The 1,063,503-nt window shown below is 34.2% G+C and overlaps 2 protein-coding genes and 1 pseudogene across 18 annotated transcripts; all 3 read right to left on the bottom strand.

Moving 5' to 3' along the window:
* Positions 1-280,982: 280,982 nt before the first annotated feature.
* On the bottom strand, positions 280,983-324,374 carry AXIN2 (axin 2). 5 transcript variants are annotated; one of them, XM_031965681.1, is made up of 12 exons: positions 323,906-324,374; positions 322,858-323,093; positions 320,315-321,243; positions 313,011-313,151; positions 301,032-301,134; positions 298,326-298,466; positions 297,466-297,956; positions 296,994-297,182; positions 296,485-296,718; positions 294,629-294,724; positions 292,618-292,785; positions 280,983-282,934 (listed from the first exon to the last, which is right to left on the bottom strand). In XM_031965681.1, the coding sequence occupies exons 3-12, from the start codon at positions 321,139-321,141 to the stop codon at positions 282,808-282,810; spliced, it is 2,517 nt and encodes an 838-aa protein (XP_031821541.1). In that variant the 5' UTR covers positions 321,142-321,243; positions 322,858-323,093; positions 323,906-324,374; the 3' UTR covers positions 280,983-282,807. The 5 variants fall into 5 exon arrangements, with proteins under 5 accessions (XP_031821541.1, XP_031821542.1, XP_023358358.1 ...); XM_031965682.1 differs by having other exon boundaries at positions 322,858-323,033; XM_023502590.2 differs by lacking the exon at positions 322,858-323,093.
* Positions 324,375-431,185: 106,811 nt separating this feature from the next.
* Positions 431,186-1,037,163, bottom strand: CEP112 (centrosomal protein 112). Of its 13 annotated transcripts, none has more exons than XM_031965673.1 (28): positions 1,037,048-1,037,163; positions 1,015,072-1,015,186; positions 1,008,680-1,008,870; positions 1,006,628-1,006,800; positions 960,490-960,583; positions 959,422-959,499; positions 925,235-925,282; positions 924,864-924,944; positions 890,813-890,899; positions 886,826-886,925; positions 885,090-885,208; positions 881,883-881,975; positions 880,180-880,323; positions 869,283-869,437; positions 868,919-869,048; positions 867,259-867,351; positions 865,733-865,792; positions 848,152-848,231; positions 830,726-830,861; positions 796,409-796,516; positions 757,438-757,620; positions 676,566-676,796; positions 621,677-621,739; positions 597,397-597,546; positions 511,254-511,343; positions 447,259-447,360; positions 433,793-433,857; positions 431,774-432,443 (listed from the first exon to the last, which is right to left on the bottom strand). In XM_031965673.1, exons 2-28 carry the CDS (start codon positions 1,015,169-1,015,171, stop codon positions 432,440-432,442), a joined length of 2,958 nt encoding a protein of 985 aa, XP_031821533.1. In that variant the 5' UTR covers positions 1,015,172-1,015,186; positions 1,037,048-1,037,163; the 3' UTR covers positions 431,774-432,439. The 13 variants fall into 13 exon arrangements, 12 of the variants coding, with proteins under 12 accessions (XP_031821533.1, XP_031821532.1, XP_031821538.1 ...); XM_031965672.1 differs by having other exon boundaries at positions 431,775-432,443; positions 960,490-960,586; XR_004233797.1 differs by lacking the exons at positions 1,015,072-1,015,186; positions 1,037,048-1,037,163 and adding an exon at positions 431,186-431,739 and having other exon boundaries at positions 432,379-432,443; positions 960,490-960,586; positions 1,008,680-1,010,252.
* On the bottom strand, positions 862,769-863,846 carry LOC105750596 (annotated as a pseudogene).
* Positions 1,037,164-1,063,503: the final 26,340 nt, after the last annotated feature.

Here is a 1,063,503-nt window from a genome sequence, read left to right as displayed (position 1 = left end):
ATCTCATAACTGAATGTGAGGATTGTATAATTAGGATTTATTATCAGATACTTTTGGTATACTTATTTCATATATCTCTACACTCAGAGTCGTATAATAATTTCTCTGGTGGAAAAAAGGTTATGAGTGGAAAAAATTTAAGAAACCCTGGCTTGGTAATCTTTCTCAGATCTCTTCTCCTATTCCTATCCTTTCTATAGATTTGCATCAAAAATCAAGATATAGGAATCATTAGCTAAAAAGAGCAAACAGAGTATTATATATATCCTTACTGGACAGGCATGAGGAGGGAAAGTTAGGGAAAGAGCAGCTTTTTTAAAAGGAACTTTTCTGAGTTCTCAAAGAAGGGGGCATACCTAGTATCTTCAGTCTTGAGCCCTGGTTCATGTTACCTAAAGGTCTGATGACCCTCTTTAATTTTTCTCTTCAGGGAAGGAGTTGGGGAAGATGGCAGAATAGTAGGTAAATTTTAAGCTCTCAAGATTTCCTCCACAAATAGAACAATTTTGGGCTTCAGGGTGAATATAGACTGTGAAGATTGAGGGGCTGATTAGGAATCCCAGGCCCAGCTTTGCTACAAGGTTTTGGCCGGGGGCAAGAAGGAACCAGCATACCAGTGAGTGCAGAAGCAGCTCTGCTGCTTGTGGGAACTTGGAGGTGGAAGATTTTGATTTGGGATTCCTGGTCAGAGGGGAGAGTTGAAGTGAAGCTAGAGGCACCATCTTCCACTCCATGATTAGAGGTACTTATACTAATACTTTTTATTAAAAAAAAAAAAGCCTGAACCAGTATAGAAGAAAGAACCTTTTATCTGCTGCTTTTGTGGTTTCCAGAATCCAGACACCAGAACCTGGAATGGTTATGTCTTCTTGTGAGCAGATAATGGTGCTACAAGGAGACTGAGAGGCAGTTGCTGTTCTCTTACTTCCCCCACCTCCTTCACCCCCCCCCAGGCTGTTACATTGTCTGACCTCTCTCCTCTTCTCTCTGCCTCCAATTTAATTTCATTCCCAGTACACAAGCAACACCTGTGGCTGCCCCACAATTCCCTCAAGTGTCACAATCCACAGCTTCGGAGGCTGTTGGAGAATTGACTTGCCCTTTTACCCAGGCATGGTCCTTCACAAGAACCCAACTGTAGAAACCTACTATGGGAACACGGAAGACTGGAGTTCATCTTCAGAGGAGGACATTGAAGTAAAAAAAGCTTCTACCCCAAAGAGTGATATGAAATGGCTCCCTGCCCAGAGAAAATTTATAAAAGCTCTCAAAGAAAAGAATTTAAAAATCAAATGAGACATGAAAGAAAAACTAAAAACAGCATCCAAAAAACCCCAAGAAAATTATGAAAAAAAAAGGTCAACTAATTAGAAAAGGAGATCTTAAAGATGAAGGAGTCTTAAAGATGAAAATAATTCTTTGAAAATTAGAACTGGGCAAGGGGAAAAGCTATAAGAGATCATGAAGTAACAAAACAAATTATAAAAAACAAAAAAATAGAACATAATGTGAAACATCTTATAAGAAAAATGACAGATCTGGAGAACAGATCAAGAAGAGAAAATCTAAGAATAATTGGACTAGGTGAAAGTTGTGACCAAAAAAACAAAACAAAACAAATAAACAAACAAAAACAAACTTTGATACAATAATGCAAGAAATAATCCAAGGAAATTGGATCTAGTATCCAATTTAATATTCTATCACTGGAGTGATAGAACATGAGGGGAAAGTAGAAACAGAAAAGATCCACCAAGCACAACTTCAATGAAGTTTTTGTGGAAAACCCATAGGAATATTATTTTGAAATTCCCACATCAAAGAGAAAATTTTGCAAGAAACAAGAAAAAAACAATTCAAATATGCTGGAGCTACAATTAGAATTGTATTGGACTTATCAACAGCCACAATAAAAGACTGCAGGTCCTGGAATCATATCTATGGACAATCAAAAGAACTATGCCTGCAGCTAAAATATCATATCCAGCAAAATTATCCATAATATGAACAAGAAAAAAATGGACATTCAATGAACTTGCAGATTTTCAGGACTTTCTATCAACTCAAACTGAACTTAATAGAAAATTTAACATTTAAGAGCCAATATCAAAGATAAATATTTAGGAATCAACATAGACAAATTGTTTATAATTTTATTAATATGGGAAAAGAATACCACATATTTAAGATCAACATCAACAATAGGATAGCTCAAAAGAAAGATTGGAGCAGAGTTAAGGTAAAAATAGTAATTATGTTATACAATGAGGTGCAGGGGAAAAATAGACACAGAGGCATTAGAGAAGGGAGGAGGACTCATAGTTCTGAAAACCTATTCACACTGGGATTGGGTTAAATAGACAACAGGGTATAGCACCCTCCTAAATCTATAAAGAAATAGGGAGGGGGAAGGATGGATGAATGGGGAAGCAAAAGGTGAGGGAAGAAGACTAGGGAAGGATTCATGGGTGGAGGGAGGTTAAATAATAGCAAAGCAAATTAAGGAGCAGAATTAAAGCAAAGAGTCAACAGGGTTAGGAAAGATGTGTTTAGGTGGGTGAAAGAGTGGTGTGTGTGTGTGTGTGTGTGTGTGTGTGTGTGTGTGTGTGTGTATGTGTGTAAATATAGCTTTATATATATATTATACATACATAAGTATATATAAATATATCTTTGTTAACTATATCTTGCTTGGGGGTAATGGGTGGGATGAAAGTAAAAAAGTTACACAGTAGAGAACAAAAGAACAATTTACAAGGAAATAAAGAAAAGATGGACATTCATGAATGTAATTTCTTCTACTAATATATATATAATTTTCTCAAACTAGTAATTTGTTGTTATATATTTTGAATTTCCCAGTGTTCTTCTGGTTACATGACAATGTTCTTTTTTGTTTGTTTTATTTTGTTTTTGTATTCCCTTTCTGTTTTTCTTTTTTCTTATTCTGTTTTTTTTAATAAAATGATTTTTTTAAAAATCTTTCTCTTTTATGCTAGAGCTTAGGTCTTTTTTTTTTTAACTTTCTCCTTTCAGTTTCTTTCAATTGTTACTTTTGTGCTGCTCTTTCTTTCTGGCTCAGCTCAATAAGTACACTGCAGGGCTGGGGATACTTTTGTCTTCACTGCTGATGTTCACCTCTTCAAGTCCCTAATCCTTCTTCTCAGATGGTCTCTTGTAAACTATGTGTTCCTTTAAAAACTCCCAGCTGGGACTGAAGTCTGCCTTTTGCCTCAAAGATTTCAATAGTCCTGATAATACACAAATTGCTCTTAGGACTGAGAGGGGATATTTATTCTTCTGAACTGCAATTCTCGGGATGCTGATCAATTCTTTCTACTTATTTCATTTCATTTCATTTTGCTAGTCAGTTTTTAAACTCCTATTAGACAAGTATCAGTTGAAGGAACTGAGAATGTTTAGCTTGGAGAAGACTTGGGTAGGAGGAGGCTGAGGACATAATGACTGCTGTCAAGTAGTTGAAAGGTTGTCCCCTGGAAGAGGGATTCTATTTGTCCTCTTTGGCCTCAAAGGACAAAATTAGGTAGAAGTTGAAAAGAAGTAAGTTTTGCCTTTATTTAAAAACAAACAAACAAGCTTCTTATAACTAGAGCTATCCAAAAGTGCAATAGTATACCTTGAGAAGGAGTGGGTTACAAATTGTTTCTTTCCTATTAACCTTATTTACTCCTACTTTAATATAGACTTTTAAAAGTTTGGAATACCAAAGTCCCTATGAGAAAACATGGAACTTAAAAAGATAGTAAAGCAACTTAACTAGCTTTACTGAGGGGAGAAACAAAATAAAGAATGGTCAAAGAAGAATGATGGAAACAAGTCAGGTCTACTGGGTCCTCTTAATGGAACTGAATATCCTGCTGGGACCTCAATCAATCAACACAGGTCCCAAAGGAAAAGGGCTACCCTTTCACTTTAGATCAGTAGAGTCTAATGTGTTTTTATAAGAGTCTTATCTGTATCTAGTCAGCTCCGGCATTGGGGGAAGGGACTAAGGAGCAAAGACCTGAGTCCTGATGATGCTATTGGTGGAGAGGGAAGATTCCTGGGGATTTTGAGGCAAATCAAAAGGGGTTTTGGATCAATGTTGTTGGTTTTATTCTGACAAGATAACTCAGGTTTCTTGTTTGTTTTGTTTTGTTGTAGGCTTTTTTTTTTTAGTTGTTTGCTTGCTTGTTTAGCTTTCCTGGAGGCTTCTGTAGAGAAAACTGCTATATCCTTTACAACTAACTCTCTTGTAAAATAAAAGAGTTGGACTAAATTATTTGCAAAGTCAGTTCTGTCTCTATATCATATGATCCTATTCCAACTATATATTATAACAGTCAGTGCTTTGCAGGTTTGATCCATGTTTGTTAATCTTGACCCACCTGATTGTAAACTCCTCAAAGACTTGACTGGGATTATACCCACATATACTACATAAATGACATAGATCATATATGAGTCTATACATATGTCTATGTATGTATGTAGGTTTCTCCAAAGTTACTACCAGAGTGAAGGTCACACAGTGGGTTCACAGGAAATAACAATAAGTATGTGTTGCTTTGCAAGGTACTGAGCTGAGCTAGGTGCTAGGTTCACAAGACAAATAGTCCCTGCCCTTAAGAAGCTTTATTCCCTTGGTGTGTGTGTGTGTGTGTGTGTGTGTGTGTGTGTGTGTGTGTGTGAGAGAGAGAGAGAGAGAGAGAGAGAGAGAGAGAGAAAGAGAGAGAGAGACTTAAAAAAAAGAATGTTGTTCAGAAGATGAATTCTCCAATCAATTTGAGATTATAGAATGTGTAGAACTTGTGAAGGACTGATTTAAAGAGCACTTCTCTAGATGGAGCATGCTCATATTCTTCTTTTTGGTACTTAAAAAGAGGATACAGAACTACTGATTAAGTGTCAGAGATTGGTGCTTCCTCCAAGATGATTGACTGCCCAGTATTCAGAGGGATAGACTCTTGTGGGAGAATCTACCTTATGACTTAAAGGCTAACAAACTAGGTCTCTCTCTCTTTTGTATTTGTTTTATCTTCTAGTATTCAGAAGATAAACCAACAAAATCATGTATTCTGTGTAGGGAATTGCAGAGCAATCTGTCTATTTGCAGTTTCCTTCTTCCAGGATAATGATTGGCTTGGGACAGAGACTTAAAACTTGTAGCTTGGATGCGCTTATATGCATCCAATGTGGAAAGATACGAGAGCTAACTTTCTTAAATGTAAGAGATGGTAGCCTTTAGACACTGAGAGAGCTCCTGTAGAAGTTAATGGCAGAAGAAGTGATGTAGTATGTCTGAACTGAGGGTAAGCCCATATTTGGGAATTCTCAACCTGTTAGAGAGAAAAAAAGATTGATTTCCTGGTGCAGTTAGAAAAAGAATAGGATTACCCACATAGTTCCCATACAACTTGGATAGCAAAGTTAGTGGATTAGATAATGGACGTCTGATGGAAAGGGAACCACTTATTTAGCAGGTCCAAAGTGAGTTTGCCTTCTGGGGGAGTTCAAATTACAGGGAGGTACCATGAGTCTGGGAAGGATTGTAAAGGATTTTGTGAGAGAGCTAAGAATCCACCAGAAAAGAATGGCATGGAGGATACATGCTAAGATAATTGGTGACAAAATAGTGGAGAAAGAAAATGATGGTGAAGGAGTTAAAATAAAGCATGACTACGGCAGCCACACTGACAGAGTGTTCCACACATGGCAATAGTCAGGACCTCAAGAGCCCACAGATGGGGATTGTGGAGCTAAAAGAGTAAAGTCCTCTAGAGTATTGTCAGTCTTTCTTCTCAGGTCCAGGAATTTTCTGGTTGTCCCCCTGCTTCTCTCTCTATATAACTCTGCCTATTGACTTCTCTAGTTTTCTTTAAATCTTAACTAAAATACCATCTTTTACAAGAAGCCTTTCCCAATTTCCCTTAATTCTAGTGCCTCCCCTCTATTAATTATTTTCCATTTATCCTGTATATGCTTGTTTGTGTATATTTGTTTACATGTTGTCTTCTCCATTAGATTGTAGGCTCTTTAGGGCAGGAATCATCTTTTGCCTTTGTTTGTATCTTTAGCATTTAGCACAATTCCTGACATAGAGAAAGCACCTAATACATACAGCTTGATTGATTGATCTTTTATTTAAGTTTCTAGTCAGCTGGTGAGAAGCTGGTAGAAAAATGGGAGATCATTTACACAGCAAAGGAGAGTGAGCAAGAGTAGTCAGATAAATCAGTGGACTGTGTTGCTATAAGAAATGAGGAGTTTAATGATCTTAGAAAAACGTGGATAGACTTGCATGAAATAATGAAGTTGAAATGAATAGAACCAAGAGAATGTTGTATACAGTAGTAACAATATTGTTTTAGCATCAACTTTGGGGGACTAAGTCATTATGATTATTATAAATATTCAAATTAAATACAAAGGACATATGAAGAAAGACACTATCTAAATCCAGAGAATTGATAAACAGAAGTATATATAGACTGGTTTTACACATACACAAGACACTTACATATGTATATACAGATATATGTTTATTTGTGTCTAATAGTAGCACTCTTTAGGGCAGAATTGAGGAGAGAGGGAAAAATTTACATGATAATTTTATTATATATTTAAAAGAAATTTTGCTTTTGAACATAATAGCTTTCCAGTTTTGTGTACAATTATCTGTTTTTCTCTTTTATTATGTTATGGGAATGCTTGTTTTATTTCTTAAGTTCAGAATAAAATAAATAAAAATTTTAAAAAGAAGCATTTACAAAATACCTATTGTGTATCAGACACTATGCAAAGCTATGGAGATACAAAGAAAAATAAAAGACAGTCCCAGCTATTAAGGAACTCATAGTCCAATAGCAAAGACAACATGTACACAATAAGCTATAGATGGTATAAATTGGAAATTATTAGCAGAGGGAAGGCACTACAAGAATCAGCGGAGAGTGCTGTTAAGCAAACCTAGAGAAGGGAAACAATATGTAGCAGGAAGGAATGGGGCATCTAAGTGGTGCAGTAGATAAGAGTACCAGCCCTGAAATCAGGCTGACCTGAGTTCAAATCTAATCTCAGACACTTAACACTTCCTAGTATGTGACCCTGGGCAAGTCACTTAACCCCAATTGCCTCAGCCAAAAAAAAAAAAAAAAAAAAGGAAGAAGAAGGAAGGAATGGTTAATAGTGTCAAAAAACCAAGAGGTCAAGAAAGATGAAGACAATTTTTTTTTACTTTACCAGTTAGGGATTACCAAACAGTACTTAACAGTAGAAAATAATGAGAATGAGATTTGAAGAGGGTTTTGGAATCATAGTATCATAAATTTAGAGGTGGGGAAAAATTAGCGGTCATCTAGTTCAACCCCTTTAATTTATTGATGAGGAAACTGAGATTAGGTGATTTACTAGGGGTCAATCCCCTCATTTTATAGTTGAGATTAAGTGACTTGCTTAAGATCAGACAGCTATTGTTAGACATTTGAACTCAGATCTTCCTGATTCCATGTCCAGCACTATCTCTTACAGCACTTTATTTCTCAAAAATAGGCACTTTTTTCAAGTATTTATAAAATAGGTTAAGGTAGTGATAACTTGTATCTCCCCCTTTATTAGACAATAAAGAAATAAGGAGTGGGGGGGGGAAAGAGGGGCGGTTGATAAGGAGAAGTATGAAGATTTGAACAAAAAGAGGAAAGAAGGGAAGGAAACTGTAAGCACCTACCATAGTGCTAAGCACTTTACAACTATCTCATTTGTTAGGTCAACTTGCTAATCAAACCGTATCCTGAGAAATGTAATGAACAATTTCTTCTATGATCTGTGTACTCTCTTGATTTATCATATTTGAAAAGTAAAATGTCTTTTTAAGGACCATTTCATCAGCCTCTGTTGATCATTTTGGCTAGGAGACAAATTGGAACAATGCTCCCTTTCTCTGGTTAATCCTTTATGTCAGCTGGGAGAAGACATGAGCTTGAGGGTAGTAGAGGGTGTATGTGTGAGAGAGGGGATGTAGAGGACAGATTTGCAAAAGGTCAGCTGGCTTACCATTAGTGTAGGGAGAGAGATTTATTCTAAGAGCTTTCTCGTGACAGGAAAAAGAAAAAAAAAGAAAAAAAAACCAAACCCAGAACTCCCAGGTGGGGTAAAAGTTGAAGAATACTTTAATTTAGCAGGAAAAGGGCCTGCATAATTGATGGAGCCACCATGCCAAAGGTAATTTCTATTGCTCCCTCTATCTCACAAAGACATTTAGTATTGATGGAGATCAAAGTATCAGAAAACCCCTGCTGGGGAGCTGAAAGGCAAAGCTTCCAACTGCTTTTTCTCCTGCTCTAATAATATCGTCTTTATGTAGTTAATAAACTGCACACTTCAGTCAAACCATACCATTACAGAAGACTTGGGCAGCTAATAATTTAAGAGCAAAGAATTGCCTCCCTTCTTCCCTTTGAACTAAACAACAGTCTGTTGAATGAGGGGGACATCAAAGTCTTATCACTATTACCAGTGTGGCTGGCTTGAGCCCAAGGGCACAGAGTGGGGACTTCAGTCATCAAGGAAAAAAAAAAAGATGAAAGATATTGGCTTATCAACCCAAAGGTGATACCAGGTACTTGATTGTTTCTTTTTCATTTTTTTCCCCCTCCTTCAACTATACAAACTATCAGGCAGATGCTTATCATTGAATTACTTGTTGGACAGATAGACCTGAATTAGGTGAGCTTGTTCACAGTAACCCAGTGAGCTTTGGCTCCCTATATACCTCCATCTTCAGTTCTTGTTATACCCCCATTCTTCTTCCAACCCTCCAGTTTTTTTTTTTTTTTTTCTTTTTCCTCAGCTGCGTCTCTTTCTAGGGCAATATTGCTTTGACCAGAATTTTCCTGTTTGGTGTATTAGCTTGTATGAATCTGCTCATGTGTTTTATTTTTCACAGACTGTTATTTTTTCAGATTGTTATTTTTAAAAAATGTTCATCTATATTATTGTGAATTTGACAAGCATACTAATTTCAATACAAAAAAAGATCAGAAAGAGAAGATTGTATGTGAAAGTGCAACTTTTATAGCTTTTTTTTTTTAACCTGAAAGAGAAAAGGACCAATATATGCAAAAAAAGTTTGTGGCAGCCCTTTTTGCAGTGACAAGGAACTGGAAACTGAGTGGATGTCCATCAGGTGGAGAATGGCTGAATAAATTATGGTATATAAATGTAATGGAATATTATGGTTCTATAAGAAATGCTCAGTAGAATGGCTTCAAAGAGGCCTGGAGAGACTTACATTACCTAATATTAAGTGAAGTGAATAGGACCAAGAGATCATTGTGCACAGCAACAACAAAATTATGCAATGCTCAATTCTGATGGACGCGGCTCTTTTCAATAATGACGTGATTCTGACCAATTCCAATACATTTGTGATGAACAGAGCCATCTGCATCCAGAGAGAGGACTATGGGGACTGAGTATGAATCACAACATAGTATTTTCACTCTTTTTGCTGTTGTTTTCTTTCTCATTGTTTTTCTTTTTGATATGATTTTTCTTGTGCAGCATGATAATTGTGGAAATATGTGTAGAAGAACTGTACATGTTTAACACAAATATATTGGATTACTTGCCATCTAGGGGAGGGAATGGGGAGACAGGAGGGAAAAAATTGGAACACAAAATTTTGCAAAGATGAATGTTGAAAATTATCTATGCATATGTTTTAAAATAAAAAACTTTAATTATTTTTTTAAATTGGAACCTGGTACTTATCTGACATAGCAATGTACATTGAAGAATCAAATTCTGCTGGGGTAAAAGAATTCTTTGGTATGTCAGGACCAAGGAATGGAGGGGACTATGAGGTAAGGTATAATGTAGCTTTTCTCCCTATACCTGCAAAAGACAGAAAGACTCTCATGAGAGACAGCATGTATATAGGCAGGGAGGGTTGTCCAGAGTTTCTCCAAGTGGCAGGAATAAAAATTGCATATGCAGTGGTACAGGTAGTTTAGGTTTTGCATTTGGTTTGAAATACAGACTGAAAAGGAGATTGGGAACTGATTCAATGGGATGGTTGAGAGGTTACTACTATTGCTTTGGGTACCACATGTGCCTTCACTTTCAATGGCCATATGGGACAACCTGAGGTTCCAAAGAGGGACTGCTGGAACTATGCAGGTGTCTGGATTTCCAATCAGGAAAATAGGTAGTAAATAATGCAAATGCCTCTGTATTTATCCCTTTCTCTGTCTGAGAGGGCAGAGGTTGAGTTCAAGATTTTCCTGTTCTTTAAAGCTGATTTATGCCTCGTATTTTAATTTGTACCTCAAGTTGATTTATGCTTCCTATTTTAATTTGTACCTCAAGTTGATTTATGCTTCCTATTTTAATTAGTACCATAGGTGACAATAGGGTTGGTTGAGCATTTCTGCTTTGGTGGCTTGCCTTATTACTTGTGACTGTGAAAGTGAAAAAGAGGGAGGAAGATTGGCAAGTGTTTACATAGAAAGACAGAGAACAGATGATTGAGTTATTGAGCTGTGAATTTTTCTCTTCTTGCCTTTTATACCCCATTCCTCAACTGGGAGAATCAGGAGATGAATGAGAGAAATTCTTATTGACATTGATTTCTTATTATAATAAGGAGACTGATTTAATCCTTCACATGGAAGAGCTTGAGGAGCTTGTTTGATGATGTATAATGAACGTGCCTTGCTCCACAATTTGAAGTATTCCCAGATGTTTTGTAGCTGCTTCCAATCTGCCAATCATGTGATAGGAATATGGTCTGTTGATTGGCTTCATAGCAAGATATAAGATGTATTTTTTTAAAAAGCACTAAGCAGCACTAAGCCTGATTGTTTTTTTTTCCTTCCAGGGTGTAAGATCTGGTATGAAAGGTCAAATTATAAAGGGAGAAGCCTCAGGCTCTCCTCATTCTAGGACAACATGTGGCGTGTGAATATGAATTTTTGTTCTTTGCTTCAATTTGTATTTATTCTTTCTTGTTTTAGGTGGAGGAAATCAGAAATGGTTAAAATCTTTTGTGCTTTGAAAGATTTGAAGAGGTCTATGGAAAGAGTCCATGCTGGGATTTTGCTGAAGTAAAAGAATGAGGATAACAGACCTGAGGTACCCATCCAGCCCTATTCATCAGTAGCAGAGATGCATGCTTGGCCACCCACTGACCATGCTAAATTTAGAAGTAAAATTGGTGGGGCAAATGCTTTGTAAAAACTGCATTAAGTTTGAATGGATTTTCTTCAGGAATCTAAAGTGTGCCCCAAGTATTAGGGAAGTGGGTGTGATGTTTGCATTTCCTTTTTCTTGTTGTTATAATTCCAAAGTAAACATCACTGTAAAAGCTAATTCATGTGAATTGATTAAATAGAACTGGACTAAAATAACTGGCAGGTGACAAGGGGTGGAGTATACCAGAATGAGAGCTTGAACCGGTGCATTAGAGAAAGAAACTTCTTAACCCCTTGGGGTGCTCCTAGAATCCCATTTTTTAACTGTTGTTGCTTTTGGGAGAGTAAATCTATAGTAACACTAAATTATTTTTATAATTCTCCTGAAGTGGAATGAGTACAGATTTAGATCTTCTGTCTGAAGAGCTAAAAATATCAGCTGGCTTCCTGGTTGGGGAGGGGTGATGGTAGGCTGTGCATTAATGTGGTCATATTGCCTTCTTCATTCTCCATGCATTGTTGTAACCAATAGACTCTAGTTGCCACCTTCAGGCTAAGAGAGCAAGCGGGATGACTGGACAAGGCCGGTGATGTCCATATTCCAAAGATAGAGACCCAAATAGATGTAGTGAGATTTCTGCTCCCTCTTCCTGAAGCAGCTCAAAAAGGCAGTTTTTTCTCTTTGTAAACAAATCTGACAGAACCTGACTACATGTGGGAATTCTTTCTGGGATTTAATTTTCTACTTTGGGAATTTAAATATATGTAAAATCTTCTTTCCTATTTCTTTAAAAACAGAATTGGCTGCATCATTGCATCAGAGATACTTGTATTTATTTACTGATTTTTTTCCCCAAAATTTTCATTTATTTCTTTAATTCATTTTTAACTTATTTAATATTTAATTGATTTTTCCCTGAAATTTTCATTTATTTCTTTATAACTCTAGATTAAGAGCTGAATATAGTTCAACATTTTGCCACTTCTTTGTGCATGGATTATTATTCACTGATTTAAAAATGTGTAAATTATATTTGTTATATTTATAATTTTGACAAATAATTTTCTGTCTTTTTAAAGAAAATACTTTCTCTGAAGTTTACAATTAGATTTTTGTTTTGAATGCAGTTTCTATTTTCAAGTTTCATTTATTTTTGCTCTGTTTTGTTTTTACTTTTCTTCCCTCTGTGTGTCTGCCTTCAGTGCACTTAATCTGCATCCTTATATTGTATTTGCATATATCCAGTTAATGAATGGCACTAAATGTGATATTATTATTATTGAACCATCCATCAGCCCTTATTCCCTGACTATATGAGATAGGGAGTTCCACTTTACTTCTATCTCCTTTCTTTTCCTCTATATTTTTGTATTTTTTATTTTCATAATTTTCCTAAGATCAGATGAAGAGAATATAGTCATGCCCTCTCTTTGTCTTACCTAGCTCCCTCTACAATCCTTGAGAATATTACATTTCTGAAGGAATACATGTTTATTTTCTTTTATTCATTTATGTATTTATTTATTTATTAAAGCTTTTTATTTACAAAACATATACATGGGTAATTTTTCAACATTGATCCTTGCAAAACCTTTAGTTCCAATTTTTTCCCTCCTCCTCAGCCCCTCCCCTAGCTGGCTATTTTTTAAAAAAACATAAATATATGTTAAATCCAATATATGTATACATATTTATATGGTTATCTTGCTGCACAAGAAAAATCAGATCAAGAAGAGAGAAAAAAAAACTGGGAAAGAAAACAAAATGCAAGCAAACACAACAGGGAGAGTGAGAATGCTATGTTGTGGTCCACACTCAGTTCCCACAGTCCTCTCTTGGTGTAGATAGCTCTCTTCATCAGTGAACAAGTGGAACTGGTTTGACTCATTTCATTGTTGAAGAAAGCCACGCCATCAGAATTGATTATCCCATAGTCTTATTGTTGCCGTGTAAAATGACCTTCTGGTTCTGCTCATTTCACTTATCATCAGTTCATATAAGTCTCTCCAAGCTTCTCTGAAATCATCCTGTTGGTCATTTCTTACAGAACAATAATATTCCATAACATTCATAAACCATAATTTATTCAGCCATTCTCCAATTAATGGGTATCTACTCAGTTTCCAGTTTCTTGCCACTATAGAAAAGGCTGCCACAAACATTTTTTGCACATGTGGGTCCCTTTCCTTCCTTTAAGATATCTTTGGGATATAATTTCAATAGAAAAATTCCTGGATCAAAAGACATGCAAAGTTTGATAACTTTTTGAGCATATTTCCAAATTGCTCTCCAGAATGGTTGGATTCATTCACAATTCCACCAACAATGTATCAGTGTCCCAGTTTTCCCACATCCCCTTGAACATTGGTCATTATCATTTCCTATCATCTTAGCCAATCTGACAAGTGTGCAGTGGTATCTCAGCATTGTCTTCCTTTGCATTCCTCTGACCAACAGTGATTTGGAGCACCTTTTCATATGATTACAAATAGTTTCAATTTCTTCATCTGAAAATTGTCTGTTCATATCCTTTGACCATTTAGCAATTGAAGAATGGCTTCAACTATTATAAATTTGAGTCAATTCTCTATATATTTTAGAAATAAGGCCTTTAACAGAACCTGTGAATGTAAAAATTGTTTTCCTGGTTTGTTGCTTCCCTTCTAATTTTGTCTGCATTAGTTTTGTTTGTACAAAACCTTTTTAACGTAATATAAGCAAAATTATCTATTATGTGATCAATAATGATCTCTAGTTCTTCTTTGGTCCCAAATTCCTTCCTCCTCCACAGAGATATTGTTCTAATTTGTTTATAATACCATTCTTTATGTCTAGAATATGTTTATTTTCTCTAATTAAATATAAATTTTTTTGTATAGTCCCTTCCAATTGTTCAAATAGATTTATCATTTGAGTTTTTCTTCATTCATATGTTCACTTTTAATGAACTTATATTTTAATAAGGACAGACTACATAGATGAAAGCAAAAGTGATTGGGAGAGGAATATTTGTTCTGGGGAGGTTGAAAGTAGAGAGGGGATTGGGAAACATAATTCTGAGAGGTGGAAGGAAGGAAGGAGTCAATCAATAGTCACAGGTAGATAGTCTAAGTGAATGACTAACTGCAGTATGAAACTAATGTATGGCTAGTTTCTAGGTCCAGTCAATAGATTTAATGAGTTAAGTAGATTCATTTGCATATGCCCAGTCACCAATCAACTGACTCCAAAAATGAATAGATTAATTTCCCCAGAGATTGAGTCATAGGTTGAGGAAGATAGGATAGAAGTTCATGTTCCAGTGTTAAAGGTGACAGTCTAAGTGAGGAGGAGCAGACCAGTGGTGACAGACACATAATGAGATGGCTTGGGTAGATAGTGAAATGAAATATGACTTTGAAGCAGTGTCATATCTAAAGCTAGTCAGTGGATAGTGTGAGTTAAGGGGGCTGGTTTGCAAGTTACACAACTTTGCAAATTTAATTATTTTGCTTTGAAGCTTTTATTATTTGCCTTTTGGTGTATTATAGTTCAAGATCTTTTTTTCTTTTAAGTAATGGTTGCTAGGTCTTGTGTGATTCTGACTGTAATTCTTTGTGCCTTCGTTTCTATTCATCTAGACTGTTACAGATTTTGATTAGTCTTTTCCTTTTATTCTTTTTCTTTTCTCATCTCTATTTTTATATTTATGCTAAGTAAGTTTTCTAAGGCACCACTCTCTTAAGGTTACCTATCTACTAAAAAAACTTCAGTGGTTCTTCATGTCCATCCTTTAAATGAAGTACACTTCCACTAGTGGTAGCTGGTCAGTTTAATGATACTAGCAGTTAAAATTTATATAGCTTTTAATTTTGAAGACTAAGGATGAAATGAGATAATATTTGTAAAGAGCTTTGCAAATCTTAAAGCATTATATAAATATTAGCTACTATTAAATGCAAACTTATTTGGGAATCAGTTGTTAAGTCTTACAGATTCTACCTTCACAACATATTCCAGATCTATCCCCTTCCACCATTTTCATCACCACTATTCCAATTCAGTTCCTCATTATCTTTTGCTTGGACAATTGCAACACTCTTTACAATGCCTCCCTGCTTCTAGTCTTTACGTACTCCAACCTATCAATTAACTCTCACTGATGGCTTTAAGAAACTATAGTATGTGTGGCAGCTACACACTAGTAAAATTGTCTCCAAAGATGGACTAAACCAGACCAGTATGAGGGTAACTGACAGGTTTCAAACCTATTGATTAATTAGGGAAATTTCTACTCTAACTATTCATACTTCCCTTGCCAGAATGGGTGGATGAAAACCATTTGTTCCAACAATCATGAAGGTGGCTAAAGCAGGTGTCATGGAAAATTTAGAGATCAATCAGATATCCACTGGATCCTGGGCCATTACCAGTTTTCCTGACTTTTTTGTCTTGTCACTGGACTTCCATGATCCTAGAAGAGAGAGTGAAGCTGACAACTTTGTGCAATTTTGCTTCATTTAAAATCCAATTCATGAGCAAATCATCACCCTGTGTTGTCATTGGTCCTCTTTGAAATCAAAGGATGAACAACAACAATCTGACTTGGTTTACTTTTAAGATCTATCTCATGTTCCCCTGCACTAGGCATTCCTGTCATATATCCTGACTCCATGAATTTTCATAAACTTCCCCCCTATTCCTGTGATGAGGTTAGAGAACCAAATGATGAGGTTAGGAAACCAAATGATGAGTCAGGGAACTAAATGATGTGGTTAGTGGCAGTGTAGAGAGTAGTGGGAACCTTTCTTTGGTTGGTGCAAGTCCAACATGAAAGAAATATTAGACTGGCAAAAACAAGTTTATTGTGGGCACTACAGAAGTCAGCTGTTGCTAGGAAGACTGACTTCTGGGTGACCTGCAGAAGTCCTGCAGAAAGATAAAGGTCCTAGCAGAGAAATCCTGGCAGAGAGATAACAAAAGGTTTATCACTGAGAAGAGAATGTCTCTTCATAGCAGACATATGTCTTGGTAGGCAGCTGTGTCAAAGGGAGAGAAGTTCCTTAGCATGGCATGATTCCTACTTCAGGCCTTCTGCAAATTATGAGTTTAAAATTGTATGTTTTTATAAGGAATCTGAGACTGAGGTTTCAATTAAATGAGATTCCTTCAGTGTTTTCACTGCCCCCAGGCCTAGATTTCAGGTTGAATGAGACCACTTACTGGGAGTGGTCCTGAGCCAATTTTCTGCTCAATAGTCAGTAGAAATATGAAGTCTAGATCTCCAGCTAAAAGTTCAGCTAAGTAGGGAATGGTCCTGGGCTAATCTTAATGAAACCACTTAACTGCTCTGAAGGGTGGATCTCTGTCAGAGGAGAGTTTCTCAAGAGTTCAGGAGAGTTGTTCCCCCCCACCCCCCAAAGTCAGGAAGTTTCACAGTCCTCCACCCCCCCCCCCCCATCATGGAAACACATCCCTTCATTCTGGTCTCTTAGAATCATGAACTTCTTCAAGGGGCTGTGTCAGTCACCCTTAGGTAAAGACTTTCATGATCTGTTGGAATCCTAGTGTCAACTCAACTTGAAACACCGTGAAAACTCAAGGGTGATGTCAGGGTCCTGGTGTTAACTCAATAGAATTGATACAGTGCTTGTTGGTTCACACCTTAGAGCGAATCCTTGCAGGGTGATGGGTTGCTAATATTGATAGACAATAATGCTTGTGTTCACAACTCCCTTGAAGTTCTTAGGGTCAGAGAGCACTCTGGGAGATAACCCAGAATCCCTGCCTCCAGAAGGAAGAGTTAACCTTTGGGAGATCTTATATATGGAGGGAGCTCTTAGAGCTTAGAAGAATTTCTCCGGAACATTGACTGGGGTCGGAGAGGAGCACTCTGGGAGGAAGCCCACAAGCCTCTCTTTGAGGCAAGAGAGATTTCATTGCTTCTACCTTGGTGCTGGTTGGAATCTGAAGGACAAACCTTTGGATTTGGAGACATTCGGAGGGAGCTCTTGGAACCAAGCAGAGAAATAGGCCTCAACTAACCGGGCTATTTTGGAAGGAGAAAATAAACGTTTGCATTTTTACCAGCTGGCTGCATTTTGGAGTAATTATTGATTGTAACTGAAACTAAAGCTGCCTCCAGAAAACCTCCCCGAGAAACCTGCTTTCTCCCAGAGAGAACTATTATTATTATTATTATTTTAAAGAAAAAAAATCACCACAATGATCCTTCTCAATTACCCAATTTCTCCATTACCCAATATAAGACAATAAGTTATCTTATATAACTTATAGCCCCCATTCCCCTACCCAATTCATATATGAAAGAAATGATTATACATCATTAATAATTTGGGAGAGATTTAGTCTCTCCCTTTATCTATAGTCCTTATTTCAAAGTTCAATCTCTTGAAGGACATTGAATTAACACTATTCAGTCTTGGTTAGACCCTACCTAGCTTTTCAAGGAATTTAATCTATTGTGTTCTATTCAAATTTGGGTGAAGATAAATTCTTTGCTTAGATTTCCTAAGGCTGGAGGTAATTTAGGTAAATGACACAATTAAAGTTAATTAAAATAGCTCCAACCCTCAATAAATCTAGGAGGGAAATAAAGAGGTAATAAATAGACAGCATGGCATTGTGAAAAGAACATAACATTTGTAGTTAACTGACATGGATTTAAAACTCAGTTCTACTACTTGCTATACTCTGTGTGACTTTTAGCAAATAGCTTATTAGCCTCCTCATTTGTAAAATGAAGATATTAGATTAGATGAACTCTTAGGTTGCTTCCAGCTTTGAATCCTAGAGTTTGCTTGGTGATTTTGCCCCATTGGCCTTATTTGCTTCTAGGTCCCAATCTTGTTTTGAGAGAAACCCAGGATTCACCAGAACCTTGATTTTAGAAAGTGATGGCAATAAATTTGTTATTAAACAACAAGCCACTGGTTGTTCAATTGTGAATTTGGCTATATGCGGACCCAGTAAAAAGTCAAATCACTGGCAAGACCCAGTTCTTATTAACGCAACTCATTCCTTCCAGAGAGTTCCAAATTCATAACCAATTCTGGTACTTTGCCATTGATAGTTGTCATATAAAATTATTTAAAATAGATATTCTTATTTCTAACTTCTATTTTGGACAACTGAGGCTCAGGAAAGAAGTTGAGATTTCTCTGGAGGTCATGGCAAAGTAAGAAGCAAGAGAAAAAAATGAAACTAAAACCTCATTAGTTCCCCTGATCTAGGTAATTCTTAATCTAGGTTGATGTTACTGGTGAGGGCTCAGTTTTAACCTAATTTCTTCTGGCTCTGTAATTCTCTTGCTCCAGAAATTTTACTTGTCTCAGGGCATGGCTTCCAGCCCCTTTAGAAAAAGGAAATGTAAAAATCTCAGAAATAATGATTTATTTCAAAGAGTTAAGTCTCTTGCCTTTTGAAATACCAGCTTCATTGAAGACTCTTTCCATATACACCTTCCTAAGTCTTTATTATTCATAGAAATGGAACTGATTTCGATCTATCACTCCTTATTTTGCTAAATGACTTTGTGATATTTAAGTCAGAAAGCCAAAATGTAACAGGAACAATTTGAATATCCTTTATGACCACCATGTGATTTTTTGAGAATTAGCATTTCAGTTATTTTTTAAAGTATCTTGAGAATCTCGCTGCATTTTACAAGCCAAATGTACAGGATATCCCAAAAGTTTTAGTGTAGCTTTAAACTTTAATAGTTTAAAACTATACTAAAACTTAAAGCTTTAAAATTTTGAACTTCACAAGACTTTGTGAATTATTAAAGCTTAAAATTTATTGACTCTGGGACATCATGTACATATAATATCTGCATCTCTATATCTATTTATCTATCTATCTATATGAGATAGGGACATTTTTGTTTCAAGCTATTAAAGCTTAATGCTAACTAAATGGGATATACATGTGAGCATTTTACACATTGGCAACTAAGTGGCAGATGGGGTAGAGCACTAGGCCTAGAGCCAGGAAGATCTGAGATCAAAATCATTTTCAGACACTTCCTGTCTGTGTGATCCTGGACAAGTTATTTAAATCTTTGTTTGCTTCAGTTTCATCTCTGTAAAATGGGGAAAATAATAGCACCCACTTCCTGAGTTATTAAAAATAAGACAAAGCTCTTAGCATTCCATAGTGCTTGACATAGAGCAAGCACTATATAAAGTTAGCCATTGTTATTATTAAATCACAATATAGCTATATCTTTCTCTATATGGTATAAGCAGAACCCCTTGGAGTTTATGTACATAAAAAGTTGGATTTTTAGGCAAAGTTGTATTTCTCATTCTACAAAGAGAGAGAACTATCCTGTTAATTAAAGGCTATGTGTGGTGGAAATTGCACAAAACTTTTGATATAAAGACTGAGTTTTTTGATTCCCTTTAATGCCAATATCTTCCTTCTGAGCTTATCTCCAATTTATCTAGTATATATCTTGTTTGTAAGTTCTTTGCAAACAGCTCCCTCATTACACTATGAATCTTGAAAAAAGAGAACATTTTTTATCTTTGTATTCCCAGCACTTAATACAGTAGGTGCTTAATAAAATGCTTGATGACATCACTTGGATTCACACCCCAGTTTCAACATTTAAGTAGTTCTATGATCTTAAACAATAGCCTTTCTGATACTCAGTTTCTTCATCTGTGAAATGAAGATAATATTAAATGGTTATTGTGAGTCAAGAAATGGTGTGATGAGAGTGTGATAGATCCTCTAGGGAAAAAGGAGCCCCTACACTTGTATGGGGAGTTCCACCCTTTCCTAATTTCTATTTTTGGAAATGACTTTCTAATTAATTCCTTGGTTCAACCCTTTCTAAAGAATGGGTTTCCTTTCAAACTTATTGTGGAAAGACAAGGGAAAGAAGAAAGGCTTAGAATGACTGCACGTGATAACGGTGCCCAATTTGCTTAAAATCTTTCTCTACCAAAGACTACAAGGCTCATTTGTCTAAGGTTGGTCTGTATGCTCTATCCTGCTTTGGGTAACCATGCAAATCTAAATCAGAAAAGTCTCTTTTCAGTTCCAAGCTCTCACTTTGCTAGGAAAGGTTCTAGAAATACCAGAAATAATAAAATATCTCTGTCTCTGTGTCTGTCCTCCTCCCACTATGTATTTCCTTACCTAATATTCTTTCTCAGCTGCCTTTATACAAAGAAACACATGCAGATTCAGAATATGGTTATATTCTGGTTAACCACAGTTTAATCTTAACCATGGCCTTAAAGATGAGATGAATAGAAATGTAAATAAACTTTGAAGAAGAACAGATGAACAAACACATTCTCCCAGAAAGAAGGGAAATGAAATCATTTCTTTGCAACTACTACTTTGAGTGGGTTCAGTAAAAGCAAGATTGGCTATTGTGGACTCAGTTCCTGGAACCAATGGCCTTCAGCCCCTCAGATCTGCTTCTAACTTTCTAGAGTCATATCTTTAATCCTCTGCTCATCATCTCTGTTTCACATAGCAAGTGCTCACAAGATGGTCAGAAAAAGCGATACAAGTACACTCTCAAGGTCTTTCTTAAGAACTTGAGAATTGATTGTGTGATATGGGGGATACTGGCACAGGACCATCCAGCTCTGCTGTGCTCTCTTCAGAGAAGTAGCTGTGAATGTGAATGTGCTATGAATTAGCTCAGAAGAAATGCAAGATGCACAAAGTTGGAAAATCTATCCGAAATTCTGACCTGTGGCAGAACATCCTGAGCTCATGTTGGTCTGATCAGCCAAGGTCAGACATATTATAGCTCAGCTCTAGTATAGGACAACACTAAAGTTATAAAAAGAGGGAAAAGTTATAAAAAGAGATCTCAAGGTATTCACTATTTAATAGAGGAGAAATCAAGCAAATAAATATATACAAAGTAAGCTATACATAGGACAACTGGGAAATAATTATCAGAGAGAAAGCACTAGAATTAAAAAGAATGGAGGAAGACTTCCTGTAGAAGATGGGATGTTAGTTGGGATTTTAAGAAAGTCAGAAAGTCACTGGATAGAAATGAGGAAGAAGAGCATTCTAGGCATGGGGACAGCAAAAGAAAATGCCTGGGATCAAGAGATGGAATTTCTTGTTCATTAAACAAGGAGTTTGGTATCACAGACTGAAGAGTACCTGTTGGGAAGTAAGGTGTAAGAAGACTGAAAAATGGAAGGGGGCACTGAACACCATTAGAAAATTTTGTTCAGTATACATGATTGCATTTTGTTTTTTTCTGCTTCACAGATATAGTGGAAGGAGTTGTAAGTTGGGGGGTACAAATGGAAGGTTTGTGACAATGACAACCCTGCATTGAGGAAGTCTATCAGTGCCATTTTTCCAAAAGCATTACTCACATTGTGCCTCTGTGTCACATTTTGTTAATACTCATAATACTTGGGACCCTCAAGGGAAGTCGTATAGAGAAGAGAGGAGGGGCCAGAAGGGAACTCTATGGGACAACTATGGTTAGGGGATGTGATCACAGCAGGGATCCAAGAAAGGAGACTGAGAAGAAGTGGTAGATTCCTGGAGAACCAAGAAAGAATGGACTTCTGAAAATCCTGAGATCTGAGAAGAAAATTTCAAGGAATATGAGGGAGTGATCAACAATGTCAAAAATCCCAGAAAACTTGAAAAGAGTGAGGATTGAGGGAAAAAAAACATTGGATTTGGCAAATAAGAGATTATTAGAAAATTACTCCAGAGGTGTCAGCCTGCATTGGTGCAGAATATTTCCTCCTCTGAGTATTGCCTATACTAAAGAAATCACAGGATCAGAGTCCTACGTACTCTGCTCTAGGCACTGGGGAATACAAAAACAAAAACGAAATAATCCTTATCCTTCAAAGAGCTTAAATTCAAAATGGATGCAGAGAAATACATATAACAGTAAGGGCAAAGGGGGGAATAAATCAGAGTTCCAGGATTGCATGAGTGAGAGAGAATGCTAAAAACTAAGATATGAAAAGTCTCATGGATAAGGTAGACAAAACCTTTAAAAAAGAGAAGGATACGGAAAGGTAGAAATGAAGATAGGGTATATTGCAAGAGTGGGGAATAGCTTGTGCAAATTATGGAGGAATGGGGCAGAATATTTAATTCAAGGAGCAATAGTCCCATTTTACTAAAATTTAGAAAGTTTTGAAGGAGAATTATGTTAAAAAAAAAAACACAAAACTGGAGACATAAATAGCACTATCAGGAATTTGTATTTTATCCAAGAAGCAATAGCAGCCATTAATGGTTTTAGAATGGCAAGAGTAACATTGTCAGATTTGGACTTTAAGAAGATGATGTTGGTAATCATGGATTGGAAAGGGATCAGATTAGTGGCAAGGAGACCAAACAAGACTAAAACAATCTAGGTAAGAGGTGATGAATATTTGAAATCAAATGAGATAACACACACACAATACTTAAAACACTCTATATATATGAGCTACTATTATCTTTTATCAGAATCATCATCATGATTATTTTTACAAAATAAAGTATTGATTATGTGTAAAGGGAAGGAGATTGAAGTGAGAAACATGATAGAGATAGAATCAATAGGATTTGGCAACTGATTGGATGTAGAAAAGAAGAAGAATAACTCCAAAATAATGAATCTGGATTACTAAGAGAAGATACAGCTTCAACAAAGTAAGTACTTTGGAGAAGGGGCTGGTTTGGAGGAAATATGATAAATTCCGTTTTGGATGTGTTGAAATTGAGATGAGATATCCAAGTAATGTTTAGCAGACATTTAGAAATGCAAGACTGGACTTCACAAGAAATTTAGGTATAATGTAAAAAATATCATGAAGGCTTATGTTGCAGCTGATTAAGAAATAACTTTGTGATGATATCCTAGTCTGAAGTCTTTTGTCTCATTTGAATCAAAGAAGTAAGGGATCATCCTTGAATAGGAGACTTAATTACTTAATTTCAGGGAGAAAGAGAAAGAGAGAGAGAGAGAGAGAGAGAGATCTTAATTCCTTGAGACTAAGATGATTAAAGGGAGTTTGTTTATGATGACCAAACCAAGAGGACAAATGATCTTTTGTTTGTTTAATATGGTTGTAATAGGTATCTGTTCATCTTTGACAAGATTGAAAGAGGGAATCCTTAGAATGCATGGCTAAAGAGAAAGTAATTTATGTCAAGAAGATATTTTCTCCAATAGTACATTAGCACTAACATTATTAGTGTATAAGTAAATAAAAATTTGGAAAAGAGATTTAAAAACTATGTGTCTTCATTTTATTTTGCTGTGGAATTTTATTTTGTTTCAGAGTTACTATAAAATGTGATTTAAATATAACTTGGGAGAGAAGATCTACTGCTTAGCAGAGGGAACTCTGAATCTCTCTCCTGTAGAAATGCTTGTATGTTAACAAATTGTCTCTGACAGATTTTGGGTAAAATGCAGAGTATAGAATTTTTCTTCCACAATGTAGATTTGGGAGTTATCTGTGTAGAGATGATAATTGAACTCATGGGAGTAGAGGAGATCACTAAGAGAGAAAATGTAGAGAGATAAGAAAAGAAGGCCCAGGACAGAGCCTTGGGGGGAAATTGTGATTAGAGAGGAGAAAATGGATGAGTCGAGAAGGAAGAACGAGAAACTATAAGAGAGAGGAGAATGAGCAGAGTATCTTGTCACAGAAACCAAGGAAGTATGTAGGAGGAATGTGTGGTAGGTAGTGTCAAGAACAGCAGAAAGGTCAGAGAGAATGAGGACTAAGAAATATTAATCAGATTTAAGAGAATTGAAAGAATATATTGAAGAAAATCACTCTACATTGTGTTTAATGATCAGATCTATTAGAAAAATATTTATCAGGAGATGGGCTTATCTGATAGAGAGACCCTTATCAGCTGAGGTTCCTCATTTAGTCCCAAAAGTTTGGAACTAAACAATTATCTTAGACTAAGTCACAAGAAACTGTTATAAGGTCTAAAGGGACTAATGCAGTTATCCCTCTCCCTTATAACAGAAAAGATGCTGAAGAATGCTGCAACATTTAGCTCTGATAGATGTAGTTTCCTGATCCTCATTCCCCTCATATGGAAATGTATACTCTCAACAGAGCATGGTATATTGACTCATGTAGTCTTGGACTTTCTATCAAGTTTGAATGGTCCTGAGTCCATATAAAGGGATATTTTTTATGCCTTTAGAGGAAATCATGTTAAACATGACCCTAGGCCAACTAGAAATGGAATCAATGGTATTATTGTTTATCCACTGTTGAGCTAGGTAACTCAGTGGATAGAGTGCTGGACTTGCAATCAAGAATATATGAGTTGGAATCGTACCTCAGATACTTAAATGCTGTGAAAACCTGAACAAATCACTTCACCTCTTTCAATTTTAGTTTTCTGCTCTTTTAAATGAAGATAACAACAGCACTTAACCTCAGAGGGTTGTTGTGAAGATCAAATAAAATAACATATGTAAAGTGATTTGCAAACGTTATCATGCTATATAAATGCTAGTTATTTGTTGTTGTTGTTAGAGCCTCTTGTCTAATCAAATTTAAAATGGAGGTAGGGAAAAGGATTGATAAATATTGATCCTATCACAGGAGAGTAGAAATTTACTTACTGTCCAATATTAATTAAGTATAGAACAGATATTTATATACCCCAAATAAATTGTTGTTTGGTTGCTGTCCTTTGTTCTCAAAGAGGACTCAAATGATTGCTATGTTAGAGTTGATGTATAGTGTGTCTGACTATGGCTAATCAAGACCAACACAAGTTCAGAAGGCTCTACCACAGCTCAGGAATAAATAGTCCATATGAACATTTGGAGTGGAGATGTCTTTAAATTTGATCATCTCACATTTCTTTTGAGCTACTATAGTTCTGCTTTATTCAGAGAGGTTAGAGCCTTCTTTGATGCAAGCACACCTTGCTAAGCAGCCTTTTGTCAGTGTCTCTCAAAACTGTAATCAATTCTAAAGACCTGGTTAAGCAAACAATGAACTGTTCCTGCTAGAGGAAGGGCTTTAATGTGTTGATATTGAATCTTCTTGCAGTTGTCTTGCCTTGGCACCTGCTGTTATTGAATGCAATATTTAGCTTAGTGAGGATAAGTCTATGATTGGTCCAGCACTCTCCACCATACATTGCCTTCATAACTCTCACATTCTGTCTGCCTCTTCTTACAATAACATAGTCTATTAAATGCCAATGTTTTAGGTGAGAGTTCACCTATAAAGTATTATTGCATTTAAGAAAATGGAAGACAGTGTTGGTGATAAGAATGTCATGAGATGAACAAGTCTTCAGTAGTAAGTGAGCTTTGCCATGGCTATTTCTGACTCCATTCTTCCCAAGGATACCCTTCCATGATTGATAACTTATGCCTACTTTGTCATTAAAGTCACCCAGAATTATGTTTATCTTCTTTCAGTGAATTAATGATCAGAGTCTCTAGGTCCTTCTTTTTTTTTTTTTAACCTCATCAAGTTTTTTTTTTTTTTTTTTTTTTTTTTGTGGGAGCATATGTTCTGATGACATGACACTGTTCTATGAATAGTAATCATATTGTTATGTACCTATCATTAGCTCCTTGGTAAGCTCCTTTTGCTAAGTATACCAGCTTGTTAACTGCATTAGTGTTCATTGCAAAATCAATGCCAGCTTCAAATCACTTTTGATCACTATGGTCACTCCAGAAAAACACATATCCAGCTCTAACTTTGGTAAGTTGGCCTTCATTTGTCAACCTTGTTTCATTTAGGGCTAATTTGTAAATGATAACTGTTGAGTTGGTTTTTTTTTTTTTTTTTTTTTTTTTTTTTTTTGCAATACAAACTTCATCTCTCAGATCCACTGAATTTTGTGATCTCCACAAGTATGTGCACATTCTATGTATCAATGGTGAGTGGAATCATCTTTGCAAAAGTTTTTATACACTTTTTTTATTTGGCAGCATAATTAATATCCATCATGGTTGGGTGAAGCAGACATTTTTAGGACAACTTTTCTAGCCTCTTCTGCATACAAGGAGACAAGCAATGCAGTTCTTCAAAAAGATTATTCAGAAACCCAGGGACCTATTGAATCCCATTGCTGCTTCAGTCTAGTGAGAAGATGACCCTATGGCCTGAGTGAAGAGTTGTGACTGTAATGTATCTGCAACTATTGCTTTCTCGCTTGCCTGTTTCCATAGGGCTTTGAGATAGGTAAAAATGGTAAAATGGTATGGATGATGTCTTTTGACACATATAAAATGTATTTGAATTAGCAAAATCATTTACTTCTCTCTCTCTTTCATTGATTATTGGATTATAGTGTTACTGGAGAATTATTGGAGTCCAGTAATAAAACAGAAGTCAAGACAACTGGTAATGGCATGGGATGTAGTGGATAGCCTTAGTGTTCTCATTTTCTAACCAAGCTTTAAGTACAGTTGATTGCCCTCATGGCCATTGGCATTCTTCTGGAGGAAGTCTTCACATGCTTGGAGTAGACAACCCCAACTCACCACCAACTTTGAGACTCCTTGATTATCTTCTTTCAGTTTTACTCATCTGCCAAAATAATTTAATTCTCCTCCTCCTCCTCCTTCTCCTCCTCCTCCTCCTCCTCCTCCTCCTCCTCCTCCTCCTCCTCCTCCTCCTCCTCCTCCTCCTCCTCCTTCTTCTTCTTCTTCTTCTTCTTCTTCTTCTTCTTCTTCTTCTTCTTCTTCTTCTTCTTAAAGCTTTTCATTTTCAAAACATATGCATGGATAATTTTCAACAATGACCCTTGCAAAACCTTGTGTTTCAATTTCCCCCCCTCCTTCCCCATACCTCCTCCCCTAGATGACAAGTAATCCAATATATGTTAAACATGGTAAAAATATATGCTAAATCTAATATATGCATACATTTTTGTACAATTATCTTGTTGCATAAGAAAATCTGATCAAAAAAGAAAAAAATGAGAAAGAAAATAAAATGCAAAGAAATAACAACAAAAGAGTGAAAATGCTATATTGTGATTCACACTCAGTTCTCACAGTTCTCTCTCTGGGTGTAGATGGCTCTCTTCATCACAAAATCATTGGAACTGGCCTGAATCATCTCATTGTTGAAAAGAGCCATGTTCATTAGAATTGATCATCATATAGTCTTATTGTTGCTGTGTACGATGACCTCCTGGTTCTGCTCATTTCACTTAGCATCAGTTCATGTAAGTCTTTCTAAGCCTCTCTGAAATTATCCTGCCTATCATTTCTTATAGAACAATATTATTCCATAACATTCATCTACCATAATTTATTCAGCCATTCTGTAATTGATGGGCATCTATTCAATTTCCAGTTTCTTGTCACTACAAAAAGGGCTGCCACAAACATTTTTGCACACATGGGTCCCTTTCCCTCCTTTAAGATCTTTTTGGAATATAAGCCCAATAGGAACACTGCTTGATCAAAGGGTATGCACATTTTAATAGCCCTTTGGGCATAGTTTCAAATTGAAAAGCTTCTTACACTTTTTTCAGATCCCTTTTTGCCCAAGAAAATTTTATGCAACCAGGCATATAGGTATAAAAAATAGATATACAAATTAAATATTTACTGATAATAAATCGTAGAGAAAGTTATTTTAAAACATTTCTTTAGTTTACATATAATTTTACCCATTAAAGTTGAAAATACATTTTTATACTGAGATGGATGTGCTTGTTTATTTTTACATAAAGTACTAAATCTTGGTGGAATGCTTGATACCTCTTACTGTTGCCAAAATTTTCAACACCCTCACATTTAATTATATATACCTATATGGGGTCATGGCCTGAAGTTTAAGAAGCTTTAGGATATAGTGCTGGGTGTGTAGTTGGATAGACCTGAATTCAAATCCAGCCTGAGACACTTGGGCAAGTCACTTAACTCTGTTTGCTTGTAATCCACTAGAAAAGGAAATAGTAAACCTTGCCTATATTTTTGGCATATCTTTATGGTATTTTTTCCCACTGACTTTAGATCCAGAGACACCCCTCAATTTCTTTTTCTTTTCTTATTGCAATATATAGCATTTTTAGAACTATGTCAAATACATATGGTGACACTGAACATCCTTACTTTATTGTTGAGCTATGTATGGGAAGAGCTTGTAGAGACCCTCCTGTAAACACAATGTTTGCTCTTATTATCATATTAAGGACAGGTAAAATTTATTCTTGGGCTTTTTGATAAGTAAATAAAACATAGGAATATTGTATTTTTTCCCAGCATCCATGGCTATAATCATGTATGTTATCTCTCATTTCCCAAAATCTTTTTTCCTTACTTTCTGCCAGTTTCTCCCTGAAGGGAATTTGGAATCATATGTTCCCTTTTTCAAAGCAAATATGAGGAATGTTTATTTTTTCCAAAGTGTTTTCACCCATTTTGCCCCTCGTGCAGGCACATACCACTGAGATGTCATTCTTTCTGCAAAATTAGGACACAAAATTATTGTCTAATAAGCTGCTTGTCAAGTCTCTTAAATGTATAGTTATTTTTAAAAAAATACAAAACATTTCTATTTATTGCCAATTTTAAAGTTTTCTTTTTAACATTTGAGTTCCAAATTCTCTTTTTCTCTCTAATCTCTCCTCTAACCAGTGAGAAGACAAGCAATTTACCAATTATACATGTGAAATCATGCAAAATATATTTCCATATTAGTCATATTTCTTTAGAACAAGAAAAAGAAAAAGAAAGGAGGAAAAATTACACTTCAGTTTGCACTCAAGTTCAAACCTTCCTCTGGAGGTGAATAACATTTTTCATCATAAATCCTTGGGAATTTTCTTGTATCATTTTAATGATCAGAGTAGCTGTCTTTCCCAGTTGCTTATCATTATAACATTGCTGTTATTGTGCACAATGATCTAGTTCTTATTTCATTTTATACCAGTTCATATAGGTCTTGCCATGTTTTTTCTGAAACCATCCCCCTCATTCTTTATTATAACACAATGGCATTCTGTTACAATCATAGCTTATTCAGCCATTTCCCAATTGATGAGCATCCCCTCAATGTCCAATTATTTTTCACCACAAAAGGACACACACACACACACACACACACATACACACACACACATTGTGTATAGAGATCCTTCTCTTTTTTTCTTTGATCTCTTTGAGATACAGACGTAGCAGTGGTATTACTAGGTCAAAGAGTACACTAACATTTAGGCACAGTTTCAAATTATTCTTCAGAGTGGGTAGACCTGTTCACTACTCTACCAGCATTTCATTAGTGTTCTATTTTTCCATATTGTCTCCAGCACTTGTCAGTTTCCTTTTTTTTTTTTTTTTTTTTTTTTTGGTAATGTCAGTCAATCTGATAGGTGTAAGGTAATATCAGAGAATTATTTTAATTCGTATTTCTCTAATTAATAGTGATTTAGAGTATTTTTCCCATATGGCTACCATACCCCATCTTTCTTTTATCCCCTTCCCCTTCTGTTTCTCTTTTGGGTGAGCTGTAGTTCTACACACAATTGAATATATTATATATATCCTTCACTCTGAACCAATTCAAATGAGAATAAGGTTCAAGCATTCTTCACTACCTTCCCCATTTCCCCTTCCATTTTAAATGTTCATTATTTTATCACCTCACATTTTATATGAGAAAATTTCTCCCATTCAATTTTTTTCCTTTTCCTGTCTCCCAATGCATCTCTCTTTCTCACGCTTTCATTTTTTTGAATTTAACTCCAACACCATCAATGCATATCTGTGCCCTCTGTCTAGGTAAGCTCTTGTAAACCTTAATAATGATAAAATCTTGAGAGTTAAATGTATGATCTTTCCATATAGGAATGTAAACAGTTTAATTTTATAGACCTCCTTATGATTTCACTTTCATGTTTATCTTTATATGCTTCTCTTGAGTCTTGTGTTTGAATGTCAAATTTCCAATTTGCTCTGACTTTTCATTAGGAATGTTTGAAAGTTATTTCATTAAATATCTATTTTCCCCCAAAGGATTATACAATCATCTCTTATGTTTATTTATAAATTAAAAGGCTTTTGTATTTTCCATTTTTATTTTTCTTTTCTTTGATTTTCAAAATTTATATTTTTGTATTTAGTTGGAGTTTTTGATTTGTTGTTTTTCTAATTTTTTAAAGCTTGCATGCCTGACATTGATTTATTATTTCTCTCTTTTTTATTAAAGTGTTTAGAGTATACATTTTCTCTTAATTACTCCTTTTAATGCAACTCAAAGAGCCTAGCTTACTTGAGTTTATACTGGCTTCTACAATTCCTGGAACTCATCCTTTCTGAGTATCAGCATACTTCTGTCTTTGTTCAGTCCTAGACCAAATAGAAGAACTTGCTGGTAAGAACTTGCTGGTGTTTGAATTTGGTCTTCTTGAAGACTCTTTTATATCTTTGCTGGGGTGTAGGGAAGAAGTAGTCTCCTCTAGGACCTTTCATGTCAACATTTTAATCAGATGTCCTTGCTTTCTGATGTAACTCTTTCCCATCACAAATGAACAGCTGCTTTTGTAGGTTGTTAAGTCTTGAAAATTGATTTAAAGCCATACTTTGTCAAAAAAAATTAAAAAAACAAACAAACAACTGAGTGGAATCTGATCTACATTCTTGGCACAGAGACGGAATATGATGACACATACCTGTAATTACCGCTTCTAGGAAAAGCTAAGGCTGGTTGATTGCTTGATTTCAAGAGTTCTGAGCTTCCATAGGGTAAAAGTTGATTGTGTGCCCACGGTAAGTCTAGTCCCAAAACTGTGAACTTCCTAGAGTGAGGGGAGCTATCAGACTGCCCACTGAGGGGCAAAAAAACCCAGGTTAGAAATTAATCAGGTTACAGAATGCTACCCAACCATGGAGCTGAGCTTATGAGTGACTGCTCTACTTTCAGCCTGAGAAGAAAGATGGAAAGATCCAGTCTCAAAAACAAATGAACAAAAATATTAGTATAAAGGCTATATGTAAGTGGACAGGTACAGTACCAGAAGTATGAAAGTTTCCTTTGATTTTCTGCAGGAATACTTACTATTCCTGTAAGAATAGTAAGAAGGGACACAATTTACCTTTTGTAAAACAGTGATCCCATGTAATTTTTAGAACCTAGAGCATCATCTTGGTGATCCACCTATTTACAGAACCCTAGCTGGAATCAGGTCAATGCATAATGAAGAAGCTACTTAAGAAATAGGTAGGTTGGTCTGGTCCAGTGATAGTTGACCTTCTAGATTTAAAATCCCCTTAACATGAGGTTATAAAAACAATTTGTGCTGGAAGTCAATGGCTTTTTGTCTCATTTATTTTGTTTACTCACTATGATATCTTGAATAAGTCATTTCCTCTCTCCTGATTTTCCTTCTCTATAAAATGAGAGGGGAAGGACTTGGGCTAGATTAGTAGTTGTCAAAATTTTTGGTTTCAGGACCCCTTTAAACTTTTACAATTATTGAGGATTCCAAGGAGCTTTCATTTATATGCATTATAGATATTTACTATATTATAAATTTTATTTTAAAATTAAAAATTATAAAATTTTTCTTCATTAATTCACTAAAATTACAAACCCATTATACATAAGCATATATAGAATGTTTTGCTGAAGCAATGGGGGTTAACTAACTTGTCCAGGATCACACCTAGGAAGTTTTAAGTGTCTGAGGGAGGATTTGAACTCAGTTCCGGCACTCTATCCATTACACCATCCAGCTGCCCCCAAATATATAGGTAGTTAGTATCTGAAGTCAGATTTGAACTCAGGAAGATGAGTCTTCCTGATTCTAGGCCCAGTGATATATCCACTGTGCCACCTAGCTGCCCCCATATTTTTTTTAAAGACTATAATTATGTTTTCCAAAACAAAACAAAAATTAGGGAGATGAATGGCATTGTTTTATCTTTTCACAAACGTAAATTGCAAATTGTTTTGACACAATCTACAAAAATATCCAGGTTAAATCATGAAATACAATGCTTTAAATATTTCAACATCACTTGTATTTGGTGCCAAGAATTCACATAAGTGATTAATTAGTTGGTGTTGATATTGGAAGAAGACAAATAGAACTGTGGGTCCAGTAATATTTGCAGAGTAATCTATTTGTAAAGAAAAAGTACAATTCTGCAGATGAGATATTAACTCAATTTTTACTTTTGTAACTACATCTTTATTTCATAAACTGTATAGCCTCTGTCAAACTCCACTGTATACTCATGAGAAAATGAGAGTGAAAAAGAGGAATCTTATTATTATTATACATCTTATTATTATTATGAAAATACATTTGACCTTGTGGATGTCCTAAAAAGTCACTGGAGATGCCCACGGGTACCCAGACTGGTTCACATTTTAATAACCAATGGATTAGATGATATCTGAAGTCTCTTCCAAACTCAATTTCTACTTCTCTCAACTGACAGGAGTTGACAAGATGATGCCCTAGATCCCTTTCCTGCCAACAGTCCTCTATTCCAATAGCAATCCAGCTGACTCACACCAGTTTTACAAAGAGTCTTTCCCCAGACATGGAAAGTTGTGTTCATAGTCTTGGCCAACAGTGCCCACAGAAGGATGTAGAAGTGAAAAGAGTAAAAGCTACAGAAAAGCTGCCAAGGCAGTTTCTTTACACCAGAAACAAAGCAGAGATTTGGCCCTCTTTAAAGAGGGGCAGAACCAGCTGCATTCTAGGAAGAGGTTTCAGAGCTACTCCAGGAAGGAGTCTGTGAAGAATTCCTTTCTCTTGTGCCCTCAACACTATGAGTGCTGCATTGTTTGGGACCTCTTTCTCCGATTGGTCTCTTCCAGAAAGAAAGAAGCAGGCATGTTGCTGCATTGCTCAGAACTAGAGATTACAGAGCTTAAACTCTCTTCTTCAAACCTTATTCAAGTTTTTTTGACTTAAAAGGAAAATGTTTCATTTTTAGGCCAAATGTTTTCCTTTCCCCCCTCTTCTTTGGAACAAGAACAAAGCAATTCAAATGAAGAAAATGGAGGACACTCTGTGGCATTATCCGCAGGGACTAGACACCCAATTGGATCCAACCAAGTGCTTTGTTCCAGTGTCATTTAGATAGAAACATTTCAAATCACCACCACAGAGCTGCTCAGGGTTCAGCTTGGAATGAGAACAGGTCCTGAATAACTCTGAGGGCTACTGCTGAACCTGACAGCATTTGTGTAAAATCCAACTACTTTTTTTTTTCAGCTATATTTTTTCAAGCTAAGTTAGCTTAAAAGGAGTATAAAATGAAGATAGGAAAGAAGGAAAATAAAGGGTGGTAGGAAGAGGAGCATTTTTGTGCATAAATGAACAGAATGTAAATTAAACTCAAAATAATCGCATAATAGCATCAACTAACAATGGATTTGAGAGTAAAACTAAAACTTTACTGGAATAGTATTTGTGAAGACAATTTGAGAAAACTTTACTTTGATGCTTCAGCTGGTTTAAGAAATAGTAGATCTGTGTCTTATTCATTGATGCATTCTTTCATTTATTCATACAATCAATAAACATTTGCCAAGCTCTTTCTGTGTGCAGAATATTGTGCTAGGGTTAAGAGAGATACTAAGTTTAGATATGATTTATTCCATGTTGCTATGGAGCTTATGGTATGATAGAGATAGTTATTTGAAATCAACAAACATTATTCAAGACTCATTATGTGCAAGGTAGTATGCTAGGTGATGGGGGATACAAAGGCAAAAACGTGAAAAAGTCTTTGCTTCAAGGAGTTTATGTAAACTCCTACTTTCTTCAATCAATCCTCAAATGCTATGGACTTGAGGTCCTTTACCATCACAAAAAAGTGCTGCTACAAATATTTGCTTGTAAATGGAATTTTTCTTTTTGCCATTGGCCCCTAGGCCTAAGAATTGAATTTCTGTGTTGAAGAGTACAGATAGTTGGTCCCTTTCTTGACATAATTCCAAATGGGAAGGAGGGAAGTGGAAGAGGGGTAGAAGGTTGGTGAACATCAGGTGTCTGTTTTGGGAATGAACAATGACTTATTTAGTCCAAAGGCAAAAGAAAAACTCCAAAATCACGTCCCATTTTACCTTTGGGAAATATACATAAATCACTATTTTTTTTAAAAGGAAGATCATTAACCATATAGCTTCTAAGATCCAAACCAGAAGAAAGTCCCAGATGATTGAGCTGAGGAATAGCCCTCTGGTCTAACTGACTTCTCTATTTTCAAATAACTTCTGACTTCCACCTGGCCACACTATCTAGATATTACCATTATATGCACAACACAATATTTATAATCAATCTTAATTTTTATACAAAGAGAAGTCAAGGAGGAGACAAATAATTAAGAAAAGGGATGGAAAGAAAATGTATTTTATAGCACCAGTTAGCACACCAGGCACAAGGAAATTGGGGGAAGAGGAACAGGCCTCTTTGCCTGCAGTTCATAAAGCCTTGCCGCTTTGCTGCAGTTCATAAAAGGTAATCATTTTTTGGCTATTCATGCCCCCCTTCCCCAAATTTCCTAGCTGTAATTCTTTCTCATAGCTCACATTCCTATTAAGCTCCTAATGGGATGTTGCCATCATCTCTTTTACTGCCAGTTTCTCTCTATTCTATGTTTATTCTTATAGTCAAGTTCCAATTTCTCATCCTAGCATAATCCTTCCCAATCTAGTGGGTAGATCCTGCATTTTCCTGACCTTGTTAGGACATACTATCTTTGAAACATTGAACCACATTTCTCAAGGGAGATCTCTGAATGGCCTGTTACATTCTTTTACCTGTCTTTGCTTCGTATATTTATTTTAAAAATCTAAATTGTTTGGTGACTCTGCATCCACATTGGTTCATTCAGACTAATCCCATTCCCCCTTTTTATTGGAACTGATTCATCATTCAATTCTTATTCTAATGCTTCATTATGGCATCTAGATAATATTATGTTCTAGAAGTTTAGATAGTGTGTTTTAAATGTCTGTGGAGTTTAAATTCTGGAAGAATATGCTACACTGGAAGGGCTTTGACAGATTGTTTTCAGAAGACCAACCTAGCTAATTGCAGATGGAAATGCACATCACCAGTAAGCTAAGCTAAGCTAAATGGTGAAGATTTTTCTTTTTTTTTTCCTTTTATTTTTTTGGTAAGGGCAACCCATGACAAAAAACAAACAAACAAAAACAAACAAACATAAAATTGCCTTTAGTTCTATGAGGCCGCTTTCCTTTTGTTGCTGTAAGGGCAGCAGAGTGGTGCAAATTGGGAGCAGAGGATGCTAAGGATTTAGACCATGAGCAATTTCATTTTGATTGTCAATACTCTAAAATGTGAGATCCTTGTTGTTCAATCTAGCGGACATATTGTTGAAAGAGCTGAATCACACCAGTTTTGACATTCCTGTTTATAAATGAAGCCAGAAAAAAAGAAGGAAGTTCCATCCAACTGGAAGAATAGTTCACAGGTTATTGCTTGGCAAGGCAAAAGAAAAGAGTTATTGTAGTGTGTTTTACCATAATCCTAAAGAAAACAAGAAATGTTAATTCATAATGCATTTAGCTATTATATATTATAGTATAAATGATAATATTTGCAAAAAGACCGTCATGAAAATTACTGCAAATTATGTAGCAATGCTTAAGATAATGACAGAGAAATTCTATTAAAAACTTAATATGACTCACAAATTAAATTAACATGCACTTTGATACTTTATGACTTCAATGAAAAGGTAGGAAAAGTTGAGGATGGGAAGAAATATATGGGAATGCATAGAACAGGAAGTCACAAAGAGATCAAAGACTTACAGATTATAAAGAAGGCTCACACCTTTATATCATGAACACTTTTTTGAGAGAAAATAATTGGCATATATACATACATATACACATGGCATACAAATAAAACATTTAAACATCAAACTACAAATAATTGATAGCCAAAAATGGTCAATATACAATAGAAATTGCATCGATGCCAATTATAAGAAAAAACCAAATTAATTACCCAATTAAGAACCAAATTAATTGCTGCAGTGAAGATTAAAAAGGAAAAGCCCAGAAATCACATTAGTCAGTTAAGATTTGACTTAATTATGAAGTAGAGATAAATGGCTGCCAAAGACAATACCAATTTGAAATATAAAATCATTACCCTTATGACAGAAAATGATGAACCACTCTGAGCATTATTTTTCATAAAGAAACAGGAAGGAGTAAAATCAGTTTAAAGAAAGTTTGGCAAGATCGCCAACTAAGCAAAGTCATCTAAAAGGAATTTGAAGAATATAAATGGAAGACTACAAATAAAAGAAAAATGAAAAGATTTGCAAAAAAAAATTAAAACTATTATTTCTCCGTAATGAATAGAAGAATCACCCCACTTAAACACTATTGGTATAGTCCTAGATAACACTTAAAGAGAAAGTAAAAATAGAATTAAAAAGAAATAAAATAAAGATGGGAAAAGCAACTAGACTGGATCATTTATATAGAGAGGAGATCTCATATGTGGGGAGAAGTAATTAAGTTCATATGACTACCTAAAGGGGAATCATGTGTAAGATGCCGGGTAAGATAGATTGGTGCCAGTAGAACAAGCTTTCAATGCCGATCAGGTGTTTACATTTGTTCCTCAAACTAATAGGGAGCCATTAGAGTTCATTGAAAGGGGGTGGATAGCATAGTCAGATTTGCAGTTTAGAAAATATCTTTGTTGACCCAAAATAGGATGAATTGGAGTAGAGAACTGAAGCAGTAAAACTCAGTAAGGTTTTGCCACAATTCAGGAAAGAAATGATGAATGTATGATCTACAATAGTGTATGAGCAAATGGAAAGAAGAGAATATTTACAAGATATATTGTGGCAATAGAAGTAATAATATTTGGCAAGTGTTTGGATGACACAGGGATTATGAACTTGGCCTGAAGCAGAAAGAAAAACAGAATTCATTTAACTTCATTAATACCAGAGTGAAAAACAACTTATAAAATTTTTCTGTGAAGAAGATATTAGTCTTCCTTCTAGTTTCCAATAAGTAGTTCTTCCTTTCTCGCTTCACATACTTCAAATATCATTCATGCCCTCTTTCTTTTTCATCTTTTACAACAAAGGAAATAGAATGATGGGGATTAAATTGATGATTGTGGAAGTTAAGGAGGGCAGGTAAGATGAGGAAAAAATTGAGGAACAAAAGTGAAGAGCTTTGGAATGCTCTTGGATTCTCTTTCTATTGGCTATAGTAAAATTTTCCATTGGATTGGGAGGGCATAAGGGGAGCCATGGGAGCAAATCTTTATCCAGGTCCAGGCTGGGTCACAGAAGCACAAAGTTTGCAAGTTCTGATTTTTTTTCTTTTATTGCTGAATGACTTTAATCTGATCAATTAACTTTTCTCTTTTAATTTCCTTATGCTCTGTGCCATGGGACTATTTTGCTTTCCTAGAATATGGTGAAGCCATATTCTAAAGCTCTTAAGGAACTATGATGTCATAGATATTCTCTTGCATAAATACTCAGAGAAACTGAATAATGGGAAGAGAAATCACATTAGGTTTGACCAGATAAGAGCAACCCCCCCCTAAAAAAAAGGACAAAATCATTATTTTTTCCAAAACATCAGGGTAAAGAGGGGAAAATTTAATATCAATAGACTTCTTCTTTCAAAGGAAAAAATATTAGTTAATATGTTTGTCTTTGCATCTCTAGCATCTATCCTAGATCTAATCATGTTACTTAACTATTCTGAAGACTTCTTAGCACCTCTAGAACCAAAGAAATCCTAACAGTGACTGATAGCAGTTTTTGCTTAAGGATCTGGAGACAAATTGAGGCACACTGAGGAAAAGCAGTTTCTACATTATACAAGAAGCCCAGCAGAAAGGTACACCATATCTATGGGTAACTTGATAAGGACCCCATATAGAAGGAAATAAAATTTTGAGGAGTTGTGAGTTGCCCCTTTTGCCATATCATGTATTCAAAGCTTTAGTTTCCTTTTCCCTGAACTTAGTCTATATTACTCCAATATTTTGCCAACAAAAAAACCTTATGGGCAGTATGATCCATAGGTTCACAAAGAGTTGGTTGAACATGACTGAATAACAATAAAAATGTAGTAGGAATTCATATTTAAGATAGAGAATTTCCAAGGTCCCTTCCAACTCTGAGTCTATGCTTATATGACTTTCTTACTTTAAAACTCCTTATTATGAAAATCTCAGTAGAAAGATCTGATTTGAAGTGTCAGAATATTTTCAGATGCCATGTTCTCTTGTCTCTGTCTCTCTTTCCCTCTCCTCTCCTCTCCTCTCCTCTCCTCTCCTCTCCTCTCCTCTCCTCTCCTCTCCTCTCCTCTCCTCTCCTCTCCTCTCCTCTCCTCTCCTCTCCTCTCCTCTGCTCTCCTCTCCTCTTCCTGTCTCTCTCTGTCTTTGTTTCTTTTTCTTCACCCTCTCCTCCCTGTCTCTCTCTGTCTTTGTCTCTTTCTTCACCCTCTCCTTCCTGTCTGTCACTGTCTGTCTCTTTCCCCCTCTGTCTGTCTTCTGTGTGTGTGTGTCTGTTTCTGTTTCTTTCTCTCTGTTTCTCTCTTTCCCTCCCTTATATTTTCTTAGCCTTACCTCCTTTCTCTCACCTATTCTCTTTATTTTTCTTCCCATTGCCTCTCCTTTTCTTTTCCTCCTTTTCTCTCTTTCTGCTCCAAACCTCTTCCTCAACAACTTTCATTACATTTCTCTGGATAAAGCTGAGAATAAGTATCTATTTCTAATGTGTCAAAAATGAAAGCAAAACCTGCTTTCATATGTACTTATTGGCCAGAAAGACAATCATGCTTCCAAAGAATTTGCATTTACAATTCCAAATATGTACTTTTGCTAAAACCAAAGAATGCTCCTTACTTTTAAGCCAGGTTCTGCTTGACCTCTAGGTTTTAATATTTTCAACAAAATGTCACTTGACAATTCAACTACATTCAGGGAGAGAAGATAAGTAAATGTCTTTTAATATAAATGCTTCCTGAATTGAGACAAAATAATGAGAAGGTTTAACCTGGAGCATAATCTACTTCATTATATCTTTTTGAATCTTCCCCCCACCCCTAAACTCCACAGTGAAGCTGACATTTACATTTCCAGATTTTTACTTTGCCTCTGATAACAGCGGTCCAAATAGTCACAATAGAGGCACACTTTAGAGTGATGATTAAAGGAGCCTTCTTTTCTGACAAGGGAGAGATCAAGGCCTCCCAGGAGATGTGTATAGTGGGGAGGGGGGGGGGGAAGAGTCAAGAGTACCCAGTTGTTTTCTTTCTTTTTCCTTCCAGCTGGAAGGGAATCTTATCCCAGCCCAAATTCCCCACATCTGATGAATCCTGTGAGTAATTTCCCATTAAGCTGACTCTTCTCTTTGGAACCTTAGTAAAAGGAATTGACAGAAACTTATGTCCTAATGTTCCCTCTCTATCCTTCTCTGTCCAAGCTTGTCAGCTGTGGATGATGAAGGAACAATCACAGATGTCACTGTCTAGGCAGAATGCCCTAACATAGCAATGAGGAACTCAATTCATAGGCCAGAGGTGAAAAGACTATTAATATTTGGGGTCTTGACATTTGGCTTTTGATTGTTCATATCCTTCCAACTTTTATTCCCCCCTTACATTTTCTGTTATTATTATTTTTTAAATATGACACTGGCTTAATACCTTAGTCAGTAGAATGGCTTATTATAATATTAGTATATTGTCCTCTAGTTTTGAATAATATGCTCCAGGTCCCAGAGATTCCGTTCTTTTTGCCTTGGGAAATGGGAAATTTCAGAATTATACTGAACAATGCTTAGTTCTATGCACTGATTTATTCAATATTTTATAAAGGTCTCAAGGCCCAGGGAAGGAGCAAGTTTACACAGATTTGTGCCACTCAGACCCATGGAGCAGATGTCTTTTACCTTTGCAGAGATCTTCACTCTAAAGAGATTTTTTTCCCTTCCCCCTTTACCTCCAAAGCCCTTAACTTTGAATGTTAAAATGTTTTGGTTTTGGAAGTCCTTTTCTTTAAACCATTTTGTATATTCAGTAACCAGTGAATGGAGAAATAATTATAATTATAAAAATTATAATTATAAAAAATATTATATGTATAGTTTTAAGGTTTGTAAAGCACTTTACATATATCTCATTTTAATTTCACAATAACTTGGAAAAGTAGGTGTTATTGTTATTTTTATTATATATATATGAGGAAACTGAGGTTCAAAGAAATTTTACCTTTCCCAGAGTAAGCATATATGACTGAATTTGAAATGGATGCTTACAAGAAAGTAGAAATTCCCTCTAAAGAATCTATTTATTCATTTGGGAATAGGAATGGATCAGTGAGAAGGGGTTCATGTTGATAGTCATGGGTCAGTAAAGATACATGTAATGCAAGGATATTTTGAAAAGAGAGGGATGAATGCCCCAAAGGGAGTTTAGGATCAGTCCATAGAACTCCTAACCTTTTTCCTACCATCACCCTAAAGATGAAAAAAGCATGAATAAACTACAACATGTAATAAATAAGGATTTGCATAGAAGAGAGTTTATAAATTATGTCATTAGAAAAATATAACAAATGGAGGATAAGATGGACTGATTTCATGCTAGGAGCAAAGGGTGAGACAGATTTCATGTCACTTCAGAATGTGTACAATGTCAAATGTTCTAGAGGAGAGAGACAGGGAGTAGATCATTTTTGATGATTTTTGATCAATTTTTTTATCTTATTTAAATATGTGGATCAGAATCACAAAGAATGGGTAGGCATGGAAAAATTGTGATTTACAATATTTAAAGGAGTGCCTGCATGATTGAGGAATCATCCGTCTTTCAAAGTACTGAAGTACTCTAAAAGATACTGATTAAGCCCCAAGATCTAAAAATGAACTGAAATATGCAGTACTTAAGAAAAAAAATAAAATTTTGTTTGTTTATTTTAAAGACTTTAGATTGTATATTCCACAAACCAGATTCTGGTGCCTATTATCTCCTGGCCTCTGGAACATTCTTCTTTTTCTACAATGAGTTTAGTACCTAGATCTCAGTCTTCCTTTCCACTTTAACTCCTACCTTTATACCAGGAGGTTTCACCATCCATATGTTGATGTTCCCTCAAATACTTCCACATCCCTTAATCTACTTAACTACCATGATCTACTTACTCTTTCATTCTACTTCAGTTACACACAAATATTGTCATATTCTTGTTCTTACCATCACTCAATCACTCAATAAATATTTATGAAGTGCCTATTATGTGCCAGTGCTAAGCACTAGATAAACAAAAAGAGGCAAAAGATAATTACTGCCTTTAAGGACCTTACAATCTTATGGAAGAAATGACATGCAGATAAATATGTAAAAAACAAGCTGGAAAATAGGAAACAATTAAATGTTTGTTCATATGTTCATCTATGTTCATAATTGTAATACCTGGAATTTTTTCATCATAATTCTATTCATAATCTTTCATTATTCTGACTTTTCTTGTATCCTAAGACCCTGAACCCTATCTTCTTTTTCACTTTAACCTTCAATCCTTGCATCTCTAATCACTTTCCCAGGCCATCACTCCATCTCTGACTACACTTTCCTCTGCTCTTAGCCTCAATCCCTTGGCGAACCAGTATATTTTTACTTTACCTTCTACTCTTAAATCCTTTGCCCCCTTATTCTTTCCCCAACCATTCCTTGCTTTGGCAATCTGGATTACACTTGCTGCTGTTCAGTAATTGAGTAATAGCTGACTCTTCATGACCAAGGGACCATGCTGTCCATGGGGTTTTCTTAGTATAGATCCTGGAATGGTCTGCCATTTCCTTCTCTCATGGATTAAGGCAAAAAGAGCTTAAATAACTTGTCCAGGGTCACACAACTAGTGTCTGAGGCCAGAATTATACTTAAAATTTCCTGACTCCAGACCAGTGCTTTATCTATTGACCACCTATTCTTAACATTTATCTGTTTCTTTCCCACTTATGTGCTATTAAATGAAGCTCAAGAAATCATGAAATTCATGACAAATTTATATTATCCTAATTATAACTGGGTCCTCACTGCAATAAGGCAATCCTTCTACTCTCTCCAATTCTCTTTCACTCATCACAGAAGTTCTAAATATTCTTTTCCTTCCCCAAGTTTCTATGAATGGCATGTCCCTCCCCTTTCACTTTCTTAGCTAAAAACCTCATCTCATACTTCACCTAAATTTTTTTGTCTTTTTCTCTCTTTTTTATATCTATCTCTTTTGACATCTTTTTCACCCCCCCCTCCCGCATTTACTCCAATCTTTGATGAAGAGATGGGCTTCTCTTTGCCAAATCAAATCCTCTATGTGCAAACTTGCACATAGATACCTTCTGCAAAAAATTGGTCCCACTATCATTTTTATTTTTTCTCTAATCTCCATCTTCTCCTTATTTACTGGATTTCCCCTTCCTACAAACAGCACCATCTTTTTCTCATCCTTAAAAATAATACTACCACCACAGACATACACACAAAAAACAACTAGGTTTTATAATCCTCACTGCCTTTTGACCTTTCTTTTTTAGCTAAAATCTGTGAAGGGAAAAAAAAAGCTTCTTGTATTGTCTCAACTTTCTTCCTCTTTTTTGAAACCCTTTGCATCTGGCTTCTGATCTCATAATTTAGCCAAAACTACTATTTCTGAGCTTACCACTGATTTCTTAATCACCAAAAGTAGTGACTTTTTCTCGATACTTATTAAAAATCTCTGAAGTATTTGACACCATTGATCACATTCCTTCTTGGGTTTTCATGACATTTCTCTTTCTTTATTCTTCTGTTTGCTTCTACTCAGTCTTTGCTGGATTATTCTCCTTGTTACTCCTGTTAACTTCACTATTATGGGTATTTTCCCAGTGCTCCTTCCTAAATTCTCTTTTCTTCTTATTCTATGCTATCTCATTTGGTGATCTAATTAGCTCCCATGGATTGAATTATCATATCTATAAGGTAACTCTAATTTTGCTCCTGAGCCCCAATATGTTACACCGATGTTCTCCAAGACATTTCAAGCCAGATGTCCCATAGACATTTCAAAAAACATGCCAAAAATACAACTCATTATCATTTTTCCTGAACTTTCTCCTATTCCAAATCTCCATATCACTGACAAGTGTACCACTATGCTCCTTGTCATCCTGGTTCCCAACTGCTAGTACCATCCTTTTGTGTTATTTCATATTTACCCATTTAAAATGTCCATTTTAATATAAACTTTATAATGTAGCCAATCATGACCAATCATATAAATAAATATATTATTTTTTAAAAAGGAATATATATATATATATATATATATATATATATATATATATGGAATGAAAACTCAAAAAAAAGGTTTTACCAATATGGGTTTACAATCAAAAAGTTTTAGAGAACATTGATCTACTAGAGCAACAATTGTTGTTCAGTCATTTCAGACTCTTCACAATCCCATTTGGGTTTTCTTGGCAAAGATACTGGAGTGGATGCCATTTCTTTCTCCAAGTCATTTTATAGATGAAGAAACTGAGGCAAACAGGGTTAAGTATCTTCCCCAGAGTCATATAGCTAATAAGTGTCTGAGGCTGGATTTGAACTCAGGAAGTTGAATTTTCCTGACTTTGATTCCAGCACTCTGCTTGCCATATCATCTGCCTTAGTAATGGTTTCAAATTCACATAAAAATGAATTCCTAGAAGTAGCATATTCACTTCGAAAACCACAAATCAACACTATGTTGAATTATATTTTTACTTATTTTGTTAACATTTCCTGATTACATCTTATTCTGATTTATCCTTATGGAAGTTTTGGGTCAGCAGTCCACTCTGGTAGAGAATTAGACTGAATTTAAAAAGAGGAAATTCAATAGGAATAAGTATAAAGTTTTACACTTTGGTTCAAAAAAGTGAATTTAACAAGTCTAGAATGGGGCAGATACAGTTAGACAGCAGTTTTTTTTTTAAATGATCCAAGGGTTTTAATGGATTATGAACTTAATTTGACTCAGAAATAAGAAAAAAGCTAATGCCATCTTGGACTTCATTTAGAGATAGGATGGGAATAAGGAAGTGATATGCCAACTTAGTTCCTCTATATCTGATTCCTTTTTTAAATATGGTGCTTTGTTTGCCCAAATGGAGATTATCCAAAAGAAGTTAATCATATTAGCAAAGGGCCTAAGTTCTTGTCACATCAATCAGTTGAAGAAACTAGGGATACTCACCCTGGAAAAGAGGAAACTCGGGGAATGCATGATAGCTGTCTACAAGTAAAAGGTTCTGTATGTAGAAGAGAGATTAGGCTTGGTTTTAGAGGATTGAACTAAAAGCAAAGGGTAGAAATTGCAAAGACGAATTTAGATTTGATGTTGGGAAAACAACAGCAACAACAAATTTCCTTATAAGTACAACAATTTCAAAGCAAAATGCGCTTCTTTGAGAGATGATAGGTGCTTGCTCGTTGGAGCTCTTTATGGAGAAGCTGGACCACTTGTCAGATGTGTTGTAATTGAGATTCCTTTTGATTATGAGATATATTAGAGAGCTGTTGAGGTTCATTACATTTCTCAGGTTTTGTGACCTCAATTTCTTTGAGTGTAGAATGAGAAAGGTAAAGTAATTCCAATTCAAAAAATTTTAATTCCCATCTTTTCATGTCATCTTTTCAGAGCTACTTTACTATAAGATTAAATTGAACAAGAGTTAATGAAAACTGAAGAGTACCCTCTGGTTTTCCCCACCTTAACTCACAGTAGCAAATTGCGTTCCCCAAGAAATAACTACTTAAATTCAAGGTACTATGTGAGCCTGCAATCCCAAAATTTTAACTCGTACATCCTTGTTGACGTATTCACCTGGAAAGTATGTATTGTAGCAAGTTCTTTGAACCTGGGGGCATTGACTGATAAACTAAATTGAAGTAATGACTCACTATTTCACCCAGTAAACTAAGGAAATCACTCATCCAATGCATTGTTGTATTTCCTTTTCAACAGTCAAAGAGAGGATAAATTTAGTTAAAAGCATCTACTAAAATGGCACAGTAAGCAACACAATTTGTTCTTTATAAAACTGGGGCACACTCTGTTATACACAGTATCAAATCGAAATTTGACACATGCAGAGGTCACAAGTAGAGAGGTATAGTTATAAGAAAAGTGAATCTCCACTTATTTCTTTCAGAACTTTTCTGAGTTGAGGCTATGGCAAATCCATAAACCTCCATTAACACAATTCCCAATTAAGATGTATTGGTTTTGAGTCTCTATAGCATATTTTCTAACTTCTAGAACTCTAAGTACAAGACAATAAGCAAATGGAGTTTTTGGCCAAACATTGACAAGTATGGTCCTGTGACCTCATTCGCCTGTGATGGCATCGTGTGATTGTTTGCATACACTAGTAACATAAATGCTACTGACTCCATCAAGATTTCTATTCTGACCTTAAGTTTGCTACAGTATTCAGCAGGTGTAGTTGAGATGCTCCTGCATTGGTATATGTGCTCATAGGTTTCTTGATTTAGTCCAAGATGAATGTATCCTTAAGTAATTTGTCTTTAAACTACTAAATATCTTGGAGCAAATTCTTGCAAGGAATACAGGCAGAGGAATATTTTCCTTTTAACAATGTAGCAAGAGTAATAGTTTTCTGGTTGGTATGCCTTTGTATACTGGGTAAAACAGTCATGACTGATATTATTTATATTTTTATTCTATCTTCCTAGAGACAGAAAGTCAATACATACAAGTTCCTAAGACTTGCTGGTGCTATATTTTCTGGATAAGTAGCACTAGCTGGTACCATTCTCCTTTGAGTGCTTGGGATACAAGTTCCATATTTATTATAGGGAATTGCTATCATTTTAGTCCTGTAAAATCTATTTCTCATTAGTGTATTTTTTTTTCTCCATCCAAATATCCAGACTCATCATGTATTGTCTTCACAGCCATAGAGTGAAATGTATGGGACAGCACCAGGTGCTTTCTGCAAGTGTATCCTTAGAGACCTGACCAATGTGTTTCCCAAATTTTCATTTCTATAGCTCAGCCTATGGCCCAAGGAATGATTATTTTCTCCCAAACCACAGAAAAGCTTATGGTATTAGGAATTCTACCATTTTTTTCACTTCTGAATTTCATTCACTTGTCTATGTAAATAAGTAAGCTGAGGAAAAGGTATGGATGCCCAGCTGGCAAGAACATTGTTTCTGCTAATTGCTAAGTGAATGTCTGGTCCTTCCTTGTGTGAATTTAGATCTGAACAAGGTAAAGTCTGACTGAAATGGAATTTCCCCCACAATTTTAAAGATTTAAATATGGAAAGTTCACAGGGGAAAAGGATAGGAGCCTGATTTGATTTCCTAATGAACTTTTTTTTCTCCCTTCCCTGCAATCTCCACAATCATAAGGTTTCTACTTCTTTCATCATTACAGTCTCCATGCTATCAAAAAATTACACTGTATCTGGAACCTCCTTGGGATCTGACAGATGACGTTTGACTTTATCTTCCTGGATCCTGACTTCTACAGAACTTCCCACCACTATATAAGTCCTTTCACCTGTACTCCTGGATCTCTCCTTTTATGTATTGTGTTTTCCTCCATTAGAAAGTAAGCCCTTTGAGGTCCGGACTATCTTATTTGTATTTGTACCCCCAGCATTTAGTACTATGTCTGACACTTGATAAATACTTAATAAATGTTGTATCTGTCTGCTTACCTACCTATTTACCTATTTATCTAATGGAGTATTTCCTTGGAAGCTGGTCCCTAAGGTTATTCAGTGCTTTATCAGTGAGTGCTAAAAAGCTGTATTCACTGGGGCAGTGTTTCTGGCAGTTCCAGTTTCCTGACAAATTCCACAATGAACTTAATTGCCTCTTCCTTGACTTTGATTTCTAAAGACTTCCTGGAACACAGCCCTCCCAGTCCTCTTCCTATCCTCTACTAAGCATTACTATTGAAATCTCTAAGGGCCAGGGTCACCTACTAGACTGAGTTATCCAACCCAAATGTTTGTTCCTGCTTCATGCTGGGAAGCCTGACTCTCCTGCTGGAGGAGACAGACATCGGAGGAGAGCTACCCTGCCAACAGATGCCCAGGGGTAAGAGGTATATTGTGTAGCCTTAGAGAGTTAGTTCTCTCTCAGAGGGGGGCAGACAGGGATTGTCTTTGCACAGCTCAAAGGAATGCTCTGATGAAAAGAGGGGGAAAGGTGAAGAAAAAGTCAGTTTATGCTAATCCAACTTCTCACCAAGGGGCATTCCTCCAGGGAATCAGCAGCACTACCCACATTGCAAAGTGACCTGGATACCATACCTGACCTCATCTGAGAAAGATGACTTAGCTGTGGTTTCCACAAGAGTATGGAAGATCAAAGAATCATAGATTAAAAATGGAAGGGACCTTTCCTGTAAAACCATCCAGTCCAATCTTCCTCATTTTAGGAAGGAAAAAAACAGGCTAAGAAATATTAAATAATTTGCTCAAGTTCACAAACATAGGACATTTATATGGCTAGGTTTTGAATTCAGGTCCTCTGGTTAAATCTCACACTCTTTCTACTGTGCTTTGATATCTCTTCAAAGAGACAACTCTAAGAGTTAAAAATTAATATCCCAAAGATAACTTGTTAAAAATATAGGATACAAGGTACCAAAAGGCTGTAAGAAGAAGGTTGGAGGAATTTTATAATCTAAATTCTAAGTCGTGGAAAAGGCTGGTGGGGATGGGAGTTACCCATATCAGGGGAGTCCATGGGAAACTCCTTTAAACCACAGCTCCCAGGAAAGAAAGGGTCCCAGACTTAGGAATTTTGAGGCCTTAGGCATGGGATATGCTTTATTTCTTTCCTTTACTGACCTATGAAAAAATGTCTTTGGAAACTCTTTTAATCTAAAATCTCCTGCAGATTCTAACCACCCACACTTTTGTTCATGTAAGCAAAATGCTCCCATATTTTACATTCTTTTCTGGAGTTCCTGACCCCAGCAAGTCAGCATTCTCCTGCTTTCTGGCCTCACTGGTTTGGAGGAGGGGTTATGGGGGAGTTCACCTGAGTTCCCAGGCACTATTTCTGTGGGAGGAGTAAAAACTACATAGCACAGAAATTTTATGTTATGGAACCTGTCTTCTGTAGTTGATCCAAAAGAGTGTGTGTGTGTGTGTGTGTGTGTGTGTGTGTGTGTGTGTGTTGTGTATGCTTCCAAGGACCAGGAGATTGTTCATCCATAATATTAACCAACATATAGGTCTGTTTTTAGTTCTTTAGACCTATCCAGTAATAAGGCAATTTGCTGACAACATCCTAGAGTTGCATCCACTGCCTTGGTTTTTTCATTCCTTTCAACAAGATACACTTTTTAAGTGGCATCTTGACTCAAATGACTCTCTCCCTTCCCTTCCTTTTGTTCCCCCACCCCACAAACATCCCATTCTCCTACCCCACCATCCTTCTACCTCTGCTAAGGGACACTGCTTGCTTTTTCCCCAAATAAATTGCTAATTCCTGTCTCTATGTTTTTTACACATGCCATTCTCCTAAATTAGCAAAGTAGAAGCATGTTAAGATCATGGAGTTTTCTGTCAGATGACCTGTTTTGAATCTTGTTTCTGCCTTTTTATAATTGAATGATCTTAGGTAAGTAAACTCTCTTCCTCCTAGCACGAGTTTCTTTTCCAGCAAAATGAAGGAGTTCAACTAGGTGACCCCTAGGTTTCCTTCCAGCCTCAAGGTCTTGGGTTCCCTGCTAATCCATGCCTATTAATCCTTCAAGGTCCAGTTAATCACTTAATGCCTTACTTAAGCATTCATGGATGAATTCCATCCTACTCTATATTATTTTGCTACTTTTCATTCCCTTTTACTTCAATTTAGAAGACAAGATTTTGCCTTGTAACTCAATTCAATTCAACAAACATTTATTGGACAATTACTATGCATAGAATCTGCTGCCAGGCACATATCATAAAAAAAAAAAAACAAACAAAGAGGAAACATACTTTGAGAATAATATTAGAAATAAACTTATTTGGCACCTACTATGTGCCAGGTACAGTGCTAAGAACTCCATTGTAAATATCTCCTTTTATCTTCACCACAACCCTGACTATTATTATCTTCAGTTTACAGATAAGGAAACAGGCAGAGTGAGTTGCCCAGGATCACACAGCTATTAGGTATTTGATATTAATTTTGAACACAGGTCTTCCTGACTCCAAGTTTAGAGATCTTTTTCACTGTGTTACCTGATTGCCAAGGAGTTTACATTATAGTGTAAACTCTTCGGGGTGGGAATGTAATTTGTACACAGATAAATAATCATAAGGTAGAGGAGAAAGACAGAGAGAGAGGAAGGGAGGGAGAGAGAGAAAAAGAGAGAGAGAGAGAGAGAGAAAGAAAGAGAGAGAGAGAGAGAGAGAGAGAGAGAGAGAGAGAGGAAAGGAAGGAGGAAGGAAGGGAAGGAAAAAGGAGGAAGAAGAGGGGGAGAGAGGAGAGGGAGAGGGACACAGAGCAGAGACAAAGAGACAGAGGTGGAGAAAGTTTTGCATGTAAGTTTTTTTTCTGAACACTACTCATACTTTCCATGGACAGCTCCCATGTCTGCTCATCCATTTGTGCCTCTGAAGTTTCTGTTCAAATGTCCTGTTTTCCATAGACCTGAGGTGTCTAATAGGAAAATAAAGAGTATGTCAGGAAATGTGTGTTCTGTTCTTTGCTATATGATACTGCGATGTTGTTTTATTAAGCTTCAGTTTCCAGGGAGGCAGAAATATTATGGAAGTCAATATAATTGAAGTCAAGATTTGAGTTCAAATTGAGATTCTGTTTCTGCTTAAAGGACTTTAGCAAGTAACAAACAGTCTTAACTTCAGTTCCTTCTTTATCAAACAAGTGATTTGCACTAGATTAGGGATTCTTAATCTAGAGTCCATAGATCCTTGAAGCTTTCATTGGGAATAGGGAAAAAATTACACCTTTATTTTTTAATAACTTTTGGTATCTTATAATCCTATGTATTTTATTTTTAGTGTATGTATTTATAATGATTCTTCTTAGAAGAGGCCCATGAGTTTCCTAAGACTGCCAGTGGGGTCCTGACATCAAAAACATTAAGAATCCCTGGACTGGATGAAACTTATGAAAATTCCATCTATCATATAAAGATATTGGGCAGTGAAATCTCTATTACCATTATTGGCATATATATATATTAGGTTTATTCCTTTGTTGAAAGGTTAAGTTGGAAATTGCAGGGCTGCAAATTAAAGAATGATTAAATGAGTTGGTTGTGGTATATAATTGTGATGGAAAGCTATTGTGTTACAAGAAATGCGGAACTCAGTGGTCTTAGAAAAACACAGAAAGACAAGGCTGAAAAAAAAAAGATTATCTTTTTAACACATCCAATCAACAAGGGTGTCATTCTCACTCTTACTGCTTTTCACCTTTTCTCTGTGATTTATTTTTTGTTTTTGCTGAGGCAGTTGGGTTATACAGCTAGTATCTGAGGACAGATTTGAACTCAGCTTCTCCTTACTTCAGGGCAGGTGCTCTATTCACTGCACCATCTAACTACATTCACCTTTTTACTCTTTGAACTAAAATCATTACTATCATTTCCTCTAGAAAAAATACCTCCCACTGAACTGCTCTAATGTTCTATTCTCCATTTTTGTGCCTTTCCAGATCTTAACTTATGGTCTTACTTTGGTATTTGTATTCCCAATACTTTGTATGGTACTTGGCACATGGTAAATACTTAATAAATGCTTTTTAGTTGTCTATTTATTAATTATGGATATCTGGGAGATTTGTGAATTTGTAGATATGGATATTACTTCCAATAAACTGCAATAGAGGGAATCTCTTTTGCATTTGGTCTGGATGTTCTATGGGCATCTCAAACTCCATTTGCCCAATAGAGAACCCATTGTCTTTTTCTCTTTATACAAATTTCCCTATTTCTATCAAGGGCACTACTATTCTCCCAATCTCAGGGTCTCAAAATCAGTGTCATCTTTGATTTCTACCTCACTTGTCCCACATATCCAAGCAATTATCAAATTTTGTGGTTTCTAGCCCCACAGAATCTCTCCTATAGGTACCCTTCCCTTGACTCACACAGTCACTATCCTGGTTTAGTCCTTATCACCTCTCACTGGGACTATTACAATAGCTTCCTAATCAATCAGCTTATCTCAAAACTCTCCTTATCTAATTGTTTTCCACATAACTACCAAAAGGGTTTTCCTAAAACATATAGGTCTGAATGTCACTCTTTTACTCTATCAACTCAGCTATTTGTCTATTGATTCAAGGATCAAATATGTCATCTTTATTTTATCCTTTTTAAATGTCCATCTTTTTTATTTTATTATGTAATTATTAGCACAGTAGCAGCATAATAATAGTATGAGAGAGAATATGACTGTAGATAGAGATCTGGAAAAAACAAAACCCAACCCAACCCTGTGTTCTGCCACTTTCTACTAACTCTATAACCCCTGGCAAATCACTTAAGTTCTCATCTAGGCAACTCTCTAAGGCTATTCATTACATAGTAGTTGGCTTTCTGCATTGGTAGAAGCGTTTCCTCATCTAGGATCTCCCTCCATTGATGAAATCACAGGTCTATCTATTCCAAGTATGTGTACATCATTTGTGTATACACACACACACACATACACACACACACATATGTATGTGTATATATATATATATATATATATATATATATATATATACATGGCAAATACATAACATTATTTTTTAGTTGAAAGAAGTACAGGATCAAAATAAAAAGTTTAGAGACCACTGCTTTAGGTCACTGATTACCCAGAGACCAGCAAATCTCTCACCCCTTCAAACCTCCTTTCCCCTACCCCACCCTAGCTCAATATTTGAATTGTCAAATTGTGGCAATTAACCTGAATGGTATGCTTCATTTATCAGCATCAAACAGCCTTTTGGATGCAGGTTATAAACAGTGATTCAAAGGTATTGGGAGGAAGAGAGGAGGAGCAGGGATACCTTAGTTCTTTCTGAATAACTTATTCCACATCAAATCAGCTTGGGAGTGGATTGTTATTTTTCAATTTGCATCACAGAAAAACCACCCTTTGTTTATTTAAGTTGTAAAGGATGGCTGTATCCCAGCTTCCAGTGCTTGGAACTCTCCCTTTGATCAACCTCTTGTGAGAAGCACTAGTTTGCCATAAATGCTGTCCCTTTCACTAGGCCTTTGTTCTCAGAGGCAGGACAAGTGGAATGGGGGAAGAGGGAGGAAGAGTTCTGACCTGTCTTCCAGTGGACTGGGATAGAACCTTAGGAAGGTGAAGGAAAGACCAGAGACTATCAGACCCGAGGGATCTATCTATGAGGTCATCTAAATCAGTCTCAACATTTCACAAAGCAACAAACTTAGATCCAGAGAGAACAACCAGGAACTTTGCCAAATAGCTGTATTTACCTGCATAACTGAGTGAGAGCTGAAGCAGAGAAAGGTTTTCTAGGGTCTAATGCTCTTCAGTAGCCAGCAGATGTCTCTGTTACACACCACTGAACTCCCTCTAGTTCCAAGACAGAAGCATGTACCTAAATCCTCTAAGGCTTCTCCTTTAAGTTTTCCCTGTGGTCTTTCCTGTGAGAGTATCAGTTAATGTGTTGGATGATATTTAGGCTCCGAAATCCAGAGAAGGAACCTCTGGAGGAATGATTGTAAGGCATGACATAGGGAAGCATAAAAGGGAGATATGGAGCCAGTAGAAGATTGGGAGATGAGGAGAAAGGAAGACTTGGAATGGAAAAATGAAAAGATTATGTATCAGGAGTGAAGGGAGAGACTATTCATTTCAATTCAATTTGACAAAAATGTATTACTTTCCTTTAATTGGCTGTTGAATAACTGTGCCTGGCATAATACAGAAAGCAAAAAACCCACCCCACCCTCCCCAAAAAGGGGAAGAAACCAATCAGTTCCTCAAGGAGCTTCTATTCTAATGGGGGGGAGGGAGAGGAGTTAAGATAAAGGGGGAAGGGAAAACACATAAACAGATAAATAAACACAAAATACTTGCAAAGTTGATTCCAATATATCTGGGAGGTTTAAGCATTATATTTTGAAAAGTCCCTCTTTCTTGGGTACTTTCATGGAAGTAGTCAATGATGGGGCAGTAAAATATATTAAGCAAAAATCAGATGATAGATTCAAAATTAATATATATATATACATACATATATTATACATATATGTAACATATATGACATCGTTAAACATTCATATTTACTGCAAGGATATTGTCTTTTTTGTTTTTGTTCGAATGGGAAATGGGAGGTGAAAGAGAAAATAGATAAATTTTTTAAAAAAGTCACCCAGGAGAAAAATCTCATACTCTCACTTTTACTTTGTATCTTCCATCCCAATTCAAGGTTGTAAGGGAAAGGTCTAGGCTTTTTAATAACCCCTTTACTGTAGCCTTTAACAAGATCAGATGTGAACGGTTGATTAGAACAAGTTTTTGTTTCAGTTGGAGGGTGGGTGAAACTGGAATAGGAAAAGAGATGATCTAGACCTCAAAGTGTGGTCCAAAGAATTGTTGGGATCTCTGAAACCCTTTCAGAGGGTCTACAAATTCAAAATTATTTTTTATTTCTAATATAGTAAATAGCTATAAATATGACCCATGTGAACAAAAACTCTTTGAACAGATCCTTTATAGTTTTTTTTTTTTTTAACAACATAAAGATACTGAGAACAAAAGTTTGAGAACCACTGATGTAGAGGTCTTAGGAAAACCATATGGATTCCACCCATCAGGGCCTGAAGATGTGCTGTCTGGGGTATCTGAGGACCTGGAGGATGTCACTGTAAAGCTGCTAGTACAGGGAAGGCAGAAGTCACTAAGAATTTCAAAAGGACAAATGAAGATTTTAATAAAGTGGGCAAGAGGGAAACAGGTTGAAATAGATGAGAAATACATCTAGTGTTTTTTTTTTTTTCCATAAGAAGCAATCTAATAAGGAGTGAGTCTCACCTTACCTCAAGTAGAAGAGTCCTCTTTTCCTGAAATCCCATTGAGAATAAGAAAGTTCTTAGAAGTGCTTATAGATCCATAAAGTGGAGAATTCTTCTCAAAACAAATTATCCAAATATCATTTAGAAATTATTTAGAAGCTTCTTCTTTCTGCAAGAGGGGAATTCAATGATTTTGTGAAGAAAGATTATACCAAATCATTTCAATTTCTTGCTCTGTAAGAGAGTGGTAGAAGTAAATGATAGCTGTTACTGGGCTAAACTTTGACTCAAAAGACCTGGATTAAAATTTTGCCTCTGATATTTACTATGCGATCATGGTAAGGTCATTTAATCTCACTTAGCCTTCCTATCTATAAAATGAAAAAAAAGGTATTACATACAGTGTTCCCCTCAAAAATTTGTTGTGAAGCTCATGCTATAATAATGAAAGCAATATGAAAATTTTAATGCAAACTACAAATGCTGGTTGTTGTTCAGTCCTTTCATTTATATACAACTTTGTAACCCCATTTGGAATTTTCTTGGCAGAGATACTGGAATGGCTTATCATTTCCTTCTGCAGTTTATTTTATAAATGTGTAAACTGAGGAAAACAGGGTCAAGTGACTTGTGTGGGGGTCACACAGTTGGTAAATATGTGATATTGAATTTGAATTCAGGTCTTCCTGACTCCAAGCCCAAGGCTCTATCCATTGCATGTAGCTGCCCCTTTGCCATTTTATTACTAAAGATTAAAAAATGAGAGAAATTTAGAGTTAGCAAAGGTATTAGAGTTTACCAATCCCCTCTTTCACTGAACTGAGAAAGAAATGGAAGTTTAGAAAGACAGCAAGTTCCCTAAGAAGCAGAACTAGGTAATAGGAACATAGATTTCAGCAGGAAGGGACCTTAGGTATTAATTAGTCTGACTCACTTATATTTTATGGATAAGGAATCTGAGTCTCAAAGAAGTAAAATGTTGTCCCCAAGATCACATAAGAAATAAGTGATGGAACTGAAATTTGAACCCAGGTCTCCTTAATCCAATTTCAGTGATCTATAACAGGCTTCTTTCCCAACTAAATGAAATAGAAACCTTCCTTCCTTTTTTCTTTGTAAAACTTAATTCTGCATCTCAACTGATTAGGTACATGGAAGGTACCGTCTGAGAAGCTAGAAAGTAAGAGAAGGGAGATTGTTATTTCCTCTTGCAAGGAATTAGTTTTTCACCTTTGTAAAATGAAGTGTGACAGTCTATGAATTTCATCATCCTCATTAAGCCCCAAATTTCTTTATACATTATTCCCTCTTTCTGTCTGATGTATCATCATTGTGGGGAATCTTAATACATTCCTCTTTTGTGCAGTGTAGGAGTCACCCCCTTCTGTTGATAGTCACCTTTGAGCTTCATGTGTAGGCTATTATCTCTGTCTATGAATTGGGGGTTAATCTCAGATTATCTGGCTGAGGTCAGAGGAACTCAAGTACAATGGTGGCTAAGAAGTAAATTCTCTGAACAGAGATAATAGCCTACACATGAAGATCTCAGAGATGACTATCAACAGAAGGGGGTGACTCCTACACTGCACGAAAGAGGAATGTATTTTTGGGGTTAGGTGACTTGCCTAGAGTCACACAGCTAAGAAGTCTTATCTATCTAAGACTGTATTTGAACTCAGGTCCTCCTGACTTCAGGGCTGGTGCTCTATTCACTGTGCCACCTAGGTTCCCCAATATTTCCTTTTTAAAAAAATTATTTAATTTTGATTGAGATATGACTTATCTTCTCTCATCTCCCTTCTCCCTTTGAAAAAGCAAGAAAAGCAAATCCTGTTACAAATATGTATAGTCAGGCAATACAAATTCTTGCATTGTCTATATCTAAAAAAAAAGTCTCATTGCATATTCAGAGTCCATCTACCCATTTATCCACTCTGTTATGAAGATGTGAGTACCCTGTTTCATCATGAATTCTCTGTAATTGTTGTTTTTATACTATTGTTATATCTAGTAAATCTTGGTTTTGCTCATTTCACTCTATATCAGTTGATATAATATTTCTCTGAATCTATTTGCTTTTTTATTTCTTAGAGTGCAATGATATTCCCATTACTTCTTCTAGTGGTCTTCTAGAACTCACCCTTGGAAAATAATAAGGTTGGTGAAGTTGTAAATTAGTTCAGCTTTTTTGAAAACATTTTGGAATTATACATCTAAAGTGACCAAATTATCAATACTACTACTAGACCTCTAAAACAAAGAGGTCCCAAGAAGAAAAAGAATCATGTAGCAATTCTTTTTAATGGCAAAAAACTAGAAACTAAAGTAATCCCCATCATTTAGGGAATGACTAAACCAATTACAAATGGGGAATACTAGTGTGCCTCAACAAATGATGACCAGGCTGATTTCAGAGAAAACTCGAATAAACTAAGGTAGAATGAGGTAAGAAAGATCAAGAAAACAATTTATACTATAACATGGTAAAGATGAATAATTTTCAATGACCTAAAAGCTCTGATCAACACAATGGTTAATCATGCATCCAGAGGAACAATGATGAATCATGCTACCCACCTCCTGACAGAGCAGTGATGGACTCAAGATGTAGAAGGGGATGAACATTTTTGGACATAGCCAGAATAGAAATTTATTTTGTTTGATTGTGTGTATTTGTTACAAGAATTTTGTAGGAGGTGAGAGGGAGGGAGGGAAATCAATATTGGTTAATTGAAAACAAAAGTAAAATAAAATTACATAAAAAGATATTAATAATAGATGACAAATTATTCTTCTACTCAAGCCTCCCTGTCAGCCCCCAAATATAGGTCATCCAATAATGAAGTACTGATGTATTTTTCTTATAAGAACCAGTAAAATACTGAGTGTACCTCATTCTGTCTCAAGAGAATTCTCCTTTCCTGAAGTCCCATTGAGAATAAGAAAGTTGTTAGAAGTGCTTGTAGGTCTATCAGTCGGAGAAGTCTTCTTTTAGAACAATTATCCTTTAGCATTTATCATTATAGAAAGATTGTGCCCCATAAACATGAGGAATCTCATAAAAAGGAGACTTTTTAGGAATTTCTCATAAATACAAGTCACTATACTGTTTATTGGGACATACTGTCACATATTCACTCTAATCTCATTTTGTTCAGCACATGTTCACAATCTGTGCCTCTTCAGCATGTAATGTTTCACTGTTACCTTAGAAAATTACCAACTGGTTCTGCTGTTGGGTTGGTGACCCCATCAAAACTACAATTTCCTACATTTTCCCTAACTCCTTTGTACTCTCCATAATTTACTTTATCAGGACTATGCAACCATTAGGATGATTGGAAATATACTTGAATCAAATAGAATTCTTTAAATGGTTTGAATCTACTTGAATAGAATCCTCTCAAATATTTGGATCCCTCAAAGTATAGTGGATGGTGCTTTTTAGTCCCAGGAAGTGCTATGGATGCATAAGAAAATAAATGTCTATGAAAAGTGAGAGAGAAAAACTCTGAAATATCCTGGTGTGGTCACAGCTTTGGAGAGTTGGCTTTTACAGCCAATCAACACCAGAGAAAAGTCTGGGAATGAACTCCCACTAATTCTATTTACCTCCTCACACCATCTCCCTCTCCAAGAAAAGTGAAGAGGATCCTTTAAACTAATGCAAGAAAGAAGTTCTTCCTTCTCATGTTCAAATCTGCCCTAGTGCCAGTTGCCCAGAGGGAGCTTAAGAGTCAAAAGTAAAAAGTGATGAAGTCTATTGTAAAAAGATGAGCTTATTCTCTCTTCTTATATTCTGCTGGTCAGAAGAGACTATTGCTTCAGAAATGTGGATCTGTCCTTCCTAGCAAAGGATAAATTTCTGTGGGGGATCAAAGGGAACCCTGGGGACCATTATCCAGGGAGACAATTCTAATTCCATTTGGAAGGGTTGCTGCATAGAATTTGTCACCTTTCTTCATAGCAGAAAGAATCCTATCCTGACTCTGTGGCCTCATGGCAGAGGCAGTTTGGAACATTTTTGTTCCATTCATGGACCTATAATGAAATCAAGACTGGGCTATTTTTGTTTACAGATGGTGCAAACTTTAGTGGAACATCAAATGAGCCAGATGTTGTTATTGGGACAGAGGAAAAACTAGTTAACTCGGCTAATAGAAATGAAAGAATCCCTGGAGAAGGTTTCCTAGGACCAAAGTTGCATATGCCTGAAGAATTGCAAATGATAAGCATTCATGGAGAGAGGTAGACAGTTTAAATGATACAATTTAGGTAAGTAATTCAGAGCAGAGTTTATTTGAGCTTGTTTTGCTCAAGCAAACAACAGCAACAAGAAAACATGCAATAACAACAACAAAATCCTATGGTCTTGTCTGTCTATTATTCTTTTGGAGACTGCAAAGGATCAGAGCAGCAGACTTTACATCTGCAATTTATTTCAGCCAAGGGAAAAAACAGATGGCAAATAGCACTGAATAAAAGGGAGGTTCTGGCTGAATCTTGAGTACTTGGGAGGAGCCAAAGTCAGGCACATGCCTAGTGTGGGGACAGGAAGGAAAGGGGTGGAGGTGATAGGAGAGGACTAGGTAAAGTAGGGACAGAAAGGCAGAGCTAACTCCTCTGTTCCCGGTCACCATGGAGATAGCAGAGCAGGATCCATATGTTGGGCCTTTCAAAGGGAGCAAGTGGGGGTAAGGGAGAGGGTTACCCAATTGCTTGACAAGAAAAACTGGCACTCCCCAGACCCTCTCTTCCTTATGGATGCATCCCAGATGGCCCTTTGGCACAACCAGAGTATTAGAGACGAAAGCAGCCACATCTCCCAGCTCAACTCTAGCCTCCATCCTAAGCTTAACTCCAGGCAGGCTGTCTGCCAATATTATTGAATATCCATCCATAGGCTCAATAATTGTTCTGGGTGCTTGGTAATATGTGTTACTTTATGATTTACTGGAGAATCACATATTTGTTCATTGACAGATCCTTGATAGAGATATAAGAAAAGGAGATGATAGGTTTTTTGCCAATGATTTTCTTCCCCCCCCTTTTTAAAAAAATCAGTTTGTGTTCCTTTGATCATAAATGAAAATGTTGAATTCATTTTACACTCATTACATCCCTGTCAAGTGGTAAGAAACATATTTCATTATCTTTCTTCTGGAATCATGATTATTAATTCATTATTACATTGATCAGAGTTCTTAAACTCTAAATTTGTTTTGTTTTGTTTTTGCAATATTATAGTCATTTCATAAATAATTCTCCTGGTTCTACTCATATCACTCTGAATCAATTCCTATAAATCTTTCTAGATTTCTCTGAATTTACCACTTTTATCATTTCTTGAAATGCAGTAATATTATTCTTATCATGAAATAATATTCCATTACATTCATACACCATAATTTGATCAGCCAGTCTCTAATTGAGGAGCCCCTACTTGTTTCCAGTTCCTTGCCATAACAAAAAGTATTGTTACAAATATTTGCTTTATATATGGAGAAGTGGCTTATGTTCTTATAAACTTAAATAAGTTTATCATATATCTTGGAAATCAAGCCTTTACAACAAGATTATATGAAGATCAATTCTGATGGACGTGACTGTTTCCAACAATGAGATGATTGAGGCCAGTTGTAATGATCTTGTGATGAAGAGTCATCTACACCCAGAGAGAGGACTGTGGGAACTGAATGTGGATCACAATATAGCATAGCATTTTCAATCTTTTGTTTGTTTGTTTGTTTGCTTGTATTTCATTTCCTTTCTCATTTTTTTTTTCCTTTTTGGTCTGATTTTTCTTGTATAGCAAGATAATTGTAAAAAAAAAATGTATACCATATATTGGATTTAACATATATTTTAGTATGTTCAACATATATTGGATTACTTGCCATCTAGGGGAGGAGGTGGGGGAAAAAAGGGGGAAAGTTGGAACACAAGGTTTTGTAAGGTCAATGTTGAAAAATTATCCATGTGTATGTATTTTTTTTTTGCCTGAGGCAATTGGGGTTAAGTTACTTGCCTAGGTTCACCCAGTTAGGAAATATTAAGTGTCTGAGATCAGATCTGAATTCAGGTTCTCCTGATTTCAGAGTTGGTGCTCTATCCACTATGCCACCTAGCTGCCCCTCCATGCATATATTTTGAAAATAAAAAGCTTTAATAAAAAAAAAAACCCAAGGAAATAAAGTCTTTATCAAAGAAACTTGCAGATTCCCTTCCTACACACTGCCTTTGAATCTTAGGTGCATTTGGTTTTGTTTGTGAAAAACTTTTAAATCTTATATAATTTAAATTGTTCATTTTATCTTCTGTGATTCTTTCTGTCTTTTGTTAGGTCATGAAGTCTTCCTCTATGTAATTTCTTCCTTTCCCCTTTAAGTTTTTAAAGTATGGCCTTTTAAACCCAGATCCTGTATCCATTTGGAATTGTTCATGGCATATGGTGTGAGATGTTGATTTAATGCTAATTTCTGCCAAATTGCTGTCTAGTTTCCTCAGAACTTTTAATTAAATTGTAAGTTCTTACACTAATAGCTGAGGTATTTGGTTTAACCAACACTAAGCTATGGGGTTCATTTGCTTCTATATACTGTATACCTAATCTCTTCTACCAATTGACCTATTTTTAAAGCAGTATCAATTTATTTTGGTGATTACTGCTTTCTAGAATAGTTTGAGATATGGCACAACTAATCCTCTTTACTTTTCTTTTTTCCTCCTATTATTTCTTTTGACATTTATTCTTTAAGATGAAGTTTAAAATTTTTTTTTTGCTTCTATGAAGTAATCCTTTGGTAGTTTGATTGACACAGGTCAGAAATATTGTAATTTTTATTCTGTCAGCTCAGATTACTTATGAGCAATTACAATTTTAAAAAATTATTGGGGGCAGGTAGGTGGTACAGTTGATAGAACACCCACCCTGAACTCAAAAGGATCTGAGTTCAAATCTGGCCTCAGAAACTTAATACTTCCTAGCTGTGTGACCTTGGGCAAGTCATTTAACCCCAATTGCCTCAGCAAAAAAAAAAAAAAAAAAAAAAAAAAAACCAAACAACAACAACAACAAAACTACTTTTGTTATTATTGTGAATAATTATTTTTATAGTTATATTCATGTAGTTCCTGCATGTATCTTGGTAGATAGAATCTCAAGTATTTTCTCTATCTTATAGTTATTTTAAATTTTCTCTTTTTTATTTCTTCTTTATGAACTTTTTTTTGGGCAATATACAAAAATCTTGATTGTTTTATATCCTGCACCTTTGCTGAAGTTAATTTTTCAATTAATTCTTTTTTCCCCCCTGAGGCAATTGGGATTAAGTGACTTGTCCAGGGTTATATAGCTAGGCAGTGTTAAGTATCTGAGACCAGATTTGATCCTCGGGTTCCCTGACTTCAGGGCTAGTGCTCTATCCACTGCACTATCTAGCTGTCCCTTTCAAATAATTCTTAAGTAGATCCTTTAGGGTTCTCTAATATACCATCATAATTACTGTAGCTTCTCTAAGAAGTAGCTTTGCTTTGTTCTCTTTCTCAATTTTCTTCCCTTTCTAGTATATTACCCAGAATTGCAAAATTGTAAAATTCTCTGTTTCTTTAATTTCTGAAAGAAAAAATTTTGGAAACTATGCTATGTGGTGGATACCCTATATTCAAAATCATGTCATGTTGACCTCCTCATAATATTTCTTCTCCCTAATTATTATGCCATCTTATTTCTGGGTTCATATACCAATCATATCCCTTCAATCTTCTGGTTGCCAGCTACCCCTAAATGATTCATACCTATTTTCTCTTTGCCCAAAATGTTTTCCATGAAGAAATGACATTCTATCAAAGGATGTAACCTCCAAATGTACCAACTCCTCCCAGATTAACCTATTATGATGTTTCCATGTCTTATTGCAAACACATACTACTTTCTACGCAGGAATGTTCTTCAGTGGATTCACAGTTATCCTTCTCCCCATTATTATGCCTCACAGTCGCTTACTTTTGTCATAGAACATGTTATGTAAGGATCACATAGGGAAGAAAGTTCATTTTAGATATTATTGTACTCCAGATGCTCATGTTTGTAGAAACAGCATACTGATTTATCAAACCACAGAGAACTCCTAAGCCTTATTGATAAGATCTGTGATTATTTAGAATAAAATAGCCTAAAAATCCATATGGGAAAATCCAAATGGATAGAAAAATGCTTTTTGGGTCCTGCTTATGACATGCAGTTGGATGGATAGCCCAGTGGATTAATAGTGTGTATGTGTGTGTTTATTTGGAGTAGGCACTGAAGTTGGACAATGCTTTGGGTCCAAAATTGTATAGGAAAAGAAAAACAGGTAAACTGAATTTTAAAAAATTGCACATAGACCAATATCTTACACCACTTTTCAAGAAAAGATCAAAATGGATAAAAAAATCTAAATATGGAATATATTACCTTTTGGACTTATGGATAGGCGAACAATTTATGAGTAAACAATAGGAAGCCGTAAAAGGTATACAATGGATAATTTCAATTATGTGAAATTGAAGAGTTTGTGCAAATAAAGTAAATGTCACCGACATTAGAAGGAAGACAGAAAATTTTGGGGAAATTTTATGAAGAAATTCTCAGAAAAGATCTCATATCTCTAATATACAAATATTTATCAAATATATAAGAATGGGAGTCATTCTCCAATTGATAAATGGTCAAAAGATATGAATAGGCAGTTTTCCAATGAAGAAATCAAAACAAATTATAGTCATATAAAAATGTTCTAAATCATTATTGATTAGAGAATTGCAAATCAAAACAACCTTGAGAGACCATTTTACACTTCTTAAATTGGCTTAAATGACTGATTAAAAGCAAACTTTGAAGGGCATATGGGGAGGGAAGGGGGCCCCTAATTCACTCTTGTGAATTTCAGAGAGCAAACTGGAACTATGTCCAAAGAGTTTTCAAATTGTCTATACTCTTTAACCTACTAAAGTCTATTTCCCAAAATGATTAGGGGAAAAGGAAATGAATAAAATATTCTAAAATCTTTATAGCAGCTCTTTTTTTGTGGTGGCAAAGAATGGGAAGTTGCAGGGATGCCCTAAAATTGGGGAATGGATGAACAAATTGCAATATATGATTGTGATGAAATACTACTGTGCTATAAAAATGATGAATTCAATGATCTTAGTAAAACATGGATTGACTTGTGAATGAAATAATGAAGAACAAAATGAACCCCCAAGAAAACACTGTGTATAATATCAGCAATATGGTTTTTTTTAATGGTGTAAATATATTTTAAACTCTTTATTGATTAAGTGCAACAACGAGGATGTATTACTAAAACTCCCACAACAATAGTAACAACAGCCCATATGGAAATAAATAATATTTACAAAATCCAAAGAGCAATGTTCTCTTCCTGATAGCACTTCATATAAACTTCTCTCAAAATCAGGGCATAGTGAACTCATTAAAACATTGATTCCATGAAATCTTTTTAAAAAAATAATTATAACTTTTTATTGACAATACATATGCATGTGTAATTTTTAAAAACATTATCCCTTGCACTCACTTCTGTTCCGATTTTTCCCTTTCCTCCCCCCATCCCCTCCCCTAGATGGCAGGCAGTCTTATACATGTTAAATATGTTATAGTATATCCTAGATACAATATATGTGTGCAGATCTGTACAGTTCTCTTGTTGCACAAGAAGAATTGGATTCAGAAGGTAAAAATAACCTGAGAAGAAAAACAAAAATGCAAGTAGTCCACATTCATTCCCAGTATTCCTTCTTGGGGTGTAGCTGATTCTGTCCATGACTGGTCAATTGGAACTGAATTACATCTTCTCTTTGTCGAAGATATCCACTTCCATCAGAATACATCCTCATACATAATTGTTGTTGAAGCGTATAATGATCTCCTGGTTCTGCTCATTTCACTCAGCATCAGTTCATGTAAGTCTCTCCAAGCCTCTCTGTATTCATCTTGCTGGTCATTTCTTACAGAACAATAATATCCAATAACATTTATATACCACAATTTACTCAACTATTCTCCAATTGATGGACATCCAATCATTTTCCAGTTTCTAGCCACTACAAAAAGGGCTGCCACAAACATTTTGGCACATAGAGGTCCCTTTTCCTTCTTTAGTATCTCTTTGGGATATAAACCCAGTAGTAACACTGCTGGATTAAAGGGTATGATAGTTTGATAACTTTTGGGGCATAATTGTTCTCCAGAATGGTTGGATTCATTCACAACTCCATCAACAATGCATCAGTGTCCCAGTTTTCCCACATCTCCTCCAACATTCATCATTATTTTTTCCTGTCATCTTAGCCAATCTGACAAGTGTGTAGTGGTACTTCAGAGTTGTCTTAATTTGCATTTCTCTGATCAATAGTGATTTGGAACACCCTTTCATATGAGTGGAAATAGTTTCAATTTTATCATCTGAAAATTGTCTGTTCATATCCTTTGACCATTTATCAATTGGAGAATGGCTTGATTTCTTATAAATTAGAGTCAATTCTCAATATATTTTGGAAATGAGGCCTTTATCAGAACCTCAAGTGTAAAATATTTTCCCAGTTTGTTGCTCCCCTTCTAATCTTGTTTGCCTTTGTTTGTACAAAGGCTTTTTAATTTGATATAATTAAAATTTTCTATTTTATGATCAGTAATGATCTCTTTTTCTTCTTTGGTCATAAATTCCTTCCGCCTCCACAAGTCTGAGACATAAACTATCCTATATTCCGCTAATTTATTTATAATCTCGTTCTTTATGCCTAAATCATGGACTCATTTTGATCTTATCTCGGTGTAGGGTGTTAAGTGTGGGTCCATGCCTAATTTCTGCTATACTAATTTCCAGTTTTCCCAGCAGTTTTTGTCAAAAAATGAATTCTTATTGCCAAAGTTGGGATCTTTGGGTTTGTCAAACACTAGATTGCTATAATTATTGACTATTTTGTTTTGTGAACCTAACCTATTCCACTGATCAACTAATCTATTTCTTAGCCAATACCAAATGGTTTTGGTAACTACAGCTTTATAATATAGTTTTAGATCAGATACAGCCAGGCCACCTTAATTTGATTTTTTTTTTCATTAATTCCCCTGAAATTCTTGACATTTTGTTCTTCCATATGAATTTTGTTGTTATTTTTTCTAGATCATTAAAATAGTTTCTTGGGAGTCTGAATGGTATAGCACTAAATAAATAGATTAGTTTAGGGAGTATTGTCATCTTTATTATATTTTCTTGGCCTATCCAAGAGCACTTAATATTTTTCCAATTATTTAAATCTGACTTTATTTGTGTGGAAAGTGTTTTGTAATTTTGCTCATATAATTCCTGACTTTCCTTGGATAGATAGATTCCCAAATATTTTGTGCTATCAACAGTTATTTTGAATGGAATTTCTCTTTGTATCTCTTGCTATTGGATTTTGTTGGTGATGTATAAAAATGTTGAGGACTTATGTAGATTTATTTTGTATCCTGCAAGTTTGCCAAAGTTGTGAATTATTTCTAATAGCTTTTTAATAGAATCTCTAGGTTTCTCTAAATATACCATCATATCATCTGCAAAGAGTGATAATTTGGTTTCCTCATTACCTACTCTAATTCCTTTAATCTCTTTCTCAACTCTTATTGCCAAAGCTGGCATTTCTAATACAATATTGAATAATAATGGTGATAGTGGGCAACCTTGTTTCACTCCTGATCTTACTGAGAATGGGTCCAGTTTATCCCTATTACATATGATGCTTACTGATGGTTTTAAATATATATTCCTGACTATTTTAAGGAAAAGTTCATTTATTCTTATCCTCTCAAGTGTTTTTATTAGAAATGGGTGTTGGATTTTAGCAAATAATTTTTCTGTATCTATTGAGATGATAATATGGTTTTTGTTAATTTGGTTATTGACATAGTCAATTATGCTAATAGTTTTCCTAATATTGAACCAGCCCTGCATTCCTGGTATAAATCCTACTTGGGTCATGGTATATTATCCTGGGTATGATTTTCTGTAATCTTTTTGCTAATATTTTATTTAAGATTTTAGCATCAATATTCATTAGGGAGATTAGTCGATAATTTTCTTTCTCTGTTTTTAGCCTACCTGGTTTAGGTATTAGTACCATATCTGTGTCATAAAAGGAATTTGGTAGGACTCCTTCAATCCCTATTTTTTTCAAATACTTTAGATAGCATTGGAGTTAATTGTTCTTTAAATGTTTGGTAGAACTCACATGTAAATCCATCTGGTCCTGGGGATTTTTTCTTAGGAGTTGATTAATAGCTTGGTCTATTTCTTTTTCTAAGATGGGACTGTTTAACCAATTTACTACTTCCTCTGTTAATCTGGGCAAGCTATATTTTTGAAGGTATTCTTCCATTTCATTTAAGTTATCTAATTTATTGGCATGAAGCTGGGCCAAGTAACTCCTAATTATTGCTCTAATTTCCTCTTCATTGGTGGCAAGTTCTCCCTTTTCATTTTTAAGACTAACAATTTGATTTTCCTTTTTCCTTTTTAAAATCAGATTTACTAAGTGTTTATCTATTTTCTTGGTTTTTTTCATAGAACCAACTCTTACTTTTATTAATTAGTTCAATAGTTTTTTTTTTTACTTTCAATTTTATTAATCTCTCCTTTTATTTTTAGAATTTCAAGTTTGACTGGGGGTTTTTAATTTGTTCCTTTTCTAGCATTTTTAGTTGCAAGCCCAATTCATTGACCTTCTCTTTCTCTATTTTATGCAAGTAGGCCTTTAGAGATATAAAATTTCCTCTTATTACCACTTTGGCTACATCCCACACATTTTGGTATAACGTCTCATTATTTTCATTTTCTTGTGTGAAGTTATTAATTATGTCTATGATTTGCTGTTTCACCCAATCATTCTTTAGTATGAGATTATTTACTTTCCAATTAATTTTTTGGTCTATTTTTTCCTGGCTTTTTATTGAATGTAATTTTCATTGCAACATGATCTGAAAAGAAAACATTTACTATTTCTGCCTTCCTGCATTTAATTTTGAGGTCTTTATGTCCTATTATGTGGTCAATTTTTGTATAGGTTCCATGAACTGCTGAGAAGAAAGTGTACTCCTTTCTGTCTCCATTTAGTTTTCTCCAAGGATCTATCAAATCTAACTTTTCTAGTATTCTATTTACCTCTTTGACTTCTTTCTTATTTATTTTGTGGTTTAATTTATCTAATTCTGAGAATGCAAGGTTGAGATCTCCCACTATTATAGTTTTGCTGTTTATTTCTTCTTGCAGCTCTCTTAATTTCTCTTTTAAAAATTTAGATGCTACACTACTTGGTGCATATATGTTTAATACTGATATTGCTACATTATCTATGCTACCCTTTAGCAAGTTATAGTGCCCTTCCTTATCTCTTTTAATTAGATGAATTTTTGCTTTTGCTTGATCTGAGATCAGGATGGCTACCCCTGCTTTTTTGGCTTTACCTGAAGCATAGTAGATTCTGCTCCAATCTTTTACCTTTATTCTGTATGTATTGCCCTGCTTTAGATGTGTTTTGTGTAAACAACATATTGTAGGATTCTGGCTTTTAATCCAGTCTTCTAACTGTTCCTCTTTATGGGAGAGTTTACTTCATTCACATTTATGTTTAAAATGACAAATTCTGTATTACTTGCCGTCTTGTTAACCCCTGCTTATGCTTTTCTCCTTTCCTTTCCCCTTACCCCCCTCCCCAATATTAAACTTGTGAGCACCACTTGCTTTTCCAGCCCTCCCTTTTTAGTATCCCTCTCCCCATCTTAGAGTTCCTCCCCCTATTTTACTCCTTTTCCTCACAATTTCTTTATTCCCTTCTGCTTAGCTTATTCCTTCCCTTTTCACTTTTCCCCTCCCACTTTTCAATGAGGTGGAAGAAGTTTCACCATAAATCAAATATGTCTAATATTTTTCTCTTTAAGCCAATTCTGATGAGAGTATGATACACACTATGTTTATTCCCCTCCATTCTTTCTCTCAGATATAATAGATTTCCTTTGCCTCTTCATGAGATGTAGTACCCCCACTTAACTCTTTTTCTGGTACAATTTCCTTTTCACCTCTAGTTTCTAGAACAAATTATACATGTTTTCTTTATATATCTTTATAGCAGAAATATAGTTCCCAAGATTTCTTTTTACTTTTTTAGGTATCTCTTGAGTTCTATATTTGGAGATTAAACTTTTTGTTTAGTTCAGGTTTTTTCATCAGAAATAGATGAAATTCACTTATTTTGTTGAATGTCCAATCTTCTTCCCTAGAAAAAAAAATGTTCATTCTGGCTGGGTAAGTTATTTTTGGCTGCATTCCAAGTTCTTTAGCTTTTTGGAATATCAGATTCCAGGCCCTTCGATCCTTTAATGTGAACGCTGCTAGATCCTGGGTAATCCTTATTGTGGCTCCTCTATCTTTGATTTGATTTTTTTTAGCAGCTTGTAATATTTTTCTTTGGTTTGATACTTCTGGAATTTAGCGACTATGTTTCTTGGAGTTTTGATTTTAGTGTCCCTTTCTGTATGTGATTGATGAATTCTTTCAATGACTATTTAACCCTCTGTTATTATAACTTCTGGGCAGTTCTCTTTGATAATTTCCTGGAAAATAGCGTCCAGGCTCTTTTTTTCATCATATTTTTTTGGGAGTCCAATAATTCTCAGATTGTCTCTCCTAGATCTATTTTCCAGGTCTTTTGTTTTCCCAAGAATGTATTTGACAATTTTTTCCATTGTTTCATTTTTTTGGTTTTGCTTGATTGATTCTTTGTGTCTCCTCGAGTCATTCAATTCCATTTGTTCAATTCTGATTTTCAATGAATTATTTTCTTCACTCACTTTTTTATACCTTTTTCTAATTGTCCAATTGGGATTTTAAGTGAGTTGTTTTGTTCGATGGAATTTTTTTCCATTTTGCCAATTTTATTTTTTAGAGAGCTATTTTCTTTTTCCAATTCACTAATTCTATTTTTCAAGGATTTGATTTCTTTATCCACTTTGTCTTTAAATGAGTGGGATGACTTGTGAAGACTCTCTTGCCAAGCTTCCCTTTCCTTTTTCCATTTTTCTTCTAGCTCTCTTGTGAGAGCCTTTTTAATTTCTTCTATGAGAGTCTTGTGTGTTAAGGACTAGATCATATCCCCTTTTGGGGATTCATATGGAGACAGTATGTTTTTAGTTTCCTCAGGATTTAAAGTCTGCTCTCTATCCATATAGAAACTATCAATAGTTAGAGTCCATTTTAATTTTTTGCTCATTTTGTCAGAGAAGAATCAAAGAAGACAAGCTAGCAAAAAAACAAATGCTGTCTTCTTTTTTTTGGGGGGGTGGGAGTGGGGGTGGGGGAGTGGCTGGATGATATTACAGAACTTCCTCTACAGACTGTGGGAGGCAGCAGCGAGGCACTAGCAGGACAGCAATGGCTGCATTGCATCTGCACTCTGAGACTCTGAGACTCTGAGAGCGTGCTGAGACAATCCTGGTGGGTATGCCCAGGTCCCAAGCTTTTTGGGGTTATAGGCTTTACCTCCTGTGTTTAAGCTTCTCTGCTGGTTTACTGGCTTGCTGCCAGGGCAAAGTATCCACACTGTGGTAAAGTTCTTTCCACAGAAACAGCTGAGATCACACCCCAACCCTCTCAGGTCTGCTCAGTGTGAGCTGCCTGCCATACTCTCACTGCCTGTCCTCAGCCTGCGCTCGGTCTGACTGTCCCCGCCCATGAGCAAAAACAGACCTTTTCTGGTGAATTTCAAGGATGTCTTCTGTTGATAATTATTTGTGGGGGGGGTTTTTCCAGTCACACATGAATTCTGAGGCCTTGTCATGAAACAAATTCTGAGACTAAAGACAGAGATCAAGTAGTTGTGTGTGTCCTCTCTGCCATCTTGACTGGAAGTCCCAGCAATACAGTTTTAATAGCAACTTTGAGTGACTAAATCATTTTTGATTATTATAAATATTCAAATTAGCTATAAAGAATCTTTGAAAGAAGACACAATCTATATCCAGAGAAAGAGCTGATAAATAGAAGTATAGAATGATTTTACATATACCTACCTACACACACACCCACACATCATCATCATCATCATCATCATAACTATATACACACAGAGAGACACAAACACACACGTAATAATTGTAGCAATCTCACTTTGGGGGCCAAGTCAAGATGGTGAAGATGACGCCCATTTCTTTCTGATCTTCTCCTACAACCCTCAGACTAATTAGCAAATCCAGCTTCTGAATTTTCTCAGGATTGGCACAATCTATGATTATTGGGAGTGAAACAAATTACCAGCAGAAGATAATTTTGAAAATTGCCAGTAAAGGACTGTTTTAATTGGAATGGAGAGAGGCAGGCCAAGCATGATTCAGGCTGAGCACAGAAGCCAATGCAGGCGGCAAGAGTTCTGGGACAATGCAGGCTCTGTAGGGTGATGCAAACTTCACAGTGTAGAGAATTTACGGGGAAGAATCCACAGCACTGTTGGCTAATCTGCCCTGGTTTCAAGCCAGTAGATCAGCAGAGAAGTTATAAAGCATCCAAACAAACACAAAAGGTAAATAGTGAACCCTGAAATGACAGAAGCTCATGGGACCTGGCCATGCCCAACCAGCACCGGGAGTGAGTCAGCACTGACCCAGAGCAGCTGCAGCTGCTTATAGAGGAAGCCACCACTTGTAGAGGAAGCTTGGAAAACCTCCCCTGCCCTAAAAGCAGACCTTAACTTTAAAAAAAAAATTAGTAAAAAAGCACAGAGAACTCTTACCATAGACAATTTTTATGGTGAAAGAGAAGAGCAGATGTCAAACCTTGAGGAAACTAAAAGCATATCTTCTAGATGAAGCCCCAAAGGGAGATATAGTTTGGTCCCCACACAAGACTCTCCTAGAAGACATTAAAAAGGATCTTAAAAAAGAACTAAAAGAAAAATGAGGAAAGGAAATGAAAAATTTGCAAGAGGGTTTGGAAAAGGCATATAACTCATTAAAAAATAGATTTGATAAAATGGAAAAAGAAAACAACTCCCAGAAAAAGAGAATTTGTGAAACAGAAAAAGAAAATAACTCCTTGAAAAACAGAATTTGTGAAATGGAAAAAAATTCCATAGAACATAACAACTCATTTAAAAATTTAATTGGACAAATACAAAAATAGGTAAAAAAAAAAAAGTAAATGAAGAAAATAATTCACTAAAATTCAGACCAGAACAAATGGAAATGAATGACTCAGTGAGACAATAAGAATCAGTCAAGCAAAAGAAAAAAAAAAGAAAGAAATAGAAAAAAGTAAAATACTTAATTGGGAAAACAACAGATCTAAAAAGTAGATCTAAGAGAGACAATGTAAGTATTATTGCACTCCCTAAAAACTATGATGAAAAAAAGAGCCTAGACACTATTTTCCAGAAAATCATCAAAGAGCACTGCCTGGATGTTATAGAGTCAGCAGGTAAAATAAACATTGAAAGAATTCATTTCCCGAAAGAGACCTCAAAATTAAAACTTCAAGGAATATCATGGCTAAATTTCAGAACTATCAGACCAAGATAAAAATATTACAAGCAGCCAGAAAAAAATAATTAAGAGATTGAGGAGCCACAATGAGGATTACCCAGGATAGCAGCTTCCATTTTAAAGGATTAAATGGCCCAGAATCTGATATTCAAAAAGGCAAAGAAACTTGGAATGCAGGCAAGAAAAAAAATTACCTTGCTAAACTGTCCATGTTCTTTCAGGAAAGAAGATAGACATTCACTTAAAGAGGCTAATTCCATTTATTTCTGATGAAAAGACCAAAGCTAAACAAAAACTTTGGCCTCCAAATACAGAACTCAAGATAAGCATAAAAAGGTAAAAAAGAAAAGAATTCTTGAGAACTATATTTTTGTTATGGGTATACATAAAGAGTGTATGTATAATCTGATTTTACAGTTATAATATAAAAAAGAAACTAGAGGTGGAAAGGGGATTGTAACAGGGAAAAAAAGGGAAAACAGAGGTAAAATGAGGGAAATTACATCTCAGGAAGAGGCAAAGAAAACCTATTATAATTGAGGGAAACAAGGAAGGGTAATGAACATTGTGTGAATCTTACTTTCATCAGATTTGGCTCAAAGAAAGAATATTAGACATATTTGGTTTCACCAAGAAACTTCTCTCACCTTACAGAAGAGAAGGAGGGGAAAGAGAAAGGGAAAAAGGAAAGGGGTAGGCTAAATAGAAGAGAAAACAAAAATAGTAGGGGAAAGGTATAAGAAAGGGGGAAGGTCTCTAAAGGGGAAGGAGTTCTTGAGGCAGGTAGTGCTCATAAGTAAAATACTAGGGAGGAGGGAAAGGGGAAAAGGAAAGAGAAAAGCATAATTTGGGGTTAATAAGATGGCAGGAAATACAGAATTAGTAGTTTTAACCATAAATGTGAATGGGATGAACTCTCCCATAAAGTATAAGTAGATAACAGACTGGCTTAAAAGCCAGAATCCTACAATATGTTATTTACAAGAAACACATTTAAAGCAGAGTGATACATAGAGTATAAAGACAAAAAGCTGGAGCAAAATCTATTATGCTTCAGGTGAAATAAAAAAAAAAAGCAGGGGTAGCCATCCTTATCTCAGATTAAGAAAAGCAAAAATTGATCTAATTAAAAGAGATAAGGAAGGAAACAATATCTTGCTAAAAGGTACCATAGATAATGAAGCAGTATCAATATTAAACATATATGCACCAAGTGATGCAGCATCTAAATTCCTAAAAGAGAAGTTAAAAGAGCTGCAAGAAGAAATAAACAGCAAAACTATAATAGTGGATCTCAATCTTGCACTCTCAGAACTAGAGTAATCAACCACAAAATACATAAGAAAGAAGTTAAAGAGGTAAATAGAATACTAGAAAAGTTAGGTATGATAGATCCTTGGAGAAAATTGAATGGAGCCAGAAAGGAGTACTCTTTCTTGGCAGTTCATAGAACCTATACAAAAATTGAGCATATATTAGGACATAAACACCTCAAAATCAAATGCAGAAAGGCAGAAATAGTAAATTCAGTTTTTCAGATCATAATGCAATAAAAATTATATTCAATAAAAGGCCAGGGAAAATATACCAAAAAGTAATTGGAAATTAAATAATCTCATTATGAATGGGTGAAACAGCAAATCATAGACACAATAAATAATTTCATCCAGGAGAATGACAATAATGAGACGACATGCCAAAATTTGTGGGATGCAGCCAAAGTGGTAATAAAGGGAAATTTTATATCTCTAGATGCTTACTTGCATAAACTAATGAAAAAGAAGAACAATGAATTGGGCTTGCAATTAAAAAAGCTAGAAGAAGAACAAATTTTAAAATCCCAATCAAATACCAAATTTGAAATTCTAAAAATAAAAGGAGAGATCAATAAAATTGAAACTAAAAAAAACCTGTTGAATTAATAAGTAAAACTAAGAGTTGGTTTTATGAAAAAAAACAACAAAATAGATAAGCCTTTAATTAATTTGATTAGAAAAAGGAAAGAGGAAAATCAAATTGTTAGTCTCAAAAATGAAAAGGGAGAACTTTCCACCAATAAAGTGGAAATTAGAACAATAATTAGGAGTTACTTTGCCCAACTTTATGCCAATAAATTTGACAACCTAAGTGAAATGGAGGAATATCTACAAATATATATTGCCCACATTAACAGAAGAGGAAATAAATTACTTAAATAATCCCATTTTAGAAAAAGAAATACTACAAGCTATTAATCAACTCTCTAAGAAAAAATCCCCAGGACCAGATGGATTTACATGTGAATTCTACCAAACATTTAAAGATCAATTAATTCCAATACTATATAAACTATTTGAAAAAAAATTAGGAAATAAAGGGTTCCTACCAAGTTTCTTTTATGACACAGACATGGTACTGATACCTAAACCAGGTAAGATGAAAACAAAGAAAGAAAATTATAGACCAATTTCTCTAATGAATATTGATGCAAAAATTTAAATAAAGTATTAGCAAAGAGATTACAAAAAATCATCCCCAGGATAATACACCATGACCAAATAGGATTTATGCCAGGAATGTAGGGCTGGTTCAATATTAGGAAAAATTATTGGCATAATTGACTATATCAATAACCAAATTAACAAAGACCATATGATTATTTCAATAGATGCAGAAGAAGCATTTGATAAAATGCAATACCCTTCCTATTAAAAACACTAGAGAGTATAGAAATAAGTGGAGTTTTCCTTAAAATAGTCAGGAATATATATTTAAAACCATCAGTAAGCATCATATATAATGGGGATAAACTGGAACCATTCCCAATAAGATCAGGAGTGAAATAAGGTTGCCCACTATCACCATTACTATTCAATATTGTTTTAGGAATGCTAGCTTTGGCAATGAGAAGAAAAAGAGATAAAAAGAATTAGAGTAGGTAATGAGGAGATCAAATTATCACTCTTTGCTGATGAAATGATGATATACTTAGAGAACTCGAGAATCAACTAAAAAACTTTTTGAAGTAATCCACAACTTTAGCAAAATTGCAGGATATAAAATAAATTCACATAAATCATTATCATTTTTTATGCATCACTAACAAAATCCAACAGCAAGAGATACAAAGAGAAATTCCATTTAAAATAACTGATGATAGGATAAAACATTTGGGAATCTCTCTGCCAAGGGAGGGTCAGGAACTGTTTGAGCAAAACTACAAAACACTTTCTCCACAAATAAAGTCAGATCTAAGTAATTGGAAAAATATCAAGTGCTCTTGGATAAGTCAAGTGAATATAATAAAGATGATAATACTACTAAACTAATTTATTTATTTAGTGCTATACCAATCAAACTCCTAAGGAACTATTTTACTGATTTGGAAAAAATAACAACAAAAGTCATCTGGAAGAACAAAAGGTCAAGAATATCAAGGGAATTAATGAAAAGAAAAGCAAATGAAGGTGGCTTAGCTGTACCAAATCTAAAACTATATTATAAAGCAGCAGTCAGCAAGACCATTTGGTACTGGCTAAAAAATGGAGCAGTTGATCAGTGAAATAGATGAGGTTCACAGAACAAAACAGTCAATGACTGTAGCAATTTAGTATTTGACAAGCCCAAAGGCCCCCAGCTTTTGGGATAAGAATTCACTATTTGACAAAAACTGCTGGGAAAATTGGAAACTGGTGTGGCAAAAACTAAGCATTGACCCACACCTAATACCATATGCCAAGATAAAGTCAAAATGGGTCCATGATTTAGACATAAAGAGTGATATTATAAATAAATTAGAAGAACATAGCATAGTTTATCGCTTAGATTTGTGGAGGAGGAAGGAATTTGTGACCAAAGAAGAACTAGAGATCATTATTCATCACAAAATAGATAATTTTGGTTATATTAAGTTAAAAAATTTTTGTACAAACAAAATTAATGCAGAAAAGATTAGAAGGGAAACAATAAATTGGGAAAAAAATTTACATTCAAATGTTAGTACATATAGAACACAATAGATTAAATTCCTTGCAAGGTTGGATGGGGTCTTACTCAAGATTGAATAGACTTAATTCAATGTCCTTCAAGAGATTGAACTTTGAAATGAGGACTATAGATAAAGGGGAGAGTCTAAATCTCCCCCAAATTGTTAATGATTTATAATCATTTCTCTCATATATGAATTGGGAAGGATCATGAAAGTCTTTACTTAAAGGGAAACCTGACAAAAACCTTGAAGGAAGTTCAATATTCTAAGAGACCAGAATGAAGGGATGTATTTTCAGACATAGGGGGAAGTCTATGAAAATGCATCGAGTCAGGATATGTGCCAGGAATGGAGAGTACAGGGGAACATGAGATAGATTTTGGAAAGTAAACCAAGTCAGATTGTTGTTCATCCTTTGATTTCAAAGAGGACCAATGACGATACAGGGTGACCAAATGGTCACCCTGAACTGGACATGAACTGGATTTAAATGAAGTCAAGTTTCACCAAGTTGTCAGCTTCACTCTCTCTTCTAGGATCATGGAAGTCTAGTGGCAAGACAAAAAGCCAGAAATGGCAATGGCCCAGGATACAGTGGATGGCTAATTGATCTCTAAGTTTTCTATGACACCTTCTTTAGCCACCTTCATGACTGTTGGAACAAATTGTTTTCATCCACTCATTCTGCCAGGGGAAGTCTGCATGCTTAGGGTTGAAATTCCCCTAACTAATCAATGTGTTTGAAACCCATCAGTTGCCCTTAGCCTGTTCTGGTTTAGTCCATCTTTGGAGACAATTTTACCAGTGTGTAGCTGCTGCACACACTATAGTTTCTTTTCTTTTCTTTTTTCTTTTTGTTATTACAGCTTTTTATTTATAAGATATATGCATGGGTAATTTTTCAGCAATGGCCCTTGCAAAACCTTCTGTTCCAACTTTTCTCCCTCCTTCCCCCAACACCCTCCCCCAGATGGCAGGTAGACCAATACATGTTAAAGTATATGTTATATACTATATATATATATATATATATATATATATATATATATATATATATATATGAAAAGAGAAAGAATAGAAGGAAAAGACTAGTCAAGAATCTGTAACAGTCTAGATGAATAGAAATGAAGGCACAAAGAATTTCAGTCAGAATCATGCAAGACCTACCACTTAAAAGAAAAAAGAGATCATAAACTATAATACACCAAAAGGCAAATAATAAAAGTTTCAAAGCAAAATAATTAAATTTGCAAAGTTGTGTAACTTGCAAACTAGCCCCCTTAACTCACACTATCCACTGACTAGCTTTAGATATGACACTGCTGCAATGTCATATTCCATTTCACTATCTACCCAAGCCATCTCCTTATGTGTCTGTCACCACTGGTCTGCTCCTCCTCACTTAGACTGTCACCTTTAACACTGGAACATGAACTTCTATATTATCTTCCTCAATCTATGACTCAATCTCTGGGGGAAATTAATCTACTCATTTTTGGAGTCAGTTGATTGGTGACTGGGCATGCATGAATGAATCCACTTAATTCATTACATCTATTGACTGTTTCTGGAAACCAGGCCATACATTAGTTTTATACTGCAGTTAGTCACTCATGTAGAATATCTGCCTGTAACTATTGACTGACTCCTTCCTTCTTTCTACCTCTGAGAATTATTTTTCCCAATCCCCTCTCTACTTTCAACCTTCCCAGGGAAAATATTGCTCTCCCAATCACTTTTGCCTTCATATATGTTGTCTGTTGTTATTAAAATACAAGTTCATTAAAAGTAAACGTATGAATGAAGAAAAACTCAAATGATAAATCTATTTGAACAATTGGAAGGGACTATATAATAAAACATTTACATTTAATTAGAGAAAATAAACATAAAATAAACATCTAGATATAAATAATGATATTATAAACAAATTAGAAGAACATAGGATAGTTTACCTCTCAGATCTGTGGAGGAAGAAGGAATTTGTAACCAAAAAACAACTAAACATCTTTAATGAACAAAACAGATAATTTTGATTATATTAAATTAAAAAGTCTTTGTACAAACAAAACTAATGCAGACCCATTTAGAAGGGAAGCAATAACTGGGAAAACATTTTTACATTCACAGGTTCTGTTAAAGGCCTTATTTCTAAAATATATAGAGAATTGACTCAAATTTATAATAGTTGAAGCCATTCTTCAATTAATAAATGGTCAAAGGATATGAACAGACAATTTTCAGATGAAGAAATTGAAACTATTTGTAGGCATATGTAAAGGTGCTCCAAATCACTATTGATCAGAGAAATGCAAATTAAGACAATTCTGAGACACTACTACATACCTGTCAGATTGGCTAAGATGACAGGAAACAATAATGACCTATGTTGGAGGGGATGTGGGAAAACTGGAACACTGATACATTGTTGGTGGAACTGTGAATGGATCCAACCATTCTGGATAGCAATTTGTAATTATGCTCAAAAACTTATCAAACTGTGCATATCCTTTGATCCAGTAGTGTTTTATTGGAATTATATCCCAAAGAGATCTTAAAGGAGGGAAAGGGACCCAAATATGCAAAAATGTTTGTGGCAGCCCTTTTTGTAGTGGCAAGAAACTGGAAACTGATTAGATGCCCATCAATTGGAGAATGGATAAATAAATTATGGCTTATGAATGTTATGGAATATTATTGTTCTGTAAGAAATGACCAGCAGGATGATTTCAGAGAGGGTTGGAGAAACTTATATGAACTGATGCTAAGTGAAATGAGCAGAACCAGCAACAACAAGACTATACAGTGATCCATTCTGATGGACATGGCTCTCTTCAACAATTAGATGATTCAAACCAGTGACACTTGTTCAGTGATGAAAAGAGTCATCTGCACCCAGAGAGAGAAATGTGGGAATTGAATGTGGACCACAACATAGCACTGTCGCTCTCTCCATTGATGTTTGCTTGCATTTTGTTTTCTTTCTCAGTTTTTTTCTTCCTTCTTGATCTGATTTTTCTTGCGCAGCAAGTTAACTGTATAAATATGTATATATATATATATATATATATATATATATAATCTAATTGGATTTAACATATGTTTTAATATGTTTTGGATTTAGCATATGTTCTAACATGTATTGGGCTACCTACCAGCTAGGGAAGGGAGTGGAGGGAAGGAGAGGAAAATTTGGAACAGAAGGTTTTTCAAGGGTCAATGTTGAAAAATCACCCATGCATATGTTTTGTAAATAAAGAGCTTTAATTAAAAAAAGAGGAAAAATAATTGTAGCAATATCTAGGATATGAGGGGAAGGAAGGAAAAAAAGAGAAAAAAGTTACATAATAACTGTAATATATGTTTAAAAGGAAAAACTAGGTATACATAATAGATGCGCACTTTCATATGCAATCATCTTTCCTCTACTATGCCATGGAAATGCTTTTATTATTTAAGTTCAGAATAAAATAAATAAAAATTTTAAAGGTTCATAAAAAGAAATTGTGTAATGTTTTTAATAATCTCAGATTAATCTTCTCTAAACATGTATTGAATCCTAATATGTGTAAAACACTGTGACAGACATACAAAATAGCACAAATAATGATCCCTCTACTCCAGGAAATGACATTCTAATGTGTGAGAGAAAGTACAGTAGAGAAGGGAGAGTAAAGTGTGTATACAAACAGGCACAAATTAATACCTCTCAGTTTTTCCTTCTTAAAAAAATCCCTCTTTATTTTAATTATGATAAATAACAATTTACTTAAGCATAAAATCATAGTTTTTCTTTTTAAATAATATTTTTTCTAATTATACATAAAATTTTAACATTCATTTTAAAAAATTTTGAGTTCCAAATGTTTTTCCTCCTTGCCTTCCCTCTTCTCTCTAAAGCAATAAGCAATTTTATATGTATGATTGTGTTAAATATATTACCGTATTATTCATTTTGTGAGAGATGAAACAGAACAAAAAAAAAACTAAAAATTTAAAAAGTGAAAATAGTATACTTCAATATACATTCAAATTTCATCAGTTCTTTCTCTGGATGTGAACAGCATTTTTCATCGTAAATCCTTTGAAATTGTTTTGCATTATTACATTGTTGAGAAGAGTTGTCATTCAGAGCTGATCATCACACAATACTGCTGTTACTGTGTACAATATTTTCCTAGTTCTGTTCATTTCACTTGGCATCAGTTCATTAAATCTTCCCAGATTTTTTGGAAATTTGCCTGCTCATCATTTTTTATACCACAATTACATTCATATATCACAACTTGTTCAACCATTCCCTAATTCCTTAATTTCCAGTTCTTTGCCTCCATTACCAAAACAAAACAAAACAAAACAAAAAAAAAAAGCCTCAAACCCAAAACCAAAGAACTCAACCTGCTACAAATATTTCTATGTATGTATGTCCTTTTCCTTTCTTAATGTTGTCTTTGTGGTGGTATTGCTGATTAAAAGGATATACACAGTTTGATTGCTTTTTTGGCATAGTTCCAAATGGTTCATCAGAATGGTTAGATCAGTTCATAATTCCGCCAACAGGGCATTAGTGTCCCAGCTTTCCCATATTCTCTCAACATGGGTCATTTTTCATTTTTGTCAATTTAGCCAATAGGATGATGATGAGGTAGTATCTTGGAATTGTTTTAATTTGAATTACTCTAGTCAAAAGTGATTTAGAATATTTTTTCATATGACTATAGATAACTTTGAGAATCATAAATTTTCAGCTGGGAACAAATCTTAAAAGCTCTCCTCACTAATATCCTCATTTTATATATTGAATATATATACATACATACATATATATACATATATATATATCATGTATATATATATATATATATATATATATATATATATATATATATATACACATTCATCCAAAAGGGTAAGAGCCCAAGGTCAAGTGGGTATTAAGATAGCAGAGAGTGAATTTTAGCCCAGATCTCTTAGCTCCAGATCAAGTGCTTTTTCCTCACTGCACCCAGCCTCTTGTGTAAGAAAAATGCAGTAGGAAAGTTTCACAAATTCTTCATTGTATCAAAACTTCAAATCTTGATATATCAAATAACTACTTTTATTCAGTTTTTTATACATAGACACTCAAATTTCAAATATATCTCATTAAATTAAAAATGTAACACTGTACCAATTGCATTACAAACTATTTACAAATCTGGAGTGTCTGACATTTGAGTAATGCAAGAGAAAAAGTAAGTATGTGTCACAGAGTTATTCCATGTCCCTTGTCCAAATAATCATTGTCTGCCAAACTGATGCACAGCATCATGAAGAGTGTAGTTAACTGCTTCTCATACCTCAGGATTAACACTGATGAAAGTATCAAAGACCCTCTTGGAATCTTCTATATTTTGAATCTGACTTGAAAGAATCTTACTGGGCTCAAGAACTATCTCTGCCATATATTTGCTGTGTGACCCTGGTAAGTTACTTGCTCCAGGTTACTAATATCAACTCAAACTGAAATGAGGCCCCCTAAAACATATATAAGGATCTCAGTAGGCTGCATAATAAATTAATTTGGGGGCAGCTAGATGGCACAATGGATAGAGCATAGGACCTGAGTTCAAATCCAGCTTCAGACACTTAATACTTCTTAGCTGTGTGACCTCGGGCAAGTAACTTAACCCCAATTGCCTCAGCAAAAAACAAAAAAACAAAAATTTTAATTTTAGGATGTAATGTTATTTGTTTTTCTATTTCATATGAATATATAAAATATGGATATAAAATATATAATAAACACATAAGTGTGTTTATAAAACATAGTTATAAAATATATAACAAATAAACACATCTATGTGTTTGTTTATTTTGTTAAATATTTCCTAGTTACACTTTAATCTCATTCAGATCCATTCAGGAGTGTTGTGTAGACTAATAGGGTATATATTTGAAATTTCTTTAGGCAACTGTCTAGGATGAGAAATTGCAGAAATGATTATTGCTCTTTTTTTGAGTGGAGTTTTTTCACCTGGTAATTCTTTTGTCAATGAAATACTAAGTTCAATGTCTACCCCAATTATCTCCATAGAATAAAATTTCCCTCAAGTCAGAGATTGTTTTTATATGCCCAGGGCCTACTATAATAACTTGAATAAAGCAGGTACTTAATAAGCACATGCTGATTGATTAAGTGTCAGGGCGCATAGAAATGGTGACATAATCCTGAGATTGTCCATGAAGCTCTGTTTTCCCTTTCAAACCTAATATAAAGTAACACATTATTCCCAAGCAATAGGTCTATATCCAGGTCTCCTGTTCAAGACTGGCATCTTCTCATTTGCTAGTAAGATAAGAAAATGTGATTCAAAAAGATATTATGTTTGGAACTATGCTCAAAAAGTTATCAAGCTGTGCATACCTTTGATCCAGCAGTGTTTCTACTGGGCTTACTTATATGGGTTCATGACCTAGGCATAAAGAAGGAGATTATAAATAAATTAGAAGAACATAGGATAGTTTAACTCTCAGACCTGTGGAAGAGGAAGGAATTTATGACCAAAGAAGAACTAGAGATCATTATTGATCACAAAATAGATAATTTTGATTATATCAAATTGAAAAGTTTTGTACAAACAAAACTAATGCAAACAAGATTAGAAGGGAAACAATAAACTGGGAAAACATTTTTACAGTCAAAGTTTCTGATAAAGACCTCACTTCCAAAATATATAGAGAATTGACTCTGATTTATAAGCAATTCAGCCATTTTCCAATTGATAAATGGTCAAAGAATATGAACAGACAATTCTCAGATAAGAAATTGAAACTATTTCTAGCCATATGAAAAGATGCTCCAAGTCATTATTAATCAGAGAAATACAAATTAAGACAACTCTGAGATACCACTACACACCTGTCAGATTCTCTAAGATGACAGGGAAAGATAATGTGGCATATCGGAGGGGATGTGGGAAAACTGGGACACTGATACATTGTTGGTGGAATTGCGAATATATTCAGCCATTCTGGAGAACAATTTGGAACTATGCTCAAAAAGTTATCAAACTGTACATACCCTTTGATCCAGCAGTGTTTCTACTGGGCTTATATCCAAAGAGATTTTAAAGAAGGGAAAGGGACCTGTGTGTACAAGAATGTTTGTGGCAGCCCTCTTTGTAGTGGCCAGAAATGGGAAACTGAGTGGATGCCCATCAGTTGGAGAATGGCTGAATAAATTGTGGTTTATGAATATTATGGAATATTATTGTTCTGTAAGAAATGACCAGCAGGATGATTTCAGAAAGGCCTGGAGAGACTTACATGAACTGATGCTGAGTGAAATGAGCAGGACCAGGAGATCATTATATACTTCAACAACAATACTATAGGATGATCAACTCTGATGGACATAGCTCTCTTCACCAATGAGATAAACCAAATCAATTCCAATAGAGCAGTAATGAATTGAACTAGCTACACCTAGCGAAAGAACTCTGGGAAATGAGTATGAAGCACTTCATAGAATTCCCAATCCCTCTATTTTTGTCCTCCTGCATTTTTTTATTTCCTTCACAGGTTAATTGTATACTGTTTCAAAATCTGATTCTTTTTGTATAGCAAAATAGCCGTATGGACATGTATACATTTATTGTATTTAACTTATACTTTAACATATTTAACATGTATTGGTCGACCTGCCATCTGGGGGAAGGGGTAGGGGGAAGGAGGGGAAAAATTGGAACAAAAGGTTTTGCAATTGTCAATGCTGAAAAATTACCCATGCATATATCTTATAAATAAAAAAGCAAAAAGAAGAAGAAGAAGAAGAAGAAGCAGAAGAAGAAGAAGAAGAAGAAGAAGAAGAAGAAGAAGAAGAAGAAGCAGAAGCAGAAGCAGAAGAAGAAGAACAAGAACAAGAACAAGAATGGTAGTAAAAGTAATGATGGTGCATCTAGAGCAGGACTTCTTAAAGTTTTCTCACTATGACTCCTTTTTGCCTAAATTTTTCTTATGTAACTATAAAAGAAGTATACAAATCAAATATTTGCTTATAATAAATCATAATTTCATGACCCTCACATTCAGTTATGTAATTCCAGATGGAGTTGTAACCTACTATTTAAGAAGCTTTGATCTAGAGGAATGCAACTAGAACAATACAACAGTAAGAAACCTTCTCATATAAGGAATCGAGTATAGTTAGCCTGAAAAACAGGAAAAAATTTATGAGGTACTCAATTTTTGTCTTCAAAATTTTGGAGAGTAGCCATGTGGTAGAGTGCATATATTTTCTTTCTTTTATTTTGGAGATTTTTTTTTGGAGAAGGTTCTTTCTTTTCTCCTTTTATTTTCATTGTTATTTTATTTTATTTGATATATTGCTTGCTATTTTAAGAGATGAAGTGGAACTGAATTTAGATATAATTATTCCCTTAGTCAGACTTCAGAGGGCAGAACTAGAAATAATGGCAGAAAATAACAAAAAAAAGTGAAATTTGGAATTGATGTTAGAAGAAAAAAAAAACTTCCAAGAGATTAGAGCTATTTAAAAGTGCAAAGGGCTGCCTTGAAAGGTCACGAGTTCATCTCTTCCCACTGAAGGTCTTCAAGTAAAGTCTAAATGATCACTTGTATGTTATAGAGGAAAAATCTTTTTTTTTTTTCAGATTTTTGTTGTATGTTATAGAGGAAAAATCTTTTTTTTTTCAGATTTTTGTTGAATCAAATGGCTACTGAGTTCTCTTCCAACTTGAGGATACTATGAATCTATAGATATAAACTGACATCCATTGGTGTAGTATTAGAGTATTCAAGAAAACCATTAACTTTTTCCTCCTACACAGAAGTCTCACTAGAAATTCATATTTCCAGAGGAAATGTAGAATATCTGTCTTCAGAATGTGAGGAATTGCACTTATTGTCTTTGCCTTTGACCAAAATTATTGCAGATGCACTAATTTCATCAGTCATTAACAAGAACTTTTGTCTTTGAAGCATTTTTTTTAATGAAATTCCCTTTTCCTTTAGGATGTCCATTGGGGAAAAGTCTTAACCTGTCTCTTCTTGGCATTATCTGCCTGCTTTTTTCAAATCACCTCTGACTTAAGGAAAGGGAAAATAGGTGTCTGTCAGAGGAAATAGTCAGATACACTCTGATTTCAGGAATGGTTACCTTCATATCAGGGAATACTGAAACATCCTCCTCCTCCCAAATCAATCATGACTAACCTAGAAGGCTTTCTTTATTTTAGACAAAGTTGGAATTGGTGGAGTGAAAGTTTCAAGAAAATTTTTATCATTAACACCTAGGGTTTCTTCTGATTCAGCAAGTGGGATTCCTTGGGGCTCTAAGCTTGAAAGAAAACTTTCCTAGAGACAACTCTGAGGACTTGGTTCATTACTATTTCCTTGCTCTCTAGGGGAAAAAAAACAAGTAACACAAGTTACATGATAAATCATCTATTCCTTTTATTAATGTTCTAAAAGATCCATAATTAGAGTAAGATGCCTGGAATCCCAGGAACAAATATAGGATATGGAAGTTAGATAAATAGTACATTCTCAAGATAATGGTTTGAGCTTGCTGTCTCCACATCTGAGAATGGAGGAAATGGTAAGAAAAAAAATAGAGGGGACTTAATGGAATTGTAGAGGATGATAAGGATCCATCTCTTCTGATGTAACCATACTTCCAGTCAGATACTCTTTGTATACTTACATTCCCTGCCCTCTTAACTATGTTTTTTCCCAAGTGAAAAAAAAACCTGGACTCTATAACACAATTCCAGTGAACACTGCTTGCTGATCCCCATAGAACCTAAGCTTCATCTCTGAAGCTTACACATCTACACAGTGTGCTTCTCTTGTCAGAGAAGGCTGAGTGAGAATCCACATTTTTCTGATTTCATCATAATTACCTTCAGCTATTCAAAATAACATTTTTAAACACCAATGATCTACTGGAAATCCATTTCTATAAGACCCTGAAACATGTCTCTGATCTGATCACACAAATAGTAATTTGTAACCTATTGTGTCTCTTACAAATCTGCGTCCATCATTGTTCTCAGGTGGATTTATATAGGTGGATAAACAGAATTCAGAGAGATTAAGTAACTTTTTGAGACCACACAGTTTTAATACTTTATCTCTTATTTTTACCTTTTCTTTGTTCTCTGCCAGTTCTTTTCATGTCTGCTATTCAGTGGTTTTCAAGTACTATTTCCTTAATTTTTATAGAACACCTGATATAGGAGAAATGATAAAATTTATCGGATGGGATTGGATGGAAAATAAATGATTTCCAGAAGAAAAAAGAAAAGATTTTGGTATATATAAGTATGTATATGTACATATACATACATACATATAACCTAGATTTAGCCTCAGTTGTTTTGCAGACAAAGATAAGAACTTGTGACTTTAAGAGTAACCTTAGTCTGTAGAGAATTGAAATGCCATTTTAGAAACTGCCCTACGACATTAACAGGTTATATTGCGTGAGGTGGTCCCTCCTCTGTTTAGTGACCCTTACCATAAGCTGCAGAATATTAGAGCTGAAAGAGGCCTTAGAGATTGTCTAGCCCCACTAATATCCGGGTGCCAATTCAATGACTATGGTTAAATTTTCTTAGTCACCTTAATTTTGGCAAATTTTGTTGAAAAATATTTGTACCATCTACTACTTGACAGAACTTCCCTTCCCCCCACCCAAAAAAAAATAAACAACATCTCCTCCCAATAGATCTAAAAAATGTTTCAGACTTACTTGTGAGCAGTAAATCCAAGGCAAAAAAATCACAGTGTGTCATTTTTCCAGTTCAGGTTGGCACAGGAAGACAGAGAACTAGATCTCTGGACAATGGGAACTGAATCTAGTCAGGAAGTTGTAGGTGTGGAACACACAGGGAGAGCCTATGTACCAGAGCAAAAAGAGGCTCCAGCATAAAGGGCCCTATCCTTGTGCCAGATACAAAGATAGATGCTAACTGGCAGTATTGTTACTCATTAGCCAATTCTGAATCACAGATAAAAAGCTAACTGTTGAGAGGAGCTCTCCAACTGGAGTGACAGTACAAGAATGTGTCCCGGCTTGTGTTCCAGCAAGAAACAAGTTCAAAAGAAAGCAGTGACTGTGTGGTTCAGATTCCAGGGGCAGATCAGAATTTCAGCTCCAGCTTCTAGCCCAGTTGAAACTTACAGTGCTATGAACAGGTTGGAATTTCAGAATTACAGTTTTGTCTTTTTGAACTAGCTTTTCTGTGTCTAGAAGCAGTCTGATGTAGCTCAGAACCAAATCCACACTTACAGAACTTAGATCATGGGAACAACAATAATATTTTCCTCTAGATCACATAATTTTGGGAGCATTGAAAACTTGCATGTTCCCAGCCGAACCTGTCCTTGAGCCTGAATAAATACAAGGAAAAAAAAAGCTACTGAACCAGCTGAGGCTCAAGAAATCTGTAAAGCCTGGCTCTAATATCAAGTCTGAAGTCTGAAGTAAAAAGGTACAGGGGAAAAATGAACAAAAACACAATAAAAAATTCCACCATAAAATACTATTAATGTGACAGTGGCACTTGAGGCATAAATCTGTAAAGAATTACTCCAAACCATCTACAAGTGCATTAAGCAGAAAAACACAACTTGGACAAAGAAGCAAAAGTTTGAGAAAAGTGGTTAAAATTTTTTTTGTAATAAATGAGTTCTAAAGAAAAAAGTTGGAAAAGAAATTATAATTATGGAATAAAAAATTGGAAAGAAAATTACAACTTGGCACAAAAGATACAAAACCTTACCCAAGCAACAAACAAAACAATTAGAATGGACCAAAAGTAATTCAATGAGTCCACGAGACAATAAGAAATATTAAAATGAAAAGGCTGAAAAAATAAAAGAAAATGTAAAATATCTCATAGTAAAACATACAGATGATTTAAGAATCACTAGACTATCTGAAACCATGACCAAAAAATTTTAAAAAAAGATTAGACATAATACTTAAAGAAATCATTAAAGAAAACTAGATACTCTTAATGTTAGGAGGCAAAGCAGAAGTAGAAAGAATTCATAGGACACCACCTGAAAGAAGTTTCAAATTGAAAACCTTTAGGAATATTATAGCCCAGATCCAAAACCTTTCAAAGTAAAAAGTACTACAAATAGCCAGAATAAAGAAATTAAATACTGAGAAGCCACAATAAACATCACACATGATTTATCAGCTACCTCTCTAAAAGAGCAGAGCTTAGGATATGATATTTCACAAGGCAAAGCATATAGACTTGCAACCAAGAATAACCCAGCAAAACAGAATATAATTTTATGGGAGGAAAATGCATTTTCTAATGAAATAAAGAACTTCCAATTGTTCTTAATGAACAAGAACAGAGCTAAGTAAAAACTGAAGTTCAAACACAGGAGTCGAGAGAAACATTAAAAAGGTAAACCTAAATGAGCCATCATAAGGAACTATATAAGGATAAAATGGGCATTCTAATATGGGCAGATATTATGTTTCCTCTGAAAGCTAGAATGATCAGGGATTGTAGGGGGAGTTTAACTACGCAGAAGATCTAAGAGTAGTTCTTTTGCATTTTGGTGATCTTATGAGGAGATTTCTTAGAAGTTTTCTGATATTTTCTGCTATCTTATTTTCTGATAAATTAATCTGGACTTAAATGCCAGTGGTCACAGTTGGCATTATATCTTCCAAGTAAAATATTTCCATTTTATGTGTGGACTTTTGGAGACAATACCTTCACCTAAATTTATAATGACAATGGAGAAAGGCAGTTATCAGACTGATTGACAAACAAATTGTGAAGATATCCAAGAGCACTCATGCCTTTGTGACTACTTCAGGAGGCAGTTATTTAAATAACTTATTAGTAATACTAACTTGGGCTAGAATGAGGATGGGAGAGGAAAAATGTTCCATATCCTTTTCATGATGTTCAGAATCAAAAACATGTACAAGATCATCTCAATTCCAAATCTTAGAACATCCAAGGCATCTTGCTTGTTGACAAAAGAAACCTGTCCACCTCAACCTTTCTTTTCTCCCATCTGTGAATTCCCTCTTCTAGTGCATATTGTTAACTGTTCTTCAATTAATAGTCTTAGACAATAGTCTGGGATAGTAAAAGTTTATTTGACTTACAAGGTCACACAGCCAGAATGTAGCAGAAGCAATACTTGAACCATGTTGTTCCAGGTTCTAAGACTAGCTCTCCATCACTGAGGATCCTTTATCTCTAGTGGAAGAAATGAAAACTTCTGGAAGTACAAATCCCCAATACATTAAATTCATAGGGTTATAAAAAGCTGGCAGAAATAAATTGTTATTGCTTATCAGGAAGAATCATCTTTCTGAGTTCAAATCTAGCCTCAGACACTTTAGTTGTGTGACCCTGGACAAATCACTTACCCCTGTTTGTTTCAGTTTCCTCAACTGTAAAATGAGCTACAGAAGGAAATGGCAAATCACTCCAGTATCTTTGCCAGGAAAATCCCAAATGGGGTCATGAAGAGTCAGACACAACTGAAAATTGACCAAATAACAAAAACTGCTTATTAAACTTAAATAAGAAATAAAATGGTAATAAGGCAGATTTCAAGCCCTGAATGAGGTAGCATCATTACTCATCTTGGCCAGCTAACAAGGATTTCAGTGGAAGATTATCCAATATATATCTCAAAATTAGCCAAATTACAGGGAAATCATCTCTAAAGATGCTAAGTATCTATTTTTATAGTGTACAGGAACTTCAGAATCCTGCTTTTTAGAACTAGATTCTCTGTTGACTTATTTACTAAATTTTCCTATGAAATGAAGGAAATGTGGGGTCAAAGACCAGAATCCAGTACATTAGCAAATTGGGAAATTTAAGGGAACAGTAGAAAAGGATACACAAATTGTGGGAAAATGTAAATAGCCTTGCAGGAGCCTAAGGGCCAACAGTGGGCAGAGAAATAACCCTGCTTGTGGGCTAAAGCTGCATTCTTGGTCTTGTGTGAGAGAGAAACACTTGGCTAAGACCTGAATTGGAGGTCCCTTTAGATGTTTAGTGGCTGACACTCTTACAGCCAAATCCGGCTGTGGGGAAATCAATAACAGCAAGGGCCCTTGCCTCTCACCACCACAAGCTTCAACTTGATTGAAATGTTTTCAGCAGAGGAAACACCCTGCAGTTTAGATAAACATTGGGGGTATCCTCTCCTCTCCTGGTAGATGTTACAGTGGTTTGTGTGGTATGCTATATTCTAAGTCAGACCCAAGTCTATTAGGCACCCATTCAAACTCTTTTCTCATGTAGCCCATACTTTGCTCATACCCACCAGAAATTTGAAATGAAGAATTCCAGTTCCAAAAAGGTACTGTTGACCCAGGTGGCGAGAAAACACTTAACAACCCAAATTGTCCTTTCCTCACAGAATGGTAGAGCTGAAAAAGATCCTAGAGAGAGATCATTGAAATGAATTGAAAGACTCCTCATTTTACATGGGGAGAAAACTGAGGTATAGAAAGCATATACTGACTTGAAATCAGGACATCTACTTTTAAGTCCAGCCCTCTTTCCTCTACACAACACTGCTTTCTTCACAACCAGTGGCTTCCTCCAATAGCTACCATGAAAGGTACAATGCTGAGTAGATTTTCTGTGTGACAAGGACATTCAGGTCCATTCCCCCTATCATCTTTCTTGAGGACAAGGCATTAAGAAGAAAAGACAAATTTTTCTGGCAGAGAAAAGAAGAAAATTTTTAACTCATGTATAGAAACCAAAGGAATTAGGGGCTTACTGTAGAAAATAGGTATAAGTGATACAGTTGATTGAACAGTGAAAGTAAATTGATACAGTAAAGTCTGAGCTCAAATTCTGCTTAAGACCCTCAGCACCTGTGTAACCCTGGATAAATCTCACAGTCTGGGTTTCCTCATCAGCAACATGGGGATAATAATAGCATTCAGTTTCACAGGATTCTTGTGAGTTTCAAATGAAGGTAATATGTGCAAAGTACTTTATAAATATTAGGGATAGGGGCCAGATTTGTGATGTGATTGATATAGGAAATTTCAAGATTAGGACTCTATCAGTGCAGGTCAGTGCCTTCTCTGAAATTGAGTATTAAAGTGTTGTTTAAAATGTTCAGAAGATAGTGATTTTCCCTGGTTCACATAGATAATATGTGCCAGAGGCAAGAATTGAATCAAGGCCAACTTTTTATTTACTATCTCATGTTGCCTCTTCTGTATGTTAGCTCTTATAAAACCAGTATTCCTGTTCTCTACCCTTCAATTCAACTAAAAACAGAGAGATAATGGCTTTCAAAGTAACCCGTTTCCCTCTGGAGATCATTCAATGTAAAAATCCATCCATCCCTATAATTATACCCACACCCACACATGTATACAAATATACACATGAGATTATATACATGCATATGTGTGCTTGCACAATCACATACATCTGTTGCCAGACACGTTATAAAAGATGGTTTTGTGTTGGAGAAGATGCCTGATCAGATTTTGGGGTGCCTGATGACCAGGGAAACAATTTCCCCCATTGCAAAAGAGATCTTTTCAAATGTTTAATCCCCTCAGTAAATGAAAATAACATCAAACTGCTTTGGAGAAATGGAGAAATTTCCCCCAATACTGATCCTTTCCCTTGCCCTGTTTCCCTCCCACCCCCCAAGTGATAAGACATCTGTAAACACTCTCAGAAACTCTTTATAGAGCCTTCTCCATCTGCCACTTTGAAGTGGAACTGCAGGAAGACCTCTGTACCAGATGAAAATATCCTGGAAACTGATAAAGAAGTTGCATATATAGCTAAAATCCACTGTGTAATAAGGATTAGTGAACCTGAAAAATGCTTGTTTGGCTTGAAGATGAAGTTGAAAATAGAGAAGTTTGGATTTTATCAAAACTAGCCCAAACCATGGGGTTTTTTCCCCCTCATGTACATTTGAAAAATTCACTCTGCTAGCCTGCTTTCATAAAAATTCAGAGACACTTTCTTTTATCTCACTTGTTTTCTGTATTCCTAACAAGGGTGATAGCTGAGAAGGAAACTTTAATGATGGATCTGTTTTTGTCTTATTTTAAAATGGGTGGATTTCCCTTTAAGGAAAGAGGGAGGTCTTCTTTTGGATTTGGAAGAAAAGAAGAAGGAAAGATTAGTTTGGTTTTCTTGTCTCCAAGTATAAAAGCCCAGACTTATGGGGAATTGATGCTTCTGAGGTTTTAACAAACTGAGTATGTTGATTGAAGTAGTGAACTTAGATGCAGAAGAGAATACAGTTTCATGCAGAAGGGAATAGTTTCATTTTTTATTTAATTACTCAATACAACCTTCCTAATCTTTTCACATGGTTATTTATATTTCAGTTTATGGTTAAGGAGTAGACATTGCATTCTAACCCTAAGTCTAACTGTCCTGGTCTGAGCTAGGTTTGGCCCAGAATAGATCCCACCACATATATGCTACAATATGTGAGTTTTTAATAGCTATCATGAAACTTATAACAAAGATACTTCCTTTACCTGACTTTGGGTTGGTCTATAAGAACCCTTTCAACTAAAGCTTACTCCTTCAAACATTGATTAAACCATTTTGGATAGAAAACTTTCTCAAATGTGTTCTCCACATCTTTATCTTTTTGATAATATAGCAGGTATAATCAATCTTTTGATCCCACCTGTTGGGACATTATTCTCAGAAGCCTTTGGGGAAGGGGAACTACTTGCTGTTTGGTCTATGTAACGTTTCCCTAAGGAAAATCTGCTTAGGATTTTGTTCTTGATCTGGAAGATAAACAGGTTCTGTGAAGAAGGAAGACAGGAAGAAACCAAAAAGAGCTAGTGGCAGGGGTCATTTGAACCTGTGTAGATTATTGACCAAATCTGAATAGAGGGATGATGAACCTATTCCTCTATCTTCCAGGAAAACAGCAAATTTCCTTACTGCTACTAAATCCCTCTGTTTCCTGTTCCCATTGTGCCTTATTGGATGTTTGAATGGCAATCAGGGTTGAGAGGCTTTACTCTTTTACTATAAGCTTATTTTAAGTATTAATTGTTAATCTGTGATAAAATTTGTTGGCCAATAAAAACCCAGGCTGCTTAATGTGTTATCGAATGAAGATAGAGATAAAGTAGATTTTCCATTTTTAGGAAGTGAGGTATTTTGTTCAACTTGTTCATCTTGGAGGATGAGGAGTGAATAGACATATTGAAGTACAGAGACAGAGGGATTTCAAAGCCATTTTTATGGGTTATATTCCAGGAATTCTACAAAAGTATCTGAGACCAAATATAAATTTAAAAAATACTTCTATACCTTCTTTCTTTACCCTTTGTATAAAAAGATGGTGTGCCAGAAAGTAGTATGCTGTGGGAAAAAAGACAGTCACTTCATTCTGATAGGCTTTCCCACATGCATTTCAAAAACTAGCACCTAGATAGAGGAGATGTGAGCCAGGACCTCATGTCTGCAAGGTAGCCTCGCTGTAGGGTTTTGACTGAACAGGAGTGGTTACCATAGAAACACTACCATAGTAATACAATGATGTTGTCAGTGCTTAAATTCACTCAGGAGCTCCCCCAAGTGACATACCTTTTTTCCTAATTCAGGATTATCATTATAAGCATCAACTAACACAATATGCATTCATACAATGATGATCCTCCAGTCCTATTGAGATTCATCTGGTACTTTACCTCTACACTGAATGACCCCTACCCCAAATAACTGTGCTTATAGTCCTTGTATCTGTGGTAGACTATGAAGGCATTTGTGTCCAGGAAAGAAGATACCTGATTTGGAGCAGATACATTTGGATACCTAAAAAGCCCCAGAGGTAGTACCTGAACTTGTCAGAATGCCTTAGAAGGTCAAAGACTTTTTTTCTTGTTCTTGATAAAGGCTTTCCCTGATACGTGCATATGTGCTAGCTAATTAAATACATGGAAATCATGTACAGCTTTTAACTTATCAAAAAAGAGATCTCTTGGTCAAAGCTTATTTGAAGAGCGCCATGTTTTAAAACTCGACATGACTTAAAACAGAATCCTATAAGTTCTTTTGCTAAAGTACTTTCAGTATATATTAGGTTTAACAATAGTTTGCTACATGAAAATGGCTTTGAAATCTTAAAAGAAGAGTGTTTTAAAGGAAAAGATTTTTTTTTCACAGTGCATTAAATTGGATGTGAATATGACAGATTTCAAAGCCTGCCCAAATAACGAATTTACATCATAAATGCTCTGGCTTGCCTTTTTAGAAACCCTTACTTGACTGAGGAAGGCATTTAATGGTGGTTAAGTTCAAAATGTCACAGACTCCCACTGGTACAAAAAGGAGGCTAGACCCACTATGGTCTCTGTGCTTCAGATAATGTCTCTGTCTCTTTTCAAGTTAACAAACTGCACTCCTGTCAAATTGCAGATAAATGAAAGCGACCAGAGGCATTGTTTCCCCCTACATATTGCCAGCAAAGATATCACCCAATATTTCGGGAGGACCAGTATGCTAAAAAGGAGCTTGAAATAAATCCACCCTGTGGTTATTTTACAGGATCAAAGACAATGGAGTTTCCACAGAGGCACTTTGTGAAGTTTGAGAGACTTTATTCAGATACCTGCTCATTAAGAAGCTTCTGAGGCCCCAGATTATTTCAAAGTTGGCTGTCTAAATTTATAATCATTTGTGAGAGTGAGATGGTCATGGTGTTGCGCTCCATCTTTCCCTCACCCCCCAAAAATCTTTATTTTCCAACTTGTTGTGTTAATACAATATTTTCCTAAATAATAAGCAAGCATATTTCATGAAAGAGAACTTACAGCTACAAACAATTCTTAACTCAGAAGAATGGGAAGAAATGGTTTAGGGAAGAAAAGGACAAGCCAGGGCCATTTTGAGAATTCCCCTTCTTTCCCCCCTCTTTCTTGGTGAATGGGGATGGCATTTAATCATTCTCCCTATTCCTTTTTTCTTTTGTTTTTAAAGGAAATGTAACTACTTGTAATCATAGAGAGATCCTTCAGTGGAGTCTGGAGGATAAGAACCCTTTATTTACCCATTGCAATTGGATTAAATTTCTTTCCCCAGAAACCACAGTTCTGGGGAACTGCTTTTTCTCCCTTCCACTGTTTTTCTCCTCTTTGGGGAAAGCTAGGTTTCCATTCTCAAGAACTTAATCATTTATGGTTCACAAGTAGTGGTTGAGATCTTCCTCACACACTTCCACATCATTCATTGAGGTTCCAATCCTGTGGTTTTTTCCACCCAATATCCATGGAAGTTAAGTGGGAGTTATGATTACTCTGGCTAAAAAACTAGGGTTATTCTGTTATTGTAGACAAATCCTCTTGCAACTATTAGATTGGTTTCAAATCATAGAATCTCAGAAATGGTTATGGACCTTAAGATAGCTAGCTAGCCAGAGATTTATTAAGTGCCCACTATTTACCAAGCACTATGCTAAATATTAGGTATACAATACAAGCAAACAGTACAGCACCCTACCCTTAAGAAGTTTGTATTCAAATAAGTAGGAAGAGGAGAAAGAAAGTGTCATGTGAGGGTATTGAAAATGAAGTAAAGAATGAGTGAAGCTGGAAGTAAAATGAGCCTAATTTTGGACTCTTACAAACTTTTATGATCTGGGTAAGAAATTTACCAATCAGGTAAGTAAGCCTTAGAGCAAAAGCATCCCTAAAAGAGGTAGACTGCCAGTGAGGGGGTGAAGAAATGCATAGAGTAGAACCAGGAAAAGCCATGGATTCCATATGTATGCCTTCATATATAAACCTAATCTACGCTAAAGAAATGAGACTTTTATTAATAGTTCCTTAACAATGACTAAGGCAGTTATAGAATCTTAGCCTAAGTTTAGTCTACCTATGAATTAGCTTTACAGAGTGAAATAACCAGAAGATTGGTAATAGTCAAAAAATATTTATTAAGTGCCTACTATGTGCCTGCAAACTAAGTTAAGTATTGGGATTTCAAAGAAAAGAAAAAAGACTCTTCCTGCTCTCAAGACTTTATAATCTAATGGGAAAAATTAACATATATAAAGAAACTAAAAATGGAGGAAGGGAAGGAGTGTGTGTGTGTGTGTGTGTGTGTGTGTGTGTTGTGTAGCTTAGGGGCATGATGTTCCTAGAAGAGTTCAGCTGTGGGGGAAATAAGATAACTGCCTTGGGCATCCTCTTTAAATGGAGGATGGGATGTGTGGGGAGAGTTTCACAACTTCTACCAACTTCAATCAAAGGAGGGGGGCCCTAAGGACAAAGAATACTGAGGAGGTATGAATGTCAGAATTGATGTGACCTTACAGGATAGAGTTTCTGGAGCTTCAGAAGTCCAGGAAAGCAGCTGGGTAGGAAATGATACACACATTATGACTATAGTAACAAAACTAAAAGGTGGTCAACACTATATCCCTATTTCTAGTCAGTTATTTTGAGAATAAATATCAGTAAATCAATCTGAGACTAAGCAAGATAGTGTGGATGTTTCAAAGATACCTGATCCTTGCTTCCATGGGAGAATATAAAAGCAAAGATCTTCTGTTTTGAAGGATGTTACATGACCAATAATCTTACCAGTTTGGAGGATATTTTGGAGTTAGTTTCACCCTTCTCTTTTGGCCAAACCAATAGTTATGTCATCTTTAAATAAAAATGTTATCAATACCTCTAAACACTGAACACCTAGGATGATAATTTTCTTATATTTTAGCCTTAGGATGCTAACACACTTTTTAAAACATTAAGGACTACCCCCAAAGAATTTTTGTTCATGTGGATTATATCCATCAATGTTCATTATGTTAGGAAATAAAAGATCTTAGTATTAGGATAAAAATAGTTTTAATCTTGCAGATTCCCTGAGTCTTGGACAACATTCTGAGAACCACTCGTTGAAAAAAAAATTATCTCATTGAATATGCTATCTTGTATAAGGATAATAATATTTTTTTAAAAAATTATGATGGGATTTGCTTTTTTTGTCATAATCATTTCCTAACACTGAATTTTCCCTTCTAAGATAGAAAAACAATCAAGTAAGATTAACACATCAGCCACCTTCCCAATTAAGTGGTAGAGGAGAAGGTTTTACTATTTGTTTTCCAGAACTAAGACTGGTCATCATAGTCTATCAGTTATTTTAAGGCTTTATTTTTTTATTATTATATGTAATATATGTTATTATAGTCCAATGTATATTCTTCTCATGGTTCTGCATAATCTACAAGGATTGGTTTCATTTTGTCTTTATATCTGTAGAATCCAGCATGATGCCTCCAACGTAGCATATGGCATGTGCCTAACAAATGCCAACTGACATATCATTTGATTATATTTGAAAATACATGTCTTTCCTTTCTTCTCAAAATTTCTCCTGTTTCTATTTTCTATTTCCTTTCATAGTGAAATAACATTATATGCAATAATTTGTCTAGCCATTTCCCAATCAATGGACACTTTGTTTCTAGTTTTTTGTTTTGTTTTTTGCTACCACAAAAGTGCTGCTGTGATTATTTTGATTTATATCAGGCTTGTCTTTCTGTCTTTGATTTTCTTTGGGTGTATGCATAGCAGTGGGATTACTGGGTCAAAGTGTACAAATAGTTTAGCAATAAGCCAGTATTTCTTAATGAGTACTGTTTTTATTGTTGATCTTAATAGGTAACATTAGCCCATCCCTCCTCCATTCCACTCCCCAGTTGTTTCAGTAAAAATTTGTAAGAAGAAATGGTTCTTAATTTTTACAGACACCATAAAGCCTCAGTGCAAAATGATTAGCCATTCACAGAATTTGGTCCTAAAGTGAGTTTATCTATGGTCCTTAACCAAGGAAGCTTCCTTTAGAAGCATTAAAAAAAGTTTGGAGAATAATGTTATTATTTCTAAAGAAAAGTCTTATAGTGAAGTATGCGAAGGAAGAGAAATGTCCCCAAATGGCTAAGCATTAAGATAAATGAGAATGTTTGATGAAAAAATGATCTGCATAACTTCAAAATTAAAATATTGAATAACTACCCAGGAAAATAATATCCTAATTCTTCTCCCTTTGTTAGGATACTAAAAAAATCCTTGTTGGATAAATTCTTTTTAAAAAAAATATTATTATTATTTTCAGTTCCAAATTTTCACCCTCCCTTCACCCCTCCCCCACAGATTGAGAAGGCAAGAAATATGGTATCCATTATACATATGAAGTCATGCAAAACATTTCCACATTAGCCACATTGAGAAAAAAAAAGGCAAGAAAAATAAATAAAGAAAAGAAATGCTTCAGTCTGCACTCAGAGTCCCTCCCTCTGTTCTCTCTCTAGAGTGGATAGCATTTGGAACTGTCATGAATCATAGTACTGATCAGAGTAGTTAACTTTTCACAGTTGATGATCATTTAAATGTTACTGTTACTGTGTACAATATTGCCCTAGTTTTGTTCATGACTTTGCATCAGTTCATGTGTCTTCTCAGGTTTTTCTAAGATTGTACTGCTCATTATTTCTTAAAGCCTTCCACCATGGCATGCTACAATTTTTTTAGTCATTCCCTAATTAATGGGCATCCCCTTAGTTTTCCACTCTTTGCCACCACAAAAAGAGGGTGCTATAAATGTTTTTTTGTATATATAGGTCCTTTTCTTTTTCTTTTTTCTTCTTTTTTTAATCTCTTTGGAACTACAGGTCTAAGAGTAATATTGCTGGATCAAAAGGGTTAAATTCTTAAAAGTCAAATTTCAATGGAATTTTTTCTGAATACCTGTGCTCTCAAATTATAATCCTTTTAATACCTGTTCGTGTCCAGTGTTTATGTAATTGAAGATTTAATGCAAAAAACAAACAATCCAGAGCAGGATAGTAAAAAGAAATAGAAATCAATAAAAACAATGTAAATGTTGTTATTCTATGCAAAGGGAAGAGGATGTGATTAGAGAGACTAGGAGGATAGTCATTTTAATTTTTCATTTTAGGGGTCATGATTTATGAGAGTTTCACCACTATAAACAGAGTGCTATGAGAAGAGAACAATTTTAACAGTGGAATAATATATAGTGAGTATGAACATGTAATTTGATATTTGTAAATAAATAATTTAAAAATGAAGGATGTCCAGGCAAGGTCTTATCTTCCAACCTCAGCTTTTCCTGACTAACAGGAGCTGCCAGATCATTGTTGCAGAATGTAATGGTGACATATCCACCAATTGTAAAATGTTGGAGTGAAGGAGAAGGTATATTAAAAAGAGATTAATTTCTAAATAGAGGGTAGCTTTCTTCCTGTCCCAAGCAATCTCTTTCATGTTATAGTCAGACCCTTCTGAGGTACAGTTTAGAATCTTTCATAAATAGTTTAATCATCTTTTCTAATCTCTAGAAAAAGTAGGAGTTATCCTTCTAATCAAACCAGTCTGTCTACTAATGGTGCTATGAGAAATACCCTTACTGGCAGTTGTACAGGTCTTAGATGTTGTGCGTCTGGAGAATTCAGGAGAACTCTAGGACAATTCTAGAACTAAAAATTTGTCCTTGTTCAAGACATTTGAGTTTGGGTCTTGTATTCCATTATATTCACCCAGTAAACAATGGCTCACATTCTGCACTAATTCTTTTGGCTTATTTTTGCCAAAAAAAGGTAGAATTGGGCATATCTGGAGAACTTTGAGCCTTCTCAATTGTGTCCAAATATTATAGTCTCTCATGCTTTCTTCCCCACCTCTCTAACTCAGCTGGCAGAGAGAAGCTAATGCCAAAATGATGCCAATAAGATTTGAATAAAATTCTTCTGGGCCAACCCTGGTCTGAGCTCACTGCTATGCCACTTTTCTCCTTGATGTTCTGATTAAGATCAGAGAATTGACAAAGAAGAGAAGCAGAGGGAGGCTTCCAGCCAAGACAAGCTTATTACACCATTCATTGGCTCAGGCACAAGGAAGTAGTGCCCTGTCATTTTCCCTGTCCACATTTCCACCTTTTGATCCTCAGAGATGCCTGGCAATTAACCTGGGAGAGCTGTACTGATCAGAAATCCCCTTCTGGAACTCTGGTTACCTCATAACTGAGGCAACAATTATTGAAAAAAATGTCAAACTTTCTTCTGAGATAAGGATACAATGCTCTTTTTCTAAGACTGAAGAGATCAAGTGTTTATTTCCTCAGTTCTATCTGTTGATTTCATATTTAATTCCCTAGTTAGTTCCAATGTTTCACCAAGTTCCTAAGATCAGAACATTATCCAACTTGGATTCTACCATCCCATCAAATTCTAGTTTATCCATTTCCCAATTATGGGACATGTAGTACAACTAAGAAAAAGTTGTTAGGAGTTAGGGTGATTCATTATAACTCATCTGCCAAAAGATGAAAAATTAATTTCTCTTCTTGTTTTTGGGAAAAGTATTTGTTCCTTTGCAAGATCAGGTGCATTTTCCTTCTGTGCTTCAATCAACCCCTCTTTTTTTGATATGAGAAAATCAAGGCTGAGAAATGAATTGTTTTGCTTGAGTTTACTCGCACAACCAGAATTGGATTCAAATGCAGCTCCTCTAACTCCAAATCCAGTATTTTTTCTATTATACCAGTGATTTCCATTTAGTGGTTCTTATTAATATCTTTAATTGCTCATTAAACAATAAATAATTATATTATGAGTAGTACATTAAGTTATCCTGGAGGTTCACCACACATTTTTTTTAAAACTGTTATTGAACATGGTTTGAGGAAGCAGAAATGTTTGGAACCACTGAACTATACTATGCTGCACATCAAAGACAGGACAGAATGAAGATCACAATTTTCTGAATGGATAGGACATATCAATAGGCACCTGAGACATAAGCAGAGATAAAGATCCATGTTTTCTATTGATTTATTATCATTCTATATACAAAACTCCTTTGTGTCAACACAACATATGGCAATTGTACAACTAATGAACTTGACTAATATCATTAGTTTGAAAGAAAAAATATAGTATGATGGAAAGAACTCTATCTTGAAGAGCCCTAGGTCCAAAACCTATCATTGATAGTTTCCTAATTTTGTCATTTTGGACAAGTCACCCTGTGTACTTCAGGTTTCTTGTACATTAAATGGGGATAATAATACTTATGCTACCTACCAAAGAGAGTTATTACAAGATTCAAATGAAGAAAAATGCAAGGCTTCAAAGTACTATTAATCAATCAATCAATCAATAAACATTGATTAAGCATTATGTAAATGTCAGCCTTTTACAATTCACCAGTCCTCAGCTTTGACATCAAAGAACAGAAGTAAAAGAAAGGCTTAAAGGACACAAGACTACAGACAAAAGGAACCAAAGGACAATTGTCAGGGGAGACGTTGCCTGAGAGACAGAGACTCTAGGAGTTCACTTGGAAAGAAGATGGATTTTAACTTGGAAAAATATTGGGAGAAAGGAGAAGCAAATGATATCTTTCAACTCTTATTCAAGATGTTAGTTTCTATTTTCTGTTTATTTAAAAAAATAGAAAAAAGAAAGAAAAGGAAAACAAAACAAAACAGAATGTTGTTATATACCCAGTAGAACATCAAGGAGGGTTTGACATATAAAACAATAGATTATCAATTCAAAAAAAGATATGTAATAGTTAGTAAGGTTCTATGTTTAGGAGGTTGAATACTTCTGGGTGGAAAAAAGAGAAAGAAACCTCTGAGAGGCCCTTAATTTTTTTTCCTGTGTGTCATGGATTTCTTTGGCAATCTGGTAAAGCAGATAGATTTCTCTTCAGAATAATATTTTTAAATGCATAAAACAAAAACATAGGGTTACAACAGAAATTATTTAAATTGGAAGATATTATAAAAACAAGTTCATATACCCTAGCTTAAGAAATTTTCAGTCTAACTTAAACTGTTTTCTTCAACAAACTGAGGGAAGACCTAGTTACGTCTGGTGAGGAAGACTTCCACGGTGTCAGTGAGGTTGAGTAATACTCATTAAAGTCTCAGTAATATAGCGTAGGTACAAAGGGGAAATATTAGAAAGAAGAAAGGAAGATGAATAGAAAGATAAAAAGAGAGTAGATGAAGAAGGGAAGAGAGAAGAAAAATAAAAAGAAGTGATTTAACATTGAGTATTAGAGTGTCAACCAACATTTAGTTTACAGATTACTCACTGGCTCACATTGTTGGAAAGACCTGAAAAATGAAATCCAAAGCATATTAGCTTCTGATTGTGGATTGGTAGTGACATCTTGCTTTTGAAGGACAGCACATTTCATGCACATTCAAGCTACAGCTTTGATGATCCAGACTTCATCAAGAACAGGTCATACCAGACCATGCTCATTTTCCTTTTTGACAGAATTATTAGTCTGGTAATTTGGGGGAGGGCTGCTCTAGACATTGAATACAAGAATTTCAGCAAAGGATTTGACAAGCCTTCATGCTCTATTTCTGGACAAAATGGAAAGATTATAAATAGAATTGCTTATTTAGAATTGGATGGCATCAAGTCTGTCTTCATCATTTTAAAAATGAAGAAACTGAGGTCCAGAAAAGGAAAGTAGACTTCCAAAGGTGGAGCCAAGATGGCAGAGTAAAGTCAGGAAGCTGCTCCAGCTCCTTCAAAAACCACATGAAACAGGCTTTGACAGAATGAAAGCACTCTCCAGCTAAAGACAGACTGAGAAAACTTCAAGAAAAGTCAGTCTCACTGGGGTTCAACCCAGTCAGACAGATTCTGGGATAGCTGGTGAGAGGGTCTTCATCACAGCAAATCAGCAATTAACATCCTCAGTCCTGGCTCAATTCAAGAGCAAATCAGTGGGCATCTCCCAATCTCAGTTCAGAAGGCAAACTCTGGGAAACCAGGCTGTGTCCTGAAAAGAGGAGGCAAAGCTACTCCTGCAAACACAAGGGCCCCTGTACTCAAAGTCAAGGCTCAGAGCTTCACAGGAAGCTTGGGACAGTGCCCCCTTTACCACAGGAGCAGAGCTCAATCATAAAAATAAAAAAAGAGGAAATGCTAAAAGAAAAGGAAAGGAAATGAGCAAGAAACAGAAAAGAACCTTGACCATAGAAAGCTATGGTGGTGACAGGACAGACCAAAACAAAAACTCAGATGAGGACAGAATGTCCACAGAGGAAATCTTAAAGAGTGAGATAAATTGGTCTCAAGCCCAAAGAGGCTTCTTGGAAGTGCTCAGAAAAGTGAAGTCACTCAAGGGTCCCACAGAGAGTAAAAACTGAGATTTAAACCCAGGTCCTTTTGAACCAAATCCTGCACTCTGATAGATGTTCCAGATTACTTATGAACTCCCAACTAGTTGAATGGCTAGAACTAAAAAGCCATTAATGAAAAAATTTCAACCTAGAAGGTGGTCTCTAATGGGGTGCCCAAAGGATCTGCCCTGAGTTCCTTGATTTTCTACATTTTTATCTGTGACTTAGATAAATGCATATGTGACATGTTCATCATATTTTTCTACGGATTAATACATTGTGGGAAAGAATAAGGATGTAAGAAATCTGGACAGGCTGAAGCAATGGACCAAATGTATTAACATGACAATATAAATGTAAAATTCATTATTTTGGTTTTAAAGATAAAATAATAGCATGATAGGAAATTATGAATAGCCAATAAATACTGTAGAGAAGAATCAGATGTTTTAGGGGATTGAATCTCAATCTAAATCTTTACCATGACGTGATAATCAACCAAGTTAATATGAACTTAGGTCATATTAATAGAAGCATAATGTCTAGAATATGAGGTATGATAGACCCTTTTTTTATCTTATTAAGCACACAAGAGTATTGTGTTCATTCTGGCACCATTTTAAAGAAGGATATTAATAAATGGGTTTATCCAAAAAGAGCAACTTGGATTAATACTAAGAGGTTGTTCCATCATTTTTCTGTCATGTCTTACTTTTTATGATCAAAATCTTCCTGATTTTGGAGATTTCTCAAAAAAGATATAGGAATTGTCCACCAATTCCTTCTCCAGTTCATTCTACACATGAGAAAAGTGAGACAAACTGGATTAAGTGACTTACCCAAGATCACACAGTAAGTATCTGAGGTCAGACTTTGAACTCAGGAAGGGAGTTCTAATTCTATTCCCAGTGTTTGATCTACTGTACCACCTGGACTGGAGACCATTCCCTCCATTACTTATGGAAGGAACTGAGACTGTTTAGTTTAGGTAAAACAAAGTAAGTATAATATGTAATATATGCTTATCCCAACTTGTCCAGTCATTTTCCAATTGATGGGCATTCCTGAAAATTTCAGTTCTTTGCCACTACAAAGAGAGTTCCTATAAACCTCATTAGAATAGTATGGGCTATTTTCCTTTTCCTCTACTTATCTTTAGAATTAGACCAAGTAGTGGTATTACTAGGTCAAAGGATATATATTTAATAACTCTTTGGGCATAATTCCAGATTATTCTTCAAAATTTTTGGATCAGCTTACAAATCCACCAACAATGAATTAGTATCCCAAACTAGAAGTCTTCCTAGTAAGATTAGGTCCAAAACAAGGATGCCTGCTTTCACCAATATTATTTAATATTATATTGGAAAAACTAGTAATAATAATAAGAGAAGAAAAATACAAAGAAGGAATCAGAATACAGAATGAGATAACAAAACTATCTTTTTGCTGATGATACGATGATATACTTGGACAATTACAAAGATTCAACTAAAAATTAGTTGAAAAAATAATTTTAGTAGTGTAGCAGAATATAATGTAAATCCATATAAGTCACCAGCATGTGACACAAACAAAGCTCTGCAGGAAGAGATGGTTAAAAAAATACCTCAACAACTCTAGACATTGTATAGTGCCTGGGCATATACTTGCCAAGACAAACCTAGGAACTATATAAACACAATTATAAAAAACTTTTTATACAAATAAAATCATATTGAAATTGTTGGAGAAATATTAGTTGTTCATGGGATGGTAGGGCTAGTGTAATGGAAATGACAATTTTACTCAGACTAATTTATATATTCAATGTCAGTCCAATTAAATTACCAAAAATATTTTTTACTTAATTAGATGAAATGGTGGTGAAATTCATTTGAAAAGGTGGGAGATCAAAAATATAAATAAGACTGTCCCTGCCCTCAAGGAATTCACATCTCACAGAAGGAGACAATATAAAAAGATGTTCTGGAAAGAAAGTATGGTAAACACAAAGTGGCACAGTTTGGAAATTGGGAAATGAAATGGAAAACCAGTCCTGGACTAGATAGGACTACTAGTAATATAATAGTACCTCAGTACTCAAGTTAATTGGTTCCAGAAGGCACAGATGAGTTGCAAATACTGAACAAATTTTTCCTCAAAGAAGTACATCTCCAGTCCACAATCTAATCATGCCTCCCCGCCCAATTTCCCAAAGTGGCCATTGGGATTTCCAACTGTGAAGAAACAAACCTAAATATGCTCTGAACTCCTCCCTTCTTGACCCAACTCACTATCTAAGAAGCATCCCAACATTTATACTCTTCCCCCACCCCATACTGTTCAAATTTCCTTGGGGGGGTGGGGTGGGAGTTGGATGTGGAGGCAGATGCTATGATCTTATGCTCTCCACAACCAGGACTCTGGTCACCAACTCAGGCTCCCAGCTGCCAGGAATCCTGGGTCCTCCATCACCACTGCCTTTGCCTGGGCTCCCACCATGCTACCACTCCTGCTCCTGTTGCTTCTTCTTCTGCTGAGCACATCAGCTGCTCTCTTGTCCTTCTAGTACCACCATTTTAGAAACTGGGAGATTCTAGGCTATAGCTACATCATCCTTCAGGAAATGCCCCATGACCTGCTCACTGATGTGCAATCTTAGCATCATGAACTCCTACCAGACACTCTTAACCCTTGCTGGGGAGGAACTGCCCACAACTCAGGGTAATGGCAGTGACAGTTGTGTTGGAGGCTGGGCAGTGCAACTAGTCAATCTCATATTTCTATTGCTCAACCAAGACAATAACCAAGTTCAAAAGAAAATAAAGCAAGTGCCAAGTGCCAAAACATTTTTTTTCTCATCAAAATGAATCAAATACTGAATTTGATGAGTTTTGAATCAGATGAGTACCAAATACGACTGTATACAGATAATTTTGGGGACTTACTTTATATCTCAATACTTAAATGAGATTGCTTATTCAGTTAATTTTTGGGTGATTACCTAAAGTTCTCTAAGCAAACTATCATGTCACAAAGACTGATAGTTTTGTTCCTCCTTTGTTTATGTTTATTTCTCAATTTCTTTTTCTTGTTTTATTGTTATAGCTAGAATGTCTAGAAACATATCAAATAATGTGAAAGGCAGCATGGTGCAGTATATAGAGACCTAAATTCAATGTCAGGAAAGACATTTTTTCTGCCTCATAACTGGGCTGCCATAACATAACTGCCACATAACTATGTAAAATTCAATCTTTTAGTGCTATAAGCAACTCTCTGATCACCATCTGGAGAGAAGGTGCTACCTACATTGATATTATTTCTTCATTTAGTAATTCCCTATATCAGTGAAACCATAAGTTTAGTCCCTATTCATAGCAAATTATAGTGACATTAATAGTATTTACCCTCTGATCTTATTGGAAAAGCCTCTATAGAGTATTTCTCCACTTAGAGAAACTTGGTGTTTTTTTTTAATTATAACTTTTTATTGACAGTACATATGCATGGGTAATTTTTTGCAACATTATCCCTTGCACTCACTTCTGTTCTGACTTTTCCCTTCCCTCCCTCCAACCCTTCTCCTAGATAGCAGGCAGTCTTATACATGTTAAATATGTTATATGTGTGCAGAACCAAACAGTTCTCTTGTTGCAAGGAAGAATTGGATTCGAAAGTAAAAATAACCTGGGAAGAAAAACAAAAATGCACACAGTTTACACTGATTTCCCAGTGTTACTTCTCTGGGTGTAGCTGATTCTGTCCATCATTTATCAATGGAACTGAATTAGATCTTCTCTTTATTGAAGATATCCACTTCCATCAGAATTCATCCTCATACAGTATCTTTATCAGAACCTTTAACTATAAAAATATTTTCCCAATTTGTTGCTTCCCTTCTAATCTTGTTTGCATTAGTTTTGTTTGTTCAAAGGCTTTTTAATTTGATGTAATCAAAAATTTCTATTTTGTGATCAATAATGATCTCTAGTCTTTGGTCACCAATTTCTTCCTCCTCCACAAGTCTGAAAGGTAAACTATCCTATGTTCCTCTAAATTATTTTTGATCTCATTCTTTATGCCTACTTCATGGACCCATTTTGATCTTATCTTGGTATATGGTTTTAAATGTGGGTCCATGCCTAATTTCTGCCATGCTAATTTACAGTTTTTCCAGCAGTTTTTGTCAAATAATGAATTCTTATCTCAAAAATTGGGATCTTTGGGTTTGTCAAACACTAGATTGCTATAATTATTGACTAGTTTGTCCTGTGAACCTAACCTATTCCACTGATCAACGAATCTATTTCTTAGCCAATACAATTTAGAGATCCATCATATCTCATTTTCTCTCTAAAATTCTATTCATATTCTTTCTTTCTTATTTATCTTTTTTGCTAGTTTTGTTGAGGTTTTGAAAGGGATGCATATAAGGGCCCTTATTATACTTTTGCTGTTTTTTCTTCTTGTAATGCTTTAAACTTTTCTTCATATATTAAGATGCTTTACTATTCAGTGCAAATTTAATAAATATTTGTATTATTTCATTTTCTAAGATGCCTTTAATAATTTAGTTCCTTAGTTATTTTTTTAAATTATGGCTCTTTATTATTGTATTATTTAAAATGATGATTGCTCAAACTTGCTTTAAGTTTGCCTTAAGTATGATAAATTTCTAATCCCTCATTTTAACTGCGTGCATCTTTATGATTAAAGTGTATTTCTTGTAATTGTATTCTCTTTTATAGGTGGATTCATTTCATTCATATTCATGGGTGATTGTTATGTATTTCTTTGAATCTCACTCTCTTATAGGTAAGGCAACTATATTTATTCAGTGCTTACTGTGTGCCAGACACTGCACTAAATGCTTGGGATATAAATATGAGCAAAATAAAAGACATTGTCTTCCTTAAGATGATTATAATCAAATTGGGAAAGACAATATGCAATGGGGAGCTGAAGAGTAAGGGTGAAGAGACCACCAAAGGGCAAGATGGCCAAGTCTGAGAGACAGAAACAAAGCTGGCAGAAACAAAGCTGAAACCTTTATTCTACTTTTTTCCTCTTTCCTTTCTTTTCCCTTGTTTCAGTGAATAAGGAAATGGAGAAAAAAAAGGATTGTGATTAAAACCAGGAATCTGTAACTGAAGTGGACTGTTCATATTCTTCTGCCCCTTCTCAATTCAGCAAAACAGAAATAAGGATGATGATGACCTAGAAAGAAAAAGAAAAGTGCAGGACAAGTGTGAGTTTTTTTAGGGAAAGATAATGAGTTTTGATTTGAAAATGTTTCGTTTGAGTTGCTTGCAAAACATCCATTTTAAAATGTTCAATATGTAATTGGTGATTCAAAACTAGAGCTTAGGTGAGAGATTAGTCCTAGGTATTTAGAGTCATCTGCATACAGATGATAACTAAACTATGAGAGTTGATGATAAGAACTAAATAAGGAGTAGAGAAAAAAATAAGAGAGCCCAAGACAGAGCCTTAGGATTCACCTAAATTGGGGCATAATATGACTTAGGTTCAGGCAAAAAGATAAGGATCTTTTTGGATAAGGAAAAGAAGCAGGTAGAACTAAAGCAGAAGAGATAAAAGGAGAACTAAGTGAGAACAGTATCACAAAATCCTAGAAAGGAGAGAATATTCAGGAGGAAAAAATGCTGAACTCAGATGTATCCAGAAATGTTTTTACTTCATAGGCAAACCTGAGTTCAAGAGCTTCTGAATAGATTAATTGCCTTTCATAGTCCTTAAGAGAATGCTTCTCAAAGTAGAAGACCACCATTAGGGAGGTCCTGAATCTAAACTCATGTCACAAGGGATCAGGAAATCTGGCCCTTGCCAACACTCCATAGAGTGTGAGTAGCTAAATAGTTTTGATTTTCAGTGACTGGTGATGTTTGTTCAGCAATCCCACAAAAAGTAATGACCTTATTGAATAATAAATTACTTGAGATTAATTATGTAAGAACGTTTGATATTCTATGCATTTTCTATGATACAGGAAACAAAAAGCTACACAATACCCATATTTACCTCAAACCCATATTGTACATTTATTGTCTTTGTGAGGGAGGATTTTATTACACATAAGGGTAAACAGAAAGTTCAGTTTTAGAGATTTCTCTGATATTTTACTTTTAGACTGAAGTACAGCCAAAAAGAAAAATTGTTACCTTGAGCATCAAGGACATAAAACTAATCCATGTGACCTCATAGCTATGGGGTTCTTAGACCAAAACTGGCAATAACAACTACTATTTTGAGGTTTACAAAATATCTCACGTACATTACATCATTTCATTTGACTCTCATAGTAAGAGTTAATGTACTCACTACAAGTATTATTATTTTCATTCTACAAATGAAGAAATTAAGAATTTCAGAGAGCTTAGAGTCACACAGCTCTCCTTCCTCCATGTCATAGAACCTCTCTTTTCTCATTTCCACCTCCCAGATTGATTACCTGGCTTCAAGTTCCAACTAAAATTCTACCTTCTTTGGATAATTTTTCAACATTAACCCTTGCAAAACCTTGTTCCAAATTTCCCCTCTTCCCCATACTCCCTCTTCTAGATGGAAAGTAATCCAAAATATGTTAAATATGTTAAAAATATGTTAAATCCAATATATGTATACATATTTGTAACAATTATCTTGCTGATAAGATGAATCAGATCAAAAAGGAAAAAAAAGAAAGAAAATAAAATGCAAATAAACAACAACAAAAAGAGTGAAAATGCTATGTTGTGATCTACACTCAGAACAAGCCTCAATCATCTCATTGTTGTAAAGTGCCACGCCCATTAGAATTTATCATTGTATAATCTTCTTGTTGCTTTGTACAATGATCTCCTGGTTCTGCTCATTTCACTAAGCATCAGTTTATGTAAGTCTCTCCAGGCCTCTCTGAAATCATCTTGTTGGTCATTTCTTACAGAACAATAATATTCCATAACGTTCATGTACCATAATTTAATCAGCCAGGCTCCAATTGATGGACATCCACTCAGTTTCCAGTTTCTAGCCACTCAAAAAAGGTCTGCCACAAACATTTTTGCATATGTGGGTTCCTTTCCCTCCTTTATATCTTTGGGATATAAGCCCAGTAGAAACACTGCTGGATTAAAGGGTGTGCACAGTTTGATAGCCCTTTGGGCACACTTCCAAATTGCTCTCCAGAATGTTTGGAAACATTCACAATTCCACCAACAATGCATTAATATCCCAGTTTTCCCACATCCCCTCCAATCATTCATCATTATGTTTTCCTGTCATCTTAGCCAGTCTAAAAGGTGTGTATTGGTACCTTTGAATTATCTTAATTTGCATTTCTCTGATCAATAATGATTTAGAGCACCTTTTCATATGGCTATAAATGGTTTCAATTTCTTCACTTGAAAATTGTCTATTCAAATACTTTGACCATTTATCAGTAAAATTCTACCTTCTACAGGAAGCCTTTACCAACCCCTCTTAATTTTAATACTATCCCTCTGTGAATTGTTTCCGGTTTTTCTTGCCTATGCCAATTAATCACAATGATTTAAATGTTTCCCTGCTTTTGTCCTTTGTATCCCTAGTGCTTAGCACAGTACAAAATAGATATTTATTAGTAATTCACTAGTAATTAGTAAATAGATAATTATTAGTAATTCGTAATTGGTTGGGGTCTCAAAATATCTACTTCTTTTGAAAGATATGTAATAAGAATCTGACAAAAGGTAATAGTCCCTTCGGTAATGTGGTTCACTGCTATAGAGATTAAGACATTGAGAGATGATCCTGGGAAGGTGACAAAGTAGATCAGAAAATTCCAAGTTCTCCAAATTTCCTTCATAAACAAGACAAAATAATACCTCAGGAGAGAGCAAGTGAAAGGAAGCAAGAGTTGGGACAGAACAGTTTTCCTGGGACAAGCAAGAAACCCTAAGACAGAGGTTAGTCTGAATTAAATGTAAATACCACCCAGGCTAGCTTCATGAAACAGCAAGTTGGAAGCCCTATGGGTAATGGATTGGGAGCTCATGGCCTCAGCCACAGGAATTTTCACTCCCAATAACACTTTGGTTATTTGTGTTTGAACCTTGTGTTTGAACAGGGAAGATTGAGGGGAGAACCTTGTGTTTGAGCAAGGAAGATTGAGGGAATCTCTGCTGACAAGGGATGCCAGGCTCAGCTGTGCTACCAAGACATGGCCAGGGATGAAAAGGAATGAGCACATGCCAGGTGAATGCAGAAGCATGGGGGCAAGACACCTGCTGTCTGTAGGCACTTACAGAAAGCTGAGTTTTTGCTTTTGGTTCCAGGCCAGAGGGCAGAAGTGAAGGTTACAACCACTGGAAGATTCTTAGGGAGTAAGAGCATTGTGTATCAGGGAACTACAGCTGTAGTTTAAAGGGGAAAGAGCATAAAGCCCAAGACAAAGCTCAAAATATAACAATAAAAAAGACCTGAGTACAGAGACAACACCCCTCCACATCCTCCAAGACTAGAAATGATTATAATAACAAGATGCTATAAATAAAAGAAAACAAAATAAAAAAGCCTCTCCTATCCCAAAAAACATTCACAGTAGAACTTATAAAACCTTTAAAAATAAAATAAGAAATACTGAGGAAAATTTTTTTAAGATAAGAGAAATCCAAGAAAAGTAAGATTATAAAAAGAAAGTCAACCAATTGAAAAAAAGAGAACCAGAATCTTTTTTTTTTTTTTAATAGCCTTTTATTTACAGGATATATACATGGGTAACTTTACAGCATTAACAATTGCCAAACCTCTTGTTCCAATTTTTCACCTCTTACTCCCCCCACCCCCTCCCCTAGATGGCAGGATGACCAGTAGATGTTAAATATATTAAAATATAAATTAGATACACAATAAGTATACCTGACCAAAACGTTATTTTGCTGTAGAAAAAGAATCGGACTCTGAAATATTGTACAATTAGCTTGTGAAGGAAATCAAAAATGCAGGTGTGCATAAATATAGGGATTGGGAATTCAATGTAATGGTTTTTAGTCATCTCCCAGAGTTCTTTTTCTGGGCATAGCTAGTTCAGTTCATTACTGCTCCATTAGAAATGATTTGGTTGATCTCGTTGCTGAGGATGGCCTGATCCATCAGAACTGGTCATCATCTAGTATTGTTGTTGAAGTATATAATGATCTCCTGGTCCTGCTCATTTCACTCAGCATCAGTTCGTGTAAGTCTCTCCAGGCCTTTCTGAAATCATCCTGTTGGTCATTTCTTACAGAACAGTAATATTCCATAATTTTCATATACCACAATTTATTCAACCATTCTCCAACTGATGGACATCCATTCAGTTTCCAGTTTTTAGCCACTACAAAAAGGGCTGCCACAAACATTCGTGCACATACAGGTCCCTTTCCCTTCTTTATAATCTCTTTGGGATATAATCCCAGTAGTAACACTGCTGGATCAAAGGGTATGCACAGTTTGATAACTTTTTGAGCATAGTTCCAAACTACTCTCCAAAATGGTTGGATTAGGAGAACCAGAATCTTAAAGAAGAAAATCACTTCTTAAAAATTAGAATTAGGCAAGGGGAAGCCACTGAAGTTATAGGAGAACAAGAATTTATAAAACAAACTATTAAGAGTGAAAAAAATAGAAGAAAATGTAAAACTCTCATAAAAACAATTGATCTAGAGAAAAGATCAAGAAAACACAAGAAAAACTGGACTTGCTGAAAGCTACAATAAAAAAAAATCTTGAACAATAATACAAGAAATAAGTAAAGAAAATTGCTCTGAAGTATTATAACAAGAAAGGAAAGTAGAATCAGAAAAAATCCACCAATCCATACCTGAAAGAGATCCTAGGAGGAAAATATACAGGAATATCATTACCAAATTTCAAAAACCCCAGGTTAAGGAGAAAATATTATAAACAACAAGAAAAAAAAACAATTTAAACACAAACAGAGTCACAATTAGAATTACAGAAGATCTTATAGCAGCTACACTAAAAGGCTGCAGGTCTGGGAACATTATGTATCAAAGAACAAAGAAATGACATTGTGGGTAAAAATATCATAATCAGTGAGTTAAACATAATATTGAACAAAAAAAGGATATTTAACGAATTGTCAGACTTTCAAGATTTTGTTGCAAAAAGAAAATTTTGACTTGCAAGATCCAAGAGAAATATAAAGTAAACATCAAAGACTAATTACAAGAGACTCAATAAGGAGAACTTGTCCATTTTTTATACATGGAAATGTAAACCATAAGTCTAAGACTATCATTAGTAATTGGGTAGTTCAAAAGAAAGTTTGGGGTAGGCTAATTATGATGTGCTTCTAAGAAAGCAAAACCATGTAAGAAAAGATAAAATGAGTAATTATACAAATGAGGTGCAAGTGGAAGAACTGATACAGTGGAATTAGATGGGGAAGGAAAGCTGGTATTTCTGGAACTTTATTCCCATTGGGAATGAGTTAAAGAAGGAACGATACATACATAATACATATGTATAAAAGTTCTAATTTCAGAAATAAATAATAGGGTAAGGGGATAGGAATGGGAGGAATGATAAGAGAGGGGTTTGTAGAGGGAGCCCTACTTAGATCTGGGTTAAAGGAAGAGTGACCTATATGTTTAGAGGGAAATAAAAGACTTCTAAATTTCTAAAAAAAAAAAAAAGAGGATAAGAGAATAGGATGGGGGACATAGAAGTATGCCTAGATTAAGGAAATGAAATAAAGAGAAAACAACATAAATTCAGAAAGAAATAAGAGGGCAAAAGCATGTGAAGAGAGGATAAAGGATTTGTTAAGTACTTAAGTACAAGATGGTGAGTAGAAGAAAAGTGGGAGAGAAAGGAATAGGTTGAGAAGTATAGTGAGGAAAATAAAAAGGAAGAAAACAAATAACAACATAACAAAATAAACAACAAATAATTATACTTTAGAATGTGAATTGGATGAATTTACCCTTAAAATTAAAAGAGACAGCAGATTAAAAATTTGAACTCAACAGTATGTTTCTTTCAGGAAATGCTATAAAGATGATACACACAGATATAAAATAAAGATCAAGAGTAGAATTTATTATGTAAGAAGAAGCAGGGATAATAATCATGATCTCAGACAAAGTTGAAGCTAGAATAGATTAATTCAAAAGAGAAAAATAGTGAAACTACATTACATTTCAGCTATACTAATCAATATTGTTTTAGACTATTTAAATTACTAGATAGTATAAAGTTGGAATGTTGCTATAATATAGGAAATTATGAGCTGGTGGATTAAGAAAAATATTGAAAGACTTGTACTTATAAAGAAAATGCTATTCATCTTCAGAGAAAGAAAATAAAAGGAAATAAGCATAGTATGGTCTTACATTTATGCATATGAATGTATATGTGTATGATTATAGATATTTATGCACATATATGTATATATGTGTATATATATGAATGCATCTTTACATATATAGATAGCTATATAGATATATGCACACATACATCTATCTATACACAAACACATACATAATATGTATGAATTTATGTATGTATGTCTCCATGCTTAATTGTAGCTTTCTGGGGGGTGGGAGGGAGGAAAGTAGGAAAGGGGAAAAGTAAACTAAAAAGTGCACAGCAGAGAACAAAAGAAAACCTAACAAGGAAGTAAAGAGAAGATGGACAGTTCTGAATACAATGTGTAGTATTTATTATATAGTCTTTCTTGAAATGGAAACAAATTGCTTTATAATTTGAATTCTCTTTTATGTACTGCTGTGCACATGGCAACACTTTTTTTCTTTCCTTATCTTTTATTTAAGTTTAAAATAAATAATTAGTTAAAAGAGATTGAAACACAGAAACAAATGTCAAGGCTCTCATGGTGTGCATTAATTTCTGACACCAAGGATTTGTGTATGTGCTTCTACTGACATTAGGATGACTTAGAACATCTAACCTTGATCATGATTTTCTTACATTTATTTAGTTTTTTTTTCCAATTTTAAGTGCTGGATTTTGTGTAATACATTTGTTTCACTATAAGTTACATGTTTTTTTTAAAAATTATGGAATAAAACAAGCATTTCTATAACATCGTATAATAAAAAATGATTGTACATGAAACTGTAAATCTATCATGTACAACTTGCTATTTCTTTTAAATATATAATAAAGTTATCAAGTAAATTTCTTTTTTTTTTCTTCCCTTCACATACCCTCCCCAAGAGATGGCTACCATTAAGCATGAATAGGAATATTGCTGTTACTTCTCTTGGTTCTGTTCATATATTCTTAAATCTGTGGTTTTTAAGGAGGAATATTATTGAAGAAAAATTGGCAAAAGTTTTAACTCTTAAAGAACTTACCTCAGTGGCTTACACATATTGCAACAGTTGTTGGAAGTCAAGCATTTCAAGGATTACTCACATACACGAAAAATCAGGATCAGTTATATGTAATTGCAAAAGAATTCGGGCTAAAACAAAAGCAACAGGAAGAACTGAAGTACTATTATGTAAAACAACTTGGTAAGTCCTCAGGAGCAGAGAGTTGGGGGAACAAAGACATTCAGAGGAACATGACATCTGAAAGATTGTAATTGACTCTTCTATATTACAGTGTAGACTTCTTGAATTTGGAAGGCTATAAAGAATACCATTAAAAAATCCATTCCATAAAGGAAAATGATTGTCATGAATAAGACAATACAAGGTTTGGCATATTGAAGTCTGGGAAAAGGTTACTTGTACTAATGAACCTTTTTTTCTTTCATTTAAGGTTTTGTCACAAGCATTATCAGAGACTAGACCAGCTTGTAAGAGTTGAGCATCTGCATCCAACTGTAAAACCTCCACTCAAAAAATGTTTCTGATTTTTTTTTTACCCCAATGAACTTTGAGTGTTATCCCTATTGAGGGAATGTTTAACTCTGATAAATGTTTTAATATACCAAGATGTACAATTGTTTCACAATAACAGAAAATTTTAAGTGGAGATTTTATTTTGAAATGTGACCTTGCACCATGCCAGAAGTCAAGAAAGGTTAAGAATTGTTTTTTGCAAGATATGGATTTAGTTTAAATAAAGAACTCACCAGGAGGTTATTGTTGTTGATAAATTATTTCTCACTCTCTGTGACCCAATTTGGAGGTTTTTTTTGGACAAAGATATCAGAGTGGTTTACCATTTCTTTCTGTAGCTCATTCCACAGATGAAGAAACTGAGGTAAACAGAGGTAAATGATTTGCCCAGAGTCACACAACTAGTAGGATCAGAGACTGAATTTGAACTTGGATCCTCCTGATTCCAGTGCTGGCACTGTATCCACTGCACTATGTAGCTTCCCTGTTATACCATATTTATGAAATAACTACTATGTGCCTAAGACTGTGTTAGACAATGATACAGTGAAATAGAAGACATGGTCCTTGTTCTGTATGAGCTTATAAACTATCTGAGGAGATAAGACATTGAAAGCAAGTAATAGAAGACCAGTAACTTCTGGTCAGGCTACATCTGGAATATTTCACTTAGTTCTAAGAGCCATATTTTAGGAAGGGCATTGGCAAACTAAATCTAGAGGAAGGTGATCGGAACATCTGGAAGGCATCTGGAAAGCATGTCATATGAGGGAATGGTTGAAAGAATTAGAGATGCTTAGCCTAGAAAAGAGAAGACTTGGCAATTGGACAGGATGGGAGGGAAATTTGGGAAGGACATGATCACTGTCTTCAAATATTTGAAGGAATGTCATGTGGAAGAAGGACCAGGCTTGTTCTATATTGTCCCAGAAGGCAAAATTAATGCCAGAGAAATAAATTTAAATTTTTTATAAAAAAGCTTTTCACAAATGGAATGGAATGGATTGCCCTGTGAGGCAGTGAGCTTCCCCTAATTAGAGATGTTCACACAGAGGGTGGTTATAATCTGTCAGGGATTCTAGAGAGAGGATTGGGTGAGAAGTTAAAAAAGATAATTTCTTAGTTCTCTTTTAACTCTAGAGTTTCATCATGCCAAGTATAAATGGTAAGGGTAATAGGAGTTAAAAGAATGAAGTGATCATTACAGATGGGATGGTTCAGGGAAACCTGCATAGAGAAGGTGAGACTGGATTCAAATCTCCAGGTCCATCAAAATGTTAGTAGATTGAGTGAATGTAGGAAATTCCAGGTGGGAATAACAAAGTGAATCAGGAAAGGAAGAAAACTGGGAAAGTGTAAAGTAGGTCTCCTGATGGTAAAAGTGAAATGAAAACTGAGCTGGTAAATGTCTGTAAGCAGGATGCACTTTAAAATTTAATCTGCTTTATTACCATTTTATCCATTATTTTCTTAAATTTAGATAATCAGCAAAACAACAAATCAAGTCCTGATTTGTAAAAAGTTGTAAAAGCTTATGCTGAGAACTGAACTGGCAAGCTTTGAGCTAGCTTCGACACACCCATAGGTGACAGTGAACATTCTTCTTTGAAGACACACTTTAAAAATATTCACAAAAGACAGATTACTGATCATAGGATTAGAACTAGCAAGTGAGTTAGAGATCATTGAGCTGTACCTTTTCATAAAGAAATGGAAGCCTAAAATGTTTAAATGACCTGTTTAAAGTTACATAGCTAGGGGCAGTTAGTTGGTCCTGTGGATAGAGCATTGTCCCTAGAGTCAGGAGAACCTGAGTACAAATTTGGCCAGATATTTATTAGATATGTGACCCTGAATGAATTACTTAACCACTGTTTGCATTAAAAAAAAAAAAAAAAAAAAAAAAAAAAAAAAAAAAAAAAAAAAAAAAAAAAAGGAAAGAAAGAAAATAAGTTACATAGATAGCAAGCAACAAAACCATGATTGAAAATCTTGTTATATCTAAAGGATCTAAAGGAGTGAATCAAAAAATGTGAATTTGGAAGCTTATGGTAGATAATTAGGAGATATATCAAAGAAACTCTAAGGGATTTCTGTTAAAACTCATATTAGGAAGGATAACACTTTAAGGTAGGAAACTGAAGTCCAGAGAGTTTAAAGGGTCACAAAGGTAGTAAATGGTAGAGTCAGGAACCTATTTTCTTTGACTCAATTCAAAAAGTATTGTCTGAGAATATGTACAAGGCACTGTTCCAGACCTGGGAATATAAAAGTAAAATAATAATTCATACTTACATGGTACTTTCCTTACAAGATAGGCAGTACAAGCCGTATCATCCCCATTTTTCAGCTGAGAAAACTGAAAGATGAAATGATTTGTCCATGGACACATAGTTATCAAAAATCTGAGAAAAGGAAAGGTGACAAGGATTTTAGTGTTAACTATATGTCAAGCCCTATGCTAAGTGCCAAGGATAAAATGCAATTAAAACAAGACAGTTCTAGCCCTCCATAAATTTGATTTCTTTAATTTTTTTTTTTTTTTTTTTTTTTTTTTTTTTGCAGAGTAATTGAGATTGGCTTGCTCAGAGTAACACAGCTACTAAGTGTTAAGTGTCTGAGACTGTATTTGAACTCAAGTCCTCCCGACTTCAGAGTTGGTAATCCATTCACTATGCCAGCTCCTAATGAGTTTAATTTCTAATGGAAAAGGACCATACACAAAAGGAGATATGACATCAAAGTCCAGAAAATTAGAAGAGAAAAGGAGTGAATGAAGGGTTTGTTGAGCTCCTCCTCAAAATGAAGGTTGTGGAAGAAATTCACCAATATTAAAAATGAAGACTTCCTGATTCCTGGACCAGCCCTTTCCTCATTACATTTCACTGCCTCCCTATTCCTGGAGCAGGACATTGGAAGGATGAGAAATAGAGGAATGTTGGTTGATTGTACTCCATTCTCAAAGAGGGTCAAAATTACATCACTAAATGGTGGTACAGTGTGTCCAATTGTAGCTTGGAAGGTTCTAACATAAGATGGGCACAAATAGATCATATGAACATTTGGCATGGAGATATTTCGAAATTTGCACAGCTCACATTTCTTTTGAGCTACTACAATTCTGCATTGCTCATATAGTAGCTTCCTTGAGCTTCTAGATGTCAGACTGGAGCAGTCTTGTGTCAGTGTCTCCCATGTTTCATGATTCCAAAGTTCTTCAGAGAGACTTTGAAAGGGCCCCTGTATCACTTCTTCTGACATTCATGTGAGTGCTTGCTTGTGTGAGTTCTATGTAAAATAATATTTTTATTATTATAATAACTTTTTATTGACAAAACATATGCCTGGGTAATATTTTATGTTATCCCTTGCACTCACTTCTGCTCTGATTTTTCCCCTTCCCTCTCTCCACCCCCTCCCCTAGATGGCAAGCAGTCTTATATATGCTAAATATGTCGCAGTATGTCCTAGATACAATATATGTATGTAGAACCTAACAGTTTTCTTGTTGCACAGGAAGAATTGGATTCAGAAGGTAAAAATAACCTGAGAAGAAAAACAAAAATGCAAACAGTTCACACGCATTTCCCAGTGTTCCTTCTCTGGGTGTAGCTGCTTCTGTCCATCACTGATCAATTGGAACTGAATTAGATCTTCTCTTTATCGAAGATATCCTATGTAAAATAATCTTTTAAGCAAATGTACTTTTGGCATTTTGAACAATGTGGCCAACCCATCAAAGTTGTGCTCTCTGTAATAGAATTTGAAAGCTCAGTGGTTCAGAGAAAAGATCATTATCTGGTACCTTATCTTGTCTGGTGATTTTCAGAATCCTCCTAAAACAATTAAAGTGGAAGAGATTTTGTTTTCTGGAATGGCGCTACTCTCCTACACTCTCCTTTGGAGCTTCCTAAACACTGAACTAAATGCTGGCAATGCATATGTCAATCTTATTATCTAAATATATATCCCTGAAAAGTATACTACCAAGGTAAGTGAATTTATTTATCCACAGCATTCAAAATTTCTTCATGTGCTGTTACTAATGTTTTCATGTATGGATGGTGTAGTGCAGGCTTGAGAATTCTGTTTTCTGTTAATTGTTGGGCCTAAGTTAGCATAAGCAACAGAGAATCTATCTATGCTTTTTTGCTTCTCAGCTTCAAAGGCAGTCATCTGCAAACAAAAATCCACACACCAACTCTCCCTTCAATTTAGTCTTGGCTTGTAATCTTTTCAAGTTAAATAATTTGCCATAATGTGATAGATGACCTTGATGCTGTTTTTGTCCTCCTTGAGGTGCCTGACAATATGTTGCTGAAAATATCATGCTACAAAGCATGGGAGCAAGTATGCAATCCTGCTTCACTCCACTGGTGACTGGGAAAGCTCAAAAGCATTGTCCATTATCCAGAGCCTGGGCAAGCATGCTCTTGTGAAACTGATGTACAATACCAATAAACTTCTCAGAGCAACCAAATTTTACCATAATTTTCCATAAGTTCTTGTGTTCTTGAGACTTATCAGGAGCCTTTCTTAGAATAACAAACATTCTGTACAGACCTCTGTTTTACTCCTGGCATTTTTCCTGGCATTGTTGGGCAGCAGATACCATATTGATTATTCCTTGGCTGTTTCTGAAGCCGCACTGGTTCTCAGGTAGATGATCATCTTCCAGGTGAAGGGTCAATCTATTAAGGAGGACTCTGGCAAGAATCTTGCCAAGAAAGAGTCTCTGGGGGGCATTTATGGCCAATCTGGGAACCTGGGGAAAACCATTAAGGCTAAATGCCCATTCATTTTCTAGGCCCTGGGACTCACCAGATTTTAGACTGATTTTGAGAACAGCATGTTCCCAAGTTCAGACCATTCTGACATTCAACAGTTTTCTCATCCCAAGCCAGCAGACCTTGCATGTGGTTAGTTGTTAATTACATTTTTCTCCCCATATTTTCCTCTATCTTTTGGTCTCCCTGGTTTCCTTCAAGATTCAGCTCAAATCTCACCTTCTGCAGGAGGTCTTTCCTATCTATTTCCTATCTTACTGGAACCCAAGCTCTTCAACTCCTTTTAAGAAAGATGCTTTACTAAGTACCTTCTGTGTACAAAGAACTGCCCTAGGATCTAGGAAAAGTGAAAAAAAAAAAACTCAACAACTCACACTTAATAATAACATCTTCCTTATAACAAATCTTCAAGGTAAATACTAATAAGCATTATTATTCCTATTTTATAAATGAGAAAAAAAGAGAGATTCTCTGATTTTGATAACATCTGAAAATATAATGAACATACCAAGAGCTCTCTCCTCCACGCTAAATATTTACAGTTCCTGAAACAAATTTGCATGTGTCACTGGGACACTATATTAGAAATCTCACACCAAATTGACATTGAACCATTAACAACAACAATGGAAAACTCTTTTGAGTATAGAGATTCAATCAATTTTGAATCTCTCAAAGTCATATCATGTAATCTTCTTGTCTTTATCTTGTCTACAAGAAGAGTAGGGGGTGGCTAGGAGGCACGGTAGATAGAGCACCATCCCTAAAGTCAGGGGGACCTGAGTTCAAATCTAATCTTAGACACTTAACACTTCCTAGCTGTGTGAACCTGGGCAAGTCATTTAACCCCAATTGCCTCTGGGGGAAAAAAGAAGAGTATGAATTACTTTATTAAATATTTATCTAAAATCTAAATAAATTCTATCTATGATATTCACTTCATTTAGTAGTTAAATGATACCCTAAAAATAGAAATATGATTAATCTGTCATGACTCATTCTGGATGAAAATCCTGCTTTTTGTTATTACTGCTTCAATTTCTAAATGTTTGTTAAGCAACTTTTTAATAATCCTTTCTAGAAATTTTCTGGGATTCAAAGTAAAATTCCTTGGTTTATTTCTTACAAATGATTTCTTTTTTTCTTACAAATTGAGGCAACATTTTTTTCTAATATTGTGGTACTTCTCACATTTTTTCAGTATTTTTCAATGATCTCTTATGCGCTTTGTTTTTTCACTAATCTCTCAAGGCATATTATCTCTCATTTTCCTTAATGAATTTTAATCCATTCCCTTATGTCCAAAGAGAAATTTGCCTAATATAGGGTTTCTTAAATTTTTTTCACTTGCAACACCTTTTCATTCAAGAAATTTTTATGGGATCCCAAGTATATAGGTATGTAGAATAGATATACAAATCAAACATTTACTCATAATAGATCATAATTTTGTGACCCCTGCATTCAGTTATGTGACCCCATTTAAGAAGCTGAGATCTAATATACAGATGATACTTCCTGCAACATATCAGGGAGCTCATCATTTAGAGATGAAGAAAAGCAAACAATAAGAAGAGTCAATCAGATATACAGCTTTCATACGAATCTGGGACACAGATATGGTAATAGAAAAAAATAAGCATTTATTAAATATCTGTAATATACCAAGCACTGTACTAAATGCTTCACAAATATTTCATTTGATCCTCACAACAACTATGAGAAGTAGAGGCTATTATTATTCTCATTGTAAGGTTGAGGGAACTGAGGCAAACAGAAGTTAAGTGCCTTGCTCAACAACATCCCAGAACTGTTGTTTGAGGTTAGATTTAAACCCAGGTCTTCCTAATGCTATTCATTTCACCAACTATCTGCCACATTAGCAACAAGATTTGGCTTTCTCCATGATGTGATTTCTATCCAAACTCTGGAATAACACAATGTCACCTTCACAGACTCACACAAACAATTTAATGTGTGGAGAGATGTGTTAATAAATGTTTAACTACTGTATCATTATGGAGGGGGGGAGTATGCACAACATATTTTAAAATTTATTCTACATGTTATGATTATTTTCTCAATCACATTATAAAATCTAAAAATCAACAAAATAATAAACCAAGCCTGGTTTCACTGATTTCTGAAGTGTAAATGCTTACAGCAAAAATTTAGCAATCAGCTGTCTTGAACTGGTTCCAGCATAGCCCTGCACCTGTGTTTCAAACTGTTATTCCTAGAACATATTTTTTTTAGCCATAATAAGTAGTTTCCATTTATCAATAAAGGATTAAGTATTAAATAAGCAATTTTAACCATTTTGTCATAAAATATAAAAAGTCTTTTAAAAATTCTTCAATAGTATTTTATTTTTCCCAATACATGTAAAGATAGTTTTCAACATATATTTCTGTAAAGCTTTGTGTTCCAAATTTATCTCCCTTCTTCCTCTATCTCTCCCCTTCCCAAGACAACAAAGCAATTTGATATAGGTTAAATATGTTCAACTATTTTAAACATGATTTCATATTTGTTGTGTTGTGCAAGAAAAAAACAGATCAAAAGGAGAAAAAAAAAAGAAAAAAGCCACGCAAACAAACAACAATAAAAAAGGTGAAAAACACAGTCCCCATAGTTTTCTCTCTAGATATGGATAGCATTTTATATCACAAGTCTATTGGAACTTCCTTGAATCAGCTCATTGTTGAGAAGAGCCAAGTCTATCATAGTTGGTCATCACACAATCCTGTGATTATTGTGTACAATATTCCTTGATTCTGCTCACTGTACTCATGGCATCATTTCATATAAGTCTTAGAACATCAGTGTTGACCCACACAAACCAGGAAAAGGCTCCAAAGGGATAACATCTCAGATTCTAAGACTCCTGCTTCTATGCTGTTCCTTATGCTATCAATGGACCCTGTTTCTTGCAATCTTCATCTCAAAGATCCCTCTGCAAACAGCTACCTTTTGGGTAGTTTGAGATATACTGCCCAATCCTAAGTCTTGTCTGGCTTTTATGCTTGTCTTATTCCTCAGAGTCATAGAACAGGCAGGCATGTATAAGGACAGCGTCCAGCACTTAAATCTATCTATACTTTTCTGCCTTCACATTTGCTCATCTGATTTCTCTTTTCTGCTAATAGCTCTTTTTATTACACTAAAAACTGATATTTGTATGGATGTTTAAGATATGAAAATTATTATTCATGCATTTTCTTATCTAATTCTTGCTAGCTAAGATGAAACATATATTATTCCCAATTTATAGATGAGGAAACTGAGGCTCATAGAGATAAAATGACTTGCCTGTGGATTCACAGTCTAAACATTTATCAGTGAAAGGGATCCATTGCACAACTAACACACTGCCATTTCTATTTCATTAAGACCTCTATCATATCATTCTATTGTAGCAGTTTGCCTATTTAATTATGCTCTGCTTATTAAAATGAATTAATTTTCTCTGAATGTATATCAACTGGAGACAAGGGGAAACATCTCTAAAATAAAACGAGTGACAGGAGAAAATAGGAATGAAATTAAATATTTGCTTAAAATAATCCATAAAGTGGGGCACTCTGGACAAATGACTTCACTCCATTGGGGCTCAGTTTCCTCATCTGTGAAATGAGGGATATGGATTTTTGATGTGTATGTGATCCAAGTGTGATCCAGGACCTGGAAATCCCCAAGACTTCCAGGGAGTCTATGAGGTCAAAATTAGTTTTTTTATCTTTAATTTATGGAATAAAAGAAGTGTTTCCACAGCAGTATAATAAAAACATGATTTTTCACATGAAACTGAAACATCTTTTACGTACAATTTGCTATTCCTTTTAAATATATAAGAATGTTAAGCATAAATTTCTTTTTTTTTATTTTTAATTTTTCTGCCCCCCACCCCACATTTTAATTTCTAATATAGCAAAACATCAATTGATAGAATCCACATAAACAAAAACTCTTTGGGGTCCCTAATAGTTTTTAAGAATGTAAAAGATTAGGGCAGCTATATGATGCAATAGATATAGTACCAATGCTGGAATTGAGGGCTTGAGTTCCAATGTGGCCTCAGACAATTAACACTAAGTGTGTGACCCTGGGCAAGTCACTTAACTCCAATTGCCTCATGCCAAAAAAAAAAAAAAAAAATGTAGAGTGGTCCTGAGATCAAAACGTTTGCAAACCACTTGCCTTGACAAAATCTAAGGTTCCTTTAAGCTCTAAATTTATAAATCTATAATCCATTTTGTATCTTACAAACTTTAAAGTTGAGAAGTTTGATCTTTTCTAATTAATTCAACTTCACAAATACTTGTTTAAATGTCTACTATGTATGAGGTGCTGATACAAAGCTAAAAAAGTGAAAAGCCCCTCCCTTCAAAAAGCTTACACTGATGGGAGATCGAATTTGTACTTAAGTAAGTAAACACCACACACATGTTTACACACATGCATATATACACAGCCATACATGTAAATCCACACATGTATACATACATATAGTCACACACACCTAAGCATAAATTATATACATATATGTGTATATGTTTATATATTTACTTTATATATGTAGATATTATTATTATAGAAGTATATGCACATATATATACAATATATAAATAAAAACATATTCAGATGTAATCATATATTTATATATATATGTATGAATATAAAGTAATTTAGAAAGGGAAAGAACAATAACTACTAGGATGATCAGGAAAGACTTTGTGTCGGAGGTAGAGTGTGTTCTAAGCATGGCGACCACTTATTCAAAGACATGGAGAAGGGAAATATGAGGACATATGTGAGACATAGCTAGCAGGCCAGTCTGACTAGAATAGAGAAGAAGGGAGGGGTGGAAATATAAATGAAAGTATTCATTATTCTTTCAATAAACATTTATTAGGCAAGATGGCACAGTGGATAGAGTGCTGGACCTGGAGTCAGGTCTTGGGTTTAAATCCAACCTCAGATACTTAATAGCTGTGTGACCCTGGGCAAATGTATTTGTCTCAGTTTCCTCATCTGTAAAATGAGCTGGAAAAGAGAGTAGCAAACCATTTCTGTATCTTTGCCAAGAAAACTCCCAAAAAGGGTCATGAAAAATTGAACATGACTGAAAAAACTGAACAACAACATATATACTGGGTGCTAGTAGAATAATTAAAATTGGGTCTAGTCTTCAAAGAACTTTTAGGCCACAAGAGGAAAAAATCAGAAAATTCTAACAATAACTGTAATGTAAATCAGAATAGAAATGCAATACAGAGGGACAAAGTGCTATGAAATCAAATGAAGAAAAGATCTCCTAGCTGGGGCAGCTCAGGGCAGGCTTTTTGGAGAAGCTAACCTTTGAGCTAAAGATCCCCTTCTGTTTCTCTTTAATGTCAAGTTTAGAAGCAATCTTCTTAGGCAAAGAAGCGATATAAGACCCCCTTCCCTTGCCCTCTTTGTTCAGTCCTCAGTGGAAATAAAGGCCAGTTGGTCAGTATCTTTATGCCCATGAAACTAGCTGCTAAGGCAGCTCCCACCCTGCATGTGTGCCAAGGAACAGGAAGGCCATCATTTATGGACTCTCAGGAAACCATTGTTGAAAGCTGACCCACAGGGAGCCTACAATAGTGACTCACGACTTCTATCCTTCTTTCCCCAAACCAGTCATATAAACTTTTCAGACTTATTGAAGTCTTATAGAAATAGTTCTTCATGGGAAAATATCAAGGAAAATGGAACCGGAGCCAACTGGCAAGCTGTGCTCTTAGCCTTTAGTACTTTTGAGGTTTTTCTCTTTTTTTTCTTCTCCCCTTGCAATTCCTTTAAAAAAATTTTTTTTCATCATTGACTTTATTACAGTTTCTAGTCCTTTTTCTCCCTCTCACAGCACAGGACTTCTGTAAATGTTTTTGTCCTTTGTTCTACTTGCTGCTCCCTTTGAAGTTGGTTGTGATGTCTGTTCAGTAGGGTCTGTCTGATCAGTCCTCTTTTTACCTATGAACCCTCTTTCCAGGTATCAAAAACAGGGGCAGCTAGGACTGAAAGGCCTCTCATTAGATAGAGGCGGGCCCTGCTCTGCTACCAGCCACAGGAGGAGGAGGCAAAGCTGACTCCAGGAATGACCAGCATTGAGAAGAAAGAAACAGAGGTGAGAGAATGGCACAGCTTTGTGCAGACAGAAGCACAGGGTACAAACCTCTCTCTATCTCTCTCTAAATGGCTCTACTGTAGTTCTGAACACTTTTCTTAGCAATAGACTATTGGGAATAGTCTCGCAGAGACTATATAGTCAAAGAAATGTGCTAGTGAATTCAAAGATCAGCAAATACACTAGTAATTGACCCAGGGAAGCCATTAGTATAGGTAATCTTCCCATTTCACAGCTGAATAAGTGGAGGCACAATGGCAAAAACCAAAAATTCAGAGCTTATGCTATCAGGTAAACAGATTCTCTGTTCAGGATAAAATTCTAGAGGATGGATTTCTTATCAGGAGACTGATAAGAAAAATATGTCTTTTAAATCTGTAGCATACCTATGACTATATGAGTCCAAAAGGTATTTTTGCTAGAGAATTCCCTACAAACTTTGCCACATCACAATATCTAAGCTTCAGGCTTACCATGAAGCCTGTGGCCTTCTCACCACAGAATATCCTTCCATTATAGCACTCCTATTAGGCTAAGGACTTTACAATTTAACCCAGTTAGGCAGAGCAGTGGATAGAGCATCTATCCTGGAGTCAAGAAAAACTGAATTCAAATCCAGCCTCAGACACTTACTAGCTATTTGGCCCTGGCCAAGTCACTAACCCCATTCATCTCAGTTTCCTCATCTGTAAAATGAACTGGAGAAGGAAATAGCAATCTTAATACCTTTGCAAGAAAACCCCAATGGGGTAACAAAAGTCAGTCATGACCAAAATAAATGAACAACAAAATTTATCTTATAGGCAAGAAGGTGCCATTTAAGATTCTTGAAGAAAGGAATGGCACAGCCAGATTTGGTTCTTAAGATATGCTCAAATGCTTTTACTGGCAAATGTATGGATTTGGAGAGAGACAAGATTGGAAGCAGTTAAACAAATTAGCCAACTATCATAAAACTCAAGGTCAGAGATAATGAAGGTTTCACTAGCTTAGTAGTAAAATGAGTGAAGAGGAAACAATGTAAGATATCTTAGGAATATTGAATAGTCCAATAATTCTGTAGAAATATCTGTTCTAATAGAACAGAAATGTCAGATCTCTACTACAAAACTCTCAAGTGCACCTGAACCAGATTAAAATATAATTGGGAAATATTTAACAAAATAAACAAAAATATAACACAAATAATATTAGTGGTTTTTAATGTCATTTTGTGGCCCCAAAGAACTGTTTCTATTTGGGTTGATATCACTGTTCTGGAGATATACTGAAGAGGAATCACAGAATGGAAGAGTGGAAAGGATCTCAGAGATCATAAAAGTCTAGCCCATAACAGATTACCTGTTATGCAGGCAAAGTAGATATTCATTCTTTGCTTGAAGATTTGAAATAAGATTCCACTAAACAAAAGGTAGAAAATTTCAAGGGAATTAATGAAAAAAAAAATCAAGTGAAAGTAGCCTAACTGTACCTGATCTAAAACTATATCATAAAGCAGCAGTCACCAAAACCATTTGGTATTAGCTAAGGAAATAGATTAGTTGATTAGTGGAATAGGTTAGGTTCAAAAGATAAAATAGTCAATAACTATAGCAATCTAGTGTTTGACAAACCCAAAGATCCCAACTTTTGGAATAAGAATTCATTATTTGACAAAAACTGCTGGGAAAACTGGAAATTAGTATGGCAGAAATTAGTCATGGATCCATACTTAACACCATATACCAAGATAAGCTCCATGGTTTAGGCATAAAGAACAAGTTCATAAATAAATTAGAGGAACAGGATAGTTTACCTCTCAGACTCGTGGAGGAGGAAGGAATTGATGACCAAAGAAGAACTAGAGATCATTAATGATCACAAAATAGAAAATTTTGATTACATCAAATTAAAAAGCCTTTGTACAAACAAAACTAATGCAAACAAAATTAGAAGGGAAGCAACAAACTGAGAAAACATTTTTACAGTTAAAGGTTCTGATAAAGGCCTAATTTCCAAAATATATAGAGAATTAACTCTAATTTATACGAAATCAAGCCATTCTCCAATTGATAAGTGGTCAAAGGATATGAACAGACAATTTTCAGATGATGAAATAGAAACTATTTCCACTCATATGAAAGTTTTCCAAATCACTATTGATCAGAGAAATGCAAATTCAGACAACTCTGAGATACTATTACATGCCTGTCAAATTGGCTAAGACGACAGGAAAAAATAATGATGAATGTTGGAGGGGATGCAGGAAAACTGGAACAGTGATGCATTGTTGGTGGAGTTGTGAATGAATCCAACCATTCTGGAGAGCAATCTGGAATTATACCCAAAAAGTTATCATACCTTTTGATCCAGCAGTGTTACTACTAGATTTACATCCCAAAGAGATACTAAAGAAGGGAAAGGGACCTGTATGTGCCAAAATGTTTGTGCCAGCCCTTTTTGTAGTGGCTAGAAACTGGAAAATGAATGGATTCCCATCAATTGGAGAATGGTTGGGTAAATTGTGGTATATGAATGTTATGGAATATTATTGTTCTGTAAGAAATGACCAGCAACATGAATACAGAGAGGATTGGTGAGACTCACATGAACTGATGCTGAGTGAAATGAGCAAAACCAGAAGATCATTATATACTTCAACAATGATATTGTATGAGGATGCATTCTGATGGAAGTGGATTTCTTTGACAAAGAGAAGATCTAACTCAGTTCCAATTGATCAATGATGGACAGAATCAGCTACACCCAGAGAAGGAACACTGGGAAATGAGTGTGAACTGTTTGAATTTTTGTTTTTCTTCCCAGGTTATTTTTACCTTCCAAATCTAATTCTCCCTGTGCAAGAAGAGAACTGTTTGGTTCTGCACACATATATTGCATCTAGGAAATATTGTGACATATTTAACATGTATAGGACTGCTTGCCATCTAGGGAGAGAGTGGAGGGAGGGAAGGGAAAAGTCGGAACAGAAATGAGTTCAAGGGATAATGTTGTAAAAAATTACCCAGGCATATGTTCTGTCAATAAAAAGTTAAAATAATAAAAAAAAAAAAGAAATAAGATTCCATTATAATGAAAGCTATTCTAGTCTAGTGAAAGCTCTGCTTTTGGATAGCTTGAATTGTTAGGAAGTTCTTTCTTAACTCAAACCTCTACAATGTGCCTCTAAAACTCCCACTTTTTAATTTAAATCATGTAATTACAGAACTTAATGTATAAGGGAGGAAGATGTTGGATTATGCCTGTTCCTCCCAGACTGCATTCTGGTCTTCCAGGAAATTTTTGTTGAATAGTGAATCCATAACTTCAGTAACTACAGTATCTCACTAGATTCTTTTCCCCCCTTTATTAAAGCTTCTTATTTTTCAAAACATATGCATGGACAATTCTTCAACATTAACCCTTGCAAAACCTCGTGCTCCAATTCTTCCCCTTCTCCCACACCCTCCCCTAGATGTCCAATATATATTAAACATGGTAGAAATGTATGTTATATCAATATATGCATACATATTTATACAATTATCTTGTCACACAAGAAAAATGAAATCAAACCAGTAAAAATAAAAAGAGAGAGAGAGAGAAAGAAGCAAAATAAAATGCAAGCAAACAACAAAAAGAATGAAAATGCTGTGTTGTGAACCACACTCAGTTCCCACAGCCCTCTCCTTGGGTATAGATGGCTCCCTTCATCACTAAACAATTGGAACAGGTTTGAATCATCTCATTGTTAAAGAGAGCCATGTCTCTCAGAATTGATCATAGTATAATCTTCTTGTTGCCATGTATAATGATCTCCTGGTTCTGCTCATTTCACTTAGCATCAGTTCATGTAAGTCTCTCCAGACCTCTCTGAAATCAGCTTGCTGATTGTTTCTTACAGAACAATAATGTTCTATAATATTTATATATCATAATTTATTCATCCATTCTCCAATTGATCAGTTTCCAGTTTCTTACCACTACAAAAAGGACTGCCACAAACATTTTTTGCACATGTCTCACTAGATTCTTTCAGCTGATAGATGTGAAAGAGGAAATTTGATTGGCTCTATCTTCCCCATTTATTTGATACAAATTTTGAGATGTAGTCACGAATAATGATAGGTTGATATATTAATGGAGAGTTAACACTCGGTGATCCCCTTACAAACTTTGGACAGTTTTCCTTGAATGAATTGGAAGATACGACTCCATTGACTGATGGGAATATTTGTCATGCTCCTGAGTGATCCTTAAGAGACAATTCTAAAGCTTGGCAGTTCAAAGGGGAGCTTGCCATGAGTAGCTTATGGAGGAGACTTTTACTGGGGAGGGAGAAGAAATTTTTATTTCTTTCCCTCTCCCTCATTAGAGTCCCCACTATGCTTAGCCGTAAACCTAGGTAATTAAATAACAAAATTACTCGTCAGAGAACTACTAGCCACTGCTTAAAACTCAAAGGACTTGACGGTGCCCTAGACCCTCCTAGAGGAGCCTGTTCTATAATCGATAAACCCCGATACACCTCACCCCTTCTCGCTTATCAGTCTATATACCGCCATCATCAGCTCATCCCAATAGGGTCCCAAAGTGAGCAAAATCATGAAACCATAAAAACGTTAGGTCAAGGTGTAGCATATGAAGGGGGAAGCAATGGGCTACATTTTCTATATTAGAACATAACGGATTGTCAACTGAAATAAAGACATGAAGGAGGATTTAGTAGTAAATTAAGAATAGAGAGCTTAGTTGAAATAGGCAATAGGGTGCGTACACACCGCCCGTCACCCTCCTCGATAAAGTAATCTTCAATACCTAATTAGAGTACGTCAAAAAGAGGAGAAAAATCGTAACATGGTAAGTGTACTGGAAAGTGCACTTGGACAATCAAAATGTAGCTTAATTAAAGCATTTAGCTTACACCTAAAAGATTTCAGCTAATCCTGACCATTTTGAGCTAGACCTAGTCCTAGAAACACCCAATTAAACTATTTATTACATCCACAAAACATTTATTAAGCCCTAGTATAGGTGATAGAACAGACAAACCCCTAGGCACAATAGAGAAAGTACCGTGAGGGAAAGTTGAAAGATTCCATCCTGTAAGTGATAAAAAGCAAAGATTGCCCCTTCTACCTTTTGCATAATGATTTAGCCAGTCAAACCGCACAAAACGAATTAAAGCCCGTCTTCCCGAAATTAAGTGAGCTATTGTAGAACAGTTGACAGAACTCGTCTGTGTAGCAAAACAGTGAGATGATTTTACAATAGAGGTGAAAAGCCTATCGAACTTAATGATAGCTGGTTGTCCAAGAAACGAATTTAAGTTCGACTTTAAATTTAACTCAAGTACTAACAGACATTATTTAAATTTAAATGTTACTCAAAAGAGGGACAACTCTTTTGATATGTAGACAAAGTTTTCTAGAGGATAATGAAATACACACAAAACATTGTAGGCCTAAAAGCAGCCATCAATTAAGAAAGCATTAAAGCTCAAACTTACCTAATATTTAATACCAACAATTAATCATGGGTAATAGCCATGCTATTATCATCTGATAGAAGAGCTACTCACTCAGATGGTTGTTGAAGAGGCAACTGAAGAGAATTCAAGGCATAGTTGTGGGAGCAGACACACACACACACACACAGAGACAGATATAAATATGTAGTGATAGTCTTCAAAAGCAACATAAGGGACCTCTGGCAGGAAAAAAAAAAAAAAAAAAAGAACTAGCTATGGTCTCAAGCAAGATCTTGCTTTGGCATTTGAGAGTCATGATATGGGGAAGTATAGAACCCATGTTCCCCAATAGGCACCCCTCCCCTAGCAGAGATGCTTCATCCAAGAAGATGCTTGGCCAGGATTTCACAAAGCAGGAATTTTCCTTGAATTTGAGCTTGTGCTCGTTGTATCTGTATCCTACCCCCATTATACTCTAAATGTGTATCTACTCTCTTAGGGATACTATGTGTATTTCTAGTTGTATGAAGAAGAATTTTTTCATAGATACTTTTCTTATTATACCATCTTTGTAAATATCTTTCCTAAGAGATAAATGTATCTGTTCTTAATGGAAAGGGAAAGAGAATAAGCATTTACATAGCACCTACTATGTGCAGACACAATGCTAAATGCTTTCCAAATATCATCTCATTTGATCATCACAACATCCCTGTGAGGTAGATGCTATTATTATGCCTATTTTACAGTTGTAGAAATTGGGACAAAAGTTAAGTCACTTATTAGCTATGTAATCCTTAACTTAACCTCTGTTTGCTTCAGTTTCCTCATCTACCTATTGAGGATGATGATAGCACCAGAGTTGTGATCAAATAAAATAACAATTGCAATATTAATTATTATTATTATTACTGCTCAGGGTCACAGAGTTAGTAAGTGTCTGAAGCCAGATTTGAACTGAGGTCTTTCTGATTCCAGACCAACACTTTATTCACTGTAGGTGCGCCTCACACTGATGGGGGCTTATGAGCAACAGTATTAGCCAATCTCTGTGAACTCTAACTCCAAGTCCAAGGGTAGGAACCAGAGCCCCTGAACGATGACATAATCTCATTTGTCTCTGACCTTCTGGAGCTCAGACAAAAGCATCATTTTGTGTCTGGCACCAGAGGCTGAATTCCTCTCATCCTTATCCCAGCACTCTTAAATGATTCCCCATCTTCTCAACCTCATTCCTGGATGCAGCTTGTCCATTGTTATTATCATTGTGAAAGGAACAGAAAGAGACAACCCTTTTACCTGGGGGCCTTTTGGGGGGTGAGGAGTATGAAGGGAGGTAGGGAATGAGAACATGGGAGGGGAGGGGAACCCCCACAGTTTAAAAAAACATGCCAGCACCAAGCCCTTTCCTATTCCTCAGTGGTGGTCTTGGAGAGGACATAATGAGCTTTTGCCTGATCAACCCGGGATGGGGGAGGGGAGAGGGCCATAAAAGACCTAGCCCATCAAAAAAGGAAGAAGCCTTTAAACACCATCTGATATCTCCACTGAAGAAGGCCTTTATCAAGTTAAAAAAAAATTCTCACTGAACAATATGGAGTACCCCAGTCCCCAGCATTTCTGCTCTAATTCCTCTGAAGGGAAACTACAAAGGTCTCTGATGTTTCATCTTTCAGACTGTTTTTTAGAGGAACTTTTTTCTCCCTCCGCCTCCTCCCCCACTTCCCCGTGAACTCTCTTCTCCATTTCTTTTCCTTGCTGAAGCTGCAGATGTACATTATGCTAGTGTGAAAAAAGCTAATTAAACGGTGGCATCTCTGCGGGAGGCAGGAAGGGCCATGGAGCACGCGGGGATGATTGATACACACTGTCACGGGCTCTGCTGGGTGTCATAACTTAGTGACAAATAAAGGATTACAGCAGCTCGAAGTGACTCTCTCGGTCATTGTGAGCCACACATCAAAGCATCCCTGAGTCTTAGTACTCCGAATGGGGTGTTGGGACAGGAGGGCTTACAGTTTAGAGTTTCTCTATGTAGAACCAAAAAGGGGGTGGAGGGTGGAGGGGAAAGGAGCCAAGAAATCCACAATGTATTAGTGAGATTAATAACAATAACGATGACAACAATAATAATGGCTGTTAGGCAAGAGCAAGCGCTTCATCTCAAATGCTGGAGATTTTGTATGATTTGTCTAAACTCTAAACTAAGCAGGGGGCCAGTTTGTTTTATAGATTATATGGAAGCCTGATTTTTTTTTTTTTTTTTTTTGGAAGAATGGGGGAGAGAAAAATGCTGCTCATTGGAGTAGCAGGGAGTGAGCTCTGAGAGAAAGCAAACAATTTAGTTTCAGGCTACCCCCATAGGGTTGGGAGGTGGCTGAGAGGATCCCAGTGGAGTAGTTTTAGATGAATATTCCTTAACAGTTGGAATCATAAAAGGATTGGCTCAGATCACTTTATTTCCGAGGTACATAGATACCTCACGGCCCTCCCACCTTCCACCTCCATGCACCGCTCCAGTCCCCCTGCCAATCCCCACTCTGAGTTTGTTTTTCTTGATAAATTTACCTGAACCAAAGAATTAAAATGTGAAGTCAGTTTGGAGTACATATATGCCATTGTCTGTAATGCTAATGGATTCTCTTTGGAAGGGCCTACCCCCTTTAGAACATGCTGGTTGTGACCTAGGATAAGATGAAACACCAGGATGATAAATGTATTTTCACAGGCAGTATCAATTCTGCCCTGGCAATTTGGAGTCTGTGTGAGCCTTTGTATGCAGAGAAACCACTGTGACCATTATAGATGTGCTCTTTCACCTGTAGCTTGTAGTTATACACACATTCAATAGCATACACGATGCACATATCACTGGAGGACTTGGGGGAAAGAAATGTCTTTGGTCAATCGAAAGTGTAGACTGTATCCTCAGCTTTCCCCAAGATTCAGCTTTTATGTTATATGGTCTAGGTTGATATTATGGTGGGGGAGGGAAAGAAGGAATATTGTCATCAGTGTATATTGTGGATAACATGGAAGGTAAGTAGAACAAGATAGGAGGTCAGAAACCAGAAAACAACCTGGAATAAAGATAATATAATAATGATTGGCCCTAATTTTAATAACAATGTATTTTGAGTTTTCTAAAGTGCTTTTTATCTAACTTGGGATTCATTACAACAACCATATCAGGTAATTACTACAAGAATTTTGATTTCCATTTTATAGTTGTAGAAGGTGTCATTCTTTTTTTTTTTTTTCTTTTGGTGGATTTATTTTCAAAACATCAAGAATACAAGCAAGTAAAAGACAAATTCTGTCAGACCTGTTCCAACTATACAATAGAGAAGATAAACCTACACTTTATCCTTTCCATGACCTCTAATTCTCCATTAGAAGGTGTCATTCTTGGAAAAATTAATTGACTGACTCATTAACTAGTGAGGAGGCAGAATTTGAACCCATTTTCCTGACTCCAAGTCTAGCAATCAATCAATGCAATATATTGTGCTATTTGAGTACTCTCTTTGTGAAAAGTAGATGACCTAACATTTTTATATGATTAAATGTATTTTTTTTATTTTTTTTTTAAATTTAATAGCCTTTTATTTACAGGATATATACATGGGTAACTTTACAGCATTAACAATTGCCAAACCTCTTGTTCCAATTTTTCACCTCTTACCCCCCCACCCCCTCCCCTAGATGGTAGGATGACCAGTAGATGTTAAATATATTAAAATATAAATTAGATACACAATAAGTATACCTGACCAAAACGTTATTTTGCTGGAGAAAAAGAATCGGACTCTGAAATATTGTACAATTAGCTTGTGAAGGAAATCAAAAATGCAGGTGTGCATAAATATAGGGATTGGGAATTCAATGTAATGGTTTTTAGTCATCTCCCAGAGTTCTTTTTCTGGGCATAGCTAGTTCAGTTCATTACTGCTCCATTAGAAATGATTTGGTTGATCTCGTTGCTGAGGATGGCCTGATCCATCAGAACTGGTCATCATCTAGTATTGTTGTTGAAGTATATAATGATCTCCTGGTCCTGCTCATTTCACTCAGCATCAGTTCGTGTAAGTCTCTCCAGGCCTTTCTGAAATCATCCTGTTGGTCATTTCTTACAGAACAGTAATATTCCATAATATTCATATACCACAATTTATTCAGCCATTCTCCAACTGATGGACATCCATTCAGTTTCCAGTTTTTAGCCACTACAAAAAGGGCTGCCACAAACATTCGTGCACATACAGGTCCCTTTCCCTTCTTTATAATCTCTTTGGGATATAATCCCAGTAGTAACACTGCTGGATCAAAGGGTATGCACAGTTTGATAACTTTTTGAGCATAGTTCCAAACTACTCTCCAAAATGGTTGGATTCGTTCACAACTCCACCAACAATGCATCAATGTCCCAGTTTTCCCGCATCCCCTCCAACAATCATCATTATTTTTTCCTGTCATCTTAGCCAATCTGACAGGTGTGTAGTGGTATCTTAGAGTTGTCTTAATTTGCATTTCTCTGATTAATAATGACTTGGCATCTTTTCATATGACTAGAAATAGTTTCAATTTCTTCATCTGAGAATTGTCTGTTCATATCCTTTGACCATTTTTCAATTGGAGAATGGCTTGATTTTTTATAAATTAGAGTTAATTCTCTATATATTTTGGAAATGAGGCCTTTATCAGAACCTTTGACTGTAAAAATATTTTCCCAGTTTATTACTTCCCTTCTAATCTTGTCTGCATTAGTTTTGTTTGTACAAAAACTTTTCAGTTTGGTATAATCGAAATTTTCTATTTTGTGATCAATAATGATCTCTAGTTCTGCTTTGGTCATAAAGACCTTCCCCTTCCACAGGTCTGAGAGGTAAACTATCCTGTGTTCCTCTAATTTATTAATAATTTCATTCTTTATGCCTAGGTCATGAACCCATTTTGACCTTATCTTGGTGTACGGCGTTAAGTATGGATCAATGCCTAGTTTCTGCCATATTAGTTTCCAATTTTCCCAGCAATTTTTATATATGATTAAATGTAAATCCATTCTTGAAAACTTGGGGCAATTCGATCTGCTATTATAGACCTGAATATTACCAAGAAGCTGGATCTTGTTATTTAAGTATAAACAATGGAAATGCTGGGAGATAGTGACAGTTTCAACTTAGAATTTGTGAAAGAGAAGGAAAGGAAAATCAGATAATCTGATGTGCATCCTAAATTTAGAGAGAATTAATTCAAGGAATTCAGAGAAAAGTTAGATAATATCTCATGGATGTTTACAGAATAAGAAACTTTCAAGAATAAAATTTTGATGCCACAAAAACAGTTCTGAAAGAGAAGGAGGTAAATTTTCTAGAGATGGATGTGGATACACAAGGGACTCACTAGCCATATACAAGTTGGGTAATGTTCCATGCATAAATGAACTCTAGAATTAAGCTATATATCTACAAGTTTTAGGAGAATTCTTGGTTGGCAAACTAGTGCCAAATTTCCTCAGGTTAAATCAGTAATAGAAAGTTTCAGCACTGGGTCAAAGCTGGTGATGCTTAGTCTCAGCAGCTCTACTTGTATCAATATTCTTTAGCCTTCTCCATGCATGAAGGCTTTGTTTTTTCACAGTAACTTGCATTAGGCATTTATTTATGACTTAATTTTTATACACTCTTTTGCTTATAGGAATCCAAATGGACTCTTTGTTGACCCATTCCTCAAAAAAAGAATAGCATCTCTCATCTCTTTCAAGGCACAAGCTTTCTTCTGGCATTAATTATATTAGCAATGTTTTAACCAACCAATTTTCTTTCATCTAACACATGAATGGATATGAGTGCAAAGAGGGGTACAGTGAGGAAGTAAAAGACCTAAGCATTAGCTGCTTTTGGCTAGCAGCCCAAGAGGGACAGATCCCTGTCTCCCTCTCTGTCTCTCTGTGTGTCTATGTCTTTCTTCATGAAATGAGTAGGAAGGAAGGTGTGGCTCGAAGTTAAGTTCTTATAGTTCAGTTGGGAAATTTGGATTAAAGAGAAGTACAGCCTTGATCTTGCCCTTGGAAGTTCATCAGTAATGGTCCCTGGCTCCTAATGGTCTCTGAATACCCCATCAATTTTGATCATTATTTTTCTGTAATAACAGGCTATTTTTCAGAGGTTATAAGGTGGCAGAAGGGGTACCCTTGCCAGCAATCTTCTCCAGTACCCTGTGCCAGCCCTATATCTTTGCATGGCTCTCAAGCTATATTCTTTTACTGATTTATCTTCTTAGAAATTTCTCTCATTTTAACAGCTCCACATCATCCAAATACTGAGAGTTACATTCTGAGTCTAAAATCTCTATGGCAACACATAAATCTCTCTCTTATGTGAAAGACAGGTTGTACATACACATATGCAAACACACACACTCAAATCTAAAAGATCTAAGAGCTTAGTATAGGGGAATAGGCAGAGATGGGGAGAGAAGATAGGATTGGGTATTGAAGTTTAAGAGAGAAGATAATCACAAGCAAAACATGCAAAATAAATTTTAGTGTTGGAAATTGCATCATAAAGAAGAGATTAAAGGAAAGAAAGAAAGAGTAAGAAGTAGTGAATGGAGTCTGGGTCTTCTCGAGAAGAGAAACAGTGAAATGTCATTTCAATTACAATTCAGTAATGTTGATCAAACTCAGCATCTTCTGCAAAGAAAAGGGCTGGGGGAGGGGAAGAAGAGGGGATATAAGATACATAGTAGGGAAATCTACAAATAACAATCACAACTTTGAACATAAATGGGATGAACTCACTCACAAAATGGAGGAAGAGAACAAAATGACTTTGAAAGCAAAATCCAACAATATGTTGTTTATAAGAAATACAATTGAAACATATAGAATTATACAAGGTTAAGATGAAGGGGCTGGAACAGATGTACAATGTTTAAATAAATTTTAAAAAGCAGAGGTGGCAATCATGACCTTAGATAAGGCATCAGCAAAAATAGATTCAAAGAGATAAAGAGAAAAAGTGAATTATATTTAAAATCACTATTGAAAACTAAATAATGTTCACAGAAATACAGAATAAACTTGTGATTTCATTGTTATCTTCCCTCTAACTAGTAATTTGGCACTTTTCCTGAAATTATAGCTTCAGAGAGTTGCCTAGAATATGGAGACGTTAAATGATTTGTCTAAGACCACATAGTCATTTGGTCTTCCTGGTTTCAAGACTTGTCCTTTGTCAAATATGCAATTTTGCTCCCTAAATAATATAAAAACTTACATGTTTATATACTTACATATATATACACATATATTACACACATATACATGACAATACAAATACATGCCTATTGTATATACGTGTGAATGTGTATAAATGTGTACATGTTCATAGTATTATGTATATGGATATATTAACATGACATCTAATTACTTAAAGAAAAAAATTAATTGAATGATAGGGAGAAACAGCAAAATTAAAAATAGTTAAAGATCTCTATTCTTTGGCATGAAAATCTAAAAAGAGATAAAAGTTAAGGACATGAATTGCATTTTGGAAAAGCTGGATATGCTAGATTATTGATATTCTGTTCGTGTTTAGCTCTTCATGACCCTATTTGTGTTTTCCTTACTGGAGTGGTTTGCCATTTCTTTCTCCAGTTCATTTGACAGATGAGGAAATTGAGGCAAACAGGCTTAAGCTCAGAGTCACAGAGCTAGCAAATATCTGAGGTAAGATTTAAACTCATGAAAATGAGTCTTCTTGACTCTAAGAGCAGCACTCTATCCACTTAGCTGCCCTAGATTATTTATTAATATTACTAAATGGTAATTTAAAAAGTACATACTTTTCAGCTGTGCATGGTACACTTATACAAAAATTAACTATGTGGAAGGATACACACAGTGTGCTAGTGTACACAAAACTTTATGACCAAATACAAAAAAAAATTTAAGCACATCCTATGTGGATCACAATATAATAAAACTGATAATAATCAATAAAGAACCTTTGAGGAGAGAATTCAAACTTAAACTGAGATTAAGTAATTTAAAGAATAAATGGATCAAATAATAACAAAAATGTAGTTAATTTCATAATTAAAGGTGAACAATTAGAAAACATGCAAAAATTGGTACTCAGCTGAAATAGTCCTTAGGAGAGACTTCATAGTTCTAAATTCATTAATAAAAGAGAGAAAAAACAGAAAAATGAAAAAAAATTCATTATATGACTTTAACACTAGAAGAAAAACATAAAATTCCTTAATTAAACACAAAAACAGAGATTCTGAAAAGAAACAAAAGTAGAAATTTCAAAAGCTGAAAAAATACATTTTAAAATAGCTAAACTAATTAAAAGACAAAGAAGAAAAGCAAATTGCTAATATGAATTTTTGAAGGATGATTTACAACAAATGAAGAGAAAGTAGAGCAGGCTATTTGAAATTGTTTTGCCAAATTACATCAACTCAACTGACAAGTGAAACATGAGTATTTGGAAAAATGTAAATTAATCAGATTAATATGACAAGAAATAGAGTTTAAATAACATAATTTCAAAAGAGTAATTGAATTATCCAGAAATGAAATTCCAAAGAAGACTCCCCATGTATGAATTTATAAGTGAATTGCATTGATCAGAGAAAAACAAATTTTTTAATACAAAGCCTTTTATTTTCAAAACACATGCATAGATAATTTTCAACATTCACCTTTACAAAACCTTGTGTTTCAAAAATTTTTTTCTTCCTCCCTTCCCCTAACCCCTTTCCTAGATGGCAAGTAATCCAATATATGTTTTTTTTTTTGTTTGTTTGTTTTTGTTTTTTGTTTTTTAGCTTTTTACTTATTTATTTATTTTAATAGCCTTTTATTTACAAGTTATATGTATGGGTAACTTTACAGCATTGACAATTGCCAAACCTCTTGTTCCAATTTTTCCCCTCCTTTCCTCCACCCCCTCCCCCAGATGGCAGGATGACCAGTAGATGTTAAATATATTAAAGTATAAATTAGATACACAATAAGATATCAAACCATTATTTTGCTGTACAAAAAGAATTGGACTCTGAAATATTGTACAATTAGCCTGTGAAGGAAATAAAAAATGCAGGTGGGCAAAAATATAGGGATTGGGAATTCAACGTAATGGTTTTTAGTCATCTCTCAGTATTCTTTCGTTGGGCGTAGCTGGTTCAGTTCATTACTGCTCCATTGGAACTGATTTGGTTCATCTCATTGCGGAGGATGGCCAGGTTCATCAGAATTGGTCATCATATAGTATTGTTGTTGAAGTATATAATGATTTCCTGGTCCTGCTCATTTCACTCAGCATCAGTTTGTGTAAGTCTCTCCAGGCCTTTCTGAAATCATCCTGTTGGTCATTTCTTACAGAACAATAATATTCCATAATATTCATATACCACAATTTATTCAGCCATTCTCCAATTGATGGGCATCTACTCAATTTCCAGGTTCTGGCCACTACAAAGAGACCTGCCACAAATATTCATGCACATACAGGTCCCTTTCCCTTCTTTATGATCTCTTTGGGATATAAGCCCAGTAGTAGCACTGCTGGATCAAAGGGTATGCACAATTTAATAACTTTTTGAGCATAGTTCCAAATTGCTCTCCAGAATGGTTGGATGTATTCACAATTCCACCAACAATGTATTAGTGTCCATTTTTTCCCACATCCCCCCCAACATTCTGCATTATCTTTCCATAGCATTCTAGCCAGTCTGACAGGTGTGTAGTGGTATCTCAGAGTTGTCTTAATTTGCATTTCTTTGATTAATAATGACTTGGAGCATCTTTTCATATGGCTAAAAATAGTTTCAATTTCTTTGTCTGAGAATTGTCTGTTCATATCCTTTGACCATTTATCAATTGGAGAATGGCTTGATTTCTTATAAATTAGAATCAATTCTCTATATATTTTGGAAATGAGTCCTTTATCAGAACCTTTGACTGTAAAAATGTTTTCCTAGTTTATTGCTTCCCTTCTAATCTTGTCTGCATTAGTTTTGTTTGTACAAAAACTTTTCAGTTTGGTATAATCAAAAATTTCTATTTTGTGATCAATAATGATATCTAGTTGTTCTTTGGTCATAAATTCCTTCCTCTTCCACGGGTCTGAGAGATAAACTATCCTGTGTTCCTCTAATTTATTTATAATCTCATTCTTTATGCCTAGGTCATGAACCTATTTTGACCTTATCTTGGTGTATGATGTTAAGTGTGGGTCAGTGTCTAGTTTCTGCCATACTAGTTTCCAATTTTCCCAGCAATTTTTGTCAAACAGTAAGTTCTTCTCCCAAAAGCTGGGGTCTTTGGGTTTGTCAGACACTAGGTTGCTATAGTTATTGATTGTTTTGTCCTTTGAACCTAACCTATTCCACTGATCAACTAATCTATTCCTTAGCCAATACCAAATGGTTTTGGTAACTGCTGCTCTATAATATAATTTTAGATCTGGTACAGCTAAGCCACCTTCATTTGATTTTTATAGAAAAACATATTATAGTATTATATAAACTTTTTGTAAAATTGGAAGGAAAAAGATGTTACTCAGTCCTTTCTACATCAGAAATATGATATTGACACAAGTCAGAAGGAGAAAAATCAGAGAAAGCAAACTAAAGATATTTTAGAAACTACATTAATAAATACTAATGTAAAATGATGAACATGATATTAGCAGAGATTACTGCAATATATGTTTATATATATGCTCATAGTGTGTGTGTGTATAATATTATATGTACACATACTATGACTAGGTTGGATTTATAGTGGGAATTCAGTGTTAGTTCAATATAAAGAAAATTATAAAAATAATATAGCATATTAGTACCTAAACTAATAAAACCATATTATTGTATCAGCACATCCTGGAAAAGTTTTTGACAAAATTCAATACTCATTTATGTTAATAAAAACACTAAAAATCATAGGAACAAATGACATAAATATAGTCTAATATGGTAAATGTCAGCTATCTAAGTCCAAGGGCAAACGTCTTATATAAAAGAGAAAAGTATGAAAGGGGAAGAGATTAGAACTAAAGGATGGAATGCCCATTATCACTATTATTATTTCTTATTCTGTCATAATTTCTGCTCTGGTAATATGACAAGAAAAAGAAATTGAAGGAAAAGTCACAGGCAAAGGAAAACAAAATGATTGTTCTGGGAAAGTAATTTGATGAACTTTTAAAGAATGCCTCAGATTCTACAAAAATTATTAGGAACAACCACTTCAGCAAAGTAACAAACTATAAAATAATTTACATAAATCATCAAACTTTGTATATATTTCCAATGAGTTCAGAATGAAGAAATAGAAAATTTTCATTCAAAATAACAACAAAATGTATCATATATTTGGAAGTCAATCTAGAAGGCACACACTGAAACTATATGGTTACAACTACAAAGCACCCTTTGCAGAAATATGAGCTAGAATAATTGGAGGAATATTAATTACTCATGTTTAATCATCATTAAAAAAGACAATATGATCTCATTTGCAGTCATAAAAGACAATATAACAGCATTTTTAAAAAGTAGTATTACTTATTGTCATACCAATCAAATCGTGAAAAGTCTACTTTATAAAGCTAGAAAAAATAGCATTCATTTAGGAAAACAAAAGTTAAAAATCTAAATAGGAAAAAAAATGCAAAAAAAAAAATGAGAACCAGAATAAAGAAGGAAAGAAGCATTTATTAAGAGTCCCCAATATGTAATGCATTGTTCTAAGCATTTTACAAATATTATCTCACAAATGACTTTGGAAAATAGGGACTATTACTACCCTCATTTTACAAACTAGGAGACTGAGATAAATAGAAGTTAAATTACTTGCCTAAGATCACACATAGCTAGCAAATATCTGAGGCCAGATGTGAACTCACAAAAATGAGTCTTCTTTGGTACTGATTGGGAAAAAAAAGTTTCTCACTGGAACAGATTCAGTATATAAGTTCCAGAAGCAAAAGAACATAGGGCTAGATAAATTAAAGCAGCTCAACTACCAGAATAGGAATTCCCCAATTGGGAAAAGCTACTAGTAAAATTGGAAAACTATTTGACAAAAATTAGTCCTAGGCCAGAAATTCACATAATGTAGCACAAGTTCCAAATAGATACAAGACCTGACTTTTAAAAAGCATGTTATAAGAAAATTAGAGGACTAAAAAATGGAAAAGCTTTCTACAGCTTGGAATAGAGAAAGAATTTTTCTTGACCAAGCAAAGATTAGAGAGGTTCACATTGATTACCGAAGTATACTGTGATTATATAAAATTGAAATATGTTTGCAAAATAAAATAAAATCAGAGGAGACATATTCACTGGAAAAAATCTTGTAAGGTCCAATTTACAATATATATTGGGAACTGGTTCAAATATGTAAGAATAAGAGCTATTCTCTTATAAGCAAATAGCAAAAGGATGTGAAAAGGCAGTTCTCTAATGAAGAAATGCAAATCATCAACAACCATAAGAAAATATTCCAAATCACTAGTAATAATTATAATTCAAACAAAAAAAAATGTGATTCTACCTCATTCTTGTAAAATTGGTATGGGTGACAAAATGGCAAATGACAGGCATTTAAAGAAGACAGGCACAATGATGCATTTTTCGTGGAACAGCAAACTGGTCCTTCTGGTTATTAATTTGGAATGACTCCCCACCCCCCAAAAAATTATTAACCTATATCTATGAGCTAGTGACATGAATTCTAGGCATTTACCCTGTAAAATTTGAAGGAAGAAGAAAAGAAACTCTAGTACAAATATTTTTAAAGCAGGGTTGCTTTTGTAGTAAATTAATGGGAACTAAGAGTGTCCATCAATTGGGGAATGGCTAAATATATTATAAATGTACCAGATACTATTGTGCTGTAAGAAATGAAAAAAAATAAAGAGACAGATTAAGAATAATATGGGAATACTTGTGTGTAGAAGCCTAACAGTGGCATGGTGGGCCCTGAGAATACTTATATGTATGCAATAATCTTTTTTTATTTTTATATATGTAAATGTTTATGAGTATTGATATTTTTCAAATTCAGGAAAACAAAAAAATAATAAAAATTGTAAAAAAAAAAAAAAAGACCAAAATCTTTGAAAGACTCCAGAACTCCAGAAGACTGATAAGAAATCCATCTACCTTCTGACAAATTGGTCATGAAATTTAGGTACGAATGAAACATTAATTTTTGGACACAACCAATATGTATATTTGTTTTGCTTGCCAGTCATTATTTAGAACAAAGGAGGATGTTTTGGTGAAGTGAATAGAGTGATACTGAAGCCAAAACAAGAGGAAAGAGAAAACTAATGAAATATTTTTAAAGGAATATTCAGGAAGTGACAGAAATGCATATGCTCATCCATTTAGAACTAAAAGGAACCTTAATATAAATTATTTCCAACTGTTATTTTATAGATAAAACTTAACATTATAAAGGTTAAGTGACTTGCCCAGTATCATGAAGGATCTAAGTCAAGATCTGAACTCAGATTTTCCTGATACCAAATATAGTACTTTATCCACCACACCAGCCAAGATCAATCCAGCAATTAAATAAATAATTTTGACTATTATCAGTACCTTAATTAACCCTAAAAGAGATATGAAGAAAGATGCTATCTAACTGATGAAAAGAATAATTATATACATACACACATACCTATTTGTGTCTAATGGTAGCTATGTCTAGAGTGGAGGGGAAGGAAAGGAAAGAAAAGGAAAAAAAAATTACATAACTTTATTATATATTTAAAAGGAATAGCAAAAAGTACATAACAGATTTGTAGTACTATGTGCAATTATCTTTCTATTACACCATTTTATTAAAATGCTTGTTTTGGTACATAAAATAAGAAAAAAAAATTTATTAAATACTCATTGTGTGCCAGGCCGTGTACCCCATCATTTGGAGCTCAGATAAGTTTGTACCCAGTAAGTAACAATATGAAATGCGATAGATATGAAATGTTTAATTATTTCCAAGTGTTTGGGCAATTGCGCTTCAGGAGTTCAGCAGCATTCTACAGGATTGCAGCTACTAATTGATTCCCTATCCCATTATCCAAAGAAACTATTCCACACTTCTCTTATGTTTCCCATATTTCCTTTTCCCCTACTCTCTCAGCTGAGGATTTCCAAAATCATTTTACTGAAAAAATTTGAGGCCATTTACAACAAGCTCTTTCTTTCTTCTTCATTTTATATCAAAACCACTTGATATCCACCTCACTATTTCCTTTCCTTCAGTTTCTGGTCATGAAGTGCCCTTTCTTCTTGTGAAGGCCAATCCCTCTACAAGTGACCTTGATCCCATCTCCTAACTTCTTCAGCAAATTGCTCCTCAAAAATAATCCTTTCTTTAACTTCTCCCTATCTATTGCTTCCTTTTATACTGCCTTCAGATGTGGCCAAGTCTCCCACAACCTTAAAAACCTTCTTTTATCCCTTCAAGCCTAGAGCTTAGAGAGAGTTCTGGGAAAGAGGAAAAGCTGTTTACTGATAGACACTTCCTACTCATTCCTACTTGTTCCATGTCCAAACCTTTTGATAAAGTTCCAAAAGATGTCAATATGCATTTGTTGTCTCCCCCACGGAATATAAATTCCTTGGGAATAGGGTAGATTTTTTTTTTGTCTTTGTGTCTATAGTGCCTACCACAGAACCAAGAACAAAATAGTTGCTTACCAGATATTGATTGATTGATTGACAATACATTCACATTGCTATGCTTTGCATCCCAGTACTCCACTTAGAGAAAAACATACTTTTCCTCTAATTACACTGATAAATGGGCCTCTAAAACATTTCTCTTCTTTTTGAGAGTCTTACAAATCCTCTCAAAAGTTTGAAATAGTATAGTCAGTGAAGTTTCTATGCCTCAACTCTTCCAACTACAAGAATCCTTGAAAGAGATAAAGCCTCTGGTTGAATTTGGTTCTATGGATTTTACGTCATACACTTATTTCATGCTGTTGGAGACCCACCCTAGTTCTAGGTCAGAATATAGTATCATTAATATCAAATAGACCCCAATCTCAATCAACTTTTCCATGAGATTCACCATCTCTCTTACAATAGTATAAGGGAATGACCATTAATATTCTGACCACTTCTGTAATAGTTCAGTCTGTTATAACAAATTATAGGGAAGTATCTACCTTCCAAGGTTTTACAGACATTTGTTTGCATAAAAATTTATTTGTATTTACCAGGAGCAGTGGGTTAAATTTTGGGAAAGACACATATCTACTGTTTGTAAGAATAAACATCCTAACAATCAAAGCTGTCCAAAGGTGAAAGGGGCTTCCTCTGAGGGTGGTAGCGTTTCTGAAAATGAAATGTCACTGATGGTCTTTAATCAGAGACAGTGAGTGACCACTCAGGTATTCTATTCCATTCAATTTAACAAACATTATTAAGTATCTAGTAAATGTAAAGGAAAAAACAAAAATAGTTCCTGGCCTCAAGGAGCTTACATTCTACTGAGTAGATGCAATAGATACATAGGTAATAATAATAATGATTGGAACTGAACCTGTGATTTCATTGGCATAGAAAACTCTCAGATGAGGAAACTCTTCCTTTCTAACTAATGCTTGTGGTCACCTGCTTTTCAACTTATATGTTTAGAAATATATCTAAACCAACAGGTTTCTCAACTTGTAGTAAGCAGATTGAAGGGGATCTGTGAATTTGGATGGGAAAAATTTTCAACTTAATGGGTTTCTTTTATACTTCTATGTTTTTTATTTTATTTGTTTCAAAAATTGAGAAAAGGATTTATGACATACATACAAGAAAGGCTAAAAACATTGGAATAATGAGAGATTAAGTGACTTGTCCACTAAGGTTTCAGTGATAAAATTTGAATCTAGGTCTTCATGGCTGGTTTTCTATCCTTTTTGCCAAGTTGCCTATAAATACAAAGTATATTCTGAGTAAAAATAAAATTTCAAGAAAGAGAGTATGCAAAACTAGGGCAATCAGGAAAGATTTCCTGAATTGAAATTGCACCCAAACCCTGCTTTGGAAAGCATTAAAGTGGGGCAGCTAGATTATACAATGCATAGAGCACCTTAGTTCAAATCCAGTCTCAGACACTTCATACTGATTAGCCATGTGATTCTAAGCAAGTCACTTAACACTAATTGACTCTCTAAAAATAAATAGAAGAAAACAATAGCATTGAAGAAAGGTAGTTGAGGATTCAGGTTTAGATTATAATCAGAAGACTTCTGAATTCCCTCCCATTTGTAATTTTAGAACCTACTAGGTTACAAACAAAAGCATGGTGATCTTTTTTGCTATGTGATTTAGCTTCTGAAGATATTCAGTATTACAGTCAGGTCAACCTGAGACTTGTAGGTAATTGAAAAGTAAGGACTAGAGGACTGTCACACAATTACTCCTTTCCAAGGGCTTTTCTGCTGTGCTGGTCCAGGTAAACAATTCATTTTCATTCCTACTTCACTTTTATTTTGATGCAGGTTCCCTAATTCAACAAAGCTTCTAAAACTTGAACATATGGAAAGTTGGAGAGCCAGAGCTTCCTGATGCCTCCTCCCCCACCCCTACCCATCTTGTGACCTTTTACTGAAGCATATTCCTTTATAACACCATCACATATCAATCCTCCTTCATCCTTTGCTCCCATGGGTCTCTTGAGAAAGTTTACCCAATAGGGATTCCTGTTACAATGGAAAAGCTACAAGCTTGATGGACTTAGCCAGATGATACCCAGCTGTAGGAAGGAGTCCTTTCCAGCATTTTCTCTACTTGGCTCTGCTTGGAGGCAATTTTAAGGCACAGCATAGCATAAGTTCCCACAGCATTGATATCTGCTTCTCATATGCTGAAGGCTTCATTTCCCTGGAAGACAGTCTTCCACCCAGGAACAACATGAGGATCAGAGCCAGTTGACTAAAATAGAGAAAAATTTTTGAGGTCTGAAAATGACACAAATCTTTTTTTTTTTAGAAATACTCTTAGATGGTTATAAATTCCTGTCACCTTCCTGAGCTTAGAAAGGGATAATGCAGAATAGGTAGTGACCAAGTTACAAGAATTAGGAAATGGGGGAAGAGTCATTAGACACAGATGAGACCAATTTAAGTTCTCAGGAAATCAGGAGTCTCTTTATCTCCAGGCTGCAGTGATATAGGTTTGACCATATTACAGTTTTTAGCTTTTCAGAGTGGTCACTGCATGAAGCTAGAGCATCAGACCCTACTGAGTGATCACTTCCAGATCTAACAAAGAGACACACGTGTTTGAAATGCCTGCCTTTCTTCTTCATTTCACCATAAAGTAGCCAATTTAATTTTGCACAATATTGTTTGATAACAACCATATGTGTCTCTTCTGCATTTATATACTTCAGAGAAGGTCCTACTTGGTCAGTCTGAGATAATTTCACTAGGAAAAAGGAACCAGATGTGACTCCTTTTTATTTGGCCCTTTAATCCCAACCAATCTAATTCCTAGTGTCAATCTTCACTTGCGTTTTTTCTTACCTTAGGGAGGAGTGTTTGTTTTTGTTCTATTGGATACAGAATGGGGAGAAGATCTTAGGTAGCTGGTTCTTAGCTTAACACTTTCAGACACAAAGGTAGCTTTGTCACAATCTGAGGGTGGGAGAGTGGATTTGCTCAGTTGCATGCAAATGTTTGAAGCAGTACATTCCAGCCAATCAATTCAATTAACCAATCAATTAACAATAATAACATGGCACAATAATAGTCTTCACAATTATAGTCTTGGCTATTTATCCAACTTGACACTGACACAGGTTGTGGACCAACTGCTATTCCTATTACTATGACACATAAGCCTCCACTAATGTGCTTCTCATGAACAATTAGCCAGCAGACTTTAATTAGCTTTTAATGAAGGCATTTACTAAAATGGCATAGTAAGAAGAGTTGATTTAAATGTTTTTCCCCTGAAGACTAGAGTTCTCTTCCATAAATATAAATAGTGTCTTTGGAAAGAGTGAGCTTGAATTTTATTGTACAATGAGAAGGCACACATTTAGGATATATTTGTGCCAAAAGATAACTTGTAACTCCTGGTATTAGAAGTCCTTTTTTCTTTTGTAGAGTTCTCTTGTGGATTTCCATTGTAGCTATCTCCTAGATGGACTGTTGAGGTGGGCTCCTAGAGTCTGCTCCTTTCTTGAATCTATTTTGGGCACTTTTATCTACCAGGATGTGTCATGTTCTCTGAAGGTACCTCCTCTCTATCTCTCCATAACTTGGTCTTAGAGTGTTTCTCTTCTCCAAGATGCCCACATTGACTTCTGTTAGTCTAGCAGTTCCAGCTGATAATGACTGGTAAAGAGAGGTTTCATTCTTCCTTTCGAGAGGGAGTCCCTGTCAGAAGTCTAGTCTTAAATGGGCAAAATGGAGAAATTCCTCCAAATATTTAAAGACGATAGTGATTATCTTATTTGGAAAGTCAATCATCCTTTCCCCTTTTTGATCCAATAAAAAAGATTTGCACCTCATAAAGGGATCCCATGATAGACATATCTAATTTGCATGTGAAAAAATCATCATATGTGACTGTGCTTACTCTTCTGTTTTGGATTTTCTATTATTATATAAAAGGAGTCATGGGAGAGAGAAACTCCCCCAAGTGCATAAGTATTTATTAAATGCCTATTATGCTCCAGGATATTATGTCAGGCTCTGGGATAGGAAGATAAAACTCCTTGCCCTCAAAATGTTTACATTCTACAGAATAGACAACATGTACATGTAAAAATAAATAGAAACTTAACCCCAATTGCCTTGCAAAAAAAAAAAAAAACAACAATGAAACTATACACAAGATAGATATGAACTACTTTGTGGGGTAGAAATACAAGAAAGTGGATGTCTCAGGAAAGGCTTCTCATAGCAGATGGTGCTAAGAGCTAAGTGTTGTTTTTTTGTTTTGTTTTGTTTTGGCAAAGCAATTGGGGCTAAGTAACTTGCTCAGGATCACACATTTAAACATCTGAAGTCAGATTTGAACTCAGGTCCACCTGACCCCAGGGCCAGTGTTCTATCCACTGTGCCATGTAGGTGCCCCCAAGTTTTTAAGAAAACTAGAGATTATAAGAAATGGATAGGAAGTATATTCCATACACTGGGGACAGGCAGAACATTCTGTTCAATGAGGACAGCACAATAATAAATTATGGAGTGTAACATGTGAGGAACAATATAATTTGCTTAACCTAAAAAATAGTAGAAAGGGGTAGTAATGGGTCTAAGGCTGGAAAGGTAAGTTTGGGTCGGTTTTGAGGGGCTTTAAATGCCAAGCAGGAGCATTTGAATTTGATCCCAGAGGTAAGAGGAAACTGCTAGAGTTTTGAGTGGAGGAATGATATGACCAAATCTATTCTTTAGAAATACCACTTTGCCAGTTGGTTAGATGCTAGAAGGGTTGTATAGGATATGAACATGAGACAAGAAGACCAATTAAGATGCTAATAGTGCAGTATAAATAAGAGGAGATGAGAGTTTGAACTATGGTGATGTCAGAGAGTACAGAGAATGGGACAAATAAAAGAGAAAGTATGAAAATTAAAATGAAAAGATTTCTTTTTGGTGGGGAATACTAAAGAATCAAGGATGATGCTGAGATTGCAAACTTAGATGCCCAAAAAGATCATAGTGTTCTCTATATGGATGGCTAGAATGCTGGGTCTGGAGTCAAGAAGATCTGAATTAAAATCCAGCTTCAAACTCTTAACTTACTAGCTCTGTGATCCTAATTGATTCAATTAAACTTTCTGTGGCTTAATCCACTGGAGAAGAAAATGACAAACTCTTCCAGTATATTTGCCAAGAAAACCCTATGAATAGTATGGTTCAAGGGGTCAGAAGAGTCAGACATGACTAAATTATTTAATTCATTATATTATGTTATGTTATGTTACATTATATTACATTCTTATCTTAAATTCTCTCCATATAACAATGGAGGGAAAATTCTAAAATTAAGAATTCCTTCTTTTATAAGCTAGGGCTTGAAGGATCAGCTTATGAAGAGATTTGGATGCCAAACAACTTGATCCTAGAGGTAACTATTAGAATTTATTGAGCAAAGGTGAAAAATGCTTCAGAAAAATCACTTTGCAAACAAATGGATTGGAGCAGAGTAATAGTAGAAGTAGGGAAACCCATTAGAAGACTAATGCAATCATCTAGGCAAAAGCTGAAGAAGACCTGAACTATGTGAGTGGAAAAAAGCAAATATAGAGGTGATTTTGAGAATGAAATGACAGGCAAAGTGAGTAAATGTGTGGAGTTGAGATTGATACTAATTGACTAGAAAGAATACAATGCCAAATACTGTAAAGAAACTTTTTGAGAAGTGGGTGTGGGGAGGCTGAAATGCATTCTACTTTGAATATATTGAATTTGAGATGCCTATGGAATAGACAGTTTAAAATGTTCAGTAGGCAGTTGGTGATATATTTGAAACTTAACATGTCCAAAACTGAGCTTGTTATTTTTCCTCTCAACCCCTATGCTTTTCTTAACTTCCCCATTATTGTCAAATGTACCACTATCCTTCCAGTCAGTCAGTCTTACTTAGGTATCATCCTTGATTCCTCACGCTCAACACCCATTTCCATTTATTGCCAAATCCTGTCACTTTGTAATATCTTTGCATATATCATCTTCTCTCCTTAGACATTGCCTCCACCGTAATAAAGATCCTCATCAAATATTTCTGAATTATTCCAAAAGATTTTTGGTTGGTTTCCCTGTCTCAAGTCTCTACTCACTTCGTTACATCTTCTACTCCTATTAAACTGTTCTTCCTATAGTTCAGGTCTAACTATGTCATTCAGTAAACTCAGTGGCTTCCTATCAGTTTTACTATCAAATATATAATCCTCTGTTTAGCATTAAAAACCTAGTCCTCTTACATTCTGAGTCTTCTTTCTCACATACTCCTTATGAATACTCACAAGTATTCTTCAATGCAGTAACTGACTTCTTTTCTGTTTCTTGAATGAAACACTCCATTCCTTGATTCCATGTACTTTCAATGACTGTCCCTCATTCCTGAAATGCTCTCCCTCACCTTCACATCTTGACTTTCTTGGTTTCTTTCAAATTTTAGCTAATGTCCTACCCAGGGATGCAGTGTCATCTCAGGGTGAGGGCAGAAGAGTCAGGTTTTTGCAAGTGCCAGAAGATGGAACAAATATGAAAGAAAGAAATCTAAAATGGTGCTTTTTCATAAAATGAAGAAAAAATTCTTCCATAAACATTTATTAGTCATTTGCTTAGTGCAAAGCATTGAACTCTGAACTTAGACATTGGACAGTCACCAGTAACAAAGCAATTCCCAGCATTGCCAATCACAAGCAATTTAAGTGTATACTACTGCCAAGGCCCAGAGTCAATTATTTCTGAGGTATTTTAAATTCAAGCATCCTATGAAAATCCTATGAAAAGAACATACTTATGGGGTAGAGTAGGTAAAGAGAATTGTGAGGTCCTAGTTTGGCTTTGCAATTGGTTTTGATTGTGCTACTTCAGGCAAGATTGTTTCCTTCTGTAACTGGATGCCTCCATAGGTATCTCAAATTTATTACATCCAAACCTAAATTTGCATTTCTTTTAAAATTGACCCCAATTTCAAAAGTTCTTAATTGCATCAAGGATACCACCATCGAGCTTAAAGGAGGGAAAGAGATCCACATGTGCAAAAATGTGTGTCAGCCCTTTTTATAGTGGCAACAAATTGGAAACTGAGTGAATGCCCATCAGTTGGAGAATTGCTAAATAAATTATGGTATAAGAATGTTATGGAATATGATTGTTCTATAAGAAATGATCAGCAGGATGATTTCAGAGAGGCCTATAGAGACTTATATGAATATAAAATGAGCAGAACCAGACAATAATTGTCCACAGCAATAAGATTATACAATAATCAATGTTCAACAAGGAGATGATTCAGACCAGTTCCAATGATCTTGTGGTGAAGAGAGCCATCGACACCCAGAGAGAGGACTGTGGGAACCGAGTGTGGATCACAACATAGCATTTTCACTTTTTTTGTTATTGTTTACTTGCATTTTATTTTCTTTCTCATTTTTTCCTTCTTGATATGATTTTTCTTGTGCAGCAAGAAAATTGCTGCATATATTGCATATATTGGATTTAACATATATATTTTACTATGTTTATTATGTTTTTATTATTATGTTATATTATATTCTACTATATTATATATTATATTTACTACATATATTAGATTACTTGCTATCCGAGGGAGGTGGTGGGAGAAAGGAGGGGAAAATTAGAACACAAGATTTTTCAAGGGTAAATGTTGAAAAATTATCTATGCATATATTTTGAAAACTTTAAAAAACTTTTAAAAAGGACTTGTAAAAACTTAAAGGGAAACAATTAACTGGGGGAAAATCTCTGATTTCTGATTTATGTAAGGTACAGATATAAATTTATAAGAATAAGAGCCATTCTTTAATTTCAGAGATGTAAACTGATGCAGCATAAAATAAGCAGAAATAGAACATTTTACATTATTTCATTATTGTAGAAATGAACAATTTTGAAGACTTTTATCGTTTAAGACTAAAAGGAGCAGATAAAGGAAAACAATTTTATACAGTAACAGACAAAATTTTATCCAAACAAATCTTTGAAAGTTGTAAGAACTATAATTTATATAGTGATCATCCATGATCCCAAAGGATCCAATAATAAAACATACTACTTGTTTGACAGAAAGATGATAAGGTTAGGGTGCAACATTACACATATAAACATGCATATATGTATATAATATGTTACATATATTACATATTTTATAAAGATATGTGGGTGTGTGTTTATATGCAGCCAATAAGAGCAGTGGTTTTTCTTGCCTATAAGTAATGTTCAAAGGATTTTCTCTTTTTGTTCCTAATGGGATAGGGGGATTATGAGGGAACAAAATAGAGTTCTATTAATTTTTAAAAACAATTCACAGATGTGGTATGTTGCATATTCTTTTAGATGAGGTTAGCATGTTATTAGTTTTATTTAATTGTTTTACTTTGTTACAAAAGACCTCTCAGGAATTGGGAGTAGTCTGTGAATGTTTTTAATATAAAAAATGCAACAATAAAAATAAAAATCATAAATACTTATTGATTAATTGATTAACTGATTCTCTTGAACTTAGTTTTCCTGTACATAAAATGACAACAAATGGATGAAAAAGCCTTATTCTTCAGACAATGGTAGACAGCTCAGAGATCTGGTTCATTATACACATATTTTGGATAGATAATGAATTAGAACCAAAATTGAACAGAAGAAAAAGAATGGGTTTAATTTCCTTTTAGGAGGTTTCATTGTGCTTTGCATGATTTCTGCCTTTTTCTCCCCTATTCTCCAATCAAAGATCTTTTTAACATCACCATTCTTCCAGAGATACTAAAAGGTTAAATTATGGAATATTACAGTCTCTTAAGAAATAAAATCTAGAGAGCAATGGAAAGTCACATTGTAGACATGAATAGGACATGAAAAAATGTCCAGGAGAAGCAGTATAAATGATGGCATCAGAGGGATAGGTACATAGAAACAGAGGTGGACCAGCCATACCACAAGTAAGAGATAAGATTCTCTTTAATATTGTCATAAAGATCAAGAATTCTCCCATTCCTCCAGTCTGTTGGGTGGATATCTGCAGGAAATTAATTGGAGAACATGGCCATGTGCTGCTCTGTGCAACAAGATATATATGAGTTATGATCTGTTTCAGTGGAGGGAGTATTCAAAATGATGAGATCACAGGTCAATTAGAGCATCTGATGATCTATATTTCAAATGTTGCAGCTTATTTGAAGAAACACATCTGTACAATCATCTTTTTACTTCTTTTGTGGTTTGTCATGGTAATTGTATTCACAACTTTAAAAAATTCTCACTTTAATACTATAAAATATTTTTGTAAATAACTAAAAATAAAATAAAATAATAGCATTGGAAAAGAAACTCTCTAAAATTCTTCCAACTCCCATCAGGTGCAGACTCAGGTTTAGGAGTTTGGACAAACAGGAAATTTTGAATCACTAGTAGTTCTCTGAGAAACTCACCTTATATGCTGAGGGGGTAGCTCAAAGGAATGCTACCCATACATGTTATTTACACTGCATTTATAATATTTTAATATATAATTCAGCACTAATGACATGTCACCACTTACATCTACCATGCATTCTCCATTACCCTTCAGATCATCTGAAATCCTACTTTTTTTTCTGAAATTGTGGTATTTCATATGAGCAACGTTACATGATAACCAAACTGATAAATAGAATGGCAGGACATTTTAGCTCCTCCCCTCTGAGGGTAGATTAAGGCAAGAGATTAATGAATTATATCACAATTGTGGCCTTAAGACAAGAAGTTAATATTTAAATTAAGAAAGATTATACAATTTTAAGGAACAGGCTTTGTACATCCCAAGAAAAGGCATCATGTTCTCTTCCCCTTTGGGAAGAAGACAGGAGAATAAGTAGAAGGTTCATCTTATTAGGAGTAATCCAACTACAATAGTACTACCTCTATCCCATTGGATCTATGACTCTCCTCTTGGCTTTCACCTCTCTGCCCTCTTCTTCCACTCTACTAAGTGAGCCTTTTCTCTTCTCTAGCTTGGAACAAAACCACTACTTGGAACAAAACTACATGGTGGTTTCCCACCATGACCTTATCCTCAAACCATCTTTATCCCATTAAAAACTAGGACCCTACTAACTTTAAGGTTTTGTTTTGTATTACAGAATTAAAATGGATTTATGGCTAATCTTTTGTCTGCCTTTCTTTATAAGCAATCTCAGGCATTTGAGAGAAGTGTGTTATAATGGAAAGTTGACATCAAAATCAAAATGCTGGACCTGGAGTCAAAAGTGACCTGGGTTTAAATCCTACCCCTGATGCTTACTCACTAAGAGACCACATGTAAGTCACTATATTTGGCTTATTATTTTAAAGGGCAATACCATCCTCCCAGGCTTCAGGTTTATAATACAAGTGTCATTCTTGATTCCATTTTCCATCAACAACTCTAATTGGCTTTGGTTCCACAGGAAACACCTTCCACTACCCCTCTACTCCAACATGATCATCTAAAATCTCATCATCATGCTGATTCACTCAAGTTTGGATACATATCATCTTAACTCACCCAGAGTTCCTTACCTGCTCTGATTATAGAACAAAAAATTAAACTCCCCCCAAAGCATTCCCTTATAGAATGTTCACAACCTCCTGAGTAACTCATTTTCCACCAGCAGTTCTGCGATGGCTTTGATTCTAAGGAAACACCATGTCTTAGATGGGGCACCCTATGGTGCCCCCCCCTCTCTTTTATATGTTTTTGTGTATTGCCTTCCCCTAATTATATTGTGAGCTCTGAAGGCAAGGACTATCTCTTTTATTTCTTAGAACAGAACTGGCACATATACTTGCTTAATACATGTTTATTGAATTGAATTGAATTGACTTCTTACTCCTCACCCAATCTGTTGCCAAGACCTGTCAACTTCATCTATGTAATATCTTTCTAATATATTCCCTTCTCTCTTCTGACACTGCCACCACTTTAGATTCAGGTCCTCATCACCTCATATCTGAACTTTTGCAATAGCCTGCTAGTGGATCTACTTGTCACAAGTTTCTCCCTATTTCAATTCTTCCATTCGACCACTTCAGTAATTTTTCTAAAGTGCAGGTCTGATCATGTCATTCCCCCTACTCAAAAAAGCCCAGTGACTCCCCAAACCCTCTTGGATCAATTACAAAATTTTCTAGCATTCAAATTTCTTCATTACTTATCCTTCTTCTATTTTTTCTACCTCATTATGTTTTACTCTCTGCTAAGTAGTCTTCAATCCACTGATAACTTCCCTCTTTGCTGATCTGTGAATGAGGTATCCCATCTCATAACTCCCCGTGCCTGGAATGTTCCCCCTCTGCATCCCAGCCTGCTAGCTTCCTTTCAGTCTCAGCTAAAATTCCATTTTCTTTCCCAACATTTCTTAGTGTTTTCCCTCTCTTAATAATTTCCTATTTAACCTGCATACAGTTTGTTTGTTCATATTTGCTAGCTTAGACTGCAGACTTTTTGAGGTAATGAATACTTCATTAATATCATCTCCTACACTGAGATAACTAACTCAGACACAGATAACTCAGAGTTTGTTTTAAGTTCTGTGATCCATAAGAAAGTTGCCTATACCAAGTACTGCTTTCTTCAGATGTCATTGTAGTTGTAATTGTAGTTGTAATTCCTTTAGAGCCTCCAGCTTTCTGGAAAGACTTTATTGAGTTCCAAAGGTTACTGGCTTTAGGTTCTGAAGGCATCTTTTACACTTAGCCAGCTTGACAGGTGAAAGTAGCAGGTCCTGTAGAAGAAGGGCCAGCCAAAGGCAAAAGAAGACCCATAGTGAAGCACAAGAATGACCATGTCATCTTCATATTTAATAAGCCCCAGTGGCTTCCTATTACATTGGATCAAATATAAACGCTTTGTTTGACTTTTAAAGTCCTTCATAACCTGACTCTTTTCTTACTTTTTCCACACTTCTTATATTCTACTATCTTTCACATACTCTGAGATTCAGTGACAGTGGCCAGGGCATAGTGTCTGCCATGTAGTAGCCAAAATCTGAAATAACAAATTTATAAGGTAGGTATATACTTTATCCTTCCATCCAAAGATCTAGCATAAAAGATCATTAATTCTCTTAATATTCCCAAAGACTAAGTTTGCATGTCTGGTTTAGGGAGTAAAAAATGAGAGGAAGAAGGAACTGCTTCAAGTGTCGAATAATAAATGGTTAGAGAAGAGATTAAGTGATGTGTACAATGCAGTGACAATAATAATAGCATTTATGTATTTAGTACCAGTATTTATAAAGTGCTTTATCAATATCTCATTTGAGCTTTAAAACAACTGTAAGAGGTAGGTCCTATTATTATCTCTATTTTACCCAGGAGGAAACTGAAGCAACATACAAGTCAAGTGAGTCAGTCACTCTGGGTCACCAGAGGCAAGCACACTGCTATTAAGTGTCTGAAGTTGAATTAGAACTCGGGTCTTCTTGACTCTTGTCACAGCATTCTATCTACTCGCTGCCTAAGACCCAAAGACTTATTCTATTTCCCCAAATATTTGTACTAGGCTCCTACAGGATCCATTTCATAACACTACTCAGCCAGTAATTATGACCTCAAACACATGACCTACTTTTGCTGATAAGATTAAACTAATCTCTCCTCAAATTCTAATCCAGGTTAGCTAAAGGAAAAAAAAAATCATCTGTGCTTTGTTGCTAAATATCAAAACACAGATCATGTAATAGTTAACATTATATAATTATTTTCTCTAAATCTCATTGAGATAAATGTTATTATTCCCATTTCATAGATGAGAAAACTAAAGCATGAAGGAACTTGCAAATCATAATAATATGGTGTTTGCTATTTTCAAAGCTTTTCTTGTTCATTAATTAGTAAATCCACACAAAAAGTATACTTTGTACTTGCATCCAAAGATCTAAAAGTCCTTTATGGACTGTGTACTCATTAATTCTCCCAAAGTCCCTAGAGGCTAGGCTTGTATGTCTGTATTAGGGAAATTGTGAATGGGGGAGGGAAAGAAGCTTCAAGTGGAGAGGAAGTAGAGAAGAGATTGTTAAAGTTTGTATTGAAAAAATAACTTCACCCAAAGCCCCATTCTAAGGATTGAGTCACTAAAATAGTTCCAAAACAGTCATACCCTCCTCCTAATCTTGCCTGTTCTTAATTTCCCTCTGTAATTTTTGTACCATTGTAGTGAGGTATCCTTCAACCATAAAGAAACTGAGGATATTTAGATTAAAAGAATGTAGATTTAGGGTGGGGGAAATGCATCATCATCCTCTTCAAGTATTTGCAGGGCTATGATCTGAAAGAGAAGTAAGACTCATTCTTTTAGGTCCCAAGGATAGCAATAGGAAAGACAGAGGCAGATTTAGGCTTTAAAATACTAGATCTGTTCTAAAATAGAAGTCTTCAAGCAAAGAAAAACCAGATGATTATTTTTCTTGAATTCTGTAGAAAAAAATTCTGTTTTCAGGCAAATTTTGTAGAAGATGGCTACTGAGGTCTTCCAGCTCTGAAATTCTGTGGTTCTATGATTTGATCTAGCACAGTCTGAGACACTTATTTCCTGTAGATTAATATCTTAGACTGCAAGGGTTAGTAAGATTTCAAATGTCCAGAGCCTACTCCTGGAGGAAACATTTTTAGAGTTTATCTTGATCACTCAGAATAATTTCTAGTCTTTTGGAATCAGTTCCTGAATAGTCAGAAATAGTAGGAATGGGAGAAAGAACCATTAAGTCACTTCACAATTCAGTGACACTGGCCTTCCTACTGCTCCTGAACAAGATGTTGGACCTCCTCTCTTTGAACATTTTCCCTAGATGTCCCCATGTCTGGAAACACTCCTTCCTCATCTCTGCTTCCTCTCTTCCCTGGCTTCCTTCAAGTACTAGCTAAAATTTCACTGAGAAACAGGCCTCAGTCCCCCTTAATTCTGGTGTCTTACCTATATTATTTCCAATTTATTCAATATGTAGCTGTTTTTGTTCATAGTTGTTTGCATATTGTCTTTCTCCATAGATTGTGAGCTCTTTGGAGGTGAGAAATATTTATTTGTTTGTTATTTTGCCTTTCTTTGTATCATTAGCACAATGCCTGGCACATAAGCACTTCGTGAATGTTTATTGACTGACTAATTATACAGATTTCTAAATCAGGGTCTATAATTTTTCTATAATGCCAAGTAATCAGTATTCTGATGAATCATTTAAGTTACAGAGATGGAAGGAACCTTTTGGTTCAATGCCTCATTTTATATGTAGGGAACCAGACTATGGTCCAGAAAAGTGAAGCAATCTGTAGAAGATCACAGAATAGCAGAGTCAGTCTTTCAACATAATCTTCTGCCCCCAATCTATTGCTCTTTCTACTACCATATTTCACAATATAACATCATATATCAAGGCATGTGAAGGCACAAAGCTTCTGTAGGCAGTAGCAGATGTTCAATCTGGTTTGTTTGGTTCTTAACTTGTACATTTTTTATACCACATTAATTTATACATATATTCCTTTCCCCTCCCCTATCTAATAAGTCTTCTCTGGTAACAAAATTTACAGAAGGGGGAAAAAATTCAGCAAAACCGAATTGAATACTGACCAAATTTGATAATACATGTGATTTTTCATAAATATGGTTCCCTATCATTGAAGCAAAGGAAAAGAGGTATCTTTTCTCTCTATTATCTGGAGCCAAGCTTGATCATAACAATTAAACAGTATTCAGTTTCTTATTTTTGTGTTTAGTTTGTTTCTATTGTTGTAGACTCTATACTGTTTTCATGGTTGCACTTACTTCCCCTGTGTCATTTCATGTTTTCCTGCATTTCTCTGAATTCATCATATTCATCATTTGTTATAGCATAATAAATAATTATTATATTAATGTACTACATTTGTTTAGCCATTTTCTAAGTGATGGACTGTTGCTGTTCTTAAGTTGCTTCATTCATGTCTGATTCTTTGTGACCCTATCTGGATTTTTCTTGGCAAAGATACTGAAGTGGCTTGCCATTTCTTTCTCCAGCTCATTTGACAAATGAGGAAACTGAGATTAGAGCAAGGTCTTGCTCAGGCACACAATATCAGAATAAATGTCTGAGGCCAGATTTGAACTCAGGAAGATCTTCCTGATTCTAGGCCTAGCATTGTATCTTCTGCAGCATCTAGCTGCCCTATTTGATGCCCTAATTTTTCCAGTATGAGTGCAGCTATACTTTTATGTATGTATGTAGGTATGTATGTATGTATATATATGTATGTGTATATGTATATAAATGTATGTATGTAAGAGAAAGAGAGAGAGAGAGAGAGAGAGAGAGAGAGAGAGAGAGAGAGAGAGAGAGAGGATTATTGTTTTCTCTTTGATTTCCTCAGGACATATAACCTAATAGTAGCACCTCTAGGTTAAAGAGTAGACATTATAGTCACTTCTTGAGCATAATTCAAAATGAAATGTGTAATAATTGGACCATTTCTTATTTTCACCAACAATAAATTAATGTTCCTGTCTTCCTATAGGAATGAAGAAAATGTAGCTAGTATAATATCTAAATAAATTGTCTTAGAAAACATGTCAAAGATAAAGAATCTAAGAATCATCAGACTACCTGAAATTTATGCTGATACCACATTTCAAAAAAACAAATTGTCCAGTTCTCTTAGAACTAAAGGACAAAATGAAAATAAAAAGAATTCATCGATCACATCTTAAAATAATCCCTAAATGAAAAATCTCAAGAACATCATAGACAAAACCCAGAGCTTATAGGTCAAAGAAAATATACTGCAAGTAGCCAAAAAAAAAAAAAAAAAAAAAAGAATCCTAGTACCAAGGAACCACAGTCAGTATTACACAAGACTTGGCAGCTACCACAAAAAGGAAGGGGAGGGGTTAGATATAGTATTTCAAAATGCAAAATATAGAGGCTTACAAAAAAGAATAACCTATCCAGCAAAACTAAAAATAATACTAATGGACAGAGGCTGGGGAGGAATAGATCTTTAATTATTTAGAGGATTTTCAAACATTTAAAGGCCAGACCTAAGTAAATATTTTGAAATGGAAATGAAGAAATCAAGAGAAACATTGAAAGTTACATACATATATTTATTTGGGAGGGACGTAGGAGAGAAGAACTGTTTATCTGCTATTAGAATATAAGAAATAAATATCAGAACTTTAATATATTCATAGAACATAGACAAAGTAAACAAGATTAAAAAACCTGGAATGGTTTTGTACTGTTTCAATGATCTTAAGAGAAGATATAAAATTGAGGGATATGAGGACATAATGGGGAGAAAAGGAGAAAGAAAGGAAGAAAAAAATTACCTCAAATAATAGAAGTGCAAAAGATAAGGAATATTCGGACATGGAGGAAGGAATGGGGTGGGGATGAGCCTGAATTTAATCCCATGAACTTAATTTTCATCATATTTAGATAGAGGAAAGTTAAACACAATTACATACAAACACACACAAAGATAATTAAAAAAACATTAAACTGGAAAGGAAAATAGGAAGGGATAGTGAAAGGAGAGGAGAAAAAGGATATAAGAAAGAGAGTAGGATAGGTAAGAGAATACCAATAATCTTCTCTTCTCTTCTCTTCTCTTCTCTTCTCTTCTCTTCTCTTCTCTTCTCTTCTCTTCTCTTCTCTTCTCTTCTCTGCAGAGGCTATGGAAAAAACAGATATATTAATGCACCATTGGTGATACCATAAATTGCTCCCACCATGTTAGAAAGGGGAAAAAAATTAATAAACCATACATACTCTTTGATCTAGCACTACCACTATTAGGCCTGTGCCATGCTCTCAAAGAGATCAAAGAGAGAAGAAAGGGATCCATATATATATTGTCTTCAATATTAGAACATGGACTCCTTGAGAGTTTTTCTTTTCAATTTGTATTTCTTTCTCACATATACACACTAAGCACAGGGCTTTGCACATAGTAAACATTTAATAAACACTTTTTTCATTCATTACAAAAATATTTATAGAAGCTCTTTTCCTTCTTCTTCTTTTTGCTGAGGTAATTGGGATTAATTGACTTGCCCAGGATCATACAACTAGGAAGTATGTGTCTGACCCTGGTTTTGAACTCAGGTACTCCTGATTTTAGGGCTAGGACTTTATCCACTGCACCATCTAGCTGCTTCAAGAGCTCTTTTCAAAGAAACAAAAAATCAGAAACTAAGAGGTACCTAATAAGGAATGCTAGACAAATTATATGAAAGTAATGGAATATTATTTTAAAATGATGAATTGGACAATTTTCTGAGCAAACTGGGAACTCATATAAACAGATACAATGTGAAGTGAACAAAACCAGGAGAATGATTTACACAATATCACAATATAGAGAACATTATAGAGAAAAAAACCCATAAATGAACAATGTTATAACAAAAGCATAATTTTAGAGCCCCAAAGATGAAGCATGCTTCTCACCGCCTGATAGAATGGTGACAGATTTAAAATGCAGAATTAGACATGTATTTTTGGACACAGCCAATGTGAGAATTAGTTTCATTTAGTTATTCATATTTATTATGAGAGGCTTTTTGTTGTTGATGTTGCTGTTATTCAGTTGGGGTACTAAGAGGCAGAGAAAATAAATGCTTGTCATCTAAAAAAGAAATCATACTTAGATATCACAGATAAAGAAACATTATCAACATTTCAGATATACATATACATATATGTACATGTGTATGTATGTAAATACATACATACACACCTATACATCTATATAAATATACAATGCTACAGCACTAAGTAATGGAAAAACTTATCTAATTATAAAGACAATAATTATAATAGTTGAAGATTGCAATGTGTCCCTTTTAAACCTAGACAAATTAAACATAAAAGATAAACAAGAAGTTAAGGACCTGAATACACACACATATGTGATATTATATGTATGTATACATACATACATACACACATATATATGCATCTCTGGCAGTAACAGAGTGAGAATAAAAAAAAAAAGAAAATGCATATTTCTTAGCGCTACACCATTACAAAAACTGACTATGTGCTATGGCTTAAATCCTCATGAATCAATGCATAAAAGTAGTACTATTACATATATCCTTTACTAACCCTAATTCAATAAAATAATTTAATCAATTAAGGTCATTTCAAGAAACTTAAATGAAAGCTACATAATATAACCCCAAAGAAAATCAGTGAAAAAAACATAGAAACAATAGATTTTTTTCAGAAAATGATGATGACACAAGAGTTTTTGGGAGACAGATGACAAAATCATTAGGGGAAAATTTATATCTCTAAACACTTTCACTAGCAAAAGGGAGACAGAAGAAAAGAATGAATTAGGATGAAAATAATATAAATTTAAAAAATTTTAAAACCCAATTAAGCTAAAATATAGAAATTCTGAAAATGGACACAATTGAAAATGAAATCTAATAAAGAAAATTGTGAGCTTTTTTAACTAATAAAAATGAATTAACTCATCTGAGAAAAAAAGCAAATTTCTAATATAAAAATCTGTTATATAACATCAAAAATTGTAAAAATTATATTATTACAATTACAAAACACTCTTTAGAGAAATAAAGACGATTGGAGAGTTATTAAATGCTCAAGTTTGGGTCACGCTAATATGACAAAAATGATGGTATTATGATACTAATCATATTATCAAAGAATTGTTTCTTAGAACTAGACAAAATAAAGATGAAACTTATCTGAGTTTTCAAACTGTCAAAAATCTCGAGGGAAATAATAAAAAAAGTGATAATAAAAGAGGTCTAATAGTTTATAATATTCTGAATGATGATCAAAAGCAAAAGGAATAATTATTAAAACTGCTTGATAGTGCTCAAAAAAGAGAGTTGATCAATGGAACAGATTTAGTATAGAAACCAAAGAGCAGTCTATCTAGTTGCATATATAATAAATATAAAAAGAGCAATTACGGGGGTAAGGACTCACTATTCACAAAAACTAGTAAGGAAACTGGCAATGAGTAAGGCAAAAATTATGGTTCAATCAACTCTCATACCAGTTACTACAATCAGCTTTAAAGAGGCACGTGATCTAAATAAAAAGGTCATGTCATTAGTAAACTTGAGGAAAAGGGAAGGAAATGCCTTTCATAACTATGGCTTAGGGAAGAATTCTTGACCAAACAAAACATAGAGATGATGCTAAATCATGTAATAGATGATTCTGATGATATAAAATTGAAAACTTTTTGCATAAACAAAATTAGAAGGAAAACTTAAAGGGAAAACATCTCAGCTAATTTCTCTAAGATGATAACTAAACTGTATAATTAATACAAATATACAGTGACCCAAAAGTCTTAGAGCAATTTTAGGCCATTAAAGCTTAATGAAGCTCTTCTCTTTTCATATTATATGATTACATGTGTGGTCTCATTAGTCCCCATGGATTCAGTTATCATCTTTATGCAAATAATTCTCAGAGCTATGTGTCCAGCCTTAACCTCTCTTCTGATTTCCAGTCTATTATCTCCAATTGCCTATTAGACATCTTAATCGGAGTCTCAAATAGATTTCTTAAACTCAAAATGTTCCAAACCAAACCATTATCTCACTCTCCCCTCCTCCACTGACCAGATTTCCTGTTCTCTATCATAAATTTTAGGAGGGAATAGTTACTTCCCCCAGGCATCCCATCATTTCATTTCCACCCTAGGAAATATGAACTCAGGAATTTGAATCATGTGCTCCCACTTTAAACCAATGTTCTTCCCACTGTGCCAGTGGACCTCTCTATCCTCTTTCTTTAAATAACCTATCATTGCCATACTTTTAAAATCCATTTTTTATTCTGAATATACGAGCAAAAAGTTGTTTTCTTAAAAGGGCTTTATACAGTACTTATGGATAAGCACCAAGTTAAAAACAACTTTCTATCACTTTTTATTTCCAAGGCAGTAAAGTATTTTGATAAACCATATCAGTGAAATTAACAAAAAAAGTTAAACTTGCCCTCCCACCTCCATCCCACTGTCCTGTCTTCCCCCTTCTCTTTGAAAGTACTAGGCAAGTTTCTTTAAAATCTCCCAAGTATTAAATCCTCATTAATATAAGCCCAATGTATTTATGGTGTCAAAAATGTGTTTTTATAAAAGCCAAAAGCAACTGTTACCCAAATTGCCTCATTATCAATAATCTAGCATCATGCCTTTTATGTGTCATTTCTTTCCACAATATAAGATAGTTGATGACTTTTAGCAAATACATCATGGCAAAGGATTACTCTCATCAGAGGCAGCCTTTGAAAAGGATATGCTAATTTCTAGGGAGCAAGAAAACATCAAAACAGTGCTAGCAAATAGCCAAGGGACTTTTATGTCTTAATATCACTCAGAAGTGCTTTATCTCCTGGTGCAACGTGGATCATAGTATAAACAGGAAATGAAACAGGGACAGCATCAAAGAAGCACCAGTCTATGTCTGTAATTTCAGATCAGGTTTAATAAAGGTTATCTGCAGTAGGCTAATCAAACAAAAGGGTGTCAGTTTTAAAGAGCCATTTGATAATTTCAATTTAAGACACCCTAACAAAAAGAATCTAGCGATGTCTTAAAGCCACCTCCCAATCCCTCCCCCATACCAGCCAGATCTCTGCCCCTTCTTTTCAAGTCACTCCATTTATGGCATTGGTTTTGTTTCTAGGTGATCAGTTTATCAGAAATCAATCTACTTTTATGGTGTCCTTGATTTTCTTAGGAAGGAAAAGAGGATTGATCCTAGAAAAAGGAAGCATCCATAGTAAAACTCTCACTGTAAAGTCTACTAGCCAGAGGCATAGTTTATCAAAGGATTGTACATTGGGAGTTAGAAAGGACTTTAGCAGTCAACTGGTTCAATTCCTTCATTTTATAAAAAAGAAAATTAAGTCTCCAAAAAAAGAAAGAGTATGCTTAAAGTTACATAGGTGGTAAATGGCATTAGCTGGCTCCTCCAGTTCTGAGTAGCTAGGTGCCCCAGTGGACAGAGCACTGGAGTCAGGAAGACTCATCTTCCTTAATTCCAGTTTGGCCTCAGATATTTGCTACTTGTGTGACCCAGTGCAAGTCATTTAATCCTATGTGCCTCAGTTTCCTCATCTGTCAAATGAACTAGAGAAGGAAATGGCAAACCATTCTAGCACTTTTGTCAAGAAAGCCTCTAATGGAATCATAAAGAATCATTCATGACTAGGCAACAACAATATCTGATTCTACATGTAGCATACTTACCACTATCACACTGCCTAGTTTAAGGTTCCCTGCCTCTCTGAAAATTGTAGAAAAGTCAAGAATTCTTCAAGTCATAGAAAGTTTTCTTAAATCTAGAAAATGATCAGGTCCATAACTCTTGACTGAAGGAGGAACTTAAATGTGGGTTATTCTCAGACTCACTAAGCCTGATAGCTTATCATTCTTATCACATATCTCCTATCTACATGACCCTGTTTGAGGTAGGTACTGCCAAGTTTTCAAAGTGTCCTGAGTTAGCAAATGGCCAAGAGACCCTATCAGCTTTTTAAAAAGACTTGATAAGACATATCTTGTTAAATAAATATTTATGGATGAATAACAAGGCTAGGAATTGAAAGAAGGAACAGAGAAAGGAAGGAAAAGGTCTCAAGATGCAGCCCTTCTGAACAAGCCTACTCAAATTTACTTGCTGACCTAGGAATTTGACGAGTATAATTCCAAATTGTTTCTCCCATCCACAACTCTGAATCTCTCTCCAAGCTCCTCATTTCTAAACTGAGTAAGGCCTTCTAACCATTTGTTTTTTTCCCCTCATTTATTTATTGTATTTTTAATGTATAAAATAAAAGCAAACACTTCCATAACATAGCATAATAAAAATGATTGCACATTAAACGCAAATATATTATGTACAATTTGTTTCCTTTAAACATGTAATAAAATCACATAAATTTTTTCTTTTTTTTCCTTTCTTCCTTCCTGCTTCCCCTCCTCCATCCTAGAGATGGCTACCATTAGCCATATTTAGGTAAATGTATACATATATGCATATATGTAAACCATTCTATATACAATTTCTATTTATCAGTTCTTTTTCTGTATTCATTTCCTTTTCTGTATGTCTTTTTTCACATATCCTTTACAGTAAATTTGGAGATTTATAGTGGTCAAAATAATCTATTCACTCAATATTGTTCTTAAAAAAAATATTGCTCTTACTGTATACAATGTACCATTTGTAAATCTGATCCTTCCATTTCCCTCCAACCAGCTCCATATTAAGTTCTTTACTGATAAATTCTATGAGGATGTAAGAAATGAGCTCCTGTGAGAATTCAAGTGGGTGGATTCTGGGAGAGAAAAGATACTCTTACCTTGGATGGGCTTTGTTGTGGCCTTAGTGGGATTCAGTAAAAATTTATGAGATTTATGGCCTCAGATTACAGATAGATACTGTTCACATTTGGAAACACAATGCTCCCAGGGCTGGTTTTCTTAATTCAATCTTAATCCAAGTCTAAAAGGTCTCCAGAAGGAGGAGATACAATGTAATGAAAAGAGCAACAGAAGACATGAATTTGTAAATTGAAGTGTTTACTAAGTAGGGAACCTTGATCAACCTTTCAGGGCTTCAGTTTCTTCATCTATAACACAGTGAGAATAATAACTCATATTCTCTACATCATTCACTGTAGTTATCTCCCTCTTCAGCAAATTCTATTGCTTTTAGGATCAAAAGTTGCTGTTATTGTTGTTGTCCCTAATTCTTCATGACTTGTGGACTATAGGATGCAGAAGTACTGTCTGTAGGATGTTCTTGACAAAGACACTGGAGTGGTTTCCCATTTCCTTCTCAAAGAGGTCACTGTTGCCAGGACTCTCCAAAATGACCTATACATCTTGGGTAAGCCTGCATGTTATAGCTCACTGTCTCATTGAGCTATGCAAGCCTCTCTGCCATGATAAGGCAATTATCCAGGAGGGAAGGATTAACTATATACTTCTCTAACTGGCTTTTAAAAAGCCTTCACAATCTTGTCCCAACCTATCTTTCCATCCACCATGGCTCCTACTACATGCTGTAATTCATCAAAGAGGCCTTTGTTTCTCACATGTGATTATTCCATCTTTTTTTCGCCTACACACAGCTAGACTGGTGCAGCAGATAAAAAGCTGGACCTGGAGTCAGGAAAATCTGAATTCAAATCCGACCTCAGGTACTTGTTAGCCATGTGATCCTTGGGCAAGTCATTTAATGTCTGCTTGCCACAGTTTCCTTAAGTTAAAATGGGGATGATAATAGCCCCTACCTCTCCTGGTTGTTGTGGGGATACAATAAGATAATATTTTTAAAGTGCTTAGCATAGTCCCCTGACACATAGTAGATGCTTCAAAAATACTCAAATATCCCCTCTACCTCCATGTCTTTGCACTGCCTGTCTCCTGTGCTTGAGATATGTTCCCTCATAGAATACCTCCCTTCTTCCAAGGTGCATCTCAAACAACCATCTTTTATATGAAGCCTTTCCACATCTCCTCAATTACTAATGTTTTCCCTTTAATATTGTTATTGTTGTTGAATCATTTCAGTCATGGTCTACTCTTTGTGAAATTGTATAGTGTTTTCTTGACAAAGACACTGAGGCAGTTTGCCATTTCCTTCTCCAGATAAGAAAACTGAGGTAAATGGGGGTTAAGTGACTTGTCCAGAGTCACATAGTTAATTGTGAAACCAGATTTGAACCCAGGAAGATGAGTCTTCCCATTCTAGGCCCAACACTACATCATTCCATCACTTACCAGTTTATCTTAAGATAATCTTGCATTTAACTACTTTTCTTTCTGCATACATTTATATGTATGTCTTCCCATTAGAATGTAAATACCTTATGAACAAGAATTCATTCATTGTATTTCTATTCCAAGCACCTGTCACAATGCTTGGTATACAGTAGGAGCTTATTAAATACTTGTTGATTGATCAATTTTGATTGTGAACGACGTGAAAGTGAAACATCATTATGATCCCTTCTAATTTTGGGAGTTTATAATGTTCTAACTTCCATTGACTTGGTGACTGTAAATCTTAGAGTGTTCTTCTCTCATTGTGTTCTCTCTCTGTGTCAAAGCTTTCCTATTAGCATTACAATCATGTTTACCTTTGCAATTGTAGTCCCCAAGCTTTAAAGTCATGTTTGAAGTGAACCTGAGTGACTGGAGGGAGGATGATGTACTAGGGGAAAAAATAAGGATATTCAAAAGGGGCTTTTGGTGGAACGATTAAAAAAGTTTTGCTTTGGGGAGGATAATTTTGAGAACCTTGTGGAATATCCACCCAGCTGTAAATCCAACTCAAAGAAGACTGAAGGGCAGGCAAGTGAGGTAATGGGGCCAAAAGAACTAGAAAAATCTATGTGCTTTATAAATATGAATTTGTTCAATACATAGAGATCATGTTATCTCTTGATTCAATAGATAGTAATATATTTAATTCATATTTAATCACAATTAATGCTCCCTCATCCAAAAAATAAAGTTTTTCATCACAAGTCTCTCCCTACTCCAATCCAATCTCTATTCAGTCACCAAAGTAATTTTTTTAAGTGCAGGTACGACAATGTTCTCCCTACCCCATAAATTCCAATGGTTCTCTAGTACCTCCAGAATCAAATACCAAATCATTCATTTGGCTTTCAAAGCCAAATGTTATAACTTTTCCTTTTTACACCTTTCCAATTTTCTGCCACCTTGTACTGTTTCCCTGCTTTTCATATGTCCTACAATCTTGTGTTACTGACCTCTTTACTGTTCTCTGAACAAGACACTCATCTCCTCATACTCCACGCAATTTCACCCACTATCTATCTCCCATACCTGGAAGGTTCTTTCTCTTCATCTCTGCCTTCTAGTCTTCCTGTCTTTCTTTATATTCCAAGTAAAATTCCACCTTCTATGAAAATCTTTACCCAGTCCCTGTTATTATTGCCAATTTATCCTGCACATAACTTGTTTGCACAGTTATTTTCATGTTGTCTTACCATTAAATTGTGAGCTCCTTAAAAGCAGGGATTATTTTTTATCTTTTTTTTTTTTTTTTGTATCATCAGTGCTTACTGTTTGTGAGTGAGAAATTTGGCAGAGTTGACAATACAAAAATTATTTGTTCTTGATTTCAGAATATTCACATTGTTGTCTTTCCCCTTTTTTCTTGGCCTTGAACTCACATCATTATTTTGCTTACACCTCCCACTTGACTGCAATAGGTGCTAATGGTAATGACAATTGACACTTATAAAACACATGCAGGTTTGCAAAGTAGTAAATTGGATCATTTCATTTGATTTTCACAACAACTTCATAAGTTAAGAGATTATCATTATCCCCATTTTACAAAAGAGGAAATAGAAGCTCCAAGAGTGAGTGACTTGTTCTGGTCACCCAGCTGATCTGAGGAAGGGATTCAAAACTATCCTGTCTTTAGGTCCAGTTCTCTAGCCACAGCACAAAGCCACTTCTCAGTGTTTAATAGTAGATTCCTAATAGTTTTTATTGAATTAAATTGCCAGTGTTTGGATCAATTTTACAAGCTCTTAGAACTATAGATTTAGAGATGGAAGGGACTTTTAGCACCTTCAATTCCTTTTATTTTACAGATGCAGAAATTAACGATTCAATTCAAATCCCAAAGCAAGTAAATAGCAGAAATAAGATCAGAACCCAAGTCCTCAAATGCAATATCCAAATCACTTTCAATTACATAGCACACATTACTTAAGAGGTGTGAGAGGCAAGCTAGATAGTAGAGACAGATCAGGCTGAGGTTAAAATTTTTTAGTGTTCAGTCATTTTTCAGTCATGTCTGACTGCGTGATGCCATTTGGGTTTTTCTTGGCAAAGATAACTGGAGTGATTTGTCATTTCCTTCTCCAGCTTATTTTACAGATGAGGAAACTGAGGCAAGTAGGATTAAGTGACTTGCCCAGGGTCCAAGAACTAATAAATATCTGAGGATGTATTGGAACAATCCTGACTCCCAAGCCTTGTACCCCATCCACTGCTCCACTTTGTCAAAAAGTCCTAGGTAAAAAAACAAAAATTACAAAATGTCTAGTTGAGTCACCAGTCCCTTTAATGTCCAAATGTTGAAAAGGCAAAGTGGCTGCATAGTTTTCTGTTTGATGCAGATGCTCCACTACTAGACAAATTCAAGTTCTGTCTCTCAAGTCCACATTTCAGGGCAGGATCACAGAATTTGGGGTGTTGGCTCTAGTTATGGCCTTGACAAGCACTCGCTCTGCAGCCTTAGCAGATAGTCAGCTCTCTGATGGTTTCTTCACCTGAGGAATGGAGCTAATGATAGCCACTGAGGAAAGGGAGCTCTGAAGTTTAATTGGCTAGTGTCTAAAAAGCCCTTTAAAGATGAAAAGTGCCAGGTAAGTATTATCATCATCATAGTACTTCTTAAGATGATATAAAGTAATAATAATGTTCTCCACTCATAGGCTCTTTCATCCCTGGATCTCAAAGTACTTAGGCAATACTAATTATCTCTCACAGCACCTCTATGAAGTATGCATTATTAGCCTCATGCCCTCAATGGAGAGACATGAGTATGGCAAGTGACTTGCCTCAGGCCAAAAGGGAAGGTTTCAAAGGTAAGGCTGAAATTAGAATACAGATGTCTAGCCTGAAGCTACCTATGTATGTCTCCTCTACCTATTTCTTATCCTCATCCCCATGCTTTCATAAACCACTCAGAAGGCTATGCATAGAAGAAATTTGATTCTGTAGCCTTCCAAGTTCAGTATGCACAGAGAACTTTAGCAAAAGGAAGGGAGAAAACAGGAACTTGACCCATCACTTCTTGTCTGTTTTTCATACATGACATTCTATTTTCTATTTTGGTATCTTTGCACAGGTTGTCCCTCAGTCAACCAGTGAAGGAATATTTATTAAGCATCTACAGTATTGGGGATGCAGAGGCAAAAAAATAAATAATATCAATCCCGGCTCTTAAGGATGTCCCAGTCTAATATGGGAAATATATAACCATGCAAATAACCATGTACATATAAATAGGTGAAAATCAACACATGATGAGCATTAGAACTGGCAGGGTTTCTTATAGAAGGTGGAATTTTGTTTGGAACTTGAAGGAATCAAAGAGCCACAGATAAGGAGAGAGAATATTCCAGGAATGGGGGATAGCCAAAGAAAATGTGCAGAATTGGGAAATGGAGTTTTTTGTTCAAGGAGCAGAAAAGAAGCCAGAGCCACTGGATTGCAGAGTATAGATTGGGGGGTGGAGGGAAGTGAAGAGCAAGGTATAAAGTGTAAGGTTATTAGAATTCACTCCCTCTGTCATTACCTTTACCTCTTAGAGTCCCTATGCCTCCTTCAAAATTCAGAGATGGACTGATGTCAGGGAACATCTGATTTTTAAAATGCAAATTAAATGACCCATGCTCACCCCTGTCCTCTTCCCTCTACCCTCCTCTCTCTGAACAAAAGAGATTTGGTACCACCTTTGCTCCAATCCACCACAAGAGGATGGAGTGACAAAAGTGACTGTCACCATATTGAAATGCCAAGTTGAAGTGTGAAAAAACATTCCAAACAGAGCAGGTGGTGAGCATGTATGGATGCATTCCCTTACCCCCCCTCTACATACCCTGACTAAGCTCAAACCAACAGTTAATTCCAGTCTCACATTACCCAAGACATTCTTCCATAATCTTTACAGGAAAAATGAAATCTTCAAAGGTATGGAATTTTAAGTATTCACCAGTGAAAATAAAACCCCCACTGTGTTGGGAAAACCCTGGACCCAATCTTGAATTCTGACAGCAAATGCCATTGCAGAGGCAGACAGCTAACTCCTCTGGATCTTGTGACCTACCCTTTCACTAACCACCCCTCTCCCACAAAAATCAAAGCCCAGTGCCTAGGAATTACCAACTGGGGGACAGAACTTGAAAAGACAGGTAATCAATGAGTCACTCCAGTTCCTGGGGTGAAAGAGTCACAGAGTTCTAAGACCCAAAACAAAATAGGGAGTGGGTGAAGTTAACAGGTCTTTTTTCCATGTCTCCACAGTCAATCAAAGAACCTCCTCTTCATGTGATTAGTGACCAGAATTAGTCACAGTCTCTCTGTAAGTCACTTCTATTTCAAGTGATCACAGCTCTCTGTGATCTTCCTAGAACCTGCATTAGAGGAGATGCTCCTGGAGATACTTTTTAATATGCTTACTAGATTGAAAGCTTCTCATGAGATTGATTATACATTCCTTAAGAACAGGAACTGTCTTTTCCATCTATTTTGTATCCCTAGCAGTGCCTATACATAGTAGGCACTTTGTAAATGTTTACTGATTGCTCCCAACACCCCATTATACCTAATATCAGATCCTGAACTGGGGAGCTTCTTGCTGAATTTGACTTGCTTTTTTCTATCACATCCTGGGAGGTGGGCAGGCCAAGTTCAGGATTTTCCTCCCTATATTTTATATGCCATTATTATTCCTACACCACTTCTGAATGGGGTGGCTGATAGACTTGTTTCTCTCCCTCAATTCTTATCTTCTTATTTCTGTCTTCTGGTGGTCAAATGAAAGTACTAATATTGGCGCTTCCATTTTTTTTTTTATCCAATCTTAAAACATGGTACTGTTATTCCAAATGTTTACATATCATGGTTAAAATATGAAATGTGTGGAGAGAGAAGTAGATCAAAGTATTAAATTATAAATTACTAGTGTTACTCATATTCCTTTTCTTTTTCCACCTTCTTTGTATAGAGAAGAGAAGAGAAAAAAGCATATAAGGATATTATAGAGGAAAACAATTAAAAATATAATGATTGGAACTATGAATAGGATGAACTTACCTCTACAATGAAAAACAGAATGGACTAGGGAAGTAAAATACAACAATAGTTATGTACAAGAACACATGTGAGCACAAATATTCTGATAGAGTTAAAATTAAAAGTAAATACAAAAAGGAAGGCAATTATGATTTTATGAAAGGCAACAATTAAAATATGATTAAGAGATAACCATTGGAACTGAACATTGATAAAGTCACCATATATAATGACATAACATCAGTACTCAATAGGTATGCACAGAATGACATAGCATCTAAGTATTTAAAGGAAAACCTAATTGAATTGCCACTATAATAGTTGGGGTCTTCATGTGGCAATTTCCAATCTAAAAACTTTAAAAAAAATAACCAAGAAAAATTTAAATAATAGATTTTAAATTGCTAGATATGGTAGATCTATAGAGATCCCTGGAAATTGAAAAGAGTTTACAAGAAGTCAAGTCCATTCATCAAAGAATGCCTAAAGAAATTATGATATATTAATATAATGGAAATATTGTACTATAAGAAATGATGAAAAGAACCTGGAAAGATCTATGTGAACTGATTCAGATTGAATTGAGCAGAATCAGGAGAAAAAATTATACAATAACAACATTATAATAACAAACATCTTTGAAAAATTTAATCTGGTCAATGCAATGATCCACCACTTCCAAAGGAGTGAAGTTAAGCATGCTAATCATCCCCTGATGGAAAGGTAATAGGTTCAAGTAATAGAATGAAATATACATATTTTGGACATAACCAATGTAGAAATTAAGTTTGCTTGACTATACATATTTCTTACAAAGATTTTGCTTTCTTCTTTTTCTTTTTTTTTCCAGTGGGTAAGAATATGGATTGGAGAAAAAAAAATACTTGCTAATTAAAAAAAGCTATATAAAAAAGGAAGCACATTTGGATTATTAGAGGGGAAAAGGAAATATACACAACTCTAATTGGCACCTTTATAAAAAATAATGTGTTAAGGTATAGAAATTTCATAATGCAGAAATACCAAATATTTTACTGATCCTTTACTGATGGTAATACAAATTTCACTATACATATAGCATTTGAAGGAAGGATTCAAATTTAAATGGAGACTAAATTATATAATTCTAAAAAATAAATGGGTCAATGAGCAAGTGTTAGAAATAATGAATAATTTCATCAAAGAAAGTGACAACAATAAGACAATATGCCAGAACTTTTAGGATCCAACTAAAGCAATAATTAAGGGAAATTTTATGTATCAAAAATTCTTTACTGACAACAACAACAAAAAAGAGCAGATAAAAAAAAATGGAAATGCAATTAAAAAGATTGCTAAGGTAATAAAACAACCATTCTTAACAAAACACAGTAATTTGCTGAAAAGCAAAAAAGACAAAAACAAAAGTAAAAGCAAAGAAAGCATTGATAGTAATATCTCACTTTAAGTAACTCAAAATTCAAAAGGAGAATTCATGTTGTACAGAAATGAAAAAAGGAAAGCGAATTGTTCGCTTGCATTTTCTTACTTATTTACTTTTTTTTGTTCTGATTTTTCTTGTGCAGCAAGAGAATTATATTAATATGTTTATACATATTGGATTTAACATATATTTTAACATATATTGAATTGCTTGCCATTTAGGGGAGGGGGTGGGGGGAAGGAGGAGAAAATCTGAAACATAAGGCTATGCAAGGGTCAATGGTCAAATTATCCATGCATATGTTTTGAAAATAAAAAGCTTTATTAAAAAATATCTTGTTGTTAGAAGAAAAAAAAAAAGCTGAACAGACCTTTGAGGAACTCCTAAAGAAAAAAAAATTGTTCCATTTTTTTTTCTTTGTTATCTATGAGAAACCAAGAGAAACAGGATTGAGTGACCTATCCAGGATCAAACAAGTAGTAAGCATTTGAGACCCTTTTTGGACTCAGGAAGAGAAGACTTCCTTACTCCAGACCAGGCATTATATCCACTGCACTATCTAGCTGTCCCATATAATTTATATGTTATTGGAATTAATTATTCTTTGGATGTTTTATTAATTATTTGTGATATTTAATATATTGATGCAAAAATATTAAAATATATTAGTAAATAGTGTAGCAAACAAAGTATAAAGATTATATAAATTTGGACTTATATCAGGAAGTCAGAGCTGGTTCAATAATAGAAAAACTATAAAATAATCAACCAGATTAATAATAAAAAAATCATATGATTACATCAATAAACTTTTTTAAACTTTTTGCTTTTTGACTAAATATCAAGTCTATTTATGTTAAAAATAATAAAAAAGGAATACATAAATGTTCCTTCCTTTAAAAAGATAAGTAGTATCAATCAAAGAATAAAAGGGCTAACATTATTTGCAATGCAGAAATAGTAGAAGCCTTTCCAATAAGAACAGAACCAAAGCAAGAATATCCATTATCACCAAAATAATTTGATATGGCTCTAGAAATGATTAGAACAAAAAAAAATTCTGACCTTATAAGTCTAGTCAAAAAAGAAACAAAAATATTTTTTGAAGACAATATAATTGTTTACATAGGGAATGTTATATATTTGACAGAAATAAAATTGAAACAATACTATCAATAAATTAGGAAGTTGTTGAAGAAGTTCAGAAAAATCATTAGCTTACTTGTGTATTAAAAACAAAACCCAGCAGGAAAAGAGGACAAATATATTCAAAATACATGCCTACCAAAATAAATATAGAAACTATATAAATAGACGTTTTTTCCAACTACTACTTTTGAAAATAGAGAAATATAATTAATTCAAGAGATATTTGTATTCATGGTTGGGTCATGAATATATCAACTAACTAAATTAATTAAGTGCCAGGCTAATCAAAGCACCAAAAGGTTGCTTAATAGAACTAGATAAAATAATAGACAAATTAACAAAAGAAAATAATAAAATCTAGAATCAATACCAGAACTGAAATAATTCAATAATTCAAAATAATTCAAAGTAATCACCTAAACTATTTGGTACTATTTTTTTAAATGATAAAATCAATAAAACATTAGATAAGCAAGCCCCAGAAGAAATTCAACCACTGATAAACTAGACATTTAAGAGACACATATTTCAGATACTGATAATATGTGAACTTACTTTACTTATTTATTTGTTAGATCTATTTGTTAAAAGGGAGGGATTTTATAGAGGGAAGGGAACTGTGGAAGGGAAACTAGGGTAGTGGCAAAAAGGTCCAAATTAAAAAAAAAAAAAAAAAAGGAGCATCAACAAAACATTAAAATATACTTAAGAGTGTAAATGAAGCTCAGAAGAGAGAGACAAGCAAATAGCAGTAATACTATTATATGAGATTTAATTTATATTTTTAAAGAAAAAAGTGACATGCAATTGAAATGCATGATTTCTTCTACAATCTTGTTTACTGTTCTTTTAAAATGGAAATGGTCATGTTTGCTAAGCTCAGTTACATATTAAGTTTTTTTTTAATGGAATTTTGAGTCAATGAGAAGTTGTAGATTGTAGTAAACACTGCAATTTTTGAATGCCATTCATCCCAGTCTCTACTTTCTATTCAATTCTGGTCCCATTTGTAATATTATAGTAATACCTCACTGAAGGGCAGCTAAGTGGCACTGTTTATGGAGTGCTGGGTCTGAAGTCAGGAAGATTCTTCTTTTTGAGTTTAAATCTGTCACTCACTAGCTGTGATCCTGGGCAAGTCATTAAACTTTGCTTGCCTCAGTTTCTTCATCTGTCAAATGAGCTAGAGATAGAACTGCCAAACCACTCTAATATCTTTGCCAAGAAAACTCCAAATAGGGTCATTAAGAGTTGGACACGACTAAAAAACAATTGAAGAAAAAACTACTGTTTCCAGATGTCCTTTTCCCCAGTTTTTTCCCTCCTATTCAATACTGGACCAATTATGTTGGTAATTATGGTAATATCTCAAACTTTATGGGAATCTTATGGTATTTTACCATATTATGGTAATATCTCAAAGAACTGTTGTGAGATTCAAATGAGATGATATGTGTAAATCATATTAATCACAAACTGCTATATAAATATCATCTATCATTATAACTCATTCAAGTTCAGCTCTTCCCACTTAAGTGTCATTTTTCCTTATTATGGCATATCAAGTCAATAGTGGGGGTATCCAAACATCATAGTAGTGAAATATATGTCTATATAAATATTAGCAAATCTACTCTATTTTGAAACTATTTGTTGTCTCCAATTTTTTTTCTTATAAACAGTTTTGGAATTATCTGTTAATATGATCTCAATTTGAAACTTTCTTTAGACTCATCACATCCATTGCTTTTGCTTGCTTTGTGAGGTGAAATGACTATGGGATAACTATTCCCCCCCCCCTCCCAAATAGGGATTGTCTTTGACTATTTTTGTCAAGGAGAGCAAGTGCATGTTGGGTGGGACAGTTTCTGGGGCTCTTATGGCCTCACTATGGTGGCTATTTTATGTAGGTTAAAATTCTCTGGGGAAAAAATGTTCATAAAAGCAAAAAATATCAATCAATAAGTATTGGAGCATCTGAGATCCAAATATGAAATGAGGTAGGATGCAGATAGTCACAGGACCATCCTTAGAGATGACTCCTTTATCTCACTGCTTTCTCCACCATCTCACCAAAAGAGAATCCAAGTCTCTTGATCTCTTTACATAGGATTAAGGAAAAAAACAAAGTTATTTTGTGAATAAAAGGATGCTTTGAAAAAGTAAAATAATTTATGTTCTAGTCAGCAAAAAAAATGAATAATCAAGATTTCTTATGGTTCTGTTTTGGATTTGTTCTCAAAACTTTGGAATATTAAGTTAAAAAAAAAGTTAGGAAAGAAGAGATTTTAGAAATCAAATCCAATTTCTTTGTTTTACAAATGAGACAACTGAGGCTTAGGAAGTTGATGTAATGAACTAGAAACATATAAATTCTCCCCCTATACATTTCTCTACTTCTTCCTTTGTTCATCATCCTCCCTAACCATAACACCTCCCCGATTTATCTAGTCCTCCATGATCTGCTTTATTTCTCACATTGTCCTAGATGGAATATACTGCTTCTAATCAATAATAAATATTGTGCCTATTGACATGACATTTTAATAAAGTGCTTTTCTCCAAACAGCCTTATGAAGTAATTATCTACTAAATTATTTACTAAAATTTCTTTAAGTGTTTTTTCCAACATGAAGATAGAAAACTGATACTCAGAGTGGTTAAAACATTTCCACAAAGTCATATAGTTAGTAAACGGCAGACCTTGCATTTAAACCTGAATCTTGACTCCAAAGTCTAGTGACCTTTTCATAATAATAATAACAACAATAAATAAAATTTATATAATGCTTTAGAGTTTACAGAACATTTTACAAATATTATATCCTTTTATTCACACAATGACCCTGAAAGAGGGGAGAGTTGTATTTTTATCCCCATTTTACAGATTAGGAGACCAAGGCAGACAGAGTTTAAGTGATTTGCTCAAAATCACAAAATTAATGAGTCAAATGCTCAATTTGAATTAAGGTCTTCTGACTCCTGATCCAGTGCTCAATTACTACATCTCTTAGCTTGCCAGCACCTCTACCATCTGAAATATAGTCTCACCACACTGGATATTGCCTATCTGATTTTTAAAATAAATAAAAACTTCAGCCATTAAACATTTATTAAGTGACCTTCATATGACAGGCACTGGGAATGCAAATAAGAAGAAAATTCCTGTCTTTAAGTAACTTATAGTATAATGGAGAGGGGGAGAATGGAAACCCTCCTTCTCTTTATTCCTTTCCATTGTGATAATTGAATTTGGTAAACTCAGTTGGTACAAGCAGTAACAGAATTGGAGTCTTGGCAATCTTCGCAAGACTCATCTTCAGCCTTGTTGTGACTGTACTCTGGAGCTGCCTCTGTGATTCACAGGCCTTGGACCTTTTAACCTATCTTCCTCCTCCTTTTTGTCTCCTCTCCATCGCAGCCCATGTCAGGATAAGCATACCTCGCCTATATTTTTCCATTGTGAAGCCTAAAGCAGACTTACTAAACACATCAAAGCAATAGTAGACAAGTGCATGTGTGAGGAGAGTAGCATCAGATACTTAATTATTTTCCTAATCTAAAAGCCTATTTCCTTCCTTTCTCCTCTCATCTGTCCCAACCACATAAATTTCCTCTTATTTTGTTTTCTAAAGATAAAGTACTAAAACCAAGCCCATATATCTCTTCCTCTATCCATGCAGTTCTTTCAGAGAGTTTGGATCTTGAGAGGTACAACTGGATTCCTTATCTTTGCACACTAATAAAGAAAGCAGGAATCTGTTTTTGAGGACAGGATATGATAGATGGACAGATATATTTTATTTACTTTGTTTTGTTTTTTAAAGAAAGACCATTAAAAAAAAGATATAGGAAAGGGGAAAAAAAGTTTCCAAACAGAAGCTTTGGTTAACAAAATAAAATCAGATAAAGAAATTATTGTAAAAATATTGCCTCATCTCAAAGCTCAGAACTTTCCCCCACTCTTGCTCTTTATCTTTGAAAAAGATAATGAAAGAAGAAACTTGAAATCTCATTTCCATTGATGTTCAATATGCAACTACCAGATTTAAGAACTGTAAGAGATCAAAGTGAATGGCTCCCCTTCCGATAAAAATTATCCCTGCTCTGGTAGAGAGTAGGAACTCTGAAGGTGAAGCACCTTCTTTTTTGCTGAGAACAAAATGAAAATGCCAGAGAATCTGGGAGGATTAATTAGATTTATGACTAGTAAAATTATAACACCTGCATAGAAACAGCTGATGTCTCTTTCAAAGTCAAAACCTTTAAGCAACAAATATCTGGATCAATAAATGGTGGTTGCCCCATGCAGGTAGTAATAATCTATTTGAGGAAATAATGGAACTAATCTCAGGTCCATCCATTTATTCTTCCTTTAGGGAGAGAAAAAGGAGAAGAGTAGTGGGATCTTTGACTTTGTGGTCACCCAAAAATCCCAACACTGTCTTGGACAGTGAGGTGGTAGATAGAGTGATGGCATGGAGTCAGGAAAATCCTGCTTACTTCTAGTTTTCCATCCATAAAGTGAGCTGAAGAAGGCCAAAAGAATCCTAAAGAGGGTCACAAAGAGTTGAACACAACTGAAAAATGACTGAACGACAAACTTTGCCCACCAAATAAAAGCAGAAGTCAATCACTTTAAAACATCCAAACTGATATGTGTTTTCTACCTACCCCTATCCACCTTTTGACTGCACCCTACACCTGGAGTTCATAGATGACCTGGCAAAGCAAGTGAAGCAACTACCCCACCTGGCAGCTCTTTTTAAACAAAACTGATGGCTACATAAATACTGTACTTGTATTAAAAATTAATTATCTGTAATTAGTACCAAGTAATTATACTTGAGTACCCAGCTGCTTCCTCTAGGCTCTGAATCAGAGGCTAGGGAGTTGGGGACCACAAAATCAACTTTTTTTCAGTTTGTAAGATCTATGCACAAAACACTTCATTTTTCCTTCATTTTTTCTTTTTATTTTATGGTCTCAATGCTTCACCCTCTGCTCTGGAGAATGGAAAGTAATTTTAATACTAACTTAAGTCAAATGGAGTTTAAAAAGACAAATGCAATGGTGGGTTAAAAAAAAAGGGGGGGGAGGAAGCTCTTACATAACCCTTTACAAATCCTCTATGGTTTACAAATTACTTTATCTTACAGCTTTAAAAAACCAGTTTTGGCTAAAGCATAATAATATTTCACAGTAAGATTCTGGTTAAATAATTAGAATTATTCTGGTATAGACATTATTGTTTCCCTATAACAGTCATGAAAGGTGAGATGGTACTACAATCTGACATCATCAGAATGAGAAATTCTGGAAGGAGAAAGTAGAATATTAAAGGCAAAGTATCTAGGCAAATATGCCTGAGGATTTGTTTTTTCATGTACTAACGAAACATCAATACAGTTGCTTCAAAAGTCAAAGATAAATTTTTATATGTGCTTCAGGATCATGCATGCTACTTAAATTGGATGCTAAAGAGGTCATAGATATAGGTCATAATGCAAGTCATTATTCTTGTATGGTTAGAAATTTTTCTGAAAAAAGATCTGAGAGTTTTAGTGAAGCACTTGATCAGCCAATAGTTCAAAATTCTGATATTAGGTCAACAAACAATGTTATGAAGAAGAAAGAAAGAAACTAAGAAAGGAGAGAGAGAAAGAGAGAGAGGGGGGGGGGAGAAGGAGGAAGGAAAGAAGGAATAGAGGGAGGGAGGGGAGGAGGAAAGATAGAAAGAAAGGGAGGGAACAGGGGAGGGAGAGAAGAAAAGAGGAAAGGAAAGAAAGAAAGGTATAAAAGAAGGAAGGAAGGAAGGAAGATAGAAAAAAGTAAAGAAGAAGAGGGGGGAGAAAAGGAGAGGAAGAAGGGAGGGAAGGAAAGAGAAAGAGGAAGAAAGAGAAAGGAAGGAAGGAAAAAAGAAGAGAGAGAGTGAAAGAGAGACAGATACACACAGAGAGAGAAAGAGAAAGAGAAAAAGAAAGAGAAAAAGAGGGGGGAGGGAGGAAGGAAGGAAGGAAGGAAGAGAGGGAAGGAGGAAAGGAGGAAAGATATAAAGAAAGGGTGGGAACAGGATAGGGAGGAAAGGAAGGAAAGAAAGGAATAAAAGAAGGAAGGAAGGAAGATAGAAAGAAAGAAAAAAGTAAAGGAGGAAAAGAGGGAGAAAAGGAGAGGAAGAAAGAGAAAGAAAGGCAGGAATGAAAGAAGAGCGGGAATGAAGGAGAGAGACAGAGACAGACAGAGAGAGAAGAGAAGAGAAGAGAAGAGAAGAGAAGAGAAGAGAAGAAAAGAAAAGAGAAGAGAAGAAAGAAAAAAGAAAAGCACTAATGCAATCTTGAGCTGTTAAGAGAAACATTATTTCCAGGAAGAAAGAGATAATTTCTTTTGTACTTTCCTTTCTTCTGACCTCATCAGGAGTAATATGTTTAGTGTTGAGTGCCATAGTTTAAGAAGAATATTGATAAGATTGAGAGCTTATAAAAGGAAAGCAATCAGGATTGTGAAGAATCTTAACTCCATGCCACTTGGGCCTTAGTTTGAAGCCTGGAGCAGAGGAGACGTTACAGCTGTGTTCAAGTTTCTGGATTGTGGATGAAATTTTAAACTAGCTCTGTTTGGCCCCAAAGAGCAGAACTGAGTACAATGGACAATATTAGAAAGAGGCCTGTTGTAAGGGAAGTGCCCTAAACATCTGATCTAGCCAAAAATCAAATCTCAGGAGCAGTTAGGTTTTTCCTCATTGGAGGTTGGATGATTACTTTTCACTTATGGTATAGTGGGAAATCCTTTCTTATATGGATTAGATTAGATGACCCCTGAGGTCCCTACCAAGTCTAGAATTCTAGAGTTCTAAAATCCTGTGGTTCTAATTCTATAGTCCTCACAACAACCATGTGAAGTGGCCAGTGCAGTCGACTGCCAATGTTTCTGACTTCATTATTCAACATTCTATTGTTTCTGCCTCTGCTTCCATTCTTTATAGTAGATAATAAATGTATAGGCTGTGAATGTCAGAGGTCAGAATCTTTTCTTTTAAAATATTACAGGAGCCAGATAGATGGTATAGTGGATAGAGCGCTTACCCTGAATTGAGGAGGACCTAAATTCAAATCTAGCTTCAGACACTTAACACTTCCTAGCTGTGTGATTCTGGCCAAGTCACTTAACCCCAATTATAACAGTTCACATTTATATAACTTTTAGGGTTTATAAAACCCTTTAGATACATTATCTCATTTGATTCTCACAGAAACTCAGTGAGAGGTATACTATTATTATCCCCACTTTGCAAATGAGAAAACAGAAGCTCAGATCTAACAACCAGGGTCATGCAGTGATGAATGTCAAAAGAAGAAACTGAGGCTGAATCTTACAGCTTTTAAAACCAGTTTTGGCTAAAGCATAATAATATTTCACAGTAAGATTCTGGTTAAATAATTAGAATTATTCTGGTATAGACATTATTGTTTCCCTATAACAGTCATGAAAGGTGAGATGGTACTACAATCTGACATCATCAGAATGAGAAATTCTGGAAGGAGAAAGTAGAATATTAAAGGCAAAGTATCTAGGCAAATATGCCTGAGGATTTGTTTTTTCATGTACTAACAAAACATCAATACAGTTGCTTCAAAAGTCAAAGATAAATTTTTATGTGCTTCAGGATCATGCAAGCTACTTAAATTGGATGCTGAAGAGTTCATAGATATAGGTTCAACAATAATTCCTAGAAGCATTTTTTTTCCATTTTCTTCTTTTCCTTGTTGTTCCCCTATCCCAAACATGACTAATGTGGAAATAGATTTTGGATGCTTTCATGTGTTTTATTGTTCAGTCATATTAACTCTTCATGATTCCGTTTGGGGTTTTCTTGGCAACAATACTAGAGTGGTTTGCCATTTCCTTCTCCAGCTCATTTTAAGATGGAGAAACTGAGGCAAATAGAATTAAGTGACTTGCTCAAAGTCACATGACTAGGAAGTGTCTAAATCCAGATCTGGCCTCAGAAACAGGAGTCTTCTTGACTCAAGGCCCAGCACTATACACTATATACTGTGCCACTTAGCTGTTTCTAATTTCCTGAGTATGTTATGTATGAAATTTCCTGCCTTCTTAGTAGGTAGGGGAAAGGGGAAAGGAAGGAAAAGAATTTGAAAATGAAAATTAAAAAAAAAATAAAGAGATTAGCTAATTATAGTAATAACTCATTGGGGTGGCCTTTTCCAACTAATTAGCTTCCCACAACTCTGTACTATAGACAGTATAGTTAGTTTTATATCCGTTATACAGAAAAGAAAACTAAGCATCAAAAAATATACATATAGGATCTCAGAGCTAGCTAATCACATGGTAGAATCAGGCTTTCATCTCAATTATTTGAGTCCCAAGAACAGATTTTTTTCCCCTCTACATCAGGTTGCCTTGTTCTGGTCCAAACCAAAAGCTTAATCTGCTAATTTCCCAAAGAGACTCCTTAGTTCTCCAGGTACAGATCCTAGATATCAGTCAGTCATGAGAAAGTACAGGTGTTTTAGGTTCAACCCATCGTTCCATGATATTCTTCTACAATTATTCCCAACTAGTGTTGAGTCAACAGCACTAAGTCTTAAAGAAATAAAATTCATGTAGTTGCTTTAAGATTTACAAGGAATAAAATGAAATGTACTGTGTACAAAAGCAGGTCCAAAAAAAAAAAAAGATCAGCTATGAATTGATGACATAACTATTCTCAGCAATGTCTCAGCAAAGACAGCTCTGAAGGACTCATGATGAAAAATGTTATCCATATCCAGAGAAAGAACTGAATGTAGACTGAACCATACTTTAAAATTTTTTCTTTATTTTTCTTGAGGGTTTATCTTTTGCTCTATATTTTCTTTCATAACATGACGATTATTGAAATGTTTTACATGATTTCACATGTATACCTTATACTGAATTGCTGCATTCTCAATGGAGGGGGGTGGAGTTGGGGAGGGAAAAAAAGAATGAATCTGGAACTCAGAGTTTTAAAAATAAATGGAAAAATAACATCCTAAATAAGTTTAAAATAAATTTTAAAAATATCTCAAAAAAAGATTTGCAAAGAACTTTACATATCATATATCATTTGATTAACTTTATATGAATAATATGAAAAAATTGTATTTATATTAAATTTTATGGTTTGCAAAGCCCTTTAGCTTTAATTATATGCCAAATAACAATATAAGTACTTTATGAAAGCACTTAGTGTTTTCACATCAACCAACCATGTGGGTTAAGTGCTACAGGTATTATTGTCCCCATTTTGGAAATGATAAAAACTAAGATTGAAAGGGAATAAGGTGACTTATCAAAAGTTACACAGCATACTTGTCTCTGACGGTGGATGTGAGCCCAGGACTTTCTGATTCCAAATTTAGCATGCTAGCCATTATGTCCTGTTAAGCCCCAGAAGGTAACTGAAGAGTTCACCGACAGAAAGCATTGAAAACAATGCTTAAAATAACTATTTAAAAGTAAGAAGTATTTGAGAGAGAGCCAGAGGACTGAGACAGTACTCACTGACTTGGAGCATTTTAATGAGGTTGTTGGTTATGACTAGCCCCAAAGGGACTAATAGTGGACTCGTTGAAATTGGTGGACTCTTCAGCCAAAGGACATGTTCACTCACCTCCAGCATGACTTCTTTCTTATTGATTACTTTTTCCTCTTTCTTTTCTTCTTTTTTTAAAAGAAATACCTTGCAGCAATCTTATAGTTTTCTTAGCACTTAATTTATTGCTTCCTCATGATCTGATCAATAACCAAGTTTACCTTATAGAGAGCTTATGGTTCACACCATTTCACAATGGTTTTGCCTTGAAAGAATGAATTTACACTTTACAAAAGTGCTTGGACATCTTCATTATATTGCAGTTTCACTTTCTGGCCTTTTCCACCATCACACTGGCCAGACCCATCTCTCCAGTGACTGAATGGTTTCCTGGAGATGACTCTACCCTGACACTAACTCAGTGATTAATAAATCCCTGCCTGTCACAACCATATCATGAGCTATCATGTTGCTCATTTTCCAGTTTTAGTTCACTTTTCAATCTGCCCTACCTCCACACTAGTTACATGGCTGCAGTTTCATTAGCTGCCTTTCCTTTCTCCTATCTTTTGAAAATTATTTTCCTTCAATAGAATGTAAAAATGCAAGTGGGGACCATTTTTTGTTGTTGTTTTTTGTATCCCCAACACTTAACACAGTACTTAACATACAGCAACTGCTTAATAAATGCTTTCTCTATTTGTCTTATTTATTTGATCTATCTATTACAACCAATAACATAATTAATATATATATAATTGTAACAATTTATAATACAATGAACATAAGATTACCTCTAGCCTTTCAACATTGGAAAGTATGCTACAACTAAAAGCCTGACACAATCATAGTTAGCAATCTTTCTAGGATCTCATGACCATGAATTGATAAACTACTTAGTAATGAAAAAGCCAATTCTTAGGACTTTGTCCTCATGAATTTAAGTCATCCCATGGAAGCCAGAGCTGGCTTTAATAGCCCACATTCCCTTCTTCCCCTCTTGAATTTGTACTCATCTTTTAAAGTCCAAGTAAAATGTCAATCCCCTGCATATTCAGTAATGATGGCAATGTGAAATGTAATAAAAAAAACCTACCTTTCCCAAGGATACCCTAGTACATTGATTCTCAAAGTCTGGTCCAGAGCATCCTGGGAATCTCTGAAATCCTTTCAGAGAGTCTACAAATTAATAATTAGTTTTTATTTTTAATGTGATCAATATCTATAACTATAAACCACATAAACAAAAACTCTTTAGACAGATCCTCCATCATTTTTAATAGGATAAAGCTATTGAGAACAAAAGTTTGAGGACCACTGCCCTAGTAGGTATCAAAAAAAGGAACTTAGATAGACCAATGATAAAGGAAAACAAAGAGAAATTGAAATAGGCATCTCCATCCATTTCAGAACTAATTAATAAGATGACCATGAACCAATAGAAATTGGGATGTGGCTCACATCAGGGAAGCCAGCACAAGATCTGATAAATTGCTTCAAGATCTTCTACTAGAAGAAGCAACTAGATGTTGCAATGAATAGATTGCTCAGCTTGGAGGCAGGAAGGATTGAATTCGAATCTAACTTCAAACACTAGCTATGTGAATTTGAGCAAGTCACATTAACCTGTTTGCCTCAGTTTCCTCAACTGTAAAAAGGGGATAATCATATCACCTACTTCCCAAAGTTCTTGTGAAGATATAATGAGATGTTATTTGTGAAGAATTTGTGAAGTCATTATATTATGACATATAATAGACACTACATAAATGATAGGTATTATCATTAGACCAGGGAAGCCAGGTACATGGACCTGAATCCTAATCCCAACTCTGACCTATCAGAACCAAGTAGAAACAGAGTGTAAAAACTAACCTGAGTGGACTCCTGAACTCCAGAAAATAAAAACAGGATGGAACCAATAGGATTGTATGACTACAACAAGACAATAGTAAATATTAAAATAGTCAAAGATTTTGAACATGTAAGATATGTATTATCAGAACTAACTGACTTGGAAAACAAGTCAACAGTCAATTTAAAAATGATTAAATTTTCTGAAAACCATGAGTTAAAAAAAAAAAACTTGGATGGCATAGTTCAAAAAATAATAAAAGAAAACTGTCCAGATCTATTAGAAGCAGAGAGGAAGATGAAATTTTAAAAAGCTACAAATCAATTCCCCTTTAAATGGCCACAAACTGAAAACACTGGGGAATGTCATATCCAAAATCCAAATGTTCCAAGTCAAAGAAAAAACTGACAAACAATTGAAATGAAAGCATTCAAATACCTAGTTCCCACAGTCAAGGTCACCATAGACTATGATGCCAGTATTTGAAGAAGAGAAAATCTTGGAATATAGCATTCCAGAAGGCAAAAACTAAAGGCTCACAATCAAGAATAACCTATTACTAAGTAAGGCCCTACTGGATTGAAAATGGACCTTTTAAAAATAAATTTTGGAGGATTCTGGGAAGATGGTAGACCAACTAGAAAAGGAGATACAGAATTTAAAGAAGAAAACAATCCTTTGAAAATTGGAATTAGGCAAGGGGAAACCATAGGAAACCAAGAAATAACAAAATAAAATATAAAGAATGAAAAAATAGAAGAGAATTTGAAATATAAGAAAAAACAGATTTGCAGAATGAAGAAACGGAAAGATAAGAATAATTAAGTTACCTGAAGGCTGTGACCAAAAAAGGAAGCTTGACACCATAACACAAGAAATAGTTAAAAAAAATTTTCCTGAAGTGATAGAACAAGAGAGGAAAGTAGAAATAGAAAAAATCCAAAAAGCATCACCTTAAAGAGATCCTACAAGGAAAACACATAGGAACATTAATGCTAAATTTTGAAACCCCCCCAAAACAAAAAGAAAATTTTATAAGAAACAACCAAAAAAACCAATTCAAATATGCTTGAGATACAATTGGAATTTTACAGGATTTATCAGCAGCTATGTTAAAAGACCACAGGTTCTGGAATACTATATATTGACAATCAAAAGAGATAGGCCGGTGGCCAAAAAATATTATATCCAGCAAAACTAAGCCTAATAATGAACAAAAAATGGCTGTTCAATTACAGATTTTTAGGATTTTGTTTCAAACAAATCTGAGCTCAATAGAAAATTTAACATATAAGAGCCAACATCAAAGGCTAATTTCAAGGGACTTAACAAGACAAACTGTTTGTGTTTTAAACTTGGAAATGCAAACCATATGTCTAAGATTGACTTCAGTAATTGGGTAGTTCAAAAGAAAGATTGGGACAGAATTGATTATGATCTGACTCTAAAAAACAAAACTGTCTAGGAAAAAGTAAAAATAGCAATTATGTTATATAAATGAGGTGCAGAGGAAGAACCTACACAGAGGCATTAGATGGAGGAAGAAGATTAGTAATTCTGAAAACTTACTCACATTGGGAATGGATCAAATAAAGAATAATACACAACTGTATACCATGAAGAATATAGCACCCTCCAAAATCTCTAAAGAAATCAAGAGGGAGGAAACAAGAAAAAGTGAGGCATAAAAAGGTGTATAGATTTATGGCTATGGGACAAGGTTAATGGGAAAGGGATTAAAGAGAAAGGGAAAGGGTAGCAAAGGATTAGATGGGTAACAGAAGGGTGTTTAATGGAAGTGGGATAAGGTATGTACATTAAGGGGAACGGGATAAAGGGGGAAGAAAAGCATGAGGGGAGAAGATAAGGGAGGGATCCATAGATGGGGAGAAGGTAAGTAATAGCAAGTTAAGGTAAGGAGTGAAATTAAAGTAGAAGAGTTAGCAGGGATAGATAATGAGTTGCACAGGAACACAATAACAATGATCAGAAGTAGAATTTATTAGGAAAAATAGTAGGGCAAGTAATCACTGATTTCAAAGTCAAACTTAAAGATTCAATCAAGAGAGAAATCTACATTATATGTCAGTCATATTAATATTGTTTTAGATGTGTCTATATGTAAATGACTGTATATATAGATATATAAGATAGATATAGATGATGTATAAATGAATATGTATATGCATATAGGTATATGTATATACATATATGTATTGTGTGAACACATATGTAAGTATATATAAATATATCTGTGCTTAATTGTAGTCTGCTTGGGGGAAGTGGAGGAGATGGAAGGGGAAAAAGGAATAAAGTAAAAAGTGCACAGCAACAAAAGAAAACCTACAAGAAAGCAAAGAAAAGATGGACAGTGATGAATATAATGTCTTCCATTATTATATGTGCTTTCTTGAAATGGAAATTTATTGTTACATATTTTGAATCCTTGGAGTTTTTCCAAATTGCCTTTCTTTAATAGTGATTTTGAACATGTTTTTAGATGGTTGTGGATATTTTGCAATTCTTTTAAAGAAACATTTTTTTTTAACAGCTAGATGGCATAGGGGATGAAGCACTAGTCCTGAAGTCAGGAGAACTTGAGTTCAAATCTGAACTCAGACATATACTAGCTGTGTAGATCCCATGTAAGTCACTTAACCCTGATTACTAAGAACACACAGTGAAATGAATCTTGTACCTTTCAAAGAAGCTCATTCTACTTTTGAACAGTTTAGACTATTATTGATGTATCTCCCTAATAATGGTTGGTTTTAAATTATTGTTTATTAAGTAGGCATATCTATTTGGTATTACTTTGTTACCCTGTTTTACTTTGGTATAAATTCTTGAAAGTAACAAATTACAGACAATCCTTTCATCATTCCCTGTGAGCCAGTATAATTGATTTATAATGAGGAAAAATAACACAGTTTATTGTTGTTATAATTGACATTCATTTAGCACTTTTGAAATTGCAAAGTGATTCTATAGGCATCATCTTATTTTAACCCTGGAAGCCATCTAATCCAATCTGTCTCTTCCTCCCTCCCTTTCTCCTTTTCTCCTTCCTTTTTTTTCTTCCTTCTCCTCAATTTACTACCACAATCAAATGATACAAATTAAAGGTGTCTTAACTGTATTCTTCCTCTTCAAATATTCAACACTTGGGCATTAAAATGTACAGAAAAAGAAGAAAAATCTGAACTCATTCCCGGATTATTTCTAATACTCATTTAGTCAAGCAACAAACCATAATATATGCCTGCTTCACTTAGTTCCTGGAACTGGTTTCAGCTTTGTGTATAGAAGAGTTGGTGATGGAACTCCCTGTCTCATCCTTTAGAACTAATTAACTCTGGTCATTATTGGGTTGGGGGAAAAGAAGGTGAGGAGCAAGCCTGGGATAATGCTTGAAGTAGTGTATTGTAATGGAAATGATCATGGATATTACAATCAATTCTGTCCCAGGAATGTGACTTGTATAAAGATATTACAGTCTAGAAAAAAAAAACAAACCTTTTTTTTTCTGCCTGGTTAACCTCTGTCCAACAAGCTGTCTATATCCTGGCCATATCTCCTCTTCTTCCTCCCCTGATTATCTGTCCAGTTCTTGGCCTGAGACTTCTGAGTGAAAGTAAATACCAATTGTTACTGTTTGGACCAGAAACCCTGAGGGACATTCCCTCTTAATTTGATTCCTTTTTTTTAAGGTTAAAAAAACAGGTCATTCTTTGCTTCATTTCTTTCTTACTTAGCCTTAATTTAAGGAATGGGCAGTTGCCTCAATTAAATTGAAAACTGAGTTTAAAAAGGCCAAAGTCTCCTACTTCATCCAGGACAATTTCTAGTTTCCCTGATCTATTTCTAGCCCCTAGACCCAGATGGCCCTGTGGGAGAAAGTGAGACTGGTGACTTTGCATAGCCCTACCTCACTTAAATCTAATTTCCTTTCATGTCATGGCATCAAGTCCCTGATGTCATAATAGAGAATGAAGGACAAACTGCAACAATAGCTTCCTGTTCTTCTCCTTTTCTGGGACAACCCTCATATTTTCAATATTATCTTTCTGTTATCTTTGAATATATATATTTTTTTCTGGGCTTTTTTTTTAGATGATTAGTGCCTTCCTAATTGTGAATTTAGTAGCAGGAGTCTATCAATTGATCAGCAAGCATTTATTAAATGGCTCCTTTCTATCAATAACTGTTCTGTGGGGATATTAATACAAAAAATGATGTAATCACTACTCTCAAGATTTCACTTTAATAGAAAATAAGGATATAGAGAAAATTGTCTATGCTAGTGATTTCTTCTTTATTAAAGACATTTTATAGGAAATACATTATAATCAAGCAACAACTCAACAGTACACTCTGAGTATAGTCAGTTCTGTTATAATCCAACAAAAATATTCTCAAAAAGCATATATAAGTATGCTCTGCAAAATTGCCCTCCCCAAACACAATAATTAAAAAAAAATGACTTATGGAATAAATGGGATTCTGGACACAATGCTGTAAAATTTTTGTTGATGACATGTAAAAATTAATTTAGAAATCTAATTTTAAACAATTTTGTACTCATTAAATATTTAAGAAATTCATAAATATTGCAATAATACCAATGCCATCTAAGGCCTCAGGCTACAGCCCAACCCATACTCCAGTTCCCATGAGACTAATGACAAAATCTTTTACAAGTTGGTCAGACCACAATCCCAGGCCTCCAGGCCTCAAAGGAAGTTAGAACAGGTGGGGCACACCAGCCCCTCATCACTTAGTTCCTACTGCAAATAAAGATACACATAAATATAAAAATTCACCTTGAAAGACCTGGTTTGCTTTTGGATGAGGGCAAAGAAAGGGCGGTAGTTTATGAGTAATTGTTAAGTAATATAGTTTTCTGCCTTCTCACAAAATAGCAGAGAAAATCAAGCCTCAGCAAACTTCAAATTATAATTGTTTCCTAATTTATCAGTCACATTGGAACATATTCAAAATTTCCAAATGGGCCCTATAGCAAAATTGACTATATTTATATAGTAAATAAACAAAAATAGACATAATGTACTTGCAAAAATGGTTGTTTCAGAAGGGCAGTAGCAGTTGAAGGAAACAGGAAAGGCTTCAGGTAGAAATTGTGCTTAGTTTTATCCTGAAGGAAGAAGATTTTATGAGATGGAAGTGAGGTGGGAATGGACTTTATGTCTTCTGCATGAGATGGGAGAAACAGAAAGTACAGTTTGGCTAGATTGCAGGTTATAGGAGAGAAATGAATAAATATTGAAGCTATAAAAATAGGTTGGAGTCAAGCTTTAAAAATTAAACACATACACATACATGTGTGTACATGCATACTTATGTACATATACATAAACATGTATACATATATGATTGTAGAGACAATAGAAGTTTCTTGAATAGGGGAGTGACAAGGTCAAATTTTCATTTAAGGAAAAGCACTTTTAAAGTTATATGGATGGTGGACTGAAGTAGGGAGAGACCAAGTAAGGGATCCTTGTTCAATAATCTGTCCTTGTTCAGTGATATCCAACTTATAAAGACTTCATTTGGGGTTTTCTTGGCAAAGATGTTAGAGTGCTTTGCCATTTCCCTCTCTAGTTCATTTTCAGATGTGAAAACTGAGGCAAATAATGTTATATGACTTGCTCAGAGTCACACAACTAGTAAGTATCTAAGGTCAAATTTGAATTTGGGTTTTCCTGACTCCAGGACAGCATGTTATCTACTGTACCATCTAGTTTCCCTGAAATAAAAGGAAAGTATAGGAAAATCAACTCTTTGGATATCCATTTCCTTCATAGTAAAATGAGTCCATTTAATTGGTTGAATTATAGGATTTATTTTACCTCTGACATTTTATGTTCTATGGCATTCAATTTTTTTAAACATGATAAAAATATTGGTTAGATCCAATATCTGTATACATATTTATACAATTATCTTGCTACACAAGAAAAATCAGATCAAAAAGGAAAGAATGAGAAAGAAAACAAAATTCAAGCAAAAAACAATCAAAAGAGTGAAAATGCTATGTTGTGATACACACTCAATTCCCACAGTCCTCTCTCTGGGTGTAGATGGCTCTCTTCATCACAAAATCATTGGATCTGGCCTCAATCATCTCATTGTTGAAAAGAGTCACATCCATCAGAATTGATCATCATATACTCCTGGTTCTGTTCATTTCACTCAGCATCAGTTCATGTAAGTCTCTCCAGGTCTCTCCGTATTCATCCTGCTGATCATTTCTTGTAGAAGAATAATATTCCATAACATTCATATACCATAACTTATTCAGTCATTCTCCAATTGATGGACATCCACTCAGTTTCCAGTTTCTTGCCACTAAAAACAGGGCTGCCACAAACATTGTTGCACATGTGGGTCCCTTTTCCCTCTTTATGATCTCCTTGGGATATAAGCCCAGTACAAACACTGATGGATCAAAGGGTATGCACAATTTGATAGCCCATTGGGCATAGTTCCAAATTGCTCTCCAGAATGGAGATGTATTAGTGTGTATTAATGTCCCAATTGTCCCACATCCCTTCCAATATTCGTTATTATCTTTTCCTGTCATATTAGCCAATCTGAGGAGTGCAATGATACCTCAGATTTGTCTTAATTTGCATTTCTATAATCAATAGTGATTTAGAGTACTTTATCATATGACTAGAAATGGTTTGAATTTCTTCATATGAAAATTTTCTTTGCAAATCCTTTGATCATTTATCAATTGGAGAATGGCTTGGGTTCTTATAATTTGATTTAATTCTCTATATATTTTAGAAATAAGGCCTTTAGCAGAATCCTTGAAAGTAATTTTTTTTTCAATTTATTACTTCCCTTCTAATCTTGTATGCATTGGTTTTGTTTGTACAAAAACCTTTTAACTTAATGTAATCAAAATTATCTATTTCATGTTCAATAATGACCTTATGGCATTCAATTTAATAAGTATTTCATTTTTGACCACTTAATCTATGGAAAGTATTGTGCATGATAAGTTCTATCATATTATAAAGCAGTAACATAGAGACCCACCAGCTCCAGGATTTGAAGAATGATCAGGGCATAACTGAAAGAATAAGTAAAGTTAGGTTTGAATCTCTGCCAGTTACTAGTTATGTAACTTTATATAATGAGTATCAGATTCCTCTTTTGTTAAATGGAACTAACGATAATACTCGTACCACCTATTTCATAGCATTGCTCTTAATTTGTTTTTAGTTTCAGGGTTGTGAGTTAATGGTTTTTGTCTTCAAATTTTCATATGTTTTCATATGAAATAATATATTATCCAGTTACATGTAAAAACAATTTTTAAAATTCATTTAAAAATTTTCAATTCCAAAATTTTTTTCCTCATTTCTTCACCTTCCTCCTTCCAATGACAGCATGCAATTTGATATGGTGACATATGTACAATCAAATAAAAAATTTCCATATCAGTCATGACATTAAAGAAAAAACAAACCAAAAAAAAAATTCACAAGAAAGTGAAAATAGTATGTTTTGATCTGCTTTCAGACTCCCACCAGTTCTTTCTTTAGAGCATTTTGCATAAGTCCTTTTGAATTTTTTTGGATCATTGTATTGCTGAAAATAGCTAAGTCATTTATAGTTGATCATCATACGAGTGTTGCTGTTACAATATTCTTCTGGTTCTGCTCATTTCACTTTGTATCAGTTCATGTAAGTTTTTCAGAAACATGCCAGCTTGTCATTCTTTATATAGCACAATCATATTCCATTACAATCTTGTTTGGTCATTCCTCAGTTGATGGGTATCCTCCCATTTTTTAATTCTTTGCTACCACAAAGAGTTACAATGAGATTTGTGTACAAATAGACCTTTTTCCTTTTTAAAAAATCTCTTTGGGATACAGACCTAGTGGTAGAATTTCTGGATCAAAAGGAATGCACAGCTTGATTGTCCTTTGGCATAGCATTCTTTTAGAGGGAGTGCATTGTAAACAATCTTAAAGGGCTATATAAATGTGAGTTACAATTGTTATAGTCCACAAGACCTTACTTGGAAAAGAATCTGGTATAAACAAAAACAATTGGATGGGGGAAATGTTCATGTTACCTCTGGAAATCCCATTATAAACTCATAAGTCCCTAAGGAGTAACATAGAGTTATGATTTAACTCCAGCTGGTTCAAATCCCCTACAGTTAAAAACAGTAAAGTATAATGAAAAGGAAGAGAGCTTGAGGCACAGGAACCTGCCTCATTACCCCCAACTGGGCTACTTAGAAGCAGGTGCTGGCATGTTGAAAAAAAAAAGCCAGCTTGCTGCACAGAGGAGGTGCTTCCTCTATTAAACAAATAATACCTGTTTGAACCCTGGTTTCAACCTTGGCCAACATTTCTACAATGAGGTATAGTGTTTTAGGCAAGTATGTATCTAGATGAACCTCAGAAGTCATTAAGATGTTAGTCACCCTGTGAAAATTAAATCTAACAGTTGGACAAACTCAATCACCTCTAACGGACTATATCTGTCCAAGAGCAATAAGAGAAAATCTAGCTCTTAGCCTTAACAATTCTGAAAAAGTCTGCCATTTTAGCAAAAGTAGGAGTGTTGTTTAAAAAAAAAGTAAAGAATGAGGATGGTGAATCCTAAAAGATGTCTTGGAACCCAAGAGGAAGCTAGCATTACATGGGCAGTCTATTTATTTTTATGATGCCCCCCCTCCTTGAGTTCTCAGCATATATGTATATATCCATCTATAGCAGACTCATATAAATTAATAATAAATACTCATGTAAATAAATGTCATAGATGTAATACATGCAATCCTTGAACAGCTTCTGCAAATGGATAAGGAGCTAAGCACAAAACTGAACAGGAAAAAACCAGATTAGATGTCTGGGAAAATACAAATTTCTTTTAATGATCCCAAATGTATCTAAGAAACAAAGTTCCATTTTTTCAGTATCAAAATCCTTGAAGTGGTGTTGTTTGACAGCCATTTATGATATTAGTCAACAAATATTCCCAATGGAACTAAACTCTTACCCATGGGACCTATATGTATGTATATATGTATATAAATCTATGTGTATGTATATATGTATCTATGTATGTATGTGTGTATATATTCAATACAGGCTCTTTGAGGGCAAAAAAATACTAAAGTATATAACAAATAAAAAGCTTTTTGTTTGGTTGGTTTTTTTTGGCTGAGGCAATCTGGGTTAAGTGACTTGTCCAGGGTCACACAACTAGGAAGCATTAACTGTCTGAGGCCGGATTTGAGCTCAGGTCCTTGTGATTTCAGGGTTGGTGCGCTATCCACTGCACCAACTAGTTACCCCTAATATAAGGTACTTTTGAAGTTTAGTGCTAGCAGCTAGGAGGTCTAAGAAATGCCTCATATTTTTGTAATACTAGCTTTTTATTTTCAAGATATGTGAAAAGATAGTTTTCAACATTTATCTTTGCAAAACTTTGTGTTTTTTCCCTCCTTTCCCCCCACTGCCCTCCTCTAGACAGCAGATAATCCAATATATGTTAAACATGTGCAATTCTTCTATACATATTTCCACATTTATCATGCTCCAAAAGAAAAATCAGATCAAAAAGGAAAAAAAAAAGCAAACAACAAAAAGGTGAAAATACTATATTGTGATCCACATTCAATCCCTATAGTCCTCTTTCTGGATGCAGATGGCTGTTTCTATCACAAATCTATTGGATTTGACTGAATCACCTCTCTTTTGATAGCACCAGCTGTGCTGCCCTCTCAAACTGTCATAAAAGAACCAAAGAGTTGATCACATAATCTTGTTGTTGCATGGTACAATGTTTTCTTGCTTCACTTCACTTCACTTAGCATCAGTTCACTTCACTTCACTTAGCATCAGTTCAGGTCTTTCTGAAATCATCCTGCTGATTGTTTCTTATAGAACAATAACATTTCATGACATACATATGCCATAACTTATTCATTCATTTCCCAAATGGTAGGCATCAGCTCAGGTAAATGCTTCCTATATAGGAAGACATATAGAGTCAGAGAGACCAAAACAGAGACAGAGAGAAGACAAGAAATACAGAGATGAATAAAAAGAGATAGACAGGCATAGAGAAAGAGTTATTGAATATAGGCTCACAGATAGGTCTAGGACAATTGATTGATAGGTAGTTCCTTGCCCTTCTTCATTGCATAGTTCATTCCTTGACAGCAAATAATAACTTAGAATACATTAAAAATTAGCTCACCTTTATCTGGCAACAAAACTCATTATAAAAGGTTATGTTGTTGTTGTTGCTGTTGCTATTATTGTTTAATCAGTTGTGTGTGACTCTTTCTGAACTCATTGGCAGAGATACTGGAGTAGTTTGCAATTTCCTTCTCTGATAAAAGGATGTACATGACATTAAAAAAAGTTTATAAAGAAAAAAAAACTACCAAAGTATGTGATGCCAGTTTATCACCAATGATCAAACAGGGGAGGAAAGTGTAGAAGGATAGAAATGCCAAGTACCAATAGAAGCAAAGGAGCAATCACTCTTTATGTATATATTGGGTCAGTAAGCAGATAAGGCTCAAACTGTTCATCACTATATTCAGTTCAAAAGAGTAACACCCTTTGCTTGCAAATGCTTGGTCTCTGGACCTGACAAGACCATAGCCCCTGGACTTCCTTCAATTTTCTATTTCTATTATCCTTCAGTCTCTCACTCCCTCAAGGAAAAACTACATTTCCAATATTCCTCTTGATAATAAGAGACTGCACAAAGCTTTGAAAGTAATGAGGAATTACAAAAGGTAATAAGGAGAGAATGAGGATTTCTTGGGGATGGGAGATATTTTGTGAATGAGGAACAGCCATCATTTTGCTTGCACAGTAGAATGAGTGAATGAGAATAAACAATAAGTCTAGAGAGAAACTTGACTCATAGTCTTTGGAGAAAATTGTGGCCATTATCAAAAACAACATCTTGCTTCATTTTACAACCACTCATCCTCATTTCCCATCATTTCTTCATTTACACCAGTCTTAAGTGAAGATCTTATTCAGGTAAAGTACTTTACCTTCTATATATACCCTACAGCAAAGCTTCTTAAACTGTGGGTAGCAACTCCATATAGAGTCATGAATGTGAGGGTCATGACATTATAATTTATTATCAGTAAAAGATTGATTTGTATACCTATTTCATATATTTGGAGTCATATAAAAATTTCTCAAGTGCAAAGAGGTTTCAAGAGAAAAAAGTTTAAGAAATTCTGTTCTAGAGTTAATTTCCTCCTATTTTCTCTAGGAGGTTGCCTCACAATTCTCCCTGTTACTCATTACTATCCAATCTCTCCATACCTAACAATTCTTTCCCTGATATGTAAAAATAAATTGAAATTCCCCTTTAAAAAAAACAACAAAAAAAAAAACCTTGCTAGATCCTGCCACCTCTGCTATTAGACTGTATCTTTCTTCCTTTTCTTAGTCAAGCTCCTTGAAAAAGCTATCTACACTCAATAACTCCACTCCCTATCCTTTAATTCTTTTCTAAACTTTCTATAATTGGGCTTCTAATATCAAAACTCAACTTAAATCATTTTCTTCAAAGTTTTCAGTTATTTCTTAAATGCTAAATCTAATGGTCTCTTATTCCTCATCCTTTCTGACTTCTCTGTAGCATTTGATAGTTTTCTCTGCTCTCTCATCCTAGATACTCTTTTTACTCTGTTTTTTTGTGCGACACTTCTCTCTCTTGATAATGCATTAAGGAGTCTAAGAAGTAAATATATGATAGGGAAAACCAGAAGATTAAGAAGTACTTAGAAAAAGCAATTTAATGTTTTAGGGAAAAAACTTTTTCTCCTCATTAGTAAACAATCTCCTCTTATTTGGGAAAAAAAAGGAAAGTCAAAGAAATACAGATTGCCAGAGAAACAACAGAGGAAAATGATAAAGAAGAGCAAACACAAGAACCACATACAGTAGGGAACAGAACTTCCTGCCTCAAATCTTTCTTTTCTCTACTTTAACCTCCATACAATCTTAAAAATGATTTTTACTGAATTTCTGACCATGTCACCAGAATACTTAATAAGCTATAATTACTCTATAACTCCTAAGATCAATCAAAGTCTTTTTCTATTTCTGGAATTTAAAGATCATTATAACCTGAAACTTTTCTGCCTGTCTAATATTCCTACACATTACATCTCACTATGTCACAATGTTCTATCACCCACCTCCCTGCCTTATTGTGCAAAACATTAGCCTTATCCTACAATTCCCTACATTTTCATCTCTACTTCTTATCATCCTTGTTTCTTTCAAAACTCAACTCAAATGACATTTTCTTCATAAAGTCTCTTTTGATAGTATCAGCTGTGCTGCCCTCTCAAACTATCATAAATTTATTTTGTATGTATTCTCTTCCTACTTATAGATGTATTGTCTCCCCATGTATAATACGAGCTCTTTGAAAACAAAAACTATTTCATTTTTGTTTTCTCCAATCTTTCCATGGGTCTATATAGCAAAGTTCTAAAATTAGGTTTAATAAATGTAATCATGTCCTAAATAGTTTACTAGAAGATGCTGCTTCTAAATTGGATATTCAGTACATCTACTGTGGTAGTTTTTGTGTGTGTTCCTCTTTATCATTCCTTCTGGCTGTTTTCCCTTGATTTTCCCTTCTTCCCTTCCCCCCAACTAAAAGGTGATTTTTCTGCATTTTCCTTCTACCTATAATATTGTCTTATTAATGAGAAGAAAAGCCTCTACTCCCTGAAATATTAAATTGCTTCTTCTATGCTCTTCTTATCCTTCTGATTTTCCCCCATTATATATTTACTTCTTAGATTTCTTATTGCATTCATCTTTTTTCTGCATTCTCATTATTAATCTTGAAGATAATAGATGATAATAGATGAGATTTTTGTTGTTGTTTAAAGAAAATAGAATAAATGGTTTCCTCCATTCTCACATGCATGTTCTGATCTGCCTCTAGACATGTGCAAATAAGGATTTCGTTTGTAAATTTTTCACTACTCTGTGAAAGTATTTAACTTTGTGCTCTTGGGTCATTTTGCAAGTTAAATATCCTGTTCATTTCTGGATTCTTTTTGAGGAATAAGTCAAAGTCTTTTTTTTTGTTTTACTGAATGTCCAATTATTTCCTTTCATGTGTAATTTTTCAGGATGTGCTATTTGCAGTGCCAACTAATTTTCTTTTCTGTCATAATATCAGATTTCAATTTTTCTCCTTTAATTTCTTGAAACTGTTGGGTAATTTTATGCTTCTCAATGCTTCTTGAGATCTGAAAGAGTTTTTCTCTCCTTTAATACATTCAAAATTTATTCTTTATTGTTTAGTTCTGAAATTTGACTTTAATGTTTCTTGGAAATTTAAGTTGGGAATTTCTTTCTACTGTTATTCTATAGATTTCCTCCATTGGAACTTTGCCAATTCCTTTCAATATTTCAAGACAAAATTTCACAAGATCACTTGGAGATTTTCTTCAAGATTAATATTTTCTTTTCCAAAATTTTTATGGAGATTTATACTCCTTAAGTTAATGCTTAACATTCTATAAACTGGGAAAATATTTTTACAGTCAAAGGTTCTGATAAAGGCCTCATTTCCAAAATATATAGAGAATTAACTCTAATTTATAAAAAATCAAGCCATTCTCCAATTGAAAAATGGTCAAAGGATATGAACAGACAATTCTCAGATGAAGAAATTGAAACTATTTCTAGTCATATGAAAAGATGCCCCAAGTCATTATTAATCAGAGAAATGCAAATTAAGACAACTCTGAGATACCATTACACACCTGTCAGATTGGCTAAGATGACAGGAAAAAATAATGATGATTGTTGGAGGGGATGCGGGAAAACTGGGACATTGATGCTTTGTTGGTGGAGTTGTGAATGAATCCAACCATTCTGGAAAGTAGTTTGGAACTATGCTCAAAAAGTTATCAAACTGTGCATATCCTTTGATCCAGCAGTGTTACTACTGGGCTTATATCCCAAAGAGATCATAAAGAAGGGAAAGGGACCTGTATGTGCACGAATGTTTGTGGCAGCCCTCTTTGTAGTGGCTAGAAACTGGAAACTGAGTGGATGCCCATCAGTTGGAGAATGGCTGAATAAATTGTGGTATATGAATATTATGGAATATTATTGTTCTGTAAGAAATGACCAACAGGATGATTTCAGAAAGGCCTGGAGAGATTTACACGAACTGATGCTGAGTGAAACGAGCAGGACCAGGAGATCATTATATACTTCAACAACAATACTATATGATGACCAGTTCTGATGGACCTGGCCATCCTCAGCAAGGAGATCAACCAAATCATTTCCAATGGAGCAGTAATGAACTGAACCAGCTACGCCCAGAGAAAGAACTCTGGGAGTTGACTAAAAACCATTGCATTGAATTCCCAATCCCTATATTCATGCCCACCTGCATTTTTTATTTCCTTCACAAGCTAATTGTACAATATTTCAGAGTCTCATTCTTTTTGTACAGCAAAATAACAGTTTGGTCATGTATACTTATTGTGTATCTAATTTATATTTTAATATATTTAACATCTACTGGTCATCCTGCCATCTGGGGGAGGGGGTGGGAGGTAAGAGGTGAAAAATTGGAACAAGAGGTTTGGCAATTGTTAATGCTGTAAAGTTACCTATACATATAACCAGTAAATAAAAAGCTATTAAATAAAAAAAATGCTTAACATTCTAGCTTGTGTCAATATTCTTGTTTTATAGTGCTTTCATATATTCTTTCAAAATTTACTGTGATTTTCTTTTATTATTTCTCCTTATGACTCATTTTAGCATTATAATTTTGACATTTCTTTTTCAAATAATCTATTTTATGGAACTTTTTAAAACTTCTTTAATTTCTTAGATGACTTACCGATTTCTTCCTTAAGACTTCTAATTCTGGACCTTATTTTTTCAATATTTTCATTTCATTCTTTGATTGTTATTCTAAATTACTCTTGGTATTAGTAAGTAGTTCTTTTTTTTCCCCAAGGGGTTTTGTAGAGTAATTTGTGCTATTTTCTCTTTTCCCATGGATTGTGATTCAGTATCATTTGTTGCAAAGTATTCATTCATTAAATGTTTGTTCATTTCCCCTCTTTAGTCAGCTTTGTCAATCTTAATTAGTTAGCATTGTGATTTGAATCAGACTGGACCTGTAATTTCACTGGCATAAGGAACTTCTGAACAGGAAACTTTCTCTACCAATGAAGACTGACGCTTTCTCTGTAACCAATATTCTTAGAATACTGAATACTGGGGCACTGAGGGATTAAATAATTCTAATAGCACCATATAACTCATATATGGCAGAAAAGGACTTGAATATATAACTTATTAACTCCTAGTCAACTATCCATTTTGCCAAAATGCTTATCAATACACACACACACACACAATTTAGCTTATTAAAGTAAATTCTGAATGGGACTAATAAAGAATACACATAATTACAAATGTTTAATACCTTTATGAAATGCTTTATGCTACAGCATAAAGGAATCATAAACAAATATTATAAGGCAGATATAAAAATGTATCCTTTACAGATCACAATGAAATAAAATCAAAAGTGAGCAAAACAAATACATACCTAAAGGAAAACTAAGTTACAAAAAGAATGGGTCCAAGAACAAATCATAATAACTATACCTGGTTACTTAAAAATAATGATAAAAATAAAACTACATACTGAAATTTTTGAAATCTAAGTAAAACAATACTTACATGAAAGTATGTTTCTGAAAATTTCTGTTAACAAAATAGAAAGGATTCAATAAACATAGTGTATAACTTGATTAGAAAATAAACAAAAGAACAAACTTAAATGTAGAATAAGAACTATTGAAAATTAAAGTAGAATAAACTCAAAACTATAGAACTTATTAATAAGCAAGAGCTATTTTTGAAAAGAATAGCAAATTATAAATACTTAGCCAATCTGATAAAGAAAAAGGAAATTAAGTTATCAAAATAAAGAATAATATAAGCTCAAAACAAATGGAAATAAAAAATTATAAGAAAATTCCACCACAGGCAATTACGATTTCAACAAAATTGAGAATTCAAAAAAAAATTTAGAACACCTACAAAAATGTAGAGGGCTGGGACTGGAGTCAGGAAGATTGCTCTTCCTAAATGAATGTAAACTGTTTGCATTTTTGTTTTTCTTCCCAGGTTATTTCTACCTTCTGAATCTAATTCTCCCTGTGCAACAAGAAAACTGTTTGGATCTGCACACATACATTGTATCTAGGATATAGTAGGACATATTCAACATATATAGGACTGCTTGCCATCTAGGGGGGGGGGTGGAGGGTGGGAGGGAAAAATCGGAACAGAAGTGAGTGCAAGGGATAATGTTGTAAAAAAAAATTACCCTGGCATGGATTCTGTCAATAAAAAGTTACTATAAAAAAAAAAAAAGATTGCTCTTCCTAAATTCAGATCTAGCCTCAGATGCTTATTATCTGTGTGACCCTGGACAAATCATTTAACCCTGTTTGCCTTAGTTTCCTCATCTGTCAAATGAGATGGAGAAGGAAATGGGATATCACTCCAGCATCTTTACCAAGAAAACCCCAAATGGTGTTAGAGAGAGTTGGATATGATTGAAAAATGACTTTACAATGACAAAATTACCTAGTCCAACAAAAACAACAAAAAGAAATAGGAATCTTAAGAATTTAGTCTTAAAAATAGAAATCAAGCAAGCCATAAATAATTTATTTTTTAATGGATTAGATGGATTACAGTGAATCCTATCAAATATTTAGAGAGCCCTTATGTATAATTATGCTCAAAAGCATTTGTGCTTCTATTTATGGTAGAATAATTCCAGATAAAACTGGATTGAGCTCATTTCCCTAATTTTTGTAAGTTCTCTGTCAGTGTAGAGTTGGATTTAATTCTACATACATATGTTATATTAAATTTTTATTTAGCTTTTAATTTTATGGGTTTTAAAAATTACCGCTACTCCAAAGAAATGTGCAAAAGTTTTAGGTATTAAACAGCACAATTAAATTGCTGTTTCAGATATTACAGTAACTATTGCTGTTAGGAAGTATTTCCAGGATCATCCAAACCCCTGATACATTTATCCAAATTTCAAAGAAAAGTTCAGAAGAAAATCAGAGCAATACTTTAAATTAAGAATTTATTATTCCAAAGTATCTAATTAAACTTCAGAAAACAAGTAAATACTGTCAGAGTAACCTGGAAGCTGAAGAGATTGCTACTGAATTCTATATAACTCAGCAGTGGCTTCTTGAAGTTGGGGGGTGGGGTGGGGAGGGAAGAATATGAAAAGAGCTGTAAGCTCTCTCTCTCTCTCTCTCTCTCTGTCTGTTTCTCTTTCTCTCCCCACGTGTGTGTATCTTTTCCCTCATTCACTGCTATCTTTGGAATTATGAGCCAAGTAGCGATATTATAGGATCAAAGAATACACACAAATCATTGATTTGTTTTTGTCATTATTCCAATTTTTTCTCTAGAATAGGTATATCAAATTTAATTCCACCAAAAGTACATGAATGAATGTTTTCCCTAATTTCTTCATATATTTGTTATTTTCCATTTTAATAATTTTTGTCTATCTGATGAGTATGAGGTGGAATGTTTAAATTCTATTTTAATTTCTATAATTATTAATGATTAAATGATTTAAAAAATTTGGTTGCTGATAGTTTGAATGTCTTCTTTTGAGCAGTGCCTGTTTACATCCTTTATCAATCAATTTGGAGATGACTATTATTCTTATAAATTTTAATAAATTCCTCAAATATTTTGAAAATTAGTACTTTAGCAAAACTTTCTACTTTTATGCACCAAGAAATTATGCAGATGATGGCTGTAGAGAAATCTGGAAGGTCTTATATGATCTGATGAAGAAGGAAGTGAGAAGAATGGGAAGAATTTATACTATGATAACAATATTATAAAGACAGACAACTTAAGATTTAAGATCTCTGATCAATGGAACAGCCAACCATATCAAGGGAGGGAGAGAAAAATACTTGTTAATTGAAAAATAAAATGAAAAAAGGAAGAACAGTAAAAATATGTCCACTAAACATTATGATGAAGGAAAAACACTCTCATCATGGGAAAGACAATACAAACACTGAAGTCCTAAAGATTGGAGAAAAGTAATTTTTTACTGAAGAAACTTTTTTTTTCATTCAAAGCTTTGCAAAATCACTGGTAGGGAGTTACAAGGTCATTTATTTGCCAGTATGGAGTGTTAGAGAAATATGTAGTGTGCAGGACTAGAGTACCATCTGTGGCAGGAAACAAGGCCAGATCTGCATCCAGGTAAGCCATACCTATCTTAGTTTCTAGACATCCTTGGCAAACCAAAACAGGATACAAGGGGAGAAAATTTCTGGAGAGGGTGAGGCTTAGTCTTATCCTCAGAAATCAGGGCCAGGAAGGGCCTTTTAAAGGAATGGCATTTGGCAAAAGTATGTGCCCCAATCCATACATTGAAGATGAAAATGTTAAACACAATGTAAAAATTTAGAGATGCCCAAAGTGTTACCCTGAAAGAAGGTAACTCTGGAAAAATTCTATGTAGAACCTCAGAGAAAAAAATATTATGCACCACAAAAGTATCTAGAAGAAATTAAATAAAAAATATAACATGAAATAGCTAAATAGGGAAAAATTAACAAGGAGAATAAAACAGAAAGTCACTCAAGAATTGAAATCCCTTGATCAACTGTTATGGATTTGACCCTTTTTAGCAATGAGGCAATTCAAGGCAGTTCCAATAGATTTGTGATGAAAGTACTATCTGCTTGCAGAGAAAAAAACTATAAATACTAATGTGGATCAGCTCATAATATTTTTACCTTTTGTTATTGTTGTTGTTGTTGTTATTTGTTTGCCTGTTTTTTTTTCTTTCTCATGTTTTTTCCCCCTTCTGATCTGATTTTTCTTCTGCAGAATGATGAATATAGAAATACGTTTAGAAGAATTGCATATGTGTAACCTATATCAGATTGATTGCTGTCTTGGGGAAGGGGAGAAAGGGGAACAAAAGAAGAAACAATTTGGAACATGAGTTTTTCAAAGATGAATGTTAATATATGAATACAACTACAAAACACTTTTAACACAAATAAAGTCAGATCTAAACAATTGAAAAAATATAAAGTGGTCTTGGATGGGCTGAGTGAATATAATAAAAATGACAATACTACCTAAATTAATCTACTTATTTAACTATATCAATCTATACCAATCAAACTCCCAAGATATTATTTTACAGATCTAGAAAAATAATAGCAAAATTAATCTGGAAAAATAAAAGATCAAGAATTTCAAAGGAATTAATGAAAAATGCAAATGAAACTGGCCCAGCTGTACCAGATCTAAAACTATATTCTAAAGTAGTGGTCATCAAAACAGTTTGGTACTGACTAAGAAATAAAGTAGTTGATCAGTGAACTAGGTTAGGTTCACAGGACAGAATAGTCAATGACTATAGTAATCTAGTGTTTGATAAATCTAAAGACCCCAGCTTTTGGGATAAGAACTCACTATTTGACAAAAACTGCTGGGAAAATCAGAAATTAGTATGGCAGAAACTAGGCACTGACCCAGACTTAATACTGTATACCAAGGAAGGTCAAAATAGGTTCATGATCTAGAAATAAAAGTGATATCATAAACAAATTAGAAGAACCTAGCATAGTTTATCTCTCAGACCTATAGGGGAGGAAGGAATTTGTAATCAAAGAAAAACTGGAGATAATTATCGATCACAAAATAGATAATTTTGATTATATTAAGTTAAAAAGTTTTTGTACAAACAAAACCAAAGCAGACAAGATTAGAAGGGGAAACAATAAACTGGGAAAACATTTTTTATATTCAATGGTTCTGATAAAGGCCTAATCCCTAAAATATATAGAGAATTGACTCAAATTTGTAAGAAATCAAGCTATTCTCCAATTGATAAATGGTCAAAGATATGAAACAGACAATTTTCAGATGAAGAAATTGGAACCATTTCTAGTCATATGAAAAGGTGCTCTAAATCATTATTGATTAGATAAATGCAATAGGAGGGAAGGAGAGAAGAGAATTCAGAGATGAAAATTTAAAAAATGATTAAAAAGAAATTAAAGAGAAAAAGGTCCTATAATACAAAAAAATATGTATATTAGCTCTTTTCATGGTGGCAAAAAAACTGGAAACTTAAGGGGATACCCATCAATTAAGGAATGACTGAACAAATTGTTTAAGATTAATGTAACATGATACCCAGACTGGAATATTAATGCCCACAATGAACTATATCAGAGACTTTAAAAGTCCATAAACCTATGCACTAGGGTGCCCTAAAAATCTAGTGCTCTTCCCACCAAAACCAATGGAGGAGGGGTAATGAAACATAAGAGCAGACACACCAGAAAAAGTGGAAGCCAATAGAAGGAGCTCAAGAAATCAACATCAGAATCAAAGAGAATTCAACAACCCAACTATGATAGAGCAGGGAGTTCTGAGCCTGGATATATAACTAAAAAAATGAAGACACCAACCAAGAAAAAAAATATTATGGATCTATTCCAGCAGCACAACAGAGTCTAATATAGAAAAAGGAAATACTGCATAACAACTTCAAGAAGTACTTCAAAGAAAAGAAAAATGTTTTAGATACAAAGACAAGAATACCTTAAATACAGAAAATATTATAGATTTATGACGCTTTTAAAAAAAAGAATACTTTAAATGAAACATAAAGGAAAAAACAGAAGATGGGGAAGAGTTTTAAAGGAAAACCTTGCAAGGAGAAATGACTTAGAGCAGGATATGGAAAACTGTAACCAAGAAATAGACTCCCTAAAATTAAAATGAACCAAATTAAAATTAGTGTCTATAAAATAGCAAAAAATATTAGAATAAAACAAAAATTTTCAGAAAAAAGAAGAAAATGTAATCCATCTTTATATATACCTATAGATTGTGTATGTGTATGTGTGCCGACCCTTTGATTAAAAAAAAAAAAAAGATCAAGAGAGAGAACCCAAGAATCATGAAAACCATGAATCTCCCCATTCCAAAGTCTAAAAAAGAGCAGAGTGTAGAGGAACTTAAATGAAATAGAGGAATTTCAAACATTTCTGAAGAAAAGGCTAGAGAAGAATATCAAATTTGGAATGCAATCATAGGAGTGAAGTGAACTCTAGAAAGGTCAATAGATTTGAACAAGCAGAAGAGGCTATTTTACAATAAAGTATTTACATTCTAGTAGAGGAAGAAGAAACAAGTGCTTATTTAAAATATTAACATTGTAGAGGGCCATAAAAGGTGTAAGTTAATTTTTAAAAACCCACAAAAAACCACCACACCCACAGAAAATCTGGGAAAGGATTAATTCTGTTTTGATTATCTTAAGAAATCAAAGAAAAAGAAGGACAAAAGAACGTATTAGAGGAAAAGGAGAAAAAAGGAGGTAAAACTTGATAATTATATGTATATATATATATATATATATATATATATATGTAATTCTCTGTATAACTCTATGTATGTACGCACATGTACATACACACACATATGAGAAGTGGCCTACCATATGAAGCTTACCAGAGTCAAAAAAGAAAAAAAAAAGAGAGAGAGAGGAATGAAACACATGCACATGAACATACACATACATACGATTTTGGTAGCAAAACATATTAAACAGAAAAGGGAAATAGATTCAATAGAGAGAGAGGAGAAAGGTGGTTTGAAAAAGGTCATTATGGGGAAAGAAGAAATAATGGACAATGAAAGTTCTATTTTGGAGACTGGATCACAAAAGAGGATTAAAAGACAAAAAAAAATTAAAGGATAAGGATTAGTGATCAGGTTCTGGGAAAAGAGAAGAAGGAGGGAATAGTGGAACAGAAGCACATTGCTTCAATTATAGAGCACTAGCATTGGTCATTCTCCCCCCTCTTCTTTTTCTTCTCCTTTTTCTTCTTCCTTTCTTTTCTTGATAAATGTAGATCAGGGTTAAACTGAGGAAAACACATTTAATAATAAGTATGAATCTGCCTAAGATGAATTCATCCATAAAATAAAAGAATATCACAGAATGGATTATAAAAAAGAATTCAGAAGTATATTGTCTACAAGAAATATATGAAACATATTCCTATTGAATTAAATAAGAAATAGTACCAGAATTTATTTCATATCAGGTAAACCAAAAAATGTATAAGGATAGCAATCGGACATGGTCATGAGATAAAAAAGAAAAAAAAATTTTAATCAAAGGCATCATAGAAAATAAAATGATACTCTTCTTAATATATAAACCAGATAGAAAAATATTCTTAAGGAAAAGTTCATCAAATTGCAGAAATGCATAGAAATAATATAATATCTGGAGACCTAAACTACACCCCTTTTATATCTAGTACAAATTTAACAAAAAAGACAAGAAAAAATTAAGAATCTGATTAGAATTTTATAAAAATTTAATATAACTCTGTAGTGAATACTGAATTACCATTCAGTTAAAAAGGCCATAAGCATCTCTCAATGGTACATTGTATCTTTAAAAAAGTGACCATGTACTAGAATAGAAAACCTTATAACAGTGCAGAAAAGCATAAATATTAAACATCTTTTACTGACTACAATGCAATAAAAACTATGATTTTAAAAAGGTCTTTGAAGAAAGGATTAAAACTTAAATGGAGACTAATTAACTTAATCCTAAAAGAATTGATTTGAGAAATAACAAATCATGAGAACAATGGATAATTTCATCAAAGAAAATGACAACAATAAGATAATATACCAAAATTTTGGGTTTTAATCAAAGTAGTCCTTAAGTGAAAATTTATATCTTTAAGTATTTTCATTAACAAAAGAGATAAAAAAACAAATTGTCAAATTAAGCATGGGGTGGGGGGAGGAAGGAGATCTAGAAAAACAAAACATCAAAAAGACCATAATTCACCAGGCATGATGGCACACACCATAATCTTTGGTACCAAGGAGGCTGAGGCTGGCAGATCTTTTGAGCTTAAGAGGTCAAGACTTCAGTAGGATAAACTTATTAGGTGTCTGCACTAAATCTGCCACCAATATGGTAAGTCCCTGGAGCAGATGACTTGTAAATTGCCTAAGGAATGGCAAACCAGTCAAGATCAGAAACAGAGAAGTTCAGAGCTTCCATGCTTATTACTAGAGAGATCAAGACTGTGAATGGTTACTGTAATTCTATGTTAAAAATGATAGAGACCCAGTCTTTAAATATGCACACACACACACACACACACACACACACAGAAACCAGCACTACCAGCACCACCAAAATAAAAATTATGAAAATTAAAGATGAAGTTAATGAAATTAAAAGCAAAATTAGGAATTTTTAAAAATTACATAAAATAGATTTGCTGGTCTGATTAAGAAAGAAGAAAACTAAATTATCAATATCAAAAATGGAAAAGAAAGAATTAACAACACATGAAGAAGACATGAAAGATAATATTAAAAACAAATTTTCTCTGTTACATGGTAACCAACCTTATAATGTAAATTGAATAGATGAATATTTACAGAAATTAAAAATATTTGTATTATTGAGGCAGTTACAGTGTTTTGAGTCTGTAGTCAGGAATACCTTAATTCAAATTTGGCCTTAGATAATAACTGGCTATGTAATCCTGGACAAGTCATTTAAACTTGGTTTGTCTCAGTTTCCTCAAATGTAAAATGGTATAATAATAGTGCCTATCTCCCAGGATTGTTGTGTGGATCAAATGTTGTAAAGTACTGGCATACCACCTAGTACATAGGAGGTACTATGTAATGTTACTTATTATTGTTATTGCAGCTAACAGAAGCAGATGGTAGAGATTTTAATCCAATTTTAAAAGAAGAGAAAATTGAACAAGCCATAAAAGAACTTACAAAGAAAACATCTGAGACTGGATTGATTTATAAGTGAGTTCTCTCAAACATTTGAATAAGAATTAATTCCATTATTGTATAAAGTATTTGCAAAAAAAGAAGAAAGGAAAGGATTATACAAATTCTTTCCACAATATGAGTGTGCTCCTCATACTCAAATCAGAGAGAAATGAAATAGAAAAAGGTAGATCTATTGATGCAAAAACATTAAATAAAATATTAGCAAAGTGGTTATAGCCCCAAATTAAAGATGCATACATTATGAGCAGTTAATATTTATACCAGGTATATTTCATATTAAGCATAATAGATTATGTTAATAACAAAAACAATATGAATTGTACAAATTACATTAATATATGCAGGAAAAGCTTCTGACAATATGACATATTAATTTCTGTTAAAATAATAAAAATTTAGGGACAGCTATATGGTGCAGTGGAGAGCATCCACTGGTCCTGAAGTCAGAAGGACCTGAGCTCAGATCTAACCTCAGACACGTAACACTTCCTACTTGTATGACTCTGGGCAAGTCACTTAATCCCAACTGCCTCAAAAACCAACAGCAATATCAATAAAAGTTTAAGAATAAATGGAACTTAGTATGGCAAATAATATTTCTGTAAAATACAGATCCAGAATTATATGTAAAGAGAAATGGTAGAGATTTTTCCATTTAGATCAAGTATAAAGCAAAGATGTTAATTTTTCTGCTTTTGACATGACAAGAAAAGTAATAACTGGCTTAGATAAATCTAAAAATTCATTTAAAATTAATTGAAACACAATTAAAAATTCTAACAAAGTAGTAGGCTTCATAATAAACCTGTACCAATCATCAATGTTTCTACCTAATATTACCAAGCAAAATTGGTAGAAAGATTAGAAGGATAAATTCTACTCAAAATAAGTACAGAACATTTGAAATATTTTGTAATCCACCTACCAATACATTTACAGGAACCACATGAATCCAACTACAAAACACTCTTTGCAAAAATAGAGATATAAAAAATTAAAGATATTACTTATTCATAGTTGGTCCATATAATATAATTGAAATTCTAACATATTTCTTTATTCAGTGACATATTAATCAAGCCACAAAAGAATCACTTTAGATAATTAGAAAAAATTAAAATGAAATTCGTTCATAGAAGAAAAGAATCTTAAGGGAAATAATGGGGGGAAAGTGGAAAGGACTTGGTAACATTCAGATTTGGATTTTATACTTAACAAAATTATCATCAAAAATACTTGATACTAACTTTAAAATCATTTAACTAATTTAAATAAATTAACTAATTTTTAAAAACTTAATCAGTAGAAAGATTAGGTACCCAACTTTCAGCACATGTATCAGATTGGTTAGAATGACAAAGCAGAAAAAAATGCTATTGTTGGAAAAGTTCAGGAAGATGGGCTCAGTATTGTATTATTGATGAAGAAATGAATTGATCTGACCATTCTAGAAAGCAATTTGAAATTGTTTTCAGTAAGTCATTACATTCTTTTGACACAGTAATATCATTATGATGCAAATTTCCCAAAGAGATCAAAAAGATAAAGAACCCATTTGAACAAAAAGATGAACAGCAAAGAATTAGAAATGAAAGGAGTATACATCATTTCAGTGTCTGAACCAATAACAGTATATGAACATAAGGGAGTATTATTGTGCTGTAAGAAATGATGGCCTCTTCCTGCTCTAGATATGTGATCATACAATATACTTCTATGTAAGATATATATATCTATATATATCTATATCTGTAATAGTTTTCTCAACTGAATTTGTCTGAATGCAAAAACTATCAACAGTCAATAAGTTTCCATTTCTAAAATGTTCAGTGTTCAAAATGTTTATGCCTTTTATCTCTCCTTTGAGATTTGATATCTTTGCATATGCACAAGAGACAGCTTGTGAGACATTCAGATAAGTACTGAATTTAGCAAACTGCACATACATAATCTCATATGGAAAAAGATAGGAAATTTTTCAAGATTATATCCCTACCTTAACAATGATCAAGTGGTTAATAATGGATCATTAGGTATTTCTGGGAGATAATTTGCACCCTATTTGAGCCTAGGCTTTCCCTGGCATTATTCTGCAGTGAATCTTGGCTCTACTCTTTAAAAGAAAAAAAAATCAATCCTCATATCTAACAAAAGAAAAAAAAAGTCTTAGATAAGAATCTAAGATTTGAAGCTGGTTTTTCCCCATTGAAGAAAGTATGTAGCCTTAAAGTATGGATCTTGCTTGCTCCTATAATTGATGCCCTTTGTGGAAAGTTTTAAAATAATTACTACAAAATACTTCAAGTGGAATTCAGATTGAGACTATTTCATATTTCATACTTTCATGATATTTTTTCAAGGATGAATCATTTCTGAAATATCTATTTTAGTCACACCTTCCAAAACCCTATTATTTGCATTAAAAAGAGAGAAAAAACTGTATTTTTCATATATTTCTTTAGCTTAACATACCTAGGTGACTGTGTTTCATGCTCATGAGGCATAATCTTTAAACAAAAATTCAAACATATTTTCCTTAGTTTTCAGCCCAACAATAGGACTGTATTTGTTGCAGTAAATGGGATGCTGAATTTGGTATCAGTGGGTCTGGGTTCAAATCTTAGCTGTATCACTTAATACCCAAGTGGTTTAAGTCAGTTATTTAACTTAGAATTGTTCTAGATCAGAAGTTCTTAACTTTTGTTACATGGATCCCTTAGACAGTCTGGTGAAACTTAGGAATTCTTTTTGCAGAATAACATTTATAAATGCATAAAACAAAATAAATAGGATTGATTGCAAAGGAAAACAAGTATATTAAATATAACTTTCAAAATGTTAAAAAAAAAATGTTCATGGACCCTAGGTGAAGAATTCTTGTACTATATGAACCCTAAAGTCTTTTGCATAGATCTATATTCCAAATGTTTATAATATTTTCTCACAATGTTCCCTACTGTTAGAGAATTTTATTTGATCTCAAGAACTGCCAGCAGAACATTCGACCTTTCTCATATTGAGTGACCCCTCAAAGTTGAAGGATGAGCACCAAGCTGGGAGATGAATATTATCAGTGTTCATTAACAACTTTGAAGGAAGTATGTGGCCTTTCTAAGTGTTTTTCTAAGTGTGGGAATGGATTTTTCCTGAACCTTTCACACTTTTATGTCATCTCTTCATGGATTCATTCAACATATATTCAAGAAAAATATTCTCCCTTAAACATGGGGAAATACAAAGATTAATTTTTATTAATTAAATTAAAGCTTTAAAAGTAGAAGATATAAACCAAAAAAATAAAATAAAACAAAACTAACTACCCTACAAGAAAGCATGGAATTCGTAAAAGATTGTACACATTCTGTGGCAAAGAAGGCAATACTTAACATAGAGTCAAAAGACAGGTTCTAGTCCTGAATCCAATATATAATATAGCTAATTGACCTTCAAGAGGTCACATCCTCTGAGCCTCCAGTATTTTAAAAAACCTCACTCATTATCTTAAAAAATATATATATAACTAAGCAAAATACAATACCCCTATAAGAGTCTATTGGAGACTTATTTTATTTTTTAGAATAAAAAAATTATTTGTGAAAAAAGTTGAATTTGACAAACATTAATAGAATTTCAATAAATAAGGAGAGCAGAAATATAGTATTGCATATGAATCATGGATTTCTACTATATATACTTAAACATTTTTAAAGCATATAATAAACAAAATAATAGTTTTTAAATTATCTTTCTTGTCTTTTTTTCTTCTGAATCTTCTATTTACTCTGTTTATTTTTTTTAAATACTTAGTAACTCTTTTTTACTTTCTTTTTTAGCATCATTATTTGTTGGAATACATGGGAGCCACTTGACAGTGGCTGCTGGAGATCCAGCCCAGAATGGATCTCCTCTTGTGAGAGGATGATACAAGGACACTGAGAGGCAGTTGCTGTTCTCTGACCTCTCTGACTGAGAGGCCATTGCATTGTCTGACCTCTCTCCTCTTCCCTCTGCCTGCAATTTATCTCATTGGATCTCCAGCAGCCAATGTCAGGTGGCTCCTGTGTATTCCAATATATGGCCCCCAGACATGGGATATAAGAAGCATAAGAATTTCAAGAAGAATCAGAGTTTTTGTGAGAAGGATCCTTGCCAAGTTAAGAAAGAAGAGCCTCGGTAAGACTTTTTTAGTCGGGGTAATTAAATGGGCCAACACATCAAAGGGCCAAGCAGGAGACTGATGAGAGACTTAAATGCCTGTTCTGACTACAATCCTCTTCTCTTTTTGAAAGTTTGCCTCTATCAACACCTGCTACAATCATCCAGAAGTGATAGTACTGCTTGCATTCTTCAGTGTGCAGACCATGCTGGGGGTGGTGGTGGTGGTGGTGGAATAACAGCAAAAAAACAAAAGTGGGGAATTGTTAAGGGACAGGTCAATTCTCCTAGAGCTTCCACAGCTGTGGATTATAACATCTGAAGGAGTTGCAAGGCAGCCTTTGCTGACACAGATGTTGCAGGCTGGGAATGACATAAATTGGAGGCAGAAGGAAGAGGAAGAAGCCAGACAATGCAAGGGCCTCCCAGTTGGAGAGGACAGACAACAGCAACTGCCTCTCAGTCTTCTTGTATCATTTCTCACAAGAGGAGATCTATTCTGGGTTGGATCTCCAGCAGCCACTATCAGGTGGCTCCCATATATTCCAACAGCTCTCCCGTGTATTCCAACAATTATTGATAGTCCCCATACCATGCTCTCCTTTCTTCTTTCCTAATTTTCTACTCCAACTAAAAAAACATCCTTATAACATGTAAACAAAATCTTGGAAAGTAATGTGGAGTTATGTTGAAAAAAGTTGATTCAGTTATATGGAATTACTTGACTTCTACCCTAAAGAAATAAGAGGAAAAGGATCTAAATATTTATCGATCCATCCATCCATCCATCCATTTATCTATCTATCTATCTATAAATATTTATAGCAGCTCTTTTCATGGTAAACAAAACCTGAAAACTAGAGGAATATCCAACTATTAGGGAATGGCTGAACAAATTGTAATATATGAAGATAATGAAATATTATTGTACTATAAGAAATTATAAAATGGCAATTTCAGAAGAAACAAACAGAGCAAAGTGAGAATTAGGATAATTTATATACAAGGATATCAACATTATAGAGGAAAAACACTTTGAAAGGCTTTAGAACTATAATCAATTGAATACAGAGAGGATTGGCAAGACTTACATGAACTGATGCTGAGTGAAATGAGCAGAACCAGGAGATCATCATATACCTCAACAATGATACTGTATGAGGATGTGTTCTGATGGAAGTGGATTTCTTCAACAAAGAGAAGATCTAACTTAGTTTCAATTGATCAAGGATGGACAGAAGCAGCTACACCCAAAGAAAGAACACTAGGAAATGAATGTAAACTGCTTGCATTTTTGTTCTTCTTCCCGGGTTATTTATACGTTCTAAATCCAATTCTCCCTGAGCAACAAGAGAACTGTTCGGTTCTGCACACATATATTGTATCCAAGATCTACTGTAACCTCTTTAACATGTATAGGACTGCTTGCCATCTGGGGGAGGGGGTGGAGGGAGGGGAAAAATCGGAACAGAAGTGAGTGCAAGGGATAATGTTGTAAAAAAATTACCCTGGCATGGGTTCTGTCAATAAAAAGTTATTAAAAAAATTTTTTTTGACCTTTGAGAATTGCCTTAACATTTGTCATTTATCTATTAATCCTGAAAATCATTAAAGTTCACACCAAATCAAAAATGATGAATAAAAACAATGAAAAACTATAGTACATTTTTTCCCCAGTCTAAGATTATCCTAAAAGTCAGCAAGTATCCCAAGTGCAATAGGAAAAGGGCCTCCTTTTCCAAAGGGATTATAAAAACAACCAGAGATGGGACACATATAGAAAATAGGTTCTACATCCAAAATCAGGAAGAGTAGATGCCTCCCTTAAGAAAGCCCTATGGTAATGAGAATGTCTCAGGAAAAGCACCTTAGAAACCTCAAGCGAGAAGTAACAAGCAATGAGGGGATAGCTAAAGTGATGTCATAGCATTCAGATCAGATTAGCCCAGTCTCAGGACTCTGAGGTTCCTAACACTTTGAAGATTAAAGGCTTTGAACTTCCAGGATATAAAGATGCAGCCTGAAAGAGGGAAGGTTAGAATCTAACCTGAGGAGATCTACACAATTATTCAAGGGACCCAGAGAAAGCCTGGTGACCACATCACTCAAAAAGTTCCATGGCCTGCTATGTAACCTCACCCTGGAACAAATCCCTAATTCAGAAACTAAACATGGAGTAAAAAAAATAGTAAGTAGCATTCAGAATCAACAATTATTACAAATATATAGATTCCCCCAAGACATAAATTCCTCCATAACAATTGCGAACAAAGACTCAGAGGAAAAATTGATTTTTCACAATTACTAAGTAAAAAAATTAAATTAAAGAGAGGGGAGGAGCACAAAACCCAAATTCAGGAACTAAAGCTGACAAGAAGAGTAAGTCAAAGAAAGTCCAGTCTAGTATAAAACACTATTGAAAATTAATTCCATAATAACTGTAAGAAAAAAGTCATTTTCCATAAAAAAAACCTATAAGAAATGAAGCAAGATATAAAATTAGATAAAGTTATTGAAAGGAAAAAAATTAAAAGAATAATTAGCTTAGAAGATAAAATTGTAAACTTTATTAAAGATGGAATCCCAGAAATATGGAACAAAGATGTAAGAAAAAAATAGAACAAAAAGTATGTGATACATAAAACAACTGACCTAAGCAGATCAAGGAAAGATGATTTGAGGATCACTGAAATCTGAAATTCATGATTTTTAAAATGCCCAGATACTCTATTTCAAGAAATCATAAGTCAAAACTATCCAGATTTATTAGAACCAAAGGAAAAAGTAAACAGAATTCACTAATCCTCTGATCATAACTGATCATCTCTTGAAAGGAATTCCAAAAGAAAAAATCAAAGAAAGTCATGACAAAAACTCAGAACTCCCATGTCAAAGAAAAATACTTCAAGAATCTATAAAGAAATTACAAGTAACTATAATTAATATAATACAACGGTTCTTGAAAGTTCTATTAAAAATGATAGGAGATATTAGAATACAGTATCCAAAAGGCAAAAATATATTATTTTACAACTAAGAATAACTTATCCTGCAAAGCTAAATATCCAACAAGCAGAGAAATGGAACTTAACGAGTCTCTTAAAGAGAGACACAGACACAGACACAGACACACAGACACACACACACACACACACACACACACACACACAGAGGGATGGACAGAGGCAGAGACAGAGACAGAGACAGAGAGAGAGGTAGAGACATAAACATAGACAGAGACATAGACATAGACAGAGACAGAAAGACAAACAGACAGAGAATCTGATGTATAAATATATCTAACAAGAAAACCATCTCAGATGAAGTCAGTTAAGAGGGAAGAAGGATAATTATGTGAAAGAAATAGTTTCAAGCAAAGCAAAATTACTGATTCTAAAGGAAGATTAAAAGGAGGGGAAAGAAATTATAAAAATTAGATTCTAAGTGGAGTGGGGAAAGGAGAAATAAGCTAGTTTAAGAATGTAAATTAAAATTATTGCACTATAAGAAATAAAAGAAGTGACAGATTTCTGAGAATTCTGGGTAATATGAACTGATGCAGAGTTGAAACAAGAAGAACCAAGAGAATAATTTGTACAAAGACAGCAACATTGTAAAGAAAAAAATTTGAAAGGTGTAAAACAACTAATTAGAGAAATGGCAGATCATGGTTCCAAAAAAACATGATGAAGCATTAGCTACCTCCGGAGAAAGAAATGATGGATTCAAGGTCTAAAGACATACTTTTTTTGTTTGTTTTGTTAGTGTATATTCATTTTGCTTGACTATAAAGATTTGGTTCAAGAATTTTTTTCTTTCTTCAATGAAGGGGTATCTTTAAGATTGGTTGAAGGAATAGGAACAATGATTTTTAAGAAGAGATTGATATAAATATTTTTAAATGAGCAGGAAAAAAGAAAATCATTCAGAAGGAAGCAAAATTGGAATGACAATTCTGAAGGTAATGTGTAGAATTTATTATATACTCTTCACAAGTAAGTTCAGTGAAATGGATATTCACATTTTCATACAGAATGCTCTATTTGTGTTTTGCTAAGTATTTAGAAATGATCTTTTTTGATGTTTAAAATCAAAATTAAAAAGTAAAATTTAAAAATTTCAATTTATTTCATTTTTAGCTGACTTGGGGAATTTTTATTTCTTGAAATATTCATCTATTTTGTTAAATATAGATGAATATTTCAAGAAATAAAAATTCCCCAAGTCAGCTAAAGCTGTTAAAGCTATCAGGTTGCCAAATAATTGGAGAAAATAATTTCTAATACTTTCTTTTATTTTGTGAGTTAACTTCTTTTAATTTTGATATTAAAATTATATTTCAAATTTGTATTTCTTCTGCTTGACTTTACTTAATTGTTTCAAAAGTTAGACTAACTTTTCTTGTCATTAAAAAAAAAACAGTTCCTACTTTTATTTATTAGTTCAGGTTGCTTTAAGTTTCATTGAACTATTCTTTGTGTGAATCTGTAGGTTTTTAATTTGATAAGATCATTGTTTCTCTAAGGCAGAATTTTCCCTTACCTAACCTCCTCCACCAACTGGGGGTCTTTCAGGTAAAACCTGAAAGAAGAGAGAGCTTTTCTTTGAACCTGATTGACCCTAGATTTTCTGAGGAAGCTTCCTGCTCATCTAAGGACATAAATGTTCCAGCAACATGAAATCTAGGTGCATTCATGACAAAGCTTTGCTGTCCCTTTGTAATCATGTCTTCTTTTTCTAGATAATTATTCACTAGTATCTTTTCTAGAAATTCCCAAGGAATTAGTCATAGATGCTAGCTTATAGTTTACAGGATCTATTTGTTCCCTCCCATTTTTTTGAAAATCAAGGAATTTACTCTTCTCTAGTCATAAAGTATCTGTCTCATTTTCCATGTTCATTCAAATATTACTAAATATCTCAACAAGCGCTTCTAACAATAGCTTTCATGTCCTGAAATGTAAATAATTTGGGCTAGGTAGGTTCTCTCCTAAGAACCTATTTGCCATTTTTTGTTCCAGTCATTTCCAATGTAAAAATCATTCTTGGAAGAGAGGAAAACAGTAAAATACAAACTGAACAACTCTGCCCTTTTTCTGTTGTCAGTTATCATCTTCCCACTCATGAAGTATCCATTCTATGTCTTCTTTCCCCCAATATAACTTTAAAAAAATTTTGTCCTCGACTTTCCGCAATAGACTCAGCTCATTATAAGTTTTAGCAATCCTGATTCTACTTTTACACATTCATAATTTATCTTGTTATCTATCCTATGATCTTTGGTGAGTTCACTATGGATCCATATCAATGAAATCATACAAGCTCTATTTTTCTTCAACATTGAAAGCATTCCCTTTTATGTCTGTAAATTTCTATTCTTGAGAATTTCTCATCACTTCTCAGATGACTTCTCCAATAGCCTCTTAATCCATGGAATACCACTAATCCTTCCTCTCAACCATTTACATGTTTTCTCAAAATCTAGGATGTATGTCAAATTATGCCTAGATATCACCTCCTCTTTTGCAAAGTTTAATAAGTTCATATTCATTTATCATCCTCAAAAGTTTTCATTATTTTCACTCCAGCAATCAGTTACCTCACATTTGTAAAAAATGAGATCCAGAAGGGGAGTTCTCATTCAGTAATTTGTGAGTACATGCACAGAATAGTTCTGCACTGAAAGAAACAACGAATTCAGAGAAGTATGGAAAGATTTATGTAAACTGATGCGGACTGAAATAAACAGAACCATGAAAACAATATACCCAGTGACCAAAATAATGTAATTAGAAAGAACACCATAAAATGTGCCATGAAATTAGAACAAGAAAGTCTGGCCCCAAAGAATATAAGGCTTTATCTTCCTCTCTTCTTTGAAGAGATGGAGAACCATGAGTGTTCGTTTCACTTCATCTGTTTTTTTTTTTCTTTTGAATCAGATTTACTTGATCTTATATTCTTCTATATGAAGCCATATTTCAGTCAAAGGTTCCATTCCACCAAGTCTCAATAATACCTTAATGTCCAAATTTGCCTCCTTTGTTCTTGTGTGATATCTACTTCTGTTTGTTTCCTAAATTTCAGACTTTTTTTGGTAAAAATATTTGAAATTGTGAATTTTGACACAAATTCCTTTAATGAACATTGTCTCTCACAGACTTTTGGGTACCTCAACTGCTATTCTTCCTTGATTGGAGTCCCTTTCTGTGGTATCTAACTTGGTATATATATATATATAATATATATAATATATATATATAATATATATATATACATATAAAACTTTTCCCCTTTTTATTTTAAAGTCCTTTTAATTAGATTTACAAGAAACCTACCTTGTTAGGCTCACCCCATACCTCACCAGGAGTCTGTTGTTACTATACTTTAAGTAATTATACAGAAATCCAAAACCAATTCTCTGGCAACACTGTCTAAGCTCACTGTTCACTTGCCAAATTAATTTTTCTCTACTCTATCCCTTGGTTTCACTGGAAAATAATGGTGAAGACAACTTGTGGCCCTACAGACTTCAGTTTCTTATTTAAGATTTCATTCTCTCTGCCAGTAATTTTTATAGCATTTTATTTTTACAAATACATGTAAAGATAGTTTTCAATATTCACCTTTTCAAAACTTTGTATGCCAAATTTTTCTCCCTCTCTCCCCACCTTCTCCCTTCCCAAAGCAGCAAGCAATCTGAAAGAAGTTAAACATGTACAATTCTTCTAAACATATTTCTATATTTGTCATGCTGTGTAAAAAAAATCAGATCAAAAGGGAAAAACATGAAAAAAACAAGCAAACAACCAAAAAAAAAAAAAAAGATGAAAATACTATGCTTTGATCCATATTCAGTCTCCATAATTCTCTCTCTGGATACCCATTGATACTTTCCATCATGTCTATCTAAATTGTTTTGAATCACTTCATTGTTGAAAAGAGCCAAACCCATCACAGTTGATCATCATATAATCTTGTTGTTACTGTGTACAACATTGTCTTGTTCTGCTCACTTCACTTTGCAACGGTTCGTATAAGTCTTTCCAGGCTTTTCTAAAATCAGCCTGCTCATCATTTCTTATAGAATAATAATATTCCATTACCTTCATACACCATAACCTATTCCGCCATTCCCCAATTGATGGGTATTCACTCAATTTCCAATTCCTTGTCACCACAAAAAGGACAACTGCAAACATCTTTGTACATGTGGGGTCTTTTACCCTCTTTTCTGATTTCTTTGGGATACAGACCTAGTAAAGACATTGCTGGAAAAAAGGGTATACACAGTTTGATAACACTTTGAGAATAGTTCTGAAATGTTCACCAGAACAATTGGATCATTTCACAATTTCACCAACAATACATTAGTGTCCCAGTTTTCCCATATCCCCTCCAATATTCATCATTTTTTAGCTGATTTGAGAGGTATGACATGGTATCTGAAATTCAGAGTATTTTCTAGGTTCCTTCTAGCGTTTTGTTCTCACCAATCCTCAGAAATTGATATCATCTCTTTCAACAGTTTGAGATATGGTCTTAGTCACATTTTGGTTATATGTACTGGGAAGACAATACTACTTCTTGGAAGAGTCAGCATTCAAACTTAGCTCCTTTTGACTCCAACTCCATTGTTCTTTCTAATATACCACTGCTTTGCTGTCTGTTACAGGATAGACATTCACCTCCTCTTCTGAGCATCCATTTTCCTTTTGATTAAGAGATTATTTTTTTTTGTTGTTGTTGTTCTAAGCTTTCACTTTCCTTTTCCTTCTTTTGCTCCTCTCAAACATTGTTCCACTCTCTAATTTCCTATCATCCTGTCTCCCTCTACCACTTCATATTCTTTATTTCTCACTCCAATTCTGCTTCTATTAAAAAAAAAAAACTTTATTGTTCCTGATAACATAAATTGTGGAGAGTTCCCTCATATCCTTTTTGAAGAGGGAAAACAGTTTATATTTAGAATATAGGATATTTAGAATATAGATAGCAGTCTCTTGATTGAGGCCAATGCAAGTCACTGAAAAATTTTTTTCCTGTTCTCCAGACCAATTAAGATTTGAAGTCTTGTGGATTTTAAAAAATTTCTTATGGGTAGTTCACTTAGTACTTCTTTAGAAGATATAAATAGATAAAAAAAACATTTAAAAGATATAGATATGATCATATATGACATATAATATTTTTCCTAGGGGCAGTGCTCTTGTCTTGAAAAAATATTATATATGTCATATATAATCATATCTATATCTTCAAAGAATGATTTGTTTATAAGAGTTGACTTCCAGAAACAACTATGGAAAGGGAAGATAGAGTGAAATAGGAGCAAGAGAGAGATGAGACTGACATGAATAGGCATGATGGAGAAGGATGTAGTGACCAAAGGGAGCTTTTAGTTAGGGAGTTTTAGAATCGTAACAATTCTGAGTGGAACCATAGATCAGTAGCAGTGGTGGTGTAGCAAGTGTCTGAAACCAAAGTAAAACCCAAGGTTTTCTGACTCCTAAGAAGATCTTAACCTTTTTTGTGCCCTGGAATTCTTTATCAATGGAATGTATTGATAAATGCCTTAGACAAAATATATGATTACAAAGAAAACCTATTATATTGAAATATTTATCAAAAGCTTCAAAGCAACAACAACCACACTATAAAATCTTGCTAAAGTCATTGGATTCAATGTGAGTAGCTTTATTGCTCAAATAAGATAATATTTGTAAAAAAAAAAAAAAAAAAAAAAAAAAAACAAAACACTTAGCACAGTGTCTTGAACATAAGTGCTATACAAATGCTTATTCCCTATCTCTCTTCTCTTTCCCCTCCCCATCCAACCTGATTTGCTTTGAAGAAGAATCCATAAAATAATCCCCCTATAAACTTTCGTGGGAGATTTAGTCATTTCTAAGGTTGCTTTCTGACCTTATTGCTTGGGAATCCAAAATGAGTTCTTAAGCTGCCATCTCATGCATTGAGGAGTACATACAGAGGAGCAAATTGGGAGCCTTGAACCCATAGTCACACAGACAGACAAGCTCATTGCCATCAAAATTTTCAGAACTTGACTTTCCTTTTTGTCATTCATAAATTCAGCTCTGAACAATATGACCAAACTACCCCCTGCTCTTTGTGAAAACATTTTGGGGATCTTTTGATTCCCTGAAAAGGTAGTTATTATCAGACATTGTTCATATTATATTTGTGTGTCCTTGAAAGAGACAGAGTGAATTCACTCAGAAGCAGAGATAACTTCAAAAAGGATAGCTCCAGGGCAGATAAGTAGGGGTGGGAAGGAGAGAGGATGAGTGTCCCACAGAGACCTATCTATCACCTAGGAGGGGAAAAAAAGGCAAGGAGAACCATCAACTTGAATGGTGAAACACTTCCCCCATATGCAGTAGCAGTCAAATGACCTGGTTTCACTAACCTAGTTTTAAAGGCATATTCAGAAAATTTCATGAGTTGGGGGGAGGCAAACGTATAGAGGAAGGAGAAAAAGTATAGCATCGTTTCTCTGATTCATATGATTATAGGAGGTTTAGATTATAATCTAATTAAGTGGTTCTCAAACTTTTTATTCTAATAATTTTTACTCACTTAAAAATATTGGGAAGCCCACCCACTAAGAGTTCTTGGTTATATTTATTGATTTTTGTGGATTATATTTATTGATATTTACCATATTAGAAATAAAAACATTTTCCAATTCCTGACTGGACATTTTCACTTATATTCACCCACGCCCAGAATACTCTCTTTCCTCCATCTCCTGGGTCCCCTCACTTTTCTTCAATTCCCAGATAAACTTTCATTTTTCTAGAGCAAGCATTTTCATATTTTCCTTAATTTTAGTGCATTTCCTATGTTGAACATGTTTTATTTATCCTGCATAGAGCTGGCTTGCATATAGTTGTTTTTATTTTGTCTCTCTAATTATAATGGGAGCTCCTTGAAAGTAGGAACTTAAAATTGTTTTTTAATTCATTAAAAAAAAAACTTTCTTTTCTTGAGAAGGCCAGAAAAACAAAACTCTTTTAAAATATTATATCTATATAGGTATAGATATATACACAAAACAAATTCCTATATTAGCCATGTCAAAAAAAAAAAAAAAAAGAAAGGAAGGAAGGGAAGAAAACATGTTAAAGTCTGTACTCTGAATCCATCAGCTTTCTATATGAAAGTAAATAGATTGTTTCATCATGAGTCCTTTGGAGCTCTGGTTGGTCATTCTTTTGATCAGTTACTAAGTCTCAATGATCATTTTTTTTTTTACAATATTTATTGTTCTGGTTCAGCTCATTTCATTTTGTATCAGTTCCAATAAGTCTTTTCAAGTATTTCTGAAACCATCTCCATATTTGTTTGTTGGTTTATTTGGTTTTTTTTTTTTTTTTTTACTGCACAATAGTACTCTATCACATTTGTATACTGTAGCTTGTTCAGTCATTTCCCAGTTAATGGGCATCCCATAGTTTCCAATTTTTTACCACCACAAAAAAAAGAGCGGCTATAAATATATATGTACATATATATCCTTTCCCTCTTTCTTTGATCTTTTTTGGGGTATAGAAGTGGTAGTAATTTTAACTTGGTCAAAGGGTATGCAAAGTTTAATAGTTTTTTTGAGGGTATAGTTTCAAGTCACTTTGCTGAATGTTTGGACTATTTTATCACTCTATTAACAATATATTACTGTACCTTTCCCTCCATATCCCCTTCAGAATTTATCATCTTTTTTTGTTATTTTACTCAATATGATGAGCGTACTTAGTATTCTCACTGCTTCAATTAGGCACTTGATAAATATTTGTTATTAATAAGAAATAGTTTTGTTCCTGTGAATTGCCAGAAAGGAAATCAAGAAATCCAAAGGATCCCTAGACTTTGAGAAACATTGATATATCCAAATCTTTAATTTTATAGAGAATAAAACACACTCAAAGTGCTAAAATAATTTGTCCAAAGTCAAGGTAGCAAATATAAGGTCAGTGTTATAACTCAACTTTCTGATTCCTAATAGGGGAGTCCCTTGATTGATTATGTCAATAGCAAAGTAACTGCCCATCTAAAATTTATAGTCTTAAAGAGTTTTCTGAGTTTTAGAGAGGTTAAGTGACTTAGCCTAGTTCCTACAGTTGGAAAGTAGGATTTGAATCTGGTCTTTGTGACTCCAAGTTCATCTCTCTATCCATATCATGTGGCCTCTCATACTCTGGCTGGCTCTTCTTTGAGAACTGACCAAAATTTGCTATCCCTGGCTCCTCCTTTCACTCTGTGTGCATAGTCCTTTCTACTTCTTTGAACCTTTTCGTGGGACTAAGCCCTAGGTATCTAGAGTCAATCTAACTGAGTGTACTCTGGGTCATCAAAATAAGATCCCTAAATCCAATTATGATTTCACACTTACATGTTGCACTCAAAGTGTTTTTATGTCTGTTATCTTGTTTGATCCCAACAAGTCCCCAGGATGAAAGAAATAAAGGTATGAGGAAACTACAGCCTGGACAGATTAAGTGAGTTGTTCCAAATTCCTACACCAAATTAGGGACAGAGCCAGAACCAGAAAAGGCCAAGCTGCCTGATGTCCAACCCAATGAATATTCTGGGAGATCACATTGCCTAATAAAGGGCCAGTGTAAAGTAACTCTTACTGTCAATTATAGCTATACTAAAATGGGATGGGCTTTTAAAGAAAGTGTAGGGATCTAAACATTTTTAGTTAAAGACTGTGTACTTGCTTTTTAAGGATGCAGAGAAGATTCTCATTCAGGTGAAAATTAGATTAAATGACTTCTAAGGCCCATTCCATCTCTATGATATTAAGATTCTGCTAAGTTTCTAATCCTGGATCTTTATTAACTGATATATCTTTATTAACTGATATATAATGGATCCCTACATAGCCAAAAGAACTCACAGAGAAGATTATCCAAGAGTAGCAAATCAAATAAAAATCAAACTCTTAGGAACTAGACTTAGATTTGGGAGATGTCAGATAGCTCTATACCCTGGATACAAAAAAGACATATATATGGTAACAGTGCAGTACAGGGTGAAAAATACTCAAATTGAGGCAGAAGACCTGAATTCAAGTCCACATCCATTACTAACCCTGTATGATCTTAGTCAATATACTTAATGCCTCTTGAATTTTCTTATGCAAAATGGAGGGAATAATATATTATCAACTTTGCTGAAGTATTGTGAAGAACAAATAACACAATGTATGTGAGTCATGCTGTAAAATGAAAACACATGTAACTACTATTTCTTACTATATTTTTATTATGTAATGATACTACATAAATCTCTTCTATAGGGCCAAGTACTCATGCCCCAATGTATTCAATGGCAGCCCTGATCCTAAGAAGAGAGATTTGACTTGAGAAGCAGTTCACTCAGAATCACAGACTCTTCATTTTAGAAGGAACTATAGAAACTATTTAGTACAAATCCTTCCACTTCCATTTAAAGATAAGAATACTGAAACCCAGAGAAAGGAAGTTAGGTCTAGCTAAGGTACCTCATGGATTAGTCCTGACAGAGTGCTAGAACCTGGGATGAGGAGAAAGGAGGGAAAAAAAAAAAAACATTCTGGGATAAGAAGAAAGGAAATAAGAATTTTAAAAAATATCTCCTATAAGCCAGGCACAATGCTAAGCACTTTACAAATATTATTTCTCCTCAAAATAATCCTAGAGGGTAGGTTTTACTATTATTCCTATTTTACAGTTGAGGAAATGAAAACAGGGAAAGGTTAATTGACTTCTTGATTCTAGGCCTAGTACTTTATCTAGCTGCCTCTATGTGGTAGGGAGCAAAAAGGAATTAGAAGGCAACCAAATCCAAATTTTATCTTCTTCATAATTTTACTACTAACAAATTCTACTGGAGAACATAACAAATAGAAGAAAATAAGCTCCTTTCTTTCAACAAACTTACAATCTAGGTAAACTGAAATAAAGTTACTTTGGCATGACCTGTCCTTGATGAAGCTATATTTATTTTTGGTAAATACTATTTCCATATCTAGATGTTCAACAACTATCTCTATCACGGTTTATTCAAGAATTTTTCCAGGATCACGGTGTTTAAATATCATTAATTGACCATAATTCTATTTCTGTGATTTTATTATATTATATTCTGTCATTGACTGCCTATATAGTCCACCTTTTTAGATAGGACTCCCTAGGATGATAGATAAAGGATAAAATAAACCTTTGTTTCCTCAGTCATTTCATCTTTCACCTACCATACTAGTAGAGGAACTCTCAAAACTCCAGAGTCCATGAACTGAAGGCTAGAATCTCTGATCTGAAGTTTGAGATAGGGAAGCTGCCTTCTCACCTAGGAAGGTAAAAGCCCCACCCAAGACGCACAGAATGGGAGCCACCCAGCCAGATTTAATAGGCCCAGAGGGTAGAAATCAGACAAGAGGTAATCTGACAACTGCCTTATTTCTGTTCTTAAGGATTTTTTTTTTTTACATCTGAGAACTAGGACTCCAACTGCTTGCCAAACATTCACAAAACAAAAATGATTAAAAAGCTAGAGATATTGACTCATGAGTAAATTTGAAGAAAAACATACACAATAGTCCTAAATATGTTTAGCTTGGCCCTATGACAAAGAGGGAATGTAACTAACTGCTTCTAAGTAGAAGAGGAGTTAACACAAAGATGGGGGAGGGATTGTTTAGAAAAGAATGACTAGAAGGACTAAATGAAGTAGCAATGGTGTAAAAACTCTCTTTGTGAGCAGTAGAAAAAATACTTACCTAATTGCAACTCTAGTAAACTAAGGGGAAATATCTTACAAGGAATTTGGAGGGATGTCAAAAGACCTTTAAAAATGATGCTACCTACACTACTTTAGGCTTTTCTACATAGTAGAAAGGTGAGAGATGATGATGAGGGCAATGGCTGAAAAAGATAAATTAATAATAACCCAACCATCCTTTGTTGCTTTCCAGACATTCTAAGAACAAAGTATAATGAAAAAAGCTGGGTTGAGAGCCAAGCAGGTTTGAGTTCTGACTCCATTACTTTCTGTTGTTCAGTCATTTTAATCATTGCTGACTCTCCATTGTCACATTTTGGGGATTTCTTGGCACAAATACAATAGTGGTTTCCCATTTCTTTCCTTCTCCAATTCATGAGAAAGCTGAGGTAAGTGACTTGCCCAGAATCACACAGTTAATAAGTGTCTGAAACCAAATTTGAACTCAGGTCCTCCTGATGCTGGGCTTTGTACTCTATCCACTAAGTCACCTAGCTATCCATAAAACTCAGGAATTCAACTGCAAGGCATTCCCTTTTACATGCTTAGGCTTTTTTCCTTCAAGGTAGTTCTCTCTCCTGAGTGAAAAGACTATATCTTCCTATAAATTCTTATTCTTCAGTACATTGTGCAGTGCAACAAACACAAAAAAAATGTCTTCTAGCAATGAAGGAGAGGAAGTACGCACTTCTGAAATTTTTGTAAGTTAAGGAACCATACTTAAAATAGGAGTCTCCAATGTTGTTTTTGTTTTTCAATTTTTTCAATTATATCCAATTCATCATGATTTTTTTTTTGGGGGGGGGGACTCCTAGGCAAAGATACTGGAGTAATTTATCATTTCCTTCTCTAGCTAATTTTATAAATGAGAAAATGGAAGCAAACAGGTTTAAATTATTTGCCCAGGATTTTCAGCTAGTACATGACTGAGGCCACATTTAAACTCAAAATGAGTCTTCCTGACTCCATGCCCAGCATTCTATCAACTGTGCTCCCTATCTGTCTCCTCAATTTCTTACAAGGTATGTAAAGGAGCCTCAATTTCCTTGCCTATTAAATGGATACAATAATATCTGCTATCCCAATCTAACAAGGATGTTGTAAGGATAAAATAAGAGTAAGGAATCACTTAGCAAGCTGTTAAATGTCATATGAAGAATTTTTTCAAGACATTACTTAAAGAAATTTTAGTTTTGTCTTGGTTCCTCTACACCAGAAATTTTTAAGGAAAGGAAATCATTAAATTAAACATGTTTGGCATCATCCTTCTATTACTGCCAATGCTTGTGCCCACCAAATTCTGCTCTTGAGCAAACAGAAAAAACATAATATCTCACTCTGGGTTCTACATAGTAATATTACATGCAAATTGCAAACTTTCTTGACTTGAGAGTAATCTCTGTCAAAGAGATCTCTTCACACACCTTCTTTCCCTCAGTCACCTTCTTTTCACTATTTTTCCTACAGTTGGATACAGCCAAGGGATTAGGGGCAAACAAATGGCAGATTATAATAAATAAATAATAGTAACAAATTATGTTAAATATCATATAATTAAATAAGTAATAAAAACAAATAATAGCAAAGTAATTATAAAAATTAAAACTAAAAGAATCTCTATGATAAAGAAGAGAATTGTGCAGTGTATTATAGTCCATATGACAAATAAGGATGTGAATTTATCATGGAGAATATATAAATACATGTTTCTCACTTGATGGAGAGCACATGTTCTTAGTCATAAAGCAGCTATTTAAAATTCCATCTCTGGCATGTCCACTTCTTTGGGTCTATTTTCAGACAGGCAGGAAAGAAAGAAGGTGAGTATCAGGAATAGTTTGTCTTTGCAGTGGGCACCTGGATTATCTCAAAAATTCATGGACAGATTCAAGTAAATTAATACAAAATAAGAACTAATTTTTCTATAGCACTTTAAATAGAATTTATAAAACATTTTTCAACTTCTGAGCCATCCTTCCCTCTTTCCTCTCCCTCATCTCTCATAGCAACACTTTTGCTAAGTCATATCAATTCTATCTCCTCAAAGTCTCTTCTATCCATTCAACTCACATGGCCACCATCTTTTTTCAGGTCCTATCACTTTTCATGTAGACTATGATAACAGCCTAATTGTACTCTCAAGTTCCAGACTATGCCCTCACCAATCTGTCCTCCAAATAAGCTAGAAATGATCTTTCTAAAGATGACTGGTTCACTCTCAAACTTAAGGAACCTTAGAAACTTATTCTTACCTCTAAGATGGAACACAAAGTTCTAAGCTTGATTACGAAAGTCTTTTTACTGCACATTACCATTCCTTCTCTGCCCTTCCCCCTCCTCAAGCATTCTACATTCCAGCCAAACCGGCCTCCTTTCTGTTGTTCTTTTGCAGCACATTCCAACTCTATCCTCCATGCCTCGGGTATACCCCTTCCTCACTTTAGAACTCATTAAAACTCTTAGAACTCCTAGTTTGTTTTAGAGTAAAGTTTATGTTAGCATTCTTTCCATCCACAAATTATCATATACATCTTTATCTGTTTACTTGGTGTATGGCACCAGAAAAATACAGACCTCTTAAAAGAAGTGGTTGTTTTCTTTTTTTATTATTTTATTTATATTCCCAGTATCTGCCTTATATAGAGTAAGTGCTTACTGAATTGATCTGGATTAGGTAGATTGTAAATGTTATTAAGCCCATTTTATAGGTAAAGAAACTGAGGGTAGGAAAAGTTTGGATGATCTTATAGTAAGTGTTTAAGTCAAAATACAAATTCAGGCCCTTCTTGATTCCAAAGTCAGTAATACTTCCACCAATCCACACTGCTTCTTTACTAACAAATAAATATGGAATATGTACTATGAACCCAGGATTGGGCTACATAATGTAGAAAATATAGTCCCAAGTCTGCAGAAGGGATAGGAGAAGGGGAGTACAAGAAGCAAGGAAAAATTCTAATCTCTTAGTCGCCATTCCTCTTTTCCTTTACCAGAATTCTAAACTCCAGGTTGAAATGTTATGATTTCTGAAACTTCTGAACAAAAGTATATTGCTTTATTGCCTCTTCTAGCATCCTTTGTACTTCTGGCAATGCTTACCAATTAGCAAGCCAGAAGGTAAAAGGTTAGTTTAGAAATTATCACAGAAGCACAGAATCTCAGAGTAGGAAGTTGGAAATTATCTAATCTCATGTATACATGTAAGGAATTCCCAATATACAGAATGTTCCAAAAAAAACTAGCTGCAATTTTAAGCTTTTAAAGCCACCTGACAAGTGACCAATTAGTCTTTGCTGAAGACAACCAGGAAAGAGTAAGGGTTATACTCTTGTGGGGCAGCCCATCCCAATTTTGGACAATTCATATCACATCTAAACTAGCCTTTTTTGCAAATTCCCCATTACGCATACATTGGTCCTAAGAGAATAAGTCTTATCACTTCTCTATCTGGAAGCTCTTCAAATACTCAAAGATAGATATAGGTCTTCCTTGAGTCTTATCTTGTCTAGGTGACCATGCTTTCATATATAGTCTTTAGCTATGGCTCAGGGCCCTTCACCATCTTGAATATTCTCTTTTGGATCCTCTCCAGCTAATAAATGTCCCTCTAGAACCATAAGACCGCAAAGGAATGAATGAAGCTCTTATTAAACATTATATACAAAGCCCTGTGCTTAATGGTACTAATCAAAAAAGTGAGATAGTCCCTGTTCTCAAATGGCTTATATTCTAATTGGGAAAGGCAGGGAATACTCAAAAGAAAGTTCAGCTACAGGACAGATGGAAAGAGCAGAATTCTTTTTTTTCTGTTTTGTTTTGTTATTGTTGTTGAGGCAATTGGGATTAAGTGACTTGCCCAGGGTCACACAGCAAGGAAGTGTTAAGTATCTGAGGCCAGATTTAAACTCAGGTTCCCCTGACTTTAGGTCTAGCGCTCTATCCACTGTGCCACCTAGGTCCCAAAACCCAGAATTCTTAAGGGCACTGCACTGAAAAAGCTCATGGTCCTTAGGTTACAGAAAAAATAATAGTGCTAGAAGAGGTTGAGGGAAATGACAAGATTTAATGGTAGGAAAGATGGTAGGACCTAGTCATCCTTCCATATCATATGAAAGAAAAGAAAAGTGATTGAATTTCATCTTATCTAAGACCTGTGATGAATCAATCATTCCCAAGGATGGGGAAAAGCAATGGTAAAAGGTACTATCTGCAAATCGATATCCTAAAAGGATTATGGGAATGGATAAAATATTCTACATTAAGCTTGATCATGGTTGAATATGGTAAGATTATCACTCTTCAAACTATGAACTGATTCAATCATTCTGAAGAACAATTTGGAACCATGCCCAAAGGACTATAAAACTGCATACCCTTTGATCCTGTAATACCACTTCTAAGTCTATATACCAAAGAGATCAAAAAGGGAAAAGGGACCTATGTGTACAAAAATATTTATAACAGCTCTTTTTGTGGTTTCTAAGAATTGGAAATCAAAGGGATACCCATCAACTAGGGAATGGCTAAACAAGCCATTATATGATTGTGATAGAATATTATTATTCTGTAAGAAACAACAAGCAGAATGATTTCAGAGAAATCTGGACTTCCATGAACTGGCACAAAGTTAAGTGAACATAAAGAGGAGAATAATGTACATAGTAACAGCAATATTATATGAAGAACTCTGAATGACATAGCTATTCTTAACAATACAATGATCCAAGACAATCCTAAAGAACTATCGATGAAGTCTAGTAGCCATCTCCAGAGAAAGAAATGATGTTTGAATACATATTGAAGCACACTATTTTTCATTTTTTTCTTTCATTCTTTTCCTTTTATTTAAGTTTTTTTTTTTTTTTACAAAATGGCTAATATGGAAATGTTTTACATGATTGTACCTATATAACCTATATCTGTTTATTGCCTCAATGAGAAGGGAAAGAGGAAGAAAAAGAGGGCTAGACTTTGGAATTCAAACCTTTAAAAAAAACACCTGTTTAAAAATTGCTTTAACATGTAATGGAGGGATAAATACATATAAAAAGTCTATCATCTCTCTATTTCTGTAAGCCATGTCCCATATATGGGATATGTCCCTATAATGATGCCCAGAATTGCATTAGCTTTTTTGACTATGTCACAAATGATTTATACTGATCTTGTAGTATTCTAAAATGCTGGATCTCTTCAGAAAAAGAACTATGTCTCCCAAATCTCATATTTGAAAAATTGAGTTTTTTTGTACTCACATGTAAAACTTTACTATTGACTTTCAATAGTAAAAAAATATATATATGGTTGAATTTCATCATACTAGTCTTGGCCCAAAGATCTGATCTGTCAAGATTCTTTTGGAATTTGACTTTCACCTGCTGATTAGTTATCCATTAAACTTTGGACTAAAGTGGGTGAATACATTATCTTTGCCTTTTACCATCTCATTTATAAAATTCTTAAAGAGCACAGGACTAAACACAGATCCCTAGGGTAATGCACTGGAGACCTCTTACCATATAAACATTGAGTCAGCCATCCAACCAGTTCTAAATCCATTTGACTATTATTATCTAATCTCTATCTCTCTATTTTTCCCAAGAGAAAATTGAAATACCTTATCAAAAGTATTTCACTAAAATCCAAATAAATTATCCCCAGCTTTCCCCTACTAGTTTACCAATTCAGTTTTTGCTGTTCTGTCATTCAGTTGTACCTTACTCTTCATGATCCAGTAGCTATGCTGTCTATGGGATTTTCTTGGCAAAGATAGGGAGTGGTTTGCCATTTCCTCCACTAGTGGTTTAAGACAGAGTTTATGTGACTTGCCCAGGCTCACATGGCTACTAAGTATCTAAAATCAATTTTGAACTCAGGTCTTCCTGACTCTTCACTAGTTCAGTAATCCTGTCTGGAAAAAAAAAATGGAAATGGGGTTAGCCTGGCTTCTCTTATTCTTGATGAAGCCATGTTTGCTCTTTCCCTACTATTATGATTTCCATATCTAGATGTTCAACCAACAATATTTTTAATGATTCAAAATCAAGCTCACTGATCTGTATGTTAATGACTCCATTCTCTTCATTTTTCTAAAAACTAAGATATATAACTTTCTCCAATATTGTGACCCCTCTCTTGGTGTCCATAAATCATAGGCAATGACTATTCTTTCCAGACCTGATGTAGTTCAGTAGTTTATCTAAATTATGTGGCCTGAATTCAACTAGTAAAATAAGTTTCTCTTATTTTTGTGATGTTTCAATGCACTCACTTTTATTCTGTCATTTGTAATGACATGGTCTTCATCATGGCAGAGAAAATAGAAGTAAAATAAAAATTAAGCAATTTCGCCACATTCTTGTTTATTTTCATTACAATCATCCCCAACCAAGACCCCTTTTGCTTCCAATATATCTAAAATAACTTTTTTTTTCTGTGCTTGATATCCTCTGCCAGTCTCAGCTCTTTTTAATATTTAGCATGACTAACTTTATTTTGATAAGATCATCTCACACTCACACTCATATTCATTATGTGACCTGGTTTTATCTTTTATCCATTGTTTTTTTTTAAAAAAAATTAAGTTGGTTAGTAGATGACCTATGTATACACATTGCTCTCTTCAAACAAATCCCATTTTTTTCCTCATTAGAATTATTTTCCCTTGTGTCTTCAGAATTTCATTTCTTGAGTATCTCCCATACCTCACACAATGATTTTCCCTGAAATATCTGATTCTATGAGATCCTATCTCTCATTCCTCTGAAACCTTTCAAAACTGCTTTACCAAAGGTACAGCGGATAAATTACCAGAACTGGAGTCAGGAAAACTGAATTCATGTCTGTCTTCAGACACTTACTAGCTATGTGACCCTAGGCAAGTCACTTCACCATCTTTACTTGTTTTCTTGTCTGTATAATAAGTTGAGGAAGGAAGTAGCAAGCTGCTCCAGTACTTTTGTCAAGAAAATATCAATTGGGATCACAAAGAGTTGTATACAATTCAACAACAAACTTTTTGGGCAGCTAGGTGGCTCAGTCAATAGAAAGCTAGATCTGGAGTCAGAAAGATTCCTCTTCCTGAGTTTAAATCTGGACTCAGACATTTACTAATTGGCTCTAGGCAAGTCACCTAACCTCATTTACTTCAGTTTCCTCATTTGGAAAATGAGCTGGAGAAGGAAATAGCAAACCATTCCAATAACTCTGCCAAGAAAACCCCAAATAGAGTCACAAAGAATTAGACATATCTAAAAAGGACTGAACACACACACACACACACACAAATACACAGAGTATGTATACAACTATGCCAGGATTTCCTCTTCTCTATCAAACTCTTGGAGAAATAGTCATTTCATTTTACTGTTCCCATTGTTACCACTTTAGCACTCAGGTAACAAGAATCAAATTCATAACAGAATTTTCCTTCATTGGATACTCTGCCTCTTAAAGGATGAAATAATTACTAAAGTTAGAAAAGAAACTATTAGGTGTCCTGTTTTGATCAGAGAATTCCAGCAGATATCTGTTTAATTAAAGTCCTCCACTAACATTCTATCATTTTGAGCCAGCTTTTGAGCTGTTTCCCATACTCTTCATCAATTTCCTCTTTCTGTCCAGATGGTCTATATGCTCCCAATAATATTCACTTCAGTTTCTCTTTCCTTGGTCTTCACTTAAATACGTGATTTTCCCTCCTTTGACTTTAAACCCATAATATTTGCTCTCTCTCATTCCAAGATTTCCTCACCAGAACATTCAGTGCATCCCCATTTCATGTTTCTTGCATGCTTTTTTTTTTTTTTAAATACCTTATGCCTCTCCAAAGCCATGGGTTTTATCTCACCAATTTTCAGTGATATTAATGGGTCAAATTTGTCTCCTTGAGATTGGGCTCCCTTGTTCCTCTTATTTATTACCCAAACTTTGAACATTTGTATATTAACATCTAAGACTATAGAATGTACTACTTACTGTTTTCTTAGATTTTGTGTCCTTTGAATTTCTCAGCTGCTATTTTTTCTTTGTAGATACTCTTATAGTAATTGACTTGGTGGATATGCATAAGCAATATTATTCCTCTCATCATCTTTTTTAATTTAAAGCATTTTTATTGGATTTGCCAGACACTCTTACCAACCTTTGTAAGCTGTCTTCTTTCTCTAGCTATCATTTTTATACCATTATCTATCTATCCAAATCTACCAAATCTATCATTCCTATACCATTAAGCCATGGTCCAGAAATCCAAATCCCACATTCAGCCATCAAGATCTTAGCAAATCATTGACTTCCTACATTAATCTTTTCTTCTATGTCCTTTCCCATCAATAGGCAATAGTAAGGAAAACATAATTCATATCCTTGTGGTCTTTGTTTCTTGATCAAGACTTCATAATTGTTGGCAAGCCTTTGTGTGTTTCAATTAGAAGGAAGCAGCAAGAGTGAGGATATTACAACAAGCTAAGGTCTGAAAGTCTTGGGAAAAGAGCTGTTTTGTTTTTCTATTTTAATTCAATTCATGCCCATATATAGTGTCCTACCTTGGATACTATAGGGGAAACAGAAGAAAAAGAAGGGTGAGATAGGTGACACAATGAATAGAAGAGTGAGTCCTGAATCAGAAAAACCTGAGTTTAAATCCAGCCTCAGATATTTAAAAGCTGCATCACCCTGGAGAAATCTGCCTTAATTTCCTCATTTCCTTTATAAAATGTGGATAATAATAGCATTTACCTCCCAGGGTTGATGTGAGGATCAAATGAGATAATATTTGTAAAGTGCTTAGCACAGTATCTGGCACATAGAAGGCACTTTATTCTATTTCATTCCAAATAAAATCAATAGAACCTTCCCTTGTAGGAAACAATACCTATAACTACAAATTGAACTCTTAATCAAATGAGGAATAGAGGCCATTGCAAAAGATTAAATTGACAATTTTGATTACATAACAAGTGGAAAAGTTTTTTTGCATGAACAAAATTAATGCAACCAGGATAAAAAAGGATGGGTTACTGAAAAAAAAAAATGTTTCTATCAAATGTCTGATTAGAATTCAATATTTAAGATATATATAGGCAATTATTAGAAAAATGTAAAACCAAAATCCTTCTTCCTATAAATAAATGGCCAAATGATATAAACAAATATCTCATAAAAGAAAAATTTCAAATTTATATCCATATGAATAAAAGTTCCATACCATAAATAATAACAAATGCAAATTAAAACAGTGTTAAGCTTTCACCTTACATATTGATAACAATATTGTGAACCCTTGGAGTGAAAAACCACCAGGCTGCCTAACAAAGGCCAAGTCAGCCTAGGTTAGTAACAGCAGATCAAACAGACCAAGATGACAAGAGAACAGTCAGCTTTAGAGGGGTTGTGGAAACATAAGTACACTAATTGCTGATGGAGCTGTGGATTGGTACAAACTTTCTGGAAACTAATCTGTAATTATGAAAAGAATATTCCGAATGTTCATACTTTGTGTGATCCTAGACAAGTTACAAAGACATGACTGAAATGATTGAACATCAACAAAATGCCTTTCTCTAATCTATTTATAGTAATTATCAGTGTTTTTGTATTGTAGTATGAGAAGCAATAAGGAGGCCAGTGTGTGTTGTTAGAGCATAGAATATATTGTTATTTAGTCATTTTCAGTCATATCTGACTTTTCATCATCCCATTTAGGGTTTTCTTGGCAAAGATATGACAATGGCTTGCCATTCCTTTCTCCAACTCTTTTTAAAGATAAAGAACTAAGGCTAACAGGATTAATTAATTTGCCCAGGGCCACATAGTTAGTAAGTATCTGAGGCCAGATTCAAACTCAAGAAGATAGTCTTTCTATTATACATCCAGGACCTTTTCTGATGTGCCACCTAAAATATATAGAAAGGAATAAGTGTCTAGGAAGGCTAGAAAGATAAGAAGGAACTAGGTTTTGAAGAACTTTTAAAAGTCAAACAAAAGATTTTATATTTGATCCTAGAGGTAGTAGGGAGCCACTGGAATTTATTGAGTAGGAGAGTGACATGATCAGAGCTATCTTTAGAAAGGTCACTTTGCTAGTTGAATGGAGGATGGATTAGAATGGAAGGGACTTGAGCCAGAGAAACCATCCATAGTCTATTGCAATAGTCAAGGTCTGAAGTGATAAGGGCCTCTACCAGAGTTGCAGTGCCAAAGGAAGAGGGAATATACAAGAGATATTGTGAAAGTAGAATAAATATAATTTGGCAACAGATTGGATAGGGGAGAAGGAGGAGCTGTGGGAAAGTGAAGATGCCTTGATAGCAAGCCTGGGTGACTAGTAAGATGACAGTACTTTCAACAATAATAGGAATATTAGGAAGAGAGAAGAATTTTTTTTGGGGGGAATAATAAGTGAAAATATTTATAAAAATATTTAGCACAGTAACTGTTACATAGTAAATACTGTGTAAATGTGTGCTATTATTATTACTACCATCATCTACAAAGAAATGATCATTAAATCCATAGGAACTTAGGGGGTCCCCAAGCAAAACAGCATAAAAGGAGAATAAAAGAGCATCCAGGACAGAACCCTGGAGGATACCAATGAATATCAGACATGACATAGTTGAAGATCCAACAAAGGAAACTAAGGAGTGGTCAGATAGGAAGGAGAAGAACCAAGATTGAGAAGGAGTCATATCATTAAAACTTAGAAAAGAGAATCAAGGAGAAGAATGTGGTCAATAGAATCAAAGACTGTACCTTTCTCTTTCATCTTCATCCTCACTGGTTCATAGTCATTCTCTCTACTCCATACCCCTTCCATAGTCATCTGAAATTCTAATATTCAAGTCAATAAACTTTCTAATATCCTGTTCTTGTAGTTCCTTGAATTGTTCAATTCCTATTACTTCCATCTCTATTGTACTTTTCCCACTCACTGAATGGTCACATCTTTGATCTTACCATTATTTAAAATTGTTACACAGTACATTCAAGATCTTAAATTATAAACTATAAAATCCCTGCCTAAATATTAATATCTTTTTCTCACTATTTCCTTTCCCTCATTCCTCCCCAAAATGTTAATTGTGACCCCTTGCTTCCATTTCCCAGTCTATCACCACTACTTAGACTTTATTTCTCTCATTTTTTAATTTAATTTAATCTTTAATTTAATTTTAATTGATTTCTAAGCATAAACTTTCACAAGAGAGACAATGTAATATTAAAGACCTAGATTAAAATCCCACCTTTGATACATGATGGTTGTGTAACCCTTGGAAAGTCAATTAACAGCTTAGTGTCCCAAGGCAATTCTCCATGAATATAAGTTGCAGAACAGCTGCTGAACTTACTTCATGGGGGAAGATATTTTTCTCAATGGGAACAACCTATACTAATAAAATCATAGATTGCCCATATCCACTCCTTACCCAAGACTTTTTCATTACTCACTGTAAGTAAACATCAGGATTCTTCATCTATTCATTCACTTTTAGAAATACAGATTAAATTATTAAAACAATTAAAAGCAATGGAACTCATTGAAGGCAGATTTGTGAAGAAACAAGTATATCTATTTCTTACCAATGGAATTGCAAACCTGCAGAATCTTTTTGGGGAGTGCAACATAGCAGTAGAGAGCAAAACTCTCCAGCCACTTGATCCAATTTCCCATAATGTCTATTTTAAACCACCTCATTCTTAAAACTCCCTATTCCACTTTTCATGGTATCATTGACTCCCTTTCTCTAACTTCCTTGTTTTTATTAATAATCTCTTTCTCTGTTCTAAATTAGGGTAACATTTCTTCTTGCAAAGGCTAACTTTTCCACCCATACTGTGATTTCATATGCTCTTTTTTCCTCCATAACCTTGTTGCTTTGAGCTTCCCTCTCTCCCTTTCTGTATGTCTTTCTCTATCTCTGTCTCTGTCTCTGTCTTACTGTTTCTCTATCCCTGTTTCTTTCTCCTGTTTATCTCCCTCTCTCCCTCTCTATTTCTTTTTTTTTTTAATCTCTCACTGTCTGTACGTATTTCTCTATCTGTTTGTCTATCTGTTTTCAGTATCTTTCTCTCTAGAGGATTTTCCCCCATCTACCTATTAACATTCTCAGATCTCCTGCCATAAAGAAACCTTGCTTCAACTCAATCCTACTACCAGTTCATTTTCTTTTCTTTCCCCTCCCCTTTACTGAAAAGTCTTTATTCACTGTTAATCCTTCTTGACCCGAGATCCTGTATACTCTCTTTTCCTCTGGCTTCAATGATACTGTACTCTCATGGTCTCACTGCCTCTCTGATTTCTGCTTTGACACCTCCCTCACCAGCTTTTTATTTTCCTCACACTTCTTAAACATTGATGTCCCTGAAAGTAGTTCTTGGCTCTCTGCTTCATCTATATTTTCTCTGTTGTCTCAAGCATTCATCTCCTTATTTCACACAATTTCGAAATCTTTATCATCACTTCAAATCTTCTCATTGCTCCAATCTCAAATTTTCAACTACCTTCTGGCTGTCTGCCCACATCTCAAATGCAACATATTCCAAATCTGAAATCATCTTGTCTCACAAATCTATCCCCTTTCATAGCTGTTCTATTTCTATTTTTAATACCATTCTACTTGGTTGGAAAATTTAGTCAGCTTTGACTTTATCCTTTCCTTAAAGGCAGCTGGAATTTAATTAACTTTTCCTTTAAGCAGCCAGGTGGTATACTGGATAAAGTGCTAGACCCTGAGTCAGGAAGATTTGAATTCAAAACCATCCTCAGATACTTCCTGTGTCAGTTACTTACCTCTGTCAGACTGTTTCCTCAACTGTAAAATGGGGATAATAATAACATTTATATCCCTCTCAAATAAGATGATATTTGTAAAACATTTAGCACAGTGTCTGGCACAGAGTAGATGATTAATAAATATTGATTTCTTTCTTTCTCTCATTGCCCTGTGTTCAAAGTTGATAAGTCTTGTGAACTCTTCTCCAAAAATATCTTTAACATAAGTATGTTTCTTTCCAAATTTGTTGGCACCATGCTTAGATCCAAGTCCTCATCCACTTCTCACCTGAACTATTCTACTACTTTTATAATTGGTCTTCCAGCCTTCAGGCCCTTTTTTCCCCAAGAAGCCATCTTTCATCATGTTCTCCTAAGTAAACTTCCTTAAGTACCACTCTCATTGGGTCATCCCTTTACTCAAAAACATTCAGTCATTCCTGATTGCTCACTAAATAAAGTATAAATTCCTGCCTCTGGCATACAAAGCCATTCATAGGATGGTTCTAACTTATCTTTCCAGTCCTATCTCATAATACTTTCAATATTCTGTACTCAAGGAAAATTAAAAAAAAAATTGGGCAAATAAACTATACCTAAGTATCCTTGGAAGCATGTGTTAGAAAATCACACAATATCATCTATATTTTGTTGTATTTTTATTTATTTGGTTAAACACTTCCCAATTATATTTTAATGTGGTTTCACTGCCCTTGGAAATGTTGTGGGCTACAATGTGCTCCAAATTGAGTATTTCACATCTCTGAGGTAAAGTGAGTGATTTGCTCTTTCCTCTTCCTGTCTCCATACATGTGTTCATGCCCTCTTGGTTGGGAATGAATTCTATTCTTTCACTCCTAAACTTTGCCTGCTGATATCCTTCCCTTGCTTTAAGAAAGTATAATTAAAAGCTTAATTCCTTTATGAATACTTTCCTGTTTTCCTAATGCAAATGATCTCAAATTCCTGGCTCCAGTCTTCAGGTATTTTTATAGCCCTTCATCAGAACTTCTCTTTGTGTGAACATAAGGACATTCCACTCTTTGTTCTAGCTATTTTTGTATCTGTCTTACTCCTCCCTGCTCCTAGTGGATTGTAAGTCTCATGAAAGTAAGATCTGTGTCTAATTTCATTTAGTGCATATCCTTGTTTCTAAATTTGATGAACTTATTGAATGAATTGAAAGGAATAGAATTTCAAAATTCAAAGGTACTATGAGAATGTCCTCCAACCTTCATGGACTTTCATATATTCTAGCCCTTATCCTTTTGTTCTAAGTCTTATGAAGTGGCTAATCCTAACTTCAAAACCTTAACTTTTGTTCTAAGTCTTATGAAGTGGCTAATCCTAACTTCAAAACCTTAACTACAGTAGAACAGTTGGGGTTTTGTCCCAGGGTGCTAAAATTTAAGGCCCACAGACAGTACTTATACCTTATCAATTTATAGAGACAACTGAGCCTTGAAGCTAATTAAACAGAATGAGCTTAAAAAAAAAAAAAAGAAACTGAGAGATACATTAGTATCTTCCAGGTATCACCTGCTCCTTTCCCCAGCAGCAGTACCATATTTGTATCCCATGATCTGAGGTCTCTTCACCCATTATAATTAAATTTTTCCTTAAACACCGATTTGCAGAATCCTTTCATGTTGCTTAAATCATAGAATCATAGATTTCGAACTGAAAAGGACTTTGGAGGTCATTAGACCAAACCCTCTCATTTTACAGGCAAGGAAAATAAGGCTGAGAGAGATAAAGTGACTTGGCCTGGCATGGTGTCACATGCTTTCAATCTCTGCTACCAGGGAGACCAAGGCTAGTGGATCACTTGAGCTTTCCATGTCTGAAGCCCTTAAGCTGATCTAGTATCTGTACTAAGTCTGGCATTAATATGGTGGGTTCCCTAGGGGTAACAGAGCCACCTGGGCAAACTGGCCCAGGTCATAAAGTTCCATGCCTATCAATAGTGGGATGAAGCCAGTAAGTGGCCACTCTGTAGCCATTCAGAGAGAAAGAGAGGAAATATTAAGTGACTTGCCTAGAGTCATGTAGGTAATGTTTGAATCAGGATTTGAATTCAAGTCTTCTTGCCATCAAGTCGAACAGTTTACTCATCACACTACCTAACTGCCCCAAGATGTGGTTTGTGGTGACTGCCCAGAAACCAGAACCATTGTTATGGCTTTGTCAACTCTTGGAAGCAGAGAGAGGAGGGCTGGTGGACAGGTGGACAACTATCTCAGTTACATCTCCGGAAAATAAAGTAGAAAATGAACAAATTAGAAGGAAAGAACATCCCATAACCTCTTTTTTTGCTGCAGTACTCATCTCTTTTCCTCTGATAGTAGAGACTTTTTTGAATTTGATTTTTTACAAAACATACAAAAGATTTTTAAAAAAACTAGGTTGAAATCAATGGTTCCTTTAAAGCTTCCACAGAGAAAAAGCCTGCACTTTTCTTTTGTCTTTCTGAACCCACTGAATGGCTGGGAAACTGTTTTTAATAAACAGAAGTTCAAACACTGGAGCTCCTTAGCCAACAGTCACGCCTTAAACTCTAAACTTTACATGAAAACTCTCCCATCCCTTTGAACTTTTCTTCCTTCTCTGGCAGAGGATTCCAGTGTTTATGCATTTTTTTGAGATTGCTGGCAGGATCATGAGGAGCTTTGAATGTTTCCCCCTCCCACCCCCCCTTTAGCAATCTTCCTGCCTTCAGAACCCATTAATGCCCCACTCAGCAACATCAAGGTATTGCTTTGAAGTCCCTTCTGGCTACAGGCCTCTCACACTCTTTGGTTACTGTGTAATCAAATAATTAAATGGATTCACTGCAGAAAAAAAATTATTCTTTTCCCTGGTAATTAAACACTCCAGGTTGAACAGTGGTGCTGGGTTTCCTACAGAGTGAGAATCTGATCCCAGAAGTCTTTGCTCATAGGCTCCAGAGGAGAAAAATAATCGTAATAAAAAGCCAAACCTCATTTTCCTTCTTATCCTGGCAGCCTCCACTGCAAGCTGCAAAGCTATTACTCAGAATCTCATCCTTTTCCTTTATTTGTGATATTGGACTTGATCCTGGCAAAAATGTTGGTCTCTCCTACGATTGTAATCCCCTAGAGGACAAGGATTTAGACTGGGTCATTTATTCTGCTCAGAATCCAACACATAAATATTTAAAACTACAAGTTACAGATAAGTAGCTCATCTACATTGATGGAGGGAGTTTTTATAAGAGGGATTTCCCTTCATCTATGAAATCACAAGTCCAGATAGCACCCCCAAGTTATTTTAATAATGATTATCATGAGTAATGGAAACATTGATAATAATGATGAGGATAAGGACAACAATGATGGGACCATGTTATTGTTATGATGGAGGTGGTAGCAGAGATAGAGAACATGATATAGTTAAGCTGGGTAGTGATCATGCTGGTGAAGTAGAAGTGGTGTTGGTCATAATATTAAGTAATGATGGGGCAAAGATGGTGGTGGTGATAATGGTGATGCTGATGATTGGCAGTCATGGTGCTGGTGATCATTGAATATGATCCTGATGTCAATGATGATTAATGAAGTGATATTAGTGATTGTGACAAGTGTGGAGGTGATAGGGATGGTGATTATGATATGAGAATGGGATTGTAAATTAAGAGCTGAAAAGGACCTATAAGGACATCTAGTCCAACTCTCTCATTTGATAGATAAGAAAACAAAACCAGTGGAGAAATGACCTGATAAAGCCTGCAGTTTCAAAGTGGCAGTTTCAAATCTACGTTTTCTAACTTGAAATCTAGCTGACATATTCCATTTTGCCTTAGTGAGTGAGGCAAAATTTCATTTGAGTATCCATTGGGATATGTATTTCAACTATTCTCTCCACAAAGTTTACTCTATGCAGGATGACATTTGCAGGCTGGTCTTCACAATTGGCCTTTGCCCTCAAGATAGGCATTGAATCCTTATATTTTGCAAAAAGAAAAATGGGAGAGGAAGTATTCTTTTGTGTTATGATGCTTGGAGGCTGGAAGATCTAGACCTTATATTGCAGTACACTGCCTTTTTTCATTACCTCTATTTCCACTCTCATTCTTAAGCACATTTCCCTAACATTTATCTTACCCAGAATTTTAGTCTACAAGCCCAACCCCTGACTTTTAGAGTTTTTAACTGAGAAAAAAATATCAAAAGTCTTCAATTCAGATTGCATCCACTAGAAATGGAGCAGAAGGATGGGTTATCCCAAGAACTTTAGGTCAAGGCCCTACAGCCCTTTAGGAGAGCCCCTTCTAAGTCAGAAACAATCTAACATGCCAAGGAAATGATTCAAATGGACTTTGAGCCAGTAAATTGCAGTCATGAAAAGGTCTTTGGGAACTGTGCCTGAGACCATTAAATGAATCCTAGAATTTTTTTTGAAAGACAACTGGTAGAGATTGAATCACTATTTTCTCTTATTTTAAACTAGTCTGATGTTAATTTGATTTTTCCATGTCATTCAGACACCAATGAGAAATAATACAAACAATACCAGATCATATTTACTTTGAATACTTTAAAGCTCTTTCTTGGCAATAATTAAGTTGGGATAGATAGTGTGATCACTATCCCCACTGTAAGAGGAAACTGAGATTTAGCTTCATCAGTAAGTACTAGACCTAGACCCCAAGTTCAACACACGTTCTACTAAATAATTTCATCTTGATCCCACATGGTTTTAATTTTTTTCTGGTTATTGTTGCTGTTGAATCGTTTCAGTTATGACCTACTCTTTGTGACCCCATTTGGGGTTTTCTTGACAAAGACACTGGCCTAATTTGCCATTATTCGACTCACTTTACAAATGAAGAACTGAGGCAAACATGATTAAGTGATTTGCCAGGGTCACAGAGCTAGGAAGTTTCTGAGGCCAGATTTGACCTCAGGAACATAAGTCTATCTTTCTGACTTCAGGCCCAATACTCTATCCACTTTGCCACCTTATAATGTCCGGGCTAGCTCTCTGGAGAGCTTCAGGACCAGTCAGAGTCAAGATCAAAGTCCTTGGTCTTTAGAAGGAGAAGTGAAGGAGGCAGGCAAGTCGCCACATCAAAGATGAATCCTGGGCTCTGGGCTCTGGAGTCTGAAGCCTGAAGTCTTCCCTCCTCAGCATGCTATGGCAGAGAGTTTGACCCTCTTCCTCAGCCCTCCAATCCTTGCCTCCAATTACCTTACCACACCACAGTTAGCAAGTTCCAATGGTTACCATATCATCTAAATATATGCTTATAGAACCATTATCTCACATTGAGTAAGTAATTAGCCTTAAGTACTCTGCTGTCTTCGATTCAAATACACTTTTTCAGAGTTCCAGCCTTCTACACCACCCAGTTACCTTGTTTTTTCTGATTGATCTCTATAATTTGAGTTTTTTTTTTCCATTCCACATAGTTTGGAGGTATTCAACATAGCAACATCAATATAGAAGCATTGTTCCCCAGTTTTTAGAATTCAATGCTATAATCAGGAAATTGTAGGCAATATTTTCATCTATAATGCAGCTCTAGTTCCAGTAAAGTTTATTTGTTGACTTGCCAAGAATATTTCAGAGTTGTTTACATTTGTAGATTGGAATTTATCATACATTAGTTTATGAAAATTGGAAATTATTTGGTGTATATTCATTATTATTAGAAGGAATTAATGTGTAGATAGATACCTACTTTTCAGACTCTTTCAACTATATTATTTTAGACAATCAATCATTTAACTAAATCTTATCAAGTACCTACTGAGAGCTAGACACTGTGCTAACTGCTAAACATACAAAGAAAGAGAAAAAGAGGTTAATCCCTGCTCTCAAGAACTTCACATTCTAGTGGAAGAGACAACAAATAAATGATTCTGTATTGACAAGACATGGATTAGGTAAACTGAGAGTGATAGAACTGGGAAAAGGCTTCACTGTTATAGCAATGGGAAATGATCTCTATCACTCAAAGACACTGAGAAAAAAATAGACATGTTATCTCCCAGCACAGATCCCTAAGTATTTTCAACATCAGTAGAGAAGAGAACCCAGCATTTGGGTGTTTTATGATTTATGTACCCAAGGAATCTATTCTTGCAGAGATACAAAGAAATAGCTTTAACATAGGCCAGTAGTCAAAACTCTATATCCTAGGCAAGTCCTATAAACTCATCCATCTGGAAAATATACTGAAGAAAACCTAATAGCCTCAAAGAGAGTGTCAGGCAGATATAAAAGCCACTCAGGATATACAGTCATAAATTTCTTGAGAACATTAATCATGTCTTGCTTTTTTCTCTTATTTCCCCTTAGTTCTTTGGAGATAGTAGATGTTTAATGTTTAATAAATAAATTCTTGTTGAGTGAATGAATGATTACAAAGCACCCTGCAGTGTACAAAATCATAAGCTATTTGAGGGAAAAAATCATTTCATATTATCTTTAATTTCCCTATGGTTTCTTGCAAATAGTAGCTATTTAAATGCTCAAATATATCTATGATCTTATCAGTTTGAAAGTTCTTTTTGATAAAGAATACCACAATTCATCCTTGTCTACCCATTTTATGTAGCTTTTGTCCATGTTCTCCTAAAAGTTTAACACAAAGGGTCCACCTAATGTTCTGGGGGCTTTCCATATTTACTTGACATGTGGGTAATCATGGAGCATTCTGGCTGTTATTTATTGCTACCCTCACTTCATGAGGATCCCATCTTCTCTTTCAATCTTCCTACGGGGAAGACAGGACCACCACCATTACATTGACCACCATCTCCCCTTGGGTGCTAGTGAAGACAGAACAGAACCTTAAACCTGAGAGCCCTTATGGTAGCAGCATTCCCCAAACTACAGGGACTGCTTTTGGCTCTTCCTCCAGGGTAATCATCATTCAGGGGACAAATCATTGGAGATTATGGAGAAGGGCCCATTTTCCTCATCCCCATTAACAGTGACTACTGACCAACTGCCACAAGCAGGTTGATGAGCATAAGAGCCTAACAATCCTGCTTCTAAATTCAGTCTTCATATTCATCTTCCAGGGAAGAAACTCCTATGGAGGGGAGATAGATATCTCCACAAATTCCCAGCCATGTGCTATCCACATAGCAAATGGTTCAGTATAGATGAAGCATCAAGGCACCTTGAAAAAGAGTCACCATCTCAACAAATATCTCCCCTGACACCCTGAAGGAAGCAGACCAAGACTCTGGACCCAAGAACTTTTGAAATAGCAATATTTCCAAACCAATGCCTGTATTCATCATCTTTGGAAGTAATTCTTGTGGACATGCAGCTTCATAATTGTTCCTGCAAGTGCTACAGATATATCTGCTGAAGATTCAGAAAATAAAATTCTTAATATCAAAGTCCTTAGTATTATCAAATGGTTTAATATCAGAAACTGTTAACATTTTATGATTTTACTAAAGATGAGGTATTACCAGATGCTTTGCCAATGCATCCTAAGAACTGTGATACTTTCCCATCTGATCTACAGCTGAAATTTTCCATATATGTGATCACGCTTTTAGAATGTGAGTTCTTTGAAAGCATGAATTGTCTAACTTTTTAAACTATATTCCAGAATTTAGCACATTTTGCACATAATAAGTACATAAATGCTTTACTCATATATTTATTCATATAATCCCCCAATAGCACCTTTTATTCCTGTTTTTTAGGGTTCTTTAATGGATTGTATGTTACAGCTTGCACGCAACCTGTAGTATCCTTCTGGATGTGCCAAAATGTAGTGTGCTTTCTAGAGCCCCCAAACTGGGGTGCCAAAATATACCATCCTGGCTAGCTCTCTGGAGGATCTCAGGACCAGCGTTGGTCTTAGTAAAGGAGTGATAAAGGCAGGAGACTCATGGATAGTCAAAGATGGAGTGTCCTTATTTCAAGTCCTCACAGCCCTTAAATAGCTTGGTATGATTACATTATTATAGCACACTAAGTATGTGCCGACTAAGAACCATTATATCATCACATCACATTGAGCAAGTGCTAACTATAGTCGCATACTATGCAAGTGTTGACTATAAGCATCCTGCTATTAATATGTAAATGCCTCTCTTTACTATAAGTATCCTTTGCTTCAAGCAGAACACAAGTGGTCATGCCCTACCTAACTTCTCAGAAAAGGTGAGAACACCAAAGGGAGGTGGGGAACCAAACCAGACATTATCATCAGGTTCCCTCTGGGCTGAAGGGTCTTTACCCAGAGTTCCCCACTATCTGCAGCCCTCTAAAAACCCCCACCATAAACCTCTCTATTGTCATCTGTTTGATGTATATTTTTAGTTCTTCAAAGACTGTTGAATTATATGTTTCAGTGCCATGCAACAACTCTGGTGGACCAGTGACATTAAAAACATAGTTTTTTTCTTTCATGGAAAGCATGGGGTCATTAAAATACAATTGTTGTTGTATTTCTGTTGTTTCAATCCTGTACAACTGTTTGTGACTCCATTTGGAGTTTTCTTGACAAAGAGAGTTTGCCATTTCCTTCTTTAGCTTATCTTACAAATGAAGACACTGAGTCAAACACTGTTAATTGACTTGCACAGAGTCACATAGTTAATAAGTGTCTGAGACTGGATTTGAACTCAGATCTTCTTGACTCAGGCCCAGTACTCTACCCACTGTGCCACCTGGCTGCCAAAATAGCATTATGATTATAATTGCCCAAATTCCATGCTGACCACTCTCCTTCTTTCACTTGATTTTGGGAAAACTGAATTGTCTCTGTGTACTTTCTGTCTGATGTACTTCTCTTGATGGACAACCTTAAGGTTGATAATTCAAGTATATGTTATAATATAAGCAAGGATCTTTCTTTATTCAAGTATATGTTGTAATATAAGCAAGGATCTTTCTTTATCCATTTCATCTTTTCTATATGGATAATCAAATTGAGCTCAGAAGTTATTTCAGATTTCTACCAGTTGACTCTTCAGTGGTCTAGAACATGATGCAATCACACAATGTTATCTGCAAACAGGGGCACTGGTAAGATTTTATGATTCACAAAGAAAACTTCTTCAATTTGAATTCTGTCATGGATCTCCTCCATCACCACAGTGAACACTCTTGGTAAGCCTACATTTTCCTATTTTACGCTTGCTCAATATTTATGATGAGAGTCATAAAATAGGGTCATATCTTTCAAGAAATCTTGAATGATTTCAACATATAGGAAATATATTGAAAAAAGGGCTTCTAAGGAGGAGTGTTACTCTACCAAACTAATTGCTTTCTTATATTCAATATACAATAATCACAGTAGGATGTTATAATCTATCTTTCAGTCAATTATGAAATGACAAAGATAAGACACACAAGTAAATTTTCTTTTAAAAATTATTTTTGTTTCCTATTAATGCCAACATCATACTAGGTTGCACAATGATTAGTTTTGGGTCTGGAGTCAAGAAGACTTATTTGGGGTCAAATTAGACATTTACTTAGCTATGCCACCTGGGCAAGTCATTTAACTTAACCTCTGTCTCATTGTAAATGGAAAAATAATAACACCTCTTTCTCAGAGTTGTTATGAAGATGATAATTGGAATAAAATGATAATTGTAAAGCACTTAGCACAGTGTAATTATTATTACAGTTATTATTATTATCCTCATCAAAGATGTCCTTGATTCTTTTATAAATAACTCTTATAAATATTTAGTGTAAACAAGAAAATACACATGTAGGAAATAATTATTCATTTCATCTTTTTTCACTATTAATAAGGTCCTGCTTCAGATGTCTTATGTATCATTTTCTCCATTCCCTTCCAATTTTATCTCCAGTGTGTGGATATTTTCTAAATACATTTAGTCCAATCCAACTGCTTTTCTTGTCTTTTTTCATTGTAGAGCTATTTCTATCTCCCATATAACTATGTTCAGAACTATTAAGTAAAGTAATTCCACTGTCCTTGATGGAGAAAATTTATTATTATAATTTTTTTAACCAAATCTTTTCCATTTTCCTCCTGTTTGTTGCCCTCCTTGCATTTTTGTCTTTAAATGCCTTAAAACAACTTTGCTTAGTTGAGCATTGTAATGTTCTTCTCTAAAATGTAATATTCCCTTGTTGAGGTTTGCTTGGGGTCTCTGGAGGCAGCCTTAGTTTCAGTTCAGTAATCACCCCAAATGCAGGCAGAAGTTAAAGTCCAAATCCTTTATTGTCTCCTTCAAAGTCTTGTCTCCTTCACTTGAGGTTCGGCTAGTTTTTCTGGAGGCCTTCCGGATTTTGATTTCAGTGTTCTTCACAGGACAGCCTGCCACCACTTCTCTGTCTTCCTTAGTTCTGCCTGATTGTCTTCTCTGGCTTCTGAATCTCCTTGACTGAATCCTGGCTGAGGCTCCTAGCTTATATGTGTTCTCTTAAAGGTATGAATCTTGTAGAACTGTAGTAAGTACTAAGTACATGTACTGAACTAGAGAACTGTTAAGTACCATGCTAACTTAGATAACTATTGTCTCTATCAATTCCACTGACTTAAAAGTTCTTGTTTCAAGTTCTGGCCCCTAACAAGTGTCTTGCCAATTTTTCTTCAAATTGTTTTTAATCTTCATTTATTATTATTATATTATATATTATATATATTATTATCAAAGCATAGAGAGCTTTATGGCATAATATTATTTATATTCTTCCAACAACATACTTTATAAAAATTATCGTTATTTTGTTTCATTTTTTTCAAGTTAACAAGCATTAATTTTTCTCTTACCTGTCCTTTCCCCTCTATTGTATAACAACAACAAAAAAAACCCAACAAAATAAAAACAAAATTTTCAAAACAAATATGCATAGTTCAGCAAACCAAATTTTCACATTGGCCATGTTCCAAAAATATATATCTCATCCTTCATTTTAAATCTATCATTGTGATAAGCAGTACATAGCATGCTTTGTCCTGGGTAATCTAGAATCTTGATTTATCAAGGCACTGACCAGAGTTCTAGTGTTTTATTTAAAATGTTATTTTAAAAATAGTTCTAGTTCTGCTCACTTCATTCTGCATAAACTCATGCAGGTTTTCCCAACTTTGCTTGAAATTGTCCATTTTGTAATTTTTAATATTTCAATCATATTGCATTAATTCATATGCTAGAATTTGTTGTGCCATTTCCAATAAGTAGTTCCTTTTTCTTAATTTCCAGGTTTTTCTTTTCATTACTATGAAAAGAGCTAATATAAGTATTTTTTTAATATGTGAGACTTTTCCCTTTTTTGTTCTTTTTTGGGGTATAGATCTAGTAGTGGCCTTACTGAGTCAAAAGCTAGTTAGTGTTTTTGCTATATAATACAATTAGATAATTTACAACTCTACTAATATTGTATTTGTGTACCTGTCTTTCCACAGTCTCTCCAACATTTATGACTTTCCTATCTTTTTTTGCCAATCTGATAGACATGAGGTAGAACATGAGAGCTATTTTTATTTTCATCACTTTAATTATTAGTGATTTGGAGTATTTTTTTTTTCATATGTTTGTTGATATTTCTTACCTTAAAAGTTGCCTGTTCATATCCTTTGACAATTTGTCTATTGGCTTATTCTTATAAACTTGAATGTTTTCCTTATGAATCCTGGGAATGAGATATTTATCCAAAAAAAAACTGCCTCAAAGATTTTTTTTTTTTTGCTGCTACCCCTCTCCCTTGTAATTTTAACTGCATTGATTTTGTTTATGCAAAACTTTTAAATTTTATATAATCAAAACTTTACATTTTTATTCTCTGTGAACTCTTGCTTGTTTATGAACTTTTCTTCTATCCATAGTTCTAAAAAGTAATTACTTCCTTGCTCCTCCAATTTGCTTATGATATTACCTTTTATATATACATTTGGAATTTACCTTACTATATGGTATGAGATATTATTTTGTACCTAATTTCTGATAGAATACTTTCCAGTTTTCCTATTTTTGTATTTTTGTTATACTTCCTGGGATTTGTAAATTTCTTGAACATTGCTCTATGATTATTTGCAAATACTTATCTAATCTTAAATTCTTGAAAGCAAATATTATCTCTTATTTTATCTTTGATTTTTCCATGATGTTTTGCAAATAGTAGATGCATAATAATTTTGGTGCATGAATGAATGTTTAGTGGAAACTATCCCATGAAACATACTTACAGTTGCCCCAAGTCTTTGAGGCTTGCTTCTAACCATATAGTAGCTCAGTTCTGGGACGGTTTGTCATTTTGGCATGATGTGACAAGTCCTGAGTGGTCCCTTGGTCTTTCCTTTACCCCACAGCAGCATAACGGAGGTAAGGTGCAATATCAGTTTTAAAAAAGAGTATGTAGGATTCAGCCTTTTGCATTGATTCTTCCACACACCATGTAAGCTAGAACCCCCCAAACAAAGAAATAGGGAGAATGCATGGTACATTTACTTGAAACCCTATTGCTGTTCCCATTGGAAAATGGATTCAACTAAGTAAGCTTATTCTTGGGTTTCTACCAGCCTTCTCCAATTTGTGTTTCCTTTTGTGAGTAGATGAGTGAACATCTTTCTCAGAATAGATGTACCTTTTTAGACTTGGAAGAAACTTTGTGAGAGTGGTCCTAAAATCTTTCATCCCTTAAAGTCAGAGCTGATTGAGGTCAGGGAAAGCTTTTGTATTAGAGAAAATGGTTCCTAAAGACAGGATTTGGCCCAACCTTGGCTATTTTATGGGAAGAGATGTACCAGGTTTTGCTTGAATAATGCAAAGCCAACATGAATTGTAAAACTCCTAGATGGAAATTCTGGAAACTACTTTATATTCTGATGAGACAAATAATAACAACCTCCCAGCAGATGTGATAGTATCTATTGGTTGTTATTGTTCATTAGTTATTGTTATGGTTTATTGGTTTAATTTATAACTGTTTATTTGTTATTTTTTATTAGTTATAAGTTTTTATTAGTTATTGTTATTGTTTATTAGTTCTAGTTGTTCTTTTAAGACAGTGACTTTTATATTTAGCATCTCTTTCAGAAGTAGGAATAAATTGTCTGTCCCTTGCCTGATTAAAATTTACTTTTTTATTCTACTTTTGAAGGAAGTCCTATATGTTGACCATAACCTAGACTAAAAGTAAAGTCATTCCCAGAGTTAAATTTTTAATGAGTCAAAAAGTGTGTGAAAAGAGCCCTTAATCTCTTGCATTAAAATCAAGTTTTCTCCCCCAACCCAAACTCTAATCTCTGTTAACCAAAAACCAGTACTTCAAAGTTAGAAATTAAAAAAGTGAATGAATCAAGGAATTGATAGAAAACATTATCAGATTAGAAAACAATCTAGATCTTTGAGTCTTTTCACTGGCTGTCCCCAAATATGTAATACCCTCCTTACTCATTTCCACTTCTTAAAATCTCTTAACTACTTTAAAATTAAGCATAAGTGCTTTTCTCTATATAAGCTCTTTTTTATTTATTATTTTTTGTTATTATAGCTTTTTATTTACAAAACATATGCATGGGTAATTTTTCAACATTGACCCTTGCAAAACCTTTTGTTCCAAATTTTCCCTTCCTTCCCCCTCCCCTCGATGGCAGGTTGTCCAATATAGTTAAATATGTTAAAAATATATGTTAAATCCAATATATGCATACATATTTATACAGTTATCTTGCTGCATAAGAAAAATCGAATCTACAAAGAAAGAAAAAAAAACCTGAGAAGGAAAACAAAAATGCAAGCAAACAATAACAAAGAGAGAAAATACTATGTTGTGGTCCATACTCATTTCCCATATCCTCTCTCTGGATGTAGATGACTCTCTTCATTATTGAACAATTGGAGCTGGTTTGAATTATCTCATTGTTGAAGAGAGCCATGTCCATCAGAATTGATCATCATATAATCTTGTTGTTGCCATGTATAATGATCTCCTAGTTCTGCTCATTTCACTTAGCATCAATTCATGTAAGTCTCTCCAAGCCTCTCTATATTCATCCGTTGGTCATTTCTTACAGAACAATAATATTCCTTAACATTCATATACCACAATTTACCCAACCATTCTCCAATTGATGGCCATCCATTCAATTTCCAGTTTCTAGCTACTACAAAAAGGGCTGTCACAAACATTTTTGCACACGTGGGTCCCTTTCCTTCCTTTAATATCTCTTTGGGATATAAGCCCAATAGTAACACTTCTGGGTCAAAGGGTTTGATAACTTTTTGAGCATAGTTCCAAATTGCTCTCGAGAATGGTTGGATTCATTCACAGTTCCACCAACAATGTATCAGTGTCCCAGTTTTCCCACATACCTTCCAACATTTGTCTTTATCTTTCCCTATCATCTTAGTCAATCTGAGAGGTGTGTAGTGGTATCTAAGAGTTGATTTAATTTGCATTTCTCTGATCAATGGTGCAAATCACATACTTTAAAAAAAATTATAGACAAACAGGCACAGAAGAACAGGATCTTCTATTTGTCTTGTCTTTCAGTCAATTTTATAATGGTAAATATCTGCTCTCAAGTCAAGTATGGTTTGAGATACTACTAGGGATGAGAGTACTACTCCTGTGCTATAAGAAATGATGAGCTCAGTGACTAGAAAAACATGGAAAGGCTTTCATAAAATAGTGAAGAACAAAATGAGCAGAAGCAAGAGAAAATTGCAAATAGTAATATTGTTTTAAGAACTACTTTGAGCAAATAAGTTGTTTTGATTATCTAATGCCCTCATGAAGGATAACCTTGACAAACATGTAAATTATTCCCTTGAAAAAAATTTAATAGAAAAATAGGAATATGAGTCAGTAATTAGTGAAATTTCTTTGGTCATCTTTTGGTAAAAAAATAAGTATGGTCCCAAGTTTGGGATTTTTTTTTCCTTTTATATCAATCTCCCTTAGACACCTTGAGAATCACTACTTCAGTGGGCTGGAGGCAGAGAAGCAATTAATCTCATCAATTTGGGTTGTTTTCAGTCATTGAAAAAAGTTTCAAAGCTAAAGAATTCTTTCAGATGATACCTACTTCTTGGCATTGCTGAAATTAAGACAATCCATTTCTGTTTTTTTTAAGTGCCTGCAAAGACCTCAAGGGGGTTGGGGAAGGGGATTAAGAGAATAGAAGAGGTGAGGGAAGAATTGCAGCTGCCTCCCAGATGAGCTCCTCCTTGGTCACCAGCAGGGCATAACTTAATCTGGAAATCATGACCTTGGTTCATACATATAGTTCCAACCTCAGATCTTTCCAAAACATCAGGACCCCAAATCTGCCTAATTAAAAAGTCATTCAAGTCTACCTCTTCCCCAATTAGTAGACCTTGTCCAGGATGTATACTATAAAACTTTTCCTCCCTATTAGTCCATGTGGTGTGGAAGAGGAGAAATTTTGGGGAAAAGGAGAAAAGGAAAGGTAAGAAGATGAAATAGGTGGTTGAGTTTTCTGTTATCAAATTATACACATACATATACATATAAATGCATATATGTATACATACATAACAATTAATATTGTTAGCAAAATAGTTAAGATTTATGTAGCATTTTCAGGCTTACAAAGCATTTTGCATATATTATCTTATTTTATCTTCACACCCCTAAGAGTTAGGTGCTTAGCTATGTCCTCATTTTACAAATAAGGAAAATGAACTTCAGAGAGTGATTTGGCCACAGTGACACAGCTAGGAGGTTTCAAAGGTGGAATTTGAATCCACCTCCTTTTGATTCCAAGACCAGTGTGTACTTTTTATTAAACTGTGCTGCCTCTGAGGAAGAATTTGGAAAGAATGGCTTAAATGTTAGAGGAAGTCTTCTTTTTCTTTCTTGTTCCACTTCTAAAATTTTTATTTAGTATTTTTCCCCCAATTACACATAAAACAATTTTAACATTCTTTTAAAAATTTGAGTTCCAGATTTTCTCTCCTTTCCTCCCTCTCCACCCCATGTCCCTTCAGATTTTCAATTATCTGGTTCCTAATAACTGTATACCCCCGAATCTCTGATTTATATACCTGATTTCTGGCTCTGAGTATCTCTGGACATCAAGCATATAAACAATCAGACTACTTGCTAGCTACTGTGAGAGGTGATTCATTTGGACCCCTACTCTACTCCAATCAGTTTTAATCAATTTGATAAAATCATATCAAAATTCTCAATATAAGACCCCAGAATTGTAAGCTGCAGATTCACTTGCTTAACTGTAGAAAGTTAACTAAAGGCCCTCCACCTTTTTTTCCCTATCAAGGGGACCAAGACATCATGGCAGATATCACAACTATAATGGAAAGTCCCCAAATATTTTCATGCCTTTGAGCCAATCTATTGTCCAGTAGCAGCAGATGACCATTTTATGACCACTTAGGACACTGACTATGATGATTTATACCATTTCCTCCTCCCCAAACTAAGGAGAAGCCTTCCCATCTTGTGGGGAAATATTCCTTGCTACCCTCAACTTGTGAACCTGCTGACATATCATTTTGCTTATTTTAGCTTACACATCATATGTCAATCAATAAAATTATTCTATATTTGATATAGCTGTTCCAGAATGACTAGTCATATAGTCCTATAAAACTAGATCCTGGAAGGAGAAAACATCTCAGATTGTGAGGAAAGATCTGAGGTCTACTTTATTAGAGGGGACCATGAATTCCTTAATAAAGTGCCATTGGTTCAGAATCTGCCTCATGCTCTTATTGTAGTTGAGATAATTTTAATCCCCATACTATACTAAGTCATGGCATCCAAGTCATAGAACCATAGATTTGGAATTATAAGAGATGAGGAATTATTTAGTCTAATCTCTTTATTTTATAAATAATAATAAAAAAGATCATCCCAAATTTATCCAGGAAGTAATTAGCAAAAGCAGGAAACAAATCCAAGCCTTGACCCACCTCTCTTTCCACTAGACCTCATTTCTTCTGCTTCCTTCCTACTTCTCTACTCCACCATCTATCCCACTTAGTTGATAGCAAGCTATTTCCAAGGTGTCCTGGATAACACATAGTGGCTTAATGGCCTGGTGGCTTAATGGCTTGGATTATCTTGACACCATCCTAAATAAACACTTATCAGGCAAAGAATGTGTTGGGGACCTGCAACATAGACCCTGACCTCAAGGAAGACTATAGATGGTATGAAGTTTTTGGAAATAAAACTAGACATAAAGTTTAAGGAATGTATCCTATAGTCATGGGGGAACCATTAAAGAATTTGTGAGCAACAGGGGTGGAAAAGGGACATGATTTGTGATATTTTGATGCAGGCAGAATTTTTTTGATTAAATATCTTCTCTCCCAAATATACCAGACCTGAAATTTTAGGATTATTCTGATTACACCAACATAGCATTCCCATCTTTCTGTGTCATTTAAAACTAGACTATTCACTATACATTCAGGAACATGTGTAAAATCTTATTCTTACACTAATGCCATTTCAAGAGAAGTGGCAATCTCAATAAATGTCAGTTACCAAAAAACAAGCAAAGTTTGAATAATACTCATGGAATTTTTATATAATTTTTTGTGTGTGCCATAATTTTTTTTATTATTAAAGCTTTTCATTTTCAAAACATATGCATGGATAATTTTCAACATTCAACCTTGCAAAACTTTGTATTCCAAATTTTTCCTCTCCCTTTCCTTCCCCTCTTCCCTAGACAGCAACTAATCTATGTTAAACATGTGCAATGTACAATCTTTTATACATATTTCCACAATTATCATGCTGCACAAGAAAGATCAGATCAAAAAGGAAAAAATGAGAAAGAAAACAAAATGCAATCAAACATTGCAAAAAAGTGAAAATGCAATGTTGCAATCCACACTCAGTTCCCACCATCCTCTCTCTGAGTGTAGATGGCTCTGTTCATCACAAGATAATTTGGAACTGTCCTGAATCATCTCATTGGTGAAGACAGTCATGTCCATCAGAATTGATCATTGCATAATCTTGTTGCCATGTACAATGATCTTCTGGTCCTGCTCACTTCACTTAGCATCAGTTCATGTAAGTATCGCCAGGCCTTTCTGAAATCATCCTGCTGATCGTTTCTTATTGGACAATAATATTCCATAACATTCATATACCGTAACTTATGCAGCCATTCTCCAATTGATGGGCATCCACTATAAAAAGGGCTACCACAAACATTTTTATACATGTGGGTCCTTTGACCTCTTTTATGATGTCTTTGGGATACAAGTCCAGTAGAAACACTATTGGATCAAGGGGTATGCAGTTTGATAGCTCTTTGGGAATAGTTTCAAATTGCTCTCCAGAATGGTTGAATTAATTCACAACTCCACCAACAATGTATTAGTGTTCCAGTTTTCCCATATCCTCTCCAACATTCATCATTATCTTTTTTCCCCTCATCTTAGCCAACTTGACAGGTATGTAGTGGTACCTCAGAGTTGTCTTAATTTTCGTTTTTCTGATCAATAGTCATTTAGACACCTTATTTCTAGGTGTCTATTTCTGTTTCAATTTCATTATCTGAAAATTGTGTGTTCATATCCTTCAATCATTTGTCAAACCATTTGTCAATTGGAGAATGGATTGAATTTTTACACATTTTGTCAATTCTCTATATAGTTTAGAAATGAGGTCTTTATCAGAACTCTTAAATGCAAATTTTTTCCCATTTTATTGCTTCCCTTCTAATCTTGTCTTTTTAGTTTAGTTTGTATGGATTTTTTTAACTTAATATAATCAAAATTATCCATTTTGTATTCAATAATGTATTCCATTTCTTCTTTGGTCACAAATTCCTTTCTTCTTCACATATTTGAGGGGTAAACTATTCTTTGTTCTTGTAATTTGTTCATAATATCACTCTTTATGTCTAAATCATAAACCCATTTTGAACTTATCTTGATATAGGATTGAGGTGTGCCATAATTTTTTAATGACAAAAAGAAGGAACACTGGCATGATAAGCATTTTCCATCATTAAACAAATTAAGATGAATATTTTCTCTGGGTAAATTCCTATTTTTTTCCCCTTCATTCCACTATCCCCACCCCAGGCAGAAAATCTCTTTTTGACACAATGACCATGGTCCCATTCTGTCCTATAGAAAATAAGATTTTTTAAAATTTCAAATATTTCTACATTCTATATTTATCATCAGTTATTACTGATCCAAGGCATGGACCCCTTTTGTTCTTCTGAAAGCATCACAAATGCTATTGTATGAAAGAAATCTCAATGGGTCATTGCACTTAAACTTAGGAGACCTGACAATCCATATTACTTATGTAAACTTGATCATGTCATTTCCTTTTTCTAGGATCTGGTTTCATCAATTATAATATAAGAAGGGTTGGACTAGTTGATCTCCAAGGTCCTATCCCTTCACCCCTTCCTTATTGGGCTGCTTGGAGTTCATTGGGGCAGCCAGGTAGAGAAACTGACAATATTGTTCACACTACTTGGATATGCTGAGAGTCACCAACCACAAGCCTTCTAGTGAAATGGAGGACTACTAGACCTTATTTTCCACCTTTCTACTGCATCTTAAAGTGGATCAGATTTTGCCTACTATTTTGTCACTCTATCCTCGGGTAACTTTGATGCATCTTAGGGTGTATCTACAGACACTCTTTATAAAGATACCTGGGCCTTGCTACCTACATCCCCAGTGTGCCCTTTGGACTTTTAGGTCATTCCATCCATCTTGAAGTCTTTTATATATTTCTGTAAGCTCCTTAGAAGCAACCTCATTATTTTTCTATTTTTATCCCCATTGTTTATCACTATGCTTAGAAAATAAGAAATGTTTTTCAAAATGCTTTTTAATTCATATATTCACATCTTTGTGAAGTACAACAATTTCCAGGAGAACTGAGTAAAACTTTTAGGTCCCATCCAAATAGCAGGCTTCAATCATTTCCAAAATCAAGGTGACATATTTTATTAAAGTCTTTGAGATGTCCTCAGCACTGTGCTAAATGCCATGGGAATTACAAAGGTTAGAAAAAGACATCCTCAAAGAACTGACACTCTAGTTGTAGGTGTGGAAAAGATAAGTATTCCTCTTTTAGAAATATTTTTTAAAAGCATTTTTAAAATATCCTAGTCTGAAGCCTTTGAACTCATGTGAAAAAAAAGTTTTTATTCCTATTTCTCTATCAATTCCAAAAATATATTCAGGTTCTCTTGCTCTATTCAACTTAAGGACTCTTCCCTTGAGGTAAATAGAACAATTACTAGACAAGCATGAAGACAAAGGACTCTTGATTGATCCATCTAATAGTGACCTCTTTTTCCATGGCCTGTGTGCTTGAGTCAGCTCAAATGAGTAAAAGTTGTCTAATGCTGAATAAAAAATTTAAATGCTAGCATTTAAATGTTATAAATCAGCAAACATTATAGGTCAGGACTTAATTATTTTGTTGATTGTTTAGATTCAATAAATTGATGGAAAAAAGGTTAATAATGTAAATTTAAATTTAAAAGTGTGTCATTTTCTATTTTCTCCAGGAGACCTGGTTGTTAAATATTTACCAACACACCTAAAGTTAAAAGAATAGAATAATCAATCACCCATGAAAGGGAAGAATCTATAATATACTTTACTCCTTAGCACATATTCTCTGATCCAATAACAATAGCTTCTTGACTGTTCCTTGAACAAGTCATGCGATTTCTCTGTTGTGTCATTTTCACAAGTTGCACCTACCCCCCCCCCCCCACCGTTTCCCACCTCCAGTGTGTGGAATACTCTTCCCTTGTCATCTCTGCCTCCTGGTTTCACTTAATTACTTCAAATTCCAGCTAAACTACTTCTTTCTACAAAAAGTCTTTCCCAAAGAATCCCCCTAAATTGTAGTGCTTCCCCATTGTGGATTACCTCCTTAATTCCTGAATGAGTGAGCCTCAGTCAAACTGAGAGTTGCTAAAGAGCTTAGTTTAAAAAGGCCAAGGTCTCCCACTACATCCAGGGCTACCTCCAATCATCCTGATCTATATCTGGCCACTGGACCCAGATAGCTCTGGAGGGGAAAGTGAGGAAGGTGACCTTGTAAAGCCTCCCTCACTTAAATTCAATTTACTTGCATGTCATGGAACCACCTTCCTGATATGATGGTCCTCTTTGAGGACAAAAGACAAATAACAATAACCACAACAACCTCCGATGTAAACTGTCTAAATAACTTATTTATATATAGTTGTGTACATGTGATCTCCCCCATTAGATTCTTGAATTTTTTCTATTCCCCAGTACTTAGTAAATAGTAGGTGCTTAATAAATACTTCTTTACTAGTTATTGACCAACTAGAAAGAAGCGTCCTCAAAGGGAGTAGTATAAAGAAACTGAGTAGTTTTAGAAAAACATATATTCCCAGATTAAAAGACTATTGCTCTAGTTAATTAAATAAAATATTTATTTTTACCTTAGCCTGAACTGTGTAATTATGTTTTATCATATGAATTTTTCCTGTTTTCAATATCCTTATAAACATTAGTTCTAAAATGTCTTATGTTAGAGAAATGTCTGAGGGCATGGGGGACTCACAGTTTAAATATTTTTCTCTCCAGCAGAACAATGCTTGAATTTAGAAAAAGAATAAATGAATTTAAAAAGTGTTTCTGGCAGACTGGTACCTACAATGCAAAGCACAATATTAAGATTTTTACTTCAACAGAGAGATAAAACTAATGTAGGTTAAAAAAAAAAAGTAAATAATTCAAGAAAGAATACAATTAAGTGCTAAATTATGTGGAATGAATTCAAACTAGAGCAAGATCTTCTTCTCCCCTCACTTCCAGTACATTGATTAGACTCCCTGTGATAGATTTATAGAAAGAGTCCCATAGAGAAGCTTATTTATTCACCATCAATGAAATCATCCATCCATTGGATTAGTTGGCAAGTTTAGAGCTGGGGAGGATCACAGAAGATGATGTCATGAAAGAAGACTTCCTGGAATGGCTGGAATTTGAGTTGGGACTTGAAAAATGAGTAGACTTTGTAGAAGCAGGAAAAGGAGTAATCTCTGCATACTAAGTAAATCACAGCAGTGATCAGACAAAGATGCAAACAGCATGAGATGTTGCAAAGTAATTTGAACCAGTGGCCAGTAGAAGATGAAGTTGAATAGGACCTTGAAAGTCAGACTGAGAACATTAGCCTGGATTCTGGTGGAAATAGGGAGCCACTGACAGTTTCTGAGGGGGGAACATATATTACAGAGTCTTAGAAAACTTGAAAAGGAATCCTCTCTACAACATACCTAAGAAGGAATTGTGAATTCTCTCCTGAAACTTTCCAAAGAGGGAGAACACATCATCTAATCCATTGCACTTTGGGGCAGTTTTAATTGTTAGTAAGTTTTTCCTGACATCAAGGTTAAATAGCTTCCACTTAGTTCTGGAACCAAGTTGTTCAGTTATGTCCGACTCTTCATGACCTCTATTGGGATTTTCTTGTCCAAGAGGTTTGCCATTTCTTTCTTCTCCATGTCATTTTACAGATGAGTGAATTTAGGCAAACAAGGATAAGTGACTTGTGCAAGGTCACACAGCTAGTAAGTGTCTGAGACCAGATTTGCATTTGGGAAGATGAGTCGTCCTATTCCAGGCTCAGTCCTCTATCTGCTTCGCAATATAACTATCTTTCCAACCGTAAAATCCTTGAAGATAGCTAATGACACCTTGGCAACTCCATGATGAAAATGAAGAATTTTGCGTCATCAGTGTGAAGAAACTATATAGGTTGTGAGATCCATGAAGCAGATATTAGAATTGTTCCAGGAAAAAGATGAAGATGTACTGGGCTGAGGGCCGTGGTAGTGGGAATGGGAAAAAAATGCTAAGGAGGAAAAAATCAGCAGTTCTCATATCTGACTAGATCTGGGGGATAAAGGAAAGGGGTGTATCAAAGACAGTGCTCAAAAGGTCCAGGATTGCTTTGGGAAGAGCACAGGGCCACACACATACCTTTTTACCTTAACACCCCACATCACAACCTTTCATCTTCAGTTACCGGCTGCTGGCCTTAGCACTTGGAGTTTGGAACCAGGATCCCCGTGCTCTGAGTTCCCATTCCAGCAGTCAGTAGTCAGTCTGCCTGCCAGCCAGTATTTATTGAGCAGCTATTGTGTATAGTGTCCTGAATGAGAAGGCCATGGAAGGGTAAGTAACTGGAAGCCATTCCATCTTATTGGCTCTGGTTTATTATCCTAGAACTCCATGCAAATAGCCTTTTATCTCAGCTCAAAGCACTGCCATGTGCTGAAAGCTATTCATTCGACTTCAGATGCCACCCCCACATCGCCAGATGGACACCAGTGAGTTTCACAACAGCAGGAAGGGGCGCAATCCTTGACCTCCCCATAAATCAGGCAGCCTGGGAGTCACTTTTGTAGCAGAAATGAAGATTAAACCAAACACAGGTGGGCCCCACTGAAAGGGAACCCAAAGCAAAAAAAAAAAAAAAAAAAAAAATCAGGCTTACTTGTTACAAAAAATTACTTTGCTTCAATATAGGGTTCCTTTAAATACAGGCCTCCACAATTACATTTTAAAAATTCAACATAGGTAAAACTTTTCAGGGAACACAAAAGGCACTATATATATATGAAGATAGGATCATAGATTAGAAATGAACAAATCAATAGTAGTCTCCTGTGCTCTTGAGTCACTGCCCCTCAGTTCCAGCTCTTTCCAGATCCACAAGTGCTTTCAGTATTACTATTTGGTTTTGGTCTCAAGATCATTTGAGTAAGAAAAGCTATTTCATGAGCTTTCACCATCAATCAACCAATAAACATTTATTAAGCTCCTGCCAGGCTTATAGTGCCAGTATAATGCCAATGCCAGACACTGTTCTAGGCACAGAACAAAGGCAAAAGTGAAGCTGTCTTTGTCCTCAAGGAGATCACGTTTGTTGCAAATGTGATGGTGGAGGATGGAAATGATAATATATTTGCCTAGAGATATAGCTGTCTAGGGGAAGAAAGTTGAGAAATTTCAAATAGGAATCAATTTAGTCAATAAGCATTTATTAGGCAATTACTATTTGCCAGGAACTGTGTTAAGATCTGGGTTTACAAATTCGAAGAGGTAGGAGCAAGGAAGGGGAAAAAGGAGGAGAGGAGAGAAAAAGAAAGTGTGGAGAGAGGGAGAGAGACAGAGATACACAGAAAGAGAAAGAGACAAACAGAGACGGAAAGAATAAGAGCCAAGTTAGGAGAGGGGAGTGGAAGAGAGAGAGAAGGGGGAGGGGAAAAGGGAGACAAGAAAAGGGAGAGGAGAAGTGGGAGAGGCGAGAAGGGAGAGGGAAGAGAGAAGATGGGAGAGTGGAGAGAATAAGAGAACCAAGCTGATTATTTGGACTGATCCTATATACAGTGGGAGTCAGGGCAGTAGGATTAGGGATCCACAATTCCAGGGCAGGGACAGTCAGCCCAAAGGACTGGACTAAATCAGGGAACTCTTCTATTTTGCATAAAATTGCTTTTCTCTCTTTTGGCCAGTCAAATGAACTAGCTAGTCTGTCCTTTATGTACTGAATCTTATTCATCTGAAAAAATGTTGAATTTGTGTTTGTGTGTTATTTAAAATAGGAGAAGGTAAAAAAAGATAAAAGATTTGTTCAATGGGATTGGAAATTTTAAAGAAGTGGGAAAAGAGCATTGAATTGAGTTGGGCAGGCAGGTGTTGCAGTCTGAGATGAAACTTTCTCTCATTTTAAACCAACCAGCCACCATTCTTGGCAATCTAGTTTTCAAAGGAAAGTCATTCCCTTGAGGGAGGAGAGAGTGGAAAGAAAGCCCTGCCCGCCCAAAAGGAGGAACGATTCTCTCTTCCTGCCCCCTCCCAATACACTGGGGACTCAGTTTACCTTGCTTGCTGATACCACCTAATTTTCTAATTGGTGAATCTTCATTTTATGTTGCCTGTCCTCCACCTCTCCATGTCACCGCTCCCTAGAAATCTGTAGGCCATGCTGAACGTGTACCTCTTTCACCCATCCCTGCCCCTTTCTACCTCTTGTTCTGATAACAGTAATTATACAATCCTACCGTTTCAGGAAACGACCAACCAATTGCTCTACAACTCTGTTTATCACTTCCCAACTTCCCTTTGTAGCTACTACAATTATATGTACTGCCTTTCCTTATTAGGGTTCCTCCTTGAGGGCTGCGACTTTGTTTTTCTTTTTTCTTTTTGTTTTTTGTGTTTTCTTTTGTTTTACATTTGTATCCTTTCCACTTTGCAAAGTGTCTGACACATAGTATGCACTTAAATGCTTTCCTCATATTTCCACAAATAGATACAAAATAGGTACAAGGTGGCAGAAAAAGCAAAAGTTCCTAGAATTTGGGAGAATCAGAAAAAGTTTTGAGTGTAAAGTAGCACTTGAACTGAATCTTAAAAGAATTTAGTAAACTGAAGAGATAAACGTAAGCAAGAAACCTGTTCCAGGTATAGAGAACAGTGAGTGAAAAAGCAAACATAGGCAGTCCAGTGAAGCAAATAAGAAGCCTGAAATGACTGGACCCCAGAGTGCTACAAGAAGAATAACATAACATGGAAAGGAAGATGGGGATCAACCTATGAAGAGCTTTAAATACCAAATGAGTTGAGATTTGCTCTTAAAGGTAATACAAAGATATTAGAGTTTGCTGAGTAAAAAGATGACATTTTAAACTTGCAACAATCTTTCATTCCACTCTCAGAAATACTTTGATTTTCAGCTTCAAGACTCACCTTGTAAAAGTTCAACAATCCTTGGTTTTCATTCTACCCATCCTATAGGAAGCAACATGGTAGAAAAAAGGGGGACCTAAGTATAAATTCCACCTCAGATGTATTGAAGCATCCTATCACCCTGGGCCTCAGTTTCCTCATCTGTAAGATGGAAAAGTTGGACTAGAAAGTCTCTGAGGTCTTTTCCAACTTTATATCTTCATTGTGATGATAGTACCTCAGAAGGGATTATTGGAAGGGATATTAGACAGCTAAATGAGACCTTGGAGATCACACCACACAATAATACCCAGGAGCTCCTTGAAGCAAGAATTTGAGGGACTTAACAAAGTTAGAATAGTAAACAGACATATGAAATAAATCCATCAATATTATTGTTCTGTAAGGAATGACCAGTAGAAAGATTTCAGAGAGGCCTGGAGAGACTTATATGAACTGATGCTGAGTGAAATGAGCAGGGTCAGGAGATCATTATATACTTCAACAATACTCTATGATGATCAAATCTGATGGAAGTGGCCCTCTTCAACAATTACTGATCAATTGGAACTAATTTGGATCCGATCCAAATTAGTTCCAATTGATCAGTAATGAACAGAACCAGCTACACCCAGCAAAAGAACTCTGGGAGATGAGTGTCAACCACAACCTAGCATTTCTAATACCTCTGTTTTTATCCACTTCCATTTTGGATTTCCTTCTCAGGTTAATTTTACCTTGTTTCAAAGTCCAATTCTTCTTGTGCAGCAAAAGAGCTGTATGAATATGTATACATATATTGTATTTAACATATACTTTAACATATTTAACATGTATTGGTCTACCTGCTATCTGGGGGAGGGGATGGGAGGAAGGAGGGGAAAAGTTGAAACAGAATGCAAAGGTCACTGCTGAAAAATTACCATGCATATATCTTGTAAATAAAAAGCTATAATAAAAAATAAAATAAAATATATGAGGAAAAAAAGAAATAAATCCATCTATTTCTTCATCTTTGGGGTTCATATAATAGGAGGAACCATTAGATCCTAGTCCAAATTTGTGACAAAAAGCTAGCCTTCCTATAGACTAAAATTAAAATCAATTATTGAGGGCGTTCAATAATGTAAAAATCAATCAAGAGGGACACATGATATAAATAGTATTCATTTATGCCTTTAATGGAGAACCTTGAACCTCCATTTAATGAGGCTACTCCCAAGTACCTAGCTCTATTTAGATTTTCCTTCTCTTCAAGCTCATAAGTTATAAACTTCTACCACAAATTTCCTACACTAATGGTATCAAACAAATAGAATGGCCATACCCTGTGGGCTACAGACTTAGAAAACCACAAATTAATATTATCTGCTTTATCATATTTTTATATATTTTGTTCAATGTTTCCCAATTACATTTTAATTTGACTCAGGACACACTCAGGAGTGTTGTGGGATATATAGGTGACAGACTGCATGTTTGCACGTCTGTCCTAGACCATTCTAGCAGACATATTTGTCTGACTTCCTCAGCTGACTCTCAGGAGTGCCAGATTTGGATGCCAATTAACGACTCTGAATTCCAAATAGAATATGGAAGGGTCCTGAGAAGCAAGGAGAGCCAACTCTTTGAAACTCATAACCCAATAGGAACTGTTAGAGGACAGGGTCAGAGCTTTTTTAGACTTTTTTCCCTGAAGTTCTGCCTCAGTTGGCATGGGAGGGTTTAAGAGTTGCCATCAAGCCCTTGTAGTCTTTATACTCTGCCAGGCTCCAAGACTTTCTTGCTTCCCTCCATACAGACATTTTGACAAACTGGCCCTTATGCAGCCAGCTCCTTTTTCTTGTTTCTCTCTATCTGTTGCATGTCTGAGTCTTATTCAACCCTTCTATCCTTTTAAACTGGGACTGAGGTTCCTAGAAAATGTAAGAAAATTCCCCAGTGACAAACAAAGGTTCTTGGTCCCCAAGCATTTGAAGAACATAACATCCTGGAAGGATATTTATCCTATATCAATTTTTATTCACTACCACTTTTTTGTGCCAAAACATATTATGAATAATTAAATTTGGAGTTTTGGAGAAAAAAAGGTAACATGTTAAGAACTAAGAGTTAAGAACCAATGGATAAAACCAATGGCACAGCAGATAGACAATTAGCCTTGGAGTCAGAACAGCCTGCTTAAAACCCACTTCTGACACATTATGCTTTTATGACCCTGAGCCAAGTGACTTAACCTCTCCAAGTCCCTCTCAGACTAGAAATTGCAAAACAATTGCATATGATTTGGTAGAGAGAGTCTCTTTCTTGGGGAATTGCCCACACTGATGAAATAACAAGTCTGGACCCCCCTAAAAAGTTGATGAGCAAGCAATCATCTGCCAACTGACGTTTTAAGCACAAATCTACAATTCAAAATAAAAGCAAAGATGTGACAGTCATTTCCAATTTATTTGACTTTATTTCTATGGATTCTAAAGGAGTAGCAGAATGAACTCTGAACTTTAAAAAAAAAGCTTCAAGCTTCTGGAAAAATTCAGGAGGGATTTTTATCAACTAGACAAGTCTAATTTTCCCCAAAAAGCCCTCTTGATATATTTAAAAAAAACAATATGATGAATTGATGATGTTATTGAAAGAGCATTTGATTTGAAGTCAGAAGCCCTGAATCTCAATCCTTATTCCACTTTTTTCTAATTGTGTAAGCTTTGGAAGCAAGGCATTTATCTTTCCTAGACCTCAATTTATTTGTTTCTAAAGTGAGGGCATTAAATTAGAACAAGACCTCTTAACCTGGGGTCTGTGTATTTTAAAAAATATTTTGATAACTTTATTTTAATGTTATTTTTTATAATCATACATATTTTATTTTATGCATTTAAAAATATGATTCTGAAAAGAACTCAATAGATTTGACTATACTATTAAAGGGATCCAGACCATAAAAAAGAACTAGAAAATTTCAGACACTTTTGAGGTGCAAATTCTATGATCTGACATTCCAATCCTTTAAAATATTGGCTTGTGTTAGTTAAAGAGACAAATGAACATTTTTGTGAAACATTTTTATAAGCTAAGTTAAGATGTCTAATATTTCCAAAATTCCTTATAATAAAAATTTCTTGAGGCCTAAGAATATCTCAGGGGAAGATTCAAAGTTTATCTCCTTTTCTTCCATAGCCTTTATTAATTTGGCCCCAAAATAACTGTTGTGTGGTAGTGGTGGTGGTGGTGGTAGTGGTGGTGGTGGTGGTGGTGTGTGTGTGTGTGTGTGTGTGTGTGAGACAAACTCAAAAACAATTGCAATCCAAATTCCATTTTGAATTTTGGGCTCTCTCAATTCTATAAGTTTCTATTCTCTCATACTTTTCATCATACTGGTTACCCAGTTTTAATTATCCATTTTCACACTGGCATAAATATGCTTATAATATCCTCCTGAACTCCCCACTTTAACTCTTCAGAATATACACTCCAGTCTCAAAAATTCTCTGACACTCAAATTTTTTTAGCAACAATTTTTTTTCATATTTGCTTTAACTGAAACCCAGTTTTCCCTTAAGACCCCCTACTCTCACAAAGTATACCATAACGGTTACTTCTATTTCATTGGACTTACATGGTTGGCATTTTTCTAAGTCAACACTGCTGTTTTCAGTTCATTTGAATATGTATTTATAAGATACCTACTAATATATCAGGCACCATGTGAGGTGCTAGGGATACTTTGATGAACTTGGGATGTTAACAAGATGGGAGCCAATACAAATTGCAACCCATCCTGTGGCAGCTCTTCCCATAAGAGGTCTACTCTAATGGTATTTGATGTTACATGAATGTTGTTTGTCCTTCCTTCTCAAAGAAGACCATGACATCAGGGAGATGATGCCATGACATGCAAGTGAATTAGATTTAAGTGAGGGAGGACTGGACAAGGCCTCCTGCCTCAATTTTCCCAGAGCTATCTGGGTCCAGTGGCAAGGTATAGATCAGAATAATTGGAGATGGCCCTAGATGAAATGGGAGATATTGGTCTTTTTAAGCTAAGATCTTCAATAGGTCTCAGTTTGACTGAAGTTGTACCCATTCAGTGATTAAAATTAGGTAACAATTGAAGCAAAGAATCTCTTCTTTAGCTTAGTTCAAAAAAGTCTGATTAAATAAATAAATGAATGAATCTGGGAGAGGAAGACCTTTAGGGTTTCTGGCCAAAGTAGAAATACTGCTATTTACACTCAATCTGAGTCAATAAGGACCCAAACAGTTTTATATCCTTACCAAGATTTTTTTTTCCTCTTTTGCACCTCTGAACTCTTTGAAGACATCTTAGAGTTTCCTGATTTGATTTCTTTCTTAAGCCCCAGGCCTTAAACCAAAAGCAGTCTGATTCTAATTGGCCACCAATAAGTCCTAAGCCAAGCCCTATTTGTTACATGGTTAGCATAAAGAAACATAAAGATGGTTCATCAAATTCTTTATTCTCTTTAGGTAAGAAGCCCACATCTTCCTGTCATGTTTCTCTCTGATAGTTTACACTACTTCCACTGGCAATCTATTTCAACCTACTTTTGTTCATCACATATCCCAGTTGAATTTTGGGCTATCCTCTTTTATTTCTAATTTTTCAGTCTGTTGGTGGATATGTCAGTCCCTTCCTCTCCATTACCACCATCATCATCATAGACTTGGTAGTTGAAGAAACTGTTTCACTTTTATCTTTACATACTTAGTGATAGCTATTTCCAATTTATGTGTCTTTATTTCCATAGATCTTAAGGGGATAACATAATAAAATCTGCACATTAAAAAAATAGCTCCAAGCTTCTGGCAACATTTCAAAGGCATTTTTTTTAAACCAACAAAAGAAATGTTCAAAAGAAAGCCCTCCTGACATGTTTAAAAAAACGTAATGACCTGATGATGAACTGATGAACTTTATATAATCAGTGAGTGACACATAGTAGGTCCTTAATAAATTATTTTTGAATGCATGGATGAATCTGGCTCATATTCAGTTTTTCTCTTCCCTTTGACTCTCCTTTGAAAAAAGTTGTTTATACCCAATTGATCGCAATTTAAAAACATTCATTAAGCAACTATTATAAACCAGGTACTTGCTGGTGATAGAGACAAAAATAAAGCAGTTCCTGTCCTTAAAGAGTTTCCATTCTGAGGTGTCAGCAAGGGGAGGAGAGGACAACACTTGCACAGATAATTAAATATAGAATATCTGCAATATAATTGCTAATAAGGATCAATGTAAGTCTTTTTTAAGAAATGAGAAAACCTGAATATTTTCATAGGCAGATGGCATGCCAATGGAGAGAAGATAAAACTGAAGACACACGAAAAAGGAAGATTCCTAGAGCAAGATTGTGAAAGAGATGAGATTCTAGGGAACTGGCAGAAGAGTTAACTTTAGCAAGGAGAAAATATGTACTTAAGTAAGTATATATAAAATAAATACCAGACACATTTTTTGAAAGACACCAACAGATTGAGGGATTAGATAAGGTTTCATGGAGGTGTCACTTGAATGACATTTTGAAGGAAAGATGGGACTCTAGGGATTCTAGACATGAGCATAGCATATGTAGCTCAATAGCATAGAGATGGGAAATAGAGTGCTGTGTATGAGGAGCAAGATGGCCAATTTGTCTGGATTGGGAAGAGCATGGAAAGGAGTAACTTAATAATAAGTAGAATGACGAGTTGAGGCCAGGTTATGAAGAGGATTTTTAAAACCAAAAAGAGGAGTTTATATGTGATTCCAGAGGCAATAGAGAAGGGCAGCTAGGTGGCCCATTGGATAAGATGCTAGGTCTGATATCAGGAAGACTCATCTTCCTAATTCAATTTAGTCTCAGACACTAGTCATGTGATCTTGGACAAGTCATTTGAACCTGTTTGCCTCAGTTTCCTCATCTGTAAAACAAGTTAGAGAAGGAAATGGCAAACTACTCCAACATCTTTGCCAAGAAAACTCCAAATAGATCACAAAGTCAGATATGACTGAAAAACAACTGTATAGCAACAACAAAAAACAAACTTTTATATGTATAGTGAAAAGAATTTTGAAGAATTAAAGAATCCTGGATGCTAGAGCCAGTACTACCACTAAGTAGTTGTATGACCTTAGCCTTGTCAGCTGACTTCTTAGCTTTAGTTTCCTCATTTTTAAAAGAAGTTTAGACAAAATGATCTAAAAATGCCTCTTTTAGTTCTAAAATGATAGCATTCCTGGTTCAAAAAAAAAAATAGAGGAAAACTGATTATGGAGAACTAATGCCGGTCATCGTGTAAATAAAAGAAGACAAAGGGAATTTGCAGCTAAATTGAAAGATGGCTCACAGATTCCCCTGGCAAATAAAGGAGCTGGCAGAGTTGGTTTTATCATGTGTCCAAGGGCAACAATAAACATCATTTCAGGGGACATCTGGTCATCTCATATTGCAGTACTCATAATGAGCATTTGCAACAATGAAAATAATTGCAGTTTATGTGCCAACATCTGTTGCAGAGGACGAGGAGGTAGAGAACTATATAGTACTCCAAAAGATCCTTCAAATTAAATAAACATTAACACTTGGTGATTTCATTGCTTTGAGTATTGAGGATGGTATTGAGTAAGATGAAAAAAATACATTAAAAAACTGAGGCTGTAGTAACAAAAAAGGTCAAAAGCTTACATAATACACAGAGATCTCATCACCTTTAAATCAGAAATACTTTCTTTGAAAAGAATTGTACTACAGATGACAACTATCAAAAACAAACAAAAAATGAAACTCCAAAGCAATGTTATTGTTTTTGGTGTTAACATATAGAAAATGACGTTATGATTGAGAAGTCAGTTCAAAATAAACTGTGTCTTACTATCAGGACACCTATTTATTAGAACAAAAATCGAAGTTAATACCAAATTAGAAAAATAAATATGAGAAAATATGGTCCCCAATAGTGAAAATCCACTGCTCCTGAAAAATAGGAAATAGATAAATGAAGGGACATTAACACAGATCATTATTTTTTCCTAAGGAAATTTATCAATGAAAAGTAATCACTATTCAAAGGACACCAGAAGAACCTATACACTGCTTCCATCAACAATACTTAACCAGTTTGTCAAGGCAGGAATATGATAGCCAAGGACAACATAAATTTAAAATGTAAGTGCAATTATAATAGTTTGTGAAGGATAATCATGAGTAAAAGCACCTCATAAAATGAGAGCTGATGGAGAGAAAAACAAGTTTTACAAAGACCTTTGTGTGAAGCCTAAGGTAAATAAGCCTGAGGGAATTTTAAGAAATTGGAAGCATTCTTCCAAACAGGTGAAGAATGGAAAAAATCTGTAAAGGTTTCTATGATGATGCAACAGGAATGGAAGAATAACCCCATTTGGAATTACATATAGTTCCTGATATTCTGCATGAGGTATAAATGCAACTCAGGAAAAAAGAGAAAAGAAAAAAAAGAAAAAAGAAAGAAAGAAAAACAAGGCAAAGTATATAAAAAGGAAGGTTGTCCTGAAGCTGAGGAGCAGCTGGGCAATAATGGTGAATAGAGAGCTAGGCTGGAGTCAGGAAGACTTCTTTAAATTCAACTCTGGCCTCAATTCAACACACCAGCTGTGTGACTATGGGCAAGTAATTTAACCCTTTTTGTCTCAGTTTCTTCATCTGTCATGAAGAAAGAAATAGCAAAACACTCCACCATCTTAGCAAACCAAGATAACACCAAATGGGTAATGAAGAATCAGACACAATTGGACAATGAAAAAGTATTGAGATTGAGTCTCAAGGAACCTACTAAAGGAGAGGATACTAAAAGTTTGGGAGAATCTTGGATCTTTTTTTTTAAAGGCAAGAGTAACTAGTAATTGACATGACTTTCCTATCTTTATAAGATTTCTGTGAGAAAAAATAAGAACTTAAGGAAAGTATAAAAAGGGAAGAAGTAGATTTCTCTGATATCCTATGATAGACCACATCATTGCAGTCATAAAATTTACTGAAAAGTATAGAAGATACAAGATCCCACTTGAGTAAAATGAAAAGCATTTGATTTAGCAAAGCAAAATACTTAATAATATCCATCAAGATGTCTTCTATGCAAATATCAAAATAATCATTTCACAGAATTTTTTTAAGAATCCTATTTTCTAGCCAAGAATAAAGAAGACATGTTTTCCAAGGTGATTGCTGCTATCATAATGTCCAGCATTCAATCCAAATGAAAGAGGGATTCCTCATAGCAAAATTCTCAAGATGCTTGTGCTTAAGGATAATATTGTGCTGAATGCATCAAACGTAGGAAGATGCAGAGTTTCTTAAATGAGATCCAATAATACTCAGAGTTGTCTACCCAGGAAAAGCCAAATGAATGAAAAAAAAAGGTTATCTAATTTGAGATTGGGGCAGTTAGGTAGTACAAAGGATAAAGCACTGAACCTAGAGTCAGGAAGACCCGCATTCAAATCCATCATCAGACACTCACTACTTGTGTGACCTTGGGCAAGTCAGTTGACCCTGTTCGCCTCAGTTTCCTCATCTGTAAAATGAGCTGGAAAAGGGAATGACAAACCACTCCAGTATCATTACCAAGTAAACCCCAAAATGGGTCATGAAGAATCAGACATAAATGTAAAATGACTAACCAACACAGTTTGAAATTCATATGTAGTTGGATAAATCACTGAGCTAAATATATTTAGCCATTTTGGGTGGACAATGATCTGGGCCTAGAATTGATCATGAGGAAATTTGATAAGCATTCGTTAAGCATTTATCCTGTACCAAGCACTGTGCTAGGCACGGGGAACAAAGACAAAAAGCAAGACTCCTTGCTCCCCAAGAGGGTTATTTTTATTCTAATGGTCTATTCTGTTCTCTTAAGAAAACTAAATGTACAAAGAAAATTAAATAGATCCTTTGAGACTCAGTCTCAATACTCTTTCATTGCTATTCAGTTGTGAATGACTTTTCCTGATCCCATTTCGGGTTTTCTTGGCAAAAATAAGACAAAAAGGGCTACATAACTGGTAAAATTAAATATAAGCAGAGTAATTTGGGAGTGGACACAAGTGTAATGGCAATAGGAAGACATCACCATGGGCTTTCTGAGAATGCCATGAAAACTGACCACTTGAAAAAAAACCCAATGATTTTATGGAGTCAAGATTAAGATAAGTATTCATTCCAGAAATGAGAGAGAACTTATACAAAGGCATGGAGTGAAGGTAGATGCAATGTTATGTGTGACAAATAAAAAGCAGGTCAGTTTGATTGGAATGCTGAGTGCATGGAGAATAACATGAAAGGAGCTTGAAAAGGTAGCTCAAACTGGATTGTGCAGATTTCAAAAGTCAGAGAAAAGAGGGGGCCATTGGAATTTCTTGAGAAGGGGAAAACATGTTCACACTTATGCTTTAGGAATATCAAGAGTATTTGTATAAAGAAAGGTTAGTCAATGCAATAGTTCAAATGAAAGGTGATCAGGAACTGAACTGGGATGATGATTTCAAGTGGAAAAAGGGACTGATTGGATGCAAAGAGAGAGAATGTCAACAGTGATTCAGAGGTTGCAAAGTTGGGTGACTCAAAGAATGGTGGAAAAATTGGAAGAGGAGAGGCTTTTCAGGAAAAGATGGGTCCTGGTTTAGATGTGTTCAGTTTGAGATGACCACAAGGATAGGGAAGAGACAGACAACAAGAGCAATAGAGGAAGAGCAGGACTTAGAAACTTGGAAATAGAACCCATGTATAGGTAGCAGGATGAGGAGGATGATCCTGCAAAAGATGATCTGGCTGAGGTTATCAGATGTAATGAGGAGATAGTCCTACCATTAAAACTCAGAGAGAAGAGGGTTGTCAAGTGCCAAATGTTGCAGAGAGGTCAAACAGCAACAAAATTGGATGGAGTGCATTTTGGGAATTTGCTCATTGCTTTTAAGGGCTTTGAACTTGTCTTAAAGTCCTTTGTTAACGATTTCTGCTGTATTAGTTTAAGTAAAAAAAAAATTACATTGGATGTCATTGAAATTTCAATTGAAAGCTTCAAGGAGGCTCTTGAACTGTCTTTAAAGAAAAACAAAGATTCCTGTACACATTACCTACAAAGCTGTGGAAAAGATGCCTTCAGAAAGATGTATGATTTGAAAAGAAAATAGGACAGTCATATCACTGAGGATGATTAACTAATGGGTCAGCCTATGTGTTCTCTTAGTATGTATGCAATGTTAGAGATGAAGCAATTGGGTGATACAATGGATAAAATACTGGGCCTGGAGTCAGGAAAACCCAAGTTCAAATCATATACTTAGCAACTATGTGATCTTGAGCACCTGTTTGCCTCAGCTTCTTCATCTACATGTAACATGGGGGAAATAATAGCACCTAGCTCCCAGAATAGTGGATAAAATTAAATAATTGTAAAGTGCACAGCACAATTCCTGGTACATAGTGCTATATTAGGTGAAGGATTGTAAAATTTCCTCTCATGAAGAAGTTCAGAATGTTGCACCCCAACCATCCCACCATGGAGGGTTTCTAAGACATGGACAAGAGGCACAATTTTGAGAACTCAATTTGAATTGCTAGAGAGATTACATTCACATTGATGAGATCACAGATCCATTAGAGTAAAGCTGGTCACAGAGATCTAGGATAATTACAAGATGTACTCAATCTAATAAGACCATAATATGGAAAAGAATAACGTTTTGAAAATTATGATGTTCTGTTCCTCCCCCCAACAATTTAGACACAATGCTAATTTGAAAAATATAAAACTTTAATAAAGGCTACATCTCTTAATTACAATAATTATCGTACCAAGTAATTTTCCTTAAATGAAACTCTTTATAATGCATAATTTACAGTGTAAGTAGAACAAAACGCCATGGCAAAAGTCATGAGTATAAGACTTGTAATAAAAAGGCATAAAATATATTTATACATAAACCCCTTTTAAAAAACAAGGGAAAGTTGAGCCCTCAATATAGGGCGATACACGGTATAACCCACCATGCAGGCACAGGTACTGTACTGATTCCATTTCAAACACTAGAGATAGTGTATTAATAATCTTTCACCATACAATATATACAGACTTACAGTACAAGGTAGTAATGACAAACAGAATGCACACATTAACTTAACACGAAAAACCCAAACATCAAAATGAAGGACTTTTGGGGAAGGAGGTGCTGCTTTTGAGTTTGCATTCACCCTTTTAACCTGGGGGCTGCTGGGGTGCAATGTGTGAAAGAACTGTTTCTGAATTTTGGTGCAGTTTCCTCTGAGGTCTGTAGTGGGGGCTAGGGGTGAGTGAGACTCAGGGCTGGGAATGAAAGGGAAGCAGTGAACACTTCAGTACAAAGTCTGAATCTTCCCCTGGACTTGAAGGTCTTGAAACACTGCACTTTTAATAAAGGGCATGCTAAAATCACCTCCTACATGAGCTAGCTACATGGCATGCGCTTACAGAATAAATTCTGTATATGGTTGGGGAAGGAGGTTCTGGGGAGGGGGGGATCAGGAAGTACACAGAATCTCATGGGGAAGATCACTCAGACCACCCAACTAATGAGTAGGGCACTGACCATCCTGGGGAACTCAGCTGTGAGATCCTCACAGCACCCATGCTACACAAATTCTCCAATCAAATACTGTTCTTGTGTTATAGTGATAATGCATCATATTTAAGCATTAAGATCTTTATCACAAGTTAGAGCAGCAAAGGTTTTTTTAATTCACCAATTTTTATGTATATTAATAGTATAGGGAAAAGAATAAGGACTAAACCTGTGATTTCATTGGTACAGAGAACTCCCAAGTGAGGAACTTCCTCTACCAAAGCAGGTTGACACCTTCTCTGCAGCTTTAAAGTCTTAGAGGGTTGCCTAGGGCACTGAGAGGTTAAGTGACTTGCCTGAGGTCACACAGCCAAGAAAGAGTCAGGATTTGACCCCCAGTCCTTCTGGCTTTGAGGTCAACTCTCTCGCCATTCTACCATGCTGCCTCTCATAATAGGGCACCATTAAAACAGTCTAACTTCACTTGAAGAAATACTGGGCAAAGCACAATTCCTTTTAAGTGATAGAAATCATTAATTCACTCTTAGCTAAACTCCTACGTTTGAATAGAACAATTAAAGAACAAAGTTCCTCTTTCCCCTCTCCACTATTAAAGCAGCATATCCATTAATTGGATGTAAAAGGAAATACCAAGATCAATAAATATCAGTAAGGATTCCTGTTCAGGGAAGCTATACAGTTTTTCTTAGTTTATGGATTTCAGATATCTAGGAAGTGATATGTAAGGAAGTCTCTCAAAAATGGTTTGCATCTTCAATAGCCAAGAGTGGTCATTTTTTAAATAAATAGTTCAGGACTTTTTCTGATTTCTGTACCCAGTGAATAATGAAGGGTGATTTGCCAAGTCTTCCTAGATTTCTTTCTTCTTCATTAATTTGATTTTCCTTCAAAATATTGTTTTTTTCCGTTTCCAAGATGTGTATCTTCATCTTTTGTTTCAACAGTTCTTAAGAAACAGATGCAAAAAGTTGTTTCCATTACCACCCATCACCAAAATAAAAATTAATCAATTCTTTCGACTTTCCCCAGAATCCTTCCTTCGTACATTGGAAGTATCGTATCATCTTCCCAAATCTCTTCAAAAACAGCTCCACAGTCAAACTCGTCACTTGCTTTTTTGAAATAATACCTTAAAAGAAAAAAAAAAGGATTCAGTAAAATGACATTTTGAGGATTCACACATAGGATTTAGAACAGGACTGGTCTTTGGAGAATGTGACTGCCTCATTTCAAACATGAGGACACCAAAGGTCTAGAAACTTTTAAGTGTGGGATTCTCAATCTTTATAGACCTGTTTGGGAGTATAATGAACTCTATGGATTAATTGTCAAAAGAATCCTATTTAAACCCATAAATGAAGGAAACGCTAAATTTCAGTTAGAGATTAATGAAAATAAAGATTTCATTTTCCCCCATTCAATTTCAGAGACCCTTGAAATCTTAATGCCAGGTTAAGTATCCCCGATTTAAATGACTTATCACATGTTGCATAAGTAGTAAAATGGCAGAGCCAAAAGTTAAGCCTAGGTCTACTCTCATACCAAATCTACTACTCTTTCTACCCTTCAATCAAATAAACATTTATTAAGTGCCTATCATATGGCAGGAACTATCCTAAGTACTGGAGATTAAAGAGAGGAAAAAAAGACTCTGCCCTCAAGGAGTTTACATATATAGCAGTGTAGAAAAAAATACACATGAAGCTATACAGTAGCATTGGAGAAGACGACACTGGTAGTTGTTAAGACCTGGAAAGACCTCATGCAGAATCTTGAATGAAACCTTCTAAAAGAAAGGCTACATATTTCAGGCATGGGGGATAATCAGTACACAAAGGGAGAAAGACCGGTGGAGGGCCATCTGTGATAAATATACTGATATAGCTGAATCACAAGCTATATAAAGATAGTAATATATAAATCTGGAAAAGTTGGATGGGAGCAGTTTATGAAGAATGTTAAATGAATGGGGGTTTAAATTTTATTCTAAAGGGAAGAGGAAGCCACAAGAACTTGTTGAGTAAGTATTGAGTAGCTTACTGCATGCCACATCTGCTTTTTAGGAAAATCATTTTGGCAGCTGGGATAGAGAATGGAATAGAGTAGAGAAAAACTAGAGAATTGGGGAAATCAATTAGCAGGCAAAGATCAATTAGAGGCAAAAGTCCAAAAGGGAGGCGAGGGGCTGAAACAGGATGGTCTGGTCTTAGTATAAAGATGAAGCCCTAAACTACTTATGTTGGAGAGATTAAAATGACAAGACATGGTAACTGATTGGCTATATTAATATAGGAAGAGCTAAGGATACTACCATCAATATTGGAAGGATGGTAGTATCCTGAACAGTGATACAGACTAGAAGAAGAGTCAGTTTGAAGGGGAAAATAATGTATTCTCTTTTGGACATGATGAGTTTAAAATGAGCCTTTAGCATATCTAGTTTAAAGTCTCCAATAGGCAGCATCTGAGCTCAACTGAGACATTAAGAATATATGTTATAGATTTGGGAGCAGTTTGCATAGATAATTAAATCCATGGAAACTGATGAAGTCACCAAGTAAGAATACAGACGACCCAGAATGGAGTTTTGGGGAATATCTATAGTTAGGAGCCTTTTATAGATAATGAGTCAGGCAAAGGAAATAGAGAATCATCAGTCAGAAAAGAAATTGAAAACGATCAGTCAGAAAGGGCAAAAACCAAGAAAAAGAGAGTCTAGGAGGAGAGGGTGATCAACAGTGCCAAAGGCTGTTGAGGGATCATGAAAGATTAGGATTTATAAAAGATCATCTGATTTGGCCAGTAAAAGGTCACTGAACTTTCAAGAGAAGGAATTTCAGTAGAGTGATGAGGATGGAAGCCATTGCTGAGCATACAGAACAGAGTGAGAAAAAGGAAGTTAGTGGTACCAAGTACTGATGACTTTTTGTAGGAGGTTGGCAGAGAGAGGCAATGCCTAATGGAGATGAGTGGATCTGGTAAAGGCTTTCTAAGGATAAGGATTTGGACATATTTGTAGGCATCAGAATAGGAAATCTTAGAAAGGAGAAAAAATGAAGAGGGGATAGAGGACTGATTTACATGGAGGGTGGGTTATGAGTAGGATAAGATGGGAGGAGATATAGATTCTAGTAAACACACAGTACTTCCAAACTTGCCCCATTATTGTAAATATATCACTACCATTCATCCTTGACTCTTGCTGTCACCACAGAGATTCCAGTGTCTGGTATTGGTAAGAAAACTCACCTCTTTATTGGACAAGAATAAAGGAGAGATGGTATATCAAAAGATTGTAAAATAAGAAGGAAAAAGGGGGCAAACTCTCAGCAAATTCTATTTTCTTCCTAAAGTATGAATCCTCAGTGAAGATAGCAAAGATAACATGTAAGAGATACTATGAATAGAATGAGACTCAATTAGGAAGGAGTAAAAGACCTGCTTTGCTTCACTAAAAGTCCAGTTCAGATTGGATGACAAGTCTGTAGTGAAAACAGTCCACTCGCATGACTTCCACCACTACCATTCAACAATATCAGTAGAAGTGGGTTACAGGATTAATTTAGGGTTCCCACTTGGCAAGATAGCAATGGTGATATTTCAAAAGAATAATGGATGAGAATACAGAGCAGTATAGAGTTGAATTGCTGCACTAAAGGGAGATGGAGAAGAGGAAAAAAGTATAACCAAAATAAAAGTGATAATGTAGAAAGAGCTGAGGGTTAGAGAAATTAGAGATCACTGTGAAGGCAAAAAATAGGTTTGAGAAAGAATAAAGACATAAAGAGAATGAGAGAATATTATGATCAGGTAAAGGAATTTAAGAGTTCTTGATCATGGAAAGGAATCCAATGCAATTGCAATATCTGCCATAAAATGATCCTTCTGTGTGAGATGGAGTGGTGGAATAGGTCAGAGGCAATTAAGAGACTTACAAAAAGGAAGGTTTCAGCATGAGGGAAGATTAATACCTATATTGAAGACAAATCTTGGGGTAAAGAGGGAGACTGAGTTAGGCACATAGGATGAAAGATCCAGGTGAGAGATCTGGATAGAATGGGTCTTGAAGTAGAAGATGATGCTGAGTAGTAGCAGTAGCAGAAGATCAAGAAATTGCAATAGGAATAAAGAAGTGTACTGACTTCCTTTCAAGGGGAAGTTGATAAGGAAACAAAGGTGTGAGAGAAGTTATACCAAGTACTAGAAAGGATGGCTAAGGATACAATGGCAACCAGGGGTGCCCCAAAGAAGCCTGGTCTCAGTAAGTACTAGAAGATGGAAGAAATATGAGTCAAAAAGTTCTAAAATGAAAAGAAGTTTATTATAGGGAAAGCGGTTGCACATGGGGCAGGGTAGAAATTCCAGAAGGGACTGTGGAAGATATGGGAAGATCAAGAATGGATGTCCCAATGGAGGAGTAAGGTTGAAGTGGGTGGGGATGAGTATGAAAGAGTTCTCTCAATGACCTCAACATTTCACATGGGTTTAATTATCATCCCTACACTGATGACTCCCAGATCTGTAGTTCTAGTCTAAGATTCCCTGCTAAGAATGAACTCTAATCCCATATCACCATATCACCCATATCACCTACTGGACTCTTTGATACATGGCCCATAGACCATCTAATTTCAAACTTTGCAGATATAAAACATCTTAACTATCTCCCCCTACCCCCAAACTCGCCGCCATTCTAAACCTATTTTCGTTATTGTTGTTCAGTCATTTTTCAATTGTGTCCAATTCTTTGTGAGCCCATTTAGTGTTTTCCTAGCAAAAATACAAGATTGTTTTGCCACTTCCTTCTCCACCTCATTTTACAGATGAGGAAACTGAGGGAAACAGGATTAAGTGACTCTTTCAGGGTCTCACACATCTAATAAGTATCTGAGGTCAAATCTGAACTCAGGGTATAAGTCTTCCCAACTCCAGTACTCTTATCCACTGTACCAACTAAGCTTCCCTATGGAACTATCATCTTTTTAATCAGTTTTGAAAGCTTGGTGTTATATACAACTCTTCATTCTACTGACACAACAATCTGCCAAATCTTTTCTTTTTTTTTTTCCATCTAGCACATAGCATATAATTTCTTCTCTGCACTTACAAAGTCACCACCCTCGTTCAAGCCCTCTTCTCCTCTCAGAAGGACTACTGCAATAGTCTTCTAAATGGTCACCCTGCCAAATTCTCTCACATTTCCAATCCAGCCTTTGCACATCTGTCAAACTGATTTTCTTATAGCACAAACTAAAAATGGATTCATATACAGCATCCTTGAGACTTCCATTATTTTCTACTTTTATACAATCTACTACTTTCTAGTCTGAGCTTCACTATCTCCTTATTCCACCACTCAGAAACCTTAATTGTTTTGAGGCCTAGTTCCTCTTCCAACTTCCAAAACCCTTTCCAGATACCATAAGCTGCTATTGCTTTCTATTTACAATCACTTTTAATATATTTTGTATATACATATGTCACATCTGTTTCAAACCTCCTCCTACAAAGGATCTAGTTACTGTGGCTTTAAGAGTTAAAAGGATGTTTTGGAAATCATTGCATGGGAAGAATAAAAAAGAATTTTCTTTTCACAGCTGGGGAGAAGACAGAGAGAAAGAACATAAAAAGATCTTTCTTGATGGAACTGTTTTAACATATGGGTGAATTGAAAAGTAGAATTATGTTTCTAGAAGTAACAAGTCATTGGGAGAAACAATAATGGTTAGGGGTGATTCTGTCTGTGACCTTTCTCAAAGCTAAAATATGGCAATCATTTATATTTTGTGTTATTATTGTTGTATGTTAATAAATTATATAGCTGGTAATTTCAAAAACTTTATCCTGGAGGTTAGTGATATTCATATAAAGGGAGATATAAGCAATTTCTTTGGTTTAAATAAACTGGGACGGGAGCCCTGAGCTGATTAATCAGAAAATATCCAAACATGGTATTAGAATCATCCTAGAATTAAGAATGTTGGAAATGAAAATAACAAGGTAAGGAACAAACTGAGGAGTGACCAACAAGTGACAGAACAGATTCTGTTAATCCTTTATGTGTTGTCTACACACACACACACACACACACACACACACACACACACACACTCTGTTACCTAGATTATAAGCACCCTGAGATCAGGAACAGCACTTAGCACAGAGCCTAGCGCACACAGAAAGCATTTACTGCTTGATGAATGACTAAACCATCAAGGGGGAATGAAGAAATAATGAGATTTAGTGAGACAAGATATCTTAAAAGAATAGGTTAATGTGGGCATGTATATAAACTTCTGCCAAAAGCCAATTTGTAATGGCAATCAAAGATGAAGCAACAGCACTAAGAAGTACATCATGGACAATAGCATGAGAAGGAATGAAATTCCATTAATACTCACCTGAAAGATTTTTAAAAATAGACTTTAAAAGATTTTTATAAAGGATAATTCTAATACTCTTCCTCCCCTCCCACTTCCCACCCTTGCCAAGCCAGAAGGATGTCCTAAAGGGGATTATATTTGGAAATAATACTTTCCTACAAAGCTAGGAGGATATCCTGAAAGAGACTATAATCAGAAACATCTTTATCTATTCTATAAAAAGTTTTGGTTCAGAATGATAGGATCATTGCTTTTTAATAGAAGGGACCCCTAAAATCATCTAGTTCAACTCCTTACCCTACACTTGAGGAACCTCAGGCCCAATATGTGACTTGTCCAATACCACATACATAGCAGTGGCAGAATTGGGATGTGAACCTATCTTCCTCAAACCCTATGCTTTTCTCAATATACCATATTGCCTCTCTAGAACTAATACTAGGAGTTCTGGCCCGAACTTAGGATGTCAAGTCCTTCCCCTAGGGCCATTTCAATTTTTTCATCTGTAAAATGAGGTTAGACTGAATCATCTCTAAGATTCCTGAAAGGGACATTATATGATTCCTCCTAAGAGCCTGATCACATGTACAGAAATTATATTTACTCTCCTAGAATATCATCTCCAATGAAGGTACTTGCTAAGTACCCCAATCACAAATAAACTTTAGATATTAGGCAGTAGCAGATTCACTTTATTTAGAGTTGCTCAGACAATGGAGTCATTACATATATAGCCATCTTCCTTTTCCCCTAGTTGTGCCTCACTCTTCCAAGTATCAAACTCTAAAAGACCCTTCTATTATGCTGAATTAGGCTGTTCAGTTCCTTGATTAAAGGTTCCTTTTATCCCATTCTTCCTTCTAAGGCTGTTTAATTGCATATGAGCAAATGACTAGCCTCTGGTAGAAGGGCTAACATTTACAGCAACAACTCTCCTTCCAGCTGCCCACTCCCCACTCTCCCAAAGAAACCAAAAGTGAGTGCACTTTGCCATCTGATCACTGGCAAAGGAGACCCTCAAATAGATTAAAAGCTGCTCTTTGTTGCTCTGTAATTTTCAACCAATAAAGAGAACTGACAGGTTAAAGGTCACTATACTCTAGGGAAGGAAGGGAAAAGAGCTTCCCCCTCCCAACAAAATTCATTGTCTTAGAGTTTGTGGATTTTTTTTTAAAGAATGACTTTTCCCCAAGTTATATTTAAGATTCCCCCCATCCTTTTTAATAAAGGCAAGCCAAATGCTTTCAAGGGAGATAAGGCTGAGTAAAGAGAAACAGCTGCATTTAGTCAAGGTACTTGTTTTTAGCATTTCCAATTGAATTAGAACATCAGCAGAGCACTACCCCATAAAAACATTTCACATAAGAGAACTCAAGAGTCCTTGGGATAACTCAAGGGAGAAGACAGTAAATAAATGAAGGTGATGTGTCTGACAGAGAAGTGGGGGCATCAAAGGGTGGATTAAGACACACAATTTCAGACATAGGCAAAGTGTGGGTTTGTTTTGCTTAAATGTGCTTATTTGTTGCAAGAGAATGTTATTTTTTCCTACAATTTGGAGGGCTGGGTTTGGGAGCAAGACAAGGGGACTAACAATACAGATGCAAAAAAAAATAAATAAATAAAAATTGAAGAGGTCATTGTACCATTAAAAAAAATGAAGACAGAAGAGAGGAAATTTCAGAAGACAACAGTGGCAAACAAGGCAGTTTTGAAACTAATGTGTTGAATTTATTATATTCTTTTTTAAAAAGGCAAATGATATATAAGAGGGATTTGTGGTTTCACATACAATCCTTTCTATATTTACATGTATGTGGAACTGCTCAAGTCTGATGTTTGTTAAATATAGAACAAAAAAAAAGCTTATTAAAATTAATAACACAAAAGGGGGTGATAAAGTCACTGTTCTTCCCTTTTAATAGAAGGGTAAATCCTCTCACCAGTGACCCTCCACCCATCTTCAAATCTCTTTGGTGTTTACAAATCTGGTCTGAGGCTCTGCATCTCTGAGAAAAAATGCTACAATTTTTTACATAATTGCCACCTCATCTTGGAGAGGAGAGAAAGGCAGCAACATCCTCCCCCTCCAACAACTTCAAACATGTTGCCTGCCCTCATTTTCTTGCAGAAACGGGCTTTTTCCACCGAAACATGTTTTATGTGGCAAACTTTGTTTTTTTCTGACATCTGGCACCAATATCATCTGGCAAGTCTGGAGTTACTGTTCCATTTTTGAACTCCTGCCATGTTGAGATTACTCAACAGGGCCCAGGTTCCCCCTCACTCCACACACCCTCCCTCCCCATCCTACTCCTTGTTAAGTTTTTGGTATTTTGCTGTTTTCTGGTTTCCAGTACTTAATATAGTGTTTTCAAAGGGTTGGCGTGAGAGGTTTGGGGAAAGAGAGGTCCACAATTCCCTACCCCCCCACACACAACCCAACCCAAAGAAGGAACTGGATAAATGACTCTGGAACTGGAAAGCAGAGATAAGACAGATTCGAAGGGCCTGGGTTACAGCCTGATCCAATCAATAAAGAATTTGAGAGTCAACCGTTTGTGCAAGTCTTTGTGCATTAAATGAAAGGCAAAGGCTTCAAAGACATGCTTATTAAGTGTGCCTTAAAAAGAAATCAATGCCAGATGTGACCAAAGCTGCTGGGTTAGTCTTTCCTCCAGTCCCTGCTTGCTCCTCGGAACTCAATGGCCCCTTTCCCCCTGAAGTTCACCTGCAGTTTCACTCAAAGTCCAGCCAAAAGTCAAAGCTTAAGATCAAAATGAATCCCTGGAGGTGCACACATTTGTGTAATTAGTTTCACCTCATGTCTGTTCAAGATAAAAAAAATAAAAGGGGGGGGGCATATATTCTAAAATCCTTTTTATGACTGTTTGGTATTGTCTCCACCAACATGTAAAAGAAGAGAAACACCACTTAACAATAACTTACATGTTTCTCCTACCTCTAAAAAGAAATGAATTTTTAAAAATTCTCCAGAGTTTCTTAGGAATTATTCTATGGAATACTGAAAAAAAATTCCAATAGCTTCTCTGAAAGTCTAGAACATGGCAGCTAATAAAAATGAAGCCCTAGTCTGGAAATCTTCCATGGTTTCAGTGACTCTGTCATCTTTGGCCAGAAGAGGACAATACCCAAACCCAGAGGGCCAGGAGATCTCATTTTCACTATAGGATAGGCATAAGGCAGCAAAATCTTGCTACCAAGATACTTGATCAAGCTAGAAATTGGAAACGAACCAGTACTTTGGCAAAATAGAATGACTTCTTCAAAGCACAAATTATAATCCTGCTAATGTTCCAGCGGTTATTCAAAAAAAGAGCCAAAAAGGAGCCTTACAATGAAAACAAATCTTAAGGGGGAAGGAGGAGTCAGAATTCCTATGAGTTGTATATTATTTTAGAAATTGTGGAGAAATTTTTCATTCACATTTGTGGGGTTCTGTGAAGATCACCATAACATTAACAAAGAACAACCAAAGTCTACAACATGGAAGTCAAAAATTATGGGCTTGGGCCTACAAGAATAAGAAAGTGTCCAAAACCCACACTTGCCTATAACACAAGAGCACCTTCTTGAAATGACCCTGACCTTCTGAGTAAAGAAAAAGAGCTGAAACAATTCTATGGGTGTATCAGTCATAAAGGATGGTCTAAACGCATGATAATTCCATCAATTTCATGAGTAATGACCTCAGTCCCTCATTTTTCCTTTGGAGTAGAAAGGGTAACCCATCTTCATCCTCTCCCCCCAGCCTACACCATTTCCCCCTTTAATCAAAGAATATAAATTCCTTAGAAATGTACCATCCTAGGTGTCAAATGGCCTTATGGCAGTACTGAATATTATAGTTTCCTGAGGAGAAAAGGGAATGATTTAAAAAAAAAAAAAAAAAAAAAAAAAGAGCACCAGATTTGGAGTTGCAGGTCCTAAATTTGAATTTTGACACTGACAATTCCTATTTGAATTTGAGTAAATCACTTAACTTTGCTAGATCTCAGTTTCCTCATCTATAAAATGAGAAGGGTAGACAAGATAATCCTTAAGACCCTTTCCAACCTTAAATCTATACTCCTGGAATCCACAACTTTACAGAAGAGTAAATGAGACCCAAGCAGCCCCATTAACCACAAAAAAACTTACCAACACCTTTCCCTACTTCTAGTGGGTTATTTCTTCCAGAGATTGGGGAAAAAGAAAGAGAGTTAAGAAAGGAGAGAAACCTAAACACCTCCACAAAATTTGCAACACAGTCTCCTCAGAAAACATTTTAAAATTTCTCTCCCCACTTTCTTCCTCCTTCCCTCTACCCATCGTGGGCAGAGTCAGACCAAGGAAGAGTCCTTGTGATTCTGGCTCTTAGTTCTAAGCAAACAAACCCTGAAGAAGAAAGAAGCCACAAGATTCTTACCTATAATTTCCCTTTTTGCTGAGCTGCTCTTTAAAGTGGCCAAGTGTCAGACTCTGCGCCTTCAACATCCTCCTGTACGGAATTTCTTCTCCACAGAAAAAATAAGTGACGACCAGTTCAGTGGTCTGAAGGGAGTGAACACTTGCCAGTTTCTTTGGCTCTCTGTGACTGAAATAAAATGAAATGCAACAGGTTGGAGCAAATAAACAAATGCAGAAGAAAAGGGAAGGGTGGGGAAAGCACCCTTGGCAGAGCCAGAAAGAGGCTAGAGTATTTAATCTGAGGGGGCTCTTAGAAGCATAATGTGTCAAAGATGACCTAGGCCAGGGCTGAACCCTCTTTGCTCAAGGGGTTACTTCCTCAAAAATGACTGCTGCTGTTTTTATGATTCCTTCATGGATTCACATCTGTAGAACAGAGGTTGTTGACCTTTTTTTTTGTGCTGTGGGCCCTCTTTGGCAGTTTGGTGAGTATAAAATAAATTTAAATTATATTGAAATATTATTTTAAAAAAACAACAACCAAGACCCCAGGTTAAGAACCCCTGCATTAGGATTATTTTGTCACCATCTAAGTTTGACTATTTTCTTGAAATGCTACTTTTTAAAAAAAAATTGTACAGGATTTGTTTAATATTGCTGCTATTTTGTATATATTTAGTAGATAACACACGATTAGTGTTTTCTACCAGATCATCATTTGGAAGCTAGGTTGGGATACAAAGGAAAAAGATCTTGGGGTTTAGTTGGGTGGTCACTGATTTCTTATATGACATATGACCCTTCCCCAAAGCAAGGTAAAATAAACTGGATGGCCAAAGAAGTCCTCTTCAAGGATGACCAGATATGGCCACAAAATCAGGAAACTGCAATGAATGTAATGAATGCCATGCTGCAAGGCCACCATGTCCAATACTTTTGATTTTGGTCTTTTTGTTTATTTGTTTGTTTGTTTCTTTTGGTTTAGGCAATCAGGGTTAAGTGACTTGCCCAAGGTCACACAAATACTAAGTATAAAGTGTCTGAGGCCACATTTGAACCCAAGTTCTCCTGACTCCAGGATTGGTGCTCTATCCACCGCATCATCTAGTTGCCCCTATACTTTTGAAAAGATATAAATGCTCAAAGTATTAGAAGGTCAAAGTATAAGAGCAAATTTGGAAGACTATACTACTGTGGACTAAATTATTTTCACTGATCTCAAGAAAAACTGCTAAGAAAACTGCTCTTCTTAAGGCCAATCAATTAAAAATGAAAGGATCTAGTCTTTAAACATTACTCACTGGTGAAAAGGCTAAGGAGGAAAACTTTTAATTTTTTTGAAGACTTGAGATCACTGTTAAGGAGTTCTTATTAAAAGAATCATCCTGTAATTAAGTTAATCCAATATTGTTTGCCAACTTTGCAAAAAAGTAAATTTAAAAGATGAGGGAAGATTTGGGAAAAGGTCTTATTTTCAGAGCAAAAGTTTGAAAAGATTGCTTTTTTCTAGGTATGGTGACTGTACATGTTAATTAGTTAACCCCTTTGTGCAAGAAGGAACAATATATGCACTCATATCCCTCTTGAGTATCTATTAAACACACTTTTTTGGGGGGAAGGAATAAACCAGGTAAGTGTGACTTTCTCCTGCTTTCCAGCTACCTCTTTGATCCAATACAATCCCACCTGCCTCTCACCTCTATTGGTTTATATCTTGGAAATATAAGTGAAACCATCAGAAAAGATAAAGTCTGACAGAGAAGTCATTTCTGGAATAACTTGGGGATTGATTGCCTATATTTCCGTTTCCCATCTCTACTCATGAATGTAGAGTATAGGCCAAAAAAAGTGTGTGAAAAGCTAAATTTCAGGTATGAATAAATGTATCAAGAAATCAATGACACAAAGTATATGTATGTGTGTAAGTATATGGAGAGAGGAGGGAGGGAGACAGAAAAGGAAAGAGAGAAAGACAGAAAAAAACAGAGGCAGAGATATTTAGAAGAACAATGTTAGCTATATGCACTCACTCTTCTGGGGCTAGACTGGGATTGCAGAAGGAAGACCCTCCCACGTGGCCAACAGTAGAGTGGTTTCTATCCTTCTGTTGATTTGATGTACAGCACCTAGGAGACAAACCCAAAGACACACACAATCTATCAGCATTCTTGCCACAAAGAAGCAGAAAAGTGTAGTGAGGCAATTAGGTGGCACAATGGCTAGAGTCCAGATTCCTGGGATCAGGAAGACCTGAATTCAAATTCATCCTCAAAACTTACTAGCTTACTCCCTGAGCAAATCATTTAGCCTCTGCCTCGGTTTCCTTAACTATTAAATGGGGATGATAATTGCATCTACCTCCTAGGATTGTTATGAGGATCAAAGAAGATAATATTTATAAAACGCTTAGGTACTTAATAAATGTTTATTTCTCTTTTCTTTCTCTCTTGCTCCAATGCACCTCAAATTAGAAATAGCACAAAAGTTTGCCAACATATTTTTGTCTACCCCAAAGAGAACCAACTTACAGCAGGACCATAGTGCTACAAGTTTATCTAATCCAACAACCTCATTTTTTTTGTTTTTAATACAGATAAGGACACAGAAATCTAGGAAAATTTTAAAAATTACTAAAGATCACACAGTTCACAAATGCTAGGATATGAAGCTAAACTTCTTTTGGGAACTATACTAAGACCTTGGTGTTATCTGGTATTAGGGATTTGGGGTGGGGGGACCCCACCCATACACTTTCACTAAGAGGAAAAAGAATGGATCTCCTAGTCAGTTACTATGTGATAGACAGATGTTGTAGTGGAATGAGCGAGTGCTGGATTTGGAAGCAAGAAAGTCCCAAGTTCAAATCCTGCCTCAGACTCTTGCTAACTCTATGATGCTGGGCAATTTATTTAATTTCTCTCAACCTTAGTTTTTCCATCTGTAAAATGGGGATGATGAAAACAACAGTACCACTATCCTAAAGTTATGATACAGATCAAATGCTTTTAAAGTGCTTCCAAACCATATAAATGCTATTTTTAATCAAGGAACAGAATGCTCTTACTAGCCAAGTGAATGTCCTTTCACTCACTCTCATTTAAGCCATCCTAGGAATCAATCAGGAATCAATCTAAGCCCTCACTTTAGGGAAAGCTTCAGTTAATCTATTCTGTTTTCTGAGTGCTTTTAAGAAATAGGTTTAACTCTGGTTAGCACTACTGTCAACAATTAGCTAAGACTCTCCGTGGAGATTGGGAAAAGGCTCTAAGCCCACAAAGATTCCTGACAGAAATTAAATTCAATCATGGCTCAGAGTGATGGAGGAGAAAGTGAGGATGGGATTTGGAGTCAGGAAGATAAAAATTCAAATACTGCCATAGACACTTACTAGTAGTAAATGATCTTGGGCAAGTCATCTAACTTTTCTCAGTCTTGGTTTCCCTATCTGTAAAATGGGGGTGATAATGGAAGCTACTCACCTAACAGGATTGTGAGGATCAAATGAGTTAATATAGGAAAAGCACTTTGAAAATCTTAAAGTACTTTGTAAATGCTCAGTTATTGTGGAACAGAACCTGACTGGGAGGAAGCATAGAAAGAAGGAGTTTTGCCAGCGTTGAGGGCTTCAAGTCCTAGGTTTGAATTCTACCTTGGGCACTTATAAGCTATATGTCTGGCAAATCATTAAACCTCTTCTTTCCTCACCTGTAAAATGGGAATAAGGGTTGTTGGAAAATGGGAATAAGAGTTGTTGGGAGTATCAAATAAAATCACGTGTGTAAAGTGTTTTGTAAACCTTCAAGTGCTATTACTATTTTTGAGTGGGCAGTGGGTCTCATCTCTCAGCAAAGCCACCCTATCGAATCAATTGTCTTTTTTCACTTACCGTTGCTTTTGGGGCTTGGACACTTCAGCCAACCGACGACAAGCCTCCTCTAGCTGAGCCAGGGTGTTAGGGGGACCAAGGGAAGCCATGCCAGAGTCTTGTGCAAAGGGATGGGCATGTGGCATGGTGCGGGAATGCCCAATGTTACCTCCCCACAGATGAGGGCGGGTAGCTCGATCACCAAGAGCTCCCCGGGCTGACTCCAGGGAGTAGCCTTTTTTTGTGTTCTGGGCACTGAGAAGAAAACAGAAAAAGCACAAGCAAAAAGGAATTAGTTTTAAGATACTGCAAAATACTACTACAAGAGAAATTCCTATTCTTGTGGGAGGGAAAGGAGGGAGAGAAGAAAAAGGGGAAAGGGAAATGGAAGGAGGAAAAACCTGCCTTAGTCCAGTTTAACTTGCAAAATTAAAATGGCAGGGGGAAACAATTCAGCTTGCTGTATAAATTAGCTAGTCCTGTAGTCTCTCTATAATGACTATCTGGACCATGCCCGGCTGCGTATTTACCTATGAGGCTTGTGTTTGTTCTGTCTCTCGCTCTCCAACATCCACTGCCAGACATTCTGTGACCTGTCTCCCTCATTCCCAGGCAGTTGCAGTAGCCCTGTCCCAACAGGGACTCCTTCCTTGGCTGACAAGGCCAAACACGGTTCTGTCACTTTCCCATTCCGCTTTGATAAGGTATTACTTCGGCTGCTGGAAGAGAACCAGGGAGAAGAACACCCCCCAATAGAGATCCAGTTAATTTCTAGGATTACTGAAGTTTGTCAAATGGGAACTAGAAGACTGGGAAGTTAGGGGTGGGGTGGGGGAAAATTGTCAAGAGGATGCTATTCAAGCTCCCCGATTTCTCTCCAGGTCATATTAAAGAAGGGAAGCTGAAACTCGTGATATTTTTGCTAAATTTCATAATTATCACTAGGGTTTTGGCCATGAGAACAGTCCTAAAAGGAGAGTCCATGGTGTGCCTGCCACTTACCTAAACTGCTCCACTGGTACCAGGTCTGGTCCCTTGGAGTGACTCTTGCATTTCGAGCACAAATAATAATCTGTGCCACCAAGGCAGAAGCACTGCACCTTCTGAGCTGCCTCCACTTCAATCTGCTCCTTGGTTTTAGGGATGGTGTGATGGTGGATGTAGTGGTGGTATACGTGTTTAGTCATCTGCTTTGTAACAAAACTTTTGCCAAGTGGGCAGAGAGCTGACCCAGCTGCTGGGGGTGGCAGACGACCACTGGGTTGGAGTAGGGGGTGATAGTGGTGATGGTGGTCAGGGGAATGAGAGCGGGGACTGTGCCGCCCCATGCCTGGGGACTGGCAGCCAGGAGTCTTCAGCACCCTTGATAAGTGGTCATCTAGGATAGCTTGTGGGTCTTCTTCATAGCTGCCAGATGGTAAAAGGGAAAGTGGGTGCTGGGCAGCTATCTCCCGAGTGTTGACTGGTAACTCCGACCCCTCCTTCTCTTCATCCTGGAAGTCACAAAAAGAGGTAAAAAAGAACACAGTTAGCCAGAGAGTGTGTAAAGGTGAGTGACAGGGAGGAAGGTTAGAGATTAAAGAAACCTATTTAAATATCCTTTCTAATACACTCAATCTGCTGTTAATGTAACTCAGGGTGAATAAACCCTAGAGGACCTCCAAAAGAAAACATTTCCTATGAAGAATTGATTAGGCTACACCCACTTCCCACCCCAATTGCCCATCATTCCTCTTGCCTTATGGAAAGGAGTGTGGGGGGAGAACAAAGAATAGGAAGGATGAGAGAAAAAGGAAGTGGGTAGCATGTGCACACACACACACACAATCTACAGGAACTAGCAGAGGAGAAGCTAACCATACCTCCTTGATTTGCTGCAGCCTCTCCTCCAGACTGTCCAAACTTTCCTGTTCCTGTTTGAGCTTCTCCAGTCGAGAGATCAACTCTGCAGCAAAAATGGCCGGTTCAATGGGTGTCATCTCCTTAGGCAGGCGGTGAGTTCTCTACAAAATGCCAGGAAGAAAGGGACAAGCCATGTTTAACAGGCAGGGCAAACAGTGGCAGAGTCTTCACCAGAGCTACCCTGGACTCACTACTCTCGTTGCCTCTCCATGTTTGGATGAAAAGGCGATCGCAACGAGGCACAGGCTGCTTGGGATTTTTATGAGCCAGTGTTGCGGCCTCATGGAGAGCCATCGTCCCCACCAGCATTTGCCTTCGGCGGGAGCAGTTGGTCGCACTCTGAGAAGCCCTGCTTGTTCTCTCTGTAGTACAACCAGCCCATCAGTAGCCACTCTGAAGTAGAAAATCTTCAAAGACTGTTGTCAAACATCAAAAAAAAAAAAAGAAAAAAAAAAGCCTACCGAGGTGGGGAGGGGAGAAACCAACTCAAAGAATAAAAAGTAGAGTCTAAACAGAAAGAGTTGGAAATTAAAAAAAATAAGATTGGGAAGGAGGAAAAAAGGAGTCAAACTGCTTCAGATCAGAGAAGAAGTGGTAATTTATTTCCTGACCGCACACTGGGCGGTAGTGTTGAGGTAGTGTTGTCTCAACAGTGTCCTAGATCTCTCTCTTTTTTCCACCCCCCACCCCTCCAACCATCTCTTTGTACAGAAAATGAAGAAAGCTGCTTCAGGCTGGTAGCAGAACACTGCTGAGTCTGGCTGCCTGAAGCTGATCTGTCAAGGGAAAAGGGAACATCTCCAAATCAAGTACAGAATATAAAAAGGATGCCTGCCAAAAGAAGCAAGCTCGGAGAACACCCACTACCACAGAGTTCTCTAGCCACTTCCTATTATCTCTCCTCCCCCTCACCCCTAGCCCCCCACCTTCCTTACCCTCTCCCCCTAATTTCTCCCTCTCTCTTTTGAAGCAGAAAGCCAAGCTGCCAAGGCCAGCATTCCCCCCACCAGATGAGACAGGCCTCGCTACGGCAACCACTTAGCTGGAGAAATGATGTGAGGGGAGAAAAAGGCCACTCTGTTGGAAATTGTCATTCTTACACAAGCTGGCTCTATTCAGGCCCTGATCAAAGCACTGCCTTATGGAGAAAGTCGATTTGCACACCCCAGGACAAAATAATCTAATTTACAAGCTTGGGCTATAGAACTTTTCTTTATATAAACACACACACACACACACACACACACACACACACACACACTCCAAATCCAGAATGTCATCTGGAGTTTTTTTGATTTTCAAGGTTGCGTTAGTTTTTTTTTTTTTTTTTTGGACAGGGGAAATATCTAGAGAAGATCTGGTGTAGCCAACTATGCTAAAAAAAAAAAAAAAAAGTCCTGGTATGTTCATTTTAAGATAAGTTAAGTTTGTATCAGTCCTTTGTAAACAGTTTTCATAGTGCACTTCAGTCCAATCTCAAAAAAGGGCTCTCTGGAATTAGCAATTTTCTAAAAAGCAACATAACTCAAACTAACTAGAATCTCTGAAGCTACCAGAAAGAATTTGTATGCAGAAATATTTGCTATAAATTGAGAACTTTTTTTTCCTTTCTGATTAAATACTTTCCTTGCCAACCTTAAAAGTTTCAGGGTGAAAACAAAATGTAAAATATAAAAGGGAAGACTAGATAAGTCTTGAAAATAAAGAGAATGTCCAGAAGTTTTATCTACTCATGATCTTCTCCCTCCTCTGCAATAAAGCAAGTAATTTTGGTGAAGACATGAGCCTAGGGATGCCAAGGAGATCTCATCATCACAAAGGCAGTCCCCAAACACTACATTTACTTCAGTAAGAAGCATAAGGACTCCTCTAACCTCATCCCACAAATGAGTTCTAATTCACATCCTCAAGGAAAGGTATGAAAAGTTAATCAAGGTTAATATTTGGAGAACAATTAGTAATTCTATCATCCTATTGAAATTCATCTCTATTTTATTTCTTATATGCCTATTCATAAAGAAGTCCAGAACTTATTTCCTTTCATACTGGACAAGGGATCCAAGAATATTTATTGAAAGCTAAGTGTGTGTGTGTGTGTGTGTGTGTGTGTGTGTGTGTGTGTGTGTGTAAGAGTAAAAGATTAGGAATCCCTACACTAAACAAAGTACTACCCTTCAAACAATCCTCTTCTGATTTTTCTATTTGCATAAAGGCAGCCTGCTTCTGGTTATATGAAAGAATGAGACACTCTCATGTAAAAAAGTTAGTTTTTTAGGTTCTGGTAGGATTGTATTATTTAGCTAACATCCAGTGTAAGCTCCTGGAACTGTTTCATTTTTGTCTTTTTAATCTCTAGAGCTTAGCACAGTTCCTGGCACATTGTAGGCACTTAATGCTTCATTGGTTGAGTGAGCATTTCCCAGGCCTGCAGCTTTGGTTATCATTTACTACCACTTAAAAAAAACTACCCTTCCACATGCAATCCTCCCTCCCCCCAATCATACACACAAGCACAAGGGGCCTAGGCTGTAACCAATTTAACTCATCATATCCTCAGCATGGGTAGATCTCAGAGCAGAATGCCTTTCCGCCCACTCCTTTCACACAATGCTCAGCCAACACATGGCTGATATGGCTGTTTCTTTTTTCTCCAATCTAGTACTCACCGGGAAATGAGGTAGAGAAACTTGGCCATTGGCCTTCACACTGCGATGCATTTCTCTCTGTAGCTGTTTCTTGCTCCCCATTCTGTAAGGAGGGATTCCATCTCTGGAAAGTTAAGCAAACATAAATGTTGAGGATTAAATTTCAAGGGGCAGTTCAGCAAATTGGAATCCAAAATGCCAAAATCACTCATCTCAACCACACCAAGATGCTGCTAATTGATGAAGCCACACATCACAATAAAATTAAAAGATCTTTGGAGAACTCCTAACTGATTTAACTATAGAGATACTAAATCATAACACCAGGAAAGACTTTCTTGAGGTCTTTTCATCTGCTCTCTACTTTAGACCCAGATTACATTCAACTGTACCAGACAGATAATGATTAATTTTTTCTAACTTTTAAAAAAGTTCCTAGGATTGATTCATAGCTTCCGTTATCCATGATTGCAAAGTGAACAATGACTACCAATTCTTTCCTGTGAGATAAATTCTCTTAAAGAGCATTTGAAGAGATACCATAGTACTAGCAGACTTACTTTGAACTTAATGAACCCACCAGGAATTTAATCATCAAAATTCCTTGTCATTTCTGAATTCTCCCCTCTTGTAAATCACTGGAATTATTTCTCTTAGTTCATTTTTTGTTTGTTTTTCATTTATTTGTTGGTTGTGTGTGCGTAGGACTAAAAGACTAAGAATCCCTATACTAAACAGAGTACTATCCTTCAACCAATCCCCTCCCCAATGTTTCTGTTTGCATAAAAATAAGCCCCACAAACCCTCATGCATAAACTCACGGGGAGGGGGGAGCGGGGTTCATGGCAAAGATACTGGAGTGGTTTGCCATTTTCTTTTATAGTTCATTTTAGATGAAGAAACAAAGTTAAATAATTTGCCCAGGATCACATAGCTAGTAAGTGGCTGAGGCTATATTTTAATACAAATCTTCCCTTATTCCAGGCTCTGAACTTTATCCTCTAATAGTTAGCATTCATTTAGTAAAATAACATTTGTAATCACTTTACATACACGATCTGATTTGATTCTTAAAACAACTCTGAGACAGGGACTACTATTATTTTCATTTCACAGATGAGAAAAATGAGAGGGTGAGTTAAGCCCAGGGCCTCACAGCCAGTGTCTGAAACAGAATTCAAACTCCCACTTACTCTAGCTAATGCAGAATCAGAGATCTGCACAGGCATTGCAAACAAAACAAAACAAAGACACACACATAAAAACCACCAGACATAGTCAAAAAAATCTGGGTTCAAATCCTGACTCTGCTATTTACTACTTTTGTTGACTTCCTGTCATGTCCCTTAACCGCTCTTTGCAGCTCAATTTCTTCATCTACAAATCAGGATTCTTACAACTCTGTAGACTTAGGCCCTTCTAACATCCTATGATTTTAGGAGCATTCTGAAAAAGCAAAAGTAGTCCAGTAGATTTGACCTCAAATACTTATTAGCTCTGTGATTCTGGACAAGTCGCTTCACCCTGTTTGCTGAGTTTCCTCCTCTGTAAAATGAGCTAGAGAAGGAAATGGAGAACCATTGGAATATCCTTACCAAGAAAACCCCAAAAGGGATTACAAAGAGTCACATATGACTGAAAAACAACTCAGCAACAAAAAGTTTCCTGGAGAAAGGAAATAGACAAATATTACTCATGAAATCCTGTCCCAGTGTCCTTATGGTCACAGAAGTTTCTCTTCTGCAAGTTAGAAGTTGGTGGGAAAAGGAAGAGGACAGGGAAGTAGAACCAATAATGAAAAATAATAATTGGATAAATGGATTTCTTCTTTGGTTTTTAGTTTCAAAAGCTTCTTTCTGAGGGAACTTGTTTTCTCCATGGAAGACTTCATGCTAGCTATCAACTTTATGACTGGCTAGATAGAACTCTAAGAAAAAGTTTCCAAAGGATACATATAAGTCAGCCTTATATATATATTTTCCCTCTTCAGTGAAGATTGTAAAATCATGGGCTCACAGAGGCAGGTAGGTTACACAGTGTATATTAAATTTCAACTAAGGATGATCTGAATTCTAATCCATCATCAGACACTAGATCCTAGTTCTAATCCTGTACTAGTTACATACTTGCTATGTGACATGCCAATCTTTCCAATAACAGTTTCCTCATCTGTAAAGGGGGATAATAATAGTACCTAACACACAGCAGCATTCTTATGAGGTTCTACTAAGATTATGTATGGCACTTTGCAAACCTTAAGGTGACATATAAATGCTACTCATTATTGCCAACTCCTTTCATTTGACAGGTGAGTAAACATGTCCAGAGAAATGACCAAACCGGGATTTTCTCTGATACTGTTACTAGAAGACTTCCAACCTCTGAAAAAATGGCATTTTAAAAAGTTCACTGCTAGTAAATAGAACTAGGAAAACAGTACATATATATAACAACCACAACAATGTAAATGGAAAGAGATACAACAAGGAAAAAAAATCATCATTGAATGCTGTGAAATGAGAATGATCAAGCTGGGTCCCAGAGAAGAAATAGGAGAATGTTGCTTCCTTCCTTCCCCTTTGTAGGATCCTCTTTCGATCCTCTTTCTCCTGAACCACACAGATTAGGGATGCTGGTTTGTTACTCTGGTCCCTGATGTTATTTCTTCTGTCTAGTCCACTTTAAAGCAAGAAAATAAAGAATGTCGATGAAAGGGGGAGGATGGAGGAGAAGAAATCAGGTCACTGCCAGATTTATGAGAAACAGGAATGAGTGATTTTTAAAATCCCCACATCATCGAATTTGCTGCAGTTTCAATGTTTCACCTCAGGTAACTCCTGCCGGACAGTGAGGGAAAAAATAGAGGTTGTAACTTGTGCACTCAATAAATAGGTTTTAGAAGTCTCCAAGGAGATGTGATTATAAATTCCCAGGCAAATCTTCTTACAAAACAGCTCCACATTCCCATCAGCTTCTTCTCCAGTTCTTAAATGTCTGATCTGTCTTCTTGGCCACTTAAGACTGCGGGCTGAAGAACTCCCAAAATTTAAGCACTAAATAGTAGAGTTAATTATAAACATTTTAGCTAACTAGCCTCGTGCCCGGTCAATCTGCTTCTATGGAACATTGGTTTTGAAGTGTGGACTCGGTCAGATGCCATTTAAGTCGAGCCAATTAGCTTAGCCTTTTGACTCAGCTGTGCCTCACCTAACCTGAATGTGGTTTGACTGTGGCTTTGAAATATCAAGACTCCTACGCACACGCCTTCACTCCCATCTTCATTTGGCAACAATTCTGAAGTGAGTTTGTGATCTTGCCAACATCAAAAGCCTGGTTTGTAAGATAAGGTAATATTTGAAGTTTGCTTAGTTTCATTCCCTTGTGTCCAAAGTCAAACCATAAATAAGATATAAGCAAATAACAATAATAATAAAAAGACACCTCCCTCCTTCCAGGAATGGAAATCATCTTTTTCATGATCTGATACCTAGATCCCACCCCTTCAAAGAAGAGAGCTGATTCAGAGTATAAAATCCTTTTATTACTTAAGAAAGAGAAAGACAGAAGGTTGAACTGAGTCTATTTTGCTTTCTTGGCTTTTGGCAACTTTTAAGTATCCTTGCCATACTTGGAAAGAAAAAAGCCTGCTGCCTCTGATATTGTCAGACTTTATACTTTATCATAGCTAAACTCGGACCCCCTGGAATGTCACTGCAATCTTTCTGCTCCAAAGCCCCAGGACTGGAGTTTAGGACCCCTGCTGGGATTCTAGGCAGTGAACTCCCCCCCCCAATTTAAATTTGTATTGATATCTTTTTTTCCCCCGATCGCCTTCATTTCCAAAAAATCTATTTCCCCTCCTAGAGACCCTTAATCTTTATAACAAAGAATAAGAGAACAAAAAAATTCACTCAAACTAACATTAAGTTCAAAATTATATACAGGATTTCATACTCATAGTCCCCTCTTTGCTCTGCAAGGAAAGGAGCAGGGGAGCCAGGCTACATTCTCCTATTTCTTCTATGGGACTAAACTTGGTCATTCTAATTTCACAGCATTCACTTTTGATTTTTTTGTGTTCTTCTTCCCATTGACACTTATAAATTGTTGTAGTTATTATGTGTTCTGTTTCCTTCTACTTATTGGCAGTGAACCTTTTTAAATGCCATTTCTTCAGAGGCTGGAATTCTCCTAGTAACAGGCTCATAAAATAGCATGCTCACTGATCTACAGAGTATGGAGATCCACATTCCCAGCCACTTCAAATATGGTGGCTTATTTCCCATTAAAATGTTCTTCCAGTGGCCCTTAGGGGAGAAGGAAGAGATTTTTTTTTTTAATTCTGTCTCTATAAAATCCAGGTTCTCTCACTTTGCCACTCCCTGGAATTTACAAATACAGTTTCATCTCAACTTCTACCTGGCACTTTTGCAAAAAGATGTTAACACAGAATCAGTTCTATCAAGAAAGAAGACAGCTTTTCCTAAGTGTCTAATGAAGTCAAACCTTCTGTAATCAGCTAAAGCCCACATGATGCCCACCCCCCCTCGTCCTACTCTAATTCTCCTCCCCAAGCTTGAGGCTCCCAGTAGTCCAATCAACCCAGCTTCCCCAAGCTCCTCACAGTCTGCACTGTCTATTGTTACAGCAGGAAAAAACAGCCAGAGCTCTTTTCATGACTGCTTTACCAGGAGCTCCCATTCACTTGTTCAAGTAAATTTCAAAGAGGGCTGCTACCCTCTTATCCCCTTTAAGCTCCCCTAGACCAACAATGGACTGAAAGCAATTCAGTTCAGCTTTTATCCACCACACATTTTATTTCTCACTTGGTGCTCTTATCTATATAAGGCCTACAATTCCAATGGCTATGAAGAAAGGGTATAATCCCAGCCCTGGGAATCCCCAGTAACCCACCTACACAGTAATGCAGAAATGACTAGCCCCTGAATACTCTGAAGCAAGAGAATACATACATCTAGAACCAGTCAAAAATACTGGTCCAATTTTTCCTTGGGTTTGCCTTCTCATTTAATCAAGACAAAGTCTTACCCAATGGTTTTAAACTCTGACCATTTCACAAGAACTTTCTAATGAGTTCACTGGTTTGTAAATTACCAGTCAAATGTAATCTTTTCATATTACTATTGGCCCTCTTTTAAAAGCTTTATTTTTTAAAAGAGTTTTTGACCTTTTCCTTAGTTTTGAATGGTTTTTTCCTACACTTAAGCAAGGTTCACCTGGTCAGACTGATGAGTTTTTCCAGATACTTGGGGTGTGCCATTAGCCCAGCTTAAGAAATGCCACTATATCAACATGGCACATACTGAACCCCACTTAAACACTCTAGTCACAAAACACAATAGATGCTCAAGGATGATTTCATCCATTCCCTCCCAAGCGGCTTCCACATGCAGAGTATCAGTTCTACAAAGGACTTAGAGAGGTACAGCTGGAAAGGGGCAAGTTACGCTTTTTCCCCTTGGGAGGGCCCTAAGATCAAACAGCATAAGCAGAACCACCTCCAAATAAAGCCAGGCAAGCATTTCCTCTGGGAAAGGGGGAGGGGAGATGTAAGAGGAAAACACACTATGTGCATTTTTTACCCTAAATAGCTATTAATAGAATGAAGAGACTTGACCACTAACTAATCAGTAGGGGTCCTAAAATAAAAGCTGCTTTGAAAAAGCTTTTTTTTAATTGTATATTTTAAAATCTGGATCAAAGCTACTTCACCCCACCCCCCACCCAACCATTTTCCAAAGGAAAAAATGGGAATCTAATCTATCTTACTTATTTCATCTCACAGAGGAAGAAATGGAAAGAATACTTGAATTTGAGGTCGGAAGACCCAGTCCTTTTTGCCAATCTGAGCCTCAGAATGCTCATTTGTAAAATGAGAAGGGATATCTAAATAATCTCTAAGGTTCCCTTCAGCTCTAAGATTTTGTGATCATGATTCAATAAATTTAATTCAACATACATTAGGCTTATACCCTGTACAGTTAAGTCAATCAACAAGCATTGTTATAGTACAATGTTAGATGTTAAGGGAGATAAAGATAGGAAACAAAGGATCTATCCTCATGTACTTTATCATCTAGAAAGGCTATCTGACACAGACATATTTTTAATTTTTTTAAAAACCTAACTGCTCAAGGTATAAAATTAGATGGCATGAGATGTCCAAAGGAGATCCTTAATAATAAAAATGATTGGCATCTGAGCATTAAAGGATAGATAGGAACTCAAAGAGGAAAAGAAAGAGAAAACATTATGAGCAAAAGTGCAAAAATAAAAGCACAAGATATTTTCAGATTGAAAATTAAATATCCCACTTAAACTGGGGTATTTAATGGGAAATAAGATGAGAAAAGGCAATAAAGGTAAGAAAAGCACCAGATTATAGAGAACCTTGAATGCCATGCAAAGGAGTCCAACTTTTACATAAAAGGCAATATGGAACCAAGAAAGACCAAATAGAAATGATAGCATCTATCCCATGCATTAGATTAGTGTGACAGGCATATGAAAATTACATCAGTTAGACTGAAGGCAGAAAGTCCAAGTGGAAAGAATCCTATTTTCAAAGCTCAAGTGGATGGTAATGAGGGTAACTAGTATAACAGCAAATTACAGGAAAAAAGGAGAAAAGGGATTATTTTGAAAGTAGAATCAGCAGGACTTGCTATACACCTACACATAAGAGAAGGATAGATAAGTGTCAAAAATAACACAAATATAGTCAGTGACTGAGAGATGGGTTGGAAGTAGGGATGGTACCATTAACTGAGAAGCATGTTAAAGATAAATTTAATTTTGTACCAGTCTGAGCTATCACTGGGATGGTCAGGTAAAGAGATCTTCTAGGTATTCTCCAGGAGATAAAGATTTGGTAATAATTGAAGATAAAGGCTGTTGAAGGATTGAGAATATATGAAATGGCAAAGGAAAACATAAAGAAAGAAAAGAGTTGAGAACAAAATCTTCAAGAAGAGACATTGGAGAATATGTCTGAGGCCAAGGAAGAAGAAATCCAAAAGAAAGACATATTTTGTACAAAATAATTCAGAAGGTTAAGTAGGGTGAGGATTGAAAAAAAGGCCACTGGATTTGATAATTAGAAGGTCACTTGTGGCTTAAGAGAAACCCGAGGGGGTTGTACATCACAGAATAAGGGGTTAAGGAAAGAATGAGGATGAGAACGCCACAGAATTGTGTAGAAACTTTTTCCAAGAAGTTTATAAGAGGAGAGAGATATGGAATGGTTATAAAAGGGTTTCTTCCCCTTTTCTAATCAGCAAATCCAAGTATATTTATAATTAAAGAAATCAATGGATAGAGAGATTAAAGATACATTGGACGTATAAAAAGGATGGCAATGATTTTTGGAGCAAAGCTCTGGAAAAAATGTTTGTGACCATAAGGAAGAAGAGAGTGGGTGATAATGACATATGGTAAGGAATAGAAAAGAGGAAATTAAGTCATCGCCATTAAATGATCTCAATCTAAAGAATTTGTTGTAAGGATGTGAGTGGACACAAGGTTGGGAGCTTGAAAGAGAACAAGGTTTGAAATTCTGGAGAAATTAGGTAGTCACTAACAACAGAGAAGGACAACTTGTGGCTAGCAAAGAAGGCTCAATTGAAATAAAAGCATCATAGGTTTAGGTTTATATTATGTCTCTTTCTGGGGCTAAATAATTGATTTCTCATATTGTCATTCAAAAGCAAAATATTTGCAAGATGGAAGTTACCCACCTTTGGAGATTTTCATGTGTGGAATGGTACACAAGCAGGAGTGTTAGTGACTCAGTTACAATAGGAGGCCTAGGGGGTTAAAGCTTAGTAGGGAGAAAAGGAAAACTAGAGGGAAAGAGATGAACTGGAAAGAAATGGGAGAAAGTCACAATCAGTCAGGAAGGATTCCAACTAAATCATCAACGACTACTTACTTTTATTTTATAATTATTTTTACCTATTTAACAAGTTTCTAAACTTGTTAAACCATAACTTAAGCAGCAAACTGCAGAGGGGGAGGGGAGAGAGCAGGGATGATACCTACTGGATGAACATCAACTCAATGTCTGCAAGCTCAATAGTAAGATATGCCAGTTAAGAAAAAGCAATTCAGTTCATCATGAAAAGTATAGCATCAAAATGAAGAGAATTCAAGAGATAAAAGGACATATATATGTATATGAAATATTTAAAAGTTTTTTATTGGGGGAAGGAGCAAAGAACTTGAAACTAAGTCCATCATTTGGAGAATAGTTGAACATATAATGGTATAGTGGATGTAAAAGAATACTATCATAATATAAGAAATAATGAAAAATATAGTTTCCAAGAAAACTGGGAAAATTTGTTTTAACTGAAATAGAATACAGTAAGCAGAAATTAAGAGATCCAGTAACAACAATGTTGTAAAGACAACTTTGAAAGACAAACTGGGACCATTGTAAGGACCAACCATAATACTGAGAAGAATGAGATGATCTTGCATCCCTATAGATACAGAATGAGACTATATTATTACTACTATTAGCAACAATAGATAACATTTACATAACACCTATTGTATGATGGGCATTCTGCTTTCTACAAATAATAATCTCACTTAATTCTCATAGCATCTCTGTGAGGTAGGTACTATAATTATCCTTATCTTCCAATTGAGGAAACTGAGGCAGAGTAGATAACTTATTCAAGGTCACTAAGCTAGAAAGTATATCTGACGCCACATTTGATTTTGGATCTAACTCCCGACTATTAAGCACTGTACCACTTAGGTTCTATGAATTTTGGACATGGATTGACAAGATAAATTTTTGTTTTGCTTGACTATATATTGTTGTCACAAAGGTTTTTTTTTTTTTAAACTGTGGTTGGGGTGAGAGAATATAAGTGCTTGTTTATTTAAAAAAATGAAAAAAACTAAGAGAAATAATAATCCCACCACATGAGGAGATCAAGCCACATCTAAAGTATTGTGCATAGTACTAGATCTCACCATTTTTGAACTATACTGACAAAAGTACTTGCATGTGCAAAAAAACTTAGATTTGCACATTTTGTGGGATCAAAAAATTAGAAACTAGTTTCCTGAATGGTTAAATAAATTATGGTACATTATTTCACGAAATATTATTGTACCTTAAGAAATGACAAAATGAACAGCTTTGGATGAAAGCAAGAATGCATCTATGAACTGATAATGAGAGTACCGAGTAAAACTAGAACAACTTATGCAATGAAAACAAAATTATAGAGAAAAATACCTTTGAAAGACTTTAGAACTTTTACCAACTCAATGATAAATCACAAGTTCAAAAGACTTGAGATAATACATGCCACTCGCCTCCTACCAGAGATAGGATGGACTTAAAGCATAGAATGAGATGTGCATTTTTGGACATGGCCAATATGAGAATTTGTTTTGCATAACTATGTATGTTTATTGTAAAGGTTTTATTTTTATTTTTTTAATTGTTCAGTGAAGGGTGAAAGACCTTGGGAAGGTAAGATAATAAATGCTTAAAAAACAAAACCAAGATACTGATAAACTGGACTGTCAAGGAGATGGTAACTTGGCTTCACGATCATACCTTCAGTTAAAGAAACTACAAATTTTTATTTAAAGTTTTGACATGTTATATAGGTGCAATTATTTAAAACATTTCATATTAGTCATTTTCTACAAGAAGACTCAAATAAAAGAAAAAATATTGAAAAAAGTGAAAAACAGCATGCTTCAGTCTGTGTTCAATCAATATCAGTTCTTTCCTTGGAGGCGGATAGTATACTTCATTAGTCCTTTGTTACTGTCTTAGATTATTGTATTGCTGAGAACAGCTAAGTCCTTCATAGATCTTCACAGAACAATATTACTATTACTGTGTACAACATTCTCCTGGTTCTGTTCTCTTCAATGTGCATCAGTTCATGTAAGTCTTTCCAGTTTTTTCTACAGTCATCCTGCTTGTCATTTCTTACAGCATAATAATTTTCTATTATAATCATATACCACAGCTTATGTAGTCATTCCTCAATTGATCCGGCCTCCCCCTTTGATTTTCCATTCTTAGCCATCACAAAAAGAGCTACTATAAATAATTTTGTACGAATGGGTCCTTTCCCCTTTTTCTGGACTTCTTTGGGAAACAGACCTACCACTGATATTGCTGGATCAAAGGGCATGTACACTGTTACAGCCCTTTGGGCATAGAGGAACTAGGAATTTATAAAGTGGGGTGGACTAGCTATGCTATAAAGGCTCTTCTAGTTCTAAATCTATGATACTATGTTTAGGCCTGGAAAAGACTATGAGGTGGGGCAGGGAGTGGGATAAAGACACAGTCTTTAAGAGCTATCTTGGGAAAGCAGCATTAGGCTTTCTGCAAGGCTCCCAGAGGACAGCACTAAGAGTAATGGGTATAAGTTGAAGAAAAGCAGGTTAGAGCTTGATGTGAAGAAAAACTTTCTGATAAAGTAGTACAGGCTGACTTGTAGTAGAATTCCTCTCTCTTAAAGTCTTTAAGCAAAAACAGGATGACCACTTTTTGGATGTATTGTAGAGGAAACTCCTGAATTAAATGGCTTGTAAGATTTGGTGATCTATGCTAAGAGGGAGAAATGATTACTAAAGGAAAGTGAGGAGGATTGAGGAAAATTCTAAGGAGGGCCAAAAGTCATTATGTCAATTTGGGTCACTCATTATGTGGGTTAACAGCCCTAGACTTTTTAATAACTTTATTTGAACTTACTCAGTTTTAGTATAATGCTATACAACATAATATAATGCTCAGAATAACCATTATGAGCTATCAAGAAAATGTTAAGAAGGCAGAAAAGTATATAATACTCCAGAAACATCTTACTAATGTTAATGGATAATCTTCAGTCATTTGGAAAACTCGCCTATCTACCACTTCAATCTCTCTCTGCATTGTGCTGAATGAATAAGCCATTAATTTCAGCCCCAAATTGCATAACTAGTTTGATCATCCACTTTTCTTCACCATAATCTGGCCAGATTGACACTTAGCTGCCAACAGAAATCCCACGGCAAAAGACAAACATCAAAATGTCATCAAGCATTCTCAAAATAATGACTGCCCTGCCTCTGAAGACAAGCTGAAATCAGCTATGTTGGACAATAGTTATTACTGTATTGTCTTGCTCTATTAACATTAATGTTATAATGCTCCCTTCCCCAATTACAAAAAGTATGAACCTTTCACTCCCAAAGGTCTTTGGGGTCTTTATCAGTAGCAAAGAGAAGACACAAAGTCAATGAGTCAGTGGTAGAGCATTGTTGGATTAGAAGGGAACCTTGGACAACAACATGGTCCAAATACTTTATTACAGAAAAGTAAAATTCAGCCTTAGAAATGATATGATTCACTTCATATTATGTAGTCGGCTAGTGGGTAAAAATGAATTCTAATGTAGGATGATAAGTTAAGAGTCATGGAATGTACAAATTTATCCTTATGCAGCAGTCATCATTCAAAACATTTTTCGAAATTGTCTCTAGAGACTGAGACATGCAAGAAGAATCTCATTGGCTGATGGTTATACATCTATTTTACAGGCATACTTTTTAGCATCCCAGGTGGACCAAAAACTCAGTCCTAAGCTATTTTCACACTGAATAAGAGAATCCTACTAATGCCATTCTCTTTTCTGCTATTGGGAATGAAAAGAATAAGATGGGAACCCCAGCTTTCAAGATAGTTTATACAACGCCTGGGGAGAATGACCTGTTTATCATCTATCCCTTCCAAGCAGAGGATTCCATAATCCTACTTTAGTTTCTGACAGCTGAGGCTTTATCCTATTCACTGCCAAAGTCTCTCAAAGTACTAAATGCAAAAGTACTTTTTCACTCCAAAAGAAAACAATAAGCCACCTCAAGATGGGAACTTCAAAGCAAAAGGTAGACTATATATTTTCAGCAAGCCTCAACCTACCCACCAACACAGGGCAACGACATACTTACACACTACTGTCCGTCATAGACATGGAGTCATCGGTCAGCGCATCACTGGAGATTTCACTGTCATTGGCACTAGCTGCCGGAGCAAAGACATGGCCAGAGCTTACGTGATATGGATTAATTGGATCGTTCCTCTTGAAGGATCTAAAAAGAAAAAGTCCATTGGGAATCCAGTCAGTAATCTACCCCAGGAACCACAGATAACTACAGAGATGTAAAGCTGGTGACTAAGGATATAGAAGGAGTTGGGTAGGTTATTTACTCAGTTCCAACCCCCTATAACCACTCCAGCTCCTAGGCAATATGCCTGTATTCTCATGCCCATTAAGTAGTTCATCTTGGCAAAAATAAAATACCACAAAAGTCCCTGACATGCCCCCTGTAGCAGATAAATTGCTCCCAAAGTGTTTTGGTAGAACAGGCCAGCTTTGCCCTCTTCTGCCCCATTTCCTACTGATCTGAACAGTTGGCTTAAGTAAGGCTGATCAATTAATAGTGTCCCCGAAACATTAGCAATAAAACTTTAAACTAAAATTTAGAGTTTTTATACTAGTTAATGGAGGTGAATGATCTGAGAGGGAGACTAAAGAAAAAGGTTAACCATCACTGAGTCATCCTTATGCATTTGGCAGAAACTGACTTCTCCCACAACTACTATGGCATAAGGTAGGGTTTCAGTCCTGAGGGGTCAGTGCCCCAAATAGCTCAAGCAGTCTATATTACAGGTTCTAACCTGTCCCCTGATTGGGAAGTAAAATCTAGCAAACTTCAGAGTTTCATTTCAACAATGAGAATTGGTATGAGTTAGTTAGGAAGGCAATCCCTGAAAAATTAAAATAGTGTGTTTAGAACTCTCTTCTACCCACTTTATACAATACACACACACACACACACACACACACACACACACACACACACACATTTATATGCACTAACCACCATCCTTCTGCCAAGAATGGTTAGGGCCAGCTGGATTAAAGTGAGCAGCACAGCTGTTTAAATGGAAAGAAGTCCTTGGTCCTTCCTGAATCTCTAGGCCTTTTGTTTCACTGGCCATTGGCTGGCTCCCCATTTTCAACCTCTTGAGCTCAGTCTTTACAGAGTTCCCTCACATAACAAGTGTCTGCTCCTCCCCTGCTGAGCTGCATTCCTCTGGTGTGACCAGTAAGGGGCTTAAGGAGGTAGAGATGGACCTCTTTCAGCAGGATAGTGCTAATACTGACAGCATGACTAAAGTTAGCTCCCCCATTAAAGTCTGACCTTTGGAGGGGAGGGGGGAAGGGAGAGAGAGAGGCTGCTTACAAAGAATAAAGGAGATATTTAGGATCAGCTAGACCTATCATTCTTTCCTGAAAGAACAAAGCATATAAATATAGACAGAAATGAGAAGTAGAAGACTAATGACAAACCCAAGAAAGATCTCAAGTCAATCTGCAAGCATTTTGGGATTCCTTTGGGGAATATGGTCCTGGGATGAAAACCAGGATTACTGCTTAGTAAAAAACATAACAGCTCAGACATCAATAATGACAATCTACATCAAAGGCTCCTAACATGTAATTCATGAATTAAAAAAAATATTTTTATAATAAATATGGTTGGTTTCTTTTGTAATCTTAAGTATTTTTTATTTTATGCATTTAAAAAAGATCATTCCAAGGAGTTCAAATCTTCCACAGAGTGTCAAAGGGGTCTATAAAATGAAACGATTAAAAATCCCTGGTAGTTTCTGGCTGGAAAACAGGGCAATCAAGATATATAATCAAGTGAATCAAATAGAATTTGAATATCTCTGTGCACTGTGCTACTACGTAGGGGACTACAGAACACACAAAAATGATGAAGACAGACATAGAGTCATTCTTTTCTTCAAGGACCTTTTAATACAATTGGCAAGTATGCATACATACACACACACACACATATGTAGAGAGAGGAAAGAGTTGGGTTAAATTTAGGCTAAAAAGCTAAAAAAAAATTATAGTAGTATTTTAGACTGGTGCCTCTCCTGACTTCAGGTGCTGGACCCTCTTCCGCTATACCACTGTGGCCTCATTAATATCAAAGGACATAAGAGAATGGGAAAGAAGGTTGGTAGAAAACGGTGGAAATTATTACAGGGTTAGACAAAAAAAAAAAAATCCAGTAGGCAAGACTGAAAAAATTGTGATGATTCAGCCTGAAAAAAAAAAAAAAGATGTTAGAGGGAAGGTTTGAATAACCCTCAAATATCTAAGAAGCTCTCAAACAGGACTGAAGATAGGGGCTGCCAGAAGATGCAGTGAATGGAGCATCAGCCATTGGAGTCAGGAGGACCTTAAATCCACACTAGCTATGTGACCCTGGGCAAGTCCAATTGAGGAGGAGAAGAAGGAGGAGAAAAAGGAGGAAATAGAGGAAGAAGAGGAGTAAAAGGAGGAAATGGAGGAAGAGGAGGAGTAAAAGGAGGAAGAGGAAGAAGAGAAAAGTATGAACCATCATTCATTACTTTCTGCAGAGAAGGCAGAAGAGAGAAGTATAAATAGACAGGGATAGGGAAAAGAGCAACAATAGGATAGAATTCTATAAAAAAGCTAGGATAGATAAGATAAATAGACTAGCTATAAGGGGGTGGAGTGGAGAAAGAGGAAAGAATGGGGAAAAAGTTATCATCTTCCTTGTTAATTCTTTTAAAATAGGTTAAATTCTCCAGGATGGTTTCAGTCTTACCAGAAAGCAGGAGATGGGTTAAATGTTTACAAATTTATCCTGACCAGATCTGTGGAATTTTTTTTTTAATTCTTCAAATCAAAATCAAACTTACATTAGAATAATAATTATAAAGATGTTGGACTTGGATTCCAAAAGATCTAGATTCAATTCTACCCCCAAATGTTTATTAGCTATTATATACACTGAGCAAATCTTAAACTACTTTAGCTTCAGTCTCCTCATCTGAAACATGGGCACAAAAATGCCATTAGCATTTACTTTCACAGGGTTGTCTCAAATGAGATAATATATGGTCTGTGTTTAGCAAACCTTAAAAACACTATATGTCTGCTGTTTATAATCTCAGCAGTGATGATAAACTACGAAGCTTCCTCACTTCTCTAGCCTCAGTTTCCACAAGTGTCTCACAGAATCCCCATTATCTCTTTTTCCATTTTTAATCACTCTGTGATGAAAATATCATGAGTTTCTATTCTGTATATGGTACTATAATCTTGAGGGACCTTGGGAACACTACTGTAAATATTAAAGTCAGCTACTTATTTTGAAAGCCCACTGGGTCTTGTCCTTTGTTATAAAGTCTAAAGATGAACAACTGAGACCTAGAGAGCCAAATGTGCCGTTACTGGCCCTTACGTACCTTTCTTATTTATATCCCTTATACTTCTGTTATCATTTTCATGTTACTAGATCAGCAACTAGTCATTTTTCATTAGTTACCTGTCAATCAAATGGTAGAAACTGCATTTAATCTTCCCCAAGAAACTCCTTTTTGCAACATCACCACACTGCTCTCCCCTCCTTCCCATAAAAGACCATTTGACTAAAATCACATGTTCATTCATCCACGTTTGAAACCATTCAAAGTTTTGCACTGAGAACTGACACATGGACTTCTTAAAATAAACCCCCTTCTCCTTTCACTTCCAAAATACTAAACTACTGTTTGAACAGGAATTAAAAATGGAAGTATATTGCTCCTAACTCAGTTAACTGGAATAAAAAAGTATTGGAATTTTTCTATAATCACAACAAGATGGTTGGGGGGAGTGAAGAGAAAAGTGAGCTCAGTTTTTAAGAACGCAGAACTTTACAAAAATCTCCACATACTTTAAGAAAACTGATTAGGGCTGTTTTCTTGTAATTACTTTAAGAAGAAGGGGGGGGGGGGGGAAACTTGACCATGCAACAATAATTGTACCCAGATGGCTTGATTATTTCTCTCCAGTGCTGTTTTGCATCAAGTTGCTTGCAAGGATTTTAAATTCCTATGGAAAATGGTAGCCCATGATGCAAATTTCATACTGCACACTCAATTCAATCTCCAACTTTAATATGCAAAGTGGTTTCAGCTGTCAGGTGGTAGTTGCTTTGGAGATTCAAGAAGGTCTGATTGTTTTTTCAGACTATTCTTATCTCTTATCTTGACAAGATGACACACAGCATGTTCCTTTCCATACACTGGACATGGCAAAGGCCCCCCTTACAAAGACCGTACAATAAAGTTGGTCTTTCTGGATCCCCTATCACAACCAATGCAATTTAAAGTATTTGTTTATAAGTCTTTCCCTGTCAGTTTAGGGTTCTAAAGTAGCCCCTCTGACAATTGAACAAGACTACTACATAAAAGCAGGCACACTCCCACTTTTCCTGAGGCCCCACTAACTTGCCTTCAAGATATTCTTGGATCCTCACGTTAGGAGACAATTAGGGTTATTGAGAAATACACAAACAAGTATATTTTAGAGGCTACGAGGCCTTCAGAGGACCTCTTCTCTAACTTAATCATGGAATGCTGGTCGTAGCAAAGCTTTACTGTGGCATCCAGGGTAATTGAAGCCAAACTTGGTTCCAACAGCTTCACACAAATCGGGCCTCATCAAGTGAGTTCTTTCAAAGGACAGGAAGCACTTTGAGCCAGTAGAGGGCCATCTGCTTGGCCCAACTTATTTCAAAGGAAGGCCAAGCTCACTGATGTTAGAACAGAGAAATTAATGGGAGGCAGATGAGTCTACCTTGGAGAGGAACACGCAAACACTGCCAAAGCAGCACTCTAAAGAAAGAATACAATGGAGTGCTCTTTTGGAGAGATAAAAATCTGTACCCCAAACTAAACTCTCTCTGGATGCTCTTTCCCAAAATAAATGCATTACTCTAACCCCCTAATTCCATATTAGTTCCATTAGCACATATGGCAATGCATCAGGTCATTTGTTTTATTTTTGTTTTGAAGAACAGTCCTACCAAAAGTCATCGTAACTTAGAGCACTTACTATGTATATTTTCAGGAAGACATAGTACCCAACCATATTCATACTTTTTTAAGAGGACTACTTTTGCTATCTAACCTTTATTAAAGAGGATAGAACTAGGAAGCTTATAAATAGTTTAAAATGTTCCAGGTTCAAATCCCATCTCAGACATTTACTAGATTTAGGCTCTCAAGCTCAGTTTCTCATTTATCAACAAGTGTTTCTGCTCTTGTTAAAAATAAATATTACCTATAGTACTCAACTTTACAGGACTGTGGGGCTCAAAATAAATAATTAAAGGAAAGATCTTTTTTATAATCTTAAAACCCATCATAAAAGCCAATTTTAATTCTTCTAATTATGCCAGTGCTTAGGGAAACAGTTAAAAATACTATATAACCAAGTATATCTAAAAAGTCTGATTATATTTTTTATGAACATTTGACTAGGCCTTGGAAGAATTTATATGTTCATGTTTATATACATGGGAGTAGTTGAGAAAAAAAATCCTCTAAAACTCTATTATGGACCAAAGATTTACCTAAGTCAAAAGAAAAGGAAATTCTACATGTATTTGTCACCTAACATCCCAGGCATAAGAAAATATTCAAGATAATTTAATGTTTCAGACCATCACTCACATTTAGGGGATAGAGGGTTGGCCTGGGAATCAAGTCCTGTCTGACACATATTGGGATAGTCATTTAACCTCAATGTGCCCCAAGAACCTCATACTTAAACTCTGCACTGATGATACTCATCTGTAATGAGAAAGAAGTTTACATTGGTCCCCATCAAACAAAACAAAACAAAAACAATCCTCAGATAAGATAGAACAATTCAAATAGAGATCATCAGAAAACCAAAGTCTTAAAAGTGGCAGTACAAGACTACCTAATTAAATATGGGATCATAGAATGACAAATTTAACCAGCATATGGACAGTATCCCAGAGGCAATCAGCTGAACAATGATACTCATCCAGAAAAATATTCTTCAAGATCCTGAAGTAAGGAAGACAAAAGGATCTCTTATTTTCTGCTTTTGATATAGACAACCTCTTGAGACAACCCTCCTCCAAGTCTACCTAGGTAACAGTCAGGGATACCCTCAAGGTAACTGTCTGGTGTTTGTAGGATTAGCAACCAAGAAGCTGCTCCATTCTCTATTCTCTTCATCACTCATCCATCATTTAGTTTACCTATTTAATAGTTCTCAAAGGCCCAAGTACCTCCCACTAAAAGTACAACAGATAAAATTATATACCTAAAGAGGAAACAGTAGCCAAGACATAAGACCCAGCAGGTTAAAAAGTCCACAATTCTCTTAACTACCTGAGTACTAAAGAAATTAACTTATCTTTTCCCCTTTTTGGTCTGGAAACAATACTTTAAAATTTCAAGGTTAACTTTCATGAAAGCCACTTGGAAGATGAAAACAAAGAAGAAAAAACATAGGGGGAACTATCATTTGACCAGGTAAAATAAAAGCTGTTCCAAAGTATCTTAAAGGACTTGGCTAGATGACTATCCTAAGAATCAACAAAGAGTACTTCAAAAGCACACACCCTCTGGGTTAAGATCTTCATGAACTAAAGCATAATTTTCAAATTCACAAGTACTTACACACACACACACAATGAGCTAATACAGCATTAGAAAACAAAAGCAAAGGCCCTTGGAAAACAGAAAAGTTCTCCACATTAAGAATTTTATTTTGAGGCAATATCTAATTCAATATAAGTAAGTCACAATCTCAGTCATACTATTAACAATGAGCCAGTCTGTTGGCCCTAAAACTAACATGAAAGTCCAAATTATATGGCTTAACCAAAGTAATCTAAGTGTACATGTTATTTCCTGCACTGCCACCAGCTGCTTCCCTTTTGGAATAATTAAACTCCATACAGATGGACAGTGGAATGACCTCTTCCACAAATAGTGGCTTAGTGGATTTGGTGATTCAGAGGCCTTTTAAAAATGGGCTACTCTCACTCAACTCTTTCCAAAGTTCCAGCACAATGCAACAGCTAAACCACTTTTGTGACTACTCCTCAAGAGTTTTTTTTGAAGCTGGTAGGTTTCATGATTCTAACTTCATCACCCCTTTTTAATCAAAGAAGAACTAGATCAGAGGGCTGATTGCTAACAGACTGCTGAATCAAATCCTCGTGACAGTGTTTTCTCATTATGGTATTAGGGGCTCTTTCCGGGTCCTTTCTACAGATGTTGGTGAAAAGCAGTGCAAGACCCAGAGTATATATCATACTTCATAAAGGGTTTTCAGTGTACCTCTTTTAAAAAGAAAAAGTTAACAGAGCCACTCTTCCCCCAAAGTTCTTACCTGTATCCATTTTCAATAGCTTCTGTGGATCTCACATTTGCTGTAGCCCTTAGAGTTTTGCTGGACAGGCCAACCACTGTAGGCAAAACCTTGCCTTTAAAGTCCTCACAGCTCCACTCCTCTTCTTCATTTAAGGTGGGGAGATAGCCACAGACTACCTTTAAACTTCCAAGCCCACTGTTGTTAATATAAGCTGGGTTTTCTCCCCCACTCCTTACATATTCGAGGTATATATCAGAAGTCAAAAACATCTGGTAGGCATTTTCCTCCATCACAGTCTGAATCTCAGTCTGAGCTTGATCAAACATGGTTGAATCTATCTGCTGTTTCTTAATGCTATCTCTTATGTAGGTCTTGGTGGCTGGTTTCAGTTGCTTGGAAACAATACAGTTATTTTCGATGTACCTTTTGTAAATTGCTTTGGCTACTCTTAACGTTTTGGTGTCCTTAAGGTTCATCTGCCTGAATCCATTGCAGGCAAACCAAAAGTCTAAGGTATCCACGCACTCTTCCCTCTCCAGGAAAGTCCGAAAAAGATAAGCCCCATCCTGATCACCCAACAAGGAATGTAAAGACTTGGTCCACCTGGCCAGAGGGGAGTCTGGGGATGCCCTGCCTTCAGGCTCTCCCAAGCCATCTTCATTCCTCCTAGTGTTGGAAGAAATAGACATAGTTTTGATGACTGGGCTCTTGCCCTGACTGAGGTGGACAGACTGCTGGCATGATGGTGTCTCTCCTTCTTCTCCTGGCACTGGGGGTCGAGGAGCGTCTTCTCTGAAGCTACTGCTGGGGTCTGAGATATGAGTCACCAACATAGCACTACTCATGGTGATGGAGTGTTTCTCACAGTTTCTTCTCTTCCAGTTCCCCGAAGCAATCAGCGTGGTCTCTCTCACTCAAGTCAGCAAAGGCTCCTCTGAACCTTCTCTCTGCGAGGGGAAAAGGGGGAGGGAGGGAAGGATGGTGGAAGAGAGAAAAGAGTATTGATCTAATCAAAACCAGATCCACCCAACATCAAAGCGAGAAAGTAAACAGGCTTTTCAACTCTTCACATTCAAATCAGGCAACCCAGCTATCTCCAATGTGCTGATCAAAAGTATCAGATGCACCGTTTCAAAAGAGAAATCTGAACTCCCTGCACACTTTTCCAGTTAGGAGGTTAAAAAGAAAGAAAGAAAAAAAAGGACTGAAGAAAAACCTTCAATAAACCCATTGCATCCAGTGAATCCCATACAGCAGAGAGCCGGTCTCCAAAGGAGCCTTCATCAATATTTGTTTCTTTCCTTCTTCCTCCCTTCCCCAATACTGATAACATCGGAGAGACCCAAAGTTTAAGTCGCAGGTCGTTGGCAGGTGAAACCAATTTCGCTCAATTACCCCAACTTGGCTTTAGCTACACAGAACTCGAAACGTGCTCTTCCTCCGGCATATGGTTCCCATTCCTCACCACCACACCCCCTTTCCTTTCCTCTCCACTCTTCTCCCTCTTCTCTCACTCCTTAAAAATTCAGATTATGATCCCCAGAAAGGAGAACTCCCAGTCCAATGCCGAAGCTGTTGTGCACGGAACACACATTGTGGATGCTGCCTGCGGACCGCATTCCCCCCCCCCCCCAAGATGCTATTTTCTAGCTACTTCCAGAGTTAGGTTTTAAAATGTCCACTGCCTCCCTTCCCCTTTACCCCCCCCCCCCCCTATTCCCCCCTCCTCGGTCCTCACAAACCTAAAAAATACTTTAAACCCTTAAGGGATAAACAGTTACCTGCAGCTCTCTCCGCTCCCGCCCCCCCCCCCCCCAGCACACATCAGAAACCTGACTAATTCTCCTACCTCCCTATTCCCAAACTTTTTCTGGGGCTAAGGTGGTTCTGTTCCCTACCCACTTTCCCACCCCCAAAACAAACCGTTTCCCCTCAGAAAAGAAGAATGAAGAATTCAAAAGCAAAGAAGGGAAGGGGTGGTGAGGGTGGTGGAGACTTTATCAATAATCTTGCATGAAGAATCAAAAGCTCCGCATCAGCCCAGTTGGGTTCCCCCGCCAAAAAAATAAATAAATAAAATCCTCCAATAGACCAACCGAGTACATAAGAGAGCCCAAGGGGGAGGACTCTCAGGCGTGGGGGCTGGAGCCCAACTTGGGGGGGGGGTGTCGGAGAGGACGGAGTCTGAGATGTTGAGAGCCCCACAACTTCAGCCATTCCGAAGGGCAGGTTTGCGGTGCCGGGAACCAAAACGCTCCAGAGGGAAGAGAGATAGTCTGGAGGGGTCCCGTACCTAAAAACCTCAGGCGTCAGCAGTACACCGGGGAGGTTTGCGGTCTTAAGAACCAAAACTTGGGGTGGGGAAAAAGGGGGGCGTCCCGGCATTTAGGAGTCTCTCAACCTAAGCCATTTGATCTGGAGATTTGCGTTCCGGGGAACTACAGGAGGGTAGAAGGGAGAGAAGAAAAAGACGAAAGAAGCCGGGGTGGAGGAGAACAGCTGGCATAAGGGCAGTGGAAAAGAAAATGAGGTTAAATCCAAGTGTTGGCTAACAGATCTACCTGAAAGGCGAAGGCATAACGAAGCCGGATTCTCATCTCTTTCAAGAGGGTTTCCCCAGGTAGTCTTCCAACTCTTTCCCCAGACACCCCCAAAAAAGGGGAGGACTGGACCCCTTTTCCTCGGAACCAAAGACACGACGAGAAGGAAGAGGAAAAGCAGCAGCAGTCTTCACAATCTACCCGGCGCCAGGGTACCGGGGCCGCGAAGAAAAGAAGAATCTTCAAAAGGACCAATCCTTAAACACCACCCCACACACATTAAATGAAAGAAAAAAATAATAATAAAACTCCAGAAATGGCGACGGGGCTGGTAGTCCCTTTTTTCCCCCTCTCGGCAAAAACAAAACAAAACAAAACAAAAACCTAGAGATCTAAGGCGGAAAAAGGAGAGTGAGGGGGAAAAAAACCCTCACTAAACTCCTAAGCCACTTGCTTCCTTCGCGTCCTAAGCAACAACTGACCCCCTAACTAAGCTCTCTGGGCCCCTTAGGACTTCACAGGGAGTAGCTGGAGGAGGGGGAGGAGGGAGGAGGGGAAAGGAGTCGGGGTAAGAAAGGGGTGGAGGGGTACGAAGAGAACTGCCATCCTTTCATCTCACCTACCAAACACACACGCAGATGCGGGCGGGGGGAGGGGGTGTGGGGGGATGTGGAGCGCGCACACATAAATAATAATGATAATAATCAGACCACAAAAAGATCTCTCTCTACCTCCCCCTCTTCTTGCTCGCGCGCGCGCGTACACACACACACACACACACACACACACACACTTCCCCACTTGGATAAGTATTTGCCATAGATCTTTCGGCTCTAGGATCATGAATTGAAAGGGGGGGGGGGTCAAAGGGATACCACTCCTAGTGAATCTACTCCCACCGCCCCTCAACCTTCCCCTCCCCTACGCAATCCTCGGCTCTCTTCCTCGCTTGCCTGGGAGCGAGCACCGAAATAGCTTTCCTGAAAAACTTCAAAGCCTCAGCCAAGAGCACATCAAAGGGTTCCAGAGAGGGGCCAGCGCCGGGATCACTGCATTCTTTGCAACTTACCGTAGATCCACACGTCTGCTCCACTGCGAAACCTCGAAGGCTCCTAGCACTGGGCCCCCTGGCCCGGACCCGGGTTCCGCACCCAACCACCCCAGTCCTGCCCAGCCTTGCAAAGGCATCAGAGAACATGGGCAGCTCTTGGGAGGGTGGTGGGAGTAAGGAAGGGATTGGGAATTAAACAGTAATGTAGGAATTTGTTTTTTAATCTATCCGAAAAGGGGGGAGGGGGGGAGTTGAATGGGATTGCTCCACCACCCGTTTTTATGCAAAAGATCCGATGCCTCTTCCACCACCATCCCAGCTTTCCTTCCCCCCTTAAGCCCCCCTCCCTCCCCTTCTTTCAACACAGGTCTTGTTTCCAGCAGTCATTCCATGCACCAAATGTCCTCCGGGCTATTCCAACAAAAACTGAGCTGTGGGTTTAACTGTGCACATCAAAGGCAGGAGCCGAGAAGCACGGTCCTGAAAGGGAGATAAGCGCCTTTCTGCAACAACCCTGTTTCCTTCAACTAACCCACAGTACTGGAACATAACCCCACATGTATACATACATACATACATACGTATGTACATACATACATACACCTTTCGGTCTACCCCGTCATACACACTCCTGCCCTCCCCTCTTCTAAATCCCTCTGCTCTGAGAGCTGCCCCAGTCCTTTGCTCCCCTCCTGCCGCAGCCCCTTCATTGCAGTCAAGGACAAGAATTTCAGGCAGAGAACAGAGGGGGTGTGTGTTATAATTTTGGGTTACCCCCCACCTCGAAACATTTCTTTGATGAGGATTTTCCACCTCACATTACCTATGCATTGCTTTACATATTAATATATTCAAACATGGCTTTCTTGTAAGAGTTTGCAGACTCAAACAGATATTTACAACCATTTTATGGATTATTTTTTTTTAATCCCCGGAGTTGTTACTAAGTTACCAGGACCTTATCAAAGAGAAGCAATCTTGAGCCAACTCCCCCAGGCTTTGGAGCGTCAGAAGTAAGTGATCCCGCCGCCCCAATCATATTAGCCCAGCAATCCCCATAGTGCCCGGGGAGCCTTAAAGGGACAGTCCCCCCCCCCCCCGCCACCTCCAACATCCCCCCACAGAGTCCACCACCCCCGGTCTCCGTCGCCGCCCTCAGCCGCTGCAAGTTCCACTCCCCTAGTTAACCCTTCCCGTGCTGACCTCTCCCCTTTCATAACTTGAGTTTTTGACTTCTTTAAATGCGTGCTTCTTTTCTCAGTTCCTCCCGCCCTCCGCCCCATCCCCCAACCACCGAGTTCTGTTCCCCCCCCCACCCCGTGTTCCACCCCCCCCCACCCCACCCCCCCAGCTCTGGAATGCAAGTTTATGTGTAGCATTCTGGCTGTATCCAGTACTGCAAGCCCTGCAGTCGATTTTTCTCCCCCTATCATCATCAAACACTTGCCCCCGCCTCACCTCCCTCCCCCCCCGCTTCCCCTCCCCCCGCCTCCTCCCTCTCCTCTTCCTTTGAATTAAAGTTTCCCTGGGGAGCTTTAGCCTGCTTACTGGAGAAGGTGGTTTCCTACCTGTAAGTTGCACTGCTAAGATTTCAGCCAGCACAAGCCTAAGCACACACATGCGTGGATGGGTGCATGTATGTGAGTTTGGGTTTTATGTGTCCTAGTATGATTGAAGCTGGGTAATGTAATTGAGCCAGCTTTAAGGGTGATGAAGAGGAAGAAGTGAGTAAATGCCTAGGTACTAGAAAAGGGGGAAGCAATCCTGACACCTAATTAGAAGGCATTTCCCGATCCAATTAAGTTGAAAATCCACAACGCCGCCTCCTGTTCTTGTCCCAAAGCCTTTTTCTTTAGCGGGACGTACTTACACTTCTAAGCCTCTAGCCACCAAACTGTTCCTAAGGTGTTCACATCCTCCCATATGTTAAATATTAAAGACATGGAATATTTTTTCTCTAGACACAAGGTTTTAATGTTTTGAAAACTTCTCAGTTTCCCCTCCTCCCTCCCCCCTTCAATTTCTCCCTCTATCCTGGAACTCAAAAGACATGGCCATAACCTCTTGTCACTAGAAGAAAATAGTCTACAGACCCAGAAGTATTAAGGGGGGAAAAAATGGGGGAGGTGTCTTTCTCCCCTTTTGGTGCAATGAAATCCTCTTTGTAATGTGATGATTTAATAATTTTTCTTTCTCGTTTAATTGAAGTACAGTGTGCACCAGAGCTCCAGCTTGCTCTGTGGCAGTTTTTCCCAACATAATCAACATGACTTTCAGTTCAGCACTTTGAAACCGACAATTCTTCAAGTCACTTTTTTCACCTTGCCTTTCTTGCTAAACTTAATTTATGAGAATTTCTTTAAAATGCAAAGGTGCCTACTATAAGCTATCATTAGGCCTTCAGAAGAACTATTTTCTTTCAGCTGGAAAAAAAAAAGTCTCTTCGTGACCAGACCAGAACAGAAAAGAAGTATAGATGTCTCATTACCCATTTAACTAAGTATAAGAAAACAACAAGGTCTGACGCCCCCCAGCTGGCTAGCCTGTGCCCTCATCCTCTATAGAGCAGGGCTGCTCTTTTGTTGTTTTAGTGAGCCAAACTAGGATGAGGTTAACCAGAAGCTGACTGGTCTTTAGGAGAAAAGGGATTGAGGGGCCCCAGAAGCACTGTTGTCAAAATAGAAACCACAAAGTCACCTCCACCCCCAAACACATACAATACCCTTGATCTCCTTGGTAAACTGGTCGACTGACTTCCCTCTACATAGTGATACATGTTATCCATAAGCAATTCTCTCTACTCCAGCTACTTCCTCTACACACACACACACACACACACACACACACTCACTCACTCTATAAGCTTCTTGAGGGCAAGGGCTATTATTAGTCTCTATAATGCTTAGCACACGATAGATATTAATACCTGTTAAAAAGAAATTAATGTAGATTTTTGTGTATTGTGTATGAAATCTATTTTGTGGGTCCTTCTGGGGAAAGAGAGAGGGAGGAGCTTGTGAGTGATTTTTGCCTTGGAGATTCTCTAATGGAGAAGACAAATTTATTTGTAGGCAAAAGAGAAACTGGGAAAATAAATCCTGTAGGGTCAATTCAGAATTCAACACTAGCTTTTAAGGAATGCAGGAGAATAATGTTAAATATATGTCCCATCATAGTTTGTGATCAGGCTGTAAATACATATAGGGAACTACATGTTTGCATCGATTTCAGTTGCACCATTGATGGAGGTGTGAATTAGTCCAACTATTCTGAAAAACACTGTGGAATTATATAGGGAGAAAAAAATGTCACCTTTTGACCCAAAGATCTCACCACTAGGCATAATCCTCAAGGAGATCAACGATGAAAATGTACCTTTTTTTGTGTATCTGGTAGCAAAACACTAGATTCTAATCCATTGAAGCATGAATAAACAAACTGGTACTTCAATAGTAACAGAACTGAGGAATGAGTACCTAGAGTTCTCAATTAGTAAGTAATAAGCTACTGACCTACCTAGTTCAATGATTACTATTTATTATTTATTTCACCATAAGAAATGATGAGTGTGAAGAATTCAGAGAAGCATGGGAAGACTTATATGAGCTAATATAGATGAAGTAATCTGGACATAGAAAGTAATTATAAACAATGACTGTAATAAAGTGAAGAAAAGAACAACAACACTAAATTAAATACAGTATAATTATGGCTAAATTTGAGATAGGAAATGGATAAGAGAAGAGATAGGAAAATGTACTTCCTATAAATGTGGAATGTTGTATATATTGTCAATAATTGTCAATGTATCAATTGATTCTGCTCAGTTTATCAAACAAACAAAACCAAGAACTTTGATACAGAGAAGAGAAAAGGATATAATTGGAAATGAATGTTTTATGAAAACAAAGACATAAACCAAAGTTTGGGAAAGTTGGGGTTAAAAAGACATTTATGTCCACATATATTTAAGTAGCCATCTCTCAGTTCTCAAGGTGTTAACTTACTTCCAGTTCCGGTTTCTATAATGAGTGTTGATACAGAAAGGTATATAAATGTCATTTATTTAGTTTCTCACAGAAACTTAAAAAAAAAAATGCAATCAAAATCAAAAGAGACCATGTTCAAAGAGGATTTCTAAAATGGAAACTGGACACATTTCCTTTAAGGGTGCTTTCTCTTTCTTTATTTTCTCATAACTTCTACAGGCCTTTTATACCTCCCCCTGGGTCTACTCTGGAAAGTCGTTAGAAATTATAAACAGGATTCCCTTTCACTCCCTGATGGTTTTTATGGTAACAGAACTGAGGAATGAGTACCTAGAGCTCTCGATTAGTAATAAGCTACTGATCTACCTAGTTCAATGATTACTATTTATTACTTATTCTATAATCAAGCAGCACAGACTGGTACCAGAGATACAAGACCTCCTGGCTTTATGAGATCATTTGATCACTTGTTGCCTATATTGCCACCTAAGCCCTCTCTACCTGTTATCCAGCCTCTTTCTTAAGAGAGTATGGTTTTCCATTTTTCCCTTTCTCCCTAGCAGCAGATATATCATGTGACCAATTGTAATCCTGTACTGTTGCCTGGAAACTGGAAAGCAAGGTGATGGATTACTGCACATGCTCACTGTTCTCTTTTTCTTAAAAAAAAAAAAAAAAAGAAAGAAAGAAAGAAAGAAAGAAAGAAAGAAAGAAAGAAAGAAAAAAAGAAAGAAAAAGGAAGGGGGGAAAAAAACACCCCACAGAGAATGAATAGCACACTCCACCTAACAAGAGGCAAGTTCAGTAAAACAAAGAGTGGACCCCCCCCCCTTGGAACCGTGGGGGTTCTAAGGGACCAGGAATCCTTTAGAAGGAATCCTGAGAGAGCATTTGCCTCATTTCTCTCCTATTAGGGAGGACCTCACCTTAACTGTTCCAGAGGAGAAGCCAAATTAGTCAGGACTTTGTCTGGAATTCCAATTAAAAATTTGTTTTTGTTGGTGTTATTTTTAATCTAAAGGATTTTTCTCTCTTTTTCGATGAGGTCTGAGAGATATATTCCATTTGGATTGGGGGAATGAATAGTACTTCCTGATGAAGAGAGGATATACTCTACCATTATTAGAAAAGAGTTTATTAAACAGTTATCTTGAAAGAAGTAAGAAAAGCTGAAGGCTATTTAAATGTCAGTCAAGAAGAAGAAAACCAGTCTGTCACTTGTCACAGAAAGGGAGGCTAAGGGAGTACAAGTCACTTCTATTCTCCACTATTCACATCCCACTACCAGAGATAATTTGGGAAAATCAGTCTAGCTCTAGAGGGCCCAGCAAAATAAAAGACTGAAGATCACCTACTTTAGCCCTATTCAAGGTCAGCTCAAGGATCGAAGATTTCAAGATTTAATGAGGAAAAGGATCTCTGAAATCATCTTGACCGAGTCCCTGATTTATACATACATATATATACATATATATATATATATATATATATATAGTACCTACCTCACAAGGAAGTTGCTAGGAAAAGATTATATCTAAAACTCTTTGTAAACCTTAAGGGATTTAAGGTCAGTTGTTCTTACTATAAGTGAGGAAACTGAGACCCAGAAGAAAGAACTTGTTTCAGGTCATATCACTCATAAGAGATAGAAAAGAAACTAGAATTCATATTTTGTGCTTAGTCCAATGCTTCCTTTTGTTTTAATGAGATAAGGCCTCTCTATCTCTTCCAGACTAGCTCAATCCCAGTACTTTCTACACAGGAACTTTAACTTACTCCATATTTTTCCACCTAGAAGAGTTAGATCCTCTTTAAACAACCTGTTGGCCCTCTTCTTCTAAGGACTCACCATGATAGTGCCAGATACTCAATCAGTTTTAGCCCTGCTGTAGCTCAGAAATCCTTAACTCAAGCCAATCACTAACTTCAGCTTCCTAAAAATCAGAGCATATAAACAAGTGCTACCATGCCAGGCCTCCAATATTCTTCCCTTTTATCCAGCTGTCTATCTAAGACCCTTCATTGCAGAAGCAGAGGACTTTGGATATAAGTTCCTACATATCTTGCTACATAGCCAATGGGTTGGTTAGTTTTTCTGAATTCCTCTTTTTCCTCTTTTTTTATTATAAGGGATGAAGAAGAGGAGAGAGATATTTTCAAGTGATATGTCAAAACAAAAGATATCAATAAAATTAGATAATTACATACATATACACACACACACATATATATATATTAAAGTAAATGCCTATTAAGGGAATATTACTAACTAGAAGTTGGGTTTAGTTTATAATAAAAATAAGTGCCTTAGCTTTTTAGTCAACTGAAGCACTAGATCCCTATCCTCTCATTGTTTTACATTAATTATTAATTATCCCTTCATGTCATTTCTTTCTGTATGTCCCCCAATGGGTTCAGTATATTTTAAAGATGATTAGGTTAAACTTGTGCTTTGGAGGAAAGATGTTTGATATACTGATATATTGATATATCAGTATTGATATAATGATATATTCTGTTTACATATTCCAGAATTCTCCTCTTATCTTTCCTTTATCTCCCTCCTCTCCTCTTTCCTTGATTCTTGTATTTGTTTTTTCTCTTTTCCTTGAAAATATGTGGTTGGGGGAAGGACATTCAAAACTTTCCTGAAATTTTGAAACCCTGAGGAAAAATGGTGGTGGTGGTGGTGAGGTGTGCCTGGGGTTTAAGAGAGGAACAAAACACAAATATTGCATGCAATTGAAATATATGTAATATTAAATTTTCCCATGCTTTTTCCAGTAGCCTCTTTAGGGACATAAAATTACATTTCATATAACTTGGTTTGCTCATAAATGACTATGTTTGTTTCATTAAATTTAAAATTACCATTTATGAAAACAATAATTACAAATATACTAACTAAATTTACTTTTTAAGAACTTTAAACCGTCTTTACAATTGAGAGTAAAGGCTGCTGGAGTTCAAGGAATCCATCATCTTTTAATTTTTGTCAGTTTATGAGTAGATGAAAACTTAAGAACAAAATAAACATAGCAAAAGAAAGTTATTAGTCTTTTGTATTTGATGTTCTCTATAGTATCAAATAGATCCAAAAAAGATCTCATCTTTAGGAAAGAAGCTGAAAAAAAAAGAAAAAAAAAAAACAGGTATCTCCCAAATTCTAAGTAGATCTTTGCCATTTAGAACTTAGTTCATTTTTCTAATGTGTTCCTATTATGTCATTCCCCAGTTCAAAATTCATCAATATAATATTGAATTAAATTTAAATTCCTAAAGGTCCTGAAGACCTCAAAAATCAGTTTGTAACCCATCTTTCCAGACTTATTTCCCATTTCTTCTCTTTGCACAATCTACTTTTCTATATCTATGGTCCCTACAATTAGAACACCCTCCCTTCCTGTCTCTACTAGTTAAAATCTGTCCTTCAAGAACCAGTTCCATTAAATGGTATTTCATCTTCACTAGTACCCTCTCACCTGACTCCACTTCGTTCTTCTATTGTGAGACTTATCACATATTATCTTTCAGGTTGTATTTTATCTCCTTAATCAGATTTCAAGCTCCTTGAATACAGAAACCCTGTTTTATATATCTTTGTATTCTCACTAACACATAGTGAGTATCAATAAATGTTTACTGAATGAATTTTCTGATTCTTTCAGTACTTTATTTCATCATCTAAATGGATTTCAGAAATTTGAAGACTTTCAAACAAGTTTTTCTGTTTGTCCACAGGCTAATTCATTTCTCACTTTGGTATACTGATAAATTCAGACAATTTTCTTTCATTTAAGACAAAAAGTGAAGGAATCTAAAGCAAGTAAGACACATGAGAGGTCAGAGGGCATGTTGTATAAAAGGGGGAATGTGCCTCAGCAGGATTCCAAACTGTCTTCCTGATCTGTGCTCTACACCATCTGAAATAACCTTCTTCATACCAAGATCATAGATCTAAAGATGTAAAATCTTCAGAGGCCAGCTAATTCAACTCCCTTGTCTTTCAAATGGGAAAAATCAATGTTGAACTGATACAGAGTCAAGTAAGCAGAACCAGAATGATTTATAACATCAATATTAAGTCACATTATATCACATTATGAAAACAAATAAAAATCTAGACTTTTACTAATTGATAAAGAACAAAATGATCAGGACCAGGAGAACAACGTGTGCAATAACAAAAAAAAATTGTAAAGCAAACAATATTGAAAGCTATAAAAACTATGGTCAATATGCTGACTATCCATCATTCCAAAGGACTGGATGAAATTTTCTATTCACTTCCTGACTAGTGATTTTACATACAAATATACACAAACACACAAAATATACACATATGTGCAAGTTCATGTATATGTAAATAGGTATGACAAATATATGTATGTATATGCACAAAATACATGTATGTATATGTATATACACAACCAATGAGAGAATTTGTTTTGGTTTGATTATGCATATTTGTTTTAAGGGACTTGTTTTTATTCTCTCTCTCTCTCCTCCTCCCTCTTTTTGTCTCCTTACTTCTCCTTCTCTCTTCCTCTCCTATCTCTTTTTCTTCCCTTCTCTCTCTCCTTCTCCTTCCCATCCCCCCTCTCTTTTTTCCAGTGAAGTAGGAAACGGAAGGGAAAGAAAAAAATTTCTCTTATTTAAAAAAAAAACACTTTAAAATTAGAGAGGGGGAGGAAGTTCTACAGATGTAGAATGTTGCATGCACTTTCAGATGAGCTCATTTGTTAGTTTTGTTTAATTGTTTTATTTTGTTTCCAGAGAGCTCTGGAGTGGGGATAATCTGTAAATGTTAGTAATATAAAAACAAAACTGCCAATAAAACTTTTTAAACAGAAAGAAAATCAAAGTCTAGAGAGGTTAATTGGCTTGTATCAGGATCACAACAGTAGTAAACGTCAAAGGAAGGATTTGAACCCATATTCATATGACTCTAAAGCCCTCATTCTTTGAAATATATTCTTTAGAATATCTCCTATTAGAAGACTCCTTTTGCATCCTATGTTGTAATTTGATCAAATATACTTTAATTCCTTTCTACCCAGAATCACAGAATGTCCAAGGGGAAGACAGCTTTTGCTACAAATCACCCATTTTATAGTCTAGGAAATTGAGGTCCAGAAAAAAAGGAAATGAATTACTGAAGCATTTCAATATGATTATGAAGCCATATCTCTTGCTTCCCAGAACCCACCTTCTTTCCTTGCCACCATTCTGCCCTTCAATCTTGGATCTAAGACATTACAGTGTTCTAGATCATATGACATCAACAAGATTCTTTTTTCATAATAAAATGTTTTCTTGTATGTTTAAAACTAGAAATACACTTAGAGCTCAAAAACAAGTAGAATTTATCTTGGCATTTGACAAAGAAGACCTGAGAAAAGTATAGTCTAACTGAAATGCAATGACTACTGAAGGGGTTGATTTTAAAATTACCAGTGAATTCTCCAATTGAACCCATTTTTCTTAAGTATGGTTCATACAATTCATAAAGTGCAGAGGAGAAAAGAATTTGCACTATGTTTTGCTATCACAGGATAAGCATGTGGTATTATTCAGCTACTGGAAAAGAAAGAAAGGAGGAGAGATAAGAGAAGCAAGTGGGAGATGACAGTATGACTTCTTGAAGTAAAACATATTTGTCTGTAGGTTAAAAAGGGACTCCCAGAAAATTACAACAGAAGTGGCTTTGGAATGGTTGAATTATTAAGCATATGAATTTTTCCATAAGAAACAATGAAGGGAATCATTTCAGAGACACTAACTAAGGAAGACCTGTATGAATGGAAATAGAGTAAAATAAGAACAAGGAGAACCAGTCCTACAAAAATAACATAGAAACAAACATCTTTGAAAAACTCTGAGAATTCTGATGGACTCAGTGACTAGCCATGATTCCAGAGGACTGATGATGAAGAATGCTGTCCTCTCCTCTTGACAAAGAAGTGATGGACTTAATATGTAGAATAAAGCACAATTTTGCACATGACAAATTCGGGGATTCATTGATTAATTATTCATATTTGTTATAAGCATATTTTTTCTAGCAGGAATGGGATCAGAATGAGAGAAAATACGTATTTGTTAACTAAAAAAACCCTTTTTTTGGAAAAGAAAGTCAATCTGCAACTGATATACATGTACGTTAGTCTATATGGGACCCTGGTCTGTCACACAATGCTGTCACACAGCATTTCTTCATGATCAACTCCCGCTGCTTTCTCCTTGACACTCCAGTCCAACATCCCTTCTTGTATGTTCCTCTGAAAAGTGGCTAAAGGATTCATTTTAGTGAATGATAAATTATTGGAGAATATCTGTGCTGAAGTCTGTTTGGAGACTTTCCTAGATCGTTACTTCCTTTGAAACAGTCATCCCTGACATAGGAATAATATGATATAATGAATAAGAGTACTAGTTGGTATTAGAAGGGTCTGAATTCTAATTCTTCCTTTGATACTTATTATATGAGTGACTCTGGGCAAGTTACTTAATCTCAATATTTTTCCAGGAAAGGTTCTAGGATAAGGATTTATAATTTTTTTTTAGTATCATGGACCCTTTTGCATAAGGAAACTAAAGGAAGAAGTGGAGGAGAGAAAGAAGAAAGAAGAAGAAGAAAAGAAAGAAGGAGGAGGAGGAAGAGGAGACTATTGCAAACTGCTAGAAAATGTCATGATTATTTAAAATAATGAGGAAAATGGTGACTTAAAAGTTTTTTAATATATGAGGGTTCTTTTGGCAGATAAGTGGTACATTGGATAAAATGCTGGACTTGACATTAGGAAGAAATTAATTCATATCCATTCTTAGACACTTCCTAGTTGTGTGACCTTGAGCGCTTAACCTTTCTTTGCCAATGAAGTTGAAAATAACTAACTGTTCCAATATCTTTGTCAAGAAAACCTCAGGACAGAGGTCCATGGCATCATGAAGAATCAGAAATGACTGAACAACAAAAATGAAGAATCTTTAAATAATATGAATTTCATCATTATTATAGATCAGTAAAATATATCTATAATGAACACTTCACACAACCAAGATAGTTATCCAGCAACCCTTTCCTCCTCAGAAGACATCTAAAGCCAAATAAGAAAATAAAAAAAAAGATCTCTGAGCAGACAGAGTAAACATAGTTAAGTTCTTTCACTAAATATTTTCCTTATAGGAGAGGTTTCTGTTCTCTACTCTTCTCACTCCCCTCCAAACAGAGGGGGAGACTTTTTATTTCTGCTTTGATTGAAGTTCTAACAACGTTGTCCAACTAACTTCCAAACAGAGAGGAGACCATAAAATATAAATTAAAATGAAGGGAAAGATAGTGGGCAGCATGCAAGCTACTAACATAGTAAACTGCAAGAAGTAATGGGTGAGGTGACTGTATAGAAAAACCATGAAATGTTAAGAAGAGAATGCAAGATGCACATTGGTCTAGTCTCATTTAATTGGGGAAAATATTATATATCTCCCTTAATGACCCTTGAAGGCATATGGTATTGCAAACAGCACAGTACAACAAATAATGTTCATAATGAAGACTCTTGAGTCATCAATAAAAGTTTATACTTTGATATTTCATTCAGTATACTTTGATGTTTCAGTGGATATGTGATTTCACTCATGGTGATAATCTCTCTTTACCATCTCATTTTGGTATAACTCCTAAGCATTCTCTCTCTCCTCCTCCCCCTGCCAGAAGTAACCTACGGGGAGTCTCTCCAAAATGCTAGTGCCTTTATTAAGTCTCTTTACTTTGAGTAGATACTCATGAGGCACACTGGCTTATTCATGGATTTTCCTCTGCTCTACCTATATGATCAGTCTCCTTTTCTTTCTCCTTTTCATGCAAATGTCTGATAATACTTTTTAGATGATATTTTAGGCATAGTTCTTTTATAGGAATACAATACAGTTTATTTCTCTATTGCCCTTTGAGTGACCCATAACTTTAATTCTTCAGAGATTATGGTGTTCTATGACTAAGTCATAGAACATCACCATAAAATATCGATGTAAAAAATATCATACTTTATTGCAGGAAGAAATTTGGAGTCATAGAATTGCACAATTTCCCAAAGGCAATCTATTCCATTCTCTCTGCTCTTCCTCCCTTTCTTCTTTCTTCAATTCTGGGCTTAGGCAATGCATAAGGCATATATAAAGATGTCTATATTGATAGACCAGTTGCCATCCAACTGTACATCAAAGTTTAGACCAGAAGCATTCTTTATCAACTTGGTTTCTCTTGTTATAGATATTTAAACTAAACTCTTCTGAGTGACAACACTAATCATTTAAGAGTTTCAGAAGATTGATGCAATCAGCACAGTATAATTCACAAAGAAGAACATCTGGAGGACTTTATTATGTATAAGGAAATCCTCTTTTCTTTGGACTTTGTGCTCCAAGATAGTTGCATTTATATTTGTTAAGCATATAGTTGTGTGGTTTATAGCTTTCTTGATATTAATAATAAGTTCGTTGTTGAACAAACTTATCTCTGGTGCTATAAAACACAAGTAGGTGGTTCAATAGTGCTGGACCTAGACTTAGACCGAATTCAAATCCAGTCTGACATTTACTAACTGTGTGAGCCTAGGCAAGTCACTTAACCTCTATCTCAATTCCCTTATCTTTAAAATTTGTCATCTTCCAGGGTTGTTATAAGGGGAAAATGAGATAATAATTGTAAATTGCCTTGCAAACTTTAAAGAGCTATACTGGTGCTAGTTATCATCATTATCATCATTACATTTATCACATAAAAATCTTATGTGATTTTTAACTTATGCACAGGAGACATCTTACTGAAGTGGAGTTTTAATCTTTAAGGTGGTACATTTCTTTTATCAAATCAAATATTTTTTAAAAAGAATCAACCAACAATAATCACAATGGGATCTTTTATTCCTTGTGCATTTTAATCTACTGCAAGACTATATTGATCTAGTTTGCTATAAAATATTATTGGCAAAAGCATGGATGCTTTTTTCTCATTCTTCCAACAAAGATTCCCTTGACATGTCTTTATATTCAAACTGGGCAGAAGTAAGGCAAAAAAAGAAAATAACAGAACACTGTTTCTAGTAAATATTGAAAAAAATATTAGGTAACAATTATACTATTAATAATCTGTTGTGGTTTCTTTTTCCTGTTCATTTTACAGATGAGGAAACTAAAGCAAACAGAGGATTACATAGGATCACATAGCTAGTAAGTGTCTGAGTCTGAATTGAACTCAGGTCTTCTTGATTCTAGGCCCAGTGCTTTGTCTACTGTACCACTTAGCTATTCCAGAAGCTAAAACAACACATTAAAAGACTATTTCATTAGGAAGTTGAATTTGTATCAGGAATTTGGTGTTAGTTTAATATTAGGAAAAGTATAAGCAAAATAGACCACTTTAATAGAAAAAAATTAAAATATGATTATGTCAATAATTGCAAAAAATGCTTTTGATTAAAATTTAAAAAGTAAAGGAATAACTAGACCTATCTTTACTATTATAAACAATATCTATTTAATACCAAAAAATAGCACTATCCATAATGAAGACATACTACAGACTTTTTCAAAAAGACCAGGGAAAAAGCAAGGATGACCATTGTCACAACTATTATTTGATACAGTTTTCTAGAAATACTAGCAATTACAATAAGATTTTAAAAAGAGGCAATCAGAATAAACTGAAAATAATCCAAATTAGCTCTTTCTGAAGATATAGTGACTTAGTTCAAGAATTTTAAATATTTAACTACAAGTTTAAGTAATTTCAGTAAAATAGCTTGATATAAAATGAGCCTATAAAAATCAGCTTTTTGCATATTACTAACAAAAACCATCAGAAAGAGATGACAGAAGAAATTCCATTTAAAATAATTAGAGAATGAATAAAACATTTAGGAACCCTCCCCCCCAAAAATATGTAAATCAAAGTAATACAACTAGAAAACAATATTTAAAGAAATAATGGAAAAAATTAGAGATATTAATTGTAGGGTCATGATAATATAATAAATAGAAAAATTACCAAAAATAACTTATGGATCTAGTACTATACCAATCAGAGCTCCAAAGTAGTATTTTATAGAACCAGACAAAATTATAACAAAATATCTCAAGAAATAAAATCATAAATTTTTTTATTTAAAAAATTTAAATAAGGTTCTAGCAGTACCAGATATTATTAAAGTATAATATAAAGGAGAAATCATCAAAATTATTTGGTATCAGAAAAAAAAAACAACACAAAAGTTGATCAATGGAACATCATAGGTAAATAAGGCCCAGACCAGTTGAACTTGGTAGTTTATGCCAATAATCCTTAGGATACCAATGACTACAGTAAACACTTGTTATTCAACAAAACCTGCTAGGAAGACTAAAAAGTAGTCTTGCAGAAATTAGGAAAAGCTTATATACAATACCACAATAAGCTCCAATTATATAATATATATAACATGTATGTATTATTAAAATACATATAAAATATTAAATGTCATAACAACAAAGGAAAACAAAAGAAAATGATTTACACATATACTAATGAAAGCGGGGGTTGTTGACCAAAGGAATAGAAATAATCATAAAAGATAAAACAGATAATTTTGATTACATAAAATTAAAAGAAAACTGTAGAAATAAAATCACTGCACCTAGCAGTGCACTGAATAGAGCACTTCAAATCTAGCCTCAGACACTTACTAGTGCTATTACCCTAAGCAAGTCAATTAACCTCTGTTTGCCTCAGATCCTTCAATTGCAAAAAATGGAAATAATAGTATCACAAGGTTGTTATGAAGATCAAATAAGGTAACATTTTAAGGGGAAAAAGTACTTATCATAGTGCCTGGCAGACAGTAGGTGCTATATTCTTTAAATATTTATTCTTTTACTTTTTCTTTTTCAGTTAGAATTAGAAGAAAAATTTATTTATCTAGGGAAAACATCTTTGCAGCAAATTTATTGATCAAGGTCTAATGCCTAAGGCAAATAGGAAATTAATGTACATACAAATATATGTGTATATATATATATATATATATATATATATATGAAAAAAGAACCATTCCACAATAGATAACTGAAGGGTTTCACATATTCTTGTACCCATAATACTCTTCTAGGCTGCTTTTTGTTACTGTTTGTCAACAAGTCAAAGATAGGCAGTTTTTATAAATAGAAAGGTAAGCTATCAACAACCATACAAAAGATTTCAAATCACTAAAAATAAAAGAAATGCAAATTAAAACAACTGTAATATTCCACCTCACACTTGAGACTGTAAAATATGATATAAAGAGGAAATAAAAATTTTGAAGACACTATGAAAAAAAGGACAAGTTAAAAACTGCTTACCATGAATCTGTGAAGCAGTATAGTCATCTGGCAAATCAATTTGGAACTATACCCAAAAAGCTACTAAATCATGTATATCTTTTGACTCGATAGAAATACTAGCCACATACTTCAAAGAGTTCAAAGAAAACATTTAGTGTGTCCCATATGTTAAAAAATATTTATAGTAGCACTTTTTTGTTATAGCAAAGAACTGGAAACAAAATGGGTATCCATCAGTTGAGAATGGCTGAACAAATTATAGTATATGAATAAAAGGGAATATTATACAAAAACAGGAGATTCAGAAATACCCTGGAAGATTTTGTATAAACTGCTGTAGTGAATTGAACATCAGAATCACAAAATAATTTGTACAATGATTAATTATAATAATATATAGGAAAACAACCTTGAAAGAACTAAGAATTCTGATCAATCATGATCAATCATGATTTCAGAAGACTGATAACCAAGCATGCTTTCCACCTTTTGGCAGAAAAGTAGACTAGAAATGAAATATATGTTTTTAGACATAGTCAGTATATGATTTTTTTGTTTGACTTTGCTTGTTTGTTACAAGAGAAGGCTTGATTTCTATTTTAGGAGGTGGAGTGGTTACTGTGTGTAGTGGTGGGGAGTGGGTAAGTACTCACAAGAATGCAGAGAAGACAATAGAAAAGAAGAGAAAGGAACAGAAGAGAAAAAAGAAAGAAAAACAAAAGAGCACTAATGAAACGCAAAAAATACTATAAAAAGAGAGGAGAAAGAGGGGATATAGAATCAGGACAATTTTGTTACTGTAATGTTAAATGTAATATAGACTTAAAACCATTCACAATAATTGCACATCAAACAAAAACCTTTAGGATAACTTATAATCATCAATTATTTCACTTTGTCAATGAACTTTGGTGGGTGTATGGGTGTGTTTGATTTTGTCTATGATTTGGTAAATTGTTTAACCAATCTGCACCACTTTCCTAAATTATTGAATTTCGGTGTCATTGTTTTATTGATTAAATTTTTTTGTCTTCTTCAAGGTAGTGATTAATATGTTAGCAGCATTTATGTATTTTAAAATTTCTTTTGCTCATTCACTGGACTTAGAGTATCTAATTTCATAATGTCATTTAGAAGCATATATAACTGAAGGGTTTCACATATTCTTGTACCCATAATACTCTTCTAGGCTGCTTTTTGTTATTGTTTGTCAACAAGTCAAATACTTTGTTATTCATTCCCACTTTCCCATAGGACTTAATGTATTTTAGGCCTTAAATATTTTGCCCCGCTTCTGCTCTCTTCCAATTTTTAGGCATGTGTTAAAAAAAAACCCAAAAAACAAATAAACAACAAACAAAAAAAAACCTGATTAAAATGGTATTAGCAAAGAATTTATGATTCCTTCTCTACAAACACCCCTGAAGAATAGTCACATTTTAATGTTTGAAGGAATTTTAGAGGTTATATAATCCAATTTACACTGGAACAAGAATATATTCAGATCTCCTTGTAGATACCTAAAAAATCATCCTCCAGTCTTTGCTTGAATCTTCCTTGTGAGAGGAATCCCCCATGTCATATCATGGCAAAATTTTCTACTTTTGAATAGTTCTAATTGTAAGGATTTCCTTTAAAGAGTCTAAATTTAGCTCTCTTCAATTTCCAGCCATTCTTCCTACTTCTACCTCAGCAGGACAAATCTAATAATGTCTTTGCTTCATGATAGTGTAAATTATCATGTGGACTGATACAGTGGACTGATCTGGAATTGGGAGTATTTGAGTTAAAATCCTGCCTTAAATACTTACTAGGTATATAACCCTAGGCAAGTCACTTAACCACTGCCTGTTTCAGTTTCTTCATTTATAAATTGTTGAAAATAATAACATCTATCTCCCAGGATTGTCATAAGAAAAAAAATTAGATATCTATAAAATTCTTTAAAAACCTTAAAACACTATATAAATATTAATTATTATATCCCCTGGAGTTATCATCTCTTCTTTAGGCTAAAAAATTCCAATTCTTTCAATTTATCTGAACATGCTAAGGTGTCTAGACCATTTCTGCACTTCTACTAATTCTCTTTTGTATAAATTACATTATCCATTCATATACTGTATCTAATAGAATGGTGCCTGGACAAATTAGGATATTGCAAGTTATTCTAAAACTTGCTATTAGCATGCATCTTGAGTTATTGGCAATGACATTAGTAGCAGCAGTAGTAGTAGTAGTAATGCTCCTGTCAATTTTATCTTGACTAAACTTTTTTTTAAACAGATTAAATGAGTAATGGTGTTTTTGATTTCTTCTTCATAACATCTTTTGCAGGATTCATTTCCCCATAGGTGTTAAGCAGGTAATTCATTGTAATAATATTATATGGGTAAAACTGGGAAAGCTAATTGGCTGTGGCCAGAGTTTAGCTCATAGAGCATGACTCAGGTGGACTCCTATTAGGACCACATGTGTTCTTCTTAGTTCCATGACTCACAAATTTGCTCTGGCCCTTCTATGTACACATATTCCATTTCAATCATGAACAACCCAGAAATGTCTTTTTCTAATTATAATATCCTACCATCCCATCTCTACTCAGTTTATAACTTTGACCTTCAATTCCTTGACTACTCAGTACTTTCTCAAGTCAATCATAAATATTCTGGCTATACTTACTTCCCTTCTCAATCTTGACCCAAGTCAACTTCACACTATCTTCTATTCTTGGATACCTTGCTCCCTTGTTCTAGCACTATTTATGCCTTTTCAGTGCTTTGGATCATTTCCAGTATTCTTCCCTTCTGCTCCTACCTATCCAGATGCTGCTGAATGGAGCTGGAGAAATTCATGCAATCATATTTTATTTCAAAGATATGCTATCTCATCTAAATAGGGCCCTCATTGCCACAAGGCAATCCCTTTACTTCTCACAACTGAGTTTTAAAAATGTCACTTATCTAATACCAGCCAACAAACTCCTTTTCTCTCACCATGCAATCATACCATCCCTCACCACAACCTCTCAGCTGAAGACCTCATCTCATTTCATACGTTACTGAGGAAATTGAAACTATTTGATGTGATCTCCCTCTTCTCCTCTTCCCATCCCATAACCTTTAACAACATCCCTACTATTTCCTTTACTCCAATCTCTTGATGGAATACTGACCCTTCTCTTCACCAAAGCCAACCCCTTTACATATATATATACCTATTCACATCCCAAGCTAGTTTTTCCAAGACTATCCCCATTATCATCTCTCCACACTCTGATATCTCCCTGTCTACTGGTTCTCTCCCTGTTGCTTGTAAACACAGCCAAATCTTATTCTAAAAAATAAATTCTCACAAAGGTTCTACCGTCCTACTAGCTATTAATATTAACCTATATCTCTCCTTCCCTTCTTAAATTCCTTATACTCTTCCTCTACTTCCTCTCCTCTCCTCTCACTTTTTTTTTTTTTTTTTTGCTGAGGCGGTGCAGTAGTTGGGGTTAAGTGACTTGCCCAGAGTCACACAGCTAGGACATCTTAAGTGTTTGAGGTCAAATTTGAACTCAGGTCCTCCTGACTTCAGGGTTGGTGCCCCAATCCACTGCACCAACCCCTCTCCCTATATACTCTGTCCTTTCTGATACTCAGAAAGTATCATGAAAATACTGACCTATCTTGGTTTTCTTACTAATTGTCTGATTGTTCCTTCAAAGCTTCCTTTGCCAGATTACTATCCATATTTTGTCCCAAAATGTTTATTGGTTGATTAAAAGCATAATGAAAGAGTGCAAAAAGAGAAATACTAAATTCTATGGGTTCTCAAGACCACTTAAATTAACAATTTCACAACCATCCTTCTCACTGACATTTAGAAAATACTTTATAATGTCTTGAAGATATTTCGTTATACACAAGACTATTAAGTTTGATCATCCCAGTAGCATTTGAAAATATATTCAACATTATCATGTTATTTTTCCTCTCAGAATAACTCACAGTATAGAAATATTTTCACAAACCAAAGTCAGCTAACAATTTTACTCAGGGAGGGAAAAATGTATTTGTGTTTTATGTGAAAACAGGAAGTTACAAGTAAAAACTGACTAATAATGTCCTCTTAGAATAAATTATAAATACCTTCCTGGCCCTCTAGGTCTGACCTCATAGTTACAGTTGGGTAGGTGGTTTGGCCACTAAATATTAGATTAGTAGGAATTCAAAACATATCCAGGTCTTTAAAATGGCAGTGCAACTTAAAATATAGGACAATGTTTTAAATTCAAGTTAATTCAAATGATTACTTTTCAATAAACATATGTACTGTATTTTTAGTTTCCTCTGTGATTTCAACAACATGGGATAGGAATGGCAGAGGGAGTGGGTTCCAGTTTTCTTCCAACTCCCAAATCTTTCAATTCTGTGTTAGGATTTCTTCCCCTGAAAATAGGTCACTAAGTCTCTCATCTGCCAGTGTCTATTTCATTAACAATTCTTTGACATTTAATGAAGAATACAAGAATATACTACTCTTTATATTAGAGGTTCATAACCCTTTTTGTGTCATAAATGCCTTTGGCATTCTGATTAAACCTATGGATCTTTTCATAGAAAAACAAAATAAATGTGATTATAAAGTAAAATGTTTATATTAAAATGCAGTTACCCATCTCTCTGTTATAGACAGGAGATTAAGAAAATAAAGTTTACAATTTCTTGTAGAATCATCTTTCTTTTTTTTCATTTGTGTATGGAATTATTTATGTTTGCTGAGTATAGTTAAGTTCAACATAAAAAAGAAAAATGTTTTAAAGACAATAAAAAGGCCACAAACAAACAAAGAAGGAACTGGAACCTTCCTTTTTTAAAAAAAGAATAGTAGCTACACCTGGAGCTATAAATGCATCTTTGACAGAAGTCTAGTCAGAATATAAGACATCAAGAGTCAGACTGAATGGGATAGGACAAAGCTAGAATCAGAAAGAAAGAAAGAAAGAAAGAAAGAAAGAAAGAAAGAAAGAAAGAAAGAAAGAAAGAAAGAAAGAAAGAAAGAAAGAAAGAAAGAAAGAAAGAAAACTGAAATATTCAAGATAACAGATGAAAATATATAAAGCTATGTCACTGTGGAGACAAAGTGTCTAGTTATAAGAAATGCTGATCTTTGGGTGCTTTGCCATCTATGCCCAACCCAGCATGATACACATATACATATCATGTTATGTCACCCTCATTTAAGTAATACTTTAGCTTATACCTTCGATTTATTTTTCTTATTTTATTGCTGTAGTTAGCAAATGCTACATTAAATAATTATGATAATGGACATCTTTTATTTTCTCTTGATCTTGTTGGAAAGTTCACAAGCCTTTCTCCCTTACATATGATATTGATTCTTGGTTTTAGGTAAGATTTAGTATGTTACAAAAAGGTCATTTTATTCCTATACTTTTTAGAATTTTTAATGGAAATAGGTGCTAAATATTGTCAAAAGCTTTTTCAGGACCTGTTGATGTAAGCATGTGTTTTTTTATTATTTTTGTAATTAGCATAGTCTATTATGGTTATAGTTTCCCTTGTATTGAACCAACCTTGCCTTCTTAGTACAAATCCAATCAGGTCAAAGTGAATAATCTTTTAAATATGTTATTGTAGTCTTTTCACAAATAGTTTAATATTTTTGTGTTAACATTCATGAGAAGCAGAATGGGATAAAGGAGAGTTGGCCTTAAGCTAAAAAGACTTTGGTCATGACTGAGACACATACTTGTTCTTTGATCCTGGGAAAGTCACAGCTTTTCAGCATTCTAGGCAACTCTTTGAGAGTATAAATTGCAAAGAAGATGCCATTTTGTAATAGTAGTTTACTTGTTCAGGAATTCATTGTAACAATGCAATTTCAGATTCACTCTATTTCCCAATTCCCATTCCTATTTGCCAGAGACATTAGTGTATCCTTTTCTTTCTCCTTTTAGGTATTAGTATCAAATGTATCTATCATTTCTATGATGTGTTCTTTTACCCACTAATTTTTTTAGCATGAAATTATTTAGGATCTAATTGATTTTAATCATTTCTTCATAAATTCTCTAAAAAAAACATAATATGTATTGTGATTACAAAGGATGCCTATAATACTCTGCTTTTCTTCATTTGTTTGTGAATTGATACATGCCTAGTTTTTATAAAGGTGCCATAGTTAGATGGGAAACTCCTTTCTGTTCTTCAGTTGTTTCATGTAGATCTGTCATGGCAATAACTAAGCGTAAGCTACTCGAAGATAGGGACTGTCTTCTTCTTGGTATCCTCTATAATGTCAAATGTAGATTTTTCATGTAGTTAGCAATGAACAAATTACCAAATAAATATAAAAATACAAATAGCTTTGCACAGTACTTCTCTGAGCAATTTTTGGAGAACTGAAGTTTATGCAGTCAGAAGAGGATTGGTGTTCTTTGTTAGCAAGAAGGTTATGGTGACTACAAGGAGCAGCGAAAGCTTTAAAAAGTTTTCCAAAGTAGACTCTGCTCTGTACATATGAGAGCAAACCCAAAGATAAAGTCTTGGAGGAGTGAGAGGGATGCAATCAATGGTCAGAAAGGTTGTGGAGGGTGGTGAGGTGATCATCCACCAACAATCCTCTCATCAGTGGCACCATCTTTACCCATCAAGGGTAATAGAGCTTATACCTATGGACTATGGGGCAGTAAAAGTGCCATAAAAGGAACAATTAAGCCATAAACCTGAGACAGACATATTAAAAGCTTCCTTAATTACATGGACTTCAAGGGCTCTGAGGAGATTGTTGTGATTTCCAAATCTGGTCCTTATTAACCAGGATATCTGTATCTATGGTTCAGAGTCCAGGGTCAGAGAGGATCATAGGGAAGAAATAAAATGGGGAAATGAACTAGACCCCAAAGTAGTACATGTTGTCAAACTTAGGAAGAGGTTTAGGGTATCCAGAAAAATGGGACACAATGTTCTGAAGGTAATGATATGCACTTAATGCATTTTTCTGATACAGAGAAAGAAACAGTGTCCAGAACTTCTACTCTGTAGAAATTATAACCCAATGGTTTGGTACTAAAGGTATTTTCCCACATGGTTTTGTTATACTTGTTTCTCTCAAAAAGAGCAAATGATAGTTTGTGAAATCCTTTTGTGTACCTGTGAAGCAGCTAGGGTCTTCCTAAGAGAAAAGAAAATCATAGTTTTGCTAACTTCACTCAGTATTTAGAATTCATTTCTATGGCTAACTCCACATATCAAAATAAGATGAAAGATAAGATGTATTTGCTCTACAGTGGTCTTTAGCATCCCTTTATCAAATTCTATTATATACAAACAGAATAAAACCTCCCAAGTCTAAATGAAATGATCCATTGAATTTAGGGGTCAGAACAATAATGAGTATCTCCAATACTGAAGAAATATACATTTCGATATATTTTTTTAAAAATTGACTGTGTTTTGATGTAATTTTATTAACACATATACTGATCCATAAACCTCAAATAATTATAATGGAGGCAATGTGGGCTAGTACATATCAGGATGCACTAAATTTAAATCCCATCTATAACATCTGCTAGCTGCTTGACTATAGATAGGTATCTTAAATCTTTCTGAGTTTTGGTTTTTACATCTGTAAAATGGGAATGATACCTGAAATGCCTACCTCAAAATATCAAAGGAAAAATGCATTTAAAATAATTTGTAAATCTTAAAACTCTGTATAAATGGCATTTATCACCATCATTATTAATTATCATTTTATGACTTTGTCCTCATTATAGAACACCTCTACCTAAAGTAATCTACCTATAGTAGGACCAACAAACTTTTAATTGCTGCAATGCTTTTTATGACATTTAGTCTTTATAGTTATATTCCTGTCAGCAATGTATATAAGAATATATTTGTTATTCAGTAGTTTTGCCATTGTAGATGTCACCTTTTCTTCATGAACATGAGTTGATAATGTTTTATAGAAAATATATTAATGTATAAATTGCTATATTGGTAAATGGAGGTAATTTTTTTCTTCTTAACATTAGAATCTTTCTAGAGTTTATCCCTCTCCTATGGAATACAACAGCATTTTATATGTAGAATACTGAGAGAAGAAAGCTATAGGTGTCCCCATAATGCCTTTAATCCCTTCACCAAAGCTCAGAAAGATTTAAGATACCAGGGAACTCTGCCATTTAAATGATCTTATTTGTACAGAGTTCCCTGGGAAGATTGATTCCCATACTAAATGGCTGGTATTCTCTAAGTGCTAATTAATTCTTGTTTTTGTTTGTTGTCATCCTTAAATTAACCAAAATTTCCTCATCTTTCTTTCATTATAATTTTATAGACAAGTGTTCATCTGGGCTCACATGGCCCCATAACACTCAGAATCAGAGATTAGACTTTCCACATTCCCCTTATTGGAAAATCTTTAGTAAATCAGTAAATCTTCCAATGTTGTGCTTTCATTCTCCTCAATCAATTATTGTATTCTAGAAGCAGAAAACACCATGTCCCTCATCATATGTACAGCGTTTTCTTTCAGAATTTATTTCAGCCTTGGAATTAATACTTGACTGAAACCCCCCCCCCCCACACACACACACACAAATAATTACCAAGAGAAGACATTCTTGATATTCACCAGAAAAGGTCTGTTTTTGCTCAAGAGCGGGGACGGTTTTAGATCGGGGATGGTTTTAGATTGGGTGCAGGCTGAGGGCAGGCAGACTGGAGTAGGGTGGGGTATGATCTCAGCTGTCTCTGCAGGGAGAGTTTTACTACAGTATTGGATACTTTGCCCTGGCAGCAAGCCAGTAGACAAGCAGAGAAGCTAAAAATACAGGGGGTGAAGACTATAACCCCGAAAAGCCAGCATCTCTTGGGACCTGACCACAACCACCCACAACAAAGCATCTCAATACACTCTTGAGTCTCAGAGCAGACACAGCACAGCCATTGCTGTCATACTAGTGCCTTGCTGCTGCCCCCCCCCCAAGTCTGTAGAGGAAGCTCGATAACATCATCCAGCTCAAAAAAAAAAAAAAAGCAGATTGCATTTGGGTTTTTTTGTTTGTTTGTTGCTAGTTTGTCTTCTTTGATTTTTCTCTGACAAAATGAGCAAAAAATTCAAACAGACTCTAACCATTGATAGCTTCTATATGGATAGAGAGCAGACTTTAAACCCTGAGGAGACCAAAAACAGACTGTCTCCAAATGAATCCCCAAAGGAGGATATGATCTGGTCCTCAACAGAAAAAAACTCTCATAGAAGAAATTAAAAAGGCTCTCACAAGAGATCCAGAAGAAAAATGGGAAAAGGAAAGGGAAGCTTGGCAAGAGAGTCTGGAGAAGTCACTCCACTCATTTAAAGATAGAGTGGAAAAAGAAATCAAATTCTTGAAAAACAGAATTAGTGAACTGGGAAAAGGAAAATAGCTCTCTAAAAAATAAAATTGGTGAAATGGAAACAAATTCCATAGAACGAAACAACTCACTTAAAAACTCAATTGGACAATTATAAAAAGATATTTAAAAAGTGAGTGAAGAAAATACTTCATTGAAAATCAGGATCGAACAAATGGAATTGAATGACTCAAGGAGACACCAAGAATCAGTCAAGCAAAACCAAAAAAATGAAACAATGGGAAAAAAAATGTCAAATACCTTCTTGGGAAAACAAAAGACCAGGAAAATAGATATAGGAGAGACAATCTGAGAATTATTAGATGTCTTGAAAAATATGATGAAAAAAGAGCCTGGACACTATTTTCCAGGAAATTATCAAAGAGAACTGCCCAGAAGTTATAGAAACAGAGGGTAAAATAGAAATTGAAAGACTTCATCAATCACCTACTGAAAGGGACCCTAAAATCAAAACACCAAGAAATATAGTGGCCAAATTCCAGAACTATCAGATGAAAGAAAAAATACTGCAAATCTAGAAAAAAATCAATTCAAACATAGAGGAGCCACAATAAGGATTACTCAAGACCTAGCAGTATCCACATTAAAGGATCGAAGGGCATGGAATGTGATATTCCAAAAGGCTAAGGAACTTGGTATGCAATCAAAAATAACTTACCCAGCCAAAATGAGCATCTTTTTCCAGGGAAGAAGATGGACATTCAATGAAAAAAAGCGAATTTCACCTACTTTTGAAACCAGAACTTAACAAAAAGTTTGATCTACAAATATAGAACTCAAGAGAAACCTAAAAAGATAAAAAGAAATCTCAGGAACTATATTTCTGCTATAAAGGTATATAAAGAATACATATATACCTTGTTCTAGAAATTAGAGGTGGAAAGGAAATTGTATCCAGAAAAGGGTAAAGTGGGGATACTACATCTCACAAAGAGGCAAAGGAAACCTCTTATATTTGGGAGAAAGAATGGAGGGGGATGAACACAGTGTATATCTTACTGCCATCAGAATTGGCTTACAGAGAAATATTTTAGACATATTCGATCTATGGTGAAACTTCTTCCACCTCATTGAAAATTGGGAGGGGAAAAGTGAAAAGGGAAGGAATAAACTAAGCAGAAGGGAATACAGAAATTGTGAGGAAAAGGAGTAAGATAGGGGGAGGAACTCTAAGGTAGAAGGAGGGAAAATAAAAAGGGAAGGCTGTGAGAAGCAAGTGGTGCTCACAAGTTTAATACTAAGGAGGGGGGTAAGGGTAAAGGAAGGGAGAAAAGCATAAACAGGGGTTAACAAGATGGCTAGTAATACAGAATTGGTAATTTTAACCATAAATGTGAATGGGGTAAATTTCCCCATAAAGAGGAAGTGGTTAGCAGAATGGATTAAAAGCCAGAATCCTACAATATGCTATTTACAGGAAACATACCTGAAACAGGGAGATACCAGAGTAAAGATAAAAGGTTGGAACAGAATCTACTATGCTTCAGGTGAAGTCAAAAAAGCAGGGGTAGCTATCCCGATCTCAGATCAAGCAAAAACAAAAACTAATCTAATTAAAAGAGATAAGGAAAGGCGTTATATCTTGCCAAAGGGTAGCATGATAATAAAGCAGTATCAATATTAAACATATATGCACTAAGTGGTAGTGCATCTAAATTCTTAAAAGAGAAATTAAGAGAGCTGCAAGAAGAAATAGACAGCAAAACTATAGTAGGAGAGATCTCAACCTTGTACTCTCAGAATTAGATAAATCAAACCACAAAATAAATAAGAAAGAAGTCAAAGAGGTAAATAGACTACTAGAAAAGTACTGAATGGAGACACAAAGGAGTATACTTTCTTCTCAGCAGTTCATGGAATCTGTACAACAACTGACCATATATTAGGATATAAAAACCTCAAACGCAAATGCAGAAAGCAGAAATAATAAATGCATCCTTTTCAGACCACGATGCAAGAAAATTACATTCAATAAAAAGCCAGGGGGAAATAGACCAAAAAACAATTGGAAAGTAAATAATCTCATACTAAAGAATGATTGGGTGAAACAGCAAATCATAGACATAATTAATAACTTCAACCAAGAAAATGACAATAATGAGATATCATACTAAAATGTGTGGGATACAGCCAAAGTGGTAATAAGGGGAGATTTCATATCTCTAGAGGCCTACTTTCATAAAATAGAGAAAGAGAAGGTCAATGAATTGGGCTTGCAATTAAAAATGCTAGTAAAGGAACAGAGATCAATAAAATTGAAAGTAAAAAAAACTATTGAATTAATTAATAAAACTAAGAGTTGTTTCTATAAAAAAAACCAACAAAATAGACAAACCCTTAGCAAATCTGATTTAAAAAAGGAAAGAGGAAAATCAAATTGTTAGTCTTAAAAATGAAAAGGGAGAACTCGCCATTAAATTAGAGCAATAATTAGGAGTTACTTTGCCCAACTTTATGCCACTAAATTTGACAACTTAAATGAAATGGAAGAATACCTTCAAAAATATAGCTTGCCCAGATTAACAGAGGAAGAAGTAAATAGACTAAACAATCCCATGTTAGAAAAAGAAATAGAACAAGCTATTAACCAACTCCCTAAGAAAAAATCCCCAGGATCAGATAGATTTACATGTCAATTCTACCAAACATTTAGAGAACAATTAACTCCAATGCTATATAAAGTATTTGAAAAAATAGGGATTGAAGGAGTCCTACCAAATTCCTTTTATGACACAGGCATGGTATTGATACCTAAACCAGGTAGATTGAAAACAGAGAAAGAAAATTTTAGTCCAATCTCCCTAATGAATATTGATGCTAAAATCGTAAATAAAATATTAGCAAAAGGATTACAGAAAATCATCCCCAGGATAATACACCATGACCAAATAGGTTTTATACCAGGAATGCAGGGCTGGTTCAGTATTAGGAAAACTATTAGCATAATTGACTATATCAATAACCAAATTAACAAAAACCATATAATCATCTCAATAGATACAGAAAAAGCATTTGATAAAATCCAACATCCATTCCTAATAAAAAACACTTGAGAGGATAGGAATAAATGGACTTTTACTTAGTCAGGAGCATAGATTTAAAACCATCAGCATCATATGCAATGGGGAAAAACTGGAACCTTTCCCAGTAAGAACAGGAGTGAAACAAGGTTGCCCTCTATCAGCATTATTATTCAATATTGTATTAGAAACACTAGCCTCGGCAATAAGAGTTGAGAAAGAGATTAAAGGAATTATAGCAGGTAATGAGGAACGAAACTATCACTCTTTGCAGATGATATGATGGTATACTTAGAGAACCCCAGAGATTCTACTAAAAAGCTATTAGAAATAATTCACAACCTTAGCAAATTTGCAGGATACAAAATAAATCCCCATAAATCCTCAGCATTTTTATACATCACCAACAAAATCCAATAGCAAGAGATACAAAGAGGAATTCCATTCAAAATAATTGTCGAAAGCATAAAAAATTTGGGAATCTATCTACCAAAGGGAAGTCAGGAATTATATGAGCAAAATTAAAAAAAAAAACACTTTCCACACAAATAAAGTCAGATTTAAATAATTGGAAAAATATTAAGTGCTCTTAGATAGGCTGAGCAAATATAATAAAGATGACAATACTCCCTAAACTAATCTATTTATTTAGTGCTATACCAATCAGACTCCCAAGAAAATATTTTAATGATCTAGAAAAAATAACAACAAAATTCATATGGAAGAACAAAAGGTCGAGAATCTCAAGGGAATTAATGAAAAAAAAAATCAAATGAAGGTGGCCTAGCTGTATCTGATCTAAAACTATATTATAAAGCAGCAGTTACCAAAACCATTTAGTATTGGCTAAGAAATAGATTCATCGATGAGTGGAATAGGTTAGATTCACAAGACAAAATAGTCAATAACTATAGCAATATAGTGTTTGACAAACCCAAAGATCCAAAAACTGCTGGGAAAACTGGAAATTAGTTTGGCAGAAATTAGGCATGGACCCACACTTAACACCATATATCAAGATAAGAACAAAATGGGTCCATGATCTAGGCATAAAAAATAAGATCATAAATAAATTAGAGGAACATAGGATAGTTTACCTCTCAGGCTTGTAGAGGAGAAAGTAATTTGTGACCAAAAATGAACTAGAGATCATTATTGATCACAAAATAGAAAATTTTGATTATATCAAATTAAAAAGCCGTTATACAAACAAAACTAATGCAAAAAAAATTAGAAGGAAAGCAACAAACTGGGAAAACATTTTCGCAGTTAAAGGTTCTGATAAAGGCCTCATTTCCAAAATATATAAAGAATTGACTCTAATTTATAAGAAATCAAGCCATTCTCCAATTGATAAATGGTCAAAGGATATGAACAAGCAATTTTCAGATGATGAAATTGAAACTATTTCCATTCATATAAAAGAGTGTTGCAAATCACTATTGATTAGAGAAATGCAAATTAAGACAGCTCTGAGATATTACACATCTGTCAGATTGGCTAAAATGACAGAAAAAAATAATGATGAATGTTGGAGGGGATGTGGGAAAACTGGGACACTAATGCATTATTGGTGGAGTTGTGAACAAATCCAACCATTCAGGAGAGCAATCTGGAATTATGCCCAAAAAGTTATCAAACTGTGCATTTCCTTTGATCCAGCAGTGCTACTACTGGGCTTATATCCCAAAGAGATACTAAAGAAGAGAAAGGGACCTGCCTGTGCCAAAATGTTTGTGGCGGCCCTTTTTGCAGTGGCTAGAAACTGGAAAATGAATGGATGCTCATCAATTGGAGAATGGTTGAATAAATTGTGGTATATGAATATTATGGAATATTATTGTTCTGTAAGAAATGACTAGCAGGATGAATACAGAGAGGCTTGGAGAGACTTACATGAACTGATACTAAGTGAAATGAGCGGAATCAGGAGATCATTATACACTTCAACAACGATACAGTATGAGGATGTATTCTGATGGAAGTGGATTTCTTCGACAAAGAGAAGATCTAACTCAGTTTCAATTGATCAATGATGGACAGAAGCAGTTACACCCAAAGAAAGAACACTGGGAAATGAATGTAAACTGTTTGCATTTTTGTTTTTCTTCCTGGGTTATTTTTATCTTTTGAATCCAATTCTTCCTGTGCAACAAGAGAACTGTTCGGTTCTGCACACATATATTGTATCTAGGATATACTGTGACATATTTAACATGTATAGGACTGCTTGCCATCTGGGGGAGGTGGTGGAGGGAGGGAGGGAAAAGTCGGAACAGAAGTGAATGCAAGGGATAATGTTGTAAAAAAAAAATTACCCAGGCATGGGTTCTGTCAATAAAAAGTTATAATTATTTAAAAAAAAAAAAAAGAAAAGAAAAAAACAACAAAAAATGAAACATTTCATATCTTCAAGGAGTTTACTTGCTATTTGGAGGGGAAGAGGTACATTGTTATTTTGTTGTTCAATCGTTTCAGTCATATCTAACTGTACCTCATTTGGAATTTTCTTGGTAAAGACACCTGAATGATTTGCCATTTTCTTCTCTAGCTCATTTTACAGATGAGAACACTGAGGCAAACAAGGTTAAATGACTTGTACAGGGTCACATAGCTAATAAATGTCTGGCACCATATTTGAACTAAGGAAGGAAGTGCAAAGATAAACATATACTGTGTGTGATTCCTATTTCAAAAGTCTCTTCTGAGATTTAAAGAAACTCTTGTCTTCTCTTTATGAAGGCAAAAAGTGAAGAGCTACAATTACAATTCTCATTTTATGAGGGGCTTCTATCAGATAGTTTTTAGATTTAACTTGATCTCAGAAACTTAGGAATTTGTGGAAGAAACAGCAAAAAGGTGAGGAGAAATGTCTTCAGTATTATTTAATATTTTTCACTTAAAAATCCATTTTCTCTTCCTTTCCCTTCCATTGGGAAAAATTCATGTAACAAAAATATTATGATGAAAAAAATTTATAAAATATATCTTTTGAGTACTCTGTAGAAAGTTTAACAGAGATGCCATATGACAAGCCAAAAAAAAATTGCTTCACTGTTACAGATGTAGATGAAGAGATCATTTTTCTGACATGGATGGAGATAAATTCGAAAAGACAGAAAGAAGATGAAGAGATCTTCATTTTATGAAACTATTGTAATCTTTATCTTCTAAAGAGAATGAAATAGATGTTGGAAGAGACTTTTTTTGTTATTTTGAATAAATTGACTGCTGGGAGAAAGCTTTCTTGAAAGTCAAGTCAGCTGTAACTGCAGTGAGATTTTGAGCTTCATTTAGTGTGTGATCTTTCTTACAACTAAAATATTTTAAATAATTATGTTATTCATTTAATTGTTTATTTGTTTAATCCTAGAAATTCATTGCAAGAGGGAGGGAGAAAGGAGGAGAGAGAGAGAGAAACAGAGATACACACAGAGAGACAGAGAGAGACAAAGAGAGAGGGTGGTGGTAAGTAACTATGATTGGGAAAGGTGATTTCTTCAGGTTTTTAATTAAATTATTTTTAACAACTGGGATGGACTTAATTAAACAATAAAAAGATATGTTAAAATTTGATTAAAGAGAAAATTTATAAATAAACTTATATTATGATGATAAAAGGAAATAGGAGTATGTCTAACAATCTGAAGGGGGACCTAAGAGTAAATGTAGTTTATCTAAATCCTATAATCATTGCTATATAAATAGGAATATGTCAATCAACAATTTTGGAAGGGTGTTGGAATCTTTACAAACTGTTAAGCCATTAGAGTTGATAGAGACAATAATTATCTAATTTAGCATGGTTCAATATGATTGATTTGATCTTAGAAGGAGATATTTTGGGCTAGAATTTGAAACAAGGTACTAAGTACAACTGATAGAAACGATGCTTGTGTTCACACCTTTAGAGAGCTCAGAGAAGCAAGAAATATTTAAGTACTCATTGGAGTTCACACGGTTTAGTATGAGATATCCGAATTTACACCTCCCTTAAGCCCTGCCTCCAGAAGGAAGAGTTAACCTTTGGGAGATCATATATATGGAGGAAGCCCTTAGAGCTAAAAAGAATTACTCCGGAACATTGACTGGAGTTGGAGAGGAGCACTCTGGGAGGAAGCCCACAAACCCTCTCTCCAAGGCAAGAGAGATTCATTTGCATCTTCCACCTTGGTGCTGGCTGGAGGCTGAAAAAAGCAGAGGCAGAAGCAAAGGACAAAGCTGCAAGAGCTCTTGGACCCAAGCAGAGAGAGAGAGGCCTCTGAGCTAACCGGGATATATTGAAGGACACAATAAAAGATCTGAACTTTTATCAGCTGGCTGCAATTTTGGGTGATTATTTACTTTCAACTGAAACTAAAGCTGCCTCCAGAAAACCTCGCCGAGAAACCTCTCTCCCAGAAAGAACCTTTATTATTTTAAAGAAGAGAAAAACACCAACAGAAGGGGTGAGGGGGAGGAAAATTCTGATAGGTGGGAGAACAAAGAAAATTATAAGAAAATGAGGTGGCATTTAACCTGAACTTGGAACTGCAAGTAGGTTAATTTAGCTAAAGTATATAAAGTATATATATATATACTTTATATATATAGTATATAAAGGGAAGCAATGTGAAATCAATGTAAAAAGATAGATTGGAGCCAGATTTAAATGTGTAACCAAATTAAAGGGCTTTAATTTATACTTCATGCTAGAAGAACAAGGAGACACTGAATCTTCTTGAGACCCCATCTCTCAGATCCTCAGGGGGGAAAGATCACACTCATCATATGTGGATAGAAAGTTTCCAGAGGCTTGTGAGATTATCTTGTCCACCCTTGATGTGCTCTTAATTTTAAAGGCTTTTAGAGAAGAAGTTTTATAGCTAAATGGGATTATTCCAAGTTCTAAAATCCTTCTTTATAATTATGACATTTCTATAAAGTATATCTATATTCATATTATTCATATGTTACCACCTGGCACTATTATAGGACCCTGATGCTAGGGGAGTTAAAAACTGAACTCTGATCTAGATTTTTTTTTTTTTTTTTTTGCATTCAATAGCTGCCACTATATGCATGTATTTTTTCAAGAATGTCTCACAAAGTCTAATATCTATCTTATTCCTCTGATTCAGCATTACACTATGCCTTTCTCTCTGCAATAATTTTCTTTAGCATCATAAATTTATGAAGAACAGGACTGCTGCAAAAGCAACTGGTTTTGTGACAGCTAGGTAGCAGAGTGAATAGAGCACTGACCTTGGAGTCAGGAGGACCTGAATATTTATTGGTTGTGTGACCCTGGGGGAATCACTTAACCCTGATTGTATGTCCACACACACCCTCACTCACACAAAAAGACTAATTTTTTTTAGCATGGAGAATTTATATCTACCCTCTTTCATCCAACCCAGATTCACCTACTTATAGAGTCTTAGGAAAGACTAGAAATCACAGAAATGAAAAATGGAAGAAAACACAAAGTTTGTCTTCCTGAGATTTGAAGTTCATTTTTATGAACTAAGGAACTTGTTTTTGACTAAGCAGATAAGAATAACAAATTTTTCCCTCCCTATAATCCTTTCAGTATTTCTACCTCTTTTCCTTCTACCATATCTGGAAATTCTGCTTACCATAATTCCTTAACAAAATTATATTTTAAGAAGATGTATTATTAATTTCTAACATTATTTTCTTTTCACATTTTGAGTTCCAAATTCTCATTTTTCTTCCCATCCCTGCCCATTTACTGAAAAGACAATCATTGTGATGTCAATTTGTGAAATCATGCAAAATATGTTTCCAATATTAGTCATATTACAAAAAAGCAATAAAAATAAAGGGAATTATAGCTCCATTTCCACTCAGAATTCACGTCAATACTCTCTTTGAAGGTGGATAACATTTTTTTTCATCAGAAGTTCTTTGATATAAGTCCTTTGGAATTATTGGATCCTTGTATTGATCTGAGCAGCCAAGTCCTTCACAGTTGATCACCATTACAATATTGTTGTTACTGTGCATAATTATTGCCTGGTTCTTCTCCCTTCGTTTTTCATCAATTCATATAGGTCTTGCTATGTTTTTTCTGAAACCATAGTTCCCTCATCATTTCTTATAATACAATACAACTCCATCACAATCATATGCCACAACTTATTTAGCCATTCACCTATTGATGAATATCCCCTCAATTTCCAGTTCTTTGTCACCTCAAAAAGAGTTACCATAAATATTTTTGTACAGATAGTTCCTTTCCCTTTGATCTCTTTGGAATATAGAGTTAGTAGTAGTAATGTTGCTGGATCAAAGGGTTTGCATCATTTTGTAGCCCTTTGTGAATAGTTCCAAATTGTTCTCCAGAATGGAGTTAGACCAATTTACAATTGTACCAACAGTGCATTAGTATTTCCACTTTCTCTCACCCCCTTCAGCATTTGTAATTGCTAATTAGTGAGAGGTGGTACCTCAGAGTTTTTTAAATTGCATTTCTCTAATCAATAGTAATTTAAAGCATTTTTATGTGACTATAGATAACTTTGATTTCTTCTGAAAATTACCTGTTCATTGAACATTTATCAATTGGGAAATTATTTGCATTCTTATAAATTTAACTCAATTTTCTACATGAAAAACGAGGTGTTTATTAGAGGAACTTGCTATAAAATTTTTTGATATTACTTCATTTTCTATGGTATCTTTTAACAAATGTAGTTTACCTCATTGTCTTTTTGAATTGTCTAATTTTGCTTTTGCTTTGTCCAAGATAATTTTTGCTATCCCTGCGGTTTTTACCCTTTATTTAATTGAGTGTGTCTTTCAGTTTCAAGTGTGTCTCTTGTCAACAACATATTGTTGGATTCTCATTTGTAATCCATTATGCTATCTACTTCCATTTTATGGGTGAGCTCATCCCATTCCCATTCACAGTTATAATTACTGTTTGTTTTCCTTCATCCTATTTTCATCTATTAATTCCTCCCCCCTCTTTCAACTTTGTTTTATTTCTGACCACTGCCTCCTTTAATTCACTCTCACTTTTATGATCTTCCCCACTTTTAAAATATCTCTACCCACCCCCTTCACTGTTGGTTAAGAGAGATTTCTTATAAACAGCAGAGTGTGCATATGTGTTTATATATTTCCTTCTTGAACTACTTGTGATGAGATTGAGGTTGTAGCATTGCCTGCTACTTCCCCATTTCCCCTTCCATTATAAAAGCTCTACCTTGAATGCCTCTTTTATGTAAGAATTTATCTCACCCTCTTTCTCTTTTTCTCCTCCCACTCCATCCCTTTTGCTCACTTCATTATTTTGGGGCAGAGATCATTCCAATGCAATCAATTCACATTCATACCCTATGTCCCTGTAGGTTCTTTCAAACTGCCCTCAAAAAAAGTTCTCAGGAATTACATGTATTATTTTTACTATAAAAATGTAAATAATTAAAACTTTATTGAGTACATCATGATTACTCTTTTATGTTTTCCTTTGTATGCTTCTATTGAGTCTCCCATTTGAATGTCAGATTTTCGATTCAGCTCAGATCATTTCACCAGGAATACTTGAAAATCCTCTATTTCATCAAATATTATGTTTTTTTCTAAAGGAGTACACCCAGTTTTGCTGAGTAGGATATTCTTGGTTATAATTCTCCATTCTTTAACTGCTAAATCTTGTGTGATCTTGATTTATCTTCATGCTATTTGAACTTTTTTCCCTGGTTGTTTGCAATATTTTTCTTCTTGACCTGAGAGGTTTGGAATTTGGCTAAAATATTCCTGCAAGTTTTTGTTTTGGGAACTCCTTCAGGAGGTAATTGGGAGATTTGTTCAATTTCTGTTTTACCCAGTGGACCTATATAAGGGTAGTTTTCTTGTATAATTTCTTGAACTGCGATTTCTAGTCTTTAAAAAAAAAATCATGACTCTCAGGTAGCCCAATAATTCTTAAGTTAACTCTCCTTGATCTATTTTCCAGGTCAGTTGTTTTTCCAATGAGATGTTTCAAACTTTCTTCTATTAGTTCATTTTTAAATTTTGTTTTTATTGTTTCTTGATGTCTCATATAGTTATTAGCTTCCACTTGCCCAATTCTAATTTGAAAGGGATTTTCTTCAGTGATCTTTTGTACCTCTTTTTCCACTTCTGCTCTCTAAGTTTGTTTCTTCAGTGAATTTTTGTTCCATTTTTACCATCTGGTCAATTCTGTTTTTTAAAGTGATATTTTATTCAGTATTTTTTATGCTTCTCAAATCTTGTCAATCATGGGAGCAGACAGATCAGCAAGTCACAAAAGAATTAGGACTATTTGACTTGTGACAGTAATACTAATGTTTACTCAAGGACTGTGTACCTTATATGTAAGTGTATATGCTTATGGATGTCTATTTCTATTTGAATATGTATTTATTACTGAATGTTTGAGATATACTGTTGTGTTAGTTTTTTTGTTTTGTCTATGTGTTTATGTGCTAGAGTAAAATTCTACTTCCAGCTACAGCTATCTATTAGTGTAACATGGTGTTGCTGTTTATTTGTATATACATGAATGCTTGCCCATATTATGTTATTTCAGGGATCCATTATTATTGTGTTGCTAGTTTTACATTGTTTTGCTATTATGCTTACTTACTTTTGTACTTTGAATATATATATCTATCTCTATCTATCTATCTATCTATCTACCTACGCATGAAATATGTCCTCCATGAAATTTAGACATTTAGTCACTGAAGCAGGAGTTCAGGTGAACCTTGTGATTGCATGTATTGTAGACATACATGTACTCTGAGTGGCAACATGAAATGATTGCTTAGAATGCTTCTACTTTAACTGTTATTTCTTTTGAAGTGTTTGATATGCATCTAGAAATTTCAAGTCTACCTCAGCTGATTTTGCCAAGGACTACACAGTTTTCTGATCTTGGGGAAGAAGGTGACCCATCTTTTGCTATACCCACAGAGGCATAGCCACAGAAACTTTGAGGTCAGAGGAATGAGGTCAAGGAGATTTACTCATCATATTCCAAGTTTCTGGGTTCTGCTTCTCATTTTTAATTGGAATAGGATTCTGAAAGAGAAAGAAGCAGGAAGAACCAGAGGGGCATAGCTATGGTGAAGCCATCAAAGTAAAGAGAGGGCCATTTGAGTGCGATATGATAATCAAGAATAGAGGACTTTGGATACATTCCTTTTTTTTTTTTAATAACTTTTTATTGACAGAACCCATGCCAGGGTAATTTTTTACAACATTATCCCTTGCACTCACTTCTGTTCCGTTTTTTCCCCTTCCTCCCTCCTCCACCCTCTACCCCAGATGGCAAGCACTTTGGATACATTCAAAGCATCAGCTATAGACTGGTCTGAGACTGTATTGTCAGTTCAGCAAGAATTGAAAAGACAAGACAGTATTTTGTGGTCAGTAATGGCAAGGGATCTCAAGAGAGGTAATGGTTCCTTCCTGCCCCTTATCTTTCTATCCAGAAAGAAGTTCTCCTTTTTTCCAGCAAAGGCTCCTTTCTCTCTAATTCAAAATTTTGTCTCTTCCTATCCTGATGAGACTAGGCAAGCCAGAACCATAGCGGAGAGAGACTTTGGTTGGGATGCATTACCTAAAATTAATACACATTAATACTTATTTCAGTTTGATTATTATATTCTTTTTTAAAAGATGGGAGGATTTTTTTCCCTTTTTTTTTTTCTTTTTGGCTCAGTGTTATTGGGCTGGGGGCAGAGCCAGAGAGCCACATAGAGAGGACTGATGATATCTTCCATAGTTGTGAAGTATCTGAGACTAATAAAAATAGACTTGCTTTCTATGTGTAGGAGAGCCTGAATGCTGAAAACTGTTAGAATCTATTGCTTGAGGCTGAGAAGCTTTGGGTAATGAGTTGTGGGCATGCTTCAAAGTCTAGAGGGTGGAAGCCCCAAGGGAGAGGGGAGTGAGGACTTCAAGCCTTCGGGAAAGCTTCAAGGCTCCTACTGTACATGCTTGCTAACACTATATCAAGACCCCAAGGTTTTCAGTGCCTGAAGCACTCAACTCTGAAGGCCAGAGTCCTGAGCTCACCCATGCGCTCCCCCTGGTGGTCAGAGAAGTACCTCATCTCTCATCACATTAAAATAAGGTGACATAACAAAATCCCCTACCTCTCTCTACCCATGTGGACACTACATTTTTGCTATGTTTAAATGGTTGCTGAAAATAACAACAAAATCCCCACAGTTCAAAAGAGAATGTAATGTACCAACAGCATCACAGAAGGAAAAGGAATCCAAATGTTTTGAGTTTAGCTATTAAAGCATAGTTTTTAGAGAATGTACTCATGTCTTGAAATGAAACAGATGAAAGCAACATGTGTCAATGGTTTTATGAAAGCAGTAATGCCATCAACAGGAAATAAAGAAATTGAATACTGCTGCCTTAGCCCAGAACTTAACTCTTCTTATGCTATCCAGTCCCTGGAGGCTTGCAGCAAAAAAAAAAAAAAAAAAAAAAAAATAGGAGGTGATTTCACCAGAACAACTGAGGATTTGCGTCTCCAAGTCTGTCCCTTACCCCTGAAGGGAATCCCCCTACAAAAAACAGATTCTCGGAAAGGCACTTTCTTCCTTTCCTAAAAGTCTAATGAGGTCATGGAAAAAACTAAGCTTAAAGCAAATGCCCTAGAGCCCCTTTCTAGGAGGAGTCTACAAAGATTTGGTTGCTAAAAGACAGCTGGCAAGAGTGCAACAGCCTGCAGGCAGAGCTAACAAACTTGAGGGCCAAGATGCCAGGCTTACAAATATCTACCAGTTCTGTTCAGAAAAGGACTGATCCCTGCTCAGTGGCCAAGAGAAGAAGCAGAGAAGGGCAGCATAGCACAATGGATAGAGCTTTGAATTTAGAATCTGTAGAATCTGGGGTTCAAAGTCTGTTTCCATCTCTCAATCATCTTCAGGCAAATTGTTTTAATTTTTCTGTACCTTAGTTTTGTCATCCGCAAAATGAGAGATTTGTACCCAGTGACTTCTGGTGTTCTTTTTCTTCTAGTTCTAAATCTCTGATTCTATGACTTAAAGTGGAATTCAATCCAATTCAAATATTCATTAAGTGTTTTCTGTGTACCGGGAGATGTGTACATAAAGATATAAAAGTTTATTGTCTCTTGGAGTGTATTACCATACAACAAAAAATACTTTGTTGCAACAAAGAATGAGAGATTAGAGTTGGAAGACACCTCTGGTTTAGATCTGGCCATTTTATAGCTGAAGAAACTGAGGTCTAGAGAAATTAAATAATTTACCTAAAATCACACAGGTGGTAACAGAACCAATATCTGAACAGTGATTCTCTAACCCCAAATCCACTGGGTTTCACCACACTACTTCTCAATATTTACATATAACAACATATACAAGGCAATACAACATTATTTCAAAATAAATAGGGGACTAAATTCAGAGCATACATTTAAAAGTAATATGTAGGTAGCAAGATTATGCTTCTTCCTCTTCTGTCCCTTATGACAACAGCAAAATAAAGAACACAATATTACTGTCTACGGACTAAAAAAGTACGGAGATAATCCCATTCCAAATTCATGGGTCTCAAAGGAAGAATTACCAACTTCTGTCCTAAAAAAGCAAAGCTAGTAAGTATCTATCTCTATGCTCCTCAATTTGCACTAATACTAATGAATTTGATCTTTAAAGGGTAGTCTGACCTTGGGTGCCAATGGTAACCCTATGGGTCTATATAAAGCTACTAGATCACAATCCATTGCTAGTATGCTTCCCATTAATGAAGAGTCAATAGACATAATTAGCTTTTGACAAAGGCATTTACTAAGATAGCAAGAATTGTATACTTACATTTCCCTCCTTAAAATTGGGGCATAAATAGACACAATATTCAGGAAAGAGAGGACTCAAACTTAGAGCTATAAAGGATAGGGTATGTGTGTGACAAAGACAAATTACTACTTCCAGTATTTCGGGGCTAAGAAATCCTTTCTTTCTTTTTTTTTTTTTTTTTTTTTTTTTTGTAGGGTTCTCATGAAGCTGCCCTTTGGGACAAATTACTTAGCTGGGTTCTCAGGGTCTGCTCTTTTCAATAGTAAACTCTCTTCCTTGTCACAGAGACTTCATTCTTTAAAACTGTTTCCCCATGTGGATAACTGCTTCACTACCTCCTTGTCAGTCTGGAATTGCCCAATAGTCAAGTGTTTGATGAAGTCAGCTCAAATTAACTTTCAAGAACTAATTTTAATTGATGAACATTATAAATCAGGGTATAACGTATTGTATTGCTTAACTAAAGAAAGTGATGGAGAAAATTTTAATAATGCAGATTAAACTTAAAAGTGTATCTTGTACTTTTGTGGAGTCAGTTATTAAACATTTACCAGTATATCCCTGGATATAGTGTCTCCCAAAGGTCAAGCAATTTCCCTTCAGAACTATATGGGTGATGGCAGAGGGTGGCAAGAAGAGGGGGAAAAAAACCACACCCTCATTCTCTTCTCTCCCCTCCTCCCCCCAGCTTTCATATCATTATAAACAATGGCTTATAATGTCTCCAACTAGCTAAGATTTAGCTATTTAAAGGCCATGGGAGTGTAGCTAATTTGTCTTTTCAACCAACTATACTGATCCTTTTAATTTAGTCAGAGAAGGGGGCCACATCTCATAAAGGAATGGTCAAGCATGGCCAAAGTTTTAGTTAGTTTATTACCTTCCTAAATACTTGTATTGCATGCTCATCTGGAGAATCAACTTCCCCACACTTTTATGTGATAAGCCAATGTTAGAGTATCCTACTCTACATTTTACTCAATAGTATTGTTTCTACTATTGCTGCCACTGCCTAGAAGGCTGCTGAGTGAACAATAGATAAGAATTTAGGACTGTAAGTCAGGAAGATCTAAATTCAAATTCAATCTCAGTTATTTATAAGCTGTGTGATCTTGGGCATGTCACTTAATTACAGTTTTAGTTTTCTTAACTGTAAAATGGGGACAAAGATAACATCTATCTCTATGTGTTGTTGTTAGGATCAAATGAAATAATATTTGTAAAATATGTAGCATAGTGTCTGACACATAGTAGGTGCTATACAAATGCTAGCTATTATTATTATTACTGTCTTTCATTTGTATACAAGAACAGAAAATGAATCTGTAACTTTGTCGAGAATTATAATGCTGAAATTTTCCCTCTACTAACTCAGAACACAATAATTTATGACAGAGAAATTCTATAACCCAAAGCTCAGAGAAGTTGAGTATACATCTTAGAATCACAGAGCTAGTTAATGTCAAGGACAAAATTTGAATTCAAGTCTCCTGACTCCAAATTTTAAAATATCCTTATGGATGATTTCAGAAAGGCCTGGAGAGACTTACACGAACTGATGCTAAGTGAAATGAGCAGGACCAGGAGATCATTATATACTTCAACAACAATACTAGATGATGACCAGTCCTGATGGATCAGGCCATCCTCAGCAACGAGATCAACCAAATCATTTCTAATGGAGCAGTAATGAACTGAACTAGCTATACCCAGAAAAAGAACTCTGGGAGATGACTAAAAACCATTACATTGAATTCCCAATCCCTATATTTATGCACACCTGCATTTTTGATTTCCTTCACAAGCTAATTGTACAATATTTCAGAGTCTGATTCTTTTTGTACAGCAAAAATGTTTTGGTCATGTATACTTATTGTGTATCTAAGTTATATTTTAATATATTTAACATCTACTGGTCATCCTGCCATTTAGGGGAGGGGGTGGGGGTGGGGTAAGAGGTGAAAAATTGGAACAAGAGGTTTGGCAATTGTTAATGCTGTAAAGTTACCCATGTATATATCCTGTAAATTAAAGGCTATTAAATAAAAAAAATAAAAATAAAAAAATAAAATATCCTTATGCCATATAGCCTCTCCTCATTTTGTTTAACTTGTGAATAATTTCATATCATTATTATTTTCAAAGTGTTTTCACATATGCTTTAAATATATTTAAATATATTCTCTTCAAAATCTTGTCATATAGGAAAAGCAAGTAAAAAAAATACACATGAGGAAATTAAGGCTGAAAAAAATTTAAATAAGTTGTTCAGGTTTCACAGTTAGTAACTGGTGTTTCTGGGACTCATAACCAGTGGTCCCCAAGGGCTTTCTTTTAATTTTTAAATGTTTTGTTAAACATTTAATTATAACTTTCAGAGCAATTGTCATCAACTTTAATAGAATGACCTTTTTCCCTGGACATTTTCTGTATCAGTGAAATCTGACCTCTGCCTTTTATTTTAAAAATCACAATCAATTAAACTTTGTAACTATTTATATTTGAAATAGTTAATTTTCTTTGCTTAAAATATAAATATAAAATTGCTAAAAAATAAAATATAATATAAAATTTTTCACACTAAGTCCTTAACAGGATCCGGTGTGTTCTTCCCATTGCATTATTTAGTACAGTGCCTGATACTATGTAGACATTTAATAAATGCTAGTGGACTAATTCAATTTATTTCAGTAATCCACTGCTAAACTAAATGATGGGCCACAGAAATTGCCAAGGCAACAATTAGCAAGCAATAAGTGTTAGGTCTAGATTCACCTTGACTCATCTTCCAAGGTTCAAATCTGGCCTCAGACACCAACTAGCAGTATAATCCTGGGCAAGTCACTTAACCCTTTTACTACAATTTTTTCATCTATAAAATGTGTTGGAAAAGGAAGTAATGAGTCACTCCAGTGTCTTTGCCAAGAAAACCCCAAATGGGTGATGGAAAGTCAGACATTGAACAACAATAAACATTTAGTATTTACCTATATACACATTTTCTGCAATAGAAGATTAAGCTTCTTGAGGGCAGGAACTGTTTTGTTTTGGGCATAAATATATGGCACATATATTTAAAATATACGTGAAAACACTTTGCTTCATTTTTGGCTCATGGTCTAGAAAGTACTTAAATATTTATTGAATAAATATATTATAATCTATTTATTTGGCCTTAGGGATAAGGAGTCAATATTTAGGCTTGAACATCTTGGGCGTGGTAAAACAGCCCCCCTTTAATGGGATGATTTACACACACACACACACACACACACACAAAACAAAGCAAGCCACCATTTTATTCCATTAGTCCTGGACCACAATAAGTGAAAATGTACTAGTATGCCATAACTAGGAGTTCAAATGAATGTTGCATTACCAAACTCAAGTCAAGTTAACATTTATCAAGTGCTTACTTTGAGCCAGGTTTGTGTTAAGCAAAACCAGTCCTTGCTCTCAAGAAGTCCATAGCCTAATGAGGGACACACAATTTACAAACAACTATGTAGAAGCAAGATATATACAAGGTAGACCAGGAGATAATCTCAGAAGGAAGTCATTAGCATTGAGGCACATCAGGAAACACTTCTTAAAAAAGGCAAAACTTTAGCTGAGAATTAAAAGATGTCAGAAGTCAATAGGGAGAAATGGTGAGAAAGCAATCCAGACATGAGGAATGTGTGAAAAAACACGGGAGATAAAATGTCTCCTGTGAGGAACAGTAAGGAGGCCAAAGTCACTGGAAGGTATAACATATTTATTATATTATTTAAAAAAATCAAAGTCACATGGTGACCATCACTATCCCTATCTGCCTTGCAGGTGGGGAGAGGGAGGGGAGAACAAACAACCAGGATTGAAGCCATCAGTCAATATTAAAAACAGGAAATCAAATGTCTCCTCTTGGACCCCAGAATAGCACTCCTTTTGAAGGTCATCCAGAACATTGGGCTCTAGGATGTTCTTTCAGACATCCTGAATTTTAGATCTATATCAGAATCATGGAGGCTACCTAGTAAATGAGATACCAGAACCCCCAAATCCAAGTGGTATAAGTAAAGTGAGGGTGCAGTATAGAACCCAAAACAAGGGAGGAAATTTTGCTGGTAATATATGTAAGGTTATTGAATTGGTTTGAATATAGAATGATGAACCAAATGCCCCGGGCAAAATAAGTATGGGAGAGTGAACCTTACACATAGAAATATTTTGTTCCTATAGCCACAGATTGTATCTCTGACTCACAAATATATGTTGTTAGTCATTATCAATAAAGGAATGAATGAGTAAGCAAGTGAAAAAACATTTATTAAGCACTTTGTGCAAAAGCATTGTACTAAGAATTAAGGATTCAAATAGAAAAGCAAGACATCAATCCTTGATCTTACATAGCTCACATTCTAATATAAGGAGGCAACTCATATAAGAAATTTCAGCTGCAAGTCAAGGACTTTGGTGGTAGGATTTTATTTTCTGCATGTTCTGTGGCTACTAAGGAGGCAGAGTATCATTTTCATAATGGTAAATTTTCTTAATGATGCCTCATGGTCTTGGTCTGAAAGCAGGTTTAGGGAGTGCTTCTATTCTCAGAGTACCTGAGCTCTGGCTTCTAGTATGAAGATAGGAAATGCTAGTTGTAGTTTGACTTGTTTGGCCCATGCTGCTTCCTGTTTCTCATTCATGGTGACATGCTGCTTCAGCTAGGCTGGCTTGCCTGCCCAGTAGGTACCATCTGGTGGGGAATAACAAAACATTTTCCCCCAAAGCCTAGAATGTATCCTTTCACAAATACATATATGTCCATGGGAAGATTGCGGTCTAACTTAGAGTGCAATAATACTAAGTCTCATGTGCAGGCATTTTATGTCTAGGAAATCCTTTCTTGAGTCCATTGTCAGCAATGGACTCTGATGCAACAAGAAGAGACATGCTTTTTGAAGCTGCCTCCTTTCTTAAATGATTATCTTTCTGTCCATTTTTCCTTTGTGGATCATTCTTTTCCTATGTATTATCTACTATTAATTGAGTCTTTCTGATTCTTTCTTTACAGGAGTTGCTCTCCCAGATGATATCTTTAGGGACTGGGCTGAAAGCAGGGCCAGGGGTATGGAATCATTGCTATTTCCAAGCCTCTTCGGTTTATCTGCCTAGTAATGGTAAATGATCAGTGACAGATTCATTCTCCACAGGGGTTGCTTCCTTTGGTGATGGTTATGGGACCAAATTGGAAAGCGAATAACATCTCAGGACAATTTATGGTAAAAATCCCTCAGACTGTATGATTTACTTTCAGGCCAATGATATGTGGAATAGAAAAAAAGTGAATTTTGAGGTTCAAACTCTAGTTCTGCTGCTTGTTACACATGAAAGCCTTGGCTATTCATTTCAGTTCTTAGAGCCTCAGTTTCCTCATATATAAAATGAAAGAGTTGATTTAGCATCTTCTCTGGGATCACTCACTAAATCTGCAATCACAGTGGTAGTAGTTTGAGCCCTATGGAATACACCCTTCTACAAATATACACAGGCACATGGGAGAAATGAGTTCCTGTGATGACCGCGTATTTTAAAATCCACTGGAGTCAGGAATTCAGGTTAAGGGAAAATCTTCAATCTTTATTCTCAGTGGAGGTGAAGAAGTATCGGAGGTAAAGAAGGATTGGAAGTAAAGGAAGATTAGCAATGTCAGCAGCTGCCTCAAGAAACCAGCCAGACTAGAAGCCACGAGACCAGAAGCTCCCGGAGCAGAACCCAGGCAGCAATCTCTCCCAGCCTCTCTTCCTGCCTCTCTGCCGCCACCCACCAAAATCGTCATTTCCTATACAACACATCAGGACTTGCACAGAGAATGGGTGGGGCCCATTCTTTCTCTAAGCATATATATTAATAGATATAGTCCAATTACTATTTAGCCTCACGTGCTTGGGACCTCAGTGCATCAACTCAAGCCTCAGCCCATTACAAGTTCCAACTTAGAAAATAATAATAGTGACTCGTGTAGAGGTATCTTATGTCTAGGAAATCCTTTCTTGAGGCCAATGTGAGCATTCCTCTCTGTGCTATGGGAGGGGCCATGCTTTTTGAAGCTGGTTCCTTTCTTAAATGATTATCTTTCTGTATATTTTTCCTTTATGGGTCATTTTTCTCCTATGTCTTGTCTACTATTAGTTTAGTCCCTCTGATTCTAATTGGTGCAATATCTCCAATGATATGGTCAGTCATTGGAGAGGAAGAAAGAGTGAGAAACTCTTTGCCCCATCCCACTCAGGAAATTGGCTCTGACTCTGGAACTGAACTCCTTAGCTCCCAAATTTACAGTCTTCCATGGATTTGTGAGCAGGTCCATCATTTGAGTTGGTTCACTGCTAAAACTTAACCAGGTATTTAAATTCCTGTTCCCCATCCCCACCCCAGATATGATCATCTTGTTTACTTAGCCAGTGCAAAAAAAAAAAAAGTGGTTTCCACTTCATAAAAAAAAAACTTTCTCGTGCATAACTACATTTTGTGATTAGTTAAGCTGAAAAAGAAATTATATCCCTTCTCCCTTACAATTAGATGATTTTTAAAATCCTTTTCCTATTCTAAATGATATGCTCCTAAAATTAGCTTATATTTCCTAATGATGCTAGACGAAGATTGGTTCTGAAATGAAAATTTAGGGTGATGGTGATGATGATGGTAAGAAACAATTTTACCAGATAACATACCAAAAATGGATAATCTACATGTGATCAAGAGTCTCTATGTAAGAGATTCTGATTGGTATTCATGACTGCTCCCCAGACAACTCACTCCTCATTAATCTTCATGATAAAAGACTAGAAACTAGACCTAGGAACTAAGCCCTAGCAAACATAACTTTTTCCATCCTTAGAACTCCTACTCTGTGAATGTCTTGATATGTAGACACTCACTACTTCTATTCTTGCTTTCAGTCACAATTCATTTTGCTCCCTAACCATTTCCTAATTAGCTCCCATGCTGTTATGCCCATCCCCTAACCTCCACCATTCCCTCCTTCCATCCATCCATCCTCACTGTTCTAGAACCAGAAACCAGTCAAGTTATTCTTCTTAGAAAAGCTATGTCTACTCTCCTATGATTCTACTCACCATCCCTTTAACTTTCCAAACCAAAATATTCATCTTGAATAAAAATACTCTATGTATGCTGTTTCTCCCTATTAGAATGTATGTTCTTTGAGGGCAAGGACTGTCTCCACTCTTGTATTTGTATTCCCAGAACTTAGAACAGTGTTTGGTACACACCAACCTTTTAATAAATGCCTTTTTCATTTATTCACTCATTCATTTATTTCTACACTGAGTTTTCTAAAGTTTTGCTTTTATACACTAGGTGATAAAATCTGTGACCAGCGTGCTCTACCAGTTTGAGTACAGTTATTAATAATGTTCAGTTTTTAAATACAATCCAATATAACCAATCATTTCCATGGATACAGATTGTACCACAATACTAGATATTTGCTTTAAACACTCTTGTTCTGAAGGAGAGAAAAACTGCCTCCAACTATGGGTGACTAGGAGTTAGGAAATCAGGGTTTCAAATCTAGTCTCAGACAGTGACTAGCTCTCTGTCTCTTTGGACGGCCTCGGTCTGCCTCTATGTCCTCACATGTAAAATGGGGACAATAATAGCATCAACTTTCCAGATTTGTTGTGAGCATAAAATGAGATATTGGTAAAGTGCTTAACACAGGGCCTGATACATAGTAAGTGCTAAGTGCTTATTCTCTCCTCTCATTACTACTTAGTGTTGTGACTTCAGAAGTTTTAGGGAGATTCCTTGGTCCCATCCATGTCTTGACAAATGCCTAAAATTCCATTCTTCATTCATTTAGTGAGTATTCTATTAAGCAGCTACTTGTGTGTAGTCTTTAGCTTAGCTCTTGGAACAATGAGATCTTGAACTACATTTAGAATCCAGAAATAAGTAACTGATACTATATTATCTGTTATTGTACTCTGTTGTAGTATACCTTTGCCAGATATCAACTAGCATATCTTGTTCAGTTTTGGATAGCACATTTTATGGAAGATGTTAAACTAGAAGGTTCAGAAGAGGACATCCAGAATAAGGAAAAACCTTGAGGATTAGATGAAGGGAATGGGTACATTAGGTTACAGGACAGAAGATTCAGGGTGGGATAGCACTACATTATCAGTTATCAGGTAAGTGAGGTATTTGATTTGCTCTCTTTAACTTTAAAGGACCAAGGCAAGAATATAACATGGAAATTACAAAGAAGCAAATTTAGGCCTCTTTTATTAAAGAAAAACTTGCTAACAATTAGAGCTGTCCAAAAGTAGTATGTGCTGCCTTAGTAGATTGTGGGTTTTCCCTTTAATCACGATCTTTAATCAAAGACTAGCTGGTAGTGTTAGGTGGCTACTTTTGTGCTCTGCCTTTTATTTCACAGTCTTCTGGCTCCATCTGAAACTTTTATAGAATCTTAGGAAACTGATTTTCTAGTATATTTCTGCATCTCTGAACAAGGACATTCCAGATCTACTTAGGAATTCTTGGGAAAAATATCCCAAAATTTCCCCTGCACTTATCAAACCATTTCTAAGATTTTAGTGAAAATTATAATAATTGAATAAAATTATAATAATTGAAAATAACAATCTGAAGTGTTCTTTAAAATGAATGAATGTGGAGGAATATAATCACTATTTGAAACTTTGAGAATATTAAGACCCTAATAAGCCTAACAAGTCAGTGAAAGATCCTCTGGGAACTAGATTTTCCTAAAGGTTATTATATGCTGGTGCTGTCAGTAGAAAGAAAGACTTTCCTCATCTTCATGCACATAGCTGCACAAATTATTTGGTCTTTTCTCAGGCAGTTTTTTATTTTATTTTGGTTTTTTTTTTTTAATTTTATTTTGTTGTTTGGCATCTCCATCGATCTGGGCCTCATTATCACTCATTATTATTTAAGAAGCTATATACAGCAGATAAGGAACAGCTGCAAAAAGCCAAAACTTGAGGAGTAGCAGAAGCAGGGGAAAGGAGGTTGTCAGAATCTGCTCTCCCTGTCTTCACCCCTCTATTCCAACCATAAAGGCACTTGTTTATAATTATTGGAACTCTTCCTGGGCTAGGGCAGTTGGAATTTGCTCTTCTTCAGCTTTCTTCTTTAACAAGCTGCATAGTGGAAAGGGTGCTAGACTCGGGGGTTTCGGTTTTGCTTCAGGTACCCAACAGCTATGTGATCCTGGGCACGTCTATGAGACTGTTTACTCTTCTATAAAATGGGAGTGATAACATCTATATCATAAGGCTGTTGTAAGACTCCAAAGACTGAATATAGGGAAAGCTTTAGTTAAAGTTTAAAGTACTATAAAAAAGAGGAAACCATTATTACTTTTACTATTATTATTCTAATATTTTACTGATGTAGGCAAAGGCATTTAGCATCTTTCTGCCTCAGTTTTCTGATATGTAAAATGAGGATAATATGGGCATCTTCCTCCTAGAGTTGTAAGGATCACATGAGATATTTGTAAAGCACTTTACAAATGTCAAAGCATTATAAAATGCTACTTATTATTATTAAAGAATTTGCCAAACCTACTGTATTATCCATATAAATAACTATTTAGGTCTGGAGCCTCAGATACTTACTAGCTGTGTGATGCTGGGCAAGTCACTTAACCACTGCCTGCCTCAGTTTATTCAATTTAAAATGAGAATAATAATAGCACCTATGTCCAAGGGTTGTTCTAAGTATCAAATGAGATAATAATATTTGTAAATGGCTTAGAACAGTTGCCTGGCACACAGTACACTTTTAATCAAAGTTTGTTCCTGCTCATATTAATGCTTTACTATTATTGTTATTACTCCTATATCTTTTAACTCTACATGAAGCTCTTGTATTATTATTATTATAACCTTTACTCTTGCCAATCTTCCTTTGAAATGTGTTCTTTGGGACAGCAATGAGGATGAGACTTACAAGGACACATTCAAGGGATCCTCATTTTCAGTGCAGAGATGAGATGTCATCACCATCTTTCTCCTTTGCTTTCTGGTGTGTGTTTTTTGCTTGGTCCCCCTTTTATTTTCTATTGGGATTGCAAACACGGAAGAGTGAGTGCCAGGGCTGGAGGGATGGAAGAGAGAGGTAAGGAGGGGATGAGCCTTTTGATCTTCTTAGCTCCTGATACTTGCTCTGGAGCAGGGTGGGTTGAAAAAGGTGGGGGTGTGTAGCAATTGATCCCATCAGGCTGCTGAGCGCTAAAACCAAAATTGGTGTCAGGTTCTGCAGTTGGAGTGTTACCTTTAGCTTTGAAGTCTGTAAATGACTCCAACCATCTCTTCAAGTGGGGCTGCTACAAATGTTAATAAAATTAAAGCCACCTGAAAGTGAGGCTGGGTGATCCTTTGAAAGCAAGTCTGTGATCAGTTATTACCCTCAATTACCTTGTTGTCCACTCTTTTAGCTTGGGGTTAAACTCTTAACTCTTCTCTTTGAAGTGATTATCCTTTTATCTATGACTGGACCTAGGAATTTCAGGACAATAATCAATGGAAACTTCATAAGAATGGGGAGGGGGAGGGGAAGGAGCTAGGAAAAAAGGCGTGACCATCCCTATTTGTGGGCTGCTTTGGGGAAAGCTGTGGGAGGGGGTGGGCACCACAGTGGACAATGATTTCATCCCCAACAACTGAAAATTTTAACCTCTCTCTCCTCCCCCTATCCCCACCCCTAGCAATTTTCATATACTATAAGAGAAAGTGATTATTTGGGAAAGAACAGCAAGATGCAATTCTCATCAAAGGGAAAGGGAAAGTAAGGAAGCAAAAAGATACAATTAAAGTATGAGTTTTTAATTAGGACTTTGATGTCAGACTTGGTACAAAACATTGTGAAAGTGGGGGAAAAGGACACACTTTTAGTCTAGCACCAGGAAATGACTTGTTAAAAAACTTGTGAGAGAAAATTTAAAAAACAAAACCCAATATCTTTCATCTTTTTTTCTTTAACTAAAGAGTAGATCCCTCCCTGAGCCTCCTCATCAAGAGTAAAAATCACAACTATTTCTTGCAAAGGTCTAGCTGGGTTATGGACTTTTTAAGAATCATTCAAACTTGCATTACTTTCTCTCCTCCACTCCCAAAGCCACTAACTAAAGTCAAAAATGTGTGTTTCATGTCTCCTTTTTCAACTTAATCCCATTTTGAATGCTTCTCTATTCAGAAGGATTTAAAACACAGAGGGGAAGAGCCACAGTCTTTGCAGTGTCCTATGAATGTTGTAATGAATGAATGAGCTTTCACTAAGTAATAAGAAGCAATCCTATAGAGGCAGGAATGAGTTTCATATGGGCCATTTCCAGTGTTTGCCTCCCTAGCCCCATAGATCCACACCTTTTTTGTTTTCTTTACCTCTGTCTCTGACTGCCTTTTCAGGCATATTACTAATGGAAAATAGGATAGTTTCTATTTTACCCTTGTTGTCAATTTATGCTCTCACTTTTTCAAATTTCTATTATAAGCAACATCTGTACTTTCTCCTCTTTCCAGCTGCTTAGTCTTGACAGGGTTTGCCACCATCAAGCCAACATTCATGACATGTAACGGAGTTCTAATGTTTAGGTCCCTTTGGTGGAGATAGGAATTGGGGGAATGGGAACAGATGGATATCTTTACTTCTCTCCCCACCTCCAAACCCACTTCCCTTATGTCTCTATCTTTCCTCTGACAATAGGCTGTGCCCATGATGACAGACCAGCCCTATTCCTTACCCCTCATGTTCTGGTTTCCAAGGTCTGAGTCTGCTGAGTCATGAAGCTTGAGTTACAAACACAAAATACAGATCTCAAGGGCCATTTATTTACTATTTACTATAGCTTCTTAAACCGTGGAGAACAACTCCATATGGGGTTGAGTAACTAACCAAATGTGGAGTCATGAAAAATTTGGCAAGTATCAAATATTCTGCCAAAATTTACTATTTTATGTAAAAATAAACAATTACATCAATTTCATTTGTATACAAATTTGCTTTCATCTTTAATAATTGGTAAAATTATATGTATACTAAAGAATTGTTTTAAAATAATTTTTTAAACAATTTATTGTCAATAAATGTTAGATTTGCATAACTATTTTATATATCTATGTATTCAAGGTCATGTAAAAATTTCACAAGCAAAAAGGCTCTGCAAGTGGGAAAAAGTTTAAGAAGCCCTGATTTAATTCATTATCTTCATTTTATAGATGAAGAAACTGAAGCTCTAGCAGTTAAGGGACTTGCCCTAAACTAGTCATATTAATAAATAATTTAAGTATGACATCATTTTAATAACAAGCAAGATTTGAATCCAGATCCCCTGATTTCCAAAGTCACTCTCTTTACCCTGTACCACAATGACTTTTCTTGCCCTTTGTTGAGGAACAGGGTGACAAAATGTCATTCACATATTGATCCCTAAACCACTGACTCCATATTCCCTTTTTCCTGGGAATGACAAGAGAGGCATTGTTGATTTTTGGAGGGGTGCTTACTTAGCACTGTACCTAGAAATTAGTATTAATAAATACTATTTGTGAAATACTTAGTATTAATAAATGCTCGTGGAATATATATGATTATGATGGACTGCTACTGTGTTATAAGAATGATGAGTTCAATGATTTTAGAAAAAACATGGAAAGACTAGCAAGAAATAGTGAAAAGTGAAAGAAGTGATTATAACCAAGAAAACGTTATTTTCAGAAGCAGCAATATTATTTTAAGAACAATTTGAGTAAATAAATTAATTGGACTATTATAAATACTCAAATTAACTACAAAGGACACTATCTGCATCCAGAGAAAGAACTGGTAAATAGTGGTATGTATAGAATAATTTTACACATTATGTACCTTTTTGTGTCTAATGGTAGCCATCTCTAGAGTGAGGGGAAAGATAAAAAAGAAATTTACATAATAATTTTGCTATATATATGAAAGGAATATCAAGTTGCAAGTAGTAGATTTGGAGTTTCATGTATAATAATCTTTTTAATTGTACTATGTTATGGAAACGCTAATTTAAAAATAAAATTAAAAGACAAAATAAATAAATAAATAAATACTTGTTGACTGATAAACTGGGTGGTGATTCCCAACAGTGATACTCTACTTTGCTATGAATTTAACTGAGAAAATAAAAACAAAGCTCTTTTTAAGTTAGAAAAGATGACCTAATCTTAGGACAACTTTTTTGGTCAACTGGTATATATGAAACTCCCTTTTCTGGGGTTTTTGTTTCTTCTATTTTATTTATACATATGCTCAGCTTGCTTTCTAAAATCCTCCAACCCCCAACAGCAGTGGCAGGTTTTGAAAAGTAGAACACTTAATATGAAAAGATCTCAACTAAGAGGTTCATATAGCTTTTCCAATAGCCTAAGGCCTTTCTTTCCCAGGGACTTTTTCTCTGGTAGAGTATTTTCTTTTAAAGTGATGGCACTCAAAAAAAAATTAATCTTTTCTTTTAAGCCACTGTTTAAATGAATTGGGTGGATAGGGGGAAATCACTGAGGTAAGGAATTCTCACAAATGAAATTAATAGCTTTGGCCAGTTTGCTGTTGGATCTGAGCATGCCCAGTGACTGAAAATTATTTAGAAATTCAAAAAGACACTTGCCTAATGAGAAGTAAAGGAAACTTAGAATGGGCCAAGTAACTGTAAATGTCTGTGGGTACCTATACAAGTGATTATTCCTGATTTAATGCCTACATATAAACACAGGCATCTGTATTGGGATGAAAGGTGCTTGGACAGTATAAGATGCCACAAATCATCTGCTCCCAATTAAGTAATGCTAAAGTTAACAAAAAACAAACTTCTTCAAATCAAGTGTAATTATTTTAGATACATAAAAGCAGCTTTATAATATGATTTATAAAGGACCCTGGAGGAATTCCTACTTGAATTGCAGAATTCTCATTAGTATTTTTGCCAGAAATACAACTATTTGGAAATTTCTTCCTACCATGAGCAACTATGAGATTTAGAAAGCACTTATTAAGGCTAAATGATACAACATTAGGAAATAACAAGCTTCATTTTACCCATTAGGATTTTCCATTTTACAGTGATTTTCCTTGATTTTGCATTTTGGAAAGATACCCAGAGATGTTTATAGTGGAAAAAATAGATGGGAGACAGGGTAAAGATGGGGAAAGAAAGAAGGGAGAGAAAGGTTAAAGAGAGCTATAAAATACTTTGAAGTAAATACCCTTGCTTACTTAAATTTTTTTTTTCAAAATTCAAAAAATTTTCTGCTACTTGCAAAAAGAAGAAGATCCATGGTATGGGTGGTAGAAAAGAACATGAACTTGAAGTTAAGGGAAATTAGGTCTGAATCTTAGCTTGGACACATTGTATGTATCTTTGTGACTTTATACAAATCATTAGCCTCCTGTATGACTCGGCTTCCACACCTGTAAAATGAGATATTCTAGTCTCTAAAGTACATCTTTCAATTCTATGATCCCTGTGTTCTTAATTTTGTGAATTGGTTTTGCAAAGTTGGATGTTCAATGAAATGGACCGTAGCATTTATGATTAATGTACATAGCACTAATAATAATGGCTAGGATTTATCGAGTGCTTTAAGGTTTGCAAGCTGTTTTACAAGTTATTTCATTTTATCTTTACAAATCTGTTATCCCTATCTTATAGCTGAGATAATTGAGGCCAAAAGAGTTTTCATGTTACACAGCTGCTAAGTATCTGAGAAAGATTTTGGATTCACGGTTTTCTGACTCCAAGACTTGCAGGATGAGGAGGAGGTCTAATAGGAGCAGGAACTCTAGTTAAAGACCTGGGGTAGAAAAGATTGCTTTTGGTCACTCATAGACCAGAGCACAGGTCAGGAGGGCAATGACCACATCTCTCCTTAAATCATACTACTTAATTTATTTTAAAATTTTTATTAAAGCTTTTTATTTACAAAACATATGCATGGGTAATTTTTCATCATTGACCCTTACAAAACCTTCTATTCCAAATTTTCCCCTCCTTTCCCCACCCCCTCCCTTAGATGGCAGATAACCCAATTCATGTTAAATAAATCATACTACTTTAGAAGAACTGAAAACTTACAGATACCCAGGGCAAGAAAAAAAAAAAAAAACTAACTCTAAAAATTGTTTTTACATGTAATTGAAAAAAAAATCTTAAAAATAAAGAAAGCTGAAACAGAAGAAGAGAAGAGAGAAGTGCCCTCTCCACTTCAGGAGAAGAGCCCAACTTTAATATAAATTTAAAAGTCAAAAAATAGGCTGGAAAATGAGGAAACAACAAAAAAGCATCTGGCCATAAAAGTTAGAGTGGTGGTAGGGAAGATCAAAAGAGAAACTCAGACAAAGACAACAATGTCAAAACACCTACATGCAAAAACTAAAAGAAAAATGTGAATTGATCTTAGTGCTTCTACCAAAGAAATTCCTAGAAGAGCTCAAAAAGCATTTAAAAATATAATAAGATGTAGAGAGAAACCTGGGTAAGAAATGAAAATGATGCAGGGAAATCATGGAAAAAGACAATAAATTAAGAAAGGAGGCATAAAAATTACTGGAAAATAAAACACTTTGAAAACAGAATAGTTTTAAAATAGTTTAAAAAAAAGACAAACATAAAAATCCACTGAATTTACTTAAAAAACAGAATTGCTCATATGGGAAAAGATGTACAAAAATTCACTGAAGAGATGAACTCCTTAAAAAGTAAAAGTGGCTCAATGAAAAAAAAGAAATACAAAAGAAAATTCCTTAAAAATTAGAACTGGGCAAATGGAAATGAGGACTTCTGATGAGAAATCCTATCTGTCTGCTGCCAGAGTAACAACTGATGTAATCTGAATGGAGATCAAAGCATACTTTTTAAACTTTATTTTGTTTTTGTTTTTGTTTTTTTGACTATGTGTGTGTGTGGGAGGGGGTATTTTCTTTCCAATATGGAAATGTTTTGCATGACTGCACATGCATAATCTATATAAAATTATTTTTCTTTTCAATGGGATGGGGGAGGGAAGGAGAAAGGAAAAGAATTTGGAATTCATTTTTTTTAATGTTAAATTTATTTCTACATATAATTTTTAAAAATTGAAAAAGAAAAATGCAATCATGGGGCAGTTAAATTGCATAGTAGATAGAGTGCTGGACCTGCAGACAGGAAGACTAATTTTCCAGAGTTAAAATCTGGCCTCAGCTATTTCCTAGCTGTGCGATGCTGGCAAATCACTATTTGCCTCAGTTTATCTGTAAAATGAACTGGTGAAGGAAATGGCAAACCACTCTAGTATCTTTGCCAAGAAAACTTCAAATGAAGTCATGGAGAGTCAGACATGACTGAACAACAAATTTTGCATTTGCCTATGTATATACTTCTTCCAATAGAAGGTAAGCTTCTTGGGGGCAGGGACTATTTCATTTTTGGCTTTGTATCCCCAGGATCTAGAAAGTGCTTAAATATCTATTGAATGAATATATTATGACCTACCTATTTAATCTTAAAGAGATGGGGTCTTTATTCAGTTTGGGATATTATGAACATGGTAAGATAGTCCCTTTGTAATGAAGTAATTTACACACACACACACACACACACACACACACACATATCCCTCTAAATATACAAATTGACGCAACAACAACAGCAACTACAACAACATGTATGAGCTAAATGAAATTGCTTTCCTTCTCAATGAGAGAAGGAAGGGAGAAAAATAATTTGGAAGACAATTTTTAAAAAAAGAATGCTAAAAATTGTTTTTACATGTAATTGAAAAAAAAATCTTAAAAATAAAGAAAGCTGAAACCTTTGACTATAGAATTGTCGAGTCTTTACTGTAGTACAAATGATTACCATAAAACAAATGTTTATTAGCCATGGATATCAGAATGTTCTGGCACTAAAAGGATGTGCATTAATACAGAATAATATTCAAAAGTCTTCCTTGTTGTGTATACCTAACAATCATGTTGCACCCATAGCAGTTGACTACCTTGCCTTCCCCTAATTTCAACTCTGACTAGAGGATTCAGGCACCTCTTTTAAGCCGAGATTGCCCTTAGGGATCTGTGGTAACTGTTTGATCTGCTATACCCCACCGCCAATATCTAAAAAAACACCCTTGAAAAATGGCACCATTTTTCCTTCATTTACTTATTAAAGCAGGACAAACATTTCTAATGCAATACAGAATTGGTATTACTTTCCAGCTTAGTTAAGATCCAAATAAGCATTTATTCAATACCTACTAGGTGCCAAAAGCTTTACAAATATTATCTCATTTCATCCTCATATTTATTATCCCAACTAATACAGCTGTGGCAGAGGTTATAAGTGATTTGCCCTGGGTCACACAGCTAACAGGTATCCGAGTCTGGATTTGAACACAGGGTTTTTTTCTGACATCAGGTCCAGAATTCTATCCACAACATCTTCTAGTTCCTTAAAAATGGACTCAATCGAGCATCAACTTAACCATAATTACTTGAGGAAAAAAACATCTTTATAATTTCTTTTAGGTCAAGTATAACCTTAGTATTTAAGATCAGAAAAAACTAAGTTCTAGGCCAACTCTTACTTTACAAAGCAAAAAAAAAAAAAAAAAAAAAAGAAGAAGAAGACCAAATGGTTTTATCAGTATCACATAGGTGGTATCAGAACTGTTATTTGAATTAAGGTCTCTCAACTCTATATCTATAGATTTTTCCACTACATTTTTGTTGCCCCAATCTTTTTCATAGTAATCTTTAAAGGAAGTAAGTAAATGTTTAAAGTTGAGGTTAGTTTTTTCCAAGTAGTCTCATCATTCTGTATCACAAATAGTTATATGCTTGATTTAGGGATTTGAAAGAATGGAAATGTCATTCCTCAGACTTATTTCTCATCATGTCAGGAGACATGGGCACAATCTTATTCTGGTCATCAATTTTTGATAATTCTAAAAGGGATCCTGACATAAATAGGTAGCACCAAAAGGGGCAAGCAACCCAATGAGTCATTTTGATTTTTTTCCCCAGGAAGGGATGAATGAATGGATGAAAAAAGTATTTATTAAACATTATGTGCCAAGCACTGCACTAAGCATTGGGGATACAAATAGATAGTCCCTGCTCTCAAGGAGCTTCCATTCTAATGAGGAAACAACACGTGAAGGGAAGTTCAACTTCAGGGCATCTGAAAAAACTTGGAAACTCAGAGAGTGCAAATACAAAGCAAGTTATAAGAGTCTTCAATTATCATCAGTAGATTAGATGATAGTATTGGTTGTCTGTGGGAGTCAGGAGAGATGATAAGGCCTTGAGGAGCTCTGGAGGTAGTGATAAAGCATGTAATAAGGCCTGGAAGTCTCACTTGTTCGTCTGGTGCTCCTGATGACTAATAGCACGTGTTTGTAAGATACATTCTAAATATCCCTGGAGTGCAATAGAGTAAATTGGTTCATGAGGGAATCAAATTCATGATCTTGATATGACTAACATATTCTAACCAATTGAGATACTCTATTAGATTTTTTTTCCCTCTCAAGAGAAGGTCTCTCTGATTTTGTAAAAGTCAATTGGAAAAATAATATTCACTTTATACCTAATTTTGCTAGAAGTCATCTTCAAGGAATATCCAGATTTAGACTTCCTAGATAATTTTTTTTCCTGAAAGGAAAGATTGGGCAAAAACACCAGGGTTTCTTTCTTTCTTTTTTTTTTTTTTTTTAATTATTCAGAAGGTCAGCTGGAAGCAGCAGAGAGAGGAACTCCATGTAATCTCGGGGTTTTAGTAGTCCAGATGACATCTGAGTTCCCTTCCCACTATGAAATTCTATGATCCTTTTCATAGTACACTATGGTCTATTCCTTCTTGTTAAGGCCATTCAGAAAAATTTAAATATCATCCTTACGACTCCTAATTACAGGTCCTACAAGTATTGAATACATACTCCTCCTCTTTATTTTAAGTTAGCAAGCCTAACCTCAAGTCTAACTTCAAACATCACAAACCTCCTGGATCTTACCATTTACTCAGCCTGATTCACCCCCACAGTCCAATTGCTCCCTCTCTAGCTAAAACAGTTAAAGCGTTCCAGTCTGGAGAAGATTCTGCTACTTTGGGTTGTCCTCACATGGAACCTGTCCTAGCACTCAGTGTTAGGGAAATGTGAACATTAATTAGATATTTTTATCCTTAAAGCCAATCAATCAAATGAGATAATTCAGGACAAATGACTTTACCCTGAAAAATGAATTCTTTAGAGTAGTCTTTTATAATGATGGAAATTGGACAATTGCTTTCACTTTCTTCTGGATAAACTGAATATCCTTAAAAGAATGGTGAGGTTGGAAATCTATTTTCTGTCTGTCATCAGTTGATTTCCCTATATGACCCATTTTTAGCACAGACTTCAATCAGAATTTTTTTTCTATTAAAAGATTTTTGGTACTCTCCTGGATTGCTCACCCCTGTTGGTGCCACCTATTGATTTCAGGATCCCTTTTAGAATTACCAATGCCTAATGACCAGAATTAGATTGTGCCCATGTCTCGACAAGATGGGAAATAATTCTGAGGAATGACAATATTTCCATCCTTTTAAGCTTTTGGAGGAAGAAAGAGACTAAGCTGATTTAGGTGGAAAAGGAAGCAATACAGAGTGATAGGCTGGCACACTGAGATAATACTATACTCTTGCAGTTCCTGGATTTGGGGGAGTTTTTGAGAATACTGGAATCATTTTCAATGTCATATCTTATGTAGAGGTGGGGCACACTAATAGGATGGGCTGAACAGGACATAATGCTTAAAAGTTATAGGGAAAAAAAATCACAATGGAGCCCTGAAAATGAATTGGTTTTGTTATTATTTCTCCATGGACAGGTAGAAAGTATTCTACCTCTCATTCTGTGTCCGAACAAAGTCTGTAGAGAATGAAAATGGCACTATGTGTGTGTGGGGGAGAAAAGCATGAGGTGAAGGAGAGGTGGGGAGCTTTTGTTGTATGAGAGAAAAAGAGAATGCTTAGAATAGTTTGAAGTACCTTTAAAGCAGCAACCAAAATAGCCATTCAACTAAAATGGAATCAACTACCTTAGAAATAACTTATGAAAACTATTTTGGAGCATGACATTTTCAAAGCAAAACTCTCTTTTTTTTCACAAGACCACAAGCAATGCATTGAGTAAAGGGAATAGTTTGCCTGCCAAGCTCAAAGTGAACAAACCTCCCTCTTTTTTTTAGCCTGAGAGTTCTAGGAAAAGCACCTAACTGAAACTTGGGCTTTTTTATCTGACTTCTTCCCTCTTTTTGCCATCTCCCTCCCTGTTCTTTCTCTGTTGAAAATGAAAATCATATCAGCTAGTGACATCTTCCAAGTTCAACTCTATCATGTTTGGAAGTAGTCAATGTATCTGACATTGATTATATTTACTTTTCAGAAACATGCCATCATAATCTTAGTCAATTCCTACAATATCTTTTGACTCAAAATTTACCAAACTAGCAATTATAAATGAGGAAGCAAAAGATTATGGTGAGGATAAGGACATAAAGTTAGTACCCTATTAACCCTTCACCAGCATGATGACCATTGTTCCACCAATGTAGTTGAAAATATTCCTTTAAGAGGGTGACTACTATTTGTTAAAGAAATGCAAATTAAGACAACTCTGAGGTACCATTTTACACCTCTCAGACTGGCTAAGATGACAGGAAAAAATATTGGAAAACTGGTACACTAATGCATTGTTGATAGAGTTGTGAACTGATCCTATCATTCTGAAAATAATTTGGAACTATACCCAAAGGACATACCCTTTGATCCAGCAGTGTCTCTACTCAGTCTGTATCCCAAAGAGATCACAAAAAAGGGAAAAGGATCCACATGTTCAAAAATGTTTTTAGCAGTATTTTTTTTTTTAGTGGCAAGGAACTGGAAATTGAGTGGATGCCCAACAGTCAGGGAATGGCTAAGTAAGTTATGGCATATGAATGTAATGGAATATTATTGTTCTATAAGAAATGATGAGCAGGCCGATTTCAGAAAAGCTTGGAAAGACTTACATGAACTGATGCTAAGTGAAGTGAGTAGAACTAAGAGAACATTGTACACAGCAACAACAAAATGATGTGATGATCATCTGTGATGAACTGGCTATTTTCAACAAAGAGGTGATTCAAAGCAATTCCAATAGACTTGTGATGGAGAGAGTCATTTGCATTCAGAAAGAGAAATGTAGGGGCTAAATGTGGATCAAAGCACAGTATTTTCACTTTTTGTTGTTGTTATTTACTTGTTTTGTTTCTTTCTTATTTTTCCCCTTTTGATATAATTTTTTTGTATAGCATGACAAATATGGGAATATGTTTAAAAGAATTGCACATATTTAACCTATATTGGATTACTTGCTGTCTAAGGCAAGGCGAGGAGAGGGAGAGATAAAAATTTGGAACACAAGGTTTTGCAAAGATGAATGTTGAAAACTTTGCATGTATTTGAAAAAAATAAAAAGCTATTTAAAAAAGAGAGAGAGAGAATGACTGTGCAACTTATCACAACAATTGAAGGGGGAGGAAAGATGTTGACAAAATACTTCATCAAAAAAAGGAAAAACTGGATTAGTTGTAATATTCTGGGCATGACATTCTTTGGGTCAGGGAAAATTTAAACATCTTGTTCAAGTTTTCTTGGAGTCCAGCAAAGCAACTCACAGGCAAAATGTTGGCCCCCAATCTTGTTTTCTTTGTGTTTTTCTCCTCCTGGCATGTATTCTATTGACCCATTTTCTCATTTAACGATTCTGAATAGCTCAGTGGGTAGCATCCTTCTTAGACAGTGAAAATCTCTTTGGAGATTCTACTTCAGAGCAGAAATGCACACCAACTTCCAGACCCATCATCGGTGAAGAAAAGCCTCTTCTGTAATCCTATCTGGTGAATCCAAACATTGTACTTCAGGGCTGCCAGACCTACTTATGCCTTATTAAAACACAGCCCATCAAAGAAGGCAACTGACAACAGGCTAGACAGTTTGCAAAGTGATTCTTATCTAGATGGAGAAGAAAAGTGGTCATTTCAATATAGACAAGAGGCAGCTGGTTTCCATATATCTATGTAGCAGTAATATTTCTTGTTCAGTCATTTCAGTCATGTATGACTGTGACCTCATTTGGAGTTTTTTTTTTTTTTTTTTGCAAAGATACTGAAATGGCTTGCCATTTTCTTCTTGAGCTCATTTTACAAACAAGGAAACCGAGGCAAATAGGATTAAATAAATTGTCCAGAGTGACAATATTATCATACTTAAAATAGATTGAACCTGAAACACTATATACCTAATGCTTTTTTTTTGTACATGGTTCTCTGCATGTTGTCTATTCCATTAGATTGAACTCCTTCAGAGCAGAGAGTATTTGCTTTTTTTGCCTTTTTTTTTTTTTTTTTTTTTTTTTGTTGTTGTTGTTGTTGTTGTTGTATCCCTAATGCTTAACACAGTGCCTGGAACACAGTAGAGATTTAACTGACTGATTGCCTGAGTTGATTGACTGAACGACTATTTACCTGAGAGGAAGATTGTCAAAACCAATAAAATAGTACACAGAGCCTCTGGTATTGGGAAGAGAGATTCTTGGTTAAAACCACTATTTGAAATGACATCAGTAATGTAAAAGAAAACACCAACAAAAGACATAGAAATCAAACCAATGCAAACTATAGGGCAATCTTGGCTTCAAAGAAATGGGAAAACATCCTTCTTTTCTGGTGGGAGACTATGGGTATAGAATAAAACATATGCTGCCATATATGGTCAATGTGTCAGCATGTTTTGAGGGACAGCATTTATCACAAAGGAGAGTTCTGTTGGGAGAAGGAGATGTAGGTGTCCTTGATAATGACTCATCTTAAAATAAATCTGCAATCCCATTGATTCAGATGCTTTTTTCTGTCAGTGCAGATATCAATTCATTCATTCCCAACTACCTAATATGACTCTTATTCATATCCTCCCATAAGTTTGCCTCATGACTCACATGAAGAGGTGGCCCTTCCCTTATTGAAGTGAGCCTTTCTATATGCACAAATGATTACAATCTTGTGCTTGTCCAGAAGATTTTCCTTTCAATCATTCCCTACTCGATTATCTTCAATCTCTCCTTGTTTCCTGGCTCGTTTCAGACAGCCTACAAATATTCCCCTGTCTTCCCTGCCCCCCCCCCAAAAAAAAACCCTCACTTGATCCATCCATCCTTGCTGGCTATTGTTCCATGTCTTCCTTTTAGTAATTACATTTGAGAGGACTGTTTACCATCATGGCCTCCACTTCCTTTCCTTTCAATCTCTTTTTAACTTTCTATAGTCTGGCTTTTGCCTTCATCATTCAATCAAAATTGCTCTCTCCAAAGTTTCAAATAATTTCTTAATTACCAAATCTAATATTATTTATCTAATATTATCCCTCATCCCTCTTAACTTGTTTATAGCCTTTAACACTATCAATCACCTTCTCTTCTTTAATGCCCTCTTTTTTTTATCCTGGTATTTCTCCTACTTAGACCACTCCTAAGTCTGCTTTGTTTGTATCTTCATCCAGGTCACATCTGCTAAATATAGGTATCTCACAAACTCTGTCCTGAGCCCTCTTTTCTTCTCCCTCTTCTTTTTGCTTGGTGATTTCATCAATTCCCATGATTTCAATGATCCCTATGATTCACAGAACTACTCATCGAGCCTTAATGTCTCTCCTGACCTCCAGTCTCATATTTGCAATGGTTTTTTTAGACATCTCAAATTGGATGTCTCATAGACTTATCTTAAACTTAATATGAATTCAATAGATTTTCCCTCTTCAAATCTTCCCATCTTCCTAGCTTCTAATTATTATTGGGTATCACTTGATGTTCTTGTTGTTTAGTTGATTCTTTGGGGTCCTCTCAGATTTTCTTGGCAAAGATACTGGAGTAGATTGACAATTCCTTCTCCAGCTCATTTAATAAATAAGTAAACTGAGACAAACAATGTTAAGTGACTTGCCCAAGGTCACACAGCTAGGACATGTCTAAGGTCAGATTTAAACTCGGGAAGATAAGCCTTCTTGACTTCAAGCTGCACATTCTATCCAGAGTCAACTACTTGCCCTTGCCCTATATTCAAATTGTTGCCAGGTTTGGTTGATTTTACTTTCATAATATCTTTTGTAGGTTTCTTTCTGTCTTCTGACACTACTAGGTGGCCCTCGTAACCCCATGCCTTGAGTTCTGTAATAGCCTACAGATTGATTTCCCTGGCTCTTTTCTCCATACTCTAGTCCATCTTCCACCCAGCTGCTAAATTAATTTTCTGAAAGTACAGGTCTGCACATGCTACTTCCCTACTCAATAAATTCTATTCATTCCCTATTATCCCTAGGAAATCAAAGCAAAGACTTTTATCTACCTTTCAAGTACTTTGACAACTTACTTTCCCCCAAGTACTTTGATTCAATGACACTGTTCTCCTTTCTGTTATTTATACAAGATACTCCATAATTTTCACCGACTGTCTCCTGGGCCTAGAATACTCTGCCTCTTGGCTTCCTTCGAGTCATAGCTAAAATCTCATCTAAGAGAAATCTTTCCTTATTCCCCTTAATACTTGTACCTTCTTCCTATTGATTGTCTTCCACTTATCTTGTTGATATTTTGTTTGTCCACCATTGTATTCATGCTCTCTTCCTCATTAGACTGTGAACTCTCTCTAAAGAGCTGATGGTCTAACTATACACTATACAGAAACATCTAGCTGACTCAGGAGTAATTCCAGATATAGGCATTATTGGTGTAATAACAGGTTTTATTATGCATTTCATTTATTAAGGCATTATTTGTTTCTTGTTATATTCAATACCTACTAATTATTTTTTTCCCCAAAGTAAGGTTTTTGTATAGTTTATAAGTCCTAATTTTTCCTTCTTCCTGAATTGCTTTTTCATATCTTTCTCCTCAAGCTCACATTTTCTTTTCTCTTACATTGAAGTTAATAAATATAAGAGTGGGTATTGATTTTAATTCACAGTATTATAGATCCTCTCATTTTAACCATAGTAGACAATATTGCCTAAATTATAGTTATTTTCATGATGGTCTTTTTCAAGTACATTTCATGACAGTAATATTTTAAAAATCCATCTTTTAATAAAGGATAGAGAAAGTCTACAATGCTCTGAATTAAAATCAACATATACTCTAATGGAGGTCAAACAAAGAGACATACTCATTAGTTGATAGAAAAGAGTCTCCTCTCCCCCTTACATATTGGTAGCTTTTAAGGACCTCAACTCTGACAGAGTCCCAAACCTTCCAGTCGCTATCTACTGCCTAATAAAATAGTACTTGTAGAGGGCTGAAACTATTGAGTCGATGCACTGAGGTCAGGACTGCAGAACACTTGAGGCTAACTACCAATTGCACAATACTCTATGGGCATATACTTGGAAAATGGTCCTTCCCACTATCCTGTGCTGGCTCAATGATTGGTAAAAATAGAGGATTGTAGGAGGGACTAGGGGGTGGAGTAAGACTAGCCAGAGTCACTCTTTGGCAGTAGAGGAGGGAGAAGGTGGTCCTGGAGATTCTGCTTCCATCCTGTTCAATCCTGCGTTTAAGAACCAAGAATAAAGACTGAGGACTTTTGCTTATCCTGACTCCAGATGATTCTGAGGTATCCTGGGTGCTAGTATGATTGTGACAAGTATTAAACCTCATGATCTGATCCTCTAGAACCTGATCATCCCTTCCTCTCAGATTGGACTTCTTGTAGTCCTCTATTTATCCTTCACACTTTCTGACTCTCTTGCCTTTGCTTATGCCATGCCCTCTGCTTGGACCTTAATATTGGCCTAATGAATTCCTGTTTAACCTTCAAGGCTACCATGTGGAATAACAGAATGTTGAACTTGAAGTCAGGAACACTGAATTAAAATCCTTCCTTGATACTAATTGTGGAATCCTGGCAATCAACTTTACTCATCAGCCTTAGCTTACTTATCCATGAAATGGATGTAAAAATATTAACACTTACTTTACAAGTTTGTTGAGAGCACTGGATATTTTATGCATATAAAATACTTTGCAAACTTTAAAATGCTATAAAAATATAAAAAAAAATTAATCAAGGCCAAGTTCAACTTCTCAGGTAATTTTTTAATAGTGAAGCAGGAAGGCACATTCTTTATTCTCTTAGAAGCTGCATGGTACTTTGTTTCTCTTTTATGTATCAGTATAAGTGGTATGCCTCCACTAGAATGGATAGCATAAAAAGAATGCTGCGTTTGGCTTTCCCATTTACTGATTAGATAAGACACTACTTTGATAGATCTGTGTTTCCTAATCTGTACAATAAAGGGGTTGTACTGATTACTAATTTTCGTGCAGAATTCCAAAGTGATTTCCAGAATGACTGGATCAATTTGCAGTTATACTAACAATGTGACAAGATAAGTTTTTTTTTTCCTTTAGTCCCTCTAATGCATGTCATATTCTTTTTTTAGGTGAACTTTGCCAACCTGATGGCTCAGAACTTGCTTTAAATTGCATTTCTCTAGTTCTTAATATTTTAAAGCATTTAAAAAAATATGACTGGGGACTTCCAGCCAAGATGACAGAGAGGAGGCACACAGCTGTGTAAGCTCCACGTTTTCTCTCAGAATTAATTTCATTACAAGCCTCTGAATTAATGTTTGAATGAAAAACTCCCCACAAATAGTTACCAAGAGAAGACATCCTTGAGATTCGACAGGAAAGGTCTGTTTTGCTGGAAGGCGGGGACTGTTTTAGATGGGGCACAGGCTGAGGGCAGGCAGTGGCAGTGAGAGCTCGGCAGGAAGCTCACAGCATCTCAGCCTTCTCAGCAGAGAGAGTTTTGCTACAGGTTTGGATACTTTGCCCTGGAAGCAAGTCAGTAGCCCAGCAGAAAAGCTAAAAACACCGGGGGTGAAGAATACAACCCCAAACAGCTGGAGTCTCTAGGGACCTGGCCACCCCTCCCCCACAAAGTCTCAGAGCACAGGCGCAGCACAGTTCTGCTAGTGCCTCACTGCTGCTCACCCCCCTCCTCCCCGCTGCAGTCTGTAGAGGAAGCTTGGTAACACCACCCAGCCCCTTCCCCAAAAAAAGCAGATTCAATTTGGGGTTTTTTCTTTTTTTTTTTTTTTACTAGTTTGTCTCTGATTCTTCTCTGACAAAATGGTGAAAAAGGATCTTAACCATTTTTTATATGGACGAGACCAGACCTAAACCCTGAGGAACTAAAAACAGACTGTCTCCATGAATCCCAAAAGGAGGAATCATTGTCTCACACAGATAAATCTTATGAAGAATTAAAAAGGCCTCACAAGAGAGCTAGAAGAAAAGGGAAAAGGAGGGAGGTTGGCAAGAGACTTGAGAAATCATCCCCATTTAAAGACAGAGGGATAAAAACCAAATCCTTGAAAAATATGATTATGAACTGGAAACGAAAACAACCTCTAAAAATAAATTTGAAATGGAAAAAATTCCAAGAAAAAACAATAATTGGACAATTAGAAAAAGATATAAAAAAAAAGTAAAGAAAAATTTCATGGAAAATCGAATCAAACAAATGGAATTAAAGCTTGAGGAGACAAAAAACCAGTCAAAAACAAAAAAATCAAAAATGGAAAAATAAATCTCTTGGAAAACAAAGACCAAAATATCTGGAGAGCAAGAAATTATTGGACCCAGAAAAATATGAAAAAAGCCTGGACACCATTTTCCAGGAAATTATCAAAAGAAGGCCCAGGTCATAGAAACAGAGGAAAATGACATTGAAAGGTCATGATCACCCATAAAGGGATCCAAAATAAAACACCAAAAATAGTGGCCAAATGCCAGAACCCCAAATGAAGGAAAAAACTCCAAGTTAAAAACCCAAAAAAAGCCGGATCACCCAAGTCAAAGCATCCACATTAAAAATCAAGGGCCTAGAATATGATATTCAAAGCTGGGAACGATGCAACCAAATATAACTTACAAAATGAGACTTTCCCAGGAAGAAAGATGGTCTGACAAAATAACAAATTTCACCTATTAATGAAAAAACAAAAAAAGTTTGATTACAAATATGAGTCGAAACCTTAAAAAGGTAAAAAGAACCTTAACTATATTTCTCAAAGATGTATGCTATATATTTTCTAAAACTAAGTGGAAAGGACATTGTACCAGAAAAAGGGTAAAGTGGGGAATTCTCTCTGAAAGGAAAAGGCCTATTATATCAGAAAAGGGGAGGGGGATGAATATAGGGTATCTTACGCCATCAAATTTTTTAAGAAAAAAGTATTAATTTATTCTTCCATTCATTGGTGAAAGGGAAAAGTGAAAAGGAAGGAAAAAGCAAGGAAAGGGAAATGGAAACTGTGAGGAAAAGGAGTAAGAGAGGGGGAAACCCAAGGGGGGAGGGGAGGGAGGGATACCAAAAATGAGAAGCAAGTGGTGCCACAAGTTTAAATGGGAAAGGGGGGAGAAAGAAGGGAGAAAAAGCAAAACAGGGGTTAAAAGATGGCAAGTAATCAAATTGGTAATTTAACATAAATGTGAATTTCCCATAAAAGGAAGTGATTAAGGGAATGGTTAAAAGGAACCCAAATGTTTTAAGAAACACACCTGAAGGGGAGATACATGCAGAGTAAAGGTAAAGGTTGGAGAAAAACTATGCTTCAGGTGGGTTAAAAGCAGGAGGGAAGCCACCTATTAAAGCAAAAAAGCAAAATTGATCTAATTAAAAGAGATGAAAAATTTTTGCAAAGGGTGTAAGATAATGAAACAATCAATATTAAAATATATGCAAAGGGGGTTGCATCTAAATTTTAAAAAGAGAAATTAAGAGGCCAAAGAAGAAATGAAGCAAAACATAATTGGGGAGATCTCAACCCACTCACAGTGGTAAAACAAAACCCCTTTAAAAAGAAGTCAAAGAAAAAGAAATAGAAAAGAATAAATAGATCCTGGGGAAAACGTGGAGCAGAAAGGACAACTTTTTCAGCAGTTCATGGCCTTACAAAAATAGACACTTGGACCAAAACCCAAACTAAATGCATAAGGCGCAATAATAAATGCATCCTTTTCAGACCACAATGAATAAAATTAATTAAAAAAGCCAGGGAAAAGTAGACCAAAAAAATAATTGAAAACAAATAATTTATAGTAAAGAATGATTGGGTGAAACAAATCATAGACATAATTAATAACTTCACCAAAAAACAAATAATGAGACATCATCCAAATGTGGGATCCAAATGGTTAGAACATTCTAGGGCCACTTTCCTAAAAAGAGAAAAAGAAGGCAATGAATTGGCTTAACAAAAATGCTAGAAAAGGAACAAATTAAACCCCCAGTCAAATACTAAACTTGAAATTTAAAAATAAAAGGAGAGATCAATAAAATTGAAAGAAAAAACTTTAATTAATTAATAAAACAAGAGTTGGTTCATGAAAACCAACAAAATAGACAAACCCTAGTAAACTGATTTAAAAAGGAAAAGGAAAATCAAATTTTGTCTTAAAATGAAAAGGAGAATTCCCCCAACAAGAAAAGTTGAGCAAAATTAGAATTATTTTTCCCAACTTTTAGACACTAAATTGAAACAAATAAATGGAAGAAACCTTAAAAAAATTTTTGGATTTTTAAAAAAAGGGCATCCTAAAAGTATCTTGAAAAAATTGGTTATTCTAATCCCAAGAAAAACCCCGGACCAGATGGATTTACATTGAATTCTACCAAACATTTAAGAACAATTAACCAACATATTTTGAAAAAAAAGGGATTGAAGGCCACCAAACCCCTTTTACCAACAGACATGGTATGATACCAAACCAGGTGGCTGAAAACAGAAAATAAAATTAAACCTCCTAATGAAAAATCAAAACTTAAATAAAAATTACAAAAGATTTTAGTCTCCCAGGATAAACACTAACCAAGGGATTTATACTAGGAATGAGGGTTCAATATTAGGGAAAACTATTAGCATAATTACATATCAATAACCAAACCAAAAAAAATGATCATCCAAAGATGCAGAAAAAGCATTTGATAAAATCCAACATCCATTCCTAATAAAAACACTTGGAGAAGGAATAAATGAACTTTTTCAAAATATAGGCATATATTTAAAACCCGGGCATCATATGCAATGGGAAAATGAACCTTTCCCAGTAAGATTTAAGAAGGGTCCATATCACCATTATTATATAATATTTTATTAGAAAACTAACCCATCCTAAGGGGAAAGAGATGAAAAATTAAAAAATGGAAAAAATATCACCTTTGGTGATATGAGGGCCCGGGTTCTACAAAAGCTTTAGAAATAATTCCCTTTGAAGTTAGGATATAAAATTAAAATCCTCACATTTTTATAAAAACAACAAAACCAACAGCAAGAGATCAAAGAGAAATTCCTTCAAAATAACTGTGACAGCATAAAATATCTGGGGAATCCATCTACCAAAGGAAAGTCAGGAATTATATGAGCAAAATTACAAAACTTTCCACCAAAATAAATAACTTAAATAATTGAAAAATTAATTCTTGGATAGGCGAGCAAATATAGTAAAGATGACAATATCCCTAAACTAATCTATTTATTTAGTTATACCAATCAGATCCCAAGAAAAATATTTTAATGATCTAGAAAAAAAACAACAAAATTCCTTTGGAATAATAAAAGGTTGAAATCTCAAGGGAATTAATGAAAAAAAATCAAATGAAGGTGGCCTAGCTGTACCTGAGCTAAAAACTATATTATAAAGCACCAGTCACCAAAACCATTTGGATTGGGAAAAATAGATTTGTTGATCAGTGGAACAGGTTAGGTTCACAAGACAGAATAGTCAATATAGCAATCTAGTGTTTGACAAACCCAAAATCCAACTTTGGGATAAAAATTCATTATTTGACAAAAAACTGCTGGGATAACTGGAAATTAGTATGGCAGAATTAGAGGACCCACACTTAACACTGTATACCAAGATAAGATCAAAATGGGTCCATGATTTATGCATAAAGAATGAGAATATAAATAAATTGGAGGAACATAGGATAGTTTATCTCTCTTACCTGTGGAGGAGGAAGAAATTTGTGACCAAAGATGAACTAGAAACCATTATTGATCACAAAATAGAAAATTTTGATTACATCACATTAAAAAGCTTTTGTACAAACAAAACTAATGCAAACATGATTAGAAGGGAAGCAACAAACTGGGAAAACATTTCCGTTAAAGGTTCTTAAAAGGCCTATTTCCAAAACATACAGAGAATTGACTCAATTTATAAGAAACCGTTCCCAATTGATAAATGGCCAAAGGATAGAACAGACAATTCCGATGATGAAATTAAATTAATTCATATGAAAGAGGCCAAATCACTATTAATAAAATGCAAATTAAACAACTCTGAGATAACTACATACCTGCGATTGGCTAAGATGAAGGAAAAAATAATGATGAATGTTGGAGGGGATGGGGAAAAACTGGGCCTGAGGCATTGTTGGTGGAGTTGTGCAAATCAAACCATTCTGAGAGCAATTAATTATGCCCAAAAAGTTATCAAACTGTGCATACCTTTGACCCAGAAAGTACTACTGGGCATACCCAAGGAGATATAAAGAAGGAAAGGGACCTTGGCCAAAAATGTTTGTGGGCCCTTTTTGAGTAGAAATAAAATGAATGGATGTCCATCAATTGAGAATGGGGTAAATTTTTATATGAATGTTATGGAATATTGTTCTTAAAAAATGACCAGCAGGATGAATACAGAGGGGCTTAAAAGACTTAATGAACGATGCTATGAAATGAGCAGAAATGAATTTATGGAATATTATTGTTCTGTGAAATGACCAGCAGGATGAATACAGAGAGGTTGGAAAACTTACAAAACTGATGCTAAGAAATGAGCAGAACCAGGAGATCATTATATCGCCAACAACCAACTCTGAAGATGTATTCTGATGGAAATGGATTTCTTTTGAAAAGAGACCTAATTCAGTTTAATTTATCAAATGGACAGAAGTAGCTCCAAAAGAAAGAAACTGGGAAATGGATGTAAACTGTTTGATTTTTGTTTTTCTTCCGTTATTTTTTACCTTCAATCCAACTCCCTGTTCAACAAGAAACGTTTGGTTCTGCACATATATTGTATCTAGGATATACTGTGACATATTCAAATATAGGACTGCTTGCCATCTAGGGAGGGGGGAGGGAGAGGGGAAAAATCAGAACAGAAGTGAGTACAAGGGATAATGTTCTAAAAAATTACCCTGGCATGGGTTCTGTCAATAAAAAGTTATTATAATTAAAAAAAATATGACTATTAGACAGGTTTGGTTTATTCCCTTAAGAATTCCCTTCTGAAAATTAAAGCCATCTATAATCATATTAAAAAATGTTCTAAATCACTATTGATTCTAGAAAATGCAAATTAAAACAATTTTGAGATACCACCTATGAATGGGGTAAGATGATAGGAAATGATAATGATAAATATTGGAGGGGATATGGGCAAACTGAACACTAATGCATTGTTGGTGAAACTATGAATAGATAAAATCATTCTAGACAGCAATTTGGAACTCTGACCAAAGGGCTATGAAACTCTGCTTACTCTTTGATCCGGCAGTGCCATTACTGGAACTGTATCCCAAGGAAGTCATAAAAGAAGGGAAAAGACTTACAAGTGCAAAAAATGTTTGTAGCAGCTCTTTTTATAATGGCAAAAAACTGGAAAATGAGTGAATGCCCATCAACTGAGAAATGGCTGAATAAATTATGGTATATAAATGTAATGGTATATTATTATTTTATAAGAAATGATGACCAGGCCGATTTAAGAAAAGCCTGAAAAGATTTAAATGAACTGATGCTGAGTGAAGTGAGCAGAACCAGAAAAACATTGTACACAGCAACAGCGAGCTTGTTTGAAGATCAAGTATAATAGACAGCTCTTCCCAGCAATTCATTGATCCAACACAATTCCAATAAACTTTGGATAGAAAATGCCATTCACATCCAAAGAGAGAACTATGGAGATTGAATGTAGATCAACACACACTATTTTCATCTTTTTTTCTTTTGTTCTGTTTTTTTCTTTCTTGTGGTATTTCCCTTTTGTTCTGATTTTGCTTTCTCAACATAACTCATATGGAAATATATTAAAGCAAATAAATATATAAAGTTATACAGACTAAAAAAAGTGTAGCCAGAGTGTCTAATCTGGAATGATGAAGATCTGAGTTCAAATCCATTCTCTGCCATTTTAGTAGCTAGATGATTCCAGAGAAAGCATTTAACTTCCATTTGCCTCAATTTCTTCATCTATAAAATGAGGATAATAATAACTATCTCCCAGGGTTGCTGTGAAGATAAAATGAGCTATTTTAAAAATACTTTGTAAAGCTTTTAAAAAACAAAAGCTTAAAGCGCTATATAAATATTAGCTATTATAAATATAAATAAAATATAAATATGTAGCTATTATAACTGTGAATTTTCTAATCATAAGTATATAATATTTGGGCAAAAACTTTAAAAAATTTATTGAATCAGGGGCAGTCAGTTGGTGCAGTAGCTAGAACACTAGCCCTGGAGTCAGGACCTGATTTCAAATTCATTCTCAGACACTTGACACTTAGTAGCTGTAGTACTCTGGGCAAGTCACTTAACCCCAACTACCTTGCAAAAAAAATTTTTTTTTTCCATTTAATCTCCTCTGATTTTATCTTTTGTTAGGTTATAAGAGTTTCCTTTTTCCATGGATCTGAATGGTAATTTCTTCTTTGTTTCTCTAATTTGTTTATGTTATGACCGACTACACAGGATAAAGTTTTAAGTTTTAATACTTTTGGAACATTTTATATCTATTGCTTGCATATCCAATTGGAGCTTATTTTCTGCATATAAACTGAAAAGACTTGTTCTAAAGTTGGTTTCTACCTACTGTCATCTATTTTCCTTCTTATTTTTCTTCCTCCTCTTCTTCCTCCTTTTCCTGTTCCTCCTCCTTCTCTTCCTCCTCTTCCTTCTTTTCTCCCTCATCCTACTTTTTTTCCTTATCATACTTTTCTTCCTCATCCTCGTCCTCCTTCTACTCTTTCTCCTCTACTTCCTCCTACTTTCTTGTTAAGGGACACGTCAATTCTCTGAGAGCCTCCACAACTGTGAATCATATCATCTGAAAGAGTTGTGGGCTTTTTTGGATAGAGGCTGGACGGGAATAAGAATTTGAGGAGAGGGGGGAAAGAGATCTGACAAAAATGGTCTTCTCAGTCAGAGAGCTGAAACACAATACCTCTATTCTCCTTGTTTTTTTCAAAGGGGGAGATCATTTGGGTGTTGGATTTTCCAGAGTTATGTTGGTGTTTTATATTAAATTTTGTGTTTTTTTTTTCCTTCCTCTTTTTTTTCCTTTTTTCTTTCCTTCCTTTCCCTTGTCCTTTCGGTTCCCTTTCCTTTTCCCTTTTCTTTCTTCCTTTTATTTTTTGTAACTTTCTTCTTTTTCCTTGTTTCTTTTTATTTTTTCCCTTTCCCTTTTTCCTTTTTTTTCTTTCCATTTTCTTTCTCCTCTTTTTTCTCCTCTTCCCCTCCTCCTTTCCCTTCTCCTCCTCCTCTTCCTTCTCCTCCTCCTTCTCCTTCTTTATCAAATAATGAATTCTTACCCCAGTAGCTAGAGTCCTTGTGCTTATATAGCACTATAGATACAAGATTCACTTACTTCTATATGTCATGTACTTAATCTGTTCTGCTAATCTCTATTTTTGAATTTCATTCCAAATTGTTTTGAGAATTATTGCATTGTAGAGTAGTCTTGAGATCTGGTATTGCTAGGTCACCTTTGATCTAGCTGTACCACTGCTAGGTCTGTACCCTAAAGAGATCAAAGAAGGAAGGAAAAGTCCTATATGTACAAAAATATATAAAAATATTTACAGTAACCTTTTCTTCTTCTCTTTGTCTTTGTCACTTTCTCTTTCCTTCTTTGAATCTTTCCTTTTCAGTAGGTTGAGGGGGGGAGTTGAAAAGGAGAATGCTTCATAATTGGAAAAAATAAAGTAATTTTAAAAACTTAAATGGATTAACATAGGAAAAATCAGAGTAGTGATATAGTCAGGAATGTGGACTTATGGTAAAGTTAATCCCAGATGTAAAATAATCAAATCCAAGCTCACAGAATTCAATAGTTTTAATTTTTTTAAAGAGTATGGTGGGGTTTTACTACAAGTTAATTCATCCACTCTTTTATTTGAAAAATAAATAACATAAGGGGGTTTGCCAGAACTTCTGAGTTCTCTAGCCTTAAATCTAAAATCCCATTGCTCAAGAGTAGAAAAACTTTTAATCTAAATTTTACATTTCCCCTAGTTTCTAAACCTAATGTGTTTTTCAGGGTTGATAACTGGTCATTGAATGAATGCATGAATGATAAATGGAGTGGATTGGGGTAAGATATTTCCTTACCATTTCAGTAGAGAAAATACTGAAACTCAATGAAATTCAGAGTTGGGTTCAAGACCTTAATTGCAGTAGATGATTGAAGTGGAAGTAGAATCTGGGACTACTAAATTTGCTTAAATCTGTTCTCCATCTAAAATGGCTTCACTTTTTTTTTTTTTTTTGGTGATTAGGGTTGGGAAGGCAAGGAGCAAGGCATCTTAAATGCCCATTTTCATTAAGGAGTACTTTTCACTACCATGATTTAATTCATTCATTCAAGGTACTTCTCAGTTGTGTGAATTTCTACCTGTAAAATCAAGACTAAGTGATGGATCAAAATATTATTATTATAATAGTTATCATTTTTATTATGCTGTTATGTTACTATTATGATGGTATACTGTATTATTCTTTATTTTCTATTGCAAATAGGAGACTTTTCCTAAAGGAAGAAGCTTTTATATTAAGGATAGTTTATTGGAGGTAACTTAGAGCATAGCTATTCTTTTTTTTTTTTTTAATAGCCTTTTATTTACAGGTTAGATGTATGGGTAACTTTACAGCATTAACAATTGCCAAACCTCTTGTTCCAGTTTTTCACCTCTTACTCCCCACCTCCTCCCCCAGATGACAGGATGACCAGAGCATAGTTATTCTTAAGCTGGATTTTCAAGAGTCATGAAAGTCTCAAGTCCCAATTCTGACTTGTATTGAATATATGACTTTGGGCAAATATCTTAAACTCTTAGTGCCTGTCCTGGTAATTTTAAAACTATAATTAATTGAGCAAATATTCATGTGCTTGGTAGAGGGATTTTTAATTTGGAATTTCCTTTTTACCAATGAAATCACAGATCTTATAAAGAGGGAAAAAAAAGATGGCTTTCTTTGTAATCATTTTTGCTTGTACTTTTTAAGAGTTTATAGTCTTCTTTGAAGCATAGTTGCTTGTAGCCTCATAAATCTGAATGTCAAAAGTTCAACTATCTTTTTTTTTCTTCTGCAAAAGGCTTTGTCCTTCTTCCTTCTGTAAGATAACAGTGATTGCCCAAAGTCATTCTCAGAATATTTATTAATATCTAAGCTGAGCATACTACCCATTTTCAAATTACAGCTATGTCCTAAAGTTATTGATGTTATTTTGGAGCACATTTTACCAAAATTGGGTATTCCATTCAGGATTGTTGGAAATAGTTGCTAAAGTCCCTTCTCACTCTAAAACTGTGGGATTTGATGTGTCATCATCATTGCCAGCTTTATAGTAATTTTACAAGCATCTAGATAATGTTGTGGATAGAGTACTGGACCCGAGTTCAAATGCAACTTTAGATACTTAATAGAAGTATGAATCTGGACAAGTTAACTTCTTAACCTCTGACTTCCTCAGTTTCCTCAACTCTAAAGCAGATGTAATAATAGCACTTACCACTTAGGGTTATTGTGTGGATCAAATAAGATAATGTGTGTAAGGTGTTAGCACAGTACTTGATACATAGTAAGTGCTTAATATCACTTCAAGAGGTTTCTAAAGATCAGCATTGTGGCACTGGAACTGGGTAGCAGGGAGATTAATTAGTTTTGCTAACATATTATTATTCCTAGCTGTCAGTAGATACCAAGGCCACAACAGGACACCAGACAACTAAGTTGTGATGGGACAAAGAAGTCAGAAAAAAGGTTGGAACATGGTATATAATAGCAGGGTGCTAGTGAGATTCCCTGAGCATTTAGAGGTCAGCATTGATAGAAGGAAAAGAACCAGAAGGATGAAAGAGGGAAGGGATAAAAAAGGAAATTCAGGAGGCTACAGAGGCAAACTTTAGTTTGTTCTAGAGCTAACCCTGGGACCAACTCCATATGTCTTTACTTTTCAGACTAAATGGAGAAGCAAATATTACTGGAAAAGTTCTGTGTGTTGACTGTTTGGGGAAAAAACTATAGAGGAAGTTGTGATAGACAATAATGAGTATGTTTTTGGAAATTTGGAAATAATGATATAAAAAGTACCAGTAGGAATATCTATCACCTTTCATTTGAACTACTGCAATAATCTCCTAGTTTCTTTCCTCTCCCATCCATTCTCCATGTGGTTGTCAAAATATATTCCTAAAGGAAAAATTTGGCTTATATCACCCTCCTCCTCCATATAGTGGCTTTCTACTACCTCCAGAATAAATTATAAACTCTTCAGTTGGCCTCAGTTGCTTAATTTGTAAAATGAGGGTAACACCACCTATCTCCTAGAGTCAGAGTAAGAAATAAATGAGATATTTGTAAAGAGATTTGAAAATTTAAAAGTGTTATATAAATGTTAGCTACTGTTGTTGTAATGGGGTGTCCATGCCTCTCCCCCAGCAGAATGTAAGCTACTTGAGGGCAGAAATGAATTTGTTTTTGTTTTTGAGTTTCCCAGTCTAATAGGGTGCATAGCCTGCAGGGGTCCTCAAACTATGACCCCCCAGGCCAGATGCAGCAGCTAAGGATGATTATCCCCCTCACCCAGGGCTATGAAGTGTCTTTATTTAAAAACCCCAAATTTTGTTTTTATTATAGTCCGGCTCTCCAACAATCTGAGGGACAGTGAAGTGGCGCCCTATTTAAAAAGTTTGAGGACTCCTGGTATGGTAAGGACTGAATAAATGCTTTGACTGAATAATTACACCACTCCCAGGAAGTCCACAAGTCCAAACTGACTGGCACCTAAACTGAATCAGTCCTGACTCCTATTAATGATTTCTCATCTACAATCATTCAAATGGCAAAAGCTGGAGGAAAATGGAAGTCCTTAGACAGTTATAGAACCCCCTGAAATTTAGATTTTTTTTCCTCTTTCAAATCCTGACGTAAAAATACTTCTTTCTGTTTTCAGTAAGAAATTACATTTCCAAGGTTAAGTTAGCTTGAGTTATACAAAGCTGAAAATGTTTCAAAATATAAGTTAAATGTATTAAGATCTCCATTTTCTCACAAAGGGGATTTCCATCGCTTTCCCTTATAGGGAGCTAGTAGGATGAGTGGAATATTTGTAATGGAATGATATTATCAGTGTAGGGAACTTCTTTCTCCAGCACAGATCATGTCTCAACCAGTTTATCACAGAAGATAAGTCCCAGAGAGTTGTCTAAGAGTCAGAGAGGTCAACTGAACTGCTCATGGGTAATGTCAGAGGTAAGATTTGAACCCAAGTCTTCTGACTCCAAACTCAATTCTCAATCCTACTAGCTAAAGTTGTCTCTGTAATACTTATAAAGAACTATAAAACCAGAGGTTCAAAGACTCAACAAAATTTCCCAGTCATGTTTTAATTTTTAAAAATCTTCGTCTCATGATTTATAAGAGAGAACAAGATCAGATTAATACTGTTAGCATTAATCTGATCTTGTTCTCTCTTATAAATTCCTAAGGCACCTCATCATACTTCAGAAGCATCTTGGATTGACTCATCATGCCATTCTCTAATACCCTATTACCTCAAGCTGAAGAAACTCTCTTGTCTTTTCAGTTAATGGGTGTTACCCATACTGATTAAGTTTGGATTCACCTTTAAGAAATTCCTGCTTGGAGGCATGGGGAGACTTTCATAAGTAAAATTTTAAGTCAGTTGCTCTATGTTTTACAGATAAATAGCAAGAATGATCAATGATTTCTACTTTTGAAACACCTTGGCTTCCCAAGTCATCAATTTATTAACTACCATTGGATCCTTTCTGACTTCCATTAAGCCATCAGGTTCTCGTCATCTCCACTTGGACTACTGTAATGAGCTCCTAAATTAGTCTCCCTACTTTATCTTTCCTCATTCTATTCCATCTTCCATACATTGACCAAAGTGATCTTCTTTAAATAAGGATATGATCATGTTATTCCTCCATTCAATGAACTTCAGTGGATCCCTACTGCCTATGAGAAACATATATAAATCTCATGTTTGGCTTTTAAAGGTCTTTACCACCTACCCCAACCAGAATCATTCCACTGCTAAATATTATGATCCAGCCAAACTGACCTTTCTGCTCTTCACAGAAGGCACCCGTTTCCTCTCTGAGCCATCCCCCACAATTGGAATTCATTCCCTGTTCATTTTCTCTGCCTTCGTGGTACGACTCAAATATCCATTTCTACGTGAAGTCTTTCCTGTGCCAATACCTCACATCCTTCCCTCTCTATCCCCCAGCCACACACACTCTTCACTTGTGCTTCTCTGTAATTTAGCTTGTATCTAGTCTAAGGCAGTTGTGGTAGAGTGTATAGAGAGCTGGCCTTAGAGTCAGTCCTGAGACCAACACTCCCTGGCTATGTGACCCTGAGCAAGACATAATCTCTCAGCCCTCTAGGCAACTCTAGACAGAAAAAGAAGAAGCTGCACCGGAAGATATTTTCTCATTAGGAATTCTTCATATCTTTGAAATGACAGGTCTAGACCCTATTCTGTTTATATGTATAGATTCATACATATATGATACAAACACACACATGGATATGTAAAGGGATGTGTATCTATACATATGTATATAGGTATCATAATGTATAAATATATGTTTGTGTCACATACATAAATATGCATGACTAATATGAAAACACACATATATTTTAAAATAGCTATATGGAAATATTCATGGACATGTATATGTACACATGGTAATACAGAACATGTGCACACACATTATACACACTGTGAACATGCTGACAAAAGCACATGTATTTATGAATCGTTATATTTGTATTTATACATTGATGTATATATCATATGTACACATAGTATATTGTATATATACACACATACTGATGTAACATGTGCATTTATAAGTGGATATGTCTATATGAATAGACATATGTTATACGCATTCATCATATATGTGGTACATACTATACATGCCTGTCGTATCCCCCAACAGAATGTAGCATCTTGAGAACAAGGAATTTCATACTTTTTAATCTGTGTATCCTGAGGGCCTAAAACAGTGCCTGCACATATTAGATACTTAATAAAAAACTTCATTATTGATATTTGATTGGATGATGGCATATGGCCTGTTCCAATGTAGTATTTGTATTTATTTACAAGTATAGAGGCAAATTGCCAACAAGATAGAAATGTCCAAACTATTGCCATCCCTATTCTAAGCTTATTATTGAAGTAAAATTGACTACTAATGAAATGTGAGGTATCTTAATGGCTCCAGGCCTATGAGACATAGTTGATATATCATCTTATTCTGGAGCATTATATTGTAATAAAAATGAAACCTCATGTATTAAAATCATATTTATCAACATGGGAAATTATAATTTGGAAAAAAAGACTCCATTTTCCTTCCTTCTTTTTCTTTTTCTTCTTCTTTCTTCTTTCTTCTTCCTCCTCCTTCTTCTCCTCCTCCTCCTTTTTTTTTTTTTTTTTTTTTTTTTTTTTTTGTTTAAGCCACATTTCTGGCCAGACCATGGGGATCAAGAAGGTTCCATTTACATTGATTCAGAGTTCTTTTCCATTTAGGAATTATGTCAGAGATACAAGAAAAAAGAAAGGCATTTTCAAGTATGTCTTGATCTTGTTTGAAATGGACTAGTTTTACTGGAATCAGAACCTCAGACACCAAACTTTTTATATTTAGAACCCTAGGACCAGATCACCAGACAGAAGATTTCTTTTTTTTTCATAATTATAACTTTTTATTGACAGAACCCATGCCTGGGTAATTTTTTTTACAACATTATCCCTTGCACTCACTTCTGTTCCGACTTTTCCCCTCCCTCTCTCTCCCCATCTCCCAGATGACAAGCAGTCATATGCATGTTAAATATGTCACAGAATATCCTAGATACAATCTATGTGTGCAGAACCAAACAGTTCTCTTGTTGCACAGGAAGAATTGGATTCAGAAGGTAAAAATAATCCGGGAAGAAAAAAAAAATGCAAAGAGTTTACATTCATTTCCCAGTGTTCTTTCTTTGGGTGTAGCTACTTCTGTCCATCATTGATAAATTGAAACTGAATTAGGTCTCTTTGTCAAAGAAATCCATTTCCATCAGAATACATCTTCATAGAGTATGGTTGTTGACGTATATAATGATCTCCTGGTTCTGCTCATTTCACTCAGCATCAGTTCATGTAAGTCTCGCCAATCCTCTCTGTATTCATCCTGCTGGTCGTTTCTTACAGAACAATAATATTTCATAACATTCATATACCACAATTTACCCAACCATTCTCCAACTGATGGGCATCCATTCATTTTCCAGCTTCTAGCCACTACAGACAGGACTGCCAAAAACATTTTGGCACATACAGGTCCCTATCCCTTCTTTAGTATTTCTTTCGGATTTAAGCCCAGTAGTAGCATTACTGGGTCAAAGAGTATGCACAGTTTGATAATTTTTTGAGCATAGTTCCAAATCACTCTCCAGAATGGCTGGATGTATTCACAATTCCACCAACAATGTATCAGTGTCCCAGTTTTCCCACATCCCCTCCCACATTCCACATTATCTTTCCCTGTCATTCTAGCCAATTTGACAGGTGTGTAGTGATACAGAGTTCAGACAGAAGATTTCTGAAGCTTTTCCTAGAGGAAGACCTTTGACTCCAAACATATGGAAAGTTTAGGTTTATCCTATCATGGGATAAGACACACACATGCACACACACACACACACACACAAAACCAACCTAAACCAAAACAAAACTGGTGCTTAACATTACTTTGGTCAAGACTTTGGTGAACCAGTTAACAGACTCTGAAGACTAAGTACATCTTTCTATTTATCTGTTAGTTTAACATCACTCTCTGTCATCCCAGAACTTTTGAGGATAGGAGTACCATTCAAATGTCTAGCAAACTAATGCTTTCTCTTTTTATAATCTCTTTTTTTTTGTCACTGGACACCTGGTAGGTGAAACATTCCCATTCCTTACTACCTTTCCTTTAGCTCTAACTATCTCAACTCTACTCCTCTTGAATCCTCAATGTATTCTTCCACTCAATTCCCTTATGTCCTTACTTTCTTTAAAATATTTCCTTTCATTTTAGAATTCTTCATCTTATGCTCATTATATTTTCTTGCACTCATATAAATCTGGCTCCTTCCAGGAGATGCCACATTTATAACCATATGCTTATCTTTTCTCATGTGTTCCCTTATGTACTGGGGTCAGAAAGAACAGTAGAAATGCTTCTTGATCCTCATTGCCACATTGAGACCCTTCCATTTACCCCACCACTTATCAATCTATCTTTTAAGATTCATTCTATAACTCTATAGAGCAGTACATCTTTGTTATCATCTATTGGCTTCAAGGTCATTCTCTATTCTCAAGTTGTTCAACACTTGGCATACTTTTCCACTAAGTCCTGATTTTCACTTTGGGACTTTTAAAAAATACATGTCAGGTGGTTCTCTTCAATAATGAAATAATTCAAAGCAGTTCCAATTGTTCATACGTGAAGAGAGCCATCAACACCCAGAGAGAGGACCATGGGAACTGAATGTGATTGACAACATAGCCTTTTTACTCTTTTCATTGTTGCTTGCTTGCATTTTATTCTGCCACTTCTTTTTTTTTAATTATTTAATTTGATCTTTTCTTGTGCAGCACAATAATTATATAAATACATATACACATATTAGATTTAACATATATTTACCATGTCTAACATATATTGAACTACTTGCCATCTAGGGGAAAAGAGGGAAAATTGGAACACAAGGCTTTGCAATGGCTAATGTTAAAGAATTGTCCATGCATATGTTTTGAAAAATAAAAAGCTTTAATAAAAAAATGAATAAAAATACTTGTCCATGTCCTCTGAAAAACTTTGACCTCCCAATTCATCAGTTTATCAGTTCCCATCACCTATCTCTTCACTCCCTCTCAGCCGTACAGAAAAATAAATATAACCTTGATATCATCATCCATAATGATATGTATATATGTATATATACATATATATGTGTGTATATATCTATATCTATCTATCTGAAGATCCTCCCAGAGGTCCTAGCTTTCCATTTTTCCCTTTACCTCACTCTTCTAAGACCTATTCTGTATCTATACCACAGCTTCTACTTACTGTCTCTCTGTTTTGTCAGGTTACTTACTACTCTTACTCCTATACTGAGACTATAGTTAATCTATTAAATTGCACAATATGGTTTGCAAAACCCTTATCACCTGCTTTCTCCATTCCTATTTTCAGGCTACTTAAAGTGGCTAAAAGAAGTCACACAATTGCAATGATTAAGTCCACTAAAATTTTATATTAACTTGAGCCTCAGCTGCAAAATCACAAGGAAAAAAAAATTCTTCTCTGCACTAAGGAACTCTCCATAGTGGCTGTACTATTCTTTTCTTTCTTATACCAGCCTTTTTCTACTTTTCCTCATACTTCACTGATATGAATGTTGCTCTTTTTAGAACAGCAAATATAGTTATGCAATTATATAAGGAGCAAGAACAGAGACAAAAACATGTAAGGATACATCCTACTCATAAGGCATCATTTGCATCTTGAAGAGGCTAAGAATTTTTTGAGATCTGAATGGATCTTTATACATTTTTGGGGGGCAGGGAGAATTTTCATTTGCATCTGATAAAGGAGGAGGCTTTGAGTATATTTATTTGCATATGAAAAGGCCCTAAGAGAAAATAAACTAGTACCCTGGACATAAATGGCCTCTATTCATTTTACTCCCAGAAAATGATTTGCAAAGACTAACAAAAGAACCTTAGAGTTTTTTAAAAACTGGGGAATCCTGAACCCCTAGAATTGTAAAGGGATTATTTATCTATTGGTAAATAACCATTGCATACACATGGCCAGACTTTCATTGAGGACACTTAGCCCTGAAGAGTAGTTCCAAGGAAAGACTGATGACCCTGTTCACTCTTGTTTGGAAGATAAGACTTTTTTTTCTTTTTTAAAAAATGTTTACTTTTTGAGACTACGTTTTCCTATCTTGTCCAGGCTGGAAGTGCAAAAACCACTCACAGAACCAATAGTACTATTGCTCTGAACATAAACTCTGACCTGCCCATTTCTAGCTTGGATTAATCACTCTTTAGGCAGCTTAACTCTCTCTCCCCACTACTTCTAGAGGATCATCATATTGGCTCAGGACTTCATGTGGACACCTAATAAGATACAGGAGCTCGGAACTCCTAAGCCCAATTGATCTATCAGTTTTAGGCTTCCTGGTAGCAATATTATAGCCGTATGCACCATTGCTATGTCTAATGAGATGATAAAACTTAGAAGCAAGGTCCCAAGAGAGCAGAACTATAGAGGCTTCTGCTAATCTTAGGCCAAGGATCTCTGCTCTTCATGAGAGAGAACACAGCAATAACCCAATACAGGATTTCATCTGGGCCTGAAGCCAGAGATGGTGATGGAGACTGTAGAGATTAAAAATAAGTACAAGAATGGGGAAGACAGAGAGGACAATCTATTGGAAGAGAAGGGAATGGAATGGAATGGCTTGAGGAAGTAGAGGGAATTGCCTTGATAAGGCTACTTTATTATGTGAGACAGGGTGAAGGAGGAGAAAGTGGAAGAAAGCAACTGAGTGATAGGAGATGAGGAAGAGAAGAGAAAAACAAATTCAAAATGAGGCAAGTGGGAGAGAAGTGGGAGAAGAAAGAGCCATAGGAGATTTAAGGAGGGATGAAAAAGTTTGGAAAAGCCACTGAGATAGTAGTTGGGTAGTAAGTGGATGGAGATAAAGTAGGATTGCCAAGCATCAATGAGGTTCCAATTGAGATAATGTAACATAAATTTGTAGTGGGCCTAATTAAAATGATTGAAAATTTTTTTCCCACCTTTATTCAGCTACATGTGAATAGCACACAAAAGTCACAAATGGTGGCAGTGTTCCAAAGCTGAGAGTTGGCTCAATATAATCAGCAATATGATAAGGGGAATAGGGATTCAAGAGAAGGGAACAATATAAAATTGAATTGGTTCACTAAGAAGTCAAGATGGAGAAAAGAAGAGAGAAGCATCTAGTGTAAGAGAGATGATCTGGAAGACAACTGAGGTATCAAAGGACTGGAAGTTATAGTGTAGATGAAGGCTTCCCATAGAAGATGGGATTTTATTTGGGACTTGAAGGGAAGCTAGAAGCTAGAAATTAGGTTTGTGTAAGGGAAGAGAGAGAGAAGGGAGAAAATACCAAAAGATTGTGGTTGGAAAAGGGGATTTCAGAATTCTTGAATATAAAGGTGGCACATCTACTGATGATGGTAAAATCAAAGATATGACCATCTTTGTGGTGTGGCTAGAGTAAGATGGAAGAATAGTTCATGTGTATGCTGATGAACTGAGTGGTTAGGGTATTTGAGAGATAATCAACATATATATTGGAGTTCCCTAGAATGAGGGTAGGGATTGAAGAGGAGAGAAAAATATTAAGTCAAGTTTTGAACTCATTAAGGAAGGAACAGAAGTGACCTGGAGAGAGTGACCACCTCTCTCCAGATCACTTCTTCCTTCCTTAATGTAGATTTTGTGGTAGATATGAATAGCCTGAATCTCCGAGAAAGAAAGGTCATTGAATGACGGAGGAAGGAGGAGAACCTTGAACTGGAAAAGTAGAACAGAGTATTTCAACTCCACCCCTCAACCTGTGAGCTGAGGAAAATGAGTGAAAGTGCAGCCAGTACTAGAAAGGGAGGTTGTATCATATAAGGGGAAAGCCAGGTTTTAGGAATAGTTATTAGATAGGAGGAGTGGGAAAAAAATAGATTTAAAGAAGTGTGTTGTCTATGACACAGGCATTTCAGAGGGCGCAGTGGAAAAGTTAGATGACATTAGGATGAAACTTTGGGTTGAAGGAAATAGGAATGAGGAATCTGGTAGCAAAGAGTGAAAAGTAGGATTTGGATGATGTTCTGTAAGTGTTCAGAGTCACTGGGATATGAAAGGTGAATGAAGGGTGCTATTCCTTTATCCTCAAAGGACAGACTTAACAAGAGAGAGAGAAGCCTGCAGTCAAAGGGAGGATTGCTTTACTTTGCACTGGAAGGTCTTCATATCCTAGCTAGGAGACTGGGCTGGCAGCAGGAGGTTCTAGTCATAGAATGTACTTATTTCTGGTAAAGTGAATTTTCTTGCTATTTCCAAATATCCTGGACCAAACAAATTAAGTGTTTTTTTCTTACTTGTGAAGACTCTTCAAATATCTGAAAGTGCTTTACCATCTAACCCTGAGCTTTCTCTTTTCCAGGATAGATATAATTGTTCTTCATTTCATTTTAGTTTTCAGACACCTTACTCTCTCAAACATCTTTCTCTGAAGATGTTTGGATTGAAATGATAATTCTCCAGGTTGTATTCCTGAAACATAGTATTTCAAGTATGATTGGTTTGATATGATCTATTTAATGACTCGCACAGTGGGACTAAAAATGAACTTTTAAAAAAACAACCATTGCACATTTTTCAGTTATATGAAGTTTTTCTATAATTAAAACCATTTGTTTTTTCCTTCAAGATTAGATAGCAATTGGAGTAATGGGATCAAGGAGTTGAATTCAAATCTTGTCCCAGATATTTACTTATTTGTGTGACTCTAGGCAAATTACTTAACTTCTCTCAGCTTCATTTTCTTCATCTATAAAATGGGGATGATAATAATTAGCACCTACTTCCCAAGATTATTGTGAGAATCAAATGAGATAATATACGTATAATGCTTTGCAAATCATAAAATGATGCATAAATACTATTATTATAATTAAGTTAACATCTACATATGTCATATAAATGTATTTATATGAGGTAATCATAATGATATTAAGGCAGTTTTAGTGAACTGCAAGATCTATATGAGTCAGGAGGGTGATATGATTGCCACACAAAGAGAATGTGATCTTGGGGATACATCAAGAGGGATAGCTTCCAGGAATAGGGGGATGACCATTTCCTATCCACTGTATATACAATGCCTTTATCAGGTATCACTTGGAGTGTTGTGTTCAGTTCTGGGCAGCACAGCTTATATACATTAATCATTCAGATACTATCCAGAGAATGGCAATAGGAGTTGAAGATCCTTGAGTACATGTCATGTGAGGATCATTGAAGAGAATTGGAGTCAGCTAATAAACATTTATTTGTTTTTTTATTTGATGATGATAGTCTGGGTATATCTTGAAACCCTGCTGAGTTATGATGAGGTATCATTCTTCATCAAAGGTATGAGCTGCCTATATCTAATCAGAAGAATATATCACCCTAGAGTTCAGGACAAAATGTAAGCTTCAACCTTGCTGATATAGCAAAGGGAGAAGGAGAACCTTGAAGTGCCAGTCAAGTGAAACCACTGTTAAACTTTGAATACTACTTCCTCTCCATTTCCCTTCTCCCTGCCCTAGATATCAATAAAGACACTGAACTTGATTATGGAAATAGCAAACTATCAACCTAATTTCTAGCCTGGCTCACTTCCCATGGGCCATTTTCACTGAGGGGACCAATCCCTGTAGAGAGGGGGAAAACCTATCCCATCACCATCATCCACTGACCAACTGCTGCCAAAGGGCAGGTAAGCCTAAGAACCCCAAGAATGGCAGTGTTCCCCAGACCAACTATTCTGCTTCTAGGTAAACCCTAGAAGCCAGTAGCCATCCTGGGAAAAACCCTTGGACAGCTGAGATCAGGCAATGGTTTGTAAGTGCTTCAGCATATACTTCCTCAGTAACCACAGCTACCTGAAGCCCCACCAGAAAGGAAAGATTTTGATGCCCAAAATCCTTGGGACTACTAAAAGGCTCAAAATAGAAAAAATATGATTTTATCAGTGGAACCAGCATACAATATTGTTGGCTTTGTTTTTGCAAAGCAGATAATAGGACCTTTCTATCTAACTTGTAGCTGAGATCTCCTTTATTTTTCTGTATTTTCTTTCTCATTAGAATGTGACATCCTTGAGATCAAAGACTGTTTCTGATTCTCTATTTGCATTCCTAGACTTAGTGTAGTGCTCTGCATGCAGTGCATGCTTAATAAATGCTTTATTAATTCATTCAATCAATTCTGACAAGCTGTCTAGTTACAAATGACTTACAGCTGACTTATAGCTGCTATAAATGAATGAATGAACGAATATCTTGCTGTGGCATAGTATATGGCTCCACACAAATGTTACCATGAAAAGATTAAAAGCAGGTGAATTGATTCATAGAAACAAAATGTCAGAGCTGGCGAGGCCCTTAGGGATTATCTATTATATTCCAACTCCCTCATTTTATGGAAGAAAATGAGACTTAAAGAGGTTGAAATTCTTAACCAAGCAAGTTTAGTAGAAACCTCCTTAGAAGAACTTCTAAAAAACCAATAATTATGGCAGTAACAATAACCAATAATCCATTGTCATTTGTAACATTCTATCTGCTACACTTTCTATATCCCCTTAAATCAACCTCTCAAATCTGAATATGCATCCATATATCCATGGTAAAGGAAAGAAAGGCAAAAGTAGGGAGGGAAAGAGAAAAGGAAGAAAACTGATTAAAAAATAAAGGAACTTTTATCAAACTGTGCATACCCTTTAAACCAGCAGTGTTTCTATTGGGCCTATATCCCAAAAAGAAATGTTTGTGGCAGCCATTTTGTAGTGTCAAGAAACTGGAAACTTAGTGGATGCCCATCAGTTGGAAAATGGTTGAATAAGTTATGGCATATAAATGTTATGGAATATTATTGTTCTATAAGAAGTGATCAGGAGAACTATTTTAGAGACTGGAGAGACTCATGTGAACTGATGCTTAGTGAAATGAGCAAAACCAGGAGATCATTGTATATGGCAACAGCAAGACTATACAATGATCAGTTCTGATGGGTGTAGCTCTTTCTAACAATGAGATGATTCAGGACAGTAGAAATTATCTTGTGATGAACAGAGCCATCTACATCCAGAAAGAGGGCTATAGGAATTGAATATATATCACAACATAACATTCTCACCTTTTTTGTTGTTTGCTTGTATTTTGTTTTCTTACTCATTTACTTTCTTTTTTATCCAATTTCTCTTGTGCAGCAAGAGAATTGTATAAATATGTTTATACATATTGGATTTAACATATATTTTAATATCTTTAACATATGTTGAATTATTTGCCACCTAGGGGAGGGTTGAAGGGAAGGAGGAGAAAACTGGAAACACAAGGTTTTGCAAGGGTCAATGTTATCAAATCCGTACATATGCTTTGAAAATAAAAAGCTTTATTAAAAAAAGGAACTTTAATTTTGCCTGCATAAATTTTCAATGGAGCATAATAATCCCTATTTCTGAATCTAGGGATCAGATACTTCTGTCTATGCTACAAATAGCATTTCTCTTTCAAAATGGACTAAATTATTTCTACAAAAAGATTAATGGATTATAGCAAACATTTTTCTTTCTTTCTCTTTTCTTCCTTTATTTTCATTTTTTGAAAGAGGGACTAAAAGTATCATACCTATGATGTTCTTGGCCATCTGCACTTTTTTGTTGGTGATGCCATTCATTTCCATAGTTTCAGTTATCACTTCTATACAAAACTGTGTGTCCAACCTTTTGAAAGTTCTATCTCCAACTCTAGCTTCTCCCCTGAAGTTGTAGTCCTAAATCTCCAATTGCTTACTGGATGTACTTTTAAACCAAAAAATTAAGCATAGCTTAAATAGAAATTTAATATCTTTTCCAGACTCCCAAACCTATTTCTGACTGTTCTATTTTTGTTTTCCCCCTACCCTTACCTTTCTCCTGAGTTCTAGCCCTGTATCTTTAACAGGATTTCTCACCAGAATCTAAACTGTTCATGATGACCAGTTCTGATGGACCAGGCCATCCTCAGCAACGAGAACAACCAAATCATTTCCAAAGGAGCAGTAATGAACTGAACCAGCTATGCCCAGAAAAAGAACTCTGGGAGATGACTAAAAACCATTACATTGAATTCCCAATCCCTATATTTATGGACACCTGCATTTTTGATTTCCTTCACAAGCTAATTGTACAATATTTCAGAGTCTGATTCTTTTTGTACAGCAAAATAACGTTTTGGTCATGTGTACTTATTGTGTATCTAATTTATATTTTAATATATTTAACATCTACTGGTCATCCTGTCATCTAGGGGAGGGGGTGGGGGGTAAGAGGTGAAAAATTGGAACAAGAGGTTTGGCAATTGTTAATGCTGTAAAGTTACCCATGCATATATCCTGTAAATAAAAAGCTATTAAAAAAAAAAACCAGAATCTAAACTGTTCAAAACCAGTTGTTTCCCCCAAATCTGCCTTCCTTTTGATTTCATTCTTTTTTGTCAATGGTGTCATCATTTTTCAGATTTCTTGTATTTGACAACTTGGAATAACTTTTTGCTCTTCTGTATACTTCAAGGATTACATCCAATCAGTTACTAAGCCATGTAAATTCAACTCATGCAATGATAGCTTTTGCATTTATTCTTTCTTCTCTATTTCTACAGTCACTCCATTAGTATTAGAGGCTCATTACCATTCACTCATTACCAATAACCCAGATTTTTGAAGTAGTTTCCCAGTCTTCTACCTCTGATTTGTTCCCCCTTTCAGCTCATCTTTCACACTCTTGCCAGATTATTTTATATGCATTATGGAAGATCACATTGTTTCTTTTTTTTTTTCCTTTTTAAATTTATTCAATGGCTTTGAGTTGTTCACTGAATATAGTTCAAATTCCTTAATCCAACTTTCAAGGGTCCCTCCTCATAACAAGGTGATTTTTCACCTTTCCCAATTCATCTGTTCATACTTTTCTATCTCTGTGCCTTTCCTAATGATTTTCTCTGTGATTCTGTGTTCTTTTCTAATTTCTCCTTGTTGATATTTTCTCTGTTCTTCCAAACCCAGATCTTTCATGAAACTTTCCTGATTCCACTAGTTGGATCATAAGACTAGAATTTTTTTAGTTATGTTGTATAGAATTTGCTTTGTATATATTTGTTTGCTTATTGTCTCCTTCATCAAATTGTAAACTGATTAAGGATGATCTCCCTCCCTTTGAATATCTCCAGCACTTAGCACAATGTCTAAATGTTTATTGAATTGAATTGCCTATTTAAAAATCGAAGCCCAGGGTGTTTAAATAAACATGATAGAGTAGATTTGAACCCAGCTCCTCTGACTTCAGAATCAGAATTCTTTCCACTGTACTGTGCCATTGCTAATTATTACCTTTCTCCACTCAGACCATTTTCCATAAGTTACTTTGTACTGTTCTATACTAAAGTCCTATTTTGATGTTTCATAGCATGGGAGATAATACAGAATTTTCAAAGGCTATATTGGTAACCTCTGAGCTGTTTCAAAAAGCTGAAAAGGCTGAGTACAAGTCTGGTGATATATATTCTATATATGTTGTCTAAGGACCAGGTTAGCTAGGTTCAAAGAAACTCATCACCAGAGGGTCAGTCACCAAGTGATGAATATTTTCAATCATAACAACACATTCAGCAAATAATTCAGGACATTGTACTAGCCACTGAAGATTTGGTCTGGGTCTGTTATTACATAGGAAGCTACTCTTTGCTAATGCAGGTCTGCAACTGGTCTGCAATTTTTATCTTTGAAAGTTGCCTGGGAAGCTAAGATATTAAATGATTTGCCCAGGGTCACAAAGCTAATAGATGTCAGAAGTAGTACTTGAAACCAGGCCTTTCTGTATCCAGGACTGCCTCTCTATCTACTACTCTACCACTACTTCTTGTGTGAAATAAAATTTTTTTTAACATGGCGAGGGGCTTTGAATGCTGCTTTCACATAGATATCTACAGCTTCCATTTTTACTCAATTATTCACAATATTCCCATATGGAGACTCTCCCTAGCCTGTTCCTAAAGTCCCCCAAATGAAAAATCCATTCCACTCAGTGGTCAGTTCTGCTGAGTATTCTGAAATCATGCTCATAATCATCAATGACATTTTTCAGTCTGTTTTTGGATGAAGCCATCTGGCTGTGTTGAGCCACCCCTTGGGTTTTGAGCAGTATAGAAGTTCCCCAAATCTAAGTTTACAAACTTCCTTTATACCATCAGTCTGATTTTGACAAAGGATAAGTTAAACGTTGACAGGCTTTAAAGAGACAACTAGGTCCCAGCTTCAGCTCACACAGCTCTGTGGCTATTCTATTTTGAAAAACACTTTCAGCCCAGAAATGGATTAGCATCAGCATAGCCCCTCAACCTTGGCATGTGTACTAAGGATGGGCAGTCATACAGACATTCCCAGCTGGGAGCCCTCCCTTCAAACACACGGAAAGTATATACACAGTCTGGAGCAATTCAATCCCATCTGTTAAGATGGCATTGTGCCAGCTTGGGAGTTGACCGAATCCTCTCACTGGGTCAGAAGTTATATACAAGGATGGGCTTAGTTCACTGTTTCTTTGAGGAGTAGTTCTTCCTTTGGGCCAGCAACAAAGCATTTATATCACAGCTTTCTTAGTTTTGAGACCATACGTGTTGATACTACAAAATAATCACTTATCCTAATTCAAGGAACAATACTTTCAATTTTCTTTATAGTAATCACATTTGCCATTTTCCTTTTGTTCCCTTTAAAATATTCTTATAATTTAAAACATTTTGATAGAATTATAAATTATTTTTTACTTTTCTTTCTAAATCCTTATTTATTACTTTCAAATGTTGGTGTGAGGGAAACTGCTGTGCCAAACCTCCAAATACCTAAGTAAAAGAAGATATTTACAGCTTACAGATTTGTCTCCCTGCCAAGCAGACAGGCTATATTATGGTGAGCACCTTGAAAACCCATTAAAGATATTGAGAGTGTCAAAGTACATTTAGCAGGAAAGCACTACATGTAGTTTTAGAATTTAAAAGAAATTTAATTTCCTTTTTAAAAAATGGTTTTGTTTTTATTCACCTAGTATTAAAGAAATCATATATTCATGGCTCCTTCCCTTGCTTTCACTCCTTTTTTTAAAAATAGAATTATATTGTTCAAATAGGGTGTTCTCATTTTTCTAGCTTTCTTTAAATTTCCTTATTATTGAAGAAAGTAGCAAATTGATTATCTAATTTTAAAATAAGAAGTCATCTTCCCTAGAAGCCAATAAAAATTCAAAAAATCTATGGATTAAATGCAAAAATATAAACCTGATTGCAGTGAACCTTTCTCCCTCTTCCCAACCAATGTATCAGTATTATTACCCTGATTTATCCTAAGGGCTAGTTTGCAAGATGACTGAACTTATTTGGCTTCTCTATGAAATTTCTAAATTGGTGCAGACAGCATGATTAGTGAAGAGATGAATTTTCAAAACTATTTCCTTGAATTTTCATAAATCATCCATGACAAAAGCATTGGATTCATTCAGCTGGGACTTCAAATATTCAAATCATTTCTGTGGACTTAATGCTAGTTAGTAGGTCCATCTCTGCTTAGAAATTTAATATTTTTTTTAAAAGAGGGGAAACATACTAACCAGGTGTGTGCCATTGAGATTTCCATGGCTATATATCTATCATTGATCTATTCATTATAGTTTTGTGTAATACATAACATTTTTCATTTCATTTTTAGAAACCTCTTTCCTTTTAGATAATTTCTAGTTCATTTGGAGGAATTATATTTAAGTGTTTAAGAATGAACTTCCATATTTAATCTATATTTTCATTAGAATTGAGTTTTGATATGAAATGAAAATACCTGTACTGCCATTAAGCAATTTGTTTATGAGCAAGTAAGGATGAGTTCACAAAGAACAAGCCAGGCCAAAGAAAGATATTAATATCCTTATGAATAAGATGCAGTCGGGATGATGTTGCAGCCAAATAATTCTGTTGCTTTTTCATTTCAATTAAACAAATATTTATTAAATGCCTATTATGCGTAAGCCTTTGGAATATGAGACAGAAATTAAAATAGTCCTTATCTTCAAAGAATTTAGATTCACTAGGAAGAAATAGCACGATTTAATTACTAGACCTAGAGAATATGGCTTAAAGTACCAGTTCTTGAATATTTTGTTCAGAGAACCCAGGCTATTTAATAAATAATGAATTGAACTGAACTGAACCTGGATCTCTAGGAATATATTATGGGGCTCTGCTCCTGGTTTTGTTTTATCCAACTTCTTAATTAGATTCTTAGATGAAGACATTGATAATCAAATCTGTGGAAAATGCAATATTTGAAGGAATAGATAATCTTTTGGACAAAAGCATCAGGAAGCAAAAATAAACCAATTGGCTAGAACAATGATTTGACTCAAACAAGATAAATACATTTGATAATGTAAAAGTTTACACTTAGTTTTCTAAAATTACTGTATGGGAGCAATATTTCTGTAAAATATTATTAAATAGGTGATTTGTGAGCATTTATAGAAAAGTCAGTGTTCCTTAATTCATCACCAACAGTTAAGAATGAATGAGCAAAAAACATTTATTAATGTACCAGGATAAGTGCCTAGCAAATGAGCCACTATGGTAGATGCAAGGTATATAATTATTAAGGAGAGCCAGCCCTGTCCTCAAAGAGCTTTCACTTTAATGTACAAAGACAACACATATAAAGAAGTGGTAGTTAGGGATACAAATGGAGTTAGGCAGTAGTAGAAATGTATGGTCAGGGTGAACCATGGTTAGAGGTCTGGGGTCAGGTAAGATACAATTGATTCTCATCAATCATGCAGTAAAGAGTGGGTAAAACTGAAAGTGCAAGTTTCAAAATTGAATAGCCTTGATCTTCCAGGACATGGTTTCTAAAAAGAGTCAGTTTGGAGGATATACCATTAGCAGTAAGGTTTTCTTCCTCCCTCTTCCTTCTTCTTTCTTCTTTCTCTTGAGCAGGTAACATGATAGATAAAACTGAAATCATAATATACTTTAGTTTTCAGCAAAACATTTCTGGTCTCTTGTGGACAAAGGATGTTGATAGATAAGCATGTAATTAAGTGGATTTGAAACTGGTTGAATGATTAGAAGTCAAAAAGAATTATTAATGAGCCTTAAAAGAAGAGTCTCTGGTGTAGTGATGCAAAGATCTATCTTTTATCTTAGACTATTCACCTGAAACTTACATAAAAGCATAGATGTCAAGCTTGTCAAATTTGCAGATGAAACAAAGTTTGAAAGGATATTAATCCTTTTTTACATTTTATTAAAATATCTATAATGTCCTCAGTTTCAAGTAATCACTTTTAACCACTTCAACTATACATAGTTCTTTACTCTTGATTCCTTGAGTCCTTGTTCTACAGCCCCTAGTCTTATCAAACTCTAAGTCTGGATTACTCTCCTATATAGCTTATCACATACTGCTAGATACAACTAGAGGAAGTCATGCAACCATTCCAACTGTGTTTTCTAGAAATTTATTTAGTCTCTTGAGATTTTCAGTTAAGATGGGTGCCTGAAGATGATGTAGAAACCTAATAATGATCAAGAAATCCGATAAGAAACTATTTCCACCAAAAAGAAAATTTTTTCACTCTCGAACTGCACAAGAAATCATCCAGAAGTCTCAGGGCAATAGGAAAGGGAACTGTAAGAAGTCCGTTCCAGCAAAGTTCAGTTTCCCAATGTGATCAGAGAGGGGTAGTGAATGTGTAAAGCTAGAAGACTACATGTCTGGAAGAAGAAAGAGTGGATGACTTCCCCAAGAAAACTCCAAGGACGGGAACTTTTGGAAGCTCTGAGAAATGGGACCAAAGCTTAGAATTCCCTAATGTGCTGTCCTGAGAAAAGAGAAGGCCTTGTAAATCCAATGCTTGGAACCTCAAAGATACAGTGGGGCCAAATTTTGGAGTAAGAGATCAGTGAAGGAACTCAGAAAAAGACCAAGTGGAGTCAACTATTATACTTACTTAAAAGTACAGCAGAGGAGCAGAGCTTGACCTTGCCACAAAGCTCCAATTCTCCAAATAAAATTGGGGAATAAACATATCAAAGAAAAGACTAGTCAGTATAAAAAATTATTGTATGTTTAGAGATGATTCTGTCACAAGAAGATACTCAAAGGGAAAAAAAGAACTTTCTACAAGCAATATATGAATAGCTAGAAGAAATTAAAAGACAATAAATAAAAGCTCTAGAGGAAAGAATTAGAAAGAATATAAATAGCTTAGAAGAGAAAGTCCATATCCCAGAAATAGATTCCTTGAAAACTAGAATAAATCAAGAAGAAATTAATTCTCAGGCAGCAAAATAATAGTAAAATTGAAAGATTCAAAAACAAGAGAAGAAAATACAAAATATATAATTTTAATAAAAACCTAGGGGCAGGGCAGCTAAGTGGCGCAGTGGATAGAGCACCAGCCCTGAAGTTAGGAGGACCTGAATTCAAATCTGAACTCAGACACTTAACACTTCCTAGCTGTTTAAGCCTGGACAAGTCACTTGACCCCAATTGCTTCAGCAAATAAACAAACAAAAAAACTAAGCTGGAAAAAGGAGCAAGGAGAGAAAATTTAAGAATGATTGGACTCTATGGAAACTAACATTTAAAAATCCTGAACTCTATATTTCATGAGAATATGAATGAAAACCACTTAGATCTATTAAAACTAGAGAATAAAGACAGAAAGAATTCATGAAAACTTCCTGAAAGGAACCCCTAAAAGAAAAGTCTGAGGAATGTCATAGCCAAAATTCAAATCTCTATTATCAAATTCAAAATATTGTTAAGCATTCAGAAATAAGCAGTTCAAATACCAAAGAACTACAGTTAGGATTACTACAAGATCATGTGACTTTTATCTTGTAACTTTAAAAATATAAGATAAATTGATCTATCTTTGATTGTCTCTATTTCCTCTCCTTTCACTTGATTCTATACCTCCTCTAGTTTCTGACCCTATTAATCTATTGAAACTACTTTCTTGCAAGTTATTCATGAGGTCTTAAATGCCAAATTTAATGGCCTTTCATCAATTTTCATCATTTTAAGCATCTGATACTGTTGAATATTCGCTCTTCCTGTATACACTCTTCTGAGTTTTTGTGACACAATATTGCCTTGATTCTCTTCGTATCTGCCTGCTCCTTAAGTCTTTTTTGTTGGATCTTTATTCATTCTATGTCCTCTATCTGTCTCCTACTCTCTCTATACTGGAACATTTTTTTCTTCTCAATTTCACTTCCCTATCTCATTATGGATTCAATGACCATTTCTATGCAGATGATTGCCAGATCTACATGTAACACTAAATGTTGCTATAGAACTGGAAGGTTCTGCTGTTGCTAGTGAATCAGGCCTCTAGGATACACAGCAAAATACATTAGGGTCATACTCTGATGGAGCTGATTAAAAGGCCCAGGTTCATATTGATTTTGCCTTTGGAAATGTAGTCATGAAATACATGAATTAACCATGACCATGCCCTTTGTTAAAGAGAAAGAAACTCTAACAATAATGGGCTGGTGTTGGTACACCAGATCTGCCTTAGGAAAAGTCACTAGTTTTTGTGTTGCTCCCCAATATATTCCAATGCTTTCAAAAGTGGGGTATGAGGAATTCATGATCAACCACAGATGTTTGTGAGAATAGATCAGTTGGATGCAGTCTTTAACAGAATTAAAGGGCATTCTTAGAAATTGGTGCCAGTCACAGTTGTCTAAAGTAAGAAGGCAATGGGGACAAAAACCATTGATAAAATTCATATTCTCTGTGTATTTGCTAAAAGATTATTATGTAGATTAATTTTGTGTTGCTTCAGATAGGGGAACAAGAATCAACAGGTAAATATAAAGAAATGAACTTTAGACTTCCTAGTAGTCCAAAAATGAAATGTGTTAATTTCTGTGTATCACAGGTACTAAATAGATATTTCTTAAATGAATGGATTCTAAATGGATTCTAAATACCTATCTTATGAGTTTTGTTACTGGAAGTATTCAAGAGGAGACTGAAAGAATACCTGTTAAAAAAGCTATAAAGAGAGCTTTTTCATGGAGTAAAAGGGTATCTTAAATGTCCTTCAAGTTTCCTTTAAACTTTGACATTTTATAATTCTTTATCTGATATCAAAGATTTTTTAGTATTTTGAATAAATGGATTTCCCAATTATATTGGTGGCAGAATTTTATTTTTCCAAATATATGCAAAGATAGTTTTCAACATTCACCTCTGCAAAACCTTGGGTTCCAAAATTTTCTCCCTTTCTCCCCCCTACCTCCTCCCCAAGACAGTAAGCAATCTTACAATTAAACATGTACAATTCTTCTAACACATTTCCATATTCATCAGGTTGTTGCAGAATTACTAAAAGAAGAAATAGTCATTGTTTAGTCCCTTTCTAAGATTCTTTTAAAATAATGACTCAGACCAGGAATACGGAGAAGTTTGAATACATTTGACATTCTAGCTCATTACAGTAACTTCATTAGTCTGGTAGTCAGTCCTCTGTGATCTAGTTCTAATTTACTTTTAAAGTTTTAATCTCATGTTACTTCCCTTCAAACACTCTTATCTCTAATCAAACATTTTCCCATTAGGTTTAAGGGTTGGGAAATGAACAGAATCTTAAGAGATCATCATCCTTTCATTTTATAGATGAAGAAATGGAGTCCTAGACAGTTGTCAACATACTTGTTACACAAATAGTAAGAAACAGAGCTGGGTCTCAAACTCAGTTTATCTGACACTAAATCTAATCTTTTTTTTTCTTTCCCACTGCATTCCATTATGTTTTTTCAACTGTGTTTTTATACTGTTCCTTGTTTGTAATGCCCTCTCTCTACTCTTCTAATTCTCATCTCCACCTATTGAAATCCCATCCCCTTGTTCAAAGCTCAGCTTAAAAGGTAATTCCTCTATGGATCTATTCTTTATGGATCATCTCACCCTTAACCAGAAGAGATAACTCTTCTGAATTCTTATAGCACTTTTTTTTATTGGCAATGATTCTATCCTACATTTTACTTTGATTACTGAAATATATGATTTAATGGATAAACTCACTTAGGGTAGGAATTATGTATATCATAGGTGCTAAATAAATATTTTTTGAATGAATGGATTCTGAATGCCTATCTTATGTATTGAATCAGACTCACTTTCCTCTTTTATCTTTGCAACTGAATTATTTCTAACACCTCAAAGAGGATATCTTTGCTCTGATAATGATTCAGCTCTACAACTTGTTTCATATACTTGGGCTATGCCTTCTGCCATGGCTTTAAAAAGGAGTTCAGATTCACACAAGGAAGTCAGATGAAGGACTGACATGGACATGCAATTAATTCACTGGAGAGAAGCCCTCATACATTGATGGAAACACAAAACAGGAAGAAATACACACATACACAAGAAAGCAACTAAGAGACTCGGTGATTGGCCACTAAAGGTCTGATTGAACTATTGTCAGTAAACTAACAATTATTAAGTGCCTACTATGTATAAGGCATAATGCTCTCTGCACTGGGTTCTCAAAGTGTTCACAATTTAATGGGGGAAACAACAAGTAAACAAATATGTAAAAGCAAGCTATTCCTGGAATAAAAATGAAATATTTAAAAGAGAGGAGAGACTCGAATTTAAGAAGAGTTGGGAAAGGATTCCTATGGAAGATGGAATTTTAGTGAGCCTTACAAGGAAACCAGAGAAAATAGAAGTGGAGATAAGAAAGCATTCCAGATATGGGAGACAGAGGAAAATGCCTAAACCAAGAGAGAGTATCTTGTTCATGGAACATAAAGTAGACTAATATCCCTGAATCAATGAATATATAGTGAGGAATAAAGCATAAGGAAACTGGAGAAGCAGGGGAGAGTAAGAATTTGAAGGGCTTTGAACAGAAAATAGAGGGTTTTGTATTTGATCCTAGAAGTGATAGGGAATCCCTGGAGTTTACTGAGTAGGAGGGTGACATGGTTGAACCTGAGTTTTAGGAAAATCACTATAGTGGCTGAATGAAGGATGAGAAGAGAGAGAGTGGAAAGGACGCTGAGACAAGCAGACTCACTAGCAGGCTATAGTCTAAGCACAAGCATCTAATGATGGTTTATAACAGCATGGTCAGTAGCAATAGCAAAGGAGAGAAGGGGACATATTTGAGAGAAGTTAAAAAGATGCAACATTTGACTACAGATTGTATGTGACGGATTGATTGGTACTGAAGAGTTGAAAATGACATCGAGAGGATAAGCCTGAAGGACTGAGGGGATGGTCATACCTTTGGCAGGAATAGAAAAGTTTGGAAGGAGAAATTTAGAGGAGAAAATAATGAGTTCAGTTTTGAACATGTTAAATATGAGATAGAATCTACTGGACATCTAGTTAGAAATATCTGAAAGGTAGTTTGAGATGGAAAACTGGAGGTCAGTAGAGAGGTTAGTACTGTATAGATATATTTGAGAATCATCAGCAAAGAGATGGGAATTAGATCCATGGAGCTGATGAGATCAAGTAAAATATTATAGAAGAAGAAAAGAGGAAGGTTCAGGATAGAACCCTTTGAGACACCTATGGTTAGAAAGGTTGACTGGGATGAGAATGCAGCAAAAAAGCCTAAGAAGTAGGGTAATGTGTAGGAGGAGAACCAGGAGACTTAGTGTCCCAATCTCATCTAGAGATGAGAGTGTCAAGGAGAAGAGAGGACACAGTAGTGTTAAAGACTGCAGAGAGGTATAAAGGAATGAGGAATTAGCTGTAAGACACCCCAAAGTAAACTTTTGGGGTACATTATCAGCATTTAGTGTATTACTGAAGTGTGGGTTATGCTTGAAATACAAGCTAACTAAAGTCAGAAAATTCCTGGAAGGTTTAAGAGCAAAGGAAGTTGTTTTTAATCTTGCTAGTTTGAATTATAACATACAACTTACAAATGCACAATGTATAAATAAATATTGTAGAATGAAACTAGATAACACAGTGGGAACTCAGTTAGAGAAGGTTTCCCTAAGATCATAAAAATACCAGTTTAAGCAGAAAATAACTTCCAGATTCCAGACTTAGAAAAAGATCACAGAGATAGGAGAATGATATTTCTTAGTTCTATGACACAACTTCCAGAGCAATCCTTTTCCAAATATATTTTTGATATAACCAGAGTAATACTTAATGAGTCAAATAATCAATTGTGAAAAGGATTCTGACATGATAATGCAGAGGCTGCAAATTCCACTGTGTTCAAAGATTAAATAAATGGAAGCAGACTTTTCTTATATCTGTAGATCAATGTCAGAATTGAAATCAGGTAAATGACAGCTTCAGTCAACACATGAAACAAAACAGTAAGAATTAGGCTAGTTTTGGAGAAACTTCCACTGATATTAGAATATTTCTAAATAAACTTAAATTCTTTAAGGAACTATGCTATAACATTGTTAGGACATTCCCTAATTGTTATCTGAAAATATTAATCTTTCTGGGAAAGAATATTCTTTTTTTTCCTGTGTTCCTTCTCTTAACTCCCCTTTTCTTTTTAAAGTATCAAGCTATATCTACATTTGGTTGTACAAAAGGGCTACTGTCAAAAAAAATATTGATACTGTTTTTCATAGTGTATAGTATGGCTAACATTGAAGTTTTGTCTAGTGATATGCATTTGTTGTTACAAAAGGATAAAATTAATTCTACCTGGAGTCTACTAATTAAGTCCAAAAGTTTTTATTATTATATAGCACTTACTGAGCTAATAATTATTGGGAATACAAATATAAGTCAAAGGAAAGACAGTCCCTGCTCTCAAAGAGCTTACATTCTAATGAGGGAAGCTGAGCAGTTTTAGAGGGATGAGGACTGCAGGATCACAGAAAAAGTCTAGTGATGACCAGTCATTAGTACATCCTGGGGAGGAAGGAAAACATGATTTGCCTGGTTGTCCTACTTAAAATTAAAGTTATGGAGGTAACAACCAATTAGAAGGAGAAGCGTAGGGGACAGAGGAAACTTCCAATATGAGAAGCAGTCCAGGGATGGAGTGAACTTCCAAAGTGAAAACATTACTATAGCATAGTAGAAAAAGTCCTGAGAAGATAAGTCATTCTAATATGCAATTATCCATTATCAGGATGAGAAAAGAGGTCTAAGTAAGTCATTTAAGGATATTCTTTTAGTGATATGAAAATGAATAGGGCATTAAGAAGTCTGAATTAGCTTTATTTCAGTAGAACTTATCATAGTAGTTGTAAAATGTTCCAAAGATAAGTTAATTGCTTCCTACTGAATCAAGTCCAAGTCCTTTCTCCCACCTAAAATTTCTTTCCTTTAAAAATTATTTTTACTTAAAAATTTTTTCCACCCAAAATTTTCATGGAATTTGGAAAAATTTACCTTAAGTACAGGAGTCTGTGAACCTGTTTCAGATTAAGATGCTGTTAAGATGATGATGAAGGTCCACCAAACAAGAAAGTTGAGAAGCATAGCTTCCTTTCAAAATATTACAAAAGGAAAATATAACTTTGTTATATTGTTCATCTCTAATTTCATAGGTAATAGTAAGATACATATATATATGATGAATTCATTTGCTTATCTGACATGATATAGAACAATAAAGAACAATGTTATTCACACCTTAAAAGATCAACACATGCTTATTAAATACAAACTTTCCATGTACCAAAGAATCAATTCATTCTCTGTCATAGTGGAATCTATTCGTAGGTAGTTTTCTAGCTAATCTCTATGATGGTAGACTTTTAAAAAAATACTAACTTCAGTAACATTTAATTAGGTAGGGGTTTTAAGTTCCAGTTCTGTGAGAAACAGAATTCAAAATTCAAATGCCTTTGGTTATTCAATATCAAGATTTAAATACTTTATTGGATTTTTAAAATACTTGCTTATCTTGGAAGTGCAAAAAGTTTACTTACTTGACTGGTCTTACTCTAATCAGCACAGAACTTTGTCCTGTTCTATTTCTGACATAATTTGTCTCTCTTAGGCAACCTGGTGGGCCTTGAGTTCCAGCAGTTCACCATCTTGATGATAAACTTAGTAAGAGATATCAGATCAGTTTAATCCACTAATGCTCAGAACTCTCATATTTAAAGATTCCATCATCTCTGACTTTCCCTCAGTAGTAGGGATTATTAGTGTAAGATAGCACATCTGACTTTGTTGAAAATTAAGAATTAAAAGAACATTCCTGTTCATTTTGGGAAAACACGTATTCTATTGTCATCCAAACTGGAAATTTTTCAGGTATTCAGACTTATAAGACATTTCATTTTTAAAAATTGTGCCATTATATTCTTTTCTTTGAAAGACAGTGAGATATAAACACAGTGACTAATTCAAAGAATAGAAAACATGGGCATTTAGAACATAAGTTTTCAATTTTTCAAATTTTGCTACAACCTATGTAATTGTTCAATTATAAATTATGTAATTATTTCCCAAATCAAGTTCTTAATTTCTGCTTATCATAAGAATTATTTTAACTGTGGAAAAAATGTCATACTTAATTATTTTTTTCCCCTGCTCTGAATTGATCAAATGCATATTCTCAATTGTTTCTGATCTTATCAAAAAAGCTACTAGAACAAAAGCACAGACAATTTTAAGGAAGTTTCTGTCAGTTGACTTAAAATCCATCATGCATTTTAGTTATGGTAACTTGCAAATTCTGTACTTTTTGATATTGTACTTTAAAGAACAAAACTCCTAATGTTAAATTTGAAAGAAATGAATGTAAAAATTGAAGAGACAGTTCTTTTAAAGAAACTATGAATTAAAACAATCTCATGTTATGAAACTTTTCTCATATATATTTTTTTTTGTTTCTGTTTTGCTCATAAGAATAGGGCTTGTTCACCACTGCCATTTATAAATTGTGATGTACTTCAATACAATAGTTCTTAACTCTTCATTCAAACTCAGTTTTGTAGTGTGTTTTCTGTACAGTTGCCTTTAATGAGGTTACTCATCATTGCAAACACAAGTATCTTTCAGAAGAAATCATTTTTAATGCATAACACTACTGTTATATGCATATTAATGCATAACCATATAGATAATTTCCATGAGTAACAGTATAGAATAAGTCTTTCCTTCACCTTCTTCTTTTCTCTCTTTTTTCCCCCCTCTCTGTGGATTTCTTTCTCTCTCTTTCTCCTTCCTTCCCCTTCTTGCATCCTCTATCAATGTTGATTGGGGAAATTACAGAACCTGGAGGTCAATCCATATTTCAAATCAGGAATTTTTAATGCCTTTGGTATTATGGACCCTTTTTATAGTTTGTTGGGGCCTATGAATTCCTCCTCAGAATAATGTTTTTAAATGCCCAAAATAAAATATAAAGGAAACCAATTATATTGATATATAGTTATTAAAAAATTCAAAAACAAAACAAAACAAGTTCTTGAACTCCAACTTAAGAACTCCTACAAAGGGCTCACTGCTCAGGGACACACTGCTAACACACCCAAATAAGGCCTCAATACCCATCAAAGATTTAGTAATCCCAGAACTTTATCATGGTTTAGCCTGTTTCACCAGCCTCATCAACCACTAGAAGTTGATGTAATTATTTCTTGACAGGTGAATGCACAGGTGGATGAGCTGGGCATACCAGCCAAGAATAATAGCTTGAGATGTAAACCAAAAGTTCCTTGTGACTAACACATATTTTTCCACCACTTATAAGGAAGGACAAAACCTCAGACACTTTTTTAATGAGGCAATTTTTAGGATTTATTTCCTCCAAAATTAATTTGTCTCCTTTTCTATTAAATACGTGAATGATCATCCAAACATCTTTACCTTTATCTAAGACACTCATTTGTCTAATGACCTCTGTTGATAGTAGCCTACTTCTACTGTCCACACTCAAATCAAACTTCATTTTGTGTGGCCATTCCCCAGACTTGCATACTCATTTCAGAAAAAAAAAAACAACTAATTTATGTGCTGAGGTCGGAAGATTCATCAATAAGTACTTGCAAATTATTTCAAAGCTCTTAAAATGGAATAAAAATGAATGACATGCTAATGTCTCAAACATATTTATTCATGGAAGAGAACTAACTGTATAAAATGCTAACTCCAAACCTGATAGAACACAGTATGATTCAGATGATGTATAGCAATAAAACCTACTAACTCAATTTGTGAGCTTGAATTTTAGTGTTTTTTCCCCTCTGATATATATTAGTCCTTTTCTTTTTCTTTGGTTGGAGGGAATGCTGTTCATAGCTTTGCCTTCCCATCCCACCTAGGACTAAATGATGATTCCAATACTAATGAAAACATCTTTTTAATTGGTTCTTTTAATTGGTTGCAATTTTACTTTTCTGAATATCATTTAACTCAGTGTAATAATTTATAAGGGGAAGAAAGGTGCTGGTCCTAAAGTGAGGAAAACCCGAGTTCAGTTTTGGCCTCAGACACTTATAGTTGTGTGACCCTGGGCAAATCACTTAAGCCTGTTTGCCTCAGTTTCCTCATCTGTAAAATGAGCTGGAGAAGGAAATGGCAAAGCACTTCACTATCTTTATCAAGAAAATTCCAAATGGGGTGAAGAAGAATTGGACTTGACTAAACAACAGTAACAACAAAATCAAACAATTTGTAAGAATGGAGATAGAGACTAGACCTATGGTTTCACTGATATATCTATCAATGTATTTCTTTGAGACTAATAGTCTTAGAGCATTGCCTAGAGCCAGGGGAGGTGAAGTGATCATACAACTAGTTATATCATCAGCTTTGGGACTTGAACTTAGCCTCTTTGGCTTTGAGGTCAGATTTCTGCCCACTATTCTAAGTTCTCCCTCAATTTATTATGTACAATGAATACTGACTTCTCCAATAGAGAGGCAAAAACTTCTAGGGCCAGAAGTCATAGCAATAGAAATAATCAGGTAGGATTACCTTTCATTCTATTCCTAGTGATAGATGGGAGCAAGTTAGGTCCAATCAAGATAAGCTTGTTCAAAAATGTGTTGCCTCATAAGGATGGCCCCAGAGAACTGTTTGTATTAAAGTCAGCCCTGGCATTGGAAGTGGTTATAAAACCTGTTATTTCCTTATCATCTCCATGTCTCATTTAAAGTACAAAAAGGAGTAATTAATCCTTGGGCAGTACACAACAGAGATGGGCGTGGGAAACAGAAAAGAATTTTGAAAAAGTTCAAATAAACTTTCTGCCCTTTTCCTTTTACAGTAAACCAAATAATTAAAGTCTCTCATGACCCACATTTTCCAAGGGTGTTACAAAGGGAGCTTGACATCACACCACAGTGCATCCAAAACTAGTTGTGGAGTCAGCTGTTTCCCAGATGCAGACACATCCTCTCAAATGTCAAATTTCCCTGTCAAATCAAGGGGTGATAGCCCTGTATAAATGCAAAAGCATATTGGCATTTGAAGGACAGAGGAGCTGATACTGAACTATCTATTTTTGGAAGCAATATTATACATTTTCATTAAGAGGGACCTCACTATACATCCAGCCATTCTGGAGAGCAATTTGGAACTATGCTCAAAAAGTTATCAAATTGTGCATACCCTTTGATCCAGCAGTGTTTCTACTGGGCTTATATCCCAAAGACATTTTTAAGAAGGGAAAGAGACCTGTATGTGCAAGAATGTTTGTGGCAGCCCTCTTTGTAGTGGCCAGAAACTGGAAACTGAGTGAATGCCCATCAATTGGAGAATGGCTGAATAAATTGTGTTATATGAATATTATGGAATATTATTGTTCAGTAAGAAATGACAGCAGGATGATTTCAGAAAGGCCTGGAGAGACTTACATGAACTGATGCTGAGTGAAATGAGCAGGACCAGGAGATCATTATATACTTCAACAATAATACTGTATGAGGATGTATTCTGATGGACGTGACCATCTCCAGCAATGAGATGAACCAAATCAATTCCAATAGAGCAGTAATGAATTGAACCAGCTACACGCAGTGAAAGAACTCTGGGAGATGACTATGAACCATTACATAGAATTCCCAATCCCTATATTTTTGTCTGCCTGCATTTTTGATTTCCTTCACAGGCTAATAATACACTATTTCAAAGTCCGATTCTTTTTGTACAGCAAAATAACTGTTGGGACATGTTTAATTTATACTTAAACATATTTAACATGTATTGGTAAACCTGCCATCTGGAGGAGGCGATGGGGGGAAGGAGGGGAAAAATTGGAACAAAAGGTTTGGCAATTGTCAATGCTGTAAAATTACTCATGCATATAACTTGTAAATAAAAAGCTATAATAAAAAATTTTTAAAAGAGTGACCTCATTGAATACTGAAGCATGTATCTTTGTACATCCTTGTTTTGTTCAGGAAACTGAACTTGAATCCAGGTTCTGATCTTTATTAGCTACATGATCATAGGTAAATGACTTAACCTCTTTGAGTATCACTTTCCTCATCGATAAAATGAAGATGTTGCACCAGATGGTTGCTTTTAGCTTTACATGGAAGGTTTAATCTATTATCAGTATCATGGGTAGTACCAATCATATAGTCCTAAAATTTTTGACATAATATTGAAAACTATTAACAACTGGGAAAATAAGAACAAATATAAAAATGAAAATAGGCTGTTCTCCATAGTGCATGATACCTCAAGGGGAGAAAAGTTTATTGTTTTGAATTGTAAGGGACTTAAGAATTCAAGTTAAGACTTAAGAGAAGAAAGTCACTTGCCTGAACTCGCACAAGTGAATGATGACAGAAGTAGCATTATAGTTCAGGCCCCCTGATCTCAGTCCAGTGCTCTTCTCCTTGCCCCATGCTTCCACTCTCAGAGCATGATGAAAATACTAAATTTGTCTAATATCTGCAAAAAATTAGCATGTTGTGGTCCATTCTGCAAAGCATTCTTTTTCTACTTCTATAAATTTGTGTATGGGACCTTAGCTGTCATCAAGAGATTCTAAAATCTCGGTTTTAAGCAATACCTATAGTTTTGTTCTTATCTAAAGAAAAAGTTATTTTCCTGGTATAGTATAGGCTTTTAGTCCCCCCTCCTCCCCCCAGGGATAAATACCATAGAACCAAGATGCTAGTAAATGACATATACAAAAAAGTAAAAATAATATTGGAAAGGTACAAAGGGATATTTTAATATTACATGAACATGAAAACAATGTAGAAATGCTTAAAAATTGAGAACAAGTAATATGAACATGATTTTTCTTATACGTAGTAAGTAAAACTCTAGAAAGCAATAATGAGATATAGAACTAGAAATACTTTTGCTTTTCAGTATAAGTAATATTTAGCACACACTCAACATACAAGTGAAATATGACAATCAGAAATAAGAAAATGAAAAAAAATTATTCAGGTAAACACAAAAAAGACAAAAAATTCATAATGTGTATGATGAATGTCATTTTATGATCAGTTACATTCTTTTTACTCATAAAATTATTCATTGATCTCAGATTAATTTACAATATCCAAATCTTCAAACCTGCTGAAAGAAGTCCATTAGGAGAACTGAGCAACTGCAGCAACTATATTTTCTCCTTCAGTTATCTGAAAGTGAAAGTATTACACTTAGTTATTTCTTTCATTAGCTTTTATATCTGCATATGATTTACAAACTCAACAAGAAATCTGTGTATTTTTATCTGGTCAGTCTATTGGAACTGTAAAATTCAGCCCATCAACTATTTCTTATATAGGCTGAAATAATTCTGACTGATCTCCTCACTACATGATCATTTGCTTGAGAATTTGATCAAATTGGCTTGTGCAAATATGTTCAAACAGCCTGCATCAATGACTTAATTAAACAAACTGTATTATAAAAGGTTCAGTGGATTCAGATGAATGATAAACTGAGATTAACTGAGTCTTTGCAAGTGTTACACCACCACCATCTATTTATTTTTCACTGTATAAATATAACAGATCAAAAGTTTCTAGGGCTCTGATACTTCTAGTACAGGGCTTCTTAAATTTTTCCCACTCATGACCCCTTTTTGCCTGGGAAATTTTGATGTGACTCTGGATAGATAGGCATATAAAATAGGTATACAAATAAATCATTTTCTGATAATAAATCCTAAAGAAATCTTTTTAAAAACAATTCTTTGGTATACATAAAAGTTTACCACTTATTTAAAATGAGAGCAAACTTGCATACTAATGAGATAGATATGTGTGTTTATTTTCACATTAAAGAATTAAATCTTGGTGGAATATTTGGGAAGAAAAATAATTTGATAACATAACTGAATGTGGGGTCATGAAAAATTCAACAATGATAAAAGGTTTTTGAGTTCAATGACCAAAAATTAATTCAAAATCAAATGCATAATGAACCCTATTTATGGCAGTGCTTGCCCATGTTTCATTGAACAGTTTTCCTGCAGCTTTGGTTCTGAATACACAACATTGTCACTTTGCACTGTACATGCATGAACACTGCCAGAATCACCTCAGCTCAGATTTAAGATGGAATTGAGTAAAAATTTCTCAGGTGAAAAGGGGTTGCAAATGTAAAAAGTTGATAAAGCTTTGTTCTAGAAGATGTGTTCTCTAATGCATCAACTTGTTATAAAATAAGGCTTCTTCTTTTTAAACATCCATCAAGTCAAATCTTTTTCAACATGCATCAAGTCAATATCTTGTCATGAAAAGTGAGGCAAGCACTAGTTTTGCAATCAATCTGAAGATTCCCTAATCTTGCTCTAATAGAACTAAGTATTCTAATTAAAAGAGGTAGGTGACTTCATCTCAACGTATTTACATAGAATAGATGTTTTTCCAAACTGCCATCATATTTAAGCATTTAACAAAGACTTAAAACTTCAGTACCTGAGACTCATAGATGCAAAGTGACACAGTCAATTAAAGGCATACTTAATTGCAATATGTACCTTCTGTTTTGGTATGCTGACAATTCCTCTTGAAGTATGGATGCCCTTTTTTGCAAAAAGTTAACCTAGAAAACACATTAAATAGAAAAAAAGGTAGTTTTGTCTCAACACAACCTCAATGTTGTGATTTAATTTAATTTACACAATGTCAATGATAAGGCTCAGAGGATTTATTGAAAGTACATTTTATGTTAATTTCTAAAAGGAATTTTGTTTGTTTGTTGCTTCTGTTCCTGGTAGGCTCATTCCTAATCTTTAACTTGACCAACCTTACTCCAACACCTCTCAACTCCATGGGCCAGGATCTCCATTTTTCTTTTGAATTTGATTCAAGGTCATTACTCTGACCTAGAGGAATACTAAATATATAGCTTACCTATAGAACATTTGGTAAAATATTTTATATTATATAAAAAAGAAAAGATAGCGAAATGGGAGCCAGGTGATATTACCATATAATTAGGTGAATTAGGTGAAATTCAGATTTGTCAAATCAAAAAGTTTTTATAAGTATTTGTTATTTGGTCAGTATTATGCTAAATGCTGGAGATAAAAGAAAAAGCAAAGGGGCAGTTGAGTGGTGCAGTGGACAGAGCTTTGGTCCTGATGTCAGGGGTAGCTGAATTCAAATCTGACACTTAACACTTCCTAGCTATGTGACCTTGGGCAACTCACTTAACCCCAATTGCCTCACACACAAAAAGAAGTAGAAGAAGAAAAAGGCATTTTCTGCCTTTAAGAAGTTTAAATTCTAATGGAAGAAAGAAAGCATATACACATAAAAGATATAAATACATAAAGTTGATGTAACACACTTTTAGAGGGGAAGGGGAAGCAGAACTAATTGATTGGAAAGTCTCTGGGAGAGCAACCCAGGAATCTGTGCATAGTTCTGCACTAACATTTTTATTAATGAATTAAAGGCATAAATGACTTATCATATTCGCAGATGGCACATAGCTGGGAAGGATTACTAACATATTTGATATGTTTTGATAATTTGATAAAATTTTGACCAGACTAGAACATTGGTCTTTTACATGTGGGTTTAAAAAATCAACTTAATGAGTATATTAAGGTGAAGATATGGCTTAACAGCAGTCTGTTTAAAAAAAAAAAGATTTGTGTATTTTAGTTGACTAAATCTGGAATAAAATGTGAGTCAAAAGTTGATATGATTGCCAAGAGAACTAAAAAAAAATCTTAGACTTCATTAAGAGAAGTATCACAGTGCTCAGGATCTGAGAGGTCTTGCAGTTGTCTGCCTTAGTAAGATCACATTTTTGCTGACCGTGTGTTAGGACATAAAAACTTTGCAAATTCAGAAAAACAAATATTAAAAAGGTCCTTTACTGAGTATAATACAATAAAATTTATCATCTACAGAGAACATTAAAAAAAGGATTCAGGCTTTAATGGAGACATATGGAGTTTAATGGAGAATATATGGGCCACAGAACAAAAAGAATAGATAACTGCATTTAAAATTTTCAAAAATGAGACAACATATCAAAACTTTTGGAATGCAGTATTCTTAGAGGAAAATTGATGTCTCTAAAGACTTTAATGTAAAACAAAACAAAACAACTAAGTCAGTGAATTAGGCTATATATGATAATACAACTAAAAAATAGAAAAGTAATAAAATTGAAAAGACAATTAGAATAACAAAACAAAACAAAATAAAATGAAAAGAAAAGAATTAAATTGACAAATGAGGAACAGTTTTTTGTCTTTGTTTTTTGTTTGTTTGTTTGTTTGTTTTTTGGCTGAGGCAATTGGGGTTAAATGACTTGCCCAGGATTCACACAGCTAGGAAGTGTTAAGTGTCTATCGCTGCATTTGAACTCAGGTTCTCCTGACTTCAGGGCCAGCACTTTATCCACTGCACCATCTAAGCTGCTCCAAATCAGGAATAGTTTTAAAAAAGTAACTAAAATGTTAGTTAATCTGGTTCAAAACCAATTAGCTGTCATAGGAATATAAATCGCTCATTAAATTTAATCAGGAAAGACACTACATAATTTTGGGTAATTCATTTAATCTGTCTTCCTCAGTTTCTTCCTCTGTAAAATGGTGATAACAATAGCACCTACCTGTCAATTATTGTGAAGATAAATAAGATAATACTTGTAAAGTGCTTGAAAAATCTTAAAAACACTATGTAATGTTAGCTGCTATTATCTAAAATAATAGCACAAAACCAAATTGCCATAATCAAAAATCAAAAGAAAATTCCCAAGAGGAAGAAATAATAAAAAAAAATATTAAAAGCCACTTCCCCAGTTATATAGCAAAAAAATTAGTACACTGAGTGGATGAATATTTGCAAAAATACAGGCTACATAGATTATTAGACCAAGGAATAGGGAACTTAAATACAACCCAATCTCAGGTTCTCAGAGAATTTCAGAGAACGAATGTGAATATGCTATAAAGGAACTTCAAAAGGATAAAATCCCAGGAACAGATAGTTTAAAAATAAATTATATTAAATATTTACAGAACATTTAATTCCAGTATATAAATTGTTTGTAAAAAGAGAAAGATTGAGCCCTACTAAACACTTTTTAGGAGCCCAATAAAGCTGAGAAGAAAACTATAGGTGAAATATTCTTAACCTTTTGTTTGTGTCCATATAAGTAGGTAGGTAGGTAGGTGTAATGGGCTGAGGTTTGAGTTGATGCACTGAGGTCCCAAGTATGTGAGGCTAAATAGTAATTGGGCTATACTCTATTAATATACATGATTGGATAAAGAATGGTCCCTGCCCACTCTCCGTGCAAGTCCTGATGTGTTGTATAGGAAATGACGATTTTGGTGGGTGGAGGCAGAGAGAGACAGGAAGAGAAGCTGGGAGAGATTGGGCCTGGGTTCCATACTCCTAGCTGCTGGTCGTGTGGCTGCTGGTCTAGCTAGCTTCTTGACTCAGCTGCACACATTGCTATTGCCGATTCTCTTCCACCTGCAATCCTTCTTCACTGAGAATAAAGACTGACGATTTTCCCTAACCTGAACTCCGGACTCCTGCAGATTTAAAAATACACGGTCTTCACAGGTAGGTAGATAGATAGATAGAGAGAGAGATAGATAGATAGATAGCTGATAGACACCTTGATATAGTCTGGTAGAGCTTAGGGAGCCTTTTTTTAGAATAATGTTTTAACTGTATAAAATTATAAAAGAAGCCAATTATATTGAAAAAATATTTTTTCCCTATCCAAATTCATGGATCACTCAGACATCTGTAGACTTATGGTTATGTATACTTTCTGTAGATTAATATCTCTAATGAATGTTGACCCCAAAATATTGAATAAAAATGTTATCAAAGAGGCTATAACAAAAAATTTTTAAAGTTAAACTAAATATTAAATATTAGAGATTATATAAAATGTTAAAAGGCATTGTATGGCTGGATTTACATTGGAAATTCAGGGCTCAATATTAAGGAAAATTATAAACATAATGGACCTTATTAATAAAAATAATCAAGATAACATAATTACATGAATAGATGCAGAAAAATATTTTATAAAACTTCAACACTCCTTTATGTTTTTTAAAAAACAGGAATATTATTTATCTAAAACTAAAGGCTAGCATTATTTATAATGTAAAAATGTTAACAGTTGTTCTAGCAAGATTGGGGATAAAATAAAGATGAATAATATCACCACTATTTTTTGATATGGTTCTAGAAATTTTAGCCACAGTAATAAGACAAGAAAAAAAATTTGTTAAGGAAATAACTATAGGTAAGGAGAAAGCAATATTAGCTGTTATAGAGATATTGATTTTCTTAGATTTTCTTTCCTTAAGAAAATCAAGAACTAGATTCAACTATAATTATCTTTCAACTAATAATATAAATATAATAATATAAAATAACCTATACAATTGTCAGTTTTTCTATACCAACAAAACCAAGCAGGAAAAGATAGAAAAAGAAATTCCCTTCACAATAGTCATACAATGTATAAAATGTTCACATATCTAGCTACTAACATGCACACAGGAAAAAATATTTTAAAAATTGCAAAACACTACAGAAATAAAAAAAGAAAAAACTAAGTAACTGCAGAGGTAGTAATTGCTCATAACTGGGTTGTGATACCATGATAAAATTACAACAGCACTGAAATTTATTTGATGTCATACAAATCAAATTTCCAAAGATTTACTTTGTAGAACCAGAAAGAATAAGAAAATCCATCTGGAGGAACAATGAGTTGAGTTTCTCAAGGGAAATAATGAAAATAATATGGGAAGAAATATTGTTCAGCAGAGGCTGATCTCAACCGACTACAAAGCAGCAGCCATCAAAACTATTTGGTATTGGTTTAAAAAATAGAAAAGTTGATTAGTGGAACAAATTAGGTACATAGGACTTAAAAGTAATTAAACAAAGTAGCATCATATTCGATAAACAGGATTTCTGTCAGTGGGTTCAGGCTTGGGAAAACTGTAGTATATAAATATTAAATTTAGACAGGCATCTCACATTAAATATGTATGCCTTTACTCAATAAACTCCACTGGCTCCCTATCACCTCCAGGATCAAAAACAAAATCTTCTGCTTGGTGTTCAAAGTCCTTCCTAGCCTTTTCTCCCTCCCTGGACCCCCTTGTGGTTCCACCAAGGCACTCCATCGCTTGGCTCCAGGCATTTTCTTTGTCTGTACCCCATATCCCTCTTCATTTCTGCCTCCAGGTTTCCCTGAATCTCTTCTAGTCTCAACCAAAACCCCATCTCCTATAGAGAGTTCTTTTCATTTATGGTATATCAGGGGTTTTAAAACTTTTTCTACTTGTGATACCTTTTTTTCCCACAGAAATTTTAAATGACCCTAGGTATATAAAATAGGTATACAAATCAAACATTTACTCATAGTAAATCATCATTTCATTACCCCCACATTCACTTATGTAACTCCATATGGGGTCATAATTCACAGTTTAACAAACTAGATTATATATAATCTTATTGTACAATTTGTTTACTTGTCTCCCCCCTTAGATTGTGAATTCTTCAAGGGCAGGGGGTATCTTTTGCTTTTATTGATAACCCCAGTTCTTAGCCTAGCACCTGCCTCAGAGTAGATACTTAATGCTTATTGACTGGCTGACTCACCATACCTTGAAAACTGTGTTCAGGTTTGTGTTAGGGTGTTTTTTACAAAGGTCAAGCTGGCACAAACAGGAAGTAAAGAAGCCAGAAATGCTTGAGGTTCCCAGAGGTAATTTCTGTGATCAGAGACCACCTAGTAGGTGAGACTCTGCTCATATTGAGATAACCTCATTAATGGGAATATCTCCTCATGTTGGCTGTGCATGTGGCCTCACTTACCCTACTTAAGCCTGGTGCAGGAAGGGGTCAGTCTCTTTTTCCTGGAGTAGCCAAGAGGATGGATAGCTGAGAGGTAAGGAAGCAGGAAGTGAACATGTGGGTCTCTTGCAGACCCAGTGTTCACATAGGAGTTAATAGGTCAGGGCAATATGTGAGCAAATATAATAAAAGACTTTAAGTTTGCACATGGCTGTTCTTGAGCATGCTATCAGTTTTTAAACTATGGTTTGTGAAATTGTAGCCAGAGACCTCTGAAGACCTCAGAACAAGGTAAACTGGGTTAAAGTTGGTTTATACACTGCAAAGGTCATGGCCAGAGGATTCTCTGAAGCCCTGGGAATTAGGAGAGACTGGCAATGTAAAGAGCAGGACTAGGGCATTTGCAAATGAAGTGACTGCTCAGGGTTAAGCATTTTGCTCTTTACAGGTCTGGACATTGCTTTTTAGGAATGACATTGATAAACTGGTAAGTGATAATAGAAGGGCATTTAAGATGGTAAAGGGTGTCAATTTCACAGTATATGGAGGAGGACAAGTTGAAGGAACTGGGGATGTACAACCTGGTAAAGAGAAGATTTAGGAGGGAGAAATGAGAGTTGTCATTTCAAGTTTGAAAGGTTGTGAAATAGAAGAGTTGTCAGCTTATTCCATTTTGTCCCAGAGGACAAACTTGGAGTAAGGGATGTAAGATGAAAAGAGACACATTTAGACTGACATAAAGAAAAAAACAACTTCCATATAATCAGAACTATCTGAAAGTAGTTTAGTTGTCTCTCACTGGAAATCTTTAAGCAAAAAGTAGGAAATCATTTGTTGAGTAGTTTGCAAAGGAAGGTGATGCTGCTTGGGTAGTGAGAGATCACAGCCTCTCACTAGAAAACTGATAAAGGAGCACAGCACAGTGGAAACAACATTGGGTTGGGAGTCAGAAGGCTTAGCTTCAAGAAGCTTCAGAAGTCAGAGCTAAGATAGCAGAGAAAAGGCAGAAACTCACTTGAACTCTCCCCAAAACAGCTCTGAACACATTAAATAAATACCATAAAGTGATTCCTGGAATGGCAGAACCCACAGAAGGACAGGATGAAATAATTTTCCAGCCAAACACAATTTAGAAGGTCAGCAGGAAAGGTCTGTCTCATCTGAGTGAGAGTAGAGCACAGTCCAGTGTTGGCTGCATTAGCACAGACCTAGCTCCAGCAGACCAGGAGCAGGCCTTTAGAACCCCTGAATCAGCAGCAGCTGTTGCTAACATCTCAGTCCACAGATGGTAAGAGTATGAACAACTGGTCAGAAGATTACAGGGACCTCTTTACTAGCACTGTGGCAGAACTCTGTTGCTTTGTTCATATTGTGATCCAGGTCACAGTTCTGGGTGGCAGTCCCAGGGAGAGAAGGAGCACTAGCATATAAGAGCTTGCAGCCACAGTGGAATAGGGACCTTTCTCATATTTCCCAGGGCAGAAAAGAGTGCTTATGGTCACCCAAAGACTAGAGTATAGGCCAGGAAAGTAGTAAATATACTTCTCATTGGATCATACAATCTTGTAAGAACTGAAAAATTAAAGGTCCTTAGAAGGATCTCTGAAAACAGTTGTACAAAATCCCTGAAACTTGGGACAATGCACTCTCCATACTGTCAAGTAATAGGCTGGGCAAATGAGCAAACAAGAGAAAAATCTTCTGACCATAAAAAGTTACTATGGTGACAAGGAAGATCAAAATCCACAATCACAAGATAACAAAGTCAAAGCTCCTACATCCAAAGCCTCCAAGAAAATTTTGAATTGGTTTTAGGTCATGGAAGAGCTCAAAAAACTTGAAAATTGAATAAGATGAGGAAGAAAAATTGGAAAGAGAAGTGAAAGTGATATTAAAAAAAACATGAAAAATGAGTCATCATTTTGGTGAAGGAGACATACACAAAGATGAAGGACATAACACTTTAAAAGCAGAATAGGCCAAATGAAAAAAGAGGAACAGAAAGCCAATGAGGAGAATGCCTTAAGAAAGCAGAATTAGCCAAATGGAAAAAGAGTTACAAAAGCTCACTGAAAAAAATAATTCCTTAAAAATTAGAATTAAGCAAATAGGAAGCCAATGACTTTATGAGAAATCAGGAAATAATAAAACAAAACCAAAAGAATGAAAACAATAGAAATCAATGTGAAACAGTTCATTGGAAAAACAATTGACCTGGAAAATAGATTCAGGAGAGATAATTTTTAAATTATTGGGCTAATTAATTGGAAGTCATGATTTTAAAAAAAGAGGCTAAATATCATCTTTCAAGAAATCATCAAGGAAAACCTCCTGATATTCTAAAGCAATAGAGTAAAACAGAAATTGTAAGAAAGCACTAATAACTTCCGGAAAGAGATCCCCAAATGAAAACTCCCAGGAATATTATAGCCAAATTCCAAATCTCCTAAGAAAATGTTGCAAAGCAGCCAGAAAGAAACAATTCAAATATTATGAAATTATACTCAGGATAGCACAAGATTTAGCAACTTCTACATTAAAGAATTAGAGGGCTTAGAATAGGATATTCCAGAGGACAAAGGAGATGGGATTACAATCTAGAATCACCTACCTAGCAAAACTAAATATACTCTTTGAGAGAAAAAATGAATATGAAACAGAGGACTTCCAAGCATTCTTAATGAAAAGACCAAAAGTAAATAGAAAAAATGAGGCCTTTACCAGAACGCTTAAATGTAAAAAAAAAATGTTTTCTCAATTTGTTGCTTTCCTTCTAATCTTGTCTGCATTAGTTTTGTTGGCAAAAAACCACAACAAAACTTTTCAATTTAATATAATCAAAATTATTTATCTGGTGTTCAATAATGAGTTCCAGTTCTTCTTTGGTCAGAAATTCCTTCCTCCTCCATAGGTCTGAGAGGTACACTATCCTATGTTCTTCTAATTTGCTTATAATATCACTCTTTATGTCTAAATCATGGATCCATTTCGACCTTATCTTGGCATATGGTTTTAGGTGTTTGTCAATGCCTCATTTCTACTATATTCATTTCCAATTTTCCCAGCAATTTTTGTTAAATAGTGAGTTCTCATCCCAAAAGCTGGGGTCTTTGGGTTTGTCAAACACTAGATTTGCTATAGTTATTGACTATTTTGTCCTGTGAACCTAACCTAGTCTACTGATTAATTACTCTATTTCTTAGCCAGTACCAAATGATTTTGATGACTGCTGCTTTATAATACAATTTTAGATCTGACACAGTTAGGGCACTTTCATTGGCATTTTTTTCATTAATCCCCTTGAAATTTTTGACCTTTTGTTCTTCCAGATAAACTTTGTTATTATTTTTTCTAGATCTGTAAAATAATTTCTGGGGACTTTGATTGGCATAGCACTAAATAAATAGATTAATTTAGGTAGTATTGTCATTTTTATTATATTTGCTCAGCCTACCCAGTTTTTTAGATCTGACTTTATTTGTGTAGAAAGTGTTTTGTAGTTAGATTCATATGGTTCCCAACTTTCCCTTGGCAAGTAGCCTCCTAAATATTTTATATTATCAGCAGTTATTTTAAATGGAATTTCTCTTTGTATTTCTTGCTGCTGAACTTTTGTTGGTAATAAATAAAAATGCTGATGATTTCTGTGGATTTATTCTGTATCCTGCTTATGGATTGTTTCTAGCAGTTTTTTAGTTGATTTTCTAATATATCATCATATCATCTGCAAAGTGATAACTTGGTCTCCTCATTCCCTACTCTAATTCCTCAAATCTCTTTTTCTTCTCTTATTGCCAAAGCTAGCATTTATAATATAATATTGAATAGTTATAGTAATAGTGGGCAACCTTTTTTCACCCCTGATTTTATTGGGGATGGTTCTAGTTTGTCCCCATTATATAGGATGATTCTAATGGTTTTAAATAGATACTACTGATCATTTTAAGGAAAAGTCCATTTATTCCATATATATCACTCTATATCTAAATCATGAAACCACTTTGACCTTATCAGTATAATAGGTATAATACTCTAGTATTAGTGATGGTTAATGCCTAGTTTCTGTCATATTATTTTCCAATTTCCCCAGAAATTTTTGTCAAATAGTGAGTTCTTATCCCAGAAGCTGGGGTCTTTAGGTTTATCAAACATTAGATTACTATAGTCATTGACTATCGTGCCTTATGAACCTAACTCACTGGCCCTGAGTTCAAATCCAGCCTCACATACTACTAGTTGTGTGCCCCTGAGCAACTTACTTCACCTCAAATTTCTTCCCACCTTCCCTGGTAAAAAAAAACAAAACAAAAAAACCCCCCAAAAACTAATTTGACAATTATTTCAATTTAACTGCTTTCCTTTGTAATCCTATGTATTTTACTTTATGCAAATATAGTCCATGTCATGAAAAGCCTAGCCATCCCCACTCTAAATTGTCTACAAGAAAAATCTTGCATTCATATTTTGCTTGCATATTTCATTGTTGCTCGGTTTAACTAAGATCTTTTTGAAATTAGCAAAGTTTTGGTTTATACTATAATCTAATAAAACTAGGGGAACTAGAAAACCCAGAAAGTGGTCAAATGCTAGGGAAGTGATTTTGTAGAGAAGCTCAATTTTAATTTGGTATTTAGTGTCTTCATGGATGAAGTGATATGATTCATTTCCAGTATAATATTGAAAAATTGAACAAGGGTGAGAGAATGAAATTGCACAGATTTTGGCTTTTCTACATCAGAAATTTACTTGGTTTCTTTTAGTATTTTGAAGGCTTATACATTTTTAAAATATTAGAGATATCCATATTCAACATCTTAAAGCAATTCAAAAATGAACTAAAATGCTTTTTTATATGACGAATACCATGACTTGGCATAATCAAGGATTATGAACTGTATGAGTAGTTTCAGATTTGTTTTTTCATTTCATGTTAGGATTTCATCATTGACCCAGGTTTTACAATAACCAGGTTTAAGATAATATAATTATGCAAAATCATATAAAAGTAGAGGAGTCTGAAATGAGTTTGTTAAACAAAAAGGCAAAACAAATTCTAATAGCAACACAAAGGACTGACACATGACCAATGGGCACCTATGTTTTGCTTATAATTTGCTTATTCAAAATACCATTCAGTTCTTTATTTCACCCAAGTGCCCTCTTGATCCCAACAACAATTAATACTTTCATTGACCTCTAACTGATACTTTATAACAGGAATTTCAACAATTTTCAAGGGATATATCACCTGTGCTTTCAAACTGGCTGCTACTAAGTGAATAGTCTGGGATACATTATGCAGCTGCCAATTATGGGCACAAATGCAGGTGGCAGAAATCTGTTTCTGGGGTAACATTCATTTTTAGGAGGCTGAGTTACTTTTATTACGGTGAAATGACATGGATCATAACAGAAGTCTTGCAGGTATATCATCAATCAATCAGCAAGTATTTATTAAGCACCTACTATGTGTAGCACTAGGGAAACAAAGACAACAAGGCAGCCTCTGCCTTCAAAGAGACTGACTTAGAATGGGGAGAAAACATAGACAGATATAGGCATATATAAGTAAAAGAAATAAAGGCTAAAATAAGGTACCCTTGGAAGGAAAGACCTAACAGTTTCATATAGACAATGGCTATTTTCTCCTAAAAGTTCTCTGATGGTGTAAGGTTGTACACATATGAATGATCCTCTGGAAAGTTTTCTATTAGTCAATGTGTAGGTCAATCAGTCCTCTAAAACAGCTTGTGATTTCAACTGAAAATAAACTTCACTTAACTCTTTTTTTGTCTAGCTACCAATGGCAATTTCTTTGCATGCTAGGGAGAGCATAGCAATCTTTCTAATTAAACCTTGAAGCAGAAACATAAGGTGCTCCAAAGAAAACTTCATTTTCATATGAAAGACACGTAAGAGATGAGAATTTGGTCTCTAGGTCTTCAGCTCAGTTGATGTAGTCACAGGAAAAAAAATCACAGATGATGATGAGGTGTTATTGTGTTAATAGGTTTAACACCTCATCATCTGTGATTATATCCTGTGACATCAACTGAATTGGGTGGGTGGGTAGACCAAATTCCTGCAAACTCCCTTCACAGATATATCACTGAAGGGAATATATCAGGCTTAAAAGCTACTATAAATTCATTCTTACACACAAGTAAGCAGAGAATGTAAATTTCCATTCAAGTGTATACTACATCTAAGATGGAAGACAAATTATACCAGGTGATTCAAGTTTATTACAAATGATCTTAATTACAAACACACACAGTCTCTCTGTCTCTTTGTCTCTTGTCTTTCTTTGTCTGTCTCTCTCTCATAAGCTCTGGAGCTGGAATGGACTTAAATGATGTCTAGTTCAGTTTTCATTTTATAGATGTGGAAGCTTGTAGAGTTAGACAGGTTGTGATTTTTTCCTAAGTCACATGAATTTAAGGTTATTAGTTGGGATTCAGAACCCAGGTTCTTTGATTCAAAATCTTGTGGTCTTTTTAGTATTCTAAAATTCATCCCCCTCATATTATGGCTTTTAAACTGGCTCCTATAACTTAAGGAATTATCTCCTTTCAATTAATCATATTCTATAGAATATAACAAAGATAAAAAAGATTTACCCCCAAAAGATTTAAGTTTATTATTTTAACTTATGTCTTTTTTACTCTGACATTTTATAAACTTAAAATCTATTTTATTACTCCAACTAATTTTTGTGTGTGTGAAATGTGTCTTTTTTGAGGAGGCTTTAATGAAAAAGGACACATATTACAGTTCATTTTCTTCAAAGGTTTTTTTTTTCTTTTTTTATGACTGTTATGATTCATTATTCTTGGGCAGGAAACTATATAGACAATGTTTACAACTCAAGCACTATTCAGCACCACTTTAGCAAACCATAATGAAAATGCCTAACTTCCATTCCTATTTCTATGTTCTCTTATTCAGTCTGGAATCAACATTATGATGAATGATGGGATTCTGGGACTAATACCAAAAATAAAGGGTGAGGATTTGTTAGAATGTGGATTGTAAATGGGACAAAAGTTAACATGACTAACAGTAGGCGCTAAGGGGGAAAAAAAACTTCAAATAGTTTTAATATTAGAGGGTTTTTTTGGCTTGTTATTCTGAACTTGATGATCATTAACAAACATGAGTATCTCTCTCTCTCTATGTATATTATAAGTATATGTATATAAACAGAAAAAGATAATACATAGAACCACAAATCTCTATTACATATAGCTTGCATTTTTAAAAGAATAAAGTGCATTTTTTAATAACAGCTGGCCTCTTCCTTTCTGCTTTTTTTTTTTTTTTTTTTTTTAATTCTACAATAATCCTCTTTTCTTCTTATTTGTTTCTGGCATTACTATTGCTAGTTCCCCAACCTTTAAAAGGAAAAACTCTCCTTTGTAACAAGGAAAAAAGTACTACAAGAAGGTAACAGACACAAATTGGCCATGTTAAAAAATATATTTCTCAAACTTCTCTTGAGTTTCCCTGCCTTTCTGTCAGGCCAATAACATCCTTTATTATCATTGGTCTTTTGCAGTAATGCTTTGCTTTTTCATTGATCAGAGTTAAATCTTTCAAAGTTGTTTTTCTTTACAAAGTTACTGTCTAAATACTTCTAGTTCTCTCACTTCACTCTGCATTAATTTATGTTTTCCAGGGTTTTTCTGCATACAGCTTTTTCATTTGTTTTATATGCATTAATTTCCCTTATAGTCATATACTAAATTTTTTCATTCATTCACCAACTGATAACCCCCCCGCTAAATTTTTTAAATGGAAAGGAGAAAAAATGACCAAATGAACAGTGCACTCTTTTTTTCTACAGTATTTTTTAAAGAATAAAAGTAGAAACATTATCCAGAACTTTCCCATTTTTAAGGCAGCCAAATAGAATGAATTCTTGAACTAGTAAGATAGTAGCTCTAAAAGAAGAAATGTTTGATTCAGAATAGTATGTGATGCTAAAAGTATTGAAACATTTATCTCAGTGTCTTGACCTTCACTACATTTAATTTAACTCATTTACAAGTTTCTTTTCCAAAAAGGTATGCTGAGAGAATTTCAGAAACATACTTCTGCAAGAAGTATACAAAAAAGCAATATTTTAAAAAATTACCTGGGATTTTAATGAGCAGATGGTGTCTTCAAGCTCTTGTCTTAGAGATGCTGGCATCAGACCTTTGAGTTTTGTTTCATATTCTTGCCGTATATATGTTAGCTGAAATAGAAAAAAGTAGGTTCATTTTTAAAGTTTAAACCATAAAATCCTTATTTGAAGTATTAAAAATTCCCTTAAAGTCTATTTCTGAAGAGGAAAAGGTTTATTCAGAACCAGAAACCAGGCAACCAAGATGCAATGAAAGGAAACACAGAAAAAACCTTTGTTAGGGAGGGATATTGTTTATGATAATTTTTTTGCACCTATAAAAATCTTTGCAAACAATTTCATCTGACAACAGAAAAATTCTAGAATGTTTTTTCCTATTACTGATGTGTACTATGATAGTACTTGTTTTCCATACTGTTTTCTTTAAACAACTATCAGATAGCAGTGCCTTGATGGTGGTAAAAGATAAACCCTGGCATGTCCCTAATTTGGAAAAATAATCCCAGAATTTGGTCCACTCACTACTCAGGATAAAGGGCATGACTAAAAGAATTGTTGCAATGACAAAAAAAGAAGGAATCTCAATATTTTAAGCATACTTAAGACTTCTTTTTCTGGGGAAAGGGAAATACATAAATTTATTCCATTTACTAAGCAAATGGAAGCTAAGGCTATTGCTGATCTCTGTAACCAGATATTGAAGAGAGTTCTATCTGTTCTTTGCTTCCATAATACAAGGGCATGGGTAGAATAATTGCCCAGTTCTGCTTTGACCTCAACTGTGGATGTCTCTTTCTCACCCTGCTGGAAATTACCTCTAGGACAAGTAGTAGGAGTAACTAGAGGAAGGGGTGAGTGGTTGGACAACTTTTTTTTTTTAAATTTAATATCTTTATTTTCTCCCATATACTTCTTTTTATAACTTTTTATTGACAGAACATATATGCCTGGATAATTTTTTACAACATTATCCTATGCACTCAATTCTGTTCTGACTTTTCCCTTCCCTCCCTCCACCCCCTTCCCCAGATGGCAAGCAGTCTTATACATGTTAAATATGTTATAATATATCCTATTTACAATATATGTGTGCAGAATCGAACAGTTCTCTTGTTGCACAGGGAGAATTGGATTCAGAAGGTAAAAATAACCTGGGGAGAAAAACAAAAATGCTGTTTACACTCATTTCCCAGTGTTCTTTCTTTAGGTGTAGCTGCTTCTGTCCATCATTGATCAACTGGAACTGAATTAGATCTTCTCTTTATCAAAGAAATACACTTCCATCAGTATACATCCTCATACAGTATTGTTTTTGAAGTATATAATGATCTCCTGGTTCCGCTCATTTCACTCAGCATCAGTTCATGTAAGTCTCTCCAAGCCTTTCTATATTCATCCTCCTGGTCATTTCTTACAGAACAATATTCCATAACATTCATATACCACAATTTACCCAACCATTCTCCAATTGATGGTCATTCATTCATTTTCCAGTTTCTAGCCACCACAAAAAGGGTTGCCACAAACATTTTGGCATATACAGGTCTTTTTCTTCTTTAGTATTTCTTTGGGATATAAGAAATACTTTGGGATATAAGCCCAGTAATACCACAGCTGGATCACAGTTTGATAACTTTTTGGGCATAATTCCAGATTGCTCTCCAGAATGGTTGGATTCATTTACAACTCCACCAACAATGTGTCAGACAACTTTTAAAGAATATATTCTTGAACATTAATGTGTATATAATGTGTATATAAATACACTTCACTCCTTTTGTGCTTTTGTATCTTCCTATCTCTTAAATGAAGCTGTGATCAGATGATTAGTTTAACATATGCTATGCCCTGAATACTTTAAGTTTATGACATAAACAATTTGTTTGAAATATTTGGAAACAGGTGTTTGTTACTGAATATAAAAAGAAAATGTATGTAACTATGCATATGAGGCAAGTTCCACAATATACCAAAAAAATTAAAATAAAAATCTGTTAGTTGAATTTACCTGCCAATGCCAAAGGTTTTTAGCTGAGCAAAATTAATTTGAACTAGTGAAGCAATTTGTATTTAGGAAACACTTTGCTACATACTAAAATCCTATGTCAACTATGCTAGGATATCATTTTCCAATCTTGAACAAAGTGGCTTTTGATTATATGTTATATGTTTTATTCCTAAGGGAAAAGATGAAGTAATGAAAAAGTATTTCCCCCATTGATGCAAAGCCTTTGTAAATGAAATATATTTTGGCTTGCATATACATTGGCGTTTTTCACAGTTTCTTGGACTAAATTCCAATAGCAACATATGGCAGCTAATTAAAATGAAATGAAAATTGTTACTTAAGATTAAAATATATTTGTAAACAAAAGCTTATGGGCAACATTTCATTGAATGTATATAAGCTATAACTTGGATTTATTCTTATCACTCAGTTTATATCAATACCATATCTAAAATTTTGAACTAGTCTTTTTAAGAAATAGCCTTTAATTTATTTATTTTAGTAAAAGCCAACATAACCCCAGAAAAATATATCTCCTCCCTTTTAAAACAAATACCCCAATAGATGTCTGAATATCTACAAATTACTTAACTATTTCTGTTTCCTACCTAAATGCTTCCATTAAAAAAAATTATAATGAATTTGTGAGGGACAAAAAGACATATAGAAATAATTTGTCACATAACCAAAACTGGACTTACTATATTTGGAAAGATTTAAAATCTTCTCATCTATGAAAAAATGTTTATTGCCAAAAAAAATTCGTCCTGAATTTCAAGTCTGAGTTTTAGAACTGTATTGGAGTATTATAAAAAATACAATATTACATTAAGTAGAAAGAAAGTTTACTTGTCAGAATCATAGATATAAATCCATTTGCTTTGACTTCTATTTTTGTGGTTAATAACCATATAAATGTTTCTAAGCTATTGAAATAGCAAAATGAAAATCCTGCAGATTTTCAGTCTGACATACCTGTGACTCTTGTGGGACAATTGGGAGGGAGAATTTAGCATGTTGTTCTGCCCACTTGATTTTCTCCCTCTCCCCACCTTCCCCTCTTTCTCTGTCTCTCTTTTTCCTTCCCTCCTCCAAAACGTATGTGCATGCACATACATACAAATACATAAAAGCATAGATACACATATTTACATACATATATACATATATAAAACATATCTATTATTGTTGTTTCCTAACCACATTGTGTATAGATATACCATCCTTTTATCTTTACCATGGTCATTGTAACTTCTACCATATCCTCAAAAATTGATAAAGAGAATAGTGAAATTCTGGATGACAAGATACACAATAGTGTCTTTGCAATGCACCAAATAATTGAATGGAAAACAGTATATTAAATATTATGTGGCTAACAGTATTCAAATAATTCAAATAATAATTCAAATTGAAGGCCAATTCTTTCAAATCTCCCAATTCCTCCCTGTCTCCCTCAAACACTTAATAAAGAACCTAACTTTACTGAGAAAATGTAGGACATTTGCTATGAATTCTTCCCCCTCCTTTTCATCTCAAAACCTCTTGATATCACCCCGCTCCCCTATCCCCTACTCTCTGATAATGAAGCACTCCTTGTCCTTGCCATTCTCTTGATTACATCCTCTCCTGTTTTCTTCAGCAGATTGTCTACTCAATAATCCCTGTCTCCCTCAATATTTAACATCTCTTTCAACTGGTTCCTTCTCTACTGCTTACAAACAGGCCCAAGTTTCCTCCATCGTTAAAAAATCTTCCCTTAACCCTTATCCTCCATCTCTTCCCTTTCTTATCTATCCTAGAAAAGATTATCTAAATTTATTGCCTTCACTTTGTCTCCCTTTTCCCACTCCTCAATTATTTAAAATTATATTATATTTTCAATTCCAAATTCTCTTCCTTTCTCTATTCCTCCCCTACCTATTGAGAAGGCAAGAAATATACATATGAAGTTAGGCAAAACATATTTCTGCAATAACTATGTTAAAACAAAACAAGAGACAGAAAGAGAAAAATGTTTTAATCTGAACTTTGAGTCCATCAATTCTTGCTGGAGATATGATTTTTCATCATTCTCAACCATTTTGTAATCTGTTTTCTTACAACTTTCTCAACCACTCTTTCCAAAGTAATCAATGATCTCTTACTTGTCAAGTATATCTATATCTATATAGGTATCTTTATCATCTATCTATTTATCTATCTGTCTGTCTGTCTGTTTTGTTTAATTCTCTTACTGCTTGACTTCTCTGCTGATACTGATAATCACTCTCTCCTGTATAATTTGTCCTTCTGGATTTCTGGGTCTTCTACCTGGTTCTTCAATACTCTTTCCTGGTTCTTCTATAAAGCTCATTACTTTGTTGATCTCCCCTAGTCTTATTTTCCATATCATAGCCCATCACTATGAATGTGCCTCTAAAGCTCTGTCATGGGTTAGTTCTCTCTCCCTCTTTCCCTCTTTCCTCCTCCCTTCCCTCTTTCTTTCCTTTCTCTCTCTCTGTCTCTCCCTCCTCCTTACCTCCCCTCTCCTTTCCTCCCCTTTCCTTTCCTCTTTCCTCCCCATCTGTCCCCTCCCTTCCTTTCCTTTCTCTTCCCCTCTCCTCTTCTCTCCTCCTCCCCCTTCTCTCTTCCTCCCTCTTTCTCTCCCCCTTTCCCTCCCACTTTCCCCTTCCTCCCTCTCTCTGTCTCTCTCTAGATCATCTTCCATAGGTTTAACTTTCAGATCTGCGGACATAGCACACAGATAAATATATCCAGCCCCAGTCATACATAACCAACTGCCTACAATACATTTCAAACCAATTATTCTGGAATATCCCTGAACTCAACAAGTCGAAAACAAAACTCCTTAACTTTCCCTCTAAACTCGCTATTCTTCCAGATTTTCTATGTCTATTAAAAGCATTAGTCATTCTTACAGTCTCCCAAATTTGTAACTTACTGCATATCCAATCAACTGTCAAATATTGATGTTTCTACCTTCACAACTTTTGAATCATACATTTCTCTTTTTAAATAGCCACTACTTTAGTTCAGGCCTTTATCAGTTATCACTTATACTATTCCAATAGCCTCTTAATTAACCTCTACCACACAGTTGCCAAACTTACTTTCCTTAATCATACATATGTCTCTGTCATTCATTCAATGTCCTGTGATTTCCAAATGTATTTAGGCTAAAATATACAGTTTAGCTCTTCAAAATTCACATAGATTTTTTCCCAATCTATGATTCCAGGCCTTTCTTCCACTTATAACCACATTCAGTTCTTACCTCCATGCATTTGCACTGGCTCTTTCCTATGCCTGGAGATTTGCCTACTCATCTCTACTTCCTATAATCCTTCTTTCTTCAACATTCTGCTCAAGTAGCACCTTCTGACACAAAATATTTCCTGGTTCTAGCTGTTAGTGTCCTTTCTCCCCAATTACCTTATAATTATTGGTATTTATTTGTGTGTATATGTCTGTGTGAGAGTATATATGATATGTGATATGGTGGATATGTGTGTGATAAGTGTGATGTGGTGTATGTATATGTGGTATGTCATTTGGTATGTGTTTGCAACTAGGTGGTGTAGTAGATGGAGTCCTGGCCCCACAGTCAGGAAGACTTAAGTTCAAATCTGGCCTCAGACACTAGCTTTATGACCCTAGGCAAGTCACTTTACCCTGTTTGCTTTAGTTCCTCATCTCTAAAATGAGCTGGAAAAATAAATAGCAAACACGCTAGTATCTTTGCTAAAAAAAAAAAAAAAAAAAAAAAAAAAAAAAAAAAAAAAAAAAAAAAAAAAAAAAAAACAGAACAAAAACAAATGGGTCACAAAGAGTTAGACATACTGGAAATGACTGAAATAATAAAAAAGAGAGCGTGTGTGTGTGTGAGAGAGAGAGAGAGAGAGAGACCTATTACATTATGAGTGCTTTGAGAATGGGGATTGCTCCATTCTTTGTATTGGCCCGCACTGAGTCTGGCATATAAGTAGGTACTTGATAAATGCTTGTTGATTTGATTTTGTCCTGGTCTATGTCTACATAATTCATGCCTTACTCCACATAGTTGTGTTACAAGTGCATACCACCAGTAACATTTTATCTCAGTTTTACAAGTTACTAAGGTAACTATGAATAATGAGCATATATGAATAGACTTTAGCACTTTAGATACTGAATTGAAATTTGTAGCAAAAGTTATTTGGCAGATATTTAATGATATACATAATTGCAATTATGCTATACAGCTGATTATGTATACATGATAGGCAGTTCACATAAGTAACCATAAAAAGCATTACTTTCACATGATCAAGTAACCAAATAGTACAGAAAGCTTCTCTGAAGCTACTCTGAAAAGTGACTCCAATTGGCATATACTGAAGCAGTAGACATCAATGACTATGAAGACACAAACGTATAGGAGGCAGATTTTCCTGCTTCCCTGGCAGGAGGTCCCCATAACTCAGGGATCTGAAGAGCCTCCAACTGGAGAGAAGCTCTTGTCCCAAATGTGGAAAGTCTGGAGAGGATAAACACTGGAATAGAGAGGCTAGGTTATATTAAGATGGCAAGAGTGTGGGAGAAGGTGGTAATTTCCATCTGCTGTGGGAGATAGCACCTTCATTAAGAAGTGGAGATCTGATGGGACAATTATGTCTCGGAACTGCTCTTTCCTCATTTCCACCCACACCCCGACTTTATATTTAGGAGGAATAAGATAAATTATGTGATTTAAGAAGAGGACCCCAGTCAGAAATATTTCTTTTCACATTTCCTAAAAGTTTGTTAATTAGATTCATTTGAAAATATAGGCAAAGAATCTTGGAAAGGTCAGAGAAGAAATCTTATCAGCTTTCCTTGCCTTAATAAAGGTTGTTTTAATTAGATTGTGAGATAGCCTTAAGAGAATGAGTTGGCTGTAATAAAAGGAGTGGTGAGGAAAAGATTGTACTGATGGCAATTTTGTGCCACGGTGTAATTTTGAGTCTACAGTAAGGAGCTTTGCACAGCCAAAGGCAACATGAAGACTTCTGGTTTGGGAGGTTTGGGAGGTGAAAGGAACACAAAAAGGTGAGAGAGAGCCATAGGTAAATTCTGCCTAAGGAGGAGTGGATAGCCATTAATGAACAGAAAGTGAAGAAAAGGAGGAGATGTATTTTGAAATAAGTCCCTAGCAATTGTGGATAGCCAATAGATTATTTAGGTGTACTTTTCAGAATCTGAAATATTTAGAGTATAATGACATAATAGTTAAAGGGCTGAACTTGGAGTCTGGAAGTCTTGCCTCAGTCACTCGATATATGGCACTATATAAGTGACAACCTCTCTTAATTTCCTCATTTGTAAAATGGGGATGATAATAGCACCTACTTCACAGGGTTATCATGAGAATCCAATGAGCTAATATATGTAAAGTGCTTTGCTAATCCTAAAGTACTGTGTAATACATACAATACTATGAAGTACTATATACATGCTAACTATTATTATGATTTATTTTGAACATAAAGTAACAGACTATAGTTTAATATGATATGAAAAGAGTATGTAAAAAAAATTCCTGGAAAAAAGGACATAAAAAGGTATGTGTGTGTGTATGTGTGTGTGTGCCAGAGGAAAAGGTTCACTCTATTCTTCTAAGGAATTTCATTTTATCTGGTATTAAAGATGTTGCCACAGCAACTGCAAAGATTCATTTTCAGCAAGGCTCACTGAAGCATATCTTATATTCTTTGATACTAAAATGTGAAGTTAAAAATAAGTTAAAATAGTCATAAAATTTCTAAATAACCTTTTTAATATTCATCTTTATCTTTTGCGTTCATAAATGTTAAAACTACAGTTTTTCTTTTCAAAGTGGTTTGCTCCCCAATTCACTACACTGATTAGTAGTAGACAGACTCTAATTCATTATTGCTCATAAGACCCACTTATTCCATAAGGGAGTTAATAAGCCTGTTATTTAGATAATGTATTTGGGCTCAAGAAAAAGAGTAGTGGTTGATTTATGAAACAGCTGCAGAGCTCTGAGGCTTGAAGAATATCCTGCATCTGGTTTACAGAAAAGTGTAATGATGATAGTAGCAAGAAAAGAAATTCTCATTTCCTTATACAGATACTGGTGACACCAAAATAAAAGCAATGAGGTGAGCCTTAAGGTCTATTTAAAGCTGGCATACTTTCAATCATTATATTGAAATGGGCAATTCCAAATCTTCACTGTCACAAAAAGGTAAATGATACATAAGTCAGACAAGACTTCTAGATGTCTTAAGTAAAACAGAAAAGAATCTTAAGAAAACCCAGGACCAAGTTAGTTGCCAAATTTTCAAATATTTTGCTTAAAAATTCTATCCTTGATTTGGTACATCAAATGATTATTATGAAGATTGAAAATTTTATATTAAATAAAAATATAAAACATCAAAGCATAGGGTAATATTTTGTATTTATTTTATTTCTTCTTCCTGACTTGATTGTGATATTGACTTCAGAAAAACAACAATAACAACCAAACTATAAAAACAATAGGAAGTATATCCCATAGAAAAATTTAACTTATAAAAAGATATCATGTAAAAATCAAAATGATACTGGCTATGCATAATATAAACATGCATTCATATATATTAGATATGTATAAGTAGTAAATTATAACCTCAGGCACATGAATATCAGGTGCTAACATGGAAAAAATTAACAAGGGTCTTAAGAAGGGCAAGAGTAAACCAACTCAGAAAATCTTTCTTGAAACATAAAAATCAAGTCTTTAATCAGTACACAGGACTGAAAATGTATGAGAAAGCTTCAAATAAGGCAAGATGGGAGGCAATCACAGTGGGTGTGTAAGGCTGCTGAGAAGATGAAAAAGCGATCCACCCTAGAGCTTCATACTTAAGGAATAGACATTGCTCTGTTCTCCCTTTAGGTGTCTTCTTTCTTTGCTGTCAGTAGTTGTTTCTTTCTTTTTTTAAATTTAAAGATATGTTTGTGTGTGTGTATCTCCACAGTATTTGCAAATTCTCATCATTTCTTCCTCCTTTCCCCAAAAATAATAACCATTTTCTAGAATGATTCTGTGTGATAAGAAAATAGCAATTGTAAAAGCATGGTAATTACTGTGCTAATCATATGTTAATTAGTTCTCCCTCATAATGCCTTGCATACAATAATAAAAGTGTGTTGTATCAAAGAACATAACATTTAACAAATATATATATATATATATGCGCGTATATATATATAAAACATTTTTAATATTCAAGATAGACTCCCTCAAAATATCTTTCCTGTACCAATTCCTGATTATCTCTCTCTCTCTTTTTTTTTTTCATTCAGGTTACCCTAATTATCTCTCTTTTTTTCATTCAGGTTGCTCATTTCCCTAAAGCACCATTTTCTAATCCTGATGATCCCCATGAACTATAGACACTACTCTCTATTTTACACAAGGCAAATATACATATTATGGAATTATGAAAATGATTCTGTGTGATAAGAACATGGCAATTGTAAAAGAATGGAGATTACTGTGCAAATCATATGTTAATTAGTTCTCCCTCATAATTCCTTGCATACAATAAAAATGTGTTGTACTGAATCAACCAATTAACAAAAAAAGATAAATATATGTTCAAGATAGACTCCTAGTATTCAAGGTCATGGGAGACAAAGAAGTAGAACAAACAATATCTGCTCTCAAGGAGATTATAATCAAATTGAAGAGACAAACCTAACACATATATAATTCCAGCAGATGGAACAATGTGTAATTTATAGTTTGGATGTGAAGCATGTTGGTGTTCTAAGAATTCAAAATAAAGAGAGATAGTTAAAAGTTGGAATAATAGGTGAAGGCTTTGTGGAGAAAGTGGAATTTGATATGGGTCTTGAAGGATAGGGAGAATTTATAGACAGGGCAAACAGGAGGATATTCTAGTTGAGAAGAATATGACTGTAGGCATGAAAAGAAATAAGCATGGAAAGTGAAGAACTCTGTTGATGATCTGTGCTTGACTATTGTTTGGGGAAAAATAATAAATAAAGGACAATGAAGGGCCAGACTAAGTGGCATTTAAGGCAAATTAGTCTGGCACTAGCATGGATCGTAGGAGACTGATGGTAAGGAGTCTCAGGAGTTAGAGGGGCTAGCCAGGAGGCTATGGTTTTAATCTATACATGAGGTTTTGAGAGCCTGGCTGGAAAAAGGTGGTGGCAAAAGAGAGGAAGGAATAGAAAAAAGTTATTTAGAAGGAAAAAATCCATGAGATTACATTACTTGATGAGAACTGGGAGAAAAAGGAGAGGAATTTGGGTCAAAAATGATTTTAAGATTTCAAGTGAAGGAGAAGAAATGTGTTGTTATTGAGATAGGAAAATTGGGATGGGAGCTATTCTAAGTGGTTGGGGAAAGTTTGATTTTAGATGTATTGAATTTGAGATTATAGTGGGATATCCAAACAGAACTGAAAATACAGAATTGTAGCTAGGTTAAGAGGATAAGACCAGAATTATCAATCTAAGAGTCATTCACAAAGAGATGATATTTGAATTCATGATAATGGATGAGTTCTCTGAAGTGAAAAGCAGAAGGCCAAGAATTATGAATTAGGGACTGTCAACAGTTAATAAGAACAAAGAACCCCCGCCCCCCAAAAAAAGGAACTTGAAAACAGTAAGTATAAAGAGAAGATGAGAAGCAGAACAGTTGAAGGATATGGAAACTAAGAGAGGACTTGGTAGATTCAAAAATATCAAATGCTTTGAAGAGGTCAAGGAGAGATGAAGGAAAAAAAGCCTTCCTTTTATACAATTGACTCTAAATATTGTTAATGAATCCCGAAACTCTAAAAATTCTTAAAGGAGAAAATCTCCTTAAACTCTGCCTCAATGAGGGATCCTGCCCAGAGAGACAAACAGTTTCATCCTTGTTATCTGGGTAGAGTCAGCTTAGTCCTGAAACTCACTGAATTCAATTCAAATTCCAGTTCAAGCTCAAACCCAGTGATGAGCCAACTTGGGACTCCACCCATGAGTTCCCTTCAGCTAAAGCTCCCATTATAAAAGAGCCAAATTAAAACCCTCTCTTTGCAGAGGTTCCAAACATGCCAGCTATGCTATGCGATGCTATGCCAAGAAGCTTCTGTCCACTGGAATATTCTTTCCAGTGCAATCCTCTCTTTATCCTCACCTATTTCTTAACAAGACTTTATGCCTCTCTATAAAGGATTTCTAACCTTACTTCCAATCCCCATAATAAACCTCTTTTATCAATCTAGGTTTTGGGGTCTATAAATTCTTTTACAGAGAACCTCTGTGCTGCCAGAAGGGAGTCCCCAAAACTCCCTATCCTTGTGCTGAATCCCAAGGGGTTGCAGGGGAGCCAAACCTCTCCATTTGGTTCCCTGAATCCTGAACCTGCCACTTTATCATTTGAACCATATCATGAACCTTATCATTTAGCTCCCTGACCATCAAAAACCCTAATCTCATTTTGGTTCCCTAAATCTAAACCTTATCATTACTATATGACCAATCTAATATAGATCTATAAGGCCTTAAGAGTTTTGTAGTTAATATTAGTGATACAAATATTGATATGTATATGAAAATTGTCTTTAAATAAAGGACTGATTTCCAGATTATCTAAGGAATTGATTTGAATTCACAAAAATAAAAGGCATCACCCAACTAATAAGTGATGAAAGAATATGAACATTTTCAAGGGAAGAAACCCAAGCTATCAATGGTTAAAAAAAATTTCAAAAATTGAGAAAATGCTCATCAATTAGTATATAGCTGAACAAGTTGTAGTATATTATTATAATGGAATATTATTGTGTTATAAGAAGTAATGAGCAAGATGATTTCAGAAAAACCTGGACTTACATGAATGGATACAAATTGAAGTGAGCAGATCCATAAGAACACTGTTCACAGTAACAGCAATATTGTATGATGATTAACTGTGAATGACTTCTCTGTTAATGACTTATCTATCTTTAGCAATCTAAGACAATTCTAAAGTTCTCATGATGAAAATGCTATTTACCTCCAGAGAAAGAACTGATAAAGTCTAAATGCAAATCAAAGCATACTATCTTTCTTTGTGTGTATGTATGTGTGTGTGTGTGTGTGTGTGTGTGTGTGTGTGTGTGTTTTGGTCTGTTTGGGTTTTTTTGGTATGACTAATATAAAAATATGTTTTACATGCCTGCACATGTGTAATCCATATCAGATTGCTTCCTGTTAGGAGTGTGGGGAGGGAGGTGGTGATGAAAGGAGAAAGAGAATTTGAAACTCAAAATTAAAAAAAAAAAGGTTAAAAAGTTTTTGTGTTAATTGGGAAAAAATAAAACTTTAAAAAATAATATTCCCAGTTACTAAAAATTAGAAAAAATATAAATTAATAATAATAGTTAGTGTTTATATAGCACCTACTGTATGCCAGGCTATGCTAAGGACTTTGCAAATTTTTATATTTTTAGTCCCCACAATGATATTAGAAGGTAGGTGTTATTATTATTCCCAGTTGGGGACACTGAGGCAAATAGAAATTTTTTTTTTAAGTGAGTTGCCTAAAGTCATGCAATTGGTGTCTGAGGTTAGATTTTTAACTCAGTCTTTGACTCCTTGCTCAAGACTCTATTAATGGAGACACCTAGCTGCCTCAAATTAAAGCTATTCTGAATCTCTAATTTGAACTCATTATATTAGAGTTTTTTTATTTTGTAATTTCTCTTTAAATAATGGTATAGAAGTACCAAGTGAAGAATAAGAGAAAATATTTCCTACATTTCAATTACAAATCATGTAGAAAGATCTTATGACCCTTAGGATACAATTACAAAGAAGTAAGCAGGGTAAAATGAAAATGATAAGTATTGGATAGGTTACAGCAAAATAGGAATAATAATGTATTTGATGAAGCTGTGAACTGGTCTACCATTCTGGAAAACAATATAGAACTATGCCCTCAAAAGGTATGTTCAAAAGTAACTTAATTGTGTTTCTCCTACTTAGTGAAACTACTAGTAGGCTTATACCCCAAAGATATCAAAGAAATAAGAGGTTCTACAAGTGTGAAGATATGTATATCAGCTCTTTTGTGGTGGCAAAAAATTGGAAACTAAATGTATGTCTATAAATGGAGTAAGACTAGCTCATTTGTGGTATACAAATTTGATGGAACACTTATGCTATAAGAACATATAATTTTGAAGAGAATGGGAAAGAGTTACGTTAATATGAGGCAGAATTAAGCAAGTAGAATTAAAATATTTTATAGATAACTTTAATACTGTAAAAAAATCAATAATTTGAAGAATTTTGTAAACTGATAAAGAATGAAATGAGCAAAACTAAGAGAACAATTTATACAATAAAAATATTTTGATGACATACTTTGAAAATTGCAGAGCTTTGGCCAATACAATGAGTATTTATGATTCTTGAGAGATAAATGAATTTAGGGTAGAGAATGAAACATTTTTTAATACAGCTAAATAGGGGGTTTGTTTTGGTTGACTATGCATTTATGCTACAAGAAATTTGTTTCATTTTTTGCCTCCTTTACTTCCTTCTATTTTCTTGCTTTCTTTTTTCTTTTATTCATTCATTCTTTCTTTGTTAATAAGGTAGTATGTATGAGGAACATTAAAGGGATATCTATTCATTAAAAGAAGAAGAGATACAATAGGTATACGATGTTGCATTCACTTTCAAATAAGGTCACTGTATTGTTAGGTTTGCTTGATTATTTTACTTTGTTACAAGAAAGCTCTTGAAAGGATAATCTGGAAATTTTGTAAAACAAGAATAAAACAAAAAGTCTTTTTTAAAAAAGAACTCCAATCAAAAACAACGACTAATCATAATGATAGCTATCTACTTCCTGAATGTTAACAGATTCAAGCTGCAGACTGAGACACATTTTTGGACATAATTAGTTCAGGAATTTATTTTGTTTGACATATATGTTTGTTGAAGAATTTTACTTTTCATTCTTTAAGAAAAAAATTGAGGAGATGGGATGGAGAGAAAGTAAATGCTTGTTAATTGAAAAAAATGTGAAGCTTAAAAACAAGAAAAATGTCTTCAAATATTTGAAAAGCTATAGTGAGTGGTAGTATGATTCAATAGAACAGATAGTATGGTAGCCTCAGAGTCAGAAAGTACTACCTCAAATAGACCCTGGTTATGTGGTCCTCAGCAAGTTATTTCTCAATGAACCAGGTAACACTTGAAGAGTATAAATTGCAGAGCAGGTGTGCTCTGCTCCATTGGCAGGAGAAGCTTCCTATGTTATGAAACCATAGAATTAGATTTATCTTGTGAAGCTCCAATCAATGAACAATCAATAAACAATTATATACCTGGTATGTGTTAGGAACTATGCTAGGCAACTGGGAATTAATGAATTAAGTTATTTGTTTTTGTCTGGAATTATGATTTTATCAGCATAAAGAACTACAAAACCTCCCTCAACCAATACAGTGTGTCACTGTCTACAATCTGTGTTTTAATTGCTTGGACTCACTGAAAGTGTAAGCTATTTGACCAGGATCATAGAGTCAGTACGTATCAGATGTAGGGTTTCACGAAGGAGTTCCTGACTCAGAGCCCTATGCTCTATCCATTACTCCAAACTGCCTCACAATTAAGTGGTTGACTTCATTAAATGAGAATTTTCCATCAATGGGTAAGAAACTGCACTCACTAAAATTTATTTTTAAATTATTTGATTTGGTTAGGGATTTCTAAGAATGTGTTAAGACAATTTTATTTTCAAAGCAGACAAACTAAGAGCTTTAGCTCTTACATGCTTAAATTAAACTACAGAATTACAAAGGTTCTCCCTTAAAGAAAATAATTATCTTTGCTCAACCCCCCGCCTCAATTTGTAAGAGATTTTACACAAAACAGAAAACAGTACAAAGGTACAAAGAAGGTTAATATCTCACTAATACATAGAACTTTAATTAACATTGACAGGAATTTCTATATGAATCTCTTCTCTCAACCAATGTGAAGATAAAACCCAGGCCCTTATCTAAGAGAAGAAATCCGCCCCCCACCTCCCCCAACCTCCAAATACTCTGGAAAACAACCACTGACAAGTCATGACCTTTCATATATTTGCAGAGCAAATAAAAGAAGCAGTCTTAAATTTAAATCAACTAAAGAATTTTAAGTTTGTGAAAAGAAAAAAAATGAGGTTCTATGGAAGGCAATAGGCAAGATTTGTATTTTAATAACAACTGAGATAAGCTCATTTTTAGAAAGCACTTAAGTTAGCATTGGGATTTTTCCCCCAGAATAAACTCCTGTGACAAGGGTTCATCACAGGCATAATGACATAAATTACTGTTTATTTAAGAAGTGTTGCACAAATTTTCAATGAGATAGAATAGAAATTACTAAGAGTTGAACTTATTTACTTTAAAGTATTTGGAGAGACAGCAATGTATATTTTAAAAGTCAAAGAAGTTGGCAAAGACTATTTGTTTTAACCTTCTTGGATTTTTAGATCTAATGTTATATAGATATACACAAATGTATAGATACATATACAAATAGCAATCATATTCATATTCTAGTATACTTTTGCATAATCAGTCAATAAACATTTATTAAGTTCCTATTATGTATGAGGCAGTTTGTTCAACTCATGTGGTAGTTATCTTTCCATGGAGAGAACTTTCCCATAATACCTTAAGGACTTAAATTCAAGAATGTAAATAAAAGAATTCTTTGTTGTTGTATTTGGTCTCTTTCAATTTTGTTCAACTACTCATGACCTCATTTGTTGTTTTCTTGGCAAAGAGATTGCAGTGATTTGTGGTATGATTTTTCCAGCTCATTTTATAGAAGAGAAAACTGAGGCAAACAGGGTTTAGTGACTTACCCAGAGTCACAGAGCTAGTAAGAGTCAGAGGATTGTACAAATACAGAAAAGACAGGCAATTTCTGCCCTCAAGTAGCTTATAATTTAATGGGGGGAAGGAAGACAACAGAAAGAAAATTTTAAAAATTCTGTGTGTGTGTGTGTATGTGTGAAGGAGGAAGAAGGGGAGATGAAGGTAGGTATCCTGCAAGGGGAACAATATAGAGAAAGTATTTGGATTTCTAAATTATGCTGAACATTTTTGAAATGATTAACCTGTCACTGACATCTCATTTTACAGAAGAGAAAACTTAGGCAAACAGGATTTAGTGACTTAGCCAGTGTCTCAGAGCTAATAAGAGTCTGAAGACAGAAATGAACTCAGATCCTCCTAACACCAAAATAGTGCTCTACCCACCACTTCACCTAAAAGAATCCTATGTAATCTCAGATCCAATTTGGAATTTTTCTTTTGAAACTCTAGTTTATAGACTATGAACATAATTTTTTGCATTATTTTAAATAGCTTTGCAGAATAATTTTAAATTCATATTTCTATACCACTGGTACATTAGAGTTTTGTACACAATTCCTTGAATATTTACTATGCTTATCTTTTATTTTCACAGTTATTTGATATATTAGGGGGAAAAAACAACTTTGCATCATAAAATTATAAATATGTAGGGAATATAAATTTATGAGAAAGAACTAATTCCCAATGTAGAAGCGCCCAAAAATATAAACTGTTCTCAAAGGAAGAATTGAAAACTAGATACAACCATATAAAAGGATGTTCCAACTAACTAACAATAAGTGAAATGAAAGTCAGAACAAGCTTGAGTTTTCACTTATAACCAGCAAAGTACATTAATTTTATTTATGAAAAAGCTTTTGTGTAATCAAAATTCCTGATTTTATCTTTTCTGATCTTTTTTGTCCCTTGCTTGGTAAGAATTCTCTTACTGATATCTGTTAAAGGTACTTGATCTGGTTCTCAGTTTTTTGTTTAACTGACACATTGGTTACATAATTATTTTGAATTTATTGTGATATATGGTATAAGATTTCAGTAGGAAATCAATTTCTGCTAAATCATTTTCAATTGTCTCAGCAGTAACTAAAAAGTGATTATTTCTCCAAATAACTTATATTCTGAGATTTATTGACAATGTGATTATTGATTTTTTAAAAATCACCTAGTCTATTCCATTGATCTATATTTTAATTTTATAGCAAGTACAAAATGGTTCCAAAGATTGTTGCTATATAATGTAAATTTAAAGTCTAGAAGTATTATTCTCTTTTAATTCTTACATAATTCCTCCATGATTTCCCTCAATAGTTTGGAACTTTGGCTTTCCAAAAGTATTTTGTTATTATTTTGCCTATCTTTACAAAGTACTACCTTCTTATTATGATTAGTATATTACTAAATTTATAACTTAGTTTAGGATTTATTATATTGGAGTGTCTCAACTATAAATAATGAATGTTCCTTCCTACTGTGTGATTCCTATACAATAAGTATTTAGTAAATACTTTTTCTATTCAATCACATAATCATGTGGTTTGGATTGTTTTTGTTTTTAAAACAGTTAATTATATTAACTGTTTTCCTGTTGATGAACCCCTGTTGTGTTACTGGTACAAATTCAATTCAGTAATATTAACTTTTAGATATAGTGCCATAATCTTTTGGTTAGGATTTTAGTTAAAAATTTGAATTAACATTTTTTTAGAGGATTTTGTTATGCTTTTGTATTACTACATTATTTGCTTTGTAAAAGGAGTGGAGTAGAATGTATTCTTATTTCCGAGAAAAGTTTGTGTAACTTAATTGTTAATTATTCTTTACATGTTTGGTAGAATTTATCTATAAATCTGTCTGGAGTTTAAGGCCTTTTCTTCCTTTGGTAATTCTTTATGAATTATTCATTTTCTGAGATTGCTTACTATCTCTATTTCACATTCCCTTACTTTGGACATTTTATATTCTTGTAGGTAGATTACTACTTCTTTTATGTGATTAGTTTTGCTTCTGTATTGTATGTGGGTTCTGAAATTTTTTTTCTTTTTTTCTCTGTTGTGATTTTACTATTTCCATTTCTTAAAATTTTATTAATTTGGTTTCATTTCCTTTCATGATAGCTAAGACTTAATCAATATTTTGTGTTTATAAATAACCAGATTTTATTTTTATTTATTGATATGATAGTCTTTTTTGTTTTCCTTATGCAGCTTTCCATTTTAAGATACTCTTGTTCTTATTTTGGGTTTGTTTGTTTTAAAATTTTTAGTTGTTTCAATTACATGTTGATTCATCTTCTCTTTTTCTATTTTGTTAATGCATATTTTGGAGATATGATTTTTCTCTGATCATTGTTTATGGTACTTTATAAAAGCTAGCCATTTTTACTTACAATATTGTTATTGTTAAATTCTCCAACAATTTGTTCACTTTTATTTTTTGTATTTCTTATATTTTTGTTAGATTTGTATAGTTCTGAGACAGAAACATTAAGTTTTCTACATTACTTTTTTACTATTATAAGGGTGGAAGTTCTACCTCAATTCATGTAGTCCCAGAAGGTCCAATGCCTCAGTTGAATCAATTAAGCAATTCAAACTAGTAATCGAGGAAGTTTCCTATACCTTTATTCAAATGTGAATAATTCGTTAATCAATCTGAGAGGACGATGAGGTTTTGGTCACTTGATGTTACACAGAAAAAAAAAATTAGATGTACCCCAAAGCTGATGGTTAGTAACAGTAAGTCAGTCAACTAATTGATTTTTATTAAGCACCTATTATGTGCCAGATACTGTACTAGAGTGATGGGGATATAAGAAAGGCAAAAAACAATCCCTGCTGTCAAGGATCTCCTAATCAGATGGGAAAGACAATATCAGTCCATCAATAAAAGGTTCCAAGTTTTAGAACTGTGGATTCCTAAATTGGAACTATATTCCTTGAAAGGGAATCCATTGTGGGGTGTGTGTGTGTGTGTGTGTGTGTGTGTGTGAGAGAGAGAGAGAGAGAGAGAGAGAGAGAGAGAGAGAGAGAGAGAAAGAGAGAGAGAGAGAGAGAGAGAGAGAGAGAGAGAGAGAGAGAGGAAAGGAGAGAGAGAAGGAAGGGGAGGGAGAGGGAGAGGGTGAGAGAAAGTAGTTTCTCTCTCGTGTTTCCTTCTTTCCTTCAATACCCAATGACTAGTGAAATTGGATTTGGGTCAGATAGTACATCTTTGATCAGAAAGACTAGACCAGTAGGAGACAACACAATGAGCCAGGAGAAGAGTGATATGCCAGGAACAAAAAAGTACAGAAAGGCAGTCATACAAGGAAGGAAGCAGGTTTAAGGAACATGATCCTTTGAACCAGAGGAGAATGTCAATTATAAACTCAAGGAAGATCTTCCAGGTTATAAAGTACCAGTAATAATTTGGAAAGATTCTTCATTGTGTATTCATTTATTAAAAGCTCTGCTCTTTGTGTTTTTTAAATCCTTGTTGAGAAAATTAATTCTACCTAATTTCACTCTTAGTTTCTTCTTTTGAACCATCTTGGATTATCCTACTGTTGTCCCATGTTCTGAGGAGTCTGCAGGATGCTTTTTCATTGACCAGTTGGGGTCATTTTTTGGAAAGCAGTATGGAGTAGAAGAAAGAGTGACAGATGTGAAGTTAAAGGGTTTGGGCTTAAAATGACCTGAGGTAAGCCACCATTGTTCCCTGGACCTTTATTTCCTCAGCTTCAAGTTGAAAATGTTACTAGAGAAACTTTTGACTCTTATGCAACTTTCCCAATAGTGACCAAATGTAACTGGGAAAATTTAACAAAGGAAATAAAAATATAAAAGAACTCAGATAATCCTATGTGATTTCTTAAGCTAATATCTAGCCCGTAGGGATCCATATATATGATTCAGTGGTTCCCATTTAATATCAATATTGTTTTTGTAATTCTTATTTAACCAGACTGAGCTTTGATATCAAGGCAACTAATGTCTTAGTTCATTCTTTATAAAAACTAATTTTTGAACACTTTAGACAAAGATAATATGAAAACCAGTGATGATTTTTATTTCAAGATAATCTTTAATATTAAAATGTATTGAAATGTGGATATTTATTATGATACTGTCTGAAAAAAACTGATGTCAGAAAAAAAAAGTGGAGAAGAATATAAACAATGTCTGTAAACTCAAAGGACTGTATGATGCTGATCCACACAAGTTTCTTTTGTGGGCCAATGGAAAGAGAGCTGACTTTAGAATTAGGGATATTGATTGGTTTCAATCATGTCTCTGCTACTCACAGCCTATGTGACCTTGGGGAAATCTCTTAATCTTTCTGGATTTCATTTTCCACATTTCTATTTTTTTTTTTTTTTATTTAATAGCCTTTAATTTACAGGATATATACATGGGTAACTTTACAGCATTAACAATTGCCAAACCTCTTGTTCCAATTTTTCACCTCTTACCCCCCCCACCCCCTCCCCTAAATGGCAGGATGACCAGTAGATGTTAAATATATTAAAATATAACTTAGATACACAATAAGTATACATGACCAAAACATTATTTTGCTGTACAAAAAGAATCAGACTCTGAATTATTGTACAATTAGCTTTGTGAAGGAAATCAAAAATGCAGGTGTGCATAAATATAGGGATTGGGAATTCAATGTAATGGTTTTTAGTCATCTCCCAGAGTTCTTTTTCTGGGCATAGCTAGTTCAGTTCATTACTGCTCCATTAGAAATGATTTGGTTGATCTCGTTGCTGAGGATGGCCTGATCCATCAGAACTGGTCATCATCTAGTATTGTTGTTGAAGTATATAATGATCTCCTGGTCCTGCTCATTTCACTCAGCATCAGTTCGTGTAAGTCTCTCCAGGCCTTTCTGAAATCATCCTGTTGGTCATTTCTTACAGAACAGTAATATTCCATAATTTTCATATACCACAATTTATTCAGCCATTCTCCAACTGATGGACATCCATTCAGTTTCCAGTTTCTAGCCACTACAAAAAGGGCTGCCACAAACATTCGTGCACATACAGGTCCCTTTCCCTTCTTTATAATCTCTTTGGGATATAATCCCAGTAGTAACACTGCTGGATCAAAGGGTATGCACAGTTTGATAACTTTTTGAGCATAGTTCCAAACTACTCTCCAAAATGGTTGGATTCGTTCACAACTCCACCAACAATGCATCAATGTCCCAGTTTTCCCGCATCCCCTCCAACAATCATCATTATTTTTTCCTGTCATCTTAGCCAATCTGACAGGTGTGTAGTGGTATCTTAGAGTTGTCTTAATTTGCATTTCTCTGATTAATAATGACTTGGAGCATCTTTTCATATGACTAGAAATAGTTTCAATTTCTTCATCTGAGAATTGTCTGTTCATATCCTTTGACCATTTTTCAATTGGAGAATGGCTTGATTTTTTATAAATTAGAGTTAATTCTCTATATATTTTGGAAATGAGGCCTTTATCAGAACCTTTGACTGTAAAAATATTTTCCCAGTTTATTGCTTCCCTTCTAATCTTGTCTGCATTAGTTTTGTTTGTACAAAAACTTTTCAGTTTGGTATAATCGAAATTTTCTATTTTGTGATCAGTAATGATCTCTAGTTCTGCTTTGGTCATAAAGACCTTCCCCTTCCACAGGTCTGAGAGGTAAACTATCCTATGTTCCTCTAATTTATTAATAATTTCATTCTTTATGCCTAGGTCATGAACCCATTTTGACCTTATCTTGGTGTACGGCGTTAAGTATGGATCAATGCCTAGTTTCTGCCATATTAGTTTCCAATTTTCCCAGCAATTTTTATCAAACAGTAAGTTCTTATCCCAAAAGCTGGGATCTTTGGGTTTGTCAAAGACTAGGTTGCTATATTTGTTGACTGTTTTATCCCTTGAACCTAATCTATTCCACTGATCAACTAATCTATTCCTTAGCCAATACCAAATAGTTTTGGTAACTGCTGCTCTATAGTATAGTTTTAGATCTGGTACAGCTAAGCCACCATCATTTGATTTTTTTTTCATTAATTCCCTTGAAATTCTTGACCTTTTGTTTTTCCATATGAACTTTGTTGTTATTTTTTCTAGGTCATTAAAATAGTTTTTTGGGAGTCTGATTGGTATAGCGCTAAATAAATAGATTAGTTTAGGTAATTTTCCACATTTCTAATGGGCTGATTAGAAGATCTCAAAGAGTCCTCCTAGTTCTAAAACTATCTTTTAAACAGTAAAGTTTATTTATCTATAATATTTTAAAAATATATTAGCTGAACACTGAAGTCAGGAGGACCTGAGTTCAAATGTGACCTGAGACACTTAGCACTTCCTAGCTGTGTGACCCTGGGCAAGTCACTTAACCTCAAGTGCCTCAGGGGGGAAAAAAAGATATACTGGCTGCCAGCAATGGTATAATTGATATATGTCAATTAGCTAAGTTCAAAGAAAAGCAAAAAACAACAACAACAACAACAACAACAACAAAACAGTCTCTACCCTCGAGAAGCTAATAATTATATGGGGAAAACAACCTGTAAGCAACTACATACAAATAAGCTATGTATAGGATAAATTGGTGACAGTCAAGAGAGAGAAGGCACTACAATTGAGGAGTGGGGAAAATTTCTTATAGAAGGTGGAATTTTAGTTGGGACTGGAAACAATACAGAGAAACCAGTAGCTAAAGATGAGGAGGGAGAGCATTCCAGATATGGGGGATAACCAGGAAAAATTCCCGGAGGTATTATTGTACTGAAGAGTACACAAGATACAGGAGAGTGTGGTATAAGAAGATGGAAAGATGTTTGTGTGTGTATAATGTATGGGTAGATTATGAAGGGTTTTAAACCAAACTGAGAATTCTGCCACTACCTTCCACTAGGGTGTTGGAAATATCAGAGGAAAGAAGAGAACATATTTGAGAAGGAAGGCAACAGGCCCTGACAATAGATTGGATATGAATGGGGTAGGGCGGTGACAGTTAATGAGTTGAGGATGATGCTTGCTTACATTGTGAGCCTGGTGGAATTGAGATGATAGTGATATCCTTGATAGTAAGAGAGCAGTTTGGAAAGGAGAGGACTTGGGGGGTGGGGGTGGGGAGATAAATGAGCTTATTTTTGGACATATTGAGTTTAATAAATGTCTACTGAATATACAGTTTAAAATGTCTGATAGGTAGTTGGACATGTGATACTAAAGGTCAGCAAAGTGATGAGGTCTGAAAAGTAGATTTGAGAATCATCAATCTAGAAATAATAATTGAATCTGTGGGAACTAATTTAGGGCTCAGGATAGAAACCTATGGGACATCATTTGTTAGTGAATATGACCTAGATAAAGATCCAGCAAAGGCAATAAAAATTAATCAGAGAGGGAGGAGGAGAACCAGGAGAAAATAAGAGTCCCAGAAATCTTAGAAGAGTATCCAAGAGGTGAGAATGATTGACAAAGTCAAAGGCTGAAGAGGACAAGGAGAATGAAGATTGAGAAAAGGAATCATGATCTCTGTCCTCTAATGTTTGTATCACATGTTCAGTTGATCAGCAACATTTCATAGGATTCTAGAATTTAGAATTGCAAGAGACTTTATATGTAATCTTGTTCAATTTTCTTCCCCCTCTTTTTTTTTTTTTTTTTTTTTTTTTGAGAAAGAAACTAAATCAAGCCATAGGTAGTAAATAAGAGGCAAGATTCACCTTTGGCTTTCTGACTCCAAAAATGGTGTACTGTCCCCTAGACTGAGCAGCCTACTATGCTCAGAGAGCACTGTATACTTAATATATTCAGTGCATTATGCTGGATACAATACAAAGAAAATAAGATACTTATTCATGTCTTTAAGCAGTTTACAATTTAGGAAGCTATTTTTCTTTTTCTTTTCACCAGTCTTGAAAACACATACACTGTTCATCTATCATTTCCAAGTGTAATTCCTAAAAGTTTAATAAGGGAATGAAAATCAAGAGCCCAGCTGTTTCCTTTAACATTATGAGAAATAGCATATGCTGATACTGGTTTGAAGTTATCCTCCAGGTTTATTGACCCACAAGATTAAAATAGATCACAGTGAATATATCTACATAACCCCCTTTAAAAGTTAAAAACAAACTCTTAACAAGAGGTTTGAGGTTATTAGGCGCTGTTTGGGAATGGTTCATATTTGTTTTGTTTTCCACCACAGGGGTTACCATCAAAGGGTGTTTGGATTTTACTGTGTAGCCTAACACTCCCTGACTTGCAGCTGTTTCATCCCCTCTTTCTCCTGCAGAGGGAGATATTTAAAACTTTAATTCTTCAGCCCTTAGAAGGGACTTTAGATTTTCAAGATGAGATGCAATTTTACATTTTCTGTTCTGCTAGCATTTCTTTAACCTTGAGAAAGAATTTTCTTTTCCATTTAGTTGAGCTAGTCTCCTGATCCTATGCAGGAAAGATGTTGGAGTGTGTAAATATTAAACTCGCTATTTATTTTGCTTTACTGAAATTAGGGCTCAGAATCTTAGTTTGGAAATTGTAGAATTATATATATTCTCTCTGAAAGGAAACTATCAATAGAAAAACAAAGCAAAGCTCCTCCTTTCACATATCACTGCATGAAATCATGTTGCTAAATGGTCATCTAAGTTTAGGAAATGAAGAAATTAGCTGTTCTCATAATCTATTGCTATGGAAATTTAATGATTAAAGTCTTTGGTAACCTCTCCCTTTTTTTCTCCATTTTCTCCCCGCTAAGATGTACTTCTCTTAGGAAAAAAAAAGTTTGTTATGGTGTCTAGTTTCTTCTTTTATTGAAGTTATCTTCTCAGGATGGGAGTAAGGCAAACTGTTTCCTAGTCCCAAACCTTCTTACTAACCTATATGAGGAGCATTGCAGTATAAAGGAAAGAGGATCGGCCTTGTCAAGAAGGTCTAGGTTCTAGAGCAGAATCTGACATCTACTGGCTATGCTTGGGCAAGTTTCTTAACCTCACAGTGTCTAGGCAACTATTCCTTAAAACTAATTTGCCTTGCAGGTGCAAATTTTCAGTGGGAAAGTATTTCATGAATATATTATTTAATATATGTATTTATGTACACAAAGTCTGTATATGTATGCAAACATATTCATATATACAAACAAAGCCTTGATAATGTGAATACTGTTTCATCTAAGCCTATGTTTATGCGTGCTACTTGAAGCTTGTGTTTTGTGATAGACAGTTTGATAGTGCAACTACTCTCTCAGGCAGGCTACACTTAAAACTTATAACTTAACTATGCTTTATAACAGGGAAGCATCTTTCTTGAACCACATATTGATAACTTCTGTCAATTTAAAAATTCCAAGAGGAGTACCTAGTTGGAATATACCATGAACTGGATATGAAAGGTATAGCAAGTTTTAAATATATAAATGTTTAAAATATCCATTTTTGCAAAGTCTTTGTTTTTTAAAATGTCTAAAACCAATGGGTGGTGAAGAGTGAGAGATTGAAACTAAGTACAGTCAGTTGTGCTATAGTACTATGTTTTGAAAAAATGAATTTGTTCTAATACAAGTGACTTATTAGACAGCATTCTGAACATCACTCAAATTTTGAGTTTGCTTCTGCCCAGTTTCTTCCATGAAAAATAGGGAGAATGCAGAAGAAAATTGTACCGATTCATAATAATTCAAAAGTTATAACCTTTCTGTTGTGCTGTTCTACAAATAAATTTCAGGTCTTTTTCAAGGTAGAGTACATCTTCTAGTGTGGAAAGAGGTGTGGGTGGAGAAGGTCTAGTTTGAAATTCTCCAATCCAACTCTTTTTTTCTAGGGCCTCCTGACAGAGGTCTGGAATTTTGCTGGTGAAGTCAAGCAACAGCCCAAGGCTGAAGATCCTGCTATTATTTATTACAATATTTATGTATTTTGAAACCATTTAACATGTATAAAACCATGCTACCAATTTTAGTATATTCCTATCTTTTTTTAATGTGTTACTGACAAAATTTTTGAGTATGATCTTAACTCCCATTTATCCCATCACATTTGCATAACTCAGTGCTTTATGAAAACACATAACTCAAATGATAGCAGAACTGGATTGTACAACATGTACAAGTGAATTGCAAAAATTGATATTTCCCACTTTCATTCACTATCAGCTTCTCCCTATAAATTCCCATATATTTATTGAACAGTTGATAACTCAACTAATAATATCCTGATCTAAAGGTCTTTGATCTCAATTTTAATGACCTTCTTGACTCCACTTTAATACAACTGACCCATAAACCCTAATCACCATTTAGAAATCTGTTCTTTTTTTCAAAGTCTTAAAAATTGAGTGCCTCCCCTCAGATCACTGATCTCTTTGTATTCTACTTTTCCTACTGAATCTGCTTTCTGTTCTTACATAAGCTTTTGAATTTTCATACTTCCCTGTCACTTTGCCAGCCCATTCTTCTAGTTCATAAGTTCTGTTAGGGCATCATTTGACTACCTAATTGGTTGGAACTCTATGGTCAGATAATTCTATTACCTTCTTTATTGCACAATAGGATCCTTCTCTTCAGTTTTCTATAGTGGAGAAATCTCACCATCTGTTTTCTCCACTCCCATTCTTCAGTTGCTGGTTCTGTGAGCAATCTCCTTTTTTCTCCTTTATCTAATTATACAGCACTTAATAATCCTCGTATGCATTTATCACACTGTACTGCATTAAATTTGTCTATTCATATTTTTTTCTTCTGCAACTAGATTACAAAGTTTCTTGGGGACAGGACCAGGTTTTATTGGTCTTTTTTTTTATCCCTACCACATGGTATATTGTATAGTGGTTATGCTGAATATAGAAGATGCTTAATAAATGTTTGCTGAATGAATAAAGATGCCAATTTGTTTCATATAAATTACAAATAATATTTCAGAAAACTTCAAAGAAATGCAAATTGCAAACAATTCAATGGCATAGTTAAACAGAGTGTGTGGATATGCCCTCAGAAAGATCTCTACTTGAATCCTGCCTCAGATACTTTCTAGTTTCTGATATTAGGCAAATGAGACGTGGCACAGCAGAAAAAACACTAGCTTTAGTGTAAGAGGACTGAGAGCATTACTGATATGACCTGCAAGCAATAGTCTCCCTAGTTTTCAGTTTCCTTATTTGTAAAATGTAAAATTTGACTAGATGGCCTCAACTCTAGACCTGAAATTACTTAACTTCTGAAAGCCTTAATTTTCTTATCTGTAAAATGGATGTAATAATAGCACATCTCTCAAAAAACTGTTTTAAAGATTAAATAAGATGACATATATACATATATGTATGCAAAAGTTCATATATGTATAAAGTTTCTTATAAACTTTAAAGTACTATGTTAATATGAACTAGTATGATTGTTCTATCTGCATATTTACTTCTGTTTGTCACTTTCTGGTTATTTCTTCCTGTTGCCTTGATACTACAAATAAATAAAAGTTATTATAAACCTCTCCCATACCTAACAAGCTTCTAAGCCCAATTCTACACCTGGCCTCCTTAATTTTCAGTGTTGTTATCTTTTACTTTACTGGAAAGAGCAGTTTTATTCAATTTGATTAAATTTCTATTTTATTCTGAAGCACTGTAATGGACACTGGAAAGACAAAAGTGAAATAATACATAGTAATTGTCTTAAAGGAACTTTTATTTTAGTAGGATAAGTAGTGGGAAAGAATACATGGGTGTATATCTAGAAAGCAGATGGGAAAGGTTCTGTATCCCCAACTGCTGTTCCATCTCATTAATTCTGGTCCTTACCACTTCTAATTTGCTTTAATAATTACAAATAGCCCAATTGGAGACCTTGCCTCCAGTCTTTTCCTTCTCCAATCCATCCTCTAAAAACTGCCAAAGTATGGCTAAAGTATGGCTCTGGGTCTGTCCATACTAGTACTCTGTTCAAAAAGTTTTAATGGTTCCCTACTGGCTCTCAAATAAAATACAAACTCCTATTCAGTCTCTGAAATTCTTTATGATCTGGTTTTAGCTTGTCTTCTTCACAAATTGTACATTATTCTCATTCACACACCCTACTCTGCAGCCAAACTAGTGTTATGTGCTGTTCTTCAAGGACAACATTCCATATTCTACTTCCAGACCTTTGCACAGATTGTCTTTTTTGTGCAGGACGACTTTTCTGAATGTCTTTTAGAATCTCTAGCATCCTTCAAAGGGTCAAGTGTCATCTCCCATGTGAATCCTGTCTTGATCTCCCTCAATTGCTAGTGCCCTTTTCCCCAGAAATTATTTTAAATTATCTAGGCTCACTTTATTTTTCTTAATAGGTTACAAGCTCTTTAAAGGCAGGGACTTTTATTCTTGAGGAGTCACTTTTAAGTCAGGGGATTCTAAAAAGATTTATAGAAGACATGACTTCTGAATTTGGCCATAAAGGCTAGGCATGCATTTTAGGAGGTGCATATGTTGAAGGGGACCATCATAAGAATAAGTGACAATGTACCAAAAAGCAAAGAGGGATGAAATCAAGAATCTATGACTAGAACAATGAGTGGATAAAGGGAAGTAATATATGATGAAGCTGAAAAAAAAAAACTGGTTTGGAGCCACGTTGTGGAAGGCCTTAAATGTTACATTAAACTTTCTGTACTTTATTTGAAAACCAACAGGAAACATGTTGCTTGGAAAATCATGGAAGGTTTTCCACTAGAGAAATGAATTGCTCAGACTTATTACATTAGGAAGATGATGTAGACAACAGTGTGAAGAAAGATGATTTGAAGAGGGGGGAAAGTATAAGTCGGAAGACCAGTTAGGAGCTATTTGAATGGCCTAGTCAAGAAGCTATGAGAGCATTAACCAGAATAGTTTCTGTGAGAATCGAGAGAGTATATGTAAGAGATTCTAGAATCAATAGGAATTAGCTGCTGATTGGATGGAGCAATAATGGGGAAAAAATGACTTCATGGTTTTGTGTCTTTGTCACTAGAGAAATGGTGAAGGTACAAATCTTAATAGAGACATTAGTATGAGGAAATGTCTTATATTATTTGGTAGAAGGTGAAAAAAGAAGATAAATTTAGTTTTAGATATTGGATCACAGATAGAGTTGGAAGAACCCTTTATTGCTCTCTCTCTCTTTGTTATTGTGTTTGTCTATCTGTCTCTTGACTCAGCAGAACAAATAAAATTTCTTTGCAAAAGTTCTCTTCAATCTCTTTGTAAGATAAAGCTTAGAGTAATTTCCTTTTGCAGTTAAGGAAACAGAAGCCAAGGAGATTAGTGAGTTGCCTCAGGCCCCATAAGCAGCATCAGATAGAAAATTTGAACCCAGATCCTCTCACTATAAAGCAAATGCTTTTTTCATTGTACCATACTTCTTCCTTTGCCTATACTTTTTTTTTATATATAGCTTTTTATTGACAAAACATATGCATGAATAATTTTTCAACATTGACCCTTGCAAAAACTTCTGTTCCAACTTTTCCCTTCCTTCCCTCCACCTCCTCCCCTAGATTTGCCTATATATTTTGAGATTGCTGCTAGGTCATATAGATGGAATGATTAAGATATAAACTCCCTCAATTTTCTCCTCTTCAGAATCTTCATCCATTTTTTTCTTCCTTTCCTCTTGTCTATGACAAAAATAATTTCCCCCAAAGTTAAACACTTAATTTATACTTCTGTACTAATTCCAGATTATTTCCCTAGAGATCTTAACATTTTTAGTAATCCTTTCTCTTGTGTGTTTTGAATCTCTTCTTCACTGATTCCTTTTCTTTTGCAAACATTTAAAACTAGCAACACTAATTATGTGACTATCCTATGCAAAACATTATGCTAAACACTAAAGATACAAAGACAAAAAGTATTTAGTTCCTTACTTCCAGAATCTTACATTTTATTAGGATTCAACATGTATCTATAGAGATTATTATCTGTAGAAATAATTATGTAGTATTATAAAGATGATTTCTCACATGTAATAGAATTAAAAGTTCGCCAAACCTACTTGTCACCTAACCTACCCCTCATCCTGTTGTTTGGCTTCTCATTTTTAACCTTACTTTCTGAGCTCTGAGGGTAATACAACAATGTTTGAATATTTACTTAATAATAAAAAGTTCCACATCTCTCTTAATCATTTAAGTTCAGACCTCTTAACCCATTTGATCAAATATTATTTATTTAATAATTTAGAGAAACTTACTTTCCCAATAGTAATTACTCATATCATATAGAATTAAATATTATATATAATTTATTAACAATAAAGAAATGGACAATTATTTTCAATATCTTAGTGTAAGAAAGATCAGAGCCAATTATCCCCACTATAATATATAATTATATATAATATATAATATGATATAAATCTTAGAGAAGATTTCTGTCTTTTTATGACATGACAACATAGTCTCACATCATTTAATTTTTCACTCAGGATAACAAATAAAATTTATTTTTTAAGAATCTTTTTCAACCCCTCTGTTAGATAAAAGGTTATAAGAATTCCACAAAAGAAAGGACATATACATATATATTCATATACATACACATATAAAAATCTCTCCATCCTTTTGGTTTCTTCTCTCTCTCTTTTTCCACTATTTTCTCTCAGTCTCTTCCCAGACATGTCAGAACAATAATAGGTTTATTTTCTCTTAAACTATCATTATTCACAGTCTCTCTCCAGATTTGCTCTTTGTAAAATTCCTTTTATGTTTTTTTCATGAAATAAGACAGTTTGCAAAGGAATAAAACATCCTCACCTTCTTTATGTCTTCTTTATAATTTCTTTCATAGATCCAAGTTTAACTCATATACTCTCCCTGATTCCATAGGGAGGAGCATCCCATGAGAAGATGGTTATAACTCTTCTAGTTTCTCTAGTTCTTAAAGATGCAGTCACAATTTCTATATGCCTCTATAGGTGAGATTTTTGAAATGCAGGTTATAACACAAGGTTATTATATGAGGAAGGAGACAACAGTAGCAACAGGGTATATTAAGAAAGGTTTTACAGAGAGGTAGTATCTGAGGAGAGTTTTGATTAAAGTATTCCAACAAGTATGAATAAGGAAAAAGTACATTTCCAAACATGGGGGACAGCTTGTGGAATACAAAGAGATGGAATATAGAGTTTGGTTAATAGCAGGTCATTTTAGTTGGAATCAGATATTGCTTTATCTAGGGGTTTGGGTGATAGGATAAAATAAGACTTAAATGTAGCTTAGGCCATAGAACCTAGTTTAAATATTAGGTGAGAAGTTTTCATTTTATCCTATAAGGAGTGACATGGTTAAACATGTACCTTAGGGAGATTATTTTGGCAATTGTGTAGAGAATGAATCAGAAACGGTAAAAATATTAATTAAGACATTATTATAATGGTCCAGGAGGTACTGAAGGACTAATTAGCATGGTAGCTGTGTAAATGAGGAAAAGGGGATCAATGTTATAGATGTGGAAATAGAACTGAGAAGATGAGCATGTTCCACAAGCATACTCAGATATCCCTTTTCCTTTTTTGGGTCTACTTTTAAGTATTTTAATATGGAAATTAACAATGTGATAAAATTTTTTAAAAACCTAAAATTTGGAAAAACTTCACATATATAATCAAAATCAAATTGCTTGCCTTCTCTAGGAGCTGGAAGGAAAGAATTTGGATTTTAAACTATTTTTAAAAAGTAATTTTTTACATGTTATTGGGAAATAAACAAATAAATGAATATATTTTTAAATGTAGCCTAGAATAAATCAATATAATCCTTGAATAGAAGAAAGCAAAACTCATAGGCAAATGGATAAATTTTTGCTTCTGATCAAGTTTTATTGAATCTCAAGCAGCTATAATTTTTACTGTGGTCTTGGGAAGTAATCTAGGTAGATAAATAGAGATGATGCGCCCACTGAAAAACCCGGAGAAATGATAATAGAATTTTGCTTTCCGGGAATCAAGTGGATGTTATAATACTAAATGATATAGAAGAAGCACATAAAGCAAACTGGAGAAAAAATGGCAGCATAGCAAGTGGAAAACATATTGTATCAGGAGTCAGACTGGAAAGAATGCAAGTTCCAGTTATAGTTTTGAGAATTTGAGAAGCATTTTATCCACATAACTTTATTAGACTGTACATTAGCTAATCTACTTTATGTCTTTGGGCCTTGCTTTCCTTCTCTTTTTATGTTTCTGCTCTATGTATTTGTTTGTAAATCTACTAATATATTTCCTTCTCCCCCAGGAATATCTCAAATACCTTTTATTTAATGTTTCTCTTTTGGTTAAGGATCAGGCTTATGTTTGCAGGTTATGCATTTTTTTTTTTTTTGGATTGTGTTTGAGTCCTTTGCTTTTGGGATATATTATGACATTTTCTTCTTTGATTTCACATGAAAACAGAATAAACCTGTATTTTTTTTAATTATAGCTTTTTATTTACAAGATATATGCATGGGTAATTTTTCAGCATTGATAATTGCAAAACCTTTAGTTCCAATTTTTCCCCTCCTTCCCCCTCCCCCTTCCCTCAGATAGCAGGTAGACTAATACATGTTAAACACAATATATGTATACATATCCATACAGTTATTTTGCTGCACAAGAAGAATCAGATTTTGAAAAAATGTACAATTAACCTATGAAAGAAATCAGAAATGCAAGCAGACAAAAATAGAGGGATTGGAAATGCTATGTAGTGATAAACCTGTATTGTTCAAAAGACTTTTTCTTCATTTTTAAAGCTTTTTCCTAGTTGACTGTAAAATTTCTATTATTGAAATACTGTGAAATTTAATCACTACTACATCTTGAGATTTGAACGTTTCCTGAATTCTGGTAGTGATCTATTAATTCTCATAATCAATGCCTTGATTCAGAAGTTCTAAAAAAAATTTTTGTATAATTTCCATAAGTATGGTTCTCAGGTTTTATGTGTCATGTTCTTCTGGGAAACAAGCTCATGACCTTTAAGTTAATCTGTGTACAACTTGTCTTCAACGTCTATTATAAAAGACAGAATTTTGGTTCTTCATCTACCATGATAGTTCCTTCTTTGTTTCTTTTGCTGGATGTTTTTCCTTACTGTCCATGAATGTGAGAATTCACAAAATATTTTGTCTTAAGTCTGCTTTTATTCACTCAACACTCCTTTCTATTTTGGTGATCTTAATTATTCCTATATAGTTAATCAATGCCTCTAAGGGGATAATTTCTAAACTTGTATCTCAAGTCTATATTTCTAGCTACCTGACTCCCAGATAATTTCTTGAATTCAAAGCATTATATAAATCTTATAAAATCAAAATTGTTATCTTTTTCTCCACATTTGTTTTCCTGTGGATTTATATTTTTGGCTATTTCCCATATATCTATCATTCTATCAAGTTTCTTAGCATCATCTTTGTACCTTCCTTTCACCTTTATTTTTCTTATATACTTTAAAGCTCAGGTTAAGTACCAGTTCTCCATGATGACTTTTTCACTTGGGTTAAGAGTGATCCCTTTTCCTCTCCTGAAATTATAGTCATATTTTTATTGTTCCAAGCATAAGTACTTATATCATACTCCTTTTATTATACACTATATTTGTATTGTGTTCTGCATCACTATATCGTAAGATCCTTGGAGGGCAAAATCCACACCTTATTAATCTCTGAATATACATAGTGCTTGATGATATGTCTTTCATAAAGTAGGCACTTAGCAAATATCTATTGAGTAGATACCTTGTGGTACATAAATTATATAAATAATTTATTTTTAAAGGTTTTAAGAACAATGGTGTTTGTTAATTTAAACAATCTTCTGACTAGATTGTGTTAACCAATATGTTAATGTCAACTTCCTTATAGGAAACAGAAGACTTCTGACATTGACTGTATTTTAATTTGCATGAATTAATTGTGTATATAGTAAAAATCAATATACTCTAGATAAAAAGGTTAAGAGGTTCCTCTGTGAATACAAGGGATAAACTTTGCTGCCTCAACTTTATGACATCCAGGCAATCTAAGTGACACACTGGAGAGAACACTAGCCTTGGATTCAGGATAGAACTGAACTTGACCTCCTCTAGATGTTCGCTGTGATGCTGGGCAAATCACTTCACCTCTATCAGTTTCATCTTTAAAATGGAGATAATAATACCATCTACCTCCCAGGGTTGTTTTGAAGATCAAATAAATTATACATAGATACATATACACTACAACATCATCTAATACACACACAGGCATATACACATATAATGCCTTGTAAACCTTAAATCATTATAAAAGTTCTAGCTATTATTATTATGACTGGTTCTCAACTGGGATTTACTGGGGTTTGGCAGGGCTTTGCCAAATAGCTAAGTTCTGAATAATTGTCATTATTTTAGAGGAGTCCGTATTTGTCTTGTATGTATATTATGCCAACTTAGAGGAAGCCAGTATAGTTAGAAATCATTATTAGTAATGGTCTGCAACAGACTAACTATTATTTTAAGAAATAGTACTTTGGGATACAATATTGAATATGAAAGTTTTTTTCTGAAATAACTAGTGAGCAGTACAAAAAAGGGATTCAGGGTAAGAGGATACTAGTTTAGTTGTTCTTATGTGTTTTAATTGATATACATCCTAAATTATAGGAGATCAAATTATAAATTGATGTATAATATATATAGTTTAAATCAATAAAATGAGTAAATGGAGATTAAAATAAAGCACAACTTTAAAACAAATATTACTTCATCTTCTAGAAACATAACCAAACTGTGTTTCAAGAGAACTTTGATTCAAGAGGAATCAGTATTATTCCTCTTTGCTTTGCTAAAACAAACAAACAAAAAAAAACCCAAAAAACCCCAATAATGACATACAATGGAATAATCAAATTGATTATTAAAGAAAAACTTGACTACTACCAGATTTAAACCATTGAATTAGCCAAATTTTTTTCATAATAATGATAATGGCAAGACAGAATTAAAGTAATTTGGCTTCTTTTATGCTTTTATAATGAGCTTAATCAGGAGAATTCACTCTCATTAGCTCTTACTAGGATATATCCTATGACAGCATGCTTAGAGCTAAGGCCCTTACTAGAGCCATATGTAAGTAACGTCTTTGGAACTGGGCCTCTTCTAATGACACTTGTCCCATTCTTTTTTAGTTTGTATGCTGGTACATGTACTGGATTTTTGCTGAAAAAAAAAAAAAAAAAGCCCTGGTATTTTAGAACAAAAAATAAAATCCCAGGGGATCCCTTTGTCCTGCCCCCAACTCAATCATGACAGCTGAATGGAGCCCTTTGCCAAAGCTATGTTAGAAAGAGTTGCCACAAATAGGGCCTTTAAGGAAGTCACCCTATCTTCTAGATTCTTGCTCTTCCTGTCTGTCTAGTATGTCAGAATTCTTTAGAGCTCTTCTTAGAATTCCCATGAGGAAAGTATTAGTGATTTCCCTATTCCAGCAGCAATATTACATAACATGAATAGTCAGTATAGAGGCTGGCCTGGGTAAGTTTGAAATAAAATCCCTAACTGCTGCTTCTGCTTTGGTTTTCTTTCCTGAGCATAGATGACTGAACAGTAATTCTGAGATTGATATTTGCAGCAGTGAGTGAAATCAACTGAAAATTCAATAATTTGGGAGTTCCTGGGTCTCTCAGTCAATGCTAATTGTATTATAGAAGAAAACCTTTATAGCTACTACAATTTCTGTAGATGACCCTTGGCAGAAGAAGCTTACTCCCAACCTCTTATGCTAGAAAATACAGGGAGACAGTGTGCAGTGCACTCAATGAATTATGTCAGTATTTCAGTAACAAGCAAATATCTTGTTTTGCTTGTTATCCATGGAAAATGAATACATGGTAGCCACATTTAAACATGAGCCACTAGAACTCAAAGCTCAATATCTCTGTATCTCATCTGAAAGGATTAAATTACTAATAGTTAATGAAAGATTTCCAGTATTTCAAATTCATCTCTAGAAGTGTGGGGTAGACCTCAAGGTGCATAGTTCTAGTTATTTGTTGATTTTAGCAATAACACACAATTTCACTACTGCATAAGCTATTAACAGTGACAGATTTATATTCCTCTCTGTTTAAATTGCCTAGCAAGAATCCAAACATCCTTTATCTTTAAGCTATTCTCAATAGTTCATTATAAAAATTTAAGCTTTCTGCTGAAATTTTCAGTTCCAAACCATAACCAAGAGACTTCATTACTTAGAGGTTTGTTTTCAACATCTTTCTTCATAAAAACTAGGTTCTCTACCTAGAAAATCCAGTTTTTGTAAAGATAAACGAAATAATCACTCTATTACATGTGACTTCATTTTTTCGATTACATTGTAGCATATGAATAAAAGCTCTCTGATAATAACAAAAACCTGCTAGGAGGTAATATTTTCCCAAAAAATGTATTATTATTGTAATAAATATTATAAAATTATTATTAAAAATAGCTAGTACTTACATAATGTTTTAACTGTAAAGCACTTTACACATATTATTTTATTTTATTTTCACAAAAATCCTGAGAGCTAATCCCATTATTATCTCTATTTTATAGGGGAGAAAACTAAGGTAGACAGAGGTTAGGTGACTAGACCTAACTAGAATCATACAGTTACTAAATGTTTGAGGCCATATCTGAATTTCTGACTCCAGGTCCAATTTTCTACCTGAATTGGAAGGAAATTCAAAGTCTCATAGGCTCACACCATTATTTTACAGATAAGGAAACTGAGCACAGAATGATTAAATACTTACACAGGCAATAAGTGGCAGAGCTACCAACCAAACTCTACTTTTTGAACCTAAATCTTAATTTCATGTACTCAGTGCATAATGGCTACAGGAAAACAAGTTGTGATGGTTGGACACTTGCCTATGGACATGGACAACTTTTTATCTTCCTGAGAAAACTTATTTTAAGGTTAGGCAGGTTAAACTGAACTTTTCTGTTTTAATGCCTAATCCTGCTTATTATAATCCTAATTTCAGAAAAGTATTATGGACCAAACCTTAAGTAAATTTTCTTCTTTCTTTAAGTGCTTTTATAGTTTCCAAGTTTTTCTGGGAAAAGAATATATTCTAAGAAGAAAATTCATAGAGCAGCAATTACCATTATGTCATTCGGTTAAAAATGTATTGCCACTGTTGCTTCTTTCACAATATTGATTAATATGAAAATGGGTTTTACATGATTGCACATAATGTTATATCAAATTGCTTACTGTTTTTCAGGAGGGAAAACATGAAAAAAGGAGAAAATTGGGAACTCAAAATTTAAAAATGAATGTGAAAATTGTTTTTACATGTAATTGAAAGCAATAAATGTATGGCTGTTTCTTGTTTTTACATCACTTTCACTTCTCAAGATAGTACTCCTCTTTACCCGAAATAGCTGCTACTTATAACAAAGAACAAACATGGGGAGTAACTCTTCAGCAAAACTAATCAATGCATTAACCAAATCTGACACTATATATAGTATTCTGTGTCTATGCTCTTCTTAAATCTGCAAAAAAAAGAAAGAGAGGTATGTTCTCAAATTTCATAGATTTTCTTGAGGCCAATCTTGGTTAGAATAATTTCATAACATTCATTTTCAATTGTTTTGTTGTTTTCTTTTTATTTACATTGTTATAGTCATTGTTGCATATAGTTTTTCTGATTGTGTTCATTTCATTTTACATGAGTTGGTAAGTCTTTCCATGCTTCTCTGTTTTCTTCATATCCATCACTTCTTAGAATGGAATAACATTAATTCATATACTACAATTTATATATTCATTCTCTAATTGCTAACATATTTTGTTTCCAGTTCTTTGCTGCTACAAGAAAAAGTACTGCTATAAATATTTGGGGATATATAGGATCTTTTTTTGGGGGAGGGAGTGATACTGACTTCTTTGAGGACATCATCTGTTTTTATACTTAAAATCCATTTAGTATAAAATTTTAGAAGAGGAGAGACTTCCATTGCCTTTAAACCATACTCAGAAGCTTCATCTCCGTCATTTTAATAAAATACCAACCAAAGAAAAATCAAACCAACAAAATTTTACTGCTCTGTGATGATTTTCTTTTCTCATATCCCCCTCCAGTTTTCACTATGTAAATTAATTAGTACTTCAACAACATATGAAATGTTTTACAGAAAACAGCTGTGGTAAAGCAGGACTAACTACTCTGCTGATACTGGAGTTTGATAGGTCAGCCAGGTGAAGGATTGCAGCAGGCAAATTTAGCTTTTCTTTCCTTCTACAAGCAGAGTAAGCCTCCTCAGTTAAAAACAAAATGAGCTTAAGAGAAAAAAAGAGACAGCATGATGCACTCACCTTATGAGGTGTTTATTTAGTCTCAGAAGACTTGTTCATGCTTATCTCAAAAAAAAAAAAAACTAATTAGACTTAAATTGTAAAAAAAAAAAAAAAATGGTGTGGTTTTTAGAATATAGATAGATAGATCTATTTTTCTCCTACAAAATCTTTCAAGTTATTGACTCATGGAGGATATTTAAGTAAAGTATATATTTGAACACTTATGCTTTTCTATTACCTATATATACACACACTTCACATGCTTTCTTAGAAAGAAAAATTTAAGCTTTCGTTGAGAATGAGGTATGGACAGCATTAAACATAGGTTTTGGAGTGATGCCTCATACTAGCTGCCTGGGAACAAATGGATTTTGTTGGCATGGGAACTAAGGAATTAGTTTGAATTTGTAAATATACTATGGTTATTAAAACTGTTTTAAACAAGCTAGAATAATAACCTTCAAATATGAAAAGTCAATAAAATTCTTTGAATTCATTCTGTTGCAATTATTAGTCCTGTTTTCATTATGCACTTTGGGATGAAATATGTGTATTTTGTGCTGTTAGAACTGTTAAATGGATTTTAATACAAATGGACTAGGCAAGATCATCCAATCTTGCTGTTTGTAAGATACATTAAAGAAAATGTAAATTTAAACCTTGAATATCTAAATAAAACCATTCCATCCTCTTAATAAATCTTGAATGTTCACAATTGATTTTTGGATTCTTTACCATCCCTTTGTTAAGTCTTTGTGTGACAATGGTTTCTTTGGTTACCATTGATGATGGCTGAATTTGATTAAAGAGCAGCAGTAAAAGTGCAACATCTGTAATTATATTGATATTACTGGGGAATTGCTGAAAAATATGGTTAAAAAAAAGTCACTAGGTGATTAAAACCCTTTAGTACAAAAATACCTCTCTAAGAATAGCCACTATTGCTCAATAGAGAGATGGTTAAAAGATATCAAATCTGTTTTAAAATGAAATGCAAATTATCAAAAGCCATATCAAAATATTCTAGTAAATAACTAATGAGAAATAAAAATTAAAATAATTCTGAGTTCCTACCTCACATCTATTAGATTAGCAAAGATGAGTAAAAAATAAAAAAAAAAGAAAATGACAAGTATGTAAGGGCTGTGGCATGCCAAATACATCAATCAACATATTTTTCTCCTCCAGTTAACTCACATCCTTTATTTATACTTCCATGACTACCACCTTAATATAGACTCTCATCATCGCTTCCTAGATTATTACAAAGGCCTTCTATTTAATCTTCCTGCTTCAAAATTTTCCCTTTTCCAGACCATATTCCTACATTGCTACAAGATGACTTTCCTGAAGTGTAGATCTGAACATATCCCTCCACTACTCAATAAAATCATATTACCACTGGAGTAATATGTTAATTAATAAATTACCATTAATTTTATGTTAAGTAATAAATTACCATTTATTCCAAAAATATAAATTTCTATGTAAGCATTTAAAGTTCTGTACAACACCAAAATAATTGTTAGGACATATATGCTTTAACATGCTTAACATGTATTGGTCAACCTGCCACTGGGGGAAAGGGAGGGGGTGAAGGAGGGGAAAAATTGGAACAAAAGGTCTGGCAATTGTCAATGCTGTAAAATTACCTATGCATATAATTTGTAAATAAAAAGCTATAATAAAAAAAATAGGGTCAACTGCTTTTGGACATCTGGGGAAAATAAGTTCTATACAATCCAACTCTTGCTTAAAAAGATGATGTCAGGAAATCAAATCCATAAAATAACAAGTTAGTAGGGCAAAAGCATAACAAAATCAGAAGAAATTAAATCATAATCAGAAGTCATTATATATAGTTATATGCTAACAAAACCAAGCTCACAAAATCAATAAGGAAATAACTTCAAAAATATAATATTCCTTAACTAACAAATAGAGACCTTAAATTGCTCACTCTTTGAAAAGGAAACAACTTCCAAAGGAAAAAAAAATTCTTGATCCTGATGGATTTATGGTAGAATCAAACTTTTAAAGGACAATAAATACCAATATTACATAAATTATTCTCAAAAATGAGAAAGAAAGCACCTGACTAAAATCATTTTTGAGACAAATATAATCCTAATACTTAAATCAAGGAAGGATAAAAAAGAATTATAGACCAATATGAAGTTAATAACTTTAAATAAAAGTCATCAGGCTACAGAGCATTATTTAAGAAATACATTCATCATGACCAAGTTGGATAAAGATGAAGTCATCAAAAACAGCTCAACAGATGTTGAAACAGTCTAGACAAAATACAATACTTATTTATGGTAAAAATTGTACAAAATATATAGGCACAGAAAGAACTTCTTTAATATAATAAAAAGTTCTATCTAAAATCAAAAATAAGCATAAGATGTAATGAAAATATACTGGAATCTTTTGTAGTAAATATGGGAATGGAAGCAAGGATGTCTATTTTCCTCACTATTATTTGATATAATAGTTTTTGCAATGTTAACAATAGCAGTAAGAAGAGAAAGAAACTAAAATGTAAAGATAGGAAAAAGAAAGCTAAAATGATCCCTATTTACTGATAATATAATGATCCACTTAGAAATTCCTAATGTATAGGCAAAACTATTGGGATAATAAGTTTAATAATATTGTAGGCTACAAAATAAATATTCAAAAATTAACTGAATTTCTCTACAATATCGCATAATCCAAGCACTCATAATATAAAAAAGTAATCTTTTTAGTAATCTAGAGTTTGATTACCAAAGACTCCAGCTTCTGGGATAAGAACTCACTATTTGACAAAAAATGCTGGGAAAACTGGAAAGTAGTATCATAGAAACTAGGCACTACAAACACCCAACATCTTATACCAAGATAAAGTCAAAATGGGTTCATGATTTAGCTATAAAGGGCGATACCGTAAGCAAATTAGGAGAACAAGTGATAGTCTCCCTCTCAGATCGGTGGAGAAAGGAGAAATTTTTGATCAAAGAAGAACTAGAGAACATTATGAAATGCAAAATGTATAATTGTGATTATATTAAATTAAAAGGTTTTTGTACAAATTTTAAAAAACCAATGCAGCCAAACTTAGAAGGAAAGCAAAAACTGGGGTAAAGTTTTTATATTCAAGCTTTCTGACAAAATCTCATTTCCAAAATATATAAAGAATTGATTCAAATTTATAAGAATATAAACCATTCTTCAATTGATAAATGGTCAAAAGATATGAACAAGCAATTTTCAGATAAAAAATTAAAGCCATGTATAGGCATATTAAAATGCTCTAAATATAAATATTGATTAAAGAAAGGCAAAGTAAGACAACTCTGAGATATCACTTCACATCTCTCAGATTAGCTAAAATGACAGTAAAAGATAGTGATAAATATTGGAGGGGATGTGAGAAACCTGGGACATTAATATATTGTTGGAGCAGTTGTGGATTGATCTAATCATTCTGGAGTGCAATTTGGAACTATGCCCAAAGGGCTATCAAACTGTGCATATCTTTTGATCCAGCAGTGTCTCTTCTGGGCTTGTAACCCAAAGAAATCATAAAAAAGGAAAAGGACCCCCATATGCAAAAATATTTGTAGCAGCCCTTTTTGTAACAGCAAAAACTGGAAACTGAATGGATGCACATCAGTTGGGGAATGGCTAGATAAATTATGGTATATGAATGTAATGGAATGTATTATTCTTCTATATGAAATGATGAACAGGCTAATTTCTAGATGGCCTGGCGAGACTTACATGATGCTAACTGAAGTCAGTAAAATAAAAAAAATCAAACCAAAACATTGTACACAACAACAACAAAATTATATGATGGTCAACTGTGATGCACTTGGCTCTTTTCAACAATGAACTGATTCAGGCCAATTCCAATAGATTTATGCTGGAGAGAGCCATCTGCATCCAGAGAGAGGACTATGGGGAATGAATGTGGATCACAATAAAGGATTTTTCATCTTTGTTGTTGTTTGTTTGCTTATGTTTTTCTTTTTCAGCTTTTCCCCTTTTGATCTGATTTTTCTTGTGCAGCATGTTAATGTGGAAATGTTTAGAATTACATATACTTAACCATATGGGATTAGTTGTTGTCTAGGGGAGGAGGGGAAAAGGGAGAAAAATTTGGAACATAAGATTTCGCAAGGGTGAATGTTGAAAAACATTTTTGTATGTATTTTAAAAACTAAAAAGCTATTATAAAATTTTTTAAATTAAAAAACATTTTAAAAGGATAATTGTGATACATACAGAGATGCATGAAAAAATCTACATGAACTGATGCAGAGTGAAGTAGAACCAAAGAAATAATTATTACAAGTATAAAAATACCATGTACACAAATCAAAAGTGAAAATTATAAAATTTTTGAGTTCCAAATTCTCTTACTCCCTTCTTCTCTGGCCCTCCTTAAGAAGGCTAGCAATTTATACAGATTATACATATGCAACCTTGCAAAACATTTCCACATTAATCATGTGGAAAAGACAAACAAAAAAATCCAAATAAAAACTTAAAAACAATCTATGAATAATAAAGTTAAAATAACAAAAACAATAACAAAAGCACACTTCAATCCACATTCAGACTCCATTAGTTTTATCTAGTTGGTAAATAATATTTCTCATCAAAAGTGCTTGGGAATTTGTTTTGGACCACTGTATTTATGAGAATGGTTGCCATTCATAGTTGGTCATTATACAATATTGTTATTACTATGTATAATGTTCTCCTGGTTCTGCTCATTTTACTTTGGTCTTTTACTTACTTACTTACTTACTTACTATGGTCATTTACTATTGTGGTATTGTGTACCTAATTTATTCTAATGATCTACCATTATGTCACTTAGTCAAGATGTAATTCTGATTATTACTACTTGGTAATACCATTTGAGATGTGGTACTGTCAGACTACCTCCTTTCACACTGTTTCATTGAAATTCTTGATATTTTTGACCTTTTGTTCTTCCAGATGAATTTTGTTGTTTTTTCCTATCTCTGTAAAATAGTTTTTGCTGTTGTTGTTCTTATTTGTTTGTTTTGTAATTTGTTTGGTGTGGCACTGCATCAGTAAATTAATTTAGGTAGAATAATTATATTTGGTTGGTCCATCTATGAGCAATTACTATTTCACCAATTGTTTAGATATGACTTTATGTGAAAATGTTTTGTAATTGTATTCATCTAATTCTTGGGTTTATCTTGGCAGGTAGACTCCCAAGAATTTTATATAATCTGCAGTTATTTTAAATGGATTTTCTTTCTTTTTTTTTAAATCTCTTCCTTCTAGATTTTGTGGAAAATATATAGGATTGCTGATACTGCATGTTTATATATACATATGTTCAATTTTGATAAAGTCACTAATTATTCAAACTAGTTTTTAGCTGATTTTTTTGTATACCAGCATGTCATTTGCAAAGAATGTTAGTTTTATTACCTCATTGCATATTCCAATGTATCCAATTTTTTTTCTTGTCTTATTGCTAGCATTTCCAAAACAATACTGAAAGTGCTGATAATGGGCATCCTTACTTCATCCCTGATGTTTCTGAGAAGGCTTATAGCATATCCCCATTATAGATAATGCTTTCTGATAGCTTTAGATAGATACTATCATTTTAAGGGAATTATCATTTATTTCCATGCTTTCTAGTGTTTTTTTTTTTTTAATAAAAATGAGTGTTGTATTTTGTCAAAGACATTTTCTGCAACTATTGAGATGATCATATGATGCTGTTTATTTTGTTATTGATATGGTCAATTATGTTCATAGTTTCCCTAATATTGAACCAGCATTAATTTATGGTATAAATTCCACTTGCTCATAGTGTATGATATTTATTATATATTGCTATAATCTTCTTGATAGTATTTTATTAAAAGTTTTATATCAACATTCATTAGGAAAATTAGTCTGTAGTTTTCTTTCTATATTTTGGCTCTTCTTGGTATAGATATCAGTACTGTATTTGCATTATAAAAGGAATTTGATAGAACTATTTGCTTTCTTTCTTTTTTTTATTATAATAACTTTTATTGACAGAACCCATGGCAGGGTAATTTTTTTACAACATTATCCCTTGCACTCACTTCTGTTCCGATTTTTCCTCTACCCTCCACCCTCCCTAGATGGCAAGCAGTCCTATATATATTGAATATGTAGTAGTATATCCTAGATACAATGTATGTGTGCAGAACCAAACAGTTTTCTTGTTCACAGAATTGGATTCAGAAGTAAAATAACCGGGAAGAAAAACAAAAATGCAAACAGTTTACATTCATTTCCCAGTGTTTTTCTTTGGGTATAGCTGCTTCTCCATCATTGATCAATTGAAACTGAATTAGGTCTCTTTGTCAAAGAAATCCACTTCCATCAGATTCGTCTTCATACATTATTTTGTTGGCGTATATAATGATCTCTTGGTTCTACTCCATTTCATAGCATCAGTTCATATAAGTCTCTCAACCTCTGTATTCATCTGTTGGTCATTTCTTACAGAACAATAATATTCATAACATTCATATACACAATTTATCCAACCATTCTCAATTGATGAGCATCCATTCATTTTCAGTTTCTAGCCACTACAAACAGGGCTACACAAACATTTGCACACACAGGTCCCTTTCCTTTAGTATCTCAGGGTATGCCCAGTAGTAGCACTACTGGGTCAAAGGTATGCACACTGTAACTTTTGGGCATAGTTCCAGATTGCTATCCAGAATGGTTGGATTCGTTCAAAACTCCACCAACAATGTATCAGTGTCCCAGTTTTCCCACATCCCCTCCAACAATCATCATTATTTTTTCCTGTCATCTTAGCCAATCTGACAGGTGTATAGTGGTATCTCAGAGTTGTCTTAATTTGCATTTCTCTGATTAATAATGATTTGGAACACTCTTTCATATGAGTGGTAATAGTTTCAGTTTCATAATCTGAGAATTGTCTGTTCATATCCTTTGACCATTTATCAACTGGAGAATGGCTTGGTTTCTTTTCTTTTTTGTTTATTTTTTTCTCCTTTTTTTTTTTTTTTATTTAAAATCCTTTTATTTACAGGTTATATGCATGGGTAACTTTACAGCATTAACAATTGCCAAACCTCTTGTTCCAATTTTTCACCTCTTACCCCCCACCCCCTCCCCCAGATGGCAACATGACCAGTAGATGTTAAATACATTAAAATATAAATTAGATACACAATAAGTATACATGACCAAAACGTTATTTTGCTGTACAAAAAGAATCAGACTCTGAAATATTGTACAATTAGCTATGAAGGAAATCAAAAATGCAGGTGGGCATAAATATAGGGATTAGAATTCAATGTAATGGTTTTAGTCATCTCCAGAGGTTCTTTCTCCGGGCATAGCTGGTTCAGTTCATTACTGCTCCATTGGAAATGATTTGGTTGATCTCGTTGCTGAGGATGGCCAGGTCCATCAGAACTGGTCATCATATAGTATTGTTGTTGAAGTATATAATGATCACCTGGTCCTGCTCATTTCATTCAGCATCAGTTCATGTAAGTCTCTCAAGGCCTTTCTGAAATCATCCTGTTGGTCATTTCTTACAGAACAGTAATATTCCATAATATTCATATACCACAATTTATTCAGCCATTCTCCAAATGATGGACATCCATTCAGTTTCCAGTTTCTAGCTACTACAAAAAGGGCTGAATGGCTTGGTTTCTTATAAATTAGAGTCAATTCTCTGTATGTTTTGGAAATGAGGCTTTTATCAGAACCTTTAACTGTGAAGATGTTTTCCCAGTTTGTTGCTTCTCTTCTAATCTTGTTTGCATTAGTTTTGTTTGTACAGAAGCTTTTTAATTTGATGTAATCAAAATTTTCTATTTTGTGATCAATAATGGTTTCTAGTTCGTCTTTGGTCACAAATTTCTTCCTCCTCCACAGGGAAGAGAGATAAACTATCCTATGTTCCTCCAATTTATTTATAAACTCGTTCTTTATGCCTACATCATGGACCCATTTTGATCTTATCTTGGTATACAGTGTTAAGTGTGGGTCCATGCCTAATTCTGCCATACTAATTTCCAGTTATCCCAGCAGTTTTGTCAAATAATGAATTCTTATCCCAAAGTTAGGATCTTTGGGTTTGTCAAACTTAGATTGCTATAGTTGACTATTCTATCTTGTGAACCTAACCTGTTCCACTGATCAACTAATCTATTTCTTAGCCAATACCAAATGGTTTTGGTGACTGCTGCTTTATAATATAGTTTTAGATCAGGTACAGCTAGGTCACCTTCATTTGATTTTTTTTTCATTAATTCTTTTGAGATTCTCGACCTTTTATTATTCCATATGAATTTTGTTGTTATTTTTTCTAGATCATTAAAATATTTTCTTGCAAGTCTGATTGGTATAGCACTAAATAAATAGATTAGTTTAGGGAGTATTGTCATCTTTATTATATTCACTCGGCCTATCCAGGAGCACTTGATATTTTTCCAATTGTTTCAGTCTGACTTTATTTGTGTGGAAAGTTTTTTGTAACTTTGCTCATATAATTACTGACTTTCCTTTGGTAGATAGATTCCCCAAATATTTTATCTTAAGTTATTTTTGGAATTTCTCTTTGTATCTCTTGCTGTTGGATTTGATTCCCAAATATTTTTTTGGGCGTTTTTTATGGAATTTCTCTTTGCTTTGTTTGGATTTTGTTGGTGTGTACAAAAATGCTGAAGATTTATGGGGATTTTTTATAATCCTTTCTAAAGTTATGAATTATTTCTAAAACTTTTAGCAGAATCTTGAGGTTCTTAATTATGCCATTATTATCTCAAAGGTATGTTTGGTTTTCATTTATTCTTTTCCTTTAATCTCTTTCTTGTTTTATTGTGATGGCTAGTGTTTTCCTAATAAATTTATATAATAATGGTGATGTGGGCATTGCTTCTGATCTTAGGGAAGGTTCCAGTTTTTCCCATTGCATTGTGCTTATGGGTTTTAAATATATGCTCCTGCTATTTTAAAGAAAAGTCCATTTATTCCTATACTCTCAAGTGTTTTATTAGGAATGGATGTTGGATTTTATCAAATCTTTTTTATCTATTAGATGATCATATGGTTTTGTTAGTTTGGTTTTATTAGTCAATTATGTAATAGTTTTCTAATATTGAACCAACCCTGCATTCCTGGTTAATCCTACTTGGTATATTTTTATCTGGGGATGATTTCTGTAATCTTTTTGCTAATATTTTATTTAAGATTTTAGCATCAATTTTCATTAGGAGATTGGTTATAATTTTTTTCTTTTTCCCTCCTGGTTTATTATCCATTTTTTGTAAAAGGGAGTTTGGTGGAGTCCTTCAATACTTTTTTAAATATTTATATAGCATTAGTTAATTGTTCTTTTTTTGGTAGAATTCACAATAAATCCATCTTTCCTGGGTTTTTTTCTTAGGGAGTTGGTTAATCTTTTTTTTTCTAAGATGGGACTGTTTGGGATATTTACCTCTTCCTCTTTAATCTGCAGGTATATTTTTGGGTATTCTTCCATTTCATTTAAGTTGTCAATTTATTCTAAGGTTGGGGTAATTCCCTTTATTGCTCTAATTTCCTCTTGTTAGTGGTGGTTCTCCCTTTTCATTTTTAAGTTTGATTTTCCTCTTTCCTTTTTAAATCAGATTTTAAGGGTTTGTCTTTTTGTTGGTTTTTCCTTAGAATCCAACTGTTATTTATTAATTAATTAATAGTTTTTTAAATTTATTGATCTCTCCTTTTATTTTAAATTTCAAGTTTAGAGTTTGGCTGGGGGTTTTTAATTTGTTCCTTTTCAGCAGTTTTGTTGCAAAACCCATTTGTTGACCTTCTCTTTCTATTTCATGCAATGGCTGTAAAAGGATTAAATTTCCCATTACCCTTTTCCTCCACAATTTTGGTATGATGTCCATTTTTTTTTCTTGGGTGATTATTAATTTGTCTATGATTTTTTTCTAATATTCTTTAAAAGGTTTAGTTTCAATTATTTTTGGTCTCTTTCCCTCTTTTTTTGGTGTAATTGTTTTATTTTTGAAAAGGATGTTTTATTTCTGCCTTACTGCATTTGAGTTTGGGTTGTTATGTTCTAATTGGTTTATTTTTGTATAGGTTCCAGAAATGTTGAAAAGAAAGTGTACTCCTTTCTTCTCATTTCGTTTTCTCAGGATCTATAATCTAACTTTTCTGTATTCTATTTACCTCTTTGACTTCTTTCTTATTTATTTTGTTTTGTTTATCTATTCTAGGTGCAAAGGGTTGAAATCTCCCTATTATGGTTTTTGCTGTCTATTTCTTCTTTTATCTTAATTTCTCTTTTTAAGAATTTAAACAACACCCTTGGTGCATATGTTTTAATTTGATTTGCTTCATTATCTGTTCCCTTTGCGATAGTGTCCTTCTTATCTCTTTTAATTGATCAATTTTTTGCTTTTTGGATCGGGATCAGGAGGCTACCCTTTTTTTGCTTCACCAAACATAGTAGTTTGCTCAATTTACCTTTTACTCGTATCCCCTTAGGGGTGTTTCAGGTATTCAGGATTTGTTTTAATCCATTCTTAAGCTTCCTCTTTTGGGGGGTTTTCCATTTATGGTTAAATTACCAAATTCTATTTACGCCATCTTGTTAATCCCTGTTTTGGTTTTTCTCTTCTTTCCCTTTCCCCTTCCCAGTATTCATGGCCCACTTGCTTCTCACAGCCCTCCCTTTTGTATCCCTCCATCCCACCTTGGTTCCTCCTTATCCTTTCCTTTTTCCCTACGGTTTCCATTCCTTCTCGCTTTTCCTTCCTTTTCCTTTTCCCTTTCCTTTTCAATGGATGGGAAGTTCCCATAAATTGAATATTCTAAAATTTTTCTCTTAAACCAATTCGTGGCAGTAAAATCCCATATTGTCCCCTCATTCTTTCTCTCAGAATTAGGTTTCCTTTTTCCTCTTCTGAGGAGGTACCCCCCTTTACCCTTTTTCTGGTACAATGCCTTTCCACCTCAATTTCTAGAAAAACAAGTGTTTTTTTAAATTTCTTTACAAGAAATATAATTTAAAGTTTCTTTTTACCTTTTGGTTTCTCTTGGGTTCTTATTTGTAGATCAAACTTTTTAAGTTCTGGTTTTCATCAAAAATAAAATTGAAATTCAAACATTTGTGATGACCATCTTCTTCCCTGGAAAATGCTCATTCTGGCAGGAATTATTTTTGGTTCCTGGGTTCCTTAGCTTTTGGAATATCATTTTCAACCCTTGATCGTTTAATTGGATGCTTTTAGATCATTTTTGTGGCTCCTCTATATTTAATTGGGGTTTTCGCCCGCTTGGGTATTTTTTCCCTTGTTTGGGGTTCTGGCATTTGGGTATATTTTTTGGTTTTTTGATTTGGATCCCTTTCAGTGGGTGTCGTTGATCCTTTCTGTCTATTTTACCCTCTTTTCTTGACTTCGGGGTTTTCTTTGATAATTTCCTGGAAAATGTGTAGGCTCTTTTTTCATCATATTTTTCTGGGGGTCAATAATTCTCAGTTGTCTCTCCTATACCTATTTTCAGGTCTTTGTTTTCCCAAAATATTTCACATTTTTTCCATTTTTGTTTTTTGGTTTGTTGAGTTCTTCTTGTCTCCTCAGGTCATCATTTTTTACTCAATTTGTTTTCGGAAATATTTTCCATTCCTTTTTATTTTTTCTAATTGCCAATTTGTTCTTGGATTTTCCATTTCAAATTTATTTTTTTAAAAAGATTTTTCTGCTGAATGGATGCCATCAGTTGGAGAATGGCTGAATAAATTGTGGTATATGAATTTATGGAATTTCTGTTTGAAAGCCAACAGGTGATTTCAGAAGGTGGAGGACTTACAGACTGATGCTGGGTGGTAGGAACCAGGGTCATTATATCTTCCAAAACAATCTTATATGACCGTTCTGATGGACCTTATCCCCCAAGGAGATCAAAAATCATTTCAATGGAACAGTAATGAACTGAACCAACTATGCCCAGGGAAAGAACTCTGGGATGACTCTTACTTGAATTCCCAATCCCTATTTTTCCCACCCATTTTGATTTCCCTCAATAATTGTACAATACAAAGTCTGATTCTTTATGTACACAAAATAATGTTTGTCATTATATTATTTTATCTAATTTATATTTTAATGTATTTAACATCTACTGGTCATGTTGCTATCTGGGAGAGGGGGTGGGGGAGTACGAGGTGAAAAATTGGAACAAGAGGTTTGGCAATTGTTAATGCTGTAAAGTTACCCATGCATATAACCTGTAAATAAAAGGCTATTAAATAAAAATAAAAATTAAAAATTAAAAAAAAAAGCTATTTTCTGTTTCCGGTTCACTAATCCTACTTTTCAAGGATTTGATTTCTTTATCCACTCTGTCTTTAAATGAGTGGGATGGCTTCTCCAGACTCTCTTGTCAGGCCTCCCTCTCCTTTTCCAATCTTTCTTCTAGCTCTCTTGTGACAGCCTTTTTAATTTCTTCTATGAGATTCATCTGTGCTGAGGAACAGATGATTTGCACCTTTGGGGATTCACCTGGAGACAGTCTGCTTTTAGTCTCCTCAGGGTTTAGAGTCTGCTCTCTGTCCGTATAAAAGCTGTCAATCGTTAAGGTCCTTTTCAATTTTTTGCTCATTTTGTCAGAGAAGAATCAGAGACAAACTAGCAAAGAAACAAAGAAAAAAACTCTAAATGGAATCTGCTTTTTGGGGGGGGGAGGGGCTGGGTGGTGTTACCAAGCTTCCTCTTCAGAGTGCGGGGGCAGCGAGGCACTAGCAGGACTGTGCTGTGCCTGCACTCTAAGACTCTGAGAGTGTGCTGAGACACTGTGGGGGAGGAGTGGCCAGGTCCTGAGAAACTCCAGTTGTTTGGGGTTGTATTCTTCACCCCCTGTATTTTTAGCTTCTCTGCTGGGCTACTGACTTGCTGCCAGGACAACATATCCAAGCCTATAGCAAAGCTTTCCACGCAGAGATTGCTGAGATCACACCCCAATCCCCTCCGGTCTGCTCTGCTGTGAGCTGCCTGCTGAGCTCTCACTGCTGCTGCCCTCAGCCTGCGCCTGATCTAAAACTGTCCCACGCTTGAGCAAAAACAGACCTTTCCTGGAGAATCTCAAGGATGTCTTCTCTTGGTAACTATTTGTGGGGTTTTTTTTCAGTCAGGCATTAATTCAGAGGCTTGTAATGAGATGGATTCTGAGAGAAAATGTGGAGCTTACACAGCTGTGTGCCTCCTTGCTGCCATGTTGGCCAAAAGTGTGATAGAACTATTTTCCTCAAACAGCTTATATTGTATAAGAATTAATTGCTTAAATGATTGGTAGAAATTTACTAATGAATCCATCTGTTCCTGGGAATTTTTTTTCTTATCAAATTAACCAATGATTTATCCATTATGTTGTGTTTTTTTCCCTTAAGACCAGCTCCTAATTTTATTATTAGTTTAATTTTTTAATTTTCAATTTTACTTATTTCTCTTTTGAATTTTTGATTTTTCAGAATTTCCAATTCGATGTTTAACTGGGAATTTTTAATGCTTTTTTTGTTTTGTTTTTTCAGTTGCATGCTCAATTCACTGATCTGCTCTTTATTTTATTTGAAGTAAACATTGAGAGATAAAATTTTCCACAAAGTACTGTTTTGGCTGCATCCTCAAAATCTTTACTTCCTATGTGTTTCTTATAAACAAAATATTATAGGAGTCTGGTTTTAAATCCATTCTGCTATCTGCTTCTGTTTTATGGGTAAGTTCATCCCATTAACATTCACTGTTATAATTATTGACTGTGCATTTCTCTACTTTAGCTTCCCCTCACCCTGTTTATTTTACTCTCTCTCCTTCTTTTACCCTGTCCCTCCTCAAAAGTCTGTTTTGCTTCTGACCACTAATTCCTTTAATCCACATTTTCTTCTATAAGATTCCTTCCATAAGAGCGATTTGGAATTATACTCAAAAAGCTATCAAAGTGTGCATACCCTTTGACCCATCAGTGTTACTATTGGGTTTATATCCCAAAGAGATTTTGAAGAAGGGAAAGGGACCTGTATGTGCACGAATGTTTGTGGCAGCCCTCTTTGTAGTGGCTAGAAACTGGAAACTAAGTGGATGCCCATCAATTGGAGAATGGCTGAATAAATTATGGTACATGAATATTATGGAATATTATTGTTCTGTAAGAAATGACCAACAGGATGATTTCAGAAAGGCCTGGAGAGACTTACACGAACTGATGCTGAGTGAAATGAGCAGGACCAGGAGATCATTATATACTTCAACAATAATACTATATGATGACCAGTTCTGATGGACCTGGCCATCCTCAGCAACGAGATCAACCAAATCATTTCCAATGGAGCAGTAATGAACTAAACCAGCTATGCCCAGAGAAAGAACTCTGGGAGATGACTAAAAACCATTACATTGAATTCCCAATCCCTATATTTATGCCCACCTGCATTTTTGATTTCCTTCACAAGCTAACTGTACTATTTCAGAGTCTGATTCTTTTTGTACAGCAAAATAACGTTTTGGTCATGTATACTTATTGTGTATCTAATTTATATTTTAATATATTTAACATCTACTGGTCATGTTGTCATCTGGGGGAGGGGGTGGGGGGTAAGAGGTGAAAAATTGGAACAAGAGGTTTGGCAATTGTTAATGGTGTAAAGTTACCCATGCATATGACCTGTAAATAAAAGGATATTAAATTTAAAAAAAAAAAGAAATGACCAACAAGATGATTTCAGAAAGGCATGGAGAGACTTACATGAACTGATGCTCAGTGAAATGAGCAGGACCAGGAGATCATTATATACTTCAACAACAATACTATATGATGATCAATTCTGATGGACATGGTCCTCTTCAACAATGAGACAAACTAAATCAGTTCCAATAAGCAGCAATGAACTGAACCAGTCACATCCAGCAAAAGAACTCTGGGAGATGACTATGAAACACTACATAGAATTCCCAATCCCTCTATTTCTGTCCGCCTGCATTTTTTATTTCTTTCACAGGTTAACTGTACACTATTGTTAACTGTACACTATTTCAAAGTCCAACTCATTTTATACAGCAAATTAACTGTTGGGACATGTATACATATATTATATTTAACTTATACTGTAATATATTTAAAATGTATTAGTCAACCTGCCATCTGGGAGGAAGGAGTAGGAGGGAAGGAGGAAAAAAGTTGGAACAACAGGATTTGCAACTGTCAATGCTGAAAAATTACCTATGCATATATCTTGTAAATAAAAAGCTATAATAATCTTAAAAAATGAAACCCTAATAAAAAAATTTTAAAAACCTCTCACATTCAGCCAAAAAAAGAAAAAAAAAAGATTCCTTCCATACACCCTTCTTTTATCACATTATTTTCCCACTTTCCTCTAGGGTAAGACAAATTTCTATTCCCAGCTGTGTGTGTATTTTATTCCCTCTTTGATGCAATTCTGATGAGAGTAAGTTTCAAGTGTTGCTTGGAGCACCCTTTCCCCACAACCTTTCCTCCCATTGTAAAAGCTTTCTTGTCTCTTTTATGTGAGATAACTTACCTCATCCAACCTCCTCCTTCATCCCTTTCCCAGTGCATCCTTTATTCTCACTGTTTCTTTCCTTTTTTGGGGGGGAGGGTTTGAGGGGGAATATCAACATCTGGAACCTCTATGTACACTCCTTCTAACTGCCCCAATAAAATTCTTAAAAATTACATGTATCATTTTCACATTTAGAAATACAAACAATTTCATTTTATTGAATCCCTTATGTTTTTAAGTCTTATGTTTGAATGTCAAACTTTCTGTTCATTTCTGGTTTTTTCATTAGGAATAGCTGAATGTCCCCTAGTGCATTAAATATCTATGTTTTTCCCCCAGAAGGATTTTACTCAGTTTTGCTGGTAGTCATTTTTGGTAGTAATTCTAGTTCTTTGCCTTCTAGGTTATCTATTTCAAGCCTTCCAATCCTTTAACATGGAAGTTTTTAAATCTTGTGTCATCCTGACTGTGTTTCCATAATATTTTAATTGTATTTTTCTAGCCGTTTGCAATATTTTCTCCTTGACCTTGAAGTTCTGGAAATATGGTTATAACATTCCTGGGGATTTTTATTTTGGTATCTCTTTCAGGAGATGATGAACAGATTCTTCTAATTTCTACTTTACCCCTGTGTTTAAGATATTGGGGCAGTTTTCCTTCATAGTTTTTTGCAATATGATATGCAAGCTCTTTTTTTAAAGCTTGGCTTTCAAGAATTCCTATAATTTTTAATTTCTCTTTTTTCTATTTTCCAGATCAATAATTTTTCTAATGATCTATTTCATGTTTTTTTTCTTTTTTCTTCTTTCAGTTTTATTTTGTTTCTTGATATCTCATGAAGACATTTGTTCCCACTTGCCCAATTCTAATTTTTAGGGAATAATTTTCTTCATTAAGATTTTTGTACCTTTTTTTCCATTTGGCCAATTCTATTCCTTGAGTTCCTTCATTTAGTGAATTTTTGTATATCTTTTCCCAAGCTGCTGACTTTCTTTTCATAATTTAATTTATTCTGTTTTAAAGGTATTATTCTCCTCAGTAACTTTTTCCACTTCTTTACCATTTGATTAATTCTGCATCTTAAGGTATTGTTTTCATTAGTAATTTCTCTTTTACCAAGCTGTTGATTCGCCTTCCATGATTTTCTTATATCATTCTCATTTCTTTTGCAATTTTTCATTAAACCTCTTTTATTTGATTTTTAAAAATCTTTATTGAACATTTTCCAAGAATTCAGTTGTTTGTATACGGTGTACATTTTTCTTTGAGGCTTTGCTTGTAGCTATTTTGACACCATTGTCATCTTGGTTTGTTTCTTGATTTTCCCTGTCACTATAGTAACTTTTTATGGTCAGGTTTTTTTTGTTTTGTTTTGTTATTTACTCATTTCCCAGCATATTTCTTGGATTTTAACTTTATGTTAAAGTTTGGCTTTGTTCTCAATATGGAGGCTTTAGGTCTTTCCTGCAACTCTTTCCAGAGTAAGGTCTGAGGATCTGTAGGCTTTTGGTGCCTTCATTATCTAAGGAGAGCTGTGGTCACTGCTTTGCTAGCCTATTCCCTCTTTTCCCAGGTAGTCATCTTGCTCTCCGTAGCCACTTGCTAACACTCTTCCTGGATCTAGCACTGTGATTAAGGATCTGGCTCTATTGTAGCCACAGTTACTTGTAACTGTACTCAGTTGAACTTGCTACTTGTAATTGAGATCCAAAGTGAGAAATGTTAAGCATTCTTCTTCATCCTGGAAGCATGACTTGAGCTCCTGTTCTCCTAAGGTATCAAGTGCTATCACTTTTTTTGATTCTGAGCCTGCATCCCAGAACTGTGTATGGGCAATGCAACAGAATTCTGAATCCAACACCATTAAAAGTCTCCTATAATCTCCTTCCAAACATCTGACTCTCCATCCCCTTCCCTGGAGAGCTAATGAAGATGCTGCTGCCACTGCCACTGCAGCTGCCTCCAAGATACATCCCATGCTGCCAGAACTGGGGTATTAGGCACATCATTACCCTGGTAATAAAGATCTTTCCTGCCAACCTCTTAAGTTGTTTTGGGCAGGAAAATTGTTTCACTTGATCTTTTGTGGTGATACTTTATAGTTCAATTTGAGGTATTATTTTAGAATTCTTTGAAGAAGAATTTGGGAGAGTTTAGGTGAATGCTTCTTTACTTCACCATCTTGGCTCTGCGTCCTCTTCTTTTTCTTCTTGTCTTTGAAAATACTTTTTTTTTTGGTATGGCTTAGCTCGCTAGAAGTAGAAAGAATATTTGGAAAATGGTGATATAAAAGTTACTAATTAAAAAAAATTGAAGGTAGAGAAACCATCAAGGGAGAATTTTATTCTGGATCTCATTTTTACTAACAAGAAGAAATTTATTGCTGATATAGAAAGAATGTTGGAGTAGATAGCAAGTGACCATTCTATCTTCAAGTCTTGCATAGGCTGACACACTCTAGATTTTGGAAAAACTGATTTCAAAAGACTTAGAGAAAGATTAAATAGACTCCAATAGAATAAAGAGTTTCAGGAGAAGTCAGTTTGGAAAATATGGCAGATATATAAGAATTCTGAACTCAAAGGGAAAAAATTTCAATGGAAGAATACCAAGATCTTTCTGAAGAAACCAATGGAAACACACAGGGAACTCACTAAGCAAATTAGATTTAAGGAAATAATTTTCAGAAGATGGAATGAAGCTTGAATAATTCTACAATAAGCTGGTAAGGAAAGCTAAGCACAATTTTAAAAAGTCTCCTTTTTTAAAAAAAAATTATGCTAAAGGAAAAAGGAAAATTAAAAACAAAATAGATTAATATCTTAGTTTGGGGCAAAATGGGATAATGATAACTTACAAGAAAGATGGTAGAGCAGTGCCTTTATTTTTACTACAACGGAAAACGACATAACAAAATTAATAAGTGAGATTTGATACTCAAGATACTCAATAGTATCTATTGGGTGAATTTATGTTACCTGGGTTGGATGATTTATATAACCTCTGAACTAACTGGCAGATATGATTGGTGAGCTACTGTCAATGATATTTGAAATACCATGGAAAATGGACGAGGTGCTGCAAAACTGGAGAACAAATATCTCAATTTTTTAAAAATGGAAAAGAATAGAATTTACAAAGCATAGACAGGACAGCTTAACTTTGATTCTTGGGAAAAATCTAAAATGGATCACTAGGTTGAACACCTAGAAATAGAAGCAATGAGCTTTTACTGAGAACAGTTTATGCCAGACTAAACATTTTTCTCGCTTTAAAAAGATAAGATTAACTCATAGATGACAGAAATGTTATTGATAAATATTGCTAGATTTTAGCCAGTCTTTTGATAAAATATCTGATACTATTCTTAGGGGGGGAAATGGAGAAATGTGGATTAAAAGATAATACATTAAGATACAGAACTGTTTAGATGACTAGATTCAGAGTAATTGTTAAATGTCACCATGACAGGTGGTTTCCAGTATAGTATCTCAGGCACTTGTGCTTGGCCCTGTGCTATTTAACATTTTTATCAATAATAGGATGCTCATCAAATTTATAGAACACACAAAATTTACAAATTACATTAGCTATCAGGTGTGAAGGTTTTCTGGAGGCAGCCTTAGTCTCAGTTGAAATAAATTACTCCAAAATGCAGCCAGCTGGTAAAAATGCAAACATTTATTTCTCCTTCCAAATTAGCCCAGTTAGTTCAGAGACCTATCTCTCTGCTTGAGCTCTTGCAGCTTTGTCCTTGGCTTCTGCCTCTGCTTTCTTCAGCCTCCAGCCAGCACCAAGGTAGAAGATACCATGAATCTCTCTTGCCTCAAAGATAGGGCTTGTAGGCTTTCTTCTAGAGTGTCCTGTCTCCGACCCCTGTGGATGTTCCAGAGAAATTCTTCTTAGCTCTAAGAGTTTCCTCCATATATGTCATCTCCCAAAGGTTAACTCCTCCTTCTCAAGGCAGGGATTATGGGTTATCTCCCAGAGTGCTCTCTGGTACTAAGAACTTCAAGGGAGGTGTGAATTCAGACTAAACCAGCCCTGAATTCTCCCAGACGTGTGAACTCCATTGAGTACTTAGATAACTTATGAGCTCTCTAGAGGTGTGAACACAAGCATTGTTCTATCAGTTCTACTTAGTACCTTGTTTCAAGTTCTGGCCCAAAATATCTCTTTCTAAGATCAAATCAACTCCAATGGCTTAACACTTTGTAAAGATTCCAACAATCAGGGTTAGGTAACAAATGGATGACAGAATTAGGCCTCAAAAGGATGATTACAGGCCAGGGTACTTGTTTTGTGTATGTTTTCTTTTTCTATGTTATAAGTTCCTTGAAAGAAGAAACCAAGTCTTATTTACTATTGTACCCTCACAGCACTTGGTAATTGCTTGATAAATTTCTGCTGACTGAAAACATTCTCTACTAAATTCCTACTCACTCCACAGTGGAATCAAGATTCCTAGATTCTCAAAGGCTTGTGCAAATGGAGTATGCATTTTGGTAGGCCTTACAAATCTGGAAAAAGCTTTTGGTATAGGCCTAGTGACTGCCACCAAAACGCTAATTTAATTAATTTTGGGGAGGCTCATACAAAGATGGTAGATGGATGATTTTTTTCTTTTCTTCTCTAATCTCTTTCTAATCTTTCCCATTGTTCTTTCTTTTGCTACAGAAACTCATGAGTCTAAGTAGAGGAATTTTGATCTGTGTTGATGAAAGGTCACAAATTTTTGAAGCCCTAAATAAAGGTCAAATATGCAGACATGAATGAATAAATGGAAGGATAAATCATGTGACAAATAACTTTCTAGAAAAACAGTATATTTCTGCAATAGATTTTCTTTCAAAAATCTATAGGGAAAACTGATTAACCGCAGCAATTCCAAGAAACATGTTTGATGGCTAAGAAATTTGAACAGACATAGGGGGGTTTGATATTAGGTTAGAGCTTGTATTTTAGTGTGTTGTCTTAGTAGAGTAGAAAAACTTACATTTCTGTTGTACTTGGTAAACTCAAAATGTTATATATAAGCAGGCTTTCTTACCCCACAAAAAAGTATAACATTCTACTTTTACAATTTTCATTTCCATGATATATAATCATTCTTTCTTCTTTTTTCCAAAAGATATAAGGAAAGATGATTTATCAAGGACTAATATATCCTTCAAACTCATTATGAATAAATGAAAACAACCTGCAGTCATTGAAGTGGGTTTTGTAGTTTAGTTCTATGTAAAATTTAATTTGTAGCTGAACACAACAGTTGCATTCAATGAATTACATGAATTTATTAAATAATATTGTGTGCATATTCATCTAGTTTTACCTGTACTGGGTACATAGAAAGAGAATTATTTTAGTTGCTTTGCCATTTATGATGGACAGCTGTTTTATGAAATATGGGGTGACAATTTTTGGTTCCTTTTCTGCAAAGTTAATAGATATTGTCTAATTTTTTTAAAAAAATTGCATTGTTTTGATTAATTTCATACTTAATAAGTCAACCTTTTATAATTATGTAATTGCAAATAATACTTTCACCTTAACTATCTAATATGATTTAAATTTTGCAAAAGACTTAAAATATTGCATCACATAGTGCCTAAGTTATGCCTAAGGAGTACATTTACTGATATCAATCAATCTTGGATATGATGGAGTGATAATGATATCCAATTAAGACAAGAAAAATACTGAACACAAAGAATACCACCCAACAAGATCTGAGGAGAACCAGATTTTTGCTTTTAATTAAAAACATAGCAGTTTTAAAATGCCTTATTCATTTTCATTATAAAATCAAAATACAGGATTTTTTTTTCTTTAATGGAAAGCAGAAACATTTAAAGTGTTTTAAAGAATATACACATTAAAAAAAAGAATTTTTTAAAGCCCAGAAAACTGCCCCTTTGTAATTTTGTCAAATCCAATTCTAATTTTTTATACAATACAATTTTGAAACAATATTTGTTTGTTAAAGAGAGGGAAAAATTTCCTGGCAACTATTTAGTACAAATCTCAGTTGCCTGATTGGCTAATTCTCCATGCCTAGAATGCCATCACATCTCTCAGGAAATCCTAACCATCTTTTAAAATCAAACAAAAATGCTACTTTCTTTCTCAAGACTCTGATATTTTCTCAAGTAGTTTTCAAGACCTATCTTGACTCTAGCTCCCACAGAGTATTTTGTTTCTTTCTCTTTAATGAACTGATTATGAATTGTTTTATATTATAATTATCTGTGTATGTGTCAACTTCCCAATTAGTCTGTAAGTTCTACAAATGCAAAGACATTAATGTTTGTATGCTGTAGTTTGGATGAAATTGTTTCCCTGTAGTTTAATATGGTTGATGGCATTAAGAGATGAAGTTGATTTCAAGGAAGTTGGGAAGGTGTGCCTAGCCTCAAACTAAAAGGAAATAGCAAAGTAAACTGTGAACTCTGTGGAACCCAGATCCTTATTATTATGTCTTGAAGACTCACAGTTTATGGAATCAAAGTTGGAAGGGATCAGCAGTTTCCCAGTCTATGTGTACATGAAAAAAACCTCCTAATACATATAATAATCCAATCTTCTCTCAAAGATCTCAAATGAGGAAGAATGATTTCTGGGAGCAGCCCACTATATTTCTGGATAGCTTTGTTTATTAAAAAGCTTTTTCTTCCAGCAAGCCTACAACAGCCTCTTTGCAACTTGCACACACTGTTTCTAGTTCTGTCTTTTCTGTACATTGGTTTACCACATCCTTGAATTTACTTAATATATGTTACTTACCCCACCTCTAATACTGACCATCCCTTCTATCTCACTTCTTTTCCTGCACAATAAATATCTTTAGTTCTGACAGTGGATCCTTACATGACCTAAATTGGACTATCTTATAAAAATGATATTTTATCTTTGTATATCTGGGATATATTTTGCCTTCAGACACTTTGCCATTTAAAAGGGAGTTAAGATATACAGTAAAATAATCATGACACAATTTGGAATATAGTACATACAAAAAAGCAAACAGAATATCAAGAGGAATTTGAAGAAAGAAGGATCACTTCTGTGAAGAAAGGGCCTCATGGAGTAGGTGGTACATTGTTGGAATCCTACTGTCAACTCAACTTGAAACAAGGTGAAAAGTCAATAAAAAACTCAAGGTGTTAACTCAATATAATTGCTACAATGCTTATTGGTTCACACCTTAGAGAGAATCCTTACAAGGTGATAAGTTGCTAATACTGATAGACAATAATGCTTGTGTTCACACCTTTAGAGAGCTCATAAGTATTTAAGTACTCAATGGAGTTCACACATTTGTGAAATTTCATGTTTAGTATGAGATATCCGAATTCACACCTCCCTTAAGCCCTGCCTCCAGAAGGAGGAGTTAACCTTTGGGAGATCATATATATACAGGAAGCTCTTAGAACTTGGGAGAGTTTTCTTGGGAACATTGACTGGGGTCAGAGAGGAGTACTCTGGGAGGAAGCCCACAAGCCCTATCTTTGAGGCAAGAGATTCATTGCATCTTCCAACTTGGTGCTGGCTGGAGGCTGAAGAAAGCAGAGGCAGAAGCCAAGGACAAAGCCACAAGAGCTCTTGGAACCAAGCAGAGAGATAACTGGGCTATATTGAAGGACACAATAAAAGATCTGAACTTCTATCATCTGGCTGTGTTTTGGAAAAAGAAACACCAACAGTACATGAGTTGAGTCTTAAAGAAGGGACAGAATTTCATCATGTGAAATAGGGAAAGGATTCATTTGAGGCACAGTAATTATGAACAAAAGTATACAGGAAAAGCATAGAAAAAGTTAGCCACCAGTGCTTTGATCTGGTTAGAATATAGTCTGAAAGGTAAAAGTATAAAGTAAGGCTGGAAAGTATGTTCAAGCCTAATTGTGTAAGACTGAATTTATCTTTTATCCTTCACCAAGAAAACTAACTGGGCTATTTTGGAGGAAGAAATAAAGATCTGAACTTTTATCACCTGGCTGCATTTTGGAGTAATTATTACTTTTAACTGAAACGAAGGCTGCTCCCAGAAAACCTCCCCAAGAAAACTGCTCCCAGAGAGAACCATTATATATTAAAGAAGAAAAACACCACAATTACTGAAATGAAAAGAAGGCTGCTCCCAGAGATCCCAAGAAAACGGAACCAGAGAACATTACATGAAACCTCAAAGAAATCAATTCTTTGTGATTATTTCATTATCTTAGGCTTCTTAAACTTTTGCAACTTTCAACTCCTTTTTGCCAGAAAATTTTTTAGAGAACCCCAATATAGATATATAAAATAGGTACGCAAATAAAACATTTACTGATAATATATCATAATTACATGACCCCCCCCACAATCAGTTTTATAACCCCATTATAGGGTTACAATCTACAGTTTAAGAAACTTTGATCCAAGGCTCCAAATTTTTATGCTCAATTCTACTTGATAGTCAGTACCATTATATTGAGGGTTCCAAGAGTCTAGAAAGAATAGCACTGCTTTTTCACAATTATTTTTTACTCGGACAAAGTAAGCTAAGGAATGTCAGAAAATAAGAGTCATATTGACCTTATGTATCGCACACAATCTCCTTAAGTACTTCTGAGAAATACACAAAAGCATAAATACTAAATAAATGGGGATAGGGACTTGGACTTCTGGTTTCACTAATATAGGGAATCCCTAATGAGAAAACTCCTTCTAACAATACAACTTGTAACTGTGGCACTGTGCATTTGGTTTCATTTGTATAAGGAAACTCCTAACAGTGTAGATTAGCAACTTGTCTGCTGAAGCAACTTGGAAAGTTGCTTGGAGTACTGAGAAATTAAAGGATTTGCCCATAGGTTATATAGACAAGAGTACTGGGGCCAGAACTAGAAACTTGAGGTTGGTTCTTTAACTACCATACTATGTTTTCTTTTTAGTGTCATTATAAAAATTATCAAAAAACCCTCAACTTTGAAAATAAAAATATTATTGATTGAAATATTTAAAATTAAAAGTCTATTAAAAACTATTTTATATCAGATGTTTCCCCTATTTCACTTTTTATTCTCCACACTAAAAATACTATTTTTTAAACTCCATAATCAAATTGAAGAAGTATAAAATAAAATCAGTTTGATTATAAATCATTTTAAACAAAAATAGGAGGATTTGAGATATTCTAGGACCTTAAGCACTATAAGAAACCAAAAAGTATACTTTCTTTTTACATGGAACCAAAAGTAAATTAGAATTCTGCACCAAAAAAATTGTTTCAGGTAAGTCTTGAATAACATAGATTTCAGTAACAATGCTAATAAACTCTGCTTGGTTAAACTCTCTAGGCACTTTCATTTGCAGATTCTTCCTTCAGAAGTTAAATAGGTCATCTTTTTGGTTTTCTTGTTATTTTTTTATTCTTCTCTACCCATTCAAGGGTATAAGATGTTATTGTTACTCTGGTTAGAGCTCTCCAGTGAAATCTTCAAATATTTTATTATGTCATGGAGGTAACTTTGGATTTCCCAAAATTTTGCATATACACTTTGGCAGGTCCTCATAAGTTGGAGTGGCTATTAGTATAAAACAAATGATAAAATGTTTTTCGACTAGTTTAGTTAAATGTATTAGTTAATATTAGTTTGGTCATAGTAAAAATGCCTGTGGTTCCATATACTTCTTTTGTACAGCTGAGGTGTTAGTGGCAGAGTAGCAAAAAAAAAAAAAAATTGGACAGACCCTACTAAACATTAATAGATATTGTTAGTAATCCCAGATCTTATGATTAATTCATGCTCATGAAGGAATGTAATCACACACAGATAGACAACTGAAATAGTGTTAACTCTAAGGCGCTGAAAAGAATATAAGAAATATCCAATTTGTTGAGTATATCTCCATGGAGGAATTAGTGGAAAACTAGAAGACACTTGACTCTTGGTTTCGGAATTGCTCTAGTTTTCCTCTATATCTTTCTGCTTCCAACCTGGCTCAGTTATAACTGCTCTGGACTAATCTTTAAACTTTGTTAGCCTAGTTCCATGTCAGGTTCTTTGAGGCAGCAGACTTGAAAACACAGATTTATCATTAGCTGCACAAATAACTTGGATCTCTTTCTTTAAAAAAGTATATCTTAAAAGTAAGGTAAAAACATATAATATAGCATAGTAAAGAGAAAAGACTAAAAGAAGAGAGGGTACCTGTTCCTGGGATTCCATCTCCCGGTGCTGTAGCTTTTTCTCGGTAGAACGTATCTGAATGCTTCGGCTTTCCAGCTCATCTTGTAAAGCCTAAAATAAAGTGAATCAAAAACATGTTAAACTAGAGAAAGAGTTTGCAAGTAACTTGATAATAAAAACTATAGCTCTATTGTTTCCTGTCTTTATTATTTCTTAAAAGTTCAATTTAATGAAAATGACAAGCTTTTGTGTAGCTTTCTCCTACTGTAAGGAAATGTAATATAAAGATATGTGAAACAGTTAAATTAGGGCTGACAATTAGTTTTGCAAAAGGGTTATTTACTTATATATGGATTTATCACTGACTTCCTTTAAACAGTCAGTCCCCATAACACATTTAAAATAGAAAATTATTTATAAAAACTGAACCTACCCAAAATGTTCTGTCAATTCAGCTAAACAGTAACATTAAATATCTGTCATTTATTCAGTCCAAGAACTCTTTTATTATAGAAGGAAGCAGAAGTGTATTCATTTTATATAAAAGGCAACTACGTAGTTCAAGGAACAGAGAATTGGACTTGGAGTCAATAATACATGAGTTCAGATCTGGCCTTGGGACATTAACTAACTGTGGGACTTTCAGCAAATCATATGATTTTTCTATGCCCGTTTCCTCACCTAAAATGAGGATAATAATAACACCTACCTTCTAGGGTTGTTATGAGGATAGTATTTCTAAAGTGAAGGATTTAAAGTGCTTTGTGAATGCTAGCTATTGTTACTATGATAATTATTATTATTTATTTATTGTGATAAAATTACAACAAAACTATTTACTATGTAAACATTATATGTGTTCCTCCTTTGTAGTGTTATGTGTATAGTCACTTCTATGAAGTCCCTTTCCTCTGTAATGAGAGGAAAAAAGAGTGCTAAGCATTAATGAGTTCTTAGATTGTTAATACATACTAATTTAATTACTAGTATGTGAAATCTTTGTGCAGTGGAAATAGAAGACTAGAGTTCAATTCCTGGTTCTGTCACTTGCTACTTGTGTGACCTAAAGCAAGATCCTTAACTTCTTTGGGTTTCAGTTTCCTCAATGAAAAGTTAAGCTAGATGATTTCTAGTTCTAAACTGATGATACTATGACCTTAAAAAAGCAGCTAAGAAACAATGGAGATGACATGGAAGTTGAGAAATAATTAAGAAGTACACGTTAATATATGATATTTATGATAGGTGGCAATGAATTTGCAATAATTTAAAAATTAAAATAAAAATATAAAGCTTGCATTTTTCTATAACTCTAGGGAAGCACAGATAAGGAGAAGATTGATTAAATGAAGAGAAGAATTTGCATATTTTGAAATGACAAAAAAGAAAAGTAAATAATTTCAAAAGATTCAGGTCCACTTAAATATATTTTCAAAAAACAATTAGAGTGTGAAGTCATACCAAAATATTCATCCAAAGTAGACTTTGATAACCAAAAAAGAATTTGAAATTCCTTTAATTCCTAATTTCTCTTTAAGCTTATCAATCTTCTAACAGTTAGTGCAATGCTGGTTTACCATATTTTCAGTCAGTTAACATTATCTAATTTGATAAAATTTCCTTATCCAGCATAGAACAATTACAAACATCTGTTGTAGAAAAACAACAAATCAGAGAGATTAAAAGATTGAAAAGAATGTTCATGTTTAATAACAATCACTCAAAAAATTTATTTCAGTTGTCAAGATCACCATTTGCGTTTTATGTTTGTGAAATGCAAATTGTAACCCAGTGGATCGCTGTACATATATACAAGGGATGGATTTTATATGTATTTAGTACTTTTCTTATGATTGTCTTATGATTCATTTTATGACATAGTTTTGCAGACATACATTATGTTTTCTGCTAGATTGTAAACTCCATAAGGCCAGAGATCTTGTTTTATTTATTCTTATATCACCAAAATGCTATAAAAATAATAAATGTTATATTGAATTGAGTTATGGATTAAATATATGGTTTATAAGCAAAAAAGAATTCTGATTTCGTCTTATCAAATGAAAAAATTGGAAGATGAAATAATTTTCATTATCAATCAATTTGGTTAGTCATAATTACTCTTTGACAGTGAACTCTCTACCATTCAAAAGGAATGACATGGTAATTATATTAACATGGAATTCTAGAATGCCATTTGGTTTCCATAAATATTTCATTGTATATGTGGCCCAAAATGTAATTGAAGTGCCAGGGTACAATTATTGTCTACATAGGAAGTCATATCTAACACAAATCTGAACTTCCTAAAACCCCTAACCATTTTTTAAAGTGCCTCAAATACACCATACTTAAGGAAGATAAATATTTTGCTTTTTTTAAATCAATAAAAAACAGAAACAGAAACATTGTCATGTGCACAACAGAATAGGAGAGGATTCAAAATATTTAACAATAAATTTCTATTTCAAGAAAATATATATAATAATAGAAGGCATTATGTTCATGACTGTCCAATCTTTGCTTCCTTATACATTTTCTTTTGTATTCTGCTGTGCACTTTTCACTTTATTCTTTTTTTCCCCTTTTCTTTCCTCCTTTCTACCTCCCCCAAGTAGGCTATAGTTAAAATGGATTTATTTATGTATGTGTGTATGTGTGTGTGTGTGTGTATATGTGTGTATGTATACATACATACACACATATACACACACACATATATATATAAGGTTATATTTTGCTTGTTTGTCTTCTGTTTCTCTGAAGATGAATATTATCCTTCTTAGGTTCAAGTCTTTCCATATTTTTCTAAATCTATCAACTCATTATTTACTATGCCATTGCAATATTAAACCTTATACTATCTATTTGTTTTGAATAGTCTAAAACAATGTTAATATGAATGCTAATGTAATTTTCCTATTTTTCTCTTATGACTGAATTTTTTTTTACTTTTAACTTTGATTAAGATTAATGATTACTACTCCTGTTTTTTTCCCTAATAAATTATATCCTGATCATTATTATTGTATTTGTGGGTATCTCTTGTTTTGTATCCCTGCTGACTCTTCTACTTTATCTGATAGTTTGCTTTGCTATTACTTAACATTGCCCCTCCCCAGGATCCCTTCCTTATACTCTCTCCTCACCTTTTCCCTTCCTCTTTATCCTATTCCCATTAATCTACATATCTTTCTATATGCCCTTATTCTATTCCCTCTCCCTCTTATTTCTTTATAATTTTTTGAAGAATTTTGTACCCTTCTAGATATGTACGTATTGTTCCCTCTTTAATCCATTTCTGATTTCAACACTACCAGCCCTCTTTCCTCATTTAGTTCCTTGGTGTCAGTTCTTATACTTCATTCACATAATATAATTATTTGTTTTTACAATATGAGTATAAACCAATCATTATATCACTAGGAAACCACTATTTGTTGTAAGATTAAATCAATCATACTGAACTTGGAGAACTATTAAGCACCATGCTAAACTAGATAACCATTGTCTCATCGATTCCACTTAGTACCTTGTAAGAATCCTTGTTTCAAGTTCAAAGTTCTGGTACATAACACTTATCCAAAGAGGACCACAGTTCAGCCCCAGCTCCTATTTGTTTTTAACCAATTCTATGTTTGACTTGAAGCATAGTTTTGTCTTGTTTGGTGGTGGTGGTAGGAAATCTGGAGAGTTTGGAATTTTCTGACCTACTCCACCATCTTCACCATCTTCCCAGAATCCTCAAGAATATTTTGATAGTTTGGAATAATGAAACTGATCTTAGATTTAGAATAATGAGTTCAATTTTGGGATCTACCTTTTATTAGATCTTGGGAAGTCACCTAATTTGTTTGGGTAATCAATGTTTTGGGTAATCAATGTTTTCATCGGTAAAATGAGGAATTATTCTTGAACTAGTTGCTTTAACAGGTTCACATTAAGTGAACTTTAAAGTATTTTAAACTTTAAAGCATTATGTATGAATTAAGGTAAGACAATATTTACACCATTTTTGAATTTTGAAACAAACAAGAATCTTAGAATTAGAAGAGCGACCTTAAAACTGAATTCATTCAGTTCTTAATAGTGAGTACCAGGACTGCCATGAAGGGAGGTGGGGAAGGGAAAAACATTTAATAAGCTCCTACTAACTTTTGTTTTTTGTCCTAAGATTTTACAAATATTTCATTTGAACCTCACAACAGGTGGGTACTACTATTATATCCATTTCACAGTTGAGGAAACTGAAGCTGTCAGAAGTTAAGTTAAATACCTGGATTCACACAATATTTAAGGATAGCTATGAATTCAACTTTTTCTGACTTCAGGTCCAGCACTCTATCCACTGTACCACTTAATTGTCTCTATGGAGTGCCTCCCCTTAGGTTAAACTGCTGGATGGTTCAATGGATAGAGCCTGAGCCTAGAGACAGGAAGTATTCAAATCCAGTCTCAGATTCTAACTAGCTATGTGATTCTGGTTAAGTCACTTAATCTCTTTGTCTTACTCCACTGGAGAAGGAAATGGCAAAAACTTCTATTATCTTTGGGTACACAAAGAAGCATTTTTCCAGTCTGCAAGAAGAAAAATTATGGGTATTTAGGGAATTTTCTAGCCAACATCAGAGTATGTGTGTAAATTAAAGCAAATTCTGAACAATTAAATTGCTCAGAGTACGAAATCAATGTCTTCTCTTAGTATGCTTTTAATTTGAATCACCACTGAAAAGACAATATTTTCCTTCTCCCAATTAAACTGGCTTTTAAATCTTGCATACTAGCTTTCTTGTTGAAAGTCTACATTACACATGATTTTAAAGAGTGCTTTATGTTGGTCTATGAACAATGACATGAAATATTTTGCTTTCCAGGGCAAATATTCTAAATTTTCCCAGGCATATAAAAATGTAAATAAGATACTAAGATTTATTTCACCAAAGAAGACATATTACAATTTTAAAAAAAAGAGGCATTACACACTATGCCATGGCAATTATTAATCCAAATTAAAGTGGAAATATTTTTATTGTTAAATGAACACTTGAAGGCAAAACACATTGTCTTAGTAATGTGTCTGAAACCCAATGCCTTTAAAAGTACTAATTGCTTCCATGTTGGTACAGAAAAAAAATTAACACCATATTTAATAATGCTATCATTGATCATCTAACTTCAAGCAAGCAGTTTGTAGACAAATTAGTAAGATATTAAAGTTTAGTTTCATTCAAAATAGAAACTTCAAGAACATAGCTCTGAATCAACTAATTGCAAACAAACTCTATTGTTACCAAATAACAAAAAGTTCCATTCAAAATAACTTACATTGTGTTTTTCCCCTATTAAAGGGAAAGCTTTTAGTTAGGCATTAATAAATATTAGTTGAATGAATGAATTAAGAATGAATTCAAATAATGATGAAAGTATTTTTTTTTGGTATATAATGATCATTCGTTCATTTAATCATGTTCACATACAGCAAACATTTATTAAGTCCCCTAATATGTACTTAGATGATGATAAAAATATAGAAACAAACCTATATTTAAAAAGTTTATATTTATATTCTACAGAACAGGTTTCTGAATTTGAAAATTTCCCATTTCTATTAATAATACACATCCCTTTGTATAAGCAGAATATGTTACTCTTCCAGAAAAAAAATCAGCACATAAGCTTTGAGTTATTTTCATATGCTGGTGATGGTTATCTGCTAAGTGATTTGTAGTCTTTTTTCCAGTAATGATGACTGGAAGAGGGACAGGTGTTATATTAAATCAATCCACATTTATTAAGCACTTACTATATGCCAGGTACTGCACTAAAGACTGACGAAACAAAGACAAAAGATGGACAATGTTCTCAAGGAGCTCACAGTTTAGTGGAGGCAACAACATGCAAAGAATTATGTGCTAACAAGCAAAAGAGAGGATAAGCTGGAAATAATTCACAAAGGGAAGGCATTATCATTAAGGGAGAAATGGGAAAGATTTCCTACATAAGTAGGATTTTAGTTGAGACTTGAAGGAAACCAGAAAAGTCAGGAATTGGATGTAAGAGAATAGAGAATTCCAGGCCTGGGGAACAGACAGTGATTAGAATTGGGTTTTGGTCATGAAACAAAAAGAAGCAATCTTTGGATCTCAATCAATGGTAGAGTTAAATTTGACATAACTCAGCATTAAAAAGAGGGAATTGTAGCATTTATAGTAAAGATGCGGTTAAGTTATATTTTAAATTTTAATACGACAAACAAAAACAGTACTTCATTCAGAACAAGGAATACAGTACATAAATCAAAATATGGGCACAATTTAAAAGTTTCTTTCCACTATATTTAGGTTACAAAGTGAAGAAAGTATGGGAACAAGTTTTTGCACTAATGTGATTGATTTGTTAAAAAATACTAATAATTTGAAATTTGTTATAGTTAAAATCTACCTCCTTCTTTGACATTTTGCACAGTAAATAAAAGTAAGACCCAGTCAGTCTCTACAATTTAGGTAAAGAATGACTATTTATAAAGAAAAAATTGTGGTCACTCCAAAACCAAGTAATTGGAGATTCAAGTAGTATTGCCTTATTTCAACATAATAAACAGAGTCAATGACATTTCTAATACAATTTAGTTTCAAATTTTGAATGTTTTCCTGTTTAAGATTTTTAAAGAAAGGACTAATTAAAAGCTAAAATAAAATGTCTGGAAATTTGAGCATTAAAATCTTTTCACATTTTCATGACATATCTATAAATGTTGAATCATGCACGATGTTAAATCACTAGGACAAAGCAATAAGGCCAAGTTGTGTCATATGACTGTGGAGATAAATGTTTGGTATTATCCAAAGATTACACAATAGCAGAGGCAAGGATTGATCTCATTGGCTATTTATAGAGGCTAGTACAGCTTGAGGTTGAGAGTGGAGAGGGTGAGAGGTAAGGAGAGAAGATGAGAGAGAGAGAGAGAGAGAGAGAGAGAGAGAGAGAGAGAGAGAGACAGGCAGACACAAAGAGACAGAGAGAGAGAGAGAGAGAGAGAGAGAGAGAGAGAGAGACAGAAAGAAAGAATTTATTAAGCAAAATTATTGGGTCTTCAACTAAAACTCCACTATTTATTTTAAGTACTTTCATTCAAAGTTTTCCAGAGTAAAAACAATAACAGCACAATCATAAATACAAGATATATTTTTATTATTCATTCTCTGATTATAAAGAATGGTTCAAGACACTGATACATGTTGGTGAAATTGTGAATGAATCTAGCCATTCAGGAGAGTAGTTTGGAACTATGCTCAAAAAGTTACCAAACTGTGCATACCTTTTAATCCAGCAGTGTTTCTACTGGGATTATATTCCAAAGAGATCTTAAAGGAGGGAAAAGAACTGACATTTGCAAAAATGTCTATAGCAGTCCTTTTTGTAATGGCAAGAAACTGGAAACTGAATCCACACCCATCAGTTGGAGAATGGTTGAATAAATTATGGTATATGGATTTTATGGAATATTATTGTTGTGTAAGAAATTACAAGCAGGATGATTTCAGAGAAGCCTAGAGAGACTTACATGAACTGATGCTAAGTGAAACAAGCCGAACCAGGAGATCATCATACATGGCAACAAGAAGATTATAAGATGATCATTTCTAATGGACATGGCTCTCCTTAACAATGAAATGATTCAAACCAGTTCTAATTGTTCAGTAATGAAAAGAACCTCTACACTCAGAGAGAGGCGGTGGGAATTGAGTGTGAACACAACATAGCATTCTTACTCTTTCTGTTGTTGTTTGTTTGCATTCTATTTTCTTTCATAGGTTTTTTTTCCTTCTTGATCTAATTTTTCTTGTGCACTAAGATAACTGTATAACTATGTATACATATATTTGATTTAATACATATTTAACATGTATTGGACTACCTGCCATTTAGGGAAGAGGGTGGGGGAAAGGAAGAGAAAATTTGAAACAGAAAGTTTTGCAAGGGTCAATGTTGAAAAATTACCCATGCATATGTTTTGTAAATAAATAGCTTTAATTTAATAAAAAAGAAGAATGGTTTATACCAAAAGTCTAAAGAAAACCAGACCAACAGTCACTACAGAGATCACTAATAAATTGGAACAAACAATAATATAATTTTTTCTTCTGGTCTATTCCTAGGAATTATTGTTTTTATTTCGTATTCCAAAACATTTTTTTTTAAAAAAACCAGCTCAGTTCTAATTCTCTCTCTGTCTCTCTTGCTTTGGTGTTTTAAAAAAAAAAAAACCTTTAGGGTTTCAAGTTACTATAAATGTTTGTTGTTCACATAAGGCAAAATTCCTTTTTGGTGGGAATGATTTTAGTTCTTGTTACAGCATACCATATAACCAAGAAATTATGCTTTGATATAAGTAATTGCTACAATACTCATTAGGCTACTGATTTAATATGAAAAGTAAAAATACTGTGATTAATGTCAAAATAATACCATTTTTTTCCTCAAAGAAAAATATTTTTCATTAAAAAAACAAATCCGAACAAAGCCTACATCCATATTGCTTATAGGAATGGACCTAAAATAGTGAAATACAGAAATATTCAATCTAATTCTCCTGATAATCCTCTCAAAACAATTTAAAAAGAATGTCTCAAATATTTTTGGAATAGCAGAGTCAAATATCCTTTGAGCCCAAGATAATTTAGGATTTTGGAAAGAAATCTGACACTTAGGTAAAAATTATCATGGAGTCCACATGGATGAAATATCAGTGATAGAACTAAATGGTAACAACAGAAGCACCAGAAACTTTGGGAACTCTCAAGCCAGAGATGAAAACAATCAGTCAGAGGTTACAGAGATGGAGCTAAGATGGCAGAGTGAAGGCAGGAATTTTCCTGAGCCTTCTCAAATTCATCTCTATACAAAATAATGCTCCCAAATGCCTAGAGTGACAAAATCAACAAAAGGAAAGAATGAAACAATATTCTAACTAAAGACAATCTGGCAGGTAAGGACGGCCTCATTGGGGCTGTCTCCAGGATAGCCATGCCAACATAGATTACTCTGGCAAGCCAGCAACAGACCTTGGGACAACTGAATTGGTGGGGGAAGTAGTTTGCAGATTTCTTAACTCACAGAATGGTAAGGAAGTTGGACAACTGATAAGATTGCAGAGAGCCATTTGCTGGCACTGGGAGAAGAATTCTGGTATACTGCCCATAAGCAGTTCCAGCTTGAGGTCCCAGGATGAGAAGGAGCAATAATAGAAGCTTGGACCTTGGTGATAGTTCTAGAGAAGAAAAGAGTGTATGGTTGCTTATAGCCAAAAGCATATGCTAGAAAACCAGTGATCATATCTCTCCTTACATCATATAATCTCAGAAGAATGAAAACTTGTAGATTTCTACAGTTAGCTCTGAAAATAGCCCCATAAAAAACCTGAAGCTTGCAAACTATTGCAAACCAGAGGGATCAGAATTCTAACTTTAATATAAACTCAAAAGTCAAAAAATGATCTAGAAAAATGAATAAAGAAGAAGAAAAAACACCCTAACCATAGAAAGTTACTATGAAAACAGGGAAAAACAAAACAAAAATTCAGAAAAGACAATGAGATAAAAGCTTCTATGTGGAAAGCCTCAAAGAGAAAAAAGAATTATTCTGAGGCTTTGGAAGAGTTTAAAAAGCTTTAAAAAAAAAAAAAGCTTTAAAAATAAATGAGAGGGAAAAATTAAAAAAGAATTGAGTTATATAAGAAAATCATGAAAAAGTCAACAGCTTAGTGAAAAAAGCACAAAAAATACTGAAGAAAATAACATTCTAAAAAACAGAATAGGTCAAATGACAAAAGAGACACAAAAAATTCATGGACTAGAACTCCAAGGACAATTGGACCACAGAAAAAGGACATACAAAAATTCATTGAAAAAAAATTCCTTAAAAAGTAGAATTGGCCAAATGGGGAAAGAGGTACAAAAGTTCACTGAAGTAAATTATTCCTTAATAATTATAACTGAACAAATGGAAACTAATGACTCCATGATACTTCAAGACACAATAAAATAAAATAAAAAGAAATTTAAAAAGAAGAAAATGTGAAATATCTCACTGCAAAAGCAACTGATCTAGAAAATAAATATAGGAGAGGTAATGTAAGAATTATTGGATTACCTGTCATGAACCTAGACATCACATTTCAAGAAATTATCAAGAAAAACTATCCTGATATACTAAAACCAGAAAGTAAAATAGAAGTTGAAAGAATCCACTAATTACTTTCTGAATGAGATCCCAAAATGAGAACTCCCAGAAATAGTATGGCCAAATTCCAGAACACCCATGTCAAGGAGAAAATATTGCTAGTATTCAAAAGAATTCAAATAACATGAAATCACAGTCAGGATAACACAAAATTTAGCAGCTTCTACATTAATGAATCAGAGTAGTTGAAATATGAAATTCTGGAGGGCAAAGGATCTGGGATTACAACCAAGATTCACCTGGCAAACTGAATATAATCCTTCAGGTAAAAAAATGAATATTTCATGTAATTGAGAACTTTTTTGATCATATAAACAGTTGCTTTAATTTATTTAGGATGGGGATTAATTTTTTTGACAACACATTCTCCATATTGACATTTCTGCATTGGATCCAATCCTTATTTAATATTTAACAGATAAGCCAATTGTACAGTGAGAGTATGTATGTATGTTCCATTGATAGTGACACAATATCAAGATAGCTAGCTAGCATACTGGATATGCCACTTTGTATAATTTATAGGAATTCATAAACAAGAATTGCACACAATTGACAGGAATGGATAGATTGGAATCTACAGTATTTGATGGATTGCCTAGATAAATGAAGTCAGAGAGCTGTCAAAGTATCCAACATTTAATTCTATTGTGCCTTCTTAATGTCTGCTAGAACTCTTCAATATCTGTGTTTTACCACCAATTTTACCAATTATATTATCCCTATTAAAGATATCAATTATTAATAACATGTCATCTTGTGCTATAATTTCCTGCTTTTAAATAATTCTACATGTTGATTTCTAGAACTCTTCTCTCAATTATGTTATCACTTCTAATTTAGGACTTTCAAGCATTCCCATTGAAAAGACCAGAATTGAACAGGAACTTTAACTTTTAAATATAAGCCTCAAGAAAAACATATGAAGTAAACATGAAAGAGAAATTATTTACGTTCCTATATGGGAAGATGTTATTTATAAATCTAGAGAAGTTAGAAGAAGTATACATAGACTACAGATGTGAGTTAACTATGATGCAATGATATAAAAAAATTGAGTAGTAAAAAAAAAGGATTCACTGGAAGAATCACAAGGACAAAAGTAAAAGAGAAAAGAAAGGAAAAGCTTTTATAAAGGAGGGAAAGATGCACGAGAAACTTCTTGATAGTTACTGTCAAAGGAATCATCTCAAGGAGTTCCCTTACATTGAGTTGGAGGCAGATATTTGAGACAATATACAAGAAGAAATAAAGTAGGATAAACAGAAGGAAAAAGGCAAGATGGAGGGAAATGGAAGTTTAATGAACTCACCCATAAAATGAAAGTGTATAGCAGAATGGATAAAAACCAAAATCCTATAATATGTTGCATAAATGAAACACACTTGAAGCAGAGAGATGCAAACAGCAAAAATAAGGGGCTAGAGCAGAATATGTTATGTTTCAGATTAAATTTTTAAAAACAGGAATAGTAATCATGATCCCAGACTAAGCAAAAGCAAAAATAAACCTAATTAGAAGAGACAAGCAGGGAAACTACATTTTGTTAAAAGATATCATAGATAATAAAATAATATCAATACTAAACATATATGCAGTTAATAGCATAGCATCCAAATTTTTAAAGGAAAAATTAAAAGAATTACAGGAGAAAATAAAAAATTACTACTAAAGGGACCTCATCCTCTCTCTCTCTCTCATGAAATGCATCTAACCATAAAATAAACAAGACAAATTAAGGACATGAATAGAATTTTTAAAAATTCTAGACACAACAACCTCTGGAGAAAATGGAATGGGAAAAAAAGGAATATATCTTTTCCTCATTGGTACCTATACAAACTTTGATTATGTATTATGACCTGAAAATCTAATAATCAAATTGGGATATAATATTCTAAGAGGCAAAAAAGCTAAAATGACAACCCTGACAAACCTACCAACAAAATTAACTATAATGCTTCAAGGGAGAAAGTAGATATTTAATGAAAAATAGAGAATTCTTGATGAAAAGACCAAAAGTAAATAGAAAGTTTAATTTTCAAATATGTCTTAAGAAAAAGAGAAAAAGTAAACATGAAAGAGAAATAAAGGACTCAATTATGTGGAACTGTTTACTTTTTTAATATGGGAAAATGATACATGCATCTTTTAACAACTTGATCATTATTAAAGTAGTTAGAAAAATACAAAGAGAGTGCAGGAGTGAATCAATTATGTTGGAATGATGTAAAGGGAAAAATGGATAGGTAAGAAAGAGGAATGCTCTGGGAGAAAGTAGAAAAGAGAAGAAAGAAAATTATCTTGCATAAAAGAGACAAAGAGATTTACAGTAGACGTGAAACTGGCAGGAGTTGGTTGGACAGTACTTGAACCTCACATGTCTAAATTGATCCAAAAAACTATAAATGTAGACAATTTGTGATAGATATTTACCTTACACAATTGGTAGGAGGAGGAGGAGGAGGCAAGGATAAGATAAAGGAGAGTGGTGGTAACAGGGCAGATAAAAGAAAGCAATGACCAGAAGCAAAACAAACTTTAGAGGACACAAAAGATAAACAGAAGAAAAAAGATGAAGGGAAAATGCAAAATTAGTAATTATAATTCTTAATGTGAATGGGATAACCTCACATATAAAATGGAAGCAAATAGCAGAATGGTTTAAAAATAAAATCTAACAATATGTTGTTTATAAGAAGCAAACAAATACTTAAAAGAAAATGTTCAATGAATTATAGGAAGAACTACTAAAACTGTATTACTACGGGACCTCAACTTTCCCCTCTCAGATCTAGATAAATTTAACCATAAAATAAATAAGAATACCATAAAAGATATAGAAATAATCTTAGAAAAGTTAGAAATATGAGAGACCTTTGGAGAAAACTGAATGAGAATGGAAAGGAGTATACCAATTTCTCAGCTGTACCTGTCACCTTTACAAAAATTGACTATGTACTATAACATAAAACTCTTACAACTAAGTAGAAAAGTAGAAATATTAAATGCATCCTTTTCAGAAAATAAGGCAAAAAAAATTATCTTCAATAGCGAGCCATGGAAATATAGATTAAAAGCTAATTGGGAATTAATTGTCTAATCCTATTGAATAAGGAAGTAAAAGAACAAATAATTGAAATAGCCAAGTTTTTTTTGTGAAATAGAAAAAAATTCCATAGAACAAAACAACTCATTTAAAAACTCAATTGGACAAATACAAAAAGAAGTAAAAAAAAAAAAAAAGTAAATGAAGAAAATAACTCATTAAAAATCAGAACTGAACAAATGGAAATGAATGATGCAGGGAGACATCAATAATAAGCAAAACCAAAATAATGAAAAAATAGAAAAAAATTGTTAAATACTTAGTACTTGGAAAAACAACAGACCTGGAAAATAGCTCTAGGAGAGATAATCTAAGGATTATTAGACACCCTGAAAATCATGATGAAAAAAAAGAGCCTAGATATTATTTTTCAGGAAATCATCAAAGAGAACTGCTCAAATGTCATAGAATGAGAAGGTAAAATAGTCACTGAAAAAATTCATTGAACACTTCCTGAAAGAGACCCCAAAATTAAAACTCCAAGGAATATTGTGACTACATTTCAGAAGTACAAACAGCCAGAAAAAAGCAATCCAAATACTGAAGAGCCACATTAAAGATTCCTCAGGATCTAGCAGCTTCTACATTAAAGGATCGAAGGGCCTGGAATCTGATATTTTGTAAGGCAAAAGAACTTGGAATGTAGTCCAGAATAAACTATCCCACTAAATAGAGCATTTTTTCCAGGGAAAAAGATAAGCATTCAGTGAAACAGGTGAATTCCATTTATTTCTGATGAAAAAGCCAGAGCTAAACAAAAAAATATGACCTCCAAATATAGGATTCAAGAGAAGCACAAAAAGGTAAAAAGAACTCTTGAGAACTGTATTTCTGTTATGGGTATACACAGAGAGTGTATGTATAATTTGATTTTACTGTTATAATATAAAAAAGGAACTACCAGTGTTGAAAGGGGATTGTACCATAAAAAGGGAAAAATGGAAGTAAAAAGAGGGAAATTACATCCCTTGAAGAGGCAAAGGAATCCTATTGTATCTGAGGGAAAGAAGGGAGGGGGAAAGACTTGGCTGAAAGAGAAAATATTAGACATATTTGATTTACAGAGAAACTCTCTCACCTTATTGAAAAGTGGGAGGGGAAAAGCGAAAGGAAAGGGATAGGATAAATAGAATGGAATATAGAAATAGTAGGGGAAAGGTATAATAAAGGGGAAGGGGCTCTAGGGGGAGGGATTCTAAAGGGAGAGGGCTGCTTGAGGCAAGTAGTGCCCATAAGTTAAATACTGGGGAGAGGCTTAAGGGGAAAAGGAAAGAGAAAAGTATAATTTGAGGATAATAAGATGGCAGGAAATACAGAATTAGTAGTTTTAATTGTAAATGTGAATGGGGTGAACTTTCCCATAAAGCAGAGATAGCACTGCATTAAAAGCCGGAATCTTACAATATGTTGTTTACAGGAAACACATTTAAAGTAGGGTGATACAAACAGAGTAAAGGTAAAAGGCTGGTGCAGAATATATTATGCTTCAGGTGAAGTCAAAAAAGCAGGGGTAGCCATCCTGATCTCAGATCAAGCAAAAGCAAAAATTGATCTAATTAAAAGAGATAAGGAAGGACACTATATCTTGCTAAAGGGTAGCACAGATAATGAAGCAACATCAATAATAAATATATATGCACCAAGTGGTATAGCATCTAAATTCCTAAAGGAGACGTTAAAAGAGCTACAAGAAGAAACAGACAGCAAAACCATAATAGTGGGAGATCTCAACCTTGCATTCTCATACCTAGATAAATCAAACCACAAAATAAATAAGAAAGAAATTAAAGAGGTATATAGAATACTAGAAAAGTGAGGTACTTGGAGAAAACTGAATGGAGACAGAAAGTAGTATACTTTCTTCTTGGCAGTTCATGGAACTATACAAAAATTGACCATATGTTAGGACAAAAAGACCTCAAAATCAATTGCAGAAAGGCAGAAATAGTAAATGTATTCTTTTCAGATTATGATGCAATAAAAACTATATTCAATAAAAAGCTAGGAGAAAATAGACCAAAAAGTAATTGGAAACTAAATAATCTCATCCTAAAGAATGAATGGGTGAAACAGCAAATCATAGAAACAAATAATAATTTCATCCAAGAGAATGACAATAATGAGTCAACATACAAAAATTTGTGGGATGCAACCAAGGTAGTAATAAGGGGTAATTTTATATCTCTAGAGGCGTACTTGCATAAAATAGAGAGAGAAAAGATCAATGAATTGGTCTTTCAACTAAAAAAGCTAAAAAAAGAGCAAATGAGAAACCCCCAATCAAATACTAACCTTGAAATTCTAAAAATAAAAGGAGAGATTAATAAAATTGAAAGTAAAAAAACAAAAACTATTGAATTAATTTAAAAAACCTAAGGGTTGGTTTTATGAAAAAAACAACAAAATAGATAAACCTTTGACAAATTTGATTAGAAAAAAGAAAGAGGAAAATCTTAAAAATGAAAAGGGAGAACTTTCCACTAATGAAGAGGAAATTAGAGTAATAATTAAAAGTTAATTTGCCCAACTTTATGCAAATAAATCTGATAACCTAAGTGAAATGGATGAATATCTACAAAAATATAGGTAGCTCAGAAAAACAGAGAAGGATATAAATTGCTTAAATAGTCCCATTTCAGAAAAAGAAATAGAACAAGCTATTAATCAACTCCCTAAGAAAAAATCCCCAGGACCATATGGATTTGTATGTGAACTCTGCCAAACATTTAAAGAACAATTAACCCCAATATTATACAAACTATTGGAAAAAATAGGGAATGAAGGACTCCTACCAAATTCTCTTTATGACTCAGACATGGTACTAATACCTAAACCAGATAGAATGAAAACAGAGAAAGAAAATTATAGACCAATCTCCCTAATGAATATTGATGTAAAAATCTTAAATAAAATATTAGCAAAGAGATTACAGAAAATCATCCACAGGATAATACACCATATCCAAGTAAGATTTATACCAGGAATGCAGGGCTGGTTCAATATTGGGAAAACTATTAGCATAATTGACTATATCAATAACCAAATTAACAAAAACCATATGATCATCTCAATAGATGCAAAAGAAGCATTTGATAAAATCCAACATCCGTTCATTCCTATTAAAAACACTAAAGAGTATAGGAATAAATGGAATTTTCCTTAAAATAGTAGCATCTATTTAAACCATCAGTAAGCATCATATATAATGGGGATAAACTGAAACCATTCCCAGTAAGATCAAGAGTGAAACAAGATTGCCCACTCACCACTCAATATTGTATTAGAAATGCTAGTTTTGGCAATAAGATGAAAAAGAGATTAAAGGAATTAGAGTGGGTAATGAGGAAACTAAATTATCACTTTTTGCAGGTAATATGGTGGTATACTTAGAGAACCCCAGAGAATCTAAATAATCTACAACTTCAGCATAGTTTCAGGATATACAACAGCAATGGATACAAAGGGAAATTCCATTTTATTATAACTGCCAAATAGTATAAAATATTTGGGATTCTAACTGCCAAAGGAAAGTCAGGAACTATATGAGCAAAACTACAAAACACTTTCTACGCAAATAAAGTCAGATCTAAACAACTGGAAAAATATTAAGTGCTCTTGGATAAGCTGAGTAAATATAATAAAGATGACAATACTACCTAAATAGATCAATTTATTTAGTTCTATACCAATCAAACTCCCAAGAAACTATTTTACTCACCTAGAAAAAAAACAACAAAATTCATCTGGAAGAACAAAAAGTCAAGAATTTCAAGGGGAATTACTGAAAAAAGAATCAAATGAAGATGGCCTAGCTGTACCAGATCTAAAACCATATTATAAAGCAGCAGTCATCAAAATCATTTGATAATGGCTAAGAAACAGACTAGTTGAACAGTGGAATAGATTAGGTTTACAGGACAAAATAGTCAATAACTACAGCAAGCTATTGTTGGACAAACCCAAAGACCCCAGCTTTTTGGATAAGAACTCACTATTTGAAACTAGTATGAAAATTGGAAACTAGTATGGCAGAAACAAGGCGCTGACCCACACTTAACAATGTATACCGAGATAAGGTCAAAATGGGTTCATGATCTAGACATAAAGAATGAGATTATAAACAAATTAGAAGAACATAGGATAATTTACCTATCAGACCTGTGGAAGAGGAAGGAATTTGTGACCAAAGAAGAACTAGAGATCGTTATTGATCACAAAATAGAAAATTTTGATTATATTAAGTTAAAAAGTTTTTGTACAAACAAAACCAATGCAGACAAGATTAGAATAGAAGCAATAAATTAGTCAAGCCATTCTACAATTGATAAATGGTCAAAGGATATGAAGAGACAATTTTCAGATGAAGAAATTGAAACTATTTCTAGTCATGTGAAAAGGTGCTCCAAATAATTTTTGATCAGAGAAATGCAAATTAAGACAACTCTGAGATACCACTATACACCTCTCAGATTGGCTAAGATGACAGGAAAAGATAATGATGAATGTTGCAGGAGATGTGGGAAAACTGGGATACTGGTACATTATTGGTGGAATTGTGAATGAATCCAACCATTTTGGAGAACAATATGGAACTATGCTCAAAAAGTTATCAAACTGTGCATATCCTTTGATCCAACAGTGTTACTACTGGGCTTATATCCCAAAGAGATCTTAAAGATGGGAAAGGGACTCACATGTGCAAAAATGTTTGTGGCAGCCCTTTTTGTAGCAGCTAGAAATTGGAAATTGAATGAATGTCCATCAATTGGAGAATGGCTGAATAAATTGTGGTATATGAATGTTATGGGATATTATTGCTCTGTAAGAAATGACCCGTAGGATGATTTCAGAGAGGGTCGGAGAGATTTACATGAATTGATGCTAAGTGAAATGAGCAGATCCAAGAGATTATACACAGCAACAACAAGATTATACGATGATCAACTCTGATGGATGTGGCTCTCTTCAACAATGTTTTAGATTTAAATGATTTAATGATTTAAATGATTTAAACCAGTTCCAATTGTTCAGTAATGAAGCCAGTCAGCTATACCCAGAGAGACAACTATGGAAAATGAGTGGGGCAACAACATAGCATTTCTTCTCTTTCTGTTATTATTTGCTTGTATTTTTGTTTTCCTTCTCAGGTTTTTTTCTTTCTTTCTAGATCTGATTTTTCTTGTGCAGCAAGATAACTGTATGTGTGTGTATACTCACACACACACACACACACACATACACATATACTGGATTTAATATATGCTTTAATTTAACATGTATTGGACTACTTGCCATCTAGGGAAGTGGGTGGGGGGAAGGAGGGTAAAAGTTGGAACACATGGTTTTGCAAGGGTCAATGTTGAAAAATTACCCATGCATATATTTTGTAAATAAAAAAGCTATAACAAAAAAAAACAATTATTAGAAGCTATTTTGCCCAAGTACAGGTCAGCAAAACTGACAATCTAAGTGAAATGGATGAATATTTACTAAAATAAGAACTACCTGGATTAACAGAAGAGAAAAGAGAATACTCAAATAACCTTGTCTTGGAAAAAGCAATTTAAGACGTTGTTGGTAAGCTCCCTATGAAAAACTTCTAAAGATCAAATGGATTAACAAGCGAATTCTACCAAACATTTAAGGAAAAATTAATCCTAATACTAGGGAAACTATCTGGAAAAAACAAAAGCTAAAAGAGTCATATCAAATTCCTTTTATATCACAAATATAGTTTTGATATCTAAACCAGGGAAAATAAAAGCAGAAAAAAAAAGAGTAACTGTAAGTCAGTTTCCTTAATGAGTATCTATGCAAAAATTTTTAATATAATACTAGCAAGGAAAATGCAACAATATATCATAAAGATCATACACTATGATCAGGTAGGATTTATAGCAAGACTCTAGGGCTGGTTCAATATTCAGAAAACTACCAGCATCATTGACCATATCAATAGCAAAATCAACAGAAATCAATAATTATCTCTTTAGATGCTGAAAAAGTCTTTGACAAAATAAGTAAAACTACGATTTGGTTTTATGAGAAAAAATACCAGTCAAATAGATACACCATTGGTTAATTTGGTATTTTCCTATCCTATTAGGATATCCATTCCTATTTTTAAAAAATACTAGAAAGAATGGAATCAATGAAGTCTTTTTAAAAAATAATATTATATATTTAAAATAAAGAAAAATTTTCTATAATAGGTGAAAACTTAAAGCCTTCACAGCAAGATCCAGAGTGAAGCAAGGATATCCATTATCACCACCATTATTCAATATCATAGTAGAAATTCTAGGGATAGCAATAAGAGAGGGAAAAGAAATTGAAGGGGGAAAATGTAAGCAATGAGGAAACAAAACTATTATTCTTTGAAGAAAATGTCATGATGATGAGGTTTAGATTTGGGGAACCCAAATGAAATTAGGTTTTCTTGTGGTCAGATAGTTAAATGAAGTCTAGTGGTAGGTTTGGGGTTCAGGGAATCAAATGGAGCTCCTCTGCATCCCCTTGGGATTCGGCACAAAGGTAGGGAGTTTTGGGGACTCCCTTCTGGCAGCTCAGAAGTTCCCTGTAAAGGAATTTACAGACCCGAAAACCTAGATTGATAAATCTAGATTTAATAGATAAATTAATCTATTTATTGATTTATTGATAAATTTTTTATTATGGGGATTAGAAGCATAAAGTCTGGTTAGGGAAATAGGTGAGGATAAAGAGAGGATAGCACTGGAAAAGAATATTATTCCAATGGGCAAATCTATGGAAAATGGAGTTTTGGACTGAGAATGCAGTTATCAGTGGGCAGAAAGACCTGGTAGTAAAGGGAACTGCCAAGGTCCATCTGCAAAGACCTTAGGTGATGGAAGCTCATTATATTGCTTGTCTTGGTGAGGATTGGGAAACCTGAGCAGATTATCAGAATTGGGGCTGGGACAAGCTAGGATCTCCTATTGAAATTCTAAAGGGTGCTTTTGACCAGGGTTTGTGAATGAAAAGTCCTGGCTTCCTGAACTAAAATGCCTCAGCCAGGAGAGGCTGGGAATCTGAAAGGAATCACAGATCAAGAGGAAATACAATTTCTTAAAGGGACCACAAACTGCTTCATTGATATACCTAAAGAAGCCTAAAAAATCAAATAAAAAACTACTTGCAACAACGAATAACTTAAGCAAAGTTGCAGAATACAAAATAAATCCACATAAATCATCAACATTTCTATATACTACCAACAAAACCCAGCTGCAAGAGATAGAAAGAGAAATACCATTTAAAATAACTATGGGATAATATAAAATATAAAACTTGCCAAGACAAATGCAGGGTTTACAAGAACACAATTACAAAATATTTTTCATATTAAATAAAGACATATCTAAACAATTGGTGAAACATGAATTTCTTATGGTTAGGCCAAGACAATATAATAAAAATTATAATTCTACCTAAGTTAATTTGCTTATTCAGTGCTATGTCAATCCAACTAACAATTATTTTGTAGAGCAAATAAAATAGTAACAAAATTTACATGGAAAAACAAAAAGGTAAAAAATATCAACTGAATCAATGAATTTTTAAAACTAAAGGCAGTCTAGCACTTTTAGATTTTTAATTATATTAGAAAGCAGTAATTACAAAAAGTTGGATTTTGTTTAAGAAATAAAGTGGTAGATCAGTGGCATAGATTAGGCACATAATATACAGTAGTAAATAACCATAGTAATCTATTGTTTGATAAACCCAAATATTTGTGTTTTGGGGGTAAGAACATACTTTTTATAACAACTGCTGGGGAAAACAGAAAATAAATTTAGTACAAAGAAGGCATAAACCCAACATCTCATACTATATACTGATGCAAGTTGTGGTCCCTTTAAGAAACTAGATTGATTTATTCCTTTCTGATGTCCAACTCCTCCTACCTAATGCATTATCAATCCAGGAAGCTAGGACCTTTGATTCACAAATCGTGGTCTAAAGCACCCCTTAGAATTCCAATAGAAGATCTGGGCCTGTCCCAGCCCCCACCCAGATCTGAGCTAACTTGGGCTCTCCCAGCCCCAATCAGATCTGAGGCAACTTGGGCTGTTCCAGTCCCCATTCTAATGATCTGCTCAGGTTTCAAATACCCACCAACCAAACTCAACCCCCTACTGAAAGCCAAAAGAAGCCAACTTGGGACTCCACCCACAAGCCCCATTAGCTAAATCTCTCCTTATAAAAGAGTCAAGCTGGAGCCTTCTCTTTGCAGAGGTTCCAAACATGCCAGCCTTATGCCTGGCATGCCAGGGATCTCTATCTGCTGGAATCTTGTTTCCGGTACCCTGTTATCTCTACCTTCACATATTTCCTTAACTATACTCTAATCTTACTTCCAAACCCCATAATAAACCTCTTTTATCAATCTAGCTTTTCGGGCCTACAAATTCCTTTACAGGGGACTTTCGTGTTATTATTAGACCTCATTTAAACTCTGTATCCTTGTGCCAAATCCAAAGAGGTTGCAGGGAACTCTATTTGACTCCCTGTATCCTGAACCTGCCACTAGACCTCAATTAAACCCTAATTTTATTTAGGTATCCCATATCTAAACCTCATTAATACTAAGATAAAGTCAAAATGGATAAATGATTAATGATATTGGATTAATGGATAAATGATATGTCATAAATAAATTAGAGGGGCATGGGAAAATGTACTTATTAGATCTATGGATAAGGAAAGAGTTTGTGACTAAAAAGATAGAGATTATTATAGGAAGTTATGGCTAATATGGAAATATGTTTTGCATAACCACTCAGGTATAATTGAAGTCAAATTACTTGTCTTCTTAAAAAGGGAGGAAGTGTGGGAAGGAGAGAAAGAATTTAGAAATCAAAATTTTTAAAAATTGTTATTTTTTTACATGTAATTGGGAAATATATGACTCAATAAATAAAAATAATATCAAAAATCCCTTTTTCCAGCACTCAAAATTCCTATCACAAAACAAAAATAATTTCTTTTCCTTTAAGATGAAAAGAAATTCTAAAAATTTCTGTTATTTCAAGTCTTTAATATTTAAGAGAATCTTATATTAAGGTTGTTTCCTGGTTATTTTGCCAAATTTCTTATTTGGGGTTAACATGAGAAAATTTAACTGTTACATGTGTAGAAATTTTTCTCTGATGGCAATTTATGGATCAGTATTTTGTTATCTATATTCAAAAGACCTGAGCCATTTATTTATATTATTTCTTCCCATATATTTATTCTCATATATGCATTCAGGATTTTTTAATAATACTAAACTTTGATATCATATTAATTTGTCTATAAAATACAGTCTTTTGGGAGAGTTATAATTTTAAAATTAGCTCTGCATGCTATCTCCAAGCTTATTTGATTTGGCTTACATCAAGTTCAAATATTCCTTAAAGTTTGTTACTTTTTGCTTCTATGTTTTTGTGGTGCAAATTTGTCATTCTTTCAAAGCCTTTTCTTCTTTGGAGACACTTCTTAATTGTAAATGTTCTTGGTGGTTTTCTGGAGGTCTTGGAGCAGGCTTCATTTCAGTAGGGTAATCACCACAAGAATCGCCAGGTGTTAAAGTCCCAAAGTCTTTATTGTCTCCTTCAAAGTCTTGTCTCCTTGCCTGGCCCTGGGTCAGCTTTCTGGAGAGCCTTTCAGTCCAGCCTTGGTCTCAGTGGAGGAAGTTATATGACAAAATGTAGTGTTCTTTGTTGCTTTTCTGGAGGTTTGGGGGCAGGCAGCCTTCTTTTTCAATAGAGTAATCACCAAAGAATAGATAGGTGTTAAAGTTCCAAGTCCAAATTCTTTATTGCCTCCTTGCCTGGGGTCCAGGCCAGCTTTCTTGAGAGCCTTTCAGACCTGCCTTGGTCTCAGATAGGGGGTGGGGGAGGTGGAAGGGGGAGGAGGACAGAACAGCCACCAAGAGGCTGGATGGAAATGAATCTTTCTGAGTCGGAAGGCTTGAGGGCCCGCCTCCAGTCCACTCGTCTTCTCTAGCTCAGTCTCTGGCTGAGGCTCCCAGCTTTTAAGCTCTCTTATAATTACATTATCATAAGTGTGAATCTTATAGAACTGTTCTATGTTCTATAGAACTCTGTTTCTATAGAACTGTTCTATGTATATGTACTGAACTAGAGAACTATTAAGCACCATGCTAAACTAGATAACAATTGTATTTATCATTTCCACTCACTTAACACCATGTAAGAATCCTTGTTTCAGAGTTCTGACCCATAACACTTAATGTTTTCTTTTTGTTTTTTCTTTTTTGACTTTTTTTTTAATTCTTCATTGAAAGTTCTTATTTCTAATGTAGTTTTTATTCACAATACAGTTCTTTAAAAAATTATTTCTCCTTTGAAACATTCTGTAGTTCTTTGCTGTTATACCAAAATCTATGGTAAGTATGCAAAATCTCAGATTCATCATAGGACTTTTGATAATTTTTGTCAGAGAATAATATCTATACTATGATCTAGCTTTTCATTTTTACTAATATTTCCTTTTATCTTCAAGTCTCTAGTTTTGCATTGCTTATTGAATATACCCTTCAAGAACTTCACAATCCTATTAAAATGGGCTATCATCTATTCCTCAATAAACCAACAAGCATTTATTAAGAGTTTATTGCTCTTTACTGGTGCTACTACAATATAAAAAAAAAAATGAAAAAAGACATTGTCATCAAAGAACTAATATTCCAAAAGGGGGAAAAACCTTGTACATAAATAGACATATACAGATATAAAAAGCAGATAGGTAGAGGTTGGAGTAGGGAGGGAAGAAGGGAGAAAAGGCCTCTGGCAGAAGGTAGCAACCTGAGCTAAATTTTGAAGGAAACCAGGGATTCTAAAGGGCAAAATAAGGAAAGAGAAATCCAGGGCATTGGGAGGTACAGTAAAAAGGAAGAGAGATGAAAGATGGAGCATCAAGTGTAAGAAATACCTAGTCAGTATGGATGAATCATACATTACATGGAGAGGACTAAGACGTAATAAGGCTGAAAAAAATAGGATGGAGTTAAGTTGTGAAAAGCTTTAAATACCAAATATGAAATTTTATCTAAGTGGTAGAAAACACTACTAGAGTTAGAATATTAATTTCTTAAAGGCAGGAACCATCTTTTGTGTTCCCTTTTGTATTCCCACTGCTTAGTCCAGTTCCTGGCACACGGTGGGCACTTAATAAATATTTACTAGTGGGTTAAAAGAGAAGAATGAAATTATAAAGTCAGACCTATGCTGCAGGAAAATTTGGCAGCTATGTGGAAGATGAATTATAATGGAGAGATATTTAAGATGGAAAGATCAATTAGAATGGTATTTGCAATAGTCCAAGAAACATGAAGCAAGGACTTAAGCTAGGCTTCTGATTGTATGAGAAGAGAGCAGATTAGAAATATTGTAGAGAAAGAAATAGCAACATTTGGCAATTGGGTATGTATGTGGAGAGTGTAAGGATCATAGGTACAATCGAAAGAGCTAGAAGAGATGTCAAATGCCATCAAGTTGAACTTCTTCAGTTCAGAGGAAATTGAGGCACAGAAGGGTTAAGTAATTTGCCCAGAATTAATCAGTAAATATCTCAAGTGAGATTTAAGCTAGAACTTCATGAATCAAAATCTAGTGCCCTATGCACCATCCATACTATCTTTCTAGGAAATAAGAATGACACTGAGATTATGAACCTATATGAAGAATGATCCTTCATTCAATAGAAATAAGGAACCAGCTAAGAAGAAGGGTGAGTTTAGTGACAAAATACAATTAGTTCAAAAATAGCAGCTTTTGTAGTGGCAAAGTTCCCTCATCAAGTGGGAAATGGCCAAAGTATATGAATTAAATAGATTGTTATTTTACCATAAAATGATAAATGGGATAGTTTTAGAGAAACATAAATTGGAGCACGATGAAGTGAATAGAACAAGAACAATTTATATCATAACAACATTGCAAAGCCAAACAACTTTGAAAGGCTTAAAACTCCAAATAATGTAATGACCAATCAATATTTCAAAGACTCAACAAGGAAGCACAATACCCATCTACTGACAAAAAGGTGATGGATTCAAAATGCAACATTAAGACACACTTTTTCTGGACACGACTAATGTGGAAATTTATTTTGATTCACTATCTTTATTTTTGAAGGGGACATTTTTAAGGGAAGAAAGAAAGTGGAAGGAAGAGAAAATAAAAGCTTGTTAATTTTTTAAAAAGGTAAAATACAATAAAAGTTACATTTTGGACATGCCGTCTCCCCCTCACTGTGAGCTTCTTGAGAACAGGATTTCTTTTATCTTCTATACAACATTTAGCACATAAGATGACAGGAAAAAATAATGATGATTGTTGGAGGGGATCCGGGAAAACTGGGACATTGATGCATTGTTGGTGGAGTTGTGAACGAATCCAACCATTCTGGAGAGTAGTTTGGAACTATGCTCAAAAAGTTATCAAACTGTGCATACCCTTTGATCCAGCAGTGTTACTACTGGGCTTATATCCCAAAGAGATCATAAAGAAGGGAAAGGGACCTGTATGTGCACAAATGTTTGTGGCAGCCCTCTTTGTAGTGGCTAGAAACTGGAAACTGAGTGGATGCCCATCAGTTGGAGAATGGCTGAATAAATTGTGGTATATGAATATTATGGAATATTACTGTTCTGTAAGAAATGACCAACAGGATGATTTCAGAAAGGCCTGGAGAGACTTACACGAACTGATGCTGAGTGAAATGAGCAGGACCAGGAGATCATTATATACTTCAACAACAATACTATATGATGACCAGTTCTGATGGACCTGGCCATCCTCAGCAATGAGATCAACCAAATCATTTCCAATGGAGCAGTAATTAACTGAACCAGCTACGCCCAGAGAAAGAACTCTGGGTGATGACTAAAAACCATTACACTAAATTCCCAATCCCTATATTTATGCCCACCTGTATTTTTGATTTCCTTCACAAGCTACATGTACAATATTTCAGAGTCTGATTCTTTTTGTACAACAAAATAACGGTTTGGTCATGTATACTTATTGTGTATCTAATTTATATTTTAATATATTTAACATCTACTGGTCATACTGCCATCTAGGGGAGGGGGTGGGGGGGGAAGAGGTGAAAAATTGGAACAATTTTTCCAACAATTTTCCAACAAATTGGAGGTTTGGCAATTGTTAATGCTGTAAAGTTACCCATACATATAACCTGTAAATAAAAGGCTATTAAAAAAAAAAACATTTAGCACAGTGCTTTGGACAATGAAAGTACTTCTTAAATGTGTTCCCATTCATGCCTGCATTCATTCACTGCATTGATTTTAGAGAACATCCAGAAGACAACCAATTCAAAATATCCAATAGGCCATTAGTGATGTGAAACTGACTGCAACCTGGGAGACAAACAAGGGTTTGAACAAAGGTTGAATATCAACATATCTATATAAAGATAAAAACCACAGGAAGTGACAAAACAACTAAGTGCCTGAAGTGCACATAGTTAGGTACTCATGACATGGATAACATATTAGACATATTGGAGGTGAATATATAACCAAAACTGAAAGAGGAAGAGATGTTCAGTGCTACAGAGTAGCACTTGATTACAGAGTAATCAAGAATAAGGATTGAGAAAGAGTTGTTAAACTTGGCAATTGTCACAATAGATAAATTTGGAGAATGTAGTTAATGAGGAATGCATTCAAAAGCTATATTGCAAAATATTTAGAAAGAAGAGAGAGGAGAGAAAGAACAGGAATCTATTGAAGATGACTTTTTCTAAGAGCTTTCTTGAGAAAGGGAAGAGAGAGAGAGAAGATGACAGCTAGCACATTATAGAATTTAAGGAGAGTATTTTTAATGGAGGGAAACTTGGGCATGTTTACAGACAGGATTGAAAGAACAGGGAGATAAGGAGAGAATGAAGATTGAAAATAATGGGAAATATTTGTTGGGGAGCAGCAATCTGATAAAGGAGATGGTTTAAGGTGTATCAGCCTTGGACGTTCTTTATCAGGACCTTAAGTAATAACAGAAGAAAACATAGAATGTTTTCTTGAAAAATAGACTAATAGAGAAGAGAGAACTCAAAGAGAATGGCATCTATTTCCTCAGTAAAGTATGAGGCAAGATCTGTTGAGGAGTGGGGAAAGAGGTGATTTTGTAAATTAAGGAGAAAAAAAATAGAGGTATGGAGCAGTGTCAGTAATCTGTGAAACAGATAATCAATTAGGGAGCAGAAAAAAGATTGATTTGATTGGTAAGGAGTTGACATTAGATAGCATAACTTTGTAATGGACCCAGTTTAAAAGATTTCGTGATTTTCTTCCAGCATATAAGAGCAGAGGAGGAAAATAGTAGAAGTAATCTAAGATTGGGGTCTGGCAAAGTGTGAATGAAAGTATAAACAAGGTGACTACTGTATATATCTTTAAAAAATCTATACATGTTTATATATAAGACATAAAATTAGATAATTTTCCCTAAAAATTTGCGAGGCCCCTAACAAGAAGATATGTTTAATGTCAAGAAAAATATTCTATCATGTCCAAATGGCTATAAAACTATGTATACTCTTTGATCCAATCATAACATTACTGGGTCTATATCCCAAAGAGATCATAAAAAGGGGAAAATATCATACATACAAAAATATCTATAGCAATTTCTTTTGTGGTGGCAAAAAAAAATGGAAATTGAGGGGATGTCCCTCAATTGGATAATAGCTGAACAAGTTGTGGTATATGAATGTAATGGAATACTATTGTTCCATAAGAAATGATGAACATGCTGGTTTCAGAAAAAAAAAAAAAAACTTGGACTTACTTAGATAAACTGATGCTGAGTTAAAGTAAGCAGAACCAGGAGAATATTGTACACACTAATAGCAACACTGTGTGATTATAGATTTAGATCTTTTCAGCAATACTCAGTATCAGACAATTCAGACAATTCTGAAATGGAATTTTAATGTATATTGAAGTATAATATTTTTACTTTTGAAAATTTGCTTTTTGTTTTTTATTTCTTTTGGTTTTTCCCTTTTTTGATTCTTCTTTTACAACACAACCATTATATTAACAGGTTTAACACATATAAGCTATATCAGATTGCTTGCTATCTTGGAAAAGGGAAGAGGAAGAAAGGAGGGAGAAAAATTTAAAACTCAAAATCCTACAAAAAATGAATGTTAAAAACTATAAGTAATTGGAAAAATAATATACCATAAGTAAAAAGAAATCATATATATACATATATATGGATATAGGGATATATATATATATATCCTTATCCATATTAATATACTGAATAAAATCCAAATCAAAGATTCTCTAATACAGATGATAAGGTTCTCCTAAAGTTCTTGCTTTCCAATGATATTCAAAAGCCAAGAATACTCTAGAACTTCCTTTATGGAACATAAAAACACTTAAAGAGATCTGTTTAGTCATTCACAATGGAAAAAGTCAATGGATAAAGACTAAATATTATCTAGATTTTGAAGAATGTGGAATGAATGAGAAATCCAAAGAATTAATCCACCCTGGACAGGCATTGCAGATGGATGGTGAGTTGGGCTTACAATTGAATAGGAGAAGAAGACAGGACTGTATTCTCATTGGGAAATTCATAGTTTTCAGTGTTCCTAAGCAGCTCACGGCTACAAAAGCCCATCATATATCAGCAAAATCGTCTTGACAGTTTTTTCTCTGAACCAGTGAATAGAAAAATGTCAGAGTAATTAAAATTACAGCATGTAAAAGCAATAAATTCATAATGAATGACACTTGGTAAATGTAAAAGGACTGTAATAAACAGTACTGCCAACAATGATATATACATAAAAATGGTATAAAAAACATTATCAAGGACAGGTGTAACTAGAGAAGGAGGTGAGGGGGCCAAGTCATATAGTGGGAGATAACAGATAACAAGCTGAGTGTTGTTGTAGTATCTCCAAAATATTAGAATAACTAGAAGAAAGTCTATAGAAGTTCTATAGGTCATCTTTTGAAAGTTTATAGAAAGATGTCGATAGAAATCACACAGGATTAAAAGGTAGGGGTAGGCTATGATGTGACTTGATAGAGAGAAAACCCACACTTTTGAAATCATTAAGTATTCTTGATTAAATATAAAAGAAAGAGTTAAATGAGTTTGATATGTGATCATTTCATTTTTAAAAAAAGTTTTCATTTTTCCCTGAGTCTACCATGCTCTGCTTTTTTTCTCTTTACATGGTTTCCATGCTCATTAAAAGAATTTTCAGATTTTTCTTCATATTCTAGTATATTCTATTCCATAATACTCATAGGCAAAACCCTCTCCTTATAGTTTATTCCATATTCTAAAACTTTTTTCTCATCATATGTGGAAAGTCATAAGGAAGGAGAAAAAAGTAGTTTAATAAAATTATAGCTACAGAAATAAGTAACATATGAACATATACTATTAATAAAACATTATATTCTCAAGTTAAGTCAATGGCAGCTAAAATATAGCACAATGTTTGCAAAAATAAAGATATATTTTCTTTTAAAAATTTATTTTTAAATTATTTTATTTAGAAAACAGAATAAGAAAAAATAAAAATAGAAAAGGAATACAAAACAAAATAGAACATTGTCATGTGCTCAGCAGAACATCAGGAAGGACTCAAAATATATAACAAAAAATTACTAGTTTAAGAAAGTATATATGTATATACATTTATATATATTAGTAGAAGAAATTATATTCCTAAGTGTCCATCTTTTCTTTACTTCCTTGTAAACTGTTCTTTTTGTTCTCTGCTAGGGATCTTTTTAACTTTGTTCTTTTTTCCCCCTTTCATCCTCCTTCCCCAAGAAGAAATAGTTAAGAAAGGATATATTTGCGTATACATATGTAGGTACACACACACACACACACACACACACATACACACACACACACACACATCTTTCCTATCCCTGCTGACTGCTTTAATTCTGCTCCTTAATCTGCCTTGCTATTACTTAATCTCCCCACAACTATGGATTGCTCCCTTGTCTTCTCTCACCCTTAGCTTTGCCATTTGCCCATCCCTTCCCCCCTTATTTCTTTATAGATTTTGGAGGATGCTATACCCTTCATAGTATATATGTGGTGTTCATTTAACCATTCCTGATGTGAGTAGGTTTTCAGAACTACAAGACCTCCTCCCTGCTTTAATGCCTCTGTGTCTATTCTTTCTCTGCACCTCATTTGTATAATGTGATTACTAATTTTTTTTTTTACCTTAACTTTGTCCCAATCTTTTTTCAAGCCACCCTTTTGTTGATGAAAGCCTTAAATATATGGCATACATTTCCCATGTTAGAACAAATAAACAAACAAACAAACACATAAACAATTTGTCCATGTTGAGTTCCTTGAAACTGATCTTTGATATTGGCTCTTATATAGTAAATTTTCCATTAAGTTTGGGTTTGGTTGATAGAAAGTCCTAAAAATCTGCAAGTTCAGTGAATGTCTATTTTTTTCTTATTCAATATTATAGATAATTTTGCTGGATATGATATTTTTGGCCACAGGTCTAGTTCTTTTGATTATTGGTAGATATGATTCTAAGATCTGCAGTTTTTTATTGTGGCTGCTTATAAGTCCTGTACAATTCTAATTGTAGTTCTAGCATATTTGGATTTTTTTTCCCTTGTTTCTTGCAAAATTTTCTCTTTCATCTGAGGGTTTCAAAATTTTGCAAAAATATTCCTATGAGTTTTCCACAAGGATCTCATTGAAGTGGTGATCAGTGGATTTTTTCTATTTCTATTTTTCCCTTGTGTACTATCCCTTCAGGACAATTATCTTGGATTATTTTTTGCATTATTGTGTCAAAATTCTTTTTCTGTCACAACTTTCAGGAAGTTCAATTATTTTTATATTTTTCTTCTTGATCTGTTCTCCAGATCTGTTGTTTTTCTTGTAAGATGTTTCACATTCTTCTTCTATTTTTTCATTCTTTATAATGTTTTGTTATTTCTTGGTCTCATAGTTTCACTGGCTCCCCCTTGCCCAATTCTAATTTTCAAAGAATTATTTTCATCTTTTCTTGGATAGTTTTTATTTTTATTTTTTATTTTTTCCTCAATTTAGTTTTTCTCATTTGATTTTTAAATTATTTTTTCGAGTTTTCTACAAATTCTCTGTGGGCAGGAAGCTATTTCATGTTACTCTTTAGGATAGAAGCCTTTTTTACTTCAGTGATCTTCTCTTAAGATGAACCCTGATCTTCTCTGTTACCATAGAAAGTATCTATGATGGGGTTTTGTTCTTCTTTGCCAGTTCATTTTTTAAAAATAAGAGATATTAGTGTAAGCACCTCTAATTGTAAAAGGGAGAATGGTGCCCCTGGCTTCACTTTAGCTCTCCCCTCTGACTTGGGATCCTAAACCAAGAGCTCCCTTCTCCTGCAAGTGCCCACAGCCAGCATGTCTGTCCCACAGTCTCTGCATTCATGGATATGCTGGTTTCTTCCTGCCCAGGGCCATGTTCCTATAGCATAGCTGGGTCTGGCATTCCTAATCAGAATTCTAAGAGGTTCACTGTTTTCCCAGTCTCTGACTTTGACTCCATGAACAATCCAGGGAGGTGAAAGTTTCTATAATTTCTGCTGAGGCTTCAGTCAAACCAAGCTCATTCCAGGGATCCCTACTTGCTATTTCTGCAGAGCTAGCCCAAAGATATTTCTACTTTACACAGGTTAATAATCCTTGCCCAGGGTGTTTCTTCAGATTTTCTTGGGTTGTACCTGGAGGATTCCTGTTCTGCCACAAGTCTTCTTGATTTTTCACTAGTTTAGGTTCACCCTGAGGCACAAATTTGTTTTATTTGTGGGGGAAATCTGGAGAGCTTGAAATTTACCAACCTACTCCATCTTCCCAGAATCCTTTAAAAGGTATACTTTTTAAAGATAAAAATATTTATGTCCTCCTTTTCATTTTACCTTCATAAATGCTATGCTTTTTATAAATGTAATTTCAAAGGCTAAACAAATTATGACTTTTATACTACTTTGCCAAGATTCATTATTGAATTAGAATTAAAAAAACTTTTCTATGAATGAAATAAATCTTTTAGACATGGAAAATATCATTATTTAGGGTATTGTGCTCAATAAATAAATGAATGGGTGATACACAGCTCACATATATTAAATTTCAATATAGCATCTCATTTCAGTAAATTTCCAATTTGAGGGATGGGGACTCAATTGACATTTGAGTTTCCCAATTTGTAGGGCTTCTTGCTTAAGCATAAAACTATAGTTTAATGAATGCACTCTTATTATTAGATTTCACATGAAAAGTCATCTTATAAACACAATTAGCTTAAAAAAAGGCATTTACTAAGAAAACATAGTAAGGGAGACAGAAGCAAGATATGAGTGAAGTATTTTCTCCCAAAACTTCCCAATATACTCCTCTAAATACCTTTAAAAGGAGAGTCAAACTGAATTGTGAGTAGGAAAGCAATCAAAAAGGCACAGTGATTAATTTCTTTTTAGCATGGGGCAGATTAAGAAAATAGAACGACTTTGCAGATATTGAAGTGGAGCTGTCCAGAACAAAGTACAGCATAAATGCCATGGGATATGGGCTTTAAAGGTAAAGGCAACAGCAGCAGTAACAGCAGTGCAAGGACTTAAGAGAATGAACACTTGGGTAGAAAGTGATTCCAGGGAACCCCTCTGTTTGAAGTGAAGAATTCAGTGACATTTGATAATTCTGTCATCCATTCCAGGGTAGTTCCAGGGTAGAAAGAAGTAGCTGCTGTTTCAAAGGAGGAGGAGCCCTACTTGAGTAAGGACCAGAATACTGATTAAGAAGGCAGTGACTAGAACTCTCTCTGGACTACACAACCTTGGGGGAAAACAAAAACTTATAGGCCCCCAATCTAGCTGTGAAAGTACTAGGACATAAGATCAGGGTGAGCAGAGTCCAACATAACATAAAGCCTAAAGTCAGGAAGTAGACCTCCCTCAAAAAAATGAGCAAACCACAAAAAGAACTGACTATAAAAAGCTACTATAGTTAAGAAGACAATGACTTAAAAACATCTATAAGAAAAGCCTCCAAAGGGGGAGAAAATGCAGATTGGACACAAGTGCAACAAAAATTTCTAGAAAAGTGAAAAAGATTTTTTTAAAAGTGCAGAAAAAAAATTTTTTTTTATTAAATAAGCATGGCAGAAGAAACATTAGGGAAAGAGATAAGAGCAATGTAAGACAATTATGAAATAAAGAATTAATAGCTTTGTAAAAGAGGCACAAAATCTAAAGAAAATAATTTATTAAAAATAAAATTGGCCATGTGGTAAAGGAGATATTAAGCTACAATGAAGAAAATAATTCCTTAAAAATAAGAATTGGTCAAGTGGAAGCTAATAACTCCATGAGACATAAAGAAAGAACAAAACAAATTTGAAAATGTCAAATTTCTCATCAGAAAAACAACTGCCCTCGAAAATAAATCAAGAAGACATAATTTTAGAATTAATGGACAACCTGAAAGCCATGATCAAAAATAGAGTCTAGACATATTTCAAGAAGTTGTAAAACTCCTCAGATACAACAGAATAAGTGGACAAAGGCATTAAAGTAACATTTTTAAAATTTTATTTTTCTTGCTTCTCCTTCTCGTAACAATAGTTAACCCAGACATGTTTCTGAATGACTTCACATGTATAATGTGTTGATTTTCTCGCCTTCTTAATGGATGGGGGAGGGGTTCAAGGGAGAGAATTTGCAATTGAAAATAAAAACAGAATTTTAAAAAGAAAACAAAATGAGAACTATCCATAATCCATTCCCTCCTATAGACCCAAGTATGCTCTTCCACAAAGAAGACAAAATGAGAATAATATCTATAATACATTCCCCCCATAGACCTGAATATACTCTTCCACAAATATATGCAATACTCATGGGAAGAATGGGTAAAAACTTAGAAAATACTTGCAACCTAGTACTCTAAAACTAGAGGATCTTGAAGTTCTTTTTCATGACTTTCATTATGCTAAATCCTCCTTAGTATAGCATTTCTGCTAGCAAGATTACCTAGCTGGGTTCCTAAGATCTCTTCCTTTTCACAGTCAGCTGTCTTCTCTGCTGACTAAGGGCAGGGGCCACATGCCTTGCCCTGCTTCCTTGGGTGTTTTTCTGTGTTTAGACCTTACATAAATAACTATTTTCTTACTCTCTCCCCTTTCCCATTAGGTCTGTCTGGAGAGTGTATGTCTCCATTTCTTGTGTCTTGAGTAATCACTTATTCTATTTCTATCTGATGAGGGTTTCTACTCCTACTAAATACAATCTTAATTTAAGTAGTTTATAAACTTGGGTAAGTAGATAGCTGGGGAAGGAAAGGGAAAGAACAATTATCTTTCAGGGGCCAGATTTTACTTCCATTGTTGTCTTCCATGGCTGACTTCCAAAAATAGTATTCTCAACTTTTGGGGGGAGCATAGGTTAGGGCTAATCTTCATTTGGTCAGTGGCACTGCCTCTCCCCAGCTCAATGAAGGAAAATTTATGCACACTTTCTAAAGGAATGAGTTGTTGTCTATATATCTTTGAAAATCAAAAATATGAATTTCTCATTACTTCTTTTATTTGTTTATTGCTTTCTGGGATAACATTAATTTGAGAGCAAACCACTTAAGTCTGAGATCAACCAGACCTTTAATGAGCCTATGATGAATCCACTGACTCTAAAAAAAATGAGTCACTAAAAGCAAGAAAGGTAGGATCCCCAGAAATATTAGAAGTAGAACAAAGGTCAGTTTAAAAATTCATTTAATTATTAAAAATTAAGATTTTTTGATATGCTGTCCATTGTACCTAGTTTTATAATAAAGCAGATCTTTGAAATTACATAATCTAAGAACACTTACCTAATGCAATATAGTAAATACAAAGAATTTTCAATAATCCTTCTTAAATAATTTTATTCCAGATGCTTTTAAATCCAGAACTCTCATTCCCCTGACCATTGCAAGACTAGGGCCTAAAGTATGGGCTTCTGAAGTTTAGAGCTGTGGTATAAATCCTCAAAGGGAAGGCTCATTTTCTAGCCAAAAAGGAATATGGAAAAGTAGGCATAAGTGAATCTGGACTCCAGAAACAGATTGTCTTTGTCACTATAGCCAGAAAAGTTCCTCTGACAAGGTTCAAAAATTACACCCTTTGGATATTTCATTCCCTGGAATTTTTAATCCTTTCACATGACACATTCAACCTGATTTATCACAAAATAAATATCTAAGTGACATGGAAAGCAGACATTTTGACATTACGAATGTGAAATTATAAAAACATATTTAAAATTACCCACTGTTACCACCTACAGCATGTTACACTCTGAGTAACTGTCTATTCCTATCTGCCTGTTATATTTCCAAGCTCCTTCACTCAAAGGCATCAGAAACAATTTTGAATACTACTTAAATTACTTTACAAACTCAGTGTCATATTAATAAAAATAGCAAAAGTTTATAGAAATAGACCCAAAACAACAATAACAAAATTCATCTAGAAGAATAAAAATCCAAGAATTATATAAGAAACAATGAAACAAAGTAAAAGGAAGAGGGCTTAGCAGTAACATCTCAAACTATACCACAAAATGATAATTAAAAAACTATTTGGTACTAGTTTAGAAAATTAAGATATTCATTAAATAAACAGACAGGCACAAAATTAGAAATAATTAAGTATAGTAATAGTTTTTGATAAATTCAAGGACATCAACTATTGGGATAACAATTCATAATTTGGCAAAGTGAGGAAGTTTTGAAGGAATGAGATTACAAGCAACATCTTACATTATAAACTATAATGAAATTCAAATGGATACATGATTTAGATATAAAAGATCACATCACAAAAAGAATGCAAAAAATAACTCCTACAATTACAGATAAAGAAAGAAATTCTTATTAAACATGGGAAGGAGAGACTGAAAGAAGATAAAATAGATACTTTTTAATACATAAAATTGAAGTTTTTTATACAAACAAAATAATTGCAGTTAGAATTGCATGGAAATCAGTTACCTGGGGAAAAATCCTTTGTAGCATTTTTTTTGGATAAAGATCTGAAAGCCAAGACGTAAGAGAAATTGATACAAATATATAAAAACAGTAGCCATTTCTCAATAAGTGAACAAAATATGTGAACAGACAGTTCTCAAAAGAAATTTAAGCTGTTCATCATTATACATATAGAAAAAAACAACTTTGAAATTCTACTTTACATGTATTAGATTAGCAAAAATGCCCCCAAAAGAAAATGACAATTACTAGATGCTGTATGGTAGAACAGATATACTAATACTTTGTTGGTAGGTCTGTGAGTTGTTCCAGCCACTCTGGAAAGCATTTTTGAAACCATGACTCATAACTAATGAGCTCATAAATTACTAAACTATGCTTACAATTTGACTCATTAATACCACTAGTAAGTATACACCACAAAGGGATTAAAGACAGTAGGAAAGGACCCAAATGAAGAAATTGCTATGAATAGAATTTTTTCTTATAGCAGAGAACTGGAAACAAAATGAGTACACATCTATTGAAGAATGAAATGGCTGAAGAAATCACATTATATGAATATAACAGTATGTTACTTATTGAGCTCAAATGATGAATAGGATGGATTCAGAGAATTCTGGGAAGACATGAATTTATGTTGAATGAAGTGAAACAAACTAAAAGAACAATTTTTAAAATGACTACAATAATGAAATGGAAAATGGCTTTGAAAGAATTATGAATGCTGATTCATTGCAATGAACAATAATAACTGTATTAGCCTGATAATGAAACATGCCTCCCATTTCTTGGCAAAAAGGTGGCAGACCAAAAGTATAGAATGACACAAATGTTTTTGGAGAGGAACAATGTATGAAATTCTTTTGTTCGATTCACAGTTTCACAGATAACTGTCTTTTTCTATTATTTGCATATGGAAATGTTCCTGTCTATTGATGTTTGTCAAATTTATGATTTAAAAAGAAAAAAAATTAAAATTTATAGTCTTATATTTTTATTAATATTACTATAAAACCAAAAACATTTATTCTGTTCACATGAATCCATGTGCTTATTTTGGTCAATTCCATGTTATTGTCAAGTTTAAATTATTTCTTAATAACATCCATCTTCATATAACTTTATACATGTAGCAGACACAAAATCATGATGTATTAATTTTTTTTGATTGGTCCTATGATTTCATGGGTGTGAGGCAGAGATATTAAATTCCCACCTTCCTCACAGCAAAACTCCCAAGTATGATAAAAATCAGAAAAATAAAATGTAATTGGGAAATGCTTAACAAAACAAATACAAATGCAACACAATATATTTTAGTGTTAATTTCTGATTTTTCTAAGTCAATACGTGCAGACAGAGATTTGAATTTGATACTACTGGTATGAGGTGAGGTATTTCCTTTATCAAGGTATCTTTCAATAATTTTAAATTTAGGGATTTTCCTGGAATACTCTGAGATTAAATAATTTTCTCAGAATCATATAACCAGTAGAGAAAGGAATCAAATACAGATAGGAAGCTAAGTGGATAGAGTGCTGGGCCTGGAGTACAGAAGACATGAATTAAAATCCAGTCTCAGAAATTTTCTAGTTGTGTGACCCAGCCAAATCACTTAACTGCTATTTGACTAGGATGCAGCTCAAAGACTCAGTGGATAGAGAACTGAGCCAAAAGTCAGGAAGATCTGAGTTCAAATTTGGCCTCAGACACTTATTAGCTGGACAAATAACTTAATATTTTTGCCTTAATCCACTGGAGAAGAAAATGGCAAATCATTCCAGTATTTTTGCCAAGAAAACATTACGATCAATGGGGTAATGAAGAATTGGATGTGATTCAACAACAATACTAGAATTAGTTATCAAGAAGTTCAAAAAGAAGGCATTAGGGTTGTTTTTTTTAAAATATTACCTTGTTTGCCCCTACCCTATCATGCACTTGAGAAAAAGTTCTTAAATAAAACTTAAGCATGACTTCTGTTCAGGATCTTCCCAAAAGGCATTATCAGATATTACTTCTAATAAAATTACCTTATAGACAGTACTATATATCATATATATATATATATATATATATATATATATATATATATATATATATATATCTGATATAGGATAGCAACTTATTTCCTCCAACTGAAAAAAAATTGCTAAATTATAAAAGATTTATAAGTAAGAATTGATCAATAATTATGTAATATGTGACTAGCCTCTACTAACATTAATCTAATAGCTTGAAAAGACTGTAACAAAAACCTAGCTACTGAGCCCTATGAGCAAATGCAAAATGCTCAACTGATATAGTTTCCTTATGGACTTTGAATATCTATGCTTAGATATTCTATAATTGGTTCTGGTCAGCTAACTATTTCATGATTAGGAATCTCTTTGACTGTTTCTGAATGCAAAGTGGAAAATGGAGGTACACTGTAAAGGAACTAGTTGACTTTTCTCTTTGTTTGAGAAGAGAGGAAATGCTATAAATGACCTCTTCCTATCTGAGGCTTAACATGTGGCTCAATCCAATTCTCAGATGAAGAAATTGAAACTATTTCTAGTCATATGAAAAGATGCTCCAAGTCATTATTAATCAGAGAAATGCAAATTAAGACAACTCTAAGATACCACTACACACCTGTCAGATTGGCTAAGATGACAGGAAAAAATAATGATGATTGTTGGAGGGGATGTGGGAAAACTGGGTCATTTCTTACGGAACAGTAATATTCCATAATATTCATATACCACAATTTATTCAGCCATTCTCCAATTGATGGACATCCATTCAGTTTCCAGTTTCTAGCCACTACAAAAAGGGCTGCCACAAACATTCGTGCACATACAGGTCCCTTTCCCTTTATAATCTCTTTGGGATATAAGCCCAGTAGTAACACTGCTGGATCAAAGGGTATGCACAGTTTGATAACTTTTTGAGCATAGTTCCAAACTACTCTCCAAAATGGTTGGATTCGTTCACAACTCCACCAACAATGCATCAAAGTCAATTTCAAAAGACTTGTGATGGAAAATGCTACCCATATTCAGAGAAAAACTATGGTGTCTGAATGTAGATCAAAGTATATTATTTTCCCTTTTTTGTTTTTTCTAATTCATGATTTTTTCTTTTTATTCTGACTCTTCTTTCTCAACATGACTAATATGGAAATTCTTTTTTTCCCCTCTTTGTTGGTATTTCTTTTTCCAAAACACAGCCAGGTGATAAAAGAGTTCAGATGTTTTATTGTGTCCTTCAACATAGCCCGGTTAGCTCAGAGGCCTTGGTTCTAAGAGCTCCGCCCGAATGTCTCCAAATCCAAAGGTTTGTTCTTCCGACTCCAGCCAGCACCAAGGTAGAAGACACAATGAATCTCTCTTGCCTCGAAGATAGGGCTTGTAGGCATTCTTGCAGAGTGCTCCTCTCCGACTTCTGGGAATTGCTCCCAAGTAACTCTCTCAAGTGGCTTACTGGAGCTGTATTTATGCTACTTCTCCGAGAGTGGGATTGTGGGATATCTCCCAGCATGCTCTCTGGCCCTAAGGGAGATGTGCATTCAGATATCTCTAAATCCTGAATTTTCCCAAATGTGTGAACTCCATTGAGTACTTAGATACTTATGAGCTCTCTAAAGGTGTGAACACAAGTATTGTTTCCATCAGTTGTACTTAGTACCTTGTTTCAAGTTCTGGCCCAAAATATCTCTTTCTAAGATCAATCATATTGAACCATGCCAAATTAGATAATTATTGTCTCTATCAACTCCAATGACTTAACAGTTTGTAAAGATTCCAACACTCTTTTTAAAAAAAAATTTAATAGCCTTTCATTTACAGATTATATGTATGGATAATTTTACAGCATCGACAATAAGTATACATGACCAAACCGTTATTTTGCTGTACAAAAAGAATTAGACTCTGAAATATTGTACAATTAGCCTGTGAAGGAAATAAAAAATGCATGTGGGCAAAAATATAGGGATTGGGAATTCAATGTAATAGTTCTTAGTCATCTCCCAGAGTTCTTTTGCTGGGTGTAGCTGATTCAGTTCATTACTGCTCCATTGGAACTGATTTGGTTCATCTCATTGCTGAGGATGGCCAGGTCCATCAGAATTGGTCATCAGATAGTATTGTTGTTGAAGTATATAATGATCTCCTGGCCCTGCTCATTTCACTCAGCATCAGTTCGTGTAAGTCTCTCCAGGCCTTTCTGAAATCATCCTGTTGGTCATTTCTTACCGAACAATAATATTTATGGAAATTCTTTTAACCTAATTATACCTGTATAACCTATATCAGATTTCTTGATGTCTTGGAGAGAAAAAAGAGGAAGGAAGAAAAATTTACAACTCAAAATATTATAAAAATGAATGCTGAAAACTATCTTTACATGTAATTGGAAAAAATTAAAAAAAAAAACTATTAATAGGAAAAAAACTAATTGGTATTAGTTGGTCAAATGGCCCTGGTTAAATAGTACTTACTGGGAAGGAACACATTAAAATGAAGGCTTGAGCTGATAGTATTAGAGAAAAGCTGACTTCTTAGCAGTACCACTTTAAAGTAAGATGTGTGGCCAATCTTGCTCTGGATGACTTAGATTGGAGTACTCACTATATTTAAGACACACTGGCTCATCATTAAGTACCCAGAAAAGCACATAAACAGATACATACAATATATAGCCAGTCATTTAAGTACTTCTTTTGCTTTATTAGCATCATGCTAAGTGCTGGAGATACAAAGAAAAATAAAAGACATTTTCTACTCTTAAGGAGCTCACAGTCTAATAGGGAAATAACAAGCAGTTATATACATACAAAATACATGTAAAGAGAACGTAATCTCAGAAGGAAGATATTAAAAGGGGGCTAGGAAGCTAGGAAAACTAGGAGATGATAGAATTAAGGAAAGAGAGTATTCTAGGCATAGGGGGCAGCCAGTGAGAATATATGGAGATATTAGCTAGAGCATCTTGTAGAAGAAAGAGCAAAAAGGACAGCATCACTGTAACATGGCATATATGGAGAGGTGTAAAATGTAAGAAGATAGAAAAGTAGAAAGGGGCTGTTATAAAGGGCTTTAGAAGTCAAATAGAATTTTATATTTGATCCTGGAGGTAATTGGGAGCCTTTGGAGAATTTTGAATAGGGCCTGTTGACATGATTGGATAGGTGCTTTAGGAAGACCACACTGGCAGATGACCTGGAGTAGGGAGAGATTTGAGGATGGAAGAACAACATGTGATAGTCCAGGCATGTGATATTCAGGACCACCATCATGATGGTGGCTATCAGAAGAAAAGGTAGGGAGAGGAATGTTTAAGAGTAATGTTATAAAGGTGGAATTGATAGACCTTAATAACAGATTGGAAGATTAGTTCACTATCCAAGTCTCCAAGGAACAAATCCCACATACCTGGGAGAAGTGAGGGTTTTCTCTTGACCCTCAACGAATATAAAATATGAAGTTTGCATTAAGAAAAATTTTTATTTTAATTCATTATGTGTCTTTATCCCAGAGTGGCATTCAAACACTTTGTAATCATTTCCCCAACTTTCCTGGGAAATAATCCTTTTTTTCTCTTCCCTATCAGGAATCTATTAAGTTATAACCATACATATGTAAAATCCTTTCTAAATCCAAGTTTCTTAGCAGCTAATTCTATTTACTTTGGTTTAAATTTTGCCTTCTGTCATTTTGGTATGCTTTATTCAATTTTATTAACTCACAAAAGAGAATTTTATTGTTGTGGGTAAGTATAGGTACATCAGGGAAAAACAAACAAATATATGGATAAATACCAGAAAAAGAAAAGGAAAGAGAAATCAACTTTTCAGAGTTTTTTGTTAGATAGTACTAGGAATACAATTTAGGGAATAGATCAGAAGCCTTTCTTTTCTTGCTTGAAAACCCAATTATGATTTTACTCTTTGGCTATGTATGGAAAGCTTTTCAATGTGCTGAGATGGGAAAAGATAAGAAGACATTACACTACATGATGAGAGACTGTTATACTACAAAGTTTGTTGCTGGGAGAGAAAAAAAATTAAAGACAAAAAGAGAAAAGAAGAGAGGAAGAAGACACTCCAATCTTCTTAAATCAAGTAAAGGAAGTATATAACAGGGCTGATGGGTGCTCAGCTACTTTCAAGATAAACTATATGTTGAATGCTAAGTAAATGCTAGACTAAGATGCAGTCTATTCATTTGGAAAGTAAAGCAGAAAACACAAAAAGGAAATTGAAGATTACACAAGAAAATACTCTAGATGAAAAAATATTTTTAGAAGCCTTCCACAATAAAACAAAAGACTGAAAACTTTGAAAAATCAAGTTTCACAGAAACTTGTGCTTGATTCAACAGAATTTTGGAAAACTCCACCGAGGTCAAATAACACATAGTTTACCATCTTTTGCTACCTATTGTCAGTACTCTACAGAAACATGAAATGACGCTGAAATATTGACTGAAGATATTCATTTATTAATCTTTTGGTATTATATAAATAGCCATTTAAACAGACTAAAATCTCAGAATAAGTGTTTTCCTATTTGAAAACAAATTACTCAGCGTTTACTCAATTTAATATTTAAGAAATGCTGTTCCCATACTTCCACATTTATTTATCTGAAGGAGATCATTATTCTTTGACAAGATTTCCTTCCTTTGGGATTTTCTCTAAGTTACAATGCAATAGAAAATTGTCTTTTAAAACTTGACCTCTTTTCTAAGCTTGCTATCAGAAATATAAACTTCCAACAATATAAAAAAAATAACATTATAACCAACTAGAAAAAGAAATATTTTTGGATGTCTATACATAACTTCTATATGACATTTCCAGATTAAATCTATGAGTTGATTATGAGAATAATCTTTCCTTATCTTTTTATAGGTATGTTTTATATATACTTTTTATGTTTTTGTTGAAAAGAATGGGCACTGAACAGGGAGTTGAGTCTTGATTTCTAATCTGGCCTTGTAAGTAACTTACTACATATCCATGAGTAATTTTATCTGATATCTATACAACAAGATTTTTAAAATACTCATATATTTTACATACAGATATTATGTATTAAAACTGTGATTAGGCAACATACCTGTTAATTCATGAAGAAACTGAGTCTCACAAAAACTGTGCTACCTCATTTTTCTCAGGAATTTAAGTTTCTTCATTCAATTCAATTCAATTAAAAATTATTTGGCACTTACTATATGTAGAATACTTAAGATGTATAAAATGAGAGTATTGATTAGATGATTTTTAAGGTTTTATTGAACCTTGAAATTCCATTAATGGAGAATAAAATATAGTGCTATTTCCTATATTTGCATAAAAGGAAGCATGCTAATCCATGGCTAACACTGTTTGGTAATTATGTCATTTTAATATTGTTCTTGCTAAGGTGGACATGAAAACAGAAAAATGACAATGATTTTTAATTATCGCTTGAATGATGAGCTGAAGTAGAACTTCTGAGAATTAACAGAAGAAAAATAAGAGTGCAACAAAAATATTAGGGGAAATGTCACAATACCAACTGAAAGAGTGAATTAACATCTGCTACCATTACAGACCAGGTTCCAATTTGATTTAAAAAACAAAAACAAAACAAACACAATTTGAAGGGAAAATGTATTAATTTTGCAGAGAGTGGTCATCAAGCCATGAGCATTTATTAAATGTCTACTACATTGCCCTAAGCACAAGGGATACAACTATAATGAAAGGAAGACTAACTGGATGGATTCTGTGTGGAAAAAACTGTAGGTAATGCATCAACCTTCAATATCTTTAAAAAAGTTACTAATGGATTTCTACCTAGTATTATAGGCACAGAAAGGCAGTTTGGTACAATAGAAAAAGTAGTGTTCAAAGCACAATACTTATATGCGCTATTATCATTGTAACCTGCCTTCTATTGACAGCACTACTACTTGAGTTTATAATCCAACTGAAATCTGAGCATGTTTTTGTAGTGCTCATGGCAAACATTATTTATAATGAAATCCTATTTGTGCATAATTCCAAAGGCAACACAAGACAATCCTTGGAGTTTCAATAACTATGGATTTATTGATATTGTTCTTTCTTTATTTAAAAACAACAACCATCATCATTGTTTTGAATAAATGAAAGGCAAAGGAATATAACCCTGCAAACAGCAGTTCCTATAACTAAAAATAATCAATTTCACCTTTAATGGTGATGATACATTAATGCAAGAATGATTAGCAAAATACAATGATAGGATAAATAATATGGTTGGTAGTCCAAGACTGATATATAGATTGATATAAATTGAGCTAAAATTATGTGATTAAAACTAAGAAAAATCTAGTTCCCTGAATTAGGAAAAAAAAAGACTAGCATATACTATAATTCTGGCATGATTTTGCCTCTCAATGTGTTAAGAATATAAAATATGACAATGAATAATGATGTGTGTGTATGTGCTAGTAGCACTACTTTTTAAGAATGCTGCTTTGTTTTATGAACAAGTCTATTTGTTTTGGCTCTAACTTAATTCAAGTACATTTCTGCATATTTTACAGTGTAGTTTATAGACATCAAAGAAAATTGTCCTTTCATCATTATTTACACATAAAAATCATGCAATTTGTGGTGTACTTAAGATTTACCTCATAAAAATTCTTGAATTTATTAATTGCTTATGATTTGAAGTCAAACAGGGCTGAGATGCAAATCATATGTTGCCCTGAAATACTGTATCACCAGATCATGTGTTATTAATGAGATTTTGAACAACCTTATGAATATTTATTTACGTGGTTAGAGGGCTTTATGAAAAATCCTGAAGCAAGTGACAGAAATGGAAAAGTAAAAGATTTCTTCTTCTCTTAAAAACCAATAGTGGTGGTTAGGTTATTTCTTTGTTTTTAATTCTACTCTTTCCACTGTATTTCCAATATTAAAGAATTCCAGAAATCCATCAACACCCTAATCTTCTCTTTGTACTACAAGTTTTTATCCTTAACTGATACTACAGTGGCCAGTTATTGTTATTCTATCTCCCCATTCATGAAGCAATTTAGAAATTAAAATTTTAGTATATTTTATCATGCCATGAATGTATCATATAATTTTAACCAACTAGATAAATTTAGAAAACAAAATATATGGAACATAGAAGGAATTCCCATGCTGAGGATATGGATGAGGCAAAAGGGAGAAACTTGTATTTCAATTAATTTAATTATGTTACTTCAATTTCTTGGGAAATTTTTATGGGGGTGTGTATGTCTACTCTCTATAAACTGCATATTCTATGTTTCTTTAAGTATTAGATATCAAAGGAATATATATACTGAGAATGGGGCAGAATTAAGCTTAAATGCTTTCCTATTGTTTAATATAGGATACTTGTATATGAATAATAACAATATAATTTTGGGTGCACAGTCTGGATATGGCTTCATTTTGTTACTGGCAAATATAGTTAAAGGAGACAGTATAAATGAGTAGCAGACACTGACTTTACAGTGAAGAAGTCATGGGTTTGAGTCCTTGTATGAACAAAATACTGATTATGTTGGCAAATCACTTAATCACTCAATGCTCCAGGAAGCTCTAAAGCTATATAAATTACAGATGATTTGCTGATCTGAATTGGTGGTAGTGATGGTAGTGGTAGTGGTGGCGGGGGTTTCATCCTTGAAGTTCCAATCCATAGGTGAAATCCCAGGTCTGAACCAACGTATTTGTGTTGAAAATAACATATATTTCCTTTCTTGACAGGATTATTAAACTAGTAAATTGGGGAGATGTAATGGGCTGATGTTTGAGTTGATGCACTGAGGTCCCAAGTACATGAGGCTAAACAGTAATTGGACTATACTCTATTAATATACATGATTGGATAAAGAATGGTCCCTGCCCACTCTGTGCAAGTCCTGATGTGTTGTATAGGAAATGACGATTTTGGTGGGTGGAGACAGAGAGAAAGGAAGGGAAGCTGGGAGAGATTGACCTTGGTTCCATACTCCTAGCTGCTGGTCATGTGGCTGCTGATCTAGCTAGCTTCTTGACTCAGCTGCACACATTGCTATTGCCGATTATCTTCCACCTCTGATCCTTCTTCACTGAGAATAAAGACTGACAATTTTCCCCCTAACCTGAATTCCTGACTCCTGCTGATTTAAAAATACATGGTCTTCACATCTGGCGCCCAACGGTGGGAACCAAGGACTGAAGAAGTCTCCGGTGACCAGGAACTTGGGTGAGTGTTGTTAATAGACAAACAGGGAACTTATTTTCTTAGAAACTAAACTAGTAATTTTTTTTTTTTTTTTTGGCTAAAATGGGACAAATGCTAGCTAAAGACTCTCCATCCCCACCCCCAACCCCTTCAACCCCTTCAACCCCACCCACAAGTGGTGCTATAGAAAGCATGCTTAAGCTGATAGAAGGAGCTTATAGGAGGACCTTCCTTATAAGTATAGGACCTTATAAGTAGCTAGACTTCTGGGTACATTAAACCGCATCTCCCCTTGGTTCGTAGAGCAGGAGCAGATCTCTCGAGATATCTGGTCCCTGGTTGGACAACAGTTGTCTGCATATTACAATGAAAACGGTCTCATTCAATTTATCAGGTATTTTATTTATACAATATAATTCAGTTAGCATTAAGAAACCCTATCCCTAGAAGAAAGAAAAAACCCATTGCTCCCCTCAGAGTAGCCAAAGAGGGAGGCCTGATATTAAGGGAGGCAATGAAGAGATTAATGACCATATTCCCACAGGGCATGGAGACTTATGAGCAAGGGTGTGGTGACTTTCCACCTTAGGAGGCAGCTTCAGCCCCACCTCAGGAGCAAGTGATTGTCTCTCCTCCATCAACTCCACCCTCCAAGATGGAGGGAGGAGGGGCAGTGGGGGGGGAGTGACAGAACCAGCACCTCCCCCCAGCATCCCCAGTATCCAATTCAGTAGATTACAAGAGGGCTTAATGAAGGCCAAAGAAAAGGGCGTGGATGTCAGGAGCTCCAGCCACATATCTTTCCTGTAATTTCCCAGTTTAATGCCTCCGGTCAACAGTAAGATACCCTTTAAACATAGAAATCATCAAAGACCTAAAAAGGCTTTACCTTTTATGGGGCCATATCAGCTTATGTTAAGATGCTATTACAGAATTTGGCTTTGAAATCTTGACTCTAATGACTGGAAATCTATAGCAGGGATGCCTAGAACCTGGACAAAATTACATGTGTTTTCTGAATATAGTGAGCTCTGTAGGATACAAGCCCAACAAAATAGTCAAATGCTGTTCATGCCGTCACCCAGACCTACTAACAGGTATAGGTCCAATGCAGACGCCACAGCAAGATTAATATTCAGTAGCAGCATATGAGCAAATTGCTGCTAATGTTATCAAAGCGTGTTGATTCACAATAAAAATGACAAAGGTGAGGCCTTCACAAAAATAACACAAGGGCCAGATGAACCCTTTGCTGACTTTGTGGGACGTTTGCAGACTGCTATCACGAGAATCACAAGAAAATTCATCAATAGATGTTTTAATAAGGCAACTTGCTAAGGAAAATGCTAATGAGGTGTGCAGAAGGATTATATAGATCATGCAAGGATACCCTTTAGAGGAGTTCATAAGACGGGCCACAGTGGGCACAAATGCCTTTTATAGCCAGACTATGATGCAGACTTCCCAAGATCCCAACATGGGTAGAAGGGTCCCTTCTGGCAAGGGACCAGAGAGACCGCCAATGCTTTCAGTGTGGTAAAGTAGGCATCTGAAAGCTCAAGTTATAGAGGCAGAGTGGAAAGCAGGGTGGGAGAACAAGACCGTACCCCATGTCCAAAATGCAAGAGAGGATTCCATTGGGCCTCAGTAGACAGGTTCGGGAAGGGATGAGGGGCCAGCCCAAAGGCCCCAGGGAAACACCTGGGGCATGATGGAGCCAATGGTGACCCAGAGGTGCCTAGACGGCCAATACCCCAATAACCAACAGCCAGGAAGCCATTGGAAGAAAGGGATTAAATTAGGGAGAATGGTTGTATGCAGCTGAGACATCTGAGATACCCCTGAGAGGGAAATCTGTTCCTCTCCAGCCTATGGATCCCTTGCCTCCAGGCAATAAATTTTGACCCATTTTACCTCCTGAGAGACGAAAAAACAGGTCCATCCACACACTGATGTGGGAAACTGGGGAATGTGTAGATAATCCCCAGTCACCAATACAGGCAGACAAAAGTAGAGAAATAGGCATCAGGTTTCTTGAATTAAAAAGCGGATAGTCACCCGATTCTGATTCCGACACAAAACCAAATATATTGACAGCAGCTTAAAAATGACCCACCATGCTCACAATCTATATAAATGGCCTTCCATTGGAAGGATTTAGACACTGGCAGACCGGACGGTCATTAGAGGTGCCAATTGGCCCAGTCACTAAAGATTAAAGCAAAACACATGTCTGGTGTAGGAGGATCAAAGCAGCTGAAGAGGCTCCCCATGAGATGGACTCTGAAGGCAAAACAGGAGTTTTACCCTTTATAGTAGAAAAAACCCCATCAATCGGGAAAGAGACGCTTACAATTAGGGGTTAAAAATGAGTACTTGGAACAGGGGCTGTTGAAGGCCTCAACACTTTACCTGTTCCATCCAATGGAAAACATAAAGTGGATAGAACAGTGGCCCTTAATAACAAAAATTAGGTTTATTAGATATAGTGGGAGCAGCTTGAAAGGACACTTAAACCTTCTAAGTCCTTGAATTCCCCAGTGTTTGTTGTGAAAAAGAAATCTGGAAAATGGAGGATGTTAACGGATTTAAGAAAAGTGAACTAACAGATGGAAACATGGGAACTCTTCAGCCAGACTCATCTCCTCCCAGTTGCCTAGAGAATGGCCCCTTTCATAGAAAAGGATTTTTTATTCATCCCTCTGGATAAGGAGGATAAAAGATTTCTTTTCAGTGCCCAGAATTTGCTGGAGCCTTATAAAAGATATGAATGGACAGTTTTGCCACAGGAATGAAAACAGCCCTTATTGTCAAATGTTGTTGTGCTGTTTGCTCTAGTAAGAAAAGCATTCCAAAGTTATGCTTTACATTAATGGATGATATATTGGGATGTACCTGAGGAAAAATGTTAAAGATTCACAAAGACCATAGAAATACTGGAATTAAAATTACATAGCACCAGAAAAAAATTCAAAGACATGTCTTTCAATATTTAGGATAGAAGTATACCTAAGGTATTTAAATTAAAAAACTGTCCTTAAGAAAGAAAAAGCAAAACATATTGAATGATTTTTTGAAATTGATAGGAGAATCCAATGGATTTACCAGTGTTAGGTTTGATACCCATCATTAAACCTTATAGAATTTTAAGGGGAAACAGTGTTTTATTCACCATGCCAGCTTACAAAAGAAGCTTAAGAGGCTTTGAGAGAAGTTGAACTGGCTTTTTATCCAATGGGAAAGAGTCACTAAAAACCCTTGAGAATGTTTTTCCAAAAGAGGCACCCAAGCAGTCCTTCATCAAGGACACAGTGTGACAGAGGGTGAACCTCCCCAGCACAACCAGAACAAAGCTCACACCCTACCCAGTGCTTGTGGCTGAATTTTTAAAAGGCCACTAAGAGAGCAGTAAATTATCTGGGACAAGACCTGAAAGATATAAATACCAAACACAAATTAATGTGTGTTTGGAGACATCTAATGGCAAATTTTATTAGCCATTCCAAATTTTTACATGGGTCTCCATTAAAGATAACTAGACTATTACAAATTGGTTATGGATTCTTTAAGAAAAGTTTCAAAGTCTCTTAAAGGACCAATATCTTCACAGATGCATCCAAACATAATATTTGTGCTGTGTACCTCCAAGATCTAACTATGGAGTAGCAGAACCCTTTCAGTCCACCAGCAGAATGAATTGTCCCATCATTCTAGCTCTTACTTATTATCCAGAAGACATAAATATAATATCTGATTCGGACTATTCAGTAGGTGTGGTACAAAGAATTGCCCCAGCCCAAATAAAATTTGTAGCCTCTAATATATATCAGTTCTTTAAGAAACTTCAAGAGCAAGTGAGAAAGCATCCAGGTAAGATCTATATATTACATGTCCATTTTCATAGTGGACTTCCAGGTCCCATATTTGATGGCAATTCAAAGGCAGATAGCCTTCTAACTATGTTGGTCAATACCCCTTTGTTTCAAGAAGCCCAGGCAACTCATTCTAAATATCATCAGGCTGCTCGAGCTTTACGTTTACAATTTGGAATAACAAGAGAGGAAGCTAGGAGCTTAGTAAAAGCCTGTACGGCTTGCCTTCCTTTCCATGCTCCTACACTGCCTCCAGGGAAGAACCCTTGTGGTTTGAGACCCAATGAAATCTGGCAAATGGATGTGACCCATTATAAATCTTTTGGTCGTCTGTCTTTCATCCACGTTGTGGTAGACACCTTTTTGGGATTCACTTTTGCAATACCAGCAGCAAAAGAGACAGCCCGAGTGGTCACTGAATTTCTCATACAAGCATTTGCCATTATGGGTGTGCCACAACCAATAAAAACAGATAATGGTCCTGCTTATACTTCAAAACATTTTGCACACTTTTGTGCACAGTATAAGATTTTACACACCACGGGCATACCTTTCAATCCTCAAGGACAGGCAACAGTGGAGAGGAGAAACAGAGATATTAAGACGCTCCTCCAAAAACAAAAGAAAGGGGGAGCCACAGGTAACCCTAGAGAACTTCTAAATCTAGCTCTTTATACTATTAACTTCTTGATTTTGACAAAGATGCACTGGCTCCGGCAGACAGGTTTTATAACCCACCGGAAGGGCAGTGTCCAGTGCGAGCAGCTCCACTATCTTTAGATAATTGCCAGGTGATGTGGAGAGACCCAGAAAGTGGTGAATAGAAAGGACCAGATAGGATAACTGCTTTGGGGAGAGGGTTTGCTTGTATCTCTACAGGTGGAGAAGGAATCAGATGGGTGCCAACGAGCCATATTTGCATTGTCCATCACAGAGAGACGGAGCAGACCCTTGAAACAAAGGAGACGACCCAAGAAATATCGGGTGGTTCTGTTGCTGATTGTGCTCACCATTGAAAGAGCGTGGCAGTTATGGCGTTTGACTCATGGACATCAAAGATTGTTGGACTTCAAAACCCTCAGGAATCATTGGATTCTCTGAGACATAAGATTGTTGTAGGACTTGAAAACCCTCAAGAATCATTGGATTCTCTGAGACATAGGACTTGAAAACCCTCAGGAATCATTGGATTCTCTGAGACATAGGACTTGAAAACTCTCAGGAATCATTGGATTCTCTGAGAAATGATAAGACTGTTACAGGACTTCAAAATCTGCTGGAATCATTGGATTCCCTAACACATAAAAGGACTTTTGCAGGACTTCAAAAACTCAGCGGGATCCTTGGATTCCCTGACATGTGAAGCAATGGACAATAGATTGGTTTTGGACTATCTCTTGGCTGCTAAAGAAGGTGTATGTGTGACTGTTGTTTACATACCCTCCTTCTAGGACTTCTGGTGATCTTTTCCAACACCATGTTGATTTATATTGTTTGCTATGCCGCTACTTGTGTGTACAATTCATGTTTGTTACACCACATCAAGCCTGCACTGACTGTGGGGAGAGTCATCCCTAATAGCCTCTGCGTTATTGCTATGTGCTTGTGTAATACCTCCCATGCTGATGGGTTTGTGCATAATAAGACCCTTCAGCCCAGAAACCCGCTAGCAACTCCCACTTCCCTTTGGTGCTTTTCATCTCCCTTCCTGAGATGTCAGGGAGGGTGTGATCATCTCCTTTTTAGTGCTTTCACCGCTTTTCCTGAAAAGTCAGGGAGGCTGTGATCACCTCCTTTTCGGTGCTTTCACCTTCTTCCCTGAGAAGTTAGGGAGGCTGTGATCACCTCCCCTTGGGGGCTCTGACCTCCCTGAGGAGTCAGGGATGGCATGACTACCTGTGTTCTAAAATAAAAGAAAGCGGGAGATGTAATGGGCTGAGGTTTGAGTTGATGCACTGAGGTCCCAAGTACATAAGGCTAAATAGTAATTGGACTATACTCTATTAATATACATGGTTGGATAAAGAATGGTCCCTGCCCACTCTCTGTGCAAGTCCTGATGTGTTGTATAGGAAATGACGATTTTGGTGGGTGGAGACAGAGAGACAGGAAGGGAAGCTGGGAGAGCAGTTGACCTTGGTTCCATACTCCTAGTTGCTGGTGGTGTGGCTGCTGATCTAGCTAACTTCTTGACTCAGCTGCACACATTGCTATCGCCGATTATCTTCCACCTCTGATCCTTCTTCACTGAGAATAAAGACTGACAATTTTCCCCTAACCTGAATTCCTGACTCCTGCTGATTTAAAAATACACGGTCTTCACAGGGAGATGCTATAGATAGTTTATCTATATTTAGCAAAATATTTGATACAATATTCATACTATTTAGTGGATAACATGGAGAGATACAGACTTGATGATTATATAATAGATAGGTTGGAACTGCATTAATGACTCCTCTCAAAGAATATTTGTAAAGGTTCAATATTAAGATGGCAGGAGGCCTTCAGGGAAATGCCACTGCAACTTGTGCTTGGCTTTATGCTATTTAACATTATTATCAATGAGTTGTATTGATGGCTTGCTCATCAAACCTATAGATGACACAAAGATGAAAGAGATAGTGAACATACTGGATGACAGAATTAGAATGCTAAAAGATTAAGATGACATTTTAAGTCTTTGGGAAGAATCTGATAAAATGAAATTTAATAGTGATAAATGTCAATTATGGAGAGGCAATGTGGCTAAGTGGACAGGGAGCTATCCTTGGTATATCTCTGGTATATCCTTCATATCTCACTCCTGATAACCTATTGCCAATCTCAGGCAACTCTAGTCAGACTAAAGACCATATCTTTGAGGAATTAACCTTTTAGCTCTGGAATTCTCCAAATTGCCCTGACTGGTGAGTACCTCTTATGGCTCACTATACCTAGGACAATTCTAGATATGCACTGCAATCTTCTTATTTTCTGTCCTGCTGCTCTGTTAGCTACTCTGCCTCCAATCTTCACCTTTTCATCTCTGGAACCATAACAAGCTAATTAACTAATCAATAAGCATTTAAGTTCCTACCATATATCAGACATTGTGCTAAGTGCCAAGGACATAAGAAAGGCAAAAGACGGTCCATATTTTCAAGGAGTTCACAGTCTAGCATACTACCATGGCTATCTGAAAAAATATGTAACTACTCAGCTGTAGCTACATCATATAATACACAGACACATACACACACACACACACACACACACACACATATATATATATATATATATATATATATGTATATACACACACACACACAATACATACATATAATGCACCATCCCTAAAGCTTTCCAAACCAAGACTTCCTTCCCTATCATTCCCTTATATGTTATGTGTTAAATCATTAGGATGTAAACATCTTGAGGCTAGAAATCTCTTTTTCATATTTGCATGCTCAGTGATTGGTATAGTACTCTGCACAAAATAAGCACTCAATAAATACTTTTTCTTTTGCCTATGTATTCAACAGGTATAGATCTAGATTGGTAGAGAGAGTTTCCTTGAATTTTCTTTACCAGTTAAAATACAAATATGAAACATGTACACATTAGCAAGCTACAAAGGGCAGTATTACAATATGAGCTCAAATGATCCATTTCAGAAGTACAGTACAAAAGTAGAAGATGGGGATGATGTGATTAGATAGAAGTTATTATTAAGAAAGATCTGGGGGAATCTAATGAACTGTGAATCTAATTAATGCCAGCCAAATGTGGAGACTAAAAAAAAACAGAATACTGGATTGTACAAACAGAGCTTCCAGAAAGAAGGTTGTGATAGTCAGTCCCTCTGTTCTCTGCTCTCATCAGATTACACTGGGAGTAATATCTTTTCATTCTAGAATTGCATTAATAAGCTGGAAAGTGTCTAGAGCAGGATTGAAGCCAGGAAGCTGCTTGAGCTCTCCTAGTTTCTCTCACAAGGCACATGAAACCAAACCTCTAAACCGAGTCTGGAATCACAGTCTACAAAGAAATGGAATGAAATAATTTTCCAGTTCAAGATAGGTTGGAAGGATTTCAGATCAGTATTACTGAGGTGAAAGGATACATAGCCCAGCTCAGACAATGTTCAAGAAAGCCAGTGGGAAGGTCTTAATCACAAAGAATCAACAATCAATAACCTTGATTCTGACTCAATAAAACAGGAGCAGAGTTGACCAGTGGGATAGCTTCCAGTTCTAGCATCAAAGACAAAGTGCCAGCCTGGAAAACCAGGCAACAACAAGCTGGACTAGGTTGAGGTACCTAAGATCTGTGAATAAATCACCAAATACAAAGGGCCCCTCTGCTCAAAGTCAAACTTCAAATCTTCATAGGAAGCTTAGAACAAGCACTCCTTATGACCCAGGAGCAAAGTCCAACTTTAAATGTCACTAAATTGGATTAAGAAAGAAAGAAAGAAAGAAAGAAAGAAAGAAAAAAAGAAAATGAAGAAGAAACAGAACCATAGAAGTTATCATGGTGACAGGGAAGACCAAAACATCAATTCAGAAGAGGATGAAATTTCTACATATGAAACTTTAAGGGAGAATATAAATAGGTCTCAAGCCCCAAAAGCCTTCTTGAAAGACCTCAAAGAATTTTGAAAATCAAATAAGAGGTAGAAGAAAAATTGGGGAAAGAAATGAGATATCCAAGAGAAAGCCAACAGCTTGGGAAAGGAAAACAATTCCTTAAAAAATAACAATTGGTCAAATGCAAAAAAAAAAAAAAATCCATTGAAGAAATGTATTCTTTAAAAAATACAATTGGTCAAATGCAAAAAAAAAAAAAAAATCCAGTGAAGAAAACAATACCCTTAAAATTAGAATCAATTAAATGGAAAAAGAGATACAAAATTTCTAAAAAATACATTAAAATCTAGAACTGGGCAAATGGAAGCTAATGACTTTATAAAACATCAAAAATTAGTCAAACAAACTAAAAACAATGAAAAAATGAAAGAAAATGTAAAATATTTCATTGGAAAAACAGGTGACCTGGAAAAAAGATCCAGAAGAGACAATCTAAAAATTATTGGACTACATGAAGGCCTCAATCAAAAAGAGCCTGGAAAGCATTCTTCAAGATATCATCTAGGACATCTGCCCCGATATGCTAGAACCATAAAGCAAAATAGCCATTGAAAGAATCCACCTATCATTTCTGGAAAGAGATACCACAAGGAAAACTTCAATAAATATTGCTGCAAAACTTCAGAACTATAATCTCAAGGAAAAAATACCACAAGCTACCAGAAAAACAAAACAAAACAAAACCCAAAACCAATTCAAATACTGAGGAGCCACTGTTAGATTACCCAGGATTTGGCAGTTTCCACAATAAAGGATTGGAGGGCCTAAAATACCATATTCCGGGAAGCAAAAGATTTAGGATTACAACCAATTAAAATCAAGTACCAAGCAAGCCTGAGCATCATTCTTCAAAGGAGGAGATGGATCTTCAGTGAAGTAGGGGCCTTTCAATCATTTATATTAAAAAGATCAGGATTCAAGAGAAGCAAAGAAAACCAACAATATTATTCAAAGGTTAAACTATTTACATCCCTACATGAGAAGTAATATTTATAACTCTTGAGAACTGTATCTTTTATTAAGGCAATTAGGGGGAGCATATATAGACAGAAAGTGTGAGTATAAATTGACTCCGATGTGATAATATTAAAGAAATACATATTAAGAGGTGGAAAAAGGACTGTATTAGAAGAGGAAAGGGGATGTTATATGGGATAAATTAGATTATACTGAGACACAAAAGATCTATTCTAGTGGAGGGAAATAAGTGAGGGGGAGGAAGTTTAATCTTATCAGTTTTGGCACAGTCAGTTGGATATATAAATTTGTCTTACTCTATGGGAAGTTGGAGAAATTCCTGGGTCAGTGTTTCCCATGTCATACAATCGATTCTAAAGTTCTAAAAAAGTATCTTGGGAGTGTCCTTGTATCTCCTTTTCTGACCACCTTGTGAGCACTTGTCCTATATGAGTTCTCCATAAAATATAAATATATATATATATATATATATATATATATGTGTGTGTGTGTGTGTGTGTGTGTGTGTGTGTGTGTGTATTTTGGCAAGCATACATTTGGCATTCAAACACTGTGATCAGACCAACAGATTGTGTTCTCTGCACTAGAGTTGGAATTTTTGGCTATTTAGTTCCAGAAAGGATCTCAGTGTCTAATATCTTATCCTGCCAGAAACTTGCTAAGACAATTCAAATGGAAGACATTCAGTTTCCTGGTAAGGTACTGGTATACTGACCAGTTTCACAGGCATACATATATCTATATACTCACATACACAGACCTATATATTTATTCATATGTAAATGAGCATCTAAAATAATATTAACATAGTTGACATATATAATGTAGATTTTTCTCTTGATTGAATCTTTAAGTTTGACTTTGTCTAAGACCAATGATTAAAATTCCTACTTTTTTTTTCTAAAAAATTCTATTCCTGGACTTCCGGCCAAGATGGTGGAGAGGAGGCACACAGCTGTATAAGCTCCACGTTTTCTCTCAGAATTCATTTCACGACAAGCCTCTGAATTAATGCTTGATTGAAAAAAACCCACAAATAGTTACCAAGAGAAGACATCCTTGAAATTTGCCAGGGAAGGTCTGTTTTTGCTCAAGGGCGGGGACGGTTTTAGATCGGGCACAGGCTGAGGGCAGCGGCAGCGAGAGCTTTGCAGGCAGTTCATGGCTGTGCAGACCAGAGGGCGTTGGGGTGTGATCTCAGCCGTCTCTGTGGGGAGAGCTTTGCTACAGGATTGGATACTTTGCCCTGGCAGCAAGTCAGTAGCCCAGCAGAGAAGCTAAAAACACCAGGGGTGAAGAATACAACCCCAAACAGCTGGAGCTTCTTGGGACCATGCCACCCCTCCCCCACAGCATCTCAGCACGCTCTCAGAGTCTCAGAGTGCAGGCACAGCACAGTCCTATTAGTGCCTCACTGCTGTACCCTCCTCCCTCCCTCCCCTCTCCCCCCCCCTTCCCCACAGTCTGTAGAGGAAGCTTGGTAACACCACCCAGCCCCTCCCCACAAAAAGCAGATTCCATTTGGGTTTTTTTTTTTCTTTTTTTCTTTGCTAGTTTGTCTCTGATTCTTCTCTGAAAAAATGAGCAAAAAATTGAAAAGGACCTTAACTGTTGACGGCTTCTATATGGATAGAGAGCAGACTCTAAACCCTGAGGAGACTAAAAACAGACTGTCTCCAGGTGAATCCCCACAGGAGGAGATCATCTGTTCCTCAGCACAGATGAATCTCATAGAAGAAATTAAAAAGGCTCTCACAAGAGAGCTAGAAGAAAAATGGGAAAAGGAGAGGGAGGCTTGGCAAGAGAGTCTGGAGAAGTCATCCCACTCATTTAAAGACAGAGTGGATAAAGAAATCAAATCCTTGAAAAATAGGATTAGTGAACTGGAAACAGAAAATAGCTCTCTAAAAAATAAAATTGGTGAAATGGAAAAACATTCCATAGAACAAAACAACTCAATTGGACAATTAGAAAAAGATATAAAAAAGTGAGTGAAGAAAATACTTCATTGAAAATCAGAATCGAACAAATGGAATTGAATGACTCGAGGAGACAACAAGAATCAGTCAAGCAAAACCAAAAAAATCAAACAATGGAAAAAATGTGAAATACCTTCTTGGGAAAACAACAGACCTGGAAAATAGATCTAGGAGAGACAATCTGAGAATTATTGGACTCCCAGAAAAATATGATGAAAAAAAGAGCCTGGACACTATTTTCCAGGAAATTATCAAAGAGAACTGCCCAGAAGTCATAGAAACAGAGGGTAAAATAGACATTGAAAGGATTCATCGATCACCTACTGAAAGGGATCCTAAAATCAAAACACCAAGAAATATAGTGGCCAAATGCCAGAACCCTCAAATGAAGGAAAAAATACTCCAAGTGGCTAGAAAAACCCAATTCAAATATAGAGGAGCCACAATAAGGATCACCCAGGATCTAGCAGCATCCACATTAAAAGATCGAAGGGCCTGGAATATGATATTCCGAAAGGCTAAGGAACTCGGTATGCAACCAAAAATAACTTACCCAGCCAGAATGAGCATCTTTTTCCAGGGAAGAAGATGGTCATTCAACGAAATAAGCGAATTTCACCTATTTTTGATGAAAAAACCAGAACTTAACAAAAAGTTTGATCTACAAATATAGAACTCAAGAGAAACCTAAAAAGGTAAAAAGAAATCTTGGGAACTATATTTCTGCTATAAAGATGTATAAAGAATACATGTATACCTTGTTCTAGAAACTAGAGGTGGAAAGGACATTGTACCAGAAAAAGGGTAAAGTGGGGGTACTACATCTCATGAAGAGGCAAAGGAAACCTATTATATCTGAGAGAAAGAATGGAGGGGGATGAATATAGTGGGTATCTTACTGCCATCAGAATTGGCTTTAAGAGAAAAATTTTAGACATATTCAATTTATGGTGAAACTTCTCCCACTTCATTGAAAAGTGAGAAGGGAAAAGTGAAAAGGGAAGGAATAAGCTAAGCAGAAGGGAATACGGAAACTGTGAGGGAAAGGAGTAAGATAGGGGGAGGAACTCTAAGGGGGGAGGGGAGGGATACTAAAAAGGGAGGGCTGTGAGAAGCAAGTGGTGCTCACAAGTTTAATACTGGGAAGGAGCGTAAGGGGGAAAGAAGGGAAAAAAGCATAAACAGGGGTTAACAAGATGGCAAGTAATATAGAATTGGTAATTTTAATCATAAATGGGGTAATGGGGTAAACTCCCCCATAAAGAGGAAGCAATTAGCAGAATGGATTAAAAGCCAGAATCCTATAATATGTTGTTTACAGGAAACACACCTGAAGCAGGGAGATACATGCAGAATAAAGGTAAAAGGCTGGAGCAAAATCTACTATGCTTCAGGTGAAGTCAAAAAAGCAAGGGTAGCCATCCTGATCTCAGATCAAGCAAAAGCAAAAATTGATCTAATTAAAAGAGATAAGGAAGGGCACTATATCTTGCTAAAGGGTAGCACAGATAATGAAGCAATAAATTCTATTCCTGATTCTTAATGTAGTGTTTCTGTAAATCTCTTGTTTACTATCCCTGCTAACTCTCCATCTTAACTTGCCTTGCTATTACTTATCTCCCTCCTCCCTTATCCTCTTCTTCTCGTATTTTCCTTCCCTCTTTATTCCATTCCCGTTAAGCTACATACTCTGATTAATCTAAATGTTCTTCTGTATGCCAATTTATCCTTTATCCCTTGCCCATCAAGCTATATCTTGCCCCATTGCCATAAACTGAAACTTCCTTCTATTTCTTCTCCCTTCCTCCCCTTATTTCTTTATAGATTTTGTAGTGTGCTATACTTTTCATGGTATATATGTAGTATTGCCTATTTAATTATTGTATATTGTAATATATAATATTGCCTATTATTAGGTTTTCAGAACTACAAGCCTCCCTACCCCAATAATATTTCTGTGTCTATTCTTCCTCTACATCTCATTTGTATAATATAATGACTATTTTTAACTTTTCCTAGACAGTTTTACTTTTAAGTATCAGATCATACTTAACTCCACCCCAATCTTTCCTTGGAGCTACCAAATTACTGATGTCAATGTTAAATACATGGTATTCATTTCCATGTTAAAAACAAACAAACAATTTGCTTATGTTAAGTTCCTTGTAACCGATTTTTGATATTGGCTCTTAGGTGTTAGATTTTCTATTAAGTTCGGGTTTGGCTGAGACAAAGTACTAAAAATATGCAAGTTTGCTGACTGTCCGATTTTTCCATTAAATGTTATGGATAATTTGCAGGATGTGATATTTTTGGCCACAAATGTAGTTCTTTTGATTGCCAGTATATATGACCGCAGGACCTTCAGTCTCTTATTAGGCTGCTGTTCAGTCCTGCACAATTTTTATTGTAGCTCCAGGATATTTGAATTGCTTTTTTCTTGTTTCTTGCTAAAATTTCTCTTTGATCTAGGGATTTCAAAATTTGGCAATAATATTCCCATGTGTTTTTTTTTACAAAAGATCTCTTTGAGATAGTGAGCAGTTGATTTTTTTTTTTCTATTTCTACTTTTTCTTTATGCTCTATCACTCCAGGACAATCTTCTTGGATAATTTTTTTGCATCATTGTGTCAAGGTTCTTTTTTTGATTACAGCTTTCAGGAAGTAAAATTATTCTTATATTTTGTCTTCTTGATCTGTTCTTCAGATCTGATGTTTTTCTTATGTTTCACTTGTATTTTTTCATCTTGGTTTATTATGGCTTCAATTGGATTCCCCTTGTCCAATTCTCATTTTAAAATAATTACTTTTTTCTTTAAGACTCTATCTTCTTTTCTAGTTAATTACCTTTTCCCCCATAATCTTGTTTTTCTTGATTTTTATTTTATTATTTAGTTTTTCTTCAGTCTCTCTCATTTGATTTTTAAAGCCTTTTTTTTTTTTTTTTTTTTTTTGAGTTCTTCCATAAATTCTCTTTGGGTAGGTAGTCATTTGACATTACCCTTTGGAGTAGAAGAGGATTTTTACTTCATAGTTGTCTTGTAAAGATGAATCCTAGTCTTCCCCTTTCCCATAGTAAGCTTTTATGATTGGATTCTTTCTTCTTTGCTGGTTCATTTTTTTTTTAAAGAGAAGTATTAGTGTAAGCACCTTTAATCCTGAGGTGTGTGTGTGTGGGGAGGCCTCTATTTTCATTTCAATTTTTCCTTCTAACCTGGAACCCCAAACCAAAAACTCCACCCTCCTGCAAATGCCTGTAGCAGGGAGTATCCCTGCCCTTCTATTTCAATACTCACTGAATATGCTGATTCCATTTTGCCCAGGGCTCCCTCTCAGTAGCACAGCTGGGCCTGGCATTCCTAATCAACTGAGTTTCCTTCAGTCTTCCTAGAGGCACAGATCCTTGACTTTCCTGCTGCCTCAGAGGTGAAAGTTCCTATGGTTTGGCTGAGGCTCTCCATTCAAGTCCTGATAATTCCAGGGCTCCCACTAGCTCTTTCTGCAAAAGCAACCTGGAGATGTTTGTACTACACACTGGTTAATCCCCAGCCTGGAATCTTTCTTCAGGTGTTCTTAGGTATTATTGTCCCCGGAGGATTCCTGTTCTGCCCCAAATCTTCATTGTTTTTAATCAGTATATGTATGCCCTGAGGTACAAATTTGTTCTGTTTATATGGGAAATCTAGAGAGCTTGAAATTTGCTGACTTATTCCACCATCTTTTCAGAATCTTCCCTTCTTCATATTTATGTAATAGGTAAAGAGGGGAGGGAGCAAATAAGTTTTTTTTTGTAATCTATTGTTTCAACAGAGAATCATAATCTATACTTTTTAGCTCATATCACCCTCATCACTTTTTCCCTCTGCTAAATGTGTACAAATATTAAATTTTTCAGCCCTCCACATTTTCTTTCCTATAACAAAGTCTCATTTTCTCATGCTACTTTTAAAAAATAGCATTTTGTTTTCCCAAATATATGCAAAGATAGTTTTAAACATTCACTTTGGCAAAAACCTTTCATTCCAAATTCTTCTGCCTTCCTCCTTTTCTCTCCCTCCCAAAGACAGCAAGCAATCTGATATAGATTAAACATGTGTGATTATTCTAAACATATTTCCATATTTCCTCATTTCCCCAGTCTCAGTGCCAGCAATACAGAAATAGTCCTAGGGATCATTGAATCAGCAGTAGTACTGGGGGCTTCCAGATCTCCCAGTCCACAGATACCAAAGACAACTTGGAATATCAGCAGAAAAAGTATCTGGCATCATGGAATCCAGTGTGCAGTTCTAGTGCAGGCCACCCCAGTACCAGCAAAACAGGAACAGACACACCGACCTCTGAATAATCAGCATCTGAATTATCAAGATCCCTGAGTCCAGAGGCATCAAAGATGACTTGGAAGGTTGCAAGAAAGGTTTATCAGGTATGATGAGAGGATCTTGGGAAACAAACAAACCAGGAGTGGGCATGGGCAGTCATAGCTTCTTCATTTTCAGCTCACAAGAAGTCTCTTTACTAGCACTGAGGAAGGATTTTTATATTTTAGCACATAAGAACTTACAGCTACAGTAGGGGAGGGACATGTCTAATAGTTCCAAGAAAGAAAAGCATGTTTGTGTGGTCAGGTTCCTAGAGGGATCTCTGAAAAGAGATGTATAAACCCCCTGAAGCTTGGGACAATGCATCTTCCAACCTGGAAAGAGAACTCTATTTTTAACAAAGAGCCAAAAGCCAAGTAATAGGGTAGAAAAAAGAGCAGACAATAGAAAAAAGATTCTGACATAGAAAGTTACTGACAAGAAACATTAAACACACAAACTCAGAAGAAGACAACAAAGTCAAAGTTCCTACATCTAAAGCCTCCAAGAAAAATAAGAATTGATCTCAAATCATCGAAGAGGTCAAAAAGGATTTTGAAAATCAAGTAAGAGAGAGAGGGAAAAAATGTGAAGATTAATAAGATGATACAAAAGAAAGTAGAAAACATAAACAAAGAAAAGAATGTCTGAAAAGGCAGAATTGGCCAAATGGAAGAGACATAAAGGCTTACTGAAGAAAACAGGACCTTAAAAATTAGAACTGAGCAAAATCATTGTTTTATTTTTTTCTTCATTGGAGACAAGTTCACCCTTTTCATTTCTGATACTGGTAATTTGGTTTTCTTCTTTCCTTTTTTAAATCAATTAACCAATTTTGTTACTTTTTCCATAAAATTAACTCTTAGTCTTACTTATTAAAGTTTTCTTACTTTAAAATGAATAAATCTCTTTTCAATTTTCAGATTTTCTAATTTTGTATTTAATTGGGGGTTTTAAATGTGTTCTTTTTCTAGTTTTGTTTTGTTTTGTTTTTTAGTTCATGCTCAATTCAATGGCCTCCTCTTTTTTTTTTTTTAAATTCATGTAAGCATCTAGAGATTTTAAAAAAATGTATTAAAATTGCTTTGGATGCATTCCACACATTTTGGTGTATTGTCCCATTATTGTCATTCTCTTGGATGAAATTATCAATGGTTTCTACGATTTATTATTTGATCTAATCATTCTTTAGTATTAAATTATTTATTTTCCTATTAATTTTTTTATCTATTTTTCCATGGCCCTTTATTATACATAATTTTATTTCATCATGATTTGAAAAGAATTCATTTAATATTTCTGCTTTTCTCTATTTGACTGTGAAGTTTTTATGACCTTCTACATGGTCAATTTTTGTGTAGGTGCCATGTAACACTGAGAAAAAGGTATATTCTTTTCTATCACTATTCAGTTTTCTCCACAATTTTATAAGTAACTTTTCTAAAATTCAATTCACCTCCTTAACTTTTTTTATTGTTTATTTTGTGGTTAGATTTATCTAGTTCTGATAGAGGGAAGGTGAGATCCCTCATTAGTATAATTTTGCTATTTATTCTTGTAACTTACTTAACTTCTCCTCTAAGAATCTGGGCACTATTCTTCTTCATGCATACATGTTTAGTATTGATATTACTTCATTATGGTACCCTTAAGCAAGATTTAGTTTCTTTTCTTGTCTCTTTTAATTAGATCTACTTTTGCTTTTGCTTTGTCTGAGATCACTGTTGCTAGCCCTGCTTTTTTTTTTTTTTTTTTTTTTTTTGCTTCAGCTGAAGTATAATATATTCTGCTCCGGCCTTTTACTTTTACTCTCTCTCTCTCTCTGTCTCTCTGTCTGTCTGTCTGTCTCTGTGTATGTGTGTGTGTGTATGTATGTGTGTTTCTTTCAAACAACATATTTTAGGATTCTAGCTTTTAATCCACTCCACTTTCTACTTCATTTTTATGAGATAGTTCATCCCATTCACATTCACAGTTAAGATTATTAACTCTATATTTCCTGCCATCCTATTTTTCTCAGGTTATATTTTTCTCTCTACTTTCACTCTTTCCATTCTCATTAGTGTTTGTTTCTGACCACCTCCTCCCTCAATCTACCTTCTGTCCCCGCTTCTTGTCCCTTTCCCTTTCTACTTCTGCCTTCTCTTTAATTAGCCTTCCCATTTCTTTTTCCCTCCTACTTCCCTGTAGGGTGAGACAAATTTCTTTACTAACCTATGTATGATATTCCTTCTATGAGTCAAAAATGATAAGATTAAGGTTTAAACAATGCTTATTCCCCTCCTCCTTCCTTTCAGCTGTAATAAATCTTTTGTGCCTCTTCATAATTTACATAATTTTACTCCATTTTACCTTCCCGTTCCTCTTTTTCCACTATAATCTTTTTTTCACACCTAATTTCTTTTATATCATCCCATTAAAATTAACTTATACTTACACAGTCTCTCTAAATATACTCCTTCTAATTGCCCTAACAAAGATATAGTTCTTGAGTCACAAGTATCATCCTCCCATATAGGAATGTAAACATTTTGACCTTTAAAAATACAGTCTTTTTTTTCTTCCTGTTTACCTTTTTATGTTCCCTGATTCTTGTTTTTGAAGATCAAATTTTCTGTTCAGCTCTGATCTTTATATTAGAAGTGATTGGAAACCCCCTATTCTAATGAATGTCGTCCATCTTTCCCCCTGAATAATTAATGTATAATTTTTCTGGATAGTTGATTCTTGGTTACTGTCCAAGCTCCTTTGCCTTCCAGAATGTCATATTATCTAGGCTCTATGGGCCTTTAATGTGGAACCTGCTAGGTCTTGTGTAATCCTGACTATGGCTTCTTGATATCTGAATTGTTTCTTTCTGGGTGATATTTTCTCCTTGATTTGATAATTCTGGAATCTAACTATAATATTCCTTGGAATTTTTATTTTGGGGTCTCTTTCAGGAGATGATGGGTAGATTCTTTCAGTCATTTAACTATTATTAACTATTTTGTCCTCTGGTTCTGGGATATCAGGACAGTTTTCCTTGATGATTTCTTGAAAGATGTTGTCCAGACTCCTTTTTGAATTGTAGCTTTCAGGAAGTCCAATAATTCTTACATTGTCTCTCCTGGATTTACAAACATGACATAATTAGCAGAGGGAAGACATTAGAATTACAAGGAGTTTCTTATAAAATATGGAATTATAGTTAGGATTTAAAGGAAGTTGGAGAAATCATCAAGCAGAGAGAATTTTCCAGAGATAGGAAACAGCTCAAGAAAATACCAGAGTAGAGAAATGAAGTGTCTTATTCATGGAATTGCATGGAAATTAATGGCACTAGATCACAGGGTATGTGGTAAGAGTAAATTATGAAAAGACTGAAAAGGTACAAGAGGTCTAGGTCATGAAGGGCTTTGAACATCAAAGAGAAGATTTTGTATTTCATCCTGGAAATTATAGGGAGCCACTGAAGTTTATGGAGTAGGAAAGTGACAAGACTAAATCTGTACTTTAGGAAAATCACTTCACCAATTAAATGGAAGATGAAATGGGGAGAGACTTGGGATGGAGGTAAACAAGCAGAACCGACCCCCCATATATGCCCTTGGAGAAAGAGTGGGATACTACATGCTTCAGAGGACTTAAGAGACACAGCAGAAGACAAGGCCAGTTTAACAACTGTGTCCATGGATCTTGAAATAGATCTAAGAAAAGTAGATTGGGCCACAGCAGGGAATAAAATCAATTCCCATTTAATGACTATGAAAGGAAGACAAGACAGAGAAAGATCAAAACCATCATCTGTAGTGGACCATCAAGAAAGGAGCCAAAGCCAGGAATTACAGCAGAGGGAAGAGCTTGATTCTATACATATCATACCAATGGCAATGGCATTCAGACTCCAGAGAGGTCAGAACAACACAAGTGCTGGCTATCTTATCCAAGAGCACATAAAGCAGAGATTCCAGTACAAAGTTCCAATTGGTAAACTAAGGAATAAGATATAAAGAGAGAAAACACTGAGTACAATGAAAAAAAAATTATTAGTTAAGAGAAATTAAATGGTTAACCCAGAATGGCAATTCCATATCAAGAACAAGTAGTAACTAAAATAGGAAAGTCATGACTACAAGGATTCTAAGAGTAGTTAAAAGTGACGAATTAGAGATAAATGAAATGAAGATTCTTGAGGAGGAAAAACAGAAAGAAACTACATAGCTTAAAATACAAGGTAGAAAATCTTTATCCAAAAACTGTACTCCCTGAAAATAATAGAAAGAAGTAAATGAGATTCAAGAATAATATAAAACAACACATTATCCCTCCCCCAAAAAAGAAAAAAAAAATCTAACACCAAGCAAAAACAAAAAATGACAGGGGAAAAAATGAAGATCACCTAAAATATTTACTATCAAAAACAATTAAAATTGGTCCAAGAAAATAATTGCATCATTTAGAATCCCTGAAAATCATGACCAAACCAAAAAAAAAAAAAAAAGTAAACATCAGAAAAATTATCAAAATTGTCCAGATCCATTACAATTAGATGGTAAATTGAAAATGAGAATTTAATGATCACCTCTTGAAAGTAAATCTAAATTGAAAACACCCAGAAACACCAAAGCTAAACCTTCCAATTTAGAGAAAAAATACTGGATATTGCAAGTATCCTGAAATAGCTCAAGAACCAGAGAAATAGTCAGGGTCACAGAAAGCTATGTTATAACTACTATACAGATGAGAAAGTCTTGGAACTGCAAAGGAAAAAAGGCTCATAACTTAGAATAACCTATCCAAAATTGAGTATAATATTACAGGGGAAAGAATTCATATTAATACAACACTTTCAATCATTTCAGATGAAAGCTGTATAGAATCTTTGAAATTCAAGCAAGGGAAACAAGATAAATCTAGAAAGATAAATACATTTGAGCAATTGTAAGAGTAAATAATGATGAAGTTATTATGTTTTAATAAAAACAAAATTACGCCTTGCCTTTAGAATCTCATTATTTTCAAGGGATAGAGAACAAGTAAAAAAAGAGAGCAAGCCTGTGAAATGTGTGGGTTTGTTCTGTTTGGTTTTTAAGAGAGGAAAGAAAATTTTGAGATAAAGAAATATAATGGAGAAGAAATGAAAAGGAAAAAACTTATTTGTCATAAGTGTTCAAGAATATAAAAACATGAAGGAAAAGAGGGAAAAGAAGACATCTCAAGAATGTCACATTTATCTAAATTAGACAAATGAAATTTGAAGAAACACTGAAGCTTGGTGAAGAAAAACATCAAATTCCATGGGAAACTATGAAGGAACAGACACTAGTAATACAAAGATTTAAGAGCATAGATTTGAGGAGAGAATAGTCAAAAATAAAATGAACTTCCCTATGGATCACTAGATCATATGGAGGAGGGGAATAAAAGAAGAAAAAGAAAGAACCACCAGAATTGGGTTAGGTAGAAAGGTAAAGGAGTGGAAGTAGAGCAACTCAATTAAAGATTACAAGTGTTTTAAAAAAATACATTACAAGTGTTCATATTTTTTCTTTACCATCTTTATAAACAGGGAGGGTGTTAAAGAATGTGCTGATGAGAAATACACAATTTACTATTAAAATTATAAATAGGAATGGCATAAACTCCTTCCTTCCTCCCTAAAAATAGAATGGATTTAAAAAGCAAAATACAATCCTCCCTCCCTCCCTCCCTGCTTGTCTATCTGTCTGTCTGTCTGTCTCTCTCATCCGTCTTTCTCTCTGGTCTCTATTTACACACACACACACACACACACACACACACACACACACACACAGATATTTACAAGAAACATTACTTTTTATCTAAAATTTCACAAGGAGTTAATCAAGCAGAATGTATTATGTAGGCCTCAGGTAAATTTGAAAAAAGTGGGTATGGCAATCAGACAAAGAAAGTAAGAAAAGACATTTAATACTAGATGATGACCAGTTCTGATGCACCTGGCCATCCTCAGCAATGAGATCAACCAAATCATTTCTAATGGAGCAGTAATGAACTGAACCAGCTACGCCCAGAGAAAGAACTCTGGGACATGACTAAAAACCATTACATTGAATTCCCAATCCCTATATTTTTGCCCACCTGCATTTTTGATTTCCTTCACAAGCTAATTGTACAATATTTCAGAGTCTGATTCTATTTGTACAGCAAAATAACGGTTTGGTCATGAATACTTATTGTGTATCTAATTTATATTTTAATATATTTAACATCTACTGGTCATCCTGCCATCTGGGGGAGAGGGTGGGGGGTAAAAGGGGAAAAATTGGAACAAGAGGTTTGGCAATTGTCAATGCTGTAAAGTTACCCATACATATAACCTGTAAATAAAAGGCTATTAAAAAAAAAAAGAAAAGAAAAGAAAAGACATTTAAAAGAGACAAGCAAAGAAACTGCATTAAACTCAAAACCACCAAAGAAAATGCCTCCCCATTCCACACACACTAAAAGGCAAAGCACAGAAGTATTTAATTATTTATTAGTATATAATTATTACTAATATAATAATAATTATTATATTCATGTAATGTATATTTGATATATGTTTATATAATTTTAATATAATTATTAAATTTATTTAAAAGCAGGAGTTCTTAACTTGTGATGGTGGTGGTTTGGTGGGGAAGATAGGGCATATACTCCTTTGACAGTCTAGTGAAGCCTATTTTTTTTCATAATACTTTGCAACTGCATAAAATAAAAAAAATATAAAATTTCAAATATAACCAGTTACATAAAAATACAATTAGTAATATATATATTTTAAAAACCAGCAAGTTTAAGGATCCAAAAATCCCTGATTTAAGGAAATGTTAGTCTAATTACAGGGAGAAACAGAAAGAAAACCATAATAGTTGGACTTTAACATATTATTTTCAGATCTAAATAAAAATAACAAAAAGAGAAAAGAGAAAGAAGTTTAGCCCTGAATAAAACTTTAGGAGTTAGATATGATAGATCTCTGGAGAGTTTTGAAAGGGAACATAAATATTTATACATACTTGTCAGCTGTGTATGACACTTTTACAAAAACCGACCTTGTTTGAGGCATGAAAATTTCAGAAACAAGATAGTTCAAACTTAAATGGATTTTAAATAAATTAATTAAAATAAATCAATTAGGAAAGTGACAAATAAAAGACAACTAAACACTAAGAATAGAAATTTAGAAAATCAATGAAATCAGCTGAACTCAAAGAAGGGGTACAAACCAACCTATTAAACTCTATCTCTCATTAAACATTTGCTAGCCCCAACAAATGAGAACACTTTTTAGTAAAATCCATATGGCACAGTTTATAATGAATCCACATATTAACACATCCATAAAATGTGCCTACCATGACTAGTGGACCTAGAAATTAAACTCACCAAATAATATGTAGTGTTAAATTTAACAAACAGGTATCATTTGTACAACTGATAATCTATTTTACAAACAGATTACTGCTCTTCTTTGGGCTTACAGAAATCTTCCCCAACCTAATGATAATAAAGGACCAACAAAAATTTTTTTTAAATAAAAGAATATCAAACTTTCTCCCATCAATGGAAAAGTTTGATTTCAGCAGAGCTTCCAAGATAGAAAGGGAACCTGGAATAGACTAAGAATCATCCCCTCACCTTTTAATAAAAAACATTATCATCCTAAGTTAAAAAAAAATTCTTCTGGGATTCTGAATCATATAGAGCACATGAAAATTTCCCAATGGACCCGCAATGTTTTCCAGGAGTAATATAGAAGACAATTCACATAGAGCTAGGTCAAAAAGCCTAATTTAAAAGGAAAATATAGCTACACAAAACCCAGTAGTCAATGACTCTAATAATTTATTGTATGATAAACCCAAAGGCTCCAGTTTCTGGGAAAAAACTCTTTATTTGACAAAAACTGCTGGGAAAAATGGAAAATAGTATCGCAGAAATTAGGAATAGATCAACATCTTACATCCTATACCACGATAAAGTAGAAAGGAGTTCATGATTTAGACATAAAGGGCAACACTAAAAGCAAATTAAGAGAACAAGGGATACTTTACCTATCAGTTCTTTGGAGAATGGAGGAATTTATGACAAAACAAGAAACAGAGATCATTATGAAATGAAAAATGGATAATTTTGATTACATTAAATTTTGCACAAACAAAACCAAGGCAGTCAAGAGTAGAAGAAAACAGAAAAATGGCCAACAATTTTTACAGCCAATATTTCTGATAAAGGCCTCATTTCTAAAATATACAGAGAGCTGGATCAAATTTATTAGAATACAAGTCATTCCCCAATGATAAATGATCAAAATAAAAAAAAATGCTCAAAATTACTACTGATTAGAGAAATGTAAATTAACACAACTCTGAGGTATCACCCTTATCAAATTGACTAAGATGACAGAAAAAGATAATGATAAATATTGAAGGGGATGTGGGAAAATTGGGACACTAATGCACTACTGGTGAAGTTGTCAAATTATCTAACCATTTTGGAGAGCAATTTGGAATTATGCCCAAAAGGCTATAAAACTGTGCGTACCCTTTGACCCAGCAGTGCCATTTCTAGGTCTGTATTCCAAAGAGATCATAAAAAAGGGGAAAAGACCCACATGTGCAAAAATGTTTGTTAGCAGATCTTTTTGTGGTGAAAAGTAATTGGAAAATGAGTGGATGTCCATCATTTGGAGAATGGCTGAATAAGCTATAGTATATGAATGTAATGTTCTATTGTTTTATAAGAAAAGCTGGAAAAATTTACATGAACTTATGCTGAGCGAAGTGAGTAGAACCAAGAAAACATTGTACATAGCAACACAAGATTAGGTGATGATCAACTCGATAGACTTGGCTCTTCTCAGCAAAATAGTGATGATCCAAGACAATTCCAATAGACGTGATAGAAAATGCTATCCACATTCAGAGAAAAGACTAAGGAGATTGAATACAGACAAGAGATTTTTTTCACTTTTTGGTTTGCTTTTTTTCATTTTTGTGGATTTTCCCTTTTGTTCTGATTTTTCTTTCACAACATGATTAATACAGAAATATGTTTAAGATGAGGAAAAAAATTAGAACTCAAAATCTTATAAAAATTAATGTTGAAAAGTATCTTTATATGTAATTGGGGAAAATATTATTAGGGAAAGGAGGGAGGAAAACCCACTACTATCTATAAGATTGTTCATTCTCAGTCTCCTTTCCTGGATTTTCATCAAGCTCATGCCCTCAAGCTATATGTCCTAAAGGATTTTATCCTGGGCTTTTCTCTTTTCATCACCTGGTGATCTCATCAACTCCCATGGATTTAATTAATTATCATTACTAATTATAAGGTATCTATTATTTATATTAATATCCTATTAATTATAGGATATCTTAAATTCACTATGTCCAAAACAGAATTCATTAGTTTTCTTTCTAAACCTTACCTCTCTTACCTTCTTCTTCTCTATTACTATGGAAATCACCACCATCTTCTCAGTCCTTCAGACTTACAATCTAGAAGACATCCTTGACTCCTCACTCTCTCTCACCCTCCATATCCAAACTATTGTCAGGGCCTGTCAAATTCACCTTTGCAACATCTCGTGAATACTTTATCCTCTCTTTTGACCCCACTACCACCTTGATACACATTTTCATTTCCTCAGATCTATACTATTGCAACAGCTTGTTAATGTATGCCTTCCTCAAGTCTCTCTAATCCATCCTCCATTAAGCCAAAAAAGTGTTTTCCTCAAAGCTCAAGACCAACTATCATTCTTCTACTTAATAAACTCTGGTGGCTCCCCATTATCTCCAGGATGAAATACAAAGTTCTCCAGTGAGTTAAGTCTTTCATGACTTAGACCCCTCCTATCTTTCATTCTTTTTCTGCTTTACTTCCTAAATTATTTTTCAATTCAGTGACACTCACCTCCTTGCTATTCCAGGTGCTACTCCATCTCTTTGCTCCCATCATTTTCTCTGGCTGAACCTTATGGTATGTTCTCTTTCCTCAGATGCCTACTGGCATCCCTGGCTTCTTTTAAATGTCAAATAAAATTCCATTTTTTATAAGAAGTCTTTCTTCATCCTAGTTAGGTAATATAGTGGATAAAGTGCTGGGCCTAGAATTGGGAAGATTTAAATTCAATCTGACCTCAAACACTTATTAGCTGTGTGACCCTGTTGTCCTTGGTTTCCACCTCTGTAAATGGAAATAATAATAGTCTTTATTTCCCAATGATGTTGTAAGAATAAAATGATGCAATATTTGTTAAGTGCTTAGTATGTTGATAAGTGTTGGTCATTATAGTTGTTATTGTTGCCTTTCATCTTCTAATTTCCCTTTTATTCTTTATATAGCCTTCTTGTACACTCTTGTTTGTTTGTTGTCTCCTTAATAGAATGTGAACTCCATGCATATAGAGACCATTTTTTGCTTAAAAATTTTGTTTTGTTTCTCTTGTACTCAGTTTAGTGTTTAATACATAGAAAGCTGCTTTATAAATATTTATTCATTGACACTCATAAACTCTACAGAAGTGTGGAGCTTCCTTAAAAAAGGTTTAGGTACTAAGGGCTTCTAGGCTATTAGACAAACTTTTTCCTTTGGCCTTGAAGTCCATATAGATTTCAAACAAACATTTTAGACTAATGTTACAAGCACTCTAGGTCTACACAAAATTCAAACATAAAATTAACTTGGATTTGCTCCCACAATGTCTTCTACATTAATCATAACCTAGATAGTAAACTCCCATTCTACCCGTACTACCTTCTATACTGTAAAACTATTACAGTAAATATCAGTACAAAATCATTTAACCAAGAAAAAAAAATACCAAATAAATTGATTTGACTTGTAAAGAACCAATTATCTATCTATGGTCTAAAACAAATTAATAACATACTAATTTTTCACTAGGGGATCCCTGCTATACTATGGAATCCATGAAGGAGAATCTTTGATGAAAAATCTCTCCAGTGGATCTCAGCAAATATTTTGGTGATGAAAATATATCCAAATGACGTATTCATAGTGTACTATTCACGTTGAACAATTCCCCATCAAATTTGCAGGCTGGATTTCAAGTGGGGTGATAACTAGTCTAGGGAACTCTGTGGTCTGTGCTCTTATTATTATTGCTTGAGTCCCTAGCAGTTTGCTTTCCATTAAAAGTCAGCCAGGAGATTTAATTAGTTCATAGCAAAAACATCTGTATACTTTTGGAAAGGATACTGCCAAGGTAAGTAAACTTATCCACAGCATTCAAAATTTCTACATTTATTGTAACTAATAGTTCCACATATAGATGATGTGTGCTGGCTGATGGAGAACCTGTATTTCCTTAGTGTTAATTGTTAGAGTAAAAATCAGTGCAAGTAGCAGAGAATCAAACCAAACTTTATTACATTTCAGCTTCAGAAATTGCAATGAGTACATAATCATCTGCAAACAAAAAAAAATATGCACCAACTTTTCCTCCACTTTAGCCTTGATTAAATAGATGTTGCAAGTTAAATAATTTACTGTAATGTTCTTCTTTTCTAAAATATAATCGTTCTCTGGGTGCAGGTTTCTTGGGGAGGTTTTCTGGAGGCAGCCTTAATTTCAGTTCAGAGTAATAATTACCTCAAATGCAGCCAGGAGTTAAAATCCAGTTCTTTATTGTCCCTTCCAAAATAACCCAGTTAGCTTTCTTTGGTTCTGAGAGCTCTCATTGCTAGTCTTTTGCCTCTGCCAGCTTCTGCCTCTAGCTCAACTCCGACTCCTGGCTTCTCAATCCCCTCAACTGACTGACTTCTGGCTTTCAATCTCTTCAACTTAATCTTCACTGACTTGTAGCTCTCAATATCTTCAACTGACCCCAGGAGCTCCTTATATATGATCTCTTAAAAGTGTGAACCCAAAGGTTGACTCCTCCTCTGAGAGAGTGGGATTGTGGCTTTCTGACTTGTGAATCTCCCAAACTTGTGAACTCTAATGTGTAAACTCTCTTAAAGGTGTGAGCTCTAATGTGTGAACCAATTACCTAAGCACTGTTTCTATCAATACCAATGAGTTAATACCTTGTTTCAAGTTCTGGCTCATAACATCTCCCACTATCTTTTGATTTTGAACATAAGGGGTCATGACTTCCCTGACTTCTCAAGGAGATGAGAACCCCAAAAAAGGTGATCACACCTTCCGTGACTGTTCAAAGAAGAAGTGAAAACACCATCAAAAGAAGGTGGTTATACCCTCCCTGACATCTCAGGAAGGGAGATGAAAACACCAAAGAAAATGGGAAATCAAACCAGATTAGCGGGTTTCTAAAGGGGCTCACTTGAAACAGATATACATAAATCCATCAATATGGCAGGTATTACACATAATTACATAAATTACATAAGCACATAGCAATATAACACAGGCTAGAAGTGATGTAACAAATAACATGAATAAATATGAAGAATTTATACATGTCCATAAATCCTAGAAATAGTCCAAAAGGAATCCATTGTCCATTAGTTTGCCAGGAATGTGCCAGGAATCCAATATTTCCTGCAAGCTTTGAAGTACTGCAATAGTCTCATCAACAATTTTTCATCTCAAGGAATCTAATGATTCCTGCTGGTTTTCAAGTTCTGCAACAGTCTCATTATCAGCCATGCTTTTTCAGTGTCAAATGTTTCTTAGATCTTCTCCTTTGTTTTGAAGTTTTTCTCCTTTTCTTTCTCTCTCCAGGTGCTCATTGCCACTCATCTGTTTCCTTCTCCATCTGTAGGAACACAAGCAAACCCTCTCTCCCAGGCAGCTAACCTAATTCCCTTCTATTTACCACTTTTGAGATTTTTCCTCATCATCCGACAATTACATTGGAGTTGTTTGCACTGGATACTGTCCTATTGGGTTAAAAAGCCTGTATTCTCCCCAACTGTAATCTCTTTCTGCCATGTGATTACTTTAAGGCTAATTGATTAGAGTCCTGACCTTCTAAAGACTCTCTGGGTGTAACCTCAGCTGTCATCATGCCCCATCTGTCTTTTGATTGATATCTTGGAGCTGGGCCCTGCCTCTCATTTCCCTGGGTCAATATACATGCTGAGACCCAGTGGAAGCTCAGTTGCATTTTGGACATGGGGTTTTAAGTCTTCTCTCACCCTGTCTTCTCACTCTATCTCCATATCTACAATGAGCTCTCAAATGTCCAACTTTTCCACACTGAAAACATCGATGAGTTTCTCTAGAATTCCTTTGCCAAGGATCCTGTCTTCCCATGTTCATCATAGTTTGGGTATAATAAGCATTTGTGCCCACTGTGGCACAATGCCTTATGATCTAGAAAGGAGCATCTTTGTCTAGTCTCCATATAATTCTTTTGCAAACCTCATTGGCATTTTCCTTAGCCAGATGTCTGGTCATTATTTCTGTAGCTGCATTATCTCCAATGGTTCTTGTTACAGCTGTTTGCAAACGTCCCACAAAATCAGCAAAAGGTTCATTGGGACTTTGCTCTATTTTTGTGAAAGTTTTATATTCATCTTTCTGTCTGGGGAGAGAACCCCAAGCTTTTATTGCAGTCTTAGAAATTTGCTCATACACTGTTATGGGATAATAAATATGTTCTAAATTCTCTCCATACTGACCTTCACCAGCTAGTTGATCAAAAGTGATTTGTACATTAACTCCTGTTTGCCTATTTCATTGGGCTTGAATCCTACATAATTCATAATATTCCGAAAGCCACAACAAGTTTTGTCCCGGTTCTAAACATGTCCTTGCTATGGATTTCCAATCACTGGGGGTTAAGATTTCATAAGACAAATTATCTAGTAACATCTTAACATAAGATGATGTAGCCCCATAAAGAGTGCAACCCTTTTTCAAATCCTTAATTTTTTCCAAATTAAAAGGAGTGTATCTTCTCCCTTTTTGACTTGAAGAGTCAAGCTCTTCAATCACATTTGCATTTATATGCATTTATAAAATCAGATACATCTTGTCCTTCATTTTTTTGCCTTAATTAATGCCCTTTCTAATCTTGTCACAGGCTCCTTAATAGGTGGTTCTGATTGCACTACTGCCTCTCCCCCTCTTTCTTCTTCCTCCACCCATGAAGGGTTAATTGAGGAGGCAGGGCCATGACATGAGGAATGATCTAATTTCTCCTGCTGTGAATCTGATTCTTCATCCTTTTCACCTAGTTTAGTTGGCACCTCCTCCTCCTGCTCTTTCTTCTTTTTCCCCATTCTAACACATATAATTTCTTATAACCAGTTGTATTAAATTGTATGTATAAAGCATATTTTTGGAAATTGAGTTTGGATTAGAATTGTAGTATTCACCTAGTTGCTCTCTTACTAATTTCCACCCATTTGGATCCAATTCTTTTTCCATAGAGAACCAAGGAGATGTGTACTGTACAGTTTTTAAAAGATCAATGACATGCTCCCAGGTTATAATTAAACCTTGATTTTTTTATAAGTCTGGCAATGGTCTCTAAACATTTTCCTTGAAGAGAAACAGAACGCTGTTTTCTAAACATCTGTCACATTTTAGCTGAAATTCTACTTTAGCTCTGACAAAATTTCTTTGTTGTACTCACCCTAATTTCTGGGTTGAGGAGACTTTTCCACTGGATCAGGATCAGAGTTTTTTCCACCGAGATCAGGATCGGAGCTTTTCCACTGAGATCAGAGTCCTGTCAGTCCCATGTTCAGGTGCCAAAATGTGGTGTTCTCTTTTTTTCTAAAATATATGGTTCTCTGTGAGCAAGTTTCTTGGGGAGGTTTCTAGAGGCAGCCTTAGTTTCGGTTCAGAAAAATTATCACCTCAAATGCAGCCAGGGATTAAAGTACAGTCTTTTATTTTCTCTTCCAAAATAGCCTGGTAAGCTTTTCTTGGTTCCGATAGCTCTTGTCCTTTACTTTTGCTTCTGCCAGCTTCAGCCTCTCCTCTTTCGAATCCTCTATTCTGCAGTCTCTGGCTTTTCAATGTCCCCAACTGACTAACTTCTGGCTTTCAATCTTTTCAACTTACTCTTCACTGACTTGTAGCTCTTAATATCTTCAACTGACCCTTGCTGAGATTGAGAGCTTCTTATATATGATCTCTTAAAGAGGTGAACCCAAAGGTTGACTCTTCTGAGAGTGGGATTGTGGAAGGTGTAAACTCTCATACTGAATCCTGAAATCTCCCAACTTGTGAACTCTTACGTGTGAGCTAATGTGTAAACTCTCTTAAAGGTGTGAGCTCTAATGTGTGAATCAATTACATAAGCATTGTTTCTATCAATATCAGTGAGTTATCACCTTGTTTCAAGTTCTGGCCCATAACATCTCCCACTTTCTTTTGATTTTAGAACATAAGATGGTCATGACATCCCTGACTCCTCAAGGAGGTGAGAACCCAAAAAAAAGAAGGTGATCACGCCTTCCCTGACTGCTCAAAAAAGAAATGAAAACAACATCAAAAGAAGGTGGTCACACCCTCCCTGACACCTCAGGAAGGGAGATAACACCAAAGAAAATGGGAAATCAAATTTACCATCAATATGGTAGCTGATCTTGATACTATGTTCATCCATGTTGTAGGCAGCTGACAATATTGTTAAAAGCATTACTTCACTCCACTGTTGATTGTCAAAGTGTGCGATCATCTTATCATCCAAAACCCGGTCAAGTGTGCCATCATGAAACTGATGTACAACAATGACAAACTTTTGTAGATAACCAAATTTTGACATAATTTTCCTTAAGCCTTTACTACTGAAATGTAAAAGACTTTGATAACACTTATGAATGTTGTTTACTCTGCTCCTGGCATTGAACAAATACCACATGAATCATTCTTTGGCCCTTTCTGAAGCCACAATAGCTCTCAGTGTTCGGAAGGATCCAAAGGAAAGTGCAGGGGAAAAAGAGGTATTAGAGTATCTACCAAACTGAAGAATTACAAAGCCATTATGCTGATCTCATTGTTGTATGCCCATGAAATCTGGATGATATGCTAGTGCTATGCCAGAAAACTGGATCACTTCAATTTCAATTATTTCAAGAAGATTCTGAAGATAATTTGGCAAGTTAAGGTACCAAAAGTTAAGTCCTTTCTCACACTAAAATGCCAAGCATTCAAATTTTACTGCAAAGAGTACAACTCTGATGGGCACATTGAATGCCAAAAATATATTTGCCTATTTTACAGAGAACTCTCTTGTAGAGAACTCTTACAAGGAAGGTGTTCATATAGTGATCAAAGAAGCAATACAAGAATATCTCAAGATCTATCTGAAGAAATTTGGAGTCAATTATGTGACATGGAATATGCTGGGAAAGTATTGCCTGGCACAGCTTCCCCATCTCAAAGAAGGCACTGTTTTCTATGAGTAAAGCAAAATTATAGTAGCTCAAAACAAATGTGAGATGTACAAATTTAAGACATCTCTACTCCAAATGCCATATGAATTATTTGAGCCTTTTGAGCTCATATTGGTTTGATCAGGCACACCTGAACATACTATAGTCTGATTCCAACATGTGGGTCTTCAAGAAAAAAGAACAACTAACCAATCAAACAAGCAGCAATGGCCTTTACTAAAATGGCACGGTAAAAGCAGTAGCTATAAAATATTTCTACTATAAGCTTAGGACAAACTTTCCCATTAAAAAAAAAATTATCTGTGCTGTGAGCCCAAACTTAAAAGGACACTGGTAGTGAGTCAGTAGAGAATTTCCCCTAGTGCATAATCTTCTCTAGGCAAAATGCTCAACTCAGCTTCCAGAGTGTGCTCTTTCTGCAGTGCAACTTTCAAATGTTAGTGCCAACTCTCTTGAGTCTATCTTACCTTTCATTTTTGACCAAGAAATGACTGCCTTTTTTGTATTTTTGTTTGTCTGGTGAATGTGTATCTTATTTCCTTCAACTATACCTGAAACTCTCTCCTCTTGCTATATGGTTACTAAGAGAAACCATGACTGCTAGGGTTTGAAGAGGAGAGAAAAATCCCTTTCCTGACCCTAAAGAATGAATCTCTTTCAGGAGAAAGATTGTTTTTCCATTTTACGAAAACTACATTTCACTCTCAAACTCTATCAACTAATTTTTAAATCACCTAGATGTGTAGTCATTGTTCAATCGATGGTATTGATCATACTACTCAGAGAACGGTGGTTGTAGTGTCAACACATCAATATGCCATCATTTTTGCTTATTTTTGGTGACACAGTCAACTGAGTAGGGGGAGAGAGAGGAAACTAAATCCTCCCTCCCTTATATATTATTGTTATTTATGTTTAGTCAGTAGTCAGATATTTGCAATGTCAAAATTTTCTTAGATTGTCATTGTAATTCTTTTAGAAGCCATAGTAAGTCTTTGAAACCACCAGGACACTAGTCAGGACCAAAAAAGGAAATAATCTAGTAAAATGTCATACAGCATTTGAAAATAGTTTTAATATTAAGTGAATTTAACTAATTTAAATGATTTTTTTTTAAATAGAGCTCAGAGCATGTGTAACAACTCTCTTACATAGAACATCTGATTAATTAGAACATTTAATTCTCCAACCATGCAAATTAACAAAACTCAAGGACAGAATGCAATACAGGAGAAAGAGCTCTAAGTTGGAAATTAAAACTACTGGAATCTTAACTACATTGCTATTAAATGTTACTTTGGGCAACTCACAATCTTTTAATACTTCGTTTTCTTCAGCTACAGTATGAGGGGCCAGACAAAATGCGGTCTTAAAGCAATTCAGTAGCATCCACAATTTACAAAAACAATATAGTACAATTTTATAGTATCCACATTTTATAAATACAAAAGGAATCTGGTTTACCCTTTTTATTTTGTATACAAAAATGTTACCTGTACTTTCTGAAGAAATTTGCCCATTGCACAAATAATAGCCTTCTTTAAGACAGAAATTAGCAGGAAGAAGTAGAACTAGTTTTCAAGTAAAACATATTGTTGAATTTTTTAAGAGCAAAAAAGAATAGCAAGGAAAGTGACAAAATGCTTTCAATAGGAGAAACATTATTTTGGGTTGGTTTCTTTTTTACAACTTTTCTTAGCTCTATTCATCTGGCAGGCCATCTATAATAGGAAATGTCTACATACATAATAACTAGGCTCTGGGCTGTTTTTTCCTTTTTTTTGTATGCCCAGTATTTAGCACAGTACCTAATACATAGTAAACATTTGATAAATGCTTGTTAACTGACAGAATCTGTCTTACTTTGGTGAGGTTGCATATAAATCTTCTAAAATTTGATGGGGAAATGTTAAAAATTTGTACTTGGATTACTACCAATTTAGTTGGATTAATATCAATGCTCCTTTCTTTTGTACTCTCAAGATGAGTTAAATAATAAAGAAACTCCAAACAATGTCATCTGATGCCAGACAGTTTTCTTTTTCTCAATGCTACTAAAACCCCCATAATAAGGTTTGTAATTCTCCTTTTTGGAAAACAGATTTCAGTAAGCTTTTAGCACAGTGATAATTTCCCAATCTGTTGAAATAGTCTTTCATTTTTCTTAAGTCCTTCAGATTTCTGGATATCCTACTTACAGGTGACTTTTTGCTGTGAACTCAATAGAATGGCTAAGGGGAGAAATGAATCAATGCTTCAGAATCCCTTTTCTCTGCCTCCAAGAAAAAAATTTTTTATAGCATCTCTCCTTGATATGAAGGCTCTACATTTACATCCAGTTTCATAGTGAGGATCCTTCAATATTGGCTTCAGAGAAAGAACTCAGCACCATTGGGATAGTGATGCCAGAAGATTCTTCCAGAGTTTTTCTATAAAAGTGTTTCTAATATTTCTCACAAATGAACTTATGTGTGTTTAATTACAGTATTGTCATTTCACTAATATTTGAAAAACCTAATTCTGTCATAAAATCTCTTTATCTTTTTTTTAGGGGGGGGAGGTTGGGGCAATTGGGGTCAAATGACCTGTGTAGGGTCACACAGCTAGGAATTGTTAAGTGTCTAAGGTCAAATTTGAACTCAGGTCCTCCTGACTTCAGGGCTGGTGCTCTATCCACTGCACCACCAAGTTGCCCTATTCTTTATCTTAAGTCAACAAATTCGGTGATCAAATAATTTTTGAAGGGTAGCTAATTTTGTAAAAATTTATTTATCAGTTATCATGTACCTATTTTAACATTGTATCTATTCTACCGGTATATCAGAGTACAGATGTAATCATGCATTTAGTGAAATGCTTAAAAAATTAAGCAAAGTCAAGACAAAAATCAATACTAATCAACTCCTTTTTATGATATGACTGGACAAAAGATAGATAATTTAAATTAATTTATGTAATTCTTTTTCACTGAAGAATCTTTGGAAAGGCCTCTTGCCTAGACCATTTATTTGAGCAATACCCTAAGTCCTGAATACAATTGCTATTTGTTTGGGGCTGATAGCTTGTGATATATAGACTTTATATTGTATAAGGCCTTATATACTTGAATCTATTTAACTATAGGAACAGTTAGTAGAGTTCTGATAGTGAAGTAAACAATTACATATTTAAACCTCATTTCCATGATTGATTAATAGCTTAGTTTAGATCAACAAATTTGTGCGCACTACTAATCAAAACTGGAAATAAAAATTAGGTTTGTTTCACTATCAGAGCTCATAAAGCCAATGTAATAATGTTATGGTGAATTAAAGACTTCTGGAGAATGCTCACAACTAGATTACTTAGTTCAAATGCCCTGAAGGGGAGGAAAGATATTAAAGTTCTGGTGATATCTGTAAGACATAATTTTTGAAACTTTAATCAATTTTAATTTTCTTGAATAAAACACAGTAGAGATGTATTTTACTCCCATCATAATTCTGTGATACTATAACAAGCATAAAATGAGTTATGCAGTGGCCAACCTTCTGGTGACAAAATCTCTCTGAATTTAGTGAGTCTATGGACAGCACATAGATAATTCATTTTCAGGTCCACAATTAAGGCTCCTTCAGTATAGCATACCTATTAGATGCTGTATGGTATTGACAGAGTCAGGATACCATACTTCCATATCATAATTAAACAGGCCTAAAGTAGAGGTTAACAGGAAACATCCCTAAGATATTGCCAGAGGTATGAGGCAGCTCAATATTTAGAAAGAACTGGGCCAGGAGTCAGGAAGACCTAAATTCAAATCTATCCTTAGCCATCTACTAGCTATTTGACCCTGGACAAATCACTTAGCCTTTTTGCCTTAATCGCTTAGAGAAGGAAATGGCAAAGTTCTCCAGTTTCTTTGCCAAGAAAATCCCTTGATCAGTATTCCTGTATGATGGTCCACAGAATCACAAAGAGTCTAACATAAATGAATAACAAAAAATACTATTTTATTTCGTTTCCCTAATTTGTGTCTACCATGATTTCCAATTTCCTATTGAATAAAATCTAAATTCCCTGCAGGGATAGTTCAATATTAGGAAAACTATTAGCATAATTAACTAAATCAATAACCAAATTAACAAAAGCTATGTGATCATCTCAATAGATATAGAAAGAGCATTTGATAAAATCCAACATTCATTCCTATTAAAAAACACTTGAGAGTATAAGAATAAATGGACTTTTCCTTAAAATAATCAGTAGCATCTATTTACCTATCAGATCTTTGGAGAAGGGAGGAATTTATTACCAAAGAAGAACTAGAGAACATTATGAAAGTGAAATGGACAACACTGATTACTTTAAATTAAAAAGGTTTTGAACAAAGAAAACCAACAGAAACAAGATTAAAAGGAAAGTAGAAAGCCAGGGGAAAAAATCTTTACAATCAGTTTTTCTGATAAAGGCCTCATTTCTAAAATATAAAAAGAACTGTGTCAAATTTATAAGAATAGAAGTCATTCTCCAATTGATAAATTTTTAGGTGATGAAATTAAAGTCATCTATTGTCACACGAAAAATGCTCTAAATCACTATTGATTAGACAAATGCAAATTAAAACAACTCTGTGGTGCCGCTTTGTATCTCTCATATTGGCTAAGAGACAGATAATAATAACTGTGGCGGGGACGTGGGAAAACTGGGACATTAATGCAATGTTGATGGGATTGTGAAGGGAATCTAACCCTTCTGGAGAGCAATTTGGAACTATACTCAAAGGGCTATAAAATTGTTCATATCCTTTGATCCAGCAGTGCCATTACTGGATATGTATCCCAAGGAAATTATAAAGGAGGGAAAAGGACCTACATATGCAAAAGTGTTTGTAGCAGCTCCTTTTGTTGTAATGAAGAATAGGATAATGACTAGACACCCATCAGTTGGGGAGTGGCTGAATAAGCTGTGGTATATGAAGGTAATGAAATATTGTTCTATAAAAAATGATGAACAAGTTGATTTTAGAAAAGTCTGGAAAGATTTACACGAACTGATGTTGACCAAAACAAGCAGAATCAGGAATACATTATACATAATAATAGCAAAAATGTGCAATGATCAACTATGAAAGACTTTGTTGTTCTCAGTGATTCAGTGATCCAAAGCAATATCAATAGACTTTTGGCATAAAATGCCATCTGCATGCCGAAAAAGAATTGAATGTAAGTCAACACATTCTGTGTTCATTTTTTCCCCCCTCTCCCATGGTTTTTCCCTTTTGCTCTGATTATTCTCTCCCAAGATAATTCATAAAGCAATGGGTATTAAAATAAATCAATTATTTAAAAAAAAAAAGAAAAAGAAAAGCAATGCAATTTTTACTTATTTTGAAATACAAATCTCTATTATGCACAGTTTTTTTTTTTGAAGGAGATAATGTATTCAAATTTCAAAGCCACTTTATTTATGTCTCTGAATTTTCAATGACCATTTTTTTGGGCTAAGGACATCATCATCATTACTGTCCTTTCCTTCAATGCCCACTCCCCCAAATTGAAAAGAAAAAAGAAACTCTTCCTTGTAACAAATAAACATAGTCAAGCAAAATAGTTGCATACAATAGCTGTCTATGAAAAGATGTCTTATTCTGCTCTTCTCTATCACAACTCTGTCAGGAAGTGGGATGAATACTTATTCTCTGGAGTTGTGGTTGATTATTGCATTGATTAGAGAGACCCTAAATCTTTCAGTTTTTTTTTTTTAATTAAACATTGAAATATAAATTTTTCTTCTAGTGGTGCTTACTTCATTCTGCATTATTTCATAAAATCTCTCCATATTTCTTCATTTGTCTTTTTCATACTTCCTTTTAAATTTTTTTAATACTTTTAATCATAATTTCTTAATGGCATAGCGATATTCCTTTATATTAAAATAACTAACTTGTCCAGTCATTCCCCAATTGGAGGGCACTCCCTTTGTTTCTAGTTCTTTGCTACAGCAAAAAGGTCTCTGAATTTTTTGACACACATGAATTTTTCCTTTTTCTTTTATTTTGTGTATGTTTATAAGATGAGAGAAGATTAGGGTATGTATGGCTTTGTGACTTTTGGGAGCATAGTTCCAAACTGATTTTCAAAATAGCTGCCCTACTTCACAGCATGTTCAATAGCATATTAGTGTGCTCAAGCTCCTCATAAGTCTCTCCAACAATTGTAGTTTTGTATTTTTATCACCTTTGTTAATTTGATGGGTATAAGGTGAAATGACAGAGTTGTTTTAATTACTATTTTTCTTATTAAAATACTACTTATTTGAAATGTGAAAATCCCAAGCCTTAAGGCACTTAAATTCTACAGTGCATGTAAGTGGAGGAGGAATCTTTCTCTTCTATGAATGCCTAAAGCACTGTCTATAAGACACAATTTTAAAGAACATTCATACTTCTCTTTTGTTATTTCATATTTATATCCCCAAGAAACCTATAAGTTCCTTAAGGACAGAATCTGTTTTATGCATAATCTTTACAATTAAGCAGTTTTCCAGTATAAACACTTTACAGATATTTAAGCATTACTGGATTAATGAAGTGAACTATCTGTACTAGGATGGCTGAGATCTTATATATTAGAAACAATTTTGGGGGTTAGTTTGAGTAGTTAGTTTCATTTTTAAAGGCAAGCCATATTAGCTACAAATAAGTCTGGGATTCATAATTGACAATGTTTTTGGAAAACTGTAAATCTTTAATGTTTTGAATATTTTCATAACTGAAGTTCAATAAAATGGTCTCCTTTGTATTTTCTATGTATTTCATTTTATGTGTTTAAAAACAATCTAGAAGGGGTCTATTTCACTAGACTGCCAAAGAATCCATGTCATACACACAAAATTTGTAAATTCATTTCCTATACATAAGTAGTAATGTAGGGATCCATATGGTTACAACTGAATGTAAATTTATTTCTGAAACACTTTGCAGAATTTTAAAAATCTTTTCATTGAAATTAACATATATAGATGAATAACTAATAATATCTAAAAAAATTAAACAAAGAAACCATGAGGATAATGTTTTAGAAGGTCTTACTATTCACAGTTCCTTTCCTCTAAAACACAAATACTAATCATCCTATACTTATTACTTCTGTCTGGTGTAACATATGTTACTTTATATTACTATAGCTATACCTGATTGTTTCCATGAAAATATGATATTTGATGACTTACATTGGACAGGGTCATTAGTTTCAGAGGAACACTGGAAAAAAAAATGGGCCACAGGCTGATCTGCCCATTGCACAGATTTTTTTAAGTCCCCTAGTTACCTTGATTGTTCTGTCATTATCCCTAATCAACTGCTTCTTTTCCTCTTCAAACTTCTTTATCACTTCTTGGAGTCGCCTTTCAGCTGCCATTTGCTGGCGGCTGCTCTCTTCCTTCAAAGAGGTAATTGTTGTCTGAAGTTCAGCTATGATCTGAAATGAGAATAGCAGGCTATGAGTCCTAATTTTACAGTAAAGGGTATTGATTTCAATATGTATTTATGGTGAATAAGGGATTAGATTTGGCAAATAATTACACAAACTCAGTATTTCAATTAACATATCATACTAACACACATGACATCTCATATAATTAAAGACTTGAATGGTATAAAACTTATGAAAATTAATTTGGAAGACTTTGTTATGATAATATCCCATAATATTTACTTATCAAAATGAAGGAAATGTGCAATCTCAAAAATCTTATGTTTCTGGTTTTCTAAAATGTATTTTACCAGTGGTATCAAACTCAAAGAGAAACAGTTCCCACAGCAAATTAATTTAGAAATTTAAAAATTAACAAATTTATACAATCTATGTTGCAATGCATTTTTACTTATTTTGTTAACATTTCCCTGTTACTTTTAATCTGGTTCAGCTGTAGTTGGGCAAGGCCTGAACCTTATGTATGACATCTTTTATTTTATATTTAAACAAAAATCTACTTTTTATCTGCAATCTAAATCCTGATGTTTTGGACTCATATCTATATTTTAATATTTATATTTATAGAGTTACTACAGTCAAGAAGGCATAATATGTAACCTCTGGGGCAGCATATCAGAAGATGTGCAATGCTCATCTATATTTCTATGAGAAGACCAAATAGACAAAAGACTAACCAGTGGTACCATAATCAGGATATCAGCCTTTCCCACTCTGAGGCTGCATATAAAAGCTGGAATAAGCAAGACCTTCAGGCTGATATCAGAATATCCCATCAGAGTTAAAATAAGAATTATAAGGAGCAATTATGGCTACATGCTAATTGAAAGTGGAAGACCCAGAAGTCCAGGTGAGAGTTTGAGAGGTAGTAAGATGAAGTAAGCTTGAAGTAAGGAGTGTCTTGGATTAAAGTAGTTCATCTGACACTTACTGGCTATGTAACCACACATGAGGAAGTTAATATTTTAGTACCTAAACTATCCTCACCTTGTAAAATGGAATTAAGAATATCTGTTATTGCTGAGTTGTTTCAGTTGTATCGGACTCTTCATGACCCAATTTGGGATTTTCTTGGCAAAAATGCTAGAGTGGTTTGCCATTTCCTTCCCCAGTTCATTTTACAGGTGAGAAAACTGAGGCAAATGAGGTTAAATAACTTGGTAAGGTCATATAACTAATAAATGCCTGAGGCCACATTTGAAGTCAGGTCTTTCCAACTCTAGGAAAGGGTCACCTATCTGTCCTCAAAACACTCCAACTTATACTATTGAGTGAAGATAAATAAAATCATGAAACTGTTGAATGGAGTGATACAAATTTAAGTTATATAATCTCTATCTTCCCCCCATGCCACATAAAAAGATTTCCCTTCATATTGCTAAGGCAAACTCTACATATACATGTATTCCATTTAATCCCATCTTCTCTATCAGATTGTTCCTTCTATCAACTCCATTCTTTCATTTATCTTTAATATCTTCCTGAATATTAACTATTTTCCCATAGTCTATAAACATATTCATATCTCCTCTGTTCTCAAAAAAAAAAAAAATCCTTTCTAGATGCATCCATCTCCAGTAACTATCATCTATCACTTCTCTCTTCTATAGTTAAAACTGTCTGCCAATTTCTTTCTTCTTACTCTTTTAAACTCTGTACAGGGTGGATTCCAACCCCATATTTCATCAGAAACTATACTTTCTTAAGTTACCAAAAGATCTCTTAATTGCCAAATTCCATTGGCCTCTTTTTCAATCCTCATTCTTCTTGCTTCTTAGCTGCCTGTTAATCACTCTCTTCTTGACATGTTCTTCTCTCTAGGTTTTCATGACACTTAACTTTCCTGGTTCTTCCATTAGTCTGATTACTCCTCAGCCTCTTTTGCTGGATCTTCATCTATGTCACAACCACTAATTCAAAATGTTCTCATGAGTTGTGACTCTGGCCATCTTCTTTTCTCCTTTAATACTATTTCACTTAATGAGTGATCTTATTAGTGCCCATGGATTCAATAATCATCTTTATGTTGATGATTTCAAATTTACTTAACTAGTCTCAACTTTTCTTCTGACTTCAGTCTCACATCTCCAACTTCCCACTGGATATTTTGAAATGAATGATGTATACATTAAACTCAATATGTCCAAAATTGAACTTAATACTGCCTGCCCCAAACCTTCCCCTCTTTCAAATTTCCTTGTTACTCTTAAGGGTTCCACCATCTTTCTGATCTCCTAGGCTCACAATCTATTTGTCACCCTTGACTCCTCCCTCTTATTCTCTCACCCCCTCCAACACAGTCAATATATTTCCAAATCTTGTTGTGTCTACCTTTTTAACACCTCTGGTAAATGTTCCCCTCTTCTTCTTTTTTTTTTTTTTTTTTTTTTTTTTGGCACTGCCATGGCCTTGCTGTAAGCCTTTATCATATTATACCTGGACTATTGCAATACCCTACAACATATCTCTCCCCCACTATAGTCTATCTGCTACTAAGCTGATAAAATGAGATCTGAACATATCACCCTGCCCCCTCTGCTTACTGCATAAACTTTATTTACTCCCCATCCCCTCTAGGATCAAGTAAAAAGTCCTTTATTTGACATGTAAAGCCCTTCATAATCTGCCCCAATGCCTTTTCTTATACCTTCTCATGTAATAGCATACGGACAGTGATGTCCTTGATGTTTCTTGAATAATATACTCCATCTTCTAACTCTAGGCATTTTCACTGGCTATCTATTCTTCGTGAATAAAATTTTATCCCTTTTTATCTCCATTTCTTGGTTTCCTTTCATTTTTAGCTAAAATTCCACATTTTATAAGAAGTCTTTTCATTCCCCATACTGCTAGGGCATTTTCTCTTTTGATTATTTCTTTTGTATCTTGGATAAATCATTCTATCTATAGTAATTACATAATTCTTTAGATGTGGTCTCTCCCACTAGACAGTTACTCTAAGAAGGGGGAGTGTATTTTGCCTTTCTTTGTAACTCCAGCACATAGGACAGTATGTGGGACATACTAAGTACTTAATGTTTATTGACTGCTTAATTGTCAATTATTTCTGTTGAATAGGCCATACATTCTACTTTAACATTTCTTAAACCATTCCTAAAAACCCTGCTGTGATTCCATGTCCTCCTGAAAATCCACAGGGCCTTTCCCTTATCAGATGATAGACAAATGAACTCAAGTACATGATCTGGAGGCCCATCTTTCCTCCTTAAAGTAAGTTTTCTTCTTTATAAGACCTTTGAATATTTCAATATTTTCGCTTCATAGCAAAGGATAAAAATGGATTCAACTCAGTGCCAGTCCCCTTTGCTTCAGGATTGGTAGTTATACACACACACACACATACACACACACACGAAGGCATCCTACCCTACTTTCCTTGGTTCCTCAGTTCTTTCGCACCAAGAGTTCTAAAGTAAGAAAGCTTCTGCCTTTGCACACAAACAGGAAGTAGTGAAGGGTAGAGTTGAATTTTGTTGCAAACTTGTGGGTTGGCTTATTTGGTTTTCCTTGAATGTGCTGCTGGTGATGGTGGTAGTGTTGCTGAGTTAGATCATTATAAGTTAACCTCTGCTTTTAATCTATTGAGTTGTTACCTTGTTAGGGTTCTTGTTTGCTTAGAGCTTAGAAATAGATGAAATTGCTTTATAAGCATGTAATTCTTATTTTGAAAAGTTTTAAAGGTCATGAGAACTGAAGAAAATGCCTGGTACTTCATCTTGTTAATCACATGATCACTCTGGTATCATGATCCAAAAGAGAAGCAACATTATGGGATCTTCTATTCTTACTTTTATCTCTCACTGAATCAGTCCTCTGCCCCTATATTCTTTTTTCATCATCCCAAATTCTGAGGTAATGCAGGGATTATTTCTGGATATTTTCTTATTAACAAAAAGGTAACCTTTCTCATTAATTAATCAATTAACCTCAGTTCCATTTGATCAATGATGGACAGAAGCAGCTACACCCAGAGAAAGAACACCAGGAAATGAGTATAAACTGTTTGATTTTTGTTTTTCTTCCCAGGTTATTTTTACCTTCTGAATCCAATTCTCCCTGTGCAAGAGAACTGTTCGATTCTGCACACATATATTATGTCTAGGATATACTATAACATATTTAACATGTATAAGACTGCTTGCCATCTAGGGAAGTGGATGAAGGGAGGGAAGGGAAAAAGTCGGAACAGAAGTGAGTATAAGGGATAATGTTGTATAAAATTACCCATGCATATGTTCTGTCAATATATTAAATTTATTTAATTTAAATGAAAAAAGTTAATAATTTCTTATTATTTATTTAATAATTTAACTCAAAATTTTTTAAATTAATTAATTAATTTAATTATTTTACTTAATTATATAATTTAAAATTTATTTTAAATTTAATTTAAATTTATTTTAAATAATTTGTAATTATTTAATTTATAATTTAATTTAAAAAAATTAATCAGCTTGGAGATCCCATTTGAGTTCATGAGATTTTATAAGAACTTGTTCACATCTCTTTTTATTGAAAACAATTTCCTATTACTAGATAAAGATTAAGGTTATTGGCAATAAAATTTATCAACAGAATAATATATAAATAATTGTGTATAATATTTGAAATTCTTTTCCACTATTCAGTTTCTTTAAATAAACCAAATAAAATGTCTTTTCAAGAATTCTCTTCATCATTTTTTTTTACCATAAAGCTTAACGTTTCTAATTTTTTTTTGCAAGCAAATCTCAAGCTTCTTTCTGTTTTCTCCAGTGTTTGCTTATACATGAGAGAACAATCTTTTTTCAAGCTATCACTCTTAATAGTCTCCTTCCAGATGACTCCTTATAGAATAACAATGAAAAGTTTACAAACTGTTAGCCAAATTACCATTTTTACAACACTGTACTTAGCTCTTAAAGATACAGTAACTTCTATAGAAGAATATTATAGATAAAATTGCTATATATATACTTCTATATGTAAAACTCTGTGAAACCAGTATTAGATTTCTTTCCTTCCCCAAATGGTAAATGATCAAAGGATATGAAAAGGCAATTTTCAGATGACAACATTAAACCAATTTGCAAAAAAAAAAAGTTATATAAATCACTATTGCTTGGAGAAATGCAAACAAATCTGAGGTACCACCTCATACTGCTCAGATTGGCTAAGATGACAGGAAAAGATAATGATAAATGTTGGAGGGGATGTGGGAAAACTGGTACACTAATGCATTGTTGATAGAGTTGTAAAATGATGCAACTATTCTGGAGAGCAATCTGGAACTCTGCCCAAAGTGTTATCAAACTGTACATATCCTTTGACTCAGCAAAGCCATTACTAGGTCTGTATCCCAAGAAAGTTATAAAGGAGGAAAAAGGATCCACATGTGCAAAAATGTTTGTAGCAACTCTTTTTGTGGTAGCAAAGAATTGGAAAAGGAGTAGATGCCCATCAATTGAGGAATGGTTAAATAAGCTGTGCTACATGAACGTAATAGAATATTATTGTTCTATAAAAAAATAATGAACAAGCTGATTATAGAAAGGTCTCGAAAGATTTACATGAACTGATGCTGAGCAAAATAAGCAGAACCAGGATTACATTATACACAATAATAGCAAGAATGTGTGATGATCAACTATGAAAGATTTGGTTCTTTCCAGTGGTTCAGTGATCCAAAGCAATCTCAATAGATTTTTAACAGAAAATGCCATCTGCATCCAAAAAAAGATCTAAGGAGACTGAATGTAAATCAACAAATGCTATATTCATTTCTTTTTTCTGTTTTTTTTTTAAATTTCTTCTATGGGTTTTCCCTTTTACTCTGATTTTTCTTGCCCAACACAATTCATAAAGCAATGTGTATTAAAAAATAAATAAACTTAATACAAAAAAATTTTTCTTCCCATACTCCATTTTTTAAGTTCCCTGAAAATCATCTAATAATTATATCAAATTTATACTTTTGCTATATACAATATATATATATATATACATATGTATGTATTACATGTTATACATTACTATTATCATTATATTATCATGTTATAAATGTATATGTTTGTGCATGTATACATGTGTATTATATATAAGTATACACACATACTTATAATGTAAAGTTCCAATAGACTTTTAAAATTAAGGACAAAAAATACAATACTAGCAGCAGTAGTAATCACAAGTAGAAAAACAATAACTTTTTTTTAAAAGTACAAAATAATGTCAAATATATCTCAACAAAAATGAACTATATATAACTGAAGCAGTAATTGTTTCTCCAGAAATACCAATAGATATCTAATCTATTTATACATGGGATTGTTTTAATTTCTTTTGATCCATTGATCTTTCTTATTTGGTTGTTATAAACTCAATATTAGTATTTTTAAATATCGTAGTTTATTTCTTTATTCTTCAGGACCTAAAGTGGAGGTTCTAGACAAAAACTACATTGCTCCTGCATTCAGCCCACCTTTTTGTTTTTTATTTTTTCTCCAGGCCTCAGAAAAGCTATCAATTTTCTGCATGTAGCATCTGCTTTACTCCAAGAAATGATGCTCTCAGCACTTCTCTCAACTCTGGGATTTAACATTCTTAAGGTGTTACTTCAATGTAGCTGTTTCTTTTTGAGTGCCTTTCTAAAGTTCTTTAGTATCAAATATATGATTTCCTTCAATGTGGCCATTTCTTTTTGAGTGCCTTCTAAAAGTTCTTTAGTATCAAATATATCATTTCATTTCTTGAAAAGAAAGGTTTTATCTTCCTTTTCCATATTTTTTTCAGTGGAGAGATTATATTAAAATTTTTCTATTTCATTATTAAATTTTTGTTTTAAAATTTATCTAATCTTTCCTGAACACCAACATTTTTCAGTAAAATTTTCCTTCCTTCAATTTTGGTAACACACTTGAAATTCATACTACTGCTTGAATTTTGATACAGCTTTTTTGGATATCAGCTGCCTCTGAACCAAATGAAAATTCTTCTTAATATACTTGCCATATTAATGTCCATCTAGTTCACATCTGTTACAAAAAAATATCTCTGCAGAATCTCTGCAATTCTCTTATTGCATCTTGGTAATGGTGTTTTTGTATCAAATAACTGTGAGTTTAATAATAATGAAGTCATTCTCATTGGTGTCAGAGTCCAGGACAATCTCTTAACTGAATCATTTCCTAGAACCAGTACTGTTCTTGTTTCAATTTCAGTGAAAATCATTAACTTGCACACTCATCTACTTTCCTCTTTTAAGTACATTCATTACTCACATTCAAGTCTTGGCTATAATAAAAAGTACTTCTGTGATTTTGCTTGAATTAAGTTGGTGATTCTTTTCTATTTGACTGGTGAAACATTTATTTTCTTGATCTTTTATCTCCATGACTACAGCAATTTAAGTCTGTTTTCCATCATTCCACAGATTCTTGTAGACTTTTGTATTTGTATTATCAGGGTGTCTCTTTATTATGTGATTCTTTAGTACATGCCTGAGAGAATTAATCAGAACTGGGATTCCTGGTTGGAAATCTTTCATTGCCAGGATGTGCTTATACTAACTTTTCTCCATACATGGTAATTTTCTATTTAACTCAAGGGATCTAGCATCCCTTTATCCATAGTTCTCTCTTTTTTGTTGTTAGGGATTGCACAGGTTCTCACAAGTGAATTTTCTCTATTATAAAAAGTCCCTTCAATCTCCTTAATAACAGGCCATCTTTTCTCATAAAGACCTCTACTCTCATGATCATCTCTTCCTCAGAAGGAATTGTGTTCCTGGTGCAATATCCAACAGTCAGTATATCTCATATATTTTTAAAGATCCAATGGATTAATGCACAGAATATTAATTGAATGGACTTCCCAGTTTTAAGCCCTGATCCTACTTTAAGTTACCTTGTAGTCTACTGATTCTTTGATTTTTCTTTTTAATATTCTTATAATGTCCTTGTTTTTATTCCTAAGGCTTACTCCTAAAATCAGGAAACTCCCAAGATTCAAATAAAAAAAAAACATTTCTGATTCATATTAAATCTCTTCATATCCACCTTCAAAATTCTGATAATTTATATTTTGCAAAGCAACAATACTTAGTAATAAACAATGCAGTAATAAACTTGTGTTATTAATATGCTTCAAATAAAATGAAACTGGCAAGTTAATGTTACTAATCTTCAGTAGTATCATCAAGAAATTTGAAATATAATTCTATGAGATTAGACCTTTGTGAAATAAAAATAAAATTAACTTTAGATGTAGTCCCCAACACAAGATAGAGGGGTATAGGAATCAACCAACCACATTTGTTGGGCACTCTCAGCCTGACATTTATTATTATATTTATTCTCATTATCTCAAATTCTAGGGTAACCCGGGAGTGTGTTTGGGTATTCTCAATAATATTAAAACCTTTTTTTCATTAATTAATCATTTATTTTAGAACCTTCATTTCAATTTGTGAAATAATATTTAATAAACCTGAACAACCTTTTTTAAAATAAGTTGTTCATATCTGTTCTCATCTCAAAAACACTAATATCCTCAACATTAAATTTACTGATAATATAATGTATTAATAACATATTCAATAATAACACAAAAACATAACTATCTATGATATATGAACTGAGAAAGATCATAACCAGAGTAACCTTAAGTGCAGGAGACTTTTCCTCTTTCTAAAAACACAATTCTACTAGGAATTCAGTTTACTTAAGGGTACCAATCAAAATCTTTCAAGAATTATCGTCAAACTTTTTGCAAAATAAAGGTTAAAATATTTTCATCAAGAATATTGATGAGGTGGAGCTGGAGCCAAGTAGCAGAGTAGATAGGATATTGCCTAAGCTCTCCACTACTTCCCTCAAAATCAACACTAGATCAAGCCTCTGAATGGATTTTGGAGTGGCAAAACCCACAAGCATCAAAGTGTAATAATTTTCAAGCTTAAGATACCTTGGAAGGATTTCAGGAAAGGTCTGTCTCATTGGAGGGGAAAATGTGGCCCAGTTCAGGGATGGTATGGAAGAAACCCAGCTCTGGGAGCAAGCTGTGGGAAATCCAGCTAGAGTCTCTTAGCCAAAATACAACAGTATTGACTCCTCTGACCTGGTTTTAAAGGCCAGAACAGCACATCAGCTGTGAGAACTCCAATGCAACTACAGAAGGCAAATTGTGAGACCCTGAATCCCACCATAACAGATGAGACTTAACCCAGCCCAGTGGGAAATCCTAAAGCACCACAAACCCCAATATAGTCAGTGAGAGGCCCTTGTTCCCCTGCAAAAGAAGCTTAGGACAATCTCCCCTGTGCCCTAGGAGATAAAATTTTAGAAATGCGCAAAAAAGCAAAAAGAGCCTTGACCATAGAGAGCTACTATGGAGACAGTGGCGATGACAACACAAACACAGAAGAGGAATATGAACTAGTTTTCATTTCAAAAAGTATTTTAAAAGAGAGACAGAAGAAAAATGGGAAAATAAAATGAGAGCTTTGCGAGAAAGCTATGAAAGTTTTTTTTGGAGGGAAGTCAACAACTTGGAAAAGGAAGCACAGAAACTGACTAAAGAAAATTCCTTAAAAATAAATTTGAAATGGAAAAAAATTAAATACTGAAGAAAATAACTTTTTTAAAAATTAGATTTGCTGAAATGGAAAAGAAAATCCATTGAATAAAACAACTGCTTTTAAAGTATAATTGCCCAAAATGCAAAAGGAGATAAAAAAAAGTTAAGTGAAGAAAATAATTAAATAAAAATTAGAATTGGAAAATGGAGCTGAATGCCTTAAGGGGACAACAAGAATCAGCCAAACAAAATTTAAAAACATGAAAAAATAGAAGAAAATGTAAAATATCTCACTAGGAAAACAATAGATGTGGAAAATAGATTCAGGAGAGACAATCTGAGAATTGTTGGATTACATGAAAGCCACAATGAAAAAAAAAAAAAAAAAAACCAACCTGGACAGCATCTTTCAAGAAATCATCAAGAAAAACTGTCATGATATCCTAGAACTCTAGAATAAAATAGTAATTGAAAGAATCTACCAATTATCTCCTGAAAGAAAACCTAAAATAAAAAGTCCAAGAAATATTGTAACTACATTCCAGAATTATCAAATCAAGGAGAAAATACTGCAAGCAGTCAGAAAGAAACTATTCAAATATTGAGACCTAGTAGCTTTCATATCAAATGATCAGTTATATAATATGATATTCTGGAAAGCAAAGGAACTTGGATTATGCAAATAAAAACAGATCTAAAGTTTGGAAAAACATTAAATGCTCAAGGGTAGGCTGTTACTAATAAAATAAAAATGATAATTCTACCTAACTTAATCTACTTATTCACTGCCATACCAACTCAAATGCCAAAAAATTATTTTATAGAACTAGAAAAAATAATAAGAAAATTCATCTGGAAAGACAAAAGATTAAGAATTTCAAAGAAATTAAAAAATGCAAAGGAAAGTGGCCTAACTATACCTGACCTAAAACTATAACACTGCAGTTATCAAAACCATTTGGTAATGGCTAAGAAACAGAGTAGTAAATCTGTGGAATAGGTTTGGTTCACAAGGCACAATAGTCATTGACTATAGTAATCTAGTGTCTGATAAACCCAAAAACTTCAGCTTTAAGGGATAAAAACTCACTATTTGACAAAACTTGCTGGAAAAAGTGGGAAATAGTCTGACATTGGCATTGGCCAATATCTAATACCCCATGCCAAGATAAGGTTGAAATGGTTTCATGATTTAGATATAAAGAGTGATACTGTAAGAAAATCAGGAATACAAGCAGTAATCTACCTTCAAGTATGTGGAGAAAAGAGGAATTTGTGGCCAATGAACAACTAGAGAACATTATGAAATGCAAAATGGATAATTTTGATTCCATTAAATCAGCAAAGTTTTGCACATAGAAAACCAATGTAGATAAGATTCAAAAGAAAGCAGAAAAATGGGAAACAACTTTTCACAGCCAGTATTTCTGATAAATGCATCATTTATAAAATATAGAAAGAATTGACTCAAATTTATAAAAAAAAATAAGCAAAAGGATATGAATAGGCAATTTTCAGATGCAGAAATTAAAGTGATTTCTAATCACAAGTAAATGCTCTAACTCACTATTGACTAGAGAAACGCAAATTAAGACAACACAGATGTACCACCTAACAACTCTCAGATTGGCCAAGATGAAAGGAAAAAATAATGAAAAATGTTGGAAGGGATGTGGAAAAACTGAGACACTAATGCATTATTGGTGGTGTTGTGAACTGATTCAACCATTCTGGAGAGCAATTTGGAACTATGCCCAAAGGAATATCAAACTTTGTATACCCTTTGATTCAAGTGTCTCTACTGTTAGTATCCCAAAGAGCTAAAGAAGGGAAAAGGACTCATATATACAAAAATGCTTGTAGCAGTCCTTTTTGTAATGGGAAGGACTGTTTTTATTTTGAATGTATTATCTGAGTAGAAGCCCATCAGCTGGATGGTATATCAAGTACATGAATCTAGTAGAAAATTATTTTATAAGAAATGTTGAGCAAGCTGATTTCAGAAAAGCCCGGAAAGACTTACATGAGCTGATGTTGAATGACGTGAACAGAATCAAGAAAATATTATATATAGTAACAACAAATTTATGTGAAGATCAACTCTCATGGCCTTGTCCCTTTTCAACAACAAAGTGCTTCAAGGCAATTCCAATAGACTTTGGCTGGAAAATGTCAATTACATCCCGAGAAAAAACTATGGAGAGTGAATGTGGATCAAAGTATAATATTTTCTCCTTTGTTCTTGTTATTTGTTCTTTTTTCTTTTTCTTTCTAGAGGTTTTTTTAACTTTTCATATTTTCCATGAGCAACATAAGGAATAAGGCAATATGTTTAGAAGAACTGCACATGTTTAACCTATATTGGATAGCTTGCTGCATTAGGGAGTGTGGCAGAGAGGAAGGAGGGACGAAAATTTAGAACACAAGATTTTGCAAAGGTAATTGTTGAAAACTATCTTTTGGGGCAGCTAGATTGCACAGTGGATGGAGCACTGGCTCTGAAGTCAGGAGGATTTCAGTTCAAATCTGACCACAGATACTTAACACTTCCAGCTGTGTGACTCTGGGCAAGTCACTTAACCTCAATTGCCTCACAAAAAGAAAAAAAATTGGTTCATTTTTTCTCCTGGTCAAGTGTAATCCAACACTGATTCCCCATCCTAATTTCTACATTAGTTTTCATTTTCTTATCTAGCTGGGCTAAATCTGAGTCTGCTGCTTTTTGTGAGGAAAGACTTTTGGTCAATGGGGGACCTTAACCAAATTTCCAGTTATAAGGGAATACTTTCAGACTTCTTTTGTGGAGATAAGCAGAAGATGGAGTTTATATGCAGAGGCTCTTCAATAGGGAAAGAGGGGTACCCGCCAAAATAGGTCCCAGGGACAAGCTCAGAAATTCTTTGTGTCTCTGTTGGGAGCTACTAGGGGAGACATACTGAATGAACATTTTAAAGTCTCTGGCATTAATTCATAAAGTTTTTACTTAGTGGGGTTTCCTCCTTTTTTGACCTATGGATTCAGCTGTTTATATTTGGGTACATATTTCCCTTTACTTTTTTGGAGGTTGTTCCTAAAGAAATGAGCAATTGCCATTTTATTAATCAAAAGATCTTCAAGTTTTCTTTGCTTTTCAAGCACGTTCACTAAAATTTCCAAGTTTCTTTTTTTCTTATCCAAAGATAAAGGCAATATGATCAAGTTTTCTATTGAGATACTAGGTAGGGGCAGAGCTAAGATGGTGGAGAAGACACACCACGACTTTCTAAGCTCTTCTCTTACCTTCTTTATCAATATTATATCGAGCCTCAAAAATAGTCTTGACTGCTACAATTCATAAAGACAAAAAGTATAATAACTCACCAGCCGAAGAAAATCTACAATCTCACCAAAAAAGGTTTGCTCCCAGGCCAGGGGGGAGATCAGCATAGACTGGGAGAGAAATTAGATTCTGAGGAGAGACTCAAACTGAAAGTGAAAGCACAGATCTCAGCACGAGCTCATAGCCCCAACCCCCAGTACGGGCTTTTCCTTGGGGCAGTTGCGAACCTACACCGCAGGAGGGCACAGCCCAGGTTAGCCTCCAATCTGCGCAGTGGGGGGCTCGGCTTGGGGCCATAGAACTTGCGCAGGGCCGATTTGTCGGGCAGAGATGTTGGCGCAGAGACACTGGAGCAGAGACTGCCAGGCAGACTTCCTGTAGAATGGGTGGTTTGCAGTCAGCTGTTAATATCCACAGCCCCACAAGAGTCTCTGGCCTGGGGCAGTGACACTTTCACCCCTTAGTCTCTAGCCTAGGGCAATCGCTAACCCACACAGCCCAACTGGGCACTTCCATAGTTGGGCCAGTGCTAAATCCACCTACTGTTGGGGGAAGGGAAAACTCTCACTCAGAGCACTCCCATACCTCCGAGCTGGAAAACTGTTTACATCTCTCCTGTTCTGCAGAGGAAGCTGGTAACCCCCTTGCCTAGGAGGCATACCCTAAAGGCTTTAAAACATGAATAAAAAGATGAAAAGAACGATAGACAGCTTCTATGCAGAAAAAGAGCAGGTCAGCAAACCTGAAGAGACAGCAAATAGCAAAACATGCACCAGACTCCTCTTTTACATGATGCTCTCATAAAAGAGAACATTAATAGTCTCAAAAGAGAGTTAGAAGATAATGGGGAAAGGAAAGAGAAGCCTTACAAGAGAGCAACAACTTCCTGAAATACGAATTGGAAAAAGTAAAAAAATCTCAGGAAAGTAAGAATTGTGAATTGGAAAAAATAAAGAATTCACTAGAAAGTAGGATTTGTGAAATGGAAAAGACAAAGAACTCACAAGAAAGTAGGATCTGTGAATTGGAAAAAGAAAATAATTCACTAAAAAAAAAAAAAATTAGTGAAATGGAAAAAAATTTCACAGACCAAAACAATACTTTTAAAAACTCAATTGGACATATACAGAAAGAAGTAAAAAAAGCTAATGAAGAAAATAATTCTTTAAAAATTAGAACTGAAGAAATAGAAACTAATGATTCACTGAGACAACAAGAATTAGTCAAGCAAAAACAAAAAAATGACAAACTGGAAAAATCCATGAATTATCTACTTGCAAAAACGACAGACTTGGAAAATAGATCTAGGAGAGATAATCCTGAGGATTACTGGACTTTCCGAAAATTATGATGAAAAAAAGAGCCTAGATACTATTTTACAAGAAATCATCAAAGAGAACTGCCCAGATGTAATAGAATCAGAAGGTAAAATAGGCATTGAAAGAATTCATTGAACACTTTCTGAAAGAGACCCTAAAATAAAAACCCCAAGGAATATTGTGGCCAAATTTCAGAACTATCAGATTAAGGAAAAAAATTTACAAGCAACCAAAAAAAAAAAAAAAACCAATTTAAATACCGAGGTGCCACAATAAGGATCACCCAATTTCTGGCTGCCTCCATATTAAAGGATCGAAGGGCCTGGAATCTGATATTCCGAAAGGCAAAAGAAGTTGGGGTGCAGCCAAGAATAAACCACCCAGCTAAGCTGAGCATTTTCTTCCAGGGAAGAAGATGGACATTTAATGAAACAAATGAATTCCATTTGTTTCTAAGGAAAAAAACAGAACTAAACAAAAAATTTGATCTCCAACCATAGAACTCAAGAGATGCAGAAAAGGTTAAAAAGAACTCTTGAGAATTGTATTTCTGTTGTGGATATACAAAAAGAATACATGTATAATTTGATTTTACTGATATAACATAAAAAAGGGAAGTAGATATGGAAAAGGGATGGGCAGAAAAGGTGGGAAGGAGGGATAAAAGAGGGAAACCACATCCCATGAAGAGGCAAAGGAAACTTATCATTTTGAGGAATTTAGAGAGGGGAGGAACATTGTGTGAATCTTACTCCCATCAGAGTTGGCTCAAAGAAAAATAATTGACATTTTGTTTTAGAGAAAATTCTCCCATTAAAAAAGGGGAGAGGAAAAGGGAAAAGAAAAGAGTAATAAGGGAAGGAAGGGAAAAGATTAAAGGGGGAGGGAGGATTCTAAACAGAGTAAGTGTCGTGATAAGGGGTACATAAGTTCAAAAAGGAAAGAGGGTTGGGGAGGCAAGAAAAAGTAAAGCATAATCTGGGGTTATTAGGATGGCAGGAAATACAGATTTAGTAATTCTAACCGTAAATGGAATGGGATGAACTCCCCATAAAGAGGGAGGCAGATAGCAGACTGATCAAAAGTCAGAACCCTTCAATATGTTGTTTACAAGAAACACATTTAAAGCAGGAGAACATATAGAGTACAGGTAAAAGGCTGGAGCAAAATCTATTATGCTTCAGGTAAAGTCAAAAAGCAGGGTAGCATCCTTATTTCAGATCAGCAAAAGCAAAATTGATCTAATTAAAGAGATAAGGAAGGAAACTACATCCTGCTAAAGGGTAGCATAAACAATGAACAATATCAATATTAAACATATATACCAAGTGAAGTGGCATCCAACTTCCTAAAGGAGAAGTTAAGAGAGTTGCAAGAAGAAATAGACAACAAAATTGTAATAGTGGGAGATCTCAACCTTGTACTCTCAGAATTTGACAAATCAAACCACAAAACAAATAAGAAAGAAATTAAAGAAGTAAATAGAATATCAGAAAAATTAGGTATGTTAGATCTTTAGAGAAAATTGAATGGAGATAGAAAGGAATACACTTTCTTCTCAGCAGTTCATGGAATCTATTCAAAAACTGACCATATATTAGGACATAAAGACCTCAAAATTAAATGCAAGAAAGCAGAAATAGTAAATGCTTTCTTTTCAGATCATGATGCAATAAAACTACATTCAACAAAAAGTTAGGGGTAAATAGACCAAAAAGTAATTGGAAACTAAACAATCTCATCTTAAAGAATGATTGGGTGAAGCAGCAAATTATAGTTACAATGAATAATTTCACTCAAGATAATGACAATGATGAGACATCATACCAGACATACCAAAGCGGTAATAAGAGGGAATTTTATATCCTTAGAGGCTTACTTGAATAAAACAGAGAAAGAAAAGATTAATGAATTGGGCTTGCAAACTAAAAAAACTAAAAAAAAAAAAAAAAAACCCAATCAAATACTAAATTTGAAATTCTAAAATTAAAAGGAGAAATTAAAAATATTGAAAGTAAAAAAACTATTTAACTAATTAATAAAACTAAGAGTTGGTTCTATGAAAAAGCCAATAAAATAGATAAGCCTTTGGTAAATCTGATTAGAAAAGGAGGGAGGAAAATGAAATTAGTAGTCTTAAAAATGAAAGGAGAACTTTCCACCAATGAAGAGGAAATTAGAGAAATAATAAGGAGTTATTTTGCTCAACTTTTATGCCAATAAATTTGATAACCTAAGTGAAATGGATGACTACCTCAAAAATATAGACTTCCAGACTAAGGAAGAGGAAGGAAGTAAATTGTTTGAATAGTCCATTTCAGAAAAAGAAATAGAACAGGAATTAAACAACTCCCTAAGAAAAATCCCCAGGACAGATGGATTTACATGTGAATTCTACCAAACATTTAAAGAACAATTGGCCCCAGTGCTATATAAATTATTTGATAAAATTGGGAAATGAAGGAGTCCTACCAAATTCCTTCTATGACACAGACATGGTACTGATACCTAAACCAGATAGGTTGAAAACAGAGAAAGAAAATTAAGACCAATCTCCCTAATGAATTGATGCTAAAATCTTAAATAAGATATTAGCAAAAAGACTGAAAAATCATCCCCAGGATAATACACTATGATCAAGTAGGTTTATACCAGGAATGCAGGGCTGATTCAAAATTAGGAAAACTATCAATATAATTGGCCAATTAATAACCAAATTAATAAAACCATATGATCATCTCAATAGATGCAGAAAAGCATTTGACAAAACCAAAATCCATTCCTGTTAAAACACTTGAGATATAGGAAAAATGGACTTTTCCTTAAAATAATCAGCAGCATCTATTTAAAACCATCAGTAAGCATCATATGTAATGGAGACAAACTGCAACCATTTCCAATAAGATCTGAGGTGAAACAAGGTTGCCCACTATCACCGTACTATTTAATATTGTATTAGAAACTAGCTTTGGCAATAAGAGCTAGAGAGATTAAAGGAATAAGAATAGGCAATGAGGAACCAAATTATCACCTTTTGCCAATGATATGATGGTATATTGAGAACCCGAGATTATACTAAAAAGTAATTAGAAAATCCACAACTTTAGAAAGTTGCTGGTTATAAAATAAACCCACATAAGTCATCGGCATTCTTATATATCACTAATAAATCCAACAGTCAGAGTTACAAAAGAAATTATTAAAGTAACTACTGATATAAAAATATTTAGGAATCTATCTGCCAAGGGAAAATCAGAAACTTTATGAGCAAAATTACAGACCACTTTTCACACAAATTAAGTCTGATCTAACCAATTGAAAATATTAAATGCTCTTGGATAGGGGAGCAAAATAATAAAGATGACAATATTATAAACAATCTATTTATTTAGCCTATACCAATCAGACTCCCAAAAAACTATTTTAATGACCTAGAAAAAAAACAAATTCATGTGGAAAACAAAAGGTCAAGAATTTCAAGGGAATTAATGAAAAAAATCAAATGATGGTTTAGCTGTACCAGATCTAAAATTATATTATGAGCAGCATTACCAAACTATTTGGTTATTAGAATAGATTAGTTGATCAGTGGAATAGATTAGGTCCAAGGGATAAACAGTAACAAATATAGCAACCTAGTCTTGAAAACCCAAAGATCCCACTTTTGGATAAGAACTACTGTTTGATTAAAATTGTTGGAAAATTGGAAACTAATATGATGAAACTAGATTGATCTATTTAACCTAGAACCAAGATAAGGTCAAATGGGTTCAAGGACCTAGGCATAAGAATGAAATATTAATAAATTAGAGGAAATGGATAACCCTCAGAAGGAAGGTCTTATGACCAAAGCAGAACTAGAGATAATTACTGATCACAAAATAGAAAATTCGATTATACCAAACTGAAAGTTTTTACAAAACAAAACTAATGCAGACAAGATTAGAAGGAAGCAAATAAACTGGGAAAATATTTTACACAAAGGTTCTGATAAAGGCCTCATTTCCAAAAATATATAGAGAATTAACCTAATTTATAAAAAATCGCCATCTCCAATGAAAAGGTCAAGGAATGAACAGACAATCTCAGATGAAGAAATTTTTTTAATTAAAGTCTTTATTTACAGGATTTACATGGACTTTAACATACTGTAAACTTTGTTCCACTTTCACCCTTCCCCCTCCTGATGGCAGGATGACCAGTAGAGAAATATTAAAATAACCAACACAAAAGTAAACAAAACAATTTGTTCACAAAGAACCAGACCGAATTATTGTACAATTCTTTGAAGGAAACAAAAATTGTGCATAAAAAGGATAGGATTTAGACGGTTCTTGTTATCCCCAGAGTTTTTCGCTATCGTCAGTCATTACTGCCTTGAAATGAATTTGTTGATCCCTGAGATACCCGCTATTCCCATCAGACTGGTTTCATCCATCTGATATTGTTGGCTAAGCATAATATCCGCCTATTGCTCATTACCCAGTAGTTCCTTTCTCCAGGCTTCTTTCTGAAAATCCCTTGGCATTTTACAGAACCAGTTTCCCCATAATTTCATATACCATAATTTACTTGATTCTCCAATGCATCATTAGTTTCCATTCTAACACTAAAAGTCTCAAGAACTTTGTGCATCAGCCTTTTCCCAATTCTTTTGGGAAATAATCCCAGTATATCCTGGAAGGGTACGAAGAATTTGATAACCTTTTTGAGCAAGTTCAAACTATTCAAAATGGTTATTCAAATCCAGCAAAATGATCCAAGAATTCCCGACCCTCCAATAATCATCAGATGAAGGAAATTGAATTTTAGTCAAATGGAAAGATGCTCAGTTCAATTAATCAGGAGAAATTTGGAAATTAAGCCAAAAAATACCACAACTTGTCAGATTGGCCAAGATACGGAAAATACTGATGTTGTTCGAAAGGATGAAGGAAAACTGTATGACAATTACATCAGCCTTTTGGTGGTTAAGCAAACTGAAATGAATCCATCATGGGAAATGGCTGAATTGCTCAAAGGGAAATTATTAATTGTATTTATTTCCAAGTGATTTCAGAAACTGGATCTATATCCATGTACTAAATGGCAGGAACCAGGGATCATTATATTTAAAAACTTTAGCACCTTTGATGGGGGTGGAAATAAACTAATATTTCATCAGTAATGAACCGAATGTATCCAGAAATAAATTGGTGTATTATAAAAAATAATGAATTATTACTTTTGTATGACCCGATATTTAAAGAAAGCCTGAATATTTACCAATATTTCTGATGCTGATTTCCTACAAAAATAATTTGGAACCAGGGTTTCAATTATATTTAAAATTAATCTATTATATGACCATGATATAGGCCTAAAATTAATAAGAATGAATTTTAATGCGTAATAACTTCCATGTTATTCAGTAAATAAGACTTTAATACAATAAATATAAAAAGAATTTATTGCCAGTGAGTTTATTGAAATTTTTTATTCTTCATGATTAATGTAAATAAGGCCTGATTTAATTTAAAAAAAAGTGGTATAGTAATTATTTGATTAATTTTTTTATTTTTAATAATAGTAATATCTATTTTCATTCTCCATTTTGGTGTTTTAATTTGTTTTATGATTTTATTGAGATAGACTGGTTTCTTCAAATTCGTAAAGTTACCCAAATATCATGTAAATTTAAATTTATTATTAATAAGAAATATTTTTAAAAAAATATCAGTTTTTTAAAAATTACTCCATTTTAGAATGTTATTTTCTTGTTCCTTAATATTTTTATAATCCATGGATGACTTAGTTTACAATTACAGGAGCATCAAGACAAGCAAGACCCACAATGGATAGTAAAAAGAACTTTTATTGAATGGAGATAAGCTTGTGTTTATAGCAGGAGAAGGAAATCATGGTAGTGCTCTGTGAAGCAGCACTACAGGTGAAACTGAGAGAGTCCTTTTGTAAATATATATGAAATATATAAACATATTTAGATAGATAGATATAGATATATTTTATATTGTTACTGTGTAAGTTTTTTTCTTAATTCTTTTTTTTACATAACTACCAAACACAAAATGTATTATGTCCATCTCCTTTTAAAAAATCATTTGAAACTTTAGTAATATCATTTGTGATTGGGTATAATTTATGGAGTTTTATATTAAGTGAAGATTTTCAATCACCTCAGAGTCTTCAAGGTTGCCACCTTCAGTTTTAAGTAGCTCCTAAATTTAATCTCTTATTTCACATATCTTGTTTTAGAATTTAAATTATTTTGTACGAGTACTGAGAAACAGCTAGCTAAGCTGTTTAACTTAAAGCTAAATCATGTGTAGCACTAACAAAAAACAACAGGAAATTTTTATTGATAACTTATGGAATTTGTTTCCCATATAAAGTATTGATTGATATAGTACTGATATTTAATAAAAATGTTCAACTCAGATCCATTTTATGTGCACTCATTTTTTTCCTGTTTTAGCTCTATTTGAACCAAAGCATTTCCAATAAATGGGGCACTGGTTAATTTTGATTTTTTCATTTGTCTTGCCTTCTTACCATTAGATGAAACAGATCCAGGCACTATAATGTTTTCTGAATCAAAGTGATCATCACAATGGTTTTGTGTGGGGCCAGTCTGCAATTCTATGCTGTTCCATTTACTGAAATGTATTAACACACTGGCTAGGGTGCTAACCCAAAGAAGGGTGTTAACAGAGGCAACATAGCCTGGGTTTCAGGATTCTATCCAGATCTTCTGTAGTGTTTACCAGGGCACAAAGAAGTCTTGTTATATCTTACCCTGGATGGAATTCCATTCTTTTTTGTGGCCTTACCCTTTACAATACAGAAAATGATTTGGTCTTTCAGGGGTGTTGTATTGTCATTATTGGGTGTTTTTTTTTTTTTCTTTTCTGGTTATTGTTATATAAAATTATGCTGGTAGAACACAAGCTTTGGCAGGTTCTATAAATTGGAAAGCCTTCATGTACAGACCTTGCAAAGAGAGTATGCATCTGATGAACCATGGAAAGGAAGTTAGAGAGGCTGGCCACCAAGCAATGGATTTTTTTTTTTTTTTGGCCATAGAAATAAAATGTTCTACAAAGCATGGAGGATTTCTTATTTATTTTAGCAAAGTACTTACAAAATAAAATTACAAATCTTTTGATGTACTTAAGACTGTATGTCAACAAAATAAATTCTTATAAAAACAATCTTTAAATTGTCTTTTGATTGACTTAAGACTGAAAATGCAAAGATAACTAACTTGGCTTCTCAAATGACAATGGGCGTGAAATGAGAGGTATCTCTCATTTTGGAAGGTTTATGGCAAGAGGAAAGCAGAAGTAATAAAATTCAGATTTGGAGAAATGAACTAGTATTATGGTCCAGGGTATTCTGAAAAAATGCTTTCTTTCATGTGGAAAACTATATTACACATTCTTTGTCAAATATTGTATGTATGTATGGGATATAGCAGTTTTGCCAAAAAAAAAAAAAAATCATGCTTTGAAATAAATTTAAAGATTTGGAAATAAGCTAATGACCAATTAAATATTTCAGTAGAATAAGATGGCATTAAATTATACTATTGGTTACAAATCTATAACACATAGCTAAGGAATGTGTTCACTTTTATTCATAACAGAGCATGAGGCTAATGAAAATGATCAAAAGAAATCAGGGGGAAAACTGTTAAATCTCTGTAGTGAACATTACTATGATCTTTTTAGAGAACTGTATAAAGTGTCCCTTCTACTATGGTTGTCAAAATAAGAGACAGTTTTAATTTTCCATTTTAAACAAAAAGAACAACTAATTGTTCAGTTAGAGAAAGAAATGTTTTGAAATGTCAACTTGGTGTATGACATTAGAACTGAGAAGTCAGGGAGAGTTACACTAAAGTAATATATCTCAGCACACTACTATGACAGTTGCAATGGTCTGTTATGCTGTTAAGCAATTATGACATTGTTTAAATGATAGTGGTCTAATTTAAGCTCTTGAAAGTAAAAGAATCTAGAATAAAGGTTAAAATTCCAACCTTAACTCACCCAATTGCATATTTTGAATGGCAGCACAGTTAAGGGTTTAATCTGAAACAGAAGAGCTAAAAAGAGACATACTAAACTGGATGGTACTTGTGGAATAAATTAAACTGTACATGATAGGTAACAATTTGGAAGCTATATTATCTTTTTCAAATTTTAAGGGTAACTCCTGGAATCATAAATGATACCTGGCTCACTAGATCTTACAGCTTCATGGCTTTAGTAGGACTATTAACTTTCCAGAATTTAAATATTTATTATATTCGTTGGGGACAGGGAAGGGGAATGTTTTAAAATATTCTCTCAATTAGGTTTAGCATAGCTGGGCACCCATTTTACCAATTAAATGTGAGGGAAATCTGAGGAATATAGTTTAACCAATTTTTTGGGACAAATGTTCTGCTTCCAATTAGAAATACATGGCACTAAAAACAAATGAAAAGTGAAAAATATATTCAAAAAGAACAAGAAGGAAATGGAATATCATGTGCCTGACATAAAATTGCCATGTGCTGTGTTTTTAAATTTAGTTAAAAAACAGCAACTATTTAAAAAATGTTGTGAATTATTTTTTTTCATTGTTCATAATGATAAGCCAAATCCAACATTTTATATATTAAACTAGAAAATACTTCTCAAAAAGACAGTGGCTGAATGGCTACATTTGTGTTTCCCTTTATCTAGTGCTACTAATTCTAATATCCAGATATGATTAAAACAAAAGTTTCTGTTCATGTTTTCTGAAAGCCATGCTGAGGAAAATAATTTTCATTATCTATGTATCGTCTTAAGAAATATGTTACTGTGATTTAATCGATATGAAAACTCTTTCTACCACTACAGATTGCAAGACCTTAGTAAATAATTACTAGAGAAGTGTCTGATGCTCAGAACTTGTTTATGGTCACATAGATAATGTCAGAGGTAGAATTTGTACACAGTTTGTACACAAATATATGTATTTGACATCAGGCCTATATTCTAAGTACTATGCCTTATGCTTCACTGTCTCAAAAAAAATACACATATTATATTACATGCATTCCTACATACAGTATATGTTTAGGTCAAACTGCTATAAAATTCTAACTTATCTAGTAGTGCAAGCGATAAGATTCTTCCATTGTTCTTGGGGATCTATATCACTGACTCACCTTTAAATGAATAAATAGGTAGCAAATAATTGATTGGATAGAAATAATGATTTTCCCTTCTCTAAAAGCATTATAGTAGGAAGCCTTCAGGGATCATTCTTTAATTTTTAGGAGGAACATAAAGGTCAGGGAGTTTAAGTGACCCATTTAAGGTCATAGGGAATAACTATCAGAGGATGGATCTTAACCTTGTTCTTCTGAAATCAAAGTCAATAACTCTCCTACTATGCTATATTGCTTCCTGAGTTAGCAGGTGAGCTACTGATGCAGCCGAGATGTATTTTACTTTTTAAATTTTACTGAGAATCAGCCATAAAATTCAACAAAATGTACCAAAGTATAAAGAAGCACAATATGATATCATCCAGATTCTAAGACCATGGTTGGAGTTTTGTGTAACCTCCATTGTGAAATATTCTACAGTGTTGGCTGCTAAAGTGCACTGACTGGTTTCACAAGGTACCCAAAGATATGAAAGCAGATATTAAAAGGGATTATGGGACTGACATATTTAATTTTCAAACATTTTTTCATGACATTTAAAATAAGAAACTCTTATTTTGATTATTTGCATCTCCAGTAAAAATAAGTGAACAAGACATTGACCCACAAAACACAGAAAGGAAGTATTCTGGAATTAATTTTAACTGTCAAAAGGAGAATCACTACTGTGAAATATTCTTTTAAAATTTTGCTTACCTGTGAGGATTTGGCAAACTTCTGACTATATTCCTTCTCAATCTGCTTCAACCTGCTATTGGCCTGAAAAACAAAAACACACACACATATATAAAAGGAAACCAGATTAGCTTAGCTAAAGAACGTGTCCAGACACTTCACTGCTGACCTATATGCTTGGCATTCTCTTGACATGCCTATCACCAAGCAGCTGGGATAGCTGCCAAGTACAACACTCTTTTGTGGCAGCCACAAAAACTACACAGTTTGTCTTTGATCTGAAGCCAACTATTCATCACTTAAAAGGCAAAAAAAATGTATCTTTGTTGCCAGTTATTAGAAAAACATGCAAATTCAGTGGCTAAAAAGAGAAAAAGTGAGAGGTACAGACATACCAAAAGTATGAAAGAGAGAGAAGAAAAATTACTAAGAAGTGAATGGGAAAAGAAGGCATTAATATTGAGTAAGAAGAAGAAGAGATGAGGAAAAGTTTTGATGAGGAAGTTTAATAAACTTTCCCCTTAGTTTGAAAATTTAAAAATTTAAAAATTCAAATAATGTTAGAAATGTGACATTTATTTTATAATTTAGTGATTAAAAAAATCAACAAAATTCCTAAATCAAACAATTTGCATGCTAAGACTGTGGCATATAACTACAAAAATTATATAACCTGCCACACCCTACTCCAAGAGCTTCCTCCTTTGATTTTTTAATAGTGCTGACTATTGTACTACACATTTGACATTTAGCATATGATTAAATTATTATTTATCTTTTTTATATATCTGCCTCAAGTTCTTAAATTGACAGGAAAGATCATTTTTTAAAATTTTATATCTTCAGTGCTTAGAATAGTTCATTTCATGTTATATATACTTCATAAATATTTGAGTTATTAACTTTTCTTCTGAAATATCTAAGGGGAAAAGCATTTACTTGGCTAAAAATAATGGGGCATACCAATCTTAGAAGAATCAAAATTTCAGCTATCTTAAAAGGCAATGGAAAGATGTATTGTACATATTTCAATTTAATCCAACTCATTTTATATAATAACAAAATTAGAAAGAAGCCATCAAGGACAAACTATAATAAGAAAAAAAAAATTCCTCGACAGCACACCCCCAAGAACAACCATTCAATATTTCTTTTAAGAAAAGCAGGTAACACTTAATTTCCCTTTGGCACCATTTTTCATTTAAGGATAGGTCTAATTATTAGGAAACTTTCACTTATATCAAATCTAAACTGGTTTCTTCATAACTCATTTATTGATCCCAGAAGAACAAGTTCAACCCTCCATCTGTCAGCATGTCAAATATTTGAAGACAGCTATCATGTCCAAAGTCTTTTCCATGTTAAAAGTCACCAGTTTTTTTCTCTAAAGATCCTTATAAGGTATGATATTTAGGCCCTTAAATAATTCCAGCTTTCTTTCTCTGAACACTTTCCAGTATAATATTTTATTTCCTAAATGTAGCATCTACAACTAAATATAGACACAGTCTGACCAGGGCAGAATATTATATAGTGTTATCATTTTCTTATTCTTAGTCACTATGTTTTTCAATGTAGTCTAAAAGTGAATTAGTTTTCTTGGGTTCCAAATCACAATTGACCTTTGTTGAGGTTGTAGTCCACTGAAATAATAACATCTTTCCCAAAGAAGCTGGTCCTTAGCAATGTCTTCTTCATCTTTTGCTAAATTGTTTAATTTTAACCTGAGTATAAACTTTTATATTGATTCGTTTTAAAGTTTATCATTTTAGATATGGCCTAATGTACCAGTCTTTCAAGAGTGAAGATTCCTGATTTTGTCATCCAATAGTACCTATCTTTCCTTGTTTGGTGTAATCTGCAAATTTAATATGTAGACATTTGTTCTGAGTTGAATTGAATTCAACAAAGAATAGAATAAGTAGGCCATAGAAAATCACCAATGATGATTGATTGGAATAAATGGATATGTATGAAAGAAGTAGGCTGATAAAAAAAAAAGACAGAGAATAAGATAGTCACATTTAATGTTGTACTGATAGAATCAATCAACAATGAGCCTTTAATAAAGCCTAAGTGGCTATAAGGACAGTGGTAGAGAAAGGTAATAAATTCTGCTTTGTTTGACTTTGAAATGCTTAGAGGACAATCAGTTCAAGATCTTAAAAGGGCAATTGAAGAAGCAGAACATTCAAGGCATGGGGGACTACCAGTCTAAAGATATAGAGATGGAAGAAGAAATATGTGTGAGGAACAGCAAAAAGGCCATTATGGTTTTGAAAAGCATATGGAAAGGAAATAATATGTAAAAAGACGTCAAAGAGAGGAAGTTCTAGGTTACAAAAAGCTTTAAATGTCAAAGTGAGTTAATATTTGATTTTGGTGACGACAGAAAGCCACTGGAGCTCGTTAAGCAGAGGAGTAACATGGCCAGACCAGACCAGACCAGACTTTAAGATAATCACTTCAGCTACATGGGGGACGGATTTATTAAATTAGGGAAAGACTTCTGGAAAAGAAACCAAGTAGGAGACTACTGGAATAGTCCAGCCAAGAGATAATCTGAACCTGTAATAGGTGATAACCATCTGAGTAGATAGAAGATGTAACTAATAGATGTTGTTCATCCTTCATTTCAAAGAAGACCAATGATATCATGGAAGATGTCTTGAGTTGTGAGTGAATTGATTTAAATGAAGCAGACTGGCACAAAGTCATCATCCTCACTCTTTCTTCCACAGTCACTGAAGTCCACTGATAAGACAAAAGTCAGAATAATTGGTAATAGTATAGGATGCAGTGGACAACCATAGCATCTTTGATATCTGACCAAGCTCTATGCACTCCACAATGCCTGCTTCAGCCACCTTCATGGCTGTTGGAACAGACTGTTTTGACTCACTTGTTCTACTGGGGAAAGTCTTCACATGCTTGAGGTAGACATCCCCTCATTCATGGATGAGTCTAAGGGCTATTGGTAACCCTGAACCTGATTTAGCCTGACAAAACAGATTTACTGGGGTGTGATCACTGTGTATGGTAGAGCTTCTTGGCGTCAAAGGTGGGAGTTATGAGAAAGGTGGATATTAAATGTATATAAGCAGCCCTGAAAAGAATTCAGCAAGCTTTCACAAGAGAGATGTTAGTCCTCCCTGAAAACCCATATTCCCCATGATAGACATGATAAAGTTAAAAAGAAGAGAAATAATGAAGAGAGAAATGACAAGATATGGCATCTGATTGGTGGGTTAAATGAGAGTTGAAGATGACACCAGGGTTGCTGGTGTTATAGTGTAAGTAGCTATAAGCAGCAATAGGAAAGTTTCATAGAGAGATTAGAGGAAGAGGGGCAGAAAAAGTATAACCAGTTCAAGATCTTTGAAAAGAAGTTCATAATGTAAGACTGAAATTTAGATCTTCCTCCTAAGGGAACAACTTTCACAGAAATGATAATGGGAATGGAAAAAAATCAACAAGGAGGGAGCAAAAAGAGATATGAGAAATCCTAGGATGGAGATAAATGCTTCAGAGAGGTCAAAAACAATGTAATTTAAGAAAATATTGAAGTGAGCCACGATGGCTGAGAGAACGCATGCATCTATCTAAGCCAGGGGTCCTCAAACTTTTTAAATAGGGGGCCAGTTCATTGTCCCTCAGACTGTTGGAGAGCCGGACTATAGTAAAAACAAAACCTTTGTTTTGTGGGCCTTTAAATAAAGAAACTTTATAGCCCTGGGTGAGGGGGATAAGCATCCTCAGTTGCTGCATCTGGCCCACAGGCCATAGTTTGAGGACCCTGATTCTAAGCTTTTCCTTGCTCTCAGACTACTTCTTTTATAAAAGGCCTCAGAAATAGTGCTTGACTGAAAAATACCATTAATATTGGGAGTACAACACACTACCAACAGAAGATATCCTCGAAATTCTCCAGAAAAGATCTGTTTTTACTCACAGGCAGAGATGGTTAAACCAGGCACAGGCACAAGAAAGTTGGCATTGAGAGCCCGGAAGGCAGCTCACAGACTGGAGTGGGAGAGGTGTGATCTCAGTCAGTGGAAAATCTGCAGAGAGAACTTTATCACAGTGTGAGCTACTTTGCTCTGGCAGCAAGCTAATAGATCATCAGAGAAGTTATAAACAGATGGGACAAAGACTATAACTCCGAAACACTAGAGCCTCTCAGGACCTGGACACACCCAACCAACACCCAGAGTGACTCGGTATGCTCTCAGAGTACAACTGCTGTGCAGACACAGTGCAGCCATTGCTGTCCCACTGCTGCTTCACTGCTACTTCCTGTTGTCTGTAGAGGAAGCTTGGTTATATCCCACTGCCCTGGATAAGCAAGCAATAGGTTGTTTTTTTGTTTGTTTGTTTGTTTTTGTTTTATTCAAAATGAACAAAAAAGCAAAGCGTGTTCTAACTATTCATAGCTTCTATATGGAAAGAGAGCAGATTTCAAACCCTGAGGAGACTAAAAACAGTTTTTCTCTAGATGAAACTCCAAAGGGGATACGATTTGGTCACCACCACACAAGGATCTCATAGAAGAAATCAAAAAGATTCTTACAAGAGAGCTAGAAGAAAAATGGGAAAAAGAAAGGGAAACTTGGCAAGAGGGTCAGGATAAGTCATGTTACTGATTAAAAGATAGAGTGTTTAAAGAAATCAATTCCCTGAAAAACAGAATTAATGAATTGGAAAAAGAAAATAGCTCTCTAAAAAAACAAAATGGGTGAAATGGAAAAAAATTCCATTGAACAAAACAACTCATTTAAAAACTCAATTGGACAATTACAAAAAGAAATTAAAAAGTAAATGAAGAAAATAACTCATTAAAAATCAGAACTGAACAAATGGAAATGAATGACTCAGTGATACATCAAGAATTAGTCAAGCAAAACCAAAAAAATGAAAAAATTGAAAAAATGTTAAATATGTACTTGGGAAAACAACAGACTTGGAAAATAGATCTAGGAGAGACAATCTGAGAATTATTGTACTTCCGGAAAATTATGATTGAAAAAAAAAGACCCTATATACTATTTTTCAGGAAACCATCAAAGAGAATTGCCAAGATGTTACAGAAACAGAGGGTAAATAGACATTGTAAGAATTCATCGATCACCTATTGAAAGAGATCCCAAAATCAAAACTCCAAGAAATATTGTGGCTAAATTCCAGAACTATTAGACCAAAGAAAAAATACTACAAGCAGCAAGGAAAAAAAAAAAAAAAAAACAATTCAAATACAGAAGAGCCACAATAAGGATTATCCAAGATCCAGTAGCATCCACATTAAAGGGTTGAAGGGCCTGGAATCTGATATTTCAAAAGGCTAAGGAACTTGGAATGCAGCCAAAAATAATTTACCTAGTCAAAATGAGCATTCTCCCCCCCCCCCCCCCCCCCCGGGAATAAGATGGACATTCAATGAAACAGGTGAATTTCATCTATTTCAAAAAAAAAAATGGAACTAAATAAAAAGATTGATCTCCAAACACAGGACTCAAGAAAAATGTAAAAAGGTAAAAAGAAATCTTAGGAACTATATTTCTGTTAGGAATATGCACAAAGAATACATGTATAATTTGGTTTTACTGTTATAATATAAAAAAAGAAGCTAGAGGTGGAAAGGAAATTGTACAGAAAAAGAGAAAAGTGGAGGTATATCATTTCATGAAGAGGCAAAGGAAACCTATTATATCTGATGGAAAGAAGGGAAGAGGATGAACATAGTGTGTATCTTAGTCTCATCAAAATTGGCTCAAAGAGAAAACTATTAGACATATTCGATTTACAGAGAAAATTCTCCCACCTCATTGAAAAATGGAAGGGGAAAAGTGAAAAGGGAAGAATAAGCTAAATAGAAGGAAATACAAAAATTGTGAGGAAAAGGGTTAAGAAAAGGGGAGGGATTCTAAGGTGGGGGGGATCCTAAACATGGGGGGATATGTGAGGCAAGTGGTGCTCACAAGTTTAAAACTTGGAAAAGAGGAAAGGAAAGGAAAAGAGAAAATCATAAGTTAGGATTAACAATATGGCAGGAAATACAGAATTAGTAATTTGAACCATAAATGTGAATGGGGTAAATTCTCCCATAAAGCGGAAGTAGTTAGCAGATTGGATTAAAAGCCAGAATCCTACACTATGTTGTTTATAGGAAACATATATAAAGCAGGATGGTACATACAGAGTAAAGGTAAAAGGCTGGAGCAGAATCTACTATGTTTCAGGTGAAGTCAAAAAAGCAGGGGTAGCCCTCCTGATCTCAGATCAAGCAAAAGCAAAAAATGACTTAATTAAAAGAGATAAGAAAGGACACTATATCTTGCTAAAGGATAGCATAGATAATCTAGCAATATCAATATTAAACATATATGCACCAAGTGTTGTAGCATGTAAACTCTTAAAGGAGAAACTAAGAAAGCTGTAAGAAGAAATAGACAGCAAAACTATAATAGTGGGAGATCTCAATCTTGCACTCTCAGAATTAGATAAATCAAACCACAAAATAAATAAGAAAGAAGTTAAAGAGGTAAATAGAACACTAGAAAAGTTAGATATGATAGATCTTTTGGAGAAAACTAAATGGAGAGAGAAAGGACTACACTTTTTTTTTTGACAATTCATGGAACTATACAAAAACTGACCATATATTAGGATATAAAGACTTCAAATTCAAATGTAGAAAGGCAGAAATAATAAATGCATCCATTTCAGATCACAATGCAATAAAAATTGCAATCAATAAAAAGCCTGGGGAATATATAACAAAAAGAAATTGGAAACTAAATAATCTCATCCTAAAGAATGATTGGGTGAAACAGCAAATCATAGACACAATAATTTCACCCAAGAAAATGACAATAATGAGATGTGTATCATTTTCCAAAATGTGTGTCATGCACCCAAAGCCGTAATGAGGGGAAATTTTATATCTCTAGAAGCCTATTTACATAAAAAAGAGGAAGAGAAGGTCAATGAATTGGGCTTGCAACTAAAAATGCTAGAAAAGGAAGAAATTAAAAACCCCCAATCAAACACTAAACTTGAAATTCTAAAAATAAAAGGAGAGATTAATAAAATTGAAAGTAAAAAAAAAAATATTGAATTAATAAAACTAAGAGTTGGTTCTATGAAAAAACCAACAAAATACATACACCCTTGGCAAATGAGATTAGAAAAAGGAAAGAGGAAAATCAAATTGTTAGTCTTAAAAATGAAAAGGGAAAACTTACCACTAAAGAAGAGGAAATTAGAGCAATAATTAGGAGTTGCTTTGCCCAACTTTATGCCAATAACTTCAATAAATGAAATGGATGAATACCTTCAAAAATATAGCTTTCCCAGATTAACAGAGGAAGAAGTAAATTGGTGAAACAGTCCCATCTTAGAAAAAGAACAAGCTATTAATCAACTCCCTAAGAAAAAATCCCCAGGACCAGATGGATTTACATGTGACTTCTACCAAACATTTAAAGAACATTTAACTCCAATGCTATATTAACTATTTGAAAAAGCAGATCTTGCTCTATTTTCTCCTCTTTTTTATACTGTCTCACTCTTAAAAGTATTCATTTCTCCAAGATATGGAGAACATGCAACTATGTTTTGCGATAGAAAATGTCCTGTATCTCTGATTGTGTAATTCATTTGTAGCCTTTTCCTTCCCCATGATAGCTTTTTCCCTATTTGTGAAAAAATGTCCTCCCATGTCCATGCTATCTTTCCCTTTATGTCAAATGGCTCCTCCCTCTCTCTACTACTCCTGAACTCTGATTTCTAAAGTAGGATTCTGTCTATGGAGGTACAGCCCTTTTGATTGTATCTATTTTAAAATTCCTATCTTCCATTACACAATGTTTTTATCTCTCCTCATGGAGTATTTTCACTAGGGCCCCTTACCACCACTGAATCCATGTAATCTCCTTTCTGCCCTTATTCTCTTATAATTTCTCTTCTTCCTGAGAGACTAACAAAGTTAACTTTTTCTTCATTATTTACCATTGACATAATAAGGATATATTACACATTTCCTCTCTACTTTTTCTTCTCTCCCCTTTTATGTGCTTTCTCATTCTGCAGTTTAGTCCCACAAAAACATTGATTCACTCATGGGTGGGACATTTCAAGTTTTAGTTCATGATGTTCCAGGCCTGTTCCTTCACCATCATTTCTTCCATTTAAGTTCTGCTTTCATCTTTTGATCCCTTTGTTGTATTCTGTTGTTGCTTGATTCCAAAGCTTTCTTCTTCTTTCTAGTTTTTATTATCTTTTTAATAATATCTAGAGATTGATTAATTTATTTTATTTGCTTCATAAGATTAATTGTATTTATATCCTTTTCCTGTGTTTCTCTTGTCTAAAGTACTTTTAAATAGGCTTATTTTTTATGTTTTGGTAGGAATGCTTCAGATCCCTCTCTTTTACTGAATTTCTACCCTTTCACCAAGGATGAGGCTCAGGTTTCTGGAGTGTATTCCTGGGTTGCTCTTTTGAATACATGAATGCATTAATCCACTCCCTTTTGTGGTTTCTGATAAGTATAGAACAGTTTATATTATTTAAATTTTCAATCAGAATTTCCTCTTGGTCACTTGCAGAATTTATTTTCACTGGAATTTTTCTAGTTAACCAAGATGCAGCTCAGAGTTTGTATAATGTTCTCTTCTCTAAATTATGTAGTTCTCTGTGAGCAGGTTTCTTATGGGGCTTCTGGAGGTAGCCTTAGTTTCAGTTTCAGTGTAATAACCACCTCAAATGCAGCCAGCTGTTAAAGTCCAGATACTTTATTTTCTCTTTCCTTCACTTGGATCTCAACTAGCTTTCTGGAGGCCTTCCAGATCTTGGTTTCAGTGTTCTCCACAGGACAGCCTGCCACCTCTTCTCTGTCTTCCGCAGTTCTACCGAACTGCAGTCTCTGGCTTCTCAATCTCCCAGAGTACTCCCAGTGGGCTTGTCCTTTTATATGCTCTTTTAGAGGTGTGAACTCAAAGGTTGACTCCTCCTCTGAGAGTGGGATTGTGGGTTTCTGATTTATGAATCTTCTCCACTCCTCTCTGACTTGTGAATCTTGTAGAACTCCAATGAGTACTAAATATATTAGTGAGCTAGAAAACTGTTAAGTACCATGTTAAATTAGATAATTGGCTTAGCACCTTGTAAGAATTCTAACAAGCTTGCAACATAAGCTTTCCTTTCTCCCTTTCTTTTTGGACATGATCTATGGATTTTTTGATTGATACTTTTTTCCTACCCTCAGGAATTCTAAGCAATTTTCTTGTTATTTTTTTTGGTTTTATGAAATTAATTAAAAATTTTTTATTTAACATGTATTGGACTACCTGCCATCTAGGCGTGGGGGATGGGGGGAAAGAGGGGAGAATTTGAAACAGAAGGTTTTGCAAGAGTCAATGTTGAAAAATTACCTATGCATATGTTTTGTAAATAAAAAGCTATAATAATAAAAAATTTATGTTCTTCTGGGTGACCTATAATTATTGTCCTTTTATATCTTATCTTCAAGATAGATATATTTCGACTTCCAGCCAAGATGGTGGAGAGGACACATGCATCTATTTAAGCTACATCTTTGCTCTCAGAATACTTTATTTCATGACAAGGCCTTGGAATTATTGCTTGACTGAAAAAAACCACAAATTATTACCAACAGAAGATATCCTTGAAATTTGCCAGAAAAAGGTCTGTTTTTGCTTGTGGGTGGGGACAGTTAGATCAGGTGCAGACTGAAGGGAGGCAGGCAGCAAGAGCATGGCAGGCAGTGAGAGAATAGAAGACAGCTCACACTGAGCGAACCTGAGGAGGGGGGGAGGGGGGGATGTGATCTCAGCCATTTCTGTGGGGAGAACTTTACCACAGTGTGGCTACTTTGCCTTGGCAGTAAGCCAGTAGATCAGCAGAGAAGTTATAAACACAGGGGGTAAAGACCATAATCCCAAAAAGCTAGGGTCTCTCGGGACCTGGCCATACCCACCCAAAGTGTCTCAGGACACTCTCAGAGTCTCAGAGTGCAGATGCAGCACAGCCATTGCTGTCCTGCTAGTGCCTCACTGCTGTCCCCTGCAGTCTGGGGAGGAAGCTCGGTAATACCATCCAGCCATGCCCCCCCCCAAAAAAGCAGACTGCATTTGTTTATTTTCTTAGTTTGTTTTCTTTGATTCTTCTTTGACAAAATAAGCAAAAAATTTAAAGTGGCTCTAACTATTGATAGCTTCTATGTGGATAGATAGCAAAATTTAAACCCTAAGGAGACTAAAAACAGCCTGTCTCCAGATGAATCCGCAAAGGGGGATATAATCTGGTCCTCAACACACAAGATTCTCATAAAAGAAATTAAAAAGGCTCTCACAAGACAGCTAGAAGAAAAATGGGAAAAGGAAAGGGAAGTTTGGCAAGAGAGTCTGGATAAGTCATCCCACTCATTTAAAGATAGAGTAGATAAAGATCAAATTCTTGAAGAACAGAATTGGCAAACTGGATAAGGCAAACAACTCCAAGGAAAACAGAATTAGCGAATTGGAAAAAGAAAATAGCTCTCTAAAATATAAAATCGGCGAAATGGAAAAAAAATTCCATAGAACAAAACCATTCACTTAAAAACTCAATTGGACAATTAGAAAAAGATATAAAAAAGTGAGTGAAGAAAATAATTCATTAAAAGTTAGAATTAAACACATGGAATTGAATGACTCAAGGAAATACTAAGAATCAGTCAAGCAAAACCAAAAAAATGAAACAATGGAAAAATGTCAAATATCTTCTTGGGAAAACAACAGACCTGGAAAATAAATCTAGGAGAGATAATCTGAGAATTATTGGACATCCTGAAAAATATGATGAAAAAAAAACCTGGACACTATTTTCTTTTTTTCTTTTTTTTATTTATTTATTTAATAGCCTTTTATTTACAGGTTATATGCATGGGTAACTTTACAGCATTAACAATTGCCAAACCTCTTGTTCCAATTTTTCACCTCTTACCTCCCACCCCCTCCCCCAGATGGCAGGATGACCAGTAGATGTTAAATATATTAAAATGTAAATTAGATACACAATAAGTATACATGACCAAACCGTTATTTTGCTGTACAAAAAGAATCAGACTCTGAAATATTGTACAATTAGCTTGTGAAGGAAATAAAAAATGCAGGTGGGCATAAATATAGGGATTGGGAATTCAATGTAATGGTTTTTAGTCATCTCCCAGAGTTCTTTTTTCTGGGCATAGCTGGTTCAGTTCATTACTGCTCCATTGGAAATGATTTTGGTTGATCTCATTGCTGAGGATGGCCAGGTCCATCAGAACTGGTCATCATATAGTATTGTTGTTGAAGTATATAATGATCTCCTGGTCCTGCTCATTTCACTTAGCATCAGTTCGTGTAAGTCTCTCCAGGCCTTTCTGAAATCATCCTGTTGGTCATTTCTTACAGAACAGTAATATTCCATAATATTCATATACCACAATTTATTCAGCCATTCTCCAACTGATGGACATCCATTCAGTTTCCAGTTTCTAGCCACTACAAAAAGGGCTGCCACAAACATTCGTGCACATACAGGTCCCTTTCCCTTCTTTATAATCTCTTTGGGATATAATCCCAGTAGTAACACTGCTGGATCAAAGGGTATGCACAGTTTGATAACTTTTTGAGCATAGTTCCAAACTACTCTCCAAAATGGTTATTCGTTCACAACTCCACCAACAATGCATCAATGTCCCAGATTTCCCGCATCCCCTCCAACAATCATCATTATTTTTTCCTGTCATCTTAGCCAATCTGACAGGTGTGTAGTGGTATCTTAGAGTTGTCTTAATTTGCATTTCTCTGATTAATAATGACTTGGAGCATCTTTTCATATGACTAGAAATAGTTTCAATTTCTTCATCTGAGAATTGTCTGTTCATATCCTTTGACCATTTTTCAATTGGAGAATGGCTTGATTTTTTATAAATTAGAGTTAATTCTCTATATATTTTGGAAATGAGGCCTTTATCAGAACCTTTGACTGTAAAAATATTTTCCCAGTTTATTGCTTCCCTTCTAATCTTGTCTGCATTAGTTTTGTTTGTACAAAAACTTTTCAGTTTGGTATAATCGAAATTTTCTATTTTGTGATCAGTAATGATCTCTAGTTCTTCTTTGGTCATAAAGTCCTTCCCCTTCCACAGGTCTGAGAGGTAAACTATCCTGTGTTCCTCTAATTTATTAATAATTTCAATCTTTATGCCTAGGTCATGAACCCATTTTGACCTTATCTTGGTGTACAGTGTTAAGTGTGGATCAATGCCTAGTTTCTGCCATATTAGTTTCCAATTTCTGGACACTATTTTCTAGGAAATTATCAAAGAGAACTACTCAGATGTTATAGAAACAGAGGGTAAAATAGACATTGAAAGAATTCATCAATCACTTACTGAAAGGGACCCTAAAGTCAAAACTCGAAGAAATATTGTGGCTAAATTCCAGAACTATCAGATTAAGGAAAAAAATATTATACACTACTAGAAATAATCAATTCAAATATAGAGGAGCCACAATAAGGATTACTCAGGATCGAGCAGCATCCACATTAAAGGATCAAACGGCCTGCAATCTGATATTCTGAAAGGCTAAGGAACTTGATATGCAGCCAAAAATAACTTACCCAGCCAAAAACAGCATTTTTTTTTCCCATGGAAGAAAATGCACATTCAATGAAATAGGTGAATTTCATCTATTTCTGATGAAAAAAAAAAAAAAAACGGAACTAAAGTGTTGTGAACGAATCCAACCATTCTGGAGAGCAATCTGGAATTATGCCCAAAAAGTTACCAAAATGTGCATACCCTTTGATCTAGCAGTGCTACTACTGGGCTTATATCCCAAAGAAATACTAAAAAAGGGAAAGGAACCTATATGTGCCAAAATGTTTGTGGCAGCCCTGTTTGTAATGGCTAGAAACTGGAAAATGAATGGATGCCCATCCATTGGAGAATGGTTGGGTAAATTGTGGTATATGAATGTTATGGAATATTATTGTTCTGTAAGAAATGACCAGCAGGATGAATACAGAGAGAGACTTGGAGAGACTTACACGAACTGATGCTAAGTGAAATGAGCAGAACCTGGAGATCATTATATACATCAACAACAATACTGTATGAGGATGTATTCTGATGGAAATGGATATCTTCAACAAAGAGAAGATCTAATTTGGTTCTAATTGATCAATGATGGACAGAAGCAGCTACACCCAGAGAAGGAACACTGGGAAATGAGTATAAACTGTTTGCAGTTTTGTTCTTCTTTCCAGGTGATTTTTACCTTCTGAATCCAATTTTTCCTGTGCAACAAGAGAACTATTTGGCTCTGCACACATATATTGTATCGAGGATATATTATAACATATTTAACATGTATAAGACTGCTTGCCATCGAGGGGAGGGGGTGGAGGGAGGGAAGTGAAAAGTTGGAGCAGAAGTGAGTGCAAGGGATAATGTAAAAAAAAAATTCATGCATATGTACTGTCAATAAAAAGTTATAATTATTAAAAAAAAAAAAAAAAGGAATCCACAAGGTTTTCTGCCTTATCAGGTGTTGATTTATATTTTGTCTTACAATATTTATTCAGAGATGTTGGATTTGCTTAGATGTCTTGGAACTATCTTCTTGGAGCTCCTTCTGTTTTAATATCTTCCATACTGATTTATATGCTTGTGTTCAAGATATTTTTTTACTGTGTTTTATTCCTCTTCAAATATTTGATAATCTAAAGATTTAATAATATACATATATTTTTTGGTTCTTGTAATCTCCTGTGGCTCAGGACGCTTTTTTAGGGAATCCTTTCCCCTTGATGGTAGATCACTTTGGCCTATACATCAAGGTTATTTTCGTCTTCTAGTTGGAGGAATTCACTTTTCACTGGCTTCAACTCTGCCCCAAATAACTTCTAGGGAAACAAAATTGGCTCCAGATGGATGGTCTGACAGTGTATTCTTCACACAGACAAGTGTCATGTATCTGAAGGGAATTGATATTTCTCTCCCCCACCTCTCCCTAAAGTTCTCTGGCTGAGCACTGTCACAGCACATCACAGTTTCCTTATGCAGAGTATGCATTCTAATATCTGTAGCTCTTTTGCCTGGGACAAAGAGGTGGGCAGAAGTAAGTTTTACTACTAACTTCCACACAGTGGTAGGGTGAGGATCATGGAGGGGTATGTTGGCAGAGACTACAGCAACAGGATTAAGGAAATTGCTCAATGTATCTCAGAACACAAGCCAAAGATTTCCATAATGCTATCCTAGTAGAGAGGCCTATTGGGAAAAAGGGTACATATAGAGGGATTGGCCTTGACAAATTCATTTTTCTTTTCAGGAGAATGGGAGAAATTGGGGGATTAAATAAAGAGGTAACAAAATATAGGGAAGGATAGGAGACATAGTTCATGAGGAATGGTGTCTATTAAAAAATTCTTAGGAAATTCCCAGAGTGATAGGTAGCATCTCTGTGGAAGATCCATTGAAAAGCAGAGACAAAAATCATATAGGATGAGAAAGCAAGAAAGAATGAAAGGATATTTCTACCACACTGGATTCATGAAAATATATGTATCTGTGTATGTATATGTATATACACATATATGATATAACATATAAAGGTATATCTATCTGAAAACTCTTACTTTCACTAATAAATTTATGTATTTATCAAAAAATTATTCCTTTCACTAATATTTTTATTTTTTCCCTTTTAGATTTTTTCATTAACATATATTTGTAGAATAAACCAAAAATTTCCATATCAGGGCAGAAAGTGCAACTCAGTTTGGCTGGTCACACTGCTTGAATGTCAAATGTATTCTTACAAAAAATATTATTTTATGGAGAACTCACACAGGGCAAGAGCTCATGAAGTAATCAGAAAGAGCATTATAAGGATATTCTCAAGGTCTTTTTAAAGAACTTCAGAACTGATTGCATGACATGGGAGACACTGGTGCAAGACTATCCAGTATGGCATGCCCTTATCAGAGAAGGTACTATACTCTCTAAACAAAGCAAAATTGAAATAGTTCAAAAAAAAAAAAAAAGTGCAAAGTTAGAGAATCCACCCCAAATGCACATATGCTCTGTGCCTGACATATGGTAGAGTATTCTGAGCTCATATTGTTCTGATCAGCCACAGACACACTATAACATGACTCTAAGATAGTGATATTATTTTGGTCCTCTGAGAATGAAGGAAAACCAACCAATCAATAATAAAAAAAAGGTGGTTGTACATAAAACTGCAAATCTTCTAAATATAACATGCTATTCCTTTCAAATATATGACAAAATTATCACGTACATTGTTTTTTCCTTCTTTTTTTCCTATCTTCTTCCAGCCCGCCCTTGAGATGACTACCATTAGAAACAAATAGATATAGGTACACACATGTGTATTTATGTATATACACATGTGTACATATATACATGTATGACACACAGAGAAATGTATATGCACACATATATAAACATGTTATGTATGCAGATTTGTAAAATTATTTTATATATACTTCTATTTTTCAGTTCTTTATGTGTTTATCAAAAAATTCGGATTCAGATAGCTTCTTAATAGGATCTTTATAATTAATTTGGGTATTTAGATCTTTATTGGTCTTTCCATGGCCCTTTGTTACATGAAATTTTTATTCTGTCATGATATGAAAAGTTGCATTTAGTATTTCTTCCTCTCTGCATTTGATTATTAGGTTTTTATGCTATAATACATGATATTCTATACCAATGAGAAAAAGATATGTTCCTTTCTATCCCCATTCAATATTCTCCAGAGGCCTACCATATCTAACTTTTCTAAAATTCTTCTAAAGTTCAGCTTCTTAAGTTCTTTCTTATTTTGTGGTTTGATTTATCTAATTCTAAAAAAAGGAAAGTTGAAACCCTCTGCTGGTATGCCATCTCTGCTCTCTCTTTCTTCTGGTAATTCACTTAACTTCCCTGGGACTTTGGATGCTATATCATTTACTGCATATATGCTTAATATTGATATGACTTTATTGTCTATAGTATGCTTTACCAAGATGTAGTTTTTTTTCCTTATCTCTTCTACTTAAATCTATTTTTGCTTTTGCTTTGTCTGAGATTAGGATTGCTACCCGTTCTTTTTTGTTAATTAACTTCAGCTGAAGCCTATTATATTTTGCTCTAGCCTTTTACATTTATTCTGTATGTATCCCCTTGTTGTGTTTCTTGTAAACAACATATTGTAGGATTCTGACATTTAATTCACTTTATGAGGGATTGCATAATATTCACATTTACAGTAATGATTATTTTGTGTTTTCCTCCATTCTATTTTTCCCCATTTATACTTTTCACTCTCCATTTAACCTGTTCCTCCCTCACCAGAGTTTTGCTTCTGATCCCCACCTCCTTCAAGCTGCCCTCCTTTCTTTTTTTTTCCTTTAATTTTTTTATAGCTTTTTATTTATAAATATATGCATAGGGAATTTTTCAGCACCGACAGTTGCAAATCCTTTTTGTTCCCACTTTTTCCCTCCTTCCCTCCACCCCTTCCCCCAGATGGCAGGTTCATCAATACATGTTAAATATGTTAAAGTATTAAGCTAAATACAATTTATGTATACATGTCCAAACAGTTATTTTGCTGTATAAAAAGAGTCGGACTTTGAAATAGTGTACAATAAACCTGTGAAGGAAATCAAAAATGCATTGCCCTCCTTTCCATCAGCCCTGCCTTTTCTTTCCCCTGCTCCTTCTGCCCTCTCATCTATCATCATCTCCCCTTTCCCTTGTCTTTCCCCTTTCCTCTCCTATTTCCCTATAGGGTAAGATAAATGACTTACAACTAAGTGTGTATATTATTCCCTCTATGAGCCAAATCTGTTAAAATTTAAATAATGCTTGCCCTTTCCCTTCTTCCATGCTACTGTAAAAGATCTTTTGCATGACTTCATGTAATGTAATTTACCCTGTTTTGCCTCTCCTTTACTCTTCTTTCAGTACAATACTTTTTTATCACTTAAATATATTTTTTTATATTTTTACATAAAAGTCCACACATTTCCACATTCTTTATCTATGTTACACTCCTTCTATCCTCCCTAATAGTGACAGAGTTGTCAAGAATTACAAGTATCCTCTTCTCATGTAGGGATATTAACAGCTTAATCTTACTGAAAAATATGTTAATTCTCCCCTCACTTCTTTACTATTTACCTTTTTTATGCTTCATTGAGTCTTGCATTTGAAGACTGAATTTCCTGTTAAGCTCTGGTCTTTTCATAGGAAAGTTTGAAAGCCCCCTATTTCATTGAATGTTTGTCTTTCCTTCTGAAAGATCGTGCTTGATTCAGCTAGGTAGCTGATTTAGGGCTGTAAATGAAACTTCTTTGCCTTTTGGAATATCATATTTCAGGCCCTCTGATTTTTTAATGTAAAAGCGAAATCCTGAGTAATCTACTGACTAGGACTCCTTGATATTTTAATTGCTTCTTTCCGGCTGCCTAAAGTATTTTTTTTCCCTTAACCTGATAATTCTAGATTTTAGCTCAATATTCCTTGGACTTTTCTTTTGGGGATCTCTTTCAGGAGGGGAGTGGTGGATTCTTTGAATTACTATTTTACCTTCTAATTCTAGGATATCTGGGCAGTTCTCTTTGATAATTTCTTGGAAGGTGTCGTCCAGTCTCTTTTTTAAGTCACTGTTATCAAGTTGTCCAGTAACTCTTAAATTATCTCTCCTGAATCTATTTTCCAGGTAAATTGTTTTTCCAATGAGGCATTTAACATTTTCTTCTATTTTTTCATTCTATTGATTTTGATTGATTCTATGTCTCATGGAGTCATTAGTGTCTACTTACCCAATTCTAATTTTTAATAAATTAATTTCTTCAGTTAAATTTTTTTACTTCCTTTTCTATTTGGCCAATTCTATTTTAAAGGAGTTGTTTTCTTCAGTGGCTTCCTCTTCACCCCCATTTAACCAATTCTATTTTTTAATGAATTATTTTCTTCATTTAATTTTTGTGCTTCCTTTTCCAAGCTGCTGAATCTCCCTCTCCCCTCCCCCCATAATTTTCCTGCATATCTCTCTTCTCAATTTTTCTTCTATCTTTCTCACTTGATTTTCAAAATCCATTTTGGGCCCTTTCAAGAGAACTTTTTGAATTTGAGACCAATTCATATTACCCTTTGAGGCTTCACCCGTAGGCATTGCACATGTCGGCCATTATTGTTCTCTTCTCAATTTGTGTTCTGATCTTCCCTATGGCCACAGTAGATTTCTATAGTAAGGGCTTTTTTCTGTATCTTGCTCATAAAGTTGACCTTTGCCGGTTCAGTCCCAAGCTTTCTTTGCTGGAAGACAAAGGTACTCAGGTTGACTGGATTTCCCCCAAGGTGCCTGAGGACCCATCTTTAGGGAATAGGAAGGAGAGAAATTTTGAAGTAACTATATTTTTCAGTGACTTTGCTCAAATACTTGAGCCTTCATAATAGGACAGCACAGTTTTTAACTTATTTCAGATGTACACTTTACTATTATATTACTATTTAACATACAGTGATAGTTACCTGTCCAAGCTAAAAATCTGGGCTTGAAGAAAGTATTTTTATATATAATTTCCATTTGCTTTTAGCTTATATTTTTTTAAACTTCTTAGAATAATTGAAAATGTATATTTACTGTTTTCTGATATGTGCACAGTGCCATGCTGAATGAGATTTTAAAATTCTCTTAAGATCTGATCAAATAAAGATAGGAAAAAAAGTCTACCTTTGCATTAGGAATCAATAAGGTATATATATATGTAAAAAAAAAATCCATATTTGGGCGGGGGCAGTCAGCAGACCTGACCTCAAGGCTTATTAGATATATTTCCCTGGATAAATAATTTAATTTCTCTGGGATTCATTTTCCTCATAGGAGAAATGGAGAAAGAATTTGCATTCATCAAACTATAGAGAGGAGACAATTCTTTTAAAATTTGGGATGCCATTTAAATATGCACAATTATCATTTTTATGTCAATATTTAATTGGGTAACTAATTGAATACTGGAATTACCAAGATTTCTGATTTACTGATCAAACTCCTTACTTTATAAGATTGTTTTCTCACCACGTACTTGGGAGTCAGTAGCATTTTATTAAAAATATGTGCCATATATTCTTACTATGATTTAGTTGACCTTTTAAAATCAGTTTAAAAAACCCTGAAATTAATACACATACTAGAGCTTACATTTTGAGAGGAAAAAAAAATCCAAGATACTTCTTTTTTTATAAGGCTCCATCACTAATTCTCTGTTCTTTCTTTACCAGGATCACAGTAGCCTCCTCACCCTAGAAAGCTCTGGCCCTACTGCCCCTTTTTCTGTATTTTAAGGAAAATGCCAGTCAGCCATGTCTTATTCCTCTTTAGGCCCCATTTCCATCCTTTCCAACTTTTCCCCATTGCTGCCATTAGAATCTAAGCTCACCAAAGTCAGGGGATATCTTTTTTATTTGTGTTTTTATTCCTGGAACTCAATAACACATAGTAAATGTTTAATAAATGCTTGTTGACTTGATCTGAAATAAAAATAGAGTCATTTAAATTTTTAATGAAGACTAGCTTAACATGAAGGCTAACTCACAATGTAAAGACATATCTCTTCACTAATTATATTTAATATAAAGTCCCAATTAAAATCCCATTTTTTTTTTACTGGAAGCCATCTTAATTCTAAAACCTTCCTTCTGTTAATTATTTCCTATTGTTCCTAGATATAGTTTGCTTTTCATATATTTGTTTGTATATTGTCTCCCACATATACTGTCTCCCATGTGCAAGTTCCTTGAGGGAAGAACAATCTGAATTACAGAATATTTAAAAATAAATATAATTACTTTCAAGTATATATTTATTTTAAATACCACAGCATATATCTGTATGCATGTGTGTGTGTGTGTGTATATATATATATATATATACTCAAAGATATATAAACATACACATATACACGCACAATCAAAAGAGAAAATCCACCATTTTAATTGACCAAGAAAAAGTCCAATAGATAATATTGTACTAGGGCACACATAAAGATGTTAGAAACTAAAGCCCTAACATAAGGTCACAGAATCATAAATTTATAGTAGAAGGAAATATTACAGACTATCTAATGCAACTGTCGGGACCAGAGAGATAAAGTGACTTAGACAACACTAAATATAGCAAATGAAAAGGCTGAAATTTGAACTCATTGAATCACAGACTTTGAGCTCCAGGAGGGCACTTACCAACCATCTAGTACAAATCACATAGACATAATCTCTACTATAACATATCCCCAAAGTATCCCCACTATAAATTAATTCAGACTCTTCTTGAAGACCTCAAAAAAGGAACCTATCATTCTTTGAAGCAGCTTTGTATTATCTGTAAATATGAGAAACATGTCATCAATGACTTTATTGAAATCACTGAAAAAGATTTTAAATAGCACAAGACCAATTAAAAATACCTTGGATAAATCACTGTAGACTTCCAGCCACAAAAAATATTAAACCAAGAATAACTACTCCTTCAGTCTGATCATACTTTTACATTTGAATCTATGTGACTGTTGATCCTCTATTCCCATATCTCTCCATCTTCTCACAAGAACAGCATGAAATATCTTATCAAAAGCTTTGTTAAAATCTAAACAAAATATATTTTTAGGTTTCTTAAACTACTAATTTAATGTGTCCTCCAGTAATGTTTTTTTTTTTTTAAATATATACTACAACACAGACAGTTGGGATAGTATGACAACAAATCAGATGCTGCAAGCATAGTAATGCAAACTAATTTTAGGGATACAAAGAAAGTCAGAAGTAAATATAAAACTAATCATAATTCACTAACACAAAAAAATCAAAATCCAGACAACAACCCAGGATCAAAGCAGAAAATAGAATCTTACCTAATTGGGGAGTCTAAAATTCAAATTTAGGGTCAAGAGTCACAATGTGCATTAGAAATCAAGAATTGTAAATTAAAGAACATAGACCACTGGAAAAACAAAGAGATTTCTGAACCAATAAAGGCTAATAGTTTTTCTTCCTTTTCTAAATGAGCAACTGATTAAATGTCTAATTCTTGGAACACGGTTATGCAAAAAATAGTTACACTTTCTCCACTAAATAGAATCAAGGATAGATGATAAGATGCAGCAAATAAGCAAGCAAACAAACAAACAAAAAAAAAACAGTAAAGCATGAATATTAGCATGGTGACTGCCTCTAATTTCTTTGAGCATCAACAAAGAAAGTATAGATTATTTTTTAATTATTTTAAAAAATACAAATGGTCAAATTTGTAGTTTTATATATCATAGTTAAATGTTCACACCACAGAAAATAGCAAGACTTTTTAATAAATAAATAGATAAATAGCAAATATTGGCTTAATAATTGATAATTAACTTTATATTCTCAGTTTTGACTATATTCTGGAAAATTAAATAAATTGTTACTACTTAATCTAGAAGCAAAATAGGAAAAAAAGATTTTAGATATTTAGTCTGGTGTAATCTATTACTGACAGAATAAACATCCTCATTGGAAGACATCTCTCTATTCATATAAAACCAAGCTGATTAATTTCTGATTTGAAAAAATTGATAATTCTTATTTTTATAATTTGACTGAGCACTTGGAAAGAATATCCAGTGCTTAACAGTTTTGGTGATTACTACTTAATAAATCATCTGGAGCCTGGGAACACTATTTCCTACCTCTATTATATTACTATTCCCACCCCTCTCCCTGTCCCATTTGTTTTGATGTTATAAAGCTTGTGTTCCTCCAAATGACTTTTGTTATTGCTTTGCCTAGTCTCTTGGTATTTTGATTAATATAACACTAAATCTATAAACTAATTTTGGTAGCATTTTCATTTTCATTATATTGTTTTGGCCCAGATATTTTGTTCTTTATTTTTCTAGGTAAGATTTTATACTTGTAATTTTACCGATATTGAATTGTCTGGTAGATTGACTACCAGATTGTTTATGCATTTTGTAGTAATTTTTTCTGATGTAAAGGGCTGAAACTGAATAGGTGCACTGGAATCAGACAACCGAGCATTTAAGGCTAAATACCTATTGAACAATAACTCTATTAGCATATGCTTGGAAAAATGGCCTTCTCACTATTCCGTGTTGGCTCCATCTTTTGGTGTATACAGATAATCAGAGGAGGGATTAGGGGGTGGAGTGAGACAAGCCAGAGTCACTTTGGAGGAGGATGAGGAGAAGGAAAGTTGGTAGAGAGCTTGTGGCAGTTTTGTCCATAGCCTTCACTTCTCCTCCTAAAGACCAAGAACTTCAAGAACAAGTGAGAAAGCATCCAGGTAAGATTTATATTTTGCATGTCCATTCTCATAGTGGACCTCCAGGTACTATTTTTGATGGTAATTCAAAGGCAGATAGCCTTTTAACCATGTTGGCCAATACTCCTTTATTTCAAGGAGCCCAAGAATCTCATTTTAAATATCATCTGGCTGCCTGAGCTTTATGTTTACAATTTGGGATAACAAAAGAGGAAGCTAGGAGCATAGTAAAAGCCTGTACAGCTTGCCTTTCTTTTCATGTTTCCATGGTCCTACGCTTCCTCCAGGAAAGAAGCTTTGTGGTTTGAGACCCTATGAAATTGGACAAATGGATGTGACCCATTATAAATCTTTTGTCTGTCTTTTATCCATGTTGTGGTAGACACCTTTTCAGGATTCACTTTTGCAATATCAGCAGCAAAAGAGACAGCCCAAGTGGTCACTGAATTCCTTATACAAGCATTTGCAATTATGGGTGTGCCACAAGCAATAAAAAACAGATAATGGACCTGCATATACTTCTAAACATTTTGCACACTTTTGTGCACAGTATAAGATTTTACATCAGTGGCATACCCTTTAATCCTTAAGGACAGGCAATAATAGAGAGAAGAAACAGAGACATTTAAGATGCTCCTCCAAAAGCAAAAGAAAGGGGGAGTTACAGGTAACCCTAGAAAACTTCTAAATTTAGTTCTTTATACTATTAACTTCTTGATTTTTGACAAAGATGCACTGGCTCTGGCAGACAAGTTTTATAACCCACCAGAAGGGCAGTGTCCAGTGCAAGCAGCTCCACTATCTTTAGATAATCCCCAAGTGATATGTAGAGATCCAGAAAGTCGGGAATAAAAGGGAACAGATAGGTTAACTGCTTGGGGAAGAGGATTTGCTTTTATCTCTACAGATGGAGAAGGAATCAGGTGCCAGTGAGCCATATTTGCCTTGCCCATTGGAGAGAGATGGAGCAGACCCTTGAAACGAAGGAGAAGATCCAAGAAACATCAGGTGGTTCCATCACTGATTGTGCCCACCACTGAAAGAGCATGGCAGTTACGGCAACTGACTCATGGACATCAAAAATTGTTGGACTTCAAAATCCTCAGGAATCATTGGAATCCCTGAGACATGAAAAGATTGTTGTAGGACTTCAAAACACTCAGGAATCATTGAATTCTCTGAGACACAATAAGACTGTTATAGGACTTCAAAAACTTGCAGGGATCATTGGATTCCCTGACACGTGAAGCAATGGACAATAGATTGGTTTTGGACTATCTCTTGGCTGCTGAAGGAGGCATATGTGTGATTGTTGTTTACATACCCTCCTTCTAGAACTTCTGGAAATCTTTTACAATACCATATTGATTTATATTGTTTGTTAAACTACTTGCATGTACAATTCATGTTTGTTACACCACATTGAGCCTGCACTGACTATGGGGAGAGTCACCACTAATAGCCTGTGTTTTATTGCTATGTGCTTGTGTAATACCTACCATGCAGATGGGTTTGTGCATATCTGTTTCTAGTAAGAAATCCACTAACAATATCTGGCTTGACTACCCACTTCCCTTTGGTGTTTTTCATCTCTCTTCGTGAGAAGTCAGGGAGGGTGTGATCACCTTCTTTTAGGGGTTCTTACCTCCCTGAGAAGTCAGGGATGGAATGACCACCTGTGTTCTAAAACAAAAGAAAGCAGGAGATGTAAAGGGCTGAAACTCTGTATAAGTGCACTGGAAAAATGGCCCTTGTCATATTCCGTGCTGGGTCAATCTTTTAGTGTTATACAGATAATCATAGGAGGGACTAGGGGGTGGAGTGAGACAAGCCAGAATCACTTTGGAGGAGAATGAGAAGGGAGGTTGGTGGAGAGCTTGTGGCAGTTTTGTCTATTCCCTTCACTTCCCCCCCCCCACCCCCCCAAAGACTAAGGACATTTGGTTATCCTGACTCTGGCTGATTCTGAGGCCTCCAGGGAGCTAACCCAGACATCACACTCTGACATTATGCTTCCTATCATTCCATATGAGATTAGAAATGCTTTTGATTTGTGTGGGCTTACTTTGTAACCTGTTCTTTTCTTGAAACTATTGTCTTAATAAATTACTTGGCAGATTCACTAGTATATTTAAGTAAACCATCTTATCATGAGCAAATAGGATTTGGTTTTTGTTTTTTGCCTCTATGCCTGTCTTTATGGCCTTAATTTTTTCTCATTTTGTTGATATTAATTAAGGCTAAAGAGGAAGGATAGGATACATCTGATTTGGAATAAAAGCATACCCTGTGATTGAAAAGGTTGACTCTTCAGGTCAAGAAAGAAGAAGATATACTCCTTTTAATCTGGTAATTATCAAAGATCTGAAAAAGGCTTGCATTCTTTATGGGGTCTATATCATCTTATGTTAAGATGTTATTAGAGAATTTGGCTTTTGAAATTTTAACTCCTAATGATTAGAAATCTATAGCAAGGACAATGTTTAGAATCTGGACAAAACTTGTTATAGCTTTCTAAGTATATCGAACTTTGTAGAATATAAGCCCAATGAAATAGGCAACCTGGAGTTAATATACCAATCACCTTTGATCAACTAGCAGGTGTAGGTCCTTATGCAGACACTTTAGAGCAAATTAATTACCCTATAACAGCATATGAACAAATTGCTTTTGCTGTTATCAAAACAGGGGGCACCCTCCCAGGAAGACAAGAGAGAGGGGAAGCCTTCATGAAAATAGGACAAAGTCCAAATGAACCCTGTGCTGATTTTGTGGGACATCTGCAGACAGCTGTCATACGAACTATTGGTGAAAATGCAGCAACAGAAATTAAGATAAGACAACTTGCTAAGGAAAATGCTAATGAGGTTTGTAGAAGAATTATACTAGGAATACACAAGGATACTCCTTTAGAGGAGATCATAAGATGCTATGCTACAGTGGGCGCCAAAACCTTTTATACCCAGGCTATGATACAGACTTTTCAAGATCTGAACATGAGAAGACAGGGTCCCTTTTGGCCAAGGGGCTTCTAAAGAGACTTATCAATGCTTTCAATATGGTAAAGTAGGGCATTTGAAAACTCAATGTTGGCATAAAGATAGAGTTGAAAAACAGGGTGGGAGAACAGCACCCAAAACCTTATTTACAAAATGAAACAAAGGCTTCCATTGGGCATCAAAATGTAGATAGACTCAGGGAAACAGGAAGTGGAGATTGGCTCTAGGGCCCCAAAAAACACTTGGGGCATGATGGCAGCCGATGTTACACCTACAGAGGCTTTAGAAGTTCACTATTCCTACATGATCAATCACCCAAGAAGCAACCTGATGGGAGAAAGGGATTACAATTGGGGGAGAATAGAGTTGTGTGCAGCTAGGACTACTGAGATATCCCCTGGAGAGGTGAAATCTGTCCCTGTCTGGCCTACAGATCCTTTGCCTCCAGGTAAGTAGGCTTGACCATTTCACCTTCCGAGAATGCTTACAAAACAGTATCCATCCATACACTGATTTGGGAAACTGGGGAATGTGTAGCTAATATTCCAGTCAAAAATACAGGTAGACAATGTGTGATCTATCACCCAGGAGAAGAAGTAGCATCAGGTTTACTGATACACACTCCTGACAGGCAATTTGGTTATATTTATCCAGATTTTGACTCCCAGCAACAGAATCAAGGAATATTCTGGATTGCAGCTGTTACAGTTGATCAACCTATGTTCACTATCTATGCAAATGGCATACCATCGAAAAGGATGGTAGACACAGTTGCAGATCATACAGTCATTAGAGGTGCCAGTTGGCCTAGTCATTGGACAAAGATTAAAGCAAACACCTATATGTTTTACATAGGAGGATTAATAGCAACTGAAATTAGTGCTACCCCTTTGAAATGGATATTTGAAGGTAAAACAGGAGTTTTTACTCCTTTTGTAGTTGAAAAAATCCCCTTCAATCTATGGGGAAGAGACATCTTACAACAGTTAGGATTACAGATAGGATTACAGTTGAGTACTTCAGCTTTTTAGGCAGGACTGCTGTTGAAGACCTGCCAACACTCTCACCTGTTCCCATTCAATGGAAAACTGATACACCATTGTAGCCCTTAGAAAACAGTAGCCCTTAGAAAATGAAAAAAAAAAAAATCAGGCCTTATTAGATACAGTACAAGAATAACTTGACCAAGCAACTTCTCTAAGTCCTTAGAATTCCTCTGTATTTGTTGTAAAGAAGAAACGAGGATGTTGACTGATTTAAGAAAAGTAAATGAATAGATGGAAACTATGGGAACTCTTCAGCCTGGACTTCCATCTCCTACTCAATTGCATAGGGAATGGTCACTTTAGGTTATAGACATTAAGGATTGTTTCTATTCTATCCCTCTAGATAAGGAGGATATGAAAAGATTTGCCTTTTCAGTACCCACCATTAATTTAGCTGAGCCTTAAAAAGATGAATGGACAGTTTTGCCACAGGGAATGAAAAACAGCCCTACTATGATATCTTGGAATGTGTACCTGAGGAGCAAATGTTAGAAACATGTCTACAAAAGACCATAGAAACACTAAGGAACTACAAATTGCATATAGCTCTTTTCAATATTTAGGATATGAAGTATATCCTAAGATGCTTACAGTACAAAACCTTTCTTTAAGAACAGAGAAGTTGAACACCTTGAACACCTTTCAGAAATTGATAGGAGATATCCAATGGATATGTCCACTTTTAAGCTTAACTATCTCTCAATTACAACCATCATATGACATTTTAAGGTGAGCCAATGCTTTAAACTCACCATGCCAGCTTACAAAAGAAACTCAAAAGGTTTTGAGAAAAGTTGAACTGGCTTTGTCCAATGTGGTTAAAAGAGTTACTCAGAAACCCTTGGAAATGTCAGGTTTTTTTTTTTTTTTGTTTTTTTGTTTTTTTTTGTTTTTTTGCTACAAAAGAGGTACACACAGCAGTCCTTCACCAAATAGACAATGTGAACCTCCCAGCACAACCAGACCAAAGCTTTACTCCTTACCCAGTGCTTGTGGCTAGAATCTTACCCAGTGCTTCTGGCTAGAATCTTATTGGCAATGGATTTTTGAAGAAAACGTTTCTAAGGTTCCTCTTAAAGGACCAACTATCTTTACATATGCATCAAAACATAATATTTGTGCTATATACTCTCTACACTTAACTATAAAGAGAGTAGTCTGAACTTCTCTTCACTCCATTCAGCAGAATGAATTGTATGCAATCATGCTAGCTCTTCCTTATAATCCAGGAGATATAAATATAATATCTGATTCAGATTATTCAGTAGGCATGGTACAAAGAATTGGCACAGCCCAAATAAAATTCGTAACTTCTAATATATATCAGCTCTTTAAGGAACTTCAAGAGCAAGTGAGAAAACATCCAGGTGAGATTTATACCTTGCATGTTCACTCTCATAGTTGACTTCCAGGTCCTATTTTTTATGGAAATTCAGAAGCAGATAGTCTTCTAACCATGTTAGCCAACACTCCTTTATTTCAAGCAGCCCAAAAATCTCATTCTAAATATCATCAGGCTGCTTGAGCTTTACATTTGCAATTTGGGATAACAAAAGAGGAACCTAGGAGCATAGTAAAAGCCTGTTTAGCTTGCCTTCCTTTCCATACTCCTACGGTCCCTTCAGGGAAGAACTCTCGTGGTTTGAGACCCACTGAAATTTGGCAAATGGATATGACCCATTATAAATCTTTTGGTTGTCTGTCTTTTATCCATGTTGTAGTAGGTACCTTTTCAGAATTTATTTTTGTAATACCAGCAGCAAAAGAGACAGCCCAAGTAGTCACTGAATTCCTTATACAACCTTTGGGTTTTGTTTTTTGCCTCTATGCTTGTCTTTATGGTCTTAATTTTTTCTCATCTTATTGATATTACTAATATTTTTAGAACTAGGTCTAATAACAGTGGGTAAAGGGGATATATTTGATATACTTCTATGTTTATTGGGAAAGTTATCTTCTATTTCCAATAATGGTAGCTTTGGGGTTGAGATAGATTTATTATTATGTTAAGAAAAAATCCTAGTATGCCTATAATTTGTAGCATTTATTTTATGGAAAAAGCATAAATTAATACTGTCTGTTGCTAAAGACTTATTTTTGCATCTACTGTGATAATCATATGGCTTTCAATGTTTTTATTTTTTAACAAAATTGTTAATTGATTTCTAATTTTGAACTAGCCTTAAATACAAGATATGATTCTAAACTGATTATAATGATTTTGGGGGAATAGTTTTTTTTTCTTTCTTTTTTTTTTTTTTATTTAATAGCCTTTTATTTACAGGTTATATGCATGGGTAACTTTACAGCATTAACAATTGCCAAACCTCTTGTTCCAATTTTTCACCTCTTACCCCCCCCACCCCCTCCCCTAGATGGCAGGATGACCAGTAGATGTTAAATATATTAAAATATAAATTAGATACACAATAAGTATACATGACCAAACCGTTATTTTGCTGTACAAAAAAGAATCAGACTCTGAAATATTGTACAATTAGCTTGTGAAGGAAATCAAAAATGCAGGTGGGCATAAATATAGGGATTGGGAATTCAATGTAATGATTTTTAGTCATCTCCCAGAGTTCTTTCTCTGGGCATAGCTGGGGGAATAAATAGTTGAAGACTTTTTATTATGACATTATTTAAATTTTTATAGTCATTAATGATATTGGTTCACAGTTCTCTTTATTTTTCGTTCACTGGTTTAGATATTAGAACTAAATTTGTTTCATAAAAGGTATTTATAGAAATATAATTATATATTAGGTTTTGATAATCATTTTTATTTCTTTTAGGTTGGTTGGGATTTCACTTTAATAACTTATTTTACTGATTTGACTTTCTTCCATTTTTAAAAAATCTGTTAATTTTATTAGCATCTTAAAGAACCAAGTGTTAGTATTTATTAGTTTTATAATATGTTTCCAAATTTGCTATTTCTCTTCTAACATTTTGTATTTTCTTTTGTTTGTTTATTTTGTGTTAGTTTTCTAATTATCTTGAATTGTACCTTCAATTCATGAATGCTTTTTTTTTTCTTATATTCTTAATATATGTTTAAGGGATACATGCTTTCCTCTAAGAGTGCTTTAACTTCATACTTGAAATTACAGCATAATGTCTCATCATTATCATTATCTTTTAGATGGTGATTATTTCTACCACTTATTCCTAATCCCAATCATTTAAGATGACATTAAGTCTCTAATCAGGTCTGAATCTTGTCCTTGTGTTGTTCTCTGTATTTCTCAGTATTCTGATGATATTACTGCTTGACTCCACTTTCTTCCCTTTCGATCTTAATACTATAGGAAATAAATTAAAATTGAAACTTAATTCTTTAGTCCTTTGGCTTCTTTGTCCTATCTCTTCTCATATGTGGCCAAACCTCAATCATGGATTACACTCTTCACTGGACTCCTCAGATCCTACATATTATAATATTGAAAGGAAGTGTAAAAAAAATTACACAACTGTGCAGACTTCATTACATTAAAAATCGTTGTTACTCAAATTCAACTATAACTTCACTGTTCCTCCTTAAAAGACACTGTCTCATCTACAATTACAAAATCTAAGCCTAACCCCCTCTACATTTACTCAAGTTCTTCTAAACTTCCTTTTAGCTAAATATATTACCTCTTACTTCTCCACTCCAAATGTTCAAATGGACTATTTGTGCTTATTTGTGATGGTCTTCTAAGCTAGATTGGTCTAATCAACCAGTCAGAAAACTTAAGTCATTCAAAAGGAAATCTCTCTTCTCCCTTCCTCTTCATCTCAATATTCCTTGATTTCATATAATTTCCCTATTCCCCTATTCCCTCAGTCTCTAACAGTAAAGCAGTCTTTCTTTTTGCTCAGACCACTACCTTTACACGTATCTTTAATGCCATTCTCTTCAACTTCCAAATAAATGATAATTTCAATTACCTCCTCTTTCTCAAAATTTCAACCTCTTTATATATTTACTAGTTTTCTCCATTTGACTTGCTTTATTATCCCTCTGCTGTATACTTTTTCTTTTTTCCTTTTAAAAAAATATATCTTTTTATTTTCAAAATACATGCAAAGATAGTTTTCAGCAAACACTCCTGCAAAACCTTGTGTTTTTAATTTTTCTCCCTCCCTTTCCTCCATTCCCTCCCCTAAATAGCAAATAATCCAATACAGGTTAAACATGTATAATTCTTCTATACATATTTCCACATTTATCATGCTGCACAAGAAAAATCAGATCTAAAAGGGAAAAAATGTGGAAAAAACCAAAAAGCAAATAAACAACAAAAAAAGTGGGAGAAAAACAGTTAGTCCCTGTTATGGGCAAGAACTTGAAAAAAAAAGTGCCAAATCAGTGGAATTGAGGAGACAGTGGTTAAATCTAGTTTAGCATTGATTTAATCCTACAAAAAATAATGGTTTCCTAGTGATATAATGATTGGTGTATACTCAGTGTGGAACATATAAGGAGGAGCTCTCAGGGCCATCAAGGACAAGCGCACTAGAAACTCTCAGAGCTTCAGCCGGGATTCAGTCAAGGAGATTCAGAAGCCAGAGAAGGCAGCTTAAGCTCTCGGGACCAAGATTACGGAAGGCCTCTAAGAAAAACTAGCTGAGCCCCACATGAAGGGTATAAGATTTTGAAGGAGACAATAAAGGATTTGGACTTTAACATCTGGCTGCATTTGGGGTGATTACTGAACTGAAAGGAAGGCTGCCTCCAGAGACCCCAAGAAACCTGTTCCCAGATAACATTTTATTTTAGAGAAGAATATTACATTTTGGCGCCCAATGTGGGACCAAGAACCTTCATCTATGACCCAGAAACTACAACGAGTACAAAAATAGACAAGGAAATTTTGTTAAAGGGCTAAAAATAGTATTTCAGCTAAAATGGGACAGATGTTTAAAAAACAGCCTTCTTTTCCTCTTCAAGGAAAATGTGTAGAAAGCATTGTCAGACTTATGAAAAGTCAAGGTATGATTATAATTTGGGAGCAGATCACTGAACATTTAGAAACTGTACAGTACACATCTTCTTGATTCTCTGTGGAAAAAAGAATTGGATCTAGAGGAGTTTGTAGGAGAGCAAGTATGTCAATTCTACAATGAAAATGGACCTGACTCAATTTCCAAAGAAACACTTTATACATACAATTTAATACAACTGGCTTTAGGAAATTATATAAGTTAAAAAATAAGGGAAAAGATGAAAGAACAGGACGGGGAGGAGCCAAATAAACTAGATGAAATGGATGAAGAATCAGATAAGAATGGAATAAAGTACAATTTTAAGTGTGGTGCTTCACAGAAGGAGAAATTAGGTCATTCCCCATCCCCTGACCTACTTCCCTCAATTAACTCTTCATGGGTGGAGGGAGAAGAAGGAGAAGGAGAGGAAGGGACACAATCAGCACCACCTATGAAGCAGCCTATGACAAAATTACAAAAGGCATTGGTTAAAGCTAAGAGAAATGGACAGTATGTATCTGATTTAAAAATAAATGCATACCCTGTGATTGAAGAGCTTGACTCTTCAGGTCAAAAAAGGAGAAGATACACTCCTTTTGATCTGGGGAAAAAAAATTAAGGATTTGAAAAAGGGTTGCACTCTTTATGGGGCTACATCATCTTATGTTAAGATGTTGCTAGATAATTTGGCTTATGAAATCTGAATCCTAAGTGATGGGAAATCCACAGCAAGGACATGTTTAGAGCCTGGATAAAACTTGTTGTGGCTTTCGGAGTATAGTGAATTATGTAGGATTCAAACCCAATGAAATAGGCAAACCGGAGTTAATATTCCAATCACCTTTGACCAACTAGCAGATGAAGATCAGTATGCAAACAATTCAGCACATATTAATCACCCCCTAGGAGTGTATGAACAAATTGCTACAGCTACTATAAAAGCTTGGGGTACCCTTCCCGGGAAAGATCAAGGGGAAGCCTTCAAAAAAATAGAGCAAGGTCCCAATGAAACCTTTGCTGGTTTTGTAGAATGTCTGCAAACAGCTGTCACAAGAACTAATGGAAAAAATGCAGCTACAGAAATAATGATCAGACAACTGGCTAAGGAAAATGTCAATGAGGTTTGCAAAAGAATTATATGGGGACTACATAAAGATGCTCCTTTAGAAAAGATCATAAGACATTGTGCCACAGTGGGCACAAATGTTTATTATAACCAGACTATGATGAACATGGGAAGATAGGGTCCCTCTTGGCAAGAGACTTCTAGAGAGAGTCGTCGATGTTTTCAGTGTGGAAAAATAGGACATCTGAAAGCCCAATGTAGTTATGGAGATAGAGTGAGAACACAGGGTAAGAGAAGACCTAAAACCCTATGTCCAAAATGCCACAAGGGCTTCCACTGGGCCTCAGAATGTAGACTGACTCAGGGAAATGAGAGGCGGGGCCCAGTTCCAAGACCCCAATCAAAAAACAGGTGGGGCATGATGGCAGCTGAGACTATACCTTTAGAAGTTGAGGACTCTGATATGATCAATCAGCCAAAAAAGCAATCACATGGCAGAAAAGGATGACATGATCAACCAACAGAAAAGCAATCACATGGCAGAAAGGGATTACAATTGGGAAGAATACAGGCTTTTTAACTCAACAGAAGGGCAGTGTCCAGTGAGAGCAGCTCCAATATAATGAGCAGCTCCCAATGTAATCTCCAGGTGATGTGGAAAGATCCAGAAAATGGTGAATGGAAGGGACCAGATCGTTTTAACTTCTTGAAGAGGGATTGCTTGTATTTCTACAGATGGAGAAGGGATCAGATGGGTGCCAACGAGCCGTATTCGCCTTGTCCATCAGAGAGAGACAGAAAAAAGAGAAAAATCTCAAAACAAAGGAGAAGACCTAAAAACATCTGACACTGAAAGAGCATGGCAGATAATGAGATTGTTAAAGAACTTTAAAATCTGCAGGAATCATTGGATTCCCTCACACAAGATGAGACTATTGCAGGACTTCAAAACTTGTAGGAATTATTGGATTCCTGGCACATGAACTAATGGACAATAGATTCCTTATGAGCTATTTCTAGAACTTATGGACATGTATAAATCCTTGTGTTGATTCTTATAGAATAATAATATTCCATTAAATTCATATATGATAACCTATTCAGCGGTTCTCCAACTGATGGGCATCTACTGAGTTTCCACTTATTTGCTACTACAAAAAGGGCTATCACAGATATTATTGCATATGTGGGTCCTTTTTCCCTTTTTTATGATCTCTTTGGGATATAGGCCCAGTAGAGACATTGATGGATCAAAGTGTGTACACAGTTTGATAGCCCTTTGGTCATAGTTCCATATTGCTCTCTTCAGATCACAACTCCACCAACAATGTATTAGTGCTGGATATTATTTCTTCACTACTTTTTTATGCCCCTATACAATGGATTTTTTTTACTAGTCTAATAATTCCTTTTCATTCATGTTTGCAGGATCATCATTTATATTATATACTGTAACTGCTGAGTGTTTCCCACAGCTCTGTCTTGGGCTTTCTCTTTCCTTCTATACTCTTATTCAATGAACACAGACATCAGTTCCAATTAAGCTAATGAAACTGCTGCAGTAATGATTCACACATCCAAGTCCTGTCAGAGGCTTTCTTCTAAGCTTCATTTCCATGTTATGAATTATCCAATATTCCAGATGTCTTTGAAACATCTCAGATTCATTATGTCAAAACTAGAATTTCCCCTCTCCCTCTTCTTCCAAATTTCTTTATTATCAATTGAAGGCACCATCCTTCTTCAGTTACTTTATGTTTATAACCTTGGCATTATCCTCAACTGCTCCCTCTACTCAGATTTACTATGACACCAAAGCTTGTTCTTTCTATGCTTAGTCATTGATTTATTTCAGGCTCTCATCATCCTTTTCATGGTTTCAAGCAATAGTTTCTTAACTGGTCATTTTGACTTCCAACCCCTTCCTACATCTGCCCATTTTACACCCTGATATGAATGATAGTCCTTAAGTGTGTATCTGGTCATGTGACTTCCCTACAAAATAAATTTTGTATAATTCTTTTGTATGTTTATTTTGTGTTAGTTTTCTAATTATCTTGAATTGTGCTTTTTCCCCCTTATATTCTTAATATATGTTTAAGGGATGCATGCTTTCCTCTAAGATTGCTTTAACTCCAAACTGACTTATATACAGTGTAAGCCAGGGGAGAAAGGGGATGGAAAGAATTGGAACACAGAAAAAGCACTGGTTTAAGAGGAGGTGAGGAAGGGTTCCTGAGGAGGTAGAAATTTTGTTGCAACCTAAAGCAAGTTTAGGGAGATCAGTAATTAGAGGCAAGAAGGAAGAACATTCCAGACATGGTGACAATCAGAGAAAAGGACAGGAGTTAGAAGATGAAGTATCTTATTCTTGAAACTTTCAAGAGGCCAGTGTCATTGAATCAAAAATACATGTCACGGTGTAAGGTATAAGGAGATTGGAAAGATAGGAGGGGTCTAGCTTTACAGGAATATCTCAAATACTTCTCTTTTTGTTGAGAATGCTTATTGATGATGATTCATGTTTATTAAGTTCATTAAGTTCATGTTTATTAAGTATGTCATTTTGGGCTGCAATTTGAATTACTTTTAGAAATAAAATACTTAATTCTCTTTTATGGTTTCTCTTTGCTACAGAACAGTTTTGCTATTTGAATTTCTTTTTCTTTAGATTTGAGCTTCCTGCAGAAATCTGTTGTCATTAAAAGTATTAAATTTAACATTATACATTTTGGAATTTAAAGCATAGGTGTTTTGGTTTTTGTATTTACAAGTTCTGAGTAGTTTTCTGATATCATTTCCTGCATTACAATGTGTAGTTGTAGTTGTAGTAGTAGTAGTAGTAGTAGTAGTTGTTGTTGTTGTTGTTGTCGTTGTTGTTGTTTTGCTCTACTCATCATCTCTGTGTATCATATATCATAGAGGTCTAATACTTTGATTTTTTATAGAGTTCATGTGCATTTTTTACACAATTGCCTTTTACTTCTCTTCTATCAAGTCCCAGCTTGTCCAGTCCCTTTTAATATTTCTGAATTCCAAAATTCTATCTTTCATTTATTTAGAGAAATTCTTCATCTGGGATTCAATGTTTAACCTATCTTTTAATTGAAATTTTATCTTTTAATAAGATTTCTTGTTTCTCTTTTAAATCATTCTGATTCTTGTTTTCCCATGTTCTCTTGATATAGGAGCTTTTCTTTAGGCATGTGTCAGCTTTTCTTTAGTTTGTAATATAAATATAGTGGGGTCAACTTTAGCATATCCACCAATGACAACTGTTGCTCAACTGATACCAACTGTTGGATAGCCATAATAGCCATAATGGCTAGAAGTTACAGCACCTTTTAGCCCACCAGTCCTGCTTCTAACCCAGACCTTAGAACTAACATCCAGACAAACAACTCATATGGAGAAGGAGTCTGCCATCCCCACCAACTATCAAACAATTGCCACTTATGTGATTATTTAGCTGAAGAAGCAAATACCATAGAACATTTTCATTCAAATTGCAGATAGAAGCTACCAAATTTGTTGTCTCCCTTATTAGAATGTGAGTTTCTTGAGGGCAGAGGCTGTCTCATTTTTTTTCCTCTCATGATTTTCTGCACATAGTAAATATTTAATAAACGTTTTATTCATTTCATTCATTTAAGAGAAATGTGTATTATATATGAGGATTTTATTAATTATGCTTCCTTTTGATTTTTAGGATCCTTTTTGTTCATTTATCTGCTTTGCTTCAGGCTTTCATTGAGAGCTTCTTTCTTCAAATATTTGATGTTACAGCTTTTTTATACGCATACCTCTGGCACGTATTTCCAAGGCTGGGCTGCTCGAGTCTTCTTGAAGGCTCAGTGGCCTGTGCCCTTCTTCTAATTTCCTTGTCTTGTTTCACTGTCCCCTTTGGCTCTCTTTCTTTCCTTCTGTGATTGTGTTAAACCAGTACATGATGCTTTTTGTGGGATGAAGAGAGATTAGAAGTGTGTTCTAGGCAAAGCCTCTGAAATCTTCAAAGTTCTCTACCTACATAGGATCTTTCCTTAGTCAGAGGACATTAACCTGAAAAGGTGCAAAAAAATAACTAATCTGCCATCTTGTTTGTTTTATCTTTTTCTGTACCTAAACTTAATATTGAATAATTGGACATCTCTCAAGGGAAAATTATTATTATAACTAGCAAATGGTGTTATTTAACATTAATATGTATTTCATATTATATTTTTAATATTTCAGATGAGTAGAACAGTCCTAATGTTGTATATTTAACCAAACTTAGCTTATATAAAGCTATGTAACTAATTAAAGATGGTAAAGTAATCTAAATATATTATATGAAATAAAATATTTTAAAATGTATGAGATAAAAAAAACTAGCTGAAATATATTATTTGCTATTTTGAACTAGAAATTTAGATACCACAATGTGACAAGCATATGCACAATTCTTTTAAATACATAATAAACTTAGCATGTAAATATCTTTTTTTTTCTTCCCTCCTCCAACTCTAGAGATGACTATTGTGTGTGTATGTGTATACACATATTTTTGTATGTAGATATACATACATATATGTATGTTTAAAATCATTCTATACATACTTCTATTTATCAGTTCTTTTTCTAGATGTAAAATACTTTCATACTATTCGTTTATAATAGTCAACATGACTTAATTGCTCAAACTTGTTTTAAAATAATATTGCTATTAGTATATACTAAGTTCTCTTAGTTTTGCTCATTTCATTTTTCATTATTTTGTACAAGTCTTTTCATGTTTTTCTAAGATCACCATGAACTCCTAACTTCTTATAGCACAATATACCATAGCTTATTCAGACATTCCCCAATTGAGGGCTGGTATCAATATTTTAGAATATATAGATTCTTTCCTTTCTTTTCCTAATCATTATGAGAAAGAGACCTAGTGGTGGTATTGAGGATCAAAGGGTATAGAAGTTTAGTAACTCTCTGAACATTATTCCATATTGGTATCCAAAATGGTTGGATCAGTTCACAGTTCCAATGGTGAATTTTTCCACATCTCCTCCAACATTTGTTGCTTTCCCCTTTTTTTACTAGTCTGATAGTGTGTATATAAAATGATATTTTCAAGTTGTTTTAATTTGCACTTCTCTAATCAACAACGTCAATATTTACTAATTTTAAGACAATTCTGAGATACCATTATACACCTCTCAGATTGGCTAAGATGACAGGAAAAGATAATGACGAATGTAGGAGGGGATGTGGAAAAACTGAGACATTACTACATTGTTGGTGGAGTTGTGAACTGATCCAACTATTCTGGAGAGCAATGTGGAACTAATATTCCATATACCATATTTCACCAAAGGGTTATAAAATTGTGTATACCCTTTGATCCATCAGAGTCTCTACTGGGCCTGTATCCCAGAGAAATTATAAAAAATGGAAAAGATCCCACATGTGCAATAATGTGACAGCCCTTTTGGTAGTAGCAAGTAACTGGAAACTGAGTAGATGCCCATCAGTTGGGAAATAGCTGAATAAGCCATGATATATGAATGTAATGAAATATTATTGTTCTATAAGAAATGGTCAGCAGGATCATTTCAGAAAGGCCTGGAAAGACTTACATGTACTGAGGTTAAATGAAGTAAACAATAAAATAATGTGATGATTAACTGTGATGGACTTGGCTCTTTTCAACAATGAGGTGATTCAGGCCAATTCCAATAGACAGGATGGAAAGAGTTATCTGCATTCAGAGACAGGATCATTGGGATGGAATATGGATCACAACATAGTATTTTCACCTTTTTTTGTTGTTTGCTTGCTTGGTGTTTTCCTCTCATTTTTTTCCCTTTTTTGATCTGATTTTTCTTGTGCAACATGAAAAATATGGAAATATGTATAGAAGAACTGTACATGTGTTTACCCTATATTGGATTACTTGCTATCTAGGGGAGGGGGAGAGGTGGAAGGGAGGGAGAAAAATTGGAAACACAAGGTTTTGCAAGGGTGAATTGAAAACTAACCTTGCATGAATTTTGAAAAATAAAAAGCTTTTTTTTTAAATTACTAATTTAAAAAAAATTTTTCTTTAAGAGAAATGAATAAATAATTGATAATCTAATCCTATGAAATAACGATGTATTTATTTGAAAAGAACAATAGATTTACTAGAATCTAGACTGCAGGATTTATTTTCTAGATTTAATTGTCTAATCACATATATCATTAAACTTGAAAACTGTTTAATAAATAGTACAATCAATATAATAATGTACCTGCAATATTTTCACTAAAGTAAACTTGTCTTATACCTTATAAACCAATTATTAATTGACACAGAATACCTCCAATAAAACATGGCCTGAATCAGCTTATAACTATAGGTAGATTTTGTCATTGTAATTAACTTAAATAAAAATTTCCCATAACAATTCAAGGGGTAAAAGTTTTCTTTTCCAAAAACTATATATATATACTTTTCCCTTATTTTTAAAAATTTTCTATATTAACAGAGATCCTTCTATCAATCATGTCCATTATAAGATAGCATATTTAGCCACCATTAAAGACTCAAGCAATTTTAAGTCTTGAGTCTATAGGGCAAAAGTTAATAATGACATCTAGGTTTATTGTGCTTTAAGATTTACAAAGCATTTTACATAAAGTAAAAGGGAATTTCAGGGTAAAAAAAAAAATCTATGAAGAATAATTCATTTCCTAGTAAGCAGCCTCATATACATGCAATTCAGCATGAAAATGGTTCACATGCATTCATTCTTTCTCTCATTCTAAAATATTTGTCATATAATAGGAAAATACAATAATAGATATTGGAGAAAATACAAAACAGAATCAGTTAATAGGTACTGTAGAAAATACAAAACGGAGATAAACTTTCTGCCCTTGGGAATTATAGAATAATACCTTGGTGGGTGGTTGGGAAGAAAGTGCTTTGTAAAGTCTTAATGTGAACTAGTATTACTATAATCAAAAGTATGGCAATTTAATCCAATTTGACATATATTTATTGAATTCATACTACATGTAACACTTCACACAAGGGAAATGGAATAGACACAAAGATGAAACTCACTGTTTTCAAGAAGTTTATATTCTAATTGGGAAAAAAGAAAAATAAGGCATATTTAAATTATTATAACTAGATACATATATAGATTCAGCTATATATATGTGTGTGTGTATAGATATAGATACAGATATAAATATATAGATGTATATATATTTGAGCACAAAATGAGTGAATAAGAAAGAGTTTAACATTGAGATTTTATTTGCGGACAGGGATTCTAGCTATAGAGATAATAGGGAAAGTTTTAAGGAAGCAGCATTTTAGTTGGTCAACAAGTAGAGATAAGGAAAAAACTATTTTAGGTGAAGGGAATGAAAAATATGAGTAAATGCAAAGAAGTACAAAATTAGTTTTTAGAGAATATTACATATTCCAGTTAGAATGTGGAGTACTTTGAAAGGCAGTTATGTATAGAAGAGAAATTGGATTTGTTCTATTTGTTTCCAGAAGACAAAATTAGAAGGAAGAAATAGAGTTTGTAAAGCAGTAGATTTAGTCTGCATATAAGGAAATCTTTCCAACTCTTACAGCTGTCCAATAATGGAATGGATTGGCTCTGGAGATAATAGATTCCTCTCACTAGCAATCTTTCAAGAATAATATTAATAACTATTTATAAGGTATGATAGAAAATATTCTTATTTATGAATAGGTTAGAGTACATGGCTTCTGAGAATTCCTTGTACATCTGAGGTTCTACAAATATTATCTCATTTAATCCTTACAACTCAGTGAATGAGATGCTATAGATAAGGAAACTGAGGCAAAAAAAAGGTTAAGTCATTTGCCCAAGTTCACAGAGCTAGTAAATTTCTGGGGCAGGATTGAAACTCAGTATTTCCTGACTACAAGTCCAATACTCAATTTATTGTGCTAGTTAACTTGACATGGGTCCCTTCCAGCTCTAAATCCAAGATATATCATAAACTATAGATTGCTAACATCACAACCTTTGTGCCTAACTTTAACTTAGAATATTATTAAGAAAAGTACTAGAAGACAAATTTATGCTAAAGCTATATACCACTTAAGTTTTTATTTTAAAATGAATGACAATCTAATGGGAGAAAATACTGGGATATAATCAAATTAAATAAACTGGGATTCCCTATTCCATTTGACCAAATAGTACTAACTGAAAGTTTGAATAAAGCTAATAACAACTAAGAGCTGAAATAATCAATGTAGCTTAACAAGTTTACCCTGGATTAGTGTTATTCATTTTAAATGCAACAAAAGCTTTACAAAACAAAACAAAAATATAGAATAGTTCCACAGAGACAGAAATATTACCAGTGCTTTTCCATAGAGAAAGCCAGAAAAATTCCAAGTAGGATGTGATATAGTGCTTACTTAATCACGAAAACAATGAAAATACATAAATGTGATTTTACCAGAACCTAACACTGTCAGAATAGAATTATTTATGTATATTCAGATCATATAGCTGTACATTAGAAATTACTCTTAGAAATTAAACACAAATATACACAAAACTAATTTTGGGATTTTTAACTCATTCATTTTCAACCATACATTCAGATTCATTTAAATTCACATAAGAACTGCAACAGCTTCACCTAAATCAAATTTTCTACAAGTTAAACATCCCTTCTATACTTAGATATGATTGTGAAAATACTTTGATCTCTATTCCCAAATTTATTCCTGTGTAATCCATGACAAAATATAATGTGATTTACTGTATCTTTATATGACAGCCAAGCAGCTGACAGTACTTAATAATATGCATAAGGGCAAAAAAACCTTCTGGCCCCAAAATATATAAATCATAATTGAAGTACATTATTATTATATTACAATTAAGCAAATCTAGCATTATAAGATCTTCAAAACAATTCACATTTTCCCACTTTTTAAAAAAGGACATTTTTGTTCACACATTTTGATATTGCAAGGAAATAATTTTTAAATTTTATTAATTCATTAATATATTTACTTTCTGATTAGATGATGTGATCTTACCAAAGTTGGAAATGTAGGGGCTATTCACAAGCCTAAAAACTATTATGATTAATGGAGAAGATTTGTAATATTTAGTTTTTGCTCTCACTTGACTTACTTTTCCTTAGGCAGCCTAGTGACCACTCAACCTAGTGTCTCACTATATTAATGTTAAACTTAAGTGTGCAAACCAAAATCTGCTTAGTATATTGCAGGACACTTAGTACACAGAACTCCCAAGCTTATAAAATCAATCAGTTTCCCTCTCAAAAGTAGCAGAAATTACAGGTGTGTATGTATATCACCATATTCAATAAGAATGTCATTTTAGACCACTTGTTTTCCCCCACAGTAATCATAATGCTGGATTGGCCATAAATTCAAGAACCAGTCATTTCTTTTAAAAAGCATCTTTAATCTTATAAGAAAAACAACAGATCTGGAAAATAGATCAAGAAGAAAAAATATAAGGATAATTGGATTACCTGAAAGCTGTAACCAAAAAAAAAAAGTGCCTTGACATAATGCAAGAAATAATTTTTTAAAATTGTCCTGGAGGGGAAAGTAGAAATAGGAAATATATATATATATATATATATCTGAAGATCACCACCTCAATGAAATCTTATATAGAAAACATAGTAATATTATTGCCAAATTTAGAAATCCTCAGATTAAAGAGAAAATTCTACAAGAAACAAACAAAAAAAATTCAAATATGCTGGAGCAACAATTAGAATTGTACAGGATTTATCAGCAACTACAACAGAAGTATGCAGTTACTGAAATAGTATATATTAACAATATAAAAAAACTAGGCTTGACAGAAACTAGGCCTTGACCCACACTTAACACTGTACACCAAGATAAGGTCAAAATGGGTTCATGATCTAGGCATAAAGAATGACATTTATAAATAAATTAGGAGAACACAGGATAGTTTACCTCTCAGACCTGTAGAGGAGGAAGGAATTTGTGACCAAAGAAAAACTAGAGATCATTATTGATCACAAAATAGAAATTTTTGATTATATTAAGTTAAAAAGTTTTTGTACAAACAAAACTAATGCAGACAAGATTAGAAGGGAAACAATAAACTGGGAAAATATTTTTACAGTTAAAGATTTTGATAAAGGCCCAATCGATTCAAATTTATAGAAATCAAGCCATTCTCTGACTGATAAATGGTCAAAGGATATGTACAGACAATTTTCAGATGAAGAAATTGAAACTATTTCTGGTCATATGAAAATATGTTCCAAATCATTATTGATCAGAAAAATGCAAATTAAGACAACTCTGAGATATCACTACATACCTCTCAGATTGGCTAAGATGACAGGAAAAGATAATGACGAATGTTGGAGGGGATGTGGAAAAACTGAGACACTGATACATTGTTGGTGGAATTGTGAACGGATCCAACCATTCTGGAGAGCAATTTGGAACTATGCTCAAGAAGTTATCAAACTGTGCATATCTTTTGAATGCAGTAGTGTTACTAATGGGCTTATATCTCAAAGAGATACTAAAGAAGGGAAAGGGACACATTATGTGCAAAAATGTTGTGGGGAGCTCTTTTTGTAGTGGCTAAAACCAGGAAATTGAATGGATGCCCATCAATTGAAGAATGGCTGAATAAATTGTAGTGTATGAATGTTATGGAATATTATTGTTCTGTAAGAAATGATCAGCAGAATGATTTCAGAGAGGCCTGGAGAGACTTACATATACTGAGTGAAATGAGCAGAACCAGGAGATCATTATACACTTCAACAACAATACTACATGTTGATCAATTCTGATGGACGTGGCTCTCTTCAACAATGAGATGATCTAAACCAATTCCAATTGCTCAGTAATGAAAAGAATTAGTTACACCCAGAGAGAGAACTATAGGAAATGAGTGTGGACCCTAACATAGCATTTCTACTCTTTCTGTTATTGTTTGCTTGCATTTTTGTTTTCCTTCTCAGGTTTTTTTTAATCTTCTTTCTAGATCTAATCTTTCTTGAGCAGCAAGATAACTGTATACATATGTATACATATATTGTATTTAACATATACTTTAACATATTTAACATATATTGGATTATCTAGGGGATAATCTAGGAGAGGGGATGGGGGAAGGAGGGGAAAAGTTGGAACAAAAGGTTTTGCAAGGGTCAGTGTTGAAAAACTACCCATGCATATATTTTGTAAATAAAAAGCTACAATAAAAAAAAAAAAAAAACTAGGTCTGACGTCAAAAATATTCTTTTTCTAACAAAACTAACCACACTGTTGAATGAAAACAAAAGGACATTCAAGGAACTTGCAGATTTTTAGGACTGTGTCTCAACCAAAGCTGAAATTAATAGAAAATTTAACATATAAAAGCCAACATCAAAGATTAATTTTAAAGGGACTCAACAAGGACAAATTGTATTTTCTATATATGGAAATGTATAGCATGTATTTAAGATTAACTTCAGTAATTGGGTATCTCAAAAGAAAGATTGGGGCAGATCTGAATATGCTCTGACTGTCCAGGAAAAGATAAAAATAGCAATTTTTCTATACAAATGAAGTATGGAGGAAGAATCAACACAGAGATTAGAGTGGGGAAGAGAGATGGTAATTCTAAAAACCTACTCATACTGGGAATGGGTTAAGTAGGGAACAACACAAGGGAAAAGGAAAAAGGATAAGGCGGGGTATAGAAGGGTGTGTAGATTTATAGGAGTGGGACAAAGAGTGTAGGTTAATGGAAAAGGGAAAAAGGATAAGGTGGCAGTGGGACAAGGTGTGTAGAATAGTGGGGAAGAAATAAAGAGGGAGAGAAAAGTGGCATAGGATAAAATGGAGTATAAAAGATTATTTAGATTAGGATAGGATCTAGGATAATCTAGATAGGATTAGGGAATAGGATAAAGAGGGAGGGAAAATAGTAGAAGATAAAGGAGAAACCTTGGGTGTGGGGAGGTTACATTAATAGCAAGGCAAGTTAAGGAACAGAATTAAGTAGAAGAGTTAGCAGGGATAGGTACACACAGATATTACAACAGGATCAGAACAGGATCAGAATTTATTAGAAAATTAGTATTAGAAAATAAAGTAGAGCTAGTAATCATTGATCTCAAAGTCAAATTGAAATATTCAGTCAAGAGAGAAATCTAACATATCAGTCATATTAAGTTTTAAACACATGCTTACATATGTATTAATGTGTATGTGTGTATGTGTGTATGTTGATATATGCATGTATATATAAATATATATGTGGGTGTGTATGTAAATATATATGTATGTATATATACATTTTTCCTTGAACGTTCTTCTGGGTACATGACAATGTTTTGTTTTTTATTTTCCTTTTCTGCTTTTCTTTTTCTATTTTGTTTTTTTCTCATTTTGTAGTTAGTTTTAAATAAATATTTTTTAAAACCCTAGAACTAATAAATAAAATAAGAAAAAATAAAAAGTACTTTTAAAAATTACTTCTGAGATTAAACAAATGAGAGAACAACACAAGAAACAGTTAAGAAAGCTGCTCAAATTTATGCATTGGACATTCTTAAAAGGAAAAGTATAAATCTAGATTAACTCACAATAAGCAAAAAGAATTGATTGTCAAGCTAGACTTTAATTTATAGTTTTAAAAATTACAGGGTAACCATAGTTTCCTCTGAAACAGTTAAAATTGACATTTTTATGAAACGTTCTATCACTAAATATGACTCTAACTCCCTATTTATGTTTATAAGAATACTGAATAAGGAGAGATAATTTAAGGTCTTTTAACTCTTTGTTCAATGCTACTATCACTATATATATATGGTCTTTCTCTCTTCCCTTCATATGAATTCCTGGTGTGAAGAAGGGACATTTGCAACTGATGCAGAACAGGAACTTCAATCAGTCTATCCTGCCTTCATTGTCAGAATTTTAATCTACCCATCTTGTTTCCATTGTCACATATACACACATAAGAAGGGTGTGTAGATTTATGGGAGTGGGACAAAGTGTATAGATTAATGGAAGAGGGAAAAAGGTGGCAATCAGACCAACAACTCCTGAGACTGTCATTAGACATTAGTATGTCTAAGACAGACTCAAGGACCTCACGCAACTGTTTTCACTGTGTATCTGGTCACCTAGACTTGCATGTGACTTTGTTCTCCACTAGGATTCTGTAACTCCCTCTTATCTCTCTAGTACTCACCTTTATTTCTCTCCCACTCTTTCCTTTGATTTAAAAAGCCATCTCACCTAAAAAATGATGTATAATCTCCTTCTTGTAAATAAAGGACCTCCTTTGTGACTATGATAAATATCTTTTGTGAATTCTTCTCATTGCAAACTGCTCTCCCATCCCCTGTTACCTGGGTACATCATGTACCTGATACTTCTGCACAACTACAGTACTGACTTGTTTGTTTCTTTAAAAGAAAAGCTTTCCTCAGAACTAACAACATTGTTTTAAGTCTAGCTACTGAACATTTTTGAACATGGTTTCTATTTAATAAAAGTGTACCAAATCTGATTTCTCCTTTTGAAAATTCTGGTTTGTTAAATCATTTAAAAGTTACATCGTTAATAACAAATATCTTTAGAATTTCTGCCTTTTGTAATCAATTTTTTTCCCTAGAAAATGGACTTTTTATAAAGGCATCATGGAGAAATGAAAAACATATTCTTCAATATTCCCATTTAGAAAATTTCTAAAGTTTTTCTTTTCAGGTCTAATTTTTCTAAGTTTCAGCTAATTTTTTTCTTTTTTTGTTTATCTTGCTGTTAGATTTATACAGTTTTAAGAAAGTTACATTAAAATCTTTCATAATTACAGTTCCATAATTTTATCTTTTTGTAATTCAGAACCCTTATGAATTTGTTTATGAATTATGTTATTTGATGTAGATATATTTTCATACATTTAATAATGGTATTTCCATTGTCCCTGGATGTCCCTGGACTATTGTTTATCTTATAAAATATAAACTTTTTTTTTAGCTATATAACCCCACATAATAACTTGGCTCCAACCTATCGTTGTAGGCAATCTGTAATTCTCTATTAGCTCTTTGTCTCACCCTATTTATTCTTGTATTGTACCTTCTATAAATGATATTGATTCACTTTTAAAGGATCGCAGAATTTAGTTCATGAAGCACACATGCAGCTCTTTCTCCATTTCATCTCCTAATTCCTTGTTTTTATTAAATCTTTAGTTACTTAGGTTCCTTTAGCTCCTTAAAGACATCTTCATCCTTTTATCTCTATTAGATTTCCTTTTTCCCCTCCAAAAATAATGTTTTATCAATATGAAAGAAATGATTTAAATTACTTAGTTTTGAGAGTTGTGGTCATTTAGCCTTCCTTTTCCTAATATTGGGATGTTTGCAAATGAAAAAACTATCTTTACCTGTAAAAATTATTTTTAAGATAGAAATGTTTCAAATTCCTCTCTTCTATTAAATTTCCATCTTTCCCCACTGAAATCTAGGTTCAGGTTTAAAGGATATGTTATTTTGGGTTGTAGTTTGTGCTCCCCTGAATTTGGGGACACATTATTTCATTCTTTTATTTCTTATAATGACTGAAGAATCCTGTATATATGAATTGGTATTCCTTTATATTTGAAGGTCTTTCTGTGGATGTTTGCAAAATTTGTTATTGAAATTGTGAAAAATAATCATATACACCTTGAAAATTCAAATATGGAATTTATTACTATTACTGATCTGTAAATTCAGTTGATCAATGCTTTGCTATATGCATTTAAACATTCTGGGGAGTTATCTTGTAATATCTCCTCTAGTATGGTATTTGAGTTTTTATTTTATTTTATTTTTTAATATTTCAATTTGTCCTGTTTTTCTGGTAGATATAGAATCCTCAGGTTATGTTTATGTACTCAAGTCAGTTATTTTGGTTTCAATAGAATTGATGTAGTCTTTAAAAAATGTTACTTCTTTTCTGTCAGATTTTTTCCTCAGGAATTTTGTTGTTCTATATCTATCATTTTACATCTCAGAATCCCTACTTCTGTGAAGAAATTATCCATCTCTTTATTATGTTCTGAATCTTGAAGTTTGTTTTCTTCATGTACTTTGCTCTGAATTCTATCCTATTTTCATCTCTACTTTCTTCTTTTTTTTTAAGTTTTATTTTTATTTTGAACCATCCTATAATTTCTTGCTAATAATGGTCCTTGATCTTTTGTAGAATTTAAAATTTTATTTTCTAAAGCCAGAGTTTATTTTACTTCAAAACATAATACCTGTTCATAGTGTCCTGACTTGAAGATTTTATTTATTGTTCCATAGAAGCAGAACTTCTATGGATGTATCCGTTTCAGAACTAACTTTTTACACAGACTTTCTTCCTTAGAGTTTTGGACTCTTAGACTTTCTCTTATATTCACAGTCACTTACTTTTTGCATTTTGTTCCTTACTTTCTTTAATTCCTTTTCCAGCAGCATCAAATCCTTTTATCCTCTTTTAGTGTTCTCCCTTCCCCAAGATAGAGGTTCCTTAACTTCATATTTTAGACATTTGAGGGCCCAGCCCAACTCCCTATCCTATATGTCGTTAGCTTTGTTTTTAAAGCCTTTCACAAGAAAGGTAATTCCAGACTACCTTTTTGAACTAATTTCATATTACTCCTCATATCTCTTATTTCATAGCCTTATATCTATGTTACAATGAAATTTTCTGGCTTTATTTGTTGAAGGGCAATGGATTGAATTTTAACAAATTTAAAGTAGTGGTAGCACATACAGGTAGAGGTACCTAATATGCATTTGGCAATTAAAGATATGTCAAAGAGAGAGAATGTAATGATCACGAGCAAATTGATTGAAATTAATTTTTTAAAATTATTTTCAAAATTTGTCAAGCTCTATCTATAACGTAAGTATAACAAATATGAGGAAGTTAACATTTTAACAAAATTAAAAATAATAGAGAAAAGATCAGAGTGAAAAAATTAAATTGAGATTCAAAACATCCATTTTAAATTAAAATAATGTCTTCATAAATTAATATTAATCCTTTAACAGTAACTTTCAAAGGTTTACATTCTATGATGTTGGCTTTAAATAATTATGCTATGTGCTACTTTCCTTAAATTTATAAAAGACACTGAATTGTTCATTACAGTCTTTAGATGACTCCTAGTCAGAAAAATTCAATCTTATTTCTTCAGCTACTATTTTATGGTTGGAGTCCAAGAATCTCATATTCGTTATGGTGATACTGATTTCACAAAGACTTAAAAAAAAAAAAAAGGCTACCTATACTGTTATAATGTTTTAGTATGTCTATACTACTTCATTATATATTTAAATATATAATTTAAAACATAATTATTTAAAGAAATATTTGAATTTCTGAAATATACATAGCCATGCTTAAGTACTGAATTATTGAAATACTACTTATTCCGAGTAATATTTTATCCTAATATTCTGACTCTGATTAGAGAATTGTGTGTTTCTTTTAACATGAAGTTCTTGAAGTAACCAACAATTCAATTCAACAGGATTTATTAAGAGCCTATATTACATTCCAACATTGAACTAATTTTGTGGATACAAAAATGAAACCTGTCTATAATTTAGGAGATTACAATATATCACAGGAAATTAACATGTAAATAAATGCAAAGTATATACAAGTTAGAGTGGGGAAACTCAAGAATTTGGCACATTAATACAATAGGCACAAATAATGTAATCACCAAAGGCCAGAAATCTAAACCTGATCAATCAATAGATTCTAAGTGTGAGTAATTCCTTAATAAATAAGAAAGGATCACAGGGGCTTGCAGTCACCCCAAGAAAGAAAATGACACAGGAAATATTTTATGGTTGGATGATAGAATCAAAGGCAATTCCCCCTCACCCTTGCAGGTCAGTCAAATAGGAGTTAAAACTAATAATGAAGTTAAGAGGGAATTACCCTCTCACTTTATTTACTAGGGAAAGATCATTTAGAGAATCACTTAATAGGTGCCATTGAACTCAATTTGAATCTGAATAGGAATAGGCCATCTGTGTACAGAAAGGTTCCATTCAAATCAACAAGAACTGATTAAACAACTAAGCTAAGCAAGCCAGTATCCTAGGTCCTGGGAATATTCCTGCCTTATACCAACCCTCCTTCTCCCGACAAAAAAAAATTTAATCTATTAAAATCTAATTTAATCTATTTATAATCTTGTGTTTTGCACTTCTTTACGGACAAACCCCTGGTCAGATGGAGGTTGTCCTTTCTAGAGAGATCATAATAAGCCCCTTTTTGCTTTTCTTATTTTGAGAGTCTAATTGTTTTTGTGGTCCCTACTGTTCCACATACAATATTTTGGAGAAAATATTTATACATGATCTTAAACTACTTAGAAATATGGAGAATGTTATCTTAAGGATTTGTGATTTTACTGGCATATTTCTTCTAGTAATAGACTCTTTAGTATGGATGAATCAATGACATAGCAATTAAACTCTTAATTTTTACTAATAATTGTGTTCAGAATAGGGCTATACATAAGAAAGCAAAAGTATCTTCTATCCACAAGGAACTTCCATTTTAATAGGGGAATATAAGTCACAGAGGGAGAAGTTGATCAGGGTGAAATATCATAACTTGAAATGTTGCAGAGATAGTGAGGGAGCCATTGAGAATTGGATTGGCATGGATTGATATGCCATTTCATAATGGTAAATATTAATTTGATTATGTTTGCCAAAATGAAAATAAAGCAAGGGGAAGAGCAACAGAGGATATTCATGAGGTGGCAAGGCAACTGTTTATGAAAAAAAATACCATAAAACAGACTCAATGATGGCACAACAGGGGCCAAAGGTGGAAGGTCTGGAGATGAAAAATTAAGTTCTTTACAGCTAAGTTTCTGAGTCTAAGTGGCAATGAGATGATCAAGGAGTAGTGTTAGATGGTTTAGGTTTTGCTAAGTGTTGCCAAGGAATTAAGTGGTGCACTAGCTAGGGATTTTGGGCCCAGCTTCAGGAAGATCTGAGTTCAAATATGGCCTCAGATTCTTTCTAGTTGAATGACCCTTGAAAAGTAAATTAATCCCTCTTTATCTTGATTTCCTCAACTGTAAAATGGGGATAATAATAGCACTTTTCTCTCAGGACTGGTAGGAGGATTAAATGAAATAATATCTGTAAAGTACTTAACACAGTGCCTAGAATTTGGTAGATGCTATATAAATGCTTATTCCCTTCTTTCCTAAGGAAAAAAAAGATCTTTTTATGAACTTCTCTAAACCTAGTTATGCTGGATCTTGGATCACATACATATATTACATTGCTGATTTTATATTTAAAAGCCTTGTCAGATTGGTAAAACTACCACTTGGAGCTTAACTCTGTTGGAATATTCTTTGAGAACTCAGGGTCACAAAAAAAACCACACCACAATAAAACTTTGGATTCAGACTTACAGAAAATGAAGTACCTAGTGATATTCAAACCACACTAGCATTTATATAGTACTTTAAATTTGCAAAATTGAATTACATGCATTATCTCATTTGTTCCTCATTATAGCTCCTTGAGGCATGTGCTATAATCACCCTCATTTTACAGATGAGGAAGCTGAGACAAATTAGAGAATGATTTATCTTGGGTCACAGGCATAAGAACTGCCTGGGTCAATATTTGAATTTAGGTCTTCCTGACTCCAAGGCTAATATTGAGCCACTTGGACAGACATTTATATTTTAATATGAGTTTTCCTTATTTTATTCCTTTTTTTTTTTTTTTTTTCAGAAAACTTGAATTTATCTCCTCAGATTTTTTTTTCTTTCACTCATGTGTCAGGGGCTGGATATTGTGCTTTATTCATCTTTTCATTTCTCTCTGTACCTAGGACAGTGACTTGACTAAATGAAATTCTCAATTAATGATTACTGATCAAATCACTGAATGAATGAATTGGCTTCCCATCTTTGAACATCAGTTTCTTCATTCTGAAATTCTCAATAAATGATTACTGATCAAATCACTGAATGAATGAATTGGCTTCCCATCTCTGAACATCAGTTTCATCATTTGAAAAACTGAATGACTTCTAAGATTCCTTGCATTTCTGGATACTATAATAATTATTTAATGGCAATGCTTTTCCTCAAATCTATTAAATCCTGAAGCTTCATTTATCTGGCATAAGGAAGGGAAATTCTATAACATCAACTTTGCCGATAATTAAGGCATTAAAACATTGGAGATTTTACTTATTATGGAATTTAAAAAATTTAATGTGTATTTGTTGCCGTTGTTCAGTCATTTTCAGTCACATCTGACTCTTCATGACCATATTGAGGTTTTCTCTGCAAAAGTACTGGAGTGGTTTGTCATTTTCTTCTTCAGCTCATTTTATAGATGAGGAAATTGAGACAAACAGGATTAAAAAACTTTCTGGATCACACAATTATTAAGGATCAGAGGTCATATTTAAATTCAGAAAGACTTCCTGACTTCAGGTCCAGTATTCTACTACATCATCTAATTGCTATACATTTTATTATATAGAATATTAAAGTAGAAGAATGATCATTAAACATTTAAGAAAGCCCCTATTAAGCAGAATGTTCCAAACACAACAAAACCTTTTGTATTAGAGGATCATTATGATAGATATCAATTATCTTTCAATGTGATAAAAGAATGAAGTCTTTAGAGGTTAACTGAATATTTAATATTGCTTGCCTCTATATAGATTAGTCTCAGCATGGTGGGCGTTTAATTTCTATGAATACTTTTATGGTTTTTCAATTTTCTTCCTCTTTATATGAGTATAGGCTGTTACTTCTTATGACTCTTACCTTAGCTAATATGCTACTTTCACTCTGTATTTAAAAACCAAAAAACTTGTCATAACCAAGCTTTAATTGGTGATAAAAATAAGTCAGATTCAAAATAACAGGGACATGGAGACCAGTTATATCTAAGATTGGCAAGAGGAAATACTGCTAGAAGCAGCATCACAAGGAAGTCCAGGAATACAGTTAATTAACATAAAGAGGGTTTAGAAGTGGTAAAATGTAAAAATCATGGAAGGCAGGTGGAATATAGCATTAGTTGGGTTACCCACAAAAAATAAAGAGAACAAGCATGGTGAATAGTTGGCATAATTGAGTTCAAAAAATAACCAGTGAGGTTCTAACACAAGAAACTTGACACTGAATGCTGTTATAGTAGTAGTAGTAGTAGTAATAACAACAACAACAACAATAATGATAATTAATAATAATCAAACACCTTTTAAAAAGAAGGGAGAAAATATACTTCCCTCCCTTCATACTAGAGATAGAAGACTTCTAGGGCAGAACAATACATATTTTTGTCAGATTTGGATGATGTTGAGTTAGTTTTGCTAAATTTTTTTAAAAATTCTTTGTTAACAATGATTGCTTTAGGGAATAAAAAAGGGAATGATATATTTGGAAATAAACATAATGTAAAAAAAAATCAAAATTAAAAAGGTTAAAAAGTCCTCTTGATTCAGGGTGAAAGTGGTTTGAGTCAGAGAAGAATTAACTTAAAAAGAGCATTTTAAAGGATCCTAGCTACTAGTAATAAGAGAATCAAAAGAATCAGTAAGAGATAAGACAGAGTAAATAGTTATGGCGCAGAGGATTTTTTAACAAATATATTTTAGTTATATTCACTCATATAACTACACCAGTTTATTTCCACGTTTATATTTATGATCCAGAAGGTTAAGATACATAGAAAATGAATTTGGAAAAGTGGTTTTTACAGAATAGTGGCCAAGTGGTAGGTTGTATCCATTTATTCTGGAAGCTAAATGATGACAATTGCTTCTAACTATGATGATAGAGATGAATGTGGTCTCTGAGTTCAGATCACTTATGTTGATATTTGTGCTCTGGCACCTTGAAAATGGGCAAATGTAATTAGAAGCTTCTAGTTGGTAGAAGGTTCCTATTTAAGGGGGGGTAGGGAATTGTGTTCAAGTGATTTGTAATTGAGATAGGAGCTGCCACCCAATCAGCAGATTTAAAAAGAAAAACAACTTCTGCTTTCTTTCATTTTCTTAATTCAAAATGTATCAGACTGGGCTATCTCTTTCTTAAACTTTGAATAAAATGGGAAGGTATCCTTTTTTTCCTGCCCCTTCCACAGAAGCAACAATTTATAGTAGTACAGATCTTATAAGGGGTGTGTGTGTGTGTGTGTGTGTGTGTGTGTGTGTATGTACGTATGTATGTCCTAGTAAGCTTAAGACTGGATCTCAAGTTTCTAGCTTCTTTTTCTGCTTTGTTTTTTTTTTTTTTTAAATTTGAGAAAAGGTAATTGAATAGCCCTCCTGAGATGAATGTTTCCAGACTTAGTTACATCTTATGAACTGGAAAGTTCCACAGCCACTGGGAGCTCTAAGTGTTGGTAGCAAGAGCTATTTCCTGTAGCTATATTCTTTTCAAAGAAGATGTTCAATGAAACCAGGATGAGCTGTACATGTTTGGCAGAAGATATTGATCTTAGTGAGTTGTGTGAACAATACAGATCTAAAGTGAAAGTGAAATAACTGTGGTCCTGTAAAATGATTCATGTTTTATTTATTAACCAAGCACAAGAACATAACAGGAGTGATGGGTTCCTGGTTCACAGTTTAAGTATTCATCAATAAACATTTATGAGCATTTTTTTTTTTTTGGTGGTAGAGAAAATACATATCTATTCTATATTTTTTATCTACTATTTTGAACGTTAAGTAAGATTTCTAGACTTTTCTAGATGAGACCTTTAATCTCTTTGGAGAAAACCTGAGACATGAGCCAAACCTGAACTTTGTTTTAGGAGGTTTTCTTGGAATAACTAAGAGGGACATAAGGCATGTACTAGCAAATATAAAAAATCTTGCTCTCATTTGCTTAAGCAAAAGACTCTTCTGGGCAACTATGTAGTACAGTGGATAGAATTCTAAACTTGAGAGTTCAGGAAGGCCTAAATTTCATTCTGGCCTCAGGCACTCAGCTGAATGATTCTAGACTAGTCACTTAAACTCTATTTGCTTTCATTTTCTCATGGGCAAAAATAAGGCATGTATAGGATTGTTGTGTAGACAAAAGGAGATAATGTTTACAAAATGCTTTGCAAACCATATAAAAGCTAGTAATCATTATTATTATTACTTTTATAGAACTTAAAAATATAGCAAAGTACTCAATTTGCTCAATATGAAAATATATTACAGTAAAAAATTAATTCTCATTCTTAATTACTCCATAAATCACAAATCAAGAATCTCCTCAGAGAGAAGTCTAATAATTTAAATAGATATTGCTGAAGTTTAGAATTATGACTTTTTGTACAAAAATTCTATAGAATGAATTTACCATAGCTTACCTTTTCCAGTGTTAACTCTGTTTCAGCTGCATGTGTCATTTTCAATTCTAACTTCATTTTTTCTGAGTCAGCTTTCAATTTGTTCACAATGGTCTCATGGTCTCTAGCAGTTCGTTGTTTTTCTTCTTCCCGAAGAAGTCCAAGCTCTACAAGCTGCTGTTTCCTTTGAGAGTTTACTTGAATCAACTCTTCTCTCAATTTGTGAACTTGAGCCTCCATATCAGAAATAACCTATTTTTTTAAAAGGGAGGGACTCTTATTAGAAATTGCATTCCTGATAAAAGACTTTCATAAATATTAAGAATATAAGTGGAAATGCTATCTCTGTCTCCTTTTCTTTTTTTCCATCTACACCTTTTAACAATATTTACTAAGTCTTAAGGAAATTTCCCAATTATTCATATAAAAGCCTGCATTTATTTCTTCCATTTCAGATGGCAACACCCTGCCAAAACTTCCTGAAGGAATTAACAGAGTGATCATGAGATTAGGCAATATGTTCTTTCAACACACATTGAATAAATTAAAATTTTTCCACACAGGAATAAGGACAAGATAGTAGATAGCAATAATAAAAATCTGAAACATCAAGATTAGGGACACCTAGGTGGTGCAGTGGATAGAACACCAGCCCTGAAATCAGGAGGACTTGAGTTCAAATCTGGTCTCATACACTTAATACTTCCTAGCTGTGTGACCCAGGCAAGTCACCTAACCCCAACTGCCTCAGCAAAAAAAAAATAAATAAATAAATAAAAATAAAAAAAAAAATCAAGATTAGAACTAATTTATGGGATTGGGAGCCATAGAATAAAATCATAAATAGTCCTTATTTTTATCATCATAACTATAACAAAGAAAAAATGATTTCAATTAGAATTAAAATTGTGGACTTTATTATTATTTTATATTATTATATAATATTATTATTATTAATACAAAATAATATTCAATTCAATTGAAGAATTCAATTACTTCAACATTAAATTTCTGAACAATAGACCTGAATCTACTAGATTAGAATTGACAAGCACTATATGACATCTTGTCTCAGTCAAACAAGAGAGATCTACTGATGTGCTGAACAATGATAGTGGAATAATCCATTTCATGCCTGCCTCTGCAGAGAATGTAGCCTTGCAATTGCTTCTACCGTTCTGTTAAAATGGTTTGAAATTGATGGCTCTCATTTCATTTTCTAGAGGAGATGGTCTCACAATTGTGCCTAATATTATTTCAATCCATTTGTTTCTCTTTTCTAGACTTATAGGGATGATCATTAACATTAAAATAAAGTTCTAGCAAAGTAGTTTCTTTTATTGCTCTTGTTTTAACATCATGATTTTTCTGATTCTTTTTTTTTTAATAGCCTTTTATTTAGGTATATGTTTAGGTATATTTAGGTATTATAAAGGTTATATGTATGGGTAACTTTACAGCATTAACAATTGCCAAACCTCTTGTTCCAATTTTTCACCTTTTACCCCCTCCCCCCTCCCCCATATGGCAGGATGACCAGTAGATGTTAAATATATTAAAATATAAATTAGATACAGAATAAGTATACATGACCAAACTGTTATTTTGCTGTACGTAAAGAATCAGACTCTGAAATATTGTACAATTAGCTTGTGAAGGAAATCAAAAATGCAGGTGGGCATAAATATAGGGACTGGGAATTCAATGTAATGGTTTTTAGTCATCTCCCAGAGTTCTTTCTCTGGGTATAGCTGGTTCAGTTCATTACTGCTCCATTGGAAATGATTTGGTTGATCTCATTGCTGAGGATGGCCTGGTCCATCAGAACTGGTCATCATATAGTATTGTTGTTGAAGTATATAATGATCTCCTGGTCCTGCTCATTTCACTCAGCATCAGTTCATGTAAGTCTCTCCAGGCCTTTCTGAAATTATCCTGTTGGTCATTTCTTACAGAACAATAATATTCCATAATATTCATATACCACAATTTATTCAGCCATTCTCCAACTGATGGGCATCTACTCAGTTTCCCGTTTCTAGCTACTACAAAGAGGGCTACCACAAACATTCTTGCACATACAGGTCCCTTTCCCTTCTTTATAATCTCTTTGGGATATAATCCCAGTAGTAACATTGGTGGATCAAAGGGTATGCAAGTTTGATAACTTTTTGAACATAGTTCCAAACTACTCTCCAGAATGGTTGGATTTGTTCACAACTCCACCAACAATGTATCAATGTCCCAGTTTTCCTGCATCCCTTCCAACAATCATCATTATTTTTTCCTGTCATCTTAGTCAATCTGATAGGTGTGTAGTGGTATCTTAGAGTTGTCTTAATTTGCATTTCTCTGATTAATAATGACTTGGAGCATCTTTTCATATGACTAGAAATAGTTTCAATTTCTTCATCTGAGAATTGTCTGTTCATATCCTTTGACCATTTTTCAATTGGAGAATGGCTTGATTTTTTATAAATTAGAGTTAATTCTCTATATATTTTGGAAATGAGGCCTTTATCAGAACCTTTGACAGTAAAAATATTTTCCCAGTTTATTGCTTCCCTTCTAATCTTGTCTGCATTAGTTTTGTTTGTACAAAAACTTTTCAGTTTCGTATAATCGAAATTTTCTATTTTGTGATCAGTAATGATCTCTAGTTCTTCTTTGGTCATAAATTCCTTCCCCTTCCACAGGTCTGAGAGGTAAACTATCCTGTGTTCCTCTAATTTATTAATAATTTCATTCTTTATGCCTAGGTCATGAACCCATTTTGACCTTATCTTGGTGTACAGTGTTAAGTGTGGATCAATGCCTAGTTTCTGCCATATTAGTTTCCAATTTGCCAGCAATTTTTGTCAAACAGTAAGTTCTTATCCCAAAAGCTGGGGTCTTTGGGTTTGTCAAAGACTAGGTTGCTATAGTTGTTGACTGTTTTGTCCCTTGAACCTAACCTATTCCACTAATCAACTAATCTATTCCTTAGCCAATACCAAATGGTTTTGGTAACTGCTGCTCTATAATATAACTTTAGATCTGGTACAGCTAAGTCTTTTGTTTTTCCATATGAATTTTGTTGTTATTTTTTCTAGGTCATTAAAATAGTTTTTTGGGAGTCTGATTGGTATAGCACTAAATAAATAGATTAGTTTACGTAATATTGTCATCTTTATTATATTTGCTCACCCTATCCAAGAGCATTTAATATTTTTCCAATTGGTTAGATCAGACTTAATTTGTGTGAAAAGTGGTCTGTAATTTTGCTCATAAAGTTTCTGATTTTCCCTTGGCAGATAGATTCCTAAATATTTTATATTATCAGTAGTTACTTTAAATGGAATTTCTCTTTGTAATTCTGATTTTGTTAGTGATATATAAGAATGCTGATGACTTATGTGGGTTTATTTTATAACCAGCAACTTTGCTAAAGTTGTGGATTATTTCTAATAACTTTTTAGTATAATCTCTGGGGTTCTCTAAGTTTACCATCATATCATTGGCAAAGAGTGATAATTTGGTTTCCTCTTTGCCTATTCTTATTCCTTTAATCTCTTTCTAAGCTCTTATTGCCAAAGCTAGCATTTCTAATACAATATTAAATAGTAACGGTGATAGTGGGTAGCCTTGTTTCACTCCAGATCTTATTGGGAATGGTTGCAGTTTGTCTCCATTACATATGATGCTTACTGATGGTTTTAAATAGATGCTGCTGATTATTTTAAGGAAAAGTCCATTTATTCCTATACTCTCAAGTGTTTTTAACAGGAATGAATGTTGGATTTTGTCAAATGCTTTTTCTGCATCTATTGAGATGATCATATGGTTTTTATTAATTTGGTTATTAATATGGCCAATTATATTGATAATTTTCCTAATATTGAACCAGCCCTGCATTCCTGGTATAAATCCTACTTGATCATAGTGTATTATCCTGGGGATGATTTTCATGAGTCTTTTGCTAATATCTTATTTAAGATTTTAGCATCAATATTCATTAGGGAGATTGGTCTATAATTTTCTTTCTCTGTTTTCAACCTACCTGATTTAGGTATCAGTACCATGTCTGTGTCATAGAAGGAATTTGGTAGGACTCCTTCATTCCCTATTTTATCAAATAATTTATATAGCACTGGGGCCAATTGTTCTTTAAATGTTTGGTAGAATTCACATGTAAATCCATCTGGTTCTGGGGATTTTTTCTTAGGGAGTTGTTTAATTGCCTGTTCTATTTCTTTTTCTGAAATGGGACTATTCAAGCAATTTACTTCCTCCTCTGTTAGTCTGGGAAGTCTATATTTTTGGAGGTAGTCATCCATTTCACTTAGGTTATCAAATTTATTAGCATAAAGTTGAGCAAAATAACTCTTTATTATTTCTCTAATTTCCTCTTCATTGGTGGAAGATTTTTCTGATTCTAAACTCAAGTATAAAGTATATCAATACTGCATGGCAAATGGAAAGAAAAGATTAGTCAATTTCAAACAAAAATCTACTGTTAAATCAGCAGATATGTGACAGTACAAATCTGATGAATTATTAAGATGATGTTGACTATGGCTAATTAAATTGTGAAACACATAATGTAGAGGTTCAAATTTTACAATGAAGAAAAGATATTGCTTTATTTATGAAGTGTCTCAAAACTAATGTGTTGGTTTTTCATATATTATATATATATTATATGTTTATATATATATATATATATATATATATATATATAACACAACATTTATGGTGCTGTTCAAGGCTTTTTAAACAATTGCAGTTTCAATCATGGCATAATGAGCTTTTTCAAATAGAAAGTGAAATAAAACGGGGGAAAATAAGATAGTAGGAAACAAAGAGTTAGTTATTTTAACTGTGAATGTGAAAAGAATGAACTCTCGCATAAAAAAAGCAGATAGCATACTGGATTAAAAGCTAGAATCCTGCAATATGTTGTTTATGAGAAATACATTTAAAGCATAGTGATATGTAGGCGTAAAGGTAAAAGGCTGGAGCAGAATCTATTATTCTTTAACTGAAGCAAAAAAAAAAAAAATCAGGGATAGTGATCCTGATTCTCAGATAAAGCAAAGCAAAAATAGATATAATTAAAAGAGATAAGGAAGAAAAGTTGGAAAAGGAACAAATTAAAAATCCTCTATTGATACCAAATTCAAAATTCTGAAAATCAGAGGAGAAATTAATAAAATGCAAAGTAATAAAACTCTTATATTAATAAACAAAATTAAAAATTGGTTTTAGGAAAAAAAAAACCAACAGAATTGATAAACTTTGGGTTAATTTGATTAGTAAAGGAAACCAGAAAACAAAATTATCAGTATCAAAAATTGGAAAGGGTGAATTTACCACCAATGAAGAAAGAGATAATTACAGCAATAATCAGTAACTATTGTGCCTAATTGCACACCAATAAATCTGATAATCTAAGTGAAATGGATGAAGACTTACAAAAATTGAGATTACTGAGAATAACAGATGAAAAAATAAAATATTTAAATAGTGCCATTTTACAAAAAAGAAATGAACAAACCATAATGAACTCCCAAAGGAAAAAAATCTCCAGGGTCAGACACATTTACAAGGGAATTCAACCAAACATTAATTCTAATACTATACATAAACTATGTGGAAAAAATAGGGGAAGATGTCCTTTTATGACAAGGATATGGTGATGATATCTAAATCAAAAAGGGCCAAAACAGAACAAGAAAATTATAGACTAATTTCTCTAATGAATATAAATGCAAAACTCTTAAATAAAATATTAAGAAATAGATTACGGCAATTTATCACCAGGATATCCCACTATGATCAAGTGGGATATATACCAGGGATGAAGAGTTGATTCAATAGCAGGAAAACTATTAGTATAATTGACCACATCAATAACCAAACTACAGAAATTATATAATTATCTCAGTAAGTACGGAAAAAGCATTAGCCAAAATACAACACCCATTTGTATTAAACAAAACAAAACAAACAAACAACCTAAAGAGCATAGGAATAAATGGAATTTTTCTTAAAGTAATAAGAATCATCTATCTAAAATCATTAGCAAGTATTATTTGTAATGCAGATAAGCTAGAAGCATTCCCAATCAGATCAGGTATAAAAATAGTTTGCTCAGTATCACCACTATTATTCAATATTGTACTAGAATTGTTAGCTTTAATAATGAGAAGAAAAATTGAAGGAATTAGAGTAAGTAATGAGGAAACAAAACTCATTCTTTGCAGATGATATAATAATATGGTTAGAGAATCCTAGAGAATCAACTATAAAACTACTATAAACAATTAACAACTTTAACAAATTTGCAGGATATAAAATAAACCCATATAAATCATCAGCATTTCTATATGTTATCAACAAAGCCCAGCAGCAAGAGACAGAAAGAGGAATTCCATTTAAAATAAATGTAGACAACATAAAATATTTGGGAGTCTACTTGGCATTACAAAGCCAAGAACTATATGAACACATTTACAAAATACTACTCACACAAATAAAGTTAGATCTGAATAATTGAAAGAATATCAAATGTTCAGGGGTAGTCCGAGTTAATATAATAAAAATGACAATTCAATCTAAATTTATCTACGTATTCAGTACTATAGCAATCACACTGCCAATACAAAATTCATCTGGAAAAAACAAAAGGTCAAGAATTTCAAGGGAATTGATTTAAAAAAAAAATTTTTCAAAGGAAGATAACCTAGCTATGCCTGGCTTAAAACTATATCATAAAGTGGGAGTTATTAATACCATTTGGCACTGGCTAAGAAATAGAGTAGTGGATGAGTGGAAGGGGTTAAACTCACAAGACACAATGACTATATAATCTAGTGTTTGATAAACCCAAAGACTCCAGCTTCTGGGATAAGAACACACTAATTAACAAAAGTTGCTGGGAAAACAAAAACAGTATGGCAGAAACTAGGCATTGACCAACATCTTGCATTCCAAGATACCATACCAAAATAAAGCCAAAATGAGTTCATGATTTAGATTCTTTTTGTCAAAATAATGTCTAAGTAAGCAAATTAGGATAACAAGATCTTTGGAGACGGGAAGGATTTATGGCCAAAGAAGACCTAAAGAACATTATGAAATGCAAAATGGATAATTTGATTATATTAAATTAAAAAGGTTTTGCACAAAGAAAACCAATGCAGCCAAGATTAGAAGGGAAGCAGAAAACTGGGGGTAAATTTTCTGATAATGGTCTCACTTCTAAAATATATAGAGAACTGACTTAAATTTAAAAGAATTCAAGGCATTCCCCAATTGATAAATAGCCAAAAGATATGAGCAATTTTTAGATGAATAAATTAAATCCATATTAAAAAATACTCTAATCATTATTGATTAGAGAAATGCAAATTAAGATAAATATGAGGTACCACTTCACACCTCTCAGATCGGCTAAAATAACAGGAAAAGATAATGATAAATGTTGGAAGACATGGGAAAACTGGGACATTAATACAATATTGATGGAATTATGAAATGATCCAACCATTCTGGAGAGCAATTTGGAACTACGCCTAAAGGCTTATAAAACTGCATACCCTTTGATTCATCAATGTCTCTGATTGGTTCATATCTCAAAGAAATCATAAAAATGGAAAAGGATCCATATGTATAAAAAATCTTTGTAGCAGCCCTTTTTGTACTGGCAAGGAACTGGAAACTGAGAAGATGCCCACCAATTGGGGAATGGTTGAATAAGTTATGGGATATGAAAGTAATGGAATGTTATTGTTCTATAAGAAATGATCAGTAGGATGATTTCAGAAAGGCCTGAAGAGACTGATGAATTGATGCCAAGTGAAGCAAGTAGAACCAAGAGAACGTTGTACACAGCAACAACAAGATTATATAAAGATCAAATGTGATGGACTTGCCTCTTTTCAACCATGAGGTGATTCAGGCCAATTCCCATAGACTTATGATAGAGCCATTTACATTTAGAGAGGACTATGGGGACTGAACACAGTATTTTCACCTTGGTTATTGTTACTGTTTGTTAACCTGCTTGTTTTTTTTTTCTTTCTCATGTTTTTCTTTTCACTTTTGATGTGATTTTTCTTGAACATCATGCCAAATATGGAAATATATTTGGGAAAATTGCATATATTTGACCTATATTGGATTGCTTGCTGTCTTAGGGAGTGTGGCAGGAGGAGGAAGAGAGAAAAATTTGGAACACAAGGTTTTGCAAAGGTGAATGTTGGAAACTATCTTTGTATATATCTGGAATAATAAAAAACTATTTTTTAAAAAAGAAAAGGTCATTGGAAAATGAAGTAAAACTGGTGGAAGACTAAATAATTAAATCCTAATTCTTAAGTCAAAGAATACATTATAGATACAACTGAAGTTTTCGTCAATGAAAATTATTACAACGTAACATTTTAAAACTAATGGGATATTTAAAGTAAACCTCAGTAGAAAATTTTTGACTCTAAACACTTACATCCATCAAACTAAGAAAGAACAGATTATATAAAGGGTGTAATTAACATTAACAAGTTAAGAAACTAAAAATTTCTAAAAAGTAAAGCAGAAATTTTAAAAATTAAAGAAATGATTACTACAATTGAAAGCAAAAGATAAAATCCATTGAGTTAAGATTTAATCCAGTAATTGTTTAAAAAAAAAAAAAAACAACTAACACATAAGCAAACTAGGAGAGCATAGAATAATTTACCTGTCAAATCTATGGATAAAGGAAGAATTTAAGACAAAATAAGATAGAGAGAGCACTGCAAAATATAAAATGGATTATTTTGATTCTATAAAATTAAAAAAGTTTTATTGAATAAACAAAACAAAACAGTGCAACCTAAATTAGAAAAAAAAAAAAGCAGAAAACTAGGGGAAAATGATTACATCAAATATCTATGACAAAGTGCTAATTTTTTGAATAGAAAGACATGTCAAATTTTTAAGAATAGAAGTACCCAAATGATAACTGATCAAAGGATATAAATAAGAAGTTTTTAGACACACATACACAAAGAAACCCAAAGGTATCTATAGGCATATGAAAAACTGTTAAAAGCAAAATGACAAATGTTGAAGTGGATGTGGGAAAAATTAGAATGTCAATGTACTGCTCAGAGTAGTAAACGGATCCACCAATTCTGGAAAGCAATTTGGAACTATGCACAAAGGACTATAATACTGTACATCCTTTGATCTAGCAATACCACTACTATATCTATGTCCCAAAGAGATTTAAAAAAAAAAAAAAAGGGAGGGTTTATTTGTACAAAAATACTTAAAGCAGCTCTCTTTGTGAAAACTGAGAAATGAAATTGAGAGGATGTCCATCAATTGGGAAATATTTGAATAAATTGTGGTATATAATTGTAAATGGAATATTATTGTGCCATAAAGAAATGACAAGCTGAATGATTTCAGGAAAACCTGAAAAGACATAAACTGATACTAAGAAAAGTGAGCAGAACCAGGAATCACTACACAGTGAGAGGAAGGAAAGGAAGAAAGGATAAAGTCTGGAACTCAAAATTTAAAAAGTGTTAAAAATTGCTTTTAGATGTAATTGGGGGGAAACAAAATATATTAAAAAGGAAACTAACAAAACAAATAGCTTATTTTAAAAAGTTTGGTGGGGGGAAGATGAAAGTTGTGAGGCAATTGGGGTTAAGTGACTTGCCCAGGATCACAGCGCTAATGTGTGTTAAATGTTTGAGGCTGGATTTGAATTCAGGTCCTCCTGACTTCAGAACCAGTTCTCTATCCATTGCACTATATAGACATCCCAGAAGGAAGAGAATTTGCAAATAAACACACACACACACACACACACAGATAATTTAGATGAAATGGATGAATATATTTTTTAAAAGACACAGGGAAGTACATTATATATATGTATATATATATATATGTGTGTGTGTGTGTGTGTGTGTGTGTATTAGATATATAAATAACACACATTAGAATAAAGACAATGAATAAATCATGAATGAACTCTCAAAGAAAAAGAAAAGATAAATGATTTACAAGTGAATTCTATCAAACAGTCAAATAAAAAATAATTATAATTTTATATAAACTGCTGTTAAAAGTAGAAACCATTCAAACTTTTTTTTTTCTGATATAAAGATAGTCTTAATACCTAGCCAGGTAGAGACAATATAAAAAAAGAAAATCATAGGCAAATTTGCCTTATGATCACTGATTCAAAAAATTAAGCCAAATATTAGCACAGAGGCTACAACAACATATTAAAAGAATTATTCAAAATTAGATTTATACTAGTAATATAGGATTGGTTCATTACAAGGAAAACTATAATCATAATGTATCACATTAATTAAATAATAAAAAACCACTACTATATACCTGAAAAAAAGTTTTGACAAAACTGTTTTTTCCCCAAAAGCAAATAAAGCATAGGAATAAATGCACTTTTTCTAAAGGATACTAGGAGGCCATATGCCCCCTTAGGTTGGGGAATAACAGGACAACTGAACCCTCTATTCAGAATAGTCATTCTATCTTCTCTGGCCCCAAGCCATTAAAAAACAGTAGATACTGATTCAATGCAGCCAGAGAATTTTTTTTTTTTTAAAGATGCAGATTACACCATACTACAAATAAATTAAAGGGCCTGAACCATATTCTGGACTAGTTCTGTCTCTTCAGAAATCATTTGGGACAGTTAAAAGTAACTTGAGGCTGAGGCAGCTAGGTGGCGCAATAGATAGAGCATCAGCCCTGAAGTCAGGAGAACCTGAATTCAAATCCAATTTCAGGCACTTAATACTTCCTAGCTGTGTGACCCTGGGCAAGTCCCTTAACCCCAAGTGCCTCAGCAAAATAATAATAATAATAATAAATAACTGAAGTCAGTTAAAAGTAATTTCTTTAACAAGAGAAAAGACTGAAGAAACTGTCAGGTTCAGCTTTGGACATAAATTCAACATCAAATAAGGAAGATTCAGAAAGTGAGTGAGAGATGAATATAATGGGAAAAGACAATTAAAAAGGAGAAAGAAAATTCATCTCTAATCCTAGATCACAAACAGTTAAATCACCTGGAGAGATAACAAAATTACAAGATGAATAAAATGACATCCAAAACACTGCTAGTGTTTGCTTCTAAATAAACCTTGTAAGGCAAGGGTAAAACCTTGTTGAAGTTGAATCAACACCTGATAAAATATGCATTCCTAAAAGAGCTTGGAACTGAATAGGATGTTTGTGTGTATACAGATATACTCAAATACACAATTTTTTAAAACAACAGGAATGAAGGAAAATGAGGAATAGTATTTTTCCAAATAAATTTTTTTTAATTTTATTATATTGTGTTTTGAGATGGGATATCCTCTTACCCAGGTTAGAAGTGTAGTGGCCACTTATGGGACAGATTTCAATACTAACCAACAAAAAAGCTTTTGTATCTCACAAGGCAGGTTGGTGATCTACTCCTGGGAATTCATCATATTGGTGCCAGATAGTGTAGTGTATGTGTGTGTGTGTGTGTGTGTGTGTGTGTGTGTGTGCCTGCGTGTGAGATTTACTTTAACCATATCACACATCCGAACTTCTAAGTTTAACTGATACATTAACAAGAGCTTCTCCAACTGCAGGGACTACAGGGATGTGTTATAATGCCAAAAGCCTCAACACTATATTATAAATTATCAATTATCAAAGCATTTATTATTTGTTAAAAATAGAATAGTTTAACAGAATAGAATATAAAAGAGAGAATCAGAAATAGTGAAACTCAGTAACCCAATGTTCAATAAACCTTAAAATATAAATTACTTAAGAAAGATTCTCTATTTGATAAAAACTACTGGGAAAACTAGAAAGCAGTCTGGCAGGATTTAGGTTTAGACCAACATCTTAAATCACATTTTGCAATAAGTACAAAAATACTTACATGAACTGAATCCAAAAAAAAAAAAACATAGAAGAGAAACATTCTTAGTCTTTTACAGCTATGAGTAGAGGATGAATTCTTAATCAAAATATAGGGACAATTACAAAAGAAAAATGGCTAATTTTGATTTTGTAAATCTGAAAACCTTTTGGATAAAAAAAATAATAAATAAAAAATAAATAAATAAGAAAATAAATAAAAAAGAATAAATAAATATAAATAAATAAATAAAATAAGAAAAGAAAAAAGAAAAGAAATAAAAATTAATGCATCTAAGATAAGAAGAAATGAAGTTGAGAAGGGGAAAAATCTTTGCATCAAATATATCTTATAAGTGTTTGGAAACAGATATAAAAACAACTAACAAAATATATATATATGAGATAGTCATTCCCCAAGAGGAAAATGGTCAAAGGATATGGACAGTTCTTAAATAAATATTATTTTATATTATTCTTAAATAAATAATTACAAATAGTTACCAATATGAAAGAATGCTCCAAATCATTATTATAAGAAATGCAAATCAAAACAATTATGAGGTTTCACTCAGAAACTTGACAAAAATGACAAAATATTGGAATAGTCACTGTTATAGTGGTTGTGGAAACACAGGTAGATTAATATACTCTTGGTAGAAGTATGAATTAGTACAACCATTCTGGAAAGCACTTTGGAATTATATAAATAAAGTGGCTCAAAGACTTATACACTTACCTGGAGATTGTCCTAGAATGCATATATTTCCAGAAGGTCATTGATAAAAAGAAAGAATTCTTATATGCCAAATCAAGTCATCAAGCACTTATTAATTACTTACTATATGCCAGGTATTGTACTAAATCCAGGGGATACAAAGAAAGACAACAAACAGTCCCTTTTCTCAAGAAGCTCAGCCTAATGAGGGTGATAATATGTAAACAGCTATACATAAACAAGATAAATAGAGGAAACTGGAGATGATCATTTGAGGAAAGGTACAAGCATTAAGGGGGATTGGGAAATAAGTTTGTAAAAAGTGGTACTTTAGTTGAGCTTCAAATGAATTCAAGAAAACTAGAAAGCAGAGATGTGGGGGTAGGGAGGTGGAGATAATTGCAAGGGTAGGAGACACTGAGGGAAAATGTCAGAAGTTGGAATATCATATACAAATAACAACAAAGAGATCAATGTTATTGAATCACAAAGTACATGGGGTGAAATAAGTAAGGTCTAAGAAGAGTGGAGAGATAGGAAAGGGCTAAGTTATGAAAGGCTTAGAAGCCAAATAGGATTTAATATTTGATACTTAGAGGTAACAGGAACCACTAACTCCTTGAATAAAGGGTGATATGATTAGATGTGCTTTAGGAACACAATCTGACAAATGAATGGAGTATAGACTGGAGCAGGGAGGATTTGTAGCAGAGAAACCAACCACAAGGCTACTGTAATAGTCCAGAAATGAGAGATGAAGGCTTATACTAAAGGTAATGATAGTGTGAAGTGGAGAAAGAGAGGCATATACAGAGGATATTACAAAGGGAGAAACAACAGAATTTGAAATATATTGGATAAGAGAAATGACAACTAGATTTTGAGCCTGGGAAATTGAGGAGGAAATGATATTTTCAATAGTAAGAGAAAATATAAAGAGTGGAGTTGGAGAGAATGATAGTTTAATTTTGGACATGTTGAGTTTCAGACATCTATAATACATCCAGTTAGAAATAGGTAATTGGAGATGTAATGTCAGTGACAATCGGTGATGAAAGACTGGAGATCAGAAGATATATCAGTTTAGGAGGAGTAGATCTGAAAATTATCAGCACGGAGAGAATAATTATATCCACAGGAAATGATGAGATTACCTGGTAAAGTAGTATAGAAGTAGAAGAGGGCCCAGGATAGAACTCTGGGTATCAACAAAGAAAATATTTCTAACAGTACTTTTTCTGGTAGCAAAGAATTGTAAACAAGATATATGCTTATCAACTGAGGAATAAATAGTTTTTAAAAGTTGTGGTACATGAATATAATGGAATATTATTGTGCACTAAGGAATGACAAATATAATGAATACAAAAAACATGGAAAAACATAGATAATCAGATACAAAAATAATAAGCAAATGTTGGAAAATTATTAACAATGACCACTATTTTCCAATGTAAATGGAAATAACATTTTAAACTGAAATATTACAAAATTATTAAGAACAAATTTGAAAGCAAAGATATGAGAAGACACATCTTTGCACTAGATGTGGAGTGTATGGGTGTGGAACACTGCATATATTATTAGATTTTTTTTTTGGATGTATTGATTGGTTTTTACAAATGTTTTCTTTTTTTCTCCTTTAAAGAAAATCTTTTGTTATAAGGAATAAGTTTCTGGGAGGTGGGAGGAGAGATGTATGGGGAAATTGTTGACAACATAAAACCAAGAGCTAAAAATTATTTTTTAAAGAGGTTACCTATAAAGCAAGGATGTCCATTATGATCCCTATTACTTAACATAGTGGTAGAAATCCCAGTTTGTTACATTCAAATAGATACTTTTTTAATAGACAAAGGACACTGAAAATTGTAATCTATTGGCTTTTCACCTCCTCTCTACATTTATTCTTCCCCTACACCATAATCTCTAGTTCTTCCCTTCCTTTTCTCTATCAGATTACCAGCTCTAGCTACTCCTCTTCTCCCAATCTTGACTCCATAGTGAACCAATTTAATTCTATGTTGTCCTCATCTCTTGAATCCCTAGTTCCCTAATTCACCAATTATATACAACCAAGCCTCAGCCTTGCATCACTCTCTTCAATTACATGGGTAAATTTCTTCATTTCTGTACATGTGCTGCTGACTGAAAATGAAGAAATAACAAACACTCTTTTGACTGGATCCACTACAAATTTATGTTTCATTATATCAAAAGGCCCCCAACTGTTGCAGGCAATCCTAATTTACCTCCCTTATTAATTCACTCTCCCATTAGCCACAGTAGTCCTTCCAGATTTTTTTAATAACTCCTCAAAATGCCCACTCTCTCCAACTCACTCAGTTGAGAACCTTGCCCCATGTTTTAAAGAAAAAAAATGATGTCATTTGTTGTGAACTCCTTCTTCTCCCCTCTCCCTCATCTCCTATCATTCAGGTGCCTTCTCTTTCACTCCTGTCTTATATGATAAAATTGACTTTACACCTTGGTTAATCCCTCTACTTGCTGAAGCAATCTCATTCCACTTCATTTTCAACTAATTGTCTCCTCTGTCATCTCCATCTTTCCTTTCTTTCTCTCTCTCTCTTTCTTGTTTCCTACTGCATAAAACATGCTTATGACTCTCCTATCCTGAAAAAAAAAACAACCAAAAAACAACAACCCTCATTTAATCTCCCCACCCCCATTGTAATTGGTCCTACATTTCTTTTGTCCTTTGGAGCTAAACTACTTAAATAGGTTGCCTCCACTTTCTCCTTTCACTTTCTTATTAACTCTTTATAATCTGGCTTCTGAATTTATCATTCCAGTGAAATGATTCTCTCCAAATCACTAATGATCTCATAATTGCCAAATCAAAGGGTCTTTTCTCAATCCTTATTCTCCTTGATCTCTCTATAGCCTTTGATATTGTTATCTTCTCTCCCTTTATATTCTTTTTCTCTCTAGGTTTTTGGGACACCACTCTCTTCTAGTTCTCCAGCTACTTATCTAATTGCTTCTTTGCTGGATTCTCTTCCTAATTGTGCACTTGAACCATAGGTGTTTTTTTCTTCTCCCTCTCTACTAACTACTTGGTGATGTCATCAACTCCTTCGGATTGACCCAATCTCTCTGTTGACCTCCAATCTTACAATTCCACTCATGACTATATACTTTTAAATACCTGTCCTGCTCCCTTAAATTCTTAGTATACCTACCTTTCCAAGGTTTGGTAACTCCAAGTCCTATGTAAGTGACTAGCTGCCCTGGTTCTGCTCTTCCCTAGCAATCCCTACTCTGCTGTTGCCCACAGCTACTTAAGTTTATACTCAAAATATGTGCTGAACAATTTAGGGAGCAGCAATAGTAGTAATCCAGTAGCTACTCTATTTTGAATTCCTAAAAGGTGTTAGCAATAAAAAAAATGTGTTGGCAACTTAGAAACAGAAAAAAAAAATGTTGCCATGGTTATGGAATCATAACTCCACAACCTACATTTTTTCTTAACAATTCTAGATTTAAGAAGTAACCAATAAGAGGGTAAGATATACAACTTATAATTGTATCAAATTACTAACTATATATTATTTTTTCTAGTAGATTTGTTAACTTTTTTTGTTGTTGTTCAGGTGTTCATTTTTTTTCTTTAAAGCAAGTTAATTTGATTAGGCCATATATAGGAACCAATTTCATGAAATTAAAATTAAATTAAATTAAAATTAATTTTAAAAAAAAAGTTGCATCCAGAGTTGACAAGGAGAGGTGTGATTAAAGTAGCAATGTTCACCTAATTTTAATTAGTTAATTAGAAACTTTGTAATTTTAAAAATCTATATTTGTATCGAGTTTAATAATTTTTAAAAGTGCTTTTACATTGATTACTTGATATAAATAATCCTATGAAGTAAGTGGGGCAGATGTTACAACACAAGGAATTTGACTTGCGTAAGATGTGTTATCAAATGGTAGAGTTAGATTTGAATCCCACTTATCTCACTACTACTCCAGTGTTCTTTCAAGTTGATTTTGTTAATCAATTAAACTTCATAGGTCAGTATTCATAAGAACTTTGAACTGAAGTTTATATTCCAGTTATTTGAAGAGTTTTCCTTTTAATTACAAATTTCAATTTAAAAAGTAAATTCTATTTTTATTAAATGAGATAGCAATCAGATGAATAGTGTCCAAACTAATAAAGTTCCGATCAATAAATCCAAAATAAGCTGCAACAAAGCAACCAATTTTTTTCAGATACAAATGTTTCTTATTCATGAAAATATTATCCATATGACAGTATATTTTTATTATATTTTATTATGTTGCTACACTACAGTATACATTTTATTACATTTTGTAACATTGCTTCCTTCTCTCTCAGTAATATATCAAAATCAAGCCATATTTCAACAAAAAAAAAAATTTAGGCTTGGCTAGTGATGTTTATATATAACATTTTAAAATATAGGCTTATTGGAAATAATTATAAAAAGTATGATTAGAAGACAAAGAGATTTGGTTTTTTTCTAAAAGTTGTGTTTCTACATATGGTCTCCATCAATGATCTTCAAAATAGGAGCTGTGGAAGATTCAAAAGAACTATTAATCTATGAACAAGCAGGAAGAAGCGTTCCATCCTATCCTATTTCCACATCCAAGTAAGTCTCCAGCATAACTACATTGTTCCCCTTAAGCATTTTCACTTTGTTTTCTCCTATCTCTGGTTTTTGGGGGGCTTTGCAGGTATGGGTTCCTCTGGGTGGTAATAGCTTACTCTGACCAAAAGCATCCACAGTTATTACAGCAGCTCCTGAAATCCCTTGACTTTTCATTTCTCCACCCTTTCTCATATTCCCATATTTCTATTTAATAAACTCTAATGGCTTTCTATTGACTTTAGGTTCATATATTACTTCATTTTTATCTATTTAAAAATTCAGTTTATTGCATAATGTACAATATTGTATAGTATACGTATAACTTATAAGTATATATAAAAATATTGGGGTGACTGCTCACAAAAATTTACTAGTGGAGTTATGATCAAAAAAGAGAGCACTTATGTGAATGATGTATAAATGATGATAAAAACTCTGAGAAACATCATTTACTTTCAGTTCAGATAAAAGAATTGTTTTAAGAAGTTTTTATGAAAGCTATACAATATATATTTTGAAATGATCAAATGAGTTTAGAAATATACTGTTCTAAATCAATCATGTTTTCTGTATTTATCAGAAAAGCAATGGTGGAGGACATACATAATACAAACATACATATATAGAGAGATGTATACATACATATGTAAAAGTAAATTTTTGTAGTAAAATGAAGTTTAAAAAAGAGAAAGTAGTTAGCTCTTCCTCAAATTTTCTTTAAGATCTCAATCTCTTCTTATCCTACCAAGAATGAGGGAAAATTTATAAAGAGAAATAACAAAAAAAAATTAATTTGACTCATTTAAAATTGGGTATATTAACTGTGGTTTCCATATCAAATGCCTCTAATAAGCAAGAATGGAATAGGATCACTTCAGAAGGAAAAAGTTTGCTTGGGAATGTAGAAGAGTCATTTTTCCTTTTGAGGGAGGAATGGAAGAAAAAGTAACAGAAGGCATCTGACTAATAAGAGATAAGGAAGAAGGAGAAAAGTGAGTTTTTGGTAAATGACCTTATTTTTTTTTTTTCAAATGAAATATCAGGTAAAGCTCTTAGCTGAGAGATTGGGACAGGGAAGAGCTGTACAAGGCATTAGGAAGACTTAAAAGCTTTGGAAAAGCTGCTATAGTAAATGGAATAGTGAGTAAAATAGAAGGGTGTAAAAATAAATAGCAAGTTAAAATTATGTAACAAATTTTTAGTATACCCAGAATGGTTTTCTCCATTTTCATTCAGCAGGATATAATTAGGAACAAATGCAATAGATAATAGGAATAATCAAAGACTGACACTTAGAAGGACAAAATTAACAATAGCATAAGCAGAAAGGACAAGATAAAAGAGGTCAGTGTAGAGTTGGACAGATTTGCCAAAGAGTCAAGATGGGGAAGAGAGGATTGTATAGGCAGTGTTGTGTGACAATCATGGTCAAAAAAGAGCAAAGGCATGTGTTTTAAGAAATCAAGGAAAAATGGCCCCAACATACTAAGTAGAGGGCAAAATGGAAATTGAAAAAATCTATCTATGAACTCTGAAAGAGATCCAAAAATAAAAACTCTAGGGATATTATAGCCAAGTTCAAGAACTCCTAGATTAAGGAGAAAACATTGCAAGCAATAAGAAAGAAACAATTCAATCTGGTAGAACCACAGATTATACAGGATTTAGCAACTTCCACTTTAAAGAATAGGAGGGCTTAAAACATGATATTCCAAAAGGCAAAGGAGCTTGGATTATCACACTACTCAGTGAATCTTCTCAATCATCTACTCAGTGAAATTGAGCATAATTCTTCAGGAGAAAAAAAAAATGGATATTAAATGAAATAAAAAAACTTTTAATTATTAAGGATGAAAAGATGAGAGCTGAACAGAAATCTGATTTTCAAGTACAAGACTCAAGAAAAGCTTTAAAAAGTAAACAGGAAAGAGAAAACATAAGGGATTCAATAAGGTCAAACTATTTACAGCCTTATATGGAAAGATGATACTTATAAATCTTAGAAACCTTACATTAGAGAATTTAGGAGTATAATAGACAGACTGCAGGTATAAGTTGATTTTGATGGGATGATATAAAAAGAATAAAAAGAGGAAAAAGTATTGGGAGAATACTAAAGGGAGAAGTCAAATGGGATAAATTATATAACACAAAGAGGTGTGAAAGACCTATTACAATGGAAGGAAAGAGGGAGAACGGGGTAGGCATCACTTGAGCCTTATATCAGAGTTAGTTCAAAGACAGAATTACATACACACTCAGGTGGGTTTAGAAATGCATTTTACCCTATAGGGAAGTAGAAGAGAAGGGGTGTGAGAGGGGAAGGGTGTCTGAGAGAAGGAAGGGAAAATAAAGGTCAGAAGCAAAACACCAGTGAGGAAGTAAACAGGACGAGGATAGAGGGGAGAGGAAGGAGGAAGGAGAAAGGAAGGGGTAAGGGGAGGAGAACAAGGAAAGGGAGGGAGGGGGAGAGAGATAGAAGTAATAATAACTGTGAATGTGAATGGGATGAATTCACCAATAATAGAGTGGATTAAAAACCAAAATCTTATAATATGTTGTTTACAAGAGACATATATGAAGCAAAGAGACATACACAAAATAAAGTTAAGGGTTAGAGCATGATTTATTATGCTTTAGCTGAAGTTAAAAAAAAAACGTAGGTGTGGCAATCATGATTTCAGAAAAAAAAAAGTTTTTAAAAATTGAGGTAATTAAAAGAGATATGGGAAAAAACTATGTCTAGCTAAAAGGCACCAAAGACCAGGGCTTCTTAAACTTTTTCCATTTGCCTTTTAGCCTGAGAAATTTTTATGTGATTCAGGATTTAGGTATATAGGTAAATGAAATAAGATATAGATATATGGGTATATAAAATAAGTTTACAAATCAAACACTTATTGGTAATCATAATTTCTTGACCCAAAGTTTAAGAAGTTGGATCATAGACAGACAGGTAATATCAATACTAACCTATATGTGCCAAATGGTATATCATCCAAATTTCTAAAGGGGAAGTTAAATGAGAAGTTAAATGATTTAGGAAGAAATACAAAGTAAAGTGACACTAGTAGGAGATTTCAATTTTCACCTCTCAGAATTAGATAAATTTAGCCACAAAATAAGCAAGAAAAAAGTTAATAAGATAAATATAATTTTAGAAAAATCAGATATGATAGACCTCTGGAGAAAACTATATGATGAGATGAAAGAATATAACTTTTTCTTACCTACACAAAAACTGACCAGAGATTACCATAAACACCAAATCAAATGCAGAAAGGCAGAAATATTAAATGCACTCTTTTCAAATAATAATTCAGTGAGAATTATATTCAATAAAGTGTAGTGGAAAGATAGATTAAAAATTAATTGGAAACTAATTCTTAAGAATAAGTGGGTCAAAGAATAAATCATGGAAACAATAGCTTAAAGAGAATGAAAACAATAAGACAACGTACCAAAATTTATGGGATGCAGCCAAAGAAACACTTAAAATCTATAGCTAAGTAGAACCTGTATGATATAGCTTGTAAATGAGTCTTACCAAATTCTTTTTACAACACTAATATGGTGCTGATACCCAAACCAGAAAGAACAAAAATAGAGAAAGACAATTATTTTTGCAAAAATTTTAAATAAAATTTTAGCAAGGGAGATTACAGCAATATTTCAAAAGGATCATACACGATGACCAGGTGGGATTTATATGAGGAATCTACAGGACTGGTTCAACATTAGGAAAATTATCAGTATAAATGAGCATATAAATAAAAACAATCAACAAAAATTATATGATTATCTCAATAGATGCTGAAAAAGATTTTGACAAAATACAACACACATTCCTCTTAAATATACTAGAGAGCATGAAAATAAATGGAGCTTTTCTTAAAATAAGTAATGTTGGGCAGCTAGGTGGCACATGGATAGAGCACCAGCTCTGAAGTCAGGAGGATCTGAGTTCAAAATCTGGTCTCAGACACATTTAACACTTCCTAGCTGTATGACCCTGGGCAGGTCACTTAACCCCAATTGCCTCAGCAACAACAACAACCAAAAAAAAAAAAAAAATGTAAGTCAACCTGGTAAAATAAGTAATGTCTATGATTTTATATCAGTAAGCATACTGGGGAATAAACTAGAAACCTCTCAATAACATCAGGATTAAACAACCATGTTCATTAATACTACTGTTTTTTCAATATTGTCTTAGAAATGCTATTTATAACATTAAGACAAGAAAAAGAAATTGAAGGTATTTGAATAGGCCACAAAGAAACAAAACCATTATTTTTTGCAGATGATATGATGGTATCCTTGAAAAATCTTTTAAAAAATCAACTAAAAACTAGTTGAAATAATTACCAACATCAGTAAATTTGAAGTATATAAATAAGCATATGTAAATCATCAGAATTTTTATATACTGCCAACAAAATCCAGCAGCTTGAGTTAGAGAAATTTATTTTAAAATAACTGTAAATTGTTAAGGGTCAGGTCAATTCTCCAAGAGCCTCCACAGTTGTGGAACATAACATCTGAAGGAGTTGCAAGGCAGCCTTTGCTGACACAGGTATTGTGGACTGGGAATGAGATAAATTGTAGGTAGAGGGAAGAGGAGAGGGGTCAGACAACACAATAGCTTCTCAGTCAGAGAGAGCAGAGAATAGCAACTGCCTCTCAGTCTCTTTCTATCATCCTCTCACATGAGGAGATCCATTCTGGGTTGGATCTCCAGCAGTCACTGTCAGGTGGTTCCCGTGTATTCATTCCAACAGATTTCCCATATATTCCAACAGTAAACAATATAAAATACTTGGGATTCTATCTACCAACACAAATCCAGGAACTACATAAACACAATTACAAAACACTTTACATACACATATATATCAGATCTAAACAATTGGAAAAAGTCAATATAACACAAACATCAATTCTATCTAAATTAATTTATTCAATGCCATGCCAATCAAAATACTGACAAATTATTTTTTAAAGCTAGAAACAACCATAACAAATTCATCTAGAAGAAGAAAATTTCAAGAATATCAATGAAATTAATGAAAACAAGTGTGAATGAAGGTGCTCTGGCTATACCAGATCTCAGTATTCATTATTATAAAGTGGTAATCATCAAAATTATCTGGTATGAGCTAAGAAATGCAGTGGTGGATCAATGGAATAGATTAAGTACACAAGATTCAGTAATAAATGAGTAATCTAGTGCTTGATAAAATCAAAGATCCTAGTATTCGGAACAAAAACTCACTATTTAAAACTGCTGAGAAAATTTGAAAACTATGCGGTAAAATATTGGTATAGACATTCCATCATTATCAAGATAAGGTCAAAATAGGTATATATTTTAAACATCAAAAGTGATATCATAAACAAATTAGAAGAGCAAGGATAATTTACCTGATAGATTATTAGAGAACAATAAAAAAAAAGAGAGTGACATAAACTGCAAAATGGACAATTTTCATTATGTAAAATTTAAGTTTTTGCAGAAACAAAATCAATGCAAAGGAGATTAGAAGTAAAACAAAAAGTTGGGAAACAATTACATCAAAATCTCTGATAAGGCTTCATTTTTCAATTTCAGTTCTCAAACAGAACTGAGTCAAATTTATAAGAATATAAGTTATTCACCAATTGATAAATGGTCAAAAGATATGAACTGGAAGTTTTCAGATGAAGAAATTAAAGCTATCTATCTATAGTCCTATAAAGAAAATACTCAAAAACATTATTGATTTGAGACACTATTGATTAAATCACCTCTGAGATACCAGCTCACATCTATAAGATTGGCTTCTAATATGACAGAAAATGAAAAACTACAAATGTTGAAGGGAATGTAGGACAATTGGTGTGTGTATATATATATATATATATATGCACTTTTGGTCGAGGTGTGAACTGATCCAATTAATCTGGATAGCAATTTGAAACTATGCTCAAATGATGATATAATTGTGCCTTCACTTTGATACAGCAATAACACTACTAGGTCTATATCCCAGAGATTAAAAAAAAAAAAAAAGAAAAATGATCTATTTATATAAATATATACATATAAATTATATCAGCTCTTTTTGTGATAGCTAAGAACTGAAAACTGAGATGTAATCAATTGAGAACTGATTTAACAAGTTATGGTATATGGTTTTAATGAAATATTATTATGCTATAAAAAATAACAAGCAGTATGATTTCAGAAAAACCTCAAAAGACTTACATGACCTAAATTAGACCCAGTAGGGAACTTATGGGAAGACTTGAATAACCTAGCACAGGATAAGCAGGACATGCATGGGATGTAACCGCATTATTAGAAGAAATATCCCCATTGGTAATACCACAGAATCACTGGAATATCTAGGTAACTAAGCGGTATAGTGAATAAAGTACTGGACTTGAAGTCAGAAAAATCTGAGCACAAATCCTAACTTAATCACTTACTAGATTACATAACTAGTCACATAACTACATCACATAACTGGCCATGATCACATAATGGCCAATTTCCTTAATATTTTCTAGCCTCAGTTTCTAACTCTATAAAATGCAGTTAATAAATAGCACTTACCTTATAGAATTTTTGCAAAAATAAAATGAGATAAGATAGAGAAATGGTAATGCTAGATAAATTGTAAAACATTATATAAGATACCTTCTATTTCTTTCATTATTATTTGAGAATTCTCAGTTCTAAGAGTAGTTCCTTATAAAAAACAGGTACCTAATTGTTTGTTTACTTGTATTATTTGGGATGTAATCTCCTAATAGTACAATATGGCATTTGATTTAGACTTTGGGGGTTGATCAGGGATCAACCTATTTGTTCCTATTGGAACAAATAACTTCCTTCTTTTCCAAACCAGTTCTTTCTGACATCTCGATTTCTGTCATCAATTTCAAAAAGTTAAATTATCATGGATTCCTGATTTTTTTTGCCCTTATACATTCAATTAATCACAAATGACACTTTTGATTTATTAATGAGTACATCTATCACTTGCCATTTCCATTGCTGCTCTTACCTTAAGTTTCTATTACCTCCCCTTGGATTAATAACTGATAACTGATTTCTCTACTTCTATTCTGTACCATTCTCAATAATACTGCCAAAATATTATTTCCATATCAAAGCTATGATCATGTCATTCCTTTTCTCAACAACCTTCAATATCCATTCCCTTTACACAGAACAAAGTTAAGTCAACAAGCATTTATTAAGGACCTACAATACTGGGTACTGTACTCAATGCTAAGAACATAAAGAAAGGTAAGACAGCCCTTGCTCTCATAAAGTTCAGAGTCTAATGGGGAGATATCATGCAAACAACTATGGACAAACAGGATGTAAACAGAATAAATTGAAGATAATCAGACAAAAGTGCTAAGATTTAGGAGAACCCAGAAAAGGTTTCTTGTAAAAGGCAGGACATTAGCTCAGATCTGAAGAAAATTAGAGTTACCAGGAGATGAACATGAAGAGGAAAGAGTTCTAGTCATAGGGGAAAGGCAATGAAAATGCCTATTGTCAGAAAATTAAATGTCTTGCTTGAGGAAGAGAAAGGAGGCCAATGTAACTGCATTGTAGAATAAATGAGGAAAGTAAAGTATAGAAAGATTAGAAAAATAGGAAAGAGTCAGATTATAAAAGTCTTTGAAAGTCAAATAGAGTATTTTATATTTGATCCTGGAGGCAACTGGACACTATTGAAGCTTATTCAATGGTAGATGATTGTCAAATTTGTAATTAAGGAAGATCATCAAATAGTTTGAAGAAACTTGTTTTTAAGGAAATTAGTTGGATAGCTGAGTGGGAAGATGAACTTGACACTGAGACAAAGGAAACATGAAGACCAATCAGAAGGCTAATGCATTAGTTTAGCATAAGGTGATAGAAGTATGTATGAGGCAAAAAGGAGTAAAGACAAGAGAAGTTACAAAGGTAGAAATGATAAGTTCTTTATGTAGTACAGTGGAAAGAGTGCTGAGTCTAGATTAAGGAGGTCTGGACTTAAATACTATTTCTAATGCTTATTATCTGTGATCTTTAGAAAGCTCCTTAATTTCCTGTGACTTGGTTTCCTCATGTATAAAAAGAGGAAGTGAAATTAGTCACACAAAAAGAGGTCCCTTCTGGGAAGGTTTTCTGGAGGCAGCCTTAGTCTCAGTTGAAATAAATAATTACTCAAAAATCGCAGCCAGCTGATAAAAATTCAGATCTCTTATTGTGTCCTTCAATATAGCCCGGTTAGCTCAGGTCTATCTCTCTGCCTGGCTCCAAGAGATCTTGCAGCTTTTTCCTTGGCTTCTGCCTCTGCTTTCTTCAGCCTCCAGCCAGCACCAAGTTGGAAGATGTAATGAATCTCTTGCCTCGAAGATAGGGCTTGTAGGCTTCCTCCCAGGGTGCTCCTCTCTGACCCCCATCCCAAGAAAACTCTCTTCCAAGAAACTCTCTCAAGTAACTAACTCCAAGCTCTAAGAGCTTCCTGTTATATCTGATCTCCCAAAGGTTAACTCCGCTTTTTGGAGAGAGAGGGATTCTGGGTTATCTCCCAGAGTGCTCTCTGGCCTTAAGGGAGGTGTGAATTCGGTTATCTCATTCTAAATCCTGAATTCTCCCAAACTTGTGAACTCCATTGAGTACTTAGATACTTATGAGCTCTCTAAAGGTGTGAACACAAGCATTGTTTCTATCAGTTCTACTTAGTACCTGTTTCAAGTTCTGGCCCAAAATATCTCTTTCTAAGATCAAATCAACTCCAATGGCTTAACAGTTTATAAAGATTCCAACACCCTTCCAGCTCTAGATCTATGATACAAACCTTTCATGTTTCAACTCTCACATTTTACTTAATACCCTGTTTACCCCATCTAAACTGTATTACTTACCATTCCTTGATCATTAAACAGTTATTCATACTTCTGTGACTTCTTTATTCATACTATCCCCCATCATTTAAAATTACTTCTATTAATATCTCCACCTGTCAAAACTCAACCCACAGTTTAATGTTTTCTTCCACATGAACCTTGCCTTGATTAGGCCCTAATTTTAGGCAGTGAAGGAGATAAAAAACATATAGTTGAGGGTAGAGGGTATCAAAATTATCCTACAATAATAGGGGAGAAAAGAAAGTGTTGTGCCACAGGTCTCTTTAATTGTCCTGGCTCAGTTTCCCTGCACTAGTTTCCCTTGTCTCAGTTTCCTTAACTGTTCTGTGTCAATCCCCTAAGCTATTACCCCCCCTCCCAAAGATTGGGAACCATTCGCCCTAAGGTTATAAATTGTAAGCAGAAGCAGGATAAACAAGAGAGTGGAACTCCTGACTCTTTCTTGTTCTCAAGAACTTACAATATCCCTATAAAAATATTCCAGGATACCTCACTGATATCTTTATCGCTGTGTATTCAGACATCCTGTCTCTGGGTTTTTAGGATTTATGGTCTCCCCCCCCCCATCCTGACAGAAGTTTTCCCGGGTTTCTTACACCTTCTTTGTTTCTAAAAGGTATTTAAGAGTTTGGGTTTCTCCTATTCATTGCTGGAGGCTGGCTGCTGGATGCAGCATGCTGGATTCTTTGAGATGACAGTCTCCTCCAGTCCTGGGACCAACATGGATTCCTTGGTCCCAGTATATCTTTATCTTTGTCTGACTGGATAATTTGAGACAAGAGTCCTGTCTGGTCAATTATACTCTCCAATTAATAAAATATTGAAAAGCTCTCTAATCTCTCTCCTGCCTCAGTTTCTCTGGCATTACAAAAGTAAAAAATATGTCAGGAAATTGGATCTGTCTATTAGACATTTTATAAGATGTAAGAACAGCCAGTCAATCTACAAGCATTTATTAAGCTCCTACTCATCCATCTATTGTGGAGAGATACTTTGTTCTTGGTAACAACCCACAACATCATCTTAATATTCTAGGTAGTATTCAGAAAGATGGGGAAGTTCAAAATCAAGCAGAAGCAATGTGACTCAAATCCCAGAAGAATAGGGTCTCAGTTTCAGCTTTCAGCCTAACCTGAAGTCTTCTAAGGAATAACCAGGGCACAAAGCTAAGGCCAAAGGGAAGCCTACAATTCTTTCATTCGAAGGAAACATAGCTTTCCATCTGGCTAAATAGTATCTGGAATCCAGACTATTATTGTTTAGAAACAAACTCAGGTCAGGAAATTTCAGAGCACATATAGATTGAAAGAAGGGGAAAAGACAGTGATCAAACACTGCCTTGAAGGAGAACAATGTTCCCTATTCTGATTTGTTTCTTAGATCCTGGAATAATACAAAAGTCAATATTCTAAACAAACAAACAAAAAAACCTAAAACAAAAATAGCAATGTTATCAGTCTAGACCTTCCCTCTAAAAGTATGCAGAGATCAATCCTTACCATAGTCAAAAGTTAGGAAGCAAAATCGGGGAGGGGGGAAATCCCATCATGAAAAGTTATGATTTTTATAGAGATGATCAAGACACAAGCCCAGAAGAATATAATAACTCTAGACCATCTATAAGCAAAGTCTCAAAGTAAAACACAGCTTGGATACAAATCCAACTAAAATTCCTTAAAAAAAAAAATTAAGAATTTTTTAAAAATTAAAAAAATATTTATATAGATGAAATGAGAGTGCTAGAGAGAAAAGTAGAAAAGAAATGCATTATGGAATAAAGAATTGGAAAAGGTAGTAAGAGTATAATATAAGACCTTAGAATATAATATTCCAGAAGGCAAAAGATCTAGATTTCTTATAACTAATAGCTTACCCAGAAAAACTGAATATAATCATATAGGAAGAGAAATTGACCTTTAATAAAATAAAGGACTACCCAACATTCCTAATGGAAAAGCCAAAGCTGCACAAAAACTTTGAAATTTAAACACAGGAGTCAAAAGAATAATAAAAAGGTACATATGAGTAAGAAATCAAAAGGACTTAACAAGGATAAACTACTTATATTCACATATGGGTAGATGATACAGCTGTCTTCTCTGAACTGTATTGCCATTGGGTTTCATAGATTTAATGGAAATAATTAGACAATGATTGAGAGTGTTTTGTTATATTTTGGTAATCTTAAATAAAAATAGAAAGTGAGGGGAAGAATATAATAGGAAAGGGGAAGAGAAAGGAAAGCTAGATAAAATCATTTCAAAATTAAGGTGTGAGGACATATAAAAAAGGTGAGAAGTATGGGAGTAGCTGACATTTGAACCTCATTTTTTTTAAAGTTTGTTTATAATTTTTTTATTATAATAATTTTTTATTGACAAAATCCATGCCACGGTAATTTTTTACAACATTATCCCTTGCACTCACTTCTGTTCCAATTTTTCCCCTCTTTCCCTCCATCCCCCTCCCCTAGATGGCAAGCAGTCCTATATATATTAAATATTGAATCTCATTCTTAAATAGATTTGAAAAAGGCAGGAACAAAGCACACACACATGTTAGGTACAAAAATACATTTAATTTAATAGAGTAGCAAGAGAGAAAGAGGAGAAGGGAAAATTGAAAAGAAGGTAAATTAGTGGAGAGAATATAAGCAAAACAAACTTTTAATGATGTACAAAAAATATATATATAGCTCTTTTTGAGGTGGCATAGAATAAGAATCTGAGGGGGGTGACTATCATTTAGGGAATGGCTGAACAAGTAATGATTTAGAAATATAATGAAATATTATTGTGATATAAGTAATAATAAAGGGGATAGTTTCAGAGAAACTTGTTATATGAACTGAATAGAACTAGAACAATTTACACAATGATAACAATATAGTAAAGACAATTCAAAAATAAATCGGCACTTTAATCAATGTAATGACCATCCACAATTCCAGAGGCATAATGATAAAATATGCTACTCTCCTCCTGTTAGAGATTAAGGATTCAGAATGTAGAATCATACCTACACAAATATACACATGTATACATGGGTATATATGTATATGTGAGCATGGCCAAAACAGAAATTTGTTTTGCTTGAATATAGAAGTTTTTTTAAGAGTTTTATTTTTCTATCATTGGAAGGAGAAAAGGCAGATTTATTATTGAATGAAAAAATATTTAATTGAAAAATCTTAAAAGACTTTTTGTAAAATATGTGATTTTAGCTGAGACTTGAAAACAAGGCAGGGAAACCAAGAAGCAAAGATGAGCACAGAGAGTATTCCAAACAAGAGAGACAGCCAGTGAAAATGCTCAGAATCTAATGAGGGAGTATATTATGTTATGAACCACAATGAGGCCAGTGTCACTGGATCTCGAAGTTCATGGGGTAAGCAAAATGTGAGAAGACTGGAATGAGAGTGTGTGTGTGTGTGTGTGTGTGTGTGTGTAGGAGAAAGCCTATGAAAGACCTTGAATACTAACTAAATAGAGGATAGTTATGTTTGCAATAGAATTCTATACAGAATCTGTTAATTACAAATGAAACCTGAATTTTCAAAGATAATAAAGGGATAACACTAGAAGGAACCTAAGAGATCATCTAGTCCCATCCACTCATTTTACAGATGAGAGAACCAACATCCAGCAATATTGAATGAATTGGCCGAGATCATGCTAATGATAAGATGCAGATCTAGCTTTGAATTCAGGTTCTCTGATTCAGTTTTTCCCACTGCACTATACTCAGAAGCTTATAGGAAAAGACACTTCCCACCTCTGCCATCAGTATACAGTTGTATAGTTAGTGATGGAATTTAATGACAAGATCAGGCAACAAAGGTGAGAGGGTACCAAAAATGTCAGGTACATTTACAAGAATTTATGGATGAATTTACAAGAAGTTACAAGAGTTAAAAGGAGCTTTCTAATGACTTTACAGACTATATGTCTAGTATTTCTGCTAATAATAAAGCTTATATAAAACATTGGTTGATTTCTCTGCTAATCAAAGTAAAAAGACTCAATGAATTCTTCTTAATTATTTATATTGTTAAGGATAAAGTATTCCTTAAAAGATTGGAACAAGTGTCTCAAAGGCTAAAGCTTAACTTGTATCATGAGTGGGAAGTTAGAAAAAAAAATGATACAGAAAAAGAGGAGAAAAATAACGTTTCTTTTGCTAAGTTCCTTTTCACTAAATTATCTAAATACCACTGATTGAAGCAAGTGAAGAGATATTGCATGCTTTGGACAAATTGACTTTGACAGTATATTTTCCAGGGATGTACACATTGATGATGAGATTGACACACATTACCAGAGGTAACTCAGTGTTTGGGAGGCACTAAAGAAAAGTGTATGAGAGAAGAGGTTATTAGATTGCCTACCAAATTGAAGGCCTACAGAGCTCTTGTGCTGACTTCATTGTTGCATGCCTATGAGACTTTGATAGTCTATATGTGCCACATCAGGAAACTGAATCACTTCCAGCTGAATTGTCTTAGGAGACTTTGAAGATCACTTGGCAAAATAATTTACCAGACAATGAGGTTCTTTTTTAAGTTGACCTCAGACATTCAGACTCTACTCAAGAGAGCGCAACTATCATAGTCTGACCATGTTATTTGAATGAATGCCAGATATACATCTGCCTAAAAAATTATTTTACAGAAAATCCATACAAGAAAAGAACTTGCATGGAGTCAGAAGAAGCGCGACTCCATGTGAGTGCACATAAAGGATTTGCTCTTTCTACATTTGTAACCTCATCATGTCATGTTGGACTAATGTATTGCTTTCTGTTTTTTCTCCAACCTACCTTTCTCTCAGCTCCAGTCCATCTTCCATTCAGCTCTCCAATTGGTTGGTTGGTTGATTACTGTCCTTCATTCTCAAAAAAGATCAAAATGACAGGATTATACAGAATTCAGTTTCCTGATGTGGCACGAGTAGACTATCAAAATCTCATAGGCATGCAACAATGAAGTCAGCACAAGAGCTCTGTAGACCTTCAATTTGGTAAGCAATCTAATAACTTTTTCTCTCACACACTTTTCTTTAGAGCCTCCCAAACACTGAGCTACCTCTGGTAATATATGTCAATCTCATCATCAATGTGTACATCCCTGGAAAATATACTGTCAAAGTGAATTTATCCAAAGCATGGAATATCTCTCCACTTGCTTCAATCAATGGTTAGTTCTGTTTATGGATGGTGTGGTGTTAGCTTGTGGAAATTACTCAACTAATCTTCCTAAAAAGAAATAGCTTCAAAATATTTGATAATCTTCCTTAGTATAACTATGTCATCCATTATTCAGTAAACTCCAGTACCTCTCAGTATCAAGTATCAAGCTTTACTCCAGTAAAGCTCTCAGTATCAAATTAAAAAAATCTTCCATTTTGTCCTCCAGCAAAAAACTTTCTCTGAGTCTTACTACATTTCATAGGTACCACTGGAACCTATAGTCTGTCCACATGCACTCCTTTACACTTTAAAGTCACATAGTTGACTGAAAATTTAGAAACTATAAAATCCTGATGTATTTATGGTGAGCCTAATACAAATGTGTTTGACTTGACAGTGAAAAACGTAGCAAAGATTTCAGATGATACTACTCTCTTCCAGAAGAGAAAGGTCAACCTTGTGGGAATTTATTCATTCATTCAATTAAAAGCATCACAATACTGAACAGCATTGGATTTGAATACCCAGGTTCATTATTTAGTATTTGTAGAATCTTAGTCAAGTCATATTGCTTCTGTTTTATCTGTAAAATAAGAAAAGTGATTTCTTAAATTGAAGTTCATCTGAATTACTACAAATTCACATTGGCCAAAATAAGCTAGACCAATTAGATCAGTTTGGGTTTTTCTACTGACACAAGGCAGGTGTGATGATTTGAGAGGTAGAAAACATATAACTGATACATTTACCTAAAGCATGAAGACACTGGCTAGAGGCAGTATCAGATAGCACCTAAAAGTTGGAAGGCAATCAGAAAGACTTAGGTTAAAGATGATTCTGCCAGAAGCAGGACTTCTTAAAAAAGCCCTAGCTATTTTGTTCACATAGAAACCTTAGATAAAACTTGGACACCTTAGAGAGTTTTTATCTATTGCTATTAAGATTAACAGGAAAATTACATTACTCATCACCAGTTCGATGATATTATAACTAGGATTCTGTCAGTTCCCATTCCTTATAAGGGTGTGTGTATGTGTGTGCACACACATACGTGTATTGTATGTGTGTGGGCACTTACATGTGTCCATTCATGAAGAGGGTTGAGTAACAATTTTCAAGGTCCAGGGAAAAAGGCAATGCATATTTCCTTAATGAATGCTATGAATTCAAATTATATGAGATAGAGGAGGATTTGAATAGATAGATATGGTGAGTGAGACAGGATTAAGAATCCTAAAGGTAAGCAAAGTTCTTTTGAGAATAATAACCAGGGATACTCCAGAGAAGGCAAGTTTTATTGAAAAGTCTCCCCTTTAAAGTGCTTTGAATCAGAAGTCAGGACAATGAATTGAAGACACAAAGAATCCTTATCAAATCTGACAAATAGGGTAGGTAATATGTTGAATGCCAGTTAGGAATAAAAAAAAATCTCAAGTAATAATGTTGGATCAAAACTTAGTACAATGAAATTTAACAGAGATAAATGCTATCAATTACCCTTGGATTAGAAAATCTTCAAAAGTACAAAAATCTACAAAAGTACAAAAGGATTAGAAAATCTTCAAAAGTACAAAAAGTACAAAAAAACTAGACAGCAATTCATTTGAAAAAAGATCAAGGTGTTTTAGTGAGTTTCTAGATCAATGTGTCAAAATGGGGGCATAACAGCCCAAGAAAGAAAATGCAATATTTTTCAAAATTAATTTTTGTTGATATTCTTTATTTTTATATCATCTTCTATCATCTTCTATATCATTCTCTTCCCCTGCCACCAGCCAAAGTGAGCCATTGTGACAGAATTTTTAAAAGGGAAAAGGCAAAAGTTGCAGAAGACCAATGAACACATTTTTAAAATACAGAATTTCAAATTCTTGGATGCCCATCTTTATAAAAAGTAGCAGATGTCTTCTAAAACTCCTTTTTGATACAAAACTTGGTTATTAAAATTTGCAATATTCAGTGATGCTTGTTTTGTTATTATGCTTTCCATTTACAGCACTGCAGTCATTTTGAAAAGATTTTCCTGGTTCTTATTTCATTTTGTAGCAGTTAATATGGTGCTTCCCTATATTAATCATATTTACTGCTGATTATAGTCCAGTAATATGTCCTTTGATGGACAATAAAGTATTAAGCCATCCTCCAGTTGATGGACATTACTGACTTTCCAGTTCTTTACAAGGCCATGTAAATGAACTTTAAATATTTGGCATATATATGCCAAATCCTTTTTGTCATTGACTTCTATCCAGCATATATGCTGGACAGAAGAATCTCAACTTTAAAGAGTATGGGTTGTAAGGGGCTGAAACTTTAAATAGGTGCACTTGAATCAGACAACTGAGCACTTAAGGCTAATTACTTATTCGAAATAAGACAATGACTCTATTAGCATGTTTGGAAAAATGGCCCTTCTCACACTGATGCTGACTCAATGTTTGGTGTAAAGATAATCATAAGCAAGGATTAGAGAGTGGGGTGACAGGCCAGATTTCACTTGGCGGCAGGACAAGGAGGAGAGAGGTGGAGATTCTGGACTCAATAATCAAGGAATATCCTTGGCAAAACTCCTACCAGTTTTGTCTGTCTCCACTTCTCCCCCTAAAGACCAAGGACTTTTGCCTATCCTGACTCTGCTGATCATGAGGCCTCCAGGGAGCTAGCCCAGACATTACATTTTGGCACCCAACTGAACTAAGGACCCTAATTTCACTGAAGAATTCCTCAGTGACCAGGAAATATGGTGAGTATTTTAATAGACACATGGGGAAATTACTTTGTTAAGACATAACTAGTAACGTTCATTTTCTAAATGAAATGGGGCAGATATTAGGAAAAGATTCTCCCCCACCACTACCCCCAATCCCAACCCCAACTCCACCTGAAGGGAGATGTATAGGAAGCATAATCAGATTAATAAAGAGATATAGTTTGATTGTAACTTCGGAGCAAATTGATGGACTCATGGATACATTAGACTGCACATCCCCTTGGTTTTTCAAGGAAGAAGAAATAGAGGCAGATAACTGGAAACTAGTAGGAGATCAACTATGTGAATATTACAATGATAATGGTCCTAATTCAGTTTCCAAAGAAACATTCTATATGTACAACTTAATACAATTGGCCTTAAAGAATCCTGCAAGTTATAGAAAGAAGAAAAGTTTTAAGAAGAGCCAGATAAGGAAGCGTGAGGAAAGCGAGGAAGAAACTGGAGAGGGTAAGGGAAATATCTCCAGAGGGCAATGGCGAACGTAAGAAGATGATTCTTCATTCTCACAGCTCAGCTTCAACTTAACCTACACCTGAGCAGGTCCTTGACCTTCCCCCATCAACTTCACCTTCCTGGGTGGAGGGAGAAGGAAGAGTGAGAGGGGCAGTGATATCACCAGCACCTTCCCCCCAGCAATCATCCCTTCCTATGACTAGATTGCAAAAGGTACTACTTAAAGCCAAAGAGAAAGGGCAGAATACAGTTGATTTGAGAATAAAAATGTATCCAGTGACTGAACAGCTTGACTCTTCAGGTCAAGAAAGTAGAAGGCACACTACTTTTGATCTAGAAATAATCAAAGACCTGAAAAAGGCTTGCATCTTTATGGGGCTACATCATCTTATGTTAAGATGTTATTATAGAATTTGGCTTATGAAATTTTAATCCCTAGTGACTGGAAATCTATAGTAAGGACATGCTTAGAACCTGGACAAAATTTGTTGTGGCTCTTTGAATATAGTGAACTCTGTAGGATACAAGACCAAAGAAATAGGCAAACTGAAGTTAATACTCCAATCACCTGTGACCAACTAATAGGTGTAGTTCTTATGCAGACATTTCAGTACAGATTAATTACCCCATAGCAGCATATGAGCAAATTGCTTCTGCTGCTGCCATAAAAGCATGGGGCTTTATTCCAGGTAAACAGGACATAGGAGAGGCCTTCACAAAAATAGCACAAGGGCCAAATGAACCCTTTGCTGATTTTGTGGGATGTCTGCACACAGCTGTCTGGCATAGGAGAATTAATCTCAGCTGAAGTTAGTGCTACTCCTATGAGAAGGACTTTTGAAAGTGAAGCAGGAGTTTTAATTCCTTTTATAGTTGAAAAAAATCCCCATCAATCTGTGGGGAAGAGACATTTTACAACAATTAGGATTAAAAATGAGTACCTCAGTTTTAAAGGCAGGGCTGCTGTTGAAGGCCTGTTCCCAATCGATGGAAAACTGATACGCCAGTGTGGATAGAACAGTGGCCCTTAACAAGTGAAAAAATTCAGGCCTAATTAGATATAGTAAGTAGATATAGTAATTAGATATAGTAGTAGTAGTACAGGAGCAACTTAACCAAGGACACTTACAACCTTCTCTAAGTCCTTGGAATTCCCCTGTATTTGCTATAAGAAAGAAATCTGGAAAATGGAGGATGTTGACTGACTTAAGAAAAGTAAATGAACAGATGGAAACTATGAGAACTCTTCAGCCTGAACTTCCATCTCCTACTCAATGCAGTGGTTCTCAAACTCTTTTTCTCAGTATCTTTACGGTATTAACAACTATTGAGAATATTCCAAAGAGTTTTTGTTTATATGGGTTACATAATAGATATTTATCATAAATAGAAAAAAAACTAATTTTGAATTTGTAGACCCTCGGAAAGGATTTCAGAGACCCTCCAGGATTCACTGCACCACACTTTGAGAATCACTGGCCTAGAGAATGGCCTCTTTGGGTGATAGACATTAAGGATTGTTTCTATGAAAAGATTTGCCTTTTCAGTGCTCAGCATTATGTTTGGATACATCTGTAAAGATAGTTGGTCCTGAGCCATAAGGGCTCAGCCTTATAAAAGAAATGAATGGACAATTTTGCCACAGGGAATGAAAAACAGCCTTACTATGTGTCAAATGCATGTTGCTGCTGCTCTTAATTCAGTAAGAAAAACATTTCCAAAAGTAATGTTATTACCTTACATGGATGATATATTGGGATGTGCACCTGAGGAACAAATGTTAGAAGCACGTCTACAAAAGACCATAGAAACATTAAGGAACTACAAATTCCATATAGCTCCAGAAAAAATTCAAAAACATGCTCCTTTTCAATATTTAGTATATGAAGTATTCCCTAAAGTGCTTACAATATAAAAACTTTCCTTAAGAACAAAGAAGCTAAACACCTTAAATGACTTTCAGAAATTCATAGGAGATATCCAATGGATGTGTCCAGTGTTAAGCTTGACTACCTCTCAATTGCAACCATTATCTGATATTTTAAAGGGAGACAGTGTTTTAAACTCACCATGCCAGCTTACAAAAGAAGCTCAAGAGGCTTTGAGAGAAGTTGAACTAGCTTTATCCAATATGGTTGAAAGAATCACTCAAAAATCCTTGGAAATACCAATTTTTGCTACAAAAGAGGCACCCACAGCAGTTCTTCATCAAAGAGACAGTGTGATACAGTGGGTGAACCTCCCGGCACAACCAGACCAAAGCCTTACTCCTTACCCAGGGCTTATGGCTAGAATTTTATTAAAGGCCATTAAGTGAGCAGTATAATTAACTGGGATAAGACCTGAGAAGATATACATCATTTATACTAATGCACAAATTAATGTATTCCCAGAGTGGCAAATTTTATTGGCCACAGCTCCAAATTTTACACACAGGTCTCCATTAAAGATAACCCAGCTATTACATAATTGGCAATGGATTCTTGAAGAAAAGGTTTCTAAAGTTCCTCTTAGAGGACCAACTATCTTTACAGATATATCCAAACATAACATTTGTGCTGTATACTCTCGTGACTTAACTATAAAGAGAGTAATCAGAACTCCTTTTCAGTCCACTCAGCAGAATGAATTGTATGCAATCATTCTAGCTCTTACTTATTAACCAGGAGATATAAATATATCTGATTCGGCCTATTCAGTAGGTGTGGTACAAAGAACTGCCAAAGCCTAAATAAAATTTATAGCATCTAATATATAACAGCACTTTAAGGAACTTCAAAAGCAAGTGAGAAAGCTTCCAAGTAAGATTTATATCTTCCATGTCCACTCTCATAGTGGATTTCCAGGTCCTATTTTTGATGGTAACTCAAAGGCTTCTAACCATGCTGGCCAATACTCCTTTATTTCAGCAAGCCCAAAAATCTCATTCTAAATATCATCAGGCTGCTCGAGCTTTATGTTTGCAATTTGGGATAACAGAAGAGGAAGGTAGGAGCATAGTAAAAGTCTGTACAGCTTGCCTTCCTTTCCATGCTCCTAAACTCCCTCCAGGGAAGAACCTTGTGGTTTGAGCCCCAATGAAATTGGGCAAATGGATATGACCAATTATACATCTTTTGGTCATCTGTCTTTTATCCATGTTATGGTAGACACCTTTTAAGGATTCACTTTTGCAATACCAGCAGCAAAAGAGACAGCCCAAGTGGTCACTGAATTCGTTATACAAGCATTTGCAATTATAGGTGTGCCACAAGCAATAAAAACAGATAATGGACCTGCATATACTTCTAAACATTTTGCACACTTTTGTGCACAGTTAAAGATTTTACACACCACTGGCATACCTTTTACTCCTCAAAGACGGGCAATCATAGAGAGGAGAAACAGAGACATTAAGATGCTCCTCCAAAAACAAAAGAAAGAGGGAGCCACAGGTAACCCTAGAGAACTTCTAAATTTAGTTCTTTATACTATTAACTTCTTGATTTTTGACAAAGATGCACTGGCTCCGGCAGACAGGTTTTATAACCCACCGGAAGGGCAGTGTCCAGTGCGAGCTTTATATTTAGATAATCTTATATCTCTGCTTTATATTTAGATAATCACCAGGTGATGTGGAGAGATCCAGAAAGTGGTGAATGGAAGGGACTAGATAGGTTAACTGCTTGGGGGAGAGGGTTGGTTTGTATCTCTACAGATAGAGAAGGAATTATATGGGTGCCAATGAACTGTATTTGCCCTGTCCATCAGAGAGAGACAGAGCAGACCCTTGAAACTAAAGAGAAGATCCAAGAAACACTGGGTGGTTCCATCGCTAACTGTGCCCACTACTGAAAGAACATGGCAGTTATGGCAACTGATTCATAGACATCAAAAATTGTTAAATTGAGACTGATCCAGGACTTCAAAACCCTCAGGAATCATTGGATTCTCTGAGACATGATAAGACTGTTGCAAGACTTCAAAATCTGCAGGAATTATTGGAATCCCTGAGAAATGATAAGATTGTTGCAGGACTTTAAAAACTTGCAGGGATCATTGGATTCCCTGACATGTGAAGTAATGGACAATAGATTGATTCTGGACTATCTCTTGGTTCCTGAAGGAGGCTTATGTGCGATTGTTATTTACATACCCTCCTTCTAGGACTTTTTACAATACCATGTTGATTCATATTGTTTGTTATATCACTATTTGCAAGTACAATTCATGTTTGATACACCACATTGAGTTTATACTGGCTGTGGGGAGAGTCATCACTGCTAGCCTGTGCTTTATTGCTATGTACTTGTGTAATACCTCCCATGCTTGGGTTTGTGTATACCTGTTATCAGCCCAGAAACCCCCTAACAATATCTGGCTTGACTCCCCACTTTCCTTTGGTGTTTTCACCTCCTTTCCTGAGAAGTCGGGGGGTGGCGTCATGATCACCTCCTTTTTGGGGTTCTCACCTCCCTGAAAAGTCAGGGATGGTGTGACTACCTGTGTTCTAAAACAAAAGAAAGTAGGAGATGTAAAGTCCTGAAACTTTGAATAGGTACACTTGAATCAGACAACTGAGCACTTAAGGCTAATTACCTATTTGAAATAAGACAATGACTCTATTAGCATGTTTGGATAAATGGCCCTTCTCACCATTGATGCTGGCTCAATGTTTGGTGTAAAGATAATTGTAAGCAAGGATTGGGGGGGGGGGGGGGGGGGGGGGGCGGGATTTTGTTGGAATCTTTACAAAGTGTTAAACCATTGAAGTTGATTTCATCTTAGAAAGAGATATTTTGGGCCAGAACTTGAAACAAAGTACTAAGTGGAACTGACTGAACAATGCTTGTGTTCACACCTTTAGAGAGCTCATAAGTATCTAAGTACTCAATGGCGCCCTGAACATAGGACTGACAGGACCCTCAGCTGATTTCAGTGGAAAAGCTCTGATCCTGAGTTCAGTAGAAAAGCCTCTGATCCTGATTTAAGTAGAAAAGCCTGTGACCCTGATCTGGAAAAGTCTCCTCAAATTAGAGTGAGTACAACAAAGAAATTTTGTTAAAAGAATTAAAGTAGAATTTCAGCTAAGATGGGACAGATCTTTAGAAAACAGCCTTCTGTTTCTGTTCAAGGAAAATATTTAGAGAGCATTGTTAAAGTTATGGAAAGCCAAGGTTTGATTATAATTATGGAGCAGATCACTGAACTTTTACAAACTGTTAAGAACATATGTCCTTGTTTCTCTCTGGAGAAAGAATTAGATCTAGATGAATGGGACTTAGTAGGAGAGGATCTTTGTCAATTCTGTAATAAAAATGGCCCTAACTTAATTTCTAAAGACATATTTAATACATATAATTTAATACAACTGGCTATAAGAAGTTATTTAAGTGTTAAAATGAAAAAGAAGAAAGTGCCAACTAAACTAGGTGATAAGAAGGAAAATTCAGATAATGGAGTTAAGTACAATTTTGAGTGTGATACTTCACAGCAGGAGGAATTAGATCATTCCTCATCTAATGAAGAAAAGGAAGAGAGAGAGGCAGAAACACAGTCAGCTTCTCCTGTGAAGCAGAATATGACAAGATTAGAAGAAGCATTAATTAAAGCAAAAAATAAAGGAGAAGATATATCTGATTTTATACATGCATATCCTGTAATGGAAAAGATTGACTCTTCAGGTCAAAAAGAGAGACAATACACTCCTTTTAATTTGGAAAAACTTAAAGATTTGAAAAAGGGTTGCACTCTTTATGGGGCTACATCATCTTATGTGAAGATGTTGCTAGATAATTTGTCTTATGAAATCTTAACCCCGAATGATTGGAAACCCATAGCGAAAACATGCTTAGAACTGGGACAAAATTTGTTGTGGCTTTCAGAGTATCATGAATTATGTAGGCTTCAAGCTCAATGCAATAGACAAACAGGAACTATTGGACAAATCACTTTTGACCAACTAGCTGGTGAAGGTCAGTATGCAGAGAATTCAGAACAGATTTATTATCCTATAACAGTGTATGAGCAGATTTCTAAGGCTGCAATAAAAGCTTGGTGTTCCCTCCCGGGACAAAAAGATTGAGGGGAAGCTTTCACAAAAATAGAGCAAGGTCCCAATGAACCTTTTGCAGATTTTGTGGGACGTTTGCAAACAGATGTAATCAGAACCATTGGAGATAATGCTGTTACAGAAATAATGACGAGACATCTGGCTAAGGAAAATGCCAATGAGATTTGCAAAAGAATTATATGGGGACTAGACAAAGATGCTCCTTTAGAGGAGATCATAAGATGCTGTGCCACAGTGGGCACAAATGCTTATTATACCCAAACTATGATGAACATGGAAAGACAGGGTCCCTCTTGGCAAGGGACTTCTAGAGAAATTCGTCGATGTTTTCAGGGTGGAAAAGTTGGATATTTGAGAGCTCAATGCAGATATGGAGATAGAATGAGAAGACAGGGTGAGAGAAAACCCAAAACAACATGTCCAAAATGTAACCGAGGCTTTCACTGGGCCTCTGAATGTAGATCGACTCAGAGAAGTGAAAGACAAGGCCCAGCTCCTAAGTATCAATCAAAGGACAGGTGGGGCATGATAGCAGCTGAGGTTACACCCAGAGAGTCTTTAGAAATTCAGGACTCTGATGTCATCAACCAACAGAAAAGCAATCAGGATTACAGTTGGAGAAAATACAGATTTTTTAACCCAACGGAGCAGTGTCCACTGCGAACAGCTCCAATATAATTACCAGATGATAAAGAGAAAGACCTCAAAACAAAGGAGAAGATTCAAGAAACATTTGACACTGAAGGAGCATGGCTGATAATGAGACTCTTAAAATAACTTTAAAATCTATTATTGGATTCTTGGCACTTTAACTAATGGACAATGGATTTCTTTGGGACTATTTTTTAGGATTTATGGAGATGTATAATTCTGTATGTTGATTCATGTTATGAAAAATTGTTTATTTCAAAGCTTACAGGAATCATTGGATTCCTGGCACATGAACTAATGGACAATGTGTAAATGTGTAAATTCTCATGTTAATTCATGTTGCTTGTTACATTACTACTAGCCTGTGTTATATTGCTATGTGCTTATGTAACTATGTGTAATGCCTACCATATTGATGGATTTATGTATACCTTGTTTCAAGTGAGCCCCTTTAGAAACCCCCTAATCTGATTTGATTTTCTATTGATATTTTCATCTCCCTTCCTGAGATGTCAGGGAAGGCGTGATCACCTTTTTGGAGTTCTCACCTCCTTAACAAGTCAAGGAGGTTATGATCGCCTATGTTCAAAATCAAAAGAAAAGGGGAGATGTTGGAATCTTTACAAAGTATTAAGCCATTGGAGTTGATTTGATCTTAGAAAGAGATATTTTGGGACACACAGTGGATGTTCTAAATCAAAAGAAAAGGGGACCACTGTGTGTCCTTTTCCTGTCCCACACCCTCCTTCCCCCCACGTATATTCCACAGGAAACCAAAATGAAAACGTTTTACTAATGAAATAAAAAATTTCCTTTCCCAATATATTGATCAACATTCCCCTATACATACATTATAGGAATCCCTTCATCATCCCTATTATTTGCAGAAAACAGTTAAGTCTACTGCTTTGGGAACTAAAGGCAATCCAGAACTTTCCATGTTATAATAAAAAGAAACTTTTATAGAAATTTGACATGGAGTATAAAAATAGGACTATTTAATTCCAGTGTCAATTTGCACAAGCTCAGTTTGGTTCAATTACAACAAAGTAACTATGGGAATGTCTTTTAGTTTCAAACAGATGTACTATTAACTTTAGTCCATAATGGACATGTTATGGCTAATGAAAGTTGTATGAGAAACATTTACTCTATAAAAACATTCAGATTGAGCAAATTTGCAAACTATGCAAACATAGGACAAGATAAAGTCTTTGGAAAACTGGATATACATTATTAAGTTATTTCATCACAATCTTTTATCCTATGTGTGTTAAAAAATGTTTTTCATGTTGACAAATTCAATGGTAGCAATGGTTTTTTACACCAGGAAACTGATTCCCATTCTTTTAAAAAAAAAAAAAAGAATCTGGTCTTTGGCGCACCTTCTAAAAAAGATTCCATTGAGTTCAAAGAACTCAAATTATATAAGTTCATCTTACTTTTTTGTGTGTCCTGCCCTGTACAAGATTTCACTTGGTGGCAGGACAAGGTAGAGATTCTAGCCTCGAGAATCGAGGAAAGATCCTTGGCAAAACTCCTAGCAGTTTTGTCTGTCTCCTTCACTTCTCCCCCTAAAGACCAAGGACTTTTGCCTATCCTGACTCTGGCTGATTATGGGAACTAGCCTGGACATTACAATGGGTAGTTTGGTCATAAATTAGAAAGGTAATTCAATCTTAAGATGCCTTAAGAGAGATGCAGTTTTAAGTACTAGTAAGGCAATAGCCTAGTTGTACACTTGGCCAAGCAGATCATATTCAGAGTATTATGTTCAATTCTGAGTACTAAGTTTTAAAAAGATTATTGATAAACTTTCATTGGAGAGTAGCCAGGAAGTAAGGTGTCTTGACATCATGCAATATTAAATTTAATTGAAATAAGTTTAGTTTGGAGAAGACAACAGTCTTCAAATATCTGGATAACTGAAGACAACAGTCTTCAAATATCTGGATAACTGTCACACAAGAAATGGATTAGATTTATGTATGTCTTTTCAGGTCAAACATATTAAGAGCAATGGGCAGTAAAAGCAGAAAGAAAATTTTAGGCTCTCTGTGAGGCAAAAGTTCCTAATAGTCATAGCTATTCAGAAGTGAAATGACCCTGGAGGCAATGGATTTTATCTCAGTAGAAATATTAAAATAAAGGGAGAATGAACATTTGTCTAATGTGTTGTAGAGAAGAATGTTGTTCAAGATATATAGATGTTAGTTGCTAAAGCTGTTTAAAACTGAAATTCTTGGATCATGGAGCTCCTTTCATATTTTATTTTTTTTCTGGGCTAAAACCAGTGATTTCATATTGTGGAAAACTCCAGCACAAAAACATCATTGACTTCTTATATAGATAAAGCAATCAGTAACTGATGTTTTAGAGAAACATCTGGGACACCAAGACATAAAGTGATTTGCTTATGATCATGCAACTACAATATAGCAGAGGGAGAACCTGAATCTTGGTTTTCCTGACAATATGGTTGCCAATATTATTCTCATTTTACAAATCAAACGATTAAGGAACTTACCAAGGTCATTCAATAGTAAGCAGGAAAAGCCAGCTTTTCTAACTGTAAGTCTAGAACTTCATTTTTTTTAAATGAGCTATATCTAAATTGTTTTTTAACACTTGGAAGAACTCAGTTCCATTTATGAATGTATATGACTGTATATTCTCTATTTTAAATTATTAAAGTAGGATTAATAATAAAATTAATAGGGAATCTTCCCTAAGGAACCCCATAGCTCATATTTCATCTAATCAGTGAAGAACTGTTTATTTCTGTTCTTTGTCTCCTGAATCTAAACTAGATCCTTATGATTGATAAACTATTCCAGTTCCAAAGTGAGTCATTTTTTAAGGGTTTTTTTTTTTCCTAGCATTTCATCAAAAACATTTTGAAAGTATAAATAGGCTAGAGCTATCAGTTCTCTTTTGATTTACAGGCTTATTTTAAAACTTTTCTTCTCAGATAGTTTGTCATTTCTTTCTCTAACGCATTTTATAGATGAATAAATTAAGGCAAACAGGATTTAAGTGACTTGCCCAGGATCACACAATTAGTGTCTAAGACTATTTTTTGAACTCAGGCCTTTTTGACTCTTAACCTCACACTCTGTCCACAGAGTCACATTGTTGCCCTAGCTGAAAATGTTATCCTGGCTTAAATATTCAATTATTATAGATTTTATCAAGTTGCTTATTATCCTATAGAGGCATAAGTATATATAAAATAAGCATGAAAACTCCAAAAAAATAGAGTAAAATTTTTAAAAATGCTATATGATGGAATCATAAAGTTTCATTTGTTGTTATTTTTGAAAAAAAATTATATCTTCTGTTTACAGAGGCTCCCTATTAGGAATTGGGAAACAGATCCATATCTAAAGATTTTGATTTTATGAGGATTGTGGAGAATATCTAAGCATCTCCAGGTCAGAGGCTATGCTTCTATTATATTTCTGTTGTTTTAATGACTAGCATAGAAGTCCTAGGCTAGGTGGTGCCTGAGAAACTTGATATAGGATTCTTGGTCTTTATTTATTTATTTTTCTTTCTTGTTGAAGGAATGAAGATATCCCCAAAACTTTTTTTAAAACATTAATTCAATTTTATTTTACTTTAAATTTCAAATTCTCTCCCTTCCCCTATCCTGCCCATTGAGAAACCAAGGAAAAAGCACAAAACCTTATACAAATATGTAGTCATACAACACAAATATCTATGACACCCTTGTCTTTCCTTATACTACCACTCCCCACCCCAACCACTCAAAAAGGAAAAGGAAATAAAGAGTACAACAAAATATATTTCAATTTTATTCTAACTCCACCAATTATCTATTTGAAGGTAGACAGCAAGTTTTATCACTAATCCTTTAGAATGGCAATCTTTCATTGTGCTGATCTGAGTTACTAAGGCTTTTCAAGCTATATTAGTTTTACAGCATTGCTCTTACTGTATAAAGTGTTCTAATTCTGATATCTGAATCAGTTTATAAAAGGAAACAATAGTATTTTATTAAATTCATGTAACATGTCTTGCTTATACATTACTCAATTTAAGGGCATCCTTTTTTAAAATTTATTTTTAATATACATTCTTTTATCAATCATATTGGGATTAGAGCAAAAGGGAAAAATCATGGGAAAGAAAATAGAAAAAAGAAGTGAACATAGCATGTGTTGATTTACATTCAATCTCTATAGTTCTTTTTCTGCATGCAGAAAGGCCTTTTCTGTCCAAAGTCTATTGGGATTACTTTGGGTCACTGAATCACTGAGAAGAACCAAGTCTTTCATAGGTGATCATTACATGTTCTTGCTGTTATTGAATACAATGTATTCTTGGTTTTGCTTGTTTTGTTCAGCATCAGTTTGTGTAAATCTTTCCAGACCTTTCTAAAATCAGCTTGTTCATCATTTTTTATAGAACAATAATATTCCATTATCTTCATATACCACAATTTTGTTCAGCCATTCCCCAAATGATGGGCATCTACTCTTTTTCCAATTCTTTGTTACCACAAAAAGAGCTACTACAAACATTTTTACATGTGTGGGTCCTTTCCCCTCCTTTATGATTTCCCTGGGATACAGACCACCCAGTAATGGCACTACTAAGTCAAAGGGTTTATACAGTTTTGTAGTTCTTTGGGCATAGTTCCAAATTGCTCTACAGAATGACTGGATCATTTCACAACTCCACCAACAATGTATTATGTTCCAGTTTTCCCACATCCCCTCCAACATTTATCATTATCTTTCCTGTCATCTTAGCCAATCTAAGAGATGTAAAATAGTTGTTTTAATTTGCATTTCTCTAGTCAATAGAGATTTGGAACATTTTTATATGACTATAGATGGCTTTAATTTCTTCCTCTGAAAATTGTCTGTTCATAACCTTTGACCATTTATCAATTGGGCAATGGCTTGTAGTCTTATAAATTTGACACGATTATTTATATATTTTAGATGAGACCTTTATCAGAAACACTAGCTGTAAAGATTTTTTCCCCAGTTTTGTATTTCCCTTGTTTCTGTTGGGATTTTTTTGTGCAAACTTTAAATTTAATGTAATCAAAGTTGTACATTTTGTCTTCCATAATGTTCTCTAGTTCTTTTTTGGTCACAAATCCCTTCCTTCTCCAAAGACCTGACAGGTAAAATATCCTTTGCTCTCCTAATTTGTGTATGGCATCATTCTTTATACCCAAATCATGTACTCCATTTTGACCTTATTACATAGATATAAATCTATGCTGAGTTTCTGACATACCATTTTCCAGTTTTCCCAGTAATTTTTGTCAAATAGTGAGTTATTATTCCAGAAGCTGGAGTTGGGGCTTTGTCAAATACTAGATTACTACAGGTCTTGACTATTGTGTTGTGTGTACCTAATCTATTTCACTGATCCACCACTCTATTTCTTAGTACCAAATGGTTTTGATGACTGATGCTTTATAATCTAGCTTTAGGTTTGGTACTGCTAAGCTACAATCCTTGGTATTTTTTTTTCATTAATTCCCTTGAAATTCTTGACCTTTTGTTCTTCCAGATTAATTCTGTTTTTATTTTTATTTTTTTTAGTTCTAGAAAATAAATTTTTGGCATTTTGATTGGTATGGCACTGAACAAGTAAACCAATTTCGGCAGAATTGTCATTTTTATTATATTAGCTTGATCTACCCATAAGAAATTGATATTTTTCCATTTGTTTATATCTGACAATTTGTATGAGAAGTGTTTTATAATTGTATTTATATAGTTCTTGGATTTTTCTTGGCAGGTATGTGGACATCTTTTTAACTTCCAATTCATTGCCAAAACCAAAAACAAACCAAAAAAAGAACTCCTCAAATTTTTTTTTTGACATAAGCAATTAGAGATATACATGATCCCCTAAGTTTTGCTTTTACTGCTTCCCATGAATTTTGGTATTTTTTCTCTGTTGTCATTATCATTAACAAAATCCGTGAATATTCCTATAATCTTTGTCTCAAACATTTATAATTCAGTTTCCAATTAATTTTTAATCTATGCTTAAAGGATCCTTTATTAAATATAATTTTATTGTATTATGATAAAATGCATTTAATATTTCTACCTTTCTGAATTTGTAAGGTTTCTATACTTTAATCCATAATGAAAGTTTGTGAAGACGCCATAGAGAAATCAATACAATCATTTCTATTGTCATTCAATATTCTACTGAGGATCTAGCATATCTAACTTTTTAAAAATTCTAATCCACTTTTTAATTTTTTTCCTGTTTATTTTTTAGTTAGGTTTATCTGGATCTGAGAGAGGTAAATTGAAGTCCTCCATTTGTTATGTTTTTACTGTCTATTTCTATTCTGTAACTCATTTAACTTTTAAGAATTTAATGATAGGGGCAGCCAGGTGGTGCAGTGAATAGAGCACCAGCCCTGAAGTCAGGAGGACCTGAGTTCAAATCTTACCTCGGACACCTTAACACTTCCTGGCTGTGTGACTCTGGGCAAGTCACTTAACTCCAATTGCCTGAGCAGCTAAAACAAAACAAAACAAAACAAAAACTGACAAACAAAAAAAGAACCAAAAAAAAAAATTAATGATATTCTGTTTGATGCACATGTTCAGTATTTACACTGATTCCTTGCAAGTGGTATGTTTTAGCAAAATGTAGTTTCCCTGTTTATCCCTTTTAATTAGGTTTATTTCTGCTTTTTTCTTTGTTTGAAATAGTGATTGCAATTCCTAATAGAAGCCTAATAAAAATCTGCTTTAATCCTTTATTTTAACACACTTTGCACATTTCATGTATTTCTTATAAACAACATATTATATTATTGTTGTATTCTGATTTATAATCTATTATCCTCTTCTTTTTATGTGTTCAATTCAAAAACATTAGGTGCCTACTATGTGTCAAGTACTGTGTTAAGTGCTAGAGGTACATAAAGTGGCAAAGTACCCTGCCTTCAAAGAGTTTACCATCTCCTGAGGAAAAGAATATGCAAATAAATATATACAAAGCAAGTTATATATAAGATTGGTTTAATAACCTGGGAAAGGAATAGGACAAGGATATATATCTGCCTTAATTATTTAACTTACATGCAAAGAACATCATGTGAAATGTTAGGCTGGATGAGTCAAAATTTGGTATTTAGATTGTTAGGAGGAATATTAATAATTAATAATATGCAGATTATACACTCCTCCCCCCCCCCCATAACAGAAAGTGAAGGACAACTAGAACTAGAGGGAATGATTTCAAATATTCAACAGAGTGATCAAATATTTAGAAAGAAAATCAGGGAAAAGTGATTTCCTAAAAACCTAGAAAAAAGATAGTATCAGGGAGGAGTGAGTGAACAATAGCTTCAAAGGCTACAGAGTGATCAAGGAGAATGAGGATTGAGAAAAAGCCATTGGATTTAGCAACTAAGAGATCATTAATAACTTTGAAGGAAGCAGTTTTGGTAAAATGATAAAGGATTGTAAGGGTGAATTGATAGCATTCGAAATTTATAATTATGATTGCTAAATGTATATTTTTTTCTCTTTGTCAAAGAAATTCACTTCCATCAGAATACATCCTCATAGTTGGAACAGAAGTGAATGCAAGGGATAATGTTATAAAAAATTACCCAGGCATGGGCTCTGTCAATAAAAAGTTATAATTAAAAAAAAAGAAAAGTAAATGTGTATTTTCCCTCCTTCATATTTTCTTATACTTACACTTCTATGAATACTATCTGATTTTTATTTCTGACCAACATCTCCCTTAATTTACCCTCCCTCTTGTTCAGTCATTCAGTTGTGTCCAATTCTTCATGACTCCAAGGACCATAGTATATCAGGTTCTTCTATCTTGCATTATTTTATGAAGTCTATCCAAGTTCATGTTTGTTCACTATTTCCATGATACTATTTATTCATGTCATCTTCTGCTATTCCTTTTTTCTTTTGCCTTCAATATTTCCAATGCTGAGGTCTTTTCCAATGAGTCCCATCTTCTCATTATGTGACTAAAGAATTTAAACTTTGGCTTTAGCATTTGTCTTTCCAAAAGATAGTCTGAATTAATTTCTTTAAGTATTGACTGATTTGATCTTGCTGTCCAAAGGATTCACAAAAGTATTCTCTAGTACCACAATTCAAAACCACCAATTCTGAGGAACTAAGCTTTTCTTATAGTCAAACTCTCATAGTCATATATTACTACTGGAAAAACCATAGTTTTGACTATACAGACATATGAAAGCAAAATGATGGCATAGTAGAATGTAATCATGAGGAAAACTGTGATTGATTTAAGGATTACAGTGAAGTTGCATCTTGGTAAGTGTGGTATGGTTGTTCTAAAGTCATGGAATCAAAGAAACTGAAAGGAAGCTCAGCAGTCAAATACATGAACAGAATCACTATAATAAGATCATAGTCATCCATCTTCTATTTTAAGACTTTTACTTAGAGTACTCCACTACTACATTCCATTTTTTTTGGACAGTTTTCATTGTTAGGGATTTTTTTTTTTAATCAAGCCTATAAATTTTTCCTCTTGCAAGTTCCATATTTTGTTCCTGGTTCTGACCTCTGTAGCCAAAAAGAACAAGTCTGGCCCATCCATTCTATATAACAACACATTCTTCAAATACTTGAAAATAGCAGTTTTCTCTTTAGTAGGCTAAACATTTCAATTTCCTTTAAATGATTTCCATACAAGAACTCAAAACTTTTCACTATCTGGGTTGTCCTATTCTGGAAATTCTCTGGCTTATACAGAGAAAATTATGACTATTGCTTTCCTGTTTCTTGAAGCTCTTCCATGTAATACAACCCACAATCTCCTTAGTCTTTGTTGATCGGCACATTGTACTTCAGTTGGGCCTTCATTCTGCTGAAAGCTCCAGATAGTTTTCAGAATTAACTGTGGTATATTTATATCTCTCCCAATTTGGACTTTAAAAGTTGATTTCTACCCAAGTGCAAGACTTAAACATCACTAATACACAAACCAAGATGCTTTGAGATGCCTGTCCACTGTTTTAGCCATGTGTTCCAGCTCTGAGTCATGCACAGATTTGATGACCATGCCAACTGTGTTTGAGTCCAAGTAACAGATAAAAACATTACACAACACAGGAGAAAGAGGAGGAAGAGGAAGAGAAGGAAGAGAAAGTATTAAGAAGAAAAACAGAAAGAGGCAAACAGACAGTAATAAAGATGGAGTAGGGTAAAATTGAGGAAAAAAATGGATAGGATGGAGAGGAATATATAATTAATAATTCAGAATCTGAATGGGATGAATTTACCCATAAAAACACTTTCCTAATGGATTCCCTGAATTGATTACAAAGCAGAATCCAAAAATACGTTGTTACAAGAAATATATTTGAAATATAAAGATTCACACAGGATTAAAATAAGGAGTTGAAGTAAAATCTATTATGCTTCAGCTGAAATTTTAAAAAATAGGGGTAACAATCATGATTTCATATAAATCAACTAAAATAAACTTAGTTAAAAGAAATAAACAGGGAAATTATATTGCTGAAAGGTGCCATAGATAATACATTAATTTTAATATCTGAAGCTGCCTTTAATGGTACAGGATATAAATTCTTAAAGGGAAAAGCTAAATGAGTTGCAGGAAGCAAAACCATAATTATGAGGGACTTCAACTCAGAGTTTGACAAAGCTAACAATCCCTCCCCCCCCCAAAAAAAAACAACTAAATAAATATTAGGAGCAGGTGAAGACAATAGTACTTGCAGAGTGATTATCATTTAGTCTTTAGGCTGGCATCTTTAAACAACATAACTAAGATGTTCAAGAGAATTAACTCTGCGTCTGGCCTTTTAAAAGTCTCCATGTTAAAAAAAAAAAAAGTCTCCATGTTATATTTTCATTAACAATTTGGATGATAAAATGCTGGACATCCCAATTAAGTTTGCAATTGAAACTAATTTTTAGGAATTTGTGAAGTTCTTAGACTAACAAGATTAGAACTCAAAACAATCTGGGATAACTAAAGAAAAATAAAATAAATGAAAATACATTTCAAAAAGAAATATATTTGCAAAAGGAGGAAAAATAAAAATGTATTTCATACAATAAAATATAAGAAACAGGGATTAATGTGATGCTACTGTTCAAAACAATTATGATACTGAAATATAATAAAAGATATAAGTAATTCTTTCAATAAATTGTAATTCTGGCATGTATCTCTAGAATGTACTCAAGGAAATAAGCAAAATAGAATTATTAGCTAAAGACAGGAAATAAATGCTGAATATTTTCATACATTCTAAAGATGTTTATGCTTTTATAGGAGCAAGGAAAAAAGAAGGAAATAAAAATAAAAGAATGAAACATCCTGGGATATAAGGAGATGGTGCAGGAGAAAAATCCATTTAGGTAGAATTTTAAATGGAGCTATTCTTCTAGTATCCAAACATATTTATGCTATTGCTTCTCTTCTCTACAGAATCTGCTCTAACTTTAAACAGATTTTTGGCATTTCCCAAGCATTACTCTTAAAAACAATAAGCAAAATTTTAATTCAATAGTGACATAAAGAGGTACAATATCATTATAAATAAATGCTCTAAGTGCTTACTTTATTATTAATCTCTCAGATTACAAAAAGAAAGAAAAATATTTTAAAATCATTTTATGATGAAATAAATATATACAGGTTTCTGTTTTTGAAATCTATAATTTTATATGACTTCTATACTCCAATGGATGTGTGATCTCTAGGTATTCCCTCTAGCAATATAAATCACAACCTATTCTTAGCTGCTCAAAAGCTTTATTTAATATAAATTTATTATTAAGGAAAATACATATTGAATATTACTTTCACATAAATAACTTCCTATGAACAAAATTATTAACAAGGGATAATTATTTTAAAGCAACAACCTTATAAATTATTTAAAATTATATTGCCTTAGTCTAAAAACCCATTCCACAGCAATCTAACATGTATTTGGTGGTTATTACTATGTCATTTCATGTTCCAATACCTTTCAATGTGGAAAACTGAAAGAAAAATGCCATCTAATAAAATTTAAACAATATATTATTAAATTTTACTAGTTCAATTATGGGAGAGATCAATCCACTAAATACCTGAACAACACAGTCAGGTGATTCTTGTGTTAATTAGATGGCAATGCTTTTGCTCAAAATCTAAGAAGATAAATTGTGGCTTTCTTTCCTTTCTCTGAACCAGTTTGGCCTAGACTAGCTTGTCCCGCAGTGACATGTATACTGAATACAAATCAGACAGCACAGCTTTAAATCTGTGTTGCAGCTCTCATTTCCAATTCGAGAACTGTACTCTAATCATAAGCTTCTGGTGGATGAAAGGAAATCAGTTCTCTGAATATTAGCTAATGCCACATTTGCAAGTCCTGAAGAGATCTGTGCTGTTTAAAAAAAAAAAAATAAATCATTTCTCGTGAACCTATATATATGAATTGCTTTGTACTGTTCAACTGATAGAAGCAATGCCTGTGCTGGGATTAAACACTTTTCATCATAAAACCTCATCTGGTTCGGAGTCCAAGTCCATCAAACCTTTTTCCTTTAAAGTCCCGCCTTTGATTCTACATCAATTTATTCAAACCACAGCTGGGTGGCTGAAAACGAAAGGACAGCATCATTTAAGCTAACCATGTCCCCAACTTGAAAGAAGGGCTATAATTAAAAAAATGGGCATAAAAGAATGGAAATGGGATAATATTTTTTAATGGTAGTTCAAAGGCCGACAGATGTCAAAGCCTTTGAAGATGTCAGTACACTGAGCAAGAAGTTGCCATTAAAGAGTTTGCCTGAGAGGTGAAGCAGCTTTTTAATGACTTTAAAAAAAAAACAAAAAACTTTGCAGATACATCCTTGTGTTTTTAATTTGTCAGAGTTTCTGCAGTATTTTCTGATTAATGACATATGATTATAACTGCATAGCAGACATTTTTATACTTGGTCAAATGAATAGTTTTTCCAACTTATTTTTAGAGCTAGATAAGAACAAGGACACTTTACCAGGAAATCCAAAACTATTCTGATACCTTCAAAAATCATGGTAATTTTGTGAACCTGGAAAAATTTTGAATTACTGCACATGGCTAGCTTTTGTTCTCCTAATCTAGTCACTAGTAATATCACAATTCACATATGGTAGTTAGAGATGTGATTCACTAAACTTTTATGCCTTTCATGTACATGGAATAATATGTTCCTAAATAATTAATTTGTGCACCAAATCATGTCAAATCAAACTAAGATTTTAAAATATTCTTTAATTGAATGTATATTACCATGGGGTGCCACCATTGTTAAAAAGGGAAATAGTTACCTAGGAGAAAATAGCAGCCCTAGTTACAGAAAACAACTCTTAAAAGAAACAGCTAAAACACAGTACATAAAAACATTTGGAAATAACTCCTCTAATACACAGGAAAGGAATTTATACTAATGATCCTGCTACTATTTGTCTCTCTAAAAAGGTCTATCATGAGAATTTGATTTGCTCTGTATAATTATCCTCACAATCTTTAAGAATATGAAGTAAAATTTGCTAACAAGAAAGAATTAGGAAGCTTTCTCTTGAATGTATATGGATGTGGTTTGGCCTATCTACCCCAGATTTAGACCCAGCACAATGTGGTGCATCTGATAAATCAAAGGCAGATTCCTGTTTAAAACTTCCAACAGAATAAAAATATTACAACACAGCTTACAGAAAATATTCACCTCATTTAGATAACTTTTTTTAAAGGCCTTTTTACTATGTTAAAGCCAAGTTCTAATGATGAAAACTGTCATATATAATATCATATATATATAATATGTATCTTATTAAATTATATATAGTGTCACTTTAATTCTGTGTCTTTGTTTCATAGTGTAGGAATACAAAGTAATAGTTAACCATGAAATAAAAAAGCAATAAAATATGAAGCAAAAAATAATAAAAATAAGGAAATGTTCCCTACTATTAAAAAATGCAGGTAGGTGGTTCAATTCAATCTAGTGCCATTTGTGTTTTCATTCAATCAACGTTGAATGAAATTAAAATTTTTTTTTACTTTAAAATGATATTTTTGCACAGTTGATACATATTTCTATCCATAATAAAATCCAAATTCTAAAGAAAATCACTTTAAAAAGAAATAAGTTCATTTTTAAAAATGAATATGATGTGCCTGACAATCAAATGTTGTGACAAATCTCAGTGCCTCAGTAATATTCTACCCCTTAAAAAAATGTCTTAAACCCATTCCTTCCATTAAACCCTACTCCAGGTTATTGCTTAATAATCAGGTTGATATGACATAGAAGCAACAATTTTAATTAGCACTATAGTTAATTTTAGCATGGCAATGGCATCATTGGAATTCCCCTGCCTCCTCATTCCATACTCCACTACCACCACCCCTTGCAACCTCTTCTCACAATACAAGCACTATTCCCTTTAAGGGATCCACGAATGACCAAAACCCTTTCCTCAAATACCTATTGGTTAGACGTGGCTATACTACTTGTATGAAGAATAGCTCCAGACTTAAGCCCACTTCAATCAAAAGACAGGTATGGTTAGACAGAGGAGAGTGGCAGAAGATTTCCCAACAGTGTTAGATTTGAGAAGTACAGAAGATAGTTTCTTTTTTTTTAATATAGGGAACAAACTGTTTCTGACCAAAAGAAATTAGATTCCAACAAAGAAGCAAAAAACACATGAATGTCCTGATTTAGAAAATTATTTTCCTTTCAGTATACTATGTAATTTTGAGTAAATAATCTCTTACTCAAAGGAAGAGAAAAAAGACGAATACAAACATTCATGACACATGCCAAATTAACAAAAGCAAAACCTATCTAAGACCAAGTATCATCAAAAGCTAAGACATTCTACAATCTTACAAACCTGATTTGTATTCCCTGGCTCATTCCTGCAACCAAAATACATGCCAAGACAAATCAGGTACCCAAAAAGGGTTCCTTATTCTTTCAGAAAATATAAAGGACTATAACTAAAATGTCTGAATCCCATGGAAAGTGATCTTAAGAAGTTATAACAATTCACACACAAATAAGTGTAGAAATGAAAATCTAATGCCATCATAGGTATAGATTGTGAAAACTGGATATATAATGGACAGCTCTGTGCTGGAAGTTTCCCCCCCCCCCCCCCCCCACCTCATGCAGAACAAAGTGGTTGGTCTGCTCCAGATACTCCAAATCAATAAATGTTCTGATAATATCTTATGTAGTGGAAAAGTATATAGGAATTTGAATCAAACTGTTTTTTAGGCTATACTATTTTTATACTCATCAGTATATAAACCATTCCAGAAAGCCTTATCCTTATATTAGAACAAAAAAGAAGGGGAAAAAAATCCAATTCAACAAAACTAATTAACATATCAAAAATCTGATAGAAGATGGCAGGATAAGCAGTAAATCACTATAACTCTTCACCTCCAACCAACCAACCACACACACACACACACACATACACACACACACACACACACATCCTCAAACAAATTCTGGAACAACAGAAATAGCAAAGGTGGGGTAAGATAATCTTTGAAATCCGAGAAACTTAAAAGATATACAAATAAATCTCACTTAGGTAAAAAGGGAGAGCTATCTAGGACAGGAAGTGTTTGAGCAAGCAAACAGCAAGTCCATCTCAGCAAACCAGTAATAGAACCTGACCCCCAGTGCCATAGAAAAGGGAAATGACAAAAACAAGACCTCCAAATAGCCAGAGGAACAGACTGACTTTAGCTCTAAAAATCACCAAGTGCTTCAGCATAGCCTCTGCCAAACAGATAATCTACAGGGGGTAGATCATGACATACTTCAGTGTAGCTGGGGCTGCCAACCCACAGGTGCCTAAACAAACAAGCAGCTGCCAACAGCCAAACTGTGACTTGCTTTACTATATCCCTTAGGAAACATCCCACTGGCCTCAGCACACCTCAGATACTAGCACCAGGGCTCTGACTCAGCATCAGGTAAACCATCAATCCCTCCCCACCCTGCTTTGACATCCAGAAACAACAGCTACCCTTCACCCTATCCTCTCAGTGTAGACCAGACATGAGGGCCTCAGAGCAACAGTCCAGCACCAGGTAAACAGTTAGGGCCTGTAGCCCCTAGCCTGAGAAGAATGAGATAGTGTCTCTTCCCCACTGGCAGCAGAGAGCAAATTCAAAAGAAAGGGAAAAGGCTAAAGAAGGTAAGCAAAAAGCAACAAAATATAATCTGACTGTAGAAAGTTACTAAGGGAATAGAGAAGACAAGGTTCACCATCAGAGGATGGTACTGAAGAAAAATCTCTCCTACTCCAAAATATTAACATCAAATGGCTACCTGACCTAAAAGAATTCGTACAAGAATTTTTAAAAAAGACTTTTAAAATCAAATGAAAAAGATTGAGGAAATAATAATAAAAAAGAGCAATCGTAGAAAAACAAGATTATGAAAAGAAAGTCAACCTACTAGAAAAGGAGATCCAGAATCTTTAGAAGAATATGATTCATTGAAAACTAGAATTGGGGAAGGAAAAGCCTGTGAAGCTATAAGAGACCAAGGAATAATACATAAATAAATAATAAAGAAAACAAAAAAGAAAAAATAGAAGAGAATATGAGACATTCTACAAGAAAAGAACAACTGATCTGCAGACAGATCAAGAAAACATAATAATAACTGGCTACCTGGAAACTACAGTGAAAAAAAATTAATCGTGATGCAATACAAGAAATACCTTTTAAAAACTGTCCTCCAAAGTGTTACAACAGAAGAGGAAAGTAGAAATAGGAAAAAACAAAACACCAATTACTATCTGGAAGAGATCCTACAAGGAAAAACTAATTGAACATCATAGCCAAATTCTATAACTCTCAGGTAAAGGCAAAAATATTATGAGTAACAAGAAAAAAAAATTCAAATGCAGTTATAGAAGGCCGCAGATAGTGGGGGAGCTCTGGGTAAGGTGTAAGACCCTTCAGCCCAGAGGGAACCTGCAGAAAATGTCCGATTTGGCTCCTTATCTCTCCTAAGGGTTCTCAGCTTTCCTGAGAAGTCAGGGAGGGTATGACCACCTGCGGTCTACTTGAAGCAAGAGATACTTATAGTAAAGAAATGCATTTAACATATTAATAGCAGGGTGCTTATAGTTAGCACTTGCACAGTGTGATACAGTGATGTAATGCTTCTATAGTTGGCACATACTCAGTATGCTGTAGAGATGTAATTGTACTAAGGTATTTAAGGGCTGAGAGGATTTGAAATAAATGGACTCCATCTCTGACCATCTTCCTGAGTCTCCTGCCTTCTTCACTCCTCCACTGAGAACAAGGCTGGTCCCAAGATGCTCCACAGAGCTAGTCCGGACAGTATATTTTGGCACCCCAACTTGGGGGCTCTAGAAAGCAGGCTATTTAATCACCCCAATGTGGGGGTTTTAGAAAGCAATGGTACATTTTGTCACCCCAATTGGGGGGCTCTAGAAAGCATACTACATTTTGGCACCTAAACATTGGGCCCTAGAAATGCAGGGCCTTGCAAAGCAGGGCACAAATCAGCTTGACTGATGCATTTGGCTGAGTTCAGTAAGAAGTCCCTGTTTACCCGGAAAAAGGATAAGCATAATAAAAATAGAGTAAGTATAAAAAAGCAGAAATGCTGTGAAACCATCCCAGAGTGGCAAATTTTATTGGCCACAGCTCCAAATTCTACACACAAGTTTCCTTTAAAGATAACCCAGCTATTACATAATTGGCAATGGGTTTTGAAGAAAAGATTTCTAAGGTTCCTCTTAAAGGACCAACTATCTTTACAGATGCATGCAAACATAACATTTGTGCTGTATACTCTCTAGACTTAACTATAAAGAGAGTAGTCAGAACTTCCTTTTCAGTCCACTCAACAGAATGAATTATTCAATATGCAATTATTCTAGCTCTTATTATCTAGGAAATGTAAATATAATATCTGATTCAGCCTATTCAGTAGATGTGGTACAAAGAATTGCCACAGCTCAAATAAAATTTGTGATTCTAATATATATCATCTCTTCAAGGAACTTCAAGAGCAAGTGAGAAAGTGTCCAGGTAAGTATTATATCTTGCATATAATGGACTTCCAGGTCCTATTTTTTATGGAAATTCAAAGGCAGTTCACCTTCTAACCATGTCAACCAATACTTCTTTATTTCAGGCAGCCCAAGAATCTTATTCTAAATATCATCAGGCTGCTCGAGCTTTACGTTTGTAATTTGGGATAATAAAAGAGGAAGCTAGGAGCATAGTTAAAACCTGTACAGCTTACCTTCCTTTCCACGTTTCCATGCTCATATGGAAAACCCCTTCAGGGAAGAGCACTCATGGTTTGAGACCCAATGAAATTTGGCAGATAGATGTGACCCATAAATTTTTTGGCAGTCTGTCTTTTATCCATGTTGTAGTAGACACCTTTTCAGTATTTATTTTTGCAATACCAGTAGCAAAAGAGACAGCCCAAGTGGTCACAGAATTCCTTATACAAATTTTTGCAGTTATGGGTATGCTACAAGCAATAAAAACAGATAATGGATTTGCATATACTTCTAAACATTTTGCACACTTTTGTGAACAATATCAGATTTTACACACCACTGGCATACCTTTTAATCCTCAAGGATGTACAATAGTAGAGAGGAGAAACAGAGACATCAAGATGCTCCTCCAAAAACAAAAGAAAGGGGGAGCCATGGGTAACTCTAGAGAACTTCTAAACTTAGCCCTTTATACTATTAATTTTTTGATTTTTGATGAAGATGCACTGGCTCTGGCAGACAGGTTTCATAACCCGCTGGAAGGCGTGTCCAGTGCAAGTAGCTCCACTATCTTTAGATAATTGCCAGGTGATGTGGAGAGATCCAGAAAAGTGGTGAATGGAATGGAAAAGATAGTTTAACTACTTAGGGGAGAGGGTTTTTGCTTGTGTCTCTACAGATGGAGAAGGAATCAGATGGGTGCAACAAGCCGTATTTGCCTTGTCCATCAGAGAGAGACTGAAAAAGAGAAAACCCTTGAAATGAAGGAGAAAACCCAAGAAACATCGGGTGGTTCTACCTCTGACTACATGTGCCACTGAAAGAGCATGGCAGTTAACACTATGTGCATGGTAATTAATTGACTCATGAACATCAAAAATTATTAATGAGACTGCTGTAGTACTTCAAAACCCACAGGAATCACTGGGTTCCCTGAGACATGAAGAGCCTGTTGCAGGACTTCAAAACCTGCAGGAATCATTGGATTGCCTTAAATGTGAGGTGATGGACAATACATTGGTCTTAGACTATCCCTTGGCTGCTGAAGGAGGTGTATGTTTAGTTGTGAATTGATAATTATTTTCTACACCTTCTTCTAGGATTCATGGAAATATTTTATAATATTATGTTGATTCATATTGTTTGTTATATCACTACTTGTGTGTGTGATTCCTCATGTTGATTCATGTTGTTTGTTACATCATTACTAACCTGTGTTTTGTTACTACTTGCTTGTGTAATACCTCCCATGCTGATGGATTTATGTATACCTTTTTCAACTAAAACAAAAGAAAAAGGGAGATGAAGGGGCCGCAGATAGTGGGGGAGCTCTGGGCAAGGTAAAAGACACCTCAGCCCAGAAGGAACCTGCTGACAATGTTTGGTTTGATTCCCCATCTCTCCTAAAGGTTCTCAGCCTTCCTGAGAAGTCAGGGAAACTCTGACCATCTCCCTTTGGTGTTCTCCTCCTCCCTGAGAAGTCAGGAAGGGCGTGACCACCTGTGTTCTACTTGAAGCAAGGGATACTTACAGTAAAGAGAGGCATTGATAAGTATATCAATAGCAGAGTGCTTATAGTTAGCACTTGCACAGTGTGATATGGTGATGTAATGGTTCTACAGTGGCATGTGCTCAGTGTGTGGTACAGATGTAATCGTACTAAGGTATTTAAGGGCTGAAAGAACTTGAAATAAATGCACTCCATCTTTGACCATTCTCTTGAGTATCCTGCCTTCATCACTCTTCCACTAAAACCAAGAACTCAGGCTGGTACTGAGATCCTCCAGAGAGCTAGGCCAGATGGTATATTTTGGCACCTAGTATGGGGGGCTTTAGAAAGCAATGGTATACTACACACCTGTCATATTGGCTAAGATGACAGGAAAAAATAATGATGAATGTTGGAGGGGAACGGGAAAACTGGGACACTGATGCATTGTTGGTGGAGTTGTGAAGAAATCCAACCATTCTGGAGAGCAATCTGGAATTATGCCCAAAAAGTTATCAAACTGTGCATACCCTTTGATCCAGCAGTTCTACTAGTGGGCTTATACCCCAAAGAGATACTAAAGAAGGAAAAGGGACCTGTATGTGCCAAAATGTTTGTGGCAGCCCTGTTTATAGTGGCTAGAAACTGGAAAATGAATGGATACCCATCAACGGGAGAATGGTTGGGTAAATTGTGGTATATGAATATTATGGAACATTATTGTTCTGTAAGAAATGACCAGCAGGATGAATACAGAGAGGCTTGGAAAGACTTACATGAACTGATGCTAAGTGAAATTAGCAGAACCAGGAGATCATTATACACTTCAACAACGATACTGTATGAGGATGTATTCTGATAGCAGTGTATTTCTTCGACAAAGAGAAGATTTAACTCAGTTTCAATTGATCAAGGATGGACAGAAGCAGCTACACCCAAAGAAAGAACACTGGGAAATGAATGTAAACTGTTTGCATTTTTGTTTTTCTTCCCAGACAAGATCTGAAGATCCTGGAGTGGAGATTAACCTGTCTGAAGTGCAAATACCTCTGGGCTAGCTCTGCAGAAGCTTCAAATAGGGATCCTTCAGGCTAGCTGGGTGTGGTGGTCTCAGCAGGAAACACAGAGACTTTCACATCCCAGACTGTTTGTGGAGTTGGGGTTTGAATAAGAGAAGACTAAGCAAATCTCAGCTAATTGGGAATGCCAGGCCCAGCTGTGTTGCTGAGAAGCAGCCCTAAGTGAGAAGGAACCAGCACCAAGTGAATACAGAAGCAATGGGGTAGGGATGCTGGTGGCTGTGGACACTTGCAGGAGAGGAAGCACCATCTCCCCCACCTCACAATTCAAGGTGATTACACTAATATCTCTTATTTTAAAAAAAATGAATTGGTAAAGAAGAAAGAACCTCATCATTGAAACATATTTTGAGAACAGGGAAGATCAAGATTCATCTTCAAAGGAGGATACCTTAGCTTAAAATAAATAAATAAATAAATTAAAGCTTTTAGCCCAGAGTGACTCCTGACCCAGAGAGAATTATAGAACTCAAAAAAGAATTCCAAAATCAAATGAGAGAAATTGAAGAAAACCAAAAATAAAAATTAAAGAAAAACAAGAAGTATATGAAAAAAAAGTTAACCAACTAGAAAAAGAGGTACTCAAAGATGAAAATAATGCTTTGAAAAATAGAATTGGGCAAGGAGAAGTCAGTGAAGCTATGAGAGACTAATAAATAACAAAACAGATTATAAAGAATGAGAAAATAGAACAAAATATGAAACAGCTTATAATAAAAATGACATTTAGAAAACAGAACAAGAAAAGAAAATATAGGAATAATTGTACTGCCAGAAAGTTGTGACCAAAAAGAGAATCTTTACACAATAATGCAAAAATAATCTGAGAAAACTGTCCTGCAGTAATACAACATGAAGAGAAAGCAGAAATAGAAAAAATCCACTGATCACCACCTCAAAGAGATGTGTGGAAAACATGCAGGAATATTATTACCAAACTAAATTCTTTTCAACATTCCATCAGAAGTTAGGTGACTTGGATTCTAAACTTAACTCTGCTCTCTAGATTAAGATATATAATTTAATCTCTCTAGACCTCAGTCTGCTCATTTGTAAATGAAAGGGATTGTACTAGGTGATCTTAAAGGTCTTTTCTAGCTTAATATTATACACACACACACACACACACACACACACACACACACATGCACAGTCTTCATAATTCACTATTCATACAGCTTATTTATCTGATCATATAGCAGTCATTAGCTAAAATTAAAAGGAACATTCCTTCTGAACATCAATTATTTTGTGAAATGCATTATTATTATCTTAGGCTTAGATGTAATAATTCACAAAACCATTTTTGCTCTAAAAGTTGTTTAGAGTTATAATTTTCCTTCACAGACTACCTGAGACATTTCTTACTATTTCAGCAGTGTCTCTAGCTTGAAGCATTTTAGTATTGTCCATGGAATTTTCATCTGAAACATACTGAGGTCTCTGCCATTTCCTTCTCTACCTTAATCTAATGGCTTCATTTTCCTCTCTGAAGCATTTAACAGTGGATCATCCCTTTCTGCTTAATGCTATCTCCTAAGAATTCATGACAATGCTTTCTTGCTTATTTTTCTTTCTGATAACTTTTTTTTTTTTTTGGCCTCTTTTACAAACACATTATTATTCTCAAGTCTAGTAATTGTAGGTGGTCTTGAAGACTCTATCCTGGGTCTTCTTCAATTCTCCTATACAGTCTCATTTTCTGATTTCATTAACTCACATGGGTTTAACTATCATCTCTAGCAAATGATTCCATGACGTTTAATGCAGTCCTAAGCTCTTTTCTGATCTTAAGGCTCACATTACCAGCTGCCTATTAGACATCTCAAACTCATCATCTACAAAATTGAATTCAACAGCTTTGTTCCTCAGCCAAAATGAGTTTTCCTATGACTCTCAATGGTACCACTATCCTTCACTTAGGTTTGGACTTGCACTCACCTCACACATCCAAGATGATGTTAACTCTTCTCAGTTCTAACATCACATCACCTCTTGTTTATGTTCCTTTCTCTTCACTCAGATAGTATGCCCTGATCAATTCCCATGAAGACTACTGCAGTAGTTTCTCATTGCTCATTCTACTCTAAGTCAACCACCATTCTAATCCATTCTCCACTCAACTACAAAGGGGATCTTTTAAAGAACTGGTCTAACCCCTTTATTTTCCTACACATTAAACTCCAATGGCTCCCTATCACATGAAGGATCAAATATTAAACCTTTGCTTGGCACTTAAATCCCTTCACAACCTGGACCTTCCTATATTTCCTATCTTCCTACATTTCACTAGTTCTAAAGTCACACTAGCTCTTTTGCTGTTCCTTGCAAACTAAACTCTTACATAAAAGAATGCTTTAAATATTCTAGTGAAACCTTGCTTTTTTTTTTTTTTTTTTTTTTTTTTTTTTTTGTCACTGATCTCCTTGGGGTAAATACCTGGTAGTAAAATTTCTGGGTCAGAGACTACAGATATTTTAATTACCTCATTATTATTACCCCCAAATAGAAAACTAATACAATCTTAAAATGCTTTAAGTGAAACATAGTTATCAATACTAGGAAGTTTCTGACATTGATGTGTTCTTCTCTGAGCTCAGCTTCAGAAGCAGGGCATTATATTCTTCTATGCATTACATTTTAGGAAGATTATTGATAAATTGGAAAATTTCCAGAGGAAGACAGGATAGTGAAGAGTCTTGAAATAATACTATGTTAGGAATAATTGAAGTAAATAGAAATGTTTAGCTTGAAGAAGACTAGAAATAGTTTTTGAATATATCAAAAACAGCTATCATATATACTAGGACATATTCAACATATATAGGACTGCTTGCCATCTAGGGGAGGGGGTGGAGGGTGGGAGGGAAAAATCGGAACAGAAGTGAGTGCAAGGGATAATGTAAAAAAAAATTACCCTGGCATGGACTCTGTCAATAAAAAGTTACTATAATAAAAAAAAAGAAAGAAAAGAAAAAAAAAGAAATTAAAAAAAAGAAACAATATCTATCAAAAGACATGGAATATTATTGTGAAGACTGAGAATTCAATTTCCATAAACATGAGGGAGATGCCAAATTCTTATCAGATTATATAAATCTACAAACATAAATATTTATTTTTATTGTAATTTTTTATAATTTCACTTTTATATGTTATCAGAAAAGTCTATATTTTTCTCAGCTATTCATCAACTAATCTCAGGTAAAATCTGTTTTCAACCTAAAAAAAAAAAATAGCTATCATATAAAGAGAGATTAGCTTTACTTCTGATTCAGTTCAAATCTTTCAGATGAGATCTTCCTGGTACCCTCTACTGTAAATTCCTTCAGGAGATAATCTACCATTTACACTGTATATAATACCTGCATAATTCTTCCCATATCACTTCCTTTATTAAAATGTGAGACTCCCTGAGAACAAGAACAATATTTTGCCTTTCTTTACACATAGTAAGCACTTAATAAATGCTTGTTGACTAACCAAACTTTACTAATAAATAACCAGGAAGTTCTGTTTTTTCAAGGAAAAAGATAATAAATATGCTTTAAAAAGGAAAAAAAAATATCCTTTTGCCTCACTGAATATGAAATCTATTTAAGATCATAAATAAGATCTAAGATATTAATTTTCATTTTCTTAGGTATAGGCTATACTCTAGTCTCTAATTTCTTCTCTTTTCACCTGAGTTAATATGTTGTCATTTTTGCCATAGATGGTCAGAATTCTTTCTATACTGTATTTAAGTACTTGGATCTCATACTATTATTTTTTTTTTCTTAGAATATACCATCATTTCTTCATCTTTATGGAAAGTGTCTTTGTTTTAAAAAAATATATACTAAACCCATTTTGTAAAACTGAAGGGTTTTTTAATTTCTCAATTCAATATATCAAATTATCAAAAGTCTTAAAGAAAAAATATTTTCAAAAACTAGTAAAAAGTTCACTTTAAATATTTTTAAACTTATAAATATCAATTATATGATAATAGGTAAAATAAATAATAAATTATAGAATGGATCTTATTTCGATTCATTTTATGAATTTGAGATAATAATTTAGTTATATGACAATATAACTATATTGAGAAAAATAATAAATGACATAAATTAGAATGTGGAGAAATTCTAATTTTAAGTTTCTGTTTTGGAAAAACAAACTCAGAATTTTAAGAAAATTCTTAGGGAAATAAGAAAAGAAATATAAAGTTTGCCAATATTCTCCTACAAAGAAGGTAAAATTACACCTCAAAATGAACTTTGTATAGTAGAAATTATTAAAATTGAGGGGAAAACAGTTGTTTTCCTAAGACAACTTGAGAGAATTTTGGGAAAGACCCAACCTCCTGTCATGAAGATTTGTCTAACACAATAAACAAAAATCCCTAAAGGCAGCTGAGTCACAGCAACCTTCCTTCCTTTCTCTCTCCCTCCCTTCCTTCCTTCCTTCCTTTCTTCTTTTCATTCTTCCTTCTTTACTTTCTCCCTTCCTTTCTTTTACTCCTTTCTTCCTTCTTTCCTTTTTCCTTTTCTTCCTTCTTTCCTTCCTCACTTCTTTCCTTCCTTCTTTCTCTTTTCTTCTAGGGTACCATATCCTTACCTATGGATATTCTTAATTTTTTTTTTTTGATCACTGAGCTCTCCCAAGATATCTTGGGATTTATTGGCTAGATTTCTTTCTTAAGGATCATACACAGACAAGATTAGAAGGGAAGCAATAAACTGGGAAAATATTTTTACAGTCAAAGGTTCTGATAAAGGCCTCATTTCCAAAATATATAGAGAATTAACTCTAATTTATAAAAAATCAAGCCATTCTCCAATTGAAAAATGGTCAAAGGATATGAACAGACAATTCTCAGATGAAGAAATTGAAACTATTTCTAGTCACATGAAAAGATGCTCCAAGTCATTATTAATCAGAGAAATGCAAATTAAGACAACTCTAAGATACCACTACACACCTGTCAGATTGGCTAAGATGACAGGAAAAAATAATGATGATTGTTGGAGGGGATGCGGGAAAACTGGGACATTGATGCATTGTTGGTGGAGTTGTGAATGAATCCAACCATTTTGGAGAGTAGTTTGGAACTATGCTCAAAAAGTTATCAAACTGTGCATACCCTTTGATCCAGCAGTGTTACTACTGGGATTATATCCCAAAGAGATTATAAAGAAGGGAAAGGGACCTGTATGTGCACGAATGTTTGTGGCAGCCCTTTTTGTAGTGGCTAAAAACTGGAAACTGAATGGATGTCCATCAGTTGGAGAATGGTTGAATAAATTGTGGTATATGAAAATTATGGAATATTACTGTTCTGTAAGAAATGACCAACAGGATAATTTCAGAAAGGCCTGGAGAGACTTACATGAACTGATGCTGAGTGAAATGAGCAGGACCAGGAGATCATTATATACTTCAACAACAATACTATATGATGACCAGTTCTGATGGATCAGGCCATCCTCAGCAACGAGATCAACCAAATCATTTCCAATGGAGCAGTAATGAACTGAACTAGCTATGCCCAGAAAAAGAACTCTGGGAGATGACTAAAAACCATTACATTGAATTCCCAATCCCTATATTTATGCACACCTGCATTTTTGATTTCCTTCACAAGCTAATTGTACAATATTTCAGAGTCTGATTCTTTTTCTACAGCAAAATAACGTTTTGGTCAGGTATACTTATTGTGTATCTAATTTATATTTTAATATATTTAACATCTACTGGTCATCCTGCCATCTAGGGGAGGGGGTGAGGGGGGGTAAGAGGTGAAAAATTGGAACAAGAGGTTTGGCAATTGTTAATGCTGTAAAGTTACCCATGTATATATCCTGTAAATAAAAGGCTATTAAATTAAAAAAAAAAAAAAAAAAAAAAAAAGGATCATACTTTAAACCCAAACCATTCTGACCTTCATTAATTGGCCAACAATAGATCCAGGCCAAACCCCAATTGGCCATTCATTGTTAGGGTATCATTTCTGTTTTGGTTAAAAAAAAAAAAAAAAAAAAAAAAAACTTTAAGGATCTTCCTCTCCCAGATTTAATAAATTCATTTAATTGAATTAGGTAAATCTAATAAAAAATAAATAAGAAAGAAGTAGAAGTGACTAAAATATTAAATGTTAGATATGATAGCAAACTGGAGAGAACTGAATGGAAATACAAAGGAATAAATCTTTTCTTAGCAGTACTTGGATCTTTATAAACAATGGTCATATATTAGGGCATAAAAACATTATAGTTAATGCAGAAAAACAGAAATATTAAATATATCCTTTTGATTATCCATGCAATGAAAATTATCTTCAATAAGGGACCATGAAAACACAAATTAAAAACTTATTGGAGACTAAGCAATCCAATCTTTTTTTGTTTTGTTTTGTTTATGCTAAGGCAGTTGGGTTTAAGCAACTTGCCCAGGGTCACACAGCTAGGAAGTGTTAAGTGTCTGACACAAGATTTGAACTCAGGTCCTCCTGATTTCAGGGCTGGTGCTATATCCACTGTGCTACCTAGCTGCCTCAAAGCAATCTAATCTTAAAAAATGAGTATTAAGGAATAAATCATAAAAATAATAATTCCACAAAAGAGAATTATACTAATGAGACAATATTAAAATTTAAGGAATGCTGCAAAAGCAGTAATCAGAGGAAAATTCATATCTCCAAATATACCTATATCAATAAATGCCTAAATCTCCAAAAACCTATATTTTCAAATGCCTTTATCAAGAAAATAGAGAAAGAACAGATCAATAAATTGAGTATACAACTGAAAAAGTAAAACAAATTAAAATCTCCAATTAAACATTAAATTGGAAAGCCTAAAAATTAAGGATGAGATTAATAAAATTGATTGTAAGAAAACTGTTGAATTAATATATAAAATTAGAAGTTATTTTTCCATAAAAAATAGAAAAGATAAACCACTGTGGAATATGATTTTTAAAAGATTTTTTAAAAACCCAATCACTAGTATTAAAAATTAAAAAGATGAATATATCACTATCAAAGAGGAAATCAAAGTAATTATGAATTACCTTGCCCAATTATATACCCATAAATTTATCAATAAGTGAAATGAAGAATATTTACCAAAAAAATTAAACTGCCTAGATTACCAGAAAAGAGAATAGAATATCTAAACAAACCTATTTTAGAAAAAGAAATTGACCAGGCCATAAATAAATTTCCTAAGAAAAAAGCACTAGGCCAGATGGATTTAAAAGTGAATTCTACCAAACATTTGAAGATCACCTAATTCTAATATTAAACAAAGTATCTGGAATAACAGGCAAAATTTATTAAACAAATATGGTACAGATACCTAAATCAGGAAAAACAGAAGCAGAGTAAGAAAATTACAAACCAATTTCATTAATAAAAATGAATGCAAAAACCCTAAGTATAATGCTACAACTACAACAATATACTATAACTAAAAATGATTACATCAATAACAAAAGTAACATAAATTATATAAATGTGTCAATAAAGTCAGAAAAAGCTTTTAATAAAATACAACACTTATTCCTATTAATTACATTAGAAAACATAGTTACAAATGGGCGTTTTTCCTTAAAATAATAAGAAACATTAACTAAAACTATAAGCAAGCATTATTTGTGATGGAAACAAGCTAGAAACCTTCCCAGTAACATCAGGAACAAAACGAAGATTCTCATTGTCACAAACACTATTTAGTGTTGTATTAGAAATCCTAGAAATAGCAATAAGAGAAGAAAAACAAATAAAAGAAATCAGAATGGGCAATGAGGCAATAAAAGTATTTCTTTTTGTTGACAATATGATTATGAGTTTGGAAAATCAAAATGACTCAATAAATGGTTAAACTAATTAATAATTTTAACAATGTCTCAGGATATAAAATGAATCCACATAAATTATCAGCATTTTTTACATATCATCAATAAAACTCTGCAAGGAGAAAAGTAAGAGATATCCTATTTAAAATGACTTTTGGATACTATAAAATACCTGGGAAGAGATCTATCAAGACAAACCCAGGAATTACATAAACATAACTATAAAAAATTTTTTTATTCAAATAAGACCAGATTTAAATCACTAGAGAGGGAGTAATTTGTCATGGGTAGGTAAAATCAATATATAAAAATGACAGTTTTACCTAAAACAAAATGTTTGTGCCATCCTAATTATTAAATATATATATATATATATATATATATATATATATATATATATATATATTATGAGTTAGGAAAAATAATAACAAAATTAATTTGGAAGAACAAAATGTCAAGAATATCAAAACAAATAAAACACACAAAAAATTAATTTTTCTTTTCAAGATTTTTTGTTGCTTTCTATATATGATCCTAAATATAAAAAGAAAGCAAAAATTATAAAATTATGCAAGCAATTAATAAAGACTTTAAAAACCCTTCTAAGCCATTGCTAGAGAGAACAAAATTTAATTTTGATAGAATTTTCCATCTGTTTTAAATGGGGAAAACCATGTCTAGCACAAAAATAAAATTACAGTTCTAAATATAGCATAAAGTTTTTGGAACTCTAAAAGGCAAAAATTATGATCAGCTTAATTTGTGTGGGTTTGAAAGTTTCTGAAGAATTTTTGTGTCTGTCTCTGTGTGTGTATGTGAAAATTAACATGACAAAATAGATTTTTAATTTGAAATATTGTGTTTTCCTCTTAAATTACTTTTTAAATTTTAATTTAATTTAATTTAATTTTAAATTACTGATAACAGTTTACTGTTATCAATTCTATCATTCTAAGTATTCAGGTATTAAATATTTCACATCATGATACTTTTGTTTGTCTTCTCTCAAAGCATTATGTTTGGCATTTTCTTCTGTTTACTCATATTTCAAAGCCTCAATTTTTGGACTGAAGCTTTGTGCTCCATCAGCAGACTCTGCTTTATCCAATGAGATGCCTAGACTTGCTTTGTGAATTCCTGAATTTAGAATAAGTCTCCTGATAGCTCAAGTTGGGTTTTGGCTTATGTTCCTTTCCTTTTCCTTACATAGTTCAGATCTTAAGTTAATTCTATCCCTTGCTAATAAGCCATGATGAAACAATACAGACCTTGCTAGTGGTATGACTCTTGCAAGATATGTGAGTTTTGTCTCCCAGGTATTGTCCTTCATGCTTTCCCTGTTATCACTGGGCCATCTCCAGTCATTCTGATCTATATCTTGACACTGGACCCAAATGGCTCCAGAAGAGATAGTAAAACCGGTGACTATGCATAGTTAAGCATCACTTAAATCCAATTCAATTACAAATCATGATACCACCATCTTAATGTCATGGTCCACTTCAAAAATGAAGGATAAACAACAGCATCAGTAGGAGTGAGCTCCCTTAAAGCTTGGTCTATCCCTCTCTCCTACATTTTTTGTATAAACTACCTGAGTTCTGGAGAGGGCAGAGTACTTAAATATTGGTCTGGCCCATCTCCTGACTTGGAACTGGACTACCAAGGGTTATGCTGCATGAGCACTAAATCTAGGTCTCCTGCCACTGCTCAGGTGGGATGCCTGGGTCCTTTATTGGGCATTAGTCAGGCCCTATCTCCTCCTACAAATCCTAGATGCATGCAAGTTGTGCTTGATGTTCTTGTATATTCATGAACTGTATGGAAGAGCAAAAAAGCTTTTAACCACTTTTAATTGGTTTTATCATTATACTCTTTAGTAGATTTTTAAAGTTTAATTTGTTCTGTATTTGTAAGAGTTGAACTCCTTTATAGCCCACCTAATGCACTAACATCTTAGCCAGAGGAGACTGTCATTTGAAAGAAAAACTAGAATTCTTCTACTCAGTCATAGAGTGAAGAACCAAAAACCAAGGTTAGCAATTGCAATTAGGACAAACCTTTCTAACAATTAGAGCTTTCCAAAAGTGGAAAAGGCTGCTTGGAGAAATGGTGGGTTGCCTCTCCTTGGAAATCTTCAAGCAGAGACTAGGTGTGGCTAGGATTCCTTTCAGATATGAGTTAGACAAGATCGGGTATTCTGAATCCCTAAGGAATCTCTGGGTCTGTGAATTTCAATGGGAAAAACTCATCTTTTTTAAAAAACAAAATCTCCTTGTTAATCCCATGTATTTTATTTTATGCTTTTAAAAACCTTATTTTGAAAAGGGCTTCTTAGCCATCACCAGTTTGCTAAAAGGGTCCATGACACATACACACACACACACACACACACACACACACACACACAAGATTAAGAACTTTTAAGCCAGATAGTTGTTGAGACTCTTTCCACCTCTCAAAATTCTGTAATTCTGTTATTTTCTTGCATTACAATCAATTTTCATTACTGTACAGAAAAGAAATTATATTCTCTAAATTTTTTATTATTTTATTTTGCCTTTCCAAGAACAATGTTTAAAAATTAATTCATTACTAAGATTTACCAAAAAAAAAAAAAAAAATGCTCTCAAAATTAACTCATTACTACTTAATATACAACTAATTTCAGTAAGATGTATTCCATGTAATCATGGAAAAGCCTTTCTCTAAAAGAATTCATGGTATCTAAAACTACATATCATTAAATGTAGTTTCTATGGTAATGGACACTTTTTAAAAATATGCATCGTACTGAAAAAAAAAACTAAAATATATTTTTATAAGTAGAGGTAAATTTAGTCTTAAGGAAATTAACATCATTTTGGTTTTGACCTAGTAAATATGTTTTACTTAAATTAACATTTTAATTTTTTAAAAAAATTTCCACAGGCCAAATTTTCTGTTTTAAATTAAATTAAAGATTAAATACTACATATGTTTATAAGACAGAAAATATCTGTACAATGGAGAAAGAAATCTAATGACTTAAAAAGATTATACTTCATTGCAAAATATTTTTACAGAATTCCCCCTAATTAAGTATACAATAGAATAATGAAAGCATTTTCATAAATATATCTCTAAATCACAGTATTGAACATTTGACTAGATTACACTAAAGAATACAATTTACTTTAAATGAGAATTTCTTCCCTTCTCACTAAGGAAGCTGATTATAACCTTTGCAAACTGATATTGGTAGAATACTAAATTGCTCATTTAAAGTTACATTACATTTTTTCAATGCTTTCATTGAATGATAATGTATAAGAATGGATTTTTTTAAGGGAAATTTCTATATAGCACTTTGTGGTGCTATTTATTTGTTTTATATTTATATATACATATGTTTATATATTTTTTTACATTTATAGCAAACATTTATGCTTTAAATAAGATATATTAATATCCTACAATGAAACTATAATGTAACATCTGCATCTAAATAAACTGAAAATACAAATTGGATCATAATAATAGCTTCAAAATCAGTTAAATAGTATATGCTTTCTAAAAGTAGATAACGTAAATTGTTATAAGCGTTTTCTTTTGCAAAGCATTCTAATATACATCATCAAATGTTCTCTTTAATACTAAACAATATTGATTGATTACACATAAAGATTTCTCTACATCCCACATTATAGATCATTGGTTCATGAAATTTAAGTAAATAAAGCTGTGATTCTGTCTGAACTAGTAAATCTGGAAAGATTGGCCTTTGCCTCTGAGGACAGATTGTGCTAGATGGAAAGGATACAAGTATAAAGAAAGAAATAATTCTATTTCCAACCACATTTAAATAAAGAAAAACTTATGGCAACAGAATAAATATAAATGAATATAAACTCTTTAAAGGAAATAAGATACTAGTATTTGGAAGGCTTCATGTTGAAGCAATTCTTTAAAGAGAAAAGAGATTCTTCAAGTTAAGAATAAAGAGGGCCTATATCCTAGGCACAGGGGTAGGAGGACAAATATACTAAAAAAGGCACAAAGAAGATACTGGAGTATCATATGTAAGAGAGAGAAGATTAGTTTGAGGTTTTCTCTCAGAAGTGTAAGATAAAAAGTGACATCCAACAAAATTTTTAAAATAGCTTAAGCCTAGTTTGTGGAAGAGACTGGCAATAAGGAAATATTGGAATAGACTGAGTAACATGATTTAAATTTAAATATAATAACTTTAGCAGCAGTTTGTAGGAAGGACTGGAGAGGAGAGTCAGTAGAGACAGGGAAGCTACTTAGAAAGCTACTGGAATGGATGGGGTAACTAGATGGCACAATGAACTGGCCCTGGAGTGGGTAGGATCTGAGTTCAAATCTGGCCTTAGACAGTAATCAAAATAAACTGGGTGACCTTGGTAAGTCACTTAGTCCTAATTGCTCCTCTCCTTCTTCTCCCCCTTCCCCAAAAAAAGAAAAGAAAGAAAACTATTGAAATAACTTTGGCAAGTAACAAAGTTCTGAACTAAGGCAATAGTTGTGTAAGCAGAAAAAAGGGATCAGATATGAGAAGTACAGTAAAGGTAGAAATAGCAAGATTTGGTAAATAAGGGGATATATAAATAGGAAAGAGTGAGGAGTTAAGGATAATGCCAGGTTAATAAACAAGGAAACCAGAAAAATAGTGTTTCTCTTTAGAGAAATAGGGAAGTCTAGAAGAGAAGATCTGAGTTTAATTTGGATATACTGACTTCAAGGAGTTTCCAGGAAATTCAATTTGAAATGTTTAATAGGCAAATGAAGTGGCACTAAAGCTGTACATAAACATATACACATATCTATCTATCTATCTACCTATCTATGAATCATTCACATAGAAATGACAGTTGAATTTCTGGGAGCTGACCAAGCTGCCAAGAGTATAGAAATAAAGAAGAAAAAGCCAAGGAGAAAACTACAGTTAGCATGATGAGATAGCAAAGGAAATGAAGGGGGAAAAAATAACATTTGGATAGGCAAGAGTAACAGGAAACAATGCTACCATTAAAAAAAGAGAGAGAAAATATTTATGAAAGAAATAGTGGTAAACTGTCACTGAAGCAGACAAGCTGAGAAGAATGAGATCTAAAGATGACCAAAGGAATAAATTGCAATTGCAATTAAGAGATCACTGGTAACTTTGGAAAGTGTAGTTTCAGTTAGGCAATTGGTCAGGAGGGAGACTGCAGAAAGATAAAAAGTAAGAAGAAAAGAAGCTGAAGCACTTATGTAGGAAATTTTATTCTAAGATTGTCCCTGAGAAAGGGAGGAAAGATATATGATGATAGCCTGGGGAAGTGGTAAGTTGTAATGAAGTTTTGTTTGTTTGTTTATTTCTATCTAAAAGATAAGGCAGAAAGAAGGAAGCATCCTTATAACAGTGTTGGCCTCAGTAATGAAAAGGATTATTTCATTATCAGAAACCCAGTGAAAGGAGAATAAGGGAATTTTGTACAAAAAGCTATGAGGTGAAAAGAAAGAAGACTTTCATGTGAAATGACATTTTTTTTATAGTAAAGTAAAAAGCAAGGTCTTTATCTTAGGAATGGGAATAAAAAGGTGTGAGAAGCTTAAGAAGGGAAGAGAAGACTGGGAATAACTTTTATTCCCAATAAAATTGGGAATAAATTATGTCTAGTTATGTCTGTTATGTCTAGTTTTTGCTATATTATAGAAATGGTAATTGGAGTAATAAGACAAGGAAAACAAATTCAGATAAGCATAGAGAGCAAACAAATATAAGCAGAAATAGGAAAATATATATACAATATAATAATAAAATGAAAGGATCACTAAAATGAATTTGATTTCTAAGTCATCAAACAATAAAGGTCACGGATAACAATTAATAAATACATATTTCCTTAGAGCCAAGAGGTAGGGCCTTAATAATACGGGGATGCAAATTTCTAAAGGAACCAATGACATTTTAAATAAACTAATAAATTAATGTCACTTTACATTTTACAGAGCTACTTTAAAAGTTTTCATTTTTTATACTAATTCATATTCCTTAGTGCTCTGATTTCAAAAAATGATATGCTATTAGCATACAAATGATTACAGGTATGAACTGGTTTAAAATCTGCAGTTACATGTATGTATGTATGTATATTTTCAGAATGTAAAATTTATCCAGCAGAATAATTTATCTAATTGTAAAAATTAATAATCTCTTTCATCAAAGACATGAAGTTAAATTTGAAGTTATTTCTTATGTTTCAATTCTAAAATTCACTGAAACTTCTGTAATACAATTATGATTTTTTAAAGTATGTTGTTTAGTTGTTTTTCAATCATGTCCGACTCTTCATGATCTAATTTGGGGTTTCCTTTGCAAAAATACTTAATTGGTTTGCCATTTCCTTCTCCAGCTCATTTTTATAGATGAGGAAAGTGAGGTAAACAGGTTAAATGATCTAACCTGGATCAGCTAGGAAGTATCTGAGGCTAGGTTTGAACTAGATGAAGAGTGTTTCTGAATATAGGCCCAGTGCTCTATTCACTGCACCATCTAGCTGCCCAATATATGAGATCTTAATAGTTCAAATTTCATAATTCATTGTGGTATGTTTTTGATTCTGGATTCCTGAAGCATAATTTCCAGCATATTCTCATGTTAGTATGTTCCTGGCAACAGAGTATATCTGGTATCCAAAGAATTACTTACACTTGTAAAGAGAAGATCATCACTAGTTGGCTACTCATTGAGTGATGAATTCTCCGGACAAGGAAATGCATAAAATAAGAAAAATAAGAACCAAGTTTGGAAGAATCAAGTTCCTCCAAAATCAGTTGACATTCACCAGGAATAAAAAACAAAAGAAATTAAAGCCTGTAGACTACAGAGAAGCCATATATATATATATATATATCATGGATACTTTCTTTTTTCTTTTCAAGAAGAGTTGGAAAGTGATTAATATGGTGAATGTTAGACATTATCATAATGAGTGAAATTAAAATATCTTTACAGAAAATTACTAGTTACTGAGTATGTAGTCATACTACTGACTTATTAGACCAGAGCACAAAAGCAATATCAAATTATAGGGATAAATATGAAAATAAAACATGACATGCAAGTATAATAGCTCCGATCTGACTTATTCAAACAAACCCCTCATCCTGAAAATAATAAATGCACAAGAGAAAAGATGTCAGAGGAATAATATTTCATAAGTAATTTTAACTGATGTAAAGCAATTAATAATATAAGAAGGCTAAAAGAACTTACAAACCACAATAGCTAATCAATTATCTCTTTGCCAAGTAGAGAGCCATACCATCTAAGGGCAACAGTGGTTCAAAGCATGTATTTATTTGCATAATGCAATCATATGAAGGGTTATGAAGGATTATAATCAATATGTTCTTTTCAAATGGTGAGAAGCAGTGAAAAGAAAAATGAGTTTTCAGAGACCTTGGTATGAGACCAAACTCAGCCATATCAGTACAAGATCATTTATGGGTGAAACTTGAAGGAAGATAATAAAAAAGATAAAAACAGATTTGTCAACATTGGGATACTAAATATTGGCATTTGAACATCTCAATTTGGTTTGTACCGTATGAAGAATTAGAAATGGAAATAAAGGCAAGGAAATCTTCAAAGGCAAGGAATCATAAAGAAAATCCATGAAGACAGATTTTTGAGGATGTGTGGAAATGGATTCTTAAGATAATCAAAGAAATTAAGTGAAAAAATAATACACTATTACCAATAAAAAAGGCAATTAAGACAACATCAAACAACTCTATGACATCTTTATGTAAATAGTTTATATATGTATTAAAGGTTTTCCTAGTAAAAGTATAAGAAAAAGCAGGATTTTTCAAATGATACAGATAACAGGTAATATCTTCATAGTCACAAAAATGACAGACATGTGAAGATAATACCAGGTCATACATCATTTATTTCTTGTGGGCCATAAAAAAATGCATCATTAAAGGATATATTACAAGATGCTGTTCATTCATATAACACACTACTTATGTATACATGAAATAATGGAGATCATTTTGTTGGATGAAACTTTACCATAAGATTTTAAAATAAAATGCTTTAAAAATAGAGTTCTTTTATCAAGAACAAGGGAAAGAAAAAGAAATACAGGGGATTTTATTTTATAGAATCATTAAAAATAAATCTACTTATTTGAACTAATATTTCTCTCCCCCCCCCAAAATTAAACTTCTTTATCCATTATTATGTATAAAACTGGTAATATCTGAATCATGACTTTCAATTGAGAGGAAAAACAAATCTATTGCTGGTGGTCTAGAATTCCTTTTCCTGGAAAGATAGGATTGTAATTAGATACCAAGTTTAATGAATCTTTAGAGATATCCAATAGGTTTCCGTAATTATGCCTCATTTAATTTTTATAAAACAATAGTGACTATTTTGGTTACAGGAATTAGTTTCTCCAATAGTTCACAGAGGCAACAGCTAGCTACCTGAGAACAATTGCCTGGACCAAACCTTTAAGGTTTATATAAAAAAACTACCTACATAAAAGAAGATTAAGCAATCCCTACAAGCATTGAGTCCCAAATGACCAGACCAATCAAGAAGCCACAGGAGCTAAAATTTGTAGTTGTCTTATTCAATAAGACATTACTAATAGCAAGAAGGCAAGTGAAACTTTTAGATTATACTACAATTATTATGCCCATAATAAAGATCAGAATATAATATAAATTTATGATAGTGAAGCCACTCTTCTCAGATTGTTTTTACAGGATTTTTTATTTAGTTAGTTCATCAATAAAATGGAACCATCATTTCTTAAAGTGATTCTAATAAATATAATGTACTATCTTTAGAAATAGTAGAGCTACTGAAGAAGAGATTAGGAATAACAAAATATTTTGGCTTCTAATACTCCAAAGATTAGGTTGGTGATTCTTTTTTAAAATTAATTACCTCAGGTAGGTATAAAGATGTGGAAATACTCCAAAAGAGAGAAAACAATTAAAATTCAAGAAATATTAAACCAAGATCAATTATTCTCATCAAATCATTAATTTTCTTATATACATTACAAGTAAAATATGATTTTAATATATCAACATTAAAATGATTTAAAATAAAAAAAACTAGTATACATAGTAGTAGCATACTTAATTTTCAATTTTTAAAAATCACAAAAATGTAGATTATTGTGGTAACGTGTTTTTGATAATGTATTCAACAAAAAGGATTTCATGTTTGTGGGATAACATTTCTGAATTTTAATGTTTTATTATAATAATATACATATTAGGAAGAAGCTAAATTATGGAAATTCATATTTGTAATAATATCACTTCAATATTTTGATAGAATAAAATTATCAAATAAGATATTTCATATCAAGAAAATTATTCATTTGGCTCTTCGGAGTTGGTGGGAGGAATGTACTTAAATAGTGTTTCTCACAAGATTTTTATTACTATGATGATAAAGCAAAATAAGTAACTAGAAAAACAAATTCTTATTTGGAACAGGATAAAGAAAAAAAATTCTGGATTTCCTATATAATATGCTTTTATTTCCAGAAGATATGTCAATTAATTTGAGAAAATCTGTTTCAAAAATGTATTTTTTGATTATTTTCTTTTGATTGATCGGTGGTCATGCATTTAAAATGTATAATCATATGCTTTTTCAGAACATAAATTTGAGGAAGCATAATTGAAAATTTCAAGGAAAGGATCCTGAAGTAATATTCACAATGTAAAATCAAAAGTAGATTATTATTTCCAAGTATTTTGAAAGCATAGTATTAGATATGCTAATGTTTTAAATTAATAACTACTTTGGATTTTGGTGAAAATGAAATATTTTCTAATTCATAACCTGCACAAAAAAAAGAGACAGATTTTGGTCAGAAAAATTCTTTGTGTACAGCTTCCTGATATTGTCAGGGTACCAATTAAAATATGCCAACATATAAACCATAAAAACATATAGTTCTAAAATATGATATTTGAATAAGCTTGGTAGTTTTTATATTTATTACTTCGATAACAAGAGACACTAATAAGCCATCAAATTTTCATTTTTATAGAATCAGGGGGGCTAAATCTTTTATATTTCCAAAGTCTACCATATCTTATAACCACTGGTTGAACCACACCCTAAATTACATTTACTATAGGCATAAAAGCACAAAGATTTTCTCAAAATTTATTTACCAGAAATTATGCTGGTACCACCCTTCCTTATAAAGATAAAATGGTAAGTAGTTGGAAGCTTATATAAATAATAACTGAATTCTATAGCAATACTTAGTAAATTCAATGGTATATAATAATACTGTACTTATTAAACGTCAAACTCAGTCTTGTTATGGAAGACAACAGTGTGGTCTGGCATAGGTGAAAATATAAATTTTTTGAGTATTTACAAAATCACTAAGTAATTTATTCCAAAAAACTAGCATATATTTTATAAAGGCTTTAACAATTAGTAAAAAAGTAGATTTACAAAATGTATAGCACTGATCACCTGAGTATTTTCTTACAATATATGATAACTGAAATTACTTCTTTTAAAGTTAAAATGCTATCATGATATAGATTGATTATAATTCTCCTCTATGAATATATTTTGGTAGAGATTATGTATGGGTAGCAGCTATTCAAATAAAAGACTATCCAGAATCAAATCAAAAAAAGAAATAACCAATAACCCTGACTTATTCCATTACCGCCTAGTTTTCCTACACCCATTTACAACATTTTATTTAGTAACATTATTATGTTTAAATAATTGTGATACTACTTAAACACAAGTCATAACAAAAAAATAGGGAGATGTTATCGCCAGGGAATTACATCATCACCTTGAGGGTGGAAAGAAAGGAAAATCTTATTGCGGAGTGAGTACTATGGTAACATTTCATGAAGAAAAGAGTTCTTTAGATGCAGCCTACCACAATGATTCTACATGGAATTAGGTAATAAAATTATTTTCTGTGTTATAATTTACCTTTAATGTCCTTCTATTAATATTCACAGCATACTTTAACTGGAAGCATACAGGCCTTTGATTAAATATACCCATAAGAAAGTACAATATCAAAAACATAGCTTCACAATCAGATTATTTTTTCATCAGAAAATTTATAAAGATCATTTTCCATGCTGACAGTGTACATTTCATCTATAAGTTTGAAGAGTCAAATGCTACCACAGCTGGGGGTTATTCTGCCAAATGGCTTCCAACAGGGACCACAGAGATGGAAGCTGGAGGGTTGGGGGTGGGGTGGGGAGTATACTCTGTATGTAGGAAAAATAACAACAAACAACCTGGTGGGAAATAACTATTCCATTAAATCATTTTAAGTTAATCATCATATAATCAATCTAATCAAACAGTACAATGGAAAAAAAAAAGCAACACTGAAGAAAAAAAGTCAGATATTAAAATAAATGATTTATGGTTACCTGCAGAGATTAAAACAAAAAGCAATGGCTTGACCCAGATGTATTTCATAGGGATTTACTAAGGCTGAAGGGAGGGGTGAGGATGGATACCTTTAAAAAAAATCCATCATGAAAGAAACTGAGACAAGATTATAAACAAGAGGCCAAGTTATAGCGCACCATGGGATTTTTAATCTGGCTACCTGTGGTTTTTGCACTTAAAGCCTTATTCTGCAACAAAACATGAGAGGGCCAAAAGAAAACAAAAAAAATCACGTTTATATGTCAGTTTTGCAAATGATCAAACAGCGTGAATCAAGAATACTGAAAATACATTTAAACGCTGATGACTTTTTCTTAAGGCACCCGTTTCATCAAATATTATTGATAATTACCTGTGCATCTCGTTTCTTCAACTCTTGAATTTTATTTTCATGCTCCATATTGGCAGCGCGGAGCTGTTTTTCCAGTTTTTCAATTTCCCGTTCATGATCTCGGACTAGGCAGTCCTTCTCTGTATTATGCTGCTGGAATAGGTGCGTCTTCTCCTGTTCATGCTCCCGTTTCAGCTCTACTATCTGATTGGACAATGAAGAGTACAGTTCATCAACAGAACATCCTTGTCGTCATGACAACTCATGTACAGCTTAATTTTTTCCTTAATTTGATCAAGTTGGAAATTTTATTTTTACATCATCACTACCTCATCTCTAAAGGATTCTTGAATTTGAAGGATTTTACCGCAACAATATTCTAATAAGTTAAACAAATTCTGTAAATCTTTTTGCAAACAGTTGACAAAAAATGGATCAATACAAAAAAGAAAAATGTCATATTTGATATATACTGTCCCATCAATCCTGCTTTTGCTGGTCAGCAATGATGAAAACTATAAATTATTAATAGTGTCCTCTGCCCTTCACTTACTGATACACATATAAATACATATACATATATATATACACACACACACACATATATATATATATATATATATATATAAAATACAGCAATGAAATCAGTCAAAGGTTTCTTTATGAATTCTCAAATAAAAGCCTGAGTTAAATACTCATCTGGATTATGGCATATATAGTTGTCTTTTAAAAATAAAATGATAAAATCAAGACTCTATTATCTCATTATCAGCCATGGTACACCACTATAAATAGATGTATGTGTTCTTGAAGGACAACCTGCTGTGCCGCAAGCTTGCGCCATGATTTCATAAAAAGCATTCTATTCTCAGGATCCTTTCCCAGTCCACTCCACACTGGATACTGTGACCTTGGCCAATCTTAGCTTCTCCCTGATACACTGAATGGCAGCTTGAGACCAAGGGCCTGGTTGCCGCAGCTTTGATACTAATCCTCCCAGACTGTGCACAATGGCACCCTACCTGGCCTTCAAACTATAGCCAGCCAGGCTGTCTTTGAAGCAGGTGATGAATAGGGGACTGCAGGAAGCCAGCTTCCCCAGTGAACTCCAGGACACACAGCTGCTAAAAACAGTCACTTGGATTTTTCTTCAGTTTTGGTGGATTTCGGGGAAAAATCCGCTATTATGAAGAATGTTATTTTCAATGTGAGAATCCATCTCCAAAAAGGCTAACAGTAGGAGCCTGCTCAAAAATCGATCTTGTTTTGTGCAATGAAGTGCCTGACTACCTTATCTTAAAGCTATAGCATTCTTTTCTAGAGGCATATTTTCTGCCTTCACTCCTGCTGCTTAGTTCTTTGAACAATTTTGAAAATCTTATTCCTAAGTACAAACCAGAAATTTAAAAATTTTAATTGCCAAACTACAATTCATAGGCTTAAAACATTTTCAATTATAACATACTCCAGAAAAGCAAAAATACCAATATTTATTTAACCCTTCACAAATTTACTACAGTTTTAATAAAAGTTATCAACCACTGCAATATTTATTAATTTCAAAGATATCTTATTGACCACTGCAAAAAAAAAATACAATAACAATAGAAAAGTCAAGTTATAACTAATTTCGTTAACTTTAAGAATTAAAGATACTGGTATGTACATCAGGCAAAACACTTTTGTAATTATGGGCACAAATTAAACTTCTTAATTAAAATACACCACCACCAAAGTTTTTACAATTTTTTTATAGCAATGTCTGACTCTTCACAACTTGCTTATATTTCTTATTTGAAATAAATGTATATTTCCTTAATGCAAACAATTTGTAAAGTTCACACCAATATGACTATAGGGGAGAATTTCTTGATACTGATTAAATCTCTGGCCTTTATGTTAATAAAGACTATGATTAACTGAAGTCTTCTGTTTTTTAACTTCTGGGGCACATTTTCATTTCTGCTTAGTCTTACCACTTCAAACTCATTTTTTCCTTTATTTTTTTTTTTAGAAAAATTTGATTTATTCAAAGAAATTTCTTAAGCTAAAGTTAAAAAGAAAATTGATATTTGGAATAATAATAAAGTACAATTAAATCTCTTGCCATAGTTTTGGGGAGGGTGGGTACTTGAGTTGTTTACTGATTGTAGTATGAGATTTAGAAGAATAAAGGCAGTTAAAAAGAGCTTATAGCCATAGTTTTGGGGAGGGTGAATACTTGAATTGTTTACTGGTTCCTTCTCAAGATCATATTTCAGATGAGGAAACAGAGTCAAATAGGATAAAGTGATTCTAGCCAATTAAGTAATGGAATTGTTGGTAATATATTCAGGATATTCAAGAGCACTAGCTCTAGAATCTGGAAGACCTGTGTTCAAATCTAGCTGTATGATCCTGTGTAAATCATTTTATCCTATTTGACTTATGGCTATAAGCTCTTTTTAACTGTCTTTATTCTTCTAAATTCCATACTACAATTCTTTGACAGAATTCTAGACCATCAAAATTCTAAACCATGTTTACCTATGTATACAGATCAACAATTTCAGCCAGGAAAACCTCCATAAATACGTTACAAGCTGCGTGTCTATCTGCCTTATGCATTCAACGTTATCTATTCCCTTCAAATCCCAAAATCTTAGCAGTTGATATAATGGGTCATTTTACTGCTCCCGTGTACATACACAGAATTAAACTCACTTTATGCTAGAATTTCTGATTACTGTAGAAAATTGAACAGTTTGGTATCTTCAAGAAATCCAGTTTTTGAATATGTTACCAGTAATTCCATTACTTAAATAGCTTAGAAGGATAGAGATTGAAGAACCATTCTAGGAATTTGATAGCTAGGTGATGGCACAGTGGATTTAGTGCCAGGTCTGGAGTCAGGAAGACTCATCTTCCTGAGTTCAAATCTGAACACAGACACTTACAAGCTGTATGACTGTATGAAAGTCATTTATTCTCTTTGTCTCCCTTTCCTCATCTGTAAAATGAGCTGGAAAAGGAAATGGCAAACAACTCCAGTACCTTTGCCAAGAAAACCCCAAATGGGGTCACAAAGAATTGGAAAGCACTGAAAAACAACTAAACGAAAAATAAAGGGAGGTGGGAGGCAAATATTGCTGTATGCAAGAAGATCAAAGAATTGTCATAATGATAGGCTGACTAGCAACAGAAGCACTATTCAAATGTACTGCTGTTATATTTGGTTTATTGATTTATTTATAGATTGCTAAGTAGAAAAATACTTTATTATCTTTATTGGGAAGAAGTTGAATGGAACATTCTATTTCTGATGCCCAAGTGGAAATGATCTCATTGGGAAGTCTATGGAGCTAGAGGAACATTATATTGTCTTGATAGCAGTAGGGTAACTAGGCAGAGAAGTAAAAATACTATACTCATGGTTATTCACACTTTCCAAGAACATAATGCATTTTTTTTTACTTTGAAGGAAGTCTAGGATGAAATCCAGAGTCTTGTGAAACAACAGCTTACTTGTAGTAAAAGCTGCAGAAGTTTTTCAAAGTTTATGGTTAACTAGCACAGAACTTATACCATTGTATAAATTGGTAGTTGTCCCATTCATTTACAGAATATTTCAGGCCACCAGAACTTCTAGCTGATGAGGTATGATGCTTAAAGAATCCACATGTTTTAAAAGGAACAATTAATCATAGCACACAGAATTTGGATTCAGGAAATCCTCATAAGAATGTGAATCAAGATTGAACTTAGAATAAAATATTAGGGGGAAAAAAAGGCCCGTCTCTATAAAAATATGGCTGCTCTGTGAGAAAAATATGTAGGGAAAGTTCTTAAGAAATGTTCTAAAGGAATGCACTAAAGTTATATGGAATAGGAACAGAATTTACAAAAAGATAAAGAAAAAGATTACTGTCTACAGAAAAGTTGATACCATGTCACAGAATGAATCTGAAAGAAAGCAACAAAAATGTTTGGTTATGTCTAAACTAATAATATGCACTGGTAATTTATAAAAATATAAAAGTAAAATTTAAAAATTTAAGAATATTTATAGATTTTATATACATCTTCACAATTCTCACTGAAGAAAGAAAAATCAAAACTATGTCATATCAGTTACAAAAATTTCAGTTGTATTTCAGTTATATTAGAGAATACTAGTTGACCTTTAGACAATAATTCATTTCTTTTTCCTTTAATTTCCCTTTGCTCTTCAATGAACCCTGACCTTGTAGATGTGTGTAATCCAATTACCCTTGAAATTATGTTGCTAGGAATCTCATAGTTCTAGTAGAGGTTTCCCACAGTCAGTAGGCCAGAGATTTTCAAACTAAAATGAGACCTGCTTCAAACTAGTGAATTCAGTAATACTAGAAACACCACAGCAGAACAGCATCTGCTAAGAGTAGTGGTCAAACTTTGGCAGAGGCAGCTTTATATAACAAATGGAAGTAAATACAACCAGCAATGTGCTAGAACTATGTAACTTACAAATACATTTTTGCTTTGATTAGCATGTAATGTTATAAGAGGGTATAGATGGTGGTCACATTGCTCCATTTTAATTCCTCCATCTCTGAAGCAATCACCTTATAAAAGGTCACATAATTGGTTTCTTTGCTTCAAGTCTCTTTACCCCAAGCTATCATCTACACAGCTGTCAAAATTATTTTGCTTAAATGCAGAAGTGAACATGTGGCTTCCCAATTCAATAAATTTTAATGCTTCTTCTTGGATTATAGGATCCAACATAAACTACTTAATCCCTTTCTCATTAATCTATTCCCCTTTATTCTACACACTCTTCTATACCCTACCTCATCCTTTATCTCTTGCTCATTAATCTACACAACCTTTTCCAACTACTATAAATCTAAACATTCTTCTATACTTTAGCTTATCCTATTCTTTCCCCTTATTTCTTTATAGATTTTGGATTGTGCTATATCCTTATCTTTCATTACGCATACATACATACACATACACACACACACATATATTGAGCAACCCAATTGCTGTCAATCTTAAACATATGGAATACATTTCCATATAAAGCACATAAACAATTTGTCCATCATTATGGGCCAGAACTCTGAATTTGAAACGAGGATTTTAGAGAGATTGCCACTACAATCCATGTTGAGTTTCTTGATATTAATCCTTGATATTGACTCATACATGCTAAACTTTGTATTGAGTTTTGGTTTAAGTCCTGAAAAACTGCACATTTGTTGAACGTTCTTTTTTGTTGTTCAATGTTATGGATAATTTTGCTGAATGTGATATTTTTGGCTGCAGGCCCAATTCTTTTGCTTGCTGGCATATATTATTTCAAGACCTGTGGGCTTTTATTGTGGCAGCTGACAAATTCTGTGTAATTATAATTGTAGCTTCAGCATATTTGAATTATTTTTATTTATAACTTGTAAAATTTTCTCTTTGATCTGGGGTTTTGAAATTTGGCAATAATGTTCCTATGTGTTTTCCACAAAGGATCTCATTGAGGAAGGTTGGTATCATAATATCTTATGTGATATTTCCTCATAATCTTATATCAAAATTTATTTAGCCATTTAGTTAAAGTCTTGACCATAGTCAAAGGGTATGGATATTGTAGTTACTTTTTAGTCTAATTCAAAATTTATTTCTAGAATGATTGGACCAGTTCACAGCTTCATCAACAGCATTTTAATGTGCTTTTTTATTTGTACATTCCTTATGATATTGACTATTTCTACCTTTGGAGTTCTTTGCCAATTTTCTTGGCTTTAGATGAAATCTCACACCAACTTAATTTTGTCAGAGGCATTTAGTAAAGATGGAAGGACGCCAGAATTATTTCTAAAAACAGCTATTCAAAAAAAAAAAAACAACAACCAAAAACTTGAAGCTTAGGACAGTTTAGGCTATAAAAATGAGCAAACAGGAGAAAAAAATTGTGACTATTGAAAACACTATGATGACAGAAAAAAAAAATATGAACTGGCAGTTTGCAGGTATCAGGTCATTTCAAAAAGGATTTTAAAAAACAAATAAGGTAGTAGAAGAAAAGATAGGAAAAGAAATGAGAGTGATGTGAGAAAACCTTGGGATAAGAGATAACAGGTTGGTAAAAAGAATCGCCAAAAAAAAAAAAAAGAAGAAGAAGAAGAAAATAACATCTTAAAAAACAGAATAAGCCAAGTGATAAAAGAGGAACAAAAATCCAAAGGAGAAGAATGCCTTGAAAAAAACAGAACTGGCCAAAACAAAAAAAGATACAAAAATTTACTAAAGAAAACAATTCCTTAAAAATTAGAATTGGTCAAGTTGAAACTAATGGCTCCAGGAGAAATTAAGAAACAATAAAACAAAATTAACAGAATGAAAAAAAATAGAAGAATATATGAAAAATCTCATTGGAAAAACAACCAATCTGTGAAATAGATCCAAGAGACATAATTTAAGGATTACTTGACTATCTGAAAGCCATGATCAAACAAATTATCTAGATAACATATTTAAATAAATTATCAAAAATGGTCAAAGGATATGAACAGACAATTCTCAGACGAAGAAATTAAAACTATTTCTAGCCATATGAAAATATGCTCCAAATCACTCTTGATCAGAGAAATGCAAATTAAGACAACTCTGAGATACCACTACACACCTGTCAGATTGGCTAGAATGACAGGGAAAGATAACATGTAATGTTGGAGGGGATGTGGGAAAACAGGGACATTGATACATTGTTGATGGAATTGTGAACACATCCAGTCATTCTGGAGAGCAATTTGGAACTATGCTCAAGAAGTTATCAAACTGTGCATATCTTTTGAATGTAGTAGTGTTTCTACTGGGCTTATATCCCAAAGAGATACTAAAGAAGGGAAAGAAAAGGACATGTATGTGCGAAAATGTTTGTGGCAGCCCTGTTTGTAGTGGCTAGAAGCTGGAAAATGAATGGATGCCCATCAATTGGAGAATGGTTGAGTAAAATGTAGTATATGAATGTTACAGAATATTGTTGTTCTATAAGAAATGACCAGCAGGATGAATACAGAGAGGATTGGCAAGACTTACATGAACTGATGCTGAGTGAAATGAGCAGAACCAGGAGATCATTATATACCTCAGCAACGATACTGTATGAGGATGTATTCTGATGGAAGTGGATTTCTTCGACAAAGAGAAGATCTAACTCAGTTTCAATTGATCAAGGATGGACAGAAGCAGCTACACCCAAAGAAAGAACACTGGGAAATGAATGTAAACTGCTTGCATTTTTGTTTTTCTTCCCGGGTTATTTATACCTTCTGAATCTAATTCTCCCTGTGCAACAAGAGAACTGTTTGGGTCTGCACACATATATTGTATCTAAGATATACTGTAACCTACAAGTATAAGACTGCTTGCCATCTGGGGGAGGGGGTGAAGAGAAGGAGGGGAAAAATCAGAACAGAAGTGAGTGCAAGGGATAAAGTTGTAAAAAATTACCCTGGCAGGGGTTCTGTCAATAAAAAGTTATTTTAAAAAATATTAATAAATAAATTATCAAGGAAAACTGCCCTGATGTTCTAGAACCAAAGGATAAAACAGACATTGAAAGAATCCAGTGATTACTTCCAGAAAGAGATCCCAAAATGAAAACTCCTAGAAATAGCCAAATTCCAGAACTCCTAAATCAAGGAGAAAATATTCTAAGCAGCCAGAATCTGAAATATAATATTCCAGAGGGTAAAGGAGCTAAAATTACAATTTAAAAAAAAAAATCTACTCAGCAAAACTGAACATAGATCTTCAAAGAAAAAAAAAATTATGGGTTATGGGACAGAACTTTGAAGCAAGGATTCTTATAAGATGTTAAGTCAGTGGAATAGATAAAAACAGTGGTTATCTAGTTTAGCATGATGCTTAATAGTTCTCCAGTTCAGTACCTGTACTTAGGACTTAATATAGTTCTACAAGATTCACACCTGTGATAATGTAATTATAAGAGAGAATATAAGCTAGAAGCCTCTGCCAGAATCACAGAAGAAAAGCAGAGTGGAGGTGGGAGCTCAAGCTCTCAGAGCCAAGGAGAGAGAGAGAGATTCATTTCCATCTTCATCAGCCTTGTGGTGGCTAGCCTGTCCTTCCTGCATTTTGTCCACTGAAATCAACTTCCCTCTGAAGGCCACAAGAAAGCCAGCTGAGCACCAGGCAAAGTCAACAATAAAGACTTTAACACTTGGCTATTCTCGAGGTGATTACTGAACTGAAAAGAAGGCTGCTCCAAGACCTCCAGAAAATCAAATCAAAATATCACAATTATATTCAATGAGATGGAGGATTTTCAAGAATTTCTGGGGGAGGCAGAGCCAAGATGGCAGAGAAGGCACACGTGACTTTCTAAGTTCCTCTCATTCCCCTCATAACCAACTATTTTATCCAGCCTCAGAAACAGCTCTTCACTGCTTAAATTCATGAAGATCAGAAGCAACAACTTACCAGCTGAAGTCAATCAGGAAGATCGTCAAGAAAGGTTTGTCCTGAGGGGCCAGGAACAGACTAGCGTAGGCAGTGAGAGACTAGTGTCCTGAGCAAACCAGGGGTGGGGATGATCTCTGTGGCTAGGGAAGTTATAGAGACCACTCTGCTATAGGCTAACTGCTCTGCCTTGATTACAAAGCAGTAAACTGGCAGAGAAATTAAAGCCTAAAACAGAGGGTACTCTAAAAAACACCAGAACCTAACAAGATCTGGCTGTAGTTACTCAAACCCAGAAGTGACTCAGGCAGACTGAAACGCAGCCCTGCAGCCACATCCTGCAGTTCGAGGCTTTTGCGGGAGCAGTTACGGCAGGGGGGGCACAGCCTGGGCACCCTATAATCAGCACAGTGCGGGGCTCGGCCTGGGGCAACAGAACTTCCCCAACAGGACTGTGGTTCCCAGGGCAGAGACACTTCCAGTCCCTACAAATCCATTCACTGCTCAACTACTAATACCCACAGCCCCAGGGCGGGATTTGGCTTGGGATAGTGAAACTCTCACTGCTCAGCGTCTAACCACAGGGCAGTCATTATCTCACACAGCAGGGCTTCTTTGCAGGGTACTTTCCCAGCTCTGCCCTCAGGCCTGAGTCACTTCTGGGAGGGGAACTCTTCCCAGAGCACTCCAGTACCTCGCTGCTTTTTGCAGCGGGTTAGCAGGACACCTACCCCTCCATACACCTTTCACTGCTCTGCAGAGGAAGCTGGTAACCTCCTGGCCCTGAAGGCAGACCCTACAGGCTTTAACAAAATGAGTAAGAAAATCAAAAGGACAATTAATTTCTACTCAGAAAGAGAACAGCTTTTCAAACTTGAAGAGACTAATAGCAGACAGTCTCCACACAATTGCTGGTCCCCAATACAAAAGGCTCTCCTAGAAGAGACTGTTAAAAACCTTAAAAGAGAACTAGAAGAAAAATGGGGAAAGGAAAGAGAAGCTATGCAAGAGAGTACAGAAAAGACATATAACTCATTAAAAGAAAAAATTGATAAAGTAGAAAAAGAAAACAACTTCCTGAAATGTGAATTGGGAAAAGTAAAAAACTCCCAAGAAGTGCAGGGAAACAGAATTTGTGAATTGGAGAAAGAAAATAACTCACTAAAATAAATAAATAAATAAATAAAAATTAAAAAATTAGTGAAATGGAAAAAAATTCCATAGAGCAAAACGACTCATTTAAAAATTCAACTGGACATATACAAAAAGAAGTAAAAACAGCTAATGAAGAAAATAACTCACTAAAAATCAGAACTGAACAAATAGAAATGACTGATTCATTGAGACAGGAAGAATCAGTCAAGGAAAACCAAAAAAATAAAAGATTGGAAAAAAATGTCAAATATTTACTTGGAAAAAAACAGACCTGGAAAATAGATCTAGGAGAGATAACCTAAGGATCATCGGACTACCTGAAAATTATGATGAAAAAAAGAACCTAGATACTATTTTACAGGAAATCATTAAAGAGAACTACCCAGAAGTAATAGAACCGGAAGGTAAAATAGGTGTTGAAAAAATCCATCGAACACCTTCTGAAAAAGACCCTAAAATAAAGACTCCAAGGAATATTGTAGCCAAATTTCAGAATTTTCAGACTAAAGAAAAAATTCTACAAGCAGCCAGGAAAAAACAGTTCAAATACCAAGGTGCCACAATAAAGGTCACACAAGATCTGGCTGCCCCAACATTAAAGGATCGAAGGGCCCGGAATTTGATATTCTAAAGGGCAAAAGAACTTGGAATGCAGCCAAGAATAAACTACCCAGCTAAGCTGAGCATTTTTTTCCATGGAATAAGATGGACATTTAATGAAAGAGAGGAATTCCATCTGTTTCTAAAGAAAAAACCAAACGTAAACAAAAAATCTGATCTCCAACAACAGAACTCAAGACAAGTAGAAAAAGGTAAAAGGAACTCTTGAGAACTGTATTTCTGTTGTGGATATACATAAAAACCACATGTATAATTTGATTTTACTGATAAGCAAAAAAAAGGAAGTAGAAATGGAAAAGGTAATGCGAAAAGGGAAAAAAAAAGGGGAAACTATATGGATGATGAGGCAAAGAAACCCCATCATATCAGGAACTTAGAGGGGGAGGAACATTGTGGAATCTTACTCTCATCAGAGTTGGCTCAAAGAAAATAATTGACATATTTGTTTTAAGAAATATTCTCTCCCCTCATTAAAAGTGGGAGGAAAAGGGAAAAGGAAAAAGAGTAATAAGGGAAGGGTACAAGAAAGGGGAAGGGATTCAAAGAGAAGAGGGAGGGATAATAAAGAGGGAGAGCTGGGTGAGGCAAGTGGGACCAATAAGTTTAATACTAAGGAAGGGGGGAAGGAGGGCAAGAAAAAGGAAAGCATAATCTGGGGATATTAGGATGGCAGGAAATACATAATTAGTAATTTTAAAAGTAAATGTGAATGGGATGAACTCCCCCATAAAGAGGAGTCGGATAGCAGACTGGATCAAAAGTCAAAACCCTAAAATATGTTGTTTACAGGAAACACATTTAAAACAGGGAGATACAATACAGAGTAAAGGTAAAAGGCTGGAGCAGAATCTATTATGCTTCAGGTGAAGTCAAAAAAGCAGGGGAAACCATCCTTATCTCAGATCAAGTAAAAGCAAAAATTGATTTAATTAAAAGACATAAGGAAGGAAACTATAGGGCAGAGCCAAGATGGCGAAGAAGGCACACACAACTTTCTAAGCTCTTCTCTTACCCTCTTTATCAATATTACACCGAGCCTCAAAAATAGTCTTGACTGCTCAATTAAAAGATAAAAGTAACAACTCCCGCCAAGAAAATCTTGCAGTCTCCCAAAAAGGTTTGTTCGGGCTAAGGGGAGACTAAGACTGGGAGAGAAATTAGGTTCCCAGGGAGGCCCTCAAACTGAAAGGAGGAACAGATCTCAGCACAAGCCCAACCCCAACCTGGTACGGGGCTTTTCCTTGGGGAGTTCGAACCCAAGGCAGGAGGGCCGGGTTGCCTTTAATCTGCGAGTGGGGGGCTTTTGGGGCCAGAAACTTTGGGGGCCAATCGGGGCAGAGCGTTGAGGCAGGTTAGGCAGGTTCCAAAGAGCTGCTAAACCCACAGCCCCAAGAGTCTCTGGCCTGGCAGTGACACTTTCCCCCTTAGTCCCCAGCCAGGGCAGTCACTAACCCACACAGCCCAACTGGACACCCAATGCTCGAATCTGAATCCACCCCCTGTTGGGGGAAGGGAAAATCCCCCAGGCACTATACCTTTGAGTGGGGAAACCGTACATCTCCCTAGAAATGAACCCCCGCCCTGGAGGCATACCCAAAGGTTAAAAAATGAATAAAAAGATGAAAAGAACAATCGACAGCTTCTATGCAGAAAAAGAGCAGGTCAGCAAACCTGAAGAGACAAACAGCAAACAAGCACCAAACAATACCCCAAAGGGAAATGTCACCTGTTCCCTTTTACATGATGCTCTCATAGAAGAGACCAGTAAAAGTCTCAAAAGAGAGTTAGAAGATAAAGGGGGAAAGGAAAGAGAAGCCTGACAAGCGAACAACTTCCTGAAATAAAATGGAAAAAGTAAAAAACTTGGAAAGAAGAACTGTGTTGAAAACTAAAGAATTCACTAGAAATGGATTTGTGAATTGAAAAGACAAAGAACTACAAGAAAGTAGGATCTGTAATTGAAAGAAAATAATTCACTAAAAAAAAATTAGTGAAATGGAAAAAAATCCATAGATCAAAACAATTCATTTAAAAACTCAATTGACATAAAGAAAGAAAAAAAAAGCTAATTGAAAATAATTTTAAAATTAGAACTGCAAATGAAACAATGATTCATTGAACAGCAAGAATCAGTCAAGCAAAACCAAAACAAATGACAAACTGAAAACCAGTTATCTACTTGCAAAAACGACAGATTGAAAATAGATCTAGGAGATAATCAGATTACTAGACTTTAAAATTAGATGAAAAAGAGCCTGATATATTTTTCAAGAAATCATCAAAGAGAACACCCAGATGAATAGAACAGAAGGTAAAATAGCCATTGAAAAATTCATCAAACACTTTCTGAAAAGGACCCCTAAAATAAAACCCCAAGGAATATTGTGGCCAAATTTCGAACATATTAAGGAAAAAATTTTAAAACAGCCAAAAAAACCAATTTAAATAGGATCCCAATAAGGATCCTAAGATCTGGCTCCCCCATTAAAGGATCAAGGAATCAATTCCAAAAGGCAAAAAGAACTTGGAATGCAGCCAAGAATAAACTACCCACTAAACGACATTTTCTTGGGGAAGAAATGGACTTTAATGAAATAAATGAATTCCATTTGTTTCTAAGGAAAAACCAAACTAAACAAAAATTTGATCTCCAACCATAGGACTCAAGAGATGCAAAAGGTAAAAAGAACTCTTGAATTTATTTATTTGTGGATATCAAAAAAGAATACATTATAATTTGATTTTACTGATAAAATAAAAAAGGGAAGTGATATGGAAAAAGGGATGATGACAGAAAAGGTGGGAAGGGAGGGAAAAAGAGGGCCGATTCCACAAAAGGCAAAAAACATCTATCTAGGGAATTTAGAGGGGGAGGGAACACTGTGGAATCTTAATCCATGGGATTGGCCCAAAGAAAAATAAGATATTTGTTTTGAGAAAATTTTCCTCTCATTAAAAAGGGGGAGGAAAAGGGGAAAGAAAAAAAAAAGGGGAAGGAAGGGGAAAGATTCAAAGGGGGAGAAGGAGGGTTCTAAAGAGGGAAGCGCATGAACAATAAATTTAATTCAAAAAGGAAAAGAGGGTTGGGGTGTAAAAAGAAAGCATAATCGGGGGTTTAGGATGGGAAAACAGAATAACCTAAATGGAATGGGATGAACCCCCCAAAAGAAAGAGGAAAGGAGACTGACAAAAGTCAGAACCCTCAATATAATTTTACAAAAACACATTTTGCAGGGGAGAACAAAAAAAAAAAGGCTGGAGCAAAATCTTACCCTGGTGAAGGTGAGGAGCCATCCCTATCCAGACGCAAAGCAAAAATTGACTAATTAAAAGAGATAAGGAAGAAACCATCCTGCTAAAGGGTTAAAAACAAACAAATGATATCTAAAAATATATGCCCCAATGGTATGGCATCCAACCCTAAAGGGGAAAGTTGGGGGGAAGAAATGACAACAAACTGAAAATGGGATTCCCCCTTGCCCAGAATTAGACAACAAAACAAAACAAATAAGAAGGAAATTAAAAAGAAATAGAAATTAGAAAAATTAGGTATTTAGATCTTTGAGAAAAATTGTAGAATAGAAAGGGAAAACTTTCTCCAGTTCAGGAACCCTATTCAAAAAGGACTAAGGGAATAAAAGACCTAAATTAAATGCAAGAAAGCAGAAAAAAAATGCTTTTTTTCGATCTATGAAAAAACCATTAAAAAAGAGGGGTAAATAGACCAAAAAAGTAATTGAAACAAAAACTATCTTCAAGAATGATTGGGTAAACGTAAATTATAGAAAATTAATAATTTCCTCAAGATAATGACAAGATGAGATCAACCAAAATTTATGGGGATGCACCAAAGTGGTAATAAGAGGGAATTTTAATCCTTAGAGGCTTACTTAATAAAACAGAAAAGAAAAGATTAATGAATTCTTCAAATAAAAAAACAAAAAGATAAATTAAAAACCCCCAATCAAATACTAAATTTGAAATTTAAAATTAAAAGGAGAAATTAAAAATATTGAAAGTAAAAAAACATTGAACTAATTAATAAAAACGAGTTGGTTCCCATGAAAAGAATAAATAATAAATTTAAATTGATTAGAAAAAGGAGGAGGAAAAAAAATCAGAGTTTAAAATGAAAAGGAGAACTTTTTCCACCAAGAAAAAAAGAGAAATTAAGGATTATTTTGCTCAACTTTATGCCAATAAATTTGATAACCTAAGTAAATGGATGACTCCTCCAAAAATATAGACTTCCCAGACTAAAGAAGAAAAGTAATTGTTTTGAATAGTCCCATTTCAGAAAAAAGAAATAGAACAGGCAATTAAACAACTCCCTAAGAAAAAAATCCCCAGGACCAGATGGTTTAATGGAATTTTCAAACATTTAAAGAACAATTGGCCCAAAATTATATAATTATTTGATAAAATTAAATGAAGGAGTCCCACCAAATTCCTTCATGACAAGCATGGTATGATACCAAACCAGGTAGGTTGAAAACTGAGAAAGAAAATAATAGACCAATTCCCTAATGAATATTGATGCAAAATTTTAAATGAATTGAAAAAAGACTCAAAAATACCCCAGGATAATACATATGATCAAGGATTTATACCAGGAATGCAAGGTGGTTCAAAAAGGAAAATTATCAATAATTGGATAAAACCAAATTAAAAAACAATGATCATCCAAACAACAGAAAAGCATTTTGACAAAACAACATCCATTCCTTTAAAAACCCTTTGAAAGTATAGGAATAAATGGACTTTCCCTTTAAAATAATCAGCAGCATCTAAAAACCATCAAACATCATATTAAAGGAGACAAACTGCAACCATTCCCAAAAGTCTGAGTGAAACAATTTGCCCACTATCACGATATTTAATATTGTATTAGAAACGCGGCAATGAGCAGAGGAGATTAAAGGAATAAGAATAGGCAAAGAAGAAACCAAATTATCCTCTTGCCAATGATATAAATTAGAGAACCCAAGTTCTACTAAAAAGTTATTAGAAATAATCCAAACTTTAGCAAAGTTGTAGTTAAAAAAAAACCCACATAAGCTCCAGCATTCTTTATATCATAAAAAATCCAACAGTCAGAGTTAAAAAGAAATTCCTTTAAAGAATCTGATAATATAAAATATTTAGGAATCTATCTTGAAGGGAAAATCAAATTTATACAAAATTAAACCATTTTAACAAATTAAGTCTATCTAACCAATTGAAAAATATTAAATTCTTGATGGGTGAGAAATATAATAAAGATGAAAATACCTAAACTAATCTATTTATTTGATACCCAATCAGACTAAAAAACATTTTAATGACCAGAAAAAATAAAAACAAAATTCATATGAAAACAAAAGGTCAAGAATTTCAAAGGGAATTAATGAAAAAAATCAAATAATTTACTGTACCAGATCTAAAATTATATTATAGAGGAGTTCCAAAACCATTTTTATTGGTAAGGAATAGATTAGTTGATCATGGAATAGGTTAGGTTCAAAGGACAAAACAGTCCAACTATAAATCTAGTCTTTAAAAACCCAAAGACCCCAGCTTTGGATGAACTTACTGTTTGACAAAATTCTAAAATTGGAAACTAATATGGCAGAAACTAGGATTGATCCAATTAAATTACACCAAGATAACAAAATGGGCATACCGAATAAAGAATAAATTATTAATAAATTAGAGGAACAGAGGATGTTTTTTAGACCTGTGGAAGGGAAGGACTTTATAAAAGAAGAACTAGAATCATTATGATCACAAAATAGAAAATTTCATTATACAAACTGAAAAGTTTTTGGACAAACAAAACTAATGCAGAAAGATTGAAGGGAAGAATAAATGGGAAAATATTTTCAGTCAAAGGTTCTGATAAAGGCCCCATTTCCAAAAATATAGAGAATTAACTTTAATTTATAAAAATCCCATTTCAATTGAAAATGGTCAGGATATGAACAGACAATTTAGATGAAGAAATTGAAACTATTTCTAGTCAATGAAAAGATGTCCAAGTCATTATTAATCAAGAAACAAAATTAAGAAACCTAAGATAAATTTACACACCCGGATTTAAATGACAGGAAAAAATTGATGATTGTTGGGGGGATGCGGGAAAACTGACATTGATGCATTGTTGGTGGAGTTTGGAAAACCAACCATTTGAAGTAATTTTGAACTATGTCAAAAATTATCAAACGGTTCCCTGAAAGTGTTACCACTCTTATATCCAAAAGACATTTTTAAGAAGGGAAAGGGGCCCATGTGCATGAATGTTTGTGCCCCCTTTTTGGTTAAAACTGGAAACTAGGGAACCCATCAGTTGGAGAATGGCTAATAAACTTGGGAATATTATGGAATATTATTTTCTTAAAAATGACCAACAGGATGATTTCAAAGGCCTAGAGACTTTAAGAACCGTGCTGAGTGGGTGGCAGGACCAGGAAACCAAATATACTTAAAAACAATTATATGATGACTAGTTCTGATGGCCTGGCCATCTTGAATGGATCAACCAAACATTTCCAAAGGGCAGTAATGAACTAAAGCCCCAGAGAAAAAGAACCTGGGAGATACCAAAAAACCATTAATTGAATTCAATCCCTATTTTGCCCACCTGCATTTTTGATTTCCTTCCCAAGTAATTGTAAAATTTCAGAGTCTGATTCTTTTTTGTAAAAAATTAAAGTTTTATGTATACTTATTGTGTATCTAATTTATATTTTAATATATTTAACATCTACTCGTCATCCTGCCATATGGGGGAGGGGATGGGGGTAAAAGGTGAAAAATTGGAACAAGAGGTTTGGCAATTGTTAATGCTATAAAGTTACCATACATATAACCTGTAAATAAAAGGCTATTAAATAAAAATTAAATTAAATTTAAAAAAATAGGAAGGAAACTATATCTTACTAAAAGGTACCATAGACAATGAAGCAATATCAGTACCAAGTGGTATAGCATCTAATTTCCCTAAAGGTCAAGTTAAGAGAGTTGCAAGAAGAAATAGACAAAACTAAATATGGAGATCCAATTTGCACCTTTGATCTAGAAAACCAAATCAAAAACAAAAAGAAAGAAAGTAAAAGGTAAAAGAATATTAGAAAAATTAGGTAGATAGATCCTGGAGAAATGAAGGACAGAAAGGGTATACTTTCTTCTCAGCTGTTCATGGACCCACAAAAAAATGACTTATATTAGGACATAAAGCCTCAAAATTAAATGAGGAAGGCGAAATAGTAAATGCTTTCTTTTCAAATCAAATGCAATAAAACACATTCAACAAAAAGTTAGGTAAATAGATCAAAAAGAATGAAACTAAATAATTCATTTTAAAGAATGATTTAAACACAAATTAGGAAAAATTAATAATTTACTCAAGATAATGACAACAGTAAGACAAATCCAAAATTTGATGCAGCCAAAGCTTAATAAGGGAAATTTTATAACCTTAGAACTTACTTGAATAAAATAAGAAAAGAAGGTCAATGAATTCGCAACTTAAAAAGCTAGAAAAAAGATCAAATTAAAACCCCCAATCAATTACTAAACTTGAAATTTAAAATTAAAAAGGAAAAAATAATAAAAGTAAAAAAAACTATTAACTAATAAATAAAACTAAGAGTTGGTTTTATGAAAAAAAACAATAAAATTGAAAAACTTTGGTAAACTGATTAGAAAAGGAAGGAAAATCAAATTATAGTCTTAAAAAGGGAAAAAAAGGAGAACTTTCAAATGAAGAGGAAATTAAAAAATAATAAGTTACTTTTGCCCAACTTTTAACCAATAAATTTGATAACCTAATAAATGGATGACTACCTCCAAAAATATAGACTTAGTTATCAGAGGAGGAAGTAAATTCAAATAGTCCCATTTAAAAAGAAATGAACAAGCTATTGCAATCCCTAAAAAAAATTTGGACCACATAGATTTACATGTGAATTCTACCAAACATTCAAAGAACAATTAGTCCCAATGCCTTGTAAACTATTTGAAAAGATAGGGAATGAAGGAGTCCTACCAAATTCGTTTTATGACACAGACATGGTACTGATACCTAAACCAGGTAGGTTGAAAACAGAGAAAGAATATTATAGACCAATCTCCCTAATGAATATTGATGCTAAAATCTTAAATAAAATATTAGCAAAAAGACTACAGAAAATCATCCCCAGGATAATACACCACGATCAAGTAGGCTTTATACCAGAAATGCAGGGCTGGTTCAATATTAGGAAAACTATCAGTATAATTGGCCATATTAATAACCAAATTAACAAAAACCATATGAGCATCTCAATAGATGCAGAAAAAGCATTTGATAAAATCTAACATCCATTCCTATTAAAAACACTTGAAAATATAGGAATAAATGGACTTTTCCTTAAAATAATCAGGAGTAACTATTTAAAACCAGTAGTAAGCATCATATGTAATGAGGACAAACTGCAACCATTCCCAATAAGATCAGGAGTGAAACAAGGTTGCCCACCATCACTGTTACTATTTAATATTTTATTAGAAATGCTAGCTTTGGCAATAAGAGCTGAGAAAAAGATTAAAGGAATAAGAATAGGCAATGAGGAAACCAAATTATCGCTCTTTGCTGATGATATGATGGTATACTTAAGAGAACCCCAGAGATTCTACTAAAAAGCTATTAGAAATAATCCACAACTTTAGCAAAGTTGCTGGTTATAAAATAAACCCACATAAGTCATTAGCACTCTTATATATCACTAACAAAATCCAACACAGTTACAAAGAGAAATTCCATTTAAAATAACTACTGATAGTATAAAATATTTAGGAATCTATCTGCCAAGGGAAAATCAGAAACTTTAAGAGCAAAACTACAAAACACTTTCCACACAAATTAAGTCTGATCTAACCAACTGGAAAAATATTAAATGCTCTTGGATTGGGCAAGCAAATATAATAAAGATGACAATACTACCTAAACTAATCTATTTATTTAGCGCTATACCAATCAGACTTCCCAAAAACTATTTTATGACCTAGAAAAAATAACAACAAAGTTCATATGGAAAAACAAAAGGTCAAGAATTTCAAGGGAATTAATGGGAAAAAAAATCAAATGAAGGTGGCCTAGCTATACCAGATCTAAAATTATATTATAAAGCAGCGGTTACTAAAACTATCTGGTATTGGCTAAGAAATAGACTAGTTGATCAATGGAATAGGTTAGGTTCAAAGGACAAAACAGCCAATAACTTTAATTATCTAGTATTTGACAAACCCAAAGACCCCAATTTAACAAAAATTGCTGGGAAAATTGGAAATTAGTATGGCAGAAACTAGGCATTGACCCACACTTAACACTGTACACCAAGATAAGGTCAAAATGGGTTCATGATTTAGGCATAAAAAATGAGATTATAAGTAAATTGGAAGAGCATAGGATAGCTTACCTCTCAGACCTGTGGAAGAGGAAGGAATTTATGACCAAAGAAGAACTAAAGATCACTATTGACTACAAAATAGAAATTTTTGATTATATAAAATTGAAAAGGTTTTGTACAAACAAAACTAATGCAGGCAAGATTAAAAGGGAAACAATAAACTGGGAAAACATTTTTACAGTCAAAGGTTCTGATAAAAGACTCATTTCCAAAATATATAGAGAACTGACTCTAATTTATAAGAAATCAAGCCATTCTCCAATTGATAAATGGTCAAAGGATATGAACAGACAATTTTCAGATGATGAAATTAAAACTATTACCACTCATATGAAAGAGTGTTCCAAATCACTATTGCTCAGAGGAATGCAAATTAAGACAACTCTGAGATACCACTACACACCTGTCAGATTGGCTAGAATGACAGGGAAAGATAACGTGGAATGTTGGAGGGGATGTGGGAAAACAGGAACACTGATACATTGTTGGTGGAATTGTGAACACATCCAGCCATTCTGCAGAGCAATTTGGAACTATGTTCAAAAAGTTATCAAACTGGGAAAGGGACCCGTATGTGCCAAAATGTTTGTGGCAGCCCTGTTTGTAGTGGCTAGAAGTTGGAAAATGAATGGATGCCCATCAATTGGAGAATAGTTGGGTAAATTGTGGTATATGAATGTTATGGAATATTATTGTTCTGTAAGAAACGACCAGCAGGATGAATACAGAAAGGATTGGCGAGACTTACATGAACTGATGCTGAGTGAAATGAGCAGAAACAGGAAATTGTTACATACCTCAACAATGATACTGTATGAGGATGTATTCTGATGGAAGTGGATTCCTTCGACAAAGAGAAGATCTAGCTCAGTTTCAATTGATCAAGGATGGACAGAAGCAGCTACACCCAAAGAAAGAACAGTAGGAAATAAATGTAAACTGCTTGCATTTTTGTTCTTCTTCCCGGGTTATTTATACCTTCTAAATCCAATTCTCCTGAGCAACAAGAGAACTGTTCGGTTCTGCACATATATATTGTATCTAAGATCTACTGTAACCTATTTAACCTTTTATTTATAGGACTGCTTGCCATCTTGGGGAGGGGGTTGAGGGAGAGAGGAGAAAAATTGGGACAGAAGTGAGTGCAAGGGATAATGTTGTCAAAAATTACCCTGGCATGGGTTCTATCAATAAAAAATTATTTAAAAATAAATAAATAAATAAAAAGAATTTCTGATGAAAAGATCAGAACGAAATAGAAAATCTGACTTTTATTTTTTTGATTAAAGTTTTTATTGTCAAAACATATGCTTAGAGGGCAGCTAGGTGACACAGTGGATAGACCACCAGGCCTGAAGTGCGGAGGACCTGAGTTCAAATCTGACCCAGACACTTAACACTTTTTAGCTGTGTGGCGCCCTGGGCAAATCATTTAACTCTAACTGCCTCAGCAAAAACAAAACAAAACAAAACATATGCTTAGATAATTTTCAACATTTACCTTTGCAAAATTTTGTGTTCCAAATTTTGTTTCCTTCCCTTTCCCCTAGCCCGCACCTCTAGATGGCAAGTAATTCATGTGCAATTCTTCTATGCATATTTCTACAAATATGCTGCCGCAGAAAAATCAGATCAAAAAGGAAAAAAAAAATAAGAAAACAAAATGCAAGCAAACAACAATAAAAAAAGGTGAAAATACCATGTTGTGGTCCATACTCAGTCCCCACAGTCCTCTCTCTGGGTGCAGATGGCTCTTTCCATCACAAGACCACTGAAACTGGCCTCAATCACCTCACTGTTGAAGAATCATGTGCATGAGAATTGATCATTGTATAATCTTGCTGTTGCTATGTACAGTGTTCTACTGGTTCTACTCATTTCACATAGCATCAGTTCATGTAGGTGTCTCCAGGCCTTTCTGAAATCATCCTGCTGATTGTTTCTTATAGAACAGTAATATTCCATAACATTCATATACTGTAACTTATTCATCCATTCTCCAACTAATAGGCATACACCTGCTGAATCAAAAGGAATGCACAGTTTGATAGCCCTTTGGTAATAGTTCCAAATTGTTCTCCAGAATGGCTGGATCAGTTCACAATTCTACCAACAATGTATTAATGTCCCAATTTTCCCACATCCCCTCCAACATATGTCATTATCTTTTCCTGTCCCTCCTGAGAAGTGTGTAGTGGTACCTCAAAGTTGTCTTAATTTGCATTTCTTTGATCAATAATGATTTATTCATTTTATATGAGTAGAAATGATTTTAACTTTCTGGGGGGCGGGACCAAGTTGTTGAAGAGTAGACATGACTTTCTGTGACTTCCTCTGACATTTTCTCAAACCAAGAGCAAATTAAGCCTCTAAACTGGTTTTAGAGTCAAAGAATCCATAAATGTTTGGGGTACAAGATATTCCCAGAAGAAGATACTTTGGAAGAACTTCAGAACAGGTGTGTTTCAAGTGGACAAGGGGATAATCTGCTAAGCCCAGACCACAGTACAAAGAGATCAGAGAAAGGAGCTGTATGGGGAGTCAGAGCATTGCAGTTTCCATGCACTTGGGAATCTTCTGTGAGACTCTTAGACTACTTTGCCCTGGTTGCAAGCAGGTGATTTGGCAGATTTGCTACAAAAGGCAAATTGTAAACCACTTCTAGAAGAACTCCGGACCTAGCCATGATTACCCATCACCAGAAATCAATCAACAGAACTGCCACAGGGCAAATTAAAGCAGCTGTCATTCCTTTGCATTGAACAGACCTCAAGCTTTAAAAAAAATGAATAAAAATCCAAAAAGAACTCTCACCATAGACAGATTTTATGGACATGAGCTGGTCCCCATTTCAAAAGGCTTTCTTGAAAGACTGCATATAGGATCTTAAAAGAGAGTTAGAAGAAAATGAAGAAATGAGATCATAGCAAGAAGGAATGGAAAAAGCATATAATGCCCTACTAAAGGGATATTAAAAAGAAATCAATTCACTGAAAAACAAAATTTGTGAAATAGAAAAAGAATGTAATTACAAAAAAAATTCAATTGACCAATTACAAAAGGATCTAAAAAGATAACTGAAGAAAATAATACACTAAAAATTAGAATTGAACAAATGGAAGTGAATGACTCAATAACATTTCAAGAATCCAACAAAAACAAAAAAAAATTTGAAAAAATAGAAGAAAATATGAAATATCTCCTAGGAAAAACAAATGACCTGGAAAATAGATCTAAGAGACACAATCTAAGGATTATGGGACTTCCTAAAAGCCATGATGAAAGAAGAATTTACATTATACACTTCAACAATACTGTATGAGGATTAATTCTGATGGAAGTGGATATCTTCAACAAAGAGAAGCTCTAATTCAGTTCCAATTGATCAGTGATGGACAGAATCAGCTATACCCAAAGAAGAAACACTGAGAAATGAGTGTAAACTGTTTGCATTTTTATTTTTCTTCCCAGGTTATTTTTACCTTCTGAATCCAATTCTTTCTGTGCAACAAGAGAACTGTTGGGTTCTGTACACATATGTATAGGGCTGAAACTATTGGGTTGATACGTTGGGACTGCTGAGCACTTGAGGCTAACTACTGATTGGACAATACTCTATGGGGATATGCTTGGAAAATGATCCTTTCCGCTATCCATGGTGGCTCAGTGATTGGTATACAGAGGATTGTAGGAGGGACTAGAGGGTAGAGTAAGATGAGCGAGGAACACATTCTCGGTGATGAGTGGGGGAAGACTGGCCGAGGAGATTCTGCTTCCATCCTGTTCAATCCCACTACTAAGACCAAGAATAAAGATGGATTTTTGCTTATCCTGACTCCGGCTGATTCTGAGGTGTCCTGGATGCTAGCATGATCATCACACACATATACTGTATCTAGGATACACTATAACATATTTAACATGTATAAGACTGCCTGCCATCTAGGGAGGGGGTGGAGGGAGGAAAGGGAAAAACTGGAACAGAAGTGAGTGCAAGGAATAATGTTGTAAAAAATTATCCATGCATATGTACTGTCAATAGAAAGTTATAATAATTTTTTAAAAGGGGGAAAAAAGAAAAAGAAAAAATAATAATCTGGACATTATCTTACAGAAAATCATAAAAGAAAACTGCTCTGATAATTTAGAATCAGAAGGTAAAATAGCATCAAAAGAATTCACCAATCACCTTCTGAAAGAGACCCCAAAATTAAATCCCCAAGGAATATAGTGGCTGAACTTCAGAACTAAGGCACCAAGGAAAAGATATTGCAAACAGCCAGAAAGAAATCATTTAAATACCAAGGAGCTACAATTAGAATTACCCAGGATCTAGCAGCTTCCAACTTAAAAGATCAAAGAGGCTGAAATCTGATATTCCAAAAGGCAAAGGAACTTGGATTACAGCCAAGAATAAGCTATCCAGCCAAAATGAGCATTATCTTTCAGGGAAGAAAATGGGCATTCAATGATATAAGTGAAGTTCACCTATTTCTAATGAAAAAGCCAGAACTGAACAAAAAACGTGATCTCCAAACACAGAACTCAAGAGAAACATAAAAAAGATAAAAAGAAAAAAACTCTTGAGAACTATATTTCTGTTATGGGTATAATTTAAGAGAATGTGGGTATAATTTGATTTTATTATGATAATATGAAAAAGAAAGTAGAGGTGGAAAGGGGATCAAACTGGAAAAAGAGGAAAAAGAAGGTAAAATAAGGGAAATTGCATCTCACCAAGAAGCAAAGAAAACTTATCATAATTGAAGGAAATAAGGAAGAGGATGAGCACTGTGTGAATATTACTCTCATCAGAGTTTGCTCTAAGAGAGAATATCAGACATATTTGGTTTCACAAAGAAACTTTTCTCACCTTATAGGGAAGTGGAAGGGAAAGGGAGAAAAGAAATGGAAATACTAATAGAATGGGAAACAGAATTATTAGGGGAGAGGTATAAAAAAGGGGGAGGGCTGCTTGATGGAGGTGGTCATCAAAAGCAAAATACTGAAGAGGAGAGAAGAGGGAAAGAAAAGAGAAAAGCATAACTTTGGGTAAATAAGATGTCAGGAAATAGAAAATTAGTTATTTTAACTGTGAATGTGAAGGGGATTAATCTCCCATAAAATGAAAGCAAATAGCAGATTGGATTAAAAGCCAGAATCCTACAATACATTGTTTACAAGAAACACATTTAAAGCATAGTGATACATACAGAGTGAATGTAAAGGGCTGGAGCAGAATCTATTATGCTTCAAGTGAAGTAAAAAAAAAGCAGGGGGTAGCCATCCTGATTGGAGATCAAGTAAAAGCAAAGATAGATCTAATTAAAAGAGATAGGGAAGGAAACTATATTTTACTAAAGGGTACCATAGATAATGAAGCAGTATCAATACTAAACATATTCACCAAGTGGTAATTTAATATCCAGATTTCTAGAAAAGAAGTTGAGAGCTGCAAGAAGAAATAAACAACAAAACTAACCTAGTAAGTGATTTCAACCTTGCTTTCTCAGAACTAGATAAATCAAATCACAAAATAAATAAGAAAGAAGTTAAGGAGGTAAACAAAATGTTAAAAAAAAAAAGTTAGGTATGATAGATCTTTGAAGAAAATTGAATGGAGACAGAAAAGAGTTTACTTTTTTCTCAGCAATTCATGGGACTTATACAAAAATTGATCATGTGTTAGGGCATAAAAACTTCAAAATCAAATGCAGAAAGGCAGAAATAGTAAATGAATTTTTTTCAGATCATGATGCAATAAAAATCACATACAATATAAGGCCAGGAGAAAACAGACCAAAAGTTAATTGGAAATCAAATAATTTAATCCTAAAGAATGAATGGATGAAACAGCAAATCATAGACACAATCAATAATTCCATCCAAGAGAATGACAATAATGAGACAACATACTAAAATATGTGGGATACATCCAAAGTGGTAATAAGGGGAAATTTTATAGGTCTATATATTTACTTGCATAAAACAAGAAGGAGAAGATCAATAAATTAGGCTTACAACTAAAAAAGCTAGAAAAAGAAGAAATTAAAAACCCTTAATTATATACCAAATTTGAAATTCTGAAAATAAAAGGGGAGATTAATAAAATTGAAAATAATAAAACTATTGAATTAATAAATAAAACTAAGTTGGTTTTATGAAAAAAACCAACAAAATAGATGAACCTTTAATTAATTTGATTAGAAAAAGGAAAGAAGAAAATCAAATTGTTAATCACAAGAATGAAAAGAAAGAACTTTCCGCCAATGAAGAGGAAATTAGAACAATAATTAGGAGTTATTTTCCCCAACTATATGCCAATAAATTTGCTAATCTAAATGAAATAAAAATATAAATTATCCACGTCAACAGAATAGGAAATAAATTATTTAAATAGTCCCATTTTAGAAAAAGAATTAGTACAAGTTATTAATCAACTCCCTAAGAAAAAAATCTCCAGGGCCAGATGGATTTACATGTGAATTCTACCAAACTTTCAAAGAACAATTAATTTCAATACTATCTAAACTATTTGAAAAAATAGGGAAGGAAGGAGTTCTACCAAATTCCTTTTATGACACAGATATGGTGCTGATAGCTAAACTAGGTAAGGTGAAAACAGAAAGAAAATTATAGACCAATTTTCCTAATGAATATTGATGCAAAAATCTTAAATAAAATATTAGTAATGAAATTACAGAAAGTTATCCCCACAATAATACACTATGACCAAGTAGGATTTATAACAGGAATGCAGGACTGGTTCAATATAAGGAAATCAGCATAATCAACTATATCAATAACAAAACTTAACAAAAATCATATGATTATCTCATTAGATGCAGAAAAAGCATTTGATAAAATCCAACATCCATTCCGTTAAAAACACTAGAGAGTATAGGGATAAATGGACTTTTCCTTAAAATGATCAGTAGCATCTATTTAATACCATCAGTAAGCATCATATGTGATGGGACAAACTAGAACCATTCCCAATAAGATCAGGCATGAAACAAGGCTGCCCACTATTACCATTATTATTCAATATTGTATTAGAAATCCTAGCTTTGGCAATAAGAGAAGAGATTAAAGGAATTAGAGTAAATCATGAGGAAACCAAATTATCACTCTTTGCATATTATAGGATGGTATACTTTAAAGAACCCTAGAGAATCAGCTAAAAAGCTACTAGAAACAATTCACAATTTAAACAAAGTTGAAGGATACAAAATAAATCCATATAAATCAGCAGCATTTTTATATATTACCAACAAAGTCCAGCAGCAAAAAATACAAAAAGAGGGGCAGCTAGATTGTGCAGTGGATAGAGTATAATCCCTGAAGTCAAGAGGACATGAGGTCAAATCTGGCCTCAGACACCTAACATTTCCTAGCTATGTGACCCTGGGCAAGTCACTCAACCCCAGTTATCTCAGGAAAAAAAAGAGAGAGAGAGAGAGAGAGAGAGAGAGAGAGAGAGAGAGAGAGAGAGAGAGAGAGAGATACAAAAAGAAATTCCATTCAAAATACCTGTCAATAGTATAAAATATTTGGGAATCTATCTGCAAAGGGAAAGTCAGGAATTATACAAACACAACTACAAAACACTTCCACATAAAGTCAGATCTGATCAGTTGGAAAAATATCAAGTGCTCATGGATAGGCTGAGCGAATATAATAAAAATGACAATACTACCTAAATTAATCTACTTATTTAGTGCCATACCAATCAAACTTCCAAGAAATTATTTTACAGATCTGGAAGATCAAAAGGTCAAGAATTTCAAGAGAATTAATTTTAAAAAATGCTAAGGAAGATGGCTTAGCTGTGCCAGACCTAAAACTATATTATAAAATATTATAAAAACTATATTATATAAAGCAGTGGTCATCAAAATCATTTGGTGTTGGCTAAGAAATTGAATAGTTGATTAGTGGAATAGGTTGAGATCACAACTCAAAGTAGGCAATAACTATAGAATCTAGTGTTTGACAATCCCAAAGACCCCAGTTTTTGGAATAAGAACTCACTATTTGATAAAAACTGCTGGAAAATTTGGAAACTAGTATGGAAAAAATTAGGGCTTGACCCACATCTAACATCACATACCAAGATAAGATCTAAATGGGTTCATGATTTAGACATAAAGAGTGATATAATTAAATTAGAGGAACATAGGATAGTATCTCTCAGATCTATGGAGAAGGAAGGAATTTGTGTCCAAAGAAGAATTGGAATTCATAACTGAACACCAGATAGATAATTTTGATTATATTAATTTAAAAAGTTTTTTTTTTAATTAAAGCTTTTAATTTACAAAGCACGGATGGGTAATTTTTTCCAACATTGACCCTTGCATAATCTTTTTGTTGCAAATTTTCCCTTCCTTCCTCCCACTCCCTCCCCTAGCTGACATGTAGTCCAATACATGTAAATATTTTGAAATACATGTTAGATCCAATATATCTATGCATATATATATATATATATACACAATTATCTTGTTGCGCAAGAAAAATCAGATCAAGAAGGAAAAGAAAAACTGAGAAAGAAAACACAATGCAAGCAAATAACAACAGAGAGAATGAGAATGCTATGTTGTGTTCCAAACTCTGTTCCCACGGTTCTCTCTCTGGGTATAGATGGCTCTCTTTGTCATTGCACAAATGGAATTGTTTTGAATCATCTCAACATTGAAGATAGCCACTTCCATCAGAATTGATCGTTGTATAGTCCTTGTTGTTGCCATGTATAACAATATTCTAGTTCTGCTCATTTCACTTAGCATCAGTTCATGTAGGTCTCTCCAAGCCTTTCTAAAAACATCGTGCTGGTCGTTTCTTACAGAACAATAGTATTCCATAGCATTCATTTTTATTTTTATCTGTTTCTTTTATAACATGACTAAAATGAGTGTGTTTCACATGATTGCACACGTATAATTTGTATCAATTTGTTTCCTTCTTAATTAAGGGTGATAAGGAAAGGAAAGAAGGGAGGGAAAAAAATGTGGAACTCAAAAAAATTTTTTAAATGAAAATTATTTTTACTTGTAATTGGGGGAATAAGATATTAAATTAAAAGTAGGGGGTTTTGTTTTTCAGTAAGTTTTTATTAATATCTTCTGTTTCTCTTTCACTATCATCAGTCATCTCCATTATCAGTCTCCTAACATATCCCAGAGAGACATTCCAAATAACAATATACATATTTTTTTTCCCTTTTTAGGATTGCTAGATGGCACAGTGGATAGAATGCCAGGTCTGGAGTCGGGAAAATTCATATTTTTGAGTTCATATGTGGCCCCACACACTTACAAGCTGTGTTACCCTGGACAACTTATTTAATCCTGTTTTCCTCAGTTTCTTTATATATAAAAAATGGCAAACTACTCCAGTATCTGCCAAGAAAACCCTAAATAGGGAGATAAAGAGTCAGACACAACTGAAATGACTAAATAACATATTTTTAGAAGTGGAAAAAAAAATCAGTGCAACTAGTAGATATATTGAAAAAGTCTAAAAAAATGTGCAGTTTATAATATATCCTTTGGACTTCCCACCTGCACAAAGGGGGTGGTTTGGGTTATCTTCTCATATCAACTCATTCAAGTCCTACTGATTTTTATAATTTTGTAATATAAACTTGATTTAGGGGTAGCTAGATGGCAGAACGGATAGAGCACCAGCCCTGAAGTTAGGAGGACCTGAGTTCAAATTTGACTTCACACACTTAACAGTTCCTAACTGTGTGATCCTGGGCAAGTCACTTAACTCCAATTCCCTCAGCAAAATATATATAAACACACACACACACACACACACACACACACTTGATTTTTTGGTATGTGGTTATTCTTTCCATTTATATTGTATTGTTTTCTTGGCTCTGTTCACCTCAGTCTGCATCAGTTTATAGGCTACTTCTGTGCTTCTTTGCATTGATCACACATATTACATTTTATAGCACAGCATTATACAGTTACATTCATATACCAGAATTTGTTTAACCAATGATCTTATCTGCTTCTAAAGAAAGAACTTAGAAGAATTCATGACCAAATAAGGGATAGAGAGAATCATAAACGATAAAATGGATAATGTTGATTACATAAAATTAAAATGTTTTTGCAACAAATCCAATGTACCTCAAATTAGAAGAGATATAATTGGAGTTAAACCTTTATAACAAATTTCTCTGATATTTCTTGTCTCCAAGCTTATGATTTCCAAATTTTTCTATCTGATCTAACCTCTCCTCTCAACAACTAGTTGCTATACTCTTTTTTCTTCACCCTTGAGAATTATTTTACTTCCTTAATACTTAGTTCTAGAGAATTCATGAGCAAACAGGCGATCAAGAGATTCACACAAGATAAAATAAAATGGACAATGCTGATTACATAAAATTTAAATGTTTTTGGACAAACAAAATCAAATACAAATAAAATTAGAAGAGAAATTATTGAAATTAAATCTTTGGGATAAATTTCTCTGATAAAGATCTCATTTTCAAAACATATAGGCAAGTAATTTAAATTTTTAAGAATAAAACCTTTTACCAAATGTTAAATCACCAAAAGGTATGGTCAGGAAGTTTTCAAAAGCTATATGAAAAATGCTTCAAAATGTTAATAATTTGAGAACGGTAAATCAAAACAACTCTGAAGTTCCAATTCATCAGATTTGCAGTTAAACTATGAAAAATGATAAATGTCAAAGAACATACAGGAAAACAGGCACATAAATGTGTTCTTCAAGCTATGAAATGGAACAGACTTTCTGGAAAACAATTCAAAATACTCAGAAAATTAGTAAACTGTGCATATCCTTTGACCTAGCACTAGTCCTATACAACAAAGAGATCAAAGAGGGAAAAAAAGAAATATGAACAAAAATGTTTATACTAGCTCTTTTTGTAGTAGCAAAGAAATAACAACAACAACAACAAAAAGACCCACAACACAAAACATATACAAGAAAAACATGAATAAAAGAGGGAAATGACATATTATGCACAGAAATGTTTATTATTATAGTAGCAAAGAACAGGAAACTAGGAAGTTTCTGTAAACTAGGGAATGGATAAACAAATATGAAATATAAATGAATTGAAATACTACTTTGTCACAATACATTATAAAAGGGATGGCTTCAATAAAACCTGAAAAGATTTGTATGAACTGATGCCAAATGACATGAGTAGAAAAAGAAGAATAATTTATACAATAATAACCACATTGCAGAAATATAACTTTGAAAAATTCAAGAAATCTAGTCAATGAAATGACCAAACATAGTTGCAAAGGACGAATCTCTTGATAGAGATGTTATGAACTCAGATGCAAGATACATAAATTTTTGAATATATTTAACATAAGAATTTACCTTGCATTAACTATGCATAGTTGTTGCAATGAAATGACCCACTCTGTCATCACTGGTTTCCTTTTTCTAAAAACAATCAAAGCCATTCATAAATCTCTACTGAGTGCTAAGGAAAAGGTAGCCCTTGTCCTTCCTCATCCCCAACTCAGTCCTGGAAGCATGTCAACTCTTCCTATGTGGGAAAAAAAGAGATCTAGATGCTTGATCAGACAAGTTGAGCATGGGCTTTTTTTTTTTTTTTGATACTTTTGACTGTCTTTTCTCCTTTTTATTCCATCCCTGAACATAGGTGAATGAGCCTGGGATAGATGGATATATCCTACTACCTTGTGACTTTGAAAGGTCTAGAGATATTAGTTTGTTTGACTGGAGCTAACTAGTTCCAGATATAGTTTCTGTTTCAAAGAAGTTGACCACCTTAAGGAGAAAAAGCTTGATCACTGGCCAGAGTTAATAGAACACATGAAGTTAAGGGAAATTTCCCAGATAATTCAGGGACAATGTGAAATGTGAAATGCTTATTCAGCAGTCTCATAAGCTGATTCATATCTTGTTGTTTTAATTATCAATCTACTATGAAAGTTCAACAATAATTATGTTAGTCTATTGGATTTTAAGTATTTGTCAATACTTGCTTGTAGGTCTTTTGTTACGTTTTGCTTGTGAGTTTTAATGTTAAATACACTTCTTTTGTGAAAAGGAAATAAACTGTCCTATACATGATCCACCAGGGGTCCTAAAACTTTTTAAATAGGGGGCCAGTTCACTGTCCCTCAGACTGCTGGAGGGCCGGACTATAATAAAAACAAAAACTTTGTTTTGTGGGCCTTTAAATAAAGAAACTTCATAGCCCTGGGTAAGGGGGATAAATGTCCTCAGCTGCTGCATCTGACCCGTGGGCCGTAGTTTGAGGACCCCAGACTACACTGTATAATGAGCAACTGTCTACTCCCATTAGGGAAACTCTAGAAATGAACCAACAGCTAAGCTTTAAGTAATTTTTCTAAGATTGGGAAGCAGAATGAAAGAGGAGAGCATGACCTTTTTTAAAATGTATTATGCTTTTCTATTTCTGACTGTGAGCTGTGCCTGCTAGGTCCAGAATAGAAAGGCCTCTTAGTAGATAGAGAGGAAGAGTCCTGTGCCTCAGTAGTCCTAGAAATCCTATGGCAATTATGGTTGTTAAATATTCATTATCTCATTTGATCTTCCAAACAATTCTGTGAGATGGGTACTATAGATATTATTTTCCCCATTAAGGAACCTAGACTTTAACAAGTTAAAGTGACCTGCCCAAGGTCACACTGATAGTAAATATAAGATGGGATTTAAACACAGTTTTACCTTATGCATTGTCAATCACTTCAATTATATCATGCTGTAATATGAGAGAAACTTGAAAAGTAAACTACATAAGTATGATTATTAACCTCTAGAACTTTTCTATTGATACAATATTCAATACAGAAATAGCATGATAAAATCAATGAGTACTTGAGTGAGAGGTAGTTTGGCACAATGCATAGAAGCTTGCCTCTGAAATCAGGTAGGCCTGCCTCTGATCTCTACTGACAGCATGACCCTTAGCAAGGCATTGAACCAACTTCATAATGCCCTGGAAACTTTCAAGATTTAAGCTGCAGAGAAGTTGCTGAAGTCCATCATTGGAATGCAGATCAGTGAAATCACAGGTGTAGGAGAAAAAATGAATGCATAATTATTTGCTTGACCTTGGGTTTCAAATGCTTCTTTTAGGTTATATCCCACAATCAAAATGTTTTAAAATTTATTTTAAGGGCCAAGGTAAATATAAATGATTATTTAATATGGGATCAAGTCTATAATTTCATCCAGGTAAAGAAATCTGAGTATAGAAATTCCTATCTCTGATACAGATTAGAAATGTCAGTAGCCTGGACACTCAGACAAGATTTGGGGTGCACTGAGATTTTAGGATTTACTCAAGGTCACCTAGACATTTCTGTAATGTTCTTGTTTGGTTTTCCTGGGTCAGCCTTCTTCTCAGTAGAATAATCTCCATGAGAATAACCCTTTATTGTCTCCTTCAAAGTCTTGTCTCCCTGCCTGGGGCTTCAGCTAGCTTTCTTAGAGGCCTTCCAGAGTCTTGGTTTCAGTGGAGAAGTGCAGGAGACCAGCCAGCCACCACAAGGCTGATGAAGATGGAAATGAATCTCTCTCTCCTTGGCTCAAGCTCCCCTCTCTAGTCCTTTGTCTTCTCAGCCCTCTCCAATCTGGCTGAGGCTCCCAGCTTATATGTTCTACACTGAGTATAAACCAGTCATTATATCACCAGGAAACCATTATTTGTTGTAAGATTAAACCAATCATACTGAATTTAGAGAATATTAAGCACTAGATACCCTAGTCTCATCTAGAGAACCATTGTCTCATCAATTCCACTGATTTAACATCTTGTAAGAATCCTTGTTTCAGAATTCTGGCCCATAACACATCAAAGATAGCATTTAAATCAAGGTCTTCACAAACTCAAGGACAGTCTTCTATGTACTGGAAAATGTTATCTACTTTCATGATTTTATGCTACTCAATGCAAATTCAAGAAAATGTTTAAAAAATTCTCTTCTCTGGAGATAGAACATCTACTTTTTAAATAAAGAGAAAATACATTTTAAATTTCATAAATGTGAGCATCTTTGAAAACAAGGTATATATATTCTTTTAATACACATTCACATGAAGCAGGCCAGTACCCTGCTTCACAAACCCTAGGTTTGGTCATAGATCATTGGTACTGGAAAAATCATGAAACTAGGGATTGAAAGGTCCTGAGAAATTGTAGGTTAAACTCTGGTTAATTCCCCAATTTTTAGGTGAAAAACTGAGCCCCAGAGATGTTAAGTGACTTGCATATGGTCACACCAGTAAAATTAAAAGTAGTATTAGTATTTGACCCTAGTTCCTCTTACTTCAGAACTATTGCTCTTTCCAATGTATCAGGAAGAAAGTTTTTGTAACATTTGAACTCATAAACATAGATTATTAGTAGTATATTATAATTGTTCTCAAGTCTTCTCAAAGCTGTACATTCTATTTTGAAAATAGGAGTCATTCTAAGACAGGAAAAGACAATGATAAATGGTGGAGATGTGGGAAAACTGAATAAGTTATATAAGTTATATATGAATGTAATGGAATACTACTATTTTATAAGAAATGTTCAACAGGCTGATTTCAGAAAGCCTGGAAAGACTTATATGAACTGATCCTGAGTGCAACGAGCAAAATCAGAACATTGTACACTGGAACAGCAAGATTGTGTGATGATCAACTATGAAAGATTGTTCTCAAAAATAAAATGGATAGTTTGATTTTTCTTTCCCAATATAATTCACATGGAAATATGTTTAAAATGATTTTACATGTATAACCTATATCAGATTGCTAACTTTCTTGGAAAAGAGAGAAGTAAAGGAAGCAGGGAGGGAAAAAAAAAGGAACTCAAAGCCTTACAAAAATGAACATTAAAAAGCATCTTTACATGTGATTAGAAAAATAACATATGCTATTAAATTTAAAAAAAGATTTTATTACAGAAGAAATTATCTTTGACATAATAGAAAAATGAAAGTAGATATAGAAAATAAAGAAACATAGCAATACAAATATAAAGTATAATATTTGATCACTCATTTCAAGTTTCTGAGGTTTATTTTCTCTGGAAATGAATTTTCCTTCCACATATAAAGCCAAAGTGCTAAAGAGTTGATTCCTTTTTCTCCTTTCATTTTTAATTCATTTATTTTTGTCTTTTAAACATTTTTTTAAATTTTAATTAAAAAATAACATAATAGAAAAAAAGAAAAGACAGAAAAGAAAAATATAACAAAACAGAACATTGTCATGTGTCCAACAGAACATCAGGAAGGATTCAAAATATATAAGAATAATATTCATGAACGTACAACTTTGCTTCCATGCTGCATACTTTTCTTAACTTTATTCTTTTTTTTCCCCTTTCATCCTCTCCACAACTCCCAAGCAGGCTGCAGTTAAGCACATATGTTTTCATACATACATATATAGATATATAGATACACACAAGTACACATACACACATACACACATATACATACACATTCACAGCCATCCACAAATCCACATATTCTATATATATGCATATATATCTATATATTCAGACACATATCTACAGACACACACATTTAATCATATGTAAACATGCATTTAAAGCAATATTATTATCTAACATATAATATAGATTTCTCTCAATTAAATCTTTAAGTTTGACTTTGAGATCAATGATTACTAGCCATACTTTTTTTTTTTTAATTCTACTCCTAATCCTTGTTGTAATGTTTGTTTTTATCTCTTTTTTCCTGTCCCTGTTAACTCTTCTACTTTTAATTCTGCTTCTTTGTAAAGGGCTGAAATTCTTAAAAGGTATGCTTGAATCAGACAACTGAACACTTGAGGCTAATTACCTATTGAATAATGATTCTATTAGCATATGTTTGGAAAAATGGCCCTTCTCACTGTTTGGTGCTGGCTCAATGTTTGTTGGGAAAAAGAGAGGGTAAATCATTAAGACTACATATTCTCCCACCTCAGACCAATATCTTTCCTAGCTTTAATGTGTTGATCTTATTATGGTGTCATAAGGCATAATTCCCAGCCTCCATTCTTTTCTTGGTTATGTATCCTTTGTCCCTGCCCAAGCCCACACAATGAAATTTCCATGGCAATCTGAGTCTATTATTCTTTGTAAATATATATAAATTTTACTTTAATCTTTTATGTATCCAAAGGATTTATTAGTTAGTGTCTACATGCTGATTTGCCCATTGGGTCCAAACAAGAAAAGTGAAGGGAGAAGTAAAGGAGAAACTTCATGTCTGTTTTGGTTCTTCATTTCTCACTATATATAGCAGTAAAAACTATTAGAAAATCTGAGAGGATAATGTTCTTGCCTCAGGGATAAGTAAAACAGGAACTATGAGACTGCAATACAAAATGGAACAGAGAAACGCTAGATTGAAGTAACAAGTGTTGGCAGTAGAATAATTGGCAAGTAGACCAATACCTGAAGCGTGCAGAATAAAAGAAAGGGGATGACCAGGGATCCAGTTCAAGACTAAAAAGGGTCATCAAATGTTTACAAAACAAAAAAGTATTCTCTTTAAAAATTCTTTAACCTATCTCCATATATTGAATCCTCCCCTTTCTCCCACTCCTCTCCTCTGGAGCTCTGAGTCCCTGGCCCATGCTATTAAAACTGCAATCTAAATCTTAGAATTGAATTGCTACTCCCATTTTCTGGAATAGGGAAAGGTTTATGGTTAAAAATGGAAGCAGAAAGGGAAAAGAGAAATCATGCTTTGTTTCAAGAGTTAGAACTCTAAAGACGCTTTCCTATAGTAACTCTTTTACATAATTGAGTCATGCTCTATAATGAACTATCTTATGTTTCAGATAATCAAATACGCCAATGGACTTGTGATTTACCTGATGTAAGAATTATTTAGAAAAATGAAGAGATTAATCCATGCATACCTACCCATCCTGTGCAACTAAGTTTTGATGAACTGGCCTAGGAAGCTAATCAACTTTCTCAACAAATGAAAAAACTACAAACTTGGACAGACTATTAAGTCACCTAATTTGTACTACACTCCCAGTCTCTAAGGCTTGAAATCAGTGAGTAATCCTGGATTCTTTACACTCTCTCTCACCCCATATCAAATCCTCTCTCCTCTGACACTGACACAACTCTAATGCAGGCCCCTATCACCTCATATCAGATTACTGCAAGAGCTTACTGGTGAGTTCACCTGCCTCAAATCTGTTACTACTTTAATCCACCTTTCATTCAGCCACTAAAATAATTTCCTAAAATTCACTTCCTAAAATAATCATGTAACCATCATCATCATTAGACTCAAACTCCAAGGACTTCCTATTGCCTCCAGGAGCAAATACAAAATGATTTTTGGCATTTAAAGCACTTTATAATCTAGTCCCTTCTACCTTTTCTGCAGGTTTTTCACATATTTTACTCCCTTCCTTACACTTTACTAGGTGGGGTTGGCAGGGAGAGCTTGAAGTACTGATAAAATTATTCCCTGAGGCAAATAAGGAAGGGCACTTATAGAAATAAGTTTAATTTTAGTTATTCTTTGTGGAAATTGTAGGTAGCCTCACCTTGCTGGATCCAGCCAGAAATCCAAATCATGTCAAACCTCTGAGGTTAAGTTTCCTCTATAAATGTTTTAAATGCTTTAACACCTCACCTTTGTCCTTGCAATATATAACTCTCTCAAGGACTGAATTCATCTTTCATCTTCCCCTGCTTTTTGTGCTATCTCCTCTATCTCTGCATGTTTATTTTGTAATTATTCTGCATTTACTTATCGATGAACATTTATTCCATCTCCACAATATAACTCTAAATGGACTATTTCATTTTCTGTACCTATATCCCTAGAATCATGCTTAGTACACAGTAGGTATTTAACAAATGCATGTTTATTAATTGAGAAACCATCAAAGAGATATTCCTATCCAACCATTTCAATCTCCAATCCATCTTTTATGCTCTTTCAATTCAATAAATTCAATGAACATTACTGAGTGCCTGATATGGTACTTACCACTCTGTGATGAGTATTATATATTTCTAATGAAAACATACTATTATATACAAAATAAAAACAAGAATAAATATACTATTTTCAAATCATTCAATTAGATTATAAAATATAGACAAGAAATTCATTGAAAATTTAGCATTCAACATTCTGAATTGTTAATTGTTAATCTTAAAAGTAGAATTTTATGTAAGAAAATCTACTCTGTCAAACTGAAATTACCGCTATCAAACATGAACTTACAAAAAAACTTAAAATCTGGTCATATATCAAATGAGGAGACTAAACACTAGAAACTTTTTTGTTGGTTGGATTTATTTCTGCCAATGGAATAAAGAAATAGTGTTATGCCACAGTTCTCTTTTAATGTCCTGACCTAGTTTCCCTAATTGTCCTATTTAGTTACTCTGCCTCATGTTATAACCATTCTCTCTTAATGTTTGATGGGATAAAGGTCTTTATCCATTTTAGACATCATTAGAATATCAGGAGCCTCTCCAGTACCTCCCTCCATTATGCCTGCCTCCATTATGTCATCCTCATCCTAGGTTCCTCCCCCCATTAGGCATCCCCATCCAGGTACCTCCTCCATTATGTCATTGTTCTTGTTATCCTATAAAAGAATCTTGTATAGGACATTCACTGCTGGATTCTTTGAGACCATGGTCTCGTTCAACCCTGGGACCAAAGCATGGATCCATTTGGTCTGAGCAAATCTCTCCCATTTAATAATTAAATTGTTCTCTAATCTCTATCCTACTCTGTTTCTCTGGTATTACAGCAGTACTTCTGAATGAATCACAATTTAAGACTAAAAAAAGGGAAGAGTTATTCTTAAGTTTGTATTTTTTTGGTATATTTCAAGTGATAAAAAAAAAAATTCAAGAAGAATAAAGAAATTAAGATAAAGCTTCCAGACTAAGATGACACTAAAGAAAATTATTAGCGCCTTCATAAAACTTTTAGTCAAGGTAGCTGAGATAATGCCTTTTCCCTCTAAATTTCCAAGAAACATGTAAAATATACTGAGTAAAAGAGATGCAAGGAAATTAGAAATTTTGTTATTTATACTAAGAAGAACCAGAGAGGAAAAGGAATCAATGTAAAGATATACAAAATGAAAAATCTTATAATAAATTTTATGGGAACAGCTGTAATACTTTAATTGATTAAAATGTTATTATATTAGATATCATTTAAAGAAAATAGGGCAGCACATAGCTAAAGCGTGGAAGTATTTTGATTTTTTCCTAATATAATACAATGTCACTAAAAAATAAAATAACATTACTAAAATAAAAGACCAACCTGCTGTTCATATCTTTTCTTGATATCTTCTAACTGCCATAAAAACTCTTTAGCTTGTTTCTCACGAAGAGATTTGGATCTAGTTAAATCTGTCTCCACTTTTTCCATCTAGAAGTTAAAAAGAAAATTTTATATTTAAAAAACCAAAACATTTACCAATGTAACAAAATTTAATCTTATTTAAAAATGAAGTGCCTATTATTAAGACATGTGAAAGAAGATAACTATTAATTTGCTTATTCTTATAGCACAGTTATACATTTTACAATTTCTGTGTACAATAAAAAAAAAAGAAAAGAAAAAAATCACATACCTATCATCCTTGTCCCTCCTCCACCCTAATCTCCATATCCTTCTGATTTTCAAATATCCCCAGTGTCAACCATTAGCATTAATGACCTGTCTTTATCTCCTAAGAATGAATCAACTGAAATCTTTTGTCAGAGCATGTGAATAAAGCAAATCAACCGTATTTCTGGATCTTTTACAACTTGAAGGGTACTCTATATACTAAAGTTTATGAGGTCTTTATAACTATCAAAACCACTACAAATCTTCAATATCTACAAATTTCATCTAGCCACTATCGCAGAATTTAAAAAGAAAAAAGAAACAATAAGCTCAATGTGCTGAATTCTCAAGTAATTGCTATTTAAAATATTAAAATGTAAATATTTGTTCTATGCTACATCTGACCTCATTAATTATGTACTACAAAATCATTTCTTACCAAAATAATTTAAGGAAGATAGTGTGACCTATCTTTATGTCCCATTTAATATCAATACAATCCATCAAGTCATTTTTACAACCTAATTTTGACTGGAAGTATTGATTCTAAGACTTTAGATCTTTAACTATTACTGAATTTACCTTATATACTAGGAATAGTGAATCACAAAAGTTCACAAATTTCATTGACATGAGCAACAGAAATAAACAACAGAATAAGCTGAGGAATTTCTAGAAGAAATAATATTTAATCTATTTGAGATCTACTTGAGGCACAGGCCTGAAATGAAAATCAACAGATAGTAGAATATTGATTTTTTTTTCAAAACACAAATACACTTCTAATATTATTGATTTGATTGCTTTTTGCCACAAATGCAGATTTGTAACTTTTATCCATAAGTTTACCATAAGAGGTGGTAAGTTTTGCCACAGGAGATCCCATTGTAGGAGGAGAGGAGAATCTAATGTCACTATTAAACTATCAAAACAGCTCAGAATAGGGTTTCAGTAGAAAATTTTAAGATAGTTCAGACAAGGTTTTTTTTAACTTGGAATTTGTAAAATTATTGCTTTTTAAAAATATTTTGAAGACTATATTTTAATAAAATTGGTTTCTTTTGAAATACTAAACATTTATTTTGTGCATTAATAAATATTATTCTGAGACAAGTACATAGGTTTTACAACAATGTCAAAAGTGTCCAAGATACAAAAAAAGTTTAAAAATACTGGTGTAAACACTACTGAAAAAACTAATTGTTTGAATACTTACACAATGTATATTGATTATAAATGCAATGAAATTCTATTAATACACCTGATAACTCTTATTAAATTTTTAAAAATTCATAGTTTTGTCAAGTTATTTGTATTTGCAAATATATCACATAAACTAAACTATACAACTTCCTTGTCCTATATAAGTCCTCAAATTCTCATCATTTATTATATAATAATGCTTAACAAATATTTGTTTATAAAACTAAATCACCTTTCCTTGTACTCAAGTATATTGAGCAGAAATACACTGTGTACTGTCTTTTGATGTACTGAGACATTAATGGAGAGGGGTAACCAAGTAAATATTCCCTAAATGTTCCATGTGGTTACAACTCACTTCTATATTGATGACTGCTGCTTTTTACAGCTCTAGGCCTAGGCTCCTATAATAATTTCCAGGTTTTCTCACCTTAAACATGTCTTATTATTGTTCTTGTAAATTTCCTTTCATCATATCATTTATTCCCTGCCTTAAAAAGTAATTAGTAGGTCCTGGAAGATAGGATAAAATTTAAATTTCTCAGCCTCATGATCAAAGTTCTTGATTAACCGTCCCTAATAGAAAATTCACATTTTTTTTTCTTTTTTCAGTGTCTCACAAAACAAGAATAAGAAAAATGCTTATTTTCTAAATCCAAGTTTTTGTTCAAATTGCTTCTGCTACCATAAAAACTCAAGTTTCTCCCTTTCTAAGCTCCATATTTGTTTTCTATATTTCGATACATATTTTCATTCTATATATAAACTTAGAAATTCCATTGTTGATTAGCTATTTTGTAGCTTAACATTCAGATGTGACCTGAATATTTCCTCAAATATACCAGAGGGTAAGGACAGTATATGTTTCTTTTGAATCTCTTTAGCCCTCAATAAGTGATGTGTACAAAACTGAAATGCAATATTTATTGAATTATTAAATGAATCAATAAGTGACAAATAGAAGAATCTGTTTCATCATATAATTTTAAATCTAGAATCTTCATGTGAAATTTTTTTGATCTGCCTTTTAACTTAGCAAAATATGAAAAAAGTCTATAATTATAAATTGTTCCAAACATAAAATGAGGAAATATTCATTTTACACACTCAAAGAATTCTTAAGAAAAGGTAGTCCTCTTATTCAAAATAAGTAATTCAAGCATTCATTTAAAAAATATACACATACACACATATATAATCATAAGATTCTAATAGCTATAAGGTAAGGAAAGGTAAAAGAAAATTGTAAATGACATTACACAAAAATCAAATATACAAATTAATTTAAATGCTAATTATACTGACGGAAAAAGCCAGCCCCCACTCCATTCTTATTCCCTAATTCAACAAAATTCAGAAAATAATTCTGAAATGGTTAAAGTTCATAGAAAAGTATATGATACTCTGTTGCCATAGATACCAAAGACTCTAAATGACTCTAACAGGTCATGAAGTCAGTAGATCATTCTATATTCCATTTAACTTCAAGTAAAAAAGAACATTTCATTTAGTATCATGTTGCCTTGTATTCAACAAGACACAAAAAGTTAAAGTGTCATTTAACCAAAAGCTTAAGCACATCTACATACCAGTGCATTAAAGTTTAATCGAAAAATACTAAGAAAAGGGGGGGTGTTAGCTATTATTTTTACATAGTTTGATAAATGTTTTTTAGTGTGGATAATTAAATTAAGCTCATTTTCATTGCTGAAGCTATCACTAAAAAGTAAGGTTATAGGACTTTATGAATTTGGTATGATGCAAAATAAGAATGAGATGATTTGGAGAAACTTATCTAGTAATAATTTTCTCTTTTATATATATAAAATAAAGTTTTTTGAATTCTGATATAATACCAAACAACTGGTAAGATTTATCATGATAACAATGATACTAATCAAAATAATGGCAATCAGTGACCATTTTATCAATATTTAAAGTCATAATATTTTTTGTTTATTATATTATTCTTATAAAATAGATTTGGAAATTAATATTACACTGGAGGACTTTCAAGGAGATGGTAGATCGAAAGTCATAGCTATACCTGAGAACTCTTTTATCACCTCAAAACAGTAAGAAATGGATCAAATGAAGAAAAATAACTTTTTAGATGAAGTAAGGAAAGAAAATGAAAGGGGAGGGGTAAAAAAAATAGAAGAGATTAAGAAAATATCAATAATCAAAAAGAGAAGCTTTTTAAGAGCAAAATAATAGAGGGCAAAAGATAATGAGGAGAAATTCTGAAACAATGTAATCATACTACAATAGCAAAGCTACCTGCCCCAGAAATATATCATAAAAAAAGAGAGGAAAAAAAATAAGTTCAAGAATCTTCAGAATACTTTAGATCATACATTTTTTTTTAAATTTAGGAATATATAAAGAATTTGAAGCTTTGTTAAAATATAAAACAGAGAGACTGGAAAATCTTAATAAAGCAATGTTATCTTAGTAAAGATTTGGCAGAGAAAACAGAAAAATACAATATTTACATAAATATGTAATGGAAATATTAATAGATAAGAAGTATAAAATTTAAACAAACTATTTTCGGGAGGTAAAGAGGTTGAACAAGGGCAAGGAATAAGTAAAATTCTAATGGGGGAAAATAAAACAAGATGGATTTGTGAATTCTAACAAGCATTAAAAGAATAATTAACTTCAGTATTACATAATTTGTTTGCAAAAACAGAGAAAATAAATTTTTTACTAACATTATTGTATGTGATAAGCATAATAGAGATATACTATTGCAGGCATGGCTAAAGCAGAAAAACCCAACTATAGATCAATAAATCTAATGAATTCTAATACACATATTGAATAAAAATGAGCAAAGAGGCAATAGCAAAGTATTTGAAAGAGAGTTCATTGTGATACAAATGTGATTATACAAGGAATACAGGATTGGTTTAACATTAAGAAAACTATTAACATTTCAAACCACATTAATAATATTTAAAATTATGAGATAATATTAATTATTGCAGAAAAGGTTTTAGACAAGTTATTTTATTCATGATTTTAAAAAATTAAAGCACTTTCCAATTATATTAAGGATTAAGATAGTGTTACTGTTCTTATTTGACATAGTTCTAGAAATCCTACAAAAATAATAAAACAAAGATCAAGAAATTGAATGATTAAGAATATACAGAGAAAAGTTATCATTATTTGCAGATAAGAATTGGGAGAATTAACAAAAAATAATTGCAGTAGTAAATTAAGTGGCAAGCTACAAAAAATAATTACAACATATTATCAATGATTATGATTTTGTAGTAGTTTGAGTAATTCACTCCTATCTTCTAGATTATGTAAGGAAATTTCAGAAATCAAAGAACATGGTATATGATAAATGCAAAGACAATAAATACTGGGATGAGGACATTCTAACCACCACCACCAACAAAAATGCTGGAAAACTAAAAAGTGATTGGGCAGTAATGAAGTTTACCATAAAACACAATAAGGTAAAATGGATCCAAACTTAAATACAATATCATCTTAAATATAGAATAGATGAAAAAGAATACAACATTTCAAACAAAAGATGGAGTCGGGGGGAGGGATGGAGGAGAGAGAAGCTTAACTAAAAAAGAGAGAAGAGAATATAGAAAAAAGTTAATTCTAAAAAGCTTTTGCACAAGCCAAACTAATTCAGTTATAAAAAGAACTAAAGCAGTTAATACTATTTTGTATCAAACATCTCTGATAAAAATCTTATATATAAAATATATAGGTAACTAATAGAAAAATAAAAGAACAAGAGCTGTTTTTCAAAAGATAGATATACACAGTTTTCAGAGGAAGAAATATGAGCTATTTAATAGCAATTATTAAAAATAAGATCCTACTACACACCTACAGACATGTCAATGATGACAAAAATTGAAATGGTAAGTTTGTGACAGAGACATACTTATGTATTATACTACAGATAATATACACAATATGCTTATAATAGGTGGAGCTATCAATTGATCCAAACTTTCTTGAAGTTAATTTGAAAGCACATACAAAAAGTCACTAAATTGGAGTATCTTTGGCTCATGAATAATACCACAAGAGGGCAGTATAGCCACCAGATCGAAAACAGAAGAACAAAAAAGTGATAACAAAAATATTTGTGGCAGTACATTTTGTTATAGCAAATATATATAAAGATAAAAAGTAGAGATAAAGTGACTAACTATAAATTGGGGAATGGTTGAGTGAAATGTGGGAGATAAATACAATAGGATATTATTCTGACATAAGAAATTATATAGTTCTACATTCCCAGAGGACTATAAAACTGCTTATACCTTTTGATCTAGCAGTCTCACTACTTGGTCTCATATCATAAAAGAGGGAAAAGGACTCATGTGTGCAAAAATGTTGTAGCACCTCTTTTTGTAGTAGAAAGAAATAGGAAATTGAAGGGATGCTCATCAATTGGGGAATGGCTGAATAAGTTATAATATATGAATGTAATGGAATATTATTGTTCTATAAGAATTGGTGAGCAGGTTGATTTGAGAAAAGCTTGAAAGAATTTATATGAATTGATGCTAAGTGAAGTGAGCAGAACCAGGAGAACATTGTACACAGTGATAGCAAGATTATGTCATGATCATCTTTGATAGTCTTCAGTCTTTTTAGCAATACAGCAATACAAGACAATGCCATTAGATTTGAAATGGGAAATGCTATCTGCATCCAGAGAAAGATCCAAAAAAAAAAAAAAAAAAAACTACAGCAATTAACAAAAAAAGAAACAAACAAACCATTATTCATTATGACTAAAGCAAATTTATACCAGGAATACAAAGATGGTTCAATAATCAAAATAATTAATCATTTAAAAAAAACACCTTTAAAACCACATGATTATCTCAAGATGATGCAGAAAAAGTTTCCAAGAAAAGATCATATTCATTTATGCTAAAAAAAAAATCTTAAAAATATTATTAGAAATTCAGAGAAACTTCAGGAGACTTGTTGGAAGATGAAAAATATTATTAAAATTACCAGAAAAATAATTTATAACATAGTAAAAGAGAACAACCTTTAAAAAACTACAGAACTCTTACCAATTCAATAATTAATTACGATTTTAGGGGATTAATGATGAAAGTAGCCCTCTACTTTCTGTTGAAGAAATGAAGGTTAGGAAATAAAAAACACATGTGTGTTTTCTGTAATATGCAAAATTTGTTATTTGTTTTTATTGGTGAAAGGGAAGATTTCAATTTGCATGATGGGGAAGGGAAAGTGAATAGTGATAGAAATTCACATCAAAAAAAGAAAAAATAAGAATAAGCAAAGAGTAAAGTCACAGAAGAAAAAGATTCAGAAGGAAAAATGAAGTGGGCAATTTTGAACCATAGAAAATTTAATATGCACTATTAAATAATCAAACATAAAAAGTTCAGGATTTTATTATGCATGTAGTCTACTTTGTTATTAATGAATAGAATGTTTTTTAATAATAAAAAAACCTCACAAAAATGCAGAAATAGATCAAACAACATATTATATCTGGGATCTCTGAGGTCAATATAGAAAAAAATATATTCAAAGAAGGAAGAAAACAACCATTTATTAAACCCCTACAATGTTAATTACTGTGTTAAGTCTTTTACAAATATTGTCTCATTTAATTCTCTTAACAACTCTGGAAATAAGTAATGTAATTATCCCTATATTACAACTGAGGAAACTAAGACAGAAGTTAAATGACTTGCCTAAGGTTACACAGATAGTATATGAGTTATGATTTGAATTCAGGCCTTCCTCACTCTAGGCCTAACATCCTATATTTAGTGTGCCACCTAAATCAAAAGACCAAAAAAAAAAAAAAAAAGTTGAAAAAATGTCTAACTTTTCTACAAAGCAATTGAATTAAAGGATCACTGAGCACATAAAATCTGAATCAAGAATTTTAAAATTTCAAAATACATAGAAAGGAAAGAGTGTCAATGAGGTGAATGTGATAAATAAATTCTATAAGAAAAAAGGATCGGGGGAAAAAAGAGTAGAGCAATTTTTTGTTGTTGGTTTGTTTTTGTTTTTGTTTTTTTTAATTATACCTTTTTATTGACAGAACATATGCATGGGTAATTTTTTAACACTATCCCTTGCACTCACTTCTGTTTCAACTTTTTATTCCCCTCCCTCCACCCCTTCCCTGGATGGCAGGCAGTCTCATAGATGTTAAACATGTTAAAGTATATCTTAGATACAATATATGTGTGGAGATCAGTATATTTCTCTTGTTGCACAAGAAAAATCGGATTCAGAAGGTAAAAAAATAACATGGGGAAAAAACAAAAGTGCAAGCAGTCCACATTCATTTCCCAGTGTTCTTTCTCTGGGTATAGCTGAATCTGTCCATCATTCATCAACTGGAAATGAATTGGATCTTCTCTTTGTCGAAGATATACACTTGAATCAGAATATATCCTCATATAGTATTGTTGCTGTGGTGTATAATGATCTCCTGGTTCTGCTTATTTCACTTAGCATCAGTTCATGTAAGTCTCTCCAAGCCACTCTGTATTCATCCTGCTGGTCATTTCTTACAGAACAATAATATTCCACAACATTCATATATCACAATTTACCCAACCATTGTCCAACTGATGGACATCCATTCAATTTCCAGTTTCTAGCCACTACAAAAAGGGCTGCCACAAACATTGTAGCACATACAGATTTCTTTCCCTTCTTTAAGATTTCTTGCCCTGTAGTAACACTGCTGGATCAAAGGGTATGTACAGTTTGATAACTTTCTGAGCATAATTCCAAATTGCTCTCCAGAATGGTTCAATCTATTCCACAAACAATGCATCAGTGTCCCAATTTTCCCGCATCCCCTCCAACATTCATCATTATCTTTTCCTGTCATTTTAGCCAATCTGACAGGTGTGTAATGGTATCTCGGAGTTGTTATAATTTGCATTAAAATGATCAATAGTGATTTGGAACAGCCTTTCAAATGAGTAGAAATAGTTTCAATTTCATATACATTTTGAAAATTGTCTGTCCATATCCTTTGATCATTTATCAATTGGAGAATGGCTTGATTTCTTATAAATTAGAGTCAATTCTTCTATATTTTGGAAATAAGGCCTTTATCAGAAACTTTAACTATTAAAAATGTTTTCCCAGTTTTTTGCTTCCCTTCTAATCTTGCATGTATTAGTTTTGTTGTGTAAAAGCTTTTTAACTTGATATAATCAAAATTTTCTATTTTGTGATAATGAGTTCCAGTTCTTTGGTCACAAATTCCTTCCTCCCCCACAGGTCTGAAAGGTAAACTATCTTATGTTCTTCTAATTTATTTATAATCTCATTCTTTATGCTTAGCTCATGAACTCATTTTGACCTTACCTTGGTGTACAGTGTTAAGTTTCTGCCATACTAATTTCCAATTTTCCCAGCAGTTTTTGTCAAATAGTTAATTCTTATCCCAAAAGTTGGGGTCTTTGGGTTTGTCAAACACTAGATTGCTATAGTTATTGACTATTTTGTCCTGTGAACCTAATCTATTCCACTGATCAACTAGTCTATTTCTTAGTCAATACCAAATGTTTTGGTGACCACTGCTTTATACTATAGTTTTAGATCAGGTACAGCTAGGCTACCTTCATTTGATTTTTTTTTCATGAGTTCCCTTGAAATTCTTGACCTTTTGTTCTTCCAGATGAATTTTGTTGTTATTTTTTTCTAGGTTATTAAAATAGACTTGGAAGTCTGATTGGTATAGTACTAAATAAATAGATTAGGTTAGGTAGTATTGTCATCTTTATTATATTCACTTGGTCTATTCAAGAGCATTTAACATTTTTCCAATTGTTTAGATCTGACATTATCTGTGTGGAAAGTGTTTTGTAGTTTTGCTCATATAGTTCCTGACTTTCCCTTGGCAGCTAGATTCCTAAATATTTTATACTATCAACAGTTATTTTATATGAAATTTCTCCTTGTATCTCTTACTATTGGATTTTGTTCATGATGTATAAAAGTGCTGATGATTTATGTGGATTTATTTGGTATCCTGCAACTTTGCTAAAGTTGTGGATTATTTCTAATAGCTGTTTAGTAGAATCTCTGGGGTTCTCTAAGTATACCATCATATCATCTGCAAAGAGGGATAATTTGGTTTCCTCATTACCTACTCTATTTCCTTTAATTTCTTTTTCATCTCTTATTGCTGAAGCTAGTGTTTCTAATATAATATTGAATAGTGATGGTGATAGTGGGCAACTATGTTTCACTCCTTATTTTATTGGGAATGGTTGCAATTTATCCCCATTACATATGATGCTTACTGATGGTTTTAAATAGATATTACTGACTATTTTAAGGAAAAGTCCATTTATTCCTATATTCACTAGTGTTTTAATAGGAATGGGTATTGGATTTTTTCAAATGCTTTTTCTGCATCTATTGAAATGATCATATGGTTTTTGTTAATTTGGTTACTGATATAGTCAGTTATGCTAATAGTTTTCCTAATATTGAACCAGCCCTGCATTCCTGGTATAAATCCTATTTAGTCATGGTGTATTATATGGGGATGATTTTTTGTATTCTTTTTGTTAATATTTTATTTAAGATTTTTGCATCAATATTTATCAGGGAGATTGGTCTATAATATCCTTTCTCTGTTTTCAATCTACCTGGTTTAAGTATCAGTCACATGTCTGTGTCATAAAGGGAATTTGGTAGGACTCCTTCAATCTCTACTTTTTCAAATAGTTTACGTAGCATTGGAGTTAATTGTTCTCTAAATGTTTGGTAGAATTCACATGTAAATCCATCTGGTCCTGGTGATTTTTTCTTAGGGAGTTGATTAATAGCTTGTTCTATTTCTTTTTCTAAAATGGGACTGTTTAACCAATTTAATTCTTCTTCTGTTAATTTGGGCAAGCTATATTTTTGAAGGTATTCTTTCATTTAATTTAAGTTATCAAATTTATTGTCATAAAGTTGGGCAAAGTAACTCCTAATTATTCCTCTAATTTTCTCTTCATTAGTGGCCAATTCTCCCTTTTCATTTTTAAGACTAACAATTTGATTTTCCTCTTTCCTTTTGCTAACCAAATTTACTAAGGGTTTGTCTATTTTGTTGGTTTTTTCATAAAACCAACTCTTAGTTTTATTTATTAATTCAATAGTGTTTTTTTTTTACTTTCAATTTTATTAATCTCTCCTTTTATTTTTAGAATTTCAAGTTTAGTATTTGATTGGGGTTTTTTAACTTGTTCCTTTTCTAGCTTTTTTACTTGCAATCCCAATTCACTGACCTTCTCTTTCTCTATTTTATACAAGTAGGCCTTGAGAGAGATAAAATTTCCCTTTATTATTGCCTTGGCTGCATCACACACATTTTGGTATGTCGTCTCATTATTGTCATTTTCTTGGGTGAGATTATTAATAATGTCTATGATTGGCTGTTTCACCCAATCATTCTTTAGGATGAGATTATACAGTTTCCAATTACTTTTTGGTCTATTTTCCCCTGACTTTTTATTAAATGTAATTTTTATTGCATCATGATCTGAAAAAAATGCATTTACTTGTAGAGGGCTGAAACTATTGAGTCGATGCACTGAGGTCAGGACTGCTGAGCACTTAAGGCTAACTACTGATTGGACAATACTCTATGGGCATATGCTTGGAAAATGGTCCTTCCCACTATCCTGTGCTGTCTCAATGACAGGTCTCAATGACAATCCTACAGAGGATTGTAGGAGGGACTAAAGGGGAAGAGTAAGACTGGCCAGAGTCACATATTGGCAGCAGATGAGGGAGAAGGTGGTCATGGAGATTCTGCTTCCATCCTGTTCAATCCTGCATCTAAAGACCAAGCATAAAGACTAAGGACTTTTGCTTATCCTGACTCCAGCTGATTCTGGGGTGTCCTGGGTGCTAGTATGGTTGTTACATTTACTACTTCTGCCTTTTTGCATTTCAATTTGAGGTTTTTATGTCCTAATATATGGTCAATTTTTATATAGGTTCCATGAATTGCTGAGAAGAAAGTGTACTCCTTTCTGTCTCCATTTAGTTTTCTCCAAAGATCTATCATATCTAACTTTTCTAGTATTCTATTTATTTCTTTGACTTCTTTTTTATTTATTTTGTGGTTTGATTTATCTAATTCTGAGAGTGCAAGGTTGAGATCTCCCACTAGTATAGTTTTGCTGTCTATTTCTTCTTGCAGCTCTCTTAATCTCTCTTTCAAGAATTTAGATGCTGCACCACTTGGTGCACATATGTTTAATACTGATATTGCTTTATTATCTATGCTATCCTTTAGCAAGATATAGTGCCTTTTCTTATCTCTTTTAATTAGCTCAATTTTTGCTTTTGTTTGATCTGAGATCAGGATGGCTACCCCTGCTTTTTTGACTTCACCTGAGAGAGTAGATTCTGCTCCAACTTTTTACCTTTATTCTATATGTATCGCCCTCCTTCAAGTATGTTTCCTATAAACAACATATTGTAGGATTCTGGCTTTTAATTCAGTCTGTTAGCCGCTTCCACTTTATGGGGGAATTTACCCCATGCACAGTTATGGTTCAAATTACTAATTCTGTATTTCTTGCCATCTTGTTAACTCCTGCTTATGCTTTTCTCCTTTCCTTCCCTCTTAACCTCCCCTTACCCCCAGTATTAAACTTGTGAGCACCACTTGTGTCTCATAGCCCTCCCTTTTTAGAATCCTTCCCCCTACCTTAGAGTTCCTCCCCTTTTCTTACCCCTTTTCCTCACAATTTCTGTATTCCCTTCCACTTAGCTTACTCCTTCCCTTTTCACTTTTCCCCTCCCACCTTTCAATGAGGTGGGAGAAGTTTCACTATAAATCAAATATGTCTAATATTTTTCTCTTTAAGCCACTTCTGATGAGAGTAAGATAACACACTAAGTTCATCCTCCTCCCTTCTTTCCCTCAGATATAATAGATTTCCTTTGCCTCTTTGTGAGATGTAGTAGTCCCACTTTACCCTTTTTCTGATACAATTCCCTTCCACCTCTAGTTTTTTTTTATATATTATAACTGTAAAACCAAATTATACACTTATTCTTTATGTATACTCATAAGAGAAATATAGTTCCCAAGATTTCTTTTTACCTTTTTACATTTCTCTTGAGTCCTATATTTGGAGATCAATCTTTTTGTTTAGTTCTGGTTTTTTCATCAGAAACAGATGAAATTCACCTATTTCATTGAATGTCCATCTTCTTCCCTGGGGAATAAATGCTCATTTTGGCTGGGTAAGTTATTCTTGGCTGCATACCGAGTTGCTTAGCCTTTCAGAATATCAGATTCCAGGCCCCTTGATGCTTTAATGTGGACACTGCCAGATCCTAAGTAATTCTTATTGTGGTTCCTCTGTATTTAAATTGTTTTTTTTTTTTTTTTATGACTGCTTGAAGTATTTTTTCATTGATTTGATAGTTCTGGAATTCAGCCACAATATTTCTTGGAGTTTTGATTTTGGGATCTCTTTCAGTAGGTGATTGATGAATTCTTTCAATATATATTTTACCCTCTGTTTCTATAACATCTGGGCAGTTCTTTTTGATGATTATCTGAAAAATAGTATCTAGGTTCTTTTTTTCATCATAATTTTCAGGAAGTCCAATAATTCTCAGATCATCTCTCCTATATCTATTTTCCAGGTCTTTTGTTTTCCCCAAATAGGTATTTAACAGTTTTTTCAATTGTTTCATTTTTTGTTTTGTTTTGTTTTGCTTGACTGATTCTTGGTGTCTCCTTGAGTCATTCATTTCCACTTGTTCAATTCTTATTTTTAATGAATTATTTTTTTCATTTACTTTTTTTATTTCTTTTTGTAACTGTCCAATTGAGCTTTTAAATGAGTTGTTTTGTTCTATAGAATTTTTTCCCATTTCACCAATTTTATTTTTTAGAAAGCCATTTTTATTTTCTTTGTCCAATTCACTAATTCTGTTTTACAGGGATTTGATTTCTTTATCCACTCTATTTTTAAATGAGTGGAATGACTTATCCATACCCTCTTCTCAAGCTTCCCTTTCCTTTCTCCATTTTTCTTTCAGTTCTCTTGTAAGAACCTTTTTAATTTCTTCTATGAGAGTCTTGTGTGGTGGGGACTGATCCTATTCCCCAAGCAAAAACAGACCTTTTCTGGCGAATTTCAAGGATATCTTCTGTTGGTATTGTATTTATGGGTTTTTTTCAGTCAAGCACTAATTCCGAGGTTGTATCATGAAAAAAGTAGTCTGAGGGCAAGGAAGAGCTTAGATAGATGTGTGTGTCTCTACCATCGTGGCCAGAAGTCCAGGAAGAAAGTTTTTAAAGCAACAACTTAAGAGTAGAAAGCAGGAGGAGTAAGAATGGAAGAAATAATTAAAAGAAATAATAAAAAAATTTAAAGTACTATGGATCAAATGAAAACAGGAAAAGTAAAAATAGTAACTGTGCTTTCAGAACAACCAAAAAAAAAAAAAACTCAGGACTAAATCTTGTAAAATCATACTTGTCCTCAACTAATTGGTATAAAAAAGGAATTTTTTGTTGTATTGCCTTTCTTGGTTTTACTGAATTTACTGAATTTTTCTTTTCCCATAATTTTCTTTGTTATACAAGATAACTCTCTTAGGCAAAAGAGGAAGTGTTACATTATAAAGCATACATAATAGAAAAATATTTATTAAAATTAACAATGCTGAATCAAAAGGGAAGTTCATATGAAAGAAAAATATGAAAATTATCTTTTGCATAATAAGGTCTGATCCACTTTTTCTTGTACCCTAAATTTCAAATTGGCAATTCTCCTTCATAAAAAATTTTTTGCTTCAAAATTCCATTTTATATCATTTATATGACTAAAAGCAAAAAATAATTCATACATCTCTTTTGCTTTTACACAACATGTTGTATGTAAAAAGAAGGAAGGAGAAAAAAGAAAAAGAAAAAATCTGGAGCCTAGAATTAAAAAAAAGAAAACTATTTAAAAATGTGATTCATACATCAAGCTGAGTTAAGACTCTTAATAGAATTAGTATTCTTATATTATTATTTAAATTTTGCCTTAGAATATGAATCAGTATTCTTATATTATACTTGTTTCACACTTCATAGTTAATTCTTTCAAAGTTGAAATTTCAGATTAATATTCATTCATACATATATATGTATATTTGTATCTATGTATACATTATTTTTCACATTTCAGCAGCTTGTGTTTAATAAAATTTATAACAATACTAACTTGATACTTAATTAGCTTACTCATGTAGAGGACTGCAGAGAGTGGGGGAACTCAGGGAAAGGTATACTTGAAACAAAGGTACTTACAGCAGGGTGTTTACTCAGTGTGATTGATGAGATAATGGTTCTCTAGTTCACACACACTTAGTGCTTACCATGGTGACATGATGGTTCTACAATTGGCACATGCTCATTGTGCTGTATGATGTAATTGTACTAAGGTATATAAGGGCTGAGAGGACTTGAAATAAGCAGACTTGAAACTGGAGAGTGAGTGAGCTCAGACTCCAGGCTCCATCCTTGACTGTCCTCATGGTAGCTCTTCTGCTTTCAACACTTCTACACTTAAACCAAGGCCCGTCTAGAGATCCTCTAGAAAGGTAATCCAGAAACTACATTTTGGCACCCAACATGGGGCCCTAAACGTGGGGCCCTAGATGTGAGGTTCTGGATGTAAGAACTTACACTAAGCAGTTTGACTGATGCGATTGTAAGCTCAGTGGGGAAGTCCCTGTGACTCAGAAATAGGGTAAGCACAAAATAGACAAGCAGGAAACTTTGGTAAAGGCTAAACTAGTCATTTTCATTTTTCAGCTGAAATGGCGCAAATACTAAGAAAAGAGCCTCCCCCACCCCAAGGGGAGTGTGGAGCATGCATAGTTAGGTTAATAAAGAAGCAAGGTTTGTTGGTAACTTGGAAACAGATCACTGGACTCTTAAACATATTAGAGTACATGTTTCCTTGGCTCTCTAAAGAAGAAATAGAGTCAGATATGTGGGAAATAGTGGGAGAGCAACTAATTGAATATTACGAAGCTATGGGTCCTGATTCAATTCCTGAGGAAACATTCCTTGTGTACAATATAATGCAATTGGATTTAAAGAATCCAACAAGTTCTAAAAAAAAAGGAAAGGTTTTAATATGGATAGCCAGACAAGGAAGTGTGAGGAGAAAGAGCTGGAGAGGGATGGTACTGACAAAGCTGCTGAAAAGCATGAGAATTGGACAAGAAAGCAGTTAAGTACAGCGCTGATAAATTTAAGGGGTGTGGTGCTTCTCACTTTCACAGCTCAGATATACCCCAGAAGGTGCCATTAGGGCATTCCCCATCTCCTGATCCTGCTCCCTCTATTTCACCTTCGTGGGTGGAAGGAGGAGTAGGAGTGGGAAGGACATTGACACCATCAGCACCACCCATGCAGCAGCTTTGTCCACCCCCATGACAGAATTACAAAGGGCCCTAATTAAAGCTAAAGAGGAAGGACAGGATATATCTGATTTGAGAATAGAAATATACCCTGTAACTGAAGAGTTTGACTGTTCAGGTCAAGACAGAAGAAGATACACTCCTTTTAATCTGGAAATTATCAAAGATCTGAAAAAGGTTTGCACTCATTATGAGTCTACATCATCTTATGTTAAGATGGTATTAGAGAATTTGGCTTATGAAATTCTAACCCCTAGTGATTGGAAATCTATAGCAAAGACATGTTTAGAACCTGGACAAAACTTGTTGTGGCTTTCTGAGTAGAGTGAACTCTGTAGAATACAAGCCCAACAAAACAGGCAACATGGAGTTAAGATACCAATCACCTTTGATCAACTAACAGATGTAGGTCCTTATGCAGACACTTTAGTGCAGATTAATTACACTATAGCAGCATTTGAGTAAATTGCTTCTGGGCTATCAAAGTATGGGGCACCCTCTCAAGAAGACAAGATAGAGGGGAAGCCTTCATGAAAATAGTACAAGGTCCAAATGAACCCTTTGCTGATTTTGTGGGACATCTGCAGACAGCTATCATACACACTATTGGTGAAAATGCAGCAACAGAAATTATGATAAGACAATTTGCTAGAGAAAATGCTAATGAAGTTTGTAGAAGAATTATACTAGGATTACACAAGGATGCTCCTTTAAAGATCATAAGACACTGTGCCACCATGGGCGATGATGCAGAATTTTCAAGATCTGAACATGGAAAGACAGGGTCCCTTTTGGCAAGGGATTTCTAGAGACTTGTCAATGCTTTCAATATGATAAAGTAGGGCATTTGAAAGCTCAATGTTGGCATAGAGAAAGAGTAAAAAAACAGGGTGGGAGAATAAGACCCAAAACTCTATGTCCAAAATTCAACAAAAGCTTCCATCAGGCATTAGAATGTAGATTGACTCAGGGAAATGGCAAGTGGGGCTCGGCTCCAGGGCCCCATGCAAAAAAACCCTTGGGACATTATGTCAGCAGATGTTATACCCAGAGAGGCTTTAGAAGTTCAGGACTCCCACATGATCAAACAGCCAAGAAGCAATCTGATGGGGGAAAGGGATTGCAATTGCAATTGCAAGAGAATAGAATTTTATAGCCAGACTATGATGCAGACTTCCCAAGATCCAAACATGGGAAGACAGGGTCCCTCCTGGCAAGGGACTTCCAGAGATACTCATCAATGCTTTTAATGTGGTAAAGTAGGGCATCTGAAAGCTCAATGTTGGCATAGAGACAGAGTGAGAAAATGGGGTGGGAAACAAGACCCAAAACCCTATGTCCAAAATGCAACAGAGGCTTCCATTGGGGATGAGAATGCAGAATGATTCAGGGAAACAGGATGAGGGGCCCAGCCTCAGGGCCCCAAACAAAAAATACTTGGGGCATGATGGCAGCCGATGCTATACCCAGAGTCTTTAGAAGTTTAGTTCTCAGACATGACCAATCAGCCAGGAAGCAACCTGATGGGAAAAAGGGATTACAATTGGGAAGAATAGAGTTGTATGTAGCTGGGACTACTGAGATAGCCCCTGGAGAAGTGAAATCTGTTTCTCTTCAGCCTATGGATCCCTTGCCTCCAGGCACAGTAGGCTTGACCATATAACCTCCTGAGAGTACTTACAAAACAGTGTTCATCCATACACTGATGTGGGAAACTGGGGAATGTATAGATAATATCCCAGTCACTAATACAGGCAAACAATGTGTGATTTATCAACCAGGAGAAGTAGTAGCATCAGATTTACTGATAAAGACTCCTAATAAGCAATCTGGTGATAGCTGCCCAGATTCTAACTCCAAGCAACAGAATCCAGGAATATTCTGGACTGCAGCAATTACAGCTAACCATCCTATGCTCACTATCTATATAAATGGCATACCATTAGAAGGATTGGTAGATACAGGTGCAGATCGTACAGTCATTAGAGGTGGCAACCGGTCCAGTCACTGGCCAAAGATTAAGGCAGATACCTACAAGTCTGGCGTAGGAGGATCAATAGCAGCTGAAGTTAGTGCTACCCCTTTGAGATGGACATTTGAAGGCAAAACAGGAGTTTTTATTCCTTTTATAATTGAAAAAATCCACATCAATCTGTGGGGAAGAGACATTCTATAACAATTAGGATTACAAATGAGTACTTCGGTTTGAAGGCCTGCCAACACTCTCACCTGTTCCTATGCAATGGAAAACGGATACACCAGTGTGAACAGTGGCCCTTAACAAGTGAAAAAAATTCAGGGCTAATTAGATATAGTACAGGAGCAACTTAACCAAGGACACTTACAACCAATCTAAGTCCTTGGAATTCCCTGTATTTGTTGTAAGAAAGAAATCTGGAAAATGGAGAATGTTGACTGATTTAAGAAAAGTAAATAAACAGATGGAAACTATGGGAATTCTTTAGCCTAGACTTCTATCTTCTACTCAATTGTCAAGAGAATGGCTTCTACAATTAAGGATTGTTTCTATTCTATCCCTCTAGAGTCATTGAATTCTTTATATAAGCTTTTGCAATTATGGGTGTGCCACAAGCAATAAAAACAGATAATGAACCTACATATACTTTTTTTAAATAATTATAACTTTTTATTGACAGAACCCATGCCTGGGTAATTTTTTACAACATTATCCCTTGCACTCACTTCTGTTCTGACTTTTCCCCTCCCTCCCCTCCACCCCCTCCCCCAGATGGCAAGCAGTCCTATACATGTTAAATATGTCACAGTAGGCTAGAAACTGGAAAATGAATGGATGCCCATAAATTGGAGAATGGTTGGGTAAATTGTGGTATATGAATGTTATGGAATATTATTGTTCTGTAAGAAATGACCAGCAGGATGAATACAGAGAAGCTTGGAGAGACTTACATAAACTGATGCTAAGTGAAATGAGCAGAACTAGGAGATCATTATATACGTCAACAATGATGCTGTATGAAGATGTATTCTGATGGAAGTGGATTTCTTTGACAAAGAGACCTAACTCAGTTTCATTTGATCAGTGATGGACAGAAGCAGCTACACCCAAAGAAAGAACACTGGGAAATGAATGTAAACTGTTTGCATTTTTGTTTTTCTTCCTGGGTTATTTCTACCTTCTGAATCCAATTCTCCCTGTGCAACAAGAGAACTGTTTGGTTCTACACACATATATTGTATCTAGGATATACTGTGACATATTTAACATATATAGGACTGCTTGCCATCTAGGGGAGGGAATGGAGGGAGAGAGGGGAGAAATCAGAACAGAAGTGAGTGCAAGGGATAATGTTGTAAAAAATTCAGAAGGTAAAAATTATCCGGGAAGAAAAACAAAAATGAAATAGTTCTACATATACTTCTAAACATTTTGCACACTTTTGTGAACAGTATCAAATTTTACACACTACTGGCATACTTTATAATCCTCAAGGACAGTCAATAGTAGAGAGGAGAAACAGAGACATTAAGACACCCCTCCAAACACAAAAGAAAGGGAGAGCCACAGGTAACCCTAGAGAATTTTTAAATTTAGCTGTTTATACTATTAATTTTTTTATTTTTGATAAGGATGCGCTGGCTCCGGCAGACAGGTTTCATAACCTGCTGGAAGGGCAGTGTCCATTGTGAGCAGCTCCACTGTCTTTAGATAATCGCTGGATGATGTGGAGAGATCCAGAAAGTGGTGAATGATAAGGACCAGATAAGTTAACTGCTTGGGGGAGAGGGTTTGCTTATATCTCAACAGATGGAGAAGGAATCAGATGGGTACCAAGGAGTCATATTCACCTTGTCTATCAGAGAGAGAGACAGAAAAGAATCTTGAAACAAAGGGAAAGACCCAAGACATATGGTGGTTCTATCTCTGATTATATGTGCCACTGAAAAAGCATGAAAAAGCATGACTGTTAACCCAATGTGTATGGCAATTGACTCATGAATATCAAAACTTGTCCATGAGACTGCTGTAGGAATCTGCAGGAATCAGTAGATTCTCTGGTTCTAGAATATCAGGATGGTTTTCCTTGATAATTTTTTGAAAAATGATGTCCAGGCTCTTTTTTTTTTTTTTTTTTTTTGATCATGACTTTCAGGTAGACCAATAATTTTTAAAATATTTCTCTTGGATCTATTTTTGGGTGAATTGTTTCTCCAATGAGATATTTCACCTTTATTTTTTTTTCTTTTTTTTTTTTTTTGTTTTGCTTAATTGGATCTTAATTTCTCATAAAGCCATTAGCTTTCATTGTTCAATTCTATTTTTCAGGTAATTATTTTCCTCAGCTTTTGTACTCCTTTCCCTATTGGCCACTTTTGCTTTTTAAGGCATTGTTCTCTTCATTAGCTTTTTTAATTTCCTTTTACACCACTCTTAATTATGTTATTATGTTTTCCTCTGTCCTTAATGCTTAATGTCTATAACCACAAAAAGCCATTCTATAGGCAATTGAGTAGGAGATGGAAGTCCAAGCTGAAGAGTTTCCATAGTTTCCATCTGTTCATTTACTTTTCTTAAATCAGTCAACATCCTCATTTCTTTTTTACAACAAATACAGGGGAATAAGAACTTAAAGAAGGTTGTAAGTGTCCTTGATCAAGTTGCTCCTGTACTATATCTAATTAGGCCTGAATTTTTTCACTTGTTAAGGGCCACTGTTCTATCCACACTGGTGTATCAATTTTCCATTGAAAGGGAACAGGTGAAAGTGCAGGCAGACCTTCAACAGCAGCCCTGCCTAAAAAGGTGAAGTACTCAATTGTAATCCTAACTGTTGTAAGATGTCTCTTCTCCACAGATTGATGGGGATTTTATTTACTACAAAAGGAGTAAAAATTCCTGTTTCACCTTCAAATATCCATCTCAAAATAGCACTAATTTTAGTTGCTATCGATCCTCCTATGTCAGACATATAGTGTCTGCATTAATCTTTAGCCAATGACTAGGCCAACTGGCATCTCTAATAGTCATTAGTACAATCTGCACCCATGTCTACCAACTCTTTCAATGATATGCATTTATACTCATTCACTTATTCTTATAGGTCTCATAGTCATACTTAAACCAAGAATACCTTCTTTATTGTATCCTACTGGAAAAGACTTGACAATAATTCACAATACACTGTTTTCTTCAATGAACTGTGGTATACCACAGTTTTACCAAACTATTAATTCTCTTTTCAGAATTTTCATGCATTACTCTCAATCATTTCCCCAATTTTTCCTCTACATTTTCCTTTTTTGAACTCTTCAGGAATTCTCATTTAGCTTTTATTCAATTTTGCTTTGAGGGATCTGCGGTAGCTGTTTTCATGTTGCTATCTTCTGAATTTGTACATTTTTCTTTCCTGACATCATAGTAATGGTGTCAAATTCTTATGGTCAAATTCTTTTTTGTTGTTGTTTGACCTATTTACTAGCCTCTTTCTTAACTTTGAACTTTATGTAAAAGTTTGGCTCTGCTTTTTGGGGGTTGGAAGGCACTGTTCCAACTTTCAGGCTTTTTTGTGCTGCTATTTTCAAAGCAAGTTTTGGAGGTCTACAAGTTTTTGGTACTTCCACAGTGGTGTGATGCTGAGACTACTATAGTTATTGCTTTTCTGATATACATTCTTATCTTTACACAAGAATAGTGCCTGTCCCTTATAGCTACAAGTGCTAGTGTGACTCTGTACTAACAAGTGCTGCCACTAGCACATGCTACTGTTGCCACATGTGTAAGCTCAGACAGACCTCCATCCTGGTGTTATTGATTTCTCCTGCTAAGATTGTTAAATGTTCTTAGGCCAGAAAAAAAATGTCTCATCACAACTTTTATTTGGCTCTGCCACTACAAAATGTTATTTCAGGAATGATTTTCAAAGTTGTTTGAGGGGAATGTTGGGAGAGTTCAACTAAATGATTTCCTTTCATCCATCATCTCTTAGGCTTCAACAAAAGCTAGAGATTGTTAGAAGATTCTTTCCTCTTTTGTAAAATAAAGATAATAATACTTGTACTAACTCCCAAAGTTTCTGGGAAGAAAAAGTTATATAAATCTTAAAGGACTATAAAAATATGAATTGTTATAGTAAATAAGCAAATCAATGTAAGAAATATTATCAAGTATCCATTGTGTGTAAGCAATGACCTTGTAAATTAAAATTAAATAGTCCCTGCCCTACAGGAATTTGTTTTTTTTGGAAGGATGCAACATGTACAGAATTAAATAAATGTATATGCCATAAAACTGAAGAAGAAGGAAGCACTAAAAATTAGAAGTAATCAAGAAACTCTTCCTCAAGGGGAATGATATCTCAATTGAATTTTAAAGAAAGCTAATAATTTTATAAATGGCAAAAAAAAAAAAAAAAGCCTATTCTAAAGATGAAGAAACATTTATAAAGAAGCAAGAAATAGGATGCTGATGGGGGTGAATACTGAAACTGTGTCCTCTTTAATCTGTAAAAGAAGGGTGATTCAGGGTCTCAGGCTCTCCCCTGGGAAAGGCATACTTTCCTAAACAATGCCCTCCCCAAGTTAAGTGATCTCATTCAGTTGGAGATCTCGACCTATTGAGCGGCTTGAATGTAATCAGTCTATTGTTCTGTTATAGTGATCAATGTTAGAAGTGTAATGGTCAAGTTTAGAAGTTCCTGAATTTGGGTAAAGGCTAACTGAGAAGCAAGGGGATAGACATTGTGGAAGTAAGAAAAAAATACTATTTATGCATGACCACAAAGGAGTGGGTCAGAATTGAGGAGAAGGAAGAGAAACAAGAACCCATTTTGGGGAGCTTCATATAATATCTTCAATGATGCCAAACCATTTACTGCAGTAAAATTCAAATCTTTAAAGTTAATATTTTTCTGGTTCTAATATGGCTAGAATTCTTTTGTTAAATGGAATTTATTTTCAAATTACATGGAAAGTCAATTTTTAACATTCCTTTTAAAAAAACTGAATTCCAAATTTTTCTCCCTTCCTTCCTCTGTCCATCTTCTTTCCGCTCATTAGGACAGTAAGAAATTTGATATAGGTGTTGGAATCTTTACAAACTGTTAAGTCATTAGAGTTGATAGAGACAATAATTATCTAATTTAGCATGGTCCGATATGATTAATTTGATCTTAGAAGGAGATATTATGGGCAAGAACTTGAAACAAGGTACTAAGTACAATTGATAGAAACAATGCTTGTGTTCACACCTTTAGAGAGCTCATAGAAGCAAGAAATATTTTCCTACTCATTGGAGTTCACACGGTTTAGTATGAGATATCCGAATTTACACCTCCCTTAAGCCCTGCCTCCAGAAGGAGGAGTTTACCTTTGGGAGATCATATATATGGAGGAAGCTCTTAGAGCTGAAAAGAATTTCTCCGGAACATTGACTGGGATTGGAGAGGAGCACTCTGGGAGGAAGCCCACAAGCCCTCCTCTTTGAGGCAAGAGAGATTCATTGCATCTTCCACCTTGGTACTGGCTGGAGGCTAAAGAAAGCAGAGGCATAAGCCAAGGACAAAGCTGTAAGAGCTCTTGGAACCAAGCAGAGAAATAGGCCTCTGAGCTAACCGGGCTATATTGAAGGACACAATAAAAGATCTGAACTTTTATCAGCTGGCTACATTTTGGAGTAATTATTTATTTCAACTGAAACTAAGGCTGTCTCCAGAAAACCTCCCCAAGAAAATCTTTCTCCCTGAAAGAACCTTTATTATTTTAAAGAAGAGAAAAACACGAACATATAGGTTATATGTGTGCAATAATGTAAAACATATTTCCATATTTGACATGTTGTTAAAGAAACAGACCAAAAAGAGACTTAAAAAATAAAAGTAAAAATAGTAGGCTTTGATCTGTGTTTAGATTCCATCATTTCTTTCTCTAGTTATGGATAGAATTTTCCATCCATAAATCTTTTTGGAATGATCTTTGATCACTGTATTGCTAAAAATATTGAAGTCATTTATAATTGTTCATCATAAAATATTGCTGTTTCTGTGTACAGTGTTCACCTGGTTTTGCCCATTTCACTTTGTATCGGTTAACATGTCTTTCTAAGTTTTCATAAAAATATGCCTACTCATCATTTCTCACACCACAATTATATTAATATACCACAACTATTTGTTAGGATTCTTACAAAGTTCTAAGTAAGTGGAATTGAGGAGACAGTGGTTAAATCTAGTTTAGCATCGATTTAATCCTACAACAAATAATGATTTCCTAGTGATATAGTGATTGGTGTGTACTCAGTGTACAGCATATCAGTAAGAAGCTCTCAGGGCAAGACACACAGAAGCCCACTAGAAGTTCTCAGAGGAGGAGACAGATTCATTCCATCTTCCTCCTTTGTGCTGGCTGGAGTGTGAAGCACAAACCTTTGGATTAGAGGGAGCTAGAGGCAGAAGCTGGCAGAGCCAAAGGACTAGCGGCAGGATCTCTTGGAACCAAGGAGGGAGATAAGCCTCTAAGAAAGCCTAAGAAAAGAGACAAGACTTTGAAGGAGACAATAAAGGATTTGGACTTTTAACTCCTGGCTGCATTTGGGGTGATTGCAGAACTGAAACTAAGGCTGCCTCCAGAAGTCCTCCAAGAAACCTGCTCCCAGAGAACAATATATTTTAGAGAAGAACATTACAACTATTCCCCAACTGACAGGAATTGATATTCCCCAATATTTGCCACCACAAAAAGAGCTTCTATAAATATTCTGTACATATAGATCCCTTCCCCTTTTCTCTGATCTCTTTGGTATTCAGACCTAATAATGGTACTGCTGGGTCAAAGGGTATGCATGGTTTTATACCCTTTAAGCATAGTACAAAATTACTCTCTGGAATGGTGGGATCAGTTCACAACTCTACCAACAGTGCATTAGTGTACAAATTTTTCTATATCCTCTCCAACATTTATTATTTTCCTTTTCTGTCACATTAGTCAATCTGTTAGGTATGGGGCGGGACTTCAGTTGTTTTAATTTGTATTTCTCTAATCAATAAATTTGACTCAGTTCTCTGTATATTTAAGAAATGAGGCCTTTAATCAATCTCATAAGATCATTTCCCAGCTTTCTGTGCTTTCCTTCTAATTTTGGTTGCATTGGTATCACTATAAGTGATCTCTTCCTTGTTGAATTTTTCTAGATTCTGTGTGTGGATAAGTACTTTTCTGCATTACATATTAGTTTATATTAGAGACCCTTTTCTATCTATTTTATTCCCTTAGTAGATTTTAAGGACAGGATCTATCATCTTTCACCTCTGTATCCCCAGGAACTCAGTATAATGCATCAACAACTAATTAAGCAGGTAATAAATATTTATTGGACAAATGAACAAATGAATCTAACAGGGCAGAAGTCAACCACTTTTTTAGCGTACAATATTGGCAAAATCTATGTGTAGTAAGTAGACAATAAAGAGAAAATGAAAGAAATTTTTTTTTTAAAATGAGAGAAATAGAACAGATACAGAAACTGTCTTAGGTTCTTCAGTTTTTAAATGAGTTTTTTTGGGGGCGGAGCCAAGATTGCAGAGATGACACATGTTTCTCTCTGACCTTCTCTACAACCCTCATACTAATTACAAAATCCAGCCTCTGAATTAGTTCTGGACCGGCAGAATCCATAAATATTGGGAGTGCAACAAATTATCAGCAAAAAATAATTTCGAAGATCACCAGAAAAGATCTATTTCAATTGGAAATGGGAGAGAGGCAACAAAGCACAAGCAGCTGAGTACAAATGCCAGTGCAGATAGCTCAGAGTCCTGGGGCAGTGCAGTTTCCATGTGGCACAGAATCTACAGGGAAGAATCTACAGGAATCTACAGCAGTATTGGCCACTCTGCCCTACTTGCAAGCCAGCAACTTTTCAGCAGAAAAGTTATAAAACATCCAACACAAATACAAAAGATCAATAGTGAACCCCAAAATGCCAGAATCTCACAGGAGCCAGTCACGCCCACCCAGCGATGGGAGTGAGTCAGAGCAGACCCAGCATAGGCATGGCCACTTTTAGAGGAAGCTGCTTCTTGTAAAGGAAGCTTGGAAAATTTCCCCTTGTCCTAAAAGCAGATCTTATTTTTTGTTTAAATGAATAAAAAAGTAAAGAGGATTCTGATGATAGCTTCCATGGTGAAAGAGAAGAACAGATTTCAAACCATGAGGAGACTAAAGGTAGATTGTCTCCAGATGAAACCCCAAAAGGTGACATAACCTGGTCCCCATAATACAAGACCCTCCTAGAAGAAATTAAAAAGGATCTTAAAAGAGAGCTAGAACAAAAATGGGGAAAGAAATAAAAAATTTGCAAGAGGGTTTGGAAAAGGCAACAACAGAAACTAAATGAAGAAAATTCACTCCAAAATAGACTTATGAAATGGAAAAAGCATATAACTCATTAAAAGATAGATCTGATAAAATGGAAAAAGAAACTCCCAGAAAAACAGAATTTGTGAAACAGAAAAAGAAAATAACTCCTGAAAAAACAGAATTTGTGAAATGGAAAAAAATTCCATAGAACAAAGCAACTCATTTAAATTTCAATTGGACAAATACAAAAATAAGTTTAAAAAATTAAATAAAAAAAATAATTCCACTAAAATGCAGAATTGAACAAATGGAAATGAATGACTCAATGGGACAATAAAAATCAATCAAGCAAAACCAAGAAATGAAAAAATAAAAAAATATATATAAAATATTTAATTGGGAAAACAACCGACTGGGAAAATAGATCTAGGAGAGACAATCTAAGGATTATGGGACTCCCTGAAATATATGATGAAAAAAAGAGCCTAGACACTATTTTTCAGGATATCATCAAAGAGAACTGCCTGAATATCATACAATCAGAAGGTAAAATGAACACTGAAAGAATTCACCAAATGCCTCCTGCAAGATACCTCAAAATTAAATCCCCAAGGAATATAGTGGCTAAACTTCAAACCAACAATATTGCAAGCAGCCAGAAAGAAACAATTTAGAGACTGAGGAGCAACAATAAGGATTATTAAGGACCTAGCAGCTTCTACTTTAAAGGATTGAAGGGCCTAGAATCTGATATTCCGAAAGGCAAAGGAACTTGGATAACAGCCAAGAATAAACTATCCAGTTATGAGCATTTTCTTTCAGGGAAGAAGACAGACATTCAATGAAACTGGTGAATTCCATTTATTTTTGATGAAATGACCAGAGCTAAACAAAAAAATTTGACCTCCAAATATAAAACTCAAGAAAAGCATAAAAAGGTTAAAAAAAAAACTCTTGAGAACTATATTTCTGTTACAAGTATACAATTAGAATACAGGTATAATCTGATTTTACTGCTTTAATATAAAAAAGAAACTAGAGATGAAAAGGGGATTGTAACATAAAAAAAAAGAAAGTAGAAGTGAAGTGAGAGAAATTACATCACAGGAAGAGGCAAAGAAAACATATTATAATTGAGGGAAAGAAGGGAGGGTGACATCAGATTTGTCCCAAAGAAAGAATATTGTTTCACTGAGAAACATCTCTTATCTTATAGAAAAGTGGGAGAGGAAAGGGGAAAAGGGGAAGGGGTAGGCTAAATAGAAGGAAAAAGAGAAATAGTAGGGGAAAGATATAAGAAAGGGGAGAGGGTCTCTAAAGGGGGAGGACTGCTTGAAGCAAATACTGCTCATAAGTAAAATACTGGGAAGGAAGGAAAAAAGAAAAGGAAAGAGAAAGGTATAATATGGATTAATAAAATGGCAGGATATACAGAATTAGTAGTTTTAACTGTAAATGGGAATGGGGTGAACTCTCCCCAAAAACATAAATGGATAGCAGACTGGATTAAAAGTCAGAATCCTACAATATGTTGTTTATAAGAAACACATTTAAAGCAGAGTGGTACATCTAAAGTAAAGGTATAAGGCTGGAGCAGAATCTATTATGCTTCAGGTGAAGTAAAAAAAGCAGGGGTAGCAATCCTGATCTCAGATCAAACAAAAGCAAAAATAGATCTAATTAAAAGAGATAAGGAAACTATATCTTGCTAAAGGGTACCAGAGATAATGAAGCAATATGAATATTAAACATATATGCACCAAGTGGTGTAGCATCTAAATTTTTTTTTATTATTATAGCTTTTTATTTACAAGTTATATGCATAAGTAATTTTACAGCATTGACAATTGTCAAATCTTTTGTTTCAATTTTTCCCCTCCTTCCCCCCATCCCCTACCCCAGATGGCAGGTTGACCAATATATGTTAAATATGTTAAAGTATAAATTAAATACAATATAAGTATACATGTCCTAACAGTTATTTTGCTGTACAAAAAGAATCGGACTTTGAAATAGTGTACTATTAGCCTGTGAAGGAAATAAAAAATGCAGGTGGACAAAAATATAGGAATTGGGAATTCTATGTAATGGTTCATAGTCATCTCCCAGAGTTCTTTCACTGGGTGTAGCCGGTTCAATTCATTACTGCTCTATTGGAACTGATTTGGTTCATCTCATTGCCGGAGATGGCTACGTCCATTAGAATTGATCATCATATAGTATTGTTGTTGAAGTGTATATAATGATCTCTTGGTCCTGCTCATTTCACTCAGCATCAGTTCATGTAAATCTCTCCAGGCCATTCTGAAATCATCCTGCTGGTCATTTCTTACCAAACAATAATATTCCATAATATTCATATAACCACAATCTATGCAGCCATTCTCCAATTGATGGGCATCCATTCAGATTCCAGTTTCTGGCCACTACAAAGCATCTAAATTCTTAAAGGATAAGTTGAGAAAGTTGCAAGAAGAAATAGACAGCAAAACTATAATAAGAGGAGATCTCAGCCTTGTTGTCTCAGAACTAGATAAATCAAACCACAAAATAAATGAGAAAGAAGTTAAAGAGGAAATAGAATACTAGAAAAGCTAGATATGATAGAACTTTGGAGAAAATTGAATGGAGACATAAAGGAGTACACTTTCTTCTCAGCAGTTCATGGAACCTATACAAAAATTGACCATATATTAGGACATAAAGACCTCAAAATCAAATGCAGAAAGGCAGAAATAGTAAATGCATTTTTTTCTCAGATCATGATGCAATAAAAATTACATTCAATAAAGGGCCAGGGGAAAATAAACCAAAAAGAAATTGGAAACTAAGTAATCTCATCCTAAAGAATGAATGGGTGAAACAGCAAATCATAGACACAACCAATCATTTCATCCAAGAGAATGACAATAATGAGACAACATACCAAAATTTGTGGGATGCAGCCAAAGCAGTAATAAGGGGAAATTTTATATTTCTAGATGCTTGTTTGCATAAAATAGAGAAAGAGAAGATCAATAAATTGGGCTTACAACTAAAAAAAAAAAAGAACAAATTAAAACCCCCCAATCAAATACCAAACTTGAAATTCTAAAAATAAAAGGAGAGATCAATAAAATCAAAACTAAAAAAAACTATTCAATTATAAATAAAACTAAGAGTTGGTTTTATGGAAAAAACCAACAAAATAGATAAATCTTTAATTAATTTGATTGGAAAAAGGAAAGAAGAAATTCAAATTGTTAGTCTCAAAAATGAGCAGGAAGAACATCCACCAATGAAGAGGAAATCAGAACAATTATCAGGAGTCACTTTGCCCAACTTTATGTCAATAAATTTGACAACCTAAGTGAAATGGAGGAATACCTACAAAAATATAGATTGCCCAGATTAAGAGAAGAGGAAATAAGTTACTTAAATATTCTCATTTTAGGAAAAGAAATAAAGCTTTTACTCAGCAAACTAAGAAAAAATGTCCAGGACCAGATGGATTTACATGTGAATTCTACCAAACATTTAAAGATCAATTAACTCCAATATTATATAAACTATGTAAAAAAATAGGGAATTAAGTATTCCTACCAAATTCCTTTTATGGCACAGACATGGTACTGATATCTAAACCAGGTAGGTTGAAAACATAAAGAAAATTATCGACAAATATCCATAATGAATATTGATGCAAAAATCTTAAATAAACTATTAGCCAAGAGACTACAGAAAATCATCCCCAGGATAATACACCATAACCAAGTCGAATTTATACCAGGAATGCAGGACTGATTCAATATTAGGAAAACTATTAGCATAATAGACTATATCAATAACCAAATTATCAAAAATTATATGATTATGATTTTTTATTATCTCAACAGATGTAGAAAAAGCATTTGATAAAATCCAACACCCATTCCTATTAAAAACACTAGAAAGTATAGGAATAAATGGACTTTTCCTTAAAATAGTCAGTAGCATCTCTTTAAAACCATCAGCAAGCGTCATATGTAATGGGGATAAACTGGAACCATTCCCAATAAGACCAGGATTGAAACAAGGTTGCCCACTATCACTATTACTATTCAATATTGTATTAGAAGCAATAGCTTCACCAATGAGAGTTGAAAAAGAGATTAAAGGAATTAGAGTAGGTAATGAGAAAATCAAATTATCACTCTTTGCAGATGATATGATGGTATACTTAGAGAACCTCAGAGAATCAACTAAAAAGTTATTAGAAATAATCCATAACTTTGGCCATGTTGCAGGATACAAAATAAATCTACATAAATCATCAGCATTCTTATACATCACTTACAAAATCTAACAGCAAGAGATAGAAAGAGAAATTCCATTTCAAATAACTGTTGATTAATAATATAAAATATTTGGGAATTTATCTGCTAAGGGAAAGTCAGGAACTATGTAAGCAAAACGACAAAACACTTTCCACACAAATAAAGTCAGATCTAAGCAACTGGAAAAATATCAAGTAGTTGTGGATAGGTCAAGTAAGTATAACAAAGATGACAATACTCCCTAAACTAATCTATTTATTTAGTGCTATACCAATCAAACTCCCAAGACACTTGTACTGAACTAGAAAAAATAACAAAATTCATCTGGAAGAACAAAAGGTCAAGATCTGTACCAGATCTAAAACTATATTATAAAGTAGTAGTCATCAAAACCATTTGATACTGGCTAAGAAATAGAGAAGTTGATCAGTGGAATAGGTTAAGTTCACAGAACAAAATAGCCAATGATTATAACAATCCAGTATTTGACAAACCAAAAAGCCCTACCTTTTGGGATAAGAATTCTCTATTTGAGAAAACTGGGAAAATTGGAAACTAGTATGGCAGAAAGTAGGCATAAACCCACACCTAACACCATATATCAAGATAAGGTTGAAATGGGTTCATGATCTAGATATATAGAATGATACTATAAACAAATTAGAAGAATATAGGATAGTTTACCTTTCAAATTTGTGGAGGAGGAAGGAATTTGTGACCAAAGAAGAACTAGAGATCATTACTGATCACAAAATAGAAAATTTTGATTATATTAAGTTAAAAAGTTTTTATACAAACAAAACTAATGCAGACAAGATTAGAAGGCAAGCAATAAACTGGGAAAACATTTTTACATCCAAAGGATCTGATAAAGGTCTCATTTCTAAAATATATAGAGAATTGACTCAAATTCATAATAGTTCAAGCCATTCTCTAATTGATAAATGGTCAAAAGATATGAACAGACAATTTTCAGATAAAGAAACTATTTGTAGCCACATGAAGAGGTGCTCCAAATCACTACTGATCAGAGAAATGCAAATTAAGACAACTCTGAGATACCAATATACACCTGTCAGATTGGCTAAAATGACAGGAAAAGATAATGACAAATGTTGGAGGGGATGTGGGAAAACTGGGACACTGATACATTGTTGGTGGAACTATAAACGAATCCAACTATTCTGAAGAGCAGTGTGGAACTATGCTCAAAAAGTTATCAAATTGTGCATACCCTTTGATCCAGCAGTGTTTCTACTGAGATTATATCCCAAAGAGATCTTAAAAGAGGGAAAGGGACCCATATGTGCAAAAATGTTTGTAGCAGCTTTCTTTGTAGTGACAGGAAACTGGAAACTGAGTGGATACCCATCAATTGGAGAATGGCTGAATAAATTATGGTATATGAATGCTATGGAATATTGTTGGAATCTTTACAAACTGTTAAGCCATTAGAGTTGATAGAGACAATAATTATCTAATTTGGCATGGTTCAATGATTGATTTGATTTTGGAAGGAGATGTTTTGGGCCAGAACTTGAAATAAGGTACTAAGTACAACTGATAGACAATAATGCTTGTGCTCACACCTCCCTTAAAGTTCTTGGGGCCAGAGAGCACTCTGGGAGATAACCCAAAATCCCATTCTCTCCAGAAGGAAGAGTTAACCTTTGGGAGATCATATATATAGAGAAAGCTCTTACAGCTTGAAGAAGTTACTTGGGAACATTCCCAGAGGTCGGAGAGGAACACTCTGTGAGGAAGCCCACACGCCCTCTGTCTGAGGCAAGAGAGATTCATTGCATCTTCCACCTTTGTGCTGGCTGGAGGCTGAAGAAAGCAGAGGCAGAAGCCAAGGACAAAGCTGCAAGAGCCCTTGGAACCAAGCAGAGAGGGTTCTGAGCTAACCGGGCTATATTAAAGGACACAATAAAAGATCTGAACTTTTATCAGCTGGCTGTGATTTTGGAGTAATTATTTATTTGTAACTGAAACCGCTGCCTCCAGAAAACCTCCCCGAGAAAGAGAGAACTATTATTATTATTATTATTTTTAAGAAGATAAAAACACCAACAGAATATTATTGTTCCGTAAGAAATGACCAGCAGGATGATCTCAGAGAGCCTTGGAAGACCTACATGAACTGATGCAAAGTGAAATGAGAAGAACTAGGAGATCATTATACACAGCAACAAGACTATAGATGATCAATTCTGACAGATGTGGCCCTCTTCAACAATGAGATGATTCAATCTAGTTCCACTTGTGCAGTGATGAAGAGAACCATCTACATCCAGAAAGAGAACCATGGGAACAGAGTGTGAAACACAACATAGCATTCTCACTCTCTCTGTGGTTATTTGCTTGCATTTTTTTTCCTCAGTTTTTCTTTTTCTTCCTTCTTGATCAGATTTTTCTTGTGCAATCAGATAACTGTATAAATAGGTATACACATATTGGATCTAACATGTATTTCAACATATTTAAGGGATGGGGGGAAGAAGGGGAAAATTTGGAACAAAAGGTTATACAAGGATCAATGTTGAAAAAATTACCCATGTATAAGCTTTGTAAGTAAAAAGTTTTAATAAAAACACTTTTTAAAAAAAGTTATCAAACTACGCATACCGTTTGATCCAGCATGGTTTCTATTGGGACTATATCCCAAAGAGATCTTAAAGGAGGAAAAGGGACCAACATGTGCAAAAATGTTTGTGGCAGTCCTCTTTTTAGTGACAAGAAACTGAAAATGGAGTGGATGCCTATCAATTAGAGAATGACTGAATAAATTATGGTATACGAATGCTATGCAATACTATTGTTCTATAAGAAACGACTAGCAGGATAATTTCAGAGACTCTTGGAGAAACCTACATGAACTGATGCTAAATGAAATGAGCAAAACCAGAAGATCGTTATACATGGTAACAACAATACTCTTTGACTATTAATTCTGATGGATGTGGCTTTCTTCTATATACATATATAGAATCTAACATGTATTTCAACATATGGGGGGAAGGAGGGGAAAATTTGGAACAAAAGATTATGCAAGGGTTAATGTTGGAAAAATTACCCATACATATGCTTTGTAAATAAAAAGCTTTAATAATTAAAAAGGGGGGAAGGGAGTTTTGTAAGTATACATCTTTTTGCTAGAAGCTAGAAATCTTTGATATGAGGATGGAGAATTTTTTAAATGACAAAAAGTTGAGAAGAATTTCAGTTCTGCTCTTCACAATGCCTTCATTTTAACTTTCAGGGTGAATTAGTAAATGAGGATAGTAAACACCATAAAAGAGGATTTTTTTTTTCATTGTGAAGGATTGGCTATTATCTGGACATGGATTGGAAATGTGATTTGTTATAATGGGCTGTAAAATGTGAGAAAATTCTTAGAAATACAATTTTATGATCTATGACATGAATATAGAAATAGCTTTGATAAAGAAAACTTCTTATAAATGAGATTTTACCAATAATTTACATTACTGAGAAAAAAAATTAAAAATTCTCTCCATCCATCCATGTATAGACATAACTATTACCCCATTTATTCAAGTTTCTTTTTTATAAGGAAGACTCAGGTAATATTCCTTGCTTATTTTCCATCAAAGAATCTAAAGTATTAATATAGCAATATAAAAAAGTGAAATCTGTTCTAGATATTTTAAGATCACAATATATCATTTTCAGAGAGTAAGTTTCAGAAAGGATAGCACAGTAACTTTACCTGTTGTTTCATTTCAGCATAGACTTTCTCAGAGTTTAGCTCGACCTGCCGCTTAAATTCCTCAAGGGCAGCATCAGCCTGTTGGGCTTGTAGCCTTTGTATCTCTGTTACCCGAGTCAGCTGTTCCTCTTTTTCCCTAGAAAATTACAGAAAATCTTCAAAGTTCAAATATCAAATAAAAAAACAACTATACTTTGTACTTTAAAAGACTTTAGCTCTCTTTAAATTCATATTCATTTGAATTTTCTGTCTCAGTCCATAACTAAATTTCCCTTAAAATGATTAAAGAATGTAATAGTTATCACCTGAGAGACAGAGATTATTCTAACATTTGAATTGTGAGGGGGTAAAAAGATGATTGGCATCCTACTTCTCAATATTCCCTATCCTTTAGTGGCTTTGCCTAAAAGAAAAGCACATATTCATGAAACCATTTTACTTTATTTTTTCAAACAAATTAGAGTCTATTTGCAAATAGGCAGAAAGAAGGAAGGTAACAGGCATTTCTTAACTGTCTATTATGTACTTTTTCCAGCTCTTTACAAAAACTATCTCATTTGATCCTTAACTTCTCAAGTTGATATGGGCTATCATTATCCCCATTTTATAGCTGAAGAAAGTGAGGCAGTCAGAAGCAATTATGTGACTTGCCCAGGGGTCACCCAGCTAGTTAATATCTGAGATTGGTTTTGAATTCAGTCATTTCTGATTCCAGTTCCCAACACTCTATTCACTGACCCACTTGGTTGTCTATAGCAGAGGAAATCTACAAAAAACAGGATCAGAAGATGAGTAAGACCATTTACAAAATGGTATAAAAGAGATGTTAAAGAACAACTATCAGTTTTCAGACATATTTATCCACAGTACTTAACTCCTCAAGTTCTGGAGAAATTGGAACCCTGAGAATACAAAAATATGGATGAATCCCAGAAATAAGTACACTGGGGCCTAAGTTGGCAGCCAGGTGCTGATGGCAGGGCAAGAATAAGTGTAACTTGAACAGACCCTCAAGCATCTTTTTGGAGGACTGGTGAGCACAAGGAAAGATAGCGGGATCTATCCAGCTAAGGGCCCAAGAGTAGACTTGCTGTAAGTGTTGCTACCAAAACTGAAAGGAATGGGAGCCAAATGTCAAGTAGCTAAGGTAAAAGCTGTAATTGAGATACAGAGCAGCCAAATAAAACAGATACAAAGAGGCCTAAGTCATTCTTACTGCTAAGAAAAGAACTGGTGAATCCATACTCCCACCTTTTCCTATACTTTTATTTGCACTTCTCCAGAAAGTGCTGAGAGTGTACCCCCAATGTTTTATGCTTAAGAAGTTTGTTTTTGAAATTTATTATACTTATACTATTATTTTAATATGAGTTTAAGATTTTTTTTAAAGTGTAGTTAATCTTGTACTATGGATATAAGTGTTTCATTCCTCCAATATATCTGATAGAGAAGAAGGTGGTGAAAACAGACACACACACACAAACACACAAAGGAGAAAGATAAGTAGGAAATATTAAAGTAAGTTGAATATTCACTGGAAAAAAAGTTATTTTTCTTACAAATTTTTGACACACATCTACTTAGATTCCTTAAACAAAGGAAAATAATGGATCCATATTTTTATAGTCTTCCAATAGGAAGGAACAAGTCAATTGAGATTTTTCCATTCATAAAACATGGGTCAACAGTTTCAGATGAAGGGAAAATTTTAAGAAAGCTGAGATTAGTCATACTAAAACTCCCATTTCTTGTAGTATCTCTTCCCATTATGTAGACCTGATAAGAAAACTATTCCCCAATGATCAGAATCCTGAATCAATAAAAAAAAAAAGAAAGAAAGAAATCGGGGATAAGCTAGAAGCTATTACAATAAGATCAGAGGTAAAGCAAAGATGTTAATTAACACCATTACTATTTAAGATTGTACAAGAAATACTAGCTATGGCAATGACAAGAAAAAAAGAAAATTGAATAAGCAGAGACAATGGTGAAAACAAAACTATCACTCTTTGCAAGTGATAGATTGGTGTACTTAAACATTCTAGAAAGTGAAATAAAAAAAATATTTGAAACAACAACTTCATCAAAGAGAAAGATATAAAAATAAACCTAAAGAAATCACTGGCATTTCTGTATGTTATCAAAAATTCAGCAGGAAAAGACAAAGAGAAATTCCATTTAAAATAATTAACAGACAAGTTAATATACTTGAGGGTTTACTTCCCAGGAACTATATGAACACAACTACAAAACACTCTTCAGACAAATAAAGACAGATTTAAACAATTAGAAAAATACCAATTGCTCATGGGTTGGCTGAGCCAATATAAAAAATGACAAACTGACCAAATTAATTTATTTATTCAGTACCACACCAATTAAATTACTAAAGATTACTTCATATAGGCAGAAAAAAGTCATAACAAAATTCATTTGAAGGAACAAAAAGTAAAAAATATCAAGAGAATCAATGAAAAGAAAACTAGGAAGAAAGGGGAACTAGAAGTACCAGATTACAAACTATACTACAAAGCTATAACAATCCAAATAATTTGGCACTAGTTAAAAACTCAAAAAGTTGAATAGATTAGGTATAATATATACAGAAGTAAATTAGTTAAATAATCTAATGTTTGATAAATTCATCGATTAGGGCAAATACTCACTAGATGACAAAAACATTTCAGAAAATTGGAAAACAGTCTGACAGAAGATAGGCACAGACCAACATCTCACATCACATGGCAAGCCATGCTTAATATGGGAACACAATTTAAATATAAAGCATATAAATATAAATTCTAGTCAACTTAATGGAACATAGAAGAAAATATCTCAGATCCATGCATAGGCAATTGATTCATGGCCAAACAAGAAATAAAGAGGCTTACCAACATTAAAATGAATAATCTGAATTATATAAAAATTAAAACACTTTTACACAAGCAAAACTAATGCAATTAAACTTAGAAGAAAAGCAGGGAAATGGAGGCATTTTTGCAAAAAGTTTTTTTGGTAAAGGATTCATTACTAAAATATTTGGGGAACTGAGGCAAATTCAAATCTCTTATTCAAATCCCCAATTTCTGAGACTTACTCATAATTAATCAAGAAGAGCTTGATTATTTAAAATTTGCAAAAATTTCTATTTATGTTCTTACGATTAACTTAAAAAGAGAAAAAAAATACAGTATATTGAATTATATCTAAATATTTTAAAAGGTGAACAATATACTTTAAAATGTGTATCATAAACTTTTGAGTATTAAAAATTTGCAAAATAAATATGCACAGTATGGCTAAAATTCTGACCATGATCAATGCCTAAACTGTGATTAGTAAGTTTAAAATTTGTTCATTTTTAACAACTAATATAAAGGTTTATCATTTGGCAAATGTTAACATATCTATGTGAAGCAAAATATTTTTCCTAAATACTTTATTTTCCTAAAGCTAATTACTTTATTTAAATTTCATGTTAGGAAACAAAGGCCAACATTAACAAGTTGCAATTTTTGATTAAAATATATGCATAAAACAGTGAAACCACTGAATTTACATAAATGGAAAATATATATATAATTAAAATAATGCAAAAGAGAATGTTATTATAAAATAAGAGTTGTAACCCATTGAAGTAAACTATAGGCAAATTTATATATATATATATGTGTGTGTGTGTGTGTGTGTGTGTGTGTGTATGTGTATGTATATTATGTAGGTTTGAGTAGGCTCTATAATGCAAATTAAAAATCATTCAGGACTTCATACATGATGTAACAGTCAGAATTACAAACCACAAACATGGGAATTAAGGGATACTGAGCAATTGCATACATCTAAGAAATGTATGATTGTCTCCAATTAAAATATAATAAATAATCTCTGTTCAAAAAGCATTAAGATATTTTATGCATTTTTATTTAAATGTTACTCTCAAAATATTGTTCATAGTAGAAATGGATTCATATTAATATTTGTAGGATCCAAGAGGCCTAGACAAAACTTTTAAAGATTCACAGGGTTTAGAAAACTAGATAGTTCATTGATATATTTTTTCATGAACTCCAAACAATGTGCTTTGCAAGAAATAAAAAATTTAAAAATCCACTTTGGTAATTTTTATTTCTTTTGACCCAGTGATAGGACTCACTAAAATCTCCTAAAGCTAAGCTTCTATAAAGATAAAAATGTAGGAAGGGAATTTGTTCTTTAGCTCTGGTTTATTTATAAACAATGAATCATTCTTATTCAGTATTTGTAGAGCTATAAACAAGGTTGAATTTTTATATAATCATAAACTATCTCTGATTAAAGCCCATTATTCTGGAGAAGTTATGAAATAGAAAGAAACAATAGCATACAATTAAATACTTCTTGAATTTTTCAACAGTTATTATTTATGTGTACAGGACAACCTCACTTTAAGAATGCTTATTTTGCAAAATTCTGTGCTAACACATTTAGCAAATACTGGGAAATCCTTTGGGGAGTTAACGCTATAGTAGTTAATGTGCTGCCAGCTTGTTCTCTCACTTAAAAAGAACCAAGTTTAACAAAGAGCAAGAAGAGGCTCCATTCCAAGCATGTCTGGGCTATAATAAAAACAAACTTTCAAGGATGAAAAGCATCTATGCTATTGGATGCTAGTTGGTATTTAAACTCATTTTAAAATTAATTAGTTAGCAATCATAAGCCACTTTTTTTGAGTGTATAACAAGCTTCTCTGTCAGCACTGGAGTTTTTAAGGACAAGTGTTGGAGGGGACAAGGAAAAATTGGAACACTAATGCACTTCTAGGAAATGATGAACAAATTGATTTTGGAAAAACATGAAGGGATTTGCATGAAATGGGTAGAACCAAGAGAACATTGTATATAGTAACAATGTTTAAGAAATAGCTATGGGCGGCTGAGTTTTTCTGAGTGTTATGACTACACAAATCGCCTGAGGGGACCCATGAAGAGTCTATCCACTTCCAGAGAAAGAACTAATGAATGGAAGTATGCATAGTGTTGTTTTACATATATGGAAATTTGTGTTAAGTGGTAGCCTACTGCAGAGTGAGGTGCAGAGGGAGGAAGGGAGATGGTTCAAAACTTTAAAATGTAACAAAAAATAATTTTTTAAAGAAAAAGTCAAAAGTAAATGTGACAAATTTAAAATCCAATCAGGACATGCATGAAGAAATAAGATACCTGCAACCTACCATTTTGCAAAGGAAAGAAATACACACGTTCTTCTGTGGGCAGAGCCAAGATGGTGGAGCCAACACCTTCTCCTATAACTCTCATACTAATTAGCAAATCCAGCCTCTGAATTAGCTCTGGACCGACAGAAGCCACAAATATTGGGAGTGCAACAAATTACCAGCAGAAGATAATTTTGAGTATCTCCAGAAAGGGTCTGGAATTTTCAACTGGAAACGGGAAGGAGGCAGCCAAGCTGGAGCAGGCTGAGCACAAATGAGCACAGACAGCACAGAGTGCCAAGGTGGTGTGGATTCCATGGGGCGGTGCAGACTCCACATGGTGAGGAATCTACAGGGAGGAATCTACAGCAACAGTGTTGGCTACTCTGCGTAAATCAACAGAGAAATTGTAAAACATCCAACACAAACACAAAAGATCAATAGTGAACCCCAAAATGTCAGAATCTAATGGGATCTGGCCATGTCTACCCAGCAGCAGGAGTGAGTCAGCACTGACCCAGTGCAGCCATGGCCGCTTCTAGAGGAAGCTGCTGCTTGTAGAGGAAGCTTAGAAAACTTCCCCCACCCTAAAAGCAGACCTTAACTTTAAAAAAAAAAAAAATGAGTAAAAAAATAAGGAGAACTCTGATAATAGACAGCTTTTATGGTGAAAGAGAACAGATATCAAGCCCTGAGGAGACTAAAGGTAGACTGTCTCCAGTTGAAACCCCAAAAGGTGATATAATCTGGTCCCCATCACACAAGGCTCTCCTAGAAGAAATTTTTTAAAAATTAAAAAGAAATACACAGATGCTATACATTGTTCATGCTTTCACGCTTTGTAATGTATCTATTGTGTTGAAATTTTCCCTCTTTAAAAAATTACTTTTTATAATGTGGAATATTTCTCATGGATGTGGAAGGAGAGAGAGAGAGAGAGAGGAGAGGAGATACTATGATGATGTAAGAAATAGAAAATATGATTAAAAACTTATTTTAAAGAATAAATTATAAAAAATGTAATTAAAGAAAATATCAATAAGCAGACAATACATCAACAATTATGGGTTGCAGTTGAGAGAATTGAGTAAAACACACTGACTTCATCTTGTGATTCAATTCTGAATCTAGTTCAGTTCTTTTTCTATCTAATAATGGGTTGAATCCAATTTCTGTCTTGTGAGAAAAGTATTCTTTTGTGAAAATTTTATTGCATTGCTTGAACCAAATCCTATATGGCTGAAAAGCTAGATGACTTCTACCTATTACTTAGAGATCCTTAATTTTTTTTTAATAACTTTTTATTGACAGAACCCATGCCAGGGTAATTTTTTACAACATTATCCCTTGCACTCACTTCTGTTCCGATTTTTCCCCTCCCTCCCTCCACCTTCTCCCCCAGATGGCAAGCAGTCCTATACATGTTAAATATGTCATAGTATATCCTAGATACAGAAGGTAGAAATAACTTGGGAAGAAAAACAAAAATGCAAACAGTTTACATTCATTTCCCAGTGTTCTTTCTTTGGGTGTAGCTGTTTCTGTCCATCATTGATCAATTGAAACTGAGTTAGATCTCTTTGTCAAAGAAATCCACTTCCATCAGAATACATCCTCATACTGTATCGTTGTTGAAGTGTATAATGATATCTTGGTTCTGCTCATTTCACTTAGCATCAGTTCATGTAAGTCTCTCCAAGCCTCTCTGTATTCATCCTGCTGGTCATTTCTTACAGAACAATAATATTCCATAACATTCACATACCACAATTTACCCAACCATTCTCCAATTGATGGGCATCCATTCATTTTCCAGTTTCTAGCCACTACAAACAGGGCTGCCACAAACATTTTGGCACATACAGGTCCCTTTCCCTTCTTTGGTATCTCTTTGGGTATAAGCCCAGTAGTAACACTGCTGGATCAAAGGGTATGCACAGTTTGATAACTTTTTGGGCATAATTCCAGATTGCTCTCCAGAATGGCTGGATTCGCATTTTCTCAGTTCAATCCCCTCTTACTCAACACAGTGCATCAGTGTCCTCAGAGTTTCTTAATTCATCCTGCTCCAGATTAACATTGATCATTACTTAGTATCTGATCAAATCATTAGAACAAGAATCCATATGATTTATTAAACTGGTGTGATCAGTGGTACATTCCTCCACTAGAGTTGATGCACTAATTTTTCTATTTCATCTGATCTGATGTGTTCTCGCAAACTTAGAGATCCTCATCTTTCAATTAAATGATATTATTCTATACGGTTGATCATCCAATATTCAATTAAGAACATAAAGAATCCATATGATTTCACTTGAATTAAGTCTGGTCATGGAGCTGATCAATCGTTCATTATCCATCCACATATAGAAAATCGAATGGTCAAGTCAAAACTTTTTTCCTCATTTCAGGTTCAGATTGTTTGCTCATCCACACTAAAGTTTAAAAGATCTTTCTTTTTCTTCACAATTAGAGTAAAGATATCATCGTGCATACTGGATTATATCCTATCACATGTTTTAAAATGCATAAAAAACCTCTCAATGAATTCAGAGTCAGGCATCTAGGCTGATCAATTTTAATTATGAATGAATCAGATATAAAATGATTTCAATAGGTCAGAAGTCAAATTTGTTTCAAATATAAATCATTTAGATATTATCCATCACAGCAAGAAGAATTAGAAAGCTCTTTTTTTCATTTAAAAGATTTAGCAGAAGGAAATAAACAGCTGATGAAATTTAACTAAAAATATCTTGAACAATTCAATCATCAAAAACTAAATACATGAAACAGCAAATGTGATGTAATTTTGAAAATTACTGCAATGTACGATTAAATAAAACACTTGTTTATAGAAGGAGCTAAATCTTGAAAGATACTAAAAGCAGAGACGACGTGACAAATCATAAAATAAACTTGATTTCAGCAGTAAAGGTAAGAACTGAGAAGCCTCTTAATGAGGACAAAGGAAAGTATAAAAACTGGCTTGAAGTTTAACATAAAAAAAAAATATCTTGACAATTGCTCCCATGATTTCCTGTCAAACAGAGGAAAAAGAAATGGAAGCAATGTCAGATTTTACATTCACAAGCTGAAAAATCACTGCAGATGGCGACTGCATTGAAATTAAAACACTTGCTTTATGGAAGGAAAGCTATGGCAAATCTGGAAAGCATACTAAAAGCAGAGACGTCACCTTGTTGACAAAGGTCCATAAAAGTAAAGCTATGATTTTTCCAGTAGTAATGTACAGCTATGAAAGCCTAATGATAAAAAAAAAAAAGCTGAGTGCCACAGAATCAATATTTTTGAATTGTGATGCTAAAGAAGATTTCAGAGAGTCTCTTGAACAGTAACGAGATCAAATCAGTCAACACTTAAGGAAATTAATTCAGAGTATTGTGGGAATTGAATTTATCCCATCTGCAATAAAAAAGATTGAGGCAGAGTTCTGAGACAATGGCACTTTATTCAAAAGCCCATGGTCCCCTCCAATGAAGCAGACCTTAGATCTTCCTAATATGTGAAATGCCTTCTCCTTCCAGAGACCTATTTTTAAAATAGCATTTTCTTTTCCAAAAACATGCAAGGATAGTTTTTAATATTCACCTTTGCAAAACCTTGTATTCCAGATATTTCTTCCTCTTTTCCCTGCTTCCCCATCCCTAAGAGAGCAAGCAATCTGATATAAGTTAAATGTGTGCAATTCTTTCAAACATATTTCCATATTTGTCATGTAGCTCAAAAAAAAATATGAGGTCAAAAGGAAAAAAAAACATGAGAAAGTAAAAAAAAAAAAAAAAAAAAAAAACCCAATAACCACAAAGGTGAGAATATTATGTTTTGATCCACATTCACTCTTCATACTTCTCTCTCTGGATATGGATGGCACTTTCCATCACAAATCTATTAAAATTGCCAAGATCCTATTTTATAGGTCTAGATATATAGATGTTCAAGAACAACTATAACAAACACAGAATAATTCCATTGATTGACATATGATGCATAAGCTAAAATAAGCAAAATAATATGTCAGCAGGGTCACAAGTTGAATGAAACAAGGAATATCTCCATATAAGATGGACAGGCTTCTCCTTAGTTGGGCAAGAGGAGAGAGTACAAATTATCATAGTCAGTGACTAAAGTGGTCATAAGATGGCCACCTAGTCCTAAGTGACAGATATAGAAGTACAAAATATTTTGTGGGACTTTCGATGTAATTGATCCACCTCTACTACACTGAACTTGGTCACCATGACAAGGAGAAGCAAAGGTGGAGGGCATCTATTTAATTTTTTATAATTAAGCAAGTAAACTTAGAATCAGCAACTCACTGGCATTATATACAGAACTTTGATATGAATTCTATCAAATTGATTAATACTGTATTTCAGTCAGGATTATTTATCTGGATTATATAATATTAGATTATATAATCTAAAAGGATTATTTCTCATACTATTCACTAGAAGGTCAAAAACTGAAGTTGAAGTTTAAATATTTTGACCACATAGTGAGAAGGCAAGACTCACTAGAAAAGACCCTAATGTTGGGAAAGATTGGCAAAGAATGAGATGTATAGAAAGTATCATGGAAGCAATGAACATGATAGATAGAATTTAAGAGAAAGTTGAGGAGAGAAGGGCCTAGCATGCCATAGTCCATGGGGTCACAAAATGTCAGATAAGACTGAACAACTGAACAACCCCACTCTGGTTTTTGTATCCTCTGAACTGTATAATATGTACTCAAAAAAAGAATGCTTTAAAGGATATGAACCAAAAAAAAAAAAAAAAAAAAAAAGGCTCTTTTCCTTGTTTAAGCATTAGGAAGGATTTGGTTGAAATGTTCAAAATAATTGCAATTTAGATCTAATATTTGACTTCTTCTAACAACACAAAATTTAGTCTGGAATAAAGTGTATCTAGAAATTCCCTTAGATTCAAAAACAGAAATGTGAGTCTATATTTTTTTTATTTTTCAGATATCAATAGCCTTTTGGCAAATTTTTGTGAAATAAAGATTTCACGATACTTTTAATACTTCCCCATCACATTATTCATGTATTTGACATTATATTAAAAATTATTGACAACTCATCTACTTAAGAAATGAGAATTAAATTCATATAAACACATACATGTGTGTGTATGTGTGTGTGTGTGTGTGTGTGTGTGTATAATTTCTGGGTCACATAACCAATAGTATGTATGGAAGATTACACATGTTCTGCAAATATTCATGACCTCACCAAAATGGGAATACATGGAAGAAATAAAGTAATTTTAGCTGTGTTTCCAAGAGCTAACAAGGTAACAATTCAATGACCTAACAATAAAGAAGGCTACTCCTTAAATTTTAATAGACTCATAGTCCCTCCACTATCAGCTGTCATACTACGCCAGCAGTGCTGCATAACGAGACACATGGGTTTGTAACAGAACTTATGGCTTCCAACAGAATTGAAAAAAAACAAAAGGCAGGAGTTTACTCTGTCTGGGACACCAGTAAAGCAGTGTTTTGTGCTACAAAAAAGCTCAGTCCGAAGGCTAAGGAAGAGAGGGACCTAGAGAAGGAGAGGGGTATTATAGCTATGTAACAACTCCATTAAGTTTAAGGGAAAGAGCCCAGCTGCCACCTGGGGATAATTGCATTCCCCAGAAGGAACTTGGAACACAGACTTACATATGTGAACTGCCCACCATAGGAGAGAGCTCAGAAGAGTTTATGAAACAAAGCCCCATGAGAAACCATCATCAATGAAGATGTAATCAGAAAGTGAGTGATTAAAGAACAGAAAGGGGAAAAAAACAGACGAAAATTGTCAAAGGAATTTCAAAAGGAAGACAATTTAATTAAATTCTTGGACCCTAGGCAAATAAACCAACAGAGAAGATATTAATGACAGAAGAAAATATGGTCTCCAGATCAACTAAAAGACTCCTCCATCTACAAGCAAATATTGGAAGCAAAGGAAAATGAATATACACCAATGAGACAGAGAATATTATAGATTCTGAAGAGCATGGATCCATAACAGGATGCTTCTAAATAGGTTAAAGGAGATAAGAATTTTAAACATAGAATTTGTGGCTTACATAGCATAAATAAAAACCTGAAACTATGACAAATGTTACCAAAGAAAATAAAAGAGAATAATTGATTGGAAATTAAAATATAAAGAAGTAAAGGACAATCTGGAAGAAAAAAGTAAAGTGCAATAATATTAAAAGAAAATATAATCACCACACATGCAACACATATTGAATTCAAAGATAGGATATGTGGAGAAAATTTAAGGATCTCCCAGATCCTTATCTCCCAGATCTCCCAGAAGAACATGACAAGTCCCAAAATCTGAGCACTGTAAGGCAAGAAATAATATAAGAAAAATGCCCAGAACTTCTGAACATAGAACAAAGTTTCAATTGAAGAATCTACATATTACCTTTTGGAAACAAAGTAAAACCCTGCAAACTTTTAAAAATTTAACCGGCATTTAAAAATGCCAGTGACTAACAATAAATACTTCAAGTTACCAGGAGAAAGATATTCAAATTGAAAGAAAAGAAAACTTTAATAAGAGAAAACTATTCTGTACCCATCAAAAACTGCAGAAAGGAATGGAATAATATGTTCCAAAGAACAAAGGAAATAAAAGATACAACCTGAGAAGACCAAACCTGAGTCTAAGCACTAATGAAAAAAGATATATATCCAATAAAAAGAGGCAACTGAAATATTCCTAGAAAAAGATTAGAACTGAATATATTATTTGGATTTCAAACACCCCCTAACAATACATATATGTGTATATATATATATAAAGTTAAATAAATGTAACAATGAAGCAAAATATCAAAATTATAATAGAGAGATCATTAATATATTTCCTTTTAAAAACACACAAGGAGACAAAGCAGAATTCAAATAGTAATAATAATGGAGAAACAGGACTGGAACATAAGTGACTAAATTTCACAACACTTTACCACAGTTATGTTGATATTTTATTTTATTTTAAAATTTATTTTATTTGAAAAGAGAGTAAGAATAAAAGAAAAACAGAAAAGAAATACAAAACAAAATAAAGTAAAACAAAAGAGAACATTGTCATGTGCCCAACAGAACATTAAGGAAGATTCAAAATACACAATAAATAATTACCAGACCAAGAAAGTGTGTATATATATATATACATATATTAATAGAAGAAATTATATTCATGAATGCCCATTTTTTCTTTACTTCTATGTAAACTGATTGTTCTTTGGTTCTGTGCTGCATACCTTATTTATTTTATTCTTTTTCTCCTCTTTCATCTCTCCCACCTCTCCCAACCAAGCTACAGTTAAGAAAAGATATATTTATGTATACATATATAGATATAGACATTCATACTCATACCCACATACCTCTCAATACTTCCCACCCCGCCCCACACAAAAATGTCTTTCCTATCCATGCTGCTTCTTTAATTGAAGTCTGCTACATAACTTGCCTGCTATTACTTAACCTCCCTCTAACCCAGAGATCCCTCCCTTGTCTTCTTTCCTCCCCCTTTGCTTGCCCATCCACCCATCTCTCCACCCTTATTTCTTTATATATTTTGAAGGGTGCTATACCCTTCATGATATATATGTTGTGCTGCCAAGTGAACTCATTCCCAATGTGAGCAGGTTTTCAGAACTGAGCCCTCCTCCCCCTCTAATGCCTCTGTCTTCCTCTGTATTTCATTTGTATAACCTGATAACTATTTTTCCCTTGATTTTGCCAATCTTTCTTTTGTTTTGACAATATACCTGTGTGTTTTCTACAAAGTATCTCTTTTGAGGTAATGACACATAGATTTTTTTTTTCTATGTCTACTTTACCTTCATATTCTATCACTCCTTTATTTTCTGCATTACTGTGTCAAAGTTATCTTTTTTGGTCACAATTTTCTGTAAGTCCAATTATTCTTATGTTTTCTCTTCTTAATCTGTTCTCCATATTTGTCATTTTTTCTTGTAAGATGTTCCACATTCTGTTCTATTTTCTCATTCTTTATAATGTGTTTAGTTATTTCTTAGTTTCTCATAACTTCACTGGCTTCCCTTTAACCAATTCTAATTTTCAAAGAATTATTTTCATCTTTGAGACTCTGTACCTCCTTTTCTAGTTAATTAACTTTTATTCCATAAGTTTTTATTTTCAGTTTTCCCTCAATGTTTCTCATTTGATTTTTAAATTCTTTTAATTTTAATTTTAATGCCAAGGAGCCATTTCACATTACTCTGGGGTAGAAGTTGTTTTTTTTTTTTTTTTTTTTACTAAAATGTCCTCCACTGAAGATGAACTCTGGTCTTCCCTGTTCCCATAATATGTTTCAATGGTGGGGTTCCTTCTTTTTACCAGTTCATTTCTTTTTTCTAAATAAGAGGTATTTATGTAAGTCTCTTTAATCATGAGTGGGAGGGACAGTGCCTCAAGCTTCCTTTTAACTCTCTACTCTCACCTGGAACCCCAAACCAAAAGCTCCACCCTCCTGCAAGTGTCCACAGTCAGCAGCATCCCTACTGTACTGCCTCTAAACTCACCAAGCACAGTGAGTCCTTCTCAGCAAGGGCCCACATCTCAGCAGTACAGCTGAACCTGGCATTCCCAATCAGTTTAGGTTCACTTGTCTTTCCGAATTTAACCCCCGACTTGACAAACAGTCTGGGAGGTGAATGTCTCTGTGGTTCCTGCTGAAACTCCAGCCACACCTAGCTAGTCAGAGGAGTCCCCATTTTATGTTTCTGCAAAGCTAGCCCAGAGGCATTTGCACTTCAAACAAGTTAATCTCTAGTCCGGGTTTTTCTAGGGTTGTATCAGGAGGACCCCTGTTCTGTTCCGAGTCTTGATTTTTCGCCAGCCTGTTATCTATCCTGAGGTACAAATTTGTTCTATTTGTGGGGGAAATCTGAAGAGCTTGAAATTTATCAACCTACCCTGACATGTTCTCAGAATCCTCCCCTTATCAATATTTCAACAAGATTAAATTACAAAATGAGAACATAAAAGAGGAAGAAAGAAATAAAGGATACAAAGGAAAATAACTGCTGTAGTGTCTGTGTGTGAGAAATAATTATTACTCCCTAGCATGAATAGCTAATTATTGCATTAGGGTTAAGGGTTTTTCCCTTTTCTACTTCCTACCAGTATGGAAAATCCTAAACAGAGATTTATCCAGGTCAAGATCTAATAAGACAGCAAAAGAAATTCTAAATTTGGGCTAATTGGTACATTCCTGCTCATTGTGTTTGTTCAGACAGGTCTAATAAAATATGGATCCTCTTATCAGACAATTGATATGGAAACTAATGTCTCTTTGACCAAAATTTAGTCAAATCAGGTGTCCCAAGACCCTCACATATAGTTCACCCTCTCAATAAAATATTTATTTTCTCATTAACTATTAAACAATTAGGACTAACTGCTACTCTGAGGAACACCTACTCTTCATGGGCATATATATTACAGTTTACAGACCCCCGCCATAAAGAATCTTTGGATTGAGAGCAACAGACAAATTACCATCCTTTTATTAATGTGCTAGCATTATTAACAAAATTAACAAATTGCTCATTAATTATGACAGTCAAAGCTTGTTATGAGCCAGAACTTGAAACAAGGTGATAACTCAAGGGAGATGTTAGAATCCTAGTGTTAATTCAATGGAATCGATACAATGCTTATTGGTTCACACATTAGAGCAAATCCTTACAAAGTGTTAAGTCAGTAGTATTGATAGAAACAATGCTTAAGTTAACACCTTTGAGAGTTCACACATTAGCTCACACATTAGTTCACAAGTTTGGGAGATTCACAAGTCAGAAACCCACAATCCCACTCTCTCAGAGGAGGAGTCAACCTTTGGATTCACACCTTTAAGAGATCATATATAAGAAGCTCTTAGAGCTTCAGTAAGTCAGTCAGTTCAGAAGAAGCCACGATGTCTGAGTTGAGCTAAAGCAGATTGACAGAGTGAGAGTTAGTTCGGAAGATTGCCAGGAGTCAGGAAAGCTAACTGGGCCCAAGGAAAGAGATAAGACTTGGAAGAAGAAAATAAACGGTTGGATTTTATCAGCTGGCTGTATTTGGAGTGATTATTACTCTGAACCGAAACTAAGGCTGCCTCCAGAAAATCTCCCCAAGAAACCTGCTCTCACAGAGAATCATCATATTATAGAAAAAGAAGAGAACACCACAAAAGCTACTTAAGTAACACATCTGGAAGATGAGAATCTCTAGTTGGGTAGGTAAAGAGGCAACAAAACAGGAAAAAAGAAAGGAGGAAATATTGTTTTAATAGCAGGAAGAAGTGACACTGATGAATGTTTTCATGGGAGAAGAGAGATATTCTATAAATTAAAATGGGTTAACTTTTCAAGGATTTGGTACTTCAAAAGACCATTTATCTTGTCTCAAGAGAAGGGGGACTTCCAGGAACAAGTCACAATCAGAAGAATGGAAGGACTTAGGCTGAGGGAGGGGAGAGGATTTCTAGGCAAATAGGGAAAATATGACTAAGAGGGCAAAAATAAATAATAAACTGAATAAGGAGGAACTTGGAAAAATTTCTACCATGGGATATTATCTCTCCCACCTACAGGAAGTGATATTACTAAGAATGAAGCACAATAGAAAAAGAGTGAGCAAATTCTACCAGGCAACAAGGCAATATTAACATTGAAACTGTTCTAAAAAGGAAGAATATCTTACTTGAATAGTTAACTGAGAAAGGGTGAAAGAAGAAAAGAATTAAATTAGAGAAAGAAAACTTATAATTTAAGCAAAGTTATAAAATTAGGAAAAGAGGTGACAAGCAGGAGGGGAAGTGAAGGAGGAATTTTTGAGGGTGAGTAGAAGAGAGCTAACGTGAATATAGGATTGCCTTAAAGTAGATTAATCTAATTTAACAGAAGAGTTATTGTACTTGGTTTACAGAGAAAAAAAAAGAAAAACGGGTTGGGGATGGGGGGAAAGCAATATAGACAAATAGAAGCCCAACTCATAATTTTAATGTAAATATATTCAACAATCCAATAAAAATAGTAACAAAACAAAACTTCCTAATGTTTATAGAGCAGCAATTTCATTTTACCACATCAAAAATTATTTCACTCAAGGTGTTCTTTAAAGATGTGAATAGTGAATTTTTAATAATTTTGGTAATTTTTCATTAAGAAAATATCAAAGCCTTTATATTTTAAAACTATGAAATGAAATGTAATGCCAGAGAAACTAAGGCAAAACAGAGATTAGGTTTTTAATATTTTAATAGTGGAGAGTTTGGACTAGTCAGCTGGATGGGACTCTTGTCTCAAACCACCTAGCAGACAGCAATTAATTCCAGAGACTTTTACAGGGCTCCAACTATCAGGAAAACAAAGGCAAGGGAGGAAGAAACATTTAGTAAGTCAATTTCAGGAAGGACTATTAATTCTCATAAGTTGGAGGTCAAGAAGGTAATCAAGCAGAAGACAGAAAGTCAGGGACAGAAAAGATAGTGAATGCCATCCAGGTATTTGAGATAAGCCATCTGGAGTTTTATGACTCTTTAGAATGTGAAAGTGGCCAGAGTTCAGAGACCCTAATTCTCAGTCCTAATGGCCAGGAAAGGGGGTTTGGACATAGCATACTAACTCAGGGAAACTGAGGTATTACAATTCAGGGAAACTGAGGTACTACAAAATAATCTTAAACATAATGTTGTAGTGCCTCTAGATGCCACTTTCAATCAGTGATACTGAGTACCAACCACATATGCTCTAGTAGGTAATATCCGGAAACACAAAATTAATAAATCTTTGATATGCTACTGACAAGCACTTTTGAATTCCTATTCCAATAATTGCACACCATAAAAGAGAGGTTGTTCATAGTGTCCTAAGAATCTGTACATCTTAATATTTTGTAAATCTATTATAACTTGTTTATAAGGGAGCATCTGAAACCTATTAAACTCTCTTGTCTTATATTCCTATTACTACACAGGTAAATTGATTTTTTTCCTTAAATTTTTTTTTCACAATAGTAATAAAATCCTGAAAGTATGCATTATTATGGAAACATCATTCAAATGAAACCATAACAAGAGTCTTACAGAAACTTAAAATGAATATGCTAGAAAACTATTACATAGAAATTAAACACTAGATCATTTCCAGGAAAAAATGCATTTGTGACACTATTAACATACCTCAAAGCCTCCTCCAATTTACGAATTTTCTTCTGAGAATCTCCTTTCTCTTTATCAAGTTCAATCTGGAAGCCTTGAACCTATCATTGAAAAAAAAATGTTAAAATTTTAATTATGAAAATGAAAATGATGATATAAGACATGAGACAATGTCAACATGACAGGCAGCAAACCCAATTGAAATTTACCAATCTTGCCCTTCAAACAACTTTAAAATTTCTGAAATCAAATTTTGGAGTAACAGAACCAACAAGTAAGACATTTTTCCAGCCCAAAAAAACTTAAAGGTTGGAAGGAGAGGTCAGTAACACAAGGCAAGTAAAAGACATCAAGAAACAATAAAATACAACATCTAAAAAATGAAAAATAGAAGAAAATATGAAATGTTAGATATACTATTAACCTAGAAAGTAGATTAAGGAAATACAATTTTAAAATTATTGGATTACCTGAAATGAAATGCATTATTTAAAAAAGCCTAGATTTCATATTTCAAAAAATTATCCAAAGAAAGAATCTACTCATCACCACCTCAAAGAAATCCCAAAATGAAAATTCACAAGAATATAGCCAAATTCTAGAGCTTGCAATTGTCAATGCTGTAAAATTACCCATACATATAACTTGTAAATAAAAAGCTATTAAAAAAAAAAAGAATAGGATTGACTAAATAGATAAATAAATAGAAGAAAACAACTTCTTAAAAATAAATTTGGCAAAATGGAAAAAGAAAACAACTCCTTAAAAAATAAAATTTATGAAATGGGAAAAAAAATTGGGGGAACAAATCTCCTTTAAAACTACAATTGGCCAAATGCAAAGGGAGATTTTTAAAAAGCTAATAAAAAAAGTAATTCACAAAAAATTGGTGCTAATTATACTCAATATCTATTGTTTACATTTTCTATTTTTCAGAATCAATAGCTTGTTGACTTTCACAGATGATATTCCAGAGATGATTATACCTTCACATTCATACATCTAATAGAGCTGCAAAAAAGTACAAAATCTCACTGTGGTAATTATTGAAGGTTCATTCCAATTTTTTTTTTTTTTAGAATTGAGGAATTAAAAATAAAATTAAAAATAATAATAAAAAATAATAAAAAGAAAAAATAAAAATAATAAAAATAATGAAGAAATAAAAATAATAAGCTGTCCTTCCAGGCAAAGCAAAGATGGAAGAGAGAAGCCAGGACATTGCCTGAGCTTTCCCAACTTTCCCTTAGAATTAGTGCTAGTTCAAGCCTCAGAATGGCTTTTGGGGTTTCGAGCCACAAATATTTGGTGTGAAACAATTTTTCAGGTTAAGATACCTTGGAAGGATTTTAGGAAAGGTCTGTCTCACTTAGTCAGGAGGGACATGACCTAGTAGTGGCATAGCAAATTAGCAGGAGCCTCTCAGACAAAGAACAGCAGCAATGGCCTCTCTATCCTGCATCAGAGGACCAGTGACTCAGTAGGCCAGTGATAAGATCACCAACCCAATCACACAAGGCAAATTGGGAGATGCTGAAGCCTAATATAATAGGCAGACTAAGGTAGGTCAACATAACCACCAGCCCCAGAACAGAACAGAATAGAAAGTCAGTGAGAGTTCCTTGTCTCCCTGTAAAAAATAAATAAATAAATATTTTTGAACAATAGGCCCTACACCCCAGGAGCAAAGCTCAATTTTTAAAAATAAGCAAAAAAGTAAAAAGATCCCTGACCATAGAAAACTATTTTGGCAACAGGGAAAATCAGAATGCAAATTCAGAAAAGGAGAGCAATGGTAAAATGCCCACATGTAAAGCCTCAAAGTGAGATATGAACTGCTCTCAAGGTCAAAAGCCTCATTTGGAAGAGTTCAAAAAAGATTTTAAAAATAAAGAAAGAACGAAAATAGGCAAAAGAAATGACAGTTATGCAGGAGAATTATGAAAACTTAGAGGAGAAAGCCAATACCATGGAAAAGGAAGCACAGAATTGACTGAAGGAAAAACAACATCTTAAAAAGTAGATTTGGCAAAATAGAAAATATATATACACACTGACAAAAAGGACTCCTTAAAAAACAGATGTGGAAAAATGGAAAAGAAAAAGATACGGAAGAAAACAATTCTAAAAAATAGAATTGGTGAAATGGGAAAAAAAAAAAATCCACTGAACAGAATAATTCCTTTAAAAGTGCAATTGGCCAAATGAAAAGGAGGTAAAAAAGGTAACTGAAGAAAACAGTTCATTAAAAATTAGAAGTGAACAAATGGAAATGAATGGCTCCATAAGACATCAAGAATCATTCAAATAAAATCATAAAACTGGAAAAATAGAAGAAAATATAAAATACCTCAGTAAAAAAACAACCAACCTGGAAAACATATCCAGGAGAGATAATCTAAGGAATACCTGAAAGTCATGATCAAAAAGAGAGCCTAGACAACATCTTTCAAGAAATTATTAAATTGCCTCTGATGCAGGATAGACAGGCCATTGCTGCTGTTCTTTGTCTGAGAGGCTCCTGCTAATTTGCTATGCCACTACTAGGTCATGTCCCTCCTGACTAAGTGAGACAGACCTTTCTTAAAATCCTTCCAAGGTATCTTAACCTGAATTCAATAGAAAATCTCCTAAACCAAAGGATAAAATAGTCACTGAAAGAATCCACTGATCACCTCCTGAAAGAGACTAAAAATGATACTCTCAAGGAATACTCCCCAAAATTCCAGAATTATCAGATCAAGAAGGAAGTACTGCAGGCAGCCAGAAAGAAACAATTCAAATATTGAGGAGCCATAATCAGGATTACCACAATCAGAGTTTAGCAGCTTCTACTTTAAAAAATACCATATTCCAGAAGGCAAAGGATCTTGGGTTATAACCAAGAATCAACTACCCAGTAAAACTGAGCATTATCTTTCAGGAGGAAAGATAGACATTAAATGAAAAGGGAATTTTCAATCATTTTTGATGAAAAGACCACAGCTGAATGGAAAATATGGCCTTCAAAAACAAGACTCAACAAAAACATAAAAAGGTAAACAAGAAAGAAAAAAATATTTTTTAAAAAGTTAAATTGCTTACATCCCAACATGGGAAGATGATCCTTGTAACTCTTGAGAACCGTATCTTTGTCAAGGTAATTAGAAGGGATATACAAAGAGAGTGTGGATATTTAGTTGAATTTAGTATGATGACATAAAAAAGAAATTAAAGGGTAGAAAAAGAATTGTACTAGGAAAAGATAAAATGGGAGATAAAATGGGGTAAATTACATCATATAAAGAGGCACAAAACACCTATTATAGATGGCGAAAAGAAGGCAGGGGGGATGAGCATTGTTTGAATCTTAATTTCATTGGATTTGGCTGAAAGGAATATCATACATACTTTTTTTTTTAATGAGTCTTTTTTTTTTTTTTTTTGGAGGAAGGGGAGCTAGGCAATTGAGGTTAAATGACTTGCCTAGGATCATACAGCTAGTAAGTATTAAGTATCTGAAGCCAGATTCAAATGCAAGTCCTCCTGATTCCGGAGCCTGTGCTCTATCTACTGTGCCATTTAGCTGTCCCAATATCATATATACTTTAGTTTGCCATAGAAATTTGTCCCATGCTACAAGAAAGTTGAAGGGGAAAGAGCGAAGAAAAAAAAGAGGGCAAATTGAAGGAGATAAGGGTCAGAAGCAAAACACTGGAGAGGAGGGAAAGGGTGAAAGGAAAAAGGAAAATATAAACAGAGGAAAACAGGTGGGAAATATAAAGTTAGTAATCTTAACTGGGAATGGAAATGGGATGAACTCTCCCATAAATCAGAAACAGATAGCAGAATGTATTAAAAGCCAGAATCCCACAATTTGTTGTTTACAAGAAACACATTTGAAGCAGAAAGATATATAAAGAGTAAGATAAAAGGCTAGAGCAGAATATATTATGCTTCAGCTGAAGTTTAAAAAAAAGAAGCAGGGGTAGTGATACTGATCTCACATAAAGCAAAAGCAAAAATACATTTAATTAAAAGAAATAGGAAGGAAACTACATCTTGATAAAGGGTACCACAGACAATAAAGTAATATCAATACTAAACATATATGCACCAAGAGGTATAAAATCCAAATTCATTGAAGAGAAATTAATAAATGAATTGCAGGAGGAGAAAGCAAAACTATTCTAGAGGAGGATTTCAAACTCCCTCTCTCATAAGTAAAAAATCTTACCACAAAATGAACCATAAAGAAGTTAAGGAGAATAAAATTTTAGAAAAGTTATATATGATAGGCCTCTGGAGAAAACTGAATGGGGACTCTTCTCATCAGTACATGAGGTCTACACAAAAACAGACCATATAATAGGGCATAAAAACTTAACAATCAAATGCAAAAAGGCAGAATATTAAATGCATCTTTTCAGATCATTATGAAATAAAAATTACATGAAATAAAGGTCTATGGAAAATAGAGCAAAAATTAATTGAAAACTAAATAATCTAATCCAAAGAAATGGGTCAAACAACAAATCATAGAAACAATCAATAATTTCACACAAGAGAATGACAATAAGGAGGCAACATACCAAAACTTGTGGGATGCACCCAAAGAATTTCTTAGGGGAAATTTTTACATGCTCACGTAAATAAAAAAGAGAAATGAATTGGGCATGTAACTAAAAAAGCTAGAAAAAAATTAGAACACCTAATTAAATACCAAATTAGAAATTCTGGAATGCAGAGGAAAGATTAAATAAAATGGAAAGAATACTATTGAACTAGTAAATAAAACTTAGTTTTATTTTTTTAAAAATCAACAATAAATAAATTTTTGATTAATTTGATCAGAAAAAAAGAAAGAAGAAAACCAAATTACCAGTATAAAAAATGAAAAGAGTGAACTTACCACCAATGAAGAGAAAATTAGAGCAATAATTAGGAGCTATTTTGCCCAACTATATGTCAATAAATCTGACAATCTAAGTGAAGTAGATGAATACTTATAAAAATATAGATTACCCAGATTAACAGAAGAGGAAATAAAACACTTAAATTTAGGAAAAAGAAATTGAACAAGCCATGAATGAACTCCCTAAGAAAAAAAAATCCCTATGGCCTGATGGAGTTACCAGTGAATTATATCAAATACTTAAAGAACAGTTAGTTCCAATACTACTTAAACTATGTGGAAAAACAGGCAAAGAAGGAGTCCTATCAAATTCTTTTTATGACACACATATGGTACCAATACCTAAACAAAGAAGAATTAAAATAGAGAAAATTATAGACTACTTTTCCTAATGAATATTGATATAAAAAATTTAAATAAAATATTAGCAAGGAGGTTACACCAAATTATCACAACAATAATATATTATGACCAAGATGGATTTTACCAGGAATTCAGGGCTTGTTCAATATCATGAAAATGATCAACATAATTGACCGTATCAATAACAAAACTAATAGAAATCATATGATTATCTCAATAGATGCAGAAAAATGACAAAATAAACACCAATTCCTAAAACACTAAAGAATATAGTAATAAATGAATATTTTCTTAAAATGGTAAGTAGCATGTATCTAAAACCATTGTCAAACATTATATGTAATGAGGATAAACCAAAAGCTATCCCAATAAGTTTAGGGGTGAAATAAGGATACTCATTATCACCACTATTATTCAATATTATTCTGGAAATGTTAGCTTTAGCATTAAAAAAATGAAGGAAATAGGCAATGAAGGAATAAAACTATCACTCTTTGTAGATGATATGATATACTTAGAGAATTCTTGAGAATCACCTAAAAAGCTACTAGAAACAAATTAGAACTTTAGCAATAGGATATAAAATAAACCAGATAAATCATCAGCATTTCTATAAGTTACCACAAAGCCCAGCAGCAAGAGATAGAAAGAGCAATCCTATTTAAAATAGCTGTAGACAATATAAAATGCCTGTTAAGACAAAGCTAGCAACTGCATAAACACAATTACAAAACACTTTACACAAATTAAGTTAGATCTAAAAAACTGGAAAAGTATCAGTTGCTCATGAGTAGGCTGAACTAATACAATGAAAATGACAATTCTCCCTAAATTAATCTACTTATTCAGTGCCATACCAATCAAACTGCCAAAAAATTGTCTTATAGAGCTAGAAAATATAATAACAAAATTAATCTGGAAGAACAAAAGGTCAAGAATACCAAGGGAATTAATGAAAAAAAAAAATGCAAAGGAAAGTGGTCTAACCATACTAGATCTAAAACTATGTTATAAAATAGCAGTCATCAAAACTATTTGGTACTGGCTAAGAAATACAGTTGTGAATGAGTGAAATAGGTTAGGTACACAAGACATACTTGTCAATGACTAGTAATCTAGTGTTTGGTAAACCCAAGCTCATTATTTGACAAAATTTGCTGGGAAAATTAGAAAACAGTATGGCAACTAGGAATAGGTCAATATTTCACACCCTATATCAAGATAAGGTTGAGATGGGTTCATGATTTAGACATAAAAGGTAATATCATAAGCAAATTAAGGGAGCAAGGAATAGTCTACATGTCAAATCTTTGGTAAAGGAAGGAATTTATGGCTAAAGAATGAAATTCAAAATGGATAATTTTGATTACATTAAATTAAAAAAAGTTGTGCACCAACAAAACCAATTCAGCTCAGATTAGAAGGGAAGCAGAAAGCTGTAAAACAATTTTTACAGTGTTTTTTTATAAAGGTCTCATTTCTAAAATATAAAGAGAATTGAAATTAAGGGATAAAAAAGAAGGATACATTTGAAGAAGCAGAAAGGGAGACGTAGAATGGAGTAAAATATCTCGCATAAAAGAGGCACAAAAGAGCTTTTACCATTGAGGGAAATATTGAGAATATGAGAGGGAGGAGAACATATAACCTAACTCTCATCAAAATTAACTCAAAGAGGGAATAACATCAAACACATGCAGTTGGATAAAGAAATCTATCTTACTGAAGAAATCAAAGAGTGAAAATGCTATGTTGTGGTCCATAATCAGTTCCCACAGTCCTCTCCCTGGGTGTAGATGGCTCTCTTCATTACTAAACAATTGAAGCTGGTCTGAATCAATTCATTGTTGAAGAAAACCACGTCCATCAGAATTGATCATCATATAGTCTTGTTGCCATTGTATAGTGATCTCCTGGTTCTGCTCATTTCACTTAGCATCAGTTCATGTAGGTTTCTCCAAGCCTTTCTGAAATCATGTCTTGTCATTTCTTACAGAACAATAATATTCCATAACATTCATATACCATAATTTACTCAGCCATTCTCCAATTGATGGGAATCCATTCAGTTTCCAGTTGCTTGCCACTACAAAAAGGGCTGCCACAAACATTTTTGCACATGTGGGTCCCTTTCCCTCTTTTAAGATCACTTTGGGATATAAGTCCAGTAGTAACATTGCTGGATCAAAGGGTATGCATAGTTTGATAACTTTTTTGAGCATAGATCCAAATTGCTCTCAAGAATGGTTAGATTCGTTCACAATTCTACCAATAGTAAATCAGTGTCCCAGTTTTCCCACATCCCCTCCAACATTTGTCATTGTCTTTTCCTGTCATCTTAGCCAATCTGACAGATATGTAGTGGTATCTCAGAGTTGTGTTAATTTGCATTTCTCTTATCAAGAGTGATTTGGAGCACTTTTTCATATGACTAGAAAATAGTTTCAATTTCTTCATCTGAAAATTGTTCATATCCTCTGACCATTTATCAGTTGGAGAATGGCTTGATTTCTTATAAATTTGAGTCAATTCTTTATATGTTTTGGAAATGAGGCTTTTATCAGAACCTTTGAATGTAAAAATGTTTTCCCAGTTTATTGCTTCCCTTCTAATCTTGTCTGCATTAATTTTGTTTGTACAAAAACTTTTTAACTTAATATAATCAAAATTATCTATTTTGTGATCAAAATAGATCTCAAGTTTTTCTTTGGTCACAAATTTTTTCCTCTTCCACAGGTCTGAGAGGTAAACTATCCTATGTTCTTCTAATTTATTTATAATGTCATTCTTTATGCCTAGATCATGAACCCATTTTGACCTTATCTTGATATACCCACATCAATATTCTTATCTCTATTCTGTTGGCGGAGACTACCCTCAGAAAAGGAGTCCAGTATACCTTGACTAAACTACCCTATCTACCCCAGGGGTCAGGATCAATAAAGGAATTTTTGCTGATATCCAGCCACATATAGTTGTTTATGGAACAAGACAGTATCCATCAGCTATCAAGGGTCATGTCTAGAACAAAGAATAAAATAATTACCATAAAAGAAGAGGTTGCTAAGTGAGCCATTACTATTCTAGACATGGGAGCCAGGAGTGAGACTACATCATCTTTTTAAGAACAAGATAGCTACTCCTGCTCAAAAAGACTCCATATACCAACTTGAGCTACCACAACACAAAAGGTCCTTACTATGTCCATAATTGTCAAGCTGACCCTCTTATCCAATCTCAGGACTCTAAAATCAGTTAGTTGTTGTTGTTGTTGTTTATCCTTGATTCTCAAAGACAAATATAACATCAGGAGGTAATGCCATTTCATGCAAATGAATTTGATTTGAGTGAGTGAGTGCTATGGAAAGTCACCAACCTTTCTTCAGAGGAAGGATTTAATCCAGGTTTTCCTGGCTCTGAGGTCAGCTCTCAATCTACTAATCTATGCTGCCTCTATGAATATTTTCTCATAAAGATTATATATCAGTAAAAATTATTTTTGGAAGATTCATTTGATTTTAAATAAAAATAAGATTTTTATACTTTTTTTTTCATCAGAATAAAAAATTTGATAAGCATTGTATGGGGCATTGGACTTATGGAAATCTAACTGGATAGGAAAAAACCTTGGTGGGCTTTTAGATTATTAGGCAGGAAAACATTGTGAAAAATATCTGGGACAAATAACTGGGATAAAATTTAGTGGGAATATTTAGGAAATGGCTAAATATAATGGAGCTAAACTGAGCCTTTCTCTGTGGAATGGATACTTCTGTCAAAGAAAATAATAGACCTTTCAAGAATAAAAACAAGATGACAGAATAGAGATAGCAACCCAATTGAACTCTCTCAACATTTCCCTCTAAACAATTTTAAAATAATGCTTTAAATAAAATTTGGGGCATAGAGCCAAGAAGAGGTCATAATAAGACAACTGAAAGAAGTCAAAGGACATCTGGGTTAAATTAGCCCAAAATGCATAACCCTGGTCTTAGAAGCAACCATGTTAGTGGAAAAGCCAATTTGGGAGCTCTCAGTTCAGAAGAAGTAAGCAGCCTGACAATAGTTTAGGAAAGAGATTACAGAAGTCTTTATTAGCATTGGTATTGATTTGGCAATTCTTTTGTCCAAAAGAAGTTCTGGGTCACAATTATAACACAGAGAAGTGCCCACTCACCCCCAAAATAATTCTGAAAACAGTAAAACAAAAAAGCCTGAAGCTTGGGACAATGCACCTCAAAGCCCAACTTTTACATTAAAAAAAAAAAAAGGAAAAAAGTAAACATCAGCAATAATAATTATTATTATTATTTAACCATAAAAAATTACTATGAAGTAATTTTTTGGCAGTTTGATTGGTACAGCACTGAACAAATAGATCAATTTAGGCAGAATTGGTTTTTTCACTATATTAGCTCAACCTATCCCTGAGCAATTGGTATTTTTCCAGTTGTTTAGATCTGACGTTATTTGTGTGAGAACTGTTTTGTAATTGTGTTCATGTAGTTCTTGGATCTGTCTTGGCCTGCAACCCTAATATTTTATTTTTTCTACAATAATTTTAAATAAAATTTCTCTTTCTATCTCTTGCTGGTAGGCTCTGTCAGTAATATACAGAAATGCTGAGGATTTGTGTGGGTTTATTTTATATGCTACAATTTTGCAAAAGATGTGAATTGCTTCCTGTAGGTTTCTGGGTGATTTTCTAGGATTGTCTAATTATGTCCTCATATCATCTGCAAAGAGTATTAGTTTTATTTCCTCATTGCCTATTTTAATTATTTTAAATTCTTTTTTCCCCCTTAAGGAAAATAATTTATAGTTAGTCCACAGATCCAACCAATTACAATATATAACAATAGTAAATCACACAATTGTAAGAAGAAAAAATTGTCAATAGCTATCTTTTCCTCCTCTCCCCCCACAGTTTACTGCACAATTTATCAATCTGATCTAATAATACTGACTGGAGTATTTAATAGTCCCTAAAGCCTCTAACTGCAAACACAGGCATGACTTTCCTTTTGGAAAGTTTAAGAAATAGTAATTTTAATAATGAAGCATTGTTATTTTAAACAGCTTCTCTATTTGCTCCTAAATGTAGATCAAGCAAGCAGCTCAAATGCAAACTTGTCCTAGCACATGAAAATGGAATAGTTAAGGGAATAGCCTATCAGTAGAGTATGGAACCCTTTTAGTGCATTTAAGAAAGGACATTTTGTAAATCAACTAAGTGTTAACATTTTGTCAATTAACAAATAAATAAATCCAGTTCCTTAGAGTCAGGGCAGGAGAGATTACCACCAGCTCTGGAAGGCACAAGTTACACCAGTTCCTCCTTCCTGGCACAGGAAGTGCATTTTAGTACTTTCTAATTACATAAGATTTAAAAGTATAGGATTAAAAAAACACTTTCACCTTTAAGCAAAATTACAATTTTGGGAATCAGTTCATCCTACAGTAAAAACTACATTTCATTCACAGGCTGAGGAAAATTGCAAAGCTTGATAGAATCGGCAAAGAAATGGGGTTGTTAGTTTCCCATTTATTTTGATGAGGTTAATGAAACTCCGTGATGATCCTGCATAGCAGTCAATGTTTGGGATGGAGGACAGTTTGCAAAACAGGAGAGGTTTTACTAATATCAGATTTTCTCAGTGCTCATGGCTGATCATTAACTCCCTGAAAGAGAAAAGATAAGTGGAAGGAAATGTTATAAGGCCAGTCGGCTGAAATGGCACAGTGAAAGTTGGCCCAAGAAAATTCTTCTGCTGAGTGGGAAGGCTGTTAGTATACAACTGGGGAGAGAGACCTGCATATGGACTCAGGAAGACCTTAATTGAACTCCTGCCTTAGACACTAGCTATGTGACTGTGCAAATTATTTCCCCTCTCTGAAACTCAATGAAACTGTCAGTAAAATGGGGGTTATAACTACAGGAGCTATCTTGCAGGAGGCTATTTTGAGGTTTCAATGAGATAATGTACAGAAAGTGCTTTGAAAACAACATCATCTACAGTTACTGCCTACTAAGACACAGGGAATTTTATTTAAGGGAGCTGGAGAGTAGGGCTTGCAAGTTCTATGGCCACAGCTCTCATTATTACCCTCACCCCCACAAATATAGCCCCTTGCTAAGTGAAATGAGCAGAAGCAGGAGATCATTATATACCTCAACAACGATACTGTATGAGGATGAATTCTGATGGAAGTGGATTTCTTCGACAAAGAAAAGATCTAACTCAGTTTCAATTGATCAAGGATGGACAGAAGCAGCTACACCCAAAGAAAGAACACTGAAAAACGAATGTAAACTGTTTGCATTTTTGTTTTTCTTCCTGGGTTATTCTGCACACATATATTGTATCTAGGATATACTGTAATCTATTTAACATGTATAGGACTGCTTGCCATATGGGGGAGGGGGTGGAGGGAGGGAGGGGAAAAATTGGAACAGAAGTGAGTGCAAGGGATAATGTTGTAAAAAATTACCCTGGAATGGGTTCTGTCAATAAAAAGTTATTTTAAAAAATGTAGCCCCTTTCACATATTCTAAACATAAATTTTCTGACCTTTCCTGGAATTACAAGACAACGGGAATGAGGAAAGAAGGCATTTCACAATTCGATAAAGTATGTTTGAAGATGTGTCCTGGAATCAGAGCCAGCTTAAGAATATGATTTTTTAAACCAGGCACTCATTTCCAGACACACTCAGTGGGTGCCAACGAAATACAAATAATATTCAAGCACCACTGCCAAAGGTGTTTCCCATGGTTCATTTTAAAACTGGGTTTGGCTTTCTTGGCAATTCTATTTTTTAAGCAAGGCCAAATTATTATATATACATATATAATGTATAGTATATAATGTATATATTGTATATAGGTATGCACATATATATATGTAATATATATAATGTATATATAATAATAATATACATATAATGTATATGTGACTATATTAAAAAGTAGCTTGAATTAGGCTTACAAAGACTTCCCCTACAAATCAAATTCTGAAAACAAGTCCAGATTTGGCCCTAAGACACTCAGCCCACAAACATCCATTAGTTAATAATTTAGCCACAAATCTGAAAAGGGGCAAAATCTGCGTAAGTCTCCACTCCTTAGATCTCAGACATCTGAAGGGAGAATAATACTAATAAGAAAGGAACAAGTTTTTTTTGTTTTTTTTTTCTATGAATGAATCATTAATTTTATTTGCACACTTGCTTTAAAAAAAAAAAAAAGGAAAAATCTTCTATTTACACACATAATCCTTCAACCACTCCCTGAAATAGCAACATAAACCATTTGCCCCAGTGCTTACAGTACTGTATGTTTGCATCTTCATCTAGAAGTCAAAATGGTTTCCTTGTAAGGTTGAATATATTGACTTTTAAAGAAAATCTTCATGAGAGCTAAATATTAAGACTCAAGACAAACCAAACGCTTTCTCTGTAAACATTTCCTCTTTCACAAAGAAGGTCGAAATGCTATTAGAACACTGCCTCTAACTGAATTCTTACTCCTATGTTGTTGAATATTTATTTAGCTAACCAGTCTAAACTTCGATCCTGTTTCAGGAAGATCCTACACTTATATGAAAAGGGCAGGTTTCTTGTCCTTTTAACTTCCCAAGTATGAGCATTCTGAAATCTCAGGATGATATCAAATCATGAAATGAAAAAGCACCATGGTCAATAGTGAGTAATTTATCATTTAGTAGAGATTTGTTTCCAGTATGTAGAGTTTGAAAGTATAAGAATTTAGAGCCTTTCTATTAAGAAAACTGTGCTTATCAAACCCTAGGACTTTGCACAAAAAGTATTAGAAACCGTCAAGCAGCCCACAGCAAGTTTCCCCCCAAATATTTGTTGGCAAAAATAATTTCAGAAGTTCTAGATTTCTTACTCGCTTTGCAATACATAGGTCTCGTCATCTATTATCTCTAAATCACAAACTGCTTGATCAGGAAGCATCTGTGGTTAATTCAGGCAGAGATCATTAATGGAGTCACTATTAACCAGCAGAGGGCAACACCAACCCTTTAAATTCCAGTAAAACACCTAACTTAGTAATAATGAACACTTGGATTTATTTTCTATTTTCAGTTGTTTTAAAGTGAGTTTGTGTGTCAAAAAGCTATGATCACTAAGTACTCAGGATTGATCAAAACTTACCGTGCCTACCTAAAACCAGTGTTTCAGAAGTTTCTCAAAATGATGCTTCTCTAACTAGCAGCCCACAGCATTCTCAAAGAACACCATGAACCGACTGGGATTTTTACCAATGTTAGGACTGGCTCATGTACAAGATTTAAAACAGTAATTTAGATTAAAACAAAACAAAGATTTATGAAATTTATCAAAAGGGATGGAATAAATTGAGGGAAAGAGTGGCAAAAATAGAGGTGGGGTGAAGGGAGGAATCAATTTTCATGTGCTCATGACATTGATGCCCGTATATTCTTTACTCCATCCAAATGGGATTTACAATCCAAATGACCAAAAGTCCTCAATTTCTTTTTTTTTTTACATTTTTATATATAAAACATATGCATGGGTAATTTTTGAACATTGACCCTTGCAAAAACTTCTGTTTCAACTTTTCCCCTTCTTCCCTCCACCCCCTCCCCTAGATGGCAGCTAGTCCCATACATGTTAAATATGTTAAAGTATATTTTAAATATAATATATGTATACATATTTATACACTTATTTCTGTACCAGAAAAATCAGATTTAGAAAGAAAATAAAAATAACCTGAGAAGGAAAAACAAAAATGAAAGCAAACAATAACAAAGAGTTAGAATGCTATGTTGTGGTCCATACTCATTTCCCAGCATTCTTTCTCTGGGTGTAGCTGGTTCTGTTCATTACTGATCAACTGGAACTGGTTTGGATTCTCTCATTGTTGAAGAGAGTCACTTTCATCAGAATTGATCCTCATATAGTATTGTTGTTACTGTGTATAATGATATCCTGGTTCTGCTCAGTTCAATTAGCATCAGTTCATGTAAGTCTCTCCAAGCCTCTCCATTCATCCTGCTGGTCATTTCTTACAGAACAATAATATTCCATAACATTCATATACCACAATTTTCTCAGCCATTCTCCAATTGGTGGACATCCATTCAATTTCCAGTTTCTAGCCACTACAAAGAGGGCTGCCACAAACATTTTGGCACATACAGGTCCCTTTCCGTTCTTTAAGATCTCTTTGGGATATAGCATAGTTGCAAACTGCTCTCCAGAATGGTTGGATCCGTTCACAACTCCACCAACAATGCATTAGTGTCCCAGTTTTCCCACATCCCCTCCAACATTCGTCATTATCTTTTCCTGTCATCTTAGCCAATCTGACAGGTGTGTAGTGGTATCTCAGAGTTGTCTTAATTTGCATTTCTCTGATCAATCATGATTTGGAACATCCAAAAGACCCCAATTTCAAGGCATGTAAGGCTGGCCGGCCTCATCAGCCATGTTAAGTATATAGTTAGTCATCTTCTGTAGGTGCATCAGACACAACCCAAGAATCATTGCCCCACTCATCTGTAAGCGGCAGATAGGATAGTTCTTGTGGTGATCACTCCATTTATCAATGCACTTCTGACAAAAGCTGTAGGCACAGGGTAGAATGAGGTTGGCTCATCCATCCATGCAAACACAACATTCCTCCTCATCAGTTTGCTGCTTCATTCTTCCCATTCAAATGTTGGCTTGACAGGAAGACATAGATGACAAGCTTTCAGCAGTTGATTCAGAAGTAGTGGGGTCTTGTTGCCAGGACTCCTACTGCTTGGCTTATGATATCTTTATAAAGTTGGATAAACTGACATAAATTCATGATTCTTGAAGTTTCTACAATTCTACTGCTCTTGTTAATCTTGGTACACACCACTCATATAAGCACTTTCCTAAAGCAGAGGAATCTGATCCTGGCTATACCTCAAAGAGAAGGTGCTTTTCTTGGCCAGCAGCCACTTTTGCAATTACATCATTCAGTTTTCTTCCCAGAAATTCCTTATAGGTAAGAGAACCACTTTCTCGAAACAGAGAGATGTGTTTAGTTACTTTTTCAGGCAAGTTGTTTATAACTATTTGTGTCTGATCAAAAATTTGCTGCCCCATGGTGAATGCAATTTAAAATTTAACCACAGGTAACCACAATTAACAGTGGTGTTTCATTCACATGTGGCGTTTTTTGGTTTTGCAGCATTGCGGTCCCCACGGGGCGATGGTGTTGAGGGACCGTCCTGACACCTGCACCAGCCCCACCACACTTGCAGGCAGCAGCTCGGGGAAGGAAAAGACTGCCTTTAAATTCTTTTTCTTTTTTTATTGCTAAAGCCAGCATTTCTAGTATGATGTTGAATAACAGTGGTGATAATGGGCATCCTTATTTCATTCTTAGGAATCTGTCCAGCTTCTCTACATTACCAATAATACTTGCTGTTGGTTTTAGATAGATACTGCTTATTATTTTAAGGAAAGCATCCTTTTTCCCTATACTCTCTAGTGTTTTTAATAGAAATGGGTGCTATATTTTATCAAAAGTTTTTTCTGCATCTATTGAGATTATCATATGATTTCTGTTGGTTTTGTTATTTTTATGGTCAATTATGGTAATGGTTTTCTTGATATTGAGCCAGACCTACTAGTCCCCAATCGGTTGGGGATTGGCTGAACAAATTGTGATACGTGAAGACAATGGAATATTATTGTTCTATAAAAAATGATGAACAAGCTGATTTTAGGAAGGCCTGGAAAGATTTACATGAACTGAAAATGAATGAAACAAGCAGAACCAGGAATACATTGAATACAATAACAGCAAGAATGTGTGATGATCTAAGAAAATTCTAAGAGACTCATGATGAAAAATGCTCTCATATACCAGAGAGAGAGCTGATGAACTTTTGAGAGAACTGAAATATATTTTTCCTATTTCATTTTTCTTTCTTTTTTATGTGATACAGTTAATTTGGAAATATATTTTGCATGATTTCACTGATATAACTGCTATCATATTGCTTGCAACCTCAGTGTTTGGGAGAGACACAGAAAGGAAAAGAAACTATGGAACTTAAAAAAAATAATGCTAAAAAGAAACGAATAATAAAAATTTGGGATGGGAATAATACTAATAGACATTTACAAATACTATATAATTTGCAAATTATGTATTAGTTTTCTGGAAAATTCTTTTTGATCATATAGCTTTCTGATAAATACTAAAGCTTTTCCTACACATTTACTTCAATAAAAACTACAAGATGCCTTTCAAGTATTGAATTATTTAGAGATTGGCATTATTATAACTTGGAATATTTAACTCCTCTTATATAAATTATATAAATTTAAAATAACACTTACTTGATTAAATGTGTTAATTAAATTAAATTTAATTATTAGAATTAAAAGTTCTCTTGTTTAAATGTCCTCAGAATATTGAGGATTAAAATCTTTTTAAGAGTTTGTTTAGAAATCAATTTCAAAATGCTTTTTAAATACAGAAAAGTAGTAACAATAATGCTGATAACAAATATCTAATATTTACATAGTACTTTTAGGTTTATAAAATGATTTACTATTACAACACCCTTGGTGTACCAATTATCCTCACTGTCTAAATAAGGAAACTCAGACATGGTTTAAGTGACATGTTTAAGATTTGCCCAGATTCACACAGACTAATGCAGGAACTCAGATCTTGAACTCAGGTCTTTCTTACTGGAGTGTAACCTATCTACTAAATACCCTGTAAACACTAATTGTTAGAGACAAATTGTTTTTTAACATCTGTGGATGGAGCACTGGATCTGGAGTCAAGAAGATTTAAGTTCAAATGTGGTCTCAGATGCTTATTAGCTATGTGATCTTGATCATTTTTCATCTGTCTCAAATATAAATTGGAAAGAAAAAGAGTATCTACATTCCATGGTTGTTGTAAGGATCAAATGACTTGATATTTGTAAAACACTTAGCACCATGCCTGGCCCATCAAAAAATGCTTAATAAATACTTATTTCCTTCTCTTTTCCCTATGATCTAGAATAGTAGTTTCAAACTTAAATAAAAATGGATCCTAGCATCTTGCATATTTCCTTAAAAAAATCACAAATTAAATTTTTTGCATGAATTTTTATTTGTTAAGTATTTCCCAATCACATTTAATCTAGTTCAAGCTGCACTTATTGTAAGCCAATGAGGGAAAGATGGCAAGTTTGACATCTCTGAAGTTAAAATAGTTTAGTAGATTTGTTTCTGTAATTATTTTTCTGCTTTGAATTGTATCTTATATGATATATTAAATAGTTTATACTTTGATATTCAAAAAATTACCTTTTTTTCATAATTGAGATCTAGTTGAAATTTTTCCTGCTGGAATTCATTTTCTTGCTCCTGTAAAAGATAAAAGTTTGCTTTTGTAATACAAATATTGTTCCTTAGGTTTCAATAAAAATAATTTAACATGCGAAATCTACCTACTGTAAATAAATTTTTTTTTCTATCTCTAAATCATGCTACCTAATCTCTGGATATTTTTCCTCTTACTCACTAGAAACTCTGAATCCAGCCCTGATATGACCTTGAACTTGACCCATACTTTTGATCAAATAGAGGCCTCCGCCTCTCTTCCTGGTCGTCTCCAAATCATGTCACTGTATTAAAATAGTTCCTTTATGCCCTCTCCATCCTTCCAGCTCCATTTCTCTTTATATGTTACTTTGAACCATTAAAATAAAAGTTTTGTAAGGCAGAGATTGTCTAGCTTGCTTGCATTTGCATTCCTACTACTTAATACAGTACCTTACACATTTAAAAGCATTTAAAAATGCTTTGTCAATCTTGCATTTTTATGAAAATAGTTCTATTAACTCAATTTTCAAATAACAAGTAAAAAGTTAAGCTGGCTTGAGTCAGCAATTAAGCTCTTAGTAGCTTCAGAGTATTAAAACTTCTTCAACTTATCAGTAGCCCATACTCAAGCTTTCACTTAAGTTGCATGTATCTGAGGTTATGTTCTGCTAGTATTAGGTATAGGGAACTCTTAGCAAAGGAATTTCTATCAATGCAAATCAGCTCCTTCTATGCATTTTATTGTTTCCCCATTGTCCTATCTGCCTCAGGTTATAACATTTTCCTCTTAATGTTTGATTTTGTTACTCTGCCTCAGGTTATAACCATTCCCTCTTAATGTTTGATAGGATAAAGGTCTTCTATCTTAGACTATAGGCTATACATAGTCCCTCTTAATGTTTAATGGGATAAAGATTTTTATCCATTTTAGACATCATTAGAATATCAGGAGCCTCTCCAATAGCTCCCATTATGTCATCCTAGGTCCCTCCCCCCATTAGGTTATCCCCATCCAGGTACTTCCCCCATTATGTCATTGTTCTTATTATCCTATAAAAAATCTTGCTGTCTGATACTTAGTGCTGGACTCTTTGAGATGATAGTCTCGTCCAGCCCTGGGATCAACCATGTATCCATTTGGTCTCAGTATATCTCTCCATTTAATAAACTATTAAATTGCTCTCTAATCTCTGTCTTGCTCAGTTTCTCTGGCATTAGTCTTAAACCAGAGGTTCATTAAAAACAGCAACCAATATTTCAAAATAAAATTATTTTAAATTCAATTCTGTGTTCCAAAATGTACTTTGTGTATTATGCAAAAAGAAAAAAATGGGTTTTTTTTATATATTTAATGAAAACACTAAGCAAATTCTTTATTTTATCAACTGTCTATTGTCATTTGTAAGAAATCAAAAAAATTGGGTTTATATACATCTGTATACATAAATTAAGAAAAGGAAAAAGACATTTTATCATTTTTCTACTGAATGAAAAAATTCAAGGCTTACCCTTAGTTGTTGCTGTCTTTGATGTTCCAATTTTTGTAGCTGTTGTTTTAATTGACATATATTATTTTCCAACTTCTCAGTCATTTCAGATGCCTATCAGAGATTGAATAACAAAACAACTATAATGATCTTGTTGCAGCTCCAATATTTAGTGATGGAGGACACAGCTTGACTGTTATTTCCAAAAGTTATATCCAGAAGAAAATGTTTCCAAAACAAAAGCATTTTATTATAAGAAATATAATTTGTCACAGAAAATACAACTACTCATTCTTTAAAATATAAATCAAATTTTACACATGACTTAAAACTATGACAATAAAATTATAAAAAAAAAACCATCCATAGACTTAACAAAAATTTTTCAAAATATTGACTTTGAAATCAAACATCAAAAAGTCTCGATTAACAAAATAATTATTTAATATTGCTAAAAATATAAACATAAGTTTCTTTGTGAACTGAAGATCAATAAACTAATAGAGGCCTTTTCTTAGAGTCAGGTAGACAAAGGTTCAAGCTTCCTCTGGCATGTACTAGTCATAAGAACTTGAGCAAGTCCTCTTACCAGTGCCCAGGTAACTCCTAAGGCTATAGAGGATTACAGAGGAATCTCTGATTTCAATTTGTAAAAAGCATTTTCCCACAAGGAGTTCCAAACAGATGAAATTACAGATCCAGACTTTTTAAAAAGCAAGTTACAGAAACAACTACTTTGGTCAGAGGGTTATTTCTGAAAAATAATAATTTTTGTAATTACAAGGTATTTTGAAGAATTCTGATTTTGTTTTCTATATTCTCTAAATTATTAACTCCTTAAGAGAAGACATTCTGTTCTATTCATCTATATTCTAAATATCCTCCATAGAAGTATATCTAAGGGACAGTTAGGTGGTGCAGTGGATAGAGCACCAAACCTTAAGTCAGGAGGACCTGACTTCAAATGTGACTTCTGTCGCTTAATACTTCCCTGGCTGTGGACCTTGGATAAGTCACTTAACCCCAATTGCCTCAAGAAAAAAAAAAAAGTAGATCTAAAACAAGCATTAGAGTACTAATAAATGTTCACTGATATGAACAGAATTAAATGCATATCTAATACAATATAGTCATTTAATGAGTTGTATTCTATCAATATTCAAAGTGGAAAAGTTAGATATTATATTAATTCTTTTAAATTAAAGGAAAAGTTAGCCAACATGTTACCAGGAAGAAATCACAAAAATCACAAAATTCCAGGGTGTCAAAACTAGAAGAAATCTTAAAGATTATCTAATCAAGTCCCTTCAATTAATATATAAGGAAATTAAGGCCTAGAGTCAATGTACAGCAGAGTTTAGATTCAAACCAAATTTTAAAGTTCAATATCCATCCTATAATACTGTTATGCTATATATAATAATATAGCTGATACAAGAAATATTAACTTGTGCTAAAAATGAATTTAATAAGCTAACAAAGTGGTTTTTTTTTTCAATTTTAGTTGTTTCAAAAATGAATTTAAGAGATAGCTATTCTGAAAAGAAAACAATGTGTCATTCTATGATTTTGCAATTTCTTATTTAGAACAAGTTCGGTAATTTTGTTGAATGTGAATGTGAATACAAACATTAAGTGTTCCTTATTTTTCTGAAGTTGCCTTCATAAGAATATATAATACCTTAGCAGAAGACACAGCATATTCTTCTTTCATAAGCTGGATATTTGAATCACACCTGGCTTGTAATAGTTTTATACTTTGTTCATAATCTTGTGCAATATCATCCTTTTCTTTATGAAGTGAGTTGTTCCTAAAAGCAATGAAAACAGAATGTTAGAAATGGATTTTCATTCTTTAAAAAAAAAAAAAAAACCTACTCCTATTACTTAAAATTTTAAAATCAATTAAATAATCCCTGAATTACAAATGACACATATTGTAATGTACAAGGCATGCTGTATAAAATGTTCAGACTGGATATTTTGGGAGGTTAGTATCACTGCTTTATAGCTAAATCATATATATCTTGAACATTAGTTATTACCTTGCTTTCATTTCTTGCAGTTCACAGCATTTCATCTGGTAGCATTTTTCCAATTCAGTTTTTTCCTGACTTAATTTTTGCCACTGTGAATTGCTATTTTCAGCTTCTCCAGTGAGCTGTTGGACACGAGCCTCCAATTCTTTTACCATTAGGTTCTAAAAAAAATTAAGTCATGGTTAGGAAAATCCCTTAATGTATCATTACACAGCATATAAACAAGAATAAGATTTAGAGCTAAAAGATACCTAATAGGTAGGCTCCATTTTAGAGAAAAAGAAAAGAAGAAACACCAGAGTTGAAGAAATAAGACATTAGTTGAAGATTACACAAGTAATTAATAGAGTTGTGATCTGAATCCAGGTTGAGCATTCCAAGTTAGAACTTTTAATAGAATTCAATTGAGGGAGATAAGATAAATTGCAGTGATTACTAAATGGGAATAAAAAGGAATATACTTATCTATCAGTTGTTATTCTTACAGATGAACATAGATATTTATACATACCTATCACTTTTAAAAAATTGTCATTAGGCATAAAAATCTCATAAAAATGTAGAAATGGAGAAATATTAAGAATACTCTTATAGATCATATTGCAATAAAATTATATTATAAAGGACCTTAGAAGAAAAGAATGAAATGCAGCTAGAAATTAAATAAGCAAAACCTAAAGAAAAAACTGGTAAGTCAAAGTACAAACCATAAAAACAATAAATAAGTTTTTCAAAGAAAATTACAACACTGAAACAATATAACTAAAATTTTTAAGATACAGCCAGTCATCCTTAAGGGAAATTTTATATTTCTAAAACAGTTTCATCAAGAAAAGAAAGTATAGCTCAATGAAGTTTATGAGAAACTTTTAAAAAGGCAATTTTCAGATAACATAAAAATACAAATTCTGAAAATGAAAAAGATGAAAAAATTTGAAATTAAAATACTGAACTGATAAATGCAATTAAGAGTATTTTTCCCTTAAAAGGACAAATAAAAAAAGATTAGTCAATATATAATCTAGATTTTAAAAGAAAATCAAATAACCAATATTAATGAAAAGATGTCATAATAAATGGAGAAATAAAGGATTTATTAGAAACCGCTTTATCAAATCATATGCCAAAAAGTAATAAATTAAAATGAAATATTTATAAATATAAAATACCTATAATACTGAAGAAATTGATAATTTAAATAAATCAATTAAATTAACTCGTTAAATACAACTTGATTAAATAAACTAATAATAATAAGCTAAAAAAAAAAAAACCCAACTAGAGATGAACTTCTAATTTAAAAAGCCAGGTTAAATGGATGTATAAGTGATTTACAAAATATTCAAAAAGTAATAAATTCTAATGATACATAAATTATTTTCAAGGAAAAAATACAAATAGAAGAGATCCAAACAAAATTCTTCTGCAATACAAATATAACATTGATATCTGAACTATGAAAAGATAAAACAGAGAAAGAAAATACAGGCCAATTTCATTAATGAATAGTGACAAAAAATAAAATATCAGCAAAGAATGTATAACAACATATTTTAAAAACTTATATACTATAATTAAGTTGGATTTATTTCAGAAGTTCAGAATTGTCTAGGTCAATATTTAAAGAACTATAAATACAAAATATAATACAAATGACAAAAATAACCAAAAACCATATTATTGTATCAATAAAAGCAGTAAAAGAATAATACCCATTTCATATTTTTATAAGTATTTTAAAAATAAGAAAAAATGAATTTTTCCTTAATATGGTAAAAATATTTATATAAAAAAACAGTACCAAGAATTATACATAATGGAGAAATAATAAATATGACTCCAGTGAGAAAAGGAGTAAAGGTATATTTTATATCCATTTCTAGTTGATTTTTAGTTGATATAGTTCTAGAAATACCGATATGTAGTAATAATTAATATTTTTTTTAAAGAAGAAGCTTTTGAATGAATGTCCATCAGTTGGAGAATGGCTGAATAAATTGTGGTATATGAATATTATGGAATATTACTGTTCTGTAAGAAATGACCAACAGAATGATTTCAGAAAGGCCTGGAGAGACTTACATGAACTGATGCTGAGTGAAATGAGCAGGACCAGGAGATCATTATATACTTCAACAACAATACTATATGATGACCAGTTCTGATGGACCTGGCCATCCTCAGCAACGAGATCAACCAAATCATTTCCAATGGAGCAGTAATGAACTGAACCAACTATGCCCAGAGAAAGAACTTTGGGAGATAACTAGAAAGAACTTTGGGAGATAACTAAAAACCATTACATTGAATTCCTAATCCCTATATTTATGCCCACCTGCATTTTTGATTTCCTTCACAAGCTAATTGTACAATATTTCAGAGTCTGATTCTTTTTATACAGCAAAATAATGTTTTGGTCATGTATACTTATTGTGTATCTAATTTATATTTTAATGTATTTAACATCTACTGGTCATCCTGCTATCTAGGGGAGGGGGCGGGGGGGGTAAGAGGTGAAAAATTGGAACAAGAGGTTTGGCAATTGTTAACGCTGTAAAGTTATCCATGCATATAACCTGTAAATAAAAGGCTATTAAATTAAAAAATTAAAATTAAAAAAAAAAAAAGAAGTTTTAAGAAAATAAGCATGGTCAAATAAGAACCAAGATAATAAAATTATCTATTTAATGAACCTCAGGGATTCAACTGATCATTAATTGAAAAAAATAATATCAGCAAATGTTGAAAGTATCTTTATCTGGGAAAATAAAATACTACTGAAAGTTTAAAAAGTAATTGTCAGTTAAAGAAAAAGGAAAAATTAACAAAAAAACAATTTTTTAAGTATCTTAAAAACCAAGGAATATTTTCTAAGTGTCATTTCATAGCTACAGTCCTATTCCAACACTTTACTAAAATGAGTCAATCTATCTCAGGAGAGCTCCAGTGCAGCCTATCAAGATAGGAAAATTTCATCTATGGCTATAATCTGTGGAATTGATCATGATTCTTTATTGAAATTTAGCTTAGCTAAGTCCAAGTACTTTCATCACCAGAATGCTGGGTAATATGTGATGACTTTTTTTAAAAATCAGAACTGCTCATTTAGATTATATACATATTATCACAGCAATGAATATGAATTGGATATTGATTTATTATCACTTTATTGTTGAAAGAAAGCTGTACTATTAGAGGGACTAATTCACAGTTAGCAAGACAATAATTTGATCTAATCTAATCTTCTTGAAAAAAATCATTGAAATTTGTGACAAAAGTCATTAGAAGTTTATGTTCTTTTACCTAGAAATTCCACTACTAAGGATATACTCCAAAGAGTTCAAGACAGTGATAAGATTTAAAAAAAAAAAATCATTATGCTATATCACACATTCTCTTCTGTCCTCCACTTTCCCTTTCCTTTATGCACTCTTCTACTCTGAAATTTAGTTTTACATAATATACTGATTCCCTGTTTAAAAGGAAAGGATCAGATTTTTTTTTGAATTTTAGTCCGTGGTATTTCACATCTATACCTTCATCATCACTTGTCTCCTTAAATTGTGCTTTTATGTTTATTCCTTTAAGTATAGCAAGTTCTTAATGATCCCTCTAATGTTTTTCTTCTAGGGTTTTTTTTTTTTTCCTTTTAATACTCTCTAGAGATGGGTTGATTTATTTCATTACTTGTGCTTACCTTGGCAGTTTTATTTATTTACTGTTTTGTGGTTCTATTGTTTGTGATATTTGCAACTTAAATAATCTGCTCTCAGCTTGTTTTTTGATAGAAATGTTTTATTTTATTTTAGATGAATCTCTTTTATTGAACATCCATCTTATTTCACCGATAATTAGGCTCAAGTTTCCAGGATATGTAGTTTGGGGTTGCATTTTCTAGTTCCTTAATCACATGATCTCCCCCTCCCTTTTTTGACTCATATAATGGCTTGTATTCTGTATCTCTGTCTCTATCTCTGTCTCTGTCTTTATGTGTGTGTGTGTGTGTGTGTGTGTGTGTGTGTGTGTGTGTGTGTCTTTGTGTGTATTTGTGTTTGTTGTTGATTCATCATGACCCCATCTGGGGTTTTGTTGGCAAGGTTAGTGGAGTGACTTGCCATTTTCTGCTTCAGCTCTTTTTACAGATGAGAAAATTGAGTCAAACCGCTATTAAGTGCCCGAGGCCATTCCTAAATTCATTAAGTTGAGTCTCCTAGACTTTAGGCCCAGCCTTTATCCACTGTTCCACCTAAGGGTTTAGTGTTTGTCTGTCTCTGTCTCTGTCTCTCTCTTTCTCTCACACACATACACACCACCCCCACATTCACAAAGGCATTCTTCAATCTTCAACATTCATGTGTTTAACTATTGAGACTTGATTTTATTTCTAACCTTATTTTTACTTTGACTTTGCCAACCTCACATCACACATTCAGGCTCTGCATAATAGGAAAAAGATGAGTAGTTTTATGCATAAATTTATATCCTCAAAAAGGAGGAAAATCATCATAAAAGTATTCATAAATCTGCTTAAGAAAGTGCTATTTTACTTTAAGTGTACTATGAGGAAATTGAAAAAATGGAAAAATAACATAAGTTTTTGGGTAGTCACTTGACCCCACTTCAAGCATCCTGTCTCACCTGCAAGCCAAGCAGGCTTGATTTGGAGTGACAAAGCAGTGTGGTTCATGTCCATCATCTGTCTTTGGAGACCCACATTGAATCAAAGCAGTCAAGCCACCCCTGAATGGGAGTTCCGAGCTCAGGACTGACCTGGACTCACCATGAGGCATCTTCTGACCAAGGTAAAAAAAAAAAAAAGAAAAAAAAGAAAAAGGAGCAACACTTGCATCTACAAATTCCTTTCCCACTGATTAGCTCAACTTTTCTCTGATAAAAAGCACATGCCTCATGGTGAGTCCAGGTCTGAGAATATTTTTTTTTAATCATCCAGCTCAGAAAATTGGCTACATTCATACCATTTTTTTCCACAGCCATATATTACCACATAGACAAGTACAAAAAATATTATACATTTATACTATTTATAATAGAATTTTGTTTTGAGGATAAAAAAATGTTACCAGTATGAGTCAAACATATCATTATAAATATCTTGTGCTTAACAAAAATCCATTCAACAGAAATTTAAGAATTCAAAATATCACAATTCTCTGTTACACCTCTACCTCTGATTTAAAGAAGGTAAAGATACCACTGTATCATTTTATTCTCAATACTATCAAATTAGTTTCCCTTGTGTCAAATTCAAAATTCATTAATCAACTAAGGTCTAAAAATTATTAAACTATTACTAGGTTCAAAAACATCCTTAAAATAACAACACAAGTTCTCAGTTACTCATTAGGATGGGAAAAGAATAATAGCAACTTACATTTAAGATTTTAAAAGTATTCTATTTACAATAATTTTGAGATGGACAGTCCAAGTACTATGATCTCCATTTTAGAGACTGAAAACTGAGACTCAGAGGATATTAATAATGACCCAGCTATTAAGTATTTAAGGCATGATTGAAACAAGATGTCCCAGTTCCAAATCATACACACAATGTCTTTTAGCCACTTTTGGAGACCACATGCATCAAGGAAATGAGGTTAAAGACTCTCCTCAGTAAAATAAAGGAGGAATATGGAAATCCAAAAGTAAGACACAAGAGAGTCAGGGCTTTGATGAGAGAAAAGTAACAGGAAATAATAATAAAGATAGAGATATAATTTAGAGTCAGATGCAGAAAAAGTCACAAAACTATGATGGGAAGGAAAACCTCTGAGTTTGCCTTTGTAGAATCTAGGAACCTTGGCATAACAGGTAACTATATGCAACACAGAAAAACTCAGACCTATCCCTACACTAAGGCTTTGACTCACGTGAATACTAAAGATTTATAACCAATGGAAAAAAAAAAAAAAAGGAAATCATATTCAATAAAGAAAACTCTCCTTTCACTGCAGTTGGGACTCATGAACTATATTTGCAGGTTTAAGAGATAAGATGGATTCACTAGTGGCCTTGATCTTTTTCCTCAGAAGATGAATGCCTATAAGCTAGAGTATAAGACCTTTCTGTAACCTAAATGTTTAAAAGGGAGCAAAGAGTAAAACAAACCCGATATTGATACTCCTAGGTTCCATGAGTAGGAGAACAACCTAGAGAGATTTTGTGAGAAATCCCTCAAAAACTTTGCTCTTTGGTCCATTGTGTTGCAAACAAGGGCACAACAAACAAAAAAAAAAACCCAAAATTATATGGTTAGTACAGGTAATTAATAATAACTTGTTCATCTCTGTCAGGAATAAGTTAGTTGTTATTCAATTACTTTTCCAAGCAAACATTTTCAGGCAAATTAAGCAACATATAAAGAAGACTGCTTCTTTATATTTTAATCCAAATACATATAAACACATTTTTAACATACTATTCATCATCTTCCTACATGTCCACCTTCATATAAATTACTGAGTATTAAATGTATATGATAATTTTGTTTGAAAGACAGTCAATTTTCTCATAAGACTTTCCCTAACACTTTATCTTCTCTAACAAATGTTGGTACATACAATGAAAGTATCTTCTTGGTGATACTTTTGTACTTATTTCATTGATCATGGCCAGTGTTCAATGAGATGATTGAATATCCACTAACATAATAGTTACAGTATCCTTTAGATGCATGATGAAACTAATGCTACTAATTCCTTTTTTTTTTGCCTGTCCAAAAACAGTGTATGAGCCAAACACTTAATTGTCATTTCCTTTTGTCTTCTGATTACATGTATGTTGAGAATGTCAATATTTACATGGTTCATTCCATCTAGCAGCAAAACAACTTTTCTAGCATTGGACCATAATATTATAATTAGAGTACACCATACATATCTTGGATAAGAACTATATGTGGACAATGGGATGTGCCCAGAAATTAGTTACAGGAAAAGGAAAAGGTGGACTGCTTTTGAGAAGTTACATAATGCTTTCAAAAATTCTTATCTATCCCTTGGCATAAAAACCCATTTTTATAAAACCAGTATTTTTCAAGTGATACTACCTAGCTCCAAGATTATGGAATAATCTTCAAAAAATAATAATTGTGACTAAAGCAAAGGTCAATGAAGGATTCTTAGCAGGAATATAAAAAGTGCAGCAATAATAAATGTAAGAGTGACAAAAAAAAAAAAAAAGATGTATGACCAAAAAAGTTGTTGGTCAGTCATTTTTCATTTGTGTCTGATTCTTCATAACCCAATTAGGGTTTTCTTGAAAAAGATACTGAAATGGCTTGCAATTTCCTTTTTCAGTTCATTCTACAGTAAGAAAACTGACTCAAAAAGGATTAAGTAATTTGTTCAGGCTCACACAGCTAATAAATATTTGAGGCCCGATTTGAGCTCAGAAAGATGAGTCTTCCCAACTCCAGGCCCAGAGGTTACTGTGCCACCTAGGAACTGCATGTGTGTGTGTGTGCATGCGCACACACAAAACAATAAAATGAAGGGATTTGAAGAAATCATCAATTTTCTATTCTAAGACTTTATAATCCATGATATTTCATATTTTAAATTAAAAAGAATATTTTTAGAATATTTAAAATAGAAAAATTATAGGGATCAATGGTTTGAGAATGAGGGATTATTAAATAGACTACACATATGCTGCTCTAGAACTCACTGAATATTAAAAAGACCTACAAAATGGCTTCTAGAATATAGAAGTTAGACTATCTAATGAGACTCTGTGGCAAGACATTAGCGGAGAGATATGACAAATCTGGACGGCATACTAAAAAGTAGATTTTACCTTGTGTATAAAAGTCCTATTCAAAGTTATAGTTTTTCCAGCAGCAGTTTATGGCTGTAAGAGCTGGACTATAAGAAAAGCTGAATACTAAAGAACTGATGGCTTTCAAATTGTGGTGCTAGAAAGACTTTTGATTATCCTTTGGAAAGCATGGAGATAAATTCAGTCAATACTTAAAGAAATTAATTCAGGCTATTCACTGGAAAGTCAAAAACTGAAGCTTAAATACTTTAGCCACATAATGAAAAAATGGGACTCATTGCAAAAGATTCTGATGTTAGGAAAGATTGAAGGCAAAAGGAGAAGCAGATGGCAGAAGATGAGATGAATAGATATTTTCATGGAAACAATGAACATGGACTTGAACAGACTTTGAAAGATAGTAGAGGATTGAAGGGTCTAAAAAACTGTGGTCAATGGGTACCAAGGAACTGGTCATTACTGAATGACTGAACAACAATGGGGTAGGAATCACAAAGAAAGAAAAAAGCAAAAATAAATTATTTTCTGCATTACTAGAAGGATTACCTACATCAGTGAAGTCATAAAGCCACTCAAGTATCAAGCATTTAATCATATAGGTTATATCTAAAAGATATAATAAATTGCATAGAAAAAAAGCAACTAAAAGGAGGCCAGTGAATTCTAGGGGATGGAACTGTGTATTATACATGTCTCAAGAACAGGATCAGGTATTTTAATGTAAAGCTGGAAACACAGATAAAATGAGGGATCTAGAGTTAGTGAAAACATGAATATATGTCAGAACAAGGTATATAACAAAACCAGGTCAGCAGTCAAGAATTAGAATATACAGATATCAACAATAGATCAAAGGTCAGGCAGGAACTAGGAAACCCAAAGAAACAGAAACATGTAAATACAAAGTAGTATATAGAAATAAAGTAGTATCTAGGAAGTAGGTTAAGAACCAAAATGAATAGTCTATATAGAAGTTGGCAGGACCCCAAATAAATAGCTTGGTTGAAAACTCAATCTGATAATCTAGCAAGAGACAAGTCATGTCAGAAACAAGAAGATTCTGATAGTAATGCAACTAGGAAGAGTTTATGAGTACTGTTAAATAGGAACAAATCTCAGGGCACAATTTGCAGGCAGAAATAGGTAAATGAGTACACCTAACTCCAATAAGGTCTTTTCCCCCTTTACCTAGACCTGTGATTTCAACAGGAACAGGGGCTACTAAATGATAATAGGATCTCTGCAAGGTATAGAATGTCTTGGAAAAACATATTAATATCTACACTTTACTGTCATTTTTGTTTAATTTGCTAAATATTCTACAATTTATTTCATTTGGCTCAGGTCAAACTCAAGAGCATTGTGTAGTACGTATGGGCTGTGTATTTGATACCTATGGTAGCTCTCAGTGAAGAACCATGTTTTATGTTATTAACAAGAGTTAATAACATAAAACTGACTTTTCTGCAATTTATAATGTAACGTCAGAGAAACTGAGCAAGACAGAGATTAGAGACCAATTTAATAGTTTATTAAATGGAGAGATTTTCTGGGACCAAATGATCCATGTTTGGTCCCAGGTTGAATGAAACTATTGTCTCAAAGAATTCAGCCCCGAGTATTGGGACAGCAAGATTTTTCATAGGATAGCAAGAACAATGACATAATGAGGGAGGTACCTGGATGGAGATAACCTAATGGGGGAGGCACCTAGGATGACACAATGGAGAGATTACTGATATTCTAATGATGTCTAAAATGGATAGACCTTTATCCTATCAAACATTAAAAAAGAATGATTATAGCCTAAAGATATAAAACCTTTATCTCATCAAACATTAAGAGGGAAAGGTTATAACCAGAGGCAGAGTAGCTAAATAGGACAATGGGGAAACTAGGTCAGAACATTAAAAGGGAATTGTGGCACAACAATAATATTAAAGAATTGTTGAAGAGGCACCAAAAGGTTATGACTCTGTCAGGGACACATAACTAGCTTGTGTTAGAGATAAAACTTAAACCTAGGTTGTTTTGACTTGAAAAAATTTTTATACTTTATTCCATGCTCCTCAAACACTATAGAAATCAGAATTAATTTCTAGGAAGTATATAAATTTGCCAACTATATCAAATGAATAATGAGATTTAAAACTGAATCAACTTTTAAAAAATGCTATATCATAACTATAGATCTCTATAATATAAGAATATAGTATTCTATAATATATAATATAATAATCTATAATAACAATAGCTGATATTTATATGACCCCTTAGAGTTCTGCAAAATACTTAACAGATATTATCTCATCAGGGAAGCATAAGGAAATAGAGGAAGAGTGAAATAATGTATTAAAGACAAGAGGAAAAAAGAGAAAATGAAAAGAAGAAAAAGAAAAAAGTCACAATAATACTATGAAGCCTAATTGACACAATAATACTAAATTGAATTTAAATGAATTTCCAAATTTTCTTTCATTTCATTTCAACATGAAAAGCAATTCAACGTAATGGGTAAAATGCTAGACTTGGAATCAGGAAAATCAGGATTTGAATCTAATTTCAAGCACTTGATGTGTAACCCTGAGTAAGTCATTTAACTTATCAATAGCAGAAATAACAGACATTACACTCTGCAAGTCATTGAGAAATTCCTTTTGCTCCCTCTAACTCCTGTATATGACATCTTTAGATCATCATCTTTGCTGCTTTATCTTGTCATTCAGTTCCATCACTGTCTTGTATCTACTTACTGGGATTGGGGGTATAGGTTATCTTTCTCTAGACCTTCTCTAGAGTATGGTACAGTATGAAAGAGCACTGGCTTTGGAGGAAGAGAACCTAAACTCAAACCCAACTCTGCTTGCACAAATCACAATCTCTCTGTGTGTAAATTCCTTTATTTGTAAAATGAGGGGTTGAACTCAATGACCCCCTAAGGTCCATTCTAATTCTAAATACATGATCCTACAAATGAGTCAGAGGATTCATAACTTCTGAAATTAAATGTAAAATGAAATTGATAATAGAATTTATTCTCATCAATAACAATAAATGAAGGTATAAAATTTCCACTCAATTGTAGGTTCTGTATATTAATTCTTACCGTGGCTTTTGTTTGTGCCATGTACTCCTCCTCCATTTTACTAAGGCGTACATTTGTGTCCTCAAGCAGTTCTTGAATATTTTCTGTATGTTTCTTTTGAAGATCAAATTTTTCTCTTTCCATCTCTGCAACCACATTGTGAAGCTACACAATAAAAAAAATTACATTAAAAAATATATAAGTGGATTTGTTCAGCTTGAAACAATCCAGTTTTCAATTTAAAAAAATCTCTATTTTCTTAACATCTCTACTGAAGAACTATTAAATTGTTTCATTGTGGTATACAAATAACCTTAGATTCTCAAAGGATATCTCAGCAGAGTACTAGTTGTGACAAGTTCCAAGAAAAAAGTTTGAAGCATGGACCCAGTGATAGAGTACATGTCTACTGCCTGAAAAATATAACAGTGTTTTCCTCTCCCAGATTATTTTCTATCTCCTCTGTACATATCATTTAAGTACCTAATGGTTTATATATTGCTGTCCCTGTTTGAAAGTATACTCCTTGAGGGCAGGGACTGTTTTTTCCTTTGTTCTAATCCCCATCCTAGCACCACGCCTACCACTTAGTAAATAAGCACATAATAAGCTTTTTGATTGGCTGAATTCAGAGGCTTATTCTCAGGTTGACTACAGGGTAATGAAGTTTTGAGTTATAGCAACTCTATGAAAGGAAGTCTCTATTTCTAATAGAGATTGAGTCACAATAAAGATTTGGATTTATGTTCTGCCTGTGACATGTGGGCTGTAAAACTTGGAGAAGTGTACATCTCCATATCTATCCATGAAGCTCCATCTCCAAACTCTAGCACTGGCTATTTCCTGAGACTTGAACATTCTTTTTTGAATTGCTGGCTTTTTTCAAGATACAATTCAAATGATGCCTTCTGCAAGAAGCTTTTCCCATTTAGAGCCTTCACCTCTAACCACTGTATTTCCATGTTGTTTCTCACATTAGAAGATCCTTGAAGAGAGGGATTTCTTGGTTTTTGCTTTTTTCTGTATTTGTAGTGCAAATTACAATACTAATCACACACTAAGCTCTTAATAAATGTATGATTGATTAATCTAGTCAATTCTTTCAGACCAGTAGTTACATAGTAGTTGATGACTGGAATTAGTAGAAGTTTCCTGAGGAAGAATACCTTAAACTGGTGACATCAGAGAAGGAAAGAAAAGGGAAATAAATTTTAATGAATAAAATAGAGGTGCTAAAGATTACATTAATAAAGGAAGTTCCCATACTAACAAAATTACAGACTCTTGACCCATTGACAAATGAAGTATTAATTTAAATTTTATATTTTATTTATATATAATTTAAATTTAAATATACATAGAATATAATTTAAATTTAAATTTATATATTTAATTCTTCATAGAATACAATTTAAATCTACAGAGAATATAATTTAAAAGCCACAAAATGCACAAATTTTTTTTCAAATTGGAAAATTAAAAACACTATATTTTCTACTTGATTTTTTTCTATTTAAACAGTTAAATCATGAGTAACCATTCCGGTAACATATTCATCAGGAAATATTCATCAGGAAAAGATTATAAACATGGAATTCCCTTGGAATTTTCTACATATGCTGCCTGATCTGAATAATACTAACATTGATCACAAATCATAAAACATGACTGACTGTACAAATAATAATGAACAGGGATATTATTTCCTTGTCTTTAATGCTTACCTTCTTAAATAAAATTGCACCTATAAAATCACATGTGGGGATAAATTGGATAAAAGGAAATTCCCCCAAAAATCTTAAGTGGCTCACAGTTAACTGAAAAGAAAAAATCAAGATTCCTTAGATTATACATGCCAAATAAAGATAGTTAATCCTTAAAGACAGTATTTATTCCACTATTTGGTACTGATGAAATGGTTCAAGAATTCAGATGCACTGGATTGTGGTAAGTCCAGTTTACACAGGAATGTAAGATTTGGCTTTTTTCTCCCCATATACCCGAAGCTATGTGTAGTGCAAGATTCTGAATCAGTTTCTCAAAGACTGTGCAAGTCTTCTTTATGTCTTTGCTGATCAATGCATCACAATGTTCTATTCTAAGTAGAAGAATACACTGACAACATTAAATTTTTTATTTCAAATGAAAAAAAAAAAAAAAGATAGGCTATGGATGGGTTTAACCAAGCACAAAAAGCTTGAACAAAAATCTTCAAGCTCTACCATCAATCTGTGTAACTATATAGTCTTTATGATATCATGACTAGATATATTGCTTCAATGTATATCTTCAGAGAAATTATTCAATACGCAAATTCCTAGGCCACTAAAATCATGACTGATGATCACACATGCTTGTAAGATTGAGTAGTTGGGCTTATCATATGCCCCATAATGTGACACTAATTTCTATGTTAGTTGTTACATACTTAAATACAACCATAGGAAAAACTGAGTAAGACTGGATTTATGATCTACCATTGGTAATTAGGACTAATCTTTGTTTGGTCTCAATTCACATAAAGATGTATCCTGGCATTCCAAGTCAAAACAAAGGTTATTAAAAATTGTAGCAAAAAAAAAAAAAAAGAGACCTAAAAGAGTATTGTTTTATTTTAGGCCAAATTCAATAAACATTTATTATATCTCATATGTTCATACTCATATCTTTGTTATCTCTGAGATATGAGATATTATATCTCAATTCACATAAAGATGTATCCTGGCATTCCAAGTCAAAACAAAGGTTATTAAAAATTGTAGCAAAAAAAAAAAAAAAAAAAAAAAAAGAGAGACCTAAAAGAGTATTGTTTTATTTTAGGCCAAATTCAATAAACATTTATTAAATAGATTTTACCTTCAGAGATAACAAAGTTTGAATGAGCCATGGTCTTACCCTCATGAAACTTATAGCCTGATATAAAGGAATATATACACAGATAATTACAATGTCATTAATAAATATGACTATAATACAATGGATAATTATAATGACTTAATACATGTGGTCCATTATAATCTAAAGTGGTTTTTGTAATATAGCCTAAAAACCAAAATGATTTACAAAAGAACTTTGTAAATATAATCCTTTTAAAAAGGAAATTGTCCATAGTAATAATAAAGGCAGAACTGTATAGTAAACAGATTGCCAGCCTAAAGAGTTACTCCTCTGCACTGCCTGTGCAATCCCAAGAATAATGAATTAATCTCTCAGTGTTCTAGGCAGCTCTTTAAAACAGGAAGTTACAAAAGAAAGTGACAACTTGCATTGATAAAGGGAAATTAAAAGTTCTGTCCTAATCACTACTGATGAGATTTTTTATTATTTTTATTATGATATTAATTATTATAAAGTCTTTCATCAACATGCCATGTGTTTAGGAAGAGTCTATATTGATATGTAATAGATACCTTTTGTTGGTTTACATTTTCAGCAAATACTTCATTACAATGATCCTGAAGTTTTACCATTCTTCAAAGTAATGGTAACATTTTCCAGGATGAGATAAAGGCCTAGTTAATCCTTAGCAGGCATTTTATACTTTATAAGCTTTCATTCTCAGTGATGGAAAATAAATTATTCGGATTGTTGAATTGTTATCATCATTTCTGTAAAATTCTATTTGTTTGTGATGACAGTGTAGTTACCTGCATTCTGTAAGTGCTCTGAAATTATGAATAAATCCATATCCATGCTGTTAATGACCTTAATTTGATTATATCTTATATGACCTTAGTTTTCTTCATCCCTAGCATACTCCCAAGAACCATGCACAACAGTTTGAGTTGTATAGATATTTGATTTTACTTCAATCCCCTCAAGCCATAAAGAGCCTTAAGATACTGGTAAAACATGGCTTTCTTGGTGGCAAATAGCTTTTTCTCTTCTATGATTTGCATTTAACTAGTTCAGGGAGCATTATCTAACAGTGTTCATGGATACCTGGTAGATTTATTTATATCTTCATTGTCTGTTGTACTACTATACAACCACTGCATATTGCTCCAAATGGAACTCTAAATATGTTCATTAGCAATAAATTGAGCAAAAACTCTCTCTTCCTCCCTTTTCCTATATAAAGAGATCTTAACTTGAAAATCTGGGCCTAAGGATACTGGGAAAAGACAGAAGAGGAGATAACTATACAAACATTATTAACACTTTATATTTATTTGCATGTCATTGTAGCATATTCAAAGCACTTTCACATATATTTTTTCAGGATCTTCACAATAATCCTGTGAGACAGGCAGAATAGACATTATTATGTCTATTTTAATAATAAAGAAAATAAGACTCACAGAAGATTAGCTCTCTCAGCTAGTAAGTAGCAGAAGTCAGGATTTAAGTCTAGGTTCTTGGCTTCTGGTCAAGAACTCTTTCTATTATATGTAATTAAAATAAACACAAGAAAAAGACACCTTAAATTTAGGGAAACTAGAAACTAAGGGAAGACAAAAGTAAAAGAGAACCCCCCCCAAAAAAATCAAACCCACAAAACTATCCAAATTAAACTTCCTTGGCCAGTATTCAATGTGGCTGAACCCATGGCAGTAAAGTGTTTGCTGTCAGTCTGTGCTACGGCCTACTACAAACTTTAAGTGCAGTCTTACTAATTCAGATTAATGCAAATATTTGAAAAATCTAAATTATAGGTAATTTCAAAAGACCAACCATTTTCTTGAAATTGAGTGGTTGTGTTCAAAATAATGGGAACTAAAAGAAAAGGTAAGAAATTATGCCACTGTCTAAGGATCTCATCTAAAAATATTCAAATTTTCACTGAGTATTATGTGGTAGTTACAAAAGAAACATCATTACATAGTAACAAAATTCTTTAAAGAATTACATTTTGAGAATTTGATCAATGAAAAATATTTCACAAAATGACCTCACAAAATTTTCTTTTAATTGTTTATTTTGTATCTTACCTTTTTCTCCCAATCATTGTTCAAGCATTCTGTGCTTTGTTCACATAACTTTTTTAACTCTACAATCTGATTTTCTTTAGTCTCTCTAATCACTTGAGAGTCACGAATAAGAGTCTGGACTGTCAAAATAAAAAAAAAAAATCAAGTTAGATGAATGTGAAATATAACTTTAAAAGGTTATTTTAAATTTGACTTAGTAATCAAAAATATTTTCATTTTTCAAGATCATCCTAATCCTAATGAACTATTCTCAAGCATATCTATTTTGTTATCACTTTCTAAAAATTATGCAAAATATTTTTCTTGTGATTTAACTATTTTTCATTATCAGTTATTTTAAATGAATATGAAATAAGTAGAATTTTGACCATTGTGAATTCGTAGCATTTAGCTATAAAGACAAATTTGGTAGCAGATTTTGCCCAAAGTAAATATTTACTCAGCTTAATTAAGGATTTTCTTATTTCTCAAGCAAACAAAAAAGAATCCTAAAAACTTCCAAAGAAATTTCATTTATCACTTCATTTTATAGGAAATACATATAGTATGTTAAATCAAGCAAACCAAAGATTTTAGCAACTACAACAATTTTTAATGATACAAAAACTCTACTTACGGCGTAGCTAGATGGCACAATGAATAGAGTATACTAACCCTGGAGTCCTTCTACTTAAAGGTAGTCCTTCCATCTAAACTCTTGTGCTCATCTTTCATATTTACTTCAAGTTCTAGAAAAACTTTTTTTATAGGACCTGACATTCAATCTCACCAGGTTTAACTCAGCTAATTCCTAACTTTCCACATGTTGTTCCCCACTATAAAATTCTTTCCTTTCCATTATCTAAATTCTGAATCCTTTTCATTAACTTCTGAAAAATTATCTCTCCTCATGTAGACCATCCAGAGTATTCACTGTATACCTTTTTACATGGCTCTCTAATTGTTATACATATATAAGTCATAGTGCCCAATAAGACAGGAATTAGGAGCTGTTTCAGAGGCACATTGGTTATCCCCCTTGTAGTGCCTAACTACTAGTAAAGATAGATTATGTTAACAAATAGATGGTTCAAATATTATGCTGGTAGCTACAGAAAATACATACAGAATTTATATCAACAAGAAAAAGAAAACATGAAAAGGATAAGATCTCAACTAGAGAAAGTATTCATATATACAAGATCAGCAATTCACTGAAGCATAAACAGTAAGCGTAATAATAGTAGTATAACAGGCCCTCAACAAAAATTTACTGAATTGTTTGAGAAAACAGGAGTTATTTTCATAGGCCTCAGGTAGTAGTAGATGCTTAAGAAATGACAACATCGATAGAAGCCAATAGGCCCCAATCACATTAATTCCTGAGAGATCTGAAAAATTGTACATGATCAAAGGTTATGTACAAAGTAGAAACAGTAGAAGATTCTCCCCAATACCCTTCCAAAAAATATCATGTATTATGACTAAATCTAAAAACATGCATATACTTATTTAGTCTAGATCACCCATTCCCAATAGCTACTCTAGTTGTAAAAGACATAAATATACACACAAACACACACACACACACACACACACACACACACACACACACATCTTTATAGACATACATATATATATATATACCTTATATATGTTTATATATATTTATACATATATATTTATAACTATCTACAACCACCTATCTACAATAAAATAAAATAAAATGTTCTATTAAAAGGGTCATACTACATCACCTTTTTTCTCGAGGTTTCTAATTGTATCTTCAGTCTCATTTTGTTTAGTTTTATATAAAGTTTTCAATTCTTCTATTTCATTGTTCTTTCTTTCTAAAATCTGTAAATATTTAAAAATTTTTAACAACTTTTTTCATATACTGAATATATGTGAAAGATATCTGCATTAATGAACAATACAAAACCCAACTTAACATTAGTGATAATGACTGCTTATATTTATACAGTTTTGTAAGATTTGCAAAACATTTATTACCTCACTAGATCCTCATATCAATTCTCTAACAAGATAAGAATATCACCTCTACTTTACAGAGGATTAAGCTCAGAGGCTAAGTCATATAGAGCATTTGAGGCTAAATATAAACCCACATAGAGAATTGAGTCAAATCTATAAGAATAAGTATCATTCCCCAATTGATAAATAGTTAAAGAATATGAATAGTTAGTTTTCAGAAGAAAACATATATATTTCAGAAGTAAAATTTTTTTCAGTTAGTTTTCAGAATAAATTATATATCATGAAAAATTCTCTAAATTACTATTGATTAGAGAAATGCAAATTAAAATGACTATAAGGTACCACTCACATTTATCAAATTAGCTAATGTGACAGAATAGAAAAATGAAAAATGTTAGAGGGGATGTGGAAAAACTGGGATTTTATTAGAGTCCACTTTAATTTTATACTTCTTTATTTTTCTTGGGAGAGTTTTGTCCTTTTTTCTTTTGGAACATGGTTAATATAGAAATGTTTTACATGATTTCACATGGATGATATTTAGCAAATTGCTTGCTTCTTGAGGAGAAAAAAAAAGGCAGAAAAAGAATTCAGAACTCAAATTTTTTATGTTAAAATTATTTTTACATATAACTGAGAAAAAAAAAATTTTTAAAGAACTGAATCCATGTCTTTCTAACTCAAAATCCTATTTTCTATCCATGCTACCTAATAAACAGTGATTCTATGACCACAAAACAGAGAATATCATGATTACTATCTCTCTGTGAATAGTGTTTCTTTCAACCTTTTTCATTCCTCCTTACAACTTCCATAGCATCCCTTCCCCTTATTCACTCAGCTGAAAAGTCTTATATTTTACAGAAAATATCTTCTTCCTCTTCCCCTATCACTCAGGTGCCTTTTGCCACTATCTCCTCCTTCCCTCCTTTCTTACATGATGAAATAATCTAACACTTTACCAAGGCTAATCCTCTATTTGATGAAGTGAACTGATGCCAACCCATCTTCTCCAACAAGAGATTGCCCTCTCTATGGGACTGATGATTGTCATCCCTTGTCATCCCTTTAATTTATTTCCAATTTCTCCTGTTTGTTCAGGTTTAACCCCAAGGATTACTACACATGTAATTTGTTTTTTTTTTTCCTTTTTTATTTATATTTTATTTTCCCCAATCACAAAGAAAAACTATTTTTAAGTCTTTGTTTTTAAATTTTGAGTCCTAAATTATCTCTTCTCTTTTTTAATGCTTCTCCCTCACAGAGAAAGCAAGAAATTTTATAAACAGATACATTCATGTGAAACACATATTCATTTTTATCATGCTGTATCATGTAAACATAGATACCCCCCCAAAAAAAAACAATAAAAATAAAGTTCTTTTTTTAAAGTATGCTTCCAACTGCATTCAGCCACCAATAAAATATTTTTGTTTTTTTCTGAAGTACTGTCCTTAAATTTTCACTTCTCTCCCTATACTCTAATCCTTAATTATCACATATCACATATAACTCACATTTACTCCCATGACTTCAATTAGTATTTCTGTAAAGAAGACCCTCAAAACTATAATTCAAGTCTTGAATTCTTTTCCATGCTCTAGACTCATGTTTCACCTGGCTAAAAGATATTTTACCTGAATATCCAAAATCTCAAACTTGAGCTTATTATCTTTCCCTAAAAACTTTTTCTGACTGCACTATTTCTATCAATGGCACCAATACTCTGTCTTCCATCTTCTTATTTGTTTTTAGTGAAGCAATTGGGGTTAAGTGACTTGCCCAGAGTCACACAGCTAGGAAATGTTGTGTCTGAGACTGGATTTGAATTCACATCCTCCTGACTTCGGGTCCAATGTTCTGTCCTCCATCTTCAAACTTTGACTTCTCTGACTTATCCTCTTCTTCAACTCTCATATGTAATCAATTATCAACTCCCACTAATTATATCTCTACAAAATCCCCCTCTTTTCCAATTCTCACACAATCTTTTCCCAAATTTCTACAGCAGCCTTCTAAACTAACTACTACTCTAGTTCTATCATTCACAACTATTCTAGACTTAACTTTATTATATACAGCTATGATCTACTACTCTACTAAAATTCCTTTTTCCACCAGGTAAAATGCTTTAAGGCTCATTTCAAATATAACTTGCAACATGAATCTATTCCTTTCTTTTTATTCCTTTAAAAAAAACTTATGGAATAAATAAGCATAACTTGGTATAATAAAAATAAAGACGACTGTAGGTGAAAACACAAATTCACTATGTGCTTACTATATACCTAACAAAATTATCCTATAAATTTCCTTTTTTTCTCTTTTTTTTTCTTTCTTCTCCTTCCCTCCTCTGCTACCCACTTCTGATATGGCTAGCATTAGGTACAAAAGGATTTTGTGTGTGTGTGTGTGTGTGTGTGTGTGTGTGTATGCACACACGTATACATAAATTATTCTCTACAAACTTATCAGTTCTTTCTCTGGGGGCATACAGCATCTTTCTTCATAAGGCCTGTATATTTAATTAGGGTATATATGATAGTTAAAACGATTTATTCACTTAAAGTCATTCTTAAAACATTGCTGTTACTGTATACAATGTTCTCTTGGTTCTGCTAATTTCACTTTTCATTACTTTATGTAAGTTTTTCCATGTTTTTCTTTCTAAGATCACTGAGTTCATCATTTCTTATATCACAATATTTCATCACAATCATATCACAACTATTTTAGCCATTTCCTAATTGATGGGTATCCCTAAAATTCCCAGTTGTTTATCAACACAAAGAGATGAACTATAAATATTTTGGAACATATAGATTCTTTTCCTTTTTCCCTAATCATCTTTGGAAACAGAACTAGTAGTGGTATTTCTGGGATAAAGGATAAAAGGCATACTAATATATTTTTGGACATAATTCCAGATTTCTCTCCCATGGCTAGACCAGGTCACAATTCCACCAAAAATGAATTAGTGTTCCAATTTTTCCACATCCCCTTCAACATTTTCTCTTTCCCTTTCAAACATTTTAGTCAATCTGATAGGTATAAAATGATATCTCAATATCCCTCTGACGTTTTCTATGTTTGTTTTACTTGTACAAAATCTTTTTAATTTAACATAATAAAAAATTATTCATTTTATACCTAACTTTGCTCTATCTCTTGTTTATTCATTAATTGTATTGATCTATACCCAGTTTCTGTGATAGTGCTTTTTAATTTTTCTTTTCTCAAACCTCAAGTATATAATCGTTATGTTCTGGTTTATATTATATTTATTTGTGCTGGTAAATTCAGCAACTTCACAGTCTAATAAGGAAATATGATGGCTACACAAATAAATCAATTCTGATACTTGTATTTTCCCTAGTGCTTCTCTCCATTATACCAAAGGGATACTTAGTATATATTTTTGAATTGTTTAAACACACATTTATATAAAGTAACTATCAACTATCATTCAAGGATTCTATTTTGACAATTCATTTTGTAATACATATTATTAAAATAATTATTGTTTCACCAATGTTTAGTATTTTGGTCTCTAAGAAAAATCATCAATAAACAATTCATTCATTTTTAGTACTAAAACAATTTGATAAACAGTTTTCAAAAATTCCTACTAAGCTATCAGCTACCTGAGAAAAGGGAAGTTTTATACATCTTTATGCCTCCCACAGAATTATTTGGAAATATTAGGCATGCATTAAATATTTCTTTAATGAACAACTATACCTTACCTTCTGAACATCAGCATCATGCTTCTGTTGTAATTTAAGCTTCTCCTCATGAAATTTACCTTCTAATATTTTTGTTTTCATCTCCAACTTCACAGGAAAAAAGGAATTTTAAATTATAATAAATTAGTTTGCTTCGTAAAATATGAAATTAATTTAAATGAAACAGCTCCTCCCAAGGAACTTATACATTTCTTTCTTTTCATTATTACTATATTTCTAAGAGTAGCAAAAAGTTCAAATATAGATTTGTATTTACCTTTTGCTTTTATATATATATATGTGTGTGTATGTATATATGCCTTATGCCTTTTATATACATATAGTATTTCATTAACCTTTCATGGAATATTTTAGCTAAGTGCTTTCAAAGACCTAAGGCATTCATAGGTTAAATGATTTGTCCAAGATCATATAGTCAATATGTGTCAGACAACAAATTTGAACCTATGCATTCCTACTTTGAAGGTCAGCTCTGTATTCAGTAACATAATTCCTCTCAGAATGAGATCTATCAGAGACTTACAAAATGAGAATATATACCATATTAATCTTATAATTTTATTCATATGGAAAATCCCCTTAAGTACTTTTAAAAAAAATTCTTTCCCCAATACTCTAAGATCTTTAAAAATAATGATCTTGTCCATTTTATGTTTATTAAAACTTTTTACCCTCTTCCAGCAATTTTCTTCACAAACGTTTGTTGGAAATAATTATTAATGCATATAAAATTTAAGCTCTCAAAGTTATCTTACTAAAAAGTTTTAAGAGAACAAATGAAACTAACAAATACAAATTGTAGACAGGAATGGTCACTTGTAACTTTACTGCACTCTATAAGTAGTGCTTCAAAATTGTATCTATAATTACATACTTTTTACTAGGTAAAACATCTGCACATATTCTTCCCAGCTACAAATATAAAGCAAACTATATAACTTTTAACACAAAGTATCTTTTTAAAAATATTTTTTATTAAAATACCAAAACGCAAGAAAAATTTAAATTTAAAAACATCCATTCAAAATAAGCATTTATTATATTAGTAAAATATTTACATATGTAATTTTGCCAATAAATAAACATAATAAGAGAATAAAAGAAACATACAACATAGAAACAATGATAGAACAAAGATGGGCTTGTATTCTTTCTAGTACTTACATAAAGTTCAGGTTAATTGGCATGGGCAAAGGAATCTAAAGTCATTTTTAGGTTCTGAGCTGTGGTGATAATATTAATTAATCACAAACAAAACTTTGATAAATAGGAATCAACTCTATCAGGTACTATGGCAAAACTGTCTAGTTTCTGGAGAGATTATAATAAGGTGAAGACAATATGATGTATTTGAAAAAGGGTCAGGTTGCCTAATAAACAGTGAGAACTAAGTAATAGTCAGTAACAGTCAAGTAAAGAGTTGTTCAAATGAGCCACAGTATGAACCCAAGCAGAAATATTGCAAAGGACTGTTTCCTAGAAGTGGATTAGATGAGGCAATCAAAGACTGACCAGAGAATGGGACAAACAAATATGTAATTGACAGACTACAATCCAGATCAAAAAAGTTAAACTAGTAGGTTAGACAAATTAAGTTGACATGAAATTGCCAAGATTAATCCCAAAAAAGTAAATTCCTCCAACAAGTGTTTTTTTCCAGTGCTTCAAGGACTGGGCAGTAATATAAATGTATATTCATGAGTAACCATTCTAATCTATGAGGTAAATTTCTAGTAATTCCATGCTTATGACATGACTCTTGCTTAGGCTTCCAGTTAGAAAGCAGAATTTTCTAACAATGGGCTGGGAATACTTTCTCATATTTTGTGTATATATATTTTCTTTGCTAATTATATATATATAAATGTTATTCTTAGAGGCATGATATCCCATGATTCATCCCCATAAAATTTGACTAAAAGAATATTTAGGCTTTTACAACTGTGAAAAGTTTACAACCACTAAAAATACTGTGTAATTTCCCAAAGGCAATTCTTGCCTGGCTCCTCCCCTCTACTACTCAATTCCATATTTAGTTCTCTGTCTACCTGCAGCTTGCCGCTTCATTGAAAGTAGAAAAACACAATCCAAGGGAAAGCTGACATCACTGTCAATTCTTGGTAACACTTGTTCCACAGTATTAAAGGAGATACATTTGCCAAACATGTCATGTAAAATGCTTTGCCTAAGGTCCAAACAAAAGAAGCATTTCTTATTAATGGAGATGTCATTGGTACATAACATTATACTAATTATACCAAGCCCTACAATACTGCAAAGGCCTCTCAATAAAATCTACTATGAGGAAAAAGCTAATTTAATAATAAACACTATAAAACCTATTAGGAACGTTTCTCTCTCTGAGAACTGCCATGTACACAATGTCAGCTGGTAGAATGGGCCCAGGAGGTAAAAAGGGGCTTGGCCTCTGAAGCAGGAGGTCTGTCTTACAAGTGTTGAAGGAACTGCTAATAGGTTCCTTGATATGGTGAAGGGTGTGTCCTCTTGCTAGATCTCCATCTAGGACATAGCATTAACTCCAGACCACAGAAGGTCTCCCTTCTGTGAATCCACCTATGCAGTATTGAGGCACAGAGTAACACCAAAAGAAAATAAGTATGAATAACTCAGGAAGAGACGGAGGGGGTGAGGGGGGAGAGGCACCACCCTTGCTCTTGCTTTCTGCTAATCCCTGCTGAGATTACTAATAAAGAAAGGCTGTTTTGCACCTCAAGATCAGCTTGCCTTCATGTGTATCCGGGGATATCCCAAAGACTGGTATATATGGCCCTGGCAGTCTAGAATAGTGCACACGGATGGTCCGGTACAAAAACCAAAGTATTTGAGTATTGCCTAGATATTAGGCAAGCAGCCCAAGGAATTTTTTAATCACTATGTCTATTTTAGACAAGGAATAACACCTGCACAGGAAGGCATGCCTGTGGCAAGAAGCTTTCATCCATCTTATCATCTCTCTGAGAAATTGGAGAAGCAAAGGAGAGAGAAAAGATGATGAAAAAGGCTGGGAGGAAGATAAGCGATTTTGCAGGTTACTTCTATTTCTAAATTCTATTATCCTATGATGGTATGAACATAGGCAGACACATACTCTTTAAATACAAGACAGTTTTTCCTAATGAATATCGGTATCCTCATTCTCCCTCAACATGTCTACAATCTCAATAAATATCCATGGTGGCAACTCTGTCATTCTCCAACCTAGCACAAGGGCACGAACTCAAGCATGAAATGTCCAAAAAACTTACCAAACTCCTAGGAGAGACACATGAATTTTATATATGAGGTTAGCTGAACATAAAGAAAAGTGCTTAAGGCTATAGTCTAAACAAAAGATACAAAGTTGAACTTGATCTCTACCCAGGCAAGAATAAGATGAGCAGGCATGCTTTACTTTTTTAATTTTTAAAAATATTTTCCATAATTACATGTAAAAATAATTTTTAACATCCGTTGTTACATTTCGAGGGAAGGAGAAAAAGAAAGAAATTGTATGCTTTGGGCAGTATTCAGATGCCATCAATTCTTTCTCTGGAGACACACAGGATTTTTCATCATAAGTCCTTTAGCATTGTTTTAGATCATTATGTAACTAAATTCATTGTTCATTCATAGGTATTCATTATACAATATTGTTATTACTGTATACAATGCTGTTGTGGTTCTACTCACTTCACTCTATACCAGTTCTTCTAAGTCCACGTTTTTCTGAAATCATTCTACTCTCATCATGTTTTATGATACACTAATATTTTGTTATGATCATACACGACAACTTTCTCAGCCATTCCCCAAATGATGGGGATCTCTTAAAGGGGAAGTTTCATCATGAATATCTAGAATTCTGTTCAATCACTGTGTTTATCCATGTTACTGAGTCTTTCAAAGTTATTTGTCTTTATAAAATACTGTTATTGTATAAATTATTTAAGTAATTCTGATAATTTCACTATGTGTTGATTTATACAAGTACTCCCACGATTCTCTGAAACTATCCCCATATTGAATCTCACAAGATAACAGTACTCCATTATATTCATATATTATAATGTGTTCAGTCATTCCCCAATTACTGGATACCTCCTTAGTTTTCAATTCTTTGCCACCACAAAAAGATATTCCATAATACATATATCTATTATTATTTTCATAGGGATTTGATCTAGGAATGCCTGATTACCTAAGTCCCTCTGCTCCATTTGATGAAATAACAGAACATAAAAAATGAATACAAAAATAGTGAGCTGTTAAGATTGGAAATTGAGGCTTTCAGATTGGAAATAGTTGCATTTATACCTTATAAAGAATATATTCCTTTAAGTAGATCATTTGCACCTTTTAAAGGGCATGAAACCTTCTCTGGCTAACACTCTAAGGGGCCAATTCAAAAACTGAAAGGATGACAAACTAGGACATAAAGAAGTGTTTTATACTTGTGCAAAAAAAAAAAAAAGGTATTTATATTCCTTTATAAGATAAGTTGGTCACCAACCTGATAGCTATTAATTACAGGTTGGCTCAAGGCTCAGTCATAACACTAGTAGCCTTTAAAAAGCAAAATTGCCATCTCTGGAGTCAGTTTAGACAAGAGTACAGTCATTTGAGATGATTATCTCTGAAAGCTGAAAAGAAAGCCAGCTGTAAAGACAAATCCAGTATTTTGCAGAGGACAATGGAACTGGAGGGAATTTCTCTTTCCCTTCCTTCTAACAACAAAGGTAATTTGCTGTGAAGGCAGCCACTTGTGCAATAGATGTGTCTACTGCAGAAAGCAAGCCAAGAAAGATGAACTACAGAGAAGATCAGGCCCAGAGAAACAGCATGACTACTAGTCTAGTTAAAAATATTATTCCCACAGGTAGCAGTATGAAGATATCACAAGAAAAAAACCATGAGGATGCACTGCCTTTATTCCCTGTGTTCCCTATATGTGTCTCTCAATTACTGTGCATAGCCATTCTTCTACAGAATTCTATGTATTTCTGGGAGAATATGAACCAAGTAAATGAGGAATATGTTTTGTTACTACTGTTCATGCCTTTCTGTGTAGATGCTATTCCTTGTCTAAAATAAACATAATGATTAAAGAATTCCTTGGGCTGCTTGCCTAGTGTTTAGACAATACTTATACACTTTGGTTTTATAGTATTTATTATTAGATTAACTTTTTTCCTCATAGTAGATTTTACTGAGAGGCCTTTGCAGTGTTGTAGGGCTTGGTATAATTAGTACAATGTTATATACAAATCAAGTGCCTTTTGTTGGTGGTGACAGTATTTAGCTGTTTCAATCATACCCAATTATCCATGACCCCATTTGAGGTTTTCTGGGTAGATACTGAAGATACATTTCCTTTTCCAGCTCATTTTACAGTTTAGGAACTGAGGCAAACTCTTTGTAGATGATAAGATGGTATATTTAGAGAATCAACGAAAAAATCTACTAGAAAGAATTAACAACTTTAGAAAAATAGCAGGATATAAGATAAACTCACATAAATCATCAGTATTTTCCGATTTAAAATAACTGTAGATAATATAAAGTATTTGGGAGACTACCTGCCAAGAAAAAGCCAGGAATTATAGGAGCACAATTACAAAACATTTTTCACACAAATAAAGTTAGATCTAACTGGAAGAATATCAAGTGCTCATGGATAAGCTGGGTTAATATAGTAAAAATGACAATGCCCTCTAAATTAATCTATTTATTCAGTGCCACAGAAAACAATCTCCCAAAAAATTACTTTAGAGATATAGAAAAAATAATAACAAAATTCATCTGAAAGAACAAAAGGTCAAGAATTTCGAGGGAATTCATGGGGGGAAAAATGTAAAGGAAGGGAGCCTAGCCATACCAGACCTAAAACTACATTATAAAGCAGCAATCATCAAAACCATTTTGTACTGACTAAGAAATAGAGGAGTGAATGAATGGAAGAGGTTAGGTTCATAAAACACAATAGTCAATGACTATAGTAATCTAGTGTTTAATAAACCTAAAGACTCCAGGTTCTGGGATAAGAATTCACTATTTGACAAAAATTGCTGGGAGAAATTGGAAAACAGTATGGTAGAAATTAGGTATTTACCAACCTTTTATACACCATACCAATATAAAGCCAAAATGGGTTAATGATATAGATAAAAAGCGAATTAGGAATACAAGAGATTATCTACTTGTCAGATCTTTAGAGAAAGGAGAAATTTATGACCAAAAAAGAACAAGAAATCATTATGAAATATGAAATGGATAATGTGATTACATTAAATTAAAAAGGTTTTACACAAAAATAATACAGCCAAAATTAGAAGGGAAGCAGAAAACTGGAGGAAAATTTTACAGTCAGTGTTTCTGATAATGGTCTCACTTCTAAAATACGTAGATAATTGACTCAAATTTATTTTTCCTTTCCTCAGTTGATAAATGTTCAAAAGATATGAATGGACAATTTTTAGAAAAAAATCTCCAGTCATATGAAAAAAAAAAGTTCTAAAGCACTGTTGATTAGATTAAGACAACTCTGAAATACCACTTAATACCTCTCAGATTGGCTAGAATGACAGGAAAAGATTATAATGTTGGAGAGGATATGGGAAAACTAGGACACTAATACATTGTTGGTGGAGTTTTGAAATTCTGTAGAATAATTTGAACCTGTGCCCAAAAGGTTATCAAAATGTGCACCTCCTTTTATCCAATAGTGTCTCCACTATATTTGTATCCCAAAGAGATTATAAATGAGGGAAAAGGACCCACATGTGCAAAAAATGTTTGTAGCAGCCCTTTTAGAACTGGCAAGGACCTGAAAATTGAATGACACCATCATTCAGGGAATGGCTGGATAAATTATAGTATATGAATGTAATGTAATATTATATTGTGCCATAAGAAAGGATGAACAGGTTGATTTCGGAAAAGTCTGAAAAGACTTATTGAACTGATGCTAAGTGAAGTAAGTAGAATCAAGAGAACTGCAATGAACAATGAGGAGATTCAAGGCAATTCCAATAGACTTTTGATGGTAAGTACCATCCACCTCCTGAGAGAGAACTATGGTGATTGAATGTGGATCAAAGCATAGTATTTTCACCTTGTTGTTGTTATTTGCTTGGTTTTTTTTTTCCCTTTCTCCTGTTATTTTCCTCTTTGTTCTATTTTTTTTTTGCATGATGAATATGGAAATATATTTAGAAGACTTGAACATATTTAATCTATATCAGATTTGCTTGCTGTCTTAGGGAAGGAAAAGAAGGGAGGAGAGGGAGGAATTTGGAACAAAAGTTTTGTAAAAGTGAATGTCGAAAACTATTTTTGCACACATTTGGAAAAACAAAATACTATTAAAGGGGAACAAAAGAAAATGAAGGATGAGAAAAAATGCTCTAAATCACTATTGAATAGAACAATGAAAATTAAAATAATTGAGAAACCACCACATACCTATCATATTGCCTAATATGACAGAAAAGAAAAATAAGAAGTGTTGGAGAGGATATGGGAAAATTGGAACATTAACTCATTATTGGTGAAGTTGTGAACTGAACCAATAATTCTGGGGGCTTTTTGTTTTTTATTTATTTTTTTATTAAAGCTTTTAATTTACAAAACATATGCATGGGTAATTTTTCAACATTGACCCTTGCAAAATCTTGTGTTCCAAATTTTCCCTTTCTTTTCCCCATCCCCTTGCCTAGATGGTGGGTAGTCCAATATATGTTAAATGTTAAAATATGTATTAAATCCAATATATGTATACATATTTATACAGTTATTTTGCTGCATAAGAAAAATTGGATCTAGGGAAAAAAAACCTGAGAAGGAAAACAAAACGCAAGCAAACATCAACAGAAAGAGTGAAAATGCTATATTGTGGTCCATACTCAGTTGCTACAGGCCTCTCTCTGGGTGTATATGGCTTCCTTTATCACTGAACAACTGCAACTGGTTGAATCATCTCATTGCTGAAAAGAGCCATGTCCATCAAAATTGATCATTGTATAAACTGGGAAAACATTTTTACAATCCAAGGTTTTGATAAAGGCCTCATTTCCAAAATATAGAGAGAATTGACTCTAATTTATAAGAAATCAAGCCATTCTCCAATTGATAAATGGTCAAAGGATATGAACAGATAATTCTCAGATGAAGAAATTAAAACTATATCTAGTCATATGAAAAGATGCTTCAAGTCATTATTAATCAGAGAATTGCAAATTAAGACACCTCTGAGATACCACTACATACCTGTCAGATTGGCTAGAACAGGAAAAGATAATGAGGAATGTTGGAGGGGATGTGGGAAAACTGCCACAATGATACATTGTTGGTGGAATTGTGAATACATCCAGCCATTCTGGAGAACGATTTCGAACTACACTCAAAAAGTTATCAAACGATGCATACCCTTTGATCCAGCAGTGTTACTATTGGGCTTATATCCCAAAGAAATTTTAAAGAAGGGAAAGGGACTTGTATATGAAAGAATGTTTGTGGCAGCCCTCTTTGTAGTGGCCAGAAACTGGAAACTGAGTGGATGCCTATCAATTGGAGAATGGCCGAATAAATAAATAAATGAATATTATGGAATATTATTGTTCTATAAGAAATGACCAGCAGGATGATTTCAGAAAGGCCTGGAGAGACTTACAGGAACTGATGGTGAGTAAAATGAGCAGGACCAGGAGATCATTATATACTTCAACAACAATACTGTGTGATGATCAATTGTGATGGACATGGCCCTCTTCAACAATGAGATGAACCAAATCAGCTCCAATAGAGCAGTAATGAATTGAACCAGATATACAGCCAGCGAAAGAAATCTGGGAGCTGACTATGAACCACTACATAGAATTCCCACTCCCTCTATTTTTGTCCGCCTGCATTTTTGATTTCCTTCACAGGCTAATTGTACTCAATTTCAAAGTCTGATTCTTTTTGTACAGCAAAATAACTGTTTGAACATGTATACCTAGATTGTATTTAACTTATAATTTAACATATTTAACATGTATTGGTCAACCTGCCATCAGAGAGAAGGAGTGAGGGGAAGAAGGGAAAAGGTTGGAACAAAAGGTTTTGCAATTGTCAATGCTGAAAAATTGCCCATGCACATATTTTGTAAATACAAAGCTATAATTTAAAAAAATGATCATTGTATAGTCTTGTTGTTGCCCTAGTACAATCTCCTGGTTCTGCTCATTTCACTCAGCATCAGTTCATGTAAGTCTCTACAGACCTCTCTGAAATCATCCTGTTGTGAACCAATAATTCTGGAGTACAATTTGGAACTATGCCCAAAGAGCTATAAAACTATGTATTGATCTAGCAGTGTCACTGCTGTGTCTGTATTCCAAAGAGATAATGAATGGGGGAAAAGGACTTACATGTGCAAAAATGTTTGTAACAGCTTTTTGTAATGGCCAGGAATTTGAAATTGATGATTGCACATCAATTAGGGAATGGCTAAACAAGTTATGGTTTATGAATATAATGGAATATTATTTTTCTATAAGAAACAATGAGCAGGCAGAATTCAGAAAAACCAGGAAAGATTTACATGGTCTGATGCTGAATGAGATGAACAGAAATAAGCTATAAACATTAACAGTAACATAGTGCAGATGATAAACTTTGATATATTGTAAAGGGCTGAAACTATGAAAAGGTATACTTGAATCAGACAACCGAACACTTAAGACTAATTTCCTGTTCAATATGAGACAATGACTCTATTAGCATATGTTTGGAAAAATGGCTCTTTTCGCTATTGATGCTGGCTCAATGTTTGATGTTAAAATAATCATAGGCAAGGATTAGAGGGTGGGATGACAGAGGCTTTATTCAATGTGGTTGAAAGAGTTACTCAAAAACCCTTGGAAATAATCAATTTTTGCTACACAAGAGGCACCCACAGCAGTCTTTCATCAAGGACACAGTGTGATAGAATGGGTGAACCTCCCAGCACAACCAGAACAAAGCCTTACTCCTTATTACCCAGTGCTTGTGGATAGAATTTTATTAAAGCCCATTAATCAAGCAGTACAATTATCTGGGATAAGACCTGATAAGATATGCACCTTTTATACTAATGCACAAATTAATGTATGCTGTGAAACCATCCCAGAATGGCAAATTTTATTAGCCATGGCTCCAAATTTTACACACAGGTCTCCATTAAAGATAACCAGACTATTACATAATTGGCGATGGGTTCTTGAAGAAAAAGTTTCTAAAGTTCCTCTTAAAGGACCAACTATCTTTACAGATGCATCAAAACATAATATTTGTGCTGTATACTCTTGTGACTTAACGATAAAGAGAATAGTCAGAACTCCTTTTCAGTCCACTCAGCAGAATGAATTGTATGCAATCATTCTAGCTTTTACTTATTATCCAGGAGATATAAATATAATATTTGATTCAGCCTATTCAGTAGGTGTGGTACAAAGAACTGCCACAGCCCAAATAAAATTTGTAGCTTCCAATATATATCAGCTCTTTAAGGAACTTCAAGAGCAAGTGAGAAAGCATCCAGGTGAACATTTATATCTTGCATGTCCACTCTCATAGTGGACTTCCAGGTCCTATTTTTGATGGTAATTCAAAGGCAAATAGTCTTCTAACCATGTTGGCCAATACTCCTTTATTTCAGGAAGTCCAAGAATCTCATTCTAAATATCATCAGGCTGCTCAAGCTTTATGTTTACAATTTGGAATAACAAGAGAGGAAGCTAGGAGCATAATAAAAGCCTGTACAGCTTGCCTTCCTTTCCATGCTCCTATGCTCCCTCCAGGGAAGAACCCTCATGGTTTGAGACCCAATGAAATTTGGTAAATGGATGTGACCCATTATAAATCTTTTGGTCTTGTGTATTTTATCCATGTTGTGGTAGACACATTTTCAGGATTCACTTTTACAATACCAGCAGCAAAAGAGACAGCCTGAGTGGTCACTGAATTTCTTATATAAGCATTTGCAATTATGGGTATGCCACTATCAATAAAAACAGATAATGGACCTGCATATTCTTCTAAATATTTTGTACACTTTTGTGCACAGTATAAGATTTTACACACCACTGGCATACCCTTTAATCCTCAAAGACAGGCAATAGTAGATAGGAGAAACAGAGACATTAAGACACTCCTCCAAAAAAAAAAAAAAAAAGAAAGGGGGAGCCATAAGTAACCCTAGAGAACTTCTAAATTTAGCTCTTTATATGATTAACTTCTTGATTTTTGACAAAGATGCATTGGCTCCAGCAGACAAGGTTTTATAACCCATTGGAAGGGCAATGTCCAGTGCAAGCAGCTCTACTGTCTTTAGATAATCGTCAGGTGATGTGCAGAGATCCAGAAAGCGGTGAATGGAAAGAACCAGATAGGTTAACTGCTTGGGGAGAGGGTTTGCTTGTATCTCTAGCAATGAAGAAGGAATCAGATGGGTGCCAACAAGTTGTATTCACCTAGTCAATCGGAGAGAGACGGAGCAGACCCTTAAAATGAAGGAGAAGACCCAAGAAACATCAGGTAGTTCCATCGTTGACTGTGCCCATCACTGAAAGAGCATGGCAGTTATGGACATCAAAAACTGTTAATGAAACTGATCCAGGATTTGAAAACCCTCAGGAATTATTGTATTCTCTGAGACATGATAAGACTGTTGTAGGACTTGAAATCCTCAAGAATAATTGGATTCTCTGAGACATGATGAAATTGTCGTAGGAATTCAAAATCTGCAGGAATCATTGGATTCCCTAACACATGAAAAGACTGTTGCAGGACTTCAAAAACTTACCGGGATCATTGGATTTCCTGACACATGAAGTAATGGATAACAGATTGGTTTTGTACTATCCCTTGACTGTTGAAGGAGGTGTATGTGTGATTGTTATTTACATACCTTCCTTCTAGGATTTCTGGAAATCTTTTACAATACCATGTTGATTCATATTGTTTGTTATATCATTACTTGCATGTACAATTCATGTTTGTCACACCACATTGAGCTTGCACCAGCTGTGGAGAAGAGTCATCACTGCTAGCCTGTGCTTTATTGCTATGTGCTTGTGTAATACCTCCATGCTGATGGGTTTGTGCATACCTGTTTCTTGTAAGACCCTTCAGCTCAGAAACCCACTAAGAATATCTGGCTTGACTCCCCACTTCCTTTTGGTGTTTTCACCTCCTTTCCCTAGAAGTCAGGGAGGGTGTGATCACCTCCTTTTTGGGGTTCTCACCCCCCTGAGAAGTCAGGGATGGCATGACTACCTGTCTTCTAAAACAAAAGAAAGTGGGAGATGTAAAGGGTTGAAACTCTGAGTAGGTGCACTGGAATCAGATAACTGAGCACTAAGGCTAATTACCTATTTGAAATAAGACAATGACTCTATTAGAATATGTTTGGAAAAATGGCTGTACTCACTACTGGTGCTGACTCAATGTTTGATGTTAAGATAATCATAGTCAAGGATTAGAGGGTGGAGTGACAGAGATAAGAACTCACTTTGTGGCAGGATGAGGAGGAGAGAAGTTGGTGGAGAATCTCCTGGCAGTTTGTTTCCTTCATTTCTCCCCCTCAAAACCAAGGACTTTAATTTATCCTGACTCTGGATAATCCTGAGGCCTCCAGGTAGCTAGCTTGGACTTAATAATAATATACCTTGCTCTTCTCAGGAATAAGATAATCTTAGACAATTCTCAATTCCAACTCATAATGGAAAATGCTATCCACATCCAGAGTAAGAACTATATAATTTGAATGGAGATCAACAGTGGTTTTTCCCTTTTGTTCTTCTTTCACAACATAACTAATGTGGAAATATGTCTAATATGATTGTACATGTATGCATAACCTATATCAGATTAAATTTGGAGGAGGGAAGGGAGGAAAAAAAATGGAAATCAAAACATGAAAGTAAACACAAAAAATTAATACCTTTTTTTAAAAAAAGGAAAATGACAGATGACCAATAAAAACTGCCTGAAGCTAGACTTGAACCCAGAAAGATGAGTCTTCCTAATTTCAAATCCAGGATTCTATTCACTAGCTGACCTGGCTGTCAGTGTACATGCCTTTGCTTTGAGCTAACTGTATCTTTAATCAGACTATAAAAACCTCATTATGTAGGGTTTCTGAGATATAGTTTTCACAGTGTAGCCCAATAGATTATCTAAATTATACAGAGACCATTCCCTGATAAAAACCAATGTATTATTGCAAGTTGAGGGGGAGCAGGGAGAGAGATCAATACACTAAAATGTCATCCGCAAAATGAATTCTACATGACTTAACTGTAGTTGAGTATATCAAGATTATCACCTTTCTACTCTTATAAGTTGTTATTCTCTTACTGTTATTTCTCAACCAAAGACCACATTTGCCTTGTCTTTTCTTTTATTCAGTAATGGTATCATACTGAGCTTGTCATTAATTAAAATCTGCAGATCTTTTCCAGAATTGGTAGGCAGACACTTCTAATAATTTTAGTATGGGAGTTGATTATTTTTAATCTTAAGCATTCTAATCCCTTTAAAACTTTTCCTTACTTTATTCTTTCCTGCCAATTTTTTTTTTTTCTGAATTCTGACTCTATCATTTAGCATATTAAATATCCTCCTGGTTTTTTCTCCTCTGAAAATCTGATATGTATGCCATCTATGTCTTTATTAAAATCTCTGATAAAAATGTTAAATAGCACAAGGCCCAGTGTGCCTTAAAAACCAATTATGTACAAAAATTTAAAAAAAAATAGCACAAACATTATTGTTTCACTGCTATAATAAGTTATTGGTTCAGCTGTAATTTCCACTAACAATATATTCAATGTCATCATATCTAATAAATCACTAGAGTAACCCAGATCCCTTACCTTCCGCAAAACTGTGATTATTGAGAGCAAAATGGTAGAAATTAACAGAGGTCACCTCATTTGACTCTATTCTCAGATGCCACGATTACTTACAATCTTAGAAAAATTTATGCTGAAACTTGGAATTCATATTTGTCTTAATTTGTAAACTTATTATAAAAGCTATGTTCTTTTATTATCTTATGGCTAGTCTTTTAATTATATTGACAACTAAGTACTAATCTTCAAACTGTTCATCTGCCTTTGAGAGTACAACCTAAAGAATTAAAGTCATAAACATTTCAACAGATGTATAACATTAAAAATAAATCACTAACAAATAAAACTGTGAATACTATATTGTTCTTTACTAACAAGTAACTATTTTCTAATTTTTTATTTGTACACCTAATTTTCAGTACAAGTTGTGAATCAATTTTAGAGTTCAAATAAAATAATAATATTTTTAAATAATTCTATTAAAATGTTAAGCAAGAATTAAAGTGGTTTGCCATTTTTATCAAGTTAGATGAGCAAGATTTAAAAAAACAAAGGACAATTTTGCACATCTCTAAGTAGACACAGGTATTAGATTAACATTGAGCTAATTTTCCTTTTCCATATAGATAGGAAAAAACATGCCCCTCTCTAAATCCAGGAAAGGAAGACATTTTCCTACCCCTATATAAAACTGTAGAGGGTTTCCCCACAAAACAGTCTATGACAACCTTAACTTTTAAAAGAGTACTAGAAATGAGCAGAAAAGAAAAAGGCAAACATCAATTTTTATTAAAATCTAAATATTTGGTCACATTACAAACAAATGATAATCACACTGTTTAGACCTTTCTAATACATTAAAGAAACCAGAAAGATTAAAGAAACTAGAAGATCATTCTGTACTTAGAATATTGTTGTATCTTTATAATGAAAATGGAAAAATATCTTTCTGATTAAGTAAACTTTGATTTTTTTTTGAATTTTCTTAGCCATAAAATATAATATATTAATTTCACTAACATATGATTGTATTAATTCTTCCCCCAAAAAAAGTTTGATGAGATTCAGGAAAAAAACCATATTTACAAGGAAATAAATATACATACATATAAATGTATATGTATACATATGTGTGTCTATATCTATAAACATAGATATAGACACACACGTACACATATAGATGTGTGTGCACATGCGTTTGTGCGCACACACACATACCAATAGTGGTGATAGAATTAGCATTTATCTGGCATTGAAAAACTAGAATAAATAAAATTGTTAAACTATAAGGCTCACTTTTCCAGGTAAAAGAATTAGTCTCATGAAATTAAAAAATATGTCTTTTGTTCTTAAAACTGAAATCCACAAGACCTCCCCCAATATTTTTTAAAATAAGAGTCAAAGGATAACATGTAACTTTAATAAAGATTAAATCATATACATAATTCTTGGTGACTAGGTGACATTTTCATAAAAAGGAAATAATTTCTGATTCTTTTAAAGCATGTTATATTTTCCTAATTTAATATATGAGATAAACATACCTGAAAAGGAGTGTACCAACATGTAATTTGATTAACTTAACATATAGTATCCCTGAGTAATTTGGGAGGCTTTTAATTAAAAATATCAATTTTTTTTAAATCTTCAATTTTTTTGCTGATTTATAAATTTTCATATATAAGATAATATAAGATAAATTAATACTAGAATTTATGAAATATATCTTCAAAGATTCAAAGGTCATGTCATTTAAATTAAAACATTTCATTGCTAATGTTTGGCCTAATAATTTAAAAAATAAAGCTTGTTTTGTTATTTCTATTTCAAATAGACTTATGATTAAAAATATTTCCCCCAAAATCTCTTTAGAAAATGTCTAAAAAGTCTAGATTTTAATATTCTTCAAACTTAAAAAATAGCAAATTCTTAACAATTATGAATTCATGACTCATAAGAAATCTGAATTAATTCTTAAACATTAGCTTTTGTTTATATCTTTATATGCATCTTGCAGAAAGTGGAATTTTCTGAAGGAAGCCAGAAAGTAGAGGTAAGGAGGGGGGGGGGGGGGCAAGACGAGCATTCTAGGCTTGAAGGATAACTAATGAAAAAGCACAGAGCCAGGAGATCAGAATACTACAAGCAAACTGAAAAAATAAAAAAAATAAAGGAATAATGACATTAACTAGGACATAGCATGTTTTAAAATAATAGCTAGCATTCATATAGCACTTTAAGCACAGTGCTTTACAGACACTATTTCATTTTATCCTAATTGCAACACTGGGAAATAGGTGCTATAATAATTCTCATTTTACAGATAAGAACTTAAGGCAGGTAAAGAGGTTAAGCCATTAGTCCAGTTACACAGACTGGAATTATCTGAGGAAAAATTTCAACTCAGGTCTTCCAAATCCAGAATTCTAACCACTGTACCACTGAGTTATCAAAGAGGTTTTATATTTGATCCTGAAAATAAGGAGTCTCTAGAGTTTATTGGGTAAGAGGATAAAATGGTCAGATCAGTGCTTTAAGAAAAACTCTCAGATTTGTCCAAAAAAGAGATTTTGACAACTAAATGGAGAAAGGACTGGGCCAAGGACAATTTTGGGGCAGGAAGACCAGTCAGTCGGTCACTGAGCAACAATAATGTAAGTATGAGATTTATAAGGTTGTAATTGTGAGAGTGATGAGAAGGGTACATATACAAAGAAATATTATAACAGTAGAGACAATAGGACATGACAATGAATTAGATATGGGTAGGTGAGAGAGAGTAAAGAGTTGAGAGTACTAGCTATGTTGTGAGCCTGAGCGACTGGGGGGATGGTGGTGTCCTTAACAAAAAAAGGAAGGTGAGAAGAAGGGAGAGCGTGGAGGAAGGGGGAGAAGATATAGGTGTTCAGTTTTGGACAAGATTTGTTTAAGATTTCTATGGGGAGTCCAGTTTAAAATGTTCAGAAAGTTGTTAGTACACCAACAGGGAGTTTAGGCTTCAATAAGTAGATCTGAGAATCATATATACTGAAATGATCATTGAATCCATGGGAGCTAAGATCAACAGACAGGATAATATGGAAGGAAAAGAAGGTCTAGGACAGAATCTTAAGGACATCCACCATTACTTAATAAGACATTGCAATGTCAGTGCCTCCCCCTCAATTGCATTAATTGAAATAATTAAACAACTTATTGCAATTATTTCTCTTGCACAATAGTAGAATCGTTGGGTCAAAAGAATTGGATAGATTAGTAACATTTCTTAAACAATTAAAAATTGATATCCAAAATTAGACATACCACTTCATAACTCCACTAATATAATAATTATATACTTGTTCTTCCACAGTTCCTCCAACACTATTTACATTTTGTTCATCCTTGCCTATCTCTGAAATGTGAGACACAATTTCAGATATGTTTTACACTGAACTGTGTTTAACATCACTCATTTGGAGCATGCTTTAATGTGGTACTTTATAGTTTGAAATTCTTCTTTTGAGACTTGTTCATATACTTTAATTAATTTATTAGAAAATGAGCTTTGGTCTTATTTACATCAGTTCTCTGTATATTTTGAAAATCAAATCAAGTTTTATCATGCATGCAAAGGCAACAAAAAACATCATTTCTTGAGACATTTGGTCATCTTGTATTTAACAAATCATGATGAGTATTATTATAAAAAAAGACTACTAGAAAAAATGAAGTTTATTGAAGAGAATGAAGAAAAACAAAAATTCTAGGAAGAATTCGAAGGATAATCCCAATTAAGTCAGAATATCCTTTGATCCTCTAAAAAAAAGTACTATTTAGTAACTGTAGCATGGATTTATGATGGCTATGGTAATGTTTCACCAAACCAAATTCAAGTATGATCTTGGCAAATCAAATCTGCTTTCAGAAGACAAAGTTAGTTAATATGGAGTCACATTATCAGTAGAATGGCCATTTAGTAATGAATTATTTGGTCGTAACAATAAATAAAACAAATACTTTAAAAGTCTTTTAAAAAAGCAGAAGGTGCTAAAAAATAGTTTTTATACAATCTAAAAACTATAACTTTATTACTTGCAATATAGATGTTAGGCCTTTGTCCAAGAATGAATGAATAAATCTATTTACATAGTGGTGTTATTTATCCTCCATTTTCAAAGGACCAATAACATTATAAAGTAATACCTTGACTTGTACATGCATGGGTTATGTGAGGTAAAGTAGGCCAGTCATTAGCTTCACGCTTTCTTTCAGTGTCCAGTTGTAAGACAAAAGTCAGGATGGCTGATGATGATCCAGGACGTAGTGAATGACCTTGGAATTTTCTATGTATGACTAAGCTCTAAGTGCCCCATAGTGCCTGCTTAAGCCATCTGGAACAAATTCAAGCCACTGCAGCAGATTGTTTTCCTCTGACCATTCTGTCACGTGAAGTCTTCCCAAACTTAGGGCAGACATCACCTTAATACAACAATGGGTTTAGAATGTGTTGGTTATCCTCAATCTGATTTAGCTCATTTGCTAAAACAGTTTATTAGGGTGGGGCTGCTCTGCTTTTTGGAGCCATAGTGACAAATAGATCAAAGACAGGCACCAAATATGGATAAGCATGCCCCAAAAGGGGCTCAGCAAGCCTTTACACCAGAAGTGTACATATATACACATATATGTGTGTGTGTGTGTGTGTAGAAGGATATATATGCACATATATAAGCATATGTCATACATTTTTGTATTTATGGGGGAACTAAATCATATCAACCTGGAATTATTGCTATGAACAAAGTTAAAAGAAAAAAAAAAGCAAATAAAAGGCAGGTTTCTTCTTGGAGAAACCAGAATGATTTTAATTTCAGTTATAAAAAAAAAGAAGCATGATTCCATAAAGTATTTGTCCTTCTTACATTATATAACTCATGTTAAATATTTGCAAAAAAAGACAATGAAAATATTTACAACTTATTTACCAAGAATTATAGAAAAGACTTATAGTAGATTAAGAAAGCAGAAAAATTCTTAAAAGAACTTAAAAAGAATCTCCCAATTGTGAAAACAAAAGTTTCACACAGTATTTAACATCATATCAATTAGGGTCAAATTTTAATTGTGTTTTATGAAGAGACAAAAAAAAATTTTCCATTTCTAAAAATTTTTTTTAAAAAGTTAAATATGTTAAAATATATGTTAAATCCAATATATATATATATATATATATATATATATATATATATATATATTTATACAGTTATCTTGCTGCACAAGAAAAATCGTATCAAGAAGGAAAAAAATTAAGAAAACAAAATGCAAACAAACAACAGAAAGAGTGAAAATGCTATGTTGAAGTCCACATTAAGTTCCCACAGCTCTCTCTCTGGGTGTAAACGGCTCTCTTCATCACAAAATTACTGGAACTAATCTGAATCATGTCATTGTTGGAAAGAGCCAGGTCCATCAGAAATGATAATCATATAATCTTCTTGGTGCCATGTACAATGATCTCCTGGTTCTGCTCAATTCACTTAGAATCAGTTCATGGAAGTCTCCCCAGGCTTCTCTAAAATCATCCTCCTGATTGTTTCTTATAGAAAAATAATTTTCCAAAACATTTATATACCATAACTTATTCAGTCATTCAGGATAGGCATTCACTCAGTTTCCAGTTTCTTGCTACTATGAAAAGGTACTACAAACATTTTTGAACATGTGGGTCCCTTTCAGTCCTTTAAGATCTCTTTGGGATATAAGTCCAGTAGAAACACTGCTGGGTCAAAGGGTATACACATTTTGATACCTTTTTGAGCATAGTTCCAAATTATTCTCCAGAATGACTGGATTTGTTCACAGTTCCAATTAATGTATTAGTGTCCAGTTTTCTCACATGCCCTCCAACATTTTTCATTATCTTTTCCTGTCATCTTAGTCAATCTGAGAGGTGTGTAGTGGTATTTCAGAGTTTTTTTAATTTGCATTTCTCTGATCAGTAGTGATTTAAAGTACCTTCTCGTATGACTAGAAATTGTTTTAATTTCTTCATCTGAAAATTGTTAGTTCATATCCTTTGACCATTTAGCAATCAGAATGGCTTGAATTCTTATAAATTTGAACTAATTCTCTATATATTTTAGAAATGAGGCCTTTATTAGAACCCTTAAATGTAAAAATGATTTCCCAATTTATTGCTTCCCTTCTGATTTTGTCTGCATTACTTTTGCTTGTACAAAAATTGTTTAAATTAATATAATCAAAATTACCTATTTGGTGTTCAATAATGATTTGCAGTTCTTTGGTCACAAATTCCTTCCTTTTCCACAGATCTGAGAGGTAAACTATCTTATGTTATTCTAATTTGCTTATAATATCACTCTTTATGTCTAAATTATGAACCCATTTAGATGTTATCTTGATATGTGGTATTAGGTGTGGGTTGAGGCCTAATTTCTTCCATATAAGCTTCCAATTTTCCCAGCAGTTTTTGTCAAATAATGAGTTCATATCCCAAAATCTGTGGTCTTTGGGTTTGTCAAACACTAGATTGCTATAGTTATTGATTTTTGTCCTGTGAACTTAACCTATTCCATTAATTGACTACTCTCTCTACTAGTTCCAAACGGTTTTTATGGCTGCTACTTTATAATATAGTTTTAGGTCTGGCATATTAAGTAAGCTTAATATAAGCTATTATTTCTGGTTTAATATATTTATGTAAAACATTCTAGGACATAATTGTTTATTTCAAGGAGTAAATTAACCATTTATATATGGCATATAATATCAAGGATCCTCAAAGTTGAGACCTTAAAAGTTGGCATCTTTTAAACAAAGGCTGATTCAATCATTGTAGTTATTTTTTTTCTTTTCTCTTTTTTTATTATAGCTTTTTATTGACAAAACATCTACATATGTAATTTTTTCAACATTGACCCTTGCAGAAACCTATGTTCCAACTTTTCCCCTTCTTGCCTGGTCCATCCTCTCCCCTAGATGGCAGGTAGTCCCACATATGTTAAGTATGTTAAACTATATGTTAAATACAATAAATGTATACATATTTATACAGTTATCTTGCTGCACAAGAAAAATCAGATTTAGAAAGAAGGTAAAAATAACCTGATAAGAAAAAACAAAAATGCTAGCAAATAATAACAGAAAGAGTGGAAATGTTATGTTGCGGTCCACACTCATTTCCCAATGTTCTTTCACTGGGTGTAATTGGTTCTGTTCATTACTGATCAGTTGGAACTGATTTGGATACTCTTATTGTTGAAGATAGCCACTTCCATCAGAATTGATCCTCACATAATATTGTTGCTGAAGTGTATAATGATTTACTCGTTCAGCTCATGTCACTTAGCATCAGTTCATGTAAGTTATGTAAGTCTCTCCAACCCTCTCTGTATTCATCCTGCTGGTCATTTCTTAAAGAACAATAATATTTTATAACATTTATATACCACAATTTTCTCAGCCATTCTCCAACTGGTGGGTATCCATTCAGTTTCCAGTTTCTAGCCATTAGGAAAAGGACTGCGACAAACATTTTTGCGCATACAGGTCCCTTTTCCTTCCTTAATATCTCTTTGGGATATAAGCAAAGTAGCAACACTGCTGGATCAAAGGGTATGAACAATTTAATAACTTTTTGATTATAGTTCCAAATTGATCTCCAAAATGGTTAGATTCATTCACAACTTCACCAACAATGCATCAGTGTCCCAGTCTTCCCGCATCCCCTCCAACATTCGTCATTATCTTTTCCTGTCATCTTAGCGAATCCAAGAGGTGGGTAATAGTATCTCAGAATTGTCTTAATTTTCATTTCTCTGATCAATAATGATTTGGAATACCTTTTCATATGAGTAGAAATAGTTCCAATTTCTTCATCTGAAAATTGTCTGTTCATAATCTTTAACCATTTGTCAATTGGAGAATGGCTTGATTTCTTATAAATTAGAGCCAATTCTTCTATATTTTGGAAATGAGGCCTTTATCAGAACCTTTAACTGTAAAAATGCTTTCCCAGTTTTTTGCTTCCCTTCTAATCTTATATGTATTAGTTTTGTTGTACAAAAGCTTTTTAACTTGATATAATCAAAATTTTCTATTTAGTGATCAATAATGAGTTCCAGTTCTTTGGTCACAAATTCCTTCCTCCCCCACAGGTCTGACAGGTAAACTATCTTATGTTCTTCTAATTTATTTATAATTTCATTCTTTATGCTTAGATCATGAACTCATTTTGACCTTACCTTGGTGCACAATGTTAAGTGTGGGTCAATACCTAGTTTCTGCCATGCTAATTTCCAATTTTCCCAGCAGTTCTTGTCAAATAGTGAATTCTTATCCCAAAAGTTGGGGTCTTTGGCTTTGTGAAACACTAGATTGCTATAGTTATTGACTATTTTGTCCTGTGAACCTAATCTATTCCACTGATCAATAACAAATGGTTTTGGTGATCACTGCTTTATAATATAGTTTTAGATCAGGTACAGCTAGACCACCTTCATTTGATTTTTTTTTTCATGAGTTCCCTTGAAATTCTTGACCTTTTGTTCTTCCAGATGAATTTTGTTGCTTTTTTTTTTTTCTAGGTCATTAAAATAGTTTCTTGGAAGTCTGATTGGTATAGTACTAAATAAGATTAGCTTAGGTAGTATTGTCATCTTTATTATATTCACTTGGTCTATTCAAGAGCATTTAATATTTTTTCCAATTGTTTAGATCTGACTTTATCTGTGTGGAAAGTGTTTTGTAGTTTTGCTCATATAGTTCCTGATTTTCTTTTGGCAGCTAGATTCCTAAATATTTTATACTATCAACAGTTATTTTATATGAAATTTCTCCTTATATCTCTTACTACTGGATTTTGTTCGTGATGTATTTATGTGCTGATGATTTATGTGGATTTATTTTGTATTCTGCAACTTTGCTAAAGTTGTGGATTATTTCTAATAGCTGTTTAGTAGAATCCCTGGGATTCTCTAAGAATACCATCATATCATCTGCAAAGAGTGATAATTTGGTTTCCTCATTACCTATTCTAATTCCTTTAATTTCTTTTTCATCTCTTATTGATGAAGCTAGTATTTCTAATATAATATTGAATAGTGATGGTGATAGTGGGCAACCATGTTTCACTTCTTATTTTATTGGGAATGGTTGCAATTTATCCCCATTACATATGATGCTTACTGATGGTTTTGAATAGATGCTACTGACTATTTTAAGGAAAAGTCCATTTATTCCTATACTCATTAGTGTTTTTAAAAGAATGGGTGTTGTATTTTTTCAAATGCCTTTTCTGCATCTATTGAAATGATCATATGGTTTTTGATAATTTGGTTATTGATATAGTCAATTATGTTAGTAGTTTCTGTAATATTGAACCATCCCTGTATTCCTGGTATAAATCCTACTTAGTCATGATGTATTATTCTAGGGGTGATTTTTTTGTAATTTTTCTGCTAATATTTTATTTAAGATTTTTGCATCAATGTTCATTAGGGAGATTGGTCTATAATTTTCTTTCTCTCTTTTCAACTTACCTGGTTTAGGTATCAGTCCCATGTCTGTGTCATAAAAGGAATTTGGTAGGACTCCTTCAATCCCTGTTTTTTCAAATAGTTTACATAGCATTGGAGTTAATTGTTCTTTAAATGTTTGGTAGAATTCACATGTAAATCCATCTGGTCCTGGGGATTTTTTTTTTTTTTTAGAGAGTTGCTTAATACCTTGTTCTATTTCTTTTTCTAAAATGGGACTGTTTAACCAATTTACTTGTTCCTTTGTTAATCTGGGCAACCTATATTTTTGAAGGTATTCATCCATTTCATTTAAGTTATCAAATTCATTGGCTTATATAAAGTTGGGCAAATAACTCCTAATTATTGATCTAATTTCCTCTTCATCACTGGCAAGTTCTCCCTTTTCATTTTTAAGACTAACAATTTGATTTTCCTCTTTTCCTTTTTCTAATCAAATTTACCAAGAGTTTATCTATTTTGTTGGGTTTTTTTCATAGAACAAACTCTTAGTTTTATTTATTAATTCAATGGGTTGTTTTTTTTTTTTACTTTTAATTTATTAACCTCTCCTTTTATTTTTAGAATTTCAAGTTTAGTGTTTGATTGGGGGGTTTTTAATTTGCTTTTTTTCTACCTTTTCTAGTTGCAAGCCTAATTCATTGATATTCTCTTTCTTTATTTTATGCAAGCAGGCCTCTACAAATATAACATTTCCCCTTATTACCACTTTGACTGCATCTCACACATTTTTGGTAGGTCTTCTCATTATTGAGATTCACTTGGGTGAAATTATTGTGTCTATGATTTGCTCTTTCATCCATTCATTCTTTAGGATTAGATTATTTAGTTTCCAATTACTTTTTAGTCTATTTTCCCTTGGCTTTTTATTGAATGTAATTATCATTGCATTGTGGTCTGAAAAGGATACATTTATTATTTCTGCCTTACTGAATTTGAGTTTGAGGTTTTTAATGTCCTAATATATGGTCAATTTTTGTATAGGTTCCATGAACTTCTGAGAAGAAAGTGTACTCCTTTCTGTCTCCATTTAGTTTTCCCGAAAGATCTGTCATACTTAACTTTTCTAGTATTCTATTTACCTCTTTGACTTCTCTTATTTATTTTGTGGTTTGATTTATCTAATTCTAAAAATGAGATCTCCCACTATTAGAGTTTTGCAGTCTATTTCTTCTTGCAGCTCTCTTAATTTCTCTTTTAAGAATTTAATGATACATCACTTGGTGCATATATGTTTAATATTGATATTGCTTCATTATCTATGCTACCCTTTAGCAAGATATCAATTTTTGCTTTTGTTTGCTCTGAGATCAGGATGGCTACCCCTGTTTTTTTAACTTCACCTAAAGCATAGTAGATTCTGCTCCAGCCTTTTACCTTTATTTTATATGTATTGCCCTGCTTCAAGTATGTTTCCTATAAACAACATATTTCAGGATTCTGGCTTTTAATCCAGTCTGCTATCCACCTCTGTTTTAGGGGGGAGTTTACCCCATTCACATTTATGGTTAAAACTACTAATTCTGTATTTCCTGCCATCTTGTTATCCCCAGATTATGCTTTTTTCTTTCCTTTTCCCCTTATAACCCTCTCCCTAGTATTAAACTTATGAGAATCACTTGCTGCACACAGTCCTCCCTCTTTAGAATCTCTCTCCCTCTTACAGTCCCTCCTCTTTTTTTAAACCTTTCCCTTACCATTTCTGTATTCCCTTCTATTTAGCCTACTCCTTCCCTTTTCACTTTTCCCCTCCCACTTTTCAATGAGGTGGGACAAGTTTCTCTGTCAACCAATTATGTTTAATATTTTCTATTTGAGCCAATTCTAATGAGAGTAAGATTCACACTATATTCATTCCCCCTCCTTTCTTTCCCTCAGATATAATTGATTTCCTTTGCCTCTTCTTCATGTCACTTTTCCCTTTTTCTGGTACAATTTCCTTTCCAGTTCTAGATCCTTTTTTATATTATAACTGTAAAATCAAATTACACACGTACTCTTTATGTATACCCATAACAAAAATACAGTTCTCAAGAGTTATTTTTTACCTTTTTATGCTTCTTTTAAGTCCTATATTTGGAGGTCAAACTTTTTGTTTAGCTCTCATTTTTTCATCAGAAATAAATGGAATTCACCTATTTCATTGAAGGTCCATCCTCTTTCCTAGAAGAAAATGCTGTTTGGCTGAGTAAGTTATTCTTGGCTGCATTCCAAGTTCCTTTGCCTTTCAAAATATCAGATTCCAGGTCCTTTGATCCTTTAATGTGGATGCAGCTAGATCCTGAGTAATCCTTATTGTGGTTCCTCGGTATTTGAACTGTTTCTGGGTGCTTGTAGTTATTTTTGTCTTGGTCTGATATTTCTGAAATTTAGCCACAATATTTCTTGGAGTTTTAATTTGGGGATCTCTTTCAATAGGTGATCAATGAATTCTTTCAATAGCTATTTTACCTTCTGATTCTATGACATCTGGGCAGTTCTCTTTGATGATTTCCTGAAAAATAGTCTCTAGGGTCTTTTTTTCATCATGATTTTCAGGGAGTCCAATAATCCTTAGATTATGTCTCCTAGACCTATTTTCTAGGTGTTTTCTTTTCACAAGTAGGTATTTAACATTTTTTCTATTTTTTTTTTTTTTTTTTTTTTTGGTTTTGCTTAACTGATTCTTGGTGTCTCCTCAAGTCCTTCATTTCCATTTGTTCAATTCTGATTTTTAATGAATTTTTTTTTCATTTTTTAAAAATTTCTTTTTGTCTTTGTCCAATTGAGTTTTTAAATGAGTTGTTTTGTTCTATGGAATTTTTTTTCAATTTCGCCAATTATATTTTTTAAGGAGTTATTTTCTTTTTCCAAATCACAAATTCTGTTTTTCAAGGAGTTGTTTCCTTTTTCCACTCTATCTTTTAATGAGTTATATGCCTTATCCAGACCCTCTTGCAAACCTTTCCTTTCCTTTCTCCATTTTTCTTCTAGCTCTCTTTTAAGATCCTTTTAAATTTCTTCTCTGAGAGCCTTATGTGGTAGGGACCAGATCATAACCATCTTTGGGTTTTCATCTAGAGACAAATTGTTTTTAGTCTCCTCAGGGTTTGAAATCTGCTTTTTTTCAGTATAGAAGCTATATATAGCTAGAGCCCACTATACCTTTTTACTCAATTAAAAAAAAAAAAGTTCCAGTCTACTTATGGGATAGTGAGGTATTTGCAAGCTGACAGCAGGAAGTGGCAATGAAGTGGAAGTGGGACAATAGTGACTGTGTTGGGATTAGCGTCTGCGCTGGGATTAGTAGTTGCACTGAGATTGTGCTGAGTCCCTCCTGGTGCTGGGTGGGTGTGGCCAGGTCCCAAGAGACTCTAGCATTTGGGGGTTATAGTCTTTACTCTTTGTGTTTATAGCTTCTCTAGTGATCTACTGGCTTGTTGCCAGGACAGAGTAGCCAACTCTGATGGAGACCAAACCTCTCCTCCAGTCTGATCAGCATGAGCTGTTCTCCATGCTCTCACTGCCTATCTACCTGAGTCTATGCCAGGCCTAGCCCCGTTCCATCCCCACACTTGAGCAAAAACAGACCTTTTCTGGTGAATTTCAAGATTTATCTTCTATTGGTAATATGTTGTACTCCCAATATTCATGGATTCTGACAGTCAAGCACTAATTCAGAGGCTGAGTTTCATAACATAGTTTGAGGGTAGAGGAGAGCTCAGAAAGATGCATGTGTCCTCTCTGCCATCTTGGCTCCACCTTTCTATAGTCAATTTTTGAGAGCAAAAAGTTTCTGAGGTACCAAGATGGTGGAAAGAAATTAGGAAGTTGCTTGACTTCTCTGAGTTTCCCTCAGAAACAATGGTAAAAACAAATCCCTATATAGATTCTTCAGAGATAGTTCTTGAAGAAAAATGGAGTGGAGGAATTTTTATAGTTTATATATAATTTATATAAGTTTATAATTTATTTTATCAAATTTTTATAAATTTGACTCAGTTCCCTATATATTTGAGAATTGGGACCTTTACCACAGAAACTTGCTGTAAAAATTTTTGATATTACTTCATTTTTTATTGTGAGATAATGAGTCAAATTTATAAAAAGAGATATTTCCCAATTGATAAATGGTTAAAAGATATAAAAGGCAGTTTTCAAAAGAAGAAATCAAAGCTATTGATAGCAATTTTAAGAAATGTTCTAAATCACTACTGATTAGAGAAATGCACATTGAAACCACTCTGAACTACTATCTCACACCTATCAGAAACAACAAATGCTACAGGGGATAAAGGAAAATAGGGACACTATTTAATTGTTGGTGGAATTCTGAATTGGTTCAACTACTATGGAGAACAATTTGCAACTATACCTCAAGGGCTATAAAGCTGTATATCATTTGACCCAGCAATACCACAACAAAGTCTGTACTCCAAAGAAATCAAAGAAAAAAGAAAAGAATTTACACGTTAAAAATATTTATAGATCTTTTTGTGGTAGCAAATAATTAAAAATCAAGGGGATATTCCTTAACTCAGAAGTGGTTGAACAGTTGTGGCACATGATTGTAATGAAGTAGCATTGTAGTATAAAAAATAATGAGGGGATGGTTTCTAGAAAAAAACATGACAAAAGCAATATGAATTAATAGGAAGTGAGGTAAGAAGAACCAGAAGATCATTATGCCCAATAACAATAATGTTTTAATGATGATGACTGTAGTTTTTCCTTCATTCTCGTAGAGAACCATGACATCAGGGAACTATGCCATGACTTGTATGTAAATTGGATTGAAGAGAGGGAGGGCTGTGAAAGATCACCTGCCTCACTTTCCCTTCAGAGCCATCTGAGTCCAGTGACAAGATATAGATCAAGACAAGTGGAGATGGCCTTGGGATGAAATAGGAGACCTTGGTAGACCTTTAATGATAATCCACTGTGATATACTTGGCTACTTTGATTAACAGAAAGAGTCAAGACAATTCAAAAGATCTCATAATGAAAAAATGCTGTCCACCTCAAGAGAGAGAATTGATGAACTGTAGTAAGTGTAAACTGAAGTATACTTTTCTGGCTTTAATTTTTTTATTTCTTTTTTGCAATATGGCTAATACAGAAATATGTTTTGCATGATCTCACATAATTGATATGTTGCTTGTCTTTTCAGTGGGTGGGGAAAGAGTAGAAGAGAGGGGAAGAATTTGGAATTCAATTTTTAAAAAAACACTAAGGTCAAAAATAAATAAAAAATAAGTTTGAAAAAGGAAAGAAAAACCTGCCTCTTTACTAACTTCCCAATTTCTATCAAGGGTATCACAATTCTGCTAAATTGGGTGATCCAGGTTCTCAACTTCAGAGCATCCTTGATTCAACTTTCCCTCACATTTATTGTCTATCAGATCTAGCAATTCTAATTCTTTAATGTCTCTCACTTCTGTCCCCTTATCACCACTCACATGACTACAACTAAGCCTTTCATACAAATCTCTACCCTACAGCTAACAAATTTATACTCCTAAAGGTACAGCCTGACCATGTCATTCTAATACTGCTCAAAAAGTTTCAGAAGTTCACTACTTCTAGGAATAAATTCCTCTGGTGTTTAAAGCCTTCACAATCTTTGATAACCTTTCTCTCTCCCCCCCCTCTCTCTCTCTGTATACATACATAACACCAGTTATTATATGTAATATATTATAGCACAATTATAATGTCCAGGCTAACTCTCTGGAGGGCTTCAGGATCAAAGTCCTTGGTTTTTAGGGGGAGAAGTGAAGGAGACAGGCAAGCTGCATTGAATCCTGGACTCTGGAGTTCCGAGCCTCAAGCCTCTCTCTCCTTGTCCTGAAGCCGAGTGACTCTGACCTTTCTTCCTCAGTCCTCCAATCCTTGCTTATACATTCAGCAAGCACCAATGGTGAGGAGAGCCATCACATCACCATCTCATCTAAATATATGTATATAGAATCATTATCTCACATCGAATAGGTAATTAGCCTTAAATGTTCTGCAGTCTCAGATTCAAGTACACCTTTTCAGAGTTTCAGCCTTCTACACACAATAATCCAATCATACATATGTTATAACTTATTTTTCCCAATTGATTTTATTACATTCCCTGTCACATACCTAATTCTTTGGCTGACATGTATACTGGCCACAGATATGCTTCTCCTTCCATCCATGCCTCTCCACAGTCTATCCCCCCACAGTATATCTATCTTCATCTCACCCCCAGAATGGTCTCTTGCTATCCTTCTGTTTCTTGGAATCTAAATCCTTGCAAGTCTCAGTTCAAGTGTCACAGTTCTATATAACACCGTTCCTGGAAACCCCAATTATTAGTGCTTCCTCCTGCCCACCCAGAAAAAAAAAAGCTACTTTTTATTTTATTTGTATGTATTGTACATTTAATTATCTATGTACTGTTGTTCTTCACTTTAGCAGAATAAAAGCTCCTCAAGGACAGGAACTGTCTTTGTGTCCCCTATGCTTAGTGCAATGCCTAGTTTTCAGTGGCAACTTAATAAATGCTTATCTAAATTAATCAAGCTGAATCTGTTGGTCAAAAAAATTATTGTAGCTATATAAAATTATGAAAAAACAATTTAACATATTTTCAAAAATCTAAAATGCTTGAAAAAATTCTTTTGTGCATTGCAGTAATTAAATAACAAGTAATTACACAAAAATTGTAATTTAATTAGTACATTTTTCAAAAGCCAATATTGAGATTCACTGTGAGCTCATGTTTATTTGAAAATGACTCACTGATACCACAGAAAAGGTCATATCTTTCAATATGACCTCCAAAAAAAAAAAAAAAAAAAGGTAAGGTTTTAGGTGAAAAAAGTTACACATTTAAAAATGAATCTGATGCAATGGGAGAATACTTTTGAGTCAATTTTTTTTTTATTTAAACACATTCACATGGGCAGCTCTCTGATGTTTAATGATGTATTAATATATTATCATAAATATCAAAAACTAAAGTATTCTTTTAATTATTCTATATTAAAAAGTCTTATCAATGAAAAATTAAGTACCAAAAAAAAAAAATTAAAAGGAAAAGCTACAAGGAATGTCTTAGGAGGCAGTTACTAACAGTCCCCCCAAAATGCTACAAATTCAAAAGCTAAGTTTAAAGAAAGTAAATCAAAATATAGCTATCATACCAAAATGAGCTCTTTATATCACTTGTAAGTACCTCAAACATCATTTTTAATTCCAAAAAACACAAGGTATTTACCTTATCTATCTGTAAATTATAGCAACTGAATAACAAAACAAATGGAATTTCACTAAGATAATATACATAGTGAAAAAAATTAAAAGCAAATATCCTCTTCATTATCAACAAAAACAAACTTACTTGTTATGAAATTGCTTAAAATATTCTCCAATATTAAGATGTCATTTTCTTTTGTAGATATTAACTTTCATTTATAAACAGGATGTTAAGGAAGCTACATCTTCTTGAAAAGTACAAACTTTTAAATGTCAATTTATGAAATCCTTAAGAGCCCCTTTACAAAAGGAAAAGAAAATTTTAAATTCAGAAAAAAAAAAAAAACCCTTTCACATTCTCTATCTTATAATATTCAGTTTATGATTTAGAGGGGGGGAAAAATCAATGAAAGCCAAATTTACCTCAGTAATTAGAGCTCTAAAATGCAGTTTAGCATTAATACTTTACTGGACTCGAAAATATTTTGGATCTCAGTAATCTAGCTTGTAATATCACTCAATTTGAATAGCTTTCTCAAAAATATCAATGATCTCTTAAAAATTTGTTGCCTTATTTCAATCAACTATTTTCTCAATGTTTGTGACACACTTGATTATCCTGGTCTTGAATATTTTCTCCTAGAAAAGAGTTTTTATGATACTTTTCCAATTTTACTTTTATCAGTGTGACCAAGCCCTTTCAGACTGGTTCATCATACAGAGTGATTCCTGCTAATTATATGTTTCCTAAGGCTCTGTCCCTGCCCTTAATCCTTTATGTACTCTCTTATTTAGTGACCTCATAAATTTCATTTAATTTAGTTATCTCAATTCAAATAACTCCCAGATTTGTGTTTCAGGCCAAGTCTCTTGATTTAATCCACTTCAGAATGGTAAAATGGTATAATAGATAGAGCACTAAACCTGAGATTGAGAATACCTGGGTTCAAATCTTGACTCACACACTGACTACTTATGTGATCCTGGGCAATCTCTTGGATTCTCTGCACCTAAGCTTCTTCATCTGTAAATGAAGTTGGATTCTGACATTTAAATATTCTCTAAATCAATTATTCTATGATTTAATAGATATTGTGTCTACATGTCTCCAACTACTTCCTCGACCTTTCAAAATCATTGTCTTGCAGGCTGTGTCAAATAGAACATAGGATCTCTTCTCCATCCCTCCCTCTCCCCCCCAAACCATGCTTCTGGTGAAAGCACCACCATCCTTATCTCACTCCTCACTCTCCCTTATCGCATGGCAATCAGTTGCCAAATCTGTTTTTATCTCCACTATAACTCACTTTGTTCTTAACCCCTCCCTTTTCTCCATGTATATATCTACCACCTTAGCTCAGGTCCTTATTACTTACATGCATCCTACTATTTATATTTTCCTATCATCCCACTATTTAGTCTCTCTGCCTTATATCTCTCCCACTCCCATCCATTTCCAAATAGCAACTTTTATGATGTTACATACAATTCCATGCATATATACCTTCAATAAACTCTAGTAGTTCCCTGTTGTCTCTAGGATCAAAGGGAAATTTCTATTTGGCACTTAACATTTGACCGTTTCCTGTCTTTTTGTCTGTGCTTTAGCCATATTGCCTCCTTGCTGTTGCTTACATATGACACCATAACTTCTATTAGCACTAGCTTTCCCCCATGACTAGAAGGTGCTCCCTGTGTTAAACTCTACTTTTTAGAAGCCTTGGTTTCTTTTTAGACTTAACTTAAGCACAATATTCCATAGGAAGCCTTTTCTAATGCTCTACCTGATAGTGCCCTCCTTCTCAAAATTGTTTTCATTTCATATATGTCTATATTATACACATTTCTATATATACAGACATGTGCATATACATATGTTTATTATGCACATGTTTACACACACATATATACATATAAAGCTTTAAAATACACTAAGGCTTTTTAAAGGACAACCTCTATGTATGTCTTGTTCCCCTCATTAGAATATAATTTGGACAGATAATATTTCACTTTTTTTCTTTGTATCTTCAACATTTAGCTGATTTTAATCTCTATGAAGCTTCTAATTAAAATTACTTTGTCAACTGAAAGGAAAAAGGAGAAGAGGAGGAGGCAAAGAAAGTCAGAGAGAGACAGAAAGAAATAGAAAGAAACAAAAAATAAAATCACCAGAATATTTATTTGAATGTCAACTTGTTACCTAAACAAAACAAAACCAAAAAAGCTCCTTTCAAGTTTTTTACCCTGTATTTTCCTAAAATAGAGAAAAAATGTAAAAGACTATTCTGACTAGTATTTCTTTGGTGATAATTTTGTTTTTCCCTAAGGGAAAAAGTAAAATCTCTCTCAAAATAAAAAAAAATAAAAGGTATTTTTTAAGTGCTTGCTACTTGCCAGAAATTGTCCTAAGCACTGGGAGCTTACATTATAATAAAGAGAGAACACATATATACACATAGGAAGTAGTAGCCTGGGGAGGGAATGTCTAGGAAGTCACAGTATAATAGAAATGAAAAAGTGATTCGTGGGTCATTTAGGTCATATCCCCTTGCCAGAAATAATGTTAATCTAGTCAAATTGGTTATATTGTGAGGACAGAGAAGATGGCAAGATGCTCAGTGTGACTAATGTCTGGATGAGATTAAAAAATATGTTTTCTCTGGTGGAGAGAATTCTTCCTCCTTTTACTTTTTTTTTTTTACTTTTACAACAGTGTGTGTGAGGTATGTGTGTGTATGTGAAAGTTTTGTTAATACTGGATATTTACAAATTTGTCACATTGTCACTGCCATATAACTAACAACACAAAAATTGTGGAATATATTTTATGAAAATTGCTATCATAATTCTAATAGGGTTAGCATTATTGGAAGATAGATGTAGTTGGCGCAGACTTTGTGAGTTTCCAAGAAAATTCCTGTCATTCAAAAAAGTCTTCCTTTTCTTCCTACAGAGGTGACACTATTGTCAGTAAGTTAACATACATTTGAGCATCCCCTTTGAAACCTCTAAAGAAAAGCAATACATTATATCCTTATGAGATGTTAAATGTATAAGCTTATAAGTTCCATCATTGAGGTGATAGCTAATTAATAGGGAAGTTCTGATAAAGGGTAAGTAGAGTAATAGGTCTGAAGTACAGACACTCCCTGAGAAAGGCAGCCCATATTGCCAAATTACACTATATTGCCAGACTTTAGACAGCTAGACCCAACACCAGGACTTTAGGGGTGGATAAATTTGGGGGAGAAGGAAAGATATAAGAAATAAAAATAAGTATCACAAAGTAGAAAAGAGATGTGAAAGGAAAAAGACTTCAATTATAAATAAATCCACCTCACAATTTTGTCTAACTACTACTACTAATACTGAATCAAATATTCAAATTATACCTCCTATTATATGTTCTTAGAAATATCTCAATCCTACCTCTTTTTCATGCATTAGATGGAGTAACTGTTCATCTCGGAGACTGCTGCCTTTTCCCAGGCTTGATTTGGAACTCATCTGCTGTAGAAGAAAGATTTAAATCAGTAAACTTTAAATACTTTTTAAGGCCTTATACATAGTTAAACAACATATTTCTGAATGTTTGCATTCTCTTGTTTTTAATTTACAACTGAAGATGAGATTTTTATTGGTGGATATAAATATGTTTGAATAATATTAATGTGATAAACAAGAATCATCTGAATCACTTTTAAGTGGTTAAGAAGGAATTTTGTTCTTATTAGACACTGAGAGAAAATGCATATAAACACATACTTTATAGGAAAAAAATCAAGACATTCAACACCTACCAAAGACACTGGAATGGGCTTCTCTCGAAGATACCTTGGATTTTCTATCTAAAATAAGAAAATCAAAATTAGATTTTATGTGTAGGAAGTTTTAAATATTTCTTAGAACACAAAATTGAATTACTACATGAAATTACCTTTTATGCTCTTTAATATTTAACTTTTCCATGGTAAGTCTGTAATACTCAGAAAATTTAACAAGATTAAATGAATACTCAAATGCCAGGATCTTGACCTCTTATTGCTTCAGTTTCTCTTTCTAAATTGTGTACTTGAATTCCTGTGACTAATTTACAATTATATTTTGTAAAATACATATGAAAAAGACCAAAGTTAAACAAATAAGTAAAGATAAAATAAGCAATTTTAAGTGTTTTCTTTATTTACTAATAGTAAACAAGCTTTTTTTGTTCTCACTAAAGACAGTTGTATTATAATGTCTTAGTGTGAGTTAAATAATTGAATATGCTTTGTTTGGTTAAAAATATTGGTTTAACAAATAAAAAAAAAATGTTAGTTTAATACTATGATAAAGCAATTCAAAGGTCTGTTTTTAACCAGATTATTTCTATTATGATTATCATAGCTTTAAAAAAAAGAACCCTTTCCCCAAATATACATATATCTAAGTCAAAATGTTTTGCTATATCTTCTATCTTATTTCATCAATTATGCAAAGCTTTTTCTTAAAATTTCGCTAATTAAAATTTTTCTTGATTTCAAGGAAGTAAGGACATGATCTCTGAAAGTCAGATTCCTTTTGTGGAAGACTATTGCTCAAGATGGAGAGGAAGCAGGAACAAGGCAGATAACAAAATGCCTAGCAGACTAGTTTTCTAGATGAGAGGAGAATAGTTGTTTCAGATTTGGAGGGCAAGGATAGAGAAGGTAGCAAGATATGTAGATCCTAGTTTCTTTGTGGTAAATAGCTTTCATTATCTTCCATGATGTCCAATATTGCTTTATTGTGTATTGGTTGAAGGATTAAGGAGGAAGGGGCCAAGAAAAGAAGCAGTGTTGTATGGAACAGGATTACAGATTCAAACTGTTCTGTATTTGACAACCTGAAACCCAAGTCTATAGGCTAAAGCAACTACTACTTGCTCCTACTTCTGAGTCTGATCTTCTTGGGGATAACTTTGTTCTATTTCCTCAGGTTGGCAAGACCCCCATTATCCTCCTCAAGGCAATAGTAGAAGAGAGGTTGGATGGGTGGCATGGAAAATCTTTATCTAATATCTGTTTCAAACAATGAGCACCTTTCAAAATAGAACAATTCCTTTTGGAAAAAAACCTATTATAAGTACTATATCTAAGCTTTATTCTAGATACTTTGCCTCAGTTCTACTTCAAGGTGAGGGCAAAACAAACTAGAATGTAAGGGGAAAAAAATCTGATCCCTCATGTTGGGATTAGACTCCAAAAGGACTAGAACTGCAATGTAGGTCCAGGACCAGAATCATTTTCAGACAGAAAAGCTCTTAACTCCTTACCCATAAAGGGACTATCTCTGGACTCAAAAAGCAGAGATTCAGTCCTGGGAAGTCTGTATACTAAAAGAGTAAAGTCAGGTTTTTCTGCCTCTGATTATCTTATTATGCCCAGACCTCTGGAGTTGTAGGAAATATTACAACAAAGCTTAGATATGGCTCATGCCCACAGTCTTCCCCAAAAAGTACTAATAGGGTTCCTTTACTAAAAAAAAAAAAAAAAAAAAAAACAAAAAAAAAAGCAAAAGATATGAAGTATATACATGGTATATACTGTCAAGTAGAGGATTGAATAAAAAAAGACTTTCCACAGAAGGTAGAATTTGAGCTGCATCTTGAAGAAAGCCAGGGAAGTCACATGCTCAATTATCAGGACCCTGGGCCAGGGAACATCTGAGGTATGTGTTGCTGCCATTGTAAGAGCAGAAAGGGAGCACAGGTTGGGCAGAAAAAAAAAAAAAAAAAAACTCTCACCTGCCTACAGTCTACCTGGGGAGAAGCTTGCAGGGGGAACAACAATGAGTAAAGGCAGGAGAAAGGTACCAGATTTGGCAGGTAGAAAAGGGCACACCTGTACTTCTCTTCTTACTCTTACTTTCATTGTACTCCCCAACAAATCATTTTACAATCAATCTTGGAGACCACTGTTCTAAATTACTGGCCATGTCTAGAATGACAGGGAAAGATAACGTGGAATGTTGGAGGGGATGTGGGAAAACAGGGACACTGATACATTGTTGGTGGAATTGTGAACACATCCAGCCATTCTGGAGAGCAATTTAGAACTATGCTCAAAAAGTTATCAAACTGTGCATACCCTTTTATCCAGCAGTGCTACTACTGGACTTATATCCCAAAGAGATACAAAAGAAGGGAAAGGGACCTGTATGTGCCAAAATGTTTATGGCAGCCCTGTTTGTAGTGGCTAGAAGCTGGAAAATGAATGGATGCCCATCAATTGGAGAATGGTTGAGTAAATTGTGGTATGTGAATGTTATGCAATATTATTATTCTGTAAGAAACGACCAGCAGGATGAATACAGAGAGGATTAGCGAGACTTACATAAACTGATGCTGAGTGAAATGAGCAGAACCAGGAGATCATTATATACCTCAATGATACTGTATGAGTATGTATTCTGATGGAAGTGGATTCCTTCGACAAAGAGAAGATCTAGCTCAGTTTCAATTGATCAAGGATGGACAGAAGCAGCTACAACCAAAGAAAGAACACTAGGAAATGAATGTAAACTGCTTGCATTTTTGTTCTCCTTCCCGAGTTATTTATACCTTCTAAATCCAATTTTCCCTGAGCAACAAAAGAACTGTTCAGTTCTGCACACATATATTGTATCTAAGATCTACTGTAACCTATTTAACATGTATAGGACTGCTTGCCATCTGGGGGAGGGGGTGGAAGGAGGGAGGGAAAAAATTGGAACAGAAGTGAGTGTAAGGGATAATGTTGTAAAAAATTACTCTGGCATGGGTTCTGTCAATAAAAAGTTATTAAAAATAAATAAATAAATAAATGAACATATAAAAATAAATAAAAATAAATTACTGGCCATGTTCAAAAATTAAGTTTTTAAAAATAACTTCATATTGAAATAGACACTGTTCCTAAGCTGTCATATACTCCTGAAACCGTAAGAATATTATTTTTGGTTGAATTCTGTCTGTAGTCAGAACTATGTTACCAGCTTTTCCCTCCCTAAAGCAGGTGGTATTTTCTGTTTCCAATTGCAGGCACTCATGGCCCCCAGATGTGCCGTCTTAAATTTTATCACCAAAGACCTTGCTTACTTCACAAGCATAAAACTTAAAAAATATATTGTCTCCTTGTTAACCTTTGCCACCTGTCTGGGAATGGAATTTTTAGTGTGATAAGTGTTTCAGAGCATTTTTGTGTGTTTTTCTCCTTTAAATATGTGTCCCTGAAATTATCCATGCTAACTCCCCCAGTTTGGTTCTGGGGGGGTTCAGTCGTTGGCCAGCAATAAACCCTCTAAAATTTACTCTATTTTGGCTGTCCTGTATTTTCTCTTGCCCGGGTATTTCAGTTGGAGACAGCCTTTGGCTCTTTCCACAGCTAGTCCCTTTCTCTGGAGGGCAAAGGGGGTTACTGTCTCTAGTGGGTAAACAAGAAGATGTTCCTTGGCCCCGGACCTCAGTATCCTCTTTCTGCAGACCAGGAGAGTGAGACTTAAAACTTGGCTAAATTGGTTTCCAGCTTTCTGGGAACCGGTTCAATTTTGGATGAGTACTCTGGGATAGTAGGTGGCAATGCTGGAGGCAGCCATCAGTACCCCCTACTAACCTCCATGGGACACAGTCAGAGTTCCCTGGTTAGATTGTCTGTCTTTTGTGTTCTGGAATTGTTTATCTAATGACTCTTTGTGTTTAAGTGCACCAAACTGGGGCTTGGAAGCCTAAACAACTCCGTTTAGATTCTGGGAGGGAAGACTCTCTAGCTACAACAACTTCCCTCAGGGCTATTCTAAGATTTCTGGATAGCCCTTTGTCTGTATATGTTAAATGTTTTGTTTAATGTTGTAATTGTGCCCCTATGTCTGTGTGATTTGTGTTCTGTGTTTGTGACTTGTCTGTCTGTTATGTTGATTTAAAGAGCTCTGTTAAGTTTTAAGAACAATGATTAAGAAATCTGGCAATTGGTTATTTCAATGTTGCAACTGTGATTAGTAAAACTTTGCTTATGATTTTAAACCTTTTAGCCTGTTGTAGTAATTTGTATATAAAAGAACAGAAAAGCTTGGCTATTTTAAACTGACAGGGAAGTTTTTCCCTGAAAAGCAGATTTTCAAAGCCTGCTAATGAGGAGTAACAGCAATAAAAACCTTATCTGCTTGACGCCACCTGGGGAAAAGAAGTTTATGCTAGTGGCCTTGAAACACTCAGGCAGAAGAAAGAAAAAAATTTTTTTTAATTGTATTTAGTTGGATTCAGTTTGTTACCTTATGAAACACTGGGTGATTTGTTTACATCATAAGTTATGCTTTGCTGGACATGTGGATTTTGTGGAGTTATTTAGCTATTCACTGTAATGTGAATCTTAAAACTTTTGAAGACAAAAGGGGGAATATTAGTAGTGTTTTGTTATACTGCCGCTATGGCTACTGAGGAGTACCCTGAGAGTTGGGTGGGTAATATGGTGGCTTTTAGTATGTTGTTGCTTACTTTGTTAATGGAAATAATTTGATTTATAGTGTCTAGTGAGGTTGAGGTGATTACAGCCGTAGAGTTATTTGATTTGTTGGGTAATTATTGTGTAGGTCAGGATTGAAATGGGGTATCTTTATTGTATGGTTGTGGGGGTTGGGCAATGGTATTGTTAGGTTGGATTTTATTTATTACTATCTTAGTAGTTTTGGAAGTTATTTGAGGTCTTTAGTTATATGATTAGGAGAATTAATGGTATGGAGATTATGAAGGAGAGGAAGTAAGATTTAATAAGTTCTTTTTGTGCAAAAGTAGTGGCAGAAGATATGGAACTGTGTAAGTTAGCTTGGCCTTTAGGCCCTGTTTTTTCATATCATCCTAGATCAATGAGTATGGTAACAATGTGTTGGCCTAGTTGTAGACCTTTTCAGCAAGGTCCCTGACATCTCAGGAAGAGAGATGAAAACACCAAAGGGAAATGGGAAATCAAACCAGATTAGTGGATTTCTAAACAGTCTTACTTGAAACTTATGTATACTTCAGGTATACATAAATCCATCAACATGGGAGGTATTACAAACAAACAATGTGAATCAACATGAAGAATTATACATGTCCATAAGTCCTAGAAATAATCCACAACCAATCTATTGTTCATTACTTCATTTGTGTCAGGGAATCTAATACTTCCTGTAAGTTTTGAAATCCTGCAATAGTCTCATCATGTGTCAGGGAATCCAATGATTCCTGCAGATTTTGAAGTTCTGCAACAGTCTTAACAATTTTTCATCTTAGGGAATCCAATGATTCCTGCGGGTTTTGAAGTTCTATAACAGTCTTATTATCAGCCATGCTTGTTCAGTATCAGATGTTTCTTAGGTCTTCTCCTTTGTTTTGAAGTTTGTTTTTTTTCTCTTTTTCTGTCTCTGTCCAATGGACAAGGCAAATACTGCTCATTGGCACTCACCTGATTCTTTCTCCATCTATAGAGATACAAGAAAATCCTTTCTCCCAAGCAGTTAACCTAGCTGGTCCCTTCCATTCACCACTTTCTGGATATCTCCACATCACCTAGTGATTACATAAGAGCTGCTTGCACTGGACACTGCCCTTCTATCGGGTTAAAAAGCCTATATTCTCCCCAATTGTAATCTCTTTCTCCCATCTGATTGCTCCTCTGCTGATTCATCATGTCTGAATCTTGAACTTCTAAAGACTCTCTGGGTGTGAACTCAGCTGTCATTATGCCCCACCTGTTTTTGCTTGAGGTTTTGGAGCTGGACCCTGCTTCTCATTTCTCTAGGTCAATCTACATTTTGATGCCCAGTGGAAGCCTCTGTTGCATTTTACACATGGGGTTTTGGGTCTTGTTCTCTCACCATGTCTTCTCACTCTATCTCTATGCCTACATTGAGCTTTCAGATGCCCTACTTTACCATAGTGAAAGCATCAATGAGTCTCTTTAGAAGTCCCCCACCACAAGGGACCCTGTCTTCCCATGTTATGCATTATAGCCTGGGTAGGAAAGGCATTTATGCCCACTGTGGAACAGCTTCTTATGATCTCCTCCAAAGGTGAATCCTTGTGTAGTCCTAGTATAATTCTTCTATAAACTTCATTAGCATTTTCCTTAGCCAGTTGTCATATCATAATTCCTGTAGCTGCATTTTCTCCAATCGTTCGTATAACAGCTGTCTGCAGACATCCCACAAAATCAGCAAAGAGTTCATTTGGATCTTGTTCTATTTTCATGAAGGCTTCCCCTCTATCTTGTCTTCCTTGGAGGGTGCCCCATACTTTTATAGCAGCAGCAGCAATTTGCTTATACACTATCAAAGGGTAATTAATTTGTGCTAAAGCGTTTGCATACTGACCTTTACCAGCTAGTTGGTCAAAAGTGATTTGCATATTAACTCCAGTCTGCCTATTTCGCTGGTCTTGTATTCTACATAGTTCACTATACTCCGAAAGCCACAAGTTTTGTCCAGGTCCTAAACATGTCCTTACTATAGATTTCCAATTACTAGGAGTTACAATTTCAAATGCCAAATTCTCTAATAATATCTTAACATAAAATGATGTAGCCCCATAAAGTGTGCAACCCTTTTTCAAATCCTTAATTATTTCCAGATCAAAAGGAATGTATCTTCTCCTTTCTTGACCTAAAGAGTCAAACTCTTGAATAACAGGGAATGTATTTATTTTAAAATCAGATATATCCTGTACTTTTTTTTTTTAGCTTTAACTAATGCCTTTTGTAATTATGTCATAGGCTGCTTCATAGGTGGCACTGATTGTGTCACTGCCCCTCCCCCTCCTCCTCCTCCTTGCACTTATGAAGGGTTAATTGAGGGGGGCAGGTTAGGGGATGGAGAATGCCCTAATGGCTCCTGCTGTGAAGCACTACATTCCTTAATTTCATCAGTTGTGTACTTAACTCCTTTCTTGTCTAATTCTTCATGCTTTTCACCTAGTTTGTCAATATCCTCCGCCTCCTGCACTTTCTTCTTTTTCCTTATTCTATAACTTATGTAATTTCCTAAAGCCAATTGTATTGTTACAGAAAGTTTCTTTAGGAATTGAATCAGGATCATTATCATTATAATCTTCACTTAGTTGCTCTCCTACTAATTTCTACTTGTCTGGCTCTAATTCTTCTTCCATTGAAAACCAAGGAGACGAGTACTGTAATGTTTCTAAAAGTCCAATGATCTACTCCCAAGTTACAATCAAACCTTGGTTTTTGATCAGTCTAACTACTCTTGCTACACATTTTCCTTGAGATGGAAAAGGCTCTTTTCTAAACATTTGTTCCATTTCAGCCAAAACACTAAGTTTAGCCCTTAACAAAGTTTTCTTCAAGTCTATTTTTGTACTCACCCTAATTTCTGGATCACAGATATAGGTCCTTAGCCCCACGTTTGCCAAAATGTAGCATTCTGATTGGTTTTCTGGAGGACTTGGGACCAGCCTTCATTTCAGTAGAGTAATCAGCAAGAGAATAGCCAGAAATAAAGTCCAAATTCTTTATTATCTCCTTCACAGTCTAGTTTCCTTGCCTGGGGTTCAGGCTAGCTTTCTTGAGGTCCTGCCCCACACCCCACAGTGGTGTGAGATGGAATGAATGAATCTGGCTGAGTTTGTACAGCTTATACAAGCCTGTACAGCTTGCCTTCCTTCCTATGCTCCCTCCAGGGAAGAACCTTCGTGGTTTGAGACCCAATGAAATTTGGCAAATGGATGTGACCCATTATAAATCTTTTGGTCATCTGTCTTTTATCCATGTTGTGGTAGAAACCTTTTCAGGATTCACTTTTGCAATGCCAGCAGCAAAAGAGACAACCTGAGTGGTTACTGAATTCCTTATACAAGCATTTGCAATTAGGGTGTGCCACAAGCAATAAAAACAGATAATGGACCTGCATATACTTCTAAACATTTTGCGCTTTTTTGTGCACAGTATAAGATTTAACACACCATTGGCATACCCTTTAATCCTCAAGGACAGGCAATAGTAGAGAGGAGAAACAGAAACATTAAGACGCTCCTCGAAAAACAAAAGAAAGGGGGAGCCACAGGTAACCCTAGAGAACTTCTAAATATAGCTCTTTATATTATTAACTTCTTGATTTTTGACAAAGATGCACTGGCTCCGGCAGACAGATTTTATAATCCACTGGAAGGGCAGTGTCCAGTGCGAGCAGCTCCACTATCTTTAGATAATCACCAGGTGATGTGGAGAGATTCAGAAAGTGGTGAATGGACGGAACCAGATAGGTTAAATGCTTGGAGAAGAGGGTTTGCTTGTATCTCCACAGATGAAGAAGGAATCAGATGGGTGCTAACAAGCCATATTCACCTTGTCCATTGGAGAGAGATGGAGCAGACCCTTGAAACAAAGGAGAAGACCCAAGAAACATCAGGTGGTTCTGTTACTGACTGTGCCCACTACTGAAAGAGCAGGGCAGTTATGGCATTTGACTCATGGACATCAAAAATTGTTGGACTTGAAAACCCTCAGGAATCATTGGAATCCCTGACACATTCTCTGAGACATGGTAAGATTTTGTATGATTTGAAAACCCTAAGGAATCATTGGATTCTCTGAGACATGATAAAATTGTTGGAGGACTTGAAAACCCTCAGGAATCACTGGATTTTCTGAGAAATGATAAGACTTTTGCAAAACTTAAAAATCTGCAGGAATTACTGGATTCCCTAACACATAAAACGACTGTTGCAGGACTTCAAAAACTTCCAGGGATGATTGGATTCCCTGACTTGTGAAGCAATGGAAAACAGATTGGTTTTGGACTACCTCTTGGCTGTTTAAGGAGGCGTATGTATGATTATTGTTTACATACCCTCCTTCTAGGACTTCTGGAAATCTTTTACCATGTTGATTTATATTATTATATCACTACTTGTATGTACAATTCATATTTGTTACACCGCATTAAACCTGTACCGGCTGTGGGGAGAGTCATCACTAATAGCCTGTGCGTTATTGCTATGTGTGTTGTATCTCCCATGCTGATGGGTTTGTGCATACCTGTTTCTAGTAAGACCCTTCAGCCCAGAAATCTGCTAGCAATATCTGGCTTGACTCCCCACTTTTCTTTGATGTTTTTCATCTCCCTTCCTTAGAAGTCAGAGAGGGCATGATCATCTCCTTTTTAGTGCTTTCACCTCCCTTCCTGAGAAGTCGGGGGCAAGGGGGTGATCACCTCCTTGTTGATGTTTTCACCTCCTTTCCTGAGAAGTCAGAGAGGGCATGATCACGTCCTTTTTGGGGTTCTCAACTCCCTAAGAAGTCAGGGATGGCATGACCACCTGTGCTCTAAAACAAAAGAAAGTGGGAGATGTAATGGGCTGAAACTCTGAGTAGGTGCATTGGAATCAGACAACCGAGCACTTAAGGCTAATTACTTATTGGACAAAACTCTATTAGCATATACTTTTTTGGCTGCTACAACACAGTGATGACTCATATTGATTTCACAGCCTACTAAAATCCACCAATTTTTTTTTTCAGAATTCAGAATTACTAATTTTTAGTCATACCTTCATCATAGTATGCTTGTGAAATTGATTTTTTTTTTTGTACCCAAGTGAAAAACTAAAATTTATCTCTCTTGAAGGGTATCTTATTATATTCTATCCAATGCTCTAAATTGTCAAGTTCATTTTGAATTCTGACATTGTTATCTACTGTATGAGCATCCTTTTGACTAAACTTTAGGACTGGAGGGCGGGATCTCTATATAAAGACAAGGCTCAGCTCAGGTTTTTTTCCTCCCTGTTTCCCACAAGCTACTTTGCTTTAGGACTACACACACACATATACCTCCTGTTTTTCAGGACAGAAATTGTTTTGTTTTTGTTTTAATTTGCATCTCCCATGCATAGCACAGTGCCTTGCACATAGTTGACACTTAATAAGTGTGTACTGATTATTGACTAACTCAGGACAATTATGAATTCATTAGCTATAACATTTCTGTCTTGAAGTTTATAATAAAAATGCAAAAAGCACAAAACCAATGCTTTTTTCTTTCTGGTTTTTTTTTTTCCTTTTTGATCTAATTTTGGTGGATTTTAGTAGGCTGTGAAATCAATATGAGTCATCACTGTCTTGTAGCAGCCAAAAGAGTATCGAGGAGCAGAATTTCTAGAAAGAGGGAGGTGATTATTCCTCTGTATCTTTTCCCATATAATATCTCATCTGCAATATTGGGTTCAGTTCTGGTACCAAGATTTAAGAATTGATTTTGATCAATTGATATTGAAATTTAAATTGATAAATGTAGAAACATATATAGAAGAATTGCACATGCTTAACCTATATTGGATTATTTGCTCTCTAGGGGAGGGGATGAGGGAAAGGGAAGGAGAAAAATTTGGAACACAAGGTTTTGCAAGGATAAATATTGAAAACTATCTTTGCATGTATTTTGAAGATTAAAAAGTTATAATTTAAAAATAAAACTACAAAACCAAGCACAGATTCCACTAGAGACATCTTGCCATGCTGACAAGAAACATGCAATGATTCTAAGACCAGCCATTCAGCCAAAGCTGAATCCATCTAAATTTATTAAGATCTAGTCTCTATCTCTCTTTGCACAAGAGAGATATGCACTATATCCCTATAATGAGTAAGAAGAACTAAAGATAGTACTTTATCAAATTTTTTGTGAGAATCTATATAAACTATATCCATAATATTTCATTTCTTCACTATTAAAGTAATCTAAACAAAAAAATGTGGTTAGCTTGATATGACTTGCCCTTTCATAAAGCTTCTCTTCCTAAAAGCGCTCAAGTTGTAGAATTTTCATAGGAAACAAAAATACTTTTTGGAAAACGGCATTTTAATGATCTTTTAAAATCACTGACAATAGATCAACAATCACAACTACCAGTTCTTTTGGGATCTGAGGATGTGGTTCTTGGAAACCAAGTAATTTAACTCCAATAAGATCACCAAGGTTATAGACAGTTTCTCAGGTTTCTTATATCTCAAATATATATAAAGAACTTTCTCAGATTTATAAGAATATGAGTTATTCCCCTGATGATAAATGATCAAAGAAAGAGTTTTGATGAATATATAAAAGCTATCTTCTTTGTACTGGCCAGAAACTAGAAACTGAGTGGATGCCCATCAATTGGAAAATGGATGAATAAATTGTGGGATATGAATATTATGGAATATTATTGTTCTGTAAGAAATAACCAGCAGGATGATTTCAGAAAGGCCTGGAGAGACTTACATGAACTGATGCAGAGTGAAATGAGCAGGACCCGAAGATCATTATTTACTTCAACAACAATACTATATGATGATCAATTCTGATGGACATGGCCCTCTTCAACAATGAGATGAATCAAATCAGTTCCAATAGAGCAGTAATGAACTGAACCAGTTACACCCCAGGAAAGAACTCTGGGAGATGATTGTGAACCATGTCATATTATTCCCAATCCCTCTATTTTTGACTGCCTGCATTTTTGATTTCCTTCACAGGCTAATTGTATACTATTTCAAATTCTGTCTCTTTTTATACAGCAAACTAACTGTTTGGACATGTATACATATAGTATACTTAACTTATACTTTAATATATTTAACATGTATTGATCAACCTGCTATCTGGGGGAGAGGTGAAGGGAAGGAGAGAAAAAGTTGGAACAAAAGGATTTGCAACTGTCAATGCTGAAAAATTACCTATGCATATATTTTTAAATAAAAAGCTATAATAAAAAAATATATATCAAAGCTATATAGTCATATGAAAAAATGCCTTAAATCATTATTTTTCTCCTAAACCTCATTTTATTTTTTTTAATCAACTAGATACCCACATCCTCATACACAAATATATAAGACTATACTAGGCTTATTTCCATTTGTCATATCTTTCTCTGAAGATGGATAACATTTTCCTTCAAAATTCAACTTTTTCTAAATTAACCAGTTCATCATTTTCTATACCACAACAATATTCCAACTCAATCACATCTTATCTAAAAAGATTGTTTATCAAAATTCTTTTCTTCAATTTTCTTCATTCTTTCTACTCTTGAATGAATAGATTTTATTTATAGAAGAAAATTTTCATTTAAAATAATCAAATTATCTGTTTTACACTTTAACAGTGCTCTAAAGATCTGATAACACTGAATCTGCTTCTTTTATATCTTTTTTTTTTCTTGGTTTCTTTAAAGTTCCTGATCATCTGTTATCCCAAATGATCTCTGCTATTATTTTTTCCTAACTCAGCAAGAGAATTTTTTCATAATTTAATTGGGATGGCACTATAGATTAAGTAGATAAAATTATTGGGAGTGGTTTTTTAAATATAAGATTGATTTTACCTACCCATGAACAATAACGATTACTTCAATTATTTAGATCTGACTTTATTTGTATAACAAGTTTTATGTTTATGTTTATATAGCTCCTGTTTCTGTTTTGGCAGTAAAACTCATATCTTTTATTCTCTTGATATATTTTAAATGGTCTAAAATAATATGGAATAATATTGTTGGCATGTATTGCAGTTTCCCTATTTTTCTCTTTTGATTAAATCTATTTTAACTTTAATTTTCTCTGAGATCATGATTATTATACCTGCTTTTATTTACATAATAAATTCTAGTCTTGACATTCATTTTATCTTTTTGTATCTCTCATTTTTATTACATTTCCTGAAAGTAATATATATTGTTGAATTCAAATTTTTAATCAATCAGTTTCTATTTTGTAGATAAATTCATCCCATTTCATTGTAAGCTATAATTAATTATATTTATTTTCTTCCTTCCTATTTTTCTTCACTATCTTTCTGACCCTATTTCTATCCATCTTCATTCTTATGATGTATTTCTATCCAATAAATTATCCTTCCTATACTTCAAAGTCCATCCCTTATCCTCTCCTCTCACCCTATTCCTAGATGCTTTATTTTTCTGAGTTTGAAGACTTTTACACTCTTAGAGATAGAAATTGTTCCCTCTTTAACCCATTCCTGATAAAAGCAAAATTCTGGCACTACCAACTCTCTCCATTACTAGATTCTTCTGTATCAATTTTTCCTTTTATGTCTCATTTGTATGAGATAATCACCCTTTTCTCTCTCTCTACAGGTTGTATTTTTAGAATTACCCCATTATAGTTAACTCAGCACAAGCCTTTCTTTCAAATCACCCAAACAGCAATGACAATCATAAAAGAACTAATATTTTCACAAATAAGAAGTAAACAATTTGACCTTATTAAATCTCTTATTCATACGTGTCCCGAGTTAGTTAATAGTCAGTACACACTTATTAAGTGTCAACTATGTGCAAGGCACCGTGCTATGCATGAAAGATGCAAATTAAAACAAAAATAAAACAATTTCTGCCCTGCAAAACAGGAGGTATATGTGTATGGAGTCTGCAAACTACAACTGTCCTCTGCTCTGGAACTGAAACCAGGGACTCTGCTCTCCAGCAGAACTCTTCTGCTCTTCCCACCCCTCTGTTACTGTCCTCACCAGGTATTCTGCTCTACAGCAGCAGATCATATCTGTTCAGCACAGCTGTGCTTGTGTTCCATGACAGTGAAAGGTCCTTGAATCTTCTACTCAGCTGTCAGACGTCTCACACTATGAGATGAAAGTTTCTGAGACTGATACTGCCTTCCACTCCAGATGCCCCCAGAATTTGTTCTTTGTTGATCCCACAGAGCTGGCCAGGAAGTGTTTGCACTTCATTCAGGCCAAACCTCCAAACTTCTGCATCTTGAGGTTAGGTCCTTCTAAGGAGTCTTCTCAAGTCATCTTAGGAGAATAGCTTTGCTCTGACCTTTTTTGAAATTCTGCTGCCCTACATTCCCACTGAGGCAATATTTTGTGTTTTTTGTAAAGGAAATTCAGAAAGCTTAAAGTTTTCTGACTTACTCTACCATCTTCTCCAAATCATTAGTTAAAGAAATTCCCAGTATAACAACTTTGAAATAACATCTCACACTTATCAGATTTATTAAAATGATAAGAAAGGGAAAATGACAAGTGCTGGAAGAGATGTGGAAAAATTAAAACACTAATTCATTGTGAGTGAAACTGTGAACTGATCGCAATCATTTCGAGAGCAATCTATAATTATGCCCAAGAGTTATAAAACTGGGTATACTCTTTGACCTAACAATATCAAAATTAGGTGTCTTTCCCAAAGTGATCAGAAAAAAGGAAAAGCCCCTATATTTTTTGAAATATTTACAGCAGTTCTCTTTGTAGTAGTAAAAAACTGGAAATTGAGGGGATAGACATTAATTGGGAATGGCTAACAAACTGTGGTATGTTTGTGATAGAATGTTAATGTGGTGTAACAAATAATGAGCAGGCTGATTTTTTAAAAAATGGACAAAAATGAACAGAAACAAGCAAACTTTGTATATAGTAAAATAAATATTGTTCAAAGAATAACTAATTTATCCTGAGTATTATAACTACTCAAACTACAAATGACCTATGAAAGAAGATGCTATCCATTTCCAGAGAAAGAACTAAAAAACAAAGTCTATACTATAAAGTTTTACATATGTATGTATGTGTATACATATAAATATAACATATCTGTGGCAAATAGTGGCCCTCTGTGGTGTAGAGTGGGGACAGCAGGAAGGAGACAGCTAGAACTAAAAATGTTAACAAAAATATTAAATTTTTTAAAAAGATTAATCAAGGAGTACATAACTATCTCTTACCAACTCCCTGTTGGTGATCTTTGCTTCGTCATTTCCACTTTAAAGGTTACTCTCTTTTGCAGAAAAAACAACAACCATAATAATAATAATTGAGCATTTGTTTCTCCCTTGAAGTGAGTTATCAGCATCCACTCTCCTCCAGAATCAAAGCACTCTCCATTTACTAATCTTTCCTTTTCTCCCATTATGGACTTTAAAAACCACCCTTTTTTCTGTAGTAAGCTTTCCTAATCAGCCTCAATCTAAGTATTTTAGTTAATAGGATCATGCCTATCTTTCTACCAAACTCTTTAAAAATTTGTTTTTTCAAAATTTAGGGTGCATATCAGTTTACCTTATCAGTTACTATTTCCTCTCTACTATTAAGAATAAGACCTAGAATGGCATTTCCCCTATTTGTTCCTTTTCCTTTTAAAGGATGAAATTAAAATTAAGACAATTCAAGAAGCTATTAGTTACTCTTATTTTAGCACAGAGAAAATTCCAGCAGAGGTCTGGAAAACAGAAATCTCTCTCATTCATGCATCACTACTCCATAATGCCTCTGGGTCACACATAAAATCTATTTCCAGAACTAACGTTTCTGCCTCTTTTGAGCTTCACCCTAAAATTCTGTCTTGTTTTCACATGTATATGCCTTCCTAATATAATGCCTTAATAAACCATGCACCCATTTTTACTTATCCCATTTGTTTTGAATAAAATATACCTTTTCAGAGCCATAGTCCAATCATGGGTTTCATCACTTAAGATCTCAGTAAAACCCAAAATTACATCCTTGGAGTAGAACTTCTAAGCTCTTTTTCTTTGTTGTCTAAACTTTCAACCACTTTCCTACTAAATCTTTTTATGGATTAGGTCTCATGAATATCTGGATGTCTCTGTACTATTCTTCCTTCTTTATAGTTACTAGACATAGTATCTAACTTCGGAGGAGGGGAAACGGGTAATAATATAGAAGCAGTCTTCTCTTTCCTCTTTTGCTTAGATTTGTATCTTTTAAATACATTCTTGCTAGTCTTTGTTAAAAGTACGACATTTTTTTAAAGGAATCTCATTCTCAGAAATTATTAGCTATATGTTGTCACCCCCAAATTAATTTTTCTTCTTCACTCTTTTCCTTCAATGGATAAGAAGAATGAGGAAATCATTAAATCATGCCTTTATAATTTTCAGTTTCTTATTCAAGATTTCAATATGGTTGGTAACAATTTTTTAGGCTCTTTTATGTGAATAAACAGAAGTGATTAGTTGTCAATTATTTTGATAACTCTTGGGAGGGGCTATCTTATAATTTTGACACATGACCTGAGAAAAAAGCATACTTTCCCATAACTATTATGAGATCTACATAGCTGCATCATTAACTCAAAGCAAGGAATCAGAAACTATTGCTGCTGCTGCTGCTGCTGCTCTTCTCTTCTTCCTCTGACTGTTACAGGATGATTTCTTTATTGATAGCTTCTTTGTAGTTTCACTGTTGCATCTTTGAAGGATAAGATATTTCTTCTTTCTCAGAGTATCCAGCTCTCTCTTCTTCAGGAAAAATTTCAAATCTATTTTTAATCTCAAAATGTACAGATGTTGTTTTTCCTTCTCTTTCTGTTCTAGGCTGCACTTTTCCATTTTCATTATGCTGAAAAAGATGTCTCCCTTAATCAACCTCTGACTGCTTTGTTTCTCATTGAAACTTCACATCTCTTCCTTAAAGGTACACTTCATTTCCCTTTACTATTGGGGGAGGGCTTTCTTATACTTATTATACTTGGCAGCTACCTTATCTTTATCCCTTAAGTTCTCTTCAAGTTCTTCTGCACTGTGAGGCAGTTAGGTGAAAAAGCATAGTTGAAATAGAGAAATAATATAAGTCTCAGTGCGATGTGAATTCAAATCTTGCCTCAGACACTCTCTACTTGGTGACCCTGGGAAGCTCACTTCCCCTTTCTGTGTCTAAATTTCATCTTTTAAAGGAATATAATAATAACATCTACCTCACAGAGTTGTGAGAATCAAATGAGTTAACATATATAAAATGCTTTACAAATCTTAAAATGCTACATAAAGGCTAGCTATTATTATCCTTAATCTTCTTTAATTTTCCTAAGTTGTCTTTGATCTAGCTACCCTTTCAAAGAGAAAATAGAATTTAGGTCAAGCATCTAGGCCTGGAGATTATTCTACTTCAAATTTTACCAAATTTTTCTATTTGATTCAATGCTGGCCTACTTCAAAAATCCAAATACTTCCATATTGCCTATTTAACTTTCTTCTTTTATTTGGTTCAAATCTTCTCTCCTCCCACTCTATCTCCTTCTACATTCCTCCAGAAAAGTTACAAGTAGAAACCTCACAATAGCAGAAGAATGCAGTTAAAAATAATTACAATAAAACATTTAAAATTGACTGCAGTGAAATTATAATGACCAAACTGGACCTCAAAGTATGAGAAGGTCCCTCTCCTGTACTTTTTTACCTAGGTAGAAATCCATAAGTGTGGAAAACTATATATGCCATTAGGCTTTTCTGATATTTTGGTTCATTTTCCTGATATAGCTTCTTTTTAAAAATTCTTTATTAGAAAGGATAATTCTCTATGATGGAGAGGAAGGAGAATTACTTGGAAAACGTAAGTAATATACGTAAGTATAAGTAAGGAATATGAAATAAAATATAATATTTTATTAAGCACTAGGAGCTGTACTAAGCTAGTATTAATAAAAATCAGGATCATAATAAGGATTGTTTTTAAAATAATCACTACAGAATCTTATAGGAAAAAAAGTGTGGTGCATAAAAGGGGGTAGCATGAACAAGTAAAAAAAATGTTTGAGTTTGGAGACTTGTGTAACATCTCTCTGGAGGCAGGAAAAAAAGTCAGTGGATACGAGACTAAAAATGAGAGAGAGAGAGAGAATTATCAGAAGAGAAAGCATCAAAAGAGATGGGGGAGGTGGGAAGATGGAAGCAGAAGGCCATTTTAGCAAGGAAAAGCATGGAAGCTTGCTTAGAGAACAAAAGGAAAACACCAGTGAAAAGGTGAGACTGTCACATAGAGATCTTTCTCTGGTCATCAGTTTCCTAATCTCCAAAATGAGAGGATTTGACTAGAAGATCTCTAGATCCATTTTACCTCTTAACCCAGAATTCTTAAGCTAGTATCTATGAAAGTTTTTTTTTTCATTTTTTGATGATTTCACTATAACTTGCTTCCTCTGCAATCCTATATGTTTGCAATCCTATATATTTTATTTTATTAATTTAAATATATTACTCTGGAAGACCTGAGGTCATGTTGGAGCTCAAAGACAGAAGAAAGCTTAACAAGGATTGGAGTTATACAGTCCAAAAGACAGTCCTTTTACACATGAAAAAAACAAAGGCCCAGCAAGTTAAATGATTTGCAGATAGAACACATACCTATTAAGAAACCAAAGGAAGATCAGAATTATACTCTGTCAAGTGTATTGATTTTTCAGCTTTTCCTTTTATGAACATGAAAAAAATTTCAAGGACTTTCATTTGATAGTAGTTCTACTATTAGGATCCATTCATTTAAAAAATTCATAATTAGGCAATAACACCTTTAAGAAAACATATATTATTAATCACAATAGCAATGACATCGAAGTATAATAAGCTCCAGAATATTTTAGAACCCCCTAAGTGAAACTAATAATCAAATAAAAGAGTTCTGAAAGATAATCCACATGGATAAAGAATGCCTGTTTATATATAGTGCATGCCAAAGAATGGGCTCTTAATAAATGCTTATTTCCTCCATTTTTTCCCTTTCTTCCCACATTATTACCACTAACATTTAACATAGTACTAGAAATGCTACAAGTAAAATTAAGACAAGAAAAAGAAATCAAGGCATAAACAAAGGAAAACTATCTTTTCTTAAAGATAATATTATGATCTATGTAAATAATCCTAAAAATTAATTAAAACTAATTCAAACAACTTCAGCTAAGTAGTAATATATAAACTAAAACTACACAAATCATCAGCTTTTTCTGTATATTATGAACCAAACCCAGAATTAAAAGAGAAAAATTCTATTCTACTCAATATAACTATACAATATATAAAATGTTTGTGAAAAAAATTACAAAACATTTTACAGAAATAGAAAACTAAAACAATTAGAGAAAAATATTAAAAGCAAATGGGTAGAGCAATGCCATTATAATAAAAATGACAATATAGTCTTTATTACTGAACTTGATGTCATTGGTAGATGATAGTAAAGCCTTTACTATGTACCATTTGCTGTATTATAGATTGAAGGTTCAAATATTAAGAAACAAACTAGTATATCCTATCAAGAAGTTTATAATCTAATAGCTGATAAAGAATGGGAAACTGCAAGACTGTTGATAAAGAAGTGAATCACTCCCAAGAGTTAAATTTGCAGAGAGTGAAGTGAGAATGTCTGAAATCTCTCATTAAATAATAATTGTGATCAGAGACTCAATAATCATAATAGTAAGTTTAAGGGAAGAGGCATATTGAGTAAATTATTCAATAATTAATTTACAGAATTAAAAAAATAACAAAAAAATTCATCTGAGGGTCAAAAGGCCAAGAATTACGTGTGATTTTTTTTTTTTTTTTATGGGGGAAAGATAGTCTAGAAGTACTATATCTCAAATCATACTAAAAAGCAATAATCATTAAAATTATTTTGGTACTGGAGAGCAGTTAAGATGATGGATTAGGGTCATTCACATATTTGCACAGAGAGACAGACAGAAAGACAGAGAGAGAGAGGAGATAATTAACACCTTGCTAAAAGAGGCACAAAAACATGTTGAAGAAATAATACCTTATAAAACATTGGTCTAATAGTAAAAGAGGCACCCAAAAATCTACTGAGTAGAGTATCTTTAAAAACAGAATTGAATGACTGAAAAAGAACTACACAATCTCACTGAAGAAAATCATTCCTTATAAAGTAGATTTAGACAAGCAGAATGTCAATGTCTCCATTGACTCCAGGAAATAGTGAGAAACAATAATACAAAGTCAAAAGAAGGAAAAATAGAAGAAGATGTGAAATACTTCACTGAAAAAAAAAAAAAAACTGACCCAGAAAATAAATGATAGAGATAATTTAAGGATTATTGGACTACCTGAAAGTCATGATCACAGAAAGAATGCAGCCATCATCTTTCAACAAATTATCCAGAAAAACTATCCTTATATTTTATGTTATTTAAAAAAAACTTGAAAGATCTACCAGTCACTGCCTGAAAGAAATCTCAAGATGAAAACTTCCAGGAAAATTATAGTCAAATTCCAGAGCTCCCAGGCCAAAGAGAAAATATTTCAAGCAGCCAGAAATAAACAATTAAAATATCATGAAGTCACAGTCAGAATCACACAAAATTTAATAGCTTCAACATTAAAAAAGTGGAAGGTTTAAAAGAAAATATCCTGCAAGTCAAAGGAACTAGGATTACAACTAAGAATCATCTACCCAACAAAAAAAAGCATAAACTTTCAGGGGAAAAATGGACATTTAATGAAAGAGAACTTTCAAGCATTTCTGGTAAAAAGCCTATAGCTGAATAGAAAATTTGACACTGAAATACAAGACTCAGGGCAGCTAGGTGGTGCAGTGGATAGAGCACCAGTCCTGAAGTCAGGAGGAAGTGAATTCAAATTTGGTCTTAGACACTTAACATTTCCTAACTGTGTGACCCTAGGCAAGTCACTTAACCCCAATTGCCTCAGTGCAAAAAAAAAAAAAAGAAAAAAGAAAAAGAAAAAAAGAAAAGAAATACAAGATTCAAGAGAAGTAAAAGAGATAAAAATGAAAAAATAATCATAATGGACTCCGTAAGGTAAAATCATTTATATTTCTATGCAGAAAGATAATACATGTAATTCCTAAGAATTTTATCATTATTAGGGCAGTTAAAAGGAGTATAGAGAAAGGGCATGGGTGTGAATCAATTAAGTTGGAATGATATCTAAAAGAATAAAAGAGTAAAAAAGGTAGATGTATAGAGAAAAGGGAAAAGAAAGAGAGAATGGGGAAATTTTTTCTACATAAATGGTTGCATTAAAAAGAGCTTTTATAATGGAAGGAAAAATGGGAGTAGGGAGATAATGGGCAATGATTAAATTTCCCTCTCATCAAAATTGGTTCAATGTACACTCAATTGTATATAAAAATTTAACTTACCCAATAGGAAAATAGGAGAAAAAGAGGATAAAAGAAAAGGAAGGATGACAAAAAGGAGGGCAGATTAAAGGAAAGTAGCGTTTAGAAGCAAAACAGATTTTTGAGAAGGGACAAAATAAAAAGAGAGAAGAAAACAAAAAATGAGATGGAAGAAAATAAATTGTTGATAATGATAACTGTGGATGTAAATGGGATGAGTTCACCCATAAAACTGAAGCAGATAGAGTGCATTAGAAATTAGAATCCAGCAATATGTTGCTCACAAGAGACACACGTGAAAAAGAGAAATATTCAAAGAGTTAAAATAAAGGGTTGAAATAAAATCTAATATGCTTTAGCTAAAGAAAAAAAAAAAAGGTAGAGTAACAATCATTATCCCAGACAAAGTAAAGTTAAATAGACCTAATTAAAAGAGATAATCAGGGAAAATAAATTATGCTAAAAGGTACCATAAATTATGAATATCCAAAAAATTTTATAACAAGTTTCTAAGACCTCATTTTTCAACGTACTGGGCACAAAATAGAGTCAAATTTATAGAAAAGTCTTTCCTTAATTGATAAATGATCAAAGAATATGAACAGGCAGTTTTCCAGAAGAAAAAATAAAAGCTATCTATATTCATGAAAAAATGCTATAAATCACTATTGATCACAAAAAGGCAAATTAAAACAATTCTGGGGTATTACCTCACACCCATCAGAAATGACAACTACTAGAGGGAATGAGGGAAAAACAAGTATACTAATGAACTGATGGTGGAGTAGTGAACTGCTCCAATCATTTTGGGGAATAATTTAGAATTATGTCCAAAGGGATCTAAAATTATACATACATTTTGACCTATCAATACCACTATAAGGTATCCAAAAGAGATCAAAGGAAAAAGAAAAGGAATATATATATATATTCAGGCCTTTTTGTAGCAGTAAAGAATTAGAAGTAGAGGAGATGCTCTTCATTTGGGAAATAGCTGAACAAGATGTATTATATGATTATGATGTATATTGTTTTGCATGGTTTCTTATGTATAATTGATATCATCTTGCTTACCTTCTCAGTGGATGGAGATGGAGATGGGAAGGACAGAGAGAGAGAATTTGGAATTCAAAATTTTAAAAGAAAAGTATGTCTAAAATAAATAAAAAATAAATTGGAATGTCAAAAAAGAAAAAAAAAAAAAAAAAGGACCATTGCTAATTGTACCTAAGAGAATAGAACGAGAGTTAATAGAAAACACAGACAAAGCAGGAGAACAATGAAAAGAGATCTCATTGGATCAGGCTTGAAGAGGAAACGAGGTGCACATCTGAAGGGCTTTACACGTCTTTTGAACTTTTAGCTAGATAAGAGAACTTGGGGACATGATGGAGGAAGGATTTTTAGGAAGAGGAGAAGAAAGGGACTCTTTGAGGGATGGGTAGAATAGGAAAGTAAGGGGGAAAGATAAGACAACAGGAATAGGATAAAAAGAAAGGCTGAGAAAGGATGACGGTGAGTAAAAATATGATGGAGGGAAATTCATTTATAACTTTGAATGTGAATCAGATAAACTTACCCATAAAATAGAAATAGATAAGATAATGTATTAAAAATCAGAATCAAATTGTTTACAAGAAACATTTAATAATCAGAGAAATGCAAATTAAGACAGCTCTGAGATACTACTATACACCTCTCAGATTGGCTAGGATGACAGAAAAAGATAGTGCTGAATGTTGGAGGGGATGTGGGAAAACTGGGACACTGATACATTGTTGGTGGAATTGTGAATACATCCAGCCATTCTGAAGAGCAATTTTGATCCATTACTGGGCTTATATCCCAAAGAGATCTTAAAGAAGGGAAAGGGACCTGTATGTGCAAAAATGTTTGTGGCAGCCCTCTTTGTAGTGGCTAGAAACTGGAAATTGTACACTGTGACATATTTAACTTGTATAGGATTGCTTGCCATCTAGGGGAGGGGGTGAAAGGAGGGCAGGGAAAAGTCAGAAAAGAAGTAAGTGCAAGGGATAATGTTGTAAAAAAAAATTATCTAGGCATGTGCTCTGTCAATAAAAAGTTATAAAATAAAAAAAAAAGAAATTTAGTGGATGCGCATCAATTGAAGAATGGCTGAATAAATTGTGGTATATGAATGTTATGGAATATTATTGTTCTGTAAGAAATGACCAGAAGAAGGATTTCAGAAATATCTGGAAAGACTTATATGAACTGATGCTAAGTGAAATGAGCAGAAGCAGGAGATCATTATATACTTCAACAACAATACTATATGATGATCAATTCTGATGGACGTGGCTCTCTTCAACAATCAGACAAACCAAATCAGTTCCATTTGTTCAATAATGAATAGAACCAGCTACACTCAGTGAAAGAACTCTGGGAAATGAGTGTGAACCACTACATAGCATTTCTAATCCTTCTATTTTTGTCCACCTGCATTTTTTATTTCCTTCTCAGGTCAATTTTACATTATTTTAAAGTCCAATTCTTCTTGTGCAGTAAAGTAACTATGGATATATATAAATATATTGTATTTAATATACTTTAACATATTTAACATATATTGGTTTACCTGCCATTTGGGGAGGGGGTGGGGGAAAGGAGGGGAAAAGTTGGAACAGGAGGTTTTGCAAGGGTCAGTGCTGAAAAATTACCCATGCATATATCTTGTAAATAAAAAGCTATAATAATAAAAAATAATAATAATGAGAGATATACACAGAGTTAAAAATGGAGAATTGGAACAGAATGTTATGCTTGAGCTAATGCAAAAAAAAGTAGGGGTAGCAATTATGATGTCAAACAAAGTTATGGCTAAAATAGATGTAATTAAAAGACACAAATAGTGTAACTAAATTTTGGTAAAAAATACCATAGACAATTAAGCAATATCAACACTGAACCTATATATCTTAAAATGAAAAGTTACATGAGTGACAGGTGGAGATAGTAGTACTATAAAAGTGGAGGACTTTAATCTTCCCCTCTCAAAGTTAAATAAATCTAACCAAAAAATATATAAGAATGAAATCAAGGAAGGGAATAGAATTTTGGATAAGCTAGATAAGATAGATATCTGGGGATAATTGAATAAAAATAAAAAGGAATGTACCTTTTTTTTTTTTTTGCAACAGTCCGTTGTACCTTTATAAAGATTGATTATATTAGGGCATATACATTTTACAGTTAAAAGTAGAAATATCAAAATTATTTTTTCAGATCACAATTCAATAAAAGTTATATTTAATAAGAAACTACATAAATGTAAATTTAAAATGAGTTGAAGATTAAATAACGTATTCTTAGAGAATAAATGTGTTAAATGTATTAACATTAAATGTTAAACATTAAACAAATCAGAAACAATTTCAGTGAAGAGAATGACAATATTGAGACAACATATCAAAACCTATGGGATATAGTAAAAGTAGGAATGTGAGGAAAATGTATATTTCAAAATGTTTACATCAATAAAACAAAGAAAGAGCAGACCAATTAACTAGGTAAGCAATTAAAAAAACACATTAAAAATCCCCAATTAAACACAAATTGGAAATCCTAAAAATTAATAAAATTGAGCATTAAAAAACTAAATAAATAAAATTAGGAGTTGACTATGTTGAAATAATAAAATAGATAAAATATTGGTTAACTTGATTTTTAAAAAAGAAAAATCAAATCAGTAACATTAAGAAGTGGAAAAAAGTAAAATACTACCAATAAATATGAAATTAAAGAAATAATGAGTCCTTTTATCCAATCATAAACCAATTAATTTAACAATTTAAGTAAAATTGGAAAATGTTTGCAAAAATATTAATTGCTTAGATTAGAAAAAGAAGAAACAGAATGTTTATTATTAAAAAAGAAATTGAACAGGCCATGAATGAGCTTACTAAGAAAAAAGTACCAAGACTAGATGGATTTACAAATGAATTCTATCAAACATTTTAAAATTAGTTAATTTCTATATTAAATAAATTAATTTGAATAATATACAAAGAAAGGATCCTACCCAATTCTTTTTTTTTTTTTTTTTTTTTTTGCTGAAGCAATTGGGGTTAAGTGATTTGCCCAGGGTCACACAGTTAGGAAGTGTTAAGTGTCTGAGGCCAGATTTGAACTCAGGTCCTCCTGAATTCAGTGCTAGTGCTCCATCCACTGTGCCACCTAGCTGCCCCCTTACCCAATTCTTTTTATGAAACAAATGTGATACTGATAGCTAAATCAGGTACAGTAAAAATAGAGAAGGAAAATAGACCAATTTCATTTATGAATATGTACACCAAAATCCTAAATAAAATACTAGCTAAAAGATTACAGCAACATATTACAAAGATTATACATTATGACCAAATGGGATTTATACCAGGAAAGCAGGAGTGCTTTAACATAAAGAAAATTATTAACACAATTGATTATATCAATAATAAAAGATAAATGATATGATTATGTCAATAGTTACAGAAAAAGCTTCTGATAGAATACCATACTAATTTCTATTAAAAACATTTGAAAGTAAGGGTAGAAATGAGTTTTTCCTTAAATTGATAAAAACCATTTATCTAAACTCATTAGCAAGCAGTATTTGTAACAAGGCTAAACTATAAACCTTCCCAATAAAATCAGTCATGAAAAATGTTGCTCATTGTCAACAATATTATTCATTATTGTGTTGGAAATCCTAGCAATTTTAAAAGACAGAATATGGAATGAGGTAATAAAACTCTCTCTTTTTGCAGACAATATAATGATATACTTGAAAAACCCCAAAGATCCAACTAAAAAAATTAGTTGAAACAATATTTTTAAACAAAATAGCAGGATATAAAGTAAATGCAAATAAATCAACAGCATCCCTATATGTTATAAATAAACTAAAACCCTATCAAGAAGATATAGTTAGAGACACTTCATTTAAAATAACTCTAGACCACATAAAATACATGGGAGTACAGCTATCAAAACAAACCCAGTAACTATATAAACAAGATTATAAAAAAATTTATACAAATAAAATAATTGAAATAATTGAAAAAATACTAACCGTTCATGGGTAGGCAGGACCAATATAATAAAATGATAACTTTACCTAAACTAAAAATGATGACAAAATTCATTTGAAAGAAAAGCCAAGCATACATAAGGAAATGATGAAAAATATGTAAATTGCTTTAACACTACCAAATCTTAAACTATATTATAAAGCAGTAATTATCAAAACTATCTGGCATTGGTTGGGTAGAGATCTGAATAGAGGAGGTATTCAATTTATAGCAGCAAGTAAATATAGTAACATATTTGACAAATGTAAAGACAAGATTTAGGGATAAGAATTCATTCTTTAGTAAAAAAAAATTAGTTGGGAAAACTGGAAAGCAGTATGGCAAAATTTGAGAAGAAACCAATATCTTACATCTTTTACCAAAATAAAATCAAAATGGATACATGAATTAGATATAAAGACATAGATTATAAGAAAATCTGAAGAACACAAAAAATACTACTTATCAGACTTATGGACACAGGCTGACAATTTATGAATAACCAAGAGATAGAAAACAGAGTGAGATATGTAATAATTTTGATTACATTAAATTAAAAAGAATTTATATTTAGCCCTTTTTGTAGTGGCAAGGAATGGATGCCCATCAGTTGGGGAATGGCTGATATTCATTCATTATGGCATAATTTATGGCATATGAATGTTATAGAATATTATTGTTCTAAAAAAAATAATCAGCAGGATGCTTTCAGAAAGGTCTAGAGAGACATATATGAACTCACACTAAATGAAGTGACTAGAACTAAGAGAACATTATACACAGTAACAACAAGATTATGTGATGATCAACTCTGATGGGCATGGCTCTTTTCAACAATGAGGTGATTCAGGCCAATTCCAATAGACTAGTGATGGAGAGTGTGGTGTTCTCTTCTTTAAAATATAATGGTTCTCTCTGGGAGCAGGTTTCTTGGGGAGGTTTTCTGGAGGCAGCCTTAGTTTTGGTTCAGAGTAATAATCACTTCAAATGCAGCCAGCTGATAAAATCCAAATGTTTATTTTTTCCTTCCTTGGGCCCGGGTAGCGTTCTTAGAGGCCTCAGCTTTCCTTGGTTCTGAGAGCTCTTGCTGCTAGTCTTTTGCCTCTAGCTCAACTCCGTATGTCTCCAGCCAGCACCAAGGTGAAAGTTGGAATGAATCTGACTCCACCTCTAAGAGTGGGCTTGTGGGTTTCCTCCAAGAGTACTCTGTGTCTGTCCCAGAGTGCCTCTGTGTCTGTCCCAGAGTGCTCTGTGGCCCTAAGAGCTTCTTGCTTATATGAGCTCTCTAAAGGTGTGAACACAAGCATTGTTTCTATCAGTTCCACTTAGTATCTTGTTTCAAGTTCTGGCCCATAATATCTCCTTGTAAGATCAGATCAATCATACTGAACTATGCTAAAGTAGTTAGTAAAGTTCTATCAATTCTAATGATTTAACAGCTTGTAAGGATTCTAACAGAGAGAGCCATTTACATGCAGCAAGTGGACTGTGAAGACTGAATGTGGATCACAACATAATAATTTCACCTTTTGTTGTTGTTGTTTGCTTGATTTTTTTCTTTCTCATTTTTTTCCTTTTTGATCCAATTTTTCTTGTGCAGCATGATAAATGTGGAAATATGTATAGAAGAATTGCACATATCTAACCTATATTGGATTATTTGCTGTCTAGGCAAAAGGGGAGGGGGAAAGAAAGGAAAAAAATTTGGAACACAAGGTTTTTCAAGGGTGAATGATGAAAACTATTTTTGCATGTATTTTGAAAATAAAAAGCTAGTAGTAAAAAAATTAAAAAATAAAAAGGATTTATATAAATAAAACAAATGTAGCCATTTTTTTTAAAAAAACAAAAAACTGCGGGAGGTGGGGGGGCAGAATTTTATAGGCAGTTTCTCTGATAAAGGTCTTACATCCCAAATATATAAAGAACTTAGTCAAATCTATAAGATTCCTGAATTAATAAATGGTCAAAGAATATGCACAGGCAATTTTCCAGTGAAGAAATCAAAACATTTTATGTCATATGAAAAAATGTTCTAAATCATTATTAGAACTACAAATTAAAACAATCTTTAGATATAATTTTACACCTATGAGATTGAATAAAATGATTGGAGGGGAAAGCATCAAATGTTGGAGGGGACTTGAGAAAGCAGTACACTAATTCTTCTGGAATTATTCCCAGAGTTATTAAACTGCCTATACCCTTGGACCTAGCAATACCATTAGTAGGGCTATTTCCAAAGATGATTAGGGAAAAGGATTTTTTTTTTGGTTCTAAAATATTTATAGCAGCTCTCTCTGTGATGGCAAGAACTGGAAATTGTGGGAATGCTTATCAATTGGGGAATGGCTGAACAAACTTTGTAGTGCATGACTGTGATAGACTACTACTATACTATAAGAAATGATGAGCTCAGTAATCTTAAAAAAAATGGAAAGATTTGCATGAAAAAATGAAAAAAAAATGAGGAGAATCAAGAAAACTTTGTATACAGTAATAGCAATGCTATTTTAAGAACAACTTTGAGCAACTAAGTCATATTGACTATGATAAATTCCCAAATTAACTAAAAAAAGACGTATAAATGAAGACACTATCTGCTTCCAGAGAAAGAACTGATATATAGATATATATATGTGCAATAATTTTATATATATACATATATATATATATTCATTCAAATTTGCATGTATTGGTAGTCATTTTTAGAGAGAGGGGAAAGAAAAAAAAATAAATTTACATGATAATGATTACATATTTTAAAGGATTAGCGCATTATATAATAGATTTTGCAATTTCATGTGTAAATAATCTTTTTTATTTTAGTATGTTATGGAAATGCTTGTTTTATCCCTTAAATTTAAAATGAGATAACCATTAAAAAGAAACATGAAAACTTTCCCATAGATTTAGAGGGAGAAGTAATCTAAACATGGAACAGATATGCAAGTTTCTTTTTCTATTCTTTGTATATTGAAACAACTGAATCATATATTTAAACACTGTATATTGCAATACTTACTTGGTGGTTCAAAATAAAAAAATTTTAAATTAAAAAAATGTTTGTTACTAGTTAGAAAATAGTTCAATCAGAGGAACCAATTTGGTATAATATATAAAAAAGAAAATGAGTACAATAGCACAGTGAAATACAAAGAACCTAGTTGCAGGGGTAAGGACTCACTCTTTAACAAAAATGCTGGGAATGCTGCAAAAAAGTCAGCAGAAATTAGATATAGCCCAACATTTCATACCATATAGTAAGAGAGACTGCAAGAAAGAAATTATCCTTCAGAACTCTGAATAAAGGAAGAGTTAAGGAGCAGACAAGGGGCGGAGATCACTTAAAAAAAATATGGGCAACTACGGTTACATAAAATTTAAAAGTTCATGCACAAAAAAATTTCAATTAAAATTAGAAGAGAAATAGGCAACAGGGGAAAAAAAACTTTGAAGAAAATTTCTCAGATAAAGATCTTACATCCAAGATACATTAGAAACTAATTCAAATTCATAAGTCTAAAAGATTCCTCAAGTGATAAATGGTCAAAAAATATGAATAGGCAGTTTTCAAAAGAAGTAATCCAAACTATCAATAAATGAAAAGTACTCCAAATTACCAATAACTAGAGAAATGAAAATTAAAACAAAACTGAGATTCTACATCACACAAGTCAAATTGGCAGTAAAAAAAAAAAAAGAAAGAAAGAAAGAAAATGATATGTTGGTGGGGTTACAGGAAAACACATCCTTGTACTTTGTGATATAACTACTAGGGAGACACCTCAAATGAATCAAAGAAAGAGGAAATGCTCTTTTATGTACAAAAATTATTTCTAGCAGTTCTTTTATAGATATGAAAATCTGAAAACTAATCAGATATCTACCTATTGGTGAATGACTAAAACAAATTATGGTTATATGAATGTAAGGGAATATCACTGGGCAAAAAAGAAATGATAAAATGTATATCTTCAGAGGGAACTGGGAAGACTCTATGTATTAATGCAAAATTAAGTATGTAAAACCAGGACAACTTATACAATAATATTTTAAAGAAAAACTGTGAAAAACTTCAGAATTTGGAACAATGAAATGACAAATCAGCATTTCAGAGGACCAAATAGGAAGTATTATACTCATTTCTTTATAGAGGAAATAGATTCAACTTACTTCATTTAACTATGCATATTTGTTATAAAGTCTTTTTTTTTTTTTAATAAACAAATAAGAGGGAAGGGAACAGGGAAGGGAAAAGTAAAGTCTTATTCATTGGGGAAAAAAAATTAAAATTTAAAACCAAAACGTTTTAAGAAAATGAGCAGGACAAGCCACATAAAGAATCTAAATAGAGAGATTTATGACTGGAAAAAAATATGGAGCAATCATATAGTTATGATCTCCACTGATATCCACATAATATTAATAGATCCAGACAAAGCCACAAGCCTACTGCGGATAGCAACTATGGAAGATTTATAGGACACAAACAAGAGTCTAGGTCAGAAGGGCCTAGACAGGTTGCTATCTGATCTGGTCAAGATAGTACCCACATAGATGGAATCAAAGATTCTTTGAAATGATGAGATAATCACAATATTATTTATATGCCTTTTTAAAATATCAATGCATTTATGTGGGTGACAAGATCTTCAGTCTAAAGAAAGTATGATTACTATTTACTATCATGCTACATATTTTAATGGAATTATAGATCAAAATGACAAAGTTTGATATGCATAAAGATTCATAATCCACAGGTTAAGGACTATTTAACAATATCATGCAACTCACTAAATAACTTGGGAATAAAATTCAAGATATATGCTATATAGATAATAAAATGATAAAGCAGATTTCTTTCATAAGTTACAAAGCATCTATAGTTTCCTAGGATGTATAATAGATTACTTGCCCCAAAGCTTCAAAGAACCTTGGGAAATCATGAACTTCTCTTCAAATACAAAGGAATAGATTGCAATTATTTAAGCCAATTTCAAATGGATATAAAATATTAGAGTAGGAAATAAGCTCAAAAATAACTTATTCTTATGCCCTGACTTTCCAAATAGAAAATCTAGGTATAGTGAAGGTAAGTGACTCATTAAAGCCCTCTAATTCATGCTGCCAGATAAGATAGTGAATCACTTTCTCCAACCTTCTTTAATATTTCTTTATAAAAATACTTGTTTAATAAAAATGGGGGATGGGGATGAGGGAGGGGTTGTGAATCATATTAAAACTGAATCAAGAGGACAAAAAGAGAAACTCCAAATAAAATAAAATCCTTATGAATTAGCAGAGAAGAATGTTCATCCTGAAAGCACATACTGTGAATTCCATCTCCAATCAACCTTCATATTATTTAAGACAGAAGCTAAGCTGTGCATTTAAGTCTTAGACCTATTTTGAGATTCCCTCTACTATGACAACTCTGTTGGCAGACTTTCCTCACCTATAACAAGTATAAAATAATGATATTGCCCAATCACTTGAGAACAAAGTTAGGGAGATCTCACAGATCTATGCAATGGAGCTCTAAAATTAGGAGTTATGTAGACAATAGAGAATCACACTGAAACAACCTCTCCCGGCCTCTCCCAATCCTGCAAAAAGCAAAAGGCATTGATTAAACCCTGGCATATGAAGAACAAAGATGAGCCAAGAGAGGAATTGAGTTGTGGGAGCCATACCATATCTGAAATAAAGGGAATGGATATGGCTAGAGCCAAGAGTACTAGCTAGCTAAAAGGATCTGGGTTCAAATTCTAAAGTTCAGACAAATCATTAAATTTCTCTGAACCTCAATATCTTTATCTTTTAAATGAGGGGATTGGAGCAAATGATCCCTAAAGTCAATTCTGGCCTTCTCTAACATGACTGAGCATAGAAAGTACTAGTGAGCATTTAGAAGAGCATTAATAATCCTATTTTTCTTTTAAATCTGGCATGACCTATTCTTGGTAAAGTTATACTGGCTCTTTATAATTGCTGCTTCCCTTTATAAATATTTCTTAACCAACTCTTTAGTAAGGTATCCTAGAATTTCTCCAAAAAAGTCAAGCTCACTAGTAAACAATTTGCAGAATGTCTTCTCTTTTTGTAAAACACTGACATCTGTTCTATTTTTGAGTACCTCTTCCCTTTTCCATAACAATGGTAGTGACAGCAATTACATCTGTCTTTTATTTTACTACCCAAAGTTGTGTGTATATATAATTCATATAAGGCAACTGGGTATTGTCCTGCTATCTCCTTATCTAGCCTAAATATTAAATCCTTGTCATTTTTTTTTCCTGCAAAGGTGATTGTCCTTGGAAAAGCAACAGATAATGAAGAAGTTCTGCTGTCTCTCAGTCATTAGTTATCAAGGGCAAATTGCCCTCAAGCAAATGCCCCACTCCTCATTTTCTTCATTTCCTTAAAACACAGCCAAAAAAAAAAAAGCTAATGCCATCTTGGTTTGCATCAAGAGAGGCAACGTTTCTAGGAATAGGTAGATGATAATCCCACAACACTCTACTCTCAACATCACTTAACTGGTATACTGCATTCATTCACTTCGGAGCACTATGGTTTAAGGACACTGATAACTTTCAATTTGTCCTTACTTTTTCCTCACTAGTCTCAGCTCATTCTGAGTTAATACTGTTTATAGGGACATACTATACTTTTCTGTTCATTCCATCACTAGGCCTTGTAACCATTTTCTATATATGTATATTTTTATCTAATTTGGCTAGTCAATCTCTGATGAATCCACATATTCAGAGAAATTCCATTTTAATTCTTCACTAGGATTGTTTATTTATGTCTTCAGAATTTAATTCCTGAGCATCTTTTATTCCTGTCTATAGAATTTTAGACCAAGAGCTGCTATTTATTTTTATGCTTGAACCCTCTGAAATCTGCTTTCCCATATTTAGAGTGCATAGCATAACTGAATTTCCTCTACTTCTCTACCACAAACTCTAGAAAGAGACAGTACTTGCAACAAGAAACCCATCATTTCTAAAACAGCAACCAGATTTTCCCTGTCAGTGTGAAACGGAATTATCTCTTATTGGTTCCTCTACTTTTTAAAGGATTAAATTACTATTAAGGCAACTAAAGATGTTATTAGTTGCTCTGATTTTAGCTAAGGAAGAGTTCCAGTAGAAGTCTGGAAAACAAAAGTCTCTCTATTTCATTCATTTCTACTGTACCATGCCTCTGGTCCAGGCTTGTGATCTATTTCCACAATTCCTTATCTATTTCCTCTTTTTGGCCAGATGATCTATAATCTTATTCCCATGGTTCTATGCACATAGTAGGTGATTAAAAATTATGTGATGAACTAATTTTGTATGGCATGCCTCATAGGAATGACTGTATCCATCCTTACCCCCAAATTTTTACTTCTAAATTCTGCCTTAACTATCTTCTCACATAATCCCTAAAGGCCAATGCATGAATTACTTCCTAATCATTTTAGTCTATAAACATCTCTTTTTCTCCTATACTCCCAGAGCACCCATTCATAAGGATAAATCACGTAGACAGTCATAACCAGCCTTTACTGTTACTTAAATTTTCATCTGTGTCTGTCTTTCCAATAAAACTGTAAATTTCCTAAGGACCATGGCAAAACCCATGCAATTTACTTCTGAAACAACAACTCAGAGCTAGGAATAATTCATGTCTTATAGTGCTTTAAGCTTTACAGTGCTTTGCTCACAATAATGTTACAAAGTAGGTAGTAAAAGAAGCATTTTTCCATTACAAACAGGAAAACTAAGACTATGGGAGTTTAAATAATTTGTCTATGATCCCTTAACTGGGAAGTATCTACTAAGGTATTCATCAAAATCTTCCAAGTACAGCACTCTTTTTTTTCAATTACATCTTCCAGTGCTAAGCACTTGGTTCTAAAATGTTTGTTCTACATGGGCAACTTTGAAAACTGGTTCTATTCAACATACCATAAATAAAATCATAAAATAATAAATCAAATCAAGTCATAAAATTTCTCTTACCCCAAGGTTCCAACTATTAAGACGAGCTTCAAGTTCACTGTCATCCATAGATACTAAAGGTTTTTTGGAATAATTCTTCTGAAATATAAACATTTCAAAGGAAAAATTAGGACAAATAAAGAAAAAAGACAATTTCATAGGTCTTATGCTTTTTTTTTTTTTTTTGATCTGAGATGATATTGAACTTAAAGGAAGATATTTCTAATAAAAGTAATAGAGATTACTATCACTTAGGGCAATGATATAACACATTTCATTATAATATAGCTTAATAACTAATGATTTAAATTTAGTATTTAATTAACCAGACTTTTTTTTTTACTTCTTTTACAAAAAGTTTAATTGCATGCCATCACAATTTAAATTTTTTTTAAAAAGCTCATATTTGTTGAAAAGGAAGTTTTGTGTTAGTATCCAAGAATATCTTTATTCTAATATTTGTCCTCATTCAGACATTAGAAATGTATGGAAAAATATGTTTTAAAACATTAAATAGCTTTTAAATTCCCTCTCTATAATTCTATGACCATTAAGATAGTTCTTTACTTTCTTTATAAATAAAAATTTCACTATATCAAACATTTACCAATCCAAGAAAAACTGTAGTTGAGGATAATCAGATATTCAGAGACCTAGCAATATTCACAAATAGTATACTATATAGTAGAACTCAGGAAAAACTTCTCACATATACATCAACTTAGTTAAGTTTACAAAATAATACTAACAAACAAAATACTAGTTATTTACCCCCCCCTAAAAAAAAAAAGTTGCTGAGATAACTGTTTGATGATATAACATATCACCTTGTTTTTAGGGAAACAGCATGGCATGGTGTATAGAGAGCCAAATTTCAGAGCAACAGAAAAATGGGTTTAGGAATTTTCTCTATGATATTCCCACTGGGAATCACTGAAATTGACAATTCTCTAGGCAACTCTCTAGGACTATTGTTAGAGATTCTTCCCCAGGGAATTCCCTACACCAATGAAAACAATAGTCCAAACTGGAATTAAACTCAATTCTTAAAGACAAGAAATAATTAATAACAATGAAACCTGATCTTACAGAAATATGTGTGGCAAGATTTTCTTCCTCTGATCTGTGTACTGGACTCACAGAATGTGATCTCATTCGCAGCTGCCCAGTATATCGCTGTTTACTGCTAGACCACAAAACAATAACAATCAGAATTTGAGGAATTCAATTAATTTGATTTAACATATACAAAGTGTTTTGTATTAATGTTCTTATTTATGTGGAATTAGCATTATTTTAGAAATGATGTTCCTATAATAAATAGAAAAGAAACATAATATCAATATGTATTACTTGAAATTTGTTTCATTTACACAAAAGAATATCCACATCCTAAATCCAGTCATTACTTGAATATCATACTTCTCTTGTTATTTGACACTTCTTTATTTATGAACAAATCATATATCCAAGAGCAAAATAATAAATATATTTGAAACTTCTCTTGTTAAATGTGAGAAGAAAAGAGACAAGTATTCTAGAAGAGAATGAACTAGTCACACCACATAGATTTTTAACTTGAAAAAAGAAAATATAATAACAATTCATATTTATATAGCACTTGAAGGTTTACAGCACCTTCCTTATAATCCAGTGATAACAGTACTACAAGCATTATCATCATTTCACAAATAAACTGAGATTCAATGAACACTGAAATCATACAGCTACTAAGGATCAAAACCAATATTCAAACTCAGATGCCTTGAATGCAATCACATTCTTTGTCAGGAAGTGGTTTGTAAAATGCCCCAAGTAACACAATGCTCATTGGTTTTAGTCTCTGTCATTTGCTTGGAAGACAAGTCAGAAACTGCAGAATTGTCTTCCAAAATCTTCATTTAAAATTTAAGCTTCACTAATTCAGCTAAAAATTGATTGGTTTTATTTTCTGTCTTGGGGAAAGGGAAGTAAGAGAGGAAAAATGAAAGTTGAAAACTGTCTTTATACATATTTGAGAAAATAAAATATTATTGAGGGGAAAAAAGTAAAAGTAGATCAGCTTAGCTTTTGGGAAACATGTTTAGTCTTTTAAATAGTTATGATCCAGAATCATATATAGTATAGAAAATCTGACTTGAAGTTTCTGTTTAAAGCTATTTAGGTTGAAATTTCAGTAAGAGAGAAATGAAATTAAAACTAACCATCTTCTAGTCATTGAGAGTAATCAACTTTATGCCTCCAGACCAAATCAGGATCTTCCCAATAAAATATGGTATTCTTCTGAGGCTAAGTACATAAAAATACTCTCTGAAATCTTTGTAATTATGTTAAAAAAAAGATTTTTTTTTTAATTATGCTATGCCACTCTCCATCAAGTAGCAGTCCCTATAATGATTGGAAAGTAATATAGAACAAAGGAAGGGGAGTTATTTTTATCTGGAGACAAGGGATATAATATAAAATGTTTCTATTTATCACACTCAAGTAATCCAGAAATCAGCAAAGTAAAAATGAATAAGTTCAATAGATAAAATATGACTCTTGTCAGTGTCACATTACATAAGCCTTCTATATGAAAGAACCAATTTACTTAAAATTTCCTTATAAAATATGACTCTTGTCAGTGTCACATTACATAAGCCTTCTATATGAAAGAACCAATTTACTTAAAATTTCCTTATATAACTTTAAGTAAGTCATAGTATTTTTCACTTTTTTTGTTAGTCTTCTTATATTAAATAAAAAATATAGAAATGTTTATATGATTGCACATAACACTCAGAAACATAACTGTATTTAATGTTCGACACAAAAATTAAACAGTAATTTTTTAAAAGCATAGTGTTAACTGAGGCCTAAAAACTTTTATTGTATGCAGATCTTCAATAATATGGCAAATAAGTTAACATAATTTATTTTCCCTTATACTCAACTTCTGAAGCCCAGAGGAGTTTTGTTTTCTAACATATCTACTGAGCCAGACATGCATACTGACTTTACACTATAATATTTTCAACACTGACTCTTTATTTTATATATATATATATTATATATATAATTTATATATATATTATATATATTTATATATAATATACATACATATATATATAATATTCCAACAGAATGTTAAGGCCTTTGTTAACAATCTTCCTCACAATCTCTATGGCCTAAAGCAAATGACTTCAACTCTCTGGGTGTAAATTTTTTTCTTTAAAAGGAAACAGAACTAGGCAATGTCTCAAGTCCCTTCCAAGGAGCATTTTCTAAGTGCACATTCTATGTCAGTTGGATGGTCAGCTAGCATTTGTTAAACATCTGGGTAGCACTGATGCGGTTAGTGGCAGTAGAGAGAGTTAAGGTGTGAGAATCCCCTTATGGTTGGCGCAGGTTCAATGTGAAAAAATTCACAAAGCCAAAATATTAGTGGCAAAAAAAGGAAGTTTTATTGTTGGCACTGCAGAAGTCAGCTTTGTTGGAAGACTGACTTCCAAGTGACAAGGTCCTGGCAGAGAAATAAAGGTCCTAGCAGAGAAATCCTGGCAGAGAAATAAAAAGAGGTTATTGCTAAGAAGAGAATGTCTTCACAGCGCGCAGGAGTTCTGGCAGGCAGCTATGCCAAGGAGAGGTTCCTTGATAAGGCATAATCCTCCTTTGGACATTCTGCAAATTGTGAGTTTAAAATTGTGTTTTTATAGAAAATCTGAGACTGAAGTTTCAGTTGAATGAGATTCCTTCAATGTTGTCACTGTCCCAGGCCTAATTTCCAATTGAATGAGACCACTTAAGTTCAGGCTACTAGGAGTGGTCCTGGACTACTTTTCAACTCAATAGAGGGTGCAGCTAGTCACCACCAAGATAACAGAATGAAGCCACTTTATCTTGATTCCCTGAAGTGGGCCTCTCCCAGAGGAGAATTCCTCAAGAGTTCACCCCATGGCTTCCCCCCCACCCCCATAGTCAGGGAGGACAGTTTCAGGGTTCCTCCCATCAGCACTTGCCATATGCTAAGAATACTTTCCTATTCTAAAGAAGCTTAGTCATAGGAAGAAGGCAACACACAAACTATGGACAACAAGACATAAACTGGATAAATTAGGGATAATCACTAGAAGGCAAAAACAATTCTCTGTCCTCAAGGAGCTCACAATCTAATAAAGAAGAAAATCTGCATAGATAGATATATGGATAGATAGATATAAGATATATGCAGAGTAATTGATAGGTATTTTCAGCTGACTGAAAAAACTTCCTGAAGAAAGTGAGATTGGATTTGAATCTTGAAGGAAGCCAGAGAAGTTAAAAAGGGAGTAGGGAGAACATCCCAGACATAGTAGTTGCTTAGTGCAAATGTAAGGAAGTGACATGCCTTTGTATACTGCTATGTGTATCAGTGACAGGATGTAGGTCTCATATCCTTGTATTATATTACTTAATCACCTAGGAGAAAACTATTCTTAATTCACCATTCTTCTATTGTTATGCCACAGTCCCCTTTTAATGTCCTGATCCAGTTTCTTCAATTGTCCCATTTAGTTACTCTGCCTCAGGTTATAACCTTTCCCTCTTAATGTTTGATGAGATAAAGGTCTACCTCCAGTTGTTCTGCCCCAAAACCTTAGGCTACAATCATTCCCTTTTAAATGTTTGATGAGATAATGGTTTCAAATCTTTAGGCTATAATCATTCCTTCTTAATGTTTGACAAGATAAAGATCTATCCATTTTAGACATCATTAGAATATCAGTAATCCTCCAAGTACCTCCCTCATTATGTCATTGTTCTTGTTATCCTATAAAAATCTTGCTGTCCCAATACTCAGGGCTAGATTCTTTGAGATGACAGTCTCCTTCAGCCCTGGGACCAACCATGGATCCATTTGGTCCCAGTATATCCCTCCATTTAATAAACTATTAAATTGTTCTCTAATCTCTGTCTTGCTCAATTTCTCAGGCATTAACTTTTGAAGGCCATAGCGAGATAACAGAAACTGAGAATGGGACTAGGGATTAGAGATATTTCAAGTCTCTACTTTGGGCCTGGAAACAGTTGGGGATTTGGGTAAGAAAGCAATTCACCAGCTGGGCCACACCTGACAGTGGATACTTTGGATTCGGCCAGGTAAGAGTTAGACACAATATTAGCACCTGGATTCTCAGAATAACAGAATGCTAACGGAATGATGGGCATTGAATTCTGAGAAAGTTATTATTCAGGACACTGGATAATACCCTCTGGTTTTGTGTCTCCTACATCTGTTTTTGTCTGTCTGTCTGTGTTTTGGCTTTGGTTCTGATTAGTGTCAAACTGGACGCAGTTGACACTACCTGAGTGTCTCCTAAGACACATTTGGTTCTGTGTGCCAGTTAGCACAACTCTGGGCATTCCAGAGTATAAATCTGGATTTTTAAGATACCATCTGGCAAAAAAAAAAAAAAAAAGGGGGCAGGCTCCATTTGGATTATGGGAGAGGAGGGCAGACTGGAGCTGACTGACTGCTGGACAGTCTAGGTGTGCTCTGTGTTCTGTTATTTTTTTTTTTTTGTCTGTGTGCCCCTGGTCTGTGTTAAATGTTTGCTGGACAATCTAGGTATGTTTTGTGTTGTGTGTGATTTTTTTGTCTGTGTGCCCCTGGTTCTGTGTTAAATATTTGCTGGACAATCTAGGTGTGCTCTGTGTTCTGTGTGGTTTTTCTTTTTTTGTCCGTGTGCCCTTGGTCCGTGTTAAATATTTGCTGGACAATCTAGGTATGCTTTGTGTTCTATGTGATTTTTTTGTCTGTGTGCCCCTGGTCTGTGTTAAATATTTGCTGGACAATCTAGGTTTGCTCTGTGTTCTGTATGATTTGTTTGTCTGTTTTGTTAATTTTAAGAACAATGATCAAATTTGGGAATTGGTTATTTCAATACTGAACTCCAGCTGGAGAAAATATTTGATTAGGAATTTTAAGATGATTCTAAATTTGGGAAATAAATTTTACTGTTGCCTATACAGGCTAGAATTAGTTATCTTTAAGTATAAGATCTTAAAAGAGCAATAACTTGTTAAAGAAGTTCTGCTAACTTGCCTGAAAGGGGTCATGTGCCTCTAAATAGATAAAATATGTAGCAAAAAGGATCTGACTTTTCTGAAAGCTTCAACTCTGGCCAAGTTGGAGCTCAGGAAGAGTCCACTAGGAATAATAGCCACGTGGGGCCAAAAAGAAAGAGAAAGAAACTATGCTGTTTTTGAAATGAGATTTTTTTTTAAATGAAATGAAATTTTTTTGAAAATTATTTGAAATGAGATAGGAAAAGCAGTTTTATATTATTGCGAATTTAAAGCTGTATTTAGTTCAGACTTTGTTACCCATGGAATTCCCCACCCACCCAACTACCCACTGATTTCTGCTACTTTAAATGTTGGGTGGGGTAGGGATCTTTTGTAAAGATTTAAACTCAACCCCCACTGCTGCTATTTCAGCTATTGGAGCATCTAGTTAGCCTGGAGTGAAGTTTAGTTTGACTTCCCTCCCCCCTTGTCTCTTGGGAGGTGGAATGGGGGGAAGGGTAGTCACATGGAATCCTCTTCTCCCCCCTCCCTCTAAATTGTTCCAGAGTTTTTGTTTTTGGTTTTTTTGGGTTGTTTTTTTTTTTTTTATCAAGTTGTAGCTACCTAGTTCTTGGCTAAAAGCAGCAAATTGATTTGTATAAATATAGGTTATGGTAAATATCTGTTTAGGATTTGTTATTGGAGGTAAAATTTCTTGAGTTTGTAGTTAATATGTCACTGCATTTTTCCCTCCTGTAACTGATTTCTATAATCAGAGTAATGGTCAATAAGAAATTGTTAATGCAATTCAATTATGTCATACTTTGCCATTTCCAATCTGGTTATCTGTAATCATTATATCCTAAATACTTGAGCAAATAAGTATTTAGTCTGGTCATCTATTGGTTACTAGATATTGTGTCTGGATATTCAAGTTTTTTTTTTAAGGTTTATAACAATGAGAGGCCACATATTGTAGCAGTCCTTGTGGACCAATCTTTCTACCTCAAACTGTTCTAACCTTTCTTTGTTAGATTTGTTTTTGTTTCTAGATTTTGTCAAATTACAGATATAATGACTTGGTTCTGGGACCTAGATCAAGCTTTGATTGTCAACACACCATACCACACCCATCCCCCTCCCTGGACTGAGCATCTTTGCCCATCTTCAGCAGGAAGCAGCTTTTGAGAAAACCATTGCCCCTTCTCCTGATATAATTTGGACTGATATGGGGGAGTGGGAAAGTGGTTGAATTGTTAGAATTTTAACTGGATTACTGTGTGTTTAAGACTTGGGATGGAAATTGTTAAACTTGTGTAACTTGCTGTTATGTTTGAGGAATTTTTAGTCTGTTATGTATATGCATATGTATATAGTTTATATGTAGGATGGTTATTTGATAATTCCTTTCCGTGAGAAAAAAAAAGGGAGGAAGAAATAGGAAATTGGGGAAATTGGAGAAATGTATTTTCTTAGGTACTTCTGCCCTACCCCCTATCTTACTAGTTCAGATTTAATTGGAAGTCCTTTAAACAATCCTTTTCATTTTTTACTCCTTGCTTAAATTTACTGGACTATGATTTGCTGATTATGCTTTAACTTTGAACTCCCTTATTCTGTTGGAATTCCCCTGGCAGACTCAGTTTTGGGGATTATTTTTTTTTAGTAACAACCAGAAATCGGATACCTGTCTTGGGACTGGCAGTCTCTCTAATCTGTTTTTCCACTCCTGTTACCCCAGGTCCTTAATTAGTATTTCAGCATACTTAAAAGGACCTTGTAGTTGATATCGGGCCTCTAAAAGTTTGGGGTTTGCCTGCCTTGGTCTAACTGTGCATAATCTGCTCAGAAATCTGATCCTTTTTGCAGCCCTGTCTGTTCCTCTGGGGCAGGGACAGGTGGAGCTACTCCAAGCTTCACACTTCTCCTCTGGAGCGGGTTGCCCCTCTGAATGGGCAGCACAACTGTCTTGAGCCCTGCTGCTCTGTAAAGCAGGGGCAAAGTCATGCACAAATTACCACAGCCCTAACTCATAGTGAACTGTCCATATGCTCCCCAACTGCAGAGGACCTGATATGATTGAAATAAGGAACTTTGTGTATTGCTAATTAACTCTGGGGTTATCAGGGAGAGACCTGACCTTCCCATAAGTCCTTGCATTGTTCTAGCTTTATTTTGATTTTTATTTAGTCTATTTACTTCACATACACTTGGTCAAAATTATGGTGCTGAGACTTTCTAGAAGAAGGTAATTCAAAGATTTGAATAGTTAGAAGAGAGAGTGTGGAATGTTATGCCACAGTTCCCTTTTAATGTCCTGACCCAGTTTCTTCAATTGTCCTATTTAGCTACTCTGCCTCAGGTTAAAACCTTTCCCTCTTAATGTTTGATGAAATAAAGGTCTACCTCATTGCTCTTCCCCAAAACCCCAGGCTATTATCATTCCCTCTTAAATGTTTGATGAGATAAGTTTTATATCTTTAGGCTATAATCATTCCTTCTTAATGTTTGACAGGATAAAGGTCTATCCATTTTAGACATCATTAGAATGTCAGTCACCTCTCCAGGTACCTCCCCCATTATGTAATTGTTCTTGTTATCTTGTTGTCCCGATACTCAGGGCTGGATTCTTTGAGACAATAATCTCGTTCAGCCCTGGGACCAACCATGGATCCATTTGGTACCAGTATATCTCTCCATTTAATAAATTATTAAATTGGTCTCTAATCTCTGTCTTGCTCAGTTTCTCCGGCATTACACTATATCCCATCTTATTCTATATCACCTACCTTTGGCACACTCCAATTCTTCCTATCTTCCACTATATCCTTTAAAATTTCAGCTTCATAAAGAACATACTTTCCCCTCATTTTGTAACTCTTCCTTTCATACTCCTTCTGTCTCCATCTCACTGGGAGAGACTTGGCTTCTTTCTGAAAGCATTGCATCCCTGGTCTCTGTCAGCAGCACTTGCTTTACTTTCCCTCACATCATACACATACAGGTATTGATCCAAGAGGAGAAGTCAGAATATACTTTATTGTCCACTGCTACTTCCAGATTTTTTATCACCATCACTTTGCAATAGCTCCTCCTCTAAAGTATACTATTAAAAAATTCTCAACGTGTGTAGATCATGCTGGCTTTTGAATACAAGCTTCCAAGTCATTCTCCCTTTTCTCAATAAATTCAACATCTGTTTCTTTTCTGCTTCACTCCAGACTTTACTAAAGAGGAATTTATCCTTCATATTAGTACACCTTTACTATGAATTACTCATATTTTGTCTCGATACAGGGGGATGACCACAATCTGAATCTACCACTTTCTTAATCAAAAAGTTTCTACCCAACTATATTTTTAGTTTCTCTCCATGCCTCACATCACATTCCAGTCCCTCTTCCCTGATCAGTTTCTTTCCTTCCCAATATTGAACTTGGAGTTAAACAATACAATTCCTCACTGCCTCTCTACTCTTTAATTCCTTGTCCCCTTGATCTAACTCAGCACGAGAAATGGCACAATTCAGTCCAGAATTACCCCCACCATCCAAATTTATTCATTTCCAAATGCTGTTCATTTATGCTATTCATTTCAACTCAACCCTTACTACTGAAAGAAAAGTTATTTCTCCAGATTATATTATCTATCTGATTCCCCACAAGGAGCTATTCCAAACTTTCTTCCCTCAAGCTTTTTATACATTCCATTCTTCCCATTCCCTCAAATAAGGACATGATTATCTTAAGTTACTGAAATAATTTAGGTCATTCGCCATGAGCTTTCTCATCTCCTAATCTCTTCACTTAAAACTCCTTTAATATTATCCCCAATGCACTTCTCCATTCTCATTCTACATGTACCCTTGATCCCATTACTTCTAGTCTTTTCTAATAGACTATAATCTCAATTATCCCATATAGCTTTAATATTCAACCTAGTGATACCTTCCCCACAGACTTCAAACATGCTCACATCTTTCTATTCTTAAAAAACCTCCCATTCCATTAAGCTATCATCCTAGTATCTATCTTCTCTTTGTAAGCCAGAGAAAACAGAAAGCATAAAGCATATTGTGTGTGTGTGTTTTCACACACAGCAGGTAGAATACAATTCAAGAGGGAAATGTATAGTATCTAGGACAAAAAAAGGCCTCCAGCAGGCGTGACCTAAACTGGTCTCTGAGGAAAACCCAGATAACTAAGAAGAAGAGGTAAGGGGATAGAGCATTCCAAGCATGGAGAAAAAAGGGAAAGGGGCAGGAAGCAGCCAGGAAAAAAGTAAACTGAGATAGGAAATGGAGTATAATGTTTAAGGAACTGCAAATAGGCCATTATATTTGGATCATAAAGTGAATGGAAGGAAAATATATGAGCATTAGAAATGGTGTTAAAAAAAAAAAAAAAAAGTCAGATAAAGAATAGCTTTAAATGTCAAACAGAAAACTTTATATTTTAACCTGGAAATAAAAAGGAACCTCTGAAGCTCCTTAAGCAAGAGTGTGACACAGTCATACATAAACTTTAGAAAAATCACTTTGGCAGCCATCTTGGAATGAGTACAGGGACACAGAGAAAAGTTAGGTGATATAAAAATAAAATATATTAATTTGCTACTTTAAAAAAATCATTGTAACTTTGATGAAGGCAGTCTCAGTTAACTGATCAGGTCAAAAGTCAGACTATAGAAGATTTACAGTAGAAAATGAGATGGAAGGCACCTAGTATAAATGGTTTACTTAGGGAGTGTCATGAATGGGAGAAGAGATGGAGGATGATCATTAGCAAAGGTGGTAAGATCAACTTGAGTTTTTTAAGAATGGGTAGACATGCCAGCAGTGCTACTACTGGGCTTATACCCCAAAGAGATACTAAAGAAGGGAAAGAGACCTGTATGTGCCAAAATGTTTGTGGCAGCCCTGTTTGTAGTGGCTAGAAACTGGAAAATGAATGGATGCCCATCAATTGGAGAATGGTTGAGTAAGTTGTGGTATATGAATGTTATGGAATATTATTGTTTTGTAAGAAATGACCAGCAGGATGAATACAGAGAGGCTTGGAGAGACTTACATGAACTGATGCTAAGTGAAATGAGCAGAAACAGGAGATCATTATATACTTCAACAACGATACTATATGAAGATGTATTCTGATGGAAGTGGATTTCTTTGACAAAGAGACCTAACTCAGTTTCAATTGATCAATGATGGACAGAAGCAGCTACACCCAAAGAAAGAACACTGGGAAATGAATGTAAACTGTTTGCATTTTTGTTTTTCTTCCCGAGTTATTTTTACCTTCTGAATCCAATTCACCCTGTGCAATAAGAGAACTGTTTGGTTCTGCACACATATATTGTATCTAGGATATACAGTGACATATTTAACATATATAGGATTGCTTGGCATCTAGGGGAGGGGGTGGAGGGAGAGAGGGGAAAAATCGGAACAGAAGTGAGTGCAAGGTATAATGTTGTAAAAAAAAAAATTACCCTGGCATAGGTTCTGTCAATAAAAAGTTATTATAATTAAAAAAAAAAAAAAAAGAATGGGTAGACAAGGACACATTCAGTGACAATTAGATGGCAAAGTGAATAGACTGCTGAGCCTATTTGTCCACAGCCCCTATTTGCGTGTTCCTAGGCAAGTAATTTAATTATTTTCTGCTTCAGTTTCCTCAATTGTAAAATGGAGACAAATAATATAATGGAGATAATAATAATAAAATGGAGATAAAATACTATCTTCCAGGGTTGCTGTAAGATATTTTTAAAGCACTAAGAATAAAACCTGACACATGATAAGGACTTAATGAATTTCTATTTCCATTCTTTCTTCATTTTTTTTCCTTCCTTCCCTCAGGTAAAAGGTATAAAGGGAGATGAAAATAAAGGAGTGGAAATGATAGGAAAGGTCATTTGCTAAAGGGATTCAAAGGAAATGAGATGAGAAGAATTGGCCTTTAAAAGGGTACTTCTTCACCTGAGTTGGACAAAAAAAAAAAAGAAACAGTTAAGATATCTAAGTAATGTGGCATAATTGAGAGAGAGAGGAAGAACACTTTGCAAATAGCTTCCATTTTTTGGTGAAGTATAAGGCACTCTAGATGTGCTGGCAGGGATATTTCAGACTGGTAGTATATGTCAATTAAAGCATTATACTGTGTTTAGGGGATCCTAAGCCTTTAGGGCTGCCTTTTCTTATTCTTTCCTGAGTACAATTAACCAAAGAGTGGTTGTAAGATGAATGTGTTTAGTCTTAGAAGCAACTTTCTGGGTTAGAGAGATTTGAAGATCCTGGGGCAGTTAGTTCAAAATGACAGATATTGGGGAATGTGTCCATTAGACTTTCAGGAAAGTATTCAAACCATGGCCTAGCTTGCCAGAAAAGAAAGACCTGGAAAGAACTTGATTGGTTCTTTGGTAGGAGGAAGGGAGGGAGGGAAGGAGGGAAGGAAGGAAGGAAGGAAGGAAGGAGGTTAAAAAAAGTTTAAAAAGTTAAAAGTTAACTTTGAAGTTAAAAAAGAGTGATTTAAATACAAGGGACAAGAAAGATTGATTTGCAAAAGCAATTAATAGTTTAAATGGTGCATCTAGTTAGAAGGATTATTGGTTTGGGAGCATGTTAGAGAAAGGGAAAGTATACTGGAATCAGGAGACAGAGATGGGACAGGGGAAGAGATGGCGTAAGAGAAGGAAAAAGAAAGAGAGAGGAAAATGGTGTGTTGGAAATAGAGGAGGTTAGGTTGGATAGAAAGAGGCAAGCTGCCATTTGCCAGAGGAAAGGAGACACCCCATGAGGTTGGGGTATGTCTTTGGCTGACAGATTGGATCCTAAGAGACTTAGCACCCTTAAAAGGTTAGTTTTGAGAAGTGGGGGGTTGGGAAGCATGGTAAATTTGGGAGGAATACCACATGGAGTAGGGGAAGGGCTGCCAAGTGGGATAAAGGGAGGGACAAAAAAGATCTTGTCAGGTTAGATTATCAGGCAACACCCTGACTTCCCCCTCCCCCACTAAGTGACCCTGCTTTTTAACAAACTGAAGCTCTTTGGAGCTCTCCTTTCCCCTTGCTGGTTGAAATATTAATTGCTTATATTGTTTAAAAGAAAAGTTTACATTTACATGGTGTTAACAACTGAATATTTTATTTTTTTTATTTTTCAAGTGTATATAGCTGCTCTAAGAGGTTTGTTGGAACCCCAAGTTTTCTGAAAGCAATTTATTTCTAAGGTATTCCATTTGTCTTCAGCAAATTTTTTAATGTTTATCTGAGTACATAATGATCTCCTTGTTTAAGGAATATGATAACAAATGTAATGTATAGCTTTCTTGAAGTACCTAGAGTAGAATTTTAACCTGATTTGATAAGTTGATAGGGCTAATTCCAAAAAGTTTATAGGGATTCCTCAATTAGAGGAAGTTGACAACATTTTTTTTTTAAGAATGAAGAAATTGTTAATTCCAATAAGGTTCCTTTGTGTGAAATTAAGATTTGATATTTTACATGAGTTTTAGTTGATTGTATTTAATCATCTTAAACTTGTACCCATTATTTAAAGGGACTCTGAGAATAATAGTTTTTGCCACTTTGAACATGTTTCTGTTATGGACAATATGCAATGTAGAATTTTTCTATGTACTGGACATTATAAAAGTAAAATGATTTGTATAATATTGAACTTAAAACTCTGTTTAGATAATTTAAAAAATAAGCTATTAATATCTTACTATGATCCTTGAGCTCATCTGAAGCTTTAGTTAATGAGAATTGCTATTGAAGATAAAAATTTCCCAGGGACTGCAGCTGATATTTGGAGTTTTAAATTCAGGTATAACTGTCTGATTGTCAAGCCAGTGATTCACTATCTGAAAGGAATATGCCACAAACTACTCAGAAGAAATTTTACAGGTGGGAGTTAGTATCTGGGAATGAATTAGAAAGATGATCTTGGCCTCTGCTGAAGGTAGGATCCTTCTGATTCAATTTCCCAGTGGTGTACCTTTTGGATAAGAACCTACCTGATTCTTAAGTCTGGTTTAAGATGGAATTGTTAAAAATTAGGACAGTTACCTGAAATAAAATTGAGTTAAGGATGTTTTATTCTGTAGATGCTCTCAGGTCAAGACCTGAAGGGGCAATTTTGATATTATTTAAATCATGTCCCTGATTTTTCCTCTTATAGCAAATTTCTGTAATCAAAGCAAGTGACCGGTGGAAGACACTGTGTGTTGATGGAAGGCAGGGTTAGCTCCTTAAGGGTCTCTGGAACTTTATCCTAACCCCCTTGCTTACTTATCAAAGATCTATACTAACTTCAAATTTGTTTTTCATATTTTGTATGATCATGGGGGCTTTATGGAAAGAAAAGGGATTTTTGACAGCCAAACAATTCCTCAGTAAGTATGCTGGGAAAACAATTACTGCCAGCTGTCCATGGACCTAGAGAGATCTCTGTTATTTCCTAAAGGAAGGGGAATTCACTTCAAATGAGTGGAAGCAGTCTTACAGATCAGCTGCCCGTTTGCCCCTGACCATAGCACCTTTAATTTCCCAGCTCCTGACTCTTGCATTCCTTCATAGTTCCCTGACAAGTAAATTCTGACAGCAATGTCCAAAACAGTCCCTTGCAGGGGCTTCAAACTGCCTCTGGTTTTGTTAACATCTGTACTAACTGAGTAAAAGCTTTTCCTTGTAAGACTCTAGGACAGTGGTTCTCAAAGTATGGTCTAAAGAATCCTGGGGATCTCTGAAACCCTTTTAGAGGGTCTACAAATTCAAAAATAGTTTTTATTTCCAATATGGTAAATGTCTATAAATATAATCCAGATAAACAAAAACGCTTTGGAGAGATCTTCAATAATTTTTAATAGGACAAAGATACTGAAAAGAAAAGTTTGAGAACCACTGCTCTAGGGTTTTTGCTAAGAGATATATTCACTGAAGGGCACAATGTTCTCTACCCATCGCACCTACTCCTTTGAGGAAACAAAAGCAAGAATTTTGGGAAAATATTCTTTGGTATTTATCTTAGGAAAAGCTGTTTGGATGAGAAGAATTTATGATCCAGCCTTCCTCTGGATGGGGTTCCTAATTACTGTCCCTAGTAATTTCCATATTAACCACATTTTTGTTTATTCTTTCTCTTTTGCTCATAGTTAGTCCTTCTTGTTGGAATACACAGGAAAGCTGTTGGAATATATGGGAGCCACCTAATGGTGGCTTCTGGAGATCCAACCTAGATGGATCTCTTCTTGTGAGAGAATGACACAAGGAGACTGAGAGACAGTTGCAATTCTCTGACTTCTCTGACTAAGAGGTCATTGCCTGTCTGACCTCTCCCCTTTTCCCTCTGCCTACAATTTATCTCATTCCCAATCCGCAACACCTATGTCAGCAAAGGCTGCCTTGCAACTAACTTCTTCAGACATTATGATCCACAGCTGTGGAGGCTGTGGGAGAAATTGACCTGTCACTTAACAATTACCCGTTTTTTGTTTTTTGCTGTTATTTTCCCCCCACAACATGGCGCGCACACTGAAGAATGCAAGCAGCACTATCACTTCTGGATGGTTGTAACAGGTATTGATCTTGTGAAATATCATGGAGGCAAACTTTCAAATGGAGAAGAGGACTATAGTCAGAACAGGCATTTAAGTCTCTTATCAGTCTCCTGGCTCAGTCCTTTGATGTGTTGGCCCATTTAATTACCCCTTACCAGGGCTTTTCTTCCTTAACTTTGGAAGGATCCTTCTCACGAACAGCTCTGGTTCTTTTTGTAATTCTTGCCCCACGTTCAGGCACCATAATGTAATGTTCTTATTAGCTTTCTGGAAGTCTTGGGATCAGCCTTCATTTCAGCAGAATAATCACCACGAGAACAGCCAGGAATTAAGTCCAAAATCTTTATTATGTCCTTTACAGTCTGTCTCCTTTTCCTGGAGCCTGGCAAGCTTTCTGGAGGGCCTTCTGGAGGACCTTCAGATGGGCCTTGGTCTCAGTAGAGAAATGAAGGACAGGCCAGCCACTACAATGGTGGGAGATGGAATGTCTCTTTCCCAGTCCTTGTTGGTTTTTATATACTCTATTATAAGAACATCATCATAGGTGTGAATCTTGTAGAATAGGTGTCAATCTTGTAGAACTATATTACATACTAAGTACATGTAAACTAGAGAATCATCTTAATTCCCCTGAGTTAACACCTTGTTTTAAATATACTTCTCCAGAGTTCTGCCCTTTATACCTTGTATTTTTAAAATACTTGTGAGAGTTGCTTCTTCCAGACTCCAAATCACGAAATTCCAACCACTTGGTCAACCTGAAATCACCTAAGACTTGATTCTGACATTTAGCACCGGACGCTGCTGCCACCGCCTATAAATCACTTCTCTCCCCTCCTCAGTCTGGACCCCACTGGGTAGGGCCAACTATATCCCTTTATCTGTCTGAAGCAGTTCCAGAAGATGAGACCTTTGTCCCTTTGTCCCACATGAATCTGGGTCTGGACTGTTTGAGGTGGGAATGATGTGATAATGGGCCTGAGGCCATCAGGCCTCCACAGTGCTGTATTTCTTTGTAGTTCTAGTCTAACAGATGCAATCTGTTCTGTGATGACTGGGTGTCAACAGATAGTGGAAGTTGGTGTGTTATGCGCCAGAACTCTGAACTTGAAACAAAGGATTGTTACAGTGGAATTGATAGAGATCATAGTTATCTAATTTACCACGGTTCAGTATGATTGATTTAATCCTACAAGGAGATGTTATGGGCCAGAACTTGAAACAAGATACTAAGTGGAATGGAGGAGACAATGGTTAAATCTAGTTTAGCACTGATTTAATCCTACAACAAATAATGGTTTCCTACAATGTAATTGGTTTATACTCAGTGTGGAGTTTATAAGCTAGAAGCCTCAGCCAGGGAGATTCCAGAGACATTTGGAGAGATTCAGAGGTCAGAGAAGGAGGCAGGAACTCAAGCTCTTGGAACCAAGGAGAGAGCTAGGCTTCTAAAAAAAACTAACTGGGCCCCAGGAAAGGAGATAAGACTTTGAAGGAGACAATAAAGGATTTGGACTTTAACCCCTGGCTGCACTTGTGGTGATTACTGAACTGAAATGAAGGCTGCCTCCAGAAACCCCAAGAAAACCTCAATAGAGAATATTACATTGGTGGAAGCAGGGTCTATGATTCCTGCTCATTGTTTTAAGCAACAATATCCTGTCACTAGCTTGCTTATGTGCTTAATCATTAGAGTAGTTCAAGATTTAGCTAAAGCTTCCACTGATGTGTGGGTGTTAGTTCTAAATGGTAAAGGGCAGATTATATATAGCTAGTACTGAAGAGGGGCCAACCTGAAGGCCTAGATCACAAAGATGCCCTAGTGGAAGCTATATATATATGGTCCTGAATCCTGGATTGCAAGGAGTCATGTGGTCTCTAAAGGTCAGACCCTCAGAAAGTTGCAGGAAGTGATTTGACCCACAGGGAGCAGACAACATTGGTGACCATTGGTCAAGGATGGTTATTTCCTTTAAGTCTATCCAATGAAAAGGCTTGGGTCTTTTGCTTTTTAAATCTCAACAAGTTGGAAGCTTGTCAGGTTCTATGAACACATGGTGAAAGCTGGAATAGCTCCCAGGTGTATGTCTGGGACTCTCCCTGCAGGGATTAAATAATTGCTTTCTCTTTACCTGAAGATGTTTCTGATTAGTTAATTTGAGAAAGGGGGTCTAGTACCTGTCCCACACAGAGGAATGAAGGGAGCAAGGGAGGGAGGAAGGATGGGAAGGAAGGAGGAAGAATTGTTATCCTATTTACTATAGGTATGGGGGGAGACTACCCATCCCAAGACTCATCTCTCATCTTTTTTCTCTATATATTCTTTCTTAGTGACCTCAGTAACTCCATGGGCTTAATTACCTCTATTCTAATGACTTCAAAACTACATATCTACCCTTAATTTCTCTCCAAGAATTCTACTCCTATATTACCAACGCCTGATGCCTCTTAAACTTACATATCCAAAATCACCTTCACTTCCTACAAACTCCTATTTTTGTTGAGGAATGTTCTTTGAACTAAATAAAGTATTTTAAAAAAAACAAAAATCAGAAAATAATATACAAGTATATACACTAAATAAACTTTTCATAAAATACTGCATACTATATGTTGGCAAACCAATCCAAATTCAAGTACAACTTCAAGTGAAACTAAGTTCACTTCCCCAGAAGAAAAGGAAAGAATGTTGAAGGAAGGGAAAAAGGGGGGGAAAAAAAGGCTAGGGATTCAGATTCCAAATACTCAAACCATCTTCTTAAAGGGACTGTGACTTTAAATTTGCAGAAGTTAATTTTAAAAAACTTTCAACTAAAGACTATATTTTTTCTTTTCTTTTACGCAACTATAAGCTTTCTCTTTGATGTGACTGTAGCCACAACTAACAAAGGTATCGCTTGATCTTCTCAGTGAACTCTTCATAAAACTGCTTATGAGATACAAGATAGATACAAGTAAGGAGCTAAAAGTGAATTGGATTGCAATGGAGCCAGAAACCATATAAAGGATTTTTACAGAGTAGGACTTCAAATTTTAGGGTTGCATTTGGTTTTAAAATTATTAACATTATTGAAAAATTATGATGGTCAGATAAATTTTATATGGATGAAAATGTTTTCCACATTCTTTCTTCAAATTATTTCCTATTTACTTGTTTGTGTACATGGTACATAAATCTTTCTCCCTCCCTCTAAGTAGTGCATACATATGCTCCTAGAAGAAAATAACTATTTTATTTTTTTATTTTCATTCCAAGGCAACTAACATAAAATAAATGCCTTAATAAGTTGTTGTATTATTTCAAAGTCTAGTTTTCTATTCTATTTCTATTTTTAAATAGTGAATTTTATCTTTCTACAATTTATATGGATTTAAGCCATAATTTAATTTACATTATAAGCAATACTTATAATCTACTTTAAAACACAAAATGGTATTTTTAAGGATTCTCATATACAACCGTTATCATTAGTACAGGAGTTCAGGATTTATTTTAATTCAGCCAAAATCAAATTATATAATATTAATTTAAATTTGTTTTTCATAGAATGAAGCCTGTTTGTTTGTTTTTTACCAACTTAAAGTGAATTCACTATACTAAATGAATTTAAATATATCTAAATTAGTGAAAAGCCTAACTCTGTATTGAATATTTTCAACAAAACGAAATTTCATTTCTTTCAAACTATTTAACATAACTACTCTCGTGGCAATATCATATATTCCCAAGTTTTTTTTATCACCTACATAGCAATGGTTCCCTAATATTCAGCACTGACTTCTCTTCCAAGTTCCTGACTTGCATCTCTCACTATTAAATAGACATTTCTACCCAGATATCTTTTAAACTTACTGTGAGGAAAATGGATCATGAGACCATAGCTCTAGATCTAGAAAAGATTTCAGAGGTCATCTAGTTCAAACTTCTCATTTTATAGATGAGGAAGTTAAAGCTTATGAAAGTTAAAATATTTATTAAAAGTCACATTAAATAATAAGTGTCTGAGGCTGTAGTTTATCCTTCATTTCTCTACCATGACATCAGGAAGGCCATGCCATGCCATACAAGTGAATTGGATTTAAATGAGGGAGGGTAGCCAAGGTTACCTGCCTCCCTGTCTCCTCCAGAGCCTTTTGGGTTCAATGGCCAGATAAATATAGATCAGGACAATTAAACAGATGCCCTGAATGAAATGGGAGACATTAGGTAAGAAATGAGGCAGAATAAAAAATCAATCTGGGAGCTGAAGACCCTTAGGGTTTGGACCCTGATTGATCCAGAGTGCATGTAAATAGCAAATGTTTCTGTTTTGGCCAGAAGCTTGGAATGTCCCAGCTTTTCAACTAGAGGATGATATAACTAAAGTTGGAAGTAAACCTTATCTTTTTACCAGAGAGAAAGCTGAGGCCAACAAAGTAAAGTGAATTTGAACCCAGGTCTCCTATAACTAAAACCAATATTCTATGCCAAAATTCCTTTGATACTTAGCACATCACAATCATTTTTTGGTCTTGTTGTTGAATCCTCATTCATTCTTTAAATCTCAACTTAAATGCCATCTAGTTGATGAAACTTTCCTTGCTCTTCCCAGGCAATAATGACCTATTTTCCCATCTTTTGCATTCCTCGTGTATTTTTTCCTATTGTATTTATATATTTATATGTCATATTCTCTCTACAAAATTGCCATTTCTATGAGGGCAAGGACTATGTCTTATCTAATCTGTATCTTATCCAATATTCTTTATACAATTAAGTATTAAATATTTGTTGAACTTAATTTAATTATGTAGCAATTATTTTTAAACTAAACAATCCCAGCCTAGGTCCAAATTATCACAAATCCCAATACTATTTTACCAAGTTTCGATGATTGAGATTAATGATCTATGAATCTCCATAAAAGACTTCCAAAATTATTTTTTATAGTGAGCAACAATTCGGCTTTGAGTAAACAGAAAAGTGAAGGAACTATTAGTGACTATTTATGAGCAGCCCAGGAGAATTGTGAATTGTGTGAATTGTGTGATTGTGAATTGTAAATTGATGAGACTACCACCAAAATACCTTCTTCCTTCGTTAAAATACTAATGACTACCATGGAAGTTAGGGAAGTTACCTCAGAACACAGAAGACCTGGGTTCAGTCACTATCTTTGATATATTGACATGACCCTGCACAAATTACTTAATTTCTCTTGCCTAAAAGACTGACAGCTTAAGTGACTTCCATAGCATCTAAAACTATAAGATGCAGAAAAATCAGTCAGTAAACATTTATTAAGTACCTTCTATGTGCCAGGCTCTAAGATAAGTGCTGGAGACATAAAGGTAATAGGCAGTCTCTGACTGAGCTCACAGTCTGGTGGAGAAGGACAACATAACAATAACTATGTACAAACAAGCCATAAACACAATAAACTGGAAATAATAAACAGAAGGAAGGCACTAGAAATAAAAGGGATCAAAAATGGCTTCTATGAAAGTGAGACTAACTGGGACTTGAAGGAAAATAGGGAATCCAAGAGACAGTTAAGGAGAGAGAGCATTCCAGCAATAGGGACAGCCATTGAAAATGACTAGAAACCAAGAGATGGAGTATCTTGTTCAAAAAATAAGAAGAAGGCTGGTGACATTCGGTAACAGAGTACATGGAGAAATGTATGTACAAGGTATAAAAGGACTGAAAAGAGAGGGACCAGATTATAAAGGGATTTGAACATAAAACAAGAATTTATGCTTGATCCTGCAGGTGACAGGAAGCCATTAGAATTTACTGAGCAAGGAGGTTAGGGTTAGGGATAGTGCATGGACGTACCTGCACTATAACAGGATCATGAAAAGCTGAGTTATTAATGGACTGGAGAGATGAAAGACTAGCAAGACCAAACAGCAGTTGCAACAATTAAACTGTGAGGTGATAAGGGGCTATACCAGGATGGTGGCAAAAACTGAAGGAAACAGAATGAGGAGTAGGAGTTGCAAGCCTGAGAAAATAGAATGTTGGTGTGCAGTGGGTGGCAGAAAAGGAAAGAATTGCCTACTAAGCAGCAGGCACTGTGTTAAGCACTTTTACAAATATTTTATTTGAGGATAGAGGTAACATCAATAGTAATAGGGAAGTTTGGAAGGAAAGAGAATTTGAGGTGGAGGTGGGAGCATGACAAAAATAAGTTTGGTTTTAGATATCTTGATATCCATATGACATCCAGTTCCAGATGTTGCAACCCAATTGGCAGTTGACACTGAGAGGTTAGTGTTGAATGATCAATTTAAAGATGCTAATTGAATCCATGAGAGTTGATGAGAGTACCACATAAAAGATTAGAAAAGGGCCTGTGAGACACCCATGGTTAGCAGTGTGACTAAAAATTTGGCAAAAGACAATTAGAAGAAATAGAGGAACTAGAGAAGAAAGGAAACAAAAGAAAAGAAGAAGAGGAGTATGGAAGAAGGGTGATTAAAGGCTAATGGAAGGTTAAGAAGGATAAGGACTGAGAAAAGAATGATTGGATATGGTAGCTAAGGCATTTTTAGAAATTCTGAAAGGAGGACTTTCTTCCCTGGGAGCTCCAACCAATAAAAGCCTAAATCCAGACCCTATCGCTATACATTATCACCATCTCCTGGCCATTTTATTAAACTGCACAAAGCAAATACTACATAATTTTTTAAAAGATACGTTAAATTAGATTACAGCCTGTTCTCAAAAACAGAGATTTAAAAGATTTTAAAATATGTGATGTCTGCCCTCACAGAGCTGAAAAAGAGTAGATCATATTTCCCCACAGAATCAGTCATTAATTGGTAGTTATGCTCTTGGTCAAGAACCTGCCTTCAGATAAAACCAAAGACATAATCAAAATATCACAAAAGCAAAGATTTGACAATCATAAGTATCCATAATAATCTAAAATAGAAAATTTTGGCTCAAGTCCTATAAAATAGGTACATATATTAACTATACAATAAGTTTTGTTTTTCTAGTTCTTATCTGTGATAATTCCTAAAATGAAAACTACCTATAACTCATGATTTGAGAACGGTATACAACACTGAGAGACTTGGTAATTTGCCCATAGTCACACTACTGTATGATTTGAGACACACTTGAAACTTAATGTTATCCACCTCTCTGTAGTATACATATAGAGCACAAGAAAAAATAAATGTTAAGTATTAAAAATTTGGTCTAACCAACATTGTGTACCATGTATCAAGATAAGATCAAAATACGTACATGATTTATACATAAGGGGTGATACTATAAACAGTAAAACAATGTATCAAAACACTTTGAAAGAACTCATGAAAAATGCTATCCACCTCCGAGAAAGAACTGATGGAGTCTGAATGCAGACTGAAGCATAAAACTTTTAACTTTTTTTATTAACTTTTATATCTTTGTGGTTTGGTTTGGGGGTTTTGGTTGTTGCTTTTTTGGGGGGGGAGGGGAGGTTGATCTGTGTCTGTCACAAAATGACTAACATGGAAATGTTTTGCATAATTACACATATATATCAAATTGCTTATCAGGAAAGAGGAGAGAGGGAGAGAATTTTTAACTCAATTTTTTAAAATAATTATTAAAATTGTTTTTATATGTAATTGGAAAAAATATTATTTTAAAAATAAATTTGGTCTAAAATCTACCTTAACAATCTGATTTCTTCTATGTGAGTATTAATGCAAATTATAATTCATCCATGCCTTGGTAGATAGCTTTTGTGAACTATTGTGGCAAGAAAAAAAATTGTATAGTAAATAGACTCTCTGACTTGGAAAAAGGAGGTTCAGAGTTCAAATCCTTCCTTAGACAATTACTAGCTAGGCAACTCTCAATAAGAACACTTAAATAGCTTCAGTTTTGTCATCTGTAAAATGGGAATAATAGCACCTACCTCATAGGGTTATTGTTAAGAAAAAAGAAATAATTTTATAAAGTCCAAATCCTAAGATATTATGTATATATTAGTCAATATTATTTTGATCATCTGAAGGCTAACTTAGCTATGATGGTCCTTTGATGATAAGGATCCAACCTTATTATCTTGATAAACCTGCTAAAATTTCATCCTGAATTTACTGCTCTAATCTTCGAGGCCTAAAACCACTCCTAGGATATAATGAAACACTGAAAGCTCACTTGTGTAGAACACTGCCAACCATAAACATTAATTAATGTAATCAACAATTGTACGTGTCAACCAGAATGCATAGGGTTCCAGGAGAATAATTTCAGAAAGAGAGAGAGAGAGTGAGAGAGAAAGAGAATAATTCCAGAAAGAGAGAGAGTGAGAGAGAGAGAATAATTTCAGAAAGAGAGAGAGAGAGAGAGAGAGAGAGAGAGAGAGAGAGAAAGAAAGAAAGAAAGAAAGAAAGAAAGAAAGAAAGAAAGAAAGAAAGAAAGAAAGAAAGAAAGAAAGAAAGAGAAAAATGGTTGTCCAAGGAAACTGATGGCATTTCTCCCGTGGATAAACTTTTTTGGAATAAGTAGGATGGCCTATTAGTGTTTGTTAACAATGATATTACTCTTTCTGAAAAGCATTTCCAAAAGAATTAGCTAATCAAATACTGTTTTTATTCAAAGGTAAAATGAAACAACTCAAATCAAAGCAATATTAGCAAAGAAACAGTAAGTGCAGTTAAGCCTTATGTTTCGTTCCCCTTCTCTCTATTCACTAAGATATCTTATGGTACAAATCCTATCACCTGGACTATTTCAATAGACTAATTGGTCTGCCTCAAATGTTTTCCTCTCCAATCCATTCTCTGAACAGCTGCTGGTGATTTTCCTAAAGTTCATGTCTGATCTTGTCGCTAACCTACAGGATCAAACACCTTTGTTTGGCATGTAAAGACCTTCACAATCTGGCTCCAACCTTCCTTTCCAATCTTATTATACATTACTCTCCTTTACTCACTATTCAAGCAAAGTGGAAGCTTCCTTATTGTTTCCCCACATGTAATGCTCTCTTGCTCTCTCTTCTCTGTGCCTGTGTATTCTTCTTCCTCCATGCCTAAAATGCATTCCCTATTTCATATCTGCCTCTTGTTGCCTTCAAAACAATTCAGTCACCACCTTCTACATGAAAACTTCTTTGAAAAATGAAAATGAAAATTTCTTTCAATGAATTTCTTTCATGAAAATTTCTTTCAATTTAAAAAATCAATTTCCTCTCTCTCCCATTCAACCCCCACCACTTAAAAAAAAAAAAAAGGAAAATAAAATTCCTTGAATAAATATGTATATTCAAGCAAAAAAAAAATTGTAAAATTAGTCATGTCCAAAAAAACAATAGGTCTCATTCAGTGCTCTAAGACACCTCTATCACTAAGGTAGGTAAGCCTTTTTCAATTAATCTCTAGATTAATGGTTTGTCATTTTGTTGATCAGTTATCATGTCTTTCAAAATTATTTGTTTTAATAGTGCTATTATTGTATAACTTTTTCCTTCTGCTTCCACTCACTTCACTCCATTAATTTATACATCATTTAAGATTTCTCTGGAATTGTCTCCTTTACCATTTTTCACAGCAAAATAATGTTCCATCACAATCATATATCATAACTTCATTATAGCGTATCAACAATAAAAACAGGAAGAATTCAGTTTACTCCTAAGGTGTTTGATGATGTCATTTTAGATGTCTTGCATAGTCCAAATTTCCTAGTGAAGGCAAAATTATAACACATATATCAATAATTATTCAAAAGAGATTATTTTTCCATGTGAAAAGGTTATCAATCAAAGAGGATAAGTTCAACATGAGAAAATTTCCCAATACCTTCAAAGAAACATTGTTGCTCTCTCCTTTAAAATTTCACCGTTTTAAGAGCATTATTCTCCTGGTGATGCTTTAAAACACAGTATGCTAGGAACCAGGAATAAGAGCTCTCAGAAGAATCATAATTGTATGTGATCCAAAGGGCAATGGAAAGATGAATGGAGGAAAGAGACAAGCATTACCAAAGATAATATCTGTGAAAGAAAGTAGTATAAAGATTTTTTTTTAAATTATCAGGGATATTACATCATCATCAAGGACATAGATGACCAGAAAAGGAAGAAAATCATTTCAAATAAATGAGACACTATAGATGGATTATGTGTCCAATAGCACAGAGAAATACATATAGTATTCTTGATAGATCTTCCATAGAAGAATTATAGAGACCATGAGTGAAAACCACGATAGGGAAGCATATCTACTGCAGTAGAGGAAGAATTCACATCAATGAGATCACAGATATATCTAAATATAGATATATATTCAGATAATTTGATAGTTGAAATGGGCAATAATTATAGTCTAGTCCAACCCATACCCAAAAGGAATCCCTACAATAACATATCTGACAAGTGGCTAATCAATCTCTGCTTGAAGCCCTCAAAAGAGAAGAAAGAAGAGAGAAACTACTACCTGTTGAGAGCTCTAATTAAAAGGAGTTTGGGATAATTCTAATTATCAGAAAGTTTCTCCTGACATCAAATCCTACATTTGCCTCTTTGTGAATTCTACCAATTACTCCTGATTCTGCCTCTACAGTCAAATACAATAAGTCCAATCCTTTCTCTACTCAAACTTTGAAGACATTTAATATCTTCTCTTCCCCCAAAGTCTTCCCTCTTCCAGGCTAAAAATGCCCAATTCTTTCAACCAATCTTTATATAACATGGACTCAAGATTATGCATGCCTTCATCTGAACACTCACCAACTTATCAATCACACAACTTATCAATGATCTTTTTTTAAAAGTAGTGCCCAGATCTTTTAATCTCTCATGATCCCCCATGCTGACTACATTCTTCTTCCTTTTATATCTTGTTCTCTTAGTTAATCAGTTTTCACTGTCTTTTCTATTCAAATCTCTTATTCCTTTCTCCTATTGCCAATCATACCTTGCCACCTTAGATTACTCTCAACAGATATTCCTCATTTCTTCTTCATGTATTATGGACAGACGAATAAAAACATGAAATTATGTTGAATCCACTATAAGGTCATATCACATAATCTCAACTATGGCAAGATAATCTTTTTTATAGGTCTTTAATCAATTCATTATCCAGCTCATTACAGAAATCATTCCAAATCTTTTAATCTTTAGTCACACCTCCCATGATACTCCTACCACCTGTCCTCAGATGAGAACCTCATTGCATACTTCCCCTCAATATTAAGGCCATTAGCTAAGTGTTTGCCCATCTTCTCCCCATTTCCTCCTACCACTTAAACATCTTCCATTATCTCTAATCATTTCTTGATGAAAAGGTGGCCCTTCTGCTTGCCAAAGGCAACCTCTCCTTAATCCTTATCAATCCCCTCCCAAATATATACAAATATAGATATTTCCATTCTTGCTTAGCTAAACTCCTTGAGGCATCCTTCTAGAAGAGATGTCTCAATTTCCTCTCTTATTCTCTTCTACATTCTCAGCAGTCCAGCTGATGAACTCATCACTTAAAGAAAAATATTCTCTTCAAAGTTGTCAAAGATTTCTTAATGACCAAATCCCATTCTTTTCATACAATCTTAACTATTCTTCATCTACATGAAGGCTTTAACACTGTCAATTACTCGTTTCTTCTAGATAACAAGACTCCTCTAAGTTTTCACCATAGCCCACCTGTTTGGTTCTTTCCTCTACTTATCTATTATCTACATGCAGATGATTCCCAAAACTATTTAAATAACCCTAATTACTCTCCTGAGCTCTAGTCATAAATCACCAACTGCCTTTGTAGATCTAAAGTAGATATCACATAGATATCTGAAACTAAACAATTCCCATAACAATATTTGTAGTTATCCTTCCCCCCCAAACTCTCTCTTCTTCCTAACTTTCCTATTAATGTCAAGAGTAAATAGACTCATGACTTCAGTATCATTCTCCTCACTTGCCCTTTTCCCAAAGTGCTCAATCTACTGTCAAAAGTATATATTCTTGTTTGTGGCAGCCCTCTTTGTAGTGGCCAGAAACTGGAAACTAAGTGGATGCCCATCAACTGGAGAATGGCTGAATAAATTGTGGTATATCAATGTTATGGAATATTATTATTCTGTAAGAAATGACCAGCAGGATGAGTTCCGAAAGGCCTGGAGAGACTTACATGAACTGAAGCTGAGTGAAATGAGCAGGACCATGAGATAATTATATACTTCAACAAGATCAATTCTGATGGACGTGGCCCTCTTCAACAATGAGATGAACCAAATTAGTTCCAATAGAGCAGTAATGAATTGAACCAGCTACACCCAGCAAAAAAACTCTGAGAAATAAGTATGAACCACTATATAGAATTCCCAATGCCTCTATTTTTGTCTGCCTACATTTTTGATTTCCTTCACAGCTTAATTGTACACTATTTCCAAGTCCAACTCTTTTTGTGCAGCAAAATAACTGTATGGACACGTATACATATATTGTTTTTAACATATACTTTAACATATTTAACATGTATTGGTCTACCTGACATATGGGGGAGAGGGTGGAGGGAAGGAGGCAAAAAATTGGAACAAAAGATTTTGCAATCGTCAATGCTGAAAAATTATCCATGCATATATCTTGTAAATAAAAAAATATAATTTTAAAAAAGTATATATTCTTTTCTTTCTTTCACATACTTATATCATCTTCAGCACCTCAATGATAAAATCTGTACTATTGCAGTCATCACCTAATACTCTACCTCAAGTCTCATCCCACACCATTCTATCTACCACACAATTAAAGTTAATTTCCTAAAGTCTATATTTAATCATGTCATCCACCTACTTAATAATCTCCAGTGACTTCATATTTCATAAAGAATCAAATATAAAATCATCTTTTGGGCTTTTAAAATTCTTTACATTCTAATCTCCCTTATTTCTAGTTCTTTCCATGAACTCCATAATTTAACTAGAATCTAATGACTGGCTAATGACTTTCTGCAGCTCTGCCTCACTTAAATTCAATTTACAGACAAGTCAAGATATCACCCACTTACAAGCAAAAAAAGCTAGAAAAAGAACAAATGAAAAATCTTCAATTAAATACCAAATTTGAAATTCTAAAAATAAAAGGGGAGATTAATAAAACTGAAAATAAGAAAACTATTGAATTAATAAATAAAACTAAGAATTGGGTTTATGAAAAAACAATAAAATAGATAAACCTTTAGTTAATTTGATTTAAAAAAGGAAATAAGAAAATCAAATTGTTAGTCTCAAAAATGAAAAGGGAGAACTTTCCACCAATGAAAAGGAAATTAGAGCAATTAGGTGTTAGAATCCTTACAAAGTGATAAGTTAGTTGCCTAATTTTGCATGATACTTAGCAAATTCTCTAGCTCACCAATGTAGTTAAGTACTTATTGGAGCTTACACTTTTGGGAGATATTCACAAGTCAGTATTCAGTATGAGATTCACAAGTCAGAAACCCCAATCCCACTCTCTCAGAGGAGGAGTCAATCTTTGAGTTCACACCTCTAAAAGAGCATAAAAAGGAGCTGAGTTGGTGAAGTCAGTTCAGATGAAAAGATTGAGAGGGGAGCACAGTCAGTTCAGAAGAAGCCCACTCTTGAAGGCGGAACCAGATTCATTCACTTCATCTCACACCACAGTGGTGGCTGGCCTCCTACACTTCCCCCACTGAGACCGAGGCTGGTCTGAAAGGCTCTCCAGAAAGCTGCCCAGCCCTAGGCAAGGGGACAAGACTCGGAAGGAGAAAATAAACATTTGGATTTTATCAGCTGGCTGTATTTGAGGTGATTATTACTCTGAACTGAAACTAAGGCTGCCTCCAGAAAACCTCCCCAAGAAATCTGCTCCCAGAGAGAATCATCATATATTATATAAAAGAAGAGAACACCACAATGAGGAATTATTTTGCCCAACTATATGTCAATAAATTTGATAATTTAATGAAATGCAGAAATATCTACACAATATAGATTTCCCAGGTTAACAGAAGATGAAATAAATTATTTAAATAGTCCCATTTTAGAAAAAGAAATAGAACAAGTTATTAATCAATTCCCTAAGAAAAATTTTCCAGAGACAGATGGATTTACATGTGAATTCTACCAAACATTCAAAAAACAATTAATTCCCATACTATATAAACTATTTGAAAAAATAGGGAAAGAAGGAGCCCTACCAAATTCCTTTTATGACACAGATATGGTGCTAATAGCTAAACCAAGTAAGGTAAAAACAGAAAGAAAATTATAGATCAATTTCCCTAATAAATATTGATGCAAAAATCTCAAGTAAAATATTAGCAATGAGATTACAGAAAGTCATCCCTAGGATAATACACTATGGCCAAGTAGGATTTATACCAGGAATGCAAAGCTGGTTCAATATTAGGAAAACTATCAGCATAATCAACTATATCAAAAACTGAACTAACAAAAGTCACACAACTATCTCAATAGATGTAGAAAAAGCATTTGATAAAATCCAACACCCATTCCTATTAAAAAACACTAGAGAGTGTAGGAATAAATGGACTTTTCCTTAAAATGATCAGTAGCATCTATTTAAAACCATCACCAAGTAACATATGTAATGGGGACAAACTAGAACCATTCTCAATAAGATCAGGAATGAAACAAGATTACCTACTATCACCGTTACTATTCAATATTGTATTAGAAATGCTAGCTTTGGCAATAAGAGAAGAAAAAGAGATTAGGTCATGAGGAAACCAAATTATCACTCTTTGCAAATGATATGATGGTATACTTAGAGAACCCTAGAGAATCAACTAAAAACCCACTAGAAACAATTCACAACTTTAGCAAAGTTGCAGGATACAAAATAAATATACATAAATCATTAGCATTTTGATATATGACCAACAAAGTCCAGCAGCAAGAAATACAAAAAGAAATTCCAGTCAAAATAACTATTGATAATATAAAATATTTGGGAATCTATCTTCCAAGGGAAAATCAAGAACTATACAAGCACAACTACAAAATACTTCCCACAGAAATAAAGTCAAACCTAATCAGTTGGAAAAATATCAAATGCTCATGGGTAGGCTTGAGTGAATATAATAAAAATGACAATAGTATCTAAATTAATCTACTTATCCAGTGCCATACCAACCAAACTCTCAAGAAATTATTTTACAGATCTAGAAAAAATAGTAACAAAGTTCAACTGGAAGAACAAAGGGTCAAGAATTTCAAGGGAATTAATGAAAAAAATGCTAATGAAGGTGGCCTACCTGTGCCAGATTTAAAACTATATTATAAAAGCAGTAGTCATCAAAACCATTTGCTACTGATTAACAAATAAAGTAGATGATCAGTGGAATAAGTTAGGATCACAGGACAAAACAGGCAATAACTATAGCAATCTAGTGTTTGACAAACCCAAAGACCCCAGCTTTTGGGACAAGAACTCACTATTTGACAAAAACTGCTGGGAAAATGGGAAACTAGTATGGAAGAAATTAGGGCTTGACCTATACCTAACATCACATACCAAGATCTAAATGGGTTCATGATTTAGCCATAAAGAGTGATATAAGCAAATTAGAAGAACATAGGACAGTTTATCTCTCAGATCTGTGGAAAAGGAAGGAATTTGTGTCCAAAGAAGAATTGGAACTCATATTTGAACATCAGATAAATAACTTTTATTATATTCATTTAAAAAGTTTATGTACAAACAAAAGTAATGCAGACAAGATCAGAAGGGAAGCAATAAATTGGGAAATCATTTTTACTTTTAAGGGTTCTGATAAAGGCCTCATTTCTAAAATATATAGAGAACTGACTCAAATTTATAAGAATTCAAGCCATTCTCCAGTTGATAAATTGTCAAAGGATATGAACAGATAATTTTCAGATGAAGACATTAAACTTATTTCTGATCATATGAAAAGATGCTCTAAATCACTACTGATCAAATTAAGACAACTCTAAGATACTACTACACACCTCTCAGATTCGCTAAGATGACAGGAAAAGATAATGACGAATGTTGGAGGGGATGCGGGAAAACTGGGACACTGATGCATTGTTGGTGAAGTTGTGAATGGATCCAACCATTCTGGAGAGCAATTTGGAACTATGTTCAAAAAATTATCAACTATGCATACCCAGCAGTTTTTATATTGGGTCTATATCCCAAAGAGATCTTAAAGGAAGGAAAGGGACCCATATGCGCAAAAATGTTTGTGGCAACCCTTTTCTGTAGTGGCAAGAAACTGGAAACTGAGTGGATGCCCATCAGCTGGAGAATGGCTGAATAAGTTTTGGTATATGAATGTTATGGAATTTTATTGTTAAATAAGAAATGATCAGGAGGATTATTTTAGAAAGGCCTGGAGAGACTTAAATGAACTGATGCTAAGTGAAATGAGCAGAACCAGGAGATCACTGTACATAACATCAATATTATACAACAATCAATTCTGATGAACGTGATTCTTTCCAACAATGAGATGACTGATGTCAGTTCCAATGATGTTGTGATGGAAAGAGGCATCTACAACCAGATAGACTGCAGTAATTGAATGTGGATCACAACATAACATTTTCACTTTTTTTGTTGTTGTCTTCTTATTCATTTTCTTTAATTTTTTTATTTGATTTCTCTTGTGCAGAAAGAGAATTGTATAAATATGTTTATACATATTGGATTTAACATATCTTAACATGTTTAACATATATTGAACTGCTTGCCATCTTGGAGAGAGGTTGGGGGAAAGAGGAGAAAATCTGAAACACAATGCTATCTATGCAAGGGTCAATTTTATCAAATTATCCATGAATACGTTTTAAAAATAAAAAGCTTTATTTAAAAAAAAAAAAAAAAGGTATCACCCACAGAATGTGATTTTTCCTCTTCAAACAACAATAATGATCTAACTATAACTGGCCTAATTGTTCCTCAAATAGTAAACTCAAATTCCTGACTCTGTAACTTTTCACTACTGTCCCCCATGGTTTCCCTGACTTCTTTGAGAACTGAGCTCAAATCCCACCTTCTCAAGAAGACCTTTTCCCAGACAACTGCATTTATAATCCCTTCCTTTTTAGTTATTTTCCATTTAAACAATATATTTTGTAAAAATACCTCAATTATTTTTATTTGCATGTTATCTCTCTCATTAGAATGTAAGCCCCTTGAAGGTAAGGACTATGTCTATGTCCCTTTTTTATTCCCAGTGTTTAGCATAGTAATTGATATGTAGTAAGTACTTAACAACTACTTATTGAATGAGTGAATTACATAGACTATGTCTGAATATTAGCCACTTATTTAATTATTGCAGGAACATAAAATTATTTTAGTTTCTTGAAAGAATTATTGAGCTTCCTGGCATTTTAAGATAACAAATGAAAAAAAGAAAAAATGATCAAACAAAGACCAGGAAACATCTTAAGATTTATAGGATCATATGTAGATTGAGTGTTAGAGATCATTTAATCAAACCTCCTCATTTTACAGAGTAGGGAACTGAGGCTCAGGAAGGTAAAAATAATTTGTTAAAATTCATAGGTAATAAGTAGCCTAGATAATTATGGAAAGGTACAAGAATATATCTCACAGTACATAATAACATGCAAAGATTTAGCCACAAGAAAAGTGTTTAAAGCACAAATTAAGAATATTAATGAAATGAGCAACTCAATTAGAAATACATATCCTAACACCTTTCTTTTAAAAGAAAACATCTTCAATACAGTAGATCTTAAGTCAAATAACATAGAAAAGAAATGAAATAATAAATCTGATATGACCAATTTTATTAAATAAATAATTTGTTTGGAAACAATCTTAAACTTTAAATTTAGTACAATGTAAACGTGGTGAGGATTGTGAGGGGAGAAAAATATGGTAGCTTTAGAATACTTCCAAATAGAATTTAGATTGAGGGTCCATATTTTCTTTCATAAAAAGTATGAAGGTAAGACATACTTATCATCTCTACTGAATAAAAGAATCCTTTATTAAAAAAAAAAAAAAAAAGGCTTCAAAAGGACTCCGCATCTTTAATAATATAAAAAGGCTAGGGCACAAACAGCATAATCTAAAATGCCATTAGAAATACTTCACATACAAAAAGGTCTAAGTAAAGCAGGATTTTATAAAGTGATCAAAAAAGAAACACTAAGGGGGAAAATCTTTTAAGATTAAAGAGAGTTTTCAAAGGACAAGTTGAAGTGGTTGTAAAATTTATGAGGCAGCATTAAACTTCAGTTCTAAGTAACACTAAATTATTCACTATAAAAACATACATGTGTCAGATATTATAAGCCTCTTAAACTTTTTAAAAACAATTTCTTTCAGAGTTGATTGAAGGTGTTAGGTCAACATTAAAAGATGCCAACTTTTTACTGAAGTCCATTGTGACACAATACAAAAGAGGAAATTTAGAAAAAAGAATATTCTGACATAGCCATTTGCAAAACTATAGGACAAAAAAATCTATCATACCAGCATTATGAAGCTGAGTAAAAAGGACATTGTTAGATTTAACTAGAGAAATTATTGCTTTCATCAGATGTGAGTTCTATAAAATACCAACCAAGTTATTTTGTTTTTCTATTTTTATATATGGTAAGATGTTAGTAAGGGATCAAAAGTTATATAATTCAGAAAACATAAGTAAATATGCTTAAAAAGTTAATTATCTGGCTAATTATTTGATGGTATTGGTTTGTGTTAATTAGCATTAATGACATGCTTTCTTGCTTTGCCATAAATATGTCTTTCCTAAAATCTTCTGTTGATTTTATTTTATTTGCGATTTATCAGATACTGACCACTGACTAAAACAGCTCCTGAAATCTATTTAATGATGTAATAGAATGGAAATACTGAGTCTAGAGTCAGATTGGGTTCAAGTATTTCCACTGCTATATGACCTTGAGCAAATCATTTCCCTTTTACTGAACCTGTATCCTCATTCAAAGGGTTTCAACCAGATGAGCTCTTAGGACCCTTCCATAAACCCATGATTCTATATGAAAAGGCTCTTCCATATAACAAATATAAAAAACATTAATTAAGCTCTTTTGTGGTTCATTTCTAATTCTCCAAATTGACTTCATTTGTATATAGATATCTTAATAGTAGAAACTTGAGGCAACATGGCATAATGGATAGGTCAGCCTTATATTCAAGAAGTGTATAACACATATTTACTGAGTGCCCATTTAGCAGGCATTTAACCTCTCAAAGCCCTTAAGTCTCTAAAACTCTAAATTGCAGAAGTTCCCAGTCTATCTTAGTGAAAACTGTTTTAACACAGGGAGGTGTCCACACTGATGAAATCATAGTAGTGGATCTCTCCCAAAAAACATTAAACCAAAGGTACACATTACTATTTGATCATATACAGATAATTTAGGGGATCTCTAAAATTCATAAATTAGTGCACGCTATCAAATGTCTATGCCTCAAAAATCTAAGGAAAAAAACATTCTATTAAATTCCTTTTAAGAGACTATTTAGATAGAGTCACAATATCTAAACCAGAGAAGGACAAAGCAAAGAAAGAGAACTATGTAGCAATATCACTAATGACTCTTGATTCAAAAATATTAAATGAAAGTTATAAACCATTTAATAATTATGCTTGCCTAACTAGATTACACAATTCAAATATCTTTAGATTTATGAAAACTGCATACTATCCCTTCCAATTAACCTAAATGTAAATAGTTTATAGGATATTTTTTTCCTAAAAGAAATTCATTATATTCATCTATTCAGCATAGTTTCCAAATGCTGTCCAATTTTATCTTTTATTTTATTATTTTATGCATAACTCATTTGCTTAAAATAATTTCCTATTATTTAAAATAGATATATGGATTATATTTTAAAGCTGATTAAATCAAGAACTCATTTTTCTGTCAATTATAGCACTTCCAGTTAATAAACTTACAATCATTAACATTACTTACTATAACTAAAACCACCAAAATCCTCAACAAGATTTTTTGCATTAAAGGTTATTCAATGAATAAGCTCCCAGAAAAGAGAAATTAAATGATTTGCTCAAATAACAAAAATTTTCTCTTATCGAAAGGGTTTTCTTTTCAAAATATAAAAAAAGTCATTAAATGAAAGCGGAAGAAAACTTTTTCTAACTGCTTTTTTTTTCTCAAACTTTACCTGTAATTAGGAGGAAGCAAAAGAACTCATACAACCAAGCAAAAAGAATTGGGCAATCAAAGCTTCCTCTTACCCCTATCCAGTCACTCTAGTCAGTCATCCCTACCCTTCTTAGTCAAATGAATGCTGGAAAAAGACAGCCAGACAAAATCACTTATTTCATTTGTAATTCAGCTAGCTCAGCTGTTCAATTTCTTTACTATCATTAACCAACCTATGAGGACAACAAAAGTTTTTAATCTGCTATATTTAGGCCTCTTGTAGCTATTATGAATGAACTACAGTCACACTTCTAAGAATGTAAAAATATTGCCTCTTATAAGCTTGTCTATGCATTTCCTTTTATTTTTTTCAGGGTATCCCCTTTATGGCTTATTCCTGGTTCTTTTTTGCCTTTCCATTTTTGTTTCTGTTTTCCCTTCCTAATCAAAAAAGTACCACATGGCCTGCATTTCTTGCCTTATGTTCATTTCCTCTTTCTCAGCCATAATATTTGAAGTCTGAAAAATATGTAACTAGACTACTTCAACTGAAGGGACATTTCAAAATGTAAAATATACCATTCATTATCTGACTATAGAGCAAATCTTAAAAAAACTTATTGCAAGGCAAGAAATAGTTCTTTAAATATGGACAAATGTTCAAAAAAAACTATGTAATTTCCAAAATAAAACTAAAAAGATAATAATCTATTACACATCTGTCAGAGTGGCTATAATGACAGAGAAAGATAATGCAGAATGTTGGAGGGGATGTGGGAAAACAGGGAAAACTAATACATTGTTAGTGGAATTGTGAATACATCCAGCCATTACGGAGAGCAATTTGGAACTATGCTCAAAAAGTTATCAAACTGTGCATAACCTTTGATCCAGCAGTGCTACTACTAGGCTTATACCCCAAAGAGATATACTAAAGAAGGGAAAGGGACCGGTATGTGCCAAAATGTTTGTGGCAGCCCTTTTTGTAGTGGCTAGAAACTGGAAAATGAATGGATGCCCATCAATTGGGGAATGGTTGGGTAAATTGTGGTAGATGAATGATATGGAATATTATTGTTCTGTAAGAAATGACCAACAGGATGAATACAGAGAGGCTTGGAAAGACTTACATGAACTGATGCTGAGTGAAATGAGCAGAACCAGGAGATCATTATATACTTCAACAACGATACTGTATGAGGATATATTCTGATCGAAGTGGATTTCTTCAACAAAGAGAAGATCTAACTCAGTTTCAATTGATCAATGATGGACAGAAACAGCTACACTCAAAGAAAGAACACTGGGAAATGAATGTAAACTGTTTGCATTTTTGTTTTTCTTCCCAGGTTATTTTTACCTTCTGAATCCAATTCTTCCTGTGCAACAAGAGAACTGTTTGATTCTGCACACATATATTGTATCTAGGATATACTATAATATATTTAACATATATAAGACTGTTTGCCATCTGGGGGAGGGGAGGGAGAGAGAGAGGGAGGGGAAAAGTCAGAATAGAAGTGAGTGCAAGAAATAATGTTATAAAAATTACCCAGGCATGGGTTCTGTCAATAAAAAGTTATAATTAAAATAATAATAATAATCTAGTACATAAACTTCATAATGGTTACAACTTATAAGCATCAACTGACACTGTAGCAAGGTCAACAAACTTTATCTACTGTAATGTTTTTTGTAATATCTACACTCTGAAGTTCTAAACTCCTTCCTTATTATGTATTTAAGGATGCAGTTTTACTTTTTGGAATTCTGTAATTAAAAAGACTTTTTTCTTGCTTTGAGGAGTATAAATGAAGCAATATTATTTATTTTAGAAGATCTGCATGCATATATATTTACACACACACACACACACACACACACACACACATATATATTAACAAGTGAGACCTTTTCCTTGTTTAGGATCTTTGTATATAAGTATATCATAGCTCCTTCCCAAACTCCCTATCCCCACTAAATCAGTTAACATTTCACATGTAGAATTCCAACAGAAAGGGGGAGAGGAGAAGAAACATGCTTATTATGCCAAGAGCTTTGATTCTTCACCTGAGTGAACAATCCAAGATTGTTTTCTTGACATTTGTCATATAGGAAAATTGATATATGTCCCAAAAGTTTAATTAATCCTTGTTATTTGCTTTAACCCCTAAATCTAACCAAAAGTGTCTTTTCACTTTTCCCAATAATTTCATAGATAAGTTGTTATGGGCCACAACTCTGTACTTGAAACAAGGATTTTACAACGTGCTAAGTCAGTGGAATTGATAAGACAATATCTAGTTTAGCTTGGTGATTGATAGTTCTATAGTTCAGTATGATTGATTTAATCTTACAACAAATAATGGTTCCCTAGTGATATAATGATTGGTTTATACTCAGTATACTGCATATAAACTGGGACAAACTCAGCCAGAGACATTCCATCTTTGATCAGGCTCCTAGTGGCTCTCCTCCTTCCTGCACTTTGGGAGAGACTGGTTCAGGCTCAGAGACAGAGTCAGAAAGGCTTGGAGACAGACTCGGAGAAGACAGAGGGCTGGAGCACAAGCTCTTGGATTGAGACAGACTTCAAGACAGAGACCGTCATGGTGGTCTTCCTGCCTCCTCCACGGAAACCAAGACACATTCCAGAGGACCTCCAGAAAGCTAGCCAAAGCCCCAGGCAAAGAGACAAGACTTTGAAGGAGACAATAAAGAATTTGGACTTTAACACCTGGCTATTCTCCTAGTGATTATTCTGCTGAAACAAAGGCTGCTCCAAGACCTCCAGAAAACTAACCAGAATATTACATTTTGGCATCCGAACGTGGGGCTAAGTTCCAACATCTGTGACCCAGAAATTAGGGTGAGTACAAAAACAGACAAGCAGGAAAATTTGTTAAGGGCTAAACCACTGTTTCAGCTGACATGGGACAAATGTTTAGAAAGGAGCCTTCTCCACCTCAAGGAAAATGTGTAGAGTGCATAGTTAAACTAATAAAAAAACCAAGGTTTGATTGTAACTCAGGAGCAGATCATTGGATTTTTAGAAACATTACAGTACTCGTCGTCTTGGTTCTCTAAGGAAGAACTGGAGCCAGACAAGTGGAAACTATTAGGAAAGCAATTAAATGAATATTACTATGATAATGGTCCTGATTCAATTCCTAAAGAAACATTCCATACATATAACTTAATACAATTGGCTTTAGGTAATTACATAAGTTATAGAATAAGGAAAAAGAAAAAAGTGCAGGAGGGGGAGGATCCTGACAAACTAGGTGAAAAGCATGAAGAATTAGATAAGAAAGGAGTTAAGTACGGAGTTAAGTACACAGCTGATGAAATTAAGGAATGTGGTGCTTCACAGCAGGAGCCATTAAGGCATTCCCCATCCTTTGACTTACCCCCCTCAATTAACCTTTCATTATCAAAAATATTGTGCAAGTCCCTTGAGGTAATTTAACCCACTATCTTCTTTAATTGTAGGCCAAGTTTACTGTCTAGACACAATATCTGTTCCAAATAAATGAACCAATAGACTAACCTTATGGCATTATCTGCCTAACTGCATATCATGGCCTAGAAAATATGCATTCTTTATTGTATCATTTTTCCAATGAGAATTTTAAGACCAAACTCATTTAAGTTATTATTGATAATTGTAATTTCTAAGTTACTAAGTTACATGTAAATATCATATAGAAAGCTCTGCTATATACAAGGGCTTGATGATTTGCTCTCAATAGCATTTACAAATGGGAACATCTAGAAAACTTCACCATCTATAAAGCAATTCTATTAAATTTGGACTTTGCACTGGAAGACCTCCACAATAATGGGAAATAAGTATATATTTCCTCCTTCATAACTAATTTGATTATATTAATCAGAGGCTAACTAAATAACATTACCTTGTATCTGTCAAGAAATATTGCATGATTTTGATATATGCATAGAAAATATATTGTTAAACAAAAACATAAAGGTATCATTTTTGCTCTACTGAATGAAATGTATTTTGAGTTAGTTTTTATAGTCATCTAACACTAAACACAGTAGGACCTTGTATTCTACAGAGCTTTCAGTAAATTTTGAGACTATAAAGATATGGTCTGCTGCGCAATGTCATTTGAGAAATCTACTTGTTTTCATTCTTGATCAAATATTCCTTCAAGAGTTAGGTCTGAGTTCTGGCTCTGCCATTTGCTACCTGAATAGCCAGGTACATGCTTAACTTGAAGATGGAACTGGTACTTATATTATCTCTCCCATAGGCCTGCTGTGTGAATAAAGTAAATTAATACATTTTAAAAATTTATTTCTTCAATATATAGGAACTTCAGTCTCATAAAATGTTAATGATGGCAAAGAAGGCAAACAAGTCAATAGTGATTAATTTGCCTTTGGTCAAGATTCTTTCCAAGTTTTTGGTTCTTTCACTTCTTTCAAACACATGGATAATTGACCCCTTGATACTATCAACTTCATTCTCAGGTCAGCTCACTCCATGAATTTTCTACCTCTTGGCCAGAAGTCTTTCCCTCAGATGTCCTGCAAAAAACTAAAACTAAAGGTATACCAATCAATCGAAAAGTGGTTGGAGAAAAATTTATGGTATGGGGTATATGGCATATGAATGTAAAGTTATGAGATAGTTTCAGAGAAATCCATTGTATACACTAATGCAAAATGAAATAAGCAGAACCAGAAGAATAATTCATATGATATCAATACTATAAAAATAAATATTTCTTAAGGACTTAAGAATTCTAATCAATGAAATTATCAACCATTATCCCCAGAGGACTAATGAGGGAAAATGCTATCCACCTCATGACAGAAAGTCAATAATATGCGGAAGACATATTTTTGGATATGAATTTGTTTGATTGTGCTTAGGATTTTCTTTTTGTTGTAGAAATGTTTAATAACTTCAAAAAATCTTCCTTATCAGTAACATTGCCTCTGTGTAGATACTATCCCTGCTCTGCTTGCCTTGCTTTCCAGGTCTTTTTTTCTTCCCTCATTAAGAGTACAAGTTCTTTAAAGGCAGAAACAGTCTTGTTTGCTTGTCTTAGTAACCCCATTATCTTTACTAAAGTCTTAACTATTTATCAAATATGTAGGACCTCCTGCACAGATCTCTTCTATATAAATGTGGTCTAGTCCACTTACTATTCTTATTCTCATCTTTATTTTCTCTGGCACAACTGCTACTTCTCATGTAGGACATGAGTCTGTGAGATTAGGGTGCAAATACTAACTTATCACTGTCAGTGATGAAAAAAAAATTATGGCATCATACACTTAAAAAGTTAGAAAGGACCTCAGAGATCATTGAGTCCAATTCTCAGATAGTCATTGGGTCTAATTCCTTTTATCAATGAAGAAAATGCAGTTCAAAAAAATTGAAGTTGAAAAATTAAAAATTTAAATTTGAATCCTTCAGTATAACACTGTCCACTATGCCATGCTCTATGGGGGAAAAAAATCTTAACAAATCTTTTCCATTTTTCATTTGTTTGACATATTTTTGGAATTATTCTTTAATGTCCTCAGATGATTTTCCTTGATTTGAATACCTTGCTAATCAATCTGCAAACTCTATATATATTCTTTAATGTCCTCAGATGATTTTCCTTGATTTGAATACCTTGCTAATCAATCTGCAAACTCTATAAATTACTATTGCTTTATGAGGTAAGAGTATTCATAACCTTCCACTATTTTCCTTCATAAGACCTTAAAAACAGGTTGATATTCTATAACCATTATTGTCTTTGGCTGTTCTCATTCTGTTTAGCAAAGTGATCAAAAATTTGACTGATAGTTTCTAGGCTGTTTTGATTTCATTGTTGGGGATATTCATTTACATCAGTTAAATTCCTTAAGAAATAGACTTAGTCTATTAGTATCTATTCTTTCTAACTTAATCCATCTCAACTGATTGTTTAAACAGGGCAGGTAGTAGTTGCCTCAATAGCATATACATGGCTATATTTTCTCCTCATTTTAATTCTCCTAGTTTAATACAGATTATCTTTGTTCTAAACAACTAAACAACAAAAATTTTTAAATGATATGTGAACTCTTTTAATTTATTAAATTAAATTTATTAATTGATAATCAAAAGCTAATTAAAAGGGTTCACATATCATTTTAAAAATTGGCTCTTGTTTGTTGTTATAAGTAGTTTTCATTTTCTTTTTTTTAGTGCTCATAACATTCATGCTTCCTAATTTTCTTCAAAGTGTTTATGATACCTAGGTATGAAATTTTTATATCATCTGCAAGCCCCTGATCTCTCCATTTATTTCATGAACTATGTTTTCTAGCATATTTTTCACCATTCTTTCCTTTATCCACTTTTGCATAGAAGTCACTAAATATAAAAGTTTATGCTGCTTTAATTTAGAAATCTTTTGGGGGTAGGAGGGGGAGGACAGAGCCAAGATAGTGGAGAGGACATATGCTTCACTCTGAGTTCCCTTCTGCCCTCACTTACTGATTACCAAATTCAGCCTCTGAAATAGTGCTTGACTGGTAGAATCGAATCCATGAATAATGGGAGTACAATAAATTACCAGCACAAGATAATCTGGAAGATTGCCAGAAAAGGTCTGTGTTGATTGGCGTGAGGAGGTCAGCACAGGCAGGGAGACACAACACAGAGGCTAGCGCATGCTAAGTGATCCAGGGGCAGGTTGTGGTCTCCAAGGTGTGGAGAATTTGCAGGGAGGAGTCTACCACAGGTTGACTGCTCTGCTTTGGTTACAAAGCAGCAGATCAGCAGAGAAGTTACACAAATGCCAAAGGTAGAGTGTACCCCAAAACGCTAGAGTTTAACAGGACCAGGCCATACCCACCCAGCACGGGAGTGACTCAGCACAGACTACAACATACCTGTGCAAGCACATTCCACAGCATAGGGCTTTGCAGTCACACTTCTACACAGCAAGGGCTCTTCCCAGGGCAGTTGCACTTCTGCAGCTTAGCCACTCTTCGCAGCCCATTTGCAGGACAACTACTGTCCTTAATTGTCTGTCCCTGTTCTGTAGAGGAAGCTGGTAACCTCCTTGCCAGGAAGGCAGACCCCAAGGGTTTTTAAAAAAAATGAGTAAAAAAGCAAAGAGAAGTCTATATCTATATCTATAGATAGCTTCTATACAGAAAGAGAGCACATTTCCAACCCAGAGGAGAGACTAAGAGCAGACAATCTCCGGAAAAACCCCTAAGGGGGATATAGCCTGATCCCTATCACACAAGGCTCTCCTAGAAGAAATTATAAAAGATCTTAAAAGAGAGCTAGAAGAAAAAAGGAAAGAGAAACCCTACAAGAGAGTCTGGAAAAAGCATATGACTCATTAAAAGAAAGATTTGAAAAAGAAAACAACTCCCTGAAATATGACGTGGAAAAGGTAAAGAACTCCCAGGGAAACAGAATTTGTGAATTTGAAAAGATAAAGAACTCGCAGGAAAGTAGGATTTGTGAATTGGAAAAAGAAAATAACTCATTAAAAAAAAAAAATTAGTGAAATGGAAAAAAATTCCATAGAGCAAAACAACTCATTTAAAAATTCAATTGGACATATACAAAAAAAGTTTAAAAAAGTTAATGAAGAAAATAACTCACTAAAAATCAGAAATGAACAAAAAGAAATGAATGATTCATTAAGACATCAAGAATCAGTCAAGCAAAACCAAAAAAAAAATGAAAAAATAGAAAAAATGTTAAATATCTACTTGGAAAAACAACAGATCTGGAAAATGGATCTAGGAGAGATAATCTGAGGATTATTGGACCTCCTGAAAATTATGATGAAAAAAAGAGCCTAGACAATATTTTACAGGAAATCATCAAAGAGAACTGCTCAGATGTAATACAATCAGAAGGTAAAATAGGCATTGAAAGAATTCATCGCAGGACCAGGAGATCATTATATACTTCAACAACAATACTAGATGATGACCAGTTCTGATGGATCAGGCCATCCTCAGCAACGAGATCAACCAAATCATTTCTAATGGAGCAGTAATGAACTGAACTAGCTATACCCAGAAAAAGAACTCTGGGAGATGACTAAAAACCATAACATTGAATTCCCAATCCCTATATTTATGCACACCTGCATCTTTGATTTCCTTCACAAGCTAATTGTACAATAATTCAGAGTCTGATTCTTTTTGTACAGCAAAATAATGTTTTGGTCATGTATACTTATTGTGTATCTAAGTTATATTTTAATATATTTAACATCTACTGGTCATCCTGCCATTTAGGGGAGGGGGGGGAGTAAGAGGTGAAAAATTGGAACAAGAGGTTTGGCAATTATTAATGCTGTAAAGTTACCCATGTATATATCCTGTAAATAAAAGGCTATTAAATAAAAAAAAAAAAAAAAGAATTCATCGAACACCTTTTGAAAGAGACTCCAAAATAAAAACTCCAAGGAATATTGTGGCTAAATTTCATAACTATCAGAGTAAGGAAAAAATATTACAAGCAACCAGAAAAAAAAAAACAATTCAAATACCAAGAAGCCACAATAAGGAACACTCAGGATCTAGCAGCTTCCACATTAAAGGATCAAAGGGCCTGGAATCTGATATTCCAAAAGGCAAAAGTACTTGGAATGCAGTCAAGAATAAACTACCCAGCTAAATTAAGCATTTTCTCCTAGGGAAGAAGATAGACTTTTAATGAAACAGGTGAATTCCATTTATTCCTAATGAAAAAACCAGAGAACAAAAAAATTTGACCTCCAAATATAGGACTCAAGAGAAACATAAAAGATAGTAAAAATCTTGAGAACTGTATTTCTGTTATGGGCATACATAAAGAGTGCATGTATAATTTGATTTTGCTGTTATAATAAAAAAAAAAAGGGAATTAGAAGTGGAAAAGGGATTGTATCAGAAAAAGGGAAAAGGGGAGACAAAAAGAGGGAAATTACATCCCATGAATAAGCAAAGGAAACCTATCATATCTGAGGGAATTAAGGGAAGGGGAGGAACATTGTGTGAATCTTACTCTCATCAGATTTGGCTCACAGAGAAAATATTAGACATATTTGGTTTACAGAGAAACTTCTCTCACCTCATTAAATAGTGGAAGAGGAAAAGGGAAAAGGAAAAGAGTAGGTTAAATAGAAGGGAATACAGAAAAAATAAGGGAAAGGCATATGAAAGGTAAAGGGACTCTAAGGGGGTGAGAGGGATTCTAAAGAGAGAGAGTTGAATGAGGCAAGAGGTGCCCATAAGTTTAATATTGGGGAAAAGGGTAAGGAGGGAAAGAAAAAGAAAAGTATAATCTGGGAATAATAAGATGGCAGGAAATACAGAATTGGTAGTTTTAACTGTAAATGTGAATGGGGTAAACTCCTCCCTAAAGCGGAGGCGGATAGCAGACTGGATCAAAAGCCAGAATCCTCCAATATGTTGTTTACAGGAAACACATTTAAAGCAGGGTGATACATATAGAGTAAAGGTAAAAGGCTGGAGCAGAATCTATTATGCTTCAGGTGAAGTCAAAAAAGCAGGGGTAACCATCCTTATCTCAGATCAAGCAAAAGCAAAAATTATCTAATTAAAAGAGACAAGGAAGGAAATTATATCTTGCTAAAGGGTAGCATAGACAATAAAGCAATATCAATACTAAACATATATGCACCAAGTGGTATAGCATCTAAATTCCTAAAGGAGAAGTTAAGAGAGTTGCAAGAAGAAATAGACAGCAAAACTACAATAGTGGAAGATCTCAACCTTGCACTCTCAGAATTAGATAAATCAAAACACAAAACAAATAAGAAAGAAGTTAAAGAGATAAAGAGAATATTAGAAAAGTTAGGTAAGAAAGATCTTTGGAGAAAACTGAATGGAGACAGAAAGGAGTACACTTTCTTCTCAGCATGGAACCTATACAAAAGTTGACCACATATTAGGACATAAAGACCTCAAAATTAAATGCAGAGAGGCAGAAATAGTAAATGCATTCTTTTCAGATCATGGTGCAATAAAAACTACATTCAACAAAAGCTAGGGGTAAATAGACCAAAATAAATCTCATCCTAATGAATGAATGGGTGAAACAACAAACCATAGACATAATTAATCATTTCACCCAAGAGAATGACAACAATGAGACAACATATCAAAATTTGTGGGATGCAGTCAAAGCAGTAATAAGGGGAAATTTTATATCTCTAGAGTCTTACTTGAATAAAATAGAGAACAAAAAGATCAATGAATTAGACTTGGAATTTAAAAACCTAGAAAAACAGCAAATTAAAAACCCCCAATCAAATATTAAATTTGAAATTCTAAAATTAAAAGGAAAAATTAATAAAATTGAAAGTAAAAAAACTATTGAATTAATAAATAAAACTGAGTTGCTTTTATGAAAAAACCAACAAAATAGATAAACCTTTAGTAAATTGATTAGAAAAAGGAAAGGAAAATTAAATTGTTAGTCTTAAAAATGAAAAGGAAGAACTTTCCACCAATGAAAAGGAAATTAGATCAATAATTAGGAGTTACTTTGCCCAACTTTATGCCAATAAATGCTAAGTGATATGGATGACTACCTTCAAAAATATAGGCTGCCCTAATTAACAGAAAAGGAAGTAAATTGGTTAATCAGTCCCATTTTAGAAGAAGAAATGGAACAAGCTATTAATCAACTCCCTAAGAAAAATTCGCCAGGACCAGATGGATTTACATGTGAATTCTACCTAACATTTAATAAACAATTAACTCCAATGTTATATAAACTATTTGAAAAAATTGGGAATGAAGGACTCCTACCAAATTCCTTTTATGACACAGATACCTAAACCAGGTAGGATGAAAACAGAAAGAAAATTATAGACCAATCTCTCTAATGAATATTTATGCAAAAATCTTAAATAAAATATTAGCAAAAAGATACAGAAAATCATCCCCAGTATAACTAAGACTGGGAAAGGCTTCTTTCAGAAGGTGAAATTTAGCTTAGACTTTAAGGAAGACAGGAAGTAAAGATAAAGATATAGAGAGTTCTAGACTTGGGGGACAACCTGACTTGGGGGACAACCTATTTGCTTTAATAGCTGCCTGGTGAAATAGATTTCACCTCATTGGATGTCTTCAAATAGAGGCTGTACAATGATTTGCCAAATATATAATTGTTATAAATTGAACTAGTTGGTGCTAAATTTGCCCTTTCTAAAATTCTCTGATCTTTCTAGCTATATAGAAAAACAAAATCACTTACTGAAAGATTTACATCAAAAGTTATTTCTGGTAAAGAAATACATGTGGATGAATGTGTGTATAAATGTAGTCAATAATTTGCTTGAAAAGTATAATTCGAAAGATGATACAACTAGAAAGGACATTAGTGCTTATTCCAACCTCTTCATGTTACACATAATAAAAATGTGTAATAAAAATGTTCCTTTCTTTAGGAACTAAATAAAGAGGCAATATATAAAAGTAGCCAGAACTAAAAAAAAGTTTTATTTTTATAACATACCTTTGTGCAACTGTTGGTGATTGCATAAATGAAGCATCTTCATCAGATGAAAGTCTCCATGATTCACCTAATTGACATTCACTTGGCCTCAATTCAGTCTTTACCCAGTCTGGTAATCTCTCTGGATTTGAACATTTTCCTCTTGCTAAATTTGGCTCATCAAAATAGATAGACTATTAAAATAAAATTTAGAAAATTTTCAAAATATACTCTTATGATTCAATCAGTTATTATTTCCATCAATTTTCAGGTATTCCTTGAAAAAAAAATTAATTTCCAAATACATATTCAACATTCAGTTAAAAAGTGAAGCTGAGAATATTATTTATATCTTGGAATTGATGTTTTAAAAAAAAAATCTAGGATTTACAATTTATTTTAAACCATTAAAATTATAGTATAATTATTTGCATTACCTAAATTCTTAGTATTGTCAAAAGGTTTTCTGTAGTATCTTTAAAATTCAGAACATATTTTTAGAGGTTAAATACTTTTAGACTAAGAACCAGACAAATCTAAAGGATCAGAAATCTCTATCAACTGAGATTTACAGTTTATACAAGTTCAATTATCACACTTTTTTTTCCCCAGTAAACTTCAATATACTTATACTCTACATTTTTCCCTTGGAATGGAATGTGAAATTTTTATTTTTTATTCGTTAAAGTCTAAGCAACTCTCATTCAGTCCTATAATCAAACATGACAAATTAATTATCCTATTAAATACAGCAAAACTATATACTCTTTGAAGAAAACTATTTGTTATTTCTACACTAATTCTCCCAAAGAGGTCCCTCTCTCTGTGCATATGTAAAAGCCTAACCTCTGTTCCATTAAGCATGGAATTAGTCTTATTGACATTAAAATATCAAAGTAATTTGTTGAATCCATGTTTATTCCAGTTTCTAGTTAAATATCACTTCATATAACTACTTATTCCCAAAATTATTATGCTTAACTTAATTTTTTTCATAACAGACAAGAAAAGAAATTACTGACACCTGACCAAATCTGAAGTAAGCCAATTATAAAATTTCACTTTTAATGTTTTCTAAGGAATTAAATATCCCATTTATATCCCAGTCAATTGTCAAGATTTTTAAGATTCCCATTAAGAAATGTTAAAAGGAAAGTGATGAATTTGTTTCTTACAATCACTATCATCACTTGACACTCTAGGTAAAGTATTCAGGAACTCAAATTCTATAATTTTCCAACTGCTTCATGAATATGAATATAACTCACAACTATCACCACCAAGTTGTATTTCCTGCCAAAGAAAAATAAATCAGCCTGTCAGTGAGGCACTTCTATTTTCCTAGAGAAACACAACTACTGCAATATCATAAAATTTTGAGCTGGAAAAAACTTAGGAATCTTCTGTTACAATTCCATTCAACAGCAGTCCTCATGTTACAAAAAGCTGACAGCAAAATTAGGTTTTTTTGATGTGCTTTTGAAAGTTGATTTTATAAAGTGAAATTACTTGAATAATACATCGTTATTTTAAAAAGAATTTTCAGTTTTTATAGCACTGAATTTTATCCAAGACAAATCATCTATTCATCATAAACAACGATTAGACTGTGAAATGTAAGAAGGTATTTCTCAGATAGCTATGGCTAAATCACAGTCATATGGCAAAGCTATTCTCTAAAATTTCTTTTCTCTTTAAAGTTAAAAAAAAGAAGAGCAACATAGGTAAATATAAACATTTTGAACATTCAAATGTGTCTATATATTTGCAAATATGTCAATAGACATATAGATGTGTGTGTATATATATATATATATATATATATATATATAATATACTCTACAAATATGTTAAACAAAAGATAGAAAAATTGAGAAGAAAGAAGTATCTTAAAATTAAATACCTAAGCCTCAGATTTTTACCTTATCTTCTAAAAAGGGAGTGAGTGGTAATAAAACCCCAAAGCTCTATATACCCTAATTCAATAATTAAATGATTTTGCCTTTATTTTACCAAAAGCCAGTTTATAAAACTCTCTCTGCAAAAGAGATAATGAGCTAGAATGATACCCACCATGTAAGACGGCAAAGTTTTCAATGTCCCTGGATCAGGTCGATATGTAAAAGGACCTTCTAAAATTCCTCGTTTAAGCATATGTATTAATAGTTTTGCATACAGATTCCGATTCTTCCTACCCATTATCCCTGTGCCTGCTCCTGAAGGTTCACATAGTTTTTTAATCCAAAGGGCACACCTCTGTCGCTCTAGAAAAATACAACACTTGTTACTTACTATATTTTCCAAAAAATAAAAGATGACATTACAAAAACATACACTGAACAGAGTTTTGCCTGGACTTCTTGTACCTCTCATTTTCCTATGATTTATGTTATTTTTCTACATGTCTTTTGTCCTTAAAAAAAATGGTCCATATCTCCAGTAATTAACATAATATGTATACATTGTAAGTACACAATTAAATTTTTGGTGAATTAAATTGTCTTTGTCCATAAATGTAGTTATAGTAAAAATTATGAAAATGTTTACTAAATAATAATTTTAGGGAAAAAGAATTTTGGAATATATATAAAATAATTTTTGTAAGTGAAAGGTAATGTTAAGAGCCTCTCTAAAAATAGAGAAATAAATCCATTTCAATAGTTGTACTGCAGAAATCCTTCTGTAATTCCAGCTGTGCAAATCTAGAAGAAGATAAAATATAATCACTGAATTATTATTTAGCTTTTTAAAAAACTTACTGGAAAAATAAATTTCAAAACTTTTATCCACTAAAAGGAACAATTTCCAGGGATTTTTATCTGGTTCAGAAAGTTTGCTATTAATATTCCCAAAAATAATTGCGTATTACTTACAGATAATTCCATAAAACAATTATTCTTTTAAAAATCTACTTTTAAAATATAACATTACTTAATCCATATCCATTGGATAAACTATTTTGATGTGCAATAGCATACTTTTAGTTCTCATAAAAACTGTATTTTAACATTAATCTGTCATCAGTCAAATTAAATTTGAAGATTATATTTCTAACAAAATCATAATTCTGCCTTAAATCCCTTGGATTTATAAAGGTCAAGTTTATTTGTTTTGCCAATAAAATGTATTAGTACTGGATTTACCACTTTGCAAATGTCATCACTAGCACAGAGAAATGAATCATGCTTCTGAAAAACTGGATTTCTTAGTTTATAAATTATGTACATCTAAATGAACTACTTATTGAAATTTCAAGTGGAAATAATGGAAATTTGACATATTTCATATAAAACTATATAAGTAGAAATAATTTGAGAAGGCAAGCAGTTAGAGTTCATATCTATAGTTGTGTCAGTAGAGGTACCTCCTGATAGAAATTCCTTTCATTAATGCAGATTAACTAATAATATGTAATTATAAACTTATAAGTTTTAAAAATTTTCTAGGGCACTGACAATTAAATGTGGTCATACAGCATGTATCAAAGATATAATTTAAATCCAGATCTCCGTAATCCAAGATCAGCCCTCCATACTATTTTCTCTAAATATTAGGTCTAAACTTTTTATTTATCAATTTAACATGAATCATACATACTTTATATTAAAATTTTACTGTACTAAGTAATTCAACAACAGTATTGTAATAATAACTAATATATGTGTATAAATATATATGTATTTATAAACATATACATAAATAAAATTTTAAGGTTTGAAAGGTACATTATATGATCTGTTTCTCACAAACCTTAGGGTAGCATACTAACTACAGATGTTAGCATCCCCATTTTTTTCAAGAAAACTGTATGCAGTTCAGAAAGGTCAAGCCCTTGGTCAACGCTTAGTCTCATAAGTAATTACTAGAATTAGTGAGAAATTAGAGGCTCATTCTATCCAGGCTCCAAATCCAGTATTCTTTCCACTAGAGCACACAGCTTCTAATATCCTTTTAAACAAAGATATAATACATTTTATCCCTAGAAGATTCACTAGCAAAAATAGTGAGGCCAATAGAGGAAGTACCTACACTGATGAAATAATAGGAACAGTAAATAGACAGACAGACAGACAGACAGACAGATAGATAGACAGAATCTTTAACAAAGTTTCTTAAGCTGCAGGTAACGATTCCACATAGGGTCACATAACTGAAAATGGGGATCACGAAAAATTAGGCAACAGTAAAAAGTATCAAATATTCTGTCAAGATTTAATTTTTTGTGTCAAAATAACAGGCACATCCATTTCATTAGTTTGCAGGTTTGCTTCCATCTTTAATGAATGGTAATATATATCAAATAATTGTTTTAAAATCTATTTTATTATCAGTGAATATTTGATATGTATACCTATTTTATATAGCTATAGCCATGAGAGTTGCATAAAAATTTCTTGGACAAATAGGGGTCATGAACAGAAAAAGTTTAAGAAGCCTAGATCTAGAATATGTGGAAAGATAGGACAAACAGTAAAAAATAAAATAATTATCAGAACCATAAATAAGGTAGGCAAATGGAGTTTTCCCCCCAGATTATAAGTAGTATGTGTATTACAAATGGATGAATTATTAGCTCCTGACTGCAAGAAAAAGAATGGAAGGGGGCAGGAGGAGAAAGATCTGCACCTGTGATTTAATCAGTGGAGGGAAATCCAAGTAAGGAAACTTCCAAAGCAGATCATCACATTCTCTTCAATTTAAAGCCCGAGACAAATGCTTAGTAAGTGATTTGCCTAGGATCATAGAGCTAAATGTGTCAAGGATGGGACCTGAACTCAGGATTTCCCAAGCCTAAGACAGCCACCCACTATTCCACACTGCTACTTAACAAGAATAAATAAACTATTTTACAAAACAATTTGGAATTGTGACTAAATCTTCATTCTTTTTTACCAAGAGAGCCAACCACTACATTAAAATCACAAAATCAATGCTAAAAAAAAGGGCCCTATAAACACAAAAATATTCAAGGCATAACTTTTTATAACAGCAGAAAATTCAAAACAAAGATGTCCATCTCTTGGGGAATACCTAAATAAATTATAGTGAATGATTATAATGGAATATTATTATAGTATAAAAATAATGATTATAATGAATATGGAAAAGTATGCAGGAACTATTAATGATATGACAGAAGTGAAATAAACAAAAGCAAGCAACTGATATACTCAATGACTACCACAGTATAGATAGAAAGAACAAAAAAAAAAAAATATATATATATATATATATATATATATATATATAAACTAAATGCTGCTATATTATAATAACCAAGTTTGGCTATAAAGAATACATTTCTCCCTTTCTTGCAAACCCTGTGTACAATATCAGATTCTGTTGATACATTGTTGATACACTGGCTAGTTATATATATAAAATTTATATATAAAATAATAAAATATTCTTTGTTAGGAGAGAGGTCTCTGAGAGGAAGAGGGGAGTGAGAAATATAGGTAATAAAAAAAAAATAAGATAACACTCAAAAAGTTCAAGATTAATTAAAATAGGAAAATAGATTTTGCTTTCTCTCCTATCTCAAGTGAGATTCTCTTTAGCCCAAATCAATTTTTCCATCTGCTTGCTCATAAACATGAGTCCTCCTTTATACGTGGTCTCCCCCAAAAGAACATGAGCTCCTTAAGAGCAATTTTCATTTCAATTATTATTTCTAGTCCCAGCGTGGCCTACTATAAGCACCTAAAAAGTGTTTTGTTTTGTTTTTTCCCATTTCATAGAGGACTACACTATCCATCTTCCAAACTAAATTTATCTACAGCAAAAGTAGAATCCTTCCCATGGAGCTACTGAACTAAAAAGAGTGGTTCATTTATTAGGCTTTAAAAGAAGTTCTGCTTCTGCTTTTCCTCTTCTTCTAGTTTATATATATATATATATATATATATATATATATATATATATATATATTTTTTTTTTTTTTTTTTTTTTTTTTAGAATACCTTTTACTCTCCTCCCAACTTCCTGATGGTGGAAGGGGATGATAGGAAGGATTTTTTTCACCTTTTCAGTCTTCCTGTCTCCAAAAGCAACCATGATAGATAGGAGCACAATACAGTGAGAATATTTTCCTAAATAGATAATATTGGACCTCAAGTTCTTAAGCCTCTCCTGGCTTTATGTTTCTTTTTCTGAGCACTGGTAACCAAAAAACAATTCTGAGAAATAGCCTCAGCAGCCACCTCTTGAACTAAAAAGTCACTGAATTCTGAGAGGTGTTCCCTGCAATTATACCCTTCCCAATGCTATTTGCAAACAGAGAAAGAACTATGGAGTATGAATGCAGATTGAATCATACTATTTTCACTTTTTTTAATTGTTTTTTTTCTTGCATTTTTCTCTTTTGCTCTGATTCTTTTTTTACAACATGATTAAAGTAGAAATATATTTAATATGATTGTACATGTATAACTTCTATCAAACTGATTGCTGTCTTGCATAGGGGAAAAGGGAGAACGGGAAAAAAATGGAAATCAAAATCTTACAAAATTAAATGTTGAAAATTAATAAATAATTTTTTAAAATTATATCCTTCCCCAAGAGAAATTGATTGTCACCAGAAGGATGAGCAACATATGACTGTAGAAGATACAGTTCTTGAGTTGCATTTCAGATATGAAATAGTTGTGAAAGATCTGTTCATTTATCCCACAAGTCTCCCGATAGTCTCTATCTCACAGAAGATTATATAAGAGATAATAGGTCATAATTTATATTTTAAATATGTTAATGCTTACTATGAATCTTTTGTGTTTTATGCATCTTTTTCATGGTGGAAGAAATAGCTTCCTTATACCTGATACCTTTATTTTGAAATACACTTGAAATTCCTTTAAAGGTGGTAAAAACCTTTCATTACACAACAAGAGGAAAAAAATCTAAACATTTTCTTGAGGTAACAAACACACTGACAGAAACTCATTCACAATAAAATGTAATCATTCAATAAATGAAAATAAATTATGAGATCATTTCCTTTTGTGATTATAAAAATTAGAAAAGAGTACTGACTTGGAAGAGAAATTACACCCGGAAGAAAAAGAATGCAGAAAGAAAAGACTGAGAAACCTGAAGATTTATTATGCTAAATATTTAGTTTTGCTTAAGGTACCCTTTTACCTTAAACTTACCACTTAAAAATGAAAAACACTACGTTCTGTTAGGGTATCAAAGTACTAAAAGGACTTTGTTAAAAAAAAAAAAAAAACAACCTGTTTCATTTGTAACATAGTATATAGTGTTATATTAAGGTTTATTTTTATTTATTTTGATACAAGGTAAAAGCTAAAACATGCTAATGTTAGCCATGGTTGAAAGATATTATAAAATGTTCCTGGATTGTTCTTTTCTTATTTGATAATTTATATATATATATATATATATATATATATATATATATATATATATATAATATTACATATACATATATATGTATATCTTTCAACTTTAAAAATTAATTCATTCAATGGAACTTTATTAGAGTAAACTTAGACAGTTTAAGACAGCTTACAACAGTTGAAGAATAATTAAGTATAAGATCAAAAATCAAATGATCATTCATCTAGACTTGGAAGAAAGCTTAAAAGTCATCTAGTCCGACCCCGCTCAGTTTACAGTGTTATGCCATAGTTCTCTTTTATTGTGCTGATTCAGTTTCCCTACTTATCCTGACTCAGTCCTGCCTGGATTTTCCTGCTTCTCAGTTCTGCAAAACCTTCCCTCCCTCTTTATCAGAATACTTGATAAGAATAAAAGATCTTATGTTTTAGAATATCAGAATGCCTCTCCCCATCCCAAGCTTTTGGAATATCAGATACTGTCTTATCAAGATGCTTCTCCCCATGTCCAGGGTCCCCTGATTATGATTATGATTATGATTATCTTTTTTGAGTCTGAGAAATTACATAAGCAATACCTCATCTTATGTCTATTAAGACATATTTTTCCATCCATGAAGTCTGAGTTTATTGGGTTACTCTGTTCAATAAAACATGTTGCCCCTCTCTGGAGGCTCACGCCAACCTGTCAGAATCCCATTTCTCATCTCAGTACCCTGACTCTGCCTCTGCCTCAGTCTACCCGCTGCATCTGAGCCATGTGTATATATGTCATTGAGAACTCTGTTTGCTGGAACCTTGGAGACAATAGTCTCATTCAGCCCTGGGACCAAACAATGGATCCATCTGGTCACAGTATATCTTTCCAGTTAATAAATTATTAAATACTCTCTAATCTCTATCTTGCTCAGTTTCTCCAGCATTACACAGAAGCAGGAATTTGCTCAAGGTCACACAAGTAATAAGCAGGAAACACAGGATTTGAATCCATGATTACAAGTTAAGTAGTCTTTCCACTGGGCCATGTTGTCTTCACAAATGAAATTCAAAACACAAACAAGGTATCTTAAAAAAAAAATAATAATAATAATAACTGAACAGTCTTACCTGTCTTATGGGGTAATTTTAGAACAAAAGGCTTCATATCTACCACATAGTGATCAAATTCTGCATCCAAGATCTCCAATTTTTCTTCTTCACTTGCCATTTCTGTTAAAGCAGTCTATAAAAGAATTTAATATGAAAAAGTTGGTACCCATGTATCTTCCCATTTGCTAAGAATATTAAACATGAAGAGAAAAATGGCACGTCCTGGGACTTTTAGTAAAAATAACTTGTAAGCTGTGTCTCCTTTAAATTATGAAATCCGTTGGGGAAGAAATTATATATAGGACTAAATTAGTTAAAAGAATTAATTTAATTTTTAAAATTTTAAAAATCCTTATTTTTTTCAAAACTATCTTAGTGACTTAAAAACTAGGTTTTTATGATTTTACCTTTTAAAAATTTTGTCCCCTGTACCAATAAATCTTTTTCTAGAAGGCAATCTTATCTGTTCTTTTTCCATTTACAAATCTGTCATTCTTTCTTCTATAATACCAAAGATAAAATATCTTCCATAATAAAACTTTGCAAAATAAATTTTCTTGATTTGCATAATGTATTCCATCAGATCTTGAATTCTTTTAAATCATCAGACCTAGAATGCTGATAATTTGTACTGCTATATACTGTTATTCATAGTCAGAGAGCAATTATAAAGTGGGTTAGTCAACAAATGGAAATTTATTAGTCCAGAGTTTGGGGCCCAGTGAAGGCATTTCCTCCTCATTTTACACATAGTACATAACTACCTGTCAACCCATTTCTCAACAGCAAAAATATAGAAAACAAACTATTTCCTTTAGAGTTTTGATAGCTTGTTCAACTCTTCACGACACCAACTGGGTCAGATACAGGAGTGATTTGCCATTTTCTTCTCCAGCTCATTTTACAGATGAGGAAACTGAAGCAAACAAAGTGACTTGCCCGATTATACAGCTAGAATCTGAGGCCGTATTGGAACTCAGGTCCTCCTGTCGCCAACCTCAGTGCGCTATCCACTGTACCGTCTAGCTGACCAATGAGAGACGAGGTCAGAGACAAAAAACAGTAGCTATTTGTCAACAAACTATAGGGAAATGGACAAAGAGTTTCTTCACAATAGTTTACTGAGTAATTTTTAAATGAGCAATTTATAGAAAAAAAAAAGTGAAACCCAATAATTAAATGACAATCACCAAAAAGAGATAAACCATATTATAATTCTGAAATTCAACGTTCTTCTCATTTGGCCACTGGACAATACTACATATGAATTGGTAGTTTATTTATCTAATGCAGCAGCACAGTGAAAAGTCCTAAATGGGAATCATGCACAAAGACTTCCAAAATGAAACTGCTTCCCTACCAATAGCAGAATGTAAATTAAGAACAATGCAAAAGAGAAACTATTAATAGGTATGTGGTAAAAAGTTATTTTTCCTTAGGTTTATTCCACCATCTTTTGAAACTAAACATACATTAAAACATAAAATGTCTAATTCGTGTTTCTTTTTTGTGTATGGACATAAAAATTTAAAAATCAATATATTCTCTTTCTTCAGGAAGCTTATATTCTTAAGAAGATGATAAGATTCAAAAGGGGAAGGGAGGGAGAGATCCAGCACATATACAAATAAATATAATAGCTCTTTGACCCATTCATGCTGTTGAGAATGAAGACCATTCTCAACAATTCGATTTTCAACATCCCAGACAATTTTGACATATGTCTAATGGTCCAGATAGTTATTATAAATCCTTCAAAAGGATTTCAAACATCAATGTTGAGCCCTGGAAAGAAGAGAAAAAAGTTACAGGTAGACAAGTGGTAGAAATACTGGTAAAACTTACAACAGTTCATCCAATCTGTTGTCACGTACAGAAGACAATTAAAGCAGTTTCCTGGGAGTTTTCACCATAAAATGAGAGTTGTATATGTTTACTTCCCCAGCAACATGTTTTATGGAACAGAGTGGCCCAATAAACTCAAACTTCATGGATGGAAAAATATGTCTTAATAGACATAAGATGAGGTACTGCTTATGTAATTTCTCAGACTCAAAAAAGATTAATTAATTCTTGAAGGAAATGATCTTGAACCTGTATCAAAGTCAAAATCAGCTGTCCTCATTCAGTAGGCCATAAAGTAAAAAACAAAGATATAAAAAAAGTTTTAAATGGCTTTTGTTACTGAGAAATGCATAGTACAAAAGGCTGATGAATAAGGTCAAATTGTATAGATGCCAAAGGCCATGTCCTAATGACTCGATATTTACTCAAATTGTCAATAGTATATAACAGTAAAAAGTATATAATAATAAAATATAATAATGGAGTTAGCCATTTGGGGATTTTTTTCCCCTTTTCAAAAATCTGTTGCCACTCGGAGAAATTATTGTGAAGGTTTTCTGGAGGCAGCCTTAGTTTCAGTTACAATCAATAATTACTCCAAAATGCAGCCAGCTGTTAAAAATGCAAACATTTATTTCTCCTTCCAAAACACCCTGGTTAGTTGAGGCCTAACTCTCTGCTTGGCTCCAAGAGATCTTGCAGCTTTGTTCTTGGCTTCTACCTCTGCTTTCTTCAGCCTCCAGTCAGCACCAAGTTGGAAGATGCAATTAATCTCTTGCCTCAAAGATAGGGCTTGTGGGTTCCAAGAGCTCTCTCCAACTCCAAGTGAAACTCTCTCAAGCTCCCAGAGTTTCTAGTAATTACTCAAGTAACTAACTCAAGTAATTCCCCAAGCTCCAAGAGCTCCCTCTATATATGTGATCTCCCAAAGGTTAACTCCGCCTTCTGGAGGGAGAGGGATTCTGGGTTATCTCCCAGAGTGCTCTCTGGCCCTAAGGGAGGTGTGAATTCGGTTATCTCATTCTAAACTCTGACTCTCCCAAACGTGTGAATTCCATTGAGTACTTAGATACTTATGAGCTCTCTAAAGGTGTGAACACAAGCATTGTTTCTATCAGTTCCATTTAGTACCTTGTTTCAAGTTCTGGCCCAAAATATCTCTTTCTAAGATCAAATCAATCACACTGAACCATGCCAAACCAGATAACTACTGTCTCTATCAACTCCAATGTCTTAACACTTTGTAAAAAGATTCCAACATCTCCCCTTTTCTTTTGATTTAGAACATAGGTGGTCATAACCTCCTTGACTTCTTAAGGAGGTGAGAACTCCAAAAAGGTAATCATGCCTTCCCTGACATCTCAGTAAGGGAGATGAAAATACCAAAGGAAATAGAAAATCAAATCAGATTAGCGAATTTCTAAAGGGGCTCACTTGAAACAAGGTGTACATAAATCCATCAATATGGGAGGCATTACACATAGTTACATAAGCACATAGCAATATAACACAGGCTAGTAGTAGTATAACAGACAACATGAATTAACATGAGAATTTACAGATTTACACATTGTCTATTAGTTCATGTGCCAGGAATCCAATGATTCTTATAAGCTTTGAGGTAAACAATTTTTCATATACAGCATTATACATGTCCATAAGTCCTAAAAATAGTCCAAAAGGAACCCATTACCCATCAATATAACACAGTCTAATAGCAATGTAACAAATAACATGAATCAAAATGAGAATTTGTACATGTCCATAAGTCCTAGAAATAGTCCCAAAGAAATCCATTGTCCATTAATGTGCCAAGAATCCAATAATAGATTTTAAAGTTATTTTAACAGTCTCATTATCAGCCATGCTCTTTCAGTATCAGATGTTTCTTGAATCTTCTCCTTTGTTTAGAGGTTTTTCTCTTTTTCTGTTTCTCTCTGATGGACAAGGTGAATACAGCTCGTTGGCACCCATCTGATTCCTTCTCCTCCTGTATAGATACGAGCAAATCCTCTTCCCCAAGCAATTAACCTATCTGGTCCCTTCCATTCACCACTTTCTGGATCTCTCCATATCACCTGGCAATTATCTAGAGATAGTGGAGCTGCTCGCACTGGACACTGCTCTTCTGATGGGTTATAAAACCTGTCTGCTGGAGCCAGTGCATCTTTATCAAAAATTAAAAAATTAATGGCATAGAGAACTAAATTTAGAAGTTCTCTAGGGTTACCCGTGGCTCCCCCTTTCTTTTGTTTTTGGAGGAGTGTCTTAATGTCTCTGTTTCTTCTTTCGATTGCTTGACCTTGAGGATTGAAGGGTATGCCCGTGGTGTGTAAAATCTTATACTGTGCACAAAAGTGTTCAAAATGTTTGGAGGTATATGCGGGTCCATTATCTGTTTTTATTTCTTGTGGCACACCCATAATTGCGAATGCTTGTATGAGGAATTCAGTGACCACTCAGGCTGTCTCTTTTGCTGCTGACATTCCATAAGTGAATCCTGAAAAGGTGTCTACCACAACGTGGATAAAAGACAGACGACCAAAAGATTTATGATGGGTCACATCCATTTGCCAGATTTCATTGGGTCTCAAACTACAAGGATTCTTCCCTGGGGGGAGCGTAAGAGCTTGGAAAGGAAGGCAAGCTGTACAGCTTTTTACTATGCTCCTAGCTTCCTCTTTTGTTATCCCAAATTGTAAATGTAAAGCTCAAGCAGCCTGATGGTATTTAGAATGGGATTCCTGGGCCTTCTGAAACAAAGGAGTACTAGCTAACAGTTAAAAGACTATCTGCCTTTGAATTTCCATCAAAAATAGGACCTGAAAGTCCACTATGTGAGTGGATATGCAAGATATAAATCTTGCCTGGATGCTTTCTCACTTGCTCTTGAAGTTCCTTGAAGAGCTGATATATATTAGAAGCTGCAAATTTTGTTTGAACTGTGGCAATTCTTTGTACCACACGTACCGAATAGGCTGAATCAGATATTATATTTATATTGCCTGGGTAATAAGTGAGAGCTAACATGATTGCATATAATTCATTCTGCTGGGTGGAGTGAAAAGGAGTTCTGACTACTCTTTATTGTTAAATCATAGGAGTATACAGCACAAATATTTTGTTTAGGTGCATCTGTAAAGATGGTGGGTTCCTTTAAGAGGAATCTTAGAAACCTTCTCCTGAAAAATCCATTGCCAATTATGTAATAGTCTGGTCATCTTTAATGGAGACCCATGTGCAAAATTTGGAGCTGTGGCCAATAAAATTTGCTACTCTGGGATGGTCTCGCAGCATACATTAATTTGTGTGTTAGTATAAAAGGTTATATGCTATCAGGTCTTGTCCCAGATAATCGTATTGCTCTCTTAATGGCCTTTAATAAAATTCTAGCCACAAGCACTGGATATGGAGTAAGGCTTTGTTCTGGTTATGCTGGGAGGTTCACCCACTCTATCACACTGTCTCCTTGATGAAGGACTGCTATGGGTGCCTCTTTCGTAGCAAAAACTGTTATTTCCAAGGGTTTTTAAATGACTCTTTCAACCACATTGGATAAAGCCAGTTCAACTTCTCTCAAAGCTTCTCGAGCTTCTTTTGTAAGCTGGCGTGGTGAATTTAAAGCAGTGTCTCCCCTTAAAATGTCATATAGGGGTTGCAATTGATTGGTAGCTAAGCCTAGCACTGGATGCATCCATTGGATATCTCCTATTAATTTTTGGAAATCATTCAAAATATTTAACTTCTCTGTTCTTAAAGACAGTTTTTGTAATGTAAGTGCCTTAGGATATATTTCATATCCTAAATATTGAAAAGGAGCATGCCTTTGAATTTTTTCCGTAGCGATATGAAGTTTGTAGTTTCTTAGCGTTTCTATGGTCTTTTGTAGACATGCTTCTAACATTTGTTCTTCAGGTGCACACCCCAAAATATCATCCATATAATGCAACAATATTACCTTTGGAAATGCTTTTCTCACTGGAGTAAGAGCAGCAGCAACATACATTTGGCACAAAGTAGGGCTATTTTTCATTCCCTGTGGCAAAACTGTCCATTCATATCTTTCATAAGGCTCAGCTAAATTAACACTGGGCACTGAAAAGGCAAATCTTTTCATATCCTCCTTATCTAGAGGGATAAAATAGAAACAATCCTTGATAGTCTATAACCCAAAGAGGCCATTCTCTAGGCAACTGAGTAGGAGATGGAAGTCCAGGCTGAAGAGTTCCCATAGTTTGTGGGAACTCTTTTTCCCATCTGTTCATTTACCTTTCTTAAATCCGTTAACATCCTCCATTTTCCAGATTTCTTTTTTATAATAAATACTGGAGAATTCCAAGGACTTAGAGAAGGCTGTAGATGTCCTTGGTCAAGTTGCTCTTGCACTATATCTACTAAGGCCTGAATTTTATCTCTTGTTAAGGGCCACTGTTCTACCCACACTGGTTTTCCACTGAATAGGAACAGGTGAGAGTGCTGGCAGGCCTTCAACAGCACCCCTGCCTAAAAAGCCTAAGTACTTAATTGTAATCCTATCTACTGTAAAATGTCTCTTTCCCACAGATTGATGGGGATTTTTTCAACCACAAAAGGAGTAAAAACTCCTGTTTCATTTTCAAATGTCCATCTCATAGGGGCAGCACTAACTTCTGCTGCTATTGATCCTCCTACACCAGACATGTAGGTGTCTTTGGCCTTAATCTTTGGCCAGTGACTGGGCCAGCTGGCACCTCTAATGACAGTACAATCTGCACCTGTGTCTACCAATCCTTTTAATGGTATTCCATTCACATAAATAGTGAGCATAGGTTGGTCATCTGTCACAGCTGCAGTACAAAATATTCCTGGACTCTGCTGCTTGAAGTCAGAATCTGGGCAACTGTCATCAGCTTGTCTTTTAGGGGTATGTAGTAGTAAGCCTGATGCTACTACTTCCCCTGGTTGATAAGTCACAGATTGTCTACCTGTGTTAGTGACTGAGATATTAGCTACAGATTCCCCAGTTTCCCACATCAGTGTGTGAATGGCCACTGTTTTGTAAGCACTCTCCAGAGGTGAAATGGTCAAGCCTACTGTGCCTGGAGGCAAGGGATCCATAGGCTGAACAGGATCAGATTTCACTTCTCCAGGGGATATCTCAGTAGTCTCTACTGCATACAACTCTGTTTTTCCTAATTGCAATCCCCTTTAACTCTCCAATTGCCTTTTTGCGGATTGATGGTGTAATCTCTTTCTTCCATCCGATTGCCTTTTGGCTGATTTTCTGATTGGCTGATATCTCACTAAAGGCTCTCTGGGTGTAACCTCGGTTGCCATCTTGCCCCACCTGGGGTTGATACTTAGGAGCTGGGCCTTGCCTTTCACTTCTCTGAGTCAATCTACCTTCAAAGGCCCAGTGAAAGCCTTGATTGCATTTTGGACATGGAGTTTTGGGTTTTCTCTCACCCTGTCTTCTCACTCTATCTCCATATCTACATTGAGCTCTCAAATGTCCAACTTTTCCACATTGAAAACATCGACGAATTTCTCTAGAAGTCCCTTGCCAAGAGGGACCTTGTCTTTCCATGCTCATCACAGTTTGGGTATAATAAGCATTTATGCACACTGTGGCACAGCGTCTTATGATCTCCTCTAAAGGAGCATCTTTATCTAGTCCCCATATAATTCTTTTGCAAATCTCATTGGCATTTTTCTTAGCCAGATGTCTTGTCATTATTTCTGTAGCAGCATTATCTCCAATGGTTCTGATTACAGCTGTTTGTAAACGTCCCACAAAATCTGCAAAAGTTTCACTGGGACCTTGCTCTATTTTTGTGAAAGCTTTATTTCCATCTTTCTGTCCAGGGAGAGAATTCCAAGCTTTTATTGCAGCCTTAGAAATCTGCTCATACACTGTTATGGGATAATAAATCTGTTCTGAATTCTCTGCATACTGACCTTCACCAGCTAATTGGTCAAAAGTGATTTGTCCAATAGTTCCTGTTTGCCTATTGCGTTGGGCTTGAATCCTACATAATTCATGAAACTCCGAAAGCCACAACAAATTTTGTTCCGGTTCTAAGCATGTTTTAGCTATGGATTTCCAATAATTCAGGGTTAGGATTTCATAAGACAAATTATCTAGCAACATCTTCACATAAGATGATGTAGTCCCATAAAGAGTGCAACCCTTTTTCAAATCTTTAAGTTTTTCCAAATTAAAGGGAGTGTATTGTCTCTCTTTTTGACCTGAAGAGTCAAGCTTTTCCATTATAGGATATGCATGTATAAAATCAGATATATATTCTCTTTTATTTTTTGCTTTAATTAATGCTTCTTCTAACCTTGTCATATTCTGTTTCACAGGAGAAGCTGACTATGTTTCTGCCTCTCTCTCTTCTTCTTCTTCATGAGATGAGGAATGATCTAATTTCTCCTGCTGTGAAGTATCACACTCAGAATTGCACTTAATTCCATTCTTATCTGAATTTTCCTGCTTATCACCTAGTTTAGTTGGCACTTTCTTCTTTTTCATTTTAACACTTAAATAACTTCTTATAGCCAGTTGTATTAAATTATATGTATTAAATATGTCTTTAGAAATTGAGTTAGGGCCATTTTTATTACAGAATTGACAAAGATCCTCTCCTACTAATTCCCATTCATCTAGATCTAATTCTTTCTCCAGAGAGAAACAAGGACATATGTTCTTAACAGTTTGTAAAAATTCAGTGATCTGCTCCATAATTATAATCAAACCTTTGCTTTCTATAACTTTAACAATGCTCTCTAAACATTTTCCTTGTACAGAAACAGAAGGCTGTTTTCTAAAGATCTATCCCATCTTAGCCGAAATTCTACTTTAATTCTTTTAACAAAATTTCTTTGTTGTACTCAAATTTCTGCCTTGAGGAAACTTTTCCACTCGATCAGTGTCACAGGCTTTTCCACTTAAATCAGGATCAGAGGCTTTTCTACTGAAATCTGCTGAGGGTGCAGGGTTCAAGTCCCTTTCGGGCGCCAAAATGTAAAGGTTTTCTGGAGGCAGCCTTAGTTTCAGTTACAATCAATAATTACTCCAAAATGCAGCCAGCTGTTAAAAATGCAAACATTTATTTCTCCTTCCAAAACACCCCAATTAGTTGAGGCCTAACTCTCTGCTTGGCTCCAAGAGATCTTGCAGTTTTGTCCTTGGCTTCTACCTCTGCTTTCTTCAGCCTCCAGTCAGCACCAAGTTGGAAGATGCAATTAATCTCTTGCCTCAAAGATAGGGCTTGTGGGTTCCAAGAGCTCTCTCCATCTCCAAGTGAAACTCTCTTGAGCTCCCAGAGTTTCTAGTAACTCCTCAAGTAACTAACTCAAGTAACTCCCCAAGTTCCAAAAGCTCCCTCTATATATGTGATCTCCCAAAAGTTAACTCCGCCTTCTGGAGGGAGAGGGATTCTGGGTTATCTCCCAGAGTGCTCTCTGGCCCTAAGGGAGGTGTGAATTCGGTTATCTCATTCTAAACTCTGACTCTCCCAAACGTGTGAATTCCATTGAGTACTTAGATACTTATGAGCTCTCTAAAGGTGTGAACACAAGCATTGTTTCTATCAGTTCCACTTAGTACCTTGTTTCAAGTTCTGGCCCAAAATATCTCTTTCTAAGATCAAATCAATCACACTGAACCATGCCAAACCAGATAACTATTGTCTCTATCAACTCCAATGTCTTAACACTTTGTAAAGATTCCAACAAATTATAATAAAATTCTATTTTACAATGTATTGAACTAAACAAAAAGTTAATGATAGGTGACCTTAAGTTCTTGAAGACTGAGCTCAAATTCCAGGAGGTATTTCTATGATATAAGAAAAGCTTTGAATATAGGTCTTCTGATAACATAATGAAGTTCAAAAAGGCACCGGTGGAAGAAGACAAGGGAGGGATCCATGGGTAGGGAGAGGTGAAGTAAAAGCAAGTCAAGTTAAAGAACAGAATAAAGTAAAGCATTAGCAGGGCTAGGAAAGATGTGTGTGTGTGTGTGTGTGTGTGTGACAGACACACACACACACACACACACACACACACACACACATATCCTTACTTAACTAAAACCTATTTGTGGAAGGTGGGGGAGTGATTAAAGGGGTGGGGAAGAACAAAGTAAAAAAAAGTGCACAGCAGACAATAAAAGAACAAACTACAAGGAAGTAAAGAAAAGACAGACACTCAAGGATATTTATTTCTTCTACTATTATATATCCTTTCTTGAACAGATAATATATTGTTATATATTTTGAATCGTCTTTGATGTTCCACAGGGCACAAAACAATGTTCTATTTTATCTTGCTTTGTTGTCCTTTTCTGTTTTTTTTATTCTTTTAAATAAAATAATGTTTAAAAAATAAAATAATGGGGTTAGGAGAGAAAGAGAGGGTTAAAAAAAACCTGAAAACTCTTCAAGGAGGAGGGAATTCCTAAGCAGAATCTTGAAGAAAAACATGTATTCTGAGAAGCTGAGTTGAGATGGAAGTACATTCTAGGTATTAGAGATAGCTTTCATAAGTATACCGAAAAAAGAGAGTGTTATATTTGAACAATAAGTCATTAGTATAAGATTAAAAAAATATGAAGATGAAAGATTAAAGAGGGCCTTAATTGCAAACCTCAAACACTATATAAATGCTAATTATTATTACTGTGATAACTATTGGAAAAATGGATCCGAATTTTAAAAATGGAATCAAGAAAATAAATTATAAAGGTATTACAACAGTCTAGGTAAAAGTGATCAAGGCCTAGAAAAATGGAGACAATATGTCATGCAGACAGAATCAACAAGACCTGGCAACTGAATGAATGGGGGAGGGGGAGAGAAAGAGTCAAGGATAACAGTAGGGCAGTTTGGAGAGGCAGCTTTGCAGGAAAAATGAGTTCTGGTTGGACATATTGAATATGAGATGCCTACAGAACACTTGGAAGAGATTATCTAGCAGGCAATTAATGACACATAAGTGAAGTGCAGGACTCAACTTACAGCTAAATATATAGATATGAAAGTCATTTGCATAGAAATGATATTTGAACCTACAGGAACTATTGAAGTTTTCAAAGAGAGACTATATAGACAAAACTCTGGGGAACATCCATGGGAAGGAAGTAGGACATGTATGATGATCTAGCAAAGGAGAATTGTTTAGGCAGGAGAATATTTAGTAGCAGTATCAAAGAATGCAGAGTATAGCATCCAAAGGACAGAATTGTCAATAGAATCAAAAACTGCTAAGATGTTTAAACCAATAAAGGAAAAAAAAAAAAAAAAAAGGATATTAGACTTAGCAGTAAAGGGACTATTGGCAACTCTAGAAAGTCTTTCCAGTGATGGTGGTATCAGAAGGCAGAGTAGAATGAAAAGTGAAGAAACAACAAAAATGGGCATAGACAATTTCTTCTAGAAGCCTGACAATGAAAAGGAAAAGATTTATAACAGCTTGAGTTAATGGAAGGAGAAAGTGAAGGTTGGTTCTTTCGTTTGTTTTTTATAGAAGTATTCCAAAGTAAGTAAACAGAAAAACTGACAATGAAACAGAGTAGTGATAAATGGACAATGTCTTCAAGGACATGGGAGGAAAGAGAATAGAGAGCACAAGGGCAAATAAGAGGCCTTGGAAAGAAAAAGGACCACCTCTTCCTCTGAGATGAAAGGGACTAAGAAGTAAAAAGATTGAAGTGTATGAAAATGAAAACACAGAAATAGGTATAAGGAGAAGGAAGATTTTGCCTCAGGAGATAGGAATTCATAAATACTACTTGACCTCTATATTCCAAGATCTTATGTTATAGATGATAAGAGATATTCTCTCACCATGAACATTCATTCATTTTCCAAAACCCAAGGATTAGGAATGAGAAAAGTGGCACAATAGGGAGTTTGTGTCAGAGTCTAGCCTTTGTTTCCCCAAGAGCTAGGCTAAATGACATCAGTTCCTTAGTTACATTACAAAATGCCAGAGGATGAAGCCCACCAAAAAAAATTCTCCTTCACATGGAACATGCAATGTCAGGTCTAGTATTCAAATCCTCAGTCTTCTGGGTGCAGTCTAGGGCCACCATCAGGGTGACACTAAGCATCTGCTTAATCTTTGATTGGTTCTGTCTTGATGAAAATTCTCAAAAATTGATGAAAACAGTCCCAGCAACAGACTGATTCTGCTGTCTCAGAACCAACTTAATTAAATCTGAAAAGGTTCATAAATTAGTAGGTTGGTCACTAGATGAATTTTTTAGATGAATAGTGAATTATAAAGCAAGAGTCCTTTTGTAACTTACATACAAATAAATAATTCTACTAACAACTAATCACAAAGTTATATTTTACAGGCTGTTATCTTAATCTCTCTGATTCACAATATTCCCTTTTACATACTCATATTCTTTACTATTTATCTTCTTTACTGTTCTATTTTGTATTATTACCATTTATGTACTTGCCTTACCTATGCTAGCTGTTTATTAGCTCCACAAGATTAGTGGTTGATCTTATTCATCCATTGAGGTGGATGAAAATGAAAACACAGAAAGAGGTATAAGGGGAAGGGAAATTTTGCCTTAGGAGACAGGAACTCAAAAGTACTACTTGACCTCTATATTCCCCAGAACTTTGTGCACATTAAAGAACTGATTTTAAAACAACTTAATACTTTAAACTATAATTCTCCATTATGCCTAAACTCATACTGTACTTATTGGTTCAGAATAAATGTAAATTGTGATACTCTGATATGCCATACTTTCTATTTTATTCATTTCTTTTATAATAATAATTACATTGTTACTATTTTTCACTGATTACCATAAATCACAAAAATCTTAGTTTTCATTGAATACATCAATAGAATGTGATGTCAGCAAGGAACAATAGAAGTAGTGATAAATCAGAAGATTTATCAGCTATGTGATCTTGCAAAATGCACTTCACTGCAAGACTACTATTTGAAAAGGCCCAGAAAAGAGAAACCCAATTCTCTTACATATCTTTTAGGAATATATTACAAAAAGCAAAAGGACAAAAGCTTATTACCAAAATCAAAAGCCCAGTAAAATTGAGTATAATTCTACAAGGGAAAAAATTGTTCTTTAAGATAACGGATGACTTTCAAGCAAGGAAAGAATATGAAATTGCAAGAATCAGAGAGAAAAAAAAGAGGGGGACAATTGAGTCAAAATAGATGGCTTCAGCTATATACAGATTACATCCTTCTCTGTCATAACCTTCGAAGTAAAGGTTTTGACAAAATATAACACTCATCAGCGTTAAGAACATTTATAAAGTATAGAAATAAATGGGTATTTCCTTTATATGCTAAATAGTACCAATATAAAGCCAAGAGCTATAATTATAAATAATGGAGAAATGCTAAAGGCCTTCCCAAGAATATCAGGAATCAAGCAAAAATGTTCATTATTAACACTATTATTTGATATAGTAAGCACTCTGGAGAGTAATTTGGAACTATTCCCAAAGGGCTATCAAACTATGCATGTCTTTTGATCCAACAGTATCTCTACTGGGTGTGTATCCCCCCAAAAAAAAGAGATTATAAAAAAAGGTAGGTGTGTGTGTGTGTGTATGTTATGGAATATTATTATTCCATAAGAAACAATTAGCAAGTTGATTTCAGAGAGGCCTGGAAAAACTTACATGAATCGATGCTAAGTGAAGTGAGTAGAACCAAGGAAACATTGTACACAACAACAACAAAAATATGTGATGATCAACTCTGATGAACATGGCTCTTTTCAAGAATGAGGTGATTCAGTCCAATTCAATAGAATTGTGATGAAGAGAGCCATCTGCATCCAGAAAAGAGGACTCTGGGGACTGAGTGTGAATCACAACATAGTATTTTCATCTTTTTTGTTTGCTTGTTCTATTTTTTTTTTTTCTAATTTTTTCCCCTTTTTTGTAATGGGCTGAAACTGAGTTGATGCACTGAGGTCGGAGCATTTAAGGCTAATTACCAATTGGACAATAATCTATTAGCATTTGCTTGGAAAATGGCATGTCCCACCACTCTGTGCTGGCTCAATCTGTTGCTGAATAGAGAGATTTTGAGGAGGGATTAGAGTGTGGAGTAAAACAAGCCAGGTGACTCCTGGCCGAGAGAGCAATAAGAGAGGTGTGGAGATTCCCATGTCCATTCCTCTGGCTTCAACAAAGAATAAAGACCAAAGGCTTTTGCTTATCCTGAGTCTGGCTGATTTTAAAGTATCCAGGGTACCAACTCAGTCTTCACACTTTTTGACCTGATTTTTCTTGTTCAACATAATAAATGTGGAAATATGTATAAAAGAATTGCACGTCTTTAAACTATATTGGATTACTTGGTCTAGGAGAAAGGGAGAGTAGAAGAGAAGGAGAAAAATTTGGAACACAAGGTTTTGCAAAGGTGAATGCTGAAAAATATCTTTGCATGTATTTTGAAAATAAAAAGCTATTATTAAAAAATCATTTTTCCTTATTTCTTTGTTTTATTTTGCTGAAGCAATTGGGGTTAATTGACTTGCCCAGGATCACACAGCCAGGAAATGCTAAGTGTCTGAGACCCGATTTGAACTCAGGTCTTCCTGACTTTATGGGGCTGGTGCTCTATCCACTATGTCACCTAGCTGCCCCCTCTAATTAGCTTATAAAATAACCTTTCATATCAAGATCATATACCCATGTGGAGCTTATATTTGTAAAAGATGTGAAGTTTTGCAATACTATATGATGACCAGTTCTGATGGACCTGGCCATCCTCAGCAATGAGATCAACCAAATCATTTCCAATGGAGCAATAATGAACTGAACCAGCTACACCCAGAGAAAGAACTCTGGGTGATGACTAAAAACCATTACATTGAATTCCCAATCCCTATATATATGCCCACCTACATTTTTGATTTCCTTCACAAGCTAATTGTACAATATTTCAGAGTCTGATTCTTTTTGTACAGCAAAATAACAGTTTGGTCATGTATACTTATTGTGTATCTAATTTATATTTTAATATATTTAACATCTACTGGTCATCCTGCCATCTGGGGGAGAGGGTGGAGGGTAAGAGGTGAAAAATTGGAACAAGAGGTTTGGCAATTGTTAATGCTGTAAAGTTACCCATACATATAACCTGTAAATAAAAGGCTATTAAATAAAAATAAAAAATAAAAAGATGTGAAGTTTTGGTCTACATATAATTTCTCCCCTTCTGTTGTCCAATTTTCCCAGCAATTTTGTTGAATAAATCCTAATCCAGTTGCTGAGATCTTTTGTTTTATTAGGCACATTTGCTGCTAGTTGTTGTCTACCTAATCTATTCCAATAATTGATCTCTATTTTTTAACAAGTATCAAACTGTTTTAATAATTATTGATTTGCAGGTGTAAATGACTTTGCCATTCTCAGCAGTACAATGATCCAAGACTACCCTGGAGGATTTATGATGAAAAATGCTATCCATACCCAGAGAAAGAACTGATTGTGTCTGAATACAAATTGAGATATACTTTTTTTAAACTTTATTTTTCTTAAAGGTTTTTTTGGGGGGAAAAGGGGGAAAATCTATGTTTTCTTTTGCAACAATACTTTTATGGAAATAAACTTCACATGGGCCTTCTAAAATGGGAGGGAAGTATGGAGGAAGGAAGGGAGAGAATCTGGAACTCAAAGTTTAAAAAACAAATGTTAAAAATTATTTTACATATATCTGGGGAAAAATAAAATATTAAATAGGAAAAAAAATATTGGTTTGTAATATAATTTGAGATGTGGCACTGTTAGGTCCACTTTATTCCCATTTCTTTTTATTAACCTTGAGATTCTTGACCTTTTTTTCCTCCAGATGAATTTTATTTTTTCCTAGTTTTGTAAAATAATCTTTTTATAGTTTTATTGGTATGGTATTGAATATGAAAAAGATTTTAGGCCGCGTTGTCATTTTTATTTTATTGGCTTATGCTACCAATGAGCAATTATTATTCTTCCAACCTATAACATCAAATGGTATAAAATGAACAATTTTGAAGATGTTTATAAAAAGGTGAAGAATGAAATGAGCAGATTCAGGAGAACAATTTAAACAATAACAAAACTATAAAAACAAACTACTTTGAAAACTATAAGAATTATAAACAGTACAATGACCAATAACAACCAATTGTGATTCCAAAGGCCTGATAATGAAACATGCTATCTCTAACACAGAAGTAATAAGATTCTGAATGCAGAATGAGACATATTCCTGAATGGAAACAATGACAGATTTTGTTTTATGCACTTTACATATTTATTACAAGAAACTTTTTCCTTTTTTTCCCCCAGTGATAAAGTGAGGAATGGAGAGAAACCAGATTTCAGCTGTTGCTTTTTTTGTAAATAGAGAGGTGGGATGAGTGTGCTTCTACAGATGTGAAATGCTACAAATACCTTTAAATAAGGTCACTGCATTAATAGCTTTACTCACTTGTTTTACTTTGTTACAAGAGACCTCTCACAGGAATTGGGAATAATATGTAAATATTTACAATGTAAAAAATACAACAATAAAACAAAAACAAAAATCATTTGAAATTTAGGAGATAAAGTTTTATATGCAAGCAATAGCAAGGAGGCCAGTATCAGCTGAATTACAGAATATGAAGAAAGGAGTAAAGGTAAAAAGACTGAAAAAGTAGGAAAGAGTCAGGTTTTGAAGGACTTTAAAAGTCAAATAGAAGACTGTATATTTGATCTGGGAGGCAACAGGAAGCCACTGATGTTGACTGAAAAGGGAAATAACATGATCAGTCTTGTGCTTTAGAAAGTTCATTTTGACAAATGAATGGAGAATAGATTGGTGTGATGAAAGAGACGGCAGGGAGATGGTAGCAGTGTCAAAGGAAAGAACAGGACATATATGAAAGATATTAGAAAGGTAGAAATGCCAGGATTTGACAACTGCTTGGACATGGAACATGAGAGAGAGGAATCAAGATGACAACCAGGTGGCAAAAATGGTTCCTGGGAATATGGTGGTATCTTCCACAGTAATACAGAAGTCAGAAAGAAAGGAGAGTTAGGGGAGGGAAGATTATGAGTTCAGCTTTAGACATATTGAACTTAAGGTGTTTACAAGACATCCAATTTAAAATATCTAAAAAGACAAAGGACACACAAGACTGGAGAATGAGAGAGAAATTAAGAACAGGATAAGTAGATTTCAGAGTCATCTCCATCAAGATGATCATTGAAACTTTGAAAGCTAATAAGAGCACTAAGTAAATAACCTAAATATGTGATCTAATTGAAAAAATTGGTATGATTTAAATGAAAATGGGGAAAAAAAGAGACAGAAGAATGGTCAGACAGATATGAAAACCTAAAAATTGATTAAAGCAATATTATCCTGCCTTCCCTATTCCAAACCTTTTATTGCTGTAATTGTTGTTCAGTCATTCAGTTATATCCAACTCTTCATGATCCCATGAACCAAAGCATACTAGGCCATTCTATCTTCCTCTACCTCTCAAAGTATGTCCAAGTTCATTTTTGTTGTTTGCATTAACTATACATTTCATCCTCTACTCTCCTCTTCTCCTTTTGCCTTTAATCTTTCCCAACATTGGGGTTTCTTCTAATGAGTCTTATCTTCTAATTACATGGCCAAAGTATTGAAGTATCATCTTTAGTAGCTGACCCTCCAGTGAATAGCCTGAATTAGTTTCTTTAAATATTAACTAATTTAATCTCCTTGCTGTCTAATGAATTCTCAAGTCTTCTTCATCCACAATTCAAAAGCATTAAGTCAGTTTAGTTTATTAATTTAGTTAATTTTTTAATTAGTTAATTAAGTTATAGTCCACTTAATACAGCCATATATTACCACTGGGGGCAAAAAATTTTTTTGGTTACATGGATCTTTTGTTGGCAAGATAATGTCTCCTATTTTTAGTATGCTATCCAGATTTACCATGGCTTTCCCAGCAAGGAACAAGCTTTTAATTTCATGGCTGTAGTCATCATCTACAGTCATCTTTGAGTCCAAGAATAGAAAATCTGATAGTGCTTTTTTTTTCTCCCTCTATTTGCCAGGAATTTTGGAACCAGTTGCCAAGATCTTAATTTTTTGTTTTGAGTTGTTTGTTTGTTTGTTTTTTAAGCTTCAAGCCAGCTTTCATGCTCTTTCTTTTCATCCTCATGAAGAAACTTCTTAATTCTTCATCATTTTCTGTCACCATAGTGATATCATCTGCGTACCTGAGATTGTTAATATTTCTCCCAGAAACCTCATTTCTGCCTTTTGATTCATTCAGCCCGGCATTTCAATATACTCTGAATATAGGTTAAATTAATAAAACACAATATACAACCTTGTTATATTCCTTTTCTACCCTTAAACCAGTCAATTATTCTATGCTCAATTCTAACTGTGGCCAGTACCTCAGGAGACAAGTAAGATGATCTGGTACTTGCCACATTTTGTTGTGATTTACATAGTCAAAGGTTTTAGTGCAGTCAATAAAGCAGAAGTAGACATTTTTTTTTTCTGGAACTCCCTTGCTTTCCCTATAATCCAGCAAATATTGGTAATTTGGCCTTTAGTACCTTAGTCTCTTCAAAAAGCAGTTTTTTCTGCTGGTAATTTTTGATTCACATATTGCTGAAGCCTAGCTTTCAGAATCTTAATGTCAAGGTATGGTGGCATATGAAATAAGTGCAATTATTTGGTATTTTAAACATTCCTTGGCATTGTCCTTCTTTAGGATTAGAATGTAAACTGATCTTTTCCAACAGAATGGCTACTGTTGAATTTTCCAAAATTGTTGGCATAGTAAATACAATATTTTAACAGCTCTACTGGAATTCTATCACTATTTGCCTTATTGTTAGCAATGTTTCATAAGGCCCATTTGAGCTCATTCTTCAGGATGTCTGGCTCTAAATCAGTAACCATAACATTATGGTTATTGGTTATCAGTGATGTTAAGATATTTCTTATATTATAATAATCTTATAATAAGATTTTGCCACCTCTTCTTAATCTCTTCTGCTTCCATTAAGTCCATACCATTTTCATCTTGTACTTTTTTTTTTTTTTTTTTTTTTTGGCTGCAGCAATTGGGGTTAAATGATTTGCCCAGGATCACACAGCTAGGAAGTATTAAATATCTGAGGCCAGATTTTAATTCAGGTCCTCCTGATGCCAGGGCTGGTATTCTTTCCCCTTACACCACCTAGCTTCCCTCATACTCATTTCTACATGAAACATTCACTTAATATCTCTAATTTTCTTGAAGAGATTTCTTGTCTTTCCCATTCTATTGTTTTCTTCTATTTCTTTACATTGTTTACCTTTAAGAAAATCTTACCTCTCCTTGCTTTTCTCTAGAACTCTGCATTTGGTTCCATATATCTTCCCTTTCTCCTTTGCCTTTCACTTTCCTTCTTTTTGTGGTTATTATAAAGCTTTATTAGACAACCATTTTGCTTTCTTGCATTTCTTTTTTTTTTAGAATGTTTTTGTTGCTGCCTCCTGTATAACATTGTGAACCTCTGTTCAAAGTTCTTCAGGCACTCTCTCTAATACCTATCAAATCTAATCCCTTAAATCTATCACCCCTACTTTATATATATAAGGATGTTATTTAGGTATATAGCCTAAAGACTTTCCCTATAGTTAACCAACTTAAAGCCTATGGTATCCTCTGTTCTTAAAATACATAATCTGTGACAAATCCTAGCCATGGATTACTCCCACCACCTGTCTCTTCTGTTCCTAGTCACATGGTTTTAGAACCAAACTGGAAGAAGTTGACCAAAGGAATTACCTAAGTCATTACATATTTATGTTATCTATCCTCAACTAGGTCATCACTGAAATAAAGAAATCTTTTTTATACTTCCCTATTTGATTCTATGTCCCACTTCCCACAGAAGTGGTTCTAAATCTAAACTTCCCATGCCTCCTACTTCCTCCTCCCTCAGCTGAGGACCACACTTCATACTTTTACACTGAGCTCTCTCTTCTCTACTTCCCTACATCTCAAAATCTTTTGATAGTATCCCTTACTTTCCATGTAACCCTTCCAGTCTCTGATAAAGAGGTAATAAGGCCAATCCCCCATGTGTCCTTGATTCCATTTCTTCCCATCTTCCCTAGCTGACAGCCTCCATAATCATCTCCTTTCTCTTTAATCCCTAACTCAATTTAAAATCCTTTCATTGAGTTGACAAACATGCTCACCTCTCCCATTCTTAACAAACTTGGACAAGCCTCAGCCTCAAGTTAAAAAAATCTTCATCTCTCCTTCCTTTTTCAGCCAAATACTTAGAAAAAGCTGCCTATACTCATTTCCTCCACTTCCTGTCCTCTCCATCTCTTCTAAATGTTCTATAGGTCAGTTTCAGACCTTAAAACTCCTCTGAAACTTCTTTTTCTAAAGTTACCTATAATCTCTTAACTACCAAACCCAATGACGTCTTTTCAGTCCTCATTCTTTCTCCTTCCAAATGCTCTCTCTTTTCTGAGTTTTCTCTACTATTGAATCTCATATTGAATATGAGAATCTACTGTTCTCATATTTATATCACTGCTCCTTCTTAGGATACTTTGACACTATTCATTATTCATATCATTTCCCCCAACCTGATTCTTGGTATATACTAAGGATTTATCTTGTGATATTCTCTAACTACACTCTCTTCTTAACTTCATAAATTCCCAAGATAAGTCCCAAATCTGTTTAACAAGTCTCTTCCTTAAATATCAAATGCTTATTAGACATTTCAAACTATATATTCACTAAACATCTTAAGCTTACTGTGTCCAAATAGAACTCATTATCTTTTTAAAAAATAATAATAATATATCCCTCTTCTAAACTTCCCAGATTTCTGTGAAGGATTTCTAAACCGTTTATTTCCCCAGGTTCATAGCCTTGGCACTATCAATTCTTCACTCAGTTATACCTTAAAGCCAATCAATTGTCAAATCTTTCCTCCTCACATTCCACCCTACCCCACTCCCTCTCCCTCTCTCTCCTCCTCTTCCCCCCCCCCTCACACACACACACGCGCCCCACCCAATCTGTTGCAAAAAGCCACCAATTTCATCTTTGCAATAAATATCTCTTGAAGAAATCTCCTAATTTCCTCTGACACTGCCCCCAATCTGGTACATGCCCTCATAACTGCAATACTCACATAGTTCATCCATCTAAAGCACAAGTACAATCATGTTACTCTGTTACTCAATAAACTTCTTTGACTCCCTATTGCCTCCAGGATCAAATTACAAAATCCTCTATTCTGATACTTTATTTCACTCTCTAATACAGTGACACTGAAAAAGAACTCTCTTTACTTTGAGGATTTTTCCTGATTGTCCTCCCAGGCGTGGAATGCTCTCCTTTATCACCACATTAAAGTCTCATCTTGTATAGTAAGCCTTTCCCAACCTCTTTTAATTCTAGTGCTTTCCCTTTTATTTTCCATTTATATTGCACAGAGTTTATTGATATTTATATATTTGTTGCCTCCATTAGTGAGCCTCTTTGCTATCTCCAGTGCCTGGAACTCTGCAGATAATAAATGTCCATTGATTCACTGTTAAGTTCAGATCAACCAATTCTATCGGTTTACTGTGAGATCGTGAGATCGCACTATCTTGATGCTTCCAGCCAATTTTCCTCCCCTTGACTGAATAAAAGTTTTTTGAGGGCAAGTGGTATTTCCGTCTTTTTAAGTCCCGGCACCAAATAGAGAAGGATATTAAGGTATATTTGTTGACTGAGTTCAGATCGACTGTCAGTTTAACTGAGAGCCAATGGTGTGGAGGGAGAGGGGGGAGGGGAAGAGAGACAGAGGCAGCTACAAGGAGAGACAGTGACATTAGCCTCGTGTTTCCCTTCACGGGGAACGTTCTGGAATCTAGAGGCTCCCACGAATTCCACGCTTTGCCTGGGCCCCGGTGAGTCCGGTTGCGTGCCCCTCCCAGACAAGAGGCAGTAAGTGGGGGGAGGGGGAGGGTGCTCCTCCTCCCTCGCGTCCCGTCTAAGGAAGGAGACCCCGCACAGTAGGGCACACCAGGGGACCCTGCCTCCCCAGCTCCCACTCGGGACCCTGATTAGCACGGCAGAGGAATGAAAATCCTAAAAGGCAATAACCTGGCACCCCTATGCTCATCCGTCCTCTCAGCTTCCCGCGGCTGCCGCCGCCTCCGCCGCCAAACGATTTCAAACCAAAGCTTACACCTCCTCCTCTGCCGCCGCAGCTGCCTGGGCCGCCCAGCGGGTGGGGTAGTGGGATGGGATGGAGAGAAGGATTTCCGTCCCCGAAGGCCCGCCCCCCATGCCTGGACAGCCAATGGATGGAGCCGTTGCTATAGCTACCCGCCCAGAATGTCATCTCCCTTCCCTCCCACCAACGCCGCCCGCCTCCAAGTTCGCGAGTCTGCGCAGCTCGGGCTTCCCCGGAGCCACAGGGCCCCTCCCTTTCAGACCCCTCGAAACCCTTAATTCCTCCTAGCTGGAAAGTACCTGACTTGGAGAACTAGTCTGCGAGTTTAAAAAGACAGCTTTTAAAAAATCGGAACAGAAGTGAGTGCAAGGGATAATGTTGTAAAAAAATTACCCTGGCATGGGTTCTGTCAATGAAAAGTTACTATAATAATAATTTTTTTTTAAAAAAGGGATCATGGAGATCCTTGGAAATAACTAAAATCAAAAAAAAAAAGGGATCATGGAGATCCTTGGAAATAACTAAAATAAAAAAAAAGGGGGATCATGGAGATCCTTGGAAATAACTAAAATAAAAAAAAAAGGGATCATGGAGATCCTTGGAAATAACTAAAATAAAAAAAAAAGGGATCATGGAGATCCTTGGAAATAACTAAAATAAAAAAAAAAGGGGGATCATGGAGATCCTTGGAAATAACTAAAATAAAAAAAAAAGGGGATCATGGAGATCCTTGGAAATAACTAAAATAAAAAAAAAAAGGGATCATGGAGATCCTTGGAAATAACTAAAATCAAAAAAAAAAAAATTCAGCTTTTAGTAAACCCCTCTGGGCTCTAGGCGGGAATTAGTTCAGGTGCTTGAAAGTCTCTCTTGTTTGCGTGCTCTTATTCCGGACAGAAGAGAAAATCACTGCCCTCAACTGCGTTTCAGTGTAATTAACTTATACCGCTATGCACCCATTGGCTAAGGAGAATCCTGAGCTTGGAACTTGGGGAACTAGGGGGCTTAAAGAATCCAAAAAAACTCTTCCTTCATGGAACTTTCAAAGAATAAATAGCCTCTATGAGGTGATACTTGATATTGGTGCCGTGCAGTGGAAGAAGCCCTGGACTATAGTTGGGAAGATCTGGATTCAAATGCAACCTCGGACTCTTACTAATTGTGTGATCCCGGCCAAATCTTTTAACCTGCTTGTCTTAATTTCTTTATTTGTAAAATGAAGGTAATAGTAGCATCCTGATTCCCAGGGTTTTCGTAAGGATAAAATCGGATAAACTTAAGGAATTAAGTAGATTCTAGTTAAAATGATCAATTAATTAAATCCCAGAAGATACAGAACTCCTCAAAGTATTATTAGTTTTGTTTTTATATCATTTAGATTTCCCCCTGCATCCCATCTCCTTCGTAATATTTTTTTTAAAGAGAAAAAGAATCTATTAGAGCCAATAAATATACCAAAAAAAAAAAAAAAAACTGACTTTATATGCAATGACCCCTGCAAAGAAACACAAATGTCTTCTTCATATCTCTTCGTTGAATCCAAAGTTCTCTATAACCCATTATTTATAATTTTTCAATATTCAGTTTCAATCATTTTTTGATTGTTGGTTTTTCTATTTCCATTTTTGAAGTTATTGTGTGTATTATTTTCCTAGCTTTTCATACCATGAGGTCTTGCAATTCTTTCCCTAATTTCCTTGCTTCTCTATACATCACAGTGGTCATTTCTTACACTACAATAATATTCTGGTACATTGATGTATCATAATTGTTTATCTTTTTATTGTGGAGTTCTGTCCAACAATTCATAACCCTATTTGGAATTTTTTGGCAAAGTTACTAGAGTGGTTTGCCACTTCTTTCTCCAGTTCATTTTACAAATGAGGAAATAGAGACGTACAGGGTTAGGTGATTCACTTAAAAACGTCTGGCATCAATTTTGAATTCAGGTTTTCTTGACTCCAAGCCCATACATTGTACTGCTATTTGTTTATTCCTCATAAATGTGTATCTACTTTGTTTCAGTACTCTGTTATAAGAGTGCTTCTCTAAAAAATTTGGTGTATATAAAGCCTTTGTTTTTATCAGTGCTGTCATTGGAATAGAATCTTGGAGTCAAAACATAAAGGTATTTTAGTCACTTTGTTTGAAACACTACAAATTTCTTTCCAAAGTAGTTGAAACAATTTACAACTCAATATCAATGTAAGAATGTTCTGTCTTTCTACAATCCCTCCCAAACTGTTTCTGACTTTTGTCATCTTTGCCAGTTTGACAATAGCGAGGTGAACCTCCAAAGTTGTTTTGATGTATGTATATTAGAGCAATGGTGACAAACTCAAATCAAAATTAGAACCACTGAAAATCCCTTACATAACAATCCCTTCAAGCCACATATTGACTTAAGTTTTAAAAAATGTAACATTGCCTATGTTTTACTGTTTTTTTATTTATTTTATTAAATATTTCCCAGTTATATTTTTATCTGGTTCCAGCTGCACTCTGGAGTATCATAGATTGTTTGATACCTCTGAGTCAAAATATTTTTCCCATGATTGTTAACAGTAGGTAATTCTTCTTTTGAGAACTCTTCCTTCATTTGCTTTGACTACTTCTTTATTGGAAAATGCATTTTTGATCATATATATATATATATATATATTTCCTATCAGTTCACATTTACATTATATATATATATATGTATATATATATATATATATATATTTTTTTTTTTTCTGAGGCAATTGGGGTTAAGTAACTTGCCCAGGGTCACACAGCTAGGACTTGTTAAGTGTCTAAGGTCAAATTTGAACTCAGATCCTCCTGATTTCAGGGTTGGTGCTCTACCCACTGTACCAGTAGCTACTCCATGTCATACATATATTTTGAATTTGTTATTGACTATGGTATAAGATGTTATTCTAAGTCTAATTTCTGCCAGACTGCTTTTAACATTTCCCAGAAATTCTTATCAAATGAGGAAGTTTTATCTCCCATATATTTCCAGGTTTATTGAACACTGAGTTCATTATTTCTTTTTTCCCTGGTCAAGTCTATTTTGCTGATCTAGAAAGTGGTAAAGATTAAAGAATATTCCCATAAAACCATAATATATGAATATTTCTTAAGTAATTCCAGGAGATTTTAGGACTTTATCCATTGGATGAAAGAAGATTCAAAAGACATGGAAAAATCTTGTAAATGGTTGGAAGAATTAGATATACCCTTGGACCTATATATTATAACAGAAAGTCAGTTCTATGGAGAAAAAGTTCTAGTTTTGAGTTTGTTAATTCAGAAGACATTTCCAGGGATTCACTCTTGGAGGAGATAAAGTGATTTCTGGACTTCTTCTCTTTCTTTCCTGCCCTACTGACCATGTCGACAGTCATAGTTTGACAATGAATGCATTCAGCAGCAAACAGAAAGACATATAAAAACAGTAAGATATAGAGAGACATTTAACTAATGCAGGAGGCATCTTTAAGGAATATGTACCTTATACCTGAAAAAAAATAGATTTGAGAAAGAACCTCCAATACCAGGAGTTGAAAGTTGCAATATAGTGATGTTCCCCTGTAAATGGGCCTTACTACCATTGTACTTTTTGAATATGAGCCTAATCTCCAAGGGATGTGTTGTTATACATTTTGGGGAGAGCTTACTCCAGTATTTCAGAAAGAGGAGAATGTTTCATAATTACTATTTTTCAAATGCCATCTTAGTAAATGTCTTTGCTAAAAACCAAAAAAATCTTCTAGTCTATTGAGTTTTTAAAATAACAAAATATAAAAAATTATCTAAAAGAAAAGAAATTATTCAACAAAAATAGCAATCCTCCACAGTCTTTGACCCACTAACTCTACTATAAGCCTATGCCCCTCACAAGTCAATAGCAAACAGTTCCACCATAGATAAAAATAATCATAATAGCTCTTTTTGTGATAGAGCATACCAAAAAATGAAAACTAGCTTAGGGTCCAATAAGAAATAATGATGTTATTCAAATAAAATCTCATTTATATAGCTATGATTTCATGTACAGTATGGATTTTCAGATATTTAATAAGATCTGTGTTTGAACTGAACACCTTTCCATAGTAATTAAAGTAATAACATTTCATTTGCAGTATGACTTCTCTTGTGGCCAGTATGGCATGAGCAATAAAAGAAAGACTTCCCTCATTCATTACATTTATAAGGCTTCTCTCAACTATGAATCTACAGCTAATGTGCAGCAAAGAAGGATCCCAATCTGAAAGCCTTCCCATATTGATTATATTCATAAGATTTCTCTCTAATATGACACTCCATGAAAAAAATCTTCTAATATTTATTATATTTATAGGGCTTTTCTTCAGTGTGAGTATTCTGATGCCTAAGTAAATTACTCCTGAGTATGAAGGCCTTCCCCTATTTATCACATTTATAGAGCTTCTCTCCAGTATAAAGTCTATGCTGTATAATAAGGGAAGAGTTCTGATCAAAAGCTTCCCATATTTTTGATATTCTAAATTCTAAAATTCTAAATATTATCTGAAAACCTTTCTACATTGATTACATTCATAAATTTTCTCTCCAGTATGAATCACTTGACATTTAATAAGGATGCTATTCAGAATGAATTTATTACATTCATAGGGCTTCTCTCCATTTAAATATTCTGATTTCTACAAATGCCTCTACACTGGCTAAAAGCCTTTCGTCCTTCATTACTTTTATAAGGCTTTTTCTAACTGTGAGTCTGATGACTTCTAATTACATTTTACTTCTGGATAAAGGGCTTCCCATATGGGTTACAGACATAATTTCTTTCAATTGAACTCTCTAATGGTGAGTGATGAGTAATGGAGGAAGGAAGTATCACATGCATATCATTTATTAGAATTCTCTCTAGTATGAATTTTCTGATGTTAAATAAGTTTTGAGTTCTGGTTACAAAACTTTATATTGATAAAGCATTTCTCCAATAGGTGTATTTTGATGTCTAAGAAGGTCTAGGCTTAAGTTGAAGGCTTTCCTAGACTGATTATATTTATAGGTTTTCATTCCAATATAATTCCTATGTTATCATGTAGGCTCTAATTACTCACTGAAATAATTTCCATATTCACTATATTTGAAATATCCATTAAGGTCATTTTCTTCCATTGAATTAGGTCAGAATATTATCTGATGCTCCTTTAACTTTCATCATGTTTGTGGTTTTTCTACAGGAATTCCATCAGTCAGAATGGATTTAACCCCTGGCTAAACCTTTACTGAAATATATTACATTCATCATCTCTCCCTTTATTTGAAGTTTTCTTGGAAATAATTTTTAATTATCTGTAATGACTTTTCCATTTTCTTTACTTTGTCTTTGACTTCATATCATAATCTCTAATTTCTCTTAAATTGAAGTCATTAGAAATGCTCAGCATTGACTTATTTTCCCCATTTACACAGCATTGTCTTGGATTTTGTCACTCTAGAATTCATAATGCTTCCTCTTGGTCCAGTTGGGTGATAAAATCCTCATTGAGGACAGGAAGTCCTAGAAAATAGAAATGCATCATGGTACAAGCTTTTTCTGAGAAGAGTCTAGGGGGCACCATAATTCCTGGTAATGTCCACATATAAATTTTAGAATATCATAGATTTTTTGAGTGGAGTTTTCCAGATCTCAGGGGCCATTGCCATTGGCTCTATTATCCCTTCTTCATTCAAACCAGTATCCTCTACAGGATGAGTATCTAGACATTTGATTGCTAGATCTAGGAGGGAGGAAAGTTAAAGAAGATTGGGAATACAGATCACCCTAGGACAAGGAGGCCCAAGAATGGTAAGGGGAAAGCTCACAGATAGAAGAATCACTCCTAAAATTTAGAGTAATTGAGAGAAAGTGGGATTCAAAATAATGGATCTGGGGCAGGTAAAGTAACTAAGATATCCCAGGATTAGGAAGAAGGGTCAAGGCAAGGTGAAATCTGAAAAAAGAAATCCTGGATACTGGAAAGAGAGCTGAGGGGATATGAAAGAATTGAGCCAAAGAAGACAGAAGTAAGGGTAAGGAGAGCAGAAGTAGGATCAAGTAGGCAAGATACCTTAGGCATTTTAATAGAGTTGTAGAGGTGCATAGAAACCTCTGGATGCCAGTAAAGGAATTAAGGCTGGAGAAAGAGGATGTCTGAATCCTGCAGCCAAAGTGAGAGTTTGGGATTTTGGACCCCTGGGTCTATACACAGGAATTAAGACAAAAAAGGACCCCTGGGACATTATGGTAGAATCAAGAATAGCTTGCCCTGCGAGATTGGCTACAATTAAGGAGGAAAGGAAATGAATCTTTAACAGAATAAAGGACTTTCAAGCATTCCTTAGGAAAAGAGCAAAGCTGAATAGAAATTTTGAAAGGCAATATAGAAATTAAGAAAAATTTAGAATTGAACACAGGGAAGGAGCTGTATGATTATAAAATGCTTATATACTAAGGGAGAGAAGAATCACCATTCCTTCATAATTATAATGGCTTCAGGACTCATAGTTGGAGTTAAATAAGACCAGGGAGTAGATCTCATTCGTTTTACTAATCATAAGAGAGGAAGTAAAGGAGGTAGGAGGACCTCAAAGAATACACTAGAAAAAAAAAGAAGAATGAGGGGAGTGAAACTTGCAATGCCTCATAATCAGGTACATTAAGGCTATACAAACATGAAAGAACCAGAACTGGGAGCAAGCACAACATAAACTAACTCTTAAACAGAAGTAGTCAAGACAGAATTAAACACACAACACACACACACACACACACACACACACACACACGCACATATCACCTAAAGTTTATCATAGAACTAAATTAGCCCTAATACGAAACAAGTGAAGACAAGAAAAGGTTGGGAGGGGGTAGTTTAGGAAGAATAATACCACAGAAGGCAAGATGGTAGGTTATGAAAAGAGGATTAAAGAGTGGGGAAGAGAAGCTAAGAACCAGTGATCGGGATTTTCACAGGGGAGAGAGAAGGGAAGAAAGGAGCAGCATAAAGATAACTATAAATATGTATACGTATATTGGATTTAACATATATTTTAACATATTTAACATATATTGGACTATATGTATACGTATATTGGATTTAACATATATTTTAACATATTTAACATATATTGGACTACCTGCCATCTAGGGGAGAGGAGGGGGGGAAGGAGGGGATAATTTGGCACAGAAGGTTTTTGCAAGAGTCAATGATGAAAAATTGACAATGCATATGTTTTGTAAATAAAAAGCTTTAATTAAAAAAAAGGAAAAAACCTTCATTAGATATTACGAAAGAAAGAAAGAAAGAAAGAAAGAAAGAAAGAAAGAAAGAAAGAAAGAAAGAAAGAAAGAAAGAAAGAAAGAAAGAAAGAAAGAAAAGGAAGGAAGAAAGAGAGGGAGGGAGGGAGGAAGGAAGAAAAAAAGGGGGGGCAGCAGAGTAGAAGCAGGTAAAAGATAATGAATTCAGTTTTGGACCTGCTGAATATAAGATATGTACTGGACCTCTAGTTTGAGATGTCTAAAAGGCGCTTGAAGATGTTGGGGGAGGGGTATGAGAATAGGGCAAGATAGGTGCATAGAGAAGCTAATTAAATCTATAGGAGCTGAGGAGATTTCCAAGTGTAATATAAAGGCAGAATAGAAGAGGGTCCAGAAAAGGCTCCTGTGAGACACCTAAGGTTAGAGGGCATGATCTGGATGAGGATCCAGGAAAGAAGACAGAGAAGGAATGGTCAGATAGGTAGAAGAAAAAGCAGGAAAGAGTGGTGTCCCAAAACATAGAGAGATCATTAGCAAAGATAACATAATATTGAAAAATGACAGTTCTTGGAAGGGCTTCAGGCACATTAATACACACTAATGGGAGCTGTGAATTTATCTGATCACTCTGGAAAGCAACTTGGAACTATTCCCAAAATGTCACTAAACTGTGTATATTTTCTGATCCAGCAACATCATTTTTAATTTTGTACCAAAAAAGATATAACAGAAGAAGAAAAGGAACTATATATGAAAATATTTATATTTCACTTTTTTATAGCAAAGAAAGGGTATTTTTCCATAGATTGGAGGATGGTTGAACAAATTATGCTATTTTAATATAATGAAATATTGTGTCTTAAGTGATGAAAGGGAGAGAATCAGAACAATTTTGGACATATGAATTAAAACAGAATAGAATGAGTAAAAACAGAAAAAAAATATTTCAATTCAATTCAATAACTACATTATTCCAAGGGAAAGCAGTTTTAAAAAACTGAGACTTCTAATCAATGCAATAATCAATCACACCTCCAGAGGACTGGTTATTAAGTACTGCATTCACTTCCTGACAGAAAATCAGGGCACTTGAAATACAGATTGATATAGCTTGCTAAATACACAGAGAGATAGACAGGCAGGCAGATAGATAAATACTTTAAACTGCACTAAAACCTTTAAGACACCCTTCAGACATGATCAATATCTCATTTTGTTTTACTTGATTATCTTTGTTTTTGTTGTTTTTAATAAGGATGGAAATTTGGGAAGAAAAGGATTTTAAATAGCTATGTCAAAAAGAAGAAAATAAAGAAAAGGGAGTCATAGGATTTTTTTTTTTAATGTAAAGAGAACATAGAATAGTTTAAAAGGAGTAACAGGCAAGCAATATTTGAAACAAATATGTTGAATATTTATATAATGCAAGTTGTGCATAACAGAAATATGTAGTTCCATGTTTAATCCTCTTTTTCTGCTATACTAGGTATATGGAAATGTTCATTTTAGTTGATATTTGTCAAGTTCAGAATAACAAAAACATTAAAATTTATTTTTTTAAAGTATAAAATGGATTCTCGGTTCCCCATTTTCTCAGGATCAGTTCTGTCATCTGCCCCTCAGCATTCTTAGGTACCTTGAAGGATATTATAAATATCTAACATCAGCTTAAGCTCCCACAGGCTAGCACTTTAGGAGTAGCTAGCACTTATAATTCTATTTAATCACTTAACATAGGTCTTCTTTTATAAAGAGATAACTGCTTCATAGATTTAGCAAGAACAAACATACAAGCATTTCCTCAGCTTTTGGAGGCTTAATCTGCCCACACTCCTTTAGTTGGGGTAGGGAAGACTAGCTCAAAACTTAACTTGGCTCATGTGTAGCAACGGTCCTTCCACATTCATATCCAAAATACAGCATGACCACCTAATAAATCCTTCCATTGAACTGTATCCCAAAGTTCATCCCCAAAGGTTGCTTCTACTTCCCAAAGAAAAAGAGGAGACTATAAGCATAAGCCAAATAATATTTTGCTTGAATAATATATTGGGGGAATGATCTCTTCTTTAAAATATAATGGTTCTCTCTGGGAACAGGTTTCTTGGGGAGGATTTCTGGAGGTAGCCTGCATTTCAGTTAAAAGTAATAATTACTCCAAATGCAGCCAGATGTTTAAAAAGTACAGTCTTTTATTGCTTCCTCCAAAATAGCCTGGTTAGTTTTCTTAGTAGCCTATCTTTCTGCTTGGTTCCAAGAGCTCTTGCAGTTATCCTTTGCCTCTGCTTTGTTCAGCCTCCAGCCAGCACAAAGATGGAAGATGAAATGAATCTCTCTTGCCTCTGAGAGAGGGCTTCTGGCTCTCAATCTCCCAGAGTGCTCCTTCTGAGTCTTGTCTCCTTGCATGGAGCTGGGCAGCTTTCTGGAGAGCCTTTCAGACCAGCCTTGGTCTCAGTGGGGGACTTGCAGGAGGCCAGCCACCACAGTGGGATGAATGAATCTGGTTGCGCCTCTGAGAGAGGGCTTCTCCTGAAATGACCATGCTCCCCTCTCAATCTTTTCAACTGAACTCTGCTGACTGAGCTCAGCTGTTTTTATGTTATCTCAAAGATTGACTCCTCTGAGAGTGGGATTGTGGGTTTCTGACTTTGAATACTGACTTGTGAATCTCCCAAAAGTGGGAACTCCAGTGAGTACTTAAATACATTAGTGAGCTAGAGAATTTGCTAAGTACCATGCTAAATTAGGCAACTGACTTATCACTTTGTAAGGATTCGCTCTAAAGTGTGAACCAATAAACATTGTATCAATTCCATTGAGTTAACACCAGGATCCTAATATCTCCCTTGAGTTATCTCCTTGTTTCAAGTTGAGTTAACACTAGGATTCTAACAGGGGGGAATGCCAAGTGAGATACTTCTAGACTTCTCACCTCCACAAAGAACTAAGTTAGAGTCTTCTCATATATCTTCTTTCCAGCCATGCTTGTTTTCTTTATAATTTTGCAACATTCATTTTTAATTTGTGTGTATATAGTTGTTCTTTCAGTTTATTTTGTTGGAGTCACCGTGCATATTGTTCTTGGCTGTGCTTATGTCACTCTTCATCAGTTCACATATATTACTTTGAATCAAGCAAAGATGTAAATCATTTCATGTTTCTCTGAATTCTTCACATCATCTTCTCCTTCAGTACAGTAATATTCCGTAATATTCATATAACATATTTTGCTTAGCTATTCTCTAATCATTGGACATCTATTTTGTTTCCACTTATTTGCTATCACAAAAAGTGTTGCTATAAATATTTTGGTCTCTATGGGGACTTTCTTCTTATTAATGTCTTCTTTGTGATATAAACCTAGAAATGGAATCACTAGCTCAAAAAGTATAAACATTTTAGTCACTTTATTTGCAAAATTCCAAATTGCTTTCCCATATGGTTATACTGATTCACAGCCCCATGAATAATGTACATGTGCCAATCTTCCTACAATCCCCCCAACACTGGTTATTCTTTTATCATGCGATGCGAAACTTCAGGGTTGTTTTTATTTGTATTTGTCTCTGATTAGTGATTTGGAACATTTTTTTCTTGTAATTATATTATTTTCTAATTCTTTTGAAAACTGTTCATATACTTTACTTACTTATCTATTGAAAAATGATTATGGCTTATTCAAATTATAGGTTTATATACTTAATATAAAACTTTTTTTAAATTTTTTTAATATAAAACTTTAATAAAGTGTTGTATTAACAAGACTTTTTGAGTGTCTTCAAAATCAAGAAAAAAGCTCTTTCTTTAACATATAGTTAGCTTACCAGAACCAATTACAGAAGGTCTATGGTGTTCCAGTTTCTTTGAGTCATTCTCTTATATAACATTAGAATTCTCTTGGATTTACATAATACCTCCAAGTAGAGATGCCAAATTAGCAAGCTGATGGGTTTTGCATGTATAGTACACTGCTGTTACAAAAGAAAGAAGAATAATGCTCCAGGATTCCTTGAGGTACTTTAGAGGGGAAAAAAAAAAAAGTTTAATTTGCATTCTATTTTCCTTTCTTTATAAAATTAATGTCAAAAAAATTTATTAAGTACATATTATATGCTAGGCATTGAGGATACAAATGGGGGAAGTCCAAAGGAATGCAGCTGGGTAGAAGGGGAAAAAAAGATTAAATGAAAGAGGGAGTAGCTCTCAACCAATTTCACTTACTTCTGGATGACCTCCCTATTGTAGTTGTTCTGTTTTAGAAGCTTTGGGTTAAATAATTTGTTCAGTGTCACACACTAGTAAGTGTTTAAGGCAGGATTTAAACTCGGGTTTTTCTGGTTCCAGACCAAGTTTCTATTCTCTACTCCAGGCAGCTTTCTAGAAGAGGACATGGAACTGTATGTGTTTTTGTTTTTTTTCCAATGCCAGAAGATGCATTTCTCCTCTTGTAGGATCTTGTCAATTCCATCTCTCATGAAGAAATGAAATACCAATAATCATTCTTTCTTCCAGTGAGGATAAATTTATGCAAAATATGCATGCTTCAACTTATTTTAATTATTTGTCAATGCATAACTTAATAGTTTTTTATGCATTTCTTATACTTAATCTAATTTATTCATTGACTGCCTTTCTAGAAGGAATTGCTCATTGCTTTTGGTGAGATCTTAGACACAAGCCAAATCTGAGCTTTAAGAAATTTCTCCAAGTTTCCAGTATATTAACATAATGAATCACAGCCAAGGAAGATCTCTCTCTTTAGATACCAGCCTCCTCCAGGACTGAATCCATTCCACATGACCCCAGATCTAGAGTTCCTTCATGAAAAAAGGCACCCTCCCTCATACTTTGTGACTCTTAAACAAAACAAAAAGAAATAGCATTACAGTGAATCCAATGAAAAAAAACTAATATAAGAGTATTCACTTAAATGCTTTTCATTTAATTTCACAACAGGATTCTCTTCTCAGCATCTCTGCAGACATCTCAGTGAGGTGCAAAATCTAACATAAAAGAATTGTGTGTAAATCATAACTGATAATTTTGCTGAATATCTTTCAATCCTCGCTCTGCAGAATATCTCTTCAGATATGTCCACCATACTAGAAATATCCTGAGACTCAATGGTGAAGGAGAGGGGATGAAGAGGGTTTTTCCCCCCAAAATACAACATTATTCTCCTATCCCAACTCCAGCCCTGTTGGGAATTCTCAGAGCAGAATTCAACAAACAGAAAAACAGCTAGTTAGTGGTCAAAGTGTTCTGAAGACTATCATAAAGATTTCTCCAATTTTGGCCCACCCATATAGTATTTTTTATGAACTTAGTAGCATCAAACGTCCACTTCAGTCCCACATGCACAGCAATGAAGTATTAGACTAGGTGTATTCCAGGTAAGGTCCTGGTGGTCTGAGGGTCATGTAGGAAAGAAAAGGAAAGAAGGAAGGAAGGAAGGAAGGAAGGAAGGAAGGAAGGAAGGAAGGAAGGAAGGAAGGAAGGAAGGAAGGAAGGAAGGAAGGAAGGAAAAAAAGGACTGCCTACATAAATTTTATTTTTCATAATAATTTGTTTGTGAAGGTTACTATTCATCATATTTTACAGAAACTTAAGAATTAGTTGTTTGTATTCATTAATCTTTTAATTATATTTAAATTATAGAAGTAAATGTTTTTTTTTATTTCATTCTTTTAGTTTTAGTTATTATGTTCATGTTGAAGATTGCCAAATTTATATCTCTAGAGCTGTTTTATTACCAAAGTTCTAAGCTGGTTATCTTCCCTCACTCAGAAGAACTACATTCAAATCCCATCTCTGTTACCTCTGTAACCTTGAACAAAAATCACTTAAATTTTTTGGACCCCAATATCCTCATTTGCAAATTGGGGTAATAGACTTTAAGACTCATTTCCATTTTATATCCTATGTTTTGATTTGAATATATCCATCAATATATCAACAATACAGGACAAAAATTAATTACATTTTATTTTTTATTATCACATATTGCTATGTAATAGGCATTCTAGGCACTGGGGAGACAAAATTAAAGTTAAACAGTTCTACCTCTTGAATAGCTTATATTTTAAGAGGGGGGAGGGAAGAAGTATTAATTATGTCTATATGTGAATATTAATAAAATATATCTAACACTCCTAAAAGTATGCTTCTAACAGAATAGAATATAAAAAGTAAGGAGGTAGTGGTTTGGTGAGCAGAACTATTTATTTTCTAGTAGCTGGTCTTTATTTTTATGTGGGCTCCTCCCACACTCTTAATTCTTCCCTTGAAACTTTAATTTCTCTCGAATTAAGACCCTCAAGATCTTCAAATGGGGGAGGGGGTATGGGTTGGGAGAAAGGGGTTTTCTTAAATCTGCTATAGAAATAATGTACTTGAAGAAATTTGCTTCATAAGAGTTAACTCTAACTTTTCCCCCAACATGGACTGCTATAAATTTAATTCAATCATGCCTGGTTGGTTTTGGTTAGGATCTTTCTCTGTATTTGAAAGTAACATAAAATTCTTGCATAGATGTAGTCACCCCTCTCACTATGTTGCTAGCTTGTTCATTCAAACTTGCCCTCATCTCTGGAGATCTGGGACTCACAGAAGGGCTACCACCACAAGGGTAAGACTCCAGTTGAGGATCCAAAGGGTAAACTATTTTGAGGTGGGTGGAATACATTCCTAACATTTTTCCTAACAGTAATTCATGAGCCTACTCTAGTGTTGTTTCCCAATTGCACAGTCAGTAATCACAACACTATTAATTTTAAAACAAAACATCTATTTAAAGATAAAATAAAAATGGGAATAAATATAATATCACAATTTTGCACAATTATAAGACAAATAAAGCATCATAGTCCACACATAAACCTGAGTCATACTTTTCCACCATTACAAGTGAAGGATTCTAGGGGGGAAAGGGAGCATTCACTTATAGAAATCAAGTAGGGATACATATGAGTATAAAATCTCATACACTACAATTCGAGACTTAATGTCTTGATGTCCTTGTTCCCTTCATGAAGAATTGTTAGGATTCTTACAAGATGCTAAGTAAGTGGAACTGAGGAGACAGTGGTTAAATCTAGTTTAGCAATGATTTAATCCTATAACAAATAATGGTTTCCTAGTGATATAATGATTGGTGTATACTCAGCATACAGCATATAAGCAAGAAGCTCTCAGGGCCAGATATGGAAGCCCACTAGAAGCTCTTGGAGGCAGAGACAGATTCATTCCATCTTCCATTTTTGTTGTGGCTGAAGGCTCAAGCACAAACCTTTGGATTTGGAGACATTTGGAGGAAGTTAAGAGGCAGAAGCTGGCAGAGGCAAAGGACTAGTGGCAGGAGCTCTCAGAACCAAGGAGAGAGATAGGCCTCTATTAAAGCTAACCAGGCCCCAGGAAGAGAGACAAGATTTTGAAGGAGAGAATAAAGGATTTGGACTTTAACTCCTGGCTGCATTTGAGGTGATTATTGAACTGCAAAGAAACCTGCTCCCAGAGAACATTACATTTTAGAGAAGAACATTACAAAGAATCTACACTATATGAAGCTATTTTTCTGGCAGTTTACTCCCTTTCTTATCCTTACCACTCTTGCTGAGCAAATTCCTTTATTTTCTGTTCTTAAACTGATGAAGCAATGAAAAGTGCATCTAGCTCAGAAACATCTCTCTAAGGAATAAATGTCAAGCTATTACAGTGATAAATAGTCCCCTTAAGCAAAACAAAACAAAACAAAACAAAAAACCCATAAAGATATTCATCTTGGTTCCTTGATCTATTCAGATCCAAACAACTAGTTTTTCATTCACCAGGATTGTCTGATTTGTCCAATTAAAAAAAAAAAAAAAAAAAAAAAAAAAAAAAACTTCTCAGCAATTTTACACAGCAAAGTAGAGTTCACAACAAAATTCAAGTTACAATTCTGGGAAATTCAGAAAAGTCCAACCAATTCCTTATCAGATTTTGCATGGTCTAATTAGATCTTGGTTTGTAGCAAAGCAATTGAAAAATTATCACTTCACTTTTAATTGTCTATCTCACACCAGGGAGAGCAGTAGGCAACCTAGGCACTTTTGAGAGGTTCTATCTCTCAGATTGAAAATGGCAGTTGAGGACTATATCAGCTCTCTTTAAAGAGATTACAACCTTTCCCTAGGCCAATCAGCAAGCTTTTAGAATAGTAATTGAAGTCCTGAGGTTAACCAATTCTTCTGCTGGTTTTGTAACATAATTCCACAGCTTCTTAGTCAGTGATTCATCTTTCCCTTATGAAACAAAAATCATGAAATACAACTGTCAGTTATGAAATCAAGACTTAGCCACTTTTTCCAACTGAGATGAGGGATCATAATGTTCTGAAGATGCAATCATTTATTTTCCCTCAGAAGATTATTTCATTCCATTCATTTTAGGGACAGTTCTTTACCCAATCTAATTAAAAGTTTATGTCTCTTCTTAGAATATTAACCATGAAACTGTTTCTTCACATATTAATTTTGTCATTTTTTTGTGTGTACCAGATTTCTTTTTTTGCCCCTTTCAGCAACCAGATTGTTCACCTACAAAAGGGACAATAACTTGCATCCTTCACAAATTGATTTTATCCATGTAAAAAAATGGTTGCTTACTTTTACAATATTCATTATTACTCTCTCCTCAAAAATTGAACAATAAAAACAATGACAAAAAACCAAGACCCTCACGAGATAGTTCAGCAAAACATTGGTCATATTTAAAAAATACACATCTTGGTCTAGATTTTAAGACTGTCATCTCTCTGATAGGCAGATGGTTTAATTCATCCTCAGTCTTCTGGACTTGTGTTTTATGATTGTATCAATCAGAGTTCTAAAGCAATTTTTTTTTTAAATGACAGAAAACTAGAAGCATATATTTAGTGAAGACTAATTAATTCTTTTAAAAATGTTGTTATATAGCATATGATTGTGATATAATGGCTTAAAAATATAAAAAATAATCATTTTAAATCTCCTGCACTTAACATACTTTTTCAATAAATATTCCCAATTCCTTAACAAAAATGTTATTATCAATAGCAGGCCTACCTGATCAAGACAATACATCGAAGTAAACATTTTTTAGTAGACAGCATATTTTTATTTTTCCTCTTTGACAGTATGTTTCAGTGCCTGAGTTTAATTCAGAACAGCATCACAGCCCAATAAATTTTATTGAAATAAAGTGTATTTATAATACACTTTATTTATATAACATAGTATAAATATCCATTGTTATTTTTTCTTTTTAATATCCATTGTTATTTTTTCTTTTTATTAATCTTTCCTTCCCACTTCTTCTCTTCATTGAGGAAATAATACAAAATAAAAAGCCTTCAATAACATAGCTATATAATATGGCAAAAAAAATTCATACATTGTACATGTCCCAAAATATATGTCATGTCTATATCAGGAGATGAATGGCAAGTTACATCTTCATTCTTTTAAGCTCATGATTTATCCTTGTGTGATCAGGGCCAAAAAGTTTTTCCAAAGTTGTTTATTTCTAAAATGCTATTATCATTGCATAAGTTGTTCAAGTTCTACTAATTTCTCTTAATATCAATAGTTTTCTCTGAAAGTGACTATTTTGTCCTTTTTTAAGGTATTTCTATACTGCAGTTTGGTTTAACTGGTCTCCAACAAGATAACTTCAAAATTTCCTTTTTTTTCTTTATAACTACTGAAAAGAACCATTATAAATATTCTTGTGTGTGTGTGTGTGTGTATGCCCTTTTCCTCCCCCCACCCCTTCTCTACTTTTTCTTTCTCATCATAGACCTAATATTGGTTAGCTAGGTCAAACTGTATGCACTTTATGGAGTTTGGAGGTATAGTTTTAATTTGTTTTCCAGAATGAATTAATTAATTCATACTTCTACCAAAATTGCCCTGGCACACTTGTTTTTCTCATAGCCCTGACAACATTTTTCATTTTGCTTTTTTTTGTCATATTTACTAATCTGGCAGATGTAAAAAGGAACCCCAGAATTGTTTTACTTTGCATTTTGCTAATTGCTAATGATTTAGAACATTTTTCTTATGTTTGCTGATGGCTTGAATTTCTTCCTTTAAAGGTATGTTGTTGTTATTTTGTTGTTTTACAGTCATGTCTGACTCATTTGGACTTTTATAGTATTATAGTATTACAGCCTCCTCTAATTTGATTAATTTTTCTGTTGAGAGTTTAGATGCTATACTATTATATATATATTATATATGTGTGTGTGTGTGTGTGTGTGTATATATACACACACACATATATAAGTATTGATAGCAATTCATCACAATGCAATTCCCTTGCTTATCTCTTTTTAGCATTTCTATTTATTATATTTTTATTTGAAATCATGATTAAAACAGCTACTTTTTTAGTTCAGTTTATATATAATAAAATTTTTCCCAGCTCCTTACTTTAACTTCATGTGAATCTTTATATCTCAAGTGTGTTTCTCATGAGACACGTTGTTGAATTTAGTTTTCTAATCCATTCTACTATCCTCTTCTGTTTTATGAGTGAGTTTGTACTATTCATATTCATAATTATGATTGTGAATTGTGAATATTCCTCTATTCTGTCCCTACATGTGCATTTTCTTTCTGTTCATTATTACCACCCTCACCTCCCACACAAATCAAAGAGTGGTTAAAAGGATTTCCCTGATACTTTTTTTTCTATTTTCATTTTTTCTCCAATTGTAAGAATTCTAGGCAATTGTTTATAATTTTTTTTTAAAAATATGGCATTCAGTTTTTTGTTGTATTCATGATATTCAGATAGTCTGATAATTTTTAGACTATCTCTTCTTAATCTGTTTTCCAGGTCAGCTATTTTGGATATTATATTTCTTACATTTTTTCTCTTTTAAATGTTTGTGATTTTGTCTAAATATTATATCATATTGTCTCACTGAGTCACTGTTTTCTGTTTGGCCAATTCTGATTTTCAAAGCATACAATTCTTTTTTTTTTTTCCATCTTGGCAGGTATTTTATAGTGTCAGCAACTATTTTTTTTTAATTTAATAGCCTTTTATTTACAGGATATATGCATGGGTAACTTTACAGCATTAACAATTGCCAAACCTCTTGTTCCAATTTTTCACCTCTTACCCCCCACCCCCTGCCCTAGATGGCAGGATGACCAGTAGATGTTAAATATATTAAAATATAAATTAGATACACAATAAGTATACATGACCAAAACGTTATTTTGCTGTACAAAAAGAATCAGACTCTGAAATATTGTACAATTAGCTTGTGAAGGAAATCAAAAATGCAGGTGTGCATAAATATAGGGATTGGGAATTCAATGTAATGGTTTTTAGTCATCTCCCAGAGTTCTTTTTCTGGGCATAGCTGGTTCAGTTCATTACTGCTCCATTGGAAATGATTTGGTTGATCTCGTTGCTGAGGATGGCCTGGTCCATCAGAACTGGTCATCATATAGTATTGTTGTTGAAGTATATAATGATCTCCTGGTCCTGTTCATTTCACTCAGCATCAGTTCGTGTAAGTCTCTCCAGGCCTTTCTGAAATTATCCTGTTGGTCATTTCTTACAGAACAGTAATATTCCATAATATTCATATACCACAATTTATTCAGCCATTCTCCAACTGATGGACATCCATTCAGTTTCCAGTTTTTAGCCACTACAAAAAGGGCTGCCACAAACATTCGTGCACATACAGGTCCCTTTCCCTTCTTTATAATCTCTTTGGGATATAATCCCAGTAGTAACACTGCTGGATCAAAGGGTATGCACAGTTTGATAACTTTTTGAGCATAGTTCCAAACTACTCTCCAAAATGGTTGGATTCGTTCACAACTCCACCAACAATGCATCAATGTCCCAGTTTTCCCGCATCCCCTCCAACAATCATCATTATTTTTTCCTGTCATCTTAGCCAATCTGACAGGTGTATAGTGGTATCTTAGAGTTGTCTTAATTTGCATTTCTCTGATTAATAATGACTTGGAGCATCTTTTCATATGACTAGAAATAGTTTCAATTTCTTCATCTGAGAATTGTCTGTTCATATCCTTTGACCATTTTTCAATTGGAGAATGGCTTGATTTTTTATAAATTAGAGTTAATTCTCTATATATTTTGGAAATGAGGCCTTTATCAGAACCTTTGACTGTAAAAATATTTTCCCAGTTTATTGCTTCCCTTCTAATCTTGTCTGCATTAGTTTTGTTTGTACAAAAACTTTTCAGTTTGGTATAATCGAAATTTTCTATTTTGTGATCAGTAATGATCTCTAGTTCTTCTTTGGTCATAAAGTCCTTCCCCTTCCACAGGTCTGAGAGGTAAACTATCCTGTGTTCCTCTAATTTATTAATAATTTCATTCTTTATGCCTAGGTCATGAACCCATTTTGACCTTATCTTGGTGTACGGCGTTAAGTATGGATCAATGCCTAGTTTCTGCCATATTAGTTTCCAATTTTCCCAGCAATTTTTATCAAACAGTAAGTTCTTATCCCAAAAGCTGGGATCTTTGGATTTGTCAAAGACTAGGTTGCTATATTTGTTGACTGTTTTATCCCTTGAACCTAATCTATTCCACTGATCAACTAATCTATTCCTTAGCCAATACCAAATAGTTTTGGTAACTGCTGCTCTATAATATAATTTTAGATCTGGTACAGCTAGGCCATCTTCATTTGATTTTTTTTTCATTAATTCCCTTGAAATTCTTGACCTTTTGTTTTTCCATATGAACTTTGTTGTTATTTTTTCTAGGTCATTAAAATAGTTTTTTGGGCATACAATTCTTATATGAGATTTTTCACCATCTGTTCTGAAGTGTTAGGTTTCCTTATCATTCTTTCTTCCTTAAGTATTCTATTTTTTTTTAAGCTCATTTAATTTAAATTTATTCTTCAAGACTTTATATGGACTTGTTCTGAGGTTACTCTATTCTTTGATGTTCTCTCCCTGGACTTCCACTCCAACATTTTTTTGTTTTTTTCTTGATTTTCTCACATCATCACAAAATGTGATATGTGTGTGGCCCCACAAAATCCTAAACTTCTGACTTTCATTGATCTCTCCCACTTTGAAAAAAAAAAAACTACAGCATTTATAGTTTGTATCACACAACTTTCATGCTTCATTTATTCATTTTTTTCACTCTATTTACTCTTTTTAGTTTATTAATTTTGCACCATTTTGTTTAAAGTATCATTAGTCTTATCCAAAGAGCATAAAATTGTTCATTCATAAGAATGACCTGAAGTTGGGAGACAGGATTGAAACACCAACTCTGATGCTTCATTCCTATGTCACTGTCTAAATCAGTGGTTCTCAAACTTTTGTTTTCAGTATCTTTATCCTATTAAAAATTATTGAGGATCTCTCCAAAGCGTTTTTGTTTATCTGTGTTATATTTACAGACTTTTACCATATTGGAAATAAAAACTATTTTTGAATTTGTAGACCCTCTAAAAGGGTTTCAGAGATCCCCAGGATTCTCTAGACCATACTTTGAGAACCATATGAAGAAATTGAATTGGATTCCTCCTGAGGTCCCTTCCAGTTGTAAATCTATGATCTTATGACCTTCTGATTAAATGATAAATGTTTGAGAACAAATACATATTTTCTGCTTTATCTCCTATAGCACCATCATCATGACAATGTTTAATACATAGTAATGAAGAAGGGACTCCCAAAACTCTCTAAAATTCCTTGAAGGAGAGATTCTCTTGAACCCTGTGTCTGTGGGACTCTACCCCACAGAGGAAACAAGATAAACAGCTTCATTCTGTTATCTAGATGGGGTTGGTTCAGTCCTGAGCTAAAAGAATTTTAACCCTATTGAATTAAAGACATTCATTCAATTCTATTCAAATTCCAGCTATAGATGAAACCCAGCTTGTAAATAAAAAAGAGCCAATTTGAAAAAACTTCCTGAAGAGAGGTCCTGACATGCCAGGCCATGCCATGATAGGCTATGCTATGCCATGCTAGGCTATGTATGCCAAGGAAACCTCTGCCCACTGGAATAATATTCTCTTCCAGTGTTACTCTCTCTTTATCCTCACCTATTTCCCTAACGAGACTTATATCCCTCTGTAGGGATCGTTCTACTAGAAACTACTTCTCTGTCAGACTTTGCCTCTAAGGAATTCAGCCTTTCTATTCTTGCATAGTAAAGGCTGACTTCCCAATGCCATGATAAACCTCTTTATCAGTCTAGCCTTTTTGGGTTTGTAAATTCCTTTACAGAGATGCTCTGCACTTCCAAACTCCTTACCCTTGGGCCGAATCCCAAGGAGGTACAGGGGAGTCAAACCTCTCCATTTGGTTCCCTGAACCCCAAACCTGCCACTAGACCTTATCATTTAACTCCCTGACTACCAGAAACCTTAATCTCATTTTGGCTCCCTAAATCTAGACCTCATCATTTGGTTTCCTGACAAAAGGGAACCTCAAAACCTAACCCTCATCAGTAATACTCAGTAAATATATATTGGTTGATATGATTGCTTGATTTGTTTGTCGCACTCTAATGACATAATTAGTGTTACTGTAATGCCAAAGGTCACTTTTAATGGGGTGACCAGTTCCTACAATTGTCCTATTTCATAATTCTGCCTTAAGGTCATGACAGTCCCCTCTTAATGGTTGAGATAAAGGTGTTATAGACATTCCTTAATGTCATTAGAATATCAGTAACCTCCATCTATGAGGCTATCTCCACCTAGGTCTCTGCATTATGTCATTGTTCTTGTTATTCCATAAAACTTGCTGTCCCGATACTTGGGGCTAGACTCTTTGAGATGATAGTCTCGTCCAGCCCTGGGATCCATTGGTCCCAGTATTTCTCTCCATTAAATAAACTATTGAATTGGTCTCTAATCTCTGTCTTGCTCAGTTTCTTTTGGCATTACATTACTATCTCATAAAATTTGCCAATCACTGTTGCATTACCATATAAAAATCTTGCTAAGTGTGGGTCACCCATATATGCTTCTATTTTCCTAATATTAGTAAACAGTTGAGGCAGCTAAGTCATTCAATGCATAAAGTAAGGGCATGGTCTCAGGAAAGCCAGAGGCCATATTTGATTTCAGAGGCTTACTAGCTGTGTGACTGTGAGCAAGTCACTTAAACTCTTAATTTCTTCAACTATAAAATGGGGATAATAATAGCACACATCTCTTAGATCAAATGAAAGGATCAAATGAAATAATATTCATAAATGAACTGGCACAATGCCTAGCATATAATAGGTACATGATAAATGCTTGTTGTCTTCTTTTCCTCTTATTTAGACATTCAGCTCTATACAGAAAATTTCATTTTTAAATTGGACCTATCTTAACCTTTAGCAATTAATCTAAATGGTTAGTCCATACAATTCTAAATGACTCATTAGAATTTCTGAAAAGCAAAGCACAGTCCAATCTGCATTTAATCAATGTCTATTTCAGTAAATTTATAATCTTCTGTACAATGATCATTTAATGGCCCTGCTTCTTTTCTAAGATCAAATCATAATTTTAAGCTGATCAAGCCCAATTTTAATTATCTTCACACAACAGTGGTTTTTAATTGCTGTTGCTGGCTATGAATATTGATCCAATTAGTTCCATATCATGTTAAACAATTTTTAAATATGTAATGAAACTAGAGTTTCAGTGAAGCGATTTTATTCATTTTAAATAGATCATTGTAATGAACTGATAATATAGATATTATTATAGAAAATAAGCAGCATTTTATTATTAATATGACCCTCTCTTTGGGATACCTAGTATCCAATATTTTAATGTAGTTTCATCTCTTTACAATTTGGGAGAGAATTGAAAGATCTTAAATGAAAAGGACAATTTTATAAAAATGCAACTATCTTAACAAATAGAAAACGTTTAGTATATGGGAATCTTATCAGAATTAGTTGCCAATATATAATCAGAGCATCAACTGACAGATAAAAGATTCTAAAAATCATCATCAAAATAGGAGAGAAAATACTGCTTAAATTGTCACGGCTTTAACCTGACCTATTAAACTAAATCAGGTTTATTAAGAAAAAGAAAGTAGAAAAAGGCAATGATATTCAACTTGATTATTATTATTATTTTGAAAAAGTTCACTAAATGTTATCAAAATAAAAAAAAAAATACATGAATCCAGAAATCATATCAACTAGCAAATAACTTGATCCTCTCACCAAGTAGGATGAGATATAAAACTAGGTTAAAATATAAACTCATTTGTAAAACACTACCAAGCAGATGGTAGATAGAAGATAACAAACAATATCTCCACATAACACAGTGAAACAAAGGCAAAAATCAAGTTAAAGAAAGTTTGGTGGAAAATTCCACTGCATGGCATTATTCTAACTACATTTTTATATGAAGCTAATAGGAGAACAATGATGGAACAGATTTGTATTCATTTCGTTGAATATGAGTATTCTAATGGATCTCTGAACAAGAATTGTCCCTATACAAGTCCCAATGAATTATTTATTTGCAGAGTAAAAAGAAGATATTAGAACAGCTATTAACAAAGCTGAAATCAACATGATAAAGAGAAGTGCATTCAAGATCTTCAAATCAGTGGTAAAGATTTTGGCATAACAATTTGATTTCAATCTCCTTATTTCAAGTCATCATGGTTATATTGAAGTTCCTGACTTAATATTACTTGGGAAAGATGGGGAGTGGAAAATGAGAATTGGCAATGTCAATTAACATATTTGCCTCTAAGTTTTGTGAGCATCTTAATAACTAACAAATCACCAACTCTCCTTAAAAACTATTTTTTTCACTTCAAGAACATTTTGTGGGCTACCATAATAAAGTCTATTGTTTGTTTTGAAGTAATACAGATATCAGACATATCATATTGAAACAGAAGCACAAGATATATTCCAAGGCACATGTAAAAGGAAGATAGATTCAGTGCTACTGTTTAAAAAAGAAAACCAGGAGCTGATCATAATGGAAAATGGTTTCTTTCCAGATTTAAAAAATAATCTTAACAGAGCATTTTCTCTCTTAAATGCTCTTCAAATGTAATATGTCTTAATATTTTCTTTTGATTTATTATTTCTAAGCCAGTGATGGCTTTAGATTCAGTTTTTATGCATAATCTGATATGCTAGATAATCAAATTTCATTTATTGGTTCACCAATTTGCATTATTAATATACTTGGTAACATTAAAATAAGATAGATGAATGGCTCTGAGCTCTTTGGATGGAAGGTGATTTATAAATAACAAGAATTATTGTTATGTAATCACATTAGAGATAAAAAGCAGAATAATCCTTTTACCACTAAAATTCTTTGAGTGGAATAGGAAGCTATTCAGTATTTGCAATCTGTAAGCCACAAGACTTTAAATTATGAATTATCATGTATTCAGGAAATGAAAATGTCAACCACAGGTAGATGGCATAAAGAAAAAATAGAAATAAAGTGGAGACATTTTTATTTCCTCAGCCTTAAAAACAAATTGTCATTTTGATTACAGAGAGGAGGAAACTGGATTCTTTCCTGTTGTAAGAAAGCAAGTAATTTCCTTGCCCTTCTTAAAGAAATGATTACATCTGGTCACTGACCCTGATTTCATCATTTTTATCCCATCTCTTCCTCTAGATATCCTCTCTGAATAGTACCTACTATGAAAATTTCAGCCAATCAAAGAAGCTATAAGATTTTTCTTGTATTTTTCTGTACAAGAAGGCTGTTTAACTTTTTTTTTTTTTTTTTTAGCTCACCGTGGACACCTTTGCTGAGCTGGTGAAGTCTACAGACTCCTTTTCAGAATAAAGTTTTTAAATGCATAAAGTATAATACATAATATTATTTTATTTTTGTTGAGGCAATTGGAGTTAAGTGACTTACCCAGGGTCACATAGCTAGGAAGTGTTAAGTATCTGAGACCAGATTTGAACTCAAATCCTCCTGACTTCAGGGCTGGTGCTCTATCTACTGTGCTACCTAGCTGCCCCTACATAATATTATTTTAAAAACTATATCTAAGTACAGTTATCAAGATATTAAAAAACAACAACAACAAAGTAAACCAAGTTTACAAGCTCCAGATAAAGAATGCCTGTAATAGCTAAAGAATGGCTGTAATAGTGAAAGAAACCATTCTACCACTCCAAAAATGTATACCAGCCCAATCCCCTTAGATAGGCCTTTGCTCAGAGTGTCTTACTTTCAACACAATTAGTAGCTGTATACTTATTGAAATTTAAACAATATTGATATGATTTTGTCTACTTGAAATGTATATCCCTCACCAGACCATTATTGGCTTTCCTTCCTAGCTGGCCTAAAATTTCTACCATTAGTATCAGACCCTTTTGATTTAGATGACAAAGCTTTTTTGTTTCAAGTATTGTTTCCAGAAAGCCAAATTTAAAATGTATACATATTCCCTAGAAGAAATTCCCAAACTCCTAAAGTCTTCCTTTATTGTTTTACAAAATGATGAAGTGACTGATAAGAATACTGAAGAAAGCACTACAGTTAACATGAGATGACTGTCTGATGTGGGACCAAGAGAGTAAAAACACACACTTATACAATTGGAATGTATCTTTGTAAGCTGATTCTAAAGGTAGAATACAAGTTCCTTAAAGGCAGAGACTATTTTATTTTTGTCTCTGTATCACCAAGTCTAGCACAGTATTTGTCACAAAGTAACTGTTCAATAAATGCTTTTTAATTCAGCTGAATTGGGTAAATTCTCACAAAGGAAGCCAATCTAGCCAGGTGAACTGATCTAGATTTAGATTTTATTACTCTTATTTGAAAATCTCTCTTTTATCAAATCATTTTCATGTTGTAATTTATAGCGGTCTCAAAACATTCTAAAATAAGATAAAACACAGCAAAAAGATTCATTTAGCATCTTAATTCATCAGACAGAGCAAAAGTCTCTTTAACATATCAGTATATCCTGGAGAATCATCTACATAACCTTTATTTCTTCTAAGGCAAAGATTAAAAACCTGGAGTTCATGAACTTATTTTTGTTTCTAATATTTTGTCATCACTATTTCAAAATAATTTATTTCCTCTGTATTCTT

This window comes from Sarcophilus harrisii, chromosome 4 (genome assembly GCF_902635505.1).
Source record: "Sarcophilus harrisii chromosome 4, mSarHar1.11, whole genome shotgun sequence".
NCBI classification, from domain to species: Eukaryota; Metazoa; Chordata; class Mammalia; order Dasyuromorphia; family Dasyuridae; genus Sarcophilus; species Sarcophilus harrisii.
The sequence above is the reverse complement of the archived record's forward strand: the minus strand, read 5'-3'. Positions and strand labels throughout refer to the sequence as shown.

What these genes read in the sequence shown, in the direction of transcription:
- AXIN2 (XM_031965681.1), bottom strand. Translation starts at nt 321,141, where the DNA reads ATGAGTAGTGCTATGTTGGTGACTCATATCTCAGACCCCAGCAGTAGC. An exon ending in GGCTGCAGCAAATCAAGGAG is followed by an intron (nt 297,957 to 298,325) that starts GTATGGTTAGCT and finishes TGTGACTTCCAG; the next exon opens with GATGAAGAGAAGGAGGGGTC. An exon ending in TCCAAGCCCCAAAAGCAACG is followed by an intron (nt 294,725 to 296,484) that starts GTAAGTGAAAAA and finishes TTTGTCTCCTAG; the next exon opens with GTGCTGTACATCAAATCAAC.
- CEP112 (XM_031965669.1), bottom strand. Translation starts at nt 1,008,979, where the DNA reads ATGAGAGGTACAAGAAGTCCAGGCAAAACTCTGTTCAGTGTATGTTTT. An exon ending in AAATTGGAGGAGGCTTTGAG is followed by an intron (nt 830,862 to 848,151) that starts GTATGTTAATAG and finishes GTAATTTTCTAG; the next exon opens with GGAAAAAGAGGAACAGCTGA. An exon ending in ATGCTGAAATGAAACAACAG is followed by an intron (nt 796,517 to 830,725) that starts GTAAAGTTACTG and finishes TTTAACTTCTAG; the next exon opens with ATGGAAAAAGTGGAGACAGA.